Source organism: Dromaius novaehollandiae, unplaced genomic scaffold (genome assembly GCF_036370855.1).
Source record: "Dromaius novaehollandiae isolate bDroNov1 unplaced genomic scaffold, bDroNov1.hap1 HAP1_SCAFFOLD_27, whole genome shotgun sequence".
NCBI classification, from domain to species: Eukaryota; Metazoa; Chordata; class Aves; order Casuariiformes; family Dromaiidae; genus Dromaius; species Dromaius novaehollandiae.
In genome coordinates, this window is record NW_026991415.1 from 451,071 (window position 1) to 1,604,503 (window position 1,153,433).

Consider the following 1,153,433-nt stretch of genomic DNA (forward strand, 5'->3'; position numbering starts at 1 on the left):
CTGATATTGGCCTGGGAGGCACTGAGGCTGCTGTGAACTCACAAGCACAGCCAGTAGGGGGCGATGGACACTAACCTAGGAGCCACTGAGTCTGCTGTGACCTCACAAGCAGAGCCAGCAGGGGACGCTGGACACTAAACTATGCGGCCCTGAGTCTGCTGTGACCTCACAATCCCAGCCAGCAGCCATGAGCCTGCCACTGGCATAGGAGGCATTCAGGCTGCTGTGAGTTCACAAGCACAGCCAGCAGGGGGCGCTGCACACTAACTTTTGAGGCACTGAGTCTGCTGTGACCTCACAAGCAGAGCCAGCAGGGGACGCTGGACACTGAACTATGAGGCATTGAGGCTGCTGTGACCTCACAAGCACAGCCAGCAGCCATGAGCCTGCCACTGGCAGAGGAGGCACTGAGGCTGGTGTGACCTCACAAGCACAGCCAGCAGGGGGCGCTGGACCCTAACTTTTGAGGCACTGAGGCTTCTGTGAGCTCACAATCATAGCCAGCAGCCATGAGACTGCCACAGGCCTAGGAGGCATTCAGGCTGCTGTGACCTCACAAGCACAGCCAGCAGCCATGAGCCTGATATTGGCCTGAGAGGCACTGAGGCTGCTGTGACCTCACAAGCACAGCCAGCAGCCATGAGCATGGCACTGGCAGAGGAGGCACTGAGGCTGCTGTGACGTCAGAAGCACAGCCAGCAGCCATGAGCCTGATACTGGCCTGGAAGGCGCTGAGTCTGCTGTGACCTCACAAGCAGAGCCAGCAGGGGGAGCTGGACACTAAAGTATGAGGCACTGAGTCTGCTGTGACCTCACAAGCACAGCCAGTAGGGGGTGATGGACACTAACCTAGGAGGCACTGAGGCTGCTGTGACCTCACAAGCACAGCCAGTAGGGGGCGATGGACACTAACCTAGGAGGCACTGAGTGTGCTGTGACCTCACAAGCACAGCCAGCAGCCATGAGACTGCCACTGGCCTCAGAGGCACTGAGGCTGCTGTGACCTCACAAGCACAGCCAGCAGCCATGAGACTGCCACTGGCCTCAGAGGCACTGAGTCTGCTGTGACCTCACAAGCACAGCCAGCAGCCATGAGCCTGCCACGGGCCTAGGAGGCACTCAGGCTGCCGTGACGTCAGAAGCACAGCCAGCAGCCAGGAGCCTGATATTGGCCTGGGAGGCACTGAGGCTGCTGTGAACTCACAAGCACAGCCAGTAGGGGGTGATGGACACTAACCTATGAGGCACTGAGTCTGCTGTGACCTCACAAGCAGAGCCAGCAGGGGACGCTGGACACTAAACTATGCGGCCCTGAGTCTGCTGTGGCCTCACAATCCCAGCCAGCAGCCATGAGCCTGCCACTGGCATAGGAGGCATTCAGGCTTGTGTGACCTCACAAGCACAGCCAGCAGCCATGACCCTGACACTGGTCTAGGAGGCATTCAGGCTGCTGTGAGTTCACAAGCACAGCCAGCAGGGGGCGCTGCACACTAACTTTTGAGGCACTGAGTCTGCTGTGACCTCACAAGCACAGCCAGTAGGGGGTGATGGATACTAACCTAGGAGGCACTGAGGCTGCTGTGACCTCACAATCACAGCCAGCACCCATGAGCCTGCCACTGGCAGAGGAGGCACTGAGTCTGCTGTGACCTCACAACACAGCCAGCAGGGGGCACTGGAGATAACCTAGCAGGCACTGAGTCTGCTGTGACCTCACAAGCACAGCCAGTAGGGGGCGATGGACACTAATCTAGGAGGCACTGAGTCTGCTGTGACCTCACAAGCACAGCCAGCAGCCATGAGACTGCCACTGGCCTCAGAGGCACTGAGGCTTCTGTGACGTCACAAGCACAGCCAGCAGCCATGAGACTGCCACTGGCCTCAGAGGCACTGAGTCTGCTGTGACCTCACAAGCACAGCCAGCAGCCATGAGCCTGCCACGGGCCTAGGAGGCACTCAGGCTGCTGTGACGTCAGAAGCACAGCCAGCAGCCAGGAGCCTGATATTGGCCTGGGAGGCACTGAGGCTGCTGTGAACTCACAAGCACAGCCAGTAGGGGGCGATGGACACTAACATAGGAGCCACTGAGTCTGCTGTGACCTCACAAGCAGAGCCAGCAGGGGACGCTGGACACTAAACTATGCGGCCCTGAGTCTGCTGTGACCTCACAATCCCAGCCAGCAGCCATGAGCCTGCCACTGGCATAGGAGGCATTCAGGCTTGTGTGACCTCACAAGCACAGCCAGCAGCCATGACCCTGACACTGGTCTAGGAGGCATTCAGGCTGCTGTGAGTTCACAAGCACAGCCAGCAGGGGGCGCTGCACACTAACTTTTGAGGCACTGAGTCTGCTGTGACCTCACAAGCAGAGCCAGCAGGGGACGCTGGACACTGAACTATGAGGCATTGAGGCTGCTGTGACCTCACAAGCACAGCCAGCAGCCATGAGCCTGCCACTGGCAGAGGAGGCACTGAGGCTGGTGTGACCTCACAAGCACAGCCAGCAGGGGGCGCTGGACCCTAACTTTTGAGGCACTGAGGCTTCTGTGAGCTCACAATCATAGCCAGCAGCCATGAGACTGCCACAGGCCTAGGAGGCATTCAGGCTCCTGTGACCTCACAAGCACAGCCAGCAGCCATGAGCCTGATATTGGCCTGAGAGGCACTGAGGCTGCTGTGACCTCACAAGCACAGCCAGCAGCCATGAGCATGGCACTGGCAGAGGAGGCACTGAGGCTGCTGTGACGTCACAAGCACAGCCAGCAGCCATGAGCCTGATACTGGCCTGGAAGGCGCTGAGTCTGCTGTGACCTCACAAGCAGAGCCAGCAGGGGGAGCTGGACACTAAAGTATGAGGCACTGAGTCTGCTGTGACCTCACAAGCACAGCCAGTAGGGGGTGATGGACACTAACCTAGGAGGCACTGAGGCTGCTGTGACCTCACAAGCACAGCCAGCAGCCATGAGCCTGCCACTGGCAGAGGAGGCACTGAGGCTTCTGTGACCTCACAAGCACAGCCAGCAGCCATGAGACTGCCACTGGCCTCAGAGGCACTGAGGCTGCTGTGACGTCACAAGCACAACCAGCAGCCATGAGCCTGCCCCTGGCCTAGGAGGCAATCAGGCTGCTGTGACGTCACAAGCACAGCCAGCAGCCATGAGCCTGATACTGGCCTGAGAGGCACTGAGTCTGCTGTGACCTCACAAGCACAGCCAGCAGCCATGAGCATGGCACTATCCACAGAGACACTGAGTCTGCTGTGACCTCACAAGCACAGCCAGCAGCCATGAGCCTGACACTGGCAGAGGAGCCACTGAGTCTGCTGTGACCTCACAAGCACAGCCAGTAGGGGGCGATGGACACTAACCTAGGAGGCACTGAGTCTGCTGTGACCTCACAAGCACAGCCAGCAGCCATGAGCCTGCCACTGGCAGAGGAGGCACTGAGTCTGCTGTGACCTCACAACACAGCCAGCAGGGGGCACTGGAGATAACCTAGCAGGCACTGAGTCTGCTGTGACCTCACAAGCACAGCCAGTAGGGGGCGATGGGCACTAACCTAGGAGGCACTGAGGCTGCTGTGACCTCACAAGCACAGCCAGCAGCCATGAGACTGCCACTGGCAGAGGAGTCACTGAGGCTTCTGTGACCTCACAAGCACAGCCAGCAGCCATGAGACTGCCACTGGCCTCAGAGGCACTGAGTCTGCTGTGACCTCACAAGCACAGCCAGCAGCCATGAGCCTGCCACGGGCCTAGGAGGCACTCAGGCTGCCGTGACGTCAGAAGCACAGCCAGCAGCCAGGAGCCTGATATTGGCCTGGGAGGCACTGAGGCTGCTGTGAACTCACAAGCACAGCCAGTAGGGGGCGATGGACACTAACCTATGAGGCACTGAGTCTGCTGTGACCTCACAAGCAGAGCCACCAGGGGACGCTGGACACTAAACTATGCGGCCCTGAGTCTGCTGTGGCCTCACAATCCCAGCCAGCAGCCATGAGCCTGCCACTGGCATAGGAGGCATTCAGGCTTGTGTGACCTCACAAGCACAGCCAGCAGCCATGACCCTGACACTGGTCTAGGAGGCATTCAGGCTGCTGTGAGTTCACAAGCACAGCCAGCAGGGGGCGCTGCACACTAACTTTTGAGGCACTGAGTCTGCTGTGACCTCACAAGCACAGCCAGTAGGGGGTGATGGACACTAACCTAGGAGGCACTGAGGCTGCTGTGACCTCACAACACAGCCAGCAGGGGGCACTGGAGATAACCTAGCAGGCACTGAGTCTGCTGTGACCTCACAAGCACAGCCAGTAGGGGGCGATGGACACTAACCTAGGAGGCACTGAGTCTGCTGTGACCTCACAAGCACAGCCAGCAGCCATGAGACTGCCACTGGCCTCAGAGGCACTGAGGCTGCTGTGACCTCACAAGCACAGCCAGCAGCCATGAGACTGCCACTGGCCTCAGAGGCACTGAGTCTGCTGTGACCTCACAAGCACAGCCAGCAGCCATGAGCCTGCCACGGGCCTAGGAGGCACTCAGGCTGCCGTGACGTCAGAAGCACAGCCAGCAGCCAGGAGCCTGATATTGGCCTGGGAGGCACTGAGGCTGCTGTGAACTCACAAGCACAGCCAGTAGGGGGCGATGGACACTAACCTATGAGGCACTGAGTCTGCTGTGACCTCACAAGCAGAGCCACCAGGGGACGCTGGACACTAAACTATGCGGCCCTGAGTCTGCTGTGGCCTCACAATCCCAGCCAGCAGCCATGAGCCTGCCACTGGCATAGGAGGCATTCAGGCTTGTGTGACCTCACAAGCACAGCCAGCAGCCATGACCCTGACACTGGTCTAGGAGGCATTCAGGCTGCTGTGAGTTCACAAGCACAGCCAGCAGGGGGCGCTGCACACTAACTTTTGAGGCACTGAGTCTGCTGTGACCTCACAAGCACAGCCAGTAGGGGAAGATGGACACTAACCTAGGAGGCACTGAGGCTGCTGTGACCTCACAATCACAGCCAGCACCCATGAGCCTGCCACTGGCAGAGGAGGCACTGAGTCTGCTGTGACCTCACAACACAGCCAGCAGGGGGCACTGGAGATAACCTAGCAGGCACTGAGTCTGCTGTGACCTCACAAGCACAGCCAGTAGGGGGCGATGGACACTAACCTAGGAGGCACTGAGTCTGCTGTGACCTCACAAGCACAGCCAGCAGCCATGAGACTGTCAATGGCCTCAGAGGCACTGAGGCTTCTGTGACGTCACAAGCACAGCCAGCAGCCATGAGACTGCCACTGGCCTCAGAGGCACTGAGTCTGCTGTGACCTCACAAGCACAGCCAGCAGCCATGAGCCTGCCACGGGCCTAGGAGGCACTCAGGCTGCTGTGACGTCAGAAGCACAGCCAGCAGCCAGGAGCCTGATATTGGCCTGGGAGGCACTGAGGCTGCTGTGAACTCACAAGCACAGCCAGTAGGGGGCGATGGACACTAACCTAGGAGCCACTGAGTCTGCTGTGACCTCACAAGCAGAGCCAGCAGGGGACGCTGGACACTAAACTATGCGGCCCTGAGTCTGCTGTGACCTCACAATCCCAGCCAGCAGCCATGAGCCTGCCACTGGCATAGGAGGCATTCAGGCTGCTGTGAGTTCACAAGCACAGCCAGCAGGGGGCGCTGCACACTAACTTTTGAGGCACTGAGTCTGCTGTGACCTCACAAGCAGAGCCAGCAGGGGACGCTGGACACTGAACTATGAGGCATTGAGGCTGCTGTGACCTCACAAGCACAGCCAGCAGCCATGAGCCTGCCACTGGCAGAGGAGGCACTGAGGCTGGTGTGACCTCACAAGCACAGCCAGCAGGGGGCGCTGGACCCTAACTTTTGAGGCACTGAGGCTTCTGTGAGCTCACAATCATAGCCAGCAGCCATGAGACTGCCACAGGCCTAGGAGGCATTCAGGCTCCTGTGACCTCACAAGCACAGCCAGCAGCCATGAGCCTGATATTGGCCTGAGAGGCACTGAGGCTGCTGTGACCTCACAAGCACAGCCAGCAGCCATGAGCATGGCACTGGCAGAGGAGGCACTGAGGCTGCTGTGACGTCAGAAGCACAGCCAGCAGCCATGAGCCTGATACTGGCCTGGAAGGCGCTGAGTCTGCTGTGACCTCACAAGCAGAGCCAGCAGGGGGAGCTGGACACTAAAGTATGAGGCACTGAGTCTGCTGTGACCTCACAAGCACAGCCAGTAGGGGGTGATGGACACTAACCTAGGAGGCACTGAGTCTGCTGTGACCTCACAAGCACAGCCAGTAGGGGGCGATGGACACTAACCTAGGAGGCACTGAGGCTTCTGTGACCTCAGAAGCACAGCCAGCAGCCATGAGACTGCCACTGGCCTCAGAGGCACTGAGGCTGCTGTGACCTCACAAGCACAGCCAGCAGCCATGAGACTGCCACTGGCCTCAGAGGCACTGAGTCTGCTGTGACCTCACAAGCACAGCCAGCAGCCATGAGCCTGCCACGGGCCTAGGAGGCACTCAGGCTGCCGTGACGTCAGAAGCACAGCCAGCAGCCAGGAGCCTGATATTGGCCTGGGAGGCACTGAGGCTGCTGTGAACTCACAAGCACAGCCAGTAGGGGGCGATGGACACTAACCTATGAGGCACTGAGTCTGCTGTGACCTCACAAGCAGAGCCACCAGGGGACGCTGGACACTAAACTATGCGGCCCTGAGTCTGCTGTGGCCTCACAATCCCAGCCAGCAGCCATGAGCCTGCCACTGGCATAGGAGGCATTCAGGCTTGTGTGACCTCACAAGCACAGCCAGCAGCCATGACCCTGACACTGGTCTAGGAGGCATTCAGGCTGCTGTGAGTTCACAAGCACAGCCAGCAGGGGGCGCTGCACACTAACTTTTGAGGCACTGAGTCTGCTGTGACCTCACAAGCCCAGCCAGTAGGGGGTGATGGATACTAACCTAGGAGGCACTGAGGCTGCTGTGACCTCACAATCACAGCCAGCACCCATGAGCCTGCCACTGGCAGAGGAGGCACTGAGTCTGCTGTGACCTCACAACACAGCCAGCAGGGGGCACTGGAGATAACCTAGCAGGCACTGAGTCTGCTGTGACCTCACAAGCACAGCCAGTAGGGGGCGATGGACACTAATCTAGGAGGCACTGAGTCTGCTGTGACCTCACAAGCACAGCCAGCAGCCATGAGACTGTCAATGGCCTCAGAGGCACTGAGGCTTCTGTGACGTCACAAGCACAGCCAGCAGCCATGAGACTGCCACTGGCCTCAGAGGCACTGAGTCTGCTGTGACCTCACAAGCACAGCCAGCAGCCATGAGCCTGCCACGGGCCTAGGAGGCACTCAGGCTGCTGTGACGTCAGAAGCACAGCCAGCAGCCAGGAGCCTGATATTGGCCTGGGAGGCACTGAGGCTGCTGTGAACTCACAAGCACAGCCAGTAGGGGGCGATGGACACTAACATAGGAGCCACTGAGTCTGCTGTGACCTCACAAGCAGAGCCAGCAGGGGACGCTGGACACTAAACTATGCGGCCCTGAGTCTGCTGTGACCTCACAATCCCAGCCAGCAGCCATGAGCCTGCCACTGGCATAGGAGGCATTCAGGCTTGTGTGACCTCACAAGCACAGCCAGCAGCCATGACCCTGACACTGGTCTAGGAGGCATTCAGGCTGCTGTGAGTTCACAAGCACAGCCAGCAGGGGGCGCTGCACACTAACTTTTGAGGCACTGAGTCTGCTGTGACCTCACAAGCAGAGCCAGCAGGGGACGCTGGACACTGAACTATGAGGCACTGAGGCTGCTGTGACCTCACAATCACAGCCAGCAGCCATGAGCCTGCCACTGGCAGAGGAGGCACTGAGGCTGGTGTGACCTCACAAGCACAGCCAGCAGGGGGCGCTGGACCCTAACTTTTGAGGCACTGAGGCTTCTGTGAGCTCACAATCATAGCCAGCAGCCATGAGACTGCCACAGGCCTAGGAGGCATTCAGGCTCCTGTGACCTCACAAGCACAGCCAGCAGCCATGAGCCTGATATTGGCCTGAGAGGCACTGAGTCTGCTGTGACCTCACAAGCAGAGCCAGCAGGGGGAGCTGGACACTAAACTATGAGGCACTGAGTCTGCTGTGACCTCACAAGCACAGCCAGTAGGGGGTGATGGACACTAACCTAGGAGGCACTGAGGCTGCTGTGACCTCACAAGCACAGCCAGCAGCCATGAGCCTGCCACTGGCAGAGGAGGCACTGAGTCTGCTGTGACCTCACAACACAGCCAGCAGGGGGCACTGGAGATAACCTAGCAGGCACTGAGTCTGCTGTGACCTCACAAGCACAGCCAGTAGGGGGCGATGGACACTAACCTAGGAGGCACTGAGTCTGCTGTGACCTCACAAGCACAGCCAGCAGCCATGAGACTGCCACTGGCCTCAGAGGCACTGAGGCTGCTGTGACCTCACAAGCACAGCCAGCAGCCATGAGACTGCCACTGGCCTCAGAGGCACTGAGTCTGCTGTGACCTCACAAGCACAGCCAGCAGCCATGAGCCTGCCACGGGCCTAGGAGGCACTCAGGCTGCCGTGACGTCAGAAGCACAGCCAGCAGCCAGGAGCCTGATATTGGCCTGGGAGGCACTGAGGCTGCTGTGAACTCACAAGCACAGCCAGTAGGGGGCGATGGACACTAACCTATGAGGCACTGAGTCTGCTGTGACCTCACAAGCAGAGCCACCAGGGGACGCTGGACACTAAACTATGCGGCCCTGAGTCTGCTGTGGCCTCACAATCCCAGCCAGCAGCCATGAGCCTGCCACTGGCATAGGAGGCATTCAGGCTTGTGTGACCTCAGAAGCACAGCCAGCAGCCATGACCCTGACACTGGTCTAGGAGGCATTCAGGCTGCTGTGAGTTCACAAGCACAGCCAGCAGGGGGCGCTGCACACTAACTTTTGAGGCACTGAGTCTGCTGTGACCTCACAAGCACAGCCAGTAGGGGGTGATGGACACTAACCTAGGAGGCACTGAGGCTGCTGTGACCTCACAATCACAGCCAGCACCCATGAGCCTGCCACTGGCAGAGGAGGCACTGAGTCTGCTGTGACCTCACAACACAGCCAGCAGGGGGCACTGGAGATAACCTAGCAGGCACTGAGTCTGCTGTGACCTCACAAGCACAGCCAGTAGGGGGCGATGGACACTAACCTAGGAGGCACTGAGTCTGCTGTGACCTCACAAGCACAGCCAGCAGCCATGAGACTGTCAATGGCCTCAGAGGCACTGAGGCTTCTGTGACGTCACAAGCACAGCCAGCAGCCATGAGACTGCCACTGGCCTCAGAGGCACTGAGTCTGCTGTGACCTCACAAGCACAGCCAGCAGCCATGAGCCTGCCACGGGCCTAGGAGGCACTCAGGCTGCTGTGACGTCAGAAGCACAGCCAGCAGCCAGGAGCCTGATATTGGCCTGGGAGGCACTGAGGCTGCTGTGAACTCACAAGCACAGCCAGTAGGGGGCGATGGACACTAACCTAGGAGCCACTGAGTCTGCTGTGACCTCACAAGCAGAGCCAGCAGGGGACGCTGGACACTAAACTATGCGGCCCTGAGTCTGCTGTGACCTCACAATCCCAGCCAGCAGCCATGAGCCTGCCACTGGCATAGGAGGCATTCAGGCTGCTGTGAGTTCACAAGCACAGCCAGCAGGGGGCGCTGCACACTAACTTTTGAGGCACTGAGTCTGCTGTGACCTCACAAGCAGAGCCAGCAGCCATGAGCCTGCCACTGGCAGAGGAGGCACTGAGGCTGGTGTGACCTCACAAGCACAGCCAGCAGGGGGCGCTGGACCCTAACTTTTGAGGCACTGAGGCTTCTGTGAGCTCACAATCATAGCCAGCAGCCATGAGACTGCCACAGGCCTAGGAGGCATTCAGGCTCCTGTGACCTCACAAGCACAGCCAGCAGCCATGAGCCTGATATTGGCCTGAGAGGCACTGAGGCTGCTGTGACCTCACAAGCACAGCCAGCAGCCATGAGCATGGCACTGGCAGAGGAGGCACTGAGGCTGCTGTGACGTCAGAAGCACAGCCAGCAGCCATGAGCCTGATACTGGCCTGGAAGGCGCTGAGTCTGCTGTGACCTCACAAGCAGAGCCAGCAGGGGGAGCTGGACACTAAAGTATGAGGCACTGAGTCTGCTGTGACCTCACAAGCACAGCCAGTAGGGGGTGATGGACACTAACCTAGGAGGCACTGAGTCTGCTGTGACCTCACAAGCACAGCCAGTAGGGGGCGATGGACACTAACCTAGGAGGCACTGAGTGTGCTGTGACCTCACAAGCACAGCCAGCAGCCATGAGACTGCCACTGGCCTCAGAGGCACTGAGGCTGCTGTGACCTCACAAGCACAGCCAGCAGCCATGAGACTGCCACTGGCCTCAGAGGCACTGAGTCTGCTGTGACCTCACAAGCACAGCCAGCAGCCATGAGCCTGCCACGGGCCTAGGAGGCACTCAGGCTGCCGTGACGTCAGAAGCACAGCCAGCAGCCAGGAGCCTGATATTGGCCTGGGAGGCACTGAGGCTGCTGTGAACTCACAAGCACAGCCAGTAGGGGGCGATGGACACTAACCTATGAGGCACTGAGTCTGCTGTGACCTCACAAGCAGAGCCACCAGGGGACGCTGGACACTAAACTATGCGGCCCTGAGTCTGCTGTGGCCTCACAATCCCAGCCAGCAGCCATGAGCCTGCCACTGGCATAGGAGGCATTCAGGCTTGTGTGACCTCACAAGCACAGCCAGCAGCCATGACCCTGACACTGGTCTAGGAGGCATTCAGGCTGCTGTGAGTTCACAAGCACAGCCAGCAGGGGGCGCTGCACACTAACTTTTGAGGCACTGAGTCTGCTGTGACCTCACAAGCCCAGCCAGTAGGGGGTGATGGATACTAACCTAGGAGGCACTGAGGCTGCTGTGACCTCACAATCACAGCCAGCACCCATGAGCCTGCCACTGGCAGAGGAGGCACTGAGTCTGCTGTGACCTCACAACACAGCCAGCAGGGGGCACTGGAGATAACCTAGCAGGCACTGAGTCTGCTGTGACCTCACAAGCACAGCCAGTAGGGGGCGATGGACACTAATCTAGGAGGCACTGAGTCTGCTGTGACCTCACAAGCACAGCCAGCAGCCATGAGACTGTCAATGGCCTCAGAGGCACTGAGGCTTCTGTGACGTCACAAGCACAGCCAGCAGCCATGAGACTGCCACTGGCCTCAGAGGCACTGAGTCTGCTGTGACCTCACAAGCACAGCCAGCAGCCATGAGCCTGCCACGGGCCTAGGAGGCACTCAGGCTGCTGTGACGTCAGAAGCACAGCCAGCAGCCAGGAGCCTGATATTGGCCTGGGAGGCACTGAGGCTGCTGTGAACTCACAAGCACAGCCAGTAGGGGGCGATGGACACTAACATAGGAGCCACTGAGTCTGCTGTGACCTCACAAGCAGAGCCAGCAGGGGACGCTGGACACTAAACTATGCGGCCCTGAGTCTGCTGTGACCTCACAATCCCAGCCAGCAGCCATGAGCCTGCCACTGGCATAGGAGGCATTCAGGCTTGTGTGACCTCACAAGCACAGCCAGCAGCCATGACCCTGACACTGGTCTAGGAGGCATTCAGGCTGCTGTGAGTTCACAAGCACAGCCAGCAGGGGGCGCTGCACACTAACTTTTGAGGCACTGAGTCTGCTGTGACCTCACAAGCAGAGCCAGCAGGGGACGCTGGACACTGAACTATGAGGCATTGAGGCTGCTGTGACCTCACAAGCACAGCCAGCAGCCATGAGCCTGCCACTGGCAGAGGAGGCACTGAGGCTGGTGTGACCTCACAAGCACAGCCAGCAGGGGGCGCTGGACCCTAACTTTTGAGGCACTGAGGCTTCTGTGAGCTCACAATCATAGCCAGCAGCCATGAGACTGCCACAGGCCTAGGAGGCATTCAGGCTCCTGTGACCTCACAAGCACAGCCAGCAGCCATGAGCCTGATATTGGCCTGAGAGGCACTGAGTCTGCTGTGACCTCACAAGCACAGCCAGCAGCCATGAGCATGGCACTGGCAGAGGAGGCACTGAGGCTGCTGTGACGTCACAAGCACAGCCAGCAGCCATGAGCCTGATACTGGCCTGGAAGGCGCTGAGTCTGCTGTGACCTCACAAGCAGAGCCAGCAGGGGGAGCTGGACACTAAACTATGAGGCACTGAGTCTGCTGTGACCTCACAAGCACAGCCAGTAGGGGGTGATGGACACTAACCTAGGAGGCACTGAGGCTGCTGTGACCTCACAAGCACAGCCAGCAGCCATGAGCCTGCCACTGGCAGAGGAGGCACTGAGTCTGCTGTGACCTCACAACACAGCCAGCAGGGGGCACTGGAGATAACCTAGCAGGCACTGAGTCTGCTGTGACCTCACAAGCACAGCCAGTAGGGGGCGATGGACACTAACCTAGGAGGCACTGAGTCTGCTGTGACCTCACAAGCACAGCCAGCAGCCATGAGACTGCCACTGGCCTCAGAGGCACTGAGGCTGCTGTGACCTCACAAGCACAGCCAGCAGCCATGAGACTGCCACTGGCCTCAGAGGCACTGAGTCTGCTGTGACCTCACAAGCACAGCCAGCAGCCATGAGCCTGCCACGGGCCTAGGAGGCACTCAGGCTGCCGTGACGTCAGAAGCACAGCCAGCAGCCAGGAGCCTGATATTGGCCTGGGAGGCACTGAGGCTGCTGTGAACTCACAAGCACAGCCAGTAGGGGGCGATGGACACTAACCTATGAGGCACTGAGTCTGCTGTGACCTCACAAGCAGAGCCACCAGGGGACGCTGGACACTAAACTATGCGGCCCTGAGTCTGCTGTGGCCTCACAATCCCAGCCAGCAGCCATGAGCCTGCCACTGGCATAGGAGGCATTCAGGCTTGTGTGACCTCACAAGCACAGCCAGCAGCCATGACCCTGACACTGGTCTAGGAGGCATTCAGGCTGCTGTGAGTTCACAAGCACAGCCAGCAGGGGGCGCTGCACACTAACTTTTGAGGCACTGAGTCTGCTGTGACCTCACAAGCACAGCCAGTAGGGGAAGATGGACACTAACCTAGGAGGCACTGAGGCTGCTGTGACCTCACAATCACAGCCAGCACCCATGAGCCTGCCACTGGCAGAGGAGGCACTGAGTCTGCTGTGACCTCACAACACAGCCAGCAGGGGGCACTGGAGATAACCTAGCAGGCACTGAGTCTGCTGTGACCTCACAAGCACAGCCAGTAGGGGGCGATGGACACTAACCTAGGAGGCACTGAGTCTGCTGTGACCTCACAAGCACAGCCAGCAGCCATGAGACTGTCAATGGCCTCAGAGGCACTGAGGCTTCTGTGACGTCACAAGCACAGCCAGCAGCCATGAGACTGCCACTGGCCTCAGAGGCACTGAGTCTGCTGTGACCTCACAAGCACAGCCAGCAGCCATGAGCCTGCCACGGGCCTAGGAGGCACTCAGGCTGCTGTGACGTCAGAAGCACAGCCAGCAGCCAGGAGCCTGATATTGGCCTGGGAGGCACTGAGGCTGCTGTGAACTCACAAGCACAGCCAGTAGGGGGCGATGGACACTAACCTAGGAGCCACTGAGTCTGCTGTGACCTCACAAGCAGAGCCAGCAGGGGACGCTGGACACTAAACTATGCGGCCCTGAGTCTGCTGTGACCTCACAATCCCAGCCAGCAGCCATGAGCCTGCCACTGGCATAGGAGGCATTCAGGCTGCTGTGAGTTCACAAGCACAGCCAGCAGGGGGCGCTGCACACTAACTTTTGAGGCACTGAGTCTGCTGTGACCTCACAAGCAGAGCCAGCAGGGGACGCTGGACACTGAACTATGAGGCATTGAGGCTGCTGTGACCTCACAAGCACAGCCAGCAGCCATGAGCCTGCCACTGGCAGAGGAGGCACTGAGGCTGGTGTGACCTCACAAGCACAGCCAGCAGGGGGCGCTGGACCCTAACTTTTGAGGCACTGAGGCTTCTGTGAGCTCACAATCATAGCCAGCAGCCATGAGACTGCCACAGGCCTAGGAGGCATTCAGGCTGCTGTGACCTCACAAGCACAGCCAGCAGCCATGAGCCTGATATTGGCCTGAGAGGCACTGAGGCTGCTGTGACCTCACAAGCACAGCCAGCAGCCATGAGCATGGCACTGGCAGAGGAGGCACTGAGGCTGCTGTGACGTCAGAAGCACAGCCAGCAGCCATGAGCCTGATACTGGCCTGGAAGGCGCTGAGTCTGCTGTGACCTCACAAGCAGAGCCAGCAGGGGGAGCTGGACACTAAAGTATGAGGCACTGAGTCTGCTGTGACCTCACAAGCACAGCCAGTAGGGGGTGATGGACACTAACCTAGGAGGCACTGAGGCTGCTGTGACCTCACAAGCACAGCCAGTAGGGGGCGATGGACACTAACCTAGGAGGCACTGAGTGTGCTGTGACCTCACAAGCACAGCCAGCAGCCATGAGACTGCCACTGGCCTCAGAGGCACTGAGGCTGCTGTGACCTCACAAGCACAGCCAGCAGCCATGAGACTGCCACTGGCCTCAGAGGCACTGAGTCTGCTGTGACCTCACAAGCACAGCCAGCAGCCATGAGCCTGCCACGGGCCTAGGAGGCACTCAGGCTGCCGTGACGTCAGAAGCACAGCCAGCAGCCAGGAGCCTGATATTGGCCTGGGAGGCACTGAGGCTGCTGTGAACTCACAAGCACAGCCAGTAGGGGGTGATGGACACTAACCTATGAGGCACTGAGTCTGCTGTGACCTCACAAGCAGAGCCAGCAGGGGACGCTGGACACTAAACTATGCGGCCCTGAGTCTGCTGTGGCCTCACAATCCCAGCCAGCAGCCATGAGCCTGCCACTGGCATAGGAGGCATTCAGGCTTGTGTGACCTCACAAGCACAGCCAGCAGCCATGACCCTGACACTGGTCTAGGAGGCATTCAGGCTGCTGTGAGTTCACAAGCACAGCCAGCAGGGGGCGCTGCACACTAACTTTTGAGGCACTGAGTCTGCTGTGACCTCACAAGCACAGCCAGTAGGGGGTGATGGATACTAACCTAGGAGGCACTGAGGCTGCTGTGACCTCACAATCACAGCCAGCACCCATGAGCCTGCCACTGGCAGAGGAGGCACTGAGTCTGCTGTGACCTCACAACACAGCCAGCAGGGGGCACTGGAGATAACCTAGCAGGCACTGAGTCTGCTGTGACCTCACAAGCACAGCCAGTAGGGGGCGATGGACACTAATCTAGGAGGCACTGAGTCTGCTGTGACCTCACAAGCACAGCCAGCAGCCATGAGACTGCCACTGGCCTCAGAGGCACTGAGGCTTCTGTGACGTCACAAGCACAGCCAGCAGCCATGAGACTGCCACTGGCCTCAGAGGCACTGAGTCTGCTGTGACCTCACAAGCACAGCCAGCAGCCATGAGCCTGCCACGGGCCTAGGAGGCACTCAGGCTGCTGTGACGTCAGAAGCACAGCCAGCAGCCAGGAGCCTGATATTGGCCTGGGAGGCACTGAGGCTGCTGTGAACTCACAAGCACAGCCAGTAGGGGGCGATGGACACTAACATAGGAGCCACTGAGTCTGCTGTGACCTCACAAGCAGAGCCAGCAGGGGACGCTGGACACTAAACTATGCGGCCCTGAGTCTGCTGTGACCTCACAATCCCAGCCAGCAGCCATGAGCCTGCCACTGGCATAGGAGGCATTCAGGCTTGTGTGACCTCACAAGCACAGCCAGCAGCCATGACCCTGACACTGGTCTAGGAGGCATTCAGGCTGCTGTGAGTTCACAAGCACAGCCAGCAGGGGGCGCTGCACACTAACTTTTGAGGCACTGAGTCTGCTGTGACCTCACAAGCAGAGCCAGCAGGGGACGCTGGACACTGAACTATGAGGCATTGAGGCTGCTGTGACCTCACAAGCACAGCCAGCAGCCATGAGCCTGCCACTGGCAGAGGAGGCACTGAGGCTGGTGTGACCTCACAAGCACAGCCAGCAGGGGGCGCTGGACCCTAACTTTTGAGGCACTGAGGCTTCTGTGAGCTCACAATCATAGCCAGCAGCCATGAGACTGCCACAGGCCTAGGAGGCATTCAGGCTCCTGTGACCTCACAAGCACAGCCAGCAGCCATGAGCCTGATATTGGCCTGAGAGGCACTGAGGCTGCTGTGACCTCACAAGCACAGCCAGCAGCCATGAGCATGGCACTGGCAGAGGAGGCACTGAGGCTGCTGTGACGTCACAAGCACAGCCAGCAGCCATGAGCCTGATACTGGCCTGGAAGGCGCTGAGTCTGCTGTGACCTCACAAGCAGAGCCAGCAGGGGGAGCTGGACACTAAAGTATGAGGCACTGAGTCTGCTGTGACCTCACAAGCACAGCCAGTAGGGGGTGATGGACACTAACCTAGGAGGCACTGAGGCTGCTGTGACCTCACAAGCACAGCCAGCAGCCATGAGCCTGCCACTGGCAGAGGAGGCACTGAGGCTTCTGTGACCTCACAAGCACAGCCAGCAGCCATGAGACTGCCACTGGCCTCAGAGGCACTGAGGCTGCTGTGACGTCACAAGCACAACCAGCAGCCATGAGCCTGCCCCTGGCCTAGGAGGCAATCAGGCTGCTGTGACGTCACAAGCACAGCCAGCAGCCATGAGCCTGATACTGGCCTGAGAGGCACTGAGTCTGCTGTGACCTCACAAGCACAGCCAGCAGCCATGAGCATGGCACTATCCACAGAGACACTGAGTCTGCTGTGACCTCACAAGCACAGCCAGCAGCCATGAGCCTGACACTGGCAGAGGAGCCACTGAGTCTGCTGTGACCTCACAAGCACAGCCAGTAGGGGGCGATGGACACTAACCTAGGAGGCACTGAGTCTGCTGTGACCTCACAAGCACAGCCAGCAGCCATGAGCCTGCCACTGGCAGAGGAGGCACTGAGTCTGCTGTGACCTCACAACACAGCCAGCAGGGGGCACTGGAGATAACCTAGCAGGCACTGAGTCTGCTGTGACCTCACAAGCACAGCCAGTAGGGGGCGATGGGCACTAACCTAGGAGGCACTGAGGCTGCTGTGACCTCACAAGCACAGCCAGCAGCCATGAGACTGCCACTGGCAGAGGAGTCACTGAGGCTTCTGTGACCTCACAAGCACAGCCAGCAGCCATGAGACTGCCACTGGCCTCAGAGGCACTGAGTCTGCTGTGACCTCACAAGCACAGCCAGCAGCCATGAGCCTGCCACGGGCCTAGGAGGCACTCAGGCTGCCGTGACGTCAGAAGCACAGCCAGCAGCCAGGAGCCTGATATTGGCCTGGGAGGCACTGAGGCTGCTGTGAACTCACAAGCACAGCCAGTAGGGGGCGATGGACACTAACCTATGAGGCACTGAGTCTGCTGTGACCTCACAAGCAGAGCCACCAGGGGACGCTGGACACTAAACTATGCGGCCCTGAGTCTGCTGTGGCCTCACAATCCCAGCCAGCAGCCATGAGCCTGCCACTGGCATAGGAGGCATTCAGGCTTGTGTGACCTCACAAGCACAGCCAGCAGCCATGACCCTGACACTGGTCTAGGAGGCATTCAGGCTGCTGTGAGTTCACAAGCACAGCCAGCAGGGGGCGCTGCACACTAACTTTTGAGGCACTGAGTCTGCTGTGACCTCACAAGCACAGCCAGTAGGGGGTGATGGACACTAACCTAGGAGGCACTGAGGCTGCTGTGACCTCACAACACAGCCAGCAGGGGGCACTGGAGATAACCTAGCAGGCACTGAGTCTGCTGTGACCTCACAAGCACAGCCAGTAGGGGGCGATGGACACTAACCTAGGAGGCACTGAGTCTGCTGTGACCTCACAAGCACAGCCAGCAGCCATGAGACTGCCACTGGCCTCAGAGGCACTGAGGCTGCTGTGACCTCACAAGCACAGCCAGCAGCCATGAGACTGCCACTGGCCTCAGAGGCACTGAGTCTGCTGTGACCTCACAAGCACAGCCAGCAGCCATGAGCCTGCCACGGGCCTAGGAGGCACTCAGGCTGCCGTGACGTCAGAAGCACAGCCAGCAGCCAGGAGCCTGATATTGGCCTGGGAGGCACTGAGGCTGCTGTGAACTCACAAGCACAGCCAGTAGGGGGCGATGGACACTAACCTATGAGGCACTGAGTCTGCTGTGACCTCACAAGCAGAGCCACCAGGGGACGCTGGACACTAAACTATGCGGCCCTGAGTCTGCTGTGGCCTCACAATCCCAGCCAGCAGCCATGAGCCTGCCACTGGCATAGGAGGCATTCAGGCTTGTGTGACCTCACAAGCACAGCCAGCAGCCATGACCCTGACACTGGTCTAGGAGGCATTCAGGCTGCTGTGAGTTCACAAGCACAGCCAGCAGGGGGCGCTGCACACTAACTTTTGAGGCACTGAGTCTGCTGTGACCTCACAAGCACAGCCAGTAGGGGAAGATGGACACTAACCTAGGAGGCACTGAGGCTGCTGTGACCTCACAATCACAGCCAGCACCCATGAGCCTGCCACTGGCAGAGGAGGCACTGAGTCTGCTGTGACCTCACAACACAGCCAGCAGGGGGCACTGGAGATAACCTAGCAGGCACTGAGTCTGCTGTGACCTCACAAGCACAGCCAGTAGGGGGCGATGGACACTAACCTAGGAGGCACTGAGTCTGCTGTGACCTCACAAGCACAGCCAGCAGCCATGAGACTGTCAATGGCCTCAGAGGCACTGAGGCTTCTGTGACGTCACAAGCACAGCCAGCAGCCATGAGACTGCCACTGGCCTCAGAGGCACTGAGTCTGCTGTGACCTCACAAGCACAGCCAGCAGCCATGAGCCTGCCACGGGCCTAGGAGGCACTCAGGCTGCTGTGACGTCAGAAGCACAGCCAGCAGCCAGGAGCCTGATATTGGCCTGGGAGGCACTGAGGCTGCTGTGAACTCACAAGCACAGCCAGTAGGGGGCGATGGACACTAACCTAGGAGCCACTGAGTCTGCTGTGACCTCACAAGCAGAGCCAGCAGGGGACGCTGGACACTAAACTATGCGGCCCTGAGTCTGCTGTGACCTCACAATCCCAGCCAGCAGCCATGAGCCTGCCACTGGCATAGGAGGCATTCAGGCTGCTGTGAGTTCACAAGCACAGCCAGCAGGGGGCGCTGCACACTAACTTTTGAGGCACTGAGTCTGCTGTGACCTCACAAGCAGAGCCAGCAGGGGACGCTGGACACTGAACTATGAGGCATTGAGGCTGCTGTGACCTCACAAGCACAGCCAGCAGCCATGAGCCTGCCACTGGCAGAGGAGGCACTGAGGCTGGTGTGACCTCACAAGCACAGCCAGCAGGGGGCGCTGGACCCTAACTTTTGAGGCACTGAGGCTTCTGTGAGCTCACAATCATAGCCAGCAGCCATGAGACTGCCACAGGCCTAGGAGGCATTCAGGCTGCTGTGACCTCACAAGCACAGCCAGCAGCCATGAGCCTGATATTGGCCTGAGAGGCACTGAGGCTGCTGTGACCTCACAAGCACAGCCAGCAGCCATGAGCATGGCACTGGCAGAGGAGGCACTGAGGCTGCTGTGACGTCAGAAGCACAGCCAGCAGCCATGAGCCTGATACTGGCCTGGAAGGCGCTGAGTCTGCTGTGACCTCACAAGCAGAGCCAGCAGGGGGAGCTGGACACTAAAGTATGAGGCACTGAGTCTGCTGTGACCTCACAAGCACAGCCAGTAGGGGGTGATGGACACTAACCTAGGAGGCACTGAGGCTGCTGTGACCTCACAAGCACAGCCAGTAGGGGGCGATGGACACTAACCTAGGAGGCACTGAGTGTGCTGTGACCTCACAAGCACAGCCAGCAGCCATGAGACTGCCACTGGCCTCAGAGGCACTGAGGCTGCTGTGACCTCACAAGCACAGCCAGCAGCCATGAGACTGCCACTGGCCTCAGAGGCACTGAGTCTGCTGTGACCTCACAAGCACAGCCAGCAGCCATGAGCCTGCCACGGGCCTAGGAGGCACTCAGGCTGCCGTGACGTCAGAAGCACAGCCAGCAGCCAGGAGCCTGATATTGGCCTGGGAGGCACTGAGGCTGCTGTGAACTCACAAGCACAGCCAGTAGGGGGTGATGGACACTAACCTATGAGGCACTGAGTCTGCTGTGACCTCACAAGCAGAGCCAGCAGGGGACGCTGGACACTAAACTATGCGGCCCTGAGTCTGCTGTGGCCTCACAATCCCAGCCAGCAGCCATGAGCCTGCCACTGGCATAGGAGGCATTCAGGCTTGTGTGACCTCACAAGCACAGCCAGCAGCCATGACCCTGACACTGGTCTAGGAGGCATTCAGGCTGCTGTGAGTTCACAAGCACAGCCAGCAGGGGGCGCTGCACACTAACTTTTGAGGCACTGAGTCTGCTGTGACCTCACAAGCACAGCCAGTAGGGGGTGATGGATACTAACCTAGGAGGCACTGAGGCTGCTGTGACCTCACAATCACAGCCAGCACCCATGAGCCTGCCACTGGCAGAGGAGGCACTGAGTCTGCTGTGACCTCACAACACAGCCAGCAGGGGGCACTGGAGATAACCTAGCAGGCACTGAGTCTGCTGTGACCTCACAAGCACAGCCAGTAGGGGGCGATGGACACTAATCTAGGAGGCACTGAGTCTGCTGTGACCTCACAAGCACAGCCAGCAGCCATGAGACTGCCACTGGCCTCAGAGGCACTGAGGCTTCTGTGACGTCACAAGCACAGCCAGCAGCCATGAGACTGCCACTGGCCTCAGAGGCACTGAGTCTGCTGTGACCTCACAAGCACAGCCAGCAGCCATGAGCCTGCCACGGGCCTAGGAGGCACTCAGGCTGCTGTGACGTCAGAAGCACAGCCAGCAGCCAGGAGCCTGATATTGGCCTGGGAGGCACTGAGGCTGCTGTGAACTCACAAGCACAGCCAGTAGGGGGCGATGGACACTAACATAGGAGCCACTGAGTCTGCTGTGACCTCACAAGCAGAGCCAGCAGGGGACGCTGGACACTAAACTATGCGGCCCTGAGTCTGCTGTGACCTCACAATCCCAGCCAGCAGCCATGAGCCTGCCACTGGCATAGGAGGCATTCAGGCTTGTGTGACCTCACAAGCACAGCCAGCAGCCATGACCCTGACACTGGTCTAGGAGGCATTCAGGCTGCTGTGAGTTCACAAGCACAGCCAGCAGGGGGCGCTGCACACTAACTTTTGAGGCACTGAGTCTGCTGTGACCTCACAAGCAGAGCCAGCAGGGGACGCTGGACACTGAACTATGAGGCATTGAGGCTGCTGTGACCTCACAAGCACAGCCAGCAGCCATGAGCCTGCCACTGGCAGAGGAGGCACTGAGGCTGGTGTGACCTCACAAGCACAGCCAGCAGGGGGCGCTGGACCCTAACTTTTGAGGCACTGAGGCTTCTGTGAGCTCACAATCATAGCCAGCAGCCATGAGACTGCCACAGGCCTAGGAGGCATTCAGGCTCCTGTGACCTCACAAGCACAGCCAGCAGCCATGAGCCTGATATTGGCCTGAGAGGCACTGAGGCTGCTGTGACCTCACAAGCACAGCCAGCAGCCATGAGCATGGCACTGGCAGAGGAGGCACTGAGGCTGCTGTGACGTCACAAGCACAGCCAGCAGCCATGAGCCTGATACTGGCCTGGAAGGCGCTGAGTCTGCTGTGACCTCACAAGCAGAGCCAGCAGGGGGAGCTGGACACTAAAGTATGAGGCACTGAGTCTGCTGTGACCTCACAAGCACAGCCAGTAGGGGGTGATGGACACTAACCTAGGAGGCACTGAGGCTGCTGTGACCTCACAAGCACAGCCAGCAGCCATGAGCCTGCCACTGGCAGAGGAGGCACTGAGGCTTCTGTGACCTCACAAGCACAGCCAGCAGCCATGAGACTGCCACTGGCCTCAGAGGCACTGAGGCTGCTGTGACGTCACAAGCACAACCAGCAGCCATGAGCCTGCCCCTGGCCTAGGAGGCAATCAGGCTGCTGTGACGTCACAAGCACAGCCAGCAGCCATGAGCCTGATACTGGCCTGAGAGGCACTGAGTCTGCTGTGACCTCACAAGCACAGCCAGCAGCCATGAGCATGGCACTATCCACAGAGACACTGAGTCTGCTGTGACCTCACAAGCACAGCCAGCAGCCATGAGCCTGACACTGGCAGAGGAGCCACTGAGTCTGCTGTGACCTCACAAGCACAGCCAGTAGGGGGCGATGGACACTAACCTAGGAGGCACTGAGTCTGCTGTGACCTCACAAGCACAGCCAGCAGCCATGAGCCTGCCACTGGCAGAGGAGGCACTGAGTCTGCTGTGACCTCACAACACAGCCAGCAGGGGGCACTGGAGATAACCTAGCAGGCACTGAGTCTGCTGTGACCTCACAAGCACAGCCAGTAGGGGGCGATGGGCACTAACCTAGGAGGCACTGAGGCTGCTGTGACCTCACAAGCACAGCCAGCAGCCATGAGACTGCCACTGGCAGAGGAGTCACTGAGGCTTCTGTGACCTCACAAGCACAGCCAGCAGCCATGAGACTGCCACTGGCCTCAGAGGCACTGAGTCTGCTGTGACCTCACAAGCACAGCCAGCAGCCATGAGCCTGCCACGGGCCTAGGAGGCACTCAGGCTGCCGTGACGTCAGAAGCACAGCCAGCAGCCAGGAGCCTGATATTGGCCTGGGAGGCACTGAGGCTGCTGTGAACTCACAAGCACAGCCAGTAGGGGGCGATGGACACTAACCTATGAGGCACTGAGTCTGCTGTGACCTCACAAGCAGAGCCACCAGGGGACGCTGGACACTAAACTATGCGGCCCTGAGTCTGCTGTGGCCTCACAATCCCAGCCAGCAGCCATGAGCCTGCCACTGGCATAGGAGGCATTCAGGCTTGTGTGACCTCACAAGCACAGCCAGCAGCCATGACCCTGACACTGGTCTAGGAGGCATTCAGGCTGCTGTGAGTTCACAAGCACAGCCAGCAGGGGGCGCTGCACACTAACTTTTGAGGCACTGAGTCTGCTGTGACCTCACAAGCACAGCCAGTAGGGGGTGATGGACACTAACCTAGGAGGCACTGAGGCTGCTGTGACCTCACAAGCACAGCCAGCAGCCATGAGACTGCCACTGGCAGAGGAGGCACTGAGGCTTCTCTGACCTCACAAGCACAGCCAGCAGCCATAAGCCTGCCACTGGCATAGGAGGCATTCAGGCTGCTGTGATCTCAGAAGCACAGCCAGCAGCCATGAGCATGGCACTGGCAGAGGAGGCACTGAGGCTGCTGTGACGTCACAAGCACAGCCAGCAGCCATGAGCCTGATGCTGGGGTATGAGGCACTGAGGCTGCTGTGAGCTCACAAGCACAGCCAGCAGGGGGCGCTGGACACTAACTATTGAGGCACTGAGTCTGCTGTGATCTCACAAGCAGAGGCAGCAGGGGACGCTGGACACTAAATTATGAGGCACTGAGGCTGCTGTGACCTCACAAGCACAGCCAGTAGGGGGCGATGGACACTAACCTAGGAGGCACTGAGGCTGCTGTGACCTCACAAGCACAGCCAGCAGCCATGAGACTGCCACTGGCCTCAGATGCACTGAGGCTGCTGTGACGTCACAAGCATAGCCAGCAGCCAGGAGCCTGATTTTGGCCTGGGAATCACTGAGGCTGCTGTGACCTCACAAGCAGAGACACCAGGGGACGCTGGACACTAAACTATGAGGCACTGAGGCTGCTGTGACCTCACAGTCACAGCCAGCAGCCATGAGCCTGCCACTGGCATAGGAGGCATTCAGGCTGCTGTGACCTCAGAACCACAGCCAGCAGCCATGACCCTGACACTTGCCTCAGAGGCATTCAGGCTGCTGTGACCTCACAAGCACAGCCAGCAGCCATGAGCCTGATGCTGGCCTGTGAGGCACTGAGTCTGCTCTGACCTCACAAGCAGAGCCAGCAGGGGGCGCTGGACACTGAACTATGAGGCACTGAGTCTGCTGTGACCTCACAAGCACAGCCAGTAGGGGGTGATGGACATTAACCTAGTAGGCACTGAGGCTGCTGTGACCTCACAAGCACAGCCAGCAGCCATGAGACTGCCACTGACCTCAGAGGCACTGAGGCTGCTGTGACGTCACAAGCATAGCCAGCAGCCAGGAGCCTGCCACTGGCATAGGAGGCATTCAGGCTGCTGTGACCTCAGAACCACAGCCAGCAGCCATGACCCTGACACTGGTCTAGGAGGCATTCAGGCTGCTGTGACCTCACAAGCACAGCCAGCAGCCATGAGCCTGATATTGGCCTGAGAGGCACTGAGGCTGCTGTGACCTCACAAGCACAGCCAGCAGCCATGAGCATGGCACTGGCAGAGGAGGCACTGAGGCTGCTGTGACTTCACAAGCACAGCCAGCAGCCATGAGCCTGATACTGGCCTGGAAGGCGCTGAGTCTGCTGTGACCTCACAAGCAGAGCCAGCAGGGGGCGCTGGACACTAAACTATGAGGCACTGAGTCTGCTGTGACCTCACAAGCACAGCCAGTAGGGGGTGATGGACACTAACCTAGGAGGCACTGAGGCTGCTGTGACCTCACAATCACAGCCAGCAGCCATGAGCCTGACACTGGCAGAGGAGGCACTGAGGCTGGTGTGACCTCACAAGCACAGCCAGCAGCCATGAGACTGCCACTGGCCTCAGAGGCACTGAGGCTGCTGTGACCTCACAAGCACAACCAGCAGCCATGAGCCTGCCACTGGCCTAGGAGGCAATCAGGCTGCTGTGACGTCACAAGCACAGCCAGCAGCCATGAGCCTGATACTGGCCTGAGAGGCACTGAGTCTGCTGTGACCTCACAAGCACAGCCAGCAGCCATGAGCATGGCACTATCCACAGAGACACTGAGTCTGCTGTGACCTCACAAGCACAGCCAGCAGCCATGAGCCTGACACTGGCAGAGGAGCCACTGAGGCTGCTGTGACCTCACAAGCACAGCCAGCAGGGGGCACTGGAGATAACCTAGCAGGCACTGAGTCTGCTGTGACCTCACAAGCACAGCCAGCAGCCATGACCCTGATACTGGTCTTGGAGGCATTCAGGCTGCTGTGACCTCACAAGCACAGCCAGCAGCCATGAGCATGGTACTGGCTTGAGAGGCACTGAGGCTGCTGTGACCTCACAAGCACAGCCAGCAGCCATAAGCCTGCCACTGGCCTAGGAGGCATTCAGGCTGCTGTGATCTCAGAAGCACAGCCAGCAGCCATGAGCATGGCACTGGCAGAGGAGGCACTGAGGCTGCTGTGACGTCACAAGCACAGCCAGCAGCCATGAGCCTGATGCTGGGGTATGAGGCACTGAGTCTGCTGTGACCTCACAAGCACAGCCAGTAGGGGGCGATGGACAATAACCTAGGAGGTACTGAGGCTGCTGTGACCTCACAAGCACAGCCAGCAGCCATGAGACTGCCACTGGCCTCAGAGGCACTGAGGCTGCTGTGACGTCACAAGCATAGCCAGCAGCCAGGAGCCTGATTTTGGCCTGGGAATCACTGAGGCTGCTGTGACCTCACAAGCAGTGACACCAGGAGACGCTGGACACTAAACTATGAGGCACTGAGGCTGCTGTGACCTCACAATCCCAGCCAGCAGCCATGAGCCTGCCACTGGCATAGGAGGCATTCAGGCTGCTGTGACCTCAGAAGCACAGCCAGCAGCCATGACCCTGACACTGGTCTAGGAGGCATTCAGGCTGCTGTGACCTCACAAGCACAGCCAGCAGCCATGAGCCTGATGCTGGCCTGTGAGGCACGGAGTCTGTTGTGAGCTCACAAGCATAGCCAGCAGGGGGCGCTGGACACTAAACTATGAGGCACTGAGTCTGCTGTGACCTCACAAGCACAGCCAGTAGGGGGTGATGGACATTAACCTAGGAGGCACTGAGGCTGCTGTGACTTCACAAGCACAGCCAGCAGCCATGAGACTGCCACTGACCTCAGAGGCACTGAGGCTGCTGTGACGTCACAAGCATAGCCAGCAGCCAGGAGCCTGCCACTGGCATAGGAGGCATTCCGGCTGCTGTGACCTCAGAAGCACAGCCAGCAGCCATGACCCTGACACTGGCCTCAGAGGCACTGAGGCTGCTGTGACGTCACAAGCACAGCCAGCAGCCATGAGCCTGATACTGGCCTGGAAGGCGCTGAGTCTGCTGTGACCTCACAAGCAGAGCCAGCAGGGGGAGCTGGACACTAAAGTATGAGGCACTGAGTCTGCTGTGACCTCACAAGCACAGCCAGTAGGGGGTGATGGATACTAACCTAGGAGGCACTGAGGCTGCTGTGACCTCACAATCCCAGCCAGCAGCCATGAGCCTGCCACTGGCAGAGGAGGCACTGAGGCTGGTGTGACCTCACAAGCACAGCCAGCAGCCATGACCCTGACACTGGCCTCAGAGGCACTGAGGCTGCTGTGACCTCACAAGCACAACCAGCAGCCATGAGCCTGCCACTGGCCTAGGAGGCAATCAGGCTGCTGTGACGTCACAAGCACAGCCAGCAGCCATGAGCCTGATACTGGCCTGAGAGGCACTGAGTCTGCTGTGACCTCAAAAGCACAGCCAGCAGCCATGAGCATGGCACTATCCACAGAGACACTGAGTCTGCTGTGACCTCACAAGCACAGCCAGCAGCCATGAGCCTGACACTGGCAGAGGAGCCACTGAGGCTGCTGTGACCTCACAACACAGCCAGCAGGGGGCACTGGAGATAACCTAGCAGGCACTGAGTCTGCTGTGACCTCACAAGCACAGCCAGCAGCCATGACCCTGATACTGGTCTTGGAGGCATTCAGGCTGCTGTGACCTCACAAGCACAGCCAGCAGCCATGAGCCTGACACTGGCAGAGGAGCCACTGAGGCTGCTGTGACCTCACAACACAGCCAGCAGGGGGCACTGGAGATAACCTAGCAGGCACTGAGTCTGCTGTGACCTCACAAGCACAGCCAGCAGCCATGACCCTGATACTGGTCTTGGAGGCATTCAGGCTGCTGTGACCTCACAAGCACAGCCAGCAGCCATGAGCATGATACTGGCTTGAGAGGCACTGAGGCTGCTGTGACCTCACAAGCACAGCCAGCAGCCATGAGACTGCCACTGGCAGAGGAGGCACTGAGGCTTCTCTGACCTCACAAGCACAGCCAGCAGCCATAAGCCTGCCACTGGCCTAGGAGGCATTCAGGCTGCTGTGATCTCAGAAGCACAGCCAGCAGCCATGAGCATGGCACTGGCAGAGGAGGCACTGAGGCTGCTGTGACGTCACAAGCACAGCCAGCAGCCATGAGCCTGATGCTGGGGTATGAGGCTCTGAGGCTGCTGTGAGCTCACAAGCACAGCCAGCAGGGGGCGCTGGACACTAACTATTGAGGCACTGAGTCTGCTGTGATCTCACAAGCAGAGGCAGCAGGGGACGCTGGACACTAAACTATGAGGCACTGAGGCTGCTGTGACCTCACAAGCACAGCCAGTAGGGGGCGATGGACACTAACCTAGGAGGCACTGAGGCTGCTGTGACCTCACAAGCACAGCCAGCAGCCATGAGACTGCCACTGGCCTCAGATGCACTGAGGCTGCTGTGACGTCACAAGCATAGCCAGCAGCCAGGAGCCTGATTTTGGCCTGGGAATCACTGAGGCTGCTGTGACCTCACAAGCAGAGACACCAGGGGACGCTGGACACTAAACTATGAGGCACTGAGGCTGCTGTGACCTCACAATCACAGCCAGCAGCCATGAGCCTGCCACTGGCATAGGAGGCATTCAGGCTGCTGTGACCTCAGAACCACAGCCAGCAGCCATGACCCTGACACTGGTCTCAGAGGCATTCAGGCTGCTGTGACCTCACAAGCACAGCCAGCAGCCATGAGCCTGATGCTGGCCTGTGAGGCACTGAGGCTGCTGTGACCTCACAAGCAGAGCCAGCAGGGGGCGCTGGACACTGAACTATGAGGCACTGAGTCTGCTGTGACCTCACAAGCACAGCCAGTAGGGGGTGATGGACATTAACCTAGTAGGCACTGAGGCTGCTGTGACCTCACAAGCACAGCCAGCAGCCATGAGACTGCCACTGACCTCAGAGGCACTGAGGCTGCTGTGACGTCACAAGCATAGCCAGCAGCCAGGAGCCTGCCACTGGCATAGGAGGCATTCAGGCTGCTGTGACCTCAGAAGCACAGCCAGCAGCCATGACCCTGAAACTGGTCTAGGAGGCATTCAGGCTGCTGTGACCTCACAAGCACAGCCAGCAGCCATGAGCCTGATATTGGCCTGAGAGGCACTGAGGCTGCTGTGACCTCACAAGCACAGCCAGCAGCCATGAGCATGGCACTGGCAGAGGAGGCACTGAGGCTGCTGTGACCTCACAAGCACAGCCAGCAGCCATGAGCCTGATACTGGCCTGGAAGGCGCTGAGTCTGCTGTGACCTCACAAGCACAGCCAGCAGGGGGCGCTGGACACTAAACTATGAGGCACTGAGTCTGCTGTGACCTCACAAGCACAGCCAGTAGGGGGTGATGGACACTAACCTAGGAGGCACTGAGGCTGCTGTGACCTCACAAGCACAGCCAGCAGCCATGAGCCTGCCACTGGCAGAGGAGGCACTGAGGCTGGTGTGACCTCACAAGCACAGCCAGCAGCCATGACCCTGACACTGGCCTCAGAGGCACTGAGGCTGCTGTGACGTCACAAGCACAACCAGCAGCCATGAGCCTGCCACTGGCCTAGGAGGCAATCAGGCTGCTGTGACGTCACAAGCACAGCCAGCAGCCATGAGCCTGATACTGGCCTGAGAGGCACTGAGTCTGCTGTGACCTCACAAGCACAGCCAGCAGCCATGAGCATGGCACTATCCACAGAGACACTGAGTCTGCTGTGACCTCACAAGCACAGCCAGCAGCCATGAGCCTGACACTGGCAGAGGAGCCACTGAGGCTGCTGTGACCTCACAAGCACAGCCAGCAGGGGGCACTGGAGATAACCTAGCAGGCACTGAGTCTGCTGTGACCTCAGAAGCACAGCCAGCAGCCATGACCCTGACACTGGTCTAGGAGGCATTCAGGCTGCTGTGACCTCACAAGCACAGCCAGCAGCCATGAGCCTGATGCTGGCCTGTGAGGCACGGAGTCTGTTGTGAGCTCACAAGCACAGCCAGCAGGGGGCGCTGGACACTAAACTATGAGGCACTGAGTCTGCTGTGACCTCACAAGCACAGCCAGTAGGGGGTGATGGACATTAACCTAGGAGGCACTGAGGCTGCTGTGACTTCACAAGCACAGCCAGCAGCCATGAGACTGCCACTGACCTCAGAGGCACTGAGGCTGCTGTGACGTCACAAGCATAGCCAGCAGCCAGGAGCCTGCCACTGGCATAGGAGGCATTCAGGCTGCTGTGACCTCAGAAGCACAGCCAGGAGCCATGACCCTGACACTGGCCTCAGAGGCACTGAGGCTGCTGTGACGTCACAAGCACAGCCAGCAGCCATGAGCCTGATACTGGCCTGGAAGGCGCTGAGTCTGCTGTGACCTCACAAGCAGAGCCAGCAGGGGGAGCTGGACACTAAACTATGAGGCACTGAGTCTGCTGTGACCTCACAAGCACAGCCAGTAGGGGGTGATGGACATTAACCTAGTAGGCACTGAGGCTGCTGTGACCTCAGAAGCACAGCCAGCAGCCATGAGACTGCCACTGACCTCAGAGGCACTGAGGCTGCTGTGACGTCACAAGCATAGCCAGCAGCCAGGAGCCTGCCACTGGCATAGGAGGCATTCAGGCTGCTGTGACCTCAGAAGCACAGCCAGCAGCCATGACCCTGACACTGGTCTAGGAGGCATTCAGGCTGCTGTGACCTCACAAGCACAGCCAGCAGCCATGAGCCTGATATTGGCCTGAGAGGCACTGAGGCTGCTGTGACCTCACAAGCACAGCCAGCAGCCATGAGCATGGCACTGGCAGAGGAGGCACTGAGGCTGCTGTGACCTCACAAGCACAGCCAGCAGCCATGAGCCTGATACTGGCCTGGAAGGCGCTGAGTCTGCTGTGACCTCACAAGCAGAGCCAGCAGGGGGCGCTGGACACTAAACTATGAGGCACTGAGTCTGCTGTGACCTCACAAGCACAGCCAGTAGGGGGTGATGGACACTAACCTAGGAGGCACTGAGGCTGCTGTGACCTCACAATCACAGCCAGCAGCCATGAGCCTGCCACTGGCAGAGGAGGCACTGAGGCTGGTGTGACCTCACAAGCACAGCCAGCAGCCATGAGACTGCCACTGGCCTCAGAGGCACTGAGGCTGCTGTGACGTCACAAGCACAACCAGCAGCCATGAGCCTGCCACTGGCCTAGGAGGCAATCAGGCTGCTGTGACGTCACAAGCACAGCCAGCAGCCATGAGCCTGATACTGGCCTGAGAGGCACTGAGTCTGCTGTGACCTCACAAGCACAGCCAGCAGCCATGAGCATGGCACTATCCACAGAGACACTGAGTCTGCTGTGACCTCACAAGCACAGCCAGCAGCCATGAGCCTGATACTGGTCTTGGAGGCATTCAGGCTGCTGTGACCTCACAAGCACAGCCAGCAGCCATGAGCATGGTACTGGCTTGAGAGGCACTGAGGCTGCTGTGACCTCACAAGCACAGCCAGCAGCCATAAGCCTGCCACTGGCCTAGGAGGCATTCAGGCTGCTGTGATCTCAGAAGCACAGCCAGCAGCCATGAGCATGGCACTGGCAGAGGAGGCACTGAGGCTGCTGTGACGTCACAAGCACAGCCAGCAGCCATGAGCCTGATGCTGGGGTATGAGGCACTGAGTCTGCTGTGACCTCACAAGCACAGCCAGTAGGGGGCGATGGACACTAACCTAGGAGGTACTGAGTCTGCTGTGACCTCACAAGCACAGCCAGCAGCCATGAGACTGCCACTGGCCTCAGAGGCACTGAGGCTGCTGTGACGTCACAAGCATAGCCAGCAGCCAGGAGCCTGATTTTGGCCTGGGAATCACTGAGGCTGCTGTGACCTCACAAGCAGTGACACCAGGAGACGCTGGACACTAAACTATGAGGCACTGAGGCTGCTGTGACCTCACAATCCCAGCCAGCAGCCATGAGCCTGCCACTGGCATAGGAGGCATTGAGGCTGCTGTGACCTCAGAAGCACAGCCAGCAGCCATGACCCTGACACTGGTCTAGGAGGCATTCAGGCTGCTGTGACCTCACAAGCACAGCCAGCAGCCATGAGCCTGATGCTGGCCTGTGAGGCACGGAGTCTGTTGTGAGCTCACAAGCATAGCCAGCAGGGGGCGCTGGACACTAAACTATGAGGCACTGAGTCTGCTGTGACCTCACAAGCACAGCCAGTAGGGGGTGATGGACATTAACCTAGGAGGCACTGAGGCTGCTGTGACTTCACAAGCACAGCCAGCAGCCATGAGACTGCCACTGACCTCAGAGGCACTGAGGCTGCTGTGACGTCACAAGCATAGCCAGCAGCCAGGAGCCTGCCACTGGCATAGGAGGCATTCCGGCTGCTGTGACCTCAGAAGCACAGCCAGCAGCCATGACCCTGACACTGGCCTCAGAGGCACTGAGGCTGCTGTGACGTCACAAGCACAGCCAGCAGCCATGAGCCTGATACTGGCCTGGAAGGCGCTGAGTCTGCTGTGACCTCACAAGCAGAGCCAGCAGGGGGCGCTGGACACTAAACTATGAGGCACTGAGTCTGCTGTGACCTCACAAGCACAGCCAGTAGGGGGTGATGGATACTAACCTAGGAGGCACTGAGGCTGCTGTGACCTCACAATCACAGCCAGCAGCCATGAGCCTGCCACTGGCAGAGGAGGCACTGAGGCTGGTGTGACCTCACAAGCACAGCCAGCAGCCATGAGACTGCCACTGGCCTCAGAGGCACTGAGGCTGCTGTGACCTCACAAGCACAACCAGCAGCCATGAGCCTGCCACTGGCCTAGGAGGCAATCAGGCTGCTGTGACGTCACAAGCACAGCCAGCAGCCATGAGCCTGATACTGGCCTGAGAGGCACTGAGTCTGCTGTGACCTCAAAAGCACAGCCAGCAGCCATGAGCATGGCACTATCCACAGAGACACTGAGTCTGCTGTGACCTCACAAGCACAGCCAGCAGCCATGAGCCTGACACTGGCAGAGGAGCCACTGAGGCTGCTGTGACCTCACAACACAGCCAGCAGGGGGCACTGGAGATAACCTAGCAGGCACTGAGTCTGCTGTGACCTCACAAGCACAGCCAGCAGCCATGACCCTGATACTGGTCTTGGAGGCATTCAGGCTGCTGTGACCTCACAAGCACAGCCAGCAGCCATGAGCCTGACACTGGCAGAGGAGCCACTGAGGCTGCTGTGACCTCACAACACAGCCAGCAGGGGGCACTGGAGATAACCTAGCAGGCACTGAGTCTGCTGTGACCTCACAAGCACAGCCAGCAGCCATGACCCTGATACTGGTCTTGGAGGCATTCAGGCTGCTGTGACCTCACAAGCACAGCCAGCAGCCATGAGCATGATACTGGCTTGAGAGGCACTGAGGCTGCTGTGACCTCACAAGCACAGCCAGCAGCCATGAGACTGCCACTGGCAGAGGAGGCACTGAGGCTTCTCTGACCTCACAAGCACAGCCAGCAGCCATAAGCCTGCCACTGGCCTAGGAGGCATTCAGGCTGCTGTGATCTCAGAAGCACAGCCAGCAGCCATGAGCATGGCACTGGCAGAGGAGGCACTGAGGCTGCTGTGACGTCACAAGCACAGCCAGCAGCCATGAGCCTGATGCTGGGGTATGAGGCACTGAGGCTGCTGTGAGCTCACAAGCACAGCCAGCAGGGGGCGCTGGACACTAACTATTGAGGCACTGAGTCTGCTGTGATCTCACAAGCAGAGTTAGCAGGGGACGCTGGACACTAAACTATGAGGCACTGAGGCTGCTGTGACCTCACAAGCACAGCCAGTAGGGGGCGATGGACACTAACCTAGGAGGCACTGAGGCTGCTGTGACCTCACAAGCACAGCCAGCAGCCATGAGACTGCCACTGGCCTCAGATGCACTGAGGCTGCTGTGACGTCACAAGCATAGCCAGCAGCCAGGAGCCTGATTTTGGCCTGGGAATCACTGAGGCTGCTGTGACCTCACAAGCAGAGACACCAGGGGACGCTGGACACTAAACTATGAGGCACTGAGGCTGCTGTGACCTCACAATCCCAGCCAGCAGCCATGAGCCTGCCACTGGCATAGGAGGCATTCAGGCTGCTGTGACCTCAGAACCACAGCCAGCAGCCATGACCCTGACACTGGTCTCAGAGGCATTCAGGCTGCTGTGACCTCACAAGCACAGCCAGCAGCCATGAGCCTGATGCTGGCCTGTGAGGCACTGAGGCTGCTGTGACCTCACAAGCAGAGCCAGCAGGGGGCGCTGGACACTGAACTATGAGGCACTGAGTCTGCTGTGACCTCACAAGCACAGCCAGTAGGGGGTGATGGACATTAACCTAGTAGGCACTGAGGCTGCTGTGACCTCACAAGCACAGCCAGCAGCCATGAGACTGCCACTGACCTCAGAGGCACTGAGGCTGCTGTGACGTCACAAGCATAGCCAGCAGCCAGGAGCCTGCCACTGGCATAGGAGGCATTCAGGCTGCTGTGACCTCAGAAGCACAGCCAGCAGCCATGACCCTGAAACTGGTCTAGGAGGCATTCAGGCTGCTGTGACCTCACAAGCACAGCCAGCAGCCATGAGCCTGATATTGGCCTGAGAGGCACTGAGGCTGCTGTGACCTCACAAGCACAGCCAGCAGCCATGAGCATGGCACTGGCAGAGGAGGCACTGAGGCTGCTGTGACCTCACAAGCACAGCCAGCAGCCATGAGCCTGATACTGGCCTGGAAGGCGCTGAGTCTGCTGTGACCTCACAAGCACAGCCAGCAGGGGGCGCTGGACACTAAACTATGAGGCACTGAGTCTGCTGTGACCTCACAAGCACAGCCAGTAGGGGGTGATGGACACTAACCTAGGAGGCACTGAGGCTGCTGTGACCTCACAAGCACAGCCAGCAGCCATGAGCCTGCCACTGGCAGAGGAGGCACTGAGGCTGGTGTGACCTCACAAGCACAGCCAGCAGCCATGAGACTGCCACTGGCCTCAGAGGCACTGAGGCTGCTGTGACGTCACAAGCACAACCAGCAGCCATGAGCCTGCCACTGGCCTAGGAGGCAATCAGGCTGCTGTGACGTCACAAGCACAGCCAGCAGCCATGAGCCTGATACTGGCCTGAGAGGCACTGAGTCTGCTGTGACCTCACAAGCACAGCCAGCAGCCATGAGCATGGCACTATCCACAGAGACACTGAGTCTGCTGTGACCTCACAAGCACAGCCAGCAGCCATGAGCCTGACACTGGCAGAGGAGCCACTGAGGCTGCTGTGACCTCACAAGCACAGCCAGCAGGGGGCACTGGAGATAACCTAGCAGGCACTGAGTCTGCTGTGACCTCACAAGCACAGCCAGCAGCCATGACCCTGATACTGGTCTTGGAGGCATTCAGGCTGCTGTGACCTCACAAGCACAGCCAGCAGCCATGAGCATGGTACTGGCTTGAGAGGCACTGAGGCTGCTGTGACCTCACAAGCACAGCCAGCAGCCATAAGCCTGCCACTGGCCTAGGAGGCATTCAGGCTGCTGTGATCTCAGAAGCACAGCCAGCAGCCATGAGCATGGCACTGGCAGAGGAGGCACTGAGGCTGCTGTGACGTCACAAGCACAGCCAGCAGCCATGAGCCTGATGCTGGGGTATGAGGCACTGAGGCTGCTGTGACCTCACAAGCACAGCCAGTAGGGGGCGATGGACACTAACCTAGGAGGTACTGAGGCTGCTGTGACCTCACAAGCACAGCCAGCAGCCATGAGACTGCCACTGGCCTCAGAGGCACTGAGGCTGCTGTGACGTCACAAGCATAGCCAGCAGCCAGGAGCCTGATTTTGGCCTGGGAATCACTGAGGCTGCTGTGACCTCACAAGCAGTGACACCAGGAGACGCTGGACACTAAACTATGAGGCACTGAGGCTGCTGTGACCTCACAATCCCAGCCAGCAGCCATGAGCCTGCCACTGGCATAGGAGGCATTCAGGCTGCTGTGACCTCAGAAGCACAGCCAGCAGCCATGACCCTGACACTGGTCTAGGAGGCATTCAGGCTGCTGTGACCTCACAAGCACAGCCAGCAGCCATGAGCCTGATGCTGGCCTGTGAGGCACGGAGTCTGTTGTGAGCTCACAAGCATAGCCAGCAGGGGGCGCTGGACACTAAACTATGAGGCACTGAGTCTGCTGTGACCTCACAAGCACAGCCAGTAGGGGGTGATGGACATTAACCTAGGAGGCACTGAGGCTGCTGTGACTTCACAAGCACAGCCAGCAGCCATGAGACTGCCACTGACCTCAGAGGCACTGAGGCTGCTGTGACGTCACAAGCATAGCCAGCAGCCAGGAGCCTGCCACTGGCATAGGAGGCATTCCGGCTGCTGTGACCTCAGAAGCACAGCCAGCAGCCATGACCCTGACACTGGCCTCAGAGGCACTGAGGCTGCTGTGACGTCACAAGCACAGCCAGCAGCCATGAGCCTGATACTGGCCTGGAAGGCGCTGAGTCTGCTGTGACCTCACAAGCAGAGCCAGCAGGGGGAGCTGGACACTAAAGTATGAGGCACTGAGTCTGCTGTGACCTCACAAGCACAGCCAGTAGGGGGTGATGGATACTAACCTAGGAGGCACTGAGGCTGCTGTGACCTCACAATCCCAGCCAGCAGCCATGAGCCTGCCACTGGCAGAGGAGGCACTGAGGCTGGTGTGACCTCACAAGCACAGCCAGCAGCCATGACCCTGACACTGGCCTCAGAGGCACTGAGGCTGCTGTGACCTCACAAGCACAACCAGCAGCCATGAGCCTGCCACTGGCCTAGGAGGCAATCAGGCTGCTGTGACGTCACAAGCACAGCCAGCAGCCATGAGCCTGATACTGGCCTGAGAGGCACTGAGTCTGCTGTGACCTCAAAAGCACAGCCAGCAGCCATGAGCATGGCACTATCCACAGAGACACTGAGTCTGCTGTGACCTCACAAGCACAGCCAGCAGCCATGAGCCTGACACTGGCAGAGGAGCCACTGAGGCTGCTGTGACCTCACAACACAGCCAGCAGGGGGCACTGGAGATAACCTAGCAGGCACTGAGTCTGCTGTGACCTCACAAGCACAGCCAGCAGCCATGACCCTGATACTGGTCTTGGAGGCATTCAGGCTGCTGTGACCTCACAAGCACAGCCAGCAGCCATGAGCCTGACACTGGCAGAGGAGCCACTGAGGCTGCTGTGACCTCACAACACAGCCAGCAGGGGGCACTGGAGATAACCTAGCAGGCACTGAGTCTGCTGTGACCTCACAAGCACAGCCAGCAGCCATGACCCTGATACTGGTCTTGGAGGCATTCAGGCTGCTGTGACCTCACAAGCACAGCCAGCAGCCATGAGCATGATACTGGCTTGAGAGGCACTGAGGCTGCTGTGACCTCACAAGCACAGCCAGCAGCCATGAGACTGCCACTGGCAGAGGAGGCACTGAGGCTTCTCTGACCTCACAAGCACAGCCAGCAGCCATAAGCCTGCCACTGGCCTAGGAGGCATTCAGGCTGCTGTGATCTCAGAAGCACAGCCAGCAGCCATGAGCATGGCACTGGCAGAGGAGGCACTGAGGCTGCTGTGACGTCACAAGCACAGCCAGCAGCCATGAGCCTGATGCTGGGGTATGAGGCACTGAGGCTGCTGTGAGCTCACAAGCACAGCCAGCAGGGGGCGCTGGACACTAACTATTGAGGCACTGAGTCTGCTGTGATCTCACAAGCAGAGGCAGCAGGGGACGCTGGACACTAAACTATGAGGCACTGAGGCTGCTGTGACCTCACAAGCACAGCCAGTAGGGGGCGATGGACACTAACCTAGGAGGCACTGAGGCTGCTGTGACCTCACAAGCACAGCCAGCAGCCATGAGACTGCCACTGGCCTCAGATGCACTGAGGCTGCTGTGACGTCACAAGCATAGCCAGCAGCCAGGAGCCTGATTTTGGCCTGGGAATCACTGAGGCTGCTGTGACCTCACAAGCAGAGACACCAGGGGACGCTGGACACTAAACTATGAGGCACTGAGGCTGCTGTGACCTCACAATCACAGCCAGCAGCCAGGAGCCTGCCACTGGCATAGGAGGCATTCAGGCTGCTGTGACCTCAGAACCACAGCCAGCAGCCATGACCCTGACACTGGTCTCAGAGGCATTCAGGCTGCTGTGACCTCACAAGCACAGCCAGCAGCCATGAGCCTGATGCTGGCCTGTGAGGCACTGAGGCTGCTGTGACCTCACAAGCAGAGCCAGCAGGGGGCGCTGGACACTGAACTATGAGGCACTGAGTCTGCTGTGACCTCACAAGCACAGCCAGTAGGGGGTGATGGACATTAACCTAGTAGGCACTGAGGCTGCTGTGACCTCACAAGCACAGCCAGCAGCCATGAGACTGCCACTGACCTCAGAGGCACTGAGGCTGCTGTGACGTCACAAGCATAGCCAGCAGCCAGGAGCCTGCCACTGGCATAGGAGGCATTCAGGCTGCTGTGACCTCAGAAGCACAGCCAGCAGCCATGACCCTGAAACTGGTCTAGGAGGCATTCAGGCTGCTGTGACCTCACAAGCACAGCCAGCAGCCATGAGCCTGATATTGGCCTGAGAGGCACTGAGGCTGCTGTGACCTCACAAGCACAGCCAGCAGCCATGAGCATGGCACTGGCAGAGGAGGCACTGAGGCTGCTGTGACCTCACAAGCACAGCCAGCAGCCATGAGCCTGATACTGGCCTGGAAGGCGCTGAGTCTGCTGTGACCTCACAAGCACAGCCAGCAGGGGGCGCTGGACACTAAACTATGAGGCACTGAGTCTGCTGTGACCTCACAAGCACAGCCAGTAGGGGGTGATGGACACTAACCTAGGAGGCACTGAGGCTGCTGTGACCTCACAATCACAGCCAGCAGCCATGAGCCTGCCACTGGCAGAGGAGGCACTGAGGCTGGTGTGACCTCACAAGCACAGCCAGCAGCCATGACCCTGACACTGGCCTCAGAGGCACTGAGGCTGCTGTGACCTCACAAGCACAACCAGCAGCCATGAGCCTGCCACTGGCCTAGGAGGCAATCAGGCTGCTGTGACGTCACAAGCACAGCCAGCAGCCATGAGCCTGATACTGGCCTGAGAGGCACTGAGTCTGCTGTGACCTCAAAAGCACAGCCAGCAGCCATGAGCATGGCACTATCCACAGAGACACTGAGTCTGCTGTGACCTCACAAGCACAGCCAGCAGCCATGAGCCTGACACTGGCAGAGGAGCCACTGAGGCTGCTGTGACCTCACAACACAGCCAGCAGGGGGCACTGGAGATAACCTAGCAGGCACTGAGTCTGCTGTGACCTCACAAGCACAGCCAGCAGCCATGACCCTGATACTGGTCTTGGAGGCATTCAGGCTGCTGTGACCTCACAAGCACAGCCAGCAGCCATGAGCCTGACACTGGCAGAGGAGCCACTGAGGCTGCTGTGACCTCACAACACAGCCAGCAGGGGGCACTGGAGATAACCTAGCAGGCACTGAGTCTGCTGTGACCTCACAAGCACAGCCAGCAGCCATGACCCTGATACTGGTCTTGGAGGCATTCAGGCTGCTGTGACCTCACAAGCACAGCCAGCAGCCATGAGCATGATACTGGCTTGAGAGGCACTGAGGCTGCTGTGACCTCACAAGCACAGCCAGCAGCCATGAGACTGCCACTGGCAGAGGAGGCACTGAGGCTTCTCTGACCTCACAAGCACAGCCAGCAGCCATAAGCCTGCCACTGGCCTAGGAGGCATTCAGGCTGCTGTGATCTCAGAAGCACAGCCAGCAGCCATGAGCATGGCACTGGCAGAGGAGGCACTGAGGCTGCTGTGACGTCACAAGCACAGCCAGCAGCCATGAGCCTGATGCTGGGGTATGAGGCACTGAGGCTGCTGTGAGCTCACAAGCACAGCCAGCAGGGGGCGCTGGACACTAACTATTGAGGCACTGAGTCTGCTGTGATCTCACAAGCAGAGGCAGCAGGGGACGCTGGACACTAAACTATGAGGCACTGAGGCTGCTGTGACCTCACAAGCACAGCCAGTAGGGGGCGATGGACACTAACCTAGGAGGCACTGAGGCTGCTGTGACCTCACAAGCACAGCCAGCAGCCATGAGACTGCCACTGGCCTCAGATGCACTGAGGCTGCTGTGACGTCACAAGCATAGCCAGCAGCCAGGAGCCTGATTTTGGCCTGGGAATCACTGAGGCTGCTGTGACCTCACAAGCAGAGACACCAGGGGACGCTGGACACTAAACTATGAGGCACTGAGGCTGCTGTGACCTCACAATCCCAGCCAGCAGCCATGAGCCTGCCACTGGCATAGGAGGCATTCAGGCTGCTGTGACCTCAGAACCACAGCCAGCAGCCATGACCCTGACACTGGTCTCAGAGGCATTCAGGCTGCTGTGACCTCACAAGCACAGCCAGCAGCCATGAGCCTGATGCTGGCCTGTGAGGCACTGAGGCTGCTGTGACCTCACAAGCAGAGCCAGCAGGGGGCGCTGGACACTGAACTATGAGGCACTGAGTCTGCTGTGACCTCACAAGCACAGCCAGTAGGGGGTGATGGACATTAACCTAGTAGGCACTGAGGCTGCTGTGACCTCACAAGCACAGCCAGCAGCCATGAGACTGCCACTGACCTCAGAGGCACTGAGGCTGCTGTGACGTCACAAGCATAGCCAGCAGCCAGGAGCCTGCCACTGGCATAGGAGGCATTCAGGCTGCTGTGACCTCAGAAGCACAGCCAGCAGCCATGACCCTGAAACTGGTCTAGGAGGCATTCAGGCTGCTGTGACCTCACAAGCACAGCCAGCAGCCATGAGCCTGATATTGGCCTGAGAGGCACTGAGGCTGCTGTGACCTCACAAGCACAGCCAGCAGCCATGAGCATGGCACTGGCAGAGGAGGCACTGAGGCTGCTGTGACCTCACAAGCACAGCCAGCAGCCATGAGCCTGATACTGGCCTGGAAGGCGCTGAGTCTGCTGTGACCTCACAAGCACAGCCAGCAGGGGGCGCTGGACACTAAACTATGAGGCACTGAGTCTGCTGTGACCTCACAAGCACAGCCAGTAGGGGGTGATGGACACTAACCTAGGAGGCACTGAGGCTGCTGTGACCTCACAATCACAGCCAGCAGCCATGAGCCTGCCACTGGCAGAGGAGGCACTGAGGCTGGTGTGACCTCACAAGCACAGCCAGCAGCCATGAGACTGCCACTGGCCTCAGAGGCACTGAGGCTGCTGTGACGTCACAAGCACAACCAGCAGCCATGAGCCTGCCACTGGCCTAGGAGGCAATCAGGCTGCTGTGACGTCACAAGCACAGCCAGCAGCCATGAGCCTGATACTGGCCTGAGAGGCACTGAGTCTGCTGTGACCTCACAAGCACAGCCAGCAGCCATGAGCATGGCACTATCCACAGAGACACTGAGTCTGCTGTGACCTCACAAGCACAGCCAGCAGCCATGAGCCTGACACTGGCAGAGGAGCCACTGAGGCTGCTGTGACCTCACAAGCACAGCCAGCAGGGGGCACTGGAGATAACCTAGCAGGCACTGAGTCTGCTGTGACCTCAGAAGCACAGCCAGCAGCCATGACCCTGACACTGGTCTAGGAGGCATTCAGGCTGCTGTGACCTCACAAGCACAGCCAGCAGCCATGAGCCTGATGCTGGCCTGTGAGGCACGGAGTCTGTTGTGAGCTCACAAGCACAGCCAGCAGGGGGCGCTGGACACTAAACTATGAGGCACTGAGTCTGCTGTGACCTCACAAGCACAGCCAGTAGGGGGTGATGGACATTAACCTAGGAGGCACTGAGGCTGCTGTGACTTCACAAGCACAGCCAGCAGCCATGAGACTGCCACTGACCTCAGAGGCACTGAGGCTGCTGTGACGTCACAAGCATAGCCAGCAGCCAGGAGCCTGCCACTGGCATAGGAGGCATTCAGGCTGCTGTGACCTCAGAAGCACAGCCAGGAGCCATGACCCTGACACTGGCCTCAGAGGCACTGAGGCTGCTGTGACGTCACAAGCACAGCCAGCAGCCATGAGCCTGATACTGGCCTGGAAGGCGCTGAGTCTGCTGTGACCTCACAAGCAGAGCCAGCAGGGGGAGCTGGACACTAAACTATGAGGCACTGAGTCTGCTGTGACCTCACAAGCACAGCCAGTAGGGGGTGATGGACATTAACCTAGTAGGCACTGAGGCTGCTGTGACCTCAGAAGCACAGCCAGCAGCCATGAGACTGCCACTGACCTCAGAGGCACTGAGGCTGCTGTGACGTCACAAGCATAGCCAGCAGCCAGGAGCCTGCCACTGGCATAGGAGGCATTCAGGCTGCTGTGACCTCAGAAGCACAGCCAGCAGCCATGACCCTGACACTGGTCTAGGAGGCATTCAGGCTGCTGTGACCTCACAAGCACAGCCAGCAGCCATGAGCCTGATATTGGCCTGAGAGGCACTGAGGCTGCTGTGACCTCACAAGCACAGCCAGCAGCCATGAGCATGGCACTGGCAGAGGAGGCACTGAGGCTGCTGTGACCTCACAAGCACAGCCAGCAGCCATGAGCCTGATACTGGCCTGGAAGGCGCTGAGTCTGCTGTGACCTCACAAGCAGAGCCAGCAGGGGGCGCTGGACACTAAACTATGAGGCACTGAGTCTGCTGTGACCTCACAAGCACAGCCAGTAGGGGGTGATGGACACTAACCTAGGAGGCACTGAGGCTGCTGTGACCTCACAATCACAGCCAGCAGCCATGAGCCTGCCACTGGCAGAGGAGGCACTGAGGCTGGTGTGACCTCACAAGCACAGCCAGCAGCCATGAGACTGCCACTGGCCTCAGAGGCACTGAGGCTGCTGTGACGTCACAAGCACAACCAGCAGCCATGAGCCTGCCACTGGCCTAGGAGGCAATCAGGCTGCTGTGACGTCACAAGCACAGCCAGCAGCCATGAGCCTGATACTGGCCTGAGAGGCACTGAGTCTGCTGTGACCTCACAAGCACAGCCAGCAGCCATGAGCATGGCACTATCCACAGAGACACTGAGTCTGCTGTGACCTCACAAGCACAGCCAGCAGCCATGACCCTGATACTGGTCTTGGAGGCATTCAGGCTGCTGTGACCTCACAAGCACAGCCAGCAGCCATGAGCATGGTACTGGCTTGAGAGGCACTGAGGCTGCTGTGACCTCACACGCACAGCCAGCAGCCATAAGCCTGCCACTGGCCTAGGAGGCATTCAGGCTGCTGTGATCTCAGAAGCACAGCCAGCAGCCATGAGCATGGCACTGGCAGAGGAGGCATTGAGGCTGCTGTGACGTCACAAGCACAGCCAGCAGCCATGAGCCTGATGCTGGGGTATGAGGCACTGAGTCTGCTGTGACCTCACAAGCACAGCCAGTAGGGGGCGATGGACACTAACCTAGGAGGTACTGAGGCTGCTGTGACCTCACAAGCACAGCCAGCAGCCATGAGACTGCCACTGGCCTCAGAGGCACTGAGGCTGCTGTGACGTCACAAGCATAGCCAGCAGCCAGGAGCCTGATTTTGGCCTGGGAATCACTGAGGCTGCTGTGACCTCACAAGCAGTGACACCAGGAGACGCTGGACACTAAACTATGAGGCACTGAGGCTGCTGTGACCTCACAATCCCAGCCAGCAGCCATGAGCCTGCCACTGGCATAGGAGGCATTGAGGCTGCTGTGACCTCAGAAGCACAGCCAGCAGCCATGACCCTGACACTGGTCTAGGAGGCATTCAGGCTGCTGTGACCTCACAAGCACAGCCAGCAGCCATGAGCCTGATGCTGGCCTGTGAGGCACGGAGTCTGTTGTGAGCTCACAAGCATAGCCAGCAGGGGGCGCTGGACACTAAACTATGAGGCACTGAGTCTGCTGTGACCTCACAAGCACAGCCAGTAGGGGGTGATGGACATTAACCTAGGAGGCACTGAGGCTGCTGTGACTTCACAAGCACAGCCAGCAGCCATGAGACTGCCACTGACCTCAGAGGCACTGAGGCTGCTGTGACGTCACAAGCATAGCCAGCAGCCAGGAGCCTGCCACTGGCATAGGAGGCATTCCGGCTGCTGTGACCTCAGAAGCACAGCCAGCAGCCATGACCCTGACACTGGTCTAGGAGGCATTCAGGCTGCTGTGACGTCACAAGCACAGCCAGCAGCCATGAGCCTGATACTGGCCTGGAAGGCGCTGAGTCTGCTGTGACCTCACAAGCAGAGCCAGCAGGGGGAGCTGGACACTAAACTATGAGGCACTGAGTCTGCTGTGACCTCACAAGCACAGCCAGTAGGGGGTGATGGATACTAACCTAGGAGGCACTGAGGCTGCTGTGACCTCACAATCACAGCCAGCAGCCATGAGCCTGACACTGGCAGAGGAGCCACTGAGGCTGCTGTGACCTCACAAGCACAGCCAGCAGCCATGAGACTGCCACTGGCCTCAGAGGCACTGAGGCTGCTGTGACCTCACAAGCACAACCAGCAGCCATGAGCCTGCCACTGGCCTAGGAGGCAATCAGGCTGCTGTGACGTCACAAGCACAGCCAGCAGCCATGAGCCTGATACTGGCCTGAGAGGCACTGAGTCTGCTGTGACCTCAAAAGCACAGCCAGCAGCCATGAGCATGGCACTATCCACAGAGACACTGAGTCTGCTGTGACCTCACAAGCACAGCCAGCAGCCATGAGCCTGACACTGGCAGAGGAGCCACTGAGGCTGCTGTGACCTCACAACACAGCCAGCAGGGGGCACTGGAGATAACCTAGCAGGCACTGAGTCTGCTGTGACCTCACAAGCACAGCCAGCAGCCATGACCCTGATACTGGTCTTGGAGGCATTCAGGCTGCTGTGACCTCACAAGCACAGCCAGCAGCCATGAGCCTGACACTGGCAGAGGAGCCACTGAGGCTGCTGTGACCTCACAACACAGCCAGCAGGGGGCACTGGAGATAACCTAGCAGGCACTGAGTCTGCTGTGACCTCACAAGCACAGCCAGCAGCCATGACCCTGATACTGGTCTTGGAGGCATTCAGGCTGCTGTGACCTCACAAGCACAGCCAGCAGCCATGAGCATGATACTGGCTTGAGAGGCACTGAGGCTGCTGTGACCTCACAAGCACAGCCAGCAGCCATGAGACTGCCACTGGCAGAGGAGGCACTGAGGCTTCTCTGACCTCACAAGCACAGCCAGCAGCCATAAGCCTGCCACTGGCCTAGGAGGCATTCAGGCTGCTGTGATCTCAGAAGCACAGCCAGCAGCCATGAGCATGGCACTGGCAGAGGAGGCACTGAGGCTGCTGTGACGTCACAAGCACAGCCAGCAGCCATGAGCCTGATGCTGGGGTATGAGGCACTGAGGCTGCTGTGAGCTCACAAGCACAGCCAGCAGGGGGCGCTGGACACTAACTATTGAGGCACTGAGTCTGCTGTGATCTCACAAGCAGAGTTAGCAGGGGACGCTGGACACTAAACTATGAGGCACTGAGGCTGCTGTGACCTCACAAGCACAGCCAGTAGGGGGCGATGGACACTAACCTAGGAGGCACTGAGGCTGCTGTGACCTCACAAGCACAGCCAGCAGCCATGAGACTGCCACTGGCCTCAGATGCACTGAGGCTGCTGTGACGTCACAAGCATAGCCAGCAGCCAGGAGCCTGATTTTGGCCTGGGAATCACTGAGGCTGCTGTGACCTCACAAGCAGAGACACCAGGGGACGCTGGACACTAAACTATGAGGCACTGAGGCTGCTGTGACCTCACAATCACAGCCAGCAGCCAGGAGCCTGCCACTGGCATAGGAGGCATTCAGGCTGCTGTGACCTCAGAACCACAGCCAGCAGCCATGACCCTGACACTGGTCTCAGAGGCATTCAGGCTGCTGTGACCTCACAAGCACAGCCAGCAGCCATGAGCCTGATGCTGGCCTGTGAGGCACTGAGGCTGCTGTGACCTCACAAGCAGAGCCAGCAGGGGGCGCTGGACACTGAACTATGAGGCACTGAGTCTGCTGTGACCTCACAAGCACAGCCAGTAGGGGGTGATGGACATTAACCTAGTAGGCACTGAGGCTGCTGTGACCTCACAAGCACAGCCAGCAGCCATGAGACTGCCACTGACCTCAGAGGCACTAAGGCTGCTGTGACGTCACAAGCATAGCCAGCAGCCAGGAGCCTGCCACTGGCATAGGAGGCATTCAGGCTGCTGTGACCTCAGAAGCACAGCCAGCAGCCACGACCCTGAAACTGGTCTAGGAGGCATTCAGGCTGCTGTGACCTCACAAGCACAGCCAGCAGCCATGAGCCTGATATTGGCCTGAGAGGCACTGAGGCTGCTGTGACCTCACAAGCACAGCCAGCAGCCATGAGCATGGCACTGGCAGAGGAGGCACTGAGGCTGCTGTGACCTCACAAGCACAGCCAGCAGCCATGAGCCTGATACTGGCCTGGAAGGCGCTGAGTCTGCTGTGACCTCACAAGCACAGCCAGCAGGGGGCGCTGGACACTAAACTATGAGGCACTGAGTCTGCTGTGACCTCACAAGCACAGCCAGTAGGGGGTGATGGACACTAACCTAGGAGGCACTGAGGCTGCTGTGACCTCACAATCACAGCCAGCAGCCATGAGCCTGCCACTGGCAGAGGAGGCACTGAGGCTGGTGTGACCTCACAAGCACAGCCAGCAGCCATGAGACTGCCACTGGCCTCAGAGGCACTGAGGCTGCTGTGACGTCACAAGCACAACCAGCAGCCATGAGCCTGCCACTGGCCTAGGAGGCAATCAGGCTGCTGTGACGTCACAAGCACAGCCAGCAGCCATGAGCCTGATACTGGCCTGAGAGGCACTGAGTCTGCTGTGACCTCACAAGCACAGCCAGCAGCCATGAGCATGGCACTATCCACAGAGACACTGAGTCTGCTGTGACCTCACAAGCACAGCCAGCAGCCATGAGCCTGACACTGGCAGAGGAGCCACTGAGGCTGCTGTGACCTCACAAGCACAGCCAGCAGGGGGCACTGGAGATAACCTAGCAGGCACTGAGTCTGCTGTGACCTCAGAAGCACAGCCAGCAGCCATGACCCTGACACTGGTCTAGGAGGCATTCAGGCTGCTGTGACCTCACAAGCACAGCCAGCAGCCATGAGCCTGATGCTGGCCTGTGAGGCACGGAGTCTGTTGTGAGCTCACAAGCACAGCCAGCAGGGGGCGCTGGACACTAAACTATGAGGCACTGAGTCTGCTGTGACCTCACAAGCACAGCCAGTAGGGGGTGATGGACATTAACCTAGGAGGCACTGAGGCTGCTGTGACTTCACAAGCACAGCCAGCAGCCATGAGACTGCCACTGACCTCAGAGGCACTGAGGCTGCTGTGACGTCACAAGCATAGCCAGCAGCCAGGAGCCTGCCACTGGCATAGGAGGCATTCAGGCTGCTGTGACCTCAGAAGCACAGCCAGGAGCCATGACCCTGACACTGGCCTCAGAGGCACTGAGGCTGCTGTGACGTCACAAGCACAGCCAGCAGCCATGAGCCTGATACTGGCCTGGAATGCGCTGAGTCTGCTGTGACCTCACAAGCAGAGCCAGCAGGGGGAGCTGGACACTAAACTATGAGGCACTGAGTCTGCTGTGACCTCACAAGCACAGCCAGTAGGGGGTGATGGACATTAACCTAGTAGGCGCTGAGGCTGCTGTGACCTCACAAGCACAGCCAGCAGCCATGAGACTGCCACTGACCTCAGAGGCACTGAGGCTGCTGTGACGTCACAAGCATAGCCAGCAGCCAGGAGCCTGCCACTGGCATAGGAGGCATTCAGGCTGCTGTGACCTCAGAAGCACAGCCAGCAGCCATGACCCTGACACTGGTCTAGGAGGCATTCAGGCTGCTGTGACCTCACAAGCACAGCCAGCAGCCATGAGCCTGATATTGGCCTGAGAGGCACTGAGGCTGCTGTGACCTCACAAGCACAGCCAGCAGCCATGAGCATGGCACTGGCAGAGGAGGCACTGAGGCTGCTGTGACCTCACAAGCACAGCCAGCAGCCATGAGCCTGATACTGGCCTGGAAGGCGCTGAGTCTGCTGTTACCTCACAAGCAGAGCCAGCAGGGGGCGCTGGACACTAAACTATGAGGCACTGAGTCTGCTGTGACCTCACAAGCACAGCCAGTAGGGGGTGATGGACACTAACCTAGGAGGCACTGAGGCTGCTGTGACCTCACAATCACAGCCAGCAGCCATGAGCCTGCCACTGGCAGAGGAGGCACTGAGGCTGGTGTGACCTCACAAGCACAGCCAGCAGCCATGAGACTGCCACTGGCCTCAGAGGCACTGAGGCTGCTGTGACGTCACAAGCACAACCAGCAGCCATGAGCCTGCCACTGGCCTAGGAGGCAATCAGGCTGCTGTGACGTCACAAGCACAGCCAGCAGCCATGAGCCTGATACTGGCCTGAGAGGCACTGAGTCTGCTGTGACCTCACAAGCACAGCCAGCAGCCATGAGCATGGCACTATCCACAGAGACACTGAGTCTGCTGTGACCTCACAAGCACAGCCAGCAGCCATGAGCCTGACACTGGCGGAGGAGCCACTGAGGCTGCTGTGACCTCACAAGCACAGCCAGCAGGGGGCACTGGAGATAACCTAGCAGGCACTGAGTCTGCTGTGACCTCAGAAGCACAGCCAGCAGCCATGACCCTGACACTGGTCTAGGAGGCATTCAGGCTGCTGTGACCTCACAAGCACAGCCAGCAGCCATGAGCCTGATGCTGGCCTGTGAGGCACGGAGTCTGTTGTGAGCTCACAAGCACAGCCAGCAGGGGGCGCTGGACACTAAACTATGAGGCACTGAGTCTGCTGTGACCTCACAAGCACAGCCAGTAGCGGGTGATGGACATTAACCTAGGAGGCACTGAGGCTGCTGTGACTTCACAAGCACAGCCAGCAGCCATGAGACTGCCACTGACCTCAGAGGCACTGAGGCTGCTGTGACGTCACAAGCATAGCCAGCAGCCAGGAGCCTGCCACTGGCATAGGAGGCATTCAGGCTGCTGTGACCTCAGAAGCACAGCCAGGAGCCATGACCCTGACACTGGCCTCAGAGGCACTGAGGCTGCTGTGACGTCACAAGCACAGCCAGCAGCCATGAGCCTGATACTGGCCTGGAAGGCGCTGAGTCTGCTGTGACCTCACAAGCAGAGCCAGCAGGGGGAGCTGGACACTAAACTATGAGGCACTGAGTCTGCTGTGACCTCACAAGCACAGCCAGTAGGGGGTGATGGACATTAACCTAGTAGGCACTGAGGCTGCTGTGACCTCACAAGCACAGCCAGCAGCCATGAGACTGCCACTGACCTCAGAGGCACTGAGGCTGCTGTGACGTCACAAGCATAGCCAGCAGCCAGGAGCCTGCCACTGGCATAGGAGGCATTCAGGCTGCTGTGACCTCAGAAGCACAGCCAGCAGCCATGACCCTGACACTGGTCTAGGAGGCATTCAGGCTGCTGTGACCTCACAAGCACAGCCAGCAGCCATGAGCCTGATATTGGCCTGAGAGGCACTGAGGCTGCTGTGACCTCACAAGCACAGCCAGCAGCCATGAGCATGGCACTGGCAGAGGAGGCACTGAGGCTGCTGTGACCTCACAAGCACAGCCAGCAGCCATGAGCCTGATACTGGCCTGGAAGGCGCTGAGTCTGCTGTGACCTCACAAGCAGAGCCAGCAGGGGGCGCTGGACACTAAACTATGAGGCACTGAGTCTGCTGTGACCTCACAAGCACAGCCAGTAGGGGGTGATGGACACTAACCTAGGAGGCACTGAGGCTGCTGTGACCTCACAATCACAGCCAGCAGCCATGAGCCTGCCACTGGCAGAGGAGGCACTGAGGCTGGTGTGACCTCACAAGCACAGCCAGCAGCCATGAGACTGCCACTGGCCTCAGAGGCACTGAGGCTGCTGTGACGTCACAAGCACAACCAGCAGCCATGAGCCTGCCACTGGCCTAGGAGGCAATCAGGCTGCTGTGACGTCACAAGCACAGCCAGCAGCCATGAGCCTGATACTGGCCTGAGAGGCACTGAGTCTGCTGTGACCTCACAAGCACAGCCAGCAGCCATGAGCATGGCACTATCCACAGAGACACTGAGTCTGCTGTGACCTCACAAGCACAGCCAGCAGCCATGAGCCTGACACTGGCAGAGGAGCCACTGAGGCTGCTGTGACCTCACAAGCACAGCCAGCAGGGGGCACTGGAGATAACCTAGCAGGCACTGAGTCTGCTGTGACCTCACAAGCACAGCCAGCAGCCATGACCCTGATACTGGTCTTGGAGGCATTCAGGCTGCTGTGACCTCACAAGCACAGCCAGCAGCCATGAGCATGATACTGGCTTGAGAGGCACTGAGGCTGCTGTGACCTCACAAGCACAGCCAGCAGCCATAAGCCTGCCACTGGCCTAGGAGGCATTCAGGCTGCTGTGATCTCAGAAGCACAGCCAGCAGCCATGAGCATGGCACTGGCAGAGGAGGCACTGAGGCTGCTGTGACGTCACAAGCACAGCCAGCAGCCATGAGCCTGATGCTGGGGTATGAGGCACTGAGTCTGCTGTGACCTCACAAGCACAGCCAGTAGGGGGCGATGGACACTAACCTAGGAGGCACTGAGGCTGCTGTGACCTCACAAGCACAGCCAGCAGCCATGAGACTGCCACTGGCCTCAGAGGCACTGAGGCTGCTGTGACGTCACAAGCATAGCCAGCAGCCAGGAGCCTGATTTTGGCCTGGGAATCACTGAGGCTGCTGTGACCTCACAAGCAGAGACACCAGGGGACGCTGGACACTAAACTATGAGGCACTGAGGCTGCTGTGACCTCACAAGCACAGCCAGCAGCCATGAGCATGGCACTGGCAGAGGAGGCACTGAGGCTGCTGTGACCTCACAAGCACAGCCAGCAGCCATGAGCCTGATACTGGCCTGGAAGGCGCTGAGTCTGCTGTGACCTCACAAGCACAGCCAGCAGGGGGCGCTGGACACTAAACTATGAGGCACTGAGTCTGCTGTGACCTCACAAGCACAGCCAGTAGGGGGTGATGGACACTAACCTAGGAGGCACTGAGGCTGCTGTGACCTCACAATCACAGCCAGCAGCCATGAGCCTGCCACTGGCAGAGGAGGCACTGAGGCTGGTGTGACCTCACAAGCACAGCCAGCAGCCATGAGACTGCCACTGGCCTCAGAGGCACTGAGGCTGCTGTGACGTCACAAGCACAACCAGCAGCCATGAGCCTGCCACTGGCCTAGGAGGCAATCAGGCTGCTGTGACGTCACAAGCACAGCCAGCAGCCATGAGCCTGATACTGGCCTGAGAGGCACTGAGTCTGCTGTGACCTCACAAGCACAGCCAGCAGCCATGAGCATGGCACTATCCACAGAGACACTGAGTCTGCTGTGACCTCACAAGCACAGCCAGCAGCCATGAGCCTGACACTGGCAGAGGAGCCACTGAGGCTGCTGTGACCTCACAAGCACAGCCAGCAGGGGGCACTGGAGATAACCTAGCAGGCACTGAGTCTGCTGTGACCTCAGAAGCACAGCCAGCAGCCATGACCCTGACACTGGTCTAGGAGGCATTCAGGCTGCTGTGACCTCACAAGCACAGCCAGCAGCCATGAGCCTGATGCTGGCCTGTGAGGCACGGAGTCTGTTGTGAGCTCACAAGCACAGCCAGCAGGGGGCGCTGGACACTAAACTATGAGGCACTGAGTCTGCTGTGACCTCACAAGCACAGCCAGTAGGGGGTGATGGACATTAACCTAGGAGGCACTGAGGCTGCTGTGACTTCACAAGCACAGCCAGCAGCCATGAGACTGCCACTGACCTCAGAGGCACTGAGGCTGCTGTGACGTCACAAGCATAGCCAGCAGCCAGGAGCCTGCCACTGGCATAGGAGGCATTCAGGCTGCTGTGACCTCAGAAGCACAGCCAGGAGCCATGACCCTGACACTGGCCTCAGAGGCACTGAGGCTGCTGTGACGTCACAAGCACAGCCAGCAGCCATGAGCCTGATACTGGCCTGGAATGCGCTGAGTCTGCTGTGACCTCACAAGCAGAGCCAGCAGGGGGAGCTGGACACTAAACTATGAGGCACTGAGTCTGCTGTGACCTCACAAGCACAGCCAGTAGGGGGTGATGGACATTAACCTAGTAGGCGCTGAGGCTGCTGTGACCTCACAAGCACAGCCAGCAGCCATGAGACTGCCACTGACCTCAGAGGCACTGAGGCTGCTGTGACGTCACAAGCATAGCCAGCAGCCAGGAGCCTGCCACTGGCATAGGAGGCATTCAGGCTGCTGTGACCTCAGAAGCACAGCCAGCAGCCATGACCCTGACACTGGTCTAGGAGGCATTCAGGCTGCTGTGACCTCACAAGCACAGCCAGCAGCCATGAGCCTGATATTGGCCTGAGAGGCACTGAGGCTGCTGTGACCTCACAAGCACAGCCAGCAGCCATGAGCATGGCACTGGCAGAGGAGGCACTGAGGCTGCTGTGACCTCACAAGCACAGCCAGCAGCCATGAGCCTGATACTGGCCTGGAAGGCGCTGAGTCTGCTGTTACCTCACAAGCAGAGCCAGCAGGGGGCGCTGGACACTAAACTATGAGGCACTGAGTCTGCTGTGACCTCACAAGCACAGCCAGTAGGGGGTGATGGACACTAACCTAGGAGGCACTGAGGCTGCTGTGACCTCACAATCACAGCCAGCAGCCATGAGCCTGCCACTGGCAGAGGAGGCACTGAGGCTGGTGTGACCTCACAAGCACAGCCAGCAGCCATGAGACTGCCACTGGCCTCAGAGGCACTGAGGCTGCTGTGACGTCACAAGCACAACCAGCAGCCATGAGCCTGCCACTGGCCTAGGAGGCAATCAGGCTGCTGTGACGTCACAAGCACAGCCAGCAGCCATGAGCCTGATACTGGCCTGAGAGGCACTGAGTCTGCTGTGACCTCACAAGCACAGCCAGCAGCCATGAGCATGGCACTATCCACAGAGACACTGAGTCTGCTGTGACCTCACAAGCACAGCCAGCAGCCATGAGCCTGACACTGGCGGAGGAGCCACTGAGGCTGCTGTGACCTCACAAGCACAGCCAGCAGGGGGCACTGGAGATAACCTAGCAGGCACTGAGTCTGCTGTGACCTCAGAAGCACAGCCAGCAGCCATGACCCTGACACTGGTCTAGGAGGCATTCAGGCTGCTGTGACCTCACAAGCACAGCCAGCAGCCATGAGCCTGATGCTGGCCTGTGAGGCACGGAGTCTGTTGTGAGCTCACAAGCACAGCCAGCAGGGGGCGCTGGACACTAAACTATGAGGCACTGAGTCTGCTGTGACCTCACAAGCACAGCCAGTAGCGGGTGATGGACATTAACCTAGGAGGCACTGAGGCTGCTGTGACTTCACAAGCACAGCCAGCAGCCATGAGACTGCCACTGACCTCAGAGGCACTGAGGCTGCTGTGACGTCACAAGCATAGCCAGCAGCCAGGAGCCTGCCACTGGCATAGGAGGCATTCAGGCTGCTGTGACCTCAGAAGCACAGCCAGGAGCCATGACCCTGACACTGGCCTCAGAGGCACTGAGGCTGCTGTGACGTCACAAGCACAGCCAGCAGCCATGAGCCTGATACTGGCCTGGAAGGCGCTGAGTCTGCTGTGACCTCACAAGCAGAGCCAGCAGGGGGAGCTGGACACTAAACTATGAGGCACTGAGTCTGCTGTGACCTCACAAGCACAGCCAGTAGGGGGTGATGGACATTAACCTAGTAGGCACTGAGGCTGCTGTGACCTCACAAGCACAGCCAGCAGCCATGAGACTGCCACTGACCTCAGAGGCACTGAGGCTGCTGTGACGTCACAAGCATAGCCAGCAGCCAGGAGCCTGCCACTGGCATAGGAGGCATTCAGGCTGCTGTGACCTCAGAAGCACAGCCAGCAGCCATGACCCTGACACTGGTCTAGGAGGCATTCAGGCTGCTGTGACCTCACAAGCACAGCCAGCAGCCATGAGCCTGATATTGGCCTGAGAGGCACTGAGGCTGCTGTGACCTCACAAGCACAGCCAGCAGCCATGAGCATGGCACTGGCAGAGGAGGCACTGAGGCTGCTGTGACCTCACAAGCACAGCCAGCAGCCATGAGCCTGATACTGGCCTGGAAGGCGCTGAGTCTGCTGTGACCTCACAAGCAGAGCCAGCAGGGGGCGCTGGACACTAAACTATGAGGCACTGAGTCTGCTGTGACCTCACAAGCACAGCCAGTAGGGGGTGATGGACACTAACCTAGGAGGCACTGAGGCTGCTGTGACCTCACAATCACAGCCAGCAGCCATGAGCCTGCCACTGGCAGAGGAGGCACTGAGGCTGGTGTGACCTCACAAGCACAGCCAGCAGCCATGAGACTGCCACTGGCCTCAGAGGCACTGAGGCTGCTGTGACGTCACAAGCACAACCAGCAGCCATGAGCCTGCCACTGGCCTAGGAGGCAATCAGGCTGCTGTGACGTCACAAGCACAGCCAGCAGCCATGAGCCTGATACTGGCCTGAGAGGCACTGAGTCTGCTGTGACCTCACAAGCACAGCCAGCAGCCATGAGCATGGCACTATCCACAGAGACACTGAGTCTGCTGTGACCTCACAAGCACAGCCAGCAGCCATGAGCCTGACACTGGCAGAGGAGCCACTGAGGCTGCTGTGACCTCACAAGCACAGCCAGCAGGGGGCACTGGAGATAACCTAGCAGGCACTGAGTCTGCTGTGACCTCACAAGCACAGCCAGCAGCCATGACCCTGATACTGGTCTTGGAGGCATTCAGGCTGCTGTGACCTCACAAGCACAGCCAGCAGCCATGAGCATGATACTGGCTTGAGAGGCACTGAGGCTGCTGTGACCTCACAAGCACAGCCAGCAGCCATAAGCCTGCCACTGGCCTAGGAGGCATTCAGGCTGCTGTGATCTCAGAAGCACAGCCAGCAGCCATGAGCATGGCACTGGCAGAGGAGGCACTGAGGCTGCTGTGACGTCACAAGCACAGCCAGCAGCCATGAGCCTGATGCTGGGGTATGAGGCACTGAGTCTGCTGTGACCTCACAAGCACAGCCAGTAGGGGGCGATGGACACTAACCTAGGAGGCACTGAGGCTGCTGTGACCTCACAAGCACAGCCAGCAGCCATGAGACTGCCACTGGCCTCAGAGGCACTGAGGCTGCTGTGACGTCACAAGCATAGCCAGCAGCCAGGAGCCTGATTTTGGCCTGGGAATCACTGAGGCTGCTGTGACCTCACAAGCAGAGACACCAGGGGACGCTGGACACTAAACTATGAGGCACTGAGGCTGCTGTGACCTCACAATCCCAGCCAGCAGCCATGAGCCTGCCACTGGCATAGGAGGCATTCAGGCTGCTGTGACCTCAGAAGCACAGCCAGCAGCCATGACCCTGATACTGGTCTAGGAGGCATTCAGGCTGCTGTGACCTCACAAGCACAGCCAGCAGCCATGAGCCTGATGCTGGCCTGTGAGGCACGGAGTCTGCTGTGAGCTCTCAAGCAGAGCCAGCAGGGGGCGCTGGACACTAAACTATGAGGCACTGAGTCTGCTGTGACCTCACAAGCAGAGCCAGCAGGGGGCGCTGGACACTAACTATTGAGGCACTGAGTCTGCTGTGATCTCACAAGCAGAGGCAGCAGGGGACGCTGGACACTAAACTATGAGGCACTGAGGCTGCTGTGACCTCACAAGCACAGCCAGTAGGGGGCGATGGACACTAACCTAGGAGGCACTGAGGCTGCTGTGACCTCACAAGCACAGCCAGCAGCCATGAGACTGCCACTGGCCTCAGAGGCACTGAGGCTGCTGTGACGTCACAAGCATAGCCAGCAGCCAGGAGCCTGATTTTGGCCTGGGAATCACTGAGGCTGCTGTGACCTCACAAGCAGAGACACCAGGGGACGCTGGACACTAAACTATGAGGCACTGAGGCTGCTGTGACCTCACAAGCACAGCCAGCAGCCATGAGCCTGCCACTGGCATAGGAGGCATTCAGGCTGCTGTGACCTCAGAAGCACAGCCAGCAGCCATGACCCTGACACTGGTCTAGGAGGCATTCAGGCTGCTGTGAGTTCACAAGCACAGCCAGCAGCCATGAGCCTGATGCTGGCCTGTGAGGCACGGAGTCTGTTGTGAGCTCACAAGCAGAGCCAGCAGGGGGCGCTGGACACTGAACTATGAGGCACTGAGTCTGCTGTGACCTCACAAGCACAGCCAGTAGGGGGTGATGGACATTAACCTAGGAGGCACTGAGGCTGCTGTGACTTCACAAGCACAGCCAGCAGCCATGAGACTGCCACTGACCTCAGAGGCACTGAGGCTGCTGTGACGTCACAAGCACAGCCAGCAGCCATGAGCCTGACACTGGCCTCAGAGGCACTGAGGCTGCTGTGACGTCACAAGCACAGCCAGCAGCCATGAGCCTGATACTGGCCTGGAAGGCGCTGAGTCTGCTGTGACCTCACAAGCAGAGCCAGCAGGGGACGCTGGACACTAAAGTATGAGGCACTGAGTCTGCTGTGACCTCACAAGCACAGCCAGTAGGGGGTGATGGATACTAACCAAGGAGGCACTGAGGCTGCTGTGACCTCACAAGCACAGCCAGCAGCCATGAGACTGCCACTGGCAGAGGAGGCACTGAGGCTGGTGTGACCTCACAAGCACAGCCAGCAGCCATGAGACTGCCACTGGCCTCAGAGGCACTGAGGCTGCTGTGACGTCACAAGCACAACCAGCAGCCATGAGCCTGCCACTGGCCTAGGAGGCAATCAGGCTGCTGTGACGTCACAAGCACAGCCAGCAGCCATGAGCCTGATACTGGCCTGAGAGGCACTGAGTCTGCTGTGACCTCAAAAGCACAGCCAGCAGCCATGAGCCTGCCACTGGCATAGGAGGCATTCAGGCTGCTGTGACCTCAGAAGCACAGCCAGCAGCCATGAGCCTGCCACTGGCAGAGGAGGCACTGAGTCTGCTGTGACCTCACAAGCAGAGCCAGCAGGGGGCGCTGGACACTAAACTATGAGGCACTGAGTCTGCTGTGACCTCACAAGCACAGCCAGTAGGGGGTGATGGACACTAACCTAGGAGGCACTGAGGCTGCTGTGACCTCACAATCACAGCCAGCAGCCATGAGCCTGCCACTGGCAGAGGAGGCACTGAGTCTGCTGTGACCTCACAACACAGCCAGCAGGGGGCACTGGAGATAACCTAGCAGGCACTGAGTCTGCTGTGACCTCACAAGCACAGCCAGTAGGGGGCGATGGACACTAACCTAGGAGGCACTGAGTCTGCTGTGACCTCACAAGCACAGCCAGCAGCCATGAGACTGCCACTGGCCTCAGAGGCACTGAGGCTGCTGTGACCTCACAGGCACAGCCAGCAGCCATGAGACTGCCACTGGCCTCAGAGGCACTGAGTCTGCTGTGACCTCACAAGCACAGCCAGCAGCCATGAGCCTGCCACGGGCCTAGGAGGCACTCAGGCTGCTGTGACGTCAGAAGCACAGCCAGCAGCCAGGAGCCTGATATTGGCCTGGGAGGCACTGAGGCTGCTGTGAACTCACAAGCACAGCCAGTAGGGGGCGATGGACACTAACCTATGAGGCACTGAGTCTGCTGTGACCTCACAAGCAGAGCCAGCAGGGGACGCTGGACACTAAACTATGCGGCCCTGAGTCTGCTGTGGCCTCACAATCCCAGCCAGCAGCCATGAGCCTGCCACTGGCATAGGAGGCATTCAGGCTTGTGTGACCTCACAAGCACAGCCAGCAGCCATGACCCTGACCCTGGTCTAGGAGGCATTCAGGCTGCTGTGAGTTCACAAGCACAGCCAGCAGGGGGCGCTGCACACTAACTTTTGAGGCACTGAGTCTGCTGTGACCTCACAAGCACAGCCAGCAGGGGACGCTGGACACTGAACTATGAGGCATTGAGGCTGCTGTGACCTCACAAGCACAGCCAGCAGCCATGAGCCTGCCACTGGCAGAGGAGGCACTGAGGCTGGTGTGACCTCACAAGCACAGCCAGCAGGGGGCGCTGGACCCTAACTTTTGAGGCACTGAGGCTTCTGTGAGCTCACAATCATAGCCAGCAGCCATGAGCCTGCCACAGGCCTAGGAGGCATTCAGGCTCCTGTGACCTCACAAGCACAGCCAGCAGCCATGAGCCTGATATTGGCCTGAGAGGCACTGAGGCTGCTGTGACCTCACAAGCACAGCCAGCAGCCATGAGCATGGCACTGGCAGAGGAGGCACTGAGGCTGCTGTGACGTCAGAAGCACAGCCAGCAGCCATGAGCCTGATACTGGCCTGGAAGGCGCTGAGTCTGCTGTGACCTCACAAGCAGAGCCAGCAGGGGGAGCTGGACACTAAAGTATGAGGCACTGAGTCTGCTGTGACCTCACAAGCACAGCCAGTAGGGGGTGATGGACACTAACCTAGGAGGCACTGAGGCTGCTGTGACCTCACAAGCACAGCCAGTAGGGGGCGATGGACACTAACCTAGGAGGCACTGAGTCTGCTGTGACCTCACAAGCACAGCCAGCAGCCATGAGACTGCCACTGGCCTCAGAGGCACTGAGGCTGCTGTGACCTCACAAGCACAGCCAGCAGCCATGAGACTGCCACTGGCCTCAGAGGCACTGAGTCTGCTGTGACCTCACAAGCACAGCCAGCAGCCATGAGCCTGCCACGGGCCTAGGAGGCACTCAGGCTGCCGTGACGTCAGAAGCACAGCCAGCAGCCAGGAGCCTGATATTGGCCTGGGAGGCACTGAGGCTGCTGTGAACTCACAAGCACAGCCAGTAGGGGGCGATGGACACTAACCTATGAGGCACTGAGTCTGCTGTGACCTCACAAGCAGAGCCACCAGGGGACGCTGGACACTAAACTATGCGGCCCTGAGTCTGCTGTGGCCTCACAATCCCAGCCAGCAGCCATGAGCCTGCCACTGGCATAGGAGGCATTCAGGCTTGTGTGACCTCACAAGCACAGCCAGCAGCCATGACCCTGACACTGGTCTAGGAGGCATTCAGGCTGCTGTGAGTTCACAAGCACAGCCAGCAGGGGGCGCTGCACACTAACTTTTGAGGCACTGAGTCTGCTGTGACCTCACAAGCACAGCCAGTAGGGGGTGATGGATACTAACCTGGGAGGCACTGAGGCTGCTGTGACCTCACAATCACAGCCAGCACCCATGAGACTGCCACTGGCAGAGGAGGCACTGAGTCTGCTGTGACCTCACAACACAGCCAGCAGGGGGCACTGGAGATAACCTAGCAGGCACTGAGTCTGCTGTGACCTCACAAGCACAGCCAGTAGGGGGCGATGGACACTAATCTAGGAGGCGCTGAGTCTGCTGTGACCTCACAAGCACAGCCAGCAGCCATGAGACTGTCAATGGCCTCAGAGGCACTGAGGCTTCTGTGACGTCACAAGCACAGCCAGCAGCCATGAGACTGCCACTGGCCTCAGAGGCACTGAGTCTGCTGTGACCTCACAAGCACAGCCAGCAGCCATGAGCCTGCCACGGGCCTAGGAGGCACTCAGGCTGCTGTGACGTCAGAAGCACAGCCAGCAGCCAGGAGCCTGATATTGGCCTGGGAGGCACTGAGGCTGCTGTGAACTCACAAGCACAGCCAGTAGGGGGCGATGGACACTAACATAGGAGCCACTGAGTCTGCTGTGACCTCACAAGCAGAGCCAGCAGGGGACGCTGGACACTAAACTATGCGGCCCTGAGTCTGCTGTGACCTCACAATCCCAGCCAGCAGCCATGAGCCTGCCACTGGCATAGGAGGCATTCAGGCTTGTGTGACCTCACAAGCACAGCCAGCAGCCATGACCCTGACACTGGTCTAGGAGGCATTCAGGCTGCTGTGAGTTCACAAGCACAGCCAGCAGGGGGCGCTGCACACTAACTTTTGAGGCACTGAGTCTGCTGTGACCTCACAAGCAGAGCCAGCAGGGGACGCTGGACACTGAACTATGAGGCATTGAGGCTGCTGTGACCTCACAAGCACAGCCAGCAGCCATGAGCCTGCCACTGGCAGAGGAGGCACTGAGGCTGGTGTGACCTCACAAGCACAGCCAGCAGGGGGCGCTGCACACTAACTTTTGAGGCACTGAGGCTTCTGTGAGCTCACAATCATAGCCAGCAGCCATGAGACTGCCACAGGCCTAGGAGGCATTCAGGCTCCTGTGACCTCACAAGCACAGCCAGCAGCCATGAGCCTGATATTGGCCTGAGAGGCACTGAGGCTGCTGTGACCTCACAAGCACAGCCAGCAGCCATGAGCATGGCACTGGCAGAGGAGGCACTGAGGCTGCTGTGACGTCACAAGCACAGCCAGCAGCCATGAGCCTGATACTGGCCTGGAAGGCGCTGAGTCTGCTGTGACCTCACAAGCAGAGCCAGCAGGGGGAGCTGGACACTAAAGTATGAGGCACTGAGTCTGCTGTGACCTCACAAGCACAGCCAGTAGGGGGTGATGGACACTAACCTAGGAGGCACTGAGGCTGCTGTGACCTCACAAGCACAGCCAGCAGCCATGAGCCTGCCACTGGCAGAGGAGGCACTGAGGCTTCTGTGACCTCACAAGCACAGCCAGCAGCCATGAGACTGCCACTGGCCTCAGAGGCACTGAGGCTGCTGTGACGTCACAAGCACAACCAGCAGCCATGAGCCTGCCACTGGCCTAGGAGGCAATCAGGCTGCTGTGACGTCACAAGCACAGCCAGCAGCCATGAGCCTGATACTGGCCTGAGAGGCACTGAGTCTGCTGTGACCTCACAAGCACAGCCAGCAGCCATGAGCATGGCACTATCCACAGAGACACTGAGTCTGCTGTGACCTCACAAGCACAGCCAGCAGCCATGAGCCTGACACTGGCAGAGGAGCCACTGAGTCTGCTGTGACCTCACAAGCACAGCCAGTAGGGGGCGATGGACACTAACCTAGGAGGCACTGAGTCTGCTGTGACCTCACAAGCACAGCCAGCAGCCATGAGCCTGCCACTGGCAGAGGAGGCACTGAGTCTGCTGTGACCTCACAACACAGCCAGCAGGGGGCACTGGAGATAACCTAGCAGGCACTGAGTCTGCTGTGACCTCACAAGCACAGCCAGTAGGGGGCGATGGACACTAACCTAGGAGGCACTGAGGCTGCTGTGACCTCACAAGCACAGCCAGCAGCCATGAGACTGCCACTGGCCTCAGAGGCACTGAGGCTGCTGTGACCTCACAAGCACAGCCAGCAGCCATGAGACTGCCACTGGCCTCAGAGGCACTGAGTCTGCTGTGACCTCACAAGCACAGCCAGCAGCCATGAGCCTGCCACGGGCCTAGGAGGCACTCAGGCTGCCGTGACGTCAGAAGCACAGCCAGCAGCCAGGAGCCTGATATTGGCCTGGGAGGCACTGAGGCTGCTGTGAACTCACAAGCACAGCCAGTAGGGGGCGATGGACACTAACCTATGAGGCACTGAGTCTGCTGTGACCTCACAAGCAGAGCCACCAGGGGACGCTGGACACTAAACTATGCGGCCCTGAGTCTGCTGTGGCCTCACAATCCCAGCCAGCAGCCATGAGCCTGCCACTGGCATAGGAGGCATTCAGGCTTGTGTGACCTCACAAGCACAGCCAGCAGCCATGACCCTGACACTGGTCTAGGAGGCATTCAGGCTGCTGTGAGTTCACAAGCACAGCCAGCAGGGGGCGCTGGACACTAACTTTTGAGGCACTGAGTCTGCTGTGACCTCACAAGCACAGCCAGTAGGGGGTGATGGACACTAACCTAGGAGGCACTGAGGCTGCTGTGACCTCACAAGCACAGCCAGCAGCCATGAGACTGCCACTGGCAGAGGAGGCACTGAGGCTTCTCTGACCTCACAAGCACAGCCAGCAGCCATAAGCCTGCCACTGGCCTAGGAGGCATTCAGGCTGCTGTGATCTCAGAAGCACAGCCAGCAGCCATGAGCATGGCACTGGCAGAGGAGGCACTGAGGCTGCTGTGACGTCACAAGCACAGCCAGCAGCCATGAGCCTGATGCTGGGGTATGAGGCACTGAGGCTGCTGTGAGCTCACAAGCACAGCCAGCAGGGGGCGCTGGACACTAACTATTGAGGCACTGAGTCTGCTGTGATCTCACAAGCAGAGTTAGCAGGGGACGCTGGACACTAAACTATGAGGCACTGAGGCTGCTGTGACCTCACAAGCACAGCCAGTAGGGGGCGATGGACACTAACCTAGGAGGCACTGAGGCTGCTGTGACCTCACAAGCACAGCCAGCAGCCATGAGACTGCCACTGGCCTCAGATGCACTGAGGCTGCTGTGACGTCACAAGCATAGCCAGCAGCCAGGAGCCTGATTTTGGCCTGGGAATCACTGAGGCTGCTGTGACCTCACAAGCAGAGACACCAGGGGACGCTGGACACTAAACTATGAGGCACTGAGGCTGCTGTGACCTCACAATCACAGCCAGCAGCCATGAGCCTGCCACTGGCATAGGAGGCATTCAGGCTGCTGTGACCTCAGAACCACAGCCAGCAGCCATGACCCTGACACTTGCCTCAGAGGCATTCAGGCTGCTGTGACCTCACAAGCACAGCCAGCAGCCATGAGCCTGATGCTGGCCTGTGAGGCACTGAGTCTGCTGTGACCTCACAAGCAGAGCCAGCAGGGGGCGCTGGACACTGAACTATGAGGCACTGAGTCTGCTGTGACCTCACAAGCACAGCCAGTAGGGGGTGATGGACATTAACCTAGTAGGCACTGAGGCTGCTGTGACCTCACAAGCACAGCCAGCAGCCATGAGACTGCCACTGACCTCAGAGGCACTGAGGCTGCTGTGACGTCACAAGCATAGCCAGCAGCCAGGAGCCTGCCACTGGCATAGGAGGCATTCAGGCTGCTGTGACCTCAGAAGCACAGCCAGCAGCCATGACCCTGACACTGGTCTAGGAGGCATTCAGGCTGCTGTGACCTCACAAGCACAGCCAGCAGCCATGAGCCTGATATTGGCCTGAGAGGCACTGAGGCTGCTGTGACCTCACAAGCACAGCCAGCAGCCATGAGCATGGCACTGGCAGAGGAGGCACTGAGGCTGCTGTGACCTCACAAGCACAGCCAGCAGCCATGAGCCTGATACTGGCCTGGAAGGCGCTGAGTCTGCTGTGACCTCACAAGCAGAGCCAGCAGGGGGCGCTGGACACTAAACTATGAGGCACTGAGTCTGCTGTGACCTCACAAGCACAGCCAGTAGGGGGTGATGGACACTAACCTAGGAGGCACTGAGGCTGCTGTGACCTCACAATCACAGCCAGCAGCCATGAGCCTGCCACTGGCAGAGGAGGCACTGAGGCTGGTGTGACCTCACAAGCACAGCCAGCAGCCATGAGACTGCCACTGGCCTCAGAGGCACTGAGGCTGCTGTGACGTCACAAGCACAACCAGCAGCCATGAGCCTGCCACTGGCCTAGGAGGCAATCAGGCTGCTGTGACGTCACAAGCACAGCCAGCAGCCATGAGCCTGATACTGGCCTGAGAGGCACTGAGTCTGCTGTGACCTCACAAGCACAGCCAGCAGCCATGAGCATGGCACTATCCACAGAGACACTGAGTCTGCTGTGACCTCACAAGCACAGCCAGCAGCCATGAGCCTGACACTGGCAGAGGAGCCACTGAGGCTGCTGTGACCTCACAAGCACAGCCAGCAGGGGGCACTGGAGATAACCTAGCAGGCACTGAGTCTGCTGTGACCTCACAAGCACAGCCAGCAGCCATGACCCTGATACTGGTCTTGGAGGCATTCAGGCTGCTGTGACCTCACAAGCACAGCCAGCAGCCATGAGCATGGTACTGGCTTGAGAGGCACTGAGGCTGCTGTGACCTCACAAGCACAGCCAGCAGCCATAAGCCTGCCACTGGCCTAGGAGGCATTCAGGCTGCTGTGATCTCAGAAGCACAGCCAGCAGCCATGAGCATGGCACTGGCAGAGGAGGCACTGAGGCTGCTGTGACGTCACAAGCACAGCCAGCAGCCATGAGCCTGATGCTGGGGTATGAGGCACTGAGTCTGCTGTGACCTCACAAGCACAGCCAGTAGGGGCCGATGGACACTAACCTAGGAGGTACTGAGGCTGCTGTGACCTCACAAGCACAGCCAGCAGCCATGAGACTGCCACTGGCCTCAGAGGCACTGAGGCTGCTGTGACGTCACAAGCATAGCCAGCAGCCAGGAGCCTGATTTTGGCCTGGGAATCACTGAGGCTGCTGTGACCTCACAAGCAGAGACACCAGGGGACGCTGGACACTAAACTATGAGGCACTGAGGCTGCTGTGACCTCACAATCCCAGTCAGCAGCCATGAGCCTGCCACTGGCATAGGAGGCATTCAGGCTGCTGTGACCTCAGAAGCACAGCCAGCAGCCATGACCCTGACACTGGTCTAGGAGGCATTCAGGCTGCTGTGACCTCACAAGCACAGCCAGCAGCCATGAGCCTGATGCTGGCCTGTGAGGCACTGAGTCTGCTGTGACCTCACAAGCAGAGCCAGCAGGGGGCGCTGGACACTGAACTATGAGGCACTGAGTCTGCTGTGACCTCACAAGCACAGCCAGTAGGGGGTGATGGACATTAACCTAGTAGGCACTGAGGCTGCTGTGACCTCACAAGCACAGCCAGCAGCCATGAGACTGCCACTGACCTCAGAGGCACTGAGGCTGCTGTGACGTCACAAGCATAGCCAGCAGCCAGGAGCCTGCCACTGGCATAGGAGGCATTCAGGCTGCTGTGACCTCAGAAGCACAGCCAGCAGCCATGACCCTGACACTGGTCTAGGAGGCATTCAGGCTGCTGTGACCTCACAAGCACAGCCAGCAGCCATGAGCCTGATATTGGCCTGAGAGGCACTGAGGCTGCTGTGACCTCACAAGCACAGCCAGCAGCCATGAGCATGGCACTGGCAGAGGAGGCACTGAGGCTGCTGTGACCTCACAAGCACAGCCAGCAGCCATGAGCCTGATACTGGCCTGGAAGGCGCTGAGTCTGCTGTGACCTCACAAGCAGAGCCAGCAGGGGGCGCTGGACACTAAACTATGAGGCACTGAGTCTGCTGTGACCTCACAAGCACAGCCAGTAGGGGGTGATGGACACTAACCTAGGAGGCACTGAGGCTGCTGTGACCTCACAATCACAGCCAGCAGCCATGAGCCTGCCACTGGCAGAGGAGGCACTGAGGCTGGTGTGACCTCACAAGCACAGCCAGCAGCCATGAGACTGCCACTGGCCTCAGAGGCACTGAGGCTGCTGTGACGTCACAAGCACAACCAGCAGCCATGAGCCTGCCACTGGCCTAGGAGGCAATCAGGCTGCTGTGACGTCACAAGCACAGCCAGCAGCCATGAGCCTGATACTGGCCTGAGAGGCACTGAGTCTGCTGTGACCTCACAAGCACAGCCAGCAGCCATGAGCATGGCACTATCCACAGAGACACTGAGTCTGCTGTGACCTCACAAGCACAGCCAGCAGCCATGAGCCTGACACTGGCAGAGGAGCCACTGAGGCTGCTGTGACCTCACAAGCACAGCCAGCAGGGGGCACTGGAGATAACCTAGCAGGCACTGAGTCTGCTGTGACCTCACAAGCACAGCCAGCAGCCATGACCCTGATACTGGTCTTGGAGGCATTCAGGCTGCTGTGACCTCACAAGCACAGCCAGCAGCCATGAGCATGGTACTGGCTTGAGAGGCACTGAGGCTGCTGTGACCTCACAAGCACAGCCAGCAGCCATAAGCCTGCCACTGGCCTAGGAGGCATTCAGGCTGCTGTGATCTCAGAAGCACAGCCAGCAGCCATGAGCATGGCACTGGCAGAGGAGGCACTGAGGCTGCTGTGACGTCACAAGCACAGCCAGCAGCCATGAGCCTGATGCTGGGGTATGAGGCACTGAGTCTGCTGTGACCTCACAAGCACAGCCAGTAGGGGCCGATGGACACTAACCTAGGAGGTACTGAGGCTGCTGTGACCTCACAAGCACAGCCAGCAGCCATGAGACTGCCACTGGCCTCAGAGGCACTGAGGCTGCTGTGACGTCACAAGCATAGCCAGCAGCCAGGAGCCTGATTTTGGCCTGGGAATCACTGAGGCTGCTGTGACCTCACAAGCAGAGACACCAGGGGACGCTGGACACTAAACTATGAGGCACTGAGGCTGCTGTGACCTCACAATCCCAGTCAGCAGCCATGAGCCTGCCACTGGCATAGGAGGCATTCAGGCTGCTGTGACCTCAGAAGCACAGCCAGCAGCCATGACCCTGACACTGGTCTAGGAGGCATTCAGGCTGCTGTGACCTCACAAGCACAGCCAGCAGCCATGAGCCTGATGCTGGCCTGTGAGGCACGGAGTCTGTTGTGAGCTCACAAGCATAGCCAGCAGGGGGCGCTGGACACTAAACTATGAGGCACTGAGTCTGCTGTGACCTCACAAGCACAGCCAGTAGGGGGTGATGGACATTAACCTAGGAGGCACTGAGGCTGCTGTGACTTCACAAGCACAGCCAGCAGCCATGAGACTGCCACTGACCTCAGAGGCACTGAGGCTGCTGTGACGTCACAAGCATAGCCAGCAGCCAGGAGCCTGCCACTGGCATAGGAGGCATTCAGGCTGCTGTGACCTCAGAAGCACAGCCAGCAGCCATGACCCTGACACTGGCCTCAGAGGCACTGAGGCTGCTGTGACGTCACAAGCACAGCCAGCAGCCATGAGCCTGATACTGGCCTGGAAGGCGCTGAGTCTGCTGTGACCTCACAAGCAGAGCCAGCAGGGGGAGCTGGACACTAAAGTATGAGGCACTGAGTCTGCTGTGACCTCACAAGCACAGCCAGTAGGGGGTGATGGATACTAACCAAGGAGGCACTGAGGCTGCTGTGACCTCACAATCCCAGCCAGCAGCCATGAGCCTGCCACTGGCAGAGGAGGCACTGAGGCTGGTGTGACCTCACAAGCACAGCCAGCAGCCATGAGACTGCCACTGGCCTCAGAGGCACTGAGGCTGCTGTGACCTCACAAGCACAACCAGCAGCCATGAGCCTGCCACTGGCCTAGGAGGCAATCAGGCTGCTGTGACGTCACAAGCACAGCCAGCAGCCATGAGCCTGATACTGGCCTGAGAGGCACTGAGTCTGCTGTGACCTCAAAAGCACAGCCAGCAGCCATGAGCATGGCACTATCCACAGAGACACTGAGTCTGCTGTGACCTCACAAGCACAGCCAGCAGCCATGAGCCTGACACTGGCAGAGGAGCCACTGAGGCTGCTGTGACCTCACAACACAGCCAGCAGGGGGCACTGGAGATAACCTAGCAGGCACTGAGTCTGCTGTGACCTCACAAGCACAGCCAGCAGCCATGACCCTGATACTGGTCTTGGAGGCATTCAGGCTGCTGTGACCTCACAAGCACAGCCAGCAGCCATGAGCATGATACTGGCTTGAGAGGCACTGAGGCTGCTGTGACCTCACAATCACAGCCAGCAGCCATGAGACTGCCACTGGCAGAGGAGGCACTGACGCTGCTGTGACCTCACAAGCACAGCCAGCAGCCATGAGCCTGACACTGGCAGAGGAGCCACTGAGGCTGCTGTGACCTCACAACACAGCCAGCAGGGGGCACTGGAGATAACCTAGCAGGCACTGAGTCTGCTGTGACCTCACAAGCACAGCCAGCAGCCATGACCCTGATACTGGTCTTGGAGGCATTCAGGCTGCTGTGATCTCAGAAGCACAGCCAGCAGCCATGAGCATGGCACTGGCAGAGGAGGCACTGAGGCTGCTGTGACGTCACAAGCACAGCCAGCAGCCATGAGCCTGATGCTGGGGTATGAGGCACTGAGGCTGCTGTGAGCTCACAAGCACAGCCAGCAGGGGGCGCTGGACACTAACTATTGAGGCACTGAGTCTGCTGTGATCTCACAAGCAGAGTTAGCAGGGGACGCTGGACACTAAACTATGAGGCACTGAGGCTGCTGTGACCTCACAAGCACAGCCAGTAGGGGGCGATGGACACTAACCTAGGAGGCACTGAGGCTGCTGTGACCTCACAAGCACAGCCAGCAGCCATGAGACTGCCACTGGCCTCAGATGCACTGAGGCTGCTGTGACGTCACAAGCATAGCCAGCAGCCAGGAGCCTGATTTTGGCCTGGGAATCACTGAGGCTGCTGTGACCTCACAAGCAGAGACACCAGGGGACGCTGGACACTAAACTATGAGGCACTGAGGCTGCTGTGACCTCACAATCACAGCCAGCAGCCATGAGCCTGCCACTGGCATAGGAGGCATTCAGGCTGCTGTGACCTCAGAACCACAGCCAGCAGCCATGACCCTGACACTGGTCTCAGAGGCATTCAGGCTGCTGTGACCTCACAAGCACAGCCAGCAGCCATGAGCCTGATGCTGGCCTGTGAGGCACTGAGGCTGCTGTGACCTCACAAGCAGAGCCAGCAGGGGGCGCTGGACACTGAACTATGAGGCACTGAGTCTGCTGTGACCTCACAAGCACAGCCAGTAGGGGGTGATGGACATTAACCTAGTAGGCACTGAGGCTGCTGTGACCTCACAAGCACAGCCAGCAGCCATGAGACTGCCACTGACCTCAGAGGCACTGAGGCTGCTGTGACGTCACAAGCATAGCCAGCAGCCAGGAGCCTGCCACTGGCATAGGAGGCATTCAGGCTGCTGTGACCTCAGAAGCACAGCCAGCAGCCATGACCCTGACACTGGTCTAGGAGGCATTCAGGCTGCTGTGACGTCACAAGCACAGCCAGCAGCCATGAGCCTGATATTGGCCTGAGAGGCACTGAGGCTGCTGTGACCTCACAAGCACAGCCAGCAGCCATGAGCATGGCACTGGCAGAGGAGGCACTGAGGCTGCTGTGACCTCACAAGCACAGCCAGCAGCCATGAGCCTGATACTGGCCTGGAAGGCGCTGAGTCTGCTGTGACCTCACAAGCAGAGCCAGCAGGGGGCGCTGGACACTAAACTATGAGGCACTGAGTCTGCTGTGACCTCACAAGCACAGCCAGTAGGGGGTGATGGACACTAACCTAGGAGGCACTGAGGCTGCTGTGACCTCACAATCACAGCCAGCAGCCATGAGCCTGCCACTGGCAGAGGAGGCACTGAGGCTGTTGTGACCTCACAAGCACAGCCAGCAGCCATGAGACTGCCACTGGCCTCAGAGGCACTGAGGCTGCTGTGACGTCACAAGCACAACCAGCAGCCATGAGCCTGCCACTGGCCTAGGAGGCAATCAGGCTGCTGTGACGTCACAAGCACAGCCAGCAGCCATGAGCCTGATACTGGCCTGAGAGGCACTGAGTCTGCTGTGACCTCAAAAGCACAGCCAGCAGCCATGAGCATGGCACTATCCACAGAGACACTGAGTCTGCTGTGACCTCACAAGCACAGCCAGCAGCCATGAGCCTGACACTGGCAGAGGAGCCACTGAGGCTGCTGTGACCTCACAACACAGCCAGCAGGGGGCACTGGAGATAACCAAGCAGGCACTGAGTCTGCTGTGACCTCACAAGCACAGCCAGCAGCCATGACCCTGATACTGGTCTTGGAGGCATTCAGGCTGCTGTGACCTCACAAGCACAGCCAGCAGCCATGAGCCTGACACTGGCAGAGGAGCCACTGAGGCTGCTGTGACCTCACAACACAGCCAGCAGGGGGCACTGGAGATAACCTAGCAGGCACTGAGTCTGCTGTGACCTCACAAGCACAGCCAGCAGCCATGACCCTGATACTGGTCTTGGAGGCATTCAGGCTGCTGTGATCTCAGAAGCACAGCCAGCAGCCATGAGCATGGCACTGGCAGAGGAGGCACTGAGGCTGCTGTGACGTCACAAGCACAGCCAGCAGCCATGAGCCTGATGCTGGGGTATGAGGCACTGAGGCTGCTGTGAGCTCACAAGCACAGCCAGCAGGGGGCGCTGGACACTAACTATTGAGGCACTGAGTCTGCTGTGATCTCACAAGCAGAGGCAGCAGGGGACGCTGGACACTAAACTATGAGGCACTGAGGCTGCTGTGACCTCACAAGCACAGCCAGTAGGGGGCGATGGACACTAACCTAGGAGGCACTGAGGCTGCTGTGACCTCACAAGCACAGCCAGCAGCCATGAGACTGCCACTGGCCTCAGATGCACTGAGGCTGCTGTGACGTCACAAGCATAGCCAGCAGCCAGGAGCCTGATTTTGGCCTGGGAATCACTGAGGCTGCTGTGACCTCACAAGCAGAGACACCAGGGGACGCTGGACACTAAACTATGAGGCACTGAGGCTGCTGTGACCTCACAATCACAGCCAGCAGCCATGAGCCTGCCACTGGCATAGGAGGCATTCAGGCTGCTGTGACCTCAGAACCACAGCCAGCAGCCATGACCCTGACACTGGTCTCAGAGGCATTCAGGCTGCTGTGACCTCACAAGCACAGCCAGCAGCCATGAGCCTGATGCTGGCCTGTGAGGCACTGAGGCTGCTGTGACCTCACAAGCAGAGCCAGCAGGAGGCGCTGGACACTGAACTATGAGGCACTGAGTCTGCTGTGACCTCACAAGCACAGCCAGTAGGGGGTGATGGACATTAACCTAGTAGGCACTGAGGCTGCTGTGACCTCACAAGCACAGCCAGCAGCCATGAGACTGCCACTGACCTCAGAGGCACTGAGGCTGCTGTGACGTCACAAGCACAGCCAGCAGCCAGGAGCCTGCCACTGGCATAGGAGGCATTCAGGCTGCTGTGACCTCAGAAGCACAGCCAGCAGCCATGACCCTGACACTGGTCTAGGAGGCATTCAGGCTGCTGTGACCTCACAAGCACAGCCAGCAGCCATGAGCCTGATATTGGCCTGAGAGGCACTGAGGCTGCTGTGACCTCACAAGCACAGCCAGCAGCCATGAGCATGGCACTGGCAGAGGAGGCACTGAGGCTGCTGTGACCTCAGAAGCACAGCCAGCAGCCATGAGCCTGATACTGGCCTGGAAGGCGCTGAGTCTGCTGTGACCTCACAAGCACAGCCAGCAGGGGGCGCTGGACACTAAACTATGAGGCACTGAGTCTGCTGTGACCTCACAAGCACAGCCAGTAGGGGGTGATGGACACTAACCTAGGAGGCACTGAGGCTGCTGTGACCTCACAATCACAGCCAGCAGCCATGAGCCTGCCACTGGCAGAGGAGGCACTGAGGCTGGTGTGACCTCACAAGCACAGCCAGCAGCCATGAGACTGCCACTGGCCTCAGAGGCACTGAGGCTGCTGTGACCTCACAAGCACAACCAGCAGCCATGAGCCTGCCACTGGCCTAGGAGGCAATCAGGCTGCTGTGACGTCACAAGCACAGCCAGCAGCCATGAGCCTGATACTGGCCTGAGAGGCACTGAGTCTGCTGTGACCTCACAAGCACAGCCAGCAGCCATGAGCATGGCACTATCCACAGAGACACTGAGTCTGCTGTGACCTCACAAGCACAGCCAGCAGCCATGAGCCTGACACTGGCAGAGGAGCCACTGAGGCTGCTGTGACCTCACAAGCACAGCCAGCAGGGGGCACTGGAGATAACCTAGCAGGCACTGAGTCTGCTGTGACCTCAGAAGCACAGCCAGCAGCCATGACCCTGACACTGGTCTAGGAGGCATTCAGGCTGCTGTGACCTCACAAGCACAGCCAGCAGCCATGAGCCTGATGCTGGCCTGTGAGGCACGGAGTCTGTTGTGAGCTCACAAGCACAGCCAGCAGGGGGCGCTGGACACTAAACTATGAGGCACTGAGTCTGCTGTGACCTCACAAGCACAGCCAGTAGGGGGTGATGGACATTAACCTAGGAGGCACTGAGGCTGCTGTGACTTCACAAGCACAGCCAGCAGCCATGAGACTGCCACTGACCTCAGAGGCACTGAGGCTGCTGTGACGTCACAAGCATAGCCAGCAGCCAGGAGCCTGCCACTGGCATAGGAGGCATTCAGGCTGCTGTGACCTCAGAAGCACAGCCAGGAGCCATGACCCTGACACTGGCCTCAGAGGCACTGAGGCTGCTGTGACGTCACAAGCACAGCCAGCAGCCATGAGCCTGATACTGGCCTGGAATGCGCTGAGTCTGCTGTGACCTCACAAGCAGAGCCAGCAGGGGGAGCTGGACACTAAACTATGAGGCACTGAGTCTGCTGTGACCTCACAAGCACAGCCAGTAGGGGGTGATGGACATTAACCTAGTAGGCGCTGAGGCTGCTGTGACCTCACAAGCACAGCCAGCAGCCATGAGACTGCCACTGACCTCAGAGGCACTGAGGCTGCTGTGACGTCACAAGCATAGCCAGCAGCCAGGAGCCTGCCACTGGCATAGGAGGCATTCAGGCTGCTGTGACCTCAGAAGCACAGCCAGCAGCCATGACCCTGAAACTGGTCTAGGAGGCATTCAGGCTGCTGTGACCTCACAAGCACAGCCAGCAGCCATGAGCCTGATATTGGCCTGAGAGGCACTGAGGCTGCTGTGACCTCACAAGCACAGCCAGCAGCCATGAGCATGGCACTGGCAGAGGAGGCACTGAGGCTGCTGTGACCTCACAAGCACAGCCAGCAGCCATGAGCCTGATACTGGCCTGGAAGGCGCTGAGTCTGCTGTGACCTCACAAGCACAGCCAGCAGGGGGCGCTGGACACTAAACTATGAGGCACTGAGTCTGCTGTGACCTCACAAGCACAGCCAGTAGGGGGTGATGGACACTAACCTAGGAGGCACTGAGGCTGCTGTGACCTCACAATCACAGCCAGCAGCCATGAGCCTGCCACTGGCAGAGGAGGCACTGAGGCTGGTGTGACCTCACAAGCACAGCCAGCAGCCATGAGACTGCCACTGGCCTCAGAGGCACTGAGGCTGCTGTGACGTCACAAGCACAACCAGCAGCCATGAGCCTGCCACTGGCCTAGGAGGCAATCAGGCTGCTGTGACGTCACAAGCACAGCCAGCAGCCATGAGCCTGATACTGGCCTGAGAGGCACTGAGTCTGCTGTGACCTCACAAGCACAGCCAGCAGCCATGAGCATGGCACTATCCACAGAGACACTGAGTCTGCTGTGACCTCACAAGCACAGCCAGCAGCCATGAGCCTGACACTGGCGGAGGAGCCACTGAGGCTGCTGTGACCTCACAAGCACAGCCAGCAGGGGGCACTGGAGATAACCTAGCAGGCACTGAGTCTGCTGTGAGCTCAGAAGCACAGCCAGCAGCCATGACCCTGACACTGGTCTAGGAGGCATTCAGGCTGCTGTGACCTCACAAGCACAGCCAGCAGCCATGAGCCTGATGCTGGCCTGTGAGGCACGGAGTCTGTTGTGAGCTCACAAGCACAGCCAGCAGGGGGCGCTGGACACTAAACTATGAGGCACTGAGTCTGCTGTGACCTCACAAGCACAGCCAGTAGGGGGTGATGGACATTAACCTAGGAGGCACTGAGGCTGCTGTGACTTCACAAGCACAGCCAGCAGCCATGAGACTGCCACTGACCTCAGAGGCACTGAGGCTGCTGTGACGTCACAAGCATAGCCAGCAGCCAGGAGCCTGCCACTGGCATAGGAGGCATTCAGGCTGCTGTGACCTCAGAAGCACAGCCAGGAGCCATGACCCTGACACTGGCCTCAGAGGCACTGAGGCTGCTGTGACGTCACAAGCACAGCCAGCAGCCATGAGCCTGATACTGGCCTGGAAGGCGCTGAGTCTGCTGTGACCTCACAAGCAGAGCCAGCAGGGGGAGCTGGACACTAAACTATGAGGCACTGAGTCTGCTGTGACCTCACAAGCACAGCCAGTAGGGGGTGATGGACATTAACCTAGTAGGCACTGAGGCTGCTGTGACCTCACAAGCACAGCCAGCAGCCATGAGACTGCCACTGACCTCAGAGGCACTGAGGCTGCTGTGACGTCACAAGCATAGCCAGCAGCCAGGAGCCTGCCACTGGCATAGGAGGCATTCAGGCTGCTGTGACCTCAGAAGCACAGCCAGCAGCCATGACCCTGACACTGGTCTAGGAGGCATTCAGGCTGCTGTGACCTCACAAGCACAGCCAGCAGCCATGAGCCTGATATTGGCCTGAGAGGCACTGAGGCTGCTGTGACCTCACAAGCACAGCCAGCAGCCATGAGCATGGCACTGGCAGAGGAGGCACTGAGGCTGCTGTGACCTCACAAGCACAGCCAGCAGCCATGAGCCTGATACTGGCCTGGAAGGCGCTGAGTCTGCTGTGACCTCACAAGCAGAGCCAGCAGGGGGCGCTGGACACTAAACTATGAGGCACTGAGTCTGCTGTGACCTCACAAGCACAGCCAGTAGGGGGTGATGGACACTAACCTAGGAGGCACTGAGGCTGCTGTGACCTCACAATCACAGCCAGCAGCCATGAGCCTGCCACTGGCAGAGGAGGCACTGAGGCTGGTGTGACCTCACAAGCACAGCCAGCAGCCATGAGACTGCCACTGGCCTCAGAGGCACTGAGGCTGCTGTGACATCACAAGCACAACCAGCAGCCATGAGCCTGCCACTGGCCTAGGAGGCAATCAGGCTGCTGTGACGTCACAAGCACAGCCAGCAGCCATGAGCCTGATACTGGCCTGAGAGGCACTGAGTCTGCTGTGACCTCACAAGCACAGCCAGCAGCCATGAGCATGGCACTATCCACAGAGACACTGAGTCTGCTGTGACCTCACAAGCACAGCCAGCAGCCATGAGCCTGACACTGGCAGAGGAGCCACTGAGGCTGCTGTGCCCTCACAAGCACAGCCAGCAGGGGGCACTGGAGATAACCTAGCAGGCACTGAGTCTGCTGTGACCTCACAAGCACAGCCAGCAGCCATGACCCTGATACTGGTCTTGGAGGCATTCAGGCTGCTGTGACCTCACAAGCACAGCCAGCAGCCATAAGCCTGCCACTGGCCTAGGAGGCATTCAGGCTGCTGTGATCTCAGAAGCACAGCCAGCAGCCATGAGCATGGCACTGGCAGAGGAGGCACTGAGGCTGCTGTGACGTCACAAGCACAGCCAGCAGCCATGAGCCTGATGCTGGGGTATGAGGCACTGAGTCTGCTGTGACCTCACAAGCACAGCCAGTAGGGGGCGATGGACACTAACCTAGGAGGCACTGAGGCTGCTGTGACCTCACAAGCACAGCCAGCAGCCATGAGACTGCCACTGGCCTCAGAGGCACTGAGGCTGCTGTGACGTCACAAGCATAGCCAGCAGCCAGGAGCCTGATTTTGGCCTGGGAATCACTGAGGCTGCTGTGACCTCACAAGCAGAGACACCAGGGGACGCTGGACACTAAACTATGAGGCACTGAGGCTGCTGTGACCTCACAATCCCAGCCAGCAGCCATGAGCCTGCCACTGGCATAGGAGGCATTCAGGCTGCTGTGACCTCAGAAGCACAGCCAGCAGCCATGACCCTGATACTGGTCTAGGAGGCATTCAGGCTGCTGTGACCTCACAAGCACAGCCAGCAGCCATGAGCCTGATGCTGGCCTGTGAGGCACGGAGTCTGCTGTGAGCTCTCAAGCAGAGCCAGCAGGGGGCGCTGGACACTAAACTATGAGGCACTGAGTCTGCTGTGACCTCACAAGCAGAGCCAGCAGGGGGCGCTGGACACTAACTATTGAGGCACTGAGTCTGCTGTGATCTCACAAGCAGAGGCAGCAGGGGACGCTGGACACTAAACTATGAGGCACTGAGGCTGCTGTGACCTCACAAGCACAGCCAGTAGGGGGCGATGGACACTAACCTAGGAGGCACTGAGGCTGCTGTGACCTCACAAGCACAGCCAGCAGCCATGAGACTGCCACTGGCCTCAGAGGCACTGAGGCTGCTGTGACGTCACAAGCATAGCCAGCAGCCAGGAGCCTGATTTTGGCCTGGGAATCACTGAGGCTGCTGTGACCTCACAAGCAGAGACACCAGGGGACGCTGGACACTAAACTATGAGGCACTGAGGCTGCTGTGACCTCACAAGCACAGCCAGCAGCCATGAGCCTGCCACTGGCATAGGAGGCATTCAGGCTGCTGTGACCTCAGAAGCACAGCCAGCAGCCATGACCCTGACACTGGTCTAGGAGGCATTCAGGCTGCTGTGACCTCACAAGCACAGCCAGCAGCCATGAGCCTGATGCTGGCCTGTGAGGCACGGAGTCTGTTGTGAGCTCACAAGCAGAGCCAGCAGGGGGCGCTGGACACTGAACTATGAGGCACTGAGTCTGCTGTGACCTCACAAGCACAGCCAGTAGGGGGTGATGGACATTAACCTAGGAGGCACTGAGGCTGCTGTGACTTCACAAGCACAGCCAGCAGCCATGACACTGCCACTGACCTCAGAGGCACTGAGGCTGCTGTGACGTCACAAGCACAGCCAGCAGCCATGAGCCTGACACTGGCCTCAGAGGCACTGAGGCTGCTGTGACGTCACAAGCACAGCCAGCAGCCATGAGCCTGATACTGGCCTGGAAGGCGCTGAGTCTGCTGTGACCTCACAAGCAGAGCCAGCAGGGGACGCTGGACACTAAAGTATGAGGCACTGAGTCTGCTGTGACCTCACAAGCACAGCCAGTAGGGGGTGATGGATACTAACCAAGGAGGCACTGAGGCTGCTGTGACCTCACAAGCACAGCCAGCAGCCATGAGACTGCCACTGGCAGAGGAGGCACTGAGGCTGGTGTGACCTCACAAGCACAGCCAGCAGCCATGAGACTGCCACTGGCCTCAGAGGCACTGAGGCTGCTGTGACGTCACAAGCACAACCAGCAGCCATGAGCCTGCCACTGGCCTAGGAGGCAATCAGGCTGCTGTGACGTCACAAGCACAGCCAGCAGCCATGAGCCTGATACTGGCCTGAGAGGCACTGAGTCTGCTGTGACCTCAAAAGCACAGCCAGCAGCCATGAGCCTGCCACTGGCATAGGAGGCATTCAGGCTGCTGTGACCTCAGAAGCACAGCCAGCAGCCATGAGCCTGCCACTGGCAGAGGAGGCACTGAGTCTGCTGTGACCTCACAAGCAGAGCCAGCAGGGGGCGCTGGACACTAAACTATGAGGCACTGAGTCTGCTGTGACCTCACAAGCACAGCCAGTAGGGGGTGATGGACACTAACCTAGGAGGCACTGAGGCTGCTGTGACCTCACAATCACAGCCAGCAGCCATGAGCCTGCCACTGGCAGAGGAGGCACTGAGTCTGCTGTGACCTCACAACACAGCCAGCAGGGGGCACTGGAGATAACCTAGCAGGCACTGAGTCTGCTGTGACCTCACAAGCACAGCCAGTAGGGGGCGATGGACACTAACCTAGGAGGCACTGAGTCTGCTGTGACCTCACAAGCACAGCCAGCAGCCATGAGACTGCCACTGGCCTCAGAGGCACTGAGGCTGCTGTGACCTCACAGGCACAGCCAGCAGCCATGAGACTGCCACTGGCCTCAGAGGCACTGAGTCTGCTGTGACCTCACAAGCACAGCCAGCAGCCATGAGCCTGCCACGGGCCTAGGAGGCACTCAGGCTGCTGTGACGTCAGAAGCACAGCCAGCAGCCAGGAGCCTGATATTGGCCTGGGAGGCACTGAGGCTGCTGTGAACTCACAAGCACAGCCAGTAGGGGGCGATGGACACTAACCTAGGAGCCACTGAGTCTGCTGTGACCTCACAAGCAGAGCCAGCAGGGGACGCTGGACACTAAACTATGCGGCCCTGAGTCTGCTGTGGCCTCACAATCCCAGCCAGCAGCCATGAGCCTGCCACTGGCATAGGAGGCATTCAGGCTTGTGTGACCTCACAAGCACAGCCAGCAGCCATGACCCTGACCCTGGTCTAGGAGGCATTCAGGCTGCTGTGAGTTCACAAGCACAGCCAGCAGGGGGCGCTGCACACTAACTTTTGAGGCACTGAGTCTGCTGTGACCTCACAAGCACAGCCAGCAGGGGACGCTGGACACTGAACTATGAGGCATTGAGGCTGCTGTGACCTCACAAGCACAGCCAGCAGCCATGAGCCTGCCACTGGCAGAGGAGGCACTGAGGCTGGTGTGACCTCACAAGCACAGCCAGCAGGGGGCGCTGGACCCTAACTTTTGAGGCACTGAGGCTTCTGTGAGCTCACAATCATAGCCAGCAGCCATGAGCCTGCCACAGGCCTAGGAGGCATTCAGGCTCCTGTGACCTCACAAGCACAGCCAGCAGCCATGAGCCTGATATTGGCCTGAGAGGCACTGAGGCTGCTGTGACCTCACAAGCACAGCCAGCAGCCATGAGCATGGCACTGGCGGAGGAGGCACTGAGGCTGCTGTGACGTCACAAGCACAGCCAGCAGCCATGAGCCTGATACTGGCCTGGAAGGCGCTGAGTCTGCTGTGACCTCACAAGCAGAGCCAGCAGGGGGAGCTGGACACTAAAGTATGAGGCACTGAGTCTGCTGTGACCTCACAAGCACAGCCAGTAGGGGGTGATGGACACTAACCTAGGAGGCACTGAGGCTGCTGTGACCTCACAAGCACAGCCAGTAGGGGGCGATGGACACTAACCTAGGAGGCACTGAGTCTGCTGTGACCTCACAAGCACAGCCAGCAGCCATGAGACTGCCACTGGCCTCAGAGGCACTGAGGCTGCTGTGACCTCACAAGCACAGCCAGCAGCCATGAGACTGCCACTGGCCTCAGAGGCACTGAGTCTGCTGTGACCTCACAAGCACAGCCAGCAGCCATGAGCCTGCCACGGGCCTAGGAGGCACTCAGGCTGCCGTGACGTCAGAAGCACAGCCAGCAGCCAGGAGCCTGATATTGGCCTGGGAGGCACTGAGGCTGCTGTGAACTCACAAGCACAGCCAGTAGGGGGCGATGGACACTAACCTATGAGGCACTGAGTCTGCTGTGACCTCACAAGCAGAGCCACCAGGGGACGCTGGACACTAAACTATGCGGCCCTGAGTCTGCTGTGGCCTCACAATCCCAGCCAGCAGCCATGAGCCTGCCACTGGCATAGGAGGCATTCAGGCTTGTGTGACCTCACAAGCACAGCCAGCAGCCATGACCCTGACACTGGTCTAGGAGGCATTCAGGCTGCTGTGAGTTCACAAGCACAGCCAGCAGGGGGCGCTGGACACTAAACTATGAGGCACTGAGTCTGCTGTGACCTCACAAGCACAGCCAGTAGGGGGTGATGGATACTAACCTGGGAGGCACTGAGGCTGCTGTGACCTCACAATCACAGCCAGCACCCATGAGCCTGCCACTGGCAGAGGAGGCACTGAGTCTGCTGTGACCTCACAACACAGCCAGCAGGGGGCACTGGAGATAACCTAGCAGGCACTGAGTCTGCTGTGACCTCACAAGCACAGCCAGTAGGGGGCGATGGACACTAATCTAGGAGGCGCTGAGTCTGCTGTGACCTCACAAGCACAGCCAGCAGCCATGAGACTGTCAATGGCCTCAGAGGCACTGAGGCTTCTGTGACGTCACAAGCACAGCCAGCAGCCATGAGACTGCCACTGGCCTCAGAGGCACTGAGTCTGCTGTGACCTCACAAGCACAGCCAGCAGCCATGAGCCTGCCACGGGCCTAGGAGGCACTCAGGCTGCTGTGACGTCAGAAGCACAGCCAGCAGCCAGGAGCCTGATATTGGCCTGGGAGGCACTGAGGCTGCTGTGAACTCACAAGCACAGCCAGTAGGGGGCGATGGACACTAACATAGGAGCCACTGAGTCTGCTGTGACCTCACAAGCAGAGCCAGCAGGGGACGCTGGACACTAAACTATGCGGCCCTGAGTCTGCTGTGACCTCACAATCCCAGCCAGCAGCCATGAGCCTGCCACTGGCATAGGAGGCATTCAGGCTTGTGTGACCTCACAAGCACAGCCAGCAGCCATGACCCTGACACTGGTCTAGGAGGCATTCAGGCTGCTGTGAGTTCACAAGCACAGCCAGCAGGGGGCGCTGCACACTAGCTTTTGAGGCACTGAGTCTGCTGTGACCTCACAAGCAGAGCCAGCAGGGGACGCTGGACACTGAACTATGAGGCATTGAGGCTGCTGTGACCTCACAAGCACAGCCAGCAGCCATGAGCCTGCCACTGGCAGAGGAGGCACTGAGGCTGGTGTGACCTCACAAGCACAGCCAGCAGGGGGCGCTGGACCCTAACTTTTGAGGCACTGAGGCTTCTGTGAGCTCACAATCATAGCCAGCAGCCATGAGACTGCCACAGGCCTAGGAGGCATTCAGGCTCCTGTGACCTCACAAGCACAGCCAGCAGCCATGAGCCTGATATTGGCCTGAGAGGCACTGAGGCTGCTGTGACCTCACAAGCACAGCCAGCAGCCATGAGCATGGCACTGGCAGAGGAGGCACTGAGGCTGCTGTGACGTCACAAGCACAGCCAGCAGCCATGAGCCTGATACTGGCCTGGAAGGCGCTGAGTCTGCTGTGACCTCACAAGCAGAGCCAGCAGGGGGAGCTGGACACTAAAGTATGAGGCACTGAGTCTGCTGTGACCTCACAAGCACAGCCAGTAGGGGGTGATGGACACTAACCTAGGAGGCACTGAGGCTGCTGTGACCTCACAAGCACAGCCAGCAGCCATGAGCCTGCCACTGGCAGAGGAGGCACTGAGGCTTCTGTGACCTCACAAGCACAGCCAGCAGCCATGAGACTGCCACTGGCCTCAGAGGCACTGAGGCTGCTGTGACGTCACAAGCACAACCAGCAGCCATGAGCCTGCCACTGGCCTAGGAGGCAATCAGGCTGCTGTGACGTCACAAGCACAGCCAGCAGCCATGAGCCTGATACTGGCCTGAGAGGCACTGAGTCTGCTGTGACCTCACAAGCACAGCCAGCAGCCATGAGCATGGCACTATCCACAGAGACACTGAGTCTGCTGTGACCTCACAAGCACAGCCAGCAGCCATGAGCCTGACACTGGCAGAGGAGCCACTGAGTCTGCTGTGACCTCACAAGCACAGCCAGTAGGGGGCGATGGACACTAACCTAGGAGGCACTGAGTCTGCTGTGACCTCACAAGCACAGCCAGCAGCCATGAGCCTGCCACTGGCAGAGGAGGCACTGAGTCTGCTGTGACCTCACAACACAGCCAGCAGGGGGCACTGGAGATAACCTAGCAGGCACTGAGTCTGCTGTGACCTCACAAGCACAGCCAGTAGGGGGCGATGGACACTAACCTAGGAGGCACTGAGGCTGCTGTGACCTCACAAGCACAGCCAGCAGCCATGAGACTGCCACTGGCCTCAGAGGCACTGAGGCTGCTGTGACCTCACAAGCACAGCCAGCAGCCATGAGACTGCCACTGGCCTCAGAGGCACTGAGTCTGCTGTGACCTCACAAGCACAGCCAGCAGCCATGAGCCTGCCACGGGCCTAGGAGGCACTCAGGCTGCCGTGACGTCAGAAGCACAGCCAGCAGCCAGGAGCCTGATATTGGCCTGGGAGGCACTGAGGCTGCTGTGACCTCACAAGCAGAGCCACCAGGGGACGCTGGACACTAAACTATGCGGCCCTGAGTCTGCTGTGGCCTCACAATCCCAGCCAGCAGCCATGAGCCTGCCACTGGCATAGGAGGCATTCAGGCTTGTGTGACCTCACAAGCACAGCCAGCAGCCATGACCCTGACACTGGTCTAGGAGGCATTCAGGCTGCTGTGAGTTCACAAGCACAGCCAGCAGGGGGCGCTGCACACTAACTTTTGAGGCACTGAGTCTGCTGTGACCTCACAAGCACAGCCAGTAGGGGGTGATGGACATTAACCTAGGAGGCACTGAGGCTGCTGTGACCTCACAAGCACAGCCAGCAGCCATGAGACTGCCACTGGCAGAGGAGGCACTGAGGCTTCTCTGACCTCACAAGCACAGCCAGCAGCCATAAGCCTGCCACTGGCCTAGGAGGCATTCAGGCTGCTGTGATCTCAGAAGCACAGCCAGCAGCCATGAGCATGGCACTGGCAGAGGAGGCACTGAGGCTGCTGTGACGTCACAAGCACAGCCAGCAGCCATGAGCCTGATGCTGGGGTATGAGGCACTGAGGCTGCTGTGAGCTCACAAGCACAGCCAGCAGGGGGCGCTGGACACTAACTATTGAGGCACTGAGTCTGCTGTGATCTCACAAGCAGAGTTAGCAGGGGACGCTGGACACTAAACTATGAGGCACTGAGGCTGCTGTGACCTCACAAGCACAGCCAGTAGGGGGCGATGGACACTAACCTAGGAGGCACTGAGGCTGCTGTGACCTCACAAGCACAGCCAGCAGCCATGAGACTGCCACTGGCCTCAGATGCACTGAGGCTGCTGTGACGTCACAAGCATAGCCAGCAGCCAGGAGCCTGATTTTGGCCTGGGAATCACTGAGGCTGCTGTGACCTCACAAGCAGAGACACCAGGGGACGCTAGACACTAAACTATGAGGCACTGAGGCTGCTGTGACCTCACAATCACAGCCAGCAGCCATGAGCCTGCCACTGGCATAGGAGGCATTCAGGCTGCTGTGACCTCAGAACCACAGCCAGCAGCCATGACCCTGACACTTGCCTCAGAGGCATTCAGGCTGCTGTGACCTCACAAGCACAGCCAGCAGCCATGAGCCTGATGCTGGCCTGTGAGGCACTGAGTCTGCTGTGACCTCACAAGCAGAGCCAGCAGGGGGCGCTGGACACTGAACTATGAGGCACTGAGTCTGCTGTGACCTCACAAGCACAGCCAGTAGGGGGTGATGGACATTAACCTAGTAGGCACTGAGGCTGCTGTGACCTCACAAGCACAGCCAGCAGCCATGAGACTGCCACTGACCTCAGAGGCACTGAGGCTGCTGTGACGTCACAAGCATAGCCAGCAGCCAGGAGCCTGCCACTGGCATAGGAGGCATTCAGGCTGCTGTGACCTCAGAACCACAGCCAGCAGCCATGACCCTGACACTGGTCTAGGAGGCATTCAGGCTGCTGTGACCTCACAAGCACAGCCAGCAGCCATGAGCCTGATATTGGCCTGAGAGGCACTGAGGCTGCTGTGACCTCACAAGCACAGCCAGCAGCCATGAGCATGGCACTGGCAGAGGAGGCACTGAGGCTGCTGTGACCTCACAAGCACAGCCAGCAGCCATGAGCCTGATACTGGCCTGGAAGGCGCTGAGTCTGCTGTGACCTCACAAGCAGAGCCAGCAGGGGGCGCTGGACACTAAACTATGAGGCACTGAGTCTGCTGTGACCTCACAAGCACAGCCAGTAGGGGGTGATGGACACTAACCTAGGAGGCACTGAGGCTGCTGTGACCTCACAATCACAGCCAGCAGCCATGAGCCTGCCACTGGCAGAGGAGGCACTGAGGCTGGTGTGACCTCACAAGCACAGCCAGCAGCCATGAGACTGCCACTGGCCTCAGAGGCACTGAGGCTGCTGTGACGTCACAAGCACAACCAGCAGCCATGAGCCTGCCACTGGCCTAGGAGGCAATCAGGCTGCTGTGACGTCACAAGCACAGCCAGCAGCCATGAGCCTGATACTGGCCTGAGAGGCACTGAGTCTGCTGTGACCTCACAAGCACAGCCAGCAGCCATGAGCATGGCACTATCCACAGAGACACTGAGTCTGCTGTGACCTCACAAGCACAGCCAGCAGCCATGAGCCTGACACTGGCAGAGGAGCCACTGAGGCTGCTGTGACCTCACAAGCACAGCCAGCAGGGGGCACTGGAGATAACCTAGCAGGCACTGAGTCTGCTGTGACCTCACAAGCACAGCCAGCAGCCATGACCCTGATACTGGTCTTGGAGGCATTCAGGCTGCTGTGACCTCACAAGCACAGCCAGCAGCCATGAGCATGGTACTGGCTTGAGAGGCACTGAGGCTGCTGTGACCTCACAAGCACAGCCAGCAGCCATAAGCCTGCCACTGGCCTAGGAGGCATTCAGGCTGCTGTGATCTCAGAAGCACAGCCAGCAGCCATGAGCATGGCACTGGCAGAGGAGGCACTGAGGCTGCTGTGACGTCACAAGCACAGCCAGCAGCCATGAGCCTGATGCTGGGGTATGAGGCACTGAGTCTGCTGTGACCTCACAAGCACAGCCAGTAGGGGCCGATGGACACTAACCTAGGAGGTACTGAGGCTGCTGTGACCTCACAAGCACAGCCAGCAGCCATGAGACTGCCACTGGCCTCAGAGGCACTGAGGCTGCTGTGACGTCACAAGCATAGCCAGCAGCCAGGAGCCTGATTTTGGCCTGGGAATCACTGAGGCTGCTGTGACCTCACAAGCAGAGACACCAGGGGACGCTGGACACTAAACTATGAGGCACTGAGGCTGCTGTGACCTCACAATCCCAGTCAGCAGCCATGAGCCTGCCACTGGCATAGGAGGCATTCAGGCTGCTGTGACCTCAGAAGCACAGCCAGCAGCCATGACCCTGACACTGGTCTAGGAGGCATTCAGGCTGCTGTGACCTCACAAGCACAGCCAGCAGCCATGAGCCTGATGCTGGCCTGTGAGGCACGGAGTCTGTTGTGAGCTCACAAGCATAGCCAGCAGGGGGCGCTGGACACTAAACTATGAGGCACTGAGTCTGCTGTGACCTCACAAGCACAGCCAGTAGGGGGTGATGGACATTAACCTAGGAGGCACTGAGGCTGCTGTGACTTCACAAGCACAGCCAGCAGCCATGAGACTGCCACTGACCTCAGAGGCACTGAGGCTGCTGTGACGTCACAAGCATAGCCAGCAGCCAGGAGCCTGCCACTGGCATAGGAGGCATTCAGGCTGCTGTGACCTCAGAAGCACAGCCAGCAGCCATGACCCTGACACTGGCCTCAGAGGCACTGAGGCTGCTGTGACGTCACAAGCACAGCCAGCAGCCATGAGCCTGATACTGGCCTGGAAGGCGCTGAGTCTGCTGTGACCTCACAAGCAGAGCCAGCAGGGGGAGCTGGACACTAAAGTATGAGGCACTGAGTCTGCTGTGACCTCACAAGCACAGCCAGTAGGGGGTGATGGATACTAACCAAGGAGGCACTGAGGCTGCTGTGACCTCACAATCCCAGCCAGCAGCCATGAGCCTGCCACTGGCAGAGGAGGCACTGAGGCTGGTGTGACCTCACAAGCACAGCCAGCAGCCATGAGACTGCCACTGGCCTCAGAGGCACTGAGGCTGCTGTGACCTCACAAGCACAACCAGCAGCCATGAGCCTGCCACTGGCCTAGGAGGCAATCAGGCTGCTGTGACGTCACAAGCACAGCCAGCAGCCATGAGCCTGATACTGGCCTGAGAGGCACTGAGTCTGCTGTGACCTCAAAAGCACAGCCAGCAGCCATGAGCATGGCACTATCCACAGAGACACTGAGTCTGCTGTGACCTCACAAGCACAGCCAGCAGCCATGAGCCTGACACTGGCAGAGGAGCCACTGAGGCTGCTGTGACCTCACAACACAGCCAGCAGGGGGCACTGGAGATAACCTAGCAGGCACTGAGTCTGCTGTGACCTCACAAGCACAGCCAGCAGCCATGACCCTGATACTGGTCTTGGAGGCATTCAGGCTGCTGTGACCTCACAAGCACAGCCAGCAGCCATGAGCATGATACTGGCTTGAGAGGCACTGAGGCTGCTGTGACCTCACAATCACAGCCAGCAGCCATGAGACTGCCACTGGCAGAGGAGGCACTGACGCTGCTGTGACCTCACAAGCACAGCCAGCAGCCATGAGCCTGACACTGGCAGAGGAGCCACTGAGGCTGCTGTGACCTCACAACACAGCCAGCAGGGGGCACTGGAGATAACCTAGCAGGCACTGAGTCTGCTGTGACCTCACAAGCACAGCCAGCAGCCATGACCCTGATACTGGTCTTGGAGGCATTCAGGCTGCTGTGATCTCAGAAGCACAGCCAGCAGCCATGAGCATGGCACTGGCAGAGGAGGCACTGAGGCTGCTGTGACGTCACAAGCACAGCCAGCAGCCATGAGCCTGATGCTGGGGTATGAGGCACTGAGGCTGCTGTGAGCTCACAAGCACAGCCAGCAGGGGGCGCTGGACACTAACTATTGAGGCACTGAGTCTGCTGTGATCTCACAAGCAGAGGCAGCAGGGGACGCTGGACACTAAACTATGAGGCACTGAGGCTGCTGTGACCTCACAAGCACAGCCAGTAGGGGGCGATGGACACTAACCTAGGAGGCACTGAGGCTGCTGTGACCTCACAAGCACAGCCAGCAGCCATGAGACTGCCACTGGCCTCAGATGCACTGAGGCTGCTGTGACGTCACAAGCATAGCCAGCAGCCAGGAGCCTGATTTTGGCCTGGGAATCACTGAGGCTGCTGTGACCTCACAAGCAGAGACACCAGGGGACGCTGGACACTAAACTATGAGGCACTGAGGCTGCTGTGACCTCACAATCACAGCCAGCAGCCATGAGCCTGCCACTGGCATAGGAGGCATTCAGGCTGCTGTGACCTCAGAACCACAGCCAGCAGCCATGACCCTGACACTGGTCTCAGAGGCATTCAGGCTGCTGTGACCTCACAAGCACAGCCAGCAGCCATGAGCCTGATGCTGGCCTGTGAGGCACTGAGGCTGCTGTGACCTCACAAGCAGAGCCAGCAGCCATGAGACTGCCACTGGCCTCAGAGGCACTGAGGCTGCTGTGACCTCACAAGCACAACCAGCAGCCATGAGCCTGCCACTGGCCTAGGAGGCAATCAGGCTGCTGTGACGTCACAAGCACAGCCAGCAGCCATGAGCCTGATACTGGCCTGAGAGGCACTGAGTCTGCTGTGACCTCAAAAGCACAGCCAGCAGGCATGAGCATGGCACTATCCACAGAGACACTGAGTCTGCTGTGACCTCACAAGCACAGCCAGCAGCCATGAGCCTGACACTGGCAGAGGAGCCACTGAGGCTGCTGTGACCTCACAACACAGCCAGCAGGGGGCACTGGAGATAACCTAGCAGGCACTGAGTCTGCTGTGACCTCACAAGCACAGCCAGCAGCCATGACCCTGATACTGGTCTTGGAGGCATTCAGGCTGCTGTGACCTCACAAGCACAGCCAGCAGCCATGAGCATGATACTGGCTTGAGAGGCACTGAGGCTGCTGTGACCTCACAATCACAGCCAGCAGCCATGAGACTGCCACTGGCAGAGGAGGCACTGACGCTGCTGTGACCTCACAAGCACAGCCAGCAGCCATGAGCCTGACACTGGCAGAGGAGCCACTGAGGCTGCTGTGACCTCACAACACAGCCAGCAGGGGGCACTGGAGATAACCTAGCAGGCACTGAGTCTGCTGTGACCTCACAAGCACAGCCAGCAGCCATGACCCTGATACTGGTCTTGGAGGCATTCAGGCTGCTGTGATCTCAGAAGCACAGCCAGCAGCCATGAGCATGGCACTGGCAGAGGAGGCACTGAGGCTGCTGTGACGTCACAAGCACAGCCAGCAGCCATGAGCCTGATGCTGGGGTATGAGGCACTGAGGCTGCTGTGAGCTCACAAGCACAGCCAGCAGGGGGCGCTGGACACTAACTATTGAGGCACTGAGTCTGCTGTGATCTCACAAGCAGAGGCAGCAGGGGACGCTGGACACTAAACTATGAGGCACTGAGGCTGCTGTGACCTCACAAGCACAGCCAGTAGGGGGCGATGGACACTAACCTAGGAGGCACTGAGGCTGCTGTGACCTCACAAGCACAGCCAGCAGCCATGAGACTGCCACTGGCCTCAGATGCACTGAGGCTGCTGTGACGTCACAAGCATAGCCAGCAGCCAGGAGCCTGATTTTGGCCTGGGAATCACTGAGGCTGCTGTGACCTCACAAGCAGAGACACCAGGGGACGCTGGACACTAAACTATGAGGCACTGAGGCTGCTGTGACCTCACAATCACAGCCAGCAGCCATGAGCCTGCCACTGGCATAGGAGGCATTCAGGCTGCTGTGACCTCAGAACCACAGCCAGCAGCCATGACCCTGACACTGGTCTCAGAGGCATTCAGGCTGCTGTGACCTCACAAGCACAGCCAGCAGCCATGAGCCTGATGCTGGCCTGTGAGGCACTGAGGCTGCTGTGACCTCACAAGCAGAGCCAGCAGGGGGCGCTGGACACTGAACTATGAGGCACTGAGTCTGCTGTGACCTCACAAGCACAGCCAGTAGGGGGTGATGGACATTAACCTAGTAGGCACTGAGGCTGCTGTGACCTCACAAGCACAGCCAGCAGCCATGAGACTGCCACTGACCTCAGAGGCACTGAGGCTGCTGTGACGTCACAAGCATAGCCAGCAGCCAGGAGCCTGCCACTGGCATAGGAGGCATTCAGGCTGCTGTGACCTCAGAAGCACAGCCAGCAGCCATGACCCTGACACTGGTCTAGGAGGCATTCAGGCTGCTGTGACGTCACAAGCACAGCCAGCAGCCATGAGCCTGATATTGGCCTGAGAGGCACTGAGGCTGCTGTGACCTCACAAGCACAGCCAGCAGCCATGAGCATGGCACTGGCAGAGGAGGCACTGAGGCTGCTGTGACCTCACAAGCACAGCCAGCAGCCATGAGCCTGATACTGGCCTGGAAGGCGCTGAGTCTGCTGTGACCTCACAAGCACAGCCAGCAGGGGGCGCTGGACACTAAACTATGAGGCACTGAGTCTGCTGTGACCTCACAAGCACAGCCAGTAGGGGGTGATGGACACTAACCTAGGAGGCACTGAGGCTGCTGTGACCTCACAATCACAGCCAGCAGCCATGAGCCTGCCACTGGCAGAGGAGGCACTGAGGCTGTTGTGACCTCACAAGCACAGCCAGCAGCCATGAGACTGCCACTGGCCTCAGAGGCACTGAGGCTGCTGTGACATCACAAGCACAACCAGCAGCCATGAGCCTGCCACTGGCCTAGGAGGCAATCAGGCTGCTGTGACGTCACAAGCACAGCCAGCAGCCATGAGCCTGATACTGGCCTGAGAGGCACTGAGTCTGCTGTGACCTCACAAGCACAGCCAGCAGCCATGAGCATGGCACTATCCACAGAGACACTGAGTCTGCTGTGACCTCACAAGCACAGCCAGCAGCCATGAGCCTGACACTGGCAGAGGAGCCACTGAGGCTGCTGTGACCTCACAAGCACAGCCAGCAGGGGGCACTGGAGATAACCTAGCAGGCACTGAGTCTGCTGTGACCTCACAAGCACAGCCAGCAGCCATGACCCTGATACTGGTCTTGGAGGCATTCAGGCTGCTGTGACCTCACAAGCACAGCCAGCAGCCATGAGCATGGTACTGGCTTGAGAGGCACTGAGGCTGCTGTGACCTCACAAGCACAGCCAGCAGCCATAAGCCTGCCACTGGCCTAGGAGGCATTCAGGCTGCTGTGATCTCAGAAGCACAGCCAGCAGCCGTGAGCATGGCACTGGCAGAGGAGGCACTGAGGCTGCTGTGACGTCACAAGCACAGCCAGCAGCCATGAGCCTGATGCTGGGGTATGAGGCACTGAGTCTGCTGTGACCTCACAAGCACAGCCAGTAGGGGGCGATGGACACTAACCTAGGAGGCACTGAGGCTGCTGTGACCTCACAAGCACAGCCAGCAGCCATGAGACTGCCACTGGCCTCAGAGGCACTGAGGCTGCTGTGACGTCACAAGCATAGCCAGCAGCCAGGAGCCTGATTTTGGCCTGGGAATCACTGAGGCTGCTGTGACCTCACAAGCAGAGACACCAGGGGACGCTGGACACTAAACTATGAGGCACTGAGGCTGCTGTGACCTCACAATCCCAGCCAGCAGCCATGAGCCTGCCACTGGCATAGGAGGCATTCAGGCTGCTGTGACCTCAGAAGCACAGCCAGCAGCCATGACCCTGACACTGGTCTAGGAGGCATTCAGGCTGCTGTGACCTCACAAGCACAGCCAGCAGCCATGAGCCTGATGCTGGCCTGTGAGGCACGGAGTCTGTTGTGAGCTCACAAGCACAGCCAGCAGGGGGCGCTGGACACTAAACTATGAGGCACTGAGTCTGCTGTGACCTCACAAGCACAGCCAGTAGGGGGTGATGGACATTAACCTAGGAGGCACTGAGGCTGCTGTGACTTCACAAGCACAGCCAGCAGCCATGAGACTGCCACTGACCTCAGAGGCACTGAGGCTGCTGTGACGTCACAAGCATAGCCAGCAGCCAGGAGCCTGCCACTGGCATAGGAGGCATTCAGGCTGCTGTGACCTCAGAATTACAGCCAGGAGCCATGACCCTGACACTGGCCTCAGAGGCACTGAGGCTGCTGTGACGTCACAAGCACAGCCAGCAGCCATGAGCCTGATACTGGCCTGGAAGGCGCTGAGTCTGCTGTGACCTCACAAGCAGAGCCAGCAGGGGGAGCTGGACACTAAACTATGAGGCACTGAGTCTGCTGTGACCTCACAAGCACAGCCAGTAGGGGGCGATGGACACTAACCTAGGAGGCACTGAGGCTGCTGTGACCTCACAATCACAGCCAGCAGCCATGAGCCTGCCACTGGCAGAGGAGGCACTGAGGCTGGTGTGACCTCACAAGCACAGCCAGCAGCCATGAGACTGCCACTGGCCTCAGAGGCACTGAGGCTGCTGTGACCTCACAAGCACAACCAGCAGCCATGAGCCTGCCACTGGCCTAGGAGGCAATCAGGCTGCTGTGACGTCACAAGCACAGCCAGCAGCCATGAGCCTGATACTGGCCTGAGAGGCACTGAGTCTGCTGTGACCTCAAAAGCACAGCCAGCAGCCATGAGCATGGCACTATCCACAGAGACACTGAGTCTGCTGTGACCTCACAAGCACAGCCAGCAGCCATGAGCCTGACACTGGCAGAGGAGCCACTGAGGCTGCTGTGACCTCACAACACAGCCAGCAGGGGGCACTGGAGATAACCAAGCAGGCACTGAGTCTGCTGTGACCTCACAAGCACAGCCAGCAGCCATGACCCTGATACTGGTCTTGGAGGCATTCAGGCTGCTGTGACCTCACAAGCACAGCCAGCAGCCATGAGCCTGACACTGGCAGAGGAGCCACTGAGGCTGCTGTGACCTCACAACACAGCCAGCAGGGGGCACTGGAGATAACCTAGCAGGCACTGAGTCTGCTGTGACCTCACAAGCACAGCCAGCAGCCATGACCCTGATACTGGTCTTGGAGGCATTCAGGCTGCTGTGATCTCAGAAGCACAGCCAGCAGCCATGAGCATGGCACTGGCAGAGGAGGCACTGAGGCTGCTGTGACGTCACAAGCACAGCCAGCAGCCATGAGCCTGATGCTGGGGTATGAGGCACTGAGGCTGCTGTGAGCTCACAAGCACAGCCAGCAGGGGGCGCTGGACACTAACTATTGAGGCACTGAGTCTGCTGTGATCTCACAAGCAGAGGCAGCAGGGGACGCTGGACACTAAACTATGAGGCACTGAGGCTGCTGTGACCTCACAAGCACAGCCAGTAGGGGGCGATGGACACTAACCTAGGAGGCACTGAGGCTGCTGTGACCTCACAAGCACAGCCAGCAGCCATGAGACTGCCACTGGCCTCAGATGCACTGAGGCTGCTGTGACGTCACAAGCATAGCCAGCAGCCAGGAGCCTGATTTTGGCCTGGGAATCACTGAGGCTGCTGTGACCTCACAAGCAGAGACACCAGGGGACGCTGGACACTAAACTATGAGGCACTGAGGCTGCTGTGACCTCACAATCACAGCCAGCAGCCATGAGCCTGCCACTGGCATAGGAGGCATTCAGGCTGCTGTGACCTCAGAACCACAGCCAGCAGCCATGACCCTGACACTGGTCTCAGAGGCATTCAGGCTGCTGTGACCTCACAAGCACAGCCAGCAGCCATGAGCCTGATGCTGGCCTGTGAGGCACTGAGGCTGCTGTGACCTCACAAGCAGAGCCAGCAGGAGGCGCTGGACACTGAACTATGAGGCACTGAGTCTGCTGTGACCTCACAAGCACAGCCAGTAGGGGGTGATGGACATTAACCTAGTAGGCACTGAGGCTGCTGTGACCTCACAAGCACAGCCAGCAGCCATGAGACTGCCACTGACCTCAGAGGCACTGAGGCTGCTGTGACGTCACAAGCACAGCCAGCAGCCAGGAGCCTGCCACTGGCATAGGAGGCATTCAGGCTGCTGTGACCTCAGAAGCACAGCCAGCAGCCATGACCCTGACACTGGTCTAGGAGGCATTCAGGCTGCTGTGACCTCACAAGCACAGCCAGCAGCCATGAGCCTGATATTGGCCTGAGAGGCACTGAGGCTGCTGTGACCTCACAAGCACAGCCAGCAGCCATGAGCATGGCACTGGCAGAGGAGGCACTGAGGCTGCTGTGACCTCACAAGCACAGCCAGCAGCCATGAGCCTGATACTGGCCTGGAAGGCGCTGAGTCTGCTGTGACCTCACAAGCAGAGCCAGCAGGGGGAGCTGGACACTAAAGTATGAGGCACTGAGTCTGCTGTGACTTCACAAGCACAGCCAGTAGGGGGTGATGGACATTAACCTAGGAGGCACTGAGGCTGCTGTGACGTCAGAAGCACAGCCAGCAGCCATGAGACTGCCACTGGCCTCAGAGGCACTGAGGCTGCTGTGACCTCACAAGCACAGCCAGCAGCCATGAGCCTGCCACTGGCCTAGGAGGCAATCAGGCTGCTGTGACGTCACAAGCACAGCCAGCAGCCATGAGCCTGATACTGGCCTGAGAGGCACTGAGTCTGCTGTGACCTCACAAGCACAGCCAGCAGCCATGAGCATGGCACTATCCACAGAGACACTGAGTCTGCTGTGACCTCACAAGCACAGCCAGCAGCCATGAGCCTGACACTGGCAGAGGAGCCACTGAGGCTGCTGTGACCTCACAAGCACAGCCAGCAGGGGGCACTGGAGATAACCTAGCAGGCACTGAGTCTGCTGTGACCTCACAAGCACAGCCAGCAGCCATGACCCTGATACTGGTCTTGGAGGCATTCAGGCTGCTGTGACCTCACAAGCACAGCCAGCAGCCATGAGCATGATACTGGCTTGAGAGGCACTGAGGCTGCTGTGACCTCACAAGCACAGCCAGCAGCCATAAGCCTGCCACTGGCCTAGGAGGCATTCAGGCTGCTGTGATCTCAGAAGCACAGCCAGCAGCCATGAGCATGGCACTGGCAGAGGAGGCACTGAGGCTGCTGTGACGTCACAAGCACAGCCAGCAGCCATGAGCCTGATGCTGGGGTATGAGGCACTGAGGCTGCTGTGACCTCAGAAGCACAGCCAGTAGGGGGCGATGGACACTAAGCTAGGAGGCACTGAGGCTGCTGTGACCTCACAAGCACAGCCAGCAGCCATGAGACTGCCACTGGCCTCAGAGGCACTGAGGCTGCTGTGACGTCACAAGCATAGCCAGCAGCCAGGAGCCTGATTTTGGCCTGGGAATCACTGAGGCTGCTGTGACCTCACAAGCAGAGACACCAGGGGACGCTGGACACTAAACTATGAGGCACTGAGGCTGCTGTGACCTCACAATCCCAGCCAGCAGCCATGAGCCTGCCACTGGCATAGGAGGCATTCAGGCTGCTGTGACCTCAGAAGCACAGCCAGCAGCCATGACCCTGACACTGGTCTAGGAGGCATTCAGGCTGCTGTGACCTCACAAGCACAGCCAGCAGCCATGAGCCTGATGCTGGCCTGTGAGGCACGGAGTCTGTTGTGAGCTCACAAGCATAGCCAGCAGGGGGCGCTGGACACTAAACTATGAGGCACTGAGTCTGCTGTGACCTCACAAGCACAGCCAGTAGGGGGTGATGGACATTAACCTAGGAGGCACTGAGGCTGCTGTGACTTCACAAGCACAGCCAGCAGCCATGAGACTGCCACTGACCTCAGAGGCACTGAGGCTGCTGTGACGTCACAAGCATAGCCAGCAGCCAGGAGCCTGCCACTGGCATAGGAGGCATTCAGGCTGCTGTGACCTCAGAAGCACAGCCAGCAGCCATGACCCTGACACTGGCCTCAGAGGCACTGAGGCTGCTGTGACGTCACAAGCACAGCCAGCAGCCATGAGCCTGATACTGGCCTGGAAGGCACTGAGTCTGCTGTGACCTCACAAGCACAGCCAGTAGGGGGTGATGGATACTAACCAAGGAGGCACTGAGGCTGCTGTGACCTCACAAGCACAGCCAGCAGCCATGAGCCTGCCACTGGCAGAGGAGGCACTGAGGCTGGTGTGACCTCACAAGCACAGCCAGCAGCCATGAGACTGCCACTGGCCTCAGAGGCACTGAGGCTGCTGTGACCTCACAAGCACAACCAGCAGCCATGAGCCTGCCACTGGCCTAGGAGGCAATCAGGCTGCTGTGACGTCACAAGCACAGCCAGCAGCCATGAGCCTGATACTGGCCTGAGAGGCACTGAGTCTGCTGTGACCTCAAAAGCACAGCCAGCAGCCATGAGCATGGCACTATCCACAGAGACACTGAGTCTGCTGTGACCTCACAAGCACAGCCAGCAGCCATGAGCCTGACACTGGCAGAGGAGCCATTGAGGCTGCTGTGACCTCACAACACAGCCAGCAGGGGGCACTGGAGATAACCTAGCAGGCACTGAGTCTGCTGTGACCTCACAAGCACAGCCAGCAGCCATGACCCTGATACTGGTCTTGGAGGCATTCAGGCTGCTGTGACCTCACAAGCACAGCCAGCAGCCATGAGCATGATACTGGCTTGAGAGGCACTGAGGCTGCTGTGACCTCACAAGCACAGCCAGCAGCCATGAGACTGCCACTGGCAGAGGAGGCACTGAGGCTTCTGTGACCTCACAAGCACAGCCAGCAGCCATAAGCCTGCCACTGGCCTAGGAGGCATTCAGGCTGCTGTGATCTCAGAAGCACAGCCAGCAGCCATGAGCATGGCACTGGCAGAGGAGGCACGGAGGCTGCTGTGACGTCACAAGCACAGCCAGCAGCCATGAGCCTGATGCTGGGGTATGAGGCACTGAGGCTGCTGTGACCTCAGAAGCACAGCCAGTAGGGGGCGATGGACACTAAGCTAGGAGGCACTGAGGCTGCTGTGACCTCACAAGCACAGCCAGCAGCCATGAGACTGCCACTGGCCTCAGAGGCACTGAGGCTGCTGTGACGTCACAAGCATAGCCAGCAGCCAGGAGCCTGATTTTGGCCTGGGAATCACTGAGTCTGCTGTGACCTCACAAGCAGAGCCAGCAGGGGACGCTGGACACTAAACTATGCGGCCCTGAGTCTGCTGTGACCCCACAATCCCAGCCAGCAGCCATGAGCCTGCCACTGGCATAGGAGGCATTCAGGCTTGTGTGACCTCACAAGCACAGCCAGCAGCCATGACCCTGACACTGGTCTAGGAGGCATTCAGGCTGCTGTGACCTCACAAGCACAGCCAGCAGCCATGAGCCTGATGCCGGCCTGTGAGGCACGGAGTCTGCTGTGAGCTCACAAGCAGAGCCAGCAGGGGGCGCTGGACACTAAACTATGAGGCACTGAGTCTGCTGTGACCTCACAAGCACAGCCAGTAGGGGGTGATGGACATTAACCTAGGAGGCACTGAGGCTGCTGTGACTTCACAAGCACAGCCAGCAGCCATGAGACTGCCACTGACCTCAGAGGCACTGAGGCTGCTGTGACGTCACAAGCATAGCCAGCAGCCAGGAGCCTGCCACTGGCATAGGAGGCACTCAGGCTGCTGTGACCTCAGAAGCACAGCCAGCAGCCATGACCCTGACACTGGCCTCAGAGGCACTGAGGCTGCTGTGATCTCACAAGCACAGCCAGCAGGGGACGCTGGACACTAAACTATGAGGCACTGAGTCTGCTGTGACCTCACAAGCAGAGCCACCAGGGGACGCTGGACACTAAACTATGCGGCCCTGAGTCTGCTGTGACCTCACAATCCCAGCCAGCAGCCATGAGCCTGCCACTGGCATAGGAGGCATTCAGGCTTGTGTGACCTCACAAGCACAGCCAGCAGCCATGACCCTGACACTGGTCTAGGAGGCATTCAGGCTGCTGTGAGTTCACAAGCAGAGCCAGCAGGGGACGCTGGACACTAAACTATGCGGCCCTGAGTCTGCTGTGACCTCACAATCCCAGCCAGCAGCCATGAGCCTGCCACTGGCAGAGGAGGCACTGAGGCTGCTGTGACCTCACAAGCACAGCCAGCAGGGGGCGCTGCACACTAACTTTTGAGGCACTGAGTCTGCTGTGACCTCACAAGCAGAGCCAGCAGGGGACGCTGGACCCTAACTTTTGAGGCACTGAGGCTTCTGTGAGCTCACAATCATAGCCAGCAGCCATGAGCCTGCCACAGGCCTAGGAGACATTCAGGCTGCTGTGACCTCACAAGCACAGCCAGCAGCCATGACCCTGATACTGGTCTTGGAGGCATTCAGGCTGCTGTGACCTCACAAGCACAGCCAGCAGCCATGCGCATGATGCTGGCCTGAGAGTCACTGAGGCTGCTGTGACCTCACAAGCACAGCCAGCAGCCATGAGACTGCCACTGGCAGAGGAGGCACTGAGGCTTCTGTGACCTCACAAGGACAGCCAGCAGCCATAAGCCTGCCACTGGCCTAGGAGGCATTCAGGCTGCTGTGACCTCAGAAGCACAGCCAGCAGCCATGAGCATGGCACTGGCAGAGGAGGCACTGAGGCTGCTGTGACGTCACAAGCACAGCCAGCAGCCATGAGCCTGATGCTGGGGTATGAGGCACTGAGGCTGTTGTGACCTCACAAGCACAGCCAGCAGGGGGCGCTGGACACTAACTATTGAGGCACTGAGTCTGCTGTGATCTCACAAGCAGAGGCAGCAGGGGACACTGGACACTAAACTATGAGGCACTGAGTCTGCTGTGACCTCACAAGCACAGCCAGTAGGGGGTGATGGACACTAACCTAGGAGGCACTGAGGCTGCTGTGACCTCACAAGCACAGCCAGCAGCCATGAGCCTGCCACTGGCCTCAGAGGCACTGAGGCTGCTGTGACATCACAAGCATAGCCAGCAGCCAGGAGCCTGATTTTGGCCTGGGAATTACTGAGGCTGCTGTGACCTCACAAGCAGAGACACCAGGGGACGCTGGACACTAAACTATGAGGCACTGAGGCTGCTGTGACCTCATAATCCCAGCCAGCAGCCATGAGCCTGCCACTGGCATAGGAGGCATTCAGGCTGCTGTGACCTCAGAAGCACAGCCAGCAGCCATGACCCTGACACTGGTCTAGGAGGCATTCAGACTGCTGTGACCTCACAAGCACAGCCAGCAGCCATGAGCCTGATACTGGCCTGAGAGGCACTGAGTCTGCTGTGACCTCACAAGCAGAGCCAGCAGGGGGCGCTGGACACTAACTATTGAGTTACTGAGTCTGCTGTGATCTCACAAGCAGAGGCAGCAGGGGATGCTGGACACTAAACTATGAGGCACTGAGGCTGCTGTGACCTCACAAGCACAGCCAGCAGCCATGAGCCTGCCACTGGCCTCAGAGGCACTGAGGCTTCTGTGACCTCACAAGCACAGCCAGCAGCCATGAGACTGCCACTGGCCTCAGAGGCACTGAGGCTGCTGTGACGTCATAAGCACAGCCAGCAGCCATGAGCCTGCCACTGGCCTAGGAGGCATTCAGGCTGCTGTGACCTCACATGCACAGCCAGCAGCCATGAGCCTGACACTGGCAGAGGAGGCACTGAGTCTGCTGTGACGTCACAAGCACAGCCAGCAGCCATGAGCCTGATGTTGGCCTGGGAGGCACTGAGGCTGCTGTGAGCTCACAAGCAGAGCCAGCAGGGGGCGCTGGACACTAAACTATGAGGCACTGAGTCTGCTGTGACCTCACAAGCACAGCCAGTAGGGGGTGATGGACATTAACCTAGGAGGCACTGAGGCTGCTGTGACCTCACAAGCATAGCCAGCAGCCAGGAGCCTGCCACTGGCATAGGAGGCATTCAGGCTGCTGTGACCTCAGAAGCACAGCCAGCAGCCATGACCCTGACACTGGTCTAGGAGGCATTCAGGCTGCTGTGACCTCACAAGCACAGCCAGCAGCCATGAGCCTGATATTGGCCTGAGAGGCACTGAGGCTGCTGTGACCTCACAAGCACAGCCAGCAGCCATGAGCATGGCACTGGCAGAGGAGGCACTGAGGCTGCTGTGACCTCACAAGCACAGCCAGCAGCCATGAGCCTGATACTGGCCTGGAAGGCGCTGAGTCTGCTGTGACCTCACAAGCAGAGCCAGCAGGGGGAGCTGGACACCAACCTATGAGGCACTGAGTCTGCTGTGACCTCACAAGCACAGCCAGTAGGGGGCGATGGACACTAACCTAGGAGGCACTGAGGCTGCTGTGACCTCACAAGCACAGCCAGCAGCCATGAGCCTGACACTGGCAGAGGAGGCACTGAGGCTTCTGTGACCTCAGAAGCACAGCCAGCAGCCATGAGACTGCCACTGGCCTAGGAGGCAATCAGGCTGCTGTGACGTCACAAGCACAGCCAGCAGCCATGAGCCTGATACTGGCCTGAGAGGCACTGAGTCTGCTGTGACCTCAAAAGCACAGCCAGCAGCCATGAGCATGGCACTATCCACAGAGACACTGAGTCTGCTGTGACCTCACAAGCACAGCCAGCAACCATGAGCCTGACACTGGCAGAGGAGCCACTGAGGCTGCTGTGACCTCACAACACAGCCAGCAGCGGGCACTGGAGATAACCTAGCAGGCACTGAGTCTGCTGTGACCTCACAAGCACAGCCAGTAGGGGGCGATGGACACTAACCTAGGAGGCACTGAGGCTGCTGTGACCTCACAAGCACAGCCAGCAGCCATGAGCCTGCCACTGGCAGAGGAGGCACTGAGGCTTCTGTGACCTCACAAGCACAGCCAGCAGCCATGAGACTGCCACTGGCCTCAGAGGCACTGAGGCTGCTGTGACCTCAAAAGCACAGCCAGCAGCCATGAGCCTGATATTGGCCTGGGAGGCACTGAGGCTGCTGTGAACTCACAAGCACAGCCAGTAGGGGGCGATGGACACTAACCTAGGAGCCACTGAGTCTGCTGTGACCTCACAAGCAGAGCCAGCAGGGGACGCTGGACACTAAACTATGTGACCCTGAGTCTGCTGTGACCTCACAATCCCAGCCAGCAGCCATGAGCCTGCCACTGGCATAGGAGGCATTCCGGCTTGTGTGACCTCACAAGCACAGCCAGCAGCCATGACCCTGACACTGGTCTAGGAGGCATTCAGGCTGCTGTGAGTTCACAAGCACAGCCAGCAGGGGGCGCTGCACACTAACTTTTGAGGCACTGAGTCTGCTGTGACCTCACAAGCAGAGCCAGCAGGGGACGCTGGACACTGAACTATGAGGCACTGAGGCTGCTGTGACCTCACAAGCACAGCCAGCAGCCATGAGCCTGCCACTGGCAGAGGAGGCACTGAGGCTGGTGTGACCTCAAAAGCACAGCCAGCAGGGGGCGCTGCACACTAACTTTTGAGGCACTGAGTCTGCTGTGACCTCACAAGCAGAGCCAGCAGGGGACGCTGGACCCTAACTTTTGAGGCACTGAGGCTTCTGTGAGCTCACAATCATAGCCAGCAACCATGAGCCTGCCACAGGCCTAGGAGGTATTCAGGCTGCTGTGACCTCACAAGCACAGCCGGCAGCCATGACCCTGATACTGGTCTTGGAGGCATTCAGGCTGCTGTGACCTCACAAGCACAGCCAGCAGCCATGCGCATGATACTGGCCTGAGAGGCACTGAGGCTGCTGTGACCTCACAAGCACAGCCAGCAGCCATGAGCCTGCCACTGGCAGAGGAGGCACTGAGGCTTCTGTGACCTCACAAGGACAGCCAGCAGCCATATGCCTGCCACTGGCCTAGGAGGCACTGAGGCTGCTGTGACCTCAGAAGCACAGCCAGCAGCCATGAGCCTGACACTGGCAGAGGAGGCACTCAGGCTGCTGTGACGTCACAAGCACAGCCAGCAGGGGGCGCTGGACACTAACTATTGAGGCACTGAGTCTGCTGTGACCTCACAAGCAGAGGCAGCAGGGGACACTGGACACTAACCTAGGAGGCACTGAGGCTGCTGTGACCTCACAAGCACAGCCAGCAGCCATGAGACTGCCACTGGCCTCAGAGGCACTGAGGCTGCTGTGACGTCACAAGCATAGCCAGCAGCCAGGAGCCTGATTTTGGCCTGGGAATCACTGAGGCTGCTGTGACCTCACAAGCAGAGACACCAGGGGACGCTGGACACTAAACTATGAGGCACTGAGGCTGCTGTGACCTAATAATCCCAGCCAGCAGCCATGAGCCTGCCACTGGCATAGGAGGCATTCAGGCTGCTGTGACCTCAGAAGCACAGCCAGCAGCCATGACCCTGACACTGGTCTAGGAGGCATTCAGACTGCTGTGACCTCACAAGCACAGCCAGCAGCCATGAGCCTGATACTGGCCTGAGAGGCACTGAGTCTGCTGTGACCTCACAAGCAGAGCCAGCAGGGGGCGCTGGACACTAACTATTGAGGCACTGAGTCTGCTGTGACCTCACAAGCACAGCCAGCAGCCATGAGACTGCCACTGGCCTAGGAGGCATTCAGGCTGCTGTGATCTCAGAAGCACAGCCAGCAGCCATGAGCATGGCACTGGCAGAGGAGGCACTGATGCTGCTGTGACGTCACAAGCACAGCCAGCAGCCATGAGCCTGATGCTGGGGTATGAGGCACTGAGGCTGCTGTGACCTCAGAAGCACAGCCAGTAGGGGGCGATGGACACTAACCTAGGAGGCACTGAGGCTGCTGTGACCTCACAAGCACAGCCAGCAGCCATGAGACTGCCACTGGGCTCAGAGGCACTGAGGCTGCTGTGACGTCACAAGCATAGCCAGCAGCCAGGAGCCTGATTTTGGCCTGGGAATCACTGAGGCTGCTGTGACCTCACAAGCAGAGACACCAGGGGACGCTGGACACTAAACTATGAGGCACTGAGGCTGCTGTGACCTCACAATCCCAGCCAGCAGCCATGAGCCTGCCACTGGCATAGGAGGCATTCAGGCTGCTGTGACCTCAGAAGCACAGCCAGCAGCCATGACCCTGACACTGGTCTAGGAGGCATTCAGGCTGCTGTGACCTCACAAGCACAGCCAGCAGCCATGAGCCTGATGCTGGCCTGTGAGGCACGGAGTCTGCTGTGAGCTCACAAGCAGAGCCAGCAGGGGGCGCTGGACACTAAACTATGAGGCACTGAGTCTGCTGTGACCTCACAAGCACAGCCAGTAGGGGGTGATGGACATTAACCTAGGAGGCACTGAGGCTGCTGTGACTTCACAAGCACAGCCAGCAGCCATGAGACTGCCACTGACCTCAGAGGCACTGAGGCTGCTGTGACGTCACAAGCATAGCCAGCAGCCAGGAGCCTGCCACTGGCATAGGAGGCACTCAGGCTGCTGTGACCTCAGAAGCACAGCCAGCAGCCATGACCCTGACACTGGCCTCAGAGGCACTGAGGCTGCTGTGACGTCACAAGCACAGCCAGCAGCCATGAGCCTGATACTGGCCTGGAAGGCGCTGAGTCTGCTGTGACCTCACAAGCAGAGCCAGCAGGGGGCGCTGGACACTAAACTATGAGGCACTGAGTCTGCTGTGACCTCACAAGCACAGCCAGTAGGGGGTGATGGACACTAACCTAGGAGGCACTGAGGCTGCTGTGACCTCACAAGCACAGCCAGCAGCCATGAGCCTGCCACTGGCAGAGGAGGCACTGAGGCTTCTGTGACCTCACAAGCACAGCCAGCAGCCATGAGACTGCCACTGGCCTCAGAGGCACTGAGGCTGCTGTGACGTCACAAGCACAACCAGCAGCCATGAGCCTGCCACTGGCCTAGCAGGCAATCAGGCTGCTGTGACGTCACAAGCATAGCCAGCAGCCATGAGCCTGATACTGGCCTGAGAGGCACTGAGTCTGCTGTGACCTCAAAAGCACAGCCAGCAGCCATGAGCATGGCACTATCCACAGAGACACTGAGTCTGCTGTGACCTCACAAGCACAGCCAGCAGCCATGAGCCTGACACTGGCAGAGGAGCCACTGAGTCTGCTGTGACTTCACAAGCACAGCCAGTAGGGGGCGATGGACACTAACCTAGGAGGCACTGAGGCTGCTGTGACCTCACAAGCACAGCCAGCAGCCATGAGCCTGCCACTGGCAGAGGAGGCAGTGAGGCTTCTGTGACCTCACAAGCACAGCCAGCAGCCATGGGACTGCCACTGGCCTCAGAGGCACTGAGGCTGCTGTGACCTCACAAGCACAGCCAGCAGCCATGAGCCTGCCACGGGCCTAGGAGGCACTCAGGCTGCTGTGACGTCAGAAGCACAGCCAGCAGCCAGGAGCCTGATATTGGCCTGGGAGGCACTGAGGCTGCTGTGAACTCACAAGCACAGCCAGTAGGGGGCGATGGACACTAACCTAGGAGCCACTGAGTCTGCTGTGACCTCACAAGCAGAGCCAGCAGGGGACGCTGGACACTAAACCATGCGGCCCTGAGTCTGCTGTGACCTCACAATCCCAGCCAGCAGCCATGAGCCTGCCACTGGCATAGGAGGCATTCAGGCTTGTGTGACCTCACAAGCACAGCCAGCAGCCATGACCCTGACACTGGTCTAGGAGGCATTCAGGCTGCTGTGAGTTCACAAGCAGAGCCAGCAGGGGGCGCTGCACACTAACTTTTGAGGCACTGAGTCTGCTGTGACCTCACAAGCAGAGCCAGCAGGGGACGCTGGACACTGAACTATGAGGCACTGAGGCTGCTGTGACCTCACAATCCCAGCCAGCAGCCATGAGCCTGCCACTGGCAGAGGAGGCACTGAGGCTGCTGTGACCTCAGAAGCACAGCCAGCAGGGGGCGCTGCACACTAACTTTTGAGGCACTGAGTCTGCTGTGACCTCACAAGCAGAGCCAGCAGGGGACGCTGGACCCTAACTTTTGAGGCACTGAGGCTTCTGTGAGCTCACAATCATAGCCAGCAGCCATGAGCCTGCCACAGGCTAGGAGGCACTCAGGCTGCTGTGACCTCACAAGCACAGCCAGCAGCCATGACCCTGATACTGTTCTAGGAGGCATTCAGGCTGCTGTGACCTCACAAGCACAGCCAGCAGCCATGAGCCTGATACTGGCGTGAGAGGCACTGAGTCTGCTGTGATCTCACAAGCACAGCCAGCAGGGGACGCTGGACACTAAACTATGAGGCACTGAGTCTTCTGTGACCTCACAACCAGAGCCAGCAGGGGACGCTGGACACTAAACTATGCGGCCCTGAGTCTGCTGTGACCTCACAATCCCAGCCAGCAGCCATGACCCTGACACTGGTCTAGGAGGCATTCAGACTGCTGTGACCTCACAAGCACAGCCAGCAGCCATGAGCCTGATACTGGCCTGAGAGGCACTGAGTCTGCTGTGACCTCACAAGCAGAGCCAGCAGGGGGCGCTGGACACTAACTATTGAGGCACTGAGTCTGCTGTGACCTCACAAGCACAGCCAGCAGCCATGAGACTGCCACTGGCCTAGGAGGCATTCAGGCTGCTGTGATCTCAGAAGCACAGCCAGCAGCCATGAGCATGGCACTGGCAGAGGAGGCACTGATGCTGCTGTGACGTCACAAGCACAGCCAGCAGCCATGAGCCTGATGCTGGGGTATGAGGCACTGAGGCTGCTGTGACCTCACAAGCACAGCCAGTAGGGGGCGATGGACACTAACCTAGGAGGCACTGAGGCTGCTGTGACCTCACAAGCACAGCCAGCAGCCATGAGACTGCCACTGGGCTCAGAGGCACTGAGGCTGCTGTGACGTCACAAGCATAGCCAGCAGCCAGGAGCCTGATTTTGGCCTGGGAATCACTGAGGCTGCTGTGACCTCACAAGCAGAGACACCAGGGGACGCTGGACACTAAACTATGAGGCACTGAGGCTGCTGTGACCTCACAATCCCAGCCAGCAGCCATGAGCCTGCCACTGGCATAGGAGGCATTCAGGCTGCTGTGACCTCAGAAGCACAGCCAGCAGCCATGACCCTGACACTGGTCTAGGAGGCATTCAGGCTGCTGTGACCTCACAAGCACAGCCAGCAGCCATGAGCCTGATGCTGGCCTGTGAGGCACGGAGTCTGCTGTGAGCTCACAAGCAGAGCCAGCAGGGGGCGCTGGACACTAAACTATGAGGCACTGAGTCTGCTGTGACCTCACAAGCACAGCCAGTAGGGGGTGATGGACATTAACCTAGGAGGCACTGAGGCTGCTGTGACTTCACAAGCACAGCCAGCAGCCATGAGACTGCCACTGACCTCAGAGGCACTGAGGCTGCTGTGACGTCACAAGCATAGCCAGCAGCCAGGAGCCTGCCACTGGCATAGGAGGCACTCAGGCTGCTGTGACCTCAGAAGCACAGCCAGCAGCCATGACCCTGACACTGGCCTCAGAGGCACTGAGGCTGCTGTGACGTCACAAGCACAGCCAGCAGCCATGAGCCTGATACTGGCCTGGAAGGCGCTGAGTCTGCTGTGACCTCACAAGCAGAGCCAGCAGGGGGCGCTGGACACTAAACTATGAGGCACTGAGTCTGCTGTGACCTCACAAGCACAGCCAGTAGGGGGTGATGGACACTAACCTAGGAGGCACTGAGGCTGCTGTGACCTCACAAGCACAGCCAGCAGCCATGAGCCTGCCACTGGCAGAGGAGGCACTGAGGCTTCTGTGACCTCACAAGCACAGCCAGCAGCCATGAGACTGCCACTGGCCTCAGAGGCACTGAGGCTGCTGTGACGTCACAAGCACAACCAGCAGCCATGAGCCTGCCACTGGCCTAGCAGGCAATCAGGCTGCTGTGACGTCACAAGCATAGCCAGCAGCCATGAGCCTGATACTGGCCTGAGAGGCACTGAGTCTGCTGTGACCTCAAAAGCACAGCCAGCAGCCATGAGCATGGCACTATCCACAGAGACACTGAGTCTGCTGTGACCTCACAAGCACAGCCAGCAGCCATGAGCCTGACACTGGCAGAGGAGCCACTGAGTCTGCTGTGACTTCACAAGCACAGCCAGTAGGGGGCGATGGACACTAACCTAGGAGGCACTGAGGCTGCTGTGACCTCACAAGCACAGCCAGCAGCCATGAGCCTGCCACTGGCAGAGGAGGCAGTGAGGCTTCTGTGACCTCACAAGCACAGCCAGCAGCCATGGGACTGCCACTGGCCTCAGAGGCACTGAGGCTGCTGTGACCTCACAAGCACAGCCAGCAGCCATGAGCCTGCCACGGGCCTAGGAGGCACTCAGGCTGCTGTGACGTCAGAAGCACAGCCAGCAGCCAGGAGCCTGATATTGGCCTGGGAGGCACTGAGGCTGCTGTGAACTCACAAGCACAGCCAGTAGGGGGCGATGGACACTAACCTAGGAGCCACTGAGTCTGCTGTGACCTCACAAGCAGAGCCAGCAGGGGACGCTGGACACTAAACCATGCGGCCCTGAGTCTGCTGTGACCTCACAATCCCAGCCAGCAGCCATGAGCCTGCCACTGGCATAGGAGGCATTCAGGCTTGTGTGACCTCACAAGCACAGCCAGCAGCCATGACCCTGACACTGGTCTAGGAGGCATTCAGGCTGCTGTGAGTTCACAAGCACAGCCAGCAGGGGGCGCTGCACACTAACTTTTGAGGCACTGAGTCTGCTGTGACCTCACAAGCAGAGCCAGCAGGGGACGCTGGACACTGAACTATGAGGCACTGAGGCTGCTGTGACCTCACAAGCACAGCCAGCAGCCATGAGCCTGCCACTGGCAGAGGAGGCACTGAGGCTGCTGTGACCTCAGAAGCACAGCCAGCAGGGGGCGCTGCACACTAACTTTTGAGGCACTGAGTCTGCTGTGACCTCACAAGCAGAGCCAGCAGGGGACGCTGGACCCTAACTTTTGAGGCACTGAGGCTTCTGTGAGCTCACAATCATAGCCAGCAGCCATGAGCCTGCCACAGGCTAGGAGGCACTCAGGCTGCTGTGACCTCACAAGCACAGCCAGCAGCCATGACCCTGATACTGTTCTAGGAGGCATTCAGGCTGCTGTGACCTCACAAGCACAGCCAGCAGCCATGAGCCTGATACTGGCGTGAGAGGCACTGAGTCTGCTGTGATCTCACAAGCACAGCCAGCAGGGGACGCTGGACACTAAACTATGAGGCACTGAGTCTTCTGTGACCTCACAACCAGAGCCAGCAGGGGACGCTGGACACTAAACTATGCGGCCCTGAGTCTGCTGTGACCTCACAATCCCAGCCAGCAGCCATGAGCCTGCCACTGGCATAGGAGGCATTCAGGCTTGTGTGACCTCACAAGCACAGCCAGTAGGGGGCGCTGCACACTAACTTTTGAGGCACTGAGTCTGCTGTGACCTCACAAGCAGAGCCAGCAGGGGACGCTGGACCCTAACTTTTGAGGCACTGAGGCTTCTGTGAGCTCACAATCATAGCCAGCAGCCATGAGCCTGCCACAGGCCTAGGAGGCATTCAGGCTGCTGTGACCTCACAAGCACAGCCAGCAGCCATGACCCTGATACTGGTCTTGGAGGCATTCAGGCTGCTGTGACCTCACAAGCACAGCCAGCAGCCATGAGCCTGCCACTGGCAGAGGAGGCACTGAGGCTTCTGTGACCTCACAAGCACAGCCAGCAGCCATGAGACTGCCACTGGCCTCAGAGGCACTGAGGCTGCTGTGACCTCACAAGCACAACCAGCAGCCATGAGCCTGCCACTGGCCTAGGAGGCAATCAGGCTGCTGTGACGTCACAAGCACAGCCAGCAGCCATGAGCCTGATACTGGCCTGAGAGGCACTGAGTCTGCTGTGACCTCAAAAGCACAGCCAGCAGCCATGAGCATGGTACTATCCACAGAGACACTGAGTCTGCTGTGACCTCACAAGCACAGCCAGCAGCCATGAGCCTGACACTGGCAGAGGAGCCACTGAGGCTGCTGTGACCTCACAACACAGCCAGCAGGGGGCACTGGAGATAACCTAGCAGGCACTGAGTCTGCTGTGACCTCACAAGCACAGCCAGCAGCCATGACCCTGATACTGGTCTTGGAGGCATTCAGGCTGCTGTGACCTCACAAGCACAGCCAGCAGCCATGAGCATGATACTGGCTTGAGAGGCACTGAGGCTGCTGTGACCTCACAAGCACAGCCAGCAGCCATGAGACTGCCACTGGCAGAGGAGGCACTGAGGCTTCTGTGACCTCACAAGCACAGCCAGCAGCCATAAGCCTGCCACTGGCCTAGGAGGCATTCAGGCTGCTGTGATCTCAGAAGCACAGCCAGCAGCCATGAGCATGGCACTGGCAGAGGAGGCACTGAGGCTGCTGTGACGTCACAAGCACAGCCAGCAGCCATGAGCCTGATGCTGGGGTATGAGGCACTGAGGCTGCTGTGACCTCACAAGCACAGCCAGTAGGGGGCGATGGACACTAAGCTAGGAGGCACTGAGGCTGCTGTGACCTCACAAGCACAGCCAGCAGCCATGAGACTGCCACTGGCCTCAGAGGCACTGAGGCTGCTGTGACGTCACAAGCATAGCCAGCAGCCAGGAGCCTGATTTTGGCCTGGGAATCACTGAGGCTGCTGTGACCTCACAAGCAGAGACACCAGGGGACGCTGGACACTAAACTATGAGGCACTGAGGCTGCTGTGACCTCACAATCACAGCCAGCAGCCATGAGCCTGCCACTGGCATAGGAGGCATTCAGGCTGCTGTGACCTCAGAAGCACAGCCAGCAGCCATGACCCTGACACTGGTCTAGGAGGCATTCAGGCTGCTGTGACCTCACAAGCACAGCCAGCAGCCATGAGCCTGATGCTGGCCTGTGAGGCACGGAGTCTGCTGTGAGCTCACAAGCAGAGCCAGCAGGGGGCGCTGGACACTAAACTATGAGGCACTGAGTCTGCTGTGACCTCACAAGCACAGCCAGTAGGGGGTGATGGACATTAACCTAGGAGGCACTGAGGCTGCTGTGACTTCACAAGCACAGCCAGCAGCCATGAGACTGCCACTGACCTCAGAGGCACTGAGGCTGCTGTGACGTCACAAGCATAGCCAGCAGCCAGGAGCCTGCCACTGGCATAGGAGGCACTCAGGCTGCTGTGACCTCAGAAGCACAGCCAGCAGCCATGACCCTGACACTGGCCTCAGAGGCACTGAGGCTGCTGTGACGTCACAAGCACAGCCAGCAGGGGACGCTGGACACTAAACTATGAGGCACTGAGTCTGCTGTGACCTCACAAGCAGAGCCAGCAGGGGACGCTGGACACTAAACTATGCGGCCCTGAGTCTGCTGTGACCTCACAATCCCAGCCAGCAGCCATGAGCCTGCCACTGGCATAGGAGGCATTCAGGCTTGTGTGACCTCACAAGCACAGCCAGCAGCCATGACCCTGACACTGGTCTAGGAGGCATTCAGGCTGCTGTGAGTTCACAAGCACAGCCAGCAGGGGGCGCTGGACACTAAACTATGCGGCCCTGAGTCTGCTGTGACCTCACAATCCCAGCCAGCAGCCATGAGCCTGCCACTGGCAGAGGAGGCACTGAGGCTGGTGTGACCTCACAAGCACAGCCAGCAGGGGGCGCTGCACAGTAACTTTTGAGGCACTGAGTCTGCTGTGACCTCACAAGCAGAGCCAGCAGGGGACGCTGGACCCTAACTTTTGAGGCACTGAGGCTTCTGTGAGCTTACAATCATAGCCAGCAGCCATGAGCCTGCCACAGGCCTAGGAGGCATTCAGGCTGCTGTGACCTCACAAGCACAGCCAGCAGCCATGACCCTGATACTGGTCTTGGAGGCATTCAGGCTGCTGTGACCTCACAAGCACAGCCAGCAGCCATGAGACTGCCACTGGCAGAGGAGGCACTGAGGCTGCTGTGACCTCACAAGGACAGCCAGCAGCCATAAGCCTGCCACTGGCCTAGGAGGCATTCAGGCTGCTGTGACCTCAGAAGCACAGCCAGCAGCCATGAGCATGGCACTGGCAGAGGAGGCACTGAGGCTGCTGTGACGTCACAAGCACAGCCAGCAGCCATGAGCCTGATGCTGGGGTATGAGGCACTGAGGCTGTTGTGACCTCACAAGCACAGCCAGCAGGGGGCGCTGGACACTAACTATTGAGGCACTGAGTCTGCTGTGATCTCACAAGCAGAGGCAGCAGGGGACACTGGACACTAAACTATGAGGCACTGAGTCTGCTGTGACCTCACAAGCACAGCCAGTAGGGGGTGATGGACACTAACCTAGGAGGCACTGAGGCTGCTGTGACCTCACAAGCACAGCCAGCAGCCATGAGCCTGCCACTGGCCTCAGAGGCACTGAGGCTGCTGTGACGTCACAAGCATAGCCAGCAGCCAGGAGCCTGATTTTGGCCTGGGAATCACTGAGGCTGCTGTGACCTCACAAGCAGAGACACCAGGGGACGCTGGACACTAAACTATGAGGCACTGAGGCTGCTGTGACCTCATAATCCCAGCCAGCAGCCATGAGCCTGCCACTGGCATAGGAGGCATTCAGGCTGCTGTGACCTCAGAAGCACAGCCAGCAGCCATGACCCTGACACTGGTCTAGGAGGCATTCAGACTGCTGTGACCTCACAAGCACAGCCAGCAGCCATGAGCCTGATACTGGCCTGAGAGGCACTGAGTCTGCTGTGACCTCACAAGCAGAGCCAGCAGGGGGCGCTGGACACTAACTATTGAGGCTCTGAGTCTGCTGTGATCTCACAAGCAGAGGCAGCAGGGGATGCTGGACACTAAACTATGGGGCACTGAGGCTGCTGTGACCTCACAATCACAGCCAGCAGCCATGAGCCTGCCACTGGCCTCAGAGGCACTGAGGCTTCTGTGACCTCACAAGCACAGCCAGCAGCCATGAGACTGCCACTGGCCTCAGAGGCACTGAGGCTGCTGTGACGTCATAAGCACAGCCAGCAGCCATGAGCCTGCCACTGGCCTAGGAGGCATTCAGGCTGCTGTGACCTCAGAAGCACAGCCAGCAGCCATGAGCATGGCACTGGCAGAGGAGGCACTGAGGCTGCTGTGACGTCACAAGCACAGCCAGCAGCCATGAGCGTGATGCTGGCCTGGGAGGCACTGAGGCTGCTGTGAGCTCACAAGCAGAGCCAGCAGGGGGCGCTGGACACTAAACTATGAGGCACTGAGTCTGCTGTGACCTCACAAGCACAGCCAGTAGGGGGTGATGGACATTAACCTAGGAGGCACTGAGGCTGCTGTGACGTCACAAGCGTAGCCAGCAGCCAGGAGCCTGCCACTGGCATAGGAGGCATTCAGGCTGCTGTGACCTCAGAAGCACAGCCAGCAGCCATGACCCTGACACTGGTCTAGGAGGCATTCAGGCTGCTGTGACCTCACAAGCACAGCCAGCAACCATGAGCCTGATATTGGCCTGAGAGGCACTGAGGCTGCTGTGACCTCACAAGCACAGCCAGCAGCCATGAACATGGCACTGGCAGAGGAGGCACTGAGGCTGCTGTGACCTCACAAGCACAGCCAGCAGCCATGAGCCTGATACTGGCCTGGAAGGCGCTGAGTCTGCTGTGACCTCACAAGCAGAGCCAGCAGGGGGAGCTGGACACTAAACTATGAGGCACTGAGTCTGCTGTGACCTCACAAGCACAGCCAGTAGGGGGCGATGGACACTAACCTAGGAGGCACTGAGGCTGCTGTGACCTCACAATCACAGCCAGCAGCCATGAGCCTGCCACTGGCCTCAGAGGCACTGAGGCTTCTGTGACCTCAGAAGCACAGCCAGCAGCCATGAGACTGCCACTGGCCTCAGAGGCACTGAGGCTGCTGTGACGTCACAAGCACAACCAGGAGCCATGAGCCTGCCACTGGCCTAGGAGGCAATCAGGCTGCTGTGACGTCACAAGCACAGCCAGCAGCCATGAGCCTGATACTGGCCTGAGAGGCACTGAGTCTGCTGTGACCTCAAAAGCACAGCCAGCAGCCATGAGCATGGCACTAACCACAGAGACACTGAGGCTGCTGTGACCTCACAAGCACAGCCAGCAGCCATGAGCCTGACACTGGCAGAGGAGCCACTGAGGCTGCTGTGACCTCACAACACAGCCAGCAGCGGGCACTGGAGATAACCTAGGAGGCACTGAGTCTGGTGTGACCTCACAAGCACAGCCAGTAGGGGGCGATGGACACTAACCTAGGAGGCACTGAGGCTGCTGTGACCTCACAAGCACAGCCAGCAGCCATGAGACTGCCACTGGCAGAGGAGGCACTGGGGCTGCTGTGACCTCACAAGCACAGCCAGCAGCCATGAGACTGCCACTGGCCTCAGAGGCACTGAGGCTGCTGTGACCTCACAAGCAGAGCCAGCAGCCATGAGCCTGATATTGGCCTGGGAGGCACTGAGGCTGCTGTGAACTCACAAGCACAGCCAGTAGGGGGCGATGGACACTAACCTATGAGGCACTGAGTCTGCTGTGACCTCACAAGCAGAGCCAGCAGGGGACGCTGGACACTAAACTATGCGGCCCTGAGTCTGCTGTGACCTCACAATCCCAGCCAGCAGCCATGAGCCTGCCACTGGCCTAGGAGGCATTCAGGCTGCTGTGACCTCAGAAGCACATCCAGCAGCCATGAGCATGGCACTGGGAGAGGAGGCACTGAGGCTGCTGTGACGTCACAAGCACAGCCAGCAGCCATGAGCGTGATGCTGGCCTGGGAGGCACTGAGTCTGCTGTGATCTCACAAGCAGAGCCAGCAGGGGGCGCTGGACACTAAACTATGAGGCACTGAGTCTGCTGTGACCTCACAAGCACAGCCAGTAGGGGGTGATGGACATTAACCTAGGAGGCACTGAGGCTGCTGTGACGTCACAAGCATAGCCAGCAGCCAGGAGCCTGCCACTGGCATAGGAGGCATTCAGGCTGCTGTGACCTCAGAAGCACAGCCAGCAGCCATGAGCCTCATGCTGGGGTATGAGGCACTGAGGCTGCTCTGATGTCACAAGCACAGCCAGTAGGGGGCGATGGACACTAACCTAGGAGGCACTGAGGCTGCTGTGACGTCACAAGCATAGCCAGCAGCCAGGAGCCTGACACTGGCAGAGGAGGCATTCAGGCTGCTGTGACCTCAGAAGCACAGCCAGCAGCCATGACCCTGACACTGGTCTAGGAGGCATTCAGGCTGCTGTGAGTTCACAAGCACAGCCAGTAGGGGGTGATGGACATTAACCTAGGAGGCACTGAGGCTGCTGTGACTTCACAAGCACAGCCAGCAGCCATGAGACTGCCACTGACCTCAGAGGCACTGAGGCTGCTGTGACGTCACAAGCATAGCCAGCAGCCAGGAGCCTGCCACTGGCATAGGAGGCACTCAGGCTGCTGTGACCTCAGAAGCACAGCCAGCAGCCATGACCCTGACACTGGCCTCAGAGGCACTGAGGCTGCTGTGACCTCACAAGCACAGCCAGCAGCCATGAGCCTGATACTGGCCTGGAAGGCGCTGAGTCTGCTGTGACCTCACAAGCAGAGCCAGCAGGGGACGCTGGACACTAAAGTATGAGGCACTGAGTCTGCTGTGACCTCACAAGCACAGCCAGTAGGGGGTGATGGACACTAACCTAGGAGGCACTGAGGCTGCTGTGACCTCACAAGCACAGCCAGCAGCCATGAGCCTGCCACTGGCAGAGGAGGCACTGAGGCTTCTGTGACCTCACAAGCACAGCCAGCAGCCATGAGACTGCCACTGGCCTCAGAGGCACTGAGGCTGCTGTGACGTCACAAGCACAACCAGCAGCCATGAGCCTGCCACTGGCCTAGGAGGCAATCAGGCTGCTGTGACGTCACAAGCATAGCCAGCAGCCATGAGCCTGATACTGGCCTGAGAGGCACTGAGTCTGCTGTGACCTCAAAAGCACAGCCAGCAGCCATGAGCATGGCACTATCCACAGAGACACTGAGTCTGCTGTGACCTCACAAGCACAGCCAGCAGCCATGAGCCTGACACTGGCAGAGGAGCCACTGAGTCTGCTGTGACTTCACAAGCACAGCCAGTAGGGGGCGATGGACACTAACCTAGGAGGCACTGAGGCTGCTGTGACCTCACAAGCACAGCCAGCAGCCATGAGCCTGCCACTGGCAGAGGAGGCAGTGAGGCTTCTGTGACCTCACAAGCACAGCCAGCAGCCATGGGACTGCCACTGGCCTCAGAGGCACTGAGGCTGCTGTGACCTCACAAGCACAGCCAGCAGCCATGAGCCTGCCACGGGCCTAGGAGGCACTCAGGCTGCTGTGACGTCAGAAGCACAGCCAGCAGCCAGGAGCCTGATATTGGCCTGGGAGGCACTGAGGCTGCTGTGAACTCACAAGCACAGCCAGTAGGGGGCGATGGACACTAACCTAGGAGCCACTGAGTCTGCTGTGACCTCACAAGCAGAGCCAGCAGGGGACGCTGGACACTAAACCATGCGGCCCTGAGTCTGCTGTGACCTCACAATCCCAGCCAGCAGCCATGAGCCTGCCACTGGCATAGGAGGCATTCAGGCTTGTGTGACCTCACAAGCACAGCCAGCAGCCATGACCCTGACACTGGTCTAGGAGGCATTCAGGCTGCTGTGAGTTCACAAGGAGAGCCAGCAGGGGGCGCTGCACACTAACTTTTGAGGCACTGAGTCTGCTGTGACCTCACAAGCAGAGCCAGCAGGGGACGCTGGACACTGAACTATGAGGCACTGAGGCTGCTGTGACCTCACAATCCCAGCCAGCAGCCATGAGCCTGCCACTGGCAGAGGAGGCACTGAGGCTGCTGTGACCTCAGAAGCACAGCCAGCAGGGGGCGCTGCACACTAACTTTTGAGGCACTGAGTCTGCTGTGACCTCACAAGCAGAGCCAGCAGGGGACGCTGGACCCTAACTTTTGAGGCACTGAGGCTTCTGTGAGCTCACAATCATAGCCAGCAGCCATGAGCCTGCCACAGGCTAGGAGGCACTCAGGCTGCTGTGACCTCACAAGCACAGCCAGCAGCCATGACCCTGATACTGTTCTAGGAGGCATTCAGGCTGCTGTGACCTCACAAGCACAGCCAGCAGCCATGAGCCTGATACTGGCGTGAGAGGCACTGAGTCTGCTGTGATCTCACAAGCACAGCCAGCAGGGAACGCTGGACACTAAACTATGAGGCACTGAGTCTTCTGTGACCTCACAACCAGAGCCAGCAGGGGACGCTGGACACTAAACTATGCGGCCCTGAGTCTGCTGTGACCTCACAATCCCAGCCAGCAGCCATGAGCCTGCCACTGGCATAGGAGGCATTCAGGCTTGTGTGACCTCACAAGCACAGCCAGTAGGGGGCGCTGCACACTAACTTTTGAGGCACTGAGTCTGCTGTGACCTCACAAGCAGAGCCAGCAGGGGACGCTGGACCCTAACTTTTGAGGCACTGAGGCTTCTGTGAGCTCACAATCATAGCCAGCAGCCATGAGCCTGCCACAGGCCTAGGAGGCATTCAGGCTGCTGTGACCTCACAAGCACAGCCAGCAGCCATGACCCTGATACTGGTCTTGGAGGCATTCAGGCTGCTGTGACCTCACAAGCACAGCCAGCAGCCATGAGCCTGCCACTGGCAGAGGAGGCACTGAGGCTTCTGTGACCTCACAAGCACAGCCAGCAGCCATGAGACTGCCACTGGCCTCAGAGGCACTGAGGCTGCTGTGACCTCACAAGCACAACCAGCAGCCATGAGCCTGCCACTGGCCTAGGAGGCAATCAGGCTGCTGTGACGTCACAAGCACAGCCAGCAGCCATGAGCCTGATACTGGCCTGAGAGGCACTGAGTCTGCTGTGACCTCAAAAGCACAGCCAGCAGCCATGAGCATGGTACTATCCACAGAGACACTGAGTCTGCTGTGACCTCACAAGCACAGCCAGCAGCCATGAGCCTGACACTGGCAGAGGAGCCACTGAGGCTGCTGTGACCTCACAACACAGCCAGCAGGGGGCACTGGAGATAACCTAGCAGGCACTGAGTCTGCTGTGACCTCACAAGCACAGCCAGCAGCCATGACCCTGATACTGGTCTTGGAGGCATTCAGGCTGCTGTGACCTCACAAGCACAGCCAGCAGCCATGAGCATGATACTGGCTTGAGAGGCACTGAGGCTGCTGTGACCTCACAAGCACAGCCAGCAGCCATGAGACTGCCACTGGCAGAGGAGGCACTGAGGCTTCTGTGACCTCACAAGCACAGCCAGCAGCCATAAGCCTGCCACTGGCCTAGGAGGCATTCAGGCTGCTGTGATCTCAGAAGCACAGCCAGCAGCCATGAGCATGGCACTGGCAGAGGAGGCACTGAGGCTGCTGTGACGTCACAAGCACAGCCAGCAGCCATGAGCCTGATGCTGGGGTATGAGGCACTGAGGCTGCTGTGACCTCACAAGCACAGCCAGTAGGGGGCGATGGACACTAAGCTAGGAGGCACTGAGGCTGCTGTGACCTCACAAGCACAGCCAGCAGCCATGAGACTGCCACTGGCCTCAGAGGCACTGAGGCTGCTGTGACGTCACAAGCATAGCCAGCAGCCAGGAGCCTGATTTTGGCCTGGGAATCACTGAGGCTGCTGTGACCTCACAAGCAGAGACACCAGGGGACGCTGGACACTAAACTATGAGGCACTGAGGCTGCTGTGACCTCACAATCACAGCCAGCAGCCATGAGCCTGCCACTGGCATAGGAGGCATTCAGGCTGCTGTGACCTCAGAAGCACAGCCAGCAGCCATGACCCTGACACTGGTCTAGGAGGCATTCAGGCTGCTGTGACCTCACAAGCACAGCCAGCAGCCATGAGCCTGATGCTGGCCTGTGAGGCACGGAGTCTGCTGTGAGCTCACAAGCAGAGCCAGCAGGGGGCGCTGGACACTAAACTATGAGGCACTGAGTCTGCTGTGACCTCACAAGCACAGCCAGTAGGGGGTGATGGACATTAACCTAGGAGGCACTGAGGCTGCTGTGACTTCACAAGCACAGCCAGCAGCCATGAGACTGCCACTGACCTCAGAGGCACTGAGTCTGCTGTGACGTCACAAGCATAGCCAGCAGCCAGGAGCCTGCCACTGGCATAGGAGGCACTCAGGCTGCTGTGACCTCAGAAGCACAGCCAGCAGCCATGACCCTGACACTGGCCTCAGAGGCACTGAGGCTGCTGTGATCTCACAAGCACAGCCAGCAGGGGACGCTGGACACTAAACTATGAGGCACTGAGTCTGCTGTGACCTCACAAGCAGAGCCAGCAGGGGACGCTGGACACTAAACTATGCGGCCCTGAGTCTGCTGTGACCTCACAATCCCAGCCAGCAGCCATGAGCCTGCCACTGGCATAGGAGGCATTCAGGCTTGTGTGACCTCACAAGCACAGCCAGCAGCCATGACCCTGACACTGGTCTAGGAGGCATTCAGGCTGCTGTGAGTTCACAAGCAGAGCCAGCAGGGGACGCTGGACACTAAACTATGCGGCCCTGAGTCTGCTGTGACCTCACAATCCCAGCCAGCAGCCATGAGCCTGCCACTGGCAGAGGAGGCACTGAGGCTGGTGTGACCTCACAAGCACAGCCAGCAGCCATGAGACTGCCACTGGCAGAGGAGGCACTGAGGCTTCTGTGACCTCACAAGCACAGCCAGCAGCCATAAGCCTGCCACTGGCCTAGGAGGCATTCAGGCTGCTGTGATCTCAGAAGCACAGCCAGCAGCCATGAGCATGGCACTGGCAGAGGAGGCACTGAGGCTGCTGTGACGTCACAAGCACAGCCAGCAGCCATGAGCCTGATGCTGGGGTATGAGGCACTGAGGCTGCTGTGACCTCACAAGCACAGCCAGCAGGGGAAGCTGGACACTAACTATTGAGGCACTGAGTCTGCTGTGATCTCACAAGCAGAGGCAGCAGGGGACGCTGGACACTAAACTGAGGCACTGAGTCTGCTGTGACCTCACAAGCACAGCCAGTAGGGGGCGATGGACACTAACCTAGGAGGCACTGAGGCTGCTGTGACCTCACAAGCACAGCCAGCAGCCATGAGACTGCCACTGGCCTCAGAGGCACTGAGGCTGCTGTGACGTCACAAGCATAGCCAGCAGCCATGAGCCTGCCACTGGCATAGGAGGCATTCAGGCTTGTGTGACCTCAGAAGCACAGCCAGCAGCCATGACCCTGACACTGGTCTAGGAGGCATTCAGGCTGCTGTGACCTCACAAGCACAGCCAGCAGCCATGAGCCTGATGCTGGCCTGTGAGGCACGGAGTCTGCTGTGAGCTCACAAGCAGAGCCAGCAGGGGGCGCTGGACACTAAACTATGAGGCACTGAGTCTGCTGTGATCTCACAAGCAGAGCCAGCAGGGGGCGCTGGACACTAACTATTGAGGCACTGAGTCTGCTGTGATCTCACAAGCACAGCCAGCAGCCATGAGACTGCCACTGGCCTCAGAGGCACTGAGGCTGCTGTGACCTCACAAGCACAGCCAGCAGCCATGAGCCTGCCACTGGCATAGGAGGCATTCAGGCTGCTGTGACCTCACAAGCACAGCCAGCAGCCATGAGCCTGATACTGGCCTGAGAGGCACTGAGTCTGCTGTGAGCTCACAAGCAGAGCCAGCAGGGGGCGCTGGACACTAAAGTATGAGGCACTGAGTCTGCTGTGACCTCACAAGCACAGCCAGTAGGGGGCGATGGACACTAACCTAGGAGGCACTGAGTCTGCTGAGACCTCACAATCACAGCCAGCAGCCATGAGCCTGCCACTGGCCTCAGAGGCACTGAGGCTTCTGTGACCTCACAAGCACAGCCAGCAGCCATGAGACTGCCACTGCCCTCAGAGGCACTGAGGCTGCTGTGACCTCACAAGCACAGCCAGCAGCCATGAGACTGCCACTGGCCTCAGAGGCACTGAGGCTGCTGTGACCTCACAAGCACAGCCAGCAGCCATGAGCCTGATACTGGCCTGGAAGGCGCTGAGTCTGCTGTGACCTCACAAGCAGAACCAGCAGGGGGAGCTGGACACTAAACTATGAGGCACTGAGTCTGCTGTGACCTCACAACACAGCCAGCAGGGGGCACTGGAGATAACCTAGCAGGCACTGAGTCTGCTGTGACCTCACAAGCACAGCCAGTAGGGGGCGATGGACACTAACCTAGGAGGCACTGAGTCTGCTGTGACCTCACAATCACAGCCAGCAGCCATGAGCCTGCTACTGGCAGAGGAGGCACTGAGGCTTCTGTGACCTCACAAGCACAGCCAGCAGCCATGGGACTGCCACTGGCCTCAGAGGCACTGAGGCTGCAGTGACCTCACAAGCACAGCCAGCAGCCATGAGCCTGCCACGGACCTAGGAGGCACTCAGGCTGCTGTGACGTCAGAAGCACAGCCAGCAGCCAGGAGCCTGATATTGGCCAGGGAGGCACTGAGGATGCTGTGAACTCACAAGCACAGCCAGTAGGGCGCGATGGACACTAACCTATGAGGCACTGAGTCTGCTGTGACCTCACAAGCAGAGCCAGCAGGGGATGCTGGACACTAAACTATGCGGCCCTGAGTCTGCTGTGACCTCACAATCCCAGCCAGCAGCCATGAGCCTGCCACTGGCATAGGAGGCATTCAGGCTTGTGTGACCTCACAAGCACAGCCAGCAGCCATGACCCTGACACTGGTCTAGGAGGCATTCAGGCTGCTGTGACCTCAGAAGCACAGCCAGCAGGGGGCGCTGCACACTAACTTTTGAGGCACTGAGTCTGCTGTGACCTCACAAGCAGAGCCAGCAGGGGATGCTGGACACTGAACTATGAGGCACTGAGGCTGCTGTGACCTCACAAATACAGCCAGCAGCCATGAGCCTGCCACTGGCAGAGGAGGCACTGAGGCTCGTGTGACCTCACAATCACAGCCAGCAGGGGGGGCTGCACACTAACTTTTGAGGCACTGAGTCTGCTGTGACCTCACAAGCAGAGCCAGCAGGGGACGCTGGACCCTAACTTTTGAGGCACTGAGGCTTCTGTGACGTCACAAGCATAGCCAGCAGCCATGAGCCTGCCACAGGCCTAGGAGGCATTCAGGCTGCTGTGACCTCACAAGCACAGCCAGCAGCCATGAGCCTGATACTGGCAGAGGATCCACTGAGGCTGCTGTGACCTCACAACACAGCCAGCAGGGGGCACTGGAGATAACCTAGCAGGCACTGAGTCTGCTGTGACCTCACAAGCACAGCCAGCAGCCATGACCCTGATACTGGTCTTGGAGGCATTCAGGCTGCTGTGACCTCACAAGCACAGCCAGCAGCCATGAGCATGATACTGGCTTGAGAGGCGCTGAGTCTGCTGTGACCTCACAAGCAGAGCCAGCAGGGGGAGCTGGACACTAAAGTATGAGGCACTGAGTCTGCTGTGACCTCACAAGCACAGCCAGTAGGGGGTGATGGACACTAACCTAGGAGGCACTGAGGCTGCTGTGACCTCACAATCACAGCCAGCAGCCATGAGCCTGCCACTGGCAGAGGAGGCACTGAGGCTTCTGTGACCTCAGAAGCACAGCCAGCAGCCATGAGACTGCCACTGGCCTCAGAGGCACTGAGGCTGCTGTGACGTCACAAGCACAACCAGCAGCCATGAGCCTGCCACTGGCCTAGGAGGCAATCAGGCTGCTGTGACATCACAAGCACAGCCAGCAGCCATGAGCCTGATACTGGCCTGAGAGGCACTGAGTCTGCTGTGACCTCAAAAGCACAGCCAGCAGCCATGAGCATGGCACTATCCACAGAGACACTGAGGCTGCTGTGACGTCACAAGCACAGCCAGCAGCCATGAGCCTGACACTGGCAGAGGAGGCACTCAGGCTGCTGTGACCTCACAACACAGCCAGCAGGGGGCACTGGAGATAACCTAGCAGGCACTGAGTCTGCTGTGACCTCACAAGCACAGCCAGCAGCCATGACCCTGATACTGGCTTGAGAGGCACTGAGGCTGCTGTGACCTCACAAGCACAGCCAGCAGCCATGAGACTGCCACTGGCAGAGGAGGCACTGAGGCTTCTGTGACCTCACAATCACAGCCAACAGCCATAAGCCTGCAACTGGCCTAGGAGGCATTCAGGCTGCTGTGATCTCAGAAGCACAGCCAGCAGCCATGAGCATGGCACTGGCAGAGGAGGCACTCAGGCTTCTGTGACCTCACAAGCACAGCCAGCAGGGGGCGCTGGACACTAACTATTGAGGCACTGAGTCTGCTGTGACCTCACAAGCACAGCCAGTAGGGGGCGATGGACACTAAACTATGAGGCACTGAGTCTGCTGTGACGTCACAAGCACAGCCAGTAGGGGGCGATGGACACTAACCTAGGAGCCACTGAGTCTGCTGTGACCTCACAAGCACAGCCAGCAGCCATGACCCTGATACTGGTCTTGGAGGCATTCAGGCTGCTGTGACCTCACAAGCACAGCGAGCAGCCATGAGCATGATACTGGCTTGAGAGGCACTGAGGCTGCTGTGACCTCACAAGCACAGCCAGCAGCCATGAGACTGCTACTGGCAGAGGAGGCACTGAGGCTTCTGTGACCTCACAATCACAGCCGGCAGCCATGAGCCGAATGCTGGGGTATGAGGCACTGAGGCTGCTGTGACCTCACAAGCACAGCCAGCAGGGGGCGCTGGACACTAACTATTGAGGCACTGAGTCTGCTGTGATCTCACAAGCAGAGGCAGCAGGGGACGCTGGACACTAAACTATGAGGCACTGAGTCTGCTGTGACCTCACAAGCACAGCCAGTAGGGGGCGATGGACACTAACCTGGGAGGCATTCAGGCTGCTGTGACGTCACAAGCACAACCAGCAGCCATGACCCTGATACTGGTCTTGGAGGCATTCAGGCTGCTGTGACCTCACAAGCACAGCCAGCAGCCAAGAGCATGATACTGGCTTGAGAGGCACTGAGGCTGCTGTGACCTCACAAGCACAGCCAGCAGCCATGAGACTGCCACTGGCAGAGGAGGCACTGAGGCTTCTGTGACCTCACAAGCACAGGCAGCAGCCATAAGCCTGCCACTGGCCTAGGAGGCATTCAGGCTGCTGTGACCTCACAAGCACAGCCAGCAGCCATGAGCATGGCACTGGCAGAGGAGGCACTGAGGCTGCTGTGACGTCACAAACACAGCCAGCAGCCATGAGCATGGCACTGGCAGAGGAGGCACTGAGGCTGCTGTGACGTCACAAGCACAGCCAGCAGCCATGAGCCTGATGCTGGGGTATGAGGCACTGAGGCTGCTGTGACCTCACAAGCACAGCCAGCAGGGGGCGCTGGACACTAACTATTGAGGCACTGAGTCTGCTGTGATCTCACAAGCAGAGCCAGCAGGGGGCGCTGGACACTAAACTATGAGGCACTGAGTCTGCTGTGACCTCACAAGCACAGCCAGTAGGGGGCGATGGACACTCACCTAGGAGGCACTGAGGCTGCTGTGACCTCACAAGCACAGCCAGCAGCCATGAGACTGCCACTGGCCTCAGAGGCACTGAGGCTGCTGTGACGTCACAAGCATAGCCAGCAGCCAGGAGCCTGATTTTGGCCTGGGAATTACTGAGGCTGCTGTGACCTCACAAGCAGAGACACCAGGGGACGCTGGACACTAAGCTATGAGGCACTGAGGCTGCTGTGACCTCACAATCACAGCCAGCAGCCAGGAGCCTGCCACTGGCATAGGAGGCATTCAGGCTTGTGTGACCTCACAAGCACAGCCAGCAGCCATGACCCTGACACTGGTCTAGGAGGCATTTAGGCTGCTGTGACCTCACAAGCACAGCCAGCAGCCATGAGCCTGATGCTGGCCTGTGAGGCACTGAGTCTGCTGTGACCTCACAAGCAGAGCCAGCAGGGGGCGCTGGACACTAAACTATGAGGCACTGAGTCTGCTGTGACCTCACAAGCACAGCCAGCAGGGGGCGCTGGACCCTAACTTTTGAGGCACTGAGGCTTCTGTGAGCTCACAATCATAGCCAGCAGCCATGAGCCTGCCACAGGCCTAGGAGGCATTCAGGCTCCTGTGACCTCACAAGCACAGCCAGCAGCCATGAGCCTGATATTGGCCTGAGAGGCACTGAGTCTGCTGTGACCTCACAAACACAGCCAGCAGCCATGAGCATGGCACTGGCAGAGGAGGCACTGAGGCTGCTGTGACGTCACAAGCACAGCCAGCAGCCATGAGCCTGATACTGGCCTGGAAGGCGCTGAGTCTGCTGTGACCTCACAAGCACAGCCAGTAGGGGGTGATGGACACTAAACTATGAGGCACTGAGGCTGCTGTGACCTCACAAGCACAGCCAGCAGCCATGAGACTGCCACTGGCCTCAGAGGCACTGAGGCTGCTGTGACGTCACAAGCACAACCAGCAGCCATGAGCCTGCCACTGGCCTAGGAGGCAATCAGGCTGCTGTGACGTCACAAGCACAGCCAGCAGCCATGAGCCTGATACTGGCCTGAGAGGCACTGAGTCTGCTGTGACCTCACAAGCACAGCCAGCAGCCATGAGCCTGACACTGGCAGAGGAGCCACTGAGGCTGCTGTGACCTCAGAAGCACAGCCAGCAGGGGGCACTGGAGATAACCTAGCAGGCACTGAGTCTGCTGTGACCTCACAAGCACAGCCAGTAGGGGGCGATGGATACTAACCTAGGAGGCACTGAGGCTTCTGTGACGTCACAAGCACAGCCAGCAGCCATGAGACTGCCACTGGCCTCAGAGGCACTGAGGCTTCTGTGACCTCACAAGCACAGCCAGCAGCCATGAGACTGCCACTGGCCTCAGAGGCACTGAGGCTGCTGTGACCTCACAAGCACAGCCAGCAGCCATGAGCCTGCCACGGGCCTAGGAGGCACTCAGGCTGCTGTGACGTCAGAAGCACAGCCAGCAGCCAGGAGCCTGATATTGGCCTGGGAGGCACTGAGGCTGCTGTGAACTCACAAGCACAGCCAGTAGGGAGCGATGGACACTAACCTATGAGGCACTGAGTCTGCTGTGACCTCACAAGCAGAGCCAGCAGGGGACGCTGGACACTAAACTATGCGGCCCTGAGTCTGCTGTGACCTCACAATCCCAGCCAGCAGCCATGAGCCTGCCACTGGCATAGGAGGCATTCAGGCTTGTGTGACCTCACAAGCACAGCCAGCAGCCATGACCCTGACACTGGTCTAGGAGGCATTCAGGCTGCTGTGAGTTCACAAGCAGAGCCAGCAGGGGGCGCTGCACACTAAGTTTTGAGGCACTGAGTCTGCTGTGACCTCACAAGCAGAGCCAGCAGCCATGAGCCTGCCACTGGCAGAGGAGGCACTGAGGCTGGTGTGACCTCACAAGCACAGCCAGCAGGGGGCGCTGCACACTAACTTTTGAGGCACTGAGGCTTCTGTGAGCTCACAATCATAGCCAGCAGCCATGAGCCTGCCACAGGCCTAGGAGGCATTCAGGCTCCTGTGACCTCACAAGCACAGCCAGCAGCCATGAGCCTGATATTGGCCTGAGAGGCACTGAGTCTGCTGTGACCTCACAAGCACAGCCAGCAGCCATGAGCCTGATGCTGGGGTATGAGGCACTGAGGCTGCTGTGACCTCACAAGCACAGCCAGCAGCCATGATCCTGATACTGGCCTGGAAGGCGCTGAGTCTGCTGTGACCTCACAAGCAGAGCCAGCAGGGGGCGCTGGACACTAACCTAGGAGGCACTGAGTCTGCTGTGACCTCACAAGCACAGCCAGTAGGGGGTGATGGACACTAACCTAGGAGGCACTGAGGCTGCTGTGACCTCACAATCACAGCCAGCAGCCATGAGTCTGCCACTGGCAGAGGAGGCACTGAGGCTTCTGTGACCTCACAAGCACAGCCAGCAGCCATGAGAGTGCCACTGGCCTCAGAGGCACTGAGGCTGCTGTGACGTCACAAGCACAGCCAGCAGCCATGAGCCTGATACTGGCCTGAGAGGCACTGAGTCTGCTGTGACCTCAAAAGCACAGCCAGCAGCCATGAGCATGGCACTATCCACAGAGATACTGAGTCTGCTGTGACCTCACAAGCACAGCCAGCAGCCATGAGCCTGACACTGGCAGAGGAGCCACTGAGGCTGCTGTGACCTCACAACACAGCCAGCAGGGGGCACTGGAGATAACCTAGCAGGCACTGAGTCTGCTGTGACCTCACAAGCACAGCCAGCAGCCATGACCCTGATACTGGTCTTGGAGGCACTGAGGCTGCTGTGACCTCACAAGCACAGCCAGCAGCCATGAGACTGCCACTGGCAGAAGAGGCACTGAGGCTTCTGTGACCTCACAAGCACAGCCAGCAGCCATAAGCCTGCCACTGGCCTAGGAGGCATTCAGGCTGCTGTGATCTCAGAAGCACAGCCAGCAGCCATGAGCATGGCACTGGCAGAGGAGGCACTGAGGCTGCTGTGACGTCACAAGCACAGCCAGCAGCCATGAGCCTGATGCTGGGGTATGAGGCACTGAGTCTGCTGTGACCTCACAAGCACAGCCAGCAGGGGGCGATGGACACTAACTATTGAGGCACTGAGTCTGCTGTGATCTCACAAGCAGAGGCAGCAGGGGACGCTGGATACTAAAGTATGAGGCACTGAGTCTGCTGTGACCTCACAAGCACAGCCAGTAGGGGGCGATGGACACTAACCTAGGAGGCACTGAGGCTGCTGTGACCTCACAAGCACAGCCAGCAGGGGGCGCTGGACACTAACTATTGAGGCACTGAGTCTGCTGTGATCTCACAAGCAGAGGCAGCAGGGGACGCTGGACACTAAACTATGAGGCACTGAGGCTGCTGTGACCTCACAAGCAGAGACACCAGGGGACGCTGGACACTAAACTATGAGGCACTGAGGCTGCTGTGACCTCACAAGCACAGCCAGTAGGGGGCGATGGACACTAACCTAGGAGGCACTGAGGCTGCTGTGACCTCACAAGCACAGCCAGCAGCCATGAGACTGCCACTGGCCTCAGAGGCACTGAGGCTGCTGTGACGTCACAAGCATAGCCAGCAGCCAGGAGCCTGATTTTGGCCTGGGAATCACTGAGGCTGCTGTGACTTCACAAGCAGAGACACCAGGGGACGCTGGACACTAAACTATGAGGCACTGAGGCTGCTGTGACCTCACAATCACAGCCAGCAGCCATGAGCCTGCCACTGGCATAGGAGGCATTCAGGCTGCTGTGACCTCAGAAGCACAGCCAGCAGCCATGACCCTGACACTGGTCTCGGAGGCATTCAGGCTGCTGTGACCTCACAAGCACAGCCAGCAGCCATGAGCCTGATGCTGGCCTGTGAGGCACTGAGTCTGCTGTGACCTCACAAGCAGAGCCAGCAGGGGGCGCTGGACACTAAACTATGAGGCACTGAGTCTGCTGTGACCTCACAAGCACAGCCAGTATGGGGTGATGGACATTAACCTAGGAGGCACTGAGGCTGCTGTGACCTCACAAGCACAGCCAGCAGCCATGAGACTGCCACTGACCTCAGAGGCACTGAGGCTGCTGTGACGTCACAAGCATAGCCAGCAGCCAGGAGACTGCCACTGGCATAGGAGGCATTCAGGCTGCTGTGACCTGAGAAGCACAGCCAGCAGCCATGACCCTGACACTGGTCTAGGAGGCATTCAGGCTGCTGTGACCTCACAAGCACAGCCAGCAGCCATGAGCCTGATATTGGCCTGAGAGGCACTGAGGCTGCTGTGACCTCACAAGCACAGCCAGCAGCCATGAGCATGGCACTGGCAGAGGAGGCACTGAGGCTGCTGTGACGTCACAAGCACAGCCAGCAGCCATGAGCCTGATACTGGCCTGGAAGGCGCTGAGTCTGCTGTGACCTCACAAGCAGAGCCAGCAGGGGGCGCTGGACACTAAACTATGAGGCACTGAGTCTGCTGTGACCTCACAAGCACAGCCAGTAGGGGGTGATGGACACTAACCTAGGAGGCACTGAGGCTGCTGTGACCTCACAAGCACAGCCAGCAGCCATGAGCCTGACACTGGCAGAGGAGGCACTGAGGCTGCTGTGACCTCACAAGCACAGCCAGCAGCCATGAGCCTGATACTGGCCTGAGAGGCACTGAGTCTGCTGTGACCTCACAAGCACAGCCAGCAGCCATGAGCATGGCACTATCCACAGAGACACTGAGTCTGCTGTGACCTCACAAGCACAGCCAGCAGCCATGAGCCTGACACTGGCAGAGGAGCCACTGAGGCTGCTGTGACCTCACAACACAGCCAGCGGGGGGCACTGGAGATAACCTAGCAGGCACTGAGTCTTCTGTGACCTCACAAGCACAGCCAGTAGGGGGCGATGGACACTAACCTAGGAGGCACTGAGTCTGCTGTGACCTCACAAGCACAGCCAGCAGCCATGAGACTGCCACTGGCCTCAGAGGCACTGAGGCTTCTGTGACCTCACAAGCACAGCCAGCAGCCATGAGACTGCCACTGGCCTCAGAGGCACTGAGGCTGCTGTGACCTCACAAGCACAGCCAGCAGCCATGAGCCTGCCACGGGCCTAGGAGGCACTCAGGCTGCTGTGACGTCAGAAGCACAGCCAGCAGCCAGGAGCCTGATATTGGCCTGGGAGGCACTGAGGCTGCTGTGAACTCACAAGCACAGCCAGTAGGGAGCGATGGACACTAACCTATGATGCACTGAGTCTGCTGTGACCTCACAAGCAGAGCCAGCAGGGGACGCTGGACACTAAACTATGCGGCCCTGAGTCTGCTGTGACCTCACAATCCCAGCCAGCAGCCAGGAGCCTGCCACTGGCATAGGAGGCATTCAGGCTTGTGTGACCTCACAAGCACAGCCAGCAGCCATGACCCTGACACTGGTCTAGGAGGCATTCAGGCTGCTGTGAGTTCACAAGCAGAGCCAGCAGGGGACGCTGGACACTGAACTATGAGGCATTGAGGCTGCTGTGACCTCACAATCCCAGCCAGCAGCCATGAGCCTGCCACTGGCCTCAGAGGCACTGAGGCTGGTGTGACCTCACAAGCACAGCCAGCAGGGGGCGCTGCACACTAACTTTTGAGGCACTGAGGCTTCTGTGAGCTCACAATCATAGCCAGCAGCCATGAGCCTGCCACAGGCCTAGGAGGCATTCAGGCTCCTGTGACCTCACAAGCACAGCCAGCAGCCATGAGCCTGATATTGGCCTGAGAGGCACTGAGGCTGCTGTGACCTCACAAGCACAGCCAGCAGCCATGAGCCTGATGCTGGGGTATGAGGCACTGAGGCTGCTGTGACCTCACAAGCACAGCCAGCAGCCATGATCCTGATACTGGCCTGGAAGGCGCTGAGTCTGCTGTGACCTCACAAGCAGAGCCAGCAGGGGGAGCTGGACACTAACCTAGGAGGCACTGAGTCTGCTGTGACCTCACAAGCACAGCCAGTAGGGGGTGATGGACACTAACCTAGGAGGCACTGAGGCTGCTGTGACCTCACAAGCACAGCCAGCAGCCATGAGTCTGCCACTGGCAGAGGAGGCACTGAGGCTTCTGTGACCTCACAAGCACAGCCAGCAGCCATGAGACTGCCACTGGCCTCAGAGGCACTGAGGCTGCTGTGACGTCACAAGCACAGCCAGCAGCCATGAGCCTGATACTGGCCTGAGAGGCACTGAGTCTGCTGTGACCTCAAAAGCACAGCCAGCAGCCATGAGCATGGCACTATCCACAGAGATACTGAGTCTGCTGTGACCTCACAAGCACAGCCAGCAGCCATGAGCCTGACACTGGCAGAGGAGCCACTGAGGCTGCTGTGACCTCACAACACAGCCAGCAGGGGGCACTGGAGATAACCTAGCAGGCACTGAGTCTGCTGTGACCTCACAAGCACAGCCAGCAGCCATGACCCTGATACTGGTCTTGGAGGCACTGAGGCTGCTGTGACCTCACAAGCACAGCCAGCAGCCATGAGACTGCCACTGGCAGAAGAGGCACTGAGGCTTCTGTGACCTCACAAGCACAGCCAGCAGCCATAAGCCTGCCACTGGCCTAGGAGGCATTCAGGCTGCTGTGATCTCAGAAGCACAGCCAGCAGCCATGAGCATGGCACTGGCAGAGGAGGCACTGAGGCTGCTGTGACGTCACAAGCACAGCCAGCAGCCATGAGCCTGATGCTGGGGTATGAGGCACTGAGGCTGCTGTGACCTCACAAGCACAGCCAGCAGGGGGCGCTGGACACTAACTATTGAGGCACTGAGTCTGCTGTGATCTCACAAGCAGAGGCAGCAGGGGACGCTGGACACTAAAGTATGAGGCACTGAGTCTGCTGTGACCTCACAAGCACAGCCAGTAGGGGGCGATGGACACTAACCTAGGAGGCACTGAGGCTGCTGTGACCTCACAAGCACAGCCAGTAGGGGGCGATGGACACTAAACTATGAGGCACTGAGGCTGCTGTGACCTCACAATCAGAGGCAGCAGGGGACGCTGGACACTAAACTATGAGGCACTGAGGCTGCTGTGACCTCACAAGCAGAGACACCAGGGGACGCTGGACACTAAACTATGAGGCACTGAGGCTGCTGTGACCTCACAAGCACAGCCAGTAGGGGGCGATGGACACTAACCTAGGAGGCACTGAGGCTGCTGTGACCTCACAAGCACAGCCAGCAGCCATGAGACTGCCACTGGCCTCAGGGGCACTGAGGCTGCTGTGACGTCACAAGCATAGCCAGCAGCCAGGAGACTGCCACTGGCATAGGAGGCATTCAGGCTGCTGTGACCTGAGAAGCACAGCCAGCAGCCATGACCCTGACACTGGTCTAGGAGGCATTCAGGCTGCTGTGACCTCACAAGCACAGCCAGCAGCCATGAGCCTGATATTGGCCTGAGAGGCACTGAGGCTGCTGTGACCTCACAAGCACAGCCAGCAGCCATGAGCATGGCACTGGCAGAGGAGGCACTGAGGCTGCTGTGACGTCACAAGCACAGCCAGCAGCCATGAGCCTGATACTGGCCTGGAAGGCGCTGAGTCTGCTGTGACCTCACAAGCAGAGCCAGCAGGGGGCGCTGGACACTAAACTATGAGGCACTGAGTCTGCTGTGACCTCACAAGCACAGCCAGTAGGGGGTGATGGACACTAACCTAGGAGGCACTGAGGCTGCTGTGACCTCACAAGCACAGCCAGCAGCCATGAACCTGACACTGGCAGAGGAGGCACTGAGGCTGGTGTGACCTCACAAGCACAGCCAGCAGCCATGAGACTGCCACTGGCAGAAGAGGCACTGAGGCTGCTGTGACCTCACAAGCACAACCAGCAGCCATGAGCCTGCCACTGGCCTAGGAGGCAATCAGGCTGCTGTGACGTCACAAGCACAGCCAGCAGCCATGAGCCTGATACTGGCCTGAGAGGCACTGAGTCTGCTGTGACCTCACAAGCACAGCCAGCAGCCATGAGCATGGCACTATCCACAGAGACACTGAGTCTGCTGTGACCTCACAAGCACAGCCAGCAGCCATGAGCCTGACACTGGCAGAGGAGCCACTGAGGCTGCTGTGACCTCACAACACAGCCAGCGGGGGGCACTGGAGATAACCTAGCAGGCACTGAGTCTGCTGTGACCTCACAAGCACAGCCAGCAGCCATGACCCTGATACTGGTCTTGGAGGCATTCAGGCTGCTGTGACCTCACAAGCACAGCCAGCAGCCATGAGACTGCCACTGGCCTCAGAGGCACTGAGGCTGCTGTGACGTCACAAGCATAGCCAGCAGCCATGAGCCTGATTTTGGCCTGGGAATCACTGAGGCTGCTGTGAGCTCACAAGCAGAGACACCAGGGGACGCTGGACACTAAACTATGAGGCACTGAGGCTGCTGTGACCTCACAAGCACAGCCAGCAGCCATGAGCCTGATACTGGCCTGGAAGGCGCTGAGTCTGCTGTGACCTCACAAGCAGAGCCAGCAGGGGGAGCTGGACACTAAAGTATGAGGCACTGAGTCTGCTGTGACCTCACAAGCACAGCCAGTAGGGGGTGATGGACACTAACCTAGGAGGCACTGAGGCTGCTGTGACCTCACAATCACAGCCAGCAGCCATGAGCCTGCCACTGGCCTAGGAGGCAATCAGGCTGCTGTGACGTCACAAGCACAGCCAGCAGCCATGAGCCTGATACTGGCCTGAGAGGCACTGAGTCTGCTGTGACCTCAAAAGCACAGCCAGCAGCCATGAGCATGGCACTATCCACAGAGACACTGAGTCTGCTGTGACCTCACAAGCACAGCCAGCAGCCATGAGCCTGATACTGGCAGAGGAGCCACTGAGGCTGCTGTGACCTCACAACACAGCCAGCAGGGGGCACTGGAGATAACCTAGCAGGCACTGAGTCTGCTGTGACCTCACAAGCACAGCCAGTAGGGGGCGATGGACACTAACCTAGGAGGCACTGAGTCTGCTGTGACCTCACAAGCACAGCCAGCAGCCATGAGACTGCCACTGGCCTCAGAGGCACTGAGGCTTCTGTGACGTCACAAGCACAGCCAGCAGCCATGAGCATGATACTGGCCTCAGAGGCACTGAGTCTGCTGTGACCTCACAAGCACAGCCAGCAGCCATGAGCCTGCCACGGGCCTAGGAGACACTCAGGCTGCTGTGATGTCACAAGCACAGCCAGCAGCCAGGAGCCTGATATTGGCCTGGGAGGCACTGAGGCTGCTGTGAACTCACAAGCACAGCCAGTAGGGGGCGATGGACACTAACCTAGGAGCCACTGAGTCTGCTGTGACCTCACAAGCAGAGCCAGCAGGGGACGCTGGACACTAAACTATGCGGCCCTGAGTCTGCTGTGACCTCACAATCCCAGCCAGCAGCCATGAGCCTGCCACTGGCATAGGAGGCATTCAGGCTTGTGTGACCTCACAAGCACAGCCAGCAGCCATGACCCTGACACTGGTCTAGGAGGCATTCAGGCTGCTGTGAGTTCACAAGCACAGCCAGCAGGGGGCGCTGCACACTAACTTTTGAGGCACTGAGTCTGCTGTGACCTCACAAGCAGAGCCAGCAGGGGACGCTGGACACTGAACTATGAGGCATTGAGGCTGCTGTGACCTCACAAGCACAGCCAGCAGCCATGAGCCTGCCACTGGCAGAGGAGGCACTGAGGCTGGTGTGACCTCACAAGCACAGCCAGCAGGGGGCGCTGGACCCTAACTTTTGAGGCACTGAGGCTTCTGTGAGCTCACAATCATAGCCAGCAGCCATGAGCCTGCCACAGGCCGAGGAGGCATTCAGGCTCCTGTGACCTCACAAGCACAGCCAGCAGCCATGAGCCTGATATTGGCCTGAGAGGCTAAGGCTGCTGTGACCTCACAAGCACAGCCAGCAGCCATGAGCATGGCACTGGCAGAGGAGGCACTGAGGCTGCTGTGACGTCACAAGCACAGCCAGCAGCCATGAGCCTGATACTGGCCTGGAAGGCGCTGAGTCTGCTGTGACCTCACAAGCAGAGCCAGCAGGGGGAGCTGGACACTAAAGTATGAGGCACTGAGTCTGCTGTGACCTCACAAGCACAGCCAGTAGGGGGTGATGGACACTAACCTAGGAGGCACTGAGGCTGCTGTGACCTCACAAGCACAGCCAGCAGCCATGAGCCTGCCACTGGCAGAGGAGGCACTGAGGCTGGTGTGACCTCACAAGCACAGCCAGCAGCCATGAGACTGCCACTGGCCTCAGAGGCACTGAGGCTGCTGTGACGTCACAACCACAACCAGCAGCCATGAGCCTGCTACTGGCCTAGGAGGCAATCAGGCTGCTGTGACGTCACAAGCACAGCCAGCAGCCATGAGCCTGATACTGGCCTGAGAGGCACTGAGTCTGCTGTGACCTCAAAAGCACAGCCAGCAGCCATGAGCATGGCACTATCCACAGAGACACTGAGTCTGCTGTGACCTCACAAGCACAGCCAGCAGCCATGAGCCTGACACTGGCAGAGGAGCCACTGAGGCTGCTGTGACCTCACAAGCACAGCCAGCAGCCATGACCCTGATACTGGTCTTGGAGGCATTCAGGCTGCTGTGACCTCACAAGCACAGCCAGCAGCCATGAGCATGATACTGGCTTGAGAGGCACTGAGGCTGCTGTGACCTCACAAGCACAGCCAGCAGCCATGAGACTGCCACTGGCAGAGGAGGCACTGACGCTGCTGTGACCTCACAAGCACAGCCAGCAGCCATGAGCCTGATGCTGGGGTATGAGGCACTGAGGCTGCTGTGACCTCACAAGCAGAGCCAGCAGGGGGCGCTGGACACTAACTATTGAGGCACTGAGTCTGCTGTGATCTCACAAGCAGAGACACCAGGGGACGCTGGACACTAAACTATGAGGCACTGAGGCTGCTGTGACCTCACAAGCACAGCCAGTAGGGGGCGATGGACACTAACCTAGGAGGCACTGAGGCTGCTGTGACCTCACAAGCACAGCCAGCAGCCATGAGACTGCAACTGGCCTCAGAGGCACTGAGGGTGCTGTGACGTCACAAGCATAGCCAGCAGCCAGGAGCCTGATTTTGGCCTGGGAATCACTGAGGCTGCTGTGACCTCACAAGCAGAAACACCAGGGGACGCTGGACACTAAACTATGAGGCACTGAGGCTGCTGTGACCTCACAATCACAGCCAGCAGCCATGAGCCTGCCACTGGCATAGGAGGCATTCAGGCTGCTGTGACCTCAGAACCACAGCCAGCAGCCATGACCCTGACACTGGTCTCAGAGGCATTCAGGCTGCTGTGACCTCACAAGCACAGCCAGCAGCCATGAGCCTGATGCTGGCCTGTGAGGCACTGAGTCTGCTGTGACCTCACAAGCAGAGCCAGTAGGGGGTGATGGACATTAACCTAGGAGGCACTGAGGCTGCTGTGACCTCACAAGCACAGCCAGCAGCCATGAGACTGCCACTGACCTCAGAGGCACTGAGGCTGCTGTGACGTCACAAGCATAGCCAGCAGCCAGGAGCCTGCCACTGGCATAGGAGGCATTCAGGCTGCTGTGACCTCAGAAGCACAGCCAGCAGCCATGACCCTGACACTGGTCTAGGAGGCATTCAGGCTGCTGTGACCTCACAAGCACAGCCAGCAGCCATGAGCCTGATATTGGCCTGAGAGGCACTGAGGCTGCTGTGACCTCACAAGCACAGCCAGCAGCCATGAGCATGGCACTGGCAGAGGAGGCACTGAGGCTGCTGTGACGTCACAAGCACAGCCAGCAGCCATGAGCCTGATACTGGCCTGGAAGGCGCTGAGTCTGCTGTGACCTCACAAGCAGAGCCAGCAGGGGGCGCTGGACACTAAACTATGAGGCACTGAGTCTGCTGTGACCTCACAAGCACAGCCAGTAGGGGGTGATGGACACTAACCTAGGAGGCACTGAGGCTGCTGTGACCTCACAAGCACAGCCAGCAGCCATGAGCCTGCCACTGGCAGAGGAGGCACTGAGGCTGGTGTGACCTCACAAGCACAGCCAGCAGCCATGAGACTGCCACTGGCCTCAGAGGCACTGAGGCTGCTGTGACCTCACAAGCACAACCAGCAGCCATGAGCCTGCCACTGGCCTAGGAGGCAATCAGGCTGCTGTGACGTCACAAGCACAGCCAGCAGCCATGAGCCTGATACTGGCCTGAGAGGCACTGAGTCTGCTGTGACCTCAAAAGCACAGCCAGCAGCCATGAGCATGGCACTATCCACAGAGACACTGAGTCTGCTGTGACCTCACAAGCACAGCCAGCAGCCATGAGCCTGACACTGGCAGAGGAGCCACTGAGGCTGCTGTGACCTCACAACACAGCCAGCAGGGGGCACTGGAGATAACCTAGCAGGCACTGAGTCTGCTGTGACCTCACAAGCACAGCCAGCAGCCATGACCCTGATACTGGTCTTGGAGGCATTCAGGCTGCTGTGACCTCACAAGCACAGCCAGCAGCCATGAGCATGATACTGGCTTGAGAGGCACTGAGGCTGCTGTGACCTCACAAGCACAGCCAGCAGCCATAAGCCTGCCACTGGCCTAGGAGGCATTCAGGCTGCTGTGACCTCACAAGCACAGCCAGCAGCCATGAGCATGGCACTGGCAGAGGAGGCACTGAGGCTGCTGTGACGTCACAAGCACAGCCAGCAGCCATGAGCCTGATGCTGGGGTATGAGGCACTGAGGCTGCTTTGACCTCACAAGCACAGCCAGTAGGGGGCGATGGACACTAACCTAGGAGGCACTGAGGCTGCTGTGACCTCACAAGCACAGCCAGCAGCCATGAGACTGCCACTGGCCTCAGAGGCACTGAGGCTGCTGTGACGTCACAAGCATAGCCAGCAGCCAGGAGCCTGATTTTGGCCTGGGAATCACTGAGGCTGCTGTGAGCTCACAAGCAGAGACACCAGGGGACGCTGGACACTAAACTATGAGGCACTGAGGCTGCTGTGACCTCAGAAGCACAGCCAGCAGCCATGAGCCTGCCACTGGCATAGGAGGCATTCAGGCTGCTGTGACCTCAGAAGCACAGCCAGCAGCCATGACCCTGACACTGGTCTAGGAGGCATTCAGGCTGCTGTGACCTCACAAGCACAGCCAGCAGCCATGAGCCTGATGCTGCCCTGTGAGGCACGGAGTCTGTTGTGAGCTCACAAGCAGAGCCAGCAGGGGGCGCTGGACACTAAACTATGAGGCACTGAGTCTGCTGTGACCTCACAAGCACAGCCAGTAGGGGGTGATGGACATTAACCTAGGAGGCACTGAGGCTGCTGTGACTTCACAAGCACAGCCAGCAGCCATGAGACTGCCACTGACCTCAGAGGCACTGAGGCTGCTGTGACGTCACAAGCACAGCCAGCAGCCAGGAGCCTGCCACTGGCATAGGAGGCATTCAGGCTGCTGTGACCTCAGAAGCACAGCCAGCAGCCATGACCCTGACACTGGCCTCAGAGGCACTGAGGCTGCTGTGACGTCACAAGCACAGCCAGCAGCCATGAGCCTGATACTGGCCTGGAAGGCGCTGAGTCTGCTGTGACCTCACAAGCAGAGCCAGCAGGGGGAGCTGGACACTAAAGTATGAGGCACTGAGTCTGCTGTGACCTCACAAGCACAGCCAGTAGGGGGTGATGGACACTAACCTAGGAGGCACTGAGGCTGCTGTGACCTCACAATCACAGCCAGCAGCCATGAGCCTGCCACTGGCAGAGGAGGCACTGAGGCTTCTGTGACCTCACAAGCACAGCCAGCAGCCATGAGACTGCCACTGGCCTCAGAGGCACTGAGGCTGCTGTGACGTCAGAAGCACAACCAGCAGCCATGAGCCTGCCACTGGCCTAGGAGGCAATCAGTCTGCTGTGACGTCACAAGCACAGCCAGCAGCCATGAGCCTGATACTGGCCTGAGAGGCACTGAGTCTGCTGTGACCTCGAAAGCACAGCCAGCAGCCATGAGCATGGCACTATCCACAGAGACACTGAGTCTGCTGTGACCTCACAAGCACAGCCAGCAGCCATGAGCCTGACACTGGCAGAGGAGCCACTGAGGCTGCTGTGACCTCACAAGCACAGCCAGCAGCCATGAGCATGATACTGGCTTGAGAGGCACTGAGGCTGCTGTGACCTCACAAGCACAGCCAGCAGCCATGAGACTGCCACTGGCAGAGGAGGCACTGAGGCTTCTCTGACCTCACAAGCACAGCCAGCAGCCATAAGCCTGCCACTGGCCTAGGAGGCATTCAGGCTGCTGTGATCTCAGAAGCACAGCCAGCAGCCATGAGCATGGCACTGGCAGAGGAGGCACTGAGGCTGCTGTGACGTCACAAGCACAGCCAGCAGCCATGAGCCTGATGCTGGGGTATGAGGCACTGAGGCTGCTGTGAGCTCACAAGCACAGCCAGCAGGGGGCGCTGGACACTAACTATTGAGGCACTGAGTCTGCTGTGATCTCACAAGCACAGCCAGTAGGGGGCGATGGACACTAACCTAGGAGGCACTGAGGCTGCTGTGACCTCACAAGCACAGCCAGCAGCCATGAGACTGCCACTGGCCTCAGAGGCACTGAGGCTGCTGTGACGTCACAAGCATAGCCAGCAGCCAGGAGCCTGATTTTGGCCTGGGAATCACTGAGGCTGCTGTGACTTCACAAGCAGAGACACCAGGGGACGCTGGACACTAAACTATGAGGCACTGAGGCTGCTGTGACCTCACAATCACAGCCAGCAGCCATGAGCCTGCCACTGGCATAGGAGGCATTCAGGCTGCTGTGACCTCAGAAGCACAGCCAGCAGCCATGACCCTGACACTGGTCTCGGAGGCATTCAGGCTGCTGTGACCTCACAAGCACAGCCAGCAGCCATGAGCCTGATGCTGGCCTGTGAGGCACTGAGTCTGCTGTGACCTCACAAGCAGAGCCAGCAGGGGGCGCTGGACACTAAACTATGAGGCACTGAGTCTGCTGTGACCTCACAAGCACAGCCAGTAGGGGGTGATGGACATTAACCTAGGAGGCACTGAGGCTGCTGTGACCTCACAAGCACAGCCAGCAGCCATGAGACTGCCACTGACCTCAGAGGCACTGAGGCTGCTGTGACGTCACAAGCATAGCCAGCAGCCAGGAGACTGCCACTGGCATAGGAGGCATTCAGGCTGCTGTGACCTGAGAAGCACAGCCAGCAGCCATGACCCTGACACTGGCCTAGGAGGCATTCAGGCTGCTGTGACCTCACAAGCACAGCCAGTAGGGGGCGATGGACACTAACCTAGGAGGCACTGAGGCTGCTGTGACCTCACAAGCACAGCCAGCAGCCATGAGACTGCCACTGGCATAGGAGGCATTCAGGCTGCTGTGACCTCAGAACCACAGCCAGCAGCCATGACCCTGACACTGGTCTCAGAGGCATTCAGGCTGCTGTGACCTCACAAGCACAGCCAGCAGCCATGAGCCTGATGCTGGCCTGTGAGGCACTGAGTCTGCTGTGACCTCACAAGCAGAGCCATCAGGGGGCGCTGGACACTAAACTATGAGGCACTGAGTCTGCTGTGACCTCACAAGCACAGCCAGTAGGGGGTGATGGACATTAACCTAGGAGGCACTGAGGCTGCTGTGACCTCACAAGCACAGCCAGCAGCCATGAGACTGCCACTGACCTCAGAGGCACTGAGGCTGCTGTGACGTCACAAGCATAGCCAGCAGCCAGGAGCCTGCCACTGGCATAGGAGGCATTCAGGCTGCTGTGACCTCAGAATTACAGCCAGCAGCCATGACCCTGACACTGGCCTAGGAGGCATTCAGGCTGCTGTGACCTCAGAAGCACAGCCAGCAGCCATGAGCCTGATATTGGCCTGAGAGGCACTGAGGCTGCTGTGACCTCACAAGCACAGCCAGCAGCCATGAGCATGGCACTGGCAGAGGAGGCACTGAGGCTGCTGTGACCTCACAAGCACAGCCAGCAGCCATGAGCCTGATACTGGCCTGGAAGGCGCTGAGTCTGCTGTGACCTCACAAGCAGAGCCAGCAGGGGGCGCTGGACACTAAACTATGAGGCACTGAGTCTGCTGTGACCTCACAAGCACAGCCAGTAGGGGGTGATGGACACTAACCTAGGAGGCACTGAGGCTGCTGTGACCTCACAATCACAGCCAGCAGCCATGAGCCTGCCACTGGCAGAGGAGGCACTGAGGCTGCTGTGACGTCACAAGCACAGCCAGCAGCCATGAGACTGCCACTGGCCTCAGAGGCACTGAGGCTGCTGTGACGTCACAAGCACAACCAGCAGCCATGAGCCTGCCACTGGCCTAGGAGGCAATCAGTCTGCTGTGACGTCACAAGCACAGCCAGCAGCCATGAGCCTGATACTGGCCTGAGAGGCACTGAGTCTGCTGTGACCTCACAAGCACAGCCAGCAGCCATGAGCATGGCACTATCCACAGAGACACTGAGTCTGCTGTGACCTCACAAGCACAGCCAGCAGCCATGAGCCTGACACTGGCAGAGGAGCCACTGAGGCTGCTGTGACCTCACAAGCACAGCCAGCAGGGGGCACTGGAGATAACCTAGGAGGCATTCAGGCTGCTGTGACCTCACAAGCACAGCCAGCAGCCATGACCCTGATACTGGTCTTGGAGGCATTCAGGCTGCTGTGACCTCACAAGCACAGCCAGCAGCCATGAGACTGCCACTGGCTTGAGAGGCACTGAGGCTGCTGTGACCTCACAAGCACAGCCAGCAGTCATAAGCCTTCCACTGGCCTAGGAGGCATTCAGGCTGCTGTGACCTCACAAGCACAGCCAGCAGCCATGAGCATGGCACTGGCAGAGGAGGCACTGAGGCTGCTGTGACGTCACAAGCACAGCCAGCAGCCATGAGCCTGATGCTGGGGTATGAGGCACTGAGGCTGCTTTGACCTCACAAGCACAGCCAGTAGGGGGCGATGGACACTAACCTAGGAGGCACTGAGGCTGCTGTGACCTCACAAGCACAGCCAGCAGCCATGAGACTGCCACTGGCCTCAGAGGCACTGAGGCTGCTGTGACGTCACAAGCATAGCCAGCAGCCAGGAGCCTGATTTTGGCCTGGGAATCACTGAGGCTGCTGTGACCTCACAAGCAGAGACACCAGGGGACGCTGGACACTAAACTATGAGGCACTGAGGCTGCTGTGACCTCACAATCCCAGCCAGCAGCCATGAGCCTGCCACTGGCATAGGAGGCATTCAGGCTGCTGTGACCTCAGAAGCACAGCCAGCAGCCATGACCCTGACACTGGTCTAGGAGGCATTCAGGCTGCTGTGACCTCACAAGCACAGCCAGCAGCCATGAGCCTGATGCTGGCCTGTGAGGCACGGAGTCTGTTGTGAGCTCACAAGCATAGCCAGCAGGGGGCGCTGGACACTAAACTATGAGGCACTGAGTCTGCTGTGACCTCACAAGCACAGCCAGTAGGGGGTGATGGACATTAACCTAGGAGGCACTGAGGCTGCTGTGACTTCACAAGCACAGCCAGCAGCCATGAGACTGCCACTGACCTCAGAGGCACTGAGGCTGCTGTGACGTCACAAGCATAGCCAGCAGCCAGGAGCCTGCCACTGGCATAGGAGGCATTCAGGCTGCTGTGACCTCAGAAGCACAGCCAGCAGCCATGACCCTGACACTGGCCTCAGAGGCACTGAGGCTGCTGTGACGTCACAAGCACAGCCAGCAGCCATGAGCCTGATACTGGCCTGGAAGGCGCTGAGTCTGCTGTGACCTCACAAGCAGAGCCAGCAGGGGGAGCTGGACACTAAAGTATGAGGCACTGAGTCTGCTGTGACCTCACAAGCACAGCCAGTAGGGGGTGATGGACACTAACCTAGGAGGCACTGAGGCTGCTGTGACCTCACAAGCACAGCCAGCAGCCATGAGCCTGCCACTGGCAGAGGAGGCACTGAGGCTTCTGTGACCTCACAAGCACAGCCAGCAGCCATGAGACTGCCACTGGCCTCAGAGGCACTGAGGCTGCTGTGACCTCACAAGCACAACCAGCAGCCATGAGCCTGCCACTGGCCTAGGAGGCAATCAGTCTGCTGTGACGTCACAAGCACAGCCAGCAGCCATGAGCCTGATACTGGCCTGAGAGGCACTGAGTCTGCTGTGACCTCAAAAGCACAGCCAGCAGCCATGAGCATGGCACTATCCACAGAGACACTGAGTCTGCTGTGACCTCACAAGCACAGCCAGCAGCCATGAGCCTGACACTGGCAGAGGAGCCACTGAGGCTGCTGTGACCTCACAACACAGCCAGCAGGGGGCACTGGAGATAACCTAGCAGGCACTGAGTCTGCTGTGACCTCACAAGCACAGCCAGCAGCCATGACCCTGATAAAGGTCTTGGAGGCATTCAGGCTGCTGTGACCTCACAAGCACAGCCAGCAGCCATGAGCATGATACTGGCTTGAGAGGCACTGAGGCTGCTGTGACCTCACAAGCACAGCCAGCAGCCATGAGACTGCCACTGGCAGAGGAGGCACTGAGGCTTCTGTGACCTCACAAGCACAGCCAGCAGCCATAAGCCTGCCACTGGCCTAGGAGGCATTCAGGCTGCTGTGATCTCAGAAGCACAGCCAGCAGCCATGAGCATGGCACTGGCAGAGGAGGCACTGAGGCTGCTGTGACGTCACAAGCACAGCCAGCAGCCATGAGCCTGATATTGGCCTGAGAGGCACTGAGGCTGCTGTGACCTCACAAGCACAGCCAGCAGCCATGAGCCTGATGCTGGGGTATGAGGCACTGAGGCTGCTGTGACCTCACAAGCACAGCCAGCAGCCATGAGCCTGATACTGGCCTGGAAGGCGCTGAGTCTGCTGTGACCTCACAAGCAGAGCCAGCAGGGGGAGCTGGACACTAACCTAGGAGGCACTGAGTCTGCTGTGACCTCACAAGCACAGCCAGTAGGGGGTGATGGACACTAACCTAGGAGGCACTGAGGCTGCTGTGACCTCACAATCACAGCCAGCAGCCATGAGTCTGCCACTGGCAGAGGAGGCACTGAGGCTTCTGTGACCTCACAAGCACAGCCAGCAGCCATGAGACTGCCACTGGCCTCAGAGGCACTGAGGCTGCTGTGACGTCACAAGCACAGCCAGCAGCCATGAGCCTGATACTGGCCTGAGAGGCACTGAGTCTGCTGTGACCTCAAAAGCACAGCCAGCAGCCATGAGCATGGCACTATCCACAGAGATACTGAGTCTGCTGTGACCTCACAAGCACAGCCAGCAGCCATGAGCCTGACACTGGCAGAGGAGCCACTGAGGCTGCTGTGACCTCACAACACAGCCAGCAGGGGGCACTGGAGATAACCTAGCAGGCACTGAGTCTGCTGTGACCTCACAAGCACAGCCAGCAGCCATGACCCTGATACTGGTCTTGGAGGCACTGAGGCTGCTGTGACCTCACAAGCACAGCCAGCAGCCATGAGACTGCCACTGGCCTCAGAGGCACTGAGGCTGCTGTGACGTCACAAGCATAGCCAGCAGCCAGGAGCCTGATTTTGGCCTGGGAATCACTGAGGCTGCTGTGACTTCACAAGCAGAGACACCAGGGGACGCTGGACACTAAACTATGAGGCACTGAGGCAGCTGTGACCTCACAATCCCAGCCAGCAGCCATGAGCCTGCCACTGGCATAGGAGGCATTCAGGCTGCTGTGACCTCAGAACCACAGCCAGCAGCCATGACCCTGACACTGGTCTCGGAGGCATTCAGGCTGCTGTGACCTCACAAGCACAGCCAGCAGCCATGAGCCTGATGCTGGCCTGTGAGGCACGGAGTCTGCTGTGAGCTCACAAGCAGAGCCAGCAGGGGGCGCTGGACACTAAACTATGAGGCACTGAGTCTGCTGTGACCTCACAAGCACAGCCAGTAGGGGGTGATGGACATTAACCTAGGAGGCACTGAGGCTGCTGTGACCTCACAAGCACAGCCAGCAGCCATGAGACTGCCACTGACCTCAGAGGCACTGAGGCTGCTGTGACGTCACAAGCATAGCCAGCAGCCAGGAGACTGCCACTGGCATAGGAGGCATTCAGGCTGCTGTGACCTGAGAAGCACAGCCAGCAGCCATGACCCTGACACTGGTCTAGGAGGCATTCAGGCTGCTGTGACCTCACAAGCACAGCCAGCAGCCATGAGCCTGATATTGGCCTGAGAGGCACTGAGGCTGCTGTGACCTCACAAGCACAGCCAGCAGCCATGAGCATGGCACTGGCAGAGGAGGCACTGAGGCTGCTGTGACGTCACAAGCACAGCCAGCAGCCATGAGCCTGATACTGGCCTGGAAGGCGCTGAGTCTGCTGTGACCTCACAAGCAGAGCCAGCAGGGGGCGCTGGACACTAAACTATGAGGCACTGAGTCTGCTGTGACCTCACAAGCACAGCCAGTAGGGGGTGATGGACACTAACCTAGGAGGCACTGAGGCTGCTGTGACCTCACAAGCACAGCCAGCAGCCATGAGCCTGACACTGGCAGAGGAGGCACTGAGGCTGCTGTGACCTCACAAGCACAGCCAGCAGCCATGAGACTGCCACTGGCCTCAGAGGCACTGAGGCTGCTGTGACGTCACAAGCACAACCAGCAGCCATGAGCCTGCCACTGGCCTAGGAGGCAATCAGGCTGCTGTGACGTCACAAGCACAGCCAGCAGCCATGAGCCTGATACTGGCCTGAGAGGCACTGAGTCTGCTGTGACCTCACAAGCACAGCCAGCAGCCATGAGCATGGCACTATCCACAGAGACACTGAGTCTGCTGTGACCTCACAAGCACAGCCAGCAGCCATGAGCCTGACACTGGCAGAGGAGCCACTGAGGCTGCTGTGACCTCACAACACAGCCAGCGGGGGGCACTGGAGATAACCTAGCAGGCACTGAGTCTGCTGTGACCTCACAAGCACAGCCAGCAGCCATGACCCTGATACTGGTCTTGGAGACATTCAGGCTGCTGTGACCTCACAAGCACAGCCAGCAGCCATGAGACTGCCACTGGCCTCAGAGGCACTGAGGCTGCTGTGACGTCACAAGCATAGCCAGCAGCCATGAGCCTGATTTTGGCCTGGGAATCACTGAGGCTGCTGTGAGCTCACAAGCAGAGACACCAGGGGACGCTGGACACTAAACTATGAGGCACTGAGGCTGCTGTGACCTCACAAGCACAGCCAGCAGCCATGAGACTGCCACTGGCATAGGAGGCATTCAGGCTGCTGTGACCTCAGAAGCACAGCCAGCAGCCATGACTCTGACACTGGTCTAGGAGGCATTCAGGCTGCTGTGACCTCACAAGCACAGCCAGCAGCCATGAGCCTGATGCTGGCCTGTGAGGCACGGAGTCTGCTGTGAGCTCACAAGCAGAGCCAGCAGGGGGCGCTGGACACTAAACTATGAGGCACTGAGTCTGCTGTGACCTCACAAGCACAGCCAGTAGGGGGTGATGGACATTAACCTAGGAGGCACTGAGGCTGCTGTGACCTCACAAGCACAGCCAGCAGCCATGAGACTGCCACTGACCTCAGAGGCACTGAGGCTGCTGTGACGTCACAAGCATAGCCAGCAGCCAGGAGACTGCCACTGGCATAGGAGGCATTCAGGCTGCTGTGACCTGAGAAGCACAGCCAGCAGCCATGACCCTGACACTGGTCTAGGAGGCATTCAGGCTGCTGTGACCTCACAAGCACAGCCAGCAGCCATGAGCCTGATATTGGCCTGAGAGGCACTGAGGCTGCTGTGACCTCACAAGCACAGCCAGCAGCCATGAGCATGGCACTGGCAGAGGAGGCACTGAGGCTGCTGTGACGTCACAAGCACAGCCAGCAGCCATGAGCCTGATACTGGCCTGGAAGGCGCTGAGTCTGCTGTGACCTCACAAGCAGAGCCAGCAGGGGGCGCTGGACACTAAACTATGAGGCACTGAGTCTGCTGTGACCTCACAAGCACAGCCAGTAGGGGGTGATGGACACTAACCTAGGAGGCACTGAGGCTGCTGTGACCTCACAAGCACAGCCAGCAGCCATGAGCCTGACACTGGCAGAGGAGGCACTGAGGCTGCTGTGACCTCACAAGCACAGCCAGCAGCCATGAGACTGCCACTGGCCTCAGAGGCACTGAGGCTGCTGTGACGTCACAAGCACAACCAGCAGCCATGAGCCTGCCACTGGCCTAGGAGGCAATCAGGCTGCTGTGACGTCACAAGCACAGCCAGCAGCCATGAGCCTGATACTGGCCTGAGAGGCACTGAGTCTGCTGTGACCTCACAAGCACAGCCAGCAGCCATGAGCATGGCACTATCCACAGAGACACTGAGTCTGCTGTGACCTCACAAGCACAGCCAGCAGCCATGAGCCTGACACTGGCAGAGGAGCCACTGAGGCTGCTGTGACCTCACAACACAGCCAGCGGGGGGCACTGGAGATAACCTAGCAGGCACTGAGTCTGCTGTGACCTCACAAGCACAGCCAGCAGCCATGACCCTGATACTGGTCTTGGAGACATTCAGGCTGCTGTGACCTCACAAGCACAGCCAGCAGCCATGAGACTGCCACTGGCCTCAGAGGCACTGAGGCTGCTGTGACGTCACAAGCATAGCCAGCAGCCATGAGCCTGATTTTGGCCTGGGAATCACTGAGGCTGCTGTGAGCTCACAAGCAGAGACACCAGGGGACGCTGGACACTAAACTATGAGGCACTGAGGCTGCTGTGACCTCACAATCACAGCCAGCAGCCATGAGACTGCCACTGGCATAGGAGGCATTCAGGCTGCTGTGACCTCAGAAGCACAGCCAGCAGCCATGACTCTGACACTGGTCTAGGAGGCATTCAGGCTGCTGTGACCTCACAAGCACAGCCAGCAGCCATGAGCCTGATGCTGGCCTGTGAGGCACGGAGTCTGCTGTGAGCTCACAAGCAGAGCCAGCAGGGGGCGCTGGACACTAAACTATGAGGCACTGAGTCTGCTGTGACCTCACAAGCACAGCCAGTAGGGGGTGATGGACATTAACCTAGGAGGCACTGAGGCTGCTGTGACTTCAGAAGCACAGCCAGCAGCCATGAGACTGCCACTGGCCTCAGAGGCACTGAGGCTGCTGTGACGTCACAAGCACAGCCAGCAGCCAGGAGCCTGCCACTGGCATAGGAGGCATTCAGGCTGCTGTGACCTCAGAAGCACAGCCAGCAGCCATGACCCTGACACTGGCCTCAGAGGCACTGAGGCTGCTGTGACGTCACAAGCACAGCCAGCAGCCATGAGCCTGATACTGGCCTGGAAGGCGCTGAGTCTGCTGTGACCTCACAAGCAGAGCCAGCAGGGGGAGCTGGACACTAAAGTATGAGGCACTGAGTCTGCTGTGACCTCACAAGCACAGCCAGTAGGGGGTGATGGACACTAACCTAGGAGGCACTGAGGCTGCTGTGACCTCACAATCACAGCCAGCAGCCATGAGCCTGCCACTGGCCTAGGACGCACTCAGGCTGCTGTGACCTCACAACACAGCCAGCAGGGGGCACTGGAGATAACCTAGCAGGCACTGAGTCTACTGTGACCTCACAAGCACAGCCAGTAGGGGGCGATGGACACTAACCTAGGAGGCACTGAGGCTGCTGTGACCTCACAATCACAGCCAGCAGCCATGAGCCTGCCACTGGCAGAGGAGGCACTCAGGCTGCTGTGACCTCACAACACAGCCAGCAGGGGGCACTGGAGATAACCTAGCAGGCACTGAGTCTGCTGTGACGTCACAAGCACAGCCAGCAGCCATGAGACTGCCACTGGCCTCAGAGGCACTGAGTCTGCTGTGACCTCACAAGCACAGCCAGCAGCCATGAGCCTGCCACGGGCCTAGGAGGCACTCAGGCTGCTGTGACGTCAGAAGCACAGCCAGCAGCCAGGAGCCTGATATTGTCCTGGGAGGCACTCAGGCTGCTGTGAACTCACAAGCACAGCCAGTAGGGGGCGATGGACACTAACCTATGAGGCACTGAGTCTGCTGTGACCTCACAAGCAGAGCCAGCAGGGGACGCTGGACACTAAACTATGCGGCCCTGAGTCTGCTGTGACCTCACAATCCCAGCCAGCAGCCATGAGCCTGCCACTGGCCTCAGAGGCACTGAGGCTGGTGTGACCTCACAAGCACAGCCAGCAGGGGGCGCTGGACCCTAACTTTTGAGGCACTGAGGCTTCTGTGAGCTCACAATCATAGCCAGCAGCCATGAGCCTGCCACAGGCCTAGGAGGCATTCAGGCTCCTGTGACCTCACAAGCACAGCCAGCAGCCATGAGCCTGATATTGGCCTGAGAGGCACTGAGGCTGCTGTGACCTCACAAGCACAGCCAGCAGCCATGAGCATGGCACTGGCGGAGGAGGCACTGAGGCTGCTGTGACGTCACAAGCACAGCCAGCAGCCATGAGCCTGATACTGGCCTGGAAGGCGCTGAGTCTGCTGTGACCTCACAAGCAGAGCCAGCAGGGGGAGCTGGACACTAAAGTATGAGGCACTGAGTCTGCTGTGACCTCACAAGCACAGCCAGTAGGGGGTGATGGACACTAACCTAGGAGGCACTGAGGCTGCTGTGACCTCACAAGCACAGCCAGCAGCCATGAGCCTGCCACTGGCAGAGGAGGCACTGAGGCTGGTGTGACCTCACAAGCACAGCCAGCAGCCATGAGACTGCCACTGGCCTCAGAGGCACTGAGGCTGCTGTGACGTCACAACCACAACCAGCAGCCATGAGCCTGCCACTGGCCTAGGAGGCAATCAGGCTGCTGTGACGTCACAAGCACAGCCAGCAGCCATGAGCCTGATACTGGCCTGAGAGGCACTGAGTCTGCTGTGACCTCACAAGCACAGCCAGCAGCCATGAGCCTGACACTGGCAGAGGAGCCACTGAGGCTGCTGTGACCTCACAACACAGCCAGCAGGGGGCACTGGAGATAACCTAGCAGGCACTGAGTCTGCTGTGACCTCACAAGCACAGCCAGTAGGGGGCGATGGACACTAACCTAGGAGGCACTGAGTCTGCTGTGACCTCACAAGCACAGCCAGCAGCCATGAGACTGCCACTGGCCTCAGAGGCACAGAGTCTGCTGTGACGTCACAAGCACAGCCAGCAGCCATGAGCATGATACTGGCCTCAGAGGCACTGAGTCTGCTGTGACCTCACAAGCACAGCCAGCAGCCATGAGCCTGCCACGGGCCTAGGAGACACTCAGGCTGCTGTGATGTCACAAGCACAGCCAGCAGCCAGGAGCCTGATATTGGCCTGGGAGGCACTGAGGCTGCTGTGACCTCACAAGCACAGCCAGTAGGGGGCGATGGACACTAACCTAGGAGCCACTGAGTCTGCTGTGACCTCACAAGCAGAGCCAGCAGGGGACGCTGGACACTAAACTATGCGGCCCTGAGTCTGCTGTGACCTCACAATCCCAGCCAGCAGCCATGAGCCTGCCACTGGCATAGGAGGCATTCAGGCTTGTGTGACCTCACAAGCACAGCCAGCAGCCATGACCCTGACACTGGTCTAGGAGGCATTCAGGCTGCTGTGAGTTCACAAGCACAGCCAGCAGGGGGCGCTGCACACTAACTTTTGAGGCACTGAGTCTGCTGTGACCTCACAAGCAGAGCCAGCAGGGGACGCTGGACACTGAACTATGAGGCATTGAGGCTGCTGTGACCTCACAAGCACAGCCAGCAGCCATGAGCCTGCCACTGGCAGAGGAGGCACTGAGGCTGGTGTGACCTCACAAGCACAGCCAGCAGGGGGCGCTGGAGATAACCTAGCAGGCACTGAGTCTGCTGTGACCTCACAAGCACAGCCAGCAGCCATGAGCCTGATACTGGCCTGAGAGGCACTGAGTCTGCTGTGACCTCAAAAGCACAGCCAGCAGCCATGAGCATGGCACTATCCACAGAGACACTGAGTCTGCTGTGACCTCACAAGCACAGCCAGCAGCCATGAGCCTGACACTGGCAGAGGAGCCACTGAGGCTGCTGTGACCTCACAACACAGCCAGCAGGGGGCACTGGAGATAACCTAGCAGGCACTGAGTCTGCTGTGACCTCACAAGCACAGCCAGCAGCCATGACCCTGATACTGGTCTTGGAGGCATTCAGGCTGCTGTGACCTCACAAGCACAGCCAGCAGCCATGAGCATGATACTGGCTTGAGAGGCACTGAGGCTGCTGTGACCTCACAAGCACAGCCAGCAGCCATGAGACTGCCACTGGCAGAGGAGGCACTGAGGCTTCTCTGACCTCACAAGCACAGCCAGCAGCCATGAGCCTGATTTTGGGGTATGAGGCACTGAGGCTGCTGTGACCTCACAAGCAGAGCCAGCAGGGGGCGCTGGACACTAACTATTGAGGCACTGAGTCTGCTGTGATCTCACAAGCAGAGACACCAGGGGACGCTGGACACTAAACTATGAGGCACTGAGGCTGCTGTGACCTCACAATCACAGCCAGCAGCCATGAGACTGCCACTGGCAGAGGAGGCACTGACGCTGCTGTGACCTCACAAGCACAGCCAGCAGCCATGAGCCTGATGCTGGGGTATGAGGCACTGAGGCTGCTGTGACCTCACAAGCAGAGCCAGCAGGGGGCGCTGGACACTAACTATTGAGGCACTGAGTCTGCTGTGATCTCACAAGCAGAGACACCAGGGGACGCTGGACACTAAACTATGAGGCACTGAGGCTGCTGTGACCTCACAAGCACAGCCAGTAGGGGGCGATGGACACTAACCTAGGAGGCACTGAGGCTGCTGTGACCTCACAAGCACAGCCAGCAGCCATGAGACTGCCACTGGCCTCAGAGGCACTGAGGCTGCTGTGACGTCACAAGCATAGCCAGCAGCCAGGAGCCTGATTTTGGCCTGGGAATCACTGAGGCTGCTGTGACCTCACAAGCAGAGACACCAGGGGACGCTGGACACTAAACTATGAGGCACTGAGGCTGCTGTGACCTCACAATCACAGCCAGCAGCCATGAGCCTGCCACTGGCATAGGAGGCATTCAGGCTGCTGTGACCTCAGAACCACAGCCAGCAGCCATGACCCTGACACTGGTCTCAGAGGCATTCAGGCTGCTGTGACCTCACAAGCACAGCCAGCAGCCATGAGCCTGATGCTGGCCTGTGAGGCACTGAGTCTGCTGTGACCTCACAAGCACAGCCAGTAGGGGGTGATGGACATTAACCTAGGAGGCACTGAGGCTGCTGTGACCTCACAAGCACAGCCAGCAGCCATGAGACTGCCACTGACCTCAGAGGCACTGAGGCTGCTGTGACGTCACAAGCATAGCCAGCAGCCAGGAGCCTGCCACTGGCATAGGAGGCATTCAGGCTGCTGTGACCTCAGAAGCACAGCCAGCAGCCATGACCCTGACACTGGTCTCGGAGGCATTCAGGCTGCTGTGACCTCACAAGCACAGCCAGCAGCCATGAGCCTGATATTGGCCTGAGAGGCACTGAGGCTGCTGTGACCTCACAAGCACAGCCAGCAGCCATGAGCATGGCACTGGCAGAGGAGGTACTGAGGCTGCTGTGACGTCACAAGCACAGCCAGCAGCCATGAGCCTGATACTGGCCTGGAAGGCGCTGAGTCTGCTGTGACCTCACAAGCAGAGCCAGCAGGGGGCGCTGGACACTAAACTATGAGGCACTGAGTCTGCTGTGACCTCACAAGCACAGCCAGTAGGGGGTGATGGACACTAACCTAGGAGGCACTGAGGCTGCTGTGACCTCACAAGCACAGCCAGCAGCCATGAGCCTGCCACTGGCAGAGGAGGCACTGAGGCTGGTGTGACCTCACAAGCACAGCCAGCAGCCATGAGACTGCCACTGGCCTCAGAGGCACTGAGGCTGCTGTGACCTCACAAGCACAACCAGCAGCCATGAGCCTGCCACTGGCCTAGGAGGCAATCAGGCTGCTGTGACGTCACAAGCACAGCCAGCAGCCATGAGCCTGATACTGGCCTGAGAGGCACTGAGTCTGCTGTGACCTCAAAAGCACAGCCAGCAGCCATGAGCATGGCACTATCCACAGAGACACTGAGTCTGCTGTGACCTCACAAGCACAGCCAGCAGCCATGAGCCTGACACTGGCAGAGGAGCCACTGAGGCTGCTGTGACCTCACAACACAGCCAGCAGCCATGACCCTGATACTGGTCTTGGAGGCATTCAGGCTGCTGTGACCTCACAAGCACAGCCAGCAGCCATGAGCATGATACTGGCTTGAGAGGCACTGAGGCTGCTGTGACCTCACAAGCACAGCCAGCAGCCATGAGACTGCCACTGGCCTAGGAGGCATTCAGGCTGCTGTGATCTCAGAAGCACAGCCAGCAGCCATGAGCATGGCACTGGCAGAGGAGGCACTGAGGCTGCTGTGACGTCACAAGCACAGCCAGCAGCCATGAGCCTGATGCTGGGGTATGAGGCACTGAGGCTGCTGTGACCTCACAAGCACAGCCAGTAGGGGGCGATGGACACTAAGCTAGGAGGCACTGAGGCTGCTGTGACCTCACAAGCACAGCCAGCAGCCATGAGACTGCCACTGGCCTCAGAGGCACTGAGGCTGCTGTGACGTCACAAGCATAGCCAGCAGCCAGGAGCCTGATTTTGGCCTGGGAATCACTGAGGCTGCTGTGACCTCACAAGCAGAGACACCAGGGGACGCTGGACACTAAACTATGAGGCACTGAGGCTGCTGTGACCTCAGAAGCACAGCCAGCAGCCATGAGCCTGCCACTGGCATAGGAGGCATTCAGGCTGCTGTGACCTCAGAAGCACAGCCAGCAGCCATGACCCTGACACTGGTCTCAGAGGCATTCAGGCTGCTGTGACCTCACAAGCACAGCCAGCAGCCATGAGCCTGATGCTGGCCTGTGAGGCACGGAGTCTGTTGTGAGCTCACAAGCAGAGGCAGCAGGGGGCGCTGGACACTAAACTATGAGGCACTGAGTCTGCTGTGACCTCACAAGCACAGCCAGTAGGGGGTGATGGACATTAACCTAGGAGGCACTGAGGCTGCTGTGACTTCACAAGCACAGCCAGCAGCCATGAGACTGCCACTGACCTCAGAGGCACTGAGGCTGCTGTGACGTCACAAGCACAGCCAGCAGCCAGGAGCCTGCCACTGGCATAGGAGGCATTCAGGCTGCTGTGACCTCAGAAGCACAGCCAGCAGCCATGACCCTGACACTGGCCTCAGAGGCACTGAGGCTGCTGTGACGTCACAAGCACAGCCAGCAGCCATGAGCCTGATACTGGCCTGGAAGGCGCTGAGTCTGCTGTGACCTCACAAGCAGAGCCAGCAGGGGGAGCTGGACACTAAACTATGAGGCACTGAGTCTGCTGTGACCTCACAAGCACAGCCAGTAGGGGGTGATGGACACTAACCTAGGAGGCACTGAGGCTGCTGTGACCTCACAAGCACAGCCAGCAGCCATGAGCCTGCCACTGGCAGAGGAGGCACTGAGGCTTCTGTGACCTCACAAGCACAGCCAGCAGCCATGAGACTGCCACTGGCCTCAGAGGCACTGAGGCTGCTGTGACGTCACAAGCACAACCAGCAGCCATGAGCCTGCCACTGGCCTAGGAGGCAATCAGTCTGCTGTGACGTCACAAGCACAGCCAGCAGCCATGAGCCTGATACTGGCCTGAGAGGCACTGAGTCTGCTGTGACCTCGAAAGCATAGCCAGCAGCCATGAGCATGGCACTATCCACAGAGACACTGAGTCTGCTGTGACCTCACAAGCACAGCCAGCAGCCATGAGCCTGACACTGGCAGAGGAGCCACTGAGGCTGCTGTGACCTCACAACACAGCCAGCAGGGGGCACTGGAGATAACCTAGCAGGCACTGAGTCTGCTGTGACCTCACAAGCACAGCCAGCAGCCATGACCCTGATACTGGTCTTGGAGGCATTCAGGCTGCTGTGACCTCACAAGCACAGCCAGCAGCCATGAGCATGATACTGGCTTGAGAGGCACTGAGGCTGCTGTGACCTCACAAGCACAGCCAGCAGCCATGAGACTGCCACTGGCAGAGGAGGCACTGAGGCTTCTCTGACCTCACAAGCACAGCCAGCAGCCATAAGCCTGCCACTGGCCTAGGAGGCATTCAGGCTGCTGTGATCTCAGAAGCACAGCCAGCAGCCATGAGCATGGCACTGGCAGAGGAGGCACTGAGGCTGCTGTGACGTCACAAGCACAGCCAGCAGCCATGAGCCTGATGCTGGGGTATGAGGCACTGAAGCTGCTGTGACCTCACAAGCACAGCCAGCAGGGGGCGCTGGACACTAACTATTGAGGCACTGAGTCTGCTGTGATTTCACAAGCAGAGGCAGCAGGGGACGCTGGACACTAAACTATGAGGCACTGAGTCTGCTGTGACCTCACAAGCAGAGCCAGTAGGGGGCGATGGACACTCACCTAGGAGGCACTGAGGCTGCTGTGACCTCACAAGCACAGCCAGCAGCCATGAGCCTGCCACTGGCCTCAGAGGCACTGAGGCTGCTGTGACGTCACAAGCACAACCAGCAGCCATGAGCCTGCCACTGGCCTAGGAGGCAATCAGTCTGCTGTGACGTCACAAGCACAGCCAGCAGCCATGAGCCTGATACTGGCCTGAGAGGCACTGAGTCTGCTGTGACCTCGAAAGCACAGCCAGCAGCCATGAGCATGGCACTATCCACAGAGACACTGAGTCTGCTGTGACCTCACAAGCACAGCCAGCAGCCATGAGCCTGACACTGGCAGAGGAGCCACTGAGGCTGCTGTGACCTCACAACACAGCCAGCAGGGGGCACTGGAGATAACCTAGCAGGCACTGAGTCTGCTGTGACCTCACAAGCACAGCCAGCAGCCATGACCCTGATACTGGTCTTGGAGGCATTCAGGCTGCTGTGACCTCACAAGCACAGCCAGCAGCCATGAGCATGATACTGGCTTGAGAGGCACTGAGGCTGCTGTGACCTCACAAGCACAGCCAGCAGCCATGAGACTGCCACTGGCAGAGGAGGCACTGAGGCTTCTCTGACCTCACAAGCACAGCCAGCAGCCATAAGCCTGCCACTGGCCTAGGAGGCATTCAGGCTGCTGTGATCTCAGAAGCACAGCCAGCAGCCATGAGCATGGCACTGGCAGAGGAGGCACTGAGGCTGCTGTGACGTCACAAGCACAGCCAGCAGCCATGAGCCTGATGCTGGGGTATGAGGCACTGAAGCTGCTGTGACCTCACAAGCACAGCCAGCAGGGGGCGCTGGACACTAACTATTGAGGCACTGAGTCTGCTGTGATTTCACAAGCAGAGGCAGCAGGGGACGCTGGACACTAAACTATGAGGCACTGAGTCTGCTGTGACCTCACAAGCAGAGCCAGTAGGGGGCGATGGACACTCACCTAGGAGGCACTGAGGCTGCTGTGACCTCACAAGCACAGCCAGCAGCCATGAGCATGATACTGGCCTCAGAGGCACTGAGTCTGCTGTGACCTCACAAGCACAGCCAGCAGCCATGAGCCTGCCACGGGCCTAGGAGACACTCAGGCTGCTGTGATGTCACAAGCACAGCCAGCAGCCAGGAGCCTGATATTGGCCTGGGAGGCACTGAGGCTGCTGTGAACTCACAAGCACAGCCAGTAGGGGGCGATGGACACTAACCTAGGAGCCACTGAGTCTGCTGTGACCTCACAAGCAGAGCCAGCAGGGGACGCTGGACACTAAACTATGCGGCCCTGAGTCTGCTGTGACCTCACAATCCCAGCCAGCAGCCATGAGCCTGCCACTGGCATAGGAGGCATTCAGGCTGCTGTGAGTTCACAAGCACAGCCAGCAGGGGGCGCTGCACACTAACTTTTGAGGCACTAAGTCTGCTGTGACCTCACAAGCAGAGCCAGCAGGGGACGCTGGACACTGAACTATGAGGCATTGAGGCTGCTGTGACCTCACAAGCACAGCCAGCAGCCATGAGCCTGCCACTGGCCTCAGAGGCACTGAGGCTGGTGTGACCTCACAAGCACAGCCAGCAGGGGGCGCTGGACCCTAACTTTTGAGGCACTGAGGCTTCTGTGAGCTCACAATCATAGCCAGCAGCCATGAGCCTGCCACAGGCCGAGGAGGCATTCAGGCTCCTGTGACCTCACAAGCACAGCCAGCAGCCATGAGCCTGATATTGGCCTGAGAGGCTGAGGCTGCTGTGACCTCACAAGCACAGCCAGCAGCCATGAGCATGGCACTGGCAGAGGAGGCACTGAGGCTGCTGTGACGTCACAAGCACAGCCAGCAGCCATGAGCCTGATACTGGCCTGGAAGGCGCTGAGTCTGCTGTGACCTCACAAGCAGAGCCAGCAGGGGGAGCTGGACACTAAAGTATGAGGCACTGAGTCTGCTGTGACCTCACAAGCACAGCCAGTAGGGGGTGATGGACACTAACCTAGGAGGCACTGAGGCTGCTGTGACCTCACAAGCACAGCCAGCAGCCATGAGCCTGCCACTGGCAGAGGAGGCACTGAGGCTGGTGTGACCTCACAAGCACAGCCAGCAGCCATGAGACTGCCACTGGCCTCAGAGGCACTGAGGCTGCTGTGACGTCACAACCACAACCAGCAGCCATGAGCCTGCTACTGGCCTAGGAGGCAATCAGGCTGCTGTGACGTCACAAGCACAGCCAGCAGCCATGAGCCTGATACTGGCCTGAGAGGCACTGAGTCTGCTGTGACCTCAAAAGCACAGCCAGCAGCCATGAGCATGGCACTATCCACAGAGACACTGAGTCTGCTGTGACCTCACAAGCACAGCCAGCAGCCATGAGCCTGACACTGGCAGAGGAGCCACTGAGGCTGCTGTGACCTCACAACACAGCCAGCAGGGGGCACTGGAGATAACCTAGCAGGCACTGAGTCTGCTGTGACCTCACAAGCACAGCCAGCAGCCATGACCCTGATACTGGTCTTGGAGGCATTCAGGCTGCTGTGACCTCACAAGCACAGCCAGCAGCCATGAGCATGATACTGGCTTGAGAGGCACTGAGGCTGCTGTGACCTCACAATCACAGCCAGCAGCCATGAGACTGCCACTGGCAGAGGAGGCACTGACGCTGCTGTGACCTCACAAGCACAGCCAGCAGCCATGAGCCTGATGCTGGGGTATGAGGCACTGAGGCTGCTGTGACCTCACAAGCAGAGCCAGCAGGGGGCGATGGACACTAACTATTGAGGCACTGAGTCTGCTGTGATCTCACAAGCAGAGACACCAGGGGACGCTGGACACTAAACTATGAGGCACTGAGGCTGCTGTGACCTCACAAGCACAGCCAGTAGGGGGCGATGGACACTAACCTAGGAGGCACTGAGGCTGCTGTGACCTCACAAGCACAGCCAGCAGCCATGAGACTGCCACTGGCCTCAGAGGCACTGAGGGTGCTGTGACGTCACAAGCATAGCCAGCAGCCAGGAGCCTGATTTTGGCCTGGGAATCACTGAGGCTGCTGTGACCTCACAAGCAGAGACACCAGGGGACGCTGGACACTAAACTATGAGGCACTGAGGCTGCTGTGACCTCACAAGCACAGCCAGCAGCCATGAGCCTGCCACTGGCATAGGAGGCATTCAGGCTGCTGTGACCTCAGAACCACAGCCAGCAGCCATGACCCTGACACTGGTCTCAGAGGCATTCAGGCTGCTGTGACCTCACAAGCACAGCCAGCAGCCATGAGCCTGATGCTGGCCTGTGAGGCACTGAGTCTGCTGTGACCTCACAAGCACAGCCAGTAGGGGGTGATGGACATTAACCTAGGAGGCACTGAGGCTGCTGTGACCTCACAAGCACAGCCAGCAGCCATGAGACTGCCACTGACCTCAGAGGCACTGAGGCTGCTGTGACGTCACAAGCATAGCCAGCAGCCAGGAGCCTGCCACTGGCATAGGAGGCATTCAGGCTGCTGTGACCTCAGAAGCACAGCCAGCAGCCATGACCCTGACACTGGTCTCGGAGGCATTCAGGCTGCTGTGACCTCACAAGCACAGCCAGCAGCCATGAGCCTGATATTGGCCTGAGAGGCACTGAGGCTGCTGTGACCTCACAAGCACAGCCAGCAGCCATGAGCATGGCACTGGCAGAGGAGGCACTGAGGCTGCTGTGACGTCACAAGCACAGCCAGCAGCCATGAGCCTGATACTGGCCTGGAAGGCGCTGAGTCTGCTGTGACCTCACAAGCAGAGCCAGCAGGGGGCGCTGGACACTGAACTATGAGGCACTGAGTCTGCTGTGACCTCACAAGCACAGCCAGTAGGGGGTGATGGACACTAACCTAGGAGGCACTGAGGCTGCTGTGACCTCACAAGCACAGCCAGCAGCCATGAGCCTGCCACTGGCAGAGGAGGCACTGAGGCTGGTGTGACCTCACAAGCACAGCCAGCAGCCATGAGACTGCCACTGGCCTCAGAGGCACTGAGGCTGCTGTGACCTCACAAGCACAACCAGCAGCCATGAGCCTGCCACTGGCCTAGGAGGCAATCAGGCTGCTGTGACGTCACAAGCACAGCCAGCAGCCATGAGCCTGATACTGGCCTGAGAGGCACTGAGTCTGCTGTGACCTCAAAAGCACAGCCAGCAGCCATGAGCATGGCACTATCCACAGAGACACTGAGTCTGCTGTGACCTCACAAGCACAGCCAGCAGCCATGAGCCTGACACTGGCAGAGGAGCCACTGAGGCTGCTGTGACCTCACAACACAGCCAGCAGCGGGCACTGGAGATAACCTAGCAGGCACTGAGGCTTCTGTGACCTCACAAGCACAGCCAGCAGCCATGACCCTGATACTGGTCTTGGAGGCATTCAGGCTGCTGTGACCTCACAAGCACAGCCAGCAGCCATGAGCATGATACTGGCTTGAGAGGCACTGAGGCTGCTGTGACCTCACAAGCACAGCCAGCAGCCATGAGACTGCCACTGGCCTAGGAGGCATTCAGGCTGCTGTGATCTCAGAAGCACAGCCAGCAGCCATGAGCATGGCACTGGCAGAGGAGGCACTGAGGCTGCTGTGACCTCACAAGCACAGCCAGCAGCCATGAGCCTGATGCTGGGGTATGAGGCACTGAGGCTGCTGTGACCTCACAAGCACAGCCAGTAGGGGGCGATGGACACTAACCTAGGAGGCACTGAGGCTGCTGTGACCTCACAAGCACAGCCAGCAGCCATGAGACTGCCACTGGCCTCAGAGGCACTGAGGCTGCTGTGACGTCACAAGCATAGCCAGCAGCCAGGAGCCTGATTTTGGCCTGGGAATCACTGAGGCTGCTGTGACCTCACAAGCAGAGACACCAGGGGACGCTGGACACTAAACTATGAGGCACTGAGGCTGCTGTGACCTCACAAGCACAGCCAGCAGCCATGAGCCTGCCACTGGCATAGAAGGCATTCAGGCTGCTGTGACCTCAGAAGCACAGCCAGCAGCCATGACCCTGACACTGGTCTAGGAGGCATTCAGGCTGCTGTGACCTCACAAGCACAGCCAGCAGCCATGAGCCTGCCACGGGCCTAGGAGGCACTCAGGCTGCTGTGACGTCAGAAGCACAGCCAGCAGCCAGGAGCCTGATATTGTCCTGGGAGGCACTGAGGCTGCTGTGAACTCACAAGCACAGCCAGTAGGGGGCGATGGACACTAACCTATGAGGCACTGAGTCTGCTGTGACCTCACAAGCAGAGCCAGCAGGGGACGCTGGACACTAAACTATGCGGCCCTGAGTCTGCTGTGACCTCACAATCCCAGCCAGCAGCCATGAGCCTGCCACTGGCATAGGAGGCATTCAGGCTTGTGTGACCTCACAAGCACAGCCAGCAGCCATGACCCTGACACTGGTCTAGGAGGCATTCAGGCTGCTGTGAGTTCACAAGGAGAGCCAGCAGGGGGCGCTGCACACTAACTTTTGAGGCACTGAGTCTGCTGTGACCTCACAAGCAGAGCCAGCAGGGGACGCTGGACACTGAACTATGAGGCATTGAGGCTGCTGTGACCTCACAAGCACAGCCAGCAGCCATGAGCCTGCCACTGGCCTCAGAGGCACTGAGGCTGGTGTGACCTCACAAGCACAGCCAGCAGGGGGCGCTGGACCCTAACTTTTGAGGCACTGAGGCTTCTGTGAGCTCACAATCATAGCCAGCAGCCATGAGCCTGCCACAGGCCTAGGAGGCATTCAGGCTCCTGTGACCTCACAAGCACAGCCAGCAGCCATGAGCCTGATATTGGCCTGAGAGGCACTGAGGCTGCTGTGACCTCACAAGCACAGCCAGCAGCCATGAGCATGGCACTGGCGGAGGAGGCACTGAGGCTGCTGTGACGTCACAAGCACAGCCAGCAGCCATGAGCCTGATACTGGCCTGTGAGGCACTGAGTCTGCTGTGACCTCACAAGCACAGCCAGTAGGGGGTGATGGACATTAACCTAGGAGGCACTGAGGCTGCTGTGACCTCACAAGCACAGCTAGCAGCCATGAGACTGCCACTGACCTCAGAGGCACTGAGGCTGCTGTGACGTCACAAGCATAGCCAGCAGCCAGGAGCCTGCCACTGGCATAGGAGGCATTCAGGCTGCTGTGACCTCAGAAGCACAGCCAGCAGCCATGACCCTGACACTGGTCTCGGAGGCATTCAGGCTGCTGTGACCTCACAAGCACAGCCAGCAGCCATGAGCCTGATATTGGCCTGAGAGGCACTGAGGCTGCTGTGACCTCACAAGCACAGCCAGCAGCCATGAGCATGGCACTGGCAGAGGAGGCACTGAGGCTGCTGTGACGTCACAAGCACAGCCAGCAGCCATGAGCCTGATACTGGCCTGGAAGGCGCTGAGTCTGCTGTGACCTCACAAGCAGAGCCAGCAGGGGGCGCTGGACACTAAACTATGAGGCACTGAGTCTGCTGTGACCTCACAAGCACAGCCAGTAGGGGGTGATGGACACTAACCTAGGAGGCACTGAGGCTGCTGTGACCTCACAAGCACAGCCAGCAGCCATGAGCCTGCCACTGGCAGAGGAGGCACTGAGGCTGGTGTGACCTCACAAGCACAGCCAGCAGCCATGAGACTGCCACTGGCCTCAGAGGCACTGAGGCTGCTGTGACCTCACAAGCACAACCAGCAGCCATGAGCCTGCCACTGGCCTAGGAGGCAATCAGGCTGCTGTGACGTCACAAGCACAGCCAGCAGCCATGAGCCTGATACTGGCCTGAGAGGCACTGAGTCTGCTGTGACCTCAAAAGCACAGCCAGCAGCCATGAGCATGGCACTATCCACAGAGACACTGAGTCTGCTGTGACCTCACAAGCACAGCCAGCAGCCATGAGCCTGACACTGGCAGAGGAGCCACTGAGGCTGCTGTGACCTCACAACACAGCCAGCAGCGGGCACTGGAGATAACCTAGCAGGCACTGAGGCTTCTGTGACCTCACAAGCACAGCCAGCAGCCATGAGCCTGATACTGGTCTTGGAGGCATTCAGGCTGCTGTGACCTCACAAGCACAGCCAGCAGCCATGAGCATGATACTGGCTTGAGAGGCACTGAGGCTGCTGTGACCTCACAAGCACAGCCAGCAGCCATGAGACTGCCACTGGCCTAGGAGGCATTCAGGCTGCTGTGATCTCAGAAGCACAGCCAGCAGCCATGAGCATGGCACTGGCAGAGGAGGCACTGAGGCTGCTGTGACGTCACAAGCACAGCCAGCAGCCATGAGCCTGATGCTGGGGTATGAGGCACTGAGGCTGCTGTGACCTCACAAGCACAGCCAGTAGGGGGCGATGGACACTAACCTAGGAGGCACTGAGGCTGCTGTGACCTCACAAGCACAGCCAGCAGCCATGAGACTGCCACTGGCCTCAGAGGCACTGAGGCTGCTGTGACGTCACAAGCATAGCCAGCAGCCAGGAGCCTGATTTTGGCCTGGGAATCACTGAGGCTGCTGTGACCTCACAAGCAGAGACACCAGGGGACGCTGGACACTAAACTATGAGGCACTGAGGCTGCTGTGACCTCACAAGCACAGCCAGCAGCCATGAGCCTGCCACTGGCATAGGAGGCATTCAGGCTGCTGTGACCTCAGAAGCACAGCCAGCAGCCATGACCCTGACACTGGTCTAGGAGGCATTCAGGCTGCTGTGACCTCACAAGCACAGCCAGCAGCCATGAGCCTGCCACGGGCCTAGGAGGCACTCAGGCTGCTGTGACGTCAGAAGCACAGCCAGCAGCCAGGAGCCTGATATTGTCCTGGGAGGCACTGAGGCTGCTGTGAACTCACAAGCACAGCCAGTAGGGGGCGATGGACACTAACCTATGAGGCACTGAGTCTGCTGTGACCTCACAAGCAGAGCCAGCAGGGGACGCTGGACACTAAACTATGCGGCCCTGAGTCTGCTGTGACCTCACAATCCCAGCCAGCAGCCATGAGCCTGCCACTGGCATAGGAGGCATTCAGGCTTGTGTGACCTCACAAGCACAGCCAGCAGCCATGACCCTGACACTGGTCTAGGAGGCATTCAGGCTGCTGTGAGTTCACAAGGAGAGCCAGCAGGGGGCGCTGCACACTAAGTTTTGAGGCACTGAGTCTGCTGTGACCTCACAAGCAGAGCCAGCAGGGGACGCTGGACACTGAACTATGAGGCATTGAGGCTGCTGTGACCTCACAAGCACAGCCAGCAGCCATGAGCCTGCCACTGGCCTCAGAGGCACTGAGGCTGGTGTGACCTCACAAGCACAGCCAGCAGGGGGCGCTGGACCCTAACTTTTGAGGCACTGAGGCTTCTGTGAGCTCACAATCATAGCCAGCAGCCATGAGCCTGCCACAGGCCTAGGAGGCATTCAGGCTCCTGTGACCTCACAAGCACAGCCAGCAGCCATGAGCCTGATATTGGCCTGAGAGGCACTGAGGCTGCTGTGACCTCACAAGCACAGCCAGCAGCCATGAGCATGGCGCTGGCGGAGGAGGCACTGAGGCTGCTGTGACGTCACAAGCACAGCCAGCAGCCATGAGCCTGATACTGGCCTGGAAGGCGCTGAGTCTGCTGTGACCTCACAAGCAGAGCCAGCAGGGGGAGCTGGACACTAAAGTATGAGGCACTGAGTCTGCTGTAACCTCACAAGCACAGCCAGTAGGGGGTGATGGACACTAACCTAGGAGGCACTGAGGCTGCTGTGACCTCACAATCACAGCCAGCAGCCATGAGCCTGCCACTGGCAGAGGAGGCACTGAGGCTGGTGTGACCTCACAAGCACAGCCAGCAGCCATGAGACTGCCACTGGCCTCAGAGGCACTGAGGCTGCTGTGACGTCACAACCACAACCAGCAGCCATGAGCCTGCCACTGGCCTAGGAGGCAATCAGGCTGCTGTGACGTCACAAGCACAGCCAGCAGCCATGAGCCTGATACTGGCCTGAGAGGCACTGAGTCTGCTGTGACCTCAAAAGCACAGCCAGCAGCCATGAGCATGGCACTATCCACAGAGACACTGAGTCTGCTGTGACCTCACAAGCACAGCCAGCAGCCATGAGCCTGACACTGGCAGAGGAGCCACTGAGGCTGCTGTGACCTCACAACACAGCCAGCAGGGGGCACTGGAGATAACCTAGCAGGCACTGAGTCTGCTGTGACCTCACAAGCACAGCCAGTAGGGGGCGATGGACACTAACCTAGGAGGCACTGAGTCTGCTGTGACCTCACAAGCACAGCCAGCAGCCATGAGACTGCCACTGGCCTCAGAGGCACTGAGGCTTCTGTGACGTCACAAGCACAGCCAGCAGCCATGAGCATGATACTGGCCTCAGAGGCACTGAGTCTGCTGTGACCTCACAAGCACAGCCAGCAGCCATGAGCCTGCCACGGGCCTAGGAGACACTCAGGCTGCTGTGATGTCACAAGCACAGCCAGCAGCCAGGAGCCTGATATTGGCCTGGGAGGCACTGAGGCTGCTGTGAACTCACAAGCACAGCCAGTAGGGGGCGATGGACACTAACCTAGGAGCCACTGAGTCTGCTGTGACCTCACAAGCAGAGCCAGCAGGGGACGCTGGACACTAAACTATGCGGCCCTGAGTCTGCTGTGACCTCACAATCCCAGCCAGCAGCCATGAGCCTGCCACTGGCATAGGAGGCATTCAGGCTTGTGTGACCTCACAAGCACAGCCAGCAGCCATGACCCTGACACTGGTCTAGGAGGCATTCAGGCTGCTGTGAGTTCACAAGGAGAGCCAGCAGGGGGCGCTGCACACTAAGTTTTGAGGCACTGAGTCTGCTGTGACCTCACAAGCAGAGCCAGCAGGGGACGCTGGACACTGAACTATGAGGCATTGAGGCTGCTGTGACCTCACAAGCACAGCCAGCAGCCATGAGCCTGCCACTGGCAGAGGAGGCACTGAGGCTGGTGTGACCTCACAAGCACAGCCAGCAGGGGGCGCTGGACCCTAACTTTTGAGGCACTGAGGCTTCTGTGAGCTCACAATCATAGCCAGCAGCCATGAGCCTGCCACAGGCCGAGGAGGCATTCAGGCTCCTGTGACCTCACAAGCACAGCCAGCAGCCATGAGCCTGATATTGGCCTGAGAGGCTGAGGCTGCTGTGACCTCACAAGCACAGCCAGCAGCCATGAGCATGGCACTGGCAGAGGAGGCACTGAGGCTGCTGTGACGTCACAAGCACAGCCAGCAGCCATGAGCCTGATACTGGCCTGGAAGGCGCTGAGTCTGCTGTGACCTCACAAGCAGAGCCAGCAGGGGGAGCTGGACACTAAAGTATGAGGCACTGAGTCTGCTGTGACCTCACAAGCACAGCCAGTAGGGGGTGATGGACACTAACCTAGGAGGCACTGAGGCTGCTGTGACCTCACAAGCACAGCCAGCAGCCATGAGCCTGCCACTGGCAGAGGAGGCACTGAGGCTTCTGTGACCTCACAAGCACAGCCAGCAGCCATGAGACTGCCACTGGCCTCAGAGGCACTGAGGCTGCTGTGACATCACAACCACAACCAGCAGCCATGAGCCTGCTACTGGCCTAGGAGGCAATCAGGCTGCTGTGACGTCACAAGCACAGCCAGCAGCCATGAGCCTGATACTGGCCTGAGAGGCACTGAGTCTGCTGTGACCTCAAAAGCACAGCCAGCAGCCATGAGCATGGCACTATCCACAGAGACACTGAGTCTGCTGTGACCTCACAAGCACAGCCAGCAGCCATGAGCCTGACACTGGCAGAGGAGCCACTGAGGCTGCTGTGACCTCACAACACAGCCAGCAGGGGGCACTGGAGAAAACCTAGCAGGCACTGAGTCTGCTGTGACCTCACAAGCACAGCCAGCAGCCATGAGCCTGATACTGGTCTTGGAGGCATTCAGGCTGCTGTGACCTCACAAGCACAGCCAGCAGCCATGAGCATGATACTGGCTTGAGAGGCACTGAGGCTGCTGTGACCTCACAATCACAGCCAGCAGCCATGAGACTGCCACTGGCAGAGGAGGCACTGAGGCTTCTGTGACCTCACAATCACAGCCAGCAGCCATGAGCCTGATGCTGGGGTATGAGGCACTGAGGCTGCTGTGACCTCACAAGCAGAGCCAGCAGGGGGCGCTGGACACTAACTATTGAGGCACTGAGTCTGCTGTGATCTCACAAGCAGAGACACCAGGGGACGCTGGACACTAAACTATGAGGCACTGAGGCTGCTGTGACCTCACAATCACAGCCAGCAGCCATGAGACTGCCACTGGCAGAGGAGGCACTGACGCTGCTGTGACCTCACAAGCACAGCCAGCCGCCATGAGCCTGATGCTGGGGTATGAGGCACTGAGGCTGCTGTGACCTCACAAGCAGAGCCAGCAGGGGGCGCTGCACACTAACTATTGAGGCACTGAGTCTGCTGTGATCTCACAAGCAGAGACACCAGGGGACGCTGGACACTAAACTATGAGGCACTGAGGCTGCTGTGACCTCACAAGCACAGCCAGTAGGGGGCGATGGACACTAACCTAGGAGGCACTGAGGCTGCTGTGACCTCACAAGCACAGCCAGCAGCCATGAGACTGCCACTGGCCTCAGAGGCACTGAGGCTGCTGTGACGTCACAAGCATAGCCAGCAGCCAGGAGCCTGATTTTGGCCTGGGAATCACTGAGGCTGCTGTGACCTCACAAGCAGAGACACCAGGGGACGCTGGACACTAAACTATGAGGCACTGAGGCTGCTGTGACCTCACAATCACAGCCAGCAGCCATGAGCCTGCCACTGGCATAGGAGGCATTCAGGCTGCTGTGACCTCAGAAGCACAGCCAGCAGCCATGACCCTGACACTGGTCTAGGAGGCATTCAGGCTGCTGTGACCTCACAAGCACAGCCAGCAGCCATGAGCCTGATGCTGGCCTGTGAGGCACGGAGTCTGCTGTGACCTCACAAGCACAGCCAGTAGGGGGTGATGGACATTAACCTAGGAGGCACTGAGGCTGCTGTGACCTCACAAGCACAGCCAGCAGCCATGAGACTGCCACTGACCTCAGAGGCACTGAGGCTGCTGTGACGTCACAAGCATAGCCAGCAGCCAGGAGCCTGCCACTGGCATAGGAGGCATTCAGGCTGCTGTGACCTCAGAAGCACAGCCAGCAGCCATGACCCTGACACTGGTCTCGGAGGCATTCAGGCTGCTGTGACCTCACAAGCACAGCCAGCAGCCATGAGCCTGATATTGGCCTGAGAGGCACTGAGGCTGCTGTGACCTCACAAGCACAGCCAGCAGCCATGAGCATGGCACTGGCAGAGGAGGCACTGAGGCTGCTGTGACGTCACAAGCACAGCCAGCAGCCATGAGCCTGATACTGGCCTGGAAGGCGCTGAGTCTGCTGTGACCTCACAAGCAGAGCCAGCAGGGGGCGCTGGACACTAAACTATGAGGCACTGAGTCTGCTGTGACCTCACAAGCACAGCCAGTAGGGGGTGATGGACACTAACCTAGGAGGCACTGAGGCTGCTGTGACCTCACAAGCACAGCCAGCAGCCATGAGCCTGCCACTGGCAGAGGAGGCACTGAGGCTGGTGTGACCTCACAAGCACAGCCAGCAGCCATGAGACTGCCACTGGCCTCAGAGGCACTGAGGCTGCTGTGACCTCACAAGCACAACCAGCAGCCATGAGCCTGCCACTGGCCTAGGAGGCAATCAGGCTGCTGTGACGTCACAAGCACAGCCAGCAGCCATGAGCCTGATACTGGCCTGAGAGGCACTGAGTCTGCTGTGACCTCAAAAGCACAGCCAGCAGCCATGAGCATGGCACTATCCACAGAGACACTGAGTCTGCTGTGACCTCACAAGCACAGCCAGCAGCCATGAGCCTGACACTGGCAGAGGAGCCACTGAGGCTGCTGTGACCTCACAACACAGCCAGCAGGGGGCACTGGAGATAACCTAGCAGGCACTGAGTCTGCTGTGACCTCACAAGCACAGCCAGCAGCCATGACCCTGATACTGGTCTTGGAGGCATTCAGGCTGCTGTGACCTCACAAGCACAGCCAGCAGCCATGAGCATGATACTGGCTTGAGAGGCACTGAGGCTGCTGTGACCTCACAATCACAGCCAGCAGCCATGAGACTGCCACTGGCCTAGGAGGCATTCAGGCTGCTGTGATCTCAGAAGCACAGCCAGCAGCCATGAGCATGGCACTGGCAGAGGAGGCACTGAGGCTGCTGTGACGTCACAAGCACAGCCAGCAGCCATGAGCCTGATGCTGGGGTATGAGGCACTGAGGCTGCTGTGACCTCACAAGCACAGCCAGTAGGGGGCGATGGACACTAACCTAGGAGGCACTGAGGCTGCTGTGACCTCACAAGCACAGCCAGCAGCCATGAGACTGCCACTGGCCTCAGAGGCACTGAGGCTGCTGTGACGTCACAAGCATAGCCAGCAGCCAGGAGCCTGATTTTGGCCTGGGAATCACTGAGGCTGCTGTGACCTCACAAGCAGAGACACCAGGGGACGCTGGACACTAAACTATGAGGCACTGAGGCTGCTGTGACCTCAGAAGCCCAGCCAGCAGCCATGAGCCTGCCACTGGCATAGGAGGCATTCAGGCTGCTGTGACCTCAGAAGCACAGCCAGCAGCCATGACCCTGACACTGGTCTAGGAGGCATTCAGGCTGCTGTGACCTCACAAGCACAGCCAGCAGCCATGAGCCTGATGCTGGCCTGTGAGGCACGGAGTCTGTTGTGAGCTCACAAGCAGAGGCAGCAGGGGGCGCTGGACACTAAACTATGAGGCACTGAGTCTGCTGTGACCTCACAAGCACAGCCAGTAGGGGGTGATGGACATTAACCTAGGAGGCACTGAGGCTGCTGTGACTTCACAAGCACAGCGAGCAGCCATGAGACTGCCACTGACCTCAGAGGCACTGAGGCTGCTGTGACGTCACAAGCACAGCCAGCAGCCAGGAGCCTGCCACTGGCATAGGAGGCATTCAGGCTGCTGTGACCTCAGAAGCACAGCCAGCAGCCATGACCCTGACACTGGCCTCAGAGGCACTGAGGCTGCTGTGACGTCACAAGCACAGCCAGCAGCCATGAGCCTGATACTGGCCTGGAAGGCGCTGAGTCTGCTGTGACCTCACAAGCAGAGCCAGCAGGGGGAGCTGGACACTAAACTATGAGGCACTGAGTCTGCTGTGACCTCACAAGCACAGCCAGTAGGGGGTGATGGACACTAACCTAGGAGGCACTGAGGCTGCTGTGACCTCACAAGCACAGCCAGCAGCCATGAGCCTGCCACTGGCAGAGGAGGCACTGAGGCTTCTGTGACCTCACAAGCACAGCCAGCAGCCATGAGACTGCCACTGGCCTCAGAGGCACTGAGGCTGCTGTGACGTCACAAGCACAGCCAGCAGCCATGAGCCTGCCACTGGCCTAGGAGGCAATCAGTCTGCTGTGACGTCACAAGCACAGCCAGCAGCCATGAGCCTGATACTGGCCTGAGAGGCACTGAGTCTGCTGTGACCTCACAAGCACAGCCAGCAGCCATGAGCATGGCACTATCCACAGAGACACTGAGTCTGCTGTGACCTCACAAGCACAGCCAGCAGCCATGAGCCTGACACTGGCAGAGGAGCCACTGAGGCTGCTGTGACCTCACAACACAGCCAGCAGGGGGCACTGGAGATAACCTAGCAGGCACTGAGTCTGCTGTGACCTCACAAGCACAGCCAGCAGCCATGACCCTGATACTGGTCTTGGAGGCATTCAGGCTGCTGTGACCTCACAAGCACAGCCAGCAGCCATGAGACTGCCACTGGCCTCAGAGGCACTGAGGCTTCTCTGACCTCACAAGCACAGCCAGCAGCCATAAGCCTGCCACTGGCCTAGGAGGCATTCAGGCTGCTGTGATCTCAGAAGCACAGCCAGCAGCCATGAGCATGGCACTGGCAGAGGAGGCACTGAGGCTGCTGTGACGTCACAAGCACAGCCAGCAGCCATGAGCCTGATGCTGGGGTATGAGGCACTGAAGCTGCTGTGACCTCACAAGCACAGCCAGCAGGGGGCGCTGGACACTAACTATTGAGGCACTGAGTCTGCTGTGATTTCACAAGCAGAGGCAGCAGGGGACGCTGGACACTAAACTATGAGGCACTGAGTCTGCTGTGACCTCACAAGCACAGCCAGTAGGGGGCGATGGACACTCACCTAGGAGGCACTGAGGCTGCTGTGACCTCACAAGCACAGCCAGCAGCCATGAGCATGATACTGGCCTCAGAGGCACTGAGTCTGCTGTGACCTCACAAGCACAGCCAGCAGCCATGAGCCTGCCACGGGCCTAGGAGACACTCAGGCTGCTGTGATGTCACAAGCATAGCCAGCAGCCAGGAGCCTGATATTGGCCTGGGAGGCACTGAGGCTGCTGTGAACTCACAAGCACAGCCAGTAGGGGGCGATGGACACTAACCTAGGAGCCACTGAGTCTGCTGTGACCTCACAAGCAGAGCCAGCAGGGGACGCTGGACACTAAACTATGCGGCCCTGAGTCTGCTGTGACCTCACAATCCCAGCCAGCAGCCATGAGCCTGCCACTGGCATAGGAGGCATTCAGGCTTGTGTGACCTCACAAGCACAGCCAGCAGCCATGACCCTGACACTGGTCTAGGAGGCATTCAGGCTGCTGTGAGTTCACAAGCACAGCCAGCAGGGGGCGCTGCACACTAACTTTTGAGGCACTGAGTCTGCTGTGACCTCACAAGCACAGCCAGCAGCCATGAGCCTGATGCTGGCCTGTGAGGCACTGAGTCTGCTGTGACCTCACAAGCAGAGCCAGCAGGGGGAGCTGGACACTAAAGTATGAGGCACTGAGTCTGCTGTGACCTCACAAGCACAGCCAGTAGGGGGTGATGGACACTAACCTAGGAGGCACTGAGGCTGCTGTGACCTCACAAGCACAGCCAGCAACCATGAGCCTGCCACTGGCAGAGGAGGCACTGAGGCTTCTGTGACCTCACAAGCACAGCCAGCAGCCATGAGACTGCCACTGGCCTCAGAGGCACTGGGGCTGCTGTGACGTCACAACCACAACCAGCAGCCATGAGCCTGCTACTGGCCTAGGAGGCAATCAGGCTGCTGTGACGTCAGAAGCACAGCCAGCAGCCATGAGCCTGATACTGGCCTGAGAGGCACTGAGTCTGCTGTGACCTCAAAAGCACAGCCAGCAGCCATGAGCATGGCACTATCCACAGAGACACTGAGTCTGCTGTGACCTCACAAGCACAGCCAGCAGCCATGAGCCTGACACTGGCAGAGGAGCCACTGAGGCTGCTGTGACCTCACAACACAGCCAGCAGGGGGCACTGGAGATAACCTAGCAGGCACTGAGTCTGCTGTGACCTCACAAGCACAGCCAGCAGCCATGACCCTGATACTGGTCTTGGAGGCATTCAGGCTGCTGTGACCTCACAAGCACAGCCAGCAGCCATGAGCATGATACTGGCTTGAGAGGCACTGAGGCTGCTGTCACCTCACAATCACAGCCAGCAGCCATGAGACTGCCACTGGCAGAGGAGGCACTGACGCTGCTGTGACCTCACAAGCACAGCCAGCAGCCATGAGCCTGATGCTGGGGTATGAGGCACTGAGGCTGCTGTGACCTCACAAGCAGAGCCAGCAGGGGGCGCTGGACACTAACTATTGAGGCACTGAGTCTGCTGTGATCTCACAAGCAGAGACACCAGGGGACGCTGGACACTAAACTATGAGGCACTGAGGCTGCTGTGACCTCACAAGCACAGCCAGTAGGGGGCGATGGACACTAACCTAGGAGGCACTGAGGCTGCTGTGACCTCACAAGCACAGCCAGCAGCCATGAGACTGCCACTGGCCTCAGAGGCACTGAGGGTGCTGTGACGTCACAAGCATAGCCAGCAGCCAGGAGCCTGATTTTGGCCTGGGAATCACTGAGGCTGCTGTGACCTCACAAGCAGAGACACCAGGGGACGCTGGACACTAAACTATGAGGCACTGAGGCTGCTGTGACCTCACAAGCACAGCCAGCAGCCATGAGCCTGCCACTGGCATAGGAGGCATTCAGGCTGCTGTGACCTCAGAAGCACAGCCAGCAGCCATGACCCTGACACTGGTCTCAGAGGCATTCAGGCTGCTGTGACCTCACAAGCACAGCCAGCAGCCATGAGCCTGATGCTGGCCTGTGAGGCACTGAGTCTGCTGTGACCTCACAAGCACAGCCAGTAGGGGGTGATGGACATTAACCTAGGAGGCACTGAGGCTGCTGTGACCTCACAAGCACAGCCAGCAGCCATGAGACTGCCACTGACCTCAGAGGCACTGAGGCTGCTGTGACGTCACAAGCATAGCCAGCAGCCAGGAGCCTGCCACTGGCATAGGAGGCATTCAGGCTGCTGTGACCTCAGAAGCACAGCCAGCAGCCATGACCCTGACACTGGTCTCGGAGGCATTCAGGCTGCTGTGACCTCACAAGCACAGCCAGCAGCCATGAGCCTGATATTGGCCTGAGAGGCACTGAGGCTGCTGTGACCTCACAAGCACAGCCAGCAGCCATGAGCATGGCACTGGCAGAGGAGGCACTGAGGCTGCTGTGACGTCACAAGCACAACCAGCAGCCATGAGCCTGATACTGGCCTGGAAGGCGCTGAGTCTGCTGTGACCTCACAAGCAGAGCCAGCAGGGGGCGCTGGACACTAAACTATGAGGCACTGAGTCTGCTGTGACCTCACAAGCACAGCCAGTAGGGGGTGATGGACACTAACCTAGGAGGCACTGAGGCTGCTGTGACCTCACAAGCACAGCCAGCAGCCATGAGCCTGCCACTGGCAGAGGAGGCACTGAGGCTGGTGTGACCTCACAAGCACAGCCAGCAGCCATGAGACTGCCACTGGCCTCAGAGGCACTGAGGCTGCTGTGACCTCACAAGCACAACCAGCAGCCATGAGCCTGCCACTGGCCTAGGAGGCATTCAGGCTGCTGTGATCTCAGAAGCACAGCCAGCAGCCATGAGCATGGCACTGGCAGAGGAGGCACTGAGGCTGCTGTGACGTCACAAGCACAGCCAGCAGCCATGAGCCTGATGCTGGGGTATGAGGCACTGAGGCTGCTGTGACCTCACAAGCACAGCCAGTAGGGGGCGATGGACACTAACCTAGGAGGCACTGAGGCTGCTGTGACCTCACAAGCACAGCCAGCAGCCATGAGACTGCCACTGGCCTCAGAGGCACTGAGGCTGCTGTGACGTCACAAGCATAGCCAGCAGCCAGGAGCCTGATTTTGGCCTGGGAATCACTGAGGCTGCTGTGACCTCACAAGCAGAGACACCAGGGGACGCTGGACACTAAACTATGAGGCACTGAGGCTGCTGTGACCTCACAAGCACAGCCAGCAGCCATGAGCCTGCCACTGGCATAGGAGGCATTCAGGCTGCTGTGACCTCAGAAGCACAGCCAGCAGCCATGACCCTGACACTGGTCTAGGAGGCATTCAGGCTGCTGTGACCTCACAAGCACAGCCAGCAGCCATGAGCCTGATGCTGGCCTGTGAGGCACGGAGTCTGTTGTGAGCTCACAAGCAGAGCCAGCAGGGGGCGCTGGACACTAAACTATGAGGCACTGAGTCTGCTGTGACCTCACAAGCACAGCCAGTAGGGGGTGATGGACATTAACCTAGGAGGCACTGAGGCTGCTGTGACTTCACAAGCACAGCCAGCAGCCATGAGACTGCCACTGACCTCAGAGGCACTGAGGCTGCTGTGACGTCACAAGCACAGCCAGCAGCCAGGAGCCTGCCACTGGCATAGGAGGCATTCAGGCTGCTGTGACCTCAGAAGCACAGCCAGCAGCCATGACCCTGACACTGGCCTCAGAGGCACTGAGGCTGCTGTGACGTCACAAGCACAGCCAGCAGCCATGAGCCTGATACTGGCCTGGAAGGCGCTGAGTCTGCTGTGACCTCACAAGCAGAGCCAGCAGGGGGAGCTGGACACTAAACTATGAGGCACTGAGTCTGCTGTGACCTCACAAGCACAGCCAGTAGGGGGTGATGGACACTAACCTAGGAGGCACTGAGGCTGCTGTGACCTCACAAGCACAGCCAGCAGCCATGAGCCTGCCACTGGCAGAGGAGGCACTGAGGCTTCTGTGACCTCACAAGCACAGCCAGCAGCCATGAGACTGCCACTGGCCTCAGAGGCACTGAGGCTGCTGTGACGTCACAAGCACAACCAGCAGCCATGAGCCTGCCACTGGCCTAGGAGGCAATCAGTCTGCTGTGACGTCACAAGCACAGCCAGCAGCCATGAGCATGATACTGGCCTGAGAGGCACTGAGTCTGCTGTGACCTCGAAAGCACAGCCAGCAGCCATGAGCATGGCACTATCCACAGAGACACTGAGTCTGCTGTGACCTCACAAGCACAGCCAGCAGCCATGAGCCTGACACTGGCAGAGGAGCCACTGAGGCTGCTGTGACCTCACAACACAGCCAGCAGGGGGCACTGGAGATAACCTAGCAGGCACTGAGTCTGCTGTGACCTCACAAGCACAGCCAGCAGCCATGACCCTGATACTGGTCTTGGAGGCATTCAGGCTGCTGTGACCTCACAAGCACAGCCAGCAGCCATGAGCATGATACTGGCTTGAGAGGCACTGAGGCTGCTGTGACCTCACAAGCACAGCCAGCAGCCATGAGACTGCCACTGGCAGAGGAGGCACTGAGGCTTCTCTGACCTCACAAGCACAGCCAGCAGCCATAAGCCTGCCACTGGCCTAGGAGGCATTCAGGCTGCTGTGATCTCAGAAGCACAGCCAGCAGCCATGAGCATGGCACTGGCAGAGGAGGCACTGAGGCTGCTGTGACGTCACAAGCACAGCCAGCAGCCATGAGCCTGATGCTGGGGTATGAGGCACTGAGTCTGCTGTGAGCTCACAAGCACAGCCAGCAGGGGGCGCTGGACACTAACTATTGAGGCACTGAGTCTGCTGTGATCTCACAAGCAGAGGCAGCAGGGGACGCTGGACACTAAACTATGAGGCACTGAGGCTGCTGTGACCTCACAAGCACAGCCAGTAGGGGGCGATGGACACTAACCTAGGAGGCACTGAGGCTGCTGTGACCTCACAAGCACAGCCAGCAGCCATGAGACTGCCACTGGCCTCAGAGGCACTGAGGCTGCTGTGACGTCACAAGCATAGCCAGCAGCCAGGAGCCTGATTTTGGCCTGGGAATCACTGAGGCTGCTGTGACCTCACAAGCAGAGACACCAGGGGACGCTGGACACTAAACTATGAGGCACTGAGGCTGCTGTGACCTCACAATCACAGCCAGCAGCCATGAGCCTGCCACTGGCATAGGAGGCATTCAGGCTGCTGTGACCTCAGAACCACAGCCAGCAGCCATGACCCTGACACTGGTCTCAGAGGCATTCAGGCTGCTGTGACCTCACAAGCACAGCCAGCAGCCATGAGCATGATACTGGCTTGAGAGGCACTGAGGCTGCTGTGACCTCACAAGCACAGCCAGCAGCCATGAGACTGCCACTGGCAGAGGAGGCACTGAGGCTTCTCTGACCTCACAAGCACAGCCAGCAGCCATAAGCCTGCCACTGGCCTAGGAGGCATTCAGGCTGCTGTGATCTCAGAAGCACAGCCAGCAGCCATGAGCATGGCACTGGCAGAGGAGGCACTGAGGCTGCTGTGACGTCACAAGCACAGCCAGCAGCCATGAGCCTGATGCTGGGGTATGAGGCACTGAGGCTGCTGTGAGCTCACAAGCACAGCCAGCAGGGGGCGCTGGACACTAACTATTGAGGCACTGAGTCTGCTGTGATCTCACAAGCACAGCCAGTCGGGGGCGATGGACACTAACCTAGGAGGCACTGAGGCTGCTGTGACCTCACAAGCACAGCCAGCAGCCATGAGACTGCCACTGGCCTCAGAGGCACTGAGGCTGCTGTGACGTCACAAGCATAGCCAGCAGCCAGGAGCCTGATTTTGGCCTGGGAATCACTGAGGCTGCTGTGACTTCACAAGCAGAGACACCAGGGGACGCTGGACACTAAACTATGAGGCACTGAGGCTGCTGTGACCTCACAATCACAGCCAGCAGCCATGAGCCTGCCACTGGCATAGGAGGCATTCAGGCTGCTGTGACCTCAGAAGCACAGCCAGCAGCCATGACCCTGACACTGGTCTCGGAGGCATTCAGGCTGCTGTGACCTCACAAGCACAGCCAGCAGCCATGAGCCTGATGCTGGCCTGTGAGGCACTGAGTCTGCTGTGACCTCACAAGCAGAGCCAGCAGGGGGCGATGGACACTAACCTAGGAGGCACTGAGGCTGCTGTGACCTCACAAGCACAGCCAGCAGCCATGAGACTGCCACTGGCCTCAGATGCACTGAGGCTGCTGTGATGTCACAAGCATAGCCAGCAGCCAGGAGCCTGATTTTGGCCTGGGAATCACTGAGGCTGCTGTGACCTCACAAGCAGAGACACCAGGGGACGCTGGACACTAAACTATGAGGCACTGAGGCTGCTGTGACCTCACAATCACAGCCAGCAGCCATGAGCCTGCCACTGGCATAGGAGGCATTCAGGCTGCTGTGACCTCAGAACCACAGCCAGCAGCCATGACCCTGACACTGGTCTCAGAGGCATTCAGGCTGCTGTGACCTCACAAGCACAGCCAGCAGCCATGAGCCTGATGCTGGCCTGTGAGGCACTGAGTCTGCTGTGACCTCACAAGCAGAGCCATCAGGGGGCGCTGGACACTAAACTATGAGGCACTGAGTCTGCTGTGACCTCACAAGCACAGCCAGTAGGGGGTGATGGACATTAACCTAGTAGGCACTGAGGCTGCTGTGACCTCACAAGCACAGCCAGCAGCCATGAGACTGCCACTGACCTCAGAGGCACTGAGGCTGCTGTGACGTCACAAGCATAGCCAGCAGCCAGGAGCCTGCCACTGGCATAGGAGGCATTCAGGCTGCTGTGACCTCAGAATTACAGCCAGCAGCCATGACCCTGACACTGGCCTAGGAGGCATTCAGGCTGCTGTGACCTCACAAGCACAGCCAGCAGCCATGAGCCTGATATTGGCCTGAGAGGCACTGAGGCTGCTGTGACCTCACAAGCACAGCCAGCAGCCATGAGCATGGCACTGGCAGAGGAGGCACTGAGGCTGCTGTGACCTCACAAGCACAGCCAGCAGCCATGAGCCTGATACTGGCCTGGAAGGCGCTGAGTCTGCTGTGACCTCACAAGCAGAGCCAGCAGGGGGCGCTGGACACTAAACTATGAGGCACTGAGTCTGCTGTGACCTCACAAGCACAGCCAGTAGGGGGTGATGGACACTAACCTAGGAGGCACTGAGGCTGCTGTGACCTCACAAGCACAGCCAGCAGCCATGAGCCTGCCACTGGCAGAGGAGGCACTGAGGCTGCTGTGACGTCACAAGCACAGCCAGCAGCCATGAGACTGCCACTGGCCTCAGAGGCACTGAGGCTGCTGTGACGTCACAAGCACAACCAGCAGCCATGAGCCTGCCACTGGCCTAGGAGGCAATCAGTCTGCTGTGACGTCACAAGCACAGCCAGCAGCCATGAGCCTGATACTGGCCTGAGAGGCACTGAGTCTGCTGTGACCTCGAAAGCACAGCCAGCAGCCATGAGCATGGCACTATCCACAGAGACACTGAGTCTGCTGTGACCTCACAAGCACAGCCAGCAGCCATGAGCCTGACACTGGCCTCAGAGGCACTCAGGCTGCTGTGACCTCACAAGCACAGCCAGCAGGGGGCACTGGAGATAACCTAGGAGGCACTGAGGCTGCTGTGACCTCACAAGCACAGCCAGCAGCCATGATCCTGATACTGGTCTTGGAGGCATTCAGGCTGCTGTGACCTCACAAGCACAGCCAGCAGCCATGAGCATGATACTGGCTTGAGAGGCACTGAGGCTGCTGTGACCTCACAAGCACAGCCAGCAGCCATAAGCCTGCCACTGGCCTAGGAGGCATTCAGGCTGCTGTGATCTCAGAAGCACAGCCAGCAGCCATGAGCATGGCACTGGCAGAGGAGGCACTGAGGCTGCTGTGACGTCACAAGCACAGCCAGCAGCCATGAGCCTGATGCTGGGGTATGAGGCACTGAGTCTGCTGTGACCTCACAAGCACAGCCAGTAGGGGGCGATGGACACTAAGCTAGGAGGCACTGAGGCTGCTGTGACCTCACAAGCACAGCCAGCAGCCATGAGACTGCCACTGGCCTCAGAGGCACTGAGGCTGCTGTGACGTCACAAGCATAGCCAGCAGCCAGGAGCCTGATTTTGGCCTGGGAATCACTGAGGCTGCTGTGACCTCACAAGCAGAGACACCAGGGGACGCTGGACACTAAACTATGAGGCACTGAGGCTGCTGTGACCTCACAATCACAGCCAGCAGCCATGAGCCTGCCACTGGCATAGGAGGCATTCAGGCTGCTGTGACCTCAGAAGCACAGCCAGCAGCCATGACCCTGACACTGGTCTAGGAAGCATTCAGGCTGCTGTGACCTCACAAGCACAGCCAGCAGCCATGAGCCTGATGCTGGCCTGTGAGGCACGGAGTCTGTTGTGAGCTCACAAGCAGAGGCAGCAGGGGGCGCTGGACACTAAACTATGAGGCACTGAGTCTGCTGTGACCTCACAAGCACAGCCAGTAGGGGGTGATGGACATTAACCTAGGAGGCACTGAGGCTGCTGTGACTTCACAAGCACAGCCAGCAGCCATGAGACTGCCACTGACCTCAGAGGCACTGAGGCTGCTGTGACGTCACAAGCATAGCCAGCAGCCAGGAGCCTGCCACTGGCATAGGAGGCATTCAGGCTGCTGTGACCTCAGAAGCACAGCCAGCAGCCATGACCCTGACACTGGCCTCAGAGGCACTGAGGCTGCTGTGACGTCACAAGCACAGCCAGCAGCCATGAGCCTGATACTGGCCTGGAAGGCGCTGAGTCTGCTGTGACCTCACAAGCAGAGCCAGCAGGGGGAGCTGGACACTAAAGTATGAGGCACTGAGTCTGCTGTGACCTCACAAGCACAGCCAGTAGGGGGTGATGGACACTAACCTAGGAGGCACTGAGGCTGCTGTGACCTCACAATCACAGCCAGCAGCCATGAGCCTGCCACTGGCATAGGAGGTATTCAGGCTGCTGTGACCTCAGAACCACAGCCAGCAGCCATGACCCTGACACTGGTCTCAGAGGCATTCAGGCTGCTGTGACCTCACAAGCACAGCCAGCAGCCATGAGCCTGATGCTGGCCTGTGAGGCACTGAGGCTGCTGTGACCTCACAAGCAGAGCCAGCAGGGGGCGCTGGACACTGAACTATGAGGCACTGAGTCTGCTGTGACCTCACAAGCACAGCCAGTAGGGGGTGATGGACATTAACCTAGTAGGCACTGAGGCTGCTGTGACCTCACAAGCACAGCCAGCAGCCATGAGACTGCCACTGACCTCAGAGGCACTGAGGCTGCTGTGACGTCACAAGCATAGCCAGCAGCCAGGAGCCTGCCACTGGCATAGGAGGCATTCAGGCTGCTGTGACCTCAGAAGCACAGCCAGCAGCCATGACCCTGACACTGGTCTAGGAGGCATTCAGGCTGCTGTGACCTCACAAGCACAGCCAGCAGCCATGAGCCTGATATTGGCCTGAGAGGCACTGAGGCTGCTGTGACCTCACAAGCACAGCCAGCAGCCATGAGCATGGCACTGGCAGAGGAGGCACTGAGGCTGCTGTGACGTCACAAGCACAGCCAGCAGCCATGAGCCTGATACTGGCCTGGAAGGCGCTGAGTCTGCTGTGACCTCACAAGCAGAGCCAGCAGGGGGCGCTGGACACTAAACTATGAGGCACTGAGTCTGCTGTGACCTCACAAGCACAGCCAGTAGGGGGTGATGGACACTAACCTAGGAGGCACTGAGGCTGCTGTGACCTCACAATCACAGCCACCAGCCATGAGCCTGCCACTGGCAGAGGAGGCACTGAGGCTGGTGTGACCTCACAAGCACAGCCAGCAGCCATGAGACTGCCACTGGCCTCAGAGGCACTGAGGCTGCTGTTACGTCACAAGCACAACCAGCAGCCATGAGCCTGCCACTGGCCTAGGAGGCAATCAGGCTGCTGTGACGTCACAAGCACAGCCAGCAGCCATGAGCCTGATACTGGCCTGAGAGGCACTGAGTCTGCTGTGACCTCACAAGCACAGCCAGCAGCCATGAGCATGGCACTATCCACAGAGACACTGAGTCTGCTGTGACCTCACAAGCACAGCCAGCAGCCATGAGCCTGACACTGGCAGAGGAGCCACTGAGGCTGCTGTGACCTCACAAGCACAGCCAGCAGGGGGCACTGGAGATAACCTAGCAGGCACTGAGTCTGCTGTGACCTCACAAGCACAGCCAGCAGCCATGACCCTGATACTGGTCTTGGAGGCATTCAGGCTGCTGTGACCTCACAAGCACAGCCAGCAGCCATGAGCATGATACTGGCTTGAGAGGCACTGAGGCTGCTGTGACCTCACAAGCACAGCCAGCAGCCATAAGCCTGCCACTGGCCTAGGAGGCATTCAGGCTGCTGTGATCTCAGAAGCACAGCCAGCAGCCATGAGCATGGCACTGGCAGAGGAGGCACTGAGGCTGCTGTGACGTCACAAGCACAGCCAGCAGCCATGAGCCTGATGCTGGGGTATGAGGCACGGAGTCTGCTGTGAGCTCACAAGCAGAGCCAGCAGGGGGCGCTGGACACTAACTATTGAGGCACTGAGTCTGCTGTGATCTCACAAGCAGAGGCAGCAGGGGACGCTGGACACTAAACTATGAGGCACTGAGGCTGCTGTGACCTCACAAGCACAGCCAGTAGGGGGCGATGGACACTAACCTAGGAGGCACTGAGGCTGCTGTGACCTCACAAGCACAGCCAGCAGCCATGAGACTGCCACTGGCCTCAGAGGCACTGAGGCTGCTGTGACGTCACAAGCATAGCCAGCAGCCAGGAGCCTGATTTTGGCCTGGGAATCACTGAGGCTGCTGTGACCTCACAAGCAGAGACACCAGGGGACGCTGGACACTAAACTATGAGGCACTGAGTCTGCTGTGACCTCACAATCACAGCCAGCAGCCATGAGCCTGCCACTGGCATAGGAGGCATTCAGGCTGCTGTGACCTCAGAACCACAGCCAGCAGCCATGACCCTGACACTGGTCTAGGAGGCATTCAGGCTGCTGTGACCTCACAAGCACAGCCAGCAGCCATGAGCCTGATGCTGGCCTGTGAGGCACGGAGTCTGTTGTGAGCTCACAAGCAGAGCCAGCAGGGGGCGCTGGACACTGAACTATGAGGCACTGAGTCTGCTGTGACCTCACAAGCACAGCCAGTAGGGGGTGATGGACATTAACCTAGGAGGCACTGAGGCTGCTGTGACTTCACAAGCACAGCCAGCAGCCATGACACTGCCACTGACCTCAGAGGCACCGAGGGTGCTGTGACGTCACAAGCACAGCCAGCAGCCATGAGCCTGACACTGGCCTCAGAGGCACTGAGGCTGCTGTGACGTCACAAGCACAGCCAGCAGCCATGAGCCTGATACTGGCCTGGAAGGCGCTGAGTCTGCTGTGACCTCACAAGCAGAGCCAGCAGGGGGAGCTGGACACTAAAGTATGAGGCACTGAGTCTGCTGTGACCTCACAAGCACAGCCAGTAGGGGGTGATGGATACTAACCTAGGAGGCACTGAGGCTGCTGTGACCTCACAAGCACAGCCAGCAGCCATGAGACTGCCACTGGCAGAGGAGGCACTGAGGCTGGTGTGACCTCACAAGCACAGCCAGCAGCCATGAGACTGCCACTGGCCTCAGAGGCACTGAGGCTGCTGTGACGTCACAAGCACAACCAGCAGCCATGAGCCTGCCACTGGCCTAGGAGGCAATCAGGCTGCTGTGACCTCAGAAGCACAGCCAGCAGCCATGAGCCTGATATTGGCCTGAGAGGCACTGAGTCTGCTGTGACCTCAAAAGCACAGCCAGCAGCCATGAGCCTGCCACTGGCATAGGAGGCATTCAGGCTGCTGTGACCTCAGAAGCACAGCCAGCAGCCATGAGCCTGCCACTGGCAGAGGAGGCACTGAGTCTGCTGTGACCTCACAAGCACAGCCAGTAGGGGGCGATGGGCACTAACCTAGGAGGCACTGAGTCTGCTGTGACCTCACAAGCACAGCCAGCAGCCATGAGCCTGCCACTGGCAGAGGAGGCACTGAGGCTTCTGTGACCTCACAAGCACAGCCAGCAGCCATGGGACTGCCACTGGCCTCAGAGGCACTGAGGCTGCTGTGACGTCACAAGCACAGCCAGCACCCATGAGCCTGATACTGGCCTGGAAGGCGCTGAGTCTGCTGTGACCTCACAAGCAGAGCCAGCAGGGGGCGCTGGACACTAAACTATGAGGCACTGAGTCTGTTGTGACCTCACAAGCACAGCCAGTAGGGGGTGATGGACACTAACCTAGGAGGCACTGAGGCTGCTGTGACCTCACAATCACAGCCAGCAGCCATGAGCCTGCCACTGGCAGAAGAGGCACTGAGTCTGCTGTGACCTCACAACACAGCCAGCAGGGTCACTGGAGATAACCTAGCAGGCACTGAGTCTGCTGTGACCTCACAAGCACAGCCAGTAGGGGGCGATGGACACTAACCTAGGAGGCACTGAGTCTGCTGTGACCTCACAAGCACAGCCAGCAGCCATGAGACTGCCACTGGCCTCAGAGGCACTGAGGCTGCTGTGACCTCACAAGCACAGCCAGCAGCCATGAGACTGCCACTGGCCTCAGAGGCACTGAGTCTGCTGTGACCTCACAAGCACAGCCAGCAGCCATGAGCCTGCCACGGGCCTAGGAGGCACTCAGGCTGCCGTGACGTCAGAAGCACAGCCAGCAGCCAGGAGCCTGATATTGGCCTGGGAGGCACTGAGGCTGCTGTGAACTCACAAGCACAGCCAGTAGGGGGCGATGGACACTAACCTATGAGGCACTGAGTCTGCTGTGACCTCACAAGCAGAGCCACCAGGGGACGCTGGACACTAAACTATGCGGCCCTGAGTCTGCTGTGGCCTCACAATCCCAGCCAGCAGCCATGAGCCTGCCACTGGCATAGGAGGCATTCAGGCTTGTGTGACCTCACAAGCACAGCCAGCAGCCATGACCCTGACACTGGTCTAGGAGGCATTCAGGCTGCTGTGAGTTCACAAGCACAGCAAGCAGGGGGCGCTGCACACTAACTTTTGAGGCACTGAGTCTGCTGTGACCTCACAAGCACAGCCAGTAGGGGGTGATGGACACTAACCTAGGAGGCACTGAGGCTGCTGTGACCTCACAATCACAGCCAGCACCCATGAGCCTGCCACTGGCAGAGGAGGCACTGAGTCTGCTGTGACCTCACAACACAGCCAGCAGGGGGCACTGGAGATAACCTAGCAGGCACTGAGTCTGCTGTGACCTCACAAGCACAGCCAGTAGGGGGCGATGGACACTAACCTAGGAGGCACTGAGTCTGCTGTGACCTCACAAGCACAGCCAGCAGCCATGAGACTGTCAATGGCCTCAGAGGCACTGAGGCTTCTGTGACGTCACAAGCACAGCCAGCAGCCATGAGACTGCCACTGGCCTCAGAGGCACTGAGTCTGCTGTGACCTCACAAGCACAGCCAGCAGCCATGAGCCTGCCACGGGCCTAGGAGGCACTCAGGCTGCTGTGACGTCAGAAGCACAGCCAGCAGCCAGGAGCCTGATATTGGCCTGGGAGGCACTGAGGCTGCTGTGAACTCACAAGCACAGCCAGTAGGGGGCGATGGACACTAACCTAGGAGCCACTGAGTCTGCTGTGACCTCACAAGCAGAGCCAGCAGGGGACGCTGGACACTAAACTATGCGGCCCTGAGTCTGCTGTGACCTCACAATCCCAGCCAGCAGCCATGAGCCTGCCACTGGCATAGGAGGCATTCAGGCTTGTGTGACCTCACAAGCACAGCCAGCAGCCATGACCCTGACCCTGGTCTAGGAGGCATTCAGGCTGCTGTGAGTTCACAAGCACAGCCAGCAGGGGGCGCTGCACACTAACTTTTGAGGCACTGAGTCTGCTGTGACCTCACAAGCAGAGCCAGCAGGGGACGCTGGACACTGAACTATGAGGCATTGAGGCTGCTGTGACCTCACAAGCACAGCCAGCAGCCATGAGCCTGCCACTGGCAGAGGAGGCACTGAGGCTGGTGTGACCTCACAAGCACAGCCAGCAGGGGGCGCTGGACCCTAACTTTTGAGGCACTGAGGCTTCTGTGAGCTCACAATCATAGCCAGCAGCCATGAGACTGCCACAGGCCTAGGAGGCATTCAGGCTCCTGTGACCTCACAAGCACAGCCAGCAGCCATGAGCCTGATATTGGCCTGAGAGGCACTGAGGCTGCTGTGACCTCACAAGCACAGCCAGCAGCCATGAGCATGGCACTGGCAGAGGAGGCACTGAGGCTGCTGTGACGTCAGAAGCACAGCCAGCAGCCATGAGCCTGATACTGGCCTGGAAGGCGCTGAGTCTGCTGTGACCTCACAAGCAGAGCCAGCAGGGGGAGCTGGACACTAAAGTATGAGGCACTGAGTCTGCTGTGACCTCACAAGCACAGCCAGTAGGGGGTGATGGACACTAACCTAGGAGGCACTGAGTCTGCTGTGACCTCACAAGCACAGCCAGTAGGGGGCGATGGACACTAACCTAGGAGGCACTGAGGCTTCTGTGACCTCAGAAGCACAGCCAGCAGCCATGAGACTGCCACTGGCCTCAGAGGCACTGAGGCTGCTGTGACCTCACAAGCACAGCCAGCAGCCATGAGACTGCCACTGGCCTCAGAGGCACTGAGTCTGCTGTGACCTCACAAGCACAGCCAGCAGCCATGAGCCTGCCACGGGCCTAGGAGGCACTCAGGCTGCCGTGACGTCAGAAGCACAGCCAGCAGCCAGGAGCCTGATATTGGCCTGGGAGGCACTGAGGCTGCTGTGAACTCACAAGCACAGCCAGTAGGGGGCGATGGACACTAACCTATGAGGCACTGAGTCTGCTGTGACCTCACAAGCAGAGCCACCAGGGGACGCTGGACACTAAACTATGCGGCCCTGAGTCTGCTGTGGCCTCACAATCCCAGCCAGCAGCCATGAGCCTGCCACTGGCATAGGAGGCATTCAGGCTTGTGTGACCTCACAAGCACAGCCAGCAGCCATGACCCTGACACTGGTCTAGGAGGCATTCAGGCTGCTGTGAGTTCACAAGCACAGCCAGCAGGGGGCGCTGCACACTAACTTTTGAGGCACTGAGTCTGCTGTGACCTCACAAGCCCAGCCAGTAGGGGGTGATGGATACTAACCTAGGAGGCACTGAGGCTGCTGTGACCTCACAATCACAGCCAGCACCCATGAGCCTGCCACTGGCAGAGGAGGCACTGAGTCTGCTGTGACCTCACAACACAGCCAGCAGGGGGCACTGGAGATTACCTAGCAGGCACTGAGTCTGCTGTGACCTCACAAGCACAGCCAGTAGGGGGCGATGGACACTAATCTAGGAGGCACTGAGTCTGCTGTGACCTCACAAGCACAGCCAGCAGCCATGAGACTGTCAATGGCCTCAGAGGCACTGAGGCTTCTGTGACGTCACAAGCACAGCCAGCAGCCATGAGACTGCCACTGGCCTCAGAGGCACTGAGTCTGCTGTGACCTCACAAGCACAGCCAGCAGCCATGAGCCTGCCACGGGCCTAGGAGGCACTCAGGCTGCTGTGACGTCAGAAGCACAGCCAGCAGCCAGGAGCCTGATATTGGCCTGGGAGGCACTGAGGCTGCTGTGAACTCACAAGCACAGCCAGTAGGGAGCGATGGACACTAACCTATGATGCACTGAGTCTGCTGTGACCTCACAAGCAGAGCCAGCAGGGGACGCTGGACACTAAACTATGCGGCCCTGAGTCTGCTGTGACCTCACAATCCCAGCCAGCAGCCATGAGCCTGCCACTGGCATAGGAGGCATTCAGGCTTGTGTGACCTCACAAGCACAGCCAGCAGCCATGACCCTGACACTGGTCTAGGAGGCATTCAGGCTGCTGTGAGTTCACAAGCACAGCCAGCAGGGGGCGCTGCACACTAACTTTTGAGGCACTGAGTCTGCTGTGACCTCACAAGCAGAGCCAGCAGGGGACGCTGGACACTGAACTATGAGGCATTGAGGCTGCTGTGACCTCACAAGCACAGCCAGCAGCCATGAGCCTGCCACTGGCAGAGGAGGCACTGAGGCTGGTGTGACCTCACAAGCACAGCCAGCAGGGGGCGCTGGACCCTAACTTTTGAGGCACTGAGGCTTCTGTGAGCTCACAATCATAGCCAGCAGCCATGAGACTGCCACAGGCCTAGGAGGCATTCAGGCTCCTGTGACCTCACAAGCACAGCCAGCAGCCATGAGCCTGATATTGGCCTGAGAGGCACTGAGGCTGCTGTGACCTCACAAGCACAGCCAGCAGCCATGAGCATGGCACTGGCAGAGGAGGCACTGAGGCTGCTGTGACGTCACAAGCACAGCCAGCAGCCATGAGCCTGATACTGGCCTGGAAGGCGCTGAGTCTGCTGTGACCTCACAAGCAGAGCCAGCAGGGGGAGCTGGACACTAAACTATGAGGCACTGAGTCTGCTGTGACCTCACAAGCACAGCCAGTAGGGGGTGATGGACACTAACCTAGGAGGCACTGAGGCTGCTGTGACCTCACAAGCACAGCCAGCAGCCATGAGCCTGCCACTGGCAGAGGAGGCACTGAGGCTGGTGTGACCTCACAACACAGCCAGCAGGGGGCACTGGAGATAACCTAGCAGGCACTGAGTCTGCTGTGACCTCACAAGCACAGCCAGTAGGGGGCGATGGACACTAACCTAGGAGGCACTGAGTCTGCTGTGACCTCACAAGCACAGCCAGCAGCCATGAGACTGCCACTGGCCTCAGAGGCACTGAGTCTGCTGTGACCTCACAAGCACAGCCAGCAGCCATGAGACTGCCACTGGCCTCAGAGGCACTGAGTCTGCTGTGACCTCACAAGCACAGCCAGCAGCCATGAGCCTGCCACGGGCCTAGGAGGCACTCAGGCTGCCGTGACGTCAGAAGCACAGCCAGCAGCCAGGAGCCTGATATTGGCCTGGGAGGCACTGAGGCTGCTGTGAACTCACAAGCACAGCCAGTAGGGGGCGATGGACACTAACCTATGAGGCACTGAGTCTGCTGTGACCTCACAAGCAGAGCCACCAGGGGACGCTGGACACTAAACTATGCGGCCCTGAGTCTGCTGTGGCCTCACAATCCCAGCCAGCAGCCATGAGCCTGCCACTGGCATAGGAGGCATTCAGGCTTGTGTGACCTCACAAGCACAGCCAGCAGCCATGACCCTGACACTGGTCTAGGAGGCATTCAGGCTGCTGTGAGTTCACAAGCACAGCCAGCAGGGGGCGCTGCACACTAACTTTTGAGGCACTGAGTCTGCTGTGACCTCACAAGCAGAGCCAGCAGGGGACGCTGGACACTGAACTATGAGGCATTGAGGCTGCTGTGACCTCACAAGCACAGCCAGCAGCCATGAGCCTGCCACTGGCAGAGGAGGCACTGAGGCTGGTGTGACCTCACAAGCACAGCCAGCAGGGGGCGCTGGACCCTAACTTTTGAGGCACTGAGGCTTCTGTGAGCTCACAATCATAGCCAGCAGCCATGAGACTGCCACAGGCCTAGGAGGCATTCAGGCTCCTGTGACCTCACAAGCACAGCCAGCAGCCATGAGCCTGATATTGGCCTGAGAGGCACTGAGGCTGCTGTGACCTCACAAGCACAGCCAGCAGCCATGAGCATGGCACTGGCAGAGGAGGCACTGAGGCTGCTGTGACGTCAGAAGCACAGCCAGCAGCCATGAGCCTGATACTGGCCTGGAAGGCGCTGAGTCTGCTGTGACCTCACAAGCAGAGCCAGCAGGGGGAGCTGGACACTAAAGTATGAGGCACTGAGTCTGCTGTGACCTCACAAGCACAGCCAGTAGGGGGTGATGGACACTAACCTAGGAGGCACTGAGGCTGCTGTGACCTCACAAGCACAGCCAGCAGCCATGAGCCTGCCACTGGCAGAGGAGGCACTGAGTCTGCTGTGACCTCACAACACAGCCAGCAGGGGGCACTGGAGATAACCTAGCAGGCACTGAGTCTGCTGTGACCTCACAAGCACAGCCAGTAGGGGGCGATGGACACTAACCTAGGAGGCACTGAGTCTGCTGTGACCTCACAAGCACAGCCAGCAGCCATGAGACTGCCACTGGCCTCAGAGGCACTGAGGCTGCTGTGACCTCACAAGCACAGCCAGCAGCCATGAGACTGCCACTGGCCTCAGAGGCACTGAGTCTGCTGTGACCTCACAAGCACAGCCAGCAGCCATGAGCCTGCCACGGGCCTAGGAGGCACTCAGGCTGCCGTGACGTCAGAAGCACAGCCAGCAGCCAGGAGCCTGATATTGGCCTGGGAGGCACTGAGGCTGCTGTGAACTCACAAGCACAGCCAGTAGGGGGCGATGGACACTAACCTATGAGGCACTGAGTCTGCTGTGACCTCACAAGCAGAGCCACCAGGGGACGCTGGACACTAAACTATGCGGCCCTGAGTCTGCTGTGGCCTCACAATCCCAGCCAGCAGCCATGAGCCTGCCACTGGCATAGGAGGCATTCAGGCTGCTGTGACCTCACAAGCACAGCCAGCAGCCATGACCCTGACACTGGTCTAGGAGGCATTCAGGCTGCTGTGAGTTCACAAGCACAGCCAGCAGGGGGCGCTGCACACTAACTTTTGAGGCACTGAGTCTGCTGTGACCTCACAAGCAGAGCCAGCAGGGGACGCTGGACACTGAACTATGAGGCATTGAGGCTGCTGTGACCTCACAAGCACAGCCAGCAGCCATGAGCCTGCCACTGGCAGAGGAGGCACTGAGGCTGGTGTGACCTCACAAGCACAGCCAGCAGGGGGCGCTGGACCCTAACTTTTGAGGCACTGAGGCTTCTGTGAGCTCACAATCATAGCCAGCAGCCATGAGACTGCCACAGGCCTAGGAGGCATTCAGGCTCCTGTGACCTCACAAGCACAGCCAGCAGCCATGAGCCTGATATTGGCCTGAGAGGCACTGAGGCTGCTGTGACCTCACAAGCACAGCCAGCAGCCATGAGCATGGCACTGGCAGAGGAGGCACTGAGGCTGCTGTGACGTCAGAAGCACAGCCAGCAGCCATGAGCCTGATACTGGCCTGGAAGGCGCTGAGTCTGCTGTGACCTCACAAGCAGAGCCAGCAGGGGGAGCTGGACACTAAAGTATGAGGCACTGAGTCTGCTGTGACCTCACAAGCACAGCCAGTAGGGGGTGATGGACACTAACCTAGGAGGCACTGAGTCTGCTGTGACCTCACAAGCACAGCCAGTAGGGGGCGATGGACACTAACCTAGGAGGCACTGAGTGTGCTGTGACCTCACAAGCACAGCCAGCAGCCATGAGACTGCCACTGGCCTCAGAGGCACTGAGGCTGCTGTGACCTCACAAGCACAGCCAGCAGCCATGAGACTGCCACTGGCCTCAGAGGCACTGAGTCTGCTGTGACCTCACAAGCACAGCCAGCAGCCATGAGCCTGCCACGGGCCTAGGAGGCACTCAGGCTGCCGTGACGTCAGAAGCACAGCCAGCAGCCAGGAGCCTGATATTGGCCTGGGAGGCACTGAGGCTGCTGTGAACTCACAAGCACAGCCAGTAGGGGGCGATGGACACTAACCTATGAGGCACTGAGTCTGCTGTGACCTCACAAGCAGAGCCACCAGGGGACGCTGGACACTAAACTATGCGGCCCTGAGTCTGCTGTGGCCTCACAATCCCAGCCAGCAGCCATGAGCCTGCCACTGGCATAGGAGGCATTCAGGCTTGTGTGACCTCACAAGCACAGCCAGCAGCCATGACCCTGACACTGGTCTAGGAGGCATTCAGGCTGCTGTGAGTTCACAAGCACAGCCAGCAGGGGGCGCTGCACACTAACTTTTGAGGCACTGAGTCTGCTGTGACCTCACAAGCACAGCCAGTAGGGGGTGATGGATACTAACCTAGGAGGCACTGAGGCTGCTGTGACCTCACAATCACAGCCAGCACCCATGAGCCTGCCACTGGCAGAGGAGGCACTGAGTCTGCTGTGACCTCACAACACAGCCAGCAGGGGGCACTGGAGATAACCTAGCAGGCACTGAGTCTGCTGTGACCTCACAAGCACAGCCAGTAGGGGGCGATGGACACTAATCTAGGAGGCATTGAGTCTGCTGTGACCTCACAAGCACAGCCAGCAGCCATGAGACTGCCACTGGCCTCAGAGGCACTGAGTCTGCTGTGACCTCACAAGCACAGCCAGCAGCCATGAGCCTGCCACGGGCCTAGGAGGCACTCAGGCTGCTGTGACGTCAGAAGCACAGCCAGCAGCCAGGAGCCTGATATTGGCCTGGGAGGCACTGAGGCTGCTGTGAACTCACAAGCACAGCCAGTAGGGGGCGATGGACACTAACATAGGAGCCACTGAGTCTGCTGTGACCTCACAAGCAGAGCCAGCAGGGGACGCTGGACACTAAACTATGCGGCCCTGAGTCTGCTGTGACCTCACAATCCCAGCCAGCAGCCATGAGCCTGCCACTGGCATAGGAGGCACTCAGGCTTGTGTGACCTCACAAGCACAGCCAGCAGCCATGACCCTGACACTGGTCTAGGAGGCATTCAGGCTGCTGTGAGTTCACAAGCACAGCCAGCAGGGGGCGCTGCACACTAACTTTTGAGGCACTGAGTCTGCTGTGACCTCACAAGCAGAGCCAGCAGGGGACGCTGGACACTGAACTATGAGGCATTGAGGCTGCTGTGACCTCACAAGCACAGCCAGCAGCCATGAGCCTGCCACTGGCAGAGGAGGCACTGAGGCTGGTGTGACCTCACAAGCACAGCCAGCAGGGGGCGCTGGACCCTAACTTTTGAGGCACTGAGGCTTCTGTGAGCTCACAATCATAGCCAGCAGCCATGAGCCTGCCACAGGCCTAGGAGGCATTCAGGCTCCTGTGACCTCACAAGCACAGCCAGCAGCCATGAGCCTGATATTGGCCTGAGAGGCACTGAGGCTGCTGTGACCTCACAAGCACAGCCAGCAGCCATGAGCATGGCACTGGCAGAGGAGGCACTGAGGCTGCTGTGACGTCAGAAGCACAGCCAGCAGCCATGAGCCTGATACTGGCCTGGAAGGCGCTGAGTCTGCTGTGACCTCACAAGCAGAGCCAGCAGGGGGAGCTGGACACTAAAGTATGAGGCACTGAGTCTGCTGTGACCTCACAAGCACAGCCAGTAGGGGGTGATGGACACTAACCTAGGAGGCACTGAGGCTGCTGTGACCTCACAAGCACAGCCAGCAGCCATGAGCCTGCCACTGGCAGAGGAGGCACTGAGGCTTCTGTGACCTCACAAGCACAGCCAGCAGCCATGAGACTGCCACTGGCCTCAGAGGCACTGAGGCTGCTGTGACGTCACAAGCACAACCAGCAGCCATGAGCCTGCCCCTGGCCTAGGAGGCAATCAGGCTGCTGTGACGTCACAAGCACAGCCAGCAGCCATGAGCCTGATACTGGCCTGAGAGGCACTGAGTCTGCTGTGACCTCACAAGCACAGCCAGCAGCCATGAGCATGGCACTATCCACAGAGACACTGAGTCTGCTGTGACCTCACAAGCACAGCCAGCAGCCATGAGCCTGACACTGGCAGAGGAGCCACTGAGTCTGCTGTGACCTCACAAGCACAGCCAGTAGGGGGCGATGGACACTAACCTAGGAGGCACTGAGTCTGCTGTGACCTCACAAGCACAGCCAGCAGCCATGAGCCTGCCACTGGCAGAGGAGGCACTGAGTCTGCTGTGACCTCACAACACAGCCAGCAGGGGGCACTGGAGATAACCTAGCAGGCACTGAGTCTGCTGTGACCTCACAAGCACAGCCAGTAGGGGGCGATGGACACTAACCTAGGAGGCACTGAGGCTGCTGTGACCTCACAAGCACAGCCAGCAGCCATGAGACTGCCACTGGCAGAGGAGTCACTGAGGCTTCTGTGACCTCACAAGCACAGCCAGCAGCCATGAGACTGCCACTGGCAGAGGAGTCACTGAGTCTGCTGTGACCTCACAAGCACAGCCAGCAGCCATGAGCCTGCCACGGGCCTAGGAGGCACTCAGGCTGCCGTGACGTCAGAAGCACAGCCAGCAGCCAGGAGCCTGATATTGGCCTGGGAGGCACTGAGGCTGCTGTGAACTCACAAGCACAGCCAGTAGGGGGCGATGGACACTAACCTATGAGGCACTGAGTCTGCTGTGACCTCACAAGCAGAGCCACCAGGGGACGCTGGACACTAAACTATGCGGCCCTGAGTCTGCTGTGGCCTCACAATCCCAGCCAGCAGCCATGAGCCTGCCACTGGCATAGGAGGCATTCAGGCTTGTGTGACCTCACAAGCACAGCCAGCAGCCATGACCCTGACACTGGTCTAGGAGGCATTCAGGCTGCTGTGAGTTCACAAGCACAGCCAGCAGGGGGCGCTGCACACTAACTTTTGAGGCACTGAGTCTGCTGTGACCTCACAAGCACAGCCAGTAGGGGGTGATGGACACTAACCTAGGAGGCACTGAGGCTGCTGTGACCTCACAAGCACAGCCAGCAGCCATGAGACTGCCACTGGCAGAGGAGGCACTGAGGCTTCTCTGACCTCACAAGCACAGCCAGCAGCCATAAGCCTGCCACTGGCATAGGAGGCATTCAGGCTGCTGTGATCTCAGAAGCACAGCCAGCAGCCATGAGCATGGCACTGGCAGAGGAGGCACTGAGGCTGCTGTGACGTCACAAGCACAGCCAGCAGCCATGAGCCTGATGCTGGGGTATGAGGCACTGAGGCTGCTGTGAGCTCACAAGCACAGCCAGCAGGGGGCGCTGGACACTAACTATTGAGGCACTGAGTCTGCTGTGATCTCACAAGCAGAGGCAGCAGGGGACGCTGGACACTAAACTATGAGGCACTGAGGCTGCTGTGACCTCACAAGCAGAGCCAGTAGGGGGCGATGGACACTCACCTAGGAGGCACTGAGGCTGCTGTGACCTCACAAGCACAGCCAGCAGCCATGAGACTGCCACTGGCCTCAGATGCACTGAGGCTGCTGTGACGTCACAAGCATAGCCAGCAGCCAGGAGCCTGATTTTGGCCTGGGAATCACTGAGGCTGCTGTGACCTCACAAGCAGAGACACCAGGGGACGCTGGACACTAAACTATGAGGCACTGAGGCTGCTGTGACCTCACAGTCACAGCCAGCAGCCATGAGCCTGCCACTGGCATAGGAGGCATTCAGGCTGCTGTGACCTCAGAACCACAGCCAGCAGCCATGACCCTGACACTTGCCTCAGAGGCATTCAGGCTGCTGTGACCTCACAAGCACAGCCAGCAGCCATGAGCCTGATGCTGGCCTGTGAGGCACTGAGTCTGCTGTGACCTCACAAGCAGAGCCAGCAGGGGGCGCTGGACACTGAACTATGAGGCACTGAGTCTGCTGTGACCTCACAAGCACAGCCAGTAGGGGGTGATGGACATTAACCTAGTAGGCACTGAGGCTGCTGTGACCTCACAAGCACAGCCAGCAGCCATGAGACTGCCACTGACCTCAGAGGCACTGAGGCTGCTGTGACGTCACAAGCATAGCCAGCAGCCAGGAGCCTGCCACTGGCATAGGAGGCATTCAGGCTGCTGTGACCTCAGAACCACAGCCAGCAGCCATGACCCTGACACTGGTCTAGGAGGCATTCAGGCTGCTGTGACCTCACAAGCACAGCCAGCAGCCATGAGCCTGATATTGGCCTGAGAGGCACTGAGGCTGCTGTGACCTCACAAGCACAGCCAGCAGCCATGAGCATGGCACTGGCAGAGGAGGCACTGAGGCTGCTGTGACTTCACAAGCACAGCCAGCAGCCATGAGCCTGATACTGGCCTGGAAGGCGCTGAGTCTGCTGTGACCTCACAAGCAGAGCCAGCAGGGGGCGCTGGACACTAAACTATGAGGCACTGAGTCTGCTGTGACCTCACAAGCACAGCCAGTAGGGGGTGATGGACACTAACCTAGGAGGCACTGAGGCTGCTGTGACCTCACAATCACAGCCAGCAGCCATGAGCCTGCCACTGGCAGAGGAGGCACTGAGGCTGGTGTGACCTCACAAGCACAGCCAGCAGCCATGAGACTGCCACTGGCCTCAGAGGCACTGAGGCTGCTGTGACCTCACAAGCACAACCAGCAGCCATGAGCCTGCCACTGGCCTAGGAGGCAATCAGGCTGCTGTGACGTCACAAGCACAGCCAGCAGCCATGAGCCTGATACTGGCCTGAGAGGCACTGAGTCTGCTGTGACCTCACAAGCACAGCCAGCAGCCATGAGCATGGCACTATCCACAGAGACACTGAGTCTGCTGTGACCTCACAAGCACAGCCAGCAGCCATGAGCCTGACACTGGCAGAGGAGCCACTGAGGCTGCTGTGACCTCACAAGCACAGCCAGCAGGGGGCACTGGAGATAACCTAGCAGGCACTGAGTCTGCTGTGACCTCACAAGCACAGCCAGCAGCCATGACCCTGATACTGGTCTTGGAGGCATTCAGGCTGCTGTGACCTCACAAGCACAGCCAGCAGCCATGAGCATGGTACTGGCTTGAGAGGCACTGAGTCTGCTGTGACCTCACAAGCACAGCCAGCAGCCATAAGCCTGCCACTGGCCTAGGAGGCATTCAGGCTGCTGTGATCTCAGAAGCACAGCCAGCAGCCATGAGCATGGCACTGGCAGAGGAGGCACTGAGGCTGCTGTGACGTCACAAGCACAGCCAGCAGCCATGAGCCTGATGCTGGGGTATGAGGCACTGAGTCTGCTGTGACCTCACAAGCACAGCCAGTAGGGGGCGATGGACACTAACCTAGGAGGTACTGAGGCTGCTGTGACCTCACAAGCACAGCCAGCAGCCATGAGACTGCCACTGGCCTCAGAGGCACTGAGGCTGCTGTGACGTCACAAGCATAGCCAGCAGCCAGGAGCCTGATTTTGGCCTGGGAATCACTGAGGCTGCTGTGACCTCACAAGCAGTGACACCAGGAGACGCTGGACACTAAACTATGAGGCACTGAGGCTGCTGTGACCTCACAATCCCAGCCAGCAGCCATGAGCCTGCCACTGGCATAGGAGGCATTCAGGCTGCTGTGACCTCAGAAGCACAGCCAGCAGCCATGACCCTGACACTGGTCTAGGAGGCATTCAGGCTGCTGTGACCTCACAAGCACAGCCAGCAGCCATGAGCCTGATGCTGGCCTGTGAGGCACGGAGTCTGTTGTGAGCTCACAAGCATAGCCAGCAGGGGGCGCTGGACACTAAACTATGAGGCACTGAGTCTGCTGTGACCTCACAAGCACAGCCAGTAGGGGGTGATGGACATTAACCTAGGAGGCACTGAGGCTGCTGTGACTTCACAAGCACAGCCAGCAGCCATGAGACTGCCACTGACCTCAGAGGCACTGAGGCTGCTGTGACGTCACAAGCATAGCCAGCAGCCAGGAGCCTGCCACTGGCATAGGAGGCATTCCGGCTGCTGTGACCTCAGAAGCACAGCCAGCAGCCATGACCCTGACACTGGCCTCAGAGGCACTGAGGCTGCTGTGACGTCACAAGCACAGCCAGCAGCCATGAGCCTGATACTGGCCTGGAAGGCGCTGAGTCTGCTGTGACCTCACAAGCAGAGCCAGCAGGGGGAGCTGGACACTAAAGTATGAGGCACTGAGTCTGCTGTGACCTCACAAGCACAGCCAGTAGGGGGTGATGGATACTAACCTAGGAGGCACTGAGGCTGCTGTGACCTCACAATCCCAGCCAGCAGCCATGAGCCTGCCACTGGCAGAGGAGGCACTGAGGCTGGTGTGACCTCACAAGCACAGCCAGCAGCCATGACCCTGACACTGGCCTCAGAGGCACTGAGGCTGCTGTGACCTCACAAGCACAACCAGCAGCCATGAGCCTGCCACTGGCCTAGGAGGCAATCAGGCTGCTGTGACGTCACAAGCACAGCCAGCAGCCATGAGCCTGATACTGGCCTGAGAGGCACTGAGTCTGCTGTGACCTCAAAAGCACAGCCAGCAGCCATGAGCATGGCACTATCCACAGAGACACTGAGTCTGCTGTGACCTCACAAGCACAGCCAGCAGCCATGAGCCTGACACTGGCAGAGGAGCCACTGAGGCTGCTGTGACCTCACAACACAGCCAGCAGGGGGCACTGGAGATAACCTAGCAGGCACTGAGTCTGCTGTGACCTCACAAGCACAGCCAGCAGCCATGACCCTGATACTGGTCTTGGAGGCATTCAGGCTGCTGTGACCTCACAAGCACAGCCAGCAGCCATGAGCCTGACACTGGCAGAGGAGCCACTGAGGCTGCTGTGACCTCACAACACAGCCAGCAGGGGGCACTGGAGATAACCTAGCAGGCACTGAGTCTGCTGTGACCTCACAAGCACAGCCAGCAGCCATGACCCTGATACTGGTCTTGGAGGCATTCAGGCTGCTGTGACCTCACAAGCACAGCCAGCAGCCATGAGCATGATACTGGCTTGAGAGGCACTGAGGCTGCTGTGACCTCACAAGCACAGCCAGCAGCCATGAGACTGCCACTGGCAGAGGAGGCACTGAGGCTTCTCTGACCTCACAAGCACAGCCAGCAGCCATAAGCCTGCCACTGGCCTAGGAGGCATTCAGGCTGCTGTGATCTCAGAAGCACAGCCAGCAGCCATGAGCATGGCACTGGCAGAGGAGGCACTGAGGCTGCTGTGACGTCACAAGCACAGCCAGCAGCCATGAGCCTGATGCTGGGGTATGAGGCACTGAGGCTGCTGTGAGCTCACAAGCACAGCCAGCAGGGGGCGCTGGACACTAACTATTGAGGCACTGAGTCTGCTGTGATCTCACAAGCAGAGGCAGCAGGGGACGCTGGACACTAAACTATGAGGCACTGAGGCTGCTGTGACCTCACAAGCACAGCCAGTAGGGGGCGATGGACACTAACCTAGGAGGCACTGAGGCTGCTGTGACCTCACAAGCACAGCCAGCAGCCATGAGACTGCCACTGGCCTCAGATGCACTGAGGCTGCTGTGACGTCACAAGCATAGCCAGCAGCCAGGAGCCTGATTTTGGCCTGGGAATCACTGAGGCTGCTGTGACCTCACAAGCAGAGACACCAGGGGACGCTGGACACTAAACTATGAGGCACTGAGGCTGCTGTGACCTCACAATCACAGCCAGCAGCCATGAGCCTGCCACTGGCATAGGAGGCATTCAGGCTGCTGTGACCTCAGAACCACAGCCAGCAGCCATGACCCTGACACTGGTCTCAGAGGCATTCAGGCTGCTGTGACCTCACAAGCACAGCCAGCAGCCATGAGCCTGATGCTGGCCTGTGAGGCACTGAGGCTGCTGTGACCTCACAAGCAGAGCCAGCAGGGGGCGCTGGACACTGAACTATGAGGCACTGAGTCTGCTGTGACCTCACAAGCACAGCCAGTAGGGGGTGATGGACATTAACCTAGTAGGCACTGAGGCTGCTGTGACCTCACAAGCACAGCCAGCAGCCATGAGACTGCCACTGACCTCAGAGGCACTGAGGCTGCTGTGACGTCACAAGCATAGCCAGCAGCCAGGAGCCTGCCACTGGCATAGGAGGCATTCAGGCTGCTGTGACCTCAGAAGCACAGCCAGCAGCCATGACCCTGAAACTGGTCTAGGAGGCATTCAGGCTGCTGTGACCTCACAAGCACAGCCAGCAGCCATGAGCCTGATATTGGCCTGAGAGGCACTGAGGCTGCTGTGACCTCACAAGCACAGCCAGCAGCCATGAGCATGGCACTGGCAGAGGAGGCACTGAGGCTGCTGTGACCTCACAAGCACAGCCAGCAGCCATGAGCCTGATACTGGCCTGGAAGGCGCTGAGTCTGCTGTGACCTCACAAGCACAGCCAGCAGGGGGCGCTGGACACTAAACTATGAGGCACTGAGTCTGCTGTGACCTCACAAGCACAGCCAGTAGGGGGTGACGGACACTAACCTAGGAGGCACTGAGGCTGCTGTGACCTCACAATCACAGCCAGCAGCCATGAGCCTGCCACTGGCAGAGGAGGCACTGAGGCTGGTGTGACCTCACAAGCACAGCCAGCAGCCATGAGACTGCCACTGGCCTCAGAGGCACTGAGGCTGCTGTGACGTCACAAGCACAACCAGCAGCCATGAGCCTGCCACTGGCCTAGGAGGCAATCAGGCTGCTGTGACGTCACAAGCACAGCCAGCAGCCATGAGCCTGATACTGGCCTGAGAGGCACTGAGTCTGCTGTGACCTCACAAGCACAGCCAGCAGCCATGAGCATGGCACTATCCACAGAGACACTGAGTCTGCTGTGACCTCACAAGCACAGCCAGCAGCCATGAGCCTGACACTGGCAGAGGAGCCACTGAGGCTGCTGTGACCTCACAAGCACAGCCAGCAGGGGGCACTGGAGATAACCTAGCAGGCACTGAGTCTGCTGTGACCTCAGAAGCACAGCCAGCAGCCATGACCCTGACACTGGTCTAGGAGGCATTCAGGCTGCTGTGACCTCACAAGCACAGCCAGCAGCCATGAGCCTGATGCTGGCCTGTGAGGCACGGAGTCTGTTGTGAGCTCACAAGCACAGCCAGCAGGGGGCGCTGGACACTAAACTATGAGGCACTGAGTCTGCTGTGACCTCACAAGCACAGCCAGTAGGGGGTGATGGACATTAACCTAGGAGGCACTGAGGCTGCTGTGACTTCACAAGCACAGCCAGCAGCCATGAGACTGCCACTGACCTCAGAGGCACTGAGGCTGCTGTGACGTCACAAGCATAGCCAGCAGCCAGGAGCCTGCCACTGGCATAGGAGGCATTCAGGCTGCTGTGACCTCAGAAGCACAGCCAGGAGCCATGACCCTGACACTGGCCTCAGAGGCACTGAGGCTGCTGTGACGTCACAAGCACAGCCAGCAGCCATGAGCCTGATACTGGCCTGGAAGGCGCTGAGTCTGCTGTGACCTCACAAGCAGAGCCAGCAGGGGGAGCTGGACACTAAACTATGAGGCACTGAGTCTGCTGTGACCTCACAAGCACAGCCAGTAGGGGGTGATGGACATTAACCTAGTAGGCACTGAGGCTGCTGTGACCTCAGAAGCACAGCCAGCAGCCATGAGACTGCCACTGACCTCAGAGGCACTGAGGCTGCTGTGACGTCACAAGCATAGCCAGCAGCCAGGAGCCTGCCACTGGCATAGGAGGCATTCAGGCTGCTGTGACCTCAGAAGCACAGCCAGCAGCCATGACCCTGACACTGGTCTAGGAGGCATTCAGGCTGCTGTGACCTCACAAGCACAGCCAGCAGCCATGAGCCTGATATTGGCCTGAGAGGCACTGAGGCTGCTGTGACCTCACAAGCACAGCCAGCAGCCATGAGCATGGCACTGGCAGAGGAGGCACTGAGGCTGCTGTGACCTCACAAGCACAGCCAGCAGCCATGAGCCTGATACTGGCCTGGAAGGCGCTGAGTCTGCTGTGACCTCACAAGCAGAGCCAGCAGGGGGCGCTGGACACTAAACTATGAGGCACTGAGTCTGCTGTGACCTCACAAGCACAGCCAGTAGGGGGTGATGGACACTAACCTAGGAGGCACTGAGGCTGCTGTGACCTCACAATCACAGCCAGCAGCCATGAGCCTGCCACTGGCAGAGGAGGCACTGAGGCTGGTGTGACCTCACAAGCACAGCCAGCAGCCATGAGACTGCCACTGGCCTCAGAGGCACTGAGGCTGCTGTGACGTCACAAGCACAACCAGCAGCCATGAGCCTGCCACTGGCCTAGGAGGCAATCAGGCTGCTGTGACGTCACAAGCACAGCCAGCAGCCATGAGCCTGATACTGGCCTGAGAGGCACTGAGTCTGCTGTGACCTCACAAGCACAGCCAGCAGCCATGAGCATGGCACTATCCACAGAGACACTGAGTCTGCTGTGACCTCACAAGCACAGCCAGCAGCCATGACCCTGATACTGGTCTTGGAGGCATTCAGGCTGCTGTGACCTCACAAGCACAGCCAGCAGCCATGAGCATGGTACTGGCTTGAGAGGCACTGAGGCTGCTGTGACCTCACAAGCACAGCCAGCAGCCATAAGCCTGCCACTGGCCTAGGAGGCATTCAGGCTGCTGTGATCTCAGAAGCACAGCCAGCAGCCATGAGCATGGCACTGGCAGAGGAGGCACTGAGGCTGCTGTGACGTCACAAGCACAGCCAGCAGCCATGAGCCTGATGCTGGGGTATGAGGCACTGAGTCTGCTGTGACCTCACAAGCACAGCCAGTAGGGGGCGATGGACACTAACCTAGGAGGTACTGAGGCTGCTGTGACCTCACAAGCACAGCCAGCAGCCATGAGACTGCCACTGGCCTCAGAGGCACTGAGGCTGCTGTGACGTCACAAGCATAGCCAGCAGCCAGGAGCCTGATTTTGGCCTGGGAATCACTGAGGCTGCTGTGACCTCACAAGCAGTGACACCAGGAGACGCTGGACACTAAACTATGAGGCACTGAGGCTGCTGTGACGTCACAAGCATAGCCAGCAGCCATGAGCCTGCCACTGGCATAGGAGGCATTCAGGCTGCTGTGACCTCAGAAGCACAGCCAGCAGCCATGACCCTGACACTGGTCTAGGAGGCATTCAGGCTGCTGTGACCTCACAAGCACAGCCAGCAGCCATGAGCCTGATGCTGGCCTGTGAGGCACGGAGTCTGTTGTGAGCTCACAAGCATAGCCAGCAGGGGGCGCTGGACACTAAACTATGAGGCACTGAGTCTGCTGTGACCTCACAAGCACAGCCAGTAGGGGGTGATGGACATTAACCTAGGAGGCACTGAGGCTGCTGTGACTTCACAAGCACAGCCAGCAGCCATGAGACTGCCACTGACCTCAGAGGCACTGAGGCTGCTGTGACGTCACAAGCATAGCCAGCAGCCAGGAGCCTGCCACTGGCATAGGAGGCATTCCGGCTGCTGTGACCTCAGAAGCACAGCCAGCAGCCATGACCCTGACACTGGCCTCAGAGGCACTGAGGCTGCTGTGACGTCACAAGCACAGCCAGCAGCCATGAGCCTGATACTGGCCTGGAAGGCGCTGAGTCTGCTGTGACCTCACAAGCAGAGCCAGCAGGGGGAGCTGGACACTAAACTATGAGGCACTGAGTCTGCTGTGACCTCACAAGCACAGCCAGTAGGGGGTGATGGACATTAACCTAGTAGGCACTGAGGCTGCTGTGACCTCAGAAGCACAGCCAGCAGCCATGAGACTGCCACTGACCTCAGAGGCACTGAGGCTGCTGTGACGTCACAAGCATAGCCAGCAGCCAGGAGCCTGCCACTGGCATAGGAGGCATTCAGGCTGCTGTGACCTCAGAAGCACAGCCAGCAGCCATGACCCTGACACTGGTCTAGGAGGCATTCAGGCTGCTGTGACCTCACAAGCACAGCCAGCAGCCATGAGCCTGATATTGGCCTGAGAGGCACTGAGGCTGCTGTGACCTCACAAGCACAGCCAGCAGCCATGAGCATGGCACTGGCAGAGGAGGCACTGAGGCTGCTGTGACCTCACAAGCACAGCCAGCAGCCATGAGCCTGATACTGGCCTGGAAGGCGCTGAGTCTGCTGTGACCTCACAAGCAGAGCCAGCAGGGGGCGCTGGACACTAAACTATGAGGCACTGAGTCTGCTGTGACCTCACAAGCACAGCCAGTAGGGGGTGATGGATACTAACCTAGGAGGCACTGAGGCTGCTGTGACCTCACAATCACAGCCAGCAGCCATGAGCCTGCCACTGGCAGAGGAGGCACTGAGGCTGGTGTGACCTCACAAGCACAGCCAGCAGCCATGAGACTGCCACTGGCCTCAGAGGCACTGAGGCTGCTGTGACCTCACAAGCACAACCAGCAGCCATGAGCCTGCCACTGGCCTAGGAGGCAATCAGGCTGCTGTGACGTCACAAGCACAGCCAGCAGCCATGAGCCTGATACTGGCCTGAGAGGCACTGAGTCTGCTGTGACCTCAAAAGCACAGCCAGCAGCCATGAGCATGGCACTATCCACAGAGACACTGAGTCTGCTGTGACCTCACAAGCACAGCCAGCAGCCATGAGCCTGACACTGGCAGAGGAGCCACTGAGGCTGCTGTGACCTCACAACACAGCCAGCAGGGGGCACTGGAGATAACCTAGCAGGCACTGAGTCTGCTGTGACCTCACAAGCACAGCCAGCAGCCATGACCCTGATACTGGTCTTGGAGGCATTCAGGCTGCTGTGACCTCACAAGCACAGCCAGCAGCCATGAGCCTGACACTGGCAGAGGAGCCACTGAGGCTGCTGTGACCTCACAACACAGCCAGCAGGGGGCACTGGAGATAACCTAGCAGGCACTGAGTCTGCTGTGACCTCACAAGCACAGCCAGCAGCCATGACCCTGATACTGGTCTTGGAGGCATTCAGGCTGCTGTGACCTCACAAGCACAGCCAGCAGCCATGAGCATGATACTGGCTTGAGAGGCACTGAGGCTGCTGTGACCTCACAAGCACAGCCAGCAGCCATGAGACTGCCACTGGCAGAGGAGGCACTGAGGCTTCTCTGACCTCACAAGCACAGCCAGCAGCCATAAGCCTGCCACTGGCCTAGGAGGCATTCAGGCTGCTGTGATCTCAGAAGCACAGCCAGCAGCCATGAGCATGGCACTGGCAGAGGAGGCACTGAGGCTGCTGTGACGTCACAAGCACAGCCAGCAGCCATGAGCCTGATGCTGGGGTATGAGGCACTGAGGCTGCTGTGAGCTCACAAGCACAGCCAGCAGGGGGCGCTGGACACTAACTATTGAGGCACTGAGTCTGCTGTGATCTCACAAGCAGAGTTAGCAGGGGACGCTGGACACTAAACTATGAGGCACTGAGGCTGCTGTGACCTCACAAGCACAGCCAGTAGGGGGCGATGGACACTAACCTAGGAGGCACTGAGGCTGCTGTGACCTCACAAGCACAGCCAGCAGCCATGAGACTGCCACTGGCCTCAGATGCACTGAGGCTGCTGTGACGTCACAAGCATAGCCAGCAGCCAGGAGCCTGATTTTGGCCTGGGAATCACTGAGGCTGCTGTGACCTCACAAGCAGAGACACCAGGGGACGCTGGACACTAAACTATGAGGCACTGAGGCTGCTGTGACCTCACAATCACAGCCAGCAGCCAGGAGCCTGCCACTGGCATAGGAGGCATTCAGGCTGCTGTGACCTCAGAACCACAGCCAGCAGCCATGACCCTGACACTGGTCTCAGAGGCATTCAGGCTGCTGTGACCTCACAAGCACAGCCAGCAGCCATGAGCCTGATGCTGGCCTGTGAGGCACTGAGGCTGCTGTGACCTCACAAGCACAGCCAGTAGGGGGTGATGGACATTAACCTAGTAGGCACTGAGGCTGCTGTGACCTCACAAGCACAGCCAGCAGCCATGAGACTGCCACTGACCTCAGAGGCACTGAGGCTGCTGTGACGTCACAAGCATAGCCAGCAGCCAGGAGCCTGCCACTGGCATAGGAGGCATTCAGGCTGCTGTGACCTCAGAAGCACAGCCAGCAGCCATGACCCTGAAACTGGTCTAGGAGGCATTCAGGCTGCTGTGACCTCACAAGCACAGCCAGCAGCCATGAGCCTGATATTGGCCTGAGAGGCACTGAGGCTGCTGTGACCTCACAAGCACAGCCAGCAGCCATGAGCATGGCACTGGCAGAGGAGGCACTGAGGCTGCTGTGACCTCACAAGCACAGCCAGCAGCCATGAGCCTGATACTGGCCTGGAAGGCGCTGAGTCTGCTGTGACCTCACAAGCACAGCCAGCAGGGGGCGCTGGACACTAAACTATGAGGCACTGAGTCTGCTGTGACCTCACAAGCACAGCCAGTAGGGGGTGATGGACACTAACCTAGGAGGCACTGAGGCTGCTGTGACCTCACAAGCACAGCCAGCAGCCATGAGCCTGCCACTGGCAGAGGAGGCACTGAGGCTGGTGTGACCTCACAAGCACAGCCAGCAGCCATGAGACTGCCACTGGCCTCAGAGGCACTGAGGCTGCTGTGACCTCACAAGCACAACCAGCAGCCATGAGCCTGCCACTGGCCTAGGAGGCAATCAGGCTGCTGTGACGTCACAAGCACAGCCAGCAGCCATGAGCCTGATACTGGCCTGAGAGGCACTGAGTCTGCTGTGACCTCACAAGCACAGCCAGCAGCCATGAGCATGGCACTATCCACAGAGACACTGAGTCTGCTGTGACCTCACAAGCACAGCCAGCAGCCATGAGCCTGACACTGGCAGAGGAGCCACTGAGGCTGCTGTGACCTCACAAGCACAGCCAGCAGGGGGCACTGGAGATAACCTAGCAGGCACTGAGTCTGCTGTGACCTCACAAGCACAGCCAGCAGCCATGACCCTGATACTGGTCTTGGAGGCATTCAGGCTGCTGTGACCTCACAAGCACAGCCAGCAGCCATGAGCATGGTACTGGCTTGAGAGGCACTGAGGCTGCTGTGACCTCACAAGCACAGCCAGCAGCCATAAGCCTGCCACTGGCCTAGGAGGCATTCAGGCTGCTGTGATCTCAGAAGCACAGCCAGCAGCCATGAGCATGGCACTGGCAGAGGAGGCACTGAGGCTGCTGTGACGTCACAAGCACAGCCAGCAGCCATGAGCCTGATGCTGGGGTATGAGGCACTGAGTCTGCTGTGACCTCACAAGCACAGCCAGTAGGGGGCGATGGACACTAACCTAGGAGGTACTGAGGCTGCTGTGACCTCACAAGCACAGCCAGCAGCCATGAGACTGCCACTGGCCTCAGAGGCACTGAGGCTGCTGTGACGTCACAAGCATAGCCAGCAGCCAGGAGCCTGATTTTGGCCTGGGAATCACTGAGGCTGCTGTGACCTCACAAGCAGTGACACCAGGAGACGCTGGACACTAAACTATGAGGCACTGAGGCTGCTGTGACCTCACAATCCCAGCCAGCAGCCATGAGCCTGCCACTGGCATAGGAGGCATTCAGGCTGCTGTGACCTCAGAAGCACAGCCAGCAGCCATGACCCTGACACTGGTCTAGGAGGCATTCAGGCTGCTGTGACCTCACAAGCACAGCCAGCAGCCATGAGCCTGATGCTGGCCTGTGAGGCACGGAGTCTGTTGTGAGCTCACAAGCATAGCCAGCAGGGGGCGCTGGACACTAAACTATGAGGCACTGAGTCTGCTGTGACCTCACAAGCACAGCCAGTAGGGGGTGATGGACATTAACCTAGGAGGCACTGAGGCTGCTGTGACTTCACAAGCACAGCCAGCAGCCATGAGACTGCCACTGACCTCAGAGGCACTGAGGCTGCTGTGACGTCACAAGCATAGCCAGCAGCCAGGAGCCTGCCACTGGCATAGGAGGCATTCCGGCTGCTGTGACCTCAGAAGCACAGCCAGCAGCCATGACCCTGACACTGGCCTCAGAGGCACTGAGGCTGCTGTGACGTCACAAGCACAGCCAGCAGCCATGAGCCTGATACTGGCCTGGAAGGCGCTGAGTCTGCTGTGACCTCACAAGCAGAGCCAGCAGGGGGAGCTGGACACTAAAGTATGAGGCACTGAGTCTGCTGTGACCTCACAAGCACAGCCAGTAGGGGGTGATGGACACTAACCTAGGAGGCACTGAGGCTGCTGTGACCTCACAATCCCAGCCAGCAGCCATGAGCCTGCCACTGGCAGAGGAGGCACTGAGGCTGGTGTGACCTCACAAGCACAGCCAGCAGCCATGACCCTGACACTGGCCTCAGAGGCACTGAGGCTGCTGTGACCTCACAAGCACAACCAGCAGCCATGAGCCTGCCACTGGCCTAGGAGGCAATCAGGCTGCTGTGACGTCACAAGCACAGCCAGCAGCCATGAGCCTGATACTGGCCTGAGAGGCACTGAGTCTGCTGTGACCTCAAAAGCACAGCCAGCAGGCATGAGCATGGCACTATCCACAGAGACACTGAGTCTGCTGTGACCTCACAAGCACAGCCAGCAGCCATGAGCCTGACACTGGCAGAGGAGCCACTGAGGCTGCTGTGACCTCACAACACAGCCAGCAGGGGGCACTGGAGATAACCTAGCAGGCACTGAGTCTGCTGTGACCTCACAAGCACAGCCAGCAGCCATGACCCTGATACTGGTCTTGGAGGCATTCAGGCTGCTGTGACCTCACAAGCACAGCCAGCAGCCATGAGCCTGACACTGGCAGAGGAGCCACTGAGGCTGCTGTGACCTCACAACACAGCCAGCAGGGGGCACTGGAGATAACCTAGCAGGCACTGAGTCTGCTGTGACCTCACAAGCACAGCCAGCAGCCATGACCCTGATACTGGTCTTGGAGGCATTCAGGCTGCTGTGACCTCACAAGCACAGCCAGCAGCCATGAGCATGATACTGGCTTGAGAGGCACTGAGGCTGCTGTGACCTCACAAGCACAGCCAGCAGCCATGAGACTGCCACTGGCAGAGGAGGCACTGAGGCTTCTCTGACCTCACAAGCACAGCCAGCAGCCATAAGCCTGCCACTGGCCTAGGAGGCATTCAGGCTGCTGTGATCTCAGAAGCACAGCCAGCAGCCATGAGCATGGCACTGGCAGAGGAGGCACTGAGGCTGCTGTGACGTCACAAGCACAGCCAGCAACCATGAGCCTGATGCTGGGGTATGAGGCACTGAGGCTGCTGTGAGCTCACAAGCACAGCCAGCAGGGGGCGCTGGACACTAACTATTGAGGCACTGAGTCTGCTGTGATCTCACAAGCAGAGGCAGCAGGGGACGCTGGACACTAAACTATGAGGCACTGAGGCTGCTGTGACCTCACAAGCACAGCCAGTAGGGGGCGATGGACACTAACCTAGGAGGCACTGAGGCTGCTGTGACCTCACAAGCACAGCCAGCAGCCATGAGACTGCCACTGGCCTCAGATGCACTGAGGCTGCTGTGACGTCACAAGCATAGCCAGCAGCCAGGAGCCTGATTTTGGCCTGGGAATCACTGAGGCTGCTGTGACCTCACAAGCAGAGACACCAGGGGACGCTGGACACTAAACTATGAGGCACTGAGGCTGCTGTGACCTCACAATCACAGCCAGCAGCCAGGAGCCTGCCACTGGCATAGGAGGCATTCAGGCTGCTGTGACCTCAGAACCACAGCCAGCAGCCATGACCCTGACACTGGTCTCAGAGGCATTCAGGCTGCTGTGACCTCACAAGCACAGCCAGCAGCCATGAGCCTGATGCTGGCCTGTGAGGCACTGAGGCTGCTGTGACCTCACAAGCAGAGCCAGCAGGGGGCGCTGGACACTGAACTATGAGGCACTGAGTCTGCTGTGACCTCACAAGCACAGCCAGTAGGGGGTGATGGACATTAACCTAGTAGGCACTGAGGCTGCTGTGACCTCACAAGCACAGCCAGCAGCCATGAGACTGCCACTGACCTCAGAGGCACTGAGGCTGCTGTGACGTCACAAGCATAGCCAGCAGCCAGGAGCCTGCCACTGGCATAGGAGGCATTCAGGCTGCTGTGACCTCAGAAGCACAGCCAGCAGCCATGACCCTGAAACTGGTCTAGGAGGCATTCAGGCTGCTGTGACCTCACAAGCACAGCCAGCAGCCATGAGCCTGATATTGGCCTGAGAGGCACTGAGGCTGCTGTGACCTCACAAGCACAGCCAGCAGCCATGAGCATGGCACTGGCAGAGGAGGCACTGAGGCTGCTGTGACCTCACAAGCACAGCCAGCAGCCATGAGCCTGATACTGGCCTGGAAGGCGCTGAGTCTGCTGTGACCTCACAAGCACAGCCAGCAGGGGGCGCTGGACACTAAACTATGAGGCACTGAGTCTGCTGTGACCTCACAAGCACAGCCAGTAGGGGGTGATGGACACTAACCTAGGAGGCACTGAGGCTGCTGTGACCTCACAATCACAGCCAGCAGCCATGAGCCTGCCACTGGCAGAGGAGGCACTGAGGCTGGTGTGACCTCACAAGCACAGCCAGCAGCCATGAGACTGCCACTGGCCTCAGAGGCACTGAGGCTGCTGTGACGTCACAAGCACAACCAGCAGCCATGAGCATGGCACTGGCAGAGGAGGCAATCAGGCTGCTGTGACGTCACAAGCACAGCCAGCAGCCATGAGCCTGATACTGGCCTGAGAGGCACTGAGTCTGCTGTGACCTCACAAGCACAGCCAGCAGCCATGAGCATGGCACTATCCACAGAGACACTGAGTCTGCTGTGACCTCACAAGCACAGCCAGCAGCCATGACCCTGATACTGGTCTTGGAGGCATTCAGGCTGCTGTGACCTCACAAGCACAGCCAGCAGCCATGAGCATGGTACTGGCTTGAGAGGCACTGAGGCTGCTGTGACCTCACAAGCACAGCCAGCAGCCATAAGCCTGCCACTGGCCTAGGAGGCATTCAGGCTGCTGTGATCTCAGAAGCACAGCCAGCAGCCATGAGCATGGCACTGGCAGAGGAGGCACTGAGGCTGCTGTGACGTCACAAGCACAGCCAGCAGCCATGAGCCTGATGCTGGGGTATGAGGCACTGAGTCTGCTGTGACCTCACAAGCACAGCCAGTAGGGGGCGATGGACACTAACCTAGGAGGTACTGAGGCTGCTGTGACCTCACAAGCACAGCCAGCAGCCATGAGACTGCCACTGGCCTCAGAGGCACTGAGGCTGCTGTGACGTCACAAGCATAGCCAGCAGCCAGGAGCCTGATTTTGGCCTGGGAATCACTGAGGCTGCTGTGACCTCACAAGCAGTGACACAAGGAGACGCTGGACACTAAACTATGAGGCACTGAGGCTGCTGTGACCTCACAATCCCAGCCAGCAGCCATGAGCCTGCCACTGGCATAGGAGGCATTGAGGCTGCTGTGACCTCAGAAGCACAGCCAGCAGCCATGACCCTGACACTGGTCTAGGAGGCATTCAGGCTGCTGTGACCTCACAAGCACAGCCAGCAGCCATGAGCCTGATGCTGGCCTGTGAGGCACGGAGTCTGTTGTGAGCTCACAAGCATAGCCAGCAGGGGGCGCTGGACACTAAACTATGAGGCACTGAGTCTGCTGTGACCTCACAAGCACAGCCAGTAGGGGGTGATGGACATTAACCTAGGAGGCACTGAGGCTGCTGTGACTTCACAAGCACAGCCAGCAGCCATGAGACTGCCACTGACCTCAGAGGCACTGAGGCTGCTGTGACGTCACAAGCATAGCCAGCAGCCAGGAGCCTGCCACTGGCATAGGAGGCATTCCGGCTGCTGTGACCTCAGAAGCACAGCCAGCAGCCATGACCCTGACACTGGCCTCAGAGGCACTGAGGCTGCTGTGACGTCACAAGCACAGCCAGCAGCCATGAGCCTGATACTGGCCTGGAAGGCGCTGAGTCTGCTGTGACCTCACAAGCAGAGCCAGCAGGGGGAGCTGGACACTAAACTATGAGGCACTGAGTCTGCTGTGACCTCACAAGCACAGCCAGTAGGGGGTGATGGATACTAACCTAGGAGGCACTGAGGCTGCTGTGACCTCACAATCACAGCCAGCAGCCATGAGCCTGCCACTGGCAGAGGAGGCACTGAGGCTGGTGTGACCTCACAAGCACAGCCAGCAGCCATGAGACTGCCACTGGCCTCAGAGGCACTGAGGCTGCTGTGACCTCACAAGCACAACCAGCAGCCATGAGCCTGCCACTGGCCTAGGAGGCAATCAGGCTGCTGTGACGTCACAAGCACAGCCAGCAGCCATGAGCCTGATACTGGCCTGAGAGGCACTGAGTCTGCTGTGACCTCAAAAGCACAGCCAGCAGCCATGAGCATGGCACTATCCACAGAGACACTGAGTCTGCTGTGACCTCACAAGCACAGCCAGCAGCCATGAGCCTGACACTGGCAGAGGAGCCACTGAGGCTGCTGTGACCTCACAACACAGCCAGCAGGGGGCACTGGAGATAACCTAGCAGGCACTGAGTCTGCTGTGACCTCACAAGCACAGCCAGCAGCCATGACCCTGATACTGGTCTTGGAGGCATTCAGGCTGCTGTGACCTCACAAGCACAGCCAGCAGCCATGAGCCTGACACTGGCAGAGGAGCCACTGAGGCTGCTGTGACCTCACAACACAGCCAGCAGGGGGCACTGGAGATAACCTAGCAGGCACTGAGTCTGCTGTGACCTCACAAGCACAGCCAGCAGCCATGACCCTGATACTGGTCTTGGAGGCATTCAGGCTGCTGTGACCTCACAAGCACAGCCAGCAGCCATGAGCATGATACTGGCTTGAGAGGCACTGAGGCTGCTGTGACCTCACAAGCACAGCCAGCAGCCATGAGACTGCCACTGGCAGAGGAGGCACTGAGGCTTCTCTGACCTCACAAGCACAGCCAGCAGCCATAAGCCTGCCACTGGCCTAGGAGGCATTCAGGCTGCTGTGATCTCAGAAGCACAGCCAGCAGCCATGAGCATGGCACTGGCAGAGGAGGCACTGAGGCTGCTGTGACGTCACAAGCACAGCCAGCAGCCATGAGCCTGATGCTGGGGTATGAGGCACTGAGGCTGCTGTGAGCTCACAAGCACAGCCAGCAGGGGGCGCTGGACACTAACTATTGAGGCACTGAGTCTGCTGTGATCTCACAAGCAGAGTTAGCAGGGGACGCTGGACACTAAACTATGAGGCACTGAGGCTGCTGTGACCTCACAAGCACAGCCAGTAGGGGGCGATGGACACTAACCTAGGAGGCACTGAGGCTGCTGTGACCTCACAAGCACAGCCAGCAGCCATGAGACTGCCACTGGCCTCAGATGCACTGAGGCTGCTGTGACGTCACAAGCATAGCCAGCAGCCAGGAGCCTGATTTTGGCCTGGGAATCACTGAGGCTGCTGTGACCTCACAAGCAGAGACACCAGGGGACGCTGGACACTAAACTATGAGGCACTGAGGCTGCTGTGACCTCACAATCACAGCCAGCAGCCAGGAGCCTGCCACTGGCATAGGAGGCATTCAGGCTGCTGTGACCTCAGAACCACAGCCAGCAGCCATGACCCTGACACTGGTCTCAGAGGCATTCAGGCTGCTGTGACCTCACAAGCACAGCCAGCAGCCATGAGCCTGATGCTGGCCTGTGAGGCACTGAGGCTGCTGTGACCTCACAAGCAGAGCCAGCAGGGGGCGCTGGACACTGAACTATGAGGCACTGAGTCTGCTGTGACCTCACAAGCACAGCCAGTAGGGGGTGATGGACATTAACCTAGTAGGCACTGAGGCTGCTGTGACCTCACAAGCACAGCCAGCAGCCATGAGACTGCCACTGACCTCAGAGGCACTGAGGCTGCTGTGACGTCACAAGCATAGCCAGCAGCCAGGAGCCTGCCACTGGCATAGGAGGCATTCAGGCTGCTGTGACCTCAGAAGCACAGCCAGCAGCCATGACCCTGAAACTGGTCTAGGAGGCATTCAGGCTGCTGTGACCTCACAAGCACAGCCAGCAGCCATGAGCCTGATATTGGCCTGAGAGGCACTGAGGCTGCTGTGACCTCACAAGCACAGCCAGCAGCCATGAGCATGGCACTGGCAGAGGAGGCACTGAGGCTGCTGTGACCTCACAAGCACAGCCAGCAGCCATGAGCCTGATACTGGCCTGGAAGGCGCTGAGTCTGCTGTGACCTCACAAGCACAGCCAGCAGGGGGCGCTGGACACTAAACTATGAGGCACTGAGTCTGCTGTGACCTCACAAGCACAGCCAGTAGGGGGTGATGGACACTAACCTAGGAGGCACTGAGGCTGCTGTGACCTCACAATCACAGCCAGCAGCCATGAGCCTGCCACTGGCAGAGGAGGCACTGAGGCTGGTGTGACCTCACAAGCACAGCCAGCAGCCATGAGACTGCCACTGGCCTCAGAGGCACTGAGGCTGCTGTGACGTCACAAGCACAACCAGCAGCCATGAGCCTGCCACTGGCCTAGGAGGCAATCAGGCTGCTGTGACGTCACAAGCACAGCCAGCAGCCATGAGCCTGATACTGGCCTGAGAGGCACTGAGTCTGCTGTGACCTCACAAGCACAGCCAGCAGCCATGAGCATGGCACTATCCACAGAGACACTGAGTCTGCTGTGACCTCACAAGCACAGCCAGCAGCCATGAGCCTGACACTGGCAGAGGAGCCACTGAGGCTGCTGTGACCTCACAAGCACAGCCAGCAGGGGGCACTGGAGATAACCTAGCAGGCACTGAGTCTGCTGTGACCTCAGAAGCACAGCCAGCAGCCATGACCCTGACACTGGTCTAGGAGGCATTCAGGCTGCTGTGACCTCACAAGCACAGCCAGCAGCCATGAGCCTGATGCTGGCCTGTGAGGCACGGAGTCTGTTGTGAGCTCACAAGCACAGCCAGCAGGGGGCGCTGGACACTAAACTATGAGGCACTGAGTCTGCTGTGACCTCACAAGCACAGCCAGTAGGGGGTGATGGACATTAACCTAGGAGGCACTGAGGCTGCTGTGACTTCACAAGCACAGCCAGCAGCCATGAGACTGCCACTGACCTCAGAGGCACTGAGGCTGCTGTGACGTCACAAGCATAGCCAGCAGCCAGGAGCCTGCCACTGGCATAGGAGGCATTCAGGCTGCTGTGACCTCAGAAGCACAGCCAGGAGCCATGACCCTGACACTGGCCTCAGAGGCACTGAGGCTGCTGTGACGTCACAAGCACAGCCAGCAGCCATGAGCCTGATACTGGCCTGGAATGCGCTGAGTCTGCTGTGACCTCACAAGCAGAGCCAGCAGGGGGAGCTGGACACTAAACTATGAGGCACTGAGTCTGCTGTGACCTCACAAGCACAGCCAGTAGGGGGTGATGGACATTAACCTAGTAGGCGCTGAGGCTGCTGTGACCTCACAAGCACAGCCAGCAGCCATGAGACTGCCACTGACCTCAGAGGCACTGAGGCTGCTGTGACGTCACAAGCATAGCCAGCAGCCAGGAGCCTGCCACTGGCATAGGAGGCATTCAGGCTGCTGTGACCTCAGAAGCACAGCCAGCAGCCATGACCCTGAAACTGGTCTAGGAGGCATTCAGGCTGCTGTGACCTCACAAGCACAGCCAGCAGCCATGAGCCTGATATTGGCCTGAGAGGCACTGAGGCTGCTGTGACCTCACAAGCACAGCCAGCAGCCATGAGCATGGCACTGGCAGAGGAGGCACTGAGGCTGCTGTGACCTCACAAGCACAGCCAGCAGCCATGAGCCTGATACTGGCCTGGAAGGCGCTGAGTCTGCTGTGACCTCACAAGCAGAGCCAGCAGGGGGAGCTGGACACTAAACTATGAGGCACTGAGTCTGCTGTGACCTCACAAGCACAGCCAGTAGGGGGTGATGGACACTAACCTAGGAGGCACTGAGGCTGCTGTGACCTCACAAGCACAGCCAGCAGCCATGAGCCTGCCACTGGCAGAGGAGGCACTGAGGCTTCTGTGACCTCACAAGCACAGCCAGCAGCCATGAGACTGCCACTGGCCTCAGAGGCACTGAGGCTGCTGTGACGTCACAAGCACAACCAGCAGCCATGAGCCTGCCACTGGCCTAGGAGGCAATCAGGCTGCTGTGACGTCACAAGCACAGCCAGCAGCCATGAGCCTGATACTGGCCTGAGAGGCACTGAGTCTGCTGTGACCTCACAAGCACAGCCAGCAGCCATGAGCATGGCACTATCCACAGAGACACTGAGTCTGCTGTGACCTCACAAGCACAGCCAGCAGCCATGAGCCTGACACTGGCGGAGGAGCCACTGAGGCTGCTGTGACCTCACAAGCACAGCCAGCAGGGGGCACTGGAGATAACCTAGCAGGCACTGAGTCTGCTGTGACCTCAGAAGCACAGCCAGCAGCCATGACCCTGACACTGGTCTAGGAGGCATTCAGGCTGCTGTGACCTCACAAGCACAGCCAGCAGCCATGAGCCTGATGCTGGCCTGTGAGGCACGGAGTCTGTTGTGAGCTCACAAGCACAGCCAGCAGGGGGCGCTGGACACTAAACTATGAGGCACTGAGTCTGCTGTGACCTCACAAGCACAGCCAGTAGGGGGTGATGGACATTAACCTAGGAGGCACTGAGGCTGCTGTGACTTCACAAGCACAGCCAGCAGCCATGAGACTGCCACTGACCTCAGAGGCACTGAGGCTGCTGTGACGTCACAAGCATAGCCAGCAGCCAGGAGCCTGCCACTGGCATAGGAGGCATTCAGGCTGCTGTGACCTCAGAAGCACAGCCAGGAGCCATGACCCTGACACTGGCCTCAGAGGCACTGAGGCTGCTGTGACGTCACAAGCACAGCCAGCAGCCATGAGCCTGATACTGGCCTGGAAGGCGCTGAGTCTGCTGTGACCTCACAAGCAGAGCCAGCAGGGGGAGCTGGACACTGAACTATGAGGCACTGAGTCTGCTGTGACCTCACAAGCACAGCCAGTAGGGGGTGATGGACATTAACCTAGGAGGCACTGAGGCTGCTGTGACCTCACAAGCACAGCCAGCAGCCATGAGACTGCCACTGACCTCAGAGGCACTGAGGCTGCTGTGACGTCACAAGCATAGCCAGCAGCCAGGAGCCTGCCACTGGCATAGGAGGCATTCAGGCTGCTGTGACCTCAGAAGCACAGCCAGCAGCCATGACCCTGACACTGGTCTAGGAGGCATTCAGGCTGCTGTGACCTCACAAGCACAGCCAGCAGCCATGAGCCTGATATTGGCCTGAGAGGCACTGAGGCTGCTGTGACCTCACAAGCACAGCCAGCAGCCATGAGCATGGCACTGGCAGAGGAGGCACTGAGGCTGCTGTGACCTCACAAGCACAGCCAGCAGCCATGAGCCTGATACTGGCCTGGAAGGCGCTGAGTCTGCTGTGACCTCACAAGCAGAGCCAGCAGGGGGCGCTGGACACTAAACTATGAGGCACTGAGTCTGCTGTGACCTCACAAGCACAGCCAGTAGGGGGTGATGGACACTAACCTAGGAGGCACTGAGGCTGCTGTGACCTCACAATCACAGCCAGCAGCCATGAGCCTGCCACTGGCAGAGGAGGCACTGAGGCTGGTGTGACCTCACAAGCACAGCCAGCAGCCATGAGACTGCCACTGGCCTCAGAGGCACTGAGGCTGCTGTGACGTCACAAGCACAACCAGCAGCCATGAGCCTGCCACTGGCCTAGGAGGCAATCAGGCTGCTGTGACGTCACAAGCACAGCCAGCAGCCATGAGCCTGATACTGGCCTGAGAGGCACTGAGTCTGCTGTGACCTCACAAGCACAGCCAGCAGCCATGAGCATGGCACTATCCACAGAGACACTGAGTCTGCTGTGACCTCACAAGCACAGCCAGCAGCCATGAGCCTGACACTGGCAGAGGAGCCACTGAGGCTGCTGTGACCTCACAAGCACAGCCAGCAGGGGGCACTGGAGATAACCTAGCAGGCACTGAGTCTGCTGTGACCTCACAAGCACAGCCAGCAGCCATGACCCTGATACTGGTCTTGGAGGCATTCAGGCTGCTGTGACCTCACAAGCACAGCCAGCAGCCATGAGCATGATACTGGCTTGAGAGGCACTGAGGCTGCTGTGACCTCACAAGCACAGCCAGCAGCCATAAGCCTGCCACTGGCCTAGGAGGCATTCAGGCTGCTGTGATCTCAGAAGCACAGCCAGCAGCCATGAGCATGGCACTGGCAGAGGAGGCACTGAGGCTGCTGTGACGTCACAAGCACAGCCAGCAGCCATGAGCCTGATGCTGGGGTATGAGGCACTGAGTCTGCTGTGACCTCACAAGCACAGCCAGTAGGGGGCGATGGACACTAACCTAGGAGGCACTGAGGCTGCTGTGACCTCACAAGCACAGCCAGCAGCCATGAGACTGCCACTGGCCTCAGAGGCACTGAGGCTGCTGTGACGTCACAAGCATAGCCAGCAGCCAGGAGCCTGATTTTGGCCTGGGAATCACTGAGGCTGCTGTGACCTCACAAGCAGAGACACCAGGGGACGCTGGACACTAAACTATGAGGCACTGAGGCTGCTGTGACCTCACAATCCCAGCCAGCAGCCATGAGCCTGCCACTGGCATAGGAGGCATTCAGGCTGCTGTGACCTCAGAAGCACAGCCAGCAGCCATGACCCTGATACTGGTCTAGGAGGCATTCAGGCTGCTGTGACCTCACAAGCACAGCCAGCAGCCATGAGCCTGATGCTGGCCTGTGAGGCACGGAGTCTGCTGTGAGCTCTCAAGCAGAGCCAGCAGGGGGCGCTGGACACTAAACTATGAGGCACTGAGTCTGCTGTGACCTCACAAGCAGAGCCAGCAGGGGGCGCTGGACACTAACTATTGAGGCACTGAGTCTGCTGTGATCTCACAAGCAGAGGCAGCAGGGGACGCTGGACACTAAACTATGAGGCACTGAGGCTGCTGTGACCTCACAAGCACAGCCAGTAGGGGGCGATGGACACTAACCTAGGAGGCACTGAGGCTGCTGTGACCTCACAAGCACAGCCAGCAGCCATGAGACTGCCACTGGCCTCAGAGGCACTGAGGCTGCTGTGACGTCACAAGCATAGCCAGCAGCCAGGAGCCTGATTTTGGCCTGGGAATCACTGAGGCTGCTGTGACCTCACAAGCAGAGACACCAGGGGACGCTGGACACTAAACTATGAGGCACTGAGGCTGCTGTGACCTCACAAGCACAGCCAGCAGCCATGAGCCTGCCACTGGCATAGGAGGCATTCAGGCTGCTGTGACCTCAGAAGCACAGCCAGCAGCCATGACCCTGACACTGGTCTAGGAGGCATTCAGGCTGCTGTGACCTCACAAGCACAGCCAGCAGCCATGAGCCTGATGCTGGCCTGTGAGGCACGGAGTCTGTTGTGAGCTCACAAGCAGAGCCAGCAGGGGGCGCTGGACACTGAACTATGAGGCACTGAGTCTGCTGTGACCTCACAAGCACAGCCAGTAGGGGGTGATGGACATTAACCTAGGAGGCACTGAGGCTGCTGTGACTTCACAAGCACAGCCAGCAGCCATGACACTGCCACTGACCTCAGAGGCACTGAGGCTGCTGTGACGTCACAAGCACAGCCAGCAGCCATGAGCCTGACACTGGCCTCAGAGGCACTGAGGCTGCTGTGACGTCACAAGCACAGCCAGCAGCCATGAGCCTGATACTGGCCTGGAAGGCGCTGAGTCTGCTGTGACCTCACAAGCAGAGCCAGCAGGGGACGCTGGACACTAAAGTATGAGGCACTGAGTCTGCTGTGACCTCACAAGCACAGCCAGTAGGGGGTGATGGATACTAACCAAGGAGGCACTGAGGCTGCTGTGACCTCACAAGCACAGCCAGCAGCCATGAGACTGCCACTGGCAGAGGAGGCACTGAGGCTGGTGTGACCTCACAAGCACAGCCAGCAGCCATGAGACTGCCACTGGCCTCAGAGGCACTGAGGCTGCTGTGACGTCACAAGCACAACCAGCAGCCATGAGCCTGCCACTGGCCTAGGAGGCAATCAGGCTGCTGTGACGTCACAAGCACAGCCAGCAGCCATGAGCCTGATACTGGCCTGAGAGGCACTGAGTCTGCTGTGACCTCAAAAGCACAGCCAGCAGCCATGAGCCTGCCACTGGCATAGGAGGCATTCAGGCTGCTGTGACCTCAGAAGCACAGCCAGCAGCCATGAGCCTGCCACTGGCAGAGGAGGCACTGAGTCTGCTGTGACCTCACAAGCAGAGCCAGCAGGGGGCGCTGGACACTAAACTATGAGGCACTGAGTCTGCTGTGACCTCACAAGCACAGCCAGTAGGGGGTGATGGACACTAACCTAGGAGGCACTGAGGCTGCTGTGACCTCACAAGCACAGCCAGCAGCCATGAGCCTGCCACTGGCAGAGGAGGCACTGAGTCTGCTGTGACCTCACAACACAGCCAGCAGGGGGCACTGGAGATAACCTAGCAGGCACTGAGTCTGCTGTGACCTCACAAGCACAGCCAGTAGGGGGCGATGGACACTAACCTAGGAGGCACTGAGTCTGCTGTGACCTCACAAGCACAGCCAGCAGCCATGAGACTGCCACTGGCCTCAGAGGCACTGAGGCTGCTGTGACCTCACAGGCACAGCCAGCAGCCATGAGACTGCCACTGGCCTCAGAGGCACTGAGTCTGCTGTGACCTCACAAGCACAGCCAGCAGCCATGAGCCTGCCACGGGCCTAGGAGGCACTCAGGCTGCTGTGACGTCAGAAGCACAGCCAGCAGCCAGGAGCCTGATATTGGCCTGGGAGGCACTGAGGCTGCTGTGAACTCACAAGCACAGCCAGTAGGGGGCGATGGACACTAACCTAGGAGCCACTGAGTCTGCTGTGACCTCACAAGCAGAGCCAGCAGGGGACGCTGGACACTAAACTATGCGGCCCTGAGTCTGCTGTGGCCTCACAATCCCAGCCAGCAGCCATGAGCCTGCCACTGGCATAGGAGGCATTCAGGCTTGTGTGACCTCACAAGCACAGCCAGCAGCCATGACCCTGACCCTGGTCTAGGAGGCATTCAGGCTGCTGTGAGTTCACAAGCACAGCCAGCAGGGGGCGCTGCACACTAACTTTTGAGGCACTGAGTCTGCTGTGACCTCACAAGCACAGCCAGCAGGGGACGCTGGACACTGAACTATGAGGCATTGAGGCTGCTGTGACCTCACAAGCACAGCCAGCAGCCATGAGCCTGCCACTGGCAGAGGAGGCACTGAGGCTGGTGTGACCTCACAAGCACAGCCAGCAGGGGGCGCTGCACACTAACTTTTGAGGCACTGAGGCTTCTGTGAGCTCACAATCATAGCCAGCAGCCATGAGCCTGCCACAGGCCTAGGAGGCATTCAGGCTCCTGTGACCTCACAAGCACAGCCAGCAGCCATGAGCCTGATATTGGCCTGAGAGGCACTGAGGCTGCTGTGACCTCACAAGCACAGCCAGCAGCCATGAGCATGGCACTGGCAGAGGAGGCACTGAGGCTGCTGTGACGTCAGAAGCACAGCCAGCAGCCATGAGCCTGATACTGGCCTGGAAGGCGCTGAGTCTGCTGTGACCTCACAAGCAGAGCCAGCAGGGGGAGCTGGACACTAAAGTATGAGGCACTGAGTCTGCTGTGACCTCACAAGCACAGCCAGTAGGGGGTGATGGACACTAACCTAGGAGGCACTGAGGCTGCTGTGACCTCACAAGCACAGCCAGTAGGGGGCGATGGACACTAACCTAGGAGGCACTGAGTCTGCTGTGACCTCACAAGCACAGCCAGCAGCCATGAGACTGCCACTGGCCTCAGAGGCACTGAGGCTGCTGTGACCTCACAAGCACAGCCAGCAGCCATGAGACTGCCACTGGCCTCAGAGGCACTGAGTCTGCTGTGACCTCACAAGCACAGCCAGCAGCCATGAGCCTGCCACGGGCCTAGGAGGCACTCAGGCTGCCGTGACGTCAGAAGCACAGCCAGCAGCCAGGAGCCTGATATTGGCCTGGGAGGCACTGAGGCTGCTGTGAACTCACAAGCACAGCCAGTAGGGGGCGATGGACACTAACCTATGAGGCACTGAGTCTGCTGTGACCTCACAAGCAGAGCCACCAGGGGACGCTGGACACTAAACTATGCGGCCCTGAGTCTGCTGTGGCCTCACAATCCCAGCCAGCAGCCATGAGCCTGCCACTGGCATAGGAGGCATTCAGGCTTGTGTGACCTCACAAGCACAGCCAGCAGCCATGACCCTGACACTGGTCTAGGAGGCATTCAGGCTGCTGTGAGTTCACAAGCACAGCCAGCAGGGGGCGCTGCACACTAACTTTTGAGGCACTGAGTCTGCTGTGACCTCACAAGCACAGCCAGTAGGGGGTGATGGATACTAACCTGGGAGGCACTGAGGCTGCTGTGACCTCACAATCACAGCCAGCACCCATGAGCCTGCCACTGGCAGAGGAGGCACTGAGTCTGCTGTGACCTCACAACACAGCCAGCAGGGGGCACTGGAGATAACCTAGCAGGCACTGAGTCTGCTGTGACCTCACAAGCACAGCCAGTAGGGGGCGATGGACACTAATCTAGGAGGCGCTGAGTCTGCTGTGACCTCACAAGCACAGCCAGCAGCCATGAGACTGTCAATGGCCTCAGAGGCACTGAGGCTTCTGTGACGTCACAAGCACAGCCAGCAGCCATGAGACTGCCACTGGCCTCAGAGGCACTGAGTCTGCTGTGACCTCACAAGCACAGCCAGCAGCCATGAGCCTGCCACGGGCCTAGGAGGCACTCAGGCTGCTGTGACGTCAGAAGCACAGCCAGCAGCCAGGAGCCTGATATTGGCCTGGGAGGCACTGAGGCTGCTGTGAACTCACAAGCACAGCCAGTAGGGGGCGATGGACACTAACATAGGAGCCACTGAGTCTGCTGTGACCTCACAAGCAGAGCCAGCAGGGGACGCTGGACACTAAACTATGCGGCCCTGAGTCTGCTGTGACCTCACAATCCCAGCCAGCAGCCATGAGCCTGCCACTGGCATAGGAGGCATTCAGGCTTGTGTGACCTCACAAGCACAGCCAGCAGCCATGACCCTGACACTGGTCTAGGAGGCATTCAGGCTGCTGTGAGTTCACAAGCACAGCCAGCAGGGGGCGCTGCACACTAACTTTTGAGGCACTGAGTCTGCTGTGACCTCACAAGCAGAGCCAGCAGGGGACGCTGGACACTGAACTATGAGGCATTGAGGCTGCTGTGACCTCACAAGCACAGCCAGCAGCCATGAGCCTGCCACTGGCAGAGGAGGCACTGAGGCTGGTGTGACCTCACAAGCACAGCCAGCAGGGGGCGCTGGACCCTAACTTTTGAGGCACTGAGGCTTCTGTGAGCTCACAATCATAGCCAGCAGCCATGAGACTGCCACAGGCCTAGGAGGCATTCAGGCTCCTGTGACCTCACAAGCACAGCCAGCAGCCATGAGCCTGATATTGGCCTGAGAGGCACTGAGGCTGCTGTGACCTCACAAGCACAGCCAGCAGCCATGAGCATGGCACTGGCAGAGGAGGCACTGAGGCTGCTGTGACGTCACAAGCACAGCCAGCAGCCATGAGCCTGATACTGGCCTGGAAGGCGCTGAGTCTGCTGTGACCTCACAAGCACAGCCAGCAGGGGGAGCTGGACACTAAAGTATGAGGCACTGAGTCTGCTGTGACCTCACAAGCACAGCCAGTAGGGGGTGATGGACACTAACCTAGGAGGCACTGAGGCTGCTGTGACCTCACAAGCACAGCCAGCAGCCATGAGCCTGCCACTGGCAGAGGAGGCACTGAGGCTTCTGTGACCTCACAAGCACAGCCAGCAGCCATGAGACTGCCACTGGCCTCAGAGGCACTGAGGCTGCTGTGACGTCACAAGCACAACCAGCAGCCATGAGCCTGCCACTGGCCTAGGAGGCAATCAGGCTGCTGTGACGTCACAAGCACAGCCAGCAGCCATGAGCCTGATACTGGCCTGAGAGGCACTGAGTCTGCTGTGACCTCACAAGCACAGCCAGCAGCCATGAGCATGGCACTATCCACAGAGACACTGAGTCTGCTGTGACCTCACAAGCACAGCCAGCAGCCATGAGCCTGACACTGGCAGAGGAGCCACTGAGTCTGCTGTGACCTCACAAGCACAGCCAGTAGGGGGCGATGGACACTAACCTAGGAGGCACTGAGTCTGCTGTGACCTCACAAGCACAGCCAGCAGCCATGAGCCTGACACTGGCAGAGGAGGCACTGAGTCTGCTGTGACCTCACAACACAGCCAGCAGGGGGCACTGGAGATAACCTAGCAGGCACTGAGTCTGCTGTGACCTCACAAGCACAGCCAGTAGGGGGCGATGGACACTAACCTAGGAGGCACTGAGGCTGCTGTGACCTCACAAGCACAGCCAGCAGCCATGAGACTGCCACTGGCCTCAGAGGCACTGAGGCTGCTGTGACCTCACAAGCACAGCCAGCAGCCATGAGACTGCCACTGGCCTCAGAGGCACTGAGTCTGCTGTGACCTCACAAGCACAGCCAGCAGCCATGAGCCTGCCACGGGCCTAGGAGGCACTCAGGCTGCCGTGACGTCAGAAGCACAGCCAGCAGCCAGGAGCCTGATATTGGCCTGGGAGGCACTGAGGCTGCTGTGAACTCACAAGCACAGCCAGTAGGGGGCGATGGACACTAACCTAGGAGGCACTGAGTCTGCTGTGACCTCACAAGCAGAGCCACCAGGGGACGCTGGACACTAAACTATGCGGCCCTGAGTCTGCTGTGGCCTCACAATCCCAGCCAGCAGCCATGAGCCTGCCACTGGCATAGGAGGCATTCAGGCTTGTGTGACCTCACAAGCACAGCCAGCAGCCATGACCCTGACACTGGTCTAGGAGGCATTCAGGCTGCTGTGAGTTCACAAGCACAGCCAGCAGGGGGCGCTGCACACTAACTTTTGAGGCACTGAGTCTGCTGTGACCTCACAAGCACAGCCAGTAGGGGGTGATGGACACTAACCTAGGAGGCACTGAGGCTGCTGTGACCTCACAAGCACAGCCAGCAGCCATGAGACTGCCACTGGCAGAGGAGGCACTGAGGCTTCTCTGACCTCACAAGCACAGCCAGCAGCCATAAGCCTGCCACTGGCCTCAGAGGCATTCAGGCTGCTGTGATCTCAGAAGCACAGCCAGCAGCCATGAGCATGGCACTGGCAGAGGAGGCACTGAGGCTGCTGTGACGTCACAAGCACAGCCAGCAGCCATGAGCCTGATGCTGGGGTATGAGGCACTGAGGCTGCTGTGAGCTCACAAGCACAGCCAGCAGGGGGCGCTGGACACTAACTATTGAGGCACTGAGTCTGCTGTGATCTCACAAGCAGAGTTAGCAGGGGACGCTGGACACTAAACTATGAGGCACTGAGGCTGCTGTGACCTCACAAGCACAGCCAGTAGGGGGCGATGGACACTAACCTAGGAGGCACTGAGGCTGCTGTGACCTCACAAGCACAGCCAGCAGCCATGAGACTGCCACTGGCCTCAGATGCACTGAGGCTGCTGTGACGTCACAAGCATAGCCAGCAGCCAGGAGCCTGATTTTGGCCTGGGAATCACTGAGGCTGCTGTGACCTCACAAGCAGAGACACCAGGGGACGCTGGACACTAAACTATGAGGCACTGAGGCTGCTGTGACCTCACAATCACAGCCAGCAGCCATGAGCCTGCCACTGGCATAGGAGGCATTCAGGCTGCTGTGACCTCACAAGCACAGCCAGCAGCCATGACCCTGACACTTGCCTCAGAGGCATTCAGGCTGCTGTGACCTCACAAGCACAGCCAGCAGCCATGAGCCTGATGCTGGCCTGTGAGGCACTGAGTCTGCTGTGACCTCACAAGCAGAGCCAGCAGGGGGCGCTGGACACTGAACTATGAGGCACTGAGTCTGCTGTGACCTCACAAGCACAGCCAGTAGGGGGTGATGGACATTAACCTAGTAGGCACTGAGGCTGCTGTGACCTCACAAGCACAGCCAGCAGCCATGAGACTGCCACTGACCTCAGAGGCACTGAGGCTGCTGTGACGTCACAAGCATAGCCAGCAGCCAGGAGCCTGCCACTGGCATAGGAGGCATTCAGGCTGCTGTGACCTCAGAACCACAGCCAGCAGCCATGACCCTGACACTGGTCTAGGAGGCATTCAGGCTGCTGTGACCTCACAAGCACAGCCAGCAGCCATGAGCCTGATATTGGCCTGAGAGGCACTGAGGCTGCTGTGACCTCACAAGCACAGCCAGCAGCCATGAGCATGGCACTGGCAGAGGAGGCACTGAGGCTGCTGTGACCTCACAAGCACAGCCAGCAGCCATGAGCCTGATACTGGCCTGGAAGGCGCTGAGTCTGCTGTGACCTCACAAGCAGAGCCAGCAGGGGGCGCTGGACACTAAACTATGAGGCACTGAGTCTGCTGTGACCTCACAAGCACAGCCAGTAGGGGGTGATGGACACTAACCTAGGAGGCACTGAGGCTGCTGTGACCTCACAATCACAGCCAGCAGCCATGAGCCTGCCACTGGCAGAGGAGGCACTGAGGCTGGTGTGACCTCACAAGCACAGCCAGCAGCCATGAGACTGCCACTGGCCTCAGAGGCACTGAGGCTGCTGTGACGTCACAAGCACAACCAGCAGCCATGAGCCTGCCACTGGCCTAGGAGGCAATCAGGCTGCTGTGACGTCACAAGCACAGCCAGCAGCCATGAGCCTGATACTGGCCTGAGAGGCACTGAGTCTGCTGTGACCTCACAAGCACAGCCAGCAGCCATGAGCATGGCACTATCCACAGAGACACTGAGTCTGCTGTGACCTCACAAGCACAGCCAGCAGCCATGAGCCTGACACTGGCAGAGGAGCCACTGAGGCTGCTGTGACCTCACAAGCACAGCCAGCAGGGGGCACTGGAGATAACCTAGCAGGCACTGAGTCTGCTGTGACCTCACAAGCACAGCCAGCAGCCATGACCCTGATACTGGTCTTGGAGGCATTCAGGCTGCTGTGACCTCACAAGCACAGCCAGCAGCCATGAGCATGGTACTGGCTTGAGAGGCACTGAGGCTGCTGTGACCTCACAAGCACAGCCAGCAGCCATAAGCCTGCCACTGGCCTAGGAGGCATTCAGGCTGCTGTGATCTCAGAAGCACAGCCAGCAGCCATGAGCATGGCACTGGCAGAGGAGGCACTGAGGCTGCTGTGACGTCACAAGCACAGCCAGCAGCCATGAGCCTGATGCTGGGGTATGAGGCACTGAGTCTGCTGTGACCTCACAAGCACAGCCAGTAGGGGCCGATGGACACTAACCTAGGAGGTACTGAGGCTGCTGTGACCTCACAAGCACAGCCAGCAGCCATGAGACTGCCACTGGCCTCAGAGGCACTGAGGCTGCTGTGACGTCACAAGCATAGCCAGCAGCCAGGAGCCTGATTTTGGCCTGGGAATCACTGAGGCTGCTGTGACCTCACAAGCAGAGACACCAGGGGACGCTGGACACTAAACTATGAGGCACTGAGGCTGCTGTGACCTCACAATCCCAGTCAGCAGCCATGAGCCTGCCACTGGCATAGGAGGCATTCAGGCTGCTGTGACCTCAGAAGCACAGCCAGCAGCCATGACCCTGACACTGGTCTAGGAGGCATTCAGGCTGCTGTGACCTCACAAGCACAGCCAGCAGCCATGAGCCTGATGCTGGCCTGTGAGGCACGGAGTCTGTTGTGAGCTCACAAGCATAGCCAGCAGGGGGTGCTGGACACTAAACTATGAGGCACTGAGTCTGCTGTGACCTCACAAGCACAGCCAGTAGGGGGTGATGGACATTAACCTAGGAGGCACTGAGGCTGCTGTGACTTCACAAGCACAGCCAGCAGCCATGAGACTGCCACTGACCTCAGAGGCACTGAGGCTGCTGTGACGTCACAAGCATAGCCAGCAGCCAGGAGCCTGCCACTGGCATAGGAGGCATTCAGGCTGCTGTGACCTCAGAAGCACAGCCAGCAGCCATGACCCTGACACTGGCCTCAGAGGCACTGAGGCTGCTGTGACGTCACAAGCACAGCCAGCAGCCATGAGCCTGATACTGGCCTGGAAGGCGCTGAGTCTGCTGTGACCTCACAAGCAGAGCCAGCAGGGGGAGCTGGACACTAAAGTATGAGGCACTGAGTCTGCTGTGACCTCACAAGCACAGCCAGTAGGGGGTGATGGATACTAACCAAGGAGGCACTGAGGCTGCTGTGACCTCACAATCCCAGCCAGCAGCCATGAGCCTGCCACTGGCAGAGGAGGCACTGAGGCTGGTGTGACCTCACAAGCACAGCCAGCAGCCATGAGACTGCCACTGGCCTCAGAGGCACTGAGGCTGCTGTGACCTCACAAGCACAACCAGCAGCCATGAGCCTGCCACTGGCCTAGGAGGCAATCAGGCTGCTGTGACGTCACAAGCACAGCCAGCAGCCATGAGCCTGATACTGGCCTGAGAGGCACTGAGTCTGCTGTGACCTCAAAAGCACAGCCAGCAGCCATGAGCATGGCACTATCCACAGAGACACTGAGTCTGCTGTGACCTCACAAGCACAGCCAGCAGCCATGAGCCTGACACTGGCAGAGGAGCCACTGAGGCTGCTGTGACCTCACAACACAGCCAGCAGGGGGCACTGGAGATAACCTAGCAGGCACTGAGTCTGCTGTGACCTCACAAGCACAGCCAGCAGCCATGACCCTGATACTGGTCTTGGAGGCATTCAGGCTGCTGTGACCTCACAAGCACAGCCAGCAGCCATGAGCATGATACTGGCTTGAGAGGCACTGAGGCTGCTGTGACCTCACAAGCACAGCCAGCAGCCATGAGACTGCCACTGGCAGAGGAGGCACTGACGCTGCTGTGACCTCACAAGCACAGCCAGCAGCCATGAGCCTGACACTGGCAGAGGAGCCACTGAGGCTGCTGTGACCTCACAACACAGCCAGCAGGGGGCACTGGAGATAACCTAGCAGGCACTGAGTCTGCTGTGACCTCACAAGCACAGCCAGCAGCCATGACCCTGATACTGGTCTTGGAGGCATTCAGGCTGCTGTGATCTCAGAAGCACAGCCAGCAGCCATGAGCATGGCACTGGCAGAGGAGGCACTGAGGCTGCTGTGACGTCACAAGCACAGCCAGCAGCCATGAGCCTGATGCTGGGGTATGAGGCACTGAGGCTGCTGTGAGCTCACAAGCACAGCCAGCAGGGGGCGCTGGACACTAACTATTGAGGCACTGAGTCTGCTGTGATCTCACAAGCAGAGGCAGCAGGGGACGCTGGACACTAAACTATGAGGCACTGAGGCTGCTGTGACCTCACAAGCACAGCCAGTAGGGGGCGATGGACACTAACCTAGGAGGCACTGAGGCTGCTGTGACCTCACAAGCACAGCCAGCAGCCATGAGACTGCCACTGGCCTCAGATGCACTGAGGCTGCTGTGACGTCACAAGCATAGCCAGCAGCCAGGAGCCTGATTTTGGCCTGGGAATCACTGAGGCTGCTGTGACCTCACAAGCAGAGACACCAGGGGACGCTGGACACTAAACTATGAGGCACTGAGGCTGCTGTGACCTCACAATCACAGCCAGCAGCCATGAGCCTGCCACTGGCATAGGAGGCATTCAGGCTGCTGTGACCTCAGAACCACAGCCAGCAGCCATGACCCTGACACTGGTCTCAGAGGCATTCAGGCTGCTGTGACCTCACAAGCACAGCCAGCAGCCATGAGCCTGATGCTGGCCTGTGAGGCACTGAGGCTGCTGTGAGCTCACAAGCAGAGGCAGCAGGGGGCGCTGGACACTGAACTATGAGGCACTGAGTCTGCTGTGACCTCACAAGCACAGCCAGTAGGGGGTGATGGACATTAACCTAGTAGGCACTGAGGCTGCTGTGACCTCACAAGCACAGCCAGCAGCCATGAGACTGCCACTGACCTCAGAGGCACTGAGGCTGCTGTGACGTCACAAGCATAGCCAGCAGCCAGGAGCCTGCCACTGGCATAGGAGGCATTCAGGCTGCTGTGACCTCAGAACCACAGCCAGCAGCCATGACCCTGACACTGGTCTAGGAGGCATTCAGGCTGCTGTGACCTCACAAGCACAGCCAGCAGCCATGAGCCTGATATTGGCCTGAGAGGCACTGAGGCTGCTGTGACCTCACAAGCACAGCCAGCAGCCATGAGCATGGCACTGGCAGAGGAGGCACTGAGGCTGCTGTGACCTCACAAGCACAGCCAGCAGCCATGAGCCTGATACTGGCCTGGAAGGCGCTGAGTCTGCTGTGACCTCACAAGCACAGCCAGCAGGGGGCGCTGGACACTAAAGTATGAGGCACTGAGTCTGCTGTGACCTCACAAGCACAGCCAGTAGGGGGTGATGGACACTAACCTAGGAGGCACTGAGGCTGCTGTGACCTCACAAGCACAGCCAGCAGCCATGAGCCTGCCACTGGCAGAGGAGGCACTGAGGCTGGTGTGACCTCACAAGCACAGCCAGCAGCCATGAGACTGCCACTGGCCTCAGAGGCACTGAGGCTGCTGTGACGTCACAAGCACAACCAGCAGCCATGAGCCTGCCACTGGCCTAGGAGGCAATCAGGCTGCTGTGACGTCACAAGCACAGCCAGCAGCCATGAGCCTGATACTGGCCTGAGAGGCACTGAGTCTGCTGTGACCTCACAAGCACAGCCAGCAGCCATGAGCATGGCACTATCCACAGAGACACTGAGTCTGCTGTGACCTCACAAGCACAGCCAGCAGCCATGAGCCTGACACTGGCAGAGGAGCCACTGAGGCTGCTGTGACCTCACAAGCACAGCCAGCAGGGGGCACTGGAGATAACCTAGCAGGCACTGAGTCTGCTGTGACCTCACAAGCACAGCCAGCAGCCATGACCCTGATACTGGTCTTGGAGGCATTCAGGCTGCTGTGACCTCACAAGCACAGCCAGCAGCCATGAGCATGGTACTGGCTTGAGAGGCACTGAGGCTGCTGTGACCTCACAAGCACAGCCAGCAGCCATAAGCCTGCCACTGGCCTAGGAGGCATTCAGGCTGCTGTGATCTCAGAAGCACAGCCAGCAGCCGTGAGCATGGCACTGGCAGAGGAGGCACTGAGGCTGCTGTGACGTCACAAGCACAGCCAGCAGCCATGAGCCTGATGCTGGGGTATGAGGCACTGAGTCTGCTGTGACCTCACAAGCACAGCCAGTAGGGGGCGATGGACACTAACCTAGGAGGCACTGAGGCTGCTGTGACCTCACAAGCACAGCCAGCAGCCATGAGACTGCCACTGGCCTCAGAGGCACTGAGGCTGCTGTGACGTCACAAGCATAGCCAGCAGCCAGGAGCCTGATTTTGGCCTGGGAATCACTGAGGCTGCTGTGACCTCACAAGCAGAGACACCAGGGGACGCTGGACACTAAACTATGAGGCACTGAGGCTGCTGTGACCTCACAATCCCAGCCAGCAGCCATGAGCCTGCCACTGGCATAGGAGGCATTCAGGCTGCTGTGACCTCAGAAGCACAGCCAGCAGCCATGACCCTGACACTGGTCTAGGAGGCATTCAGGCTGCTGTGACCTCACAAGCACAGCCAGCAGCCATGAGCCTGATGCTGGCCTGTGAGGCACGGAGTCTGTTGTGAGCTCACAAGCACAGCCAGCAGGGGGCGCTGGACACTAAACTATGAGGCACTGAGTCTGCTGTGACCTCACAAGCACAGCCAGTAGGGGGTGATGGACATTAACCTAGGAGGCACTGAGGCTGCTGTGACTTCACAAGCACAGCCAGCAGCCATGAGACTGCCACTGACCTCAGAGGCACTGAGGCTGCTGTGACGTCACAAGCATAGCCAGCAGCCAGGAGCCTGCCACTGGCATAGGAGGCATTCAGGCTGCTGTGACCTCAGAAGCACAGCCAGGAGCCATGACCCTGACACTGGCCTCAGAGGCACTGAGGCTGCTGTGACGTCACAAGCACAGCCAGCAGCCATGAGCCTGATACTGGCCTGGAAGGCGCTGAGTCTGCTGTGACCTCACAAGCAGAGCCAGCAGGGGGAGCTGGACACTAAACTATGAGGCACTGAGTCTGCTGTGACCTCACAAGCACAGCCAGTAGGGGGCGATGGACACTAACCTAGGAGGCACTGAGGCTGCTGTGACCTCACAATCACAGCCAGCAGCCATGAGACTGCCACTGGCAGAGGAGGCACTGAGGCTGGTGTGACCTCACAAGCACAGCCAGCAGCCATGAGACTGCCACTGGCCTCAGAGGCACTGAGGCTGCTGTGACCTCACAAGCACAACCAGCAGCCATGAGCCTGCCACTGGCCTAGGAGGCAATCAGGCTGCTGTGACGTCACAAGCACAGCCAGCAGCCATGAGCCTGATACTGGCCTGAGAGGCACTGAGTCTGCTGTGACCTCAAAAGCACAGCCAGCAGCCATGAGCATGGCACTATCCACAGAGACACTGAGTCTGCTGTGACCTCACAAGCACAGCCAGCAGCCATGAGCCTGACACTGGCAGAGGAGCCACTGAGGCTGCTGTGACCTCACAACACAGCCAGCAGGGGGCACTGGAGATAACCAAGCAGGCACTGAGTCTGCTGTGACCTCACAAGCACAGCCAGCAGCCATGACCCTGATACTGGTCTTGGAGGCATTCAGGCTGCTGTGACCTCACAAGCACAGCCAGCAGCCATGAGCCTGACACTGGCAGAGGAGCCACTGAGGCTGCTGTGACCTCACAACACAGCCAGCAGGGGGCACTGGAGATAACCTAGCAGGCACTGAGTCTGCTGTGACCTCACAAGCACAGCCAGCAGCCATGACCCTGATACTGGTCTTGGAGGCATTCAGGCTGCTGTGATCTCAGAAGCACAGCCAGCAGCCATGAGCATGGCACTGGCAGAGGAGGCACTGAGGCTGCTGTGACGTCACAAGCACAGCCAGCAGCCATGAGCCTGATGCTGGGGTATGAGGCACTGAGGCTGCTGTGAGCTCACAAGCACAGCCAGCAGGGGGCGCTGGACACTAACTATTGAGGCACTGAGTCTGCTGTGATCTCACAAGCAGAGTTAGCAGGGGACGCTGGACACTAAACTATGAGGCACTGAGGCTGCTGTGACCTCACAAGCACAGCCAGTAGGGGGCGATGGACACTAACCTAGGAGGCACTGAGGCTGCTGTGACCTCACAAGCACAGCCAGCAGCCATGAGACTGCCACTGGCCTCAGATGCACTGAGGCTGCTGTGACGTCACAAGCATAGCCAGCAGCCAGGAGCCTGATTTTGGCCTGGGAATCACTGAGGCTGCTGTGACCTCACAAGCAGAGACACCAGGGGACGCTGGACACTAAACTATGAGGCACTGAGGCTGCTGTGACCTCACAATCACAGCCAGCAGCCATGAGCCTGCCACTGGCATAGGAGGCATTCAGGCTGCTGTGACCTCAGAACCACAGCCAGCAGCCATGACCCTGACACTGGTCTCAGAGGCATTCAGGCTGCTGTGACCTCACAAGCACAGCCAGCAGCCATGAGCCTGATGCTGGCCTGTGAGGCACTGAGGCTGCTGTGACCTCACAAGCAGAGCCAGCAGGAGGCGCTGGACACTGAACTATGAGGCACTGAGTCTGCTGTGACCTCACAAGCACAGCCAGTAGGGGGTGATGGACATTAACCTAGTAGGCACTGAGGCTGCTGTGACCTCACAAGCACAGCCAGCAGCCATGAGACTGCCACTGACCTCAGAGGCACTGAGGCTGCTGTGACGTCACAAGCACAGCCAGCAGCCAGGAGCCTGCCACTGGCATAGGAGGCATTCAGGCTGCTGTGACCTCAGAAGCACAGCCAGCAGCCATGACCCTGACACTGGTCTAGGAGGCATTCAGGCTGCTGTGACCTCACAAGCACAGCCAGCAGCCATGAGCCTGATATTGGCCTGAGAGGCACTGAGGCTGCTGTGACCTCACAAGCACAGCCAGCAGCCATGAGCATGGCACTGGCAGAGGAGGCACTGAGGCTGCTGTGACCTCACAAGCACAGCCAGCAGCCATGAGCCTGATACTGGCCTGGAAGGCGCTGAGTCTGCTGTGACCTCACAAGCAGAGCCAGCAGGGGGAGCTGGACACTAAAGTATGAGGCACTGAGTCTGCTGTGACTTCACAAGCACAGCCAGTAGGGGGTGATGGACATTAACCTAGGAGGCACTGAGGCTGCTGTGACGTCAGAAGCACAGCCAGCAGCCATGAGACTGCCACTGGCCTCAGAGGCACTGAGGCTGCTGTGACCTCACAAGCACAACCAGCAGCCATGAGCCTGCCACTGGCCTAGGAGGCAATCAGGCTGCTGTGACGTCACAAGCACAGCCAGCAGCCATGAGCCTGATACTGGCCTGAGAGGCACTGAGTCTGCTGTGACCTCACAAGCACAGCCAGCAGCCATGAGCATGGCACTATCCACAGAGACACTGAGTCTGCTGTGACCTCACAAGCACAGCCAGCAGCCATGAGCCTGACACTGGCAGAGGAGCCACTGAGGCTGCTGTGACCTCACAAGCACAGCCAGCAGGGGGCACTGGAGATAACCTAGCAGGCACTGAGTCTGCTGTGACCTCACAAGCACAGCCAGCAGCCATGACCCTGATACTGGTCTTGGAGGCATTCAGGCTGCTGTGACCTCACAAGCACAGCCAGCAGCCATGAGCATGGTACTGGCTTGAGAGGCACTGAGGCTGCTGTGACCTCACAAGCACAGCCAGCAGCCATAAGCCTGCCACTGGCCTAGGAGGCATTCAGGCTGCTGTGATCTCAGAAGCACAGCCAGCAGCCGTGAGCATGGCACTGGCAGAGGAGGCACTGAGGCTGCTGTGACGTCACAAGCACAGCCAGCAGCCATGAGCCTGATGCTGGGGTATGAGGCACTGAGTCTGCTGTGACCTCACAAGCACAGCCAGTAGGGGGCGATGGACACTAACCTAGGAGGCACTGAGGCTGCTGTGACCTCACAAGCACAGCCAGCAGCCATGAGACTGCCACTGGCCTCAGAGGCACTGAGGCTGCTGTGACGTCACAAGCATAGCCAGCAGCCAGGAGCCTGATTTTGGCCTGGGAATCACTGAGGCTGCTGTGACCTCACAAGCAGAGACACCAGGGGACGCTGGACACTAAACTATGAGGCACTGAGGCTGCTGTGACCTCACAATCCCAGCCAGCAGCCATGAGCCTGCCACTGGCATAGGAGGCATTCAGGCTGCTGTGACCTCAGAAGCACAGCCAGCAGCCATGACCCTGACACTGGTCTAGGAGGCATTCAGGCTGCTGTGACCTCACAAGCACAGCCAGCAGCCATGAGCCTGATGCTGGCCTGTGAGGCACGGAGTCTGTTGTGAGCTCACAAGCACAGCCAGCAGGGGGCGCTGGACACTAAACTATGAGGCACTGAGTCTGCTGTGACCTCACAAGCACAGCCAGTAGGGGGTGATGGACATTAACCTAGTAGGCACTGAGGCTGCTGTGACTTCACAAGCACAGCCAGCAGCCATGAGACTGCCACTGACCTCAGAGGCACTGAGGCTGCTGTGACGTCACAAGCATAGCCAGCAGCCAGGAGCCTGCCACTGGCATAGGAGGCATTCAGGCTGCTGTGACCTCAGAAGCACAGCCAGGAGCCATGACCCTGACACTGGCCTCAGAGGCACTGAGGCTGCTGTGACGTCACAAGCACAGCCAGCAGCCATGAGCCTGATACTGGCCTGGAAGGCGCTGAGTCTGCTGTGACCTCACAAGCAGAGCCAGCAGGGGGAGCTGGACACTAAACTATGAGGCACTGAGTCTGCTGTGACCTCACAAGCACAGCCAGTAGGGGGCGATGGACACTAACCTAGGAGGCACTGAGGCTGCTGTGACCTCACAATCACAGCCAGCAGCCATGAGCCTGCCACTGGCAGAGGAGGCACTGAGGCTGGTGTGACCTCACAAGCACAGCCAGCAGCCATGAGACTGCCACTGGCCTCAGAGGCACTGAGGCTGCTGTGACCTCACAAGCACAACCAGCAGCCATGAGCCTGCCACTGGCCTAGGAGGCAATCAGGCTGCTGTGACGTCACAAGCACAGCCAGCAGCCATGAGCCTGATACTGGCCTGAGAGGCACTGAGTCTGCTGTGACCTCAAAAGCACAGCCAGCAGCCATGAGCATGGCACTATCCACAGAGACACTGAGTCTGCTGTGACCTCACAAGCACAGCCAGCAGCCATGAGCCTGACACTGGCAGAGGAGCCACTGAGGCTGCTGTGACCTCACAACACAGCCAGCAGGGGGCACTGGAGATAACCAAGCAGGCACTGAGTCTGCTGTGACCTCACAAGCACAGCCAGCAGCCATGACCCTGATACTGGTCTTGGAGGCATTCAGGCTGCTGTGACCTCACAAGCACAGCCAGCAGCCATGAGCCTGACACTGGCAGAGGAGCCACTGAGGCTGCTGTGACCTCACAACACAGCCAGCAGGGGGCACTGGAGATAACCTAGCAGGCACTGAGTCTGCTGTGACCTCACAAGCACAGCCAGCAGCCATGACCCTGATACTGGTCTTGGAGGCATTCAGGCTGCTGTGATCTCAGAAGCACAGCCAGCAGCCATGAGCATGGCACTGGCAGAGGAGGCACTGAGGCTGCTGTGACGTCACAAGCACAGCCAGCAGCCATGAGCCTGATGCTGGGGTATGAGGCACTGAGGCTGCTGTGAGCTCACAAGCACAGCCAGCAGGGGGCGCTGGACACTAACTATTGAGGCACTGAGTCTGCTGTGATCTCACAAGCAGAGGCAGCAGGGGACGCTGGACACTAAACTATGAGGCACTGAGGCTGCTGTGACCTCACAAGCACAGCCAGTAGGGGGCGATGGACACTAACCTAGGAGGCACTGAGGCTGCTGTGACCTCACAAGCACAGCCAGCAGCCATGAGACTGCCACTGGCCTCAGATGCACTGAGGCTGCTGTGACGTCACAAGCATAGCCAGCAGCCAGGAGCCTGATTTTGGCCTGGGAATCACTGAGGCTGCTGTGACCTCACAAGCAGAGACACCAGGGGACGCTGGACACTAAACTATGAGGCACTGAGGCTGCTGTGACCTCACAATCACAGCCAGCAGCCATGAGCCTGCCACTGGCATAGGAGGCATTCAGGCTGCTGTGACCTCAGAACCACAGCCAGCAGCCATGACCCTGACACTGGTCTCAGAGGCATTCAGGCTGCTGTGACCTCACAAGCACAGCCAGCAGCCATGAGCCTGATGCTGGCCTGTGAGGCACTGAGGCTGCTGTGACCTCACAAGCAGAGCCAGCAGGAGGCGCTGGACACTGATCTATGAGGCACTGAGTCTGCTGTGACCTCACAAGCACAGCCAGTAGGGGGTGATGGACATTAACCTAGTAGGCACTGAGGCTGCTGTGACCTCACAAGCACAGCCAGCAGCCATGAGACTGCCACTGACCTCAGAGGCACTGAGGCTGCTGTGACGTCACAAGCACAGCCAGCAGCCAGGAGCCTGCCACTGGCATAGGAGGCATTCAGGCTGCTGTGACCTCAGAAGCACAGCCAGCAGCCATGACCCTGACACTGGTCTAGGAGGCATTCAGGCTGCTGTGACCTCACAAGCACAGCCAGCAGCCATGAGCCTGATATTGGCCTGAGAGGCACTGAGGCTGCTGTGACCTCACAAGCACAGCCAGCAGCCATGAGCATGGCACTGGCAGAGGAGGCACTGAGGCTGCTGTGACCTCACAAGCACAGCCAGCAGCCATGAGCCTGATACTGGCCTGGAAGGCGCTGAGTCTGCTGTGACCTCACAAGCAGAGCCAGCAGGGGGAGCTGGACACTAAAGTATGAGGCACTGAGTCTGCTGTGACTTCACAAGCACAGCCAGTAGGGGGTGATGGACATTAACCTAGGAGGCACTGAGGCTGCTGTGACGTCAGAAGCACAGCCAGCAGCCATGAGACTGCCACTGGCCTCAGAGGCACTGAGGCTGCTGTGACCTCACAAGCACAACCAGCAGCCATGAGCCTGCCACTGGCCTAGGAGGCAATCAGGCTGCTGTGACGTCACAAGCACAGCCAGCAGCCATGAGCCTGATACTGGCCTGAGAGGCACTGAGTCTGCTGTGACCTCACAAGCACAGCCAGCAGCCATGAGCATGGCACTATCCACAGAGACACTGAGTCTGCTGTGACCTCACAAGCACAGCCAGCAGCCATGAGCCTGACACTGGCAGAGGAGCCACTGAGGCTGCTGTGACCTCACAAGCACAGCCAGCAGGGGGCACTGGAGATAACCTAGCAGGCACTGAGTCTGCTGTGACCTCACAAGCACAGCCAGCAGCCATGACCCTGATACTGGTCTTGGAGGCATTCAGGCTGCTGTGACCTCACAAGCACAGCCAGCAGCCATGAGCATGATACTGGCTTGAGAGGCACTGAGGCTGCTGTGACCTCACAAGCACAGCCAGCAGCCATAAGCCTGCCACTGGCCTAGGAGGCATTCAGGCTGCTGTGATCTCAGAAGCACAGCCAGCAGCCATGAGCATGGCACTGGCAGAGGAGGCACTGAGGCTGCTGTGACGTCACAAGCACAGCCAGCAGCCATGAGCCTGATGCTGGGGTATGAGGCACTGAGGCTGCTGTGACCTCAGAAGCACAGCCAGTAGGGGGCGATGGACACTAAGCTAGGAGGCACTGAGGCTGCTGTGACCTCACAAGCACAGCCAGCAGCCATGAGACTGCCACTGGCCTCAGAGGCACTGAGGCTGCTGTGACAACACAAGCATAGCCAGCAGCCAGGAGCCTGATTTTGGCCTGGGAATCACTGAGGCTGCTGTGACCTCACAAGCAGAGACACCAGGGGACGCTGGACACTAAACTATGAGGCACTGAGGCTGCTGTGACCTCACAATCCCAGCCAGCAGCCATGAGCCTGCCACTGGCATAGGAGGCATTCAGGCTGCTGTGACCTCAGAAGCACAGCCAGCAGCCATGACCCTGACACTGGTCTAGGAGGCATTCAGGCTGCTGTGACCTCACAAGCACAGCCAGCAGCCATGAGCCTGATGCTGGCCTGTGAGGCACGGAGTCTGTTGTGAGCTCACAAGCATAGCCAGCAGGGGGCGCTGGACACTAAACTATGAGGCACTGAGTCTGCTGTGACCTCACAAGCACAGCCAGTAGGGGGTGATGGACATTAACCTAGGAGGCACTGAGGCTGCTGTGACTTCACAAGCACAGCCAGCAGCCATGAGACTGCCACTGACCTCAGAGGCACTGAGGCTGCTGTGACGTCACAAGCATAGCCAGCAGCCAGGAGCCTGCCACTGGCATAGGAGGCATTCAGGCTGCTGTGACCTCAGAAGCACAGCCAGCAGCCATGACCCTGACACTGGCCTCAGAGGCACTGAGGCTGCTGTGACGTCACAAGCACAGCCAGCAGCCATGAGCCTGATACTGGCCTGGAAGGCACTGAGTCTGCTGTGACCTCACAAGCACAGCCAGTAGGGGGTGATGGATACTAACCAAGGAGGCACTGAGTCTGCTGTGACCTCACAAGCACAGCCAGCAGCCATGAGCCTGCCACTGGCAGAGGAGGCACTGAGGCTGGTGTGACCTCACAAGCACAGCCAGCAGCCATGAGACTGCCACTGGCCTCAGAGGCACTGAGGCTGCTGTGACCTCACAAGCACAACCAGCAGCCATGAGCCTGCCACTGGCCTAGGAGGCAATCAGGCTGCTGTGACGTCACAAGCACAGCCAGCAGCCATGAGCCTGATACTGGCCTGAGAGGCACTGAGTCTGCTGTGACCTCAAAAGCACAGCCAGCAGCCATGAGCATGGCACTATCCACAGAGACACTGAGTCTGCTGTGACCTCACAAGCACAGCCAGCAGCCATGAGCCTGCCACTGGCATAGGAGGCATTCAGGCTGCTGTGACCTCAGAAGCACAGCCAGCAGCCATGACCCTGACACTGGTCTAGGAGGCATTCAGGCTGCTGTGACCTCACAAGCACAGCCAGCAGCCATGAGCCTGATATTGGCCTGAGAGGCACTGAGGCTGCTGTGACCTCACAAGCACAGCCAGCAGCCATGAGCATGGCACTGGCAGAGGAGGCACTGAGGCTGCTGTGACCTCACAAGCACAGCCAGCAGCCATGAGCCTGATACTGGCCTGGAAGGCGCTGAGTCTGCTGTGACCTCACAAGCAGAGCCAGCAGGGGGAGCTGGACACCAACCTATGAGGCACTGAGTCTGCTGTGACCTCACAAGCACAGCCAGTAGGGGGCGATGGACACTAACCTAGGAGGCACTGAGGCTGCTGTGACCTCACAAGCACAGCCAGCAGCCATGAGCCTGCCACTGGCAGAGGAGGCACTGAGGCTTCTGTGACCTCAGAAGCACAGCCAGCAGCCATGAGACTGCCACTGGCCTAGGAGGCAATCAGGCTGCTGTGACGTCACAAGCACAGCCAGCAGCCATGAGCCTGATACTGGCCTGAGAGGCACTGAGTCTGCTGTGACCTCAAAAGCACAGCCAGCAGCCATGAGCATGGCACTATCCACAGAGACACTGAGTCTGCTGTGACCTCACAAGCACAGCCAGCAACCATGAGCCTGACACTGGCAGAGGAGCCACTGAGGCTGCTGTGACCTCACAACACAGCCAGCAGCGGGCACTGGAGATAACCTAGCAGGCACTGAGTCTGCTGTGACCTCACAAGCACAGCCAATAGGGGGCGATGGACACTAACCTAGGAGGCACTGAGGCTGCTGTGACCTCACAAGCACAGCCAGCAGCCATGAGCCTGCCACTGGCAGAGGAGGCACTGAGGCTTCTGTGACCTCACAAGCACAGCCAGCAGCCATGAGACTGCCACTGGCCTCAGAGGCACTGAGGCTGCTGTGACCTCAAAAGCACAGCCAGCAGCCATGAGCCTGATATTGGCCTGGGAGGCACTGAGGCTGCTGTGAACTCACAAGCACAGCCAGTAGGGGGCGATGGACACTAACCTAGGAGCCACTGAGTCTGCTGTGACCTCACAAGCAGAGCCAGCAGGGGACGCTGGACACTAAACTATGTGACCCTGAGTCTGCTGTGACCTCACAATCCCAGCCAGCAGCCATGAGCCTGCCACTGGCATAGGAGGCATTCAGGCTTGTGTGACCTCACAAGCACAGCCAGCAGCCATGACCCTGACACTGGTCTAGGAGGCATTCAGGCTGCTGTGAGTTCACAAGCACAGCCAGCAGGGGGCGCTGCACACTAACTTTTGAGGCACTGAGTCTGCTGTGACCTCACAAGCAGAGCCAGCAGGGGACGCTGGACACTGAACTATGAGGCACTGAGGCTGCTGTGACCTCACAAGCACAGCCAGCAGCCATGTGCCTGCCACTGGCAGAGGAGGCACTGAGGCTGGTGTGACCTCAAAAGCACAGCCAGCAGGGGGCGCTGCACACTAACTTTTGAGGCACTGAGTCTGCTGTGACCTCACAAGCAGAGCCAGCAGGGGACGCTGGACCCTAACTTTTGAGGCACTGAGGCTTCTGTGAGCTCACAATCATAGCCAGCAACCATGAGCCTGCCACTGGCCTAGGAGGCATTCAGGCTGCTGTGATCTCAGAAGCACAGCCAGCAGCCATGAGCATGGCACTGGCAGAGGAGGCACTGATGCTGCTGTGACGTCACAAGCACAGCCAGCAGCCATGAGCCTGATGCTGGGGTATGAGGCACTGAGGCTGCTGTGACCTCACAAGCACAGCCAGTAGGGGGCGATGGACACTAACCTAGGAGGCACTGAGGCTGCTGTGACCTCACAAGCACAGCCAGCAGCCATGAGACTGCCACTGGGCTCAGAGGCACTGAGGCTGCTGTGACGTCACAAGCATAGCCAGCAGCCAGGAGCCTGATTTTGGCCTGGGAATCACTGAGGCTGCTGTGACCTCACAAGCAGAGACACCAGGGGACGCTGGACACTAAACTATGAGGCACTGAGGCTGCTGTGACCTCACAATCCCAGCCAGCAGCCATGAGCCTGCCACTGGCATAGGAGGCATTCAGGCTGCTGTGACCTCAGAAGCACAGCCAGCAGCCATGACCCTGACACTGGTCTAGGAGGCATTCAGGCTGCTGTGACCTCACAAGCACAGCCAGCAGCCATGAGCCTGATGCTGGCCTGTGAGGCACGGAGTCTGCTGTGAGCTCACAAGCAGAGCCAGCAGGGGGCGCTGGACACTAAACTATGAGGCACTGAGTCTGCTGTGACCTCACAAGCACAGCCAGTAGGGGGTGATGGACATTAACCTAGGAGGCACTGAGGCTGCTGTGACTTCACAAGCACAGCCAGCAGCCATGAGACTGCCACTGACCTCAGAGGCACTGAGGCTGCTGTGACGTCACAAGCATAGCCAGCAGCCAGGAGCCTGCCACTGGCATAGGAGGCACTCAGGCTGCTGTGACCTCAGAAGCACAGCCAGCAGCCATGACCCTGACACTGGCCTCAGAGGCACTGAGGCTGCTGTGACGTCACAAGCACAGCCAGCAGCCATGAGCCTGATACTGGCCTGGAAGGCGCTGAGTCTGCTGTGACCTCACAAGCAGAGCCAGCAGGGGGAGCTGGACACTAAAGTATGAGGCACTGAGTCTGCTGTGACCTCACAAGCACAGCCAGTAGGGGGTGATGGACACTAACCTAGGAGGCACTGAGGCTGCTGTGACCTCACAAGCACAGCCAGCAGCCATGAGCCTGCCACTGGCAGAGGAGGCACTGAGGCTTCTGTGACCTCACAAGCACAGCCAGCAGCCATGAGACTGCCACTGGCCTCAGAGGCACTGAGGCTGCTGTGACGTCACAAGCACAACCAGCAGCCATGAGCCTGCCACTGGCCTAGCAGGCAATCAGGCTGCTGTGACGTCACAAGCATAGCCAGCAGCCATGAGCCTGATACTGGCCTGAGAGGCACTGAGTCTGCTGTGACCTCAAAAGCACAGCCAGCAGCCATGAGCATGGCACTATCCACAGAGACACTGAGTCTGCTGTGACCTCACAAGCACAGCCAGCAGCCATGAGCCTGACACTGGCAGAGGAGCCACTGAGTCTGCTGTGACTTCACAAGCACAGCCAGTAGGGGGCGATGGACACTAACCTAGGAGGCACTGAGGCTGCTGTGACCTCACAAGCACAGCCAGCAGCCATGAGCCTGCCACTGGCAGAGGAGGCAGTGAGGCTTCTGTGACCTCACAAGCACAGCCAGCAGCCATGGGACTGCCACTGGCCTCAGAGGCACTGAGGCTGCTGTGACCTCACAAGCACAGCCAGCAGCCATGAGCCTGCCACGGGCCTAGGAGGCACTCAGGCTGCTGTGACGTCAGAAGCACAGCCAGCAGCCAGGAGCCTGATATTGGCCTGGGAGGCACTGAGGCTGCTGTGAACTCACAAGCACAGCCAGTAGGGGGCGATGGACACTAACCTAGGAGCCACTGAGTCTGCTGTGACCTCACAAGCAGAGCCAGCAGGGGACGCTGGACACTAAACCATGCGGCCCTGAGTCTGCTGTGACCTCACAATCCCAGCCAGCAGCCATGAGCCTGCCACTGGCATAGGAGGCATTCAGGCTTGTGTGACCTCACAAGCACAGCCAGCAGCCATGACCCTGACACTGGTCTAGGAGGCATTCAGGCTGCTGTGAGTTCACAAGCACAGCCAGCAGGGGGCGCTGCACACTAACTTTTGAGGCACTGAGTCTGCTGTGACCTCACAAGCAGAGCCAGCAGGGGACGCTGGACACTGAACTATGAGGCACTGAGGCTGCTGTGACCTCACAATCCCAGCCAGCAGCCATGAGCCTGCCACTGGCAGAGGAGGCACTGAGGCTGCTGTGACCTCAGAAGCACAGCCAGCAGGGGGCGCTGCACACTAACTTTTGAGGCACTGAGTCTGCTGTGACCTCACAAGCAGAGCCAGCAGGGGACGCTGGACCCTAACTTTTGAGGCACTGAGGCTTCTGTGAGCTCACAATCATAGCCAGCAGCCATGAGCCTGCCACAGGCTAGGAGGCACTCAGGCTGCTGTGACCTCACAAGCACAGCCAGCAGCCATGACCCTGATACTGTTCTAGGAGGCATTCAGGCTGCTGTGACCTCACAAGCACAGCCAGCAGCCATGAGCCTGATACTGGCGTGAGAGGCACTGAGTCTGCTGTGATCTCACAAGCACAGCCAGCAGGGGACGCTGGACACTAAACTATGAGGCACTGAGTCTTCTGTGACCTCACAACCAGAGCCAGCAGGGGACGCTGGACACTAAACTATGCGGCCCTGAGTCTGCTGTGACCTCACAATCCCAGCCAGCAGCCATGAGCCTGCCACTGGCATAGGAGGCATTCAGGCTTGTGTGACCTCACAAGCACAGCCAGTAGGGGGCGCTGCACACTAACTTTTGAGGCACTGAGTCTGCTGTGACCTCACAAGCAGAGCCAGCAGGGGACGCTGGACCCTAACTTTTGAGGCACTGAGGCTTCTGTGAGCTCACAATCATAGCCAGCAGCCATGAGCCTGCCACAGGCCTAGGAGGCATTCAGGCTGCTGTGACCTCACAAGCACAGCCAGCAGCCATGACCCTGATACTGGTCTTGGAGGCATTCAGGCTGCTGTGACCTCACAAGCACAGCCAGCAGCCATGAGCCTGCCACTGGCAGAGGAGGCACTGAGGCTTCTGTGACCTCACAAGCACAGCCAGCAGCCATGAGACTGCCACTGGCCTCAGAGGCACTGAGGCTGCTGTGACCTCACAAGCACAACCAGCAGCCATGAGCCTGCCACTGGCCTAGGAGGCAATCAGGCTGCTGTGACGTCACAAGCACAGCCAGCAGCCATGAGCCTGATACTGGCCTGAGAGGCACTGAGTCTGCTGTGACCTCAAAAGCACAGCCAGCAGCCATGAGCATGGTACTATCCACAGAGACACTGAGTCTGCTGTGACCTCACAAGCACAGCCAGCAGCCATGAGCCTGACACTGGCAGAGGAGCCACTGAGGCTGCTGTGACCTCACAACACAGCCAGCAGGGGGCACTGGAGATAACCTAGCAGGCACTGAGTCTGCTGTGACCTCACAAGCACAGCCAGCAGCCATGACCCTGATACTGGTCTTGGAGGCATTCAGGCTGCTGTGACCTCACAAGCACAGCCAGCAGCCATGAGCATGATACTGGCTTGAGAGGCACTGAGGCTGCTGTGACCTCACAAGCACAGCCAGCAGCCATGAGACTGCCACTGGCAGAGGAGGCACTGAGGCTTCTGTGACCTCACAAGCACAGCCAGCAGCCATAAGCCTGCCACTGGCCTAGGAGGCATTCAGGCTGCTGTGATCTCAGAAGCACAGCCAGCAGCCATGAGCATGGCACTGGCAGAGGAGGCACTGAGGCTGCTGTGACGTCACAAGCACAGCCAGCAGCCATGAGCCTGATGCTGGGGTATGAGGCACTGAGGCTGCTGTGACCTCACAAGCACAGCCAGTAGGGGGCGATGGACACTAAACTATGAGGCACTGAGTCTGCTGTGACCTCACAAGCACAGCCAGTAGGGGGTGATGGACATTAACCTAGGAGGCACTGAGGCTGCTGTGACTTCACAAGCACAGCCAGCAGCCATGAGACTGCCACTGACCTCAGAGGCACTGAGGCTGCTGTGACGTCACAAGCATAGCCAGCAGCCAGGAGCCTGCCACTGGCATAGGAGGCACTCAGGCTGCTGTGACCTCAGAAGCACAGCCAGCAGCCATGACCCTGACACTGGCCTCAGAGGCACTGAGGCTGCTGTGATCTCACAAGCACAGCCAGCAGGGGACGCTGGACACTAAACTATGAGGCACTGAGTCTGCTGTGACCTCACAAGCAGAGCCAGCAGGGGACGCTGGACACTAAACTATGCGGCCCTGAGTCTGCTGTGACCTCACAATCCCAGCCAGCAGCCATGAGCCTGCCACTGGCATAGGAGGCATTCAGGCTTGTGTGACCTCACAAGCACAGCCAGCAGCCATGACCCTGACACTGGTCTAGGAGGCATTCAGGCTGCTGTGAGTTCACAAGCAGAGCCAGCAGGGGACGCTGGACACTAAACTATGCGGCCCTGAGTCTGCTGTGACCTCACAATCCCAGCCAGCAGCCATGAGCCTGCCACTGGCAGAGGAGGCACTGAGGCTGGTGTGACCTCACAAGCACAGCCAGCAGGGGGCGCTGCACAGTAACTTTTGAGGCACTGAGTCTGCTGTGACCTCACAAGCAGAGCCAGCAGGGGACGCTGGACCCTAACTTTTGAGGCACTGAGGCTTCTGTGAGCTCACAATCATAGCCAGCAGCCATGAGCCTGCCACAGGCCTAGGAGGCATTCAGGCTGCTGTGACCTCACAAGCACAGCCAGCAGCCATGACCCTGATACTGGTCTTGGAGGCATTCAGGCTGCTGTGACCTCACAAGCACAGCCAGCAGCCATGAGACTGCCACTGGCAGAGGAGGCACTGAGGCTGCTGTGACCTCACAAGGACAGCCAGCAGCCATAAGCCTGCCACTGGCCTAGGAGGCATTCAGGCTGCTGTGACCTCAGAAGCACAGCCAGCAGCCATGAGCATGGCACTGGCAGAGGAGGAACTGAGGCTGCTGTGACGTCACAAGCACAGCCAGCAGCCATGAGCCTGATGCTGGGGTATGAGGCACTGAGGCTGTTGTGACCTCACAAGCACAGCCAGCAGGGGGCGCTGGACACTAACTATTGAGGCACTGAGTCTGCTGTGATCTCACAAGCAGAGGCAGCAGGGGACACTGGACACTAAACTATGAGGCACTGAGTCTGCTGTGACCTCACAAGCACAGCCAGTAGGGGGTGATGGACACTAACCTAGGAGGCACTGAGGCTGCTGTGACCTCACAAGCACAGCCAGCAGCCATGAGCCTGCCACTGGCCTCAGAGGCACTGAGGCTGCTGTGACGTCACAAGCATAGCCAGCAGCCAGGAGCCTGATTTTGGCCTGGGAATCACTGAGGCTGCTGTGACCTCACAAGCAGAGACACCAGGGGACGCTGGACACTAAACTATGAGGCACTGAGGCTGCTGTGACCTCATAATCCCAGCCAGCAGCCATGAGCCTGCCACTGGCATAGGAGGCATTCAGGCTGCTGTGACCTCAGAAGCACAGCCAGCAGCCATGACCCTGACACTGGTCTAGGAGGCATTCAGACTGCTGTGACCTCACAAGCACAGCCAGCAGCCATGAGCCTGATACTGGCCTGAGAGGCACTGAGTCTGCTGTGAGCTCACAAGCAGAGCCAGCAGGGGGCGCTGGACACTAACTATTGAGGCTCTGAGTCTGCTGTGATCTCACAAGCAGAGGCAGCAGGGGATGCTGGACACTAAACTATGGGGCACTGAGGCTGCTGTGACCTCACAATCACAGCCAGCAGCCATGAGCCTGCCACTGGCCTCAGAGGCACTGAGGCTTCTGTGACCTCACAAGCACAGCCAGCAGCCATGAGACTGCCACTGGCCTCAGAGGCACTGAGGCTGCTGTGACGTCATAAGCACAGCCAGCAGCCATGAGCCTGCCACTGGCCTAGGAGGCATTCAGGCTGCTGTGACCTCAGAAGCACAGCCAGCAGCCATGAGCATGGCACTGGCAGAGGAGGCACTGAGGCTGCTGTGACGTCACAAGCACAGCCAGCAGCCATGAGCCTGATGCTGGCCTGGGAGGCACTGAGTCTGCTGTGAGCTCACAAGCAGAGCCAGCAGGGGGCGCTGGACACTAAACTATGAGGCACTGAGTCTGCTGTGACCTCACAAGCACAGCCAGTAGGGGGTGATGGACATTAACCTAGGAGGCACTGAGGCTGCTGTGACGTCACAAGCGTAGCCAGCAGCCAGGAGCCTGCCACTGGCATAGGAGGCATTCAGGCTGCTGTGACCTCAGAAGCACAGCCAGCAGCCATGACCCTGACACTGGTCTAGGAGGCATTCAGGCTGCTGTGACCTCACAAGCACAGCCAGCAACCATGAGCCTGATATTGGCCTGAGAGGCACTGAGGCTGCTGTGACCTCACAAGCACAGCCAGCAGCCATGAACATGGCACTGGCAGAGGAGGCACTGAGGCTGCTGTGACCTCACAAGCACAGCCAGCAGCCATGAGCCTGATACTGGCCTGGAAGGCGCTGAGTCTGCTGTGACCTCACAAGCAGAGCCAGCAGGGGGAGCTGGACACTAAAGTATGAGGCACTGAGTCTGCTGTGACCTCACAAGCACAGCCAGTAGGGGGCGATGGACACTAACCTAGGAGGCACTGAGGCTGCTGTGACCTCACAATCACAGCCAGCAGCCATGAGCCTGCCACTGGCCTCAGAGGCACTGAGGCTTCTGTGACCTCAGAAGCACAGCCAGCAGCCATGAGACTGCCACTGGCCTCAGAGGCACTGAGGCTGCTGTGACCTCACAAGCACAACCAGCAACCATGAGCCTGCCACTGGCCTAGGAGGCAATCAGGCTGCTGTGACGTCACAAGCACAGCCAGCAGCCATGAGCCTGATACTGGCCTGAGAGGCACTGAGTCTGCTGTGACCTCAAAAGCACAGCCAGCAGCCATGAGCATGGCACTAACCACAGAGACACTGAGGCTGCTGTGACCTCACAAGCACAGCCAGCAGCCATGAGCCTGACACTGGCAGAGGAGCCACTGAGGCTGCTGTGACCTCACAACACAGCCAGCAGCGGGCACTGGAGATAACCTAGGAGGCACTGAGTCTGCTGTGACCTCACAAGCACAGCCAGTAGGGGGCGATGGACACTAACCTAGGAGGCACTGAGGCTGCTGTGACCTCACAAGCACAGCCAGCAGCCATGAGACTGCCACTGGCAGAGGAGGCACTGGGGCTGCTGTGACCTCACAAGCACAGCCAGCAGCCATGAGACTGCCACTGGCCTCAGAGGCACTGAGGCTGCTGTGACCTCACAAGCAGAGCCAGCAGCCATGAGCCTGATATTGGCCTGGGAGGCACTGAGGCTGCTGTGAACTCACAAGCACAGCCAGTAGGGGGCGATGGACACTAACCTATGAGGCACTGAGTCTGCTGTGACCTCACAAGCAGAGCCAGCAGGGGACGCTGGACACTAAACTATGCGGCCCTGAGTCTGCTGTGACCTCACAATCCCAGCCAGCAGCCATGAGCCTGCCACTGGCCTAGGAGGCATTCAGGCTGCTGTGACCTCAGAAGCACAGCCAGCAGCCATGAGCATGGCACTGGGAGAGGAGGCACTGAGGCTGCTGTGACGTCACAAGCACAGCCAGCAGCCATGAGCCTGATGCTGGCCTGGGAGGCACTGAGGCTGCTGTGAGCTCACAAGCAGAGCCAGCAGGGGGCGCTGGACACTAAACTATGAGGCACTGAGTCTGCTGTGACCTCACAAGCACAGCCAGTAGGGGGTGATGGACATTAACCTAGGAGGCACTGAGGCTGCTGTGACGTCACAAGCATAGCCAGCAGCCAGGAGCCTGCCACTGGCATAGGAGGCATTCAGGCTGCTGTGACCTCAGAAGCACAGCCAGCAGCCATGAGCCTCATGCTGGGGTATGAGGCACTGAGGCTGCTCTGATGTCACAAGCACAGCCAGTAGGGGGCGATGGACACTAACCTAGGAGGCACTGAGGCTGCTGTGACGTCACAAGCATAGCCAGCAGCCAGGAGCCTGACACTGGCAGAGGAGGCATTCAGGCTGCTGTGACCTCAGAAGCACAGCCAGCAGCCATGACCCTGACACTGGTCTAGGAGGCATTCAGGCTGCTGTGACCTCACAAGCACAGCCAGTAGGGGGTGATGGACATTAACCTAGGAGGCACTGAGGCTGCTGTGACTTCACAAGCACAGCCAGCAGCCATGAGACTGCCACTGACCTCAGAGGCACTGAGGCTGCTGTGACGTCACAAGCATAGCCAGCAGCCAGGAGCCTGCCACTGGCATAGGAGGCACTCAGGCTGCTGTGACCTCAGAAGCACAGCCAGCAGCCATGACCCTGACACTGGCCTCAGAGGCACTGAGGCTGCTGTGACCTCACAAGCACAGCCAGCAGCCATGAGCCTGATACTGGCCTGGAAGGCGCTGAGTCTGCTGTGACCTCACAAGCAGAGCCAGCAGGGGACGCTGGACACTAAAGTATGAGGCACTGAGTCTGCTGTGACCTCACAAGCACAGCCAGTAGGGGGTGATGGACACTAACCTAGGAGGCACTGAGGCTGCTGTGACCTCACAAGCACAGCCAGCAGCCATGAGCCTGCCACTGGCAGAGGAGGCACTGAGGCTTCTGTGACCTCACAAGCACAGCCAGCAGCCATGAGACTGCCACTGGCCTCAGAGGCACTGAGGCTGCTGTGACGTCACAAGCACAACCAGCAGCCATGAGCCTGCCACTGGCCTAGGAGGCAATCAGGCTGCTGTGACGTCACAAGCATAGCCAGCAGCCATGAGCCTGATACTGGCCTGAGAGGCACTGAGTCTGCTGTGACCTCAAAAGCACAGCCAGCAGCCATGAGCATGGCACTATCCACAGAGACACTGAGTCTGCTGTGACCTCACAAGCACAGCCAGCAGCCATGAGCCTGACACTGGCAGAGGAGCCACTGAGTCTGCTGTGACTTCACAAGCACAGCCAGTAGGGGGCGATGGACACTAACCTAGGAGGCACTGAGGCTGCTGTGACCTCACAAGCACAGCCAGCAGCCATGAGCCTGCCACTGGCAGAGGAGGCAGTGAGGCTTCTGTGACCTCACAAGCACAGCCAGCAGCCATGGGACTGCCACTGGCCTCAGAGGCACTGAGGCTGCTGTGACCTCACAAGCACAGCCAGCAGCCATGAGCCTGCCACGGGCCTAGGAGGCACTCAGGCTGCTGTGACGTCAGAAGCACAGCCAGCAGCCAGGAGCCTGATATTGGCCTGGGAGGCACTGAGGCTGCTGTGAACTCACAAGCACAGCCAGTAGGGGGCGATGGACACTAACCTAGGAGCCACTGAGTCTGCTGTGACCTCACAAGCAGAGCCAGCAGGGGACGCTGGACACTAAACCATGCGGCCCTGAGTCTGCTGTGACCTCACAATCCCAGCCAGCAGCCATGAGCCTGCCACTGGCATAGGAGGCATTCAGGCTTGTGTGACCTCACAAGCACAGCCAGCAGCCATGACCCTGACACTGGTCTAGGAGGCATTCAGGCTGCTGTGAGTTCACAAGCACAGCCAGCAGGGGGCGCTGCACACTAACTTTTGAGGCACTGAGTCTGCTGTGACCTCACAAGCAGAGCCAGCAGGGGACGCTGGACACTGAGCTATGAGGCACTGAGGCTGCTGTGACCTCACAATCCCAGCCAGCAGCCATGAGCCTGCCACTGGCAGAGGAGGCACTGAGGCTGCTGTGACCTCAGAAGCACAGCCAGCAGGGGGCGCTGCACACTAACTTTTGAGGCACTGAGTCTGCTGTGACCTCACAAGCAGAGCCAGCAGGGGACGCTGGACCCTAACTTTTGAGGCACTGAGGCTTCTGTGAGCTCACAATCATAGCCAGCAGCCATGAGCCTGCCACAGGCTAGGAGGCACTCAGGCTGCTGTGACCTCACAAGCACAGCCAGCAGCCATGACCCTGATACTGTTCTAGGAGGCATTCAGGCTGCTGTGACCTCACAAGCACAGCCAGCAGCCATGAGCCTGATACTGGCGTGAGAGGCACTGAGTCTGCTGTGATCTCACAAGCACAGCCAGCAGGGGACGCTGGACACTAAACTATGAGGCACTGAGTCTTCTGTGACCTCACAACCAGAGCCAGCAGGGGACGCTGGACACTAAACTATGCGGCCCTGAGTCTGCTGTGACCTCACAATCCCAGCCAGCAGCCATGAGCCTGCCACTGGCATAGGAGGCATTCAGGCTTGTGTGACCTCACAAGCACAGCCAGTAGGGGGCGCTGCACACTAACTTTTGAGGCACTGAGTCTGCTGTGACCTCACAAGCAGAGCCAGCAGGGGACGCTGGACCCTAACTTTTGAGGCACTGAGGCTTCTGTGAGCTCACAATCATAGCCAGCAGCCATGAGCCTGCCACAGGCCTAGGAGGCATTCAGGCTGCTGTGACCTCACAAGCACAGCCAGCAGCCATGACCCTGATACTGGTCTTGGAGGCATTCAGGCTGCTGTGACCTCACAAGCACAGCCAGCAGCCATGAGCCTGCCACTGGCAGAGGAGGCACTGAGGCTTCTGTGACCTCACAAGCACAGCCAGCAGCCATGAGACTGCCACTGGCCTCAGAGGCACTGAGGCTGCTGTGACCTCACAAGCACAACCAGCAGCCATGAGCCTGCCACTGGCCTAGGAGGCAATCAGGCTGCTGTGACGTCACAAGCACAGCCAGCAGCCATGAGCCTGATACTGGCCTGAGAGGCACTGAGTCTGCTGTGACCTCAAAAGCACAGCCAGCAGCCATGAGCATGGTACTATCCACAGAGACACTGAGTCTGCTGTGACCTCACAAGCACAGCCAGCAGCCATGAGCCTGACACTGGCAGAGGAGCCACTGAGGCTGCTGTGACCTCACAACACAGCCAGCAGGGGGCACTGGAGATAACCTAGCAGGCACTGAGTCTGCTGTGACCTCACAAGCACAGCCAGCAGCCATGACCCTGATACTGGTCTTGGAGGCATTCAGGCTGCTGTGACCTCACAAGCACAGCCAGCAGCCATGAGCATGATACTGGCTTGAGAGGCACTGAGGCTGCTGTGACCTCACAAGCACAGCCAGCAGCCATGAGACTGCCACTGGCAGAGGAGGCACTGAGGCTTCTGTGACCTCACAAGCACAGCCAGCAGCCATAAGCCTGCCACTGGCCTAGGAGGCATTCAGGCTGCTGTGATCTCAGAAGCACAGCCAGCAGCCATGAGCATGGCACTGGCAGAGGAGGCACTGAGGCTGCTGTGACGTCACAAGCACAGCCAGCAGCCATGAGCCTGATGCTGGGGTATGAGGCACTGAGGCTGCTGTGACCTCACAAGCACAGCCAGTAGGGGGCGATGGACACTAAGCTAGGAGGCACTGAGGCTGCTGTGACCTCACAAGCACAGCCAGCAGCCATGAGACTGCCACTGGCCTCAGAGGCACTGAGGCTGCTGTGACGTCACAAGCATAGCCAGCAGCCAGGAGCCTGATTTTGGCCTGGGAATCACTGAGGCTGCTGTGACCTCACAAGCAGAGACACCAGGGGACGCTGGACACTAAACTATGAGGCACTGAGGCTGCTGTGACCTCACAATCACAGCCAGCAGCCATGAGCCTGCCACTGGCATAGGAGGCATTCAGGCTGCTGTGACCTCAGAAGCACAGCCAGCAGCCATGACCCTGACACTGGTCTAGGAGGCATTCAGGCTGCTGTGACCTCACAAGCACAGCCAGCAGCCATGAGCCTGATGCTGGCCTGTGAGGCACGGAGTCTGCTGTGAGCTCACAAGCAGAGCCAGCAGGGGGCGCTGGACACTAAACTATGAGGCACTGAGTCTGCTGTGACCTCACAAGCACAGCCAGTAGGGGGTGATGGACATTAACCTAGGAGGCACTGAGGCTGCTGTGACTTCACAAGCACAGCCAGCAGCCATGAGACTGCCACTGACCTCAGAGGCACTGAGGCTGCTGTGACGTCACAAGCATAGCCAGCAGCCAGGAGCCTGCCACTGGCATAGGAGGCACTCAGGCTGCTGTGACCTCAGAAGCACAGCCAGCAGCCATGACCCTGACACTGGCCTCAGAGGCACTGAGGCTGCTGTGATCTCACAAGCACAGCCAGCAGGGGACGCTGGACACTAAACTATGAGGCACTGAGTCTGCTGTGACCTCACAAGCAGAGCCAGCAGGGGACGCTGGACACTAAACTATGCGGCCCTGAGTCTGCTGTGACCTCACAATCCCAGCCAGCAGCCATGAGCCTGCCACTGGCATAGGAGGCATTCAGGCTTGTGTGACCTCACAAGCACAGCCAGCAGCCATGACCCTGACACTGGTCTAGGAGGCATTCAGGCTGCTGTGAGTTCACAAGCAGAGCCAGCAGGGGACGCTGGACACTAAACTATGCGGCCCTGAGTCTGCTGTGACCTCACAATCCCAGCCAGCAGCCATGAGCCTGCCACTGGCAGAGGAGGCACTGAGGCTGGTGTGACCTCACAAGCACAGCCAGCAGGGGGCGCTGCACAGTAACTTTTGAGGCACTGAGTCTGCTGTGACCTCACAAGCAGAGCCAGCAGGGGACGCTGGACCCTAACTTTTGAGGCACTGAGGCTTCTGTGAGCTCACAATCATAGCCAGCAGCCATGAGCCTGCCACAGGCCTAGGAGGCATTCAGGCTGCTGTGACCTCACAAGCACAGCCAGCAGCCATGACCCTGATACTGGTCTTGGAGGCATTCAGGCTGCTGTGACCTCACAAGCACAGCCAGCAGCCATGAGACTGCCACTGGCAGAGGAGGCACTGAGGCTGCTGTGACCTCACAAGGACAGCCAGCAGCCATAAGCCTGCCACTGGCCTAGGAGGCATTCAGGCTGCTGTGACCTCAGAAGCACAGCCAGCAGCCATGAGCATGGCACTGGCAGAGGAGGCACTGAGGCTGCTGTGACGTCACAAGCACAGCCAGCAGCCATGAGCCTGATGCTGGGGTATGAGGCACTGAGGCTGTTGTGACCTCACAAGCACAGCCAGCAGGGGGCGCTGGACACTAACTATTGAGGCACTGAGTCTGCTGTGATCTCACAAGCAGAGGCAGCAGGGGACACTGGACACTAAACTATGAGGCACTGAGTCTGCTGTGACCTCACAAGCACAGCCAGTAGGGGGTGATGGACACTAACCTAGGAGGCACTGAGGCTGCTGTGACCTCACAAGCACAGCCAGCAGCCATGAGCCTGCCACTGGCCTCAGAGGCACTGAGGCTGCTGTGACGTCACAAGCATAGCCAGCAGCCAGGAGCCTGATTTTGGCCTGGGAATCACTGAGGCTGCTGTGACCTCACAAGCAGAGACACCAGGGGACGCTGGACACTAAACTATGAGGCACTGAGGCTGCTGTGACCTCATAATCCCAGCCAGCAGCCATGAGCCTGCCACTGGCATAGGAGGCATTCAGGCTGCTGTGACCTCAGAAGCACAGCCAGCAGCCATGACCCTGACACTGGTCTAGGAGGCATTCAGACTGCTGTGACCTCACAAGCACAGCCAGCAGCCATGAGCCTGATACTGGCCTGAGAGGCACTGAGTCTGCTGTGACCTCACAAGCAGAGCCAGCAGGGGGCGCTGGACACTAACTATTGAGGCTCTGAGTCTGCTGTGATCTCACAAGCAGAGGCAGCAGGGGATGCTGGACACTAAACTATGGGGCACTGAGTCTGCTGTGACCTCACAATCACAGCCAGCAGCCATGAGCCTGCCACTGGCCTCAGAGGCACTGAGGCTTCTGTGACCTCACAAGCACAGCCAGCAGCCATGAGACTGCCACTGGCCTCAGAGGCACTGAGGCTGCTGTGACGTCATAAGCACAGCCAGCAGCCATGAGCCTGCCACTGGCCTAGGAGGCATTCAGGCTGCTGTGACCTCAGAACCACAGCCAGCAGCCATGACCCTGACACTGGTCTCGGAGGCATTCAGGCTGCTGTGACCTCACAAGCACAGCCAGCAGCCATGAGCCTGATGCTGGCCTGTGAGGCACTGAGTCTGCTGTGACCTCACAAGCAGAGCCAGCAGGGGGCGCTGGACACTAAACTATGAGGCACTGAGTCTGCTGTGACCTCACAAGCACAGCCAGTAGGGGGTGATGGACATTAACCTAGGAGGCACTGAGGCTGCTGTGACGTCACAAGCGTAGCCAGCAGCCAGGAGCCTGCCACTGGCATAGGAGGCATTCAGGCTGCTGTGACCTCAGAAGCACAGCCAGCAGCCATGACCCTGACACTGGTCTAGGAGGCATTCAGGCTGCTGTGACCTCACAAGCACAGCCAGCAACCATGAGCCTGATATTGGCCTGAGAGGCACTGAGGCTGCTGTGACCTCACAAGCACAGCCAGCAGCCATGAACATGGCACTGGCAGAGGAGGCACTGAGGCTGCTGTGACCTCACAAGCACAGCCAGCAGCCATGAGCCTGATACTGGCCTGGAAGGCGCTGAGTCTGCTGTGACCTCACAAGCAGAGCCAGCAGGGGGAGCTGGACACTAAAGTATGAGGCACTGAGTCTGCTGTGACCTCACAAGCACAGCCAGTAGGGGGCGATGGACACTAACCTAGGAGGCACTGAGGCTGCTGTGACCTCACAATCACAGCCAGCAGCCATGAGCCTGCCACTGGCCTCAGAGGCACTGAGGCTTCTGTGACCTCAGAAGCACAGCCAGCAGCCATGAGACTGCCACTGGCCTCAGAGGCACTGAGGCTGCTGTGACCTCACAAGCACAACCAGCAACCATGAGCCTGCCACTGGCCTAGGAGGCAATCAGGCTGCTGTGACGTCACAAGCACAGCCAGCAGCCATGAGCCTGATACTGGCCTGAGAGGCACTGAGTCTGCTGTGACCTCAAAAGCACAGCCAGCAGCCATGAGCATGGCACTAACCACAGAGACACTGAGGCTGCTGTGACCTCACAAGCACAGCCAGCAGCCATGAGCCTGACACTGGCAGAGGAGCCACTGAGGCTGCTGTGACCTCACAACACAGCCAGCAGCGGGCACTGGAGATAACCTAGGAGGCACTGAGTCTGCTGTGACCTCACAAGCACAGCCAGTAGGGGGCGATGGACACTAACCTAGGAGGCACTGAGGCTGCTGTGACCTCACAAGCACAGCCAGCAGCCATGAGACTGCCACTGGCAGAGGAGGCACTGGGGCTGCTGTGACCTCACAAGCACAGCCAGCAGCCATGAGACTGCCACTGGCCTCAGAGGCACTGAGGCTGCTGTGACCTCACAAGCAGAGCCAGCAGCCATGAGCCTGATATTGGCCTGGGAGGCACTGAGGCTGCTGTGAACTCACAAGCACAGCCAGTAGGGGGCGATGGACACTAACCTATGAGGCACTGAGTCTGCTGTGACCTCACAAGCAGAGCCAGCAGGGGACGCTGGACACTAAACTATGCGGCCCTGAGTCTGCTGTGACCTCACAATCCCAGCCAGCAGCCATGAGCCTGCCACTGGCCTAGGAGGCATTCAGGCTGCTGTGACCTCAGAAGCACAGCCAGCAGCCATGAGCATGGCACTGGGAGAGGAGGCACTGAGGCTGCTGTGACGTCACAAGCACAGTCAGCAGCCATGAGCCTGATGCTGGCCTGGGAGGCACTGAGGCTGCTGTGAGCTCACAAGCAGAGCCAGCAGGGGGCGCTGGACACTAAACTATGAGGCACTGAGTCTGCTGTGACCTCACAAGCACAGCCAGTAGGGGGTGATGGACATTAACCTAGGAGGCACTGAGGCTGCTGTGACGTCACAAGCATAGCCAGCAGCCAGGAGCCTGCCACTGGCATAGGAGGCATTCAGGCTGCTGTGACCTCAGAAGCACAGCCAGCAGCCATGAGCCTCATGCTGGGGTATGAGGCACTGAGGCTGCTCTGATGTCACAAGCACAGCCAGTAGGGGGCGATGGACACTAACCTAGGAGGCACTGAGGCTGCTGTGACGTCACAAGCATAGCCAGCAGCCAGGAGCCTGACACTGGCAGAGGAGGCATTCAGGCTGCTGTGACCTCAGAAGCACAGCCAGCAGCCATGACCCTGACACTGGTCTAGGAGGCATTCAGGCTGCTGTGACCTCACAAGCACAGCCAGCAGCCATGAGCCTGATATTGGCCTGAGAGGCACTGAGGCTGCTGTGACCTCACAAGCACAGCCAGCAGCCATGAGCATGGCACTGGCAGAGGAGGCACTGAGGCTGCTGTGACCTCACAAGCACAGCCAGCAGCCATGAGCCTGATACTGGCCTGGAAGGCGCTGAGTCTGCTGTGACCTCACAAGCAGAGCCAGCAGGGGGAGCTGGACACTAAACTATGAGGCACTGAGTCTGCTGTGACCTCAGAAGCACAGCCAGTAGGGGGCGATGGACACTAACCTAGGAGGCACTGAGGCTGCTGTGACCTCACAATCACAGCCAGCAGCCATGAGCCTGCCACTGGCAGAGGAGGCACTGAGGCTTCTGTGACCTCAGAAGCACAGCCAGCAGCCATGAGACTGCCACTGGCCTCAGAGGCACTGAGGCTGCTGTGACCTCACAAGCACAACCAGCAACCATGAGCCTGCCACTGGCCTAGGAGGCAATCAGGCTGCTGTGACGTCACAAGCACAGCCAGCAGCCATGAGCCTGATACTGGCCTGAGAGGCACTGAGTCTGCTGTGACCTCAAAAGCACAGCCAGCAGCCATGAGCATGGCACTATCCACAGAGACACTGAGGCTGCTGTGACCTCACAAGCACAGCCAGCAGCGGGCACTGGAGATAACCTAGGAGGCACTGAGTCTGCTGTGACCTCACAAGCACAGCCAGTAGGGGGCGATGGACACTAACCTAGGAGGCACTGAGGCTGCTGTGACCTCACAAGCACAGCCAGCAGCCATGAGACTGCCACTGGCAGAGGAGGCACTGGGGCTGCTGTGACCTCACAAGCACAGCCAGCAGCCATGAGCCTGCCACTGGCATAGGAGGCACTGAGGCTGCTGTGACCTCAGAAGCACAGCCAGCAGCCATGACCCTGACACTGGTCTAGGAGGCACTGAGGCTGCTGTGACGTCACAAGCACAGCCAGCAGCCCGGAGCCTGATATTGGCCTGGGAGGCACTGAGGCTGCTGTGAACTCACAAGCACAGCCAGTAGGGGGCGATGGGCACTAACCTAGGAGCCACTGAGTCTGCTGTGACCTCACAAGCAGAGCCAGCAGGGGACGCTGGACACTAAACTATGCGGCCCTGAGTCTGCTGTGACCTCACAATCCCAGCCAGCAGCCATGAGCCTGCCACTGGCAGAGGAGGCATTCAGGCTTGTGTGACCTCACAAGCACAGCCAGCAGCCATGAGACTGCCACTGGCCTCAGAGGCACTGAGGCTGCTGTGACGTCACAAGCATAGCCAGCAGCCAGGAGCCTGATTTTGGCCTGGGAATCACTGAGGCTGCTGTGACCTCACAAGCAGAGACACCAGGGGACGCTGGACACTAAACTATGAGGCACTGAGGCTGCTGTGACCTAATAATCACAGCCAGCAGCCATGAGCCTGCCACTGGCATAGGAGGCATTCAGGCTGCTGTGACCTCAGAAGCACAGCCAGCAGCCATGACCCTGACACTGGTCTAGGAGGCATTCAGACTGCTGTGACCTCACAAGCACAGCCAGCAGCCATGAGCCTGATACTGGCCTGAGAGGCACTGAGTCTGCTGTGACCTCACAAGCAGAGCCAGCAGGGGGCGCTGGACACTAACTATTGAGGCACTGAGTCTGCTGTGACCTCACAAGCACAGCCAGCAGCCATGAGACTGCCACTGGCCTAGGAGGCATTCAGGCTGCTGTGATCTCAGAAGCACAGCCAGCAGCCATGAGCATGGCACTGGCAGAGGAGGCACTGATGCTGCTGTGACGTCACAAGCACAGCCAGCAGCCATGAGCCTGATGCTGGGGTATGAGGCACTGAGGCTGCTGTGACCTCACAAGCACAGCCAGTAGGGGGCGATGGACACTAACCTAGGAGGCACTGAGGCTGCTGTGACCTCACAAGCACAGCCAGCAGCCATGAGACTGCCACTGGGCTCAGAGGCACTGAGGCTGCTGTGACGTCACAAGCATAGCCAGCAGCCAGGAGCCTGATTTTGGCCTGGGAATCACTGAGGCTGCTGTGACCTCACAAGCAGAGACACCAGGGGACGCTGGACACTAAACTATGAGGCACTGAGGCTGCTGTGACCTCACAATCCCAGCCAGCAGCCATGAGCCTGCCACTGGCCTAGGAGGCATTCAGGCTGCTGTGACCTCAGAAGCACAGCCAGCAGCCATGACCCTGACACTGGTCTAGGAGGCATTCAGGCTGCTGTGACCTCACAAGCACAGCCAGCAGCCATGAGCCTGATGCTGGCCTGTGAGGCACGGAGTCTGCTGTGAGCTCACAAGCAGAGCCAGCAGGGGGCGCTGGACACTAAACTATGAGGCACTGAGTCTGCTGTGACCTCACAAGCACAGCCAGTAGGGGGTGATGGACATTAACCTAGGAGGCACTGAGGCTGCTGTGACGTCAGAAGCACAGCCAGCAGCCATGAGACTGCCACTGACCTCAGAGGCACTGAGGCTGCTGTGACGTCACAAGCATAGCCAGCAGCCAGGAGCCTGCCACTGGCATAGGAGGCACTCAGGCTGCTGTGACCTCAGAAGCACAGCCAGCAGCCATGACCCTGACACTGGCCTCAGAGGCACTGAGGCTGCTGTGACCTCACAAGCACAGCCAGCAGCCATGAGCCTGATACTGGCCTGGAAGGCGCTGAGTCTGCTGTGACCTCACAAGCAGAGCCAGCAGGGGACGCTGGACACTAAAGTATGAGGCACCGAGTCTGCTGTGACCTCACAAGCACAGCCAGTAGGGGGTGATGGACACTAACCTAGGAGGCACTGAGGCTGCTGTGACCTCACAAGCACAGCCAGCAGCCATGAGCCTGCCACTGGCAGAGGAGGCACTGAGGCTTCTGTGACCTCACAAGCACAGCCAGCAGCCATGAGACTGCCACTGGCCTCAGAGGCACTGAGGCTGCTGTGACCTCACAAGCACAACCAGCAGCCATGAGCCTGCCACTGGCCTAGCAGGCAATCAGGCTGCTGTGACGTCACAAGCATAGCCAGCAGCCATGAGCCTGATACTGGCCTGAGAGGCACTGAGTCTGCTGTGACCTCAAAAGCACAGCCAGCAGCCATGAGCATGGCACTATCCACAGAGACACTGAGTCTGCTGTGACCTCACAAGCACAGCCAGCAGCCATGAGCCTGACACTGGCAGAGGAGCCACTGAGTCTGCTGTGACCTCACAAGCACAGCCAGTAGGGGGCGATGGACACTAACCTAGGAGGCACTGAGGCTGCTGTGACCTCACAAGCACAGCCAGCAGCCATGAGCCTGCCACTGGCAGAGGAGGCACTGAGGCTTCTGTGACCTCACAAGCACAGCCAGCAGCCATGGGACTGCCACTGGCCTCAGAGGCACTGAGGCTGGTGTGACCTCACAAGCACAGCCAGCAGCCATGAGCCTGCCACGGGCCTAGGAGGCACTCAGGCTGCTGTGACGTCAGAAGCACAGCCAGCAGCCAGGAGCCTGATATTGGCCTGGGAGGCACTGAGGCTGCTGTGAACTCACAAGCACAGCCAGTAGGGGGCGATGGACACTAACCTAGGAGCCACTGAGTCTGCTGTGACCTCACAAGCAGAGCCAGCAGGGGACGCTGGACACTAAACCATGCGGCCCTGAGTCTGCTGTGACCTCACAATCCCAGCCAGCAGCCATGAGCCTGCCACTGGCATAGGAGGCATTCAGGCTTGTGTGACCTCACAAGCACAGCCAGCAGCCATGACCCTGACACTGGTCTAGGAGGCATTCAGGCTGCTGTGAGTTCACAAGCACAGCCAGCAGGGGGCGCTGCACACTAACTTTTGAGGCACTGAGTCTGCTGTGACCTCACAAGCAGAGCCAGCAGGGGACGCTGGACACTGAACTATGAGGCACTGAGGCTGCTGTGACCTCACAATCCCAGCCAGCAGCCATGAGCCTGCCACTGGCAGAGGAGGCACTGAGGCTGCTGTGACCTCACAAGCACAGCCAGCAGGGGGCGCTGCACACTAACTTTTGAGGCACTGAGTCTGCTGTGACCTCACAAGCAGAGCCAGCAGGGGACGCTGGACCCTAACTTTTGAGGCACTGAGGCTTCTGTGAGCTCACAATCATAGCCAGCAGCCATGAGCCTGCCACAGGCTAGGAGGCATTCAGGCTGCTGTGACCTCACAAGCACAGCCAGCAGCCATGAGCCTGATACTGGCGTGAGAGGCACTGAGGCTGCTGTGATCTCACAAGCCCAGCCAGCAGGGGACGCTGGACACTAAACTATGAGGCACTGAGTCTTCTGTGACCTCACAACCAGAGCCAGCAGGGGACGCTGGACACTAAACTATGCGGCCCTGAGTCTGCTGTGACCTCACATTCCCAGCCAGCAGCCATGAGCCTGCCACTGGCATAGGAGGCATTCAGGCTTGTGTGACCTCACAAGCACAGCCAGTAGGGGGCGCTGCACACTAACTTTTGAGGCACTGAGTCTGCTGTGACCTCACAAGCAGAGCCAGCAGGGGACGCTGGACCCTAACTTTTGAGGCACTGAGGCTTCTGTGAGCTTACAATCATAGCCAGCAGCCATGAGCCTGCCACAGGCCTAGGAGGCATTCAGGCTGCTGTGACCTCACAAGCACAGCCAGCAGCCATGACCCTGATACTGGTCTTGGAGGCATTCAGGCTGCTGTGACCTCACAAGCACAGCCAGCAGCCATGAGCCTGCCACTGGCAGAGGAGGCACTGAGGCTGGTGTGACCTCACAAGCACAGCCAGCAGCCATGAGACTGCCACTGGCCTCAGAGGCACTGAGGCTGCTGTGACCTCACAAGCACAACCAGCAGCCATGAGCCTGCCACTGGCCTAGGAGGCAATCAGGCTGCTGTGACGTCACAAGCACAGCCAGCAGCCATGAGCCTGATACTGGCCTGAGAGGCACTGAGTCTGCTGTGACCTCAAAAGCACAGCCAGCAGCCATGAGCATGGTACTATCCACAGAGACACTGAGTCTGCTGTGACCTCACAAGCACAGCCAGCAGCCATGAGCCTGACACTGGCAGAGGAGCCACTGAGGCTGCTGTGACCTCACAACACAGCCAGCAGGGGGCACTGGAGATAACCTAGCAGGCACTGAGTCTGCTGTGACCTCACAAGCACAGCCAGCAGCCATGACCCTGATACTGGTCTTGGAGGCATTCAGGCTGCTGTGACCTCACAAGCACAGCCAGCAGCCATGAGCATGATACTGGCTTGAGAGGCACTGAGGCTGCTGTGACCTCACAAGCACAGCCAGCAGCCATGAGACTGCCACTGGCAGAGGAGGCACTGAGGCTTCTGTGACCTCACAAGCACAGCCAGCAGCCATAAGCCTGCCACTGGCCTAGGAGGCATTCAGGCTGCTGTGATCTCAGAAGCACAGCCAGCAGCCATGAGCATGGCAGTGGCAGAGGAGGCACTGAGGCTGCTGTGACGTCACAAGCACAGCCAGCAGCCATGAGCCTGATGCTGGGGTATGAGGCACTGAGGCTGCTGTGACCTCACAAGCACAGCCAGTAGGGGGCGATGGACACTAAGCTAGGAGGCACTGAGGCTGCTGTGACCTCACAAGCACAGCCAGCAGCCATGAGACTGCCACTGGCCTCAGAGGCACTGAGGCTGCTGTGACGTCACAAGCATAGCCAGCAGCCAGGAGCCTGATTTTGGCCTGGGAATCACTGAGGCTGCTGTGACCTCACAAGCAGAGACACCAGGGGACGCTGGACACTAAACTATGAGGCACTGAGGCTGCTGTGACCTCACAAGCACAGCCAGCAGCCATGAGCCTGCCACTGGCATAGGAGGCATTCAGGCTGCTGTGACCTCAGAAGCACAGCCAGCAGCCATGACCCTGACACTGGTCTAGGAGGCATTCAGGCTGCTGTGACCTCACAAGCACAGCCAGCAGCCATGAGCCTGATGCTGGCCTGTGAGGCACGGAGTCTGCTGTGAGCTCACAAGCAGAGCCAGCAGGGGGCGCTGGACACTAAACTATGAGGCACTGAGTCTGCTGTGACCTCACAAGCACAGCCAGTAGGGGGTGATGGACATTAACCTAGGAGGCACTGAGGCTGCTGTGACTTCACAAGCACAGCCAGCAGCCATGAGACTGCCACTGACCTCAGAGGCACTGAGGCTGCTGTGACGTCACAAGCATAGCCAGCAGCCAGGAGCCTGCCACTGGCATAGGAGGCACTCAGGCTGCTGTGACCTCAGAAGCACAGCCAGCAGCCATGACCCTGACACTGGCCTCAGAGGCACTGAGGCTGCTGTGATCTCACAAGCACAGCCAGCAGGGGACGCTGGACACTAAACTATGAGGCACTGAGTCTGCTGTGACCTCACAAGCAGAGCCAGCAGGGGACGCTGGACACTAAACTATGCGGCCCTGAGTCTGCTGTGACCTCACAATCCCAGCCAGCAGCCATGAGCCTGCCACTGGCATAGGAGGCATTCAGGCTTGTGTGACCTCACAAGCACAGCCAGCAGCCATGACCCTGACACTGGTCTAGGAGCCATTCAGGCTGCTGTGAGTTCACAAGCAGAGCCAGCAGGGGACGCTGGACACTAAACTATGCGGCCCTGAGTCTTCTGTGACCTCACAATCCCAGCCAGCAGCCATGAGCCTGCCACTGGCAGAGGAGGCACTGAGGCTGGTGTGACCTCACAAGCACAGCCAGCAGGGGGCGCTGCACAGTAACTTTTGAGGCACTGAGTCTGCTGTGACCTCACAAGCACAGCCAGCAGGGGACGCTGGACCCTAACTTTTGAGGCACTGAGGCTTCTGTGAGCTCACAATCATAGCCAGCAGCCATGAGCCTGCCACAGGCCTAGGAGGCATTCAGGCTGCTGTGACCTCACAAGCACAGCCAGCAGCCATGACCCTGATACTGGTCTTGGAGGCATTCAGGCTGCTGTGACCTCACAAGCACAGCCAGCAGCCATGAGACTGCCACTGGCAGAGGAGGCACTGAGGCTGCTGTGACCTCACAAGGACAGCCAGCAGCCATGAGACTGCCACTGGCAGAGGAGGCACTGAGGCTGCTGTGACCTCACAAGGACAGCCAGCAGCCATAAGCCTGCCACTGGCCTAGGAGGCATTCAGGCTGCTGTGACCTCAGAAGCACAGCCAGCAGCCATGAGCATGGCACTGGCAGAGGAGGCACTGAGGCTGCTGTGACGTCACAAGCACAGCCAGCAGCCATGAGCCTGATGCTGGGGTATGAGGCACTGAGGCTGTTGTGACCTCACAAGCACAGCCAGCAGGGGGCGCTGGACACTAACTATTGAGGCACTGAGTCTGCTGTGATCTCACAAGCAGAGGCAGCAGGGGACACTGGACACTAAACTATGAGGCACTGAGTCTGCTGTGACCTCACAAGCACAGCCAGTAGGGGGTGATGGACACTAACCTAGGAGGCACTGAGGCTGCTGTGACCTCACAAGCACAGCCAGCAGCCATGAGACTGCCACTGGCCTCAGAGGCACTGAGGCTGCTGTGACGTCACAAGCATAGCCAGCAGCCAGGAGCCTGATTTTGGCCTGGGAATCACTGAGGCTGCTGTGACCTCACAAGCAGAGACACCAGGGGACGCTGGACACTAAACTATGAGGCACTGAGGCTGCTGTGACCTCATAATCCCAGCCAGCAGCCATGAGCCTGCCACTGGCATAGGAGGCATTCAGGCTGCTGTGACCTCAGAAGCACAGCCAGCAGCCATGACCCTGACACTGGTCTAGGAGGCATTCAGACTGCTGTGACCTCACAAGCACAGCCAGCAGCCATGAGCCTGATACTGGCCTGAGAGGCACTGAGTCTGCTGTGAGCTCACAAGCAGAGCCAGCAGGGGGCGCTGGACACTAACTATTGAGGCTCTGAGTCTGCTGTGATCTCACAAGCAGAGGCAGCAGGGGATGCTGGACACTAAACTATGGGGTACTGAGTCTGCTGTGACCTCACAATCACAGCCAGCAGCCATGAGCCTGCCACTGGCCTCAGAGGCACTGAGGCTTCTGTGACCTCACAAGCACAGCCAGCAGCCATGAGACTGCCACTGGCCTCAGAGGCACTGAGGCTGCTGTGACGTCATAAGCACAGCCAGCAGCCATGAGCCTGCCACTGGCCTAGGAGGCATTCAGGCTGCTGTGACCTCAGAAGCACAGCCAGCAGCCATGAGCATGGCACTGGGAGAGGAGGCACTGAGGCTGCTGTGACGTCACAAGCACAGCCAGCAGCCATGAGCCTGATGCTGGCCTGGGAGGCACTGAGTCTGCTGTGACCTCACAAGCAGAGCCAGTAGGGGGTGATGGACATTAACCTAGGAGGCACTGAGGCTGCTGTGACGTCACAAGCGTAGCCAGCAGCCAGGAGCCTGCCACTGGCATAGGAGGCATTCAGGCTGCTGTGACCTCAGAAGCACAGCCAGCAGCCATGACCCTGACACTGGTCTAGGAGGCATTCAGGCTGCTGTGACCTCACAAGCACAGCCAGCAGCCATGAGCCTGATATTGGCCTGAGAGGCACTGAGGCTGCTGTGACCTCACAAGCACAGCCAGCAGCCATGAGCATGGCACTGGCAGAGGAGGCACTGAGGCTGCTGTGACCTCACAAGCACAGCCAGCAGCCATGAGCCTGATACTGGCCTGGAAGGCGCTGAGTCTGCTGTGACCTCACAAGCAGAGCCAGCAGGGGGAGCTGGACACTAAACTATGAGGCACTGAGTCTGCTGTGACCTCACAAGCACAGCCAGTAGGGGGCGATGGACACTAACCTAGGAGGCACTGAGGCTGCTGTGACCTCACAATCACAGCCAGCAGCCATGAGCCTGCCACTGGCCTCAGAGGCACTGAGGCTTCTGTGACCTCAGAAGCACAGCCAGCAGCCATGAGACTGCCACTGGCCTCAGAGGCACTGAGGCTGCTGTGACCTCACAAGCACAACCAGCAACCATGAGCCTGCCACTGGCCTAGGAGGCAATCAGGCTGCTGTGACGTCACAAGCACAGCCAGCAGCCATGAGCCTGATACTGGCCTGAGAGGCACTGAGTCTGCTGTGACCTCAAAAGCACAGCCAGCAGCCATGAGCATGGCACTAACCACAGAGACACTGAGGCTGCTGTGACCTCACAAGCACAGCCAGCAGCCATGAGCCTGACACTGGCAGAGGAGCCACTGAGGCTGCTGTGACCTCACAACACAGCCAGCAGGGGGCACTGGAGATAACCTAGGAGGCACTGAGTCTGCTGTGACCTCACAAGCACAGCCAGTAGGGGGCGATGGACACTAACCTAGGAGGCACTGAGGCTGCTGTGACCTCACAAGCACAGCCAGCAGCCATGAGACTGCCACTGGCAGAGGAGGCACTGGGGCTGCTGTGACCTCACAAGCACAGCCAGCAGCCATGAGACTGCCACTGGCCTCAGAGGCACTGAGGCTGCTGTGACCTCACAAGCAGAGCCAGCAGCCATGAGCCTGATATTGGCCTGGGAGGCACTGAGGCTGCTGTGAACTCACAAGCACAGCCAGTAGGGGGCGATGGACACTAACCTATGAGGCACTGAGTCTGCTGTGACCTCACAAGCAGAGCCAGCAGGGGACGCTGGACACTAAACTATGCGGCCCTGAGTCTGCTGTGACCTCACAATCCCAGCCAGCAGCCATGAGCCTGCCACTGGCCTAGGAGGCATTCAGGCTGCTGTGACCTCAGAAGCACAGCCAGCAGCCATGAGCATGGCACTGGGAGAGGAGGCACTGAGGCTGCTGTGACGTCACAAGCACAGCCAGCAGCCATGAGCCTGATGCTGGCCTGGGAGGCACTGAGGCTGCTGTGAGCTCACAAGCAGAGCCAGCAGGGGGCGCTGGACACTAAACTATGAGGCACTGAGTCTGCTGTGACCTCACAAGCACAGCCAGTAGGGGGTGATGGACATTAACCTAGGAGGCACTGAGGCTGCTGTGACGTCACAAGCATAGCCAGCAGCCAGGAGCCTGCCACTGGCATAGGAGGCATTCAGGCTGCTGTGACCTCAGAAGCACAGCCAGCAGCCATGAGCCTCATGCTGGGGTATGAGGCACTGAGGCTGCTCTGATGTCACAAGCACAGCCAGTAGGGGGCGATGGACACTAACCTAGGAGGCACTGAGGCTGCTGTGACGTCACAAGCATAGCCAGCAGCCAGGAGCCTGCCACTGGCATAGGAGGCATTCAGGCTGCTGTGACCTCAGAAGCACAGCCAGCAGCCATGACCCTGACACTGGTCTAGGAGGCATTCAGGCTGCTGTGACCTCACAAGCACAGCCAGCAGCCATGAGCCTGATATTGGCCTGAGAGGCACTGAGGCTGCTGTGACCTCACAAGCACAGCCAGCAGCCATGAGCATGGCACTGGCAGAGGAGGCACTGAGGCTGCTGTGACCTCACAAGCACAGCCAGCAGCCATGAGCCTGATACTGGCCTGGAAGGCGCTGAGTCTGCTGTGACCTCACAAGCAGAGCCAGCAGGGGGAGCTGGACACTAAACTATGAGGCACTGAGTCTGCTGTGACCTCACAAGCACAGCCAGTAGGGGGCGATGGACACTAACCTAGGAGGCACTGAGGCTGCTGTGACCTCACAATCACAGCCAGCAGCCATGAGCCTGCCACTGGCCTCAGAGGCACTGAGGCTTCTGTGACCTCAGAAGCACAGCCAGCAGCCATGAGACTGCCACTGGCCTCAGAGGCACTGAGGCTGCTGTGACCTCACAAGCACAACCAGCAACCATGAGCCTGCCACTGGCCTAGGAGGCAATCAGGCTGCTGTGACGTCACAAGCACAGCCAGCAGCCATGAGCCTGATACTGGCCTGAGAGGCACTGAGTCTGCTGTGACCTCAAAAGCACAGCCAGCAGCCATGAGCATGGCACTATCCACAGAGACACTGAGGCTCCTGTGACCTCACAAGCACAGCCAGCAGCCATGAGCCTGACACTGGCAGAGGAGCCACTGAGGCTGCTGTGACCTCACAACACAGCCAGCAGCGGGCACTGGAGATAACCTAGGAGGCACTGAGTCTGCTGTGACCTCACAAGCACAGCCAGTAGGGGGCGATGGACACTAACCTAGGAGGCACTGAGGCTGCTGTGACCTCACAAGCACAGCCAGCAGCCATGAGCCTGCCACTGGCATAGGAGGCACTGAGGCTGCTGTGACCTCAGAAGCACAGCCAGTAGCCATGACCCTGACACTGGTCTAGGAGGCACTGAGGCTGCTGTGACGTCACAAGCACAGCCAGCAGCCATGAGCCTGATGCTGGCCTGTGAGGCACGGAGTCTGCTGTGAGCTCACAAGCAGAGCCAGCAGGGGGCGCTGGACACTAAACTATGAGGCACTGAGTCTGCTGTGACCTCACAAGCACAGCCAGTAGGGGGTGATGGACATTAACCTAGGAGGCACTGAGGCTGCTGTGACTTCACAAGCACTGCCAGCAGCCATGAGACTGCCACTGACCTCAGAGGCACTGAGGCTGCTGTGACGTCACAAGCATAGCCAGCAGCCAGGAGCCTGCCACTGGCATAGGAGGCACTCAGGCTGCTGTGACCTCAGAAGCACAGCCAGCAGCCATGACCCTGACACTGGCCTCAGAGGCACTGAGGCTGCTGTGACCTCACAAGCACAGCCAGCAGCCATGAGCCTGATACTGGCCTGGAAGGCGCTGAGTCTGCTGTGACCTCACAAGCAGAGCCAGCAGGGGGAGCTGGACACTAAAGTATGAGGCACTGAGTCTGCTGTGACCTCACAAGCACAGCCAGTAGGGGGTGATGGACACTAACCTAGGAGGCACTGAGGCTGCTGTGACCTCACAAGCACAGCCAGCAGCCATGAGCCTGCCACTGGCAGAGGAGGCACTGAGGCTTCTGTGACCTCACAAGCACAGCCAGCAGCCATGAGACTGCCACTGGCCTCAGAGGCACTGAGGCTGCTGTGACCTCACAAGCACAACCAGCAGCCATGAGCCTGCCACTGGCCTAGGAGGCAATCAGGCTGCTGTGACGTCACAAGCATAGCCAGCAGCCATGAGCCTGATACTGGCCTGAGAGGCACTGAGTCTGCTGTGACCTCAAAAGCACAGCCAGCAGCCATGAGCATGGCACTATCCACAGAGACACTGAGTCTGCTGTGACCTCACAAGCACAGCCAGCAGCCATGAGCCTGACACTGGCAGAGGAGCCACTGAGTCTGCTGTGACCTCACAAGCACAGCCAGTAGGGGGCGATGGACACTAACCTAGGAGGCACTGAGGCTGCTGTGACCTCACAAGCACAGCCAGCAGCCATGAGCCTGCCACTGGCAGAGGAGGCACTGAGGCTTCTGTGACCTCACAAGCACAGCCAGCAGCCATGGGACTGCCACTGGCCTCAGAGGCACTGAGGCTGCTGTGACCTCACAAGCACAGCCAGCAGCCATGAGCCTGCCACGGGCCTAGGAGGCACTCAGGCTGCTGTGACGTCAGAAGCACAGCCAGCAGCCCGGAGCCTGATATTGGCCTGGGAGGCACTGAGGCTGCTGTGAACTCACAAGCACAGCCAGTAGGGGGCGATGGGCACTAACCTAGGAGCCACTGAGTCTGCTGTGACCTCACAAGCAGAGCCAGCAGGGGACGCTGGACACTAAACTATGCGGCCCTGAGTCTGCTGTGACCTCACAATCCCAGCCAGCAGTCATGAGCCTGCCACTGGCATAGGAGGCATTCAGGCTTGTGTGACCTCACAAGCACAGCCAGCAGCCATGACCCTGACACTGGTCTAGGAGGCATTCAGGCTGCTGTGAGTTCACAAGCACAGCCAGCAGGGGGCGCTGCACACTAACTTTTGAGGCACTGAGTCTGCTGTGACCTCACAAGCAGAGCCAGCAGGGGACGCTGGACCCTAACTTTTGAGGCACTGAGGCTTCTGTGAGCTCACAATCATAGCCAGCAGCCATGAGCCTGCCACAGGCCTAGGAGGCATTCAGGCTGCTGTGACCTCACAACCACAGCCAGCAGCCATGACCCTGATACTGGTCTAGGAGGCATTCAGGCTGCTGTGACCTCACAAGCACAGCCAGCAGCCATGAGCCTGATACTGGCCTGAGAGGCACTGAGTCTGCTGTGATCTCACAAGCAGAGCCAGCAGGGGGCGCTGGACACTAACCTAGGAGGCACTGAGTCTGCTGTGACCTCACAAGCAGAGCCAGCAGGGGACGCTGGACACTAAACTATGCAGCCCTGAGTCTGCTGTGACCTCACAATCCCAGCCAGCAGCCATGAGCCTGCCACTGGCATAGGAGGCATTCAGGCTTGTGTGACCTCACAAGCACAGCCAGCAGCCATGACCCTGACACTGGTCTAGGAGCCATTCAGGCTGCTGTGAGTTCACAAGCAGAGCCAGCAGGGGACGCTGGACACTAAACTATGCGGCCCTGAATCTGCTGTGACCTCACAATCCCAGCCAGCAGCCATGAGCCTGCCACTGGCAGAGGAGGCACTGAGGCTGGTGTGACCTCACAAGCACAGCCAGCAGGGGGCGCTGCACACTAACTTTTGAGGCACTGAGTCTGCTGTGACCTCACAAGCAGAGCCAGCAGGGGACGCTGGACCCTAACTTTTGAGGCACTGAGGCTTCTGTGAGCTCACAGTCATAGCCAGCAGCCATGAGCCTGCCACAGGCCTAGGAGGCATTCAGGCTGCTGTGACCTCACAAGCACAGCCAGCAGCCATGACCCTGATACTGGTCTTGGAGGCATTCAGGCTGCTGTGACCTCACAAGCACAGCCAGCAGCCATGAGCCTGCCACTGGCAGAGGAGGAACTGAGGCTGCTGTGACCTCACAAGCACAGCCAGCAGCCATGAGACTGCCACTGGCCTCAGAGGCACTGAGGCTGCTGTGACGTCACAAGCACAAGCAGCAGCCATGAGCCTGCCACTGGCCTAGGAGGCAATCAGGCTGCTGTGACGTCACAAGCACAGCCAGCAGCCATGAGCCTGATACTGGCCTGACAGGCACTGAGTCTGCTGTGACCTCAAAAGCACAGCCAGCAGCCATGAGCATGGCACTATCCACAGAGACACTGAGTCTGCTGTGACCTCACAAGCACAGCCAGCAGCCATGAGCCTGACACTGGCAGAGGAGCCACTGAGGCTGCTGTGACCTCACAACACAGCCAGCAGGGGGCACTGGAGATAACCTAGCAGGCACTGAGTCTGCTGTGACCTCACAAGCACAGCCAGCAGCCATGACCCTGATACTGGCTTGAGAGGCACTGAGGCTGCTGTGACCTCACAAGCACAGCCAGCAGCCATGAGACTGCCACTGGCAGAGGAGGCACTGAGGCTTCTCTGACCTCACAAGCACAGCCAGCAGCCATAAGCCTGCCACTGGCCTAGGAGGCATTCAGGCTGCTGTGATCTCAGAAGCACAGCCAGCAGCCATGAGCATGGCACTGGCAGAGGAGGCACTGAGGCTGCTGTGACGTCACAAGCACAGCCAGCAGCCATGAGCCTGATGCTGGGGTATGAGGCACTGAGGCTGCTGTGACCTCACAAGCACAGCCAGTAGGGGGCGATGGACACTAACCTAGGAGGCACTGAGGCTGCTGTGACCTCACAAGCACAGCCAGCAGCCATGAGACTGCCACTGGCCTCAGAGGCACTGAGGCTGCTGTGACGTCACAAGCATAGCCAGCAGCCAGGAGCCTGATTTTGACCTGGGAATCACTGAGGCTGCTGTGACCTCACAAGCAGAGACACCAGGGGACGCTGGACACTAAACTATGAGGCACTGAGGCTGCTGTGACCTCACAAGCACAGCCAGCAGCCATGAGACTGCCACTGGCATAGGAGGCATTCAGGCTGCTGTGACCTCAGAAGCACAGCCAGCAGCCATGACCCTGACACTGGTCTAGGAGGCATTCAGGCTGCTGTGACGTCACAAGCACAGCCAGCAGCCATGAGCCTGATGCTGGCCTGTGAGGCACGGAGTCTGCTGTGAGCTCACAAGCAGAGCCAGCAGGGGGCGCTGGACACTAAACTATGAGGCACTGAGTCTGCTGTGACCTCACAAGCACAGCCAGTAGGGGGTGATGGACATTAACCTAGGAGGCACTGAGGCTGCTGTGACCTCACAAGCAGAGGCAGCAGGGGACGCTGGACACTAAACTATGCGGCCCTGAGTCTGCTGTGACCTCACAATCCCAGCCAGCAGCCATGACCCTGCCACTGGCATAGGAGGCATTCAGGCTTGTGTGACCTCACAAGCACAGCCAGCAGCCATGACCCTGACACTGGTCTAGGAGCCATTCAGGCTGCTGTGAGTTCACAAGCACAGCCAGCAGGGGACGCTGGACACTAAACTATGCGGCCCTGAGTCTGCTGTGACCTCACAATCCCAGCCAGCAGCCATGAGCCTGCCACTGGCAGAGGAGGCACTGAGGCTGGTGTGACCTCACAAGCACACCCAGCAGGGGGCGCTGCACACTAACTTTTGAGGCACTGAGTCTGCTGTGACCTCACAAGCAGAGCCAGCAGGGGACGCTGGACCCTAACTTTTGAGGCACTGAGGCTTCTGTGAGCTCACAATCATAGCCAGCAGCCATGAGCCTGCCACAGGCCTAGGAGGCATTCAGGCTGCTGTGACCTCACAAGCACAGCCAGCAGCCATGACCCTGATACTGGTCTTGGAGGCATTCAGGCTGCTGTGAACTCACAACACAGCCAGCAGGGGGCACTGGAGATAACCTAGCAGGCACTGAGTCTGCTGTGACCTCACAAGCACAGCCAGTAGGGGGCGATGGACACTAACCTAGGAGGCACTGAGGCTGCTGTGACCTCACAAGCACAGCCAGCAGCCATGAGACTGCCACTGGCCTCAGAGGCACTGAGGCTGCTGTGACCTCACAAGCACAGCCAGCAGCCATGAGACTGCCACTGGCCTAGGAGGCACTGAGTCTGCTGTGACCTCACAAGCACAGCCAGCAGCCATGAGCCTGCCACGGGCCTAGGAGGCACTCAGGCTGCTGTGACGTCAGAAGCACAGCCAGCAGCCAGGAGCCTGATATTGGCCTGGGAGGCACTGAGTCTGCTGTGACCTCACAAGCAGAGACACCAGGGGATGCTGGACACTAAACTATGCGGCCCTGAGTCTGCTGTGACCTCACAATCCCAGCCAGCAGCCATGAGCCTGCCACTGGCATAGGAGGCATTCAGGCTTGTGTGACCTCACAAGCACAGCCAGCAGCCATGACCCTGACACTGGTCTAGGAGGCATTCAGGCTGCTGTGAGTTCACAAGCACAGCCAGCAGGGGGCGCTGGACACTAAACTATGAGGCACTGAGTCTGCTGTGACCTCACAAGCACAGCCAGCAGCCATGAGCCTGCCACTGGCAGAGGAGGCACTGAGGCTGGTGTGACCTCACAAGCACAGCCAGCAGGGGGCGCTGGACCCTAACTTTTGAGGCACTGAGGCTTCTGTGAGCTCACAATCATAGCCAGCAGCCATGAGCCTGCCACTGGCCTAGGAGGCATTCAGGCTGCTGTGACCTCACAAGCACAGCCAGCAGCCATGAGCCTGATATTGGCCTGAGAGGCACTGAGGCTGCTGTGACCTCACAAGCACAGCCAGCAGCCATGAGCATGGCACTGGCAGAGGAGGCACTGAGGCTGCTGTGACGTCACAAGCACAGCCAGCAGCCATGAGCCTGATACTGGCCTGGAAGGCGCTGAGTCTGCTGTGACCTCACAAGCAGAGCCAGCAGGGGGAGCTGGACACTAAAGTATGAGGCACTGAGTCTGCTGTGACCTCACAAGCACAGCCAGTAGGGGGTGATGGACACTAACCTAGGAGGCACTGAGGCTTCTGTGACCTCACAAGCACAGCCAGCAGCCATGAGACTGCCACTGGCCTCAGAGGCACTGAGGCTGCTGTGACGTCACAAGCACAACCAGCAGCCATGAGCCTGCCACTGGCCTAGGAGGCAATCAGGCTGCTGTGACGTCACAAGCACAGCCAGCAGCCATGAGCCTGATACTGGCCTGAGAGGCACTGAGTCTGCTGTGACCTCGAAAGCACAGCCAGCAGCCATGAGCATGGCACTATCCACAGAGACACTGAGTCTGCTGTGACCTCACAAGCACAGCCAGCAGCCATGAGCCTGACACTGGCAGAGGAGCCACTGAGGCTGCTGTGACCTCACAACACAGCCAGCAGCCATGAGCTTGATGCTGGGGTATGAGGCACTGAGGCTGCTGTGACCTCACAAGCACAGCCAGTAGGGGGCGATGGACACTAACCTAGGAGGCACTGAGGCTGCTGTGACCTCACAAGCACAGCCAGCAGCCATGAGACTGCCACTGGCCTCAGAGGCACTGAGGCTGCTGTGACGTCACAAGCATAGCCAGCAGCCAGGAGCCTGATTTTGGCCTGGGAATCACTGAGGCTGCTGTGACCTCACAAGCAGAGACACCAGGGGACGCTGGACACTAAACTATGAGGCACTGAGGCTGCTGTGACCTCACAAGCACAGCCAGCAGCCATGAGACTGCCACTGGCATAGAAGGCATTCAGGCTGCTGTGACCTCAGAAGCACAGCCAGCAGCCATGACCCTGACACTGGTCTAGGAGGCATTCAGGCTGCTGTGACGTCACAAGCACAGCCAGCAGCCATGAGCCTGATGCTGGCCTGTGAGGCACGGAGTCTGCTGTGAGCTCACAAGCAGAGCCAGCAGGGGGCGCTGGACACTAAACTATGAGGCACTGAGTCTGCTGTGACCTCACAAGCACAGCCAGTAGGGGGTGATGGACATTAACCTAGGAGGCACTGAGGCTGCTGTGACCTCACAAGCAGAGGCAGCAGGGGACGCTGGACACTAAACTATGCGGCCCTGAGTCTGCTGTGACCTGACAATCCCAGCCAGCAGCCATGAGCCTGCCACTGGCATAGGAGGCCTTCAGGCTTGTGTGACCTCACAAGCACAGCCAGCAGCCATGACCCTGACACTGGTCTAGGAGCCATTCAGGCTGCTGTGAGTTCACAAGCACAGCCAGCAGGGGACGCTGGACACTAAACTATGCGGCCCTGAGTCTGCTGTGACCTCACAATCCCAGCCAGCAGCCATGAGCCTGCCACTGGCAGAGGAGGCACTGAGGCTGGTGTGACCTCACAAGCACACCCAGCAGGGGGCGCTGCACACTAACTTTTGAGGCACTGAGGCTTCTGTGAGCTCACAATCATAGCCAGCAGCCATGAGCCTGCCACAGGCCTAGGAGGCATTCAGGCTGCTGTGACCTCACAAGCACAGCCAGCAGCCATGACCCTGATACTGGTCTTGGAGGCATTCAGGCTGCTGTGAACTCACAACACAGCCAGCAGGGGGCACTGGAGATAACCTAGCAGGCACTGAGTCTGCTGTGACCTCACAAGCACAGGCAGTAGGGGGTGATGGACACTAACCTAGGAGGCACTGAGGCTGCTGTGACCTCACAAGCACAGCCAGCAGCCATGAGACTGCCACTGGCCTCAGAGGCACTGAGGCTGCTGTGACCTCACAAGCACAGCCAGCAGCCATGAGACTGCCACTGGCCTAGGAGGCACTGAGTCTGCTGTGACCTCACAAGCACAGCCAGCAGCCATGAGCCTGCCACTGGCATAGGAGGCACTCAGGCTGCTGTGACGTCAGAAGCACAGCCAGCAGCCAGGAGCCTGATATTGGCCTGGGAGGCACTGAGTCTGCTGTGACCTCACAAGCAGAGACACCAGGGGATGCTGGACACTAAACTATGCGGCCCTGAGTCTGCTGTGACCTCACAATCCCAGCCAGCAGCCATGAGCCTGCCACTGGCATAGGAGGCATTCAGGCTTGTGTGACCTCACAAGCACAGCCAGCAGCCATGACCCTGACACTGGTCTAGGAGGCATTCAGGCTGCTGTGACCTCAGAAGCACAGCCAGCAGGGGGCGCTGCACACTAACTTTTGAGGCACTGAGTCTGCTGTGACCTCACAAGCAGAGCCAGCAGGGGACGCTGGACACTGAACTATGAGGCATTGAGGCTGGTGTGACCTCACAAGCACAGCCAGCAGGGGGCGCTGGACCCTAACTTTTGAGGCACTGAGGCTTCTGTGAGCTCACAATCATAGCCAGCAGCCATGAGCCTGACACTGGCCTAGGAGGCATTCAGGCTGCTGTGACCTCACAAGCACAGCCAGCAGCCATGAGCCTGATATTGGCCTGAGAGGCACTGAGGCTGCTGTGACCTCACAAGCACAGCCAGCAGCCATGAGCATGGCACTGGCAGAGGAGGCACTGAGGCTGCTGTGACGTCACAAGCACAGCCAGCAGCCATGAGCCTGATACTGGCCTGGAAGGCGCTGAGTCTGCTGTGACCTCACAAGCAGAGCCAGCAGGGGGAGCTGGACACTAAAGTATGAGGCACTGAGTCTGCTGTGACCTCACAAGCACAGCCAGTAGGGGGTGATGGACACTAACCTAGGAGGCACTGAGGCTTCTGTGACCTCACAAGCACAGCCAGCAGCCATGAGACTGCCACTGGCCTCAGAGGCACTGAGGCTGCTGTGACGTCACAAGCACAACCAGCAGCCATGAGCCTGCCACTGGCCTAGGAGGCAATCAGGCTGCTGTGACGTCACAAGCACAGCCAGCAGCCATGAGCCTGATACTGGCCTGAGAGGCACTGAGTCTGCTGTGACCTCGAAAGCACAGCCAGCAGCCATGAGCATGGCACTATCCACAGAGACACTGAGTCTGCTGTGACCTCACAAGCACAGCCAGCAGCCATGAGCCTGACACTGGCAGAGGAGCCACTGAGGCTGCTGTGACCTCACAACACAGCCAGCAGCCATGAGCTTGATGCTGGGGTATGAGGCACTGAGGCTGCTGTGACCTCACAAGCACAGCCAGTAGGGGGCGATGGACACTAACCTAGGAGGCACTGAGGCTGCTGTGACCTCACAAGCACAGCCAGCAGCCATGAGACTGCCACTGGCCTCAGAGGCACTGAGGCTGCTGTGACGTCACAAGCATAGCCAGCAGCCAGGAGCCTGATTTTGGCCTGGGAATCACTGAGGCTGCTGTGACCTCACAAGCAGAGACACCAGGGGACGCTGGACACTAAACTATGAGGCACTGAGGCTGCTGTGACCTCACAAGCACAGCCAGCAGCCATGAGACTGCCACTGGCATAGAAGGCATTCAGGCTGCTGTGACCTCAGAAGCACAGCCAGCAGCCATGACCCTGACACTGGTCTAGGAGGCATTCAGGCTGCTGTGACGTCACAAGCACAGCCAGCAGCCATGAGCCTGATGCTGGCCTGTGAGGCACGGAGTCTGCTGTGAGCTCACAAGCAGAGCCAGCAGGGGGCGCTGGACACTAAACTATGAGGCCCTGAGTCTGCTGTGACCTCACAATCCCAGCCAGCAGCCATGAGCCTGCCACTGGCAGAGGAGGCACTGAGGCTGGTGTGACCTCACAAGCACACCCAGCAGGGGGCGCTGCACACTAACTTTTGAGGCACTGAGGCTTCTGTGAGCTCACAATCATAGCCAGCAGCCATGAGCCTGCCACAGGCCTAGGAGGCATTCAGGCTGCTGTGACCTCACAAGCACAGCCAGCAGCCATGACCCTGATACTGGTCTTGGAGGCATTCAGGCTGCTGTGAACTCACAACACAGCCAGCAGGGGGCACTGGAGATAACCTAGCAGGCACTGAGTCTGCTGTGACCTCACAAGCACAGGCAGTAGGGGGTGATGGACACTAACCTAGGAGGCACTGAGGCTGCTGTGACCTCACAAGCACAGCCAGCAGCCATGAGACTGCCACTGGCCTCAGAGGCACTGAGGCTGCTGTGACCTCACAAGCACAGCCAGCAGCCATGAGACTGCCACTGGCCTAGGAGGCACTGAGTCTGCTGTGACCTCACAAGCACAGCCAGCAGCCATGAGCCTGCCACTGGCATAGGAGGCACTCAGGCTGCTGTGACGTCAGAAGCACAGCCAGCAGCCAGGAGCCTGATATTGGCCTGGGAGGCACTGAGTCTGCTGTGACCTCACAAGCAGAGACACCAGGGGATGCTGGACACTAAACTATGCGGCCCTGAGTCTGCTGTGACCTCACAATCCCAGCCAGCAGCCATGAGCCTGCCACTGGCATAGGAGGCATTCAGGCTTGTGTGACCTCACAAGCACAGCCAGCAGCCATGACCCTGACACTGGTCTAGGAGGCATTCAGGCTGCTGTGACCTCAGAAGCACAGCCAGCAGGGGACGCTGGACACTGAACTATGAGGCATTGAGGCTGGTGTGACCTCACAAGCACAGCCAGCAGGGGGCGCTGGACCCTAACTTTTGAGGCACTGAGGCTTCTGTGAGCTCACAATCATAGCCAGCAGCCATGAGCCTGCCACTGGCCTAGGAGGCATTCAGGCTGCTGTGACCTCACAAGCACAGCCAGCAGCCATGAGCCTGATATTGGCCTGAGAGGCACTGAGGCTGCTGTGACCTCACAAGCACAGCCAGCAGCCATGAGCATGGCACTGGCAGAGGAGGCACTGAGGCTGCTGTGACGTCACAAGCACAGCCAGCAGCCATGAGCCTGATACTGGCCTGGAAGGCGCTGAGTCTGCTGTGACCTCACAAGCAGAGCCAGCAGGGGGAGCTGGACACTAAAGTATGAGGCACTGAGTCTGCTGTGACCTCACAAGCACAGCCAGTAGGGGGTGATGGACACTAACCTAGGAGGCACTGAGGCTGCTGTGACCTCACAAGCACAGCCAGCAGCCATGAGCCTGCCACTGGCAGAGGAGGCACTGAGGCTTCTGTGACCTCACAAGCACAGCCAGCAGCCATGAGACTGCCACTGGCCTCAGAGGCACTGAGGCTGCTGTGACGTCACAAGCACAACCAGCAGCCATGAGCCTGCCACTGGCCTAGGAGGCAATCAGGCTGCTGTGACGTCACAAGCACAACCAGCAGCCATGAGCCTGATACTGGCCTGAGAGGCACTGAGTCTGCTGTGACCTCGAAAGCACAGCCAGCAGCCATGAGCATGGCACTATCCACAGAGACACTGAGTCTGCTGTGACCTCACAAGCACAGCCAGCAGCCATGAGCCTGACACTGGCAGAGGAGCCACTGAGGCTGCTGTGACCTCACAACACAGCCAGCAGGGGGCACTGGAGATAACCTAGCAGGCACTGAGTCTGCTGTGACCTCACAAGCACAGCCAGCAGCCATGACCCTGATACTGGTCTTGGAGGCATACAGGCTGCTGTGACCTCACAAGCACAGCCAGCAGCCATGAGCATGATACTGGCTTGAGAGGCACTGAGGCTGCTGTGACCTCACAAGCACAGCCAGCAGCCATGAGACTGCCACTGGCAGAGGAGGCACTGAGGCTTCTCTGACCTCACAAGCACAGACAGCAGCCATAAGCCTGCCACTGGCCTAGGAGGCATTCAGGCTGCTGTGACCTCAGAAGCACAGCCAGCAGCCATGACCCTGACACTGGCAGAGGAGGCACTGAGGCTGCTGTGACGTCACAAGCACAGCCAGCAGCCATGAGCCTGATGCTGGGGTATGAGGCACTGAGTCTGCTGTGACCTCACAAGCACAGCCAGCAGGGGGCGCTGGACACTAACTATTGAGGCACTGAGGCTGCTGTGACCTCACAAGCAGAGACACCAGGGGACGCTGGACACTAAACTATGAGGCACTGAGGCTGCTGTGACCTCAGAAGCACAGCCAGTAGGGGGCGATGGACACTAAGCTAGGAGGCACTGAGGCTGCTGTGACCTCACAAGCACAGCCAGCAGCCATGAGACTGCCACTGGCCTCAGAGGCACTGAGGCTGCTGTGACGTCACAAGCATAGCCAGCAGCCAGGAGCCTGATTTTGGCCTGGGAATCACTGAGGCTGCTGTGACCTCACAAGCAGAGACACCAGGGGACGCTGGACACTAAGCAATGAGGCACTGAGGCTGCTGTGACCTCACAATCCCAGCCAGCAGCCATGAGCCTGCCACTGGCATAGGAGGCATTCAGGCTGCTGTGACCTCAGAAGCACAGCCAGCAGCCATGACCCTGACACTGGTCTAGGAGGCATTCAGGCTGCTGTGACCTCACAAGCACAGCCAGCAGCCATGAGCCTGATGCTGGCCTGTGAGGCACGGAGTCTGCTGTGACCTCACAAGCAGAGCCAGCAGGGGACGCTGGACACTAAACTATGAGGCACTGAGTCTGCTGTGACCTCACAAGCACAGCCAGTAGGGGGTGATGGACATTAACCTAGGAGGCACTGAGGCTGCTGTGACCTCACAAGCACAGCCAGCAGCCATGAGACTGCCACTGACCTCAGAGGCACTGAGGCTGCTGTGACGTCACAAGCATAGCCAGCAGCCAGGAGCCTGCCACTGGCATAGGAGGCATTCAGGCTGCTGTGACCTCAGAAGCACAGCCAGCAGCCATGACCCTGACACTGGTCTAGGAGGCATTCAGGCTGCTGTGACCTCAGAAGCACAGCCAGCAGCCATGAGCCTGATATTGGCCTGAGAGGCACTGAGGCTGCTGTGACCTCACAAGCACAGCCAGCAGCCATGAGCATGGCACTGGCAGAGGAGGCACTGAGGCTGCTGTGACGTCACAAGCACAGCCAGCAGCCATGAGCCTGATACTGGCCTGGAAGGCGCTGAGTCTGCTGTGACCTCACAAGCAGAGGCAGCAGGGGGCGCTGGACACTAAACTATGAGGCACTGAGTCTGCTGTGACCTCACAAGCACAGCCAGTAGGGGGTGATGGACACTAACCTAGGAGGCACTGAGGCTGCTGTGACCTCACAAGCACAGCCAGCAGCCATGAGCCTGCCACTGGCAGAGGAGGCACTGAGGCTTCTGTGACCTCACAAGCACAGCCAGCAGCCATGAGACTGCCACTGGCCTCAGAGGCACTGAGGCTGCTGTGACGTCACAAGCACAACCAGCAGCCATGAGCCTGCCACTGGCCTAGGAGGCAATCAGTCTGCTGTGACGTCACAAGCACAGCCAGCAGCCATGAGCCTGATACTGGCCTGAGAGGCACTGAGTCTGCTGTGACCTCAAAAGCACAGCCAGCAGCCATGAGCATGGCACTATCCACAGAGACACTGAGTCTGCTGTGACCTCACAAGCACAGCCAGCAGGGGGCACTGGAGATAACCTAGCAGGCACTGAGTCTGCTGTGACCTCACAAGCACAGCCAGCAGCCATGAGCATGATACTGGCTTGAGAGGCACTGAGGCTGCTGTGACCTCACAAGCACAGCCAGCAGCCATGAGCATGGCACTGGCAGAGGAGGCACTGAGGCTGCTGTGACGTCACAAGCACAGCCAGCAGCCATGAGCCTGATGCTGGGGTATGAGGCACTGAGGCTGCTGTGACCTCACAAGCACAGCCAGTAGGGGGCGATGGACACTAACCTAGGAGGCACTGAGGCTGCTGTGACCTCACAAGCACAGCCAGCAGCCATGAGACTGCCACTGGCCTCAGAGGCACTGAGGCTGCTGTGACGTCACAAGCAGAGACACCAGGGGACGCTGGACACTAAACTATGAGGCACTGAGTCTGCTGTGACCTCACAAGCACAGCCAGTAGGGGGTGATGGACACTAACCTAGGAGGCACTGAGGCTGCTGTGACCTCACAATCACAGCCAGCAGCCATGAGCCTGCCACTGGCAGAGGAGGCACTGAGGCTGGTGTGACCTCACAAGCACAGCCAGCAGCCATGAGACTGCCACTGGCCTCAGAGGCACTGAGGCTGCTGTGACGTCACAAGCACAACCAGCAGCCATGAGCCTGCCACTGGCCTCAGAGGCAATCAGGCTGCTGTGACGTCACAAGCACAGCCAGCAGCCATGAGCCTGATACTGGCTTGAGAGGCACTGAGGCTGCTGTGACCTCACAAGCACAGCCAGCAGCCATAAGCCTGCCACTGGCCTAGGAGGCATTCAGGCTGCTGTGATCTCACAAGCACAGCCAGCAGCCATGAGCATGGCACTGGCAGAGGAGGCACTGAGGCTGCTGTGACGTCACAAGCACAGCCAGCAGCCATGAGCCTGATGCTGGGGTATGAGGCACTGAGGCTGCTGTGACCTCACAAGCACAGCCAGTAGGGGGCGATGGACACTAACCTAGGAGGCACTGAGGCTGCTGTGACCTCACAAGCACAGCCAGCAGCCATGAGCATGATACTGGCTTGAGAGGCACTGAGGCTGCTGTGACGTCACAAGCATAGCCAGCAGCCAGGAGCCTGATTTTGGCCTGGGAATCACTGAGGCTGCTGTGACCTCACAAGCAGAGACACCAGGGGACGCTGGACACTAAACTATGAGGCACTGAGGCTGCTGTGACCTCACAAGCACAGCCAGCAGCCATGAGACTGCCACTGGCATAGGAGGCATTCAGGCTGCTGTGACCTCAGAAGCACAGCCAGCAGCCATGACCCTGACACTGGTCTAGGAGGCATTCAGGCTGCTGTGATGTCACAAGCACAGCCAGCAGCCATGAGCCTGATGCTGGCCTGTGAGGCATGGAGTCTGCTGTGAGCTCACAAGCAGAGCCAGCAGGGGGCGCTGGACACTAAACTATGAGGCACTGAGTCTGCTGTGACCTCACAAGCACAGCCAGTAGGGGGTGATGGACATTAACCTAGGAGGCACTGAGGCTGCTGTGACCTCACAAGCAGAGGCAGCAGGGGACGCTGGACACTAAACTATGCGGCCCTGAGTCTGCTGTGACCTCACAATCCCAGCCAGCAGCCATGAGCCTGCCACTGGCATAGGAGGCATTCAGGCTTGTGTGACCTCACAAGCACAGCCAGCAGCCATGACCCTGACACTGGTCTAGGAGCCATTCAGGCTGCTGTGAGTTCACAAGCACAGCCAGCAGGGGACGCTGGACACTAAACTATGCGGCCCTGAGTCTGCTGTGACCTCACAATCCCAGCCAGCAGCCATGAGCCTGCCACTGGCAGAGGAGGCACTGAGGCTGGTGTGACCTCACAAGCACACCCAGCAGGGGGCGCTGCACACTAACTTTTGAGGCACTGAGTCTGCTGTGACCTCACAAGCAGAGCCAGCAGGGGACGCTGGACCCTAACTTTTGAGGCACTGAGGCTTCTGTGAGCTCACAATCATAGCCAGCAGCCATGAGCCTGCCACAGGCCTAGGAGGCATTCAGGCTGCTGTGACCTCACAAGCACAGCCAGCAGCCATGACCCTGATACTGGTCTTGGAGGCATTCAGGCTGCTGTGAACTCACAACACAGCCAGCAGGGGGCACTGGAGATAACCTAGCAGGCACTGAGTCTGCTGTGACCTCACAAGTACAGGCAGTAGGGGGTGATGGACACTAACCTAGGAGGCACTGAGGCTGCTGTGACCTCACAAGCACAGCCAGCAGCCATGAGACTGCCACTGGCCTCAGAGGCACTGAGGCTGCTGTGACCTCACAAGCACAGCCAGCAGCCATGAGACTGCCACTGGCCTAGGAGGCACTGAGTCTGCTGTGACCTCACAAGCACAGCCAGCAGCCATGAGCCTGCCACGGGCCTAGGAGGCACTCAGGCTGCTGTGACGTCAGAAGCACAGCCAGCAGCCAGGAGCCTGATATTGGCCTGGGAGGCACTGAGTCTGCTGTGACCTCACAAGCAGAGACACCAGGGGATGCTGGACACTAAACTATGCGGCCCTGAGTCTGCTGTGACCTCAGAAGCACAGCCAGCAGCCATGAGCCTGCCACTGGCATAGGAGGCATTCAGGCTTGTGTGACCTCACAAGCACAGCCAGCAGCCATGACCCTGACACTGGTCTAGGAGGCATTCAGGCTGCTGTGACCTCAGAAGCACAGCCAGCAGGGGGCGCTGCACACTAACTTTTGAGGCACTGAGTCTGCTGTGACCTCACAAGCAGAGCCAGCAGGGGACGCTGGACACTGAACTATGAGGCATTGAGGCTGGTGTGACCTCACAAGCACAGCCAGCAGGGGGCGCTGGACCCTAACTTTTGAGGAACTGAGGCTTCTGTGAGCTCACAATCATAGCCAGCAGCCATGAGCCTGCCACTGGCCTAGGAGGCATTCAGGCTGCTGTGACCTCACAAGCACAGCCAGCAGCCATGAGCCTGATATTGGCCTGAGAGGCACTGAGGCTGCTGTGACCTCACAAGCACAGCCAGCAGCCATGAGCATGGCACTGGCAGAGGAGGCACTGAGGCTGCTGTGACGTCACAAGCACAGCCAGCAGCCATGAGCCTGATACTGGCCTGGAAGGCGCTGAGTCTGCTGTGACCTCACAAGCAGAGCCAGCAGGGGGAGCTGGACACTAAAGTATGAGGCACTGAGTCTGCTGTGACCTCACAAGCACAGCCAGTAGGGGGTGATGGACACTAACCTAGGAGGCACTGAGGCTGCTGTGACCTCACAATCACAGCCAGCAGCCATGAGCCTGCCACTGGCAGAGGAGGCACTGAGGCTTCTGTGACCTCACAAGCACAGCCAGCAGCCATGAGACTGCCACTGGCCTCAGAGGCACTGAGGCTGCTGTGACGTCACAAGCACAACCAGCAGCCATGAGCCTGCCACTGGCCTAGGAGGCAATCAGGCTGCTGTGACGTCACAAGCACAGCCAGCAGCCATGAGCCTGATACTGGCCTGAGAGGCACTGAGTCTGCTGTGACCTCGAAAGCACAGCCAGCAGCCATGAGCATGGCACTATCCACAGAGACACTGAGTCTGCTGTGACCTCACAAGCACAGCCAGCAGCCATGAGCCTGACACTGGCAGAGGAGCCACTGAGGCTGCTGTGACCTCACAACACAGCCAGCAGCGGGCACTGGAGATAACCTAGCAGGCACTGAGTCTGCTGTGACCTCACAAGCACAGCCAGCAGCCATGACCCTGATACTGGTCTTGGAGGCATTCAGGCTGCTGTGACCTCACAAGCACAGCCAGCAGCCATGAGCATGATACTGGCTTGAGAGGCACTGAGGCTGCTGTGACCTCACAAGCACAGCCAGCAGCCATGAGACTGCCACTGGCAGAGGAGGCACTGAGGCTTCTCTGACCTCACAAGCACAGACAGCAGCCATAAGCCTGCCACTGGCCTAGGAGGCATTCAGGCTGCTGTGACCTCAGAAGCACAGCCAGCAGCCATGAGCATGGCACTGGCAGAGGAGGCACTGAGGCTGCTGTGACGTCACAAGCACAGCCAGCAGCCATGAGCCTGATGCTGGGGTATGAGGCACTGAGTCTGCTGTGACCTCACAAGCACAGCCAGCAGGGGGCGCTGGACACTAACTATTGAGGCACTGAGGCTGCTGTGACCTCACAAGCAGAGACACCAGGGGACGCTGGACACTAAACTATGAGGCACTGAGGCTGCTGTGACCTCAGAAGCACAGCCAGTAGGGGGCGATGGACACTAAGCTAGGAGGCACTGAGGCTGCTGTGACCTCACAAGCACAGCCAGCAGCCATGAGACTGCCACTGGCCTCAGAGGCACTGAGGCTGCTGTGATGTCACAAGCATAGCCAGCAGCCAGGAGCCTGATTTTGGCCTGGGAATCACTGAGGCTGCTGTGACCTCACAAGCAGAGACACCAGGGGACGCTGGACACTAAGCAATGAGGCACTGAGGCTGCTGTGACCTCACAATCCCAGCCAGCAGCCATGAGCCTGCCACTGGCATAGGAGGCATTCAGGCTGCTGTGACCTCAGAAGCACAGCCAGCAGCCATGACCCTGACACTGGTCTAGGAGGCATTCAGGCTGCTGTGACCTCACAAGCACAGCCAGCAGCCATGAGCCTGATGCTGGCCTGTGAGGCACGGAGTCTGCTGTGAGCTCACAAGCAGAGCCAGCAGGGGGAGCTGGACACTAAACTATGAGGCACTGAGTCTGCTGTGACCTCACAAGCACAGCCAGTAGGGGGTGATGGACATTAACCTAGGAGGCACTGAGGCTGCTGTGACCTCACAAGCACAGCCAGCAGCCATGAGACTGCCACTGACCTCAGAGGCACTGAGGCTGCTGTGACGTCACAAGCATAGCCAGCAGCCAGGAGCCTGCCACTGGCATAGGAGGCATTCAGGCTGCTGTGACCTCAGAAGCACAGCCAGCAGCCATGACCCTGACACTGGTCTAGGAGGCATTCAGGCTGCTGTGACCTCAGAAGCACAGCCAGCAGCCATGAGCCTGATATTGGCCTGAGAGGCACTGAGGCTGCTGTGACCTCACAAGCACAGCCAGCAGCCATGAGCATGGCACTGGCAGAGGAGGCACTGAGGCTGCTGTGACGTCACAAGCACAGCCAGCAGCCATGAGCCTGATACTGGCCTGGAAGGCGCTGAGTCTGCTGTGACCTCACAAGCAGAGGCAGCAGGGGGCGCTGGACACTAAACTATGAGGCACTGAGTCTGCTGTGACCTCACAAGCACAGCCAGTAGGGGGTGATGGACACTAACCTAGGAGGCACTGAGGCTGCTGTGACCTCACAAGCACAGCCAGCAGCCATGAGCCTGCCACTGGCAGAGGAGGCACTGAGGCTTCTGTGACCTCACAAGCACAGCCAGCAGCCATGAGACTGCCACTGGCCTCAGAGGCACTGAGGCTGCTGTGACGTCACAAGCACAACCAGCAGCCATGAGCCTGCCACTGGCCTAGGAGGCAATCAGGCTGCTGTGACGTCACAAGCACAGCCAGCAGCCATGAGCCTGATACTGGCCTGAGAGGCACTGAGTCTGCTGTGACCTCAAAAGCACAGCCAGCAGCCATGAGCATGGCACTATCCACAGAGACACTGAGTCTGCTGTGACCTCACAAGCACAGCCAGCAGCCATGAGCCTGACACTGGCAGAGGAGCCACTGAGGCTGCTGTGACCTCACAAGCACAGCCAGCAGGGGGCACTGGAGATAACCTAGCAGGCACTGAGTCTGCTGTGACCTCACAAGCACAGCCAGCAGCCATAAGCCTGCCACTGGCCTAGGAGGCATTCAGGCTGCTGTGATCTCAGAAGCACAGCCAGCAGCCATGAGCATGGCACTGGCAGAGGAGGCACTGAGGCTGCTGTGACGTCACAAGCACAGCCAGCAGCCATGAGCCTGATGCTGGGGTATGAGGCACTGAGTCTGCTGTGACCTCACAAGCACAGCCAGTAGGGGGCGATGGACACTAACCTAGGAGGCACTGAGGCTGCTGTGACCTCACAAGCACAGCCAGCAGCCATGAGCCTGCCACTGGCCTCAGAGGCACTGAGGCTTCTGTGACCTCAGAAGCACAGCCAGCAGCCATAAGCCTGCCACTGGCCTAGGAGGCATTCAGGCTGCTGTGACGTCACAAGCACAGCCAGCAGCCATGAGCCTGATGCTGGGGTATGAGGCACTGAGGCTGCTGTGACCTCACAAGCACAGCCAGTAGGGGGCGATGGACACTAACCTAGGAGGCACTGAGGCTGCTGTGACCTCACAAGCACAGCCAGCAGCCATGAGACTGCCACTGGCCTCAGAGGCACTGAGGCTGCTGTGACGTCACAAGCAGAGACACCAGGGGACGCTGGACACTAAACTATGAGGCACTGAGTCTGCTGTGACCTCACAAGCACAGCCAGTAGGGGGTGATGGACACTAACCTAGGAGGCACTGAGGCTGCTGTGACCTCACAATCACAGCCAGCAGCCATGAGCCTGCCACTGGCAGAGGAGGCACTGAGGCTTCTGTGACCTCACAAGCACAGCCAGCAGCCATGAGACTGCCACTGGCCTCAGAGGCACTGAGGCTGCTGTGACGTCACAAGCACAGCCAGCAGCCATGAGCCTGCCACTGGCCTAGGAGGCAATCAGGCTGCTGTGACGTCACAAGCACAGCCAGCAGCCATGAGCCTGATACTGGCCTGAGAGGCACTGAGTCTGCTGTGACCTCACAAGCACAGCCAGCAGCCATGAGCATGGCACTATCCACAGAGACACTGAGTCTGCTGTGACCTCACAAGCACAGCCAGCAGCCATGAGCCTGACACTGGCAGAGGAGCCACTGAGGCTGCTGTGACCTCACAACACAGCCAGCAGGGGGCACTGGAGATAACCTAGCAGGCACTGAGTCTGCTGTGACCTCACAAGCACAGCCAGCAGCCATGAGCATGATACTGGCTTGAGAGGCACTGAGGCTGCTGTGACCTCACAAGCACAGCCAGCAGCCATAAGCCTGCCACTGGCCTAGGAGGCATTCAGGCTGCTGTGATCTCAGAAGCACAGCCAGCAGCCATGAGCATGGCACTGGCAGAGGAGGCACTGAGGCTGCTGTGACGTCACAAGCACAGCCAGCAGCCATGAGCCTGATGCTGGGGTATGAGGCACTGAGGCTGCTGTGACCTCACAAGCACAGCCAGTAGGGGGCGATGGACACTAACCTAGGAGGCACTGAGGCTGCTGTGACCTCACAAGCACAGCCAGCAGCCATGAGACTGCCACTGGCCTCAGAGGCACTGAGGCTGCTGTGACGTCACAAGCAGAGACACCAGGGGACGCTGGACACTAAACTATGAGGCACTGAGGCTGCTGTGACCTCACAAGCACAGCCAGCAGCCATGAGCCTGCCACTGGCATAGGAGGCATTCAGGCTGCTGTGACCTCAGAAGCACAGCCAGCAGCCATGACCCTGATACTGGTCTAGGAGGCATTCAGGCTGCTGTGACCTCACAAGCACAGCCAGCAGCCATGAGCCTGATGCTGGCCTGAGAGGCACGGAGTCTGCTGTGAGCTCACAAGCAGAGCCAGCAGGGGGCGCTGGACACTAAACTATGAGGCACTGAGTCTGCTGTGACCTCACAAGCAGAGCCAGCAGGGGGCGATGGACACTAACTATTGAGGCACTGAGTCTGCTGTGATCTCACAAGCAGAGGCAGCAGGGGACGCTGGACACTAAACTATGAGGCACTGAGGCTGCTGTGACCTCACAAGCACAGCCAGTAGGGGGCGATGGACACTAACCTAGGAGGCACTGAGGCTGCTGTGACCTCACAAGCACAGCCAGCAGCCATGAGACTGCCACTGGCCTCAGAGGCACTGAGGCTGCTGTGACGTCACAAGCATAGCCAGCAGCCAGGAGCCTGATTTTGGCCTGGGAATCACTGAGGCTGCTGTGACCTCACAAGCAGAGACACCAGGGGACGCTGGACACTAAACTATGAGGCACTGAGGCTGCTGTGACCTCACAAGCACAGCCAGCAGCCATGAGCCTGACACTGGTCTAGGAGGCATTCAGGCTGCTGTGACCTCACAAGCACAGCCAGCAGCCATGAGCCTGATGCTGGCCTGTGAGGCACGGAGTCTGTTGTGAGCTCACAAGCAGAGCCAGCAGGGGGCGCTGGACACTAAACTATGAGGCACTGAGTCTGCTGTGACCTCACAAGCACAGCCAGTAGGGGGTGATGGACATTAACCTAGGAGGCACTGAGGCTGCTGTGACTTCACAAGCACAGCCAGCAGCCATGAGCCTGCCACTGGCAGAGGAGGCACTGAGGTTTCTGTGACCTCACAAGCACAGCCAGCAGCCATGAGACTGCCACTGGCCTCAGAGGCACTGAGGCTGCTGTGACGTCACAAGCACAACCAGCAGCCATGAGCCTGCCACTGGCCTAGGAGGCAATCAGGCTGCTGTGACGTCACAAGCACAGCCAGCAGCCATGAGCATGGCACTATCCACAGAGACACTGAGTCTGCTGTGACCTCACAAGCACAGCCAGCAGCCATGAGCCTGACACTGGCAGAGGAGCCACTGAGGCTGCTGTGACCTCACAAGCACAGCCAGTAGGGGGCGATGGACACTAACCTAGGAGGCACTGAGTCTGCTGTGACCTCACAAGCCCAGCCAGCAGCCATGAGCCTGCCACTGGCAGAGGAGGCACTGAGGCTTCTGTGACCTCACAAGCACAGCCAGCAGCCATGGGACTGCCACTGGCCTCAGAGGCACTGAGGCTGCTGTGACGTCACAAGCACAGCCAGCAGCCATGACCCTGATACTGGCCTGGAAGGCGCTGAGTCTGCTGTGACCTCACAAGCAGAGCCAGCAGGGGACGCTGGACACTGAACTATGAGGCACTGAGGCTGCTGTGACCTCACAATCCCAGACAGCAGCCATGAGCCTGCCACTGGCAGAGGAGGCACTGAGGCTGCTGTGACCTCACAAGCACAGCCAGCAGGGGGCGCTGCACACTAACTTTTGAGGCACTGAGTCTGCTGTGACCTCACAAGCAGAGCCAGCAGGGGACGCTGGACCCTAACTTTTGAGGCACTGAGGCTTCTGTGAGCTCACAATCATAGCCAGCAGCCATGAGCCTGCCACAGGCCTAGGAGGCATTCAGGCTGCTGTGACCTCACAAGTACAGCCAGCAGCCATGACCCTGATACTGGTCTAGGAGGCATTCAGGCTGCTGTGACCTCACAAGCACAGCCAGCAGCCATGAGCCTGATACTGGCCTGAGAGGCACTGAGGCTGCTGTGATCTCACAAGCACAGCCAGCAGGGGATGCTGGACACTAACCTAAGAGCCACTGAGTCTGCTGTGACCTCACAAGCAGAGGCAGCAGGGGACGTTGGACACTAAACTATGCGGCCCTGAGTCTGCTGTGACCTCACAATCCCAGCCAGCAGCCATGAGCCTGCCACTGGCATAGGAGGCATTCAGGCTTGTGTGACCTCACAAGCACAGCCAGCAGCCATGACCCTGACACTGGTCTAGGAGCCATTCAGGCTGCTGTGAGTTCACAAGCAGAGCCAGCAGGGGACGCTGGACACTAAACTATGCGGCCCTGAGTCTGCTGTGACCTCACAATCCCAGCCAGCAGCCATGAGCCTGCCACTGGCAGAGGAGGCACTGAGGCTGCTGTGACCTCACAAGCACAGCCAGCAGGGGGCGCTGCACACTAACTTTTGAGGCACTGAGTCTGCTGTGACCTCACAAGCAGAGCCAGCAGGGGACGCTGGACCCTAACTTTTGAGGCACTGAGGCTTCTGTGAGCTCACAATCATAGCCAGCAGCCATGAGCCTGCCACAGGCCTAGGAGGCATTCAGGCTGCTGTGACCTCACAAGCACAGCCAGCAGCCATGACCCTGATACTGGTCTTGGAGGCATTCAGGCTGCTGTGACCTCAGAACACAGCCAGCAGGGGGCACTGGAGATAACCTAGCAGGCACTGAGTCTGCTGTGACCTCACAAGCACAGCCAGTAGGGGGCGATGGACACTAACCTAGGAGGCACTGAGTCTGCTGTGACCTCACAAGCACAGCCAGCAGCCATGAGACTGCCACTGGCCTCAGAGGCATTCAGGCTGCTGTGACCTCACAAGCACAGCCAGCAGCCATGAGCCTGATATTGGCCTGAGAGGCACTGAGGCTGCTGTGACCTCACAAGCACAGCCAGCAGCCATGAGCCTGCCACGGGCCTAGGAGGCACTCAGGCTGCTGTGACGTCAGAAGCACAGCCAGCAGCCAGGAGCCTGATATTGGCCTGGGAGGCACTGAGGCTGCTGTGACCTCACAAGCACAGCCAGTAGGGGGCGATGGACACTAACCTAGGAGCCACTGAGTCTGCTGTGACCTCACAAGCAGAGCCAGCAGGGGACGCTGGACACTAAACTATGCGGCCCTGAGTCTGCTGTGACCTCACAATCCCAGCCAGCAGCCATGAGCCTGCCACTGGCATAGGAGGCATTCAGGCTTGTGTGACCTCACAAGCACAGCCAGCAGCCATGACCCTGACACTGGTCTAGGAGGCATTCAGGCTGCTGTGAGTTCACAAGCACAGCCAGCAGGGGGCGCTGCACACTAACTTTTGAGGCACTGAGTCTGCTGTGACCTCACAAGCACAGCCAGCAGCCATGAGCCTGCCACTGGCAGAGGAGGCACTGAGGCTGGTGTGACCTCACAAGCACAGCCAGCAGGTGGCGATGGACCCTAACTTTTGAGGCACTGAGGCTTCTGTGAGCTCACAATCATAGCCAGCAGCCATGAGCCTGCCACAGGCCTAGGAGGCATTCAGGCTCCTGTGACCTCACAAGCACAGCCAGCAGCCATGAGCCTGATATTGGCCTGAGAGGCACTGAGGCTGCTGTGACCTCACAAGCACAGCCAGCAGCCATGAGCATGGCACTGGCAGAGGAGGCACTGAGGCTGCTGTGACGTCACAAGCACAGCCAGCAGCCATGAGCCTGATACTGGCCTGGAAGGCGCTGAGTCTGCTGTGACCTCACAAGCAGAGCCAGCAGGGGGAGCTGGACACTAAAGTATGAGGCACTGAGTCTGCTGTGACCTCACAAGCACAGCCAGTAGGGGGTGATGGACACTAACCTAGGAGGCACTGAGGCTGCTGTGACCTCACAAGCACAGCCAGCAGCCATGAGCCTGCCACTGGCAGAGGAGGCACTGAGGCTTCTGTGACCTCACAAGCACAGCCAGCAGCCATGAGACTGCCACTGGCATCAGAGGCACTGAGGCTGCTGTGACGTCACAAGCACAACCAGCAGCCATGAGCCTGACACTGGCCTAGGAGGCAATCAGGCTGCTGTGACGTCACAAGCACAGCCAGCAGCCATGAGCCTGATACTGGCCTGAGAGGCACTGAGTCTGCTGTGACCTCAAAAGCACAGCCAGCAGCCATGAGCATGGCACTATCCACAGAGCCACTGAGTCTGCTGTGACCTCACAAGCACAGCCAGCAGCCATGAGCCTGACACTGGCAGAGGAGCCACTGAGGCTGCTGTGACCTCACAACACAGCCAGCAGGGGGCACTGGAGATAACCTAGCAGGCACTGAGTCTGCTGTGACCTCACAAGCACAGCCAGCAGCCATGACCCTCATACTGGTCTTGGAGGCATTCAGGCTGCTGTGACCCCACAAGCACAGCCAGCAGCCATGAGCATGATACTGGCTTGAGAGGCACTGAGGCTGCTGTGACCTCACAAGCACAGCCAGCAGCCATGAGACTGCCACTGGCAGAGGAGGCACTGAGGCTTCTGTGACCTCACAAGCACAGCCAGCAGCCATAAGCCTGCCACTGGCCTAGGAGGCATTCAGGCTGCTGTGATCTCAGAAGCACAGCCAGCAGCCATGAGCATGGCACTGGCAGAGGAGGCACTGAGGCTGCTGTGACGTCACAAGCACAGCCAGCAGCCATGAGCCTGATGCTGGGGTATGAGGCACTGAGGCTGCTGTGACCTCACAAGCACAGCCAGCAGGGGGCGCTGGACACTAACTATTGAGGCACTGAGTCTGCTGTGATCTCACAAGCAGAGGCAGCAGGGGACACTGGACACTAAACTATGAGGCACTGAGTCTGCTGTGACCTCACAAGCACAGTCAGTAGGGGGCGATGGACACTAACCTAGGAGGCACTGAGGCTGCTGTGACCTCACAAGCACAGCCAGCAGCCATGAGACTGCCACTGACCTCAGAGGCACTGAGGCTGCTGTGACGTCACAAGCATAGCCAGCAGCCAGGAGCCTGATTTTGGCCTGGGAATTACTGAGGCTGCTGTGACCTCACAAGCAGAGACACCAGGGGACGCTGGACACTAAACTATGAGGCACTGAGGCTGCTGTGACCTCACAAGCACAGCCAGTAGGGGGCGACGGACACTAACCTAGGAGGCACTGAGGCTGCTGTGACCTCACAAGCACAGCCAGCAGCCATGAGACTGCCACTGGCCTCAGAGGCACTGAGGCTGCTGTGACGTCACAAGCATAGCCAGCAGCCAGGAGCCTGATTTTGGCCTGGGAATCACTGAGGCTGCTGTGACCTCACAAGCAGAGACACCAGGGGACGCTGGACACTAAACTATGAGGCACTGAGGCTGCTGTGACCTCACAATCACAGCCAGCAGCCATGAGCCTGCCACTGGCATAGGAGGCATTCAGGCTGCTGTGACCTCAGAACCACAGCCAGCAGCCATGAGCCTGACACTGGTCTCAGAGGCATTCAGGCTGCTGTGACCTCACAAGCACAGCCAGCAGCCATGAGCCTGATGCTGGCCTGTGAGGCACTGAGTCTGCTGTGACCTCACAAGCAGAGCCAGCAGGGGGCGCTGGACACTAAACAATGAGGCACTGAGTCTGCTGTGACCTCACAAGCACAGCCAGTAGGGGGTGATGGACATTAACCTAGGAGGCACTGAGGCTGCTGTGACCTCACAAGCACAGCCAGCAGCCATGAGACTGCCACTGACCTCAGAGGCACTGAGGCTGCTGTGACGTCACAAGCATAGCCAGCAGCCAGGAGCCTGCCACTGGCATAGGAGGCATTCAGGCTGCTGTGACCTCAGAAGCACAGCCAGCAGCCATGACTCTGACACTGGTCTAGGAGGCATTCAGGCTGCTGTGACCTCACAAGCACAGCCAGCAGCCATGAGCCTGATATTGGCCTGAGAGGCACTGAGGCTGCTGTGACCTCACAAGCACAGCCAGCAGCCATGAGACTGCCACTGGCATCAGAGGCACTGAGGCTGCTGTGACCTCACAAGCACAACCAGCAGCCATGAGCCTGCCACTGGCCTAGGAGGCAATCAGGCTGCTGTGACGTCACAAGCACAACCAGCAGCCATGAGCCTGATACTGGCCTGAGAGGCACTGAGTCTGCTGTGACCTCAAAAGCACAGCCAGCAGCCATGAGCATGGCACTATCCACAGAGCCACTGAGTCTGCTGTGACCTCACAAGCACAGCCAGCAGCCATGAGCCTGACACTGGCAGAGGAGCCACTGAGGCTGCTGTGACCTCACAACACAGCCAGCAGGGGGCACTGGAGATAACCTAGCAGGCACTGAGTCTGCTGTGACCTCACAAGCACAGCCAGCAGCCATAACCCTCATACTGGTCTTGGAGGCATTCAGGCTGCTGTGACCTCACAAGCACAGCCAGCAGCCATGAGCATGATACTGGCTTGAGAGGCACTGAGGCTGCTGTGACCTCACAAGCACAGCCAGCAGCCATGAGACTGCCACTGGCAGAGGAGGCACTGAGGCTTCTGTGACCTCACAAGCACAGCCAGCAGCCATAAGCATGCCACTGGCCTAGGAGGCATTCAGGCTGCTGTGATCTCAGAAGCACAGCCAGCAGCCATGAGCATGGCACTGGCAGAGGAGGCACTGAGGCTGCTGTGACGTCACAAGCACAGCCAGCAGCCATGAGCCTGATGCTGGGGTATGAGGCACTGAGGCTGCTGTGACCTCACAAGCACAGCCAGCAGGGGGCGCTGGACACTAACTATTGAGGCACTGAGTCTGCTGTGATCTCACAAGCAGAGGCAGCAGGGGACACTGGACACTAAACTATGAGGCACTGAGTCTGCTGTGACCTCACAAGCACAGCCAGTAGGGGGCGATGGACACTAACCTAGGAGGCACTGAGGCTGCTGTGACCTCACAAGCACAGCCAGCAGCCATGAGACTGCCACTGACCTCAGAGGCACTGAGGCTGCTGTGACGTCACAAGCATAGCCAGCAGCCAGGAGCCTGATTTTGGCCTGGGAATCACTGAGGCTGCTGTGACCTCACAAGCAGAGACACCAGGGGACGCTGGACACTAAACTATGAGGCACTGAGGCTGCTGTGACCTCACAATCACAGCCAGCAGCCATGAGCCTGCCACTGGCATAGGAGGCATTCAGGCTGCTGTGACCTCAGAACCACAGCCAGCAGCCATGAGCCTGACACTGGTCTCAGAGGCATTCAGGCTGCTGTGACCTCACAAGCACAGCCAGCAGCCATGAGCCTGATGCTGGCCTGTGAGGCACTGAGTCTGCTGTGACCTCACAAGCAGAGCCAGCAGGGGGCGCTGGACACTAAACAATGAGGCACTGAGTCTGCTGTGACCTCACAAGCACAGCCAGTAGGGGGTGATGGACATTAACCTAGGAGGCACTGAGGCTGCTGTGACCTCACAAGCACAGCCAGCAGCCATGAGACTGCCACTGACCTCAGAGGCACTGAGGCTGCTGTGACGTCACAAGCATAGCCAGCAGCCAGGAGCCTGCCACTGGCATAGGAGGCATTCAGGCTGCTGTGACCTCAGAAGCACAGCCAGCAGCCATGACTCTGACACTGGTCTAGGAGGCATTCAGGCTGCTGTGACCTCACAAGCACAGCCAGCAGCCATGAGCCTGATATTGGCCTGAGAGGCACTGAGGCTGCTGTGACCTCACAAGCACAGCCAGCAGCCATGAGACTGCCACTGGCATCAGAGGCACTGAGGCTGCTGTGACCTCACAAGCACAGCCAGCAGCCATGACCCTGACACTGGCCTAGGAGGCAATCAGGCTGCTGTGACGTCACAAGCACAACCAGCAGCCATGAGCCTGATACTGGCCTGAGAGGCACTGAGTCTGCTGTGACCTCAAAAGCACAGCCAGCAGCCATGAGCATGCCATTATCCACAGAGCCACTGAGTCTGCTGTGACCTCACAAGCACAGCCAGCAGCCATGAGCCTGACACTGGCAGAGGAGCCACTGAGGCTGCTGTGACCTCACAACACAGCCAGCAGGGGGCACTGGAGATAACCTAGCAGGCACTGAGTCTGCTGTGACCTCACAAGCACAGCCAGCAGCCATGACCCTGATACTGGTCTTGGAGGCATTCAGGCTGCTGTGACCTCACAACACAGCCAGCAGCCATGAGCATGATACTGGCTTGAGAGGCACTGAGGCTGCTGTGACCTCACAAGCACAGCCAGCAGCCACAAGCCTGCCACTGGCCTAGGAGGCATTCAGGCTGCTGTGATCTCAGAAGCACAGCCAGCAGCCATGAGCATGGCACTGGCAGAGGAGGCACTGAGGCTGCTGTGACGTCACAAGCACAGCCAGCAGCCATGAGCCTCATGCTGGGGTATGAGGCACTGAGGCTGCTGTGATGTCACAAGCACAGCCAGTAGGGGGCGATGGACACTAACCTAGGAGGCACTGAGGCTGCTGTGACGTCACAAGCACAGCCAGCAGCCATGAGACTGCCACTGGCCTCAGAGGCACTGAGGCTGCTGTAACGTCACAAGCATAGCCAGCAGCCAGGAGCCTGATTTTGGCCTGGGAATCACTGAGGCTGCTGTGACCTCAGAAGCACAGCCAGCAGCCATGACCCTGACACTAGCCTCAGAGGCACTGAGGCTGCTGTGACCTCACAAGCACAGCCAGCAGCCATGAGCCTGATACTGGCCTGGAAGGCGCTGAGTCTGCTGTGACCTCACAAGCAGAGCCAGCAGGGGGCGCTGGACACTAAACTATGAGGCACTGAGTCTGCTGTGACTTCACAAGCACAGCCAGTAGGGGGTGATGGACACTAACCTAGGAGGCACTGAGGCTGCTGTGACCTCACAAGCACAGCCAGCAGCCATGAGCCTGCTACTGGCAGAGGAGGCACTGAGGCTTCTGTGACCTCACAAGCACAGCCAGCAGCCATGAGCCTGACACTGGCAGAGGAGCCACTGAGGCTGCTGTGACGTCACAAGCACAACCAGCAGCCATGAGCCTGCCACTGGCCTAGGAGGCAATCAGGCTGCTGTGACGTCACAAGCATAGCCAGCAGCCATGAGCCTGATACTGGCCTGAGAGGCACTGAGTCTGCTGTGACCTCACAAGCACAGCCAGCAGCCACAAGCCTGCCACTGGCATAGGAGGCATTCAGGCTTGTGTGACCTCACAAGCACAGCCAGCAGCCATGACCCTGACACTGGTCTAGGAGGCATTCAGGCTGCTGTGAGTTCACAAGCACAGCCAGCAGGGGGCGCTGCACACTAACTTTTGAGGCACTGAGTCTGCTGTGACCTCACAAGCAGAGCCAGCAGGGGACGCTGGACACTGAACTATGAGGCACTGAGGCTGCTGTGACCTCACAATCCCAGCCAGCAGCCATGAGCCTGCCACTGGCAGAGGAGGCACTGAGGCTGGTGTGACCTCACAAGCACAGCCAGCAGGGGGCGCTGGACACTAACTTTTGAGGCACTGAGTCTGCTGTGACCTCACAAGCACAGCCAGCAGGGGACGCTGGACCCTAACTTTTGAGGCACTGAGGCTTCTGTGAGCTCACAATCATAGCCAGCAGCCATGAGCCTGCCACAGGCCGAGGAGGCATTCAGGCTGCTGTGACCTCACAAGCACAGCCAGCAGCCATGACCCTGATACTGGTCTTGGAGGCATTCAGGCTGCTGTGACCTCACAAGCACAGCCAGCAGCCATGAGCCTGATACTGGCCTGAGAGGCACTGAGGCTGCTGTGACCTCACAAGCACAGCCAGCAGCCATGTGCCTGCCACTGGCAGAGGAGGCACTGAGGCTTCTGTGACCTCACAAGGACAGCCAGCAGCCATTAGCCTGCCACTGGCCTAGGAGGCACTGAGGATGCTGTGACCTCAGAAGCACAGCCAGCAGCCATGAGCATGACACTGGCAGAGGAGGCACTGAGGCTGCTGTGGCGTCACAAGCACAGCCAGTAGGGGGCGCTGGACACTAACTATTGAGGCACTGAGTCTGCTGTGACCTCACAAGCAGAGGCAGCAGGGGACACTGGACACTAACCTAGGAGGCACTGAGGCTGCTGTGACGTCACAAGCATAGCCAGCAGCCAGGAGCCTGATTTTGGCCTGGGAATCACTGAGGCTGCTGTGACCTCACAAGCAGAGACACCAGGGGACACCGGACACTAAACTATGAGGTACTGAGGCTGCTGTGACCTCAGAATCACAGCCAGCAGCCATGAGCCTGCCACTGGCATAGGAGGCATTCAGGCTGCTGTGACCTCACAAGCACAGCCAGCAGCCATGAGCCTGATACTGGCCTGAGAGGCACTGAGTCTGCTGTGACCTCACAAGCAGAGCCAGCAGGGGGCGCTGGACACTAACTATTGAGGCAGTGAGTCTGCTGTGACCTCACAAGCAGAGCCAGCAGGGGACGCTGGACACTAAACTATGAGGCACTGAGTCTGCTGTGACCTCACAAGCACAGCCAGCAGCCATGAGCCTGCCACTGGCAGAGGAGGCACTGAGGCTTCTGTGACCTCACAAGCACAGCCAGCAGCCATGAGACTGCCACTGGCCTCAGAGGCACTGAGGCTGCTGTGACGTCACAAGCACAGCCAGCAGCCATGAGCCTGATACTGGCCTGAGAGGCACTGAGTCTGCTGTGACCTCAGAAGCACAGCCAGCAGGGGGCGCTGGACACTAACTATTGAGGCAGTGAGTCTGCTGTGATCTCACAAGCAGAGCCAGCAGGGGACGCTGGACACTAAACTATGAGGCACTGAGTCTGCTGTGACCTCACAAGCACAGCCAGCAGCCATGAGCCTGCCACTGGCAGAGGAGGCACTGAGGCTTCTGTGACCTCACAAGCACAGCCAGCAGCCATGAGACTGCCACTGGCCTCAGAGGCACTGAGGCTGCTGTGACGTCACAAGCACAGCCAGCAGCCATGAGCCTGCCACTGGCCTAGGAGGCATTCAGGCTGCTGTGACCTCAGAAGCACAGCCAGCAGCCATGAGCATGGCACTGGCAGAGGAGGCACTGAGGCTGCTGTGACGTCACAAGCACAGCCAGCAGCCATGAGCCTGATGCTGGCCTGTGAGGCACTGAGGCTGCTGTGACCTCACAAGCAGAGCCAGCAGGGGGCGCTGGACACTAAAGTATGAGGCACTGAGTCTGCTGTGACCTCACAAGCACAGCCAGTAGGGGGTGATGGACATTAACCTAGGAGGCACTGAGGCTGCTGTGACCTCACAAGCACAGCCAGCAGCCATGAGACTGCCACTGACCTCAGAGGCACTGAGGCTGCTGTGACGTCACAAGCATAGCCAGCAGCCAGGAGCCTGCCACTGGCATAGGAGGCATTCAGGCTGCTGTGACCTCAGAAGCACAGCCAGCAGCCATGACCCTGACACTGGTCTAGGAGGCATTCAGGCTGCTGTGACCTCACAAGCACAGCCAGCAGCCATGAGCCTGATATTGGCCTGAGAGGCACTGAGGCTGCAGTGACCTCACAAGCACAGCCAGCAGCCATGAGCATGGCACTGGCAGAGGAGGCACTGAGGCTGCTGTGATGTCACAAGCACAGCCAGCAGCCATGAGCCTGATACTGGCAGAGGAGCCACTGAGGCTGCTGTGACCTCACAAGCACAGCCAGCAGCCATGAGCCTGACACTGGCAGAGGAGCCACTGAGGCTGCTGTGACCTCACAACACAGCCAGCAGGGGGCACTGGAGATAACCTAGCAGGCACTGAGTCTGCTGTGACCTCACAAGCACAGCCAGCAGCCATGACCCTGATACTGGTCTTGGAGGCATTCAGGCTGCTGTGACCTCACAACACAGCCAGCAGCCATGAGCATGATACTGGCTTGAGAGGCACTGAGGCTGCTGTGACCTCACAAGCACAGCCAGCAGCCACAAGCCTGCCACTGGCCTAGGAGGCATTCAGGCTGCTGTGATCTCAGAAGCACAGCCAGCAGCCATGAGCATGGCACTGGCAGAGGAGGCACTGAGGCTGCTGTGACGTCACAAGCACAGTCAGCAGCCATGAGCCTCATGCTGGGGTATGAGGCACTGAGGCTGCTGTGATGTCACAAGCACAGCCAGTAGGGGGCGATGGACACTAACCTAGGAGGCACTGAGGCTGCTGTGACCTCACAAGCACAGCCAGCAGCCATGAGACTGCCACTGGCCTCAGAGGCACTGAGGCTGCTGTGACGTCACAAGCATAGCCAGCAGCCAGGAGCCTGATTTTGGCCTGGGAATCACTGAGGCTGCTGTGACCTCAGAAGCACAGCCAGCAGCCATGACCCTGACACTGGCCTCAGAGGCACTGAGGCTGCTGTGACCTCACAAGCACAGCCAGCAGCCATGAGCCTGATACTGGCCTGGAAGGCGCTGAGTCTGCTGTGACCTCACAAGCAGAGCCAGCAGGGGGAGCTGGACACTAAAGTATGAGGCACTGAGTCTGCTGTGACTTCACAAGCACAGCCAGTAGGGGGTGATGGACACTAACCTAGGAGGCACTGAGGCTGCTGTGACCTCACAAGCACAGCCAGCAGCCATGAGCCTGCTACTGGCAGAGGAGGCACTGAGGCTTCTGTGACCTCACAAGCACAGCCAGCAGCCATGAGACTGCCACTGGCCTCAGAGGCACTGAGGCTGCTGTGACCTCAGAAGCACAACCAGCAGCCATGAGCCTGCCACTGGCCTAGGAGGCAATCAGGCTGCTGTGACGTCACAAGCATAGCCAGCAGCCATGAGCCTGATACTGGCCTGAGAGGCACTGAGTCTGCTGTGACCTCACAAGCACAGCCAGCAGCCACAAGCCTGCCACTGGCATAGGAGGCATTCAGGCTTGTGTGACCTCACAAGCACAGCCAGCAGCCATGACCCTGACACTGGTCTAGGAGGCATTCAGGCTGCTGTGAGTTCACAAGCACAGCCAGCAGGGGGCGCTGCACACTAACTTTTGAGGCACTGAGTCTGCTGTGACCTCACAAGCAGAGCCAGCAGGGGACGCTGGACACTGAACTATGAGGCACTGAGGCTGCTGTGACCTCACAATCCCAGCCAGCAGCCATGAGCCTGCCACTGGCAGAGGAGGCACTGAGGCTGGTGTGACCTCACAAGCACAGCCAGCAGGGGGCGCTGCACACTAACTTTTGAGGCACTGAGTCTGCTGTGACCTCACAAGCAGAGCCAGCAGGGGACGCTGGACCCTAACTTTTGAGGCACTGAGGCTTCTGTGAGCTCACAATCATAGCCAGCAGCCATGAGCCTGCCACAGGCCGAGGAGGCATTCAGGCTGCTGTGACCTCACAAGCACAGCCAGCAGCCATGACCCTGATACTGGTCTTGGAGGCATTCAGGCTGCTGTGACCTCACAAGCACAGCCAGCAGCCATGAGCCTGATACTGGCCTGAGAGGCACTGAGTCTGCTGTGACCTCACAAGCACAGCCAGCAGCCATGTGCCTGCCACTGGCAGAGGAGGCACTGAGGCTTCTGTGACCTCACAAGGACAGCCAGCAGCCATAAGCCTGCCACTGGCCTAGGAGGCACTGAGGATGCTGTGACCTCAGAAGCACAGCCAGCAGCCATGAGCCTGACACTGGCAGAGGAGGCACTGAGGCTGCTGTGGCGTCACAAGCACAGCCAGTAGGGGGCGCTGGACACTAACTATTGAGGCACTGAGTCTGCTGTGACCTCACAAGCAGAGGCAGCAGGGGACACTGGACACTAACCTAGGAGGCACTGAGGCTGCTGTGACCTCACAAGCACAGCCAGCAGCCATGAGACTGCCACTGGCCTCAGAGGCACTGAGGCTGCTGTGACGTCACAAGCATAGCCAGCAGCCAGGAGCCTGATTTTGGCCTGGGAATTACTGAGGCTGCTGTGACCTCACAAGCAGAGACACCAGGGGACACCGGACACTAAACTATGAGGCACTGAGGCTGCTGTGACCTCATAATCACAGCCAGCAGCCATGAGCCTGCCACTGGCATAGGAGGCATTCAGGCTGCTGTGACGTCACAAGCACAGCCAGCAGCCATGAGCCTGATACTGGCCTGAGAGGCACTGAGTCTGCTGTGACCTCACAAGCAGAGCCAGCAGGGGGCGCTGGACACTAACTATTGAGGCAGTGAGTCTGCTGTGACCTCACAAGCAGAGCCAGCAGGGGACGCTGGACACTAAACTATGAGGCACTGAGTCTGCTGTGACCTCACAAGCACAGCCAGCAGCCATGAGCCTGCCACTGGCAGAGGAGGCACTGAGGCTTCTGTGACCTCACAAGCACAGCCAGCAGCCATGAGACTGCCACTGGCCTCAGAGGCACTGAGGCTGCTGTGACGTCACAAGCACAGCCAGCAGCCATGAGCCTGATACTGGCCTGAGAGGCACTGAGTCTGCTGTGACCTCAGAAGCACAGCCAGCAGGGGGCGCTGGACACTAACTATTGAGGCAGTGAGTCTGCTGTGATCTCACAAGCAGAGCCAGCAGGGGACGCTGGACACTAAACTATGAGGCACTGAGTCTGCTGTGACCTCACAAGCACAGCCAGCAGCCATGAGCCTGCCACTGGCAGAGGAGGCACTGAGGCTTCTGTGACCTCACAAGCACAGCCAGCAGCCATGAGACTGCCACTGGCCTCAGAGGCACTGAGGCTGCTGTGACGTCACAAGCACAGCCAGCAGCCATGAGCCTGCCACTGGCCTAGGAGGCATTCAGGCTGCTGTGACCTCAGAAGCACAGCCAGCAGCCATGAGCATGGCAGTGGCAGAGGAGGCACTGAGGCTGCTGTGACGTCACAAGCACAGCCAGCAGCCATGAGCCTGATGCTGGCCTGTGAGGCACTGAGGCTGCTGTGACCTCACAAGCAGAGCCAGCAGGGGGCGCTGGACACTAAAGTATGAGGCACTGAGTCTGCTGTGACCTCACAAGCACAGCCAGTAGGGGGTGATGGACATTAACCTAGGAGGCACTGAGGCTGCTGTGACCTCACAAGCACAGCCAGCAGCCATGAGACTGCCACTGACCTCAGAGGCACTGAGGCTGCTGTGACGTCACAAGCATAGCCAGCAGCCAGGAGCCTGCCACTGGCATAGGAGGCATTCAGGCTGCTGTGACCTCAGAAGCACAGCCAGCAGCCATGACCCTGACACTGGTCTAGGAGGCATTCAGGCTGCTGTGACCTCACAAGCACAGCCAGCAGCCATGAGCCTGATATTGGCCTGAGAGGCACTGAGGCTGCAGTGACCTCACAAGCACAGCCAGCAGCCATGAGCATGGCACTGGCAGAGGAGGCACTGAGGCTGCTGTGATGTCACAAGCACAGCCAGCAGCCATGAGCCTGATACTGGCCTGGAAGGCACTGAGTCTGCTGTGACCTCACAAGCAGAGCCAGCAGGGGGCGCTGGACACTAAACTATGAGGCACTGAGTCTGCTGTGACCTCACAAGCACAGCCAGTAGGGGGTGATGGACACTACCCTAGGAGGCAATGAGGCTGCTGTGACCTCACAATCACAGCCAGCAGCCATGAGCCTGCCACTGGCCTCAGAGGCACTGAGGCTGCTGTGACCTCACAAGCACAGCCAGCAGCCATGAGACTGCCACTGGCCTCAGAGGCACTGAGGCTGCTGTGACGTCACAAGCACAACCAGCAGCCATGAGCCTGCCACTGGCCTAGGAGGCAATCAGGCTGCTGTGACGTCACAAGCACAGCCAGCAGCCATGAGCCTGATACTGGCCTGAGAGGCACTGAGTCTGCTGTGACCTCACAAGCACAGCCAGCAGCCATGAGACTGCCACTGGCAGAGGAGGCACTCAGGCTGCTGTGACCTCAGAAGCACAGCCAGCAGCCATGACCCTGACACTGGTCTAGGAGGCATTCAGGCTGCTGTGACCTCACAAGCACAGCCAGCAGCCATGAGCCTGATATTGGCCTGAGAGGCACTGAGGCTGCAGTGACCTCACAAGCACAGCCAGCAGCCATGAGCATGGCACTGGCAGAGGAGGCACTGAGGCTGCTGTGATGTCACAAGCACAGCCAGCAGCCATGAGCCTGATACTGGCAGAGGAGCCACTGAGGCTGCTGTGACCTCACAAGCACAGCCAGCAGCCATGAGCCTGACACTGGCAGAGGAGCCACTGAGGCTGCTGTGACCTCACAACACAGCCAGCAGGGGGCACTGGAGATAACCTAGCAGGCACTGAGTCTGCTGTGACCTCACAAGCACAGCCAGCAGCCATGACCCTGATACTGGTCTTGGAGGCATTCAGGCTGCTGTGACCTCACAACACAGCCAGCAGCCATGAGCATGATACTGGCTTGAGAGGCACTGAGGCTGCTGTGACCTCACAAGCACAGCCAGCAGCCACAAGCCTGCCACTGGCCTAGGAGGCATTCAGGCTGCTGTGATCTCAGAAGCACAGCCAGCAGCCATGAGCATGGCACTGGCAGAGGAGGCACTGAGGCTGCTGTGACGTCACAAGCACAGCCAGCAGCCATGAGCCTCATGCTGGGGTATGAGGCACTGAGGCTGCTGTGATGTCACAAGCACAGCCAGTAGGGGGCGATGGACACTAACCTAGGAGGCACTGAGGCTGCTGTGACCTCACAAGCACAGCCAGCAGCCATGAGACTGCCACTGGCCTCAGAGGCACTGAGGCTGCTGTGACGTCACAAGCATAGCCAGCAGCCAGGAGCCTGATTTTGGCCTGGGAATCACTGAGGCTGCTGTGACCTCAGAAGCACAGCCAGCAGCCATGACCCTGACACTGGCCTCAGAGGCACTGAGGCTGCTGTGACCTCACAAGCACAGCCAGCAGCCATGAGCCTGATACTGGCCTGGAAGGCGCTGAGTCTGCTGTGACCTCACAAGCAGAGCCAGCAGGGGGAGCTGGACACTAAAGTATGAGGCACTGAGTCTGCTGTGACTTCACAAGCACAGCCAGTAGGGGGTGATGGACACTAACCTAGGAGGCACTGAGGCTGCTGTGACCTCACAAGCACAGCCAGCAGCCATGAGCCTGCTACTGGCAGAGGAGGCACTGAGGCTTCTGTGACCTCACAAGCACAGCCAGCAGCCATGAGACTGCCACTGGCCTCAGAGGCACTGAGGCTGCTGTGACGTCACAAGCACAACCAGCAGCCATGAGCCTGCCACTGGCCTAGGAGGCAATCAGGCTGCTGTGACGTCACAAGCATAGCCAGCAGCCATGAGCCTGATACTGGCCTGAGAGGCACTGAGTCTGCTGTGACCTCACAAGCACAGCCAGCAGCCACAAGCCTGCCACTGGCATAGGAGGCATTCAGGCTTGTGTGACCTCACAAGCACAGCCAGCAGCCATGACCCTGACACTGGTCTAGGAGGCATTCAGGCTGCTGTGAGTTCACAAGCACAGCCAGCAGGGGGCGCTGCACACTAACTTTTGAGGCACTGAGTCTGCTGTGACCTCACAAGCAGAGCCAGCAGGGGACGCTGGACACTGAACTATGAGGCACTGAGGCTGCTGTGACCTCACAATCCCAGCCAGCAGCCATGAGCCTGCCACTGGCAGAGGAGGCACTGAGGCTGGTGTGACCTCACAAGCACAGCCAGCAGGGGGCGCTGCACACTAACTTTTGAGGCACTGAGTCTGCTGTGACCTCACAAGCAGAGCCAGCAGGGGACGCTGGACCCTAACTTTTGAGGCACTGAGGCTTCTGTGAGCTCACAATCATAGCCAGCAGCCATGAGCCTGCCACAGGCCGAGGAGGCATTCAGGCTGCTGTGACCTCACAAGCACAGCCAGCAGCCATGACCCTGATACTGGTCTTGGAGGCATTCAGGCTGCTGTGACCTCACAAGCACAGCCAGCAGCCATGAGCCTGATACTGGCCTGAGAGGCACTGAGGCTGCTGTGACCTCACAAGCACAGCCAGCAGCCATGTGCCTGCCACTGGCAGAGGAGGCACTGAGGCTTCTGTGACCTCACAAGGACAGCCAGCAGCCATAAGCCTGCCACTGGCCTAGGAGGCACTGAGGATGCTGTGACCTCAGAAGCACAGCCAGCAGCCATGAGCCTGACACTGGCAGAGGAGGCACTGAGGCTGCTGTGGCGTCACAAGCACAGCCAGTAGGGGGCGCTGGACACTAACTATTGACGCACTGAGTCTGCTGTGACCTCACAAGCAGAGGCAGCAGGGGACACTGGACACTAACCTAGGAGGCACTGAGGCTGCTGTGACCTCACATGCACAGCCAGCAGCCATGAGACTGCCACTGGCCTCAGAGGCACTGAGGCTGCTGTGACGTCACAAGCATAGCCAGCAGCCAGGAGCCTGATTTTGGCCTGGGAATTACTGAGGCTGCTGTGACCTCACAAGCAGAGACACCAGGGGACACCGGACACTAAACTATGAGGCACTGAGGCTGCTGTGACCTCATAATCACAGCCAGCAGCCATGAGCCTGCCACTGGCATAGGAGGCATTCAGGCTGCTGTGACCTCACAAGCACAGCCAGCAGCCATGAGCCTGATACTGGCCTGAGAGGCACTGAGTCTGCTGTGACCTCACAAGCAGAGCCAGCAGGGGGCGCTGGACACTAACTATTGAGGCAGTGAGTCTGCTGTGACCTCACAAGCAGAGCCAGCAGGGGACGCTGGACACTAAACTATGAGGCACTGAGTCTGCTGTGACCTCACAAGCACAGCCAGCAGCCATGAGCCTGCCACTGGCAGAGGAGGCACTGAGGCTTCTGTGACCTCACAAGCACAGCCAGCAGCCATGAGACTGCCACTGGCCTCAGAGGCACTGAGGCTGCTGTGACGTCACAAGCACAGCCAGCAGCCATGAGCCTGATACTGGCCTGAGAGGCACTGAGTCTGCTGTGACCTCAGAAGCACAGCCAGCAGGGGGCGCTGGACACTAACTATTGAGGCAGTGAGTCTGCTGTGATCTCACAAGCAGAGCCAGCAGGGGACGCTGGACACTAAACTATGAGGCACTGAGTCTGCTGTGACCTCACAAGCACAGCCAGCAGCCATGAGCCTGCCACTGGCAGAGGAGGCACTGAGGCTTCTGTGACCTCACAAGCACAGCCAGCAGCCATGAGACTGCCACTGGCCTCAGAGGCACTGAGGCTGCTGTGACGTCACAAGCACAGCCAGCAGCCATGAGACTGCCACTGGCCTAGGAGGCATTCAGGCTGCTGTGACCTCAGAAGCACAGCCAGCAGCCATGAGCATGGCAGTGGCAGAGGAGGCACTGAGGCTGCTGTGACGTCACAAGCACAGCCAGCAGCCATGAGCCTGATGCTGGCCTGTGAGGCACTGAGGCTGCTGTGACCTCACAAGCAGAGCCAGCAGGGGGCGCTGGACACTAAAGTATGAGGCACTGAGTCTGCTGTGACCTCACAAGCACAGCCAGTAGGGGGTGATGGACATTAACCTAGGAGGCACTGAGGCTGCTGTGACCTCACAAGCACAGCCAGCAGCCATGAGACTGCCACTGACCTCAGAGGCACTGAGGCTGCTGTGACGTCACAAGCATAGCCAGCAGCCAGGAGCCTGCCACTGGCATAGGAGGCATTCAGGCTGCTGTGACCTCAGAAGCACAGCCAGCAGCCATGACCCTGACACTGGTCTAGGAGGCATTCAGGCTGCTGTGACCTCACAAGCACAGCCAGCAGCCATGAGCCTGATATTGGCCTGAGAGGCACTGAGGCTGCAGTGACCTCACAAGCACAGCCAGCAGCCATGAGCATGGCACTGGCAGAGGAGGCACTGAGGCTGCTGTGATGTCACAAGCACAGCCAGCAGCCATGAGCCTGATACTGGCCTGGAAGGCACTGAGTCTGCTGTGACCTCACAAGCAGAGCCAGCAGGGGGCGCTGGACACTAAACTATGAGGCACTGAGTCTGCTGTGACCTCACAAGCACAGCCAGTAGGGGGTGATGGACACTACCCTAGGAGGCAATGAGGCTGCTGTGACCTCACAATCACAGCCAGCAGCCATGAGCCTGCCACTGGCCTCAGAGGCACTGAGGCTGCTGTGACCTCACAAGCACAGCCAGCAGCCATGAGACTGCCACTGGCCTCAGAGGCACTGAGGCTGCTGTGACGTCACAAGCACAACCAGCAGCCATGAGCCTGCCACTGGCCTAGGAGGCAATCAGGCTGCTGTGACGTCACAAGCACAGCCAGCAGCCATGAGCCTGATACTGGCCTGAGAGGCACTGAGTCTGCTGTGACCTCACAAGCACAGCCAGCAGCCATGAGACTGCCACTGGCAGAGGAGGCACTGAGGCTTCTGTGACCTCACAAGCACAGCCAGCAGCCATGAGACTGCCACTGGCCTCAGAGGCACTGAGGCTTCTGTGACCTCACAAGCACAACCAGCAGCCATGAGCCTGCCACTGGCCTAGGAGGCAATCAGGCTGCTGTGAGGTCACAAGCACAGCCAGCAGCCATGAGCCTGATACTGGCCTGAGAGGCACTGAGTCTGCTGTGACCTCACAAGCACAGCCAGCAGCCATGAGCATGGCACTGTCCACAGAGACACTGAGTCTGCTGTGACCTCACAACACAGCCAGCAGCGGGCACTGGAGATAACCTAGCAGGCACTGAGTCTGCTGTGACCTCACAAGCACAGCCAGTAGGGGGCGATGGACACTAACCTAGGAGGCACTGAGGCTGCTGTGACCTCACAAGCACAGCCAGCAGCCATGAGACTGCCACTGGCCTGAGAGGCACTGAGGCTTCTGTGACCTCACAAGCACAGCCAGCAGCCATGAGACTGCCACTGTCCTCAGAGGCACTGAGGCTGCTGTGACCTCACAAGCACAGCCAGCAGCCATGAGCCTGATATTGGCCTGGGAGGCACTGAGGCTGCTGTGAACTCACAAGCACAGCCAGTAGGGGGCGATGGACACTAACCTAGGAGCCACTGAGTCTGCTGTGACCTCACAAGCAGAGCCAGCAGGGGACGCTGGACACTAACCTATGCGGCCCTGAGTCTGCTGTGACCTCACAAGCACAGCCGGCAGCCATGAGCCTGCCACTGGCATAGGAGGCATTCAGGCTTGTGTGACCTCACAAGCACAGCCAGCAGCCATGAGCATGATACTGGCTTGAGAGGCACTGAGGCTGCTGTGACCTCACAAGCACAGCCAGCAGCCATGAGACTGCCACTGGCAGAGGAGGCACTGAGGCTTCTCTGACCTCACAAGCACAGCCAGCAGCCATAAGCCTGCCACTGGCCTAGGAGGCATTCAGGCTGCTGTGATCTCAGAAGCACAGCCAGCAGCCATGAGCATGGCACTGGCAGAGGAGGCACTGAGGCTGCTGTGACGTCACAAGCACAGCCAGCAGCCATGAGCCTGATGCTGGGGTATGAGGCACTGAGGCTGCTGTGACCTCACAAGCACAGCCAGTAGGGGGCGATGGACACTAACCTAGGAGGCAGTGAGGCTGCTGTGACCTCACAAGCACAGCCAGCAGCCATGAGCCTGCCACTGGCCTCAGAGGCACTGAGGCTTCTGTGACCTCAGAAGCACAGCCAGCAGCCATAAGCCTGCCACTGGCCTAGGAGGCATTCAGGCTGCTGTGACGTCACAAGCACAGCCAGCAGCCATGAGCCTGATGCTGGGGTATGAGGCACTGAGGCTGCTGTGACCTCACAAGCACAGCCAGTAGGGGGCGATGGACACTAACCTAGGAGGCACTGAGGCTGCTGTGACCTCACAAGCACAGCCAGCAGCCATGAGACTGCCACTGGCCTCAGAGGCACTGAGGCTGCTGTGACGTCACAAGCAGAGACACCAGGGGACGCTGGACACTAAACTATGAGGCACTGAGTCTGCTGTGACCTCACAAGCACAGCCAGTAGGGGGTGATGGACACTAACCTAGGAGGCACTGAGGCTGCTGTGACCTCACAAGCACAGCCAGCAGCCATGAGCCTGCCACTGGCAGAGGAGGCACTGAGGCTTCTGTGACCTCACAAGCACAGCCAGCAGCCATGAGACTGCCACTGGCCTCAGAGGCACTGAGGCTGCTGTGACGTCACAAGCACAACCAGCAGCCATGAGCCTGCCACTGGCCTAGGAGGCAATCAGGCTGCTGTGACGTCACAAGCACAGCCAGCAGCCATGAGCCTGATACTGGCCTGAGAGGCACTGAGTCTGCTGTGACCTCAAAAGCACAGCCAGCAGCCATGAGCATGGCACTATCCACAGAGACACTGAGTCTGCTGTGACCTCACAAGCACAGCCAGCAGCCATGAGCCTGACACTGGCAGAGGAGCCACTGAGGCTGCTGTGACCTCACAACACAGCCAGCAGGGGTCACTGGAGATAACCTAGCAGGCACTGAGTCTGCTGTGACCTCACAAGCACAGCCAGCAGCCATGAGCATGATACTGGCTTGAGAGGCACTGAGGCTGCTGTGACCTCACAAGCACAGCCAGCAGCCATAAGCCTGCCACTGGCCTAGGAGGCATTCAGGCTGCTGTGATCTCAGAAGCACAGCCAGCAGCCATGAGCATGGCACTGGCAGAGGAGGCACTGAGGCTGCTGTGACGTCACAAGCACAGCCAGCAGCCATGAGCCTGATGCTGGGGTATGAGGCACTGAGGCTGCTGTGACCTCACAAGCACAGCCAGTAGGGGGCGATGGACACTAACCTAGGAGGCACTGAGGCTGCTGTGACCTCACAAGCACAGCCAGCAGCCATGAGACTGCCACTGGCCTCAGAGGCACTGAGGCTGCTGTGACGTCACAAGCAGAGACACCAGGGGACGCTGGACACTAAACTATGAGGCACTGAGGCTGCTGTGACCTCACAAGCACAGCCAGCAGCCATGAGCCTGCCACTGGCATAGGAGGCATTCAGGCTGCTGTGACCTCAGAAGCACAGCCAGCAGCCATGACCCTGATACTGGTCTAGGAGGCATTCAGGCTGCTGTGACCTCACAAGCACAGCCAGCAGCCATGAGCCTGATGCTGGCCTGTGAGGCACGGAGTCTGCTGTGAGCTCACAAGCACAGCCAGCAGGGGGCGCTGGACACTAAACTATGAGGCACTGAGTCTGCTGTGACCTCACAAGCAGAGCCAGCAGGGGGCGATGGACACTAACTATTGAGGCACTGAGTCTGCTGTGATCTCACAAGCAGAGGCAGCAGGGGACGCTGGACACTAAACTATGAGGCACTGAGGCTGCTGTGACCTCACAAGCACAGCCAGTAGGGGGCGATGGACACTAACCTAGGAGGCACTGAGGCTGCTGTGACCTCACAAGCACAGCCAGCAGCCATGAGACTGCCACTGGCCTCAGAGGCACTGAGGCTGCTGTGACGTCACAAGCATAGCCAGCAGCCAGGAGCCTGATTTTGGCCTGGGAATCACTGAGGCTGCTGTGACCTCACAAGCAGAGACACCAGGGGACGCTGGACACTAAACTATGAGGCACTGAGGCTGCTGTGACCTCACAAGCACAGCCAGCAGCCATGAGCCTGACACTGGTCTAGGAGGCATTCAGGCTGCTGTGACCTCACAAGCACAGCCAGCAGCCATGAGCCTGATGCTGGCCTGTGAGGCACGGAGTCTGTTGTGAGCTCACAAGCAGAGCCAGCAGGGGGCGCTGGACACTAAACTATGAGGCACTGAGTCTGCTGTGACCTCACAAGCACAGCCAGTAGGGGGTGATGGACATTAACCTAGGAGGCACTGAGGCTGCTGTGACTTCACAAGCACAGCCAGCAGCCATGAGCCTGCCACTGGCAGAGGAGGCACTGAGGTTTCTGTGACCTCACAAGCACAGCCAGCAGCCATGAGACTGCCACTGGCCTCAGAGGCACTGAGGCTGCTGTGACGTCACAAGCACAACCAGCAGCCATGAGCCTGCCACTGGCCTAGGAGGCAATCAGGCTGCTGTGACGTCACAAGCACAGCCAGCAGCCATGAGCCTGATACTGGCCTGAGAGGCACTGAGTCTGCTGTGACCTCACAAGCACAGCCAGCAGCCATGAGCATGGCACTATCCACAGAGACACTGAGTCTGCTGTGACCTCACAAGCACAGCCAGCAGCCATGAGCCTGACACTGGCAGAGGAGCCACTGAGGCTGCTGTGACCTCACAAGCAGAGCCAGTAGGGGGCGATGGACACTAACCTAGGAGGCACTGAGTCTGCTGTGACCTCACAAGCCCAGCCAGCAGCCATGAGCCTGCCACTGGCAGAGGAGGCACTGAGGCTTCTGTGACCTCACAAGCACAGCCAGCAGCCATGGGACTGCCACTGGCCTCAGAGGCACTGAGGCTGCTGTGACGTCACAAGCACAGCCAGCAGCCATGACCCTGATACTGGCCTGGAAGGCGCTGAGTCTGCTGTGACCTCACAAGCAGAGCCAGCAGGGGACGCTGGACACTGAACTATGAGGCACTGAGGCTGCTGTGACCTCACAATCCCAGACAGCAGCCATGAGCCTGCCACTGGCAGAGGAGGCACTGAGGCTGCTGTGACCTCACAAGCACAGCCAGCAGGGGGCGCTGCACACTAACTTTTGAGGCACTGAGTCTGCTGTGACCTCACAAGCAGAGCCAGCAGGGGACGCTGGACCCTAACTTTTGAGGCACTGAGGCTTCTGTGAGCTCACAATCATAGCCAGCAGCCATGAGCCTGCCACAGGCCTAGGAGGCATTCAGGCTGCTGTGACCTCACAAGTACAGCCAGCAGCCATGACCCTGATACTGGTCTAGGAGGCATTCAGGCTGCTGTGACCTCACAAGCACAGCCAGCAGCCAGCAGCCATGAGCCTGATACTGGCCTGAGAGGCACTGAGGCTGCTGTGATCTCACAAGCACAGCCAGCAGGGGATGCTGGACACTAACCTAGGAGCCACTGAGTCTGCTGTGACCTCACAAGCAGAGGCAGCAGGGGACGCTGGACACTAAACTATGCGGCCCTGAGTCTGCTGTGACCTCACAATCCCAGCCAGCAGCCATGAGCCTGCCACTGGCATAGGAGGCATTCAGGCTTGTGTGACCTCACAAGCACAGCCAGCAGCCATGACCCTGACACTGGTCTAGGAGCCATTCAGGCTGCTGTGAGTTCACAAGCAGAGCCAGCAGGGGACGCTGGACACTAAACTATGCGGCCCTGAGTCTGCTGTGACCTCACAATCCCAGCCAGCAGCCATGAGCCTGCCACTGGCAGAGGAGGCACTGAGGCTGCTGTGACCTCACAAGCACAGCCAGCAGGGGGCGCTGCACACTAACTTTTGAGGCACTGAGTCTGCTGTGACCTCACAAGCAGAGCCAGCAGGGGACGCTGGACCCTAACTTTTGAGGCACTGAGGCTTCTGTGAGCTCACAATCATAGCCAGCAGCCATGAGCCTGCCACAGGCCTAGGAGGCATTCAGGCTGCTGTGACCTCACAAGCACAGCCAGCAGCCATGACCCTGATACTGGTCTTGGAGGCATTCAGGCTGCTGTGACCTCAGAACACAGCCAGCAGGGGGCACTGGAGATAACCTAGCAGGCACTGAGTCTGCTGTGACCTCACAAGCACAGCCAGTAGGGGGCGATGGACACTAACCTAGGAGGCACTGAGTCTGCTGTGACCTCACAAGCACAGCCAGCAGCCATGAGACTGCCACTGGCCTCAGAGGCATTCAGGCTGCTGTGACCTCACAAGCACAGCCAGCAGCCATGAGCCTGATATTGGCCTGAGAGGCACTGAGGCTGCTGTGACCTCACAAGCACAGCCAGCAGCCATGAGCCTGCCACGGGCCTAGGAGGCACTCAGGCTGCTGTGACCTCACAAGCACAGCCAGCAGCCAGGAGCCTGATATTGGCCTGGGAGGCACTGAGGCTGCTGTGACCTCACAAGCACAGCCAGTAGGGGGCGATGGACACTAACCTAGGAGCCACTGAGTCTGCTGTGACCTCACAAGCAGAGCCAGCAGGGGACGCTGGACACTAAACTATGCGGCCCTGAGTCTGCTGTGACCTCACAATCCCAGCCAGCAGCCATGAGCCTGCCACTGGCATAGGAGGCATTCAGGCTTGTGTGACCTCACAAGCACAGCCAGCAGCCATGACCCTGACACTGGTCTAGGAGGCATTCAGGCTGCTGTGAGTTCACAAGCACAGCCAGCAGGGGGCGCTGCACACTAACTTTTGAGGCACTGAGTCTGCTGTGACCTCACAAGCACAGCCAGCAGCCATGAGCCTGCCACTGGCAGAGGAGGCACTGAGGCTGGTGTGACCTCACAAGCACAGCCAGCAGGTGGCGATGGACCCTAACTTTTGAGGCACTGAGGCTTCTGTGAGCTCACAATCATAGCCAGCAGCCATGAGCCTGCCACAGGCCTAGGAGGCATTCAGGCTCCTGTGACCTCACAAGCACAGCCAGCAGCCATGAGCCTGATATTGGCCTGAGAGGCACTGAGGCTGCTGTGACCTCACAAGCACAGCCAGCAGCCATGAGCATGGCACTGGCAGAGGAGGCACTGAGGCTGCTGTGACGTCACAAGCACAGCCAGCAGCCATGAGCCTGATACTGGCCTGGAAGGCGCTGAGTCTGCTGTGACCTCACAAGCAGAGCCAGCAGGGGGAGCTGGACACTAAAGTATGAGGCACTGAGTCTGCTGTGACCTCACAAGCACAGCCAGTAGGGGGTGATGGACACTAACCTAGGAGGCACTGAGGCTGCTGTGACCTCACAAGCACAGCCAGCAGCCATGAGCCTGCCACTGGCAGAGGAGGCACTGAGGCTTCTGTGACCTCACAAGCACAGCCAGCAGCCATGAGACTGCCACTGGCATCAGAGGCACTGAGGCTGCTGTGACGTCACAAGCACAACCAGCAGCCATGAGCCTGCCACTGGCCTAGGAGGCAATCAGGCTGCTGTGACGTCACAAGCACAGCCAGCAGCCATGAGCCTGATACTGGCCTGAGAGGCACTGAGTCTGCTGTGACCTCAAAAGCACAGCCAGCAGCCATGAGCATGGCACTATCCACAGAGCCACTGAGTCTGCTGTGACCTCACAAGCACAGCCAGCAGCCATGAGCCTGACACTGGCAGAGGAGCCACTGAGGCTGCTGTGACCTCACAACACAGCCAGCAGGGGGCACTGGAGATAACCTAGCAGGCACTGAGTCTGCTGTGACCTCACAAGCACAGCCAGCAGCCATGACCCTGATACTGGTCTTGGAGGCATTCAGGCTGCTGTGACCCCACAAGCACAGCCAGCAGCCATGAGCATGATACTGGCTTGAGAGGCACTGAGGCTGCTGTGACCTCACAAGCACAGCCAGCAGCCATGAGACTGCCACTGGCAGAGGAGGCACTGAGGCTTCTGTGACCTCACAAGCACAGCCAGCAGCCATAAGCCTGCCACTGGCCTAGGAGGCATTCAGGCTGCTGTGATCTCAGAAGCACAGCCAGCAGCCATGAGCATGGCACTGGCAGAGGAGGCACTGAGGCTGCTGTGACGTCACAAGCACAGCCAGCAGCCATGAGCCTGATGCTGGGGTATGAGGCACTGAGGCTGCTGTGACCTCACAAGCAGAGCCAGCAGGGGGCGCTGGACACTAACTATTGAGGCACTGAGTCTGCTGTGATCTCACAAGCAGAGGCAGCAGGGGACACTGGACACTAAACTATGAGGCACTGAGTCTGCTGTGACCTCACAAGCACAGCCAGTAGGGGGCGATGGACACTAACCTAGGAGGCACTGAGGCTGCTGTGACCTCACAAGCACAGCCAGCAGCCATGAGACTGCCACTGACCTCAGAGGCACTGAGGCTGCTGTGACGTCACAAGCATAGCCAGCAGCCAGGAGCCTGATTTTGGCCTGGGAATTACTGAGGCTGCTGTGACCTCACAAGCAGAGACACCAGGGGACGCTGGACACTAAACTATGAGGCACTGAGGCTGCTGTGACCTCACAAGCACAGCCAGTAGGGGGCGACGGACACTAACCTAGGAGGCACTGAGGCTGCTGTGACCTCACAAGCACAGCCAGCAGCCATGAGACTGCCACTGGCCTCAGAGGCACTGAGGCTGCTGTGACGTCACAAGCATAGCCAGCAGCCAGGAGCCTGATTTTGGCCTGGGAATCACTGAGGCTGCTGTGACCTCACAAGCAGAGACACCAGGGGACGCTGGACACTAAACTATGAGGCACTGAGGCTGCTGTGACCTCACAATCACAGCCAGCAGCCATGAGCCTGCCACTGGCATAGGAGGCATTCAGGCTGCTGTGACCTCAGAACCACAGCCAGCAGCCATGAGCCTGACACTGGTCTCAGAGGCATTCAGGCTGCTGTGACCTCACAAGCACAGCCAGCAGCCATGAGCCTGATGCTGGCCTGTGAGGCACTGAGTCTGCTGTGACCTCACAAGCAGAGCCAGCAGGGGGCGCTGGACACTAAACAATGAGGCACTGAGTCTGCTGTGACCTCACAAGCACAGCCAGTAGGGGGTGATGGACATTAACCTAGGAGGCACTGAGGCTGCTGTGACCTCACAAGCACAGCCAGCAGCCATGAGACTGCCACTGACCTCAGAGGCACTGAGGCTGCTGTGACGTCACAAGCATAGCCAGCAGCCAGGAGCCTGCCACTGGCATAGGAGGCATTCAGGCTGCTGTGACCTCAGAAGCACAGCCAGCAGCCATGACTCTGACACTGGTCTAGGAGGCATTCAGGCTGCTGTGACCTCACAAGCACAGCCAGCAGCCATGAGCCTGATATTGGCCTGAGAGGCACTGAGGCTGCTGTGACCTCACAAGCACAGCCAGCAGCCATGAGACTGCCACTGGCATCAGAGGCACTGAGGCTGCTGTGACCTCACAAGCACAACCAGCAGCCATGAGCCTGCCACTGGCCTAGGAGGCAATCAGGCTGCTGTGACGTCACAAGCACAACCAGCAGCCATGAGCCTGATACTGGCCTGAGAGGCACTGAGTCTGCTGTGACCTCAAAAGCACAGCCAGCAGCCATGAGCATGGCACTATCCACAGAGCCACTGAGTCTGCTGTGACCTCACAAGCACAGCCAGCAGCCATGAGCCTGACACTGGCAGAGGAGCCACTGAGGCTGCTGTGACCTCACAACACAGCCAGCAGGGGGCACTGGAGATAACCTAGCAGGCACTGAGTCTGCTGTGACCTCACAAGCACAGCCAGCAGCCATGACCCTCATACTGGTCTTGGAGGCATTCAGGCTGCTGTGACCTCACAACACAGCCAGCAGCCATGAGCATGATACTGGCTTGAGAGGCACTGAGGCTGCTGTGACCTCACAAGCACAGCCAGCAGCCACAAGCCTGCCACTGGCCTAGGAGGCATTCAGGCTGCTGTGATCTCAGAAGCACAGCCAGCAGCCATGAGCATGGCACTGGCAGAGGAGGCACTGAGGCTGCTGTGACGTCACAAGCACAGCCAGCAGCCATGAGCCTCATGCTGGGGTATGAGGCACTGAGGCTGCTGTGATGTCACAAGCACAGCCAGTAGGGGGCGATGGACACTAACCTAGGAGGCACTGAGGCTGCTGTGACCTCACAAGCACAGCCAGCAGCCATGAGACTGCCACTGGCCTCAGAGGCACTGAGGCTGCTGTAACGTCACAAGCATAGCCAGCAGCCAGGAGCCTGATTTTGGCCTGGGAATCACTGAGGCTGCTGTGACCTCAGAAGCACAGCCAGCAGCCATGACCCTGACACTGGCCTCAGAGGCACTGAGGCTGCTGTGACCTCACAAGCACAGCCAGCAGCCATGAGCCTGATACTGGCCTGGAAGGCGCTGAGTCTGCTGTGACCTCACAAGCAGAGCCAGCAGGGGGAGCTGGACACTAAAGTATGAGGCACTGAGTCTGCTGTGACTTCACAAGCACAGCCAGTAGGGGGTGATGGACACTAACCTAGGAGGCACTGAGGCTGCTGTGACCTCACAAGCACAGCCAGCAGCCATGAGCCTGCTACTGGCAGAGGAGGCACTGAGGCTTCTGTGACCTCACAAGCACAGCCAGCAGCCATGAGACTGCCACTGGCCTCAGAGGCACTGAGGCTGCTGTGACGTCACAAGCACAACCAGCAGCCATGAGCCTGCCACTGGCCTAGGAGGCAATCAGGCTGCTGTGACGTCACAAGCATAGCCAGCAGCCATGAGCCTGATACTGGCCTGAGAGGCACTGAGTCTGCTGTGACCTCACAAGCACAGCCAGCAGCCACAAGCCTGCCACTGGCATAGGAGGCATTCAGGCTTGTGTGACCTCACAAGCACAGCCAGCAGCCATGACCCTGACACTGGTCTAGGAGGCATTCAGGCTGCTGTGAGTTCACAAGCACAGCCAGCAGGGGGCGCTGCACACTAACTTTTGAGGCACTGAGTCTGCTGTGACCTCACAAGCAGAGCCAGCAGGGGACGCTGGACACTGAACTATGAGGCACTGAGGCTGCTGTGACCTCACAATCCCAGCCAGCAGCCATGAGCCTGCCACTGGCAGAGGAGGCACTGAGGCTGGTGTGACCTCACAAGCACAGCCAGCAGGGGGCGCTGCACACTAACTTTTGAGGTACTGAGTCTGCTGTGACCTCACAAGCAGAGCCAGCAGGGGACGCTGGACCCTAACTTTTGAGGCACTGAGGCTTCTGTGAGCTCACAATCATAGCCAGCAGCCATGAGCCTGCCACAGGCCGAGGAGGCATTCAGGCTGCTGTGACCTCACAAGCACAGCCAGCAGCCATGACCCTGATACTGGTCTTGGAGGCATTCAGGCTGCTGTGACCTCACAAGCACAGCCAGCAGCCATGAGCCTGATACTGGCCTGAGAGGCACTGAGTCTGCTGTGACCTCACAAGCACAGCCAGCAGCCATGTGCCTGCCACTGGCAGAGGAGGCACTGAGGCTTCTGTGACCTCACAAGGACAGCCAGCAGCCATAAGCCTGCCACTGGCCTAGGAGGCACTGAGGATGCTGTGACCTCAGAAGCACAGCCAGCAGCCATGAGCCTGACACTGGCAGAGGAGGCACTGAGGCTGCTGTGGCGTCACAAGCACAGCCAGTAGGGGGCGCTGGACACTAACTATTGAGGCACTGAGTCTGCTGTGACCTCACAAGCAGAGGCAGCAGGGGACACTGGACACTAACCTAGGAGGCACTGAGGCTGCTGTGACCTCACAAGCACAGCCAGCAGCCATGAGACTGCCACTGGCCTCAGAGGCACTGAGGCTGCTGTGACGTCACAAGCATAGCCAGCAGCCAGGAGCCTGATTTTGGCCTGGGAATTACTGAGGCTGCTGTGACCTCACAAGCAGAGACACCAGGGGACACCGGACACTAAACTATGAGGCACTGAGGCTGCTGTGACCTCATAATCACAGCCAGCAGCCATGAGCCTGCCACTGGCATAGGAGGCATTCAGGCTGCTGTGACCTCACAAGCACAGCCAGCAGCCATGAGCCTGATACTGGCCTGAGAGGCACTGAGTCTGCTGTGACCTCACAAGCAGAGCCAGCAGGGGGCGCTGGACACTAACTATTGAGGCAGTGAGTCTGCTGTGACCTCACAAGCAGAGCCAGCAGGGGACGCTGGACACTAAACTATGAGGCACTGAGTCTGCTGTGACCTCACAAGCACAGCCAGCAGCCATGAGCCTGCCACTGGCAGAGGAGGCACTGAGGCTTCTGTGACCTCACAAGCACAGCCAGCAGCCATGAGACTGCCACTGGCCTCAGAGGCACTGAGGCTGCTGTGACGTCACAAGCACAGCCAGCAGCCATGAGCCTGATACTGGCCTGAGAGGCACTGAGTCTGCTGTGACCTCAGAAGCACAGCCAGCAGGGGGCGCTGGACACTAACTATTGAGGCAGTGAGTCTGCTGTGATCTCACAAGCAGAGCCAGCAGGGGACGCTGGACACTAAACTATGAGGCACTGAGTCTGCTGTGACCTCACAAGCACAGCCAGCAGCCATGAGCCTGCCACTGGCAGAGGAGGCACTGAGGCTTCTGTGACCTCACAAGCACAGCCAGCAGCCATGAGACTGCCACTGGCCTCAGAGGCACTGAGGCTGCTGTGACGTCACAAGCACAGCCAGCAGCCATGAGCCTGCCACTGGCCTAGGAGGCATTCAGGCTGCTGTGACCTCAGAAGCACAGCCAGCAGCCATGAGCATGGCAGTGGCAGAGGAGGCACTGAGGCTGCTGTGACGTCACAAGCACAGCCAGCAGCCATGAGCCTGATGCTGGCCTGTGAGGCACTGAGGCTGCTGTGACCTCACAAGCAGAGCCAGCAGGGGGCGCTGGACACTAAAGTATGAGGCACTGAGTCTGCTGTGACCTCACAAGCACAGCCAGTAGGGGGTGATGGACATTAACCTAGGAGGCACTGAGGCTGCTGTGACCTCACAAGCACAGCCAGCAGCCATGAGACTGCCACTGACCTCAGAGGCACTGAGGCTGCTGTGACGTCACAAGCATAGCCAGCAGCCAGGAGCCTGCCACTGGCATAGGAGGCATTCAGGCTGCTGTGACCTCAGAAGCACAGCCAGCAGCCATGACCCTGACACTGGTCTAGGAGGCATTCAGGCTGCTGTGACCTCAGAAGCACAGCCAGCAGCCATGACCCTGATATTGGCCTGAGAGGCACTGAGGCTGCAGTGACCTCACAAGCACAGCCAGCAGCCATGAGCATGGCACTGGCAGAGGAGGCACTGAGGCTGCTGTGATGTCACAAGCACAGCCAGCAGCCATGAGCCTGATACTGGCCTGGAAGGCACTGAGTCTGCTGTGACCTCACAAGCAGAGCCAGCAGGGGGCGCTGGACACTAAACTATGAGGCACTGAGTCTGCTGTGACCTCACAAGCACAGCCAGTAGGGGGTGATGGACACTACCCTAGGAGGCAATGAGGCTGCTGTGACCTCACAATCACAGCCAGCAGCCATGAGCCTGCCACTGGCCTCAGAGGCACTGAGGCTGCTGTGACCTCACAAGCACAGCCAGCAGCCATGAGACTGCCACTGGCCTCAGAGGCACTGAGGCTGCTGTGACGTCACAAGCACAACCAGCAGCCATGAGCCTGCCACTGGCCTAGGAGGCAATCAGGCTGCTGTGACGTCACAAGCACAGCCAGCAGCCATGAGCCTGATACTGGCCTGAGAGGCACTGAGTCTGCTGTGACCTCACAAGCACAGCCAGCAGCCATGAGACTGCCACTGGCAGAGGAGGCACTGAGGCTTCTGTGACCTCACAAGCACAGCCAGCAGCCATGAGACTGCCACTGGCCTCAGAGGCACTGAGGCTTCTGTGACCTCACAAGCACAACCAGCAGCCATGAGCCTGCCACTGGCCTAGGAGGCAATCAGGCTGCTGTGAGGTCACAAGCACAGCCAGCAGCCATGAGCCTGATACTGGCCTGAGAGGCACTGAGTCTGCTGTGACCTCACAAGCACAGCCAGCAGCCATGAGCATGGCACTGTCCACAGAGACACTGAGTCTGCTGTGACCTCACAACACAGCCAGCAGCGGGCACTGGAGATAACCTAGCAGGCACTGAGTCTGCTGTGACCTCACAAGCACAGCCAGTAGGGGGCGATGGACACTAACCTAGGAGGCACTGAGGCTGCTGTGACCTCACAAGCACAGCCAGCAGCCATGAGACTGCCACTGGCCTGAGAGGCACTGAGGCTTCTGTGACCTCACAAGCACAGCCAGCAGCCATGAGACTGCCACTGTCCTCAGAGGCACTGAGGCTGCTGTGACCTCACAAGCACAGCCAGCAGCCATGAGCCTGATATTGGCCTGGGAGGCACTGAGGCTGCTGTGAACTCACAAGCACAGCCAGTAGGGGGCGATGGACACTAACCTAGGAGCCACAGAGTCTGCTGTGACCTCACAAGCAGAGCCAGCAGGGGACACCGGACACTAACCTATGCGGCCCTGAGTCTGCTGTGACCTCACAAGCACAGCCGGCAGCCATGAGCCTGCCACTGGCATAGGAGGCATTCAGGCTTGTGTGACCTCACAAGCACAGCCAGCAGCCATGAGCATGATACTGGCCTGAGAGGCACTGAGGCTGCTGTGACGTCACAAGCACAGCCAGCAGCCATGAGCCTGCCACTGGCAGAGGAGGCACTGAGGCTTCTGTGACCTCACAAGCACAGGCAGCAGCCATAAGCCTGCCACTGGCCTAGGAGGCATTCAGGCTGCTGTGATCTCAGAAGCACAGCCAGCAGCCATGAGCATGGCACTGGCAGAGGAGGCACTGAGGCTGCTGTGACGTCACAAGCACAGCCAGCAGCCATGAGCCTGATGCTGGGGTATGAGGCACTGAGGCTGCTGTGACCTCACAAGCACAGCCAGCAGGGGGCGCTGGACACTAACTATTGAGGCACTGAGTCTGCTGTGATCTCACAAGCAGAGGCAGCAGGGGACGCTGGACACTAAACTATGAGGCACTGAGGCTGCTGTGACCTCACAAGCACAGCCAGTAGGGGGCGATGGACACTAACCTAGGAGGCACTGAGGCTGCTGTGACCTCACAAGCACAGCCCGCAGCCATGAGACTGCCACTGGCCTCAGAGGCACTGAGGCTGCTGTGACGTCACAAGCATAGCCAGCAGCCAGGAGCCTGATTTTGGCCTGGGAATTACTGAGGCTGCTGTGACCTCACAAGCAGAGACACCAGGGGACGCTGGACACTAAACTATGAGGCACTGAGGCTGCTGTGACCTCACAAGCACAGCCAGTAGGGGGCGATGGACACTAACCTAGGAGGCACTGAGGCTGCTGTGACCTCACAATCCCAGCCAGCAGCCATGAGACTGCCACTGGCCTCAGAGGCACTGAGGCTGCTGTGACGTCACAAGCATAGCCAGCAGCCAGGAGCCTGATTTTGGCCTGGGAATCACTGAGGCTGCTGTGACCTCACAATCACAGCCAGCAGCCATGAGCATGGCACTGGCAGAGGAGGCACTGAGGCTGCCGTGACGTCACAAGCACAGCCAGCAGCCATGAGCCTGATACTGGCCTGGAAGGCGCTGAGTCTGCTGTGACCTCACAAGCACAGCCAGCAGCCATGAGCATGGCACTATCCACAGAGACACTGAGTCTGCTGTGACCTCACAAGCACAGCCAGCAGCCATGAGCCTGACACTGGCAGAGGAGCCACTGAGGCTGCTGTGACCTCACAAGCACAGCCAGTAGGGGGCGATGGACACTAACCTAGGAGGCACTGAGTCTGCTGTGACCTCACAAGCACAGCCAGCAGCCATGAGCCTGCCACTGGCAGAGGAGGCACTGAGGCTTCTGTGACCTCACAAGCACAGCCAGCAGCCATGGGACTGCCACTGGCCTCAGAGGCACTGAGGCTGCTGTGACGTCACAAGCACAGCCAGCAGCCATGACCCTGATACTGGCCTGGAAGGCGCTGAGTCTGCTGTGACCTCACAAGCAGAGCCAGCAGGGGACGCTGGACACTGAACTATGAGGCACTGAGGCTGCTGTGACCTCACAATCCCAGACAGCAGCCATGAGCCTGCCACTGGCAGAGGAGGCACTGAGGCTGCTGTGACCTCACAAGCACAGCCAGCAGGGGGCGCTGCACACTAACTTTTGAGGCACTGAGTCTGCTGTGACCTCACAAGCAGAGCCAGCAGGGGACGCTGGACCCTAACTTTTGAGGCACTGAGGCTTCTGTGAGCTCACAATCATAGCCAGCAGCCATGAGCCTGCCACAGGCCTAGGAGGCATTCAGGCTGCTGTGACCTCACAAGTACAGCCAGCAGCCATGACCCTGATACTGGTCTAGGAGGCATTCAGGCTGCTGTGACCTCACAAGCACAGCCAGCAGCCATGAGCCTGATACTGGCCTGAGAGGCACTGAGGCTGCTGTGATCTCACAAGCACAGCCAGCAGGGGATGCTGGACACTAACCTAGGAGCCACTGAGTCTGCTGTGACCTCACAAGCAGAGCCAGCAGGGGACGCTGGACACTAAAGTATGAGGCCCTGAGTCTGCTGTGACCTCACAATCCCAGCCAGCAGCCATGAGCCTGCCACTGGCATAGGAGGCATTCAGGCTTGTGTGACCTCACAAGCACAGCCAGCAGCCATGACCCTGACACTGGTCTAGGAGCCATTCAGGCTGCTGTGAGTTCACAAGCAGAGCCAGCAGGGGACGCTGGACACTAAACTATGCGGCCCTGAGTCTGCTGTGACCTCACAATCCCAGCCAGCAGCCATGAGCCTGCCACTGGCAGAGGAGGCACTGAGGCTGCTGTGACCTCACAAGCACAGCCAGCAGGGGGCGCTGCACACTAACTTTTGAGGCACTGAGTCTGCTGTGACCTCACAAGCAGAGCCAGCAGGGGACGCTGGACACTAACTTTTGAGGCACTGAGGCTTCTGTGAGCTCACAATCATAGCCAGCAGCCATGAGCCTGCCACAGGCCTAGGAGGCATTCAGGCTGCTGTGACCTCACAAGCACAGCCAGCAGCCATGACCCTGATACTGGTCTTGGAGGCATTCAGGCTGCTGTGACCTCACAACACAGCCAGCAGGGGGCACTGGAGATAACCTAGCAGGCACTGAGTCTGCTGTGACCTCACAAGCACAGCCAGTAGGGGGCGATGGACACTAACCTAGGAGGCACTGAGTCTGCTGTGACCTCACAAGCACAGCCAGCAGCCATGAGACTGCCACTGGCCTAGGAGGCAATCAGGCTTCTGTGACCTCACAAGCACAGCCAGCAGCCATGAGACTGCCACTGGCCTCAGAGGCACTGAGTCTGCTGTGACCTCACAAGCACAGCCAGCAGCCATGAGCCTGCCACGGGCCTAGGAGGCACTCAGGCTGCTGTGACCTCACAAGCACAGCCAGCAGCCATGAGCCTGATATTGGCCTGGGAGGCACTGAGGCTGCTGTGACCTCACAAGCACAGCCAGTAGGGGGCGATGGACACTAACCTAGGAGCCACTGAGTCTGCTGTGACCTCACAAGCAGAGCCAGCAGGGGACGCTGGACACTAAACTATGCGGCCCTGAGTCTGCTGTGACCTCACAATCCCAGCCAGCAGCCATGAGCCTGCCACTGGCATAGGAGGCATTCAGGCTTGTGTGACCTCACAAGCACAGCCAGCAGCCATGACCCTGACACTGGTCTAGGAGGCATTCAGGCTGCTGTGAGTTCACAAGCACAGCCAGCAGGGGGCGCTGGACACTAAACTATGAGGCACTGAGTCTGCTGTGACCTCACAAGCACAGCCAGCAGCCATGAGCCTGCCACTGGCAGAGGAGGCACTGAGGCTGGTGTGACCTCACAAGCACAGCCAGCAGGGGGCGCTGGACCCTAACTTTTGAGGCACTGAGGCTTCTGTGAGCTCACAATCATAGCCAGCAGCCATGAGCCTGCCACAGGCCTAGGAGGCATTCAGGCTCCTGTGACCTCACAAGCACAGCCAGCAGCCATGAGCCTGATATTGGCCTGAGAGGCACTGAGGCTGCTGTGACCTCACAAGCACAGCCAGCAGCCATGAGCATGGCACTGGCAGAGGAGGCACTGAGGCTGCTGTGACGTCACAAGCACAGCCAGCAGCCATGAGCCTGATACTGGCCTGGAAGGCGCTGAGTCTGCTGTGACCTCACAAGCAGAGCCAGCAGGGGGAGCTGGACACTAAAGTATGAGGCACTGAGTCTGCTGTGACCTCACAAGCACAGCCAGTAGGGGGTGATGGACATTAACCTAGGAGGCACTGAGTCTGCTGTGACCTCACAAGCACAGCCAGTAGGGGGTGATGGACATTAACCTAGGAGGCACTGAGGCTGGTGTGACCTCACAAGCACAGCCAGCAGCCATGAGACTGCCACTGGCCTCAGAGGCACTGAGGCTGCTGTGACGTCACAAGCACAACCAGCAGCCATGAGCCTGCCACTGGCCTAGGAGGCAATCAGGCTGCTGTGACGTCACAAGCACAGCCAGCAGCCATGAGCCTGATACTGGCCTGAGAGGCACTGAGTCTGCTGTGACCTCAAAAGCACAGCCAGCAGCCATGAGCATGGCACTATCCACAGAGCCACTGAGTCTCCTGTGACCTCACAAGCACAGCCAGCAGCCATGAGCCTGACACTGGCAGAGGAGCCACTGAGGCTGCTGTGACCTCACAACACAGCCAGCAGGGGGCACTGGAGATAACCTAGCAGGCACTGAGTCTGCTGTGACCTCACAAGCACAGCCAGCAGCCATGACCCTCATACTGGTCTTGGAGGCATTCAGGCTGCTGTGACCTCACAAGCACAGCCAGCAGCCATGAGCATGATACTGGCTTGAGAGGCACTGAGGCTGCTGTGACCTCACAAGCACAGCCAGCAGCCACAAGCCTGCCACTGGCAGAGGAGGCACTGAGGCTTCTGTGACCTCACAAGCACAGCCAGCAGCCATAAGCCTGCCACTGGCCTAGGAGGCATTCAGGCTGCTGTGATCTCAGAAGCACAGCCAGCAGCCATGAGCATGGCACTGGCAGAGGAGGCACTGAGGCTGCTGTGACGTCACAAGCACAGCCAGCAGCCATGAGCCTGATGCTGGGGTATGAGGCACTGAGGCTGCTGTGACCTCACAAGCACAGCCAGCAGGGGGCGCTGGACACTAACTATTGAGGCACTGAGTCTGCTGTGATCTCACAAGCAGAGGCAGCAGGGGACACTGGACACTAAACTATGAGGCACTGAGTCTGCTGTGACCTCACAAGCACAGCCAGTAGGGGGCGATGGACACTAACCTAGGAGGCACTGAGGCTGCTGTGACCTCACAAGCACAGCCAGCAGCCATGAGCCTGATATTGGCCTGAGAGGCACTGAGGCTGCTGTGACCTCACAAGCACAGCCAGCAGCCATGAGCATGGCACTGGCAGAGGAGGCACTGAGGCTGCTGTGACGTCACAAGCACAGCCAGCAGCCATGAGCCTGATACTGGCCTGGAAGGCGCTGAGTCTGCTGTGACCTCACAAGCAGAGCCAGCAGGGGGAGCTGGACACTAAAGTATGAGGCACTGAGTCTGCTGTGACCTCACAAGCACAGCCAGTAGGGGGTGATGGACATTAACCTAGGAGGCACTGAGTCTGCTGTGACCTCACAAGCACAGCCAGTAGGGGGTGATGGACATTAACCTAGGAGGCACTGAGGCTTCTGTGACCTCACAAGCACAGCCAGCAGCCATGAGACTGCCACTGGCCTCAGAGGCACTGAGGCTGCTGTGACGTCACAAGCACAACCAGCAGCCATGAGCCTGCCACTGGCCTAGGAGGCAATCAGGCTGCTGTGACGTCACAAGCACAGCCAGCAGCCATGAGCCTGATACTGGCCTGAGAGGCACTGAGTCTGCTGTGACCTCAAAAGCACAGCCAGCAGCCATGAGCATGGCACTATCCACAGAGCCACTGAGTCTCCTGTGACCTCACAAGCACAGCCAGCAGCCATGAGCCTGACACTGGCAGAGGAGCCACTGAGGCTGCTGTGACCTCACAACACAGCCAGCAGGGGGCACTGGAGATAACCTAGCAGGCACTGAGTCTGCTGTGACCTCACAAGCACAGCCAGCAGCCATGACCCTCATACTGGTCTTGGAGGCATTCAGGCTGCTGTGACCTCACAAGCACAGCCAGCAGCCATGAGCATGATACTGGCTTGAGAGGCACTGAGGCTGCTGTGACCTCACAAGCACAGCCAGCAGCCATGAGACTGCCACTGGCAGAGGAGGCACTGAGGCTTCTGTGACCTCACAAGCACAGCCAGCAGCCATGAGACTGCCACTGGCCTAGGAGGCATTCAGGCTGCTGTGATCTCAGAAGCACAGCCAGCAGCCATGAGCATGGCACTGGCAGAGGAGGCACTGAGGCTGCTGTGACGTCACAAGCACAGCCAGCAGCCATGAGCCTGATGCTGGGGTATGAGGCACTGAGGCTGCTGTGACCTCACAAGCACAGCCAGCAGGGGGCGCTGGACACTAACTATTGAGGCACTGAGTCTGCTGTGATCTCACAAGCAGAGGCAGCAGGGGACACTGGACACTAAACTATGAGGCACTGAGTCTGCTGTGACCTCACAAGCACAGCCAGTAGGGGGCGATGGACACTAACCTAGGAGGCACTGAGGCTGCTGTGACCTCACAAGCACAGCCAGCAGCCATGAGACTGCCACTGGCCTCAGAGGCACTGAGGCTGCTGTGACGTCACAAGCATAGCCAGCAGCCAGGAGCCTGATTTTGGCCTGGGAATTACTGAGGCTGCTGTGACCTCACAAGCAGAGACACCAGGGGACGCTGGACACTAAACTATGAGGCACTGAGGCTGCTGTGACCTCACAAGCACAGCCAGTAGGGGGCGATGGACACTAACCTAGGAGGCACTGAGGCTGCTGTGACCTCACAATCCCAGCCAGCAGCCATGAGACTGCCACTGGCCTCAGAGGCACTGAGGCTGCTGTGACGTCACAAGCATAGCCAGCAGCCAGGAGCCTGATTTTGGCCTGGGAATCACTGAGGCTGCTGTGACCTCACAAGCAGAGACACCAGGGGACGCTGGACACTAAACTATGAGGCACTGAGGCTGCTGTGACCTCACAATCACAGCCAGCAGCCATGAGCCTGCCACTGGCATAGGAGGCATTCAGGCTGCTGTGACCTCAGAAGCACAGCCAGCAGCCATGACCCTGACACTGGTCTAGGAGGCATTCAGGCTGCTGTGACCTCACAAGCACAGCCAGCAGCCATGAGCCTGATGCTGGCCTGTGAGGCACTGAGTCTGCTGTGACCTCACAAGCAGAGCCAGCAGGGGGCGCTGGACACTAAACTATGAGGCACTGAGTCTGCTGTGACCTCACAAGCACAGCCAGTAGGGGGTGATGGACATTAACCTAGGAGGCACTGAGGCTGCTGTGACCTCACAAGCACAGCCAGCAGCCATGAGACTGCCACTGACCTCAGAGGCACTGAGGCTGCTGTGACGTCACAAGCATAGCCAGCAGCCAGGAGCCTGCCACTGGCATAGGAGGCATTCAGGCTGCTGTGACCTCAGAAGCACAGCCAGCAGCCATGACCCTGACACTGGTCTAGGAGGCATTCAGGCTGCTGTGACCTCACAAGCACAGCCAGCAGCCATGAGCCTGATATTGGCCTGAGAGGCACTGAGGCTGCTGTGACCTCACAAGCACAGCCAGCAGCCATGAGACTGCCACTGGCCTCAGAGGCACTGAGGCTGCTGTGACCTCACAAGCACAACCAGCAGCCATGAGCCTGCCACTGGCCTAGGAGGCAATCAGCCTGCTGTGACGTCACAAGCACAGCCAGCAGCCATGAGCCTGATACTGGCCTGAGAGGCACTGAGTCTGCTGTGACCTCAAAAGCACAGCCAGCAGCCATGAGCATGGCACTATCCACAGAGCCACTGAGTCTGCTGTGACCTCACAAGCACAGCCAGCAGCCATGAGCCTGACACTGGCAGAGGAGCCACTGAGGCTGCTGTGACCTCACAACACAGCCAGCAGGGGGCACTGGAGATAACCTAGCAGGCACTGAGTCTGCTGTGACCTCACAAGCACAGCCAGCAGCCATGACCCTGATACTGGTCTTGGAGGCATTCAGGCTGCTGTGACCTCACAAGCACAGCCAGCAGCCACAAGCCTGCCACTGGCCTAGGAGGCATTCAGGCTGCTGTGATCTCAGAAGCACAGCCAGCAGCCATGAGCATGGCACTGGCAGAGGAGGCACTGAGGCTGCTGTGACGTCACAAGCACAGCCAGCAGCCATGAGCCTCATGCTGGGGTATGAGGCACTGAGGCTGCTGTGATGTCACAAGCACAGCCAGTAGGGGGCGATGGACACTAACCTAGGAGGCACTGAGGCTGCTGTGACCTCACAAGCACAGCCAGCAGCCATGAGACTGCCACTGGCCTCAGAGGCACTGAGGCTGCTGTGACGTCACAAGCATAGCCAGCAGCCAGGAGCCTGATTTTGGCCTGGGAATCACTGAGGCTGCTGTGACCTCACAAGCAGAGACACCAGGGGACGCTGGACACTAAACTATGAGGCACTGAGGCTGCTGTGACCTCACAAGCACAGCCAGCAGCCATGAGACTGCCACTGGCATAGGAGGCATTCAGGCTGCTGTGACCTCAGAAGCACAGCCAGCAGCCATGACCCTGACACTGGTCTAGGAGGCATTCAGGCTGCTGTGACCTCACAAGCACAGCCAGCAGCCATGAGCCTGATGCTGGCCTGTGAGGCACGGAGTCTGCTGTGACCTCACAAGCAGAGCCAGCAGGGGGCGCTGGACACTAAACTATGAGGCACTGAGTCTGCTGTGACCTCACAAGCACAGCCAGTAGGGGGTGATGGACATTAACCTAGGAGGCACTGAGGCTGCTGTGACCTCACAAGCACAGCCAGCAGCCATGAGACTGCCACTGGCCTCAGAGGCACTGAGGCTGCTGTGACGTCACAAGCATAGCCAGCAGCCAGGAGCCTGATTTTGGCCTGGGAATCACTGAGGCTGCTGTGACCTCACAAGCAGAGACACCAGGGGACGCTGGACACTAAACTATGAGGCACTGAGGCTGCTGTGACCTCACAATCATAGCCAGCAGCCAGGAGCCTGCCACTGGCATAGGAGGCACTCAGGCTGCTGTGACCTCAGAAGCACAGCCAGCAGCCATGACCCTGACACTGGCCTCAGAGGCACTGAGGCTGCTGTGACCTCACAAGCACAGCCAGCAGCCATGAGCCTGATACTGGCCTGGAAGGCGCTGAGTCTGCTGTGACCTCACAAGCAGAGCCAGCAGGGGGAGCTGGACACTAAAGTATGAGGCACTGAGTCTGCTGTGACTTCACAAGCACAGCCAGTAGGGGGTGATGGACACTAACCTAGGAGGCACTGAGGCTGCTGTGACCTCACAAGCACAGCCAGCAGCCATGAGCCTGCTACTGGCAGAGGAGGCACTGAGGCTTCTGTGACCTCACAAGCACAGCCAGCAGCCATGAGACTGCCACTGGCCTCAGAGGCACTGAGGCTGCTGTGACGTCACAAGCACAACCAGCAGCCATGAGACTGCCACTGGCCTAGGAGGCAATCAGGCTGCTGTGACGTCACAAGCACAGCCAGCAGCCATGAGCCTGATACTGGCCTGAGAGGCACTGAGTCTGCTGTGACCTCACAAGCACAGCCAGCAGCCACAAGCCTGCCACTGGCATAGGAGGCATTCAGGCTTGTGTGACCTCACAAGCACAGCCAGCAGCCATGACCCTGACACTGGTCTAGGAGGCATTCAGGCTGCTGTGAGTTCACAAGCAGAGCCAGCAAGGGGCGCTGCACACTAACTTTTGAGGCACTGAGTCTGCTGTGACCTCACAAGCAGAGCCAGCAGGGGACGCTGGACACTGAACTATGAGGCACTGAGGCTGCTGTGACCTCACAATCCCAGACAGCAGCCATGAGCCTGCCACTGGCAGAGGAGGCACTGAGGCTGGTGTGACCTCACAAGCAGAGCCAGCAGGGGACGCTGGACCCTAACTTTTGAGGCACTGAGGCTTCTGTGAGCTCACAATCATAGCCAGCAGCCATGAGCCTGCCACAGGCCTAGGAGGCATTCAGGCTGCTGTGACCTCACAAGCACAGCCAGCAGCCATGACCCTGATACTGGTCTAGGAGGCATTCAGGCTGCTGTAACCTCACAAGCACAGCCAGCAGCCATGAGCCTGATAATGGCCTGAGAGGCACTGAGTCTGCTGTGATCTCACAAGCACAGCCAGCAGGGGGCGCTGGACACTGAACTATGAGGCACTGAGTCTGCTGTGACCTCACAAGCAGAGCCAGCAGGGGACGCTGGACACTAAACTATGCGGCCCTGAGTCTGCTGTGACCTCACAATCCCAGCCAGCAGCCATGAGCCTGCCACTGGCATAGGAGGCATTCAGGCTTGTGTGACCTCACAAGCACAGCCAGCAGCCATGACCCTGACACTGGTCTAGGAGCCATGCAGGCTGCTGTGAATTCACAAGCAGAGCCAGCAGGGGACGCTGGACACTAAACTATGCGGCCCTGAGTCTGCTGTGATTTCAAAATCCCAGCCAGCAGCCATGAGCCTGCCACTGGCAGAGGAGGCACTGAGGCTGGTGTAACCTCACAAGCACAGCCAGCAGGGGGCGCTGCACACTAACTTTTGAGGCACTGAGTCTGCTGTGACCTCACAAGCAGAGCCAGCAGGGGACGCTGGACACTAACTTTTGAGGCACTGAGGCTTCTGTGAGCTCACAATCATAGCCAGCAGCCATGAGCCTGCCACAGGCCTAGGAGGCATTCAGGCTGCTGTGACCTCACAAGCACAGCCAGCAGCCATGACCCTGATACTGGTCTTGGAGGCATTCAGGCTGCTGTGACCTCACAACACAGCCAGCAGGGGGCACTGGAGATAACCTAGCAGGCACTGAGTCTGCTGTGACCTCACAAGCACAGCCAGTAGGGGGCGATGGACACTAACCTTGGAGGCACTGAGTCTGCTGTGACCTCACAAGCACAGCCAGCAGCCATGAGACTGCCACTGGCCTCAGAGGCACTGAGGCTTCTGTGACCTCACAAGCACAGCCAGCAGCCATGAGACTGCCACTGGCCTCAGAGGCACTGAGTCTGCTGTGACCTCACAAGCACAGCCAGCAGCCATGAGCCTGCCACGGGCCTAGGAGGCACTCAGGCTGCTGTGACGTCAGAAGCACAGCCAGCAGCCAGGAGCCTGATATTGGCCTGGGAGGCACTGAGTCTGCTGTGACCTCACAAGCAGAGACACCAGGGGACGCTGGACACTAAACTATGCGGCCCTGAGTCTGCTGTGACCTCACAATCCCAGCCAGCAGCCATGAGCCTGCCACTGGCATAGGAGGCATTCAGGCTTGTGTGACCTCACAAGCACAGCCAGCAGCCATGACCCTGACACTGGTCTAGGAGGCATTCAGGCTGCTGTGACCTCAGAAGCACAGCCAGCAGGGGGCGCTGCACACTAACTTTTGAGGCACTGAGTCTGCTGTGACCTCACAAGCAGAGCCAGCAGGGGACGCTGGACACTGAACCATGAGGCATTGAGGCTGGTGTGACCTCACAAGCACAGCCAGCAGGGGGCGCTGGACCCTAACTTTTGAGGCACTGAGGCTTCTGTGAGCTCACAATCATAGCCAGCAGCCATGAGCCTGCCACAGGCCTAGGAGGCATTCAGGCTCCTGTGACCTCACAAGCACAGCCAGCAGCCATGAGCCTGATATTGGCCTGAGAGGCACTGAGGCTGCTGTGACCTCACAAGCACAGCCAGCAGCCATGAGCATGGCACTGGCAGAGGAGGCACTGAGGCTGCTGTGACGTCACAAGCACAGCCAGCAGCCATGAGCCTGATACTGGCCTGGAAGGCGCTGAGTCTGCTGTGACCTCACAAGCAGAGCCAGCAGGGGGAGCTGGACACTAAAGTATGAGGCACTGAGTCTGCTGTGACCTCACAAGCACAGCCAGTAGGGGGTGATGGACACTAACCTAGGAGGCACTGAGGCTGCTGTGACCTCACAAGCACAGGCAGTAGGGGGTGATGGACATTAACCTAGGAGGCACTGAGGCTTCTGTGACCTCACAAGCACAGCCAGCAGCCATGAGACTGCCACTGGCCTCAGAGGCACTGAGGCTGCTGTGACGTCACAAGCATAGCCAGCAGCCAGGAGCCTGATTTTGGCCTGGGAATTACTGAGGCTGCTGTGACCTCACAAGCAGAGACACCAGGGGACACCGGACACTAAACTATGAGGCACTGAGGCTGCTGTGACCTCATAATCACAGCCAGCAGCCATGAGCCTGCCACTGGCATAGGAGGCATTCAGGCTGCTGTGACCTCACAAGCACAGCCAGCAGCCATGAGCCTGATACTGGCCTGAGAGGCACTGAGTCTGCTGTGACCTCACAAGCAGAGCCAGCAGGGGGCGCTGGACACTAACTATTGAGGCAGTGAGTCTGCTGTGACCTCACAAGCAGAGCCAGCAGGGGACGCTGGACACTAAACTATGAGGCACTGAGTCTGCTGTGACCTCACAAGCACAGCCAGCAGCCATGAGCCTGCCACTGGCAGAGGAGGCACTGAGGCTTCTGTGACCTCACAAGCACAGCCAGCAGCCATGAGACTGCCACTGGCCTCAGAGGCACTGAGGCTGCTGTGACGTCACAAGCACAGCCAGCAGCCATGAGCCTGATACTGGCCTGAGAGGCACTGAGTCTGCTGTGACCTCAGAAGCACAGCCAGCAGGGGGCGCTGGACACTAACTATTGAGGCAGTGAGTCTGCTGTGATCTCACAAGCAGAGCCAGCAGGGGACGCTGGACACTAAAGTATGAGGCACTGAGTCTGCTGTGACCTCACAAGCACAGCCAGCAGCCATGAGCCTGCCACTGGCAGAGGAGGCACTGAGGCTTCTGTGACCTCACAAGCACAGCCAGCAGCCATGAGACTGCCACTGGCCTCAGAGGCACTGAGGCTGCTGTGACGTCACAAGCACAGCCAGCAGCCATGAGACTGCCACTGGCCTAGGAGGCATTCAGGCTGCTGTGACCTCAGAAGCACAGCCAGCAGCCATGAGCATGGCACTGGCAGAGGAGGCACTGAGGCTGCTGTGACGTCACAAGCACAGCCAGCAGCCATGAGCCTGATGCTGGCCTGTGAGGCACTGAGGCTGCTGTGACCTCACAAGCAGAGCCAGCAGGGGGCGCTGGACACTAAAGTATGAGGCACTGAGTCTGCTGTGACCTCACAAGCACAGCCAGTAGGGGGTGATGGACATTAACCTAGGAGGCACTGAGGCTGCTGTGACCTCACAAGCACAGCCAGCAGCCATGAGACTGCCACTGACCTCAGAGGCACTGAGGCTGCTGTGACGTCACAAGCATAGCCAGCAGCCAGGAGCCTGCCACTGGCATAGGAGGCATTCAGGCTGCTGTGACCTCAGAAGCACAGCCAGCAGCCATGACCCTGACACTGGTCTAGGAGGCATTCAGGCTGCTGTGACCTCACAAGCACAGCCAGCAGCCATGAGCCTGATATTGGCCTGAGAGGCACTGAGGCTGCAGTGACCTCACAAGCACAGCCAGCAGCCATGAGCATGGCACTGGCAGAGGAGGCACTGAGGCTGCTGTGATGTCACAAGCACAGCCAGCAGCCATGAGCCTGATACTGGCCTGGAAGGCACTGAGTCTGCTGTGTCCTCACAAGCAGAGCCAGCAGGGGGAGCTGGACACTAAACTATGAGGCACTGAGTCTGCTGTGACCTCACAAGCACAGCCAGTAGGGGGTGATGGACACTACCCTAGGAGGCAATGAGGCTGCTGTGACCTCACAATCACAGCCAGCAGCCATGAGCCTGCCACTGGCCTCAGAGGCACTGAGGCTGCTGTGACCTCAGAAGCACAGCCAGCAGCCATGAGACTGCCACTGGCCTCAGAGGCACTGAGGCTGCTGTGACGTCACAAGCACAACCAGCAGCCAGGAGCCTGCCACTGGCCTAGGAGGCAATCAGGCTGCTGTGACGTCACAAGCACAGCCAGCAGCCATGAGCCTGATACTGGCCTGAGAGGCACTGAGTCTGCTGTGACCTCACAAGCACAGCCAGCAGCCATGAGCCTGCCACTGGCAGAGGAGGCACTGAGGCTTCTGTGACCTCACAAGCACAGCCAGCAGCCATGAGACTGCCACTGGCCTCAGAGGCACTGAGGCTTCTGTGACCTCACAAGCACAACCAGCAGCCATGAGCCTGCCACTGGCCTAGGAGGCAATCAGGCTGCTGTGACGTCACAAGCACAGCCAGCAGCCATGAGCCTGATACTGGCCTGAGAGGCACTGAGTCTGCTGTGACCTCACAAGCACAGCCAGCAGCCATGAGCATGGCACTATCCACAGAGACACTGAGTCTGCTGTGACCTCACAACACAGCCAGCAGCGGGCACTGGAGATAACCTAGCAGGCACTGAGTCTGCTGTGACCTCACAAGCACAGCCAGTAGGGGGCGATGGACACTAACCTAGGAGGCACTGAGGCTGCTGTGACCTCACAAGCACAGCCAGCAGCCATGAGACTGCCACTGGCCTGAGAGGCACTGAGGCTTCTGTGACCTCACAAGCACAGCCAGCAGCCATGAGACTGCCACTGTCCTCAGAGGCACTGAGGCTGCTGTGACCTCACAAGCACAGCCAGCAGCCATGAGCCTGATATTGGCCTGGGAGGCACTGAGGCTGCTGTGAACTCACAAGCACAGCCAGTAGGGGGCGATGGACACTAACCTAGGAGCCACTGAGTCTGCTGTGACCTCACAAGCAGAGCCAGCAGGGGACGCTGGACACTAACCTATGCGGCCCTGAGTCTGCTGTGACCTCACAAGCACAGCCAGCAGCCATGAGGCTGCCACTGGCATAGGAGGCATTCAAGCTTGTGTGACCTCACAAGCACAGCCAGCAGCCATGAGCATGATACTGGCTTGAGAGGCACTGAGGCTGCTGTGACCTCACAAGCACAGCCAGCAGCCATGAGCCTGCCACTGGCAGAGGAGGCACTGAGGCTTCTGTGACCTCACAAGCACAGGCAGCAGCCATAAGCCTGCCACTGGCCTAGGAGGCATTCAGGCTGCTGTGATCTCAGAAGCACAGCCAGCAGCCATGAGCATGGCACTGGCAGAGGAGGCACTGAGGCTGCTGTGACGTCACAAGCACAGCCAGCAGCCATGAGCCTGATGCTGGGGTATGAGGCACTGAGGCTGCTGTGACCTCACAAGCACAGCCAGCAGGGGGCGCTGGACACTAACTATTGAGGCACTGAGTCTGCTGTGATCTCACAAGCAGAGGCAGCAGGGGACGCTGGACACTAAACTATGAGGCACTGAGGCTGCTGTGACCTCACAAGCACAGCCAGTAGGGGGCGATGGACACTAACCTAGGAGGCACTGAGTCTGCTGTGACCTCACAAGCACAGCCCGCAGCCATGAGACTGCCACTGGCCTCAGAGGCACTGAGGCTGCTGTGACGTCACAAGCATAGCCAGCAGCCAGGAGCCTGATTTTGGCCTGGGAATTACTGAGGCTGCTGTGACCTCACAAGCAGAGACACCAGGGGACGCTGGACACTAAACTATGAGGCACTGAGGCTGCTGTGACCTCACAAGCACAGCCAGTAGGGGGCGATGGACACTAACCTAGGAGGCACTGAGGCTGCTGTGACCTCACAATCCCAGCCAGCAGCCATGAGACTGCCACTGGCCTCAGAGGCACTGAGGCTGCTGTGACGTCACAAGCATAGCCAGCAGCCAGGAGCCTGATTTTGGCCTGGGAATCACTGAGGCTGCTGTGACCTCACAATCACAGCCAGCAGCCATGAGCATGGCACTGGCAGAGGAGGCACTGAGGCTGCCGTGACGTCACAAGCACAGCCAGCAGCCATGAGCCTGATACTGGCCTGGAAGGCGCTGAGTCTGCTGTGACCTCACAAGCACAGCCAGCAGCCATGAGCATGGCACTATCCACAGAGACACTGAGTCTGCTGTGACCTCACAAGCACAGCCAGCAGCCATGAGCCTGACACTGGCAGAGGAGCCACTGAGGCTGCTGTGACCTCACAAGCACAGCCAGTAGGGGGCGATGGACACTAACCTAGGAGGCACTGAGTCTGCTGTGACCTCACAAGCACAGCCAGCAGCCATGAGCCTGCCACTGGCAGAGGAGGCACTGAGGCTTCTGTGACCTCACAAGCACAGCCAGCAGCCATGGGACTGCCACTGGCCTCAGAGGCACTGAGGCTGCTGTGACGTCACAAGCACAGCCAGCAGCCATGACCCTGATACTGGCCTGGAAGGCGCTGAGTCTGCTGTGACCTCACAAGCAGAGCCAGCAGGGGACGCTGGACACTGAACTATGAGGCACTGAGGCTGCTGTGACCTCACAATCCCAGACAGCAGCCATGAGCCTGCCACTGGCAGAGGAGGCACTGAGGCTGCTGTGACCTCACAACCACAGCCAGCAGGGGGCGCTGCACACTAACTTTTGAGGCACTGAGTCTGCTGTGACCTCACAAGCAGAGCCAGCAGGGGACGCTGGACCCTAACTTTTGAGGCACTGAGGCTTCTGTGAGCTCACAATCATAGCCAGCAGCCATGAGCCTGCCACAGGCCTAGGAGGCATTCAGGCTGCTGTGACCTCACAAGTACAGCCAGCAGCCATGACCCTGATACTGGTCTAGGAGGCATTCAGGCTGCTGTGACCTCACAAGCACAGCCAGCAGCCATGAGCCTGATACTGGCCTGAGAGGCACTGAGGCTGCTGTGATCTCACAAGCACAGCCAGCAGGGGATGCTGGACACTAACCTAGGAGCCACTGAGTCTGCTGTGACCTCACAAGCAGAGCCAGCAGGGGGAGCTGGACACTAAAGTATGAGGCCCTGAGTCTGCTGTGACCTCACAATCCCAGCGAGCAGCCATGAGCCTGCCACTGGCATAGGAGGCATTCAGGCTTGTGTGACCTCACAAGCACAGCCAGCAGCCATGACCCTGACACTGGTCTAGGAGCCATTCAGGCTGCTGTGAGTTCACAAGCAGAGCCAGCAGGGGACGCTGGACACTAAACTATGCGGCCCTGAGTCTGCTGTGACCTCACAATCCCAGCCAGCAGCCATGAGCCTGCCACTGGCAGAGGAGGCACTGAGGCTGCTGTGACCTCACAAGCACAGCCAGCAGGGGGCGCTGGACACTAACTATTGAGGCACTGAGTCTGCTGTGACCTCACAAGCAGAGCCAGCAGGGGACGCTGGACCCTAATTTTTGAGGCACTGAGGCTTCTGTGAGCTCACAATCATAGCCAGCAGCCATGAGCCTGCCACAGGCCTAGGAGGCATTCAGGCTGCTGTGACCTCACAAGCACAGCCAGCAGCCATGACCCTGATACTGGTCTTGGAGGCATTCAGGCTGCTGTGACCTCACAACACAGCCAGCAGGGGGCACTGGAGATAACCTAGCAGGCACTGAGTCTGCTGTGACCTCACAAGCACAGCCAGTAGGGGGCGATGGACACTAACCTAGGAGGCACTGAGTCTGCTGTGACCTCACAAGCACAGCCAGCAGCCATGAGACTGCCACTGGCCTCAGAGGCACTGAGGCTTCTGTGACCTCACAAGCACAGCCAGCAGCCATGAGACTGCCACTGGCCTCAGAGGCACTGAGTCTGCTGTGACGTCACAAGCACAGCCAGCAGCCATGAGCCTGCCACGGGCCTAGGAGGCACTCAGGCTGCTGTGACCTCACAAGCACAGCCAGCAGCCAGGAGCCTGATATTGGCCTGGGAGGCACTGAGGCTGCTGTGACCTCACAAGCACAGCCAGTAGGGGGCGATGGACACTAACCTAGGAGCCACTGAGTCTGCTGTGACCTCACAAGCAGAGCCAGCAGGGGACGCTGGACACTAAACTATGCGGCCCTGAGTCTGCTGTGACCTCACAATCCCAGCCAGCAGCCATGAGCCTGCCACTGGCATAGGAGGCATTCAGGCTTGTGTGACCTCACAAGCACAGCCAGCAGCCATGACCCTGACACTGGTCTAGGAGGCATTCAGGCTGCTGTGAGTTCACAAGCAGAGCCAGCAGGGGGCGCTGCACACTAACTTTTGAGGCACTGAGTCTGCTGTGACCTCACAAGCACAGCCAGCAGCCATGAGCCTGCCACTGGCAGAGGAGGCACTGATGCTGGTGTGACCTCACAAGCACAGCCAGCAGGTGGCGCTGGACCCTAACTTTTGAGGCACTGAGGCTTCTGTGAGCTCACAATCATAGCCAGCAGCCATGAGCCTGCCACAGGCCTAGGAGGCATTCAGGCTCCTGTGACCTCACAAGCACAGCCAGCAGCCATGAGCCTGATATTGGCCTGAGAGGCACTGAGGCTGCTGTGACCTCACAAGCACAGCCAGCAGCCATGAGCATGGCACTGGCAGAGGAGGCACTGAGGCTGCTGTGACGTCACAAGCACAGCCAGCAGCCATGAGCCTGATACTGGCCTGGAAGGCGCTGAGTCTGCTGTGACCTCACAAGCAGAGCCAGCAGGGGGAGCTGGACACTAAAGTATGAGGCACTGAGTCTGCTGTGACCTCACAAGCACAGCCAGTAGGGGGTGATGGACATTAACCTAGGAGGCACTGAGTCTGCTGTGACCTCACAAGCACAGCCAGCAGCCATGAGCCTGCCACTGGCAGAGGAGGCACTGAGGCTTCTGTGACCTCACAAGCACAGCCAGCAGCCATGAGACTGCCACTGGCCTCAGAGGCACTGAGGCTGCTGTGACGTCACAAGCACAACCAGCAGCCATGAGCCTGCCACTGGCCTAGGAGGCAATCAGGCTGCTGTGACGTCACAAGCACAGCCAGCAGCCATGAGCCTGATACTGGCCTGAGAGGCACTGAGGCTGCTGTGACCTCAAAAGCACAGCCAGCAGCCATGAGCATGGCACTATCCACAGAGCCACTGAGTCTGCTGTGACCTCACAAGCACAGCCAGCAGCCATGAGCCTGACACTGGCAGAGGAGCCACTGAGGCTGCTGTGACCTCACAACACAGCCAGCAGGGGGCACTGGAGATAACCTAGCAGGCACTGAGTCTGCTGTGACCTCACAAGCACAGCCAGCAGCCATGACCCTCATACTGGTCTTGGAGGCATTCAGGCTGCTGTGACCTCACAAGCACAGCCAGCAGCCATGAGCATGATACTGGCTTGAGAGGCACTGAGGCTGCTGTGACCTCACAAGCACAGCCAGCAGCCATGAGACTGCCACTGGCAGAGGAGGCACTGAGGCTTCTGTGACCTCACAAGCACAGCCAGCAGCCATAAGCCTGCCACTGGCCTAGGAGGCATTCAGGCTGCTGTGATCTCAGAAGCACAGCCAGCAGCCATGAGCATGGCACTGGCAGAGGAGGCACTGAGGCTGCTGTGACGTCACAAGCACAGCCAGCAGCCATGAGCCTGATGCTGGGGTATGAGGCACTGAGGCTGCTGTGACCTCACAAGCACAGCCAGCAGGGGGCGCTGGACACTAACTATTGAGGCACTGAGTCTGCTGTGATCTCACAAGCAGAGGCAGCAGGGGACACTGGACACTAAACTATGAGGCACTGAGTCTGCTGTGACCTCACAAGCACAGCCAGTAGGGGGCGATGGACACTAACCTAGGAGGCACTGAGGCTGCTGTGACCTCACAAGCACAGCCAGCAGCCATGAGACTGCCACTGGCCTCAGAGGCACTGAGGCTGCTGTGACGTCACAAGCATAGCCAGCAGCCAGGAGCCTGATTTTGGCCTGGGAATTACTGAGGCTGCTGTGACCTCACAAGCAGAGACACCAGGGGACGCTGGACACTAAACTATGAGGCACTGAGGCTGCTGTGACCTCACAAGCACAGCCAGTAGGGGGCGATGGACACTAACCTAGGAGGCACTGAGGCTGCTGTGACCTCACAAGCACAGCCAGCAGCCATGAGACTGCCACTGGCCTCAGAGGCACTGAGGCTGCTGTGACGTCACAAGCATAGCCAGCAGCCAGGAGCCTGATTTTGGCCTGGGAATCACTGAGGCTGCTGTGACCTCACAAGCAGAGACACCAGGGGACGCTGGACACTAAACTATGAGGCACTGAGGCTGCTGTGACCTCACAATCACAGCCAGCAGCCATGAGCCTGCCACTGGCATAGGAGGCATTCAGGCTGCTGTGACCTCAGAAGCACAGCCAGCAGCCATGACCCTGACACTGGTCTAGGAGGCATTCAGGCTGCTGTGACCTCACAAGCACAGCCAGCAGCCATGAGCCTGATGCTGGCCTGTGAGGCACTGAGTCTGCTGTGACCTCACAAGCAGAGCCAGCAGGGGGCGCTGGACACTAAAGTATGAGGCACTGAGTCTGCTGTGACCTCACAAGCACAGCCAGTAGGGGGTGATGGACATTAACCTAGGAGGCACTGAGGCTGCTGTGACCTCACAAGCACAGCCAGCAGCCATGAGACTGCCACTGACCTCAGAGGCACTGAGGCTGCTGTGACGTCACAAGCATAGCCAGCAGCCAGGAGCCTGCCACTGGCATAGGAGGCATTCAGGCTGCTGTGACCTCAGAAGCACAGCCAGCAGCCATGACCCTGACACTGGTCTAGGAGGCATTCAGGCTGCTGTGACCTCACAAGCACAGCCAGCAGCCATGAGCCTGATATTGGCCTGAGAGGCACTGAGGCTGCTGTGACCTCACAAGCACAGCCAGTAGCCATGAGCCTGCCACTGGCCTCAGAGGCACTGAGGCTGCTGTGACCTCACAAGCACAACCAGTAGCCATGAGCCTGCCACTGGCCTAGGAGGCAATCAGGCTGCTGTGACGTCACAAGCACAGCCAGCAGCCATGAGCCTGATACTGGCCTGAGAGGCACTGAGTCTGCTGTGACCTCAAAAGCACAGCCAGCAGCCATGAGCATGGCACTATCCACAGAGCCACTGAGTCTGCTGTGACCTCACAAGCACAGCCAGCAGCCATGAGCCTGACACTGGCAGAGGAGCCACTGAGGCTGCTGTGACCTCACAACACAGCCAGCAGCGGGCACTGGAGATAACCTAGCAGGCACTGAGTCTGCTGTGACCTCACAAGCACAGCCAGCAGCCATGACCCTGATACTGGTCTTGGAGGCATTCAGGCTGCTGTGACCTCACAAGCACAGCCAGCAGCCATGAGCATGATACTGGCTTGAGAGGCACTGAGGCTGCTGTGACCTCACAAGCACAGCCAGCAGCCACAAGCCTGCCACTGGCCTAGGAGGCATTCAGGCTGCTGTGATCTCAGAAGCACAGCCAGCAGCCATGAGCATGGCACTGGCAGAGGAGGCACTGAGGCTGCTGTGACGTCACAAGCACAGCCAGCAGCCATGAGCCTCATGCTGGGGTATGAGGCACTGAGGCTGCTGTGATGTCACAAGCACAGCCAGTAGGGGGCGATGGACACTAACCTAGGAGGCACTGAGGCTGCTGTGACCTCACAAGCACAGCCAGCAGCCATGAGACTGCCACTGGCCTCAGAGGCACTGAGGCTGCTGTGACGTCACAAGCATAGCCAGCAGCCAGGAGCCTGATTTTGGCCTGGGAATCACTGAGGCTGCTGTGACCTCACAAGCAGAGACACCAGGGGACGCTGGACACTAAACTATGAGGCACTGAGGCTGCTGTGACCTCACAATCACAGCCAGCAGCCATGAGCCTGCCACTGGCATAGGAGGCATTCAGGCTGCTGTGACCTCAGAAGCACAGCCAGCAGCCATGACCCTGACACTGGTCTAGGAGGCATTCAGGCTGCTGTGACCTCACAAGCACAGCCAGCAGCCATGAGCCTGATGCTGGCCTGTGAGGCACGGAGTCTGCTGTGACCTCACAAGCAGAGCCAGCAGGGGGCGCTGGACACTAAACTATGAGGCACTGAGTCTGCTGTGACCTCACAAGCACAGCCAGTAGGGGGTGATGGACATTAACCTAGGAGGCACTGAGGCTGCTGTGACCTCACAAGCACAGCCAGCAGCCATGAGACTGCCACTGGCCTCAGAGGCACTGAGGCTGCTGTGACGTCACAAGCATAGCCAGCAGCCAGGAGCCTGATTTTGGCCTGGGAATCACTGAGGCTGCTGTGACCTCACAAGCAGAGACACCAGGGGACGCTGGACACTAAACTATGAGGCACTGAGGCTGCTGTGACCTCACAATCATAGCCAGCAGCCAGGAGCCTGCCACTGGCATAGGAGGCACTCAGGCTGCTGTGACCTCAGAAGCACAGCCAGCAGCCATGACCCTGACACTGGCCTCAGAGGCACTGAGGCTGCTGTGACCTCACAAGCACAGCCAGCAGCCATGAGCCTGATACTGGCCTGGAAGGCGCTGAGTCTGCTGTGACCTCACAAGCAGAGCCAGCAGGGGGAGCTGGACACTAAAGTATGAGGCACTGAGTCTGCTGTGACTTCACAAGCACAGCCAGTAGGGGGTGATGGACACTAACCTAGGAGGCACTGAGGCTGCTGTGACCTCACAAGCACAGCCAGCAGCCATGAGCCTGCTACTGGCAGAGGAGGCACTGAGGCTTCTGTGACCTCACAAGCACAGCCAGCAGCCATGAGACTGCCACTGGCCTCAGAGGCACTGAGGCTGCTGTGACCTCACAAGCACAACCAGCAGCCATGAGCCTGCCACTGGCCTAGGAGGCAATCAGGCTGCTGTGACGTCACAAGCACAGCCAGCAGCCATGAGCCTGATACTGGCCTGAGAGGCACTGAGTCTGCTGTGACCTCACAAGCACAGTCAGCAGCCACAAGCCTGCCACTGGCATAGGAGGCATTCAGGCTTGTGTGACCTGACAAGCACAGCCAGCAGCCATGACCCTGACACTGGCCTAGGAGGCATTCCGGCTGCTGTGATCTCAGAAGCACAGCCAGCAGCCATGAGCATGGCACTGGCAGAGGAGGCACTGAGGCTGCTGTGACGTCACAAGCACAGCCAGCAGCCATGAGCCTGATGCTGGGGTATGAGGCACTGAGGCTGCTGTGACCTCACAAGCACAGCCAGCAGGGGGCGCTGGACACTAACTATTGAGGCACTGAGTCTGCTGTGATCTCACAAGCAGAGACAGCAGGGGACACTGGACACTAAACTATGAGGCACTGAGTCTGCTGTGACCTCACAAGCACAGCCAGTAGGGGGCGATGGACACTAACCTAGGAGGCACTGAGGCTGCTGTGACCTCACAAGCACAGCCAGCAGCCATGAGACTGCCACTGGCCTCAGAGGCACTGAGGCTGCTGTGACGTCACAAGCATAGCCAGCAGCCAGGAGCCTGATTTTGGCCTGGGAATTACTGAGGCTGCTGTGACCTCACAAGCAGAGACACCAGGGGACGCTGGACACTAAACTATGAGGCACTGAGGCTGCTGTGACCTCACAAGCACAGCCAGTAGGGGGCGATGGACACTAACCTAGGAGGCACTGAGGCTGCTGTGACCTCACAAGCACAGCCAGCAGCCATGAGACTGCCACTGGCCTCAGAGGCACTGAGGCTGCTGTGACGTCACAAGCATAGCCAGCAGCCAGGAGCCTGATTTTGGCCTGGGAATCACTGAGGCTGCTGTGACCTCACAAGCAGAGACACCAGGGGACGCTGGACACTAAACTATGAGGCACTGAGGCTGCTGTGACCTCACAATCACAGCCAGCAGCCATGAGCCTGCCACTGGCATAGGAGGCATTCAGGCTGCTGTGACCTCAGAAGCACAGCCAGCAGCCATGACCCTGACACTGGTCTAGGAGGCATTCAGGCTGCTGTGACCTCACAAGCACAGCCAGCAGCCATGAGCCTGATGCTGGCCTGTGAGGCACTGAGTCTGCTGTGACCTCACAAGCAGAGCCAGCAGGGGGCGCTGGACACTAAAGTATGAGGCACTGAGTCTGCTGTGACCTCACAAGCACAGCCAGTAGGGGGTGATGGACATTAACCTAGGAGGCACTGAGGCTGCTGTGACCTCACAAGCACAGCCAGCAGCCATGAGACTGCCACTGACCTCAGAGGCACTGAGGCTGCTGTGACGTCACAAGCATAGCCAGCAGCCAGGAGCCTGCCACTGGCATAGGAGGCATTCAGGCTGCTGTGACCTCAGAAGCACAGCCAGCAGCCATGACCCTGACACTGGTCTAGGAGGCATTCAGGCTGCTGTGACCTCACAAGCACAGCCAGCAGCCATGAGCCTGATATTGGCCTGAGAGGCACTGAGGCTGCTGTGACCTCACAAGCACAGCCAGCAGCCATGAGACTGCCACTGGCCTCAGAGGCACTGAGGCTGCTGTGACCTCACAAGCACAACCAGCAGCCATGAGCCTGCCACTGGCCTAGGAGGCAATCAGGCTGCTGTGACGTCACAAGCACAGCCAGCAGCCATGAGCCTGATACTGGCCTGAGAGGCACTGAGTCTGCTGTGACCTCAAAAGCACAGCCAGCAGCCATGAGCATGGCACTATCCACAGAGCCACTGAGTCTGCTGTGACCTCACAAGCACAGCCAGCAGCCATGAGCCTGACACTGGCAGAGGAGCCACTGAGGCTGCTGTGACCTCACAACACAGCCAGCAGGGGGCACTGGAGATAACCTAGCAGGCACTGAGTCTGCTGTGACCTCACAAGCACAGCCAGCAGCCATGACCCTCATACTGGTCTTGGAGGCATTCAGGCTGCTGTGACCTCACAAGCACAGCCAGCAGCCATGAGCATGATACTGGCTTGAGAGGCACTGAGGCTGCTGTGACCTCACAAGCACAGCCAGCAGCCACAAGCCTGCCACTGGCCTAGGAGGCATTCAGGCTGCTGTGATCTCAGAAGCACAGCCAGCAGCCATGAGCATGGCACTGGCAGAGGAGGCACTGAGGCTGCTGTGACGTCACAAGCACAGCCAGCAGCCATGAGCCTCATGCTGGGGTATGAGGCACTGAGGCTGCTGTGATGTCACAAGCACAGCCAGTAGGGGGCGATGGACACTAACCTAGGAGGCACTGAGGCTGCTGTGACCTCACAAGCACAGCCAGCAGCCATGAGACTGCCACTGGCCTCAGAGGCACTGAGGCTGCTGTGACGTCACAAGCATAGCCAGCAGCCAGGAGCCTGATTTTGGCCTGGGAATCACTGAGGCTGCTGTGACCTCACAAGCAGAGACACCAGGGGACGCTGGACACTAAACTATGAGGCACTGAGGCTGCTGTGACCTCACAATCACAGCCAGCAGCCATGAGCCTGCCACTGGCATAGGAGGCATTCAGGCTGCTGTGACCTCAGAAGCACAGCCAGCAGCCATGACCCTGACACTGGTCTAGGAGGCATTCAGGCTGCTGTGACCTCACAAGCACAGCCAGCAGCCATGAGCCTGATGCTGGCCTGTGAGGCACGGAGTCTGCTGTGACCTCACAAGCAGAGCCAGCAGGGGGCGCTGGACACTAAACTATGAGGCACTGAGTCTGCTGTGACCTCACAAGCACAGTCAGTAGGGGGTGATGGACATTAACCTAGGAGGCACTGAGGCTGCTGTGACCTCACAAGCACAGCCAGCAGCCATGAGACTGCCACTGGCCTCAGAGGCACTGAGGCTGCTGTGACGTCACAAGCATAGCCAGCAGCCAGGAGCCTGATTTTGGCCTGGGAATCACTGAGGCTGCTGTGACCTCACAAGCAGAGACACCAGGGGACGCTGGACACTAAACTATGAGGCACTGAGGCTGCTGTGACCTCACAATCATACCCAGCAGCCAGGAGCCTGCCACTGGCATAGGAGGCACTCAGGCTGCTGTGACCTCAGAAGCACAGCCAGCAGCCATGACCCTGACACTGGCCTCAGAGGCACTGAGGCTGCTGTGACCTCACAAGCACAGCCAGCAGCCATGAGCCTGATACTGGCCTGGAAGGCGCTGAGTCTGCTGTGACCTCACAAGCAGAGCCAGCAGGGGGAGCTGGACACTAAAGTATGAGGCACTGAGTCTGCTGTGACTTCACAAGCACAGCCAGTAGGGGGTGATGGACACTAACCTAGGAGGCACTGAGGCTGCTGTGACCTCACAAGCACAGCCAGCAGCCATGAGCCTGCTACTGGCAGAGGAGGCACTGAGGCTTCTGTGACCTCACAAGCACAGCCAGCAGCCATGAGACTGCCACTGGCCTCAGAGGCACTGAGGCTGCTGTGACGTCACAAGCACAACCAGCAGCCATGAGCCTGCCACTGGCCTAGGAGGCAATCAGGCTGCTGTGACGTCACAAGCATAGCCAGCAGCCATGAGCCTGATACTGACCTGAGAGGCACTGAGTCTGCTGTGACCTCACAAGCACAGCCAGCAGCCACAAGCCTGCCACTGGCATAGGAGGCATTCAGGCTTGTGTGACCTGACAAGCACAGCCAGCAGCCATGACCCTGACACTGGTCTAGGAGGCATTCAGGCTGCTGTGAGTTCACAAGCAGAGCCAGCAAGGGGCGCTGCACACTAACTTTTGAGGCACTGAGTCTGCTGTGACCTCACAAGCAGAGCCAGCAGGGGACGCTGGACACTGAACTATGAGGCACTGAGGCTGCTGTAACCTCACAATCCCAGACAGCAGCCATGAGCCTGCCACTGGCAGAGGAGGCACTGAGGCTGGTGTGACCTCACAAGCACAGCCAGCAGGGGGCGCTGCACACTAACTTTTGAGGCACTGAGTCTGCTGTGACCTCACAAGCAGAGCCAGCAGGGGACGCTGGACCCTAACTTTTGAGGCACTGAGGCTTCTGTGAGCTCACAATCATAGCCAGCAGCCATGAGCCTGCCACAGGCCTAGGAGGCATTCAGGCTGCTGTGACCTCACAAGCACAGCCAGCAGCCATGACCCTGATACTGGTCTAGGAGGCAATCAGGCTGCTGTAACCTCACAAGCACAGCCAGCAGCCATGAGCCTGATAATGGCCTGAGAGGCACTGAGTCTGCTGTGATCTCACAAGCACAGCCAGCAGGGGGCGCTGGACACTAACCTAGGAGGCACTGAGTCTGCTGTGACCTCACAAGCAGAGCCAGCAGGGGACGCTGGACACTAAACTATGCGGCCCTGAGTCTGCTGTGACCTCACAATCCCAGCCAGCAGCCATGAGCCTGCCACTGGCATAGGAGGCATTCAGGCTTGTGTGACCTCACAAGCACAGCCAGCAGCCATGACCCTGACACTGGTCTAGGAGCCATGCAGGCTGCTGTGAATTCACAAGCAGAGCCAGCAGGGGACGCTGGACACTAAACTATGCGGCCCTGAGTCTGCTGTGATTTCAAAATCCCAGCCAGCAGCCATGAGCCTGCCACTGGCAGAGGAGGCACTGAGGCTGGTGTGACCTCACAAGCACAGCCAGCAGGGGGCGCTGCACACTAACTTTTGAGGCACTGCGTCTGCTGTGACCTCACAAGCAGAGCCAGCAGGGGACGCTGGACACTAACTTTTGAGGCACTGAGGCTTCTGTGAGCTCACAATCATAGCCAGCAGCCATGAGCCTGCCACAGGCCTAGGAGGCATTCAGGCTGCTGTGACCTCACAAGCACAGCCAGCAGCCATGACCCTGATACTGGTCTTGGAGGCATTCAGGCTGCTGTGAACTCACAACACAGCCAGCAGGGGGCACTGGAGATAACCTAGCAGGCACTGAGTCTGCTGTGACCTCACAAGCACAGGCAGTAGGGGGCGATGGACACTAACCTAGGAGCCACTGAGTCTGCTGTGACCTCACAAGCACAGCCAGCAGCCATGAGAATGCCACTGGCCTCAGAGGCACTGAGGCTTCTGTGACGTCACAAGCACAGCCAGCAGCCATGAGACTGCCACTGGCCTCAGAGGCACTGAGTCTGCTGTGACCTCACAAGCACAGCCAGCAGCCATGAGCCTGCCACGGGCCTAGGAGGCACTCAGGCTGCTGTGACGTCAGAAGCACAGCCAGCAGCCAGGAGCCTGATATTGGCCTGGGAGGCACTGAGTCTGCTGTGACCTCACAAGCAGAGCCAGCAGGGGACGCTGGACACTAAACTATGCGGCCCTGAGTCTGCTGTGACCTCACAATCCCAGCCAGCAGCCATGAGCCTGCCACTGGCATAGGAGGCATTCAGGCTTGTGTGACCTCACAAGCACAGCCAGCAGCCATGACCCTGACACTGGTCTAGGAGGCATTCAGGCTGCTGTGACCTCAGAAGCACAGCCAGCAGGGGGCGCTGCACACTAACTTTTGAGGCACTGAGTCTGCTGTGACCTCACAAGCAGAGCCAGCAGGGGACGCTGGACACTGAACTATGAGGCATTGAGGCTGGTGTGACCTCACAAGCACAGCCAGCAGGGGGCGCTGGACCCTAACTTTTGAGGCACTGAGGCTTCTGTGAGCTCACAATCATAGCCAGCAGCCATGAGCCTGCCACAGGCCTAGGAGGCATTCAGGCTCCTGTGACCTCACAATCACAGCCAGCAGCCATGAGCCTGATATTGGCCTGAGAGGCACTGAGGCTGCTGTGACCTCACAAGCACAGCCAGCAGCCATGAGCATGGCACTCGCAGAGGAGGCACTGAGGCTGCTGTGACGTCACAAGCACAGCCAGCAGCCATGAGCCTGATACTGGCCTGGAAGGCGCTGAGTCTGCTGTGACCTCACAAGCAGAGCCAGCAGGGGGAGCTGGACACTAAAGTATGAGGCACTGAGTCTGCTGTGACCTCACAAGCACAGCCAGTAGGGGGTGATGGACACTAACCTAGGAGGCACTGAGGCTGCTGTGACCTCACAAGCACAGCCAGCAGCCATGAGCCTGCCACTGGCAGAGGAGGCACTGAGGCTTCTGTGACCTCACAAGCACAGCCAGCAGCCATGAGACTGCCACTGGCCTCAGAGGCACTGAGGCTGCTGTGACGTCACAAGCACAACCAGCAGCCATGAGCCTGCCGCTGGCCTAGGAGGCAATCAGGCTGCTGTGACGTCACAAGCACAACCAGCAGCCATGAGCCTGATACTGGCCTGAGAGGCACTGAGTCTGCTGTGACCTCGAAAGCACAGCCAGCAGCCATGAGCATGGCACTATCCACAGAGCCACTGAGTCTGCTGTGACCTCACAAGCACAGCCAGCAGCCATGAGCCTGACACTGGCAGAGGAGCCACTGAGGCTGCTGTGACCTCACAACACAGCCAGCAGGGGGCACTGGAGATAACCTAGCAGGCACTGAGGCTGCTGTGACCTCACAAGCACAGCCAGCAGCCATGACCCTGATACTGGTCTTGGAGGCATTCAGGCTGCTGTGACCTCACAAGCACAGCCAGCAGCCATGAGACTGCCACTGGCAGAGGAGGCACTGAGGCTTCTCTGACCTCACAAGCACAGCCAGCAGCCATAAGCCTGCCGCTGGCCTAGGAGGCATTCAGGCTGCTGTGATCTCAGAAGCACAGCCAGCAGCCATGAGCATGGCACTGGCAGAGGAGGCACTGAGGCTGCTGTGACGTCACAAGCACAGCCAGCAGCCATGAGCCTGATGCTGGGGTATGAGGCACTGAGTCTGCTGTGACCTCACAAGCACACCCAGCAGGGGGCGCTGGACACTAACTATTGAGGCACTGAGGCTGCTGTGACCTCACAAGCAGAGACACCAGGGGACGCTGGACACTAAACTATGAGGCACTGAGGCTGCTGTGACCTCACAAGCACAGCCAGTAGGGGGCGATGGACACTAACCTAGGAGGCACTGAGTCTGCTGTGACCTCACAAGCACAGCCAGCAGCCATGAGACTGCCACTGGCCTCAGAGGCACTGAGGCTGCTGTGACGTCACAAGCATAGCCAGCAGCCAGGAGCCTGATTTTGGCCTGGGAATCACTGAGGCTGCTGTGACCTCACAAGCAGAGACACCAGGGGACGCTGGACACTAAACTATGAGGCACTGAGGCTGCTGTGACCTCACAATCCCAGCCAGCAGCCATGAGCCTGCCACTGCCATAGGAGGCATTCAGGCTGCTGTGACCTCAGAAGCACAGCCAGCAGCCATGACCCTGACACTGGTCTAGGAGGCATTCAGGCTGCTGTGACCTCACAAGCACAGCCAGCAGCCATGAGCCTGATGCTGGCCTGTGAGGCACGGAGTCTGCTGTGAGCTCACAAGCAGAGCCAGTAGGGGGCGCTGGACACTAAACTATGAGGCACTGAGGCTGCTGTGACCTCACAAGCACAGCCAGCAGCCATGAGCATGGCACTGGCAGAGGAGGCACTGAGGCTGCTGTGACCTCACAAGCACAGCCAGCAGCCATGAGCCTGATACTGGCCTGGAAGGCGCTGAGTCTGCTGTGACCTCACAAGCAGAGCCAGCAGGGGGCGCTGGACACTAAACTATTAGGCACTGAGTCTGCTGTGACCTCACAAGCACAGCCAGTAGGGGGTGATGGACATTAACCTAGGAGGCACTGAGGCTGCTGTGACCTCACAAGCACAGCCAGCAGCCATGAGACTGCCACTGACCTCAGAGGCACTGAGGCTGCTGTGACGTCACAAGCATAGCCAGCAGCCAGGAGCCTGCCACTGGCATAGGAGGCATTCAGGCTGCTGTGACCTCAGAAGCACAGCCAGCAGCCATGACCCTGACACTGGTCTAGGAGGCATTCAGGCTGCTGTGACCTCACAAGCACAGCCAGCAGCCATGAGCCTGATATTGGCCTGAGAGGCACTGAGGCTGCTGTGACCTCACAAGCACAGCCAGCAGCCATGAGCATGGCACTGGCAGAGGAGGCACTGAGGCTGCTGTGACCTCACAAGCACAGCCAGCAGCCATGAGCCTGATACTGGCCTGGAAGGCGCTGAGTCTGCTGTGACCTCACAAGCAGAGCCAGCAGGGGGCGCTGGACACTAAACTATGAGGCACTGAGTCTGCTGTGACCTCACAAGCACAGCCAGTAGGGGGTGATGGACACTAACCTAGGAGGCACTGAGGCTGCTGTGACCTCACAATCACAGCCAGCAGCCATGAGCCTGCCACTGGCCTCAGAGGCACTGAGGCTTCTGTGACCTCACAAGCACAGCCAGCAGCCATGAGACTGCCACTGGCCTCAGAGGCACTGAGGCTGCTGTGACCTCACAAGCACAACCAGCAGCCATGAGCCTGCCACTGGTTTAGGAGGCAATCAGGCTGCTGTGACGTCACAAGCACAGCCAGCAGCCATGAGCCTGATACTGGCCTGAGAGGCACTGAGTCTGCTGTGACCTCAAAAGCACAGCCAGCAGCCATGAGCATGGCACTATCCACAGAGACACTGAGTCTGCTGTGACCTCACAAGCACAGCCAGCAGCCATGAGCCTGACACTGGCAGAGGAGCCACTGAGGCTGCTGTGACCTCACAACACAGCCAGCAGGGGGCACTGGAGATAACCTAGCAGGCACTGAGTCTGCTGTGACCTCACAAGCACAGCCAGCAGCCATGAGACTGCCACTGGCAGAGGAGGCACTGAGGCTGCTGTGACCTCACAAGCACAGCCAGCAGCCATAAGCCTGCCACTGGCCTAGGAGGCATTCAGGCTGCTGTGATCTCAGAAGCACAGCCAGCAGCCATGAGCATGGCACTGGCAGAGGAGGCACTGAGGCTGCTGTGACCTCACAAGCACAGCCAGCAGCCATGAGCCTGATGCTGGGGTATGAGGCACTGAGGCTGCTGTGACCTCACAAGCACAGCCAGTAGGGGGCGATGGACAGTAACCTAGGAGGCACTGAGGCTGCTGTGACCTCACAAGCACAGCCAGCAGCCATGAGACTGCCACTGGCCTCAGAGGCACTGAGGCTGCTGTGACGTCACAAGCAGAGACACCAGGGGACGCTGGACACTAAACTATGAGGCACTGAGGCTGCTGTGACCTCACAATCCCAGCCAGCAGCCATGAGCCTGCCACTGGCATAGGAGGCATTCAGGCTGCTGTGACCTCAGAAGCACAGCCAGCAGCCATGACCCTGATACTGGTCTAGGAGGCGTTCAGGCTGCTGTGACCTCACAAGCACAGCCAGCAGCCATGAGCCTGATGCTGGCCTGTGAGGCACGGAATCTGCTGTGAGCTCACAAGCAGAGCCAGCAGGGGGCGCTGGACACTAAACTATGAGGCACTGAGTCTGCTGTGACCTCACAAGCAGAGCCAGCAGGGGGCGCTGGACACTAACTATTGAGGCACTGAGTCTGCTGTGATCTCACAAGCAGAGGCAGCAGGGGACGCTGGACACTAAACTATGAGGCACTGAGTCTGCTGTGACCTCACAAGCACAGCCAGTAGGGGGCGATGGACACTAACCTAGGAGGCACTGAGGCTGGTGTGACCTCACAAGCACAGCCAGCAGGGGGCGCTGGACCCTAACTTTTGAGGCACTGAGGCTTCTGTGAGCTCACAATCATAGCCAGCAGCCATGAGCCTGCCACAGGCCTAGGAGGCATTCAGGCTCCTGTGACCTCACAATCACAGCCAGCAGCCATGAGCCTGATATTGGCCTGAGAGGCACTGAGGCTGCTGTGACCTCACAAGCACAGCCAGCAGCCATGAGCATGGCACTGGCAGAGGAGGCACTGAGGCTGCTGTGACGTCACAAGCACAGCCAGCAGCCATGAGCCTGATACTGGCCTGGAAGGCGCTGAGTCTGCTGTGACCTCACAAGCAGAGCCAGCAGGGGGCGCTGGACACTAAAGTATGAGGCACTGAGTCTGCTGTGACCTCACAAGCACAGCCAGTAGGGGGTGATGGATACTAACCTAGGAGGCACTGAGGCTGCTGTGACCTCACAAGCACAGCCAGCAGCCATGAGCCTGCCACTGGCAGAGGAGGCACTGAGGCTTCTGTGACCTCACAAGCACAGCCAGCAGCCATGAGACTGCCACTGGCCTCAGAGGCACTGAGGCTGCTGTGACGTCACAAGCACAACCAGCAGCCATGAGCCTGCCACTGGCCTAGGAGGCAATCAGGCTGCTGTGACGTCACAAGCACAGCCAGCAGCCATGAGCCTGATACTGGCCTGAGAGGCACTGAGTCTGCTGTGACCTCACAAGCACAGCCAGCAGCCATGAGCATGGCACTATCCACAGAGACACTGAGTCTGCTGTGACCTCACAAGCACAGCCAGCAGCCATGAGCCTGACACTGGCAGAGGAGCCACTGAGGCTGCTGTGACCTCACAAGCACAGCCAGCAGGGGGCACTGGAGATAACCTAGCAGGCACTGAGTCTGCTGTGACCTCACAAGCACAGCCAGCAGCCATGACCCTGATACTGGTCTTGGAGGCATTCAGGCTGCTGTGACCTCACAAGCACAGCCAGCAGCCATGAGCATGATACTGGCTTGAGAGGCACTGAGGCTGCTGTGACCTCACAAGCACAGCCAGCAGCCATGAGACTGCCACTGGCAGAGGAGGCACTGAGGCTTCTCTGACCTCACAAGCACAGCCAGCAGCCATAAGCCTGCCACTGGCCTAGGAGGCATTCAGGCTGCTGTGATCTCAGAAGCACAGCCAGCAGCCATGAGCATGGCACTGGCAGAGGAGGCACTGAGGCTGCTGTGATGTCACAAGCACAGCCAGCAGCCATGAGCCTGATGCTGGGGTATGAGGCACTGAGTCTGCTGTGACCTCACAAGCACAGCCAGCAGGGGGCGCTGGACACTAACTATTGAGGCACTGAGGCTGCTGTGATCTCACAAGCAGAGGCAGCAGGGGACACTGGACACTAAACTATGAGGCACTGAGTCTGCTGTGACCTCACAAGCACAGCCAGTAGGGGGCGATGGACACTAACCTAGGAGGCACTGAGGCTGCTGTGACCTCACAAGCACAGCCAGCAGCCATGAGACTGCCACTGGCCTCAGAGGCACTGAGGCTGCTGTGACGTCACAAGCATAGCCAGCAGCCAGGAGCCTGATTTTGGCCTGGGAATTACTGAGGCTGCTGTGACCTCACAAGCACAGCCAGTAGGGGGCGATGGACACTAACCTAGGAGGCACTGAGGCTGCTGTGACCTCACAAGCAGAGACACCAGGGGACGCTGGACACTAAACTATGAGGCACTGAGGCTGCTGTGACCTCACAATCACAGCCAGCAGCCATGAGCCTGCCACTGGCCTAGGAGGCATTCAGGCTGCTGTGACCTCAGAACCACAGCCAGCAGCCATGAGCCTGACACTGGTCTCAGAGGCATTCAGGCTGCTGTGACCTCACAAGCACAGCCAGCAGCCATGAGCCTGATGCTGGCCTGTGAGGCACTGAGTCTGCTGTGACCTCACAAGCAGAGGCAGCAGGGGGCGCTGGACACTAAACTATGAGGCACTGAGTCTGCTGTGACCTCACAAGCACAGCCAGTAGGGGGTGATGGACATTAACCTAGGAGGCACTGAGGCTGCTGTGACCTCACAAGCACAGCCAGCAGCCATGAGACTGCCACTGACCTCAGAGGCACTGAGGCTGCTGTGACGTCACAAACATAGCCAGCAGCCAGGAGCCTGCCACTGGCATAGGAGGCATTCAGGCTGCTGTGACCTCAGAAGCACAGCCAGCAGCCATGACCCTGACACTGGTCTAGGAGGCATTCAGGCTGCTGTGACCTCACAAGCACAGCCAGCAGCCATGAGCCTGATATTGGCCTGAGAGGCACTGAGGCTGCTGTGACCTCACAAGCAGAGTCAGCAGCCATGAGCATGGCACTGGCAGAGGAGGCACTCAGGCTGCTGTGACGTCACAAGCACAGCCAGCAGCCATGAGCCTGATACTGGCCTGGAAGGCATTCAGGCTGCTGTGACCTCACAAGCACAGCCAGCAGCCATGAGCCTGATATTGGCCTGAGAGGCACTCAGGCTGCTGTGACCTCACAAGCACAGCCAGCAGCCATGAGCATGGCACTGGCAGAGGAGGCACTGAGGCTGCTGTGACCTCACAAGCAGAGCCAGCAGGGGGCGCTGGACACTAAAATATGAGGCACTGAGTCTGCTGTGACCTCACAAGCACAGCCAGTAGGGGGCGATGGACACTAACCTAGGAGGCACTGAGGCTGGTGTGACCTCACAAGCACAGCCAGCAGGGGGCGCTGGACCCTAACTTTTGAGGCACTGAGGCTTCTGTGAGCTCACAATCATAGCCAGCAGCCATGAGCCTGCCACAGGCCTAGGAGGCATTCAGGCTCCTGTGACCTCACAATCACAGCCAGCAGCCATGAGCCTGATATTGGCCTGAGAGGCACTGAGGCTGCTGTGACCTCACAAGCACAGCCAGCAGCCATGAGCATGGCACTGGCAGAGGAGGCACTGAGGCTGCTGTGACGTCACAAGCACAGCCAGCAGCCATGAGCCTGATACTGGCCTGGAAGGCGCTGAGTCTGCTGTGACCTCACAAGCAGAGCCAGCAGGGGGCGCTGGACACTAAAGTATGAGGCACTGAGTCTGCTGTGACCTCACAAGCACAGCCAGTAGGGGGTGATGGATACTAACCTAGGAGGCACTGAGGCTGCTGTGACCTCACAAGCACAGCCAGCAGCCATGAGCCTGCCACTGGCAGAGGAGGCACTGAGGCTTCTGTGACCTCACAAGCACAGCCAGCAGCCATGAGACTGCCACTGGCCTCAGAGGCACTGAGGCTGCTGTGACGTCACAAGCACAACCAGCAGCCATGAGCCTGCCACTGGCCTAGGAGGCAATCAGGCTGCTGTGACGTCACAAGCACAGCCAGCAGCCATGAGCCTGATACTGGCCTGAGAGGCACTGAGTCTGCTGTGACCTCACAAGCACAGCCAGCAGCCATGAGCATGGCACTATCCACAGAGACACTGAGTCTGCTGTGACCTCACAAGCACAGCCAGCAGCCATGAGCCTGACACTGGCAGAGGAGCCACTGAGGCTGCTGTGACCTCACAAGCACAGCCAGCAGGGGGCACTGGAGATAACCTAGCAGGCACTGAGTCTGCTGTGACCTCACAAGCACAGCCAGCAGCCATGACCCTGATACTGGTCTTGGAGGCATTCAGGCTGCTGTGACCTCACAAGCACAGCCAGCAGCCATGAGCATGATACTGGCTTGAGAGGCACTGAGGCTGCTGTGACCTCACAAGCACAGCCAGCAGCCATGAGACTGCCACTGGCAGAGGAGGCACTGAGGCTTCTCTGACCTCACAAGCACAGCCAGCAGCCATAAGCCTGCCACTGGCCTAGGAGGCATTCAGGCTGCTGTGATCTCAGAAGCACAGCCAGCAGCCATGAGCATGGCACTGGCAGAGGAGGCACTGAGGCTGCTGTGATGTCACAAGCACAGCCAGCAGCCATGAGCCTGATGCTGGGGTATGAGGCACTGAGTCTGCTGTGACCTCACAAGCACAGCCAGCAGGGGGCGCTGGACACTAACTATTGAGGCACTGAGGCTGCTGTGATCTCACAAGCAGAGGCAGCAGGGGACACTGGACACTAAACTATGAGGCACTGAGTCTGCTGTGACCTCACAAGCACAGCCAGTAGGGGGCGATGGACACTAACCTAGGAGGCACTGAGGCTGCTGTGACCTCACAAGCACAGCCAGCAGCCATGAGACTGCCACTGGCCTCAGAGGCACTGAGGCTGCTGTGACGTCACAAGCATAGCCAGCAGCCAGGAGCCTGATTTTGGCCTGGGAATTACTGAGGCTGCTGTGACCTCACAAGCACAGCCAGTAGGGGGCGATGGACACTAACCTAGGAGGCACTGAGGCTGCTGTGACCTCACAAGCAGAGACACCAGGGGACGCTGGACACTAAACTATGAGGCACTGAGGCTGCTGTGACCTCACAATCACAGCCAGCAGCCATGAGCCTGCCACTGGCCTAGGAGGCATTCAGGCTGCTGTGACCTCAGAACCACAGCCAGCAGCCATGAGCCTGACACTGGTCTCAGAGGCATTCAGGCTGCTGTGACCTCACAAGCACAGCCAGCAGCCATGAGCCTGATGCTGGCCTGTGAGGCACTGAGTCTGCTGTGACCTCACAAGCAGAGGCAGCAGGGGGCGCTGGACACTAAACTATGAGGCACTGAGTCTGCTGTGACCTCACAAGCACAGCCAGTAGGGGGTGATGGACATTAACCTAGGAGGCACTGAGGCTGCTGTGACCTCACAAGCACAGCCAGCAGCCATGAGACTGCCACTGACCTCAGAGGCACTGAGGCTGCTGTGACGTCACAAACATAGCCAGCAGCCAGGAGCCTGCCACTGGCATAGGAGGCATTCAGGCTGCTGTGACCTCAGAAGCACAGCCAGCAGCCATGACCCTGACACTGGTCTAGGAGGCATTCAGGCTGCTGTGACCTCACAAGCACAGCCAGCAGCCATGAGCCTGATATTGGCCTGAGAGGCACTGAGGCTGCTGTGACCTCACAAGCAGAGTCAGCAGCCATGAGCATGGCACTGGCAGAGGAGGCACTCAGGCTGCTGTGACGTCACAAGCACAGCCAGCAGCCATGAGCCTGATACTGGCCTGGAAGGCATTCAGGCTGCTGTGACCTCACAAGCACAGCCAGCAGCCATGAGCCTGATATTGGCCTGAGAGGCACTCAGGCTGCTGTGACCTCACAAGCACAGCCAGCAGCCATGAGCATGGCACTGGCAGAGGAGGCACTGAGGCTGCTGTGACCTCACAAGCAGAGCCAGCAGGGGGCGCTGGACACTAAAATATGAGGCACTGAGTCTGCTGTGACCTCACAAGCACAGCCAGTAGGGGGCGATGGACACTAACCTAGGAGGCACTGAGGCTTCTGTGACCTCACAAGCACAGCCAGCAGCCATGAGACTGCCACTGGCCTCAGAGGCACTGAGGCTGCTGTGACGTCACAAGCACAACCAGCAGCCATGAGCCTGCCACTGGCCTAGGAGGCAATCAGGCTGCTGTGACGTCACAAGCACAGCCAGCAGCCATGAGCCTGATACTGGCCTGAGAGGCACTGAGTCTGCTGTGACCTCAAAAGCACAGCCAGCAGCCATGAGCATGGCACTATCCACAGAGACACTGAGTCTGCTGTGACCTCACAAGCACAGCCAGCAGCCATGAGCCTGACACTGGCAGAGGAGCCACTGAGGCTGCTGTGACCTCACAACACAGCCAGCAGGGGGCACTGGAGATAACCTAGCAGGCACTGAGTCTGCTGTGACCTCACAAGCACAGCCAGCAGCCATGACCCTGATACTGGTCTTGGAGGCATTCAGGCTGCTGTGACCTCACAAGCACAGCCAGCAGCCATGAGCATGATACTGGCTTGAGAGGCACTGAGGCTGCTGTGACCTCACAAGCACAGCCAGCAGCCACAAGCCTGCCACTGGCCTAGGAGGCATTCAGGCTGCTGTGATCTCAGAAGCACAGCCAGCAGCCATGAGCATGGCACTGGCAGAGGAGGCACTGAGGCTGCTGTGACGTCACAAGCACAGCCAGCAGCCATGAGCCTGATGCTGGGGTATGAGGCACTGAGGCTGCTGTGAGCTCACAAGCACAGCCAGTAGGGGGCGATGGACACTAACTATTGAGGCACTGAGGCTGCTGTGACCTCACAAGCACAGCCAGCAGCCATGAGACTGCCACTGGCCTCAGAGGCACTGAGGCTGCTGTGACGTCACAAGCATAGCCAGCAGCCAGGAGCCTGATTTTGGCCTGGGAATCACTGAGGCTGCTGTGACCTCACAAGCAGAGACACCAGGGGACGCTGGACACTAAACTATGAGGCACTGAGGCTGCTGTGACCTCACAATCACAGCCAGCAGCCATGAGCATGATACTGGCTTGAGAGGCACTGAGGCTGCTGTGACCTCACAAGCACAGCCAGCAGCCATGAGACTGCCACTGGCAGAGGAGGCACTGAGGCTTCTGTGACCTCACAAGCACAGCCAGCAGCCATGACCCTGCCACTGGCCTAGGAGGCATTCAGGCTGCTGTGATCTCAGAAGCACAGCCAGCAGCCATGAGCATGGCACTGGCAGAGGAGGCACTGAGGCTGCTGTGACGTCACAAGCACAGCCAGCAGCCATGAGCCTGATGCTGGGGTATGAGGCACTGAGGCTGCTGTGACCTCACAAGCACAGCCAGCAGGGGGCGCTGGACACTAACTATTGAGGCACTGAGTCTGCTGTGATCTCACAAGCAGAGGCAGCAGGGGACACTGGACACTAAACTATGAGGCACTGATTCTGCTGTGACCTCAGAAGCACAGCCAGTAGGGGGCGATGGACATTAACCTAGGAGGCACTGAGGCTGCTGTGACCTCACAAGCACAGCCAGCAGCCATGAGACTGCCACTGGCCTCAGAGGCACTGAGGCTGCTGTGACGTCACAAGCATAGCCAGCAGCCAGGAGCCTGATTTTGGCCTGGGAATTACTGAGGCTGCTGTGACCTCACAAGCAGAGACACCAGGGGACGCTGGACACTAAACTATGATTCACTGAGGCTGCTGTGACCTCACAAGCACAGCCAGTAGGGGGCGATGGACACTAACCTAGGAGGCACTGAGGCTGCTGTGACCTCACAAGCACAGCCAGCAGCCATGAGACTGCCACTGGCCTCAGAGGCACTGAGGCTGCTGTGACGTCACAAGCATAGCCAGCAGCCAGGAGCCTGATTTTGGCCTGGGAATCACTGAGGCTGCTGTGACCTCACAAGCAGAGACACCAGGGGACGCTGGACACTAAACTATGAGGCACTGAGGCTGCTGTGACCTCACAATCACAGCCAGCAGCCATGAGCCTGCCACTGGCATAGGAGGCATTCAGGCTGCTGTGACCTCAGAACCACAGCCAGCAGCCATGAGCCTGACACTGGTCTCAGAGGCATTCAGGCTGCTGTGACCTCACAAGCACAGCCAGCAGCCATGAGCCTGATGCTGGCCTGTGAGGCACTGAGTCTGCTGTGACCTCACAAGCAGAGCCAGCAGGGGGCGCTGGACACTAAACTATGAGGCACTGAGTCTGCTGTGACCTCACAAGCACAGCCAGTAGGGGGTGATGGACATTAACCTAGGAGGCACTGAGGCTGCTGTGACCTCACAAGCACAGCCAGCAGCCATGAGCCTGATATTGGCCTGAGAGGCACTGAGGCTGCTGTGACCTCACAAGCACAGCCAGCAGCCATGAGCATGGCACTGGCAGAGGAGGCACTGAGGCTGCTGTGACGTCACAAGCACAGCCAGCAGCCATGAGCCTGATACTGGCCTGGAAGGCATTCAGGCTGCTGTGACCTCACAAGCACAGCCAGCAGCCATGAGCCTGATATTGGCCTGAGAGGCACTGAGGCTGCTGTGACCTCACAAGCACAGCCAGCAGCCATGAGCATGGCACTGGCAGAGGAGGCACTGAGGCTGCTGTGACGTCACAAGCACAGCCAGCAGCCATGAGCCTGATACTGGCCTGGAAGGCATTCAGGCTGCTGTGACCTCACAAGCACAGCCAGCAGCCATGAGCCTGATACTGGCCTGAGAGGCACTGAGTCTGCTGTGACCTCAAAAGCACAGCCAGCAGCCATGAGCATGGCACTATCCACAGAGACACTGAGTCTGCTGTGACCTCACAAGCACAGCCAGCAGCCATGAGCCTGACACTGGCAGAGGAGCCACTGGGGCTGCTGTGACCTCACAAGCACAGCCAGCAGCCATGAGCCTGACACTGGCAGAGGAGCCACTGAGGCTGCTGTGACCTCACAACACAGCCAGCAGGGGGCACTGGAGATAACCTAGCAGGCACTGAGTCTGCTGTGACCTCACAAGCACAGCCAGCAGCCATGAGACTGCCACTGGCAGAGGAGGCACTGAGGCTGCTGTGACCTCACAAGCACAGCCAGCAGCCATAAGCCTGCCACTGGCCTAGGAGGCATTCAGGCTGCTGTGATCTCAGAAGCACAGCCAGCAGCCATGAGCATGGCACTGGCAGAGGAGGCACTGAGGCTGCTGTGACGTCACAAGCACAGCCAGCAGCCATGAGCCTGATGCTGGGGTATGAGGCACTGAGGCTGCTGTGACCTCACAAGCACAGCCAGTAGGGGGCGATGGACAGTAACCTAGGAGGCACTGAGGCTGCTGTGACCTCACAAGCACAGCCAGCAGCCATGAGACTGCCACTGGCCTCAGAGGCACTGAGGCTGCTGTGACGTCACAAGCAGAGACACCAGGGGACGCTGGACACTAAACTATGAGGCACTGAGGCTGCTGTGACCTCACAATCCCAGCCAGCAGCCATGAGCCTGCCACTGGCATAGGAGGCATTCAGGCTGCTGTGACCTCAGAAGCACAGCCAGCAGCCATGACCCTGATACTGGTCTAGGAGGCGTTCAGGCTGCTGTGACCTCACAAGCACAGCCAGCAGCCATGAGCCTGATGCTGGCCTGTGAGGCACGGAATCTGCTGTGAGCTCACAAGCAGAGCCAGCAGGGGGCGCTGGACACTAAACTATGAGGCACTGAGTCTGCTGTGACCTCACAAGCAGAGCCAGCAGGGGGCGCTGGACACTAACTATTGAGGCACTGAGTCTGCTGTGATCTCACAAGCAGAGGCAGCAGGGGACGCTGGACACTAAACTATGAGGCACTGAGTCTGCTGTGACCTCACAAGCACAGCCAGTAGGGGGCGATGGACACTAACCTAGGAGGCACTGAGGCTGGTGTGACCTCACAAGCACAGCCAGCAGGGGGCGCTGGACCCTAACTTTTGAGGCACTGAGGCTTCTGTGAGCTCACAATCATAGCCAGCAGCCATGAGCCTGCCACAGGCCTAGGAGGCATTCAGGCTCCTGTGACCTCACAATCACAGCCAGCAGCCATGAGCCTGATATTGGCCTGAGAGGCACTGAGGCTGCTGTGACCTCACAAGCACAGCCAGCAGCCATGAGCATGGCACTGGCAGAGGAGGCACTGAGGCTGCTGTGACGTCACAAGCACAGCCAGCAGCCATGAGCCTGATACTGGCCTGGAAGGCGCTGAGTCTGCTGTGACCTCACAAGCAGAGCCAGCAGGGGGCGCTGGACACTAAAGTATGAGGCACTGAGTCTGCTGTGACCTCACAAGCACAGCCAGTAGGGGGTGATGGATACTAACCTAGGAGGCACTGAGGCTGCTGTGACCTCACAAGCACAGCCAGCAGCCATGAGCCTGCCACTGGCAGAGGAGGCACTGAGGCTTCTGTGACCTCACAAGCACAGCCAGCAGCCATGAGACTGCCACTGGCCTCAGAGGCACTGAGGCTGCTGTGACGTCACAAGCACAACCAGCAGCCATGAGCCTGCCACTGGCCTAGGAGGCAATCAGGCTGCTGTGACGTCACAAGCACAGCCAGCAGCCATGAGCCTGATACTGGCCTGAGAGGCACTGAGTCTGCTGTGACCTCACAAGCACAGCCAGCAGCCATGAGCATGGCACTATCCACAGAGACACTGAGTCTGCTGTGACCTCACAAGCACAGCCAGCAGCCATGAGCCTGACACTGGCAGAGGAGCCACTGAGGCTGCTGTGACCTCACAAGCACAGCCAGCAGGGGGCACTGGAGATAACCTAGCAGGCACTGAGTCTGCTGTGACCTCACAAGCACAGCCAGCAGCCATGACCCTGATACTGGTCTTGGAGGCATTCAGGCTGCTGTGACCTCACAAGCACAGCCAGCAGCCATGAGCATGATACTGGCTTGAGAGGCACTGAGGCTGCTGTGACCTCACAAGCACAGCCAGCAGCCATGAGACTGCCACTGGCAGAGGAGGCACTGAGGCTTCTCTGACCTCACAAGCACAGCCAGCAGCCATAAGCCTGCCACTGGCCTAGGAGGCATTCAGGCTGCTGTGATCTCAGAAGCACAGCCAGCAGCCATGAGCATGGCACTGGCAGAGGAGGCACTGAGGCTGCTGTGACGTCACAAGCACAGCCAGCAGCCATGAGCCTGATGCTGGGGTATGAGGCACTGAGTCTGCTGTGACCTCACAAGCACAGCCAGCAGGGGGCGCTGGACACTAACTATTGAGGCACTGAGGCTGCTGTGATCTCACAAGCAGAGGCAGCAGGGGACACTGGACACTAAACTATGAGGCACTGAGTCTGCTGTGACCTCACAAGCACAGCCAGTAGGGGGCGATGGACACTAACCTAGGAGGCACTGAGGCTGCTGTGACCTCACAAGCACAGCCAGCAGCCATGAGACTGCCACTGGCCTCAGAGGCACTGAGGCTGCTGTGACGTCACAAGCATAGCCAGCAGCCAGGAGCCTGATTTTGGCCTGGGAATTACTGAGGCTGCTGTGACCTCACAAGCACAGCCAGTAGGGGGCGATGGACACTAACCTAGGAGGCACTGAGGCTGCTGTGACCTCACAAGCAGAGACACCAGGGGACGCTGGACACTAAACTATGAGGCACTGAGGCTGCTGTGACCTCACAATCACAGCCAGCAGCCATGAGCCTGCCACTGGCATAGGAGGCATTCAGGCTGCTGTGACCTCACAAGCACAGCCAGCAGCCATGAGCCTGACACTGGTCTCAGAGGCATTCAGGCTGCTGTGACCTCACAAGCACAGCCAGCAGCCATGAGCCTGATGCTGGCCTGTGAGGCACTGAGTCTGCTGTGACCTCACAAGCAGAGGCAGCAGGGGGCGCTGGACACTAAACTATGAGGCACTGAGTCTGCTGTGACCTCACAAGCACAGCCAGTAGGGGGTGATGGACATTAACCTAGGAGGCACTGAGGCTGCTGTGACCTCACAAGCACAGCCAGCAGCCATGAGACTGCCACTGACCTCAGAGGCACTGAGGCTGCTGTGACGTCACAAACATAGCCAGCAGCCAGGAGCCTGCCACTGGCATAGGAGGCATTCAGGCTGCTGTGACCTCAGAAGCACAGCCAGCAGCCATGACCCTGACACTGGTCTAGGAGGCATTCAGGCTGCTGTGACCTCACAAGCACAGCCAGCAGCCATGAGCCTGATATTGGCCTGAGAGGCACTGAGGCTGCTGTGACCTCACAAGCAGAGTCAGCAGCCATGAGCATGGCACTGGCAGAGGAGGCACTCAGGCTGCTGTGACGTCACAAGCACAGCCAGCAGCCATGAGCCTGATACTGGCCTGGAAGGCATTCAGGCTGCTGTGACCTCACAAGCACAGCCAGCAGCCATGAGCCTGATATTGGCCTGAGAGGCACTCAGGCTGCTGTGACCTCACAAGCACAGCCAGCAGCCATGAGCATGGCACTGGCAGAGGAGGCACTGAGGCTGCTGTGACCTCACAAGCAGAGCCAGCAGGGGGCGCTGGACACTAAAATATGAGGCACTGAGTCTGCTGTGACCTCACAAGCACAGCCAGTAGGGGGCGATGGACACTAACCTAGGAGGCACTGAGGCTTCTGTGACCTCACAAGCACAGCCAGCAGCCATGAGACTGCCACTGGCCTCAGAGGCACTGAGGCTGCTGTGACGTCACAAGCACAACCAGCAGCCATGAGCCTGCCACTGGCCTAGGAGGCAATCAGGCTGCTGTGACGTCACAAGCACAGCCAGCAGCCATGAGCCTGATACTGGCCTGAGAGGCACTGAGTCTGCTGTGACCTCAAAAGCACAGCCAGCAGCCATGAGCATGGCACTATCCACAGAGACACTGAGTCTGCTGTGACCTCACAAGCACAGCCAGCAGCCATGAGCCTGACACTGGCAGAGGAGCCACTGAGGCTGCTGTGACCTCACAACACAGCCAGCAGGGGGCACTGGAGATAACCTAGCAGGCACTGAGTCTGCTGTGACCTCACAAGCACAGCCAGCAGCCATGACCCTGATACTGGTCTTGGAGGCATTCAGGCTGCTGTGACCTCACAAGCACAGCCAGCAGCCATGAGCATGATACTGGCTTGAGAGGCACTGAGGCTGCTGTGACCTCACAAGCACAGCCAGCAGCCACAAGCCTGCCACTGGCCTAGGAGGCATTCAGGCTGCTGTGATCTCAGAAGCACAGCCAGCAGCCATGAGCATGGCACTGGCAGAGGAGGCACTGAGGCTGCTGTGACGTCACAAGCACAGCCAGCAGCCATGAGCCTGATGCTGGGGTATGAGGCACTGAGGCTGCTGTGAGCTCACAAGCACAGCCAGTAGGGGGCGATGGACACTAACCTAGGAGGCACTGAGGCTGCTGTGACCTCACAAGCACAGCCAGCAGCCATGAGACTGCCACTGGCCTCAGAGGCACTGAGGCTGCTGTGACGTCACAAGCATAGCCAGCAGCCAGGAGCCTGATTTTGGCCTGGGAATCACTGAGGCTGCTGTGACCTCACAAGCAGAGACACCAGGGGACGCTGGACACTAAACTATGAGGCACTGAGGCTGCTGTGACCTCACAATCACAGCCAGCAGCCATGAGCATGATACTGGCTTGAGAGGCACTGAGGCTGCTGTGACCTCACAAGCACAGCCAGCAGCCATGAGACTGCCACTGGCAGAGGAGGCACTGAGGGTTCTGTGACCTCACAAGCACAGCCAGCAGCCATGACCCTGCCACTGGCCTAGGAGGCATTCAGGCTGCTGTGATCTCAGAAGCACAGCCAGCAGCCATGAGCATGGCACTGGCAGAGGAGGCACTGAGGCTGCTGTGACGTCACAAGCACAGCCAGCAGCCATGAGCCTGATGCTGGGGTATGAGGCACTGAGGCTGCTGTGACCTCACAAGCACAGCCAGCAGGGGGCGCTGGACACTAACTATTGAGGCACTGAGTCTGCTGTGATCTCACAAGCAGAGGCAGCAGGGGACACTGGACACTAAACTATGAGGCACTGATTCTGCTGTGACCTCAGAAGCACAGCCAGTAGGGGGCGATGGACACTAACCTAGGAGGCACTGAGGCTGCTGTGACCTCACAAGCACAGCCAGCAGCCATGAGACTGCCACTGGCCTCAGAGGCACTGAGGCTGCTGTGACGTCACAAGCATAGCCAGCAGCCAGGAGCCTGATTTTGGCCTGGGAATTACTGAGGCTGCTGTGACCTCACAAGCAGAGACACCAGGGGACGCTGGACACTAAACTATGATTCACTGAGGCTGCTGTGACCTCACAAGCACAGCCAGTAGGGGGCGATGGACACTAACCTAGGAGGCACTGAGGCTGCTGTGACCTCACAAGCACAGCCAGCAGCCATGAGACTGCCACTGGCCTCAGAGGCACTGAGGCTGCTGTGACGTCACAAGCATAGCCAGCAGCCAGGAGCCTGATTTTGGCCTGGGAATCACTGAGGCTGCTGTGACCTCACAAGCAGAGACACCAGGGGACGATGGACACTAAACTATGAGGCACTGAGGCTGCTGTGACCTCACAATCACAGCCAGCAGCCATGAGCCTGCCACTGGCATAGGAGGCATTCAGGCTGCTGTGACCTCAGAAGCACAGCCAGCAGCCATGACCCTGACACTGGTCTAGGAGGCATTCAGGCTGCTGTGACCTCACAAGCACAGCCAGCAGCCATGAGCCTGATGCTGGCCTGTGAGGCACTGAGTCTGCTGTGACCTCACAAGCAGAGCCAGCAGGGGGCGCTGGACACTAAACTATGAGGCACTGAGTCTGCTGTGACCTCACAAGCACAGCCAGTAGGGGGTGATGGACATTAACCTAGGAGGCACTGAGGCTGCTGTGACCTCACAAGCACAGCCAGCAGCCATGAGCCTGATATTGGCCTGAGAGGCACTGAGGCTGCTGTGACCTCACAAGCAGAGCCAGCAGCCATGAGCATGGCACTGGCAGAGGAGGCACTGAGGCTGCTGTGACGTCACAAGCACAGCCAGCAGCCATGAGCCTGATACTGGCCTGGAAGGCATTCAGGCTGCTGTGACCTCACAAGCACAGCCAGCAGCCATGAGCCTGATATTGGCCTGAGAGGCACTGAGGCTGCTGTGACCTCACAAGCACAGCCAGCAGCCATGAGCATGGCACTGGCAGAGGAGGCACTGAGTCTGCTGTGACCTCACAAGCACAGCCAGCAGCCATGAGCCTGCCACTGGCAGAGGAGGCACTGAGGCTGCTGTGACGTCACAAGCACAACCAGCAGCCATGAGCCTGCCACTGGTTTAGGAGGCAATCAGGCTGCTGTGACGTCACAAGCACAGCCAGCAGCCATGAGCCTGATACTGGCCTGAGAGGCACTGAGTCTGCTGTGACCTCAAAAGCACAGCCAGCAGCCATGAGCATGGCACTATCCACAGAGACACTGAGTCTGCTGTGACCTCACAAGCACAGCCAGCAGCCATGAGCCTGACACTGGCAGAGGAGGCACTGAGGCTGCTGTGACCTCACAACACAGCCAGCAGGGGGCACTGGAGATAACCTAGCAGGCACTGAGTCTGCTGTGACCTCACAAGCACAGCCAGCAGCCATGACCCTGATACTGGTCTTGGAGGCATTCAGGCTGCTGTGACCTCACAAGCACAGCCAGCAGCCATGAGCATGATACTGGCTTGAGAGGCACTGAGGCTGCTGTGACCTCACAAGCACAGCCAGCAGCCACAAGCCTGCCACTGGCCTAGGAGGCATTCAGGCTGCTGTGATCTCAGAAGCACAGCCAGCAGCCATGAGCATGGCACTGGCAGAGGAGGCACTGAGGCTGCTGTGACCTCACAAGCACAGCCAGTAGGGGGCGATGGACACTAACCTAGGAGGCACTGAGGCTGCTGTGACCTCACAAGCACAGCCAGCAGCCATGAGACTGCCACTGGCCTCAGAGGCACTGAGGCTGCTGTGACGTCACAAGCAGAGACACCAGGGGACGCTGTACACTAAACTATGAGGCACTGAGGCTGCTGTGACCTCACAATCCCAGCCAGCAGCCACGAGCCTGCCACTGGCATAGGAGGCATTCAGGCTGCTGTGACCTCAGAAGCACAGCCAGCAGCCATGAGCCTGACACTGGTCTAGGAGGCATTCAGGCTGCTGTGACCTCACAAGCACAGCCAGCAGCCATGAGCCTGATGCTGGCCTGTGAGTCACGGAGTCTGCTGTGACCTCACAAGCAGAGCCAGCAGGGGGCGCTGGACACTAAACTATGAGGCACTGAGTCTGCTGTGACCTCACAAGCACAGCCAGCAGGGGGCGCTGGACACTAACTATTGAGGCACTGAGTCTGCTGTGATCTCACAAGCAGACGCAGCAGGGGACGCTGGACACTAACCTAGGAGGCACTGAGGCTGCTGTGACCTCACAAGCACAGCCAGTAGGGGGCGATGGACACTAACCTAGGAGGCACTGAGTCTGCTGTGACCTCACAAGCACAGCCAGCAGCCATGAGACTGCCACTGGCCTCAGAGGCACTGAGGCTGCTGTGACGTCAGAAGCATAGCCAGCAGCCAGGAGCCTGATTTTGGCCTGGGAATTACTGAGGCTGCTATGACCTCACAAGCAGAGACACCAGGGGACGCTGGACACTAAACTATGAGGCACTGAGGCTGCTGTGACCTCACAATCACAGCCAGCAGCCATGAGCCTGCCACTGGCATAGGAGTCATTCAGGCTGCTGTGACCTCAGAAGCACAGCCAGCAGCCATGACCCTGACACTGGTCTAGGAGGCATTCAGGCTGCTGTGACCTCACAAGCACAGCCAGCAGCCATGAGCCTGATGCTGGCCTGTGAGGCACGGAGTCTGTTGTGAGCTCACAAGCAGAGCCAGCAGGGGGCGCTGGACACTAAACTATGAGGCACTGAGTCTGCTGTGACCTCACAAACACAGCCAGTAGAGGGTGATGGACATTAACCTAGGAGGCACTGAGGCTGCTGTGACTTCACAAGCACAGCCAGCAGCCATGAGACTGCCACTGACCTCAGAGGCACTGAGGCTGCTGTGACGTCACAAGCATAGCCAGCAGCCAGGAGCCTGCCACTGGCATAGGAGGGATTCAGGCTGCTGTGACCTCAGAAGCACAGCCAGCAGCCATGACCCTGACACTGGCCTGAGAGGCACTGAGGCTGCTGTGACCTCACAAGCACAGCCAGCAGCCATGAGCCTGTTACTGGCCTGGAAGGCGCTGAGTCTGCTGTGACCTCACAAGCAGAGCCAGCAGGGGGAGCTGGACACTAAAGTATGAGGCACTGAGTCTGCTGTGACCTCACAAGCACAGCCAGCAGCCATGAGCCTGCCACTGGCAGAGGAGGCACTGAGGCTTCTGTGACCTCAGAAGCACAGCCAGCAGCCATGTGACTGCCACTGGCCTCAGAGGCACTGAGGCTGCTGTGACGTCACAAGCACAACCAGCAGCCATGAGCCTGCCACTGGCCTAGGAGGCAATCAGGCTGCTGTGACGTCACAAGCATAGCCAGCAGCCATGAGCCTGATACTGGCCTGAGAGGCACTGAGTCTGCTGTGACCTCAAAAGCACAGCCAGCAGCCATGAGCATGGCACTATCCACAGAGACACTGAGTCTGCTGTGACCTCACAAGCACAGCCAGCAGCCATGAGCCTGACACTGGCAGAGGAGCCACTGAGGCTGCTGTGACCTCACAAGCACAGCCAGTAGGGGGCGATGGACACTAACCTAGGAGGCACTGAGTCTGCTGTGACCTCACAAGCACAGCCAGCAGCCATGAGCCTGCCACTGGCAGAGGAGGCAGTGAGGCTTCTGTGACCTCACAAGCACAGCCAGCAGCCATGGGACTGCCACTGGCCTCAGAGGCACTGAGGCTGCTGTGACGTCACAAGCACAGCCAGCAGCCATGACCCTGATACTGGCCTGGAAGGCGCTGAGTCTGCTGTGATCTCACAAACAGAGCCAGCAGGGGGCGCTGTACACTAAACTATGAGGCACTGAGTCTGCTGTGACCTCACAAGCACAGCCAGTAGGGGGTGATGGACACTAACCTAGGAGGCACTGAGGCTGCTGTGACCTCACAATCACAGCCAGCACCCATGAGCCTGCCACTGGCAGAGGAGGCACTGAGTCTGCTGTGACCTCACAACACAGCCAGCAGGGGGCACTGGAGATAACCTAGCAGGCACTGAGTCTGCTGTGACCTCACAAGCACAGCCAGTAGGGGGCGATGGACACTAACTTTTGAGGCACTGAGTCTGCTGTGACCACACAAGCACAGCCAGCAGCCATGAGACTGCCACTGGCCTCAGAGGCACTGAGGCTTCTGTGACCTCACAAGCACAGCCAGCAGCCATGAGACTGCCACTGGCCTCAGAGGCACTGAGTCTGCTGTGACCTCACAAGCACAGCCAGCAGCCATGAGCCTGCCACGGGCCTAGGAGGCACTCAGGCTGCTGTGACGTCAGAAGCACAGCCAGCAGCCAGGAGCCTGATATTGGCCTGGGAGGCACTGAGGCTGCTGTGAACTCACAAGCACAGCCAGTAGGGGGCGATGGACACTAACCTAGGAGCCACTGAGTCTGCTGTGACCTCACAAGCAGAGCCAGTAGGGGACGCTGGACACTAAACTATGCGGCCCTGAGTCTGCTGTGACCTCACAATCCCAGCCAGCAGCCATGAGCCTGCCACTGGCATAGGAGGCATTCAGGTTTGTGTGACCTCACAAGCAGAGCCAGCAGCCAGACCCTGACACTGGTCTAGGAGCCATTCAGGCTGCTGTGAGTTCACAAGCACAGCCAGCAGCGGGCGCTGCACACTAACTTTTGAGGCACTGAGTCTGCTGTGACCTCACAAGCAGAGCCAGCAGGGGACGCTGGACACTGAACTATGAGGCATTGAGGCTGCTGTGACCTCACAAGCACAGCCAGCAGCCATGAGCCTGCCACTGGCAGAGGAGGCACTAGGCTGGTGTGACCTCACAAGCACAGCCAGCAGGGGGCGCTGGACCCTAACTTTTGAGGCACTGAGGCTTCTGTGAGCTCACAATCATAGCCAGCAGCCATGAGCCTGCCACAGGCCTAGGAGGCATTCAGGCTGCTGTGACCTCACAAGCACAGCCAGCAGCCATGAGCCTGATATTGGCCTGAGAGGCACTGAGGCTGCTGTGACCTCACAAGCACAGCCAGCAGCCATGAGCATGGCACTGGCAGAGGAGGCACTGAGTCTGCTGTGACCTCACAAGCACAGCCAGTAGGGGGTGATGGACACTAACCTAGGAGGCACTGAGGCTGCTGTGACCTCAGAAGCACAGCCAGCAGCCATGAGACTGCCACTGGCCTCAGAGGCACTGAGGCTGCTGTGACGTCACAAGCACAACCAGCAGCCATGAGCCTGCCACTGGCCTAGGAGGCAATCAGGCTGCTGTGACGTCACAAGCACAGCCAGCAGCCATGAGCCTGATACTGGCCTGAGAGGCACTGAGTCTGCTGTGACCTCAAAAGCACAGCCAGCAGCCATGAGCATGGCACTATCCACAGAGACACTGAGCCTGCTGTGACCTCACAAGCACAGCCAGCAGCCATGAGCCTGACACTGGCAGAGGAGCCACTGAGGCTGCTGTGACCTCACAAGCACAGCCAGCAGCCATGACCCTGATACTGGTCTTGGAGGCATTCAGGCTGCTGTGACCTCACAAGCACAGCCAGCAGCCATGAGCATGATACTGGCTTGAGAGGCACTGAGGCTGCTGTGACCTCACAAGCACAGCCAGCAGCCATGAGACTGCCACTGGCAGAGGAGGCACTGAGGCTTCTGTGACCTCACAAGCACAGGCAGCAGCCATAAGCCTGCCACTGGCCTAGGAGGCATTCAGGCTGCTGTGATCTCAGAAGCACAGCCAGCAGCCATGAGCATGGCACTGGCAGAGGAGGCACTGAGGCTGCTGTGACGTCACAAGCACAGCCAGCAGCCATGAGCCTGATGCTGGGGTATGAGGCACTGAGTCTGCTGTGACCTCACAAGCACAGCCAGCAGCCATGAGACTGCCACTGGCCTCAGAGGCACTGAGGCTGCTGTGACGTCACAAGCATAGCCAGCAGCCAGCAGCCTGATTTTGGCCTGGGAATTACTGAGGCTGCTGTGACCTCACAAGCAGAGACACCAGGGGACGCTGGACACTAAACTATGAGGCACTGAGGCTGCTGTGACCTCACAAGCACAGCCAGTAGGGGGCGATGGACACTAACCTAGGAGGCACTGAGGCTGCTGTGACCTCACAAGCACAGCCAGCAGCCATGAGACTGCCACTGGCCTCAGAGGCACTGAGGCTGCTGTGAGGTCACAAGCATAGCCAGCAGCCAGGAGCCTGATTTTGGCCTGGGAATCACTGAGGCTGCTGTGACCTCACAAGCAGAGACACCAGGGGACGCTGGACACTAAACTATGAGGCACTGAGTCTGCTGTGACCTCACAATCACAGCCAGCAGCCATGAGCCTGCCACTGGCATAGGAGTCATTCAGGCTGCTGTGACCTCAGAACCACAGCCAGCAGCCATGAGCCTGACACTGGTCTCGGAGGCATTCAGGCTGCTGTGACCTCACAAGCACAGCCAGCAGCCATGAGCCTGATGCTGGCCTGTGAGGCACTGAGTCTGCTGTGACCTCACAAGCAGAGCCAGCAGGGGGCGCTGGACACTAAACTATGAGGCACTGAGTCTGCTGTGACCTCACAAGCACAGCCAGTAGGGGGTGATGGACATTAACCTAGTAGGCACTGAGGCTGCTGTGACCTCACAAGCACAGCCAGCAGCCATGAGACTGCCACTGACCTCAGAGGCACTGAGGCTGCTGTGACGTCACAAGCATAGCCAGCAGCCAGGAGCCTGCCACTGGCAGAGGAGGCATTCAGGCTGCTGTGACCTCAGAAGCACAGCCAGCAGCCATGACCCTGACACTGGTCTAGGAGGCATTCAGGCTGCTGTGACCTCACAAGCACAGCCAGCAGCCATGAGCCTGATATTGGCCTGAGAGGCACTGAGGCTGCTGTGACCTCACAAGCACAGCCAGCAGCCATGAGCATGGCACTGGCAGAGGAGGCACTGAGGCTGCTGTGACGTCACAAGCACAGCCAGCAGCCATGACCCTGATACTGGCCTGGAAGGCGCTGAGTCTGCTGTGACCTCACAAGCAGAGCCAGCAGGGGGCGCTGGACACTAAACTATGAGGCACTGAGTCTGCTGTGACCTCACAAGCACAGCCAGTAGGGGGTGATGGACACTAACCTAGGAGGCACAGAGTCTGCTGTGACCTCACAAGCACAGCCAGCAGCCATGAGCCTGCCACTGGCCTCAGAGGCACTGAGGCTTCTGTGACCTCACAAGCACAGCCAGCAGCCATGAGACTGCCACTGGCCTCAGAGGCACTGAGGCTGCTGTGACGTCACAAGCACAACCAGCAGCCATGAGCCTGCCACTGGCCTAGGAGGCAATCAGGCTGCTGTGACGTCACAAGCACAGCCAGCAGTCATGAGCCTGATACTGGCCTGAGAGGCACTGAGTCTGCTGTGACCTCAAAAGCACAGCCAGCAGCCATGAGCATGGCACTATCCACAGAGACACTGAGTCTGCTGTGACCTCACAAGCACAGCCAGCAGCCATGAGCCTGACACTGGCAGAGGAGGCACTGAGGCTGCTGTGACCTCACAACACAGCCAGCAGGGGGCACTGGAGATAACCTAGCAGGCACTGAGTCTGCTGTGACCTCACAAGCACAGCCAGCAGCCATGACCCTGATACTGGTCTTGGAGGCATTCAGGCTGCTGTGACCTCACAAGCACAGCCAGCAGCCATGAGCATGATACTGGCTTGAGAGGCACTGAGGCTGCTGTGACCTCACAAGCACAGCCAGCAGCCATGAGACTGCCACTGGCAGAGGAGGCACTGAGGCTTCTGTGACCTCACAAGCACAGGCAGCAGCCATAAGCCTGCCACTGGCCTAGGAGGCATTCAGGCTGCTGTGATCTCAGAAGCACAGCCAGCAGCCATGAGCATGGCACTGGCAGAGGAGGCACTGAGGCTGCTGTGACGTCACAAGCATAGCCAGCAGCCAGGAGCCTGATTTTGGCCTGGGAATCACTGAGGCTGCTGTGACCTCACAAGCAGAGACACCAGGGGACGCTGGACACTAAACTATGAGGCACTGAGGCTGCTGTGACCTCACAATCCCAGCCAGCAGCCATGAGCCTGCCACTGGCATAGGAGGCATTCAGGCTGCTGTGACCTCAGAAGCACAGCCAGCAGCCATGACCCTGACACTGGTCTAGGAGGCATTCAGGCTGCTGTGACCTCACAAGCACAGCCAGCAGCCATGAGCCTGATGCTGGCCTGAGAGGCACGGAGTCTGCTGTGAGCTCACAAGCAGAGCCAGCAGGGGGCGCTGGACACTAAACTATGAGGCACTGAGTCTGCTGTGACCACACAAGCACAGCCAGTAGGGGGTGATGGACATTAACCTAGGAGGCACTGAGGCTGCTGTGACTTCACAAGCACAGCCAGCAGCCATGAGACTGCCACTGACCTCAGAGGCACTGAGGCTGCTGTGACGTCACAAGCATAGCCAGCAGCCAGGAGCCTGCCACTGGCATAGGAGGCACTCAGGCTGCTGTGACCTCAGAAGCACAGCCAGCAGCCATGAGCCTGCCACTGGCAGAGGAGGCACTGAGGCTTCTGTGACCTCACAAGCACAGCCAGCAGCCATGGGACTGCCCCTGGCCTCAGAGGCACTGAGGCTGCTGTGACCTCAGAAGCACAGCCAGCAGCCATGAGCCTGCCACGGGCCTAGGAGGCACTCAGGCTGCTGTGACGTCACAAGCACAGCCAGCAGCCAGGAGCCTGATATTGGCCTGGGAGGCACTGAGTCTGCTGTGACCTCAAAAGCACAGCCAGCAGCCATGAGCATGGCACTATCCACAGAGACACTGAGTCTGCTGTGACCTCACAAGCACAGCCAGCAGCCATGAGCCTGACACTGGCAGAGGAGCCACTGAGGCTGCTGTGACCTCACAACACAGCCAGCAGGGGGCACTGGAGATAACCTAGCAGGCACTGAGTCTGCTGTGACCTCACAAGCACAGCCAGCAGCCATGACCCTGATACTGGTCTTGGAGGCATTCAGGCTGCTGTGACCTCACAAGCACAGCCAGCAGCCATGAGCATGATACTGGCTTGAGAGGCACTGAGGCTGCTGTGACCTCACAAGCACAGCCAGCAGCCATGAGACTGCCACTGGCAGAGGAGGCACTGAGGCTTCTCTGACCTCACAAGCACAGGCAGCAGCCATAAGCCTGCCACTGGCCTAGGAGGCATTCAGGCTGCTGTGATCTCAGAAGCACAGCCAGCAGCCATGAGCATGGCACTGGCAGAGGAGGCACTGAGGCTGCTGTGACGTCACAAGCACAGCCAGCAGCCATGAGCCTGATGCTGGGGTATGAGGCACTGAGGCTGCTGTGACCTCACAAGCACAGCCAGCAGGGGGCGCTGGACACTAACTATTGAGGCACTGAGTCTGCTGTGATCTCACAAGCAGAGGCAGCAGGGGACGCTGGACACTAAACTATGAGGCACTGAGTCTGCTGTGACCTCAGAAGCACAGCCAGTAGGGGGCGATGGACACTAACCTAGGAGGCACTGAGGCTGCTGTGACCTCACAAGCACAGCCAGCAGCCATGAGACTGCCACTGGCCTCAGAGGCACTGAGGCTGCTGTGACGTCACAAGCATAGCCAGCAGCCAGGAGCCTGATTTTGGCCTGGGAATCACTGAGGCTGCTGTGACCTCACAAGCAGAGACACCAGGGGACGCTGGACACTAAACTATGAGGCACTGAGGCTGCTGTGACCTCACAATCACAGCCAGCAGCCATGAGCCTGCCACTGGCATAGGAGGCATTCAGGCTGCTGTGACCTCAGAACCACAGCCAGCAGCCATGAGCCTGACACTGGTCTCGGAGGCATTCAGGCTGCTGTGACCTCACAAGCACAGCCAGCAGCCATGAGCCTGATGCTGGCCTGTGAGGCACTGAGTCTGCTGTGACCTCACAAGCAGAGCCAGCAGGGGGCGCTGGACACTAAACTATGAGGCACTGAGTCTGCTGTGACCTCACAAGCACAGCCAGTAGGGGGTGATGGACATTAACCTAGTAGGCACTGAGGCTGCTGTGACCTCACAAGCACAGCCAGCAGCCATGAGACTGCCACTGACCTCAGAGGCACTGAGGCTGCTGTGACGTCACAAGCATAGCCAGCAGCCAGGAGCCTGCCACTGGCAGAGGAGGCATTCAGGCTGCTGTGACCTCAGAAGCACAGCCAGCAGCCATGACCCTGACACTGGTCTAGGAGGCATTCAGGCTGCTGTGACCTCACAAGCACAGCCAGCAGCCATGAGCCTGATATTGGCCTGAGAGGCGCTGAGGCTGCTGTGACCTCACAAGCACAGCCAGCAGCCATGAGCATGGCACTGGCAGAGGAGGCACTGAGGCTGCTGTGACGTCACAAGCACAGCCAGCAGCCATGAGCCTGATACTGGCCTGGAAGGCGCTGAGTCTGCTGTGACCTCACAAGCAGAGCCAGCAGGGGGCGCTGGACACTAAAGTATGAGGCACTGAGTCTGCTGTGACCTCACAAGCACAGCCAGTAGGGGGTGATGGACACTAACCTAGGAGGCACTGAGTCTGCTGTGACCTCACAAGCACAGCCAGCAGCCATGAGCCTGTCACTGGCAGAGGAGGCACTGAGTCTGCTGTGACCTCACAAGCACAGCCAGCAGCCATGAGACTGCCACTGGCCTCAGAGGCACTGAGGCTGCTGTGACGTCACAAGCACAACCAGCAGCCATGAGCCTGCCACTGGCCTAGGAGGCAATCAGGCTGCTGTGACGTCACAAGCACAGCCAGCAGCCATGAGCCTGATACTGGCCTGAGAGGCACTGAGTCTGCTGTGACCTCAAAAGCACAGCCAGCAGCCATGAGCATGGCACTATCCACAGAGACACTGAGTCTGCTGTGACCTCACAAGCACAGCCAGCAGCCATGAGCCTGACACTGGCAGAGGAGCCACTGAGGCTGCTGTGACCTCACAACACAGCCAGCAGGGGGCACTGGAGATAACCTAGCAGGCACTGAGTCTGCTGTGACCTCACAAGCACAGCCAGCAGCCATGACCCTGATACTGGTCTTGGAGGCATTCAGGCTGCTGTGACCTCACAAGCACAGCCAGCAGCCATGAGCATGATACTGGCTTGAGAGGCACTGAGGCTGCTGTGACCTCACAAGCACAGCCAGCAGCCGTGAGACTGCCACTGGCAGAGGAGGCACTGAGGCTTCTGTGACCTCACAAGCACAGGCAGCAGCCATAAGCCTGCCACTGGCCTAGGAGGCATTCAGGCTGCTGTGATCTCAGAAGCACAGCCAGCAGCCATGAGCATGGCACTGGCAGAGGAGGCACTGAGGCTGCTGTGACGTCACAAGCACAGCCAGCAGCCATGAGCCTGATGCTGGGGTATGAGGCACTGAGGCTGCTGTGACCTCACAAGCACAGCCAGTAGGGGGCGATGGACACTAACCTAGGAGGCACTGAGGCTGCTGTGACCTCACAAGCACAGCCAGCAGCCATGAGACTGCCACTGGCCTCAGAGGCACTGAGGCTGCTGTGACGTCACAAGCATAGCCAGCAGCCAGGAGCCTGATTTTGGCCTGGGAATCACTGAGGCTGCTGTGACCTCACAAGCAGAGACACCAGGGGACGCTGGACACTAAACTATGAGGCACTGAGGCTGCTGTGACCTCACAAGCACAGCCAGCAGCCATGAGCCTGCCACTGGCATAGGAGGCATTCAGGCTGCTGTGACCTCACAAGCACAGCCAGCAGCCATGACCCTGACACTGGTCTAGGAGGCATTCAGGCTGCTGTGACCTCACAAGCACAGCCAGCAGCCATGAGCCTGATGCTGGCCTGTGAGGCACTGAGTCTGCTGTGACCTCACAAGCAGAGCCAGCAGGGGGCCCTGGACACTAAACTATGAGGCACTGAGTCTGCTGTGACCTCACAAGCACAGCCAGTAGGGGGTGATGGACATTAACCTAGGAGGCACTGAGTCTGCTGTGACTTCACAAGCACAGCCAGCAGCCATGAGACTGCCACTGACCTCAGAGGCACTGAGGCTGCTGTGACGTCACAAGCATAGCCAGCAGCCAGGAGCCTGCCACTGGCATAGGAGGCACTCAGGCTGCTGTGACCTCAGAAGCACAGCCAGCAGCCATGACCCTGACACTGGCCTCAGAGGCACTGAGGCTGCTGTGACCTCACAAGCACAGCCAGCAGCCATGAGCCTGATACTGGCCTGGAAGGCGCTGAGTCTGCTGTGACCTCACAAGCAGAGCCAGCAGGGGGAGCTGGACACTAAAGTATGAGGCACTGAGTCTGCTGTGACCTCACAAGCACAGCCAGCAGCCATGAGCCTGCCACTGGCAGAGGAGGCACTGAGGCTTCTGTGACCTCACAAGCACAGCCAGCAGCCATGAGACTGCCACTGGCCACAGAGGCACTGAGGCTGCTGTGACGTCACAAGCACAACCAGCAGCCATGAGCCTGCCACTGGCCTAGGAGGCAATCAGGCTGCTGTGACGTCACAAGCACAGCCAGCAGCCATGAGCCTGATACTGGCCTGAGAGGCACTGAGTCTGCTGTGACCTCAAAAGCACAGCCAGCAGCCATGAGCATGGCACTATCCACAGAGACACTGAGTCTGCTGTGACCTCACAAGCACAGCCAGCAGCCATGAGCCTGACACTGGCAGAGGAGCCACTGAGGCTGCTGTGACCTCACAACACAGCCAGCAGGGGGCACTGGAGATAACCTAGCAGGCACTGAGTCTGCTGTGACCTCACAAGCACAGCCAGCAGCCATGACCCTGATACTGGTCTTGGAGGCATTCAGGCTGCTGTGACCTCACAAGCACAGCCAGCAGCCATGAGCATGATACTGGCTTGAGAGGCACTGAGGCTGCTGTGACCTCACAAGCACAGCCAGCAGCCATGAGACTGCCACTGGCAGAGGAGGCACTGAGGCTTCTGTGACCTCACAAGCACAGGCAGCAGCCATAAGCCTGCCACTGGCCTAGGAGGCATTCAGGCTGCTGTGATCTCAGAAGCACAGCCAGCAGCCATGAGCATGGCACTGGCAGAGGAGGCACTGAGGCTGCTGTGACGTCACAAGCACAGCCAGCAGCCATGAGCCTGATGCTGGGGTATGAGGCACTGAGGCTGCTGTGACCTCACAAGCACAGCCAGCAGGGGGCGCTGGACACTAACTATTGAGGCACTGAGTCTGCTGTGATCTCACAAGCAAAGGCAGCAGGGGACGCTGGACACTAAACTATGAGGCACTGAGTCTGCTGTGACCTCAGAAGCACAGCCAGTAGGGGGCGATGGACACTAACCTAGGAGCCACTGAGGCTGCTGTGACCTCACAAGCACAGCCAGCAGCCATGAGACTGCCACTGGCCTCAGAGGCACTGAGGCTGCTGTGACGTCACAAGCATAGCCAGCAGCCAGGAGCCTGATTTTGGCCTGGGAATTACTGAGGCTGCTGTGACCTCACAAGCAGAGACACCAGGGGACGCTGGACACTAAACTATGAGGCACTGAGGCTGCTGTGACCTCACAAGCACAGCCAGTAGGGGGCGATGGACACTAACCTAGGAGGCACTGAGGCTGCTGTGACCTCACAAGCACAGCCAGCAGCCATGAGACTGCCACTGGCCTCAGAGGCACTGAGGCTGCTGTGACGTCACAAGCATAGCCAGCAGCCAGGAGCCTGATTTTGGCCTGGGAATCACTGAGGCTGCTGTGACCTCACAAGCAGAGACACCAGGGGACGCTGGACACTAAACTATGAGGCACTGAGTCTGCTGTGACCTCATAATCACAGCCAGCAGCCATGAGCCTGCCACTGGCATAGGAGGCATTCAGGCTGCTGTGACCTCAGAACCACAGCCAGCAGCCATGACCCTGACACTGGTCTCGGAGGCATTCAGGCTGCTGTGACCTCACAAGCACAGCCAGCAGCCATGAGCCTGATGCTGGCCTGTGAGGCACTGAGTCTGCTGTGACCTCACAAGCAGAGCCAGCAGGGGGCGCTGGACACTAAACTATGAGGCACTGAGTCTGCTGTGACCTCACAAGCACAGCCAGTAGGGGGTGATGGACATTAACCTAGGAGGCACTGAGGCTGCTGTGACCTCACAAGCACAGCCAGCAGCCATGAGACTGCCACTGACCTCAGAGGCACTGAGGCTGCTGTGACGTCACAAGCATAGCCAGCAGCCAGGAGCCTGCCACTGGCAGAGGAGGCATTCAGGCTGCTGTGACCTCAGAAGCACAGCCAGCAGCCATGACCCTGACACTGGTCTAGGAGGCATTCAGGCTGCTGTGACCTCACAAGCACAGCCAGCAGCCATGAGCCTGATATTGGCCTGAGAGGCGCTGAGGCTGCTGTGACCTCACAAGCACAGCCAGCAGCCATGAGCATGGCACTGGCAGAGGAGGCACTGAGGCTGCTGTGACGTCACAAGCACAGCCAGCAGCCATGAGCCTGATACTGGCCTGGAAGGCGCTGAGTCTGCTGTGACCTCACAAGCAGAGCCAGCAGGGGGCGCTGGACACTAAAGTATGAGGCACTGAGTCTGCTGTGACCTCACAAGCACAGCCAGTAGGGGGTGATGGACACTAACCTAGGAGGCACTGAGTCTGCTGTGACCTCACAAGCACAGCCAGCAGCCATGAGCCTGCCACTGGCAGAGGAGGCACTGAGGCTGCTGTGACGTCACAAGCACAACCAGCAGCCATGAGCCTGCCACTGGCCTAGGAGGCAATCAGGCTGCTGTGACGTCACAAGCACAGCCAGCAGCCATGAGCCTGATACTGGCCTGAGAGGCACTGAGTCTGCTGTGACCTCAAAAGCACAGCCAGCAGCCATGAGCATGGCACTATCCACAGAGACACTGAGTCTGCTGTGACCTCACAAGCACAGCCAGCAGCCATGAGCCTGACACTGGCAGAGGAGCCACTGAGGCTGCTGTGACCTCACAACACAGCCAGCAGGGGGCACTGGAGATAACCTAGCAGGCACTGAGTCTGCTGTGACCTCACAAGCACAGCCAGCAGCCATGACCCTGATACTGGTCTTGGAGGCATTCAGGCTGCTGTGACCTCACAAGCAGAGCCAGCAGCCATGAGCATGATACTGGCTTGAGAGGCACTGAGGCTGCTGTGACCTCACAAGCACAGCCAGCAGCCGTGAGACTGCCACTGGCAGAGGAGGCACTGAGGCTTCTGTGACCTCACAAGCACAGGCAGCAGCCATAAGCCTGCCACTGGCCTAGGAGGCATTCAGGCTGCTGTGATCTCAGAAGCACAGCCAGCAGCCATGAGCATGGCACTGGCAGAGGAGGCACTGAGGCTGCTGTGACGTCACAAGCACAGCCAGCAGCCATGAGCCTGATGCTGGGGTATGAGGCACTGAGGCGGCTGTGACCTCACAAGCACAGCCAGTAGGGGGCGATGGACACTAACCTAGGAGGCAATGAGGCTGCTGTGACCTCACAAGCACAGCCAGCAGCCATGAGACTGCCACTGGCCTCAGAGGCACTGAGGCTGCTGTGACGTCACAAGCATAGCCAGCAGCCAGGAGCCTGATTTTGGCCTGGGAATCACTGAGGCTGCTGTGACCTCACAAGCAGAGACACCAGGGGACGCTGGACACTAAACTATGAGGCACTGAGGCTGCTGTGACCTCACAATCACAGCCAGCAGCCATGAGCCTGCCACTGGCATAGGAGGCATTCAGGCTGCTGTGACCTCAGAAGCACAGCCAGCAGCCATGACCCTGACACTGGTCTAGGAGGCATTCAGGCTGCTGTGACCTCACAAGCACAGCCAGCAGCCATGAGCCTGATGCTGGCCTGTGAGGCATGGAGTCTGCTGTGAGCTCACAAGCAGAGCCAGCAGGGGGCGCTGGACACTAAACTATGAGGCACTGAGTCTGCTGTGACCTCACAAGCACAGCCAGTAGGGGGTGATGGACATTAACCTAGGAGGCACTGAGCCTGCTGTGACTTCACAAGCACAGCCAGCAGCCATGAGACTGCCACTGACCTCAGAGGCACTGAGGCTGCTGTGATGTCACAAGCATAGCCAGCAGCCAGGAGCCTGCCACTGGCATAGGAGGCACTCAGGCTGCTGTGACCTCAGAAGCACAGCCAGCAGCCATGACCCTGACACTGGCCTCAGAGGCACTGAGGCTGCTGTGACCTCACAAGCACAGCCAGCAGCCATGAGCCTGATACTTGCCTGGAAGGCGCTGAGTCTGCTGTGACCTCACAAGCAGAGCCAGCAGGGGGAGCTGGACACTAAAGTATGAGGCACTGAGTCTGCTGTGACCTCACAAGCACAGCCAGCAGCCATGAGCCTGCCACTGGCAGAGGAGGCACTGAGGCTTCTGTGACCTCAGAAGCACAGCCAGCAGCCATGAGACTGCCACTGGCCTCAGAGGCACTGAGGCTGCTGTGACGTCACAAGCACAACCAGCAGCCATGAGCCTGCCACTGGCCTAGGAGGCAATCAGGCTGCTGTGACGTCACAAGGACAGCCAGCAGCCATGAGCCTGATACTGGCCTGAGAGGCACTGAGTCTGCTGTGACCTCACAAGCAGAGCCAGCAGGGGGCGCTGGACACTAACTATTGAGGCACTGAGTCTGCTGTGATCTCACAAGCACAGCCAGCAGCCATGAGCCTGCCACTGGCCTCAGAGGCACTGAGGCTTCTGTGACCTCACAAGCACAGCCAGCAGCCATGGGACTGCCACTGGCCTCAGAGGCACTGAGGCTGCTGTGAACTCACAAGCACAGCCAGTAGGGGACGCTGGACACTAACCTAGGAGCCACTGAGTCTGCTGTGACCTCACAAGCAGAGGCAGCAGGGGACGCTGGACACTAAACTATGCGGTCCTGAGTCTGCTGTGACCTCACAATCCCAGCCAGCAGCCATGAGCCTGCCACTGGCATAGGAGGCATTCAGGCTTGTGTGACCTCACAAGCACAGCCAGCAGCCATGACCCTGACACTGGTCTAGGAGGCATTCAGGCTGCTGTGAGTTCACAAGCACAGCCAGCAAGGGGCGCTGCACACAAACTTTTGAGGCACTGAGTCTGCTGTGACCTCACAAGCAGAGCCAGCAGGGGACGCTGGACACTAAACTATGAGGCACTGAGTCTGCTGTGACCTCACAAGCAGAGCCAGCAGGGGACGCTGGACACTAAACTATGCGGCCCTGAGTCTGCTGTGACCTCACAATCCCAGCCAGCAGCCATGAGCCTGCCACTGGCAGAGGAGGCACTGAGGCTGGTGTGACCTCACAAGCAGAGCCAGCAGGGGACGCTGGACCCTAACTTTTGAGGCACTGAGGCTTCTGTGAGCTCACAATCATAGCCAGCAGCCATGAGCCTGCCACGGGCCTAGGAGGCACTCAGGCTGCTGTGACGTCAGAAGCACAGCCAGCAGCCAGGAGCCTGATATTGGCCTGGGAGGCACTGAGTCTGCTGTGACCTCACAAGCAGAGCCAGCAGGGGACGCTGGACACTAAACTATGCGGCCCTGAGTCTGCTGTGACCTCACAATCCCAGCCAGCAGCCATGAGCCTGCCACTGGCATAGGAGGCATTCAGGCTTGTGTGACCTCACAAGCACAGCCAGCAGCCATGACCCTGACACTGGTCTAGGAGGCATTCAGGCTGCTGTGAGTTCACAAGCAGAGCCAGCAGGGGGCGCTGCACACTAACTTTTGAGGCACTGAGGCTGCTGTGACCTCACAAGCAGAGCCAGCAGGGGACGCTGGACACTGAACTATGAGGCACTGAGGCTGCTGTGACCTCACAAGCACAGCCAGTAGGGGGCGATGGACACTAACCTAGGAGGCACTGAGGCTGCTGTGACCTCACAAGCACAGCCAGCAGCCATGAGACTGCCACTGGCCTCAGAGGCACTGAGGCTGCTGTGACGTCACAAGCATAGCCAGCAGCCAGGAGCCTGATTTTGGCCTGGGAATCACTGAGGCTGCTGTGACCTCACAAGCAGAGACACCAGGGGACGCTGGACACTAAACTATGAGGCACTGAGGCTGCTGTGACCTCACAATCACAGCCAGCAGCCATGAGCCTGCCACTGGCATAGGAGGCATTCAGGCTGCTGTGACCTCAGAAGCACAGCCAGCAGCCATGACCCTGATACTGGTCTATGAGGCATTCAGGCTGCTGTGACGTCACAAGCACAGCCAGCAGCCATGAGCCTGATGCTGGCCTGTGAGGCACGGAGTCTGTTGTGAGCTCACAAGCAGAGCCAGCAGGGGGCGCTGGACACTAAACTATGAGGCACTGAGTCTGCTGTGACCTCACAAGCACAGCCAGTAGGGGGTGATGGACATTAACCTAGGAGGCACTGAGGCTGCTGTGACTTCACAAGCACAGCCAGCAGCCATGAGACTGCCACTGGCATAGGAGGCATTCAGGCTGCTGTGACCTCAGAAGCACAGCCAGCAGCCATGAGACTGCCACTGGCCTCAGAGGCACTGAGGCTGCTGTGACCTCACAAGCACAGCCAGCAGCCATGAGCCTGATACTGGCCTGGAAGGCGCTGAGTCTGCTGTGACCTCACAAGCAGAGCCAGCAGGGGGAGCTGGACACTAAAGTATGAGGCACTGAGTCTGCTGTGACCTCACAAGCACAGCCAGTAGGGGGTGATGGACACTAACCTAGGAGGCACTGAGGCTGCTGTGACCTCACAAGCACAGCCAGCAGCCATGAGCCTGCCACTGGCAGAGGAGGCACTGAGGCTTCTGTGACCTCACAAGCACAGCCAGCAGCCATGAGCCTGCCACTGGCCTCAGAGGCACTGAGGCTGCTGTGACGTCACAAGCACAACCAGCAGCCATGAGCCTGCCACTGGCCTAGGAGGCAATCAGGCTGCTGTGACGTCACAAGCACAGCCAGCAGCCATGAGCCTGATACTGGCCTGAGAGGCACTGAGTCTGCTGTGACCTCAAAAGCACAGCCAGCAGCCATGAGCATGGCACTATCCACAGAGACACTGAGTCTGCTGTGACCTCACAAGCACAGCCAGCAGCCATGAGCCTGACACTGGCAGAGGAGCCACTGAGGCTGCTGTGACCTCACAAGCACAGCCAGTAGGGGGCGATGGACACTAACCTAGGAGGCACTGAGTCTGCTGTGACCTCACAAGCCCAGCCAGCAGCGATGAGCCTGCCACTGGCAGAGGAGGCACTGAGGCTTCTGTGACCTCACAAGCACAGCCAGCAGCCATGGGACTGCCACTGGCCTCAGAGGCACTGAGGCTGCTGTGACGTCACAAGCACAGCCAGCAGCCATGACCCTGATACTGGCCTGGAAGGCGCTGAGTCTGCTGTGACCTCACAAGCAGAGCCAGCAGGGGACGCTGGACACTGAACTATGAGGCACTGAGGCTGCTGTGACCTCACAATCCCAGACAGCAGCCATGAGGCTGCCACTGGCAGAGGAGGCACTGAGGCTGCTGTGACCTCACAAGCACAGCCAGCAGGGGGCGCTGCACACTAACTTTTGAGGCACTGAGTCTGCTGTGACCTCACAAGCAGAGCCAGCAGGGGACGCTGGACCCTAACTTTTGAGGCACTGAGGCTTCTGTGAGCTCACAATCATAGCCAGCAGCCATGAGCCTGCCACAGGCCTAGGAGGCATTCAGGCTGCTGTGACCTCACAAGCACAGCCAGCAGCCATGACCCTGATACTGGTCTAGGAGGCATTCAGGCTGCTGTGACCTCACAAGCACAGCCAGCAGCCATGAGCCTGATACTGGCCTGAGAGGCACTGAGGCTGCTGTGATCTCACAAGCACAGCCAGCAGGGGACGCTGGACACTAACCTAGGAGCCACTGAGTCTGCTGTGACCTCACAAGCAGAGCCAGCAGGGGACGCTGGACACTAAACTATGCGGCCCTGAGTCTGCTGTGACCTCACAATCCCAGCCAGCAGCCAAGAGCCTGCCACTGGCATAGGAGGCATTCAGGCTTGTGTGACCTCACAAGCACAGCCAGCAGCCATGACCCTGACACTGGTCTAGGAGCCATTCAGGCTGCTGTGAGTTCACAAGCAGAGCCAGCAGGGGACGCTGGACACTAAACTATGCGGCCCTGAGTCTGCTGTGACCTCACAATCCCAGCCAGCAGCCATGAGCCTGCCACTGCCAGAGGAGGCACTGAGGCTGCTGTGACCTCACAAGCACAGCCAGCAGGGGGCGCTGCACACTAACTTTTGAGGCACTGAGTCTGCTGTGACCTCACAAGCAGAGCCAGCAGGGGGCGCTGGACACTAAACTATGAGGCACTGAGTCTGCTGTGACCTCACAAGCACAGCCAGTAGGGGGTGATGGACATTAACCTAGGAGGCACTGAGTCTGCTGTGACCTCACAAGCACAGCCAGCAGCCATGAGACTGCCACTGACCTCAGAGGCACTGAGGCTGCTGTGACGTCACAAGCATAGCCAGCAGCCAGGAGCCTGCCACTGGCATAGGAGGCATTCAGGTTGCTGTGACCTCAGAAGCACAGCCAGCAGCCATGACCCTGACACTGGTCTAGGAGGCATTCAGGCTGCTGTGACCTCACAAGCACAGCCAGCAGCCATGAGCCTGATATTGGCCTGAGAGGCACTGAGGCTGCTGTGACCTCACAAGCACAGCCAGCAGCCATGAGCATGGCACTGGCAGAGGAGGCACTGAGGCTGCTGTGACGTCACAAGCACAGCCAGCAGCCATGAGCCTGATACTGGCCTGGAAGGCGCTGAGTCTGCTGTGACCTCACAAGCAGAGCCAGCAGGGGGCGCTGGACACTAAACTATGAGGCACTGAGTCTGCTGTGACCTCACAAGCACAGCCAGTAGGGGGTGATGGACACTAACCTAGGAGGCACTGAGTCTGCTGTGACCTCACAAGCACAGCCAGCAGCCATGAGACTGACACTGGCCTCAGAGGCACTGAGGCTGCTGTGACGTCACAAGCACAACCAGCAGCCATGAGCCTGCCACTGGCCTAGGAGGCAATCAGGCTGCTGTGACGTCACAAGCACAGCCAGCAGCCATGAGCCTGATACTGGCCTGAGAGGCACTGAGTCTGCTGTGACCTCACAAGCACAGCCAGCAGCCATGAGCATGGCACTATCCACAGAGACACTGAGTCTGCTGTGACCTCACAAGCACAGCCAGCAGCCATGAGCCTGACACTGGCAGAGGAGCCACTGAGGCTGCCGTGACCTCACAACACAGCCAGCAGGGGGCACTGGAGATAACCTAGCAGGCACTGAGTCTGCTGTGACCTCACAAGCACAGCCAGCAGCCATGACCCTGATACTGGTCTTGGAGGCATTCTGGCTGCTGTGACCTCACAAGCACAGCCAGCAGCCATGAGCATGATACTGGCTTGAGAGGCACTGAGGCTGCTGTGACCTCACAAGCACAGCCAGCAGCCATAAGCCTGCCACTGGCCTAGGAGGCATTCAGGCTGCTGTGATCTCAGAAGCACAGCCAGCAGCCATGAGCATGGCACTGGCAGAGGAGGCACTGAGGCTGCTGTGACGTCACAAGCACAGCCAGCAGCCATGAGCCTGATGCTGGGGTATGAGGCACTGAGGCTGCTGTGACCTCACAAGCACAGCCAGTAGGGGGCGATGGACACTAACCTAGGAGGCACTGAGGCTGCTGTGACCTCACAAGCACAGCCAGCAGCCATGAGACTGCCACTGGCCTCAGAGGCACTGAGGCTGCTGTGACGTCACAAGCATAGCCAGCAGCCAGGAGCCTGATTTTGGCCTGGGAATCACTGAGGCTGCTGTGACCTCACAAGCAGAGACACCAGGGGACGCTGGACACTAAACTATGAGGCACTGAGGCTGCTGTGACCTCACAATCCCAGCCAGCAGCCATGAGCCTGCCACTGGCATAGGAGGCATTCAGGCTGCTGTGACCTCAGAAGCACAGCCAGCAGCCATGACCCTGACACTGGTCTAGGAGGCATTCAGGCTGCTGTGACCTCACAAGCACAGCCAGCAGCCATGAGCCTGATGCTGGCCTGTGAGGCACGGAGTCTGCTGTGAGCTCACAAGCAGAGCCAGCAGGGGGCGCTGGACACTAAACTATGAGGCACTGAGTCTGCTGTGACCTCACAAGCAGAGCCAGCAGGGGGCGCTGGACACTAACTATTGAGGCACTGAGTCTGCTGTGATCTCACAAGCAGAGGCAGCAGGGGACGCTGGACACTAAACTATGAGGCACTGAGGCTGCTGTGACCTCACAAGCACAGCCAGTAGGGGGCGATGGACACTAACCTAGGAGGCACTGAGGCTGCTGTGACCTCACAAGCACAGCCAGCAGCCATGAGACTGCCACTGGCCTCAGAGGCACTGAGGCTGCTGTGACGTCACAAGCATAGCCAGCAGCCAGGAGCCTGATTTTGGCCTGGGAATCACTGAGGCTGCTGTGACCTCACAAGCAGAGACACCAGGGGACGCTGGACACTAAACTATGAGGCACTGAGGCTGCTGTGACCTCACAAGCACAGCCAGCAGCCATGAGCCTGCCACTGGCATAGGAGGCATTCAGGCTGCTGTGACCTCAGAAGCACAGCCAGCAGCCATGACCCTGACACTGGTCTCTGAGGCACGGAGTCTGTTGTGAGCTCACAAGCAGAGCCAGCAGGGGGCGCTGGACACTAAACTATGAGGCACTGAGTCTGCTGTGACCTCACAAGCACAGCCAGTAGTGGGTGATGGACATTAACCTAGGAGGCACTGAGGCTGCTGTGACCTCACAAGCACAGCCAGCAGCCATGAGACTGCCACTGGCCTCAGAGGCACTGAGGCTGCTGTGACATCACAAGCATAGCCAGCAGCCAGGAGCCTGCCACTGGCATAGGAGGGATTCAGGCTGCTGTGACCTCAGAAGCACAGCCAGCAGCCATGACCCTGACACTGGCCTCAGAGGCACTGAGGCTGCTGTGACGTCACAAGCACAGCCAGCAGCCATGAGCCTGATACTGGCCTGGAAGGCGCTGAGTCTGCTGTGACCTCACAAGCAGAGCCAGCAGGGGGAGCTGGACACTAACCTAGGAGGCACTGAGGCTGCTGTGACCTCACAAGCACAGCCAGCAGCCATGAGCCTGCCACTGGCAGAGGAGGCACTGAGGCTTCTGTGACCTCAGAAGCACAGCCAGCAGCCATGAGACTGCCACTGGCCTAGGAGGCACTGAGGCTGCTGTGACGTCACAAGCACAACCAGCAGCCATGAGCCTGCCACTGGCCTAGGAGGCAATCAGGCTGCTGTGACGTCACAAGCACAGCCAGCAGCCATGAGCCTGATACTGGCCTGAGAGGCACTGAGTCTGCTGTGACCTGAAAAGCACAGCCAGCAGCCATGAGCATGGCACTATCCACAGAGACACTGAGTCTGCTGTGACCTCACAAGCACAGCCAGCAGCCATGAGCCTGACACTGGCAGAGGAGCCACTGAGGCTGCTGTGACCTCACAAGCACAGCCAGTAGGGGGCGATGGACACTAACCTAGGAGGCACTGAGTCTGCTGTGACCTCACAAGCACAGCCAGCAGCCATGAGCCTGCCACTGGCAGAGGAGGCACTGAGGCTTCTGTGACCTCACAAGCACAGCCAGCAGCCATGGGACTGCCACTGGCCTCAGAGGCACTGAGGCTGCTGTGACGTCACAAGCACAGCCAGCAGCCATGACCCTGATACTGGCCTGGAAGGCGCTGAGTCTGCTGTGACCTCACAAGCAGAGCCAGCAGGGGGAGCTGGAAACTAAACTATGAGGCACTGAGTCTGCTGTGACCTCACAAGCACAGCCAGTAGGGGGTGATGGACACTAACGTAGGAGGCACTGAGGCTGCTGTGACCTCACAATCACAGCCAGCAGCCATGAGCCTGCCACTGGCAGAGGAGGCACTGAGTCTGCTGTGACCTCGCAACACAGCCAGCAGGGGGCACTGGAGATAACCTAGCAGGCACTGAGTCTGCTGTGACCTCACAAGCACAGCCAGTAGGGGGCGATGGACACTAACCTAGGAGGCACTGAGTGTGCTGTGACCTCACAAGCACAGCCAGCAGCCATGAGACTGCCACTGGCCTCAGAGGCACTGAGGCTGCTGTGACCTCACAAGCACAGCCAGCAGCCATGAGACTGCCACTGGCCTCAGAGGCACTGAGTCTGCTGTGACCTCACAAGCACAGCCAGCAGCCATGAGCCTGCCACTGGCCTAGGAGGCACTCAGGCTGCTGTGACGTCAGAAGCACAGCCAGCAGCCAGGAGCCTGATATTGGCCTGGGAGGCACTGAGGCTGCTGTGAACTCACAAGCACAGCCAGTAGGGGGCGATGGACACTAACCTAGGAGCCACTGAGTCTGCTGTGACCTCACAAGCAGAGCCAGCAGGGGACGCTGGACACTAAACTATGCGGCCCTGAGTCTGCTGTGACCTCACAATCCCAGCCAGCAGCCATGAGCCTGCCACTGGCATAGGAGGCATTCAGGCTTGTGTGACCTCACAAGCACAGCCAGCAGCCATGACCCTGACACTGGTCTAGGAGGCATTCAGGCTGCTGTGAGTTCACAAGCAGAGCCAGCAGGGGGCGCTGCACACTAACTTTTGAGGCACTGAGTCTGCTGTGACCTCACAAGCAGAGCCAGCAGGGGATGCTGGACACTGAACTATGAGGCATTGAGGCTGCTGTGACCTCACAAGCACAGCCAGCAGCCATGAGCCTGCCAGTGGCAGAGGAGGCACTGAGGCTGGTGTGACCTCACAAGCACAGCCAGCAGGTGGCGCTGGACCCTAACTTTTTAGGCACTGAGGCTTCTGTGAGCTCACAATCATAGCCAGCAGCCATGAGCCTGCCACAGGCCTAGGAGGCATTCAGGCTCCTGTGACCTCACAAGCACAGCCAGCAGCCATGAGCCTGATATTGGCCTGAGAGGCACTGAGGCTGCTGTGACCTCACAAGCACAGCCAGCAGCCATGAGCATGGCACTGGCAGAGGAGGCACTGAGGCTGCTGTGACGTCACAAGCACAGCCAGCAGCCATGAGCCTGATACTGGCCTGGAAGGCGCTGAGTCTGCTGTGACCTCACAAGCAGAGCCAGCAGGGGGAGCTGGACACTAACCTAGGAGGCACTGAGTCTGCTGTGACCTCACAAGCACAGCCAGTAGGGGGTGATGGACACTAACCTAGGAGGCACTGAGGCTGCTGTGACCTCACAAGCACAGCCAGCAGCCATGAGCCTGCCACTGGCAGAGGAGGCACTGAGGCTTCTGTGACCTCACAAGCACAGCCAGCAGCCATGAGACTGCCACTGGCCTCAGTGGCACTGAGGCTGCTGTGACGTCACAAGCACAACCAGCAGCCATGAGCCTGCCACTGGCCTAGGAGGCAATCAGGCTGCTGTGACGTCACAAGCACAGCCAGCAGCCATGAGCCTGATACTGGCCTGAGAGGCACTGAGTCTGCTGTGACCTCAAAAGCACAGCCAGCAGCCATGAGCATGGCACTATCCACAGAGACACTGAGCCTGCTGTGACCTCAGAAGCACAGCCAGCAGCCATGAGCCTGACACTGGCAGAGGAGCCACTGAGGCTGGTGTGACCTCACAACACAGCCAGCAGGGGGCACTGGAGATAACCTAGCAGGCACTGAGTCTGCTGTGACCTCACAAGCACAGCCAGTAGGGGGCGATGGACACTAACTATTGAGGCACTGAGTCTGCTGTGACCTCACAAGCAGAGCCAGCAGCCATGAGACTGCCACTGGCCTCAGAGGCACTGAGGCTTCTGTGACGTCACAAGCACAGCCAGCAGCCATGAGACTGCCACTGGCCTCAGAGGCACTGAGTCTGCTGTGACCTCACAAGCACAGCCAGCAGCCATGAGCCTGCCACGGGCCTAGGAGGCACTCAGGCTGCTGTGACGTCAGAAGCACAGCCAGCAGCCAGGAGCCTGATATTGGCCTGGGAGGCACTGAGGCTGCTGTGAACTCACAAGCACAGCCAGTAGGGGGCGATGGACACTAAACTATGAGGCACTGAGTCTGCTGTGACCTCACAAGCAGAGCCAGCAGGGGACGCTGGACACTAAACTATGCGGCCCTGAGTCTGCTGTGACCTCACAATCCCAGCCAGCAGCCATGAGCCTGCCACTGGCATAGGAGGCATTCAGGCTTGTGTGACCTCACAAGCACAGCCAGCAGCCATGAGCCTGACACTGGCAGAGGAGCCACTCAGGCTGCTGTGACCTCACAAGCACAGCCAGTAGGGGGCGATGGACACTAACCTAGGAGGCACTGAGTCTGCTGTGACCTCACAAGCACAGCCAGCAGCCATGAGCCTGCCACTGGCAGAGGAGGCACTGAGGCTTCTGTGACCTCACAAGCACAGCCAGCAGCCATGGGACTGCCACTGGCCTCAGAGGCACTGAGGCTGCTGTGACGTCACAAGCACAGCCAGCAGCCATGAGCCTGATACTGGCCTGGAAGGCGCTGAGTCTGCTGTGACCTCACAAGCAGAGCCAGCAGGGGACGCTGGACACTGAACTATGAGGCACTGAGGCTGCTGTGACCTCACAATCCCAGACAGCAGCCATGAGGCTGCCACTGGCAGAGGAGGCACTGAGGCTGCTGTGACCTCACAAGCACAGCCAGCAGGGGGCGCTGCACACTAACTTTTGAGGCACAGAGTCTGCTGTGACCTCACAAGCAGAGCCAGCAGGGGACGCTGGACCCTAACTTTTGAGGCACTGAGGCTTCTGTGAGCTCACAATCATAGCCAGCAGCCATGAGCCTGCCACAGGCCTAGGAGGCATTCAGGCTGCTGTGACCTCACAAGCACAGCCAGCAGCCATGAGCCTGATACTGGCCTGAGAGGCACTGAGGCTGCTGTGATCTCACAAGCACAGCCAGCAGGGGACGCTGGACACTAACCTAGGAGCCACTGAGTCTGCTGTGACCTCACAAGCAGAGCCAGCAGGGGACGCTGGACACTAAACTATGCGGCCCTGAGTCTGCTGTGACCTCACAATCCCAGCCAGCAGCCATGAGCCTGCCACTGGCATAGGAGGCATTCAGGCTTGTGTGACCTCACAAGCACAGCCAGCAGCCATGACCCTGACACTGGTCTAGGAGCCATTCAGGCTGCTGTGAGTTCACAAGCAGAGCCAGCAGGGGACGCTGGACACTAAACTATGCGGCCCTGAGTCTGCTGTGACCTCACAATCCCAGCCAGCAGCCATGAGCCTGCCACTGGCAGAGGAGGCACTGAGGCTGCTGTGACCTCACAAGCACAGCCAGCAGGGGGCGATGGACACTAACCTAGGAGGCACTGAGTCTGCTGTGACCTCACAAGCAGAGACACCAGGGGACGCTGGACACTAAACTATGAGGCACTGAGGCTGCTGTGACCTCACAAGCAGAGCCAGCAGCCATGAGCCTGCCACTGGCATAGGAGGCATTCAGGCTGCTGTGACCTCAGAAGCACAGCCAGCAGCCATGACCCTGACACTGGTCTAGGAGGCATTCAGGCTGCTGTGACCTCACAAGCACAGCCAGCAGCCATGAGCCTGATGCTGGCCTGTGAGGCAGGGAGTCTGTTGTGAGCTCACAAGCAGAGCCAGCAGGGGGCGCTGGACACTAAACTATGAGGCACTGAGTCTGCTGTGACCTCACAAGCACAGCCAGTAGGGGGTGATGGACATTAACCTAGGAGGCACTGAGTCTGCTGTGACCTCACAAGCACAGCCAGCAGCCATGAGCCTGCCACTGGCCTCAGAGGCACTGAGGCTGCTGTGACGTCACAAGCATAGCCAGCAGCCAGGAGCCTGCCACTGGCATAGGAGGGATTCAAGCTGCTGTGACCTCAGAAGCACAGCCAGCAGCCATGACCCTGACACTGGCCTCAGAGGCACTGAGGCTGCTGTGACGTCACAAGCACAGCCAGCAGCCATGAGCCTGATACTGGCCTGGAAGGCGCTGAGTCTGCTGTGACCTCACAAGCAGAGCCAGCAGGGGGAGCTGGACACTAAAGTATGAGGCATTCAGGCTGCTGTGACCTCACAAGCACAGCCAGTAGCGGGTGATGGACACTAACCTAGGAGGCACTGAGTCTGCTGTGACCTCACAAGCACAGCCAGCAGCCATGAGCCTGCCACTGGCAGAGGAGGCACTGAGGCTTCTGTGACCTCACAAGCACAGCCAGCAGCCATGAGACTGCCACTGGCCTCAGAGGCACTGAGGCTGCTGTGACGTCACAAGCACAACCAGCAGCCATGAGCCTGCCGCTGGCCTAGGAGGCACTCAGTCTGCTGTGACGTCACAAGCACAGCCAGCAGCCATGAGCCTGATACTGGCCTGAGAGGCACTGAGTCTGCTGTGACCTCAAAAGCACAGCCAGCAGCCATGAGCATGGCACTATCCACAGAGACACTGAGTCTGCTGTGACCTCACAAGCACAGCCAGCAGCCATGAGCCTGACACTGGCAGAGGAGCCACTGAGGCTGCTGTGACCTCACAAGCACAGCCAGTAGGGGGCGATGGACACTAACCTAGGAGGCACTGAGGCTGCTGTGACCTCACAAGCACAGCCAGCAGCCATGAGCCTGCCACTGGCAGAGGAGGCACTGAGGCTTCTGTGACCTCACAAGCACAGCCAGCAGCCATGGGACTGCCACTGGCCTCAGAGGCACTGAGGCTGCTGTGACGTCACAAGCACAGCCAGCAGCCATGACCCTGATACTGGCCTGGAAGGCGCTGAGTCTGCTGTGACCTCACAAGCAGAGCCAGCAGGGGGCGCTGGACACTAACCTATGAGGCACTGAGTCTGCTGTGACCTCACAATCACAGCCAGCAGCCATGAGCCTGCCACTGGCAGAGGAGGCACTGAGTCTGCTGTGACCTCACAACACAGCCAGCAGGGGGCACTGGAGATAACCTAGCAGGCACTGAGTCGGCTGTGACCTCACAAGCACAGCCAGTAGGGGGCGATGGACACTAACCTAGGAGGCACTGAGTGTGCTGTGACCTCACAAGCACAGCCAGCAGCCATGAGACTGCCACTGGCCTCAGAGGCACTGAGGCTGCTGTGACCTCACAAGCACAGCCAGCAGCCATGAGACTGCCACTGGCCTCAGAGGCACTGAGTCTGCTGTGACCTCACAAGCACAGCCAGCAGCCATGAGCCTGCCACGGGCCTAGGAGGCACTCAGGCTGCTGTGACCTCAGAAGCACAGCCAGCAGCCAGGAGCCTGATATTGGCCTGGGAGGCACTGAGGCTGCTGTGAACTCACAAGCACAGCCAGTAGGGGGCGATGGACACTAACCTAGGAGGCACTGAGTCTGCTGTGACCTCACAAGCAGAGCCAGCAGGGGACGCTGGACACTAAACTATGCGGCCCTGAGTCTGCTGTGACCTCACAATCCCAGCCAGCAGCCATGAGCCTGCCACTGGCATAGGAGGCATTCAGGCTTGTGTGACCTCACAAGCACAGCCAGCAGCCATGACCCTGACACTGGTCTAGGAGGCATTCAGGCTGCTGTGAGTTCACAAGCAGAGCCAGCAGGGGGCGCTGCACACTAACTTTTGAGGCACTGAGTCTGCTGTGACCTCACAAGCAGAGCCAGCAGGGGATGCTGGACACTGAACTATGAGGCATTGAGGCTGCTGTGACCTCACAAGCACAGCCAGCAGCCATGAGCCTGCCACTGGCAGAGGAGCCACTGAGGCTGGTGTGACCTCACAAGCACAGCCAGCAGGTGGCGCTGGACCCTAACTTTTGAGGCACTGAGGCTTCTGTGAGCTCACAATCATAGCCAGCAGCCATGAGCCTGCCACAGGCCTAGGAGGCATTCAGGCTCCTGTGACCTCACAAGCACAGCCAGCAGCCATGAGCATGGCACTGGCAGAGGAGGCACTGAGGCTGCTGTGACCTCACAAGCACAGCCAGCAGCCATGAGCATGGCACTGGCAGAGGAGGCACTGAGGCTGCTGTGACGTCACAAGCACAGCCAGCAGCCATGAGCCTGATACTGGCCTGGAAGGCGCTGAGTCTGCTGTGACCTCACAAGCAGAGCCAGCAGGGGGAGCTGGACACTAAAGTATGAGGCACTGAGTCTGCTGTGACCTCACAAGCACAGCCAGTAGGGGGTGATGGACACTAACCTAGGAGGCACTGAGGCTGCTGTGACCTCACAATCACAGCCAGCAGCCATGAGCCTGCCACTGGCAGAGGAGGCACTGAGGCTTCTGTGACCTCAGAAGCACAGCCAGCAGCCATGAGACTGCCACTGGCCTCAGAGGCACTGAGGCTGCTGTGACGTCACAAGCACAACCAGCAGCCATGAGCCTGCCACTGGCCTAGGAGGCAATCAGGCTGCTGTGACGTCACAAGCACAGCCAGCAGCCATGAGCCTGATACTGGCCTGAGAGGCACTGCGTCTGCTGTGACCTCAAAAGCACAGCCAGCAGCCATGAGCATGGCACTATCCACAGAGACACTGAGTCTGCTGTGACCTCACAAGCACAGCCAGCAGCCATGAGCCTGACACTGGCAGAGGAGCCACTGAGGCTGGTGTGACCTCACAACACAGCCAGCAGGGGGCACTGGAGATAACCTAGCAGGCACTGAGTCTGCTGTGACCTCACAAGCACAGCCAGTAGGGGGCGATGGACACTAACCTAGGAGGCACTTAGGCTGCTGTGACCTCACAAGCAGAGCCAGCAGCCATGAGACTGCCCCTGGCCTCAGAGGCACTGAGGCTTCTGTGACGTCACAAGCACAGCCAGCAGCCATGAGACTGCCACTGGCCTGAGAGGCACTGAGTCTGCTGTGACCTCACAAGCACAGCCAGCAGCCATGAGCCTGCCACGGGCCTAGGAGGCACTCAGGCTGCTGTGACGTCAGAAGCACAGCCAGCAGCCAGGAGCCTGATATTGGCCTGGGAGGCACTGAGGCTGCTGTGAACTCACAAGCACAGCCAGTAGGGGGCGATGGACACTAACATAGGAGCCACTGAGTCTGCTGTGACCTCACAAGCAGAGCCAGCAGGGGACGCTGGACACTAAACTATGAGGCACTGAGTCTGCTGTGACCTCACAATCCCAGCCAGCAGCCATGAGCCTGCCACTGGCATAGGAGGCATTCAGGCTTGTGTGACCTCAGAAGCACAGCCAGCAGCCATGACCCTGACACTGGTCTAGGAGGCATTCAGGCTTCTGTGAGTTCACAAGCACAGCCAGCAGTGGGCGCTGCACACTAACTTTTGAGGCACTGAGTCTGCTGTGACCTCACAAGCAGAGCCAGCAGGGGACGCTGGACACTGAACTATGAGGCATTGAGACTGCTGTGACCTCACAAGCACAGCCAGCAGCCATGAGCCTGCCACTGGCAGAGGAGGCACTGAGGCTGGTGTGACCTCACAAGCACAGCCAGTAGGGGGTGATGGATACTAACCAAGGAGGCCCTGAGGCTGCTGTGACCTCACAATCCCAGCCAGCAGCCATGAGCCTGCCACAGGCCTAGGAGGCATTCAGGCTGCTGTGACCTCACAAGCACAGCCAGCAGCCATGAGCCTGATATTGGCCTGAGAGGCACTGAGGCTGCTGTGACCTCACAAGCACAGCCAGCAGCCATGAGCATGGCACTGGCATAGGAGGCACTGAGGCTGCTGTGACCTCACAAGCACAGCCAGCAGCCATGAGCCTGATACTGGCCTGGAAGGCGCTGAGTCTGCTGTGACCTCACAAGCAGAGCCAGTAGGGGGTGATGGACACTAACCTAGGAGGCACTGAGGCTGCTGTGACCTCACAATCACAGCCAGCAGCCATGAGCCTGCCACTGGCAGAGGAGGCACTGAGGCTTCTGTGACCTCAGAAGCACAGCCAGCAGCCATGAGACTGCCACTGGCCTCAGAGGCACTGAGGCTGCTGTGACGTCACAAGCACAACCAGCAGCCATGAGCCTGCCACTGGCCTAGGAGGCAATCAGGCTGCTGTGACGTCACAAGCACAGCCAGCAGCCATGAGCCTGATACTGGCCTGAGAGGCACTGAGTCTGCTGTGACCTCAAAAGCACAGCCAGCAGCCATGAGCATGGCACTATCCACAGAGACACTGAGCCTGCTGTGACCTCACAAGCACAGCCAGCAGCCATGAGCCTGACACTGGCAGAGGAGCCACTGATTCTGCTGTGACCTCACAAGCACAGCCAGCAGCCATGACCCTGATACTGGTCTTGGAGGCATTCAGGCTGCTGTGACCTCACAAGCACAGCCAGCAGCCATGAGCATGATACTGGCTTGAGAGGCACTGAGGCTGCTGTGACCTCACAATCCCAGCCAGCAGCCATGAGCCTGCCACTGGCAGAGGAGGCACTGAGGCTTCTGTGACCTCACAAGCACAGCCAGCAGCCATAAGCCTGCCACTGGCCTAGGAGGCATTCAGGCTGCTGTGATCTCAGAAGCACAGCCAGCAGCCATGAGCATGGCACTGGCAGAGGAGGCACTGAGGCTGCTGTGACGTCACAAGCACAGCCAGCAGCCATGAGCCTGATGCTGGGGTATGAGGCACTGAGGCTGCTGTGACCTCACAAGCACAGCCAGCAGGGGGCGCTGGACACTAACTATTGAGGCACTGAGTCTGCTGTGATCTCACAAGCACAGCCAGCAGGGGACGCTGGACACTAAACTATGAGGCACTGAGTCTGCTGTGACCTCACAAGCACAGCCAGTAGGGGGCGATGGACACTAACCTAGGAGGCACTGAGTCTGCTGTGACCTCACAAGCACAGCCAGCAGCCATGAGACTGCCACTGGCCTCAGAGGCACTGAGGCTGCTGTGACGTCACAAGCATAGCCAGCAGCCAGGAGCCTGATTTTGGCCTGGGAATTACTGAGGCTGCTGTGACCTCACAAGCAGAGACACCAGGGGACGCTGGACACTAAACTATGAGGCACTGAGGCTGCTGTGACCTCACAAGCACAGCCATTAGGGGGTGATGGACACTAACCTAGGAGGCACTGAGGCTGCTGTGACCTCACAAGCACAGCCAGCAGCCATGAGACTGCCACTGGCCTCAGAAGCACTGAGGCTGCTGTGACGTCACAAGCATAGCCAGCAGCCAGCAGCCTGATTTTGGCCTGGGAATCACTGAGGCTGCTGTGACCTCACAAGCAGAGACACCAGGGGACGCTGGACACTAAACTATGAGGCACTGAGGCTGCTGTGACCTCACAATCACAGCCAGCAGCCATGAGCCTGCCACTGGCATAGGAGGCATTCAGGCTGCTGTGACCTCAGAAGCACAGCCAGCAGCCATGACCCTGACACTGGTCTAGGAGGCATTCAGGCTGCTGTGACCTCACAAGCACAGCCAGCAGCCATGAGCCTGATGCTGGCCTGTGAGGCACTGAGTCTGCTGTGACCTCACAAGCACAGCCAGCAGGGGGCGCTGGACACTGAACTATGAGGCACTGAGTCTGCTGTGACCTCACAAGCACAGCCAGTAGGGGGTGATGGACATTAACCTAGGAGGCACTGAGGCTGCTGTGACCTCACAAGCACAGCCAGCAGCCATGAGACTGCCACTGACCTCAGAGGCACTGAGGCTGCTGTGACGTCACAAGCATAGCCAGCAGCCAGGAGCCTGCCACTGGCAGAGGAGGCATTCAGGCTGCTGTGACCTCACAAGCACAGCCAGCAGCCATGAGCCTGATATTGGCCTGAGAGGCACTGAGGCTGCTGTGACCTCACAAGCACAGCCAGCAGCCATGAGCATGGCACTGGCAGAGGAGGCACTGAGGCTGCTGTGACGTCACAAGCACAGCCAGCAGCCATGAGCCTGATACTGGCCTGGAAGGCGCTGAGTCTGCTGTGACCTCACAAGCAGAGCCAGCAGGGGGCGCTGGACACTAAACTATGAGGCACTGAGTCTGCTGTGACCTCACAAGCACAGCCAGTAGGGGGTGATGGACACTAACCTAGGAGGCACTGAGGCTGCTGTGACCTCACAAGCACAGCCAGCAGCCATGAGCCTGCCACTGGCAGAGGAGGCACTGAGGCTTCTGTGACCTCACAAGCACAGCCAGCAGCCATGAGACTGCCACTGGCCTCAGAGGCACTGAGGCTGCTGTGACGTCACAAGCACAACCAGCAGCCATGAGCCTGCCACTGGCCTAGGAGGCAATCAGGCTGCTGTGACGTCACAAGCACAGCCAGCAGCCATGAGCCTGATACTGGCCTGAGAGGCACTGAGTCTGCTGTGACCTCAAAAGCACAGCCAGCAGCCATGTGCATGGCACTGTCCACAGAGACACTGAGTCTGCTGTGACCTCACAAGCACAGCCAGCAGCCATGAGCCTGACACTGGCAGAGGAGCCACTGAGGCTGCTGTGACCTCACAACACAGCCAGCAGGGGGCACTGGAGGTAACCTAGCAGGCTCTGAGTCTGCTGTGACCTCACAAGCACAGCCAGCAGCCATGACCCTGATACTGGTCTTGGAGGCATTCAGGCTGCTGTGACCTCACAAGCACAGCCAGCAGCCATGAGAATGATACTGGCTTGAGAGGCACTGAGGCTGCTGTGACCTCACAAGCACAGCCAGCAGCCATGAGACTGCCACTGGCAGAGGAGGCACTGAGGCTTCTGTGACCTCACAAGCACAGGCAGCAGCCATAAGCCTGCCACTGGCCTAGGAGGCATTCAGGCTGCTGTGATCTCAGAAGCACAGCCAGCAGCCATGAGCATGGCACTGGCAGAGGAGGCACTAAGGCTGCTGTGACGTCACAAGCACAGCCAGCAGCCATGAGCCTGATGCTGGGGTATGAGGCACTGAGTCTGCTGTGACCTCACAAGCACAGCCAGTAGGGGGCGATGGACACTAACCTAGGAGGCACTGAGGCTGCTGTGACCTCACAAGCACAGCCAGCAGCCATGAGACTGCCACTGGCCTCAGAGGCACTGAGGCTGCTGTGACGTCACAAGCATAGCCAGCAGCCAGGAGCCTGATTTTGGCCTGGGAATCACTGAGGCTGCTGTGACCTCACAAGCAGAGACACCAGGGGACGCTGGACACTAAACTATGAGGCACTGAGGCTGCTGTGACCTCACAATCACAGCCAGCAGCCATGAGCCTGCCACTGGCATAGGAGGCATTCAGGCTGCTGTGACCTCAGAAGCACAGCCAGCAGCCATGACCCTGACACTGGTCTAGGAGGCATTCAGGCTGCTGTGACCTCACAAGCACAGCCAGCAGCCATGAGCCTGATGCTGGCCTGTGAGGCACGGAGTCTGCTGTGACCTCACAAGCAGAGCCAGCAGGGGGCGCTGGACACTAAACTATGAGGCACTGAGTCTGCTGTGACCACACAAGCACAGCCAGTAGGGGGTGATGGACATTAACCTAGGAGGCACTGAGGCTGCTGTGACTTCACAAGCACAGCCAGCAGCCATGAGACTGCCACTGACCTCAGAGGCACTGAGGCTGCTGTGACGTCACAAGCATAGCCAGCAGCCAGGAGCCTGCCACTGGCATAGGAGGCACTCAGGCTGCTGTGACCTCACAAGCAGAGCCAGCAGCCATGACCCTGACACTGGCCTCAGAGGCACGGAGGCTGCTGTGACCTCACAATCCCAGCCAGCAGCCATGAGCCTGATACTGGCCTGGAAGGCGCTGAGTCTGCTGTGACCTCACAAGCAGAGCCAGCAGGGGGCGCTGGACACTAAAGTATGAGGCCCTGAGTCTGCTGTGACCTCACAAGCACAGCCAGTAGGGTGTGATGGACACTAACCTTGGAGGCACTGAGGCTGCTGTGACGTCACAAGCAGAACCAGTAGCCATGAGCCTGCCACTGGCCTAGGAGGCAATCAGGCTGCTGTGACGTCACAAGCATAGCCAGCAGCCATGAGCCTGATACTGGCCTGAGAGGCACTGAGTCTGCTGTGACCTCAAAAGCACAGCCAGCAGCCATGAGCATGGCACTATCCACAGAGACACTGAGGCTGCTGTGACCTCACAAGCACAGCCAGCAGCCATGAGCCTGACACTGGCAGAGGAGCCACTGAGTCTGCTGTGACCTCACAAGCACAGCCAGTAGGGGCCGATGGACACTAACCTAGGAGGCACTGAGGCTGCTGTGACCTCACAAGCACAGCCAGCAGCCATGAGCCTGCCACTGGCAGAGGAGGCACTGAGGCTTCTGTGACCTCACAAGCACAGCCAGCAGCCATGGGACTGCCACTGGCCTCAGAGGCACTGAGGCTGCTGTGACCTCACAAGCACAGCCAGCAGCCATGAGCCTGCCACGGGCCTAGGAGGCACTCAGGCTGCTGTGACGTCAGAAGCACAGCCAGCAGCCAGGAGCCTGATATTGGCCTGGGAGGCACTGAGGCTGCTGTGAACTCACAAGCACAGCCAGTAGGGGGCGATGGACACTAACCTAGGAGCCACTGAGTCTGCTGTGACCTCACAAGCAGAGCCAGCAGGGGACGCTGGACACTAAACTATGCGGCCCTGAGTCTGCTGTGACCTCACAATCCCAGCCAGCAGCCATGAGCCTGCCACTGGCATAGGAGGCATTCAGGCTTGTGTGACCTCACAAGCACAGCCAGCAGCCATGACCCTGACACTGGTCTAGGAGGCATTCAGGCTGCTGTGAGTTCACAAGCACAGCCAGCAGGGGGCGCTGCACACTAACTTTTGAGGCACTGAGTCTGCTGTGACCTCACAAGCAGAGCCAGCAGGGGACGCTGGACACTGAACTATGAGGCATTGAGGCTGCTGTGACCTCACAAGCACAGCCAGCAGCCATGAGCCTGCCACTGGCAGAGGAGGCACTGAGTCTGCTGTGACCTCACAAGCAGAGCCAGCAGGGGACGCTGGACCCGAACTTTTGAGGCACTGAGGCTTCTGTGAGCTCACAATCATAGCCAGCAGCCATGAGCCTGCCACAGGCCTAGGAGGCATTCAGGCTCCTGTGACCTCACAAGCACAGCCAGCAGCCATGAGCCTGATATTGGCCTGAGAGGCACTGAGGCTGCTGTGACCTCACAAGCACAGCCAGCAGCCATGAGCATGGCACTGGCAGAGGAGGCACTGAGGCTGCTGTGACGTCACAAGCACAGCCAGCAGCCATGAGCCTGATACTGGCCTGGAAGGCGCTGAGTCTGCTGTGACCTCACAAGCAGAGCCAGCAGGGGGAGCTGGACACTAACTATTGAGGCACTGAGTCTGCTGTGACCTCACAAGCACAGCCAGTAGGGGGTGATGGACACTAACCTAGGAGGCACTGAGGCTGCTGTGACCTCACAAGCACAGCCAGCAGCCATGAGCCTGCCACTGGCCTCAGAGGCACTGAGGCTTCTGTGACCTCACAAGCACAGCCAGCAGCCATGAGACTGCCACTGGCCTCAGAGGCACTGAGGCTGCTGTGACGTCACAAGCACAACCAGCAGCCATGAGCCTGCCACTGGCCTAGGAGGCAATCAGGCTGCTGTGACGTCACAAGCACAGCCAGCAGCCATGAGCCTGATACTGGCCTGAGAGGCACTGAGTCTGCTGTGACCTCACAAGCACAGCCAGCAGCCATGAGCATGGCACTATCCACAGAGACACTGAGTCTGCTGTGACCTCACAAGCACAGCCAGCAGCCATGAGCCTGCCACTGGCAGAGGAGCCACTGAGGCTGCTGTGACCTCACAACACAGCCAGCAGGGGGCACTGGAGATAACCTAGCAGGCACTGAGTCTGCTGTGACCTCACAAGCACAGCCAGCAGCCATGACCCTGATACTGGTCTTGGAGGCATTCAGGCTGCTGTGACCTCACAAGCACAGCCAGCAGCCATGAGCATGATACTGGCTTGACAGGCACTGAGGCTGCTGTGACCTCACAAGCACAGCCAGCAGCCATGAGACTGCCACTGGCAGAGGAGGCACTGAGGCTTCTGTGACCTCACAAGCACAGCCAGCAGCCATAAGCCTGCCACTGGCCTAGGAGGCATTCAGGCTGCTGTGATCTCAGAAGCACAGCCAGCAGCCATGAGCATGGCACTGGCAGAGGAGGCACTGAGGCTGCTGTGACGTCACAAGCACAGCCAGCAGCCATGAGCCTGATGCTGGGGTATGAGGCACTGAGGCTGCTGTGACCTCACAAGCACAGCCAGCAGGGGGCGCTGGACACTAACTATTGAGGCACTGAGTCTGCTGTGATCTCACAAGCAAAGGCAGCAGGGGACGCTGGACACTAAAGTATGAGGCACTGAGTCTGCTGTGACCTCACAAGCACAGCCAGTAGGGGGTGATGGACACTAACCTAGGAGGCACTGAGGCTGCTGTGACCTCACAAGCACAGCCAGCAGCCATGAGACTGCCACTGGCCTCAGAGGCACTGAGGCTGCTGTGACGTCACAAGCATAGCCAGCAGCCAGGAGCCTGATTTTGGCCTGGGAATCACTGAGGCTGCTGTGACCTCACAAGCAGAGACACCAGGGGACGCTGGACACTAAACTATGAGGCACTGAGGCTGCTGTGACCTCACAATCCCAGCCAGCAGCCATGAGCCTGCAACTGGCATAGGAGGCATTCAGGCTGCTGTGACCTCAGAAGCACAGCCAGCAGCCATGACCCTGACACTGGTCTAGGAGGCATTCAGGCTGCTGTGACCTCACAAGCACAGCCAGCAGCCATGAGCCTGATGCTGGCCTGTGAGGCACGGAGTCTGCTGTGAGCTCACAAGCAGAGCCAGCTGGGGGCGCTGGACACTAACTATTGAGGCACTGAGTCTGCTGTGATCTCACAAGCAGACGCAGCAGGGGACGCTGGACACTAAACTATGAGGCACTGAGGCTGCTGTGACCTCACAAGCACAGCCAGCAGCCATGAGCCTGCCACTGGCATAGGAGGCATTCAGGCTGCTGTGACCTCACAAGCACAGCCAGCAGCCATGAGCCTGATACTGGCCTGGAAGGCGCTGAGTCTGCTGTGACCTCACAAGCAGAGCCAGCAGGGGGAGCTGGACACTAAAGTATGAGGCACTGCGTCTGCTGTGACCTCACAAGCACAGCCAGTAGCGGGTGATGGACACTAACCTAGGAGGCACTGAGTCTGCTGTGACCTCACAAGCACAGCCAGCAGCCATGAGCCTGCCACTGGCCTCAGAGGCACTGAGGCTTCTGTGACCTCACAAGCACAGCCAGCAGCCATGAGACTGCCACTGGCCTCAGAGGCACTGAGGCTGCTGTGACGTCACAAGCACAACCAGCAGCCATGAGCCTGCCACTGGCCTAGGAGGCAATCAGGCTGCTGTGACGTCACAAGCACAGCCAGCAGCCATGAGCCTGATACTGGCCTGAGAGGCACTGAGTCTGCTGTGACCTCAAAAGCACAGCCAGCAGCCATGAGCATGGCACTATCCACAGAGACACTGAGTCTGCTGTGACCTCACAAGCACAGCCAGCAGCCATGAGCCTGACACTGGCAGAGGAGCCACTGAGGCTGCTGTGACCTCACAAGCACAGCCAGTAGGGGGCAATGGACACTAACCTAGGAGGCACTGAGTCTGCTGTGACCTCACAAGCACAGCCAGCAGCCATGAGCCTGCCACTGGCAGAGGAGGCACTGAGGCTTCTGTGACCTCACAAGCACAGCCAGCAGCCATGGGACTGCCACTGGCCTCAGAGGCACTGAGGCTGCTGTGACCTCACAAGCACAGCCAGCAGCCATGAGCCTGATGCTGGGGTATGAGGCACTGAGGCTGCTGTGACCTCACAAGCAGAGCCAGCAGGGGGCGCTGGACACTAACTATTGAGGCACTGAGTCTGCTGTGATCTCACAAGCAAAGGCAGCAGGGGACGCTGGACACTAAAGTATGAGGCACTGAGGCTGCTGTGACCTCACAAGCACAGCCAGTAGGGGGCGATGGACACTAACCTAGGAGGCACTGAGGCTGCTGTGACCTCACAAGCACAGCCAGCAGCCATGAGACTGCCACTGGCCTCAGAGGCACTGAGGCTGCTGTGACGTCACAAGCATAGCCAGCAGCCAGGAGCCTGATTTTGGCCTGGGAATCACTGAGGCTGCTGTGACCTCACAAGCAGAGACACCAGGGGACGCTGGACACTAAACTATGAGGCACTGAGGCTGCTGTGACCTCACAATCCCAGCCAGCAGCCAGGAGCCTGCCACTGGCATAGGAGGCATTCAGGCTGCTGTGACCTCAGAAGCACAGCCAGCAGCCATGACCCTGACACTGGTCTAGGAGGCATTCAGGCTGCTGTGACCTCACAAGCACAGCCAGCAGCCATGAGCCTGATGCTGGCCTGTGAGGCACGGAGTCTGCTGTGAGCTCACAAGCAGAGCCAGCAGGGGGCGCTGGACACTAACTATTGAGGCACTGAGTCTGCTGTGATCTCACAAGCAGACGCAGCAGGGGACGCTGGACACTAAACTATGAGGCACTGAGGCTGCTGTGACCTCACAAGCACAGCCAGTAGGGGGTGATGGACACTAACCTAGGAGGCACTGAGTCTGCTGTGACCTCACAAGCACAGCCAGCAGCCATGAGACTGCCACTGGTCTCAGAGGCACTGAGGCTGCTGTGACGTCACAAGCATAGCCAGCAGCCAGGAGCCTGATTTTGGCCTGGGAATCACTGAGGCTGCTGTGACCTCACAAGCAGAGACACCAGGGGACGCTGGACACTAAACTATGAGGCACTGAGGCTGCTGTGACCTCACAATCACAGCCAGCAGCCATGAGCCTGCCACTGGCATAGGAGGCATTCAGGCTGCTGTGACCTCACAAGCACAGCCAGCAGCCATGACCCTGACACTGGTCTAGGAGGCATTCAGGCTGCTGTGACCTCACAAGCACAGCCAGCAGCCATGAGCCTGATACTGGCCTGGAAGGCGCTGAGTCTGCTGTGACCTCACAAGCAGAGCCAGCAGGGGGAGCTGGACACTAAAGTATGAGGCACTGAGTCTGCTGTGACCTCACAAGCACAGCCAGTAGCGGGTGATGGACACTAACCTAGGAGGCACTGAGTCTGCTGTGACCTCACAAGCACAGCCAGCAGCCATGAGCCTGCCACTGGCCTCAGAGGCACTGAGGCTTCTGTGACCTCACAAGCACAGCCAGCAGCCATGAGACTGCCACTGGCCTCAGAGGCACTGAGGCTGCTGTGACGTCACAAGCACAACCAGCAGCCATGAGCCTGCCACTGGCCTAGGAGGCAATCAGGCTGCTGTGACGTCACAAGCACAGCCAGCAGCCATGAGCCTGATACTGGCCTGAGAGGCACTGAGTCTGCTGTGACCTCAAAAGCACAGCCAGCAGCCATGAGCATGGCACTATCCACAGAGACACTGAGTCTGCTGTGACCTCACAAGCACAGCCAGCAGCCATGAGCCTGACACTGGCAGAGGAGCCACTGAGGCTGCTGTGACCTCATAAGCACAGGCAGTAGGGGGCAATGGACACTAACCTAGGAGGCACTGAGTCTGCTGTGACCTCACAAGCACAGCCAGCAGCCATGAGCCTGCCACTGGCAGAGGAGGCACTGAGGCTTCTGTGACCTCACAAGCACAGCCAGCAGCCATGGGACTGCCACTGGCCTCAGAGGCACTGAGGCTGCTGTGACGTCACAAGCACAGCCAGCAGCCATGACCCTGATACTGGCCTGGAAGGCGCTGAGTCTGCTGTGACCTCACAAGCAGAGCCAGCAGGGGGCGCTGGACACTAAACTATGAGGCACTGAGTCTGCTGTGACCTCACAAGCACAGCCAGTAGGGGGTGATGGACACTAACCTAGGAGGCACTGAGGCTGCTGTGACCTCACAATCACAGCCAGCAGCCATGAGCCTGCCACTGGCAGAGGAGGCACTGAGTCTGCTGTGACCTCACAACACAGCCAGCAGGGGGCACTGGAGATAACCTAGCAGGCACTGAGTCTGCTGTGACCTCACAAGCACAGCCAGTAGGGGGCGATGGACACTAACCTAGGAGGCACTGAGGCTGCTGTGACCTCACAAGCACAGCCAGCAGCCATGAGACTGCCACTGGCCTGAGAGGCACTGAGGCTGCTGTGACATCACAAGCACAGCCAGCAGCCATGAGACTGCCACTGGCCTCAGAGGCACTGAGTCTGCTGTGACCTCACAAGCACAGCCAGCAGCCATGAGCCTGCCACGGGCCTAGGAGGCACTCAGGCTGCTGTGACGTCAGAAGCACAGCCAGCAGCCAGGAGCCTGATATTGGCCTGGGAGGCACTGAGGCTGCTGTGAACTCACAAGCACAGCCAGTAGGGGGCGATGGACACTAACCTAGGAGCCACTGAGTCTGCTGTGACCTCACAAGCAGAGCCAGCAGGGGACGCTGGACACTAAACTATGCGGCCCTGAGGCTGCTGTGACCTCACAATCACAGCCAGCAGCCATGAGCCTGCCACTGGCATAGGAGGCATTCAGGCTTGTGTGACCTCACAAGCACAGCCAGCAGCCATGACCCTGACACTGGTCTAGGAGGCATTCAGGCTGCTGTGAGTTCACAAGCACAGCCAGCAGGGGGCGCTGCACACTAACTTTTGAGGCACTGAGTCTGCTGTGACCTCACAAGCAGAGCCAGCAGGGGACGCTGGACACTGAACTATGAGGCATTGAGGCTGCTGTGACCTCACAAGCACAGCCAGCAGCCATGAGCCTGCCACTGGCAGAGGAGCCACTGAGGCTGGTGTGACCTCACAAGCACAGCCAGCAGGTGGCGCTGGACCCTAACTTTTGAGGCACTGAGGCTTCTGTGAGCTCACAATCATAGCCAGCAGCCATGAGCCTGCCACAGGCCTAGGAGGCATTCAGGCTCCTGTGACCTCACAAGCACAGCCAGCAGCCATGAGCCTGATATTGGCCTGAGAGGCACTGAGGCTGCTGTGACCTCACAAGCACAGCCAGCAGCCATGAGCATGGCACTGGCAGAGGAGGCACTGAGGCTGCTGTGACGTCACAAGCACAGCCAGCAGCCATGAGCCTGATACTGGCCTGGAAGGCGCTGAGTCTGCTGTGACCTCACAAGCAGAGCCAGCAGGGGGAGCTGGACACTAAAGTATGAGGCACTGAGTCTGCTGTGACCTCACAAGCACAGCCAGTAGGGGGTGATGGACACTAACCTAGGAGGCACTGAGGCTGCTGTGACCTCACAATCACAGCCAGCAGCCATGAGCCTGCCACTGGCAGAGGAGGCACTGAGGCTTCTGTGACCTCAGAAGCACAGCCAGCAGCCAGGAGACTGCCACTGGCCTCAGAGGCACTGAGGCTGCTGTGACGTCACAAGCACAACCAGCAGCCATGAGCCTGCCACTGGCCTAGGAGGCAATCAGGCTGCTGTGACGTCACAAGCACAGCCAGCAGCCATGAACCTGATACTGGCCTGAGAGGCACTGAGTCTGCTGTGACCTCAAAAGCACAGCCAGGAGCCATGAGCATGGCACTATCCACAGAGACACTGAGTCTGCTGTGACCTCACAAGCACAGCCAGCAGCCATGAGCCTGACACTGGCAGAGGAGCCACTGAGGCTGGTGTGACCTCACAACACAGCCAGCAGGGGGCACTGGAGATAACCTAGCAGGCACTGAGGCTGCTGTGACCTCACAAGCACAGCCAGTAGGGGGCGATGGACACTAACCTAGGAGGCACTGAGTCTGCTGTGACCTCACAAGCACAGCCAGCAGCCATGAGACTGCCACTGGCCTCAGAGGCACTGAGGCTGCTGTGACCTCACAAGCACAGCCAGCAGCCATGAGACTGCCACTGGCCTCAGAGGCACTGAGTCTGCTGTGACCTCACAAGCACAGCCAGCAGCCATGAGCCTGCCACGGGCCTAGGAGGCACTCAGGCTGCTGTGACCTCACAAGCACAGCCAGCAGCCAGGAGCCTGATATTGGCCTGGGAGGCACTGAGGCTGCTGTGAACTCACAAGCACAGCCAGTAGGGGGCGATGGACACTAACCTAGGAGCCACTGAGTCTGCTGTGACCTCACAAGCAGAGCCAGCAGGGGACGCTGGATACTAAACTATGCGGCCCTGAGTCTGCTGTGACCTCACAATCCCAGCCAGCAGCCATGAGCCTGCCACTGGCATAGGAGGCATTCAGGCTTGTGTGACCTCACAAGCACAGCCAGCAGCCATGACCCTGACACTGGTCTAGGAGGCATTCAGGCTGCTGTGAGTTCACAAGCACAGCCAGCAGCGGGCGCTGTACACTAACTTTTGAGGCACTGAGTCTGCTGTGACCTCACAAGCAGAGCCAGCAGGGGACGCTGGACACTGAACTATGAGGCATTGAGACTGCTGTGACCTCACAAGCACAGCCAGCAGCCATGAGCCTGCCACTGGCAGAGGAGGCACTGAGGCTGGTGTGACCTCACAAGCACAGCCAGCAGGGGGCGCTGGACCCTAACTTTTGAGGCACTGAGGCTTCTGTGAGCTCACAATCATAGCCAGCAGCCATGAGCCTGCCACAGGCCTAGGAGGCATTCAGGCTCCTGTGACCTCACAAGCACAGCCAGCAGCCATGAGCCTGATATTGGCCTGAGAGGCACTGAGGCTGCTGTGACCTCACAAGCACAGCCAGCAGCCATGAGCATGGCACTGGCAGAGGAGGCACTGAGGCTGCTGTGACCTCAAAAGCACAGCCAGCAGCCATGAGCCTGATACTGGCCTGGAAGGCACTGAGTCTGCTGTGACCTCACAAGCAGAGCCAGCAGGGGGAGCTGGACACTAAAGTATGAGGCACTGAGTCTGCTGTGACCTCACAAGCACAGCCAGTAGGGGGTGATGGACACTAACCTAGGAGGCACTGAGGCTGCTGTGACCTCACAATCACAGCCAGCAGCCATGAGCCTGCCACTGGCAGAGGAGGCACTGAGGCTTCTGTGACCTCAGAAGCACAGCCAGCAGCCATGAGACTGCCACTGGCCTCAGAGGCACTGAGGCTGCTGTGACGTCACAAGCACAACCAGCAGCCATGAGCCTGCCACTGGCCTAGGAGGCAATCAGGCTGCTGTGACGTCACAAGCACAGCCAGCAGCCATGAGCCTGATACTGGCCTGAGAGGCACTGAGTCTGCTGTGACCTCAAAAGCACAGCCAGCAGCCATGAGCATGGCACTATCCACAGAGACACTGAGCCTGCTGTGACCTCAGAAGCACAGCCAGCAGCCATGAGCCTGACACTGGCAGAGGAGCCACTGAGGCTGCTGTGACCTCACAAGCACAGCCAGCAGCCATGACCCTGATACTGGTCTTGGAGGCATTCAGGCTGCTGTGACCTCACAAGCACAGCCAGCAGCCATGAGCATGATACTGGCTTGAGAGGCACTGAGGCTGCTGTGACCTCACAATCCCAGCCAGCAGCCATGAGCCTGCCACTGGCAGAGGAGGCACTGAGGCTTCTGTGACCTCACAAGCACAGCCAGCAGCCATAAGCCTGCCACTGGCCTAGGAGGCATTCAGGCTGCTGTGATCTCAGAAGCACAGCCAGCAGCCATGAGCATGGCACTGGCAGAGGAGGCACTGAGGCTGCTGTGACGTCACAAGCACAGCCAGCAGCCATGAGCCTGATGCTGGCCTGTGAGGCACTGAGGCTGCTGTGACCTCACAAGCACAGCCAGCAGGGGGCGCTGCACACTAACTATTGAGGCACTGAGTCTGCTGTGATCTCACAAGCACAGCCAGCAGGGGACGCTGGACACTAAACAATGAGGCACTGAGTCTGCTGTGACCTCACAAGCACAGCCAGTAGGGGGTGATGGACACTAACCTAGGAGGCACTGAGGCTGCTGTGACCTCACAAGCACAGCCAGCAGCCATGAGACTGCCACTGGCCTCAGAGGCACTGAGGCTGCTGTGACGTCACAAGCATAGCCAGCAGCCAGGAGCCTGATTTTGGCCTGGGAATTACTGAGGCTGCTGTAACCTCACAAGCAGAGACACCAGGGGACGCTGGACACTAAACTATGAGGCACTGAGGCTGCTGTGACCTCACAAGCACAGCCAGTAGGGGGCGATGGACACTAACCTAGGAGGCACTGAGGCTGCTGTGACCTCACAAGCACAGCCAGCAGCCATGACCCTGATACTGGTCTTGGAGGCATTCAGGCTGCTGTGACCTCACAAGCACAGCCAGCAGCCATGAGCATGATACTGGCTTGACAGGCACTGAGGCTGCTGTGACCTCACAAGCACAGCCAGCAGCCATGAGACTGCCACTGGCAGAGGAGGCACTGAGGCTTCTGTGACCTCACAAGCACAGCCAGCAGCCATAAGCCTGCCACTGGCCTAGGAGGCATTCAGGCTGCTGTGATCTCAGAAGCACAGCCAGCAGCCATGAGCATGGCACTGGCAGAGGAGGCACTGAGGCTGCTGTGACGTCACAAGCACAGCCAGCAGCCATGAGCCTGATGCTGGGGTATGAGGCACTGAGGCTGCTGTGACCTCACAAGCACAGCCAGCAGGGGGCGCTGGACACTAACTATTGAGGCACTGAGTCTGCTGTGATCTCACAAGCAAAGGCAGCAGGGGACGCTGGACACTAAAGTATGAGGCACTGAGTCTGCTGTGACCTCACAAGCACAGCCAGTAGGGGGCGATGGACACTAACCTAGGAGGCACTGAGGCTGCTGTGACCTCACAAGCACAGCCAGCAGCCATGAGACTGCCACTGGCCTCAGAGGCACTGAGGCTGCTGTGACGTCACAAGCATAGCCAGCAGCCAGGAGCCTGATTTTGGCCTGGGAATCACTGAGGCTGCTGTGACCTCACAAGCAGAGACACCAGGGGACGCTGGACACTAAACTATGAGGCACTGAGGCTGCTGTGACCTCACAATCCCAGCCAGCAGCCATGAGCCTGCAACTGGCATAGGAGGCATTCAGGCTGCTGTGACCTCAGAAGCACAGCCAGCAGCCATGACCCTGACACTGGTCTAGGAGGCATTCAGGCTGCTGTGACCTCACAAGCACAGCCAGCAGCCATGAGCCTGATGCTGGCCTGTGAGGCACGGAGTCTGCTGTGAGCTCACAAGCAGAGCCAGCTGGGGGCGCTGGACACTAACTATTGAGGCACTGAGTCTGCTGTGATCTCACAAGCAGACGCAGCAGGGGACGCTGGACACTAAACTATGAGGCACTGAGGCTGCTGTGACCTCACAAGCACAGCCAGCAGCCATGAGCCTGCCACTGGCATAGGAGGCATTCAGGCTGCTGTGACCTCACAAGCACAGCCAGCAGCCATGAGCCTGATACTGGCCTGGAAGGCGCTGAGTCTGCTGTGACCTCACAAGCAGAGCCAGCAGGGGGAGCTGGACACTAAAGTATGAGGCACTGCGTCTGCTGTGACCTCACAAGCACAGCCAGTAGCGGGTGATGGACACTAACCTAGGAGGCACTGAGTCTGCTGTGACCTCACAAGCACAGCCAGCAGCCATGAGCCTGCCACTGGCCTCAGAGGCACTGAGGCTTCTGTGACCTCACAAGCACAGCCAGCAGCCATGAGACTGCCACTGGCCTCAGAGGCACTGAGGCTGCTGTGACGTCACAAGCACAACCAGCAGCCATGAGCCTGCCACTGGCCTAGGAGGCAATCAGGCTGCTGTGACGTCACAAGCACAGCCAGCAGCCATGAGCCTGATACTGGCCTGAGAGGCACTGAGTCTGCTGTGACCTCAAAAGCACAGCCAGCAGCCATGAGCATGGCACTATCCACAGAGACACTGAGTCTGCTGTGACCTCACAAGCACAGCCAGCAGCCATGAGCCTGACACTGGCAGAGGAGCCACTGAGGCTGCTGTGACCTCACAAGCACAGCCAGTAGGGGGCAATGGACACTAACCTAGGAGGCACTGAGTCTGCTGTGACCTCACAAGCACAGCCAGCAGCCATGAGCCTGCCACTGGCAGAGGAGGCACTGAGGCTTCTGTGACCTCACAAGCACAGCCAGCAGCCATGGGACTGCCACTGGCCTCAGAGGCACTGAGGCTGCTGTGACCTCACAAGCACAGCCAGCAGCCATGAGCCTGATGCTGGGGTATGAGGCACTGAGGCTGCTGTGACCTCACAAGCAGAGCCAGCAGGGGGCGCTGGACACTAACTATTGAGGCACTGAGTCTGCTGTGATCTCACAAGCAAAGGCAGCAGGGGACGCTGGACACTAAAGTATGAGGCACTGAGGCTGCTGTGACCTCACAAGCACAGCCAGTAGGGGGCGATGGACACTAACCTAGGAGGCACTGAGGCTGCTGTGACCTCACAAGCACAGCCAGCAGCCATGAGACTGCCACTGGCCTCAGAGGCACTGAGGCTGCTGTGACGTCACAAGCATAGCCAGCAGCCAGGAGCCTGATTTTGGCCTGGGAATCACTGAGGCTGCTGTGACCTCACAAGCAGAGACACCAGGGGACGCTGGACACTAAACTATGAGGCACTGAGGCTGCTGTGACCTCACAATCCCAGCCAGCAGCCAGGAGCCTGCCACTGGCATAGGAGGCATTCAGGCTGCTGTGACCTCAGAAGCACAGCCAGCAGCCATGACCCTGACACTGGTCTAGGAGGCATTCAGGCTGCTGTGACCTCACAAGCACAGCCAGCAGCCATGAGCCTGATGCTGGCCTGTGAGGCACGGAGTCTGCTGTGAGCTCACAAGCAGAGCCAGCAGGGGGCGCTGGACACTAACTATTGAGGCACTGAGTCTGCTGTGATCTCACAAGCAGACGCAGCAGGGGACGCTGGACACTAAACTATGAGGCACTGAGGCTGCTGTGACCTCACAAGCACAGCCAGTAGGGGGTGATGGACACTAACCTAGGAGGCACTGAGTCTGCTGTGACCTCACAAGCACAGCCAGCAGCCATGAGACTGCCACTGGTCTCAGAGGCACTGAGGCTGCTGTGACGTCACAAGCATAGCCAGCAGCCAGGAGCCTGATTTTGGCCTGGGAATCACTGAGGCTGCTGTGACCTCACAAGCAGAGACACCAGGGGACGCTGGACACTAAACTATGAGGCACTGAGGCTGCTGTGACCTCACAATCACAGCCAGCAGCCATGAGCCTGCCACTGGCATAGGAGGCATTCAGGCTGCTGTGACCTCACAAGCACAGCCAGCAGCCATGACCCTGACACTGGTCTAGGAGGCATTCAGGCTGCTGTGACCTCACAAGCACAGCCAGCAGCCATGAGCCTGATACTGGCCTGGAAGGCGCTGAGTCTGCTGTGACCTCACAAGCAGAGCCAGCAGGGGGAGCTGGACACTAAAGTATGAGGCACTGAGTCTGCTGTGACCTCACAAGCACAGCCAGTAGCGGGTGATGGACACTAACCTAGGAGGCACTGAGTCTGCTGTGACCTCACAAGCACAGCCAGCAGCCATGAGCCTGCCACTGGCCTCAGAGGCACTGAGGCTTCTGTGACCTCACAAGCACAGCCAGCAGCCATGAGACTGCCACTGGCCTCAGAGGCACTGAGGCTGCTGTGACGTCACAAGCACAACCAGCAGCCATGAGCCTGCCACTGGCCTAGGAGGCAATCAGGCTGCTGTGACGTCACAAGCACAGCCAGCAGCCATGAGCCTGATACTGGCCTGAGAGGCACTGAGTCTGCTGTGACCTCAAAAGCACAGCCAGCAGCCATGAGCATGGCACTATCCACAGAGACACTGAGTCTGCTGTGACCTCACAAGCACAGCCAGCAGCCATGAGCCTGACACTGGCAGAGGAGCCACTGAGGCTGCTGTGACCTCATAAGCACAGGCAGTAGGGGGCAATGGACACTAACCTAGGAGGCACTGAGTCTGCTGTGACCTCACAAGCACAGCCAGCAGCCATGAGCCTGCCACTGGCAGAGGAGGCACTGAGGCTTCTGTGACCTCACAAGCACAGCCAGCAGCCATGGGACTGCCACTGGCCTCAGAGGCACTGAGGCTGCTGTGACGTCACAAGCACAGCCAGCAGCCATGACCCTGATACTGGCCTGGAAGGCGCTGAGTCTGCTGTGACCTCACAAGCAGAGCCAGTAGGGGGTGATGGACACTAACCTAGGAGGCACTGAGTCTGCTGTGACCTCACAAGCACAGCCAGTAGGGGGTGATGGACACTAACCTAGGAGGCACTGAGGCTGCTGTGACCTCACAATCACAGCCAGCAGCCATGAGCCTGCCACTGGCAGAGGAGGCACTGAGTCTGCTGTGACCTCACAACACAGCCAGCAGGGGGCACTGGAGATAACCTAGCAGGCACTGAGTCTGCTGTGACCTCACAAGCACAGCCAGTAGGGGGCGATGGACACTAACCTAGGAGGCACTGAGGCTGCTGTGACCTCACAAGCACAGCCAGCAGCCATGAGACTGCCACTGGCCTGAGAGGCACTGAGGCTGCTGTGACATCACAAGCACAGCCAGCAGCCATGAGACTGCCACTGGCCTCAGAGGCACTGAGTCTGCTGTGACCTCACAAGCACAGCCAGCAGCCATGAGCCTGCCACGGGCCTAGGAGGCACTCAGGCTGCTGTGACGTCAGAAGCACAGCCAGCAGCCAGGAGCCTGATATTGGCCTGGGAGGCACTGAGGCTGCTGTGAACTCACAAGCACAGCCAGTAGGGGGCGATGGACACTAACCTAGGAGCCACTGAGTCTGCTGTGACCTCACAAGCAGAGCCAGCAGGGGACGCTGGACACTAAACTATGCGGCCCTGAGGCTGCTGTGACCTCACAATCACAGCCAGCAGCCATGAGCCTGCCACTGGCATAGGAGGCATTCAGGCTTGTGTGACCTCACAAGCACAGCCAGCAGCCATGACCCTGACACTGGTCTAGGAGGCATTCAGGCTGCTGTGAGTTCACAAGCACAGCCAGCAGGGGGCGCTGCACACTAACTTTTGAGGCACTGAGTCTGCTGTGACCTCACAAGCAGAGCCAGCAGGGGACGCTGGACACTGAACTATGAGGCATTGAGGCTGCTGTGACCTCACAAGCACAGCCAGCAGCCATGAGCCTGCCACTGGCAGAGGAGCCACTGAGGCTGGTGTGACCTCACAAGCACAGCCAGCAGGTGGCGCTGGACCCTAACTTTTGAGGCACTGAGGCTTCTGTGAGCTCACAATCATAGCCAGCAGCCATGAGCCTGCCACAGGCCTAGGAGGCATTCAGGCTCCTGTGACCTCACAAGCACAGCCAGCAGCCATGAGCCTGATATTGGCCTGAGAGGCACTGAGGCTGCTGTGACCTCACAAGCACAGCCAGCAGCCATGAGCATGGCACTGGCAGAGGAGGCACTGAGGCTGCTGTGACGTCACAAGCACAGCCAGCAGCCATGAGCCTGATACTGGCCTGGAAGGCGCTGAGTCTGCTGTGACCTCACAAGCAGAGCCAGCAGGGGGAGCTGGACACTAAAGTATGAGGCACTGAGTCTGCTGTGACCTCACAAGCACAGCCAGTAGGGGGTGATGGACACTAACCTAGGAGGCACTGAGGCTGCTGTGACCTCACAATCACAGCCAGCAGCCATGAGCCTGCCACTGGCAGAGGAGGCACTGAGGCTTCTGTGACCTCAGAAGCACAGCCAGCAGCCAGGAGACTGCCACTGGCCTCAGAGGCACTGAGGCTGCTGTGACGTCACAAGCACAACCAGCAGCCATGAGCCTGCCACTGGCCTAGGAGGCAATCAGGCTGCTGTGACGTCACAAGCACAGCCAGCAGCCATGAACCTGATACTGGCCTGAGAGGCACTGAGTCTGCTGTGACCTCAAAAGCACAGCCAGCAGCCATGAGCATGGCACTATCCACAGAGACACTGAGTCTGCTGTGACCTCACAAGCACAGCCAGCAGCCATGAGCCTGACACTGGCAGAGGAGCCACTGAGGCTGGTGTGACCTCACAACACAGCCAGCAGGGGGCACTGGAGATAACCTAGCAGGCACTGAGGCTGCTGTGACCTCACAAGCACAGCCAGTAGGGGGCGATGGACACTAACCTAGGAGGCACTGAGTCTGCTGTGACCTCACAAGCACAGCCAGCAGCCATGAGACTGCCACTGGCCTCAGAGGCACTGAGGCTGCTGTGACCTCACAAGCACAGCCAGCAGCCATGAGACTGCCACTGGCCTCAGAGGCACTGAGTCTGCTGTGACCTCACAAGCACAGCCAGCAGCCATGAGCCTGCCACGGGCCTAGGAGGCACTCAGGCTGCTGTGACCTCACAAGCACAGCCAGCAGCCAGGAGCCTGATATTGGCCTGGGAGGCACTGAGGCTGCTGTGAACTCACAAGCACAGCCAGTAGGGGGCGATGGACACTAACCTAGGAGCCACTGAGTCTGCTGTGACCTCACAAGCAGAGCCAGCAGGGGACGCTGGATACTAAACTATGCGGCCCTGAGTCTGCTGTGACCTCACAATCCCAGCCAGCAGCCATGAGCCTGCCACTGGCATAGGAGGCATTCAGGCTTGTGTGACCTCACAAGCACAGCCAGCAGCCATGACCCTGACACTGGTCTAGGAGGCATTCAGGCTGCTGTGAGTTCACAAGCACAGCCAGCAGCGGGCGCTGTACACTAACTTTTGAGGCACTGAGTCTGCTGTGACCTCACAAGCAGAGCCAGCAGGGGACGCTGGACACTGAACTATGAGGCATTGAGACTGCTGTGACCTCACAAGCACAGCCAGCAGCCATGAGCCTGCCACTGGCAGAGGAGGCACTGAGGCTGGTGTGACCTCACAAGCACAGCCAGCAGGGGGCGCTGGACCCTAACTTTTGAGGCACTGAGGCTTCTGTGAGCTCACAATCATAGCCAGCAGCCATGAGCCTGCCACAGGCCTAGGAGGCATTCAGGCTCCTGTGACCTCACAAGCACAGCCAGCAGCCATGAGCCTGATATTGGCCTGAGAGGCACTGAGGCTGCTGTGACCTCACAAGCACAGCCAGCAGCCATGAGCATGGCACTGGCAGAGGAGGCACTGAGGCTGCTGTGACCTCACAAGCACAGCCAGCAGCCATGAGCCTGATACTGGCCTGGAAGGCACTGAGTCTGCTGTGACCTCACAAGCAGAGCCAGCAGGGGGAGCTGGACACTAAAGTATGAGGCACTGAGTCTGCTGTGACCTCACAAGCACAGCCAGTAGGGGGTGATGGACACTAACCTAGGAGGCACTGAGGCTGCTGTGACCTCACAATCCCAGCCAGCAGCCATGAGCCTGCCACTGGCAGAGGAGGCACTGAGGCTTCTGTGACCTCACAAGCACAGCCAGCAGCCATAAGCCTGCCACTGGCCTAGGAGGCATTCAGGCTGCTGTGATCTCAGAAGCACAGCCAGCAGCCATGAGCATGGCACTGGCAGAGGAGGCACTGAGGCTGCTGTGACGTCACAAGCACAGCCAGCAGCCATGAGCCTGATGCTGGCCTGTGAGGCACTGAGGCTGCTGTGACCTCACAAGCACAGCCAGCAGGGGGCGCTGCACACTAACTATTGAGGCACTGAGTCTGCTGTGATCTCACAAGCACAGCCAGCAGGGGACGCTGGACACTAAACAATGAGGCACTGAGTCTGCTGTGACCTCACAAGCACAGCCAGTAGGGGGTGATGGACACTAACCTAGGAGGCACTGAGGCTGCTGTGACCTCACAAGCACAGCCAGCAGCCATGAGACTGCCACTGGCCTCAGAGGCACTGAGGCTGCTGTGACGTCACAAGCATAGCCAGCAGCCAGGAGCCTGATTTTGGCCTGGGAATTACTGAGGCTGCTGTAACCTCACAAGCAGAGACACCAGGGGACGCTGGACACTAAACTATGAGGCACTGAGGCTGCTGTGACCTCACAAGCACAGCCAGTAGGGGGCGATGGACACTAACCTAGGAGGCACTGAGGCTGCTGTGACCTCACAAGCACAGCCAGCAGCCATGAGACTGCCACTGGCCTCAGAGGCACTGAGGCTGCTGTGACGTCACAAGCATAGCCAGCAGCCAGGAGCCTGATTTTGGCCTGGGAATTACTGAGGCTGCTGTGACCTCACAAGCAGAGACACCAGGGGACGCTGGACACTAAACTATGAGGCACTGAGGCTGCTGTGACCTCACAAGCACAGCCAGTAGGGGGCGATGGACACTAACCTAGGAGGCACTGAGGCTGCTGTGACCTCACAAGCACAGCCAGCAGCCATGAGACTGCCACTGGCCTCAGAGGCACTGAGGCTGCTGTGACGTCACAAGCATAGCCAGCAGCCAGGAGCCTGATTTTGGCCTGGGAATCACTGAGGCTGCTGTGACCTCACAAGCAGAGACACCAGGGGACGCTGGACACTAAACTATGAGGCACTGAGGCTGCTGTGACCTCACAATCACAGCCAGCAGCCATGAGCCTGCCACTGGCATAGGAGGCATTCAGGCTGCTGTGACCTCAGAAGCACAGCCAGCAGCCATGACCCTGACACTGGTCTCGGAGGCATTCAGGCTGCTGTGACCTCACAAGCACAGCCAGCAGCCATGAGCCTGATGCTGGCCTGTGAGGCACTGAGTCTGCTGTGACCTCACAAGCAGAGCCAGCAGGGGGCGCTGGACACTAAACTATGAGGCACTGAGTCTGCTGTGACCTCACAAGCACAGCCAGTAGGGGGTGATGGACATTAACCTAGGAGGCACTGAGGCTGCTGTGACCTCACAAGCACAGCCAGCAGCCATGAGACTGCCCCTGACCTCAGAGGCACTAAGGCTGCTGTGACGTCACAAGCATAGCCAGCAGCCAGGAGCCTGCCACTGGCAGAGGAGGCATTCAGGCTGCTGTGACCTCACAAGCACAGCCAGCAGCCATGAGCCTGATATTGGCCTGAGAGGCACTGAGGCTGCTGTGACCTCACAAGCACAGCCAGCAGCCATGAGCATGGCACTGGCAGAGGAGGCACTGAGGCTGCTGTGACGTCACAAGCACAGCCAGCAGCCATGACCCTGATACTGGCCTGGAAGGCGCTGAGTCTGCTGTGACCTCACAAGCAGAGCCAGCAGGGGGCGCTGGACACTAAAGTATGAGGCACTGAGTCTGCTGTGACCTCACAAGCACAGCCAGTAGGGGGTGATGGACACTAACCTAGGAGGCACTGAGGCTGCTGTGACCTCACAAGCACAGCCAGCAGCCATGAGCCTGCCACTGGCCTCAGAGGCACTGAGGCTTCTGTGACCTCACAAGCACAGCCAGCAGCCATGAGACTGCCACTGGCCTCAGAGGCACTGAGGCTGCTGTGACGTCACAAGCACAACCAGCAGCCATGAGCCTGCCACTGGCCTAGGAGGCAATCAGGCTGCTGTGATGTCACAAGCACAGCCAGCAGCCATGAGCCTGATACTGGCCTGAGAGGCACTGAGTCTGCTGTGACCTCAAAAGCACAGCCAGCAGCCATGTGCATGGCACTATCCACAGAGACACTGAGTCTGCTGTGACCTCACAAGCACAGCCAGCAGCCATGAGCCTGACACTGGCAGAGGAGCCACTGAGGCTGCTGTGACCTCACAACACAGCCAGCAGGGGGCACTGGAGATAACCTAGCAGGCACTGAGTCTGCTGTGACCTCACAAGCACAGCCAGCAGCCATGACCCTGATACTGGTCTTGGAGGCATTCAGGCTGCTGTGACCTCACAAGCACAGCCAGCAGCCATGAGCATGATACTGGCTTGAGAGGCACTGAGGCTGCTGTGACCTCACAAGCACAGGCAGCAGCCATAAGCCTGCCACTGGCCTAGGAGGCATTCAGGCTGCTGTGATCTCAGAAGCACAGCCAGCAGCCATGAGCATGGCACTGGCAGAGGAGGCACTGAGGCTGCTGTGACGTCACAAGCACAGCCAGCAGCCATGAGCCTGATGCTGGGGTATGAGGCACTGAGTCTGCTGTGACCTCACAAGCACAGCCAGTAGGGGGCGATGGACACTAACCTAGGAGGCACTGAGGCTGCTGTGACCTCACAAGCACAGCCAGCAGCCATGAGACTGCCACTGGCCTCAGAGGTACTGAGGCTGCTGTGACGTCACAAGCATAGCCAGCAGCCAGGAGCCTGATTTTGGCCTGGGAATCACTGAGGCTGCTGTGACCTCACAAGCAGAGACACCAGGGGACGCTGGACACTAAACTATGAGGCACTGAGGCTGCTGTGACCTCACAATCACAGCCAGCAGCCATGAGCCTGCCACTGGCATAGGAGGCATTCAGGCTGCTGTGACCTCAGAAGCACAGCCAGCAGCCATGACCCTGACACTGGTCTAGGAGGCATTCAGGCTGCTGTGACCTCACAAGCACAGCCAGCAGCCATGAGCCTGATGCTGGCCTGTGAGGCACGGAGTCTGCTGTGACCTTACAAGCAGAGCCAGCAGGGGGCGCTGGACACTAAACTATGAGGCACTGAGTCTGCTGTGACCACACAAGCACAGCCAGTAGGGGGTGATGGACATTAACCTAGGAGGCACTGAGGCTGCTGTGACTTCACAAGCACAGCCAGCAGCCATGAGACTGCCACTGACCTCAGAGGCACTGAGGCTGCTGTGACGTCACAAGCATAGCCAGCAGCCAGGAGCCTGCCACTGGCATAGGAGGCACTCAGGCTGCTGTGACCTCAGAAGCACAGCCAGCAGCCATGACCCTGACACTGGCCTCAGAGGCACTGAGGCTGCTGTGACCTCACAATCCCAGCCAGCAGCCATGAGCCTGATACTGGCCTGGAAGGCGCTGAGTCTGCTGTGACCTCACAAGCAGAGCCAGCAGGGGGAGCTGGACACTAAAGTATGAGGCCCTGAGTCTGCTGTGACCTCACAAGCACAGCCAGTAGGGTGTGATGGACACTAACCTAGGAGGCACTGAGGCTGCTGTGACGTCACAAGCAGAACCAGTAGCCATGAGCTTGCCACTGGCCTAGGAGGCAATCAGGCTGCTGTGACGTCACAAGCATAGCCAGCAGCCATGAGCCTGATACTGGCCTGAGAGGCACTGAGTCTGCTGTGACCTCAAAAGCACAGCCAGCAGCCATGAGCATGGCACTATCCACAGAGACACTGAGTCTGCTGTGACCTCACAAGCACAGCCAGCAGCCATGAGCCTGACACTGGCAGAGGAGCCACTGAGTCTGCTGTGACCTCACAAGCACAGCCAGTAGGGGCCGATGGACACTAACCTAGGAGGCACTGAGGCTGCTGTGACCTCACAAGCACAGCCAGCAGCCATGAGCCTGCCACTGGCAGAGGAGGCACTGAGGCTTCTGTGACCTCACAAGCACAGCCAGCAGCCATGGGACTGCCACTGGCCTCAGAGGCACTGAGGCTGCTGTGACCTCACAAGCACAGCCAGCAGCCATGAGCCTGCCACGGGCCTAGGAGGCACTCAGGCTGCTGTGACGTCAGAAGCACAGCCAGCAGCCAGGAGCCTGATATTGGCCTGGGAGGCACTGAGGCTGCTGTGAACTCACAAGCACAGCCAGTAGGGGGTGATGGACACTAACCTAGGAGCCACTGAGTCTGCTGTGACCTCACAAGCAGAGACACCAGGGGACGCTGGACACTAAACTATGAGGCACTGAGGCTGCTGTGACCTCACAAGCACAGCCAGTAGGGGGCGATGGACACTAACCTAGGAGGCACTGAGGCTGCTGTGACCTCACAAGCACAGCCAGCAGCCATGAGACTGCCACTGGCCTCAGAGGCACTGAGGCTGCTGTGACGTCACAAGCATAGCCAGCAGCCAGGAGCCTGATTTTGGCCTGGGAATCACTGAGGCTGCTGTGACCTCACAAGCAGAGACACCAGGGGACGCTGGACACTAAACTATGAGGCACTGAGGCTGCTGTGACCTCACAATCACAGCCAGCAGCCATGAGCCTGCCACTGGCATAGGAGGCATTCAGGCTGCTGTGACCTCAGAAGCACAGCCAGCAGCCATGACCCTGACACTGGTCTCGGAGGCATTCAGGCTGCTGTGACCTCACAAGCACAGCCAGCAGCCATGAGCCTGATGCTGGCCTGTGAGGCACTGAGTCTGCTCTGACCTCACAAGCAGAGCCAGCAGGGGGCGCTGGACACTAAACTATGAGGCACTGAGTCTGCTGTGACCTCACAAGCACAGCCAGTAGGGGGTGATGGACATTAACCTAGGAGGCACTGAGGCTGCTGTGACCTCACAAGCACAGCCAGCAGCCATGAGACTGCCCCTGACCTCAGAGGCACTAAGGCTGCTGTGACGTCACAAGCATAGCCAGCAGCCAGGAGCCTGCCACTGGCAGAGGAGGCATTCAGGCTGCTGTGACCTCACAAGCACAGCCAGCAGCCATGAGCCTGATATTGGCCTGAGAGGCACTGAGGCTGCTGTGACCTCACAAGCACAGCCAGCAGCCATGAGCATGGCACTGGCAGAGGAGGCACTGAGGCTGCTGTGACGTCACAAGCACAGCCAGCAGCCATGAGCCTGATACTGGCCTGGAAGGCGCTGAGTCTGCTGTGACCTCACAAGCAGAGCCAGCAGGGGGCGCTGGACACTAAAGTATGAGGCACTGAGTCTGCTGTGACCTCACAAGCACAGCCAGTAGGGGGTGATGGACACTAACCTAGGAGGCACTGAGTCTGCTGTGACCTCACAAGCACAGCCAGCAGCCATGAGCCTGCCACTGGCCTCAGAGGCACTGAGGCTTCTGTGACCTCACAAGCACAGCCAGCAGCCATGAGACTGCCACTGGCCTCAGAGGCACTGAGGCTGCTGTGACGTCACAAGCACAACCAGCAGCCATGAGCCTGCCACTGGCCTAGGAGGCAATCAGGCTGCTGTGATGTCACAAGCACAGCCAGCAGCCATGAGCCTGATACTGGCCTGAGAGGCACTGAGTCTGCTGTGACCTCAAAAGCACAGCCAGCAGCCATGTGCATGGCACTATCCACAGAGACACTGAGTCTGCTGTGACCTCACAAGCACAGCCAGCAGCCATGAGCCTGACACTGGCAGAGGAGCCACTGAGGCTGCTGTGACCTCACAACACAGCCAGCAGGGGGCACTGGAGATAACCTAGCAGGCACTGAGTCTGCTGTGACCTCACAAGCACAGCCAGCAGCCATGACCCTGATACTGGTCTTGGAGGCATTCAGGCTGCTGTGACCTCACAAGCACAGCCAGCAGCCATGAGCATGATACTGGCTTGAGAGGCCCTGAGGCTGCTGTGACCTCACAAGCACAGCCAGCAGCCATGAGACTGCCACTGGCAGAGGAGGCACTGAGGCTTCTGTGACCTCACAAGCACAGGCAGCAGCCATAAGCCTGCCACTGGCCTAGGAGGCATTCAGGCTGCTGTGATCTCAGAAGCACAGCCAGCAGCCATGAGCATGGCACTGGCAGAGGAGGCACTAAGGCTGCTGTGACGTCACAAGCACAGCCAGCAGCCATGAGCCTGATGCTGGGGTATGAGGCACTGAGTCTGCTGTGACCTCACAAGCACAGCCAGTAGGGGGCGATGGACACTAACCTAGGAGGCACTGAGGCTGCTGTGACCTCACAAGCACAGCCAGCAGCCATGAGACTGCCACTGGCCTCAGAGGCACTGAGGCTGCTGTGACGTCACAAGCATAGCCAGCAGCCAGGAGCCTGATTTTGGCCTGGGAATCACTGAGGCTGCTGTGACCTCACAAGCAGAGACACCAGGGGACGCTGGACACTAAACTATGAGGCACTGAGGCTGCTGTGACCTCACAATCACAGCCAGCAGCCATGAGCCTGCCACTGGCATAGGAGGCATTCAGGCTGCTGTGACCTCAGAAGCACAGCCAGCAGCCATGACCCTGACACTGGTCTAGGAGGCATTCAGGCTGCTGTGACCTCACAAGCACAGCCAGCAGCCATGAGCCTGCCACTGGCCTACGAGGCACGGAGTCTGCTGTGACCTTACAAGCAGAGCCAGCAGGGGGCGATGGACACTAAACTATGAGGCACTGAGTCTGCTGTGACCACACAAGCACAGCCAGTAGGGGGTGATGGACATTAACCTAGGAGGCACTGAGGCTGCTGTGACTTCACAAGCACAGCCAGCAGCCATGAGACTGCCACTGACCTCAGAGGCACTGAGGCTGCTGTGACGTCACAAGCATAGCCAGCAGCCAGGAGCCTGCCACTGGCATAGGAGGCACTCAGGCTGCTGTGACCTCAGAAGCACAGCCAGCAGCCATGACCCTGACACTGGCCTCAGAGGCACTGAGGCTGCTGTGACCTCACAATCCCAGCCAGCAGCCATGAGCCTGATACTGGCCTGGAAGGCGCTGAGTCTGCTGTGACCTCACAAGCAGAGCCAGCAGGGGGAGCTGGACACTAAAGTATGAGGCCCTGAGTCTGCTGTGACCTCACAAGCACAGCCAGTAGGGTGTGATGGACACTAACCTAGGAGGCACTGAGGCTGCTGTGACGTCACAGGCAGAACCAGTAGCCATGAGCTTGCCACTGGCCTAGGAGGCAATCAGGCTGCTGTGACGTCACAAGCATAGCCAGCAGCCATGAGACTGACACTGGCAGAGGAGCCACTGAGTCTGCTGTGACCTCACAAGCACAGCCAGTAGGGGCCGATGGACACTAACCTAGGAGGCACTGAGGCTGCTGTGACCTCACAAGCACAGCCAGCAGCCATGAGCCTGCCACTGGCAGAGGAGGCACTGAGGCTTCTGTGACCTCACAAGCACAGCCAGCAGCCATGGGACTGCCACTGGCCTCAGAGGCACTGAGGCTGCTGTGACCTCACAAGCACAGCCAGCAGCCATGACCCTGCCACGGGCCTAGGAGGCACTCAGGCTGCTGTGACGTCAGAAGCACAGCCAGCAGCCAGGAGCCTGATATTGGCCTGGGAGGCACTGAGGCTGCTGTGAACTCACAAGCACAGCCAGTAGGGGGCGATGGACACTAACCTAGGAGCCACTGAGTCTGCTGTGACCTCACAAGCAGAGCCAGCAGGGGACGCTGGACACTAAACTATGCGGCCCTGAGTCTGCTGTGACCTCACAAGCACAGCCAGCAGCCATGAGCCTGCCACTGGCATAGGAGGCATTCAGGCTTGTGTGACCTCACAAGCACAGCCAGCAGCCATGACCCTGACACTGGTCTAGGAGCCATTCAGGCTGCTGTGATGTCACAAGCACAGCCAGCAGCCATGACCCTGATACTGGTCTTGGAGGCATTCAGGCTGCTGTGACCTCACAAGCACAGCCAGCAGCCACAAGCCTGCCACTGGCCTAGGAGGCATTCAGGCTGCTGTGATCTCAGAAGCACAGCCAGCAGCCATGAGCATGGCACTGGCAGAGGAGGCACTGAGGCTGCTGTGACGTCACAAGCACAGCCAGCAGCCATGAGCCTGATGCTGGGGTATGAGGCACTGAGGCTGCTGTGACCTCACAAGCACAGCCAGTAGGGGGCGATGGACACTAACCTAGGAGGCACTGAGGCTGCTGTGACCTCACAAGCACAGCCAGCAGCCATGAGCCTGCCACTGGCCTCAGAGGCACTGAGGCTTCTGTGACCTCACAAGCACAGCCAGCAGCCATGAGACTGCCACTGGCCTCAGAGGCACTGAGGCTGCTGTGACGTCACAAGCACAACCAGCAACCATGAGCCTGCCACTGGCCTAGGAGGCAATCAGGCTGCTGTGACGTCACAAGCACAGCCAGCAGCCATGAGCCTGATACTGGCCTGAGAGGCACTGAGTCTGCTGTGACCTGAAAAGCACAGCCAGCAGCCATGAGCATGGCACTATCCACAGAGACACTGAGTCTGCTGTGACCTCACAAGCACAGCCAGCAGCCATGAGCCTGACACTGGCAGAGGAGCCACTGAGGCTGCTGTGACCTCACAACACAGCCAGCAGGGGGCACTGGAGATAACCTAGCAGGCACTGAGGCTGCTGTGACCTCACAAGCACAGCCAGCAGCCATGAGACTGCCACTGGCCTCAGAGGCACTGAGGCTGCTGTGACCTCACAAGCACAGCCAGCAGCCATGAGCATGATACTGGCTTGAGAGGCACTGAGGCTGCTGTGACCTCACAAGCACAGCCAGCAGCCATGAGACTGCCACTGGCAGAGGAGGCACTGAGGCTTCTGTGACCTCACAAGCACAGCCAGCAGCCATAAGCCTGCCACTGGCCTAGGAGGCATTCAGGCTGTTGTGATCTCAGAAGCACAGCCAGCAGCCATGAGCATGGCACTGGCAGAGGAGGCACTGAGGCTGCTGTGACGTCACAAGCACAGCCAGCAGCCATGAGCCTGATGCTGGGGTATGAGGCACTGAGGCTGCTGTGACCTCACAAGCACAGCCAGCAGGGGGCGCTGCACACTAACTATTGAGGCACTGAGTCTGCTGTGATCTCACAAGCAAAGGCGGCAGGGGACGCTGGACACTAAAGTATGAGGCACTGAGTCTGCTGTGACCTCACAAGCACAGCCAGTAGGGGGCGATGGACACTAACCTAGGAGGCACTGAGGCTGCTGTGACCTCACAAGCACAGCCAGCAGCCATGAGACTGCCACTGGCCTCAGAGGCACTGAGGCTGCTGTGACGTCACAAGCATAGCCAGCAGCCAGGAGCCTGATTTTGGCCTGGGAATTACTGAGGCTGCTGTGACCTCACAAGCAGAGACACCAGGGGACGCTGGACACTAAACTATGAGGCACTGAGGCTGCTGTGACCTCACAAGCACAGCCAGTAGGGGGCGATGGACACTAACCTAGGAGGCACTGAGGCTGCTGTGACCTCACAATCCCAGCCAGCAGCCATGAGACTGCCACTGGCCTCAGAGGCACTGAGGCTGCTGTGACGTCACAAGCATAGCCAGCAGCCAGGAGCCTGATTTTGGCCTGGGAATCACTGAGGCTGCTGTGACCTCACAAGCAGAGACACCAGGGGACGCTGGACACTAAACTATGAGGCACTGAGGCTGCTGTGACCTCACAATCACAGCCAGCAGCCATGAGCCTGCCACTGGCATAGGAGGCATTGAGGCTGCTGTGACCTCAGAACCACAGCCAGCAGCCATGACCCTGATACTGGTCTCGGAGGCATTCAGGCTGCTGTGACCTCACAAGCACAGCCAGCAGCCATGAGCCTGATGCTGGCCTGTGAGGCACTGAGTCTGCTGTGACCTCACAAGCAGAGCCAGCAGGGGGCGCTGGACACTAAACTATGAGGCACTGAGTCTGCTGTGACCTCACAAGCACAGCCAGTAGGGGGTGATGGACATTAACCTAGGAGGCACTGAGGCTGCTGTGACCTCACAAGCACAGCCAGCAGCCATGAGACTGCCACTGACCTCAGAGGCACTGAGGCTGCTGTGACGTCACAAGCATAGCCAGCAGCCAGGAGCCTGCCACTGGCAGAGGAGGCATTCAGGCTGCTGTGACCTCAGAAGCACAGCCAGCAGCCATGAGCCTGACACTGGTCTAGGAGGCATTCAGGCTGCTGTGACCTCACAAGCACAGCCAGCAGCCATTAGCCTGATATTGGCCTGAGAGGCCCTGAGGCTGCTGTGACCTCACAAGCACAGCCAGCAGCCATGAGCATGGCACTGGCAGAGGAGGCACTGCGGCTGCTGTGACGTCACAAGCACAGCCAGCAGCCATGACCCTGATACTGGCCTGGAAGGCGCTGAGTCTGCTGTGACCTCACAAGCAGAGCCAGCAGGGGGCGCTGGACACTAAAGTATGAGGCACTGAGTCTGCTGTGACCTCACAAGCACAGCCAGTAGGGGGTGATGGACACTAACCTAGGAGGCACTGAGGCTGCTGTGACCTCACAAGCACAGCCAGCAGCCATGAGCCTGCCACTGGCAGAGGAGGCACTGAGGCTTCTGTGACCTCACAAGCACAGCCAGCAGCCATGAGACTGCCACTGGCCTCAGAGGCCCTGAGGCTGCTGTGACGTCACAAGCACAACCAGCAGCCATGAGCCTGCCACTGGCCTAGGAGGCAATCAGGCTGCTGTGACGTCACAAGCACAGCCAGCAGCCATGAGCCTGATACTGGCCTGAGAGGCACTGAGTCTGCTGTGACCTCAAAAGCACAGCCAGCAGCCATGAGCATGGCACTATCCACAGAGACACTGAGTCTGCTGTGACCTCACAAGCACAGCCAGCAGCCATGAGCCTGACCTTGGCAGAGGAGCCACTGAGGCTGCTGTGACCTCACAAGCAGAGCCAGCAGGGGCAGCTGGACACTAAAGTATGAGGCACTGAGTCTGCTGTGACCTCAAAAGCACAGCCAGTAGGGGGTGATGGACACTAACCTAGGAGGCACTGAGTCTGCTGTGACCTCACAATCACAGCCAGCAGCCATGAGACTGCCACTGGCCTAGGAGGCATTCAGGCTGCTGTGACCTCAGAAGCACAGCCAGCAGCCATGAGCATGGCACTGGCAGAGGAGCCACTGAGGCTGCTGTGACGTCACAAGCACAGCCAGCAGCCAGGAGCCTGATGCTGGGGTATGAGGCACTGAGGCTGCTGTGACCTCACAAGCAGAGCCAGCAGGGGGCGCTGGACACTAACTATTGAGGCACTGAGTCTGCTGTGACCTCACAAGCAGAGCCAGCAGGGGACGCTGGACACTAAACTATGAGGCACTGAGTCTGCTGTGACCTCACAAGCACAGCCAGTAGGGGGCGATGGACACTAACCTAGGAGGCACTGAGGCTGCTGTGACCTCACAAGCACAGCCAGCAGCCATGAGACTGCCACTGGCCTCAGAGGCATTCAGGCTGCTGTGAGCTCACAAGCATAGCCAGCAGCCAGGAGTCTGATTTTGGCCTGGGAATTACTGAGGCTGCTGTGACCTCACAAGCAGAGACACCAGGGGACGCTGGACACTAAACTATGAGGCACTGAGGCTGCTGTGACCTCACAATCCCAGCCAGCAGCCATGAGCCTGCCACTGGCAGAGGAGGCATTCAGGCTTGTGTGACCTCACAAGCACAGCCAGCAGCCATGACCCTGACACTGGTCTAGGAGGCATTCAGGCTGCTGTGACCTCACAAGCACAGCCAGCAGCCATGAGCCTGATATTGGCCTGAGAGGCACTGAGGCTGCTGTGACCTCACAAGCACAGCCAGCAGCCATGAGCATGGCACTGGCAGAGGAGGCACTGAGGCTGCTGTGACGTCACAAGCACAGCCAGCAGCCATGAGCCTGATACTGGCCTGGAAGGCGCTGAGTCTGCTGTGACCTCACAAGCAGAGCCAGCAGGGGGAGCTGGACACTAAACTATGAGGCACTGAGTCTGCTGTGACCTCACAAGCACAGCCAGTAGGGGGCGATGGACACTAACCTAGGAGGCACTGAGGCTGCTGTGACCTCACAATCACAGCCAGCAGCCATGAGCCTGCCACTGGCAGAGGAGGCACTGAGGCTTCTGTGACCTCAGAAGCACAGCCAGCAGCCATGAGACTGCCACTGGCCTCAGAGGCACTGAGGCTGCTGTGACGTCACAAGCACAACCAGCAGCCATGAGCCTGCCACTGGCCTAGGAGGCAATCAGGCTGCTGTGACGTCACAAGCACAGCCAGCAGCCATGAGCCTGATACTGGCCTGAGAGGCACTGAGTCTGCTGTGACCTCAAAAGCACAGCCAGCAGCCATGAGCATGGCACTATCCACAGAGACACTGAGGCTGCTGTGACCTCACAAGCACAGCCAGCAGCCATGAGCCTGACACTGGCAGAGGAGCCACTGAGGCTGCTGTGACCTCACAACACAGCCAGCAGCGGGCACTGGAGATAACCTATCAGGCACTGAGTCTGCTGTGACCTCACAAGCACAGTCAGTAGGGGGCGATGGACACTAACCTAGGAGGCACTGAGGCTGCTGTGACCTCACAAGCACAGCCAGCAGCCATGAGACTGCCACTGGCAGAGGAGGCACTGGGGCTGCTGTGACCTCACAAGCACAGCCAGCAGCCATGAGACTGCCACTGGCCTCAGAGGCACTGAGGCTTCTGTGACCTCACAAGCACAGCCAGCAGCCATGAGACTGTCACTGGCCTCAGAGGCACTGAGGCTGCTGTGACCTCACAAGCAGAGCCAGCAGCCATGAGCCTGATATTGGCCTGGGAGGCACTGAGGCTGCTGTGACCTCACAAGCACAGCCAGCAGCCATGAGCCTGCCACTGGCATAGGAGGCATTCAGGCTGCTGTGACCTCACAAGCACAGCCAGCAGCCATGACCCTGACACTGGTCTAGGAGCCATTCAGGCTGCTGTGAGTTCACAAGCACAGCCAGCAGGGGGCGCTGCACACTAACTTTTGAGGCACTGAGTCTGCTGTGACCTCACAAGCAGAGCCAGCAGGGGACGCTGGACACTAACCTAGGAGGCACTGAGGCTGCTGTGACCTCACAAGCACAGCCAGCAGCCATGAGACTGCCACTGGCCTCAGAGGCACTGAGGCTGCTGTGACTTCACAAGCACAGCCAGCAGCCATGAGCCTGCCACTGGCCTAGGAGGCATTCAGGCTGCTGTGACCTCAGAAGCACAGCCAGCAGCCATGAGCATGGCACTGGCAGAGGAGGCACTGAGGCTGCTGTGACGTCAGAAGCACAGCCAGCAGCCATGAGCCTGATGCTGGGGTGTGAGGCACTGAGTCTGCTGTGACCTCACAAGCAGAGCCAGCAGGGGGCGCTGGACACTAAACTATGAGGCACTGAGTCTGCTGTGACCTCACAAGCACAGCCAGTAGGGGGTGATGGACATTAACCTAGGAGGCACTGAGGCTGCTGTGACCTCACAAGCACAGCCAGCAGCCATGAGCCTGCCACTGACCTCAGAGGCACTGAGGCTGCTGTGACCTCACAAGTAGAGCCAGCAGCCATGAGCATGATACTGGCCTGAGAGGCACTGAGTCTGCTGTGACGTCACAATCCCAGCCAGCAGCCAGGAGACTGCCACTGGCAGAGGAGGCACTGAGGCTGCTGTGACCTCACAAGCACAGCCAGCAGCCATGAGCATGGCACTGGCAGAGGAGGCACTGAGGCTGCTGTGACGTCACAAGCACAGCCAGCAGCCATGAGCCTGATACTGGCCTGGAAATCGCTGAGTCTGCTGTGACCTCACAAGCAGAGCCAGCAGGGGGAGCTGGACACTAAACTATGAGGCACTGAGTCTGCTGTGACCTCAAAAGCACAGCCAGTAGGGGGTGATGGACACTAACCTAGGAGGCACTGAGGCTGCTATGACCTCACAATCACAGCCAGCAGCCATGAACCTGCCACTGGCAGAGGAGGCACTGAGGCTTCTGTGACCTCACAAGCACAGCCAGCAGCCATGAGCATGATACTGGCCTGAGAGGCACTGAGGCTGCTGTGACCTCACAAGCACAGCCAGCAGCCATGAGACTGCCACTGGTAGAGGAGGCACTGAGGCTTCTGTGACCTCACAAGGACAGCCAGCAGCCTTAAACCTGCCACTGGCCTAGGAGGCATTCAGGCTGCTGTGACCTCAGAAGCACAGCCAGCAGCCATGAGCATGGCACTGGCAGAGGAGCCACTGAGGCTGCTGTGACGTCACAAGCACAGCCAGCAGCCAGGAGCCTGATGCTGGGGTATGAGGCACTGAGGCTGCTGTGACCTCACAAGCACAGCCAGCAGGGGGCGCTGGACACTAACTTTTGAGGCACTGAGTCTGCTGTGACCTCACAAGCAGAGCCAGCAGGGGACGCTGGACACTAAACTATGAGGCACTGAGGCTGCTGTGACCTCACAAGCACAGCCAGCAGCCATGAGACTGCCACTGGCCTCAGAGGCATTCAGGCTGCTGTGACCTCACAAGCATAGCCAGCAGCCAGGAGTCTGATTTTGGCCTGGGAATTACTGAGGCTGCTGTGACCTCACAAGCAGAGACACCAGGGGACGCTGGACACTAAACTATGAGGCACTGAGGCTGCTGTGACCTCACAATCCCAGCCAGCAGCCATGAGCCTGCCACTGGCATAGGAGGCATTCAGGCTTGTGTGACATCACAATCCTAGCCAGCAGCCATGACCCTGACACTGGTCTAGGAGGCATTCAGGCTGCTGTGACCTCACAAGCACAGCCAGCAGCCATGAGCCTGATACTGGCCTGAGAGGCACTGAGTCTGCTGTGACCTCACAAGCAAAGCCAGCAGGGGGCGCTGGACACTAACTATTGAGGCACTGAGTCTGCTGTGATCTCACAAGCACAGCCAGCAGGGGACGCTGGACACTAAACTATGAGGCACTGAGTCTGCTGTGACCTCACAAGCACAGCCAGTAGGGGGCGATGGACACTAACCTAGGAGCCACTGAGTCTGCTGTGACCTCACAATCACAGCCAGCAGCCAGGAGACTGCCACTGACCTCAGAGGCACTGAGGCTGCTGTGACGTCACAAGCACAGCCAGCAGCCATGAGCCTGCCACTGGCCTCAGAGGCACTGAGGCTGCTGTGACGTCAGAAGCACAGCCAGCAGCCATGACCCTGACACTGGCCTAGGAGGCATTCAGGCTGCTGTGACCTCACAAGCACAGCCAGCAGCCATGAGCATGGCACTGGCAGAGGAGGCACTGAGGCTGCTGTGACGTCACAAGCACAGCCAGCAGCCATGAGCCTGATGCTGGCCTGTGAGGCACTGAGGCTGCTGTGACCTCACAAGCACAGCCAGCAGGGGGCGCTGGACACTAAACTATGAGGCACTGAGGCTGCTGTGACCTCACAAGCACAGCCAGTAGGGGGTGATGGACATTAACCTAGGAGGCACTGAGGCTGCTGTGACGTCACAAGCACAGCCAGCAGCCATGAGACTGCCACTGACCTCAGAGGCACTGAGTCTGCTGTGACCTCACAAGCAGAGCCAGCAGCCAGGAGCCTGCCACTGGCATAGGAGGCATTCAGGCTGCTGTGACGTCACAAGCACAGCCAGCAGCCATGACCCTGACACTGGTCTAGGAGGCATTCAGGCTGCTGTGACCTCACAAGCACAGCCAGCAGCCATGAGCCTGATATTGGCCTGAGAGGCACTGAGGCTGCTGTGACCTCACAAGCACAGCCAGCAGCCATGAGCATGGCACTGGCAGAGGAGGCACTGAGGCTGCTGTGACGTCACAAGCACAGCCAGCAGGCAGGAGCCTGATACTGGCGTGGAAGGCGCTGAGTCTGCTGTGACCTCACAAGCAGAGCCAGCAGGGGGAGCTGGACACTAAAGTATGAGGCACTGAGTCTGCTGTGACCTCACAAGCACAGGCAGTAGGGGGTGATGGACACTAACCTAGGAGGCACTGAGGCTGCTGTGACCTCACAAGCACAGCCAGCAGCCATGAGCCTGCCACTGGCAGAGGAGGCACTGAGGCTTCTGTGACCTCACAAGCACAGCCAGCAGCCATGAGACTGCCACTGGTCTCAGAGGCACTGAGGCTGCTGTGACGTCACAAGCACAACCAGCAGCCATGAGCCTGCCACTGGCCTAGGAGGCACTCAGGCTGCTGTGACGTCACAAGCACAGCCAGCAGCCATGAACCTGATACTGGCTTGTGAGGCACTGAGTCTGCTGTGACCTCACAAGCAGAGCCAGCAGGGGTCGCTGGACACTAACTATTGAGGCACTGAGTCTGCTGTGACCTCACAATCCCAGCCAGCAGCCATGAGCCTGCCACTGGTCTAGGAGGCATTCAGGCTTGTGTGACCTCACAAGCACAGCCAGCAGCCATGACCCTGACACTGGTCTAGGAGGCATTCAGGCTGCTGTGACCTCACAAGCACAGCCAGCAGCCATGAGACTGCCACTGGTAGAGGAGGCACTGAGGCTTCTGTGACCTCACAAGGACAGCCAGCAGCCATAAGCCTGCCACTGGCCTAAGAGGCATTCAGGCTGCTGTGACCTCAGAAGCACAGCCAGCAGCCATGAGCATGGCACTGGCAGAGGAGCCACTGAGGCTGCTGTGACCTCACAAGCACAGCCAGCAGCCATGAGCCTGATGCTGGGGTATGAGGCACTGAGGCTGCTGTGACCTCACAAGCACAGCCAGCAGGGGGCGCTGCACACTAACTTTTGAGGCACTGAGTCTGCTGTGACCTCACAAGCAGAGCCAGCAGGGAACGCTGGACTCTAAACTATGAGGCACTGAGGCTGCTGTGACCTCACAAGCACAGCCAGTAGGGGGCGATGGACACTAACCTAGGAGGCACTGAGGCTGCTGTGACCTCACAAGCACAGCCAGCAGCCATGAGCCTGCCACTGGCCTCAGAGGCACTGAGGCTGCTGTGACCTCACAAGCATAGCCAGCAGCCAGGAGTCTGATTTTGGCCTGGGAATTACTGAGGCTGCTGTGACCTCACAAGCAGAGACACCAGGGGACGCTGGACACTAAACTATGAGGCACTGAGGCTGCTGTGACCTCACAATCCCAGCCAGCAGCCATGAGCCTGCCACTGGCCTAGGAGGCATTCAGGCTTGTGTGACCTCACAATCCTAGCCAGCACCCATGACCCTGACACTGGTCTAGGAGGCATTCAGGCTGCTGTGACCTCACAAGCACAGCCAGCAGCCATGAGCCTGATACTGGCCTGAGAGGCACTGAGTCTGCTGTGACCTCACAAGCAAAGCCAGCAGGGGGCGCTGGACACTAACTATTGAGGCACTGAGTCTGCTGTGATCTCACAAGCACAGCCAGTAGGGGACGCTGGACACTAAACTATGAGGCACTGAGTCTGCTGTGACCTCACAAGCACAGCCAGTAGGGGGCGATGGACACTAACCTAGGAGCCACTGAGTCTGCTGTGACCTCACAATCACAGCCAGCAGCCATGAGACTGCCACTGACCTCAGAGGCACTGAGTCTGCTGTGACGTCACAAGCACAGCCAGCAGCCATGAGCCTGCCACTGGCCTAGGAGGCATTCAGGCTGCCGTGACCTCAGAAGCACAGCCAGCAGCCATGACCCTGACACTGGTCTAGGAGGCATTCAGGCTGCTGTGACCTCAGAAGCACAGCCAGCAGCCATGAGCCTGATACTGGCCTGAGAGGCACTGAGGCTGCTGTGACCTCACAAGCAGAGCCAGCAGGGGGCGCTGGACACTAAACTATGAGGCACTGAGTCTGCTGTGACCTCACAAGCAGAGCCAGCAGGGGGCGCTGGACACTAACTATTGAGGCACTGAGTCTGCTGTGACCTCACAAGCACAGCCAGCAGGGGACGCTGGACACTAAAGTATGAGGCACTGAGTCTGCTGTGACCTCACAAGCACAGCCAGTAGGGGGCGATGGACACTAACCTAGGAGCCACTGAGTCTGCTGTGACCTCACAATCCCAGCCAGCAGCCATGAGCCTGCCACTGGCAGAGGAGGCACTGAGGCTTATGTGACCTCACAAGCACAGCCAGCAGCCATGAGACTGCCACTGGCCTCAGAGGCACTGAGGCTGCTGTGACGTCAGAAGCACAGCCAGCAGCCATGACCCTGCCACTGGCCTAGGAGGCATTCAGGCTGCTGTGACCTCACAAGCACAGCCAGCAGCCATGATCATGGCACTGGCAGAGGAGGCACTGAGGCTGCTGTGACGTCACAAGCACAGCCAGCAGCCATGAGCCTGATGCTGGCCTGTGAGGCACTGAGGCTGCTGTGACCTCACAAGCACAGCCAGCAGGGGACGCTGGACGTTAAACTATGAGGCACTGAGGCTGCTGTGACCTCACAAGCACAGCCAGCAGCCATGAGACTGCCACTGACCTCAGAGGCACTGAGGCTGCTGTGACGTCACAAGCATAGCCAGCAGCCAGGAGCCTGCCACTGGCATAGGAGGGATTCAGGCTGCTGTGACGTCACAAGCACAGCCAGTAGCCATGACCCTGACACTGGTCTAGGAGGCATTCAGGCTGCTGTGACCTCACAAGCACAGCCAGCAGCCATGAGCCTGATATTGGCCTGAGAGGCACTGAGGCTGCTGTGACCTCACAAGCACAGCCAGCAGCCATGAGCATGGCACTGGCAGAGGAGGCACTGAGGCTGCTGTGACGTCACAAGCACAGCCAGCAGCCAGGAGCCTGATACTGGCCTGGAAGGCGCTGAGTCTGCTGTGACCTCACAACACAGCCAGCAGGGGGAGCTGGACACTAAACTATGAGGCACTGAGTCTGCTGTGACCTCACAAGCACAGCCAGTAGGGGGTGATGGACACTAACCTAGGAGGCACTGAGGCTGCTGTGACCTCACAATCCCAGCCAGCAGCCATGAGCCTGCCACTGGCAGAGGAGGCACTGAGGCTTCTGTGACCTCACAAGCACAGCCAGCAGCCATGAGACTGCCACTGGCCTCAGAGGCACTGAGGCTGCTGTGACCTCACAAGCACAACCAGCAGCCATGAGCCTGCCACTGGCCTAGGAGGCACTCAGGCTGCTGTGACGTCACAAGCACAGCCAGCAGCCATGAACCTGATACTGGCCTGTGAGGCACTGAGTCTGCTGTGACCTCACAAGCAGAGCCAGCAGGGGGCGCTGGACACTAACTATTGAGGCACTGAGTCTGCTGTGACCTCACAATCCCAGCCAGCAGCCATGAGCCTGCCACTGGTCTAGGAGGCATTCAGGCTTGTGTGACCTCACAAGCACAGCCAGCAGCCATGACCCTGACACTGGTCTAGGAGGCATTCAGGCTGCTGTGAGTTCACAAGCAGAGCCAGCAGGGGGCGCTGCACACTAACTTTTGAGGCACTGAGTCTGCTGTGACCTCACAAGCAGAGCCAGCAGGGGACGCTGGACACTGAACTATGAGGCACTGAGGCTGCTGTGACCTCACAAGCACAGCCAGCAGGGGGCGCTGCACACTAAATTTTGAGGCACTGAGTCTGCTGTGACCTCACAAGCAGAGCCAGCAGGGGACGCTGCACCATAACTTTTGAGGCACTGAGTCTTCTGTGACCTCACAATCATAGGTAGCAGCCATGAACCTGCCACAGGCCTAGGAGGCATTCAGGCTGTTGTGACCTCACAAGCACAGCCAGCAGCCATGAGCATGATACTGGCCTGAGAGGCACTGAGGCTTCTGTGAGCTCACAAGCACAGCCAGCAGCCATAAGCCTGCCACTGGCCTAGGAGGCATTCAGGCTGCTGTGACCTCACAAGCACAGCCAGCAGCCATGAGCATGGCACTGGCAGAGGAGCCACTGAGGCTGCTGTGACGTCACAAGCACAGCCAGCAGCCATGAACCTGATGCTGGGGTATGAGGCACTGAGGCTGCTGTGACCTCACAAGCACAGCCAGCAGGGGGCGCTGCACACTAACTATTGAGGCACTGAGTCTGCTGTGACCTCACAAGCAGAGCCAGCAGGGGACGCTGGACACTAAACTATGAGGCACTGAGTCTGCTGTGACCTCAAAAGCACAGCCAGTAGGGGGTGATGGACACTAACCTAGGAGGCACTGAGGCTGCTGTGACCTCACAAGCACAGCCAGCAGCCATGAGACTGCCACTGACCTCAGAGGCACTGAGGCTGCTGTGACGTCACAAGCATAGCCAGCAGCCAGGAGCCTGCCACTGGCATAGGAGGGATTCAGGCTGCTGTGACGTCACAAGCACAGCCAGCAGCCATGACCCTGACACTGGTCTAGGAGGCATTCAGGCTGCTGTGACCTCACAAGCACAGCCAGCAGCCATGAGCCTGATATTGGCCTGAGAGGCACTGAGGCTGCTGTGACCTCACAAGCACAGCCAGCAGCCATGAGCATGGCACTGGCAGAGGAGGCACTGAGGCTGCTGTGACGTCACAAGCACAGCCAGCAGCCAGGAGCCTGATACTGGCCTGGAAGGCGCTGAGTCTGCTGTGACCTCACAACACAGCCAGCAGGGGGAGCTGGACACTAATCTATGAGGCACTGAGTCTGCTGTGACCTCACAAACACAGCCAGTAGGGGGTGATGGACATTAACCTAGGAGGCACTGAGGCTGCTGTGACCTCACAAGCACAACCAGCAGCCATGAGCCTGCCACTGGCAGAGGAGGCACTGAGGCTGCTGTGACGTCACAAGCATAGCCAGCAGCCAGGAGCCTGCCACTGGCATAGGAGGGATTCAGGCTGCTGTGACGTCACAAGCACAGCCAGCAGCCATGACCCTGACACTGGTCTAGGAGGCATTCAGGCTGCTGTGACCTCACAAGCACAGCCAGCAGCCATGAGCCTGATATTGGCCTGAGAGGCACTGAGGCTGCTGTGACCTCACAAGCACAGCCAGCAGCCATGAGCATGGCACTGGCAGAGGAGGCACTGAGGCTGCTGTGACGTCACAAGCACAGCCAGCAGCCAGGAGCCTGATACTGGCCTGGAAGGCGCTGAGTCTGCTGTGACCTCACAAGCAGAGCCAGCAGGGGGAGCTGGACACTAAACTATGAGGCACTGAGTCTGCTGTGACCTCACAAGCACAGCCAGTAGGGGGTGATGGACACTAACCTAGGAGGCACTGAGGCTGCTGTGACCTCACAATCACAGCCAGCAGCCATGAGCCTGCCACTGGCAGAGGAGGCACTGAGGCTTCTGTGACCTCACAAGCACAGCCAGCAGCCATGAGACTGCCACTGGCCTCAGAGGCACTGAGGCTGCTGTGACCTCACAAGCACAACCAGCAGCCATGAGCCTGCCACTGGCCTAGGAGGCACTCAGGCTGCTGTGACGTCACAAGCACAGCCAGCAGCCATGAACCTGATACTGGCCTGTGAGGCACTGAGTCTGCTGTGACCTCACAAGCAGAGCCAGCAGGGGGCGCTGGACACTAACCATTGAGGCACTGAGTCTGCTGTGACCTCACAATCCCAGCCAGCAGCCATGAGCCTGCCACTGGTCTAGGAGGCATTCAGGCTTGTGTGATCTCACAAGCACAGCCAGCAGCCATGACCCTGACACTGGTCTAGGAGGCATTCAGGCTGCTGTAAGTTCACAAGCAGAGCCAGCAGGGGGCGCTGCACACTAACTTTTGAGGCACTGAGTCTGCTGTGACCTCACAAGCAGAGCCAGCAGGGCACGCTGGACACTGAACTATGAGGCACTGAGGCTGCTGTGACCTCACAAGCACAGCCAGTAGGGGGCGATGGACACTAACCTAGGAGGCACTGAGGCTGCTGTGACCTCACAAGCACAGCCAGCAGCCATGAGACTGCCACTGGCCTCAGAGGCATTCAGGCTGCTGTGACCTCACAAGCATAGCCAGCAGCCAGGAGTCTGATTTTGGCCTGGGAATTACTGAGGCTGCTGTGACCTCACAAGCAGAGACACCAGGGGACGCTGGACACTAAACTATGAGGCACTGAGGCTGCTGTGACCTCACAATCCCAGCCAGCAGCCATGAGCCTGCCACTGGCATAGGAGGCATTCAGGCTTGTGTGACATCACAATCCTAGCCAGCAGCCATGACCCTGACACTGGTCTAGGAGGCATTCAGGCTGCTGTGACCTCACAAGCACAGCCAGCAGCCATGAGCCTGATACTGGCCTGAGAGGCACTGAGTCTGCTGTGACCTCACAAGCAAAGCCAGCAGGGGGCGCTGGACACTAACTATTGAGGCACTGAGTCTGCTGTGATCTCACAAGCACAGCCAGCAGGGGACGCTGGACACTAAACTATGAGGCACTGAGTCTGCTGTGACCTCACAAGCACAGCCAGTAGGGGGCGATGGACACTAACCTAGGAGCCACTGAGTCTGCTGTGACCTCACAATCACAGCCAGCAGCCAGGAGACTGCCACTGACCTCAGAGGCACTGAGGCTGCTGTGACGTCACAAGCACAGCCAGCAGCCATGAGCCTGCCACTGGCCTCAGAGGCACTGAGGCTGCTGTGACGTCAGAAGCACAGCCAGCAGCCATGACCCTGACACTGGCCTAGGAGGCATTCAGGCTGCTGTGACCTCACAAGCACAGCCAGCAGCCATGAGCATGGCACTGGCAGAGGAGGCACTGAGGCTGCTGTGACGTCACAAGCACAGCCAGCAGCCATGAGCCTGATGCTGGCCTGTGAGGCACTGAGGCTGCTGTGACCTCACAAGCACAGCCAGCAGGGGGCGCTGGACACTAAACTATGAGGCACTGAGGCTGCTGTGACCTCACAAGCACAGCCAGTAGGGGGTGATGGACATTAACCTAGGAGGCACTGAGGCTGCTGTGACGTCACAAGCACAGCCAGCAGCCATGAGACTGCCACTGACCTCAGAGGCACTGAGTCTGCTGTGACCTCACAAGCAGAGCCAGCAGCCAGGAGCCTGCCACTGGCATAGGAGGCACTGAGGCTGCTGTGACGTCACAAGCACAGCCAGCAGCCATGACCCTGACACTGGTCTAGGAGGCATTCAGGCTGCTGTGACCTCACAAGCACAGCCAGCAGCCATGAGCCTGATATTGGCCTGAGAGGCACTGAGGCTGCTGTGACCTCACAAGCACAGCCAGCAGCCATGAGCATGGCACTGGCAGAGGAGGCACTGAGGCTGCTGTGACGTCACAAGCACAGCCAGCAGGCAGGAGCCTGATACTGGCGTGGAAGGCGCTGAGTCTGCTGTGACCTCACAAGCAGAGCCAGCAGGGGGAGCTGGACACTAAAGTATGAGGCACTGAGTCTGCTGTGACCTCACAAGCACAGGCAGTAGGGGGTGATGGACACTAACCTAGGAGGCACTGAGGCTGCTGTGACCTCACAAGCACAGCCAGCAGCCATGAGCCTGCCACTGGCAGAGGAGGCACTGAGGCTTCTGTGACCTCACAAGCACAGCCAGCAGCCATGAGACTGCCACTGGTCTCAGAGGCACTGAGGCTGCTGTGACGTCACAAGCACAACCAGCAGCCATGAGCCTGCCACTGGCCTAGGAGGCACTCAGGCTGCTGTGACGTCACAAGCACAGCCAGCAGCCATGAACCTGATACTGGCTTGTGAGGCACTGAGTCTGCTGTGACCTCACAAGCAGAGCCAGCAGGGGTCGCTGGACACTAACTATTGAGGCACTGAGTCTGCTGTGACCTCACAATCCCAGCCAGCAGCCATGAGCCTGCCACTGGTCTAGGAGGCATTCAGGCTTGTGTGACCTCACAAGCACAGCCAGCAGCCATGACCCTGACACTGGTCTAGGAGGCATTCAGGCTGCTGTGACCTCACAAGCACAGCCAGCAGCCATGAGACTGCCACTGGTAGAGGAGGCACTGAGGCTTCTGTGACCTCACAAGGACAGCCAGCAGCCATAAGCCTGCCACTGGCCTAAGAGGCATTCAGGCTGCTGTGACCTCAGAAGCACAGCCAGCAGCCATGAGCATGGCACTGGCAGAGGAGCCACTGAGGCTGCTGTGACCTCACAAGCACAGCCAGCAGCCATGAGCCTGATGCTGGGGTATGAGGCACTGAGGCTGCTGTGACCTCACAAGCAGAGCCAGCAGGGGGCGCTGCACACTAACTTTTGAGGCACTGAGTCTGCTGTGACCTCACAAGCAGAGCCAGCAGGGAACGCTGGACACTAAACTATGAGGCACTGAGGCTGCTGTGACCTCACAAGCACAGCCAGTAGGGGGCGATGGACACTAACCTAGGAGGCACTGAGGCTGCTGTGACCTCACAAGCACAGCCAGCAGCCATGAGACTGCCACTGGCCTCAGAGGCACTGAGGCTGCTGTGACCTCACAAGCATAGCCAGCAGCCAGGAGTCTGATTTTGGCCTGGGAATTACTGAGGCTGCTGTGACCTCACAAGCAGAGACACCAGGGGACGCTGGACACTAAACTATGAGGAACTGAGGCTGCTGTGACCTCACAATCCCAGCCAGCAGCCATGAGCCTGCCACTGGCCTAGGAGGCATTCAGGCTTGTGTGACCTCACAATCCTAGCCAGCACCCATGACCCTGACACTGGTCTAGGAGGCATTCAGGCTGCTGTGACCTCACAAGCACAGCCAGCAGCCATGAGCCTGATACTGGCCTGAGAGGCACTGAGTCTGCTGTGACCTCACAAGCAAAGCCAGCAGGGGGCGCTGGACACTAACTATTGAGGCACTGAGTCTGCTGTGATCTCACAAGCACAGCCAGTAGGGGACGCTGGACACTAAACTATGAGGCACTGAGTCTGCTGTGACCTCACAAGCACAGCCAGTAGGGGGCGATGGACACTAACCTAGGAGCCACTGAGTCTGCTGTGACCTCACAATCACAGCCAGCAGCCATGAGACTGCCACTGACCTAGGAGGCACTGAGTCTGCTGTGACGTCACAAGCACAGCCAGCAGCCATGAGACTGCCACTGGCCTCAGAGGCACTGAGGCTGCTGTGACGTCAGAAGCACAGCCAGCAGCCATGACCCTGCCACTGGCCTAGGAGGCATTCAGGCTGCTGTGACCTCACAAGCACAGCCAGCAGCCATGATCATGGCACTGGCAGAGGAGGCACTGAGGCTGCTGTGACGTCACAAGCACAGCCAGCAGCCATGAGCCTGATGCTGGCCTGTGAGGCACTGAGGCTGCTGTGACCTCACAAGCACAGCCAGCAGGGGACGCTGGACACTAAACTATGAGGCACTGAGGCTGCTGTGACCTCACAAGCACAGCCAGTAGGGGGTGATGGACATTAACCTAGGAGGCACTGAGGCTGCTGTGACCTCACAAGCACAGCCAGCAGCCATGAGACTGCCACTGACCTCAGAGGCACTGAGGCTGCTGTGACGTCACAAGCATAGCCAGCAGCCAGGAGCCTGCCACTGGCATAGGAGGGATTCAGGCTGCTGTGACGTCACAAGCACAGCCAGCAGCCATGACCCTGACACTGGTCTAGGAGGCATTCAGGCTGCTGTGACCTCACAAGCACAGCCAGCAGCCATGAGCCTGATATTGGCCTGAGAGGCACTGAGGCTGCTGTGACCTCACAAGCACAGCCAGCAGGGGACGCTGCACCATAACTTTTGAGGCACTGAGTCTTCTGTGACCTCACAATCATAGGTAGCAGCCATGAACCTGCCACAGGCCTAGGAGGCATTCAGGCTGTTGTGACCTCACAAGCACAGCCAGCAGCCATGAGCATGATACTGGCCTGAGAGGCACTGAGGCTTCTGTGAGCTCACAAGCACAGCCAGCAGCCATAAGCCTGCCACTGGCCTAGGAGGCATTCAGGCTGCTGTGACCTCACAAGCACAGCCAGCAGCCATGAGCATGGCACTGGCAGAGGAGCCACTGAGGCTGCTGTGACGTCACAAGCACAGCCAGCAGCCATGAACCTGATGCTGGGGTATGAGGCACTGAGGCTGCTGTGACCTCACAAGCACAGCCAGCAGGGGGCGCTGCACACTAACTATTGAGGCACTGAGTCTGCTGTGACCTCACAAGCAGAGCCAGCAGGGGACGCTGGACACTAAACTATGAGGCACTGAGTCTGCTGTGACCTCAAAAGCACAGCCAGTAGGGGGTGATGGACACTAACCTAGGAGGCACTGAGGCTGCTGTGACCTCACAAGCACAGCCAGCAGCCATGAGACTGCCACTGACCTCAGAGGCACTGAGGCTGCTGTGACGTCACAAGCATAGCCAGCAGCCAGGAGCCTGCCACTGGCATAGGAGGGATTCAGGCTGCTGTGACGTCACAAGCACAGCCAGCAGCCATGACCCTGACACTGGTCTAGGAGGCATTCAGGCTGCTGTGACCTCACAAGCACAGCCAGCAGCCATGAGCCTGATATTGGCCTGAGAGGCACTGAGGCTGCTGTGACCTCACAAGCACAGCCAGCAGCCATGAGCATGGCACTGGCAGAGGAGGCACTGAGGCTGCTGTGACGTCACAAGCACAGCCAGCAGCCAGGAGCCTGATACTGGCCTGGAAGGCGCTGAGTCTGCTGTGACCTCACAACACAGCCAGCAGGGGGAGCTGGACACTAAACTATGAGGCACTGAGTCTGCTGTGACCTCACAAACACAGCCAGTAGGGGGTGATGGACATTAACCTAGGAGGCACTGAGGCTGCTGTGACCTCACAAGCACAACCAGCAGCCATGAGCCTGCCACTGGCAGAGGAGGCACTGAGGCTGCTGTGACGTCACAAGCATAGCCAGCAGCCAGGAGCCTGCCACTGGCATAGGAGGGATTCAGGCTGCTGTGACGTCACAAGCACAGCCAGCAGCCATGACCCTGACACTGGTCTAGGAGGCATTCAGGCTGCTGTGACCTCACAAGCACAGCCAGCAGCCATGAGCCTGATATTGGCCTGAGAGGCACTGAGGCTGCTGTGACCTCACAAGCACAGCCAGCAGCCATGAGCATGGCACTGGCAGAGGAGGCACTGAGGCTGCTGTGACGTCACAAGCACAGCCAGCAGCCAGGAGCCTGATACTGGCCTGGAAGGCGCTGAGTCTGCTGTGACCTCACAAGCAGAGCCAGCAGGGGGAGCTGGACACTAAACTATGAGGCACTGAGTCTGCTGTGACCTCACAAGCACAGCCAGTAGGGGGTGATGGACACTAACCTAGGAGGCACTGAGGCTGCTGTGACCTCACAATCACAGCCAGCAGCCATGAGCCTGCCACTGGCAGAGGAGGCACTGAGGCTTCTGTGACCTCACAAGCACAGCCAGCAGCCATGAGACTGCCACTGGCCTCAGAGGCACTGAGGCTGCTGTGACCTCACAAGCACAACCAGCAGCCATGAGCCTGCCACTGGCCTAGGAGGCACTCAGGCTGCTGTGACGTCACAAGCACAGCCAGCAGCCATGAACCTGATACTGGCCTGTGAGGCACTGAGTCTGCTGTGACCTCACAAGCAGAGCCAGCAGGGGGCGCTGGACACTAACCATTGAGGCACTGAGTCTGCTGTGACCTCACAATCCCAGCCAGCAGCCATGAGCCTGCCACTGGTCTAGGAGGCATTCAGGCTTGTGTGACCTCACAAGCACAGCCAGCAGCCATGACCCTGACACTGGTCTAGGAGGCATTCAGGCTGCTGTAAGTTCACAAGCAGAGCCAGCAGGGGGCGCTGCACACTAACTTTTGAGGCACTGAGTCTGCTGTGACCTCACAAGCAGAGCCAGCAGGGCACGCTGGACACTGAACTATGAGGCACTGAGGCTGCTGTGACCTCACAAGCACAGCCAGTAGGGGGCGATGGACACTAACCTAGGAGGCACTGAGGCTGCTGTGACCTCACAAGCACAGCCAGCAGCCATGAGACTGCCACTGGCCTCAGAGGCATTCAGGCTGCTGTGACCTCACAAGCATAGCCAGCAGCCAGGAGTCTGATTTTGGCCTGGGAATTACTGAGGCTGCTGTGACCTCACAAGCAGAGACACCAGGGGACGCTGGACACTAAACTATGAGGCACTGAGGCTGCTGTGACCTCACAATCCCAGCCAGCAGCCATGAGCCTGCCACTGGCATAGGAGGCATTCAGGCTTGTGTGACATCACAATCCTAGCCAGCAGCCATGACCCTGACACTGGTCTAGGAGGCATTCAGGCTGCTGTGACCTCACAAGCACAGCCAGCAGCCATGAGCCTGATACTGGCCTGAGAGGCACTGAGTCTGCTGTGACCTCACAAGCAAAGCCAGCAGGGGGCGCTGGACACTAACTATTGAGGCACTGAGTCTGCTGTGATCTCACAAGCACAGCCAGCAGGGGACGCTGGACACTAAACTATGAGGCACTGAGTCTGCTGTGACCTCACAAGCACAGCCAGTAGGGGGCGATGGACACTAACCTAGGAGCCACTGAGTCTGCTGTGACCTCACAATCACAGCCAGCAGCCAGGAGACTGCCACTGACCTCAGAGGCACTGAGGCTGCTGTGACGTCACAAGCACAGCCAGCAGCCATGAGCCTGCCACTGGCCTCAGAGGCACTGAGGCTGCTGTGACGTCAGAAGCACAGCCAGCAGCCATGACCCTGACACTGGCCTAGGAGGCATTCAGGCTGCTGTGACCTCACAAGCACAGCCAGCAGCCATGAGCATGGCACTGGCAGAGGAGGCACTGAGGCTGCTGTGACGTCACAAGCACAGCCAGCAGCCATGAGCCTGATGCTGGCCTGTGAGGCACTGAGGCTGCTGTGACCTCACAAGCACAGCCAGCAGGGGGCGCTGGACACTAAACTATGAGGCACTGAGGCTGCTGTGACCTCACAAGCACAGCCAGTAGGGGGTGATGGACATTAACCTGGGAGGCACTGAGGCTGCTGTGACGTCACAAGCACAGCCAGCAGCCATGAGACTGCCACTGACCTCAGAGGCACTGAGTCTGCTGTGACCTCACAAGCAGAGCCAGCAGCCAGGAGCCTGCCACTGGCATAGGAGGCACTGAGGCTGCTGTGACGTCACAAGCACAGCCAGCAGCCATGACCCTGACACTGGTCTAGGAGGCATTCAGGCTGCTGTGACCTCACAAGCACAGCCAGCAGCCATGAGCCTGATATTGGCCTGAGAGGCACTGAGGCTGCTGTGACCTCACAAGCACAGCCAGCAGCCATGAGCATGGCACTGGCAGAGGAGGCACTGAGGCTGCTGTGACGTCACAAGCACAGCCAGCAGGCAGGAGCCTGATACTGGCGTGGAAGGCGCTGAGTCTGCTGTGACCTCACAAGCAGAGCCAGCAGGGGGAGCTGGACACTAAAGTATGAGGCACTGAGTCTGCTGTGACCTCACAAGCACAGGCAGTAGGGGGTGATGGACACTAACCTAGGAGGCACTGAGGCTGCTGTGACCTCACAAGCACAGCCAGCAGCCATGAGCCTGCCACTGGCAGAGGAGGCACTGAGGCTTCTGTGACCTCACAAGCACAGCCAGCAGCCATGAGACTGCCACTGGCCTCAGAGGCACTGAGGCTGCTGTGACGTCACAAGCACAACCAGCAGCCATGAGCCTGCCACTGGCCTAGGAGGCACTCAGGCTGCTGTGACGTCACAAGCACAGCCAGCAGCCATGAACCTGATACTGGCTTGTGAGGCACTGAGTCTGCTGTGACCTCACAAGCAGAGCCAGCAGGGGTCGCTGGACACTAACTATTGAGGCACTGAGTCTGCTGTGACCTCACAATCCCAGCCAGCAGCCATGAGCCTGCCACTGGTCTAGGAGGCATTCAGGCTTGTGTGACCTCACAAGCACAGCCAGCAGCCATGACCCTGACACTGGTCTAGGAGGCATTCAGGCTGCTGTGACCTCACAAGCACAGCCAGCAGCCATGAGACTGCCACTGGTAGAGGAGGCACTGAGGCTTCTGTGACCTCACAAGGACAGCCAGCAGCCATAAGCCTGCCACTGGCCTAAGAGGCATTCAGGCTGCTGTGACCTCAGAAGCACAGCCAGCAGCCATGAGCATGGCACTGGCAGAGGAGCCACTGAGGCTGCTGTGACCTCACAAGCACAGCCAGCAGCCATGAGCCTGATGCTGGGGTATGAGGCACTGAGGCTGCTGTGACCTCACAAGCAGAGCCAGCAGGGGGCGCTGCACACTAACTTTTGAGGCACTGAGTCTGCTGTGACCTCACAAGCAGAGCCAGCAGGGAACGCTGGACACTAAACTATGAGGCACTGAGGCTGCTGTGACCTCACAAGCACAGCCAGTAGGGGGCGATGGACACTAACCTAGGAGGCACTGAGGCTGCTGTGACCTCACAAGCACAGCCAGCAGCCATGAGACTGCCACTGGCCTCAGAGGCACTGAGGCTGCTGTGACCTCACAAGCATAGCCAGCAGCCAGGAGTCTGATTTTGGCCTGGGAATTACTGAGGCTGCTGTGACCTCACAAGCAGAGACACCAGGGGACGCTGGACACTAAACTATGAGGAACTGAGGCTGCTGTGACCTCACAATCCCAGCCAGCAGCCATGAGCCTGCCACTGGCCTAGGAGGCATTCAGGCTTGTGTGACCTCACAATCCTAGCCAGCACCCATGACCCTGACACTGGTCTAGGAGGCATTCAGGCTGCTGTGACCTCACAAGCACAGCCAGCAGCCATGAGCCTGATACTGGCCTGAGAGGCACTGAGTCTGCTGTGACCTCACAAGCAAAGCCAGCAGGGGGCGCTGGACACTAACTATTGAGGCACTGAGTCTGCTGTGATCTCACAAGCACAGCCAGTAGGGGACGCTGGACACTAAACTATGAGGCACTGAGTCTGCTGTGACCTCACAAGCACAGCCAGTAGGGGGCGATGGACACTAACCTAGGAGCCACTGAGTCTGCTGTGACCTCACAATCACAGCCAGCAGCCATGAGACTGCCACTGACCTAGGAGGCACTGAGTCTGCTGTGACGTCACAAGCACAGCCAGCAGCCATGAGACTGCCACTGGCCTCAGAGGCACTGAGGCTGCTGTGACGTCAGAAGCACAGCCAGCAGCCATGACCCTGCCACTGGCCTAGGAGGCATTCAGGCTGCTGTGACCTCACAAGCACAGCCAGCAGCCATGATCATGGCACTGGCAGAGGAGGCACTGAGGCTGCTGTGACGTCACAAGCACAGCCAGCAGCCATGAGCCTGATGCTGGCCTGTGAGGCACTGAGGCTGCTGTGACCTCACAAGCACAGCCAGCAGGGGACGCTGGACACTAAACTATGAGGCACTGAGGCTGCTGTGACCTCACAAGCACAGCCAGTAGGGGGTGATGGACATTAACCTAGGAGGCACTGAGGCTGCTGTGACCTCACAAGCACAGCCAGCAGCCATGAGACTGCCACTGACCTCAGAGGCACTGAGGCTGCTGTGACGTCACAAGCATAGCCAGCAGCCAGGAGCCTGCCACTGGCATAGGAGGGATTCAGGCTGCTGTGACGTCACAAGCACAGCCAGCAGCCATGACCCTGACACTGGTCTAGGAGGCATTCAGGCTGCTGTGACCTCACAAGCACAGCCAGCAGCCATGAGCCTGATATTGGCCTGAGAGGCACTGAGGCTGCTGTGACCTCACAAGCACAGCCAGCAGCCATGAGCATGGCACTGGCAGAGGAGGCACTGAGGCTGCTGTGACGTCACAAGCACAGCCAGCAGCCAGGAGCCTGATACTGGCCTGGAAGGCGCTGAGTCTGCTGTGACCTCACAACACAGCCAGCAGGGGGAGCTGGACACTAAACTATGAGGCACTGAGTCTGCTGTGACCTCACAAGCACAGCCAGTAGGGGGTGATGGACACTAACCTAGGAGGCACTGAGGCTGCTGTGACCTCACAATCACAGCCAGCAGCCATGAGCCTGCCACTGGCAGAGGAGGCACTGAGGCTTCTGTGACCTCACAAGCACAGCCAGCAGCCATGAGACTGCCACTGGTCTCAGAGGAACTGAGGCTGCTGTGACGTCACAAGCACAACCAGCAGCCATGAGCCTGCCACTGGCCTAGGAGGCACTCAGGCTGCTGTGACGTCACAAGCACAGCCAGCAGCCATGAACCTGATACTGGCCTGTGAGGCACTGAGTCTGCTGTGACCTCACAAGCAGAGCCAGCAGGGGGCGCTGGACACTAACCATTGAGGCACTGAGTCTGCTGTGACCTCACAATCCCAGCCAGCAGCCATGAGCCTGCCACTGGTCTAGGAGGCATTCAGGCTTGTGTGACCTCACAAGCACAGCCAGCAGCCATGACCCTGACACTGGTCTAGGAGGCATTCAGGCTGCTGTGAGTTCACAAGCAGAGCCAGCAGGGGGCGCTGCACACTAACTTTTGAGGCACTGAGTCTGCTGTGACCTCACAAGCAGAGCCAGCAGGGGACGCTGGACACTGAACTATGAGGCACTGAGGCTGCTGTGACCTCACAAGCACAGCCAGCAGGGGGCGCTGCACACTAAATTTTGAGGCACTGAGTCTGCTGTGACCTCACAAGCAGAGCCAGCAGGGGACGCTGCACCCTAACTTTTGAGGCACTGAGTCTTCTGTGACCTCACAATCATAGGTAGCAGCCATGAACCTGCCACAGGCCTAGGAGGCATTCAGGCTGCTGTGACCTCACAAGCACAGCCAGCAGCCATGAGCATGATACTGGCCTGAGAGGCACTGAGGCTTCTGTGAGCTCACAAGCACAGCCAGCAGCCATAAGCCTGCCACTGGCCTAGGAGGCATTCAGGCTGCTGTGACCTCACAAGCACAGCCAGCAGCCATGAGCATGGCACTGGCAGAGGAGCCACTGAGGCTGCTGTGACCTCACAAGCACAGCCAGCAGCCATGAACCTGATGCTGGGGTATGAGGCACTGAGGCTGCTGTGACCTCACAAGCACAGCCAGCAGGGGGCGCTGCACACTAACTATTGAGGCACTGAGTCTGCTGTGACCTCACAAGCAGAGCCAGCAGGGGACGCTGGACACTAAACTATGAGGCACTGAGTCTGCTGTGACCTCACAAGCACAGCCAGTAGGGGGCGATGGACACTAACCTAGGAGGCACTGAGGCTGCTGTGACCTCACAAGCACAGCCAGCAGCCATGAGACTGCCACTGCCCTCAGAGGCACTGAGGCTGCTGTGACGTCACAAGCATAGCCAGCAGCCAGGAGCCTGATTTTGGCCTGGGAATTACTGAGGCTGCTGTGACCTCACAAGCAGAGACACCAGGGGACGCTGGACACTAAACTATGAGGCACTGAGGCTGCTGTGACTTCAGAAGCACAGCCAGCAGCCATGAGACTGCCACTGGCATAGGAGGCATTCAGGCTGCTGTGACCTCAGAAGCACAGCCAGCAGCCATGACCCTGACACTGGTCTAGGAGGCATTCAGGCTGCTGTGACCTCACAAGCACAGCCAGCAGCCATGAGCCTGATACTGGCCTGAGAGGCACTGAGTCTGCTGTGAGCTCACAAGCACAGCCAGCAGGGGGCGCTGGACACTAACAATTGAGGCACTGAGTGTGCTGTGATCTCACAAGCAGAGGCAGCAGGGGACGCTGGACACTAAACTATGAGGCACTGAGGCTGCTGTGACCTCACAAGCACAGCCAGTAGGGGGCGATGGACACTAACCTAGGAGGCACTGAGTCTGCTGTGACCTCACAATCCCAGCCAGCAGCCATGAGCCTGCCACTGGCAGAGGAGGCACTGAGGCTTCTGTGACCTCACAAGCACAGCCAGCAGCCATGAGACTGCCACTGGCCTCAGAGGCACTGAGGCTGCTGTGACGTCACAAGCAGAGCCAGCAGCCATGAGCCTGCCACTGGCCTAGGAGGCATTCAGGCTGCTGTGACCTCAGAAGCACAGCCAGCAGCCATGACCCTGACACTGGTCTAGGAGGCATTCAGGCTGCTGTGACCTCAGAAGCACAGCCAGCAGCCATGAGCCTGATACTGGTCTAGGAGGCACTGAGGCTGCTGTGACGTCACAAGCAGAGCCAGCAGGGGGCGCTTGACACTAAACTATGAGGCACTGAGTCTGCTGTGACCTCACAAGCAGAGCCAGCAGGGGGCGCTGGACACTAACTATTGAGGCACTGAGTCTGCTGTGATCTCACAAGCACAGCCAGCAGGGGACGCTGGACACTAAACTATGAGGCACTGGGTCTGCTGTGACCTCACAAGCACAGCCAGTAGGGGGCGATGGACACTAACCTAGATGCCACTGAGTCTGCTGTGACCTCACAATCACATCCAGCAGCCATGAGCCTGCCACTGGCAGAGGAGGCACTGAGGCTGCTGTGACGTCACAAGCACAGCCAGCAGCCATGAGCCTGATGCTGGCCTGTGAGGCACTGAGGCTGCTGTGACCTAACAAGCACAGCCAGCAGGGGGCGCTGGACACTAAACTATGAGGCACTGAGTCTGCTGTGACCTCACAAGCACAGCCAGTAGGGGGTGATGGACATTAAGCTAGGAGGCACTGAGGCTGCTGTGACCTCACAAGCACAGCCAGCAGCCATGAGACTGCCACTGACCTCAGAGGCACTGAGGCTGCTGTGACGTCACAAGCATAGCCAGCAGCCAGGAGCCTGCCACTGGCATAGGAGGCATTCAGGCTGCTGTGACGTCACAAGCACAGCCAGCAGCCATGACCCTGACACTGGTCTAGGAGGCATTCAGGCTGCTGTGACCTCAAAAGCACAGCCAGCAGCCATGAGCCTGATATTGGCCTGAGAGGCACTGAGGCTGCTGTGACCTCACAAGCACAGCCAGCAGCCATGAGACTGCCACTGACCTCAGAGGCACTGAGGCTGCTGTGACGTCACAAGCACAGCCAGCAGCCAGGAGCCTGATACTGGCCTGGAAGGCGCTGAGTCTGCTGTGACCTCACAAGCAGAGCCAGCAGGGGGAGCTGGACACTAAACTATGAGGCACTGAGTCTGCTGTGACCTCACAAGCACAGCCAGTAGGGGGTGATGGACACTAACCTAGGAGGCACTGAGGCTGCTGTGACGTCACAATCACAGCCAGCAGCCATGAGCCTGCCACTGGCAGAGGAGGCACTGAGGCTTCTGTGACCTCACAAGCACAGCCAGCAGCCATGAGACTGCCACTGGTCTCAGAGGCACTGAGGCTGCTGTGACGTCACAAGCACAACCAGCAGCCATGAGCCTGCCACTGGAGTAGGAGGCACTGAGGCTGCTGTGACGTCACAAGCACAGCCAGCAGCCATGAGCCTGATACTGGCCTGAGAGGCACTGAGTCTGCTGTGACCTCAAAAGCACAGCCAGCAGCCATGAGCATGGCACTATCCACAGAGACATTGAGTCTGCTGTGACCTCACAAGCACAGCCAGCAGCCATAAGCCTGCCACTGGCCTAGGAGGCATTCAGGCTGCTGTGACCTCAGAAGCACAGCCAGCAGCCATGATGAGCATTGCACTGGCAGAGGAGCCACTGAGGCTGCTGTGACGTCACAAGCACAGCCAGCAGGGGGCGCTGGACACTAACTATTGAGGCACTGAGTCTGCTGTGACCTCACAAGCAGAGGCAGCAGGGGACGCTGGACACTAAACTATGAGGCACTGAGTATGCTGTGACCTCACAAGCACAGCCAGCAGCCATGAGACTGCCACTGGCCTCAGAGGCACTGAGGCTGCTGTGACGTCACAAGCATAGCCAGCAGCCAGGAGCCTGATTTTGGCCTGGGAATTACTGAGGCTGCTGTGACCTCACAAGCAGAGACACCAGGGGACGGTGAACACTAAACTATGAGGCACTGAGGCTGCTGTGACCTCACAATCCCAGCCAGCAGCCATGAGCCTGCCACTGGCATAGGAGGCATTCAGGCTGCTGTGACCTCAGAAGCACAGCCAGCAGCCATGACCCTGACACTGGTCTAGGAGGCATTCAGGCTGCTGTGACCTCACAAGCACAGCCAGCAGCCATGAGACTGCCACTGACCTCAGAGGCACTGAGGCTGCTGTGACGTCACAAGCATAGCCAGCAGCCAGGAGCCTGCCACTGGCATAGGAGGCATTCAGGCTGCTGTGACGTCACAAGCACAGCCAGCAGCCATGACCCTGACACTGGTCTAGGAGGCATTCAGGCTGCTGTGACCTCAAAAGCACAGCCAGCAGCCATGAGCCTGATATTGGCCTGAGAGGCACTGAGGCTGCTGTGACCTCACAAGCACAGCCAGCAGCCATGAGACTGCCACTGACCTCAGAGGCACTGAGGCTGCTGTGACGTCACAAGCACAGCCAGCAGCCAGGAGCCTGATACTGGCCTGGAAGGCGCTGAGTCTGCTGTGACCTCACAAGCAGAGCCAGCAGGGGGAGCTGGACACTAAACTATGAGGCACTGAGTCTGCTGTGACCTCACAAGCACAGCCAGTAGGGGGTGATGGACACTAACCTAGGAGGCACTGAGGCTGCTGTGACGTCACAATCACAGCCAGCAGCCATGAGCCTGCCACTGGCAGAGGAGGCACTGAGGCTTCTGTGACCTCACAAGCACAGCCAGCAGCCATGAGACTGCCACTGGTCTCAGAGGCACTGAGGCTGCTGTGACGTCACAAGCACAACCAGCAGCCATGAGCCTGCCACTGGAGTAGGAGGCACTCAGGCTGCTGTGACGTCACAAGCACAGCCAGCAGCCATGAGCCTGATACTGGCCTGAGAGGCACTGAGTCTGCTGTGACCTCAAAAGCACAGCCAGCAGCCATGAGCATGGCACTATCCACAGAGACATTGAGTCTGCTGTGACCTCACAAGCACAGCCAGCAGCCATAAGCCTGCCACTGGCCTAGGAGGCATTCAGGCTGCTGTGACCTCAGAAGCACAGCCAGCAGCCATGATGAGCATTGCACTGGCAGAGGAGCCACTGAGGCTGCTGTGACGTCACAAGCACAGCCAGCAGGGGGCGCTGGACACTAACTATTGAGGCACTGAGTCTGCTGTGATCTCACAAGCAGAGGCAGCAGGGGACGCTGGACACTAAACTATGAGGCACTGAGTATGCTGTGACCTCACAAGCACAGCCAGCAGCCATGAGACTGCCACTGCCCTCAGAGGCACTGAGGCTGCTGTGACGTCACAAGCATAGCCAGCAGCCAGGAGCCTGATTTTGGCCTGGGAATTACTGAGGCTGCTGTGACCTCACAAGCAGAGACACCAGGGGACGGTGAACACTAAACTATGAGGCACTGAGGCTGCTGTGACCTCACAATCCCAGCCAGCAGCCATGAGCCTGCCACTGGCATAGGAGGCATTCAGGCTGCTGTGACCTCAGAAGCACAGCCAGCAGCCATGACCCTGACACTGGTCTAGGAGGCATTCAGGCTGCTGTGACCTCACAAGCACAGCCAGCAGCCATGAGCCTGATACTGGCCTGAGAGGCACTGAGTCTGCTGTGACCTCACAAGCACAGCCAGCAGGGGGCGCTGGACACTAACTATTGAGGCACTGAGTCTGCTTTGATCTCACAAGCACAGCCAGCAGGGGACGCTGGACACTAAAGTATGAGGCACTGAGTCTGCTGTGACCTCACAAGCACAGCCAGCAGCCATGAGACTGCCACTGACCTCAGAGGCACTGAGGCTGCTGTGACGTCACAAGCATAGCCAGCAGCCAGGAGCCTGCCACTGGCATAGGAGGCATTCAGGCTGCTGTGACGTCACAAGCACAGCCAGCAGCCATGACCCTGACACTGGTCTAGGAGGCATTCAGGCTGCTGTGACCTCACAAGCACAGCCAGCAGCCATGAGCCTGATATTGGCCTGAGAGGCACTGAGGCTGCTGTGACCTCACAAGCACAGCCAGCAGCCAGGAGCATGGCACTGGCAGAGGAGGCACTGAGGCTGCTGTGACGTCACAAGCACAGCCAGCAGCCATGAGCCTGATACTGGCCTGGAAGGCGCTGAGTCTGCTGTGACTTCACAAGCACAGCCAGTAGGGGGTGATGGACACTAACCTAGGAGGCACTGAGGCTGCTGTGACCTCACAATCACAGCCAGCAGCCATGAGCCTGCCACTGGCAGAGGAGGCACTGAGGCTTCTGTGACCTCAAAAGCACAGCCAGCAGCCATGAGACTGCCACTGGCCTCAGAGGCACTGAGGCTTCTGTGACCTCACAATCATAGCCAGCAGCCATGAGCCTGCCACTGGCCTAGGAGGCACTCAGTCTGCTGTGACCTCACAAGCACAGCCAGCAGCCATGAGCCTGATACTGGCCTGAGAGGCACTGAGTCTGCTGTGACCTCAAAAGCACAGCCAGCAGCCATGAGCATGGCACTATCCACAGAGACACTGAGTCTGCTGTGACCTCACAAGCACAGCCTGTAGGGGGCGATGGACACTAACTTAGGAGGCACTGAGTCTGCTGTGACCTCACAGGCACAGCCAGCAGCCATGAGACTGCCACTGGCCTCAGAGGCACTGAGGCTGCTGTGACGTCACAAGCACAGCCAGCAGCCATGAGACTGCCACTGGCCTCAGAGGCACTGAGGCTTCTGTGACCTCACAAGCACAGCCAGCAGCCATGAGCCTGCCACTGGCCTAGGAGGCACTCAGGCTTGTGTGACCTCACAAGCACAGCCAGCAGCCATGACCCTGACACTGGTCTAGGAGGCATTCAGGCTGTTGTGAGTTCACAAGCAGAGACACCAGGGGGCGCTGCACACTAACTTTTGAGGCACTGAGTCTGCTGTGACCTCACAAGCTGAGCCAGCAGGGGACGCTGGACACTGAACGATGAGGCACTGAGGCTGCTGTGACCTCACAATCCCAGCCAGCAGCCATGAGCCTGCCACTGGCAGAGGAGGCACTGAGGCTGGTGTGACCTCACAAGCACAGCCAGCAGGGGGCACTGTACACTAACTTTTGAGGCACTGAGTCTGCTGTGACCTCACAAGCGGAGCCAGCAGGGGACGCTGGACCCTAACTTTTGAGGCACTGAGGCTTCTGTGAGCTCACAATCATAGCCAGCAGCCATGAGCCTGCCACGGCCCAGGGGGCACTGAGTCTGCTGTGACCTCACAAGCACAGCCAGCAGCCATGAGACTGCCACTGACCTCAGAGGCACTGAGGCTGCTGTGACGTCACAAGCACAGCCAGCAGCCAGGAGCCTGATACTGGCCTGGAAGGCGCTGAGTCTGCTGTGACCTCACAAGCAGAGCCAGCAGGGGGAGCTGGACACTAAACTATGAGGCACTGAGTCTGCTGTGACCTCACAAGCACAGCCAGTAGGGGGTGATGGACACTAACCTAGGAGGCACTGAGGCTGCTGTGACGTCACAATCACAGCCAGCAGCCATGAGCCTGCCACTGGCAGAGGAGGCACTGAGGCTTCTGTGACCTCACAAGCACAGCCAGCAGCCATGAGACTGCCACTGGTCTCAGAGGCACTGAGGCTGCTGTGACCTCACAAGCACAACCAGCAGCCATGAGCCTGCCACTGGAGTAGGAGGCACTCAGGCTGCTGTGACGTCACAAGCACAGCCAGCAGCCATGAGCCTGATACTGGCCTGAGAGGCACTGAGTCTGCTGTGACCTCAAAAGCACAGCCAGCAGCCATGAGCATGGCACTATCCACAGAGACATTGAGTCTGCTGTGACCTCACAAGCACAGCCAGCAGCCATAAGCCTGCCACTGGCCTAGGAGGCATTCAGGCTGCTGTGACCTCAGAAGCACAGCCAGCAGCCATGATGAGCATTGCACTGGCAGAGGAGCCACTGAGGCTGCTGTGACGTCACAAGCACAGCCAGCAGGGGGCGCTGGACACTAACTATTGAGGCACTGAGTCTGCTGTGATCTCACAAGCAGAGGCAGCAGGGGACGCTGGACACTAAACTATGAGGCACTGAGTATGCTGTGACCTCACAAGCACAGCCAGCAGCCATGAGACTGCCACTGCCCTCAGAGGCACTGAGGCTGCTGTGACGTCACAAGCATAGCCAGCAGCCAGGAGCCTGATTTTGGCCTGGGAATCACTGAGGCTGCTGTGACCTCACAAGCAGAGACACCAGGGGACGCTGGACACTAAACTATGAGGCACTGAGGCTGCTGTGACCTCAGAATCACAGCCAGCAGCCATGAGCCTGCCACTGGCATAGGAGGCATTCAGGCTGCTGTGACCTCAGAAGCACAGCCAGCAGCCATGACCCTGACACTGGTCTAGGAGGCATTCAGGCTGCTGTGACCTCACAAGCACAGCCAGCAGCCATGAGCCTGATACTGGCCTGAGAGGCACTGAGTCTGCTGTGACCTCACAAGCACAGCCAGCAGGGGGCGCTGGACACTAACTATTGAGGCACTGAGTCTGCTTTGATCTCACAAGCACAGCCAGCAGGGGACGCTGGACACTAAAGTATGAGGCACTGAGTCTGCTGTGACCTCACAAGCACAGCCAGCAGCCATGAGACTGCCACTGACCTCAGAGGCACTGAGGCTGCTGTGACGTCACAAGCATAGCCAGCAGCCAGGAGCCTGCCACTGGCATAGGAGGCATTCAGGCTGCTGTGACGTCACAAGCACAGCCAGCAGCCATGACCCTGACACTGGTCTAGGAGGCATTCAGGCTGCTGTGACCTCACAAGCACAGCCAGCAGCCATGAGCCTGATATTGGCCTGAGAGGCACTGAGGCTGCTGTGACCTCACAAGCACAGCCAGCAGCCAGGAGCATGGCACTGGCAGAGGAGGCACTGAGGCTGCTGTGACCTCACAAGCACAGCCAGCAGCCATGAGCCTGATACTGGCCTGGAAGGCGCTGAGTCTGCTGTGACTTCACAAGCACAGCCAGTAGGGGGTGATGGACACTAACCCAGGAGGCACTGAGGCTGCTGTGACCTCACAATCACAGCCAGCAGCCATGAGCCTGCCACTGGCAGAGGAGGCACTGAGGCTTCTGTGACCTCACAAGCACAGCCAGCAGCCATGAGACTGCCACTGGCCTCAGAGGCACTGAGGCTTCTGTGACCTCACAATCATAGCCAGCAGCCATGAGCCTGCCACTGGCCTAGGAGGCACTCAGTCTGCTGTGACCTCACAAGCACAGCCAGCAGCCATGAGCCTGATACTGGCCTGAGAGGCACTGAGTCTGCTGTGACCTCAAAAGCACAGCCAGCAGCCATGAGCATGGCACTATCCACAGAGACACTGAGTCTGCTGTGACCTCACAAGCACAGCCTGTAGGGGGCGATGGACACTAACTTAGGAGGCACTGAGTCTGCTGTGACCTCACAGGCACAGCCAGCAGCCATGAGACTGCCACTGGCCTCAGAGGCACTGAGGCTTCTGTGACGTCACAAGCACAGCCAGCAGCCATGAGACTGCCACTGGCCTCAGAGGCACTGAGGCTTCTGTGACCTCACAAGCACAGCCAGCAGCCATGAGCCTGCCACTGGCCTAGGAGGCACTCAGGCTTGTGTGACCTCACAAGCACAGCCAGCAGCCATGACCCTGACACTGGTCTAGGAGGCATTCAGGCTGTTGTGAGTTCACAAGCAGAGACACCAGGGGGCGCTGCACAATAACTTTTGAGGCACTGAGTCTGCTGTGACCTCACAAGCTGAGCCAGCAGGGGACGCTGGACACTGAACGATGAGGCACTGAGGCTGCTGTGACCTCACAATCCCAGCCAGCAGCCATGAGCCTGCCACTGGCAGAGGAGGCACTGAGGCTGGTGTGACCTCACAAGCACAGCCAGCAGGGGGCACTGTACACTAACTTTTGAGGCACTGAGTCTGCTGTGACCTCACAAGCGGAGCCAGCAGGGGACGCTGGACCCTAACTTTTGAGGCACTGAGGCTTCTGTGAGCTCACAATCATAGCCAGCAGCCATGAGCCTGCCACGGCCCAGGGGGCACTGAGTCTGCTGTGACCTCACAAGCACAGCCAGCAGCCATGAGCCTGATACTGGCCTGAGAGGCACTGAGGTTGCTGTGACCTCACAAGCACAGCCAGCAGCCATTAGCATGGCACTATCCACGGAGACACTGAGGCTGCTGGGATCTCAGAAGCACAGCCAGGAGCCAGGAGCCTGACACTGGCAGAGGAGGCACTGTGGCTGCTGTGACCTCACAAGCACAGCCAGCAGGGGACGCTGGACACTAACCTATCAGGCACTGAGTCTGCTGTGACCTCACAAGCAGAGCCAGCAGGGGACGCTGGGCACTAAACTATGAGGCACTGAGGCTGCTGTGACGTCACAAGCACAGCCAGCAGCCATGAGCCTGTCACTGGCCTACGAGGCACTGAGGCTGCTGTGACCTCACAAGCACAGCCAGCAGCCATGAGACTGCCACTGGCCTAGGAGGCATTCGGGCTTCTGTGAGCTCACAAGCACAGCCAGCAGCCATGAGCCTGATACTGGCCTAGGAGGCACTGAGGCTGCTGTGACCTCACAAGCACAGCCAGCAGCCATGAGCATGGCACTGGCAGAGGAGGCACTGAGGCTGCTGTGACCTCACAAGCACAGCCAGCAGCCATGAGCCTGATATTGGCCTATGAGGCACTGAGTCTGCTGTGACCTCACAAGCACAGCCAGCAGGGGACGCTGGACACTAAACTAGGAGGCACTGAGTCTGCTGTGACCTCACAAGCAGAGCCAGCAGGGGACGCTGGACACTAAACTATGAGGCACTGAGTCTGCTGTGACCTCACAAGCACAGCCAGCAGCCATGACCCTGATATTGGCCTGGGACGCACTGAGTCTGCTGTGACGTCACAAGCACAGCCAGCAGCCATGAGCCTGATGTTGGCCTGGGAGGCACTGAGGCTGGTTTGACCTCACAAGCACAGCCAGTAGGGGGCGATGGACACTAACCTATGAGGCACTGAGTCTGCTGTGACCTCACAAGCAGAGCCAGCAGGGGACGCTGGACACTAAACTATGCGGCACTGAGTCTGCTGTGACCTCACAATCCCAGCCAGCAGCCATGAGCCTGCCACTGTCCTAGGAGGCATTCAGGCTTGTGTGACCTCACAAGCACAGCCAGCAGCCATGACCCTGACACTGGTCTAGGAGGCATTCAGGCTGCTCTGACCTCACAAGCAGAGCCAGCAGGGGGCGCTGCATACTAACTTTTGAGGCACTGAGTCTGCTGTGACCTCACAAGCAGAGCCAGCAGGGGATGCTGGACACTAAACTATGAGGCACTGAGGCTGCTGTGAGCTCACAAGCACAGCCAGCAGCCATGAGCCTGCCACAGGCCTAGGAGGCATTCAGGCTGCTGTGACCTCACAAGCACAGCCAGCAGCCATGACCCTGGTACTGGTCTTGGAGGCATTCAGGCTGCTGTGACCTCACAAGCACAGCCAGCAGCCATGAGCATGATACTGGCCTGAGAGGCACTGAGGCTGCTGTGACGTCACAAGCACAGCCAGGAGCCTTGAGCCAGATGCTGGGGTGTGGGGCACTGAGTCTGCTGTGACCTCACAAGCAGAGCCAGCAGGGGGCGCTGGACACTAATTATTGAGGCACTGAGTCTGCTGTGATCTCACAAGCAGAGGCAGCAGGGGACGCTGGACACTAAACTATGAGGCACTGAGTCTGCTGTGACCTCACAAGCACAGCCAGTAGGGGGCGATGGACACTAACCTAGGAGGCACTGAGGCTGCTGTGACATCACAAGCACAGCCACAGCCATGAGACTGCCACTGGCCTCAGAGGCACTGAGGCTGCTGTGACGTCACAAGCATAGCCAGCAGCCAGGAGCCTGATTTTGGCCTGGGAATCACTGAGGCTGCTGTGACCTGACAAGCAGAGACACCAGCGGACGCTGGACACTAAACTATGAGGCACTGAGGCTGCTGTGACCTCACAATCACAGCCAGCAGCCATGAGCCTGCCACTGGCATAGGAGGCATTCAGGCTGCTGTGACCTCAAAAGCACAGCCAGCAGGGGGCGCTGGACACTAACTATTGAGGCACTGAGTCTGCTGTGATCTCACAAGCAGAGGCAGCAGGGGACGCTGGACACTAAACTATGAGGCACTGAGGCTGCTGTGACCTCACAAGCACAGCCAGTAGCCATGAGACTGCCACTGGCCTCAGAGGCACTGAGGCTGCTGTGACGTCACAAGCACAGCCAGCAGCCATCAGCCTGCCACGGCCCAGGGGGCACTGAGTCTGCTGTGACCTCACAAGCACAGCCAGCAGCCATGAGCCTGATACTGGCCTGAGAGGCACTGAGGTTGCTGTGACCTCACAAGCACAGCCAGCAGCCATTAGCATGGCACTATCCACGGAGACACTGAGGCTGCTGGGATCTCAGAAGCACAGCCAGGAGCCAGGAGCCTGACACTGGCAGAGGAGGCACTGTGGCTGCTGTGACCTCACAAGCACAGCCAGCAGGGGACGCTGGACACTAACCTATCAGGCACTGAGTCTGCTGTGACCTCACAAGCAGAGCCAGCAGGGGACGCTGGGCACTAAACTATGAGGCACTGAGGCTGCTGTGACGTCACAAGCACAGCCAGCAGCCATGAGCCTGTCACTGGCCTACGAGGCACTGAGGCTGCTGTGACCTCACAATCACAGCCAGCAGCCATGAGACTGCCACTGGCCTAGGAGGCATTTGGGCTTCTGTGAGCTCACAAGCACAGCCAGCAGCCATGAGCCTGATACTGGCCTAGGAGGCACTGAGGCTGCTGTGACCTCACAAGCACAGCCAGCAGCCATGAGCATGGCACTGGCAGAGGAGGCACTAAGGCTGCTGTGACGTCACAAGCACAGCCAGCAGCCATGAGCCTGATATTGGCCTATGAGGCACTGAGTCTGCTGTGACCTCACAAGCACAGCCAGCAGGGGACGCTGGACACTAAACTAGGAGGCACTGAGTCTGCTGTGACCTCACAAGCAGAGCCAGCAGGGGACGCTGGACACTAAACTATGAGGCACTGAGTCTGCTGTGACCTCACAAGCACAGCCAGCAGCCATGACCCTGATATTGGCCTGGGACGCACTGAGTCTGCTGTGACGTCACAAGCACAGCCAGCAGCCATGAGCCTGATGTTGGCCTGGGAGGCACTGAGGCTGGTTTGACCTCACAAGCACAGCCAGTAGGGGGCGATGGACACTAACCTATGAGGCACTGAGTCTGCTGTGACCTCACAAGCAGAGCCAGCAGGGGACGCTGGACACTAAACTATGCGGCACTGAGTCTGCTGTGACCTCACAATCCCAGCCAGCAGCCATGAGCCTGCCACTGTCCTAGGAGGCATTCAGGCTTGTGTGACCTCACAAGCACAGCCAGCAGCCATGACCCTGACACTGGTCTAGGAGGCATTCAGGCTGCTCTGACCTCACAAGCAGAGCCAGCAGGGGGCGCTGCATACTAACTTTTGAGGCACTGAGTCTGCTGTGACCTCACAAGCAGAGCCAGCAGGGGATGCTGGACACTAAACTATGAGGCACTGAGGCTGCTGTGAGCTCACAAGCACAGCCAGCAGCCATGAGCCTGCCACAGGCCTAGGAGGCATTCAGGCTGCTGTGACCTCACAAGCACAGCCAGCAGCCATGACCCTGGTACTGGTCTTGGAGGCATTCAGGCTGCTGTGACCTCACAAGCACAGCCAGCAGCCATGAGCATGATACTGGCCTGAGAGGCACTGAGGCTGCTGTGACGTCACAAGCACAGCCAGGAGCCATGAGCCAGATGCTGGGGTGTGGGGCACTGAGTCTGCTGTGACCTCACAAGCAGAGCCAGCAGGGGGCGCTGGACACTAATTATTGAGGCACTGAGTCTGCTGTGATCTCACAAGCAGAGGCAGCAGGGGACGCTGGACACTAAACTATGAGGCACTGAGTCTGCTGTGACCTCACAAGCACAGCCAGTAGGGGGCGATGGACACTAACCTAGGAGGCACTGAGGCTGCTGTGACATCACAAGCACAGCCACAGCCATGAGACTGCCACTGGCCTCAGAGGCACTGAGGCTGCTGTGACGTCACAAGCATAGCCAGCAGCCAGGAGCCTGATTTTGGCCTGGGAATCACTGAGGCTGCTGTGACCTGACAAGCAGAGACACCAGGGGACGCTGGACACTAAACTATGAGGCGCTGAGGCTGCTGTGACCTCACAATCACAGCCAGCAGCCATGAGCCTGCCACTGGCATAGGAGGCATTCAGGCTGCTGTGACCTCAGAAGCACAGCCAGCAGCCATGAGACTGACACTGGTCTAGGAGGCATTCAGGCTGCTGTGACCTCACAAGCACAGCCAGCAGCCATGAGCCTGATATTGGCCTGAGAGGCACTGAGTCTGCTGTGACCTCACAAGCACAGCCAGTAGGGGGCGATGGACACTAACCTAGGAGGCACTGAGGCTGCTGTGACCTCACAATCACAGCCAGCAGCCATGAGCCTGCCACTGGCAGAGGAGGCACTGAGGCTTCTGTGACCTCACAAGCACAGCCAGCAGCCATGAGACTGCCACTGGCCTCAGAGGCACTGAGGCTGCTATGACGTCACAAGCACAGCCAGCAGCCATGAGCCTGCCACTGGCCTAGGAGGCATTCAGGCTGCTGTGACTTCAGAAGCACAGCCAGCAGCCATGAGCATGGCACTGGCAGAGGAGGCACTGAGGCTGCTGTGACGTCACAAGCACAGCCAGCAGCCATGAGCCTGATTTTGGCCTGGGAATCACTGAGGCTGCTGTGACCTCACAAGCATAGCCAGCAGGGGGCGCTGGACACTAACCTATGAGGCACTGAGTCTGCTGTGACCTCACAAGCAGAGCCAGCAGGGGACGCTGGACACTAAACTATGAGGCACTGAGGCTGCTGTGACGTCACAAGCACAGCCAGCAGCCATGAGCCTGCCACTGGCCTACGAGGCACTGAGGCTGCTGTGACCTCACAAGCACAGCCAGCAGCCATGAGCCTGATACTGGCCTAGGAGGCACTGAGGCTGCTGTGACCTCACAAGCACAGCCAGCAGCCATGAGCATGGCACTGGCAGAGGAGGCACTGAGGCTGCTGTGACATCACAAGCACAGCCAGCAGGGGACGCTGGACACTAAACTAGGAGGCACTGAGTCTGCTGTGACCTCACAAGCACAGCCAGCAGGGGACGCTGGACACTAAACTATGAGGCACTGAGTCTGCTGTGACCTCACAAGCACAGCCAGCAGCCATGACCCTGATATTGGCCTGGGACGCACTGAGTCTGCTGTGACGTCACAAGCACAGCCAGCAGCCATGAGCCTGATGTTGGCCTGGGAGGCACTGAGGCTGCTGTGAACTCACAAGCACAGCCAGTAGGGGGCGATGGACACTAACCTATGAGGCACTGAGTCTGCTGTGACCTCACAAGCAGAGCCAGCAGGGTACGCTGGACACTAAACTATGCGGCACTGAGTCTGCTGTAACCTCACAATCCCAGCCAGCAGCCATGAGCCTGCCACTGTCCTAGGAGGCATTCAGGCTTGTGTGACCTCACAAGCACAGCCAGCAGCCATGACCCTGACACTGGTCTAGGAGGCATTCAGGCTGCTGTGACCTCACAAGCAGAGCCAGCAGGGGGCGCTGCATACTAACTTTTGAGGCACTGAGTCTGCTGTGACCTCACAAGCAGAGCCAGCAGGGGATGCTGGACACTAAACTATGAGGCACTGAGGCTGCTGTGAGCTCACAAGCACAGCCAGCAGCCATGAGCCTGCCACAGGCCTAGGAGGCATTCAGGCTGCTGTGACCTCACAAGCACAGCCAGCAGCCATGACCCTGGTACTGGTCTTGGAGGCATTCAGGCTGCTGTGACCTCACAAGCACAGCCAGCAGCCATGACCCTGGTACTGGTCTTGGAGGCATTCAGGCTGCTGTGACCTCACAAGCACAGGCAGCAGCCATGAGCATGATACTGGCCTGAGAGGCACTGAGGCTGCTGTGACGTCACAAGCACAGCCAGGAGCCATGAGCCAGATGCTGGGGTGTGGGGCACTGAGTCTGCTGTGACCTCACAAGCAGAGCCAGCAGGGGGCGCTGGACACTAACTATTGAGGCACTGAGTCTGCTGTGATCTCACAAGCAGAGGCAGCAAGGGACGCTGGACACTAAACTATGAGGCACTGAGTCTGCTGTGACCTCACAAGCACAGCCAGTAGGGGGCGATGGACACTAACCTAGGAGGCACTGAGGCTGCTGTGACATCACAAGCACAGCCACAGCCATGAGACTGCCACTGGCCTCAGAGGCACTGAGGCTGCTGTGACCTCACAAGCATAGCCAGCAGCCAGGAGCCTGATTTTGGCCTGGGAATCACTGAGGCTGCTGTGACCTGACAAGCAGAGACACCAGGGGACGCTGGACACTAAACTATGAGGCACTGAGGCTGCTGTGACCTCACAAGCACAGCCAGCAGCCATGACCCTGGTACTGGTCTTGGAGGCATTCAGGCTGCTGTGACCTCACAAGCACAGCCAGCAGCCATGAGACTGACACTGGTCTAGGAGGCATTCAGGCTGCTGTGACCTCACAAGCACAGCCAGCAGCCATGAGCCTGATATTGGCCTGAGAGGCACTGAGTCTGCTGTGACCTCACAAGCACAGCCAGTAGGGGGCGATGGACACTAACCTAGGAGGCACTGAGGCTGCTGTGACCTCACAATCACAGCCAGCAGCCATGAGCCTGCCACTGGCAGAGGAGGCACTGAGGCTTCTGTGACCTCACAAGCACAGCCAGCAGCCATGAGACTGCCACTGGCCTCAGAGGCACTGAGGCTGCTATGACGTCACAAGCACAGCCAGCAGCCATGAGCCTGCCACTGGCCTAGGAGGCATTCAGGCTGCTGTGACCTCACAAGCACAGCCAGCAGCCATGAGCATGGCACTGGCAGAGGAGGCACTGAGGCTGCTGTGACGTCACAAGCACAGCCAGCAGCCATGAGCCTGATTTTGGCCTGGGAATCACTGAGGCTGCTGTGACCTCACAAGCAGAGCCAGCAGGGGACGCTGGACACTAAACTATGAGGCACTGAGGCTGCTGTGACGTCACAAGCACAGCCAGCAGCCATGAGCCTGCCACTGGCCTACGAGGCACTGAGGCTGCTGTGACCTCACAAGCACAGCCAGCAGCCATGAGCATGATACTGGCCTGAGAGGCACTGAGGCTGCTGTGACGTCACAAGCACAGCCAGGAGCCTTGAGCCAGATGCTGGGGTGTGGGGCACTGAGTCTGCTGTGACCTCACAAGCAGAGCCAGCAGGGGGCGCTGGACACTAATTATTGAGGCACTGAGTCTGCTGTGATCTCACAAGCAGAGGCAGCAGGGGACGCTGGACACTAAACTATGAGGCACTGAGTCTGCTGTGACCTCACAAGCACAGCCAGTAGGGGGCGATGGACACTAACCTAGGAGGCACTGAGGCTGCTGTGACATCACAAGCACAGCCACAGCCATGAGACTGCCACTGGCCTCAGAGGCACTGAGGCTGCTGTGACGTCACAAGCATAGCCAGCAGCCAGGAGCCTGATTTTGGCCTGGGAATCACTGAGGCTGCTGTGACCTGACAAGCAGAGACACCAGCGGACGCTGGACACTAAACTATGAGGCACTGAGGCTGCTGTGACCTCACAATCACAGCCAGCAGCCATGAGCCGGCCACTGGCATAGGAGGCATTCAGGCTGCTGTGACCTCAAAAGCACAGCCAGCAGGGGGCGCTGGACACTAACTATTGAGGCACTGAGTCTGCTGTGATCTCACAAGCAGAGGCAGCAGGGGACGCTGGACACTAAACTATGAGGCACTGAGGCTGCTGTGACCTCACAAGCACAGCCAGTAGCCATGAGACTGCCACTGGCCTCAGAGGCACTGAGGCTGCTGTGACGTCACAAGCACAGCCAGCAGCCATCAGCCTGCCACGGCCCAGGGGGCACTGAGTCTGCTGTGACCTCACAAGCACAGCCAGCAGCCATGAGCCTGATACTGGCCTGAGAGGCACTGAGGTTGCTGTGACCTCACAAGCACAGCCAGCAGCCATTAGCATGGCACTATCCACGGAGACACTGAGGCTGCTGGGATCTCAGAAGCACAGCCAGGAGCCAGGAGCCTGACACTGGCAGAGGAGGCACTGTGGCTGCTGTGACCTCACAAGCACAGCCAGCAGGGGACGCTGGACACTAACCTATCAGGCACTGAGTCTGCTGTGACCTCACAAGCAGAGCCAGCAGGGGACGCTGGGCACTAAACTATGAGGCACTGAGGCTGCTGTGACGTCACAAGCACAGCCAGCAGCCATGAGCCTGTCACTGGCCTACGAGGCACTGAGGCTGCTGTGACCTCACAATCACAGCCAGCAGCCATGAGACTGCCACTGGCCTAGGAGGCATTTGGGCTTCTGTGAGCTCACAAGCACAGCCAGCAGCCATGAGCCTGATACTGGCCTAGGAGGCACTGAGGCTGCTGTGACCTCACAAGCACAGCCAGCAGCCATGAGCATGGCACTGGCAGAGGAGGCACTGAGGCTGCTGTGACGTCACAAGCACAGCCAGCAGCCATGAGCCTGATATTGGCCTATGAGGCACTGAGTCTGCTGTGACCTCACAAGCACAGCCAGCAGGGGACGCTGGACACTAAACTAGGAGGCACTGAGTCTGCTGTGACCTCACAAGCAGAGCCAGCAGGGGACGCTGGACACTAAACTATGAGGCACTGAGTCTGCTGTGACCTCACAAGCACAGCCAGCAGCCATGACCCTGATATTGGCCTGGGACGCACTGAGTCTGCTGTGACGTCACAAGCACAGCCAGCAGCCATGAGCCTGATGTTGGCCTGGGAGGCACTGAGGCTGGTTTGACCTCACAAGCACAGCCAGTAGGGGGCGATGGACACTAACCTATGAGGCACTGAGTCTGCTGTGACCTCACAAGCAGAGCCAGCAGGGGACGCTGGACACTAAACTATGCGGCACTGAGTCTGCTGTGACCTCACAATCCCAGCCAGCAGCCATGAGCCTGCCACTGTCCTAGGAGGCATTCAGGCTTGTGTGACCTCACAAGCACAGCCAGCAGCCATGACCCTGACACTGGTCTAGGAGGCATTCAGGCTGCTCTGACCTCACAAGCAGAGCCAGCAGGGGGCGCTGCATACTAACTTTTGAGGCACTGAGTCTGCTGTGACCTCACAAGCAGAGCCAGCAGGGGATGCTGGACACTAAACTATGAGGCACTGAGGCTGCTGTGAGCTCACAAGCACAGCCAGCAGCCATGAGCCTGCCACAGGCCTAGGAGGCATTCAGGCTGCTGTGACCTCACAAGCACAGCCAGCAGCCATGACCCTGGTACTGGTCTTGGAGGCATTCAGGCTGCTGTGACCTCACAAGCACAGCCAGCAGCCATGAGCATGATACTGGCCTGAGAGGCACTGAGGCTGCTGTGACGTCACAAGCACAGCCAGGAGCCATGAGCCAGATGCTGGGGTGTGGGGCACTGAGTCTGCTGTGACCTCACAAGCAGAGCCAGCAGGGGGCGCTGGACACTAATTATTGAGGCACTGAGTCTGCTGTGATCTCACAAGCAGAGGCAGCAGGGGACGCTGGACACTAAACTATGAGGCACTGAGTCTGCTGTGACCTCACAAGCACAGCCAGTAGGGGGCGATGGACACTAACCTAGGAGGCACTGAGGCTGCTGTGACATCACAAGCACAGCCACAGCCATGAGACTGCCACTGGCCTCAGAGGCACTGAGGCTGCTGTGACGTCACAAGCATAGCCAGCAGCCAGGAGCCTGATTTTGGCCTGGGAATCACTGAGGCTGCTGTGACCTGACAAGCAGAGACACCAGGGGACGCTGGACACTAAACTATGAGGCGCTGAGGCTGCTGTGACCTCACAATCACAGCCAGCAGCCATGAGCCTGCCACTGGCATAGGAGGCATTCAGGCTGCTGTGACCTCAGAAGCACAGCCAGCAGCCATGAGACTGACACTGGTCTAGGAGGCATTCAGGCTGCTGTGACCTCACAAGCACAGCCAGCAGCCATGAGCCTGATATTGGCCTGAGAGGCACTGAGTCTGCTGTGACCTCACAAGCACAGCCAGTAGGGGGCGATGGACACTAACCTAGGAGGCACTGAGGCTGCTGTGACCTCACAATCACAGCCAGCAGCCATGAGCCTGCCACTGGCAGAGGAGGCACTGAGGCTTCTGTGACCTCACAAGCACAGCCAGCAGCCATGAGACTGCCACTGGCCTCAGAGGCACTGAGGCTGCTATGACGTCACAAGCACAGCCAGCAGCCATGAGCCTGCCACTGGCCTAGGAGGCATTCAGGCTGCTGTGACCTCACAAGCACAGCCAGCAGCCATGAGCATGGCACTGGCAGAGGAGGCACTGAGGCTGCTGTGACGTCACAAGCACAGCCAGCAGCCATGAGCCTGATTTTGGCCTGGGAATCACTGAGGCTGCTGTGACCTCACAAGCAGAGCCAGCAGGGGACGCTGGACACTAAACTATGAGGCACTGAGGCTGCTGTGACGTCACAAGCACAGCCAGCAGCCATGAGCCTGCCACTGGCCTACGAGGCACTGAGGCTGCTGTGACCTCACAAGCACAGCCAGCAGCCATGAGCCTGATACTGGCCTAGGAGGCACTGAGGCTGCTGTGACCTCACAAGCACAGCCAGCAGCCATGAGCATGGCACTGGCAGAGGAGGCACTGAGGCTGCTGTGACATCACAAGCAGAGCCAGCAGCCATGAGCCTGATATTGGCCTATGAGGCACTGAGTCTGCTGTGACCTCACAAGCACAGCCAGCAGGGGACGCTGGACACTAAACTAGGAGGCACTGAGTCTGCTGTGACCTCACAAGCAGAGCCAGCAGGGGACGCTGGACACTAAACTATGAGGCACTGAGTCTGCTGTGACCTCACAAGCACAGCCAGCAGCCATGACCCTGATATTGGCCTGGGACGCACTGAGTCTGCTGTGACGTCACAAGCACAGCCAGCAGCCATGAGCCTGATGTTGGCCTGGGAGGCACTGAGGCTGGTTTGACCTCACAAGCACAGCCAGTAGGGGGCGATGGACACTAACCTATGAGGCACTGAGGCTGCTGTGAGCTCACAAGCACAGCCAGCAGCCATGAGCCTGCCACAGGCCTAGGAGGCATTCAGGCTGCTGTGACCTCACAAGCACAGCCAGCAGCCATGACCCTGGTACTGGTCTTGGAGGCATTCAGGCTGCTGTGACCTCACAAGCACAGCCAGCAGCCATGAGCATGATACTGGCCTGAGAGGCACTGAGGCTGCTGTGACGTCACAAGCACAGCCAGGAGCCATGAGCCAGATGCTGGGGTGTGGGGCACTGAGTCTGCTGTGACCTCACAAGCAGAGCCAGCAGGGGGCGCTGGACACTAACTATTGAGGCACTGAGTCTGCTGTGATCTCACAAGCAGACGCAGCAGGGGACGCTGGACACTAAACTATGAGGCACTGAGTCTGCTGTGACCTCACAAGCACAGCCAGTAGGGGGCGATGGACACTAACCTAGGTGGCACTGAGGCTGCTGTGACATCACAAGCACAGCCACAGCCATGAGACTGCCACTGGCCTCAGAGGCACTGAGGCTGCTGTGACCTCACAAGCATAGCCAGCAGCCAGGAGCCTGATTTTGGCCTGGGAATCACTGAGGCTGCTGTGACCTGACAAGCAGAGACACCAGGGGACGCTGGACACTAAACTATGAGGCACTGAGGCTGCTGTGACCTCACAAGCACAGCCAGCAGCCATGAGCCTGTCACTGGCATAGGAGGCATTCAGGCTGCTGTGACCTCAGAAGCACAGCCAGCAGCCATGAGCCAGACACTGGTCTAGGAGGCATTCAGGCTGCTGTGACCTCACAAGCACAGCCAGCAGCCATGAGCCTGATATTGGCCTGAGAGGCACTGAGTCTGCTGTGACCTCACAAGCACAGCCAGCAGGGGACGCTGGACACTAAACTATGAGGCACTGAGTCTGCTGTGACCTCACAAGCACAGCCAGCAGCCATGACCCTGATATTGGCCTGGGACGCACTGAGTCTGCTGTGACGTCACAAGCACAGCCAGCAGCCATGAGCCTGATGTTGGCCTGGGAGGCACTGAGGCTGGTTTGACCTCACAAGCACAGCCAGTAGGGGGCGATGGACACTAACCTATGAGGCACTGAGTCTGCTGTGACCTCACAAGCAGAGCCAGCAGGGGACGCTGGACACTAAACTATGCGGCACTGAGTCTGCTGTGACCTCACAATCCCAGCCAGCAGCCATGAGCCTGCCACTGTCCTAGGAGGCATTCAGGCTTGTGTGACCTCACAAGCACAGCCAGCAGCCATGACCCTGACACTGGTCTAGGAGGCATTCAGGCTGCTCTGACCTCACAAGCAGAGCCAGCAGGGGGCGCTGCATACTAACTTTTGAGGCACTGAGTCTGCTGTGACCTCACAAGCAGAGCCAGCAGGGGATGCTGGACACTAAACTATGAGGCACTGAGGCTGCTGTGAGCTCACAAGCACAGCCAGCAGCCATGAGCCTGCCACAGGCCTAGGAGGCATTCAGGCTGCTGTGACCTCACAAGCACAGCCAGCAGCCATGACCCTGGTACTGGTCTTGGAGGCATTCAGGCTGCTGTGACCTCACAAGCACAGCCAGCAGCCATGAGCATGATACTGGCCTGAGAGGCACTGAGGCTGCTGTGACGTCACAAGCACAGCCAGGAGCCATGAGCCAGATGCTGGGGTGTGGGGCACTGAGTCTGCTGTGACCTCACAAGCAGAGCCAGCAGGGGGCGCTGGACACTAACTATTGAGGCACTGAGTCTGCTGTGATCTCACAAGCAGACGCAGCAGGGGACGCTGGACACTAAACTATGAGGCACTGAGTCTGCTGTGACCTCACAAGCACAGCCAGTAGGGGGCGATGGACACTAACCTAGGAGGCACTGAGGCTGCTGTGACATCACAAGCACAGCCACAGCCATGAGACTGCCACTGGCCTCAGAGGCACTGAGGCTGCTGTGACCTCAAAAGCATAGCCAGCAGCCAGGAGCCTGATTTTGGCCTGGGAATCACTGAGGCTGCTGTGACCTGACAAGCAGAGACACCAGGGGACGCTGGACACTAAACTATGAGGCACTGAGGCTGCTGTGACCTCACAAGCACAGCCAGCAGCCATGAGCCTGTCACTGGCATAGGAGGCATTCAGGCTGCTGTGACCTCAGAAGCACAGCCAGCAGCCATGAGACTGACACTGGTCTAGGAGGCATTCAGGCTGCTGTGACCTCACAAGCACAGCCAGCAGCCATGAGCCTGATATTGGCCTGAGAGGCACTGAGTCTGCTGTGACCTCACAAGCACAGCCAGTAGGGGGCGATGGACACTAACCTAGGAGGCACTGAGGCTGCTGTGACCTCACAATCACAGCCAGCAGCCATGAGCCTGCCACTGGCAGAGGAGGCACTGAGGCTTCTGTGACCTCACAAGCACAGCCAGCAGCCATGAGACTGCCACTGGCCTCAGAGGCACTGAGGCTGCTATGACGTCACAAGCACAGCCAGCAGCCATGAGCCTGCCACTGGCCTAGGAGGCATTCAGGCTGCTGTGACCTCAGAAGCACAGCCAGCAGCCATGAGCATGGCACTGGCAGAGGAGGCACTGAGGCTGCTGTGACCTCACAAGCACAGCCAGCAGCCATGAGCCTGATTTTGGCCTGGGAATCACTGAGGCTGCTGTGACCTCACAAGCAGAGCCAGCAGGGGATGCTGGACACTAACCTATGAGGCACTGAGTCTGCTGTGACCTCACAAGCACAGCCAGCAGGGGACGCTGGACACTAAACTATGAGGCACTGAGGCTGCTGTGACGTCACAAGCACAGCCAGCAGCCATGAGCCTGCCACTGGCCTACGAGGCACTGAGGCTGCTGTGACGTCACAAGCACAGCCAGCAGCCATGAGCCTGATACTGGCCTGTGAGGCACTGAGGCTGCTGTGACCTCACAAGCACAACCAGCAGCCATGACCCTGACACTGGCAGAGGAGGCACTGAGGCTGCTGTGACATCACAAGCAGAGCCAGCAGCCATGAGCCTGATATTGGCCTATGAGGCACTGAGTCTGCTGTGACCTCACAAGCACAGCCAGCAGGGGACGCTGGACACTAAACTAGGAGGCACTGAGTCTGCTGTGACCTCACAAGCACAGCCAGCAGGGGACGCTGGACACTAAACTATGAGGCACTGAGTCTGCTGTGACCTCACAAGCACAGCCAGCAGCCATGACCCTGATATTGGCCTGGGACGCACTGAGTCTGCTGTGACGTCACAAGCACAGCCAGCAGCCATGAGCCTGATGTTGGCCTGGGAGGCACTGAGGCTGCTGTGAACTCACAAGCACAGCCAGTAGGGGGCGATGGACACTAACCTATGAGGCACTGAGTCTGCTGTGACCTCACAAGCAGAGCCAGCAGGGGACGCTGGACACTAAACTATGCGGCACTGAGTCTGCTGTAACCTCACAATCCCAGCCAGCAGCCATGAGCCTGCCACTGTCCTAGGAGGCATTCAGGCTTGTGTGACCTCACAAGCACAGCCAGCAGCCATGACCCTGACACTGGTCTAGGAGGCATTCAGGCTGCTCTGACCTCACAAGCAGAGCCAGCAGGGGGCGCTGCATACTAACTTTTGAGGCACTGAGTCTGCTGTGACCTCACAAGCAGAGCCAGCAGGGGATGCTGGACACTAAACTATGAGGCACTGAGGCTGCTGTGAGCTCACAAGCACAGCCAGCAGCCATGAGCCTGCCACAGGCCTAGGAGGCATTCAGGCTGCTGTGACCTCACAAGCACAGCCAGCAGCCATGACCCTGGTACTGGTCTTGGAGGCATTCAGGCTGCTGTGACCTCACAAGCACAGCCAGCAGCCATGAGCATGATACTGGCCTGAGAGGCACTGAGGCTGCTGTGACGTCACAAGCACAGCCAGGAGCCATGAGCCAGATGCTGGGGTGTGGGGCACTGAGTCTGCTGTGACCTCACAAGCAGAGCCAGCAGGGGCGCTGGACACTAACTATTGAGGCACTGAGTCTGCTGTGATCTCACAAGCAGAGGCAGCAGGGGACGCTGGACACTAAACTATGAGGCACTGAGTCTGCTGTGACCTCACAAGCACAGCCAGTAGGGGGCGATGGACACTAACCTAGGAGGCACTGAGGCTGCTGTGACATCACAAGCACAGCCACAGCCATGAGACTGCCACTGGCCTCAGAGGCACTGAGGCTGCTGTGACGTCACAAGCATAGCCAGCAGCCAGGAGCCTGATTTTGGCCTGGGAATCACTGAGGCTGCTGTGACCTGACAAGCAGAGACACCAGGGGACGCTGGACACTAAACTATGAGGCACTGAGGCTGCTGTGACCTCACAATCACAGCCAGCAGCCATGAGCCTGCCACTGGCATAGGAGGCATTCAGGCTGCTGTGACCTCACAAGCACAGCCAGCAGCCATGAGACTGACACTGGTCTAGGAGGCATTCAGGCTGCTGTGACCTCACAAGCACAGCCAGCAGCCATGAGCCTGATATTGGCCTGAGAGGCACTGAGTCTGCTGTGACCTCACAAGCACAGCCAGTAGGGGGCGATGGACACTAACCTAGGAGGCACTGAGGCTGCTGTGACCTCACAATCACAGCCAGCAGCCATGAGCCTGCCACTGGCAGAGGAGGCACTGAGGCTTCTGTGACCTCACAAGCACAGCCAGCAGCCATGAGACTGCCACTGGCCTCAGAGGCACTGAGGCTGCTATGACGTCACAAGCACAGCCAGCAGCCATGAGCCTGCCACTGGCCTAGGAGGCATTCAGGCTGCTGTGACCTCACAAGCACAGCCAGCAGCCATGAGCATGGCACTGGCAGAGGAGGCACTGAGGCTGCTGTGACGTCACAAGCACAGCCAGCAGCCATGAGCCTGATTTTGGCCTGGGAATCACTGAGGCTGCTGTGACCTCACAAGCATAGCCAGCAGGGGGCGCTGGACACTAACCTATGAGGCACTGAGTCTGCTGTGACCTCACAAGCAGAGCCAGCAGGGGACGCTGGACACTAAACTATGAGGCACTGAGGCTGCTGTGACGTCACAAGCACAGCCAGCAGCCATGAGCCTGCCACTGGCCTACGAGGCACTGAGGCTGCTGTGACCTCACAAGCACAGCCAGCAGCCATGAGCCTGATACTGGCCTAGGAGGCACTGAGGCTGCTGTGACCTCACAAGCACAGCCAGCAGCCATGAGCATGGCACTGGCAGAGGAGGCACTGAGGCTGCTGTGACATCACAAGCAGAGCCAGCAGCCATGAGCCTGATATTGGCCTATGAGGCACTGAGTCTGCTGTGACCTCACAAGCACAGCCAGCAGGGGACGCTGGACACTAAACTAGGAGGCACTGAGTCTGCTGTGACCTCAGAAGCACAGCCAGCAGGGGACGCTGGACACTAAACTATGAGGCACTGAGTCTGCTGTGACCTCACAAGCACAGCCAGCAGCCATGACCCTGATATTGGCCTGGGACGCACTGAGTCTGCTGTGACGTCACAAGCACAGCCAGCAGCCATGAGCCTGATGTTGGCCTGGGAGGCACTGAGGCTGGTTTGACCTCACAAGCACAGCCAGTAGGGGGCGATGGACACTAACCTATGAGGCACTGAGTCTGCTGTGACCTCACAAGCAGAGCCAGCAGGGGACGCTGGACACTAAACTATGCGGCACTGAGTCTGCTGTGACCTCACAATCCCAGCCAGCAGCCATGAGCCTGCCACTGTCCTAGGAGGCATTCAGGCTTGTGTGACCTCACAAGCACAGCCAGCAGCCATGACCCTGACACTGGTCTAGGAGGCATTCAGGCTGCTCTGACCTCACAAGCAGAGCCAGCAGGGGGCGCTGCATACTAACTTTTGAGGCACTGAGTCTGCTGTGACCTCACAAGCAGAGCCAGCAGGGGATGCTGGACACTAAACTATGAGGCACTGAGGCTGCTCTGAGCTCACAAGCACAGCCAGCAGCCATGAGCCTGCCACAGGCCTAGGAGGCATTCAGGCTGCTTTGACCTCACAAGCACAGCCAGCAGCCATGACCCTGGTACTGGTCTTGGAGGCATTCAGGCTGCTGTGACCTCACAAACACAGCCAGCAGGCATGACCCTGGTACTGGTCTTGGAGGCATTCAGGCTGCTGTGACCTCACAAGCACAGCCAGCAGCCATGAGCATGATACTGGCCTGAGAGGCACTGAGGCTGCTGTGACGTCACAAGCACAGCCAGGAGCCATGAGCCAGATGCTGGGGTGTGGGGCACTGAGTCTGCTGTGACCTCACAAGCAGAGCCAGCAGGGGGCGCTGGACACTAACTATTGAGGCACTGAGTCTGCTGTGATCTCACAAGCAGACGCAGCAGGGGACGCTGGACACTAAACTATGAGGCACTGAGTCTGCTGTGACCTCACAAGCACAGCCAGTAGGGGGCGATGGACACTAACCTAGGAGGCACTGAGGCTGCTGTGACCTCACAAGCACAGCCACAGCCATGAGACTGCCACTGGCCTCAGAGGCACTGAGGCTGCTGTGACCTCACAAGCATAGCCAGCAGCCAGGAGCCTGATTTTGGCCTGGGAATCACTGAGGCTGCTGTGACCTGACAAGCAGAGACACCAGGGGACGCTGGACACTAAACTATGAGGCACTGAGGCTGCTGTGACCTCACAACACAGCCAGCAGCCATGAGCCTGTCACTGGCATAGGAGGCATTCAGGCTGCTGTGACCTCAGAAGCACAGCCAGCAGCCATGAGACTGACACTGGTCTAGGAGGCATTCAGGCTGCTGTGACCTCACAAGCACAGCCAGCAGCCATGAGCCTGATATTGGCCTGAGAGGCACTGAGTCTGCTGTGACCTCACAAGCACAGCCAGTAGGGGGCGATGGACACTAACCTAGGAGGCACTGAGGCTGCTGTGACCTCACAATCACAGCCAGCAGCCATGAGCCTGCCACTGGCAGAGGAGGCACTGAGGCTTCTGTGACCTCACAAGCACAGCCAGCAGCCATGAGACTGCCACTGGCCTCAGAGGCACTGAGGCTGCTGTGACCTCACAAGCACAGCCAGCAGCCATGAGACTGCCACTGGCCTAGGAGGCATTCAGGCTGCTGTGACCTCAGAAGCACAGCCAGCAGCCATGAGCATGGCACTGGCAGAGGAGGCACTGAGGCTGCTGTGACGTCACAAGCACAGCCAGCAGCCATGAGCCTGATACTGGCCTGGGAATCACTGAGGCTGCTGTGACCTCACAAGCATAGCCAGCAGGGGGCGCTGGACACTAACCTATGAGGCACTGAGTCTGCTGTGACCTCACAAGCAGAGCCAGCAGGGGACGCTGGACACTAAACTATGAGGCACTGAGGCTGCTGTGACGTCACAAGCACAGCCAGCAGCCATGAGCCTGCCACTGGCCTACGAGGCACTGAGGCTGCTGTGACCTCACAAGCACAGCCAGCAGCCATGAGCCTGATACTGGCCTAGGAGGCACTGAGGCTGCTGTGACCTCACAAACACAGCCAGCAGCCATGAGCATGGCACTGGCAGAGGAGGCACTGAGGCTGCTGTGACATCACAAGCAGAGCCAGCAGCCATGAGCCTGATATTGGCCTATGAGGCACTGAGTCTGCTGTGACCTCACAGGCACAGCCAGCAGGGGACGCTGGACACTAAACTAGGAGGCACTGAGTCTGCTGTGACCTCACAAGCAGAGCCAGCAGGGGACGCTGGACACTAAACTATGAGGCACTGAGTCTGCTGTGACCTCACAAGCACAGCCAGCAGCCATGACCCTGATATTGGCCTGGGACGCACTGAGTCTGCTGTGACGTCACAAGCACAGCCAGCAGCCATGAGCCTGATGTTGGCCTGGGAGGCACTGAGGCTGGTTTGACCTCACAAGCACAGCCAGTAGGGGGCGATGGACACTAACCTATGAGGCACTGAGTCTGCTGTGACCTCACAAGCAGAGCCAGCAGGGGACGCTGGACACTAAACTATGCGGCACTGAGTCTGCTGTGACCTCACAATCCCAGCCAGCAGCCATGAGCCTGCCACTGTCCTAGGAGGCATTCAGGCTTGTGTGACCTCACAAGCACAGCCAGCAGCCATGACCCTGACACTGGTCTAGGAGGCATTCAGGCTGCTCTGACCTCACAAGCAGAGCGAGCAGGGGGCGCTGCATACTAACTTTTGAGGCACTGAGTCTGCTGTGACCTCACAAGCAGAGCCAGCAGGGGATGCTGGACACTAAACTATGAGGCACTGAGGCTGCTGTGAGCTCACAAGCACAGCCAGCAGCCATGAGCCTGCCACAGGCCTAGGAGGCATTCAGGCTGCTGTGACCTCACAAGCACAGCCAGCAGCCATGACCCTGGTACTGGTCTTGGAGGCATTCAGGCTGCTGTGACCTCACAAGCACAGGCAGCAGCCATGAGCATGATACTGGCCTGAGAGGCACTGAGGCTGCTGTGACGTCACAGGCACAGCCAGGAGCCATGAGCCAGATGCTGGGGTGTGGGGCACTGAGTCTGCTGTGACCTCACAAGCAGAGCCAGCAGGGGGCGCTGGACACTAACTATTGAGGCACTGAGTCTGCTGTGATCTCACAAGCAGACGCAGCAGGGGACGCTGGACACTAAACTATGAGGCACTGAGTCTGCTGTGACCTCACAAGCACAGCCAGTAGGGGGCGATGGACACTAACCTAGGAGGCACTGAGGCTGCTGTGACATCACAAGCACAGCCACAGCCATGAGACTGCCACTGGCCTCAGAGGCACTGAGGCTGCTGTGACCTCACAAGCATAGCCAGCAGCCAGGAGCCTGATTTTGGCCTGGGAATCACTGAGGCTGCTGTGACCTGACAAGCAGAGACACCAGGGGACGCTGGACACTAAACTATGAGGCACTGAGGCTGCTGTGACCTCACAACACAGCCAGCAGCCATGAGCCTGTCACTGGCATAGGAGGCATTCAGGCTGCTGTGACCTCAGAAGCACAGCCAGCAGCCATGAGACTGACACTGGTCTAGGAGGCATTCAGGCTGCTGTGACCTCACAAGCACAGCCAGCAGCCATGAGCCTGATATTGGCCTGAGAGGCACTGAGTCTGCTGTGACCTCACAAGCACAGCCAGCAGGGGACGCTGGACACTAAACTAGGAGGCACTGAGTCTGCTGTGACCTCACAAGCACAGCCAGCAGGGGACGCTGGACACTAAACTATGAGGCACTGAGTCTGCTGTGACCTCACAAGCACAGCCAGCAGCCATGACCCTGATATTGGCCTGGGACGCACTGAGTCTGCTGTGACGTCACAAGCACAGCCAGCAGCCATGAGCCTGATGTTGGCCTGGGAGGCACTGAGGCTGGTTTGACCTCACAAGCACAGCCAGTAGGGGGCGATGGACACTAACCTATGAGGCACTGAGTCTGCTGTGACCTCACAAGCAGAGCCAGCAGGGGACGCTGGACACTAAACTATGCGGCACTGAGTCTGCTGTGACCTCACAATCCCAGCCAGCAGCCATGAGCCTGCCACTGTCCTAGGAGGCATTCAGGCTTGTGTGACCTCACAAGCACAGCCAGCAGCCATGACCCTGACACTGGTCTAGGAGGCATTCAGGCTGCTCTGACCTCACAAGCAGAGCGAGCAGGGGGCGCTGCATACTAACTTTTGAGGCACTGAGTCTGCTGTGACCTCACAAGCAGAGCCAGCAGGGGATGCTGGACACTAAACTATGAGGCACTGAGGCTGCTGTGAGCTCACAAGCACAGCCAGCAGCCATGAGCCTGCCACAGGCCTAGGAGGCATTCAGGCTGCTGTGACCTCACAAGCACAGCCAGCAGCCATGACCCTGGTACTGGTCTTGGAGGCATTCAGGCTGCTGTGACCTCACAAGCACAGCCAGCAGCCATGAGCATGATACTGGCCTGAGAGGCACTGAGGCTGCTGTGACGTCACAAGCACAGCCAGGAGCCATGAGCCAGATGCTGGGGTGTGGGGCACTGAGTCTGCTGTGACCTCACAAGCAGAGCCAGCAGGGGCGCTGGACACTAACTATTGAGGTACTGAGTCTGCTGTGATCTCACAAGCAGACGCAGCAGGGGACGCTGGACACTAAACTATGAGGCACTGAGTCTGCTGTGACCTCACAAGCACAGCCAGTAGGGGGCGATGGACACTAACCTAGGAGGCACTGAGGCTGCTGTGACATCACAAGCACAGCCACAGCCATGAGACTGCCACTGGCAGAGGAGGCACTGAGGCTGCTGTGACCTCACAAGCATAGCCAGCAGCCAGGAGCCTGATTTTGGCCTGGGAATCACTGAGGCTGCTGTGACCTGACAAGCAGAGACACCAGGGGACGCTGGACACTAAACTATGAGGCACTGAGGCTGCTGTGACCTCACAAGCACAGCCAGCAGCCATGAGCCTGTCACTGGCATAGGAGGCATTCAGGCTGCTGTGACCTCAGAAGCACAGCCAGCAGCCATGAGACTGACACTGGTCTAGGAGGCATTCAGGCTGCTGTGACCTCACAAGCACAGCCAGCAGCCATGAGCCTGATATTGGCCTGAGAGGCACTGAGTCTGCTGTGACGTCACAAGCACAGCCAGCAGCCATGAGCCTGATGCTGGGGTGTGGGGCACTGAGTCTGCTGTGACCTCACAAGCACAGCCAGCAGGGGGCGCTGGACACTAACTATTGGGGCACTGAGTCTGCTGTGATCTCACAAGCAGAGGAAGCAGGGGACGCTGGACACTAAACTATGAGGCACTGAGTCTGCTGTGACCTCACAAGCAGAGCCAGCAGGGGGAGCTGGACACTAACTATTGAGGCACAGAGTCTGCTGTGATCTCACAAGCACAGCCAGCAGGGGACGCTGGACACTAAACTATGAGGCACTGAGTCTGCTGTGACCTCACAAGCACAGCCAGTAGGGGGTGATGGACACTAACGTAGGAGCCACTGAGGCTGCTGTGACCTCACAATCACAGCCAGCAGCCATGAGCCTGCCACTGGCAGAGGAGGCACTGAGGCTTCTGTGACCTCACAAGCACAGCCAGGAGCCATGAACCTGATACTGGCCTAGTAGGCACTGAGGCTGCTGTGACGTCACAAGCACAGCCAGCAGCCATGAGACTGCCACTGGCCTAGGAGGCACTGAGGCTGCTGTGACGTCACAAGCACAGCCAGCAGCCATGAGCCTGATACTTGCCTGTGAGGCACTGAGTCTGCTGTGACCTCACAAGCAGAGCCAGCAGGGGATGCTGGACACTAAACGATGAGGCACTGAGTCTGCTGTGACCTCACAATCCCAGCCAGCAGCCATGACACTGCCACTGGCCTAGGAGTCATTCAGGCTGCTGTGACGTCACAATCACAGCCAGCAGCCATGAGCCTGATACTGGCCTGAGAGGCACTGAGTCTGCTGTGACCTCAAAAGCACAGCCAGCAGCCATGAGCATGGCACTATCCACAGAGACACTGAGGCTGCTGTGACCTCAGAAGCACAGCCAGCAGCCATGAGACTGACAGTGGCAGAGGAGGCACTGAGGCTGCTGTGACCTCACAACACAGCCAGCAGGGGGCACTGGAGATAACCTAGCAGGCACTGAGTCTGCTGTGACCTCACAAGCACAGCCAGTAGGGGGCGATGGACACTAACCTAGGAGGCACTGAGGCTGCTGTGACCTCACAATCACAGCCAGCAGCCATGAGCCTGCCACTGGCAGAGGAGGCACTGAGGCTTCTGTGACCTCACAAGCACAGCCAGCAGCCATGAGACTGCCACTGGCCTCAGAGGCACTGAGGCTGCTATGACGTCACAAGCACAGCCAGCAGCCATGAGCCTGCCACTGGCCTAGGAGGCATTCAGGCTGCTGTGACATCAGAAGCACAGCCAGCAGCCATGAGCATGGCACTGGCAGAGGAGCCACTGAGGCTGCTGTGACGTCACAAGCACAGCCAGCAGGGGGCGCTGGACACTAACTTTTGAGGCACTGAGTCTGCTGTGATCTCACAAGCAGAGGCAGCAGGGTACGCTGGACACTAAACTATGAGGCACTGAGGCTGCTGTGACCTCACAAGCACAGCCAGTAGCCATGAGACTGCCACTGGCCTCAGAGGCACTGAGTCTGCTGTGACCTCACAAGCACAGCCAGCAGCCATGAGCCTGATACTGGCCTGAGAGGCACTGAGGTTGCTGTGACCTCACAAGCACAGCCAGCAGCCATTAGCATGGCACTATCCACGGAGACACTGAGGCTGCTGGGACCTCAGAAGCACAGCCAGCAGCCATGAGCCTGACACTGGCAGAGGAGGCACTGTGGCTGGTGTGAGCTCACAAGCACAGCCAGCAGGGGGCACTGGAGATAACCTATCAGGCACTGAGTTTGCTGTGACCTTACAAGCGCAGCTAGCAGCCATGAGACTGCCACTGGCAGAGGAGGCACTGAGGCTGCTGTGACCTCACAAGCACAGCCAGCAGCCAGGAGCCTGATATTGGCCTATGAGGCACTGAGTCTGCTGTGACCTCACAAGCACAGCCAGCAGCCATGAGCCTGCCACTGGCCTAGGAGGCATTAAGGCTTCTGTGACCTCACAAGCACAGCCAGCAGCCATGAGCCTGATATTGGCCTAGGAGGCACTGAGGCTGCTGTGACCTCACAATCCCAGCCAGCAGCCATGAGACTGCCACTGGCCTAGGAGCCACTGAGGCTGCTGTGACCTCACAAGCACAGCCAGCAGCCATGAGCCTGCCACGGGCCTAGGAGGCACTCAGGCTGCTATGACGTCACAAGCAGAGCCAGCAGCCAGGAGCCTGATATTGGCCTGGGAGGCACTGAGTCTGCTGTGACCTCACAAGCAGAGCCAGCAGGGGACGCTGGACACTAACCTATGAGGCACTGAGTCTGCTGTGACCTCACAAGCAGAGCCAGCAGGGGACGCTGGACACTAAACTATGAGGCACTGAGGCTGCTGTGACGTCACAAGCACAGCCAGCAGCCATGAGCCTACCACTGGCCTACGAGGCACTGAGGCTGCTGTGACCTAACAAGCACAGCCAGCAGCCATGAGCCTGATACTGGCCTAGGAGGCACTGAGGCTGCTGTGACCTCACAAGCACAGCCAGCAGCCATGAGCAGGGCAGTGGCAGAGGAGGCACTCAGGCTGCTGTGACGTCACAAGCACAGCCAGCAGCCATGAGCCTGATATTGGCCTATGAGGCACTGAGTCTGCTGTGACCTCACAAGCACAGCCAGCAGGGGACGCTGGACACTAAACTAGGAGGCACTGAGTCTGCTGTGACCTCACAAGCACAGCCAGCAGGGGACGCTGGACACTAAACTATGAGGCACTGAGTCTGCTGTGACCTCACAAGCACAGCCAGCAGCCATGACCCTGATATTGGCCTGGGACGCACTGAGTCTGCTGTGACGTCACAAGCACAGCCAGCAGCCATGAGCCTGATGTTGGCCTGGGAGGCACTGAGGCTGGTTTGACCTCTCAAGCACAGCCAGTAGGGGGCGATGGACACTAACCTATCAGGCACTGAGTCTGCTCTGACCTCACAAGCAGAGCCAGCAGGGGACGCTGGACACTAAACTATGCGGCACTGAGTCTGCTGTGACCTCACAATCCCAGCCAGCAGCCATGAGCCTGCCACTGGCATAGGAGGCATTCAGGCTTGTGTGACCTCACAAGCACAGCCAGCAGCCATGACCCTGACACTGGTCTAGGAGGCATTCAGGCTGCTGTGACCTCACAAGCAGAGCCAGCAGGGGGCGCTGCATACTAACTTTTGAGGCACTGAGTCTGCTGTGACCTCACAACACAGCCAGCAGGGGATGATGGACACTTAGCTATGAGGCACTGAGTCTGCTGTGACCTCACAAGCACAGCCAGCAGCCATGAGCCTGCCACAGGCCTAGGAGGCATTCAGGCTGCTGTGACCTCACAAGCACAGCCAGCAGCCATGACCCTGGTACTGGTCTTGGGGGCATTCAGGCTGCTGTGACCTCACAAGCACAGCCAGCAGCCATGAGCATGATACTGGCGTGAGAGGCACTGAGGCTGATGTGACGTCACAAGCACAGCCAGCAGCCATGAGCCTGATGCTGGGGTGTGAGGCACTGAGGCTGCTGTGACCTCACAAGCAGAGGCAGCAGGGGACGCTTGACACTAACCTAGGAGGCACTGAGGCTTCTGTGACCTCACAAGCACAGCCAGCAGCCATGAGACTGCCACTGGCCTCAGAGGCACTGAGGCTGCTGTGACGTCACAAGCATAGCCAGCAGCCAGGAGCCTGATTTTGGCCTGGGAATCACTGAGGCTGCTGTTACCTCACAAGCAGAGACACCAGGGGACGCTGGACACTAAACTATGAGGCACTGAGGCTGCTGTGACCTCACAATCACAGCCAGCAGCCATGAGCCTGCCACTGGCATAGGAGGCATTCAGGCTGCTGTGACCTCAGAAGCACAGCCAGCAGCCATGAGACTGACACTGGTCTAGGAGGCATTCAGGCTGCTGTGACCTCACAAGCACAGCCAGCAGCCATGAGCCTGATATTGGCCTGAGAGGCACTGAGGCTGCTGTGACCTCACAAGCACAGCCAGCAGCCATGACCCTGACACTGGCCTGGAAGGCACTGAGTCTGCTGTGACCTCACAAGCACAGCCAGCAGGGGACGCTGGACACTAAACTATGAGGCACTGAGTCTGCTGTGACCTCACAAGCACAGCCAGTAGGGGGTGATGGACACTAACGTAGGAGCCACTGAGGCTGCTGTGACCTCACAATCACAGCCAGCAGCCATGAGCCTGCCACTGGCCTCAGAGGCACTGAGGCGTCTGTGACCTCACAAGCACAGCCAGCAGCCATGAACCTGATACTGGCCTAGTAGGCACTGAGGCTGCTGTGACGTCACAAGCACAGCCAGCAGCCATGAGCCTGCCACTGGCCTAGGAGCCAATCAGGCTGCTGTGACCTCACAAGCACAGCCAGCAGGGGATGCTGGACACTAATCGATGAGGCACTGAGGCTGCTGTGACGTCACAAGCACAGCCAGCAGCCATGACACTGCCACTGGCCTAGGAGGCATTCAGGCTGCTGTGACGTCACAATCACAGCCAGCAGCCATGAGCCTGATACTGGCCTGAGAGGCACTGAGTCTGCTGTGACCTCAAAAGCACAGCCAGCAGCCATGAGCATGGCACTGGCAGAGGAGGCACTGAGGCTGCTGTGACCTCCCAAGCACAGCCAGCAGCCATGAGCCTGATATTGGCCTGAGAGGCACTGAGTCTGCTGTGAGCTCAGAAGCACAGCCAGCAGGGGATGCTGGACACTAACCTAGGAGGCACTGAGGCTGCTGTGACCTCACAAGCACAGCCAGCAGGCATGAGCCTGGCACTGGCAGGCGAGGCACTGAGGCTGCTGTGACGTCACAAGCACAGCCAGCAGCCAGCAGCCTGCCACGGCCCAGGGGGCCCTGAGTCTGCTGTGACCTCACAAGCACAGCCAGCAGCCATGAGACTGCCACTGGCCTCAGGGGCACTGAGGCTGCTGTGACGTCACAAGCACAGTCAGCAGCCATGAGCCTGCCAGGGCTCAGGGGGCACTGAGTCTGCTGTGACCTCAGAAGCACAGCCAGCAGCCAAGAACCTGATACTGGCCTAGGAGGCACTGAGGTTGCTGTGACCTCACAAGCACAGCCAGCAGCCATTAGCATGGCACTATCCACGGAGACACTGAGGCTGCTGGGACCTCAGAAGCACAGCCAGCAGCCATGAGCCTGCCACTGGCAGAGGAGGCACTGAGGCTGCTGTGACGTCACAAGCACAGCCAACAGCCAGGAGCCTGATACTGGCCTGTGAGGCACTGAGGCTGCTGTGACCTCACAAGCAGAGCCAGTAGGGTGCGCTGGACTCTATCTTCTGAGGCACTGAGGCTGCTGTGACGTCACAAGCAGAGCCAGCAGGCGACGCTGGACACTAAACTATGAGGCACTGAGGCTGCTGTGACCTCACAATCCCAGCCAGCAGCCATGAGCCTGCCAGTGGCCTAGGAGGCATTCAGGCTTCTGTGACCTCAGAAGCACAGCCAGCAGCCATGAGCCTGATACTAGCCTAGGAGGCACTGAGGCTGCTGTGACCTTACAAGCAGAGCCAGCAGGGGATGCTGGACACTAAACTATGAGGCACTGAGGCTGCTGTGACCTCACAAGCACAGCCAGCAGCCATGAGACTGCCACTGGCCTCAGAGGCACTGAGGCTGCTGTGACCTCACAAGCACAGCCAGCAGCCATCAGCCTGCCACGGCCCAGGGGGCACTGAGGCTGCTGTGACCTCACAAGCACAGCCAGCAGCCATGAGCCTGATACTGGCCTCAGAGGCTCTGAGGTTGCTGTGACCTCACAAGCACAGCCAGCAGCCATTAGCATGGCACTATCCACGGAGACACTGAGGCTGCTGGGACCTCAGAAGCACAGCCAGCAGCCATGAGCCTGACACTGGCAGAGGAGGCACTGTGGCTGCTGTGACCTCACAAGCACAGCCAGCAGCCAGGAGCCTGATATTGGCCTATGAGGCACTGAGTCTGCTGTGACCTCAGAAGCAGAGCCAGCAGCCATAAGCCTGCCACTGGCCTAGGAGACATTAAGGCTTCTGTGACCTCAGAAGCACAGCCAGGAGCCATGAGCCTGCCACTGGCAGAGGAGGCACTGAGGCTGCTGTGACCTCACAAGCACAGCCAGCAGCCATGAGCATGGCACTGGCATAGGAGCCACTGAGGCTGCTGTGACCTCACAAGCACAGCCAGCAGCCATGAGCATGGCACTGGCGTAGGAGCCACTGAGGCTGCTGTGACCTCACAAGCACAGCCAGCAGCCATGAGCCTGCCACGGGCCTAGAGGCACTCAGGCTGCTATGACGTCACAAGCACAGCCAGCAGCCAGGAGCCTGATATTGGCCTGGGAGGCACTGAGGCTGCTGTGATCTCACAAGCAGAGCCAGCAGGGGACGCTGGACACTACACTATGAGGCACTGAGGCTGCTGTGACGTCACAAGCACAGCCAGCAGCCATGAGCCTGCCACTGGCCTATGAGGCACTGAGGCTGCTGTGACCTCACAAGCACAGCCAGCAGCCATGAGACTGCCACTGGCCTAGGAGGCATTCGGGCTTCTGTGAGCTCACAAGCACAGCCAGCAGCCATGAGCCTGATACTGGCCTAGGAGGCACTGCGGCTGCTGTGACCTCACAAGCATAGCCAGCAGCCATGAGCATGGCACTGGCAGAGGAGGCATTCAGGCTGCTGTGACCTCACAAGCACAGCCAGCAGCCATGACCCTGACACTGGTCTAGGAGGCATTCACGCTGCTGTGACCTCACAATCCCAACCAGCAGCCATGAGCCTGATATTGGTCTGAGAGGCACTGAGGCTGCTGTGACCTCACAAGCACAGCCAGCAGCCATGAGCATGGCACTGGCAGACAGGCACTGAGGCTGCTGTGACGTCACAAGCACAGCCAGCAGCCATGAGCCTGATACTGGCCTGTGAAGCGCTGAGTCTTCTGTGACCTCACAAGCAGAGGCAGCAGGGGGCGCTGGACACTAAACTATGAGGCACTGAGGCTGCTGTGACCTCACAAGCACAGCCAGTAGGGGGTGATGGACACTAACCTAGGAGGCACTGAGGCTGCTGTTACATCACAATCACAGCCAGCAGCCATGAGCCTGCCACTGGCAGAGGAGGCACTGAGGCTGCTGTGACGTCACAAGCACAACCAGCAGCCATGAGCCTGCCACTGGCCTAGGAGGCAAACAGGCTGCTGTGACGTCACAAGCACAGCCAGCAGCCATGAGCCTGATACTGGCCTGAGAGGCACTGAGTCTGCTGTGACCTCAAAATCACAGCCAGCAGCCATGAGCATGGCACTGGCCTCAGAGGCACTGAGGCTGCTGTGACCTCACAAGCACAGCCAGCAGCCATGAGCCTGACACTGGCAGAGGAGGCACTGAGGCTGCTGTGACCTCACAAGCACAGCCAGCAGCCATAAGCCTGCCACTGGCCTAGGAGGCATTCAGGCTGCTGTGATCTCAGAAGCACAGCCAGCAGACATGAGCCTGATATTGGCCTGGGAGGCACTGAGGCTGCTGTGAACTCACAAGCACAGCCAGTAGGGGGCGATGGACACTAACCTATGAGGCACTGAGTCTGCTGTGACCTCACAAGCAGAGCCAGCAGGGGACGCTGGACACTATACTGTGCGGCCCTGAGTCTGCTGTGACCTCACAATCCCAGCCAGCAGCCATGAGCCTGCCACTGGCATAGGAGGCATTCAGGCTTTTGTGACCTCACAAGCACAGCCAGCAGCCATGACCCTGACACTGGTCTAGGAGGCATTCAGGCTGCTGTGAGTTCACAAGCAGAGCCAGCAGGGGGCGCTGCACACTAAGTTTTGAGGCACTGAGTCTGCTGTGACCTCACAAGCAGAGCCAGCAGGGGACGCTGGACACTGAACTATGAGGCACTGAGGCTGCTGTGACCTCACAATCACAGCCAGCAGCCATGAGCCTGATGCTGGCAGAGGAGGCACTGAGGCTGGTGTGACCTCACAAGCACAGCCAGCAGGGGGCGCTGCACACTAACTTTTGAGGCACTGAGTCTGCTGTGACCTCACAAGCAGAGGCAGCAGGGGACGCTGGACACTAAAGTATGAGGCACTGAGTCTGCTGTGACCTCACAATCCCAGCCTGCAGCCATGAGCCTGCCACTGGCAGAGGAGGCACTGAGTCTGCTGTGACCTCACAAGCAGAGCCAGCAGGGGGGCCAGGACCCTAACTTTTGAGGCACTGAGGCTTCTGTGACCTCACAAGCACAGCCAGCAGCCATGAGCCTGCCACAGGGGTAGGAGGCATTCAGGCTGCTGTGACCTCACAAGCACAGCCAGTAGGGGGCGATGGACACTAACCTAGGAGGCACTGAGGCTGCTGTGACCTCACAAGCACAGCCAGTAGGGGGCGATGGACATTAACCTAGGAGGCACTGAGGCTGCTGTGACCTCACAAGCACAGCCAGTAGGGGGCGATGGACACTAACCTAGGAGGCACTGAGGCTGCTGTGACCTCACAAGCACAGCCAGTAGGGGACGATGGACACTAACCTAGGAGGCACTGAGGCTGCTGTGACCTCACAAGCACAGCCAGTAGGGGGCGATGGACACTAACCTAGGAGGCACTGAGGCTGCTGTGACCTCACAAGCACAGCCAGCAGCCATGAGACTGCCACTGGCCTCAGAGGCACTGAGGCTGCTGTGACCTCACAAGCATAGCCAGCAGCCAGGAGCCTGATTTTGGCCTGGGAATCACTGAGGCTGCTGTGACCTCACAAGCACAGCCAGCAGCCAGGAGCCTGATTTTGGCCTGGGAATCACTGAGGCTGCTGTGACCTCACAAGCAGAGACACCAGGGGACGCTGGACACTAAACTATGAGGCACTGAGGCTGCTGTGACCTCACAATCACAGCCAGCAGCCAGGAGCCTGCCACTGGCATAGGAGGCATTCAGGCTGCTGTGACCTCAGAAGCACAGCCAGCAGCCATGACCCTGACACTGGTCTAGGAGGCATTCAGGCTGCTGTGACCTCACAAGCACAGCCAGCAGCCAGGAGCTTGATGCTGGCCTGAGAGGCACTGAGGCTGCTGTGACCTCACAAGCACAGCCAGTAGGGGGCGATGGACACTAACCTAGGAGCCACTGAGTCTGCTGTGACCTCACAAGCACAGCCAGCAGCCATGAGCCTGCTACTGGTCTTGGAGGCATTCAGGCTGCTGTGACGTCACAAGCACAGCCAGCAGCCATGAGCATGATACTGGCTTGAGAGGCACTGAGGCTGCTGTGACCTCACAAGCACAGCCAGCAGCCATGAGACTGCCACTGGCAGAGGAGGCACTGAGGCTTCTGTGACCTCACAAGCACAGCCAGCAGCCATAAGCCTGCCACTGGCCTAGGAGGCATTCAGGCTGCTGTGACCTCACAAGCACAGCCAGCAGCCATGAGCATGGCACTGGCAGAGGAGGCACTGAGGCTGCTGTGACGTCAAAAGCACAGCCAGCAACCATGAGCCTGATGCTGGGGTATGAGGCACTGAGGCTGCTGTGACCTCACAAGCACAGCCAGCAGGGGGCGCTGGACACTAACTATTGAGGCACTGAGTCTGCTGTGATCTCACAAGCAGAGGCAGCAGGGGACGCTGGACACTAAACTATGAGGCACTGAGTCTGCTGTGACCTCACAATCCCAGCCTGCAGCCATGAGCCTGCCACTGGCAGAGGAGGCACTGAGTCTGCTGTGACCTCACAAGCAGAGCCAGCAGGGGGGCCAGGACCCTAACTTGTGAGGCACTGAGGCTTCTGTGACCTCACAAGCACAGCCAGCAGCCATGAGCCTGCCACAGGGGTAGGAGGCATTCAGGCTGCTGTGACCTCAGAAGCACAGCCAGCAGCCATGACCCTGATACTGGTCTTGGAGGCATTCAGGCTGCTGTGACCTCACAAGCACAGCCAGCAGCCATGAGCATGATACTGGCTTGAGAGGCACTGAGGCTGCTGTGACCTCACAAGCAGAGCCAGCAGCCATGAGACTGCCACTGGCAGAGGAGGCACTGAGGCTGCTGTGACGTCACAAGCACAGCCAGCAGCCATGAGCCTGATGCTGGGGTATGAGGCACTGAGGCTGCTGTGACCTCACAAGCACAGCCAGCAGGGGGCGCTGCACACTAACTATTGAGTCACTGAGTCTGCTTTGATCTCACAAGCAGAGGCAGCGGGGGACGCTGGACACTAAACTATGAGGCACTGAGTCTGCTGTGACCTCACAAGCACAGCCAGTAGGGGGCGAGGGACACTAAACTATGAGGCACGGAGTCTGCTGTGACCTCACAAGCACAGCCAGTAGGGGGCGATGGACACTAGCCTAGGAGGCACTGAGGCTGCTGTGACCTCACAAGCACAGCCAGTAGGGGGCGATGGACATTAACCTAGGAGGCACTGAGGCTACTGTGACCTCACAAGCACAGCCAGTAGGGGGCGATGGACACTAACCTAGGAGGCACTGAGGCTGCTGTGACCTCACAAGCACAGCCAGTAGGGGGCGATGGACACTAACCTAGGAGGCACTGAGGCTGCTGTGACCTCACAAGCACAGCCAGTAGGGGGCGATGGACACTAACCTAGGAGGCACTGAGGCTGCTGTGACCTCACAAGCACAGCCAGCAGCCATGAGACTGCCACTGGCCTCAGAGGCACTGAGGCTGCTGTGACCTCACAAGCATAGCCAGCAGCCAGGAGCCTGATTTTGGCCTGGGAATCACTGAGGCTGCTGTGACCTCACAAGCACAGCCAGCAGCCAGGAGCCTGATTTTGGCCTGGGAATCACTGAGGCTGCTGTGACCTCACAAGCAGAGACACCAGGGGACGCTGGACACTAAACTATGAGGCACTGAGGCTGCTGTGACCTCACAATCACAGCCAGCAGCCAGGAGCCTGCCACTGGCATAGGAGGCATTCAGGCTGCTGTGACCTCACAAGCACAGCCAGCAGGGGGCGCTGGACACTAACTATTGAGGCACTGAGTCTGCTGTGATCTCACAAGCAGAGGCAGCAGGGGACGCTGGACACTAAACTATGAGGCACTGAGTCTGCTGTGACCTCACAAGCACAGCCAGTAGGGGGCGATGGACACTAACCTAGGAGCCACTGAGTCTGCTGTGACCTCACAAGCACAGCCAGCAGCCATGACCCTGATACTGGTCTTGGAGGCATTCAGGCTGTTGTGACCTCACAAGCACAGCCCGCAGCCATGAGCATGATACTGGCTTGAGAGGCACTGAGGCTGCTGTGACCTCACAAGCACAGCCAGCAGCCATGAGACTGCCACTGGCAGAGGAGGCACTGAGGCTTCTGTGACCTCACAAGCACAGCCAGCAGCCATAAGCCTGCCACTGGCCTAGGAGGCATTCAGGCTGCTGTGATCTCAGAAGCACAGCCAGCAGCCATGAGCATGGCACTGGCAGAGGAGGCACTGAGGCTGCTGTGACGTCACAAGCACAGCCAGCAGCCATGAGCCTGATGCTGGGGTATGAGGCACTGAGGCTGCTGTGACCTCACAAGCACAGCCAGCAGGGGGCGCTGGACACTAACTATTGAGGCACTGAGTCTGCTGTGATCTCACAAGCAGAGGCAGCAGGGGACGCTGGACACTAAACTGAGGCACTGAGTCTGCTGTGACCTCACAAGCACAGCCAGTAGGGGGCGATGGACACTAACCTAGGACGCACTGAGGCTGCTGTGACCTCACAAGCACAGCCAGCAGCCATGAGACTGCCACTGGCCTAGGAGGCACTGAGGCTGCTGTGACGTCACAAGCATAGCCAGCAGCCAGGAGCCTGATTTTGGCCTGGGAATCACTGAGGCTGCTGTGAGCTCACAAGCAGAGACACCAGGGGACGCTGGACACTAAACTATGAGGCACTGAGGCTGCTGTGACCTCACAAGCACAGCCAGCAGCCATGAGCCTGCCACTGGCATAGGAGGCATTCAGGCTTCTGTGACCTCAGAAGCACAGCCAGCAGCCATGACCCTGACACTGGTCTAGGAGGCATTCAGGCTGCTGTGACCTCACAAGCAGAGCCAGCAGGGGGCGCTGCACACTAACTTTTGAGGCACTGAATCTGCTGTGACCTCCCAAGCACAACCAGCAGGGGGCGCTGGACACTAACTATTGAGGCACTGAGGCTGCTGTGACCTCACAAGCACAGCCAGCAGCCATGAGACTGCCACTGGCCTCAGAGGTACTGAGGCTGCTGTGACGTCACAAGCACAGCCAGCAGCCATGAGCCTGATACTGGCCTGGAAGGCGCTGAGTCTGCTGTGACCTCACAAGCAGAGCCAGCAGGGGGAGCTGGACACTAAAGTATGAGGCACTGAGTCTGCTGTGACCTCACAAGCACAGCCAGTAGGGGGTGATGGACACTACCCTAGGAGGCAATGAGGCTGCTGTGACCTCACAATCACAGCCAGCAGCCATGAGCCTGCCACTGGCCTCAGAGGCACTGAGGCTGCTGTGACCTCACAAGCACAGCCAGCAGCCATGAGCCTGCCACTGGCCTCAGAGGCACTGAGGCTGCTGTGACGTCACAAGCACAACCAGCAGCCATGAGCCTGCCACTGGCCTAGGAGGCAATCAGGCTGCTGTGACGTCACAAGCACAGCCAGCAGCCATGAGCCTGATACTGGCCTGAGATGCACTGAGTCTGCTGTGACCTCAAAAGCACAGCCAGCAGCCATGAGCATGGCACTGTCCACAGAGACACTGAGTCTGCTGTGACCTCACAAGCACAGCCAGCAGCCATGAGCCTGACACTGGCAGAGGAGCCACTGAGGCTGCTGTGACCTCACCACACAGCCAGCAGGGGGCACTGGTGATAACCTAGCAGGCACTGAGTCTGCTGTGACCTCACAAGCACAGCCAGTAGGGGGCGATGGACACTAACCTAGGAGGCACTGAGTCTGCTGTGACCTCACAAGCACAGCCAGCAGCCATGGGACTGCCACTGGCCTCAGAGGCACTGAGGCTGCTGTGACCTCTCAAGCACAGCCAGCAGCCATGAGCCTGCCACGGGCCTAGGAGGCACTGAGGCTGCTGTGACCTCACAAGCACAGCCAGCAGCCAGGAGCCTGATATTGGCCTGCGAGGCACTGAGGCTGCTGTGACCTCACAAGCAGAGCCAGCAGGGGACGCTGGACACTAAACTATGCGGCCCTGAGTCTGCTGTGACCTCACAAGCACAGCCAGCAGCCATGAGCCTGCCACTGGCATAGGAGGCATTCAGGCTTGTGTGACCTCACAAGCACAGCCAGCAGCCATGAGCCTGACACTGGTCTAGGAGGCATTCAGGCTGCTGTGAGTTCACATGCACAGCCAGCAGGGGGCGCTGCACACTAACTTATGAGGCACTGAGTCTGCTGTGACCTCACAAGCTGAGCCAGCAGGGGACGCTGGACACTGTACTATGAGGCACTGAGGCTGCTGTGACCTCACAAGCACAGCCAGCAGCCAGGAGCCTGCCACTGGCAGAGGAGGCACAGAGGCTGCTGTGACCTCACAAGCACAGCCGGCAGGGGACGCTGGACCCTAACTTTTGAGGCACTGAGGCTTCTGTGAGCTCACAATCATAGCCAGCAGCCATGAGCCTGCCACGGGCCTAGGAGGCATTCAGGCTGCTGTGACCTCACAAGCACAGCCAGCAGCCATGACCCTGATACTGGTCTAGGAGGCATTCAGGCTGCTGTGACCTCACAAGCACAGCCAGCAGCCAGGAGCCTGCCACTGGCAGAGGAGGCACTGAGGCTGCTGTGACCTCACAAGCACAGCCAGCAGGGGGCGCTGCACACTAACTTTTGATGCACTGAGTCTGCTGTGACCTCACAAGCAGAGCCAGCAGGGGACGCTGGACCCGAACTTTTGAGGCACTGAGGCTTCTGTGAGCTCACAATCATAGCCAGCAGCCAAGAGCCTGCCACAGGCCTAGGAGGCATTCAGGCTGCTGTGACCTCACAAGCACAGCCAGCAGCCATGAGCCTGATATTGGCCTGAGAGGCACTGAGTCTGCTGTGACCTCACAAGCACAGCCAGCAGCCATGAGCATGGCACTGGCAGAGGAGGCACTGAGGCTGCTGTGACGTCACAAGCACAGCCAGCAGCCATGAGCCTGATACTGGCCTGGAAGGCGCTGAGTCTGCTGTGACCTCACAAGCAGAGCCAGCAGGGGGAGCTGGACACTAAAGTATGAGGCACTGAGTCTGCTGTGACCTTACAAGCACAGCCAGCAGCCATGAGCCTGCCACTGGCAGAGGAGGCACTGAGGCTTCTGTGACCTCAGAAGCACAGCCAGCAGCCATGACACTGCCACTGGCCTCAGAGGCACTGAGGCTGCTGTGACGTCACAAGCACAACCAGCAGCCATGAGCCTGCCACTGGCCTAGGAGGCAATCAGGCTGCTGTGACGTCACAAGCACAGCCAGCAGCCATGAGCCTGATACTGGCCTGAGAGGCACTGAGTCTGCTGTGACCTCAAAAGCACAGCCAGCAGCCATGAGCATGGCACTATCCACAGAGACACTGAGTCTGCTGTGACCTCACAAGCACAGCCAGCAGCCATGAGCCTGATGCTGGGGTATGAGGCACTGAGGCTGCTGTGACCTCACAACACAGCCAGCAGGGGGCACTGGAGATAACCTAGCAGGCACTGAGTCTGCTGTGACCTCACAAGCACAGCCAGCAGCCATGACCCTGATACTGGTCTTGGAGGCATTCAGGCTGCTGTGACCTCACAAGCCCAGCCAGCAGCCATGAGCATGATACTGGCTTGAGAGGCACTGAGGCTGCTGTGACCTCACAATCACAGCCAGCAGCCATAAGCCTGCCACTGGCCTAGGAGGCATTCAGGCTTGTGTGACCTCACAAGCACAGCCAGCAGCCATGGGCATGATACTGGCTTGAGAGGCAGTGAGGCTGCTGTGACCTCACAAGCACAGCCAGCAGCCATGAGCATGGCACTGGCAGAGGAGGCACTGAGTCTGCTGTGACGTCACAAGCACAGCCAGCAGCCATGAGCCTGATGCTGGGGTATGAGGCACTGAGTCTGCTGTGACCTCACAAGCAGAGCCAGCAGGGGGCGCTGGACACTAACTATTGAGGCACTGAGTCTGCTGTGGTCTCACAAGCAGAGGCAGCAGGGGACGCTGGACACTAAACTATGAGGCACTGAGTCTGCTGTGACCTCACAAGCACAGCCAGTAGGGGGCGATGGACACTAAGCTAGGAGGCACTGAGGCTGCTGTGACCTCACAAGCACAGCCAGCAGCCATGAGACTGCCACTGGCCTCAGAGGCACTAAGGCTGCTGTGACGTCACAAGCATAGCCAGCAGCCAGGAGCCTGATTTTGGCCTGGGAATCACTGAGGCTGCTGTGACCTCACAAGCAGAGCCAGCAGGGGGCGCTGGACACTAAACTATGAGGCACTGAGTCTGCTGTGACATCACAAGCACAGCCAGTAGGGGGTGATGGAGATTAACCTAGGAGGCACTGAGGCTGCTGTGACCTCACAAGCACAGCCAGCAGCCATGAGACTGTCACTGACCTCAGAGGCACTGAGGCTGCTGTGACGTCACAAGCATAGCCAGCAGCCAGGAGCCTGCCACTGGCATAGGAGGCATTCAGGCTGCTGTGACCTCAGAAGCACAGCCAGCAGTGATGAGCCTGACACTGGTCTAGGAGGCATTCAGGCTGCTGTGACCTCACAAGCACAGCCAGCAGCCAGGAGCCTGCCACTGGCAGAGGAGGCACTGAGGCTGCTGTGACCTCACAAGCACAGCCAGCAGCCATGAGACTGCCACTGGCCTCAGAGGCACTGAGGCTGCTGTGACGTCACAAGCACAGCCAGCAGCCATGAGCCTGATACTGGCCTGGAAGGCGCTGAGTCTGCTGTGACCTCACAAGCAGAGCCAGCAGGGGGAGCTGGACCCTAAATTATGAGGCACTGAGTCTGCTGTGACCTCACAAGCACAGGCAGTAGGGGGTGATGGACACTAACCTAGGAGGCACTGAGGCTGCTGTGAGCTCACAATCACAGCCAGCAGCCATGAGCCTGCCACTGGCCTCAGAGGCACTGAGGCTGCTGTGACGTCACAAGCACAACCAGCAGCCATGAGCCTGCCACTGGCCTAGGAGGCACTGAGGCTGCTGTGACGTCACAAGCACAGCCAGCAGCCATGAGCCTGATACTGGCCTGAGAGGCACTGAGTCTGCTGTGACCTCAAAAGCACAGCCAGCAGCCATGAGCCTGATACTGGCAGAGGAGCCACTGAGGCTGCTGTGACCTCACAACACAGCCAGCAGGGGGCACTGGAGATAACTTAGCAGGCACTGAGTCTGCTGTGACCTCACAAGCACAGCCAGTGGGGGGCGATGGACACTAACCTAGGAGGCACTGAGTCTGCTGTGACCTCACAACACAGCCAGCAGCCATGAGACTGCCACTGGCCTCAGAGGCACTGAGGCTCCTGTGACGTCACAAGCACAGCCAGCAGCCATGAGACTGCCACTGGCCTCAGAGGCACTGAGGCTGCTGTGACCTCACAAGCACAGCCAGCAGCCATGAGCCTGCCACGGGCCTAGGAGGCACTGAGTCTGCTGTGACCTCACAAGCAGAGCCAGCAGGGGACGCTGGACACTAAACTATGCGGCCCTGAGTCTGCTGTGACCTCACAAGCACAGCCAGCAGCCAGGAGCCTGCCACTGGCAGAGGAGGCACAGAGGCTCGTGTGACCTCACAAGCACAGCCAGCAGGGGACGCTGGACACTAACTTTTGAGGCACTGAGTCTGCTGTGACCTCACAAGCACAGCCGGCAGGGGACGCTGGACCCTAACTTTTGAGGCACTGAGGCTTCTGTGAGCTCACAATCATAGCCAGCAGCCATGAGCCTGCCACAGGCCTAGGAGGCATTCAGGCTGCTGTGACCTCACAAGCACAGCCAGCAGCCAGGAGCCTGCCACTGGCAGAGGAGGCACTGAGGCTGCTGTGACCTCACAAGCACAGCCAGCAGGGGGCGCTGCACACTAACTTTTGAGGCACTGAGTCTGCTGTGACCTCACAAGCAGAGCCAGCAGGGGACGCTGGACCCGAACTTTTGAGGCACTGAGGCTTCTGTGAGCTCACAATCATAGCCAGCAGCCAAGAGCCTGCCACAGGCCTAGGAGGCATTCAGGCTGCTGTGACCTCACAAGCACAGCCAGCAGCCATGAGCCTGATATTGGCCTGAGAGGCACTGAGTCTGCTGTGACCTCACAAGCACAGCCAGCAGCCATGAGCATGGCACTGGCAGAGGAGGCACTGAGGCTGCTGTGACGTCACAAGCACAGCCAGCAGCCATGAGCCTGATACTGGCCTGGAAGGCGCTGAGTCTGCTGTGACCTCACAAGCAGAGCCAGCAGGGGGAGCTGGACACTAAAGTATGAGGCACTGAGTCTGCTGTGACCTCACAATCACAGCCAGCAGCCATGAGCCTGCCACTGGCAGAGGAGGCACTGAGGCTTCTGTGACCTCAGAAGCACAGCCAGCAGCCATGAGACTGCCACTGGCCTCAGAGGCACTGAGGCTGCTGTGACGTCACAAGCACAACCAGCAGCCATGAGCCTGCCACTGGCCTAGGAGGCAATCAGGCTGCTGTGACGTCACAAGCACAGCCAGCAGCCATGAGCCTGATACTGGCCTGAGAGGCACTGAGTCTGCTGTGACCTCAAAAGCACAGCCAGCAGCCATGAGCATGGCACTATCCACAGAGACACTGAGTCTGCTGTGACCTCACAAGCACAGCCAGCAGCCATGAGCCTGATGCTGGGGTATGAGGCACTGAGGCTGCTGTGACCTCACAACACAGCCAGCAGGGGGCACTGGAGATAACCTAGCAGGCACTGAGTCTGCTGTGACCTCACAAGCACAGCCAGCAGCCATGACCCTGATACTGGTCTTGGAGGCATTCAGGCTGCTGTGACCTCACAAGCCCAGCCAGCAGCCATGAGCATGATACTGGCTTGAGAGGCACTGAGGCTGCTGTGACCTCACAATCACAGCCAGCAGCCATAAGCCTGCCACTGGCCTAGGAGGCATTCAGGCTTGTGTGACCTCACAAGCACAGCCAGCAGCCATGGGCATGATACTGGCTTGAGAGGCAGTGAGGCTGCTGTGACCTCACAAGCACAGCCAGCAGCCATGAGCATGGCACTGGCAGAGGAGGCACTGAGGCTGCTGTGACGTCACAAGCACAGCCAGCAGCCATGAGCCTGATGCTGGGGTGTGAGGCACTGAGTCTGCTGTGACCTCACAAGCAGAGCCAGCAGGGGGCGCTGGACACTAACTATTGAGGCACTGAGTCTGCTGTGGTCTCACAAGCAGAGGCAGCAGGGGACGCTGGACACTAAACTATGAGGCACTGAGTCTGCTGTGACCTCACAAGCACAGCCAGTAGGGGGCGATGGACACTAAGCTAGGAGGCACTGAGGCTGCTGTGACCTCACAAGCACAGCCAGCAGCCATGAGACTGCCACTGGCCTCAGAGGCACTGAGGCTGCTGTGACGTCACAAGCATAGCCAGCAGCCAGGAGCCTGATTTTGGCCTGGGAATTACTGAGGCTGCTGTGACCTCACAAGCAGAGACACCAGGGGACGCTGGACACTAAACTATGAGGCACTGAGGCTGCTGTGACCTCACAAGCACAGCCAGTAGGGGGCGATGGACACTAACCTAGGAGGCACTGAGGCTGCTGTGACCTCACAAGCACAGCCAGCAGCCATGAGACTGCCACTGGCCTCAGAGGCACTAAGGCTGCTGTGACGTCACAAGCATAGCCAGCAGCCAGGAGCCTGATTTTGGCCTGGGAATCACTGAGGCTGCTGTGACCTCACAAGCAGAGCCAGCAGGGGGCGCTGGACACTAAACTATGAGGCACTGAGTCTGCTGTGACATCACAAGCACAGCCAGTAGGGGGTGATGGAGATTAACCTAGGAGGCACTGAGGCTGCTGTGACCTCACAAGCACAGCCAGCAGCCATGAGACTGTCACTGACCTCAGAGGCACTGAGGCTGCTGTGACGTCACAAGCATAGCCAGCAGCCAGGAGCCTGCCACTGGCATAGGAGGCATTCAGGCTGCTGTGACCTCAGAAGCACAGCCAGTAGCCATGACCCTGACACTGGTCTAGGAGGCATTCAGGCTGCTGTGACCTCACAAGCACAGCCAGCAGCCAGGAGCCTGCCACTGGCAGAGGAGGCACTGAGGCTGCTGTGACCTCACAAGCACAGCCAGCAGCCATGAGACTGCCACTGGCCTCAGAGGCACTGAGGCTGCTGTGACGTCACAAGCACAGCCAGCAGCCATGAGCCTGATACTGGCCTGGAAGGCGCTGAGTCTGCTGTGACCTCACAAGCAGAGCCAGCAGGGGGAGCTGGACCCTAAATTATGAGGCACTGAGTCTGCTGTGACCTCACAAGCACAGGCAGTAGGGGGTGATGGACACTAACCTAGGAGGCACTGAGGCTGCTGTGAGCTCACAATCACAGCCAGCAGCCATGAGCCTGCCACTGGCCTCAGAGGCACTGAGGCTGCTGTGACGTCACAAGCACAACCAGCAGCCATGAGCCTGCCACTGGCCTAGGAGGCAATCAGGCTGCTGTGACATCACAAGCACAGCCAGCAGCCATGAGCCTGATACTGGCCTGAGAGGCACTGAGTCTGCTGTGACCTCAAAAGCACAGCCAGCAGCCATGAGCATGGCACTATCCACAGAGACACTGAGTCTGCTGTGACCTCACAAGCACAGCCAGCAGCCATGAGCCTGACACTGGCAGAGGAGCCACTGAGGCTGCTGTGACCTCACAACACAGCCAGCAGGGGGCACTGGAGATAACTTAGCAGGCACTGAGTCTGCTGTGACCTCACAAGCACAGCCAGTGGGGGGCGATGGACACTAACCTAGGAGGCACTGAGTCTGCTGTGACCTCACAACACAGCCAGCAGCCATGAGACTGCCACTGGCCTCAGAGGCACTGAGGCTCCTGTGACGTCACAAGCACAGCCAGCAGCCATGAGACTGCCACTGGCCTCAGAGGCACTGAGGCTGCTGTGACCTCACAAGCACAGCCAGCAGCCATGAGCCTGCCACGGGCCTAGGAGGCACTGAGTCTGCTGTGACCTCACAAGCAGAGCCAGCAGGGGACGCTGGACACTAAACTATGCGGCCCTGAGTCTGCTGTGACCTCACAAGCACAGCCAGCAGCCAGGAGCCTGCACTGGCAGAGGAGGCACAGAGGCTCGTGTGACCTCACAAGCACAGCCAGCAGGGGACGCTGGACACTAACTTTTGAGGCACTGAGTCTGCTGTGACCTCAGAAGCACAGCCGGCAGGGGACGCTGGACCCTAACTTTTGAGGCACTGAGGCTTCTGTGAGCTCACAATCATAGCCAGCAGCCATGAGCCTGCCACAGGCCTAGGAGGCATTCAGGCTGCTGTGACCTCACAAGCACAGCCAGCAGCCATGACCCTGATACTGGTCTAGGAGGCATTCAGGCTGCTGTGACCTCACAAGCACAGCCAGCAGCCAGGAGCCTGCCACTGGCAGAGGAGGCACTGAGGCTGCTGTGACCTCACAAGCACAGCCAGCAGGGGGCGCTGCACACTAACTTTTGAGGCACTGAGTCTGCTGTGACCTCACAAGCAGAGCCAGCAGGGGACGCTGGACCCGAACTTTTGAGGCACTGAAGCTTCTGTGAGCTCACAATCATAGCCAGCAGCCAAGAGCCTGCCACAGGCCTAGGAGGCATTCAGGCTGCTGTGACCTCACAAGCACAGCCAGCAGCCATGAGCCTGATATTGGCCTGAGAGGCACTGAGTCTGCTGTGACCTCACAAGCACAGCCAGCAGCCATGAGCATGGCACTGGCAGAGGAGGCACTGAGGCTGCTGTGACCTCACAAGCACAGCCAGCAGCCATGAGCCTGATACTGGCCTGGAAGGCGCTGAGTCTGCTGTGACCTCACAAGCAGAGCCAGTAGGGGGTGATGGACACTAACCTAGGAGGCACTGAGTCTGCTGTGACCTCACAATCACAGCCAGCAGCCATGAGCCTGCCACTGGCAGAGGAGGCACTGAGGCTTCTGTGACCTCAGAAGCACAGCCAGCAGCCATGAGACTGCCACTGGCCTCAGAGGCACTGAGGCTGCTGTGACGTCACAAGCACAACCAGCAGCCATGAGCCTGCCACTGGCCTAGGAGGCAATCAGGCTGCTGTGACGTCACAAGCACAGCCAGCAGCCATGAGCCTGATACTGGCCTGAGAGGCACTGAGTCTGCTGTGACCTCAAAAGCACAGCCAGCAGCCATGAGCATGGCACTATCCACAGAGACACTGAGTCTGCTGTGACCTCACAAGCACAGCCAGCAGCCATGAGCCTGATGCTGGGGTATGAGGCACTGAGGCTGCTGTGACCTCACAACACAGCCAGCAGGGGGCACTGGAGATAACCTAGCAGGCACTGAGTCTGCTGTGACCTCACAAGCACAGCCAGCAGCCATGACCCTGATACTGGTCTTGGAGGCATTCAGGCTGCTGTGACCTCACAAGCCCAGCCAGCAGCCATGAGCATGATACTGGCTTGAGAGGCACTGAGGCTGCTGTGACCTCACAATCACAGCCAGCAGCCATAAGCCTGCCACTGGCCTAGGAGGCATTCAGGCTTGTGTGACCTCACAAGCACAGCCAGCAGCCATGGGCATGATACTGGCTTGAGAGGCAGTGAGGCTGCTGTGACCTCACAAGCACAGCCAGCAGCCATGAGCATGGCACTGGCAGAGGAGGCACTGAGGCTGCTGTGACGTCACAAGCACAGCCAGCAGCCATGAGCCTGATGCTGGGGTATGAGGCACTGAGTCTGCTGTGACCTCACAAGCAGAGCCAGCAGGGGGCGCTGGACACTAACTATTGAGGCACTGAGTCTGCTGTGATCTCACAAGCAGAGGCAGCAGGGGACGCTGGACACTAAACTATGAGGCACTGAGTCTGCTGTGACCTCACAAGCACAGCCAGTAGGGGGCGATGGACACTAAGCTAGGAGGCACTGAGGCTGCTGTGACCTCACAAGCACAGCCAGCAGCCATGAGACTGCCACTGGCCTCAGAGGCACTGAGGCTGCTGTGACGTCACAAGCATAGCCAGCAGCCAGGAGCCTGATTTTGGCCTGGGAATTACTGAGGCTGCTGTGACCTCACAAGCAGAGACACCAGGGGACGCTGGACACTAAACTATGAGGCACTGAGGCTGCTGTGACCTCACAAGCACAGCCAGTAGGGGGCGATGGACACTAACCTAGGAGGCACTGAGGCTGCTGTGACCTCACAAGCACAGCCAGCAGCCATGAGACTGCCACTGGCCTCAGAGGCACTAAGGCTGCTGTGACGTCACAAGCATAGCCAGCAGCCAGGAGCCTGATTTTGGCCTGGGAATCACTGAGGCTGCTGTGACCTCACAAGCAGAGCCAGCAGGGGGCGCTGGACACTAAACTATGAGGCACTGAGTCTGCTGTGACATCACAAGCACAGCCAGTAGGGGGTGATGGAGATTAACCTAGGAGGCACTGAGGCTGCTGTGACCTCACAAGCACAGCCAGCAGCCATGAGACTGTCACTGACCTCAGAGGCACTGAGGCTGCTGTGACGTCACAAGCATAGCCAGCAGCCAGGAGCCTGCCACTGGCATAGGAGGCATTCAGGCTGCTGTGACCTCAGAAGCACAGCCAGCAGTCATGAGCCTGACACTGGTCTAGGAGGCATTCAGGCTGCTGTGACCTCACAAGCACAGCCAGCAGCCAGGAGCCTGCCACTGGCAGAGGAGGCACTGAGTCTGCTGTGACCTCACAAGCACAGCCAGCAGGGGGCGCTGCACACTAACTTTTGAGGCACTGAGTCTGCTGTGACCTCACAAGCAGAGCCAGCAGGGGACGCTGGACCCGAACTTTTGAGGCACTGAGGCTTCTGTGAGCTCACAATCATAGCCAGCAGCCAAGAGCCTGCCACAGGCCTAGGAGGCATTCAGGCTGCTGTGACCTCACAAGCACAGCCAGCAGCCATGAGCCTGATATTGGCCTGAGAGGCACTGAGTCTGCTGTGACCTCACAAGCACAGCCAGCAGCCATGAGCATGGCACTGGCAGAGGAGGCACTGAGGCTGCTGTGACGTCACAAGCACAGCCAGCAGCCATGAGCCTGATACTGGCCTGGAAGGCGCTGAGTCTGCTGTGACCTCACAAGCAGAGCCAGCAGGGGGAGCTGGACACTAAAGTATGAGGCACTGAGTCTGCTGTGACCTCACAATCACAGCCAGCAGCCATGAGCCTGCCACTGGCAGAGGAGGCACTGAGGCTTCTGTGACCTCAGAAGCACAGCCAGCAGCCATGAGACTGCCACTGGCCTCAGAGGCACTGAGGCTGCTGTGACGTCACAAGCACAACCAGCAGCCATGAGCCTGCCACTGGCCTAGGAGGCAATCAGGCTGCTGTGACGTCACAAGCACAGCCAGCAGCCATGAGCCTGATACTGGCCTGAGAGGCACTGAGTCTGCTGTGACCTCAAAAGCACAGCCAGCAGCCATGAGCATGGCACTATCCACAGAGACACTGAGTCTGCTGTGACCTCACAAGCACAGCCAGCAGCCATGAGCCTGATGCTGGGGTATGAGGCACTGAGGCTGCTGTGACCTCACAACACAGCCAGCAGGGGGCACTGGAGATAACCTAGCAGGCACTGAGTCTGCTGTGACCTCACAAGCACAGCCAGCAGCCATGACCCTGATACTGGTCTTGGAGGCATTCAGGCTGCTGTGACCTCACAAGCCCAGCCAGCAGCCATGAGCATGATACTGGCTTGAGAGGCACTGAGGCTGCTGTGACCTCACAATCACAGCCAGCAGCCATAAGCCTGCCACTGGCCTAGGAGGCATTCAGGCTTGTGTGACCTCACAAGCACAGCCAGCAGCCATGGGCATGATACTGGCTTGAGAGGCAGTGAGGCTGCTGTGACCTCACAAGCACAGCCAGCAGCCATGAGCATGGCACTGGCAGAGGAGGCACTGAGGCTGCTGTGACGTCACAAGCACAGCCAGCAGCCATGAGCCTGATGCTGGGGTATGAGGCACTGAGTCTGCTGTGACCTCACAAGCAGAGCCAGCAGGGGGCGCTGGACACTAACTATTGAGGCACTGAGTCTGCTGTGGTCTCACAAGCAGAGGCAGCAGGGGACGCTGGACACTAAACTATGAGGCACTGAGTCTGCTGTGACCTCACAAGCACAGCCAGTAGGGGGCGATGGACACTAAGCTAGGAGGCACTGAGGCTGCTGTGACCTCACAAGCACAGCCAGCAGCCATGAGACTGCCACTGGCCTCAGAGGCACTGAGGCTGCTGTGACGTCACAAGCATAGCCAGCAGCCAGGAGCCTGATTTTGGCCTGGGAATCAGTGAGGCTGCTGTGACCTCACAAGCAGAGACACCAGGGGACGCTGGACACTAAACTATGAGGCACTGAGGCTGCTGTGACCTCACAAGCACAGCCAGTAGGGGGCGATGGACACTAACCTAGGAGGCACTGAGGCTGCTGTGACCTCACAAGCACAGCCAGCAGCCATGAGACTGTCACTGACCTCAGAGGCACTGAGGCTGCTGTGACGTCACAAGCATAGCCAGCAGCCAGGAGCCTGCCACTGGCATAGGAGGCATTCAGGCTGCTGTGACCTCAGAAGCACAGCCAGCAGTCATGAGCCTGACACTGGTCTAGGAGGCATTGAGGCTGCTGTGACCTCACAAGCACAGCCAGCAGCCATGAGTCTGATACTGGCCTGAGAGGCACTGAGTCTGCTGTGACCTCACAAGCACAGCCAGCAGGGGGCGATGGACACTAACCTAGGAGCCACTGAGTCTGCTGTGACCTCACAAGCACAGCCAGCAGCCATGAGCCTGCCACTGGCAGAGGAGGCACTGAGGCTGCTGTGACCTCACAAGCACAGCCAGCAGCCATGAGACTGCCACTGGCCTCAGAGGCACTGAGGCTGCTGTGACGTCACAAGCACAGCCAGCAGCCATGAGCCTGATACTGGCCTGGAAGGCGCTGAGTCTGCTGTGACCTCACAAGCAGAGCCAGCAGGGGGAGCTGGACCCTAAATTATGAGGCACTGAGTCTGCTGTGACCTCACAAGCACAGGCAGTAGGGGGTGATGGACACTAACCTAGGAGGCACTGAGGCTGCTGTGAGCTCACAATCACAGCCAGCAGCCATGAGCCTGCCACTGGCCTCAGAGGCACTGAGGCTGCTGTGACGTCACAAGCACAACCAGCAGCCATGAGCCTGCCACTGGCCTAGGAGGCAATCAGGCTGCTGTGACGTCACAAGCACAGCCAGCAGCCATGAGCCTGATACTGGCCTGAGAGGCACTGAGTCTGCTGTGACCTCAAAAGCACAGCCAGCAGCCATGAGCATGGCACTATCCACAGAGACACTGAGTCTGCTGTGACCTCACAAGCACAGCCAGCAGCCATGAGCCTGACACTGGCAGAGGAGCCACTGAGGCTGCTGTGACCTCACAAGCACAGCCAGTGGGGGGCGATGGACACTAACCTAGGAGGCACTGAGTCTGCTGTGACCTCACAACACAGCCAGCAGCCATGAGACTGCCACTGGCCTCAGAGGCACTGAGGCTCCTGTGACGTCACAAGCACAGCCAGCAGCCATGAGACTGCCACTGGCCTCAGAGGCACTGAGGCTGCTGTGACCTCACAAGCACAGCCAGCAGCCATGAGCCTGCCACGGGCCTAGGAGGCACTGAGTCTGCTGTGACCTCACAAGCAGAGCCAGCAGGGGACGCTGGACACTAAACTATGCGGCCCTGAGTCTGCTGTGACCTCACAATCCCAGCCAGCAGCCATGAGCCTGCCACTGGTCTAGGAGGCATTCAGGCTGCTGTGAGTTCACAAGCACAGCCAGCAGGGGGCGCTGCACACTAACTTTTGAGGCACTGAATCTGCTGTGACCTCACAAGCAGAGCCAGCAGGGGATGCTGGACACTGAACTATGAGGCACTGAGACTGCTGTGACCTCACAAGCACAGCCAGCAGGGGGCGCTGGACGCTAACTTTTGAAGCACTGAGGCTTCTGTGAGCTCACAATCATGGGCAGCAGCCATGAGCCTGCCACAGGCCTAGGAGGCATTGAGTCTGCTGTGACCTCACAAGCACAGCCAGCAGCCAGGAGCCTGATATTGGCCTGAGAGGCATTCAGGCTGCTGTGACCTCACAAGCACAGCCAGCAGCCATGAGCATGGCACTGGCAGAGGAGGCACTGAGGCTTCTGTGGCCTCACAAGCACAGCCAGCAGCCAGGAGCCTGATATTGGCCTGAGAGGCATTCAGACTGCTGTGACCTCACAAGCACAGCCAGCAGCCATGAGCATGGCACTGGCAGAGGAGGCACTGAGGCTTCTGTGACCTCAGAAGCACAGCCAGCAGCCATGAGACTGCCACTGGCAGAGGAGGCACTGAGGCTGCTGTGACGTCACAAGCACAACCAGCAGCCATGAGCCTGCCACTGGCCTCAGAGGCACTGAGGCTGCTGTGACCTCACAAGCACAGCCAGCAGCCATGAGCCTGATACTGGCCTGAGAGGCACTGAGTCTGCTGTGACCTCAAAAGCACAGCCAGCAGCCATGAGCATGGCACTATCCACAGAGACACTGAGTCTGCTGTGACCTCACAAGCACAGCCAGCAGCCATGAGCCTGACACTGGCAGAGTAGCCACTGAGGCTGCTGTGACCTCACAACACAGCCAGCAGGGGGCACTGGAGATAACCTAGCAGGCACTGAGTCTGCTGTGACCTCACAAGCACAGCCAGCAGCCATGACCCTGATACTGGTCTTGGAGGCATTCAGGCTGCTGTGACCTCACAAGCCCAGCCAGCAGCCATGAGCATGATACTGGCTTGAGAGGCACTGAGGCTGCTGTGACCTCACAAGCACAGCCAGCAGCCATGAGACTGCCACTGGCAGAGGAGGCACTGAGGATTCTGTGACCTCACAAGCACAGCCAGCAGCCATAAGCCTGCCACTGGCCTAGGAGGCATTCAGGCTGCTGTGATCTCAGAAGCACAGCCAGCAGCCATGAGCATGGCACTGGCAGAGGAGGCACTGAGTCTGCTGTGACCTCAAAAGCACAGCCAGCAGCCATGAGCATGGCACTATCCACAGAGACACTGAGTCTGCTGTGACCTCACAAGCACAGCCAGCAGCCATGAGCCTGACACTGGCAGAGGAGCCACTGAGGCTGCTGTGACCTCACAACACAGCCAGCAGGGGGCACTGGAGATAACCTAGCAGGCACTGAGTCTGCTGTGACCTCACAAGCACAGCCAGCAGCCATGACCCTGATACTGGTCTTGGAGGCATTCAGGCTGCTGTGACCTCACAAGCACAGCCAGCAGCCATGAGCATGATACTGGCTTGAGAGGCACTGAGTCTGCTGTGACCTCACAAGCACAGCCAGCAGCCATGAGCCTGACACTGGCAGAGGAGCCACTGAGGCTGCTGTGACCTCACAACACAGCCAGCAGGGGGCACTGGAGATAACTTAGCAGGCACTGAGTCTGCTGTGACCTCACAAACACAGCCAGTGGGGGGCGATGGACACTAACCTAGGAGGCACTGAGTCTGCTGTGACCTCACAACACAGCCAGCAGCCATGAGACTGCCACTGGCCTCAGAGGCACTGAGGCTCCTGTGACGTCACAAGCACAGCCAGCAGCCATGAGACTGCCACTGGCCTCAGAGGCACTGAGGCTGCTGTGACCTCACAAGCACAGCCAGCAGCCATGAGCCTGCCACGGGCCTAGGAGGCACTGAGTCTGCTGTGACCTCACAAGCAGAGCCAGCAGGGGACGCTGGACACTAAACTATGCGGCCCTGAGTCTGCTGTGACCTCACAATCCCAGCCAGCAGCCATGAGCCTGCCACTGGTCTAGGAGGCATTCAGGCTGCTGTGAGTTCACAAGCACAGCCAGCAGGGGGCGCTGCACACTAACTTTTGAGGCACTGAGTCTGCTGTGACCTCACAAGCAGAGCCAGCAGGGGATGCTGGACACTGAACTATGAGGCACTGAGGCTGCTGTGACCTCACAAGCACAGCCAGCAGGGGGCGCTGGACGCTAACTTTTGAAGCACTGAGGCTTCTGTGAGCTCACAATCATGGGCAGCAGCCATGAGCCTGCCACAGGCCTAGGAGGCACTGAGGCTTCTGTGGCCTCACAAGCACAGCCAGCAGCCAGGAGCCGGATATTGGCCTGAGAGGCATTCAGACTGCTGTGACCTCACAAGCACAGCCAGCAGCCATGAGCATGGCACTGGCAGAGGAGGCACTGAGGCTTCTGTGACCTCACAAGCACAGCCAGCAGCCATGAGACTGCCACTGGCCTCAGAGGCACTGAGGCTGCTGTGACCTCACAAGCACAACCAGCAGCCATGAGCCTGCCACTGGCCTAGGAGGCAATCAGGCTGCTGTGACGTCACAAGCACAGCCAGCAGCCATGAGCCTGATACTGGCCTGAGAGGCACTGAGTCTGCTGTGACCTCAAAAGCACAGCCAGCAGCCATGAGCATGGCACTATCCACAGAGACACTGAGTCTGCTGTGACCTCACAAGCACAGCCAGCAGCCATGAGCCTGATGCTGGGGTATGAGGCACTGAGGCTGCTGTGACCTCACAACACAGCCAGCAGGGGGCACTGGAGATAACCTAGCAGGCACTGAGTCTGCTGTGACCTCACAAGCACAGCCAGCAGCCATGACCCTGATACTGGTCTTGGAGGCATTCAGGCTGCTGTGACCTCACAAGCCCAGCCAGCAGCCATGAGCATGATACTGGCTTGAGAGGCACTGAGGCTGCTGTGACCTCACAAGCACAGCCAGCAGCCATGAGACTGCCACTGGCAGAGGAGGCACTGAGGATTCTGTGACCTCACAAGCACAGCCAGCAGTCATAAGCCTGCCACTGGCCTAGGAGGCATTCAGGCTGCTGTGATCTCAGAAGCACAGCCAGCAGCCATGAGCATGGCACTGGCAGAGGAGGCACTGAGTCTGCTGTGACCTCAAAAGCACAGCCAGCAGCCATGAGCATGGCACTATCCACAGAGACACTGAGTCTGCTGTGACCTCACAAGCACAGCCAGCAGCCATGAGCCTGACACTGGCAGAGGAGCCACTGAGGCTGCTGTGACCTCACAACACAGCCAGCAGGGGGCACTGGAGATAACCTAGCAGGCACTGAGTCTGCTGTGACCTCACAAGCACAGCCAGCAGCCATGACCCTGATACTGGTCTTGGAGGCATTCAGGCTGCTGTGACCTCACAAGCACAGCCAGCAGCCATGAGCATGATACTGGCTTGAGAGGCACTGAGTCTGCTGTGACCTCACAAGAACAGCCAGCAGCCATGAGACTGCCACTGGCAGAGGAGGCACTGAGGCTTCTGTGACCTCACAAGCACAGCCAGCAGCCATAAGCCTGCCACTGGTCTAGGAGGCATTCAGGCTGCTGTGATCTCAGAAGCACAGCCAGCAGCCATGAGCATGGCACTGGCAGAGGAGGCACTGAGGCTGCTGTGACGTCACAAGCACAGCCAGCAGCCATGAGCCTGATGCTGGGGTATGAGGCACTGAGGCTGCTGTGACCTCACAAGCACAGCCAGCAGCGGGCGCTGCACACTAAATATTGAGGCACTGAGTCTGCTGTGATCTCACAAGCACAGCCAGTAGGGGGCGATGGACACTAACCTAGGAGGCGCTGAGGCTGCTGTGACCTCACAAGCACAGCGAGCAGCCATGAGACTGCCACTGGCCTCAGAGTCACTGAGGCTGCTGTGACGTCACAAGCATAGCCAGCAGCCATGAGCCTGATTTTGGCCTGGGAATCACTGAGGCTGCTTTGACCTCACAAGCAGAGACACCAGGGGACGCTGGACACTAAACTATGAGGCACTGAGGCTGCTGTGACCTCACAAGCACAGCCAGTAGGGGGCGATGGACACTAACCTAGGAGGCACTGAGGCGGCTGTGACCTCACAAGCACAGCCAGCAGCCATGAGACTGCCACTGGCCTCAGAGGCACTGAGGCTGCTGTGACGTCACAAGCATAGCCGGCAGCCAGGAGCCTGATTTTGGCCTGGGAATCACTGAGGCTGCTGTGACCTCACAAGCAGAGACACTAGGGGACGCTGGACACTAAACTATGAGGCACTGAGGCTGCTGTGACCTCACAATCACAGCCAGCAGCCATGAGCCTGCCACTGGCATAGGAGGCATTCAGGCTGCTGTGACCTCACAAGCACAGCCAGCAGCCATGACCCTGACACTGGTCTAGGAGGCATTCAGGCTGCTGTGACCTCACAAGCACAGCCAGCAGCCATGACACTGCCACTGGCAGAGGAAGCACTGAGGCTGCTGTGACCTCACAAGCACAGCCAGCAGCCATGAGACTGCCACTGGCCTCAGAGGCACTGAGGCTGCTGTGACGTCACAAGTACAGCCAGCAGCCATGAGCCTGATACTGGCCTGGAAGGCGCTGAGTCTGCTGTGACCTCACAAGCAGAGCCAGCAGGGGGAGCTGGACACTAAAGTATGAGGCACTGAGTCTGCTGTGACCTCACAAGCACAGCCAGTAGGGGGTGATGGACACTAACCTAGGAGGCACTGAGGCTGCTGTGACCTCACAATCACAGCCAGCAGCCATGAGCCTGCCACTGGCCTCAGAGGCACTGAGGCTTCTGTGACCTCACAGGCACAGCCAGCAGCCATGAGACTGCCACTGGCCTCAGAGGCACTGAGGCTGCTGTGACGTCACAAGCACAACCAGCAGCCATGAGCCTGCCACTGGCCTAGGAGTCACTGAGGCTGCTGTGACGTCACAAGCACAGCCAGCAGCCATGAGCCTGATACTGACCTGAGAGGCACTGAGTCTGCTGTGACCTCAAAAGCACAGCCAGCAGCCATGAGCATGGCACTATCCACAGAGACACTGAGTCTGCTGTGACCTCACAAGCACAGCCAGCAGCCATGAGCCTGACACTGGCAGAGGAGCCACTGAGGCTGCTGTAACCTCACAACACAGCCAGCAGGGGGCACTGGAAATAACCTAGCAGGCACTGAGTCTGCTGTGACCTCACAAGCACAGCCAGCAGCCATGACCCTGATACTGGTCTTGGAGGCATTCAGGCTGCTGTGACCTCACAAGCACAGCCAGCAGCCATGAGACTGCCACTGGCAGAGGAGGCACTGAGGCTTCTGTGACCTCACAAGGACAGCCAGCAGCCATAAGCCTGCCACTGGCCTAGGAGGCACTGAGGCTGCTGTGATCTCAGAAGCACAGCCAGCAGCCATGAGCATGGCACTGGCAGAGGAGGCACTGAGGCTGCTGTGACGTCACAAGCACAGCCAGCAGCCATGAGCCTGATGCTGGGGTATGATGCACTGAGTCTGCTGTGACCTCACAAGCACAGCCAGTAGGGGGCGATGGACACTAACCTAGGAGGCACTGAGGCTGCTGTGACCTCAGAAGCACAGCCAGCAGCCATGAGACTGCCACTGGCCTCAGAGGCACTGAGGCTGCTGTGACGTCACAAGCATAGCCAGCAGCCAGGAGCCTGATTTTGGCCTGGGAATCAGTGAGGCTGCTGTGACCTCACAAGCAGAGACACCAGGGGACGCTGGACACTAAACTGTGAGGCACTGAGTCTGCTGTGACCTCACAAGCACAGCCAGCAGCCATGAGCCTGCCACTGGCATAGGAGGCATTCAGGCTGCTGTGACCTCACAAGCACAGCCAGGAGCCAGGAGCCTGATTTTGGCCTGTGAGGCACTGAGTCTGCTGTGAGCTCACAAGCACAGCCAGCAGGGGGCGCTGGACACTAAACTATGAGGCACTGAGTCTGCTGTGACCTCACAAGCACAGCCAGTAGGGGGTGATGGACATTAACCTAGGAGGCACTGAGGCTGCTGTGACGTCACAAGCACAGCCAGCAGCCAGGAGCCTGCCACTGGCATAGGAGGCATTCAGGCTGCTGTGACCTCAGAAGCACAGCCAGCAGCCATGACCCTGACACTGGTCTAGGAGGCATTCAGGCTGCTGTGACCTCACAAGCACAGCCAGCAGCCATGAGCCTGATATTGGCCTGAGAGGCACTGAGGCTGCTGTGACCTCACAAGCACAGCCAGCAGCCATGAGCATGGCAATGGCAGAGGAGGCACTGAGGCTGCTGTGACCTCACAAGCACAGCCAGCAGCCAGGAGCCTGATACTGGCCTGGAAGGCGCTGAGTCTGCTGTGACCTCACAAGCAGAGCCAGCAGGGGGCGCTGGACACTAAACTATGAGGCACTGAGGCTGCTGTGACCTCACAAGCACAGCCAGCAGCCATGAGCCTGCCACTGGCCTCAGAGGCACTGAGTCTGCTGTGACCTCACAAGCACAGCCAGTAGGGGGTGATCGACATTACCCTAGGAGGCACTGAGGCTGCTGTGACCTCACAAGCACAGCCAGCAGCCATGAGACTGCCACTGGCCTCAGAGGCACTGAGGCTGCTGTGACGTCACAAGCATAGCCAGCAGCCAGGAGCCTGATTTTGGCCTGGGAATCACTGAGGCTGCTGTGACCTCACAAGCAGAGCCAGCAGGGGGCGCTGGACACTAAACTATGAGGCACTGAGTCTGCTGTGACCTCACAAGCACAGCCAGTAGGGGGTGATGGAGATTAACCTAAGAGGCACTGAGGCTGCTGTGACCTCACAAGCACAGCCAGCAGCCATGAGACTGTCACTGGCAGAGGAGGCACTGAGGCTGCTGTGACGTCACAAGCATAGCCAGCAGCCAGGAGCCTGCCACTGGCATAGGAGGCATTCAGGCTGCTGTGACCTCAGAAGCACAGCCAGCAGCCATGAGCCTGACACTGGTCTAGGAGGCATTCAGGCTGCTGTGACCTCACAAGCACAGCCAGCAGCCATGAGCCTGATACTGGCCTGAGAGGCACTGAGTCTGCTGTGACCTCACAAGCAGAGCCAGCAGGGGGCGCTGGACACTAACAATTGAGGCACTGAGTCTGCTGTGATCTCACAAGCACAGCCAGCAGGGGGCGATGGACACTAACCTAGGAGCCACTGAGTCTGCTGTGACCTCACAAGCACAGCCAGCAGCCATGAGCAAGGCACTGGCAGAGGAGGCACTGAGGCTGCTGTGACCTCACAAGCACAGCCAGCAGCCATGAGACTGCCACTGGCCTCAGAGGCACTGAGGCTGCTGTGACGTCACAAGCACAGCCAGCAGCCATGAGCCTGATACTGGCCTGGAAGGCGCTGAGTCTGCTGTGACCTCACAAGCAGAGCCAGCAGGGGGAGCTGGACACTAAAGTATGAGGCACTGAGTCTGCTGTGACCTCACAAGCACAGGCAGTAGGGGGTGATGGACACTAACTTAGGAGGCACTGAGGCTGCTGTGACCTCACAATCACAGCCAGCAGCCATGAGCCTGCCACTGGCCTCAGAGGCACTGAGCCTGCTGTGACGTCACAAGCACAACCAGCAGCCATGAGCCTGCCACTGGCCTAGGAGGAACTGAGGCTGCTGTGACGTCACAAGCACAGCCAGCAGCCATGAGCCTGATACTGACCTGAGAGGCACTGAGTCTGCTGTGACCTCACAAGCACAGCCAGCAGCCATGACCCTGATACTGGTCTTGGAGGCATTCAGGCTGCTGTGACCTCACAAGCCCAGCCAGCAGCCATGAGCATGATACTGGCTTGAGAGGCACTGAGGCTGCTGTGACCTCACAAGCACAGCCAGCAGCCATGAGACTGCCACTGGCAGAGGAGGCACTGAGGATTCTGTGACCTCACAAGCACAGCCAGCAGTCATAAGCCTGCCACTGGCCTAGGAGGCATTCAGGCTGCTGTGATCTCAGAAGCACAGCCAGCAGCCATGAGCATGGCACTGGCAGAGGAGGCACTGAGTCTGCTGTGACCTCAAAAGCACAGCCAGCAGCCATGAGCATGGCACTATCCACAGAGACACTGAGTCTGCTGTGACCTCACAAGCACAGCCAGCAGCCATGAGCCTGACACTGGCAGAGGAGCCACTGAGGCTGCTGTGACCTCACAACACAGCCAGCAGGGGACACTGGAGATAACCTAGCAGGCACTGAGTCTGCTGTGACCTCACAAGCACAGCCAGCAGCCATGACCCTGATACTGGTCTTGGAGGCATTCAGGCTGCTGTGACCTCACAAGCACAGCCAGCAGCCATGAGCATGATACTGGCTTGAGAGGCACTGAGTCTGCTGTGACCTCACAAGAACAGCCAGCAGCCATGAGACTGCCACTGGCAGAGGAGGCACTGAGGCTTCTGTGACCTCACAAGCATAGCCAGCAGCCATAAGCCTGCCACTGGTCTAGGAGGCATTCAGGCTGCTGTGATCTCAGAAGCACAGCCAGCAGCCATGAGCATGGCACTGGCAGAGGAGGCACTGAGGCTGCTGTGACGTCACAAGCACAGCCAGCAGCCATGAGCCTGATGCTGGGGTATGAGGCACTGAGTCTGCTGTGACCTCACAAGCACAGCCAGCAGCGGGCGCTGCACACTAAATATTGAGGCACTGAGTCTGCTGTGATCTCACAAGCAGAGGCAGCAGGGGACGCTGGACACTAAACTGAGGCACTGAGTCTGCTGTGACCTCACAAGCACAGCCAGCAGCCATGAGCCTGCCACTGGCCTCAGAGGCACTGAGTCTGCTGTGACCTCACAAGCACAGCCAGTAGGGGGCGATGGACACTAACCTAGGAGGCGCTGAGGCTGCTGTGACCTCACAAGCACAGCGAGCAGCCATGAGACTGCCACTGGCCTCAGAGTCACTGAGGCTGCTGTGACGTCACAAGCATAGCCAGCAGCCATGAGCCTGATTTTGGCCTGGGAATCACTGAGGCTGCTGTGACCTCACAAGCAGAGACACCAGGGGACGCTGGACACTAAACTATGAGGCACTGAGGCTGCTGTGACCTCACAAGCACAGCCAGTAGGGGGCGATGGACACTAACCTAGGAGGCACTGAGGCGGCTGTGACCTCACAAGCACAGCCAGCAGCCATGAGACTGCCACTGGCCTCAGAGGCACTGAGGCTGCTGTGACGTCACAAGCATAGCCGGCAGCCAGGAGCCTGATTTTGGCCTGGGAATCACTGAGGCTGCTGTGACCTCACAAGCAGAGACACTAGGGGACGCTGGACACTAAACTATGAGGCACTGAGGCTGCTGTGACCTCACAATCACAGCCAGCAGCCATGAGCCTGCCACTGGCATAGGAGGCATTCAGGCTGCTGTGACCTCACAAGCACAGCCAGCAGCCATGACCCTGACACTGGTCTAGGAGGCATTCAGGCTGCTGTGACCTCACAAGCACAGCCAGCAGCCATGACACTGCCACTGGCAGAGGAAGCACTGAGGCTGCTGTGACCTCACAAGCACAGCCAGCAGCCATGAGACTGCCACTGGCCTCAGAGGCACTGAGGCTGCTGTGACGTCACAAGTACAGCCAGCAGCCATGAGCCTGATACTGGCCTGGAAGGCGCTGAGTCTGCTGTGACCTCACAAGCAGAGCCAGCAGGGGGAGCTGGACACTAAAGTATGAGGCACTGAGTCTGCTGTGACCTCACAAGCACAGCCAGTAGGGGGTGATGGACACTAACCTAGGAGGCACTGAGGCTGCTGTGACCTCACAATCACAGCCAGCAGCCATGAGCCTGCCACTGGCCTCAGAGGCACTGAGGCTTCTGTGACCTCACAGGCACAGCCAGCAGCCATGAGACTGCCACTGGCCTCAGAGGCACTGAGGCTGCTGTGACGTCACAAGCACAACCAGCAGCCATGAGCCTGCCACTGGCCTAGGAGTCACTGAGGCTGCTGTGACGTCACAAGCACAGCCAGCAGCCATGAGCCTGATACTGACCTGAGAGGCACTGAGTCTGCTGTGACCTCAAAAGCACAGCCAGCAGCCATGAGCATGGCACTATCCACAGAGACACTGAGTCTGCTGTGACCTCACAAGCACAGCCAGCAGCCATGAGCCTGACACTGGCAGAGGAGCCACTGAGGCTGCTGTAACCTCACAACACAGCCAGCAGGGGGCACTGGAAATAACCTAGCAGGCACTGAGTCTGCTGTGACCTCACAAGCACAGCCAGCAGCCATGACCCTGATACTGGTCTTGGAGGCATTCAGGCTGCTGTGACCTCACAAGCACAGCCAGCAGCCATGAGCATGATACTGGCTTGAGAGGCACTGAGGCTGCTGTGACCTCACAAGCACAGCCAGCAGCCATGAGACTGCCACTGGCCTAGGAGGCACTGAGGCTGCTGTGATCTCAGAAGCACAGCCAGCAGCCATGAGCATGGCACTGGCAGAGGAGGCACTGAGGCTGCTGTGACGTCACAAGCACAGCCAGCAGCCATGAGCCTGATGCTGGGGTATGATGCACTGAGTCTGCTGTGACCTCACAAGCACAGCCAGTAGGGGGCGATGGACACTAACCTAGGAGGCACTGAGGCTGCTGTGACCTCAGAAGCACAGCCAGCAGCCATGAGACTGCCACTGGCCTCAGAGGCACTGAGGCTGCTGTGACGTCACAAGCATAGCCAGCAGCCAGGAGCCTGATTTTGGCCTGGGAATCAGTGAGGCTGCTGTGACCTCACAAGCAGAGACACCAGGGGACGCTGGACACTAAACTGTGAGGCACTGAGTCTGCTGTGACCTCACAAGCACAGCCAGCAGCCATGAGCCTGCCACTGGCATAGGAGGCATTCAGGCTGCTGTGACCTCACAAGCACAGCCAGGAGCCAGGAGCCTGATTTTGGCCTGTGAGGCACTGAGTCTGCTGTGAGCTCACAAGCACAGCCAGCAGGGGGCGCTGGACACTAAACTATGAGGCACTGAGTCTGCTGTGACCTCACAAGCACAGCCAGTAGGGGGTGATGGACATTAACCTAGGAGGCACTGAGGCTGCTGTGACGTCACAAGCACAGCCAGCAGCCAGGAGCCTGCCACTGGCATAGGAGGCATTCAGGCTGCTGTGACCTCAGAAGCACAGCCAGCAGCCATGACCCTGACACTGGTCTAGGAGGCATTCAGGCTGCTGTGACCTCACAAGCACAGCCAGCAGCCATGAGCCTGATACTGGCCTGAGAGGCACTGAGGCTGCTGTGACCTCACAAGCACAGCCAGCAGCCATGAGCATGGCAATGGCAGAGGAGGCACTGAGGCTGCTGTGACCTCACAAGCACAGCCAGCAGCCAGGAGCCTGATACTGGCCTGGAAGGCGCTGAGTCTGCTGTGACCTCACAAGCAGAGCCAGCAGGGGGCGCTGGACACTAAACTATGAGGCACTGAGGCTGCTGTGACCTCACAAGCACAGCCAGCAGCCATGAGCCTGCCACTGGCCTCAGAGGCACTGAGTCTGCTGTGACCTCACAAGCACAGGCAGTAGGGGGTGATCGACATTACCCTAGGAGGCACTGAGGCTGCTGTGACCTCACAAGCACAGCCAGCAGCCATGAGACTGCCACTGGCCTCAGAGGCACTGAGGCTGCTGTGACGTCACAAGCATAGCCAGCAGCCAGGAGCCTGATTTTGGCCTGGGAATCACTGAGGCTGCTGTGACCTCACAAGCAGAGCCAGCAGGGGGCGCTGGACACTAAACTATGAGGCACTGAGTCTGCTGTGACCTCACAAGCACAGCCAGTAGGGGGTGATGGAGATTAACCTAAGAGGCACTGAGGCTGCTGTGACCTCACAAGCACAGCCAGCAGCCATGAGACTGTCACTGGCAGAGGAGGCACTGAGGCTGCTGTGACGTCACAAGCATAGCCAGCAGCCAGGAGCCTGCCACTGGCATAGGAGGCATTCAGGCTGCTGTGACCTCAGAAGCACAGCCAGCAGCCATGAGCCTGACACTGGTCTAGGAGGCATTCAGGCTGCTGTGACCTCACAAGCACAGCCAGCAGCCATGAGCCTGATACTGGCCTGAGAGGCACTGAGTCTGCTGTGACCTCACAAGCAGAGCCAGCAGGGGGCGCTGGACACTAACTATTGAGGCACTGAGTCTGCTGTGATCTCACAAGCACAGCCAGCAGGGGGCGATGGACACTAACCTAGGAGCCACTGAGTCTGCTGTGACCTCACAAGCACAGCCAGCAGCCATGAGCAAGGCACTGGCAGAGGAGGCACTGAGGCTGCTGTGACCTCACAAGCACAGCCAGCAGCCATGAGACTGCCACTGGCCTCAGAGGCACTGAGGCTGCTGTGACGTCACAAGCACAGCCAGCAGCCATGAGCCTGATACTGGCCTGGAAGGCGCTGAGTCTGCTGTGACCTCACAAGCAGAGCCAGCAGGGGGAGCTGGACACTAAAGTATGAGGCACTGAGTCTGCTGTGACCTCACAAGCACAGGCAGTAGGGGGTGATGGACACTAACTTAGGAGGCACTGAGGCTGCTGTGACCTCACAATCACAGCCAGCAGCCATGAGCCTGCCACTGGCCTCAGAGGCACTGAGCCTGCTGTGACGTCACAAGCACAACCAGCAGCCATGAGCCTGCCACTGGCCTAGGAGGAACTGAGGCTGCTGTGACGTCACAAGCACAGCCAGCAGCCATGAGCCTGATACTGACCTGAGAGGCACTGAGTCTGCTGTGACCTCACAAGCAGAGCCAGCAGGGGACGCTGGACCCTAACTTTTGAGGCACTGAGGCTTCTGTGAGCTCACAATCATAGCCAGCAGCCATGAGCCTGCCACAGGCCTAGGAGGCATTCAGGCTGCTGTGACCTCACAAGCACAGCCAGCAGCCATGACCCTGATACTGGTCTAGGAGGCATTCAGGCTGCTGTGACCTCACAAGCACAGCCAGCAGCCAGGAGCCTGCCACTGGCAGAGGAGGCCCTGAGGCTGCTGTGACCTCACAAGCACAGCCAGCAGGGGGCGCTGCACACTAACTTTTGAGGCACTGAGTCTGCTGTGACCTCACAAGCAGAGCCAGCAGGGGACGCTGGACCCGAACTTTTGAGGCACTGAGGCTTCTGTGAGCTCACAATCATAGCCAGCAGCCAAGAGCCTGCCACAGGCCTAGGAGGCATTCAGGCTGCTGTGACCTCACAAGCACAGCCAGCAGCCATGAGCCTGATATTGGCCTGAGAGGCACTGAGTCTGCTGTGACCTCACAAGCACAGCCAGCAGCCATGAGCATGGCACTGGCAGAGGAGGCACTGAGTCTGCTGTGACCTCACAAGCACAGCCAGCAGCCATGAGCCTGATACTGGCCTGGAAGGCGCTGAGTCTGCTGTGACCTCACAAGCAGAGCCAGCAGGGGGAGCTGGACACTAAAGTATGAGGCACTGAGTCTGCTGTGACCTCACAATCACAGCCAGCAGCCATGAGCCTGCCACTGGCAGAGGAGGCACTGAGGCTTCTGTGACCTCAGAAGCACAGCCAGCAGCCATGAGACTGCCACTGGCCTCAGAGGCACTGAGGCTGCTGTGACGTCACAAGCACAGCCAGCAGCCATGAGCCTGCCACTGGCCTAGGAGGCAATCAGGCTGCTGTGACGTCACAAGCACAGCCAGCAGCCATGAGCCTGATACTGGCCTGAGAGGCACTGAGTCTGCTGTGACCTCAAAAGCACAGCCAGCAGCCATGAGCATGGCACTATCCACAGAGACACTGAGTCTGCTGTGACCTCACAAGCACAGCCAGCAGCCATGAGCCTGATGCTGGGGTATGAGGCACTGAGGCTGCTGTGACCTCACAACACAGCCAGCAGGGGGCACTGGAGATAACCTAGCAGGCACTGAGTCTGCTGTGACCTCACAAGCACAGCCAGCAGCCATGACCCTGATACTGGTCTTGGAGGCATTCAGGCTGCTGTGACCTCACAAGCCCAGCCAGCAGCCATGAGCATGATTCTGGCTTGAGAGGCTCTGAGGCTGCTGTGACCTCACAATCACAGCCAGCAGCCATAAGCCTGCCACTGGCCTAGGAGGCATTCAGGCTTGTGTGACCTCACAAGCACAGCCAGCAGCCATGGGCATGATACTGGCTTGAGAGGCACTGAGGCTGCTGTGACCTCACAAGCACAGCCAGCAGCCATGAGACTGCCACTGGCAGAGGAGGCACTGAGGCTGCTGTGACCTCACAATCACAGCCAGCAGCCATAAGCCTGCCACTGGCCTAGGAGGCATTCAGGCTGCTGTGATCTCAGAAGCACAGCCAGCAGCCATGAGCATGGCACTGGCAGAGGAGGCACTGAGGCTGCTGTGACGTCACAAGCACAGCCAGCAGCCATGAGCCTGATGCTGGGGTATGAGGCACTGAGTCTGCTGTGACCTCACAAGCACAGCCAGCAGGGGGCGCTGGACACTAACTATTGAGGCACTGAGTCTGCTGTGATCTCACAAGCAGAGGCAGCAGGGGACGCTGGACACTAAACTATGAGGCACTGAGTCTGCTGTGACCTCACAAGCACAGCCAGTAGGGGGCGATGGACACTAAGCTAGGAGGCACTGAGGCTGCTGTGACCTCACAAGCACAGCCAGCAGCCATGAGACTGCCACTGGCCTCAGAGGCATTCAGGCTGCTGTGACCTCACAAGCACAGCCAGCAGCCATGACCCTGATACTGGTCTAGGAGGCATTCAGGCTGCTGTGACCTCACAAGCACAGCCAGCAGCCAGGAGCCTGCCACTGGCAGAGGAGGCCCTGAGGCTGCTGTGACCTCACAAGCACAGCCAGCAGGGGGCGCTGCACACTAACTTTTGAGGCACTGAGTCTGCTGTGACCTCACAAGCAGAGCCAGCAGGGGACGCTGGACCCGAACTTTTGAGGCACTGAGGCTTCTGTGAGCTCACAATCATAGCCAGCAGCCAAGAGCCTGCCACAGGCCTAGGAGGCATTCAGGCTGCTGTGACCTCACAAGCACAGCCAGCAGCCATGAGCCTGATATTGGCCTGAGAGGCACTGAGTCTGCTGTGACCTCACAAGCACAGCCAGCAGCCATGAGCATGGCACTGGCAGAGGAGGCACTGAGTCTGCTGTGACCTCACAAGCACAGCCAGCAGCCATGAGCCTGATACTGGCCTGGAAGGCGCTGAGTCTGCTGTGACCTCACAAGCAGAGCCAGCAGGGGGAGCTGGACACTAAAGTATGAGGCACTGAGTCTGCTGTGACCTCACAATCACAGCCAGCAGCCATGAGCCTGCCACTGGCAGAGGAGGCACTGAGGCTTCTGTGACCTCAGAAGCACAGCCAGCAGCCATGAGACTGCCACTGGCCTCAGAGGCACTGAGGCTGCTGTGACGTCACAAGCACAGCCAGCAGCCATGAGCCTGCCACTGGCCTAGGAGGCAATCAGGCTGCTGTGACGTCACAAGCACAGCCAGCAGCCATGAGCCTGATACTGGCCTGAGAGGCACTGAGTCTGCTGTGACCTCAAAAGCACAGCCAGCAGCCATGAGCATGGCACTATCCACAGAGACACTGAGTCTGCTGTGACCTCACAAGCACAGCCAGCAGCCATGAGCCTGATGCTGGGGTATGAGGCACTGAGGCTGCTGTGACCTCACAACACAGCCAGCAGGGGGCACTGGAGATAACCTAGCAGGCACTGAGTCTGCTGTGACCTCACAAGCACAGCCAGCAGCCATGACCCTGATACTGGTCTTGGAGGCATTCAGGCTGCTGTGACCTCACAAGCCCAGCCAGCAGCCATGAGCATGATTCTGGCTTGAGAGGCTCTGAGGCTGCTGTGACCTCACAATCACAGCCAGCAGCCATAAGCCTGCCACTGGCCTAGGAGGCATTCAGGCTTGTGTGACCTCACAAGCACAGCCAGCAGCCATGGGCATGATACTGGCTTGAGAGGCACTGAGGCTGCTGTGACCTCACAAGCACAGCCAGCAGCCATGAGACTGCCACTGGCAGAGGAGGCACTGAGGCTGCTGTGACCTCACAATCACAGCCAGCAGCCATAAGCCTGCCACTGGCCTAGGAGGCATTCAGGCTGCTGTGATCTCAGAAGCACAGCCAGCAGCCATGAGCATGGCACTGGCAGAGGAGGCACTGAGGCTGCTGTGACGTCACAAGCACAGCCAGCAGCCATGAGCCTGATGCTGGGGTATGAGGCACTGAGTCTGCTGTGACCTCACAAGCACAGCCAGCAGGGGGCGCTGGACACTAACTATTGAGGCACTGAGTCTGCTGTGATCTCACAAGCAGAGGCAGCAGGGGACGCTGGACACTAAACTATGAGGCACTGAGTCTGCTGTGACCTCACAAGCACAGCCAGTAGGGGGCGATGGACACTAAGCTAGGAGGCACTGAGGCTGCTGTGACCTCACAAGCACAGCCAGCAGCCATGAGACTGCCACTGGCCTCAGAGGCACTGAGGCTGCTGTGACGTCACAAGCACAGCCAGCAGCCAGGAGCCTGATTTTGGCCTGGGAATTACTGAGGCTGCTGTGACCTCACAAGCAGAGACACCAGGGGACGCTGGACACTAAACTATGAGGCACTGAGGCTGCTGTGACCTCACAAGCACAGCCAGTAGGGGGCGATGGACACTAACCTAGGAGGCACTGAGGCTGCTGTGACCTCACAAGCACAGCCAGCAGCCATGAGACTGCCACTGGCCTCAGAGGCACTGAGGCTGCTGTGACCTCACAAGCATAGCCAGCAGCCAGGAGCCTGATTTTGGCCTGGGAATCACTGAGGCTGCTGTGACCTCACAAGCAGAGCCAGCAGGGGGCGCTGGACACTAAACTATGAGGCACTGAGTCTGCTGTGACATCACAAGCACAGCCAGTAGGGGGTGATGGAGATTAACCTAGGAGGCACTGAGGCTGCTGTGACCTCACAAGCACAGCCAGCAGCCATGAGACTGTCACTGACCTCAGAGGCACTGAGGCTGCTGTGACGTCACAAGCATAGCCAGCAGCCAGGAGCCTGCCACTGGCATAGGAGGCATTCAGGCTGCTGTGACCTCAGAAGCACAGCCAGCAGTCATGAGCCTGACACTGGTCTAGGAGGCATTGAGGCTGCTGTGACCTCACAAGCACAGCCAGCAGCCATGAGCCTGATACTGGCCTGAGAGGCACTGAGTCTGCTGTGACCTCACAAGCAGAGCCAGCAGGGGGCGATGGACACTAACCTAGGAGCCACTGAGCCTGCTGTGACCTCAAAAGCACAGCCAGCAGCCATGAGCAAGGCACTGGCAGAGGAGGCACTGAGTCTGCTGTGACCTCACAAGCACAGCCAGCAGCCATGAGACTGCCACTGGCCTCAGAGGCACTGAGGCTGCTGTGACGTCACAAGCACAGCCAGCAGCCATGAGCCTGATACTGGCCTGGAAGGCGCTGAGTCTGCTGTGACCTCACAAGCAGAGCCAGCAGGGGGAGCTGGACACTAAATTATGAGGCACTGAGTCTGCTGTGACCTCACAAGCACAGGCAGTAGGGGGTGATGGACACTAACCTAGGAGGCACTGAGGCTGCTGTGAGCTCACAATCACAGCCAGCAGCCATGAGCCTGCCACTGGCCTCAGAGGCACTGAGGCTGCTGTGACGTCACAAGCACAACCAGCAGCCATGAGCCTGCCACTGGCCTAGGAGGCAATCAGGCTGCTGTGACGTCACAAGCACAGCCAGCAGCCATGAGCCTGATACTGGCCTGAGAGGCACTGAGTCTGCTGTGACCTCACAAGCACAGCCAGCAGCCATGAGCCTGACACTGGCAGAGGAGCCACTGAGGCTGCTGTGACCTCACAACACAGCCAGCAGGGGGCACTGGAGATAACTTAGCAGGCACTGAGTCTGCTGTGACTCACAAGCACAGCCAGTGGGGGGCGATGGACACTAACCTATGAGGCACTGAGTCTGCTGTGACCTCACAACACAGCCAGCAGCCATGAGACTGCCACTGGCGTCAGAGGCACTGAGGCTCCTGTGACGTCACAAGCACAGCCAGCAGCCATGAGACTGCCACTGGCCTCAGAGGCACTGAGGCTGCTGTGACCTCACAAGCACAGCCAGCAGCCATGAGCCTGCCACGGGCCTAGGAGGCACTGAGTCTGCTGTGACCTCACAAGCAGAGCCAGCAGGGGACGCTGGACACTAAACTATGCGGCCCTGAGTCTGCTGTGACCTCACAATCCCAGCCAGCAGCCATGAGCCTGCCACTGGTCTAGGAGGCATTCAGGCTGCTGTGACCTCACAAGCACAGCCAGCAGGGGGCGCTGCACACTAACTTTTGAGGCACTGAGTCTGCTGTGACCTCACAAGCAGAGCCAGCAGGGGATGCTGGACACTGAACTATGAGGCACTGAGGCTGCTGTGACCTCACAAGCACAGCCAGCAGGGGGCGCTGGACGCTAACTTTTGAAGCACTGAGGCTTCTGTGAGCTCACAATCATGGGCAGCAGCCATGAGCCTGCCACAGGCCTAGGAGGCATTGAGTCTGCTGTGACCTCACAAGCACAGCCAGCAGCCAGGAGCCTGATATTGGCCTGAGAGGCATTCAGGCTGCTGTGACCTCACAAGCACAGCCAGCAGCCATGAGCATGGCACTGGCAGAGGAGGCACTGAGGCTTGTGTGGCCTCACAAGCGCAGCCAGCAGCCAGGAGCCTGATATTGGCCTGAGAGGCATTCAGACTGCTGTGACCTCACAAGCACAGCCAGCAGCCATGAGCATGGCACTGGCAGAGGAGGCACTGAGGCTTCTGTGACCTCACAAGCACAGCCAGCAGCTATGAGACTGCCACTGGCCTCAGAGGCACTGAGGCTGCTGTGACGTCACAAGCACAACCAGCAGCCATGAGCCTGCCACTGGCCTAGGAGGCAATCAGGCTGCTGTGATGTCACAAGCACAGCCAGCAGCCATGAGCCTGATACTGGCCTGAGAGGCACTGAGTCTGCTGTGACCTCAAAAGCACAGCCAGCAGCCATGAGCATGGCACTATCCACAGAGACACTGAGTCTGCTGTGACCTCACAAGCACAGCCAGCAGCCATGACCCTGAAACTGGCAGAGGAGCCACTGAGGCTGCTGTGACCTCACAACACAGCCAGCAGGGGGCACTGGAGATAACCTAGCAGGCACTGAGGCTGCTGTGACCTCACAAGCACAGCCAGCAGCCATGACCCTGATACTGGTCTTGGAGGCATTCAGGCTGCTGTGACCTCACAAGCCCAGCCAGCAGCCATGAGCATGATACTGGCTTGAGAGGCACTGAGGCTGCTGTGACCTCACAAGCACAGCCAGCAGCCATGAGACTGCCACTGGCCTCAGAGGTACTGAGGCTTCTGTGACGTCACAAGCACAGCCAGCAGCCATAAGCCTGCCACTGGCCTAGGAGGCATTCAGGCTGCTGTGATCTCAGAAGCACAGCCAGCAGCCATGAGCATGGCACTGGCAGAGGAGGCACTGAGTCTGCTGTGACCTCAAAAGCACAGCCAGCAGCCATGAGCATGGCACTATCCACAGAGACACTGAGTCTGCTGTGACCTCACAAGCACAGCCAGCAGCCATGAGCCTGACACTGGCAGAGGAGCCACTGAGGCTGCTGTGACCTCACAACACAGCCAGCAGGGGGCACTGGAGATAACCTAGCAGGCACTGAGTCTGCTGTGACCTCACAAGCACAGCCAGCAGCCATGACCCTGATACTGGTCTTGGAGGCATTCAGGCTGCTGTGACCTCACAAGCCCAGCCAGCAGCCATGAGCATGATACTGGCTTGAGAGGCACTGAGGCTGCTGTGACCTCACAAGCACAGCCAGCAGCCATGAGACTGCCACTGGCAGAGGAGGCACTGAGGCTTCTGTGACCTCACAAGCACAGCCAGCAGCCATAAGCCTGCCACTGGCCTAGGAGGCATTCAGGCTGCTGTGACCTCACAAGCACAGCCAGCAGCCATGAGCCTGCCACTGGCAGAGGAGGCACTGAGTCTGCTGTGACCTCACAAGCACAGCCAGTAGGGGGTGATCGACATTAACCTAGGAGGCACTGGGGCTGCTGTGACCTCACAAGCACAGCCAGCAGCCATGAGACTGCCACTGGCCTCAGAGGCACTGAGGCTGCTGTGACGTCACAAGCATAGCCAGCAGCCAGGAGCCTGATTTTGGCCTGGGAATCACTGAGGCTGCTGTGACCTCACAAGCAGAGCCAGCAGGGGGCGCTGGACACTAAACTATGAGGCACTGAGTCTGCTGTGACCTCACAAGCACAGCCAGTAGGGGGTGATGGAGATTAACCTAAGAGGCACTGAGGCTGCTGTGACCTCACAAGCACAGCCAGCAGCCATGAGACTGTCACTGGCAGAGGAGGCACTGAGGCTGCTGTGACGTCACAAGCATAGCCAGCAGCCAGGAGCCTGCCACTGGCATAGGAGGCATTCAGGCTGCTGTGACCTCAGAAGCACAGCCAGCAGCCATGAGCCTGACACTGGTCTAGGAGGCATTCAGGCTGCTGTGACGTCACAAGCACAGCCAGCAGCCATGAGCCTGATACTGGCCTGAGAGGCACTGAGTCTGCTGTGACCTCACAAGCAGAGCCAGCAGGGGGCGCTGGACACTAACTATTGAGGCACTGAGTCTGCTGTGATCTTACAAGCACAGCCAGCAGGGGGCGATGGAAACTAACCTAGGAGCCACTGAGTCTGCTGTGACCTCACAAGCACAGCCAGCAGCCATGAGCAAGGCACTGGCAGAGGAGGCACTGAGGCTGCTGTGACCTCACAAGCACAGCCAGCAGCCATGAGACTGCCACTGGCCTCAGAGGCACTGAGGCTGCTGTGACGTCACAAGCACAGCCAGCAGCCATGAGCCTGATACTGGCCTGGAAGGCGCTGAGTCTGCTGTGACCTCACAAGCACAGGCAGTAGGGGGTGATGGACACTAACTTAGGAGGCACTGAGGCTGCTGTGACCTCACAATCACAGCCAGCAGCCATGAGCCTGCCACTGGCCTCAGAGGCACTGAGGCTGCTGTGACGTCACAAGCACAACCAGCAGCCATGAGCCTGCCACTGGCCTAGGAGGAACTGAGGCTGCTGTGACGTCACAAGCACAGCCAGCAGCCATGAGCCTGATACTGACCTGAGAGGCACTGAGTCTGCTGTGACCTCAAAAGCATAGCCAGCAGCCATGTGCATGGCACTATCCACAGAGACACTGAGTCTGCTGTGACCTCACAAGCACAGCCAGCAGCCATGAGCCTGACACTGGCAGAGGAGCCACTGAGGCTGCTGTGACCTCACAACACACCCAGCAGGGGGCACTGGAGATAACTTAGCAGGCACTGAGTCTGCTGTGACCTCACAAGCACAGCCAGTGGGGGGCGATGGACACTAACCTAGGAGGCACTGAGTCTGCTGTGACCTCACAACACAGCCAGCAGCCATGGGACTGCCACTGGCCTCAGAGGCACTGAGGCTCCTGTGACGTCACAAGCACAGCCAGCAGCCATGAAACTGCCACTGGCCTCAGAGGCACTGAGGCTGCTGTGACCTCACAAGCACAGCCAGCAGCCATGAGCCTGCCACGGGCCTAGGAGGCACTGAGTCTGCTGTGACCTCACAAGCACAGCCAGCAGCCAGGAGCCTGATATTGGCCTGGGAGGCACTGAGGCTGTGGTGAACTCGCAAGCACAACCGGTAGGGGGCGATGGACACTAACCTATGAGGCACTGAGTCTGCTGTGACCTCAATAGCAGAGCCAGCAGGGGACGCTGGACACTAAACTATGCGGCCCTGAGTCTGCTGTGACCTCACAATCCCAGCCAGCAGCCATGAGCCTGCCACTGGTCTAGGAGGCATTCAGGCTGCTGTGACCTCACAAGCACAGCCAGCAGGGGGCGCTGCACACTAACTTTTGAGGCACTGAGTCTGCTGTGACCTCACAAGCAGAGCCAGCAGGGGATGCTGGACGCTAACTTTTGAAGCACTGAGGCTTCTGTGAGCTCACAATCATAGGCAGCAGCCATGAGCCTGCCACAGGCCTAGGAGGCATTGAGTCTGCTGTGACCTCACAAGCACAGCCAGCAGCCAGGAGCCTGATATTGGCCTGAGAGGCATTCAGGCTGCTGTGACCTCACAAGCACAGCCAGCAGCCATGAGCATGGCACTGGCAGAGGAGGCACTGAGGCTTCTGTGACCTCACAAGCACAGCCAGCAGCCATGAGACTGCCACTGGCCTCAGAGGCACTGAGGCTGCTGTGACGTCACAAGCACAACCAGCAGCCATGAGCCTGCCACTGGCCTAGGAGGCAATCAGGCTGCTGTGACGTCACAAGCACAGCCAGCAGCCATGAGCCTGATAATGGTCTTGGAGGCATTCAGGCTGCTGTGACCTCACAAGCACAGCCAGCAGCCATGAGCATGATACTGGCTTGAGAGGCACTGAGGCTGCTGTGACCTCACAAGCACAGCCAGCAGCCATGAGACTGCCACTGGCAGAGGAGGCACTGAGGCTTCTGTGACCTCACAATCACAGCCAGCAGCCATAAGCCTGCCACTGGCCTAGGAGGCATTCAGGCTGCTGTGATCTCAGAAGCACAGCCAGCAGCCATGAGCATGGCACTGGCAGAGGAGGCACTGAGTCTGCTGTGACCTCAAAAGCACAGCCAGCAGCCATGAGCATGGCACTATCCACAGAGACACTGAGTCTGCTGTGACCTCACAAGCACAGCCAGCAGCCATGAGCCTGACACTGGCAGAGGAGCCACTGAGGCTGCTGTGACCTCACAACACAGCCAGCAGGGGGCACTGGAGATAACCTAGCAGGCACTGAGTCTGCTGTGACCTCACAAGCACAGCCAGCAGCCATGACCCTGATACTGGTCTTGGAGGCATTCAGGCTGCTGTGACCTCACAAGCACAGCCAGCAGCCATGAGCATGATACTGGCTTGAGAGGCACTGAGGCTGCTGTGACCTCACAAGCACAGCCAGCAGCCATGAGACTGCCACTGGCAGAGGAGGCACTGAGGCTTCTGTGACCTCACAAGCACAGGCAGCAGCCATAAGCCTGCCACTGGCCTAGGAGGCATTCAGGCTGCTGTGATCTCAGAAGCACAGCCAGCAGCCATGAGCATGGCACTGGCAGAGGAGGCACTGAGGCTGCTGTGACGTCACAAGCACAGCCAGCAGCCATGAGCCTGATGCTGGGGTATGAGGCACTGAGGCTGCTGTGACCTCACAAGCACAGCCAGCAGGGGGCGCTGGACACTAAATATTGAGGCACTGAGTCTGCTGTGATCTCACAAGCAGAGGCAGCAGGGGACGCTGGACACTAAACTGAGGCACTGAGTCTGCTGTGACCTCACAAGCACAGCCAGTAGGGGGCGATGGACACTAACCTAGGAGGCACTGAGGCTGCTGTGACCTCACAAGCACAGCCAGCAGCCATGAGACTGCCACTGGCCTCAGAGGCACTGAGGCTGCTGTGACGTCACAAGCATAGCCAGCAGCCAGGAGCCTGATTTTGGCCTGGGAATCACTGAGGCTGCTGTGACCTCACAAGCAGAGCCAGCAGGGGGCGCTGGACACTAAACTATGAGGCACTGAGGCTGCTGTGACCTCACAAGCACAGCCAGTAGGGGCTGATGGACACTAACCTAGGAGGCACTGAGGCTGCTGTGACCTCACAAGCACAGCCAGCAGCCATGAGACTGCCACTGGCCTCAGAGGCACTGAGGCTGCTGTGACGTCACAAGCATAGCCAGCAGCCAGGAGCCTGATTTTGGCCTGGGAATCACTGAGGCTGCTGTGACCTCACAAGCAGAGACACCAGGGGACGCTGGACACTAAACTATGAGGCACTGAGGCTGCTGTGACCTCACAAGCACAGCCAGCAGCCATGAGCCTGCCACTGGCATAGGAGGCATTCAGGCTGCTGTGACCTCACAAGCACAGCCAGCAGCCAGGAGCCTGATGCTGGCCTGTGAGGCACTGAGTCTGCTGTGACCTCACAAGCAGAGCCAGTAGGGGGCGCTGGACAATAAACTATGAGGCACTGAGTCTGCTGTGACCTCACAAGCACAGCCAGTAGGGGGTGATGGACATTAACCTAGGAGGCACTGAGGCTGCTGTGACGTCACAAGCACAGCCAGCAGCCATGAGACTGCCACTGACCTCAGAGGCACTGAGGCTGCTGTGACGTCACAAGCATAGCCAGCAGCCAGGAGCCTGCCACTGGCATAGGAGGCATTCAGGCTGCTGTGACCTCAGAAGCACAGCCAGCAGCCATGACCCTGACACTGGTCTAGGAGGCATTCAGGCTGCTGTGACCTCACAAGCACAGCCAGCAGCCATGACACTGCCACTGGCAGAGGAGGCACTGAGGCTGCTGTGACCTCACAAGCACAGCCAGCAGCCATGAGACTGCCACTGGCCTCAGAGGCACTGAGGCTGCTGTGACCTCACAAGCACAGCCAGCAGCCATGAGCCTGATACTGGCCTGGCAGGCGCTGAGTCTGCTGTGACCTCACAAGCAGAGCCAGCAGGGGGAGCTGGACACTAAAGTATGAGGCACTGAGTCTGCTGTGACCTCACAAGCACAGGCAGTAGGGGGTGATGGACACTAACCTAGGAGGCACTGAGGCTGCTGTGACCTCACAATCACAGCCAGCAGCCATGAGACTGCCACTGGCCTCAGAGGCACTGAGTCTTCTGTGACCTCACAGGCACAGCCAGCAGCCATGAGCCTGCCACTGGCCTCAGAGGCACTGAGGCTGCTGTGACGTCACAAGCACAACCAGCAGCCATGAGCCTGCCACTGGCCTAGGAGGCAATCAGGCTGCTGTGACGTCACAAGCACAGCCAGCAGCCATGAGCCTGATACTGGCCTGAGAGGCACTGAGTCTGCTGTGACCTCAAAAGCACAGCCAGCAGCCATGAGCATGGCACTATCCACAGAGACACTGAGTCTGCTGTGACCTCACAAGCACAGCCAGCAGCCATGAGCCTGACACTGGCAGAGGAGCCACTGAGGCTGCTGTAACCTCACAACAGAGCCAGCAGGGGGCACTGGAGATAACCTAGCAGGCACTGAGTCTGCTGTGACCTCACAAGCACAGCCAGCAGCCATGACCCTGATACTGGTCTTGGAGGCATTCAGGCTGCTGTGACCTCACAAGCACAGCCAGCAGCCATGAGCATCATACTGGCTTGAGAGGCACTGAGGCTGCTGTGACCTCACAAGCACAGCCAGCAGCCATGAGACTGCCACTGGCAGAGGAGGCACTGAGGATTCTGTGACCTCACAATCACAGCCAGCAGCCATAAGCCTGCCACTGGCCTAGGAGGCATTCAGGCTGCTGTGATCTCAGAAGCACAGCCAGCAGCCATGAGCATGGCACTGGCAGAGGAGGCACTGAGGCTGCTGTGACCTCACAAGCACAGCCAGCAGCCATGAGCCTGATGCTGGGGTATGAGGCACTGAGTCTGCTGTGACCTCACAAGCACAGCCAGCAGGGGGCGCTGCACACTAACTATTGAGGCACTGAGTCTGCTGTGACCTCACAAGCACAGCCAGTAGGGGGCGATGGACACTAACCTAGGAGGCACTGAGGCTGCTGTGACCTCACAAGCACAGGCAGCAGCCATGAGACTGCCACTGGCCTCAGAGGCACTGAGGCTGCTGTGATGTCACAAGCATAGCCAGCAGCCAGGAGCCTGATTTTGGCCTGGGAATCACTGAGGCTGCTGTGACCTCACAAGCAGAGACACCAGGGGACGCTGGACACTAAACTATGAGGCACTGAGTCTGCTGTGACCTCACAAGCACAGCCAGCAGCCATGAGCCTGCCACTGGCATAGGAGGCATTCAGGCTGCTGTGACCTCAGAAGCACAGCCAGCAGCCATGACCCTGACACTGGTCTCGGAGTCATTCATGCTGCTGTGACCTCACAAGCACAGCCAGCAGCCATGAGCCTGATTTTGGCCTGTGAGGCACTGAGTCTGCTGTGACCTCACAAGCAGAGCCAGCAGGGGGCGCTGGACACTAAACTATGAGGCACTGAGTCTGCTGTGACCTCACAAGCACAGCCAGTAGGGGGTGATGGACATTAACCTAGGAGGCACTGAGGCTGCTGTGACCTCACAAGCACAGCCAGCAGCCATGAGCCTGACACTGGCATAGGAGGCATTCAGGCTGCTGTGACCTCAGAAGCACAGCCAGCAGCCATGACCCTGACACTGGTCTAGGAGGCATTCAGGCTGCTGTGACCTCACAAGCACAGCCAGCAGCCATGAGCCTGATATTGGCCTGAGAGGCACTGAGGCTGCTGTGACCTCACAAGCACAGCCAGCAGCCATGAGCATGGCACTGGCAGAGGAGGCACTGAGGCTGCTGTGACCTCACAAGCACAGCCAGCAGCCAGGAGCCTGATACTGGCCTGGAAGGCGCTGAGTCTGCTGTGACCTCACAAGCAGAGCCAGCAGGGGGCGCTGGACACTAAACTATGAGGCACTGAGTCTGCTGTGACCTCACAAGCACAGGCAGTAGGGGGCGATGGACACTAACCTAGGAGGCACAGAGGCTGCTGTGACCTCACAAGCACAGCCAGCAGCCCTGAGAATGCCACTGGCCTCAGAGGCACTGAGGCTGCTGTGACGTCACAAGCACAGCCAGCAGCCATGAGCCTGCCACTGGCAGAGGAGGCACTGAGTCTGCTGTGACCTCACAAGCACAGCCAGTAGGGGGTGATGGACATTAACCTAGGAGGCACTGAGGCTGCTGTGACGTCACAAGCACAGCCAGCAGCCATGAGCCTGATACTGGCTTGAGAGGCACTGAGTCTGCTGTGACCTCAAAAGCACAGCCAGCAGCCATGAGCATGGCACTATCCACAGAGACACTGAGTCTGCTGTGACCTCACAAGCACAGCCAGCAGCCATGAGCCTGACACTGGCAGAGGAGCCACTGAGGCTGCTGTGACCTCACAACACAGCCAGCAGGGGGCACTGGAGATAACCTGGCAGGCACTGAGTCTGCTGTGACCTCACAAGCACAGCCAGCAGCCATGACCCTGATACTGGTCTTGGAGGCATTCAGGCTGCTGTGACCTCACAAGCAAAGCCAGCAGCCATGAGCATGATACTGGCTTGAGAGGCACTGAGGCTACTGTGACCTCACAAGCACAGCCAGCAGCCATGAGACTGCCACTGGCCTCAGAGGCACTGAGGCTGCTGTGACGTCACAAGCATAGCCAGCAGCCAGGAGCCTGCCACTGGCATAGGAGGCATTCAGGCTGCTGTGACCTCAGAAGCACAGCCAGCAGCCATGAGCCTGATACTGGCCTGGAAGGCGCTGAGTCTGCTGTGACCTCACAAGCACAGCCAGCAGCCATGAGCCTGCCACTGGCCTAGGAGGCAATCAGGCTGCTGTGACGTCACAAGCACAGCCAGCAGCCATGAGCCTGATACTGGCCTGAGAGGCACTGAGGCTGCTGTGACCTCACAAGCACAGCCAGCAGCCATGATCATGGCACTATCCACAGAGACACTGAGTCTGCTGTGACCTCACAAGCACAGCCAGCAGCCATGAGCCTGCCACTGGCAGAGGAGGCACTGAGGCTGCTGTGACCTCACAAGCACAGCCAGCAGGGGACACTGGAGCTAACCTAGCAGGCACTGAGTCTGCTGTGACCTCACAAGCACAGCCAGTAGGGGGCGATGGACACTAACCTAGGAGGCACTGAGTCTGCTGTGACCTCACAAGCACAGCCAGCAGCCATGAGACTGCCACTGGCCTCAGAGGCACTGAGGCTGCTGTGACCTCACAAGCACAGCCAGCAGCCATGAGCCTGCCACGGGCCTAGGAGGCACTGAGGCTGCTGTGACCTCACAAGCACAGCCAGCAGCCATGAGCCTGCCACGGGCCTAGGAGGCACTCAGGCTGCTGTGACGTCACAAGCACAGCCAGCAGCCAGGAGCCTGATATTGGCCTGGGAGGCACTGAGGCTGCTGTGAACTCACAAGCACAGCCAGTAGGGGGCGATGGACACTAAACTATGAGGCACTGAGTCTGCTGTGACCTCACAAGCACAGCCAGCAGGGGACGCTGGACACTAAACTATGCGGCCCTGAGTCTGCTGTGACCTCACAATCCCAGCCAGCAGCCATGAGCCTGCCACTGGAATAGGAGGCATTCAGGCTTGTGTGACCTCACAAGCACAGCCAGCAGCCATGAGCCTGCCACTGGTCTAGGAGGCATTCAGGCTGCTGTGACCTCACAAGCAGAGCCAGCAGGGGGCGCTGCACACTAAGTTTTGAGGCACTGAGTCTGCTGTGACCTCACAAGCAGAGCCAGCAGGGGATGCTGGACACTGAACTATGAGGCACTGAGGCTGCTGTGACCTCACAAGCACAGCCAGCAGCCATGAGCCTGCCACTGGCAGAGGAGGCACTGAGGCTGGTGTGACCTCACAAGCACAGCCAGTAGGGGGTGATGGACACTAACCTAGGAGGCACTGAGGCTGCTGTGACCTCACAATCACAGCCAGCAGCCATGAGCCTGCCACTGACCTCAGAGGCACTGAGGCGGCTGTGACCTCACAAGCACAGCCAGCAGCCATGAGACTGCCACTGGCCTGAGAGGCACTGAGGCTGCTGTGACGTCACAAGCACAACCAGCAGCCATGAGCCTGCCACTGGCCTAGGAGGCAATCAGGCTGCTGTGACGTCACAAGCACAGCCAGCAGCCATGAGCCTGATACTGGCCTGAGAGGCACTGAGTCTGCTGTGACCTCAAAAGCACAGCCAGCAGCCATGAGCATGGCACTATCCACAGAGACACTGAGTCTGCTGTGACCTCACAAGCACAGCCAGCAGCCATGAGCCTGACACTGGCAGAGGAGCCACTGAGGCTGCTGTGACTTCACAACACAGCCAGTAGGGGGCACTGGAGATAATCTAGCAGGCACTGAGTCTGCTGTGACCTCACAAGCACAGCCAGCAGCCATGACCCTGATACTGGTCTTGGAGGCATTCAGGCTGCTGTGACCTCACAAGCACAGCCAGCAGCCATGAGCATGATACTGGCTTGAGAGGCACTGAGGCTTCTGTGACCTCACAAGCACAGACAGCAGCCATGAGACTGCCACTGGCAGAGGAGGCACTGAGGATTCTGTGACCTCACAAGCACAGCCAGCAGCCATAAGCCTGCCACTGGCCTAGGAGGCATTCAGGCTGCTGTGATCTCAGAAGCACAGCCAGCAGCCATGAGCATGGCACTGGCAGAGGAGGCACTGAGGCTGCTGTGACGTCACAAGCACAGCCAGCAGCCATGAGCCTGATGCTGGGGTATGAGGCACTGAGGCTGCTGTGACCTCACAAGCACAGCCAGTAGGGGGCGATGGACACTAACCTAGGAGGCACTGAGGCTGCTGTGACCTCACAAGCACAGGCAGCAGCCATGAGACTGCCACTGGCCTCAGAGGCACTGAGGCTGCTGTGATGTCACAAGCATAGCCAGCAGCCAGGAGCCTGATTTTGGCCTGGGAATCACTGAGGCTGCTGTGACCTCACAAGCAGAGACACCAGGGGACGCTGGACACTAAACTATGAGGCACTGAGTCTGCTGTGACCTCACAAGCACAGCCAGCAGCCATGAGCCTGCCACTGGCATAGGAGGCATTCAGGCTGCTGTGACCTCAGAAGCACAGCCAGCAGCCATGACCCTGACACTGGTCTCGGAGTCATTCAGGCTGCTGTGACCTCACAAGCACAGCCAGCAGCCATGAGCCTGATTTTGGCCTGTGAGGCACTGAGTCTGCTGTGACCTCAAAAGCAGAGCCAGCAGGGGGCGCTGGACACTAAACTATGAGGCACTGAGTCTGCTGTGACCTCACAAGCACAGCCAGTAGGGGGTGATGGACATTAACCTATGAGGCACTGAGTCTGCTGTGACCTCACAAGCACAGCCAGCAGCCATGAGCCTGCCACTGGCATAGGAGGCATTCAGGCTGCTGTGACCTCAGAAGCACAGCCAGCAGCCATGACCCTGACACTGGTCTCGGAGTCATTCAGGCTGCTGTGACCTCACAAGCACAGCCAGCAGCCATGAGCCTGATATTGGCCTGAGAGGCGCTGAGGCTGCTGTGACCTCACAAGCACAGCCAGCAGCCATGAGCATGGCACTGGCAGAGGAGGCACTGAGGCTGCTGTGACGTCACAAGCACAGCCAGCAGCCAGGAGCCTGATACTGGCCTGGAAGGCGCTGAGTCTGCTGTGACCTCACAAGCAGAGCCAGCAGGGGGCGCTGGACACTAAACTATGAGGCACTGAGGCTGCTGTGACCTCACAATCACAGCCAGCAGCCATGAGCCTGCCACTGGCAGAGGAGGCACTGAGTCTGCTGTGACCTCACAAGCACAGCCAGTAGGGGGTGATGGACATTAACCTAGGAGGCACTGAGGCTGCTGTGACCTCACAAGCACAGCCAGCAGCCATGAGACTGCCACTGGCCTAGGAGGCACTGAGGCTGCTGTGACCTCACAAGCACAACCAGCAGCCATGAGGCTGCCACTGGCCTAGGAGGCAATCAGGCTGCTGTGACGTCACAAGCACAGCCAGCAGCCATGAGCCTGATACTGGCTTGAGAGGCACTGAGTCTGCTGTGACCTCAAAAGCACAGCCAGCAGCCATGAGCATGGCACTATCCACAGAGACACTGAGTCTGCTGTGACCTCACAAGCACAGCCAGCAGCCATGAGCCTGACACTGGCAGAGGAGCCACTGAGGCTGCTGTGACCTCACAACACAGCCAGCAGGGGGCACTGGAGATAACCTGGCAGGCACTGAGTCTGCTGTGACCTCACAAGCACAGCCAGCAGCCATGACCCTGATACTGGTCTTGGAGGCATTCAGGCTGCTGTGACCTCACAAGCACAGCCAGCAGCCATGAGCATGATACTGGCTTGAGAGGCACTGAGGCTGCTGTGACCTCACAAGCACAGCCAGCAGCCATGAGACTGCCACTGGCCTCAGAGGCACTGAGGCTGCTGTGACGTCACAAGCATAGCCAGCAGCCATGAGCCTGCCACTGGCATAGGAGGCATTCAGGCTGCTGTGACCTCAGAAGCACAGCCAGCAGCCATGACCCTGACACTGGTCTCGGAGGCATTCAGGCTGCTGTGACCTCACAAGCAGAGCCAGCAGGGGACGCTGGACACTAACTATTGAGGCACTGAGTCTGCTGTGATCTCACAAGCACAGCCAGCAGGGGGGGATGGACACTAACCTAGGAGCCACTGAGTCTGCTGTGACCTCACAAGCACAGCCAGCAGCTATGAGACTGCCACTGGCAGAGGAGGGACTGAGGCTGCTGTGACCTCACAAGCACAGCCAGCAGCCATGAGACTGCCACTGGCCTCAGAGGCACTGAGGCTGCTGTGACGTCACAAGCACAGCCAGCAGCCATGAGCCTGATACTGGCCTGGAAGGCGCTGAGTCTGCTGTGACCTCACAAGCAGAGCCAGCAGGGGGAGCTGGACACTAAAGTATGAGGCACTGAGTCTGCTGTGACCTCACAAGCACAGCCAGTAGGGGGCGATGGACACTAACCTAGGAGGCACTGAGGCTGCTGTGACCTCACAATCACAGCCAGCAGCCATGAGCCTGCCACTGGCCTAGGAGGCAATCAGGCTGCTGTGACGTCACAAGCACAGCCAGCAGCCATGAGCCTTATACTGGCCTGAGAGGCACTGAGGCTGCTGTGACCTCACAAGCACAGCCAGCAGCCATGATCATGGCACTATCCACAGAGACACTGAGTCTGCTGTGACCTCACAAGCACAGCCAGCAGCCATGAGCCTGCCACTGGCAGAGGAGGCACTGAGGCTGCTGTGACCTCACAAGCACAGCCAGCAGGGGACACTGGAGATAACCTAGCAGGCACTGAGGCTGCTGTGACCTCACAAGCACAGCCAGTAGGGGGCGATGGACACTAACCTAGGAGGCACTGAGTCTACTGTGACCTCACAAGCACAGCCAGCAGCCATGAGACTGCCACTGGCCTCAGAGGCACTGAGGCTGCTGTGACCTCACAAGCACAGCCAGCAGCCATGAGCCTGCCACGGGCCTAGGAGGCACTCAGGCTGCTGTGACGTCACAAGCACAGCCAGCAGCGAGGAGCCTGATATTGGCCTGGGAGGCACTGAGGCTGCTGTGAACTCACAAGCACAGCCAGTAGGGGGCGATGGACACTAAACTATGAGGCACTGAGTCTGCTGTGACCTCACAAGCACAGCCAGCAGGGGACGCTGGACACTAAACTATGCGGCCCTGAGTCTGCTGTGACCTCACAATCCCAGCCAGCAGCCATGAGCCTGCCACTGGAATAGGAGGCATTCAGGCTTGTGTGACCTCACAAGCACAGCCAGCAGCCATGACCCTGCCACTGGTCTAGGAGGCATTCAGGCTGCTGTGACCTCACAAGCAGAGCCAGCAGGGGGCGCTGCACACTAAGTTTTGAGGCACTGAGTCTGCTGTGACCTCACAAGCAGAGCCAGCAGGGGACGCTGGACACTGAACTATGAGGCACTGAGGCTGCTGTGACCTCACAAGCACAGCCAGCAGCCATGAGCCTGCCACTGGCAGAGGAGGCACTGAGGCTGGTGTGACCTCACAAGCACAGCCAGCAGGGAGCGCTGCACACTAACTTTTGAGGCACTGAGTCTGCTGTGACCTCACAAGCAGAGCCAGCAGGGGACGCTGGACCCTAACTTTTGAGGCACTGAGGCTTCTGTGAGCTCACAATCATAGCCAGCAGCCATGAGCCTGCCACTGGCCTAGGAGGCATTCAGGCTGCTGTGACCTCACAAGCACAGCCAGCAGCCATGAGCCTGATATTGGCCTGAGAGGCACTGAGGCTGCTGTGACCTCACAAGCACAGCCAGCAGCCATGAGCATGGCACTGGCAGAGGAGGCACTGAGGCTGCTGTGACGTCACAAGCACAGCCAGCAGCCATGAGCCTGATACTGGCCTGGAAGGCGCTGAGTCTGCTGTGACCTCACAAGCAGAGCCAGCAGGGGGCGCTGGACACTAAAGTATGAGGCACTGAGTCTGCTGTGACCTCACAAGCACAGCCAGTAGGGGGTGATGGACACTAACCTAGGAGGCACTGAGGCTGCTGTGACCTCACAATCACAGCCAGCAGCCATGAGCCTGACACTGACCTCAGAGGCACTGAGGCGGCTGTGACCTCACAAGCACAGCCAGCAGCCATGAGACTGCCACTGGCCTCAGAGGCACTGAGGCTGCTGTGACGTCACAAGCACAACCAGCAGCCATGAGCCTGCCACTGGCCTAGGAGGCAATCAGGCTGCTGTGACGTCACAAGCACAGCCAGCAGCCATGAGCCTGATACTGGCCTGAGAGGCACTGAGTCTGCTGTGACCTCAAAAGCACAGCCAGCAGCCATGAGCATGGCACTATCCACAGAGACACTGAGTCTGCTGTGACCTCACAAGCACAGCCAGCAGCCATGAGCCTGACACTGGCAGAGGAGCCACTGAGGCTGCTGTGACCTCACAACACAGCCAGCAGGGGGCACTGGAGATAATCTAGCAGGCACTGAGTCTGCTGTGACCTCACAAGCACAGCCAGCAGCCATGACCCTGATACTGGTCTTGGAGGCATTCAGGCTGCTGTGACCTCACAAGCACAGCCAGCAGCCATGAGCATGATACTGGCTTGAGAGGCACTGAGGCTTCTGTGACCTCACAAGCACAGCCAGCAGCCATAAGCCTGCCACGGGCCTAGGAGGCATTCAGGCTGCTGTGATCTCAGAAGCACAGCCAGCAGCCATGAGCATGGCACTGGCAGAGGAGGCACTGAGGCTGCTGTGACCTCACAAGCACAGCCAGCAGCCATGAGCCTGATGCTGGGGTATGAGGCACTGAGGCTGCTGTGACCTCACAAGCACAGCCAGCAGGGGGCGCTGGACACTAACTATTGAGGCACTGAGTCTGCTGTGATCTCACAAGCAGAGGCAGCAGGGGACGCTGGACACTAAACTATGAGGCACTGAGGCTGCTGTGACCTCACAAGCACAGCCAGTAGGGGGCGATGGACACTAACCTAGGAGGCACTGAGGCTGCTGTGACCTCACAAGCACAGCCAGCAGCCATGAGACTGCCACTGGCCTCAGAGGCACTGACTCTGCTGTGACGTCACAAGCATAGCCAGCAGCCAGGAGCCTGATTTTGGCCTGGGAATCACTGAGGCTGCTGTGACCTGACAAGCAGAGACACCAGGGGACGCTGGACACTAAACTATGAGGCACTGCGGCTGCTGTGACCTCACAATCACAGCCAGCAGCCATGAGCCTGTCACTGGCATAGGAGGCATTCAGGCTGCTGTGACCTCAGAACCACAGCCAGCAGCCATGACCCTGACACTGGTCTAGGAGGCATTCAGGCTGCTGTGAGTTCACAAGCACAGCCAGCAGCCATGAGACTGCCACTGACCTCAGAGGCACTGAGGCTGCTGTGACGTCACAAGCATAGCCAGCAGCCAGGAGCCTGCCACTGGCATAGGAGGGATTCAGGCTGCTGTGACCTCAGAAGCACAGCCAGCAGCCATGACCCTGACACTGGTCTAGGAGGCATTCAGGTTGCTGTGACCTCACAAGCACAGCCAGCAGCCATGAGCCTGATACTGGCCTGAGAGGCACTGAGTCTGCTGTGACCTCACAAGCAGAGCCAGCAGGGGGCGCTGGACACTAACTATTGAGGCACTGAGTCTGCTGTGACCTCACAAGCACAGCCAGCAGCCATGAGACTGCCACTGGCAGAGGAGGCACTGAGGCTGCTGTGACGTCACAAGCACAGCCAGCAGCCATGAGCCTGATACTGGCCTGGAAGGCGCTGAGTCTGCTGTGACCTCACAAGCAGAGCCAGCAGGGGGAGCTGGACACTAAAGTATGAGGCACTGAGTCTGCTGTGACCTCACAAGCACAGCCAGTAGGGGGTGATGGACACTAACCTAGGAGGCACTGAGGCTGCTGTGACCTCACAATCACAGCCAGCAGCCATGACCCTGCCACTGGCATAGGAGGCACTGAGGCTTCTGTGACCTCAGAAGCACAGCCAGCAGCCATGAGCCTGCCACTGGCCTAGGAGGCAATCAGGCTGCTGTGACGTCACAAGCACAGCCAGCAGCCATGAGCCTGATACTGGCCCGAGGGGCACTGAGTCTGCTGTGACCTGAAAAGCACAACCAGCAGCCATGAACATGGCACTATCCACAGAGACACTGAGTCTGCTGTGACCTCACAAGCACAGCCAGCAGCCATGAGCCTGACACTGGCAGAGGAGCCACTGAGGCTGCTGTGACCTCACAACACAGCCAGCAGGGGGCACTGGAGATAACCTAGCAGGCACTGAGTCTGCTGTGACCTCACAAGCACAGCCAGTAGGGGGCGATGGACACTAACCTAGGAGGCACTGAGTCTGCTGTGACCTCACAAGCACAGCCAGCAGCCATGAGACTGCCACTGGCCTCAGAGGCACTGAGGCTGCTGTGACCTCACAAGCACAGCCAGCAGCCATGATCATGGCACTATCCACAGAGACACTGAGTCTGCTGTGACCTCACAAGCACAGCCAGCAGCCATGAGCCTGACACTGGCAGAAGAGCCACTGAGGCTGCTGTGACCTCACAACACAGCCAGCAGGGGGCACTGGAGATAACCTAGCAGGCACTGAGTCTGCTGTGACCTCACAAGCACAGCCAGTAGGGGGCGATGGACACTAACCTAGGAGGCACTGAGTCTGCTGTGACCTCACAAGCACAGCCAGCAGCCATGAGACTGCCACTGGCCTCAGAGGCACTGAGGCTTCTGTGACGTCACAAGCACAGCCAGCAGCCATGAGACTGCCACTGGCCTCAGAGGCACTGAGGCTGCTGTGACCTCACAAGCACAGCCAGCAGCCATGAGCCTGCCACGGGCCTAGGAGGCACTCAGGCTGCTGTGACGTCACAAGCACAGCCAGCAGCCAGGAGCCTGATATTGGCCTGGGAGGCACTGAGGCTGCTGTGAACTCACAAGCACAGCCAGTAGGGGGCGATGGACACTAACCAATGAGGCACTGAGTCTGCTGTGACCTCACAAGCACAGGCAGCAGGGGACGCTGGACACTAAACTATGCGGCCCTGAGTCTGCTGTGACCTCACAATCCCAGCCAGCAGCCATGAGCCTGCCACTGGCATAGGAGGCATTCAGGCTTGTGTGACCTCACAAGCACAGCCAGCAGCCATGAGCCTGCCACTGGTCTAGGAGGCATTCAGGCTGCTGTGAGTTCACAAGCAGAGCCAGCAGGGGGCGCTGCACACTAAGTTTTGAGGCACTGAGTCTGCTGTGACCTCACAAGCAGAGCCAGCAGGGGACGCTGGACACTGAACTATGAGGCACTGAGGCTGCTGTGACCTCACAAGCACAGCCAGCAGCCATGAGCCTGCCACTGGCAGAGGAGGCACTGAGGCTGGTGTGACCTCACAAGCACAGCCAGCAGGGGGCGCTGCACACTAACTTTTGAGGCACTGAGTCTGCTGTGACCTCACAAGCAGAGCCAGCAGGGGACACTGGACCCTAACTTTTGAGGCACTGAGGCTTCTGTGAGCTCACAATCATAGCCAGCAGCCATGAGCCTGCCACTGGCATAGGAGGCATTCAGGCTGCTGTGACCTCACAAGCACAGCCAGCAGCCATGAGCCTGATATTGGCCTGAGAGGCACTGAGGCTGCTGTGACCTCACAAGCACAGCCAGCAGCCATGAGCATGGCACTGGCAGAGGAGGCACTGAGGCTGCTGTGACGTCACAAGCACAGCCAGCAGCCATGAGCCTGATACTGGCCTGGAAGGCGCTGAGTCTGCTGTGACCTCACAAGCAGAGCCAGCAGCGGGAGCTGGACACTAAAGTATGAGGCACTGAGTCTGCTGTGACCTCACAAGCACAGCCAGTAGGGGGTGATGGACACTAACCTAGGAGGCACTGAGGCTGCTGTGACCTCACAATCACAGCCAGCAGCCATGAGCCTGCCACTGGCCTCAGAGGCACTGAGGCTTCTGTGACCTCACAAGCACAGCCAGCAGCCATGAGACTGCCACTGGCCTCAGAGGCACTGAGGCTGCTGTGACGTCACAAGCACAACCAGCAGCCATGAGCCTGCCACTGGCCTAGGAGGCAATCAGGCTGCTGTGACGTCACAAGCACAGCCAGCAGCCATGAGCCTGATACTGGCCTGAGAGGCACTGAGTCTGCTGTGACCTCAAAAGCACAGCCAGCAGCCATGAGCATGGCACTATCCACAGAGACACTGAGTCTGCTGTGACCTCACAAGCACAGCCAGCAGCCATGACCCTGACACTGGTCTCGGAGGCATTCAGGCTGCTGTGACCTCACAAGCACAGCCAGCAGCCATGAGCCTGATGCTGGCCTGTGAGGCACTGAGTCTGCTGTGACCTCACAAGCAGAGCCAGCAGGGGGCGCTGGACACTAAACTATGAGGCACTGAGTCTGCTGTGACCTCACAAGCACAGCCAGTAGGGGGTGATGGACATTAACCTAGGAGGCACTGAGGCTGCTGTGACCTCACAATCACAGCCAGCAGCCATGAGCCTGCCACTGGCAGAGGAGGCACTGAGTCTGCTGTGACCTCACAAGCACAGCCAGCAGCCAGGAGCCTGCCACTGGCATAGGAGGCATTCAGGCTGCTGTGACCTCAGAAGCACAGCCAGCAGCCATGAGCATGGCACTGGTCTAGGAGGCATTCAGGCTGCTGTGACCTCACAAGCACAGCCAGCAGCCATGAGACTGCCACTGGCCTCAGAGGCACTGAGGCTGCTGTGACCTCACAAGCACAGCCAGCAGCCATTAGACTGCCACTGGCAGAGGAGGCACTGAGGCTGCTGTGACGTCACAAGCACAGCCAGCAGCCATGAGCCTGATACTGGCCTGGAAGGCGCTGAGTCTGCTGTGACCTCACAAGCAGAGCCAGCAGGGGGAGCTGGACACTAAAGTATGAGGCACTGAGTCTGCTGTGACCTCACAAGCACAGCCAGTAGGGGGTGATGGACACTAACCTAGGAGGCACTGAGGCTGCTGTGACCTCACAATCACAGCCAGCAGCCATGAGCGTGCCACTGGCAGAGGAGGCACTGAGGCTGCTGTGACCTCACAAGCACAGCCAGCAGCCATGAGACTGCCACTGGCCTCAGAGGCACTGAGTCTGCTGTGACCTCACAAGCACAGCCAGCAGCCATAAGCCTGCCACTGGCCTAGGAGGCATTCAGGCTGCTGTGATCTCAGAAGCACAGCCAGCAGCCATGAGCATGGCACTGGCAGAGGAGGCACTGAGGCTGCTGTGACGTCACAAGCACAGCCAGCAGCCATGAGCCTGATGCTGGGGTATGAGGCACTGAGGCTGCTGTGACCTCACAAGCACAGCCAGCAGGGGGCGCTGGACACTAACTATTGAGGCACTGAGTCTGCTGTGATCTCACAAGCAGAGGCAGCAGGGGACGCTGGACACTAAACTGAGGCACTGAGTCTGCTGTGACCTCACAAGCACAGCCAGTAGGGGGCGATGGACACTAACCTAGGAGGCACTGAGGCTGCTGTGACCTCACAAGCACAGCCAGCAGCCATGAGACTGCCACTGACCTCAGAGGCACTGAGGCTGCTGTGACGTCACAAGCAGAGCCAGCAGCCAGGAGCCTGATTTTGGCCTGGGAATCACTGAGGCTGCTGTGACCTCACAAGCAGAGACACCAGGGGACGCTGGACACTAAACTATGAGGCACTGCGGCTGCTGTGACCTCACAATCACAGCCAGCAGCCATGAGCCTGCCACTGGCATAGGAGGCATTCAGGCTGCTGTGACCTCAGAAGCACAGCCAGCAGCCATGACCCTGACACTGGTCTAGGAGGCATTCAGGCTGCTGTGACCTCACAAGCACAGCCAGCAGCCATGAGCCTGATGCTGGCCTGAGAGGCACTGAGTCTGCTGTGACCTCACAAGCAGAGCCAGCAGGGGGCGCTGGACACTAAAGTATGAGGCACTGAGTCTGCTGTGACCTCACAAGCAGAGCCAGTAGGGGGTGATGGACATTAACCCAGGAGGCACTGAGGCTGCTGTGACTTCACAAGCACAGCCAGCAGCCATGAGACTGCCACTGCCCTCAGAGGCACTGAGGCTGCTGTGACGTCACAAGCATAGCCAGCAGCCAGGAGCCTGCCACTGGCATAGGAGGCATTCAGGCTGCTGTGACCTCAGAAGCACAGCCAGCAGCCATGACCCTGACACTGGTCTCGGAGGCATTCAGGCTGCTGTGACCTCACAAGCAGAGCCAGCAGGGGACGCTGGACACTAACTATTGAGGCACTGAGTCTGCTGTGACCTCACAAGCAGAGCCAGCAGGGGGCGATGGACACTAACCTAGGAGCCACTGAGGCTGCTGTGAGCTCACAAGCACAGCCAGCAGCCATGAGACTGCCACTGGCCTCAGAGGCACTGAGGCTGCTGTGACGTCACAAGCACAGCCAGCAGCCATGAGCCTGATACTGGCCTGGAAGGCGCTGAGTCTGCTGTGACCTCACAAGCAGAGCCAGCAGGGGGAGCTGGACACTAAAGTATGAGGCACTGAGTCTGCTGTGACCTCACAAGCACAGCCAGCAGCCATGAGCCTGCCACTGGCATAGGAGGCACTGAGGCTTCTGTGACATCAGAAGCACAGCCAGCAGCCATGAGACTGCCACTGGCCTCAGAGGCACTGAGGCTGCTGTGACGTCACAAGCACAGCCAGCAGCCATGAGCCTGATACTGGCCTGAGAGGCACTGAGGCTGCTGTGACCTCACAAGCACAGCCAGCAGCCATGATCATGGCACTATCCACAGAGACACTGAGTCTGCTGTGACCTCACAAGCACAGCCAGCAGCCATGAGCCTGACACTGGCAGAGGAGCCACTGAGGCTGCTGTGACCTCACAACACAGCCAGCAGGGGGCACTGGAGATAACCTAGCAGGCACTGAGTCTGCTGTGACCTCACAAGCACAGCCAGCAGCCATGACCCTGATACTGGTCTTGGAGGCATTCAGGCTGCTGTGACCTCACAAGCACAGCCAGCAGCCATGAGCATGATACTGGCTTGAGAGGCACTGAGGCTACTCTGACCTCACAAGCACAGCCAGCAGCCATGAGACTGCCACTGGCCTCAGAGGCACTGAGGCTTCTGTGACGTCACAAGCACAGCCAGCAGCCATAAGCCTGCCACTGGCCTAGGAGGCATTCAGGCTGCTGTGATCTCAGAAGCACAGCCAGCAGCCATGAGCATGGCACTGGCAGAGGAGGCACTGAGGCTGCTGTGACGTCACAAGCACAGCCAGCAGCCATGAGCCTGATGCTGGGGTATGAGGCACTGAGGCTGCTGTGACCTCACAAGCACAGCCAGCAGGGGGCGCTGGACACTAACTATTGAGGCACTGAGTCTGCTGTGATCTCACAAGCAGAGGCAGCAGGGGACGCTGGACACTAAACTGAGGCACTGAGTCTGCTGTGACCTCACAAGCACAGCCAGCAGGGGGCGCTGGACACTAACTATTGAGGCACTGAGTCTGCTGTGATCTCACAAGCAGAGGCAGCAGGGGACGCTGGACACTAAACTGAGGCACTGAGTCTGCTGTGACCTCACAAGCACAGCCAGTAGGGGGCGATGGACACTAACCTAGGAGGCACTGAGGCTGCTGTGACCTCACAAGTACAGCCAGCAGCCATGAGACTGCCACTGGCCTCAGAGGCACTGAGTCTGCTGTGACGTCACAAGCATAGCCAGCAGCCAGGAGCCTGATTTTGGCCTGGGAATCACTGAGGCTGCTGTGACCTCACAAGCAGAGACACCAGGGGACGCTGGACACTAAACTATGAGGCACTGAGGCTGCTGTGACCTCACAATCCCAGCCAGCAGCCATGAGCCTGCCACTGGCATAGGAGGCATTCAGGCTGCTGTGACCTCAGAAGCACAGCCAGCAGCCATGACCCTGACACTGGTCTAGGAGGCATTCAGGCTGCTGTGACGTCACAAGCACAGCCAGCAGCCATGAGCCTGATGCTGGCCTGAGAGGCACTGAGTCTGCTGTGACCTCACAAGCAGAGCCAGCAGGGGGCGCTGGACACTAAAGTATGAGGCACTGAGTCTGCTGTGACCTCACAAGCAGAGCCAGTAGGGGGTGATGGACATTAACCCAGGAGGCACTGAGGCTGCTGTGACTTCACAAGCACAGCCAGCAGCCATGAGACTGCCACTGCCCTCAGAGGCACTGAGGCTGCTGTGACGTCACAAGCATAGCCAGCAGCCAGGAGCCTGCCACTGGCATAGGAGGCATTCAGGCTGCTGTGACCTCAGAAGCACAGCCAGCAGCCATGACCCTGACACTGGTCTCGGAGGCATTCAGGCTGCTGTGACCTCACAAGCAGAGCCAGCAGGGGACGCTGGACACTAACTATTGAGGCACTGAGTCTGCTGTGACCTCACAAGCAGAGCCAGCAGGGGGCGATGGACACTAACCTAGGAGCCACTGAGGCTGCTGTGAGCTCACAAGCACAGCCAGCAGCCATGAGACTGCCACTGGCCTCAGAGGCACTGAGGCTGCTGTGACGTCACAAGCACAGCCAGCAGCCATGAGCCTGATACTGGCCTGGAAGGCGCTGAGTCTGCTGTGACCTCACAAGCAGAGCCAGCAGGGGGAGCTGGACACTAAAGTATGAGGCACTGAGTCTGCTGTGACCTCACAAGCACAGCCAGTAGGGGGTGATGGACACTAACCTAGGAGGCACTGAGGCTGCTGTGACCTCACAATCACAGCCAGCAGCCATGAGCCTGCCACTGGCATAGGAGGCACTGAGGCTTCTGTGACCTCACAAGCACAGCCAGCAGCCATGAGACTGCCACTGGCCTCAGAGGCACTGAGGCTGCTGTGACGTCACAAGCACAGCCAGCAGCCATGAGCCTGATACTGGCCTGAGAGGCACTGAGGCTGCTGTGACCTCACAAGAACAGCCAGCAGCCATGATCATGGCACTATCCACAGAGACACTGAGTCTGCTGTGACCTCACAAGCACAGCCAGCAGCCATGAGCCTGACACTGGCAGAGGAGCCACTGAGGCTGCTGTGACCTCACAACACAGCCAGCAGGGGGCACTGGAGATAACCTAGCAGGCACTGAGTCTGCTGTGACCTCACAAGCACAGCCAGCAGCCATGAGCCTGATACTGGTCTTGGAGGCATTCAGGCTGCTGTGACCTCACAAGCACAGCCAGCAGCCATGAGCATGATACTGGCTTGAGAGGCACTGAGGCTGCTGTGACTTCACAAGCACAGCCAGCAGCCATGAGACTGCCACTGGCAGAGGAGGCACTGAGGCTTCTGTGACCTCACAAGCACAGCCAGCAGCCATAAGCCTGCCACTGGCCTAGGAGGCATTCAGGCTGCTGTGATCTCAGAAGCACAGCCAGCAGCCATGAGCATGGCACTGGCAGAGGAGGCACTGAGGCTGCTGTGACGTCACAAGCACAGCCAGCAGCCATGAGCCTGATGCTGGGGTATGAGGCACTGAGGCTGCTGTGACCTCACAAGCACAGCCAGCAGCGGGCGCTGCACACTAACTATTGAGGCACTGAGTCTGCTGTGATCTCACAAGCAGAGGCAGCAGGGGACACTGGACACTAAACTGAGGCACTGAGTCTGCTGTGACCTCACAAGCACAGCCAGTAGTGGGCGATGGACACTAACCTAGGAGGCAATGAGGCTGCTGTGACCTCACAAGCACAGGCAGCAGCCATGAGACTGCCACTGGCCTCAGAGGCACCGAGGCTGCTGTGACGTCACAAGCATAGCCAGCAGCCAGGAGCCTGATTTTGGCCTGGGAATCACTGAGGCTGCTGTGACCTCACAAGCAGAGACACCAGGGGACGCTGGACATTAAACTATGAGGCACTGAGGCTGCTGTGACCTCACAATCACAGCCAGCAGCCATGAGCCTGTCACTGGCATAGGAGGCATTCAGGCTGCTGTGACCTCAGAAGCACAGCCAGCAGCCATGACCCTGACACTGGTCTAGGAGGCATTCAGGCTGCTGTGAGTTCACAAGCACAGCCAGCAGCCATGAGCCTGATGCTGGCCTGTGAGGCACTGAGTCTGCTGTGACCTCACAAGCACAGCCAGCAGGGGGCGCTGGACACTAAACTATGAGGCACTGAGTCTGCTGTGACCTTACAAGCACAGCCAGTAGCGGGTGATGGACATTAACCTAGGAGGCACTGAGGCTGCTGTGACTTCACAAGCACAGCCAGCAGCCATGAGACTGCCACTGACCTCAGAGGCAATGAGGCTGCTGTGACGTCACAAGCATAGCCAGCAGCCAGGAGCCTGCCACTGGCATAGGAGGCATTCAGGCTGCTGTGACCTCAGAAGAACAGCCAGCAGCCATGAGCCTGACACTGGTCTAGGAGGCATTCAGGCTGCTGTGACCTCACAAGCACAGCCAGCAGCCATGAGCCTGATACTGGCCTGGAAGGCGCTGAGTCTGCTGTGACCTCACAAGCAGAGCCAGCAGGGGGCGCTGGACACTAACTATTGAGGCACTGAGTCTGCTGTGATGTCACAAGCACAGCCAGCAGGGGGCGATGGACACTAACTATTGAGGCACTGAGTCTGCTGTGACCTCACAAGCACAGCCAGCAGCCATGAGCCTGCCACTGGCAGAGGAGGCACTGAGTCTGCTGTGACCTCACAAGCACAGCCAGTAGGGGGTGATGGACATTAACCTAGGAGGCACTGAGGCTGCTGTGACCTCACAAGCACAGCCAGCAGCCATGAGACTGCCACTGGCCTCAGAGGCACTGAGGCTGCTGTGACGTCACAAGCACAATCAGCAGCCATGAGCCTGCCACTGGCCTAGGAGGCAATCAGGCTGCTGTGACGTCACAAGCACAGCCAGCAGCCGTGAGCCTGATACTGGCTTGAGAGGCACTGAGTCTGCTGTGACCTCAAAAGCACAGCCAGCAGCCATGAGCATGGCACTATCCACAGGGACACTGAGGCTGCTGTGACCTCACAAGCACAGCCAGCAGCCATGAGCCTGACACTGGCAGAGGAGCCACTGAGGCTGCTGTGACCTCACAACACAGCCAGCAGGGGGCACTGGAGATAACCTAGCAGGCACTGAGTCTGCTGTGACCTCACAAGCACAGCCAGCAGCCATGACCCTGATACTGGTCTTGGAGGCATTCAGGCTGCTGTGACCTCACAAGCACAGCCAGCAGCCATGAGCATGATACTGGCTTGAGAGGCACTGAGTCTGCTGTGACCTCACAAGCAGAGCCAGCAGGGGGCGCTGGACACTAAAGTATGAGGCACTGAGTCTGCTGTGACCTCACAAGCAGAGCCAGTAGGGGGTGATGGACATTAACCCAGGAGGCACTGAGGCTGCTGTGACTTCACAAGCACAGCCAGCAGCCATGAGACTGCCACTGCCCTCAGAGGCACTGAGGCTGCTGTGACGTCACAAGCATAGCCAGCAGCCAGGAGCCTGCCACTGGCATAGGAGGCATTCAGGCTGCTGTGACCTCAGAAGCACAGCCAGCAGCCATGACCCTGACACTGGTCTCGGAGGCATTCAGGCTGCTGTGACCTCACAAGCAGAGCCAGCAGGGGACGCTGGACACTAACTATTGAGGCACTGAGTCTGCTGTGACCTCACAAGCAGAGCCAGCAGGGGGCGATGGACACTAACCTAGGAGCCACTGAGGCTGCTGTGACCTCACAAGCACAGCCAGCAGCCATGAGACTGCCACTGGCCTCAGAGGCACTGAGGCTGCTGTGACGTCACAAGCACAGCCAGCAGCCATGAGCCTGATACTGGCCTGGAAGGCGCTGAGTCTGCTGTGACCTCACAAGCAGAGCCAGCAGGGGGAGCTGGACACTAAAGTATGAGGCACTGAGTCTGCTGTGACCTCACAAGCACAGCCAGTAGGGGGTGATGGACACTAACCTAGGAGGCACTGAGGCTGCTGTGACCTCACAATCACAGCCAGCAGCCATGAGCCTGCCACTGGCATAGGAGGCACTGAGGCTTCTGTGACCTCACAAGCACAGCCAGCAGCCATGAGACTGCCACTGGCCTCAGAGGCACTGAGGCTGCTGTGACGTCACAAGCACAGCCAGCAGCCATGAGCCTGATACTGGCCTGAGAGGCACTGAGGCTGCTGTGACCTCACAAGAACAGCCAGCAGCCATGATCATGGCACTATCCACAGAGACACTGAGTCTGCTGTGACCTCACAAGCACAGCCAGCAGCCATGAGCCTGACACTGGCAGAGGAGCCACTGAGGCTGCTGTGACCTCACAACACAGCCAGCAGGGGGCACTGGAGATAACCTAGCAGGCACTGAGTCTGCTGTGACCTCACAAGCACAGCCAGCAGCCATGAGCCTGATACTGGTCTTGGAGGCATTCAGGCTGCTGTGACCTCACAAGCACAGCCAGCAGCCATGAGCATGATACTGGCTTGAGAGGCACTGAGGCTGCTGTGACTTCACAAGCACAGCCAGCAGCCATGAGACTGCCACTGGCAGAGGAGGCACTGAGGCTTCTGTGACCTCACAAGCACAGCCAGCAGCCATAAGCCTGCCACTGGCCTAGGAGGCATTCAGGCTGCTGTGATCTCAGAAGCACAGCCAGCAGCCATGAGCATGGCACTGGCAGAGGAGGCACTGAGGCTGCTGTGACGTCACAAGCACAGCCAGCAGCCATGAGCCTGATGCTGGGGTATGAGGCACTGAGGCTGCTGTGACCTCACAAGCACAGCCAGCAGCGGGCGCTGCACACTAACTATTGAGGCACTGAGTCTGCTGTGATCTCACAAGCAGAGGCAGCAGGGGACACTGGACACTAAACTGAGGCACTGAGTCTGCTGTGACCTCACAAGCACAGCCAGTAGTGGGCGATGGACACTAACCTAGGAGGCAATGAGGCTGCTGTGACCTCACAAGCACAGGCAGCAGCCATGAGACTGCCACTGGCCTCAGAGGCACCGAGGCTGCTGTGACGTCACAAGCATAGCCAGCAGCCAGGAGCCTGATTTTGGCCTGGGAATCACTGAGGCTGCTGTGACCTCACAAGCAGAGACACCAGGGGACGCTGGACATTAAACTATGAGGCACTGAGGCTGCTGTGACCTCACAATCACAGCCAGCAGCCATGAGCCTGTCACTGGCATAGGAGGCATTCAGGCTGCTGTGACCTCAGAAGCACAGCCAGCAGCCATGACGCTGACACTGGTCTAGGAGGCATTCAGGCTGCTGTGAGTTCACAAGCACAGCCAGCAGCCATGAGCCTGATGCTGGCCTGTGAGGCACTGAGTCTGCTGTGACCTCACAAGCACAGCCAGCAGGGGGCGCTGGACACTAAACTATGAGGCACTGAGTCTGCTGTGACCTTACAAGCACAGCCAGTAGCGGGTGATGGACATTAACCTAGGAGGCACTGAGGCTGCTGTGACTTCACAAGCACAGCCAGCAGCCATGAGACTGCCACTGACCTCAGAGGCAATGAGGCTGCTGTGACGTCACAAGCATAGCCAGCAGCCAGGAGCCTGCCACTGGCATAGGAGGCATTCAGGCTGCTGTGACCTCAGAAGAACAGCCAGCAGCCATGAGCCTGACACTGGTCTAGGAGGCATTCAGGCTGCTGTGACCTCACAAGCACAGCCAGCAGCCATGAGCCTGATACTGGCCTGGAAGGCGCTGAGTCTGCTGTGACCTCACAAGCAGAGCCAGCAGGGGGCGCTGGACACTAACTATTGAGGCACTGAGTCTGCTGTGATGTCACAAGCACAGCCAGCAGGGGGCGATGGACACTAACTATTGAGGCACTGAGTCTGCTGTGACCTCACAAGCACAGCCAGCAGCCATGAGCCTGCCACTGGCAGAGGAGGCACTGAGTCTGCTGTGACCTCACAAGCACAGCCAGTAGGGGGTGATGGACATTAACCTAGGAGGCACTGAGGCTGCTGTGACCTCACAAGCACAGCCAGCAGCCATGAGACTGCCACTGGCCTCAGAGGCACTGAGGCTGCTGTGACGTCACAAGCACAATCAGCAGCCATGAGCCTGCCACTGGCCTAGGAGGCAATCAGGCTGCTGTGACGTCACAAGCACAGCCAGCAGCCGTGAGCCTGATACTGGCTTGAGAGGCACTGAGTCTGCTGTGACCTCAAAAGCACAGCCAGCAGCCATGAGCATGGCACTATCCACAGAGACACTGAGGCTGCTGTGACCTCACAAGCACAGCCAGCAGCCATGAGCCTGACACTGGCAGAGGAGCCACTGAGGCTGCTGTGACCTCACAACACAGCCAGCAGGGGGCACTGGAGATAACCTAGCAGGCACTGAGTCTGCTGTGACCTCACAAGCACAGCCAGCAGCCATGAGCCTGATACTGGTCTTGGAGGCATTCAGGCTGCTGTGACCTCACAAGCACAGCCAGCAGCCATGAGCATGATACTGGCTTGAGAGGCACTGAGTCTGCTGTGACCTCACAAGCACAGCCAGCAGCCATGAGACTGCCACTGGCCTCAGAGGCACTGAGGCTTCTGTGACGTCACAAGCACAGCCAGCAGCCATAAGCCTGCCACTGGCCTAGGAGGCATTCAGGCTGCTGTGATCTCAGAAGCCCAGCCAGCAGCCATGAGCATGGCACTGGCAGAGGAGTCACTGAGGCTGCTGTGACGTCACAAGCACAGCCAGCAGCCATGAGCCTGATGCTGGGGTATGAGGCACTGAGGCTGCTGTGACCTCACAAGCACAGCCAGCAGGGGGCGCTGGACACTAACTATTGAGGCACTGAGTCTGCTGTGATCTCACAAGCAGAGGCAGCAGGGGATGCTGGACACTAAACTGAGGCACTGAGTCTGCTGTGACCTCACAAGCACAGCCAGTAGGGGGCGATGGACACTAACCTAGGAGGCACTGAGGCTGCTGTGACCTCACAAGCACAGCCAGCAGCCATGAGACTGCCACTGGCCTCAGAGGCACTGAGGCTGCTGTGACGTCACAAGCATAGCCAGCAGCCAGGAGCCTGATTTTGGCCTGGGAATCACTGAGGCTGCTGTGACCTCACAAGCAGAGACACCAGGGGACGCTGGACACTAAACTATGAGGCACTGCGGCTGCTGTGACCTCACAATCCCAGCCAGCAGCCATGAGCCTGCCACTGGCATAGGAGGCATTCAGGCTGCTGTGACCTCAGAAGCACAGCCAGCAGCCATGAGCCAGACACTGGTCTAGGAGGCATTCAGGCTGCTGTGACCTCACAAGCACAGCCAGCAGCCATGAGCCTGATGCTGGCCTGAGAGGCACTGAGTCTGCTGTGACCTCACAAGCAGAGCCAGTAGGGGGCGATGGACACTAACCTAGGAGCCACTGAGGCTGCTGTGAGCTCACAAGCACAGCCAGCAGCCATGAGACTGCCACTGGCCTCAGAGGCACTGAGGCTGCTGTGACGTCACAAGCACAGCCAGCAGCCATGAGCCTGATACTGGCCTGGAAGGCGCTGAGTCTGCTGTGACCTCACAAGCAGAGCCAGCAGGGGGAGCTGGACACTAAAGTATGAGGCACTGAGTCTGCTGTGACCTCACAATCACAGAAGCAGCCATGAGCCTGCCACTGGCATAGGATGCATTCAGGCTGCTGTGACCTCAGAAGCACAGCCAGCAGCCATGACCCTGACACTGGTCTAGGAGGCATTCAGGCTGCTGTGACCTCACAAGCACAGCCAGCAGCCATGAGCCTGATGCTGGCCTGAGAGGCACTGAGTCTGCTGTGACCTCACAAGCAGAGCCAGCAGGGGGCGCTGGACACTAAACTATGAGGCACTGAGGCTGCTGTGACCTCACAAGCAGAGCCAGTAGGGGGTGATGGACATTAACCTAGGAGGCACTGAGGCTTCTGTGACTTCACAAGCACAGCCAGCAGCCATGAGACTGCCACTGCCCTCAGAGGCACTCAGGCTGCTGTGACGTCACAAGCATAGCCAGCAGCCAGGAGCCTGCCACTGGCATAGGAGGCATTCAGGCTGCTGTGACCTCAGAAGCACAGCCAGCAGCCATGACCCTGACACTGGTCTCGGAGGCATTCAGGCTGCTGTGACCTCACAAGCAGAGCCAGCAGGGGACGCTGGACACTAACTATTGAGGCACTGAGTCTGCTGTGACCTCACAAGCAGAGCCAGCAGGGGGCGATGGACACTAACCTAGGAGCCACTGAGGCTGCTGTGAGCTCACAAGCACAGCCAGCAGCCATGAGACTGCCACTGGCCTCAGAGGCACTGAGGCTGCTGTGACGTCACAAGCACAGCCAGCAGCCATGAGCCTGATACTGGCCTGGAAGGCGCTGAGTCTGCTGTGACCTCACAAGCAGAGCCAGCAGGGGGAGCTGGACACTAAAGTATGAGGCACTGAGTCTGCTGTGACCTCACAAGCACAGCCAGTAGGGGGTGATGGACACTCACCTTTGAGGCACTGAGGCTGCTGTGACCTCACAAGCACAGCCAGCAGCCATGAGCCTGCCACTGGCATAGGAGGCACTGAGGCTTCTGTGACCTCACAAGCACAGCCAGCAGCCATGAGACTGCCACTGGCCTCAGAGGCACTGAGGCTGCTGTGACGTCACAAGCACAGCCAGCAGCCATGAGCCTGATACTGGCCTGAAAGGCACTGAGGCTGCTGTGACCTCACAAGCACAGCCAGCAGCCATGAGCATGGCACTATCCACAGAGACACTGAGTCTGCTGTGACCTCACAAGCACAGCCAGCAGCCATGAGCCTGACACTGGCAGAGGAGCCACTGAGGCTGCTGTGACCTCACAACACAGCCAGCAGGGGGCACTGGAGATAACCTAGCAGGCACTGAGACTGCTGTGACCTCACAAGCACAGCCAGCAGCCATGACCCTGATACTGGTCTTGGAGGCATTCAGGCTGCTGTGACCTCACAAGCACAGCCAGCAGCCATGAGCATGATACTGGCTTGAGAGGCACTGAGGCTGCTGTGACTTCACAAGCACAGCCAGCAGCCATGAGACTGCCACTGGCAGAGGAGGCACTGAGGCTTCTGTGACGTCACAAGCACAGCCAGCAGCCATAAGCCTGCCACTGGCCTAGGAGGCATTCAGGCTGCTCTGATCTCAGAAGCACAGCCAGCAGCCATGAGCATGGCACTGGCAGAGGAGGCACTGAGGCTGCTGTGACGTCACAAGCACAGCCAGCAGCCATGAGCCTGATGCTGGGGTATGAGGCACTGAGGCTGCTGTGACCTCACAAGCACAGCCAGCAGAGGGCGCTGGACACTAACTATTGAGGCACTGAGTCTGCTGTGATCTCACAAGCAGAGGCAGCAGGGGACACTGGACACTAAACTGAGGCACTGAGTCTGCTGTGACCTCACAAGCACAGCCAGTAGTGGGCGATGGACACTAACCTAGGAGGCACTGAGGCTGCTGTGACCTCACAAGCACAGCCAGCAGCCATGAGACTGCCACTGGCCTCAGAGGCACTGAGGCTGCTGTGACGTCACAAGCACAACCAGCAGCCATGAGCCTGCCACTGGCCTAGGAGGCACTCAGGCTGCTGTGACGTCACAAGCACAGCCAGCAGCCATGAGCCTGATACTGGCCTGAGAGGCACTGAGTCTGCTGTGACCTCAAAAGCACAGCCAGCAGCCATGAGCATGGCACTATCCACAGAGACACTGAGTCTGCTGTGACCTCACAAGCACAGCCAGCAGCCATGAGCCTGACACTGGCAGAGGAGCCACTGAGGCTGCTGTGACCTCACAACACAGCCAGCAGGGGGCACTGGAGATAACCTAGCAGGCACTGAGTCTGCTGTGACCTCACAAGCACAGCCAGCAGCCATGAGCCTGCCACTGGCAGAGGAGGCACTGAGGCTTCTGTGACCTCACAAGCACAGCCAGCAGCCATGACCCTGACACTGGCCTCAGAGGCACTGAGTCTGCTGTGACCTCACAAGCACAGCCAGCAGCCATGAGCCTGCCACGGGCCTAGGAGGCACTCAGGCTGCTGTGACGTCACAAGCACAGCCAGCAGCCAGGAGCCTGATTTTGGCCTGGGAGGCACTGAGGCTGCTGTGAACTCACAAGCACAGCCAGTAGGGGGTGATGGACATTAACCTAGGAGGCACTGAGGCTGCTGTGACCTCACAAGCACAGCCAGCAGGGGACGCTGGACACTAAACTATGCGGCCCTGAGTCTACTGTGACCTCACAATCCCAGCTAGCAGCCATGAGCCTGCCACTGGAATAGGAGGCATTCAGGCTTGTGTGACCTCACAATCCCAGCCAGCAGCCATGTCCCTGACACTGGTCTAGGAGGCATTCAGGCTGCTGTGAGTTCACAAGCAGAGCCAGCAGGGGGCGCTGCACACTAACTTTTGAGGCACTTAGTCTGCTGTGACCTCACAAGCAGAGCCAGCAGGGGACGCTGGACACTGAACTATGAGGCACTGAGGCTGCTGTGACCTCACAAGCACAGCCAGCAGCCATGAGCCTGCCACTGGCAGAGGAGGCACTGAGGCTGCTGTGACGTCACAAGCACAGGCAGCAGCCATGAGCCTGATGCTGGGGTATGAGGCACTGAGGCTGCTGTGACCTCACAAGCACAGCCAGTAGGGGGCGCTGGACACTAACTATTGAGGCACTGAGTCTGCTGTGATCTCACAAGCAGAGGCAGCAGGGGACGCTGGACACTAAACTATGAGGCACTGAGTCTGCTGTGATCTCACAAGCACAGCCAGTAGGGGGCGATGGACACTACCCTAGGAGGCACTGAGGCTGCTGTGACCTCACAAGCACAGCCAGCAGCCATGAGACTGCCACTGGCCTCAGAGGCACTGAGGCTGCTGTGACGTCACAAGCATAGCCAGCAGCCAGGAGCCTGATTTTGGCCTGGGAATCACTGAGGCTGCTGTGACCTCACAAGCAGAGACACCAGGGGACGCTGGACACTAAACTATGAGGCACTGAGGCTGCTGTGACCTCACAATCCCAGCCAGCAGCCATGAGCCTGCCACTGGCATAGGAGGCATTCAGGCTGCTGTGACCTCAGAAGCACAGCCAGCAGCCATGACCCTGACACTGGTCTCGGAGGCATTCAGGCTGCTGTGACCTCACAAGCACAGCCAGCAGCCATGAGCCTGATGCTGGCCTGTGAGGCACGGAGTCTGCTGTGAGCTCACAAGCAGAGCCAGCAGGGGGCGCTGGACACTAAACTATGAGGCACTGAGTCTGCTGTGACCTCACAAGCACAGCCAGTAGGGGGTGATGGACACTAACCTAGGAGGCAATGAGGCTGCTGTGATGTCACAAGCATAGCCAGCAGCCAGGAGCCTGCCACTGGCATAGGAGGCATTCAGGCTGCTGTGACGTCACAAGCACAGCCAGCAGCCATGAGACTGCCACTGGTCTAGGAGGCTTTCAGGCTGCTGTGACCTCACAAGCACAGCCAGCAGCCATGAGCCTGATACTGGCCTGAGAGGCACTGAGGCTGCTGTGACCTCACAAGCACAGCCAGCAGGGGGCGCTGGACACTAAATATTGAGGCACTGAGTCTGCTGTGATCTCACAAGCACAGCCGGCAGGGGGCGATGGACACTAACCTAGGAGCCACTGAGTCTGCTGTGACCTCACAAGCACAGCCAGCAGCCATGAGACTGCCACTGGCAGAGGAGGCACTGAGGTTTCTGTGACGTCACAAGCACAGCCAGCAGCCATGAGCATGGCACTGGCCTCAGAGGCACTGAGTCTGCTGTGACCTCACAAGCACAGCCAGCAGCCATGAGCCTGATACTGGCCTGGAAGGCGCTGAGTCTGCTGTGACCTCACAAGCAGAGCCAGCAGGGGGAGCTGGACACTAAAGTATGAGGCACTGAGTCTGCTGTGACCTCACAAGCACAGCCAGTAGAGGGTGATGGAAACTAACCTAGGAGGCACTGAGGCTGCTGTGACCTCACAAGCACAGCCAGCAGCCATGAGCCTGCCACTGGCATAGGAGGCACTGAGGCTTCTGTGACCTCACAAGCACAGCCAGCAGCCATGAGACTGCCACTGGCCTCAGAGGCACTGAGGCTGCTGTGACGTCACAAGCACAACCAGCAGCCATGAGCCTGCCACTGGCCTAGGAGGTAATCAGGCTGCTGTGACGTCACAAGCACAGCCAGCAGCCATGAGCCTGATACTGGCCTGAGAGGCACTGAGTCTGCTGTGACCTCAAAAGCACAGCCAGCAGCCATGAGCATGGCACTATCCACAGAGACACTGAGTCTGCTGTGACCTCACAAGCACAGCCAGCAGCCATGAGCCTGACACTGGCAGAGGAGCCACTGAGGCTGCTGTGACCTCACAACACAGCCAGCAGGGGGCACTGGAGATAACCTAGCAGGCACTGAGTCTGCTGTGACCTCACAAGCACAGCCAGTAGGGGGCGATGGACACTAACCTAGGAGACACTGAGTCTGCTGTGACCTCACAAGCACAGCCAGCAGCCATGAGCCTGCCACTGGCAGAGGAGGCACTGAGGCTTCTGTGACGTCACAAGCACAGCCAGCAGCCATGACCCAGACACTGGCCTCAGAGGCACTGAGGCTGCTGTGACCTCACAAGCACAGCCAGCAGCCATGAGCCTGCCACGGGCCTAGGAGGCACTCAGGCTGCTGTGACGTCACAAGCACAGCCAGCAGCCAGGAGCCTGACATTGGCCTGGGAGGCACTGAGGCTGCTGTGACGTCACAAGCACAGCCAGCAGCCAGGAGCCTGATATTGGCCTGGGAGGCACTGAGGCTGCTGTGAACTCACAAGCACAGCCAGTAGGGGGTGATGGACATTAACCTAGGAGGCACTGAGGCTGCTGTGATCTCACAAGCACAGCCAGCAGGGGACGCTGGACACTAAACTATGCGGCCCTGAGTCTACTGTGACCTCACAATCCCAGCCAGCAGCCATGAGCCTGCCACTGGCATAGGAGGCATTCAGGCTTGTGTGACCTCACAAGCACAGCCAGCAGCCATGACCCTGACACTGGTCTAGGAGGCATTCAGGCGGCTGTGAGTTCACAAGCAGAGCCAGCAGGGGGCGCTGCACACTAACTTTTGAGGCACTGAGTCTGCTGTGACCTCACAAGCAGAGCCAGCAGGGGGCGCTGGACACTGAACTATGAGGCACTGAGGCTGCTGTGACCTCACAAGCACAGCCAGCAGCCATGAGCCTGCCACTGGCAGAGGAGGCACTGAGGCTGCTGTGACCTCACAAGCACAGCCAGCAGGGGGCGCTGCACACTAACTTAGGAGGCACTGAGTCTGCTGTGACCTCACAAGCAGAGCTAGCAGGGGACGCTGGACCCTAACTTTTGAGGCACTGAGGCTTCTGTGACCTCACAATCATAGCCAGCAGCCATGAGCCTGCCACAGGCCTAGGAGGCATTCAGGCTGCTGTGACGTCACAAGCACAGCCAGCAGCCATGACCCTGATACTGGTCTTGGAGGCATTCAGGCTGCTGTGACCTCACAAGCAGAGCCAGCAGCCATGAGCATGATACTGGCCTGAGAGGCACTGAGGCTGCTGTGACCTCACAAGCACAGCCAGCAGCCATGAGACTGCCACTGGCCTCAGACGCACTGAGGCTTCTGTGACCTCACAAGGACAGCCAGCAGCCATAAGCCTGCCACTGGCCTAGGAGGCATTCAGGCTGCTGTGACCTCACAAGCACAGCCAGCAGCCATGAGCATGGCACTGGCAGAGGAGGCACTGAGGCTGCTGTGACGTCACAAGCACAGCCAGCAGCCAGGAGCCTGATGCTGGGGTATGAGGCACTGAGGCTGCTGTGACCTCACAAGCACAGCCAGCAGGGATTGATGGACACTAACTATTGAGGCAGTGAGGCTGCTGTGACCTCACAAGCACAGCCAGCAGCCATGAGACTGCCACTGGCCTCAGAGGCACTGAGGCTGCTGTGACGTTCACAAGCACAGCCAGCAGCCAGGAGCCTGATATTGGCCTGGGAGGCACTGAGGCTGGTGTGACGTCACAAGTACAGCCAACAGGGGGCGCTGCACACTAACTTTTGAGGCACTGAGTCTGCTGTGACCTCACAAGCAGAGCCAGCAGGGGACGCTGGACACTAAACTATGAGGCACTGAGGCTGCTGTGACCTCACAATCCCAGCCAGCAGCCATGAGCCTGCCACTGGCAGAGGAGGCACTGAGGCTGGTGTGACCTCACAAGCACAGCCAGCAGGGGGCGCTGCACACTAACTTTTGAGGCACTGAGTCTGCTGTGACCTCACAAGCAGAGCCAGCAGGGGAAGCTGGACACTAAACTATGCGGCACTGAGGCTGCTGTGACCTCACAATCCCAGCCAGCAGCCATGAGCCTGCCACTGGCAGAGGAGGCAGTGAGGCTGGTGTGACCTCACAAACACAGCCAGCAGGGGGCGCTGTACACTAACTTTTGAGGCAATGATTCTGCTGTGACCTCACAAGCAGAGCCAGCAGGGGAAGCTGGACACTAAACTATGAGGCACTGAGGCTGCTGTGACCTCACAAGCACAGCCAGCAGCCGTGAGGCTGCCACTGACCTCAGAGGCACTGAGGCTGCTGTGAGCTCACAAACACAGCCAGCAGCCATGAGCCTGATACTGGCCTAGGAGGAACTGGGGTTGCTGTGACCTCACAAACAGAGCCAGCAGGGAACGCTGGACACTAAACTATGCGGCACTGAGTCTGCTGTGACCTCACAATCCCAGCCCGCAGCCATGAGCCTGCCACTGTCCTAGGAGGCATTCAGGCTTGTGGGACCTCACAAGCACAGCCAGCAGCCATGACCCTGACACTGGTCTAGGAGGCATTCAGGCTGCTGTGACCTCACAAGCAGAGCCAGCAGGGGGCGCTGCACACTAAACTATGAGGCACTGAGGCTGCTGTGACCTCACAATCACAGCCAGCAGCCATGAGCCTGCCACTGGCATAGGAGGCATTCAGGCTGCTGTGACTTCAGAAGCACAGCCAGCAGCCATGACCCTGACACTGGTCTCGGAGGCATTCAGGCTGCTGTGACCTCACAAGCACAGCCAGCAGCCATGAGCCTGATGCTGGCCTGTGAGGCACAGAGTCTGCTGTGACCTCACAAGCAGAGCCAGCAGGGGGCGCTGGACACTAAACGATGAGGCACTGAGTCTGCTGTGACCTCACAAGCACAGCCAGTAGGGGGTGATGGACATTAACCTAGGAGGCACTGAGGCTGCTGTGACCTCACAAGCACAGCCAGCAGCCATGAGACTGCCACTGACCTCAGAGGCACTGAGGCTGCTGTGACGTCACAAGCATAGCCAGCAGCCAGGAGCCTGCCACTGGCAGAGGAGGCATTCAGGCTGCTGTGACCTCACAAGCACAGCCAGCAGCCATGACCCTGACACTGGTCTAGGAGGCATTCAGGCTGCTGTGACCTCACAATCATAGCCAGCAGCCATGAGCCTGCCACAGGCCTAGCAGGCATTCAGGCTGCTGTGACCTCACAAGCACAGGCAGCAGCCATGACCCTGGTACTGGTCTTGGAGGCATTCAGGCTGCTGTGACCTCACAAGCACAGCCAGCAGCCATGAGCATGATACTGGCCTGAGAGGCACTGAGGCTGCTGTGACGTCACAAGCACAGCCAGCAGCCATGAGCCTGATGCTGGGGTGTGAGGCACTGAGGCTGCTGTGACCTCACAAGCACAGCCAGTAGGGAGCGATGGACACTAACTATTGAGGCACTGAGTCTGCTGTGACCTCACAAGCACAGCCAGTAGGGGGCGATGGACACTAACCTAGGAGACACTGAGGCTGCTGTGACCTCACAATCCCAGCCAGCAGCCATGAGACTGCGACTGGCCTCAGAGGCACTGAGGCTGCTGTGACGTCACAAGCATAGCCAGCAGCCAGGAGCCTGATTTTGGCCTGGGAATCACTGAGGCTGCTGTGACCTCACAAGCAGAGACACCAGGGGACGCTGGATACTAAACTATGAGGCACTCAGGCTGCTGTGACCTCACAATCACAGCCAGCAGCCATGACCCTGCCACTGGCATAGGATGCATTCAGGCTGCTGTGACCTCAGAAGCACAGCCAGCAGCCATGAGACTGACACTGGTCTAGGAGGCATTCAGGCTGCTGTGACCTCACAAGCACAGCCAGCAGCCATGAGCCTGATATTGGCCTGAGAGGCACTGAGGCTGCTGTGACCTCACAAGCACAGCCAGCAGCCATGAGCCTGACACTGACAGAGGAGGCACTGAGGCTGCTGTGACCTCACAAGCACAGCCAGCAGCCAGGAGCCTGATACTGGCCTGGAAGGCACTGAGTCTGCTGTGACCTCACAAGCACAGCCAGCAGCCATGAGACTGCCACTGGCATAGGAGGCACTGAGGCTGCTGTGACGTCACAAGCACAGCCAGCAGCCATGAGTCTGCCACGGGCCTGGGAGGCACTGAGGCTGCTGTGAACTCATAAGCACAGCCAGTAGGGGGCGATGGACACTAAACTATGAGGCACTGAGTCTGCTGTGACCTCACAAGCACAGCCAGCAGGGGGAGCTGGACACTAAGCTATGAGGCACTGAGGCTGCTGTGACCTCAGAAGCAGAGCCAGCAGCCATGAGCCTGCCACTGGCAGAGGAGGCACTGAGGCTGGTGTGACCTCACAAGCACAGCCAGCAGGGGGCGCTGCACACTAACTTTTGAGGCACTGAGTCTGCTGTGACCTCACAAGCAGAGCCAGCAGGGGACGCTGGACACTAAACTATGAGGCACTGAGGCTGCTGTGACCTCACAAGCACAGCCAGCAGCCATGAGCCTGCCACTGGCAGAGGAGGCACTTAGGCTGGTGTGACCTCACAAACACATCCAGCAGGGGGCGCTGTACACTAACTTTTGAGGCACTGAGTCTCCTGTGACCTCACAAGCAGAGCCAGCAGGGGACGCTGGACACTAAACTATGAGGCACTGAGGCTGCTGTGACCTCACAAGCACAGCCAGCAGCCGTGAGGCTGCCACTGGCCTCAGAGGCACTGAGGCTGCTGTGAGCTCACAAGCACAGCCAGCAGCCATGAGCCTGATATTGGCCTAGGAGGAACTGGGGTTGCTGTGACCTCACAAGCAGAGCCAGCAGGGGACGCTGGTCACTAAACTATGCGGCACTGAATCTGCTCTGACCTCACAATCCCAGCCAGCAGCCATGAGCCTGCCACTGTCCTAGGAGGCATTCAGGCTTGTGTGACCTCAGAAGCACAGCCAGCAGCCATGACCCTGACACTGGTCTAGGAGGCAATCAGGCTGCTGTGACTTCACAAGCACAGCCAGCAGCCAGGAGCCTGATATTGGCCTGGGAGGCACTGAGGCTGCTGTGAACTCACAAGCACAGCCAGTAGGGGGCGATGGACACTAACTATTGAGGCAATCAGGCTGCTGTGACCTCACAAGCACAGCCAGTAGGGGGCGATGGACACTAACCTAGGAGACACTGAGGCTGCTGTGACCTCACAATCCCAGCCAGCAGCCATGAGACTGCCACTGGCCTCAGAGGCACTGAGGCTGCTGTGACGTCACAAGCATAGCCAGCAGCCAGGAGCCTGATTTTGGCCTGGGAATCACTGAGGCTGCTGTGACCTCACAAGCAGAGACACCAGGGGACGCTGGGTACTAAACTATGAGGCACTCAGGCTGCTGTGACCTCACAATCACAGCCAGCAGCCATGAGCCTGCCACTGGCATAGGATGCATTCAGGCTGCTGTGACTTCAGAAGCACAGCCAGCAGCCATGAGACTGACACTGGTCTAGGAGGCATTCAGGCTGCTGTGACCTCACAAGCACAGCCAGCAGCCATGAGCCTGATATTGGCCTGAGAGGCACTGAGGCTGCTGTGACCTCACAAGCACAGCCAGCAGCCATGAGCCTGGCACTGACAGAGGAGGCACTGAGGCTGCTGTGACCTCACAAGCACAGCCAGCAGCCAGGAGCCTGATACTGGCCTGGAAGGCACTGAGTCTGCTGTGACCTCACAAGCACAGCCAGCAGGGGGAGCTGGACACTAACTATTGAGGCACGGAGTCTGCTGTGATCTCACAAGCACAGCCAGCAGGGGGAGCTGGACACTAAACTATGAGGCACTGAGGCTGCTGTGACCTCACAATCCCAGCCAGCAGCCATGAGCCTGCCACTGGCAGAGGAGGCACTGAGGCTTCTGTGACCTCACAAGCACAGCCAGCAGCCATGAACCTGATACTGGCCTAGTAGGCACTGAGGCTGCTGTGACGTCACAAGCACAGCCAGCAGCCATGAGCCTGCCACTGGACTAGGAGGCATTCAGGCTGCTGTGACGTCACAAGCACAGCCAGCAGCCATGAGTCGGATACTTGCCTGTGAGGCACTGAGTCTGCTGTGACCTCACAAGCACAGCCAGCAGGGGATGCTGGACACTAAACGATGAGGCACTGAGGCTGCTGTGACGTCACAAGCACAGCCAGCAGCCATGAGACTGCCACTGGCCTAGGAGGCATTCAGGCTGCTGTGACGTCACAATCACAGCCAGCAGCCATTAGCCTGTTTCTGGCCTGAGAGGCCCTGAGTCTGCTGTGACCTCAAAAGCACAGCCAGCAGCCATGAGCATGGCACTATCCACAGAGACACTGAGGCTGCTGTGACCTCAGAAGTACAGCCAGCAGCCCTGAACCTGACAGTGGCAGAGGAGGCACTGAGGCTGCTGTGACCTCACAACACAGCCAGCAGGGGGCACTGGAGATAACCTAGCAGGCACTTAGTCTGCTGTGACCTCAGAAGCACAGCCAGTAGGGGGCGATGGACACTAACCAAGGAGGCACTGAGGCTGCTGTGACCTCACAATCACAGCCAGCAGCCATGAGACTGCCACTGGCCTCAGAGGCACTGAGGCTGCTGTGACCTCACAAGCACAGCCAGCAGCCATGAGACTGCCACTGGCCTCAGAGGCACTGAGGCTGCTGTGACGTCACAAGCACAGCCAGCAGCCATGAGTCTGCCACGGGCCTGGGAGGCACTGAGGCTGCTGTGAACTCATAAGCACAGCCAGTAGGGGGCGATGGACACTAAACTATGAGGCACTGAGTCTGCTGTGACCTCACAAGCACAGCCAGCAGGGGGAGCTGGACACTAAGCTATGAGGCACTGAGGCTGCTGTGACCTCAGAAGCAGAGCCAGCAGCCATGAGCCTGCCACTGGCAGAGGAGGCACTGAGGCTGGTGTGACCTCACAAGCACAGCCAGCAGGGGGCGCTGCACACTAACTTTTGAGGCACTGAGTCTGCTGTGACCTCACAAGCAGAGCCAGCAGGGGACGCTGGACACTAAACTATGAGGCACTGAGGCTGCTGTGACCTCACAAGCACAGCCAGCAGCCATGAGCCTGCCACTGGCAGAGGAGGCACTTAGGCTGGTGTGACCTCACAAACACATCCAGCAGGGGGCGCTGTACACTAACTTTTGAGGCACTGAGTCTCCTGTGACCTCACAAGCAGAGCCAGCAGGGGACGCTGGACACTAAACTATGAGGCACTGAGGCTGCTGTGACCTCACAAGCACAGCCAGCAGCCGTGAGGCTGCCACTGGCCTCAGAGGCACTGAGGCTGCTGTGAGCTCACAAGCACAGCCAGCAGCCATGAGCCTGATATTGGCCTAGGAGGAACTGGGGTTGCTGTGACCTCACAAGCAGAGCCAGCAGGGGACGCTGGTCACTAAACTATGCGGCACTGAATCTGCTCTGACCTCACAATCCCAGCCAGCAGCCATGAGCCTGCCACTGTCCTAGGAGGCATTCAGGCTTGTGTGACCTCAGAAGCACAGCCAGCAGCCATGACCCTGACACTGGTCTAGGAGGCAATCAGGCTGCTGTGACTTCACAAGCACAGCCAGCAGCCAGGAGCCTGATATTGGCCTGGGAGGCACTGAGGCTGCTGTGAACTCACAAGCACAGCCAGTAGGGGGCGATGGACACTAACCTATGAGGCACTGAGTCTGCTGTGACCTCACAAGCAGAGCCAGCAGGGGACGCTGGACACTAAACTATGAGGCACTGAGGCTGCTGTGACCCCACAATCCCAGCCAGCAGCCATGAGACTGCCACTGGCAGAGGAGGCACTGAGGCTGGTGTGACCTCACAAACACAGCCAGCAGGGGGCGCTGTACACTAACTTTTGAGGCAATGATTCTGCTGTGACCTCACAAGCAGAGCCAGCAGGGGACGCTGGACACTAAACTATGAGGCACTGAGGCTGCTGTGACCTCACAAGCACAGCCAGCAGCCATGAGCCTGCCACTGGCATAGGAGGCATTCAGGCTTGTGTGACCTCACAAGCACAGCCAGGAGCATGACCCTGACACTGGTCTAGGAGGAACTGGGGTTGCTGTGACCTCACAAGCAGAGCCAGCAGGGGACGCTGGACACTAAACTATGCGGCACTGAGTCTGCTGTGACCTCACAATCCCAGCCAGCAGCCATGAGCCTGCCACTGTCCTAGGAGGCACTGAGGCTGCTGTGACGTCACAAGCACAGCCAGCAGCCAGGAGCCTGATACTGGCCTGAGAGGCACTGAGTCTGCTGTGACCTCACAAGCAGAGGCAGCAGGGGACGCTGGACACTAAACTATGAGGCACTGAGTCTGCTGTGATCTCACAAGCAGAGGCAGCAGGGGACGCTGGAAACTAACCTAGGAGGCACTGAGTCTGGTCTGACCTGACAATCACTGCCAGCAGCCATGAGCCTGACACTGGCAGAGGAGGCACTGAGTCTGCTGTGACCTCACAAGCACAGCCAGCAGCCATGAGACTGCCACTGGCGTCAGAGGCACTGAGGCTGCTGTGACGTCACAAGCACAGCCAGCAGCCATGAGCCTGCCACTGGCCTAGGAGGCAATCAGGCTGCTGTGACGTCACAAGCACAGCCAGCAGCCATGAGCCTGATACTGGCCTGAGAGGCCCTGAGGCTGCTGTGACCTCAAAAGCACAGCCAGCAGCCATGAGCATGGCACTATCCACAGAGACACTGAGGCTGCTGTGACCTCAGAAGCACAGCCAGCAGCCCTGAACCTGACAGTGGCAGAGGAGGCACTGAGGCTGCTGTGACGTCACAACACAGCCAGCAGGGGGCACTGGAGATAACCTAGCAGGCACTGAGTCTGCTGTGACCTCAGAAGCACAGCCAGTAGGGGGCGATGGACACTAACCTAGGAGGCACTGAGTCTGCTGTGACCTCACAAGCACAGCCAGCAGCCATGAGACTGCCACTGGCCTCAGAGGCACTGAGGCTTCTGTGACCTCACAAGCACAGCCAGCAGCCATGAGACTGCCACTGGCAGAGGAGGCACTGAGGCTGCTGTGACGTCACAAGCACAGCCAGCAGCCATGAGCCTGCCACGGGCCTAGGAGGCACTCATGCTGCTGTGACCTCACAAGCACAGCCAGCAGCCAGGAGCCTGATATTGGCCTGGGAGGCACTGAGGCTGGTTTGAACTCACAAGCAGAGCCAGCAGGGGGCGATGGACACTAACCTATGAGGCACTGAGTCTGCTGTGACCTCACAAGCAGAGCCAGCAGGGGACGCTGGACACTAAACTATGAGGCACTGAGGCTGCTGTGACCTCACAATCCCAGCCAGCAGCCATGAGCCTGCCACTGGCAGAGGAGGCACTGAGGCTGGTGTGACCTCAGAAACACAGCCAGCATGGACGCTGGACACTAACTTTTGAGGCAATGATTCTGCTGTGACCTCACAAGCAGAGCCAGCAGGGGACGCTGGACACTAAACTATGAGGTACTGAGGCTGCTGTGACCTCACAAGCACAGCCAGCAGCCATGAGCCTGCCACTGGCATAGGAGGCATTCAGGCTTGTGTGACCTCACAAGCACAGCCAGCAGCCATGACCCTGGTACTGGTCTTGGAGGCATTCAGGCTGCTGTGACCTCACAAGCAGAGCCAGCAGGGGACGCTGGACACTAAACTATGCGGCACTGAGTCTGCTGTGACCTCACAATCCCAGCCAGCAGCCATGAGCCTGCTACTGGCATAGGAGGCATTCAGGCTTGTGTGACCTCACAAGCACAGCCAGCAGCCATGACCCTGACACTGGTCTAGGAGGCATTCAGGCTGCTGTGACCTCACAAGCAGAGCCAGCAGGGGGCGCTGCACACTAACTTTTGAGGCACTGAGTCTGCTGTGACCTCACAAGCAGAGCCAGCAGGGGACGCTGGACACTAAACTATGAGGCACTGAGGCTGCTGTGACCTCACAATCATAGCCAGCAGCCAGGAGCCTGCCACAGGCCTAGGAGGCATTCAGGCTGCTGTGACCTCACAAGCACAGCCAGCAGGCATGACCCTGGTACTGGTCTAGGAGGCATTCAGGCTGCTGTGACCTCACAAGCACAGCCAGCAGCCATGAGCATGATACTGGCCTGAGAGGCACTGAGGCTGGTGTGATGTCACAAGCACAGCCAGCAGCCATGAGCCTGATGCTGGCAGAGGAGCCACTGAGGCTGCTGTGACCTCACAAGCAGAGACACCAGGGGACGCTGGACACTAAACTATGAGGCACTGAGGCTGCTGTGACCTCACAATCACAGCCAGCAGCCATGAGCCTGCCACTGGCATCAGATGCATTCAGGCTGCTGTGACCTCAGAAGTACAGCCAGCAGCCATGTCCCTGACACTGGTCTCGGAGGCATTCAGGCTGCTGTGACCTCACAAGCACAGCCAGCAGCCATGAGCCTGATGTTGGCCTGAGAGGCACTGAGGCTGCTGTGACCTCACAAGCAGAGCCAGCAGCCATGAGCCTGGCACTGACAGAGGAGGCACTGAGGCTGCTGTGACCTCACAAGCACAGCCAGCAGGGGACGCTGGACACTAAACTATGAGGCACTGAGTCTGCTGTGACCTCACAAGCACAGCCAGTAGGGGGTGATGGACACTAACCTAGGAGGCACTGAGTCTGCTGTGACCTCACAATCACAGCCAGCAGCCATGAGCCTGCCACTGGCAGAGGAGGCACTGAGGCTTCTGTGACCTCACAAGCAGAGCCAGCAGCCATGAACCTGATACTGGCCTAGTACGCACTGAGGCTGCTGTGACCTCACAAGCACAGCCAGCAGCCATGAGCCTGCCACTGGCCTAGGAGGCATTCAGGCTGCTGTGACGTCACAAGCACAGCCAGCAGCCATGAGCCTGATATTGGCCTGGGAGGCACTGAGGCTGCTGTGAACTCACAAGCACAGCCAGTAGGGGGCGATGGACACTAACCTATGAGGCACTGAGTCTGCTGTGACCTCACAAGCACAGCCAGCAGCCATGAGCCTGCCACTGGCAGAGGAGGCACTCAGGCTGGTGTGACCTCACAAGCACAGCCAGCAGGGGGCGCTGCACACTAACTTTTGAGGCACTGAGTCTGCTGTGACCTCACAAGCAGAGCCAGCAGGGGACGCTGGACACTAAACTATGAGGCACTGAGGCTGCTGTGACCTCACAATCCCAGCTAGCAGCCATGAGACTGCCACTGGCAGAGGAGGCACTGAGGCTGGTGTGACCTCACAAACACAGCCAGCAGGGGGCGCTGTACACTAACTTTTGAGGCAATGATTCTGCTGTGACCTCACAAGCAGAGCCAGCAGGGGACGCTGGACACTAAACTATGAGGCACTGAGTCTGCTGTGACCTCACAAGCACAGCCAGCAGCCATGAGCCTGCCACTGGCATAGGAGGCACTCAGGCTTGTGTGACCTCACAAGCACAGCCAGGAGCATTACCCTGACACTGGTCTAGGAGGAACTGGGGTTGCTGTGACCTCACAAGCAGAGCCAGCAGGGGACGCTGGACACTAAACTATGCGGCACTGAGTCTGCTGTGACCTCACAATCCCAGCCAGCAGCCATGAGCCTGCCACTGTCCTAGGAGGCACTGAGGCTGCTGTGACGTCACAAGCACAGCCAGCAGCCAGGAGCCTGATACTGGCCTGGAAGGCACTGAGTCTGCTGTGACCTCACAAGCAGAGCCAGCAGGGGGAGCTGGACACTAACTATTGAGGCACTGAGTCTGCTGTGATCTCACAAGCACAGCCAGCAGGGGACGCTGGACACTAAACTATGAGGCACTGAGGCTGCTGTGACCTCACAATCCCAGCCACCAGCCATGAGCCTGCCACTGGCAGAGGAGGCACTGAGGCTGCTGTGACCTCACAAGCACAGCCAGCAGCCATGAGACTGCCACTGGCCTCAGAGGCACTGAGGCTTCTGTGACCTCACAAGCACAGCCAGCAGCCATGAGACTGCCACTGGCCTCAGAGGCACTGAGGCTGCTGTGACCTCACAAGCACAGCCAGCAGCCATGAGCCTGCCACGGGCCTAGGAGGCACTCATGCTGCTGTGACCTCACAAGCACAGCCAGCAGCCAGGAGCCTGATATTGGCCTGGGAGGCACTGAGGCTGGTTTGAACTCACAAGCAGAGCCAGCAGGGGGCGATGGACACTAACCTATGAGGCACTGAGTCTGCTGTGACCTCACAAGCAGAGCCAGCAGGGGACGCTGGACACTAAACTATGAGGCACTGAGGCTGCTGTGACCTCACAATCCCAGCCAGCAGCCATGAGCCTGCCACTGGCAGAGGAGGCACTGAGGCTTCTGTGACCTCACAAGCACAGCCAGCAGGGGGCGCTGCAAACTAACTTTTGAGGCACTGAGGCTGCTGTGACCTCACAAGCACAGCCAGCAGGGGACGCTGGACACTAAACTATGAGGCACTGAGGCTGCTGTGACCTCACAATCCCAGCCAGCAGCCATGAGCCTGCCACTGGCAGAGGAGGCACTGAGGCTGGTGTGACCTCAGAAACACAGCCAGCAGGGGACGCTGTACACTAACTTTTGAGGCAATGATTCTGCTGTGACCTCACAAGCAGAGCCAACAGGGGACGCTGGACACTAAACTATGAGGTACTGAGGCTGCTGTGACCTCACAAGCACAGCCAGCAGCCATGAGCCTGCCACTGGCATAGGAGGCATTCAGGCTTGTGTGACCTCACAAGCACAGCCAGCAGCCATGACCCTGGTACTGGTCTTGGAGGCATTCAGGCTGCTGTGACCTCACAAGCAGAGCCAGCAGGGGACGCTGGACACTAAACTATGCGGCACTGAGTCTGCTGTGACCTCACAATCCCAGCCAGCAGCCATGAGCCTGCTACTGGCATAGGAGGCATTCAGGCTTGTGTGACCTCACAAGCACAGCCAGCAGCCATGACCCTGACACTGGTCCAGGAGGCATTCAGGCTGCTGTGACCTCACAAGCAGAGCCAGCAGGGGACGCTGGACACTAAACTATGAGGCACTGAGGCTGCTGTGACCTCACAATCATAGCCAGCAGCCATGAGCCTGCCACAGGTCTAGGAGGCATTCAGGCTGCTGTGACCTCACAAGCACAGCCAGCAGGCATGACCCTGGTACTGGTCTTGGAGGCATTCAGGCTGCTGTGACCTCACAAGCACAGCCAGCAGCCATGAGCATGATACTGGCCTGAGAGGCACTGAGGCTGCTGTGACGTCACAAGCACAGCCAGCAGCCATGAGCCTGATGCTGGCAGAGGAGCCACTGAGGCTGCTGTGACCTCACAAGCACAGCCAGCAGGGGGCGCTGCACACTAACTTTTGAGGCACTGAGTCTGCTGTGACCTCACAAGCACAGCCAGTAGGGGGCGATGGACACTAACCTAGGAGACACTGAGGCTGCTGTGACCTCACAAGCACAGCCAGCAGCCATGAGACTGCCACTGGCCTCAGAGGCACTGAGGCTGCTGTGACCTCACAAGCATAGCCAGCAGCCAGGAGCCTGATTTTGGCCTGGGAATCACTGAGGCTGCTGTGACCTCACAAGCAGAGACACCAGGGGACGCTGGACACTAAACTATGAGGCACTGAGGCTGCTGTGACCTCACAATCACAGCCAGCAGCCATGAGCCTGCCACTGGCATCAGATGCATTCAGGCTGCTGTGACCTCAGAAGTACAGCCAGCAGCCATGTCCCTGACACTGGTCTCGGAGGCATTCAGGCTGCTGTGACCTCACAAGCACAGCCAGCAGCCATGAGCCTGATGTTGGCCTGAGAGGCACTGAGGCTGCTGTGACCTCACAAGCAGAGCCAGCAGCCATGAGCCTGGCACTGACAGAGGAGGCACTGAGGCTGCTGTGACCTCACAAGCACAGCCAGCAGGGGACGCTGGACACTAAACTATGAGGCACTGAGTCTGCTGTGACCTCACAAGCACAGCCAGTAGGGGGTGATGGACACTAACCTAGGAGGCACTGAGTCTGCTGTGACCTCACAATCACAGCCAGCAGCCATGAGCCTGCCACTGGCAGAGGAGGCACTGAGGCTTCTGTGACCTCACAAGCAGAGCCAGCAGCCATGAGCCTGATACTGGCCTAGGAGGCACAGAGGCTGCTGTGACCTCACAAGCACAGCCAGCAGCCATGAGCCTGATACTTGCCTGTCAGGCACTGAGGCTGCTGTGACCTCACAAGCACAGCCAGCAGGGGATGCTGGACACTAAACGATGAGGCACTGAGGCTGCTGTGACGTCACAAGCACAGCCAGCAGCCATGAGCCTGCCACTGGCCTAGGAGGCATTCAGGCTGCTGTGACGTCACAAGCACAGCCAGCAGCCATGAGCCTGATACTGGCCTGAGAGGCACTGAGTCTGCTGTGACCTCAAAAGCACAGCCAGCAGCCATGAGCATGGCACTATCCACAGAGACACTGAGGCTGCTGTGACCTCAGAAGCACAGCCAGCAGCCCTGAACCTGACAGTGGCAGAGGAGGCACTGAGGCTGCTGTGACCTCACAACACAGCCAGTAGGGGGCGATGGACACTAACCTAGGAGGCACTGAGTCTGCTGTGACCTCACAAGCACAGCCAGCAGCCATGAGCCTGCCACTGGCCTCAGAGGCACTGAGGCTTCTGTGACCTCACAAGCACAGCCAGCAGCCATGAGACTGCCACTGGCCTCAGAGGCACTGAGGCTGCTGTGACGTCACAAGCACAGCCAGCAGCCATGAGCCTGCCACGGGCCTAGGAGGCACTCAGGCTGCTGTGACCTCACAAGCACAGCCAGCAGCCAGGAGCCTGATATTGGCCTGGGAGGCACTGAGGCTGCTGTGACGTCACAAGCACAGCCAGCAGGGGGCGATGGACACTAACCTATGAGGCACTGAGTCTGCTGTGACCTCACAAGCAGAGCCAGCAGGGGACGCTGGACACTAAGCTATGAGGCACTGAGGCTGCTGTGACCTCACAAGCAGAGCCAGCAGCCATGAGCCTGCCACTGGCAGAGGAGGCACTGAGGCTGGTGTGACCTCACAAGCACAGCCAGCAGGGGGCGCTGCACACTAACTTTTGAGGCACTGAGTCTGCTGTGACCTCACAAGCAGAACCAGCAGTGGACGCTGGACACTAAACTATGAGGCACTGAGGCTGCTGTGACCTCACAAGCACAGCCAGCAGCCATGAGCCTGATGCTGGCAGAGGAGCCACTGAGGCTGCTGTGACCTCACAAGCACAGCCAGCAGGGGGCGCTGCACACTAACTTTTGAGGCACTGAGTCTGCTGTGACCTCACAACCACAGCCAGCAGGGGACGCTGGACACTAAACTATGAGGCACTGAGGCTGCTGTGACCTCACAATCCCAGCCAGTAGCCATGAGCCTGCCACTGGCAGAGGAGGCAGTGAGGCTGGTGTGACCTCACAAACACAGCCAGCAGGGGGCGCTGTACACTAACTTTTGAGGCAATGATTCTGCTGTGACCTCACAAGCAGAGCCAGCAGGGGACGCTGGACACTAAACTATGAGGCACTGAGGCTGCTGTGACCTCACAAGCACAGCCAGCAGCTGTGAGGCTGCCACTGGCCTAGGAGGCACTGAGGCTGCTGTGAGCTCACAAGCACAGCCAGCAGCCAGGAGCATGGCACTATCCCCGGAGATACTGAGGCTGCTGTGACCTCAGAAGCACAGCCAGCAGCCATGAGCCTGGCACTGGCAGAGGAGGCACTGAGGCTGCTGTGACCTCACAAGCACAGCCAGCAGCCAGGAGCTTGATACTGGCCTGGAAGGCACTGAGTCTGCTGTGACATCACAAGCAGAGCCAGCAGCCATGAGTCTGCCACTGGCCTAGGAGGCATTCAGGCTTCTGTGAGCTCACAAGCACAGCCAGCAGCCATGAGCCTGCCACTGGCCTAGGAGGCACTGAGGCTGATGTGACGTCACAAGCACAGCCAGCAGCCATGAGCATGGCACTGGCAGAGGAGCCACTGAGGCTGCTGTGACCTCACAAGCACAGCCAGCAGCCAGGAGCTTGATACTGGCCTGGAAGGCACTGAGTCTGCTGTGACCTCACAAGCAGAACCAGCAGGGGACGCTGGACACTAAACTATGAGGCACTGAGGCTGCTGTGACCTCACAAGCACAGCCAGCAGCCATGAGCCTGATGCTGGCAGAGGAGCCACTGAGGCTGCTGTGACCTCACAAGCACAGCCAGCAGGGGGCGCTGCACACTAACTTTTGAGGCACTGAGTCTGCTGTGACCTCACAAGCACAGCCAGCAGGGGACGCTGGACACTAAACTATGAGGCACTGAGGCTGCTGTGACCTCACAATCCCAGCCAGTAGCCATGAGCCTGCCACTGGCAGAGGAGGCAGTGAGGCTGGTGTGACCTCAGAAACACAGCCAGCAGGGGGCGCTGTACACTAACTTTTGAGGCAATGATTCTGCTGTGACCTCACAAGCAGAGCCAGCAGGGGACGCTGGACACTAAACTATGAGGCACTGAGGCTGCTGTGACCTCACAAGCACAGCCAGCAGCTGTGAGGCTGCCACTGGCCTAGGAGGCACTGAGGCTGCTGTGAGCTCACAAGCACAGCCAGCAGCCAGGAGCATGGCACTATCCCCGGAGATACTGAGGCTGCTGTGACCTCAGAAGCACAGCCAGCAGCCATGAGCCTGGCACTGGCAGAGGAGGCACTGAGGCTGCTGTGACCTCACAAGCACAGCCAGCAGCCAGGAGCTTGATACTGGCCTGGAAGGCACTGAGTCTGCTGTGACATCACAAGCAGAGCCAGCAGCCATGAGTCTGCCACTGGCCTAGGAGGCATTCAGGCTTCTGTGAGCTCACAAGCACAGCCAGCAGCCATGAGCCTGCCACTGGCCTAGGAGGCACTGAGGCTGATGTGACGTCACAAGCACAGCCAGCAGCCATGAGACTGCCACTGGCAGAGGAGCCACTGAGGCTGCTGTGACGTCACAAGCACAGCCAGCAGCCATGAGCCTGATGCTGGCCTGTGAGGCACTGAGGCTGGTGTGAGCTCACAAGCAGAGCTAGCAGGGCACGCTGGACAGTAAATTATGAGGCACTGAGTCTGCTGTGACCTCACAAGCACAGCCAGCAGGGGACGCTGGACACTAAACTAGGAGGCACTGAGTCTGCTGTGACCTCACAAGCACAGCCAGCAGCCATGAGACTGCCAGTGCCCTCAGAGGCACTGAGTCTGCTGTGACCTCACAATCACAGCCAGCAGCCATGAGCCTGCCACGGGCCTAGGAGGCACTCAGGCTGCTGTGACGTCACAAGCACAGCCAGCAGCCAGGAGCCTGATATTGGCCTGAGAGGCACTGAGGCTGCTGTGACCTCACAAGCACAGCCAGCAGGGGACGCTGGACACTTACCTATGAGGCACTGAGTCTGCTGTGACCTCACAAGCAGAGTCAGCAGGGGACGATGGCCACTAAACTATGAGGCACTGAGGCTGTTGTGACCTCACAAGCAGAGCCAGCAGCCATGAGCCTGCCACTGGCCTCAGAGGCACTGAGGCTGCTGTGACCTCACAAGCACAGCCAGCAGCCATGAGCATGGCACTGGCAGAGGAGGCACTGAGGCCGCTGTGACGTCACAAGCACAGCCAGCAGCCAGGAGCCTGATACTGGCCTGGGAGGCAGTGAGGTTGCTGTGACCTCACAAGCACAGCCAGCAGGGGACGCTGGACACTAACCTATGAGGCACTGAGTCTGCTGTGACCTCACAAGCACAGCCGGCAGGGAGCGCTGGACACTAACCTTTGAGGCACTGAGGCTGCTGTGACCTCACAAGCACAGCCAGCAGCCATGAGACTGCCATGGGCCTAGGAGTCACTGAGGCTGCTGTGACGTCACAAGCACAGCCAACAGCCAGGAGCCTGATATTGGCCTGTGAGGCACTGAGGCTGCTGTGACCTCACATCCAGAGCCAGTAGGGTGCGCTGGACGCTATCTTATGAGGCACTGAGGCTGCTGTGACGTCACAAGCAGAGCCAGCAGGGCACGCTGGACACTAAACTTTGAGGCACTGAGGCTGCTGTGACCTCACAATCCCAGCCAGCAGCCATGAGCCTGCCAGTGGCCTAGGAGGCATTCAGGCTTCTGTGACCTCAGAAGCACAGCCAGCAGCCATGAGCCTGATACTAGCCTAGGAGGCACTGAGGCTGCTGTGACCTTACAAGCAGAGCCAGCAGGGGACGCTGGACACTAAACTATGAGGCACTGAGGCTGCTGTGACCTCACAAGCACAGCCAGTAGCCATGAGACTGCCACTGGCCTCAGAGGCACTGAGGCTGCTGTGACGTCACAAGCACAGCCAGCAGCCAGCAGCCTGCCACGGCCCAGGGGGCACTGAGTCTGCTGTGACCTCACAAGCACAGCCAGCAGCCATGAGCCTGATGTTGGCCTGAGAGGCACTGAGGCTGCTGTGACCTCACAAGCAGAGCCAGCAGCCATGAGCCTGGCACTGACAGAGGAGGCACTGAGGCTGCTGTGACCTCACAAGCACAGCCAGCAGGGGACGCTGGACACTAAACTATGAGGCACTGAGTCTGCTGTGACCTCACAAGCACAGCCAGTAGGGGGTGATGGACACTAACCTAGGAGGCACTGAGTCTGCTGTGACCTCACAATCACAGCCAGCAGCCATGAGCCTGCCACTGGCAGAGGAGGCACTGAGGCTTCTGTGACCTCACAAGCAGAGCCAGCAGCCATGAACCTGATACTGGCCTAGTACGCACTGAGGCTGCTGTGACCTCACAAGCACAGCCAGCAGCCATGAGCCTGATACTTGCCTGTGAGGCACTGAGGCTGCTGTGACCTCACAAGCACAGCCAGCAGGGGATGCTGGACACTAAACGATGAGGCACTGAGGCTGCTGTGACGTCACAAGCACAGCCAGCAGCCATGAGCCTGCCACTGGCCTAGGAGGCATTCAGGCTGCTGTGACGTCACAAGCACAGCCAGCAGCCATGAGCCTGATACTGGCCTGAGAGGCACTGAGTCTGCTGTGACCTCAAAAGCACAGCCAGCAGCCATGAGCATGGCACTATCCACAGAGACACTGAGGCTGCTGTGACCTCAGAAGCACAGCCAGCAGCCCTGAACCTGACAGTGGCAGAGGAGGCACTGAGGCTGCTGTGACCTCACAACACAGCCAGTAGGGGGCGATGGACACTAACCTAGGAGGCACTGAGTCTGCTGTGACCTCACAAGCACAGCCAGCAGCCATGAGCCTGCCACTGGCCTCAGAGGCACTGAGGCTTCTGTGACCTCACAAGCACAGCCAGCAGCCATGAGACTGCCACTGGCCTCAGAGGCACTGAGGCTGCTGTGACGTCACAAGCACAGCCAGCAGCCATGAGCCTGCAACGGGCCTAGGAGGCACTCAGGCTGCTGTGACCTCACAAGCACAGCCAGCAGCCAGGAGCCTGATATTGGCCTGGGAGGCACTGAGGCTGCTGTGACGTCACAAGCACAGCCAGCAGGGGGCGATGGACACTAACCTATGAGGCACTGAGTCTGCTGTGACCTCACAAGCAGAGCCAGCAGGGGACGCTGGACACTAAGCTATGAGCCACTGAGGCTGCTGTGACCTCACAAGCAGAGCCAGCAGCCATGAGCCTGCCACTGGCAGAGGAGGCACTGAGGCTGGTGTGACCTCACAAGCACAGCCAGCAGGGGGCGCTGCACACTAACTTTTGAGGCACTGAGTCTGCTGTGACCTCACAAGCAGAACCAGCAGGGGACGCTGGACACTAAACTATGAGGCACTGAGGCTGCTGTGACCTCACAAGCACAGCCAGCAGCCATGAGCCTGATGCTGGCAGAGGAGCCACTGAGGCTGCTGTGACCTCACAAGCACAGCCAGCAGGGGGCGCTGCACACTAACTTTTGAGGCACTGAGTCTGCTGTGACCTCACAAGCACAGCCAGCAGGGGACGCTGGACACTAAACTATGAGGCACTGAGGCTGCTGTGACCTCACAATCACAGCCAGCAGCCATGAGCCTGCCACTGGCAGAGGAGGCACTGAGGCTTCTGTGACCTCACAAGCACAGCCAGCAGCCATGAACCTGATACTGGCCTAGTAGGCACTGAGGCTGCTGTGACGTCACAAGCACAGCCAGCAGCCATGAGCCTGCCACTGGCCTAGGAGGCAATCAGGCTGCTGTGACGTCACAAGCACAGCCAGCAGCCATGAGCCTGATACTGGCCTGAGAGGCCCTGAGGCTGCTGTGACCTCAAAAGCACAGCCAGCAGCCATGAGCATGGCACTATCCACAGAGACACTGAGGCTGCTGTGACCTCAGAAGCACAGCCAGCAGCCCTGAACCTGACAGTGGCAGAGGAGGCACTGAGGCTGCTGTGACCTCACAAGCACAGCCAGCAGGGGGCACTGGAGATAACCTAGCAGGCACTGAGTCTGCTGTGACCTCACAAGCACAGCCAGTAGGGGGCGATGGACACTAACCTAGGAGGCAATGAGTCTGCTGTGACCTCACAAGCACAGCCAGCAGCCATGAGACTGCCACTGGCCTCAGAGGCACTGAGGCTTCTGTGACCTCACAAGCACAGCCAGCAGCCATGAGACTGCCACTGGCCTCAGAGGCACTGAGGCTGCTGTGACCTCACAAGCACAGCCAGCAGCCATGAGCCTGCCACGGGCCTAGGAGGCACTCATGCTGCTGTGACCTCACAAGCACAGCCAGCAGCCAGGAGCCTGATATTGGCCTGGGAGGCACTGAGGCTGGTTTGAACTCACAAGCAGAGCCAGCAGGGGGCGATGGACACTAACCTATGAGGCACTGAGTCTGCTGTGACCTCACAAGCAGAGCCAGCAGGGGACGCTGGACACTAAACTATGAGGCACTGAGGCTGCTGTGACCTCACAATCCCAGCCAGCAGCCATGAGCCTGCCACTGGCAGAGGAGGCACTGAGGCTTCTGTGACCTCACAAGCACAGCCAGCAGGGGGCGCTGCAAACTAACTTTTGAGGCACTGAGGCTGCTGTGACCTCACAAGCACAGCCAGCAGGGGACGCTGGACACTAAACTATGAGGCACTGAGGCTGCTGTGACCTCACAATCCCAGCCAGCAGCCATGAGCCTGCCACTGGCAGAGGAGGCACTGAGGCTGGTGTGACCTCAGAAACACAGCCAGCAGGGGACGCTGGACACTAACTTTTGAGGCAATGATTCTGCTGTGACCTCACAAGCAGAGCCAGCAGGGGACGCTGGACACTAAACTATGAGGTACTGAGGCTGCTGTGACCTCACAAGCACAGCCAGCAGCCATGAGCCTGCCACTGGCATAGGAGGCATTCAGGCTTGTGTGACCTCACAAGCACAGCCAGCAGCCATGACCCTGGTACTGGTCTTGGAGGCATTCAGGCTGCTGTGACCTCACAAGCAGAGCCAGCAGGGGACGCTGGACACTAAACTATGCGGCACTGAGTCTGCTGTGACCTCACAATCCCAGCCAGCAGCCATGAGCCTGCTACTGGCATAGGAGGCATTCAGGCTTGTGTGACCTCACAAGCACAGCCAGCAGCCATGACCCTGACACTGGTCTAGGAGGCATTCAGGCTGCTGTGACCTCACAAGCAGAGCCAGCAGGGGGCGCTGCACACTAACTTTTGAGGCACTGAGTCTGCTGTGACCTCACAAGCAGAGCCAGCAGGGGACGCTGGACACTAAACTATGAGGCACTGAGGCTGCTGTGACCTCACAATCATAGCCAGCAGCCATGAGCCTGCCACAGGTCTAGGAGGCATTCAGGCTGCTGTGACCTCACAAGCACAGCCAGCAGGCATGACCCTGGTACTGGTCTTGGAGGCATTCAGGCTGCTGTGACCTCACAAGCACAGCCAGCAGCCATGAGCATGATACTGGCCTGAGAGGCACTGAGGCTGCTGTGACGTCACAAGCACAGCCAGCAGCCATGAGCCTGATGCTGGCAGAGGAGCCACTGAGGCTGCTGTGACCTCACAAGCACAGCCAGCAGGGGGCGCTGCACACTAACTTTTGAGGCACTGAGTCTGCTGTGACCTCACAAGCACAGCCAGTAGGGGGCGATGGACACTAACCTAGGAGACACTGAGGCTGCTGTGACCTCACAAGCACAGCCAGCAGCCATGAGACTGCCACTGGCCTCAGAGGCACTGAGGCTGCTGTGACCTCACAAGCATAGCCAGCAGCCAGGAGCCTGATTTTGGCCTGGGAATCACTGAGGCTGCTGTGACCTCACAAGCAGAGACACCAGGGGACGCTGGACACTAAACTATGAGGCACTGAGGCTGCTGTGACCTCACAATCACAGCCAGCAGCCATGAGCCTGCCACTGGCATCAGATGCATTCAGGCTGCTGTGACCTCAGAAGTACAGCCAGCAGCCATGTCCCTGACACTGGTCTCGGAGGCATTCAGGCTGCTGTGACCTCACAAGCACAGCCAGCAGCCATGAGCCTGATGTTGGCCTGAGAGGCACTGAGGCTGCTGTGACCTCACAAGCAGAGCCAGCAGCCATGAGCCTGGCACTGACAGAGGAGGCACTGAGGCTGCTGTGACCTCACAAGCACAGCCAGCAGGGGACGCTGGACACTAAACTATGAGGCACTGAGTCTGCTGTGACCTCACAAGCACAGCCAGTAGGGGGTGATGGACACTAACCTAGGAGGCACTGAGTCTGCTGTGACCTCACAATCACAGCCAGCAGCCATGAGCCTGCCACTGGCAGAGGAGGCACTGAGGCTTCTGTGACCTCACAAGCAGAGCCAGCAGCCATGAACCTGATACTGGCCTAGTACGCACTGAGGCTGCTGTGACCTCACAAGCACAGCCAGCAGCCATGAGCCTGATACTTGCCTGTGAGGCACTGAGGCTGCTGTGACCTCACAAGCACAGCCAGCAGGGGATGCTGGACACTAAACGATGAGGCACTGAGGCTGCTGTGACGTCACAAGCACAGCCAGCAGCCATGAGCCTGCCACTGGCCTAGGAGGCATTCAGGCTGCTGTGACGTCACAAGCACAGCCAGCAGCCATGAGCCTGATACTGGCCTGAGAGGCACTGAGTCTGCTGTGACCTCAAAAGCACAGCCAGCAGCCATGAGCATGGCACTATCCACAGAGACACTGAGGCTGCTGTGACGTCACAAGCACAGCCAGCAGCCCTGAACCTGACAGTGGCAGAGGAGGCACTGAGGCTGCTGTGACCTCACAACACAGCCAGTAGGGGGCGATGGACACTAACCTAGGAGGCACTGAGTCTGCTGTGACCTCACAAGCACAGCCAGCAGCCATGAGCCTGCCACTGGCCTCAGAGGCACTGAGGCTTCTGTGACCTCACAAGCACAGCCAGCAGCCATGAGACTGCCACTGGCCTCAGAGGCACTGAGGCTGCTGTGACGTCACAAGCACAGCCAGCAGCCATGAGCCTGCCACGGGCCTAGGAGGCACTCAGGCTGCTGTGACCTCACAAGCACAGCCAGCAGCCAGGAGCCTGATATTGGCCTGGGAGGCACTGAGGCTGCTGTGACGTCACAAGCACAGCCAGCAGGGGGCGATGGACACTAACCTATGAGGCACTGAGTCTGCTGTGACCTCACAAGCAGAGCCAGCAGGGGACGCTGGACACTAAGCTATGAGGCACTGAGGCTGCTGTGACCTCACAAGCAGAGCCAGCAGCCATGAGCCTGCCACTGGCCTCAGAGGCACTGAGGCTGGTGTGACCTCACAAGCACAGCCAGCAGGGGGCGCTGCACACTAACTTTTGAGGCACTGAGTCTGCTGTGACCTCACAAGCAGAACCAGCAGGGGACGCTGGACACTAAACTATGAGGCACTGAGGCTGCTGTGACCTCACAAGCACAGCCAGCAGCCATGAGCCTGATGCTGGCAGAGGAGCCACTGAGGCTGCTGTGACCTCACAAGCACAGCCAGCAGGGGGCGCTGCACACTAACTTTTGAGGCACTGAGTCTGCTGTGACCTCACAACCACAGCCAGCAGGGGACGCTGGACACTAAACTATGAGGCACTGAGGCTGCTGTGACCTCACAATCCCAGCCAGTAGCCATGAGCCTGCCACTGGCAGAGGAGGCAGTGAGGCTGGTGTGACCTCACAAACACAGCCAGCAGGGGGCGCTGTACACTAACTTTTGAGGCAATGATTCTGCTGTGACCTCACAAGCAGAGCCAGCAGGGGACGCTGGACACTAAACTATGAGGCACTGAGGCTGCTGTGACCTCACAAGCACAGCCAGCAGCTGTGAGGCTGCCACTGGCCTAGGAGGCACTGAGGCTGCTGTGAGCTCACAAGCACAGCCAGCAGCCAGGAGCATGGCACTATCCCCGGAGATACTGAGGCTGCTGTGACCTCAGAAGCACAGCCAGCAGCCATGAGCCTGGCACTGGCAGAGGAGGCACTGAGGCTGCTGTGACCTCACAAGCACAGCCAGCAGCCAGGAGCTTGATACTGGCCTGGAAGGCACTGAGTCTGCTGTGACATCACAAGCAGAGCCAGCAGCCATGAGTCTGCCACTGGCCTAGGAGGCATTCAGGCTTCTGTGAGCTCACAAGCACAGCCAGCAGCCATGAGCCTGCCACTGGCCTAGGAGGCACTGAGGCTGATGTGACGTCACAAGCACAGCCAGCAGCCATGAGCATGGCACTGGCAGAGGAGCCACTGAGGCTGCTGTGACCTCACAAGCACAGCCAGCAGCCAGGAGCTTGATACTGGCCTGGAAGGCACTGAGTCTGCTGTGACCTCACAAGCAGAACCAGCAGGGGACGCTGGACACTAAACTATGAGGCACTGAGGCTGCTGTGACCTCACAAGCACAGCCAGCAGCCATGAGCCTGATGCTGGCAGAGGAGCCACTGAGGCTGCTGTGACCTCACAAGCACAGCCAGCAGGGGGCGCTGCACACTAACTTTTGAGGCACTGAGTCTGCTGTGACCTCACAAGCACAGCCAGCAGGGGACGCTGGACACTAAACTATGAGGCACTGAGGCTGCTGTGACCTCACAATCCCAGCCAGTAGCCATGAGCCTGCCACTGGCCTCAGAGGCACTGAGGCTGGTGTGACCTCACAAACACAGCCAGCAGGGGGCGCTGTACACTAACTTTTGAGGCAATGATTCTGCTGTGACCTCACAAGCAGAGCCAGCAGGGGACGCTGGACACTAAACTATGAGGCACTGAGGCTGCTGTGACCTCACAAGCACAGCCAGCAGCTGTGAGGCTGCCACTGGCCTAGGAGGCACTGAGGCTGCTGTGAGCTCACAAGCACAGCCAGCAGCCAGGAGCATGGCACTATCCCCGGAGATACTGAGGCTGCTGTGACCTCAGAAGCACAGCCAGCAGCCATGAGCCTGGCACTGGCAGAGGAGGCACTGAGGCTGCTGTGACCTCACAAGCACAGCCAGCAGCCAGGAGCTTGATACTGGCCTGGAAGGCACTGAGTCTGCTGTGACATCACAAGCAGAGCCAGCAGCCATGAGTCTGCCACTGGCCTAGGAGGCATTCAGGCTTCTGTGAGCTCACAAGCACAGCCAGCAGCCATGAGCCTGCCACTGGCCTAGGAGGCACTGAGGCTGATGTGACGTCACAAGCACAGCCAGCAGCCATGAGCATGGCACTGGCAGAGGAGCCACTGAGGCTGCTGTGACGTCACAAGCACAGCCAGCAGCCATGAGCCTGATGCTGGCCTGTGAGGCACTGAGGCTGGTGTGAGCTCACAAGCAGAGCTAGCAGGGCACGCTGGACAGTAAATTATGAGGCACTGAGTCTGCTGTGACCTCACAAGCACAGCCAGCAGGGGACGCTGGACACTAATCTATTAGGCACTGAGTCTGCTGTGACCTCACAAGCACAGCCAGCAGCCATGAGACTGCCAGTGCCCTCAGAGGCACTGAGTCTGCTGTGACCTCACAATCACAGCCAGCAGCCATGAGCCTGCCACGGGCCTAGGAGGCACTCAGGCTGCTGTGACGTCACAAGCACAGCCAGCAGCCAGGAGCCTGATATTGGCCTGAGAGGCACTGAGGCTGCTGTGACCTCACAAGCACAGCCAGCAGGGGACGCTGGACACTTACCTATGAGGCACTGAGTCTGCTGTGACCTCACAAGCAGAGTCAGCAGGGGACGATGGCCACTAAACTATGAGGCACTGAGGCTGTTGTGACCTCACAAGCAGAGCCAGCAGCCATGAGCCTGCCACTGGCCTCAGAGGCACTGAGGCTGCTGTGACCTCACAAGCACAGCCAGCAGCCATGAGCATGGCACTGGCAGAGGAGGCACTGAGGCCGCTGTGACGTCACAAGCACAGCCAGCAGCCAGGAGCCTGATACTGGCCTGGGAGGCAGTGAGGTTGCTGTGACCTCACAAGCACAGCCAGCAGGGGACGCTGGACACTAAACTATGAGGCACTGAGTCTGCTGTGACCTCACAAGCACAGCCGGCAGGGAGCGCTGGACACTAACCTTTGAGGCACTGAGGCTGCTGTGACCTCACAAGCACAGCCAGCAGCCATGAGACTGCCACGGGCCTAGGAGTCACTGAGGCTGCTGTGACGTCACAAGCACAGCCAACAGCCAGGAGCCTGATATTGGCCTGTGAGGCACTGAGGCTGCTGTGACCTCACATCCAGAGCCAGTAGGGTGCGCTGGACGCTATCTTATGAGGCACTGAGGCTGCTGTGACGTCACAAGCAGAGCCAGCAGGGCACGCTGGACACTAAACTTTGAGGCACTGAGGCTGCTGTGACCTCACAATCCCAGCCAGCAGCCATGAGCCTGCCAGTGGCCTAGGAGGCATTCAGGCTTCTGTGACCTCAGAAGCACAGCCAGCAGCCATGAGCCTGATACTAGCCTAGGAGGCACTGAGGCTGCTGTGACCTTACAAGCAGAGCCAGCAGGGGACGCTGGACACTAAACTATGAGGCACTGAGGCTGCTGTGACCTCACAAGCACAGCCAGTAGCCATGAGACTGCCACTGGCCTCAGAGGCACTGAGGCTGCTGTGACGTCACAAGCACAGCCAGCAGCCAGCAGCCTGCCACGGCCCAGGGGGCACTGAGTCTGCTGTGACCTCACAAGCACAGCCAGCAGCCATCAGCCTGATGTTGGCCTGAGAGGCACTGAGGCTGCTGTGACCTCACAAGCAGAGCCAGCAGCCATGAGCCTGGCACTGACAGAGGAGGCACTGAGGCTGCTGTGACCTCACAAGCACAGCCAGCAGGGGACGCTGGACACTAAACTATGAGGCACTGAGTCTGCTGTGACCTCACAAGCACAGCCAGTAGGGGGTGATGGACACTAACCCAGGAGGAACTGAGTCTGCTGTGACCTCACAATCACAGCCAGCAGCCATGAGCCTGCCACTGGCAGAGGAGGCACTGAGGCTTCTGTGACCTCACAAGCAGAGCCAGCAGCCATGAACCTGATACTGGCCTAGTACGCACTGAGGCTGCTGTGACCTCACAAGCACAGCCAGCAGCCATGAGCCTGATACTTGCCTGTGAGGCACTGAGGCTGCTGTGACCTCACAAGCACAGCCAGCAGGGGATGCTGGACACTAAACGATGAGGCACTGAGGCTGCTGTGACGTCACAAGCACAGCCAGCAGCCATGAGCCTGCCACTGGCCTAGGAGGCATTCAGGCTGCTGTGACGTCACAAGCACAGCCAGCAGCCATGAGCCTGATACTGGCCTGAGAGGCACTGAGTCTGCTGTGACCTCAAAAGCACAGCCAGCAGCCATGAGCATGGCACTATCCACAGAGACACTGAGGCTGCTGTGACCTCAGAAGCACAGCCAGCAGCCCTGAACCTGACAGTGGCAGAGGAGGCACTGAGGCTGCTGTGACCTCACAACACAGCCAGTAGGGGGCGATGGACACTAACCTAGGAGGCACTGAGTCTGCTGTGACCTCACAAGCACAGCCAGCAGCCATGAGCCTGCCACTGGCCTCAGAGGCACTGAGGCTTCTGTGACCTCACAAGCACAGCCAGCAGCCATGAGACTGCCACTGGCCTCAGAGGCACTGAGGCTGCTGTGACGTCACAAGCACAGCCAGCAGCCATGAGCCTGCCACGGGCCTAGGAGGCACTCAGGCTGCTGTGACCTCACAAGCACAGCCAGCAGCCAGGAGCCTGATATTGGCCTGGGAGGCACTGAGGCTGCTGTGACGTCACAAGCACAGCCAGCAGGGGGCGATGGACACTAACCTATGAGGCACTGAGTCTGCTGTGACCTCACAAGCAGAGCCAGCAGGGGACGCTGGACACTAAGCTATGAGCCACTGAGGCTGCTGTGACCTCACAAGCAGAGCCAGCAGCCATGAGCCTGCCACTGGCAGAGGAGGCACTGAGGCTGGTGTGACCTCACAAGCACAGCCAGCAGGGGGCGCTGCACACTAACTTTTGAGGCACTGAGTCTGCTGTGACCTCACAAGCAGAACCAGCAGGGGACGCTGGACACTAAACTATGAGGCACTGAGGCTGCTGTGACCTCACAAGCACAGCCAGCAGCCATGAGCCTGATGCTGGCAGAGGAGCCACTGAGGCTGCTGTGACCTCACAAGCACAGCCAGCAGGGGGCGCTGCACACTAACTTTTGAGGCACTGAGTCTGCTGTGACCTCACAAGCACAGCCAGCAGGGAACGCTGGACACTAAACTATGAGGCACTGAGGCTGCTGTGACCTCACAATCCCAGCCAGTAGCCATGAGCCTGCCACTGGCAGAGGAGGCAGTGAGGCTGGTGTGACCTCACAAACACAGCCAGCAGGGGGCGCTGTACACTAACTTTTGAGGCAATGATTCTGCTGTGACCTCACAAGCAGAGCCAGCAGGGGACGCTGGACACTAAACTATGAGGCACTGAGGCTGCTGTGACCTCACAAGCACAGCCAGCAGCTGTGAGGCTGCCACTGGCCTAGGAGGCACTGAGGCTGCTGTGAGCTCACAAGCACAGCCAGCAGCCAGGAGCATGGCACTATCCCCGGAGATACTGAGGCTGCTGTGACCTCAGAAGCACAGCCAGCAGCCATGAGCCTGGCACTGGCAGAGGAGGCACTGAGGCTGCTGTGACCTCACAAGCACAGCCAGCAGCCAGGAGCTTGATACTGGCCTGGAAGGCACTGAGTCTGCTGTGACATCACAAGCAGAGCCAGCAGCCATGAGTCTGCCACTGGCCTAGGAGGCATTCAGGCTTCTGTGAGCTCACAAGCACAGCCAGCAGCCATGAGCCTGCCACTGGCCTCAGAGGCACTGAGGCTGATGTGACGTCACAAGCACAGCCAGCAGCCATGAGCCTGATGCTGGCCTGTGAGGCACTGAGGCTGGTGTGAGCTCACAAGCAGAGCTAGCAGGGCACGCTGGACAGTAAATTATGAGGCACTGAGTCTGCTGTGACCTCACAAGCACAGCCAGCAGGGGACGCTGGACACTAATCTATTAGGCACTGAGTCTGCTGTGACCTCACAAGCACAGCCAGCAGCCATGAGACTGCCAGTGCCCTCAGAGGCACTGAGTCTGCTGTGACCTCACAATCACAGCCAGCAGCCATGAGCCTGCCACGGGCCTAGGAGGCACTCAGGCTGCTGTGACGTCACAAGCACAGCCAGCAGCCAGGAGCCTGATATTGGCCTGAGAGGCACTGAGGCTGCTGTGACCTCACAAGCACAGCCAGCAGGGGACGCTGGACACTTACCTATGAGGCACTGAGTCTGCTGTGACCTCACAAGCAGAGTCAGCAGGGGACGATGGCCACTAAACTATGAGGCACTGAGGCTGTTGTGACCTCACAAGCAGAGCCAGCAGCCATGAGCCTGCCACTGGCCTCAGAGGCACTGAGGCTGCTGTGACCTCACAAGCACAGCCAGCAGCCATGAGCATGGCACTGGCAGAGGAGGCACTGAGGCCGCTGTGACGTCACAAGCACAGCCAGCAGCCAGGAGCCTGATACTGGCCTGGGAGGCAGTGAGGCTGCTGTGACCTCACAAGCACAGCCAGCAGGGGACGCTGGACACTAAACTATGAGGCACTGAGTCTGCTGTGACCTCACAAGCACAGCCGGCAGGGAGCGCTGGACACTAACCTTTGAGGCACTGAGGCTGCTGTGACCTCACAAGCACAGCCAGCAGCCATGAGACTGCCACGGGCCTAGGAGTCACTGAGGCTGCTGTGACGTCACAAGCACAGCCAACAGCCAGGAGCCTGATATTGGCCTGTGAGGCACTGAGGCTGCTGTGACCTCACATCCAGAGCCAGTAGGGTGCGCTGGACGCTATCTTATGAGGCACTGAGGCTGCTGTGACGTCACAAGCAGAGCCAGCAGGGCACGCTGGACACTAAACTTTGAGGCACTGAGGCTGCTGTGACCTCACAATCCCAGCCAGCAGCCATGAGCCTGCCAGTGGCCTAGGAGGCATTCAGGCTTCTGTGACCTCAGAAGCACAGCCAGCAGCCATGAGCCTGATACTAGCCTAGGAGGCACTGAGGCTGCTGTGACCTTACAAGCAGAGCCAGCAGGGGACGCTGGACACTAAACTATGAGGCACTGAGGCTGCTGTGACCTCACAAGCACAGCCAGTAGCCATGAGACTGCCACTGGCCTCAGAGGCACTGAGGCTGCTGTGACGTCACAAGCACAGCCAGCAGCCAGCAGCCTGCCACGGCCCAGGGGGCACTGAGTCTGCTGTGACCTCACAAGCACAGCCAGCAGCCATCAGCCTGATGTTGGCCTGAGAGGCACTGAGGCTGCTGTGACCTCACAAGCAGAGCCAGCAGCCATGAGCCTGGCACTGACAGAGGAGGCACTGAGGCTGCTGTGACCTCACAAGCACAGCCAGCAGGGGACGCTGGACACTAAACTATGAGGCACTGAGTCTGCTGTGACCTCACAAGCACAGCCAGTAGGGGGTGATGGACACTAACCTAGGAGGAACTGAGTCTGCTGTGACCTCACAATCACAGCCAGCAGCCATGAGCCTGCCACTGGCAGAGGAGGCACTGAGGCTTCTGTGACCTCACAAGCAGAGCCAGCAGCCATGAACCTGATACTGGCCTAGTACGCACTGAGGCTGCTGTGACCTCACAAGCACAGCCAGCAGCCATGAGCCTGATACTTGCCTGTGAGGCACTGAGGCTGCTGTGACCTCACAAGCACAGCCAGCAGGGGATGCTGGACACTAAACGATGAGGCACTGAGGCTGCTGTGACGTCACAAGCACAGCCAGCAGCCATGAGCCTGCCACTGGCCTAGGAGGCATTCAGGCTGCTGTGACGTCACAAGCACAGCCAGCAGCCATGAGCCTGATACTGGCCTGAGAGGCACTGAGTCTGCTGTGACCTCAAAAGCACAGCCAGCAGCCATGAGCATGGCACTATCCACAGAGACACTGAGGCTGCTGTGACCTCAGAAGCACAGCCAGCAGCCCTGAACCTGACAGTGGCAGAGGAGGCACTGAGGCTGCTGTGACCTCACAACACAGCCAGTAGGGGGCGATGGACACTAACCTAGGAGGCACTGAGTCTGCTGTGACCTCACAAGCACAGCCAGCAGCCATGAGCCTGCCACTGGCCTCAGAGGCACTGAGGCTTCTGTGACCTCACAAGCACAGCCAGCAGCCATGAGACTGCCACTGGCCTCAGAGGCACTGAGGCTGCTGTGACGTCACAAGCACAGCCAGCAGCCATGAGCCTGCCACGGGCCTAGGAGGCACTCAGGCTGCTGTGACCTCACAAGCACAGCCAGCAGCCAGGAGCCTGATATTGGCCTGGGAGGCACTGAGGCTGCTGTGACGTCACAAGCACAGCCAGCAGGGGGCGATGGACACTAACCTATGAGGCACTGAGTCTGCTGTGACCTCACAAGCAGAGCCAGCAGGGGACGCTGGACACTAAGCTATGAGCCACTGAGGCTGCTGTGACCTCACAAGCAGAGCCAGCAGCCATGAGCCTGCCACTGGCAGAGGAGGCACTGAGGCTGGTGTGACCTCACAAGCACAGCCAGCAGGGGGCGCTGCACACTAACTTTTGAGGCACTGAGTCTGCTGTGACCTCACAAGCAGAACCAGCAGGGGACGCTGGACACTAAACTATGAGGCACTGAGGCTGCTGTGACCTCACAAGCACAGCCAGCAGCCATGAGCCTGATGCTGGCAGAGGAGCCACTGAGGCTGCTGTGACCTCACAAGCACAGCCAGCAGGGGGCGCTGCACACTAACTTTTGAGGCACTGAGTCTGCTGTGACCTCACAAGCACAGCCAGCAGGGAACGCTGGACACTAAACTATGAGGCACTGAGGCTGCTGTGACCTCACAATCCCAGCCAGTAGCCATGAGCCTGCCACTGGCAGAGGAGGCAGTGAGGCTGGTGTGACCTCACAAACACAGCCAGCAGGGGGCGCTGTACACTAACTTTTGAGGCAATGATTCTGCTGTGACCTCACAAGCAGAGCCAGCAGGGGACGCTGGACACTAAACTATGAGGCACTGAGGCTGCTGTGACCTCACAAGCACAGCCAGCAGCTGTGAGGCTGCCACTGGCCTAGGAGGCACTGAGGCTGCTGTGAGCTCACAAGCACAGCCAGCAGCCAGGAGCATGGCACTATCCCCGGAGATACTGAGGCTGCTGTGACCTCAGAAGCACAGCCAGCAGCCATGAGCCTGGCACTGGCAGAGGAGGCACTGAGGCTGCTGTGACCTCACAAGCACAGCCAGCAGCCAGGAGCTTGATACTGGCCTGGAAGGCACTGAGTCTGCTGTGACATCACAAGCAGAGCCAGCAGCCATGAGTCTGCCACTGGCCTAGGAGGCATTCAGGCTTCTGTGAGCTCACAAGCACAGCCAGCAGCCATGAGCCTGCCACTGGCCTAGGAGGCACTGAGGCTGATGTGACGTCACAAGCACAGCCAGCAGCCATGAGCATGGCACTGGCAGAGGAGCCACTGAGGCTGCTGTGACGTCACAAGCACAGCCAGCAGCCATGAGCCTGATGCTGGCCTGTGAGGCACTGAGGCTGGTGTGAGCTCACAAGCAGAGCTAGCAGGGCACGCTGGACAGTAAATTATGAGGCACTGAGTCTGCTGTGACCTCACAAGCACAGCCAGCAGGGGACGCTGGACACTAATCTATTAGGCACTGAGTCTGCTGTGACCTCACAAGCACAGCCAGCAGCCATGAGACTGCCAGTGCCCTCAGAGGCACTGAGTCTGCTGTGACCTCACAATCACAGCCAGCAGCCATGAGCCTGCCACGGGCCTAGGAGGCACTCAGGCTGCTGTGACGTCACAAGCACAGCCAGCAGCCAGGAGCCTGATATTGGCCTGAGAGGCACTGAGGCTGCTGTGACCTCACAAGCACAGCCAGCAGGGGACGCTGGACACTTACCTATGAGGCACTGAGTCTGCTGTGACCTCACAAGCAGAGTCAGCAGGGGACGATGGCCACTAAACTATGAGGCACTGAGGCTGTTGTGACCTCACAAGCAGAGCCAGCAGCCATAAGCCTGCCACTGGCAGAGGAGGCACTGAGGCTGCTGTGACCTCACAAGCACAGCCAGCAGCCATGAGCATGGCACTGGCAGAGGAGGCACTGAGGCCACTGTGACGTCACAAGCACAGCCAGCAGCCAGGAGCCTGATACTGGCCTGGGGGGCACTGAGGTTGCTGTGACCTCACAAGCACAGCCAGCAGGGGACGCTGGACACTAACCTATGAGGCACTGAGTCTGCTGTGACCTCACAAGCACAGCCAGCAGGGAGCGCTGGACACTAACCTTTGAGGCACTGAGGCTGCTGTGACCTCACAAGCACAGCCAGCAGCCATGAGACTGCCACGGGCCTAGGAGTCACTGAGGCTGCTGTGACGTCACAAGCACAGCCAACAGCCAGGAGCCTGATATTGGCCTGTGAGGCACTGAGGCTGCTGTGACCTCACATCCAGAGCCAGTAGGGTGCGCTGGACGCTATCTTATGAGGCACTGAGGCTGCTGTGACGTCACAAGCAGAGCCAGCAGGGCACGCTGGACACTAAACTTTGAGGCACTGAGGCTGCTGTGACCTCACAATCCCAGCCAGCAGCCATGAGCCTGCCAGTGGCCTAGGAGGCATTCAGGCTTCTGTGACCTCAGAAGCACAGCCAGCAGCCATGAGCCTGATACTAGCCTAGGAGGCACTGAGGCTGCTTTGACCTTACAAGCAGAGCCAGCAGGGGACGCTGGACACTAAACTATGAGGCACTGAGGCTGCTGTGACCTCACAAGCACAGCCAGTAGCCATGAGACTGCCACTGGCCTCAGAGGCACTGAGGCTGCTGTGACGTCACAAGCACAGCCAGCAGCCAGCAGCCTGCCACGGCCCAGGGGGCACTGAGTCTGCTGTGACCTCACAAGCACAGCCAGCAGCCATGAGCCTGATACTGGCCTGAGAGGCTCTGAGGTTGCTGTGACCTCACAAGCACAGCCAGCAGCCATTAGCATGGCACTATCCACGGAGACACTGAGGCTGCTGGGACCTCAGAAGCACAGCCAGCAGCCATGAGCCTCACACTGGCAGAGGAGGCACTGTGGCTGCTGTGACCTCACAAGCACAGCCAGCAGGGGGCACTGGAGATAACCTATCAGGCACTGAGTTTGCTGTGACCTTACAAGCGCAGCTAGCAGCCATGAGACTGCCACTGGCAGAGGAGGCACTGAGGCTGCTGTGACCTCACAAGCACAGCCAGCAGCCAGGAGCCTGATATTGGCCTATGAGGCACTGAGTCTGCTGTGACCTCACAAGCAGAGCCAGGAGCCATGAGTCTGGCACTGACAGAGGAGGCACTGAGGCTGCTGTGATGTCACAAGCACAGCCAGCAGCCAGGAGCCTGATACTGGCCTGGAAGGCACTGAGTCTGCTGTGACCTCACAAGCAGAGCCAGCAGGGGGAGCTGGACACTAACTATTGAGGCACTGGGTCTGCTGTGATCTCACAAGCACAGCCAGCAGGGGACGCTGGACACTAAACTATGAGGCACTGAGTCTGCTGTGACCTCACAAGCACAGCCAGTAGGGGGTGATGGACACTAACCTAGGAGGCACTGAGTCTGCTGTGACCTCACAATCACAGCCAGCAGCCATGAGCCTGCCACTGGCAGAGGAGGCACTGAGGCTTCTGTGACCTCACAAGCACAGCCAGCAGCCATGAACCTGATACTGGCCTAGTAGGCACTGAGGCTGCTGTGACGTCACAAGCACAGCCAGCAGCCATGAGCCTGCCACTGGCCTAGGAGGCAATCAGGCTGCTGTGACGTCACAAGCACAGCCAGCAGCCATGAACCTGATACAGCCCTGAGAGGCCCTGAGGCTGCTGTGACCTCAAAAGCACAGCCAGCAGCCATGAGCATGGCACTATCCACAGAGACACTGAGGCTGCTGTGACCTCAGAAGCACAGCCAGCAGCCCTGAACCTGACACTGGCAGAGGAGGCACTGAGGCTGCTGTGACCTCACAACACAGCCAGCAGGGGGCACTGGAGATATCCTAGCAGGCACTGAGTCTGCTGTGACCTCACAAGCACAGCCAGTAGGGGGCGATGGACACTAACCTAGGAGGCACTGAGGCTGCTGTGACCTCACAAGCACAGCCAGCAGCCATGAGACTGCCACTGGCCTCAGAGGCACTGAGGCTTCTGTGACCTCACAAGCACAGCCAGCAGCCATGAGACTGCCACTGGCCTCAGAGGCACTGAGGCTGCTGTGACCTCACAAGCACAGCCAGCAGCTAGGAGCCTGATATTGGCCTGGGAGGCACTGAGGCTGCTGTGAACTCACAAGCAGAGCCAGCAGGGGACGCTGGACACTAACCTATGAGGCACTGAGTCTGCTGTGACCTCACAAGCAGAGCCAGCAGGGGACGCTGGACACTAAACTATGAGGCACTTAGGCTGCTGTGACCTCACAAGCAGAGCCAGCAGCCATGAGCCTGACACTGGCAGAGGAGGCACTGAGGCTGGTGTGACCTCACAAGCACAGCCAGCAGGGGGCGCTGCACACTAACTTTTGAGGCACTGAGTCTGCTGTGACCTCACAAGCAGAGCCAGCAGGGGACGCTGGACACTAAACTATGAGGCACTGAGGCTGCTGTGACCTCACAAACACAGCCAGCAGGGGACGCTGGACACTAAAGTATGAGGCACTGAGGCTGCTGTGACCTCACAATCCCAGCCAGTAGCCATGAGCCTGACACTGGCAGAGGAGGCACTGAGGCTGCTGTGAGCTCACAAGCACAGCCAGCAGGGGGCGCTGCAAACTAACTTTTGAGGCACTGAGTCTGCTGTGACGTCACAAGCACAGGCACCAGGGGACGCTGGACACTAAACTATGAGGCACTCAGGCTGCTGTGACCTCACAATCCCAGCCAGCAGCCATGAGCCTGCCACTGGCAGAGGAGGCACTGAGGCTGGTGTGACCTCACAAACACAGCCAGCAGGGGGCGCTGTACACTAACTTTTGAGGCAATGATTCTGCTGTGACCTCACAAGCAGAGCCAGCAGGGGACGCTGGACACTAAACTATGAGGCACTGAGGCTGCTGTGACCTCACAAGCACAGCCAGCAGCCATGAGCCTGCCACTGGCATAGGAGGCATTCAGGCTTGTGTGACCTCACAAGCACAGCCAGCAGCCATGACCCTGACACTGGTCTAGGAGGCATTCAGGCTGCTGTGACCTCCCAAGCAGAGCCAGCAGGGGGCGCTGCACACTAACTTTTGAGGCACTGAGGCTGCTGTGACCTCACAAGCACAGCCAGCAGGGGACGCTGGACACTATACTATGAGGCACTGAGGCTGCTGTGACCTCACAATCATAGCCAGCAGCCATGAGCCTGCCACAGGCCTAGGAGGCATTCAGGCTGCTGTGACCTCACAAGCACAGCCAGCAGGCATGACCCTGGTACTGGTCTTGGAGGCATTCAGGCTGCTGTGACCTCACAAGCACAGCCAGCAGCCATGAGCATGATACTGGCCTGAGAGGCACTGAGGCTGGTGTGATGTCACAAGCACAGCCAGCAGCCATGAGCCTGATACTGACCTGAGAGGCACTGAGGTTGCTGTGACCTCACAAGCACAGCCAGCAGCCATTAGCATGGCACTAGCCACGGAGACACTGAGGCTGCTGGGACCTCAGAAGCACAGCCAGCAGCCATGAGCCTGACACTGGCAGAGGAGGCACTGTGGCTGCTGTGACCTCACAAGCACAGCCAGCAGGGGGCACTGGAGATAACCTATCAGGCGCTGAGTTTGCTGTGACCTTACAAGCGCAGCTAGCAGCCATGAGACTGCACCTGGCAGAGGAGGCACTGAGGCTGCTGTGATGTCACAAGCAGAGCCAGCAGCCATGAGCCTGATATTGGCCTATGAGGCACTGAGTCTGCTGTGACCTCACAAGCACAGCCAGCAGGGGACGCTGGACACTAAACTATGAGGCACTGAGTCTGCTGTGACCTCACAACCACAGCCAGCAGCCATGAGACTGCCACTGGCCTAGGAGGCATTCGGGCTTCTGTGAGCTCACAAGCACAGCCAGCAGCCATGAGCCTGATACTGGCCTAGGAGGCACTCAGGCTGCTGTGACGTCACAAGCACAGCCAGCAACCATGAGCCTGATATTGGCCTGGGACGCACTGAGTCTGCTGTGACGTCACAAGCACAGCCAGCAGCCATGAGCCTGATATTGGCCTGGGAGGCACTGAGGCTGCTGTGACCTCACAAGCACAGCCAGTAGGGGGCGCTGGACACTAACCTATGAGGCACTGAGGCTGCTGTGACCTCACAAGCAGAGCCAGCAGGGGACGCTGGACACTAAACTATGCGGCCCTGAGTCTGCTGTGACCTCACAATCCCAGCCAGCAGCCATGAGCCTGCCACTGTCCTAGGAGGCATTCAGGCTTCTGTGAGCTCACAAGCACAGCCAGCAGCCATGAGCCTGCCACTGGCAGAGGAGGCAATCAGGCTGCTGTGACGTCACAAGCACAGCCAGCAGCCATGAACCTGATACTGGCCTGAGAGGCACTGAGTCTGCTGTGACCTCAAAAGCACATCCAGCAGCCATGAGCATGGCACTGGCAGAGGAGGCACTGAGTCTGCTGTGACCTCACAAGCACAGCCAGCAGCCATGAGACTGCCACTGGCAGAGGAGGCAGTGAGGCTGCTGTGACCTCACAACACAGCCAGCAGCCTTGAGACTGCCACTGGCCTCAGAGGCACTGAGGCTTCTGTGACCTCACAAGCACAGCCAGCAGCCATGAGCCTGATATTGGCCTGGGAGGCACTGAGGCTGCTGTGAACTCACAAGCACAGCCAGTAGTGGGCGATGGACACTAACCTATGAGGCACTGAGTCTGCTGTGACCTCACAAGCAGAGCCAGCAGGGGACGCTGGACACTAAACTATGCGGCCCTGAGTCTGCTGTGACCTCACAATCCCAGCCAGCAGCCATGAGCCTGCCACTGGCATAGGAGGCATTCAGGCTTGTGTGACCTCACAAGCACAGCCAGCAGCCATGACCCTGACACTGGTCTAGGAGGCATTCAGGCTGCTGTGAGTTCACAAGCACAGCCAGCAGGGGGCGCTGCACACTAACTTTTGAGGCACTGAGGCTGCTGTGACCTCACAAGCAGAGCCAGCAAGGGACGCTGGACACTAAACTATGAGGCACTGAGTCTGCTGTGACCTCACAATCCCAGCCAGCAGCCATGAGCCTGCCACTGGCAGAGGAGGCACTGAGGCTGGTGTGACGTCACAAGCACAGCCAGCAGGGGGCGCTGTACACTAACTTTTGAGGCACTGAGGCTGCTGTGACCTCACAAGCAGAGCCAGCAGGGGACCCAGGACCCTAACTTTTGAGGCACTGAGTCTTCTGTGACCTCACAATCATAGCCAGCAGCCATGAGCCTGCCACAGGCCTAGGAGGCATTCAGGCTGCTGTGACCTCACAAGCACAGCCAGCAGCCATGACCCTGATACTGGTCTTGGAGGCATTCAGGCTGCTGTGACCTCACAAGCACAGCCAGCAGACATGAGCATGATACTGGCTTGAGAGGCACTGAGGCTGCTGTGACGTCACAAGCACAGCCAGCAGCCGTGAGACTGCCACTGGCAGAGGGGCCACTGAGGCTGCTGTGACCTCACAATCACAGCCAGCAGCCATGAGCCTGCCACTGGCCTCAGAGGCACTGAGGCTTCTGTGACCTCACAAGCACAGCCAGCAGCCAGGAGCATGGCACTGGCAGAGGAGGCACTGAGGCTGCTGTGACGTCACAAGCACAGCCAGCAGCCATGAGCCTGACACTGGCCTAGGAGGCATTCAGGCTGCTGTGACCTCAGAAGCACAGCCAGCAGCCATGAGCATGGCACTGGCAGAGGAGGCACTGAGGCTGCTGTGATGTCACAAGCACAGCCAGCAGCCATGAGCCTGATGCTGGCCTGTGAGGCACTGAGTCTGCTGTAACCTCACAAGCAGAGCCAGCAGGGGGCGCTGGACACTAAACTATGAGGCACTGAGTCTGCTGTGACCTCACAAGCACAGCCAGTAGGGGGTGATGGACATTAACCTAGGAGGCACTGAGGCTGCTGTGACCTCACAAGCACAGCCAGCAGCCATGAGACTGCCACTGACCTCAGAAGCACTGAGGCTGCTGTGACGTCACAAGCATAGCCAGCAGCCAGGAGCCTGCCACTGGCATAGGAGGCATTCAGGCTGCTGTGACCTCAGAAGCACAGCCAGCAGCCATGACCCTGACACTGGTCTAGGAGGCATTCAGGCTGCTGTGACCTCACAAGCACAGCCAGCAGCCATGAGCCTGATATTGGCCTGAGAGGCACTGAGGCTGCTGTGACCTCTCAAGCACAGCCAGCAGCCATGAGCATGGCACTGGCAGAGGAGGCACTGAGGCTGCTGTGACGTCACAAGCACAGCCAGCAGCCATGAGCCTGATACTGGCCTGGAAGGCGCTGAGTCTGCTGTGACCTCACAAGCAGAGCCAGCAGGGGGCGCTGGACACTAAACTATGAGGCACTGAGTCTGCTGTGACCTCACAAGCACAGCCAGTAGGGGGTGATGGACACTAACCTAGGAGGCACTGAGGCTGCTGTGACCTCACAATCACAGCCAGCAGCCATGAGCCTGCCACTGGCCTCAGAGGCACTGAGGCTGCTGTGACGTCACAAGCACAACCAGCAGCCATGAGCCTGCCACTGGCCTAGGAGGCAATCAGGCTGCTGTGACGTCACAAGCACAGCCAGCAGCCATGAGCCTGAATACTGGCCTGAGAGGCACTGAGTCTGCTGTGACCTCAAAAGCACAGCCAGCAACCATGAGCATGGCACTATCCACAGAGACAATGAGGCTGCTGTGACCTCACAAGCACAGCCAGCAGCCATGACCCTGATACTGGTCTTGGAGGCATTCAGGCTGCTGTGACCTCACAAGCACAGCCAGCAGCCATGAGCATGGTACTGGCTTGAGAGGCCCTGAGGCTGCTGTGACCTCACAAGCACAGCCAGCAGCCATGAGACTGCCACTGGCAGAGGAGGCACTGAGGCTGCTGTGACCTCACAAGCACAGCCAGCAGCCATGGGACTGCCACTGGCCTCAGAGGCACTGAGGCTGCTGTGACGTCACAAGCACAGCCAGCAGCCATGAGCCTGATACTGGCCTGGAAGGCGCTGAGTCTGCTGTGACCTCACTAGCAGAGCCAGCAGGGGAAGCTGGACACTAAAGTATGAGGCACTGAGTCTGCTGTGACCTCACAAGCACAGCCAGTAGGGGGTGATGGACACTAACCTAGGAGCCACTGAGGCTGCTGTGACCTCACAATCACAGCCAGCAGCCATGAGCCTGCCACTGGCAGAGGAGGCACTGAGGCTGGTGTGACCTCACAAGCACAGCCAGCAGGGGGCGCTGCACACTAACTTTTGAGGCACTGAGTCTGCTGTGACCTCAGAAGCAGAGCCAGCAGGGGACGCTGGACCCTAACTTTTGAGGCACTGAGTCTTCTGTGAGCTCACAATCATAGCCAGCAGCCATGAGCCTGCCAGTGGCCTAGGAGGCATTCAGGCTGCTGTGACCTCACAAGCACAGCCAGCAGCCATGAGCCTGATACTGGCCTAGGAGGCACAGAGGCTGCTGTGACCTCACAAGCACAGCCAGCAGCCCTGAGCATGGCACTGGCAGAGGAGGTACTGAGGCTGCTGTGACGTCACAAGCACAGCCAGCAGCCATGAGCCTGATACTGGCCTGGAAGGCGCTGAGTCTGCTGTGACCTCACAAGCAGAGCCAGCAGGGGGCGCTGGACACTAAAGTATGAGGCACTGAGTCTGCTGTGACCTCACAAGCACAGCCAGTAGGGGGCGATGGACACTAACCTAGGAGGCACTGAGGCTGCTGTGACCTCGCAAGCACAGCCAGCAGCCATGAGCCTGCCACTGGCATAGGAGGCATTCAGGCTGCTGTGACCTCACAAGCACAGCCAGCAGCCATGACCCTGACACTGGTCTAGGAGGCATTCAGGCTGCTGTGACCTCACAAGCACAGCCAGCAGCCATGAGCCTGATGCTGGCCTGTGAGGCACTGAGTCTGCTGTGACCTCACAAGCAGAGCCAGCAGGGGGCGCTGGACACTAAACTATGAGGCACTGAGTCTGCTGTGACCTCACAAGCAGAGCCAGCAGGGTGCGCTGGACACTAACTATTGAGGCACTGAGTCTGCTGTGACCTCACAAGCAGAGCCAGCAGGGGGCGCTGGACACTAAGCTATGAGGCACTGAGTCTGCTGTGACCTCACAAGCAGAGCCAGCAGGGGGCGCTGGACACTAACTATTGAGGCACTGAGTCTGCTGTGACCTCACAAGCACAGCCAGCAGCCATGGGACTGCCACTGGCCTCAGAGGCACTGAGGCTGCTGTGACGTCACAAGCACAGCCAGCAGCCATGAGCCTGATACTGGCCTGGAAGGCGCTGAGTCTGCTGTGACCTCACTAGCAGAGCCAGCAGGGGAAGCTGGACACTAAAGTATGAGGCACTGAGTCTGCTGTGACCTCACAAGCACAGCCAGTAGGGGGTGATGGACACTAACCTAGGAGCCACTGAGGCTGCTGTGACCTCACAACCACAGCCAGCAGCCATGAGCCTGCCACTGGCAGAGGAGGCACTGAGGCTGGTGTGACCTCACAAGCAGAGCCAGCAGGGGACGCTGGACCCTAACTTTTGAGGCACTGAGTCTTCTGTGAGCTCACAATCATAGCCAGCAGCCATGAGCCTGCCAGTGGCCTAGGAGGCATTCCGGCTGCTGTGACCTCACAAGCACAGCCAGCAGCCATGAGCCTGATATTGGCCTGAGAGGCACAGAGGCTGCTGTGACCTCACAAGCACAGCCAGCAGCCCTGAGCATGGCACTGGCAGAGGAGGTACTGAGGCTGCTGTGACGTCACAAGCACAGCCAGCAGCCATGAGCCTGATACTGGCCTGGAAGGCGCTGAGTCTGCTGTGACCTCACAAGCAGAGCCAGCAGCCATGAGACTGCCACGGCCCTAGGAGGCATTCAGGCTGCTGTGATGTCACAAGCACAGCCAGCAGACAGGAGCCTGATATTGGACTGAGAGGCACTGAGCCTGCTGTGACCTCACAAGCACAGCCAGCAGCCATGAGCATGGCACTATCCACGGAGACACTGAGTCTGCTGTGACCTCACAAGCACAGCCAGCAGCCATGAGCCTGATACTGGCCTGTGAGGCACTGAGGCTGCTGTGACCTCAAAAGCACAGCCAGCAGGGGGCGCTTGACACTGAACTATGAGGCACTGAGTCTGCTGTGACCTCACAAGCACAGCCAGTATGGGGTGATGGACATTAACCTAGGAGGCACTGAGGCTGCTGTGACTTCACAAGCACAGCCAGCAGCCATGAGACTACCACTGGCCTCAGAGGCACTGAGGCTGCTGTGACGTCACAAGCATAGCCAGCAGCCAGGAGCCTGCCACTGGCATAGGAGGCATTCAGGCTGCTGTGACCTCAGAAGCACAGCCAGCAGCCATGACCCTGACACTGGTCTAGGAGGCATTCAGGTTGCTGTGACCTCAGAAGCACAGCCAGCAGCCATGAGCCTGATACTGGCCTGAGAGGCACTGAGTCTGCTGTGATCTCAAAAGCACAGCCAGCAGAGGGCGATGGACACTAACCTAGGAGCCACTGAGTCTGCTGTGACCTCACAAGCACAGCCAGCAGCCATGAGACTGCCACTGGCAGAGGAGGCACTGAGGCTGCTGTGACCTCACAAGCACAGCCAGCAGCCATGGGACTGCCACTGGCCTCAGAGGCACTGAGGCTGCTGTGACGTCACAAGCACAGCCAGCAGCCATGAGCCTGATACTGGCCTGGAAGGCGCTGAGTCTGCTGTGACCTCACTAGCAGAGCCAGCAGGGGAAGCTGGACACTAAAGTATGAGGCACTGAGTCTGCTGTGACCTCACAAGCACAGCCAGTAGGGGGTGATGGACACTAACCTAGGAGCCACTGAGGCTGCTGTGACCTCACAATCACAGCCAGCAGCCATGAGCCTGCCACTGGCAGAGGAGGCACTGAGGCTGGTGTGACCTCACAAGCAGAGCCAGCAGGGGACGCTGGACCCTAACTTTTGAGGCACTGAGTCTTCTGTGAGCTCACAATCATAGCCAGCAGCCATGAGCCTGCCAGTGGCCTAGGAGGCATTCAGGCTGCTGTGACCTCACAAGCACAGCCAGCAGCCATGAGCCTGATATTGGCCTGAGAGGCACTGGGGCTGCTGTGACCTCACAAGCACAGCCAGCAGCCCTGAGCATGGCACTGGCAGAGGAGGTACTGAGGCTGCTGTGACGTCACAAGCACAGCCAGCAGCCATGAGCCTGATACTGGCCTGGAAGGCACTGAGGCTGCTGTGACGTCACAAGCACAGCCAGCAGCCATGAGCCTGACACTGGCCTAGGAGGCATTCAGGCTGCTGTGACCTCAGAAGCACAGCCAGCAGCCATGAGCATGGCACTGGCAGAGGAGGCACTGAGGCTGCTGTGATGTCACAAGCACAGCCAGCAGCCATGAGCCTGATGCTGGCCTGTGAGGCACTGAGTCTGCTGTAACCTCACAAGCAGAGCCAGCAGGGGGCGCTGGACACTAAACTATGAGGCACTGAGTCTGCTGTGACCTCACAAGCACAGCCAGTAGGGGGTGATGGACATTAACCTAGGAGGCATTCAGGCTGCTGTGACCTCACAAGCACAGCCAGCAGCCATGAGACTGCCACTGACCTCAGAAGCACTGAGGCTGCTGTGACGTCACAAGCATAGCCAGCAGCCAGGAGCCTGCCACTGGCATAGGAGGCATTCAGGCTGCTGTGACCTCAGAAGCACAGCCAGCAGCCATGACCCTGACACTGGTCTAGGAGGCATTCAGGCTGCTGTGACCTCACAAGCACAGCCAGCAGCCATGAGCCTGATATTGGCCTGAGAGGCACTGAGGCTGCTGTGACCTCTCAAGCACAGCCAGCAGCCATGAGCATGGCACTGGCAGAGGAGGCACTGAGGCTGCTGTGACGTCACAAGCACAGCCAGCAGCCATGAGCCTGATACTGGCCTGGAAGGCGCTGAGTCTGCTGTGACCTCACAAGCAGAGCCAGCAGGGGGCGCTGGACACTAAACTATGAGGCACTGAGTCTGCTGTGACCTCACAAGCACAGCCAGTAGGGGGTGATGGACACTAACCTAGGAGGCACTGAGGCTGCTGTGACCTCACAATCACAGCCAGCAGCCATGAGCCTGCCACTGGCCTCAGAGGCACTGAGGCTGCTGTGACGTCACAAGCACAACCAGCAGCCATGAGCCTGCCACTGGCCTAGGAGGCAATCAGGCTGCTGTGACGTCACAAGCACAGCCAGCAGCCATGAGCCTGAATACTGGCCTGAGAGGCACTGAGTCTGCTGTGACCTCAAAAGCACAGCCAGCAACCATGAGCATGGCACTATCCACAGAGACAATGAGGCTGCTGTGACCTCACAAGCACAGCCAGCAGCCATGACCCTGATACTGGTCTTGGAGGCATTCAGGCTGCTGTGACCTCACAAGCACAGCCAGCAGCCATGAGCATGGTACTGGCTTGAGAGGCCCTGAGGCTGCTGTGACCTCACAAGCACAGCCAGCAGCCATGAGACTGCCACTGGCAGAGGAGGCACTGAGGCTGCTGTGACCTCACAAGCACAGCCAGCAGCCATGGGACTGCCACTGGCCTCAGAGGCACTGAGGCTGCTGTGACGTCACAAGCACAGCCAGCAGCCATGAGCCTGATACTGGCCTGGAAGGCGCTGAGTCTGCTGTGACCTCACTAGCAGAGCCAGCAGGGGAAGCTGGACACTAAAGTATGAGGCACTGAGTCTGCTGTGACCTCACAAGCACAGCCAGTAGGGGGTGATGGACACTAACCTAGGAGCCACTGAGGCTGCTGTGACCTCACAATCACAGCCAGCAGCCATGAGCCTGCCACTGGCAGAGGAGGCACTGAGGCTGGTGTGACCTCACAAGCACAGCCAGCAGGGGGCGCTGCACACTAACTTTTGAGGCACTGAGTCTGCTGTGACCTCAGAAGCAGAGCCAGCAGGGGACGCTGGACCCTAACTTTTGAGGCACTGAGTCTTCTGTGAGCTCACAATCATAGCCAGCAGCCATGAGCCTGCCAGTGGCCTAGGAGGCATTCAGGCTGCTGTGACCTCACAAGCACAGCCAGCAGCCATGAGCCTGATACTGGCCTAGGAGGCACAGAGGCTGCTGTGACCTCACAAGCACAGCCAGCAGCCCTGAGCATGGCACTGGCAGAGGAGGTACTGAGGCTGCTGTGACGTCACAAGCACAGCCAGCAGCCATGAGCCTGATACTGGCCTGGAAGGCGCTGAGTCTGCTGTGACCTCACAAGCAGAGCCAGCAGGGGGCGCTGGACACTAAAGTATGAGGCACTGAGTCTGCTGTGACCTCACAAGCACAGCCAGTAGGGGGCGATGGACACTAACCTAGGAGGCACTGAGGCTGCTGTGACCTCGCAAGCACAGCCAGCAGCCATGAGCCTGCCACTGGCATAGGAGGCATTCAGGCTGCTGTGACCTCACAAGCACAGCCAGCAGCCATGACCCTGACACTGGTCTAGGAGGCATTCAGGCTGCTGTGACCTCACAAGCACAGCCAGCAGCCATGAGCCTGATGCTGGCCTGTGAGGCACTGAGTCTGCTGTGACCTCACAAGCAGAGCCAGCAGGGGGCGCTGGACACTAAACTATGAGGCACTGAGTCTGCTGTGACCTCACAAGCAGAGCCAGCAGGGGGCGCTGGACACTAACTATTGAGGCACTGAGTCTGCTGTGACCTCACAAGCAGAGCCAGCAGGGGGCGCTGGACACTAAGCTATGAGGCACTGAGTCTGCTGTGACCTCACAAGCAGAGCCAGCAGGGGGCGCTGGACACTAACTATTGAGGCACTGAGTCTGCTGTGACCTCACAAGCACAGCCAGCAGCCATGGGACTGCCACTGGCCTCAGAGGCACTGAGGCTGCTGTGACGTCACAAGCACAGCCAGCAGCCATGAGCCTGATACTGGCCTGGAAGGCGCTGAGTCTGCTGTGACCTCACAAGCAGAGCCAGCAGGGGGCGCTGGACACTAAAGTATGAGGCACTGAGTCTGCTGTGACCTCACAAGCACAGCCAGTAGGGGGCGATGGACACTAACCTAGGAGGCACTGAGGCTGCTGTGACCTCGCAAGCACAGCCAGCAGCCATGAGCCTGCCACTGGCATAGGAGGCATTCAGGCTGCTGTGACCTCACAAGCACAGCCAGCAGCCATGACCCTGACACTGGTCTAGGAGGCATTCAGGCTGCTGTGACCTCACAATCACAGCCAGCAGCCATGAGCCTGACACTGGCCTAGGAGGCATTCAGGCTGCTGTGACCTCAGAAGCACAGCCAGCAGCCCTGAGCATGGCACTGGCAGAGGAGGTACTGAGGCTGCTGTGACGTCACAAGCACAGCCAGCAGCCATGAGCCTGATACTGGCCTGGAAGGCACTGAGGCTGCTGTGACGTCACAAGCACAGCCAGCAGCCATGAGCCTGACACTGGCCTAGGAGGCATTCAGGCTGCTGTGACCTCAGAAGCACAGCCAGCAGCCATGAGCATGGCACTGGCAGAGGAGGCACTGAGGCTGCTGTGATGTCACAAGCACAGCCAGCAGCCATGAGCCTGATGCTGGCCTGTGAGGCACTGAGTCTGCTGTAACCTCACAAGCAGAGCCAGCAGGGGGCGCTGGACACTAAACTATGAGGCACTGAGTCTGCTGTGACCTCACAAGCACAGCCAGTAGGGGGTGATGGACATTAACCTAGGAGGCATTCAGGCTGCTGTGACCTCACAAGCACAGCCAGCAGCCATGAGACTGCCACTGACCTCAGAAGCACTGAGGCTGCTGTGACGTCACAAGCATAGCCAGCAGCCAGGAGCCTGCCACTGGCATAGGAGGCATTCAGGCTGCTGTGACCTCAGAAGCACAGCCAGCAGCCATGACCCTGACACTGGTCTAGGAGGCATTCAGGCTGCTGTGACCTCACAAGCACAGCCAGCAGCCATGAGCCTGATATTGGCCTGAGAGGCACTGAGGCTGCTGTGACCTCTCAAGCACAGCCAGCAGCCATGAGCATGGCACTGGCAGAGGAGGCACTGAGGCTGCTGTGACGTCACAAGCACAGCCAGCAGCCATGAGCCTGATACTGGCCTGGAAGGCGCTGAGTCTGCTGTGACCTCACAAGCAGAGCCAGCAGGGGGCGCTGGACACTAAACTATGAGGCACTGAGTCTGCTGTGACCTCACAAGCACAGCCAGTAGGGGGTGATGGACACTAACCTAGGAGGCACTGAGGCTGCTGTGACCTCACAATCACAGCCAGCAGCCATGAGCCTGCCACTGGCCTCAGAGGCACTGAGGCTGCTGTGACGTCACAAGCACAACCAGCAGCCATGAGCCTGCCACTGGCCTAGGAGGCAATCAGGCTGCTGTGACGTCACAAGCACAGCCAGCAGCCATGAGCCTGAATACTGGCCTGAGAGGCACTGAGTCTGCTGTGACCTCAAAAGCACAGCCAGCAACCATGAGCATGGCACTATCCACAGAGACAATGAGGCTGCTGTGACCTCACAAGCACAGCCAGCAGCCATGACCCTGATACTGGTCTTGGAGGCATTCAGGCTGCTGTGACCTCACAAGCACAGCCAGCAGCCATGAGCATGGTACTGGCTTGAGAGGCCCTGAGGCTGCTGTGACCTCACAAGCACAGCCAGCAGCCATGAGACTGCCACTGGCAGAGGAGGCACTGAGGCTGCTGTGACCTCACAAGCACAGCCAGCAGCCATGGGACTGCCACTGGCCTCAGAGGCACTGAGGCTGCTGTGACGTCACAAGCACAGCCAGCAGCCATGAGCCTGATACTGGCCTGGAAGGCGCTGAGTCTGCTGTGACCTCACTAGCAGAGCCAGCAGGGGAAGCTGGACACTAAAGTATGAGGCACTGAGTCTGCTGTGACCTCACAAGCACAGCCAGTAGGGGGTGATGGACACTAACCTAGGAGCCACTGAGGCTGCTGTGACCTCACAATCACAGCCAGCAGCCATGAGCCTGCCACTGGCAGAGGAGGCACTGAGGCTGGTGTGACCTCACAAGCACAGCCAGCAGGGGGCGCTGCACACTAACTTTTGAGGCACTGAGTCTGCTGTGACCTCAGAAGCAGAGCCAGCAGGGGACGCTGGACCCTAACTTTTGAGGCACTGAGTCTTCTGTGAGCTCACAATCATAGCCAGCAGCCATGAGCCTGCCAGTGGCCTAGGAGGCATTCAGGCTGCTGTGACCTCACAAGCACAGCCAGCAGCCATGAGCCTGATACTGGCCTAGGAGGCACAGAGGCTGCTGTGACCTCACAAGCACAGCCAGCAGCCCTGAGCATGGCACTGGCAGAGGAGGTACTGAGGCTGCTGTGACGTCACAAGCACAGCCAGCAGCCATGAGCCTGATACTGGCCTGGAAGGCGCTGAGTCTGCTGTGACCTCACATGCAGAGCCAGCAGGGGGCGCTGGACACTAAAGTATGAGGCACTGAGTCTGCTGTGACCTCACAAGCACAGCCAGTAGGGGGCGATGGACACTAACCTAGGAGGCACTGAGGCTGCTGTGACCTCGCAAGCACAGCCAGCAGCCATGAGCCTGCCACTGGCATAGGAGGCATTCAGGCTGCTGTGACCTCACAAGCACAGCCAGCAGCCATGACCCTGACACTGGTCTAGGAGGCATTCAGGCTGCTGTGACCTCACAAGCACAGCCAGCAGCCATGAGCCTGATGCTGGCCTGTGAGGCACTGAGTCTGCTGTGACCTCACAAGCAGAGCCAGCAGGGGGCGCTGGACACTAAACTATGAGGCACTGAGTCTGCTGTGACCTCACAAGCAGAGCCAGCAGGGGGCGCTGGACACTAACTATTGAGGCACTGAGTCTGCTGTGACCTCACAAGCAGAGCCAGCAGGGGGCGCTGGACACTAAGCTATGAGGCACTGAGTCTGCTGTGACCTCACAAGCAGAGCCAGCAGGGGGCGCTGGACACTAACTATTGAGGCACTGAGTCTGCTGTGACCTCACAAGCACAGCCAGCAGCCATGGGACTGCCACTGGCCTCAGAGGCACTGAGGCTGCTGTGACGTCACAAGCACAGCCAGCAGCCATGAGCCTGATACTGGCCTGGAAGGCGCTGAGTCTGCTGTGACCTCACAAGCAGAGCCAGCAGGGGGCGCTGGACACTAAAGTATGAGGCACTGAGTCTGCTGTGACCTCACAAGCACAGCCAGTAGGGGGCGATGGACACTAACCTAGGAGGCACTGAGGCTGCTGTGACCTCGCAAGCACAGCCAGCAGCCATGAGCCTGCCACTGGCATAGGAGGCATTCAGGCTGCTGTGACCTCACAAGCACAGCCAGCAGCCATGACCCTGACACTGGTCTAGGAGGCATTCAGGCTGCTGTGACCTCACAATCACAGCCAGCAGCCATGAGCCTGACACTGGCCTAGGAGGCATTCAGGCTGCTGTGACCTCAGAAGCACAGCCAGCAGCCCTGAGCATGGCACTGGCAGAGGAGGTACTGAGGCTGCTGTGACGTCACAAGCACAGCCAGCAGCCATGAGCCTGATACTGGCCTGGAAGGCGCTGAGTCTGCTGTGACCTCACAAGCAGAGCCAGCAGGGGGCGCTGGACACTAAAGTATGAGGCACTGAGTCTGCTGTGACCTCACAAGCACAGCCAGTAGGGGGCGATGGACACTAACCTAGGAGGCACTGAGGCTGCTGTGACCTCGCAAGCACAGCCAGCAGCCATGAGCCTGCCACTGGCATAGGAGGCATTCAGGCTGCTGTGACCTCACAAGCACAGCCAGCAGCCATGACCCTGACACTGGTCTAGGAGGCATTCAGGCTGCTGTGACCTCACAAGCACAGCCAGCAGCCATGAGCCTGATGCTGGCCTGTGAGGCACTGAGTCTGCTGTGACCTCACAAGCAGAGCCAGCAGGGGGCGCTGGACACTAAACTATGAGGCACTGAGTCTGCTGTGACCTCACAAGCAGAGCCAGCAGGGGGCGCTGGACACTAACTATTGAGGCACTGAGTCTGCTGTGACCTCACAAGCAGAGCCAGCAGGGGGCGCTGGACACTAAGCTATGAGGCACTGAGTCTGCTGTGACCTCACAAGCAGAGCCAGCAGGGGGCGCTGGACACTAACTATTGAGGCACTGAGTCTGCTGTGACCTCACAAGCACAGCCAGCAGCCATGGGACTGCCACTGGCCTCAGAGGCACTGAGGCTGCTGTGACGTCACAAGCACAGCCAGCAGCCATGAGCATGGTACTGGCTTGAGAGGCCCTGAGGCTGCTGTGACCTCACAAGCACAGCCAGCAGCCATGAGACTGCCACTGGCAGAGGAGGCACTGAGGCTGCTGTGACCTCACAAGCACAGCCAGCAGCCATGGGACTGCCACTGGCCTCAGAGGCACTGAGGCTGCTGTGACGTCACAAGCACAGCCAGCAGCCATGAGCCTGATACTGGCCTGGAAGGCGCTGAGTCTGCTGTGACCTCACTAGCAGAGCCAGCAGGGGAAGCTGGACACTAAAGTATGAGGCACTGAGTCTGCTGTGACCTCACAAGCACAGCCAGTAGGGGGTGATGGACACTAACCTAGGAGCCACTGAGGCTGCTGTGACCTCACAATCACAGCCAGCAGCCATGAGCCTGCCACTGGCAGAGGAGGCACTGAGGCTGGTGTGACCTCACAAGCACAGCCAGCAGGGGGCGCTGCACACTAACTTTTGAGGCACTGAGTCTGCTGTGACCTCAGAAGCAGAGCCAGCAGGGGACGCTGGACCCTAACTTTTGAGGCACTGAGTCTTCTGTGAGCTCACAATCATAGCCAGCAGCCATGAGCCTGCCAGTGGCCTAGGAGGCATTCAGGCTGCTGTGACCTCACAAGCACAGCCAGCAGCCATGAGCCTGATACTGGCCTAGGAGGCACAGAGGCTGCTGTGACCTCACAAGCACAGCCAGCAGCCCTGAGCATGGCACTGGCAGAGGAGGTACTGAGGCTGCTGTGACGTCACAAGCACAGCCAGCAGCCATGAGCCTGATACTGGCCTGGAAGGCGCTGAGTCTGCTGTGACCTCACAAGCAGAGCCAGCAGGGGGCGCTGGACACTAAAGTATGAGGCACTGAGTCTGCTGTGACCTCACAAGCACAGCCAGTAGGGGGCGATGGACACTAACCTAGGAGGCACTGAGGCTGCTGTGACCTCGCAAGCACAGCCAGCAGCCATGAGCCTGCCACTGGCATAGGAGGCATTCAGGCTGCTGTGACCTCACAAGCACAGCCAGCAGCCATGACCCTGACACTGGTCTAGGAGGCATTCAGGCTGCTGTGACCTCACAAGCACAGCCAGCAGCCATGAGCCTGATGCTGGCCTGTGAGGCACTGAGTCTGCTGTGACCTCACAAGCAGAGCCAGCAGGGGGCGCTGGACACTAAACTATGAGGCACTGAGTCTGCTGTGACCTCACAAGCAGAGCCAGCAGGGGGCGCTGGACACTAACTATTGAGGCACTGAGTCTGCTGTGACCTCACAAGCAGAGCCAGCAGGGGGCGCTGGACACTAAGCTATGAGGCACTGAGTCTGCTGTGACCTCACAAGCAGAGCCAGCAGGGGGCGCTGGACACTAACTATTGAGGCACTGAGTCTGCTGTGACCTCACAAGCACAGCCAGCAGCCATGGGACTGCCACTGGCCTCAGAGGCACTGAGGCTGCTGTGACGTCACAAGCACAGCCAGCAGCCATGAGCCTGATACTGGCCTGGAAGGCGCTGAGTCTGCTGTGACCTCACTAGCAGAGCCAGCAGGGGAAGCTGGACACTAAAGTATGAGGCACTGAGTCTGCTGTGACCTCACAAGCACAGCCAGTAGGGGGTGATGGACACTAACCTAGGAGCCACTGAGGCTGCTGTGACCTCACAATCACAGCCAGCAGCCATGAGCCTGCCACTGGCAGAGGAGGCACTGAGGCTGGTGTGACCTCACAAGCAGAGCCAGCAGGGGACGCTGGACCCTAACTTTTGAGGCACTGAGTCTTCTGTGAGCTCACAATCATAGCCAGCAGCCATGAGCCTGCCAGTGGCCTAGGAGGCATTCAGGCTGCTGTGACCTCACAAGCACAGCCAGCAGCCATGAGCCTGATATTGGCCTGAGAGGCACTGGGGCTGCTGTGACCTCACAAGCACAGCCAGCAGCCCTGAGCATGGCACTGGCAGAGGAGGTACTGAGGCTGCTGTGACGTCACAAGCACAGCCAGCAGCCATGAGCCTGATACTGGCCTGGAAGGCGCTGAGTCTGCTGTGACCTCACAAGCAGAGCCAGCAGGGGGCGCTGGACACTAAAGTATGAGGCACTGAGTCTGCTGTGACCTCACAAGCACAGCCAGTAGGGGGCGATGGACACTAACCTAGGAGGCACTGAGGCTGCTGTGACCTCACAATCACAGCCAGCAGCCATGAGCCTGCCACTGGCATAGGAGGCATTCAGGCTGCTGTGACCTCACAAGCACAGCCAGCAGCCATGACCCTGACACTGGTCTAGGAGGCATTCAGACTGCTGTGACCTCACAAGCACAGCCAGCAGCCAGGAGCCTGATGCTGGCCTGTGAGGCACTGAGTCTGCTGTGACCTCACAAGCAGAGCCAGCAGGGGGCGCTGGACACTAAACTATGAGGCACTGAGTCTGCTGTGACCTCACAAGCAGAGCCAGCAGGGGGCGCTGGACACTAACTATTGAGGCACTGAGTCTGCTGTGATCTCACAAGCAAAGCCAGCAGGGGGCGATGGACACTAAACTATGAGGCACTGAGGCTGTTGTGACCTCACAAGCACAGCCAGCAGCCATGAGACTGCCACTGGCAGAGGAGGCACTGAGGCTTCTGTGACCTCACAAGCACAGCCAGCAGCCATGAGACTGCCACTGGCAGAGGAGGCACTGAGGCTGCTGTGACCTCACAAGCACAGCCAGCAGCCAGGAGCCTGCCACTAACATAGGAGTCATTCAGGCTGCTGTGACCTCAGAAGCACAGCCAGCAGCCATGAGCCTGACACTGGTCTAGCAGGCACTGAGTCTGCTGTGACCTCACAAGCACAGCCAGCAGCCATGAGCATGATACTGGTCTTGGAGGCATTGAGGCTGCTGTGACCTCACAAGCACAGCCAGCAGCCATGAGCATGATACTGGCTTGAGAGGCACTGAGGCTGCTGTGACCTCACAAGCACAGCCAGCAGCCATGAGACTGCTACTGGCCTCAGAGGCAATGAGGCTTCTGTGACGTCACAAGCACAGCCAGCAGCCATAAGCCTGCCACTGGCCTAGGAGGCATTCAGGCTGCTGTGACCTCACAAGCACAGCCAGCAGCCATGAGCATGGCACTGGCAGAGGAGGCACTGAGGCTGCTGTGACGTCACAAGCACAGCCAGCAGCCATGAGCCTGATGCTGGGGTATGAGGCACTGAGGCTGCTGTGACCTCACAAGCACAGCCAGAAGGGGGCGCTGGACACTTACTATTGAGGCACTGAGTCTGCTGTGATCTCACAAGCAGAGGCAGCAGGGGACGCTGGACACTAAACTATGAGGCACTGAGTCTGCTGTGACCTCACAAGCACAGGCAGTAGGGGGCGATGGACACTAACCTAGGAGGCACAGAGGCTGCTGTGACCTCACAAGCACAGCCAGCAGCCCTGAGAATGCCACTGGCCTCAGAGGCACTGAGGCTGCTGTGACGTCACAAGCATAGCCAGCAGCCAGGAGCCTGATTATGGCCTGGGAATTACTGAGGCTGCTGTGACCTCACAAGCAGAGACACCAGGGGACGCTGGACACTAACTTTTGAGGCACTGGGGCTGCTGTGACCTCACAAGCACAGCCAGCAGCCATGAGCCTGCCACAGGCCTAGGAGGCATTCAGGCTGCTGTGACCTCACAAGCACAGCCAGCAGCCATGACCCTGATACTGGTCTTGGAGGCATTCAGGCTGCTGTGACCTCACAAGCACAGCCAGCAGCCAGGAGCCTGCCACTGGCAAAAGAGGCACTGAGGTTGCAGTGACCTCACAAGCACAGCCAGCAGCCATGAGTCTGCCACTGGCCTAGGAGGCACTGAGGCTGCTGTGACCTCAGAAGCACAGCCAGCAGCCATGACTCTGCAACTGGTCTAGGAGGCATTCAGGCTGCTGTGACCTCACAAGCACAGCCAGCAGGGGGCACTGGACACTAAACTATGAGGCACTGAGTCTGCTGTGACCTCACAAGCACAGCCAGTGGGGGTGATGGACACTAACCTAGGAGGCACTGAGGCTGCTGTGACCTCACAAGCACAGCCAGCAGCCATGAGCCTGATTTGGCATGGGAATTACTGAGGCTGCTGTGACCTCACAAGCAGAGACACCAGGGGACGCTGGACACTAAACTATGAGGCACTGAGGCTGCTGTGACCTCACAACCACAGCCAGCAGCCATGAGCCTGCCACTGGTCTAGGAGGCATTCAGGCTGCTGTGAGTTCACAAGCACAGCCAGCAAGGGGGCGCTGCACACTAACTTTTGAGGCACTGAGTCTGCTGTGACCTCACAAGCAGAGCCAGCAGGGGACGCTGGACACTGAACTATGAGGCACTGAGGCTGCTGTGACCTAACAAGCACAGCCAGCAGCCATGAGCCTGCCACTGGCAGAGGAGGCACTGAGGCTGGTGTGACCTCACAAGCAGAGCCAGCAGCCATGAGACTGCCACTGACCTCAGAGGCACTGAGGCTGCTGTGACGTCACAAGCATAGCCAGCAGCCAGGAGCCTGATTTTGGCCTGGGAATTACTGAGGCTGCTGTGACCTCACAAGCAGAGACACCAGGGGGCGCTGGACACTAAATTATGAGGCACTGAGGCTTCTGTGAGCTCACAATCACAGCCAGCAGCCATGAGCCTGCCACAGGCCTAGGAGGCATTCAGGCTGCTGTGACCTCACAAACACAGCCAGCAGCCATGAGCCTGATACTGGTCTTGGAGGCATTCAGGCTGCTGTGACCTCACAAGCACAGCCAGCAGCCATGAGCATGACACTGGCCTGAGAGGCACTGAGGCTGCTGTGACCTCACAAGCACAGCCAGCAGCCATGAGACTGCCACTGGCAGAGGAGGCACTGAGGCTTCTGTGACCTCACAAGGACAGCCAGCAGCCATAAGCCTGCCACTGGCCTAGGAGGCATTCAGGCTGCTGTGACCTCAGAAGCACAGCCAGCAGCCATGAGCCTGATACTGGCCTGAGAGGCACTGAGTCTGCTGTGACGTCACAAGCACAGCCAGCAGCCATGAGCCTGATGCTGGGGTATGAGGCACTGAGTCTGCTGTGATCTCACAAGCAGAGGCAGCAGGGGACACTGGACACTAAACTATGAGGCACTGAGTCTGCTGTGACCTCACAAGCACAGCCAGTAGGGGGTGATGGACACTAACCTAGGAGGCACTGAGGCTGCTGTGACCTCACAAGCACAGCCAGCAGCCATGAGACTGCCACTGGCCTCAGAGGCACTGAGGCTGCTGTGACGTCACAAGCATAGCCAGCAGCCAGGAGCCTGAATTTGGCCTTGGAATTACTGAGGCTGCTGTGACCTCACAAGCACAGCCAGCAGCCATGAGCCTGATACTGGCCTGAGAGGCACTGAGGCTGCTGTGACCTCACAAGCACAGCCAGCAGCCATGAGACTGCCACTGGCCTAGGAGGCATTCAGGCTGCTGTGACGTCACAAGCACAGCCAGCAGCCATGACCCTGACACTGGTCTAGGAGGCATTCAGGCTGCTGTGACCTCACAAGCACAGCCAGCAGCCATGAGCCTGATACTGGCCTCAGAGGCATTGAGGCTTCTGTGACCTCACAAGCACAGCCAGCAGCCATGAGACTGCCACTGGCAGAGGAGGCACTGAGGCTGCTGTGACGTCACAAGCACAGCCAGCAGCCATGAGACTGCCACTGGCCTCGATGGCACTGAGGCTGCTGTGACCTCACAAGCACAGCCAGCAGCATTGAGCATGATAATGGCCTGTGAGGCTCTGAGGCTGGTGCGACCTCACAAGCACAGCCAGCAGCCATGAGCCTGCCACTGGCATAGGAGGCATTCAGGCTGCTGTGACCTCAGAAGCACAGCCAGCAGCCATGACCCTGACACTGGTCTAGGAGGCATTCAGGCTGCTGTGACCTCACAATCACAGCCAGCAGCCATGAGCCTGATGCTGGCCTGTGAGGCACTGAGTCTGCTGTGACCTCACAAGCACAGCCAGTAGGGGGTGATGGACACTAACCTAGGAGGCACTGAGTCTGCTGTGACCTCACAAGCACAGCCAGTAGGGGTTGATGGACATTAACCTAGGAGGCACTGAGGCTGCTGTGACTTCACAAGCACAGCCAGCAGCCATGAGACTGCCACTGACCTCAGAGGCAATGAGGCTGCTGTGACGTCACAAGCATAGCCAGCAGCCAGGAGCCTGCCACTGGCATAGGAGGCATTCAGGCTGCTGTGACCTCAGAAGCACAGCCAGCAGCCATGACCCTGACACTGGTCTAGGAGGCACTGAGTCTGCTGTGACCTCACAAGCAGAGCCAGCAGGGGGCGCTGGACACTAAAGTATGAGGCACTGAGTCTGCTGTGACCTCACAAGCAGAGCCAGTAGGGGGTGATGGACATTAACCCAGGAGGCACTGAGGCTGCTGTGACGTCACAAGCACAGCCAGCAGCCATGAGACTGCCACTGCCCTCAGAGGCACTGAGGCTGCTGTGACGTCACAAGCATAGCCAGCAGCCAGGAGCCTGATTTTGGCCTGGGAATTACTGAGGCTGCTGTGACCTCACAAGCAGAGACACCAGGGGACGCTGGACACTAAACTATGAGGCACTGAGGCTTCCGTGAGCTCACAATCATAGCCAGCAGCCATGAGCCTGCCACAGGCCTAGGAGGCATTCAGGCTGCTGTGACCTCACAAGCACAGCCAGCAGCCATGACCCTGATACTGGCCTGGGAGGCACTGAGGCTGCTGTGACCTCACAAGCACAGCCAGCAGCCATGAGACTGCCACTGGCCTAGGAGTCATTCAGGCTGCTGTGACCTCACAAGCACAGCCAGCAGCCATGACCCTGATACTGGTCTTGGAGGCATTCAGGCTGCTGTGACCTCACAAGCACAGCCAGCAGCCATGCGCATGATACTGGCCTGAGAGGCACTGAGGCTGCTGTGACCTCACAAGCAGAGGCAGCAGGGGACGCTGGACACTAAACTATGAGGCACTGCGTCTGCTGTGATCTCACAAGCAGAGGCAGTAGGGGACGCTGGACACTAAACTATGAGGCACTGAGTCTGCTGTGACCTCACAAGCACAGCCAGCAGCCATGAGCCTGCCACTGGCAGAGGAGGCACTGAGTCTGCTGTGACCTCACAAGCACAGCCAGCAGCCATGAGCCTGATGCTGGGGTATGAGGCACTGAGGCTGCTGTGACCTCACAAGCACAGCCAGCAGGGGGCGATGGACACTATCTATTGAGGCACTGAGTCTGCTGTGATCTCACAAGCAGAGGCAGCAGGGGACGCTGGACACTAACCTAGGAGGCACTGAGTCTGCTGTGACCTCACAAGCACAGCCAGCAGCCATGAGACTGCCACTGGCCTAGGAGGCACTGAGGCTGCTGTGACCTCAGAAGCACAGCCAGCAGCCATGAGACTGCCACTGGCAGAGGAGGCACTGAGGCTGCTGTGACGTCACAAGCACAGCCAGCAGCCATGAGCCTGATACTGGCCTGAGAGGCACTGAGGCTGCTGTGACCTCACAAGCACAGCCAGCAGCCATGAGCATGGCACTGGCAGAGGAGGCACTGAGGCTGCTGTGACATCACAAGCACAGCCAGCAGCCATGAGTCTGATACTGGCCTGGAAGGTGCTGAGTCTGCTGTGACCTCACAAGCAGAGCCAGCAGGGGGAGCTGGACACTAAACTATGAGGCACTGAGTCTGCTGTGACCTCACAAGCACAGCCAGCAGCCATGACCCTGATACTGGTCTTGGAGGCATTCAGGCTGCTGTGACCTCACAAGCACAGCCAGCAGCCATGACCCTGATACTGGCCTGAGAGGCACTGAGGCTGCTGTGACCTCACAAGCACAGCCAGCAGCCATGAGCATGATACTGGCCTGAGAGGCACTGAGGCTGCTGTGACCTCACAAGCACAGCCAGCAGCCATTAGACTGCCACTGGCAGAGGAGGCACTGAGGCTTCTGTGACCTCACAAGGATAGCCAGCAGCCATAAGCCTGCCACTGGCCTAGGAGGCATTCAGGCTGCTGTGACCTCACAAGTACAGCCAGCAGCCATGAGCATGGCACTGGCAGAGGAGGCACTGAGGCTGCTGTGACGTCACAAGCACAGCCAGCAGCCATGAGCCTGATGCTGGGGTATGAGGCACTGAGGCTGCTGTGACCTCACAAGCACAGCCAGCAGGGGGCGCTGGACACTAACTATTGAGGCACTGAGTCTGCTGTGACCTCACAAGCTGAGCCAGCAGGGGACGCTGGACACTAACCTAGGAGCCACTGAGTCTGCTGTGACCTCACAAGCACAGGCAGTAGGGGGCGATGGACACTAACCTAGGAGGCACTGAGGCTGCTGTGACCTCACAAGCACAGCCAGCAGCCATGAGACTGCCACTGGCAGAGGAGGCACTGAGGCTGCTGTGACGTCACAAGCATAGCCAGCAGCCAGGAGCCTGATTTTGGCCTGGAATTACTGAGGCTGCTGTGACCTCACAAGCAGAGGCAGCAGGGGACGCTGGACACTAAACTATGAGGCACTGAGTCTGCTGTGACCTCACAAGCACAGCCAGTAGGGGGCGATGGACACTAACCTAGGAGCCACTGAGGCTGCTGTGACCTCACAATCACAGCCAGCAGCCATGAGCCTGATATTGGCCTGGGAGGCACTGAGGCTGCTGTGACCTCACAAGCACAGCCAGCAGCCATGAGCTGATGCTGGGGTACGAGGCACTGAGGCTGCTGTGACGTCACAAGCACAGCCAGCAGCCATGAGCCTGCCACTGGCCTAGGAGGCATTCAGGCTGCTGTGACATCACAAGCACAGCCAGCAGCCATGAGCCTGATGCTGGCCTGTGAGGCACTGAGGCTGCTGTGACCTCACAAGCAGAGCCAGTAGGGGGTGATGGACATTAACCTAGGAGGCACTGAGGCTGCTGTGACCTCACAAGCACAGCCAGCAGCCATGAGACTGCCACTGACCTCAGAGGCACTGAGGCTGCTGTGACCTCACAATCACAGCCAGCAGCCATGACCCTGATACTGGTCTTGGAGGCATTCAGGCTGCTGTGACCTCACAAGCACAGCCAGCAGCCTGGAGCCTGATACTGGCCTGAGAGGCACTGAGGCTGCTGTGACCTCACAATCCCAGCCAGCAGCCATGAGACTGCCACTGGCAGAGGAGGCACTGAGGCTGCTGTGACCTCACAATCACAGCCAGCAACCAATGAGACTGCCCCTGGCAGAGGAGGCACTGAGGCTGCTGTGACCTCACAAGCACAGCCAGCAGCCATGAGCCTGACACTGGCAGAGGGGCCACTGAGGCTGCTGTGACCTCACAAGCACAGGCAGTAGGGGGCGATGGACACTAACCTATGAGGCACTGAGGCTGCTGTGACCTCACAAGCACAGCCAGCAGCCATGAGACTGCCACTGGCCTCAAAGGCACTGAGGCTGCTGTGAACTCGCAAGCACAGCCAGTAGGGGGCGGTGGACACTAACCTATGAGGCACTGAGTCTGCTGTGACCTCACAAGCAGAGCCAGCAGGGGGCGCTGCACACTAAACTATGCGGCCCTGAGTCTGCTGTGACCTCACAATCCCAGCCAGCAGCCATGAGCCTGCCACTGGCATAGGAGGCATTCAGGCTTGTGTGACCTCACAAGCACAGCCAGCAGCCATGACCCTGACACTGGTCTAGGAGGCATTCAGACTGCTGTGACCTCACAAGCACAGCCAGCAGCGGGCGCTGCACACTAAGTTTTGAGGCACTGAGTCTGCTGTGACCTCACAAGCAGAGGCAGCAGGGGACGCTGGACACTAACCTAGGAGCCACTGAGGCTGCTGTGACCTCACAATCACAGCCAGCAGCCATGAGCCTGCCACTGGCATAGGAGGCATTCAGGCTGCTGTGACCTCAGAAGCACAGCCAGCAGCCATGACCCTGACACTGGTCTAGGAGGCACTGAGTCTGCTGTGACCTCACAAGCAGAGCCAGCAGGGGGCGCTGGACACTAAAGTATGAGGCACTGAGTCTGCTGTGACCTCACAAGCCGAGCCAGTAGGGGGTGATGGACATTAACCCAGGAGGCACTGAGGCTGCTGTGACTTCACAAGCACAGCCAGCAGCCATGAGACTGCCACTGCCCTCAGAGGCACTGAGGCTGCTGTGACGTCACAAGCATAGCCAGCAGCCAGGAGCCTGATTTTGGCCTGGGAATTACTGAGGCTGCTGTGATCTCACAAGCAGAGGCAGCAGGGGACGCTGGACACTAAACTATGAGGCACTGAGTCTGCTGTGACCTCACAAGCACAGGCAGTAGGGGGTGATGGACACTAACCTAGGAGGCACTGAGGCTGCTGTGACCTCACAAGCGCAGCCAGCAGCCATGAGACTGCCACTGGCAGAGGAGGCACTGAGGCTTCTGTGACCTCACAAGCACAGCCAGCAGCCATGAGACTGCCACTGGCCTCAGAGGCACTGAGGCTGCTGTGACGTCACAAGCACAGCCAGCAGCCATGAGCCTGCCACTGGCCTAGGAGGCATTCAGGCTGCTGTGACCACAGAAGCACAGCCAGCAGGTATGAGCATGGTACTGGCAGAGGAGCCACTGAGGCTGCTGTGACGTCACAAGCATAGCCAGCAGCCAGGAGCCTGCCACTGGCATAGGAGGCATTCAGGCTGCTGTGACCTCACAAGCACAGCCAGCAGCCATGACCCTGACACTGGTCTAGGAGGCATTCAGGCTGCTGTGACCTCACAAGCACAGCCAGCAGCCATGAGCCTGATATTGGCCTGAGAGGCACTGAGGCTGCTGTGACCTCACAAGCACAGCCAGCAGCCATGAGCATGGCACTGGCAGAGGAGGCCCTGAGGCTGCTGTGACCTCACAAGCAGAGCCAGCAGGGGTCGCTGGACACTAACTATTGAGCCACTGAGTCTGCTGTGATCTCACAAGCAGAGGCAGCAGGGGACGCTGGACACTAAACTATGAGGCACTGAGTCTGCTGTGACCTCACAAGCACAGCCAGTAGGGGGTGATGGACACTAACCTAGGAGGCACTGAGGCTGCTGTGACCTCACAAGCACAGCCAGCAGCCATGAGACTGCCACTGACCTCAGAGGCACTGAGGCTGCTGTGACGTCACAAGCAGAGCCAGCAGCCAGGAGCCTGATTTTGGCCTGGGAATTACTGAGGCTGCTGTGACCTCACAAGCAGAGACACCAGGGGACGCTGGACACTAAACTATGAGGCACTGAGGCTGCTGTGACCTCACAATCCCAGCCAGCAGCCATGAGCCTGCCACTGGCCTAGGAGGCATTCAGGCTGCTGTGACCTCAGAAGCACAGCCAGCAGCCATGACCCTGACACTGGTCTAGGAGGCATTCAGACTGCTGTGACCTCACAAGCACAGCCAGCAGTCATGAGCCTGATACTGGCCTGAGAGGCACTGAGTCTGCTGTGACCTCACAAGCAGAGGCAGCAGGGGACGCTGGACACTAAACTATGAGGCACTGAGTCTGCTGTGATCTCACAAGCAGAGGCAGCAGGGGACGCTGGAAACTAACCTAGGAGGCACTGAGTCTGCTCTGACCTCACAATCACAGCCAGCAGCCATGAGACTGCCACTGGCAGAGAAGGCACTGAGTCTGCTGTGACCTCACAAGCACAGCCAGCAGCCATGAGACTGCCACTGGCCTCAGAGGCACTGAGGCTGCTGTGACGTCACAAGCACAGCCAGCAGCCATGAGCCTGATATTGGCCTGAGAGGCACTGAGGCTGCTGTGACCTCACAAGCACAGCCAGCAGCCATGAGCATGGCACTGGCAGAGGAGGCACTGAGGCTGCTGTGACATCACAAGCACAGCCAGCAGCCGTGAGCCTGATACTGGCCTGGAAGGTGCTGAGTCTGCTGTGACCTCACAAGCAGAGCCAGCAGGGGGAGCTGGACACTAAAGTATGAGGCACTGAGTCTGCTGTGACCTCACAAGCACAGCCAGTAGGGGGTGATGGACACTAACCTAGGAGGCACTGAGTCTGCTGTGACCTCACAAGCAGAGCCAGCAGGGGACGCTGGACACTAAACTATGCGGCCCTGAGTCTGCTGTGACCTCACAATCCCAGCCAGCAGCCATGAGCCTGCCACTGGCATAGGAGGCATTCAGGCTTGTGTGACCTCACAAGCACAGCCAGCAGCCATGACCCTGACACTGGAGTAGGAGGCATTCAGGCTGCTGTGAGTTCACAAGCACAGCCAGCAGGGGGCGCTGCACACTAAGTTTGAGGCACTGAGTCTGCTGTGACCTCACAAGCAGAGCCAGCAGGGCACGCTGGACACTGAACTATGAGGCACTGAGGCTGCTGTGACCTCACAAGCACAGGCAGCAGCCATGAGCCTGCCACTGGCAGAGGAGGCACTGAGGCTTCTGTGACCTCACAAGCACAGCCAGCAGGGGGCGCTGCACACTAACTTTTGAGGCACTGAGTCTGCTGTGACCTCACAAGCAGAGCCAGAAGGGGACGCTGGACACTAAACTATGAGGCACGGAGGCTGCTGTGAGCTCACAGTCATAGCCAGCAGCCATGAGCCTACCACAGGCCTAGGAGGCAATCAGGCTGCTGTGACCTCACAAGCACATCCAGCAGCCATGAGCCTGATACTGGTCTTGGAGGCATTCAGGCTGCTGTGACCTCACAAGCACAGCCAGCAGCCATGAGACTGCCAATGGCAGAGGAGGCACTGAGGCTTCTGTGACCTCACAAGCACAGCCAGCAGCCATAAGCCTGCCACTGGCCTAGGAGGCATTCAGGCTGCTGTGACCTCACAAGCACAGCCAGCAGCCATGAGCATGGCACTGGCAGAGGAGGCACTGAGGCTGCTGTGACGTCACAAGCACAGCCAGCAGCCATGAGCCTGATGCTGGGGTATGAGGCACTGAGGCTGCTGTGACCTCACAAGCACAGCCAGCAGGGGGCGATGGACACTAACTATTGAGGCACTGAGTCTGCTGTGATCTCACAAGCAGAGGCAGCAGGGGACACTGGACACTAAACTATGAGGCACTGAGTCTGCTGTGACCTCACAAGCACAGCCAGCAGCCAGGAGCCTGATTTTGGCCTGGGAATCACTGAGGCTGCTGTGACCTCACAACCAGAGACACCAGGGGACGCTGGACACTAAACTATGAGGCACTGAGGCTGCTGTGACCTCACAATCACAGCCAGCAGCCATGAGCCTGCCACTGGCATAGGAGGCATTCAGGCTGCTGTGACCTCAGAAGCACAGCCAGCAGCCATGACCCTGACACTGGTCTAGGAGGCATTCAGGCTGCTGTGACCTCACAAGCACAGCCAGCAGCCATGAGCCTGATGCTGGCCTGTGAGGCACTGAGTCTGCTGTGACCTCACAAGCACAGCCAGCAGGGGGCGCTGGACACTAAACTATGAGGCACTGAGTCTGCTGTGACCTCACAAGCAGAGCCAGCAGGGGGCGCTGGACACTAACTATTGAGGCACTGAGTCTGCTGTGATCTCACAAGCACAGCCAGTAGGGGTTGATGGACACTAACCTAGGAGGCACTGAGGCTGCTGTGACTTCACAAGCACAGCCAGCAGCCATGAGACTGCCACTGACCTCAGTGGCAATGAGGCTGCTGTGACCTCACAAGCATAGCCAGCAGCCAGGAGCCTGCCACTGGCATAGGAGGCATTCAGGCTGCTGTGACCTCAGAAGCACAGCCAGCAGCCATGACCCTGACACTGGTCTAGGAGGCATTCAGACTGCTGTGACCTCACAAGCACAGCCAGCAGCCATGAGCCTGATACTGGCCTGAGAGGCACTGAGTCTGCTGTGACCTCACAAGCACGGCCAGCAGGGGGCGCTGGACACTAACTTTTGAGGCACTGAGTCTGCTGTGATCTCACAAGCACAGCCAGCAGGGGGCGATGGACACTAACCTAGGAGCCAGTGAGTCTGCTGTGACCTCACAATCACAGCCAGCAGCCATGAGCCTGCCACTGGCAGAGGAGGCACTGAGGCTTCTGTGACCTCACAAGCACAGCCAGCAACCATGAGCATGGCACTGGCCTCAGAGGCACTGAGGCTGCTGTGAACTCGCAAGCACAGCCAGTAGGGGGCGGTGGACACTAACCTATGAGGCACTGAGTCTGCTGTGACCTCACAAGCAGAGCCAGCAGGGGGCGCTGCACACTAAACTATGCGGCCCTGAGTCTGCTGTGACCTCACAAGCACAGCCAGCAGCCATGAGCCTGCCACTGGCATAGGAGGCCTTCAGGCTTGTGTGACCTCACAAGCACAGCCAGCAGCCATGACCCTGACACTGGTCTAGGAGGCATTCAGGCTGCTGTGAGTTCACAAGCACAGCCAGCAGCGGGCGCTGCACACTAAGTTTTGAGGCACTGAGTCTGCTGTGATCTCACAAGCAGAGGCAGCAGGGGACGCTGGACACTAACCTAGGAGCCACTGAGGCTGCTGTGACCTCACAATCACAGCCAGCAGCCATGAGCCTGCCACTGGCAGAGGAGGCACTGAGGCTTCTGTGACCTCACAAGCACAGCCAGCAGCCATGAGACTGCCACTGGCCTCAGAGGCACTGAGGCTGCTGTGACGTCACAAGCACAGCCAGCAGCCATGAGCCTGCCACTGGCCTAGGAGGCATTCAGGCTGCTGTGACCACAGAAGCACAGCCAGCAGGTATGAGCATGGCACTGGCAGAGGAGCCACTGAGGCTGCTGTGACGTCACAAGCATAGCCAGCAGTCAGGAGCCTGCCACTGGCATAGGAGGCATTCAGGCTGCTGTGACCTCAAAAGCACAGCCAGCAGTCATGTCCCTGACACTGGTCTAGGAGGCATTCAGGCTGCTGTGACCTCACAAGCACAGCCAGCAGCCATGAGCCTGATATTGGCCTGAGAGGCACTGAGTCTGCTGTGACCTCACAAGCACAGCCAGCAGCCATGAGCATGGCACTGGCAGAGGAGGCACGGAGGCTGCTGTGACCTCACAAGCAGAGCCAGCAGGGGTCGCTGGACACTAACTATTGAGCCACTGAGTCTGCTGTGATCTCACAAGCAGAGGCAGCAGGGGACGCTGGACACTAAACTATGAGGCACTGAGTCTGCTGTGACCTCACAAGCACAGGCAGTAGGGGGTGATGGACACTAACCTAGGAGGCACTGAGGCTGCTGTGACCTCACAAGCACAGCCAGCAGCCATGAGACTGCCACTGACCTCAGAGGCACTGAGGCTGCTGTGACGTCACAAGCATAGCCAGCAGCCAGGAGCCTGATTTTGGCCTGGGAATTACTGAGGCTGCTGTGACCTCACAAGCAGAGACACCAGGGGACGCTGGACACTAAACTATGAGGCACTGAGGCTGCTGTGACCTCACAATCCCAGCCAGCAGCCATGAGCCTGCCACTGGCCTAGGAGGCATTCAGGCTGCTGTGACCTCAGAAGCACAGCCAGCAGCCATGACCCTGACACTGGTCTAGGAGGCATTCAGACTGCTGTGACCTCACAAGCACAGCCAGCAGTCATGAGCCTGATACTGGCCTGAGAGGCACTGAGTCTGCTGTGACCTCACAAGCAGAGGCAGCAGGGGACGCTGGACACTAAACTATGAGGCACTGAGTCTGCTGTGATCTCACAAGCAGAGGCAGCAGGGGACGCTGGAAACTAACCTAGGAGGCACTGAGTCTGCTCTGACCTCACAATCACAGCCAGCAGCCATGAGCCTGCCACTGGCAGAGGAGGCACTGAGTCTGCTGTGACCTCACAAGCACAGCCAGCAGCCATGAGACTGCCACTGGCAGAGGAGGCACTGAGGCTGCTGTGACGTCACAAGCACAGCCAGCAGCCATGAGCCTGATATTGGCCTGAGAGGCACTGAGGCTGCTGTGACCTCACAAGCAGAGCCAGCAGCCATGAGCATGGCACTGGCAGAGGAGGCACTGAGGCTGCTGTGACATCACAAGCACAGCCAGCAGCCGTGAGCCTGATACTGGCCTGGAAGGTGCTGAGTCTGCTGTGACCTCACAAGCAGAGCCAGCAGGGGGAGCTGGACACTAAAGTATGAGGCACTGAGTCTGCTGTGACCTCACAAGCACAGCCAGTAGGGGGTGATGGACACTAACCTAGGAGGCACTGAGTCTGCTGTGACCTCACAAGCAGAGCCAGCAGGGGACGCTGGACACTAAACTATGCGGCCCTGAGTCTGCTGTGACCTCACAATCCCAGCCAGCAGCCATGAGCCTGCCACTGGCATAGGAGGCATTCAGGCTTGTGTGACCTCACAAGCACAGCCAGCAGCCATGACCCTGACACTGGAGTAGGAGGCATTCAGGCTGCTGTGAGTTCACAAGCACAGCCAGCAGGGGGCGCTGCACACTAAGTTTGAGGCACTGAATCTGCTGTGACCTCACAAGCAGAGCCAGCAGGGGACGCTGGACACTGAACTATGAGGCACGGAGGCTGCTGTGAGCTCACAGTCATAGCCAGCAGCCATGAGCCTACCACAGGCCTAGGAGGCATTCAGGCTGCTGTGACCTCACAAGCACATCCAGCAGCCATGAGCCTGATACTGGTCTTGGAGGCATTCAGGCTGCTGTGACCTCACAAGCACAGCCAGCAGCCATGAGCCTGCCACTGGCAGAGGAGGCACTGAGGCTTCTGTGACCTCACAAGCACAGCCAGCAGGGGGCGCTGCACACTAACTTTTGAGGCACTGAGTCTGCTGTGACCTCACAAGCAGAGGCAGCAGGGGACGCTGGACACTAAACCATGAGGCACGGAGGCTGCTGTGAGCTCACAGTCATAGCCAGCAGCCATGAGCCTACCACAGGCCTAGGAGGCATTCAGGCTGCTGTGACCTCACAAGCACATCCAGCAGCCATGAGCCTGATACTGGTCTTGGAGGCATTCAGGCTGCTGTGACCTCACAAGCACAGCCAGCAGCCATGAGACTGCCAATGGCAGAGGAGGCACTGAGGCTTCTGTGACCTCACAAGCACAGCCAGCAGCCATAAGCCTGCCACTGGCCTAGGAGGCATTCAGGCTGCTGTGACCTCAGAAGCACAGCCAGCAGCCATGAGCATGGCACTGGCAGAGGAGGCACTGAGGCTGCTGTGACGTCACAAGCACAGCCAGCAGCCATGAGCCTGATGCTGGGGTATGAGGCACTGAGGCTGCTGTGACCTCACAAGCACAGCCAGCAGGGGGCGATGGACACTAACTATTGAGGCACTGAGTCTGCTGTGATCTCACAAGCAGAGGCAGCAGGGGACACTGGACACTAAACTATGAGGCACTGAGTCTGCTGTGACCTCACAAGCACAGCCAGCAGCCAGGAGCCTGATTTTGGCCTGGGAATCACTGAGGCTGCTGTGACCTCACAAGCAGAGACACCAGGGGACGCTGGACACTAAACTATGAGGCACTGCGGCTGCTGTGACCTCACAATCACAGCCAGCAGCCATGAGCCTGCCCCTGGCATAGGAGGCATTCAGGCTGCTGTGACCTCAGAAGCACAGCCAGCAGCCATGACCCTGACACTGGTCTAGGAGGCATTCAGGCTGCTGTGACCTCACAAGCACAGCCAGCAGCCATGAGCCTGATGCTGGTCTGTGAGGCACTGAGTCTGCTGTGACCTCACAAGCAGAGCCAGCAGGGGGCGCTGGACACTAAACTATGAGGCACTGAGTCTGCTGTGATCTCACAAGCACAGCCAGTAGGGGGTGATGGACACTAACCTAGGAGGCACTGAGGCTGCTGTGACTTCACAAGCACAGCCAGCAGCCATGAGACTGCCACTGACCTCAGAGGCAATGAGGCTGCTGTGACCTCACAACCATAGCCAGCAGCCAGGAGCCTGCCACTGGCATAGGAGGCATTCAGGCTGCTGTGACCTCAGAAGCACAGCCAGCAGCCATGACCCTGACACTGGTCTAGGAGGCATTCAGACTGCTGTGACCTCACAAGCACAGCCAGCAGCCATGAGCCTGATACTGGCCTGAGAGGCACTGAGTCTGCTGTGACCTCACAAGCACAGCCAGCAGGGGGCGCTGGACACTAACTTTTGAGGCACTGAGTCTGCTGTGATCTCACAAGCACAGCCAGAAGGGGGCGATGGACACTAACCTAGGAGCCAGTGAGTCTGCTGTGACCTCACAATCACAGCCAGCAGCCATGAGCCTGCCACTGGCAGAGGAGGCACTGAGGCTTCTGTGACCTCACAAGCACAGCCAGCAACCATGAGCATGGCACTGGCAGAGGAGGCACTGAGGCTGCTGTGACGTCACAAGCACAGCCAGCAGCCATGAGCCTGATACTGGCCTGGAAGGCGCTGAGTCTGCTGTGACCTCACAAGCAGAGCCAGCAGGGGGCGCTGGACACTAAACTATGAGGCACTGAGTCTGCTGTGACCTCACAAGCACAGCCAGTAGGGGGTGATGGACACTAACCTAGGAGGCACTGAGGCTGCTGTGACGTCACAATCACAGCCAGCAGCCATGAGCCTGCCACTGGCAGAGGAGGCACTGAGGCTTCTGTGACCTCACAAGCACAGCCAGCAGCCATGAGCCTGCCACTGGCCTAGGAGGCAATCAGGCTGCTGTGACGTCACAAGCACAGCCAGCAGCCATGAGCCTGATACTGGCCTGAGAGGCACTGAGTCTGCTGTGACCTCACAAGCACAGCCAGCAGCCATGAGCCTGACACTGGCAGAGGAGCCACTGAGGCTGCTGTGACCTCACAACACAGCCAGCAGGGGGCACTGGAGATAACCTAGCAGGCACTGAGTCTGCTGTGACCTCACAATCCCAGCCAGTAGGGGGCGATGGACACTAACCTAGGAGGCACTGAGGCTGCTGTGACCTCACAAGCACAGCCAGCAGCCATGAGACTGCCACTGGCAGAGGAGGCACTGAGGCTTCTGTGACCTCACAAGCACAGCCAGCAGCCATGAGACTGCCACTGGCCTCAGAGGCCCTGAGTCTGCTGTGACCTCACAAGCACAGCCAGCAGCCATGAGCCTGCCACTGGCATAGGAGGCATTCAGGCTTGTGTGACCTCACAAGCACAGCCAGCAGCCATGACCCTGACACTGGTCTAGGAGGCATTCAGGCTGCTGTGACCTCACAAGCACAGCCAGCAGCCATGAGACTGCCAGTGTCAGAGTAGGCACTGAGGCTGCTGTGACCTCAGAAGCACAGCCAGCAGCCATGAGCCTGATACTGGCCTGTGAGGCACTGAGGCTGCTGTGACCTCAGAAGCACAGCCAGCAGCCATGAGCATGCCACTGGCAGAGGAGGCTCTGAGGCTGCTGTGACGTCACAAGCACAGCCAGCAGCCATGAGACTGCCACTGGCCTAGGAGGCACTGAGGCTGCTGTGACCTCACAAGCACAGCCAGCAGACATGAGCCTGATACTGGCCTCAGAGGCACTGAGGCTGCGGTGACCTCACAATCACAGCCAGCAGCCATGAGACTGATACTGGACTTGGAGGCACTGAGGCTGCTGTGACCTCAGAAGCACAGCCAGCAGGGGACGCTGGACACTAAACTATGAGGCACTGAGTCTGCTGTGACCTCACAAACACAGCCAGCAGCCATGAGACTGCCCCTGGCCTAGGAGGCATTCAGGCTGCTGGGACCTCACAAGCACAGCCAGCAGCCATGAGCATGGCACTGGCAGAGGAGGCACTGAGTCTGCTGTGACCTCACAAGAACAGCCAGCAGGGGGAGCTGGACACTAACTTTTGAGGCACTGAGTCTGCTCTGACCTCAGAAGCACAGCCAGCAGCCATGAGCCTGCCACTGGCCAAGGAGGCACTCAGGCCTCTCTGACCTCAGAAGCACAGCCAGCAGCCATGAGCATGATACTGGCCTCGGAGGCCCTGAGGCTGCTGTGACTTCACAAGCACAGCCAGCAGCCATGAGCCTGACACTGGCAGAGGAGGCACTGAGTCTGCTGTGACCTCACAAGCAGAGCCAGCAGGGGACGCTGGACACTAAACTATGAGGCACTGAGGCTGCTGTGACCTCAGAAGCACAGCCAGCAGCCATGAGCCTGATACTGGCCTTGGAGGCACTGAGGCTGCTGTGACCTCACAAGCACAGCCAGCAGCCATGAGCCTGACACTGGCAGAGGAGGCCCTGAGGCTGCTGTGACGTCACAAGCACAGCCAGCAGCCATGAGACTGCCACTGGCAGAGGAGTTACTGAGGCTGCTGTGACGTCACAACCACAGCCAGCAGGGGACGCTGGACACTAAACTATGAGGCACTGAGTCTGCTGTGACCTCACAAACACAGCCAGCAGCCATGAGACTGCCACTGGGCTAGGAGGCATTCAGGCTGCTGTGACCTCACAAGCACAGCCAGCAGCCATGAGCATGGCACTATCCACGGAGACACTGAGGCTGCTGTGACCTCACAAGCACAGCCAGCAGCCATGAGCCTGACACTGGCAGAGGAGGCACTGGGGCTGCTGTGACCTCACAAGCACAGCCAGCAGGGGGCGCTGGACACTAACTTTTGAGGCCCTGAGTGTACTGTGACCTCACAAACAGAGCCAGCAAGGGAAGCTGGACACTAAACTGTGAGGCACTGAGGCTGCTGTGACCTCAGAAGGACAGCCAGTAGCCATGAGCCTGATACTGGCCTGTGAGGCACTGAGGCTGCTGTGACCTCACAAGCACAGCCAGCAGCCATGAGCCTGCCACTGGCCTCAGAGGCATTCAGGCTTCTGTGACCTCACAAGCACAGTCAGCAGCCATGAGCCTGATACTGGCCTGTGAGGCACTGAGGCTGCGGTGACCTCAGAAGCACAGCCAGCAGCCATGAGCATGGCACTGGCAGAGGAGGCCCTGAGGCTGCTGTGACCTCAGAAGCACAGCCAGCAGCCATGAGACTGCCACTGGCAGAGGAGGCCCTGAGGCTGCTGTGACCTCACAAGCACAGCCAGCAGCCATGAGACTGCTACTGGCAGAGGAGGCACTGAGGCTGCTGTGACCTCACAAGCAGAGCCAGCAGGGGACGCTGGACACTAAACTATGAGGCAATGAGGCTGCTGTGACCTCACAAGCACAGCCAGCAGCCATGAGCCTGATACTGGCCTAAGAGGCATTGAGATTGCTTTGACCTCAAAAGCACAGCCAGCAGCCATGAGCCTGCCACTGGCCTCGGTGGCATTCAGGCTGCCAGGAGGTCAAAAGCACAGCCAGCAGCCATGACCCTGACACTGGTCTAGGAGACATTCAGGCTGCTGTGACCTCACAAGCACAGCCAGCAGCCATGAGCCTGATACTGGCATGAGAGGCACTGAGGCTGCTGTGACCTCACAAGCACAGCCAGCAGCCATGAGCATGGCACTGGCAGAGGAGGCACTCAGGCTGCTGTGACGTCACAAGCACAGCCAGCAGCCATGATCCTGATACTGGCCTGTAAGGCACTGAGGCTGGTGTGACCTCACAAGCACAGCCAGCAGGGGGCGCTGGACTCTAACCTATGAGGCACTGAGTCTGCTGTGACCTCACAAGCAGAGCCAGTAGGGGGCGATGGACACTAAACTGTGAGGCACTGAGGCTGCTGTGACCTCACAAGCACAGCCAGCAGGGGGAGTTGGACACTAACTTTTGAGGCACTGAGTCTGCTGTGACCTCACAAGCACAGCCAGCAGCCATGAGCCTGCCACTAGCCAAGGAGGCATTCAGGCCTCTCTGACCTCAGAAGCACAGCCAGCAGCCATGAGCCTGACCCTGGCAGAGGAGGCACTGAGGCTGCTGTGACCTCACAAGCACAGCCAGCAGGGGGCGCTGGACACTAACCTATGAGGCACTGAGTCTGCTGTGACCTCACAAGCAGAGCAAGCAGGGGACGCTGGACACTAAACTGTGAGGCACTGAGGCTGCTGTCACCTCAGAAGGACAGCCAGCAGCCATGAGCCTGATACTGGCCTGTGAGGCACTGAGGCTGCTGTGACCTCACAAGCACAGCCAGCAGCCATGAGACTGCCACTGGCAGAGGAGGCCCTGAGGCTGCTGTGACCTCACAAGCACAGCCAGCAGCCATGAGACTGCCACTGGCAGAGGAGGCACTGAGGCTGCTGTGACGTCACAAGCACAGCCAGCAGGAGGCGCTGCACACTAAACTGTGAGGCACTGAGTCTGCTGTGACCTCACAAGCAGAGCCAGCAGGGGACGCTGGACACTAAACTATGAGGCACTGAGGCTGCTGTGACCTCACAATCACAGCCAGCAGCCATGAGCCTGATACTGGCCTAAGAGGCACTGAGGTTGCTTTGACCTCAAAAGCACAGCCAGCAGCCATGAGCCTGCCACTGCCATAGGAGGCAATGAGGCTGCTGTGACCTCACAAGCACAGCCAGCAGCCATGAGACTGCCACTGGCAGAGGAGGCCCTGAGGCTGCTGTGACGTCACAAGCACAGCCAGCAGCCATGAGACTGCCACTGGCCTAGGAGGCACTGAGGCTGCTGTGACCTCACAAGCACAGCCAGCAGCCATGAGCCTGATACTGGCCTCAGAGGCACTGAGGCTGCTGTGACCTCACAATCACAGCCAGCAGCCATGAGCCTGATACTGGCCTGTGAGGCACTGAGGCTGCTGTGACCTCACAAGCAGAGCCAGCAGGGGACGCTGGACACTAAACTATGAGGCACTGAGTCTGCTGTGACCTCACAAACACAGCCAGCAGCCATGAGACTGCCACTGGGCTAGGAGGCATTCAGGCTGCTGTGACCTCAGAAGCACAGCCAGCAGCCATGAGCATGGCACTGGCAGAGGAGGCACTGAGGCTGCTGTGACCTCACAAGCACAGCCAGCAGGGGGCGCTGCACACTAAGTTTTGAGGCACTGAGTCTGCTCTGACCTCACAAGCACAGCCAGCAGCCATGAGCCTGCCACTGGCCAAGGAGGCATTCAGGCCTCTCTGACCTCAGAAGCACAGCCAGCAGCCATGAGCATGATACTGGCAGAGGAGGCCCTGAGGCTGCTGTGACGTCACAAGCACAGCCAGCAGCCATGAGCCTGACACTGGCAGAGGAGGCACTGAGGCTGCTGTGACCTCACAAGCACAGCCAGTAGGGGGCCCTGCACACTAACCTATGAGGCACTGAGTCTGCTGTGACCTCACAAGCACAGCCAGCAGCCATGAGCCTGCCACTGGCCAAGGAGGCATTCAGGCCTCTGTGACCTCAGAAGCACAGCCAGCAGACATGAGCCTGATACTGGCCTCAGAGGCATTGAGGCTGCTGTGACCTCAGAAGCACAGCCAGCAGCCATGAGCCTGATAATGGCCTGTGAGGCCCTGAGGCTGCTGTGACCTCAAAAGCACAGCCAGCAGCCAGGAGCATGGCACTTGCAGAGGAGGCACTGAGGCTGCTGTGACCTCACAAGCACAGCCAGCAGCCATGAGACTGCCACTGGCAGAGGAGGCACTGAGGCTGCTATGACCTCAGAAGCACAGCCAGCAGCCATGAGACTGCCACTGGCAGAGGAGGCCCTGAGGCTGCTGTGACGTCACAAGCACAGCCAGCAGCCATGAGCCTGACACTGGCAGAGGAGGCACTGGGGCTGCTGTGACCTCACAAGCACAGCCAGCAGGGGGCGCTGGACACTAACTTTTGAGGCCCTGAGTGTACTGTGACCTCACAAGCAGAGCCAGCAAGGGAAGCTGGACACTAAACTGTGAGGCACTGAGGCTGCTGTGACCTCACAAGCACAGCCAGCAGCCATGAGCCTGCCACTGGCCTCAGAGGCATTCAGGCTTCTGTGACCTCACAAGCACAGTCAGCAGCCATGAGCCTGATACTGGCCTGTGAGGCACTGAGGCTGCGGTGACCTCAGAAGCACAGCCAGCAGCCATGAGCATGGCACTGGCAGAGGAGGCCCTGAGGCTGCTGTGACCTCAGAAGCACAGCCAGCAGCCATGAGACTGCCACTGGCAGAGGAGGCCCTGAGGCTGCTGTGACCTCACAAGCACAGCCAGCAGCCATGAGACTGCCACTGGCAGAGGAGGCACTGAGGCTGCTGTGACCTCACAAGCACAGCCAGCAGGGGGCGCTGGACAATAAACTATGCGGCACCGAGTCTGCTGTGACCTCACAAGCAGAGCCAGCAGGGGACGCTGGACACTAAACTATGAGGCAATGAGGCTGCTGTGACCTCACAAGCACAGCCAGCAGCCATGAGCCTGATACTGGCCTAAGAGGCATTGAGGTTGCTTTGACCTCAAAAGCACAGCCAGCAGCCATGAGCCTGCCACTGGCCTCGGTGGCATTCAGGCTGCCATGAGATCAAAAGCACAGCCAGCAGCCATGACCCTGACACTGGTCTAGGAGACATTCAGGCTGCTGTGACCTCACAAGCACAGCCAGCAGCCATGAACCTGATACTGGCATGAGAGGCACTGAGGCTGCTGTGACCTCACAAGCACAGCCAGCAGCCATGAGCATGGCACTGGCAGAGGAGGCACTCAGGCTGCTGTGACGTCACAAGCACAGCCAGCAGCCATGATCCTGATACTGGCCTGTAAGGCACTGAGGCTGGTGTGACCTCACAAGCACAGCCAGCAGGGGGCGCTGGACACTAACCTATGAGGCACTGAGTCTGCTGTGACCTCACAAGCAGAGCCAGTAGGGGGCGATGGACACTAAACTGTGAGGCACTGAGGCTGCTGTGACCTCACAAGCACAGCCAGCAGCCATGAGCCTGATACTGGCCCAGGAGGCACTGAGGCTGCTGTGACCTCACAAGCACAGCCAGCAGGGGGAGCTGGACACTAACTTTTGAGGCACTGAGTCTGCTGTGACCTCACAAGCACAGCCAGCAGCCATGAGCCTGCCACTGGCCAAGGAGGCATTCAGGCCTCTCTGACCTCAGAAGCACAGCCAGCAGCCATGAGCCTGACCCTGGCAGAGGAGGCACTGAGGCTGCTGTGACCTCGAAGCACAGCCAGCAGGGGGCGCTGGACACTAACCTATGAGGCACTGAGTCTGCTGTGACCTCACAAGCAGAGCAAGCAGGGGACGCTGGACACTAAACTGTGAGGCACTGAGGCTGCTGTCACCTCAGAAGGACAGCCAGCAGCCATGAGCCTGATACTGGCCTGTGAGGCACTGAGGCTGCTGTGACCTCACAAGCACAGCCAGCAGCCATGAGCCTGCCACTGGGCTAGGAAGCATTCAGGCTGCTGTGACCTCACAAGCACAGCCAGCAGCCATGAGCCGGACACTGGTCTAGGAGGCAAAGAGGCTGCTGTGACCTCACAAGCACAGCCAGCAGCCATGAGCCTGATACTGGCCTTGGAGGCATTGAGTCTGCTGTGACCTAACAAGCACAGCCAGCAGCCATGAGACTGCCACTGGCAGAGGAGGCCCTGAGGCTGCTGTGACGTCACAGGCACAGCCTGCAGCCATGAGACTGCCACGGGCAGAGGAGGCACTGAGGCTGCTGTGACGTCACAAGCAGAGCCAGCAGGGGGCGCTGGACACTAACCTATGAGGCACTGAGTCTGCTGTGACCTCACAAGCAGAGCCAGTAGGGGGCGATGGACACTAAACTGTGAGGCACTGAGGCTGCTGCGACGTCACAAGCACAGCCAGCAGCCATGAGCCTGATACTGGCCCAGGAGGCACTGAGGCTGCTGTGACCTCACAAGCACAGCCAGCAGGGGGAGCTGGACACTAACTTTTGAGGCACTGAGTCTGCTGTGACCTCACAAGCACAGCCAGCAGCCATGAGCCTGCCACTGGCCAAGGAGGCATTCAGGCCTCTCTGACCTCAGAAGCACAGCCAGCAGCCATGAGCCTGACCCTGGCAGAGGAGGCACTGAGGCTGCTGTGACCTCACAAGCACAGCCAGCAGGGGGCGCTGGACACTAACCTATGAGGCACTGAGTCTGCTGTGACCTCACAAGCAGAGCAAGCAGGGGACGCTGGACACTAAACTGTGAGGCACTGAGGCTACTGTCACCTCAGAAGGACAGCCAGCAGCCATGAGCCTGATACTGGCCTGTGAGGCACTGAGGCTGCTGTGACCTCACAAGCACAGCCAGCAGCCATGAGCCTGCCACTGGGCTAGGAGGCATTCAGGCTGCTGTGACCTCACAAGCACAGCCAGCAGCCATGAGCCGGACACTGGTCTAGGAGGCAAAGAGGCTGCTGTGACCTCACAAGCACAGCCAGCAGCCATGAGCCTGATACTGGCCTTGGAGGCATTGAGTCTGCTCTGACCTCACAAGCACAGCCAGCAGCCATGAGACTGCCACTGGCAGAGGAGGCCCTGAGGCTGCTGTGACGTCACAGGCAAAGCCTGCAGCCATGAGACTGCCACGGGCAGAGGAGGCACTGAGGCTGCTGTGACGTCACAAGCAGAGCCAGCAGGGGGCGCTGGACACTAACCTATGAGGCACTGAGTCTGCTGTGACCTCACAAACACAGCCAGCAACCATGAGACTGCCACTGGGCTAGGAGGCATTCAGGCTGCTGTGACCTCAGAAGCACAGCCAGCAGCCATGAGCCTGACACTGGCAGAGGAGGCACTGGGGCTGCTGTGACCTCACAAGCACAGCCAGCAGGGGGCGCTGGACACTAACTTTTGAGGCACTGAGGCTGCTGTGACCTCACAAGCAGAGCCAGCAAGGGAAGCTGGACACTAAACTGTGAGGCACTGAGGCTGCTGTGACGTCAGAAGGACAGCCAGCAGCCATGAGCCTGATACTGGCCTGTGAGGCACTGAGGCTGCTGTGACCTCACAATCACAGCCAGCAGCCATGAGCCTGCCACTGGCCAAGGAGGCATTCAGGCTTCTGTGACCTCACAAGCACAGCCAGCAGCCATGAGCCTGACACTGGCCTAGGAGGCACTGAGGCTGCGGTGACCTCACAAGCACAGCCAGCAGCCATGAGACTGCCACTGGCAGAGGAGGCCCTGAGGCTGCTGTGACCTCACAAGCACAGCCAGCAGCCATGAGACTGCCACTGGCAGAGGAGGCACTGAGGCTGCTGTGACCTCACAAGCACAGCCAGCAGCCATGAGCCTGATACTGGCCTGTGAGGCACTGAGGCTGCTGTGACCTCACAAGCAGACCCAGCAGGGGAAGCTGGACACTAAACTATGAGGCACTGACTCTGCTGTGACCTCACAAACACAGCCAGCAGCCATGAGACTGCCACTGGCCTAGGAGGCATTCAGGCTGCTGTGACCTCACAAGCACAGCCAGCAGCCATGAGCATGGCACTGGCAGAGGAGGCAGTAGGGGCTGCTGTGACCTCACAAGCGCAGCCAGCAGGGCGAGCTGGACACTAACTTTTGAGGCACTGAGTCTGCTCTGACCTCAGAAGCACAGCCAGCAGCCATGAGACTGCCACTGGCCAAGGAGGCATTCAGGCCTCTCTGACCTCAGAAGCACAGCCAGCAGCCATGAGCATGATACTGGCCTCGGAGGCCCTGAGGCTGCTGTGACGTCACAACCACAGCCAGCAGCCAGGAGCCTGACACTGGCAGAGGAGGCACTGAGGCTGCTGTGACCTCACAAGCACAGCCAGCAACCATGAGTCTGATACTGGCAGAGGAGGCACTGAGGCTGCTGTGACCTCACAAGCACAGCCAGCAGCCATGAGCCTGATACTGGCCTGCGAGGCACTGAGGCTGCTGTGACCTCACAAGCAGAGCCAGCAGGGGACGCTGGACGCTAAACTATGAGGCACTGAGGCTGCTGTGACCTCACAAGCAGAGCCAGCAGCCATGAGACTGGCACTGGGCTAGGAGGCATTCAGGCTGCTGTGACCTCACAAGCACAGCCAGCAGCCATGAGCCGGACACTGGTCTAGGAGGCAAAGAGGCTGCTGTGACCTCACAAGCACAGCCAGCAGCCATGAGCCTGATACTGGCCTTGGAGGCATTGAGTCTGCTGTGACCTCACAAGCACAGCCAGCAGCCATGAGACTGCCACTGGCAGAGGAGGCCCTGAGGCTGCTGTGACGTCACAAGCAGAGCCAGCAGGGGACGCTGGACACTAACCTATGAGGCACTGAGTCTGCTGTGACCTCACAAACACAGCCAGCAACCATGAGACTGCCACTGGGCTAGGAGGCATTCAGGCTGCTGTGACCTCACAAGCACAGCCAGCAGCCATGAGCATGGCACTATCCACGGAGACACTGAGGCTGCTGTGACCTCAGAAGCACAGCCAGCAGCCATGAGCCTGACACTGGCAGAGGAGGCACTGGGGCTGCTGTGACCTCACAAGCACAGCCAGCAGGGGGCACTGGACACTAACTTTTGAGGCACTGAGTCTGCTGTGACCTCACAAGCACAGCCAGCAAGGGAAGCTGGACACTAAACTGTGAGGCACTGAGGCTGCTGTGACCTCAGAAGGACAGCCAGCAGCCATGAGCCTGATACTGGCCTGTGAGGCACTGAGGCTGCTGTGACCTCGCAAGCACAGCCAGCAGCCATGAGACTGCCACTGGCAGAGGAGGCACTGAGGCTGCTGTGACGTCACAAGCACAGCCAGCAGCCATGGGCCTGATACTGGCCTGTGAGGCACTGAGGCTGCGGTGACCTCAGAAGCACAGCCAGCAGCCATGAGCATGGCACTGGCAGAGGAGGCCCTGAGGCTGCTGTGACCTCACAAGCACAGTCAGCAGCCATGAGACTGATACTGGCCTGTGAGGCACTGAGGCTGCTGTGACCTCACAAGCACAGCCAGCAGGGGACGCTGGACACTAAACTATGAGGCACTGAGTCTGCTGTGACCTCACAAACACAGCCAGCAGCCATGAGACTGTCACTGGCCTAGGAGGCATTCAGGCTGCTGTGAGCTCACAAGCACAGCCAGTAGCCATGAGCATGGCACTGGCAGAGGAGGCACTAGGGGCTGCTGTGACCTCACAAGCACAGGCAGCAGGGGGAGCTGGACACTAACTATTGAGGCACTGAGTCTGCTCTGACCTCAGAAGCACAGCCAGCAGCCATGAGACTGCCACTGGCCAAGGAGGCATTCAGGCCTCTCTGACCTCAGAAGCACAGCCAGCAGCCATGAGCATGATACTGGCCTCGGAGGCCCTGAGGCTGCTGTGACGTCACAACCACAGCCAGCAGCCAGGAGCCTGACACTGGCAGAGGAGGCACTGAGGCTGCTGTGACCTCACAAGCACAGCCAACAGGGGGCGCTGCACACTGACCTATGAGGCACTGAGTCTGCTGTGACCTCACAAGCAGAGCCAGCAAGGGACGCTGGACACTCAACTATGAGGCACTGAGGCTGCTCTGACCTCACAAGCACAGCCAGCAGCCATGAGCCTGCCACTGGCCTAGGAGGCATTCAGGCCTCTGTGACCTCAGAAGCACAGCCAGCAGCCATGAGCCTGATACAGGCCTCAGAGGCACTGAGGCTGCTGTGACCTCACAAGCACAGCCAGCAACCATGAGCCTGATACTGGCAGAGGAGGCACTGAGGCTGCTGTGACCTCACAAGCACAGCCAGCAGCCAGGAGCATGGCACTTGCAGAGGAGGCACTGAGGCTGCTGTGACCTCACAAGCAGAGCCAGCAGCCATAAGCCTGATACTGGCCTGTGAGGCACTGAGGCTGCTGTGACCTCACAAGCACAGCCAGCAGGGGAGGCTGGACACTAAACTATGAGGCACTGAGTCTGCTGTGACCTCACAATCACAGCCAGCAGCCATGAGCCTGCCACTGGGCTAGGAGGCATTCAGGCTTCTGTGACCTCACAAGCACAGCCAGCAGCCATGAGCCTGACACTGGCCTAGGAGGCACTGAGGCTGCGGTGACCTCACAAGCACAGCCAGCAGCCATGAGACTGCCACTGGCAGAGGAGGCCCTGAGGCTGCTGTGACCTCACAAGCACAGCCAGCAGCCATGAGACTGCCACTGGCAGAGGAGGCACTGAGGCTGCTGTGACCTCACAAGCACAGCCAGCAGCCATGAGCCTGATACTGGCCTGTGAGGCACTGAGGCTGCTGTGACCTCACAAGCAGACCCAGCAGGGGAAGCTGGACACTAAACTATGAGGCACTGACTCTGCTGTGACCTCACAAACACAGCCAGCAGCCATGGGCCTGATACTGGCCTGTGAGGCACTGAGGCTGCGGTGACCTCAGAAGCACAGCCAGCAGCCATGAGCATGGCACTGGCAGAGGAGGCCCTGAGGCTGCTGTGACCTCACAAGCACAGCCAGCAGCCATGAGACTGATACTGGCCTGTGAGGCACTGAGGCTGCTGTGACCTCACAAGCACAGCCAGCAGGGGACGCTGGACACTAAACTATGAGGCACTGAGTCTGCTGTGACCTCACAAACACAGCCAGCAGCCATGAGACTGCCACTGGCCTAGGAGGCATTCAGGCTGCTGTGAGCTCACAAGCACAGCCAGTAGCCATGAGCATGGCACTGGCAGAGGAGGCACTAGGGGCTGCTGTGACCTCACAAGCACAGGCAGCAGGGGGAGCTGGACACTAACTATTGAGGCACTGAGTCTGCTCTGACCTCAGAAGCACAGCCAGCAGCCATGAGACTGCCACTGGCCAAGGAGGCATTCAGGCCTCTCTGACCTCAGAAGCACAGCCAGCAGCCATGAGCATGATACTGGCCTCGGAGGCCCTGAGGCTGCTGTGACGTCACAACCACAGCCAGCAGCCAGGAGCCTGACACTGGCAGAGGAGGCACTGAGGCTGCTGTGACCTCACAAGCACAGCCAACAGGGGGCGCTGCACACTGACCTATGAGGCACTGAGTCTGCTGTGACCTCACAAGCAGAGCCAGCAAGGGACGCTGGACACTCAACTATGAGGCACTGAGGCTGCTCTGACCTCACAAGCACAGCCAGCAGCCATGAGCCTGCCACTGGCCAAGGAGGCATTCAGGCCTCTGTGACCTCAGAAGCACAGCCAGCAGCCATGAGCCTGATACAGGCCTCAGAGGCACTGAGGCTGCTGTGACCTCACAAGCACAGCCAGCAACCATGAGCCTGATACTGGCAGAGGAGGCACTGAGGCTGCTGTGACCTCACAAGCACAGCCAGCAGCCAGGAGCATGGCACTTGCAGAGGAGGCACTGAGGCTGCTGTGACCTCACAAGCAGAGCCAGCAGCCATAAGCCTGATACTGGCCTGTGAGGCACTGAGGCTGCTGTGACCTCACAAGCACAGCCAGCAGGGGAGGCTGGACACTAAACTATGAGGCACTGAGTCTGCTGTGACCTCACAATCACAGCCAGCAGCCATGAGCCTGCCACTGGGCTAGGAGGCATTCAGGCTTCTGTGACCTCACAAGCACAGCCAGCAGCCATGAGCCTGACACTGGCACAGGAGGCACTGAGGCTGCGGTGACCTCACAAGCACAGCCAGCAGCCATGAGACTGCCACTGGCAGAGGAGGCCCTGAGGCTGCTGTGACCTCACAAGCACAGCCAGCAGCCATGAGACTGCCACTGGCAGAGGAGGCACTGAGGCTGCTGTGACCTCACAAGCACAGCCAGCAGCCATGAGCCTGATACTGGCCTGTGAGGCACTGAGGCTGCTGTGACCTCACAAGCAGACCCAGCAGGGGAAGCTGGACACTAAACTATGAGGCACTGACTCTGCTGTGACCTCACAAACACAGCCAGCAGCCATAAGACTGCCACTGGCCTAGGAGGCATTCAGGCTGCTGTGACCTCACAAGCACAGCCAGCAGCCATGAGCATGGCACTGGCAGAGGAGGCAGTAGGGGCTGCTGTGACCTCACAAGCACAGCCAGCAGGGCGAGCTGGACACTAACTTTTGAGGCACTGAGTCTGCTCTGACCTCAGAAGCACAGCCAGCAGCCATGAGACTGCCACTGGCCAAGGAGGCATTCAGGCCTCTCTGACCTCAGAAGCACAGCCAGCAGCCATGAGCATGATACTGGCCTCGGAGGCCCTGAGGCTGCTGTGACGTCACAACCACAGCCAGCAGCCAGGAGCCTGACACTTGCAGAGGAGGCACTGAGGCTGCTGTGACCTCAGAAGCACAGCCAGCAGCCATGAGCCTGATACTGGCCTGCGAGGCACTGAGGCTGCTGTGACGTCACAAGCACAGCCAGCAGGGGGCGCTGGACACTAACTTTTGAGGCCCTGAGTCTGCTGTGACCTCACAAGCAGAGCCAGCAGGGGACGCTGGACGCTAAACTATGAGGCACTGAGGCTGCTGTGACCTCACAAGCACAGCCAGCAGCCATGAGACTGGCACTGGGCTAGGAGGCATTCAGGCTGCTGTGACCTCACAAGCACAGCCAGCAGCCATGAGCCGGACACTGGTCTAGGAGGCAAAGAGGCTGCTGTGACCTCACAAGCACAGCCAGCAGCCATGAGCCTGATACTGGCCTTGGAGGCATTGAGTCTGCTGTGACCTCACAAGCACAGCCAGCAGCCATGAGACTGCCACTGGCAGAGGAGGCCCTGAGGCTGCTGTGACGTCACAAGCAGAGCCAGCAGGGGACGCTGGACACTAACCTATGAGGCACTGAGTCTGCTGTGACCTCACAAACACAGCCAGCAACCATGAGACTGCCACTGGGCTAGGAGGCATTCAGGCTGCTGTGACCTCACAAGCACAGCCAGCAGCCATGAGCATGGCACTATCCACGGAGACACTGAGGCTGCTGTGACCTCAGAAGCACAGCCAGCAGCCATGAGCCTGACACTGGCAGAGGAGGCACTGGGGCTGCTGTGACCTCACAAGCACAGCCAGCAGGGGGCGCTGGACACTAACTTTTGAGGCACTGAGTCTGCTGTGACCTCACAAGCACAGCCAGCAAGGGAAGCTGGACACTAAACTGTGAGGCACTGAGGCTGCTGTGACCTCAGAAGGACAGCCAGCAGCCATGAGCCTGATACTGGCCTGTGAGGCACTGAGGCTGCTGTGACCTCGCAAGCACAGCCAGCAGCCATGAGCCTGATACTGGCCTGTGAGGCACTGAGGCTGCGGTGACCTCAGAAGCACAGCCAGCAGCCATGAGCATGGCACTGGCAGAGGAGGCCCTGAGGCTGCTGTGACCTCACAAGCACAGCCAGCAGCCATGAGACTGATACTGGCCTGTGAGGCACTGAGGCTGCTGTGACCTCACAAGCACAGCCAGCAGGGGACGCTGGACACTAAACTATGAGGCACTGAGTCTGCTGTGACCTCACAAACACAGCCAGCAGCCATGAGACTGCCACTGGCCTAGGAGGCATTCAGGCTGCTGTGAGCTCACAAGCACAGCCAGTAGCCATGAGCATGGCACTGGCAGAGGAGGCACAAGGGGCTGCTGTGACCTCACAAGCACAGCCAGCAGGGCGAGCTGGACACTAACTTTTGAGGCACTGAGTCTGCTCTGACCTCAGAAGCACAGCCAGCAGCCATGAGACTGCCACTGGCCAAGGAGGCATTCAGGCCTCTCTGACCTCAGAAGCACAGCCAGCAGCCATGAGCATGATACTGGCCTCCGAGGCCCTGAGGCTGCTGTGACGTCACAACCACAGCCAGCAGCCAGGAGCCTGACACTGGCAGAGGAGGCACTGAGGCTGCTGTGACCTCACAAGCACAGCCAACAGGGGGCGCTGCACACTGACCTATGAGGCACTGAGTCTGCTGTGACCTCACAAGCAGAGCCAGCAAGGGACGCTGGACACTCAACTATGAGGCACTGAGGCTGCTCTGACCTCACAAGCACAGCCAGCAGCCATGAGCCTGCCACTGGCCAAGGAGGCATTCAGGCCTCTCTGACCTCAGAAGCACAGCCAGCAGCCATGAGCCTGATACAGGCCTCAGAGGCACTGAGGCTGTTGTGACCTCACAAGCACAGCCAGCAACCATGAGCCTGATACTGGCAGAGGAGGCACTGAGGCTGCTGTGACCTCACAAGCACAGCCAGCAGCCAGGAGCATGGCACTTGCAGAGGAGGCACTGAGGCTGCTGTGACCTCACAAGCAGAGCCAGCAGCCATAAGCCTGATACTGGCCTGTGAGGCACTGAGGCTGCTGTGACCTCACAAGCACAGCCAGCAGGGGGCGCTGGACACTAACTTTTGAGGCCCTGAGTCTGCTGTGACCTCACAAGCAGAGCCAGCAGGGGACGCTGGACACTAAACTATGAGGCACTGAGTCTGCTGTGACCTCACAAGCACAGCCAGCAGCCATGAGCCTGCCACTGGCCTAGGAGGCACTGAGGCTGCTGTGACCTCAGAAGCACAGCCAGCAGCCATGAGCCTGATACTGGCCTGCGAGGCACTGAGGCTGCTGTGACCTCACAAGCACAGCCAGCAGGGGGCGCTGGACACTAACTTTTGAGGCCCTGAGTCTGCTGTGACCTCACAAGCAGAGCCAGCAGGGGACGCTGGACGCTAAACTATGAGGCACTGAGGCTGCTGTGACCTCACAAGCACAGCCAGCAGCCATGAGACTGGCACTGGGCTAGGAGGCATTCAGGCTGCTGTGACCTCACAAGCACAGCCAGCAGCCATGAGCCGGACACTGGTCTAGGAGGCAAAGAGGCTGCTGTGACCTCACAAGCACAGCCAGCAGCCATGAGCCTGATACTGGCCTTGGAGGCATTGAGTCTGCTGTGACCTCACAAGCACAGCCAGCAGCCATGAGACTGCCACTGGCAGAGGAGGCCCTGAGGCTGCTGTGACGTCACAAGCAGAGCCAGCAGGGGACGCTGGACACTAACCTATGAGGCACTGAGTCTGCTGTGACCTCACAAACACAGCCAGCAACCATGAGACTGCCACTGGGCTAGGAGGCATTCAGGCTGCTGTGACCTCACAAGCACAGCCAGCAGCCATGAGCATGGCACTATCCACGGAGACACTGAGGCTGCTGTGACCTCAGAAGCACAGCCAGCAGCCATGAGCCTGACACTGGCAGAGGAGGCACTGGGGCTGCTGTGACCTCACAAGCACAGCCAGCAGGGGGCGCTGGACACTAACTTTTGAGGCACTGAGTCTGCTGTGACCTCACAAGCACAGCCAGCAAGGGAAGCTGGACACTAAACTGTGAGGCACTGAGGCTGCTGTGACCTCAGAAGGACAGCCAGCAGCCATGAGCCTGATACTGGCCTGTGAGGCACTGAGGCTGCTGTGACCTCGCAAGCACAGCCAGCAGCCATGAGCCTGATACTGGCCTGTGAGGCACTGAGGCTGCGGTGACCTCAGAAGCACAGCCAGCAGCCATGAGCATGGCACTGGCAGAGGAGGCCCTGAGGCTGCTGTGACCTCACAAGCACAGCCAGCAGCCATGAGACTGATACTGGCCTGTGAGGCACTGAGGCTGCTGTGACCTCACAAGCACAGCCAGCAGGGGACGCTGGACACTAAACTATGAGGCACTGAGTCTGCTGTGACCTCACAAACACAGCCAGCAGCCATGAGACTGCCACTGGCCTAGGAGGCATTCAGGCTGCTGTGAGCTCACAAGCACAGCCAGTAGCCATGAGCATGGCACTGGCAGAGGAGGCACAAGGGGCTGCTGTGACCTCACAAGCACAGCCAGCAGGGCGAGCTGGACACTAACTTTTGAGGCACTGAGTCTGCTCTGACCTCAGAAGCACAGCCAGCAGCCATGAGACTGCCACTGGCCAAGGAGGCATTCAGGCCTCTCTGACCTCAGAAGCACAGCCAGCAGCCATGAGCATGATACTGGCCTCCGAGGCCCTGAGGCTGCTGTGACGTCACAACCACAGCCAGCAGCCAGGAGCCTGACACTGGCAGAGGAGGCACTGAGGCTGCTGTGACCTCACAAGCACAGCCAACAGGGGGCGCTGCACACTGACCTATGAGGCACTGAGTCTGCTGTGACCTCACAAGCAGAGCCAGCAAGGGACGCTGGACACTCAACTATGAGGCACTGAGGCTGCTCTGACCTCACAAGCACAGCCAGCAGCCATGAGCCTGCCACTGGCCAAGGAGGCATTCAGGCCTCTCTGACCTCAGAAGCACAGCCAGCAGCCATGAGCCTGATACAGGCCTCAGAGGCACTGAGGCTGTTGTGACCTCACAAGCACAGCCAGCAACCATGAGCCTGATACTGGCAGAGGAGGCACTGAGGCTGCTGTGACCTCACAAGCACAGCCAGCAGCCAGGAGCATGGCACTTGCAGAGGAGGCACTGAGGCTGCTGTGACCTCACAAGCAGAGCCAGCAGCCATAAGCCTGATACTGGCCTGTGAGGCACTGAGGCTGCTGTGACCTCACAAGCACAGCCAGCAGGGGGCGCTGGACACTAACTTTTGAGGCCCTGAGTCTGCTGTGACCTCACAAGCAGAGCCAGCAGGGGACGCTGGACACTAAACTATGAGGCACTGAGTCTGCTGTGACCTCACAAGCACAGCCAGCAGCCATGAGCCTGCCACTGGCCTAGGAGGCATTCAGGCTGCTGTGACCTCACAAGCACAGCCAGCAGCCATGAGCCTGATACTGGCCTTGGAGGCATTGAGTCTGCTGTGACCTCACAAGCACAGCCAGCAGCCATGAGACTGCCACTGGCAGAGGAGGCCCTGAGGCTGCTGTGACGTCACAAGCACAGCCAGCAGCCATGAGACTGCCACTGGCAGAGGAGGCACTGAGGCTGCTGTGACGTCACAAGCAGAGCCAGCAGGTGGCGCTGGACACTAACCTATGAGGCACTGAGTCTGCTGTGACCTCACAAACACAGCCAGCAACCATGAGACTGCCACTGGGCTAGGAGGCATTCAGGCTGCTGTGACCTCACAAGCACAGCCAGCAGCCATGAGCATGGCACTATCCACGGAGACACTGAGGCTGCTGTGACCTCAGAAGCACAGCCAGCAGCCATGAGACTGACACTGGCAGAGGAGGCACTGGGGCTGCTGTGACCTCACAAGCACAGCCAGCAGGGGGCGCTGGACACTAACTTTTGAGGCACTGAGTCTGCTGTGACCTCACAAGCAGAGCCAGCAAGGGAAGCTGGACACTAAACTGTGAGGCACTGAGGCTGCTGTGACCTCAGAAGGACAGCCAGCAGCCATGAGCCTGATACTGGCCTTGGAGGCACTGAGGCTGCTGTGACATCACAAGCACAGCCAGCAGCCATGAGACTGCCACTGGCAGAGGAGGCCCTCAGGCTGCTGTGACCTCACAAGCACAGCCAGCAGCCATGAGCATGGCACTGGCAGAGGAGGCCCTGAGGCTGCTGTGACCTCACAAGCACAGCCAGCAGCCATGAGACTGATACTGGCCTGTGAGGCACTGAGGCTGCTGTGACCTCACAAGCACAGCCAGCAGGGGACGCTGGACACTAAACTATGAGGCACTGAGTCTGCTGTGACCTCACAAACACAGCCAGCAGCCATGAGACTGCCACTGGCCTAGGAGGCATTCAGGCTGCTGTGAGCTCACAAGCACAGCCAGTAGCCATGAGCATGGCACTGGCAGAGGAGGCACAAGGGGCTGCTGTGACCTCACAAGCACAGCCAGCAGGGCGAGCTGGACACTAACTTTTGAGGCACTGAGTCTGCTCTGACCTCAGAAGCACAGCCAGCAGCCATGAGACTGCCACTGGCCAAGGAGGCATTCAGGCCTCTCTGACCTCAGAAGCACAGCCAGCAGCCATGAGCATGATACTGGCCTCGGAGGCCCTGAGGCTGCTGTGACGTCACAAGCACAGCCAGCAGCCATGAGCCTGACACTGGCAGAGGAGGCACTGAGGCTGCTGTGACCTCACAAGCACAGCCAGCAGCCAGGAGCATGGCACTTGCAGAGGAGGCACTGAGGCTGCTGTGACCTCACAAGCAGAGCCAGCAGCCATGAGCCTGATACTGGCCTGTGAGGCACTGAGGCTGCTGTGACCTCACAAGCACAGCCAGCAGGGGGCGCTGGACACTATCTTTTGAGGCACTGAGTCTGCTGTGACCTCACAAGCAGAGCCAGCAGGGGACGCTGGACACTAAACTATGAGGCACTGAGTCTGCTGTGACCTCACAATCACAGCCAGCAGCCATGAGCCTGCCACTGGGCTAGGAGGCATTCAGGCTGCTGTGACGTCACAAGCACAGCCAGCAGCCATGAGACTGGCACTGGGCTAGGAGGCATTCAGGCTGCTGTGACCTCACACGCACAGCCAGCAGCCATGAGCATGGCACTGGCAGAGGAGGCAGTAGGTGCTGCTGTGACCTCACAAGCACAGCCAGCAGGGCGAGCTGGACACTAACTTTTGAGGCACTGAGTCTGCTCTGACCTCAGAAGCAAAGCCAGCAGCCATGAGACTGCCACTGGCCAAGGAGGCATTCAGGCCTCTCTGACCTCAGAAGCACAGCCAGCAACCATGAGCATGATACTGGCCTCGGAGGCCCTGAGGCTGCTGTGACGTCACAACCACAGAGAGCAGCCAGGAGCCTGACACTGGCAGAGGAGGCACTGAGGCTGCTGTGAACTCACAAGCACAGCCAGCAACCATGAGCCTGATACTGGCAGAGGAGGCACTGAGACTGCTGTGACCTCACAAGCACAGCCAGCAGCCAGGAGCATGGCACTTGCAGAGGAGGCACTGAGGCTGCTGTGACCTCACAAGCAGAGCCAGCAACCATGAGCCTGATACTGGCCTGCGAGGCACTGAGGCTGCTGTGACCTCACAAGCACAGCCAGCAGGGGGCGCTGGACACTAACTTTTGAGGCCCTGAGTCTGCTGTGACCTCACAAGCAGAGCCAGCAGGGGACGCTGGACACTAAACTATGAGGCACTGAGGCTGCTGTGACCTCAGAAGGACAGCCAGCATCCATGAGCCTGCCACTGGGCTAGGAGGCATTCAGGCTGCTGTGACCTCACAAGCACAGCCAGCAGCCATGAGCCGGACACTGGTCTAGGAGGCAAAGAGGCTGCTGTGACCTCACAAGCACAGCCAGCAGCCATGAGCCTGATACTGGCCTTGGAGGCTCTGAGGCTGCGGTGACCTCACAAGCACAGCCAGCAGCCATGAGCATGGCACTGGCAGAGGAGGCCCTGAGGCTGCTGTGACCTCACAAGCACAGCCAGCAGCCATGAGACTGATACTGACCTGTGAGGCACTGAGTCTGCTGTGACCTCACAAGCAGAGCCAGCAAGGGACGCTGGACACTTAACTATGAGGCACTGAGGCTGCTCTGACCTCACAAGCACAGCCAGCAGCCATGAGCCTGCCACTGGCCAAGGAGGCATTCAGGCCTCTGTGACCTCAGAAGCACAGCCAGCAGCCATGAGCCTGATACAGGCCTCAGAGGCACTGAGGCTGCTGTGACCTCACAAGCAGAGCCAGCAACCATGAGCCTGATACTGGCAGAGGAGGCACTGAGGCTGCTGTGATCTCACAAGCACAGCCAGCAGGGGGAGCTGGACACTAACTTTTGAGGCACTGAGTCTGCTCTGACCTCAGAAGCACAGCCAGCAGCCATGAGACTGCCACTGGCCAAGGAGGCATTCAGGCCTCTCTGGCCTCAGAAGCACAGCCAGCAGCCATGAGGATGATACTGGCCTCGGAGGCCCTGAGGCTGCTGTGACGTCACAAGCACAGCCAGCAACCATGAGCATGATACTGGCAGAGGAGGCACTGAGGCTGCTGTGATCTCACAAGCACAGCCAGCAGCCAGGAGCATGGCACTTGCAGAGGAGGCACTGAGTCTGCTGTGACCTCACAAGCAGAGCCAGCAGCCATGAGCCTGATACTGGCCTGTGAGGCACTGAGGCTGCTGTGACCTCACAAGCACAGCCAGCAGGGGGCGCTGGACACTAACTTTTGAGGCCCTGAGTCTGCTGTGACCTCACAAGCAGAGCCAGCAGGGGACGCTGGACACTAAACTATGAGGCACTGAGTCTGCTGTGACCTCACAAGCACAGCCAGCAGCCATGAGCCTGCCACTGGCCTAGGAGGCATTCAGGCTGCTGTGACCTCACAAGCACAGCCAGCAGCCATGAGCCTGATACTGGCCTTGGAGGCATTGAGTCTGCTGTGACCTCACAAGCACAGCCAGCAGCCATGAGACTGCCACTGGCAGAGGAGGCCCTGAGGCTGCTGTGACGTCACAAGCACAGCCAGCAGCCATGAGACTGCCACTGGCAGAGGAGGCACTGAGGCTGCTGTGACGTCACAAGCAGAGCCAGCAGGTGGCGCTGGACACTAACCTATGAGGCACTGAGTCTGCTGTGACCTCACAAACACAGCCAGCAACCATGAGACTGCCACTGGGCTAGGAGGCACTGAGGCTGCTGTGACATCACAAGCACAGCCAGCAGCCATGAGACTGCCACTGGCCTAGGAGGCATTCAGGCTTCTGTGACCTCACAAGCACAGCCAGCAGCCATGAGCCTGATACTGGCCTGTGAGGCGCTGAGGCTGCGGTGACCTCAGAAGCACAGCCAGCAGCCATGAGCATGGCACTGGCAGAGGAGGCCCTGAGGCTGCTGTGACCTCACAAGCACAGCCAGCAGCCATGAGACTGCCACTGGCAGAGGAGGCACTGAGGCTGCTGTGACCTCACAAGCACAGCCAGCAGCCAGGAGCCTGATACTGGCCTGTGAGGCACTGAGGCTGCTGTGACCTCACAAGCAGACCCAGCAGGGGACGCTGGACACTAAACTATGAGGCCCTGAGTCTGCTGTGACCTCACAAGCACAGCCAGCAGCCAGGAGACTGCCACTGGCCTAGGAGGCATTCAGGCTGCTGTGAGCTCACAAGCACAGCCAGCAGCCATGAGCATGGCACTGGCAGAGGAGGCACTAGGGGCTGCTCTGACCTCACAAGCACAGCCAGCAGGGGGAGCTGGACACTAACCTATGAGGCACTGAGTCTGCTCTGACCTCAGAAGCACAGCCAGCAGCCATGAGACTGCCACTGGCCAAGGAGGCATTCAGGCCTCTCTGACCTCAGAAGCACAGCCAGCAGCCATGAGCATGATACTGGCCTCGGAGGCCCTGAGGCTGCTGTGACGTCACAAGCACAGCCAGCAGCCATGAGCCTGACACTGGAGGAGGAGGCACTGAGGCTGCTGTGACCTCACAAGCACAGCCAGCAGGGGGCGCTGCACACTAACCTATGAGGCACTGAGTCTGCTGTGACCTCACAAGCAGAGCCAGCAAGGGACGCTGGACACTTAACTATGAGGCACTGAGGCTGCTCTGACCTCACAAGCACAGCCAGCAACCATGAGCCTGATACTGGCAGAGGAGGCACTGAGGCTGCTGTGACCTCACAATCACAGCCAGCAGCCATGAGACTGCCACTGGCCTTAGAGGCACTGAGGCTGCTGTGACCTCACAAGCACAGCCAGCAGCCAGGAGCCTGACACTGGCAGAGGAGGCACTGAGGCTGCTGTGACCTCACAAGCACAGCCAGCAGCCATGAGACTGCCACTGGCAGAGGAGGCCCTGAGGCTGCTGTGACGTCACAAGCACAGCCAGCAGCCATGAGACTGCCACTGGCAGAGGAGGCACTGAGGCTGCTGTGACGTCACAAGCAGAGCCAGCAGGTGGCGCTGGACACTAACCTATGAGGCACTGAGTCTGCTGTGACCTCACAAACACAGCCAGCAACCATGAGACTGCCACTGGGCTAGGAGGCACTGAGGCTGCTGTGACATCACAAGCACAGCCAGCAGCCATGAGCCTGCCACTGGCCTCAGAGGCATTCAGGCTTCTGTGACCTCACAAGCACAGCCAGCAGCCATGAGCCTGATACTGGCCTGTGAGGCGCTGAGGCTGCGGTGACCTCAGAAGCACAGCCAGCAGCCATGAGACTGCCACTGGCAGAGGAGGCCCTCAGGCTGCTGTGACCTCACAAGCACAGCCAGCAGCCATGAGACTGCCACTGGCAGAGGAGGCACTGAGGCTGCTGTGACCTCACAAGCACAGCCAGCAGCCAGGAGCCTGATACTGGCCTGTGAGGCACTGAGGCTGCTGTGACCTCACAAGCAGACCCAGCAGGGGACGCTGGACACTAAACTATGAGGCCCTGAGTCTGCTGTGACCTCACAAGCACAGCCAGCAGCCAGGAGACTGCCACTGGCCTAGGAGGCATTCAGGCTGCTGTGAGCTCACAAGCACAGCCAGCAGCCATGAGCATGGCACTGGCAGAGGAGGCACTAGGGGCTGCTCTGACCTCACAAGCACAGCCAGCAGGGGGAGCTGGACACTAACCTATGAGGCACTGAGTCTGCTCTGACCTCAGAAGCACAGCCAGCAGCCATGAGACTGCCACTGGCCAAGGAGGCATTCAGGCCTCTCTGACCTCAGAAGCACAGCCAGCAGCCATGAGCATGATACTGGCCTCGGAGGCCCTGAGGCTGCTGTGACGTCACAAGCACAGCCAGCAGCCATGAGCCTGACACTGGAGGAGGAGGCACTGAGGCTGCTGTGACCTCACAAGCACAGCCAGCAGGGGGCGCTGCACACTAACCTATGAGGCACTGAGTCTGCTGTGACCTCACAAGCAGAGCCAGCAAGGGACGCTGGACACTTAACTATGAGGCACTGAGGCTGCTCTGACCTCACAAGCACAGCCAGCAACCATGAGCCTGATACTGGCAGAGGAGGCACTGAGGCTGCTGTGACCTCACAATCACAGCCAGCAGCCATGAGACTGCCACTGGCCTTAGAGGCACTGAGGCTGCTGTGACCTCACAAGCACAGCCAGCAGCCAGGAGCCTGACACTGGCAGAGGAGGCACTGAGGCTGCTGTGACCTCACAAGCACAGCCAGCAGCCATGAGCCTGATACTGGCCTGTGAGGCACTGAGGCTGCTGTGAGGTCACAAGCACAGCCAGCAGGGGACGCTGGACACTAACCTATGAGGCACTGAGGCTGCTGTGACCTCACAATCACAGCCAGCAGCCATGAGCCTGCCACTGGGCTAGGAGGCATTCAGGCTGCTGTGACCTCACAAGCACAGCCAGCAGCCGTGAGCCTGACACTGGTCTAGGAGGCATTCAGGCTGCTGTGACCTCACAAGCACAGCCAGCAGCCATGAGCCTGATACTGGCCTTGGAGGCACTGAGTCTGCTGTGACCTCACAAGCACAGCCAGCAGACATGAGACTGCCACTGGCAGAGGAGGCCCTGAGGCTGCTGTGACGTCACAAGCACAGCCAGCAGCCATGAGACTGCCACTGGGCTAGGAGGCATTCAGGCTGCTGTGACCTCACAAGCACAGCCAGCAGCCATGAGCCTGACACTGGTCTAGGAGGCATTCAGGCTGCTGTGACCTCACAAGCACAGCCAGCAGCCATGAGCATGGCACTATCCACGGAGGCACTGGGTCTGCTGTGACCTCACAAGCACAGCCAGCAGCCATGAGCCTGATACTGGCCTTGGAGGCACTGAGTCTCCTGTGACGTCACAAGCACAGCCAGCAGCCATGAGACTGCCACGGGCAGAGGAGGCACTGAGGCTGCTGTGACGTCACAAGCAGAGCCAGCAGGGGGCGCTGGACACTAACCTATGAGGCACTGAGTCTGCTGTGACCTCACAAACACAGCCAGCAGCCATGAGACTGCCACTGGGCTAGGAGGCACTGAGGCTGCTGTGACCTCACAAGCACAGCCAGCAGCCATGAGCATGGCACTATCCACGGAGACACTGAGGCTGCTGTGACCTCAGAAGCACAGCCAGCAGCCATGAGCCTGACACTGGCAGAGGAGGCACTGAGGCTGCTGTGACCTCACAAGCACAGCCAGCAGGGGGCGCTGGACACTAACTTTTGAGGCCCTGAGTCTGCTGTGACCTCACAAGCAGAGCCAGCAAGGGAAGCTGGACACTAAACTGTGAGGCACTGAGGCTGCTGTGACCTCAGAAGGACAGCCAGCAGCCAGGAGCCTGATACTGGCAGAGGAGGCACTGAGGCTGCTGTGACCTCACAAGCACAGCCAGCAACCATGAGCCTGCCACTGGCCAAGGAGGCATTCAGGCTTCTGTGACCTCAGAAGGACAGCCAGCAGCCATGAGCCTGATACTGGCAGAGGAGGCACTGAGGCTGCGGTGACCTCAGAAGCACAGCCAGCAGCCAGGAGCATGGCACTGGCAGAGGAGGCACTCAGGCTGCTGTGACCTCACAAGCACAGCCAGCAGCCATGAGACTGCCACTGGCCTCAGAGGCACTGAGGCTGGTGTGACGTCACAAGCAGAGCCAGCAGGGGGCGCTGGACACTAAACTATGAGGCACTGAGTCTGCTGTGACCTCACAAGCAGAGCCAGCAGGGGACGCTGGACAGTAAACTATGAGGCACTGAGGCTGCTGTGACCTCACAAGCACAGCCAGCAGCCATGAGCCTGCCACTGGCCTCGGTGGCATTCAGGCTGCTGTGAGGTCAAAAGCATAGCCAGCAGCCTTGACCCTGACACTGGTCTAGGAGGCACTCAGGCTGCTGTGACGTCACAAGCACAGCCAGCAGCCATGAGCCTGATACTGGCCTGTAGGGCACTGAGGCTGCTGTGACCTCACAAGCAGAGCCAACAGGGGAGGCTGGACACTAACCTATGAGGCACTGAGGCTGCTGTGACCTCACAATCACAGCCAGCAGCCATGAGCCTGCCACTGGCCTCGGAGACACTGAGTCTGCTGTGACCTCACAAGCACAGCCAGCAGCCATGAGACTGCCACCGGCCTGTAAGGCACTGAGGCTGCTGTGACCTCACAAGCAGAGCCAGCAGGGGACGCTGGACACTAAACTATGAGGCACTGAGGCTGCTGTGACCTCACAAGCACAGCCAGCAGCCATGAGCATGGCATTATCCTCGGAGACACTGAGGCTGCTGTGACCTCACAAGCACAGCCAGCAGCCATGAGCCTGACACTAGCAGAGGAGGCACTGAGTCTGCTGTGACCTCACAAGCAGAGCCAACAGGGGAGGCTGGACACTAAACTATGAGGTACTGAGGCTGCTATGACCTCACAATCACAGCCAGCAGCCATGAGCCTGCCACTGGCCTGGGAGGCACTGAGACTGCTGTGACCTCACAAGCAGAGCCAGCAGCCAGGAGCCTGCACCTGGTCTAGGAGGCATTCAGGCTGCTGTGACCTCACAATCACAGCCAGCAGCCATGAGCCTGTCACTGGCCTCAGAGGCATTCAGGCTGCTGTGACCTCACAAGCACAGCCAGCAGCCATGAGCCTGCCACTGGCCTAGGAGGCATTCAGGCCTCTCTGACCTCAGAAGCACAGCCAGCAGCCATGAGCATGATACTGGCCTCGGAGGCCCTGAGGCTGGTGTGACCTCACAAACACAGCCAGCAGGGGGCGCTGCACACTAACCTATGAGGCACTGAGTCTGCTGTGACCTCACAAGCAGAGCCAGCAAGGGACGCTGGACACTTAACTATGAGGCACTGAGGCTGCTGTGACCTCAGAAGCACAGCCAGCAGCCATGAGCCTGCCACTGGCCAAGGAGGCATTCAGGCCTCTGTGACCTCAGAAGCACAGCCAGCAGACATGAGCCTGATACAGGCCTCAGAGGCACTGAGGCTGCTGTGACCTCACAAGCACAGCCAGCAACCATGAGCCTGATACTGGCAGAGGAGGCACTGAGGCTGCTGTGACCTCACAAGCACAGCCAGCAGCCAGGAGCATGGCACTTGCAGAGGAGGCACTGAGGCTGCTGTGACCTCACAAGCAGAGTCAGCCGCCATGAGCCTGATACTGGCCTGTGAGGCATTGAGGCTGCTGTGACCTCACAAGCACAGCCAGCAGGGGGCGCTGGACACTAACTTTTGAGGCCCTGAGTCTGCTGTGACCTCACAAGCACAGCCAGCAGCCATGAGCCTGCCACTGGGCTAGGAGGCATTCAGGCTGCTGTGACCTCACAAGTACAGCCAGCAGCCATGAGCCTGATACTGGCCTTGGAGGCATTGAGTCTGCTGTGACCTCACAAGCACAGCCAGCAGCCATGTGACTGCCACTGGCAGAGGAGGCCCTGAGGCTGCTGTGACGTCACAAGCACAGCCAGCAATCATGAGACTGCCACTGGCAGAGGAGGCACTGAGGCTGCTGTGACGTCACAAGCAGAGCCAGCTGGGGGCGCTGGACACTAACCTATGAGGCACTGAGTCTGCTGTGACCTCACAAACACAGCCAGCAACCATGAGCCTGACACTGGCAGAGGAGGCACTGGGGCTGCTGTGACCTCACAAGCACAGCCAGCAGGGGGCGCTGGACACTAACTTTTGAGGCACTGAGTCTGCTGTGACCTCACAAGCAGAGCCAGCAAGGGAAGCTGGACACTAAACTGTGAGGCACTGAGGCTGCTGTGACCTCAGAAGCACAGCCAGCAGCCATGAGACTGCCACTGGCCTGTGAGGCACTGAGGCTGCTGTGACCTCACAAGCACAGCCAGCAGCCATGAGCCTGCTACTGGCCAAGGAGGCATTCAGGCTTCTGTGACCTCACAAGCACAGCCAGCAGCCATGAGCCTGATACTGGCCTCGGAGGCCCTGAGGCTGCTGTGACGTCACAAGCACAGCCAGCAGCCATGAGCCTGACACTGGCAGAGGAGGCACTGAGGCTGCTGTGACCTCACAAACACAGCCAGCAGGGGGCGCTGCACACTAACCTATGAGGCTCTGAGTCTGCTGTGACCTCACAAGCAGAGCCAGCAAGGGACGCTGGACACTTAACTATGAGGCACTGAGGCTGCTCTGACCACACAAGCACAGCCAGCAGCCATGCGCCTGCCACTGGCCAAGGAGGCATTCAGGCCTCTGTGACCTCAGAAGCACAGCCAGCAGACATGAGCCTGATACAGGCCTCAGAGGCACTGAGGCTGCTGTGACCTCACAAGCACAGCCAGCAGCCATGAGCCTGATACTGGCCTCAGAGGCACTGAGGCTGCTGTGACCTCACAAGCACAGCCAGCAGCCAGGAGCATGGCACTTGCAGAGGAGGCACTGAGGCTGCTGTGACCTCACAAGCAGAGTCAGCCGCCATGAGCCTGATACTGGCCTGTGAGGCACTGAGGTTGCTGTGACCTCACAAGCACAGCCAGCATGGGGATCTGGACACTAACTTTTGAGGCACTGAGTATGCTCTGACCTCAGAAGCACAGCCAGCAGCCATGAGACTGCCACTGGCCAAGGAGGCATTCACGCCTCTCTGACCTCAGAAGCACAGCCAGCAATCATGAGCATGATACTGGCCTCGGAGGCCCTGAGGCTGCTGTGACGTCACAAGCACAGCCAGCAGACATGAGCCTGACACTGGCAGAGGAGGCACTGAGGCTGCTGTGACCTCACAAAAACAGCCAGCAGGGGGCGCTGCACACTAACCTATGAGGCACTGAGTCTGCTGTGACCTCACAAGCAGAGCCAGCAAGGGACGCTGGACACTTAACTATGAGGCACTGAGGCTGCTGTGACCTCACAATCACAGCCAGCAGCCATGAGCCTGCCACTGGGCTAGGAGGCATTCAGGCTGCTGTGACCTCACAAGCACAGCCAGCAGCCATGAGCCGGACACTGGTCTAGGAGGCAAAGAGGCTGCTGTGACCTCACAAGCACAGCCAGCAGCCATGAGCCTGATACTGGCCTTGGAGGCATTGAGTCTGCTGTGACCACGCAAGCACAGCCAGCAGCCATGTGACTGCCACTGGCAGAGGAGGCCCTGAGGCTGCTGTGACGTCACAAGCACAGCCAGCAGCCATGAGACTGCCACGGGCAGAGGAGGCACTGAGGCTGCTGTGACGTCACAAGCAGAGCCAGCAGGGGGCGCTGGACACTAACCTATGAGGCACTGAGTCTGCTGTGACCTCACAAACACAGCCAGCAACCATGAGACTGCCACTGGGCTAGGAGGCATTCAGGCTGCTGTGACCTCACAAGCACAGCCAGCAGCCATGAGCATGGCACTATCCACGGAGACACTGAGGCTGCTGTGACCTCAGAAGCACAGCCAGCAGCCATGAGCCTGACACTGGCAGAGGAGGCACTAGGGGCTGCTGTGACCTCACAAGCACAGCCAGCAGGGGGCGCTGGACACTAACTTTTGAGGCACTGAGTCTGCTGTGACCTCAGAAGCACAGCCAGCAGCCATGAGACTGCCACTGGCCAAGGAGGCATTCACGCCTCTCTGACCTCAGAAGCACAGCCAGCAGCCATGAGCATGATACTGGCCTCGGAGGCCCTGAGGCTGCTGTGACGTCACAAGCACAGCCAGCAGCCATGAGCCTGACACTGGCAGAGGAGGCACTGAGGCTGCTGTGACCTCACAAACACAGCCAGCAGGGGGCGCTGCACACTAACCTATGAGGCACTGAGTCTGCTGTGACCTCACAAGCAGAGCCAGCAAGGGACGCTGGACACTTAACTATGAGGCACTGAGGCTGCTGTGACCTCACAATCACAGCCAGCAGCCATGAGCCTGCCACTGGCCAAGGAGGCATTCAGGCCTCTGTGACCTCAGAAGCACAGCCAGCAGCCATGAGCCTGATACTGGCCTCAGAGGCACTGAGGCTGCTGTGACCTCACAAGCACAGCCAGCAACCATGAGCCTGATACTGGCAGAGGAGGCACTGAGGCTGCTGTGACCTCACAAGCACAGCCAGCAGCCAGGAGCATGGCACTTGCAGAGGAGGCACTGAGGCTGCTGTGACCTCACAAGCAGAGTCAGCCGCCATGAGCCTGATACTGGCCTGTGAGGCACTGAGGCTGCTGTGACCTCACAAGCACAGCCAGCAGGGGAGGCTGGACACTAAACTATGAGGCACTGAGTCTGCTGTGACCTCACAATCACAGCCAGCAGCCATGAGCCTGCCACTGGGCTAGGAGGCATTCAGGCTGCTGTGACCTCACAAGCACAGCCAGCAGCCATGAGCCGGACACTGGTCTAGGAGGCAAAGAGGCTGCTGTGACCTCACAAGCACAGCCAGCAGCCATGAGCCTGATACTGGCCTTGGAGGCATTGAGTCTGCTGTGACCTCACAAGCACAGCCAGCAGCCATGTGACTGCCACTGGCAGAGGAGGCCCTGAGGCTGCTGTGACGTCACAAGCACAGCCAGCAGCCATGAGACTGCCACTGGCAGAGGAGGCACTGAGGCTGCTGTGACGTCACAAGCAGAGCCAGCAGTGGGCGCTGGACACTAACCTATGAGGCACTGAGTCTGCTGTGACCTCACAAACACAGCCAGCAACCATGAGACTGCCACTGGGCTAGGAGGCATTCAGGCTGCTGTGACCTCACAAGCACAGCCAGCAGCCATGAGCATGGCACTATCCACGGAGACACTGAGGCTGCTGTGACCTCAGAAGCACAGCCAGCAGCCATGAGCCTGACACTGGCAGAGGAGGCACTGGGGCTGCTGTGACCTCACAAGCACAGCCAGCAGGGGGCGCTGGACACTAACTTTTGAGGCACTGAGTCTGCTGTGACCTCACAAGCAGAGCCAGCAGGGAAGCTGGACACTAAACTGTGAGGCACTGAGGCTGCTGTGACCTCAGAAGCACAGCCAGCAGCCATGAGACTGCCACTGGCCTGTGAGGCACTGAGGCTGCTGTGACCTCACAAGCACAGCCAGCAGCCATGAGCCTGCTACTGGCCAAGGAGGCATTCAGGCTTCTGTGACCTCACAAGCACAGCCAGCAGCCATGAGCCTGATACTGGCATGTGAGGCACTGAGGCTTCGGTGACCTCAGAAGCACAGCCAGCAGCCATGAGCATGGCACTGGCAGAGGAGGCCCTGAGGCTGCTGTAACCTCACAAGCACAGCCAGCAGCCATGTGACTGCCACTGGCAGAGGAGGCACTGAGGCTGCTGTGACCTCACAAGCACAGCCAGCAGCCATGAGCCTGATACTGGCCTGTGAGGCACTGAGGCTGCTGTGACCTCACAAGCAGACCCAGCAGGGGACGTTAGACACTAAACTATGAGGCACTGAGTCTGCTGTGACCTCACAAGCACAGCCAGCAGCCATGAGCCTGCCACTGGGCTTGGAGGCATTCAGGCTGCTGTGACCTCACAAGCACAGCCAGCAGCCATGAGCCTGACACTGGTCTAGGAGGCATTCAGGCTGCTGTGACCTCACAAGCACAGCCAGCAGCCATGAGCATGATACTGGCCTGAAAGGCACTGAGTCTGCTGTGACCTCACAAGCACAGCCAGCAGCCATGAGCCTGATACTGGCCTTGGAGGCACTGAGTCTGCTGTGACCTCACAAGCACAGCCAGCAGCCATGAGACTGCCACTGCCAGAGGAGGCCCTGATGCTGCTTTGACCTCACAAGCACAGCCAGCAGCCATGAGACTGCCACGGGCAGAGGAGGCACTGAGGCTGCTGTGACGTCACAAGCAGAGCCAGCAGGGGGCGCTGGACACTAACCTATGAGGCACTGAGTCTGCTGTGACCTCACAAACACAGCCAGCAGCCATGAGACTGCCACTGGGCTGGGAGGCATTCAGGCTGCTGTGACCTCACAAGCACAGCCAGCAGCCATGAGCATGGCACTATCCACGGAGACACTGAGGCTGCTGTGACCTCAGAAGCACAGCCAGCAGCCATGAGCCTGACACTGGCAGAGGAGGCACTGGGGCTGCTGTGACCTCACAAGCACAGCCAGCAGGGGGCGCTGGACACTAACTTTTGAGGCACTGAGTCTGCTGTGACCTCACAAGCAGAGCCAGCAAGGGAAGCTGGACACTAAACTGTGAGGCACTGAGGCTGCTGTGACCTCAGAAGGACAGCCAGCAGCCATGAGCCTGATACTGGCCTGTGAGGCACTGAGGCTGCTGTGACCTCAGAAGCACAGCCAGCAACCATGAGCCTGCCACTGGCCAATGAGGCATTCAGGCTTCTGTCACCTCAGAAGGACAGCCAGCAGCCATGAGCCTGATACTGGCCAGTGAGGCACTGAGGCTGCGGTGACCTCAGAAGCACAGCCAGCAGCCATGAGACTGCCACTGGCAGAGGAGGCCCTGAGGCTGCTGTGACGTCACAAGCACAGCCAGCAGGGGACGCTGGACACTAAACTATGAGGCACTGAGGCTGCTGTGACCTCACAAACACAGCCAGCAGCCATGAGACTGCCACTGGCCTCGGTGGCATTCAGGCTGCTGTGAGGTCAAAAGCACAGCCAGCAGCCTTGACCCTGACACTGGTCTAGGAGGTATTCAGGCTGCGGTGACCTCACAAGCACAGCCAGCAGCCATGAATCTGATACTGGCATGGGAGACACTGAGGCTGCTGTGACCTCACAAGCAGACCCAGCAGCCATGAGCATGGCACTGGCAGAGGAGGCACTCAGGCTGCTGTGACGTCACAAGCACAGCCAGCAGCCATGAGCCTGATACTGGCCTGTAAGGCACTGCGGCTGGTGTGACCTCACAAGCAGAGCCAGCAGGGGGCGCTGCACACTAAACTATGAGGCCCTGAGGCTGCTGTGACGTCACAAGCACAGCCAGCAGCCATGAGCCTGCCACTGGCCTAGGAGGCATTCAGGCTTCTGTGACCTCACCGCCACAGCCAGCAGCCATGAGCCTGATACGGGCCTCAGAGGCACTGAGGGTGCTGTGACCTCACAAGCACAGGCAGCAGCCATGAGACTGCCACTGGCAGAGGAGGCACTGAGGCTGCTGTGACGTCACAAGCACAGCCAGCAGGGGCCCCTGCACAGTAAATTTTGAGGCCCTGAGTCTGCTGTGACCTCACAAGCAGAGCCAGCAGGGGACGCTGGACACTAAACTATGAGGCACTGAGGTTGCTGTGACCTCACAAGCACAGCCAGCAGCCATGAGACTGCCACTGTGCTAGGAGGCACTGACGCTGCTGTGACCTCACAAGCACAGCCAGCAGCCATGAGCATGGCACTATCCATGGAGACACTGAGTATGCTGTGACCTCACAAGCACAGCCAGTAGGGGGCGATGGACACTATCCTAGGAGGCACTGAGGCTGCTGTGCCGACACAGGCACAGCCAGTAGCCATGAGACTGCCACTGTCCTAGGAGGCACTGAGGGTTCTGTGACCTCACAAGCACAGCCAGCAGCCATGAGACTGCCACTGGCCTCAGAGGCACTGAGGCTGCTGTGACCTCACAAGCACAGCCAGCAGCCATGAGACTGCCACTGGCCTGAGAGGCACTCAGGCTGCTGTGACGTCACAAGCATAGCCAGCAGCCAGGAGCCTACCACGGGCCTAGGAGGCATTCAGGGTACTGTGATGTCACAAGCATAGCCAGCAGGGGGCGCTGGACACTAAACGATGAGGCACTGAGTCTGCTGTGACCTCACAAGCAGAGTCAGCAGGGGAAGCTGGACACTAATCTATGAGGCACTGAGGCTGCTATGACCTCAGAAGGACAGCCAGCAGCCATGAGCCTGATACTGGCCTCAGAGGCACGGAGGGTGCTGTGACCTCACAAGCACAGGCAGCAGCCATGAGACTGCCACTGGCCTCAGAGGCACTGAGGCTGCTGTGACGTCACAAGCAGAGCCAGCAGGGGGCGCTGGACACTAACCTACGAGGCACTGAGTCTGCTGTGACCTCACAAACACAGCCAGCAGCCATGACCCTGCCACTGGGCTAGGAGGCATTCAGGCTGCTGTGACCTCACAAACACAGCCAGCAGCCATGAGCATGGCACTATCCACGGAGACACTGAGGCTGCTGTGACGTCACAAGCACAGCCAGCAGCCATGAGCCTGACACTGGCAGAGGAGGCACTGAGGCTGCTGTGACGTCACAAGCAGAGCCAGCAGGGGGCGCTGGACACTAACCTATGAGGCACTGAGTCTGCTGTGACCTCACAAACACAGCCAGCAACCATGAGACTGCCACTGGGCTAGGAGGCATTCAGGCTGCTGTGACCTCACAAGCACAGCCAGCAGCCATGAGCATGGCACTATCCACGGAGACACTGAGGCTGCTGTGACCTCAGAAGCACAGCCAGCAGCCATGAGCCTGACACTGGCAGAGGAGGCACTGGGGCTGCTGTGACCTCACAAGCACAGCCAGCAGGGGGCGCTGGACACTAACTTTTGAGGCACTGAGTCTGCTGTGACCTCAGAAGCACAGCCAGCAGCCATGAGACTGCCACTGGCCAAGGAGGCATTCACGCCTCTCTGACCTCAGAAGCACAGCCAGCAGCCATGAGCATGATACTGGCCTCGGAGGCCCTGAGGCTGCTGTGACGTCACAAGCACAGCCAGCAGCCATGAGCCTGACACTGGCAGAGGAGGCACTGAGGCTGCTGTGACCTCACAAACACAGCCAGCAGGGGGCGCTGCACACTAACCTATGAGGCACTGAGTCTGCTGTGACCTCACAAGCAGAGCCAGCAAGGGACGCTGGACACTTAACTATGAGGCACTGAGGCTGCTGTGACCTCACAATCACAGCCAGCAGCCATGAGCCTGCCACTGGCCAAGGAGGCATTCAGGCCTCTGTGACCTCAGAAGCACAGCCAGCAGCCATGAGCCTGATACTGGCCTCAGAGGCACTGAGGCTGCTGTGACCTCACAAGCACAGCCAGCAACCATGAGCCTGATACTGGCAGAGGAGGCACTGAGGCTGCTGTGACCTCACAAGCACAGCCAGCAGCCAGGAGCATGGCACTTGCAGAGGAGGCACTGAGGCTGCTGTGACCTCACAAGCAGAGTCAGCCGCCATGAGCCTGATACTGGCCTGTGAGGCACTGAGGCTGCTGTGACCTCACAAGCACAGCCAGCAGGGGAGGCTGGACACTAAACTATGAGGCACTGAGTCTGCTGTGACCTCACAATCACAGCCAGCAGCCATGAGCCTGCCACTGGGCTAGGAGGCATTCAGGCTGCTGTGACCTCACAAGCACAGCCAGCAGCCATGAGCCGGACACTGGTCTAGGAGGCAAAGAGGCTGCTGTGACCTCACAAGCACAGCCAGCAGCCATGAGCCTGATACTGGCCTTGGAGGCATTGAGTCTGCTGTGACCTCACAAGCACAGCCAGCAGCCATGTGACTGCCACTGGCAGAGGAGGCCCTGAGGCTGCTGTGACGTCACAAGCACAGCCAGCAGCCATGAGACTGCCACTGGCAGAGGAGGCACTGAGGCTGCTGTGACGTCACAAGCAGAGCCAGCAGTGGGCGCTGGACACTAACCTATGAGGCACTGAGTCTGCTGTGACCTCACAAACACAGCCAGCAACCATGAGACTGCCACTGGGCTAGGAGGCATTCAGGCTGCTGTGACCTCACAAGCACAGCCAGCAGCCATGAGCATGGCACTATCCACGGAGACACTGAGGCTGCTGTGACCTCAGAAGCACAGCCAGCAGCCATGAGCCTGACACTGGCAGAGGAGGCACTGGGGCTGCTGTGACCTCACAAGCACAGCCAGCAGGGGGCGCTGGACACTAACTTTTGAGGCACTGAGTCTGCTGTGACCTCACAAGCAGAGCCAGCAAGGGAAGCTGGACACTAAACTGTGAGGCACTGAGGCTGCTGTGACCTCAGAAGCACAGCCAGCAGCCATGAGACTGCCACTGGCCTGTGAGGCACTGAGGCTGCTGTGACCTCACAAGCACAGCCAGCAGCCATGAGCCTGCTACTGGCCAAGGAGGCATTCAGGCTTCTGTGACCTCACAAGCACAGCCAGCAGCCATGAGCCTGATACTGGCATGTGAGGCACTGAGGCTTCGGTGACCTCAGAAGCACAGCCAGCAGCCATGAGCATGGCACTGGCAGAGGAGGCCCTGAGGCTGCTGTAACCTCACAAGCACAGCCAGCAGCCATGTGACTGCCACTGGCAGAGGAGGCACTGAGGCTGCTGTGACCTCACAAGCACAGCCAGCAGCCATGAGCCTGATACTGGCCTGTGAGGCACTGAGGCTGCTGTGACCTCACAAGCAGACCCAGCAGGGGACGTTAGACACTAAACTATGAGGCACTGAGTCTGCTGTGACCTCACAAGCACAGCCAGCAGCCATGAGCCTGCCACTGGGCTTGGAGGCATTCAGGCTGCTGTGACCTCACAAGCACAGCCAGCAGCCATGAGCCTGCCACTGGGCTAGGAGGCATTCAGGCTGCTGTGACCTCACAAGCACAGCCAGCAGCCATGAGCATGATACTGGCCTGAAAGGCACTGAGTCTGCTGTGACCTCACAAGCACAGCCAGCAGCCATGAGCCTGATACTGGCCTTGGAGGCACTGAGTCTGCTGTGACCTCACAAGCACAGCCAGCAGCCATGAGACTGCCACTGCCAGAGGAGGCCCTGATGCTGCTTTGACCTCACAAGCACAGCCAGCAGCCATGAGCATGGCACTATCCACGGAGACACTGAGGCTGCTGTGACCTCAGAAGCACAGCCAGCAGCCATGAGCCTGACACTGGCAGAGGAGGCACTGGGGCTGCTGTGACCTCACAAGCACAGCCAGCAGGGGGCGCTGGACACTAACTTTTGAGGCACTGAGTCTGCTGTGACCTCACAAGCAGAGCCAGCAAGGGAAGCTGGACACTAAACTGTGAGGCACTGAGGCTGCTGTGACCTCAGAAGGACAGCCAGCAGCCATGAGCCTGATACTGGCCTGTGAGGCACTGAGGCTGCTGTGACCTCAGAAGCACAGCCAGCAACCATGAGCCTGCCACTGGCCAATGAGGCATTCAGGCTTCTGTGACCTCAGAAGGACAGCCAGCAGCCATGAGCCTGATACTGGCCTGTGAGGCACTGAGGCTGCGGTGACCTCAGAAGCACAGCCAGCAGCCATGAGACTGCCACTGGCAGAGGAGGCCCTGAGGCTGCTGTGACGTCACAAGCACAGCCAGCAGGGGACGCTGGACACTAAACTATGAGGCACTGAGGCTGCTGTGACCTCACAAACACAGCCAGCAGCCATGAGACTGCCACTGGCCTCGGTGGCATTCAGGCTGCTGTGAGGTCAAAAGCACAGCCAGCAGCCTTGACCCTGACACTGGTCTAGGAGGTATTCAGGCTGCGGTGACCTCACAAGCACAGCCAGCAGCCATGAATCTGATACTGGCATGGGAGACACTGAGGCTGCTGTGACCTCACAAGCAGACCCAGCAGCCATGAGCATGGCACTGGCAGAGGAGGCACTCAGGCTGCTGTGACGTCACAAGCACAGCCAGCAGCCATGAGACTGCCACTGGCCTGAGAGGCACTCAGGCTGCTGTGACGTCACAAGCATAGCCAGCAGCCAGGAGCCTACCACGGGCCTAGGAGGCATTCAGGGTACTGTGATGTCACAAGCATAGCCAGCAGGGGGCGCTGGACACTAAACGATGAGGCACTGAGTCTGCTGTGACCTCACAAGCAGAGTCAGCAGGGGAAGCTGGACACTAATCTATGAGGCACTGAGGCTGCTGTGACCTCAAAAGCACAGCCAGCAGCCATGAGCCTGATACTGGCCTAAGAGGCACTGAGGTTGCTTTGACCTCAAAAGCACAGCCAGCAGCCATGAGCCTGCCACTGGCCTCGGTGGCATTCAGGCTGCTGTGAGGTCAAAAGCACAGCCAGCAGCCATGACCCTGACACTGGTCTAGGAGGCATTCAGGCTGCTGTGACCTCAGAAGCACAGCCAGCAGCCATGAACCTGATACTGGCAGGAGAGGCACTGAGGCTGCTGTGACCTCACAAGCAGACCCAGCTGCCATGAGCATGGCACTGGCAGAGGAGGCACTCAGGCTGCTGTGACCTCACAAGCACAGCCAGCAGTCATGATCCTGATACTGGCCTGTAAGGCACTGAGGCTGCTGTGACGTCACAAGCACAGCCAGCAGGGGACGCTGGACACTAAACTATGAGGCACTGAGTCTGCTGTGACCTCACAAGCAGAGCCAGCAGGGGAGGCTGGACACTAAACTATGAGGCACTGAGGCTGCTGTGACCTCACAAGCACAGCCAGCAGCCAGGAGCCTGCCACTGGCCTCGGAGACACTGAGTCTGCTGTGACCTCAGAAGCACAACCAGCAGCCATGACCCTGACACTGGCCTGGGAGGCACTGAGACTGCTGTGACCTCACAAGCAGAGCCAGCAGCCATGAGCATGGCACTGGCAGAGGAGGCACTGAGGCTGCTGTGACGTCACAAGCACAGCCAGCAGGGGGCGCTGCACACTAACTTTTGAGGCACTGAGTCTGCTGTGACCACACAAGCAGAGCCAGCAGGCGACGCTGGACACTAAACAATGAGACACTGAGGCTGCTGTGACTTCAGAAGCACAGCCAGCAGCCATGAGCCTGCCACTGGCCTGGGAGGCACTGAGGCTGCTGTGACCTCACAAGCACAGCCAGCAGCCATGAGCATGGCACTGGCAGAGGAGGCACTGAGGCTGCTGTGACCTCACAAGCACAGCCAGCAGGGTGCACTGGAGATAACCTATCAGGCACTGAGTCTGCTGTGACCTCACAAGCACAGCCAGTAGGGGGCGATATACACTAACCTATGAGGCACTGAGGCTGCTGTGACCTCACAAGCACAGCCAGCAGCCATGAGACTGCCACTGGCAGAGGAGGCACTGAGGCTGCTGTGACGTCACAAGCACAGCCAGCAGCCATGAGACTGCCACTGGCCTCAGAGGCACTGAGGCTGCTGTGACGTCACAAACACAGCCAGCAGCCAGGAGCCTGCCACGGGCCTAGGAGGCACTGAGGCTGCTGTGATGTCACAAGCATAGCCAGCAGGGGGCGCTGGACACTAAACTATGCGGCAGTGAGGCTGCTGTGACCTCACAAGCACAGCCAGCAGCCATGAGCCTGCCACTGGTTTAGGAGGCATTCAGGCTGCTGTGAAGTCACAAGCACAGCCAGCAGCCATGAGCCTAATACTGGCCTGAGAGGCACTGTGGTTGCTGTGACCTCAGAAGCACAGCCAGCAGCCATGAGCCTGATACTGGGCAAGGAGGCATTCAGGCTGCTGTGACGTCACAAGCACAGCCAGCAGGGGGCGCAGGACACTAACCTATGAGGCACTGAGTCTGCTGTTACCTCACAAGCACAGCTAGCAGGGGGCGCTCCACACTAAACTATGAGGCCCTCAGGCTGCTGTGACGTCACAAGGAGAGCCAGCAGCCATGAGCCTGCCACTGGCCTAGGAGGCATTCAGGCTTCTGTGACCTCACCGCCACAGCCAGCAGCCATGAGCCTGATACTGGCCTCAGAGGCACTGAGGGTGCTGTGACCTCACAAGCACAGGCAGCAGCCATGAGACTGCCACTGGCAGAGGAGGCACTGAGGCTGCTGTGACATCACAAGCACAGCCAGTAGGGGGCCCTGCACAGTAAATTTTGAGGCCCTGAGTCTGCTGTGACCTCACAAGCAGAGCCAGCAGGGGACGCTGGACACTAAACTATGAGGCACTGAGGTTGCTGTGACCTCACAAGCACAGCCAGCAGCCATGAGACTGCCACTGGGCTAGGAGGCATTCAGGCTGCTGTGACCTCACAAGCACAGCCAGCAGCCCTGAGCCTGCTACGGGCCTAGGAGGCACTGAGGCTGCTGTGACCTCACACGCACAGCCAGCAGCCATGAGCATGGCACTATCCATGGAGACAATGAGTCTGCTGTGACCTCACAAGCACAGCCAGTAGGGGGCAATGGACAATAATCTATGAGGCACTGAGGCTGCTGTGACCTCACAAGCACAGCCAGCAGCCATGAGACTGCCACTGGCCTCAGAGGCACTGAGGCTGCGGTGACCTCACAAGCACAGCCAGCAGCCATGAGACTGCCACTGGCCTCAGAGGCACTGAGGTTGCTGTGACGTCACAAGCACAGCCAGCAGCCATGAGACTGCCACGGGTCTAGAACGCACTGAGGCTGCTGCGATGTCACAAGCATAGCCAGCAGGGGGCGCTGGACACTAAACGATGAGGCACTGAGGCTGCTGTGACCTCAGAAGCACAGCCAGCAGCCATGAGCCTGCCACTGGCCTCAGAGGCACTGAGGCTGGTGTGACCTCACAAGCACAGACAGCAGGGGGCGCTGGACACTAAACTACGAGGCACTGAGGCTGCTGTGACCTCACATGCACAGCCAGCAGCCATGAGCATGGCACTATCCATGGAGACATTGAGTCTGCTGTGACCTCACAAGCACAGCCAGTAGGGGGCAATGGACAATAATCTATGAGGCACTGAGGCTGCTGTGACCTCACAAGCACAGCCAGCAGCCATGAGACTGCCACTGGCCTCAGAGGCACTGAGGCTGCTGTGACCTCACAAGCACAGCCAGCAGCCATGAGCCTGCCACTAGCCTCGGTGGCATTCAGGCTGCTGTGAGGTCAAAAGCACAGCCAGCAGCCATGACCCTGACACTGGTCTAGGAGGCATTCAGGCTGCTGTGACCTCAGAAGCACAGCCAGCAGCCATGAACCTGATACTGGCAGGAGAGGCACTGAGGCTGCTGTGACCTCACAAGCAGACCCAGCTGCCATGAGCATGGCACTGGCAGAGGAGGCACTCAGGCTGCTGTGACGTCACAAGCACAGCCAGCAGCCATGATCCTGATACTGGCCTGTAAGGCACTGAGGCTGCTGTGACCTCACAAGCACAGCCAGCAGGGGACGCTGGACACTAAACTATGAGGCACTGAGTCTGCTGTGACCTCACAAGCAGAGCCAGCAGGGGAGGCTGGACACTAAACTATGAGGCACTGAGGCTGCTGTGACCTCACAAGCACAGCCAGCAGCCAGGAGCCTGCCACTGGCCTCGGAGACACTGAGTCTGCTGTGACCTCAGAAGCACAACCAGCAGCCATGACCCTGACACTGGCCTGGGAGGCACTGAGACTGCTGTGACCTCACAAGCAGAGCCAGCAGCCATGAGCATGGCACTGGCAGAGGAGGCACTGAGGCTGCTGTGACGTCACAAGCACAGCCAGCAGGGGGCGCTGCACACTAACTTTTGAGGCACTGAGTCTGCTGTGACCACACAAGCAGAGCCAGCAGGCGACGCTGGACACTAAACAATGAGACACTGAGGCTGCTGTGACTTCAGAAGCACAGCCAGCAGCCATGAGCCTGCCACTGGCCTGGGAGGCACTGAGGCTGCTGTGACCTCACAAGCACAGCCAGCAGCCATGAGCATGGCACTGGCAGAGGAGGCACTGAGGCTGCTGTGACCTCACAAGCACAGCCAGCAGGGTGCACTGGAGATAACCTATCAGGCACTGAGTCTGCTGTGACCTCACAAGCACAGCCAGTAGGGGGCGATATACACTAACCTATGAGGCACTGAGGCTGCTGTGACCTCACAAGCACAGCCAGCAGCCATGAGACTGCCACTGGCAGAGGAGGCACTGAGGCTGCTGTGACGTCACAAGCACAGCCAGCAGCCATGAGACTGCCACTGGCCTCAGAGGCACTGAGGCTGCTGTGACGTCACAAACACAGCCAGCAGCCAGGAGCCTGCCACGGGCCTAGGAGGCACTGAGGCTGCTGTGATGTCACAAGCATAGCCAGCAGGGGGCGCTGGACACTAAACTATGCGGCAGTGAGGCTGCTGTGACCTCACAAGCACAGCCAGCAGCCATGAGCCTGCCACTGGTTTAGGAGGCATTCAGGCTGCTGTGAAGTCACAAGCACAGCCAGCAGCCATGAGCCTAATACTGGCCTGAGAGGCACTGTGGTTGCTGTGACCTCAGAAGCACAGCCAGCAGCCATGAGCCTGATACTGGGCAAGGAGGCATTCAGGCTGCTGTGACGTCACAAGCACAGCCAGCAGGGGGCGCAGGACACTAACCTATGAGGCACTGAGTCTGCTGTTACCTCACAAGCACAGCTAGCAGGGGGCGCTCCACACTAAACTATGAGGCCCTCAGGCTGCTGTGACGTCACAAGGAGAGCCAGCAGCCATGAGCCTGCCACTGGCCTAGGAGGCATTCAGGCTTCTGTGACCTCACCGCCACAGCCAGCAGCCATGAGCATGATACTGGCCTCAGAGGCACTGAGGGTGCTGTGACCTCACAAGCACAGGCAGCAGCCATGAGACTGCCACTGGCAGAGGAGGCACTGAGGCTGCTGTGACATCACAAGCACAGCCAGTAGGGGGCCCTGCACAGTAAATTTTGAGGCCCTGAGTCTGCTGTGACCTCACAAGCAGAGCCAGCAGGGGACGCTGGACACTAAACTATGAGGCACTGAGGTTGCTGTGACCTCACAAGCACAGCCAGCAGCCATGAGACTGCCACTGGGCTAGGAGGCATTCAGGCTGCTGTGACCTCACAAGCACAGCCAGCAGCCCTGAGCCTGCTACGGGCCTAGGAGGCACTGAGGCTGCTGTGACCTCACACGCACAGCCAGCAGCCATGAGCATGGCACTATCCATGGAGACAATGAGTCTTCTGTGACCTCACAAGCACAGCCAGTAGGGGGCAATGGACAATAATCTATGAGGCACTGAGGCTGCTGTGACCTCACAAGCACAGCCAGCAGCCATGAGACTGCCACTGGCCTCAGAGGCACTGAGGCTGCGGTGACCTCACAAGCACAGCCAGCAGCCATGAGACTGCCACTGGCCTCAGAGGCACTGAGGTTGCTGTGACGTCACAAGCACAGCCAGCAGCCATGAGACTGCCACGGGTCTAGAACGCACTGAGGCTGCTGCGATGTCACAAGCATAGCCAGCAGGGGGCGCTGGACACTAAACGATGAGGCACTGAGGCTGCTGTGACCTCAGAAGCACAGCCAGCAGCCATGAGCCTGCCACTGGCCTCAGAGGCACTGAGGCTGGTGTGACCTCACAAGCACAGACAGCAGGGGGCGCTGGACACTAAACTACGAGGCACTGAGGCTGCTGTGACCTCACATGCACAGCCAGCAGCCATGAGCATGGCACTATCCATGGAGACATTGAGTCTGCTGTGACCTCACAAGCACAGCCAGTAGGGGGCAATGGACAATAATCTATGAGGCACTGAGGCTGCTGTGACCTCACAAGCACAGCCAGCAGCCATGAGCCTGCCACTAGCCTCGGTGGCATTCAGGCTGCTGTGAGGTCAAAAGCACAGCCAGCAGCCATGACCCTGACACTGGTCTAGGAGGCATTCAGGCTGCTGTGACCTCAGAAGCACAGCCAGCAGCCATGAACCTGATACTGGCAGGAGAGGCACTGAGGCTGCTGTGACCTCACAAGCAGACCCAGCTGCCATGAGCATGGCACTGGCAGAGGAGGCACTCAGGCTGCTGTGACGTCACAAGCACAGCCAGCAGCCATGATCCTGATACTGGCCTGTAAGGCACTGAGGCTGCTGTGACCTCACAAGCACAGCCAGCAGGGGACGCTGGACACTAAACTATGAGGCACTGAGTCTGCTGTGACCTCACAAGCAGAGCCAGCAGGGGAGGCTGGACACTAAACTATGAGGCACTGAGGCTGCTGTGACCTCACAAGCACAGCCAGCAGCCAGGAGCCTGCCACTGGCCTCGGAGACACTGAGTCTGCTGTGACCTCAGAAGCACAACCAGCAGCCATGACCCTGACACTGGCCTGGGAGGCACTGAGACTGCTGTGACCTCACAAGCAGAGCCAGCAGCCATGAGCATGGCACTGGCAGAGGAGGCACTGAGGCTGCTGTGACGTCACAAGCACAGCCAGCAGGGGGCGCTGCACACTAACTTTTGAGGCACTGAGTCTGCTGTGACCTCACAAGCAGAGCCAGCAGGCGACGCTGGACACTAAACAATGAGACACTGAGGCTGCTGTGACCTCAGAAGCACAGCCAGCAGCCATGAGCCTGCCACTGGCCTGGGAGGCACTGAGGCTGCTGTGACCTCACAAGCACAGCCAGCAGCCATGAGCATGGCACTGGCAGAGGAGGCACTGAGTCTGCTGTGACCTCACAAGCACAGCCAGCAGGGTGCACTGGAGATAACCTATCAGGCACTGAGTCTGCTGTGACCTCACAAGCACAGCCAGTAGGGGGCGATGGACACTAACCTATGAGGCACTGAGGCTGCTGTGACCTCACAAGCACAGCCAGCAGCCATGAGACTGCCACTGGCAGAGGAGGCACTGAGGCTGCTGTGACCTCACAAGCACAGCCAGCAGCCATGAGACTGCCACTGGCCTGTGAGGCACTGAGGCTGCTGTGACGTCACAAACACAGCCAGCAGCCAGGAGCCTGCCACGGGCCTAGGAGGCACTGAGGCTGCTGTGATGTCACAAGCATAGCCAGCAGGGGGCGCTGGACACTAAACTATGCGGCAGTGAGGCTGCTGTGACCTCACAAGCACAGCCAGCAGCCATGAGCCTGCCACTGGTTTAGGAGGCATTCAGGCTGCTGTGAAGTCACAAGCACAGCCAGCAGCCATGAGCCTAATACTGGCCTGAGAGGCACTGTGGTTGCTGTGACCTCAGAAGCACAGCCAGCAGCCATGAGCCTGATACTGGGCAAGGAGGCATTCAGGCTGCTGTGACGTCACAAGCACAGCCAGCAGGGGGCGCAGGACACTAACCTATGAGGCACTGAGTCTGCTGTTACCTCACAAGCACAGCTAGCAGGGGGCGCTCCACACTAAACTATGAGGCCCTCAGGCTGCTGTGACGTCACAAGGAGAGCCAGCAGCCATGAGCCTGCCACTGGCCTAGGAGGCATTCAGGCTTCTGTGACCTCACCGCCACAGCCAGCAGCCATGAGCATGATACTGGCCTCAGAGGCACTGAGGGTGCTGTGACCTCACAAGCACAGGCAGCAGCCTTGAGACTGCCACTGGCAGAGGAGGCACTGAGGCTGCTGTGACATCACAAGCACAGCCAGTAGGGGGCCCTGCACAGTAAATTTTGAGGCCCTGAGTCTGCTGTGACCTCACAAGCAGAGCCAGCAGGGGACGCTGGACACTAAACTATGAGGCACTGAGGTTGCTGTGACCTCACAAGCACAGCCAGCAGCCATGAGACTGCCACTGGGCTAGGAGGCATTCAGGCTGCTGTGACCTCACAAGCACAGCCAGCAGCCCTGAGCCTGCTACGGGCCTAGGAGGCACTGAGGCTGCTGTGACCTCACACGCACAGCCAGCAGCCATGAGCATGGCACTATCCATGGAGACAATGAGTCTTCTGTGACCTCACAAGCACAGCCAGTAGGGGGCAATGGACAATAATCTATGAGGCACTGAGGCTGCTGTGACCTCACAAGCACAGCCAGCAGCCATGAGACTGCCACTGGCCTCAGAGGCACTGAGGCTGCGGTGACCTCACAAGCACAGCCAGCAGCCATGAGACTGCCACTGGCCTCAGAGGCACTGAGGTTGCTGTGACGTCACAAGCACAGCCAGCAGCCATGAGACTGCCACGGGTCTAGAACGCACTGAGGCTGCTGCGATGTCACAAGCATAGCCAGCAGGGGGCGCTGGACACTAAACGATGAGGCACTGAGGCTGCTGTGACCTCAGAAGCACAGCCAGCAGCCATGAGCCTGCCACTGGCCTCAGAGGCACTGAGGCTGGTGTGACCTCACAAGCACAGACAGCAGGGGGCGCTGGACACTAAACTACGAGGCACTGAGGCTGCTGTGACCTCACATGCACAGCCAGCAGCCATGAGCATGGCACTATCCATGGAGACATTGAGTCTGCTGTGACCTCACAAGCACAGCCAGTAGGGGGCAATGGACAATAATCTATGAGGCACTGAGGCTGCTGTGACCTCACAAGCACAGCCAGCAGCCATGAGCCTGCCACTAGCCTCGGTGGCATTCAGGCTGCTGTGAGGTCAAAAGCACAGCCAGCAGCCATGACCCTGACACTGGTCTAGGAGGCATTCAGGCTGCTGTGACCTCAGAAGCACAGCCAGCAGCCATGAACCTGATACTGGCAGGAGAGGCACTGAGGCTGCTGTGACCTCACAAGCAGACCCAGCTGCCATGAGCATGGCACTGGCAGAGGAGGCACTCAGGCTGCTGTGACGTCACAAGCACAGCCAGCAGCCATGATCCTGATACTGGCCTGTAAGGCACTGAGGCTGCTGTGACCTCACAAGCACAGCCAGCAGGGGACGCTGGACACTAAACTATGAGGCACTGAGTCTGCTGTGACCTCACAAGCAGAGCCAGCAGGGGAGGCTGGACACTAAACTATGAGGCACTGAGGCTGCTGTGACCTCACAAGCACAGCCAGCAGCCAGGAGCCTGCCACTGGCCTCGGAGACACTGAGTCTGCTGTGACCTCAGAAGCACAACCAGCAGCCATGACCCTGACACTGGCCTGGGAGGCACTGAGACTGCTGTGACCTCACAAGCAGAGCCAGCAGCCATGAGCATGGCACTGGCAGAGGAGGCACTGAGGCTGCTGTGACGTCACAAGCACAGCCAGCAGGGGGCGCTGCACACTAACTTTTGAGGCACTGAGTCTGCTGTGACCTCACAAGCAGAGCCAGCAGGCGACGCTGGACACTAAACAATGAGACACTGAGGCTGCTGTGACCTCAGAAGCACAGCCAGCAGCCATGAGCCTGCCACTGGCCTGGGAGGCACTGAGGCTGCTGTGACCTCACAAGCACAGCCAGCAGCCATGAGCATGGCACTGGCAGAGGAGGCACTGAGTCTGCTGTGACCTCACAAGCACAGCCAGCAGGGTGCACTGGAGATAACCTATCAGGCACTGAGTCTGCTGTGACCTCACAAGCACAGCCAGTAGGGGGCGATGGACACTAACCTATGAGGCACTGAGGCTGCTGTGACCTCACAAGCACAGCCAGCAGCCATGAGACTGCCACTGGCAGAGGAGGCACTGAGGCTGCTGTGACCTCACAAGCACAGCCAGCAGCCATGAGACTGCCACTGGCCTGTGAGGCACTGAGGCTGCTGTGACGTCACAAACACAGCCAGCAGCCAGGAGCCTGCCACGGGCCTAGGAGGCACTGAGGCTGCTGTGATGTCACAAGCATAGCCAGCAGGGGGCGCTGGACACTAAACTATGCGGCAGTGAGGCTGCTGTGACCTCACAAGCACAGCCAGCAGCCATGAGCCTGCCACTGGTTTAGGAGGCATTCAGGCTGCTGTGAAGTCACAAGCACAGCCAGCAGCCATGAGCCTAATACTGGCCTGAGAGGCACTGTGGTTGCTGTGACCTCACAAGCACAGCCAGCAGCCATGAGCCTGATACTGGCCAAGGAGGCATTCAGGCTGCTGTGACGTCACAAGCACAGCCAGCAGGGGGTGCAGGACACTAACCTATGAGGCACTGAGTCTGCTGTTACCTCACAAGCACAGCTAGCAGGGGGCGCTCCACACTAAACTATGAGGCCCTCAGGCTGCTGTGACGTCACAAGGAGAGCCAGCAGCCATGAGCCTGCCACTGGCCTAGGAGGCATTCAGGCTTCTGTGACCTCACCGCCACAGCCAGCAGCCATGAGCCTGATACTGGCCTCAGAGGCACTGAGGGTGCTTTGACCTCACAAGCACAGGCAGCAGCCTTGAGACTGCCACTGGCAGAGGAGGCACTGAGGCTGCTGTGACGTCACAAGCACAGCCAGTAGGGGGCCCTGCACAGTAAATTTTGAGGCCCTGAGTCTGCTGTGACCTCACAAGCAGAGCCAGCAGGGGACGCTGGACACTAAACTATGAGGCACTGAGGTTGCTGTGACCTCACAAGCACAGCCAGCAGCCATGAGACTGCCACTGGGCTAGGAGGCATTCAGGCTGCTGTGACCTCACAAGCACAGCCAGCAGCCCTGAGCCTGCTACGGGCCTAGGAGGCACTGAGGCTGCTGTGACCTCACACGCACAGCCAGCAGCCATGAGCATGGCACTATCCATGGAGACACTGAGTCTGCTGAGACCTCACAAGCACAGCCAGTAGGGGGCAATGGACAATAATCTATGAGGCACTGAGGCTGCTGTGACCTCACAAGCACAGCCAGCAGCCATCAGACTGCCACTGGCCTCAGAGGCACTGAGGCTGCTGTGACCTCACAAGCACAGCCAGCAGCCATGAGACTGCCACTGGCCTCAGAGGCACTGAGGTTGCTGTGACGTCACAAGCACAGCCAGCAGCCATGAGACTGCCACGGGTCTAGAACGCACTGAGGCTGCTGTGATGTCACAAGCATAGCCAGCAGGGGGCGCTGGACACTAAACGATGAGGCACTGAGGCTGCTGTGACCTCAGAAGCACAGCCAGCAGCCATGAGCCTGCCACTGGTTTAGGAGGCATTCAGGCTGCTGTGACCTCACAAGCACAGCCAGCAGCCATGAGCCTGATACTGGCCTCAGAGGCACTGAGTCTGCTGTGGCCTCAAAAGCACAGCCAGCAGCCATGAGCATGGCATTATCCTCGGAGACACTGAGGCTGCTGTGACCTCACAAGCACAGCCAGCAGCCATGAGCCTGAGACTGGCAGAGGAGGCACTGAGTCTGCTGTGACCTCACAAGCAGAGCCAGCGGGGGGCACTGGAGATAACCTATCAGGCACTGAGTCTGCTGTGACCTCACAAGCACAGCCAGTAGGGGGCGATGAACACTATCCTAGGAGCCACTGAGGCTGCTGTGACGACACAGGCACAGCCAGTAGCCATGAGACTGCCACTGTCCTAGGAGGCACTGAGGGTTCTGTGACCTCACAAGCAAACCAGCAGCCATGAGACTGCCACTGGCCTGAGAGGCACTGAGGCTGGTGTGACGTCACAAGCATAGCCAGCAGCCAGGAGCCTGCCACGGGCCTAGGAGGCACTCAGGGTACTGTGATGTCACAAGCATAGCCAGCAGGGGGCGCTGGACACTAAACGATGAGTCACTGAGTCTGCTGTGACCTCACAAGCAGAGCCAGCAGGGGAAGCTGGACACTAATCTATGAGGCACTGAGGCTGCTGTGACCTCACAAGCACAGCCAGCAGCCATGAGCCTGCCACTGGCCTAGGAGGCATTCAGGCTACTGTGACCTCACAAGCACAGCCAGCAGCCATGAGCCTGACCCTGGTCTAGGAGGCATTCAGGCTGCTGTGACCTCACAATCACAGCCAGCAGCCATGAGCCTGCCACTGGCCTCAGAGGCATTCAGGCTGCTGTGACCTCACAAGCACAGCCAGCAGCCATGAGCCTGATACTGGCCTCAGAGGCACTGAGGCTGCTGTGACCTCACAAGCACAGCCAGCAGCCATGAGCATGATACTGGCCTTGGAGGCACTGAGGCTGGTGTGACCTCACAAGCACAGCCAGCAGGGGGCGCTGCACACTAACTTTTGAGGCACTGAGTCTACTGTGACCTCACAAGCAGAGCCAGCAAGGGACGCTGGACACTAAACTATGAGGCACTGAGGCTGCTGTGACCTCAGAAGCACAGCCAGCAGCCATGAGCCTGATACTCGCAGAGGAGGCACTGAGGCTGCTGTGACCTCACAAGCACAGGCAGCAGCCATGAGACTGCCACTGGCAGAGGAGGCCCTGAGGCTGCTGTGACGTCACAAGCACAGCCAGCAGCCATGAGACTGCCACGGGCCTCAAAGGCACTGAGGCTGCTGTGACGTCACAAGCAGAGCCAGCAGGGGGTGCTGGACACTAACCTATGAGGCACTGAGTCTGCTGTGACATCACAAACACAGCCAGCAGCCATGAGACTGCCACTGGCAGAGGAGGCACTGAGTCTGCTGTGACCTCAGAAGCACAACCAGCAGCCATGAGCCTGCCACTGGCCTCGGTGGCATTCAGGCTGCTGTGAGGTCAAAAGCACAGCCAGCAGCCATGAGCCTGACACTGGTCTAGGAGGCATTCAGGCTGCTGTGACCTCACAAGCACATCCAGCAGCCATGAACCTGATAGTGGCAGGAGAGGCACTGAGGCTGCTGTGACCTCACAAGCAGACCCAGCAGCCAAGAGCATGGTACTGACAGAGGAGGCACTCAGGCTGCTGTGACGTCACAAGCACAGCCAGCAGCCATGAGCCTGATACTGGCCTGTAAGGCACTGAGGCTGGTGTGACCTCACAAGCACAGCCAGCAGGGGGCGCTGGACACTAACCTATGAGGCACTGAGTCTGCTGTGACCTCACAAGCAGAGTCAGTACGGGGCGATGGACACTAAACTATGAGGCACTGAGGCTGCTGTGACGACACAGGCACAGCCAGTAGCCATGAGACTGCCACTGGCAGAGGAGGCACTGAGGGTTCTGTGACCTCACAAGCACAGCCAGCAGCCATGAGACTGCCACTGGCCTCAGAGGCACTGAGGCTGCTGTGACCTCACAAGCACAGCCAGCAGCCATGAGACTGCCACTGGCCTGAGAGGCACTCAGGCTGCTGTGACGTCACAAGCATAGCCAGCAGCCAGGAGCTTGCCACGGGCCTAGGAGGCACTCAGGGTACTGTGCTGTCACAAGCACAGCCAGCAGGGGGCGCTGGACACTAAGCGATGAGGCACTGAGTCTGCTGTGACCTCACAAGCAGAGCCAGCAGGGGAAGCTGGACACTAATCTATGAGGCACTGAGGCTGCTGTGACCTCACAATCATAGCCAGCAGCCATGAGCCTGCCACTGGCCTAGGAGGCACTGAGTCTGCTGTGACCTCACAAGGACAGCCAGCAGCCATGAGCCTGACCCTGGTCTAGGAGGCATTCAGGCTGCTGTGACCTCACAATCACAGCCAGCAGCCATGAGCCTGCCACTGGCCTCAGAGGCATTCAGGCTGCTGTGACCTCACAAGCACAGCCAGCAGCCATGAGCCTGATACTGGCCTCAGAGGCACTGAGGCTGCTGTGACCTCACAAGCACAGCCAGCAGCCATGAGCATGATACTGGCCTTGGAGGCACTGAGGCTGGTGTGACCTCACAAGCACAGCCAGCAGGGGGCGCTGCACACTAACTTTTGAGGCACTGAGTCTACTGTGACCTCACAAGCAGAGCCAGCAAGGGACGCTGGACACTAAACTATGAGGCACTGAGGCTGCTGTGACCTCAGAAGCACAGCCAGCAGCCATGAGCCTGATACTCGCAGAGGAGGCACTGAGGCTGCTGTGACCTCACAAGCACAGGCAGCAGCCATGAGACTGCCACTGGCAGAGGAGGCCCTGAGGCTGCTGTGACGTCACAAGCACAGCCAGCAGCCATGAGACTGCCACGGGCCTCAAAGGCACTGAGGCTGCTGTGACGTCACAAGCAGAGCCAGCAGGGGGTGCTGGACACTAACCTATGAGGCACTGAGTCTGCTGTGACCTCACAAACACAGCCAGCAGCCATGAGACTGCCACTGGCAGAGGAGGCACTGAGTCTGCTGTGACCTCAGAAGCACAACCAGCAGCCATGAGCCTGCCACTGGCCTCGGTGGCATTCAGGCTGCTGTGAGGTCAAAAGCACAGCCAGCAGCCATGAGCCTGACACTGGTCTAGGAGGCATTCAGGCTGCTGTGACCTCACAAGCACATCCAGCAGCCATGAACCTGATAGTGGCAGGAGAGGCACTGAGGCTGCTGTGACCTCACAAGCAGACCCAGCAGCCAAGAGCATGGTACTGACAGAGGAGGCACTCAGGCTGCTGTGACGTCACAAGCACAGCCAGCAGCCATGAGCCTGATACTGGCCTGTAAGGCACTGAGGCTGGTGTGACCTCACAAGCACAGCCAGCAGGGGGCGCTGGACACTAACCTATGAGGCACTGAGTCTGCTGTGACCTCACAAGCAGAGTCAGTACGGGGCGATGGACACTAAACTATGAGGCACTGAGGCTGCTGTGACGACACAGGCACAGCCAGTAGCCATGAGACTGCCACTGGCAGAGGAGGCACTGAGGGTTCTGTGACCTCACAAGCACAGCCAGCAGCCATGAGACTGCCACTGGCCTCAGAGGCACTGAGGCTGCTGTGACCTCACAAGCACAGCCAGCAGCCATGAGACTGCCACTGGCCTGAGAGGCACTCAGGCTGCTGTGACGTCACAAGCATAGCCAGCAGCCAGGAGCTTGCCAAGGGCCTAGGAGGCACTCAGGGTACTGTGCTGTCACAAGCACAGCCAGCAGGGGGCGCTGGACACTAAGCGATGAGGCACTGAGTCTGCTGTGACCTCACAAGCAGAGCCAGCAGGGGAAGCTGGACACTAATCTATGAGGCACTGAGGCTGCTGTGACCTCACAATCATAGCCAGCAGCCATGAGCCTGCCACTGGCCTAGGAGGCACTGAGTCTGCTGTGACCTCACAAGGACAGCCAGCAGCCATGAGCCTGACCCTGGTCTAGGAGGCATTCAGGCTGCTGTGACCTCACAATCACAGCCAGCAGCCATGAGCCTGCCACTGGCCTCAGAGGCATTCAGGCTGCTGTGACCTCACAATCACAGCCAGCAGCCATGAGCCTGCCACTGGCCTCAGAGGGATTCAGGCTGCTGTGACCTCACAAGCACAGCCAGCAGCCAGGAGCATGATACTGGCCTGTGAGGCACTGAGGCTGCTGTGACCTCACAAACACAGCCAGCAGGGGGCGCTGCAAACTAACTTTTGAGGCACTGAGTCTACTGTGACCTCACAAGCAGAGCCAGCAAGGGACGCTGGACACTAAACTATGAGGCAGTGAGGCTGCTGGGACCTCACAAGCACAGCCAGCAGCCATGAGCATGGCACTGGCAGAGGAGGCACTGAGGCTGCTGTGACCTCACAAGCACAGCCAGCAGCCATGGGCATGGCACTGGCAGAGGAGACCCTGAGGCTACTGTGACGTCACAAGCAGACCCAGCAGCCATGAGCCTGACACTGGCAGAGGAGGCACTGAGGCTGCTGTGACGTCACAAGCACAGCCAGCAGGGGGCGCTGGACACTAACCTATGAGGCACTGAGTCTGCTGTGACCTCACAAACACAGCCAGCAGCCATGAGACTGCCACTGGGCTAGGAGGCATTCAGGCTGCTGTGACCTCACAAGCACAGCCATCAGCCATGAGCATGGCACTATCCACGGAGACACTGAGGCTGCTGTGACCTCAGAAGCACAGCCAGCAGCCATGAGCCTGACACTGGCCTTGGAGGCACTGGGGCTGCTGTGACCTCACAAGCACAGCCAGCAGGGGGCGCTGGACACTAACTTTTGAGGTACTGAGTCTGCTGTGACCTCACAAGCAGAGCCAGCAAGGGAAGCTGGACACTAAACGGTGAGGCACTGAGGCTGCTGTGACCTCACAAGCACAGCCAGCAGCCATGAGACTGCCACTGGCCTCAGAGGCATTCAGGCTTCTGTGACCTCACAAGCACAGCCAGCAGCCAGGCGCCTGACACTGGTATAGGAGGCATTCAGGCTGCTGTGACCTCAGAAGCACAGCCAGCAGCCATGAGCCTGATACTGGCCTGTGGGGCACTGAGGGTTCTGTGACCTCACAAACACAGACAGCAGCCATGAGACTGCCACTGGCAGAGGAGGCCCTGAGGCTGCTGTGACCTCACAAGCACAGCCAGCAGCCATGAGCCTGATACTGGCAGAGGAGGCACTGAGGCTGGTGTGACCTCACAAGCACAGCCAGCAGGGGACGCTGGAGACTAAACGATGAGGCACTGAGTTTGCTGTGACGTCACAAGCAGAGCCAGCAGGGGACGCTGGACACTAAACTATGAGGCACTGAGGCTGCTGTGACCTCACAAGCACAGCCAGCAGCCATGAGCCTGCCACTGGCCTCGGTGGCATTCAGGCTGCTGTGAGGTCAAAAGCACAGCCAGCAGTCATGACCCTGACACTGGTCTAGGAGGCATTCAGGCTGCTGTGACCTCACAAGCACATCCAGCAGCCATGAACCTGATACTGGCAGGAGGGGCACTGAGGCTGCTGTGACCTCACAAGCACAGCCAGCAGCCAGGAGCATGGCACTGGCAGAGGAGGCACTCAGGCTGCTGTGACGTCACAAGCACAGCCAGCAGCCATGAGCCTGATACTGGCCTGTAAGGCACTGAGGCTGCTGTGACCTCACAAGCACAGCCAGCAGGGGACGCTGGACACTAAACTATGAGGCACTGAGGCTGCTGTGACCTCACAATCACAGCCAGCAGCCATGAGCCTGCCACTGGCCTCGGAGACACTGAGTCTGCTGTGACCTCAGAAGCACAACCAGCAGCCATGACCCTGACACTGGCCTGGGAGGCACTGAGACTGCTGTGACCTCACAGGCAGAGCCAGCAGCCATGAGCATGGCACTGGCAGAGGAGGCACTCAGGCTGCTGTGACGTCACAAGCACAGCCAGCAGGGGGCGCTGCACACTAACTTTTGAGGCACTGAGTCTGCTGTGACCTCACAAGCAGAGCCAGCAGGGGACGCTGGACACTAAACTATGAGGCACTGAGGCTGCTGTGACCTCACAAGCACAGCCAGCAGCCAAGAGCATGGCACTGGCAGAGGAGGCCCTGAGTCTGTTGTGACCTCACATGCACAGCCAGCAGGGGGCGATGGACACTAACCTATGAGGCACTGAGGCTGCTGTGACCTCACAAGCACAGCCAGCAGCCATGAGACTGCCACTGGCAGATGAGGCCCTGAGGCTTCTGTGACCTCACAAGCACAGCCAGCAGCCATGAGACTGCCACTGGCCTCAGAGGCACTGAGGCTGCTGTGATGTCACAAGCATAGCCAGCAGGGGGCGCTGGACACTAAACGATGAGGCAGTGAGGCGGCTGTGACCTCACAAGCACAGCCAGCAGGCATGAGCCTGCCACTGGTTTAGGAGGCATTCAGGCTGCTGTGAAGTCACAAGCACAGCCAGCAGCCATGAGCCTAATACTGGCCTGAGAGGCACTGTGGTTGCTGTGACCTCAGAAGCACAGCCAGCAGCCATGAGCCTGACACTGGCCAAGGAGGCATTCAGGCTGCTGTGACGTCACAAGCACAGCAAGCAGGGGGTGCAGGACACTAACCTATGAGGCACTGAGGCTGCTGTGACCTCACAAGCACAGCCAGCAGGGGGCGCTGCACACTAATTTTTGAGGCACTGAGTCTGCTGTGACCTCACAAGCACAGCCAGCAGGGGGCGCTGCACACTAACTTTTGAGGCACTGAGTCTGCTGTGACCTCACAAGCAGAGCCAGCAGGGGACGCTGGACACTAAACTATGAGGCACTGAGGCTGCTGTGACCTCACAAGCAGAGCCAGCAGCCATGAGCCTGCCACTGGCCTAGGAGGCATTCAGGCTTCTGTGACCTCACAGCCACAGCCAGCAGCCATGACCCTGATACTGGCCTCAGAGGCACTTAGGGTGCTGTGACCTCACAAGCACAGGCAGCAGCCATGAGACTGCCACTGGCAGAGGAGGCACTGGGGCTGCTGTGACGTCACAAGCACAGCCAGTAGGGGGCCCTGCACAGTTAATTTTGCGGCACTGAGTCTGCTGTGACGTCACAAGCAGAGCCAGCAGGGGGCCCTAGACACTAAACTATGAGGCACTGAGGTTGCTGTGACCTCACAAGCACAGCCAGCAGCCAAGAGCCTGCCACTGGGCTAGGAGGCATTCAGGCTGCTGTGACCTCACAAGCACAGCCAGCAGCCATGAGCCTGCTACGGGCCTAGGAGGCACTGAGGCTGCTGTGACCTCACAAGCACAGCCAGCGGGGTGCACTGGAGATAACGTATCAGGCACTGAGGCTGCTGTGACCTCACAAGGACAGCCAGCAGCCATGAGACTGCCACTGGCCTCAGAGGCACTGAGGCTGCTGTGACCTCACAAGCAGAGCCAGCAGGGGGCGCTGGACACTAACCTATGAGGCACTGAGTCTGCTGTGACCTCACAAACACAGCCAGCAGCCATGAGCCTGCCACGGGCCTAGGAGGAACTGAGGCTGCTGTGATCTCACAAGCACAGCCAGCAGCCATGAGCATGGCACTATCCACGGAGACACTGAGGCTGCTGTGACCTCAGAAGCACAGCCAGCAGCCATGAGCCTGACACTGGCAGAGGAGGCACTGAGGCTGCTGTGACCTCACAAGCACAGCCAGCAGGGGCGCTGGACACTAACTTTTGAGGCACTGAGGCTGCTGTGACCTCACAAGCAGAACCAGCAAGGGAAGCTGGACACTAACCTATGAGGCACTGAGGCTGCTGTGACCTCAGAAGCACAGCCAGCAGCCATGAGCCTGCCACTGGGCTCGGAGGCATTCAGGCTTCTGTGACCTCACAAGCACAGCCAGCAGCCAGGAGCCTGACACTGGTCTAGGAGGCATTCAGGCTGCTGTGACCTCACAAGCACAGCCAGCAGCCATGAACCTGATACTGGCATGAGAGGCACTGAGGCTGCTGTGACCTCACAAGCAGACCCAGCTGCCATGAGCATGGCACTGGCAGAGGAGGCACTCAGGCTGCTGTGACGTCACAAGCACAGCCAGCAGCCATGATCCTGATACTGGCCTGTAAGGCCCTGAGGCTGGTGTGACCTCACAAGCACAGCCAGCAGGGGGCGCTGGACACTAATCAATGAGGCACTGAGGCTGCTGTGACCTCACAAGCACAGCCAGCAGCCATGACCCTGCCAGTGGCCTCGGAGACACTCAGTCTGCTGTGACCTCAGAAGCACAGCCAGCAGCCATGACCCTGACACTGGCCTCGGAGACACTGAGTCTGCTGTGACCTCAGAAGCACAACCAGAAGCCATGACCCTGACACTGGCCTGGGAGGCACTGAGACTGCTGTGACCTCACAAGCAGAGGCAGCAGCCATGAGCATGGCACTGGCCTTAGAGGCACTGAGGCTGCTGTGACATCACAAGCACAGCCAGCAGGGGGCGCTGCACACTAATTTTTGAGGCGCTGAGTCTGCTGTGACCTCACAAGCAGAGCCAGCAGGGGACGCTGGACACTAAACTATGAGGCACTGAGGCTGCTGTGACCTCACAAGCACAGCCAGCATCCATGAGCATGATACTGGCCTCAGAGGCACGGAGGATGCTGTGACCTCACAAGCACAGGCAGCAGCCCTGAGACTGCCAGTGGCAGAGGAGGCACTGAGGCTGCTGTGACGTCACAAGCAGAGCCAGCAGCCATGAGCCTGATACTGGGCTGTGAGGCACTGAGGCTGCTGTGACTTCACAAGCACAGCCAGTAGGGGGCCCTGCACACTAAATTTTGAGGCACTGAGTCTGCTGTGACCTCACAAGCAGAGCCAGCAGGGGACGCTGGACACTAAAATATTAGGCACTGAGGCTGCTGTGACCTCAGAAGCACAGCCAGCAGCCATGAGCCTGCCACTGGCCAGGGAGGCACTGAGGCTGCTGTGACCTCAGAAGCACAGCCAGCAGCCATGAGCATGGCACTGGCAGAGGAGGCCCTGAGGCTGCTGTGACCTCACAAGCACAGCCAGCAGGGTGCACTGGAGATAAGCTATCAGGCACTGAGTCTGCTGTGACCTCAGAAGCACAGCCAGTAGGGGGCGATGGACACTAACCTATGATGCACTGAGGCTGCTGTGACCTCACAAGCACAGCCAGCAGCCATGAGACTGCCACTGGCAGAGGAGGCACTGAGGCTTCTGTGACCTCACAAGCACAGCCAGCAGCCATGAGACTGCCACGGGCCTAGGAGGCACTGAGGCTGCTGTGATGTCACAAGCACAGCCAGCAGGGGGCGCTGGACACTAATCTGTGAGGCACTGAGTCTGCTGTGACCTCAGAAGCACAGCCAGCAGCCATGAGCCTGCCACTGGCCTAGGAGGCATTCAGGCTGCTGTGACCTCACAAGCACAGCCAGCAGCCATGAGCCTGATACTGGCCTAGGAGGCATTCAGGCTGCTGTGACGTCACAAGCACAGCCAGCAGCCATGAGCATGATACTGGCCTGAGAGGCACTGAGTCTGCTGTGACCTCACAAGCAGAGCCAGCAGGGGGCGTTGGACACTAATCTGTGAGGCACTGAGTCTGCTGTGACCACACAAGCAGAGCCAGCAAGGGACACTGGACACTAAACTATGAGGCACTGAGGCTGCTGTGACCTCAGAAGCACAGCCAGCAGCCAGGAGACTGATATTGGCCTGAGAGGCACTGAGGCTGCTGTGACCTCACAAACACAGCCAGCAGGGGGCGCTGGACACTAACCTATGAGTCACTGAGTCTGCTTTGACCTCACAAGCATAGCCAGCAGCCATGAGCCTGCCACTGGCCTCGGAGGCATTCAGGCTGCTGTGACATCACAAGCACAGCCAGCAGCCATGACCCTGACACTGGTCTAGGAGGCATTCAGGCTTCTGTGACCTCACAAGCACAGCCAGCAGCCATGAGCATGATAATGGCATGAGAGGTTCTGAGGCTGCTGTGACCTCACAAGCACAGCCAGCGGGGTGCACTGGAGATAACGTATCAGGCACTGAGGCTGCTGTGACCTCAGAAGCACAGCCAGCAGCCATGAGACTGCCACTGGCAGAGGAGGCACTGAGGCTGCTGTGACCTCACAAGCAGAGCCAGCAGGGGGCGCTGGACACTAACCTATGAGGCACTGAGTCTGCTGTGACCTCACAAACACAGCCAGCAGCCATGAGCCTGCCACGGGCCTAGGAGGAACTGAGGCTGCTGTGATCTCACAAGCACAGCCAGCAGCCATGAGCATGGCACTATCCACGGAGACACTGAGGCTGCTGTGACCTCAGAAGCACAGCCAGCAGCCATGAGCCTGACACTGGCAGAGGAGGCACTGAGGCTGCTGTGACCTCACAAGCACAGCCAGCAGGGGCGCTGGACACTAACTTTTGAGGCACTGAGTCTGCTGTGACCTCACAAGCAGAGCCAGCAAGGGAAGCTGGACACTAACCTATGAGGCACTGAGGCTGCTGTGACCTCAGAAGCACAGCCAGCAGCCATGAGCCTGCCACTGGGCTAGGAGGCATTCAGGCTGCTGTGACCTCACAAGCACAGCCAGCAGCCATGAACCTGATACTGGCATGAGAGGCACTGAGGCTGCTGTGACCTCACAAGCAGACCCAGCTGCCATGAGCATGGCACTGGCAGAGGAGGCACTCAGGCTGCTGTGACGTCACAAGCACAGACAGCAGCCATGATCCTGATACTGGCCTGTAAGGCCCTGAGGCTGGTGTGACCTCACAAGCACAGCCAGCAGGGGGCGCTGGACACTAATCAATGAGGCACTGAGGCTGCTGTGACCTCACAAGCACAGCCAGCAGCCATGACCCTGCCAGTGGCCTCGGAGACACTGACTCTGCTGTGACCTCAGAAGCACAACCAGCAGCCATGACCCTGACACTGGCCTCGGAGACACTGAGTCTGCTGTGACCTCAGAAGCACAGCCAGCAGCCATGACCCTGACACTGGCCTGGGAGGCACTGAGACTGCTGTGACCTCACAAGCAGAGCCAGCAGCCATGAGCATGGCACTGGCAGAGGAGGCACTGAGGCTGCTGTGACATCACAAGCACAGCCAGCAGGGGGCGCTGCACACTAACTTTTGAGGCGCTGAGTCTGCTGTGACCTCACAAGCAGAGCCAGCAGGGGACGCTGGACACTAAACTATGAGGCACTGAGGCTGCTGTGACCTCACAAGCACAGCCAGCATCCATGAGCATGATACTGGCCTCAGAGGCACGGAGGATGCTGTGACCTCACAAGCACAGGCAGCAGCCCTGAGACTGCCAGTGGCAGAGGAGGCACTGAGGCTGCTGTGACGTCACAAGCAGAGCCAGCAGCCATGAGCCTGATACTGGGCTGTGAGGCACTGAGGCTGCTGTGACCTCACAAGCACAGCCAGTAGGGGGCCCTGCACACTAAATTTTGAGGCACTGAGTCTGCTGTGACCTCACAAGCAGAGCCAGCAGGGGACGCTGGACACTAAAATATTAGGCACTGAGGCTGCTGTGACCTCAGAAGCACAGCCAGCAGCCATGAGCCTGCCACTGGCCAGGGAGGCACTGAGGCTGCTGTGACCTCAGAAGCACAGCCAGCAGCCATGAGCATGGCACTGGCAGAGGAGGCCCTGAGGCTGCTGTGACCTCACAAGCACAGCCAGCAGGGTGCACTGGAGATAAGCTATCAGGCACTGAGTCTGCTGTGACCTCAGAAGCACAGCCAGTAGGGGGCGATGGACACTAACCTATGATGCACTGAGGCTGCTGTGACCTCACAAGCACAGCCAGCAGCCATGAGACTGCCACTGGCAGAGGAGGCACTGAGGCTTCTGTGACCTCACAAGCACAGCCAGCAGCCATGAGACTGCCACGGGCCTAGGAGGCACTGAGGCTGCTGTGATGTCACAAGCACAGCCAGCAGGGGGCGCTGGACACTAAACTATGAGGCACTGAGTCTGCTGTGACCTCAGAAGCACAGCCAGCAGCCATGAGCCTGCCACGGGCCTAGGAGGCATTCAGGCTGCTGTGACCTCACAAGCACAGCCAGCAGCCATGAGCCTGACACTGGCCTAGGAGGCATTCAGGCTGCTGTGACGTCACAAGCACAGCCAGCAGCCATGAGCATGATACTGGCCTGAGAGGCACTGAGTCTGCTGTGACCTCACAAGCAGAGCCAGCAGGGGGCGTTGGACACTAATCTGTGAGGCACTGAGTCTGCTGTGACCACACAAGCAGAGCCAGCAAGGGACACTGGACACTAAACTATGAGGCACTGAGGCTGCTGTGACCTCAGAAGCACAGCCAGCAGCCAGGAGACTGATATTGGCCTGAGAGGCACTGAGGCTGCTGTGACCTCACAAACACAGCCAGCAGGGGGCGCTGGACACTAACCTATGAGTCACTGAGTCTGCTTTGACCTCACAAGCATAGCCAGCAGCCATGAGCCTGCCACTGGCCTCGGAGGCATTCAGGCTGCTGTGACCTCACAAGCACAGCCAGCAGCCATGACCCTGACACTGGTCTAGGAGGCATTCAGGCTTCTGTGACCTCACAAGCACAGCCAGCAGCCATGAGCATGATAATGGCATGAGAGGTTCTGAGGCTGCTGTGACCTCACAAGCACAGCCAGCGGGGTGCACTGGAGATAACGTATCAGGTACTGAGGCTGCTGTGACCTCACAAGCACAGCCAGCAGCCATGAGACTGCCACTGGCAGAGGAGGCACTGAGGCTGCTGTGACCTCACAAGCAGAGCCAGCAGCCATGAGCCTGTCACGGGCCTAGGAGGAACTGAGGCTGCTGTGATCTCACAAGCACAGCCAGCAGCCATGAGCATGGCACTATCCACGGAGACACTGAGGCTGCTGTGACCTCAGAAGCACAGCCAGCAGCCATGAGCCTGACACTGGCAGAGGAGGCACTGAGGCTGCTGTGACCTCACAAGCACAGCCAGCAGGGGCGCTGGACAGTAACTTTTGAGGCACTGAGTCTGCTGTGACCTCACAAGCAGAGCCAGCAAGGGAAGCTGGACACTAACCTATGAGGCACTGAGGCCGCTGTGACCTCAGAAGCACAGCCAGCAGCCATGAGCCTGCCACTGGGCTAGGAGGCATTCAGGCTTCTGTGACCTCACAAGAACAGCCAGCAGCCAGGAGCCTGCCACTGGTCTAGGAGGCATTCAGGCTGCTGTGACCTCACAAGCACAGCCAGCAGCCATGATCCTGATACTGGCATGAGAGGCACTGAGGCTGCTGTGACCTCACAAGCAGACCCAGCTGCCATGAGCATGGCACTGGCAGAGGAGGCACTCAGGCTGCTGTGACGTCACAAGCACAGACAGCAGCCATGATCCTGATACTGGCCTGTAAGGCCCTGAGGCTGGTGTGACCTCACAAGCACAGCCAGCAGGGGGCGCTGGACACTAATCAATGAGGCACTGAGGCTGCTGTGACCTCACAAGCACAGCCAGCAGCCATGACCCTGCCAGTGGCCTCGGAGACACTGAGTCTGCTGTGACCTCAGAAGCACAACCAGCAGCCATGACCCTGACACTGGCCTCGGAGACACTGAGTCTGCTGTGACCTCAGAAGCACAACCAGCAGCCATGACCCTGACACTGGCCTGGGAGGCACTGAGACTGCTGTGACCTCACAAGCAGAGCCAGCAGCCATGAGCATGGCACTGGCCTTAGAGGCACTGAGGCTGCTGTGACATCACAAGCACAGCCAGCAGGGGGCGCTGCACACTAACTTTTGAGGCGCTGAGTCTGCTGTGACCTCACAAGCAGAGCCAGCAGGGGACGCTGGACACTAAACTATGAGGCACTGAGGCTGCTGTGACCTCACAAGCACAGCCAGCATCCATGAGCATGATACTGGCCTCAGAGGCACGGAGGATGCTGTGACCTCACAAGCACAGGCAGCAGCCCTGAGACTGCCAGTGGCAGAGGAGGCACTGAGGCTGCTGTGACGTCACAAGCAGAGCCAGCAGCCATGAGCCTGATACTGGGCTGTGAGGCACTGAGGCTGCTGTGACCTCACAAGCACAGCCAGTAGGGGGCCCTGCACACTAAATTTTGAGGCACTGAGTCTGCTGTGACCTCACAAGCAGAGCCAGCAGGGGACGCTGGACACTAAAATATTAGGCACTGAGGCAGCTGTGACCTCAGAAGCACAGCCAGCAGCCATGAGCCTGCCACTGGCCAGGGAGGCACTGAGGCTGCTGTGACCTCAGAAGCACAGCCAGCAGCCATGAGCATGGCACTGGCAGAGGAGGCCCTGAGGCTGCTGTGACCTCACAAGCACAGCCAGCAGGGTGCACTGGAGATAAGCTGTCAGGCACTGAGTCTGCTGTGACCTCAGAAGCACAGCCAGTAGGGGGCGATGGACACTAACCTATGATGCACTGAGGCTGCTGTGACCTCACAAGCACAGCCAGCAGCCATGAGACTGCCACTGGCAGAGGAGGCACTGAGGCTTCTGTGACCTCACAAGCACAGCCAGCAGCCATGAGACTGCCACGGGCCTAGGAGGCACTGAGGCTGCTGTGATGTCACAAGCACAGCCAGCAGGGGGCGCTGGACACTAATCTGTGCGGCACTGAGTCTGCTGTGACCTCAGAAGCACAGCCAGCAGCCATGAGCCTGCCACTGGCCTAGGAGGCATTCAGGCTGCTGTGACCTCAGAAGCACAGCCAGCAGCCATGAGCCTGATACTGGCCTAGGAGGCATTCAGGCTGCTGTGACGTCACAAACACAGCCAGCAGCCATGAGCATGATACTGGCCTGAGAGGCACTGAGTCTGCTGTGACCTCACAAGCAGAGCCAGCAGGGGGCGTTGGACACTAATCTGTGAGGCACTGAGTCTGCTGTGACCACACAAGCAGAGCCAGCAAGGGACACTGGACACTAAACTATGAGGCACTGAGGCTGCTGTGACCTCAGAAGCACAGCCAGCAGCCAGGAGACTGATATTGGCCTGAGAGGCACTGAGGCTGCTGTGACCTCACAAACACAGCCAGCAGGGGGCGCTGGACACTAACCTATGAGTCACTGAGTCTGCTTTGACCTCACAAGCATAGCCAGCAGCCATGAGCCTGCCACTGGCCTCGGAGGCATTCAGGCTGCTGTGACATCACAAGCACAGCCAGCAGCCATGACCCTGACACTGGTCTAGGAGGCATTCAGGCTGCTGTGACCTCACAAGCACAGCCAGCAGCCATGAGCATGATAATGGCATGAGAGGTTCTGAGGCTGCTGTGACCTCACAAGCACAGCCAGCAGCCATGAGCATGGCACTGGCAGAGGAGGCACTGAGGCTGCTGTGACCTCGCAAGCACAGCCAGCAGCCATGAGCCTGATACTGGCCTGTAAGGCACTGAGGCTGGTGTGACCTCACAAGCACAGCCAGCAGGGGGCGATGGACACTAACTTTTGAGGCACTGAGTCTGCTGTGACCTCACAGGCAGAGCCAGCAGGGGAAGCTGGACACTAAACGATGAGGCACTGAGGCTGCTGTGACCTCACAAGCACAGCCAGTAGGGGACGCTGGACACTAAACTATGAGGCCCTGAGCCTGCTGTGACCTCACAATCACAGCCAGCAGCCATGAGCCTGCCACTGGCCTCGGAGGCACTGAGGCTGCTGTGACCTCAGAAGCACAGCCAGCAGCCATGACCCTGACACTGGCCTGGGAGGCGCTGAGACTGCTGTGACCTCACAAGCACAGCCAGCAGCCATGAGCATGGCACTGGCAGAGGAGGCACTGAGGCTGCTGTGACCTCACAAGCACAGCCAGCAGGGGGCGCTGCACACTAACTTTTGAGGCACTCAGGCTGCTGTGACATCACAAGCAGAGCCAGCAGCCATGAGCCTGCCACTGGTCTAGGAGGCATTCAGACTTCTGTGACCTCACAAGCTCAGCCAGCAGCCATGAGCCTGCCACTGGCCTGAGAGGCACTGAGGCTGCTATGACCTCACAAGCACAGTCAGCAGCCATGAGCCTGATGCTGGTCTGTAAGGCACTGAGGCTGCTGTGACGTCACAAGCACAGCCAGCAGGGGGCGCTGGACACTAACCTATGAGGCACTGAGTCTGCTGTGACCTCACAAGCACAGCCAGCAGGCATGAGCATGGCACTATCCACAGAGACACTGAGGCTGCTTAGACGTCACAAGCACAGCCAGCAGCCATGAGCCTGATACTGGCCTCAGAGGCACTGAGGCTGCTGTGACCTCAGAAGCACAGCCAGTAGCCAGGAGCATGGCACTTGCAGAGGAGGCACTGAGGCTGCTGTGACCTCACAAGCACAGCCAGCAGCCAGGAGCATGGCACTTGCAGAGCAGGCACTGAGGCTGCTGTGACCTCACAAGCACAGCCAGCAGCCATGGGACTGCCACGGGCCTAGGAGGCACTGAGACTGCTGTGATGTCACAAGCACAGCCAGCAGGGGGCGCTGGACACTAAACTATGAGGCAGTGAGACTGCTGTGACCTCACAAGCACAGCCAGCAGCCATGAGCCTGCCACTGGGCTAGGAGGCATTCAGGCTTCTGTGACCTCAGAAGCACAGACAGCAACCATGAGCCTGCCACTGGTTTAGGCGGCATTCAGGCTGCTGTGACGTCACAAGCACAGCCAGCAGGCAGGAGCCTGATACTGGCCTGTGAGGCACTGAGGCTGCTGTGACCTCACAAGCACAGCCAGCAGGGGGCGCTGGACACTAACCTATGAGGCACTGAGTCTGCTGTGACCTCACAAGCAGAGCCAGCAGGGGATGCTGGACACTAAATTATGAGGCACTAAGGCTGCTGTGACCTCACAATCACAGCCAGCAGCCATGAGCCTGCCACTGGCCTCGGAGGCACTGAGGCTGCTGTGACCTCAGAAGCACAGCCAGCAGCCATGAGCATGGCACTGGCAGAGGAGGCCCTGAGGCTGCTGTGACCTCACAAGCACAGCCAGCAGGGTGCACTGGAGATAACCTATCAGGCACTGAGTCTGCTGTGACCTCACAAGCACAGCCAGTAGGGGGCGATGGACACTAACCTATGATGCACTGAGGCTGCTGTGACCTCACAAGCACAGCCAGCAGCCATGAGCCTGCCACTGGCAGAGGAGGCACTGAGGCTGCTGTGACCTCACAAGCACAGCCAGCAGCCATGAGACTGCCACGGGCCTAGGAGGCACTGAGGCTGCTGTGATGTCACAAGCACAGCCAGCAAGGGGCGCTGGACACTAAACTATGAGGCACTGAGGCTGCTGTGACCTCACAAGCACAGCCAGCAGCCATGAGCCTGCCACTGGCATAGGAGGCATTCATGCTTCTGTGACCTCACAAGCACAGCCAGCAACCATGAGCCTGCCACTGGTTTAGGAGGCATTCAGGCTGCTGTGACGTCACAAGCACAGCCAGCAGCCAGGAGCCTGATACTGGCCTGTGAGGCACTGAGGCTGCTGTGACCTCACAAGCAGAGCCAGCAGGGGATGCCGGACACTAAATTATGAGGCACTGAGGCTGCTGTGACCTCACAATCACTGCCAGCAGCCATGACCCTGACACTGGCCTTAGAGGCACTGAGGCTACTGTGACCTCAGAAGCACAGACAGCAGCCATGACCCTGACACTGGCCTGGGAGGCACTGAGACTGCTGTGACCTCACAAGCAGAGCCAGCAGCCATGAGCATGGCACTGGCAGAGGAGGCACTGAGGCTGTTGTGACCTCACAAGCACAGCCAGCAGGGGGCGCTGGACTCAAACTTTTGAGGCCCTGAGTCTGCTGTGACCTCACAAGCAGAGCCAGCAGGGGGCGCTGAACACTAAACTATGAGGCCCGGAGGCTGCTGTGACCTCACAAGCACAGCCAGCAGCCATGAGCCTGCCACTGGGCTAGGAGGCATTCAGGCTACTGTGAGCTCACAAGAACAGCCAGCAGCCATGAGCCTGACACTGGTCTAGGAGGCATTCAGGCTGCTGTGACCTCACAAGCACATCCAGCAGCCATGAGCCTGATATTGACTCTGGGAGGCACTGAGGCTGGTGTGACCTCACAAGTGCAGCCAGCAGGGGACGCTGGACACTAAACTATGAGGCACTGAGGCTGCTGTGACCTCACAAACATAACCAGCAGGGGACGCTGGACACTAAACCATAAGGCACTGAGGCTGCTGTGACCTCACAAGCACAGCCAGCAGCCATGAGACTGCCACTGGTCTAGGAGGCATTCAGGCTGCTGTGACGTCACAAGCACAGCCAGCAGCCATGAGCATGATACTGGCCTGAGAGGCACTGAGGCTGCTGTGACCTCACAAGCACAGCCAGCAGGGGGCGCTGGACACTAATCTGTGAGTCACTGGGGCTGCTGTCACCTCAGAAGCACAGCCAGCAGCCAGGGGACTGATATTGGCCTGAGAGGCACTGAGGCTGCTGTGACCTCACAAACACAGCCAGCAGGGGGCGCTGGACACTAACCTATGAGGCACTGAGTCTGCTGTGACCTCACAAGCATAGCCAGCAGCCATGAGCCTGCCACTGGCCTCGGAGGCATTCAGGCTGCTGTGACGTCAAAAGCATAGCCAGCAGCCATGACCCTGACACTGGCCAAGGAGGCATTCAGGCTGCTGTGACCTCACAAGCACAGCCAGCAGCCATGAGCATGATACTGGCATGAGAGGCTCTGAGGCTGCTGTGACCTCACAAGCACAGCCAGCAGCCATGAGCATGGCACTGGCAGAGGAGGCACTGAGGCTGCTGTGACGTCACAAGCACAGCCAGCAGCCATGAGCCTGATACTGGCCTGTAAGGCACTGAGGCTGGTGTGACCTCACAAGTACAACCAGCAGGGGGCGATGGACACTAACTTTTGAGGCACTGAGTCTGCTGACCTCACAAGCAGAGCCAGCAGGGGAAGCTGGACACTAAACGATGAGGCACTGAGGCTGCTGTGACCTCACAAGCACAGCCAGCAGCCATGAGCCTGCCACTGGCCTCGGAGGCACTGAGGCTGCTGTGACCTCAGAAGCACAGGCAGCAGCCATGAGACTGCCAGTGGCAGAGGAGGCACTGAGGCTGCTGTGACGTCACAAGCAGAGCCAGCAGCCATGAGCCTGATACTGGCCTGTGAGGCACTGAGGCTGCTGTGACCTCACAAGCACAGCCAGTAGGGGGCCCTGCACACTAAATTTTGAGGCACTGCGTCTGCTGTGACCTCACAAGCATAACCAGCAGGGGACGCTGGATACTAAGCCATGAGGCACTGAGGCTGCTGTGACCTCACAAGCACAGCCAGCAGCCATGAGCCTGCCACTGGCTTAGGAGGCATTCAGGCTGCTGTGACCTCACAAGCACAGCCAGCAGCCAGGAGCCTGATACTGGCCTGTGAGGCACTGAGGCTGCTGTGACCTCACAAGCACAGCCAGCAGGGGGCGCTGGACACTAACCTATGAGGCACTGAGGCTGCTGTGACCTCACAAGCAGAGCCAGCAGGGGATGCTGGACACTAAATTATGAGGCACTGAGGCTGCTGTGACCTCACAATCACAGCCAGCAGCCATGACCCTGACACTGGCCTCGGAGGCACTGAGGCTGCTGTGACCTCAGAAGCACAGACAGCAGCCATGACCCTGACACTGGCCTGGGAGGCACTGAGACTGCTGTGACCTCACAAGCAGAGCGAGCAGCCATGAGCATGGCACTGGCAGAGGAGGCACTGAGGCTGCTGTGACCTCACAAGCACAGCCAGCAGGGGGCGCTGGACACAAACTTTTGAGGCACTGAGGCTGCTGTGACCTCACAAGCAGAGCCAGCAGGGGACGCTGAAAACTAAACTATGAGGCCCTGAGGCTTCTGTGACCTCACAAGCACAGCCAGCAGCCATGAGCCTGCCACGGGCCTAGGAGGCATTCAGGCTACTGTGAGCTCACAAGCACAGCCAGCAGCCATGAGCCTGACACTGGCAGAGGAGGCACTGGGGCTGCTGTGACCTGACAAGCACAGCCAGCAGCCATGAGACTGCCACTGGCAGAGGAGTCATTCAGGCTGCTGTGACCTGACAAGCACAGCCAGCAGCCATGAGCCTGATATTGACCTGGGAGGCACTGAGGCTGCTGTGACCTCACAACCAGAGCCAGCAGGGGGCGCTGGACACTAACCTATGAGGCACTGAGTCTGCTGTGACCTCACAAACATAACCAGCAGGGGACGCTGGACACTAAACCATAAGGCACTGAGGCTGCTGTGACCTCACAAGCACAGCCAGCAGCCATGAGCCTGCCACTGGTCTAGGAGGCATTCAGGCTGCTGTGACGTCACAAGCACAGCCAGCAGCCATGACCCTGATACTGGCCTGAGAGGCACTGAGGCTGCTGTGACCTCACAAGCAGAGCCAGCAGGGGGCGCTGGACACTAATCTGTGAGGCACTGAGGTTGCTGTGACCTCACAAGCAGAGCCAGCAGGGGGCACTGGACACTAATCTGTGAGGCACTGAGGTTGCTGTGACCTCAGAAGCACAGCCAGCAGCCATGAGCCTGCCACTGGCCTAGGAGGCATTCAGGCTGCTGTGACCTCACAAGCACAGCCAGCAGCCATGAGCCTGATACTGGTCTAGGAGGCATTCAGGCTGCTGCGACGTCACAAGCCCAGCCAGCAGCCATGAGCATGATACTGGCCTGAGAGGCACTGAGTCTGTTGTGACCTCACAAGCAGAGCCAGCAGGGGGCGCTGGACACTAATCTGTGAGGCACTGAGGCTGCTGTGACCTCACAAGCACAGCCAGCAGGGGGCGCTGCACACTAACTTTTGAGGCACTGAGTCTGCTGTGACCACACAAGCAGAGCCAGCAAGGGACGCTGGACACTAACCTAGGAGGCACTGAGGCTGCTGTGACCTCAGAAGCACAGCCAGCAGCCAGGAGACTGATATTGGCCTGAGAGGCACTGAGGCTGCTGTGACCTCACAAACACAGCCAGCAGGGGGCGCTGGACACTAACCTATGAGGCACTGAGTCTGCTTTGACCTCAAAAGCATAGCCAGCAGCCATGAGCCTGCCACTGGCCTCGGAGGCATTCAGGCTGCTGTGACGTCAAAAGCATAGCCAGCAGCCATGACCCTGACACTGGTCTAGGAGGCATTCAGGCTGCTGTGACGTCACAAGCACAGCCAGCAGCCATGAGCATGATACTGGCATGAGATGCTCTGAGGCTGCTGTGACCTCACAAGCACAGCCAGCAGCCATGAGCATGGCACTGGCAGAGGAGGCACTGAGTCTGCTGTGACCTCACAAGCACAGCCAGCATCCATGAGCCTGATACTGGCCTGTAAGGCACTGAGGCTGGTGTGACCTCACAAGTACAGCCAGCAGGGGGCGATGGACACTAACTTTTGAGGCACTGAGTCTGCTGTGACCTCACAAGCAGAGCCAGCAGGGGAAGCTGGACACTAAACGATGAGGCACTGAGGCTGCTGTGACCTCACAAGCACAGCCAGCAGCCATGAGCATGCCACTGGCCTAGGAGGCACTGAGGGTTCTGTGACCTCACAAGCACAGCCAGCAGCCAGGAGCCTGATTTTGGCCTGTGAGGCACTGAGGCTGCTGTGACCTCACAAGCACAGCCAGTAGGGGACGCTGGACACTAAACTATGAGGCACTGAGGCTGCTGTGACCTCACAATCACAGCCAGCAGCCATGAGCCTGCCACTGGCCTCGGAGGCACTGAGGCTGCTGTGACCTCACAAGCACAGCCAGCAGCCATGACCCTGACACTGGCCTGGGAGGCGCTGAGACTGCTGTGACCTCACAAGCAAAGCCAGCAGCCATGAGCATGGCACTGGCAGAGGAGGCACTGAGGCTGCTGTGACCTCACAAGCAGAGCCAGCAGCCATGAGCCTGCCACTTGTCTAGGAGGCATTCAGGTTTCTGTGACCTCACAAGCACAACCAGCATCCATGAGCCTGATACTGGCCTCAGAGGCACGGAGGCTGCTGTGACCTCACAATCACAGCCAGCAGCCATGAGCCTGCCACGGGCCTAGGAGGCATTCAGGCTACTGTGAGCTCACAAGCACAGCCAGCAGCCATGAGCCTGACACTGGCAAAGGAGGCACTGGGGCTGCTGTGACCTGACAAGCACAGCCAGTAGCCATGAGACTGCCACTGGCAGAGGAGTCATTCAGGCTGCTGTGACCTGACAAGCACAGCCAGCAGCCATGAGCTTGATATTGACCTGGGAGGCACTGAGGCTGGTGTGACCTCACAAGTGCAGCCAGCAGGGGACGCTGGACACTAAACTATGAGGCACTGAGGCTGCTGTGACCTCACAAACATAACCAGCAGGGGACGCTGGACACTAAACCATAAGGCACTGAGGCTGCTGTGACCTCACAAGCACAGCCAGCAGCCATGAGACTGCCACTGGTCTAGGAGGCATTCAGGCTGCTGTGACGTCACAAGCACAGCCAGCAGCCATGAGCATGATACTGGCCTGAGAGGCACTGAGGCTGCTGTGACCTCACAAGCACAGCCAGCAGGGGGCGCTGGACACTAATCTGTGAGTCACTGGGGCTGCTGTCACCTCAGAAGCACAGCCAGCAGCCAGGGGACTGATATTGGCCTGAGAGGCACTGAGGCTGCTGTGACCTCACAAACACAGCCAGCAGGGGGCGCTGGACACTAACCTATGAGGCACTGAGTCTGCTTTGACCTCACAAGCATAGCCAGCAGCCATGAGCCTGCCACTGGCCTCGGAGGCATTCAGGCTGCTGTGACGTCAAAAGCATAGCCAGCAGCCATGACCCTGACACTGGCCAAGGAGGCATTCAGGCTGCTGTGACCTCACAAGCACAGCCAGCAGCCATGAGCATGATACTGGCATGAGAGGCTCTGAGGCTGCTGTGACCTCACAAGCACAGCCAGCAGCCATGAGCATGGCACTGGCAGAGGAGGCACTGAGGCTGCTGTGACGTCACAAGCACAGCCAGCAGCCATGAGCCTGATACTGGCCTGTAAGGCACTGAGGCTGGTGTGACCTCACAAGTACAACCAGCAGGGGGCGATGGACACTAACTTTTGAGGCACTGAGTCTGCTGACCTCACAAGCAGAGCCAGCAGGGGAAGCTGGACACTAAACGATGAGGCACTGAGGCTGCTGTGACCTCACAAGCACAGCCAGCAGCCATGAGCCTGCCACTGGCCTCGGAGGCACTGAGGCTGCTGTGACCTCAGAAGCACAGGCAGCAGCCATGAGACTGCCAGTGGCAGAGGAGGCACTGAGGCTGCTGTGACGTCACAAGCAGAGCCAGCTGCCATGAGCCTGATACTGGCCTGTGAGGCACTGAGGCTGCTGTGACCTCACAAGCACAGCCAGTAGGGGGCCCTGCACACTAAATTTTGAGGCACTGCGTCTGCTGTGACCTCACAAGCATAACCAGCAGGGGACGCTGGATACTAAGCCATGAGGCACTGAGGCTGCTGTGACCTCACAAGCACAGCCAGCAGCCATGAGCCTGCCACTGGCTTAGGAGGCATTCAGGCTGCTGTGACCTCACAAGCACAGCCAGCAGCCAGGAGCCTGATACTGGCCTGTGAGGCACTGAGGCTGCTGTGACCTCACAAGCACAGCCAGCAGGGGGCGCTGGACACTAACCTATGAGGCACTGAGGCTGCTGTGACCTCACAAGCAGAGCCAGCAGGGGATGCTGGACACTAAATTATGAGGCACTGAGGCTGCTGTGACCTCACAATCACAGCCAGCAGCCATGACCCTGACACTGGCCTCGGAGGCACTGAGGCTGCTGTGACCTCAGAAGCACAGACAGCAGCCATGACCCTGACACTGGCCTGGGAGGCACTGAGACTGCTGTGACCTCACAAGCAGAGCGAGCAGCCATGAGCATGGCACTGGCAGAGGAGGCACTGAGGCTGCTGTGACCTCACAAGCACAGCCAGCAGGGGGCGCTGGACACAAACTTTTGAGGCACTGAGGCTGCTGTGACCTCACAAGCAGAGCCAGCAGGGGACGCTGAAAACTAAACTATGAGGCCCTGAGGCTGCTGTGACCTCACAAGCACAGCCAGCAGCCATGAGCCTGCCACGGGCCTAGGAGGCATTCAGGCTACTGTGAGCTCACAAGCACAGCCAGCAGCCATGAGCCTGACACTGGCAGAGGAGGCACTGGGGCTGCTGTGACCTGACAAGCACAGCCAGCAGCCATGAGACTGCCACTGGCAGAGGAGTCATTCAGGCTGCTGTGACCTGACAAGCACAGCCAGCAGCCATGAGCCTGATATTGACCTGGGAGGCACTGAGGCTGCTGTGACCTCACAACCAGAGCCAGCAGGGGGCGCTGGACACTAACCTATGAGGCACTGAGTCTGCTGTGACCTCACAAACATAACCAGCAGGGGACGCTGGACACTAAACCATAAGGCACTGAGGCTGCTGTGACCTCACAAGCACAGCCAGCAGCCATGAGCCTGCCACTGGTCTAGGAGGCATTCAGGCTGCTGTGACGTCACAAGCACAGCCAGCAGCCATGACCCTGATACTGGCCTGAGAGGCACTGAGGCTGCTGTGACCTCACAAGCAGAGCCAGCAGGGGGCGCTGGACACTAATCTGTGAGGCACTGAGGCTGCTGTGACCTCACAAGCAGAGCCAGCAGGGGGCACTGGACACTAATCTGTGAGGCACTGAGGTTGCTGTGACCTCAGAAGCACAGCCAGCAGCCATGAGCCTGCCACTGGCCTAGGAGGCATTCAGGCTGCTGTGACCTCACAAGCACAGCCAGCAGCCATGAGCCTGATACTGGTCTAGGAGGCATTCAGGCTGCTGCGACGTCACAAGCCCAGCCAGCAGCCATGAGCATGATACTGGCCTGAGAGGCACTGAGTCTGTTGTGACCTCACAAGCAGAGCCAGCAGGGGGCGCTGGACACTAATCTGTGAGGCACTGAGGCTGCTGTGACCTCACAAGCACAGCCAGCAGGGGGCGCTGCACACTAACTTTTGAGGCACTGAGTCTGCTGTGACCACACAAGCAGAGCCAGCAAGGGACGCTGGACACTAACCTAGGAGGCACTGAGGCTGCTGTGACCTCAGAAGCACAGCCAGCAGCCAGGAGACTGATATTGGCCTGAGAGGCACTGAGGCTGCTGTGACCTCACAAACACAGCCAGCAGGGGGCGCTGGACACTAACCTATGAGGCACTGAGTCTGCTTTGACCTCAAAAGCATAGCCAGCAGCCATGAGCCTGCCACTGGCCTCGGAGGCATTCAGGCTGCTGTGACGTCAAAAGCATAGCCAGCAGCCATGACCCTGACACTGGTCTAGGAGGCATTCAGGCTGCTGTGACGTCACAAGCACAGCCAGCAGCCATGAGCATGATACTGGCATGAGATGCTCTGAGGCTGCTGTGACCTCACAAGCACAGCCAGCAGCCATGAGCATGGCACTGGCAGAGGAGGCACTGAGTCTGCTGTGACCTCACAAGCACAGCCAGCAGCCATGAGCCTGATACTGGCCTGTAAGGCACTGAGGCTGGTGTGACCTCACAAGTACAGCCAGCAGGGGGCGATGGACACTAACTTTTGAGGCACTGAGTCTGCTGTGACCTCACAAGCAGAGCCAGCAGGGGAAGCTGGACACTAAACGATGAGGCACTGAGGCTGCTGTGACCTCACAAGCACAGCCAGCAGCCATGAGCATGCCACTGGCCTAGGAGGCACTGAGGGTTCTGTGACCTCACAAGCAGAGCCAGCAGCCAGGAGCCTGATTTTGGCCTGTGAGGCACTGAGGCTGCTGTGACCTCACAAGCACAGCCAGTAGGGGACGCTGGACACTAAACTATGAGGCACTGAGGCTGCTGTGACCTCACAATCACAGCCAGCAGCCATGAGCCTGCCACTGGCCTCGGAGGCACTGAGGCTGCTGTGACCTCACAAGCACAGCCAGCAGCCATGACCCTGACACTGGCCTGGGAGGCGCTGAGACTGCTGTGACCTCACAAGCAAAGCCAGCAGCCATGAGCATGGCACTGGCAGAGGAGGCACTGAGGCTGCTGTGACCTCACAAGCAAGAGCCAGCAGGGGGCGCTGCACACTAACTTTTGAGGCACTGAGGCTGCTGTGACCTCACAAGCAGAGCCAGCAGCCATGAGGCTGCCACTGGTCTAGGAGGCATTCAGGCTGCTGTGACCTCAGAAGCACAGGCAGCATCCATGAGCCTGATACTGGTCTCAGAGGCACGGAGGATGCTGTGACCTCACAAGCACAGCCAGCAGCCATGAGCCTGATACTGGCCTCGGAGGCACTGAGGCTGCTGTGACCTCAGAAGCACAGCCAGTAGCCATGAGACTGCCACTGGCGTAGGAGGCACTGAGGCTGCTGTGACCTCACAATCACAGCCAGCAGCCATGAGACTGCCACTGGCGTAGGAGGCACTGAGGCTGCTGTGACCTCACAAGCTCAGCCAGCAGCCATGAGCCTGCCACTGGCCTGAGAGGCACTGAGCCTGCTGTGACCTCACAAGCACAGCCAGCAGCCATGAGCCTGATACTGGTCTGTGAGGCACTGAGGCTGCTGTGACCTCACAAGCACAGCCAGCAGCCATGAGCCTGATACTGGCCTCGGAGGCACTGAGGCTGCTGTGACCTCAGAAGCACAGCCAGTAGCCAGAAGCATGGCACTTGCAGAGGAGGCACTGAGGCTGCTGTGACCTCACAAGCACAGCCAGCAGCCAGGAGCATGGCACTTGCAGAGGAGGCACTGAGGCTGCTGTGACGTCACAAGCACAGCCAGCAGGGGGCGCTGGACACTAAGCTATGAGGCACTGAGGCTGCTGTGACCTCACAAGCACAGCCAGCAGCCATGAGCATGATACTGGCCTCAGAGGCACGGAGGATGCTGTGACCTCACAAGCACAGCCAGCAGCCATGAGCCAGATACTGGGCTGTGAGGCACTGAGGCTGCTGTGACCTCACAAGCACAGCCAGTAGGGGGCCCTGCACACTAAATTTTGAGGCACTGAGTCTGCTGTGACCTCACAAGCAGAGCCAGCAGGGGACGCTGGACACTAAACTATGAGGCACTGAGGCTGCTGTGACCTCAGAAGCACAGCCAGCAGCCATGAGCCTGCCACTGGCCTGGGAGGCACTGAGGCTGCTGTGACCTCACAAGCACAGCCAGCAGCCATGAGACTGCCACTGGCAGAGGAGGCACTGAGGCTGTTGTGACCTCACAAGCACAGCCAGCAGCCAGGAGCCTGCCACGGGCCTAGGAGGCACTGAGTCTGCTGTGATGTCACAAGCATAGCCAGCAGGGCGCGCTGGACACTAAACTATGAGGCAGTGAGACTGCTGTGACCTCACAAGCACAGCCAGCAGCCATGAGCCTGCCACTGGGCTAGGAGGCATTCAGACTTCTGTGACCTCAGAAGCACAGTCAGCAACCATGAGCCTGCCACTGGTTTAGGAGGCATTCAGGCTGCTGTGACCTCACAAGCACAGCCAGCAGCCATGAGCCTAATACTGGCCTGAGAGGCACTGTGGTTGCTGTGACCTCAGAAGCACAGCCATCAGCCATGAGCCTGATACTGGCCAAGGAGGCATTCAGGCTGCTGTGACGTCACAAGCACAGCCAGCAGGGGGCGCAGGACACTAACCTATGAGGCACTGAGTCTGCTGTGACCTCACAAGCACAGCCAGCAGCCATGAGACTGCCACTGGCAGAGGAGTCATTCAGGCTGCTCTGACGTCACAAGCACAGCCAGCAGCCATGAGACTGCCACTGCCCTCAGAGGCACTGAGGCTGCTGTGACGTCACAAGCACAGCCAGCAGCCATGAGCCTGATATTGGCCTGGGAGGCACTGAGGTTGCTGTGACCTCACAACCAGAGCCAGCAGGGGGCGCTGGACACTAACCTATGAGGCACTGAGTCTGCTGTGACCTCACAAGCATAACCAGCAGGGGACGCTGGACACTAAACCATGAGGCACTGAGGCTGCTGTGACCTCACAAGCACAGCCAGCAGCCATGAGCCTGATACTGGTCTGTGAGGCACTGAGGCTGCTGTGACCTCACAAGCACAGCCAGCAGCCATGAGCTTGATACTGGTCTGTGAGACACTGAGGCTGCTGTGACCTCACAAGCACAGCCAGCAGGGGGCGCTGCACACTAACCTATGAGGCACTGAGGCTGCTATGACCTCACAAGCACAGCCAGCAGCCATGAGCCTGATACTGGCCTCAGAGGCACTGAGGCTGCTGTGACCTCACAAGCACAGCCAGCAGCCATGAGCCTGACACTGGCAGGGGAGACACTGAGTCTGCTGTGACCTCACAAGCACAGCCAGCAGCCAGGAGCATGGCACTTGCAGAGGAGGCACTGGGGCTGCTGTGACCTCACAAGCACAGCCAGCAGCCATGAGCCTGATACTGGTCTGTGAGGCACTGAGGCTGCTGTGACCTCACAAGCACAACCAGCAGGGGGCGCTGGACAGTAACTTTTCAGGCACTGAGTCTGCTGTGACCTCACAAGCAGAGCCAGCAGGGGACGCTGGACACTAAACTATGAGGCACTGAGGCTGCTGTGACCTCACAAGCACAGCCAGCAGCCATGAGCCTGACACTGGCCTTAGAGGCACTCAGGCTGCTGTGACCTCACAAGCACAGCCAGCAGCCATGAGCCTGATACTGGTCTGTGAGACACTGAGGCTGCTGTGACCTCACAAGCACAACCAGCAGGGGGCACTGGACAGTAACTTTTCAGGCACTGAGTCTGCTGTGACCTCACAAGCACAGCCAGCAGGGGGCGCTGCACACTAACCTATGAGGCACTGAGCCTGCTGTGACCTCACAAGCACAGCCAGCAGCCATGAGCCTGCCACTGGCCTCAGAGGCACTGAGGCTGCTGTGACGTCACAAGCACAGCCAGCAGCCATGAGCCTGATACTGGTCTGTGAGACACTGAGGCTGTATTGATGTCACAAGCACAGCCAGCAGGGGGCGCTGCACACTAACCTATGAGGCACTGAGGCTGCTATGACCTCAAAAGCACAGCCAGCAGGGGACGCTGGACACTAAACTATGAGGCACTGATGCTGCTGTGACCTCAAAAGCACAGCCAGCAGCCATGAGCCTGCCACTGGCAGAGGAGGCATTCAGGCTGCTGTGACCTCACAAGCACAGCCAGCAGCCATGAGCCTGATACTGGCCTGAGAGGCACTGTGGTTGCTGTGACCTTAGAAGCACAGCCATCAGCCATGAGCCTGAAACTGGCCAAGGAGGCATTCAGGCTGCTGTGACGTCACAAGCACAGCCAGCAGGGGGCGCAGGACACTAACCTATGAGGCACTGAGTCTGCTGTGACCTCACAAGCACAGCCAGCAGCCATGAGACTGCCACTGGCACAGGGGTCATTCAGGCTGCTGTGACGTCACAAGCACAGCCAGCAGCCATGAGACTGCCACTGCCCTCAGAGGCACTGAGGCTGCTGTGACGTCACAAGCACAGCCAGCAGCCATGAGCCTGATATTGGCCTGGGAGGCACTGAGGCTGCTGTGACCTCACAACCAGAGCCAGCAGGGGGCGCTGGACACTAACCTATGAGGCACTGAGGCTGCTATGACCTCACAAGCACAGCCAGCAGCCATGAGCCTGATACTGGCCTCAGAGGCACTGAGGCTGCTGTGACCTCACAAGCACAGCCAGCAGCCATGAGCCTGCCACTGGCCTCAGAGGCACTGAGGCTGCTGTGACGTCACAAGCACAGCCAGCAGCCATGAGCCTGATACTGGTCTGTGAGACACTGAGGCTGTATTGATGTCACAAGCACAGCCAGCAGGGGGCGCTGCACACTAACCTATGAGGCACTGAGGCTGCTATGACCTCACAAGCACAGCCAGCAGCCATGAGCCTGATATTGGCCTGGGAGGCACTGAGGCTGCTGTGACCTCACAACCAGAGCCAGCAGGGGGCGCTGGACACTAACCTATGAGGCACTGAGTCTGCTGTGACCTCACAAGCATAACCAGCAGGGGACGCTGGACACTAAACCATGAGGCACTGAGGCTGCTGTGACCTCACAAGCACAGCCAGCAGCCATGAGCATGGCACTGGCTTAGGAGGCATTCAGGCTGCTGTGACCTCACAAGCACAGCCAGCAGCCATGAGCCTGATACTGGTCTAGGAGGCATTCAGGCTGCTGTGACGTCACAATCACAGCCAGCAGCCATGAGCATGATACTGGCCTGAGAGGCACTGAGGCTGCTGTGACCTCACAAGCAGAGCCAGCAGGGGGCGCTGGACACTAATCTGTGAGGCCCTGAGTCTTCTGTGACCTCACAAGCTTAACCAGCAGGGGACGGTGGACACTAATCTGTGAGGCACTGGGGCTGCTGTGACGTCACAAGCACAGCCAGCAGCCAGGAGACTGATACGGGCCTGTGAGGCACTGAGGCTGCTGTGACCTCACAAGCACAGCCAGGAGCCAGGAGACTGATATTGGCCTGGGAGGTACTGAGGCTGCTGTGACCTCACAAACACAGCCAGCAGGGGGTGCTGGACACTAACCTATGAGGCACTGAGTCTGCTTTGACCTCACAACCATAGCCAGCAGCCATGAGCCTGCCACTGGCCTCGGAGGCATTCAGGCTGCTGTGACCTCACAAGCACAGCCAGCAGCCATGACCCTGACACTGGTCTAGGAGGTATTCAGGCTTCTGTGACCTCACAAGCACAGCCAGCAGCCATGAGCATGATACTGGCATGAGAGGCACTGAGTCTGCTGTGACCTCACAAGCAGACCCAGCAGCCATGAGCATGGCACTGGCAGAGGAGGCACTGAGGCTGCTGTGACCTCAGAAGCACAGCCAGCAGCCATGAGCCTGATACTGGCCTGTGAGGCACTGAGGCTGCTGTGACCTCACAAGTACAGGCAGCAGGGGGCGATGGACACTAACTTTTGAGGCACTGAGTCTGCTGTGACCTCACAAGCAGAGGCAGCAGGGGACGCTGGACACTAAACTATGAGGCACTGAGGCTGCTGTGACCTCACAAGGACAGCCAGCAGCCATGAGCATGCCACTGGCCTAGGAGGCACTCAGGCTGCTGTGACGTCACAAACACAGCCAGCAGCCAGGAGCCTGATACTGGCCTAGGAGGCACTGAGGCTGCTGTGACCTCACAAGCACAGCCAGTAGGGGACGCTAGACACTAAACTATGAGGCACTGAGGCTGCTGTGACCTCACAAACACAGCCAGCAGCCATGAGCCTGCCACTGGCCTCAGAGGCACTGAGGCTGCTGTGACCTCAGAAGCACAGCCAGCAGCCATGACCCTGACACTGGCCTGGGAGGCGCTGAGACTGCTGTGACCTCACAAGCACAGCCAGCAGCCATGAGCATGGCACTGGCAGAGGAGGCACTGAGGCTGCTGTGACCTCACAAGCAGAGCCAGCAGCCATGAGCCTGCCACTGGTCTAGGAGGCATTCAGGCTTCTGTGACCTCACAAGCACAGCCAGCATCCATGAGCCTGATACTGGTCTCAGAGGCACGGAGGATGCTGTGACCTCACAAGCACAGGCAGCAGCCATGAGACTGCCAGTGGCAGAGGAGGCACTGAGGCTGCTGTGACCTCACAAGCACAGCCAACAGCCATGAGCCTGATACTGGCCTTGGAGGCACTGAGGCTGCTGTGACCTCACAAGCACAGCCAGCAGGGGGCGCTGGACAATGACTTTTGAGGCACTGCGTCTGCTGTGACCTCACAAGCACAGCCAGCCGGGGACGCTGGACACTAAACAATGAGTCACTGAGGCTGCTGTGACCTCACAATCACAGCCAGCAGCCATGAGCCTGCCACTGGTCTGTGAGGCACTGAGGCTGCTGTGACCTCACAAGCACAGCCAGCAGGGGGCGCTGGACACTAAACTATGAGGCCCTGAAGCTGCTGTGACCTCACAAGCACAGCCAGCAGCCATGAGCATGGCAGTATTCACGGAGACACTGAGGCTGCTGTGACGTCACAATCACAGCCAGCAGCCATGAGCCTGATACTGGCCTCAGAGGCACTGAGGCTGCTGTGACCTCACAAGCACAGCCACTAGCCAGGAGCATGGCACTTGCAGAGGAGGCACTGAGGCTGCTGTGACCTCACAAGCACAGCCAGCAGCCAGGAGCATGGCACTTGCAGAGGAGGCTCTGAGGCTGCTGTGACCTCACAAGCACAGCCAGCAGCCATGAGCCTGATACTGGTCTGTGAGGCAGTGAGGCTGCTGTGACCTCACAAGCACAGCCAGCAGCCATGAGCCTGATACTGGTCTGTGAGACACTGAGGCTGCTGTGACCTCACAAGCACAGCCAGCAGGGGGCGCTGCACACTAACCTATGAGGCACTGAGGCTGCTATGACCTCACAAGCACAGCCAGCAGCCATGAGCCTGATACTGGCCTCAGAGGCACTGAGGCTGCTGTGACCTCACAAGCACAGCCAGCAGCCATGAGCCTGACACTGGCAGAGGAGGCACTGAGGCTGGTGTGACCTCACAAGCACAGCCAGCAGGGGATGCTGGACACTAAACTATGAGGCACTGAGTCTGCTGTGACCTCACAAGCAGAGCCAGCAGGGGATGCTGCACACTAACTTTTGAGGCATTGAGTCCGCTGTGACCTCACAAGCACAGCCATCAGCCAGGAGCCCGATACTGGCCTGAGAGGCACTCAGGCTGCTGTGACGTCACAGGCAGAGCCAGCAGCCATGAGCATGCCACTGGCCTGAGTGGCACTGAGGCTGCTGTGACCTCAAAAGCACAGCCAGCAACCATGAGCATGGCACTGGCAGAGGAGGCACTGAGGCTGCTGTGACCTCACAAGCACAGCCAGCAGGGGGCACTGGAGATAGCCTATCAGGCCCTGAGTCTGCTGTGACCTCACAAGCACAGCCAGTAGGGGGCGATGGACACTAACCTAGGAGGCACTGAGGCTGCTGTGACCTCACAAGCACAGCCAGCAGCCATGAGACTGCCACTGGCCTAGGAGGCACTGAGGCTGCTGTGACATCACAAGCACAGCCAGCAGCCATGAGACTGCCACTGGCCTTAGAGGCACTGAGGCTGCTGTGACGTCACAAGCACAGCCAGCAGCCATGAGCCTGATACTGGCCTGAGAGGCACTGAGGCTGCTGTGGCCTTACAAGCAGAGCCAGCAGGGGGCGCTGGACACTAAACTATGAGGCACTGAGTCTGCTGTGACCTCACAAGCACAGCCAGCAGCCATGAGACTGCCACTGGCCTTAGAGGCACTGAGGCTGCTGTGACCTCACAAGCACAGCCAGCAGCCATGAGCCTGATACTGGCTTGCGAGGCACTGAGGCTGCTGTGACCTCACAAGCACAGCCAGCAGCCATGAGACTGCCACTGGCCTCAGAGGCATTCAGGCTGCTGTGACCTCACAAGCACAGGCAGCAGCCAGGAGCCTGATACTGGCCTCGGAGGCACTGAGGCTGCTGTGACCTCACAAGCACAGCCAGCAGCCATGAGACTGCCAGTGGCCTGAGAGGAACTGAGGCTGCCGTGACCTCACAAGCACAGCCAGCAGCCATGAGCATGGCACTATCCACAGAGGCACTGAGGCTGCTGTGACCTCACAAGCACAGCCAGCAGCCATGACCCTGACACTGGCAGAGGAGGCACTGTGGCTGCTGTGACCTCACAAGCACAGCCAGCAGGGGACGCTGGACACTAAACTATGAGGCACTGAGGCTGCTGTGACCTCACAATCACAGCCAGCAGCCATGAGCCTGATACTGGCCTGTGAGGCACTGAGGCTGCTGTGACCTCACAAGCACAGCCAGCAGCCATGAGCATGGCACCGGCAGAGGGGGCACTGAGGCTGCTGTGACCTCACAAGCACAGCCAGCAGCCATGAGCCTGATACTGGCCTGTGAGGCACTGAGGCTGCTGTGACCTCACAAGCACAGCCAGCAGCCATGAGCATGGCACTGGCAGAGGGGGCACTGAGGCTGCTGTGACCTCACAAGCACAGCCAGCAGCCATGAGCCTGATACTGGCCTGTGAGGCACTGAGGCTGCTGTGACCTCACAAGCAGAGCCAGCAGCCATGAGCCTGACACTGGCAGAGGAGGCACGGAGGCTGGTGTGACCTCACAAGCACAGCCAGCAGGGGGCGCTGCACACTAAACTATGAGGCACTGAGTCTGCTGTGACCTCAGAAGCACAGCCAGCAGGGGATGCTGCACACTAAATTTTGAGGCATTGAGTCCGCTGTGACCTCACAAGCAGAGCCAGCAGCCATGTGCCTGACACTGGCCAAGGAGGCATTCAGGCTGCTGTGACCTCACAAGCACAGCCAGCAGCCATGAGCCTCCCACTGGCCTCAGAGGCATTCAGGCTGCTGTGACCTCAAAAGCACAGCCAGCAGCCATGAGCCTGATACTGGTCTAGGAGGGACTGAGGCTGCTGTGACCTCACAAGCACAGCCAGCAGCCATGAGCTTGGCATTATCCACGGGGGCACTGAGGCTGCTGTGACCTAAGAAGCACAGCCAGCAGGGGGCAATGGACACTAACCTAGGAGGCACTGAGGCTGCTGTGACCTCACAAGCACAGCCAGCAGGGGGCGCTGCACACTTACTATTGAGGCACTGAGTCTGCTGTGACCTCACAAGCTGAGCCAGCAGGGGACGCTGGACACTAAACTATCAGGCACTGAGGCTGCTGTGACCTCACAATCACAGCCAGCAGCCATGACCCTGCCACTGGCCTCGGAGGCATTCAGGCTTCTGTGACCTCAGAAGCACAGCGAGCAGCCATGACCCTGACACTGGTCTAGGAGGCACTGAGGCTGCTGTGACCTCACAAGCACAGCCAGCAGCCATGAGCTTGGCATTATCCACGGAGACACTGAGGCTGCTGTGACCTCACAAGCACAGCCAGCAGCCATGAGCATGATACTGGTCTGTGAGGCACTGAGGCTGCTGTGACCTCACAAGCACAGCCAGCAGGGGGCACTGCACACTAACTTTTGAGGCACTGAGTCTGCTGTGACCTCACAAGCAGAGCCAGCAGGGGACCCTGAACACTAAACTATGAGGCACTGAGTCTGCTGTGACCTCACAAGCACAGCCAGCAGCCATGAGCCTGATACTGGCCTCAGAGGCACTGAGGCTGCTGTGACCTCACAAGCACAGCCAGCAGCCATGAGCATGGCACTATCCACAGAGGCACTGAGGCTGCTGTGACCTCAAAAGCACAGCCAGCAACCATGAGCCTGCCACTGGCAGAGGAGGCACTGGGGCTGCTGTGACCTCACAAGCAGAGACACCAGGGGACGCTGGACACTAAACTATGAGGCACTGAGTGTGCTGTGACCTCAGAAGCACAGCCAGCAGCCATGAGCCTGATACTGGCCTTGGAGGCACTGAGGCTGCTGTGACCTCACAAGTACAGCCAACAGCCATGAGACTGCCACTGGCCTTAGAGGCACTGAGGCTGCTGTGACGTCACAAGCACAGCCAGCAGCCATGAGCCTGATACTGGCCTTGGAGGCACTGAGGCTGCTGTGACCTCACAAGCACAGCCAGCAGGGGGCTTGCACACTAACTTTTGAGGCCATGTGTCTGCTGTGACCTCACAAGCAGAGCCAGCAGGGGACGCTGGACACTAAACTATGAGGCACTGAGGCTGCTGTGACCTCACAATCAGAGCCAGCAGCGATGAGGCTGCCACTGGGGTAGGAGTCATTCAGGCTGCTGTGACCTCACAAGCACAGCCAGCAGCCATGAGACTGCCACTGGCCTGAGAGGAACTGAGGCTGCTGTGACCTCACAAGCACAGCCAGCAGCCATGAGCCTGACACTGGCAGAGGAGGCACTGTGGCTGCTGTGACCTCACAAGCACAACCAGCAGGGGACGCTGGACACTAAACTATGCGGCACTGAGGCTGCTGTGACCTCACAAGCACAGCCAGCAGCTATGAGCCTGATACTGGCCTGTGAGGCACTGAGGCTACTGTGACGTCACAAGCACAGCCAGCAGCCATGAGCATGGCACTGGCAGAGGGGGCACTGAGGCTGCTGTGACCTCACAAGCACAGCCAGCAGCCATGAGCCTGATACTGGCCTCAGAGGCACTGAGGCTGCTGTGACCTCACAAGCACAGCCAGCAGCCATGAGCCTGACACTGGCAGAGGAGGCACTGAGGCTGGTGTGACCTCACAAGCACAGCCAGCAGGGGACGCTGGACACTAAACTATGAGGCACTGAGTCTGCTGTGACCTCACAAGCAGAGCCAGCAGGGGATGCTGCACACTAACTTTTGAGGCATTGAGTCCGCTGTGACCTCACAAGCACAGCCAGCAGCCATGAGCCCGATACTGGCCTGAGAGGCACTGAGGCTGCTGTGACGTCACAGGCACAGCCAGCAGCCATGAGCATGCCACTGGCCTGAGTGGCACTGAGGCTGCTGTGACCTCAAAAGCACAGCCAGCAGCCATGAGCATGGCACTATCCACGCAGACACTGAGGCTGCTTTCACCTCAGAAGCACAGCCAGCAGCCATGAGCCTGACACTGGGCTAGGAGGCACTGAGGCTGCTGTGACCTCACAAGCACAGCCAGCAGGGGGCACTGGAGATAGCCTATCAGGCCCTGAGTCTGCTGTGACCTCACAAGCACAGCCAGTAGGGGGCGATGGACACTAACCTAGGAGGCACTGAGGCTGCTGTGACCTCACAAGCACAGCCAGCAGCCAGGAGCCTGATACTGGCCTGAGAGGCACTGAGGCTGCTGTGACCTCACAAGCAGAGCCAGCAGGGGACGCTGGACACTAACCTATGAGGCACTGAGTCTGCTGTGACCTCACAAGCAGAGCTAGCTGCGATGAGCCTGCCACTGGGCTACGAGTCATTCAGGCTGCTGTGACCTCACAAGCACAGCCAGCAGCCATGAGACTGCCACTGGCCTGAGAGGCACTGAGGCTGCTGTGACCTCACAAGCAGAGCCAGCAGGGGATGCTGGATACTAAACTATGAGGCACTGAGTCTGCTGTGACCTCACAATCACAGCCAGCAGCCATGAGACTGCCACTGGCCTTAGAGGCACTGAGGCTGCTGTGACCTCACAAGCACAGCCAGCAGCCATGAGCCTGATACTGGCCTGAGAGGCACTGAGGCTGGTGTGACCTCACAAGCACAGCCAGCAGGGGGCGCTGGACACTAACTTTAGAGGCACTGAGTCTGCTATGACCTCACAAGCACAGCTAGCAGCGATGAGCCTGCCACTGGGCTACGAGTCATTCAGGCTGCTGTGACCTCAGAAGCACAGCCAGCAGCCATGAGACTGCCACTGGCCTAGGAGGCACTGAGGCTGCTGTGACCTCACAAGCACAGCCAGCAGCCATGAGCCTGATACTGGCTTGCGAGGCACTGAGGCTGCTGTGACCTCACAAACACAGCCAGCAGCCATGAGACTGCCACTGGCCTCAGAGGCATTCAGGCTGCTGTGACCTCACAAGCACAGCCAGCAGCCAGGAGCCTGATACTGGCCTGTGAGGCACTGAGGCTGCTGTGACCTCACAAGCACAGCCAGCAGCCATGAGCCTGATACTGGTCTGTGAGACACTGAGGCTGCTGTGACCTCACAAGCACAGCCAGCAGCCATGAGCCTGATACTGGCCTGTGAGGCACTGAGCCTGCTGTGACCTCACAAGCACAGCCAGCAGCCAGGAGCCTGACACTGGCAGAGGAGGCACTGAGGCTGGTGTGACCTCACAAGCACAGCCAGCAGGGGACGCTGGACACTAAACTATGAGGCACTGAGTCTGCTGTGACCTCACAAGCAGAGCCAGCAGCCATGAGCCCGATACTGGCCTGAGAGGCACTCAGGCTGCTGCGACGTCACAGGCACAGCCAGCAGCCATGAGCATGCCACTGGCCTGAGTGGCACTGAGGCTGCTGTGACGTCACAAGCACAGCCAGCAGCCATGAGCATGGCACTATCCACGCAGACACTGAGGCTGCTTTCACCTCAGAAGCACAGCCAGCAGCCATGAGCCTGACACTGGCAGAGGAGGCACTGAGGCTGCTGTGACCTCACAAGCACAGCCAGCAGGGGGCCTGGAGATAACCTATCAGGCCCTGAGTCTGCTGTGACCTTACAAGCACAGCCAGTAGGGGGCGATGGACACTAACCTAGGAGGCACTGAGGCTGCTGTGACCTCAGAAGCACAGCCAGCAACCATGAGACTGCCACTGGCCTCAGAGGCACTGAGGCTGCTGTGACCTCACAAGCACAGCCAGCAGCCATGAGACTGCCACTGGCCTTAGAGGCACTGAGGCTGCTGTGACCTCACAAGCACAGCCAGCAGCCATGAGCCTGCCACTGGCCTCAGAGGCACTGAGGCTGCTGTGACCTCACAAGCACAGCCAGCAGGGGGCGCTGGACACTAACTTTAGAGGCACTGAGTCTGCTATGACCTCACAAGCAGAGCTAGCAGCGATGAGCCTGCCACTGGGCTACGAGTCATTCAGGCTGCTGTGACCTCAGAAGCACAGCCAGCAGCCATGAGCCTGATACTGGCTTGCGAGGCACTGAGGCTGCTGTGACCTCACAAGCACAGCCAGCAGCCATGAGCCTGATACTGGCTTGCGAGGCACTGAGGCTGCTGTGACCTCACAAGCACAGCCAGCAGCCATGAGACTGCCACTGGCCTCAGAGGCATTCAGGCTTCTGTGACCTCACAAGCACAGCCAGCAGCCATGAGCCTGATACTGGCCTCGGAGGCACTGAGGCTACTGTGACCTCACAAGCACAGCCAGCAGCCATGAGCCTGATACTGGCCTCGGAGGCACTGAGGCTGCTGTGACCTCACAAGCACAGCCAGCAGCCAGGAGCCTGATGCTGCCCTGTGAGGCACTGAGGCTGCTGTGACCTCACAAGCACAGCCAGCAGCCATGAGCCTGCCACTGGCCTTAGAGGCACTGAGGCTGCTGTGACCTCACATGCCCAGCCAGCAGCCAAGAGCCTGATGCTGGCCTGAGAGGCACTGAGGCTGCTGTGACCTCACAAGCACAGCCAGCAGCCATGAGCCTGATACTGGCCTTAGAGGCACTGAGGCTGGTGTGACCTCACAAGCAGAGCCAGCAGGGGGCGCTGCACACTAACTTTTGAGGCACTGAGTCTGCTGTGACCTCACAAGCAGAGCCAGCAGGGGACCCTGAACACTAAACTATGAGGCACTGAGTCTGCTGTGACCTCACAAGCACAGCCAGCAGCCATGAGCCTGATACTGGCCTCAGAGGCACTGAGGCTGCTGTGACCTCACAAGCACAGCCAGCAGCCATGAGCATGGCACTATCCACAGAGGCACTGAGGCTGCTGTGACCTCAAAAGCACAGCCAGCAACCATGAGCCTGCCACTGGCAGAGGAGGCACTGGGGCTGCTGTGACCTCACAAGCACAGCCAGCAGGGGACGCTGGACACTAAACTATGAGGCACTGAGTGTGCTGTGACCTCAGAAGCACAGCCAGCAGCCATGAGCCTGATACTGGCCTTGGAGGCACTGAGGCTGCTGTGACCTCACAAGTACAGCCAACAGCCATGAGACTGCCACTGGCCATAGAGGCACTGAGGCTGCTGTGACGTCACAAGCACAGCCAGCAGCCATGAGCCTGATACTGGCCTTGGAGGCACTGAGGCTGCTGTGACCTCACAAGCACAGCCAGCAGGGGGCTTGCACACTAACTTTTGAGGCCATGTGTCTGCTGTGACCTCACAAGCAGAGCCAGCAGGGGACGCTGGACACTAAACTATGAGGCACTGAGGCTGCTGTGACCTCACAATCAGAGCCAGCAGCGATGAGGCTGCCACTGGGGTAGGAGTCATTCAGGCTGCTGTGACCTCACAAGCACAGCCAGCAGCCATGAGACTGCCACTGGCCTGAGAGGAACTGAGGCTGCTGTGACCTCACAAGCACAGCCAGCAGCCATGAGCCTGACACTGGCAGAGGAGGCACTGTGGCTGCTGTGACCTCACAAGCACAACCAGCAGGGGACGCTGGACACTAAACTATGCGGCACTGAGGCTGCTGTGACCTCACAATCACAGCCAGCAGCCATGAGCCTGATACTGGCCTGTGAGGCACTGAGGCTGCTGTGACCTCACAAGCACAGCCAGCAGCCATGAGCCTGACACTGGCAGAGGGGGCACTGAGGCTGCTGTGACCTCACAAGCACAGCCAGCAGCCATGAGCCTGACACTGGCAGAGGAGGCACTGAGGCTGGTGTGACCTCACAAGCACAGCCAGCAGGGGACGCTGGACACTAAACTACGAGGCACTGAGTCTGCTGTGACCTCACAAGCAGAGCCAGCAGGGGATGCTGCACACTAACTTTTGAGGCATTGAGTCCGCTGTGACCTCACAAGCACAGCCAGCAGCCATGAGCCCGATACTGGCCTGAGAGGCACTGAGGCTGCTGTGACCTCACAGGCACAGCCAGCAGCCATGAGCATGCCACTGGCCTGAGTGGCACTGAGGCTGCTGTGACCTCAAAAGCACAGCCAGCAGCCATGAGCATGGCACTATCCACGCAGACACTGAGGCTGCTTTCACCTCAGAAGCACAGCCAGCAGCCATGAGCCTGACACTGGGCTAGGAGGCACTGAGGCTGCTGTGACCTCACAAGCACAGCCAGCAGGGGGCACTGGAGATAGCCTATCAGGCCATGAGTCTGCTGTGACCTCACAAGCACAGCCAGTAGGGGGCGATGGACACTAACCTAGGAGGCACTGAGGCTGCTGTGACCTCACAAGCACAGCCAGCAGCCATGAGACTGCCACTGGCCTCAGAGGCACTGAGGCTGCTGTGACCTCACAAGCACAGCCAGCAGCCAGGAGCCTGATACTGGCCTGAGAGGCACTGAGGCTGCTGTGACCTCACAAGCAGAGCCAGCAGGGGACGCTGGACACTAACCTATGAGGCACTGAGTCTGCTGTGACCTCACAAGCAGAGCTAGCTGCGATGAGCCTGCCACTGGGCTACGAGTCATTCAGGCTGCTGTGACCTCACAAGCACAGCCAGCAGCCATGAGACTGCCACTGGCCTGAGAGGCACTGAGGCTGCTGTGACCTCACAAGCAGAGCCAGCAGGGGATGCTGGATACTAAACTATGAGGCACTGAGTCTGCTGTGACCTCACAATCACAGCCAGCAGCCATGAGACTGCCACTGGCCTTAGAGGCACTGAGGCTGCTGTGACCTCACAAGCACAGCCAGCAGCCATGAGCCTGATACTGGCCTGAGAGGCACTGAGGCTGCTGTGACCTCACAAGCACAGCCAGCAGGGGGCGCTGGACACTAACTTTAGAGGCACTGAGTCTGCTATGACCTCACAAGCACAGCTAGCAGCGATGAGCCTGCCACTGGGCTACGAGTCATTCAGGCTGCTGTGACCTCAGAAGCACAGCCAGCAGCCATGAGACTGCCACTGGCCTAGGAGGCACTGAGGCTGCTGTGACCTCACAAGCACAGCCAGCAGCCATGAGCCTGATACTGGCTTGCGAGGCACTGAGGCTGCTGTGACCTCACAAACACAGCCAGCAGCCATGAGACTGCCACTGGCCTCAGAGGCATTCAGGCTGCTGTGACCTCACAAGCACAGCCAGCAGCCAGGAGCCTGATACTGGCCTGTGAGGCACTGAGGCTGCTGTGACCTCACAAGCACAGCCAGCAGCCATGAGCATGGCACTGGCAGAGGGGGCACTGAGGCTGCTGTGACCTCACAATCACAGCCAGCAGCCATGAGCCTGATACTGGCCTGTGAGGCACTGAGCCTGCTGTGACCTCACAAGCACAGCCAGCAGCCAGGAGCCTGACACTGGCAGAGGAGGCACTGAGGCTGGTGTGACCTCACAAGCACAGCCAGCAGGGGACGCTGGACACTAAACTATGAGGCACTGAGTCTGCTGTGACCTCACAAGCAGAGCCAGCAGGGGATGCTGCACACTAACTTTTGAGGCATTGAGTCCGCTGTGACCTCACAAGCACAGCCAGCAGCCATGAGCCCGATACTGGCCTGAGAGGCACTCAGGCTGCTGTGACGTCACAGGCACAGCCAGCAGCCATGAGCATGCCACTGGCCTGAGTGGCACTGAGGCTGCTGTGACCTCAAAAGCACAGCCAGCAGCCATGAGCATGGCACTATCCACGCAGACACTGAGGCTGCATTCACCTCAGAAGCACAGCCAGCAGCCATGAGCCTGACACTGGCAGAGGAGGCACTGAGGCTGCTGTGACCTCACAAGCACAGCCAGCAGGGGGCACTGGAGATAACCTATCAGGCCCTGAGTCTGCTGTGACCTTACAAGCACAGCCAGTAGGGGGCGATGGACACTAACCTAGGAGGCACTGAGGCTGCTGTGACCTCAGAAGCACAGCCAGTAACCATGAGACTGCCACTGGCCTCAGAGGCACTGAGGCTGCTGTGACCTCACAAGCACAGCCAGCAGCCATGAGACTGCCACTGGCCTTAGAGGCACTGAGGCTGCTGTGACCTCACAAGCACAGCCAGCAGCCATGAGCCTGACACTGGCCGCAGAGGCACTGAGGCTGCTGTGACCTCACAAGCACAGCCAGCATGCGGCGCTGGACACTAACTTTAGAGGCACTGAGTCTGCTATGACCTCACAAGCAGAGCTAGCAGCGATGAGCCTGCCACTGGGCTACGAGTCATTCAGGCTGCTGTGACCTCAGAAGCACAGCCAGCAGCCATGAGCCTGATACTGGCTTGCGAGGCACTGAGGCTGCTGTGACCTCACAAGCACAGCCAGCAGCCATGAGACTGCCACTGGCCTCAGAGGCATTCAGGCTTCTGTGACCTCACAAGCACAGCCAGCAGCCATGAGCCTGATACTGGCCTCGGAGGCACTGAGGCTACTGTGACCTCACAAGCCCAGCCAGCAGCCATGAGACTGCCACTGGCAGAGGAGGCACTGAGGCTGCTGTGACCTCACAAGCACAGCCAGCAGCCAGGAGCCTGATGCTGCCCTGTGAGGCGCTGAGGCTGCTGTGACCTCACAAGCACAGCCAGCAGCCATGAGCCTGCCACTGGCCTTAGAGGCACTGAGGCTGCTGTGACCTCACATGCCCAGCCAGCAGCCAAGAGCCTGATGCTGGCCTGAGAGGCACTGAGGCTGCTGTGACCTCACAAGCAGAGCCAGCAGGGGACGCTGGACACTAAACTATGAGGCACTGATTCTGCTGTGACCTCACAAGCAGAGCCAGCAGCCATGAGCCTGATACTGGCCTCGGAGGCACTGAGGCTGCTGTGACCTCACAAGCACAGCCAGCAGCCATGAGCCTGATACTGGCCTTAGAGGCACTGAGGCTGGTGTGACCTCACAAGCAGAGCCAGCAGGGGCGCTGCACACTAACTTTTGAGGCACTGAGTCTGCTGTGACCTCACAAGCAGAGCCAGCAGGGGACCCTGAACACTAAACTATGAGGCACTGAGTCTGCTGTGACCTCACAAGCACAGCCAGCAGCCATGAGCCTGATACTGGCCTGTGAGGCACTGAGGCTGCTGTGACCTCACAAGCACAGCCAGCAGCCATGAGCCTGACACTGGCAGAGGGGGCACTGAGGCTGCTGTGACCTCACAAGCACAGCCAGCAGCCATGAGCCTGATACTGGCCTGTGAGGCACTGAGGCTGCTGTGACCTCACAAGCACAGCCAGCAGCCATGAGCCTGACACTGGCAGAGGAGGCACTGAGGCTGGTGTGACCTCACAAGCACAGCCAGCAGGGGACGCTGGACACTAAACTATGAGGCACTGAGTCTGCTGTGACCTCACAAGCAGAGCCAGCAGGGGATGCTGCACACTAACTTTTGAGGCATTGAGTCCGCTGTGACCTCACAAGCGCAGCCAGCAGCCATGAGCCCGATACTGGCCTGAGAGGCACTGAGGCTGCTGTGACCTCACAAGCAGAGCCAGCAGGGGGCGCTGCACACTAACTTTTGAGGCACTGAGTCTGCTGTGACCTCACAAGCAGAGCCAGCAGGGGACCCTGAACACTAAACTATGAGGCACTGAGGCTGCTGTGACCTCACAAGCACAGCCAGCAGCCATGAGCATGGCACTATCCACAGAGGCACTGAGGCTGCTGTGACCTCAAAAGCACAGCCAGCAACCATGAGCCTGCCACTGGCAGAGGAGGCACTGGGGCTGCTGTGACCTCACAAGCACAGCCAGCAGGGGACGCTGGACACTAAACTATGAGGCACTGAGTGTGCTGTGACCTCAGAAGCACAGCCAGCAGCCATGAGCCTGATACTGGCCTTGGAGGCACTGAGGCTGCTGTGACCTCACAAGTACAGCCAACAGCCATGAGACTGCCACTGGCCTTAGAGGCACTGAGGCTGCTGTGACCTCACAAGCACAGCCAGCAGCCATGAGCCTGATACAGGCCTTGGAGGCACTGAGGCTGCTGTGACCTCACAAGCACAGCCAGCAGGGGGCTTGCACACTAACTTTTGAGGCCATGTGTCTGCTGTGACCTCACAAGTAGAGCCAGCAGGGGACGCTGGACACTAAACTATGAGGCACTGAGGCTGCTGTGACCTCACAATCAGAGCCAGCAGCGATGAGGCTGCCACTGGGGTAGGAGTCATTCAGGCTGCTGTGACCTCACAAGCACAGCCAGCAGCCATGAGACTGCCACTGGCCTGAGAGGAACTGAGGCTGCTGTGACCTCACAAGCACAGCCAGCAGCCATGAGCCTGACACTGGCAGAGGAGGCACTGTGGCTGCTGTGACCTCACAAGCACAACCAGCAGGGGACGCTGGACACTAAACTATGCGGCACTGAGGCTGCTGTGACCTCACAATCACAGCCAGCAGCCATGAGCCTGATACTGGCCTGTGAGGCACTGAGGCTGCTGTGACCTCACAAGCACAGCCAGCAGCCATGAGCCTGACACTGGCAGAGGGGGCACTGAGGCTGCTGTGACCTCACAAGCACAGCCAGCAGCCATGAGCCTGATACTGGCCTGTGAGGCACTGAGGCTGCTGTGACCTCACAAGCACAGCCAGCAGCCATGAGCCTGACACTGGCAGAGGAGGCAGTGAGGCTGGTGTGACCTCACAAGCACAGCCAGCAGGGGACGCTGGACACTAAACTATGAGGCACTGAGTCTGCTGTGACCTCACAAGCAGAGCCAGCAGGGGATGCTGCACACTAACTTTTGAGGCATTGAGTCCGCTGTGACCTCACAAGCGCAGCCAGCAGCCATGAGCCCGATACTGGCCTGAGAGGCACTGAGGCTGCTGTGACCTCACAGGCACAGCCAGCAGCCATGAGCATGCCACTGGCCTGAGTGGCACTGAGGCTGCTGTGACCTCAAAAGCACAGCCAGCAGCCATGAGCATGGCACTATCCACGCAGACACTGAGGCTGCTTTCACCTCAGAAGCACAGCCAGCAGCCATGAGCCTGACACTGGGCTAGGAGGCACTGAGGTTGCTGTGACCTCAAAAGCACAGCCAGCAGGGGGCACTGGAGATAGCCTATCAGGCCCTGAGTCTGCTGTGACCACACAAGCACAGCCAGTAGGGGGCGATGGACACTAACCTAGGAGGCACTGAGGCTGCTGTGACCTCACAAGCACAGCCAGCAGCCATGAGACTGCCACTGGCCTCAGAGGCACTGAGGCTGCTGTGACCTCACAAGCACAGCCAGCAGCCAGGAGCCTGATACTGGCCTGAGAGGCACTGAGGCTGCTGTGACCTCACAAGCAGAGCCAGCAGGGGACGCTGGACACTAAACTATGAGGCACTGAGTCTGCTGTGACCTCACAAGCAGAGCTAGCTGCGATGAGCCTGCCACTGGGCTACGAGTCATTCAGGCTGCTGTGACCTCACAATCACAGCCAGCAGCCATGAGACTGCCACTGGCCTGAGAGGCACTGAGGCTGCTGTGACCTCACAAGCAGAGCCAGCAGGGGATGCTGGATACTAATCTATGAGGCACTGAGTCTGCTGTGACCTCACAATCACAGCCAGCAGCCATGAGACTGCCACTGGCCTTAGAGGCACTGAGGCTGCTGTGACCTCACAAGCACAGCCAGCAGCCATGAGCCTGATACTGGCCTGAGAGGCACTGAGGCTGCTGTGACCTCACAAGCACAGCCAGCAGGGGGCGCTGGACACTAACTTTAGAGGCACTGAGTCTGCTATGACCTCACAAGCACAGCTAGCAGCGATGAGCCTGCCACTGGGCTACGAGTCATTCAGGCTGCTGTGACCTCACAAGCACAGCCAGCAGCCATGAGACTGCCACTGGCCTAGGAGGCACTGAGGCTGCTGTGACCTCACAAGCACAGCCAGCAGCCATGAGCCTGATACTGGCTTGCGAGGCACTGAGGCTGCTGTGACCTCACAAACACAGCCAGCAGCCATGAGACTGCCACTGGCCTCAGAGGCATTCAGGCTGCTGTGACCTCACAAGCACAGCCAGCAGCCAGGAGCCTCATACTGGCCTGTGAGGCACTGAGGCTGCTGTGACCTCACAAGCACAGCCAGCAGCCATGAGCATGGCACTGGCAGAGGGGGCACTGAGGCTGCTGTGACCTCACAAGCACAGCCAGCAGCCATGAGCCTGATACTGGCCTGTGAGGCACTGAGCCTGCTGTGACCTCACAAGCACAGCCAGCAGCCATGAGCCTGACACTGGCAGAGGAGGCACTGAGGCTGGTGTGACCTCACAAGCACAGCCAGCAGGGGGCACTGGAGATAACCTATCAGGCCCTGAGTCTGCTGTGACCTTACAAGCACAGCCAGTAGGGGGCGATGGACACTAACCTAGGAGGCACTGAGGCTGCTGTGACCTCAGAAGCACAGCCAGCAACCATGAGACTGCCACTGGCCTCAGAGGCACTGAGGCTGCTGTGACCTCACAAGCACAGCCAGCAGCCATGAGACTGCCACTGGCCTTAGAGGCACTGAGGCTGCTGTGACCTCACAAGCACAGCCAGCATCCATGAGCCTGCCACTGGCCGCAGAGGCACTGAGGCTGCTGTGACCTCACAAGCACAGCCAGCATGGGGCGCTGGACACTAACTTTAGAGGCACTGAGTCTGCTATGACCTCACAAGCACAGCCAGCAGCCATGAGCCTGCCACTGGCCTTAGAGGCACTGAGGCTGCTGTGACCTCACATGCCCAGCCAGCAGCCAAGAGCCTGATGCTGGCCTGAGAGGCACTGAGGCTGCTGTGACCTCACAAGCAGAGCCAGCAGGGGACCATGGACACTAAACTATGAGGCACTGATTCTGCTGTGACCTCACAAGCAGAGCCAGCAGCCATGAGCCTGATACTGGCCTCGGAGGCACTGAGGCTGCTGTGACCTCACAAGCACAGCCAGCAGCCATGAGCCTGATACTGGCCTTAGAGGCACTGAGGCTGGTGTGACCTCACAAGCAGAGCCAGCAGGGGGCGCTGCACACTAACTTTTGAGGCACTGAGTCTGCTGTGACCTCACAAGCAGAGCCAGGAGCCATGAGCCTGACACTGCCAACGAGTCATTCAGGCTGCTGTGACCTCAAAAGCACAGCCAGCAGCCATGAGACTGCCACTGGAAGAGGAGGCAGTGTGGCTGCTGTGACCTCACAAGCACAGCCAGCAGCCATGATCCTGGTACTGGCCTGAGAGGCACTGAGGCTGCTGTGACCTGACAAGTAGAGCCAGCAGGGAGCGCTGGACACGAAACTATGAGGTACTGAGGCTGCTGTGACCTCACAAACACAGCCAGCAGCCATGAGCCTCCCACTGGCCTCAGAGGCATTCAGGCTGCTGTGACCTCACAAGCACAGCCAGCAGCCATGAGCCTGATACTGGCCTGAGAGGCGCTGAGGCTGCTGTGACCTCACAAGCACAGCCAGCAGGGGGCACTGGAGATAACCTATCATGCACAGTCTGCTGTGACCTCACCAGGACAGCCAGTAGGGGGCAATGGACACTAACCTAGGAGGCACTGAGGCTGCTGTGACCTCACAATCACAGCCAGCAGCCATGACCCTGACACTGGTCTAGGAGGCACTGAGGCTGCTGTGACCTCACAAGCACGGCCAGCAGCCATGAGCTTGGCATTATCCACGGCGACACTGAGGCTGCTGTGACCTCACAAGCACAGCCAGCAGCCATGAGCATGATACTGGCCTGTGAGGCACTGAGGCTGGTGTGACCTCACAAGCACAGCCAGCAGGGGGCGCTGCACACTAACTTTTGAGGCACTGAGTCTCCTGTGACCTCACAAGCAGAGCCAGCAGGGGACCCTGAACACTAAACTATGAGGCACTGAGGCTGCTGTGACCTCACAAGCACAGCCAGCAGCCATGAGCCTGATACTGGCCTGAGAGGCACTGAGGCTGCTGTGACCTCACAAGCACAGCCAGCAGCCATGAGCATGCCACTATCCACAGAGGCACTGAGGCTGCTGTGACCTCACAAGCACAGCCAGCAGCCATGAGCCTGACACTGGCAGAGGAGGCACTGGGGCTGCTGTGACCTCACAAGCACAGCCAGCAGGGGACGCTGGATACTAAACTATGAGGCACTGAGTGTGCTGTGACCTCAGAAGCACAGCCAGCAGCCATGAGCCTGATACTGGCCTGTGAGGCACTGAGGCTGCTGTGACGTCACAAGCACAGCCAGCAGCCATGAGCCTGATACTGGCCTCAGAGGCACTGAGTCTGCTGTGACCTCACAAACAGAGCCAGCAGGGGACGCTGGACACTAACCTATGAGGCACTGAGGCTGCTGTGACCTCACAATCAGAGCCATCAGCGATGAGACTGCCTCTGGGGTAGGAGTCATTCAGGCTGGTGTGTCCTCACAAGCACAGCCAGCAGCCATGAGCATGGCACTATCCACAGAGGCACTGAGGCTGCTGTGACCTCACAAGCACAGCCAGCAGCCATGAGCCTGACACTGGCAGAGGAGGCACTGGGGCTGCTGTGACCTCACAAGCACAGCCAGGAGGGGACGCTGGACACTAAACTATGAGGCACTGAGGCTGCTGTGACCTCACAATCACAGCCAGCAGCCATGAGCCTGATACTGGCCTGTGAGGCACTGAGGCTGCTGTGACCTCACAACCACAGTCAGCAGCCATGAGCATGGCACTGGCAGAGGGGGCACTGAGTCTGCTGTGACCTCACAAGCACAGCCAGCAGCCATGAGCCTGATACTGGCCTGTGAGGCACTGAGGCTGCTGTGACCTCAAAAGCACAGCCAGCAGCCATGAGCATGGCACTGGCAGAGGGGGCACTGAGGCTGGTGTGACCTCACAAGCACAGCCAGCAGGGGACGCTGGACACTAAACTATGAGGCACTGAGTCTGCTGTGACCTCACAAGCAGAGCCAGCAGGGGATGCTGCACACTAACTTTTGAGGCATTGAGTCCGCTGTGACCTCACAAGCACAGCCAGCAGCCATGAGCCCGATATTGGCCTGAGAGGCACTGAGGCTGCTGTGACGTCACAGGCACAGCCAGCAGCCATGAGCATGCCACTGGCCTGAGTGGCACTGAGGCTGCTGTGACCTCAAAAGCACAGCCAGCAGCCATGAGCATGGCACTATCCACGCAGACACTGAGGCTGCTTTCACCTCAGAAGCACAGCCAGCAGCCATGAGCCTGACACTGGCAGAGGAGGCACTGAGGCTGCTGTGACCTCACAAGCACAGCCAGCAGGGGACGCTGGACACTAATCTATGAGGCACTGAGTGTGCTGTGACCTCAGAAGCACAGCCAGCAGCCATGAGCCTGATACTGGCCTTGGAGGCACTGAGGCTGCTGTGACCTCACAAGTACAGCCAACAGCCATGAGACTGCCACTGGCCTTAGAGGCACTGAGGCTGCTGTGACGTCACAAGCACAGCCAGCAGCCATGAGCCTGATACAGGCCTTGGAGGCACTGAGGCTGCTGTGACCTCACAAGCACAGCCAGCAGGGGGCGCTGCACACTAACTTTTGAGGCCATGTGTCTGCTGTGACCTCACAAGCAGAGCCAGCAGGGGACGCTGGACACTAAACTATGAGGCACTGAGGCTGCTGTGACCTCACAATCAGAGCCAGCAGCGATGAGGCTGCCACTGGGGTAGGAGTCATTCAGGCTGCTGTGACCTCACAAGCACAGCCAGCAGCCATGAGACTGCCACTGGCCTGAGAGGAACTGAGGCTGCTGTGACCTCACAAGCACAGCCAGCAGCCATGAGCCTGACACTGGCAGAGGAGGCACTGTGGCTGCTGTGACCTCACAAGCACAACCAGCAGGGGACGCTGGACACTAAACTATGCGGCACTGAGGCTGCTGTGACCTCACAATCACAGCCAGCAGCCATGAGCCTGATACTGGCCTGTGTGGCACTGAGGCTGCTGTGACCTCACAAGCACAGCCAGCAGCCATGAGCCTGACACTGGCAGAGGGGGCACTGAGGCTGCTGTGACCTCACAAGCACAGCCAGCAGCCATGAGCCTGATACTGGCCTGTGAGGCACTGAGGCTGCTGTGACCTCACAAGCACAGCCAGCAGCCATGAGCCTGACACTGGCAGAGGAGGCACTGAGGCTGGTGTGACCTCACAAGCACAGCCAGCAGGGGACGCTGGACACTAAACTATGAGGCACTGAGTCTGCTGTGACCTCACAAGCAGAGCCAGCAGGGGATGCTGCACACTAACTTTTGAGGCATTGAGTCCGCTGTGACCTCACAAGCGCAGCCAGCAGCCATGAGCCCGATACTGGCCTGAGAGGCACTGAGGCTGCTGTGACCTCACAGGCACAGCCAGCAGCCATGAGCATGCCACTGGCCTGAGTGGCACTGAGGCTGCTGTGACCTCAAAAGCACAGCCAGCAGCCATGAGCATGGCACTATCCACGCAGACACTGAGGCTGCTTTCACCTCAGAAGCACAGCCAGCAGCCATGAGCCTGACACTGGGCTAGGAGGCACTGAGGCTGCTGTGACCTCACAAGCACAGCCAGCAGGGGGCACTGGAGATAGCCTATCAGGCCCTGAGTCTGCTGTGACCTCACAAGCACAGCCAGTAGGGGGCGATGGACACTAACCTAGGAGGCACTGAGGCTGCTGTGACCTCACAAGCACAGCCAGCAGCCATGAGACTGCCACTGGCCTCAGAGGCACTGAGGCTGCTGTGACCTCACAAGCACAGCCAGCAGCCAGGAGCCTGATACTGGCCTGAGAGGCACTGAGGCTGCTGTGACCTCACAAGCAGAGCCAGCAGGGGACGCTGGACACTAAACTATGAGGCACTGAGTCTGCTGTGACCTCACAAGCAGAGCTAGCTGCGATGAGCCTGCCACTGGGCTACGAGTCATTCAGGCTGCTGTGACCTCACAAGCACAGCCAGCAGCCATGAGACTGCCACTGGCCTGAGAGGCACTGAGGCTGCTGTGACCTCACAAGCAGAGCCAGCAGGGGATGCTGGATACTAAACTATGAGGCACTGAGTCTGCTGTGACCTCACAATCACAGCCAGCAGCCATGAGACTGCCACTGGCCTTAGAGGCACTGAGGCTGCTGTGACCTCACAAGCACAGCCAGCAGCCATGAGCCTGATACTGGCCTGAGAGGCACTGAGGCTGCTGTGACCTCACAAGCACAGCCAGCAGGGGGCGCTGGACACTAACTTTAGAGGCACTGAGTCTGCTATGACCTCACAAGCACAGCTAGCAGCGATGAGCCTGCCACTGGGCTACGAGTCATTCAGGCTGCTGTGACCTCAGAAGCACAGCCAGCAGCCATGAGACTGCCACTGGCCTAGGAGGCACTGAGGCTGCTGTGACCTCACAAGCACAGCCAGCAGCCATGAGCCTGATACTGGCTTGCGAGGCACTGAGGCTGCTGTGACCTCACAAACACAGCCAGCAGCCATGAGACTGCCACTGGCCTCAGAGGCATTCAGGCTGCTGTGACCTCACAAGCACAGCCAGCAGCCAGGAGCCTGATACTGGCCTGTGAGGCACTGAGGCTGCTGTGACCTCACAAGCACAGCCAGCAGCCATGAGCATGGCACTGGTAGAGGGGGCACTGAGGCTGCTGTGACCTCACAATCACAGCCAGCAGCCATGAGCCTGATACTGGCCTGTGAGGCACTGAGCCTGCTGTGACCTCACAAGCACAGCCAGCAGCCAGGAGCCTGACACTGGCAGAGGAGGCACTGAGGCTGGTGTGACCTCACAAGCACAGCCAGCAGGGGACGCTGGACACTAAACTATGAGGCACTGAGTCTGCAGTGACCTCACAAGCAGAGCCAGCAGGGGATGCTGCACACTAACTTTTGAGGCATTGAGTCCGCTGTGACCTCACAAGCACAGCCAGCAGCCATGAGCCCGATACTGGCCTGAGAGGCACTCAGGCTGCTGTGACGTCACAGGCACAGCCAGCAGCCATGAGCATGCCACTGGCCTGAGTGGCACTGAGGCTGCTGTGACCTCAAAAGCACAGCCAGCAGCCATGAGCATGGCACTATCCACGCAGACACTGAGGCTGCTTTCACCTCAGAAGCACAGCCAGCAGCCATGAGCCTGACATTGGCAGAGGAGACACTGAGGCTGCTGTGACCTCACAAGCACAGCCAGCAGGGGGCACTGGAGATAACCTATCAGGCCCTGAGTCTGCTGTGACCTTACAAGCACAGCCAGTAGGGGGCGATGGACACTAACCTAGGAGGCACTGAGGCTGCTGTGACCTCAGAAGCACAGCCAGCAACCATGAGACTGCCACTGGCCTCAGAGGCACTGAGGCTGCTGTGACCTCACAAGCACAGCCAGCAGCCATGAGACTGCCACTGGCCTTAGAGGCACTGAGGCTGCTGTGACCTCACAAGCACAGCCAGCAGCCATGAGCCTGCCACTGGCCGCAGAGGCACTGAGGCTGCTGTGACCTCACAAGCACAGCCAGCATGGGGCGCTGGACACTAACTTTAGAGGCACTGAGTCTGCTATGACCTCACAAGCACAGCCAGCAGCCATGAGCCTGCCACTGGCCTTAGAGGCACTGAGGCTGCTGTGACCTCACATGCCCAGCCAGCAGCCAAGAGCCTGATGCTGGCCTGAGAGGCACTGAGGCTGCTGTGACCTCACAAGCAGAGCCAGCAGGGGACCATGGACACTAAACTATGAGGCACTGATTCTGCTGTGACCTCACAAGCAGAGCCAGCAGCCATGAGCCTGATACTGGCCTCGGAGGCACTGAGGCTGCTGTGACCTCACAAGCACAGCCAGCAGCCATGAGCCTGATACTGGCCTTAGAGGCACTGAGGCTGGTGTGACCTCACAAGCAGAGCCAGCAGGGGGCGCTGCACACTAACCTATGAGGCACTGAGTCTGCTCTGACCTCACAAGCAGAGCCAGGAGCCATGAGCCTGACACTGCCAACGAGTCATTCAGGCTGCTGTGACCTCAAAAGCACAGCCAGCAGCCATGAGACTGCCACTGGAAGAGGAGGCAGTGTGGCTGCTGTGACCTCACAAGCACAGCCAGCAGCCATGATCCTGGTACTGGCCTGAGAGGCACTGAGGCTGCTGTGACCTGACAAGCAGAGCCAGCAGGGAGCGCTGGACACGAAACTATGAGGTACTGAGGCTGCTGTGACCTCACAAACACAGCCAGCAGCCATGAGCCTCCCACTGGCCTCAGAGGCATTCAGGCTGCTGTGACCTCACAAGCACAGCCAGCAGCCATGAGCCTGATACTGGCCTGAGAGGCACTGAGGCTGCTGTGACCTCACAAGCACAGCCAGCAGGGGGCACTGGAGATAACCTATCATGCACAGTCTGCTGTGACCTCACCAGGACAGCCAGTAGGGGGCAATGGACACTAACCTAGGAGGCACTGAGGCTGCTGTGACCTCACAAGCACAGCCAGCAGGGGCCGCTGTACACTAAGTTTTCACGCACTGAGTCTGCTGTGACCTCACAATCACAGCCAGCAGCCATGACCCTGACACTGGTCTAGGAGGCACTGAGGCTGCTGTGACCTCACAAGCACGGCCAGCAGCCATGAGCTTGGCATTATCCACGGCGACACTGAGGCTGCTGTGACCTCACAAGCACAGCCAGCAGCCATAAGCCTGCCACTGGCCTAGGAGGCATTCAGGCTGCTGTGACCTCACAAGCACAGCCAGCAGGGGGCGCTGCACACTAACTTTTGAGGCACTGAGTCTGCTGTGACCTCACAAGCAGAGCCAGCAGGGGACCCTGAACACTAAACTATGAGGCACTGAGGCTGCTGTGACCTCACAAGCACAGCCAGCAGCCATGAGCATGCCACTATCCACAGAGGCACTGAGGCTGCTGTGACCTCACAAGCACAGCCAGCAGCCATGAGCCTGACACTGGCAGAGGAGGCACTGGGGCTGCTGTGACCTCACAAGCACAGCCAGCAGGGGACGCTGGATACTAAACTATGAGGCACTGAGTGTGCTGTGACCTCAGAAGCACAGCCAGCAGCCATGAGCCTGATACTGGCCTGTGAGGCACTGAGGCTGCTGTGACGTCACAAGCACAGCCAGCAGCCATGAGCCTGATACTGGCCTCGGAGGCACTGAGGCTGGTGTGACCTCACAAGCAGAGCCAGCAGGGGACCCTGAACACTAAACTATGAGGCACTGAGTCTGCAGTGACCTCACAAGCACAGCCAGCAGCCATGAGCCTGATACTGGCCTCAGAGGCACTGAGGCTGCTGTGACCTCACAAGCAGAGCCAGCAGCCATGAGCATGGCACTATCCACAGAGGCACTGAGGCTGCTGTGACCTCACAAGCACAGCCAGCAGCCATGAGCCTGACACTGGCAGAAGAGGCACTGGGGCTGCTCTGACCTCACAAGCAGAGCCAGCAGGGGACGCTGGACACTAAACTATGAGGCCCTGAGGCTGCTGTGACCTCAGAAGCACAGCCAGCAGCCATGAGCCTGATACTGGCCTCAGAGGCACTGAGGCTGGTGTGACCTCACAAGCACAGCCAGCAGGGGGCGTTGCACACTAACTTTTGAGGCCATGTGTCTCCTGTGACCTCACAAGCAGAGCCAGCAGCGATGAGCCTGCCACTGGGGTAGGAGTCATTCAGGCTGCTGTGACCTCACAAGCACAGCCAGCAGCCATGAGCATGGCACTATCCACAGAGGCACTGAGGCTGCTGTGACCTCACAAGTACAGCCAGCAGCCATGAGCCTGACACTGGCAGAGGAGGCACTGTGGCTGCTGTGACCTCACAAGCACAGCCAGCAGGGGACGCTGGACACTAAACTATGAGGCACTGAGGCTGCTGTGACCTCACAAGCACAGCGAGCAGGGGACGCTGAACACTAAACTATGAGGCACTGAGGCTGCTGTGACCTCACAATCACAGCCAGCAGCCATGAGCCTGATACTGGCCTGTGAGGCACTGAGGCTGCTGTGACCTCACAACCACAGCCAGCAGCCATGAGCATGGCACTGGCAGAGGGGGCATTGAGGCTGCTGTGACCTCAGAAGCACAGCCAGCAGCCATGAGCCTGATACTGGCCTTGGAGGCACTGAGGCTGCTGTGACCTCACAAGCACAGCCAGCAGCCATGAGCCTGACACTGGCAGAGGAGGCACTGAGGCTGCTGTGACCTCACAAGCACAGCCAGCAGGGGACGCTGGACACTAAACTATGAGGCACTGAGTCTGCTGTGACCTCACAAGCAGAGCCAGCAGGGGATGCTGCACACTAACTTTTGAGGCATTGAGTCCGCTGTGACCTCACAAGCACAGCCAGCAGCCATGAGCCCGATACTGGCCTGAGAGGCACTCAGGCTGCTGTGACGTCACAGGCACAGCCAGCAGCCATGAGCATGCCACTGGCCGGAGTGGCACTGAGGCTGCTGTGACCTCAAAAGCACAGCCAGCAGCCATGAGCATGGCACTATCCACGCAGACACTGAGGCTGCTTTCACCTCAGAAGCACAGCCAGCAGCCATGAGCCTGACACTGGCAGAGGAGGCCCTGAGGCTGCTGTGACCTCACAAGCACAGCCAGCAGGGGGCACTGGAGATAGCCTATCAGGCCCTGAGTCTGCTGTGACCTCACAAGCACAGCCAGCAGGGGGCACTGGAGATAGCCTATCAGGCCCTGAGTCTGCTGTGACCTCACAAGCACAGCCAGTAGGGGGCGATGGACACTAACCTAGGAGGCACTGAGGCTGCTGTGACCTCACAAGCACAGCCAGCAGGGGCCGCTGTACACTAAGTTTTCAGGCACTGAGTCTGCTGTGACCTCACAAGCTGAGCCAGCAGGGGACGCTGGACACTAAACTATCAGGCACTGAGTCTGCTGTGACCTCACAATCACAGCCAGCAGCCATGACCCTGACACTGGCCTAGGAGGCACTGAGGCTGCTGTGACCTCACAAGCACAGCCAGCAGCCATGAGCTTGGCATTATCCACGGAGACACTGAGGCTGCTGTGACCTCACAAGCACAGCCAGCAGCCATGAGCATGATACTGGCCTGTGAGGCACTGAGGCTGGTGTGACCTCACAAGCACAGCCAGCAGGGGGCGCTGCACACTAACCTATGAGGCACTGAGTCTGCTGTGACCTCACAAGCAGAGCCAGCAGGGGACCCTGAACACTAAACTATGAGGCACTGATTCTGCAGTGACCTCACAAGCACAGCCAGCAGCCATGAGCCTGATACTGGCCTCAGAGGCACTGAGGCTGCTGTGACCTCACAAGCATAGCCAGCAGCCATGAGCATGGCACTATCCACAGAGGCACTGAGGCTGCTGTGACCTCACAAGCACAGCCAGCAGCCATGAGCCTGACACTGGCAGAAGAGGCACTGGGGCTGCTCTGACCTCACAAGCAGAGCCAGCAGGGGACGCTGGACACTAAACTATGAGGCCCTGAGGCTGCTGTGACCTCAGAAGCACAGCCAGCAGCCATGAGCCTGATACTGGCCTGTGAGGCACTGAGGCTGCTGTGACCTCACAAGCACAGCCAACAGCCATGAGCATGGCACTGGCAGAGGAGGCACTGAGGCTGCTGTGACCTCAGAAGCACAGCCAGCAGCCATGAGCCTGATACTGGCCTCAGAGGCACTGAGGCTGGTGTGACCTCACAAGCACAGCCAGCAGGGGGCGTTGCACACTAACTTTTGAGGCCATGTGTCTCCTGTGACCTCACAAGCACAGCCAGCAGCGATGAGCCTGCCACTGGGGTAGGAGTCATTCAGGCTGCTGTGACCTCACAAGCACAGCCAGCAGCCATGAGCATGGCACTATCCACAGAGGCACTGAGGCTGCTGTGACCTCACAAGCACAGCCAGCAGCCATGAGCCTGACACTGGCAGAGGAGGCACTGTGGCTGCTGTGACCTCACAAGCACAGCGAGCAGGGGACGCTGAACACTAAACTAGGAGGCACTGAGGCTGCTGTGACCTCACAATCACAGCCAGCAGCCATGAGCCTGATACTGGCCTGTGAGGCACTGAGGCTGCTGTGACCTCACAACCACAGCCAGCAGCCATGAGCATGGCACTGGCAGAGGGGGCACTGAGGCTGCTGTGACCTCAGAAGCACAGCCAGCAGGGGGCACTGGAGATAACCTATCAGGCCCTGAGTCTGCTGTGACCTCACAAGCACAACCAGTAGGGGGCGATGGACACTAACCTAGGAGGCACTGAGGCTGCTGTGACCTCACAAGCACAGCCAGCAACCATGAGACTGCCACTGGCCTCAGAGGCACTGAGGCTGCTGTGACCTCACAAGCACAGCCAGCAGCCATGAGACGGCCACTGGCCTTAGAGGCACTGAGGCTGCTGTGACCTCACAAGCACAGCCAGCAGCCAGGAGCCTGATACTGGCCTCAGAGGCACTGAGGCTGCTGTGACCTCACAAGCACAGCCAGCAGGGGGCGCTGGACACTAACTTTAGAGGCACTGAGTCTGCTGTGACCTCACAAGCAGAGCTAGCAGCGATGAGCCTGCCACTGGGCTACGAGTCATTCAGGCTGCTGTGACCTCACAAGCACAGCCAGCAGCCATGAGACTGCCACTGGCCTGAGAGGCACTAAGGCTGCTGTGACCTCACAAGCAGAGCCAGCAGGGGACGCTGGACACTAAACTATGAGGCACTGAGTCTGCTGTGACCTCACAATCACAGCCAGCAGCCATGAGACTGCCACTGGCCTTAGAGGCACTGAGGCTGCTGTGACGTCACAAGCACAGCCAGCAGCCATGAGCCTGATACTGGCCTCAGAGGCACTGAGTCTGCTGTGACCTCACAAGCAGAGCCAGCAGGGGGCGCTGGACACTAACTTTAGAGGCACTGAGGCTGCTGTGACCTCACAAGCACAGCCAGCAGCCATGAGCCTGATACTGGCCTCGGAGGCACTGAGGCTGCTGTGACCTCACAAGCACAGCCAGCAGCCATGAGCATGGCACTGGCAGAGGGGGCACAGAGGCTGCTGTGACCTCACAAGCACAGCCAGCAGCCAGGAGCCTGATGCTGGCCTGTGAGGCACTGAGGCTGCTGTGACCTCACAAGCACAGCCAGCAGCCATGAGACTGCCACTGGCCTTAGAGGCACTGAGGCTGCTGTGACGTCACAAGCACAGCCAGCAGCCATGAGCCTGATACTGGCCTGAGAGGCACTGAGGCTGCTGTGACCTCACAAGCACAGCCAGCAGGGGACGCTGGACACTAAACTATGAGGCACTGAGGCTGCTGTGACCTCAGAAGCACAGCCAGCAGCCATGAGCCTGATACTGGCCTTGGAGGCACTGAGGCTGCTGTGACCTCACAAGCACAGCCAACAGCCATGAGACTGCGACTGGCAGAGGAGGCACTGAGGCTGCTGTGACGTCACAAGCCCAGCCAGCAGCCATGAGCCTGATACTGGCCTCAGAGGCACTGAGGCTGCTGTGACCTCACAAGCACAGCCAGCAGGGGGCGTTGCACATTAACTTTGGAGGCCATGTGTCTGCAGTGACCTCACAAGCAGAGCCAGCAGGGGACGCTGGACACTAAACTATGAGGCACTGAGGCTGCTGTGACCTCACAAGCACAGCCAGCAGCGATGAGCCTGCCACTGGGGTAGGAGTCATTCAGGCTGCTGTGACCTCACAAGCACAGCCAGCAGCCATGAGACTGCCACTGGCCTGAGAGGAACTTAGGCTGCTGTGACCTCACAAGCACAGCCAGCAGCCATGAGCATGACACTATCCACAGAGGCACTGAGGCTGCTGTGACCTCACAAGCACAGCCAGCAGCCATGAGCCTGACACTGGCAGAGGAGGCACTGTGGCTGCTGTGACCTCACAAGCACAGCCAGCAGGGGACGCTGGACACTAAACTATGAAGCACTGAGGCTGCTGTGACCTCACAATCACAGCCAGCAGCCATGAGCCTGATACTGGCCTGTGAGGCACTGAGGCTGCTGTGACCTCACAACCACAGCCAGCAGCCATGAGCATGGCACTGGCAGAGGGGGCACTGAGTCTGCTGTGACCTCACAAGCACAGCCAGCAGCCATGAGCCTGATACTGGCCTGTGAGGCACTGAGGCTGCTGTGACCTCACAAGCACAGCCAGCAGCCATGATCCTGATACTGGCAGAGGAGGCACTGTGGCTGCTGTGACCTCACAAGCACAGCCAGCAGGGGACGCTGGACACTAAACTATGAAGCACTGAGGCTGCTGTGACCTCACAAGCACAGCCAGCAGCCATGAGCCTGATACTGGCCTGTGAGGCACTGAGGCTGCTGTGACCTCACAAGCACAGCCAGCAGCCATGAGCATGGCACTGGCAGAGGGGGCACTGAGTCTGCTGTGACGTCACAAGCACAGCCAGCAGCCATGAGCCTGATACTGGCCTGTGAGGCACTGAGGCTGCTGTGACCTCAGAAGGACAGCCAGCAGCCATGAGCCTGATACTGGCAGAGGAGGCACTGAGTCTGCTGTGACCTCACAAGCAGAGCCAGCAGGGGATGCTGCACACTAACTTTTGAGGCATTGAGTCCGCTGTGACCTCACAAGCACAGCTAGCAGCCATGAGACTGCCACTGGCCTTAGAGGCACTGAGGCTGCTGTGACCTCACAAGCAGAGCCAGCAGCCAGGAGCCTGATGCTGGCCTGTGAGGCACTGAGGCTGCTGTGACGTCACAAGCACAGCCAGCAGCCATTAGCCTGATACTGGCCTAGGAGGCACTGAGGCTGCTGTGACCTCAAAAGCCCAGCCAGCAGCCATGAGCCTGATACTGGCTTGGGAGGCACTGAGGCTGCTGTGACCTCACAAGCACAGCCAGCAGCCATGAGACTGCCACTGGCCAAGGAGTCATTCAGGCTTCTGTGACCTCAGAAGCACAGCCAGCAGCCATGAGCCTGATACTGGCCTAGGAGGCACTGAGTCTGCTGTGACCTCACAAGCACAGCCAGCAGCCATGAGCCTGATACTGGCTTGCGAGCCACTGAGGCTGCTGTGACCTCACAAGCACAGCCAGCAGCCATGAGACTGCCGCTGGCCTAGGAGGCATTCAGGCTTCTGTGACCTCACAAGCACAGCCAGCAGCCATGAGCCTGATACTGGCCTCGGAGGCACTGAGGCTGCTGTGACGTCACAAGCACAGCCAGCAGCCATGAGACTGCCACTGGCAGAGGAGGCAGTGAGGCTGCTGTGACCTCACAAGCACAGCCAGCAGCCAGGAACCTGATACTGGCCTGTTAGGCACTGAGGCTGCTGTGACCTCACAAGCACAGCCAGCAGCCATGAGACTGCCACTGGCCTTAGAGGCACTGAGGCTGCTGTGACATCACAAGCACAGCCAGCAGCCATGAGCCTGATACTGGCCTGAGAGGCACTGAGGCTGCTGTGACCTCACAAGCATAGCCAGCAGCCATGACCCTGCCACTGGCCTATGAGGCATTCAGGCTTCTGTGACCTCAGAAGCACAGCCAGCAGCCATGAGCCTGACACTGGCAGAGGAGGCACTGGGGCTGCTGTGACCTCACAAGCACAGCCAGCAGGGGGCGCTGGACACTAACTTTAGAGGCACTGAGGCTGCTGTGACCTCACAATCACAGCCAGCAGCGATGAGCCTGCCACTGGGCTACGAGTCATTCAGGCTGCTGTGACCTCACAAGCACAGCCAGCAGCCATGAGACTGCCACTGGCCTGAGAGGCACTGAGGCTGCTGTGACCTCACAAGCAGAGCCAGCAGGGGACGCTGGACACTAACCTATGAGGCACTGAGTCTGCTGTGACTTCACAGGCAGAGCCAGCAGGGGACCCTGAACACTAAAGTGTGAGGCACTGAGTCTGCTGTGAGCTCACAAGCACAGCCAGCAGCCATGAGACTGCCACTGGCAGAGGAGGCACTGAGGCTGCTGTGACCTCAAAAGCGCAGCCAGCAGCCATGAGCCTGCCACGGGCCTAGAAGGCACTCAGGCTGCTGTGACGTCACAAGCACAGCCAGCAGCCATGAGACTGCCACTGGCAGAGGAGGCACTGAGGCTTCTGTGACCTCACAAGCACAGCCAGCAGCCATGAGCCTGCCACGGGTTTAGGAGGCACTGAGGTTGCTGTGACCTCAGAAGCACAGCCAGCACGTGGCGATATACACTAAACTATGAAGCAGTGAGGCTGCTGTGACCTCAGAACCCAGCCAGCAGGGGACGCTGGACACTAAACTATGAGGCCCTGAGGCTGCTGTGACGTCACAAGCACAGCCAGCAGCCATGAGCCTGCCACTGGGCTAGGAGGCATTCAGGCTGCTGTGACCTCACAAGCACAGCCAGCAGCCATGAGCCTGATACTGGCCTGACAGGCACTGAGGTTGCTGTGACCTCAAAAGCACAGCCAGCAGCCATGAGCATGGCACTATCCACGGAGACACTGAGGCTGCAGTGACCTCAGAAGCACAGCCAGCAGCCATGAGCCTGACACTGGCAGAGGAGGCACTGAGGCTGCTGTGACCTCACAACACAGCCAGCAGGGGGCACTGGAGATAAGCTATCAGGCCCTGAGTCCGCTGTGACCTAACAAGCAGAGCCAGTAGGGGGCGATGGTCACTATCCTAGGAGGCATTCAGGCTGCTGTGAGCTCACAATCACAGCCAGCAGCCATGAGACTGCCACTGGCAGAGGAGGCACTGAGGCTGCTGTGACATCACAAGCACAGCCAGCAGCCATGACCCTGCCACTGGCCTAGGAGGCACGGAGGCTGCTGTGACGTCACAATCACAGCCAGCAGCCAGGAGCCTGATACTGGCCTAGCAGGCACTGCGGCTGCTGTGTCCTCACAAGCACAGCCAGCAGCCATGAGCATGGCACTGGCAGAGGAGGCACTGAGTCTGCTGTGACGTCACAAGCACAGCCAGCAGCCATGAGACTGCCACTGGAAGAGGAGGCACTGAGGCTTCTGTGACCTCACAAGCACAGCCAGCAGCCATGAGAATGATACTGGCCTGGGAGGCACTGAGGCTGCTGTGACCTCACAAGCACAGCCAGCAGGGGGCGCTGGACACTAACCTATGAGGCACTGAGTCTGCTGTGACCTCACAAGCAGAGCCAGGAGGGGACCCTGAACACTAAACTATGAGGCACTGAGGCTGCTGTGACCTCAAAAGCACAGCCAGCAGCCATGAGCCTGCCACGGGCCTAGAAGGCACTCAGGCTGCTGTGACGTCACAAGCACAGCCATCAGACAGTAGCCTGATATTTTCCTCAGAGGCACAGAGTCTGCTGTGAGCTCACAAGCACAGCCAGCAGCCATGAGAATGTCACTGGTCTCAGAGGCACTGAGGCTGCTGTGACGTCACAACCACAGCCAGCAGCCATGAGCATGCCACGGGCCTAGAAGGCACTGAGGCTGCTGTGACCTCACAAGCACAGCCAGCAGCCATGAGCCTGACACTGGCAGAGGAGGCACTGAGGCTGCTGTGACGTCACAAGCACAGCCAGTAGGGGTCGATGGACACTAACTTATGAGGCACTGAGGCTGCTGTGACCTCACAAGCACAGCCAGCAGCCATGAGACTGCCACTGGCAGAGGAGGCACTGAGGCTGCTGTGACCTCACAAGGACAGCCAGAAACCATGAGCCTGACACTCCCTTGTTATGCACTGAGGCTGGTGTGACCTCACAAGCACAGCCAGCAGCCATGAGCCTGCCACTGGCCACGGAGGCATTCAGGCTTCTTTGACCTCAGAAGCACAGCCAGCAGCCATGGCCCTGACACTGGTCTAGGAGGCATTCAGGCTGCTGTGACCTCACAAGCACAGCCAGCAGCCATGAGCCTGATACTGGCCTGAGAGGCACTGAGGCTGCTGTGACCTCACAAGCACAGCCAGCAGGGGGTGCTGCACACTAACTTTTGAGGCACTGAGTCTGCTGTGACCTCACAAGCACAGCCAGCAGGGGACGCTGGACACTAAACTATGAGGCACTGAGGCTGCTGTGACCTCACAAGCACAGCCAGCAGCCATGAGCCTGCCACTGGCCAAGGAGTCATTCAGGCTTCTGTGACCTCAGAAGCACAGCCAGCAGCCATGAGCCTGATACTGGCCTCGGAGGCACTGGGGCTGCTGTGACCTCACAAGCAGAGCCAGGAGCCATGAGACTGCCCCTGGCAGAGGAGGCACTGAGGCTGCTGTGACCTCACAAGCACAGCCAGCAGCCAGGAGCCTGATGCTGGCCTGTGAGGCACTGAGGCTGCTGTGACCTCACAAGCACAGCCAGCAGCGATGAGACTGCCACTGGCCTTAGAGGCACTGAGGCTGCTGTGACGTCACAAGCACAGCCAGCAGCCAGGAGCCTGATACTGGCCTGAGAGGCACTGAGGCTGCTGTGACCTCACAAGCAGAGCCAGCAGGGGGCGCTGGACACTAACTTTAGAGGCACTGAGTCTGCTGTGACCTCACAAGCAGAGCTAGCAGCGATGAGCCTGCCACTGGGCTACGAGTCATTCAGGCTGCTGTGACCTCAGAAGCACAGCCAGCAGCCATGACCCTGACACTGGCCTGAGAGGCACTGAGGCTGCTGTGACCTCACAAGCACAGCCAGCGGCCATGAGCATGGCACTATCCGCAGAGGCACTGAGGCTGCTGTGACCTCACAAGCACAGCCAGCAGGGGGCGCTGGACACTAAGCTATGAGGCACTGAGTGTGCTGTGACCTCACAAGCACAGCCAGCAGGGGACGCTGGACACTAAACTATGAGTCACTGAGTCTGCTGTGACCTCACAATCACAGCCAGCAGCCATGAGCCTGATACTGGCCTTGGAGGCACTGAGGCTGCTGTGACCTCACAAGCACAGCCAGCAGCCATGAGATTGCCACTGGCAGAGGAGGCACTGAGGCTGCTGTGACCTCACAAGCACAGCCAGCAGCCATGAGCCTGATACTGGCCTGTGAGGCACTGAGGCTGCTGTGACCTCACAAGCACAGCCAGCATTCATGAGACTGCCACTGGCAGAGGAGGCACTGAGGCTGCTGTGACGTCACAAGCACAGCCAGAAGCCATGAGCCTGATACTGGCTTGTGAGGCACTGAGGCTGCTGTGACGTCACAAGCACAGCCAGCAGGGGGCCTGCACACAAACTTTTCAGGCACTGAGTCTGCTGTGTCCTCACAAGCAGAGCCAGCAGGGGACGCTGGACACTAAACTATGAGGCACTGAGGCTGCTGTGACCTCAAAATCACAGCCAGCAGCCATGAGCCTTCCACTGGCCAAGGAGTCATTCAGGCTTCTGTGACCTCAGAAGCACAGCCAGCAGCCATGAGCCTGATACTGGCCTGCGAGGCACTGAGGCTGGTGTGACCTCACAAGCACAGCCAGCAGGGGGCGCTGCACACTAAGTTTTCAGGCACTGAGGCTGCTGTGACCTCACAAGCTGAGTCAGCAGGGGACGCTGGACACTGAACTATCAGGCACTGAGTCTGCTGTGACCTCACAATCACAGCCAGCAGCCATGACCCTGCCACTGGCCAAGGAGTCATTCAGGTTTCTGTGACCTCAGAAGCACAGCCAGCAGCCGTGAGACTGATACTGACCTAGGAGGCACTGAGGCTGCTGTGACCCCACAAGCACAGCCAGCAGCCATGAGCATGGCACTGGCAGAGGAGGCACTGAGGCTGTTGTGACCTCACAAGCACAGCCAGCAGCCATGAGCCTGACACTGGCAGAGGAGGCACTGAGGCTGCTGTGACCTCACAAGCACAGCCAGCAGGGGACGCTGGACACTAAAGTGTGAGGCACTGAGTCTGCTGTGACCTCACAAGCAGAGCCAGCAGGGGACCCTGAACACTAAACTATGAGGCACTGAGGCTGCTGTGACCTCACAAGCACAGCCAGCAGCCATGAGACTGCCACTGGCAGAGGAGGCACTGAGGCTTCTGTGACCTCACAAGCACAGCCAGCAGCCAGGAGCCTGATGCTGGCCTGTGAGGCACTGAGCCTGCTGTGACCTCACAAGCACAGCCAGCAGCCATGAGACTGCCACTGGCCTTAGAGGCACTGAGGCTGCTGTGACGTCACAAGCACAGCCAGCAGCCATGAGCCTGACACTGGCCTGAGAGGCACTGAGGCTGCTGTGACCTCACAAGCACAGCCAGCGGCCATGAGCATGGCACTATCCACAGAGGCACTGAGGCTGCTGTGACCTCACAAGCACAGCCAGCAGCCATGAGCCTGACACTGGCAGAGGAGGCACTGTGGCTGCTGTGACCTCACAAGCACAGCCAGCAGGGGACGCTGGACACTAAGCTATGAGGCACTGAGTGTGCTGTGACCTCACAAGCACAGCCAGCAGGGGACGCTGGACACTAAACTATGAGTCACTGAGGCTGCTGTGACCTCAGAAGCACAGCCAGCAGCCATGACCCTGCCACTGGCCTCGGAGGCATTCAGGCTTCTTTGACCTCCAAAGCACAGCCAGCAGCCATGACCCTGACACTGGTCTAGGAGGCATTCCGGCTGCTGTGACTTCACAAGCACAGCCACCAGACAGTAGCCTGATATTTTTCTCAGAGGCACTGAGTCTGCTGTGACCTCACAAGCACAGCCAGCAGCCATGAGAATGTCACTGGCCCGAGAGGCACTGAGGCTGCTGTGAGGTCACAACCACAGCCAGCAGCCATGAGCATGCCACGGGCCTAGAAGGCACTGGGGCTGCTGTGACCTCACAAGCACAGCCAGCAGCCATGAGCCTGATACTGGCTTGCGAGGCACTGAGGCTGCTGTGACGTCCCAAGCACAGCCAGTAGGGGTCGATGGACACTAACTTATGAGGCACTGAGGCTGCTGTGACCTCACAAGCACAGCCAGCAGCCATGAGCCTGATACTGGCAGAGGAGGCACTGAGGCTGCTGTGACCTCACAAGCACAGCCAGCAGCCATGAGCATGGCACTGGCCTTGGAGGCACTGAGGCTGCTGTGACGTCTCAAGCACAGCCAGCAGCCATGAGCGTGCCACGGGTCTAGGAGGCACTGAGGTTGCTGTGACCTCACAAGGACAGCCAGAAGCCATGAGCCTGATACTGGCCTCAGAGGCACTGAGGCTGGTGTGACCTCACAAGCACAGCCAGCAGGGGGCGCTGGACACTAACTTTAGAGGCACTGCGTCTGCTGTGTCCTCACAAGCACAGCCAGCAGCCATGAGCCTGATACTGGCCTGAGAGGCACTGAGGCTGCTGTGACCTCACAAGCACAGCCAGCAGGGGGCGCTGCACACTAACTTTTGAGGCACTGAGTCTGCTGTGGCCTCACAAGCAGAGCCAGCAGGAGACGCTGGACACTAAATTATGAGGCACTGAGTCTGCTGTGACCTCACAATCACAGCCAGCAGCCATGAGCCTGCCACTGGCCAAGGAGTCATTCAGGCTTCTGTGACCTCAGAAGCACAGCCAGCAGCCATGAGCTTGATACTGGCCTGGGAGGCACTGAGGCTGCTGTGACCTCACAAGCACAGCCAGCAGCCATGAGACTGCCACTGGCAGAGGAGGCACTGAGGCTGCTGTGACCTCACAAGCACAGCCAGCAACCATGAGCCTGATACTGGCCTGAGAGGCACTGAGGCTGCTGTGACCTCACAAGCAGAGCTAGCAGCGATGAGCCTGCCACTGGGCTACGAGTCATTCAGGCTGCTGTGACCTCAGAAGCACAGCGAGCAGCCATGACCATGTCACTGGCCTGAGAGGCACTGAGGCTGCTGTGACCTCACAAGCACAGCCAGCGGCCATGAGCATGGCACTATCCACAGAGGCACTGAGGCTGCTGTGACCTCACAAGCACAGCCAGCAGCCATGAGCCTGACACTGGCAGAGGAGGCACTAGGGGCTGCTGTGACCTCACAAGCACAGCCAGCAGGGGAGGCTGGACACTAAACTATGAGTCACTGAGGCTGCTGTGACCTCACAATCACAGCCAGCAGCCATGAGCCTGATACTGGCCTTGGAGGCACTGAGGCTGCTGTGACCTCACAAGCATAGCCAGCAGCCATGAGACTGACACTGGCAGAGGAGGCACTGAGGCTGCTGTGACCTCACAAGCACAGCCAGCAGCCATGAGCCTGATACTGGCAGACGAGGCACTGAGGCTGCTGTGACGTCTCAAGCACAGCCAGCAGCCATGAGACTGCCACTGGCAGAGGAGGCACTGAGGCTGCTGTGACCTCGCAAGCACAGCCAGCAGCCATGACCGTGCCACTGGCCTCGGAGGCATTCAGGCTTCTGTGACCTCAGAAGCACAGCCAGCAGCCATGACCCTGACACTGGTCTAGGAGGCATTCAGGCTGCTGTGACCTCACAAGCACAGCCAGCAGCCATGAGAATGATACTGGCCTGAGAGGCACTGAGGCTGCTGTGACGTCACAAGCACAGCCAGCAGGGGGCGCTGCACACTAACTTTTGAGGCACTGAGTCTGCTGTGACCTCACAAGCACAGCCAGCAGGGGACGCTGGACACTAAACTATGAGGCACTGAGGCTGCTGTGACCTCAAAATCACAGCCAGCAGCCATGAGCCTGCCACTGGGCTACGAGTCATTCAGGCTTCTGTGACCTCACAAGCACAGCCAGCAGCCATGACCCTGCCACTGGCCTGAGAGGCACTGAGGCTGCTGTGACCTCACAAGCACAGCCAGCGGCCATGAGCATGGCACTATCCACAGAGGCACTGAGGCTGCTGTGACCTCACAAGCACAGCCAGCAGCCATGAGCCTGACACTGGCAGAGGAGGCACTGTGGCTGCTGTGTCCTCACAAGCACAGCCAGCAGGGGACGCTGGACACTAAGCTATGAGGCACTGAGTGTGCTGAGACCTCACAAGCACAGCCAGCAGGGGACGCTGGACACTAAACTATGAGGCACTGAGGCTGCTGTGACCTCACAAGCACAGCCAGCAGCCATGACCCTGCCACTGGCCTAGGAGGCATTCAGGCTTCTTTGACCTCCGAAGCACAGCCAGCAGCCATGGCCCTGACACTGGTCTAGGAGGCATTCAGGCTGCTGTGACCTCACAAGCACAGCCAGCAGCCATGAGCCTGATATTGGTCTGGGAGGCACTGAGGCTGCTGTGACCTCACAAGCACAGCCAGCAGCCATGAGCATGGCATTATCCACGGAGACACTGAGCCTGCTGTGACCTCACAAGCACAGCCAGCAGCCATGAGCCTGACACAGGCAGAGGAGGCACTGAGGCTGGTGTAACCTCAAAACCACAGCCAGCAGGGGGCACTGGAGATAACCTATCAGGCACTGAGCCTGCTCTGACCTCAGAAGCACAGCCAGCAGCCATGAGCCTGACACTGGCAGAGGAGGCACTGAGGCTGCTGTGACCTCAGAAGCACAGCCAGCAGGGGGCGATGGACACTAACCGAGGAGGCACTGAGGCTGCCGTGACCTCACAAGCACAGCCAGCAGCCATGAGACTGCCACTGGCAGAGGAGGCACTGAGGCTGCTGTGACCTCACAAGCACAGCCAGCAGCCATGAGCCTGAGAATGGCAGAGGAGGCACTGAGGCTGCTGTGACGTCTCAAGCACAGCCAGCAGCCATGAGCCTGCCACCGGCAGAGGAGGCACTGAGGCTGCTGTGACCTCAGAAGCACAGCCAGCATGGGGCACTGGACACTAAACTATGAGACACTGAGTCTGCTGTGACCTCACAAGCACAGCCAGTAGGGTGCGATGGACACTAACCTAGGAGGCACTGAGGCTGCTGTGACCTCACAATCACAGCCAGCATCCATGAGCCTGATACTGGCCTAGGAGGCACTGAGGCAGCTGTGACCTCACAAGCACAGCCAGCAGCCATGAGCCTGCCACTGGGCTAGGAGGCATGCAGGCTGCTGTGACCTCACAAGCACAGCCAGCAGCCATGAGCATGGCACTATCCACGGAGACACTGAGGATGCTATGACCTCAGAAGCAGAGCCAGCAGGGGGCACTGGAGATAACCTATCAGGCACTGAGGCTGCTGTGACCTCACAAGCACAGCCAGCAGCCATGAGACTGCCACTGGCAGATGAGGCACTGAGGCTGCTGTGACCTCACAAGCACAGCCAGAAGCCATGAGCCTGACACTTGCCTCGGAGTTCCTGAGGCTGCTGTGACCTCACAAGCACAGCCAGCAGCCATGAGACTGCCACTGGCAGAGGAGGCACTGAGGCTGCTGTGACCTCACAAGCACAGCCAGCAGCCATGAGCCTGAGAATGGCAGAGGAGGCACTGAGGCTGCTGTGAGGTCACAAGCAGAGCCAGCAGCCATGAGCCTGACACTGGCCTAGGAGGCACTGAGGCTGCTGTGACCTCACAAGCACAGCCAGCAGCCATGAGCCTGACACTTGCCTCGGAGGTCCTGAGGCTGCTGTGACCTCACAAGCACAGCCAGCAGCCATGACCCTGCCACGTGCCTCGGAGGCACTGAGGCTGCTGTGACCTCACAAGCAGAGCCAGCAGCCATGAGACTGCCACTGGCACAGGAGGCATTCAGGCTTCTGTGATGTCACAAGCACAGCCAGCAGCCAAGAGCATGGCACTGGCAGAGGAGGCACTGAGGCTGCTGTGACCTCACAAGCACAGCCAGCAGGGGGCGCTGCACACTAAACTATGAGGCACTGAGTCTGCTGTGACCTCACAATCACAGCCAGCGGCCATGAGCTTGCCACTGGGCTAGGAGGCATTCAGGCTGCTGTGACCTCACAAGCACAGCCAGCAGCCATGAGCCTGATACTGGCCTCAGAGGCACTGAGGTTGCTGTGACCTCACAAGCACAGCCAGCAGCCATGAGCATGGCATTATCCACGGAGACACTGAGCCTGCTGTGACCTCAGAAGCACAGCCAGCAGCCATGAGCCTGACACTGGCAGAGGAGGCACTGAGGCTGCTGTGACCTCAAAACCATAGCCAGTAGGGGGCACTGGAGATAACCTATCAGGCACTGAGCCTGCTCTGACCTCAGAAGCACAGCCAGCAGCCATGAGCCTGACACTGGCAGAGGAGGCACTGAGGCTGCTGTGACCTCACAAGCAGAGCCAGTAGGGGGCGATGGACACTTACCTATGAGGCACTGAGTCTGCTGTGACCTCACAAGCAGAGCCAGCAGGGGATGCTGGACAGTAAACTATGAGGCACTGAGGCTGCTGTGACCTCACAATCACAGCCAGCAGCCATGAGCCTGCCACTGGCCTAGGAGGCATTCAGGCTGCTGTGACCTCACAAGCACAGACAGCAGCCATGACCCTGATACTGGTCTAGGAGGCACTGAGGCTGCTGTGACCTCACAAGCACAGCCAGCAGCCATGACCCTGACACTGGCCTCGGAAGCACTGAGGCTGCTGTGATGTCACAAGCACAGCCAGCAGCCATGAGCCTGCTACGGGTCTAGGAGGCACTCAGGCTGCTGTGACGTCACAAGCACAGCCAGCAGCTATGAGCATGGCACTGTCAGAAGAGGCACTGAGGCTGCTGTGATGTCACAAGCACAGCCAGCAGCCATGAGCCTGATACTGGCCTTTGAGGCACTGAGCCTGCTGTGACCTCAGAAGAACAGCCAGCAGCCATGAGCCTGACACTGGCAGAGGAGGCACTGAGGCTGCTGTGGCCTCAAAACCACAGCCAGCAGGGGGCACTGGAGATAACCTATCAGGCACTGAGACTGCTCTGACCTCAGAAGCACAGCCAGCAGCCATGAGTCTGACACTGTCAGAAGAGGCACTGAGGCTGCTGTGACCTCACAAGCACAGCCAGCAGCCATGAGACTGCCACTGGCCTCAGAGGCACTGAGGCTGCTGTGACCTCAAAAGCACAGCCAGCAGCCATGAGACTGTCACTGGCCTCAGATGCACTGAGGCTGCTGTGACCTCACAAGCACAGCCAGCAGCCATGAGACTGTCACTGGCCTCAGATGCACTGAGGCTGCTGTGACCTCAAAAGCACAGCCAGCAGCCATGAGTCTGCCACGGGCCTAGAAGGCACTCAGGCTGCTGTGACGTCACAAGCACAGCCACCAGACAGTAGCCTGATATTGGCCTGTGAGGCACTGCGGCTGCTGTGACCTCACAAGCACAGCCAGCAGCCATGAGACTGCCACTGGCCTCAGAGGCACTGAGGCTGCTGTGACGTCACAAGCACAGCCAGCAGCCATGAGTCTGCCACGGGCCTAGAAGGCACTCAGGCTGCTGTGACGTCACAAGCACAGCCACCAGACAGTAGCCTGATATTGGCCTGTGAGGCACTGAGTCTGCTGTGACCTCACAAGCACAGCCAGCAGCCATGAGACTGCCACTGGCAGAGAAGGCACTGAGGCTGCTGTGACGTCACAAGCACAGCCAGCAGCCATGAGCCTGCCACGGGCCTAGGAGGCACTCAGGTTGCTGTCACCTCACAAGGACAGCCAGCACGTGGCGATGGACACTAAACTATGAAGCAGTGAGGCTGCTGTGACCTCAGAAGCACAGCCAGCAGGGGACGCTGGACACTAAACTATGAGGCACTGAGGCTGCTGTGACCTCAGAAGCATTGCCAGCAGCCATTACCCTGACGCTGGTCTAGGAGGCACTGAGGCTGCTGTGACCTCACAACACAGCCAGCAGCCATGAGACTGCCACTGGCAGAGGAGGCACTGAGGCTGCTGTGACCTCAGAAGCACAGCCAGCAGCCATGAGACTGGACACTAACCTAGGAGGCACTGAGGCTGCTGTGACGTCACAAGCACAGCCAGCAAGCAGGAGCCTGATACTGGCCTAGCAGGCACTGCGGCTCCTGTGACCTCACAAGCACAGCCAGCAGCCATGAGCATGGCACTGGCAGAGGACGCACTGATTCTGCTGTGACGTCACAAGCACAGCCAGCAGCCATGAGACTGCCACTGGCAGAGGAGGCACTGAGGCTGCTGTGACCTCAGAAACACAGCCAGCAGCCATGAGCCTGACACTGGTCTAGGAGGCATTCAGGCTGCTGTGACCTCACAAACACAGGCAGCAGCCATGACAATGATACTAGCCTGAGAGGCACTGAGGCTGCTGTGAGCTCACAAGCAGAGCCAGCAGGGGACGCTGGACACTAAACTATGAGGCACTGAGGCTACTGTGATGTCACAAGCACAGCCAACAGCCATGAGACTGCCACTGGCCTCAGAGGCACTGAGGCTGCTGTGACCTCACAAGCACAGCCAGCAGCCATGAGCCTGACACTGGCCTCAGAGGCACTGAGTCTGCTGTGACCTCACAAGCACAGCCAGCAGCCATGAGCCTGCCACGGGCCTAGAAGGCACTCAGGCTGCTGTGACGTCACAATCACAGGCACCAGACAGTAGCCTGATATTGGCCTGTGAGGCACTGAGTCTGCTGTGACCTCACAAGCACAGCCAGCAGCCATGAGACTGTCACTGGCCTCAGATGCACTGAGGCTGCTGTGAGGTCACAACCACAGCCAGAAGCCATGAGCATGCCACGCGCCTAGAAGGCACTCAGGCTGCTGTGACGTCACAAGCACAGCCAGCAGCTATGAGCAAGGCACTGGCAGAGGAGGCACTGAGGCTGCTGTGACCTCACAAGCACAGCCAGCAGCCATGAGCCTGATACTGGCCTCGGAGGCACTGAGGCTGCTGTGACCTCACAAGCACAGCCAGCAGCCATGAGCCTGATACTGGCCTCGGAGGCACTGAGGCTGCTGTGACCTCACAAGCACAGCCAGCAGCCATGAGCCTGCCACTGGCCTATAGGGCACTGAGGCTGCTGTGACCTCACAATCACAGGCAGCAGCCATGAGCCTGATACTGGCCTGAGAGGCAATAAGGTTGCTATGACCTCACAAGCACAGCCAGCAGGGGGAGCTGGACACTTACCTATGAGGCACTGAGTCTGCTGTGACCTCAAAATCAGAGCCAGCAGGGGACGCTGGACTCTAAACTCTGTGGCACTGAGGCTGCTGTGACCTCACAATCACAGCCAGCAGCCACGAGCCTGACACTGGCCTAGGAGGCGTTCAGGCTGCTGTGACCTCACAAGCACAGGCAGCAGCCAGGAGCCTGAAACTGGCCTCAGAGGCATTCAGGCTGCAGTGACCTCACAAGCACAGCCAGCAGGGGGCGCTGCACACTAAACTATGAGCCATGAGGCTGCTGTGACCTCACAAGCACAGCCAGCAGCCATGAGCCTGACACTGGCAGAGGAGGCACTGAGGCTGCTGTGACCTCACAAGCACAGCCAGCAGCCATGAGCCTGATACTGGCCTGAGAGGCACTGAGGCTGCTGTGACCTCACAAGCACAGCCAGCAGCCATGAGCCTGACACTGGCAGGGGAGGCACTGAGGTTGCTGTGACCTCACAACACAGCCAGCACGGGGCACTGGAGATAACCTATCAGGCACTGAGCCTGCTGTGACCTCAGAAGCACAGCCAGCAGCCATGAGCCTGACACTGGCACAGGAGGCATTGAGGCTGCTCTGACCTCACAAGCACAGCCAGCAGGGGGCACTGGAGATAACCTATCAGGCACTGAGGCTGCTGTGACCTCACAAGCACAGCCAGTAGGGGGCGATGGACACTAACCTAGGAGGCACTGAGGCTGCTGTGACCTCACAAGCACAGCCAGCAGCCATGAGACTGCCACTGGCAGAGGACGCACTGAGACTTCTGTGACCTCACAAGCACAGCCAGCAGCCATGAGACTGCCACTGGCAGAGGAGGCACTGAGGCTGCTGTGACTTCACAAGCACAGCCAGCAGCCATGAGCCTGATACTGGCCTGCGAGGCACTGAGCCTGGTGTGACCTCACAAGCACAGCCAGCAGGGGGCGCTGGACATTAACCTATGAGGCACTGAGGCTGGTGTGACCTCACAAGCACAGCCAGCAGCCATGAGCCTGAGAATGGCAGAGGAAGCACTGAGGCTGCTGTGACCTCACAAGCACAGCCAGCAGGGGGCGCTGGACACTAACTTTTGAGGCACTGAGTCTGCTGTCACCTCACAAACAGAGCCAGAAGTGGATGCTGGACACTAAACTATGACGCACGGAGTCTGCTGTGAGCTCACAATCGTAGCCAGCAGCCATGAGCCTGCCACTGCACTAGAAGTCATTCAGGCTGCTGTGACCTCACAGGCACAGCCAGCAGCCATGAGCATGGCACTATCCACGGAGACACTGAGGCTGCTGTGACCTCAGAAGCACAGCCAGCAGCCATGACCCTGCCACTGGCAGAGGAGGCACTGAGGCTGCTGTGACCTCACATGCACAGCCAGCAGCCATGAGCCTGACACTGGTCTAGGAGGCATTCAGGCTGCCGTGACCTCACAAGCACAGCCAGCAGCCATGAGCATGATACTGGCCTGAGAGGCACTGAGTCTGCTGTGACCTCACAAGCAGAGCCAGAATTGGACGCTGGACACTAAACTATGACGCACGGAGTCTGCTGTGAGCTCACATTCGTAGCCAGCAGCCATGAGCCTGCCACTGGACTAGAAGTCATTCAGGCTGCTGTGACCTCACAAGCACAGCCAGCAGCCATGAGCATGGCACTATCCACGGAGACACTGAGGCTGCTGTGACCTCAGAAGCACAGCCAGCAGCCATGAGCCTGCCACTGGCAGAGGAGGCACTGAGGCTGCTGTGACCTCACATGCACAGCCAGCAGCCATGAGCCTGACACTGGTCTAGGAGGCATTCAGGCTGCCGTGACGTCACAAGCACAGCCAGCAGCCATGAGCATGATACTGGCCTGAGAGGCACTGAGGCTGCTGTGACCTCACAAGTACAGCCAGCAGCCATGAGCCTGCCACGGGCCTAGGAGGCACTGAGGCTGCTGTGACCTCAGAAGCACAGCCAGCAGCCATGAGCCTGATACTGGCAGACGAGGCACTGAGGCTGCTGTGACCTCACAAGCACAGCCAGAAGGGGGCTCTGGACACTAAACTATGAGGCACTGAGGCTGCTGTGACCTCACAAGCACAACCAGCAGCCATGAGCCTGCCACTGGCCTAGGAGACATTCAGGCTGCTGTGACCTCAGAAGCAAAGCCAGCAGCCATGAGCCTGACACTGGTCTAGGAGGCATTCAGGCTGCCGTGACCTCACAAGCACAGCCAGCAGCCATGAGACTGCCACTATCCACAGAGGCACTGAGGCTGCTGTAACCTCACAAGCACAGCCAGCAGCTATGAGCATGACACTGGCAGAGGAGGCACTGAGGCTGCTGTAACGTCACAAGTACAGCCAGCAGCCATGAGCCTGATACTGGCCTGTGAGGCACTGAGGCCTCTGTGACCTCACAATCACAGCCAGCAGCCATGAGCCTGCCACTGGCCTAGGAGGCATTAAGGCTGCTGTGACGTCACAAGCACAGCCAGCAGCCATGAGCCTGATACTGGCCTGAGAGGCACTGAGGCTGCTGTGACCTCACAAGCACAGCCAGTAGGGGGCGATGGACACTAACCTAGGAGGCACTGAGGCTGCTGTGACCTCACAAGCACAGCCAGCAGCCATGAGACTGCCACTGGCAGAGGAGGCACTGAGGCTTCTGTGAAGTCACAAGCACAGCCAGCAGCCATGAGACTGCCACTGGCAGAGGAGGCACTGAGGCTGCTGTGACATCACAAGCACAGCCAGCAGCCATGAGCCTGATACTGGCCTGTGACGCACTGAGCCTGTTATGACCTCACAAGCAGAGCCAGCAGGCGGCGCTGGACTCTAACCTATGAGGCACTGAGGCTGCTGTGACCTCACAAGCACAGCCAGCAGCCATGAGCCTGAGAATGGCAGAGGAGGCTCTGAGGCTGCTGTGACGTCACAAGCACAGCCAGCAGGGGGCGCTGCACACTAACTTTTGAGGCACTGAGTCTGCTGTCAGCTCACAAGCACAGCCAGCAGGGGACGCTGGACACTAAACTATGAGGCACTGACGCTGCTGTGAGCTCACAATCGTAGCCAGCAGCCATGAGCCTGCCACTGGACTAGAAGTCATTCAGGCTGCTGTGACCTCACAAGAACAGCCAGCAGCCATGAGCATGGCACTATCCACGGAGACACTGAGGCTGCTGTGACCTCAGAAGCACAGCCAGCAGCCATGAGCCTGCCACTGGCAGAGGAGGCACTGAGGCTGCTGTGACCTCACAAGCACAGCCAGAAGGGGGCTCTGGACACTAAACTATGAGGCACTGAGGCTGCTTTTACCTCACAAGCACAGCCAGCAGCCATGAGACTGCCACTGGCGTAGGAGGCATTCAGGCTTCTGTGACCTCAGAAGCACAGCCAGCAGCCATGAGCCTGATACTGGCCTGAGAGGCACTGAGTCTGCTGTGCCCTCACAAGCACAGCCAGCAGGGGGCGCTGCACACTTACCTATGAGGCACTGAGTCTGCTGTGACCTCAAAATCAGAGCCAGCAGGGGACGCTGGACACTAAACTATGAGGCACTGAGCCTGCTGTGACCTCACAATCACAGCCATCAGCCATGAGCCTGACACTGGCCTAGGAGGCGTTCAGGCTGTTGTGACCTCACAAGCACAGCCAGCAGCCATGAGCCTGCCACTGGCCAAGGAGTCATTCAGGCTTCTCTGACCTCACAAGCACAGCCAGCAGCCATGAGCCTGACACTGGCCTAGGAGGCGTTCAGGCTGCTGTGACCTCACAAGCACAGCCAGCAGCCAGGAGCCTCACAGTGGCCTCAGAGGCACTGAGGCTGCAGTGACCTCACAAGCACAGCCAGCAGGGGGCGCTGCACACAAACTTTTGAGGCACTGCGTCTGCTGTGACCTCACAAGCACAGCCAGCAGGGGACGCTGGACACTAAACTATGAGGCATGAGGCTGCTGTGACCTCACAAGCACAGCCAGCAGCCATGAGACTGCCACTGGTCATGGAGGCATTCAGGCTTCTGTGAACTCAGAAGCACAGCCAGTAGCCATGAGCCTGATACTGGCCTAGGAGGCACTGAGGCTGCTGTGACCTCACAAGCACAGCCAGCAGCTATGAGCATGGCACTGGCAGAGGAGGCACTGAGGCTGCTGTGACGTCACAAGCACAGCCAGCAGCCATGAGCCTGATACTGGCCTGTGAGGCACTGAGGCCTCTGTGACCTCACAAGCACAGCCAGCAGCCATGAGCCTGCCACTGGCCTAGGAGGCATTCAGGCTGCTGTGACGTCACAAGCACAGCCAGCAGCCATGAGCCTGATACTGGCCTGAGAGGCACTGAGGCTGCTGTGACCTCACAAGCACAGCCAGCAGCCATCAGCCTGAGAATGGCAGAGGAGGCACTGAGGCTGCTGTGACCTCACAAGCACAGCCAGCAGTCATGAGACTGCCACTGACAGAGGAGGCATTCAGGCTGCTGTGCCCTCACAAGCACAGCCAGCAGGGGGCGCTGGACACTAAACTATGAGTCACTGAGGCTGCTGTGACCTCACAAGCACAGCCAGCAGCCATGAGCCTGCCACTGGCCTAGGAGGCATTGAGGCTTCTGTGGCCTCAGAAGCACAGACAGCAGCCATGACCATGATACTGGTCTAGGAGGCTTTCAGGCTGCTGTGACCTCACAAGCACAGCCAGCAGCCATGACCCTGACACTGGCCTCGGAAGCACTGAGGCTGCTGTGATGTCACAAGCACAGCCAGCAGCCATGAGCCTGACACTGGTCTAGGAGGCATTCAGGCTGCTGTGACCTCACAATCACAGCCAGCAGCCAGGAGCATGGCACTATCCACGGAGACACTGAGGCTGCTGTGACCTCAGAAGCACAGCCAGCAGCCATGAGCCTGCCACTGGCAGAGGAGGCACTGAGGCTGCTGTGACCTCACAAGCACAGCCAGCAGCCATGAGCCTGACACTGGTCTAGGAGGCATTCAGGCTGCCGTGACCTCACAAGCACAGCCAGCAGCCATGAGCCTGATACTGGCCTGAGAGGCACTGAGGCTGCTGTGACTTCACAAGTACAGCCAGCAGCCATGAGCCTGCCACGGGCCTAGGAGGCACTGAGGCTGCTGTGACCTCACAAGCACAGCCAGCAGCCATGAGCATGACACTATCCACGGAGACACTGAGGCTGCAGTGACCTCAGAAGCACAGCCAGCAGCCATGAGCCTGACACTGGCCTAGGAGACATTCGGGCTTCTGTGACCTCAGAAGCAAAGCCAGCAGCCATGAGCCTGACACTGGCCTGTGAGGCACTGAGGCCTCTGTGACCTCACAAGCACAGCCAGCAGCCATGAGCCTGCCACTGGCCTAGGAGGCATTCAGGCTGCTGTGACGTCACAAGCACAGCCAGCAGCCATGAGCCTGATACTGGCCTGGGAGGCACTGAGGCTGCTGTGACCTCACAAGCACAGCCAGCAGCCATGAGCCTGACACTGGCAGGGGAGGCACTGAGGTTGCTGTGACCTCACAACACAGCCAGCAGGGGGCACTGGAGATAACCTATCAAGCACTGAGGCTGCTGTGACCTCAGAAGCACAGCCAGCAGCCATGACCCTGACACTGGCACAGGAGGCACTGAGGCTGCTGTGACCTCAGAACACAGCCAGCAGGGGGCACTGGAGATAACCTGTCAGGCACTGAGGCTGCTGTGACCTCACAAGCACAGCCAGTAGGGGGCGATGGACACTAACCTAGGAGGCACTGAGGCTGCTGTGACCTCACAAGCACAGCCAGCAGCCATGAGACTGCCACTGGCAGAGGAGGCACTGAGGCTTCTGTGAAGTCACAAGCACAGCCAGCAGCCATGAGACTGCCACTGGCAGAGGAGGCACTGAGGCTGCTGTGACGTCACAAGCACAGCCAGCAGCCATGAGCCTGATACTGGCCTGTGAGGCACTGAGCCTGCTATGACCTCACAAGCAGAGCCAGCAGGCGGCGCTGGACACTAACCTATGAGGCACTGAGGCTGCTGTGACCTCACAAGCACAGCCAGCAGGGGGCGCTGCATACTAACTTTTGAGGCACTGAGTCTGCTGTGACCTCACAAACAGAGCCAGAAGGGGACGCTGGACACTAAACTATGAGGCACTGATGCTGCTGTGAGCTCACAATCGTAGCCAGCAGCCATGAGCCTGCCACTGGACTAGAAGTCATTCAGGCTGCTGTGACCTCACAAGCACAGCCAGCAGCCATGAGAATGCCACTGGCCTCAGAGGCACTGAGGCTGCTGTGACGTCACAAGCACAGCCAGCAGCCATGAGCATGGCACTATCCACGGAGACACTGAGGCTGCTGTGACCTCAGAAGCACAGCCAGCAGCCAGGAGCCTGCCACTGGCAGAGGAGGCACTGAGGCTGCTGTGACCTCACAAGCACAGCCAGAAGGGGGCTCTGGACACTAAACTATGAGGCACTGAGTCTGCTGTGACCTCACAAGCACAGCCAGCAGCCATGAGACTGCCACTGGCGTAGGAGGCATTCAGGCTGCCGTGACCTCAGAAGCACAGCCAGCAGCCATGAGCCTGACACTGGCCTGAGAGGCACTGAGGTTGCTGTGACCTCACAAGCACAGCCAGCAGGGGGCGCTGCACACTTACCTATGAGGCACTGAGTCTGCTGTGACCTCAAAATCAGAGCCAGCAGGGGACGCTGGACACTAAACTATGAGGCACTGAGGCTGCTGTGACCTCACAATCACAGCCATCAGCCATGAGCCTGACACTGGCCTAAGAGGCGTTCAGGCTGTTGTGACCTCACAAGCACAGCCAGCAGCCATGAGCCTGCCACTGGCCAAGGAGTCATTCAGGCTTCTGTGACCTCACAAGCACAGCCAGCAGCCATGAGCCTGACACTGGCCTAGAAGGCGTTCAGGCTGCTGTGACCTCACAAGCACAGCCAGCAGCCAGGAGCCTCACACTGGCCTCAGAGGCACTGAGGCTGCTGTGACCTCACAAGCACAGACAGCAGGGGGCGCTGCACACAAACTTTTGAGGCACTGCGTCTGCTGTGACCTCACAAGCACAGCCAGCAGGGGACGCTGGACACTAAACCATGAGGCATGAGGCTGCTGTGACCTCACAAGCACAGCCAGCAGCCATGAGACTGCCACTGGTCATGGAGGCATTCAGGCTTCTGTGACCTCAGAAGCTTAGCCAGTAGCCATGAGCCTGATACTGGCCTAGGAGGCACTGAGGCTGCTGTGACCTCACAAGCACAGCCAGCAGCTATGAGCATGGCACTGGCAGAGGAGGCACTGAGGCTGCTGTGACGTCACAAGCACAGCCAGCAGCCATGAGCCTGATACTGGCCTGTGAGGCACTGAGACCTCTGTGACCTCACAAGCACAGCCAGCAGCCATGAGCCTGCCACTGGCCTCAGAGGCATTCAGGCTGCTGTGACGTCACAAGCACAGCCAGCAGCCATGAGCCTGATACTGGCCTGAGAGGCACTGAGGCTGCTGTGACGTCACAAGCACAGACAGCAGCCATGAGCCTGACACTGGCAGGGGAGGCACTGAGGTTGCTGTGATCTCACAAGACAGCCAGCAGGGGGCACTGGAGATAACCTATCAGGCACTGAGGCTGTTGTGACCTCAGAAGCACAGCCAGCAGCCATGAGCCTGACACTGGCACAGGAGGCATTGAGGCTGCTCTGACCTCACAAGCACAGCCAGCAGGGGGCACTGGAGATAACCTGTCAGGCACTGAGGCTGCTGTGACCTCACAAGCACAGCCAGTAGGGGGCGATGGACACTAACCTAGGAGGCACTGAGGCTGCTGTGACCTCACAAACACAGCCAGCAGCCATGAGACTGCCACTGGCAGAGGAGGCACTGAGGCTTCTGTGAAGTCACAAGCACAGCCAGCAGCCATGAGATTGCCACTGGCAGAGGAGGCACTGAGGCTGCTGTGACGTCACAAGCACAGCCAGCAGCCAGGAGACTGATACTGGCCTGTGAGGCACTGAGCCTGGTATGACCTCACAAGCAGAGCCAGCAGGCGGCGCTGGACACTAACCTATGAGGCACTGAGGCTGCTGTGACCTCACAAGCACAGCCAGCAGGGGGCGCTGCACACTTACCTATGAGGCACTGATTCTGCTGTCACCTCACAAACAGAGCCAGCAGGGGACGCTGGACACTAAACTATGAGGCACTGACGCTGCTGAGAGCTCACAATCGTAGCCAGCAGCCATGAGCCTGCCACTGGACTAGAAGTCATTCAGGCTGCTGTGACCTCACAAGCACAGCCAGCAGCCATGAGAATGCCACTGGCAGAGGAGGCACTGAGGCTGCTGTGACCTCACAAGCACAGCCAGCAGCCATGAGCATGGCACTATCCACGGAGACACTGAGGCTGCTGTGACCTCAGAAGCACAGCCAGCAGCCATGAGCCTGCCACTGGCAGAGGAGGCACTGAGGCTGCTCTGACCTCACAAGCACAGCCAGAAGGGGGCTCTGGACACTAAACTATGAGGCACTGAGTCTGCTGTGACCTCACAAGCACAGCCCGCAGCCATGAGCCTGACACTGGCCTGCGAGGCACTGAGCCTGGTGTGACCTCACAAGCACAGCCAGCAGGGGGCGCTGGACACTAACCTATGAGGCACTGAGGCTGGTGTGACCTCACAAGCTCAGCCAGCAGCCATGAGCCTGAGAATGGCAGAGGAGGCACTGAGGCTGCTGTGACCTCACAAGCACAGCCAGCAGGGGGCGCTGGACACTAACCTATGAGGCACTGAGTCTGCTGTGACCTCACAAACAGAGCCAGAAGGGGACGCTGGACACTAAACTATGAGGCACTGATGCTGCTGTGAGCTCACAGTCGTAGCCAGCAGCCATGAGCCTGCCACTGGACTAGAAGTCATTCAGGCTGCTGTGACCTCACAAGCACAGCCAGCAGCCATGAGCCTGAAACTGGCCTCAGAGGCACTGAGGCTGCTGTGACGTCACAAGCACAGCCAGCAGCCATGAGCATGGCACTATCCACGGAGACACTGAGGCTGCAGTGACCTCACAAGCACAGCCAGAAGGGGGCTCTGGACATTAAACTATGAGGCACTGAGGCTGCTGTGACCTCACAAGCACAACCAGCAGCCATGAGCCTGCCACTGGCCTAGGAGACATTCAGGCTTCTGTGACCTCAGAAGCAAAGCCAGCAGCCATGAGCCTGACACTGGTCTAGGAGGCATTCAGGCTGCTGTGACCTCACAAGCACAGCCAGCAGCCATGAGACTGCCACTGGCCGCAGAGGCACTGAGGCTGCTGTGACGTCACAAGCACAGCCAGCAGCCATGAGCCTGATACTGGCCTGAGAGGCACTGAGGCTGCTGTGACCTCACAAGCACAGCCAGCAGCCATGAGCCTGACACTGGCCTAGGAGGCATTCAGGCTGCTGTGACGTCACAAGCACAGCCAGCAGCCATGAGCCTGATACTGGCCTGAGAGGCACTGAGACTGCTGTGACCTCACAAGCACAGCCAGCAGCCATGAGCCTGACACTGGCAGGGGAGGCACTGAGGCTGCTGTGACCTCACAACACAGCCAGCAGGGGCCACTGGAGATAACCTATCAGGCACTGAGGCTGCTGTGACCTCAGAAGCACAGCCAGCAGCCATGAGCCTGACACTGGCACAGGAGGCATTGAGGCTGCTCTCACCTCACAACCCAGCCAGCAGGGAGCACTGGAGTTAAACTGTCAGGCACTGAGGCTGCTCTGACCTCAGAAGCACAGCCAGTAGGGGGCGATGGACACTAACCTAGGAGGCACTGAGGCTGCTGTGACCTCACAAGCACAGCCAGCAGCCATGAGACTGACACTGCCAGAGGAGGCACTGAGGCTTCTGTGAAGTCACAAGCACAGCCAGCAGCCATGAGACTGCCACTGGCCTCACAGGCACTAAGGCTGCTGTGACCTCACAAGCACAGCCAGCAGCCAGGAGCCTGATACTGGCCTGTGAGGCACTGAGGCTGGTGTGACCTCACAAGCACAGCCAGCAGGGGGCGCTGGACACTTACCTATGAGGCACTGAGGCTGCTGTGACCTCACAAGCTCAGCCAGCAGCCATGAGCCTGAGAATGGCAGAGGAGGCACTGAGGCTGCTGTGACCTCAAAAGCACAGCCAGCAGGGGGCGCTGGACACTAAGTTTTGAGGCACTGAGTCTGCTGTCACCTCACAAACAGAGCCAGGAGGGGACGCTGGACAATAATCTATGAGGCACTGAGGCTCCTGTGAGCTCACAATCGTAGCCAGCAGCCATGAGCCTGACACTGGACTAGAAATCATTCAGGCTGCTGTGACCTCACAAGCACAGCCAGCAGCCATGAGCGTGGCACTATCCACGGATACACTGAGGCTGCTGTGACCTCACAAGCACAGCCAGCAGCCATGAGCCTGCCACTGGCAGAGGAGGCTCTGAGTCTGCTGTGACCTCACAAGCACAGCCAGCAGCCATGAGACTGACTCTGGTCTAGGAGGCATTCAGGCTTCTGTGACCTCAGAAGCAAAGCCAGCAGCCATGAGCTTGACACTGGTCTAGGAGGCATTCAGGCTGCCGTGACCTCAGAAGCACAGCCAGCAGCCATGAGCCTGACACTGGCCTGAGAGGCACTGAGGTTGCTGTGACCTCACAAGCACAGCCAGCAGGGGGCGCTGCACACTTACCTATGAGGCACTGAGTCTGCTGTGACCTCAAAATCAGAGCCAGCAGGGGACGCTGGACACTAAACTATGAGGCACTGAGGCTGCTGTGACCTCATAATCACAGCCAGCAGCCATGAGCCTGACACTGGCCTAGGAGGCGTTCAGGCTGCTGTGACCTCACAAGCACAGCCAGCAGCCATGAGCCTGATACTGGCCTAGGATTCACTGAGGCTGCTGTGAGCTCACAAGCACAGCCAGCAGCTATGAGCATGGCACTGGCAGAGGAGGCACTGAGGCTGCTGTGACGTCACAAGCACAGCCAGCAGCCATGAGCCTGATACTGGCCTGTGAGGCACTGAGGCCTCTGTGACCTCACAAGCACAGCCAGCAGCCATGAGCCTGCCACTGGCCTAGGAGGCATTCAGGCTGCTGTGACCTCACAAGCACAGCCAGCAGCCATGAGCCTGACACTGGCAGGGGAGGCACTGAGGCTGCTGTGACCTCACAACACAGCCAGCAGGGGGCACTGGAGATAACCTATCAGGCACTGAGGCTGCTGTGACCTCAGAAGCACAGCCAGCAGCCATGAGCCTGACCCTGGCTCAGGAGGCACTGAGGCTGCTCTGACCTCACAACACAGCCAGCAGGGGGCACTGGAGATAACCTATCAGGCACTGAGGCTGCTGTGACCTCACAAGCACAGCCAGTAGGGGGCGATGGACACTAACCTAGGAGGCACTGAGGCTGCTGTGACCTCACAAGCACAGCCAGCAGCCATGAGACTGCCACTGGCCTGAGAGGCACTGAGGCTGCTGTGACCTCAGAAGCACAGCCAGCTGCCAGGAGCCTGATACTGGCCTGTGAGGCACTGAGGCTGGTGTGACCTCACAAGCACAGCCAGCAGGGGGCGCTGGACACTTACCTATGAGGCACTGAGGCTGCTGTGACCTCACAATCACAGCCAGCAGCCGTGAGCCTGAGAATGGCAGAGGAGGCACTGAGGCTGCTGTGACCTCACAAGCACAGCCAGCAGGGGGCGCTGGAGACTAACTTTTGAGGCACTGAGTCTGCTCTCACCTCACAAACAGAGCCAGCAGAGGACGCTGGACAATAATCTATGAGGCTCTGAGACTCCTGTGAGCTCACAATCGTAGCCAGCAGCCATGAGCCTGACACTGGCCTAGGAGTCATTCAGGCTGCTGTGACCTCACAAGCACAGCCAGCAGCCATGAGAATGCCACTGGCCTCAGAGGCACTGAGGCTGCTGTGACATCACAAGCACAGCCAGCAGCCATGAGCCTGCCACTGGCAGAGGAGGCATTCAGGCTTCTGTGACCTCAGAAGCACAGCCAGCAGCCATGAGCCTGACACTGGTCTAGGAGGCATTCAGGCTGCAGTGACGTCACAAGCACAGCCAGCAGCCATGAGCTTGCCACTGGCCTGAGAGGCACTGAGGCTGCTGTGACCTCACAAGCACAGCCAGCAGCCAGGAGCCTGATGCTGGCATGTGAGGCACTGAGGCTGCTGTGACCTCACAAGCACAGCCAGCAGGAGACGGTGGACACTAAAGTCTGCGGCACTGAGGCTGCTGTGACCTCACAAGCACAGCCAGCAGCCATGAGCCTGCCACTGGCCTAGGAGGCGTTCAGGCTGCTGTGACCTCACAAGCACAGGCACCAGCCATGAGCCTGACACTGGACTCAGAGGCACTGAGGCTGCTGTGAGCTCACAAGCACAGCCAGCAGGGGACGCTGCACACAAACTTTTGAGGAACTGAGTCTGCATTGACCTCACAAGCACAGCCAGCAGGGGACGCTGGACACTTTACTATGAGGCATGAGGCTGCTGTGACCTCACAAGCACAGCCAGCAGCCATGAGCCTTACACTGGTCATGGAGGCATTCAGGCTTCTGTGACCTCAGAAGCCCAGCCAGCAGCCATGAGCCTGATACTGGCCTAGGAGGCACTGAGGCTGCTGTGACGTCACAAGCACAGCCAGCAGCCATGAGCCTGATACTGGCCTGTGAGGCACTGAGGCCTCTGTGACCTCACAAGCACAGCCAGCAGCCATGAGCCTGATACTGGCCTCGGAGGCATTCAGGCTGCTGTGACGTCACAGGCACAGCCAGCAGCCATGACCCTGATACTGGCCTGAGAGGCACTGAGGCTGCTTGGCCTCACAAGCACAGCCAGTAGGGGGCGCTGCACACAAACATTTGAGGCACTGAGTCTGCTGTGACCTCACAAGCAGAGCCAGCAGGGGACGCTGGACACTAAACTATGAGGCACTGAGGCTGCTGTGACCTCACAATCACAGCCAGCAGCCATGAGCCTTCCACTGGGCTAGGAGGCACTGAGGCTGCTGTGACCTCACAAGCACAGCCAGTAGGGGACGATGGACACTAACCTATGAGGCACTGAGTCTGCTGTGACCTCACAAGCACAGCCAGCAGCCATGAGACTGCCACTGACAGAGGAGGCACTGAGGCTTCTGTGAAGTCACAAGAACAGCCAGTAGCCATTAGACTGCCACTGGCCTCAGAGGCACTGAGGCTGCTGTGACGTCACAAGCACAGCCAGCAGCCAGGAGCCTGCCACGGGCCTAGGATGCACTCAGGCTTCTGTGACCTCAGAAGCACAGCCAGCAGCCATGAGCCTGATATTGGGCTGGGAGGCACTGAGGCTGCTGTGACCTCACAAGCACAGCCAGTAGTGGGGGATGGACACTATACTATGAGACACTGAATCTGCTGTGACCTCACAAGCAGAGCCAGCAGGGGACGCTGGACACTAAACTATGAGGCACTGAGGCTGCTGTGACCTCACAAGCAGAGCCAGTAGGGGGCGATGGACACTAACCTAGGAGGCACTGAGGCTGCTCTGACCTCACAAGCACAGCCAGTCGGGGGCGCTGGACACTAACCTATGAGGCACTGAGTCTGCTGTGACCTCACAAGCACAGCCAGCAGGGCACGCTGGACAATAACTTTTGAGGCACAGAATCTGCTGTGAACTCACAAACAAAGCCAGCAGGGGACGCTGGACACTAACCTATGAGGCACTGAGGCTGGTGTGACCTCACAAGCAGAGCCAGTAGGGGGCGATGGACACTAACCTAGGAGGCACTGAGGCTGCTGTGACCTCACAAGCACAGCCAGCAGCCATGAGACTGCCACTGGCAGAGGAGGCACTGAGGCTTCTGTGACCTCACAAGCACAGCCAGCAGCCATGAGACTGCCACTGGCCTCAGAGGCACTGAGGCTGCTGTGTCCTCACAAGCACAGCCAGCAGCCATGAGCATGACACTATCCTCGGAGGCACTGAGGCTGCTGTGACCTCACAAGCACAGCCAGCAGCCATGAGCCTGACACTGGCAGAGGAGGTACTGAGGCTGCTGTGACCTCACAACACAGCCAGCATGGGGCAATGGAGATTACATATCAGGCCCTCAGTCTGCTGTGACCTCAGAAGCACAGCCAGTAGGGGGCGATGGACACTAACCTATGAGGCACTGAGTCTGCTGTGACTTCACAAGCAGAGTCAGCAGGGGACGCTGTACACTAATCTATGAGGCACTGAGGCTTCTGTGACCTCAGAATCACAGCCAGCAGGCATGAGCATGGCACTGGCAGAGGAGGCACTGAGGCTGCTGTGACGTCACAAGCACAGCCAGCAGCCATGTGCCTGCCATGGCCTGAGAGGCACTGAGGCTGGTGTGACCTCACAAGCACAGCCAGCAGGGGGCGCTGGACACTAAACTATTAGGCACTGAGGCTGCTGTGACCTCAGAAGCACAGCCAGCAGCCATGAGCCTGATACTGGCCTGGGAGGCACTGAGTCTGCTGTGACCTCACAAGCAGAGCCAGCAGGGGGCGCTGGACACTAACCTATGAGGCACTGAGGCTGCTGTGACCTCACAAGCAGAAGCAGCAGGGGACGCTGGACACTAAACTATGAGGCACTGAGGCTGCTGTGCCCTCACAAGCACAACCAGCAGGCATGAGCCTGATAGTAGCCTAGGAAGCACTGAGGCTGCTGTGACCTCAGAAGCACAGCCAGCAGCCATGAGCATGGCACTGGCCTAGGAGGCGCTGAGGCTGCTGTAACGTCACAATCACAGCCAGCAGCCAGGAGCATGATACTGGCCTGAGAGGCACTGAGGCTGCTGTGACCTCACAAGCAGAGCCAGCAGGGGGCGCTGGACACTAAACTATTAGGCACTGAGGCTGCTGTGACCTCACAATCACAGCCAGCAGCCATGAGCCTACCACTGGGCTAGGAGGCATTCAGGCTTCTGTGACCTCAGAAGCACAGCCAGCAGCCATGAGCCTGATACTGGCCTGGGAGGCACTGAGTCTGCTGTGACCTCACAAGCAGAGCCAGCAGGGGGCGCTGGACACTAACCTATGAGGCACTGAGGCTGCTGTGACCTCACAAGCAGAAGCAGCAGGGGACGCTGGACACTAAACTATGAGGCACCGAGGCTGCTGTGCCCTCACAAGCACAACCAGCAGGCATGAGCCTGATACTAGCCTAGGAAGCACTGAGGCTGCTGTGACCTCAGAAGCACAGCCAGCAGCCATGAGCATGGCACTGGCCTAGGAGGCGCTGAGGCTGCTGTGACGTCACAAGCACAGCCAGCAGCCATGAGCCTGATACTGGCCTGAGAGGCACTGAGGCTGGTGTGACCTCACAAGCACAGCCAGCAGGGGGCTCTGGACACTAACCTATGAGGCACTGGGGCTGCTGTGACGTCACAAGCACAGCCAGCAGGGGACACTGGACACTAAACTATGACGCACGGAGTCTGCTGTGACCTCACAAGCACAGCCAGCAGCCAGGAGCATGATACTGGCCTGAGAGGCACTGAGGCTGCTGTGACCTCACAAGCACAGCCAGCAGGGGGCGCTGCACACTTACTATTGAGGCACTGAGTCTGCTGTGACCTCACAAGCAGGGCCAGCAGGGGACGCTGGACACTAAACTATTAGGCACTGAGGCTGGTGTGACCTCACAATCACAGCCAGCAGCCATGAGCCTGCCACTGGGCTGGGAGGCATTCAGGCTTCTGTGACCTCAGAAACACAGCCAGCAGCCATGAGACTGAGACTGGCCTCAGAGGCACTGAGGCTGCTGTGACCTCACAAGCACAGCCAGCAGCCATGAGCCTGACACTGGCAGGGGAGGAATTGAGGGTGCTGTGACCTTACAACACAGCCAGCAGGGGGGAACTGGAGATAACCTGTCAGGCACTGAGGCTGCTGTGACCTCACAAGCACAGCCAGTAGGGGGCGATGGACACTAACCTATGAGGCACTGAGGCTGCTGTGACCTCACAAGCACAGCCAGTAGGGGGCGCTGGACACTTACCTATGAGGCACTGAGTCTGCTGTGATCTCACTACCAGATTCAGCAGGGGACGCTGGACACTAAACTGTGAGGCACTGAGGCTGGTGTGACCTCACAAGCAGAGCCAGTAGGGGGCGATGGACACTAACCTAGGAGGCACTGAGGCTGCTGTGACCTCACAAGCACAGCCAGCAGCCATGAGACTGCCACTGGCAGAGGAGGCACTGAGGCTTCTGTGACCTCACAAGCACAGCCAGCAGCCATGAGACTGCCACTGGCCTCAGAGGCACTGAGGCTGCTGTGTCCTCACAAGCACAGCCAGCAGCCATGAGCATGGCACTATCCTCGGAGGCACTGAGGCTGCTGTGACCTCAGAAGCACAGCCAGCAGGGGGCAATGGAGATAACATATCAGGCCCTGAGTCTGCTGTGACCTCAGAAGCACAGCCAGTAGGGGGCGATGGACACTAACCTATGAGGCACTGAGTCTGCTGTGACTTCACAAGCAGAGTCAGCAGGGGACGCTGTACACTAAACGATGAGGCACTAAGGCTTCTGTGACCTCAGAATCACAGCCAGCAGGCATGAGCATGGCACTGGCAGAGGAGGCACTGAGGCTGCTGTGACCTCACAAGCAGAAGCAGCAGGGGACGCTGGACACTAAACTATGAGGCACTGAGGCTGCTGTGCCCTCACAAGCACAACCAGCAGGCATGAGCCTGATACTAGCCTAGGAAGCACTGAGGCTGCTGTGACCTCAGAAGCACAGCCAGCAGCCATGAGCATGGCACTGGCCTAGGAGGCGCTGAGGCTGCTGTGACCTCACAAGCACAGCCAGCAGCCATGAGCCTGATACTGGCCTGAGAGGCACTGAGGCTGGTGTGACCTCACAAGCACAGCCAGCAGGGGGCTCTGGACACTAACCTATGAGGCACTGGGGCTGCTGTGACGTCACAAGCACAGCCAGCAGGGGACACTGGACACTAAACTATGACGCACGGAGTCTGCTGTGACCTCACAAGCACAGCCAGCAGCCAGGAGCATGATACTGGCCTGAGAGGCACTGAGGCTGCTGTGACCTCACAAGCACAGCCAGCAGGGGGCGCTGCACACTTACTATTGAGGCACTGAGTCTGCTGTGACCTCACAAGCAGGGCCAGCAGGGGACACTGGACACTAAACTATTAGGCACTGAGGCTGCTGTGACCTCACAATCACAGCCAGCAGCCATGAGCCTGCCACTGGGCTAGGAGGCATTCAGGCTTCTGTGACCTCACAAGCACAGCCAGCAGCCATGAGACTGACACTGGCAGGGGAGGCACTGAGGCTGCTGTGACCTCACAACAGAGCCAGCAGGGGGCACTGGAGATAACCTATCAGGCACTGAGGGTGCTGTGACCTCAGAAGCACAGCCAGCAGCCATGAGCCTGACACTGGCAGGGGAGGCACTGAGGGTGCTGTGACCTTACAACACAGCCAGCAGGGGGGAACTGGAGATAACCTGTCAGGCACTGAGGCTGCTGTGACCTCACAAGCACAGCCAGTAGGGGGCGCTGGACACTAAACTATGAGGCACTGAGGCTGCTCTGACCTCACAAGCAGAGCCAGGAGGGGGCGATGGACACTAACCTATGAGGCACTGAGGCTGCTGTGACCTCACAAGCACAGCCAGCAGTCATGAGACTGCCACTGGCCTCAGAGGCACTGAGGCTGCTGTGTCCTCACAAGCACAGCCAGCAGCCATGAGCATGGCACTGTCCTCGGAGGCACTGAGGCTGCTGTGACCTCACAAGCACAGCCAGCATGGGGCAATGGAGATAACATATCAGGCCCTGAGTCTGCTGTGACCTCAGAAGCACAGCCAGTAGGGGGCGATGGACACTAACCTATGAGGCACTGAGTCTGCTGTGACTTCACAAGCAGAGTCAGCAGGGGACGCTGTACACTAAACGATGAGGCACTAAGGCTTCTGTGACCTCAGAATCACAGCCAGCAGGCATGAGCATGGCACTGGCAGAGGAGGCACTGAGGCTGCTGTGACCTCACAAGCAGAAGCAGCAGGGGACGCTGGACACTAAACTATGAGGCACTGAGGCTGCTGTGCCCTCACAAGCACAACCAGCAGGCATGAGCCTGATACTAGCCTAGGAAGCACTGAGGCTGCTGTGACCTCAGAAGCACAGCCAGCAGCCATGAGCATGGCACTGGCCTAGGAGGCGCTGAGGCTGCTGTGACGTCACAAGCACAGCCAGCAGCCATGAGCCTGATACTGGCCTGAGAGGCACTGAGGCTGGTGTGACCTCACAAGCACAGCCAGCAGGGGGCTCTGGACACTAACCTATGAGGCACTGGGGCTGCTGTGACGTCACAAGCACAGCCAGCAGGGGACACTGGACACTAAACTATGACGCACGGAGTCTGCTGTGACCTCACAAGCACAGCCAGCAGCCAGGAGCATGATACTGGCCTGAGAGGCACTGAGGCTGCTGTGACCTCACAAGCACAGCCAGCAGGGGGCGCTGCACATTTACTATTGAGGCACTGAGGCTGCTGTGACCTCACAAGCAGGGCCAGCAGGGGACGCTGGACACTAAACTATTAGGCACTGAGGCTGCTGTGATCTCACAATCACAGCCAGCAGCCATGAGCCTGCCACTGGGCTAGGAGGCATTCAGGCTTCTGTGACCTCACAAGCACAGCCAGCAGCCATGAGCCTGATACTGGCCTGGGAGGCACTGAGTCTGCTGTGACCTCACAAGCAGAGCCAGCAGGGGGCGCTGGAAACTAACCTATGAGGCACTGAGGCTGCTGTGACCTCACAAGCAGAAGCAGCAGGGGACGCTGGACACTAAACTATGAGGCACTGAGGCTGCTGTGCCCTCACAAGCACAACCAGCAGGCATGAGCCTGATACTAGCCTAGGAAGCACTGAGGCTGCTGTGACCTCAGAAGCACAGCCAGCAGCCATGAGCATGGCACTGGCCTAGGAGGCGCTGAGGCTGCTGTGACGTCACAAGCACAGCCAGTAGCCATGAGCCTGATACTGGCCTGAGAGGCACTGAGGCTGGTGGGACCTCACAAGCACAGCCAGCAGGGGGCTCTGGACACTAACCTATGAGGCACTGGGGCTGCTGTGACGTCACAAGCACAGCCAGCAGGGGACACTGGACACTAAACTATGACGCACGGAGTCTGCTGTGACGTCACAAGCACAGCCAGCAGCCAGGAGCATGATACTGGCCTGAGAGGCACTGAGGCTGCTGTGACCTCACAAGCACAGCCAGCAGGGGGCGCTGCACACTTACTATTGAGGCACTGAGTCTGCTGTGACCTCACAAGCCGGGCCAGCAGGGGACGCTGGACACTAAACTATTAGGCACTGAGGCTGCTGTGACCTCAGAAGCACAGCCAGCAGCCATGAGCCTGCCACTGGGCTAGGAGGCATTCAGGCTTCTGTGACCTCAGAAGCACAGCCAGCAGCCATGAGCCTGATACTGGCCTGGGAGGCACTGAGTCTGCTGTGACCTCACAAGCAGAGCCAGCAGGGGGCGCTGGACACTAACCTATGAGGCACTGAGGCTGCTGTGACCTCACAAGCAGAAGCAGCAGGGGACGCTGGACACTAAACTATGAGGCACTGAGGCTGCTGTGCCCTCACAAGCACAACCAGCAGGCATGAGACTGATACTAGCCTAGGAAGCACTGAGGCTGCTGTGACCTCAGAAGCACAGCCAGCAGCCATGAGCATGGCACTGGCCTAGGAGGCGCTGAGGCTGCTGTGACGTCACAAGCACAGCCAGCAGCCATGAGCCTGATACTGGCCCGAGAGGCACAGAGGCTGGTGTGACCTCACAAGCACAGCCAGCAGGGGACGCTGGACACCAGCCTATGAGGCACTGAGGCTGCTGTGACCTCACAAGCAGAAGCAGCAGGGGACGCTGGACACTAAACTATGAGGCACCGAGGCTGCTGTGCCCTCACAAGCACAACCAGCAGGCATGAGCCTGATAGTAGCCTAGGAGGCGCTGAGGCTGCTGTGACGTCACAAGCACAGCCAGCAGCCATGAGCCTGATACTGGCCTGAGAGGCACTGAGGCTGGTGTGACCTCACAAGCACAGCCAGCAGGGGGCTCTGGACACTAACCTATGAGGCACTGGGGCTGCTGTGACGTCACAAGCACAGCCAGCAGGGGACACTGGACACTAAACTATGACGCACGGAGTCTGCTGTGACCTCACAAGCACAGCCAGCAGCCAGGAGCATGATACTGGCCTGAGAGGCACTGAGGCTGCTGTGACCTCACAAGCACAGCCAGCAGGGGGCGCTGCACACTTACTATTGAGGCACTGAGTCTGCTGTGACCTCACAAGCAGAGCCAGCAGGGCACGCTGGACACTAAACTATTAGGCACTGAGGCTGCTGTGACCTCACAATCACAGCCAGCAGGCATGAGCCTGCCACTGGGCTAGGAGGCATTCAGGCTTCTGTGACCTCAGAAACACAGCCAGCAGCCATGAGCCTGACACTGGCCTCAGAGGCACTGAGGCTGCTGTGACGTCACAAGCACAGCCAGCAGCCATGAGCCTGACACTGGCAGGGGAGGCACTGAGGGTCCTGTGACCTTAAACACAGCCAGCAGGGGGGAACTGGAGATAACCTGTCAGGCACTGAGGCTGCTGTGACCTCACAAGCACAGCCAGTAGGGGGCGATGGACACTAACCTATGAGGCTCTGAGGCTGCTGTGACCTCACAAGCACAGCCAGTAGGGGGCGCTGGACACTTACCTATGAGGCACTGAGTCTGCTGTGATCTCACTACCAGATTCAGCAGGGGACGCTGGACACTAAACTATGAGGCACCGAGGCTGTTGTGCCCACACAAGCACAACCAGCAGGCATGAGCCTGATAGTAGCCTAGGAAGCACTGAGGCTGCTGTGACCTCAGAAGCACAGCCAGCAGCCATGAGCATGGCACTGGCCTAGGAGGCGCTGAGGCTGCTGTGACGTCACAAGCACAGCCAGCAGCCATGAGCCTGATACTGGCCTGAGAGGCACTGAGGCTGGTGTGACCTCACAAGCACAGCCAGCAGGGGGCTCTGGACACTAACCTATGAGGCACTGGGGCTGCTGTGACGTCACAAGCACAGCCAGCAGGGGACACTGAACACTAAACTATGACGCACGGAGTCTGCTGTGACCTCACAAGCACAGCCAGCAGCCAGGAGCATGATACTGGCCTGAGAGGCACTGAGGCTGCTGTGACCTCACAAGCACAGCCAGCAGGGGGCGCTGCACACTTACTATTGAGGCACTGAGTCTGCTGTGACCTCACAAGCAGGGCCAGCAGGGGACGCTGGACACTAAACTATTAGGCACTGAGGCTGCTGTGACCTCACAATCACAGCCAGCAGCCATGAGCCTGCCACTGGGCTAGGAAGCATTCAGGCTTCTGTGACCTCAGAAACACAGCCAGCAGCCATGAGACTGACACTGGCCTCAGAGGCACTGAGGCTGCTGTGACCTCACAAGCACAGCCAGCAGCCATGAGCCTGACACTGGCAGGGGAGGCACTGAGGCTGCTGTGACCTCACAACAGAGCCAGCAGGGGGCACTGGAGATAACCTATCAGGCACTGAGGGTGCTGAGACCTCAGAAGCACAGCCAGCAGCCATGAGCCTGACACTGGCAGGGGAGGCACTGAGGGTGCTGTGACCTTACAACACAGCCAGCAGGGGGGAACTGGAGATAACCTGTCAGGCACTGAGGCTGCTGTGACCTCACAAGCACAGCCAGTAGGGGGCGATGGACACTAACCTATGAGGCACTGAGGCTGCTGTGACCTCACAAGCACAGCCAGTAGGGGGCGCTGGACACTTACCTATGAGGCACTGAGGCTGGTGTGACCTCACAAGCACAGCCAGTAGGGGGCGATGGACACTAACCTAGGAGGCACTGAGGCTGCTCTGACCTCACAAGCACAGCCAGCAGCCATGAGACTGCCACTGGCAGAGGAGGCACTGAGGCTTCTGTGACGTCACAAGCACAGCCAGCAGCCATGAGACTGCCACTGGCCTCAGAGGCACTGAGGCTGCTGTGTCCTCACAAGCACAGCCAGCAGCCATGAGCATGGCACTGGCAGAGGAGGCACTGAGGCTGCTGTGACCTCAGAAGCACAGCCAGCAGCCATGAGCCTGCCACTGGCAGAGGAGGCACTGAGGCTGCTGTGACCTCACAAGCAGAAGCAGCAGGGGATGCTGGACACTAAACTATGAGGCACTGAGGCTGCTGTGCCCTCACAAGCACAACCAGCAGGCATGAGCCTGATACTAGCCTAGGAAGCACTGAGGCTGCTGTGACCTCAGAAGCACAGCCAGCCGCCATGAGCATGGCACTGGCCTAGGAGGCGCTGAGGCTGCTGTGACATCACAAGCACAGCCAGCAGCCATGAGCCTGATACTGGCCTGAGAGGCACTGAGGCTGGTGTGACCTCACAAGCACAGCCAGCAGGGGGCTCTGGACACTAACCTATGAGGCACTGGGGCTGCTGTGACGTCACAAGCACAGCCAGCAGGGGACACTGGACACTAAACTATGACGCACGGAGTCTGCTGTGACCTCACAAGCACAGCCAGCAGCCAGGAGCCTGCCACTGGGCTAGGAGGCATTCAGGCGTCTGTGACCTCAGAAGCACAGCCAGCAGCCATGAGACTGACACTGGCCTCAGAGGCACTGAGGGTGCTGTGACCTTACAACACAGCCAGCAGCGGGGAACTGGAGATAACCTGTCAGGCACTGAGGCTGGTGTGACCTCACTAGAACAGCCAGCAGGGGGCGCTGGACACTAACCTATGAGGCACTGAGTCTGCTGTGACCTCACAAGCAGAAGCAGCAGGGGACACTGGACACTAAACTATGAGGCACCGAGGCTGCTGTGACCTCACAATCACAGCCAGCAGCCATGAGCCTGCCACTGGGCTAGGAGGCATTCAGGCTTCTGTGACCTCAGAAGCACAGCCAGCAGCCATGAGCCTGATACTGGCCTGGGAGGCACTGAGTCTGCTGTGACCTCACAAGCAGAGCCAGCAGGGGGCGCTGGACACTAACCTATGAGGCACTGAGGCTGCTGTGACCTCACAAGCAGAAGCAGCAGGGGACGCTGGACACTAAACTATGAGGCACTGAGGCTGCTGTGCCCTCACAAGCACAACTAGCAGGTATGAGCCTGATACTAGCCTAGGAAGCACTGAGGCTGCTGTGACCTCAGAAGCACAGCCAGCAGCCATGAGCATGGCACTGGCCTAGGAGGCGCTGAGGCTGCTGTGACGTCACAAGCACAGCCAGCAGCCATGAGCCTGATACTGGCCTGAGAGGCACTGAGGCTGGTGTGACCTCACAAGCACAGCCAGCAGGGGGCTCTGGACACTAACCTATGAGGCACTGAGGCTGCTGTGACCTCACAAGCAGGGCCAGCAGGGGACGCTGGACACTAAACTATTAGGCACTGAGGCTGCTGTGACCTCACAATCACAGCCAGCAGCCATGAGCCTGCCACTGGGCTAGGAGGCATTCAGGCTTCTGTGACCTCACAAGCACAGCCAGCAGCCATGAGCCTGATACTGGCCTGGGAGGCACTGAGTCTGCTGTGACCTCACAAGCACAGCCAGCAGGGGGCGCTGGACACTAACCTATGAGGCACTGAGGCTGCTGTGACCTCACAAGCAGAAGCAGCAGGGGACGCTGGACACTAAACGATGAGGCACTAAGGCTTCTGTGACCTCAGAATCACAGGCAGCAGGCATGAGCATGGCACTGGCAGAGAAGGCACTGAGGCTGCTGTGACCTCACAAGGAGAAGCAGCAGGGGACGCTGGACACTAAACTATGAGGCACTGAGGCTGCTGTGCCCTCACAAGCACAACCAGCAGGCATGAGCCTGATACTAGCCTAGGAAGCACTGAGGCTGCTGTGACCTCAGAAGCACAGCCAGCAGCCATGAGCATGGCACTGGCCTAGGAGGCGCTGAGGCTGCTGTGACGTCACAAGCACAGCCAGCAGCCATGAGCCTGATACTGGCCTGAGAGGCACTGAGGCTGGTGGGACCTCACAAGCACAGCCAGCAGGGGGCTCTGGACACTAACCTATGAGGCACTGGGGCTGCTGTGACGTCACAAGCACAGCCAGCAGGGGACACTGGACACTAAACTATGACGCACGGAGTCTGCTGTGACCTCACAAGCACAGCCAGCAGCCAGGAGCATGATACTGGCCTGAGAGGCACTGAGGCTGCTGTGACCTCACAAGCACAGCCAGCAGCCATGAGCCTGCCACTGGGCTAGGAGGCATTCAGGTTTCTGTGACCTCACAAGCACAGCCAGCAGCCATGAGCCTGATACTGGCCTGGGAGGCACTGAGTCTGCTGTGACCTCACAAGCAGAGCCAGCAGGGGGCGCTGGACACTAACCTATGAGGCACTGAGGCTGCTGTGACCTCACAAGCAGAAGACGCAGGGGACGCTGGACACTAAACTATTAGGCACTGAGGCTGCTGTGACCTCACAAGCACAGCCAGCAGCCATGAGCCTGCCACTGGGCTAGGAGGCATTCAGGCTTCTGTGACCTCACAAGCACAGCCAGCAGCCATGAGCCTGATACTGGCCTGGGAGGCACTGAGTCTGCTGTGACCTCACAAGCAGAGCCAGCAGGGGGCGCTGGATACTAACCTATGAGGCACTGAGGCTGCTGTGACCTCACAAGCAGAAGCAGCAGGGGACGCTGGACACTAACCTATGAGGCACTGAGGCTGCTGTGCCCTCACAAGCACAACCAGCAGGCATGAGCCTGATAGTAGCCTAGGAAGCACTGAGGCTGCTGTGACCTCAGAAGCACAGCCAGCAGCCATGAGCATGGCACTGGCCTAGGAGGCGCTGAGGCTGCTGTGACGTCACAAGCACAGCCAGCAGCCATGAGCCTGATACTGGCCTGAGAGGCACTGAGGCTGGTGTGACCTCACAAGCACAGCCAGCAGGGGGCTCTGGACACTAACCTATGAGGCACTGGGGCTGCTGTGACCTCACAAGCACAGCCAGCAGGGGACACTGGACACTAAACTATTAGGCACCGAGGCTGTTGTGCCCTCACAAGCACAACCAGCAGGCATGAGCCTGATAGTAGCCTAGGAAGCCCTGAGGCTGCTGTGACCTCAGAAGCACAGCCAGCAGCCATGAGCATGGCACTGGCCTGAGAGGCGCTGAGGCTGCTGTGACGTCACAAGCACAGCCAGCAGCCATGAGCCTGATACTGGCCTGAGAGGCACTGAGGCTGGTGTGACCTCACAAGCACAGCCAGCAGGGGGCGCTGGACACTAACCTATGAGGCACTGAGGCTGCTGTGACCTCACAAGCAGAAGCAGCAGGGGACACTGGACACTAAACTATGAGGCACTGAGGCTGCTGTGACCTCACAATCACAGCCAGCAGCCATGAGCCTGATACTGGCCTGTGAGGCACTGAGGCTGCTGTGACCTCACAAGCACAGCCAGCAGCCATGAGCATGGCACTGGCCTAGGAGGCGCTGAGGCTGCTGTGACGTCACAAGCACAGCCAGCAGCCAGGAGCCTGATACTGGCCTGAGAGGCACTGAGGCTGGTGTGACCTCACAAGCACAGCCAGCATGGGGCGCTGGACACTAACCTATGAGGCACTGGGGCTGCTGTGACCTCACAAGCAGAAGCAGCAGGGGACGCTGGACACTAAACTTTTAGGCACTGAGGCTGCTGTGACCTCACAAGCACAGCCAGCAGCCATGAGCCTGCCACTGGGCTAGGAGGCATTCAGGCTTCTGTGACCTCACAAGCACAGCCAGCAGCCATGAGCCTGATACTGGCCTGGGAGGCACTGAGTCTGCTGTGACCTCACAAGCAGAGCCAGCAGGGGGCGCTGGACACTAAGCTATGAGGCACTGAGGCTGCTGTGACCTCACAAGCAGAAGCAGCAGGGGACGCTGGACACTAAACTATGAGGCACTGAGGCTGCTGTGCCCTCACAAGCACAACCAGCAGGCATGAGCCTGATAGTAGCCTAGGAAGCACTGAGGCTGCTGTGACCTCAGAAGCACAGCCAGCAGCCATGAGCATGGCACTGGCCTAGGAGGCGCTGAGGCTTCTGTGACGTCACAAGCACAGCCAGCAGCCATGAGCCTGATACTGGCCTGAGAGGCACTGAGGCTGGTGTGACCTCACAAGCACAGCCAGCAGGGGGCTCTGGACACTAACCTATGAGGCACTGGGGCTGCTGTGACGTCACAAGCACAGCCAGCAGGGGACACTGGACACTAAACTATTAGGCACCGAGGCTGTTGTGCCCTCACAAGCACAACCAGCAGGCATGAGCCTGATAGTAGCCTAGGAAGCCCTGAGGCTGCTGTGACCTCAGAAGCACAGCCAGCAGCCATGAGCATGGCACTGGCCTAGGAGGCGCTGAGGCTGCTGTGATGTCACAAGCACAGCCAGCAGCCATGAGCCTGATACTGGCCTGAGAGGCACTGAGGCTGGTGTGACCTCACAAGCACAGCCAGCAGGGGGCGCTGGACACTAACCTATGAGGCACTGAGGCTGCTGTGACCTCACAAGCAGAAGCAGCAGGGGACGCTGGACACTAAACTATGAGGCACTGAGGCTGCTGTGCCCTCACAAGCACAACCAGCAGGCATGAGCCTGATACTAGCCTAGGAAGCACTGAGGCTGCTGTGACCTCAGAAGCACAGCCAGCAGCCATGAGCATGGCACTGGCCTAGGAGGCGCTGAGGCTGCTGTGACGTCACAAGCACAGCCAGCAGCCATGAGCCTGATACTGGCCTGAGAGGCACTGAGGCTGGTGTGACCTCACAAGCACAGCCAGCAGGGGGCGCTGGACACTAACCTATGAGGCACTGGGGCTGCTGTGACGTCACAAGCACAGCCAGCAGGGGACACTGGACACTAAACTATGACGCACAGAGTCTGCTGTGACCTCACAAGCACAGCCAGCAGCCAGGAGCATGATACTGGCCTGAGAGGCACTGAGGCTGCTGTGACCTCACAAGCACAGCCAGCAGGGGGCGCTGCAGACTTGCTATTGAGGCACTGAGTCTGCTGTGACCTCACAAGCAGGGCCAGCAGGGGACGCTGGACACTAAAGTATTAGGCACTGAGGCTGCTGTGACCTCAGAAGCACAGCCAGCAGCCATGAGCTTGCCACTGGGCTAGGAGGCATTCAGGCTTCTGTGACCTCAGAAGCACAGCCAGCAGCCATGAGCCTGATACTGGCCTGGGAGGCACTGAGTCTGCTGTGAGCTCACAAGCACAGCCAGCAGCCATGAGCATGGCATTGGCAGAGGAGGCACTGAGGCTGCTGTGACCTGACAACACAGCCAGCAGGGGACGCTGGACACTACCATTTGAGGCACTGAGGCTGCTGTGACCTCACAAGCACAGCCAGCAGCCATGAGACTGCGACTGGCAGTGGAGGCACTGAGGCTTCTGTGACGTCACAAGCACAGCCAGCAGCCATGAGACTGCCACTGGCCTCAGAGGCACTGAGGCTGCTGTGACCTCACAAGCACAGCCAGCAGGGGGCGCTGGACAATAACTTTTGAGGCACTGAGTCTGCTGTGACCTCACAAACAGAGCCAGCAGGGGACGGTGGACAATAAACTATGAGGCACTGAGGCTGCTGTGAGCTCACAATCATAGCCAGCAGCCATGAGCCTGCCACTGGCCTGAGAGGTACTGAGGTTGTTGTGACCTCAAAAGCACAGCCAGCATCCATGAGCATGGCACTATCCACGGAGACACTGAGGCTGCAGTGACCTCAGAAGCACAGCCAGCTGCCATGAACCTGACACTGGCAGAGGAGGCACTGGGGCTGCTGTGACCTCACAAGCACAGCCAGCAGGGGACGCTGGACACTAAACTATGAGGCACTGAGTGTGCTGTGACGTCACAAGCAGAGCCAGCAGGGGACGCTGGAGACTAAACGATGAGGCACTAAGTCTGCTCTGACTTCACAAGCACAGCCAGCAGCCATGAGCCTGCCACTGGCCTAGGAGACACTGAGGCTGCTGTGACCTCACAATCACAGGCAGCAGCCATGAGCATGGCACTATCCACGGAGACACTGAGGCTGCAGTGACCTCAGAAGGACAGGCAGCAGCCATGAGCCTGACACTGGCAGAGGAGGTACTGGGGCTGCTGTGACCTCACAAGCACAGCCAGCAGGGGGCGCTGGACACTAACCTATGAGGCACTGAGGCTGCTGTGACCTCACAAGCAGAAGCAGCAGGGGACGCTGGACACTAAACTATGAGGCACTGAGGCTGCTGTGCCCTCACAATCACAGCCAGCAGCCATGAGCCTGCCACTGGGCTAGGAGGCATTCAGGCTTCTGTGACCTCACAAGCACAGCCAGCAGCCATGAGCCTGATACTGGCCTGGGAGGCACTGAGTCTGCTGTGACCTCACAAGCAGAGCCAGCAGGGGGCGCTGGACACTAAACTATCAGGCACTGAGGCTGCTGTGACCTCACAAGCAGAAGCAGCAGGGGACGCTGGAGACTAAACTATCAGGCGCTGAGGCTGCTGTGACGTCACAAGCACAGCCAGCAGCCAGGAGCCTGATACTGGCCTGAGAGGCACTGAGGCTGGTGTGACCTCACAAGTATAGCCAACAGGGGGCGCTGGACACTAACCTCTGAGGCACTGGGGCTGCTGTGACCTCACAAGCACAGCCAGCAGGGGACACTGGACACTAACCTATGACACACGGAGTCTGCTGTGACCTCACAAGCACAGCCAGCAGCCAGGAGCATGATACTGGCCTGAGAGGCACTGAGGCTGCTGTGACCTCACAAGCACAGCCAGCAGGGGGCGCTGCAGACTTGCTATTGAGGCACTGAGTCTGCTGTGACCTCACAAGCAGAGCCAGCAGGGGGCGCTGGACACTAACCTATGAGGCACTGAGGCTGCTGTGACCTCACAAGCAGAAGCAGCAGGGGACGCTGGACACTAAACTATGAGGCACTGAGGCTGCTGTGCCCTCACAAGCACAACCAGCAGGCATGAGCCTGATACTAGCCTAGGAAGCACTGAGGCTGCTGTGACCTCAGAAGCACAGCCAGCAGCCATGAGCATGGCACTGGCCTAGGAGGCACTGAGGCTGCTGTGACGTCACAAGCACAGCCAGCAGCCATGAGCCTGATACTGGCCTGAGAGGCACTGAGGCTGCTGTGACCTCACAAGCACAGCCAGCAGGGGGCGCTGCAGACTTGCTATTGAGGCACTGAGTCTGCTGTGACCTCACAAGCAGGGCCAGCAGGGGACGCTGGACACTAAAGTATTAGGCACCTAGGCTGCTGTGACCTCAGAAGCACAGCCAGCAGCCATGAGCCTGCCACTGGGCTAGGAGGCATTCAGGCTTCTGTGACCTCACAAGCACAGCCAGCAGCCATGAGCCTGCCATGGCCAAGGAGGCACTCAGGCTGCTGTGATGTCACAAGCACAGCCAGCAGCCAGGAGCCTGATATTGGCCTGGGAGGCACTGAGGCTGCTGTGACCTCACAAGCACAGCCAGGAGCTATGTGCATGGCACTGGCAGAGGAGGCACTGAGGCTGCTGTGACGTCACAACACAGCCAGCAGCAATGAGCCTGATACTGGCCTGTGAGGCACTGAGGCCTCTGTGACCTCACAAGCACAGCCAACAGCCATGAGCATGATACTGGCCTGAGAGGCACTGAGGCTTCTGTGACCTCAGAAGCACAGCCAGCAGCCATGAGACTGCCACTGGCAGAGGAGGCACTGAGGCTGCTGTGACGTCACAAGCACAGCCAGCAGCCAGGAGCCTGCCACGGGCCTAGGATGCACTCAGGCTTCTGTGACCTCAGAAGCACAGCCAGCAGCCATGAGCCTGATATTGGGCTGGGAGGCACTGAGGCTGCTGTGACCTCACAAGCACAGCCAGTAGTGGGGGATGGACACTAAGCTATGAGACACTGAGTCTGCTGTGACCTCACAAGCACAGCCAGCAGCGGACGCTGGACACTAAACTATGAGGCACTGAGGCTGCTGTGACGTCACAAGCACAGCCAGCAGCCATGAGCATGGCACTGGCAGAGGAGGCACTGAGGCTGCTGTTACCTCACAAGCACAGCCAGCAGCCATGAGCCTGCCACTGGCCTAGGAGGCATTCAGGTTGCTGTGACCTCACAAGCACAGCCAGCAGCCATGAGCCTGATACTGGCCTGAGAGGCACTGAGGCTGCTGTGACCTCACAAGCACAGCCAGCAGCCATGAGCCTGACACTGGCAGGGGAGGCACTGAGGTTGCTGTAACCTCACAACACAGCCAGCAGGGGGCACTGGAGATAACCTATCAGGCACTGAGGCTGCTGTGACCTCACAAGCACAGCCAGTAGGGGGCGATGGACACTAACCTAGGAGGCACTGAGGCTGCTGTGACCTCACAAGCACAGCCAGCAGCCATGAGACTGCCACTGGCAGAGGAGGCACTGAGGCTGCTGTGACGTCACAAGCACAGCCAGCAGCCAGGAGCCTGCCACGGGCCTAGGAGGCACTCAGGCTTCTGTGACCTCAGAAGCACAGCCAGCAGCCATGAGCCTGATATTGGGTTGGGAGGCACTGAGGCTGCTGTGACCTCACAAGCACAGCCAGTAGTGGGGGATGGACACTAAGCTAGGAGGCACTGAGGCTGTTGTGACCTCACAAGCACAGCCAGCAGGGGACGCTGGACACTAACCTATGGGGCACTGAGGCTGCTGTGACCTCACAAGCACAGCCAGCAGCCATGAGCATGGCACTTGCAGAGGAGGCACTGAGGCTGCTGTGACCTCACAAGCACAGCCAGCAGCCATGAGCCTGCCACTGGCCTAGGAGGCATTCAGGCTGCTGTGACCTCACAAGCACAGCCAGCAGCCATGAGCCTGATACTGGCCTGAGAGGCACTGAGGCTGCTGTGACCTCACAAGCACAGCCAGCAGCCATGAGCATGGCACTGGCAGAGGAGGCACTGAGGCTGCTGTGACCTCACAAGCACAGCCAGCAGCCAGGAGCGTGACACTGGCAGGGGAGACACTGAGGGTACTGTGACCTCACAACACAGCCAGCACGGGGCACTGGAGATAACCTGTCAGGCACTGAGGTTGTTGTGACCTCAGAAGCACAGGCAGTAGGGGGCGATGGACACTAACCTATGAGGCACTGAGGCTGCTGTGACCTCACAAGCACAGCCAGCAGCCATGAGACTGCCACTGGCAGAGGAGGCACTGAGGCTTCTGTGAAGTCACAAGCACAGCCAGCAGCCATGAGCCTGCCACTGGCCTAGAAGGCATTCAGGCTGCTGTGACGTCACAAGCACAGCCAGCAGCCATGAGCCTGATACTGGCCTGAGAGGCACTGAGGCTGGTGTGACCTCACAAGCACAGCCAGCAGCCATGAGCCTGACACTGGCAGGGGAGGCACTGAGGCTGCTGTGACCTCACAACACAGCCAGCAGGGGGCAATGGAGATAACATATCAGGCCCTGAGTCTGCTGTGACCTCAGAAGCACAGCCAGTAGGGGGCGATGGACACTAACCTATGAGGCACTGAGTCTGCTGTGACTTCACAAGCAGAGTCAGCAGGGGACGCTGTACACTAAACGATGAGGCACTAAGGCTTCTGTGACCTCAGAATCACAGCCAGCAGCCATGAGCATGGCACTGGCAGAGGAGGCACTGAGGCTGCTGTGATGTCACAAGCACAGCCAGCAGCCTTGAGACTGCCATGGCCTAGGAGGCACTGAGTCTGATGTGACCTCAAAAGCACAGCCAGCAGGAGGCGCTGGACACTAACTTTTGAGGCACTGAGGATGCTGTGACCTCACAAGCACAGCCAGTATGGGGCGATGGACACTAACCTATGAGGCACTGAGGCTGCTGTGACCTCACAAGCACAGCCAGCAGCCATGAGACTGCCACTGGTAGAGGAGGCACTGAGACTTCTGTGACCTCACAAGCACAGCCAGCAGCCATGATCATGGCAATATCAACGGAGACACTGAGGCTGCTGTGACCTCACAAGCACAGCCAGCAGCCATGAGCCTGCCACGGGCCTACGGGGCACTGAGGCTGCTGTGATGTCACAAGCACAGCCAGCAGCCAGGAGCCTGATATTGGCCTGGGAGGCACTGAGTCTGCTGTGACCTCACAAGCACAGCCAGCAGGGGTCGCTGGACACTAATCTATGAGGCACTGAGGCTGCTGTGACCTCACAAGCAGAAGCAGCAGGGGACGCTGGACACTAAACTATGAGGCACTGAGGCTGCTGTGCCCTCACAAGCACAACCAGCAGGCATGAGCCTGATACTAGCCTAGGAAGCACTGAGGCTGCTGTGACCTCACAAGCACAGCCAGGAGCCAGGAGCCTGATACTGGCCTGAGAGGCACTGAGGCTGGTGTGACCTCACAAGCACAGCCAGCAGTGGGCTCTGGACACTAACCTATGAGGCACTGGGGCAGCTGTGACGTCACAACCACAGCCAGCAGGGGACACTGGACACTAAACTATGACGCACGGAGTCTGCTGTGACCTCACAAGCACAGCCAGCAGCCATGAGCCTGCCACTGGCCATGGAGGCACTGAGGCTGCTGTGAGCTCAGAAGCACAGCCAGCAGCCATGAGACTGACACTGGCCTCAGAGGCACTGAGGCTGCTGTGACCTCAGAAGCACAGCCAGCCGGGGGCTCTGGACACTAAGCTATGACGCACGGAGTCTGCTGTGACCTCACAAGCACAGCCAGCAGCCAGGAGCATGATAGTGGCCTGAGAGGCACTGAGGCTGCTATGACCTCACAAGCAGAGCCAGCAGGGGGCGCTGGATACTAACCTATGAGGCACTGAGGCTGCTGTGACCTCACAAGCAGAAGCAGCAGGAGACGCTGGACACGAAATTATGAGGCACTGAGGCTGCTGTGCCCTCACAAGCACAACCAGCTGGCATGAGCCTGATAGTAGCCTAGGAAGCACTGAGGCTGCTGTGACCTCAGAAGCACAGCCAGCAGCCATGAGCATGGCACTGGCCTAGGAGGCGCTGAGGCTGCTGTGACGTCACAAGCACAGCCAGCAGCCATGAGTCTGATAATGGCCTGAGAGGCACTGAGGCTGGTGTGACCTCACAAGCACAGCCAGCAGGGGGCTCTGGACACTAACCTATGAGGCACTGGGGCTGCTGTGACGTCACAAGCAGAAGCAGCAGGGGACGCTGGACACTAATCTATGAGGCACTGGGGCTGCCGTGACGTCACAACACAGCCAGCAGGGGACACTGGAAACTAAACTATGACGCACGGAGTCTGCTGTGACCTTACAACACAGCCAGCAGGGGGCACTGGAGATAACCTATCAGGCACTGAGGGTGCTGTGACCTCAGAAGCACAGCCAGCAGCCATGAGCCTGACACTGGCAGGGGAGGCACTGAGGCTGCTGTGTCCTCACAAGCACAGCCAGCAGCCATGAGCATGGCACTGTCCTCGGAGGCACTGAGGCTGCTGTGACCTCAGAAGCACAGCCAGCAGCCATGAGCCTGACACTGGCAGAAGTGGTACTGAGGCTGCTGTGACCTCACAACACAGCCAGCATGGGGCAATGGAGATAACATATCAGGCCCTGAGTCTGCTGTGACCTCAGAAGCACAGCCAGTAGGGGGCGATGGACACTAACCTATGAGGCACTGAGTCTGCTGTGACTTCACAAGCAGAGTCAGCAGGGGACGCTGTACACTAAACGATGAGGCACTAACGCTTCTGTGACCTCAGAATCACAGCCAGCAGGCATGAGCATGGCACTGGCCTGAGAGGCACTGAGGCTGCTGTGCCCTCACAAGCACAACCAGCAGGCATGAGCCTGATACTAGCCTAGGAAGCACTGAGGCTGCTGTGACCTCAGAAGCACAGCCAGCAGCCATGAGCATGGCACTGGCCTAGGAGGCGCTGAGGCTGCTGTGACGTCACAAGCACAGCCAGCAGCCATGAGCCTGATACTGGCCTGAGAGGCACTGAGGCTGGTGTGACCTCACAAGCACAGCCAGCAGGGGGCTCTGGACACTAACCTATGAGGCACTGGGGCTGCTGTGACGTCACAAGCACAGCCAGCAGGGGACACTGAACACTAAACTATGACGCACGGAGTCTGCTGTGACCTCACAAGCACAGCCAGCAGCCAGGAGCATGATACTGGCCTGAGAGGCACTGAGGCTGCTGTGACCTCACAAGCACAGCCAGCAGGGGGCGCTGCACACTTACTATTGAGGCACTGAGGCTGCTGTGACCTCACAACACAGCCAGCAGGGGACGCTGGACACTAAACTATTAGCCACTGAGGCTGCTGTGACCTCACAATCACAGCCAGCAGCCATGAGCCTGCCACTGGGCTAGGAGGCATTCAGGCTTCTGTGACCTCAGAAGCACAGCCAGCAGCCATGAGCCTGATACTGGCCTGGGAGGCACTGAGTCTGCTGTGACCTCACAAGCACAGCCAGCAGGGGGCGCTGGACAGTAACCTATGAGGCACTGAAGCTGCTGTGACCTTACAAGCAGAAGCAGCAGAGGACGCTGGACACTAAACTATGAGGCACCGAGGCTGCTGTGCCCTCACAAGCACAACCAGCAGGCATGAGCCTGATACTGGCCTGAGAGGCACTGAGGCTGGTGTGACCTCACAAGCACAGCCAGCAGCCATGAGACTGCCACTGGCCTCAGAGGCACTGAGGCTGCTGTGTCCTCACAAGCACAGCCAGCAGCCATGAGCATGGCACTGTCCTGAGAGGCACTGAGGCTGATGTGACCTCACAAGCACAGCCAGCAGGGGGCTCTGGACACTAACCTATGAGGCACTGGGGCTGCTGTGACGTCACAAGCACAGCCAGCAGGGGACACTGGACACTAAACTATGACGCACGGAGTCTGCTGTGACCTCACAAGCACAGCCAGCAGCCAGGAGCATGATACTGGCCTGAGAGGCACTGAGGCTGCTGTGCCCTCACAAGCACAGCCAGCAGGGGACGATGCACACTTACTATTGAGGCACTGAGGCTGCTGTGACCTCACAAGCACAGCCAGCAGGGGACGCTGGACACTAAACTATTAGGCACTGAGGCTGCTGTGACCTCACAATCACAGCCAGCAGCCATGAGCCTGCCACTGGGCTAGGAGGCATTCAGGCTTCTGTGACCTCAGAAACACAGCCAGCAGCCATGAGACTGACACTGGCCTCAGAGGCACTGAGGCTGCTGTGACCTCACAAGCACAGCCAGCAGCCATGAGCCTGACACTGGCAGGGGAGGCACTGAGGCTGCTGTGACCTCACAACACAGCCAGCAGGGGGCACTGGAGATAACCTATCAGGCACTGAGGGTGCTGGGACCTCAGAAGCACAGCCAGCAGCCAAGAGCCTGACACTGGCAGGGGAGGCACTGAGGGTGCTGTGACCTTACAACACAGCCAGCAGGGGGGAACTGGAGATAACCTGTCAGGCACTGAGGCTGCTGTGACCTCACAAGCACAGCCAGTAGGGGGCGATGGACACTAACCTATGAGGCACTGAGGCTGGTGTGACCTCACAAGCACAGCCAGTAGGGGGCGCTGGACACTTACCTATGAGGCACTGAGTTTGCTGTGATCTCACTACCAGATTCAGCAGGGGACGCTGGACACTAAAGTATGAGGCACTGAGGCTGGTGTGACCTCACAAGCAGAGCCAGTAGGGGGCGATGGACACTAACCTAGGAGGCACTGAGGCTGCTCTGACCTCACAAGCACAGCCAGCAGCCATGAGACTGCCACTGGCCTCAGAGGCACTGAGGCTGCTGTGTCCTCACAAGCACAGTCAGCAGCCATGAGCATGGCACTATCCTCGGAGGCACTGAGGCTGCTGTGACCTCAGAAGCACAGCCAGCAGCCATGAGCCTGACACTGGCAGAGGAGGTACTGAGGCTGCTGTGACCTCACAACACAGCCAGCATGGGGCAATGGAGATAACATATCAGGCCCTGAGTCTGCTGTGACCTCACAAGCAGAGCCAGCAGGGGGCGATGGACACTAACCTATGAGGCACTGAGTCTGCTGTGACTTCACAAGCAGAGTCAGCAGGGGACGCTGTACACTAAACGATGAGGCACTAAGGCTTCTGTGGCCTCAGAATCACAGCCAGCAGGCATGAGCATGGCACTGGCAGAGGAGGCGCTGAGGCTGCTGTGACGTCACAAGCACAGCCAGCAGCCATGAGCCTGATACTGGCCTGAGAGGCACTGAGGCTGGTGTGACCTCACAAGCACAGCCAGCAGCCATGAGCCTGCCACTGGGCTAGGAGGCATTCAGGCTTCTGTGACCTCAGAAGCACAGCCAGCAGCCATGAGCCTGATACTGGCCTGGGAGGCACTGAGTCTGCTGTGACCTCACAAGCAGAGCCAGCAGCCATGAGCCTGACACTGGCAGGGGAGGCACTGAGGCTGCTGTGACCTCACAACACAGCCAGCAGGGGGCACTGGAGATAACCTATCAGGCACTGAGGGTGCTGTGACCTCAGAAGCACAGCCAGCAGCCATGAGCCTGACACTGGCAGGGGAGGCACTGAGGGTGCTGTGACCTTACAACACAGCCAGCAGGGGGGAACTGGAGATAACCTGTCAGGCACTGAGGCTGCTGTGACCTCAAAAGCACAGCCAGTAGGGGGCGATGGACACTAACCTATGAGGCACTGAGGCTTCTGTGACCTCACAAGCAGAGCCAGCAGCCATGAGACTGCCACTGGCAGAGGAGGCACTGAGGCTGCTGTGTCCTCACAAGCACAGCCAGCAGCCATGAGCATGGCACTGTCCTCAGGGGCACTGAGGCTGCTGTGACCTCAGAAGCACAGCCAGCAGCCATGAGCCTGACACTGGCAGAGGAGGTACTGAGGCTGCTGTGACCTCACAACACAGCCAGCATAGGGCAATGGAGATAACATATCAGGCCCTGAGTCTGCTGTGACCTCAGAAGCACAGCCAGTAGGGGGCGATGGACACTAACCTATGAGGCACTGAGACTGCTGTGACTTCACAAGCAGAGTCAGCAGGGGACGCTGGACACTAAACGATGAGGCACTAAGGCTTCTGTGACCTCAGAATCACAGCCAGCAGGCATGAGCATGGCACTGGCAGAGGAGGCACTGAGGCTGCTGTGACCTCACAAGCAGAAGCAGCAGGGGACGCTGGACACTAAACTATGAGGCACTGAGGCTGCTGTGCCCTCACAAGCACAACCAGCAGGCATGAGCCTGATACTAGCCTAGGAAGCACTGAGGCTGCTGTGACCTCAGAAGCACAGCCAGCAGCCATGAGCATGGCACTGGCCTAGGAGGCGCTGAGGCTGCTGTGACGTCACAAGCACAGCCAGCAGCCATGAGCCTGATACTGGCCTGAGAGGCACTGAGGCTGGTGTGACCTCACAAGCACAGCCAGCAGGGGGCTCTGGACACTAACCTATGAGGCACTGGGGCTGCTGTGACGTCACAAGCACAGCCAGCAGGGGACACTGGACACTAAACTATGACGCACGGAGTCTGCTGTGACCTCACAAGCACAGCCAGCAGCCAGGAGCATGATACTGGCCTGAGAGGCACTGAGGCTGCTGTGACCTCACAAGCACAGCCAGCAGGGGGCGCTGCACACTTACTATTGAGGCATTGAGTCTGCTGTGACCTCACAAGCCGGGCCAGCAGGGGACGCTGGACACTAAACTATTAGGCACTGAGGCTGCTGTGACCTCACAATCACAGCCAGCAGCCATGAGCCTGCCACTGGGCTAGGAGGCATTCAGGCTTCTGTGACCTCAGAAACACAGCCAGCAGCCATGAGACTGACACTGGCCTCAGAGGCACTGAGGCTGCTGTGACCTCACAAGCACAGCCAGCAGCCATGAGCCTGACACTGGCAGGGGAGGCACTGAGGCTGCTGTGACCTCACAACACAGCCAGCAGGGGGCACTGGAGATAACCTATCAGGCACTGAGGGTGCTGTGACCTCAGAAGCACAGCCAGCAGCCATGAGCCTGACACTGGCAGGGGAGGCACTGAGGGTGCTGTGACCTTACAACACAGCCAGCAGGGGGGAACTGGAGATAACCTGTCAGGCACTGAGGCTGCTGTGACCTCACAAGCACAGCCAGTAGGGGGCGATGGACACTAACCTATGAGGCACTGAGTCTGCTGTGATCTCACTACCAGATTCAGCAGGGGACGCTGGACACTAAACTAGGAGTCACTGAGGCTGCTGTGACCTCACAAGCACAGCCAGCAGCCATGAGACTGCCACTGGCAGAGGAGGCACTGAGGCTGCTATGTCCTCACAAGCACAGCCAGCAGCCATGAGCATGGCACTGTCCTCGGAGGCACTGAGGCTGCTGTGACCTCAGAAGCACAGCCAGCAGCCATGAGCCTGACACTGGCAGAGGAGGTACTGAGGCTGCTGTGACCTCACAACACAGCCAGCATGGGGCAATGGAGATAACATATCAGGCCCTGAGTCTGCTGTGACCTCACAAGCAGAGCCAGCAGGGGGCGATGGACACTAACCTATGAGGCACTGAGTCTGCTGTGACTTCACAAGCAGAGTCAGCAGGGGACGCTGTTCACTAAACAATTAGGCACTAAGGCTTCTGTGACCTCAGAATCACAGCCAGCAGGCATGAGCATGGCACTGGCAGAGGAGGCGCTGAGGCTGCTGTGACGTCACAAGCACAGCCAGCAGCCATGAGCCTGATACTGGCCTGAGAGGCACTGAGGCTGGTGTGACCTCACAAGCACAGCCAGCAGGGGGCTCTGGACACTAACCTATGAGGCACTGGGGCTGCTGTGACGTCACAAGCACAGCCAGCAGGGGACACTGGACACTAAACTATGACGCACGGAGTCTGCTGTGACCTCACAAGCACAGCCAGCAGCCATGAGCCTGCCACTGGGCTAGGAGGCATTCAGGCTTCTGTGACCTCAGAAGCACAGCCAGCAGCCATGTGTCTGATACTGGCATAGGAGGCACTGAGGCTGGTGTGACCTCACAAGCACAGCCAGCAGCCAGGAGCATGGCACTGGCAGAGGAGGCACTGAGGCTGCTGTGACCTCACAACACAGCCAGTAGGGGGCGATGGACACTAACCTATGAGGCACTGAGGCTGGTGTGACCTCACAAGCAGAGCCAGTAGGGGGCGATGGACACTAACCTAGGAGGCACTGAGGCTGCTCTGACCTCACAAGCACAGCCAGCAGCCATGAGACTGCCACTGGCAGAGGAGGCACTGAGGCTTCTGTGACCTCACAAGCACAGCCAGCAGCCATGAGACTGCCACTGGCCTCAGAGGCACTGAGGCTGCTGTGTCCTCACAAGCACAGCCAGCAGCCATGAGCATGGCACTGTCCTCGGAGGCACTGAGGCTGCTGTGACCTCAGAAGCACAGCCAGCAGCCATGAGCCTGACACTGGCAGAGGAGGTACTGAGGCTGCTGTGACCTCACAACACAGCCAGCATGGGGCAATGGAGATAACATATCAGGCCCTGAGTCTGCTGTGACCTCACAAGCAGAGCCAGCAGGGGGCGATGGACACTCACCTATGAGGCACTGAGTCTGCTGTGACTACACAAGCAGATTCAGCAGGGGACACTGTACACTAAACGATGAGGCACTAAGGCTTCTGTGGCCTCAGAATCACAGCCAGCAGGCATGAGCATGGCACTGGCAGAGGAGGCGCTGAGGCTGCTGTGACGTCACAAGCACAGCCAGCAGCCATGAGCCTGATACTGGCCTGAGAGGCACTGAGGCTGGTGTGACCTCACAAGCACAGCCAGCAGGGGGCTCTGGACACTTACCTATGAGGCAGTGGGGCTGCTGTGACGTCACAAGCACAGCCAGCAGGGGACACTGGACACTAAACTATGACGCACGGAGTCTGCTGTGACCTCACAAGTACAGCCAGCAGCCAGGAGCATGATACTGGCCTGTGAGGCACTGAGGCTGCTGTGACCTCACAAGCACAGCCAGCAGCCATGAGCCTGACACTGGCAGAGGAGGTACTGAGTCTGCTGTGACCTCACAACACAGCCAGCATGGGGCAATGGAGATAACATATCAGGCCCTGGGTCTGCTGTGACCTCACAAGCAGAGCCAGCAGGGGGCGATGGACACTAAACGATGAGGCACTAAGGCTTCTGTGACCTCAGAATCACAGCCAGCAGGCATGAGCATGGCACTGGCAGAGGAGGCGCTGAGGCTGCTGTGACGTCACAAGCACAGCCAGCAGCCATGAGCCTGATACTGGCCTGAGAGGCACTGAGGCTGGTGTGACCTCACAAGCACAGCCAGCAGGGGGCTCTGGACACTAACCTATGAGGCACTGGGGCTGCTGTGACGTCACAAGCACAGCCAGCAGGGGACACTGGACACTAAACTATTAGGCACTGAGGCTGCTGTGACCTCACAATCACAGCCAGCAGCCATGAGCCTGCCACTGGGCTAGGAGGCATTCAGGCTTCTGTGACCTCAGAAACACAGCCAGCAGCCATGAGACTGACACTGGCCTCAGAGGCACTGAGGCTGCTGTGACGTCACAAGCACAGCAAGCAGCCATGAGCCTGACACTGGCAGGGGAGGCACTGAGGCTGCTGTGACCTCACAACACAGCCAGCAGGGGGCACTGGAGATAACCTATCAGGCACTGAGGGTGCTGTGACCTCAGAAGCACAGCCAGCAGCCATGAGCCTGACACTGGCAGGGGAGGCACTGAGGGTGCTGTGACCTTACAACACAGCCAGCAGGGGGGAACTGGAGATAACCTGTCAGGCACTGAGGCTGCTGTGACCTCACAAGCACAGCCAGTAGGGGGCGATGGACACTAACCTATGAGGCACTGAGGCTGGTGTGACCTCACAAGCACAGCCAGTAGGGGGCGCTGGACACTTACCTATGAGGCACTGAGTCTGCTGTGATCTCACTACCAGATTCAGCAGGGGACGCTGGACACTAAACTATGAGGCACTGAGGCTGGTGTGACCTCACAAGCAGAGCCAGTAGGGGGCGATGGACACTAACCTAGGAGGCACTGAGGCTCCTGTGACCTCACAAGCACAGCCAGCAGCCATGAGACTGCCACTGGCCTCAGAGGCACTGAGGCTGCTGTGACCTCAGAAGCACAGCCAGCAGCCATGAGCCTGACACTGGCAGAGGAGGTACTGAGGCTGCTGTGACCTCACAACACAGCCAGCATGGGGCAATGGAGATAACATATCAGGCCCTGAGTCTGCTGTGACCTCACAAGCAGAGCCAGCAGGGGGCGATGGACACTAACCTATGAGGCACTGAGTCTGCTGTGACTTCACAAGCAGAGTCAGCAGGGGACGCTGTACACTAAACGATGAGGCACTAAGGCTTCTGTGGCCTCAGAATCACAGCCAGCAGGCATGAGCATGGCACTGGCAGAGGAGGCGCTGAGGCTGCTGTGACGTCACAAGCACAGCCAGCAGCCATGAGCCTGATACTGGCCTGAGAGGCACTGAGGCTGGTGTGACCTCACAAGCACAGCCAGCAGGGGGCTCTGGACACTAACCTATGAGGCACTGGGGCTGCTGTGACGTCACAAGCACAGCCAGCAGGGGACACTGGACACTAAACTATGACGCACGGAGTCTGTTGTGACCTCACAAGCACAGCCAGCAGCCAGGAGCATGATACTGGCCTGTGAGGCACTGAGGCTGCTGTGACCTCACAAGCACAGCCAGCAGGGGGCGCTGCACACTTACTATTGAGGCACTGAGTCTGCTGTGACCTCACAAGCAGGGCCAGCAGGGGACGCTGGACACTAAACTATTAGGCACTGAGGCTGCTGTGACCTCACAATCACAGCCAGCAGCCATGAGCCTGCCACTGGGCTAGGAGGCATTCAGGCTTCTGTGACCTCAGAAACACAGCCAGCAGCCATGAGACTGACACTGGCCTCAGAGGCACTGAGGCTGCTGTGACGTCACAAACACAGCCAGCAGGGGACACTGGACACTAAACTATGACGCACGGAGTCTGCTGTGCCCTCACAAGCACAGCCACCAGCCATGAGCCTGATACTGGCCTGGGAGGCACTGAGTCTGCTGTGACCTCACAAGCACAGCCAGCAGGGGGCGCTGGACACTAACCTATGAGGCACTGAGGCTGCTGTGACCTCACAAGCAGAAGCAGCAGGGGACGCTGGACACTAAACTATGAGGCACTGAGGCTGCTGTGCCCTCACAAGCACAACCAGCAGGCATGAGCCTGATACTAGCCTAGGAAGCACTGAGGCTGCTGTGACCTCAGAAGCACAGCCAGCAGCCATGAGCATGGCACTGGCCTAGGAGGCGCTGAGGCTGCTGTGACGTCACAAGCACAGCCAGCAGCCATGAGCCTGATACTGGCCTGAGAGGCACTGAGGCTGGTGTGACCTCACAAGCACAGCCAGCAGGGGGCTCTGGACACCAACCTATGAGGCACTGGGGATGCTGTGACGTCACAAGCACAGCCAGCAGGGGACACTGGACACTAAACTATGACGCACGGAGTCTGCTGTGACCTCACAAGCACAGCCAGCAGCCAGGAGCATGATACTGGCCTGAGAGGCACTGAGGCTGCTGTGACCTCACAAGCACAGCCAGCAGGGGGCGCTGGACACTTACTATTGAGGCACTGAGTCTGCTGTGACCTCACAAGCAGGGCCAGCAGGGGACGCTGGACACTAAACTATGAGGCACTGAGGCTGCTGTGACCTCACAATCACAGCCAGCAGCCATGAGCCTGCCACTGGGCTAGGAGGCATTCAGGCTTCTGTGACCTCAGAAGCACAGCCAGCAGCCATGAGCCTGATACTGGCCTGTGAGGCACTGAGTCTGCTGTGACCTCACAAGCACAGCCAGCAGGGGGCGCTGAACACTAACCTATGAGGCACTGAGGCTGCTGTGACCTCACAAGCAGAAGCAGCAGGGGACGCTGGACACTAAACTATGAGGCACTGAGGCTGCTGTGCCCTCACAAGCACAACCAGCAGGCATGAGCCTGATACTAGCCTAGGAAGCACTGAGGCTGCTGTGACCTCAGAAGCACAGCCAGCAGCCATGAGCATGGCACTGGCAGAGGAGGCCCTGAGGCTGCTGTGACGTCACAAGCACAGCCAGCAGCCATGAGCCTGATACTGGCCTGAGAGGCACTGAGGCTGGTGTGACCTCACAAGCACAGCCAGCAGGGGGCGCTGGACACTAACCTATGAGGCACTGAGGCTGCTGTGACCTCACAAGCAGAAGCAGCAGGGGACGCTGGACACTAAACTATGAGGCACTGAGGCTGCTGTGACGTCACAAGCACAGCCAGCAGGGGGCTCTGGACACTAACCTATGAGGCACTGAGTCTGCTGTGACCTCACAAGCACAGCCAGCAGGGGACACTGGACACTAAACTATGAGGCACGGAGTCTGCTGTGACCTCACAAGCACAGCCAGCAGCCAGGAGCATGATACTGGCCTGAGAGGCACTGAGGCTGCTGTGACCTCACAAGCACAGCCAGCAGGGGGCGCTGCACACTTACTATTGAGGCACTGAGGCTGCTGTGACCTCACAAGCAGGGCCAGCAGGGGACGCTGGACACTAAACTATTAGGCACTGAGGCTGCTGTGACCTCACAATCACAGCCAGCAGCCATGAGCCTGCCACTGGGCTAGGAGGCATTCAGGCTTCTGTGACCTCAGAAGCACAGCCAGCAGCCATGAGCCTGATACTGGCCTGGGAGGCACTGAGGCTGCTGTGACCTCACAAGCAGAGCCAGCAGGGGACGCTGGACACTAAACTATGAGGCACTGAGGCTGCTGTGCCCTCACAAGCACAACCAGCAGGCATGAGCCTGATACTAGCCTAGGAAGCACTGAGGCTGCTGTGACCTCAGAAGCACAGCCAGCAGCCATGAGCATGGCACTGGCCTAGGAGGCGCTGAGGCTGCTGTGACGTCACAAGCACAGCCAGCAGCCATGAGCCTGATACTGGCCTGAGAGGCACTGAGGCTGGTGTGACCTCACAAGCACAGCCAGCAGGGGGCTCTGGACACTAACCTATGAGGCACTGAGGCTGCTGTGACGTCACAAGCACAGCCAGCAGGGGACGCTGGACACTAAACTATGACGAACGGAGTCTGCTGTGACGTCACAAGCACAGCCAGCAGCCATGAGCCTGATACTGGCCTGAGAGGCACTGAGGCTGCTGTGACCTCAGAAGCACAGCCAGCAGGGGGCGCTGGACACTAAACTATTAGGCACTGAGGCTGCTGTGACCTCACAATCACAGCCAGCAGCCATGAGCCTGCCACTGGGCTAGGAGGCATTCAGGCTTCTGTGACCTCAGAAACACAGCCAGCAGCCATGAGACTGACACTGGCCTCAGAGGCACTGAGGCTGCTGTGACCTCACAAGCACAGCCAGCAGCCATGAGCCTGCCACTGGCAGGGGAGGCACTGAGGCTGCTGTGACCTCACAACACAGCCAGCAGGGGGCACTGGAGATAACCTATCAGGCACTGAGGGTGCTGTGACCTCAGAAGCACAGCCAGCAGCCATGAGCCTGACACTGGCAGGGAGGCACTGAGGGTGCTGTGACCTTACAACACAGCCAGCAGGGGGGAACTGGAGATAACCTGTCAGGCACTGAGGCTACTGTGACCTCACAAGCACAGCCAGTAGGGGGCGATGGACACTAACCTATGAGGCACTGAGGCTGGTGTGACCTCACAAGCACAGCCAGTAGGGGGCGCTGGACAGTTACCTATGAGGCACTGAGTCTGCTGTGATCTCACTACCAGATTCAGCAGGGGACGCTGGACACTAAACTATGAGGCACTGAGGCTGCTGTGCCCTCACAAGCACAACCAGCAGGCATGAGCCTGATAGTAGCCTAGGAAGCACTGAGGCTGCTGTGACCTCAGAAGCACAGCCAGCAGCCATGAGCATGGCACTGGCCTAGGAGGCGCTGAGGCTGCTGTGACGTCACAAGCACAGCCAGCAGCCATGAGCCTGATACTGACCTGGGAGGCACTGAGGCTGCTGTGACCTCACAAGCAGAGCCAGCAGGGGGCGCTGGACACTAACCTATGAGGCACTGAGGCTGCTGTGCCCTCACAAGCACAACCAGCAGGCATGAGCCTGATACTAGCCTAGGAAGCACTGAGGCTGCTGTGACCTCAGAAGCACAGCCAGCAGCCATGAGCATGGCACTGGCCTAGGAGGCGCTGAGGCTGCTGTGACGTCACAAGCACAGCCAGCAGCCATGAGCCTGATACTGGCCTGAGAGGCACTGAGGCTGGTGTGACCTCACAAGCACAGCCAGCAGGGGGCTCTGGACACTAACCTATGAGGCACTGGGGCTGCTGTGACGTCACAAGCACAGCCAGCAGGGGACACTGGACACTAAACTATGACGCACAGAGTCTGCTGTGACCTCACAAGCACAGCCAGCAGCCAGGAGCATGATACTGGCCTGAGAGGCACTGAGGCTGCTGTGACCTCAGAAGCACAGCCAGCAGGGGGCGCTGCACACTTACTATTGAGGCACTGAGGCTGCTGTGACCTCACAAGCAGGGCCAGCAGGGGACGCTGGACACTAAACTATTAGGCACTGAGGCTGCTGTGACCTCACAATCACAGCCAGCAGCCATGAGCCTGCCACTGGGCTAGGAGGCATTCAGGCTTCTGTGACCTCAGAAGCACAGCCAGCAGCCATGAGCCTGATACTGGCCTGGGAGGCACTGAGTCTGCTGTGACCTCACAAGCAGAGCCAGCAGCCATGAGCCTGACACTGGCAGGGGAGGCACTGAGGCTGCTGTGACCTCACAACACAGCCAGCAGGGGGCACTGGAGATAACCTATCAGGCACTGAGGGTGCTGTGACCTCAGAAGCACAGCCAGCAGCCATGAGCCTGACACTGGCAGGGGAGGCACTGAGGGTGCTGTGACCTTACAACACAGCCAGCAGGGGGGAACTGGAGATAACCTGTCAGGCACTGAGGCTGCTGTGACCTCAAAAGCACAGCCAGTAGGGGGCGATGGACACTAACCTATGAGGCACTGAGGCTTCTGTGACCTCACAAGCAGAGCCAGCAGCCATGAGACTGCCACTGGCAGAGGAGGCACTGAGGCTGCTGTGTCCTCACAAGCACAGCCAGCAGCCATGAGCATGGCACTGTCCTCAGAGGCACTGAGGCTGCTGTGACCTCAGAAGCACAGCCAGCAGCCATGAGCCTGACACTGGCAGAGGAGGTACTGAGGCTGCTGTGACCTCACAACACAGCCAGCATAGGGCAATGGAGATAACATATCAGGCCCTGAGTCTGCTGTGACCTCAGAAGCACAGCCAGTAGGGGGCGATGGACACTAACCTATGAGGCACTGAGTCTGCTGTGACTTCACAAGCAGAGTCAGCAGGGGACGCTGGACACTAAACGCTGAGGCACTAAGGCTTCTGTGACCTCAGAATCACAGCCAGCAGGCATGAGCATGGCACTGGCAGAGGAGGCACTGAGGCTGCTGTGACCTCACAAGCAGAAGCAGCAGGGGACGCTGGACACTAAACTATGAGGCACTGAGGCTGCTGTGCCCTTACAAGCACAACCAGCAGGCATGAGCCTGATACTAGCCTAGGAAGCACTGAGGCTGCTGTGACCTCAGAAGCACAGCCAGCAGCCATGAGCATGGCACTGGCCTAGGAGGCGCTGAGGCTGCTGTGACGTCACAAGCACAGCCAGCAGCCATGAGCCTGATACTGGCCTGAGAGGCACTGAGGCTGGTGTGACCTCACAAGCACAGCCAGCAGGGGGCTCTGGACACTAACCTATGAGGCACTGGGGCTGCTGTGACGTCACAAGCACAGCCAGCAGGGGACACTGGACACTAAACTATGACGCACGGAGTCTGCTGTGACCTCACAAGCACAGCCAGCAGCCAGGAGCATGATACTGGCCTGAGAGGCACTGAGGCTGCTGTGACCTCACAAGCACAGCCAGCAGGGGGCGCTGCACACTTACTATTGAGGCACTGAGGCTGCTGTGACCTCACAAGCAGGGCCAGCAGGGGACGCTGGACACTAAACTATTAGGCACTGAGGCTGCTGTGACCTCACAATCACAGCCAGCAGCCATGAGCCTGCCACTGGGCTAGGAGGCATTCAGGCTTCTGTGACCTCAGAAACACAGCCAGCAGCCATGAGACTGACACTGGCCTCAGAGGCACTGAGGCTGCTGTGACCTCACAAGCACAGCCAGCAGCCATGAGCCTGACACTGGCAGGGGAGGCACTGAGGCTGCTGTGACCTCACAACACAGCCAGCAGGGGGCACTGGAGATAACCTATCAGGCACTGAGGGTGCTGTGACCTCAGAAGCACAGCCAGCAGCCATGAGCCTGACACTGGCAGGGGAGGCACTGAGGGTGCTGTGACCTTACAACACAGCCAGCAGGGGGGAACTGGAGATAACCTGTCAGGCACTGAGGCTGCTGTGACCTCACAAGCACAGCCAGTAGGGGGCGATGGACACTAACCTATGAGGCACTGAGTCTGCTGTGATTTCACTACCAGATTCAGCAGGGGACGCTGGACACTAAACTAGGAGTCACTGAGGCTGCTGTGACCTCACAAGCACAGCCAGTAGGGGGCGATGGACACTAACCTAGGAGGCACTGAGGCTGCTGTGACCTCACAAGCACAGCCAGCAGCCATGAGACTGCCACTGGCAGAGGAGGCACTGAGGCTGCTGTGTCCTCACAAGCACAGCCAGCAGCCATGAGCATGGCACTGTCCTCGGAGGCACTGAGGCTGCTGTGACCTCAGAAGCACAGCCAGCAGCCATGAGCCTGACACTGGCAGAGGAGGTACTGAGGCTGCTGTGACCTCACAACACAGCCAGCATGGGGCAATGGAGATAACATATCAGGCCCTGAGTCTGCTGTGACCTCACAAGCAGAGCCAGCAGGGGGCGATGGACACTAACCTATGAGGCACTGAGTCTGCTGTGACTTCACAAGCAGAGTCAGCAGGGGACGCTGTACACTAAACAATGAGGCACTAAGGCTTCTGTGACCTCAGAATCACAGCCAGCAGGCATGAGCATGGCACTGGCAGAGGAGGCGCTGAGGCTGCTGTGACGTCACAAGCACAGCCAGCAGCCATGAGCCTGATACTGGCCTGAGAGGCACTGAGGCTGGTGTGACCTCACAAGCACAGCCAGCAGGGGGCTCTGGACACTAACCTATGAGGCACTGGGGCTGCTGTGACGTCACAAGCACAGCCAGCAGGGGACACTGGACACTAAACTATGACGCACGGAGTCTGCTGTGACCTCACAAGCACAGCCAGCAGCCAGGAGCATGATACTGGCCTGTGAGGCACTGAGGCTGCTGTGACCTCACAAGCACAGCCAGCAGGGGGCGCTGCACACTTACTATTGAGGCACTGAGTCTGCTGTGACCTCACAAGCCGGGCCAGCAGGGGACGCTGGACACTAAACTATTAGGCACTGAGGCTGCTGTGACCTCACAATCACAGCCAGCAGCCATGAGCCTGCCACTGGGCTAGGAGGCATTCAGGCTTCTGTGACCTCAGAAACACAGCCAGCAGCCATGAGACTGACACTGGCAGGGAGGCACTGAGGCTGGTGTGACCTCACAAGCACAGCCAGCAGCCAGGAGCATGGCACTGGCAGAGGAGGCACTGAGGCTGCTGTGACCTCACAACACAGCCAGTAGGGGGCGATGGACACTAACCTATGAGGCACTGAGGCTGGTGTGACCTCACAAGCACAGCCAGTAGGGGGCGCTGGACACTTACCTATGAGGCACTGAGTCTGCTGTGATCTCACTACCAGATTCAGCAGGGGACGCTGGACACTAAAGTATGAGGCACTGAGGCTGGTGTGACCTCACAAGCAGAGCCAGTAGGGGGCGATGGACACTAACCTAGGAGGCACTGAGGCTGCTCTGACCTCACAAGCACAGCCAGCAGCCATGAGACTGCCACTGGCAGAGGAGGCACTGAGGCTTCTGTGACCTCACAAGCACAGCCAGCAGCCATGAGACTGCCACTGGCCTCAGAGGCACTGAGGCTGCTGTGTCCTCACAAGCACAGCCAGCAGCCATGAGCATGGCACTGTCCTCGGAGGCACTGAGGCTGCTGTGACCTCAGAAGCACAGCCAGCAGCCATGAGCCTGACACTGGCAGAGGAGGTACTGAGGCTGCTGTGACCTCACAACACAGCCAGCATGGGGCAATGGAGATAACATATCAGGCCCTGAGTCTGCTGTGACCTCACAAGCAGAGCCAGCAGGGGGCGATGGACACTCACCTATGAGGCACTGAGTCTGCTGTGACTACACAAGCAGATTCAGCAGGGGACACTGTACACTAAACGATGAGGCACTAAGGCTGCTGTGACCTCAGAATCACAGCCAGCAGGCATGAGCATGGCACTGGCAGAGGAGGCGCTGAGGCTGCTGTGACGTCACAAGCACAGCCAGCAGCCATGAGCCTGATACTGGCCTGAGAGGCACTGAGGCTGGTGTGACCTCACAAGCACAGCCAGCAGGGGGCTCTGGACCCTTACCTATGAGGCACTGGGGCTGCTGTGACGTCACAAGCACAGCCAGCAGGGGACACTGGACACTAAACTATGACGCACGGAGTCTGCTGTGACCTCACAAGTACAGCCAGCAGCCAGGAGCATGATACTGGCCTGTGAGGCACTGAGGCTGCTGTGACCTCACAAGCACAGCCAGCAGCCATGAGCCTGACACTGGCAGAGGAGGTACTGAGGCTGCTGTGACCTCACAACACAGCCAGCATGGGGCAATGGAGATAACATATCAGGCCCTGAGTCTGCTGTGACCTCACAAGCAGAGCCAGCAGGGGGCGATGGACACTAACCTATGAGGCACTGAGTCTGCTGTGACTTCACAAGCAGAGTCAGCAGGGGACGCTGTACACTAAACGATGGGGCACTAAGGCTTCTGTGACCTCAGAATCACAGCCAGCAGCCATGAGCATGGCACTGGCAGAGGAGGCGCTGAGGCTGCTGTGACGTCACAAGCACAGCCAGCAGCCATGAGCCTGATACTGGCCTGAGAGGCACTGAGGCTGGTGTGACCTCACAAGCACAGCCAGCAGGGGGCTCTGGACACTAACCTATGAGGCACTGGGGCTGCTGTGACGTCACAAGCACAGCCAGCAGGGGACACTGGACACTAAACTATTAGGCACTGAGGCTGCTGTGACCTCACAATCACAGCCAGCAGCCATGAGCCTGCCACTGGGCTAGGAGGCATTCAGGCTTCTGTGACCTCAGAAACACAGCCAGCAGCCATGTGTCTGATACTGGCATAGGAGGCACTGAGGCTGGTGTGACCTCACAAGCACAGCCAGCAGCCAGGAGCATGGCACTGGCAGAGGAGGCACTGAGGCTGCTGTGACCTCACAACACAGCCAGTAGGGGGCGATGGACACTAACCTATGAGGCACTGAGGCTGGTGTGACCTCACAAGCACAGCCAGTAGGGGGCGCTGGACACTTACCTATGAGGCACTGAGTCTGCTGTGATCTCACTACCAGATTCAGCAGGGGACGCTGGACACTAAACTATGAGGCACTGAGGCTGGTGTGACCTCACAAGCAGAGCCAGTAGGGGGCGATGGACACTAACCTAGGAGGCACTGAGGCTGCTCTGACCTCACAAGCACAGCCAGCAGCCATGAGACTGCCACTGGCAGAGGAGGCACTGAGGCTTCTGTGACCTCACAAGCACAGCCAGCAGCCATGAGACTGCCACTGGCCTCAGAGGCACTGAGGCTGCTGTGTCCTCACAAGCACAGCCAGCAGCCATGAGCATGGCACTGTCCTCGGAGGCACTGAGGCTGCTGTGACCTCAGAAGCACAGCCAGCAGCCATGAGCCTGACACTGGCAGAGGAGGTACTGAGGCTGCTGTGACCTCACAACACAGCCAGCATGGGGCAATGGAGATAACATATCAGGCCCTGAGTCTGCTGTGACCTCACAAGCAGAGCCAGCAGGGGGCGATGGACACTCACCTATGAGGCACTGAGTCTGCTGTGACTACACAAGCAGATTCAGCAGGGGACACTGTACACTAAACGATGAGGTACTAAGGCTGCTGTGACCTCAGAATCACAGCCAGCAGGCATGAGCATGGCACTGGCAGAGGAGGCGCTGAGGCTGCTGTGACGTCACAAGCACAGCCAGCAGCCATGAGCCTGATACTGGCCTGAGAGGCACTGAGGCTGGTGTGACCTCACAAGCACAGCCAGCAGGGGGCTCTGGACACTTACCTATGAGGCAGTGGGGCTGCTGTGACGTCACAAGCACAGCCAGCAGGGGACACTGGACACTAAACTATGACGCACGGAGTCTGCTGTGACCTCACAAGTACAGCCAGCAGCCAGGAGCATGATACTGGCCTGTGAGGCACTGAGGCTGCTGTGACCTCACAAGCACAGCCAGCAGCCATGAGCCTGACACTGGCAGAGGAGGTACTGAGGCTGCTGTGACCTCACAACACAGCCAGCATGGGGCAATGGAGATAACATATCAGGCCCTGAGTCTGCTGTGACCTCACAAGCAGAGCCAGCAGGGGGCGATGGACACTAACCTATGAGGCACTGAGTCTGCTGTGACTTCACAAGCAGAGTCAGCAGGGGACGCTGGACACTAAACGATGAGGCACTAAGGCTTCTGTGACCTCAGAATCACAGCCAGCAGGCATGAGCATGGCACTGGCAGAGGAGGCGCTGAGGCTGCTGTGACGTCACAAGCACAGCCAGCAGCCATGAGCCTGATACTGGCCTGAGAGGCACTGAGGCTGGTGTGACCTCACAAGCACAGCCAGCAGGGGGCTCTGCACACTAACCTATGAGGCACTGGGGCTGCTGTGACGTCACAAGCACAGCCAGCAGGGGACGCTGGACACTAAACTATTAGGCACTGAGGCTGCTGTGACCTCACAATCACAGCCAGCAGCCATGAGCCTGCCACTGGGCTAGGAGGCATTCAGGCTTCTGTGACCTCAGAAACACAGCCAGCAGCCATGAGACTGACACTGGCCTCAGAGGCACTGAGGCTGCTGTGACCTCACAAGCACAGCCAGCAGCCATGAGCCTGACACTGGCAGGGGAGGCACTGAGGCTGCTGTGACCTCACAACACAGCCAGCAGGGGGCACTGGAGATAACCTATCAGGCACTGAGGGTGCTGTGACCTCAGAAGCACAGCCAGCAGCCATGAGCCTGACACTGGCAGGGGAGGCACTGAGGGTGCTGTGACCTTACAACACAGCCAGCAGGGGGGAACTGGAGATAACCTGTCAGGCACTGAGGCTGCTGTGACCTCACAAGCACAGCCAGTAGGGGGCGATGGACACTAACCTATGAGGCACTGAGGCTGGTGTGACCTCACAAGCACAGCCAGTAGGGGGCGCTGGACACTTACCTATGAGGCACTGAGTCTGCTGTGATCTCACTACCAGATTCAGCAGGGGACGCTGGACACTAAACTATGAGGCACTGAGGCTGGTGTGACCTCACAAGCACAGCCAGTAGGGGGCGATGGACACTAACCTAGGAGGCACTGAGGCTGCTGTGACCTCACAAGCACAGCCAGCAGCCATGAGACTGCCACTGGCCTCAGAGGCACTGAGGCTGCTGTGTCCTCACAAGCACAGCCAGCAGCCATGAGCATGGCACTGTCCTCGGAGGCACTGAGGCTGCTGTGACCTCAGAAGCACAGCCAGCAACCATGAGCCTGACACTGGCAGAGGAGGTACTGAGGCTGCTGTGACCTCACAACACAGCCAGCATGGGGCAATGGAGATAACATATCAGGCCCTGAGTCTGCTGTGACCTCACAAGCAGAGCCAGCAGGGGGCGATGGACACTAACCTAGGAGGCACTGAGTCTGCTGTGACTTCACAAGCAGAGTCAGCAGGGGACGCTGTACACTAAACGATGAGGCACTAAGGCTTCTGTGACCTCAGAATCACAGCCAGCAGGCATGAGCATGGCACTGGCAGAGGAGGCGCTGAGGCTGCTGTGACGTCACAAGCACAGCCAGCAGCCATGAGCCTGATACTGGCCTGAGAGGCACTGAGGCTGGTGTGACCTCACAAGCACAGCCAGCAGGGGGCTCTGGACACTAACCTATGAGGCACTGGGGCTGCTGTGACGTCACAAGCACAGCCAGCAGGGGACACTGGACACTAAACTATGACGCACGGAGTCTGCTGTGACCTCACAAGCACAGCCAGCAGCCAGGAGCATGATACTGGCCTGAGAGGCACTGAGGCTGCTGTGACCTCACAAGCACAGCCAGCAGGGGGCGCTGCACACTTACTATTGAGGCACTGAGTCTGCTGTGACCTCACAAGCCGGGCCAGCAGGGGACGCTGGACACTAAACTATTAGGCACTGAGGCTGCTGTGACCTCACAATCACAGCCAGCAGCCATGAGCCTGCCACTGGGCTAGGAGGCATTCAGGCTTCTGTGACCTCAGAAACACAGCCAGCAGCCATGAGACTGACACTGGCCTCAGAGGCACTGAGGCTGCTGTGACCTCACAAGCACAGCCAGCAGCCATGAGCCTGACACTGGCAGGGAGGCACTGAGGCTGCTGTGACCTCACAACACAGCCAGCAGGGGCACTGGAGATAACCTATCAGGCACTGAGGGTGCTGTGACCTCAGAAGCACAGCCAGCAGCCATGAGACTGCCACTGGCCTCAGAGGCAGTGAGGCTGCTGTGTCCTCACAAGCACAGCCAGCAGCCATGAGCATGGCACTGTCCTCGGAGGCACTGAGGCTGCTGTGACCTCACAATCACAGCCAGCAGCCATGAGCCTGCCACTGGCCTAGGAGGCATTCAGGCTTCTGTGACCTCAGAAACACAGCCAGCAGCCATGAGACTGACACTGGCCTGAGAGGCACTGAGGCTGCTGTGACCTCACAAGCACAGCCAGCAGCCATGAGCCTGACACTGGCAGGGGAGGCACTGAGGGTGCTGTGACCTTACAACACAGCCAGCAGGGGGGAACTGGAGATAACCTGTCAGGCACTGAGGCTGCTGTGACCTCACAAGCACAGCCAGTAGGGGGCGATGGACACTAACCTATGAGGCACTGAGTCTGCTGTGATCTCACTACCAGATTCAGCAGGGGACGCTGGACACTAAACTAGGAGTCACTGAGGCTGCTGTGACCTCACAAGCAGAGCCAGTAGGGGGCGATGGACACTAACCTAGGAGGCACTGAGGCTGCTGTGACCTCACAAGCACAGCCAGCAGCCATGAGACTGCCACTGGCCTCAGAGGCACTGAGGCTGCTGTGACCTCACAAGCACAGCCAGCAGCCATGAGCCTGACACTGGCAGAGGAGGTACTGAGGCTGCTGTGACCTCACAACACAGCCAGCATGGGGCAATGGAGATAACATATCAGGCCCTGAGTCTGCTGTGACCTCACAAGCAGAGCCAGCAGGGGGCGATGGACACTAAACTATGAGGCACTGAGTCTGCTGTGACTTCACAAGCAGAGTCAGCAGGGGACGCTGTACACTAAACGATGAGGCACTAAGGCTTCTGTGGCCTCAGAATCACAGCCAGCAGGCATGAGCATGGCACTGGCAGAGGAGGCGCTGAGGCTGCTGTGACGTCACAAGCACAGCCAGCAGCCATGAGCCTGATACTGGCCTGAGAGGCACTGAGGCTGGTGTGACCTCACAAGCACAGCCAGCAGGGGGCTCTGGACACTAACCTATGAGGCACTGGGGCTGCTGTGACGTCACAAGCACAGCCAGCAGGGGACACTGGACACTAAACTATGACGCACGGAGTCTGTTGTGACCTCACAAGCACAGCCAGCAGCCAGGAGCATGATACTGGCCTGTGAGGCACTGAGGCTGCTGTGACCTCACAAGCACAGCCAGCAGGGGGCGCTGCACACTTACTATTGAGGCACTGAGTCTGCTGTGACCTCACAAGCAGGGCCAGCAGGGGACGCTGGACACTAAACTATTAGGCACTGAGGCTGCTGTGACCTCACAATCACAGCCAGCAGCCATGAGCCTGCCACTGGGCTAGGAGGCATTCAGGCTTCTGTGACCTCAGAAACACAGCCAGCAGCCATGAGACTGACACTGGCCTCAGAGGCACTGAGGCTGCTGTGACGTCACAAACACAGCCAGCAGGGGACACTGGACACTAAACTATGACGCACGGAGTCTGCTGTGCCCTCACAAGCACAGCCACCAGCCATGAGCCTGATACTGGCCTGGGAGGCACTGAGTCTGCTGTGACCTCACAAGCACAGCCAGCAGGGGGCGCTGGACACTAACCTATGAGGCACTGAGGCTGCTGTGACCTCACAAGCAGAAGCAGCAGGGGACGCTGGACACTAAACTATGAGGCACTGAGGCTGCTGTGCCCTCACAAGCACAACCAGCAGGCATGAGCCTGATACTAGCCTAGGAAGCACTGAGGCTGCTGTGACCTCAGAAGCACAGCCAGCAGCCATGAGCATGGCACTGGCCTAGGAGGCGCTGAGGCTGCTGTGACGTCACAAGCACAGCCAGCAGCCATGAGCCTGATACTGGCCTGAGAGGCACTGAGGCTGGTGTGACCTCACAAGCACAGCCAGCAGGGGGCGCTGGACACTAACCTATGAGGCACTGAGGCTGCTGTGACCTCACAAGCAGAAGCAGCAGGGGACGCTGGACACTAAACTATGAGGCACTGAGGCTGCTGTGCCCTCACAAGCACAACCAGCAGGCATGAGCCTGATACTAGCCTAGGAAGCACTGAGGCTGCTGTGACCTCAGAAGCACAGCCAGCAGCCATGAGCATGGCACTGGCCTAGGAGGCGCTGAGGCTGCTGTGACGTCACAAGCACAGCCAGCAGCCATGAGCCTGATACTGGCCTGAGAGGCACTGAGGCTGGTGTGACCTCACAAGCACAGCCAGCAGGGGGCTCTGGACACCAACCTATGAGGCACTGGGGATGCTGTGACGTCACAACCACAGCCAGCAGGGGACACTGGACACTAAACTATGACGCACGGAGTCTGCTGTGACCTCACAAGCACAGCCAGCAGCCAGGAGCATGATACTGGCCTGAGAGGCACTGAGGCTGCTGTGACCTCACAAGCACAGCCAGCAGGGGGCGCTGCACACTTACTATTGAGGCACTGAGTCTGCTGTGACCTCACAAGCAGGGCCAGCAGGGGACGCTGGACACTAAACTATTAGGCACTGAGGCTGCTGTGACCTCACAATCACAGCCAGCAGCCATGAGCCTGCCACTGGGCTAGGAGGCATTCAGGCTTCTGTGACCTCAGAAGCACAGCCAGCAGCCATGAGCCTGATACTGGCCTGTGAGGCACTGAGTCTGCTGTGACCTCACAAGCACAGCCAGCAGGGGGCGCTGAACACTAACCTATGAGGCACTGAGACTGCTGTGACCTCACAAGCAGAAGCAGCAGGGGACGCTGGACACTAAACTATGAGGCACTGAGGCTGCTGTGCCCTCACAAGCACAACCAGCAGGCATGAGCCTGATACTAGCCTAGGAAGCACTGAGGCTGCTGTGACCTCAGAAGCACAGCCAGCAGCCATGAGCATGGCACTGGCCTAGGAGGCGCTGAGGCTGCTGTGACGTCACAAGCACAGCCAGCAGCCATGAGCCTGATACTGGCCTGAGAGGCACTGAGGCTGGTGTGACCTCACAAGCACAGCCAGCAGGGGGCGCTGGACACTAACCTATGAGGCACTGAGGCTGCTGTGACCTCACAAGCAGAAGCAGCAGGGGACGCTGGACACTAAACTATGAGGCACTGAGGCTGCTGTGACGTCACAAGCACAGCCAGCAGGGGGCTCTGGACACTAACCTATGAGGCACTGAGGCTGCTGTGACGTCACAAACACAGCCAGCAGGGGACACTGGACACTAAACTATGAGGCACGGAGTCTGCTGTGACCTCACAAGCACAGCCAGCAGCCAGGAGCCTGATACTGGCCTGAGAGGCACTGAGGCTGCTGTGACCTCACAAGCAGAGCCAGTAGGGGGCGCTGCACACTTACTATTGAGGCACTGAGGCTGCTGTGACCTCACAAGCAGGGCCAGCAGGGGACGCTGGACACTAAACTATTAGGCACTGAGGCTGCTGTGACCTCACAATCACAGCCAGCAGCCATGAGCCTGCCACTGGGCTAGGAGGCATTCAGGCTTCTGTGACCTCAGAAGCACAGCCAGCAGCCATGAGCCTGATACTGGCCTGGGAGGCACTGAGGCTGCTGTGACCTCACAAGCAGAGCCAGCAGGGGACGCTGGACACTAAACTATGAGGCACTGAGGCTGCTGTGCCCTCACAAGCACAACCAGCAGGCATGAGCGTGATACTAGCCTAGGAAGCACTGAGGCTGCTGTGACCTCAGAAGCACAGCCAGCAGCCATGAGCATGGCACTGGCCTAGGAGGCGCTGAGGCTGCTGTGACGTCACAAGCACAGCCAGCAGCCATGAGCCTGATACTGGCCTGAGAGGCACTGAGGCTGGTGTGACCTCACAAGCACAGCCAGCAGGGGGCTCTGGACACTAACCTATGAGGCACTGAGGCTGCTGTGACCTCACAAGCACAGCCAGCAGGGGACACTGGACACTAAACTATTAGGCACCGAGGCTGTTGTGCCCTCACAAGCACAACCAGCAGGCATGAGCCTGATAGTAGCCTAGGAAGCCCTGAGGCTGCTGTGACCTCAGAAGCACAGCCAGCAGGGGGCGCTGGACACTAAAGTATTAGGCACTGAGGCTGCTGTGACCTCACAATCACAGCCAGCAGCCATGAGCCTGCCACTGGGCTAGTAGGCATTCAGGCTTCTGTGACCTCAGAAACACAGCCAGCAGCCATGAGACTGACACTGGCCTCAGAGGCACTGAGGCTGCTGTGACCTCACAAGCACAGCCAGCAGCCATGAGCCTGCCACTGGCAGGGGAGGCACTGAGGCTGCTGTGACCTCACAACACAGCCAGCAGGGGGCACTGGAGATAACCTATCAGGCCCTGAGGGTGCTGTGACCTCAGAAGCACAGCCAGCAGCCATGAGCCTGACACTGGCAGGGAGGCACTGAGGGTGCTGTGACCTTACAACACAGCCAGCAGGGGGGAACTGGAGATAACCTGTCAGGCACTGAGGCTACTGTGACCTCACAAGCACAGCCAGTAGGGGGCGATGGACACTAACCTATGAGGCACTGAGGCTGGTGTGACCTCACAAGCACAGCCAGTAGGGGTGCTGGACAGTTACCTATGAGGCACTGAGTCTGCTGTGATCTCACTACCAGATTCAGCAGGGGACGCTGGACACTAAACTATGAGGCACTGAGGCTGCTGTGCCCTCACAAGCACAACCAGCAGGCATGAGCCTGATACTAGCCTAGGAAGCACTGAGGCTGCTGTGACCTCAGAAGCACAGCCAGCAGCCATGAGCATGGCACTGGCCTAGGAGGCGCTGAGGCTGCTGTGACGTCACAAGCACAGCCAGCAGCCATGAGCCTGATACTGGCCTGGGAGGCACTGAGGCTGCTGTGACCTCACAAGCAGAGCCAGCAGGGGGCGCTGGACACTAACCTATGAGGCACTGAGGCTGCTGTGCCCTCACAAGCACAACCAGCAGGCATGAGCCTGATACTAGCCTAGGAAGCACTGAGGCTCCTGTGACCTCAGAAGCACAGCCAGCAGCCATGACCATGGCACTGGCCTAGGAGGCGCTGAGGCTGCTGTGACGTCACAAGCACAGCCAGCAGCCATGAGCCTGATACTGGCCTGAGAGGCACTGAGGCTGGTGTGACCTCACAAGCACAGCCAGTAGGGGGCGCTGGACACTTACCTATGAGGCACTGAGGCTGCTGTGATCTCACAAGCAGAAGCAGCAGGGGACGCTGGACACTAAACTATGAGGCACTGAGGCTGCTGTGCCCTCACAAGCACAACCAGCAGGCATGAGCCTGATATTAGCCTAGGAAGCACTGAGGCTGCTGTGACCTCAGAAGCACAGCCAGCAGCCATGAGCATGGCACTGGCCTAGGAGGCGCTGAGGCTGCTGTGACGTCACAAGCACAGCCAGCAGCCAGGAGCCTGATACTGGCCTGAGAGGCACTGAGGCTGGTGTGACCTCAGAAGCACAGCCAGTAGGGGGCGATGGACACTAACCTATGAGGCACTGAGGCTACTGTGACCTCAGAAGCACAGCCAGTAGGGGGCGCTGGACACTTACCTATGAGGCACTGAGTCTGCTGTGATCTCACTACCAGATTCAGCAGGGGACGCTGGACACTAAACTATGAGGCACTGAGGCTGGTGTGACCTCACAAGCACAGCCAGTAGGGGGCGATGGACACTAACCTAGGAGGCACTGAGCCTGCTCTGACCTCACAAGCACAGCCAGTAGGGGGCGATGGACACTAACCTATGAGGCCCTGAGGCTGCTGTGACCTCGCAAGCACAGCCAGTAGGGGGCGCTGGACACTTACCTATGAGGCACTGAGTCTGCTGTGATCTCACTACCAGATTCAGCAGGGGATGCTGGACACTAAACTATGAGGCACTGAGGCTGGTGTGATCTCACTACCAGATTCAGCAGGGGATGCTGGACACTAAACTATGAGGCACTGAGGCTGGTGTGACCTCACAAGCACAGCCAGTAGGGGGCGCTGGACACTAACCTAGGAGGCACTGAGGCTGCTGTGACCTCACAAGCACAGCCAGCAGCCATGAGACTGCCACTGGCAGAGGAGGCACTGAGGCTGCTGTGTCCTCACAAGCACAGCCAGCAGCCATGAGCATGGCACTGTCCTCGGAGGCACTGAGGCTGCTGTGACCTCAGAAGCACAGCCAGCAGCCATGAGCCTGACACTGGCAGAGGAGGTACTGAGGCTGCTGTGACCTCACAACACAGCCAGCATGGGGCAATGGAGATAACATATCAGGCCCTGAGTCTGCTGTGACCTCACAAGCAGAGCCAGCAGGGGGCGATGGACACTAACCTATGAGGCACTGAGTCTGCTGTGACTTCACAAGCAGAGTCAGCGGGGGACGCTGTACACTAAACGATGAGGCACTAAGGCTTCTGTGACCTCAGAATCACAGCCAGCAGGCATGAGCATGGCACTGGCAGAGGAGGCGCTGAGGCTGCTGTGACGTCACAAGCACAGCCAGCAGCCATGAGCCTGAAACTGGCCTGAGAGGCACTGAGGCTGGTGTGACCTCACAAGCACAGCCAGCAGGGGGCTCTGGACACTAACCTATGAGGCACTGGGGCTGCTGTGACGTCACAAGCACAGCCAGCAGGGGACACTGGACACTAAACTATGACGCACGGAGTCTGCTGTGACCTCACAAGCACAGCCAGCAGCCAGGAGCATGATACTGGCCTGTGAGGCACTGAGGCTGCTGTGACCTCACAAGCACAGCCAGCAGGGGGCGCTGCACACTTACTATTGAGGCACTGAGTCTGCTGTGACCTCACAAGCCGGGCCAGCAGGGGACGCTGGACACTAAACTATTAGGCACTGAGGCTGCTGTGACCTCACAATCACAGCCAGCAGCCATGAGCCTGCCACTGGGCTAGGAGGCATTCAGGCTTCTGTGACCTCAGAAACACAGCCAGCAGCCATGAGACTGACACTGGCAGGGAGGCACTGAGGCTGCTGTGACCTCACAAGCACAGCCAGCAGCCATGAGCCTGACACTGGTAGGGAGGCACTGAGGCTGCTGTGACCTCACAACACAGCCAGCAGGGGGCACTGGAGATAACCTATCAGGCACTGAGGGTGCTGTGACCTCAGAAGCACAGCCAGCAGCCATGAGACTGCCACTGGCAGAGGAGGCAGTGAGGCTGCTGTGTCCTCACAAGCACAGCCAGCAGCCATGAGCATGGCACTGTCCTCGGAGGCACTGAGGCTGCTGTGACCTCACAATCACAGCCAGCAGCCATGAGCCTGCCACTGGCCTAGGAGGCATTCAGGCTTCTGTGACCTCAGAAACACAGCCAGCAGCCATGAGACTGACACTGGCCTCAGAGGCACTGAGGCTGCTGTGACCTCACAAGCACAGCCAGCAGCCATGAGCCTGACACTGGCAGGGGAGGCACTGAGGCTGCTGTGACCTCACAACACAGCCAGCAGGGGGCACTGGAGATAACCTATCAGGCACTGAGGGTGCTGTGACCTCAGAAGCACAGCCAGCAGCCATGAGCCTGACACTGGCAGGGGAGACACTGAGGGTGCTGTGACCTTACAACACAGCCAGCAGGGGGGAACTGGAGATAACCTGTCAGGCACTGAGGCTGCTGTGACCTCACAAGCACAGCCAGTAGGGGGCGATGGACACTAACCTATGAGGCACTGAGGCTGCTGTGACCTCACAAGCACAGCCAGTAGGGGGCGCTGGACACTTACCTATGAGGCACTGAGTCTGCTGTGATCTCACTACCAGATTCAGCAGGGGACGCTGGACACTAAACTATGAGGCACTGAGGCTGGTGTGACCTCACAAGCAGAGCCAGTAGGGGGCGATGGACACTAACCTAGGAGGCACTGAGGCTGCTCTGACCTCACAAGCACAGCCAGCAGCCATGAGACTGCCACTGGCAGAGGAGGAACTGAGGGTGCTGTGACCTCAGAAGCACAGCCAGCAGCCATGAGACTGCCACTGGCAGAGGAGGCACTGAGGCTTCTGTGACCTCAGAAGCACAGCCAGCAGCCATGAGCATGGCACTGTCCTCGGAGGCACTGAGGCTGCTGTGACCTCAGAAGCACAGCCAGCAGCCATGAGCCTGACACTGGCAGAGGAGGTACTGAGGCTGCTGTGACCTCACAACACAGCCAGCATGGGGCAATGGAGATAACATATCAGGCCCTGAGTCTGCTGTGACCTCACAAGCAGAGCCAGCAGGGGGCGATGGACACTAACCTATGAGGCACTGAGTCTGCTGTGACTTCACAAGCAGAGTCAGCAGGGGACGCTGTACACTAAACAATGAGGCACTAAGGCTTCTGTGACCTCAGAATCACAGCCAGCAGGCATGAGCATGGCACTGGCAGAGGAGGCGCTGAGGCTGCTGTGACGTCACAAGCACAGCCAGCAGCCATGAGCCTGATACTGGCCTGAGAGGCACTGAGGCTGGTGTGACCTCACAAGCACAGCCAGCAGGGGGCTCTGGACACTAACCTATGAGGCACTGGGGCTGCTGTGACGTCACAAGCACAGCCAGCAGGGGACACTGGACACTAAACTATGACGCACGGAGTCTGCTGTGACCTCACAAGCACAGCCAGCAGCCAGGAGCATGATACTGGCCTGTGAGGCACTGAGGCTGCTGTGACCTCACAAGCACAGCCAGCAGGGGGCGCTGCACACTTACTATTGAGGCACTGAGTCTGCTGTAACCTCACAAGCAGGGCCAGCAGGGGACGCTGGACACTAAACTATTAGCCACTGAGGCTGCTGTGACCTCACAATCACAGCCAGCAGCCATGAGCCTGCCACTGGGCTAGGAGGCATTCAGGCTTCTGTGACCTGAGAAACACAGCCAGCAGCCATGAGACTGACACTGGCCTCAGAGGCACTGAGGCTGCTGTGACCTCACAAGCACAGCCAGCAGGGGACACTGGACACTAAACTATGACGCACGGAGTCTGCTGTGCCCTCACAAGCACAGCCACCAGCCATGAGCCTGATACTGGCCTGGGAGGCACTGAGTCTGCTGTGACCTCACAAGCAGAGCCAGTAGGGGGCGCTGGACACTAACCTATGAGGCACTGAGTCTGCTGTGACCTCACAAGCAGAAGCAGCAGGGGACGCTGGACACTAAACTATGAGGCACTGAGGCTGCTGTGCCCTCACAAGCACAACCAGCAGGCATGAGCCTGATAGTAGCCTAGGAAGCACTGAGGCTGCTGTGACCTCAGAAGCACAGCCAGCAGCCATGAGCATGGCACTGGCCTAGGAGGCGCTGAGGCTGCTGTGACGTCACAAGCACAGCCAGCAGCCAGGAGCCTCATACTGGCCTGAGAGGCACTGAGGCTGGTGTGACCTCACAAGCACAGCCAGCAGGGGCGCTGGACACTAACCTATGAGGCACTGGGGCTGCTGTGACGTCACAAGCACAGCCAGCAGGGGACACTGGACACTAAACTATGACGCACGGAGTCTGCTGTGACCTCACAAGCACAGCCAGCAGCCAGGAGCATGATACTGGCCTGAGAGGCACTGAGGCTGCTGTGACCTCACAAGCACAGCCAGCAGGGGGCGCTGCACACTTACTATTGAGGCACTGAGTCTGCTGTGACCTCACAAGCAGGGCCAGCAGGGGACGCTGGACACTAAACTATTAGGCACTGAGGCTGCTGTGACCTCACAATCACAGCCAGCAGCCATGAGCCTGCCACTGGGCTAGGAGGCATTCAGGCTGCTGTGACGTCACAAGCACAGCCAGCAGCCATGAGCCTGATACTGGCCTGGGAGGCACTGAGTCTGCTGTGACCTCACAAGCACAGCCAGCAGGGGGCGCTGGACACTAACCTATGAGGCACTGAGGCTGCTGTGACCTCACAAGCAGAAGCAGCAGGGGACGCTGGACACTAAACTATGAGGCACTGAGGCTGCTGTGCCCTCACAAGCACAACCAGCAGGCATGAGCCTGATATTAGCCTAGGAAGCACTGAGGCTGCTGTGACCTCAGAAGCACAGCCAGCAGCCATGAGCATGGCACTGGCCTAGGAGGCGCTGAGGCTGCTGTGACGTCACAAGCACAGCCAGCAGCCATGAGCCTGATACTGGCCTGAGAGGCACTGAGGCTGGTGTGACCTCACAAGCACAGCCAGCAGGGGGCGCTGGACACTAACCTATGAGGCACTGAGGCTGCTGTGACCTCACAAGCAGAAGCAGCAGGGGATGCTGGACACTAACCTATGAGGCACTGAGGCTGCTGTGACGTCACAAACACAGGCAGCAGGGGGCTCTGGACACTAACCTATGAGGCACTGAGGCTGCTGTGACGTCACAAACACAGCCAGCAGGGGACACTGGACACTAAACTATGACGCACGGAGTCTGCTGTGACGTCACAAGCACAGCCAGCAGGCATGAGCCTGATACTGGCCTGAGAGGCACTGAGGCTGCTGTGACCTCACAAGCACAGCCAGCAGGGGGCGCTGGACACTAACCTATGAGGCACTCAGGCTGCTGTGACCTCACAAGCAGAAGCAGCAGGGGACGCTGGACACTAAACTATGAGGCACTGAGGCTGCTGTGACCTCACAAGCAGGGCCAGCAGGGGACGCTGGACACTAAACTATTAGGCACTGAGGCTGCTGTGACCTCACAAGCACAGCCAGCAGCCATGAGCCTGCCACTGGGCTAGGAGGCATTCAGGCTTCTGTGACCTCAGAAACACAGCCAGCAGCCATGAGACTGACACTGGCCTCAGAGGCACTGAGGCTGCTGTGATCTCACAAGCACAGCCAGCAGCCATGAGACTGCCACTGGCAGAGGAGGCAGTGAGGCTGCTGTGACCTCAGAAGCACAGCCAGCAGCCATGAGCCTGACACTGGCACAGGAGGCCCTGAGGCTGCTGTGACCTCACAACACAGCCAGAAGGGGGCAATGGAGATAACATATCAGGCCCTGCGGCTGCTGTGACCTCACAAGCACAGCCAGTAGGGGGCGATGGACACTAACCTAGGAGGCACTGAGGCTGCTGTGACGTCACAACCACAGCCAGCAGACATGAGCCTGATACTGGCCTCGGAGGCACTGAGGCTGCTGTGACCACATAAGCACAGCCAGCAGGGGGCGCTGCGCACTAACTTTTGAGGCACTGAGTCTGCTGTGACCTCACAAGCAGAACCAGCAGGGGACACTGGACAGTAAACAATGAGGCACTGAGGCTGCTGTGACCTCACAATGACAGCCAGCAGCCATGAGCCTGACAATGGCCTAGGGGGCATTGAGGCTTCTGTGAGCTCACAAGCACAGCCAGCAGCCATGACCCTGACACTGGTCTAAGAGTCATTCAGGCTGCTGTGACCTCACAAGCACAGCCAGCAGCCATGAGCCTGATACTGGCCTGAGAGGCACTGAGTCTGCTGTGACCTCACAAGCACAGCCAGCAGCCATGAGACTGCCACTGGCCTATAGGCCCTGAGGCTGCTGTGACCTCAGAAGCACAACCAGCAGCCATGAGCATGGCACTGGCCTAGGAGGCGCTGAGGCTGCTGTGACGTCACAAGCACAGCCAGCAGCCATGAGCCTGATACTGGCCTGAGAGGCACTGAGGCTGGTGTGACCTCACAAGCACAGCCAGCAGGGGACACTGGACACTAAACTATGACGCACGGAGTCTGCTGTGACGTCACAAGCACAGCCAGCAGCCATGAGCCTGATACTGGCCTGAGAGGCACTGAGGCTGCTGTGACCTCAAAAGCACAGCCAGCAGGGGGCGCTGCACACTTACTATTGAGGCACTGAGTCTGCTGTGACCTCACAAGCAGAAGCAGCAGGGGACGCTGGACACTAAACTATGAGGCACTGAGGCTGCTGTGCCCTCACAAGCACAGCCAGCAGGCATGAGCCTGGTACTAGCCTAGGAAGCACTGAGGCTTCTGTGACCTCACAATCACAGCCAACAGCCATGAGCATGGCACTGGCAGGGGAGGCACTGAGGCTCCTGTGACGTCACAAGCACAGCCAGCAGCCATGAGTCTGATACTGGCCTGGTAGGCACTGAGGCTGCTGGGACCTTACAAGCACAGCCAGCAGGGGGCGCTGGACACTCACCTATGAGGCACTGGGGCTACTGTGACGTCACAAGCAGAGCCAGCAGGGGACGCTGGACACTAAACTATGAGGCATGGAGTCTGCTGTGACCTCACAAGCACAGCCAGCAGCCATGAGACTGCCACTGGCAGAGGAGGCACTGAGGCTGCTGTGACCTCACAACCCAGCCAGCAGGGGGCAATGGAGATAACATATCAGGCCTTGCGGCTGCTGTGACCTCACAAGCACAGCCAGTAGGGGGCGATGGACACTAACCTAGGAGGCACTGAGGCTGCTGTGACGTCACAACCACAACCAGCAGACATGAGCCTGATACTGGCCTCGGAGGCACTGAGGCTGCTGTGACCACCTAAGCACAGCCAGCAGGGGGCGCTGCGCACTAACTTTTGAGGCACTGAGTCTGCTGTGACGCCACAAGCAGAACCAGCAGGGGACACTGGACAGTAAACAATGTGGCACTGAGGCTGCTGTGACCTCACAATGACAGCCAGCAGCCATGAGCCTGACAATGGCCTAGGGGGCATTCAGGCTTCTGTGAGCTCACAAGCACAGCCACCAGCCATGACCCTGACACTGGTCTAAGAGTCATTCAGGCTGCTGTGACCTCACAAGCACAGCCAGCAGCCATGAGCCTGCCACTGGCAGGGGAGGCACTGAGGCTGCTGTGACCTCACAACACAGCCAGCAGGGGGCACTGGAGATAACCTATCAGGCACTGAGGGTGCTGTGACCTCAGAAGCACAGCCAGCAGCCATGAGACTGCCACTGGCAGAGGAGGCAGTGAGGCTGCTGTGTCCTCACAAGCACAGCCAGCAGCCATGAGCATGGCACTGTCCTCGGAGGCACTGAGGCTGCTGTGACCTCACAATCACAGCCAGCAGCCATGAGCCTGCCACTGGGCTAGGAGGCATTCAGGCTTCTGTGACCTCAGAAGCACAGCCAGCAGCCATGAGCCTGCCACTGGGCTAGGAGGCACTCAGGCTGCTGTGACGTCACAAGCACAGCCAGTAGGGAGCCAGCAGCCTGATATTGGCCTGGGAGGCACTGAGGCTGCTGTGACCTCACAAGCACAGCCAGCAGGGGGTGCTGGACACTAACCTAGGAGGCACTGAGGCTGCTGTGACCTCACAAGCACAGCCAGCAGGGGACGCTGGACACTAAACTATGAGGCACTGAGGCTGCTGTGACCTCACAATCACAGCCAGCAGCCATGAGCCTGCCACTGGGCTAGGAGGCATGCAGGCTGCTGTGAGCTCACAAGCCCAGCCAGCAGCCATGCGTCTGCCACGGGCCTAGGAGGCACTGAGGCTGCTGTGACCTCAGAAGCACAGCCAGCAGCCATGAGCCTGACACTGGCACAGGAGGCACTGAGGCTGCTGTGACCTCACAACACAGCCAGAAGGGGGCAATGGAGATAACATATCAGGCCCTGCGGCTGCTGTGACCTCACAAGCACAGCCAGTAGGGGGCGATGGACACTAACCTAGGAGGCACTGAGGCTGCTGTGACGTCACAACCACAGCCAGCAGACATGAGCCTGATACTGGCCTCGGAGGCACTGAGGCTGCTGTGACCACATAAGCACAGCCAGCAGGGGGCGCTGCGCACTAACTTTTGAGGCACTGAGTCTGCTGTGACCTCACAAGCAGAACCAGCAGGGGACACTGGACAGTAAACAATGAGGCACTGAGGCTGCTGTGACCTCACAATGACAGCCAGCAGCCATGAGCCTGACAATGGCCTAGGGGGCATTGAGGCTTCTGTGAGCTCACAAGCACAGCCAGCAGCCATGACCCTGACACTGGTCTAAGAGTCATTCAGGCTGCTGTGACCTCACAAGCACAGCCAGCAGCCATGAGCCTGATACTGGCCTGAGAGGCACTGAGTCTGCTGTGACCTCACAAGCACAGCCAGCAGCCATGAGACTGCCACTGGCCTATAGGCCCTGAGGCTGCTGTGACCTCAGAAGCACAACCAGCAGCCATGAGCATGGCACTGGCCTAGGAGGCGCTGAGGCTGCTGTGACGTCACAAGCACAGCCAGCAGCCATGAGCCTGATACTGGCCTGAGAGGCACTGAGGCTGGTGTGACCTCACAAGCACAGCCAGCAGGGGACACTGGACACTAAACTATGACGCACGGAGTCTGCTGTGACGTCACAAGCACAGCCAGCAGCCATGAGCCTGATACTGGCCTGAGAGGCACTGAGGCTGCTGTGACCTCAAAAGCACAGCCAGCAGGGGGCGCTGCACACTTACTATTGAGGCACTGAGTCTGCTGTGACCTCACAAGCAGAAGCAGCAGGGGACGCTGGATACTAAACTATGAGGCACTGAGGCTGCTGTGCCCTCACAAGCACAGCCAGCAGGCATGAGCCTGGTACTAGCCTAGGAAGCACTGAGGCTTCTGTGACCTCACAATCACAGCCAACAGCCATGAGCATGGCACTGGCAGGGGAGGCACTGAGGCTCCTGTGACGTCACAAGCACAGCCAGCAGCCATGAGTCTGATACTGGCCTGGTAGGCACTGAGGCTGCTGGGACCTTACAAGCACAGCCAGCAGGGGGCGCTGGACACTCACCTATGAGGCACTGGGGCTACTGTGACGTCACAAGCAGAGCCAGCAGGGGACGCTGGACACTAAACTATGAGGCATGGAGTCTGCTGTGACCTCACAAGCACAGCCAGCAGCCATGAGACTGCCACTGGCAGAGGAGGCACTGAGGCTGCTGTGACCTCACAACCCAGCCAGCAGGGGGCAATGGAGATAACATATCAGGCCTTGCGGCTGCTGTGACCTCACAAGCACAGCCAGTAGGGGGCGATGGACACTAACCTAGGAGGCACTGAGGCTGCTGTGACGTCACAACCACAACCAGCAGACATGAGCCTGATACTGGCCTCGGAGGCACTGAGGCTGCTGTGACCACCTAAGCACAGCCAGCAGGGGGCGCTGCGCACTAACTTTTGAGGCACTGAGTCTGCTGTGACGCCACAAGCAGAACCAGCAGGGGACACTGGACAGTAAACAATGTGGCACTGAGGCTGCTGTGACCTCACAATGACAGCCAGCAGCCATGAGCCTGACAATGGCCTAGGGGGCATTCAGGCTTCTGTGAGCTCACAAGCACAGCCACCAGCCATGACCCTGACACTGGTCTAAGAGTCATTCAGGCTGCTGTGACCTCACAAGCACAGCCAGCAGCCATGAGACTGCCACTGGCCTATAGGCCCTGAGGCTGCTGTGACCTCAGAAGCACAACCAGCAGCCGGGAGCCTGCCACTGGCCTAGGAGGCACTGAGGCTGCTGTGACCTCACAAGCTCAGCCAGCAGCCATGACCCTGATGCTGACCTGAGATGCACTGAGGCTTCTGTGACCTCAAAAGCACAGCCAGCAGCCATGAGCATGGAACTATCCACGGAGACACTGAGGCTGCTGTGACCTCACAAGCACAGCCAGCAGCCATGAGCCTGACACTGGCAGAGGAGGCACTGAGGCTGCTGTGACCTCACAAGCACAGCCAGCAGGGGGCGATGGACACTAACCTGGGAGGCACTGAGGCTGCTGTCACCTCACAAGCACAGCCAGCAGCCATGAGACTGCCACTGGCCTCAGAGGCATTGAAGCTGCTCTGATGTCACAAGCAGAACCAGCAGGGGACACTGGACAGTAAACAATGAGGCACTGAGGCTGCTGTGACCTCAGAAGCACAGCCAGCAGCCATGAGCCTGATACTGGCCTAGGAGGCACTGAGGCTGCTGGGACCTCACAAGCACAGCCAGCAGGGGGCGCTGAACACTAACTTATCAGCCACTGAGTCTGCTGTGACCTCACAATCACAGCCAGTAGGGGGCGATGGACATTAACCTAGGAGGTACTGAGGCTGCTGTGACGTCACAATCACAGCCAGCAGACATCAGCCTGACACTGGCCTAGGAGGCACTGAGGCTGCTGTGACGTCACAAGCACAGGCAGCAGCCATGAGCCTGCCACTGGCCATGGAGGCATTCAGGCTTCTGTGACCTCAGAAGCACAGCCAGCAGCCGTGAGCCTGATACTGGCCTCGGAGGCAGTGAGGCTGGTGTGACCTCACAAGCACAGCCAGCAGGGGGCGCTGGACACTACCTTACCAGGCACTGAGGCCTCTGTGACTTCACAAGCAGAGCCAGCAGGGGACGCTGGACACTAAACTATGAGGCACTGAGGCTGCTGTGACCTCACAATCACAGCCAGCAGCCATGAGCCTGCCACGGGCCTAGGAGGCACTGAGGCTGCTGTGACGTCACAAGCACAGCCAGCAGACATGAGCCTGATACTGGCCTCGGAGGCACTGAGGCTGCTGTGACCACATAAGCACAGCCAGCAGGGGGCGCTGCGCACTAACTTTTGAGGCACTGAGGCTGCTGTGACCTCACAAGCAGAGCCAGCAGGGGACACTGGACAGTAAACAATGAGGCACTGAGGCTGCTGTGACCTCACAAGCAGGGCCAGCAGGGGACGCTGGACACTAAACTATTAGGCACTGAGTCTGCTGTGACCTCACAATCACAGCCAGCAGCCATGAGCCTGCCACTGGGCTAGGAGGCATTCAGGCTTCTGTGACCTCAGAAACACAGCCAGCAGCCATGAGCCTGACACTGGCAGAGGAGGCACTGAGTCTGCTGTGACCTCACAAACACAGCCAGCAGCCATGAGCATGATACTGGCCTGAGAGGCACTGAGGCTGCTTGACCTCACAAGCACAGCCAGCAGGGGACGCTGGACACTGAACTATGAGGCACTGAGGCTGCTGTGACCTCACAAGCAGAGCCAGCAGCCATGAGCCTGACACTGGCAGAGGAGGCACTGAGGCTGCTGTGACCTCACAAGCACAGCCAGCAGCCATGAGCATGATACTGGCCTGAGAGGCACTGAGGCTGCTTGACCTCACAAGCACAGCCAACAGGGGGCGCTGGACACTAAACAATGAGGCACTGAGGCGGCTGTGACCTCACAATGACAGCCAGCAGCCATGAGCCTGACAATGGCCTAGGGGGCATTCAGGCTTCTGTGAGCTCACAAGCACAGCCAGCAGCCATGACCCTGACACTGGTCTAAGAGTCATTCAGGCTGCTGTGACCTCACAAGCACAGCCAGCAGCCATGAGCCTGATACTGGCCTGAGAGGCACTGAGTCTGCTGTGACCTCACAAGCACAGCCAGCAGCCATGAGACTGCCACTGGCCTATAGGCCCTGAGGCTGCTGTGACCTCAGAAGCACAACCAGAAGCCAGGAGCCTGCCACTGGCCTAGGAGGCACTGAGGCTGCTGTGACCTCACAAGCTCAGCCAGCAACCATGACCCTGATACTGACCTGAGATGCACTGAGGTTTCTGTGACCTCAAAAGCACAGCCAGCAGCCATGAGCATGGCACTATCCACGGAGACACTGAGGCTGCTGTGACCTCAGAAGCACAGCCAGCAGCCATGTGCCTGACACTGGGCTAGGACGCACTGAGGCTGCTGTGACCTCACAAGCACAGCCAGCAGGGGGCACTGGAGGTAACCTATCAGGCACTGAGTCTGCTGTGACCTCACAAGCAGAGCCAGCAGGGGCCGATGGACACTAACCTGGGAGGCACTGAGGCTGCTGTGACCTCACAAGCACAGCCAGCAGCCATGAGACTGCCACTGGCCTCAGAGGCACTGAGGCTGCTCTAACGTCACAAGCACAGCCAGCAGCCATGAGCCTGCCACGGGCCTAGAAGGCACTCAGGCTGCTGTGACCTCACAAGCACAGCCAGTAGGGAGCCAGGAGCCTGATATTGGCCTGGGAGGCACTGAGGCTGCTGTGACCTCACAAGCAGAGCCAGCAGGGGACGCTGGACACTAACCTATGAGGCACTGAGGCTGCTGTGACCTCACAAGCACAGCCAGCAGCCATGAGCCTGCCACTGGCCTAGGAGGCATTCAGGCTTCTGTGACCTCAGAAGCACAGCCAGCAGCCATGAGCCTGACACTGGTCTAGGAGGCATTCAGGCTGCTGTGACGTCACAAGCACAGCCAGCAGCCATGAGCCTGATACTGGCCTGAGAGGCACTGAGGCTGCTGTGACCTCACAAGCAGAGCCAGCAGCCGCGAGACTGCCACTGGCCCAGGAGGCACTGAGTCTGCTGTGACCTCACAAGCACAGCTAGCAGCCATGAGCCTGCCACTGGCAGAGGAGGCACTGAGGCTGCTGTGCCCTCACAAGCACAACTAGTAGCCATGAGCCTGCCACTGGCCTATAGGGCACTGAGGCTGCTGTGATCTCACAAGCACAGCCAGCAGCCAGCAGCCTGACACTGGCCTCGGAGGCAATCAGGCTTCTGTGACCTCAGAAGCACAGCCAGCAGCCAGGAGCCTGACACTGGCCATGGAGGCATTCAGGCTTCTGTGACCTCAGAAGCACAGCCAGCAGCCATGACGCTGACACTGGCCTAGGAGGCAGTGAGGCTGGTGTGACCTCACAAGCACAGCCAGCAAGTGGCGCTGGACACTAACTTATCAGGCACTGAGTCTGCTGTGACCTCACAAGCAGAGCCAGCAGGGGACGCTGGACACTAAACTATGAGGCACTGAGGCTGCTGTGACCCCACAATCACAGCCAGCAGCCATGAGCCTGACAATGGCGTAGGGGGCATTCAGGCTTCTGTGAGCTCACAAGCACAGCCAGCAGCCATGACCCTGACACTGGTCTAAGAGTCATTCAGGCTGCTGTGACCTCACAAGCACAGCCAGTAGGGAGCCAGGAGCCTGATATTGGCCTGGGAGGCACTGAGGCTGCTGTGACATCACAAGCACAGCCAGCAGCCATGAGCCTGATATTGGCCTGCAAGGCACTGAGGCTGCTGGGACCTCACAACCAGAGCCAGCAGCCATGAGCATGGCACTATCCACGCAGACACTGAGGCTGCTTTCACCTCAGAAGCACAGCCAGCAGCCATGAGCCTGACACTGGCAGAGGAGGCACTGAGGCTGCTGTGACCTCACAAGCACAGCCAGCAGGGGGCACTGGAGATAACCTATCAGGCACTGAGTCTGCTGTGACCTCACAAGCACAGCCAGCAGGGGGCGATGGACACTAACCTGGGAGGCACTGAGGCTGCTGTCACCTCACAAGCACAGCCAGCAGCCATGAGACTGCCACTGGCCTCAGAGGCATTGAAGCTGCTCTGAGGTCACAAGCAGAACCAGCAGGGGACACTGGACAGTAAACAATGAGGCACTGAGGCTGCTGTGACCTCAGAAGCACAGCCAGCAGCCATGAGCCTGATACTGGCCTAGGAGGCACTGAGGCTGCTGGGACCTCACAAGCAGAGGCAGCAGGGGGCGCTGGACACTAACTTATCAGCCACTGAGTCTGCTGTGACCTCACAATCACAGCCAGTAGGGGGCGATGGACACTAAACTATGAGGCACTGAGGCTGCTGTGACCTCACAATCACAGCCAGCAGACATGAGCCTGACACTGGCCTAGGAGGCACTGAGGCTGCTGTGACCTCACAAGCACAGCCAGCAGCCATGAGCCTGCCACTGGCCATGGAGGCATTCAGGCTTCTGTGACCTCAGAAGCACAGCCAGCAGCCGTGAGCCTGATACTGGCCTCGGAGGCAGTGAGGCTGGTGTGACCTCACAAGCACAGCCAGCAGGGGGCGCTGGACACTAACTTATCAGGCACTGAGGCCTCTGTGACCTCACAAGCAGAGCCAGGAGGGGACGCTGGACACTAAACTATGAGGCACTGAGGCTGCTGTGACCTCACAATCACAGCCAGCAGCCATGAGCCTGCCACTGGCCTAGGAGACACTGAGGCTGCTGTGACCTCCAAAGCACAGCCGGCAGCCATGAGCCTGCCACGGGCCTAGGAGGCACTCAGGCTGCTGTGACGTCACAAGCACAGGCAGTAGGGAGCCAGGAGCCTGATATTGGCCTGGGAGGCACTGAGGCTGCTGTGACCTCACAAGCACAGCCAGTAGGGGGTGCTGGACACTAACCTAGGAGGCACTGAGGCTGCTGTGACCTCACAAGCACAGCAAGTAGGGGGCGATGGACACTAACCTAGGAGGCACTGAGGCTGCTCTGACCTCAGAAACACAGCCAGCAGCCATGATCCTGACTCTGGCCTAGGAGGCACTCAGGCTGCTGTGACGTCACAACCACAGCCAGCAGCCATGAGCCTGATACTGGCCTCGGAGGCACTGAGGCTGCTGTGACCACATAAGCACAGCCAGCAGGGGGCGCTGCGCACTAACTTTTGAGGCACTGAGGCTGCTGTGACCTCACAAGCAGAGCCAGCAGGGGACACTGGACAGTAAACAATGAGGCACTGAGGCTGCTGTGACCTCACAAGCACAGCCAGCAGCCATGAGCCTGACACTGGCAGAGGAGGCGTTCAGGCTGCTGTGACCTCACAAGCACAGCCAGAAGGGGGCAATGGAGATAACATATCAGGCCCTGCGGCTGCTGTGACCTCACAAGCACAGCCAGTAGGGGGCGATGGACACTAACCTAGGAGGCACTGAGGCTGCTGTGACGTCACAACCACAGCCAGCAGACATGAGCCTGATACTGGCCTCGGAGGCCCTGAGGCTGCTGTGACCTCAGAAGCACAACCAGCAGCCAGGAGCCTGCCACTGGCCTAGGAGGCACTGAGGCTGCTGTGACGTCACAAGCTCAGCCAGCAGCCATGACCCTGATGCTGACCTGAGATGCACTGAGGTTTCTGTGACCTCAAAAGCACAGCCAGCAGCCATGAGCATGGCACTATCCACGGAGACACTGAGGCTGCTGTGACCTCAGAAGAACAGCCAGCAGCCATGAGCCTGACACTGGCAGAGGAGGCACTGAGGCTGCTGTGACCTCACAAGCACAGCCAGCAGGGGGCACTGGAGGTAACCTATCAGGCACTGAGTCTGCTGTGACCTCACAAGCACAGCCAGTAGGGGGCGATGGACACTAACCTGGGAGGCACAGAGGCTGCTGTGACCTCACAAGCACAGCAAGCAGCCATGAGCATGATACTGGCCTAGGAGGCATTCAGGCTTCTGTGATCTCAGAAGCACAGCCAGCAGCCATGACCCTGACACTGGTCTAGGAGGCATTCAGGCTGCTGTGACCTTACAAGCACAGCCAGCAGCCATGAGCATGATACTGGCCGGAGAGGCACTGAGGCTTCTGTGACCTCAGAAGCACAGCCAGCAGGCATGAGCCTGCCACTTGCCTCAGAGGCACTGAGGCTGCTGTGACCTCACAAGCACAGCCAGCAGCCATGAGCCTGCCACTGGCCTAGGAGACATTCAGGCTTCTGTGACCTGACAAGCACAGCCAGCAGCCGTGACCCTGACACTGGCCTCGGAGGCACTGAGGCTGCTGTGACCTCACATGCACAGCCAGCCACCATGAGACTGCCACTGGCCTCAGAGGCACAGAGGCTGCTGTGACGTCACAAGCACAGCCAGCAGCCATGAGCCTGCCATTGGCCTAGGAGGCATTCAGGCTGCTGTGACCTCACAAGCACAGCCAGCAGCCAGGAGCATGATACTGGCCTGGGAGGCACTGAGGCTTCTGTGACCTCAGAAGCACAGCCAGCAGGCATGAGCCTGCCACTTGCCTCAGAGGCACTGAGGCTGCTGTGACCTCACAAGCACAGCCAGCAGCCATGAGCCTGCCACTGGCCTAGGAGACATTCAGGCTTCTGTGACCTGACAAGCACAGCCAGCAGCCGTGACCCTGACACTGGCCTCGGAGGCATTCAGGCTGCTGTGACCTCACATGCACAGCCAGCCACCATGAGACTGCCACTGGCCTCAGAGGCACAGAGGCTGCTGTGACGTCACAAGCACAGCCAGCAGCCATGAGCCTGCCATTGGCCTAGGAGTCACTCAGGCTGCTGTGACGTCACAAGCACAGCCAGCAGCCAGGAGCATGATACTGGCCTGGGAGGCACTGAGGCTGCTGGGACCTCACAAGCACAGCCAGCAGGGGGCGCTGCACACTAACCTATGAGGAACTTAGTCTGCTGTGACCTCACAAGCAGAGCCAGCAGGGGACGCTGGACACTAAACGATGAGGCACTAAGTCTGCTCTGACTTCACAAGCACAGCCAGCAGCCATGAGCCTGCCACTGGCCTAGGAGACACTGAGGCTGCTGTGACCTCACAATCACAGGCAGCAGCCATGAGCATGGCACTATCCTCGGAGGCACTGAGGCTGCTGTGACCTCAGAAGCACAGCCAGCAGCCATGAGCCTGACACTGGCACAGGAGGCACTGAGGCTGCTGTGACCTCACAACACAGCCAGCAGGGGGCAATGGAGATAACATATCAGGCCCTGCGGCTGCTGTGACCTCACAAGCACAGCCAGTAGGGGGCGATGGACACTAACCTAGGAGGCACTGAGGCTGCTGTGACGTCACAACCACAGCCAGCAGACATGAGCCTGATACTGGCCTCAGAGGCACTGATGCTGCTGTGACCACATAAGCACAGCCAGCAGGGGGCGCTGCGCACTAACTTATGAGGCACTGAGTCTGCTGTGACCTCACAAGCAGAACCAGCAGGGGACACTGGACAGTAAACAATGAGGCACTGAGGCTGCTGTGACCTCACAAGCACAGCCAGCAGCCATGAGCCTGACAATGGCCTAGGGGGCATTCAGGCTTCTGTGAGCTCACAAGCACAGCCAGCAGCCATGACCCTGACACTGGTCTAAGAGTCATTCAGGCTGCTGTGACCTCACAAGCACAGCCAGCAGCCATGAGCCTGATACTGGCCTGAGAGGCACTGAGTCTGCTGTGACCTCACAAGCACAGCCAGCAGCCATGAGACTGCCACTGGCCTATAGGCCCTGAGGATGCTGTGACCTCAGAAGCACAACCAGCAGCCAGGAGCCTGCCACTGGCCTAGGAGGCACTGAGGCTGCTGTGACGTCACAAGCTCAGCCAGCAGCCATGACCCTGATGCTGACCAATGAGGCACTGAGGCTTCTGTGACCTCAAAAGCACAGATAGCAGCCATGAGCCTGACACTGGCAGAGGAGGCACTGAGTCTGCTGTGACCTCACAAGCACAGCCAGTAGGGGGCGATGGACACTAACCTGGGAGGCACTGAGGCTGCTGTCACCTCACAAGCACAGCCAGCAGCCATGAGACTGCCACTGGCAGAGGAGGCACTGAGGCTGCTCTGACGTCACAAGCACAGCCAGCAGCCATGAGCCTGCCATGGCCTAGGAGGCACTCAGGCTGCTGTGACGTCACAAGCACAGCCAGTAGGGAGCCAGGAGCCTGATATTGGCCTGGGAGGCACTGAGGCTGCTGTGACCTCACAAGCAGAGCCAGCAGCCACGAGACTGCTACTGGCCCAGGAGGCACTGAGTCTGCTGTTACCTCACAAGCACAGCTAGCAGCCATGAGCCTGCCACTGGCAGAGTAGGCACTGAGGCTGCTGTGCCCTCACAAGCACAACTAGTAGCCATGAGCCTGCCACTGGCCTATAGGGCACTGAGGCTGCTGTGATCTCACAAGCACAGCCAGCAGCCAGCAGCCTGACACTGGCCTCGGAGGCATTCAGGCTTCTGTGACCTCAGAAGCACAGCCAGCAGCCAGGAGCCTGACACTGGCCTAGGAGGCAGTGAGGCTGGTGTGACCTCACAAGCACAGCCAGCAGGGGGCGCTGGACACTAACTTATCAGGCACTGAGTCTGCTGTGACCTCACAAGCAGAGCCAGCAGGGGACGCTGGACACTAAACTATGAGGCACTGAGGCTGCTGTGACCTCACAATCACAGCCAGCAGGCATGAGCCTGACAATGGCCTAGGGGGCATTCAGGCTTCTGTGAGCTCACAAGCACAGCCAGCAGCCATGACCCTGACACTGGTCTAGGAGGCATTCAGGCTGCTGTGACCTCACAAGCACAGCCAGCAGCCATGAGCCTGACACTGGCAGAGGAGGCACTGAGGCTGCTGTGACCTCAAAAGCACAGCCAGCAGCTATGAGACTGCCACTGGCCTATAGGCCCTGAGGCTGCTGTGACCTCAGAAGCACAACCAGCAGCCAGGAGCCTGCCACTGGCCTAGGAGGCACTGAGGCTGCTGTGACGTCACAAGCTCAGCCAGCAGCCAGGAGGCTGATGCTGACCTGAGATACACTGAGGCTTCTGTGACCTCAAAAGCACAGATAGCAGCCATGAGCCTGACACTGGCAGAGGAGGCACTGAGTCTGCTGTGACCTCACAAGCACAGCCAGTAGGGGGCGATGGACACTAACCTGGGAGGCACTGAGGCTGCTGTCACCTCACAAGCACAGCCAGCAGCCATGAGACTGCCACTGGCCTCAGAGGCACTGAGGCTGCTCTGACGTCACAAGCACAGCCAGCAGCCATGAGCCTGCCATGGCCTAGGAGGCACTCAGGCTGCTGTGACGTCACAAGCACAGCCAGTAGGGAGCCAGGAGCCTGATATTGGCCTGGGAGGCACTGAGGCTGCTGTGACCTCACAAGCACAGCCAGCAGCCATGAGCATGATACTGGCCTGGGAGGCACTGAGGCTGCTGTGACCTCACAAGTACAGCTAGCAGCCATGAGCCTGCCACTGGCAGAGTAGGCACTGAGGCTGCTGTGACCTCACAAGCACAACTAGTAGCCATGAGCCTGCCACTGGCCTATAGGGCACTGAGGCTGCTGTGATCTCACAAGCACAGCCAGCAGCCAGGAGCCTGACACTGGCCTAGGAGGCATTCAGGCTTCTGTGACTTCACAAACTCAGCCAGCAGCCAAGACCCTGACTCTGGTCCAGGAGGCACTGAGGCTGCTGTGACGTCACAAGCACAGCCAGCAGCCAGGAGCCTGATACAGGCCTGAGAGGCACTGAGGTTGCTGTGACCTCACAAGCACAGCCAGCAGCCATGAGCATGGTACTATCCACGGAGACATTGAGGCTGCTGTGACCTCCGAAGCACAGCCAGCAGCCATGAGCCTGACACTGGCAGAGGAGGCACTGAGTCTGCTGTGACCTCACAAGCACAGCCAGTAGGGGGCGATGGACACTAACCTGGGAGGCACTGAGGCTGCTGTCACCTCACAAGCACAGCCAGCAGCCATGAGACTGCCACTGGCCTCAGAGGCACTCAGGCTGCTGTGACCTCACAAGCACAGCCAGCAGCCATGAGCCTGACACTGGCAGAGGAGGCACTGAGGCTGCTGTGACCTCACAAGCAGAGCCAGCAGGGGGCGATGGACACTAACCTATGAGGCACTGAGGCTGCTGTGACCTCACAAGCACAGCCAGCAGCCATGAGCCTGCCACTGTCCTCAGAGGCATTCAGGCTGCTGTGAGCTCACAAGCGCGCCAGCAGCCATGAGCCTGATACTGGCCTAAGAGGCACTGAGGTTGCTGTGACCTCAAAAGCACAGCCAGCAGCCATGAGCATGGCGTTATCCACGGAGACACTGAGGCTGCTGTGACCTCAGAAGCACAGCCAGTAGCCATGAGCCTGACACTGGCAGAGGAGGCACTGAGGCTGCTGTGACTCACAAGCACAGCCAGCAGCCATGAGACTGCCACTGGCAGAGGAGGCACTGAGGCTGCTGTGACCTCACAAGAACAGCCAGCAGCGGGCGCTGGACACTAAGCTATGAGGCACTGAGTCTGCTGTGACCTCACAAGCAGAGCCAGCAGGGGCCACTAGAGATAACCTATCAGGCACTGAGTCTGCTGTGACCTCACAAGCAAAACCAGTAGGGGGCGATGGACACTAACCTAGGAGGCACCGAGGCTGCTGTGACCTCACAAGCACAGCCAGTAGCCATGAGACTGCCACTGTCCTAGGAGGCACTGAGGCTTCTGTGACCTCACAAGCACAGCCAGCAGCCATGAGACTGCCACTAGCAGAGGAGGCACTGAGGCTGCTGTGACCTCACAAGCACAGCCAGCAGCCATGAGCCTGGCACGGGCCTAGGAGGCACTGAGGCTGCTGTGACGTCACAAGCATAGCCAGCAGCCAGGAGCCTGATATTGGCCTGGGAGGCACTGAGGCTGCTGTGAACTCACAAGCAGAGCCAGCAGCCATGAGCCTGACACTGGCAGAGGAGGCAGTGAGACTGCTGTGACCTCACAAGCACAGCCAGCAGCCAGGAGCATGGCACTTGCAGAGGAGGCACTGAGTCTGCTGTGACCTCACAAGCACAGCCAGCAGGGGGCGCTGCACACTAACTTTTGAGGCACTGAGTCTGCTGTGACCTCACAAGCAGAGCCAGCAGCCATGAGCATGGCTCTATCCACGGAGACACTGAGGCTGCTGTGACCTCCGAAGCACAGCCAGCAGCCATGAGCCTGACACTGGCAGAGGAGTCACTGAGTCTGCTGTGACCTCACAAGCACAGCCAGCAGCCATGAGCATGGCACTGGCCAAGGAGGCATTCAGGCCTCTGTGACCTCAGAAGCACAGCCAGTAGCCATGAGACTTCCACTGTCCTAGGAGGCACTGAGGCTGCTGTGACCTCACAAGCACAGCCAGCAGCCATGAGCATGGCACTTGCAGAGGAGGCACTGAGGCTGCTGTGACCTCACTAGAACAGCCAGCAGGGGGCGCTGGACACTAACTTCTGAGGCCCTGAGTCTGCTGTGACCTCACAAGCACAGCCAGCAGGGGGAGCTGCACAGTAACTGTTGAGGCACTGAGTCTACTGTGACCTCACAAGCAGAGTCAACAAGGGACGCTGGACACTAACCTAGGAGGCCCTGAGGCTGCTGTGACGTCACAAGCAGAGCCAGCAGCCATGAGACTGCCAGTGTCAGAGGAGGCACTGAGGCTGCTGTGACCTCACAAGCACAGCCAGCAGCCATGAGCCTGATACTGGCCTGGGAGGCACTGAGGCTGCTGGGACCTCACAAGCAGAGCCAGCAGGGGGCGATGGACACTAACCTATGAGGCACTGAGGCTGCTCTGACCTGACAAGCACAGCCAGCAGGGGACGCTGGACACTAAACTATGAGGCACTGAGGCTGCTGTGACCTCACAAGCACAGCCAGCAGCCATGAGCCTGCCACGGTCCTCAGAGGCATTCAGGCTGCTGTGAGCTCACAAGCACAGCCAGCAGCCATGAGCCTGATACTGGCCTAAGAGGCACTGAGGTTGCTGTGACCTCAAAAGCACAGCCAGCAGCCTTGAGCATGGCGTTTTCCACGGAGACACTGAGGCTGCTGTGACCTCACAAGCACAGCCAGTAGCCATGAGCCTGACACTGGCAGAGGAGGCACTGATGCTGCTGTGACCTCACAAGCAGAGCCAGCAGCCATGAGACTGCCACTGGCAGAGGAGGCACTGAGGCTGCTGTGACCTCAGAAGCACAGCCAGCAGCGGGCGCTGGACACTAAGCTATGAGGCACTGAGTCTGCTGTGACCTCACAAGCAGAGCCAGCAGGGGCCACTAGAGATAACCTATCAGGCACTGAGTTTGCTGTGACCTCACAAGCACAGCCAGTAGGGGGCGATGGACACTAACCTAGGAGGCACTGAGGCTGCTGTGACCTCACAAGCACAGCCAGTAGCCATGAGACTGCCACTATCCTAGGAGGCACTGAGGCTTCTGTGACCTCACAAGCACAGCCAGCAGCTATGAGACTGCCACTGGCAGAGGAGGCACTGAGGCTGCTGTGACCTCACAAGCACAACCAGCAGCCATGAGCCTGCCACGGGCCTAGGAGGCACTCAGGCTGCTGTGATGTCACAAGCATAGCCAGCAGCCAGGAGCCTGATATTGGCCTGGGAGGCACTGAGGCTGCTGTGACCTCACAAGCAGAGCCTTCAGGGGGCGCTGGACACTAAACTATGAGGCACTGAGTCTGCTGTGACCTCACAAGCAGAGCCAGCAGCCATGAGCCTGACACTGGCAGAGGAGGCACTGAGGCTGCTGTGACCTCACAAGCACAGCCAGCAGCCAGGAGTATGGCACTTGCAGAGGAGGCACTGAGGCTGCTGTGACCTCACAAGCACAGCCAGCAGCCATGAGCCTGCCACTGGTCTGTGAGGCACTGAGGCTGCTGTGACATCACAAGCACAGCCAGCAGGGGGCGCTGCACACTAACTTTTGAGGCCCTGAGTCTGCTGTGACCTCACAAGCACAGCCAGCAGGGGGCGATGGACACTAACCTATGAGGCACTGAGTCTGCTGTGACCTCACAAGCAGAGCCAGCAAGGGACGCTGGACACTAAACTATGAGGCACTGAGGCTGCTGTGACCTCACAAGCAGAGCCAGCAGCCATGAGACTGCCACTGGCCTAGGAGGCCCTGAGGCTGCTGTGACGTCACAAGCACAGCCAGCAGCCATGAGACTGCCAGTGTCAGAGGAGGCACTGAGGCTGCTGTGACGTCACAAGCACAGCCAGCAGCCATGAGCCTGACACTGGCCTGTGGGTCACTGAGGCTAGTGTGACCTCACAAGCAGAGCCAGCAGGGGGCGATGGACACTAACCTATGAGGCACTGAGTCTGCTGTGATCTCAAAAGGAGAGCCAGCAGGGGACGCTGGACACTAAACTATGAGGCACTGAGGTTGCTGTGACCTCAAAAGCACAGCCAGTAGCCATGATCCTGACACTGGCCTAGGAGGCATTCAGGCTGCTGTGGCCTCACAAGCACAGCCAGCAGGGGGCACTGGAGATAGCCTATCAGGCACTGAGTCTGCTGTGACCTCACAAGCACAGCCAGTAGGGGGCGATGGACACTATCCTATCAGGCACTGAGTCTGCTGTGACCTCACAAGCACAGCCAGCAGCCATGAGACTGCCACTGTCCTAGGAGGCACTGAGGCTGCTGTGACCTCACAAGCACAGCCAGCAGCCATGAGACTGCCACTGGCCTCAGAGGCACTGAGGCTGCTGTGACCTCACAAGCACAGCCAGCAGCCATGAGACTGCCACTGGCCTGAGAGGCACTCAGGCTGCTGTGACGTCACAAGCATAGACAGCAGCCAGGAGCCTGCCACGGGTCTAGGAGGCACTCAGGCTATTGTGATGTCACAAGCATAGCGAGCAGGGGGCGCTGGACACTAAATGATGAGGCACTGAGGCTGCTGTGACCTCACAAGCACAGCCAGCAGCCATGAGACTGCCACTGGCCTAGGAGGCATTCAGGCTGCTGTGACCTCACAAGCACAGCCAGCAGCCATGAGCCTGACCCTGGTCTAGGAGGCATTCAGGCTGCTGTGACGTCACAATCACAGCCAGCAGCCATGAGCCTGCCACTGGCCTCAGAGGCACTGAGGCTGCTGTGACCTCACAAGCACAGCCAGCAGCCAGGAGCCTGATACTGGCCTCAGAGGCACTGAGGCTGCTGTGACCTCAAAAGCACAGCCAGCAGCCATGAGCATGGCACTATCCACGGAGACACTGAGGCTGCTGTGACCTCACAAGCACAGCCAGCAGCCATGAGCCTGACAATGGCCTAGGGGGCATTCAGGCCTCTGTGACCTCACAAGCACAGCCAGCAGCCATGAGCATGATACTGGCCTCGGAGGCACTGAGGCTGCTGTGACCTCACAAGCACAGCCAGCAGCCATGAGACTGCCACTGGCAGAGGAGGCACTGAGGCTGCTGTGACCTCACAAGCACAGCCAGCAGGGGGCGCTGGACACTAACCTATGAGGCACTGAGTCTGCTGTGACCTCACAAGCAGAGCCAGCAGGGGCCACTGGAGATAATCTATCAGGCACTGAGTCTGCTGTGACCTCACAAGCAAAGCCAGTAGGGGGCGATGGACACTAACTTGGGAGGCACTGAGGCTGCTGTGACGTCACAAGCACAGCCAGTAGCCATGAGACTGCAACTGTCCTAGGAGGCACTGAGGCTGCTGTGACCTCACAAGAACAGCCAGCAGCCATGAGCCTGACACTGGCAGAGGAGGCCCTGAGGCTGCTGTGACGTCACAAGCACAGCCAGCAGCCATGAGACTGCCAGTGTCAGAGGAGGCACTGAGGCTGCTGTGACGTCACAAGCACAGCCAGCAGCCATGAGCCTGATACTGGCCTGGGAGGCACTGAGGCTGCTGTGACCTCACAAGCAGAGCCAGCAGGGGGCGATGGACACTAACCTATGAGGCACTGAGGCTGCTGTGACCTCAGAAGCACAGCCAGCAGCCATGAACCTGATACTGGCCTCAGAGGCACTGAGGCTGCTGTGAGCTCACAAGCAGAGCCAGCAGCCATGAGACTGCCACTGGCAAAGGAGGCCCTGAGGCTGCTGTGACGTCACAAGCACAGCCAGCAGCCATGAGACTGCCAATGTCAGAGGAGGCACTGAGGCTGCTGTGACGTCACAAGCACAGCCAGCAGCCATGAGGCTGACACTGGCCTGTGGGTCGCTGAGGCTGGTGTGACCTCACAAGCAGAGCCAGCAGGGGGCGATGGACACTAACCTAGGAGGCACTGAGTCTGCTGTGATCTCAAAAGGAGAGCCAGCAGGGAACGCTGGACACTAAACTTTGAGGCACTGAGGTTGCTGTGACCTCAAAAGCACAGCCAGTAGCCATGAGCCTGACACTGGCAGAGGAGGCCCTGAGGCTGCTGTGGCCTCACAAGCACAGCCAGCAGGGGGCGATGAACACTATCCTATCAGGCACTGAGTCTGCTGTGACCTCACAAGCACAGCCATTAGGGGCGATGGACACTATCCTAGGAGGCCCTGAGGCTGCTGTGACGTCACAAGCACAGCCAGTAGGGGGCGATGAACACTATCCTATCAGGCACTGAGTCTGCTGTGACCTCACAAGCACAGCCATTAGGGGGAGATGGACACTATCCTATCAGGCACTGAGTCTGCTGTGACCTCACAAGCACAGCCAGTAGGTGGCGATGGACACTATCCTAGGAGGCCCTGAGGCTGCTGTGACGTCACAAGCACAGCCAGTAGCCATGAGACTGCCACTGGCCTAGGAGGCACGGATCATGCTGTGACCTCACAAGCACAGCCAGCAGCCATGAGACTGCCACTGGCCTCAGAGGCACTGAGGCTGCTGTGACCTCACAAGCACAGCCAGCAGCCATGAGACTGCCACTGGCCTGAGAGGCACTCAGGCTGCTGTGACGTCACAAGCATAGCCAGCAGCCAGGAGCCTGCCACGGGTCTAGGAGGCACTCAGGCTATTGTGATGTCACAAGCATAGCCAGCAGGGGGCGCTGGACACTAAACGATGAGGCACTGAGGCTGCTGTGATGTCACAAGCACAGCCAGCAGCCATGAGCCTGCCACTGGCCTAGGAGGCATTCAGGCTGCTGTGACCTCACAAGCACAGCCAGCAGCCATGAGCATGACCCTGGTCTAGGAGGCATTCAGGCTGCTGTGACCTCACAATCACAGCCAGCAGCCATGAGCCTGCCACTGGCCTCAGAGGCATTCAGGCTGCTGTGACCTCACAAGCACAGCCAGCAGCCATGAGACTGCCACTGGCAGAGGAGGCACTGAGGCTGCTGTGACCTCACAAGCACAGCCCGCAGGGGGCGCTGGACACTAACCTATGAGGCACTGAGTCTGCTGTGACCTCACAATCACAGCCAGTAGGGGGCGATGGACACTAACCTAGGAGGCACTGAGGCTGCTGTGACCTCACAAGCACAGCCAGCAGCCATGAGACTGCCACTGTCCTAGGAGGCACTGAGGCTTCTGTGACCTCACAAGCACAGCCAGCAGGGGGCGCTGGACACTAACTTTTGAGGCCCTGAGTCTGCTGTGACCTCACAAGCACAGCCAGCAGGGAGCGCTGCACACTAACTTTTGAGGCACTGAGTCTACTGTGACGTCACAAGCAGAGCCAGGAAGGGACGCTGGACACTAAACTATGAGGCACTGAGGCTGATGTGACCTCAGAAGCACAGCCAGCAGCCATGAGCCTGATACTGGCCTCAGAGGCACTGAGGCTGCTGTGAGCTCACAAGCAGAGCCAGCAGCCATGAGACTGCCACTGGCAAAGGAGGCCCTGAGGCTGCTGTGACGTCACAAGCACAGCCAGCAGCCATGAGACTGCCAGTGTCAGAGGAGGCACTGAGGCTGCTGTGACGTCAGAAGCACAGCCAGCAGCCATGAGCCTCATACTGGCCTGTGGGTCACTGAGGCTGGTGTGACCTCACAAGCAGTGCCAGCAGGGGGCGATGCACACTAACCTGGGAGGCACTGAGTCTGCTGTGATCTCAAAAGGAGAGCCAGCAGGGGACGCTGGACACTAAACTATGAGGCACTGAGGCTGCTGTGAGCTCAGAATCATAGCCAGCAGCCATGAGCCTGATACTGGCCTAAGAGGCACTGAGGTTGCTGTGACCTCAAAAGCACAGCCAGCAGCCATGAGCATGGCATTATCCACGGAGACACTGAAGCTGCTGTGACCTCACAAGCACAGCCAGCAGCCATGAGCCTGATACTGGCAGAGGAGACCCTGAGGCTGCTGTGACCTCAGAAGCACAGCCAGCAGCCATGAGACTGCCACTGGCAGAGGAGGCCCTGAGTCTGCTGTGACCTCACAAGCACAGCCAGCAGGGGGCGCTGCTCGCTAACTTATGAGGCACTGACGCTACTTTGACCTCACAAGCAGAGCCAGCAAGGGACACTGGACACTAAACTATGAGGCACTGAGGCTGCAGTGACCTCACAAGCACAGCCAGCAGCCATGAGCCTGATACTGGCCTAAGAGGCACTGAGTTTGCTGTGACCTCAAAAGCACAGCCAGCAGGCATGAGCATGGCATTATCCACGGAGACACTGAAGCTGCTGTGACCTCAGAAGCACAGCCAGCAGCCATGAGCCTGACACTGGCAGAGGCGGCCCTGAGCCTGCTGTGACCTCACAAGCAGAGCCAGCAAGGGACGCTGGACACTAAACTATGAGGCACTAAGGCTGCTGTGACGTCACAAGTACAGCCAGCAGCCATGAGCCTGACACTGGCAGAGGAGGCACTGAGGCTGCTGTGACCTCACAAGCACAGCCAGAAGCCATGAGCATGATACTGGCCTCGGAGGCACTGAGGCTGCTGTGACCTCACAAGCACAGCCAGCAGCCATGAGACTGCCACTGGCAAAGGAGGCCCTGAGGCTGCTGTGACGTCACAAGCACAGCCAGCAGCCATGAGACTGCCAGTGTCAGAGGAGGCACTGAGGCTGCTGTGACGTCACAAGCACAGCCAGCAGCCATGAGCCTGACACTGGCCTGTGGGTCACTGAGGCTGGTGTGACCTCACAAGCAGAGCCAGTAGGGGGCGATGGACACTAACCTATGAGGCACTGAGTCTGCTGTGATCTCAAAAGGAGAGCCAGCAGGGGACGCTGGACACTAAACTATGAGGCACTGAGGTTGCTGTGACCTCAAAAGTACAGCCAGTAGCCATGATCCTGACACTGGCCTAGGAGGCATTCAGGCTGCTGCGGCCTCACAAGCACAGCCAGCAGGGGGCACTGGAGATAGCCCATCAGGCACTGAGTCTGCTGTGACCTCACAAACACAGCCAGTAGGGGGCGATGGACACTATGCTATCAGGCACTGAGTCTGCTGTGACCTCACAATCACAGCCAGTAGCCATGAGACTGCCACTGTCCTAGGAGGCACTGAGGCTGCTGTGACCTCACAAGCACAGCCAGCAGCCATGAGACTGCCACTGGCCTCAGAGGCACTGAGGCTGCTGTGACCTCACAAGCACAGCCAGCAGCCATGAGACTGCCACTGGCCTCAGAGGCACTGAGGCTGCTGTGACGTCACAAGCATAGACAGCAGCCAGGAGCCTGCCACGGGTCTAGGAGGCACTGAGGCTGCTGTGACCTCACAAGCACAGCCAGCAGCCATGAGCCTGACACTGGCAGAGGAGGCCCTGAGGCTGCTGTGACGTCACAAGCACAGCCAGCAGCCATGAGACTGCCAGTGTCAGAGGAGGCACTGAGGCTGCTGTGACGTCACAAGCACAGCCAGCAGCCATGAGCCTGATACTGGCCTGGGAGGCACTGAGGCTGCTGTGACCTCACAAGCAGAGCCAGCAGGGGGCGATGGACACTAACCTATGAGGCACTGAGGCTGCTCTGACCTGACAAGCACAGCCAGCAGGGGACGCTGGACACTAAACTATGAGGCACTGAGGCTGCTGTGACCTCACAAGCACAGCCAGCAGCCATGAGCCTGCCACTGTCCTCAGAGGCATTCAGGCTGCTGTGAGCTCACAAGCACAGCCAGCAGCCATGAGCCTGATACTGGCCTAAGAGGCACTGAGGTTGCTGTGACCTCAAAAGCACAGCCAGCAGCCATGAGCATGGCGTTTTCCACGGAGACACTGAGGCTGCTGTGACCTCACAAGCACAGCCAGTAGCCATGAGCCTGACACTGGCAGAGGAGGCACTGAGGCTGCTGTGACCTCACAAGCACAGCCAGCAGCGGGCGCTGGACACTAAGCTATGAGGCACTGAGTCTGCTGTGACCTCACAATCACAGCCAGTAGGGGGCGATGGACACTAACCTAGGAGGCACTGAGGCTGCTGTGACCTCACAAGCACAGCCAGTAGCCATGAGACTGCCACTGTCCTAGGAGGCACTGAGGCTTCTGTGACCTCACAAGCACAGCCAGCAGCCATGAGACTGCCACTGGCAGAGGAGGCACTGAGGCTGCTGTGACCTCACAAGCACAGCCAGCAGCCATGAGCCTGCCACGGGCCTAGGAGGCACTCAGGCTGCTGTGACGTCACAAGGAAAGCCAGCAGCCAGGAGCCTGATATTGGCCTGGGAGGCACTGAGGCTGCTGCGACCTCACAAGCAGAGCCTTCAGGGGGCGCTGGACACTAAACTATGAGGCACTGAGGCTGCTGTGAGCTCACAAGCAGAGCCAGCAGCCATGAGACTGCCAGTGGCAAAGGAGGCCCTGAGGCTGCTGTGATGTCACAAGCACAGCCAGCAGCCATGAGACTGCCACTGGCAGAGGAGGCACTGAGGCTGCTGTGACCTCACAAGCACAGCCAGCAGCCATGAGGCTGACACTGGCCTGTGGGTCGCTGAGGCTGGTGTGACCTCACAAGCAGAGCCAGCAAGGGGCGATGGACACTAACCTAGGAGGCACTGAGTCTGCTGTGATCTCAAAAGGAGAGCCAGCAGGGAACGCTGGACACTAAACTATGAGGCACTGAGGTTGCTGTGACCTCAAAAGCACAGCCAGCAGCCATGAGCCTGATACTGGCCTCAGAGGCACTGAGGCTGCTGTGAGCTCACAAGCAGAGCCAGCAGCCATGAGACTGCCACTGGCAAAGGAGGCCCTGAGGCTGCTGTGACGTCACAAGCACAGCCAGCAGCCATGAGACTGCCAGTGTCAGAGGAGGCACTGAGGCTGCTGTGACGTCAGAAGCACAGCCAGCAGCCATGAGCCTCATACTGGCCTGTGGGTCACTGAGGCTGGTGTGACCTCACAAGCAGAGCCAGCAGGGGGCGATGGACACTAACCTAGGAGGCACTGAGTCTGCTGTGATCTCAAAAGGAGAGCCAGCAGGGGACGCTGGACACTAAACTATGAGGCACTGAGGCTGCTGTGACCTCACAAGCACAGCCAGCAGCCATGAGCCTGATACTGGCCTAAGAGGCACTGAGGTTGCTGTGACCTCAAAAGCACAGCCAGCAGCCATGAGCATGGCATTATCCACGGAGACACTGAAGCTGCTGTGACCTCAGAAGCACAGCCAGCAGCCATGAGCCTGATACTGGCAGAGGAGGCCCTGAGGCTGCTGTGACCTCACAAGCACAGCCAGCAGGGGGCGCTGCACACTAACTTTTGAGGCACTGACGCTACTTTGACCTCACAAGCAGAGCCAGCAAGGGACGCTGGACACTAAACTATGAGGCACTGAGGCTGCTGTGACCTCACAAGCACAGCCAGCAGCCATGAGCCTGATACTGGCCTAAGAGGCACTGAAGCTGCTGTGACCTCAGAAGCACAGCCAGCAGCCATGAGCCTGACACTGGCAGAGGCGGCCCTGAGGCTGCTGTGACCTCACAAGCAGAGCCAGCAAGGGACGCTGGACACTAAACTATGAGGCACTGAGGCTGCTGTGACCTCACAAGCACAGCCAGCAGCCATGAGACTGCCACTGGCAGAGGAGGCCCTGAGGCTGCTGTGACGTCACAAGTACAGCCAGCAGCCATGAGCCTGACACTGGCAGAGGAGGCCCTGAGGCTGCTGTGACCTCACAAGCACAGCCAGCAGGGGGCGCTGCTCGCTAACTTTTGAATCACTGACGCTACTTTGACCTCAGAAGCAGAGCCAGCAAGGGACGCTGGACACTAAACTATGAGGCACTGAGGCTACTGTGACCTCACAAACACAGCCAGCAGCCCTGACACTGCCACTGGGCTAGGACGCATTCAGGCTGCTGTGACGTCAGAAGCACAGCCAGCAGCCATGAGCCTGACACTGGCAGAGGAGGCACTAGGGGCTGCTCTGACCTCACAAGCAGAGCCTTCAGGGGGAGCTGGACACTAAATTTTGAGGCACTGAGTCTGCTGTGACCTCACAAGCACAGCCAGCAGGGGGCGCTGCACACTAACTTTTGAGGCACTGAGTCTACTGTGACCTCACAAGCAGAGCCAGCAGGGGACGCTGGACACTAAACTATGAGGCACTGAGGCTGCTGTGACCTCACAAGCACAGCCAGCAGCCATGAGCCTGATACTGGCCTAAGAGGCACTGAGGTTGCTGTGACCTCAAAAGCACAGCCAGCAGCCATGAGCATGGCATTATCCACGGAGACACTGAAGCTGCTGTGACCTCAGAAGCACAGCCAGCAGCCATGAGCCTGATACTGGCAGAGGAGGCCCTGAGGCTGCTGTGACCTCACAAGCACAGCCAGCAGGGGGCGCTGCACACTAACTTTTGAGGCACTGACGCTACTTTGACCTCACAAGCAGAGCCAGCAAGGGACGCTGGACACTAAACTATGAGGCACTGAGGCTGCTGTGACCTCACAAGCACAGCCAGCAGCCATGAGCCTGATACTGGCCTAAGAGGCACTGAAGCTGCTGTGACCTCAGAAGCACAGCCAGCAGCCATGAGCCTGACACTGGCAGAGGCGGCCCTGAGGCTGCTGTGACCTCACAAGCAGAGCCAGCAAGGGACGCTGGACACTAAACTATGAGGCACTGAGGCTGCTGTGACCTCACAAGCACAGCCAGCAGCCATGAGACTGCCACTGGCAGAGGAGGCCCTGAGGCTGCTGTGACGTCACAAGTACAGCCAGCAGCCATGAGCCTGACACTGGCAGAGGAGGCCCTGAGGCTGCTGTGACCTCACAAGCACAGCCAGCAGGGGGCGCTGCTCGCTAACTTTTGAATCACTGACGCTACTTTGACCTCAGAAGCAGAGCCAGCAAGGGACGCTGGACACTAAACTATGAGGCACTGAGGCTACTGTGACCTCACAAACACAGCCAGCAGCCCTGACACTGCCACTGGGCTAGGACGCATTCAGGCTGCTGTGACGTCAGAAGCACAGCCAGCAGCCATGAGCCTGACACTGGCAGAGGAGGCACTAGGGGCTGCTCTGACCTCACAAGCAGAGCCTTCAGGGGGAGCTGGACACTAAATTTTGAGGCACTGAGTCTGCTGTGACCTCACAAGCACAGCCAGCAGGGGGCGCTGCACACTAACTTTTGAGGCACTGAGTCTACTGTGACCTCACAAGCAGAGCCAGCAAGGGACGCTGGACACTAAACTATGAGGCACTGAGGCTGCTGTGACCTCAGAAGCACAGCCAGCAGCCATGAGTCTGATACTGGCCTCAGAGGCACTGAGGCTGCTGTGAGCTCACAAGCAGAGCCAGCAGCCATGAGACTGCCACTGGCCTAGGAGGCCCTGAGGCTGCTGTGACGTCACAAGCACAGCCAGCAGCCATGCGACTGACAGTGTCAGAGGAGGCACTGAGGCTGCTGTGACGTCACAAGCACAGCCAGCAGCCATGAGCCTGATACTGGCCTGTGGGTCACTGAGGCTGGTGTGACCTCACAAGCAGAGCCAGCAGGGGGCGATGGACACTAAACTATGAGGCACTGAGGCTGCTGTGAGCTCAGAATCATAGCCAGCAGCCATGAGCCTGCCACTGTCCTCAGAGGCATTCAGGCTGCTGTGACCTCACAAGCACAGCCAGTAGCCATGAGACTGCCACTGTCCTAGGAGGCACTGAGGCTGCTGTGACCTCAGAAGCACAGCCAGCAGCCATGAGACTGCCACTGGCCTCAGAGGCACTGAGGCTGCTGTGACCTCACAAGCACAGCCAGCAGCCATGAGACTGCCACTGGCCTGAGAGGCACTCAGGCTGCGGTGACATCACAAGCATAGCCAGCAGCCAGGAGCCTGCCACGGGTCTAGGAGGCACTCAGGCTACTGTGATGTCACAAGCATAGCCAGCAGGGGGCGCTGGACACTAAACGATGAGGCACTGAGTCTGCTGTGACCTCACAAGGACAGCCAGCAGCCATGAGACTGCCACTGGCCTCAGAGGAACTGAGGCTGCTGTGACCTCACAAGCACAGCCAGCAGCCATGAGCCTGCCCCTCGCCTAGGAGGCATTCAGGCTGCTGTGACCTCACAAGCACAGCCAGCAGCCATGAGCCTGACCCTGGTCTAGGAGGCATTCAGGCTGCTGTGACCTCACAATCACAGCCAGCAGCCATGAGCCTGCCACTGGCCTCAGAGGCATTCAGGCTGCTGTGACCTCACAAGCACAGCCAGCAGCCATGAGCCTGATACTGGCCTCAGAGGCACTGAGGCTGCTGTGACCTCAAAAGCACAGCCAGCAGCCATGAGCATGGCACTATCCACGGAGACACTGAGGCTGCTGTGACCTCAGAAGCACAGCCAGCAGCCATGAGACTGCCACTGGCAGAGGAGGCACTGAGGCTGCTATGACCTCACAAGCACAGCCAGCAGCCATGAGACTGCCAGTGTCAGAGTAGGCACTGAGACTGCTGTGACCTCACAAGCACAGCCAGCAGCCATGAGCCTAATACTGGCCTGTGAGGCACTGAGGCTGCTGTGACCTCACAAGCAGAGCCAGCAGGGGGCACTGGACACTAACCTATGAGGCACTGAGTCTGCTGTGACCTCAAGAGGAGAGCCAGCAGGGGACGCTGGACACTAAACTATGAGGCACTGAGGCTACTGTGACCTCACAAGCACAGCCAGCAGCCATGAGCCTGATACTGGCCTGTGAGGCACTGAGGCTGCTGTGACCTCACAAGCACAGCCAGCAGCCATGAGACTGCCACTGGCCTAGGAGGCATTCAGGCTGCTGTGACCTCAGAAGCACAGCCAGCAGCCATGAGCATGGCACTGGCAGAGGAGGCACTAGGGGCTGCTGTGACCTCACAAGCACAGCCAGCAGGGGGAGCTGGACACTAACCTATCAGGCACTGAGTCTGCTGTGACCTCACAAGCAAAGCCAGTAGGGGGCGATGGACACTAACCTAGGAGGCACTGAGGCTGCTGTGACCTCACAAGCACAGCCAGTAGCCATGAGACTGCCACTGTCCTAGGAGGCACTGAGGCTGCTGTGACCTCACAAGCACAGCCAGCAGCCATGAGCCTGCCACTGTCCTAGGAGGCACTGAGGCTGCTGTGACGTCACAAGCACAGCCAGCAGCCATGAGCCTGATACTGGTCTGTGAGGCACTGAGTCTGCTGTGAGCTCACAAGCACAGCCAGCAGGGGGCACTGGACACTAACTTATGAGGCCCTGAGTCTGCTGTGACCTCACAAGGACAGCCAGCAGGGGGCGCTGCACACTAACTTTTGAGTCACTGAGTCTACTGTGACCTCACAAGCAGAGCCAGCAAGGGACGCTGGATACTAAACTATGAGGCACTGAGGCTGCTGTGACCTCACAAGCACAGCCAGCAGCCAAGAGCCTGCCACTGGCCAAGGAGGCATTCAGGCCTCTGTGACCTCACAAGCACAGCCAGCAGCCATGAGCATGATACTGGCCTCGGAGGCACTGAGGCTGCTGTGACCTCACAAGCACAGCCAGCAGCCATGAGACTGCCACTGGCCTCGGAGGCCCTGAGGCTGCTGTGACCTCACAAGCACAGCCAGCAGCCATGAGACTGCCACTGGCAGAGGAGGCACTGAGGCTGCTGTGACCTCACAAGCACAGCCAGCAGGGGGCGGTGGACAATAACCTATGAGGCACTGAGTCTGCTGTGACCTCACAAGCAGAGCCAGCAGGGGCCACTAGAGATAACCTATCAGGCACTGAGTCTGCTGTGACCTCACAAGCAAAGCCAGTAGTGGGCGATGGACAGTAACCTAGGAGGCACTGAGGCTGCTGTGACCTCACAAGCACAGCCAGCAGCCAGGAGCATGGCACTTGCAGAGGAGGCACTGAGGCTGCTGTGACCTCACAAGCACAGCCAGCAGCCATGTGCCTGATACTGGTCTGTGAGGCACTGAGGCTGCTGTGACCTCACAAGCACAGCCAGCAGGGGGCGCTGGACACTAACTTTTGAGGCCCTTGAGTCTGCTGTGACCTCACAAGCACAGCCAGCAGGGGGCGCTGCACACTAACTTTTGAGGCACTGAGTCTACTGTGACCTCAAAAGCAGAGCCAGCAAGGGACGCTGGACACTAAACTATGAGGCACTGAGGCTGCTGTTACCTCAGAAGCACAGCCAGCAGCCATGAGTCTGATACTGGCCTCAGAGGCACTGAGGCTGCTGTGAGCTCACAAGCAGAGCCAGCAGCCATGAGACTGCCACTGGCCTAGGAGGCCCTGAGGCTGCTGTGACGTCACAAGCACAGCCAGCAGCCATGCGACTGACAGTGTCAGAGGAGGCACTGAGGCTGCTGTGACGTCAGAAGCACTGCCAGCAGCCATGAGCCTGATACTGGCCTCAGAGGCACTGAGGCTGCTGTGACCTCACAAGCAGAGCCAGCAGGGGGCGATGGACACTAACCTAGGAGGCACTGAGGCTGCTGTGACCTCACAAGCACAGCCAGCTGCCATGAGCCTGCCACTGTCCTCAGAGGCATTCAGGCTGCTGTGACCTCACAAGCACAGCCAGTAGCCATGAGACTGCCACTGTCCTAGGAGGCACTGAGGCTGCTGTGACCTCAGAAGCACAGCCAGCAGCCATGAGACTGCCACTGGCCTCAGAGACACTGCGTCTGCTGTGACCTCACAAGCACAGCCAGCAGCCATGAGACTGCCACTGGCCTGAGAGGCACTCAGGCTGCGGTGACATCACAAGCATAGCCAGCAGCCAGGAGCCTGCCACGGGTCTAGGAGGCACTCAGGCTACTGTGATGTCACAAGCATAGCCAGCAGGGGGCGCTGGACACTAAACGATGAGGCACTGAGTCTGCTGTGACCTCCCAAGGACAGCCAGCAGCCATGAGACTGCCACTGGCCTCAGAGGTACTGAGGCTGCTGTGACCTCACAAGCACAGCCAGCAGCCATGAGCCTGCCCCTCGCCTAGGAGGCATTCAGGCTGCTGTGACCTCACAAGCACAGCCAGCAGCCATGAGCCTGATCCTGGTCTAGGAGGCATTCAGGCTGCTGTGACCTCACAATCACAGCCAGCAGCCATGAGCCTGCCACTGGCCTCAGAGGCATTCAGGCTGCTGTGACCTCACAAGCACAGCCAGCAGCCATGAGCCTGATACTGGCCTCAGAGGCACTGAGGCTGCTGTGACGTCACAAGCACAGCCAGCAGCCATGAGCCTGACACTGGCCTGTGGGTCACTGAGGCTGGTGTGACCTCACAAGCAGAGCCAGTAGGGGGCGATGGACACTAACCTATGAGGCACTGAGTCTGCTGTGATCTCAAAAGGAGAGCCAGCAGGGGACGCTGGACACTAAACTATGAGGCACTGAGGTTGCTGTGACCTCAAAAGTACAGCCAGTAGCCATGATCCTGACACTGGCCTAGGAGGCATTCAGGCTGCTGCGGCCTCACAAGCACAGCCAGCAGGGGGCACTGGAGATAGCCCATCAGGCACTGAGTCTGCTGTGACCTCACAAACACAGCCAGTAGGGGGCGATGGACACTATGCTATCAGGCACTGAGTCTGCTGTGACCTCACAATCACAGCCAGTAGCCATGAGACTGCCACTGTCCTAGGAGGCACTGAGGCTGCTGTGACCTCACAAGCACAGCCAGCAGCCATGAGACTGCCACTGGCCTCAGAGGCACTGAGGCTGCTGTGACCTCACAAGCACAGCCAGCAGCCATGAGACTGCCACTGGCCTCAGAGGCACTGAGGCTGCTGTGACGTCACAAGCATAGACAGCAGCCAGGAGCCTGCCACGGGTCTAGGAGGCACTGAGGCTGCTGTGACCTCACAAGCACAGCCAGCAGCCATGAGCCTGACACTGGCAGAGGAGGCCCTGAGGCTGCTGTGACGTCACAAGCACAGCCAGCAGCCATGAGACTGCCAGTGTCAGAGGAGGCACTGAGGCTGCTGTGACGTCACAAGCACAGCCAGCAGCCATGAGCCTGATACTGGCCTGGGAGGCACTGAGGCTGCTGTGACCTCACAAGCAGAGCCAGCAGGGGGCGATGGACACTAACCTATGAGGCACTGAGGCTGCTCTGACCTGACAAGCACAGCCAGCAGGGGACGCTGGACACTAAACTATGAGGCACTGAGGCTGCTGTGACCTCACAAGCACAGCCAGCAGCCATGAGCCTGCCACTGTCCTCAGAGGCATTCAGGCTGCTGTGAGCTCACAAGCACAGCCAGCAGCCATGAGCCTGATACTGGCCTAAGAGGCACTGAGGTTGCTGTGACCTCAAAAGCACAGCCAGCAGCCATGAGCATGGCGTTTTCCACGGAGACACTGAGGCTGCTGTGACCTCACAAGCACAGCCAGTAGCCATGAGCCTGACACTGGCAGAGGAGGCACTGAGGCTGCTGTGACCTCACAAGCACAGCCAGCAGCGGGCGCTGGACACTAAGCTATGAGGCACTGAGTCTGCTGTGACCTCACAATCACAGCCAGTAGGGGGCGATGGACACTAACCTAGGAGGCACTGAGGCTGCTGTGACCTCACAAGCACAGCCAGTAGCCATGAGACTGCCACTGTCCTAGGAGGCACTGAGGCTTCTGTGACCTCACAAGCACAGCCAGCAGCCATGAGACTGCCACTGGCAGAGGAGGCACTGAGGCTGCTGTGACCTCACAAGCACAGCCAGCAGCCATGAGCCTGCCACGGGCCTAGGAGGCACTCAGGCTGCTGTGACGTCACAAGCAAAGCCAGCAGCCAGGAGCCTGATATTGGCCTGGGAGGCACTGAGGCTGCTGCGACCTCACAAGCAGAGCCTTCAGGGGGCGCTGGACACTAAACTATGAGGCACTGAGGCTGCTGTGAGCTCACAAGCAGAGCCAGCAGCCATGAGACTGCCAGTGGCAAAGGAGGCCCTGAGGCTGCTGTGACGTCACAAGCACAGCCAGCAGCCATGAGACTGCCACTGGCAGAGGAGGCACTGAGGCTGCTGTGACCTCAGAAGCACAGCCAGCAGCCATGAGGCTGACACTGGCCTGTGGGTCGCTGAGGCTGGTGTGACCTCACAAGCAGAGCCAGCAAGGGGCGATGGACACTAACCTAGGAGGCACTGAGTCTGCTGTGATCTCAAAAGGAGAGCCAGCAGGGAACGCTGGACACTAAACTATGAGGCACTGAGGTTGCTGTGACCTCAAAAGCACAGCCAGCAGCCATGAGCCTGATACTGGCCTCAGAGGCACTGAGGCTGCTGTGAGCTCACAAGCAGAGCCAGCAGCCATGAGACTGCCACTGGCAAAGGAGGCCCTGAGGCTGCTGTGACGTCACAAGCACAGCCAGCAGCCATGAGACTGCCAGTGTCAGAGGAGGCACTGAGGCTGCTGTGACGTCAGAAGCACAGCCAGCAGCCATGAGCCTGATACTGGCCTGTGGGTCACTGAGGCTGGTGTGACCTCACAAGCAGAGCCAGCAGGGGGCGATGGACACTAACCTAGGAGGCACTGAGTCTGCTGTGATCTCAAAAGGAGAGCCAGCAGGGGACGCTGGACACTAAACTATGAGGCACTGAGGCTGCTGTGAGCTCAGAATCATAGCCAGCAGCCATGAGCCTGCCACTGTCCTCAGAGGCATTCAGGCTGCTGTGACCTCACAAGCACAGCCAGCAGCCATGAGCCTGATACTGGCCTAAGAGGCACTGAGGTTGCTGTGACCTCAAAAGCACAGCCAGCAGCCATGAGCATGGCATTATCCACGGAGACACTGAAGCTGCTGTGACCTCAGAAGCACAGCCAGCAGCCATGAGCCTGATACTGGCAGAGGAGGCCCTGAGGCTGCTGTGACCTCACAAGCACAGCCAGCAGGGGGCGCTGCACACTAACTTTTGAGGCACTGACGCTACTTTGACCTCACAAGCAGAGCCAGCAAGGGACGCTGGACACTAAACTATGAGGCACTGAGGCTGCTGTGACCTCACAAGCACAGCCAGCAGCCATGAGCCTGATACTGGCCTAAGAGGCACTGAAGCTGCTGTGACCTCAGAAGCACAGCCAGCAGCCATGAGCCTGACACTGGCAGAGGCGGCCCTGAGGCTGCTGTGACCTCACAAGCAGAGCCAGCAAGGGACGCTGGACACTAAACTATGAGGCACTGAGGCTGCTGTGACCTCACAAGCACAGCCAGCAGCCATGAGACTGCCACTGGCAGAGGAGGCCCTGAGGCTGCTGTGACGTCACAAGTACAGCCAGCAGCCATGAGCCTGACACTGGCAGAGGAGGCCCTGAGGCTGCTGTGACCTCACAAGCACAGCCAGCAGGGGGCGCTGCTCGCTAACTTTTGAGTCACTGACGCTACTTTGACCTCAGAAGCAGAGCCAGCAAGGGACGCTGGACACTAAACTATGAGGCACTGAGGCTACTGTGACCTCACAAACACAGCCAGCAGCCCTGACACTGCCACTGGGCTAGGACGCATTCAGGCTTCTGTGACTTCAGAAGCACAGCCAGCAGCCATGAGCCTGACACTGGCAGAGGAGGCACTAGGGGCTGCTGTGACCTCACAAGCAGAGCCTTCAGGGGGAGCTGGACACTAAATTTTGAGGCACTGAGTCTGCTGTGACCTCACAAGCACAGCCAGCAGGGGGCGCTGCACACTAACTTTTGAGGCACTGAGTCTACTGTGACCTCACAAGCAGAGCCAGCAAGGGACGCTGGACACTAAACTATGAGGCACTGAGGCTGCTGTGACCTCAGAAGCACAGCCAGCAGCCATGAGTCTGATACTGGCCTCAGAGGCACTGAGGCTGCTGTGAGCTCACAAGCAGAGCCAGCAGCCATGAGACTGCCACTGGCCTAGGAGGCCCTGAGGCTGCTGTGACGTCACAAGCACAGCCAGCAGCCATGCGACTGACAGTGTCAGAGGAGGCACTGAGGCTGCTGTGACGTCACAAGCACAGCCAGCAGCCATGAGCCTGATACTGGCCTGTGGGTCACTGAGGCTGGTGTGACCTCACAAGCAGAGCCAGCAGGGGGCGATGGACACTAAACTATGAGGCACTGAGGCTGCTGTGAGCTCAGAATCATAGCCAGCAGCCATGAGCCTGCCACTGTCCTCAGAGGCATTCAGGCTGCTGTGACCTCACAAGCACAGCCAGTAGCCATGAGACTGCCACTGTCCTAGGAGGCACTGAGGCTGCTGTGACCTCAGAAGCACAGCCAGCAGCCATGAGACTGCCACTGGCCTCAGAGGCACTGAGGCTGCTGTGACCTCACAAGCACAGCCAGCAGCCATGAGACTGCCACTGGCCTGAGAGGCACTCAGGCTGCGGTGACATCACAAGCATAGCCAGCAGCCAGGAGCCTGCCACGGGTCTAGGAGGCACTCAGGCTACTGTGATGTCACAAGCATAGCCAGCAGGGGGCGCTGGACACTAAACGATGAGGCACTGAGTCTGCTGTGACCTCACAAGGACAGCCAGCAGCCATGAGACTGCCACTGGCCTCAGAGGAACTGAGGCTGCTGTGACCTCACAAGCACAGCCAGCAGCCATGAGCCTGCCCCTCGCCTAGGAGGCATTCAGGCTGCTGTGACCTCACAAGCACAGCCAGCAGCCATGAGCCTGACCCTGGTCTAGGAGGCATTCAGGCTGCTGTGACCTCACAATCACAGCCAGCAGCCATGAGCCTGCCACTGGCCTCAGAGGCATTCAGGCTGCTGTGACCTCACAAGCACAGCCAGCAGCCATGAGCCTGATACTGGCCTCAGAGGCACTGAGGCTGCTGTGACCTCAAAAGCACAGCCAGCAGCCATGAGCATGGCACTATCCACGGAGACACTGAGGCTGCTGTGACCTCAGAAGCACAGCCAGCAGCCATGAGACTGCCACTGGCAGAGGAGGCACTGAGGCTGCTATGACCTCACAAGCACAGCCAGCAGCCATGAGACTGCCATTGTCAGAGTAGGCACTGAGACTGCTGTGACCTCACAAGCACAGCCAGCAGCCATGAGCCTAATACTGGCCTGTGAGGCACTGAGGCTGCTGTGACCTCACAAGCAGAGCCAGCAGGGGGCACTGGACACTAACCTATGAGGCACTGAGTCTGCTGTGACCTCAAGAGGAGAGCCAGCAGGGGACGCTGGACACTAAACTATGAGGCACTGAGGCTACTGTGACCTCACAAGCACAGCCAGCAGCCATGAGCCTGATACTGGCCTGTGAGGCACTGAGGCTGCTGTGACCTCACAAGCACAGCCAGCAGGGGACCCTGGACACTAACCTATGAGGCACTGAGTCTGCTGTGACCTCACAAACACAGCCAGCAGCCATGAGACTGCCACTGGCCTAGGAGGCATTCAGGCTGCTGTGACCTCAGAAGCACAGCCAGCAGCCATGAGCATGGCACTGGCAGAGGAGGCACTAGGGGCTGCTGTGACCTCACAAGCACAGCCAGCAGGGGGAGCTGGACACTAACCTATCAGGCACTGAGTCTGCTGTGACCTCACAAGCAAAGCCAGTAGGGGGCGATGGACACTAACCTAGGAGGCACTGAGGCTGCTGTGACCTCACAAGCACAGCCAGTAGCCATGAGCCTGATACTGGTCTCAGAGGCACTGAGACTGCTGTGACCTCACAAGCAGAGTCAGCAGGGGACACTGGACACTAACCTATGAGGCACTGAGTCTGCTGTGACCTCACAAACACAGCCAGCAGCCATGACACTGCCACTGGGCTAGGACGCATTCAGGCTGCTGTGACTTCAGAAGCACAGCCAGCAGCCATGAGCCTGACACTGGCAGAGGAGGCACTAGGGGCTGCTGTGACCTCACAAGCAGAGCCTTCAGGGGGAGCTGGACACTAAATTTTGAGGCACTGAGTCTGCTGTGACCTCACAAGCACAGCCAGCAGGGGGCGCTGCACACTAACTTTTGAGGCACTGAGTCTACTGTGACCTCACAAGCAGAGCCAGCAAGGGACGCTGGACACTAAACTATGAGGCACTGAGGCTGCTGTGACCTCAGAAGCACAGCCAGCAGCCATGAGTCTGATACTGGCCTCAGAGGCACTGAGGCTGCTGTGAGCTCACAAGCAGAGCCAGCAGCCATGAGACTGCCACTGGCAAAGGAGGCCCTGAGGCTGCTGTGACGTCACAAGCACAGCCAGCAGCCATGCGACTGACAGTGTCAGAGGAGGCACTGAGGCTGCTGTGACGTCAGAAGCACTGCCAGCAGCCATGAGCCTGATACTGGCCTCAGAGGCACTGAGGCTGCTGTGACCTCACAAGCAGAGCCAGCAGGGGGCGATGGACACTAAACTATGAGGCACTGAGGCTGCTGTGACCTCACAAGCACAGCCAGCTGCCATGAGCCTGCCACTGTCCTCAGAGGCATTCAGGCTGCTGTGACCTCACAAGCACAGCCAGTAGCCATGAGACTGCCACTGTCCTAGGAGGCACTGAGGCTGCTGTGACCTCAGAAGCACAGCCAGCAGCCATGAAACTGCCACTGGCCTCAGAGGCACTGAGGCTGCTGTGACCTCACAAGCACAGCCAGCAGCCATGAGACTGCCACTGGCCTGAGAGGCACTCAGGCTGCGGTGACATCACAAGCATAGCCAGCAGCCAGGAGCCTGCCACGGGTCTAGGAGGCACTCAGGCTACTGTGCTGTCACAAGCATAGCCAGCAGGGGGCGCTGGACACTAAACGATGAGGCACTGAGTCTGCTGTGACCTCACAAGGACAGCCAGCAGCCATGAGACTGCCACTGGCCTCAGAGGTACTGAGGCTGCTGTGACCTCACAAGCACAGCCAGCAGCCATGAGCCTGCCCCTCGCCTAGGAGGCATTCAGGCTGCTGTGACCTCACAAGCACAGCCAGCAGCCATGAGCCTGATCCTGGTCTAGGAGGCATTCAGGCTGCTGTGACCTCACAAGCACAGCCAGCAGCCATGAGCCTGATACTGGCCTCAGAGGCACTGAGGCTGCTGTGACCTCAAAAGCACAGCCAGCAGCCATGAGCATGGCACTATCCACGGAGACACTGAGGCTGCTGTGACCTGAGAAGCACAGCCAGCAGCCATGAGACTGCCACTGGCAGAGGAGGCACTGAGGCTGCTATGACCTCACAAGCACAGCCAGCAGCCATGAGACTGCCAGTGTCAGAGTAGGCACTGAGGCTGCTGTGACCTCACAAGCACAGCCAGCAGCCATGAGCCTAATACTGGCCTGTGAGGCACTGAGGCTGCTGTGACCTCACAAGCACAGCCAGCAGGGGACCCTGGACACTAACCTATGAGGCACTGAGTCTGCTGTGACCTCACAAACACAGCCAGCAGCCATGAGACTGCCACTGGCCTAGGAGGCATTCAGGCTGCTGTGACCTCAGAAGCACAGCCAGCAGCCATGAGCATGGCACTGGCAGAGGAGGCACTAGCGGCTGCTGTGACCTCACAAGCACAGCCAGCAGGGGGAGCTGGACACTAACCTATCAGGCACTGAGTCTGCTGTGACCTCACAAGCAAAGCCAGTAGGGGGCGATGGACACTAACCTAGGAGGCACTGAGGCTGCTGTGACCTCACAAGCACAGCCAGTAGCCATGAGACTGCCACTGTCCTAGGAGGCACTGAGGCTGCTGTGACCTCACAAGCACAGCCAGCAGCCATGAGCCTGACACTGGCAGAGGAGGCACTGAGGCTGCTGTGACGTCACAAGCACAGCCAGCAGCCATGAGCCTGATACTGGTCTGTGAGGCACTGAGTCTGCTGTGAGCTCACAAGCACAGCCAGCAGGGGGCACTGGACACTAACTTATGAGGCCCTGAGTCTGCTGTGACCTCACAAGGACAGCCAGCAGGGGGCGCTGCACACTAACTTTTGAGTCACTGAGTCTACTGTGACCTCACAAGCAGAGCCAGCAAGGGACGCTGGATACTAATCTATGAGGCACTGAGGCTGCTGTGACCTCAGAAGCACAGCCAGCAGCCATGAGCCTGCCACTGGCCAAGGAGGCATTCAGGCCTCTGTGACCTCACAAGCACAGCCAGCAGCCATGAGCATGATACTGGCCTCGGAGGCACTGAGGCTGCTGTGACCTCACAAGCACAGCCAGCAGCCATGAGACTGCCACTGGCCTCGGAGGCCCTGAGGCTGCTGTGACCTCACAAGCACAGCCAGCAGCCATGAGACTGCCACTGGCAGAGGAGGCACTGAGGCTGCTGTGACCTCACAAGCACAGCCAGCAGCCAGGAGCATGGCACTTGCAGAGGAGGCACTGAGGCTGCTGTGACCTCACAAGCACAGCCAGCAGCCATGTGCCTGATACTGGTCTGTGAGGCACTGAGGCTGCTGTGACCTCACAAGCACAGCCAGCAGGGGGCGCTGGACACTAACTTTTGAGGCCCTTGAGTCTGCTGTGACCTCACAAGCACAGCCAGCAGGGGGCGCTGCACACTAACTTTTGAGGCACTGAGTCTACTGTGACCTCACAAGCAGAGCCAGCAAGGGACGCTGGACACTAAACTATGAGGCACTGAGGCTGCTGTGACCTCAGAAGCACAGCCAGCAGCCATGAGTCTGATACTGGCCTCAGAGGCACTGAGGCTGCTGTGAGCTCACAAGCAGAGCCAGCAGCCATGAGACTGCCACTGGCAAAGGAGGCCCTGAGGCTGCTGTGACGTCACAAGCACAGCCAGCAGCCATGCGACTGACAGTGTCAGAGGAGGCACTGAGGCTGCTGTGACGTCAGAAGCACAGCCAGCAGCCATGAGCCTGATACTGGCCTCAGAGGCACGGAGGCTGCTGTGACCTCACAAGCACAGCCAGCTGCCATGAGCCTGCCACTGTCCTCAGAGGCATTCAGGCTGCTGTGACCTCACAAGCACAGCCAGCAGCCATGAGCCTGATACTGGCCTAAGAGGCACTGAGGTTGCTGTGACCTCAAAAGCACAGTCAGTAGCCATGAGCCTGACACTGGCAGAGGAGGCCCTGAGGCTGCTGTGGCCTCACAAGCACAGCCAGCAGGGGGCACTGGAGATAGCCTATGAGGCACTGAGTCTGCTGTGACCTCACAAACACAGCCAGTAGGGGGCGATGAACACTATCCTAGGAGGCACTGAGGCTGCTGTGACCTCACAAGCACAGCCAGCAGCCATGAGCATGGCACTGGCCTCAGAGGCACTGAGGCTGCTGTGACCTCACAAGCACAGCTAGCAGCCATGAGACTGCCACTGGCCTGAGAGGCACTCAGGCTGCGGTGACATCACAAGCATAGCCAGCAGCCAGGAGCCTGCCACGGGTCTAGGAGGCACTCAGGCTACTGTGATGTCACAAGCATAGCCAGCAGGGGGCGCTGGACACTAAACGATGAGGCACTGAGTCTGCTGTGACCTCACAAGGACAGCCAGCAGCCATGAGACTGCCACTGGCCTCAGAGGTACTGAGGCTGCTGTGACCTCACAAGCACAGCCAGCAGCCATGAGCCTGCCCCTCGCCTAGGAGGCATTCAGGCTGCTGTGACCTCACAAGCACAGCCAGCAGCCATGAGCCTGACCCTGGTCTAGGAGGCATTCAGGCTGCTGTGACCTCACAATCACAGCCAGCAGCCATGAGCCTGCCACTGGCAGAGGAGGCATTCAGGCTGCTGTGACCTCACAAGCACAGCCAGCAGCCATGAGCCTGATACTGGCCTCAGAGGCACTGAGGCTGCTGTGACCTCAAAAGCACAGCCAGCAGCCATGAGCATGGCACTATCCACGGAGACACTGAGGCTGCTGTGACCTCAGAGGCACAGCCAGCACCCATGAGCCTGACACTGGCAGAGGAGGCATTGAGGCTGCTGTGACCTCACAAGCACAGCCAGCAGCCATGAGCCTGCCACTGGCCAAGGAGGCATTCAGGCCTCTGTGAGCTCAGAAGCAGAGCCAGCAGCCATGAGCATGATATTGGCCTCGGAGGCACTGAGGCTGCTGTGACCTCACAAGCACAGCCAGCAGCCATGAGACTGCCACTGGCAGAGGAGGCACTGAGGCTGCTGTGACCTCACAAGCACAGCCAGCAGCCATGAGCCTGATACTGGCCTGTGAGGCACTGAGGCTGCTGTGACCTCACAAGCTCAGCCAGCAGGGGGCGCTGCACACTAACTTTTGAGGCACTGAGTCTACTGTGACCTCACAAGCAGAGCCAGCAAGGGACGCTGGACACTAAACTATGAGGCACTGAGGCTGCTGTGACCTCAGAAGCACAGCCAGCAGCCATGAGCCTGATACTGGCCTCAGAGGCACTGCGGCTGCTGTGAGCTCACAAGCAGAGCCAACAGCCATGAGACTGCAAGTGTCAGAGGAGGCACTGAGGCTGCTGTGACCTCACAAACACAGCCAGCAGCCATGAGCCTGATACTGGCCTCAGAGGCACTGAGGCTGCTGTGACCTCACAAGCAGAGCCAGCAGGGGGCGATGGACACGAAACTATGAGGTACTGAGTCTGCTGTGACCTCACAAACACAGCCAGCAGCCATGAGCCTGCCACTGTCCTCAGAGGCATTCAGGCTGCTGTGACCTCACAAGCACAGCCAGCAGCCATGAGCCTGATACTGGCCTAAGAGGCACTGAGGTTGCTGTGTCCTCAAAAGCACAGCCAGTAGCCATGAGCCTGACACTCACAGAGGAAGCCCTGAGGCTGCTGTGGCCTCACAAGCACAGCCAGCAGGGGGCACTGGAGATAGCCTATCAGGCACTGAGTCTGCTGTGACCTCACAAGCACAGCCAGCAGCCATGAGCCTGATACTGGCCTGAGAGGCACTGAGTCTGCTGTGACCTCACAAGCACAGCCAGTAGGGGGCGATGGACACTATCCTAGGAGGCACTGAGGCTGCTGTGACCTCACAAGCACAGCCAGTAGCCATGAGACTGACACTGTCCTAGGAGGCACTGAGGCTGCTGTGACCTCACAAGCACAGCCAGCAGCCATGAGACTGCCACTGGCCTCAGAGGCACTGAGGCTGCTGTGACCTCACAAGCACAGCCAGCAGGGGGCGCTGCACGCTAACTTTTGAGTCACTTACGCTACTTTGACCTCACAAGCAGAGCCAGCAGGGGACGCTGGACACTAAACTATGAGGCACTGAGGTTGCTGTGACCTCAGAAGTACAGCCAGCAGCCATGAGCCTGATATTGGCCTGTGAGGCACTGAGGCTGCTGTGACCTCAGAAGCACAGCTAGCAGCCATGAGACTGCCACTGGCAGAGGAGGCACTGAGGCTGCTGTGAAGTCACAAGCACAGCCAGCAGCCATGAGACTGCCACTGGCCTATGAGGCACTGAGGCTGCTGTGACCTCACAAGCACAGCCAGCAGCCATGAGCCTGACACTGGCAGAGGAGGCACTGGGGCTGCTGTGACCTCACAAGCACAGCCAGCAGGGGGCGCTGGACACTAACTTTTGAGGCACTGAGTCTGCTGTGACCTCACAAGCAGAGCCAGCAAGGGAAGCTGGACACTAAACTGTCAGGCACTGAGGCTGCTGTGACCTCAGAAGGACAGCCAGCAGCCATGAGCATGGCACAGGCAGAGGAGGCCCTGAGGCTCCTGTGACCTCACAAGCACAGCCAGCAGCCATGAGCCTGCCACTGGCAGAGGAGGCACTGAGGCTGCTGTGACCTCACAAGCACAGCCAGCAGCCAGGAGCCTGATACTGGCCTGTGAGGCGCTGAGGCTGCGGTGACCTCACAAGCAGACCCAGCAGGGGACGCTGGACACTAAACTATGAGGCCCTGAGTCTGCTGTGACCTCACAAGCACAGCCAGCAGCCAGGAGACTGCCACTGGCATAGGAGGCATTCAGGCTGCTGTGAGCTCACAAGCACAGCCAGCAGCCATGAGCATGGCACTGGCAGAGGAGGCACTAGGGGCTGCTGTGACCTCACAAGCACAGCCAGCAGGGGGATCTGGACACTAACTTTTGAGGTACTGAGTCTGCTCTGACCTCAGAAGCACAGCCAGCAGCCATGAGACTGCCACTGGCCAAGGAGGCATTCAGGCCTCTCTGACCTCAGAAGCACAGCCAGCAGCCATGAGCATGATACTGGCCTCGGAGGCCCTGAGGCTGCTGTGACGTCACAAGCACAGCCAGCAGCCATGAGCCTGACACTGGCAGAGGAGGCACTGAGGCTGCTGTGACCTCACAAGCACAGCCAGCAGCCATGAGCATGGCACTATCCACGGAGACACTGAGTCTGCTGTGACCTCACAAGCACAGCCAGCAGCCATGAGCCTGATACTGGCCTTGGAGGCACTGAGTCTCCTGTGATGTCACAAGCACAGCCAGCAGCCATGAGACTGCCACTGGCAGAGGAGGCCCTGAGGCTGCTGTGACGTCACAAGCACAGCCAGCAGCCATGAGCATGGCACTGGCAGAGGAGGCACTGAGGCTGCTGTGACCTCACAAGCACAGCCAGTAGCCATGAGACTGCCACTGGCCTCAGAGGCATTCAGGCTGCTGTGACCTCACAAGCACAGCCAGCAGCCATGAGCATGGCACTATCCACGGAGACACTGAGGCTGCTGTGACCTCAGAAGCACAGCCAGCAGCCATGAGCCTGACACTGGCAGAGGAGGCACTGGGGCTGCTGTGACCTCACAAGCACAGCCAGCAGGGGGCGCTGGACACTAACTTTTGAGGCACTGAGTCTGCTGTGACCTCACAAGCAGAGCCAGCAGGGGAAGCTGGACACTAAACTGTGAGGCACTGAGGCTGCTGTGACCTCAGAAGGACAGCCAGCAGCCAGGAGCCTGATACTGGCAGAGGAGGCACTGAGGCTGCTGTGACCTCACAAGCACAGCCAGCAACCATGAGCCTGCCACTGGCCAAGGAGGCATTCAGGCTGCTGTGACCTCACAAGCACAGCCAGCAGCCATGAGCCTGATACTGGCAGAGGAGGCACTGAGGCTGCTGTGACCTCACAAGCACAGCCAGCAGCCATGAGGCTGCCACTGGCCTCAGAGGCACTGAGGCTGGTGTGACGTCACAAGCAGAGCCAGCAGGGGGCGCTGGACACTAAACTATGAGGCACTGAGTCTGCTGTGACCTCACAAGCAGAGCCAGCAGGGGACGCTGGACAGTAAACTATGAGGCACTGAGGCTGCTGTGACCTCACAAGCACAGCCAGCAGCCATGAGCCTGCCACTGGCCTCAGTGACATTCAGGCTGCTGTGAGGTCAAAAGCACAGCCAGCAGCCTTGACCCTGACACTGGTCTAGGAGGCACTCAGGCTGCTGTGACGTCACAAGCACAGCCAGCAGCCATGATCCTGATACTGGCCTGTAAGGCACTGAGGCTGCTGTGACCTCACAAGCAGAGCCAACAGGGGAGGCTGGACACTAACCTATGAGGCACTGAGGCTGCTGTGACCTCAGAAGCACAGCCAGCAGCCATGAGCCTGCCACTGGCCTCGGAGACACTGAGTCTGCTGTGACCTCAGAAGCAGAACCAGCAGCCATGATCCTGATACTGGCCTGTAAGGCACTGAGGCTGCTGTGACCTCACAAGCAGAGCCAGCAGGGGACGCTGGACACTAAACTATGAGGCACTGAGGCTGCTGTGACCTCACAAGCACAGCCAGCAGCCAGGAGCATGGCATTATCCTCGGAGACACTGAGGCTGCTGTGACCTCACAAGCACAGCCAGCAGCCATGAGCCTGACACTAGCAGAGGAGGCACTGAGTCTGCTGTGACCTCACAAGCAGAGCCAACAGGGGAGGCTGGACACTAAACTATGAGGTACTGAGGCTGCTATGACCTCACAATCACAGCCAGCAGCCATGAGCCTGCCACTGGCCTCGGAGACACTGAGTCTGCTGTGACCTCAGAAGCACAACCAGCAGCCATGACCCTGACACTGGCCTGGGAGGCACTGAGACTGCTGTGACCTCACAAGCAGAGCCAGCAGCCAGGAGCCTGACCCTGGTGTAGGAGGCATTCAGGCTGCTGTGACCTCACAATCACAGCCAGCAGCCATGAGCCTGTCACTGGCCTCAGAGGCATTCAGGCTGCTGTGACCTCACAAGCACAGCCAGCAGCCATGAGCCTGCCACTGGCCTAGGAGGCACTGAGTCTGCTGTGACCTCAGAAGCACAACCAGCAGCCATGACCCTGACACTGGCCTGGGAGGCACTGAGACTGCTGTGACCTCACAAGCAGAGCCAGCAGCCATGAGCATGGCACTGGTAGAGGAGGCACTGAGGCTGCTGTGACGTCACAAGCACAGCCAGCAGGGGGCGCTGCACACTAACTTTTGAGGCTCTGAGTCTGCTGTGACATCACAAGCAGAGCCAGCAGGGGACGCTGGACACTAAACTATGAGGCACTGAGGCTGCTGTGACCTCAGAAGCACAGCCAGCAGCCATGAGCCTGCCACTGGCCTGGGAGGCACTGAGGCTGCTGTGACCTCACAAGCACAGCCAGCAGGGTGCACTGGAGATAACCTATCAGGCACTGAGGCTGCTGTGACCTCACAAGCACAGCCAGCAGCCATGAGCCTGCCACTGGCAGAGGAGGAACTGAGGCTGCTGTGACCTCACAAGCACAGCCAGCAGCCAGGAGCATGGCACTTGCAGAGGAGGCACTGAGGCTGCTGTGACCTCAGAAGCACAGCCAGCAGCCATGAGCCTGATACTGGCCTGTGAGGCACTGAGGCTGCTGTGACGTCACAAGCAGAGCCAGCAGGGGACGCTGGACACTAAACTATGAGGCACTGAGGCTGCTGTGACCTCACAATCACAGCCAGCAGCCATGAGCCGGACACTGGTCTAGGAGGCAAAGAGGCTGCTGTGACCTCACAAGCACAGCCAGCAGCCATGAGCCTGCCACTGGCCTCGGAGACAGTGAGTCTGCTGTGACCTCAGAAGCACAACCAGCAGCCATGACCCTGACACTGGCCTGGGAGGCACTGAGTCTGCTGTGACCTCACAAGCACAGCCAGTAGGGGGCGATGGACACTAACCTATGAGGCACTGAGGCTGCTGTGACCTCACAAGCACAGCCAGCAGCCATGAGACTGCCACTGGCCTCAGAGGCACTGAGGCTGCTGTGACCTCACAAGCACAGCCAGCAGCCATGAGACTGCCACTGGCCTCAGAGGCACTGAGGCTGCTGTGACGTCACAAACACAGCCAGCAGCCAGGAGCCTGCCACGGGCCTAGGAGGCACTGAGGCTGCTGTGTTGTCACAAGCATAGCCAGCAGGGGGCGCTGGACACTAAACTATGCGGCAGTGAGGCTGCTGTGACCTCACAAGCACAGCCAGCAGCCATGAGCCTGCCACTGGTTTAGGAGGCATTCAGGCTGCTGTGAAGTCACAAGCACAGCCAGCAGCCATGAGCCTAATACTGGACTGAGAGGCACTGTGGTTGCTGTGACCTCAGAAGCACAGCCAGCAGCCATGAGCCTGATACTGGCCAAGGAGGCATTCAGGCTGCTGTGACGTCACAAGCACAGCCAGCAGCCATGAGACTGCCACGGGCCTTCAGAGGCACTGAGGCTGCTGTGACGTCACAAGCAGAGCCAGCAGGGGGTGCTGGACACTAACCTATGAGGCACTGAGTCTGCTGTGACCTCACAAACACAGCCAGCAGCCATGAGACTGCCACTGGGCTAGGAGGCATTCAGGCTGCTGTGACCTCACAAGCACAGCCAGCAGCCATGAGCATGGCACTATCCACGAAGACACTGAGGCTGCTGTGACCTCAGAAGCACAGCCAGCAGCCATGAGCCTGACACTGGCAGAGGAGGCACTGAGGCTGCTGTGACCTCACAAGCACAGCCAGCAGGGGGCGCTGGACAGTAACTTTTGAGGCACTGAGTCTGCTGTGACGTCACAAGCACAGCCAGCAAGGGAAGCTGGACACTAACCTATGAGGCACTGAGGCTGCTGTGACCTCAGAAGGACAGCCAGCAGCCATGAGCCTGATACTGGCCTGTGAGGCACTGAGGCTGCTGTCACCTCACAAGCACAGCCAGCAGCCATGAGCCTGCCACTGGGCTAGGAGGCATTCAGGCTTCTGTGACCTCACAAGCACAGCCAGCACCCAGGAGCCTGACACTGGTCTAGGAGGCATTCAGGCTGCTGTGACCTCAGAAGCACAGCCAGCAGCCATGAGCCTGATACTGGCCTGTGGGGCACTGAGGGTTCTGTGACCTCACAAGCACAGCCAGTAGCCATGAGACTGCCACTGGCAGGGGAGGCCCTGAGGCTGCTGTGACCTCACAAGCACAGCCAGCAGGGGGCGCTGGAGACTAAACGATGAGGCACTGAGTCTGTTGTGACCTCACAAGCAGAGCCAGCAGGGGACGCTGGACACTAAACTATGAGGCACTGAGGCTCCTGTGACCTCACAAGCACAGCCAGCAGCCATGAGCGTGATAGTGGCCTCGGAGGCACTGAGGTTGCTTTGACCTCAAAAGCACAGCCAGCAGCCATGAGCCTGCCACTGGCCTCGGTGGCATTCAGGCTGCTGTGAGGTCAAAAGCACAGCCAGCAGCCATGAGCCTGACACTGGTCTAGGAGGCATTCAGGCTGCTGTGACCTCACAAGCACAGCCAGCAGCCATGAACCTGATACTGGCAGGAGAGGCACTGAGGCTGCTGTGACCTCACAAGCAGACCCAGCAGCCAAGAGCATGGTACTGACAGAGGAGGCACTCAGGCTGCTGTGACGTCACAAGCACAGCCAGCAGCCATGAGCCTGATACTGGCCTGTAAGGCACTGAGGCTGGTGTGACCTCACAAGCACAGCCAGCAGGGGGCGCTGGACACTAACCTATGAGGCACTGAGTCTGCTGTGACCTCACAAGCAGAGCCAGCAAGGGACCCTGGACACTAAACTATGAGGCACTGAGGCTGCTGTGACGACACAGGCACAGCCAGTAGCCATGAGACTGCCACTGGCAGAGGAGGCACTGAGGGTTCTGTGACCTCACAAGCACAGCCAGCAGCCATGAGACTGCCACTGGCCTCAGAGGCACTGAGTCTGCTGTGACCTCACAAGCACAGCCAGCAGCCATGAGACTGCCACTGGCCTGAGAGGCACTCAGGCTGCTGTGACGTCACAAGCATAGCCAGCAGCCAGGAGCTTGCCACGGGCCTAGGAGGCACTCAGGGTACTGTGCTGTCACAAGCACAGCCAGCAGGGGGCGCTGGACACTAAACGATGAGGCACTGAGTCTGCTGTGACCTCACAAGCAGAGCCAGCAGGGGAAGCTGGACACTAATCTATGAGGCACTGAGGCTGCTGTGACCTCACAATCATAGCCAGCAGCCATGAGCCTGCCCCTCGCCTAGGAGGCACTGAGTCTGCTGTGACCTCACAAGGACAGCCAGCAGCCATGAGCCTGACCCTGGTCTAGGAGGCATTCAGGCTGCTGTGACCTCACAATCACAGCCAGCAGCCATGAGCCTGCCACTGGCCTCAGAGGCATTCAGGCTGCTGTGACCTCACAATCACAGCCAGCAGCCATGAGCCTGCCACTGGCCTCAGAGGCATTCAGGCTGCTGTGACCTCACAAGCACAGCCAGCAGCCAGGAGCATGATACTGGCCTCAGAGGCACTGAGGCTGCTGTGACCTCAAAAGCACAGCCAGCAGCCATGAGCATGATACTGGCCTGTGAGGCACTGAGGCTGGTGTGACCTCACAAGCAGAGCCAGCAGGGGGCGCTGCACACTAACTTTTGAGGCACTGAGTCTACTGTGACCTCACAAGCAGAGCCAGCAAGGGACGCTGGACACTAAACTATGAGGCAGTGAGGCTGCTGTGACCTCAGAAGCACAGCCAGCAGCCATGAGCCTGATACTGGCAGAGGAGGCACTGAGGCTGCTGTGACCTCACAAGCACAGCCAGCAGCCATGGGCATGGCACTGGCAGAGGAGACCCTGAGGCTACTGTGACGTCACAAGCACAGCCAGCAGCCATGAGCCTGACACTGGCAGAGGAGGCACTGAGGCTGCTGTGACGTCACAAGCACAGCCAGCAGGGGGCGCTGGACACTAACTTTTGAGGCACTGAGTCTGCTGTGACCTCACAAGCAGAGCCAGCAAGGGAAGCTGGACACTAAACTGTGAGGCACTGAGGCTGCTGTGACCTCACAAGCACAGCCAGCAGCCATGAGCCTGCCACTGGCCTCAGAGGCATTCAGGCTTCTGTGACCTCACAAGCACAGCCAGCAGCCAGGCGCCTGACACTGGTATAGGAGGCATTCAGGCTGCTGTGACCTCAGAAGCACAGCCAGCAGCCATGAGCCTGATACTGGCCTGTGGGGCACTGAGGGTTCTGTGACCTCACAAGCACAGACAGCAGCCATGAGACTGCCACTGGCAGAGGAGGCCCTGAGGCTGCTGTGACCTCACAAGCACAGCCAGCAGGGGGCGCTGGAGACTAAACGATGAGGCACTGAGTTTGCTGTGACCTCACAAGCAGAGCCAGCAGGGGATGCTGGACACTAAACTATGAGGCACTGAGGCTGCTGTGACCTCACAAGCACAGCCAGCAGCCATGAGCCTGCCACTGGCCTCAGAGGCATTCAGGCTTCTGTGACCTCACAAGCACAGCCAGCAGCCAGGCGCCTGACACTGGTATAGGAGGCATTCAGGCTGCTGTGACCTCAGAAGCACAGCCAGCAGCCATGAGCCTGATACTGGCCTGTGGGGCACTGAGGGTTCTGTGACCTCACAAGCACAGACAGCAGCCATGAGACTGCCACTGGCAGAGGAGGCCCTGAGGCTGCTGTGACCTCACAAGCAGAGGCAGCAGGGGGCGCTGGAGACTAAACGATGAGGCACTGAGTTTGCTGTGACCTCACAAGCAGAGCCAGCAGGGGACGCTGGACACTAAACTATGAGGCACTGAGGCTGCTGTGACCTCACAAGCACAGCCAGCAGCCATGAGCCTGCCACTGGCCTCGGTGGCATTCAGGCTGCTGTGAGGTCAAAAGCACAGCCAGCAGTCATGACCCTGACACTGGTCTAGGAGGCATTCAGGCTGCTGTGACCTCACAAGCACATCCAGCAGCCATGAACCTGATACTGGCAGGAGAGGCACTGAGGCTGATGTGACCTCACAAGCACAGCCAGCAGCCAGGAGCATGGCACTGGCAGAGGAGGCACTCAGGCTGCTGTGACGTCACAAGCACAGCCAGCAGGGGACGCTGGACACTAAACTATGAGGCACTGAGTCTGCTGTGACCTCACAAGCAGAGCCAGCAGGGGACGCTGGACACTAAACTATGAGGCACTGAGGCTGCTGTGACCTCACAATCACAGCCAGCAGCCATGACCCTGCCACTGGCCTCGGAGACACTGAGTCTGCTGTGACCTCAGAAGCACAACCAGCAGCCATGACCCTGACACTGGCCTGGGAGGCACTGAGACTGCTGTGACCTCACAGGCAGAGCCAGCAGCCATGAGCATGGCACTGGCAGAGGAGGCACTCAGGCTGCTGTGACGTCACAAGCACAGCCAGCAGGGGGCGCTGCACACTAACTTTTGAGGCGCTGAGTCTGCTGTGACCTCACAAGCAGAGCCAGCAGGGGACGCTGGACACTAAACTATGAGGCACTGAGGCTGCTGTGACCTCAGAAGGACAGCCAGCAGCCATGAGCCTGACACTGGCAGGGGAGGCACTGAGGCTGCTGTGACGTCACAAGCACAGCCAGCAGCCATGAGCATGGCACTGGCAGAGGAGGCCCTGAGGCTGCTGTGACCTCACATGCACAGCCAGCAGGGGGCGATGGACACTAACCTATGAGGCACTGAGGCTGCTGTGACCTCACAAGCACAGCCAGCAGCCATGAGACTGCCACTGGCAGAGGAGGCCCTGAGGCTTCTGTGACCTCACAAGCACAGCCAGCAGCCAGGAGCCTGCCACGGTCCTAGGAGGCACTGAGGCTGCTGTGATGTCACCAGCATAGCCAGCAGGGGGCGCTGGACACTAAACGATGAGGCAGTGAGGCTGCTGTGACCTCACAAGCACAGCCAGCAGCCATGAGACTGCCACTGGTTTAGGAGGCATTCAGGCTACTGTGAAGTCACAAGCACAGCCAGCAGCCATGAGCCTAATACTGGCCTGAGAGGCACTGTGGTTGCTGTGACCTCAGAAGCACAGCCAGCAGCCATGAGCCTGACACTGGCCAAGGAGGCATTCAGGCTGCTGTGACGTCACAAGCACAGCAAGCAGGGGGTGCAGGACACTAACCTATGAGGCACTGAGGCTGCTGTGACCTCACAAGCACAGCCAGCAGGGGGCGCTGCACACTAATTTTTGAGGCACTGAGTCTGCTGTGACCTCACAAGCACAGCCAGCAGGGGACGCTGGACACTAAACTATGAGGCACTGAGGCTGCTGTGACCTCACAAGCAGAGCCAGCAGCCATGAGCCTGCCACTGGCCTAGGAGGCATTCAGGCTTCTGTGACCTCACAGCCACAGCCAGCAGCCATGAGCCTGATACTGGCCTCAGAGGCACTGAGGGTGCTGTGACCTCACAAGCACAGGCAGCAGCCATGAGACTGCCACTGGCAGAGGAGGCACTGGGGCTGCTGTGACGTCACAAGCACAGCCAGTAGGGGGCCCTGCACAGTTAATTTTGAGGCACTGAGTCTGCTGTGACCTCACAAGCAGAGCCAGCAGGGGGCCCTAGACACCATACTATGAGGCACTGAGGTTGCTGTGACCTCACAAGCACAGCCAGCAGCCAAGAGCCTGCCACTGGCCTAGGAGGCATTCAGGCTGCTGTGACCTCACAAGCACAGCCAGCAGCCATGAGCCTGCTACGGGCCTAGGAGGCACTGAGGCTGCTGTGACCTCACAAGCACAGCCAGCGGGGTGCACTGGAGATAACGTATCAGGCACTGAGGCTGCTGTGACCTCACAAGCACAGCCAGCAGCCATGAGACTGCCACTGGCAGAGGAGGCACTGAGGCTGCTGTGACGTCTCAAGCAGAGCCAGCAGGGGGCGCTGGACACTAACCTATGAGGCACTGAGTCTGCTGTGACCTCACAAGCAGAGCCAGCAAGGGAAGCTGGACACTAACCTATGAGGCACTGAGGCTGCTGTGACCTCACAAGCACAGCCAGCAGCCATGAGCCTGCCACTGGGCTAGGAGGCATTCAGGCTTCTGTGACCTCACAAACACAGCCAGCAGCCAGGAGCCTGACACTGGTCTAGGAGGCATTCAGGCTGCTGTGACCTCACAAGCACAGCCAGCACCCATGAACCTGATACTGGCATGAGAGGCACTGAGGCTGCTGTGACCTCACAAGCAGACCCAGCTGCCATGAGCATGGCACTGGCAGAGGAGGCACTCAGGCTGCTGTGACGTCACAAGCACAGACAGCAGCCATGATCCTGATACTGGCCTGTAAGGCCCTGAGGCTGCTGTGACCTCACAAGCACAGCCAGCAGGGGGCGCTGGACACTAACCTATGAGGCACTGAGTCTTCGGTGGCCTCACAAGCAGAGCCAGCAGGGGATGCTGGACACTAAATTATGAGGCACTGAGGCTGCTGTGACCTCACAATCACAGCCAGCAGCCATGACCCTGACACTGGCCTCGGAGGCACTGAGGCTGCTGTGAACTCAGAAGCACAGACAGCAGCCATGACCCTGACAATGGCCTGGGAGGCACTGAGACTGCTGTGACCTCACAAGCACAGCCAGCAGCCATGAGCATGGCACTGGCAGAGGAGGCACTGAGGCTGCTGTGACCTCACAAGCACAGCCAGCAGGGGCCGCTGGACACAAACTTTTGAGGCACTGAGTCTGCTGTGACCTCACAAGCAGAGCCAGCAGGGGACGCTGAACACTAAACTATGAGGCCCTGAGGCTGCTGTGACCTCACAAGCACAGCCAGCAGGCATGAGCCTGCCACGGACCTAGGAGGCATTCAGGCTACTGTGAGCTCACAAGCACAGCCAGCAGCCATGAGCCTGACACTGGCAAAGGAGGCACTGGGGCTGCTGTGACCTGATAAGCACAGCCAGTAGCCATGAGACTGCCACTGGCAGAGGAGTCATTCAGGCTGCTGTGACCTGACAAGCACAGCCAGCAGCCATGAGCCTGATATTGACCTGGGAGGCACTGAGTCTGCTGTGACCTCACAAACATAACCAGCAGGGGACGCTGGACACTAAACCATAAGGCACTGAGGCTGCTGTGGCCTCACAAGCACAGCCAGCAGGGGGCGCTGCACACTAACTTTTGAGGCACTGAGTCTGCTGTGACCACACAAGCAGAGCCAGCAAGGGACGCTGGACACTAAACTATGAGGCACTGAGGCTGCTGTGACCTCAGAATCACAGCCAGCAGCCAGGAGACTGATATTGGCCTGAGAGGCACTGAGGCTGCTGTGACCTCACAAACACAGCCAGCAGGGGGCGCTGGACACTAACCTATGAGGCACTGAGTCTGCCTTGACCTCAAAAGCATAGCCAGCAGCCATGAGCCTGCCACTGGCCTCGGAGGCATTCAGGCTGCTGTGACGTCAAAAGCATAGCCAGCAGCCATGACCCTGACACTGGTCTAGGAGGCATTCAGGCTGCTGTGACCTCACAAGCACAGCCAGCAGCCATGAGCATGATACTGGCATGAGAGGCTCTGAGGCTGCTGTGATCTCACAAGCACAGCCAGCAGCCATGAGCATGGCACTGGCAGAGGAGGCACTGAGGCTGCTGTGACCTCACAAGCACAGCCAGCAGCCATGAGCCTGATACTGGCCTGTAAGGCACTGAGGCTGGTGTGACCTCACAAGTACAGCCAGCAGGGGGCGATGGACACTAACTTTTGCGGCACTGAGTCTGCTGTGACCTCACAAGCAGAGCCAGCAGGGGACGCTGGACACTAAACGATGAGGCACTGAGTCTGCTGTGACCTCACAAGCACAGCCAGGAGCCATGAGCATGCCACTGGCCTAGGAGGCACTGAGGCTGCTGTGACCTCACAAGCACAGCCAGCAGCCAGGAGCCTGATTTTGGCCTGTGAGGCACTGAGGCTGCTGTGACCTCACAAGCACAGCCAGTAGGGGACGCTGGACACTAAACTATGAGGCCCTGAGGCTGCTGTGACCTCACAATCACAGCCAGCAGCCATGAGCCTGCCACTGGCCTCGGAGGCACTGAGGCTGCTGTGACCTCAGAAGCACAGCCAGCAGCCATGACCCTGACACTGGCCTGGGAGGCGCTGAGACTGCTGTGACCTCACAAGCAAAGCCAGCAGCCATGAGCATGGCACTGGCCTGGGAGGCGCTGAGACTGCTGTGACCTCACAAGCACAGCCAGCAGCCATGAGCCTAATACTGGCCTGAGAGGCACTGTGGTTGCTGTGACCTCAGAAGCACAGCCAGCAGCCATGAGCCTGATACTGGCCAAGGAGGCATTCAGGCTGCTGTGACGTCACAAGCACAGCCAGCAGGGGGCGCAGGACACTAACCTATGAGGCACTGAGTCTGCTGTGACCTCACAAGCACAGCCAGCAGCCATGAGACTGCCACTGGCAGAGGAGTCATTCAGGCTGCTGTGACGTCACAAGCACAGCCAGCAGCCATGAGCCTGCCACTGCCCTCAGAGGCACTGAGGCTGCTGTGACCTCACAAGCACAGCCAGGAGCCAGGAGCCTGATATTGGCCTGGGAGGCACTGAGGCTGCTGTGACCTCACAACCAGAGCCAACAGGGGGCGCTGGACACTAACCTATGAGGCACTGAGTCTGCTGTGACCTCACAAGCATAACCAGCAGGGGACGCTGGACACTAAACCATGAGGCACTGAGGCTGCTGTGACCTCACAAGCACAGCCAGCAGCCATGAGCATGGCACTGGCTTAGGAGGCATTGAGGCTGCTGTGACATCACAAGCACAGCCAGCAGCCATGAGCCTGATACTGGTCTAGGAGGCATTCAGGCTGCTGTGACGTCACAAGCACAGCCAGCAGCCATGAGCATGATACTGGCCTGAGAGGCACTGGGGCTGCTGTGACCTCACAAGCAGAGCCAGCAGGGGGCACTGGACACTAATCTGTGAGGCCCTGAGTCTTCTGTGACCTCACAAGCTTAACCAGCAGGGGACGCTGGACACTAATCTGTGAGGCACTGGGGCTGCTGTGACGTCACAAGCACAGCCAGCAGCCAGGAGACTGATACTGGCCTGTGAGGCACTGAGGCTGCTGTGACCTCACAAGCACAGCCAGGAGCCAGGAGACTGATATTGGCCTGGGGGGCACTGAGGCTGCTGTGACCTCACAAACACAGCCAGCAGGGGGCGCTGGACACTAACCTATGAGGCACTGAGTCTGCTTTGACCTCACAAGCATAGCCAGCAGCCATGAGCCTGCCACTGGCCTCGGAGGCATTCAGGCTGCTGTGACCTCACAAGCACAGCCAGCAGCCATGACCCTGACACTGGTCTAGGAGGCATTCAGGCTGCTGTGACCTCACAAGCACAGCCAGCAGCCATGAGCATGATATTGGCATGAGAGGCACTGAGTCTGCTGTGACCTGACAAGCAGACCCAGCAGCCATGAGCATGGCACTGGCAGAGGAGGCACTGAGGCTGCTGTGACCTCAGAAGCACAGCCAGCAGCCATGAGCCTGATACTGGCCTGTGAGGCACTGAGGCTGCTGTGACCTCACAAGTACAGGCAGCAGGGGGCGATGGACACTAACTTTTGAGGCACTGAGTCTGCTGTGACCTCACAAGCAGAGGCAGCAGGGGACGCTGGACACTAAACTATGAGGCACTGAGGCTGCTGTGACCTCACAAGCACAGCCAGCAGCCATGAGCATGCCACTGGCCTAGGAGGCACTCAGGCTGCTGTGACGTCACAAGCACAGCCAGCAGCCAGGAGCCTGATACTGGCCTAGGAGGCACTGAGGCTGCTGTGACCTCACAAGCACAGCCAGTAGGGGACGCTGGACACTAAACTATGAGGCACTGAGGCTGCTGTGACCTCACAAACACAGCCAGCAGCCATGAGCCTGCCACTGGCCTCGGAGGCACTGAGGCTGCTGTGACCTCAGAAGCACAGCCAGCAGCCATGACCCTGACACTGGCCTGAGAGGCGCTGAGACTGCTGTGACCTCACAAGCACAGCCAGCAGCCATGAGCATGGCACTGGCAGAGGAGGCACTGAGGCTGCTGTGACCTCACAAGCAGAGCCAGCAGCCATGAGCCTGCCACTGGTCTAGGAGGCATTCAGGCTTCTGTGACCTCACAAGCACAGCCAGCATCCATGAGCCTGATACTGGTCTCAGAGGCACCAGGGGATGCTGTGACCTCACAAGCACAGGCAGCAGCCATGAGACTGCCAGTGGCAGAGGAGGCACTGAGGCTGCTGTGACCTCACAAGCACAGCCAACAGCCATGAGCCTGATACTGGCCTTGGAGGCACTGAGGCTGCTGTGACCTCACAAGCACAGCCAGCAGGGGGCGCTGCACACTAACCTATGAGGCACTGAGGCTGCTATGACCTCACAAGCACAGCCAGCAGCCATGAGCCTGACACTGGCAGTGGAGACACTGAGTCTGCTGTGACCTCACAAGCACAGCCAGCAGCCAGGAGCATGGCACTTGCAGAGGAGGCAGTGGGGCTGCTGTGACCTCACAAGCACAGCCAGCAGCCATGAGCCTGATACTGGTCTGTGAGGCACTGAGGCTGGTGTGACCTCACAAGCACAACCAGCAGGGGGCGCTGGACAGTAACTTTTCAGGCACTGAGTCTGCTGTGACCTCACAAGCAGAGCCAGCAGGGGACGCTGGACACTAAACTATGAGGCACTGAGGCTGCTGTGACCTCACAAGCACAGCCAGCAGCCATGAGCCTGATACTGGCCTGAGAGGCACTGAGGCTGCTGTGACCTCACAAGCACAGCCAGCAGCCATGAGCCTGATACTGGTCTGTGAGACACTGAGGCTGCTGTGACCTCACAAGCACAACCAGCAGGGGGCGCTGCACACTAACCTATGAGGCACTGAGTCTGCTGTGACCTCACAAGCACAGCCAGCAGCCATGAGCCTGCCACTGGCCTCAGAGGCACTGAGGCTGCTGTGACGTCACAAGCACAGCCAGCAGCCATGAGCCTGATACTGGTCTGTGAGACACTGAGGCTGTTTTGATGTCACAAGCACAGCCAGCAGGGGGCGCTGCACACTAACCTATGAGGCACTGAGGCTGCTATGACCTCAAAAGTACAGCCAGCAGGGGACGCTGGACACTAAACTATGAGGCACTGAGGCTGCTGTGACCTCACAATCACAGCCAGCAGCCATGAGCCTGCCACTGGCCTATGAGGCATTCAGGCTTCTGTGACCTCTCAAGCACAGCCAGCAGCCATGAGCCTGATACTGGCCTCAGAGGCACTGAGGCTGCTGTGACCTCAGAAGCACAGCCAGCAGCCATGAGCATGGCACTGGCCTAGGAGGCGCTGAGGCTGCTGTGACCTCACAAGCACAGCCAGCAGCCATGAGACTGACACTGGCAGAGGAGGCACTGAGGCTGCTGTGACCTCACAAGCACAGCCAGCAGCCATGAGCATGGCACTTGGAGAGGAGGCACTGAGTGTGCTGTGACCTCACAAGCACAGCCAGCAGCTATGAGCCTGACCCTGGTCTAGGAGGCACTGAGGCTGCTGTGACCTCACAAGCACAGCCAGCAGGGGACGCTGTACACTAAACTATGAGGCACTGAGCCTGCTGTGACCTCACAATCACAGCCAGCAGCCATGAGACTGCCACTGGTGTAGGAGGCATTCAGGCTTCTGTGACCTCACAAGCACAGCCAGCAGCCATGAGCATGATACTGGCCTCAGAGGCACTGAGGCTGCTGTGACCTCACAAGCACAGCCAGCAGCCATGAGACTGCCACTGGCAGAGGAGGCACTGAGGCTGCTGTGACCTCACAAGCACAGCCAGCAGCCATGAGACTGCCACTGGCCTCGGAGGCATTGAGGCTGCTGTGACCTCACAAGCACAGGCAGCAGCCAGGAGCATGGCACTATCTACGGAGACACTGAGGCTGCTGTGACCTCACAAGCACAGCCAGCAGCTATGAGCCTGACACTGGCCTAGGAGGCACTGAGGCTGCTGTGACGTCACAAGCACAGCCAGCAGCCATGAGCATGGCACTGGCAGAGGAGGCACTGAGGCTGCTGTGACCTCACAAGCACAGCCAGCAGGGGCCACTGGAGATAACGTATCAGGCACTGAGTCTGCTGTGACCTCACAAGCACAGCCAGTAGGGGGCGATGGACACTAACCTAGGAGGCACTGAGGCTGCTGTGACCTCACAAGCAGAGCCAGCAGCCATGTGCCTGACACTGGCCAAGGAGGCATTCAGGCTGCTGTGACCTCACAAGCACAGCCAGCAGCCATGAGCCTCCCACTGGCCTCAGAGGCATTCAGGCTGCTGTGACCTCAGAAGCACAGCCAGCAGCCATGACCCTGACACTGGTCTAGGAGGCACTGAGGCTGCTGTGACCTCACAAGCACAGCCAGCAGCCATGAGCTTGGCATTATCCACGGAGACACTGAGGCTGCTGTGACCTCACAAGCACAGCCAGCAGCCATGAGCATGATACTGGTCTGTGAGGCACTGAGGCTGCTGTGACCTCACAAGCACAGCCAGCAGGGGGCACTGCACACTAACTTTTGAGGCACTGAGGCTGCTGTGACCTCACAAGCAGAGCCAGCAGGGGACCCTGAACACTAAACTATGAGGCACTGAGTCTGCTGTGACCTCACAAGCACAGCCAGCAGCCATGAGCCTGATACTGGCCTCAGAGGCACTGAGGCTGCTGTGACCTCACAAGCACAGCCAGCAGCCATGAGCATGGCACTATCCACAGAGGCGCTGAGGCTGCTGTGACCTCAAAAGCACAGCCAGCAACCATGAGCCTGCCACTGGCAGAGGAGGCACTGGGGCTGCTGTGACCTCACAAGCACAGCCAGCAGGGGACGCTGGACACTAAACTATGAGGCACTGAGTGTGCTGTGACCTCAGAAGCACAGCCAGCAGCCATGAGCCTGATACTTGCCTTGGAGGCACTGAGGCTGCTGTGACCTCACAAGTACAGCCAACAGCCATGAGACTGCCACTGGCCTTAGAGGCACTGAGGCTGCTGTGACGTCACAAGCACAGCCAGCAGCCATGAGCCTGATACTGGCCTTGGAGGCACTGAGGCTGCTGTGACCTCACAAGCACAGCCAGCAGGGGGCACTGGAGATAGCCTATCAGGCCCAGAGTCTGCTGTGACCTCACAAGCACAGCCAGTAGGGGGCGATGGACACTAACCTAGGAGGCACTGAGGCTGCTGTGACCTCACAAGCACAGCCAGCAGCCATGAGACTGCCACTGGCCTCAGAGACACTGAGGCTGCTGTGACCTCACAAGCACAGCCAGCAGCCAGGAGCCTGATACTGGCCTGAGAGGCACTGAGGCTGCTGTGACCTCACAAGCAGAGCTAGCAGTGATGAGCCTGCCACTGGGCTACGAGTCATTCAGGCTGCTGTGACCTCACAAGCACAGCCAGCAGCCATGAGACTGCCACTGGCCTGAGAGGCACTGAGGCTGCTGTGACCTCACAAGCAGAGCCAGCACGGGACGCTGGATACTAAACTATGAGGCACTGAGTCTGCTGTGACCTCACAATCACAGCCAGCAGCCATGAGACTGCCACTGGCCTTAGAGGCACTAAGGCTGCTGTGACCTCACAAGCACAGCCAGCAGCCATGAGCCTGATACTGGCCTGAGAGGCACTGAGGCTGCTGTGACCTCACAAGCACAGCCAGCAGGGGGCGCTGGACACTAACTTTAGAGGCACTGAGTCTGCTATGACCTCACAAGCACAGCTAGCAGCGATGAGCCTGCCACTGGGCTACGAGTCATTCAGGCTGCTGTGACCTCAGAAGCACAGCCAGCAGCCATGAGACTGCCACTGGCCTAGGAGGCACTGAGGCTGCTGTGACCTCACAAGCACAGCCAGCAGCCATGAGCCTGATACTGGCTTGCGAGGCACTGAGGCTGCTGTGACCTCACAAGCACAGCCAGCAGCCATGAGACTGCCACTGGCCTCAGAGGCATTCAGGCTGCTCTGACCTCACAAGCACAGCCAGCAGCCATGAGCCTGATACTGGCCTGTGAAGCACTGAGGCTGCTGTGACCTCACAAGCACAGCCAGCAGCCAGGAGCCTGACACTGGCAGAGGAGGCACTGAGTCTGCTGTGACCTCACAAGCACAGCCAGCAGGGGACGCTGGACACTAAACTATGAGGCACTGAGTCTGCTGTGACCTCACAAGCAGAGCCAGCAGGGGATGCTGCACACTAACTTTTGAGGCATTGAGTCCGCTGTGACCTCACAAGCACAGCCAGCAGCCATGAGCCCGATACTGGCCTGAGAGGCACTCAGGCTGCTGTGACGTCACAGGCACAGCCAGCAGCCATGAGCATGCCACTGGCCTGAGTGGCACTGAGGCTGCTGTGACCTCAAAAGCACAGCCAGCAGCCATGAGCATGGCACTATCCACGCAGACACTGAGGCTGCTTTCACCTCAGAAGCACAGCCAGCAGCCATGAGCCTGACACTGGCAGAGGAGGCACTGAGGCTGCTGTGACCTCACAAGCACAGCCAGCAGGGGGCACTGGAGATAACCTATCAGGCCCTGAGTCTGCTGTGACCTTACAAGCACAGCCAGTAGGGGGCGATGGACACTAACCTAGGAGGCACTGAGGCTGCTGTGACCTCAGAAGCACAGCCAGCAACCATGAGACTGCCACTGGCCTGAGAGGCACTGAGGCTGCTGTGACCTCACAAGCACAGCCAGCAGCCATGACCCTGACACTGGCCTGAGAGGCACTGAGGCTGCTGTGACCTCACAAGCACAGCCAGCAGGGGGCGCTGGACACTAACTTTAGAGGCACTGAGTCTGCTGTGACCTCACAAGCAGAGCTAGCAGCGATGAGCCTGCCACTGGGCTACGAGTCATTCAGGCTGCTGTGACCTCAGAAGCACAGCCAGCAGCCATGAGACGGCCACTGGCCTGAGAGGCACTGAGGCTGCTGTGACCTCACAAGCAGAGCCAGCAGGGGACGCTGGACACTAAACTATGAGGCACTGAGTCTGCTGTGACCTCACAATCACAGCCAGCAGCCATGAGACTGCCACTGGCCTTAGAGGCACTGAGGCTGCTGTGAGCTCACAAGCACAGCCAGCAGCCATGAGCCTGCCACTGGCCTCAGAGGCACTGAGGCTGCTGTGACCTCACAAGCACAGCCAGCATGGGGCGCTGGACACTAACTTTAGAGGCACTGAGTCTGCTATGACCTCACAAGCAGAGCTAGCAGCGATGAGCCTGCCACTGGGCTACGAGTCATTCAGGCTGCTGTGACCTCAGAAGCACAGCCAGCAGCCATGAGCCTGATACTGGCTTGCGAGGCACTGAGGCTGCTGTGACCTCACAAGCACAGCCAGCAGCCATGAGCCTGATACTGGCTTGCGAGGCACTGAGGCTACTGTGACCTCACAAGCACAGCCAGCAGCCATGAGACTGCCACTGGCCTCAGAGGCATTCAGGCTTCTGTGACCTCACAAGCACAGCCAGCAGCCATGAGCCTGATACTGGCCTCGGAGGCACTGAGGCTACTGTGACCTCACAAGCACAGCCAGCAGCCATGAGACTGCCACTGGCAGAGGAGGCACTGAGGCTGCTGTGACCTCACAAGCACAGCCAGCAGCCAGGAGCCTGCCACTGGCCTCAGAGGCACTGAGGCGGCTGTGACCTCACAAGCACAGCCAGCAGCCATGAGCCTGCCACTGGCCTTAGAGGCACTGAGGCTGCTGTGACCTCACATGCCCAGCCAGCAGCCAAGAGCCTGATGCTGGCCTGAGAGGCACTGAGGCTGCTGTGACCTCACAAGCACAGCCAGCAGGGGACGCTGGACACTAAACTATGAGGCACTGATTCTGCTGTGACCTCACAAGCAGAGCCAGCAGCCATGAGCCTGATACTGGCCTCGGAGGCACTGAGGCTGCTGTGACCTCACAAGCACAGCCAGCAGCCATGAGCCTGATACTGGCCTTAGAGGCACTGAGGCTGGTGTGACCTCACAAGCAGAGCCAGCAGGGGGCGCTGCACACTAACTTTTGAGGCACTGAGTCTGCTGTGACCTCACAAGCAGAGCCAGGAGCCATGAGCCTGACACTGCCAACAAGTCATTCAGGCTGCTGTGACCTCAAAAGCACAGCCAGCAGCCATGAGCCTGATACTGGCCTGAGAGGCACTGAGGCTGCTGTGACCTCACAAGCAGAGCCAGCAGGGAGCGCTGGACACGAAACTATGAGGTACTGAGGCTGCTGTGACATCACAAACACAGCCAGCAGCCATGAGCCTCCCACTGGCCTCAGAGGCATTCAGGCTGCTGTGACCTCAAAAGCACAGCCAGCAGCCATGAGCCTGATACTGGCCTGAGAGGCGCTGAGGCTGCTGTGACCTCACAAGCACAGCCAGCAGGGGGCGCTGGACACTAACTTTAGAGGCACTGAGTCTGCTATGACCTCACAAGCACAGCTAGCAGCGATGAGCCTGCCACTGGGCTACGAGTCATTCAGGCTGCTGTGACCTCAGAAGCACAGCCAGCAGCCATGAGACTGCCACTGGCCTAGGAGGCACTGAGGCTGCTGTGACCTCACAAGCACAGCCAGCAGCCATGAGCCTGATACTGGCTTGCGAGGCACTGAGGCTGCTGTGACCTCACAAGCACAGCCAGCAGCCATGAGACTGCCACTGGCCTCAGAGGCATTCAGGCTGCTGTGACCTCACAAGCAGAGCCAGCAGCCAGGAGCATGGCACTGGCCTGTGAAGCACTGAGGCTGCTGTGACCTCACAAGCACAGCCAGCAGCCAGGAGCCTGACACTGGCAGAGGGGGCACTGAGGCTGCTGTGACCTCACAATCACAGCCAGCAGCCATGAGCCTGATACTGGCCTGTGAAGCACTGAGGCTGCTGTGACCTCACAAGCACAGCCAGCAGCCAGGAGCCTGACACTGGCAGAGGAGGCACTGAGGCTGGTGTGACCTCACAAGCACAGCCAGCAGGGGACGCTGGACACTAAACTATGAGGCACTGAGTCTGCTGTGACCTCACCAGCAGAGCCAGCAGGGGATGCTGCACACTAACTTTTGAGGCATTGAGTCCGCTGTGACCTCACAAGCACAGCCAGCAGCCATGAGCCCGATACTGGCCTGAGAGGCACTCAGGCTGCTGTGACGTCACAGGCACAGCCAGCAGCCATGAGCATGCCACTGGCCTGAGTGGCACTGAGGCTGCTGTGACCTCAAAAGCACAGCCAGCAGCCATGAGCATGGCACTATCCACGCAGACACTGAGGCTGCTTTCACCTCAGAAGCACAGCCAGCAGCCATGAGCCTGACACTGGCAGAGGAGGCACTGAGGCTGCTGTGACCTCACAAGCACAGCCAGCAGGGGGCACTGGAGATAACCTATCAGGCCCTGAGTCTGCTGTGACCTTACAAGCACAGCCAGTAGGGGGCGATGGACACTAACCTAGGAGGCACTGAGGCTGCTGTGACCTCAGAAGCACAGCCAGCAACCATGAGACTGCCACTGGCCTGAGAGGCACTGAGGCTGCTGTGACCTCACAAGCACAGCCAGCAGCCATGAGACTGCCACTGGCCTGAGAGGCACTGAGGCTGCTGTGACCTCACAAGCACAGCCAGCAGCCATGACCCTGACACTGGCCTGAGAGGCACTGAGGCTGCTGTGACCTCACAAGCACAGCCAGCAGGGGGCGCTGGACACTAACTTTAGAGGCACTGAGTCTGCTATGACCTCACAAGCACAGCTAGCAGCGATGAGCCTGCCACTGGGCTACGAGTCATTCAGGCTGCTGTGACCTCAGAAGCACAGCCAGCAGCCATGAGACGGCCACTGGCCTGAGAGGCACTGAGGCTGCTGTGACCTCACAAGCAGAGCCAGCAGGGGACGCTGGACACTAAACTATGAGGCACTGAGTCTGCTGTGACCTCACAATCACAGCCAGCAGCCATGAGACTGCCACGGGCCTTAGAGGCACTGAGGCTGCTGTGAGCTCACAAGCACAGCCAGCAGCCATGAGCCTGATACTGGCCTCAGAGGCACTGAGGCTGCTGTGACCTCACAAGCACAGCCAGCATGGGGCGCTGGACACTAACTTTAGAGGCACTGAGTCTGCTATGACCTCACAAACAGAGCTAGCAGCGATGAGCCTGCCACTGGGCTACGAGTCATTCAGGCTGCTGTGACCTCAGAAGCACAGCCAGCAGCCATGAGCCTGATACTGGCTTGCGAGGCACTGAGGCTGCTGTGACCTCACAAGCACAGCCAGCAGCCATGAGACTGCCACTGGCCTCAGAGGCATTCAGGCTTCTGTGACCTCACAAGCACAGCCAGCAGCCATGAGACTGCCACTGGCAGAGGAGGCACTGAGGCTGCTGTGACCTCACAAGCACAGCCAGCAGCCAGGAGCCTGCCACTGGCCTCAGAGGCACTGAGGCGGCTGTGACCTCACAAGCACAGCCAGCAGCCATGAGCCTGCCACTGGCCTTAGAGGCACTGAGGCTGCTGTGACCTCACATGCCCAGCCAGCAGCCAAGAGCCTGATGCTGGCCTGAGAGGCACTGAGGCTGCTGTGACCTCACAAGCACAGCCAGCAGGGGACGCTGGACACTAAACTATGAGGCACTGATTCTGCTGTGACCTCACAAGCAGAGCCAGCAGCCATGAGCCTGATACTGGCCTCGGAGGCACTGAGGCTGCTGTGACCTCAGAAGCACAGCCAGCAGCCATGAGCCTGATACTGGCCTTAGAGGCACTGAGGCTGGTGTGACCTCACAAGCAGAGCCAGCAGGGGGCGCTGCACACTAACTTTTGAGGCACTGAGTCTGCTGTGACCTCACAAGCAGAGCCAGGAGCCATGAGCCTGACACTGCCAACAAGTCATTCAGGCTGCTGTGACCTCAAAAGCACAGCCAGCAGCCATGAGACTGCCACTGGCAGAGGAGGCAGTGTGGCTGCTGTGACCTCACAAGCACAGCCAGCAGCCATGAGCCTGATACTGGCCTGAGAGGCACTGAGGCTGCTGTGACCTCACAAGCAGAGCCAGCAGGGAGCGCTGGACACGAAACTATGAGGTACTGAGGCTGCTGTGACATCACAAACACAGCCAGCAGCCATGAGCCTCCCACTGGCCTCAGAGGCATTCAGGCTGCTGTGACCTCAAAAGCACAGCCAGCAGCCATGAGCCTGATACTGGCCTGATAGGCACTGAGGCTGCTGTGACGTCACAAGCACAGCCAGCAGCCATGAGCCTGATACTGGCCTGAGAGGCGCTGAGGCTGCTGTGACCTCACAAGCACAGCCAGCAGGGGGCACTGGAGATAACCTATCATGCACAGTCTGCTGTGACCTAAGCAGGACAGCCAGTAGGGGGCAATGGACACTAACCTAGGAGGCACTGAGGGGGCTGTGACCTCACAAGCACAGCCAGCAGGGGCCGCTGTACACTAATTTTTCAGGCACTGAGTCTACTGTGACCTCACAAGCTGAGCCAGCAGGGGACGCTGGATACTAAACTATCAGGCACTGAGTCTGCTGTGACCTCACAATCACAGCCAGCAGCCATGACCCTGACACTGGTCTAGGAGGCACTGAGGCTGCTGTGACCTCACAAGCACAGCCAGCAGCCATGAGCTTGGCATTATCCACGGAGACACTGAGGCTGCTGTGACCTCACAAGCACAGCCAGCAGGCATGAGCATGATACTGGCCTGTGAGGCACTGAGGCTGGTGTGACCTCACAAGCACAGCCAGCAGGGGGCGCTGCACACTAACTTTTGAGGCACTGAGGCTGCTTGACCTCACAAGCAGAGCCAGCAGGGGACCCTGAACACTAAACTATGAGGCACTGAGACTGCTGTGACCTCACAAGCACAGCCAGCAGCCATGAGCCTGATACTGGCCTGAGAGGCACTGAGGCTGCTGTGACCACACAAGCACAGCCAGCAGCCATGAGACTGCCACTATCCACAGAGGCACTGAGGCTGCTGTGACCTCACAATCACAGGCAGCAGCCATGAGACTGCCACTGGCAGAGGAGGCACTCAGGCTGCTGTGACCTCACAAGCACAGCCAGCAGGGGACGCTGGATACTAAACTATGAGGCACTGAGTGTGCTGTGACCTCAGAAGCACAGCCAGCAGCCATGAGCCTGATACTGGCCTATGAGGCACTGAGGCTGCTGTGACGTCACAAGCACAGCCAGCAGCCATGAGCCTGATACTGGCCTCAGAGGCACTGAGGCTGCTGTGACCTCACAAGCAGAGCCAGCAGGGGACGCTGGACACTAAACTATGAGGCACTGAGGCTGCTGTGACCTCACAATCAGAGCCAGCAGCGATGAGACTGCCTCTGGGGTAGGAGTCATTCAGGCTGCTGTGAGCTCACAAGCACAGCCAGCAGCCATGAGACTGCCACTGGCCTCAGAGGCACTGAGGCTGCTGTGTCCTCACAAGCACAGCCAGCAGCCATGAGCATGGCACTATCCACAGAGGCACTGAGGCTGCTGTGACCTCACAAGCACAGCCAGTAGCCATGAGCCTGACACTGGCAGAGGAGGCACTGAGGCTGCTGTGTCCTCACAAGCACAGCCAGCAGCCATGAGCATGGCACTATCCACAGAGGCACTGGGGCTGCTGTGACCTCACAAGCACAGCCAGCAGGGGACGCTGGACACTAAACTATGAGGCACTGAGGCTGCTGTGACCTCACAATCACAGCCAGCAGCCATGAGCCTGATACTGGCCTGTGAGGCACTGAGGCTGCTGTGACCTCACAAGCACAGCCAGCAGCCATGAGCATGGCACTGGCAGAGGGGGCACTGAGGCTGCTGTGACCTCACAAGCACAGCCAGCAGCCATGAGCCTGATACTGGCCTGTGAGGCACTGAGGCTGCTGTGACCTCAAAAGCACAGCCAGTAGCCATGAGCATGGCACTGGCAGAGGGGTCACTGAGGCTGGTGTGACCTCACAAGCACAACCAGCAGGGGACGCTGGACACTAAACTATGAGGCACTGAGTCTGCTGTGACCTCACAAGCAGAGCCAGCAGGGGATGCTGCACACTAACTTTTGAGGCATTGAGTCCGCTGTGACGTCACAGGCACAGCCAGCAGCCATGAGCATGCCACTGGCCTGAGTGGCACTGAGGCTGCTGTGACCTCAAAAGCACAGCCAGCAGCCATGAGCATGGTACTATCTACGCAGACACTGAGGCTGCTTTCACCTCAGCAGCACAGCCAGCAGCCATGAGCCTGACACTGGCAGAGGAGGCACTGAGGCTGCTGTGACCTCACAAGCACAGCCAGCAGGGGGCACTGGAGATAGCCTATCAGGCCCTGAGTCTGCTGTGACCTCACAAGCACAGCCAGTAGGGGGCGATGGACACTAACCTAGGAGGCACTGAGGCTGCTGTGACCTCACAAGCACAGCCAGCAGGGGCCGCTGTACACTAAGTTTTCAGGCACTGAGTCTACTGTGACCTCACAAGCTGAGCCAGCAGGGGACGCTGGACACTAAACTATCAGGCACTGAGTCTGCTGTGACCTCACAATCACAGCCAGCAGCCATGACCCTGACACTGGCCTAGGAGGCACTGAGGCTGCTGTGACCTCACAAGCACAGCCAGCAGCCATGAGCTTGGCATTATCCACGGAGACACTGAGGCTGCTGTGACCTCACAAGCACAGCCAGCAGCCAGGAGCATGATACTGGCCTGTGAGGCACTGAGGCTGGTGTGACCTCACAAGCACAGCCAGCAGGGGGCGCTGCACACTAACTTTTGAGGCACTGAGTCTGCTGTGACCTCACAAGCAGAGCCAGCAGGGGACCCTGAATACTAAACTATGAGGCACTGAGTCTGCAGTGACCTCACAAGCACAGCCAGCAGCCATGAGCCTGACACTGGCCTCAGAGGCACTGAGGCTGCTGTGACCTCACAAGCATAGCCAGCAGCCATGAGCATGGCACTATCCACAGAGGCGCTGAAGCTGCTGTGACCTCACAATCACAGGCAGCAGCCATGAGCCTGACACTGGCAGAAGAGGCACTGGGGCTGCTCTGACCTCACAAGCACAACCAGCAGGGGACGCTGGACACTAAACTATGAGGCCCTGAGGCTGCTGTGACCTCAGAAGCACAGCCAGCAGCCATGAGCCTGATACTGGCCTGTGAGGCACTGAGGCTGCTGTGACCTCACAAGCACAGCCAACAGCCATGAGCATGGCACTGGCAGAGGAGGCACTGAGGCTGCTGTGACCTCACAAGCACAGCCAGCACGGGGCACTGGAGATAACCTACCAGGCCCTGAGTCTGCTGTGACCTCACAAGCACAGCCAGTAGGGGGCGATGGACACTAACCTAGGAGGCACTGAGGCTGCTGTGACCTCACAAGCACAGCCAGCAACCATGAGACTGCCACTGGCCTTAGAGGCACTGAGGCTGCTGTGACCTCACAAGCACAGCCAGCAGCCATGAGACTGCCACTGGCCTTAGAGGCACTGAGGCTGCTGTGACCTCACAAGCACAGCCAGCAGCCAGGAGCCTGATACTGGCCTCAGAGGCACTGAGGCTGCTGTGATCTCACAAGCACAGCCAGCAGGGGGCGCTGGACAGTAACTTTAGAGGCACTGAGTCTGCTGTGACCTCACAAGCAGAGCTAGCAGCGATGAGCCTGCCACTGGGCTACGAGTCATTCAGGCTGCTGTGACCTCACAAGCACAGCCAGCAGCCATGAGACTGCCACTGGCCTGTGAGGCACTGAGGCTGCTGTGACCTCACAAGCAGAGCCAGCAGGGGACGCTGGACACTAAACTATGAGGCACTGAGGCTGCTGTGACCTCACAAGCACAGCCAGCAGCCATGAGCCTGATACTGGCCTGAGAGGCACTGAGGCTGCTGTGACCTCACAAGCACAGCCAGCAGCCATGAGCCTGATACTGGTCTGTGAGACACTGAGGCTGCTGTGACCTCACAAGCACAACCAGCAGGGGGCGCTGCACACTAACATTTGAGGCACTGAGTCTGCTGTGACCTCACACGCAGAGCCAGCAGGGGACTCTGGACACTAAACTATGAGGCACTGAGGCTGCTGTGACCTCACAAGCACAGCCAGCAGCCATGAGCCTGCCACTGGCAGAGGAGGCACTGAGGCTGCTGTGACCTCACAAGCACAGCCAGCAGCCAGGAGTATGGCACTTGCAGAGGAGGCACTGAGGCTGCTGTGACCTCACAATCACAGCCAGCAGCCATGAGCCTGATACTGGCCTGAGAGGCAATAAGGTTGCTGTGACCTCACAAGCACAGCCAGCAGCCATGAGCCTGACACTGGCAGAGGAGGTACTGAGGCTGCTGTGACCTCACAATCACAGCCAGCAGCCATGAGCCTGATACTGGCCTGAGAGGCACTGAGGTTGCTGTGACCTCACAAGCACAGCCAGCAGCCATGAGCATGGCACTGGCAGAGGAGGCACTGAGGCTGCTGTGACCTCACAAGCACAGCCAGCAGCCATGAGCCTGACACTGGCAGAGGAGGTACTGAGTCTGCTGTGACCTCACAACACAACCAGCATGGAGCAATGGAGATAACATATCAGGCCCTGAGTCTGCTGTGAGCTCACAAGCACAGCCAGTAGGGGGCGATGGACACTAACCTATGAGGCACTGCGTGTGCTGTGACCTCACAAGCACAGCCAGCAGGGGACGCTGTACACTAAACGATGAGGCACTGAGGCTTCTGTGACCTCAGAATCACAGCCAGCAGCCATGAGCATGGCACTGGCCTAGGAGGTACTGAGGCTGCTGTGACCTCACAAGCACAGCCAGCAGCCATGAGACTGCCACTGGCAGAGGAGGCACTGAGTCTTCTGTGACGTCACAAGCACAGCCAGCAGCCAGGAGCCTGGCACGTACCTAGGAGGCACTGAGGCTGCTGTGACGTCACAAGCACAGCCAGCAGCCATGAGCCTGATATTGGCCTGGGAGACACTGAGGCTGCTGTGACCTCACAAGCACAGCCAGTAGGGGGCGCTGGACACTTACCTATGAGGCACTGAGGCTGCTGTGATCTCACAAGCACAGCCAGCAGGGGATGCTGGACAGTAAACTATGAGGCACTGAGGCTGCTGTGACCTCACAATCACAGCCAGCAGCCATGAGCCTGCCACTGGCCTAGGAGGCATTCAGGCTGCTGTGACCTCAGAAGCACAGACACCAGCCATGACCCTGATACTGGTCTAGAAGGCATTCAGGCTGCTGTGACCTCACAAGCACAGCCAGCAGCCATGACCCTGACACTGGCCTCGGAAACACTGAGGCTGCTGTGATGTCACAAGCACAGCCAGCAGGCATGAACCTGCTACGGGCCTAGGAGGCACTGAGGCTGCTGTGACCTCACAAGCACAGCCAGCAGGGGGCGCTGGACACTAACTTTTGAGGCCCTGAGGCTGCTGTGACCTCACAAGCAGAGCCAGCAGCCATGAGAATGGCACTATCCACGGAGACGCTGAGGCTGCTGTGACCTCAGAAACACAGCCAGCAGCCATTAGCCTGACACTGGCAGGGGAGGCACTGAGGCTGCTGTGACCTGAGAAGCACAGCCAGCAGCCAGGAGCCTGATATTGGCCTGGGAGGCACTGAGGCTGCTATGACCTCACAAGCATAGCCAGTAGTGGGGGATGGACACTTACCTATGAGGCACTGAGGCTGCTGTGACCACACAAGCAGAGCCAGCAGGGGACGCTGGACACTAAACTATGAGGCACTGAGGCTGCTGTGACCTCACAAGCACAGGCAGCAGCCATGAGCCTGCCATGGCCTAGGAGGCACTCAGGCTGCTATGACCTCAGAAGCACAGCCAGCAGCCAGGAGCCTGATATTGGCCTGGGAGACACTGAGGCTGCTGTGACCTCACAAGCACAGCCAGCAAGGGAAGCTGGACACTAAACTATGAGGCACTGAGGCTGCTGTGACCTCACAAGCACAGCCAGCAGCCATGAGCCTGCCACTGGCCTAGGAGGCATTCAGGCTTCTGTGACCTCAGAAGCACAGACAGCAGCCATGACCCTGATACTGGTCTAGCAGGCATTCAGGCTGCTGTGACCTCACAAGCACAGCCAGCAGCCATGACCCTGACACTGGCAGAGGAAGCACTGAGGCTGCTGTGATGTCACAAGCACAGCCAGCAGCCATGAGCCTGCTACGGGCCTAGGAGGCACTCAGGCTGCTGTGACCTCAGAAGCACAGCCAGCAGCCATGAGCCTGATATTGGCCTGGGAAGCACTGAGGCTGCTGTGACCGCACATGCACAGCCAGCAGGGGACACTGGACACTAAACTATGAGGCACTGAGTCTGCTGTGACCTCACAATCACAGCCAGCAGCCATGAACCTGATACTGGCCTCGGAGGCACTGAGGCTGCTGTGAGCTCACAAGCATAGCCAGCAGCCAGGAGCCTGCCACTGGCCTATAGGACACTGAGGCTGCTGTGACCTCACAATCACAGGCAGCAGCCATGAGCCTGATACTGGCCTGAGAGGCAATAAGGTTGCTGTGACCTCACAAGCACAGCCAGCAGCCATGAGCCTGACACTGGCAGAGGAGGTACTGAGGCTGCTGTGACCTCACAATCACAGCCAGCAGCCATGAGCCTGATACTGGCCTGAGAGGCACTGAGGTTGCTGTGACCTCACAAGCACAGCCAGCAGCCATGAGCATGGCACTATCCTCGGAGGCACTGAGGCTACTGTGACCTCAGAAGCACAGCCAGCAGCCATGAGCCTGACACTGGCAGAGGAGGCACTGAGTCTGCTGTGACCTCACAATCACAGCCAGCGGCCATGAGCTTGCCACTGGGCTAGGAGGCATTCAGGCTGCTGTGACCTCAAGAGCACAGCCAGCAGCCATGAGCATGGCATTATCCACGGAGACACTGAGCCTGCTGTGACCTCAGAAGCATAGCCAGCAGCCATGAGCCTGACACAGGCAGAGGAGGCACTGAGGCTGCTGTGACCTCAGAAGCACAGCCAGCATCCATGAGACTGTCACTGGCCTCAGTGGCACTCAGGTTGCTGTGACCTCAAAAGCACAGCCAGCAGCCATGAGCATGGCTTTATTCACGGCGACACTGAGGCTGCTGTGACCTCAGAAGCATAGCCAGCAGCCATGAGCCTGACACAGGCAGAGAAGGCACTGAGGCTGCTGTGACCTCAGAAGCACAGCCAGCATCCATGAGACTGTCACTGGCCTCAGTGGCACTGAGGTTGCTGTGACCTCAAAAGCACAGCCAGCAGCCATGAGCATGGCTTTATTCACGGCGACACTGAGGCTGCTATGACCTCAGAAGCACAGCCAGCAGCCAGGAGCCTGATATTGGCCTGGGAGACACTGAGGCTGCTGTGACCTCACAAGCACAGCCAGTAGGGGGCGCTGGACACTAAACTATGAGGCACTGAGGCTGCTGTGACCTCAGAATCACAGCCAGCAGCCATGAGCCTGCCACTGGCCTAGGAGGCATTCAGGCTTCTGTGACCTCAGAAGCACAGACAGCAGCCATGAGCCTGCTACGGGCCTAGGAGGCACTGAGGCTGCTGTGACCTCACAATCACAGCCAGGAGCCATGAGCCTGATATTGGCCTGGGAAGCACTGAGGCTGCTGTGACCTCACACGCAGAGCCAGCAGGGGACACTGGACACTAAACTATGAGGCACTGAGGCTGCTGTGACCTCACAATCACAGCCAGCAGCCTTGAGCCTGATACTGGCCTCGGAGGCACTGAGGCTGCTGTGACGTCACAAGCACAGCCAGCAGCCATGAGCCTGCCACTGGCCTATAGGGCACTGAGGCTGCTGTGACCTCACAATCACAGGCAGCAGCCATGTGCCTGATACTGGCCTGAGAGGCAATAAGGTTGCTGTGACCTCACAAGCACAGCCAGCAGCCATGAGCCTGACACTGGCAGAGGAGGTACTGAGGCTGCTGTGACCTCATAATCACAGCCAGCAGCCATGAGCCTGATACTGGCCTGAGAGGCACTGAGGCTGCTGTGACCTCACAAGCACAGCCAGCAGGGGGCGCTGGACACTAACTTTTGAGGCACTGAGGCTGCTGTGACCTCAGAAACACAGCCAGCAGCCATTAGCCTGACACTGGCAGGGGAGGCACTGAGGCTGCTGTGACGTCACAAGCACAGCCAGCAGCCATGAGCCTGCCACTGGCCTAGGATGCACTCAGGCTTCTGTGACCTCAGAAGCACAGCCAGCAGCCAGGAGCCTGATATTGGCCTGGGAGGCACTGAGGCTACTGTGACCTCACAAGCATAGCCAGTAGTGGGGGATGGACACTAAACTATGAGGCATTGAGTCTGCTGTGACCACACAAGCAGAGCCAGCAGGGGACGCTGGACACTAAACTATGAGGCACTGAGGCTGCTGTGACCTCACAATCACAGCCAGCAGCCATGAGCCTGCCATGGCCTAGGAGGCACTCAGGCTGCTATGACCTCAGAAGCACAGCCAGCAGCCAGGAGCCTGATATTGGCCTGGGAGACACTGAGGCTGCTGTGACCTCACAAGCACAGCCAGTAGGGGGCGCTGGACACTAAACTATGAGGCACTGAGTCTGCTGTGACCTCACAATCACAGCCAGCAGCCATGAGCCTGCCACTGGCCTAGGAGGCATTCAGGCTTCTGTGACCTCAGAAGCACAGACAGCAGCCATGAGCCTGCTACGGGCCTAGGAGGCACTGAGGCTGCTGTGACCTCACAAGCACAGCCAGCAGCCATGAGCCTGATATTGGCCTGGGAAGCACTGAGGCTGCTGTGACCTCACATGCACAGCCAGCAGGGGGCGCTGCACACTAACATTTGAGGCACTGAGGCTGCTGTGACCTCACACGCAGAGCCAGCAGGTGACACTGGACACTAAACTATGAGGCACTGAGGCTGCTGTGACCTCACAATCACAGCCAGCAGCCTTGAGCCTGATACTGGCCTCGGAGGCACTGAGGCTGCTGTGACATCACAAGCACAGCCAGCAGCCATGAGCCTGCCACTGGCCTATAGGGCACTGAGGCTGCTGTGACCTCACAATCACAGGCAGCAGCCATGAGCCTGCCACTGGCCTGAGAGGCAATAAGGTTGCTGTGACCTCACATGCACAGCCAGCAGCCATGAGCCTGACACTGGCAGAGGAGGTACTGAGGCTGCTGTGACCTCACAATCACAGCCAGCAGCCATGAGCCTGATACTGGCCTGGGAGGCACTGAGTCTGCTGTGGCCTCACAAGCACAGCCAGCAGCCATGAGCCTGATATTGGCCTGGGAAGCACTGAGGCTGCTGTGACCTCACATGCACAGCCAGCAGGGGGCGCTGCACACTAACATTTGAGGCACTGAGGCTGCTGTGACCTCACACGCAGAGCCAGCAGGGGACGCTGGACACTAAACTATGAGGCACTGAGGCTGCTGTGACCTCACAATCACAGCCAGCAGCCTTGAGCCTGATACTGGCCTCGGAGGCACGGAGGCTGCTGTGACATCACAAGCACAGCCAGCAGCCATGAGCCTGCCACTGGCCTATAGGGCACTGAGGCTGCTGTGACCTCACAATCACAGGCAGCAGCCATGAGCCTGATACTGGCCTGAGAGGCAATAAGGTTGCTGTGACCTCACAAGCACAGCCAGCAGCCATGAGCCTGACACTGGCAGAGGACATAGTGAGGCTGCTGTGACCTCACAAGCACAGCCAGCAGCCATGAGCCTGATACTGGCCTGAGAGGCACTGAGGTTGCTGTGACCTCACAAGTACAGCCAGCAGCCATGAGCATGGCACTATCCTCGGAGGCACTGAGGCTGCTGTGACCTCAGAAGCACAACCAGCAGCCATGAGCCTGACACTGGCAGAGGAGGCACTGGGGCTGCTGTGAGCTCACAAGCAGAACCAGTAGCGGGCGCTGGACACTAAACTATGAGGCACTGAGTATGCTGTGACCTCACAATCACAACCAGCGGCCATGAGCTTGCCACTGGGCTAGGAGGCATTCAGGGTGCTGTGACCTCACAAGCACAGCCAGCAGCCATGAGCCTGATACTGGCCTGAGAGGCACTGAGGTTGCTGTGACCTCACAAGCACAGCCAGCAGCCATGAGCATGGCATTATTCACGGAGCCACTGAGCCTGCTGTGACCTCAGAAGCATAGCCAGCAGCCATGAGCCTGACACAGGCAGAGGAGGCACTGAGGCTGCTGTGACCTCAGAAGCACAGCCAGCATCCATGAGACTGTCACTGGCCTCAGTGGCACTGAGGTTGCTGTGACCTCAAAAGCACAGCCAGCAGCCATGAGCATGGCTTTATCCAGGGCGACACTGAGGCTGTTGTGACCTCAGAAGCACAGCCAGCAGCCATGAGCCTGACACTGGCCTATGAGGCACTGAGGCTGCTGTGACCTCACAACACAGCCAGCAGGGGGCACTGAAGATAACCTATCAGGCACTGAGTCTGCTGTGACCTCAGAAGCACAGCCAGTAGGGGGCGATGGACACTAACCTATGAGGCACTGAGGCTGCTGTGACCTCACAAGCACAGCCAGCAGCCATGACCCTGCCACTGGCCTCAGAGGCACTGAGGCTGCTGTGACCTCACAAGCACAGCCAGCTGCCATGAGACTGCCACTGGCCTCAGAGGCACTGAGGCTGCTGTGACCTCACAAGCACAGCCAGTAGCCATGAGCCTGACAGTGGTAGAGGAGGCACTGAGGCTGCTCTGACGTCACAAGCACAGCCAGCAGCCATGAGCCTGATACTGGCCTGTGAGGCACTGAGGCTGCTGTGACCTCACAAGCAGAGCCAGCAGGGGGCGCTGGACACTAACCTATGAGGCACTGAGGCTGCTGTGACCTCACAAGCACAGCCAGTAGGGGGCGATGGACACTAACCTAGGAGGCACTGAGGCTGCTGTGACCTCACAAGCACAGCTAGCAGCCATGAGACTGCCACTGGCCTCAGAGGCACTCAGGCTGCTGTGACGTCACAAGCACAGGCACCAGACAGTAGCCTGATATTGGCCTGTGAGGCACTGAGTCTGCTGTGACCTCACAAGCACAGCCAGCAGCCATGAGACTGTCACTGGTCTCAGTGGCACTGAGGCTGCTGTGACGTCACAACCACAGCCAGCAGCCCTGAGCATGCCACGGGCCTAGAAGGCACTGAGGCTGCTGTGACGTCACAAGCACAGCCAGCAGCCATGAGCATGGCACTGGCAGAGGAGGCACTGATTGTGCTGTGACGTCACAAGCACAGCCAGCAGCCATGAGCCTGACACTGGTCTAGGAGGCATTCAGGCTGCTGTGACCTCACAAGCACAGCCAGCAGCCATGACAATGATACTAGCCTGAGAGGCACTGAGGCTGCTGTGAGCTCACAAGCAGAGCCAGCAGGGGACGCTGGACACTAAACTATGAGGCACTGAGGCTACTGTGATGTCACAAGCACAGCCAGCAGCCATGAGCCTGCCACTGGCCTAGGAGGCACTGAGGCTGCTGTGACCTCACAAGCACAGCCAGCAGCCATGACCCTGCCACTTGCCTCGGAGACCCTGAGGCTACTGTGACCTCACAAGCAGAGCCAGCAGCCATGAGACTGCCACTGACAGAGGAGGCATTCAGGCTTCTGTGACATCACAAGCACAGCCAGCAGCCAAGAGCATGATACTGGCAAAGGAGGCACTGAGGCTGCTGTGACCTCACAAGCACAGCCAGCAGTGGGCGCTGGACACTAACTTATCAGGCACTGAGTCTGCTGTGACCTCACAAGCACAGCCAGCAGGGGACGCTGGACACTAAACTATGAGGCACTGAGGCTGCTGTGACCTCACAATCATAGCCAGCAGCCATGAGCCTGCCAGTGATCTCGGAGGCATTCAGGCTGCTGTGACCTCCCAAGCACAGCCAGCAGCCATGAGACTGCCACTGGCCTGAGAGGCACTGAGGCTGCTGTGACCTCACAAGCACAGCCAGCAGCCATGAGCCTGCCACTGGCAGAGGAGGCACTGAGGCTGCTGTGCCCTCACAATCACAGCCAGCGGCCATGAGCTTGCCACTGGGCTAGGAGGCATTCAGGCTGCTGTGAGCTCACAAGCACAGCGAGCAGCCATGAGCCTGATACTGGCCTGAGAGGCACTGAGGTTGCTGTGACCTCACAAGCACAGCCAGCAGCCATGAGCATGGCATTATCCACGGAGACACTGAGCCTGCTGTGACCTCAGAAGCACAGCCAGCAGCCATGAGCCTGACACTGGCAGAGGAGGCACTGAGGCTGCTGTGACCTCAAAACCACAGCCAGTATGGGGCACTGGAGATAACCTATCAGGCCCTGAGTCTGCTGTGACCTCACAAGCACAGCCAGCAGCCATGAGACTGTCACTGGCCTCAGATGCACTGAGGCTGCTGTGACGTCACAACCACAGCCAGCAGCCATGAGCATGCCACGGGCCTAGAAGGCACTCAGGCTGCTGTGACGTCACAAGCACAGCCAGCAGCTATGAGCATGGCACTGGCAGAGGAGGCACTGAGTCTGCTGTGACCTCACAAGCACAGCCAGCAGCCATGAGCCTGATACTGGCCTGTGAGGCACTGAGGCTGCTGTGACCTCACAAGCACAGCCAGCAGGCATGAGCCTGACACTGGCCTAGGAGGCATTCAGGCTGCTGTGACCTCACAAGCACAGCCAGCAGCCATGAGCATGGCACTATCCACGGAGGCGCTGAGGCTGCTGTGACCTCAAAAACACAGCCAGCAGCCATTAGCCTGACACTGGCAGGGGAGGCACTGAGGCTGCTGTGACCTCAGAAGCACAGCCAGCAGCCATGAGCCTGCCACGGGCCTAGGATGCACTCAGGCTTCTGTGACCTCAGAAGCACAGCCATCAGCCAGGAGCCTGATATTGGCCTAGGAGGCACTGAGGCTGCTATGACCTCACAAGCATAGCTAGTAGTGGGGGATGGACACTAAACTATGAGGCACTGAGGCTGCTGTGACCTCACAAGCACAGGCAGCAGCCATGAGCCTGCCATGGCCTAGGAGGCACTCAGGCTGCTATGACCTCAGAAGCACAACCAGCAACCAGGAGCCTGATATTGGCCTGGGAGACACTGAGGCTGCTGTGACCTCACAAGCACAGCCAGCAGGGGATGCTGGACAGTAAACTATGAGGCACTGAGGCTGCTGTGACCTCACAATCACAGCCAGCAGCCATGAGCCTGCCACTGGCCTAGGAGGCATTCAGGCTTCTGTGACCTCAGAAGCACAGCCAGCACACATCACCCTGACACTGGTCTAGGAGGCATTCAGGCTGCTGTGATGTCACAAGCACAGCCAGCAGCCATGAGCCTGCTACGGGCCTAGGAGGCACTGAGGCTGCTGTGACCTCACAAGCACAGCCAGCAGCCATGAGGCTGACATTGGCCTGGGAAGCACTGAGGCTGCTGTGACCTCACATGCACAGCCAGCAGGTGGCGCTGCACACTAACATTTGAGGCACTGAGTCTGCTGTGACCTCACACGCAGAGCCAGCAGGGGACGCTGGACACTAAACTATGAGGCAGTGAGGCTGCTGTGACCTCACAAGCACAGCCAGCAGCCATGAGCCTGATACTGGCCTCGGAGGCACTGAGGCTGCTGTGACATCACAAGCACAGCCAGCAGCCATGAGCCTGCCACTGGCCTATAGGGCACTGAGGCTGCTGTGACCTCACAATCACAGGCAGCAGCCATGAGCCTGATACTGGCCTGAGAGGCAATAAGGTTGCTGTGACCTCACAAGCACAGCCAGCAGCCATGAGCCTGACACTGGCAGAGGAGGTACTGAGGCTGCTGTGACCTCACAAGCACAGCCAGCAGCCATGAGCTTGCCACTGGGCTAGGAGGCATTCAGGCTGCTGTGAGCTCACAAGCACAGCGAGCAGCCATGAGCCTGATACGGGCCTGAGAGGCACTGAGGTTGCTGTGACCTCACAACACAGCCAGCAGCCATGAGCATGGCATTATTCACGGAGACACTGAGCCTGCTGTGACCTCAGAAGTACAGCCAGCAGCCATGAGCCTGACACTGTCCTAGGAGGCACTGAGGCTGCTGTGACCTCACAAGCAGAGCCAGCGGGGGGCACTGGAGATAACTTATCAGGCCCTGAGTCTGCTGTGACCTCACAAGCACAGCCAGCAGCCATGACCCTGCCACGTGCCTCGGAGGCCCTGAGGCTGCTGTGACCTCACAAGCACAGCCAGTAGGGGGCGATGGACACTAACCTATGAGGCACTGAGGCTGCTGTGACTTCTCAAGGACAGCCAGCAACCAGGAGACTGCCACTGACAGAGGAGGCACTGAGGCTTCTGTGACTTCAGAAGCACAGCCAGCAGCCATGAGACTGTCACTGGCCTCAGTGGCACTGAGGTTGCTGTGACCTCAAAAGCACAGCCAGCAGCCATGAGCATGGCTTTACCCACGCCGACACTTAGGCTTCTGTGACCTCAGAAGCACAGCCAGCAGCCATGAGCCTGACACTGGCAGAGGAGGAACTGAGTCTGCTGTGACCTCAGAAGCACAGCCAGTAGCCATGAGACTGCCACTGGCCTCAGAGGCACTGAGTCTGCTGTGACCTCACAAGCACAGCCAGCAGCCATGAGCCTGCCACGGGCCTAGAAGGCACTCAGGCTGCTGTGACGTCACAAGCACAGCCACCAGACAGTAGCCTGATATTGGCCTGTGAGGCACTGAGTCTGCTGTGACCTCACAAGCACAGCCAGCAGCCATGAGCATGCCACGCGCCTAGAAGGCACTCAGGCTGCTCTGACGTCACAAGCACAGCCAGCAGCCAGGAGCCTGATATTGGCCTGTGAGGCACTGAGGCTGCTATGACCTCACAAGCATAGCCAGTAGTGGGGGATGGACACTAAACTATGAGGCATTGAGTCTGCTGTGACCACACAAGCAGAGCCAGCAGGGGACGCTGGACACTAAACTATGAGGCACTGAGGCTGCTGTGACCTCACAAGCACAGGCAGCAGCCATGAGACTGCCATGGCCTAGGAGGCACTCAGGCTGCTATGACCTCACAAGCACAGCCAGCAGCCAGGAGCCTGATATTGGCCTGGGAGACACTGAGGCTGCTGTGACCTCACAAGCACAGCCAGCAGGGGATGCTGGACAGTAAACTATGAGGCACTGAGGCTGCTGTGACCTCACAATCACAGCCAGCAGCCATGAGCCTGCCACTGGCCTAGGAGGCATTCAGGCTTCTGTGACCTCAGAAGCACAGACAGCAGCCATGACCCTGATACTGGTCTAGAAGGCATTCAGGCTGCTGTGACCTCACAAGCAGAGCCAGCAGCCATGAGCCTGCTACGGGCCTAGGAGGCACTGAGGCTGCTGTGACGTCACAAGCACAGCCAGCAGCCATGAGCCTGATATTGGCCTGGGAAGCACTGAGGCTGCTGTGACCTCACATGCACAGCCAGCAGGGGGCGCTGCACACTAACATTTGAGGCACTGAGGCTGCTGTGACCTCACACGCAGAGCCAGCAGGGGACGCTGGACACTAAACTATGAGGCACTGAGGCTGCTGTGACCTCACAATCACAGCCAGCGGCCATGAGCTTGCCACTGGGCTAGGAGGCATTCAGGCTGCTGTGAGCTCACAAGCACAGCGAGCAGCCATGAGCCTGATACGGGCCTGAGAGGCACTGAGGTTGCTGTGACCTCACAACACAGCCAGAAGCCATGAGCATGGCATTATTCACGGAGACACTGAGGCTGCTGTGACCTCAGAAGCACAGCCAGCAGCCATGAGCCTGACACTGGCAGAGGAGGCACTGAGGCTGCTGTGACCTCACAAGCAGAGCCAGCGGGGGGCACTGGAGATAACTTATCAGGCCCTGAGTCTGCTCTGACCTCACAAGCACAGCCAGCAGCCATGACCCTGCCACGTGCCTCGGAGGCCCTGAGGCTGCTGTGACCTCACAAGCACAGCCAGTAGGGGGCGATGGACACTAACCTATGAGGCACTGAGTCTGCTGTGACTTCTCAAGGACAGCCAGCAACCATGAGAGTGCCACTGACAGAGGAGGCACTGAGGCTTCTCTGACTTCAGAAGCACAGCCAGCAGCCATGAGACTGTCACTGGCCTCAGTGGCACTGAGGTTGCTGTGACCTCAAAAGCACAGCCAGCAGCCATGAGCATGGCTTTATCCACGCCGACACTTAGGCTGCTGTGACCTCAGAAGCACAGCCAGCAGCCATGAGCCTGACACTGACAGAGGAGGAACTGAGTCTGCTGTGACCTCAGAAGCACAGCCAGCAGCCATGAGACTGCCACTGGCCTCAGAGGCACTGAGTCTGCTGTGACCTCACAAGCACAGCCAGCAGCCATGAGCCTGCCACGGGCCTAGAAGGCACTCAGGCTGCTGTGACGTCACAAGCACAGCCACCAGACAGTAGCCTGATATTGGCCTGTGAGGCACTGAGTCTGCTGTGACCTCACAAGCACAGCCAGCAGCCATGAGCATGCCACGCGCCTAGAAGGCACTCAGGCTGCTGTGACGTCACAAGCACAGCCAGCAGCCAGGAGCCTGATATTGGCCTGGGAGGCACTGAGGCTGCTATGACCTCACAAGCATAGCCAGTAGTGGGGGATGGACACTAAACTATGAGGCATTGAGTCTGCTGTGACCACACAAGCAGAGCCAGCAGGGGACGCTGGACTCTAAACTATGAGGCACTGAGGCTGCTGTGACCTCACAAGCACAGGCAGCAGCCATGAGCCTGCCATGGCCTAGGAGGCACTCAGGCTGCTATGACCTCAGAAGCACAGCCAGCAGCCAGGAGCCTGATATTGGCCTGGGAGACACTGAGGCTGCTGTGACCTCACAAGCACAGCCAGCAGGGGATGCTGGACAGTAAACTATGAGGCACTGAGGCTGCTGTGACCTCACAATCACAGCCAGCAGCCATGAGCCTGCCACTGGCCTAGGAGGCATTCAGGCTTCTGTGACCTCACAAGCAGAGCCAGCAGCCATGAGCCTGCTACGGGCCTAGGAGGCACTGAGGCTGCTGTGACGTCACAAGCACAGCCAGCAGCCATGAGCCTGATATTGGCCTGGGAAGCACTGAGGCTGCTGTGACCTCACATGCACAGCCAGCAGGGGGCGCTGCACACTAACATTTGAGGCACTGAGTCCGCTGTGACCTCACAAGCACAGCCAGCAGCCATGACCCTGCCACGTGCCTCGGAAGCCCTGAGGCTGCTGTGACCTCACAAGCACAGCCAGTAGGGCGCGATGGACACTAACCTATGAGGCCCTGAGGCTGCTGTGACTTCTCAAGGACAGCCAGCAACCAGGAGACTGCCACTGACAGAGGAGGCACTGAGGCTTCTGGGACTTCAGAAGCACAGCCAGCAGCCATGAGACTGTCACTGGCCTGAGTGGCACTGAGGTTTCTGTGACCTCAAAGCACAGCCAGCAGCCATGAGCATGGCTTTATCCACGCTGACACTTAGGCTGCTGTGACCTCAGAAGCACAGCCAGCAGCCATAAGCCTGACACTGGCAGAGGAGGCACTGAGGCTGCTGTGACCTCAGAAGCACAGCCAGTAGGGGGCGATGGACACTAACGTATGAGGCACTGAGGCTGCTGTGACCTCAGAAGCACAGCCAGCAGCCATGAGACTGCCACTGGCAGAGGAGGCACTGAGGCTGCTGTGACCTCACAAGCACAGCCAGCAGCCATGAGCCTGCCACGGGCCTAGAAGGCACTCAGGCTGCTGTGACGTCACAATCACAGGCACCAGACAGTAGCCTGATATTGGCCTGTGAGGCACTGAGTCTGCTGTGACCTCACAAGCACAGCCAGCAGCCATGAGACTGTCACTGGCCTCAGATGCACTGAGGCTGCTGTGACGTCACAACCACAGCCAGCAGCCATGAGCATGCCACGCGCCTAGAAGGCACTGGGGCTGCTGTGAGCTCACAAGCACAGCCAGCAGCTATGAGCATGGCACTGGCAGAGGAGGCACTGAGGCTGCTGTGACCTCACAAGCACAGCCAGCAGCCATGAGCCTGACACTGACAGAGGAGGAACTGAGTCTGCTGTGACCTCAGAAGCACAGCCAGCAGCCATGAGACTGCCACTGGCCTCAGAGGCACTGAGTCTGCTGTGACCTCACAAGCACAGCCAGCAGCCATGAGCCTGCCACGGGCCTAGAAGGCACTCAGGCTGCTGTGACGTCACAAGCACAGCCAACAGACAGTAGCCTGATATTGGCCTGTGAGGCACTGAGTCTGCTGTGACCTCACAAGCACAGCCAGCAGCCATGAGCATGCCACGCGCCTAGAAGGCACTCAGGCTGCTGTGACGTCACAAGCACAGCCAGCAGCCAGGAGCCTGATATTGGCCTGGGAGGCACTGAGGCTGCTATGACCTCACAAGCATAGCCAGTAGTGGGGGATGGACACTAAACTATGAGGCATTGAGTCTGCTGTGACCACACAAGCAGAGCCAGCAGGGGACGCTGGACTCTAAACTATGAGGCACTGAGGCTGCTGTGACCTCACAAGCACAGGCAGCAGCCATGAGCCTGCCATGGCCTAGGAGGCACTCAGGCTGCTATGACCTCAGAAGCACAGCCAGCAGCCAGGAGCCTGATATTGGCCTGTGAGGCACTGAGTCTGCTGTGACCTCACAAGCACAGCCAGCAGGGGATGCTGGACAGTAAACTATGAGGCACTGAGGCTGCTGTGACCTCACAATCACAGCCAGCAGCCATGAGCCTGCCACTGGCCTAGGAGGCATTCAGGCTTCTGTGACCTCACAAGCAGAGCCAGCAGCCATGAGCCTGCTACGGGCCTAGGAGGCACTGAGGCTGCTGTGACGTCACAAGCACAGCCAGCAGCCATGAGCCTGATATTGGCCTGGGAAGCACTGAGGCTGCTGTGACCTCACATGCACAGCCAGCAGGGGGCGCTGCACACTAACATTTGAGGCACTGAGTCCGCTGTGACCTCACAAGCACAGCCAGCAGCCATGACCCTGCCACGTGCCTCGGAAGCCCTGAGGCTGCTGTGACCTCACAAGCACAGCCAGTAGGGCGCGATGGACACTAACCTATGAGGCCCTGAGGCTGCTGTGACTTCTCAAGGACAGCCAGCAACCAGGAGACTGCCACTGACAGAGGAGGCACTGAGGCTTCTGGGACTTCAGAAGCACAGCCAGCAGCCATGAGACTGTCACTGGCCTGAGTGGCACTGAGGTTTCTGTGACCTCAAAGCACAGCCAGCAGCCATGAGCATGGCTTTATCCACGCTGACACTTAGGCTGCTGTGACCTCAGAAGCACAGCCAGCAGCCATAAGCCTGACACTGGCAGAGGAGGCACTGAGGCTGCTGTGACCTCAGAAGCACAGCCAGTAGGGGGCGATGGACACTAACGTATGAGGCACTGAGGCTGCTGTGACCTCAGAAGCACAGCCAGCAGCCATGAGACTGCCACTGGCAGAGGAGGCACTGAGGCTGCTGTGACCTCACAAGCACAGCCAGCAGCCATGAGCCTGCCACGGGCCTAGAAGGCACTCAGGCTGCTGTGACGTCACAATCACAGGCACCAGACAGTAGCCTGATATTGGCCTGTGAGGCACTGAGTCTGCTGTGACCTCACAAGCACAGCCAGCAGCCATGAGACTGTCACTGGCCTCAGATGCACTGAGGCTGCTGTGACGTCACAACCACAGCCAGCAGCCATGAGCATGCCACGCGCCTAGAAGGCACTGGGGCTGCTGTGAGCTCACAAGCACAGCCAGCAGCTATGAGCATGGCACTGGCAGAGGAGGCACTGAGGCTGCTGTGACCTCACAAGCACAGCCAGCACCCATGAGCCTGATACTGGCCTGTGAGGCACTGAGGCCTCTGTGACCTCACAAGCACAGCCAGCAGCTATGAGCCTGACACGGGCCTAGGAGGCATTCAGGCTGCTGTGACCTCAGAAGCACAGCCAGCAGCCAGGAGCCTGATATTGGCCTGGGAGGCACTGAGGCTGCTATGACCTCACAAGCATAGCCAGTAGTGGGGGATGGACACTAAACTATGAGGCATTGAGTCTGCTGTGACCACACAAGCAGAGCCAGCAGGGGACGCTGGACACTAAACTATGAGGCATTGAGGCTGCTGTGACCTCACAAGCACAGGCAGCAGCCGTGAGCCTGCCATGGCCTAGGAGGCACTCAGGCTGCTATGACCTCACAAGCACAGCCAGCAGCCAGGAGCCTGATATTGGCCTGGGAGACACTGAGGCTGCTGTGACCTCACAAGCACAGCCAGCAGCCAGGAGCCTGCCACTGGCCTAGGAGGCATTCAGGCTTCTGTGACCTCAGAAGCACAGACAGCAGCCATGACCCTGATACTGGTCTGGAAGGCATTCAGGCTGCTGTGACCTCACAAGCACAGCCAGCAGCCATGACCCTGACACTGGCCTCGGAAGCACTGAGGCTGCTGTAATGTCACAAGCACAGCCAGCAGCCATGAGCCTGCTACGGGCCTAGGAGGCACTGAGGCTGCTGTGACCTGACAACACAGCCAGCATGGAGCAATGGACACTAACCTATGAGGCACTGAGTCTGCTGTGACCTCACAAGCAGAGCCAGCAGGGGATGCTGTACACAAACGATGAGGCACTAAGACTTCTGTGACCTCAGAATCACAGCCAGCAGCCATGAGCATGGCACTGGCCTAGGAGGCACTGAGGCTGCTGTGACCTCACAAGCACAGCCAGCAGCCATGAGACTGCCACTGGCAGAGGAGGCACTGAGTCTTCTGTGACGTCACAAGCACAGCCAGCAGCCATGATCAAGGCAATATCCACGGAGACACTGAGTCTGCTGTGACCTCACAAGCACAGCCAGCAGCCAGGAGCCTGGCACGTACCTAGGAGGCACTGAGGCTGCTGTGAAGTCACAAGCACAGCCAGCAGCCATGAGCCTGATATTGGCCTGGGAGACACTGAGGCTGCTGTGACCTCACAAGCACAGCCAGTAGGGGGCGCTGGACACTTACCTATGAGGCACTGAGGCTGCTGTGATCTCACAAGCACAGCCAGCAGGGGAAGCTGGACAGTAAACTATGAGGCACTGAGGCTGCTGTGACCTCACAGTCACAGCCAGCAGCCATGAGCCTGCCACTGGCCTAGGAGGCATTCAGGCTTCTGTGACCTCAGAAGCACAGACAGCAGCCATGACCCTGATACTGGTCTAGGAGGCATTCAGGCTGCTGTGACGTCACAAGCACAGCCAGCAGCCATGAGCCTGACACTGGCAGAGGAGGTACTGAGGCTGCTGTGACCTCACAATCACAGCCAGCAGCCATGAGCCTGATACTGGCCTGAGAGGCACTGAGGCTTCTGTGACCTCACAAGCACAGCCAGCAGCCATGAGCATGGCACTATCCTCGGAGGCACTGAGGCTGCTGTGACGTCACAAGCACAGCCAGCAGCCATGACCCTGACACTGGCAGAGGAGGTACTGAGTCTGTTGTGACCTCACAACACAAGCAGCATGGAGCAATGGAGATAACATGTCAGGCCCTGAGTCTGCTGTGACCTCACAAGCACAGCCAGTAGGGGGCGATGGACACTAACCTATGAGGCACTGAGTCTGCTGTGACCTCACAAGCAGGGCCAGCAGGGGACGCTGGACACTAAATGATGAGGCACTAAGGCTTCTGTGACCTCAGAATCACAGCCAGCAGCCATGAGACTGCCACTGGCCTCAGAGGCACTGAGGCTGCTGTGACCTCACAAGCACAGCCAGCAGCCATGAGACTGCCACTGGCAGAGGAGGCACTGAGGCTTCTGTGACGTCACAAGCACAGCCAGCAGCCATGATCAAGGCAATATCCACGGAGACACTGAGTCTGCTATGACCTCACAAGCACAGCCAGCAGCCAGGGGCCTGGCACGTGCCTAGGAGGCACTGAGTCTTCTGTGACCTCACAAGCAGAGCCAGCAGGGGAGGCTGGACACTAAAGTATGAGGCATGAGGCTGCTGTGACCTCACAAGCACAGCCAGCAGCCATGAGCCTGACACTGGTCATGGAGGCATTCAGGCTTCTGTGACCTCAGAAGCACAGCCAGTAGCCATGAGACTGATACTGGCCTAGGAGGCACTGAGGCTGCTGTGACCTCACAAGCACAGCCAGCAGCTATGAGCATGGCACTGGCAGAGGAGGCACTGAGGCTGCTGTGACGTCACAAGCACAGCCAGCACCCATGAGCCTGATACTGGCCTGTGAGGCACTGAGGTCTCTGTGGCCTCACAAGCACAGCCAGCAGCCATGAGCCTGCCACTGGCCTAGGAGGCACTGAGGCTGCTGTGACGTCACAAGCACAGCCAGCAGCCATGAGCCTGATACTGGCCTGTGAGGCACTGAGGCTGCTGTGACGTCACAAGCACAGCCAGCAGCCATGAGCCTGACACTGGCAGGGGAGGCACTGAGGTTGCTGTGACCTCACAACACAGCCAGCACGGGGCACTGGAGATAACCTATCAGGCACTGAGGCTGCTGTGACCTCACAAGCACAGCCAGCAGCCATGAGCCTGACACTGGCACAGGAGGCACTCAGTCTGCTCTGACCTCACAAGCACAGCCAGCAGGGGGCACTGGAGATAACCTATCAGGCACTGAGGCTGCTGTGAGCTCACAAGCAGAGCCAGCAGGGGATGCTGTACACAAACGATGAGGCACTAAGACTTCTGTGACCTCAGAATCACAGCCAGCAGCCATGAGCATGGCACTGGCCTAGGAGGCACTGAGGCTGCTGTGACCTCACAAGCACAGCCAGCAGCCATGAGACTGCCACTGGCAGAGGAGGCACTGAGTCTTCTGTGACGTCACAAGCACAGCCAGCAGCCATGATCAAGGCAATATCCACGGAGACACTGAGTCTGCTGTGACCTCACAAGCACAGCCAGCAGCCAGGAGCCTGGCACGTACCTAGGAGGCACTGAGGCTGCTGTGAAGTCACAAGCACAGCCAGCAGCCATGAGCCTGATATTGGCCTGGGAGACACTGAGGCTGCTGTGACCTCACAAGCACAGCCAGTAGGGGGCGCTGGACACTTACCTATGAGGCACTGAGGCTGCTGTGATCTCACAAGCACAGCCAGCAGGGGAAGCTGGACAGTAAACTATGAGGCACTGAGGCTGCTGTGACCTCACAGTCACAGCCAGCAGCCATGAGCCTGCCACTGGCCTAGGAGGCATTCAGGCTTCTGTGACCTCAGAAGCACAGACAGCAGCCATGACCCTGATACTGGTCTAGGAGGCATTCAGGCTGCTGTGACGTCACAAGCACAGCCAGCAGCCATGACCCTGACACTGGCAGAGGAGGTACTGAGTCTGTTGTGACCTCACAACACAAGCAGCATGGAGCAATGGAGATAACATGTCAGGCCCTGAGTCTGCTGTGACCTCACAAGCAGAGCTAGCAGCGATGAGCCTGCCACTGGGCTACGAGTCATTCAGGCTGCTGTGACCTCAGAAGCACAGCCAGCAGCCATGAGCCTGATACTGGCTTGCGAGGCACTGAGGCTGCTGTGACCTCACAAGCACAGCCAGCAGGGGGCGCTGCACACTAACCTATGAGGCACTGAGTCTGCTGTGACCTCACAAGCAGGGCCAGCAGGGGACGCTGGACACTAAATGATGAGGCACTAAGGCTTCTGTGACCTCAGAATCACAGCCAGCAGCCATGAGACTGCCACTGGCCTCAGAGGCACTGAGGCTGCTGTGACCTCACAAGCACAGCCAGCAGCCATGAGACTGCCACTGGCAGAGGAGGCACTGAGGCTTCTGTGACGTCACAAGCACAGCCAGCAGCCATGATCAAGGCAATATCCACGGAGACACTGAGTCTGCTATGACCTCACAAGCACAGCCAGCAGCCAGGGGCCTGGCACGTGCCTAGAAGGCACTGAGTCATCTGTGACCTCACAAGCAGAGCCAGCAGGGGAGGCTGGACACTAAAGTATGAGGCATGAGGCTGCTGTGACCTCACAAGCACAGCCAGCAGCCATGAGCCTGACACTGGTCATGGAGGCATTCAGGCTTCTGTGACCTCAGAAGCACAGCCAGTAGCCATGAGACTGATACTGGCCTAGGAGGCACTGAGGCTGCTGTGACCTCACAAGCACAGCCAGCACCCATGAGCCTGATACTGGCCTGTGAGGCACTGAGGCCTCTGTGACCTCACAAGCACAGCCAGCAGCCATGAGCCTGCCACTGGCCTAGGAGGCACTGAGGCTGCTGTGACGTCACAAGCACAGCCAGCAGCCATGAGCCTGATACTGGCCTGTGAGGCACTGAGGCTGCTGTGCCCTCACAAGCACAGCCAGCAGCCATGAGCCTGACACTGGCAGGGGAGGCACTGAGGTTGCTGTGACCTCACAACACAGCCAGCACGGGGCACTGGAGATAACCTATCAGGCACTGAGGCTGCTGTGACCTCAGAAGCACAGCCAGCAGCCATGAGCCTGACACTGGCACAGGAGGCACTCAGTCTGCTCTGACCTCACAAGCACAGCCAGCAGGGGGCACTGGAGATAACCTATCAGGCACTGAGGCTGCTGTGAGCTCACAAGCACAGCCAGTAGGGGGCGATGTACACTAATCTAGGAGGCACTGAGGCTGCTGTGACCTCACAAGCACAGCCAGCAGCCATGAGACTGCCACTGGCAGAGGAGACACTGAGACTTCTGTGACCTCACAAGCACAGCCAGCAGGCATGACACTGCCACTGGCCTCGGAGGCACTGAGGCTGCTGTGACGTCTCAAGCACAGCCAGCAGCCATGAGCCTGATACTGGCCTGCGATGCACTGAGCCTGGTGTGACCTCACAAGCACAGCCAGCAGGGGAAGCTGGACACTAACCTATGAGGCAATGAGGCTGGTGTGACCTCGCAAATACAGCCAGCAGCCATGAGCCTGAGAATGGCAGAGGAGGCACTGAGGCTGCTGTGACCTCACAAGCACAGTCAGCAGGGGGCGCTGGACACCAACTTTTGAGGCACTGAGTCTGCTGTGACCTCACAAACAGAGCCAGCAGGGGACGCTGGACAATAAACTATGAGGCACTGACGCTGCTGTGAGCTCACAATCGTAGCCAGCAGCCATGAGCCTGCCACTGGACTAGAAGTCATTCAGGCTGCTGTGACCTCACAAGCACAGCCAGCAGCCATGAGAATGCCACTGGCCTCAGAGGTACTGAGGCTGCTGTGACCTCACAAGCACAGCCAGTAGGGGGCGCTGGACACTTACCTATGAGGCACTGAGGCTGCTGTGATCTCACAAGCACAGCCAGCAGGGGAAGCTGGACAGTAAACTATGAGGCACTGAGGCTGCTGTGACCTCACAGTCACAGCCAGCAGCCATGAGCCTGCCACTGGCCTAGGAGGCATTCAGGCTTCTGTGACCTCAGAAGCACAGACAGCAGCCATGACCCTGATACTGGTCTAGGAGGCATTCAGGCTGCTGTGACGTCACAAGCACAGCCAGCAGCCATGACCCTGACACTGGCAGAGGAGGTACTGAGTCTGTTGTGACCTCACAACACAAGCAGCATGGAGCAATGGAGATAACATGTCAGGCCCTGAGTCTGCTGTGACCTCACAAGCAGAGCTAGCAGCGATGAGCCTGCCACTGGGCTACGAGTCATTCAGGCTGCTGTGACCTCAGAAGCACAGCCAGCAGCCATGAGCCTGATACTGGCTTGCGAGGCACTGAGGCTGCTGTGACCTCACAAGCACAGCCAGCAGGGGGCGCTGCACACTAACCTATGAGGCACTGAGTCTGCTGTGACCTCACAAGCAGGGCCAGCAGGGGACGCTGGACACTAAATGATGAGGCACTAAGGCTTCTGTGACCTCAGAATCACAGCCAGCAGCCATGAGACTGCCACTGGCCTCAGAGGCACTGAGGCTGCTGTGACCTCACAAGCACAGCCAGCAGCCATGAGACTGCCACTGGCAGAGGAGGCACTGAGGCTTCTGTGACGTCACAAGCACAGCCAGCAGCCATGATCAAGGCAATATCCACGGAGACACTGAGTCTGCTATGACCTCACAAGCACAGCCAGCAGCCAGGGGCCTGGCACGTGCCTAGAAGGCACTGAGTCATCTGTGACCTCACAAGCAGAGCCAGCAGGGGAGGCTGGACACTAAAGTATGAGGCATGAGGCTGCTGTGACCTCACAAGCACAGCCAGCAGCCATGAGCCTGACACTGGTCATGGAGGCATTCAGGCTTCTGTGACCTCAGAAGCACAGCCAGTAGCCATGAGACTGATACTGGCCTAGGAGGCACTGAGGCTGCTGTGACCTCACAAGCACAGCCAGCACCCATGAGCCTGATACTGGCCTGTGAGGCACTGAGGCCTCTGTGACCTCACAAGCACAGCCAGCAGCCATGAGCCTGCCACTGGCCTAGGAGGCACTGAGGCTGCTGTGACGTCACAAGCACAGCCAGCAGCCATGAGCCTGATACTGGCCTGTGAGGCACTGAGGCTGCTGTGACGTCACAAGCACAGCCAGCAGCCATGAGCCTGACACTGGCAGGGGAGGCACTGAGGTTGCTGTGACCTCACAACACAGCCAGCACGGGGCACTGGAGATAACCTATCAGGCACTGAGGCTGCTGTGACCTCAGAAGCACAGCCAGCAGCCATGAGCCTGACACTGGCACAGGAGGCACTCAGTCTGCTCTGACCTCACAAGCACAGCCAGCAGGGGGCACTGGAGATAACCTATCAGGCACTGAGGCTGCTGTGAGCTCACAAGCACAGCCAGTAGGGGGCGATGTACACTAATCTAGGAGGCACTGAGGCTGCTGTGACCTCACAAGCACAGCCAGCAGCCATGAGACTGCCACTGGCAGAGGAGACACTGAGACTTCTGTGACCTCACAAGCACAGCCAGCAGGCATGACACTGCCACTGGCCTCGGAGGCACTGAGGCTGCTGTGACGTCTCAAGCACAGCCAGCAGCCATGAGCCTGATACTGGCCTGCGATGCACTGAGCCTGGTGTGACCTCACAAGCACAGCCAGCAGGGGAAGCTGGACACTAACCTATGAGGCAATGAGGCTGGTGTGACCTCGCAAATACAGCCAGCAGCCATGAGCCTGAGAATGGCAGAGGAGGCACTGAGGCTGCTGTGACCTCACAAGCACAGTCAGCAGGGGGCGCTGGACACCAACTTTTGAGGCACTGAGTCTGCTGTGACCTCACAAACAGAGCCAGCAGGGGACGCTGGACAATAAACTATGAGGCACTGACGCTGCTGTGAGCTCACAATCGTAGCCAGCAGCCATGAGCCTGCCACTGGACTAGAAGTCATTCAGGCTGCTGTGACCTCACAAGCACAGCCAGCAGCCATGAGAATGCCACTGGCCTCAGAGGTACTGAGGCTGCTGTGACCTCACAATCACAGCCAGCAGCCATGAGCATGGCACTATCCACGGAGACACTGAGGCTGCAGTGACCTCAGAAGCACAGCCAGCAGCCATGAGCCTGATACTGGCAGACGAGGCACTGAGGATGCTGTGACCTCACAAGCACAGCCAGCAGTCATGAGCCTGCCACTGGCAGAGGAGGCACTGAGGCTGCTGTGACGTCACAAGCACAGCCAGCAGCCATGAGAATGATACTGGCCTGAGAGGCACTGAGGCTGCTGTGACCTCACAAGTGCAGCCAGCAGCCATGAGCCTGCCACAGGCCTAGGAGGCATTCAGGCTTCTGTGACCTCAGAAGCAAAGCCAGCAGCCATGAGCCTGACACTGGTCTAGGAGGCATTCAGGCTGCCGTGACGTCACAAGCACAGCCAGCAGCCATGAACCTGATACTGGCCTGAGAGGCACTGAGGCTGCTGTGACCTCACAAGCACAGCCAGCAGGGGGAGCTGGACACTTACCTATGAGGCACTGAGTCTGCTGTGACCTCAAAATCAGAGCCAGCAGGGGACGCTGGACTCTAAATTCTGCGGCACTCAGGCTGCTGTGACCTCACAAGCACAGCCAGCAGCCATGAGCCTGACACTGGCCTAGGAGGCGTTCAGGCTGCTGTTACCTCAGAAGCACAGCCAGCAGCCATGAGCATGGCACTATCCACGGAGACAATGAGGCTGCTGTGACCTCAGAAGCACAGCCAGAAGGGGGCTCTGGACACTAAACTATGAGGCACTGAGGCTGCTGTGACCTCACAATCACAGCCAGCAGCCATGAGACTGCCACTGGCCTAGGAGACATTCAGGCTTCTGTGACCTCAGAAGCAAAGCCAGCAGCCATGAGCCTGACACTGGTCTAGGAGGCATTCAGGCTGCCGTGACGTCACAAGCACAGCCAGCAGCCATGAGCCTGATACTGGCCTAGGAGGCACTGAGGCTGCTGTGACCTCACAAGCACAGCCAGCAGCTATGAGCATGGCACTGGCAGAGGAGGCACTGAGGCTGCTGTGACCTCACAAGCACAGCCAGTAGGGGGCGATGGACACTAACCTAGGAGGCACTGAGGCTGCTGTGACCTCAGAAGCAGAGTCAGCAGCCATGAGACTGCCACTGGCAGAGGAGGCACTGAGGCTTCTGTGAAGTCACAAGCACAGCCAGCAGCCATGAGACTGCCACTGGCCTCACAGGCACTGAGGCTGCTGTGACCTCAGAAGCACAGCCAGCAGCCATGAGCCTGATACTGGCCTGTGAGGCACTGAGGCTGGTGTGACCTCACAATCACAGCCAGCAGCCATGAGCCTGACACTGGCAGGGGAGGCACTGAGGTTGCTGTGACCTCACAACACAGCCAGCAGGGGGCACTGGAGATAACCTATCAGGCACTGAGGCTGCTGTGACGTCACAAGCACAGCCAGCAGCCATGAGCATGGCACTATCCACGGAGACACTGAGGCTGCTGTGACCTCAGAAGCACAGCCAGCAGCCATGAGCCTGACACTGGCACAGGAGGCACTGAGGCTGCTGTGACCTCACAACACAGCCAGCAGGGGGCATTGGAGATAACCTGTCAGGCACTGAGGCTGCTGTGACCTCACAAGCACAGCCAGTAGGGGGCGATGGACACTAACCTAGGAGGCACTGAGGCTGCTGTGACCTCAGAAGCAGAGTCAGCAGCCATGAGACTGCCACTGGCAGAGGAGGCACTGAGGCTTCTGTGAAGTCACAAGCACAGCCAGCAGCCATGAGACTGCCACTGGCCTCACAGGCACTGAGGCTGCTGTGACCTCAGAAGCACAGCCAGCAGCCATGAGCCTGATACTGGCCTGTGAGGCACTGAGGCTGGTGTGACCTCACAATCACAGCCAGCAGCCATGAGCCTGACACTGGCAGGGGAGGCACTGAGGTTGCTGTGACCTCACAACACAGCCAGCAGGGGGCACTGGAGATAACCTATCAGGCACTGAGGCTGCTGTGACGTCACAAGCACAGCCAGCAGCCATGAGCATGGCACTATCCACGGAGACACTGAGGCTGCTGTGACCTCAGAAGCACAGCCAGCAGCCATGAGCCTGACACTGGCACAGGAGGCACTGAGGCTGCTGTGACCTCACAACACAGCCAGCAGGGGGCATTGGAGATAACCTGTCAGGCACTGAGGCTGCTGTGACCTCACAAGCACAGCCAGTAGGGGGCGATGGACACTAACCTAGGAGGCACTGAGGCTGCTGTGACCTCACAAGCACAGCCAGCAGCCATGAGACTGCCACTGGCAGAGGAGGCACTGAGGCTTCTGTGAAGTCACAAGCACAGCCAGCAGCCATGAGACTGCCACTGGCCTCACAGGCACTGAGGCTGCTGTGACCTCACAATCACAGCCAGCAGCCATGAGCCTGACACTGGCAGGGGAGGCACTGAGGTTGCTGTGACCTCACAACACAGCCAGCAGGGGGCACTGGAGATAACCTATCAGGCACTGAGGCTGCTGTGAAGTCACAAGCACAGCCAGCAGCCATGAGCATGGCACTATCCACGGAGACACTGAGGCTGCTGTGACCTCAGAAGCACAGCCAGCAGCCATGAGCCTGACACTGAGGTATGAGGCACTGAGGCTGCTGTGACCTCACAAGCACAGCCAGCAGGGGGCACTGGAGATAAACTGTCAGGCACTGAGGCTGCTGTGACCTCACAAGCACAGCCAGTAGGGGGCGATGGACACTAACCTAGGAGGCACAGAGGCTGCTGTGACCTCACAATCACAGCCAGCAGCCATGAGACTGCCACTGGCAGAGGAAGCACTGAGGCTTCTGTGAAGTCACAAGCACAGCCAGCAGCCATGAGACTGCCACTGGCAGAGGAGGCACTGTGGCTGCTGTGACCTCACAAGCACAGCCAGCAGCCATGAGCCTGAAACTGGCCTCGGAGGCACTGAGCCTGGTATGACCTCACAAGCAGAGCCAGCAGGCGGCGCTGGACACTAACCTATGAGGCACTGAGGCTGCTGTGACCTCACAAGCACAGCCAGCAGCCATGAGCCTGAGAATGGCAGAGGAGGCTCTGAGGCTGCTGTGACCTCACAAGCACAGCCAGCAGCTATGAGCATGGCACTGGCAGAGGAGGCACTGAGGCTGCTGTGACGTCACAAGCACAGCCAGCAGCCATGAGCCTGATACTGGCCTGTGAGGCAGTGAGGCCTCTGTGACCTCACAAGCACAGCCAGCAGCCATGAGCCTGCCACTGGGCTAGGAGGCATTCAGGGTGGTGTGACCTCAGAAGCACAGCCAGCAGCCATGAGCCTGACACTGGCAGGGGAGGCACTGAGGCTGCTGTGACCTCACAACACAGCCAGCAGGGGCCACTGGAGATAACCTATCAGGCACTGAGGCTGCTGTGACCTCAGAAGCACAGCCAGCAGCCATGAGCCTGACACTGGCTCAGGAGGCACTGAGGCTGCTCTGACCTCACAACGCAGCCAGCAGGGGGCACTGGAGATAACCTATCAGGCACTGAGGCTGCTGTGACCTCACAAGCACAGCCAGTAGGGGGCGATGGACACTAACCTAGGAGGCACTGAGGCTGCTGTGACCTCACAAGCACAGCCAGCAGCCATGAGACTGCCACTGGCAGAGGAGGTACTGAGGCTTCTGTAAAGTCACAAGCACAGCCAGCAGCTATGAGCATGGCACTGGCAGAGGAGGCACTGAGGCTGCTGTGACGTCACAAGCACAGCCAGCAGCCATGAGCCTGATACTGGCCTGTGAGGCAGTGAGGCCTCTGTGACCTCACAAGCACAGCCAGCAGCCATGAGCCTGACACTGGCCTAGGAGGCATTCAGGGTGGTGTGACCTCACAAGCACAGCCAGCAGCCATGAGCCTGACACTGGCAGAGGAGGCACTGAGGCTGCTGTGACCTCACAACACAGCCAGCAGAGGCCACTGGAGATAACCTATCAGGCACTGAGGCTGCTGTGACCTCAGAAGCACAGCCAGCAGCCATGAGCCTGACACTGGCTCAGGAGGCACTGAGGCTGCTCTGACCTCACAACGCAGCCAGCAGGGGGCACTAGAGATAACCTATCAGGCACTGAGGCTGCTGTGACGTCACAAGCACAGCCAGCAGCCATGAGCATGGCACTCTCCACGGAGACACTGAGGCTGCTGTGACCTCAGAAGCACAGCCAGCAGCCATGAGCCTGACACTGAGGTATGAGGCACTGAGGCTGCTGTGACCTCACAAGCACAGCCAGCAGGGGGCACTGGAGATAAACTGTCAGGCACTGAGGCTGCTGTGACCTCACAAGCACAGCCAGTAGGGGGCGATGGACACTAAACTATGAGGCACTGAGGCTGCTGTGACCTCACAAGCACAGCCAGCAGCCATGAGACTGCCACTGGCAGAGGAAGCACTGAGGCTTCTGTGAAGTCACAAGCACAGCCAGCAGCCATGAGACTGCCACTGGCAGAGGAGGCATTGTGGCTGCTGTGACCTCACAAGCACAGCCAGCAGCCATGAGCCTGAAACTGGCCTCGGAGGCACTGAGCCTGGTATGACCTCACAAGCAGAGCCAGCAGGCGGCGCTGGACACTAACCTATGAGGCACTGAGGCTGCTGTGACCTCACAAGCACAGCCAGCAGCCATGAGCCTGAGAATGGCAGAGGAGGCTCTGAGGCTGCTGTGACCTCACAAGCACAGCCAGCAGCTATGAGCATGGCACTGGCAGAGGAGGCACTGAGGCTGCTGTGACGTCACAAGCACAGCCAGCAGCCATGAGCCTGATACTGGCCTGTGAGGCAGTGAGGCCTCTGTGACCTCACAAGCACAGCCAGCAGCCATGAGCCTGCCACTGGCCTAGGAGGCATTCAGGGTGGTGTGACCTCACAAGCACAGCCAGCAGCCATGAGCCTGACACTGGCAAGGGAGGCACTGAGGCTGCTGTGACCTCACAAGCACAGCCAGCAGCCATGAGCCTGACACTGGCAGGGGAGGCACTGAGGCTGCTGTGACCTCACAACACAGCCAGCAGGGGCCACTGGAGATAACCTATCAGGCACTGAGGCTGCTGTGACCTCAGAAGCACAGCCAGCAGCCATGAGCCTGACACTGGCTCAGGAGGCACTGAGGCTGCTGTGACCTCACAAGCACAGCCAGTAGGGGGCGATGGACACTAACCTAGGAGGCACTGAGGCTGCTGTGACCTCACAAGCACAGCCAGCAGCCATGAGACTGCCACTGGCAGAGGAGGTACTGAGGCTTCTGTAAAGTCACAAGCACAGCCAGCAGCTATGAGCATGGCACTGGCAGAGGAGGCACTGAGGCTGCTGTGACGTCACAAGCACAGCCAGCAGCTATGAGCATGGCACTGGCAGAGGAGGCACTGAGGCTGCTGTGACGTCACAAGCACAGCCAGCAGCCATGAGCCTGATACTGGCCTGTGAGGCAGTGAGGCCTCTGTGACCTCACAAGCACAGCCAGCAGCCATGAGCCTGACACTGGCCTAGGAGGCATTCAGGGTGGTGTGACCTCACAAGCACAGCCAGCAGCCATGAGCCTGACACTGGCAGAGGAGGCACTGAGGCTGCTGTGACCTCACAACACAGCCAGCAGGGGCCACTGGAGATAACCTATCAGGCACTGAGGCTGCTGTGACCTCAGAAGCACAGCCAGCAGCCATGAGCCTGACACTGCCTCAGGAGGCACTGAGGCTGCTCTGACCTCACAACGCAGCCAGCAGGGGGCACTAGAGATAACCTATCAGGCACTGAGGCTGCTGTGACGTCACAAGCACAGCCAGCAGCCATGAGCATGGCACTCTCCACGGAGACACTGAGGCTGCTGTGACCTCAGAAGCACAGCCAGCAGCCATGAGCCTGACACTGAGGTATGAGGCACTGAGGCTGCTGTGACCTCACAAGCACAGCCAGCAGGGGGCACTGGAGATAAACTGTCAGGCACTGAGGCTGCTGTGACCTCACAAGCACAGCCAGTAGGGGGCGATGGACACTAACCTAGGAGGCACAGAGGCTGCTGTGACCTCACAAGCACAGCCAGCAGCCATGAGACTGCCACTGGCAGAGGAAGCACTGAGGCTTCTGTGAAGTCACAAGCACAGCCAGCAGCCATGAGACTGCCACTGGCAGAGGAGGCATTGTGGCTGCTGTGACCTCACAAGCACAGCCAGCAGCCATGAGCCTGAGAATGGCAGAGGAGGCTCTGAGGCTGCTGTGACCTCACAAGCACAGCCAGCAGCTATGAGCATGGCACTGGCAGAGGAGGCACTGAGGCTGCTGTGACGTCACAAGCACAGCCAGCAGCCATGAGCCTGATACTGGCCTGTGAGGCAGTGAGGCCTCTGTGACCTCACAAGCACAGCCAGCAGCCATGAGCCTGCCACTGGGCTAGGAGGCATTCAGGGTGGTGTGACCTCACAAGCACAGCCAGCAGCCATGAGCCTGACACTGGCAGGGGAGGCACTGAGGCTGCTGTGACCTCACAACACAGCCAGCAGGGGCCACTGGAGATAACCTATCAGGCACTGAGGCTGCTGTGACCTCAGAAGCACAGCCAGCAGCCATGAGCCTGACACTGGCTCAGGAGGCACTGAGGCTGCTCTGACCTCACAACGCAGCCAGCAGGGGGCACTGGAGATAACCTATCAGGCACTGAGGCTGCTGTGACCTCACAAGCACAGCCAGTAGGGGGCGATGGACACTAACCTAGGAGGCACTGAGGCTGCTGTGACCTCACAAGCACAGCCAGCAGCCATGAGACTGCCACTGGCAGAGGAGGTACTGAGGCTTCTGTAAAGTCACAAGCACAGCCAGCAGCTAAGAGCATGGCACTAGCAGAGGAGGCACTGAGGCTGCTGTGACGTCACAAGCACAGCCAGCAGCCATGAGCCTGATACTGGCCTGTGAGGCAGTGAGGCCTCTGTGACCTCACAAGCACAGCCAGCAGCCATGAGCCTGACACTGGCCTAGGAGGCATTAAGGGTGGTGTGACCTCACAAGCACAGCCAGCAGCCATGAGCCTGACACTGGCAGAGGAGGCACTGAGGCTGCTGTGACCTCACAACACAGCCAGCAGGGGCCACTGGAGATAACCTATCAGGCACTGAGGCTGCTGTGACCTCAGAAGCACAGCCAGCAGCCATGAGCCTGACACTGGCTCAGGAGGCACTGAGGCTGCTCTGACCTCACAACGCAGCCAGCAGGGGGCACTAGAGATAACCTATCAGGCACTGAGGCTGCTGTGACGTCACAAGCACAGCCAGCAGCCATGAGCATGGCACTCTCCACGGAGACACTGAGGCTGCTGTGACCTCAGAAGCACAGCCAGCAGCCATGAGCCTGACACTGAGGTATGAGGCACTGAGGCTGCTGTGACCTCACAAGCACAGCCAGCAGGGGGCACTGGAGATAAACTGTCAGGCACTGAGGCTGCTGTGACCTCACAAGCACAGCCAGTAGGGGGCGATGGACACTAACCTAGGAGGCACAGAGGCTGCTGTGACCTCACAAGCACAGCCAGCAGCCATGAGACTGCCACTGGCAGAGGAAGCACTGAGGCTTCTGTGAAGTCACAAGCACAGCCAGCAGCCATGAGACTGCCACTGGCAGAGGAGGCATTGTGGCTGCTGTGACCTCACAAGCACAGCCAGCAGCCATGAGCCTGAAACTGGCCTCGGAGGCACTGAGCCTGGTATGACCTCACAAGCAGAGCCAGCAGGCGGCGCTGGACACTAACCTATGAGGCACTGAGGCTGCTGTGACCTCACAAGCACAGCCAGCAGCCATGAGCCTGAGAATGGCAGAGGAGGCTCTGAGGCTGCTGTGACCTCACAAGCACAGCCAGCAGCTATGAGCATGGCACTGGCAGAGGAGGCACTGAGGCTGCTGTGACGTCACAAGCACAGCCAGCAGCCATGAGCCTGATACTGGCCTGTGAGGCAGTGAGGCCTCTGTGACCTCACAAGCACAGCCAGCAGCCATGAGCCTGCCACTGGCCTAGGAGGCATTCAGGGTGGTGTGACCTCACAAGCACAGCCAGCAGCCATGAGCCTGACACTGGCAGGGGAGGCACTGAGGCTGCTGTGACCTCACAACACAGCCAGCAGGGGCCACTGGAGATAACCTATCAGGCACTGAGGCTGCTGTGACCTCACAAGCACAGCCAGCAGCCATGAGCCTGACACTGGCTCAGGAGGCACTGAGGCTGCTCTGACCTCACAACGCAGCCAGCAGGGGGCACTGGAGATAACCTATCAGGCACTGAGGCTGCTGTGACCTCAGAAGCACAGCCAGCAGCCATGAGCCTGACACTGGCTCAGGAGGCACTGAGGCTGCTGTGACCTCACAAGCACAGCCAGTAGGGGGCGATGGACACTAACCTAGGAGGCACTGAGGCTGCTGTGACCTCACAAGCACAGCCAGCAGCCATGAGACTGCCACTGGCAGAGGAGGCACTGAGGCTTCTGTAAAGTCACAAGCACAGCCAGCAGCTATGAGCATGGCACTGGCAGAGGAGGCACTGAGGCTGCTGTGACGTCACAAGCACAGCCAGCAGCCATGAGCCTGATACTGGCCTGTGAGGCAGTGAGGCCTCTGTGACCTCACAAGCACAGCCAGCAGCCATGAGCCTGACACTGGCCTAGGAGGCATTCAGGGTGGTGTGACCTCACAAGCACAGCCAGCAGCCATGAGCCTGACACTGGCAGAGGAGGCACTGAGGCTGCTGTGACCTCACAACACAGCCAGCAGGGGCCACTGGAGATAACCTATCAGGCACTGAGGCTGCTGTGACCTCAGAAGCACAGCCAGCAGCCATGAGCCTGACACTGGCTCAGGAGGCACTGAGGCTGCTCTGACCTCACAACGCAGCCAGCAGGGGGCACTGGAGATAACCTATCAGGCACTGAGGCTGCTGTGACCTCACAAGCACAGCCAGTAGGGGGCGATGGACACTAACCTAGGAGGCACTGAGGCTGCTGTGACCTCACAAGCACAGCCAGCAGCCATGAGACTGCCACTGGCAGAGGAGGTACTGAGGCTTCTGTAAAGTCACAAGCACAGCCAGCAGCTAAGAGCATGGCACTAGCAGAGGAGGCACTGAGGCTGCTGTGACGTCACAAGCACAGCCAGCAGCCATGAGCCTGATACTGGCCTGTGAGGCAGTGAGGCCTCTGTGACCTCACAAGCACAGCCAGCAGCCATGAGCCTGACACTGGCCTAGGAGGCATTCAGGGTGGTGTGACCTCACAAGCACAGCCAGCAGCCATGAGCCTGACACTGGCAGAGGAGGCACTGAGGCTGCTGTGACCTCACAACACAGCCAGCAGGGGCCACTGGAGATAACCTATCAGGCACTGAGGCTGCTGTGACCTCAGAAGCACAGCCAGCAGCCATGAGCCTGACACTGGCTCAGGAGGCACTGAGGCTGCTCTGACCTCACAACGCAGCCAGCAGGGGGCACTAGAGATAACCTATCAGGCACTGAGGCTGCTGTGACGTCACAAGCACAGCCAGCAGCCATGAGCATGGCACTCTCCACGGAGACACTGAGGCTGCTGTGACCTCAGAAGCACAGCCAGCAGCCATGAGCCTGACACTGAGGTATGAGGCACTGAGGCTGCTGTGACCTCACAAGCACAGCCAGCAGGGGGCACTGGAGATAAACTGTCAGGCACTGAGGCTGCTGTGACCTCACAAGCACAGCCAGTAGGGGGCGATGGACACTAACCTAGGAGGCACAGAGGCTGCTGTGACCTCACAAGCACAGCCAGCAGCCATGAGACTGCCACTGGCAGAGGAAGCACTGAGGCTTCTGTGAAGTCACAAGCACAGCCAGCAGCCATGAGACTGCCACTGGCAGAGGAGGCATTGTGGCTGCTGTGACCTCACAAGCACAGCCAGCAGCCATGAGCCTGAAACTGGCCTCGGAGGCACTGAGCCTGGTATGACCTCACAAGCAGAGCCAGCAGGCGGCGCTGGACACTTACCTATGAGGCACTGAGGCTGCTGTGACCTCACAAGCACAGCCAGCAGCCATGAGCCTGAGAATGGCAGAGGAGGCTCTGAGGCTGCTGTGACCTCACAAGCACAGCCAGCAGCTATGAGCATGGCACTGGCAGAGGAGGCACTGAGGCTGCTGTGACGTCACAAGCACAGCCAGCAGCCATGAGCCTGATACTGGCCTGTGAGGCAGTGAGGCCTCTGTGACCTCACAAGCACAGCCAGCAGCCATGAGCCTGCCACTGGCCTAGGAGGCATTCAGGGTGGTGTGACCTCACAAGCACAGCCAGCAGCCATGAGCCTGACACTGGCAGGGGAGGCACTGAGGCTGCTGTGACCTCACAACACAGCCAGCAGGGGCCACTGGAGATAACCTATCAGGCACTGAGGCTGCTGTGACCTCACAAGCACAGCCAGCAGCCATGAGCCTGACACTGGCTCAGGAGGCACTGAGGCTGCTCTGACCTCACAACGCAGCCAGCAGGGGGCACTGGAGATAACCTATCAGGCACTGAGGCTGCTGTGACCTCAGAAGCACAGCCAGCAGCCATGAGCCTGACACTGGCTCAGGAGGCACTGAGGCTGCTGTGACCTCACAAGCACAGCCAGTAGGGGGCGATGGACACTAACCTAGGAGGCACTGAGGCTGCTGTGACCTCACAAGCACAGCCAGCAGCCATGAGACTGCCACTGGCAGAGGAGGCACTGAGGCTTCTGTAAAGTCACAAGCACAGCCAGCAGCTATGAGCATGGCACTGGCAGAGGAGGCACTGAGGCTGCTGTGACGTCACAAGCACAGCCAGCAGCCATGAGCCTGATACTGGCCTGTGAGGCAGTGAGGCCTCTGTGACCTCACAAGCACAGCCAGCAGCCATGAGCCTGACACTGGCCTAGGAGGCATTCAGGGTGGTGTGACCTCACAAGCACAGCCAGCAGCCATGAGCCTGACACTGGCAGAGGAGGCACTGAGGCTGCTGTGACCTCACAACACAGCCAGCAGGGCCACTGGAGATAACCTATCAGGCACTGAGGCTGCTGTGACCTCAGAAGCACAGCCAGCAGCCATGAGCCTGACACTGGCTCAGGAGGCACTGAGGCTGCTCTGACCTCACAACGCAGCCAGCAGGGGGCACTGGAGATAACCTATCAGGCACTGAGGCTGCTGTGACCTCACAAGCACAGCCAGTAGGGGGCGATGGACACTAACCTAGGAGGCACTGAGGCTGCTGTGACCTCACAAGCACAGCCAGCAGCCATGAGACTGCCACTGGCAGAGGAGGTACTGAGGCTTCTGTAAAGTCACAAGCATAGCCAGCAGCCATGAGAATGCCACTGGCAGAGGAGGCACTGAGGCTGCTGTGACCTCACAAGCACAGCCAGCAGCCAGGAGCCTGATACTGGCCTGTGAGGCACTGAGGCTGGTGTGACCTCACAAGCACAGCCAGCAGGGGGCGCTGGACACTTACCTATGAGGCACTGAGGCTGCTGTGACCTCACAATCACAGCCAGCAGCCATGAGCCTGAGAATGGCAGAGGAGGCTCTGAGGCTCCTGTGACCTCACAAGCACAGCCAGCAGGGGGCGCTGCACACTAACCTCTGAGGCAATGAGTCTGCTGTGACCTCAAAATCAGAGCCAGCAGGGGACACTGGAGAATAATTTATGAGGCACTGAGGCTCCTGTGAGTTCACAATCGTAGCCAGCAGCCATGAGACTGCCACTGGCCTCAGAGGCACTGAGGCTGCTGTGACCTCACAAGCACAGCCAGCAGCCATGAGCATGGCACTATCCACGGAGACACTGAGGCTGCTGTGACCTCACAAGCACAGCCAGCAGGGGACGCTGGACACCAAACTATGAGGCACTGAGGCTGCTGTGCCCTCACAAGCACAACCAGCAGGCATGAGCCTGATAGTAGCCTAGGATGCACTGAGGCTGCTGTGACCTCAGAAGCACAGCCAGCAGCCATGAGCATGGCACTGGCCTAGGAGGCATTCAGGCTTCTGTGACGTCACAAGCACAGCCAGCAGCCATGAGCCTGACACTGGTCTAGGAGGCACTGAGGCTGCTGTGACCTCACAAGCACAGCCAGCAGCCATGAGCCTGACACTGGCCTGAGAGGCACTGAGGCTGCTGTGACCCAACAAGCACAGCCAGCAGCCATGAGCCTGCCACGGGCCTAGGAGGCACCGAGTCTGCTGTGATCTCACAAGCACAGCCAGCAGCCAGGAGCCTGATGCTGGCCTGTGGGGCACTGAGGCTGCTCTGACCTCACAAGCACAGCCAGCAGCCATGAGCCTGACACTGGCCTAGGAGGCGTTCAGGCTGCTGTGACCTCACAAGCACAGCCAGCAGCCATGAGCCTGACACTGGCCTCAGAGGCACTGAGGCTGCTCTGACCTCACAAGCACAGCCAGCAGCCATGAGCCTGAGAATGGCAGAGGAGGCTCTGAGGCTGCTGTGACCTCACAAGCACAGCCAGCAGCTATGAGCATGGCACTGGCAGAGGAGGCACTGAGGCTGCTGTGATGTCACAAGCACAGCCAGCAGCCATGAGCCTGATACTGGCCTGTGAGGCAGTGAGGCCTCTGTGACCTCACAAGCACAGCCAGCAGCCATGAGCCTGCCACTGGCCTAGGAGGCATTCAGGGTGGTGTGACCTCACAAGCACAGCCAGCAGCCATGAGCCTGACACTGGCAGGGGAGGCACTGAGGCTGCTGTGACCTCACAAGCACAGCCAGCAGCCATGAGCCTGACACTGGCAGGGGAGGCACTGAGGCTGCTGTGACCTCACAACACAGCCAGCAGGGGCCACTGGAGATAACCTATCAGGCACTGAGGCTGCTGTGACCTCAGAAGCACAGCCAGCAGCCATGAGCCTGACACTGGCTCAGGAGGCACTGAGGCTGCTCTGACCTCACAACGCAGCCAGCAGGGGGCACTGGAGATAACCTATCAGGCACTGAGGCTGCTGTGACCTCACAAGCACAGCCAGTAGGGGGCGATGGACACTAACCTAGGAGGCACTGAGGCTGCTGTGACCTCACAAGCACAGCCAGCAGCCATGAGACTGCCACTGGCAGAGGAGGTACTGAGGCTTCTGTAAAGTCACAAGCACAGCCAGCAGCTATGAGCATGGCACTGGCAGAGGAGGCACTGAGGCTGCTGTGACGTCACAAGCACAGCCAGCAGCTATGAGCATGGCACTGGCAGAGGAGGCACTGAGGCTGCTGTGACGTCACAAGCACAGCCAGCAGCCATGAGCCTGATACTGGCCTGTGAGGCAGTGAGGCCTCTGTGACCTCACAAGCACAGCCAGCAGCCATGAGCCTGACACTGGCCTAGGAGGCATTCAGGGTGGTGTGACCTCACAAGCACAGCCAGCAGCCATGAGCCTGACACTGGCAGAGGAGGCACTGAGGCTGCTGTGACCTCACAACACAGCCAGCAGGGGCCACTGGAGATAACCTATCAGGCACTGAGGCTGCTGTGACCTCAGAAGCACAGCCAGCAGCCATGAGCCTGACACTGCCTCAGGAGGCACTGAGGCTGCTCTGACCTCACAACGCAGCCAGCAGGGGGCACTAGAGATAACCTATCAGGCACTGAGGCTGCTGTGACGTCACAAGCACAGCCAGCAGCCATGAGCATGGCACTCTCCACGGAGACACTGAGGCTGCTGTGACCTCAGAAGCACAGCCAGCAGCCATGAGCCTGACACTGAGGTATGAGGCACTGAGGCTGCTGTGACCTCACAAGCACAGCCAGCAGGGGGCACTGGAGATAAACTGTCAGGCACTGAGGCTGCTGTGACCTCACAAGCACAGCCAGTAGGGGGCGATGGACACTAACCTAGGAGGCACAGAGGCTGCTGTGACCTCACAAGCACAGCCAGCAGCCATGAGACTGCCACTGGCAGAGGAAGCACTGAGGCTTCTGTGAAGTCACAAGCACAGCCAGCAGCCATGAGACTGCCACTGGCAGAGGAGGCATTGTGGCTGCTGTGACCTCACAAGCACAGCCAGCAGCCATGAGCCTGAGAATGGCAGAGGAGGCTCTGAGGCTGCTGTGACCTCACAAGCACAGCCAGCAGCTATGAGCATGGCACTGGCAGAGGAGGCACTGAGGCTGCTGTGACGTCACAAGCACAGCCAGCAGCCATGAGCCTGATACTGGCCTGTGAGGCAGTGAGGCCTCTGTGACCTCACAAGCACAGCCAGCAGCCATGAGCCTGCCACTGGGCTAGGAGGCATTCAGGGTGGTGTGACCTCACAAGCACAGCCAGCAGCCATGAGCCTGACACTGGCAGGGGAGGCACTGAGGCTGCTGTGACCTCACAACACAGCCAGCAGGGGCCACTGGAGATAACCTATCAGGCACTGAGGCTGCTGTGACCTCAGAAGCACAGCCAGCAGCCATGAGCCTGACACTGGCTCAGGAGGCACTGAGGCTGCTCTGACCTCACAACGCAGCCAGCAGGGGGCACTGGAGATAACCTATCAGGCACTGAGGCTGCTGTGACCTCACAAGCACAGCCAGTAGGGGGCGATGGACACTAACCTAGGAGGCACTGAGGCTGCTGTGACCTCACAAGCACAGCCAGCAGCCATGAGACTGCCACTGGCAGAGGAGGTACTGAGGCTTCTGTAAAGTCACAAGCACAGCCAGCAGCTAAGAGCATGGCACTAGCAGAGGAGGCACTGAGGCTGCTGTGACGTCACAAGCACAGCCAGCAGCCATGAGCCTGATACTGGCCTGTGAGGCAGTGAGGCCTCTGTGACCTCACAAGCACAGCCAGCAGCCATGAGCCTGACACTGGCCTAGGAGGCATTCAGGGTGGTGTGACCTCACAAGCACAGCCAGCAGCCATGAGCCTGACACTGGCAGAGGAGGCACTGAGGCTGCTGTGACCTCACAACACAGCCAGCAGGGGCCACTGGAGATAACCTATCAGGCACTGAGGCTGCTGTGACCTCAGAAGCACAGCCAGCAGCCATGAGCCTGACACTGGCTCAGGAGGCACTGAGGCTGCTCTGACCTCACAACGCAGCCAGCAGGGGGCACTAGAGATAACCTATCAGGCACTGAGGCTGCTGTGACGTCACAAGCACAGCCAGCAGCCATGAGCATGGCACTCTCCACGGAGACACTGAGGCTGCTGTGACCTCAGAAGCACAGCCAGCAGCCATGAGCCTGACACTGAGGTATGAGGCACTGAGGCTGCTGTGACCTCACAAGCACAGCCAGCAGGGGGCACTGGAGATAAACTGTCAGGCACTGAGGCTGCTGTGACCTCACAAGCACAGCCAGTAGGGGGCGATGGACACTAACCTAGGAGGCACAGAGGCTGCTGTGACCTCACAAGCACAGCCAGCAGCCATGAGACTGCCACTGGCAGAGGAAGCACTGAGGCTTCTGTGAAGTCACAAGCACAGCCAGCAGCCATGAGACTGCCACTGGCAGAGGAGGCATTGTGGCTGCTGTGACCTCACAAGCACAGCCAGCAGCCATGAGCCTGAAACTGGCCTCGGAGGCACTGAGCCTGGTATGACCTCACAAGCAGAGCCAGCAGGCGGCGCTGGACACTAACCTATGAGGCACTGAGGCTGCTGTGACCTCACAAGCACAGCCAGCAGCCATGAGCCTGAGAATGGCAGAGGAGGCTCTGAGGCTGCTGTGACCTCACAAGCACAGCCAGCAGCTATGAGCATGGCACTGGCAGAGGAGGCACTGAGGCTGCTGTGACGTCACAAGCACAGCCAGCAGCCATGAGCCTGATACTGGCCTGTGAGGCAGTGAGGCCTCTGTGACCTCACAAGCACAGCCAGCAGCCATGAGCCTGCCACTGGCCTAGGAGGCATTCAGGGTGGTGTGACCTCACAAGCACAGCCAGCAGCCATGAGCCTGACACTGGCAGGGGAGGCACTGAGGCTGCTGTGACCTCACAACACAGCCAGCAGGGGCCACTGGAGATAACCTATCAGGCACTGAGGCTGCTGTGACCTCAGAAGCACAGCCAGCAGCCATGAGCCTGACACTGGCTCAGGAGGCACTGAGGCTGCTCTGACCTCACAACGCAGCCAGCAGGGGGCACTGGAGATAACCTATCAGGCACTGAGGCTGCTGTGACCTCAGAAGCACAGCCAGCAGCCATGAGCCTGACACTGGCTCAGGAGGCACTGAGGCTGCTGTGACCTCACAAGCACAGCCAGTAGGGGGCGATGGACACTAACCTAGGAGGCACTGAGGCTGCTGTGACCTCACAAGCACAGCCAGCAGCCATGAGACTGCCACTGGCAGAGGAGGCACTGAGGCTTCTGTAAAGTCACAAGCACAGCCAGCAGCTATGAGCATGGCACTGGCAGAGGAGGCACTGAGGCTGCTGTGACGTCACAAGCACAGCCAGCAGCCATGAGCCTGATACTGGCCTGTGAGGCAGTGAGGCCTCTGTGACCTCACAAGCACAGCCAGCAGCCATGAGCCTGACACTGGCCTAGGAGGCATTCAGGGTGGTGTGACCTCACAAGCACAGCCAGCAGCCATGAGCCTGACACTGGCAGAGGAGGCACTGAGGCTGCTGTGACCTCACAACACAGCCAGCAGGGGCCACTGGAGATAACCTATCAGGCACTGAGGCTGCTGTGACCTCAGAAGCACAGCCAGCAGCCATGAGCCTGACACTGGCTCAGGAGGCACTGAGGCTGCTCTGACCTCACAACGCAGCCAGCAGGGGGCACTGGAGATAACCTATCAGGCACTGAGGCTGCTGTGACCTCACAAGCACAGCCAGTAGGGGGCGATGGACACTAACCTAGGAGGCACTGAGGCTGCTGTGACCTCACAAGCACAGCCAGCAGCCATGAGACTGCCACTGGCAGAGGAGGTACTGAGGCTTCTGTAAAGTCACAAGCATAGCCAGCAGCCATGAGAATGCCACTGGCAGAGGAGGCACTGAGGCTGCTGTGACCTCACAAGCACAGCCAGCAGCCAGGAGCCTGATACTGGCCTGTGAGGCACTGAGGCTGGTGTGACCTCACAAGCACAGCCAGCAGGGGGCGCTGGACACTTACCTATGAGGCACTGAGGCTGCTGTGACCTCACAAGCACAGCCAGCAGGGGGCGCTGCACACTAACCTCTGAGGCAATGAGTCTGCTGTGACCTCAAAATCAGAGCCAGCAGGGGACACTGGAGAATAATTTATGAGGCACTGAGGCTCCTGTGAGTTCACAATCGTAGCCAGCAGCCATGAGACTGCCACTGGCCTCAGAGGCACTGAGGCTGCTGTGACCTCACAAGCACAGCCAGCAGCCATGAGCATGGCACTATCCACGGAGACACTGAGGCTGCTGTGACCTCACAAGCACAGCCAGCAGGGGACGCTGGACACCAAACTATGAGGCACTGAGGCTGCTGTGCCCTCACAAGCACAACCAGCAGGCATGAGCCTGATAGTAGCCTAGGATGCACTGAGGCTGCTGTGACCTCAGAAGCACAGCCAGCAGCCATGAGCCTGACACTGGCCTAGGAGGCATTCAGGCTTCTGTGACGTCACAAGCACAGCCAGCAGCCATGAGCCTGACACTGGTCTAGGAGGCACTGAGGCTGCTGTGACCTCACAAGCACAGCCAGCAGCCATGAGCCTGACACTGGCCTGAGAGGCACTGAGGCTGCTGTGACCCAACAAGCACAGCCAGCAGCCATGAGCCTGCCACGGGCCTAGGAGGCACCGAGTCTGCTGTGATCTCACAAGCACAGCCAGCAGCCAGGAGCCTGATGCTGGCCTGTGGGGCACTGAGGCTGCTCTGACCTCACAAGCACAGCCAGCAGCCATGAGCCTGACACTGGCCTAGGAGGCGTTCAGGCTGCTGTGACCTCACAAGCACAGCCAGCAGCCATGAGCCTGACACTGGCCTCAGAGGCACTGAGGCTGCTCTGACCTCACAAGCACAGCCAGCAGGGGACGCTGGACACTATACTATGAGGCACTGAGGCTGCTGTGACCTCAGAAGCACAGCCAGCAGCCATGAGCCTGACACTGGCAGAGGAGGCACTGAGGCTTCTGTGAAGTTACAAGCACAGCCAGCAGCCATGAGACTGCCACTGACCTCACAGGCACTGAGGCTGCTGTGACCTCAGAAGCACAGCCAGCAGCCATGAGCCTGATACTGGCCTGAGAGGCACTGAGGCTGGTGTGACCTCACAATCACAGCCAGCAGCCATGAGCCTGACACTGGCAGGGGAGGCACTGAGGCTGCTGTGACCTCACAACACAGCCAGCAGGGGCCACTGGAGATAACCTATCAGGCACTGAGGCTGCTGTGACCTCAGAAGCACAGCCAGCAGCCATGAGCCTGACACTGGCAGGGGAGGCACTGAGGTTGCTGTGACCTCACAACACAGCCAGCAGGGGGCACTGGAGGTAACCTATCAGGCACTGAGGCTGCTGTGACCTCAGAAGCACAGCCAGCAGCCATGAGCAGGGCACTATCCACGGAGACACTGAGGCTGCTGTGACCTCAGAAGCACAGCCAGCAGCCATGAGCCTGACACTGAGGTATGAGGCACTGAGGCTGCTGTGACCTCACAAGCACAGCCAGCAGGGGGCACTGGAGATAAACTGTCAGGCACTGAGGCTGCTGTGACCTCACAAACACAGCCAGTAGGGGGCGATGGACACTAACCTAGGAGGCACAGAGGCTGCTGTGACCTCACAAGCACAGCCAGCAGCCATGAGACTGCCACTGGCAGAGGAGGCACTGAGGCTTCTGTGAAGTCACAAGCACAGCCAGCAGCCATGAGACTGCCACTGACCTCACAGGCACTGAGGCTGCTGTGACCTCAGAAGCACAGCAAGCAGCCATGAGCCTGATACTGGCCTGTGAGGCACTGAGGCTGGTGTGACCTCACAATCACAGCCAGCAGCCATGAGCCTGACACTGGCAGGGGAGGCACTGAGGTTGCTGTGACCTCACAACACAGCCAGCAGGGGGCACTGGAGATAACCTATCAGGCACTGAGGCTGCTGTGACCTCAGAAGCACAGCCAGCAGCCATGAGCATGGCACTATCCACGGAGACACTGAGGCTGCTGTGACCTCAGAAGCACAGCCAGCAGCCATGAGCCTGACACTGAGGTATGAGGCACTGAGGCTGCTGTGACCTCACAAGCACAGCCAGCAGGGGGCACTGGAGATAAACTGTCAGGCACTGAGGCTGCTGTGACCTCACAAACACAGCCAGTAGGGGCGATGGACACTAACCTATGAGGCACAGAGGCTGCTGTGACCTCACAAGCACAGCCAGCAGCCATGAGACTGCCACTGGCAGAGGAGGCACTGAGGCTTCTGTGAAGTCACAAGCACAGCCAGCAGCCATGAGACTGCCACTGGCAGAGGAGGCACTGAGGCTGCTGTGACCTCACAAGCACAGCCAGCAGCCATGAGCCTGATACTGGCCTCGGAGGCACTGAGCCTGGTATGACCTCACAAGCAGAGCCAGCAGGCGGCGCTGGACACTAACCTATGAGGCACTGAGGCTGCTGTGACCTCACAAGCACAGCCAGCAGCCATGAGCCTGAGAATGGCAGAGGAGGCTCTGAGGCTGCTGTGACCTCACAAGCACAGCCAGCAGCTATGAGCATGGCACTGGCAGAGGAGGCACTGAGGCTGCTGTGACGTCACAAGCACAGCCAGCAGCCATGAGCCTGATACTGGCCTGTGAGGCAGTGAGGCCTCTGTGACCTCACAAGCACAGCCAGCAGCCATGAGCCTGCCACTGGGCTAGGAGGCATTCAGGGTGGTGTGACCTCACAAGCACAGCCAGCAGCCATGAGCCTGACACTGGCAGGGGAGGCACTGAGGCTGCTGTGACCTCACAACACAGCCAGCAGGGGCCACTGGAGATAACCTATCAGGCACTGAGGCTGCTGTGACCTCACAAGCACAGCCAGTAGGGGGCGATGGACACTAACCTAGGAGGCACTGAGGCTGCTGTGACCTCACAAGCACAGCCAGCAGCCATGAGACTGCCACTGGCAGAGGAGGTACTGAGGCTTCTGTAAAGTCACAAGCACAGCCAGCAGCCATGAGAATGCCACTGGCAGAGGAGGCACTGAGGCTGCTGTGACCTCACAAGCACAGCCAGCAGCCAGGAGCCTGATACTGGCCTGTGAGGCACTGAGGCTGGTGTGACCTCTCAAGCACAGCCAGCAGGGGGCGCTGGACACTTACCTATGAGGCACTGAGGCTGCTGTGACCTCACAATCACAGCCAGCAGCCATGAGCCTGCCACTGGCCTCAGAGGCATTCAGGCTGCTGTGACGTCACAAGCACAGCCAGCAGCCATGAGCCTGATATTGGCCTGAGAGGCACTGAGGCTGCTGTGACCTCACAATCTCAGCCAGCAGCCATGAGCCTGACACTGGCAGGGGAGGCACTGAGGTTGCTGTGACCTCACAACACAGCCAGCACGGGGCACTGGAGATAACCTATCAGGCACTGAGGCTGCTGTGACCTCAGAAGCACAGCCAGCAGCCATGAGCCTGACACTGGCAGAGGAGGCACTGAGGCTGCTCTGACCTCACAAACACAGCCAGCAGGGGGCACTGGAGATAACCTATCAGGCACTGAGGCTGCTGTGACCTCACAAACACAGTCAGCAGCCATGAGACTGCCACTGGCAGAGGAGGCACTGAGACTTCTGTGACCTCACAAGCACAGCCAGCAGCCATGAGACTGCCACTGGCCTTAGAGGCACTGAGGCTGCTGTGACGTCACAAGCACAGCCAGCAGCCATGAGCCTGATACTGGCCTGAGAGGCACTGAGGCTGCTGTGACCTCAGAAGCACAGCCAGCAGGGGGCGCTGGACACTAACTTTTGAGGCACTGAGGCTGCTGTGACCTCACAAACAGAGCCAGCAGGGAACGCTGGACACTAAACTATGAGGCACTGAGGCTGCTGTGAGCTCACAATCGTAGCCAGCAGCCATGAGCCTGCCACTGGCCTAGGAGACATTCAGGCTTCTGTGACCTCAGAAGCAAAGCCAGCAGCCATGAGCCTGCCACTGGCCTAGGAGGCATTCAGGCTGCCGTGACCTCACAAGCACAGCCAGCAGCCATGAGCCTGATACTGGCCTAGGAGGCACTGAGGCTGCTGTGACCTCACAAGCACAGCCAGCAGCTATGAGCATGGCACTGGCAGAGGAGGCACTGAGGCTGCTGTGACGTCACAAGCACAGCCAGCAGCCATGAGCCTGATACTGGCCTGTGAGGCACTGAAGCCTCTGTGACCTCACAAGCACAGCCAGCAGCCATGAGCCTGCCACTGGCCTAGGAGGCATTCAGGCTGCTGTGACGTCACAAGCACAGCCAGCAGCCATTAGCCTGACACTGGCCTGAGAGGCACTGAGGCTGCTGTGACCTCACAAGCACAGCCAGCAGCCATGAGCCTGACACTGGCAGGGGAGGCACTGAGGTTGCTGTGACCTCACAACACAGCCAGCAGGGGGCACTGGAGATAACCTATCAGGCACTAAGGCTGCTGTGACCTCAGAAGCACAGCCAGCAGCCATGAGCCTGACACTGGCACAGGAGGCACTGAGGCTGCTCTGACCTCACAACACAGCCAGCAGGGGGAACTGGAGATAAACTGTCAGGCACTGAGGCTGCTGTGACCTCACAAGCACAGCCAGTAGGGGGCGATGGACACTAACCTAGGAGGCACTGAGGATGCTGTGACCTCACAAGCACAGCCAGCAGCCATGAGACTGCCACTGGCAGAGGAGGCACTGAGGCTTCTGTGAAGTCACAAGCACAGCCAGCAGCCATGAGACTGCCACTGGCAGAGGAGGCACTGAGGCTGCTGTGACCTCACAATCACAGCCAGCAGCCATGAGCCTGAGAATGGCAGAGGAGGCTCTGAGGCTGCTGTGACCTCAGAAGCACAGCCAGCAGGGGGCGCTGCACACTAACTTTTGAGGCACTGAGTCTGCTGCCACCTCACAAACAGAGCCAGCAGGGGACGCTGGACACTAAACTATGAGGCACTTACGCTGCTGTGAGCTCACAATAATAGCCAGCAGCCAGGAGCCTGCCACTGGCCTCAGAGGCACTGAGGCTGCTGTGACCTCACAAGCACAGCCAGCAACCATGAGCATGGCACTATCCACGGAGACACTGAGGCTGCTGTGACCTCAGAAGCACAGCCAGCAGCCATGAGCCTGAAACTGGCAGAGGAGGCACTGAGGCTGCTGTGACCCAACAAGCACATCCAGAAGGGGGCTCTGGACACTAAACTATGAGGCACTGAGTCTGCTGTGACCTCACAAGCACAGCCAGCAGCCATGAGACTGCCACTGGCGTAGAAGACATTCAGGCTTCAGTGACCTCAGAAGCACAGCCAGCAGCCATGAGCCTGACACTGGCCTAGGAGGCGTTCAGGCTGCTGTGACCTCACAAGCACAGCCAGCAGCCATGAGCCTGACACTGGCCTCAGAGGCACTGAGGCTGCTCTGACCTCACAAGCACAGCCAGCAGGGGACGCTGGACACTATACTATGAGGCACTGAGGCTGCTGTGACCTCACAAGCACAGCCAGCAGCCATGAGCCTGACACTGGCAGAGGAGGCACTGAGGCTTCTGTGAAGTTACAAGCACAGCCAGCAGCCATGAGACTGCCACTGACCTCACAGGCACTGAGGCTGCTGTGACCTCAGAAGCACAGCCAGCAGCCATGAGCCTGATACTGGCCTGAGAGGCACTGAGGCTGGTGTGACCTCACAATCACAGCCAGCAGCCATGAGCCTGACACTGGCAGGGGAGGCACTGAGGCTGCTGTGACCTCACAACACAGCCAGCAGGGGGCACTGGAGATAACCTATGAGGCACTGAGGCTGCTGTTACCTCAGAAGCACAGCCAGCAGCCATGAGCCTGACACTGGCAGGGGAGGCACTGAGGTTGCTGTGACCTCACAACACAGCCAGCAGGGGGCACTGGAGATAACCTATCAGGCACTGAGGCTGCTGTGACCTCAGAAGCACAGCCAGCAGCCATGAGCAGGGCACTATCCACGGAGACACTGAGGCTGCTGTGACCTCAGAAGCACAGCCAGCAGCCATGAGCCTGACACTGACGTATGAGGCACTGAGGCTGCTGTGACCTCACAAGCACAGCCAGCAGGGGGCACTGGAGATAAACTGTCAGGCACTGAGGCTGCTGTGACCTCACAAACACAGCCAGTAGGGGGCGATGGACACTAACCTAGGAGGCACAGAGGCTGCTGTGACCTCACAAGCACAGCCAGCAGCCATGAGACTGCCACTGGCAGAGGAGGCACTGAGGCTTCTGTGAAGTCACAAGCACAGCCAGCAGCCATGAGACTGCCACTGACCTCACAGGCACTGAGGCTGCTGTGACCTCAGAAGCACAGCAAGCAGCCATGAGCCTGATACTGGCCTGTGAGGCACTGAGGCTGGTGTGACCTCACAATCACAGCCAGCAGCCATGAGCCTGACACTGGCAGGGGAGGCACTGAGGTTGCTGTGACCTCACAACACAGCCAGCAGGGGGCACTGGAGATAACCTATCAGGCACTGAGGCTGCTGTGACCTCAGAAGCACAGCCAGCAGCCATGAGCATGGCACTATCCACGGAGACACTGAGGCTGCTGTGACCTCAGAAGCACAGCCAGCAGCCATGAGCCTGACACTGAGGTATGAGGCACTGAGGCTGCTGTGACCTCACAAGCACAGCCAGCAGGGGGCACTGGAGATAAACTGTCAGGCACTGAGGCTGCTGTGACCTCACAAACACAGCCAGTAGGGGCGATGGACACTAACCTAGGAGGCACAGAGGCTGCTGTGACCTCACAAGCACAGCCAGCAGCCATGAGACTGCCACTGGCAGAGGAGGCACTGAGGCTTCTGTGAAGTCACAAGCACAGCCAGCAGCCATGAGACTGCCACTGGCAGAGGAGGCACTGAGGCTGCTGTGACCTCACAAGCACAGCCAGCAGCCATGAGCCTGATACTGGCCTCGGAGGCACTGAGCCTGGTATGACCTCACAAGCAGAGCCAGCAGGCGGCGCTGGACACTAACCTATGAGGCACTGAGGCTGCTGTGACCTCACAAGCACAGCCAGCAGCCATGAGCCTGAGAATGGCAGAGGAGGCTCTGAGGCTGCTGTGACCTCACAAGCACAGCCAGCAGCTATGAGCATGGCACTGGCAGAGGAGGCACTGAGGCTGCTGTGACCTCACAAGCACAGCCAGCAGCCATGAGCCTGATACTGGCCTGTGAGGCAGTGAGGCCTCTGTGACCTCACAAGCACAGCCAGCAGCCATGAGCCTGCCACTGGGCTAGGAGGCATTCAGGGTGGTGTGACCTCACAGGCACAGCCAGCAGCCATGAGCCTGACACTGGCACAGGAGGCACTGAGGCTGCTGTGACCTCACAACACAGCCAGCAGGGGCCACTGGAGATAACCTATCAGGCACTGAGGCTGCTGTGACCTCACAAGCACAGCCAGTAGGGGGCGATGGACACTAACCTAGGAGGCACTGAGGCTGCTGTGACCTCACAAGCACAGCCAGCAGCCATGAGACTGCCACTGGCAGAGGAGGTACTGAGGCTTCTGTAAAGTCACAAGCACAGCCAGCAGCCATGAGAATGCCACTGGCAGAGGAGGCACTGAGGCTGCTGTGACCTCAGAAGCACAGCCAGCTGCCAGGAGCCTGATACTGGCCTGTGAGGCACTGAGGCTGGTGTGACCTCTCAAGCACAGCCAGCAGGGGGCGCTGGACACTTACCTATGAGGCACTGAGGCTGCTGTGACCTCACAATCACAGCCAGCAGCCATGAGCCTGCCACTGGCCTCAGAGGCATTCAGGCTGCTGTGACGTCACAAGCACAGCCAGCAGCCATGAGCCTGATATTGGCCTGAGAGGCACTGAGGCTGCTGTGACCTCACAATCTCAGCCAGCAGCCATGAGCCTGACACTGGCAGGGGAGGCACTGAGGTTGCTGTGACCTCACAACACAGCCAGCACGGGGCACTGGAGATAACCTATCAGGCACTGAGGCTGCTGTGACCTCAGAAGCACAGCAAGCAGCCATGAGCCTGACACTGGCAGAGGAGGCACTGAGGCTGCTCTGACCTCACAAACACAGCCAGCAGGGGGCACTGGAGATAACCTATCAGGCACTGAGGCTGCTGTGACCTCACAAACACAGTCAGCAGCCATGAGACTGCCACTGGCAGAGGAGGCACTGAGACTTCTGTGACCTCACAAGCACAGCCAGCAGCCATGAGACTGCCACTGGCAGAGGAGGCACTGAGGCTGCTGTGACGTCACAAGCACAGCCAGCAGCCATGAGCCTGATACTGGCCTGCGAGGCACTGAGGCTGCTGTGACCTCAGAAGCACAGCCAGCAGGGGGCGCTGGACACTAACTTTTGAGGCACTGAGGCTGCTGTGACCTCACAAACAGAGCCAGCAGGGAACGCTGGACACTAAACTATGAGGCACTGAGGCTGCTGTGAGCTCACAATCGTAGCCAGCAGCCATGAGCCTGACACTGGCCTAGGAGACATTCAGGCTTCTGTGACCTCAGAAGCAAAGCCAGCAGCCATGAGCCTGCCACTGGCCTAGGAGGCATTCAGGCTGCCGTGACCTCACAAGCACAGCCAGCAGCCATGAGCCTGATACTGGCCTAGGAGGCACTGAGGCTGCTGTGACCTCACAAGCACAGCCAGCAGCTATGAGCATGGCACTGGCAGAGGAGGCACTGAGGCTGCTGTGACGTCACAAGCACAGCCAGCAGCCATGAGCCTGATACTGGCCTGTGAGGCACTGAAGCCTCTGTGACCTCACAAGCACAGCCAGCAGCCATGAGCCTGCCACTGGCCTAGGAGGCATTCAGGCTGCTGTGACGTCACAAGCACAGCCAGCAGCCATTAGCCTGACACTGGCCTGAGAGGCACTGAGGCTGCTGTGACCTCACAAGCACAGCCAGCAGCCATGAGCCTGACACTGGCAGGGGAGGCACTGAGGTTGCTGTGACCTCACAACACAGCCAGCAGGGGGCACTGGAGATAACCTATCAGGCAGTAAGGCTGCTGTGACCTCAGAAGCACAGCCAGCAGCCATGAGCCTGACACTGGCACAGGAGGCACTGAGGCTGCTCTGACCTCACAACACAGCCAGCAGGGGGAACTGGAGATAAACTGTCAGGCACTGAGGCTGCTGTGAAGTCACAAGCACAGCCAGCAGCCATGAGACTGCCACTGGCAGAGGAGGCACTGAGGCTGCTGTGACCTCACAATCACAGCCAGCAGCCATGAGCCTGAGAATGGCAGAGGAGGCTCTGAGGCTGCTGTGACCTCAGAAGCACAGCCAGCAGGGGGCGCTGCACACTAACTTTTGAGGCACTGAGTCTGCTGCCACCTCACAAACAGAGCCAGCAGGGGACGCTGGACACTAAACTATGAGGCACTTACGCTGCTGTGAGCTCACAATAATAGCCAGCAGCCAGGAGCCTGCCACTGGCCTCAGAGGCACTGAGGCTGCTGTGACCTCACAAGCACAGCCAGCAACCATGAGAATCCCACTGGCCTCAGAGGCACTGAGGCTGCTGTGACCTCACAAGCACAGCCAGCAACCATGAGCATGGCACTATCCACGGAGACACTGAGGCTGCTGTGACCTCAGAAGCACAGCCAGCAGCCATGAGCCTGAAACTGGCAGAGGAGGCACTGAGGCTGCTGTGACCTCACAAGCACATCCAGAAGGGGGCTCTGGACACTAAACTATGAGGCACTGAGTCTGCTGTGACCTCACAAGCACAGCCAGCAGCCATGAGACTGCCACTGGCGTAGAAGACATTCAGGCTTCAGTGACCTCAGAAGCAAAGCCAGCAACCATGAGCCTGACACTGGTCTAGGAGGCATTCAGGCTGCCGTGACCTCACAAGCACAGCCAGCAGCCATGAGCCTGATACTGGCCTGAGAGGCACTGAGGCTTCTGTGACCTCACAAGCACAGCCAGCAGCCATGAGACTGCCACTGGCCTGAGAGGCACTGAGGCTGCTGTGACCTCACAAGCACAGCCAGCAGCCATGAGCCTGCCACTGGCCTGAGAGGCACTGAGGCTGCTGTGACCTCACAAGCACAGCCAGCAGGGGGTGCTGGACACTTACCTATGAGGCACTGAGTCTGCTGTGACCTCACAATCACAGCCAGCAGCCATGAGCCTGACACTGGCCTAGGAGGCGTTCAGGGTGCTGTGACCTCACAAGCACAGCCAGCAGCCATGAGCCTGATACTGGCCTAGGAGGCACTGAGTCTGCTGTGACCTCACAAGCACAGCCAGCAGCTATGAGCATGGCACTGGCAGAGGAGGCATTCAGGCTGGTGTGACCTCACAAGCACAGCCAGCAGCCATGAGCCTGACACTGGCAGGGGAGGCACTGAGGCTGCTGTGACCTCACAACACAGCCAGCAGGGGGCACTGGAGATAACCTATCAGGCACTGAGGCTGCTGTGACCTCAGAAGCACAGCCAGCAGCCATGAGCCTGACCCTGGCTCAGGAGGCACTGAGGCTGCTCTGACCTCACAACAGAGCCAGCAGGGGGCACTGGAGACAACCTATCAGGCACTGAAGGTGCTGTGACCTCACAAGCACAGCCAGTAGGGGGCGATGGACACTAACCTAGGAGGCACTGAGACTGCTGTGACCTCACAAGCACAGCCAGCAGCCATGAGACTGCCACTGGCAGAGGAGGCACTGAGGCTTCTGTGAAGTCACAAGCACAGCCAGCAGCTGTGAGACTGCCACTGGCCTCACAGGCACTGAGGCTGCTGTGACCTCAGAAGCACAGCCAGCTGCCAGGAGCCTGATACTGGCCTGAGAGGCACTGAGGCTGCTATGACCTCACAAGCACAGCCAGCAGGGGGCTCTGGACACTAACCTATGAGGCACTGGGGCTGCTGTGACGTCACAAGCACAGCCAGCAGGGGACACTGGACACTAAACTATGACGCACGGAGTCTGCTGTGACCTCACAAGCACAGCCAGCAGCCAGGAGCATGATACTGGCCTGAGAGGCACTGAGGCTGCTGTGACCTCACAAGCACAGCCAGCAGGGGGCACTGCACACTTACTATTGAGGCACTGAGTCTGCTGTAACCTCACAAGCAGGGCCAGCAGGGGACGCTGGACACTAAACTATTAGGCACTGAGGCTGCTGTGACCTCACAATCACAGCCAGCAGCCATGAGCCTGCCACTGGGCTAGGAGGCATTCAGGCTTCTGTGACCTCAGAATCACAGCCAGCAGCCATGAGCATGGCACTATCCACGGAGACAATGAGGCTTCTGTGACCTCAGAAGCAGAGCCAGCAGGGGACGCTGGACACTAAACTATGAGGCACTGAGGCTGCTGTGACCTCACAATCACAGCCAGCAGCCATGAGCCTGCCACTGGCCTAGGAGACATTCAGGCTTCTGTGACCTCAGAAGCAAAGCCAGCAGCCATGAGCCTGACACTGGTCTAGGAGGCATTCAGGCTGCCGTGACGTCACAAGCACAGCCAGCAGCCATGAGCCTGATGCTGGCCTAGGAGGCACTGAGGCTGCTGTGACCTCACAAGCACAGCCAGCAGCTATGAGCATGGCACTGGCAGAGGAGGCACTGAGGCTGCTGTGACCTCAGAAGCACAGCCAGCAGCCATGAGCCTGATACTTTCCTGTGAGGCACTGAGGCCTCTGTGACCTCACAAGCACAGCCAGCAGCCATGAGCCTGACACTGGCCTAGGAGGCATTCAGGCTGCTGTGACGTCACAAGCACAGCCAGCAGCCATGAGCCTGATACTGGCCTGAGAGGCACTGAGGCTGCTGTGACCTCACAAGCACAGCCAGCAGCCATGAGCCTGACACTGGCAGGGGAGGCACTGAGGCTGCTGTGACCTCACAACACAGCCAGCAGGGGGCACTGGAGATAGCCTATCAGGCACTGAGGCTGCTGTGACCTCAGAAGCACAGCCAGCAGCCATGAGCCTGACACTGGCACAGGAGGCACTGAGGCTGCTGTGACCTCACAACACAGCCAGCAGGGGGCATTGGAGATAACCTGTCAGGCACTGAGGCTGCTGTGACCTCACAAGCACAGCCAGTAGGGGCGATGGACACTAACCTAGGAGGCACTGAGGCTGCTGTGACCTCACAAGCACAGCCAGCAGCCATGAGACTGCCACTGGCAGAGGAGGCACTGAGGCTTCTGTGAAGTCACAAGCACAGCCAGCAGCCATGAGACTGCCACTGACCTCACAGGCACTGAGGCTGCTGTGACCTGAGAAGCACAGCCAACAGCCATGAGCCTGATACTGGCCTGTGAGGCACTGAGGCTGGTGTGACCTCACAATCACAGCCAGCAGCCATGAGCCTGACACTGGCAGGGGAGGCACTGAGGTTGCTGTGACCTCACAACACAGCCAGCAGGGGGCACTGGAGATAACCTATCAGGCACTGAGGCTGCTGTGACCTCAGAAGCACAGCCAGCAGCCATGAGCATGGCACTATCCACGGAGACACTGAGGCTGCTGTGACCTCAGAAGCACAGCCAGCAGCCATGAGCCTGACACTGAGGTATGAGGCACTGAGGCTGCTGTGACCTCACAAGCACAGCCAGCAGGGGGCACTGGAGATAAACTGTCAGGCACTGAGGCTGCTGTGACCTCACAAACACAGCCAGTAGGGGGCGATGGACACTAACCTAGGAGGCACAGAGGCTGCTGTGACCTCACAAGCACAGCCAGCAGCCATGAGACTGCCACTGGCAGAGGAGGCACTGAGGCTGCTGTGTCCTCACAAGCACAGCCAGCAGCCATGAGACTGCCACTGGCAGAGGAGGCACTGAGGCTGCTGTGACCTCACAAGCACAGCCAGCAGCCATGAGCCTGATACTGGCCTCGGAGGCACTGAGCCTGGTATGACCTCACAAGCAGAGCCAGCAGGCGGCGCTGGACACTAACCTATGAGGCACTGAGGCTGCTGTGACCTCACAAGCACAGCCAGCAGCCATGAGCCTGAGAATGGCAGAGGAGGCACTGAGGCTGCTGTGACCTCACAAGCACAGCCAGCAGCTATGAGCATGGCACTGGCAGAGGAGGCACTGAGGCTGCTGTGACCTCACAAGCACAGCCAGCAGCCATGAGCCTGATACTGGCCTGTGAGGCAGTGAGGCCTCTGTGACCTCACAAGCACAGCCAGCAGCCATGAGCCTGCCACTGGGCTAGGAGGCATTCAGGGTGGTGTGACCTCACAAGCACAGCCAGCAGCCATGAGCCTGACACTGGCAGGGGAGGCACTGAGGCTGCTGTGACCTCACAACACAGCCAGCAGGGGCCACTGGAGATAACCTATCAGGCAGTGAGGCTGCTGTGACCTCACAAGCACAGCCAGTAGGGGGCGATGGACACTAACCTATGAGGCACTGAGGCTGCTGTGACCTCACAAGCACAGCCAGCAGCCATGAGACTGCCACTGGCAGAGGAGGTACTGAGGCTTCTGTAAAGTCACAAGCACAGCCAGCAGCCATGAGAATGCCACTGGCAGAGGAGGCACTGAGGCTGCTGTGACCTCACAAGCACAGCCAGCAGCCAGGAGCCTGATACTGGCCTGTGAGGCACTGAGGCTGGTGTGACCTCTCAAGCACAGCCAGCAGGGGGCGCTGGACACTTACCTATGAGGCACTGAGGCTGCTGTGACCTCACAATCACAGCCAGCAGCCATGATCCTGAGAATGGCAGAGGAGGCTCTGAGGCTCCTGTGACCTCACAAGCACAGCCAGCAGCCATGAGCATGGCACTGGCCTAGGAGGCATTCAGGCTTCTGTGACCTCAGAAGCACAGCCAGCAGCCATGAGACTGACACTGGCCTCAGAGGCACTGAGGCTGCTGTGACCTCACAACACAGCCAGCAGGGGGCACTGGAGATAACCTATGAGGCACTGAGGCTGCTGTGACCTCAGAAGCACAGCCAGCAGCCATGAGGCTGACACTGGCAGGGAGGCACTGAGGGTGCTGTGACCTTACAACACAGCCAGCAGGGGGAAACTGGAGATAACCTGTCAGGCACTGAGGCTGCTGTGACCTCACAAGCACAGCCAGTAGGGGGCGATGGACACTAACCTATGAGGCACTGAGGCTGCTGTGACCTCACAAGCACAGCCAGTAGGGGGCGCTGGACACTTACCTATGAGGCACTGAGTCTGCTGTGATCTCACTACCAGATTCAGCAGGGGACACTGGACACTAAACTATGAGGCACTGAGGCTGGTGTGACCTCACAAGCAGAGCCAGTAGGGGGCGATGGACACTAACCTAGGAGGCACTGAGGCTGCTGTGACCTCACAAGCACAGCCAGTAGGGGGCGCTGGACACTTACTATTGAGGCACTGAGTCTGCTGTGATCTCACTACCAGATTCAGCAGGGGACACTGGACACTAAACTATGAGGCACTGAGGCTGGTGTGACCTCACAAGCAGAGCCAGTAGGGGGCGATGGACACTAACCTAGGAGGCACTGAGGCTGCTGTGACCTCACAAGCACAGCCAGCAGCCATGAGACTGCCACTGGCAGAGGAGGCACTGAGGCTTCTGTGACCTCACAAGCGCAGCCAGCAGCCATGAGACTGCCACTGGCCTCAGAGGCACTGAGGCTGCTGTGTCCTCACAAGCACAGCCAGCAGCCATGAGCATGGCACTGTCCTCGGAGGCACTGAGGCTGCTGTGACCTCAGAAGCACAGCCAGCAGCCATGAGCCTGACACTGGCAGAGGAGGTACGGAGGCTGCTGTGACCTCACAACACAGCCAGCATGGGGCAATGGAGATAACATATCAGGCCCTGAGTCTGCTGTGACCTCAGAAGCACAGCCAGTAGGGGGCGATGGACACTAACCTATGAGGCACTGTCTGCTGTGACTTCACAAGCAGAGTCAGCAGGGGACGCTGTACACTAAACGCTGAGGCACTAAGGCTTCTGTGACCTCAGAATCACAGCCAGCAGGCATGAGCATGGCACTGGCAGAGGAGGCACTGAGGCTGCTGTGACCTCACAAGCAGAAGCAGCAGGGGACGCTGGACACTAAACTATGAGGCACTGAGGCTGCTGTGCCCTCACAAGCACAACCAGCAGGCATGAGCCTGATACTAGCCTAGGAAGCACTGAGGCTGCTGTGACCTCAGAAGCACAGCCAGCAGCCATGAGCATGGCACTGGCCTAGGAGGCGCTGAGGCTGCTGTGACGTCACAAGCACAGCCAGCAGCCATGAGCCTGATACTGGCCTGAGAGGCACTGAGGCTGGTGTGACCTCACAAGCACAGCCAGCAGGGGGCTCTGGACACTAACCTATGAGGCACTGGGGCTGCTGTGACGTCACAAGCACAGCCAGCAGGGGACACTGGACACTAAACTATGACGCACGGAGTCTGCTGTGACCTCACAAGCACAGCCAGCAGCCATGAGCATGATACTGGCCTGAGAGGCACTGAGGCTGCTGTGACCTCACAAGCACAGCCAGCAGGGGGCGCTGCACACTTACTATTGAGGCACTGAGTCTGCTGTGACCTCACAAGCAGGGCCAGCAGGGGACGCTGGACACTAAACTATTAGGCACTGAGGCTGCTGTGACCTCACAATCACAGCCAGCAGCCATGAGCCTGATACTGGCCTCAGAGGCACTGAGGCTGCTGTGACCTCACAAGCACAGCCAGCAGCCATGAGCCTGACACTGGCCTCAGAGGCACTGAGGCTGCTGTGACCTCACAACACAGCCAGCAGGGGGCACTGGAGATAACCTATCAGGCACTGAGGGTGCTGTGACCTCACAAGCACAGCCAGCAGCCATGAGCCTGACACTGGCAGGGGAGGCACTGAGGGTGCTGTGAGCTTACAACACAGCCAGCAGGGGGGAACTGGAGATAACCTGTCAGGCACTGAGGCTGCTGTGACCTCACAAGCACAGCCAGTAGGGGGCGATGGACACTTACCTATGAGGCACTGAGTCTGATGTGACCTCACAAGCACAGCCAGCAGGAGGTGCTGGACACTAACTTTTGAGGCACTGAGGCTGCTGTGACCTCACAAGCACAGCCAGTACGGGGCGATGGACACTAACCTATGAGGCACTGAGGCTGCTGTGACCTCAGAAGCACAGCCAGCAGCCATGAGACTGCCACTGGCAGAGAAGGCACTGCGGCTTCTGTGACGTCACAAGCACAGCCAGCAGGGGACACTGGACACTAAACTATGACGCACGGAGTCTGCTGTGACCTCACAAGCACAGCCAGCAGCCAGGAGCATGATACTGGCCTGAGAGGCACTGAGGCTGCTGTGACCTTACAAGCACAGCCAGCAGGGGGCGCTGCACACTTACTATTGAGGCACTGAGTCTGCTGTGACCTCACAAGCAGGGCCAGCAGGGGACGCTGGACACTAAACTATTAGGCACTGAGGTTGCTGTGACCTCAAAATCACAGCCAGCAGCCATGAGCCTGCCACTGGGCTAGGAGGCGCTGAGGCTGCTGTGACCCCACAAGCACAGCCAGCAGCCAGCAGCCTGCCACTGGCCTAGGAGGCACTGAGGCTGCTGTGACGTCACAAGCACAGCCAGCAGCCATGAGCCTGATACTGGCCTGAGAGGCACTGAGGCTGGTGTGACCTCACAAGCACAGCCAGCAGGGGGCGCTGGACACTAACCTATGAGGCACTGAGGCTGCTGTGACCTCACAAGCAGAAGCAGCAGGGGACGCTGGACACTAAACTATGAGGCACTGAGGCTGCTGTGCCCTCACAAGCACAACCAGCAGGCATGAGCCTGATACTAGCCTAGGAAGCACTGAGGCTGCTGTGACCTCAGAAGCACAGCCAGCAGCCATGAGCATGGCACTGGCCTAGGAGGCGCTGAGGCTGCTGTGACGTCACAAGCACAGCCAGCAGCCAGGAGCCTGATACTGGCCTGAGAGGCACTGAGGCTGCTGTGACCTCACAAGCACAGCCAGCAGGGGGCTCTGGACACTAACCTATGAGGCACTGGGGCTGCTGTGACGTCACAAGCACAGCCAGGAGAGGACACTGGACACTAAACTATGACGCACGGAGTCTGCTGTGACCTCCCAAGCACAGCCAGCAGCCAGGAGCATGATACTGGCCTGAGAGGCACTGAGGCTGCTGTGACCTCACAAGCACAGCCAGCAGGGGGCGCAGCACACTTACTATTGAGGCACTGAGTCTGCTGTGACTTCACAAGCAGGGCCAGCAGGGGACGCTGGACACTAAACTATTAGGCACTGAGGCTGCTGTGACCTCACAATCACAGCCAGCAGCCATGAGCCTGCCACTGGGCTAGGAGGCATTCAGGCTTCTGTGACCTCACAAGCACAGCCAGCAGCCATGAGACTGCCACTGGCCTAGGAGGCGTTCAGGGTGCTGTGACCTCACAAGCACAGCCAGCAGCCATGAGCCTGATACTGGCCTAGGAGGCACTGAGTCTGCTGTGACCTCACAAGCACAGCCAGCAGCTATGAGCATGGCACTGGCAGAGGAGGCATTCAGGCTGGTGTGACCTCACAAGCACAGCCAGCAGCCATGAGCCTGACACTGGCAGGGGAGGCACTGAGGCTGCTGTGACCTCACAACACAGCCAGCAGGGGGCACTGGAGATAACCTATCAGGCACTGAGGCTGCTGTGACCTCAGAAGCACAGCCAGCAGCCATGAGCCTGACACTGGCTCAGGAGGCACTGAGGCTGCTCTGACCTCACAACAGAGCCAGCAGGGGGCACTGGAGACAACCTATCAGGCACTGAAGGTGCTGTGACCTCACAAGCACAGCCAGTAGGGGGCGATGGACACTAACCTAGGAGGCACTGAGACTGCTGTGACCTCACAAGCACAGCCAGCAGCCATGAGACTGCCACTGGCAGAGGAGGCACTGAGGCTTCTGTGAAGTCACAAGCACAGCCAGCAGCCGTGAGACTGCCACTGGCCTCACAGGCACTGAGGCTGCTGTGACCTCAGAAGCACAGCCAGCTGCCAGGAGCCTGATACTGGCCTGAGAGGCACTGAGGCTGCTATGACCTCACAAGCACAGCCAGCAGGGGGCTCTGGACACTAACCTATGAGGCACTGGGGCTGCTGTGACGTCACAAGCACAGCCAGCAGGGGACACTGGACACTAAACTATGACGCACGGAGTCTGCTGTGACCTCACAAGCACAGCCAGCAGCCAGGAGCATGATACTGGCCTGAGAGGCACTGAGGCTGCTGTGACCTCACAAGCACAGCCAGCAGGGGGCACTGCACACTTACTATTGAGGCACTGAGTCTGCTGTAACCTCACAAGCAGGGCCAGCAGGGGACGCTGGACACTAAACTATTAGGCACTGAGGCTGCTGTGACCTCACAATCACAGCCAGCAGCCATGAGCCTGCCACTGGGCTAGGAGGCATTCAGGCTTCTGTGACCTCAGAATCACAGCCAGCAGCCATGAGCATGGCACTATCCACGGAGACAATGAGGCTGCTGTGACCTCAGAAGCAGAGCCAGCAGGGGACGCTGGACACTAAACTATGAGGCACTGAGGCTGCTGTGACCTCACAATCACAGCCAGCAGCCATGAGCCTGCCACTGGCCTAGGAGACATTCAGGCTTCTGTGACCTCAGAAGCAAAGCCAGCAGCCATGAGCCTGACACTGGTCTAGGAGGCATTCAGGCTGCCGTGACGTCACAAGCACAGCCAGCAGCCATGAGCCTGATGCTGGCCTAGGAGGCACTGAGGCTGCTGTGACCTCACAAGCACAGCCAGCAGCTATGAGCATGGCACTGGCAGAGGAGGCACTGAGGCTGCTGTGACCTCAGAAGCACAGCCAGCAGCCATGAGCCTGATACTTTCCTGTGAGGCACTGAGGCCTCTGTGACCTCACAAGCACAGCCAGCAGCCATGAGCCTGACACTGGCCTAGGAGGCATTCAGGCTGCTGTGACGTCACAAGCACAGCCAGCAGCCATGAGCCTGATACTGGCCTGAGAGGCACTGAGGCTGCTGTGACCTCACAAGCACAGCCAGCAGCCATGAGCCTGACACTGGCAGGGGAGGCACTGAGGCTGCTGTGACCTCACAACACAGCCAGCAGGGGGCACTGGAGATAACCTATCAGGCACTGAGGGTGCTGGGACCTCAGAAGCACAGCCAGCAGCCATGAGCCTGACACTGGCACAGGAGGCACTGAGGCTGCTGTGACCTCACAAGCACAGCCAGTAGGGGGCGATGGACACTAACCTAGGAGGCACTGAGGCTGCTGTGACCTCACAAGCACAGCCAGCAGCCATGAGACTGCCACTGGCAGAGGAGGCACTGAGGCTTCTGTGAAGTCACAAGCACAGCCAGCAGCCATGAGACTGCCACTGACCTCACAGGCACTGAGGCTGCTGTGACCTCAGAAGCACAGCCAGCAGCCATGAGCCTGATACTGGCCTGTGAGGCACTGAGGCTGGTGTGACCTCACAATCACAGCCAGCAGCCATGAGCCTGACACTGGCAGGGGAGGCACTGAGGTTGCTGTGACCTCACAACACAGCCAGCAGGGGGCACTGGAGATAACCTATCAGGCACTGAGGCTGCTGTGACCTCAGAAGCACAGCCAGCAGCCATGAGCATGGCACTATCCACGGAGACACTGAGGCTGCTGTGACCTCAGAAGCACAGCCAGCAGCCATGAGCCTGACACTGAGGTATGAGGCACTGAGGCTGCTGTGACCTCACAAGCACAGCCAGCAGGGGGCACTGGAGATAAACTGTCAGGCACTGAGGCTGCTGTGACCTCACAAACACAGCCAGTAGGGGGCGATGGACACTAACCTAGGAGGCACAGAGGCTGCTGTGACCTCACAAGCACAGCCAGCAGCCATGAGACTGCCACTGGCAGAGGAGGCACTGAGGCTGCTGTGTCCTCACAAGCACAGCCAGCAGCCATGAGACTGCCACTGGCAGAGGAGGCACTGAGGCTGCTGTGACCTCACAAGAACAGCCAGCAGCCATGAGCCGGATACTGGCCTCGGAGGCACTGAGCCTGGTATGACCTCACAAGCAGAGCCAGCAGGCGGCGCTGGACACTAACCTATGAGGCACTGAGGCTGCTGTGACCTCACAAGCACAGCCAGCAGCCATGAGCCTGAGAATGGCAGAGGAGGCTCTGAGGCTGCTGTGACCTCACAAGCACAGCCAGCAGCTATGAGCATGGCACTGGCAGAGGAGGCACTGAGGCTGCTGTGACCTCACAAGCACAGCCAGCAGCCATGAGCCTGATACTGGCCTGTGAGGCAGTGAGGCCTCTGTGACCTCACAAGCACAGCCAGCAGCCATGAGCCTGACACTGGCCTAGGAGGCATTCAGGGTGGTGTGACCTCACAAGCACAGCCAGCAGCCATGAGCCTGACACTGGCAGGGGAGGCACTGAGGCTGCTGTGACCTCACAACACAGCCAGCAGGGGCCACTGGAGATAACCTATCAGGCACTGAGGCTGCTGTGACCTCACAAGCACAGCCAGTAGGGGGCGATGGACACTAACCTAGGAGGCACTGAGGCTGCTGTGACCTCACAAGCACAGCCAGCAGCCATGAGACTGCCACTGGCAGAGGAGGTACTGAGGCTTCTGTAAAGTCACAAGCACAGCCAGCAGCCATGAGAATGCCACTGGCAGAGGAGGCACTGAGGCTGCTGTGACCTCACAAGCACAGCCAGCAGCCAGGAGCCTGATACTGGCCTGTGAGGCACTGAGGCTGGTGTGACCTCTCAAGCACAGCCAGCAGGGGGCGCTGGACACTTACCTATGAGGCACTGAGGCTGCTGTGACCTCACAATCACAGCCAGCAGCCATGATCCTGAGAATGGCAGAGGAGGCTCTGAGGCTCCTGTCACCTCACAAGCACAGCCAGCAGCCATGAGCATGGCACTGGCCTAGGAGGCATTCAGGCTTCTGTGACCTCAGAAGCACAGCCAGCAGCCATGAGACTGACACTGGCCTCAGAGGCACTGAGGCTGCTGTGACCTCACAAGCACAGCCAGCAGCCATGAGCCTGATACTGGCAGGGGAGGCACTGAGGCTGCTGTGACCTCACAACACAGCCAGCAGGGGGCACTGGAGATAACCTATGAGGCACTGAGGCTGCTGTGACCTCAGAAGCACAGCCAGCAGCCATGAGGCTGACACTGGCAGGGAGGCACTGAGGGTGCTGTGACCTTACAACACAGCCAGCAGGGGGAAACTGGAGATAACCTGTCAGGCACTGAGGCTGCTGTGACCTCACAAGCACAGCCAGTAGGGGGCGATGGACACTAACCTATGAGGCACTGAGGCTGCTGTGACCTCACAAGCACAGCCAGTAGGGGGCGCTGGACACTTACCTATGAGGCACTGAGTCTGCTGTGATCTCACTACCAGATTCAGCAGGGGACACTGGACACTAAACTATGAGGCACTGAGGCTGGTGTGACCTCACAAGCAGAGCCAGTAGGGGGCGATGGACACTAACCTAGGAGGCACTGAGGCTGCTGTGACCTCACAAGCACAGCCAGTAGGGGGCGCTGGACACTTACTATTGAGGCACTGAGTCTGCTGTGATCTCACTACCAGATTCAGCAGGGGACACTGGACACTAAACTATGAGGCACTGAGGCTGGTGTGACCTCACAAGCAGAGCCAGTAGGGGGCGATGGACACTAACCTAGGAGGCACTGAGGCTGCTGTGACCTCACAAGCACAGCCAGCAGCCATGAGACTGCCACTGGCAGAGGAGGCACTGAGGCTTCTGTGACCTCACAAGCACAGCCAGCAGCCATGAGACTGCCACTGGCCTGAGAGGCACTGAGGCTGCTGTGTCCTCACAAGCACAGCCAGCAGCCATGAGCATGGCACTGTCCTCGGAGGCACTGAGGCTGCTGTGACCTCAGAAGCACAGCCAGCAGCCATGAGCCTGACACTGGCAGAGGAGGTACGGAGGCTGCTGTGACCTCACAACACAGCCAGCATGGGGCAATGGAGATAACATATCAGGCCCTGAGTCTGCTGTGACCTCAGAAGCACAGCCAGTAGGGGGCGATGGACACTAACCTATGAGGCACTGAGGCTGCTGTGACTTCACAAGCAGAGTCAGCAGGGGACGCTGTACACTAAACGCTGAGGCACTAAGGCTTCTGTGACCTCAGAATCACAGCCAGCAGGCATGAGCATGGCACTGGCAGAGGAGGCACTGAGGCTGCTGTGACCTCACAAGCAGAAGCAGCAGGGGACGCTGGACACTAAACTATGAGGCACTGAGGCTGCTGTGCCCTCACAAGCACAACCAGCAGGCATGAGCCTGATACTAGCCTAGGAAGCACTGAGGCTGCTGTGACCTCAGAAGCACAGCCAGCAGCCATGAGCATGGCACTGGCCTAGGAGGCGCTGAGGCTGCTGTGACGTCACAAGCACAGCCAGCAGCCATGAGCCTGATACTGGCCTGAGAGGCACTGAGGCTGGTGTGACCTCACAAGCACAGCCAGCAGGGGGCTCTGGACACTAACCTATGAGGCACTGGGGCTGCTGTGACGTCACAAGCACAGCCAGCAGGGGACACTGGACACTAAACTATGACGCACGGAGTCTGCTGTGACCTCACAAGCACAGCCAGCAGCCATGAGCATGATACTGGCCTGAGAGGCACTGAGGCTGCTGTGACCTCACAAGCACAGCCAGCAGGGGGCGCTGCACACTTACTATTGAGGCACTGAGTCTGCTGTGACCTCACAAGCAGGGCCAGCAGGGGACGCTGGACACTAAACTATTAGGCACTGAGGCTGCTGTGACCTCACAATCACAGCCAGCAGCCATGAGCCTGATACTGGCCTCAGAGGCACTGAGGCTGCTGTGACCTCACAAGCACAGCCAGCAGCCATGAGCCTGACACTGGCCTCAGAGGCACTGAGGCTGCTGTGACCTCACAACACAGCCAGCAGGGGGCACTGGAGATAACCTATCAGGCACTGAGGGTGCTGTGACCTCACAAGCACAGCCAGCAGCCATGAGCCTGACACTGGCAGGGGAGGCACTGAGGGTGCTGTGAGCTTACAACACAGCCAGCAGGGGGGAACTGGAGATAACCTGTCAGGCACTGAGGCTGCTGTGACCTCACAAGCACAGCCAGTAGGGGGCGATGGACACTTACCTATGAGGCACTGAGTCTGATGTGACCTCACAAGCACAGCCAGCAGGAGGTGCTGGACACTAACTTTTGAGGCACTGAGGCTGCTGTGACCTCACAAGCACAGCCAGTACGGGGCGATGGACACTAACCTATGAGGCACTGAGGCTGCTGTGACCTCAGAAGCACAGCCAGCAGCCATGAGACTGCCACTGGCAGAGAAGGCACTGCGGCTTCTGTGACGTCACAAGCACAGCCAGCAGGGGACACTGGACACTAAACTATGACGCACGGAGTCTGCTGTGACGTCACAAGCACAGCCAGCAGCCAGGAGCATGATACTGGCCTGAGAGGCACTGAGGCTGCTGTGACCTTACAAGCACAGCCAGCAGGGGGCGCTGCACACTTACTATTGAGGCACTGAGTCTGCTGTGACCTCACAAGCAGGGCCAGCAGGGGACGCTGGACACTAAACTATTAGGCACTGAGGTTGCTGTGACCTCAAAATCACAGCCAGCAGCCATGAGCCTGCCACTGGGCTAGGAGGCGCTGAGGCTGCTGTGACCTCACAAGCACAGCCAGCAGCCATGAGCCTGATACTGGCCTGGGAGGCACTGAGTCTGCTGTGACCTCACAAGCAGAGCCAGCAGCGGGCGCTGGACACTAACCTATGAGGCACTGAGGCTGCTGTGACCTCACAAGCAGAAGCAGCAGGGGACGCTGGACACTAAACTATGAGGCACTGAGGCTGCTGTGCCCTCACAAGCACAACCAGCAGGCATGAGCCTGATACTAGCCTAGGAAGCACTGAGGCTGCTGTGACCTCAGAAGCACAGCCAGCAGCCATGAGCATGGCACTGGCCTAGGAGGCACTGAGGCTGCTGTGACGTCACAAGCACAGCCAGCAGCCATGAGCCTGATACTGGCCTGAGAGGCACTGAGGCTGGTGTGACCTCACAAGCACAGCCAGCAGGGGGCGCTGGACACTAACCTATGAGGCACTGAGTCTGCTGTGACCTCACAAGCACAGCCAGTAGGGGACGCTGGACACTAAACTATGAGGCACTGAGGCTGCTGTGCCCTCACAAGCACAACCAGCAGGCATGAGCCTGATACTAGCCTAGGAAGCACTGAGGCTGCTGTGACCTCAGAAGCACAGCCAGCAGCCATGAGCATGGCACTGGCCTAGGAGGCGCTGAGGCTGCTGTGACGTCACAAGCACAGCCAGCAGCCAGGAGCCTGATACTGGCCTGAGAGGCACTGAGGCTGCTGTGACCTCACAAGCACAGCCAGCAGGGGGCTCTGGACACTAACCTATGAGGCACTGGGGCTGCTGTGACGTCACAAGCACAGCCAGGAGAGGACACTGGACACTAAACTATGACGCACGGAGTCTGCTGTGACCTCCCAAGCACAGCCAGCAGCCAGGAGCATGATACTGGCCTGAGAGGCACTGAGGCTGCTGTGACCTCACAAGCACAGCCAGCAGGGGGCGCAGCACACTTACTATTGAGGCACTGAGTCTGCTGTGACTTCACAAGCAGGGCCAGCAGGGGACGCTGGACACTAAACTATTAGGCACTGAGGCTGCTGTGACCTCACAATCACAGCCAGCAGCCATGAGCCTGCCACTGGGCTAGGAGGCATTCAGGCTTCTGTGACCTCAGAAGCACAGCCAGCAGCCATGAGACTGCCACTGGCCTCAGAGGCACTGAGGCTGCTGTGACCTCACAAGCACAGCCAGCAGCCATGAGCCTGACACTGGCAGGGGAGGCACTGAGGCTGCTGTGACCTCACAACACAGCCAGCAGGGGGCACTGGAGATAACCTGTCAGGCACTGAGGGTGCTGTGACCTCAGAAGCACAGCCAGCAGCCATGAGCCTGACACTGGCAGGGGAGGCACTGAGGGTGCTGTGACCTTACAACACAGCCAGCAGGGGGGAACTGGAGATAACCTGTCAGGCACTGAGGCTGCTGTGACCTCACAAGCACAGCCAGTAGGGGGCGATGGACACTAACCTATGAGGCACTGAGTCTGATGTGACCTCACAAGCACAGCCAGCAGGAGGTGCTGGACACTAACTTTTGAGGCACTGAGGCTGCTGTGACCTCACAAGCACAGCCAGTACGGGGCGATGGACACTAACCTATGAGGAACTGAGTCTGCTGTGACCTCACAAGCACAGCCAGAAGCCATGACCCTGCCACTGGCAGAGAAGGCACTGCGGCTTCTGTGACGTCACAAGCACAGCCAGCAGCCATGATCATGGCAATATCAACGGAGACACTGAGGCTGCTGTGACCTCAGAAGCACAGCCAGCAGCCATGAGCCTGCCACGGGCCTAGGCGGCACTGAGGCTGCTGTGATGTCACAAGCACAGCCAGCAGCCATGAGCCTGATACTGGCCTGGGAGGCACTGGGGCTGCTGTGACGTCACAAGCACAGCCAGCAGGGGACACTGGACACTAAACTATGACCCACGGAGTCTGCTGTGACCTCACAAGCACAGCCAGCAGCCAGGAGCATGATACTGGCCTGAGAGGCACTGAGGCTGCTGTGACCTTACAAGCACAGCCAGCAGGGGGCGCTGCACACTTACTATTGAGGCACTGAGTCTGCTGTGACCTCACAAGCAGGGCCAGCAGGGGACGCTGGACACTAAACTATTAGGCACTGAGTCTGCTGTGACCTCACAATCACAGCCAGCAGGCATGAGCCTGCCACTGGGCTAGGAGGCATTCAGGCTTCTGTGACCTCAAAAGCACAGCCAGCAGCCATGAGCCTGATACTGGCCTGGGAGGCACTGAGTGTGCTGTGACCTCACAAGCAGAGCCAGCAGGGGGTGCTGGACACTAACCTATGAGGCACTGAGGCTGCTGTGACCTCACAAGCAGAAGCAGCAGGGGACGCTGGACACTAAACTATGAGGCACTGAGGCTGCTGTGCCCTCACAAGCACAACCAGCAGGCATGAGCATGGCACTGGCCTAGGAGGCGCTGAGGCTGCTGTGACCTCACAAGCACATCCAGCAGCCATGAGCCTGATACTGGCCTGAGAGGCACTGAGGCTGGTGTGACCTCACAAGCACAGCCAGCAGGGAGCTCTGGACACTAACCTATGAGGCACTGGGGCTGCTGTGACGTCACAAGCACAGCCAGCAGGGGACACTGGACACTAAATTATGACGCACGGAGTCTGCTGTGACCTCACAAGCACAGCCAGCAGCCAGGAGCATGATACTGGCAGGGGAGGCACTGAGGCTGCTGTGACCTCACAACACAGCCAGCAGGGGGCACTGGAGATAACCTATCAGGCACTGAGGGTGCTGTGACCTCACAAGCACAGCCAGCAGCCATGAGGCTGACACTGGCAGGGAGGCACTGAGGGTGCTGTGACCTTACAACACAGCCAGCAGGGGGAAACTGGAGATAACCTGTCAGGCACTGAGGCTGCTGTGACCTCACAAGCACAGCCAGTAGGGGGCGCTGGACACTAACCTATGAGGCGCTGAGGCTGCTGTGACCTCACAAGCACAGCCAGTAGGGGGCGCTGGACACTTACCTATGAGGCACTGAGTCTGCTGTGATCTCACTACCAGATTCAGCAGGGGACGCTGGACACTAAACTATGAGGCACTGAGGCTGGTGTGACCTCACAAGCAGAGCCAGTAGGGGGCGATGGACACTAACCTAGGAGGCACTGAGGCTGCTCTGACCTCACAAACACAGCCAGTAGGGGGCGATGGACACTAACCTGTGAGGCACTGAGGCTGCTGTGACCTCACAAGCACAGCCAGTAGGGGGCGCTGGACACTTACTATTGAGGCACTGAGTCTGCTGTGATCTCACTACCAGATTCAGCAGGGGACACTGGACACTAAACTATGAGGCACTGAGGCTGGTGTGACCTCACAAGCAGAGCCAGTAGGGGGCGATGGACACTAACCTAGGAGGCACTGAGGCTGCTGTGACCTCACAAGCACAGCCAGTAGCCATGAGACTGCTACTGGCAGAGGAGGCACTGAGGCTTCTGTGACCTCACAACACAGCCAGCATGGGGCAATGGAGATAACATATCAGGCCCTGAGTCTGCTGTGACCTCAGAAGCACAGCCAGCAGGGGGGAACTGGAGATACCCTGTCAGGCACTGAGGCTGCTGTGACCTCACAAGCACAGCCAGCAGGGGGCGATGGACACTAACCTATGAGGCACTGAGGCTGCTGTGACCTCACAAGCACAGCCAGTAGGGGGCGCTGGACACTTACCTATGAGGCACTGAGTCTGCTCTGATCTCACTACCAGATTCAGCAGGGGACACTGGACACTAAACTATGAGGCACTGAGGCTGGTGTGACCTCACAAGCAGAGCCAGTAGGGGGCGATGGACACTGGTCTAGGAGGCACTGAGGCTGCTCTGACCTCACAAGCACAGCCAGCAGCCATGAGACTGCCACTGGCAGAGGAGGCACTGAGGCTTCTGTGACCTCACAAGCACAGCCAGCAGCCATGAGACTGCCACTGGCCTCAGAGGCATTCAGGCTGCTGTGTCCTCACAAGCACAGCCAGCAGCCATGAGCATGGCACTGTCCTCGGAGGCACTGAGGCTGCTGTGACCTCAGAAGCACAGCCAGCAGCCATGAGCCTGACACTGGCAGAGGAGGTACGGAGGCTGCTGTGACCTCACAACACAGCCAGCATGGGGCAATGGAGATAACATATCAGGCCCTGAGTCTGCTGTGACCTCAGAAGCACAGCCAGTAGGGGGCGATGGACACTAACCTATGAGGCACTGAGTCTGCTGTGACTTCACAAGCAGAGTCAGCAGGGGACGCTGTACACTAAACGCTGAGGCACTAAGGCTTCTGTGACCTCAGAATCACAGCCAGCAGGCATGAGCATGGCACTGGCAGAGGAGGCACTGAGGCTGCTGTGACCTCACAAGCAGAAGCAGCAGGGGACGCTGGACACTAAACAATGAGGCACTGAGGCTGCTGTGCCCTCACAAGCACAACCAGCAGGCATGAGCCTGATACTAGCCTAGGAAGCACTGAGGCTGCTGTGACCTCAGAAGCACAGCCAGCAGCCATGAGCCTGATACTAGCCTAGGAAGCACTGAGGCTGCTGTGACGTCACAAGCACATCCAGCAGCCAGGAGCCTGATACTGGCCTGAGAGGCACTGAGGCTGGTGTGACCTCACAAGCACAGCCAGCAGGGGGCTCTGGACACTAACCTATGAGGCACTGGGGCTGCTGTGACGTCACAAGCACAGCCAGCAGGGGACACTGGACACTAAACTATGACGCACGGAGTCTGCTGTGACCTCACAAGCACAGCCAGCAGCCAGGAGCATGGCACTGGCAGAGGAGGCACTGAGGCTGCTGTGACCTTACAAGCACAGCCAGCAGGGGGCGCTGCACACTTACTATTGAGGCACTGAGGCTGCTGTGACCTCACAAGCAGGGCCAGCAGGGGACGCTGGACACTAAACTATTAGGCACTGAGGCTGCTGTGACCTCACAACCACAGCCAGCAGGCATGAGCCTGCCACTGGGGTAGGAGGCATTCAGGCTTCTGTGACCTCACAAGCACAGCCAGCAGCCATGAGACTGACACTGGCCTGGGAGGCACTGAGTCTGCTCTGACCTCACAAGCAGAGCCAGCAGGGGGCGCTGGACACTAACCTATGAGGCACTGAGGCTGCTGTGACCTCACAAGCAGAAGCAGCAGGGGACGCTGGATACTAAACTATGAGGCACTGAGGCTGCTGTGCCCTCACAAGCACAACCAGCAGGCATGAGCCTGATACTAGCCTAGGAAGCACTGAGGCTGCTGTGACCTCAGAAGCACAGCCAGCAGCCATGAGCATGGCACTGGCCTAGGAGGCACTGAGGCTGCTGTGACGTCACAAGCACAGCCAGCAACCATGAGCCTGATACTGGCCTGAGAGGCACTGAGGCTGGTGTGACCTCACAAGCACAGCCAGCAGGGGGCTCTGGACACTAACCTATGAGGCACTGAGGCTGCTGTGACCTCACAAGCAGAAGCAGCAGGGGACGCTGGACACTAAACTATGAGGCACTGAGGCTGCTGTGCCCTCACAAGCACAACCAGCAGGCATGAGCCTGATACTAGCCTAGGAAGCACTGAGGCTGCTGTGACCTCACAAGCACAGCCAGCAGCCATGAGCATGGCACTGGCCTAGGAGGCGCTGAGGCTGCTGTGACGTCACAAGCACATCCAGCAGCCAGGAGCCTGATACTGGCCTGAGAGGCACTGAGGCTGGTGTGACCTCACAAGCACAGCCAGCAGGGGGCTCTGGACACTAAACTATGAGGCACTGGGGCTGCTGTGACGTCACAAGCACAGCCATCAGGGGACACTGGACACTAAACTATGACGCACGGAGTCTGCTGTGACCTCACAAGCACAGCCAGCAGCCAGGAGCATGATACTGGCCTGAGAGGCACTGAGGCTGCTGTGACCTCACAAGCACAGCCAGCAGGGGGCGCTGCACACTTACTACTGAGGCACTGAGTCTGCTGTGACCTCACAAGCAGGGCCAGCAGGGGGCGCTGCACACTAAACTATGAGGCACTGAGGCTGCTGTGACCTCACAATCACAGCCAGCAGCCATGAGCCTGCCACTGGGCTAGGAGGCATTCAGGCTTCTGTGACCTCACAAGCACAGCCAGCAGCCATGAGACTGACACTGGCCTCAGAGGCACTGAGGCTGCTGTGACCTCACAAGCACAGCCAGCAGCCATGAGCCTAACACTGGCAGGGGAGGCACTGAGGCTGCTGTGACCTCACAATCACAGCCAGCAGCCATGAACCTGCCACTGGGCTAGGAGGCATTCAGGCTTCTGTGACCTCAGAAGCACAGCCAGCAGCCATGAGCCTGATACTGGCCTGGGAGGCACTGAGTCTGCTGTGACCTCACAAGCAGAGCCAGCAGGGGGTGATGGACACTAACCTATGAGGCACTGAGGCTGCTGTGACCTCACAAGCAGAAGCAGCAGGGGACGCTGGACACTAAACTATGAGGCACTGAGGCTGCTGTGCCCTCACAAGCACTACCAGCAGGCATGAGCATGGCACTGGCCTAGGAGGCGCTGAGGCTGCTGTGACGTCACAAGCACAGCCAGCAGCCATTAGCCTGATACTGGCCTGAGAGGCACTGAGGCTGGTGTGACCTCACAAGCACAGCCAGCAGGGAGCTCTGGACACTAACCTATGAGGCACTGAGTCTGCTGTGACGTCACAAGCACAGCCAGCAGGGGACACTGGACACTAAATTATGACGCACGGAGTCTGCTGTGACCTCACAAGCACAGCCAGCAGCCAGGAGCATGATACTGGCCTGAGAGGCACTGAGGCTGGTGTGACCTCACAAGCACAGCCAGCAGGGGGCTCTGGACACTAAACTATGAGGCACTGGGGCTGCTGTGACGTCACAAGCACAGCCAGCAGGGGACACTGGACACTAAACTATGACGCACGGAGTCTGCTGTGACCTCACAAGCACAGCCAGCAGCCAGGAGCATGATACTGGCCTGAGAGGCACTGAGGCTGCTGTGAGCTCACAAGCAGGGCCAGCAGGGGGCGCTGCACACTAAACTATTAGGCACTGAGGCTGCTGTGACCTCACAATCACAGCCAGCAGCCATGAGCCTGCCACTGGGCTAGGAGGCATTCAGGCTTCTGTGACCTCAGAAGCACAGCCAGCAGCCATGAGACTGCCACTGGCCTCAGAGGCACTGAGGCTGCTGTGACCTCACAAGCACAGCCAGCAGCCATGAGCCTGACACTGGCAGGGGAGGCACTGAGGCTGCTGTGACCTCACAACACAGCCAGCAGGGGGCACTGGAGATAACCTATCAGGCACTGAGGGTGCTGGGACCTCAGAAGCACAGCCAGCAGCCATGAGCCTGACACTGGCAGGGGAGTCACTGAGGGTGCTGTGACCTTACAACACAGCCAGCAGGGGGGAACTGGAGATAACCTGTCAGGCACTGAGGCTGCTGTGACCTCACAAGCACAGCCAGTAGGGGGCGATGGACAATAACTTTTGAGGCACTGAGTCTGATGTGACCTAACAAGCACAGCCAGCAGGAGGTGCTGGACACTAAGTTTTGAGGCACTGAGGCTGCTGTGACCTCACAAGCACAGCCAGTACGGGGCGATGGACACTAACCTATGACGCACGGAGTCTGCTGTGACCTCACAAGCACAGCCAGCAGGGGGCGCTGCACACTTACTATTGAGGCACTGAGTCTGCTGTGACCTCACAAGCAGGGCCAGCAGGGGACGCTGGACACTAAACTATTAGGCACTCAGGCTGCTGTGACCTCAGAAGCACAGCCAGCAGCCATGAGACTGCCACTGGCAGAGGAGGCACTGAGGCTGCTGTGACCTCACAAGTACAGCCAGCAGCCATGAGCCTGATACTGGCCTGGGAGGCACTGAGTCTGCTGTGACCTCACAAGCAGAGCCAGCAGGGGGCGCTGGACACTAACCTATGAGGCACTGAGGCTGCTGTGACCTCACAAGCAGAAGCAGCAGGGGACGCTGGACACTAAACTATGAGGCACTGAGGCTGCTGTGCCCTCACAAGCACAACCAGCAGCCATGAGCCTGATACTAGCCTAGGAACCACTGAGGCTGCTGTGACCTCAGAAGCACAGCCAGCAGCCATGAGCATGGCACTGGCCTAGGAGGCGCTGAGGCTGCTGTGACGTCACAAGCACAGCCAGCAGCCAGGAGCCTGATACTGGCCTGAGAGGCACTGAGGCTGGTGTGACCTCACAAGCACAGCCAGCAGGGGGCTCTGGACACTAACCTATGAGGCACTGAGGCTGCTGTGACGTCACAAGCACAGCCAGCAGGGGACGCTGGACACTAAACTATGACGCACGGAGTCTGCTGTGACCTCACAAGCACAGCCAGCAGCCAGGAGCATGATACTGGCCTGAGAGGCACTGAGGCTGCTGTGACCTCCCAACCACAGCCAGCAGGGGGGGCTGCACACTTACTATTGAGGCACTGAGGCTGCTGTGACCTCACAAGCAGGGCCAGCAGGGGACGCTGGACACTAAACTACTAGGCACTGAGGCTGCTGTGACCTCACAATCACAGCCAGCAGCCATGAGCCTGCCACTGGGCTAGGAGGCATTCAGGCTTCTGTGACCTCAGAAGCACAGCCAGCAGCCATGAGCCTGATACTGGCCTGGGAGGCACTGAGTCTGCTGTGACCTCACAAGCAGAGCCAGCAGCCAGGAGCATGATACTGGCCTGAGAGGCACTGAGGCTGCTGTGACCTCAGAAGCACAGCCAGCAGGGGACACTGGACACTAAATTATGACGCACGGAGTCTGCTGTGACCTCACAAGCAGGGCCAGCAGGGGACGCTGGACACTAAACTATTAGGCACTGAGGCTGCTGTGACCTCACAATCACAGCCAGCAGCCATGAGCCTGCCACTGGGCTAGGAGGCATTCAGGCTACTGTGACCTCAGAATCACAGCCAGCAGGCATGAGCATGGCACTGGCAGAGGAGGCACTGAGGCTGCTGTGGCGTCACAAGCACAGCCAGAAGCCATGTGCATGCCATGGCCTAGGAGGCACTGAGTCTGATGTGACCTCACAAGTACAGCCAGCAGGAAGCGCTGGACACTAGCTTTTGAGGCACTGAGGCTGCTGTGACCTCACAAGCACAGCCAGTATGGGGCGATGGACACTAAACTATGAGGCACTGAGGCTGCTGTGACCTCCCAACCACAGCCAGCAGGGGGGGCTGCACACTTACTATTGAGGCACTGAGGCTGCTGTGACCTCACAAGCAGGGCCAGCAGGGGACGCTGGACACTAAACTACTAGGCACTGAGGCTGCTGTGACCTCACAAGCACAGCCAGCAGCCATGAGCCTGATACTGGCCTGAGAGGCACTGAGGCTTCTGTGACCTCACAAGCACAGCCAGCAGCCATGAGACTGCCACTGGCCTGAGAGGCACTGAGTCTGCTGTGACCTCACAAGCAGAGCCAGCAGGGGGCGCTGGACACTAACCTATGAGGCACTGGGGCTGCTGTGCCCTCACAAGCACAACCAGCAGGCATGAGCCTGATACTAGCCTAGGAAGCACTGAGGCTGCTGTGACCTCAGAAGCACAGCCAGCAGCCTGAGCATGGCACTGGCCTAGGAGGCGCTGAGGCTGCTGTGACGTCACAAGCACAGCCAGCAGCCATGAGCCTGATACTGGCCTGGGAGGCACTGAGGCTGCTGTGACCTCACAAGCACAGCCAGCAGGGGGCTCTGGACACTAACCTATGAGGCACTGGGGCTGCTGTGACGTCACAAGCACAGCCAGCAGGGGACGCTGGACACTAAACTATGACGCACGGAGTCTGCTGTGACCTCACAAGCACAGCCAGCAGGGGGCGCTGCACACTTACTATTGAGGCACTGAGTCTGCTGTGACCTCACAAGCAGGGCCAGCAGGGGGCGCTGGACACTAAACTATTAGGCACTCAGGCTGCTGTGACCTCACAAGCACAGCCAGCAGCCATGAGCCTGCCACTGGGCTAGGAGGCATTCAGGCTTCTGTGACCTCAGAAGCACAGCCAGCAGCCATGAGCCTGATACTGGCCTGAGAGGCACTGAGGCTGCTGTGACCTCACAAGCAGAGCCAGCACGGGGCGCTGGATACTAACCTATGAGGCACTGAGGCTGCTGTGACCTCACAAGCAGAACCAGCAGGGGACGCTGGACACTAACCTAGGAGGCACTGAGGCTGCTGTGCCCTCACAAGCACAACCAGCAGGCATGAGCCTGATACTAGCCTAGGAAGCACTGAGGCTGCTGTGACCTCAGAAGCACAGCCAGCAGCCATGAGCATGGCACTGGCCTAGGAGGCGCTGAGGCTGCTGTGACGTCACAAGCACAGCCAGCAGCCATGAGCCTGACACTGGCCTGAGAGGCACTGAGGCTGGTGTGACCTCACAAGCACAGCCAGCAGGGGGCTCTGGACACTAACCTATGAGGCACTGGGGCTGCTGTGACATCACAAGCACAGCCAGCAGGGGACGCTGTACACTAAACTATGACGCACGGAGTCTGCTGTGACCTCACAAGCACAGCCAGCAGCCAGGAGCATGATACTGGCCTGAGAGGCACTGAGTCTGCTGTGACCTCACAAGCAGGGCCAGCAGGGGACGCTGGACACTAAACTATTAGGCACTGAGGCTGCTGTGACCTCACAATCACAGCCAGCAGCCATGAGCCTGCCACTGGGCTAGGAGGCATTCAGGCTTCTGTGACCTCAGAAGCACAGCCAGCAGCCATGAGACTGCCACTGGCCTCAGAGGCACTGAGGCTGCTGTGCCCTCACAAGCACAGCCAGCAGCCATGCGCCTGACACTGGCAGAGGAGGCACTGAGGCTGCTGTGACCTCACAACACAGCCAGCAGGGGGCACTGGAGATAACCTATCAGGCACTGAGGGTGCTGTGACCTCACAAGCACAGCCAGCAGCCATGAGCCTGACACTGGCAGGGAGGCACTGAGGGTGCTGTGACCTTACTACACAGCCAGCAGGGGGAAACTGGAGATAACCTGTCAGGCACTGAGGCTGCTGTGACCTCACAAGCACAGCCAGTAGGGGGCGATGGACACTAACCTATGAGGCACTGAGGCTGCTGTGACCTCACAAGCACAGCCAGTAGGGGGCGCTGGACACTTACCTATGAGGCACTGAGTCTGCTGTGATCTCACTACCAGATTCAGCAGGGGACGCTGGACACTAAGCTATGAGGCACTGAGGCTGGTGTGACCTCACAAGCAGAGCCAGTAGGGGGCGATGGACACTAACCTAGGAGGCACTGAGGCTGCTGTGACCTCACAAGCACAGCCAGCAGCCAGGAGACTGCCACTGGCAGAGGAGGCACTGAGGCTTCTGTGACCTCACAAGCACAGCCAGCAGCCATGAGACTGCCACTGGCCTCAGAGGCACTGAGGCTGCTGTGTCCTCACAAGCACAGCCAGCAGCCATGCGCATGACACTGTCCTCGGAGGCACTGAGGCTGCTGTGACCTCAGAAGCACAGCCAGCAGCCATGAGCCTGACACTGGCAGAGGAGGTACGGAGGCTGCTGTGACCTCACAACACAGCCAGCATGGGGCAATGGAGATAACATATCAGGCCCTGAGTCTGCTGTGACCTCAGAAGCACAGCCAGTAGGGGGCGATGGACACTAACCTATGAGGCACTGAGTCTGCTGTGACTTCACAAGCAGAGTCAGCAGGGGACGCTGTACACTAAACGCTGAGGCACTAAGGCTTCTGTGACCTCAGAATCACGGCCAGCAGGCATGAGCATGGCACTGGCAGAGGAGGCACTGAGGCTGCTGTGACCTCACAAGCAGAAGCAGCAGGGGACGCTGGACACTAAACTATGAGGCACTGAGGCTGCTGTGCCCTCACAAGCACAACCAGCAGCCATGAGCCTGATACTAGCCTAGGAAGCACTGAGGCTGCTGTGACCTCACAAGCACAGCCAGCAGCCATGAACATGGCACTGGCCTAGGAGGCGCTGAGGCTGCTGTGACGTCACAAGCACAGCCAGCAGCCATGAGCCTGATACTGGCCTGAGAGGCACTGAGGCTGGTGTGCCCTCACAAGCACAACCAGCAGGCATGAGCCTTATACTAGCCTAGGAAGCACTGAGGCTGCTGTGACCTCAGAAGCACAGCCAGCAGCCATGAGCATGGCACTGGCCTAGGAGGCGCTGAGGCTGCTGTGACGTCACAAGCACAGCCAGCAGCCATGAGCCTGATACTGGCCTGAGAGGCACTGAGGCTGGTGTGACCTCACAAGCACAGCCAGCAGGGGGCTCTGGACACTAACCTATGAGGCACTGGGGCTGCTGTGACGTCACAAGCACAGCCAGCAGGGGACACTGGACACTAAACTATGAGGCACTGAGGCTGCTGTGACCTCACAAGCACAGCCAGCAGACAGGAGCATGATACTGGCCTGAGAGGCACTGAGGCTGCTGTGACCTCACAAGCACAGCCAGCAGGGGGCGCTGCACACTTACTATTGAGGCACTGAGTCTGCTGTGACCTCACAAGCAGGGCCAGCAGCCATGAGCCTGCCACTGGGCTAGGAGGCATTCAGGCTTCTGTGACCTCAGAATCTCAGCCAGCAGGCATGAGCATGGCACTGGCAGAGGAGGCACTGAGGCTGCTGTGACGTCACAAGCAGAGCCAGCAGGGGGCGCTGGACACTAACCTATGAGGCACTGAGGCTGCTGTGACCTCACAAGCACAGCCAGCAGCCATGAGCATGGCACTGGCCTAGGAGGCGCTGAGGCTGCTGTGACATCACAAGCACAGCCAGCAGCCATGAGCCTGATACTGGCCTGAGAGGCACTGAAGCTGGTGTGACCTCACAAGCAGAGCCAGCAGGGGGCGCTGGACACTAACCTATGAGGCACTGAGGCTGCTGTGACCTCACAAGCAGAAGCAGCAGGGGACGCTGGACACTAAACTATGAGGCACTGAGGCTGCTGTGCCCTCACAAGCACAACCAGCAGGCATGAGCCTGATACTAGCCTAGGAAGCACTGAGGCTGCTGTGACCTCAGAAGCACAGCCAGCAGCCATGAGCATGGCACTGGCCTAGGAGGCGCTGAGGCTGCTGTGACGTCACAAGCACAGCCAGCAGCCATGAGCCTGATACTGGCCTGAGAGGCACTGAGGCTGGTGTGACCTCACAAGCACAGCCAGCAGGGGGCGCTGGACACTAACCTATGAGGCACTGGGGCTGCTGTGACGTCACAAGCACAGCCAGCAGCCAGGAGCATGATACTGGCCTGAGAGGCACTGAGGCTGCTGTGACCTCACAATCACAGCCAGCAGCCATGAGCCTGCCACTGGCCTAGGAGGCATTCAGGCTTCTGTGACCTCACAAGCACAGCCAGCAGCCATGAGCCTGATACTGGCCTGGGAGGCACTGAGGCTGCTGTGACCTCACAAGCAGAGCCAGCAGGGGGCGCTGGACACTAACCTATGAGGCACTGAGGCTGCTGTGACCTCACAAGCAGAAGCAGCAGGGGACGCTGGACACTAAACTATTAGGCACTGAGGCTGCTGTGACCTCACAAGCACAGCCAGCAGCCATGAGCCTGCCACTGGGCTAGGAGGCATTCAGGCTTCTGTGACCTCAGAAGCACAGCCAGCAGCCAGGAGCCTGATACTGGCCTGAGAGGCACTGAGTCTGCTGTGACCTCACAAGCAGAGCCAGCAGGGGGCGCTGGACACTAACCTATGAGGCACTGAGGCTGCTGTGACCTCACAAGCAGAAGCAGCAGGGGACGCTGGACACTAAACTATGAGGCACTGAGGCTGCTGTGCCCTCACAAGCACAACCAGCAGGCATGAGCCTGATACTAGCCTAGGAAGCACTGAGGCTGCTGTGACCTCAGAAGCACAGCCAGCAGCCATGAGCATGGCACTGGCCTAGGAGGCGCTGAGGCTGCTGTGACGTCACAAGCACAGCCAGCAGCCATGCGCCTGATACTGGCCTGAGAGGCACTGAGGCTGGTGTGACCTCACAAGCACAGCCAGCAGGGGGCTCTGGACACTAACCTATGAGGCACTGGGGCTGCTGTGACGTCACAAGCACAGCCAGCAGGGGACACTGGACACTAAACTATGACGCACGGAGTCTGCTGTGACCTCACAAGCACAGCCAGCAGCCAGGAGCATGATACTGGCCTGAGAGGCACTGAGGCTGCTGTGACCTCACAAGCACAGCCAGCAGGGGGCGCTGCACACTTACTATTGAGGCACTGAGGCTGCTGTGACCTCACAAGCAGGGCCAGCAGGGGACGCTGGACACTAAACTATTAGGCACTGAGGCTGCTGTGACCTCACAATCACAGCCAGCAGCCATGAGACTGCCACTGCCCTAGGAGGCATTCAGGCTTCTGTGACCTCAGAAGCACAGCCAGCAGCCATGAACCTGATACTGGCCTGGGAGGCACTGAGTCTGCTGTGACCTCACAAGCACAGCCAGCAGACATGAGCATGGCATTGGCAGAGGAGGCACTGAGGCTGCTGTGACCTGACAACACAGCCAGCAGGGGACGCTGGACACTAACATTTGAGGCACTGAGTCTGCTGTGACCTCACAAACAGAGCCAGCAGGGGACGCTGGACAATAAACTATGAGGCACTGAGGCTGCTGTGAGCTCACAATCATAGCCAGCAGCCATGATCCTGCCACTATCCACGGAGATGCTGAGGCTGCTGTGACCTCAGAAACACAGCCAGCAGCCATGAGCGTGACACTGGCAGGGGAGACAATGAGGGTGCTGTGACCTCACAACACAGCCAGCACGGGGCACTGGAGATATCCTAACAGGCACTGAGGTTGCTGTGACCTCAGAAGCACAGCCAGTAGGGGGCGATGGACACTAACCTAGGAGGCACTGAGGCTGCTGTGACCTCACAAGCACAGCCAGCAGCCATGAGACTGCCACTGGCAGAGGAGGCACTGAGGCTTCTGTGAAGTCACAAGCACAGCCAGCAGCCATGAGACTGCCACTGGCCTCAGAGGCACTGAGGCTGCTGTGACCTCACAAGCACAGCCAGCAGCCATGAGGCTGCCACGGGCCTAGGAGGCACTGAGGCTGCTGTGACCTCACAAGCACAGCCAGCAGCCATGAGCCTGCCATGGCCTAGGAGGCACTCAGGCTGCTGTGACGTCACAAACACAGCCAGCAGCCAGGAGCCTGATATTGGCCTGGGAGGCACTGAGGCTGCTGTGACCTCACAAGCACAGCCAGTCGTGGGGGATTGACACTAAACTATGAGGCACTGAGTCTGCTGTGACCACACAAGCAGAGCCAACAGGGGACGCTGGACACTTAACTATGAGGCACTGAGGCTGCTGTGCCCTCACAAGCACAACCAGCAGCCATGAGACTGCCATGGCCTAGGAGGCACTCAGGCTGCTGTGACCTCACAAGCACAGCCAGCAGCCAGCAGCCTGATATTGGCCTGGGAGGCACTGAGGCTGCTGTGACCTCACAAGCACAGCCAGCAGCTATGAGCATGGCACTGGCAGAGGAGGCACTCAGGCTGCTGTGACGTCACAAGCACAGTCAGCAGCCATGAGCCTGATACTGGCCTGAGAGGCACTGAGGCTGGTGACCTCAGAAGCACAGCCAGCAGGGGGCTCTGGACACTAACCTATGAGGCACTGGGGCTGCTGTGACGTCACAAGCACAGCCAGCAGGGAACGCTGGACACTAAACTATGACGCACGGAGTCTGCTGTGACCTCACAAGCACAGCCAGCAGCCATGAGCCTGCCATGTCCTAGGAGGCACTCAGGCTGCTGTTACGTCACAAGCACAGCCAGCAGCCAGGAGCCTGATATTGGCCTGGGAGGCACTGAGGCTGCTGTGACCTCACAAGCGCAGCCAGGAGCTATGAGCATGGCACTGGCAGAGGAGGCACTGAGGCTGCTGTGACGTCACAAGCACAGCCAGCAGCCATGAGCCTGATACTAGCCTGTGAGGCACTGGGGCCTCTGTGACCTCACAAGCACAGCCAGCAGCCATGAGACTGCCACTGGCCTAGGAGGCATGCAGGCTGCTGTGAGCTCACAAGCACAGCCAGCAGCCATGAGCCTGCCACGGGCCTAGGATGCACTGAGGCTGCTGTGACCTCAGAAGCACAGCCAGCAGCCATGAGCCTGATATTGGGCTGGGAGGCACTGAGGCTGCTTTGACCTCACAAGCACAGCCGCTAGTGGGGGATGGACACTAAGCTATGAGACACTGAGTCTGCTGTGACCTCACAAGCACAGCCAGCAGGGGATGCTGGACACTAAACTATGAGGCACTGAGGCTGCTGTGACCTCACAAGCACAGCCAGCAGGCATGAGTATGGCACTGGCAGAGGAGGCATTGAGGCTGCTGTTACCTCACAAGCACAGCCAGCAGCCATGAGCCTGCCACTGGCCTAGGAGGCATTCAGGCTGCTGTGACCTCACAAGCACAGCCAGCAGCCATGAGCCTGATACTGGCCTGAGAGGCACTGAGGGTGCTGTGACCTCACAAGCACAGCCAGCAGCCATGAGCCTGACACTGGCAGGGGAGGCACTGAGGTTACTGTAACCTCACAACACAGCCAGCAGGGGGCACTGGAGATAACCTATCAGGCACTGAGGGTGCTGTGACCTCAGAAGCACAGCCAGCAGCCATGAGCCTGACACTGGCAGGGGAGGCACTGAGGGTGCTGTGACCTTACAACAGCCAGCAGGAGGCACTGGAGATAACCTGTCACGCACTGAGGCTGCTGTGACCTCACAAGCACAGCCAGTAGGGGGCGATGGACACTAACCTAGGAGGCACTGAGGCTGCTGTGACCTCACAAGCACAGGCAGCAGCCCTGAGACTGCCACTGGCAGAGGAGGCAGTGAGGCTGCTGTGACGTCACAAGCACAGCCAGCAGCCAGGAGCCTGCCACGGGCCTAGGATGCACTCAGGCTTCTGTGACCTCAGAAGCACAGCCAGCAGCAATGAGCCTGGCACTATCCACGGAGATGCTGAGGCTGCTGTGACCTCAGAAACACAGCCAGCAGCCATGAGCGTGACACGGGCAGGGGAGACAATGAGGGTGCTGTGACCTCACAACACAGCCAGCAGGGGCACTGGAGATTACCTAACAGGCACTGAGGTTGCTGTGACCTCAGAAGCACAGCCAGTAGGGGGCGATGGACACTAACCTAGGAGGCACTGAGGGTGCTGTGACCTCACAAGCACAGCCAGCAGCCATGAGACTGCCACTGGCAGAGGAGGCACTGAGGCTGCTGTGACCTCACAAGCACAGCCAGCAGCCATGAGCCTGCCACTGGCCTGAGAGGCACTGAGGCTGCTGTGACCTCACAAGCACAGCCAGCAGCCATGAGGCTGCCACGGGCCTAGGATGCACTCAGGCTTCTGTTACCTCAGAAACACAGCCAGCAGCCAGGAACCTGGTATTGTCCTGGGAGGCACTGAGGCCTCTGTGACCTCACAAGCACAGCCAGTCGTGGGGGATGGACACTAAACTATGAGGCACTGAGTCTGCTGTGCCCTCACAAGCACAACCAGCAGCCATGAGACTGCCACTGGCAGAGGAGGCACTGAGGCTGCTGTGACCTCACAAGCACAGCCAGGAGCCAGGAGCCTGCCATGGCCTAGGAGGCACTCAGGCTGCTGTGACCTCACAAGCACAGCCAGCAGCCAGGAGCCTGATATTGGCCTGGGAGGCACTGAGGCTGCTGTGACCTCACAAGCACAGCCAGCAGCTATGAGCATGGCACTGGCAGAGGAGGCACTGAGGCTGCTGTGACGTCACAAGCACAACCAGCAGCCATGAGCCTGATACTGGCCTGGTAGGCACTGAGGCGTCTGTGACCTCAGAAGCACAGCCAGCAGCCATGAGCCTGCCACTGGCCTAGGAGGCATTCAGGCTGCTGTGACGTCACAAGCACAGCCAGCAGCCATGAGCCTGATACTGGCCTGAGAGGCACTGAGACTGCTTTACCTCACAAGCACAGCCAGTAGGGGGCGCTGCACACAAACATTTGAGGCACTGAGTCTGCTGTGACCTCACAAGCAAAGCCAGCAGGGGACGCTGGACACTAAACTATGAGGCACTGAGGCTGCTGTGACCTCACAATCACAGCCAGCAGCCATGAGACTGCCACTGGCAGAGGAGGCACTGAGGCTGCTGTGACGTCACAAGCACAGCCAGCAGCCAGGAGCCTGCCACGGGCCTAGGATGCACTCAGGCTTCTGTGACCTCAGAAGCACAGCCAGCAGCCATGAGCCTGATACTGGCCTGAGAGGCACTGGGGCTGCTGTGACCTCACAAGCACAGCCAGCATCCATGAGCCTGCCACGGGCCTAGGAGGCGCTGAGGCTGCTGTGACGTCACAAGCACTGCCAGCAGCCATGAGCCTGATACTGGCCTGAGAGGCACTGAGGCTGGTGTGACCTCACAAGCACAGCCAGCAGTCGGCTCTGGACACTAACCTATGAGGCACTGGGGCTGCTGTAACGTCACAAGCACAGCCAGCAGGGGACACTGAACACTAAACTATGACGCACGGAGTCTGCTGTGACCTCACAAGCACAGCCAGCAGCCAGGAGCATGATACTGGCCTGAGAGGCACTGAGGCTGCTGTGACCTCACAAGCACAGCCAGCAGGGGGCACTGCACACTTACTGTTGAGGCACTGAGTCTGCTGTAACCTCACAAGCAGGGCCAGCAGGGGACGCTGGACACTAAACTATTAGGCACTGAGGCTGCTGTGACCTCACAATCACAGCCAGCAGCCATGAGCATGGCACTGGCCTAGGAGGCGCTGAGGCTGCTGTGACGTCACAAGCACAGCCAGCAGCCATGAGCCTGATACTGGCCTGAGAGGCACTGAGGCTGGTGTGACCTCACAAGCAGAGCCAGCAGGGGGCGCTGGACACTAACCTATGAGGCACTGAGGCTGCTGTGACGTCACAAGCACAGCCAGCAGGGGACGCTGGACACTAACCTATGAGGCACTGAGGCTGCTGTAACCTCAGAAGCACAGCCAGCAGCCATGAGCCTGATATTGGCCTAGGAGGCACTGAGGCTGCTGTGACCTCACAACACAGCCAGCAGGGGGCACTGGAGATAACCTATCAGGCACTGAGGGTGCTGTGACCTCAGAAGCACAGCCAGCAGCCATGAGCCTGACACTGGCAGGGGAGGCACTGAGGGTGCTGTGACCTTACAACACAGCCAGCAGGGGGGAACTGGAGATAACCTGTCAGGCACTGAGGCTGCTGTGACCTCACAAGCACAGCCAGTAGGGGGCGATGGACACTAACCTATGAGGCACTGAGGCTGCTGTGACCTCACAAGCACAGCCAGTAGGGGGCGCTGGACACTTACCTATGAGGCACTGAGTCTGCTGTGATCTCACTACCAGATTCAGCAGGGGACGCTGGACACTAAACTATGAGGCACTGAGGCTGATGTGACCTCACAAGCAGAGCCAGTAGGGGGCGATGGACACTAACCTAGGAGGCACTGAGGCTGCTCTGACCTCACAAGCACAGCCAGCAGCCATGAGACTGCCACTGGCAGAGGAGGCACTGAGGCTTCTGTGACCTCACAAGCACAGCCAGCAGCCATGAGACTGCCACTGGCCTCAGAGGCACTGAGGCTGCTGTGTCCTCACAAGCACAGCCAGCAGCCATGAGCATGGCACTGTCCTCGGAGGCACTGAGGCTGCTGTGACCTCAGAAGCACAGCCAGCAGCCATGAGCCTGACACTGGCAGAGGAGGTACTGAGGCTGCTGTGACCTCACAACACAGCCAGCATGGGGCAATGGAGATAACATATCAGGCCCTGAGTCTGCTGTGACCTCAGAAGCACAGCCAGTAGGGGCGATGGACACTAACCTATGAGGCACTGAGTCTGCTGTGACTTCACAAGCAGAGTCAGCAGGGGACGCTGTACACTAAACGATGAGGCACTAAGGCTTCTGTGACCTCAGAATCACAGCCAGCAGGCATGAGCATGGCACTGGCAGAGGAGGCACTGAGGCTGCTGTGACCTCACAAGCAGAAGCAGCAGGGGACGCTGGACACTAAAGTATGAGGCACTGAGGCTGCTGTGCCCTCACAAGCACAACCAGCAGGCATGAGCCTGATAGTAGCCTAGGAAGCACTGAGGCTGCTGTGACCTCAGAAGCACAGCCAGCAGCCATGAGCATGGCACTGGCCTAGGAGGCGCTGAGGCTGCTGTGAGGTCACAAGCACAGCCAGCAGCCATGAGCCTGATACTGGCCTGAGAGGCACTGAGGCTGGTGTGACCTCACAAGCACAGCCAGCAGCCATGAGCCTGACAGTGGCAGGGGAGGCACTGAGGCTGCTGTGACGTCACAAGCACAGCCAGCAGGGGGCACTGGACACTAACCTATGAGGCACTGAGGCTGCTGTGACCTCACAAGCAGAAGCAGCAGGGGACGCTGGACACTAAACTATGAGGCACTGAGGCTGCTGTGACCTCACAAGCACAACCAGCAGGCATGAGCCTGATACTAGCCTAGGAAGCACTGGGGCTGCTGTGACCTCAGAAGCACAGCCAGCAGCCATGAGCCTGATACTGGCCTGAGAGGCACTGAGGCTGCTGTGACCTCACAAGCACAGCCAGCAGGGGGCTCTGGACACTAACCTATGAGGCACTGGGGCTGCTGTGACGTCACAAGCACAGCCAGCAGCCATGGGACTGACACTGGCCTGAGAGGCACTGAGGCTGCTGTGACCTCACAAGCACAGCCAGCAGGGGGCGCTGCACACTTACTATTGAGGCACTGAGTCTGCTGTGACCTCACAAGCAGGGCCAGCAGGGGACGCTGGACACTAAACTATTAGGCACTGAGGCTGCTGTGCCCTCACAATCACAGCCAGCAGCCATGAGCCTGACACTGGCAGGGGAGGCACTGAGGCTGCTGTGACCTCACAACACAGCCAGCAGGGAGCACTGGAGATAACCTGTCAGGCACTGAGGCTGCTGTGACCTCAGAAGCACAGCCAGTAGGGGGCGCTGGACACTAACCTATGAGGCACTGAGGCTGCTGCGACCTCACAAGCACAGCCAGCAGGGGACACTGGAGATAACCTATCAGGCACTGAGGGTGCTGTGACCTCAGAAGCACAGCCAGCAGCCATGAGCCTGACACTGGCCTAGGAGGCACTGTGGGTGCTGTGACCTTACAACACAGCCAGCAGGGGGGAACTGGAGATAACCTGTCAGGCACTGAGGCTGCTGTGACCTCACAAGCACAGCCAGTAGGGGGCGATGGACACTAACCTATGAGGCACTCAGGCTGCTGTGACCTCACAAGCACAGCCAGAAGGGGGCGCTGGACACTTACCTATGAGGCACTGAGTCTGCTGTGATCTCACTACCAGATTCAGCAGGGGACGCTGGACACTAAACTATGAGGCACTGAGGCTGGTGTGACCTCACAAGCAGAGCCAGTAGGGGGCGATGGACACTAACCTAGGAGGCACTGAGGCTGCTCTGACCTCACAAGCACAGCCAGCAGCCATGAGACTGCCACTGGCCTCAGAGGCACTGAGCCTGCTATGTCCTCACAAGCACAGCCAGTTGCCATGAGCATGGCACTGTCCTCGGAGGCACTGAGGCTGCTGTGACCTCAGAAGCACAGCCAGCAGCCATGAGCCTGACACTGGCAGAGGAGGTACTGAGGCTGCTGTGACCTCACAAGCACAGCCAGCAGCCATGAGCATGGAACTGTCCTTGGAGGCACTGAGGATGCTGTGACCTCACAAGCACAGCCAGCAGGAGGCGCTGGACACTAACTTTTGAGGCACTGAGGCTGCTGTGACCTCACAAGCACAGCCAGTACGGGGCGATGGACACTAACCTATGAGGCACTGAGGCTGCTGTGACCTCACAAGCACAGCCAGCAGCCATGAGACTGCCACTGGCAGAGAAGGCACTGCGGCTTCTGTGACGTCACAAGCACAGCCAGCAGCCATGATCATGGCAATATCAACGGAGACACTGAGGCTGCTGTGACCTCACAAGCACAGCCAGCAGCCATGAGCCTGCCACGGGCCTAGGGGGCACTGAGGCTGCTGTGATGTCACAAGCACAGCCAGCAGGCAGGAGCCTGATATTGGCCTGGGAGGCACTGAGTCTGCTGTGACCTCACAAGCAGAGCCAGCAGGGGACACTGGACACTAACCTATGAGGCACTGAGGCTGATGTGCCCTCACAATCACAGCCAGCAGCCATGAGCCTGATGGTAGCCTAGGAAGCACTGAGGCTGCTGTGACCTCAGAAGCACAGCCAGCAGCCATGAGCATGGCACTGGCCTAGGAGGCGCTGAGGCTGCTGTGACCTCACAAGCACAGCCAGCAGCCATGAGCCTGATACTGGCCTGAGAGGCACTGAGGCTGGTGTGACCTCACAAGCACAGCCAGCAGGGGGCTCTGGACACTAACCTAGGAGGCACTGGGGCTGCTGTGACGTCACAAGCACAGCCAGCAGGGGACACTGGACACTAAACTATGACGCACGGAGTCTGCTGTGACCTCACAAGCACAGCCAGCAGCCAGGAGCCTGATACTGGCCTGAGAGGCACTGAGGCTGCTGTGACCTCACAAGCACAGCCAGCAGGGGGCGCTGCACACTTACTATTGAGGCACTGAGTCTGCTGTGACCTCACAAGCAGGGCCAGCAGGGGACGCTGGACACTAAACTATTAGGCACTGAGGCTGCTGTGACCTCAGAAGCACAGCCAGCAGCCATGAGCCTGCCACTGGGCTAGGAGGCATTCAGGCTTCTGTGACCTCAGAAGCACAGCCAGCAGCCATGAGCCTGATACTGACCTGGGAGGCACTGAGTCTGCTGTGACCTCACAAGCAGAGCCAGCAGGGGGCGCTGGACACTAACCTATGAGGCACTGAGGCTGCTGTGACCTCACAAGCAGAAGCAGCAGGGGACACTGGACACTAAACTATGAGGCACTGAGGCTGCTGTGCCCTCACAAGCACAACCAGCAGGCATGAGCCTGATAGTAGCCTAGGAAGCACTGAGGCTGCTGTGACCTCAGAAGCACAGCCAGCAGCCATGAGCATGGCACTGGCCTAGGAGGCGCTGAGGCTGCTGTGACGTCACAAGCACAGCCAGCAGCCATGAGCCTGATACTGGCCTGAGAGGCACTGAGGCCTCTGTGACCTCACAAGCACAGCCAGCAGGGGGCGCTGGACACTAACCTATGAGGCACTGAGGCTGCTGTGACCTCACAAGCAGAAGCAGCAGGGGACGCTGGACACTAAACTATGACGCACTGAGGCTGCTGTGCCCTCACAAGCACAACCAGCAGGCATGAGCCTGATACTAGCCTAGGAAGCACTGAGGCTGCTGTGACCTCAGAAGCACAGCCAGCAGCCATGAGCATGGCACTGGCCTGGGAGGCACTGAGTCTGCTGTGAACTCACAAGCACAGCCAGCAGCCATGAGCATGGCATTGGCAGAGGGGGCACTGAGGCTGCTGTGACCTGACAACACAGCCAGCAGGGGACGCTAGACACTAACATTTGAGGCACTGAGTCTGCTGTGACCTCACAAGCACAGCCAGCAGCCATGAGACTGCCACTGGCAGTGGAGGCACTGAGGCTTCTGTGACGTCACAAGCACAGCCAGCAGCCATGAGACTGCCACTGGCCTCAGAGGCACTGAGGCTGCTGTGACCTCACAAGCACAGCCAGCAGGGGGCGCTGGACAATAACTTTTGAGGCACTGAGTCTGCTGTTACCACACAAACAGAGCCAGCAGGGGACGCTGGACAATAAACTATGAGGCACTGAGGCTGCTGTGAGCTCACAATCATTGCCAGCAGCCATGAGCCTGCCACTGGCCTGAGAGGTACTGAGGTTGTTGTGACCTCAAAAGCACAGCCAGCAGCCATGAGCATGGCACTATCCACGGAGACACTGAGGCTGCTGTGACCTCAGAAGCACAGCCAGCAGCCATGAGCCTGACACTGGCAGAGGAGGCACTGGGGCTGCTGTGACCTCACAAGCAGAAGCAGCAGGGGACGCTGGACACTAAACTATGAGGCACTGAGTCTGCTGTGACCTCACAATCACAGCCAGCAGCCATGAGCCTGCCCCTGGCCTAGGAGGCATTCAGGCTGCTGTGACGTCACAAGCACAGCCAGCAGCCATGAGCCTGACACTGGCCTAGGAGCCGTTGAGGCTGCTGTGACCTCACAAGCACAGCCAGCAGCCAGGAGCCTGATATTGGCCTGGGAGGCACTGAGTCTGCTGTGACCTCACAAGCAGAGCCAGCAGGGGGCGCTGGACACTAACCTATGAGGCACTGAGGCTGCTGTGACCTCACAAGCAGAAGCAGCAGGGGACGCTGGACACTAAACTATGAGGCACTGAGGCTGCTGTGCCCTCACAAGCACAACCAGCAGGCATGAGCCTGATACTAGCCTAGGAAGCACTGAGGCTGCTGTGACCTCAGAAGCACAGCCAGCAGCCATGAGCATGGCACTGGCCTAGGAGGCGCTGAGGCTGCTGTGACGTCACAAGCACAGCCAGCAGCCATGAGCCTGATACTGGCCTGAGAGGCACTGAGGCTGGTGTGACCTCACAAGCACAGCCAGCAGGGGGCTCTGGACACTAACCTATGAGGCACTGGGGCTGCTGTGAGGTCACAAGCACAGCCAGCAGGGGACACTGGACACTAAACTATGACGCACGGAGTCTGCTGTGACCTCACAAGCACAGCCAGCAGCCAGGAACATGATACTGGCCTGAGAGGCACTGAGGCTGCTGTGACCTCACAAGCACAGCCAGCAGGGGGCGCTGCACACTTACTATTGAGGCACTGAGTCTGCTGTGACCTCACAAGCAGGGCCAGCAGGGGACGCTGGACACTAACCTAGGAGGCACTGAGGCTGCTGTGACCTCACAAGCACAGCCAGCAGCCATGAGCCTGCCACTGGGCTAGGAGGCATTCAGGCTTCTGTGACCTCAGAAGCACAGCCAGCAGCCATGAGCCTGATACTGGCCTGGGAGGCACTGAGTCTGCTGTGACCTCACAAGCAGAGCCAGCAGGGGGCGCTGGACACTAACCTATGAGGCACTGAGGCTGCTGTGACCTCACAAGCAGAAGCAGCAGGGGACGCTGGACACTAAACTATGAGGCACTGAGGCTGCTGTGCCCTCACAAGCACAACCAGCAGGCATGAGCCTGATACTAGCCTAGGAAGCACTGAGGCTGCTGTGACCTCAGAAGCACAGCCAGCAGCCATGAGCATGGCACTGGCCTAGGAGGCGCTGAGGCTGCTGTGACGTCACAAGCACAGCCAGCAGCCAGGAGCCTGATACTGGCCTGAGAGGCACTGAGGCCTCTGTGACCTCACAAGCACAGCCAGCAGGGGGCTCTGGACACTAACCTATGAGGCACTGGGGCTGCTGTGACGTCACAAGCACAGCCAGCAGGGGACACTGGACACTAAACTATGACGCACGGAGTCTGCTGTGACCTCACAATCACAGCCAGCAGCCATGAGACTGACACTGGCCTGAGAGGCACTGAGGCTGCTGTGACCTCACAAGCACAGCCAGCAGGGGGCGCTGCACACTTACTATTGAGGCACTGAGTCTGCTGTGACCTCACAAGCAGGGCCAGCAGGGGACGCTGGACACTAAACTATTAGGCACTGAGGCTGCTGTGCCCTCACAAGCACAGCCAGCAGCCATGAGCCTGACACTGGCAGGGGAGGCACTGAGGCTGCTGTGACCTCACAACACAGCCAGCAGGGGGCACTGGAGATAACCTATCAGGCACTGAGGCTGCTGTGACCTCAGAAGCACAGCCAGTAGGGGGCGCTGGACACTAACCTATGAGGCACTGAGGCTGCTGTGACCTCACAAGCACAGCCAGCAGGGGACACTGGACACTTGCCTATGAGGCACTGAGTCTGCTGTGATCTCACTACCAGATTCAGCAGGGGACGCTGGACACTAAACTATGAGGCACTGAGGCTGGTGTGACCTCACAAGCAGAGCCAGTAGGGGGCGATGGACACTAACCTAGGATGCTCTGAGGCTGCTCTGACCTCACAAGCACAGCCAGTAGGGGGCGATGGACACTAACCTATGAGGCACTGAGGCTGCTGTGACCTCACAAGCACAGCCAGTAGGGGGCGCTGGACACTTACCTATGAGGCACTGAGTCTGCTGTGATCTCACTACCAGATTCAGCAGGGGACGCTGGACACTAAACTATGAGGCACTGAGGCTGGTGTGACCTCACAAGCAGAGCCAGTAGGGGGCGCAGGACACTAACCTAGGAGGCACTGAGGCTGCTGTGACCTCACAAGCACAGCCAGCAGCCATGAGACTGCCACTGGCAGAGGAGGCACTGAGGTTTCTGTGACCTCGCAAGCACAGCCAGCAGCCATGAGACTGCCACTGGCCTCAGAGGCACTGAAGCTGCTGTGTCCTCACAAGCACAGCCAGCAGCCATGAGCATGGCACTGGCCTAGGAGGCGCTGAGGCTGCTGTGACGTCACAAGCACAGCCAGCAGCCATGAGCCTGATACTGGCCTGAGAGGCACTGAGGCTGGTGTGACCTCACAAGCACAGCCAGCAGGGGGCTCTGGACACTAACCTATGAGGCACTGGGGCTGCTGTGACGTCACAAGCACAGCCAGCAGGGGACACTGGACACTAAGCTATGACGCACGGAGTCTGCTGTGACGTCACAAGCACAGCCAGCAGCCAGGAGCCTGATACTGGCCTGAGAGGCACTGAGGCTGCTGTGACCTCACAAGCACAGCCAGCAGGGGGCGCTGCACACTTACTATTGAGGCACTGAGTCTGCTGTGATCTCACAAGCAGGGCCAGCAGGGGACGCTGGACACTAAACTATTAGGCACTGAGGCTGCTGTGACCTCACAATCACAGCCAGCAGCCATGAGCCTGCCACTGGGCTAGGAGGCATTCAGGCTTCTGTGACCTCAGAAGCACAGCCAGCAGCCATGAGCCTGATACTGGCCTGGGAGGCACTGAGTCTGCTGTGACCTCACAAGCACAGCCAGCAGCCATGAGCATGGCATTGGCAGAGGGGGCACTGAGGCTGCTGTGACCTGACAACACAGCCAGCAGGGGACGCTGGACACTAACATTTGAGGCACTGAGGCTGCTGTGACCTCACAAGCACAGCCAGCAGCCATGAGACTGCCACTGGCAGTGGAGGCACTGAGGCTTCTGTGACGTCACAAGCACAGCCAGCAGCCATGAGACTGCCACTGGCCTCAGAGGCACTGAGGCTGCTGTGACCTCACAAGCACAGCCAGCAGGGGGCGCTGGACAATAACTTTTGAGGCACTGAGTCTGCTGTGACCACACAAACAGAGCCAGCAGGGGACGCTGGACAATAAACTATGAGGCACTGAGGCTGCTGTGAGCTCACAATCATTGCCAGCAGCCATGAGCCTGCCACTGGCCTGAGAGGTACTGAGGTTGTTGTGACCTCAAAAGCACAGCCAGCAGCCATGAGCATGGCACTATCCACGGAGACACTGAGGCTGCTGTGACCTCAGAAGCACAGCCAGCAGCCATGAGCCTGACACTGGCAGAGGAGGCACTGGGGCTGCTGTGACCTCACAAGCAGAAGCAGCAGGGGACGCTGGACACTAAACTATGAGGCACTGAGGCTGCTGTGACCTCACAATCACAGCCAGCAGCCATGAGCCTGCCCCTGGCCTAGGAGGCATTCAGGCTGCTGTGACGTCACAAGCACAGCCAGCAGCCATGAGCCTGACACTGGCCTAGGAGCCGTTGAGGCTGCTGTGACCTCACAAGCACAGCCAGCAGCCAGGAGCCTGCCACGGGCCTAGGAGGCATTCAGGCTTCTGTGACCTCAGAAGCACAGCCAGCAGCCATGAGCTTGCCATTGGCCTAGGAGGCATTCAGGCTGCTCTGACCTCAGAAGCACAGCCAGCAGCCATGACCCTGACACTGGCCTCGGAGGAACTGAGGCTGCTGTGACCTCACATGCACAGCCAGCCGCCATGAGACTGCCACTGGCCTCAGAGGCACAGAGGCTGCTGTGACGTCACAAGCACAGCCAGTAGCCATGAGCCTGCCATTGGCCTAGGAGTCACTCAGGCTGCTGTGACGTCACAAGCACAGCCAGCAGCCATGACCCTGATACTGGCCTGGTAGGCACTGAGGCTGCTGGGACCTCACAAGCACAGCCAGCAGGGGGTGCAGCACACTAACCTAGGAGGCACTGAGTCTGCTGTGACCTCACAAGCAGAAGCAGCAGGGGACGCTGGACACTAAACTATGAGGCACTGAGGCTGCTGTGCCCTCACAAGCACAACCAGCAGGCATGAGCCTGATACTAGCCTAGGAAGCACTGAGGCTGCTGTGACCTCAGAAGCACAGCCAGCAGCCATGAGCATGGCACTGGCCTAGGAGGCGCTGAGGCTGCTGTGACGTCACAAGCACAGCCAGCAGCCATGAGTCTGATACTGGCCTGAGAGGCACTGAGGCTGGTGTGACCTCACAAGCACAGCCAGCAGGGGGCGCTGGACACTAACCTATGAGGCACTGGGGCTACTGTGACGTCACAAGCACAGCCAGCAGGGGACGCTTGACACTAAACTATGAGGCACGGAGTCTGCTGTGACCTCACAAGCACAGCCAGCAGCCATGAGACTGCCACTGGGCTAGGAGGCATGCAGGCTGCTGTGAGCTCACAAGCCCAGCAGGCAGCCATGAGCCTGCCACGGGCCTAGGAGGCACTGAGGCTGCTGTGACGTCACAAGCTCAGGCAGCAGCCATGATTCTGATATTGGCCTGCGAGGCACTGAGGCTGCTGGGACCTCACAAGCAGAGCCAGCAGGGGGCGCTGGACACTAACCTATGAGGCACTGAGGCTGCTGTGACCTCACAAGCACAGCCAGCAGGCATGAGCCTGGTACTAGCCTAGGAAGCACTGAGGCTGCTGTGACATCACAATCACAGCCAGCAGCCATGAGCATGGCACTGGCAGGGGAGGCACTGAGGCTGCTGTGACGTTACAAGCACAGCCAGCAGCCATGAGCCTGATACTGGCCTGGTAGGCACTGAGGCTGCTGGGACCTCACAAGCACAGCGAGCAGGGGGCTCTGGACACTAACCTATGAGGCACTGGGGCTACTGTGACGTCACAAGCACAGCCAGCAGGGGACGCTGGACACTGTACTATGAGGCACTGAGGCTGCTGTGACCTCACAAGCACAGCCAGCAGCCATGAGACTGCCACTGGCAGAGGAGGCACTGAGGCTGCTGTGACCTCACAAGCAGAACCAGCAGCGGACACTGGACAGTAAACAATGAGGCACTGAGGCTGCTGTGACCTCAGAAGCACAGCCAGCAGCCATGAGCCTGATACTGGCCTAGGAGGCAGTGAGGCTGGTGTGACCTCACAAGCACAGCCAGCAGGGGGCGCTGGACACTAACTTATCAGGCACTGAGTCTGCTGTGACCTCACAAGCAGAGCCAGCAGGGGACGCTGGACACTAAACTATGAGGCACTGAGGCTGCTGTGACCTCACAATCACAGCCAGCAGCCATGAGCCTGCCACTGGGCTAGGAGGCATGCAGGCTGCTGTGAGCTCACAAGCCCAGCAAGCAGCCATGAGCCTGCCACGGGCCTAGGAGGCACTGAGGCTGCTGTGACGTCACAAGCACAGCCAGCAGCCATGAGCCTGATATTGGCCTAGGAGGCACTGAGGCTGCTGGGACCTCACAAGCAGACCTAGCAGGGCGCGCTGGACACTAACCTATGAGGCACTGAGGCTGCTGTGACCTCACAAACAGAAGCAGAAGGGGACGCTGGACACTAAACTATGAGGCACTGAGGCTGCTGTGACCTCACAAGCACAGCCAGCAGGCATGAGCCTGGTACTAGCCTAGGAAGCACTGAGGCTGCTGTGACCTCACAATCACAGCCAGCAGCCATGAGCATGGCACTGGCAGAGGAGGCACTGAGCCTGCTGTGACGTCACAAGCACAGCCAGCAGCCATGAGTCTGATACTGGCCTGGTAGGCACTGAGGCTGCTGGGACCTCACAAGCACAACCAGCAGGGGGCGCTGGACCCTAACCTATGAGGCACTGGGGCTACTGTGACGTCACAAGCACAGCCAGCAGGGGACGCTTGACACTAAACTATGAGGCACGGAGTCTGCTGTGACCTCACAAGCACAGCCAGCAGCCATGAGACTGCCACTGGCCTCAGAGGCACTGAGGCTGCTGTGACCTCACAAGCAGAACCAGCAGGGGACACTGGACAGTAAACAATGAGGCACTGAGGCTGCTGTGACCTCACAATCACAGCCAGCAGCCAGGAGCCTGCCCCTGGCCTAGGAGGCAGTGAGGCTGGTGTTACCTCACAAGCACAGCCAGCAGGGGAGCTGGACACTAACTTTTGAGGCACTGAGTCTGCTGTGACCTCAGAAGCAGAGCCAGCAGGGGACGCTGGACACTAAACTATGAGGCACTGAGGCTGCTGTGACCTCACAATCACAGCCAGCAGCCATGAGCCTGCCACTGGGCTAGGAGGCATGCAGGCTGCTGTGAGCTCACAAGCCCAGCCAGCAGCCATGCGCCTGCCACTGGCCATGGAGGCATTCAGGCTTCTGTGACCTCAGAAGCACAGCCAGCAGCCGTGAGCCTGATACTGGCCTAGGAGGCAGTGAGGCTGGTGTGACCTCACAAGCACAGCCAGCAGGGGGCGCTGGACACTACCTTATCAGGCACTGAGCCCTCTGTGACCTCACAAGCAGAGCCAGCAGGGGACGCTGGACACTAAACTATGAGGCACTGAGGCTGCTGTGACCTCACAATCACAGCCAGCAGCCATGAGCCTGCCACGGGCCTAGGAGGCCCTGAGGCTGCTGTGACGTCACAAGCACAGCCAGTAGGGAGTCAGGAGGCTGATATTGGCCTGGGAGGCACTGAGGCTGCTGTGACCTCACAAGCACAGCCAGTAGGGGGCGATGGACACTAACCTAGGAGGCACTGAATCTGCTGTGACCTCACAAGCAGAGCCAGCAGGGGACGCTGGACACTAACCTATCAGGCACTGAGCCTGCTGGGACCTCACAAGCAGAGCCAGCAGGGGGCGCTGGACACTAACCTATGAGGCACTGAGTCTGCTGTGACCTCACAAGCACAGCCAGCAGGCATGAGCCTGGTACTAGCCTAGGAAGCACTGGGGCTACTGTGACGTCACAAGCACAGCCAGCAGGGGACGCTGGACACTGTACTATGAGGCACTGAGGCTGCTGGGACCTCACAAGCAGAGCCAGCAGGGGGCGCTGGACACTAACCTAGGAGGCACTGAGGCTGCTGTGACCTCACAAACACAGCCAGCAGACATGAGCCTGACACTGGCCTAGGAGGCACTGAGGCTGCTGTGACCTCACAAGCACAGCCAGCAGCCATGAGCCTGCCACAGGCCGAGGAGGCATTCAGGCTTCTGTGACCTCAGAAGCACAGCCAGCAGCCAGCAGCCTGATACTGGCCTAGGAGGCAGTGAGGCTGGTGTGACTTCACAAGCACAGCCAGCAGGGGGCGCTGGACACTACCTTATCAGGCACTGAGCCCTCTGTGACCTCACAAGCAGAGCCAGCAGGGGACGCTGGACACTAAACTATGAGGCACTGAGGCTGCTGTGACCTCACAATCACAGCCAGCAGCCATGAGCCTGCCACTGGCCTAGGAGACACTGAGGCTGCTGTGACCTCAAAAGCACAGCCGGCAGCCATGAGCCTGCCACGGGCCTAGGAGGCACTCAGGCTGCTGTGACGTCACAAGCACAGCCAGTAGGGAGCCAGGAGCCTGATATTGGCCTGGGAGGCACTGAGGCTGCTGTGACCTCACAAGCACAGCCAGTAGGGGGTGCTGGACACTAACCTAGGAGGCACTGAGGCTGCTGTGACCTCACAAGCACAGCAAGTAGGGGGCGATGGACACTAACCTAGGAGGCACTGAGGCTGCTGTGACCTCAGAAACACAGCCAGCAGCCATGAGCCTGACACTGGCCTAGGAGGCACTCAGGCTGCTGTGACGTCACAACCACAGCCAGCAGACATGAGCCTGATACTGGCCTCGGAGGCACTGAGGCTGCTGTGACGTCACAACCACAGCCAGCAGACATGAGCCTGATACTGGCCTCGGAGGCACTGAGGCTGCTGTGACCACATAAGCACAGCCAGCAGGGGGCGCTGCGCACTAACTTTTGAGGCACTGAGGCTGCTGTGACCTCACAAGCAGAGCCAGCAGGGGACACTGGACAGTAAACAATGAGGCACTGAGGCTGCTGTGACCTCACAAGCACAGCCAGCAGCCATGAGCCTGACACTGGCAGAGGAGGCGTTCAGGCTGCTGTGACCTCACAAGCACAGCCAGCAGCCATGAGCATGATACTGGCCTGAGAGGCACTGAGGCTGCTTGACCTCACAAGCACAGCCAGCAGGGGGCGCTGGACACTGAACTATGAGGCACTGAGGCTGCTGTGACCTCACAAGCAGAGCCAGCAGGGGACGCTGGACACTAAACTATGAGGCACGAGGCTGCTGTGACCTCACAAGCACAGCCAGCAGCCATGAGCCTGATACTGGCCTGGGAGGCACTGAGGCTGCTGGGACCTCACAAGCACAGCTAGCACGGGACGCTGCACACTAATCTATGAGGCACTGAGTCTGCTCTGACTTCACAAGCACAGCCAGCAGCCATGAGCCTGCCACTGGCCTAGGAGACACTGAGGCTGCTGTGACCTCACAAGCACAGGCAGCAGCCATTAGCATGGCACTATCCTCGGAGGCACTGAGGCTGCTGTGACCTCAGAAGCACAGCCAGCAGCCATGAGCCTGACACTGGCATAGGAGGCACTGAGGCTGCTGTGACCTCACAACACAGCCAGAAGGGGGCAATGGAGATAACATATCAGGCCCGGCGGCTGCTGTGACCTCACAAGCACAGCCAGTAGGGGGCGATGGACACTAACCTAGGAGGCACTGAGGCTGCTGTGACGTCACAACCACAGCCAGCAGACATGAGCCTGATACTGGCCTCGGAGGCACTGAGGCTGCTGTGACCACATAAGCACAGCCAGCAGGGGGCGCTGCGCACTAACTTTTGAGGCACTGAGTCTGCTGTGACCTCACAAGCAGAACCAGCAGGGGACACTGGACAGTAAACAATGAGGCACTGAGGCTGCTGTGACCTCACAATGACAGCCAGCAGCCATGAGCCTGACAATGGCCTAGGGGGCATTCAGGCTTCTGTGAGCTCACAAGCACAGCCAGCAGCCATGACCCTGACACTGGTCTAAGAGTCATTCAGGCTGCTGTGACCACACAAGCACAGCCAGCAGCCATGAGCCTGATACTGGCCTGAGAGGCACTGAGTCTGCTGTGACCTCACAAGCACAGCCAGCAGCCATGAGACTGCCACTGGCCTATAGGCCCTGAGGCTGCTGTGACCTCAGAAGCACAACCAGCAGCCAGGAGCCTGCCACTGTCCTAGGAGGCACTGAGGCTGCTGTGACGTCACAAGCTCAGCCAGCAGCCATGACCCTGATGCTGACCTGACATGCACTGAGGTTTCTGTGACCTCAAAAGCACAGCCAGCAGCCATGAGCATGGCACTATCCACGGAGACACTGAGGCTGCTGTGACCTCCGAAGCACAGCCAGCAGCCATGAGCCTGACACTGGCAGAGGAGGCACTAAGGCTGCTGTGACCTCACAAGCACAGCCAGCAGGGGGCACTGGAGGTATCCTATCAGGCACTGAGTCTGCTGTGACCTCACAAGCACAGCCAGTAGGGGCCGATGGACACTAACCTGGGAGGCATTGAGGCTGCTGTGACCTCACAAGCACAGCAAGCAGCCATGAGACTGCCACTGGCCTCAGAGGCACTGAGGCTGCTCTAACGTCACAAGCACAGCCAGCAGCCATGAGCCTGCCACGGGCCTAGAAGGCACTCAGGCTGCTGTGACCTCACAAGCACAGCCAGTAGGGAGCCAGGAGCCTGATATTGGCCTGGGAGGCACTGAGGCTGCTGTGACCTCACAAGCAGAGCCAGCAGGGGACGCTGGACACTAATCTATGAGGCACTGAGGCTGCTGTGACCTCACAAGCACAGCCAGCAGCCATGAGCCTGCCACTGGCCTAGGAGGCATTCAGGCTTCTGTGACCTCAGAAGCACAGCCAGCAGCCATGACCCTGACACTGGTCTAGGAGGCATTCAGGCTGCTGTGACGTCACAAGCACAGCCAGCAACCAGGAGCCTGATACTGGCCTGAGAGGCACTGAGGCTGCTGTGACCTCACAAGCAGAGCCAGCAGCCGCGAGACTGCCACTGGCCCAGGAGGCACTGAGTCTGCTGTGACCTCACAAGCACAGCTAGCAGCCATGAGCCTGCCACTGGCAGAGGAGGCACTGAGGCTGCTGTGCCCTCACAAGCACAACTAGTAGCCATGAGCCTGCCACTGGCCTATAGGGCACTGAGGCTGCTGTGATCTCACAAGCACAGCCAGTAGCCATGAGCCTGACACTGGCAGAGGAGGCAATCAGGCTTCTGTGACCTCAGGAGCACAGCCAGCAGCCAGGAGCCTGACACTGGCCATGGAGGCATTCAGGCTTCTGTGACCTCAGAAGCACAGCCAGCAGCCAGGAGCCTGATACTGGCCTAGGAGGCAGTGAGGCTGGTGTGACCTCACAAGCACAGCCAGCAGGGGGCGCTGGACACTAACTTATCAGGCACTGAGTCTGCTGTGACCTCACAAGCAGAGCCAGCAGGGGACGCTGGACACTAAACTATGAGGCACTGAAGCTGCTGTGACCCCACAATCACAGCCAGCAGCCATGAGCCTGACAATGGCGTAGGGGGCATTCAGGCTGCTGTGACCTCACAAGCACAGCCAGTAGGGAGCCAGGAGCCTGATATTGGCCTGGGAGGCACTGAGGCTGCTGTGACCTCACAAGCACAGCCAGTAGGGGGTGCTGGACACTAACCTATGAGGCACTGAGTCTGCTGTGACCTCACAAGCAGAGCCAGCAGGGGACGCTGCACACTAACCTAGGAGGCACTGAGGCTGCTGTGACCTCACAATGACAGCCAGCAGCCATGAGCCTGCCACTGGCCTAGGAGGCATTCAGGCTTCTGTGATCTCAGAAGTACAGCCAGCAGCCATGACCCTGACACTGGTCTAGGAGGCATTCAGGCTGCTGTGACCTTACAAGCACAGCCAGCAGCCATGAGCATGATACTGGCCGGAGAGGCACTGAGGCTTCTGTGACCTCAGAAGCACAGCCAGCAGGCATGAGCCTGCCACTTGCCTCAGAGGCACTGAGGCTGCTGTGACCTCACAAGCACAGCCAGCAGCCATGAGCCTGCCATGGCCTAGGAGGCACTGAGTCTGCGGTGACCTCACAAGCACAGCCAACAGGGGACGCTGGACACTAAACTATGAGGCACTGAGGCTGCTGTGAGCTCAGAATCATAGCTAGCAGCCAAGAGCCTGCCACTGGGATAGGAGTCATTCAGGCTGCTGGGACCTCAGAAGCACAGCCAGCAGCCATGAGACTGCCACTGGAAGAGGAGGCACTGAGGCTGCTGTGACCTCACAAGCAGAGGCAGCAGGGGACGCTGGACACTAAACTATGAGGCACTGAGTATGCTGTGACCTCACAATCACAGCCAGCAGCCATGACCCTGCCACTGGCCTAGGAGGCATTCAGGCTTCTGTGACCTCAGAAGCACAGCCAGCAGCCATGAGACTGCCACTGGTCTAGGAGGCATTCAGGCTGCTCTGACCTCAGAAGCACAGCCAGCAGCCATGACCCTGACACTGGCCTCGGAGGCACTGAGGCTGCTGTGACCTCACATGCATAGCCAGCCGCCATGAGACTGCCACTGGCCTCAGAGGCATTCAGGCTGCTGTGACGTCACAAGCACAGCCAGCAGCCATGAACCTGCCATTGGCCTAGGAGTCACTCAGGCTGCTGTGACGTCACAAGCACAGCCAGCAGCCATGAGCCTGATACTGGCCTGGTAGGCACTGAGGCTGCTGGGACCTCACAAGCACAGCCAGCACGGGGCGCTGCACACTAACCTATGAGGCACTGAGTCTGCTGTGACGTCACAAGCAGAGCCAGCAGGGGACGCTGGACACTAAACGATGAGGCACTAAGTCTGCTCTGACTTTACAAGCACAGCCAGCAGCCATGAGCCTGCCACTGGCCTCAAAGGCACTGAGGCTGCTGTGACCTCACAAGCACAGCCAGTATCCATGAGCCTGACACTGGCAGAGGAGGCGTTCAGGCTGCTGTGACCTCACAAGCACAGCCAGCAGCCATGAGCATGATACTGGCCTGAGAGGCACTGAGGCTGCTTGAACTCACAAGCACAGCCAGCAGGGGGCGCTGGACACTGAACTATGAGGCACTGAGGCTGCTGTGACCTCACAAGCACAGCCAGCAGGGGAAGCTGGACACTAAACTATGAGGCACGAGGCTGCTGTGACCTCACAAGCACAGCCAGCAGCCATGAGCCTGCCACTGGCCATGGAGGCATTCAGGCTGCTGTGACCTCACAAGCACAGGCAGCAGCCATGAGCATGGCACTATCCTCGGAGGCACTGAGGCTGCTGTGACCTCAGAAGCACAGCCAGCAGCCATGAGCCTGACACTGGCACAGGAGGCACTGAGGCTGCTGTGACCTCACAACACAGCCAGAAGGGGGCAATGGAGATAACATATCAGGCCCTGCGGCTGCTGTGACCTCACAAGCACAGCCAGTAGGGGGCGGTGCACACTTACCTAGGAGGCACTGAGGCTGCTTTGACCTCACAACCACAGCCAGCAGACATGAGCCTGATACTGGCCTCGGAGGCACTGAGGCTGCTGTGACCACATAAGCACAGCCAGCAGGGGGCGCTGCGCACTAACTTTTGAGGCACTGAGTCTGCTGTGACTTCACAAGCAGAACCAGCAGGGGACACTGGACAGTAAACAATGAGGCACTGAGGCTGCTGTGACCTCACAATGACAGCCAGCAGCCATGAGCTTAACAATGGCCTAGGGGGCATTCAGGCTTCTGTGAGCTCACAAGCACAGCCAGCAGCCATGACCCTGACACTGGTCTAAGAGTCATTCAGGCTGCTGTGACCTCACAATCACAGCCAGCAGCCATGAGCCTGCCACTGGCCTGAGAGGCAGTGAGTCTGCTGTGACCTCACAAGCACAGCCAGCAGCCATGAGACTGCCACTGGCCTATAGGCCCTGAGGCTGCAGTGACCTCAGAAGCACAGCCAGCAGCCAGGAGCCTGCCACTGGCCTAGGAGGCACTGAGGCTGCTGTGACGTCACAAGCTCAGCCAGCAGCCATGACCCTGATGCTGAGCTGAGATGCACTGAGGTTTCTGTGACCTCAAAAGCACAGCCAGCAGCCATGAGCATGGCACTATCCACGGAGACACTGAGGCTGCTGTGACCTTGGAAGAACAGCCAGCAGCCATGAGCCTGACACTGGCAGAGGAGGCACTGAGGCTGCTGTGACCTCACAAGCACAGCCAGCAGGGGGCACTGGAGGTAACCTATCAGGCACTGAGTCTGCTGTGACCTCACAAGCACAGCCAGTAGGGGGCGATGGACACTAACCTGGGAGGCACTGAGGCTGCTGTGACCTCACAAGCACAGCAAGCAGCCATGACCCTGATGCTGACCTGAGATACACTGAGGCTTCTGTGACCTCAAAAGCACAGCCAGCAGCCATGAGCATGGCACTATCCACGGAGACACTGAGGCTGCTGTGACCTCAGAAGCACAGCCAGCAGCCATGAGCATGGCACTATCCACGGAGACACTGAGGCTGCTGTGACCTCACAAGCAGAGCCAGCAGGGGACAATGGACACTAACCTGGGAGGCACTGAGGCTGCTGTCACCTCACAAGCACAGCCAGCAGCCATGAGCCTGCCACTGGCCTAGGAGGCACTGAGGCTGCTGTCACCTCACAAGCACAGCCAGCAGCCATGAGACTGCCACTGGCCTCAGAGGCACTGAGGCTGCTCTGACGTCACAAGCACAGCCAGCAGCCATGAGCCTGCCACGGGCCTAGGAGGCACTCAGGCTGCTGTGACATCACAAGCACAGCCAGTAGGGAGCCAGGAGCCTGATATTGGCCTGGGAGGCACTGAGGCTGCTGTGACCTCACAAGCACAGCCAGTAGGGGGTGCTGGACACTAACCTATGAGGCACTGAGTCTGCTGTGACCTCACAAGCAGAGCCAGCAGGGGACCCTGAACACTAACCTATGAGGCACTGAGGCTGCTGTGACCTCACAAGCACAGCCAGCAGCCATGAGCCTGCCACTGGCCTAGGAGGCATTCAGGCTGCTGTGACCTCACAAGCACAGCCAGCAGCCATGAGCATGGCACTATCCACGGAGACACTGAGGCTGCTGTGACCTCAGAAGCACAGCCAGCAGCCATGAGCCTGACACTGGCAGAGGAGGCACTGGGGCTGCTGTGACCTCACAAGCACAGCCAGCAGGGGGCGCTGGACACTAACTTTTGAGGCACTGAGTCTGCTGTGACCTCACAAGCACAGCCAGCAAGGGAAGCTGGACACTAAACTGTGAGGCACTGAGGCTGCTGTGACCTCAGAAGGACAGCCAGCAGCCATGAGCCTGATACTGGCCTGTGAGGCACTGAGGCTGCTGTGACCTCGCAAGCACAGCCAGCAGCCATGAGACTGCCACTGGCAGAGGAGGCACTGAGGCTGCTGTGACGTCACAAGCACAGCCAGCAGCCATGGGCCTGATACTGGCCTGTGAGGCACTGAGGCTGCGGTGACCTCAGAAGCACAGCCAGCAGCCATGAGCATGGCACTGGCAGAGGAGGCCCTGAGGCTGCTGTGACCTCACAAGCACAGCCAGCAGCCATGAGACTGATACTGGCCTGTGAGGCACTGAGGCTGCTGTGACCTCACAAGCACAGCCAGCAGGGGACGCTGGACACTAAACTATGAGGCACTGAGTCTGCTGTGACCTCACAAACACAGCCAGCAGCCATGAGACTGCCACTGGCCTAGGAGGCATTCAGGCTGCTGTGAGCTCACAAGCACAGCCAGTAGCCATGAGCATGGCACTGGCAGAGGAGGCACTAGGGGCTGCTGTGACCTCACAAGCACAGGCAGCAGGGGGAGCTGGACACTACCTATTGAGGCACTGAGTCTGCTCTGACCTCAGAAGCACAGCCAGCAGCCATGAGACTGCCACTGGCCAAGGAGGCATTCAGGCCTCTCTGACCTCAGAAGCACAGCCAGCAGCCATGAGCATGATACTGGCCTCGGAGGCCCTGAGGCTGCTGTGACGTCACAACCACAGCCAGCAGCCAGGAGCCTGACACTGGCAGAGGAGGCACTGAGGCTGCTGTGACCTCACAAGCACAGCCAACAGGGGGCGCTGCACACTGACCTATGAGGCACTGAGTCTGCTGTGACCTCACAAGCAGAGCCAGCAAGGGACGCTGGACACTCAACTATGAGGCACTGAGGATGCTCTGACCTCACAAGCACAGCCAGCAGCCATGAGCCTGATACAGGCCTCAGAGGCACTGAGGCTGCTGTGACCTCACAAGCACAGCCAGCAACCATGAGCCTGATACTGGCAGAGGAGGCACTGAGGCTGCTGTGACCTCACAAGCACAGCTAGCAGCCAGGAGCATGGCACTTGCAGAGGAGGCACTGAGGCTGCTGTGACCTCACAAGCAGAGCCAGCAGCCATAAGCCTGATACTGGCCTGTGAGGCACTGAGGCTGCTGTGACCTCACAAGCACAGCCAGCAGGGGAGGCTGGACACTAAACTATGAGGCACTGAGTCTGCTGTGACCTCACAATCACAGCCAGCAGCCATGAGCCTGCCACTGGGCTAGGAGGCATTCAGGCTTCTGTGACCTCACAAGCACAGCCAGCAGCCATGAGCCTGACACTGGCCTAGGAGGCACTGAGGCTGCGGTGACCTCACAAGCACAGCCAGCAGCCATGAGACTGCCACTGGCAGAGGAGGCCCTGAGGCTGCTGTGACCTCACAAGCACAGCCAGCAGCCATGAGACTGCCACTGGCAGAGGAGGCACTGAGGCTGCTGTGACCTCACAAGCACAGCCAGCAGCCATGAGCCTGATACTGGCCTGTGAGGCACTGAGGCTGCTGTGACCTCACAAGCAGACCCAGCAGGGGAAGCTGGACACTAAACTATGAGGCACTGACTCTGCTGTGACCTCACAAACACAGCCAGCAGCCATAAGACTGCCACTGGCCTAGGAGGCATTCAGGCTGCTGTGACCTCACAAGCACAGCCAGCAGCCATGAGCATGGCACTGGCAGAGGAGGCACTGAGGCTGCTGTGACCTCAGAAGCACAGCCAGCAGCCATGAGCCTGATACTGGCCTGCGAGGCACTGAGGCTGCTGTGACCTCACAAGCACAGCCAGCAGGGGCGCTGGACACTAACTTTTGAGGCCCTGAGTCTGCTGTGACCTCACAAGCAGAGCCAGCAGGGGACGCTGGACGCTAAACTATGAGGCACTGAGGCTGCTGTGACCTCACAAGCACAGCCAGCAGCCATGAGACTGGCACTGGGCTAGGAGGCATTCAGGCTGCTGTGACCTCACAAGCACAGCCAGCAGCCATGAGCCGGACACTGGTCTAGGAGGCAAAGAGGCTGCTGTGACCTCACAAGCACAGCCAGCAGCCATGAGCCTGATACTGGCCTTGGAGGCATTGAGTCTGCTGTGACCTCACAAGCACAGCCAGCAGCCATGAGACTGCCACTGGCAGAGGAGGCCCTGAGGCTGCTGTGACCTCACAAGCAGAGCCAGCAGGGGACGCTGGACACTAACCTATGAGGCACTGAGTCTGCTGTGACCTCACAAACACAGCCAGCAACCATGAGACTGCCACTGGGCTAGGAGGCATTCAGGCTGCTGTGACCTCACAAGCACAGCCAGCAGCCATGAGCATGGCACTATCCACGGAGACACTGAGGCTGCTGTGACCTCAGAAGCACAGCCAGCAGCCATGAGCCTGACACTGGCAGAGGAGGCACTGGGGCTGCTGTGACCTCACAAGCACAGCCAGCAGGGGGCGCTGGACACTAACTTTTGAGGCACTGAGTCTGCTGTGACCTCACAAGCACAGCCAGCAAGGGAAGCTGGACACTAAACTGTGAGGCACTGAGGCTGCTGTGACCTCAGAAGGACAGCCAGCAGCCATGAGCCTGATACTGGCCTGTGAGGCACTGAGGCTGCTGTGACCTCGCAAGCACAGCCAGCAGCCATGAGACTGCCACTGGCAGAGGAGGCACTGAGGCTGCTGTGACATCACAAGCACAGCCAGCAGCCATGGGCCTGATACTGGCCTGTGAGGCACTGAGGCTGCGGTGACCTCAGAAGCACAGCCAGCAGCCATGAGCATGGCACTGGCAGAGGAGGCCCTGAGGCTGCTGTGACCTCACAAGCACAGCCAGCAGCCATGAGACTGATACTGGCCTGTGAGGCACTGAGGCTGCTGTGACCTCACAAGCACAGCCAGCAGGGGACGCTGGACACTAACCTATGAGGCACTGAGTCTGCTGTGACCTCACAAACACAGCCAGCAGCCATGAGACTGCCACTGGCCTAGGAGGCATTCAGGCTGCTGTGAGCTCACAAGCACAGCCAGTAGCCATGAGCATGGCACTGGCAGAGGAGGCACTAGGGGCTGCTGCGACCTCACAAGCACAGGCAGCAGGGGGAGCTGGACACTAACTATTGAGGCACTGAGTCTGCTCTGACCTCAGAAGCACAGCCAGCAGCCATGAGACTGCCACTGGCCAAGGAGGCATTCAGGCCTCTGTGACCTCAGAAGCACAGCCAGCAGCCATGAGCCTGATACAGGCCTCAGAGGCACTGAGGCTGCTGTGACCTCACAAGCACAGCCAGCAACCATGAGCCTGATACTGGCAGAGGAGGCACTGAGGCTGCTGTGACCTCACAAGCACAGCCAGCAGCCATGAGCATGGCACTATCCAGAGGAGGCACTGAGGCTGCTGTGACCTCACAAGCAGAGCCAGCAGCCATAAGCCTGATACTGGCCTTGGAGGCACTGAGGCTGCTGTGACCTCACAAGCACAGCCAGCAGGGGGCACTGGACACTAACTTTTGAGGCCCTGAGTCTGCTGTGACCTCACAAGCAGAGCCAGCAGGGGACGCTGGACACTAAACTATGAGGCACTGAGTCTGCTGTGACCTCACAAGCACAGCCAGCAGCCATGAGCCTGCCACTGGGCTAGGAGGCATTCAGGCTGCTGTGACCTCACAAGCACAGCCAGCAGCCATGAGCCTGATACTGGCCTTGGAGGCATTGAGTCTGCTGTGACCTCACAAGCACAGCCAGCAGCCATGAGACTGCCACTGGCAGAGGAGGCCCTGAGGCTGCTGTGACGTCACAAGCACAGCCAGCAGCCATGAGACTGCCACTGGCAGAGGAGGCACTGAGGCTGCTGTGACGTCACAAGCAGAGCCAGCAGGTGGCGCTGGATACTAAACTATGAGGCACTGAGTCTGCTGTGACCTCACAAACACAGCCAGCAACCATGAGACTGCCACTGGGCTAGGAGGCATTCAGGCTGCTGTGACCTCACAAGCACAGCCAGCAGCCATGAGCATGGCACTATCCACGGAGACACTGAGGCTGCTGTGACCTCAGAAGCACAGCCAGCAGCCATGAGCCTGACACTGGCAGAGGAGGCACTGGGGCTGCTGTGACCTCACAAGCACAGCCAGCAGGGGGCGCTGGACACTAACTTTTGAGGCACTGAGTCTGCTGTGACCTCACAAGCAGAGCCAGCAAGGGAAGCTGGACACTAAACTGTGAGGCACTGAGGCTGCTGTGACCTCAGAAGGACAGCCAGCAGCCATGAGCCTGATACTGGCCTTGGAGGCACTGAGGCTGCTGTGACATCACAAGCACAGCCAGCAGCCATGAGACTGCCACTGGCAGAGGAGGCCCTCAGGCTGCTGTGACCTCACAAGCACAGCCAGCAGCCATGAGCATGGCACTGGCAGAGGAGGCCCTGAGGCTGCTGTGACCTCACAAGCACAGCCAGCAGCCATGAGACTGATACTGGCCTGTGAGGCACTGAGGCTGCTGTGACCTCACAAGCACAGCCAGCAGGGGACGCTGGACACTAAACTATGAGGCACTGAGTCTGCTGTGACCTCACAAACACAGCCAGCAGCCATGAGACTGCCACTGGCCTAGGAGGCATTCAGGCTGCTGTGAGCTCACAAGCACAGCCAGCAGCCATGAGCATGGCACTGGCAGAGGAGGCACAAGGGGCTGCTGTGACCTCACAAGCACAGGCAGCAGGGGGAGCTGGACACTAACTATTGAGGCACTGAGTCTGCTCTGACCTCAGAAGCACAGCCAGCAGCCATGAGACTGCCACTGGCCAAGGAGGCATTCAGGCCTCTCTGACCTCAGAAGCACAGCCAGTAGCCATGAGCATGATACTGGCCTCGGAGGCCCTGAGGCTGCTGTGACGTCACAAGCACAGCCAGCAGCCATGAGCCTGACACTGGCAGAGGAGGCACTGAGGCTGCTGTGACCTCACAAGCACAGCCAGCAGGGGGCACTGCACACTAACCTATGAGGCACTGAGGCTGCGGTGACCTCACAAGCACAGCCAGCAGCCAGGAGCATGGCACTTGCAGAGGAGGCACTGAGGCTGCTGTGACCTCACAAGCAGAGCCAGCAGCCATGAGCCTGATACTGGCCTGTGAGGCACTGAGGCTGCTGTGAGGTCACAAGCACAGCCAGCAGGGGGCGCTGGACACTATCTTTTGAGGCACTGAGTCTGCTGTGACCTCACAAGCAGAGCCAGCAGGGGACGCTGAACACTAAACTATGAGGCACTGAGTCTGCTGTGACCTCACAATCACAGCCAGCAGCCATGAGCCTGCCACTGGGCTAGGAGGCATTCAGGCTGCTGTGACGTCACAAGCACAGCCAGCAGCCATGAGACTGGCACTGGGCTAGGAGGCATTCAGGCTGCTGTGACCTCACACGCACAGCCAGCAGCCATGAGCATGGCACTGGCAGAGGAGGCAGTAGGTGCTGCTGTGACCTCACAAGCACAGCCAGCAGGGCGAGCTGGACACTAACTTTTGAGGCACTGAGTCTGCTCTGACCTCAGAAGCAAAGCCAGCAGCCATGAGACTGCCACTGGCCAAGGAGGCATTCAGGCCTCTCTGACCTCAGAAGCACAGCCAGCAACCATGAGCATGATACTGGCCTCGGAGGCCCTGAGGCTGCTGTGACGTCACAACCACAGAGAGCAGCCAGGAGCCTGACACTGGCAGAGGAGGCACTGAGGCTGCTGTGAACTCACAAGCACAGCCAGCAACCATGAGCCTGATACTGGCAGAGGAGGCACTGAGACTGCTGTGACCTCACAAGCACAGCCAGCAGCCAGGAGCATGGCACTTGCAGAGGAGGCACTGAGGCTGCTGTGACCTCACAAGCAGAGCCAGCAGCCATGAGCCTGCCACTGGCCTAGGAGGCATTCAGGCTGCTGTGACCTCACAAGCACAGCCAGCAGCCATGAGCCTGACACTGGCAGAGGAGCCACTGAGGCTGCTGTGACCTCACAAGCACAGCCAGCAGCCATGAGCCTGCCACTGGCCTAGGAGGCATTCAGGCTGCTGTGACCTCACAAGCACAGCCAGCAGCCATGAGCCTGATACTGGCCTTGGAGGCATTGAGTCTGCTGTGACCTCACAAGCACAGCCAGCAGCCATGAGACTGCCACTGGCAGAGGAGGCCCTGAGGCTGCTGTGACGTCACAAGCACAGCCAGCAGCCATGAGACTGCCACTGGCAGAGGAGGCATTCAGGCTGCTGTGACCTCACAAGCACAGCCAGCAGCCATGAGCCTGCCACTGGCCTAGGAGGCATTCAGGCTGCTGTGACCTCACAAGCACAGCCAGCAACCATGAGCCTGATACTGGCCTGCGAGGCACTGAGGCTGCTGTGACCTCACAAGCACAGCCAGCAGGGGGCGCTGGACACTAACTTTTGAGGCCCTGAGTCTGCTGTGACCTCACAAGCAGAGCCAGCAGGGGACGCTGGACACTAAACAATGAGGCACTGAGGCTGCTGTGACCTCAGAAGGACAGCCAGCATCCATGAGCCTGCCACTGGGCTAGGAGGCATTCAGGCTGCTGTGACCTCACAAGCACAGCCAGCAGCCATGAGCCGGACACTGGTCTAGGAGGCAAATAGGCTGCTGTGACCTCACAAGCACAGCCAGCAGCCATGAGCCTGATACTGGCCTTGGAGGCACTGAGGCTGCGGTGACCTCACAAGCACAGCCAGCAGCCATGAGCATGGCACTGGCAGAGGAGGCCCTGAGGCTGCTGTGACCTCACAAGCACAGCCAGCAGCCATGAGACTGATACTGGCCTGTGAGGCACTGAGGCTGCTGTGACCTCACAAGCACAGCCAGCAGGGGACGCTGGACACTAAACTATGAGGCACTGACTCTGCTGTGACCTCACAAACACAGCCAGCAGCCATGAGACTGCCACTGGCCTAGGAGGCATTCAGGCTGCTGTGAGCTCACAAGCACAGCCAGCAGCCATGAGCATGGCACTGGCAGAGGAGGCACAAGGGGCTGCTGTGACCTCACAAGCACAGGCAGCAGGGGGAGCTGGACACTAACTATTGAGGCACTGAGTCTGCTCTGACCTCAGAAGCACAGCCAGCAGCCATGAGACTGCCACTGGCCAAGGAGGCATTCAGGCCTCTGTGACCTCAGAAGCACAGCCAGCAGCCATGAGCATGATACTGGCCTCGGAGGCCCTGAGGCTGCTGTGACGTCACAAGCACAGCCAGCAGCCATGAGCCTGACACTGGCAGAGGAGGCACTGAGGCTGCTGTGACCTCACAAGCACAGCCAACAGGGGGTGCTGCACACTGACCTATGAGGCACTGAGTCTGCTGTGACCTCACAAGCAGAGCCAGCAAGGGACGCTGGACACTTAACTATGAGGCACTGAGGCTGCTCTGACCTCACAAGCACAGCCAGCAGCCATGAGCCTGCCACTGGCCAAGGAGGCATTCAGGCCTCTGTGACCTCAGAAGCACAGCCAGCAGCCATGAGCCTGATACAGGCCTCAGAGGCACTGAGGCTGCTGTGACCTCACAAGCAGAGCCAGCAACCATGAGCCTGATACTGGCAGAGGAGGCACTGAGGCTGCTGTGATCTCACAAGCACAGCCAGCAGGGGGAGCTGGACACTAACTTTTGAGGCACTGAGTCTGCTCTGACCTCAGAAGCACAGCCAGCAGCCATGAGACTGCCACTGGCCAAGGAGGCATTCAGGCCTCTCTGACCTCAGAAGCACAGCCAGCAGCCATGAGCATGATACTGGCCTCGGAGGCCCTGAGGCTGCTGTGACGTCACAAGCACAGCCAGCAACCATGAGCATGATACTGGCAGAGGAGGCACTGAGGCTGCTGTGATCTCACAAGCACAGCCAGCAGCCAGGAGCATGGCACTTGCAGAGGAGGCACTGAGTCTGCTGTGACCTCACAAGCAGAGCCAGCAGCCATGAGCCTGATACTGGCCTGTGAGGCACTGAGGCTGCTGTGACCTCACAAGCACAGCCAGCAGGGGGCGCTGGACACTAACTTTTGAGGCACTGAGTCTGCTGTGACCTCACAAGCAGAGCCAGCAGGGGACGCTGGACACTAAACTATGAGGCACTGAGTCTGCTGTGACCTCACAAGCACAGCCAGCAGCCATGAGCCTGCCACTGGCCTAGGAGGCATTCAGGCTGCTGTGACCTCACAAGCACAGCCAGCAGCCATGAGCCTGATACTGGCCTTGGAGGCATTGAGTCTGCTGTGACCTCACAAGCACAGCCAGCAGCCATGAGACTGCCACTGGCAGAGGAGGCCCTGAGGCTGCTGTGACGTCACAAGCACAGCCAGCAGCCATGAGACTGCCACTGGCAGAGGAGGCACTGAGGCTGCTGTGACGTCACAAGCAGAGCCAGCAGGTGGCGCTGGACACTAACCTATGAGGCACTGAGTCTGCTGTGACCTCACAAACACAGCCAGCAACCATGAGACTGCCACTGGGCTAGGAGGCACTGAGGCTGCTGTGACATCACAAGCACAGCCAGCAGCCATGAGCCTGCCACTGGCCTCAGAGGCATTCAGGCTTCTGTGACCTCACAAGCACAGCCAGCAGCCATGAGCCTGATACTGGCCTGTGAGGCGCTGAGGCTGCGGTGACCTCAGAAGCACAGCCAGCAGCCATGAGCATGGCACTGGCAGAGGAGGCCCTGAGGCTGCTGTGACCTCACAAGCACAGCCAGCAGCCATGAGACTGCCACTGGCAGAGGAGGCACTGAGGCTGCTGTGACCTCACAAGCACAGCCAGCAGCCAGGAGCCTGATACTGGCCTGTGAGGCACTGAGGCTGCTGTGACCTCACAAGCAGACCCAGCAGGGGACGCTGGACACTAAACTATGAGGCCCTGAGTCTGCTGTGACCTCACAAGCACAGCCAGCAGCCAGGAGACTGCCACTGGCCTAGGAGGCATTCAGGCTGCTGTGAGCTCACAAGCACAGCCAGCAGCCATGAGCATGGCACTGGCAGAGGAGGCACTAGGGGCTGCTCTGACCTCACAAGCACAGCCAGCAGGGGGAGCTGGACACTAACCTATGAGGCACTGAGTCTGCTCTGACCTCAGAAGCACAGCCAGCAGCCATGAGACTGCCACTGGCCAAGGAGGCATTCAGGCCTCTCTGACCTCAGAAGCACAGCCAGCAGCCATGAGCATGATACTGGCCTCGGAGGCCCTGAGGCTGCTGTGACGTCACAAGCACAGCCAGCAGCCATGAGCCTGACACTGGAGGAGGAGGCACTGAGGCTGCTGTGACCTCACAAGCACAGCCAGCAGGGGGCGCTGCACACTAACCTATGAGGCACTGAGTCTGCTGTGACCTCACAAGCAGAGCCAGCAAGGGACGCTGGACACTTAACTATGAGGCACTGAGGCTGCTCTGACCTCACAAGCACAGCCAGCAACCATGAGCCTGATACTGGCAGAGGAGGCACTGAGGCTGCTGTGACCTCACAATCACAGCCAGCAGCCATGAGACTGCCACTGGCCTTAGAGGCACTGAGGCTGCTGTGACCTCACAAGCACAGCCAGCAGCCAGGAGCCTGACACTGGCAGAGGAGGCACTGAGGCTGCTGTGACCTCACAAGCACAGCCAGCAGCCATGAGCCTGATACTGGCCTGTGAGGCACTGAGGCTGCTGTGAGGTCACAAGCACAGCCAGCAGGGGACGCTGGACACTAAACTATGAGGCACTGAGGCTGCTGTGACCTCACAATCACAGCCAGCAGCCATGAGCCTGCCACTGGGCTAGGAGGCATTCAGGCTGCTGTGACCTGACAAGCACAGCCAGCAGCCGTGAGCCTGACACTGGTCTAGGAGGCATTCAGGCTGCTGTGACCTCACAAGCACAGCCAGCAGCCATGAGCCTGATACTGGCCTTGGAGGCACTGAGTCTGCTGTGACCTCACAAGCACAGCCAGCAGACATGAGACTGCCACTGGCAGAGGAGGCCCTGAGGCTGCTGTGACGTCACAAGCACAGCCAGCAGCCATGAGACTGCCACTGGGCTAGGAGGCATTCAGGCTGCTGTGACCTCACAAGCACAGCCAGCAGCCATGAGCCTGACACTGGTCTAGGAGGCATTCAGGCTGCTGTGACCTCACAAGCACAGCCAGCAGCCATGAGCATGGCACTATCCACGGAGGCACTGAGTCTGCTGTGACCTCACAAGCACAGCCAGCAGCCATGAGCCTGATACTGGCCTTGGAGGCACTGAGTCTCCTGTGACGTCACAAGCACAGCCAGCAGCCATGAGACTGCCACGGGCAGAGGAGGCACTGAGGCTGCTGTGACGTCACAAGCAGAGCCAGCAGTGGGCGCTGGACACTAACCTATGAGGCACTGAGTCTGCTGTGACCTCACAAACACAGCCAGCAGCCATGAGACTGCCACTGGGCTAGGAGGCACTGAGGCTGCTGTGACCTCACAAGCACAGCCAGCAGCCATGAGCATGGCACTATCCACGGAGACACTGAGGCTGCTGTGACCTCAGAAGCACAGCCAGCAGCCATGAGCCTGACACTGGCAGAGGAGGCACTGAGGCTGCTGTGACCTCACAAGCACAGCCAGCAGGGGGCGCTGGACACTAACTTTTGAGGCCCTGAGTCTGCTGTGACCTCACAAGCAGAGCCAGCAAGGGAAGCTGGACACTAAACTGTGAGGCACTGAGGCTGCTGTGACCTCAGAAGGACAGCCAGCAGCCATGAGCCTGATACTGGCCTGTGAGGCACTGAGGCTGCTGTGACCTCACAAGCACAGCCAGCAACCATGAGCCTGCCACTGGCCAAGGAGGCATTCAGGCTTCTGTGACCTCAGAAGGACAGCCAGCAGCCATGAGCCTGATACTGGCAGAGGAGGCACTGAGGCTGCGGTGACCTCAGAAGCACAGCCAGCAGCCAGGAGCATGGCACTGGCAGAGGAGGCACTCAGGCTGCTGTGACCTCACAAGCACAGCCAGCAGCCATGAGACTGCCACTGGCCTCAGAGGCACTGAGGCTGGTGTGACGTCACAAGCAGAGCCAGCAGGGGGCGCTGGACACTAAACTATGAGGCACTGAGTCTGCTGTGACCTCACAAGCAGAGCCAGCAGGGGACGCTGGACAGTAAACTATGAGGCACTGAGGCTGCTGTGACCTCACAAGCACAGCCAGCAGCCATGAGCCTGCCACTGGCCTCGGTGGCATTCAGGCTGCTGTGAGGTCAAAAGCACAGCCAGCAGCCTTGACCCTGACACTGGTCTAGGAGGCACTCAGGCTGCTGTGACGTCACAAGCACAGCCAGCAGCCATGAGCCTGATACTGGCCTGTAGGGCACTGAGGCTGCTGTGACCTCACAGGCAGAGCCAACAGGGGAGGCTGGACACTAACCTATGAGGCACTGAGGCTGCTGTGACCTCACAATCACAGCCAGCAGCCATGAGCCTGCCACTGGCCTCGGAGACACTGAGTCTGCTGTGACCTCAGAAGCACAGCCAGCAGCCATGAGACTGCCACCGGCCTGTAAGGCACTGAGGGTGCTGTGACCTCACAAGCAGAGCCAGCAGGGGACGCTGGACACTAAACTATGAGGCACTGAGGCTGCTGTGACCTCACAAGCACAGCCAGCAGCCATGAGCATGGCATTATCCTCGGAGACACTGAGGCTGCTGTGACCTCACAAGCACAGCCAGCAGCCATGAGCCTGACACTAGCAGAGGAGGCACTGAGTCTGCTGTGACCTCACAAGCAGAGCCAACAGGGGAGGCTGGACACTAAACTATGAGGTACTGAGGCTGCTATGACCTCACAATCACAGCCAGCAGCCATGAGCCTGCCACTGGCCTGGGAGGCACTGAGACTGCTGTGACCTCACAAGCAGAGCCAGCAGCCAGGAGCCTGCACCTGGTCTAGGAGGCATTCAGGCTGCTGTGACGTCACAATCACAGCCAGCAGCCATGAGCCTGTCACTGGCCTCAGAGGCATTCAGGCTGCTGTGACCTCACAAGCACAGCCAGCAGCCATGAGCCTGCCACTGGCCTAGGAGGCATTCAGGCCTCTCTGACCTCAGAAGCACAGCCAGCAGCCATGAGCATGATACTGGCCTCGGAGGCCCTGAGGCTGGTGTGACCTCACAAGCACAGCCAGCAACCATGAGCCTGATACTGGCAGAGGAGGCACTGAGGCTGCTGTGACCTCACAAGCACAGCCAGCAGCCAGGAGCATGGCACTTGCAGAGGAGGCACTGAGGCTGCTGTGACCTCACAAGCAGAGTCAGCCGCCATGAGCCTGATACTGGCCTGTGAGGCATTGAGGCTGCTGTGACCTCACAAGCACAGCCAGCAGGGGGCGCTGGACACTAACTTTTGAGGCCCTGAGTCTGCTGTGACCTCACAAGCACAGCCAGCAGCCATGAGCCTGCCACTGGGCTAGGAGGCATTCAGGCTGCTGTGACCTCACAAGTACAGCCAGCAGCCATGAGCCTGATACTGGCCTTGGAGGCATTGAGTCTGCTGTGACCTCACAAGCACAGCCAGCAGCCATGTGACTGCCACTGGCAGAGGAGGCCCTGAGGCTGCTGTGACGTCACAAGCACAGCCAGCAATCATGAGACTGCCACTGGCAGAGGAGGCACTGAGGCTGCTGTGACCTCACAAGCAGAGCCAGCAGGGGGCGCTGGACACTAACCTATGAGGCACTGAGGCTGCTGTGACCTCACAAACACAGCCAGCAACCATGAGCCTGACACTGGCAGAGGAGGCACTGGGGCTGCTGTGACCTCACAAGCACAGCCAGCAGGGGGCGCTGGACACTAACTTTTGAGGCACTGAGTCTGCTGTGACCTCACAAGCAGAGCCAGCAAGGGAAGCTGGACACTAAACTGTGAGGCACTGAGGCTGCTGTGACCTCAGAAGCACAGCCAGCAGCCATGAGACTGCCACTGGCCTGTGAGGCACTGAGGCTGCTGTGACCTCACAAGCACAGCCAGCAGCCATGAGCCTGCTACTGGCCAAGGAGGCATTCAGGCTGCTGTGACCTCACAAGCACAGCCAGCAGCCATGAACCTGATACTGGCATGAGAGGCACTGAGGCTGCTGTGACGTCACAAGCACAGCCAGCAGCCATGAGCCTGACACTGGCAGAGGAGGCACTGAGGCTGCTGTGACCTCACAAACACAGCCAGCAGGGGGCGCTGCACACTAACCTATGAGGCTCTGAGTCTGCTGTGACCTCACAAGCAGAGCCAGCAAGGGACGCTGGACACTTAACTATGAGGCACTGAGGCTGCTCTGACCACACAAGCACAGCCAGCAGCCATGCGCCTGCCACTGGCCAAGGAGGCATTCAGGCCTCTGTGACCTCAGAAGCACAGCCAGCAGACATGAGCCTGATACAGGCCTCAGAGGCACTGAGGCTGCTGTGACCTCACAAGCACAGCCAGCAGCCATGAGCCTGATACTGGCCTCAGAGGCACTGAGGCTGCTGTGACCTCACAAGCACAGCCAGCAGCCAGGAGCATGGCACTATCCACGGAGACACTGAGGCTGCTGTGACCTCACAAGCAGAGTCAGCCGCCATGAGCCTGATACTGGCCTGTGAGGCACTGAGGTTGCTGTGACCTCACAAGCACAGCCAGCAGGGGGAGCTGGACACTAACTTTTGAGGCACTGAGTATGCTCTGACCTCAGAAGCACAGCCAGCAGCCATGAGACTGCCACTGGCCAAGGAGGCATTCACGCCTCTCTGACCTCAGAAGCACAGCCAGCAGTCATGAGCATGATACTGGCCTCGGAGGCCCTGAGGCTGCTGTGACGTCACAAGCACAGCCAGCAGACATGAGCCTGACACTGGCAGAGGAGGCACTGAGGCTGCTGTGACCTCACAAAAACAGCCAGCAGGGGGCGCTGCACACTAACCTATGAGGCACTGAGTCTGCTGTGACCTCACAAGCAGAGCCAGCAAGGGACGCTGGACACTTAACTATGAGGCACTGAGGCTGCTGTGACCTCACAATCACAGCCAGCAGCCATGAGCCTGCCACTGGGCTAGGAGGCATTCAGGCTGCTGTGACCTCACAAGCACAGCCAGCAGCCATGAGCCGGACACTGGTCTAGGAGGCAAAGAGGCTGCTGTGACCTCACAAGCACAGCCAGCAGCCATGTGACTGCCACTGGCAGAGGAGGCCCTGAGGCTGCTGTGACGTCACAAGCAGAGCCAGCAGGGGGCGCTGGACACTAACCTATGAGGCACTGAGTCTGCTGTGACCTCACAAACACAGCCAGCAACCATGAGACTGCCACTGGGCTAGGAGGCATTCAGGCTGCTGTGACCTCACAAGCACAGCCAGCAGCCATGAGCATGGCACTATCCACGGAGACACTGAGGCTGCTGTGACCTCAGAAGCACAGCCAGCAGCCATGAGCCTGACACTGGCAGAGGAGGCACTGGGGCTGCTGTGACCTCACAAGCACAGCCAGCAGGGGGCGCTGGACACTAACTTTTGAGGCACTGAGTCTGCTGTGACCTCAGAAGCACAGCCAGCAGCCATGAGACTGCCACTGGCCAAGGAGGCATTCACGCCTCTCTGACCTCAGAAGCACAGCCAGCAGCCATGAGCATGATACTGGCCTCGGAGGCCCTGAGGCTGCTGTGACGTCACAAGCACAGCCAGCAGCCATGAGCCTGACACTGGCAGAGGAGGCACTGAGGCTGCTGTGACCTCACAAACACAGCCAGCAGGGGGCGCTGCACACTAACCTATGAGGCACTGAGTCTGCTGTGACCTCACAAGCAGAGCCAGCAAGGCACGCTGGACACTTAACTATGAGGCACTGAGGCTGCTGTGACCTCACAATCACAGCCAGCAGCCATGAGCCTGCCACTGGCCAAGGAGGCATTCAGGCCTCTGTGACCTCAGAAGCACAGCCAGCAGCCATGAGCCTGATACTGGCCTCAGAGGCACTGAGGCTGCTGTGACCTCACAAGCACAGCCAGCAACCATGAGCCTGATACTGGCAGAGGAGGCACTGAGGCTGCTGTGACCTCACAAGCACAGCCAGCAGCCAGGAGCATGGCACTTGCAGAGGAGGCACTGAGGCTGCTGTGACCTCACAAGCAGAGTCAGCCGCCATGAGCCTGATACTGGCCTGTGAGGCACTGAGGCTGCTGTGACCTCACAAGCACAGCCAGCAGGGGAGGCTGGACACTAAACTATGAGGCACTGAGTCTGCTGTGACCTCACAATCACAGCCAGCAGCCATGAGCCTGCCACTGGGCTAGGAGGCATTCAGGCTGCTGTGACCTCACAAGCACAGCCAGCAGCCATGAGCCGGACACTGGTCTAGGAGGCAAAGAGGCTGCTGTGACCTCACAAGCACAGCCAGCAGCCATGAGCCTGATACTGGCCTTGGAGGCATTGAGTCTGCTGTGACCTCACAAGCACAGCCAGCAGCCATGAGACTGCCACTGGCAGAGGAGGCACTGAGGCTGCTGTGACGTCACAAGCAGAGCCAGCAGTGGGCGCTGGACACTAACCTATGAGGCACTGAGTCTGCTGTGACCTCACAAACACAGCCAGCAACCATGAGACTGCCACTGGGCTAGGAGGCATTCAGGCTGCTGTGACCTCACAAGCACAGCCAGCAGCCATGAGCATGGCACTATCCACGGAGACACTGAGGCTGCTGTGACCTCAGAAGCACAGCCAGCAGCCATGAGCCTGACACTGGCAGAGGAGGCACTGGGGCTGCTGTGACCTCACAAGCACAGCCAGCAGGGGGCGCTGGACACTAACTTTTGAGGCACTGAGTCTGCTGTGACCTCACAAGCAGAGCCAGCAAGGGAAGCTGGACACTAAACTGTGAGGCACTGAGGCTGCTGTGACCTCAGAAGCACAGCCAGCAGCCATGAGACTGCCACTGGCCTGTGAGGCACTGAGGCTGCTGTGACCTCACAAGCACAGCCAGCAGCCATGAGCCTGCTACTGGCCAAGGAGGCATTCAGGCTTCTGTGACCTCACAAGCACAGCCAGCAGCCATGAGCCTGATACTGGCATGTGAGGCACTGAGGCTTCGGTGACCTCAGAAGCACAGCCAGCAGCCATGAGCATGGCACTGGCAGAGGAGGCCCTGAGGCTGCTGTGACCTCACAAGCACAGCCAGCAGCCATGTGACTGCCACTGGCAGAGGAGGCACTGAGGCTGCTGTGACCTCACAAGCACAGCCAGCAGCCATGAGCCTGATACTGGCCTGTGAGGCACTGAGGCTGCTGTGACCTCACAAGCAGACCCAGCAGGGGACGTTAGACACTAAACTATGAGGCACTGAGTCTGCTGTGACCTCACAAGCACAGCCAGCAGCCATGAGCCTGCCACTGGGCTTGGAGGCATTCAGGCTGCTGTGACCTCACAAGCACAGCCAGCAGCCATGAGCCTGACACTGGTCTAGGAGGCATTCAGGCTGCTGTGACCTCACAAGCACAGCCAGCAGCCATGAGCATGATACTGGCCTGAAAGGCACTGAGTCTGCTGTGACCTCACAAGCACAGCCAGCAGCCATGAGCCTGATACTGGCCTTGGAGGCACTGAGTCTGCTGTGACCTCACAAGCACAGCCAGCAGCCATGAGACTGCCACGGGCAGAGGAGGCACTGAGGCTGCTGTGACGTCACAAGCAGAGCCAGCAGGGGGCGCTGGACACTAACCTATGAGGCACTGAGTCTGCTGTGACCTCACAAACACAGCCAGCAGCCATGAGACTGCCACTGGGCTGGGAGGCATTCAGGCTGCTGTGACCTCACAAGCACAGCCAGCAGCCATGAGCATGGCACTATCCACGGAGACACTGAGGCTGCTGTGACCTCAGAAGCACAGCCAGCAGCCATGAGCCTGACACTGGCAGAGGAGGCACTGGGGCTGCTGTGACCTCACAAGCACAGCCAGCAGGGGGCGCTGGACACTAAGTTTTGAGGCACTGAGTCTGCTGTGACCTCACAAGCAGAGCCAGCAAGGGAAGCTGGACACTAAACTGTGAGGCACTGAGGCTGCTGTGACCTCAGAAGGACAGCCAGCAGCCATGAGCCTGATACTGGCCTGTGAGGCACTGAGGCTGCTGTGACCTCAGAAGCACAGCCAGCAACCATGAGCCTGCCACTGGCCAATGAGGCATTCAGGCTTCTGTGACCTCAGAAGGACAGCCAGCAGCCATGAGCCTGATACTGGCCTGTGAGGCACTGAGGCTGCGGTGACCTCAGAAGCACAGCCAGCAGCCATGAGACTGCCACTGGCAGAGGAGGCCCTGAGGCTGCTGTGACGTCACAAGCACAGCCAGCAGGGGACGCTGGACACTAAACTATGAGGCACTGAGGCTGCTGTGACCTCACAAACACAGCCAGCAGCCATGAGACTGCCACTGGCCTCGGTGGCATTCAGGCTGCTGTGAGGTCAAAAGCACAGCCAGCAGCCTTGACCCTGACACTGGTCTAGGAGGTATTCAGGCTGCTGTGACGTCACAAGCACAGCCAGCAGCCATGAATCTGATACTGGCATGGGAGACACTGAGGCTGCTGTGACCTCACAAGCAGACCCAGCAGCCATGAGCATGGCACTGGCAGAGGAGGCACTCAGGCTGCTGTGACGTCACAAGCACAGCCAGCAGCCATGAGCCTGATACTGGCCTGTAAGGCACTGAGGCTGGTGTGACCTCACAAGCAGAGCCAGCAGGGGGCGCTGCACACTAAACTATGAGGCCCTGAGGCTGCTGTGACGTCACAAGCACAGCCAGCAGCCATGAGCCTGCCACTGGCCTAGGAGGCATTCAGGCTTCTGTGACCTCACCGCCACAGCCAGCAGCCATGAGCCCGATACTGGCCTCAGAGGCACTGAGGGTGCTGTGACCTCACAAGCACAGGCAGCAGCCATGAGACTGCCACTGGCAGAGGAGGCACTGAGGCTGCTGTGACGTCACAAGCACAGCCAATAGGGGCCCCTGCACAGTAAATTTTGAGGTCCTGAGTCTGCTGTGACCTCACAAGCAGAGCCAGCAGGGGACGCTGGACACTAAACTATGAGGCACTGAGGTTGCTGTGACCTCACAAGCACAGCCAGCAGCCATGAGACTGCCACTGGGCTAGGAGGCACTGACGCTGCTGTGACCTCACAAGCACAGCCAGCAGCCATGAGCATGGCACTATCCATGGAGACACTGAGTATGCTGTGACCTCACAAGCACAGCCAGTAGGGGGCGATGGACACTATCCTAGGAGGCACTGAGGCTGCTGTGCCGACACAGGCACAGCCAGTAACCATGAGACTGCCACTGTCCTAGGAGGCACTGAGGGTTCTGTGACCTCACAAGCACAGCCAGCAGCCATGAGACTGCCACTGGCCTCAGAGGCACTGAGGCTGCTGTGACCTCACAAGCACAGCCAGCAGCCATGAGACTGCCACTGGCCTGAGAGGCACTCAGGCTGCTGTGACGTCACAAGCATAGCCAGCAGCCAGGAGCCTACCACGGGCCTAGGAGGCATTCAGGGTACTGTGATGTCACAAGCATAGCCAGCAGGGGGCGCTGGACACTAAACGATGAGGCACTGAGTCTGCTGTGACCTCACAAGCAGAGTCAGCAGGGGAAGCTGGACACTAATCTATGAGGCACTGAGGCTGCTATGACCTCAGAAGCACAGCCAGCAGCCATGAGCCTGATAGTGGCCTCAGAGGCACGGAGGGTGCTGTGACCTCACAAGCACAGGCAGCAGCCATGAGACTGCCACTGGCAGAGGAGGCCCTGAGGCTGCTGTGACGTCACAAGCACAGCCAGCAGCCATGAGACTGCCACTGGCCTCAGAGGCACTGAGGCTGCTGTGACGTCACAAGCAGAGCCAGCAGGGGGCGCTGGACACTAACCTACGAGGCACTGAGTCTGCTGTGACCTCACAAGCACAGCCAGCAGCCATGAGCCTGATACTGGCCTTGGAGGCACTGAGGCTGCGGTGACCTCACAAGCACAGCCAGCAGCCATGAGCATGGCACTGGCAGAGGAGGCCCTGAGGCTGCTGTGACCTCACAAGCACAGCCAGCAGCCATGAGACTGATACTGGCCTGTGAGGCACTGAGGCTGCTGTGACCTCACAAGCACAGCCAGCAGGGGACGCTGGACACTAAACTATGAGGCACTGACTCTGCTGTGACCTCACAAACACAGCCAGCAGCCATGAGACTGCCACTGGCCTAGGAGGCATTCAGGCTGCTGTGAGCTCACAAGCACAGCCAGCAGCCATGAGCATGGCACTGGCAGAGGAGGCACAAGGGGCTGCTGTGACCTCACAAGCACAGGCAGCAGGGGGAGCTGGACACTAACTATTGAGGCACTGAGTCTGCTCTGACCTCAGAAGCACAGCCAGCAGCCATGAGACTGCCACTGGCCAAGGAGGCATTCAGGCCTCTGTGACCTCAGAAGCACAGCCAGCAGCCATGAACATGATACTGGCCTCGGAGGCCCTGAGGCTGCTGTGACGTCACAAGCACAGCCAGCAGCCATGAGCCTGACACTGGCAGAGGAGGCACTGAGGCTGCTGTGACCTCACAAGCACAGCCAACAGGGGGTGCTGCACACTGACCTATGAGGCACTGAGTCTGCTGTGACCTCACAAGCAGAGCCAGCAAGGGACGCTGGACACTTAACTATGAGGCACTGAGGCTGCTCTGACCTCACAAGCACAGCCAGCAGCCATGAGCCTGCCACTGGCCAAGGAGGCATTCAGGCCTCTGTGACCTCAGAAGCACAGCCAGCAGCCATGAGCCTGATACAGGCCTCAGAGGCACTGAGGCTGCTGTGACCTCACAAGCAGAGCCAGCAACCATGAGCCTGATACTGGCAGAGGAGGCACTGAGGCTGCTGTGATCTCACAAGCACAGCCAGCAGGGGGAGCTGGACACTAACTTTTGAGGCACTGAGTCTGCTCTGACCTCAGAAGCACAGCCAGCAGCCATGAGACTGCCACTGGCCAAGGAGGCATTCAGGCCTCTCTGACCTCAGAAGCACAGCCAGCAGCCATGAGCATGATACTGGCCTCGGAGGCCCTGAGGCTGCTGTGACGTCACAAGCACAGCCAGCAACCATGAGCATGATACTGGCAGAGGAGGCACTGAGGCTGCTGTGATCTCACAAGCACAGCCAGCAGCCAGGAGCATGGCACTTGCAGAGGAGGCACTGAGTCTGCTGTGACCTCACAAGCAGAGCCAGCAGCCATGAGCCTGATACTGGCCTGTGAGGCACTGAGGCTGCTGTGACCTCACAAGCACAGCCAGCAGGGGGCGCTGGACACTAACTTTTGAGGCACTGAGTCTGCTGTGACCTCACAAGCAGAGCCAGCAGGGGACGCTGGACACTAAACTATGAGGCACTGAGTCTGCTGTGACCTCACAAGCACAGCCAGCAGCCATGAGCCTGCCACTGGCCTAGGAGGCATTCAGGCTGCTGTGACCTCACAAGCACAGCCAGCAGCCATGAGCCTGATACTGGCCTTGGAGGCATTGAGTCTGCTGTGACCTCACAAGCACAGCCAGCAGGCATGAGACTGCCACTGGCAGAGGAGGCCCTGAGGCTGCTGTGACGTCACAAGCACAGCCAGCAGCCATGAGACTGCCACTGGCAGAGGAGGCACTGAGGCTGCTGTGACGTCACAAGCAGAGCCAGCAGGTGGCGCTGGACACTAACCTATGAGGCACTGAGTCTGCTGTGACCTCACAAACACAGCCAGCAACCATGAGACTGCCACTGGGCTAGGAGGCACTGAGGCTGCTGTGACATCACAAGCACAGCCAGCAGCCATGAGCCTGCCACTGGCCTCAGAGGCATTCAGGCTTCTGTGACCTCACAAGCACAGCCAGCAGCCATGAGCCTGATACTGGCCTGTGAGGCGCTGAGGCTGCGGTGACCTCAGAAGCACAGCCAGCAGCCATGAGCATGGCACTGGCAGAGGAGGCCCTGAGGCTGCTGTGACCTCACAAGCACAGCCAGCAGCCATGAGACTGCCACTGGCAGAGGAGGCACTGAGGCTGCTGTGACCTCACAAGCACAGCCAGCAGCCAGGAGCCTGATACTGGCCTGTGAGGCACTGAGGCTGCTGTGACCTCACAAGCAGACCCAGCAGGGGACGCTGGACACTAAACTATGAGGCCCTGAGTCTGCTGTGACCTCACAAGCACAGCCAGCAGCCAGGAGACTGCCACTGGCCTAGGAGGCATTCAGGCTGCTGTGAGCTCACAAGCACAGCCAGCAGCCATGAGCATGGCACTGGCAGAGGAGGCACTAGGGGCTGCTCTGACCTCACAAGCACAGCCAGCAGGGGGAGCTGGACACTAACCTATGAGGCACTGAGTCTGCTCTGACCTCAGAAGCACAGCCAGCAGCCATGAGACTGCCACTGGCCAAGGAGGCATTCAGGCCTCTCTGACCTCAGAAGCACAGCCAGCAGCCATGAGCATGATACTGGCCTCGGAGGCCCTGAGGCTGCTGTGACGTCACAAGCACAGCCAGCAGCCATGAGCCTGACACTGGAGGAGGAGGCACTGAGGCTGCTGTGACCTCACAAGCACAGCCAGCAGGGGGCGCTGCACACTAACCTATGAGGCACTGAGTCTGCTGTGACCTCACAAGCAGAGCCAGCAAGGGACGCTGGACACTTAACTATGAGGCACTGAGGCTGCTCTGACCTCACAAGCACAGCCAGCAACCATGAGCCTGATACTGGCAGAGGAGGCACTGAGGCTGCTGTGACCTCACAATCACAGCCAGCAGCCATGAGACTGCCACTGGCCTTAGAGGCACTGAGGCTGCTGTGACCTCACAAGCACAGCCAGCAGCCAGGAGCCTGACACTGGCAGAGGAGGCACTGAGGCTGCTGTGACCTCACAAGCACAGCCAGCAGCCATGAGCCTGATACTGGCCTGTGAGGCACTGAGGCTGCTGTGAGGTCACAAGCACAGCCAGCAGGGGACGCTGGACACTAAACTATGAGGCACTGAGGCTGCTGTGACCTCACAATCACAGCCAGCAGCCATGAGCCTGCCACTGGGCTAGGAGGCATTCAGGCTGCTGTGACCTGACAAGCACAGCCAGCAGCCGTGAGCCTGACACTGGTCTAGGAGGCATTCAGGCTGCTGTGACCTCACAAGCACAGCCAGCAGCCATGAGCCTGATACTGGCCTTGGAGGCACTGAGTCTGCTGTGACCTCACAAGCAGAGCCAGCAGACATGAGACTGCCACTGGCAGAGGAGGCCCTGAGGCTGCTGTGACGTCACAAGCACAGCCAGCAGCCATGAGACTGCCACTGGGCTAGGAGGCATTCAGGCTGCTGTGACCTCACAAGCACAGCCAGCAGCCATGAGCCTGACACTGGTCTAGGAGGCATTCAGGCTGCTGTGACCTCACAAGCACAGCCAGCAGCCATGAGCATGGCACTATCCACGGAGGCACTGAGTCTGCTGTGACCTCACAAGCACAGCCAGCAGCCATGAGCCTGATACTGGCCTTGGAGGCACTGAGTCTCCTGTGACGTCACAAGCACAGCCAGCAGCCATGAGACTGCCACGGGCAGAGGAGGCACTGAGGCTGCTGTGACGTCACAAGCAGAGCCAGCAGTGGGCGCTGGACACTAACCTATGAGGCACTGAGTCTGCTGTGACCTCACAAACACAGCCAGCAGCCATGAGACTGCCACTGGGCTAGGAGGCACTGAGGCTGCTGTGACCTCACAAGCACAGCCAGCAGCCATGAGCATGGCACTATCCACGGAGACACTGAGGCTGCTGTGACCTCAGAAGCACAGCCAGCAGCCATGAGCCTGACACTGGCAGAGGAGGCACTGAGGCTGCTGTGACCTCACAAGCACAGCCAGCAGGGGGCGCTGGACACTAACTTTTGAGGCCCTGAGTCTGCTGTGACCTCACAAGCAGAGCCAGCAAGGGAAGCTGGACACTAAACTGTGAGGCACTGAGGCTGCTGTGACCTCAGAAGGACAGCCAGCAGCCATGAGCCTGATACTGGCCTGTGAGGCACTGAGGCTGCTGTGACCTCACAAGCACAGCCAGCAACCATGAGCCTGCCACTGGCCAAGGAGGCATTCAGGCTTCTGTGACCTCAGAAGGACAGCCAGCAGCCATGAGCCTGATACTGGCAGAGGAGGCACTGAGGCTGCGGTGACCTCAGAAGCACAGCCAGCAGCCAGGAGCATGGCACTGGCAGAGGAGGCACTCAGGCTGCTGTGACCTCACAAGCACAGCCAGCAGCCATGAGACTGCCACTGGCCTCAGAGGCACTGAGGCTGGTGTGACGTCACAAGCAGAGCCAGCAGGGGGCGCTGGACACTAAACTATGAGGCACTGAGTCTGCTGTGACCTCACAAGCAGAGCCAGCAGGGGACGCTGGACAGTAAACTATGAGGCACTGAGGCTGCTGTGACCTCACAAGCACAGCCAGCAGCCATGAGCCTGCCACTGGCCTCGGTGGCATTCAGGCTGCTGTGAGGTCAAAAGCACAGCCAGCAGCCTTGACCCTGACACTGGTCTAGGAGGTATTCAGGCTGCTGTGACGTCACAAGCACAGCCAGCAGCCATGAATCTGATACTGGCATGGGAGACACTGAGGCTGCTGTGACCTCACAAGCAGACCCAGCAGCCATGAGCATGGCACTGGCAGAGGAGGCACTCAGGCTGCTGTGACGTCACAAGCACAGCCAGCAGCCATGAGCCTGATACTGGCCTGTAAGGCACTGAGGCTGGTGTGACCTCACAAGCAGAGCCAGCAGGGGGCGCTGCACACTAAACTATGAGGCCCTGAGGCTGCTGTGACGTCACAAGCACAGACAGCAGCCATGAGCCTGCCACTGGCCTAGGAGGCATTCAGGCTTCTGTGACCTCACCGCCACAGCCAGCAGCCATGAGCCCGATACTGGCCTCAGAGGCACTGAGGGTGCTGTGACCTCACAAGCACAGGCAGCAGCCATGAGACTGCCACTGGCAGAGGAGGCACTGAGGCTGCTGTGACGTCACAAGCACAGCCAGTAGGGGCCCCTGCACAGTAAATTTTGAGGTCCTGAGTCTGCTGTGACCTCACAAGCAGAGCCAGCAGGGGACGCTGGACACTAAACTATGAGGCACTGAGGTTGCTGTGACCTCACAAGCACAGCCAGCAGCCATGAGACTGCCACTGGGCTAGGAGGCACTGACGCTGCTGTGACCTCACAAGCACAGCCAGCAGCCATGAGACTGCCACTGGCAGAGGAGGCACTGAGGCTGCTGTGACCTCACAAGCACAGCCAGCAGCCATGAGACTGCCACTGGCCTCAGAGGCACTGAGGCTGCTGTGACGTCACAAACACAGCCAGCAGCCAGGAGCCTGCCACGGGCCTAGGAGGCACTGAGGCTGCTGTGATGTCACAAGCACAGCCAGCAGGGGGCGCTGGACACTAAACTATGCGGCAGTGAGGCTGCTGTGACCTCACAAGCACAGCCAGCAGCCATGAGCCTGCCACTGGTTTAGGAGGCATTCAGGCTGCTGTGAAGTCACAAGCACAGCCAGCAGCCATGAGCATAATACTGGCCTGAGAGGCACTGTGGTTGCTGTGACCTCAGAAGCACAGCCAGCAGCCATGAGCCTGATACTGGCCAAGGAGGCACTGGGGCTGCTGTGACGTCACAAGCACAGCCAGCAGGGGGTGCAGGACACTAACCTATGAGGCACTGAGTCTGCTGTTACCTCACAAGCACAGCCAGCAGGGGGCGCTCCACACTAAACTATGAGGCCCTCAGGCTGCTGTGACGTCACAAGGAGAGCCAGCAGCCATGAGCCTGCCACTGGCCTAGGAGGCATTCAGGCTTCTGTGACCTCACCGCCACAGCCAGCAGCCATGAGCCTGATACTGGCCTCAGAGGCACTGAGGGTGCTTTGACCTCACAAGCACAGGCAGCAGCCATGAGACTGCCACTGGCAGAGGAGGCACTGAGGCTGCTGTGACGTCACAAGCACAGCCAGTAGGGGGCCCTGCACAGTAAATTTTGAGGCCCTGAGTCTGCTGTGACCTCACAAGCAGAGCCAGCAGGGGACGCTGGACACTAAACTATGAGGCACTGAGGCTGCTGTGACCTCACAAGCACAGCCAGCAGCCATGAGCCTGCCACTGGCCTAGGAGGCATTCAGGCTGCTGTGACCTCACAAGCACAGCCAGCAGCCCTGAGCCTGCTACGGGCCTAGGAGGCACTGAGGCTGCTGTGACCTCACACGCACAGCCAGCAGCCATGAGCATGGCACTATCCATGGAGACATTGAGTCTGCTGTGACCTCACAAGCACAGCCAGTAGGGGGCAATGGACAATAATCTATGAGGCACTGAGGCTGCTGTGACCTCACAAGCACAGCCAGCAGCCATCAGACTGCCACTGCCCTCAGAGGCACTGAGGCTGCTGTGACGTCACAAGCACAGCCAGCAGCCATGAGACTGCCACGGGTCTAGAACGCACTGAGGCTGCTGTGATGTCACAAGCATAGCCAGCAGGGGGCGCTGGACACTAAACGATGAGGCACTGAGGCTGCTGTGACCTCACAAGCACAGCCAGCAGCCATGAGACTGCCACTGGCCTTAGAGGCACTGAGGCTGCTGTGACCTCACAAGCACAGCCAGCAGCCATCAGACTGCCACTGGCCTCAGAGGCACTGAGGCTGCTGTGACCTCACAAGCACAGCCAGCAGCCATGAGACTGCCACTGGCCTCAGAGGCACTGAGGTTGCTGTGACGTCACAAGCACAGCCAGCAGCCATGAGACTGCCACGGGTCTAGAACGCACTGAGGCTGCTGTGATGTCACAAGCATAGCCAGCAGGGGGCGCTGGACACTAAACGATGAGGCACTGAGGCTGCTGTGACCTCAGAAGCACAGCCAGCAGGCATGAGCCTGCCACTGGTTTAGGAGGCATTCAGGCTGCTGTGACCTCACAAGCACAGCCAGCAGCCATGAGCCTGATACTGGCCTCAGAGGCACTGAGTCTGCTGTGGCCTCAAAAGCACAGCCAGCAGCCATGAGCATGGCATTATCCTCGGAGACACTGAGGCTGCTGTGACCTCACAAGCACAGCCAGCAGCCATGAGCATGGCATTATCCTCGGAGACACTGAGTATGCTGTGACCTCACAAGCACAGCCAGTAGGGGGCGATGGACACTATCCTAGGAGGCACTGAGGCTGCTGTGACGACACAGGCACAGCCAGTAGCCATGAGACTGCCACTGTCCTAGGAGGCACTGAGGGTTCTGTGACCTCACAAGCAAACCAGCAGCCATGAGACTGCCACTGGCCTGAGAGGCACTGAGGCTGGTGTGACGTCACAAGCATAGCCAGCAGCCAGGAGCCTGCCACGGGCGTAGGAGGCACTCAGGGTACTGTGATGTCACAAGCAGAGCCAGCAGGGGGCGCTGGACACTAAACGATGAGTCACTGAGTCTGCTGTGACCTCACAAGCAGAGCCAGCAGGGGAAGCTGGACACTAATCTATGAGGCACTGAGGCTGCTGTGACCTCACAAGCACAGCCAGCAGCGATGAGCCTGCCACTGGCCTAGGAGGCATTCAGGCTACTGTGACCTCACAAGCACAGCCAGCAGCCATGAGCCTGACCCTGGTCTAGGAGGCATTCAGGCTGCTGTGACCTCACAATCACAGCCAGCAGCCATGAGCCTGCCACTGGCCTCAGAGGCATTCAGGCTGCTGTGACCTCACAAGCACAGCCAGCAGCCATGAGCCTGATACTGGCCTCAGAGGCACTGAGGCTGCTGTGACCTCACAAGCACAGCCAGCAGCCATGAGCATGATACTGGCCTTGGAGGCACTGAGGCTGGTGTGACCTCACAAGCACAGCCAGCAGGGGGCGCTGCACACTAACTTTTGAGGCACTGAGTCTACTGTGACCTCACAAGCAGAGCCAGCAAGGGACGCTGGACACTAAACTATGAGGCACTGAGGCTGCTGTGACCTCAGAAGCACAGCCAGCAGCCATGAGCCTGATACTCGCAGAGGAGGCACTGAGGCTGCTGTGACCTCACAAGCACAGGCAGCAGCCATGAGACTGCCACTGGCAGAGGAGGCCCTGAGGCTGCTGTGACGTCACAAGCACAGCCAGCAGCCATGAGACTGCCACGGGCCTCAAAGGCACTGAGGCTGCTGTGACGTCACAAGCAGAGCCAGCAGGGGGTGCTGGACACTAACCTATGAGGCACTGAGTCTGCTGTGACCTCACAAACACAGCCAGCAGCCATGAGACTGCCACTGGCAGAGGAGGCACTGAGTCTGCTGTGACCTCAGAAGCACAACCAGCAGCCATGAGCCTGCCACTGGCCTCGGTGGCATTCAGGCTGCTGTGAGGTCAAAAGCACAGCCAGCAGCCATGAGCCTGACACTGGTCTAGGAGGCATTCAGGCTGCTGTGACCTCACAAGCACATCCAGCAGCCATGAACCTGATACTGGCAGGAGAGGCACTGAGGCTGCTGTGACCTCACAAGCAGACCCAGCAGCCAAGAGCATGGTACTGACAGAGGAGGCACTCAGGCTGCTGTGACGTCACAAGCACAGCCAGCAGCCATGAGCCTGATACTGGCCTGTAAGGCACTGAGGCTGGTGTGACCTCACAAGCACAGCCAGCAGGGGGCGCTGGACACTAACCTATGAGGCACTGAGTCTGCTGTGACCTCACAAGCAGAGTCAGTACGGGGCGATGGACACTAAACTATGAGGCACTGAGGCTGCTGTGACGACACAGGCACAGCCAGTAGCCATGAGACTGCCACTGGCAGAGGAGGCACTGAGGGTTCTGTGACCTCAGAAGCACAGCCAGCAGCCATGAGACTGCCACTGGCCTCAGAGGCACTGAGGCTGCTGTGACCTCACAAGCACAGCCAGCAGCCATGAGACTGCCACTGGCCTGAGAGGCACTCAGGCTGCTGTGACGTCACAAGCATAGCCAGCAGCCAGGAGCTTGCCACGGGCCTAGGAGGCACTCAGGGTACTGTGCTGTCAGAAGCACAGCCAGCAGGGGGCGCTGGACACTAAGCGATGAGGCACTGAGTCTGCTGTGACCTCACAAGCAGAGCCAGCAGGGGAAGCTGGACACTAATCTATGAGGCACTGAGGCTGCTGTGACCTCACAATCATAGCCAGCAGCCATGAGCCTGCCACTGGCCTAGGAGGCACTGAGTCTGCTGTGACCTCACAAGGACAGCCAGCAGCCATGAGCCTGACCCTGGTCTAGGAGGCATTCAGGCTGCTGTGACCTCACAATCACAGCCAGCAGCCATGAGCCTGCCACTGGCCTCAGAGGCATTCAGGCTGCTGTGACCTCACAATCACAGCCAGCAGCCATGAGCCTGCCACTGGCCTCAGAGGGATTCAGGCTGCCGTGACCTCACAAGCACAGCCAGCAGCCAGGAGCATGATACTGGCCTGTGAGGCACTGAGGCTGCTGTGACCTCACAAACACAGCCAGCAGGGGGCGCTGCACACTAACTTTTGAGGCACTGAGTCTACTGTGACCTCACAAGCAGAGCCAGCAAGGGACGCTGGACACTAAACTATGAGGCAGTGAGGCTGCTGTGACCTCACAAGCACAGCCAGCAGCCATGAGCATGGCACTGGCAGAGGAGGCACTGAGGCTGCTGTGACCTCACAAGCACAGCCAGCAGCCATGGGCATGGCACTGGCAGAGGAGACCCTGAGGCTACTGTGACGTCACAAGCAGACCCAGCAGCCATGAGCCTGACACTGGCAGAGGAGGCACTGAGGCTGCTGTGACGTCACAAGCACAGCCAGCAGGGGGCGCTGGACACTAACCTATGAGGCACTGAGTCTGCTGTGACCTCACAAACACAGCCAGCAGCCATGAGACTGCCACTGGGCTAGGAGGCATTCAGGCTGCTGTGACCTCACAAGCACAGCCATCAGCCATGAGCATGGCACTATCCACGGAGACACTGAGGCTGCTGTGACCTCAGAAGCACAGCCAGCAGCCATGAGCCTGACACTGGCAGAGGAGGCACTGGGGCTGCTGTGACCTCACAAACACAGCCAGCAGGGGGCGCTGGACACTAACTTTTGAGGCACTGAGTCTGCTGTGACCTCACAAGCAGAGCCAGCAAGGGAAGCTGGACACTAAACGGTGAGGCACTGAGGCTGCTGTGACCTCACAAGCACAGCCAGCAGCCATGAGACTGCCACTGGCCTCAGAGGCATTCAGGCTTCTGTGACCTCACAAGCACAGCCAGCAGCCAGGCACCTGACACTGGTATAGGAGGCATTCAGGCTGCTGTGACCTCAGAAGCACAGCCAGCAGCCATGAGCCTGATACTGGCCTGTGGGGCACTGAGGGTTCTGTGACCTCACAAACACAGACAGCAGCCATGAGACTGCCACTGGCAGAGGAGGCCCTGAGGCTGCTGTGACCTCACAAGCACAGCCAGCAGCCATGAGCCTGATACTGGCAGAGGAGGCACTGAGGCTGGTGTGACCTCACAAGCACAGCCAGCAGGGGACGCTGGAGACTAAACGATGAGGCACTGAGTTTGCTGTGACGTCACAAGCAGAGCCAGCAGGGGACGCTGGACACTAAACTATGAGGCACTGAGGCTGCTGTGACCTCACAAGCACAGCCAGCAGCCATGAGCCTGCCACTGGCCTCGGTGGCATTCAGGCTGCTGTGAGGTCAAAAGCACAGCCAGCAGTCATGACCCTGACACTGGTCTAGGAGGCATTCAGGCTGCTGTGACCTCACAAGCACATCCAGCAGCCATGAACCTGATACTGGCAGGAGAGGCACTGAGGCTGCTGTGACCTCACAAGCACAGCCAGCAGCCAGGAGCATGGCACTGGCAGAGGAGGCACTCAGGCTGCTGTGACGTCACAAGCACAGCCAGCAGCCATGAGCCTGATACTGGCCTGTAAGGCACTGAGGCTGCTGTGACCTCACAAGCACAGCCAGCAGGGGACGCTGGACACTAAACTATGAGGCACTGAGGCTGCTGTGACCTCACAATCACAGCCAGCAGCCATGAGCCTGCCACTGGCCTCGGAGACACTGAGTCTGCTGTGACCTCAGAAGCACAACCAGCAGCCATGACCCTGACACTGGCCTGGGAGGCACTGAGACTGCTGTGACCTCACAGGCAGAGCCAGCAGCCATGAGCATGGCACTGGCAGAGGAGGCACTCAGGCTGCTGTGACGTCACAAGCACAGCCAGCAGGGGGCGCTGCACACTAACTTTTGAGGCACTGAGTCTGCTGTGACCTCACAAGCAGAGCCAGCAGGGGACGCTGGACACTAAACTATGAGGCACTGAGGCTGCTGTGACCTCACAAGCACAGCCAGCAGCCATGAGCATGGCACTGGCAGAGGAGGCCCTGAGTCTGCTGTGACCTCACATGCACAGCCAGCAGGGGGCGATGGACACTAACCTATGAGGCACTGAGGCTGCTGTGACCTCACAAGCACAGCCAGCAGCCATGAGACTGCCACTGGCAGAGGAGGCCCTGAGGCTTCTGTGACCTCACAAGCACAGCCAGCAGCCATGAGACTGCCACTGGCCTCAGAGGCACTGAGGCTGCTGTGATGTCACAAGCATAGCCAGCAGGGGGCGCTGGACACTAAACGATGAGGCAGTGAGGCGGCTGTGACCTCACAAGCACAGCCAGCAGGCATGAGCCTGCCACTGGCCAAGGAGGCATTCAGGTTGCTGTGAAGTCACAAGCACAGCCAGCAGCCATGAGCCTAATACTGGCCTGAGAGGCACTGTGGTTGCTGTGACCTCAGAAGCACAGCCAGCAGCCATGAGCCTGACACTGGCCAAGGAGGCATTCAGGCTGCTGTGACGTCACAAGCAGAGCAAGCAGGGGGTGCAGGACACTAACCTATGAGGCACTGAGGCTGCTGTGACCTCACAAGCACAGCCAGCAGGGGGCGCTGCACACTAATTTTTGAGGCACTGAGTCTGCTGTGACCTCACAAGCACAGCCAGCAGGGGGCGCTGCACACTAACTTTTGAGGCACTGAGTCTGCTGTGACCTCACAAGCAGAGCCAGCAGGGGACGCTGGACACTAAACTATGAGGCACTGAGGCTGCTGTGACCTCACAAGCAGAGCCAGCAGCCATGAGCCTGCCACTGGCCTAGGAGGCATTCAGGCTTCTGTGACCTCACAGCCACAGCCAGCAGCCATGAGCCTGATACTGGCCTCAGAGGCACTTAGGGTGCTGTGACCTCACAAGCACAGGCAGCAGCCATGAGACTGCCACTGGCAGAGGAGGCACTGGGGCTGCTGTGACGTCACAAGCACAGCCAGTAGGGGGCCCTGCACAGTTAATTTTGCGGCACTGAGTCTGCTGTGACGTCACAAGCAGAGCCAGCAGGGGGCCCTAGACACTAAACTATGAGGCACTGAGGTTGCTGTGACCTCACAAGCACAGCCAGCAGCCAAGAGCCTGCCACTGGGCTAGGAGGCATTCAGGCTGCTGTGACCTCACAAGCACAGCCAGCAGCCATGAGCCTGCTACGGGCCTAGGAGGCACTGAGGCTGCTGTGACCTCACAAGCACAGCCAGCGGGGTGCACTGGAGATAACGTATCAGGCACTGAGGCTGCTGTGACCTCACAAGCACAGCCAGCAGCCATGAGACTGCCACTGGCAGAGGAGGCACTGAGGCTGCTGTGACCTCACAAGCAGAGCCAGCAGGGGGCGCTGGACACTAACCTATGAGGCACTGAGTCTGCTGTGACCTCACAAACACAGCCAGCAGCCATGAGCCTGCCACGGGCCTAGGAGGAACTGAGGCTGCTGTGATCTCACAAGCACAGCCAGCAGCCATGAGCATGGCACTATCCACGGAGACACTGAGGCTGTTGTGACCTCAGAAGCACAGCCAGCAGCCATGAGCCTGACACTGGCAGAGGAGGCACTGAGGCTGCTGTGACCTCACAAGCACAGCCAGCAGGGGCGCTGGACACTAACTTTTGAGGCACTGAGTCTGCTGTGACCTCACAAGCAGAGCCAGCAAGGGAAGCTGGACACTAACCTATGAGGCACCGAGGCTGCTGTGACCTCAGAAGCACAGCCAGCAGCCATGAGCCTGCCACTGGGCTAGGAGGCATTCAGGCTTCTGTGACCTCACAAGCACAGCCAGCAGCCAGGAGCCTGACACTGGTCTAGGAGGCATTCAGGCTGCTGTGACCTCACAAGCACAGCCAGCAGCCATGAACCTGATACTGGCATGAGAGGCACTGAGGCTGCTGTGACCTCACAAGCAGACCCAGCTGCCATGAGCATGGCACTGGCAGAGGAGGCACTCAGGCTGCTGTGACGTCACAAGCACAGCCAGCAGCCATGAGCCTGATACTGGCCTGTAAGGCACTGAGGCTGCTGTGAGGTCACAAGCACAGCCAGCAGGGGACGCTGGACACTAAACTATGAGGCACTGAGGCTGCTGTGACCTCACAATCACAGCCAGCAGCCATGAGCCTGCCACTGGCCTCGGAGACACTGAGTCTGCTGTGACCTCAGAAGCACAACCAGCAGCCATGACCCTGACACTGGCCTGGGAGGCACTGAGACTGCTGTGACCTCACAGGCAGAGCCAGCAGCCATGAGCATGGCACTGGCAGAGGAGGCACTCAGGCTGCTGTGACGTCACAAGCACAGCCAGCAGTGGGCGCTGCACACTAACTTTTGAGGCACTGAGTCTGCTGTGACCTCACAAACAGAGCCAGCAGGGGACGCTGGACACTAAACTATGAGGCACTGAGGCTGCTGTGACCTCACAAGCACAGCCAGCAGCCATGAGCATGGCACTGGCAGAGGAGGCCCTGAGTCTGCTGTGACCTCACATGCACAGCCAGCAGGGGGCGATGGACACTAACCTATGAGGCACTGAGGCTGCTGTGACCTCACAAGCACAGCCAGCAGCCATGAGACTGCCACTGGCAGAGGAGGCCCTGAGGCTTCTGTGACCTCACAAGCACAGCCAGCAGCCATGAGACTGCCACTGGCCTCAGAGGCACTGAGGCTGCTGTGATGTCACAAGCATAGCCAGCAGGGGGCGCTGGACACTAAACGATGAGGCAGTGAGGCGGCTGTGACCTCACAAGCACAGCCAGCAGGCATGAGCCTGCCACTGGCCAAGGAGGCATTCAGGTTGCTGTGAAGTCACAAGCACAGCCAGCAGCCATGAGCCTAATACTGGCCTGAGAGGCACTGTGGTTGCTGTGACCTCAGAAGCACAGCCAGCAGCCATGAGCCTGACACTGGCCAAGGAGGCATTCAGGCTGCTGTGACGTCACAAGCAGAGCAAGCAGGGGGTGCAGGACACTAACCTATGAGGCACTGAGGCTGCTGTGACATCACAAGCACAGCCAGCAGGGGGCGCTGCACACTAATTTTTGAGGCACTGAGTCTGCTGTGACCTCACAAGCACAGCCAGCAGGGGGCGCTGCACACTAACTTTTGAGGCACTGAGTCTGCTGTGACCTCACAAGCAGAGCCAGCAGGGGACGCTGGACACTAAACTATGAGGCACTGAGGCTGCTGTGACCTCACAAGCAGAGCCAGCAGCCATGAGCCTGCCACTGGCCTAGGAGGCATTCAGGCTTCTGTGACCTCACAGCCACAGCCAGCAGCCATGAGCCTGATACTGGCATGAGAGGCACTGAGGCTGCTGTGACCTCACAAGCAGACCCAGCTGCCATGAGCATGGCACTGGCAGAGGAGGCACTCAGGCTGCTGTGACGTCACAAGCACAGACAGCAGCCATGATCCTGATACTGGCCTGTAAGGCCCTGAGGCTGGTGTGACCTCACAAGCACAGCCAGCAGGGGGCGCTGGACACTAATCAATGAGGCACTGAGGCTGCTGTGACCTCACAAGCACAGCCAGCAGCCATGACCCTGCCAGTGGCCTCGGAGACACTGAGTCTGCTGTGACCTCAGAAGCACAACCAGCAGCCATGACCCTGACACTGGCCTCGGAGACACTGAGTCTGCTGTGACCTCAGAAGCACAACCAGCAGCCATGACCCTGACACTGGCCTGGGAGGCACTGAGACTGCTGTGACCTCACAAGCAGAGCCAGCAGCCATGAGCATGGCACTGGCCTTAGAGGCACTGAGGCTGCTGTGACATCACAAGCACAGCCAGCAGGGGGCGCTGCACACTAACTTTTGAGGCGCTGAGTCTGCTGTGACCTCACAAGCAGAGCCAGCAGGGGACGCTGGACACTAAACTATGAGGCACTGAGGCTGCTGTGACCTCACAAGCACAGCCAGCATCCATGAGCATGATACTGGCCTCAGAGGCACGGAGGATGCTGTGACCTCACAAGCACAGGCAGCAGCCCTGAGACTGCCAGTGGCAGAGGAGGCACTGAGGCTGCTGTGACGTCACAAGCAGAGCCAGCAGCCATGAGCCTGATACTGGGCTGTGAGGCACTGAGGCTGCTGTGACTTCACAAGCACAGCCAGTAGGGGGCCCTGCACACTAAATTTTGAGGCACTGAGTCTGCTGTGACCTCACAAGCAGAGCCAGCAGGGGACGCTGGACACTAAAATATTAGGCACTGAGGCTGCTGTGACCTCAGAAGCACAGCCAGCAGCCATGAGCCTGCCACTGGCCAGGGAGGCACTGAGGCTGCTGTGACCTCAGAAGCACAGCCAGCAGCCATGAGCATGGCACTGGCAGAGGAGGCCCTGAGGCTGCTGTGACCTCACAAGCACAGCCAGCAGGGTGCACTGGAGATAAGCTATCAGGCACTGAGTCTGCTGTGACCTCAGAAGCACAGCCAGTAGGGGGCGATGGACACTAACCTATGATGCACTGAGGCTGCTGTGACCTCACAAGCACAGCCAGCAGCCATGAGACTGCCACTGGCAGAGGAGGCACTGAGGCTTCTGTGACCTCACAAGCACAGCCAGCAGCCATGAGACTGCCACGGGCCTAGGAGGCACTGAGGCTGCTGTGATGTCACAAGCACAGCCAGCAGGGGGCGCTGGACACTAATCTGTGAGGCACTGAGTCTGCTGTGACCTCAGAAGCACAGCCAGCAGCCATGAGCCTGCCACTGGCCTAGGAGGCATTCAGGCTGCTGTGACCTCACAAGCACAGCCAGCAGCCATGAGCCTGATACTGGCCTAGGAGGCATTCAGGCTGCTGTGACGTCACAAACACAGCCAGCAGCCATGAGCATGATACTGGCCTGAGAGGCACTGAGTCTGCTGTGACCTCACAAGCAGAGCCAGCAGGGGGCGTTGGACACTAATCTGTGAGGCACTGAGTCTGCTGTGACCACACAAGCAGAGCCAGCAAGGGACACTGGACACTAAACTATGAGGCACTGAGGCTGCTGTGACCTCAGAAGCACAGCCAGCAGCCAGGAGACTGATATTGGCCTGAGAGGCACTGAGGCTGCTGTGACCTCACAAACACAGCCAGCAGGGGGCGCTGGACACTAACCTATGAGTCACTGAGTCTGCTTTGACCTCACAAGCATAGCCAGCAGCCATGAGCCTGCCACTGGCCTCGGAGGCATTCAGGCTGCTGTGACATCACAAGCACAGCCAGCAGCCATGACCCTGACACTGGTCTAGGAGGCATTCAGGCTTCTGTGACCTCACAAGCACAGCCAGCAGCCATGAGCATGATAATGGCATGAGAGGTTCTGAGGCTGCTGTGACCTCACAAGCACAGCCAGCGGGGTGCACTGGAGATAACGTATCAGGCACTGAGGCTGCTGTGACCTCAGAAGCACAGCCAGCAGCCATGAGACTGCCACTGGCAGAGGAGGCACTGAGGCTGCTGTGACCTCACAAGCAGAGCCAGCAGGGGGCGCTGGACACTAACCTATGAGGCACTGAGTCTGCTGTGACCTCACAAACACAGCCAGCAGCCATGAGCCTGCCACGGGCCTAGGAGGAACTGAGGCTGCTGTGATCTCACAAGCACAGCCAGCAGCCATGAGCATGGCACTATCCGCGGAGACACTGAGGCTGCTGTGACCTCAGAAGCACAGCCAGCAGCCATGAGCCTGACACTGGCAGAGGAGGCACTGAGGCTGCTGTGACCTCACAAGCACAGCCAGCAGGGGCGCTGGACACTAACTTTTGAGGCACTGAGTCTGCTGTGACCTCACAAGCAGAGCCAGCAAGGGAAGCTGGACACTAACCTATGAGGCACTGAGGCTGCTGTGACCTCAGAAGCACAGCCAGCAGCCATGAGCCTGCCACTGGGCTAGGAGGCATTCAGGCTGCTGTGACCTCACAAGCACAGCCAGCAGCCATGAACCAGATACTGGCATGAGAGGCACTGAGGCTGCTGTGACCTCACAAGCAGACCCAGCTGCCATGAGCATGGCACTGGCAGAGGAGGCACTCAGGCTGCTGTGACGTCACAAGCACAGACAGCAGCCATGATCCTGATACTGGCCTGTAAGGCCCTGAGGCTGGTGTGACCTCACAAGCACAGCCAGCAGGGGGCGCTGGACACTAATCAATGAGGCACTGAGGCTGCTGTGACCTCACAAGCACAGCCAGCAGCCATGACCCTGCCAGTGGCCTCGGAGACACTGAGTCTGCTGTGACCTCAGAAGCACAACCAGCAGCCATGACCCTGACACTGGCCTCGGAGACACTGAGTCTGCTGTGACCTCAGAAGCACAACCAGCAGCCATGACCCTGACACTGGCCTGGGAGGCACTGAGACTGCTGTGACCTCACAAGCAGAGCCAGCAGCCATGAGCATGGCACTGGCAGAGGAGGCACTGAGGCTGCTGTGACATCACAAGCACAGCCAGCAGGGGGCGCTGCACACTAACTTTTGAGGCGCTGAGTCTGCTGTGACCTCACAAGCAGAGCCAGCAGTGGACGCTGGACACTAAACTATGAGGCACTGAGGCTGCTGTGACCTCACAAGCACAGCCAGCATCCATGAGCATGATACTGGCCTCAGAGGCACGGAGGATGCTGTGACCTCACAAGCACAGGCAGCAGCCATGAGACTGCCAGTGGCAGAGGAGGCACTGAGGCTGCTGTGACGTCACAAGCAGAGCCAGCAGCCATGAGCCTGATACTGGCCTGTGAGGCACTGAGGCTGCTGTGACCTCACAAGCACAGCCAGCAGGGGGCCCTGCACACTAAATTTTGAGGCACTGAGTCTGCTGTGACCTCACAAGCAGAGCCAGCAGGGGACGCTGGACACTAAAATATTAGGCACTGAGGCTGCTGTGACCTCAGAAGCACAGCCAGCAGCCATGAGCCTGCCACTGGCCAGGGAGGCACTGAGGCTGCTGTGACCTCACAAGCACAGCCAGCAGCCATGAGCATGGCACTGGCAGAGGAGGCCCTGAGGCTGCTGTGACCTCACAAGCACAGCCAGCAGGGTGCACTGGAGATAAGCTATCAGGCACTGAGTCTGCTGTGACCTCAGAAGCACAGCCAGTAGGGGGCGATGGACACTAACCTATGATGCACTGAGGCTGCTGTGACCTCACAAGCACAGCCAGCAGCCATGAGACTGCCACTGGCAGAGGAGGCACTGAGGCTTCTGTGACCTCACAAGCACAGCCAGCAGCCATGAGACTGCCACGGGCCTAGGAGGCACTGAGGCTGCTGTGATGTCACAAGCACAGCCAGCAGGGGGCGCTGGACACTAATCTGTGAGGCACTGAGTCTGCTGTGACCTCAGAAGCACAGCCAGCAGCCATGAGCCTGCCACGGGCCTAGGAGGCATTCAGGCTGCTGTGACCTCACAAGCACAGCCAGCAGCCATGAGCCTGATACTGGCCTAGGAGGCATTCAGGCTGCTGTGACGTCACAAGCACAGCCAGCAGCCATGAGCATGATACTGGCCTGAGAGGCACTGAGTCTGCTGTGACCTCACAAGCAGAGCCAGCAGGGGGCGTTGGACACTAATCTGTGAGGCACTGAGTCTGCTGTGACCACACAAGCAGAGCCAGCAAGGGACACTGGACACTAAACTATGAGGCACTGAGGCTGCTGTGACCTCAGAAGCACAGCCAGCAGCCAGGAGACTGATATTGGCCTGAGAGGCACTGAGGCTGCTGTGACCTCACAAACACAGCCAGCAGGGGGCGCTGGACACTAACCTATGAGTCACTGAGTCTGCTTTGACCTCACAAGCATAGCCAGCAGCCATGAGCCTGCCACTGGCCTCGGAGGCATTCAGGCTGCTGTGACATCACAAGCACAGCCAGCAGCCATGACCCTGACACTGGTCTAGGAGGCATTCAGGCTTCTGTGACCTCACAAGCACAGCCAGCAGCCATGAGCATGATAATGGCATGAGAGGTTCTGAGGCTGCTGTGACCTCACAAGCACAGCCAGCGGGGTGCACTGGAGATAACGTATCAGGCACTGAGGCTGCTGTGACCTCACAAGCACAGCCAGCAGCCATGAGACTGCCACTGGCAGAGGAGGCACTGAGGCTGCTGTGACCTCACAAGCAGAGCCAGCAGGGGGCGCTGGACACTAACCTATGAGGCACTGAGTCTGCTGTGACCTCACAAACACAGCCAGCAGCCATGAGCCTGCCACGGGCCTAGGAGGAACTGAGGCTGCTGTGATCTCACAAGCACAGCCAGCAGCCATGAGCATGGCACTATCCACGGAGACACTGAGGCTGCTGTGATGTCACAAGCACAGCCAGCAGCCATGAGCCTGACACTGGCAGAGGAGGCACTGAGGCTGCTGTGACCTCACAAGCACAGCCAGCAGGGGCGCTGGACACTAACTTTTGAGGCACTGAGTCTGCTGTGACCTCACAAGCAGAGCCAGCAAGGGAAGCTGGACACTAACCTATGAGGCACTGAGGCTGCTGTGACCTCAGAAGCACAGCCAGCAGCCATGAGCCTGCCACTGGGCTAGGAGGCATTCAGGCTTCTGTGACCTCACAAGAACAGCCAGCAGCCAGGAGCCTGACACTGGTCTAGGAGGCATTCAGGCTGCTGTGACCTCACAAGCACAGCCAGCAGCCATGAACCTGATAGTGGCATGAGAGGCACTGAGGCTGCTGTGACCTCACAAGCAGACCCAGCTGCCATGAGCATGGCACTGGCAGAGGAGGCACTCAGGCTGCTGTGACGTCACAAGCACAGACAGCAGCCATGATCCTGATACTGGCCTGTAAGGCCCTGAGGCTGGTGTGACCTCACAAGCACAGCCAGCAGGGGGCGCTGGACACTAATCAATGAGGCACTGAGGCTGCTGTGACCTCACAAGCACAGCCAGCAGCCATGACCCTGCCAGTGGCCTCGGAGACACTGAGTCTGCTGTGACCTCAGAAGCACAACCAGCAGCCATGACCCTGACACTGGCCTCGGAGACACTGAGTCTGCTGTGACCTCAGAAGCACAACCAGCAGCCATGACCCTGACACTGGCCTGGGAGGCACTGAGACTGCTGTGACCTCACAAGCAGAGCCAGCAGCCATGAGCATGGCACTGGTCTTAGAGGCACTGAGGCTGCTGTGACATCACAAGCACAGCCAGCAGGGGGCGCTGCACACTAACTTTTGAGGCGCTGAGTCTGCTGTGACCTCACAAGCAGAGCCAGCAGGGGACGCTGGACACTAAACTATGAGGCACTGAGGCTGCTGTGACCTCACAAGCACAGCCAGCATCCATGAGCATGATACTGGCCTCAGAGGCACGGAGGATGCTGTGACCTCACAAGCACAGGCAGCGGCCCTGAGACTGCCAGTGGCAGAGGAGGCACTGAGGCTGCTGTGACCTCACAAGCACAGCCAGTAGGGGGCCCTGCACACTAAATTTTGAGGCACTGAGTCTGCTGTGACCTCACAAGCAGAGCCAGCAGGGGACGCTGGACACTAAAATATTAGGCACTGAGGCTGCTGTGACCTCAGAAGCACAGCCAGCAGCCATGAGCCTGCCACTGGCCAGGGAGGCACTGAGGCTGCTGTGACCTCAGAAGCACAGCCAGCAGCCATGAGCATGGCACTGGCAGAGGAGGCCCTGAGGCTGCTGTGACCTCACAAGCAGAGCCAGCAGGGGGCGCTGGGCACTAAACTATCAGGCACTGAGGCTGCTGTGACCTCACAAGCAGAAGCAGCAGGGGACGCTGGACACTAAACTATCAGGCGCTGAGGCTGCTGTGACGTCACAAGCACAGCCAGCAGCCAGGAGCCTGATACTGGCCTGAGAGGCACTGAGGCTGGTGTGACCTCACAAGTATAGCCAACAGGGGGCGCTGGACACTAACCTATGAGGCACTGGGGCTGCTGTGACCTCACAAGCACAGCCAGCAGGGGACACTGGACACTAACCTATGACACACGGAGTCTGCTGTGACCTCACAAGCACAGCCAGCAGCCAGGAGCATGATACTGGCCTGAGAGGCACTGAGGCTGCTGTGACCTCACAAGCACAGCCAGCAGGGGGCGCTGCAGACTTGCTATTGAGGCACTGAGTCTGCTGTGACCTCAGAAGCACAGCCAGCAGCCATGAGCCTGCCACTGGGCTAGGAGGCATTCAGGCTTCTGTGACCTCAGAAGCACAGCCAGCAGCCATGAGCCTGATACTGGCCTTGGAGGCACTGAGTCTGCTGTGAGCTCACAAGCACAGCCAGCAGCCATGAGCATGGCATTGGCAGAGGAGGCACTGAGGCTGCTGTGACCTGACAACACAGCCAGCAGGGGACGCTGGACACTAACATTTGAGGCACTGAGGCTGCTGTGACCTCAGAAGCACAGCCAGCAGCCATGAGACTGCCACTGGCAGTGGAGGCACTGAGGCTTCTGTGACGTCACAAGCACAGCCAGCAGCCATGAGACTGCCACTGGCCTCAGAGGCACTGAGGCTGCTGTGACCTCACAAGCACAGCCAGCAGGGGGCGCTGCACACTTACTATTGAGGCACTGAGGCTGCTGTGACCTCACAAGCAGAGCCAGCAGGGGGCGCTGGACAATAACTTTTGAGGCACTGAGTCTGCTGTGACCTCACAAACAGAGCCAGCAGGGGACGCTGGACAATAAACTATGAGGCACTGAGGCTGCTGTGAGCTCACAATCATAGCCAGCAGCCATGAGCCTGCCACTGGCCTGAGAGGTACTGAGGTTGTTGTGACCTAAAAAGCACAGCCAGCAGCCATGAGCATGGCACTATCCACGGAGACACTGAGGCTGCAGTGACCTCAGAAGCACAGGCAGCAGCCATGAGCCTGACACTGGCAGAGGAGGCACTGGGGCTGCTGTGACCTCACAAGCAGGGCCAGCAGGGGACGCTGGACACTAAACTATGAGGCACTGAGTGTGCTGTGACCTCACAATCACAGCCAGCAGCCATGAGACTGCCACTGGCCTAGGAGGCATTCAGGCTTCTGTGACCTCACAAGCACAGCCAGCAGCCATGAGCATGGCACTGGCCTAGGAGGCGCTGAGGCTGCTGTGACGTCACAAGCACAGCCAGCAGCCATGAGCCTGATACTGGCCTGAGAGGCACTGAGGCTGCTGTGACCTCACAAGCACAGCCAGCAGGGGGCGCTGGACACTAACCTATGAGGCACTGAGGCTGCTGTGACCTCACAAGCAGAAGCAGCAGGGGACGCTGGACACTAAACTATGAGGCACTGAGGCTGCTGTGCCCTCACAAGCACAACCAGCAGGCATGAGCCTGATAGTAGCCTAGGAAGCACTGAGGCTGCTGTGACCTCAGAAGCACAGCCAGCAGCCATGAGCATGGCACTGGCCTAGGAGGCGCTGAGGCTGCTGTGACGTCACAAGCACAGCCAGCAGCCAGGAGCCTGATACTGGCCTGAGAGGCACTGAGGCTGGTGTGACCTCACAAGCATAGCCAGCAGGGGGCGCTGGACACTAACCTATGAGGCACTGGGGCTGCTGTGACCTCACAAGCACAGCCAGCAGGGGACACTGGACACTAATCTATGACACACGGAGTCTGCTGTGACCTCACAAGCACAGCCAGCAGCAAGGAGCATGATACTGGCCTGAGAGGCACTGAGGCTGCTGTGACCTCACAAGCACAGCCAGCAGGGGGCGCTGCAGACTTGCTATTGAGGCACTGAGTCTGCTGTGACCTCACAAGCAGGGCCAGCAGGGGACGCTGGACACTAAAGTATTAGGCACTGAGGCTGCTGTGACCTCAGAAGCACAGCCAGCAGCCATGAGCCTGACACTGGCAGAGGAGGCACTGAGGCTGCTGTGACCTCACAAGCACAGCCAGCAGCCATGAGCATGGCATTGGCAGAGGAGGCACTGAGGCTGCTGTGACCTGACAACACAGCCAGCAGGGGACGCTGGACACTAACATTTGAGGCACTGAGGCTGCTGTGACCTCAGAAGCACAGCCAGCAGCCATGAGCCTGCCACTGGGCTAGGAGGCATTCAGGCTTCTGTGACCTCAGAAGCACAGCCAGCAGCCATGAGACTGCCACTGGCCTCAGAGGCACTGAGGCTGCTGTGACCTCACAAGCACAGCCAGCAGGGGACGCTGGACAATAAACTATGAGCACTGAGGCTGCTGTGAGCTCACAATCATAGCCAGCAGCCATGAGCCTGCCACTGGCCTGAGAGGTACTGAGGTTGTTGTGACCTAAAAAGCACAGCCAGCAGCCATGAGCATGGCACTATCCACGGAGACACTGAGGCTGCAGTGACCTCAGAAGCACAGGCAGCAGCCATGAGCCTGACACTGGCAGAGGAGGCACTGGGGCTGCTGTGACCTCACAAGCACAGCCAGCAGGGGACGCTGGACACTAAACTATGAGGCACTGAGTGTGCTGTGACCTCACAATCACAGCCAGCAGCCATGAGCCTGCCCCTGGCCTAGGAGGCATTCAGGCTGCTGTGACGTCACAAGCACAGCCAGCAGCCATGAGCGTGACACTGGCCTAGGAGCCGTTGATGCTGCTGTGACCTCACAAGCACAGCCAGCAGCCATGAGCATGATCCTGGCCTAGGAGGCACTGAGGCTGCTGTGACCTCACAAGCACAGCCAGCAGCCATGAGACTGCCACTGGCAGAGGAGGCACTGAGGCTGCTGTGACCTCACAAGCACAGCCAGCAGCCAGGAGCCTGCCACGAGCCTAGGAGGCATTCAGGCTTCTGTGACCTGAGAAGCACAGCCAGCAGCCATGAGTTTGCCATTGGCCTAGGAGGCATTCAGGCTGCTCTGACCTCAGAAGCACAGCCAGCAGCCATGACCCTGACACTGGCCTCGGATGCACTGAGGCTGCTGTGACCTCACATGCACAGCCAGCCGCCATGAGACTGCCACTGGCCTCAGAGGCACAGAGGCTGCAGTGACGTCACAAGCACAGCCAGCAGCCATGAGCCTGCCATTGGCCTAGGAGTCACTCAGGCTGCTGTGACGTCACAAGCACAGCCAGCAGCCATGAGCCTGATACTGGCCTGGTAGGCACTGAGGCTGCTGGGACCTCACAAGCACAGCCAGCAGGGGGCGCTGCACACTGACCTATGAGGCACTGATTCTGCTGTGACCTCACAAGCAGAGCCAGCAGGGGACGCTGGAGACTAAACGATGAGGCACTAAGTCTGCTCTGACTTCACAAGCACAGCCAGCAGCCATGAGCCTGCCACTGGCCTAGGAGACACTGAGGCTGCTGTGACCTCACAATCACAGGCAGCAGCCATGAGCATGGCACTATCCTCGGAGGCACTGAGGCTGCTGTGACCTCAGAAGCACAACCAGTAGCCATGAGCCTGACACTGGCACAGGAGGCACTGAGGCTGCTGTGACCTCACAACACAGCCAGCAGGGGGCAATGGAGATAACATATCAGGCACTGAGGCTGCTGTGACCTCACAAGCAGAAGCAGCAGGGGACGCTGGACACTAAACTATGAGGCACTGAGGCTGCTGTGCCCTCACAAGCACAACCAGCAGGCATGAGCCTGATACTAGCCTAGGAAGCACTGAGGCTGCTGTGACCTCAGAAGCACAGCCAGCAGCCATGAGCATGGCACTGGCCTAGGATGCACTGAGGCTGCTGTGACGTCACAAGCACAGCCAGCAGCCATGAGCCTGATACTGGCCTGAGAGGCACTGAGGCTGCTGTGACCTCACAAGCACAGCCAGCAGGGGGCGCTGGACACTAACCTATGAGGCACTGGGGCTGCTGTGACCTCACAAGCACAGCCAGCAGGGGACACTGGACACTAATCTATGACACACGGAGTCTGCTGTGACCTCACAAGCACAGCCAGCAGCCAGGAGCATGATACTGGCCTGAGAGGCACTGAGGCTGCTGTGACCTCACAAGCACAGCCAGCAGGGGGCGCTGCAGACTTGCTATTGAGGCACTGAGTCTGCTGTGACCTCACAAGCAGGGCCAGCAGGGGACGCTGGACACTAAAGTATTAGGCACTGAGGCTGCTGTGACCTCAGAAGCACAGCCAGCAGCCATGAGCCTGCCACTGGGCTAGGAGGCATTCAGGCTTCTGTGAACTCAGAAGCACAGCCAGCAGCCATGAGCCTGATACTGGCCTAGGAGGCACTGAGGCTGCTGTGACCTCACAAGCACAGCCAGCAGCCATGAGCATGGCATTGGCAGAGGAGGCACTGAGGCTGCTGTGACCTGACAACACAGCCAGCAGGGGACGCTGGACACTAACATTTGAGGCACTGAGGCTGCTGTGACCTCACAAGCACAGCCAGCAGCCATGAGACTGCCACTGGCAGTGAAGGCACTGAGGCTTCTGTGACGTCACAAGCACAGCCAGCAGCCATGACACTGCCACTGGCCTCAGAGGCACTGAGGCTGCTGTGACCTCACAAGCACAGCCAGCAGGGGGCGCTGGACAATAACTTTTGAGGCACTGAGTCTGCTGTGACCTCACAAACAGAGCCAGCAGGGGACGCTGGACAATAAACAATGAGGCACTGAGGCTGCTGTGAGCTCACAATCATAGCCAGCAGCCATGAGCCTGCCACTGGCCTGAGAGGTACTGAGGTTGTTGTGACCTAAAAAGCACAGCCAGCAGCCATGAGCATGGCACTATCCACGGAGACACTGAGGCTGCAGTGACCTCAGAAGCACAGGCAGCAGCCATGAGCCTGACACTGGCAGAGGAGGCACTGGGGCTGCTGTGACCTCACAAGCACAGCCAGCAGGGGACGCTGGACACTAACCTATGAGGCACTGGGGCAGCTGTGACGTCACAACCACAGCCAGCAGGGGACACTGGACACTAAACTATGACGCACGGAGTCTGCTGTGACCTCACAAGCACAGCCAGCAGCCATGAGCCTGCCACTGGCCATGGAGGCACTGAGGCTGCTGTGAGCTCAGAAGCACAGCCAGCAGCCATGAGACTGACACTGGCCTCAGAGGCACTGAGGCTGCTGTGACCTCAGAAGCACAGCCAGCCGGGGGCTCTGGACACTAAGCTATGACGCACGGAGTCTGCTGTGACCTCACAAGCACAGCCAGCAGCCAGGAGCATGATAGTGGCCTGAGAGGCACTGAGGCTGCTATGACCTCACAAGCAGAGCCAGCAGGGGGCGCTGGATACTAACCTATGAGGCACTGAGGCTGCTGTGACCTCACAAGCAGAAGCAGCAGGAGACGCTGGACACGAAATTATGAGGCACTGAGGCTGCTGTGCCCTCACAAGCACAACCAGCTGGCATGAGCCTGATAGTAGCCTAGGAAGCACTGAGGCTGCTGTGACCTCAGAAGCACAGCCAGCAGCCATGAGCATGGCACTGGCCTAGGAGGCGCTGAGGCTGCTGTGACGTCACAAGCACAGCCAGCAGCCATGAGTCTGATAATGGCCTGAGAGGCACTGAGGCTGGTGTGACCTCACAAGCACAGCCAGCAGGGGGCTCTGGACACTAACCTATGAGGCACTGGGGCTGCTGTGACGTCACAAGCAGAAGCAGCAGGGGACGCTGGACACTAACCTATGAGGCACTGGGGCTGCCGTGACGTCACAACACAGCCAGCAGGGGACACTGGAAACTAAACTATGACGCACGGAGTCTGCTGTGACCTTACAACACAGCCAGCAGGGGGCACTGGAGATAACCTATCAGGCACTGAGGGTGCTGTGACCTCAGAAGCACAGCCAGCAGCCATGAGCCTGACACTGGCAGGGGAGGCACTGAGGCTGCTGTGTCCTCACAAGCACAGCCAGCAGCCATGAGCATGGCACTGTCCTCGGAGGCACTGAGGCTGCTGTGACCTCAGAAGCACAGCCAGCAGCCATGAGCCTGACACTGGCAGAAGTGGTACTGAGGCTGCTGTGACCTCACAACACAGCCAGCATGGGGCAATGGAGATAACATATCAGGCCCTGAGTCTGCTGTGACCTCAGAAGCACAGCCAGTAGGGGGCGATGGACACTAACCTATGAGGCACTGAGTCTGCTGTGACTTCACAAGCAGAGTCAGCAGGGGACGCTGTACACTAAACGATGAGGCACTAAGGCTTCTGTGACCTCAGAATCACAGCCAGCAGGCATGAGCATGGCACTGGCCTGAGAGGCACTGAGGCTGCTGTGCCCTCACAAGCACAACCAGCAGGCATGAGCCTGATACTGGCCTGAGAGGCACTGAGGCTGGTGTGACCTCACAAGCACAGCCAGCAGCCATGAGACTGCCACTGGCCTCAGAGGCACTGAGGCTGCTGTGTCCTCACAAGCACAGCCAGCAGCCATGAGCATGGCACTGTCCTGAGAGGCACTGAGGCTGATGTGACCTCACAAGCACAGCCAGCAGGGGGCTCTGGACACTAACCTATGAGGCACTGGGGCTGCTGTGACGTCACAAGCACAGCCAGCAGGGGACACTGGACACTAAACTATGACGCACGGAGTCTGCTGTGACCTCACAAGCACAGCCAGCAGCCAGGAGCATGATACTGGCCTGAGAGGCACTGAGGCTGCTGTGCCCTCACAAGCACAGCCAGCAGGGGACGATGCACACTTACTATTGAGGCACTGAGGCTGCTGTGACCTCACAAGCACAGCCAGCAGGGGACGCTGGACACTAAACTATTAGGCACTGAGGCTGCTGTGACCTCACAATCACAGCCAGCAGCCATGAGCCTGCCACTGGGCTAGGAGGCATTCAGGCTTCTGTGACCTCAGAAACACAGCCAGCAGCCATGAGACTGACACTGGCCTCAGAGGCACTGAGGCTGCTGTGACCTCACAAGCACAGCCAGCAGCCATGAGCCTGACACTGGCAGGGGAGGCACTGAGGCTGCTGTGACCTCACAACACAGCCAGCAGGGGGCACTGGAGATAACCTATCAGGCACTGAGGGTGCTGTGACCTCAGAAGCACAGCCAGCAGCCATGAGCCTGACACTGGCAGGGGAGGCACTGAGGGTGCTGTGACCTTACAACACAGCCAGCAGGGGGGAACTGGAGATAACCTGTCAGGCACTGAGGCTGCTGTGACCTCACAAGCACAGCCAGTAGGGGGCGATGGACACTAAAGTATGAGGCACTGAGGCTGGTGTGACCTCACAAGCAGAGCCAGTAGGGGGCGATGGACACTAACCTAGGAGGCACTGAGGCTGCTCTGACCTCACAAGCACAGCCAGCAGCCATGAGACTGCCACTGGCCTCAGAGGCACTGAGGCTGCTGTGTCCTCACAAGCACAGTCAGCAGCCATGAGCATGGCACTGTCCTCGGAGGCACTGAGGCTGCTGTGACCTCAGAAGCACAGCCAGCAGCCATGAGCCTGACACTGGCAGAGGAGGTACTGAGGCTGCTGTGACCTCACAACACAGCCAGCATGGGGCAATGGAGATAACATATCAGGCCCTGAGTCTGCTGTGACCTCACAAGCAGAGCCAGCAGGGGGCGATGGACACTAACCTATGAGGCACTGAGTCTGCTGTGACTTCACAAGCAGAGTCAGCAGGGGACGCTGTACACTAAACGATGAGGCACTAAGGCTTCTGTGGCCTCAGAATCACAGCCAGCAGGCATGAGCATGGCACTGGCAGAGGAGGCGCTGAGGCTTCTGTGACCTCACAAGCACAGCCAGCAGCCATGAGCCTGCCACTGGGCTAGGAGGCATTCAGGCTTCTGTGACCTCAGAAGCACAGCCAGCAGCCATGAGCCTGATACTGGCCTGGGAGGCACTGAGTCTGCTGTGACCTCACAAGCAGAGCCAGCAGGGGGCGCTGGACACTAACCTATGAGGCACTGAGGCTGCTGTGACCTCACAAGCAGAAGTAGCAGGGGACGCTGGACACTAAACTATGAGGCACTGAGGCTGCTGTGACCTCACAAGCACAACCAGCAGGCATGAGCCTGATACTAGCCTAGGAAGCACTGAGGCTGCTGTGACCTCAGAAGCACAGCCAGCAGCCATGAGCATGGCACTGGCCTAGGAGGCGCTGAGGCTGCTGTGACGTCACAAGCACAGCCAGCAGCCATGAGCCTGATACTGGCCTGAGAGGCACTGAGGCTGGTGTGACCTCACAAGCACAGCCAGCAGGGGGCTCTGGACACTAACCTATGAGGCACTGGGGCTGCTGTGACGTCACAAGCACAGCCAGCAGGGGACACTGGACACTAAACTATGACGCACAGAGTCTGCTGTGACCTCACAAGCACAGCCAGCAGCCAGGAGCATGATACTGGCCTGAGAGGCACTGAGGCTGCTGTGACCTCACAAGCACAGCCAGCAGGGGGCGCTGCACACTTACTATTGAGGCACTGAGGCTGCTGTGACCTCACAAGCAGGGCCAGCAGGGGACGCTGGACACTAAACTATTAGGCACTGAGGCTGCTGTGACCTCACAATCACAGCCAGCAGCCATGAGCCTGCCACTGGGCTAGGAGGCATTCAGGCTTCTGTGACCTCAGAAGCACAGCCAGCAGCCATGAGCCTGATACTGGCCTGGGAGGCACTGAGTCTGCTGTGACCTCACAAGCAGAGCCAGCAGCCATGAGCCTGACACTGGCAGGGGAGGCACTGAGGCTGCTGTGACCTCACAACACAGCCAGCAGGGGGCACTGGAGATAACCTATCAGGCACTGAGGGTGCTGTGACCTCAGAAGCACAGCCAGCAGCCATGAGCCTGACACTGGCAGGGGAGGCACTGAGGGTGCTGTGACCTTACAACACAGCCAGCAGGGGGGAACTGGAGATAACCTGTCAGGCACTGAGGCTGCTGTGACCTCAAAAGCACAGCCAGTAGGGGGCGATGGACACTAACCTATGAGGCACTGAGGCTTCTGTGACCTCACAAGCAGAGCCAGCAGCCATGAGACTGCCACTGGCAGAGGAGGCACTGAGGCTGCTGTGTCCTCACAAGCACAGCCAGCAGCCATGAGCATGGCACTGTCCTCAGAGGCACTGAGGCTGCTGTGACCTCAGAAGCACAGCCAGCAGCCATGAGCCTGACACTGGCAGAGGAGGTACTGAGGCTGCTGTGACCTCACAACACAGCCAGCATAGGGCAATGGAGATAACATATCAGGCCCTGAGTCTGCTGTGACCTCAGAAGCACAGCCAGTAGGGGGCGATGGACACTAACCTATGAGGCACTGAGTCTGCTGTGACTTCACAAGCAGAGTCAGCAGGGGACGTTGGACACTAAACGATGAGGCACTAAGGCTTCTGTGACCTCAGAATCACAGCCAGCAGGCATGAGCATGGCACTGGCAGAGGAGGCACTGAGGCTGCTGTGACCTCACAAGCAGAAGCAGCAGGGGACGCTGGACACTAAACTATGAGGCACTGAGGCTGCTGTGCCCTCACAAGCACAACCAGCAGGCATGAGCCTGATACTAGCCTAGGAAGCACTGAGGCTGCTGTGACCTCAGAAGCACAGCCAGCAGCCATGAGCATGGCACTGGCCTAGGAGGCGCTGAGGCTGCTGTGACGTCACAAGCACAGCCAGCAGCCATGAGCCTGATACTGGCCTGAGAGGCACTGAGGCTGGTGTGACCTCACAAGCACAGCCAGCAGGGGGCTCTGGACACTAACCTATGAGGCCCTGAGGCTGCTGTGACGTCACAAGCACAGCCAGCAGGGGACACTGGACACTAAACTATGACGCACGGAGTCTGCTGTGACCTCACAAGCACAGCCAGCAGCCAGGAGCATGATACTGGCCTGAGAGGCACTGAGGCTGCTGTGACCTCACAAGCACAGCCAGCAGGGGGCGCTGCACACTTACTATTGAGGCACTGAGGCTGCTGTGACCTCACAAGCAGGGCCAGCAGGGGACGCTGGACACTAAACTATTAGGCACTGAGGCTGCTGTGACCTCACAATCACAGCCAGCAGCCATGAGCCTGCCACTGGGCTAGGAGGCATTCAGGCTTCTGTGACCTCAGAAACACAGCCAGCAGCCATGAGACTGACACTGGCCTCAGAGGCACTGAGGCTGCTGTGACCTCACAAGCACAGCCAGCAGCCATGAGCCTGACACTGGCAGGGGAGGCACTGAGGCTGCTGTGACCTCACAACACAGCCAGCAGGGGGGAACTGGAGATAACCTGTAAGGCACTGAGGCTGCTGTGACCTCACAAGCACAGCCAGTAGGGGGCGATGGACACTAACCTATGAGGCACTGAGTCTGCTGTGATCTCACTACCAGATTCAGCAGGGGACGCTGGACACTAAACTAGGAGTCACTGAGGCTGCTGTGACCTCACAAGCAGAGCCAGTAGGGGGCGATGGACACTAACCTAGGAGGCACTGAGGCTGCTGTGACCTCACAAGCACAGCCAGCAGCCATGAGACTGCCACTGGCAGAGGAGGCACTGAGGCTGCTGTGTCCTCACAAGCACAGCCAGCAGCCATGAGCATGGCACTGTCCTCGGAGGCACTGAGGCTGCTGTGACCTCAGAAGCACAGCCAGCAGCCATGAGCCTGACACTGGCAGAGGAGGTACTGAGGCTGCTGTGACCTCACAACACAGCCAGCATGGGGCAATGGAGATAACATATCAGGCCCTGAGTCTGCTGTGACCTCACAAGCAGAGCCAGCAGGGGGCGATGGACACTAACCTATGAGGCACTGAGTCTGCTGTGACTTCACAAGCAGAGTCAGCAGGGGACGCTGTACACTAAACAATGAGGCACTAAGGCTTCTGTGACCTCAGAATCACAGCCAGCAGGCATGAGCATGGCACTGGCAGAGGAGGCGCTGAGGCTGCTGTGACGTCACAAGCACAGCCAGCAGCCATGAGCCTGATACTGGCCTGAGAGGCACTGAGGCTGGTGTGACCTCACAAGCACAGCCAGCAGGGGGCTCTGGACACTAACCTATGAGGCACTGGGGCTGCTGTGACGTCACAAGCACAGCCAGCAGGGGACACTGGACACTAAACTATGACGCACGGAGTCTGCTGTGACCTCACAAGCACAGCCAGCAGCCAGGAGCATGATACTGGCCTGTGAGGCACTGAGGCTGCTGTGACCTCACAAGCACAGCCAGCAGGGGGCGCTGCACACTTACTATTGAGGCACTGAGTCTGCTGTGACCTCACAAGCACAGCCAGCAGGGGACGCTGGACACTAAACTATTAGGCACTGAGGCTGCTGTGACCTCACAATCACAGCCAGCAGCCATGAGCCTGCCACTGGGCTAGGAGGCATTCAGGCTTCTGTGACCTCAGAAACACAGCCAGCAGCCATGTGTCTGATACTGGCATAGGAGGCACTGAGGCTGGTGTGACCTCACAAGCACAGCCAGCAGCCAGGAGCATGGCACTGGCAGAGGAGGCACTGAGGCTGCTGTGACCTCACAACACAGCCAGTAGGGGGCGATGGACACTAACCTATGAGGCACTGAGGCTGGTGTGACCTCACAAGCACAGCCAGTAGGGGGCGCTGGACACTTACCTATGAGGCACTGAGTCTGCTGTGATCTCACTACCAGATTCAGCAGGGGACGCTGGACACTAAAGTATGAGGCACTGAGGCTGGTGTGACCTCACAAGCAGAGCCAGTAGGGGGCGATGGACACTAACCTAGGAGGCACTGAGGCTGCTCTGACCTCACAAGCACAGCCAGCAGCCATGAGACTGCCACTGGCAGAGGAGGCACTGAGGCTTCTGTGACCTCACAAGCACAGCCAGCAGCCATGAGACTGCCACTGGCAGAGGAGGCACTGAGGCTGCTGTGTCCTCACAAGCACAGCCAGCAGCCATGAGCATGGCACTGTCCTCGGAGGCACTGAGGCTGCTGTGACCTCAGAAGCACAGCCAGCAGCCATGAGCCTGACACTGGCAGAGGAGGTACTGAGGCTGCTGTGACCTCACAACACAGCCAGCATGGGGCAATGGAGATAACATATCAGGCCCTGAGTCTGCTGTGACCTCACAAGCAGAGCCAGCAGGGGGCGATGGACACTCACCTATGAGGCACTGAGTCTGCTGTGACTACACAAGCAGATTCAGCAGGGGACACTGTACACTAAACGATGAGGCACTAAGGCTTCTGTGACCTCAGAATCACAGCCAGCAGGCATGAGCATGGCACTGGCAGAGGAGGCGCTGAGGCTGCTGTGACGTCACAAGCACAGCCAGCAGCCATGAGCCTGATACTGGCCTGAGAGGCACTGAGGCTGGTGTGACCTCACAAGCACAGCCAGCAGGGGGCTCTGGACACTTACCTATGAGGCAGTGGGGCTGCTGTGACGTCACAAGCACAGCCAGCAGGGGACACTGGACACTAAACTATGACGCACGGAGTCTGCTGTGACCTCACAAGTACAGCCAGCAGCCAGGAGCATGATACTGGCCTGTGAGGCACTGAGTCTGCTGTGACCTCACAAGCACAGCCAGCAGCCATGAGCCTGACACTGGCAGAGGAGGTACTGAGGCTGCTGTGACCTCACAACACAGCCAGCATGGGGCAATGGAGATAACATATCAGGCCCTGAGTCTGCTGTGACCTCACAAGCAGAGCCAGCAGGGGGCGATGGACACTAAACGATGAGGCACTAAGGCTTCTGTGACCTCAGAATCACAGCCAGCAGGCATGAGCATGGCACTGGCAGAGGAGGCGCTGAGGCTGCTGTGACGTCACAAGCACAGCCAGCAGCCAGGAGCCTGATACTGGCCTGAGAGGCACTGAGGCTGGTGTGACCTCACAAGCACAGCCAGCAGGGGGCTCTGGACACTAACCTATGAGGCACTGGGGCTGCTGTGACGTCACAAGCACAGCCAGCAGGGGACACTGGACACTAAACTATTAGGCACTGAGGCTGCTGTGACCTCACAATCACAGACAGCAGCCATGAGCCTGCCACTGGGCTAGGAGGCATTCAGGCTTCTGTGACCTCAGAAACACAGCCAGCAGCCATGAGACTGACACTGGCCTCAGAGGCACTGAGGCTGCTGTGACGTCACAAGCACAGCCAGCAGCCATGAGCCTGACACTGGCAGGGGAGGCACTGAGGCTGCTGTGACCTCACAACACAGCCAGCAGGGGGCACTGGAGATAACCTATCAGGCACTGAGGGTGCTGTGACCTCAGAAGCACAGCCAGCAGCCATGAGCCTGACACTGACAGGGGAGGCACTGAGGCTGGTGTGACCTCACAAGCACAGCCAGTAGGGGGCGCTGGACACTTACCTATGAGGCACTGAGTCTGCTGTAATCTCACTACCAGATTCAGCAGGGGACGCTGGACACTAAACTATGAGGCACTGAGGCTGGTGTGACCTCACAAGCAGAGCCAGTAGGGGGCGATGGACACTAACCTAGGAGGCACTGAGGCTACTCTGACCTCACAAGCACAGCCAGCAGCCATGAGACTGCCACTGGCAGAGGAGGCACTGAGGCTTCTGTGACCTCACAAGCACAGCCAGCAGCCATGAGACTGCCACTGGCCTCAGAGGCACTGAGGCTGCTGTGTCCTCACAAGCACAGCCAGCAGCCATGAGCATGGCACTGTCCTCGGAGGCACTGAGGCTGCTGTGACCTCAGAAGCACAGCCAGCAACCATGAGCCTGACACTGGCAGAGGAGGTACTGAGGCTGCTGTGACCTCACAACACAGCCAGCATGGGGCAATGGAGATAACATATCAGGCCCTGAGTCTGCTGTGACCTCACAAGCAGAGCCAGCAGGGGGCGATGGACACTAACCTAGGAGGCACTGAGTCTGCTGTGACTTCACAAGCAGAGTCAGCAGGGGACGCTGTACACTAAACGATGAGGCACTAAGGCTTCTGTGACCTCAGAATCACAGCCAGCAGCCATGAGCATGGCACTGGCAGAGGAGGCGCTGAGGCTGCTGTGACGTCACAAGCACAGCCAGCAGCCATGAGCCTGATACTGGCCTGAGAGGCACTGAGGCTGGTGTGACCTCACAAGCACAGCCAGCAGGGGGCGCTGCACACTTACTATTGAGGCATTGAGTCTGCTGTGACCTCACAAGCCGGGCCAGCAGGGGACGCTGGACACTAAACTATTAGGCACTGAGGCTGCTGTGACCTCACAATCACAGCCAGCAGCCTTGAGCCTGACACTGGCAGGGAGGCACTGAGGCTGCTGTGACCTCACAACACAGCCAGCAGTGGCACTGGAGATAACCTATCAGGCACTGAGGGTGCTGTGACCTCAGAAGCACAGCCAGCAGCCATGAGACTGCCACTGGCCTCAGAGGCAGTGAGGCTGCTGTGTCCTCACAAGCACAGCCAGCAGCCATGAGCATGGCACTGTCCTCGGAGGCACTGAGGCTGCTGTGACCTCACAATCACAGCCAGCAGCCATGAGCCTGCCACTGGCCTAGGAGGCATTCAGGCGTCTGTGACCTCAGAAACACAGCCAGCAGCCATGAGACTGACACTGGCCTCAGAGGCACTGAGGCTGCTGTGACCTCACAAGCACAGCCAGCAGCCATGAGCCTGACACTGGCAGGGGAGGCACTGAGGCTGCTGTGACCTCACAACACAGCCAGCAGGGGGCACTGGAGATAACCTATCAGGCACTGAGGGTGCTGAGACCTCAGAAGCACAGCCAGCAGCCATGAGCCTGACACTGGCAGGGGAGGCACTGAGGGTGCTGTGACCTTACAACACAGCCAGCAGGGGGGAACTGGAGATAACCTGTCAGGCACTGAGGCTGCTGTGACCTCACAAGCACAGCCAGTAGGGGGCGATGGACACTAACCTATGAGGCACTGAGGCTGGTGTGACCTCACAAGCACAGCCAGTAGGGGGCGCTGGACACTTACCTATGAGGCACTGAGTCTGCTGTGATCTCACTACCAGATTCAGCAGGGGACGCTGGACACTAAACTATGAGGCACTGAGGCTGGTGTGACCTCACAAGCAGAGCCAGTAGGGGGCGATGGACACTAACCTAGGAGGCACTGAGGCTGCTCTGACCTCACAAGCACAGCCAGCAGCCATGAGACTGCCACTGGCAGAGGAGGCACTGAGGCTTCTGTGACCTCACAAGCACAGCCAGCAGCCATGAGACTGCCACTGGCCTCAGAGGCACTGAGGCTGCTGTGACCTCAGAAGCACAGCCAGCAGCCATGAGCCTGACACTGGCAGAGGAGGTACTGAGGCTGCTGTGACCTCACAACACAGCCAGCATGGGGCAATGGAGATAACATATCAGGCCCTGAGTCTGCTGTGACCTCACAAGCAGAGCCAGCAGGGGGCGATGGACACTAACCTATGAGGCACTGAGTCTGCTGTGATTTCACAAGCAGAGTCAGCAGGGGACGCTGTACACTAAACGATGAGGCACTAAGGCTTCTGTGGCCTCAGAATCACAGCCAGCAGGCATGAGCATGGCACTGGCAGAGGAGGCGCTGAGGCTCCTGTGACGTCACAAGCACAGCCAGCAGCCATGAGCCTGATACTGGCCTGAGAGGCACTGAGGCTGGTGTGACCTCACAAGCACAGCCAGCAGGGGGCTCTGGACACTAACCTATGAGGCACTGGGGCTGCTGTGACGTCACAAGCACAGCCAGCAGGGGACACTGGACACTAAACTATGACGCACGGAGTCTGTTGTGACCTCACAAGCACAGCCAGCAGCCAGGAGCATGATACTGGCCTGTGAGGCACTGAGGCTGCTGTGACCTCACAAGCACAGCCAGCAGGGGGCGCTGCACACTTACTATTGAGGCACTGAGTCTGCTGTGACCTCACAAGCAGGGCCAGCAGGGGACGCTGGACACTAAACTATTAGGCACTGAGGCTGCTGTGACCTCACAATCACAGCCAGCAGCCATGAGCCTGCCACTGGCCTAGGAGGCATTCAGGCTTCTGTGACCTCAGAAACACAGCCAGCAGCCATGAGACTGACACTGGCCTCAGAGGCACTGAGGCTGCTGTGACGTCACAAACACAGCCAGCAGGGGACACTGGACACTAAACTATGACGCACGGAGTCTGCTGTGCCCTCACAAGCACAGCCACCAGCCATGAGCCTGATAGTGGCCTGGGAGGCACTGAGTCTGCTGTGACCTCACAAGCAGAGCCAGCAGGGGGCGCTGGACACTAACCTATGAGGCACTGAGGCTGCTGTGACCTCACAAGCAGAAGTAGCAGGGGACGCTGGACACTAAACTATGAGGCACTGAGGCTGCTGTGCCCTCACAAGCACAACCAGCAGGCATGAGCCTGATACTAGCCTAGGAAGCACTGAGGCTGCTGTGACCTCAGAAGCACAGCCAGCAGCCATGAGCATGGCACTGGCCTAGGAGGCGCTGAGGCTGCTGTGACGTCACAAGCACAGCCAGCAGCCATGAGCCTGATACTGGCCTGAGAGGCACTGAGGCTGGTGTGACCTCACAAGCACAGCCAGCAGGGGGCGCTGGACACTAACCTATGAGGCACTGAGGCTGCTGTGACCTCACAAGCAGAAGCAGCAGGGGACGCTGGACACTAAATTATGAGGCACTGAGGCTGCTGTGCCCTCACAAGCACAACCAGCAGGCATGAGCCTGATACTAGCCTAGGAAGCACTGAGGCTGCTGTGACCTCAGAAGCACAGCCAGCAGCCATGAGCATGGCACTGGCCTAGGAGGCGCTGAGGCTGCTGTGACGTCACAAGCACAGCCAGCAGCCATGAGCCTGATACTGGCCTGAGAGGCACTGAGGCTGGTGTGACCTCACAAGCACAGCCAGCAGGGGGCTCTGGACACCAACCTATGAGGCACTGGGGATGCTGTGACGTCACAAGCACAGCCAGCAGGGGACACTGGACACTAAACTATGACGCACGGAGTCTGCTGTGACCTCACAAGCACAGCCAGCAGCCAGGAGCATGATACTGGCCTGTGAGGCACTGAGGCTGCTGTGACCTCACAAGCAGAGCCAGCAGGGGGCGCTGCACACTTACTATTGAGGCACTGAGTCTGCTGTGACCTCACAAGCCGGGCCAGCAGGGGACACTGGACACTAAACTATTAGGCACTGAGGCTGCTGTGACCTCACAATCACAGCCAGCAGCCATGAGCCTGCCACTGGCCTAGGAGGCATTCAGGCTTCTGTGACCTCAGAAACACAGCCAGCAGCCATGTGTCTGATACTGGCATAGGAGGCACTGAGGCTGGTGTGACCTCACAAGCACAGCCAGCAGCCAGGAGCATGGCACTGGCAGAGGAGGCACTGAGGCTGCTGTGACCTCACAACACAGCCAGTAGGGGGCGATGGACACTAACCTATGAGGCACTGAGTCTGCTGTGATCTCACTACCAGATTCAGCAGGGGACGCTGGACACTAAAGTATGAGGCACTGAGGCTGGTGTGACCTCACAAGCAGAGCCAGTAGGGGGCGATGGACACTAACCTAGGAGGCACTGAGGCTGCTCTGACCTCACAAGCACAGCCAGCAGCCATGAGACTGCCACTGGCAGAGGAGGCACTGAGGCTTCTGTGACCTCACAAGCACAGCCAGCAGCCATGAGACTGCCACTGGCAGAGGAGGCACTGAGGCTGCTGTGTCCTCACAAGCACAGCCAGCAGCCATGAGCATGGCACTGTCCTCGGAGGCACTGAGGCTGCTGTGACCTCAGAAGCACAGCCAGCAGCCATGAGCCTGACACTGGCAGAGGAGGTACTGAGGCTGCTGTGACCTCACAACACAGCCAGCATGGGGCAATGGAGATAACATATCAGGCCCTGAGTCTGCTGTGACCTCACAAGCAGAGCCAGCAGGGGGCGATGGACACTCACCTATGAGGCACTGAGTCTGCTGTGACTACACAAGCAGATTCAGCAGGGGACACTGTACACTAAACGATGAGGCACTAAGGCTTCTGTGACCTCAGAATCACAGCCAGCAGGCATGAGCATGGCACTGGCAGAGGAGGCGCTGAGGCTGCTGTGACGTCACAAGCACAGCCAGCAGCCATGAGCCTGATACTGGCCTGAGAGGCACTGAGGCTGGTGTGACCTCACAAGCACAGCCAGCAGGGGGCTCTGGACACTTACCTATGAGGCACTGGGGCTGCTGTGACGTCACAAGCACAGCCAGCAGGGGACACTGGACACTAAACTATGACGCACGGAGTCTGCTGTGACCTCACAAGTACAGCCAGCAGCCAGGAGCATGATACTGGCCTGTGAGGCACTGAGTCTGCTGTGACCTCACAAGCACAGCCAGCAGCCATGAGCCTGACACTGGCAGAGGAGGTACTGAGGCTGCTGTGACCTCACAACACAGCCAGCATGGGGCAATGGAGATAACATATCAGGCCCTGAGTCTGCTGTGACCTCACAAGCAGAGCCAGCAGGGGGCGATGGACACTAAACGATGAGGCACTAAGGCTTCTGTGACCTCAGAATCACAGCCAGCAGGCATGAGCATGGCACTGGCAGAGGAGGCGCTGAGGCTGCTGTGACGTCACAAGCACAGCCAGCAGCCAGGAGCCTGATACTGGCCTGAGAGGCACTGAGGCTGGTGTGACCTCACAAGCACAGCCAGCAGGGGGCTCTGGACACTAACCTATGAGGCACTGGGGCTGCTGTGACGTCACAAGCACAGCCAGCAGGGGACACTGGACACTAAACTATTAGGCACTGAGGCTGCTGTGACCTCACAATCACAGCCAGCAGCCATGAGCCTGCCACTGGGCTAGGAGGCATTCAGGCTTCTGTGACCTCAGAAACACAGCCAGCAGCCATGAGACTGACACTGGCCTCAGAGGCACTGAGGCTGCTGTGACGTCACAAGCACAGCCAGCAGCCATGAGCCTGACACTGGCAGGGGAGGCACTGAGGCTGCTGTGACCTCACAACACAGCCAGCAGGGGGCACTGGAGATAACCTATCAGGCACTGAGGGTGCTGTGACCTCAGAAGCACAGCCAGCAGCCATGAGCCTGACACTGACAGGGGAGGCACTGAGGGTGCTGTGACCTTACAACACAGCCAGCAGGGGGGAACTGGAGATAACCTGTCAGGCACTGAGGCTGCTGTGACCTCACAAGCACAGCCAGTAGGGGGCGATGGACACTAACCTATGAGGCACTGAGGCTGGTGTGACCTCACAAGCACAGCCAGTAGGGGGCGCTGGACACTTACCTATGAGGCACTGAGTCTGCTGTGATCTCACTACCAGATTCAGCAGGGGACGCTGGACACTAAACTATGAGGCACTGAGGCTGGTGTGACCTCACAAGCAGAGCCAGTAGGGGGCGATGGACACTAACCTAGGAGGCACTGAGGCTGCTCTGACCTCACAAGCACAGCCAGCAGCCATGAGACTGCCACTGGCAGAGGAGGCACTGAGGCTTCTGTGACCTCACAAGCACAGCCAGCAGCCATGAGACTGCCACTGGCCTCAGAGGCACTGAGGCTGCTGTGTCCTCACAAGCACAGCCAGCAGCCATGAGCATGGCACTGTCCTCGGAGGCACTGAGGCTGCTGTGACCTCAGAAGCACAGCCAGCAACCATGAGCCTGACACTGGCAGAGGAGGTACTGAGGCTGCTGTGACCTCACAACACAGCCAGCATGGGGCAATGGAGATAACATATCAGGCCCTGAGTCTGCTGTGACCTCACAAGCAGAGCCAGCAGGGGGCGATGGACACTAACCTAGGAGGCACTGAGTCTGCTGTGACTTCACAAGCAGAGTCAGCAGGGGACGCTGTACACTAAACGATGAGGCACTAAGGCTTCTGTGACCTCAGAATCACAGCCAGCAGCCATGAGCATGGCACTGGCAGAGGAGGCGCTGAGGCTGCTGTGACGTCACAAGCACAGCCAGCAGCCATGAGCCTGATACTGGCCTGAGAGGCACTGAGGCTGGTGTGACCTCACAAGCACAGCCAGCAGGGGGCGCTGCACACTTACTATTGAGGCATTGAGTCTGCTGTGACCTCACAAGCCGGGCCAGCAGGGGACGCTGGACACTAAACTATTAGGCACTGAGGCTGCTGTGACCTCACAATCACAGCCAGCAGCCATGAGCCTGCCACTGGGCTAGGAGGCATTCAGGCTTCTGTGACCTCAGAAACACAGCCAGCAGCCATGAGACTGACACTGGCCTCAGAGGCACTGAGGCTGCTGTGACCTCACAAGCACAGCCAGCAGCCATGAGCCTGACACTGGCAGGGAGGCACTGAGGCTGCTGTGACCTCACAACACAGCCAGCAGGGGCACTGGAGATAACCTATCAGGCACTGAGGGTGCTGTGACCTCAGAAGCACAGCCAGCAGCCATGAGACTGCCACTGGCCTCAGAGGCAGTGAGGCTGCTGTGTCCTCACAAGCACAGCCAGCAGCCATGAGCATGGCACTGTCCTCGGAGGCACTGAGGCTGCTGTGACCTCACAATCACAGCCAGCAGCCATGAGCCTGCCACTGGCCTAGGAGGCATTCAGGCTTCTGTGACCTCAGAAACACAGCCAGCAGCCATGAGACTGACACTGGCCTGAGAGGCACTGAGGCTGCTGTGACCTCACAAGCACAGCCAGCAGCCATGAGCCTGACACTGGCAGGGGAGGCACTGAGGCTGCTGTGACCTCACAACACAGCCAGCAGGGGGCACTGGAGATAACCTATCAGGCACTGAGGGTGCTGAGACCTCAGAAGCACAGCCAGCAGCCATGAGCCTGACACTGGCAGGGGAGGCACTGAGGGTGCTGTGACCTTACAACACAGCCAGCAGGGGGGAACTGGAGATAACCTGTCAGGCACTGAGGCTGCTGTGACCTCACAAGCACAGCCAGTAGGGGGCGATGGACACTAACCTATGAGGCACTGAGGCTGGTGTGACCTCACAAGCACAGCCAGTAGGGGGCGATGGACACTAACCTATGAGGCACTGAGTCTGCTGTGATCTCACTACCAGATTCAGCAGGGGACGCTGGACACTAAACTATGAGGCACTGAGGCTGGTGTGACCTCACAAGCAGAGCCAGTAGGGGGCGATGGACACTAACCTAGGAGGCACTGAGGCTGCTGTGACCTCACAAGCACAGCCAGCAGCCATGAGACTGCCACTGGCAGAGGAGGCACTGAGGCTTCTGTGACCTCACAAGCACAGCCAGCAGCCATGAGACTGCCACTGGCCTCAGAGGCACTGAGGCTGCTGTGACCTCAGAAGCACAGCCAGCAGCCATGAGCCTGACACTGGCAGAGGAGGTACTGAGGCTGCTGTGACCTCACAACACAGCCAGCATGGGGCAATGGAGATAACATATCAGGCCCTGAGTCTGCTGTGACCTCACAAGCAGAGCCAGCAGGGGGCGATGGACACTAACCTATGAGGCACTGAGTCTGCTGTGACTTCACAAGCAGAGTCAGCAGGGGACGCTGTACACTAAACGATGAGGCACTAAGGCTTCTGTGGCCTCAGAATCACAGCCAGCAGGCATGAGCATGGCACTGGCAGAGGAGGCGCTGAGGCTCCTGTGACGTCACAAGCACAGCCAGCAGCCATGAGCCTGATACTGGCCTGAGAGGCACTGAGGCTGGTGTGACCTCACAAGCACAGCCAGCAGGGGGCTCTGGACACTAACCTATGAGGCACTGGGGCTGCTGTGACGTCACAAGCACAGCCAGCAGGGGACACTGGACACTAAACTATGACGCACGGAGTCTGTTGTGACCTCACAAGCACAGCCAGCAGCCAGGAGCATGATACTGGCCTGTGAGGCACTGAGGCTGCTGTGACCTCACAAGCACAGCCAGCAGGGGGCGCTGCACACTTACTATTGAGGCACTGAGTCTGCTGTGACCTCACAAGCAGGGCCAGCAGGGGACGCTGGACACTAAACTATTAGGCACTGAGGCTGCTGTGACCTCACAATCACAGCCAGCAGCCATGAGCCTGCCACTGGCCTAGGAGGCATTCAGGCTTCTGTGACCTCAGAAACACAGCCAGCAGCCATGAGACTGACACTGGCCTCAGAGGCACTGAGGCTGCTGTGACGTCACAAACACAGCCAGCAGGGGACACTGGACACTAAACTATGACGCACGGAGTCTGCTGTGCCCTCACAAGCACAGCCACCAGCCATGAGCCTGATAGTGGCCTGGGAGGCACTGAGTCTGCTGTGACCTCACAAGCAGAGCCAGCAGGGGGCGCTGGACACTAACCTATGAGGCACTGAGGCTGCTGTGACCTCACAAGCAGAAGTAGCAGGGGACGCTGGACACTAAACTATGAGGCACTGAGGCTGCTGTGCCCTCACAAGCACAACCAGCAGGCATGAGCCTGATACTAGCCTAGGAAGCACTGAGGCTGCTGTGACCTCAGAAGCACAGCCAGCAGCCATGAGCATGGCACTGGCCTAGGAGGCGCTGAGGCTGCTGTGACGTCACAAGCACAGCCAGCAGCCATGAGCCTGATACTGGCCTGAGAGGCACTGAGGCTGGTGTGACCTCACAAGCACAGCCAGCAGGGGGCGCTGGACACTAACCTATGAGGCACTGAGGCTGCTGTGACCTCACAAGCAGAAGCAGCAGGGGACGCTGGACACTAAATTATGAGGCACTGAGGCTGCTGTGCCCTCACAAGCACAACCAGCAGGCATGAGCCTGATACTAGCCTAGGAAGCACTGAGGCTGCTGTGACCTCAGAAGCACAGCCAGCAGCCATGAGCATGGCACTGGCCTAGGAGGCGCTGAGGCTGCTGTGACGTCACAAGCACAGCCAGCAGCCATGAGCCTGATACTGGCCTGAGAGGCACTGAGGCTGGTGTGACCTCACAAGCACAGCCAGCAGGGGGCTCTGGACACCAACCTATGAGGCACTGGGGATGCTGTGACGTCACAAGCACAGCCAGCAGGGGACACTGGACACTAAACTATGACGCACGGAGTCTGCTGTGACCTCACAAGCACAGCCAGCAGCCAGGAGCATGATACTGGCCTGAGAGGCACTGAGGCTGCTGTGACCTCACAAGCACAGCCAGCAGGGGGCGCTGCACACTTACTATTGAGGCACTGAGTCTGCTGTGACCTCACAAGCAGGGCCAGCAGGGGACGCTGGACACTAAACTATTAGGCACTGAGGCTGCTGTGACCTCACAATCACAGCCAGCAGCCATGAGCCTGCCACTGGGCTAGGAGGCATTCAGGCTTCTGTGACCTCAGAAGCACAGCCAGCAGCCATGAGCCTGATACTGGCCTGGGAGGCACTGAGGCTGCTGTGACCTCACAAGCAGAGCCAGCAGGGGACGCTGGACACTAAACTATGAGGCACTGAGGCTGCTGTGCCCTCACAAGCACAACCAGCAGGCATGAGCCTGATACTAGCCTAGGAAGCACTGAGGCTGCTGTGACCTCAGAAGCACAGCCAGCAGCCATGAGCATGGCACTGGCAGAGGAGGCGCTGAGGCTCCTGTGACGTCACAAGCACAGCCAGCAGCCATGAGCCTGATACTGGCCTGAGAGGCACTGAGGCTGGTGTGACCTCACAAGCACAGCCAGCAGGGGGCTCTGGACACTAACCTATGAGGCACTGAGGCTGCTGTGACGTCACAAGCACAGCCAGCAGGGGACGCTGGACACTAAACTATGACGAACGGAGTCTGCTGTGACGTCACAAGCACAGCCAGCAGCCATGAGCCTGATACTGGCCTGAGAGGCACTGAGGATGCTGTGACCTCAGAAGCACAGCCAGCAGGGGGCGCTGGACACTAAACTATTAGGCACTGAGGCTGCTGTGACCTCACAATCACAGCCAGCAGCCATGAGCCTGCCACTGGGCCCAGAGGCATTCAGGCTTCTGTGACCTCAGAAACACAGCCAGCAGCCATGAGACTGACACTGGCCTCAGAGGCACTGAGGCTGCTGTGACCTCACAAGCACAGCCAGCAGCCATGAGCCTGCCACTGGCAGGGGAGGCACTGAGGCTGCTGTGACCTCACAACACAGCCAGCAGGGGGCACTGGAGATAACCTATCAGGCACTGAGGGTGCTGTGACCTCAGAAGCACAGCCAGCAGCCATGAGCCTGACACTGGCAGGGAGGCACTGAGGGTGCTGTGACCTTACAACACAGCCAGCAGGGGGGAACTGGAGATAACCTGTCAGGCACTGAGGCTACTGTGACCTCACAAGCACAGCCAGTAGGGGGCGATGGACACTAACCTATGAGGCACTGAGGCTGGTGTGACCTCACAAGCACAGCCAGTAGGGGGCGCTGGACAGTTACCTATGAGGCACTGAGTCTGCTGTGATCTCACTACCAGATTCAGCAGGGGACGCTGGACACTAAACTATGAGGCACTGAGGCTGCTGTGCCCTCACAAGCACAACCAGCAGGCATGAGCCTGATAGTAGCCTAGGAAGCACTGAGGCTGCTGTGACCTCAGAAGCACAGCCAGCAGCCATGAGCATGGCACTGGCCTAGGAGGCGCTGAGGCTGCTGTGATGTCACAAGCACAGCCAGCAGCCATGAGCCTGATACTGGCCTGGGAGGCACTGAGGCTGCTGTGACCTCACAAGCAGAGCCAGCAGGGGGCGCTGGACACTAACCTATGAGGCACTGAGGCTGCTGTGCCCTCACAAGCACAACCAGCAGGCATGAGCCTGATAGTAGCCTAGGAAGCACTGAGGCTGCTGTGACCTCAGAAGCACAGCCAGCAGCCATGAGCATGGCACTGGCCTAGGAGGCGCTGAGGCTGCTGTGACGTCACAAGCACAGCCAGCAGCCATGAGCCTGATACTGGCCTGAGAGGCACTGAGGCTGCTGTGACCTCACAAGCACAGCCAGCAGGGGGCTCTGGACACTAACCTATGAGGCACTGGGGCTGCTGTGACGTCACAAGCACAGCCAGCAGGGGACACTGGACACTAAACTATGACGCACAGAGTCTGCTGTGACCTCACAAGCACAGCCAGCAGCCAGGAGCATGATACTGGCCTGAGAGGCACTGAGGCTGCTGTGACCTCACAAGCACAGCCAGCAGGGGGCGCTGCACACTTACTATTGAGGCACTGAGGCTGCTGTGACCTCACAAGCAGGGCCAGCAGGGGACGCTGGACACTAAACTATTAGGCACTGAGGCTGCTGTGACCTCACAATCACAGCCAGCAGCCATGAGCCTGCCACTGGGCTAGGAGGCATTCAGGCTTCTGTGACCTCAGAAGCACAGCCAGCAGCCATGAGCCTGATACTGGCCTGGGAGGCACTGAGTCTGCTGTGACCTCACAAGCAGAGCCAGCAGCCATGAGCCTGACACTGGCAGGGGAGGCACTGAGGCTGCTGTGACCTCACAACACAGCCAGCAGGGGGCACTGGAGATAACCTATCAGGCACTGAGGGTGCTGTGACCTCAGAAGCACAGCCAGCAGCCATGAGCCTGACACTGGCAGGGGAGGCACTGAGGGTGCTGTGACCTTACAACACAGCCAGCAGGGGGGAACTGGAGATAACCTGTCAGGCACTGAGGCTGCTGTGACCTCACAAGCAGAGCCAGTAGGGGGCGATGGACACTAACCTATGAGGCACTGAGGCTTCTGTGACCTCACAAGCAGAGCCAGCAGCCATGAGACTGCCACTGGCAGAGGAGGCACTGAGGCTGCTGTGTCCTCACAAGCACAGCCAGCAGCCATGAGCATGGCACTGTCCTCAGAGGCACTGAGGCTGCTGTGACCTCAGAAGCACAGCCAGCAGCCATGAGCCTGACACTGGCAGAGGAGGTACTGAGGCTGCTGTGACCTCACAACACAGCCAGCATAGGGCAATGGAGATAACATATCAGGCCCTGAGTCTGCTGTGACCTCAGAAGCACAGCCAGTAGGGGGCGATGGACATTAACCTATGAGGCACTGAGTCTGCTGTGACTTCACAAGCAGAGTCAGCAGGGGACGCTGTACACTAAACGATGAGGCACTAAGGCTTCTGTGACCTCAGAATCACAGCCAGCAGGCATGAGCATGGCACTGCCAGAGGAGGCACTGAGGCTGCTGTGACCTCACAAGCAGAAGCAGCAGGGGACGCTGGACACTAAACTATGAGGCACTGAGGCTGCTGTGCCCTTACAAGCACAACCAGCAGGCATGAGCCTGATACTAGCCTAGGAAGCACTGAGGCTGCTGTGACCTCAGAAGCAGGGCCAGCAGGGGACGCTGGACACTAAACTATTAGGCACTGAGGCTGCTGTGACCTCACAATCACAGCCAGCAGCCATGAGCCTGCCACTGGGCTAGGAGGCATTCAGGCTTCTGTGACCTCAGAAACACAGCCAGCAGCCATGAGACTGACACTGGCCTCAGAGGCACTGAGGCTGCTGTGACCTCACAAGCACAGCCAGCAGCCATGAGCCTGACACTGGCAGGGGAGGCACTGAGGCTGCTGTGACCTCACAACACAGCCAGCAGGGGGCACTGGAGATAACCTATCAGGCACTGAGGGTGCTGTGACCTCAGAAGCACAGCCAGCAGCCATGAGCCTGACACTGGCAGGGGAGGCACTGAGGGTGCTGTGACCTTACAACACAGCCAGCAGGGGGGAACTGGAGATAACCTGTCAGGCACTGAGGCTGCTGTGACCTCACAAGCACAGCCAGTAGGGGGCGATGGACACTAACCTATGAGGCACTGAGTCTGCTGTGATCTCACTACCAGATTCAGCAGGGGACGCTGGACACTAAACTAGGAGTCACTGAGGCTGCTGTGACCTCACAAGCAGAGCCAGTAGGGGGCGCTGGACACTAACCTAGGAGGCACTGAGGCTGCTGTGACCTCACAAGCACAGCCAGCAGCCATGAGACTGCCACTGGCAGAGGAGGCACTGAGGCTGCTGTGTCCTCACAAGCACAGCCAGCAGCCATGAGCATGGCACTGTCCTCGGAGGCACTGAGGCTGCTGTGACCTCAGAAGCACAGCCAGCAGCCATGAGCCTGACACTGGCAGAGGAGGTACTGAGGCTGCTGTGACCTCACAACACAGCCAGCATGGGGCAATGGAGATAACATATCAGGCCCTGAGTCTGCTGTGACCTCACAAGCAGAGCCAGCAGGGGGCGATGGACACTAACCTATGAGGCACTGAGTCTGCTGTGACTTCACAAGCAGAGTCAGCAGGGGACGCTGTACACTAAACGATGAGGCACTAAGGCTTCTGTGACCTCAGAATCACAGCCAGCAGGCATGAGCATGGCACTGGCAGAGGAGGCGCTGAGGCTGCTGTGACGTCACAAGCACAGCCAGCAGCCATGAGCCTGATACTGGCCTGAGAGGCACTGAGGCTGGTGTGACCTCACAAGCACAGCCAGCAGGGGGCTCTGGACACTAACCTATGAGGCACTGGGGCTGCTGTGACGTCACAAGCACAGCCAGCAGGGGACACTGGACACTAAACTATTAGGCACTGAGGCTGCTGTGACCTCACAATCACAGCCAGCAGCCATGAGCCTGCCACTGGGCTAGGAGGCATTCAGGCTTCTGTGACCTCAGAAACACAGCCAGCAGCCATGAGACTGACACTGGCCTCAGAGGCACTGAGGCTGCTGTGACGTCACAAGCACAGCCAGCAGCCATGAGCCTGCCACTGGCAGGGGAGGCACTGAGGCTGCTGTGACCTCACAACACAGCCAGCAGGGGGCACTGGAGATAACCTATCAGGCACTGAGGGTGCTGTGACCTCAGAAGCACAGCCAGCAGCCATGAGCCTGACACTGGCAGGGGAGGCACTGAGGGTGCTGTGACCTTACAACACAGCCAGCAGGGGGGAACTGGAGATAACCTGTCAGGCACTGAGGCTGCTGTGACCTCACAAGCACAGCCAGTAGGGGGCGATGGACACTAACCTATGAGGCACTGAGGCTGGTGTGACCTCACAAGCACAGCCAGTAGGGGGCGCTGGACACTTACCTATGAGGCACTGAGTCTGCTGTGATCTCACTACCAGATTCAGCAGGGGACGCTGGACACTAAACTATGAGGCACTGAGGCTGGTGTGACCTCACAAGCAGAGCCAGTAGGGGGCGATGGACACTAACCTAGGAGGCACTGAGGCTGCTCTGACCTCACAAGCACAGCCAGCAGCCATGAGACTGCCACTGGCAGAGGAGGCACTGAGGCTTCTGTGACCTCACAAGCACAGCCAGCAGCCATGAGACTGCCACTGGCAGAGGAGGCACTGAGGCTGCTGTGTCCTCACAAGCACAGCCAGCAGCCATGAGCATGGCACTGTCCTCGGAGGCACTGAGGCTGCTGTGACCTCAGAAGCACAGCCAGCAACCATGAGCCTGACACTGGCAGAGGAGGTACTGAGGCTGCTGTGACCTCACAACACAGCCAGCATGGGGCAATGGAGATAACATATCAGGCCCTGAGTCTGCTGTGACCTCACAAGCAGAGCCAGCAGGGGGCGCTGGACACTAACCTATGAGGCACTGAGTCTGCTGTGACTTCACAAGCAGAGTCAGCAGGGGACGCTGTACACTAAACGATGAGGCACTAAGGCTTCTGTGACCTCAGAATCACAGCCAGCAGGCATGAGCATGGCACTGGCAGAGGAGGCGCTGAGGCTGCTGTGACGTCACAAGCACAGCCAGCAGCCATGAGCCTGATACTGGCCTGAGAGGCACTGAGGCTGGTGTGACCTCACAAGCACAGCCAGCAGGGGGCTCTGGACACTAACCTATGAGGCACTGGGGCTGCTGTGACGTCACAAGCACAGCCAGCAGGGGACACTGGACACTAAACTATGACGCACGGAGTCTGCTGTGACCTCACAAGCACAGCCAGCAGCCAGGAGCATGATACTGGCCTGAGAGGCACTGAGGCTGCTGTGACCTCACAAGCACAGCCAGCAGGGGGCGCTGCACACTTACTATTGAGGCACTGAGTCTGCTGTGACCTCACAAGCCGGGCCAGCAGGGGACGCTGGACACTAAACTATTAGGCACTGAGGCTGCTGTGACCTCACAATCACAGCCAGCAGCCATGAGCCTGCCACTGGGCTAGGAGGCATTCAGGCTTCTGTGACCTCAGAAACACAGCCAGCAGCCATGAGACTGACACTGGCCTCAGAGGCACTGAGGCTGCTGTGACCTCACAAGCACAGCCAGCAGCCATGAGCCTGACACTGGCAGGGAGGCACTGAGGCTGCTGTGACCTCACAACACAGCCAGCAGGGGCACTGGAGATAACCTATCAGCCACTGAGGGTGCTGTGACCTCAGAAGCACAGCCAGCAGCCATGAGACTGCCACTGGCCTCAGAGGCAGTGAGGCTGCTGTGTCCTCACAAGCACAGCCAGCAGCCATGAGCATGGCACTGTCCTCGGAGGCACTGAGGCTGCTGTGACCTCACAATCACAGCCAGCAGCCATGAGCCTGCCACTGGGCTAGGAGGCATTCAGGCTTCTGTGACCTCAGAAACACAGCCAGCAGCCATGAGACTGACACTGGCCTGAGAGGCACTGAGGCTGCTGTGACCTCACAAGCACAGCCAGCAGCCATGAGCCTGACACTGGCAGGGGAGGCACTGAGGCTGCTGTGACCTCACAACACAGCCAGCAGGGGGCACTGGAGATAACCTATCAGGCACTGAGGGTGCTGTGACCTCAGAAGCACAGCCAGCAGCCATGAGCCTGACACTGGCAGGGGAGGCACTGAGGGTGCTGTGACCTTACAACACAGCCAGCAGGGGGGAACTGGAGATAACCTGTCAGGCACTGAGGCTGCTGTGACCTCACAAGCACAGCCAGTAGGGGGCGATGGACACTAACCTATGAGGCACTGAGTCTGCTGTGATCTCACTACCAGATTCAGCAGGGGACGCTGGACACTAAACTATGAGGCACTGAGGCTGGTGTGACCTCACAAGCAGAGCCAGTAGGGGGCGATGGACACTAACCTAGGAGGCACTGAGGCTGCTCTGACCTCACAAGCACAGCCAGCAGCCATGAGACTGCCACTGGCAGAGGAGGCACTGAGGCTTCTGTGACCTCACAAGCACAGCCAGCAGCCATGAGACTGCCACTGGCCTCAGAGGCACTGAGGCTGCTGTGACCTCAGAAGCACAGCCAGCAGCCATGAGCCTGACACTGGCAGAGGAGGTACTGAGGCTGCTGTGACCTCACAACACAGCCAGCATGGGGCAATGGAGATAACATATCAGGCCCTGAGTCTGCTGTGACCTCACAAGCAGAGCCAGCAGGGGGCGCTGGACACTAACCTATGAGGCACTGAGTCTGCTGTGACTTCACAAGCAGAGTCAGCAGGGGACGCTGTACACTAAACGATGAGGCACTAAGGCTTCTGTGGCCTCAGAATCACAGCCAGCAGGCATGAGCATGGCACTGGCAGAGGAGGCGCTGAGGCTGCTGTGACGTCACAAGCACAGCCAGCAGCCATGAGCCTGATACTGGCCTGAGAGGCACTGAGGCTGGTGTGACCTCACAAGCACAGCCAGCAGGGGGCTCTGGACACTAACCTATGAGGCACTGGGGCTGCTGTGACGTCACAAGCACAGCCAGCAGGGGACACTGGACACTAAACTATGACGCACGGAGTCTGTTGTGACCTCACAAGCACAGCCAGCAGCCAGGAGCATGATACTGGCCTGTGAGGCACTGAGGCTGCTGTGACCTCACAAGCACAGCCAGCAGGGGGCGCTGCACACTTACTATTGAGGCACTGAGTTTGCTGTGACCTCACAAGCAGGGCCAGCAGGGGACGCTGGACACTAAACTATTAGGCACTGAGGCTGCTGTGACCTCACAATCACAGCCAGCAGCCATGAGCCTGCCACTGGGCTAGGAGGCATTCAGGCTTCTGTGACCTCAGAAACACAGCCAGCAGCCATGAGACTGACACTGGCCTCAGAGGCACTGAGGCTGCTGTGACGTCACAAACACAGCCAGCAGGGGACACTGGACACTAAACTATGACGCACGGAGTCTGCTGTGCCCTCACAAGCACAGCCACCAGCCATGAGCCTGATACTGGCCTGGGAGGCACTGAGTCTGCTGTGACCTCACAAGCACAGCCAGCAGGGGGCGCTGGACACTAACCTATGAGGCACTGAGGCTGCTGTGACCTCACAAGCAGAAGCAGCAGGGGACGCTGGACACTAAACTATGAGGCACTGAGGCTGCTGTGCCCTCACAAGCACAACCAGCAGGCATGAGCCTGATACTAGCCTAGGAAGCACTGAGGCTGCTGTGACCTCAGAAGCACAGCCAGCAGCCATGAGCATGGCACTGGCCTAGGAGGCGCTGAGGCTGCTGTGACGTCACAAGCACAGCCAGCAGCCATGAGCCTGATACTGGCCTGAGAGGCACTGAGGCTGGTGTGACCTCACAAGCACAGCCAGCAGGGGGCGCTGGACACTAACCTATGAGGCACTGAGGCTGCTGTGACCTCACAAGCAGAAGCAGCAGGGGACGCTGGACACTAAACTATGAGGCACTGAGGCTGCTGTGCCCTCACAAGCACAACCAGCAGGCATGAGCCTGATACTAGCCTAGGAAGCACTGAGGCTGCTGTGACCTCAGAAGCACAGCCAGCAGCCATGAGCATGGCACTGGCCTAGGAGGCGCTGAGGCTGCTGTGACGTCACAAGCACAGCCAGCAGCCATGAGCCTGATACTGGCCTGAGAGGCACTGAGGCTGGTGTGACCTCACAAGCACAGCCAGCAGGGGGCTCTGGACACCAACCTATGAGGCACTGGGGATGCTGTGACGTCACAAGCACAGCCAGCAGGGGACACTGGACACTAAACTATGACGCACGGAGTCTGCTGTGACCTCACAAGCACAGCCAGCAGCCAGGAGCATGATACTGGCCTGAGAGGCACTGAGGCTGCTGTGACCTCACAAGCACAGCCAGCAGGGGGCGCTGCACACTTACTATTGAGGCACTGAGTCTGCTGTGACCTCACAAGCAGGGCCAGCAGGGGACGCTGGACACTAAACTATTAGGCACTGAGGCTGCTGTGACCTCACAATCACAGCCAGCAGCCATGAGCCTGCCACTGGGCTAGGAGGCATTCAGGCTTCTGTGACCTCAGAAGCACAGCCAGCAGCCATGAGCCTGATACTGGCCTGTGAGGCACTGAGTCTGCTGTGACCTCACAAGCACAGCCAGCAGGGGGCGCTGAACACTAACCTATGAGGCACTGAGGCTGCTGTGACCTCACAAGCAGAAGCAGCAGGGGACGCTGGACACTAAACTATGAGGCACTGAGGCTGCTGTGCCCTCACAAGCACAACCAGCAGGCATGAGCCTGATACTAGCCTAGGAAGCACTGAGGCTGCTGTGACCTCAGAAGCACAGCCAGCAGCCATGAGCATGGCACTGGCCTAGGAGGCGCTGAGGCTGCTGTGACGTCACAAGCACAGCCAGCAGCCATGAGCCTGATACTGGCCTGAGAGGCACTGAGGCTGGTGTGACCTCACAAGCACAGCCAGCAGGGGGCGCTGGACACTAACCTATGAGGCACTGAGGCTGCTGTGACCTCACAAGCAGAAGCAGCAGGGGACGCTGGACACTAAACTATGAGGCACTGAGGCTGCTGTGACGTCACAAGCACAGCCAGCAGGGGGCTCTGGACACTAACCTATGAGGCACTGAGGCTGCTGTGACGTCACAAACACAGCCAGCAGGGGACACTGGACACTAAACTATGAGGCACGGAGTCTGCTGTGACCTCACAAGCACAGCCAGCAGCCAGGAGCCTGATACTGGCCTGAGAGGCACTGAGGCTGCTGTGACCTCACAAGCAGAGCCAGCAGGGGGCGCTGCACACTTACTATTGAGGCACTGAGGCTGCTGTGACCTCACAAGCAGGGCCAGCAGGGGACGCTGGACACTAAACTATTAGGCACTGAGGCTGCTGTGACCTCAGAAACACAGCCAGCAGCCATGAGCCTGCCACTGGGCTAGGAGGCATTCAGGCTTCTGTGACCTCAGAAGCACAGCCAGCAGCCATGAGCCTGATACTGGCCTGGGAGGCACTGAGGCTGCTGTGACCTCACAAGCAGAGCCAGCAGGGGACGCTGGACACTAAACTATGAGGCACTGAGGCTGCTGTGCCCTCACAAGCACAACCAGCAGGCATGAGCCTGATACTAGCCTAGGAAGCACTGAGGCTGCTGTGACCTCAGAAGCACAGCCAGCAGCCATGAGCATGGCACTGGCCTAGGAGGCGCTGAGGCTGCTGTGACGTCACAAGCACAGCCAGCAGCCATGAGCCTGATACTGGCCTGAGAGGCACTGAGGCTGGTGTGACCTCACAAGCACAGCCAGCAGGGGGCTCTGGACACTAACCTATGAGGCACTGAGGCTGCTGTGACGTCACAAGCACAGCCAGCAGGGGACGCTGGACACTAAACTATGACGAACGGAGTCTGCTGTGACCTCACAAGCACAGCCAGCAGCCATGAGCCTGATACTGGCCTGAGAGGCACTGAGGCTGCTGTGACCTCAGAAGCACAGCCAGCAGGGGGCGCTGGACACTAAACTATTAGGCACTGAGGCTGCTGTGACCTCACAATCACAGCCAGCAGCCATGAGCCTGCCACTGGGCTAGGAGGCATTCAGGCTTCTGTGACCTCAGAAACACAGCCAGCAGCCATGAGACTGACACTGGCCTCAGAGGCACTGAGGCTGCTGTGACCTCACAAGCACAGCCAGCAGCCATGAGCCTGCCACTGGCAGGGGAGGCACTGAGGCTGCTGTGACCTCACAACACAGCCAGCAGGGGGCACTGGAGATAACCTATCAGGCACTGAGGGTGCTGTGACCTCAGAAGCACAGCCAGCAGCCATGAGCCTGACACTGGCAGGGAGGCACTGAGGGTGCTGTGACCTTACAACACAGCCAGCAGGGGGGAACTGGAGACAACCTGTCAGGCACTGAGGCTACTGTGACCTCACAAGCACAGCCAGTAGGGGGCGATGGACACTAACCTATGAGGCACTGAGGCTGGTGTGACCTCACAAGCACAGCCAGTAGGGGGCGCTGGACAGTTACCTATGAGGCACTGAGTCTGCTGTGATCTCACTACCAGATTCAGCAGGGGACGCTGGACACTAAACTATGAGGCACTGAGGCTGCTGTGCCCTCACAAGCACAACCAGCAGGCATGAGCCTGATAGTAGCCTAGGAAGCACTGAGGCTGCTGTGACCTCAGAAGCACAGCCAGCAGCCATGAGCATGGCACTGGCCTAGGAGGCGCTGAGGCTGCTGTGACGTCACAAGCACAGCCAGCAGCCATGAGCCTGATACTGGCCTGGGAGGCACTGAGGCTGCTGTGACCTCACAAGCAGAGCCAGCAGGGGGCGCTGGACACTAACCTATGAGGCACTGAGGCTGCTGTGCCCTCACAAGCACAACCAGCAGGCATGAGCCTGATACTAGCCTAGGAAGCACTGAGGCTCCTGTGACCTCAGAAGCACAGCCAGCAGCCATGAGCATGGCACTGGCCTAGGAGGCGCTGAGGCTGCTGTGACGTCACAAGCACAGCCAGCAGCCATGAGCCTGATACTGGCCTGAGAGGCACTGAGGCTGGTGTGACCTCACAAGCACAGCCAGTAGGGGGCGCTGGACACTTACCTATGAGGCACTGAGGCTGCTGTGATCTCAAAAGCAGAAGCAGCAGGGGACGCTGGACACTAAACTATGAGGCACTGAGGCTGCTGTGCCCTCACAAGCACAACCAGCAGGCATGAGCCTGATATTAGCCTAGGAAGCACTGAGGCTGGTGTGACCTCACAAGCACAGCCAGTAGGGGGCGATGGACACTAACCTATGAGGCACTGAGGCTACTGTGACCTCAGAAGCACAGCCAGTAGGGGGCGCTGGACACTTACCTATGAGGCACTGAGTCTGCTGTGATCTCACTACCAGATTCAGCAGGGGACGCTGGACACTAAACTATGAGGCACTGAGGCTGGTGTGACCTCACAAGCAGAGCCAGTAGGGGGCGATGGACACTAACCTAGGAGGCACTGAGCCTGCTCTGACCTCACAAGCACAGCCAGTAGGGGGTGATGGACACTAACCTATGAGGCACTGAGGCTGCTGTGACCTCGCAAGCACAGCCAGTAGGGGGCGCTGGACACTTACCTATGAGGCACTGAGTCTGCTGTGATCTCACTACCAGATTCAGCAGGGGACGCTGGACACTAAACTATGAGGCACTGAGGCTGGTGTGACCTCACAAGCACAGCCAGTAGGGGGCGCTGGACACTAACCTAGGAGGCACTGAGGCTGCTGTGACCTCACAAGCACAGCCAGCAGCCATGAGACTGCCACTGGCAGAGGAGGCACTGAGGCTGCTGTGTCCTCACAAGCACAGCCAGCAGCCATGAGCATGACACTGTCCTCGGAGGCACTGAGGCTGCTGTGACCTCAGAAGCACAGCCAGCAGCCATGAGCCTGACACTGGCAGAGGAGGTACTGAGGCTGCTGTGACCTCACAACACAGCCAGCATGGGGCAATGGAGATAACATATCAGGCCCTGAGTCTGCTGTGACCTCACAAGCAGAGCCAGCAGGGGGCGATGGACACTAACCTATGAGGCACTGAGTCTGCTGTGACTTCACAAGCAGAGTCAGCGGGGGACGCTGTACACTAAACGATGAGGCACTAAGGCTTCTGTGACCTCAGAATCACAGCCAGCAGCCATGAGCATGGCACTGGCAGAGGAGGCGCTGAGGCTGCTGTGACGTCACAAGCACAGCCAGCAGCCATGAGCCTGATACTGGCCTGAGAGGCACTGAGGCTGGTGTGACCTCACAAGCACAGCCAGCAGGGGGCTCTGGACACTAACCTATGAGGCACTGGGGCTGCTGTGACGTCACAAGCACAGCCAGCAGGGGACACTGGACACTAAACTATGACGCACGGAGTCTGCTGTGACCTCACAAGCACAGCCAGCAGCCAGGAGCATGATACTGGCCTGAGAGGCACTGAGGCTGCTGTGACCTCACAAGCACAGCCAGCAGGGGGCGCTGCACACTTACTATTGAGGCACTGAGTCTGCTGTGACCTCACAAGCCGGGCCAGCAGGGGACGCTGGACACTAAACTATTAGGCACTGAGGCTGCTGTGACCTCACAATCACAGCCAGCAGCCATGAGCCTGCCACTGGGCTAGGAGGCATTCAGGCTTCTGTGACCTCAGAAACACAGCCAGCAGCCATGAGACTGACACTGGCCTCAGAGGCACTGAGGCTGCTGTGACCTCACAAGCACAGCCAGCAGCCATGAGCCTGACACTGGCAGGGAGGCACTGAGGCTGCTGTGACCTCACAACACAGCCAGCAGGGGGCACTGGAGATAACCTATCAGGCACTGAGGGTGCTGTGACCTCAGAAGCACAGCCAGCAGCCATGAGACTGCCACTGGCCTCAGAGGCAGTGAGGCTGCTGTGTCCTCACAAGCACAGCCAGCAGCCATGAGCATGGCACTGTCCTCGGAGGCACTGAGGCTGCTGTGACCTCACAATCACAGCCAGCAGCCATGAGCCTGCCACTGGCCTAGGAGGCATTCAGGCTTCTGTGACCTCAGAAACACAGCCAGCAGCCATGAGACTGACACTGGCCTCAGAGGCACTGAGGCTGCTGTGACCTCACAAGCACAGCCAGCAGCCATGAGCCTGACACTGGCAGGGGAGGCACTGAGGCTGCTGTGACCTCACAACACAGCCAGCAGGGGGCACTGGAGATAACCTATCAGGCACTGAGGGTGCTGTGACCTCAGAAGCACAGCCAGCAGCCATGAGCCTGACACTGGCAGGGGAGGCACTGAGGGTGCTGTGACCTTACAACACAGCCAGCAGGGGGCGATGGACACTAACCTATGAGGCACTGAGGCTGCTGTGACCTCACAAGCACAGCCAGTAGGGGGCGCTGGACACTTACCTATGAGGCACTGAGTCTGCTGTGATCTCACTACCAGATTCAGCAGGGGACGCTGGACACTAAACTATGAGGCACTGAGGCTGGTGTGACCTCACAAGCAGAGCCAGTAGAGGGCGATGGACACTAACCTAGGAGGCACTGAGGCTGCTCTGACCTCACAAGCACAGCCAGCAGCCATGAGACTGCCACTGGCAGAGGAGGAACTGAGGGTGCTGTGACCTCAGAAGCACAGCCAGCAGCCATGAGACTGCCACTGGCAGAGGAGGCACTGAGGCTTCTGTGACCTCAGAAGCACAGCCAGCAGCCATGAGCATGGCACTGTCCTCGGAGGCACTGAGGCTGCTGTGACCTCAGAAGCACAGCCAGCAGCCATGAGCCTGACACTGGCCTAGGAGGCACTGAGGCTGCTGTGACCTCACAACACAGCCAGCATGGGGCAATGGAGATAACATATCAGGCCCTGAGTCTGCTGTGACCTCACAAGCAGAGCCAGCAGGGGGCGATGGACACTAACCTATGAGGCACTGAGTCTGCTGTGATCTCACTACAAGATTCAGCAGGGGACGCTGGACACTAAACTATGAGGCACTGAGGCTGGTGTGACCTCACAAGCACAGCCAGTAGGGGGCGCTGGACACTAACCTAGGAGGCACTGAGGCTGCTGTGTCCTCACAAGCACAGCCAGCAGCCATGAGCATGACACTGTCCTCGGAGGCACTGAGGCTGCTGTGACCTCAGAAGCACAGCCAGCAGCCATGAGCCTGACACTGGCAGAGGAGGTACTGAGGCTGCTGTGACCTCACAACACAGCCAGCATGGGGCAATGGAGATAACATATCAGGCCCTGAGTCTGCTGTGACCTCACAAGCAGAGCCAGCAGGGGGCGATGGACACTAACCTATGAGGCACTGAGTCTGCTGTGACTTCACAAGCAGAGTCAGCGGGGGACGCTGTACACTAAACGATGAGGCACTAAGGCTTCTGTGACCTCAGAAGCACAGCCAGCAGGCATGAGCATGGCACTGGCAGAGGAGGCGCTGAGGCTGCTGTGACGTCACAAGCACAGCCAGCAGCCATGAGCCTGATACTGGCCTGAGAGGCACTGAGGCTGGTGTGACCTCACAAGCACAGCCAGCAGGGGGCTCTGGACACTAACCTATGAGGCACTGGGGCTGCTGTGACGTCACAAGCACAGCCAGCAGGGGACACTGGACACTAAACTATGACGCACGGAGTCTGCTGTGACCTCACAAGCACAGCCAGCAGCCAGGAGCATGATACTGGCCTGAGAGGCACTGAGGCTGCTGTGACCTCACAAGCACAGCCAGCAGGGGGCGCTGCACACTTACTATTGAGGCACTGAGTCTGCTGTGACCTCACAAGCCGGGCCAGCAGGGGACGCTGGACACTAAACTATTAGGCACTGAGGCTGCTGTGACCTCACAATCACAGCCAGCAGCCATGAGCCTGCCACTGGGCTAGGAGGCATTCAGGCTGCTGTGACCTCACAAGCACAGCCAGCAGCCATGAGACTGACACTGGCCTCAGAGGCACTGAGGCTGCTGTGACCTCACAAGCACAGCCAGCAGCCATGAGCCTGACACTGGCAGGGAGGCACTGAGGCTGCTGTGACCTCACAACACAGCCAGCAGGGGGCACTGGAGATAACCTATCAGGCACTGAGGGTGCTGTGACCTCAGAAGCACAGCCAGCAGCCATGAGACTGCCACTGGCCTCAGAGGCAGTGAGGCTGCTGTGTCCTCACAAGCACAGCCAGCAGCCATGAGCATGGCACTGTCCTCGGAGGCACTGAGGCTGCTGTGACCTCACAATCACAGCCAGCAGCCATGAGCCTGCCACTGGCCTAGGAGGCATTCAGGCTTCTGTGACCTCAGAAACACAGCCAGCAGCCATGAGACTGACACTGGCCTCAGAGGCACTGAGGCTGCTGTGACCTCACAAGCACAGCCAGCAGCCATGAGCCTGACACTGGCAGGGGAGGCACTGAGGCTGCTGTGACCTCACAACACAGCCAGCAGGGGGCACTGGAGATAACCTATCAGGCACTGAGGGTGCTGTGACCTCAGAAGCACAGCCAGCAGCCATGAGCCTGACACTGGCAGGGGAGGCACTGAGGGTGCTGTGACCTTACAACACAGCCAGCAGGGGGGAACTGGAGATAACCTGTCAGGCACTGAGGCTGCTGTGACCTCACAAGCACAGCCAGTAGGGGGCGATGGACACTAACCTATGAGGCACTGAGGCTGCTGTGACCTCACAAGCACAGCCAGTAGGGGGCGCTGGACACTTACCTATGAGGCACTGAGTCTGCTGTGATCTCACTACCAGATTCAGCAGGGGACGCTGGACACTAAACTATGAGGCACTGAGGCTGGTGTGACCTCACAAGCAGAGCCAGTAGGGGGCGATGGACACTAACCTAGGAGGCACTGAGGCTGCTCTGACCTCACAAGCACAGCCAGCAGCCATGAGACTGCCACTGGCAGAGGAGGCACTGAGGCTTCTGTGACCTCAGAAGCACAGCCAGCAGCCATGAGACTGCCACTGGCAGAGGAGGCACTGAGGCTTCTGTGACCTCAGAAGCACAGCCAGCAGCCATGAGCATGGCACTGTCCTCGGAGGCACTGAGGCTGCTGTGACCTCAGAAGCACAGCCAGCAGCCATGAGCCTGACACTGGCAGAGGAGGTACTGAGGCTGGTGTGACCTCACAACACAGCCAGCATGGGGCAATGGAGATAACATATCAGGCCCTGAGTCTGCTGTGACCTCACAAGCAGAGCCAGCAGGGGGCGATGGACACTAACCTATGAGGCACTGAGTCTGCTGTGACTTCACAAGCAGAGTCAGCAGGGGACGCTGTACACTAAACAATGAGGCACTAAGGCTTCTGTGACCTCAGAATCACAGCCAGCAGGCATGAGCATGGCACTGGCAGAGGAGGCGCTGAGGCTGCTGTGACGTCACAAGCACAGCCAGCAGCCATGAGCCTGATACTGGCCTGAGAGGCACTGAGGCTGGTGTGACCTCACAAGCACAGCCAGCAGGGGGCTCTGGACACTAACCTATGAGGCACTGGGGCTGCTGTGACGTCACAAGCACAGCCAGCAGGGGACACTGGACACTAAACTATGACGCACGGAGTCTGCTGTGACCTCACAAGCACAGCCAGCAGCCAGGAGCATGATACTGGCCTGTGAGGCACTGAGGCTGCTGTGACCTCACAAGCACAGCCAGCAGGGGGCGCTGCACACTTACTATTGAGGCACTGAGTCTGCTGTGACCTCACAAGCAGGGCCAGCAGGGGACGCTGGACACTAAACTATTAGCCACTGAGGCTGCTGTGACCTCACAATCACAGCCAGCAGCCATGAGCCTGCCACTGGGCTAGGAGGCATTCAGGCTTCTGTGACCTGAGAAACACAGCCAGCAGCCATGAGACTGACACTGGCCTCAGAGGCACTGAGGCTGCTGTGACGTCACAAGCACAGCCAGCAGGGGACACTGGACACTAAACTATGACGCACGGAGTCTGCTGTGCCCTCACAAGCACAGCCACCAGCCATGAGCCTGATACTGGCCTGGGAGGCACTGAGTCTGCTGTGACCTCACAAGCAGAGCCAGTAGGGGGCGCTGGACACTAACCTATGAGGCACTGAGGCTGCTGTGACCTCACAAGCAGAAGCAGCAGGGGACGCTGGACACTAAACTATGAGGCACTGAGGCTGCTGTGCCCTCACAAGCACAACCAGCAGGCATGAGCCTGATAGTAGCCTAGGAAGCACTGAGGCTGCTGTGACCTCAGAAGCACAGCCAGCAGCCATGAGCATGGCACTGGCCTAGGAGGCGCTGAGGCTGCTGTGACGTCACAAGCACAGCCAGCAGCCAGGAGCCTGATACTGGCCTGAGAGGCACTGAGGCTGGTGTGACCTCACAAGCACAGCCAGCAGGGGCGCTGGACACTAACCTATGAGGCACTGGGGCTGCTGTGACGTCACAAGCACAGCCAGCAGGGGACACTGGACACTAAACTATGACGCACGGAGTCTGCTGTGACCTCACAAGCACAGCCAGCAGCCATGAGCCTGATACTGGCCTGAGAGGCACTGAGGCTGCTGTGACCTCACAAGCACAGCCAGCAGGGGGCGCTGCACACTTACTATTGAGGCACTGAGTCTGCTGTGACCTCACAAGCAGGGCCAGCAGGGGACGCTGGACACTAAACTATTAGGCACTGAGGCTGCTGTGACCTCACAAGCAGGGCCAGCAGGGGACGCTGGACACTAAACTATGACGCACGGAGTCTGCTGTGACCTCACAAGCACAGCCAGCAGGCATGAGCCTGATACTGGCCTGAGAGGCACTGAGGCTGCTGTGACCTCACAAGCACAGCCAGCAGGGGGCGCTGGACACTAACCTATGAGGCACTGAGGCTGCTGTGACCTCACAAGCAGAAGCAGCAGGGGACGCTGGACACTAAACTATGAGGCACTGAGGCTGCTGTGACCTCACAAGCAGGGCCAGCAGGGGACGCTGGACACTAAACTATTAGGCACTGAGGCTGCTGTGACCTCACAAGCACAGCCAGCAGCCATGAGACTGCCACTGGGCTAGGAGGCATTCAGGCTTCTGTGACCTCAGAAGCATAGCCAGCAGCCATGAGCCTGATACTGGCCTGGGAGGCACTGAGGCTGCTGTGACCTCACAAGCACAGCCAGCAGGGGACGCTGGACACTAAACTATGAGGCACTGAGGCTGCTGTGCCCTCACAAGCACAACCAGCAGGCATGAGCCTGATACTAGCCTAGGAAGCACTGAGGCTGCTGTGACCTCACAAGCACAGCCAGCAGCCATGAGCATGGCACTGGCCTAGGAGGCGCTGAGGCTGCTGTGACGTCACAAGCACAGCCAGCAGCCAGGAGCCTGATACTGGCCTGAGAGGCACTGAGGCTGGTGTGACCTCACAAGCACAGCCAGCAGGGGGCGCTGGATACTAACCTATGAGGCACTGAGGCTGCTGTGACCTCACAAGCAGAAGCAGCAGGGGACGCTGGACACTAAACTATGAGGCACTGAGGCTGCTGTGCCCTCACAAGCACAACCAGCAGGCATGAGCCTGATACTAGCCTAGGAAGCACTGAGGCTGCTGTGACCTCAGAAGCAGAGCCAGCAACCATGAGCATGGCACTGGCCTAGGAGGCGCTGAGGCTGCTGTGACGTCACAAGCACAGCCAGCAGTCATGAGCCTGATACTGGCCTGAGAGGCACTGAGGCTGGTGTGACCTCACAAGCACAGCCAGCAGGGGGCTCTGGACACTAACCTATGAGGCACTGAGGCTGCTGTGACGTCACAAGCACAGCCAGCAGGGGACACTGGACACTAAACTGTGACGCACGGAGTCTGCTGTGACGTCACAATCACAGCCAGCAGCCATGAGCCTGCCACTGGGCTAGGAGGCATTCAGGCTTCTGTGACCTCAGAAACACAGCCAGCAGCCATGAGACTGACACTGGCCTCAGAGGCACTGAGGCTGCTGTGACCTCACAAGCACAGCCAGCAGCCATGAGCCTGCCACTGGCAGGGGAGGCACTGAGGCTGCTGTGACCTCACAACACAGCCAGCAGGGGGCACTGGAGATAACCTATCAGGCACTGAGGGTGCTGTGACCTCAGAAGCACAGCCAGCAGCCATGAGACTGCCACTGGCCTCAGAGGCAGTGAGGCTGCTGTGTCCTCACAAGCACAGCCAGCAGCCATGAGCATGGCACTGTCCTCGGAGGCACTGAGGCTGCTGTGACCTCACAATCACAGCCAGCAGCCATGAGCCTGCCACTGGGCTAGGAGGCATTCAGGCTTCTGTGACCTCAGAAACACAGCCAGCAGCCATGAGACTGACACTGGCCTCAGAGGCACTGAGGCTGCTGTGACCTCACAAGCACAGCCAGCAGCCATGAGCCTGCCACTGGCAGGGGAGGCACTGAGGCTGCTGTGACCTCACAACACAGCCAGCAGGGGGCACTGGAGATAACCTATCAGGCACTGAGGGTGCTGTCACCTCAGAAGCACAGCCAGCAGCCATGAGACTGCCACTGGCCTCAGAGGCAGTGAGGCTGCTGTGTCCTCACAAGCACAGCCAGCAGCCATGAGCATGGCACTGTCCTCGGAGGCACTGAGGCTGCTGTGACCTCACAATCACAGCCAGCAGCCATGAGCCTGCCACTGGGCTAGGAGGCATTCAGGCTTCTGTGACCTCAGAAACACAGCCAGCAGCCATGAGACTGACACTGGCCTCAGAGGCACTGAGGCTGCTGTGACCTCACAAGCACAGCCAGCAGCCATGAGCCTGCCACTGGCAGGGGAGGCACTGAGGCTGCTGTGACCTCACAACACAGCCAGCAGGGGGCACTGGAGATAACCTATCAGGCACTGAGGGTGCTGTGACCTCAGAAGCACAGCCAGCAGCCATGAGCCTGACACTGGCAGGGGAGGCACTGAGGGTGCTGTGACCTTACAACACAGCCAGCAGGGGGGAACTGGAGATAACCTGTCAGGCACTGAGGCTGCTGTGACCTCACAAGCACAGCCAGTAGGGGGCGATGGACACTAACCTATGAGGCACTGAGGCTGCTGTGACCTCACAAGCACAGCCAGTAGGGGGCGCTGGACACTTACCTATGAGGCACTGAGTCTGCTGTGATCTCACTACCAGATTCAGCAGGGGACGCTGGACACTAATTTATGAGGCACTGAGGCTGCTGTGACCTCACAAGCAGAGCCAGTAGGGGGCGATGGACACTAACCTAGGAGGCACTGAGGCTGCTCTGACCTCACAAGCACAGCCAGCAGCCATGAGACTGCCACTGGCAGAGGAGGCACTGAGGCTTCTGTGACCTCACAAGCACAGCCAGCAGGGGGCTCTGGACACTAACCTAGGAGGCACTGAGGCTGCTCTGACCTCACAAGCACAGCCAGCAGCCATGAGACTGCCACTGGCCATGGAGGCACTGAGGCTGCTGTGAGCTCAGAAGCACAGCCAGCAGCCATGAGACTGACACTGGCCTCAGAGGCACTGAGGCTGCTGTGACCTCACAAGCACAGCCAGCAGGGGACGCTGGACACTAAACTATGACGCACGGAGTCTGCTGTGACCTCACAAGCACAGCCAGCAGCCAGGAGCATGATACAGGCCTGAGAGGCACTGAGGCTGCTGTGACCTCACAAGCACAGCCAGCAGGGGGCGCTGCACACTTACCTATGAGGCACTGAGTCTGCTGTGGCCTCACAAGCAGGGCCAGCAGGGGACGCTGGACACTAAACTATTAGGCACTGAGGCTGCTGTGACCTCACAATCACAGCCAGCAGCCATGAGCCTGCCACTGGGCTAGGAGGCATTCAGGCTTCTGTGACCTCAGAAGCACAGCCAGCAGCCATGAGCCTGACACTGGCCTGGGAGGCACTGAGTCTGCTGTGACCTCACAAGCACAGCCAGCAGGGGGCGCTGGACACTAACCTATGAGGCACTGAGGCTGCTGTGACCTCACAAGCAGAAGCAGCAGGGGACGCTGGACACTAAACTATGAGGCACTGAGGCTGCTGTGCCCTCACAAGCACAACCAGCAGGCATGAGCCTGATACTAGCCTAGGAAGCACTGAGGCTGCTGTGACCTCAGAAGCACAGCCAGCAGCCATGAGCATGGCACTGGCCTAGGAGGCGCTGAGGCTGCTGTGACGTCACAAGCACAGCCAGCAGCCATGAGCCTGATACTGGCCTGAGAGGCACTGAGGCTGGTGTGACCTCACAAGCACAGCCAGCAGGGGACACTGGACACTAAACTATGACGCACGGAGTCTGCTGTGACGTCACAAGCACAGCCAGCAGCCATGAGCCTGATACTGGCCTGAGAGGCACTGAGGCTGCTGTGACCTCACAACCACAGCCAGCAGGGGGCGCTGCACACTTACCTATGAGGCACTGAGTCTGCTGTGACCTCACAAGCAGGGCCAGCAGGGGACGCTGGACACTAAACTATTAGGCACTGAGGCTGCTGTGACCTCACAATCACAGCCAGCAGCCATGAGCCTGCCACTGGGCTAGGAGGCATTCAGGCTTCTGTGACCTCAGAAACACAGCCAGCAGCCATGAGCCTGACACTGGCAGAGGAGACACTGAGGCTGCTGTGACGTCACAAGCACAGCCAGCAGCCATGAGCATGATACTGGCCTGAGAGGCACTGAGGCTGCTTGACCTCACAAGCACAGCCAGCAGGGGGCGCTGGACACTGAACTATGAGGCACTGAGGCTGCTGTGACCTCACAAGCAGAGCCAGCAGCCATGAGCCTGACACTGGCAGAGGAGGCACTGAGGCTGCTGTGACCTCACAAGCACAGCCAGCAGCCATGAGCATGATACTGGCCTGAGAGGCACTGAGGCTGCTTGACCTCACAAGCACAGCCAGCAGGGGGCGCTGGACACTAAACAATGAGGCACTGAGGCGGCTGTGACCTCACAATGACAGCCAGCAGCCATGAGCCTGACAATGGCCTAGGGGGCATTCAGGCTTCTGTGAGCTCACAAGCACAGCCAGCAGCCATGACCCTGACACTGGTCTAAGAGTCATTCAGGCTGCTGTGACCTCACAAGCACAGCCAGCAGCCATGAGCCTGATACTGGCCTGAGAGGCACTGAGTCTGCTGTGACCTCACAAGCACAGCCAGCAGCCATGAGACTGCCACTGGCCTATAGGCCCTGAGACTGCTGTGACCTCAGAAGCACAACCAGCAGCCAGGAGCCTGCCACTGGCCTAGGAGGCACTGAGGCTGCTGTGACGTCACAAGCTCAGCCAGCAACCATGAGCCTGACACTGGGCTAGGAGGCACTGAGGCTGCTGTGACCTCACAAGCACAGCCAGCAGGGGGCACTGGAGGTAACCTATCAGGCACTGAGTCTGCTGTGACCTCACAAGCAGAGCCAGCAGGGGCCGATGGACACTAACCTGGGAGGCACTGAGGCTGCTGTGACCTCACAAGCACAGCCAGCAGCCATGAGCCTGCCACGGGCCTAGAAGGCACTCAGGCTGCTGTGACCTCACAAGCACAGCCAGTAGGGAGCCAGGAGCCTGATATTGGCCTGGGAGGCACTGAGGCTGCTGTGACCTCACAAGCAGAGCCAGCAGGGGACGCTGGACACTAACCTAGGAGGCACTGAGGCTGCTGTGACCTCACAAGCACAGCCAGCAGCCATGAGCCTGCCACTGGCCTAGGAGGCATTCAGGCTTCTGTGACCTCAGAAGCACAGCCAGCAGCCATGAGCCTGACACTGGTCTAGCAGGCATTCAGGCTGCTGTGACGTCACAAGCACAGCCAGCAACCAGGAGCCTGATACTGGCCTGAGAGGCACTGAGGCTGCTGTGACCTCACAAGCAGAGCCAGCAGCCGCGAGACTGCCACTGGCCCAGGAGGCACTGAGTCTGCTGTGACCTCACAAGCACAGCTAGCAGCCATGAGCCTGCCACTGGCAGAGGAGGCACTGAGGCTGCTGTGCCCTCACAAGCACAACTAGTAGCCATGAGCCTGCCACTGGCCTATAGGGCACTGAGGCTGCTGTGATCTCACAAGCACAGCCAGCAGCCAGCAGCCTGACACTGGCCTCGGAGGCAATCAGGCTTCTGTGACCTCAGAATCACAGCCAGCAGCCAGGAGCCTGACACTGGCCATGGAGGCATTCAGGCTTCTGTGACCTCAGAAGCACAGCCAGCAGCCATGACGCTGACACTGGCCTAGGAGGCAGTGAGGCTGGTGTGACCTCACAAGCACAGCCAGCAGGTGGCGCTGGACACTAAACTATGAGGCACTCAGTCTGCTGTGACCTCACAAGCAGAGCCAGCAGGGGACGCTGGACACTAAACTATGAGGCACTCAGTCTGCTGTGACCTCACAAGCACAGCCAGCAGCCATGAGCCTGCCACTGGCCTAGGAGGCATTCAGGCTTCTGTGATCTCAGAAGCACAGCCAGCAGCCATGACCCTGACATTGGTCTAGGAGGCATTCAGGCTGCTGTGACCTTACAAGCACAGCCAGCAGCCATGAGCCTGCCACTTGCCTCAGAGGCACTGAGGCTGCTGTGACCTCACAAGCACAGCCAGCAGCCATGAGCCTGCCATGGCCTAGGAGGCACTGAGTCTGCGGTGACCTCACAAGCACAGCCAACAGGGGACGCTGGACACTAAACTATGAGGCACTGAGGCTGCTGTGAGCTCAGAATCATAGCTAGCAGCCATGAGCCTGCCACTGGGATAGGAGTCATTCAGGCTGCTGGGACCTCAGAAGCATAGCCAGCAGCCATGAGACTGCCACTGGAAGAGGAGGCACTGAGGCTGGTGTGACCTCACAAGCAGAGCCAGCAGGGGACGCTGGACACTAAACTATGAGGCACTGAGGCTGCTGTGACCTCACAAGCACAGCCAGCAGCCATGAGCATGGCACTGGCAGAGGAGGCACTGAGGCTGCTGTGACGTCACAAGCACAGCCAGCAGCCATGAGCCTGATACTGGCCTGGGAGGCACTGAGGCTGCTGTGACCTCACAAGCAGAGCCAGCAGGGGGCGCTGCACACTAACTTTTGAGGCACTGAGTCTGCCATGACCTCACAAGCAGAGCCAGCAGGGGACGCTGGACACTAAACTATGAGGCACTGAGGCTGCTGTGACCTCACAAGCACAGCCAGCAGCCATGAGACTGCCACTGGCCTCAGAGGCACTGAGGCTGCTGTGACGTCACAAGCACAGCCAGCAGCCATGAGCCTGATACTGGCCTGTGAGGCACTGAGGCTGCTGTGACCTCACAAGCACAGCCAGCAGCCATGAGACTGCCACTGGCCTCAGAGGCACTGAGGCTGCTGTGACGTCACAAGCACAGCCAGCAGCCATGAGCCTGATACTGGCCTGTGAGGCACTGAGGCTGCTGTGACCTCACAAGCACAGCCAGTAGCCATGAGCATGGCACTGGAAGAGGAGGCACTGAGGCTGCTGTGACGTCACAAGCACAGCCAGCAGCCATGAGCCTGATACTGGCCTGGGAGGCACTGAGGCTGCTGTGACCTCGCAAGCAGAGCCAGCAGGGGGCGCTGCACAGTAACTTTTGAGGCACTGAAGCTGCTGTGACCTCACAAGCAGAGGCAGCAGCCATGAGCCTGCCACTGGCCTAGGAGGCATTCAGGCTTCTATGACCTCAGAAGCACAGCCAGCAGCCATGAGCCTGATACTGGCCTGGGAGGCACTGAGGCTGCTGTGACCTCACAAGCACAGCCAGCAGCCATGAGCATGATACTGGCCTGAGAGGCACTGAATCTGCTGTGACGTCACAAGCAGAGCCAGGAGGGGAAGCTGCACACTAAACTATGAGGCCCTGAGGCTGCTGTGACCTCCCAAGCACAGCCAGCAGCCATGAGCCTACCACTGGCCTAGTAGGCATTCAGGCTACTGTGACGTCACAAGCACAGCCAGCAGCCATGAGCCTGATACTGGCCTGCGAGGCACTGAGGCTGGTGTGACCTCACAAGCACAGTCAGCAGGGGGCGCTGCACACCAACTTTTGAGGCACTGAGGCTGCTGTGACCTCACAATCATAGCCACCAGCCATGAGCCTACCACTGGCCTAGTAGGCATTCAGGCTACTGTGACGTCACAAGCACAGCCAGCAGCCATGAGCCTGCCACTGGCCTAGGAGGCATTGAGGCTTGTGTGACCTCAGAAACACAGCCAGCAGCCATGACCCTGACACTGGTCTAGGAGGCATTCAGGCTGCTGTGACCTCAGTAGCACAGCCAGCAGCCATGAGCATGATACTGGCCTGAGAGGCACTGAGGCTGCTGTAACCTCACAAGCACAGCCAGCAGCCATGAGCATGGCACTGGCAGAGGAGGCACTGAGGCTGCTGTGACGTCACAAACACAGCCAGTAGGGGGCGATGATCAGAGAACCATGAGGCACTGAGGCTGCTGTGACCTCACAAGCACAGCCAGCAGCCATGAGCATGATACTGCCCTAGGAGGCACTGAGGCTGCAGTGACCTCACAAGCACAGCCAGCAGCCCTGAGCATGGCACTGGCAGAGGAGGCACTGAGGCTGCTGTGACGTCACAAACACAGCCAGCAGCCAGGAGCCTGATATTGGCCTGTGAGGCACTGAGGCTGCTGTGACCTCTGAAGCACAGCCAGCAGCCATGAGCCTGCCACTGGCCTAGGATGCATTCAGGCTTCTGTGACCTCAGAAGCACAGCCAGCAGCCATGAGCCTGATACTGGCCTAGGAGGCACTGAGGCTTCTGTGACCTCAGAAGCACAGCCAGCAGCCATGAGCCTGATACTGGCCTGAGAGGCACTGAGGCTGCTGTGACGTCACAAGCACAGCCAGCAGCCATGAGCCTGACACTGGCCGGTGAGGCACTGAGGCTGCTGTGACCTCAGAAGCACAGCCAGCAGCCATGAGCATGGCACTAGCAGAGGAGGCACTGATGCTGCTGTGACGTCACAAGCACAGCCAGCAGCCATGAGCCTGATACTGGCCTAGGAGGCACTGAGGCTGCTGTGACCTCACAAGTACAGCCAGCAGCCATGAGCCTGATACTGGCCTGTGAGGCACTGAGGCTGCTCTGACCTCACAAGCACAGCCAGCAGGGGGTGCTGGACACTAAACTATGAGGCACTCAGTCTGCTGTGACCTCACAAGCAGAGCCAGCAGGGGACGCTGGACACTAAACTATGAGGCACTCAGTCTGCTGTGACCTCACAAGCACAGCCAGCAGCCATGAGCCTGCCACTGGCCTAGGAGGCATTCAGGCTTCTGTGATCTCAGAAGCACAGCCAGCAGCCATGACCCTGACATTGGTCTAGGAGGCATTCAGGCTGCTGTGACCTTACAAGCACAGCCAGCAGCCATGAGCCTGCCACTTGCCTCAGAGGCACTGAGGCTGCTGTGACCTCACAAGCACAGCCAGCAGCCATGAGCCTGCCATGGCCTAGGAGGCACTGAGTCTGCGGTGACCTCACAAGCACAGCCAACAGGGGACGCTGGACACTAAACTATGAGGCACTGAGGCTGCTGTGAGCTCAGAATCATAGCTAGCAGCCATGAGCCTGCCACTGGGATAGGAGTCATTCAGGCTGCTGGGACCTCAGAAGCATAGCCAGCAGCCATGAGACTGCCACTGGAAGAGGAGGCACTGAGGCTGGTGTGACCTCACAAGCAGAGCCAGCAGGGGACGCTGGACACTAAACTATGAGGCACTGAGGCTGCTGTGACCTCACAAGCACAGCCAGCAGCCATGAGCATGGCACTGGCAGAGGAGGCACTGAGGCTGCTGTGACGTCACAAGCACAGCCAGCAGCCATGAGCCTGATACTGGCCTGGGAGGCACTGAGGCTGCTGTGACCTCACAAGCAGAGCCAGCAGGGGGCGCTGCACACTAACTTTTGAGGCACTGAGTCTGCCATGACCTCACAAGCAGAGCCAGCAGGGGACGCTGGACACTAAACTATGAGGCACTGAGGCTGCTGTGACCTCAGAAGCACAGCCAGCAGCCATGAGACTGCCACTGGCCTCAGAGGCACTGAGGCTGCTGTGACGTCACAAGCACAGCCAGCAGCCATGAGCCTGATACTGGCCTGTGAGGCACTGAGGCTGCTGTGACCTCACAAGCACAGCCAGCAGCCATGAGACTGCCACTGGCCTCAGAGGCACTGAGGCTGCTGTGACGTCACAAGCACAGCCAGCAGCCATGAGCCTGATACTGGCCTGTGAGGCACTGAGGCTGCTGTGACCTCACAAGCACAGCCAGTAGCCATGAGCATGGCACTGGAAGAGGAGGCACTGAGGCTGCTGTGACGTCACAAGCACAGCCAGCAGCCATGAGCCTGATACTGGCCTGGGAGGCACTGAGGCTGCTGTGACCTCGCAAGCAGAGCCAGCAGGGGGCGCTGCACAGTAACTTTTGAGGCACTGAAGCTGCTGTGACCTCACAAGCAGAGGCAGCAGCCATGAGCCTGCCACTGGCCTAGGAGGCATTCAGGCTTCTATGACCTCAGAAGCACAGCCAGCAGCCATGAGCCTGATACTGGCCTGGGAGGCACTGAGGCTGCTGTGACCTCACAAGCACAGCCAGCAGCCATGAGCATGATACTGGCCTGAGAGGCACTGAATCTGCTGTGACGTCACAAGCAGAGCCAGGAGGGGAAGCTGCACACTAAACTATGAGGCCCTGAGGCTGCTGTGACCTCCCAAGCACAGCCAGCAGCCATGAGCCTACCACTGGCCTAGTAGGCATTCAGGCTACTGTGACGTCACAAGCACAGCCAGCAGCCATGAGCCTGATACTGGCCTGCGAGGCACTGAGGCTGGTGTGACCTCACAAGCACAGTCAGCAGGGGGCGCTGCACACCAACTTTTGAGGCACTGAGGCTGCTGTGACCTCACAATCATAGCCACCAGCCATGAGCCTACCACTGGCCTAGTAGGCATTCAGGCTACTGTGACGTCACAAGCACAGCCAGCAGCCATGAGCCTGCCACTGGCCTAGGAGGCATTGAGGCTTGTGTGACCTCAGAAACACAGCCAGCAGCCATGACCCTGACACTGGTCTAGGAGGCATTCAGGCTGCTGTGACCTCAGTAGCACAGCCAGCAGCCATGAGCATGATACTGGCCTGAGAGGCACTGAGGCTGCTGTAACCTCACAAGCACAGCCAGCAGCCATGAGCATGGCACTGGCAGAGGAGGCACTGAGGCTGCTGTGACGTCACAAACACAGCCAGTAGGGGGCGATGATCAGAGAACCATGAGGCACTGAGGCTGCTGTGACCTCACAAGCACAGCCAGCAGCCATGAGCATGATACTGCCCTAGGAGGCACTGAGGCTGCAGTGACCTCACAAGCACAGCCAGCAGCCCTGAGCATGGCACTGGCAGAGGAGGCACTGAGGCTGCTGTGACGTCACAAACACAGCCAGCAGCCAGGAGCCTGATATTGGCCTGTGAGGCACTGAGGCTGCTGTGACCTCTGAAGCACAGCCAGCAGCCATGAGCCTGCCACTGGCCTAGGATGCATTTAGGCTTCTGTGACCTCAGAAGCACAGCCAGCAGCCATGAGCCTGATACTGGCCTAGGAGGCACTGAGGCTTCTGTGACCTCAGAAGCACAGCCAGCAGCCATGAGCCTGATACTGGCCTGAGAGGCACTGAGGCTGCTGTGACGTCACAAGCACAGCCAGCAGCCATGAGCCTGACACTGGCCGGTGAGGCACTGAGGCTGCTGTGACCTCAGAAGCACAGCCAGCAGCCATGAGCATGGCACTAGCAGAGGAGGCACTGATGCTGCTGTGACGTCACAAGCACAGCCAGCAGCCATGAGCCTGATACTGGCCTAGGAGGCACTGAGGCTGCTGTGACCTCACAAGTACAGCCAGCAGCCATGAGCCTGATACTGGCCTGTGAGGCACTGAGGCTGCTCTGACCTCACAAGCACAGCCAGCAGGGGGTGCTGGACACTAAACTATGAGGCACTGAGGCTGCTGTGACCTCACAAGCAGAGCCAGTAGGGGGCGATGGACACTAAACTATGAGGCACTGAGGCTGCTGTGACCTCACAAGCACAGCCAGCAGCCATGAGCATGGCACTAGCAGAGGCGGCACTGATGCTGCTGTGACGTGACAAGCACAGCCAGCAGCCATGAGCCTGATACTGGCCTGTGAGGGACTGAGGCTGCTGTGACCTCACAAGCACAGCCAGCAGCCATGAGCATGATACTGGCCTGTGAGGCACCGAGGCTGCTGTGACCTCACAAGCACAGCCAGCACACGTGAGCATGGCACTAGCAGAGGGGGCACTGATGCTGCTGTGAAGTCACAAGCACAGCCAGCAGCCATGAGCCTGATACTGGCCTAGGAGGCAGTGAGGCTGCTGTGACCTCACAAGCACAGCCAGTAGCCATGAGCTTGGCACTAGCAGAGGAGGCACTGATGCTGCTGTGACGTCACAAGCACAGCCAGCAGCCATGAGCCTGATACTGGCCTAGGAGGCACTGAGGCTGCTGTGACCTCACAAGCACAGCCAGCAGCCATGAGCATGGCACTAGCAGAGGAGGCACTGATGCTGCTGTGACGTGACAAGCACAGCCAGTAGCCATGAGCATGGCACTGGCAGAGGAGGCACTGAGGTTGCTGTGACGTCACAAGCACAGCCAGCAGCCATGAGCATGATACTGGCCTAGGAGGCATTGAGGCTGCTGTGACCTCAGAAACACAGCCAGCAGACATGAGCATGGCACTAGCAGAGGGGGCACTGATGCTGCTGTGACGTCACAAGCACAGCCAGCAGCCATGAGCCTGATACTGGCCTAGGAGGCACTGAGGCTGCTGTGACCTCACAAGCACAGCCAGCAGCCATGAGCATGGCACTGGCAGAGGGGGCACTGATGCTGCTGTGACGTGACAAGCACAGCCAGCAGCCATGAGCCTGATACTGGCCTGTGAGGCACTGAGGCTGCTGTGACCTCACAAGCACAGCCAGCAGCCATGAGCATGATACTGGCCTGTGAGGCACTGAGGCTGCTGTGACCTCACAAGCACAGCCAGTAGCCATGAGCATGGCAGTGGCAGAGGAGGCACTGAGGCTGCTGTGACGTCACAAGCACAGCCAGCAGCCATGAGCCTGATACTGGCCTAGGAGGCACTGAGGCTGCTGTGACCTCACAAGCAGAGCCAGCAGCCATGAGCATGATACTGGCCTGTGAGGCACTGAGGCTGGTGTGACCTCACAAGCACAGCCAGCAGCCATGAGCATGATGCTGGCCTGAGAGGCACTGAGGCTGCTGTGACGTCACAAGCACAGCCAGCAGCCATGAGCATGATACTGGCCTAGGAGGCATTGAGGCTGCTGTGACCTCACAAGCACTGCCAGCAGCCATGAGCATGATACTGGCCTGAGAGGCACTGAGGCTGCTGTGACGTCACAAGCACAGCCAGCAGCCATGAGCCTGATACTGGCCTAGGAGGCACTGAGGCTGCTGTGACCTCACAAGCACAGCCAGCAGCCATGAGCATGGCACTAGCAGAGGAGGCACTGATGCTGCTGTGACGTGACAAGCACAGCCAGCAGCCATGAGCCTGATACTGGTCTGTGAGGCACTGAGGCTGCTGTGACCTCACAAGCACAGCCAGCAGCCATGAGCATGATACTGGCCTAGGAGGCACTGAGGCTGGTGTGACCTCACAAGCAGAGCCAGCAGCCATGAGCATGATACTGGCCTAGGAGGCACTGAGGCTGCTGTGACCTCACAAGCACAGCCAGCAGCCATGAGCATGATACTGGCCTGAGAGGCAGTGATGCTGCTGTGACGTGACAAGCACAGCCAGCAGCCATGAGCATGATACTGGCCTAGGAGGCACAGAGGCTGCTGTGACCTCACAAGCACAGCCAGCAGGGGGCGATGGACACTAACTTTTGAGGCACTGAGGCTGCTGTGACCTCACAAGCAGAGCCAGCAGGGGACGCTGGACACTAAACTATGAGGCACTGAGGCTGGTGTGACCTCACAAGCACAGCCAGCAGCCATGAGCATGGCACTGGCAGAGGAGGCACTGAGGCTGCTGTGACCTCACAAGCACAGCCAGCAGCCATGAGACTGCCACTGGCCTCAGAGGCACTGAGGCTGCTGTGACGTCACAAGCACAGCCAGCAGCCATGAGCCTGATACTGGCCTGGGAGGCACTGAGGCTGCTGTGACCTCGCAAGCAGAGCCAGCAGGGGGCGCTGCACAGTAACTTTTGAGGCACTGAAGCTGCTGTGACCTCACAAGCAGAGGCAGCAGCCATGAGCCTGCCACTGGCCTAGGAGGCATTCAGGCTTCTATGACCTCAGAAGCACAGCCAGCAGCCATGAGCCTGATACTGGCCTGGGAGGCACTGAGGCTGCTGTGACCTCACAAGCACAGCCAGCAGCCATGAGCATGATACTGGCCTGAGAGGCACTGAATCTGCTGTGACGTCACAACCAGAGCCAGGAGGGGAAGCTGCACACTAAACTATGAGGCCCTGAGGCTGCTGTGACCTCCCAAGCACAGCCAGCAGCCATGAGCCTACCACTGGCCTAGTAGGCATTCAGGCTACTGTGACGTCACAAGCACAGCCAGCAGCCATGAGCCTGATACTGGCCTGCGAGGCACTGAGGCTGGTGTGACCTCACAAGCACAGTCAGCAGGGGGCGCTGCACACCAACTTTTGAGGCACTGAGGCTGCTGTGACCTCACAAGCAGAGCCAGCAGCGGACACTGGACACTTAACTATGAGGCACTGAGGCTGCTGTGACCTCAGAATCATAGCCACCAGCCATGAGCCTGCCACTGGCCTAGGAGGCATTGAGGCTTGTGTGACCTCAGAAACACAGCCAGCAGCCATGACCCTGACACTGGTCTAGGAGGCATTCAGGCTGCTGTGACCTCAGTAGCACAGCCAGCAGCCATGAGCATGATACTGGCCTGAGAGGCACTGAGGCTGCTGTAACCTCACAAGCACAGCCAGCAGCCATGAGTATGGCACTGGCAGAGGAGGCACTGAGGCTGCTGTGACGTCACAAACACAGCCAGTAGGGGGCGATGATCACAGAACCATGAGGCACTGAGGCTGCTGTGACCTCACAAGCACAGCCAGCAGCCATGAGCCTGATACTGGCCTGTGAGGCACTGAGGCTGCTGTGACCTCACAAGCACAGCCAGCAGCCCTGAGCATGGCACTGGCAGAGGAGGCACTGAGGCTGCTGTGACGTCACAAACACAGCCAGCAGCCAGGAGCCTGATATTGGCCTGTGAGGCACTGAGGCTGCTGTGACCTCACAAGCACAGCCAGCAGCCATGAGCCTGCCACTGGCCTAGGAGGCATTCAGGCTTCTGTGACCTCAGAAGCACAGCCAGCAGCCATGAGCCTGATACTGGCCTAGGAGGCACTGAGGCTTCTGTGACCTCAGAAGCACAGCCAGCAGCCATGAGCCTGATACTGGCCTGAGAGGCACTGAGGCTGCTGTGATGTCACAAGCACAGCCAGCAGCCATGAGCCTGACACTGGCCGGTGAGGCACTGAGGCTGCTGTGACCTCAGAAGCACAGCCAGCAGCCATGAGCATGGCACTAGCAGAGGAGGCACTGATGCTGCTGTGACGTCACAAGCACAGCCAGCAGCCATGAGCCTGATACTGGCCTAGGAGGCACTGAGGCTGCTGTGACCTCACAAGCACAGCCAGCAGCCATGAGCCTGATACTGGCCTGTGAGGCACTGAGGCTGCTGTGACCTCACAAGCACAGCCAGCAGGGGGTGCTGGACACTAACCTATGAGGCACTGAGGCTGCTGTGACCTCACAAGCAGAGCCAGTAGGGGGCGATGGACACTAAACTATGAGGCACTGAGGCTGCTGTGACCTCACAAGCACAGCCAGCAGCCATGAGCATGGCACTAGCAGAGGCGGCACTGATGCTGCTGTGACGTGACAAGCACAGCCAGCAGCCATGAGCCTGATACTGGCCTGTGAGGCACTGAGGCTGCTGTGACCTCACAAGCACAGCCAGCAGCCATGAGCATGATACTGGCCTGTGAGGCACCGAGGCTGCTGTGACCTCACAAGCACAGCCAGCACACATGAGCATGGCACTAGCAGAGGGGGCACTGATGCTGCTGTGAAGTCACAAGCACAGCCAGCAGCCATGAGCCTGATACTGGCCTAGGAGGCAGTGAGGATGCTGTGACCTCACAAGCACAGCCAGTAGCCATGAGCTTGGCACTAGCAGAGGAGGCACTGATGTTGCTGTGACGTCACAAGCACAGCCAGCAGCCATGAGCCTGATACTGGCCTAGGAGGCACTGAGGCTGCTGTGACCTCACAAGCACAGCCAGCAGCCATGAGCATGGCACTAGCAGAGGAGGCACTGATGCTGCTGTGACGTGACAAGCACAGCCAGTAGCCATGAGCATGGCACTGGCAGAGGAGGCACTGAGGCTGCTGTGACGTCACAAGCACAGCCAGCAGCCATGAGCATGATACTGGCCTAGGAGGCATTGAGGCTGCTGTGACCTCAGAAACACAGCCAGCAGACATGAGCATGGCACTAGCAGAGGGGGCACTGATGCTGCTGTGACGTCACAAGCACAGCCAGCAGCCATGAGCCTGATACTGGCCTAGGAGGCACTGAGGCTGCTGTGACCTCACAAGCACAGCCAGCAGCCATGAGCATGGCACTGGCAGAGGAGGCACTGATGCTGCTGTGACGTGACAAGCACAGCCAGCAGCCATGAGCCTGATACTGGCCTGTGAGGCACTGAGGCTGCTGTGACCTCACAAGCACAGCCAGCAGCCATGAGCATGATACTGGCCTGTGAGGCACTGAGGCTGCTGTGACCTCACAAGCACAGCCAGTAGCCATGAGCATGGCAGTGGCAGAGGAGGCACTGAGGCTGCTGTGACGTCACAAGCACAGCCAGCAGCCATGAGCCTGATACTGGCCTAGGAGGCACTGAGGCTGCTGTGACCTCACAAGCAGAGCCAGCAGCCATGAGCATGATACTGGCCTGTGAGGCACTGAGGCTGGTGTGACCTCACAAGCACAGCCAGCAGCCATGAGCATGATGCTGGCCTGAGAGGCACTGAGGCTGCTGTGACGTCACAAGCACAGCCAGCAGCCATGAGCCTGCCACTGGCCTAGGAGGCATTCAGGCTTCTGTGACCTCAGAAGCACAGCCAGCAGCCATGAGCCTGATACTGGCCTAGGAGGCACTGAGGCTGCTGTGACCTCACAAGCACTGCCAGCAGCCTTGAGCATGATACTGGCCTGAGAGGCACTGAGGCTGCTGTGACGTCACAAGCACAGCCAGCAGCCATGAGCCTGATACTGGCCTAGGAGGCACTGAGGCTGCTGTGACCTCACAAGCACAGCCAGCAGCCATGAGCATGGCACTAGCAGAGGAGGCACTGATGCTGCTGTGACGTGACAAGCACAGCCAGCAGCCATGAGCCTGATACTGGTCTGTGAGGCACTGAGGCTGCTGTGACCTCACAAGCACAGCCAGCAGCCATGAGCATGATACTGGCCTAGGAGGCACTGAGGCTGGTGTGACCTCACAAGCAGAGCCAGCAGCCATGAGCATGATACTGGCCTGTGAGGCACTGAGGCTGCTGTGACCTCACAAGCACAGCCAGCAGCCATGAGCATGATACTGGCCTGAGAGGCAGTGATGCTGCTGTGACGTGACAAGCACAGCCAGCAGCCATGAGCATGATACTGGCCTAGGAGACACAGAGGCTGCTGTGACCTCACAAGCACAGCCAGCAGGGGACACTGGACACTAAACTATGAGGCACAGAGGCTGCTGTGACCTCACAATCATAGCCAGCAGCCATGAGCCTGCCACTGGCCTAGGAGGCATTGAGGCTTCTGTGACCTCAGAAGCACAGCCAGCAGCCATGACCCTGACACTGTTCTAGGAGGCATTCAGGCTGCTGTGACATCTCAAGCACAGCCAGCAGCCATGAGCATGATACTGGCCTGAGAGGCACTGAGTCTGCTGTGACCTCACAAGCACAGCCAGCAGGGGGCGTTGGACACTGACCTGTGATGCACTGAGTCTGCTGTGACCTCACAAGCAGAGCCAGGAGGGGACGCTGCACACTAAACTATGAGGCACTGAGGCTGCTGTGACCTCACAAGCACAGCCAGCAGGGGATGCTAGACACTAACCTATGAGGCACTGAGTCTGCTGTGACCTCACAAGCACAGCCTGTAAGGGGCGATGGACACTAACCTATGAGGCACTGAGGCTGCTGTGACCTCACAAGCACAGGCAGCAGCCCTGAGAATGGCACTGGCAGAGGAGGCACTGAGGCTGCTGTGACGTCACAAGCACAGCCAGCAGCCAGGAGCCTGATACTGGCCTGTGAGGCACTGAGGCTGCTGTGACCTCACAAGCACAGCCAGTAGCCATGAACATGGCACTGGCAGAGGAGGCACTGAGGCTGCTGTGACGTCACAAGCACAGCCAGCAGCCATGAGCCTGATACTGGCCTGGGAGGCACTGAGGCTGCTGTGACCTCACAAGCAGAGCCAGCAGGGGGCGCTGCACACTAACTTTTGAGGCACTGAGGCTGCCATGACCTCACAAGCAGAGCCAGCAGCCATGAGCCTGCCACTGGGCTAGGAGGCATTCAGGCTTCTATGACCTCAGAAGCACAGCCAGCAGCCATGAGCCTGATACTGGCCTAGGAGGCACTGAGGCTGGTGTGACGTCACAAGCACAGCCAGCAGGTGGCGCTGGACACTAACTTTTGAGGCACTGAGGCTGCTGTGACCTCACAAGCACAGCCAGCAGCCATGAGCCTGCCACTGGCCTAGGAGGCATTCAGGCTTCTGTGAGGTCACAAGCACAGCCAGCAGCCATGAGCCTGATACTGGCCTAGGAGGCACTGAGGCTGCTGTGACGTCACAAGCACAGCCAGCAGCCATGAGCATGATACTGGCCTAGGAGGCACTGAGGCTGCTGTGACCTCAGAAGCACAGCCAGCAGCCATGAGCATGGCACTAGCAGAGGAGGCACTGATGCTGCTGTGACGTCACAAGCACAGTCAGCAGCCATGAGCCTGATACTGGCCTGGGAGGCACTGAGGCTGGTGTGACCTCACAAGCAGAGCCAGCAGGGGGCGCTGGACACTAACTTTTGAGGCACTGAGTCTGCTGTGACCTCACAAGCACAGCCAGCAGGGGATGCTGGACACTAACCTATGAGGCACTGAGTCTGCTGTGACCTCACAAGCACAGCCTGTAAGGGGCGATGGACACTAACCTATGAGGCACTGAGGCTGCTGTGACCTCACAAGCACAGGCAGCAGCCCTGAGAATGGCACTGGCAGAGGAGGCACTGAGGCTGCTGTGACGTCACAAGCACAGCCAGCAGCCAGGAGCCTGATACTGGCCTAGGAGGCACTGAGTCTGCTGTGACCTCACAAGCACAGCCAGTAGCCATGAACATGGCACTGGAAGAGGAGGCACTGAGGCTGCTGTGACGTCACAAGCACAGCCAGCAGCCATGAGCCTGATACTGGCCTGGGAGGCACTGAGGCTGCTGTGACCTCACAAGCAGAGCCAGCAGGGGGCGCTGCACACTAACTTTTGAGGCACTGAGTCTGCCATGACCTCACAAGCAGAGCCAGCAGCCATGAGCCTGCCACTGGGCTAGGAGGCATTCAGGCTTCTATGACCTCAGAAGCACAGCCAGCAGCCATGAGCCTGATACTGGCCTAGGAGGCACTGAGGCTGCTGTGACGTCACAAGCACAGCCAGCAGGTGGCGCTGGACACTAACTTTTGAGGCACTGAGGCTGCTGTGACCTCACAAGCACAGCCAGCAGCCATGAGCCTGCCACAGGCCTTGGAGGCATTCAGGCTTCTGTGAGGTCACAAGCACAGCCAGCAGCCATGAGCCTGATACTGGCCTAGGAGGCACTGAGGCTGCTGTGACGTCACAAGCACAGCCAGCAGCCATGAGCATGATACTGGCCTAGGAGGCACTGAGGCTGCTGTGACCTCAGAAGCACAGCCAGCAGCCATGAGCATGGCACTAGCAGAGGAGGCACTGATGCTGCTGTGACGTGACAAGCACAGTCAGCAGCCATGAGCCTGATACTGGCCTGGGAGGCACTGAGGCTGGTGTGACCTCACAAGCAGAGCCAGCAGGGGGCGCTGGACACTAACTTTTGAGGCACTGAGTCTGCTGTGACCTCACAAGCACAGCCAGCAGGGGACACTGGACACTAAACTATGAGGCACCGAGGCTGCTGTGACCTCACAATCATAGCCAGCAGCCAAGAGCATGATACTGGCCTAGGAGGCATTGAGGCTTCTGGGACCTCAGAAGCACCACCAGCAGCCATGACCCTGACACTGGTCTAGGAGGCATTCAGGCTGCTGTGACATCTCAAGCACAGCCAGCAGCCATGAGCATGATACTGGCCTGAGAGGCACTGAGTCTGCTGTGACCTCACAAGCACAGCCAGCAGGGGGCGTTGGACACTGACCTGTGATGCACTGAGTCTGCTGTGACCTCACAAGCAGAGCCAGGAGGGGACGCTGCACACTAAACTATGAGGCACTGAGGCTGCTGTGACCTCACAAGCACAGCCAGCAGGGGGCGCTGGACACTAACCTATGAGGCACTGAGGCTGCTGTGACCTCACAAGCAGAGCCAGTAGGGGGCGATGGACACTAAACTATGAGGCACTGAGGCTGCTGTGACCTCACAAGCACAGCCAGCAGCCATGAGCATGATACTGGCCTAGGAGGCACTGAGGCTGCTGTGACCTCACAAGCACAACCAGCAGCCATGAGCATGATACTGGCCTGAGAGGCACTAAGGCTGCTGTGACGTCACAAGCACAGCCAGCAGCCAGGAGCCTGATACTGGCCTAGGAGGCACTGAGGCTGCTGTGACCTCACAAGCAGAGCCAGTAGGGGGCGATGGACACTAAACTATGATGCTCTGAGGCTGCTGTGACCTCACAAGCACAGCCAGCAGCCATGAGCATGGCACTAGCAGAGGAGGCACTGATGCTGCTGTGACGTCACAAGCACAGGCAGCAGCCATGAGCATGATACTGGTCTAGGAGGCACTGAGGCTGCTGTGACCTCAGAAGCACAGCCAGCAGCCATGAGCATGGCACTGGCAGAGGAGGCACTGAGGCTGCTGTGACGTCACAAGCACAGCCAGCAGCCATGAGCATGGCACTGGCCTAGGAGGCATTCAGGCTTCTATGACCTCAGAAGCACAGCCAGCAGCCATGAGCCTGATACTGGCCTGGGAGGCACTGAGGCTGGTGTGAGCTCACAAGCACAGCCAGCAGGGGGCGCTGCACATCAACTTTTGAGGCACTGAGGCTGCTGTGACCTCACAAGCACAGCCAGCAGCCATGAGCCTGCCACTGGCCTAGGAGGCATTCAGGCTGCTGTGACCTCACAAGCACAGCCAGCAGCCATGAGCCTGATACTGGCCTGAGAGGCACTGAGGCTGCTGTGACGTCACAAGCACAGCCAGCAGCCATGAGCATGATACTGGCCTGTGAGGCACTGAGGTTGCTGTGACCTCAGAAGCACAGCCAGCAGCCATGAGCATGGCACTAGCAGAGGGGGCACTGATGCTGCTGTGACGTGACAAGCACAGCCAGCAGCCATGAGCCTGATACTGGCCTGGGAGGCACTGAGGCTGCTGTGACCTCACAAGCACAGCCAGCAGCCATGAGCATGATACTGGCCTGTGAGGCACTGAGGCTGCTGTGACCTCACAAGCACAGCCAGTAGCCATGAGCATGGCACTGGCAGAGGAGGTACTGATGCTGCTGTGACGTGACAAGCACAGCCAGCAGCCATGAGCATGGCACTAGCAGAGGAGGCACTGATGCTGCTGTGACGTGACAAGCACAGCCAGCAGCCATGAGCATGATACTGGCCTGTGAGGCACTGAGGCTGCTGTGACGTGACAAGCACAGCCAGTAGCCATGAGCATGGCAGTGGCAGAGGGGGCACTGATGCTGCTGTGACGTCACAAGCACAGCCAGCAGTCATGAGCCTGATACTGGCCTAGGAGGCACTGAGGCTGCTGTGACCTCACAAGCACAGCCAGCAGCCATGAGCCTGATACTGGCCTGTGAGGCACTGAGGCTGCTGTGACCTCACAAGCACAGCCAGTAGCCATGAGCATGGCAGTGGCAGAGGAGACACTGAGGCTGCTGTGACGTCACAAGCACAGCCAGCAGCCATGAGCCTGATACTGGCCTAGGAGGCACTGAGGCTGGTGTGACCTCACAAGCACAGCCAGCAGCCATGAGCATGATACTGGCCTAGGAGGCACTGAGGCTGCTGTGACCTCACAAGCACAACCAGCAGCCATGAGCATGATACTGGCCTGAGAGGCACTGAGGCTGGTGTGACCTCACAAGCACAGCCAGCAGCCATGAGCCTGATACTGGCCTAGGAGGCACTGAGGCTGCTGTGACCTCACAAGCAGAGCCAGTAGGGGGCGCTGCACACTAAACTATGAGGCACTGAGGCTGCTGTGACCTCACAAGCACAGCCAGCAGCCAGGAGCCTGCCACTGGCCTAGGAGGCATTGAGGCTTCTGGGACCTCAGAAGCACAGCCAGCAGCCGTTAGCCTGACACTGGCCTAGGAGGCATTCAGGCTGCTGTGACCTCACAAGCACAGCCAGCAGCCATGAGCCTGATACTGGCCTGAGAGGCACTGAGGCTGCTGTGACCTCACAAGCACAGCCAGCAGCCATGAGCATGATACTGGCCTGTGAGGCACTGAGTCTGCTGTGACCTCACAAGCACAGCCAGTAGCCATGAGCATGGCACTAGCAGAGGGGGCACTGATGCTGCTGTGACGTGACAAGCACAGCCAGCAGCCATGAGCCTGATACTGGCCTGGGAGGCACTGAGGCTGCTGTGACCTCACAAGCACAGCCAGCAGCCATGAGCATGATACTGGCCTGTGAGGCACTGAGTCTGCTGTGACCTCACAAGCACAGCCAGTAGCCATGAGCATGGCAGTGGCAGAGGAGGCACTGAGGCTGCTGTGACGTCACAAGCACAGCCAGCAGCCATGAGCCTGATACTGGCCTAGGAGGCACTGAGGCTGCTGTGACCTCACAAGCACAGCCAGTAGCCATGAGCATGGCAGTGGCAGAGGAGACACTGATGCTGCTGTGACGTCACAAGCACAGCCAGCAGCCATGAGCCTGATACTGGCCTAGGAGGCACTGAGGCTGGTGTGACCTCACAAGCAGAGCCAGCAGCCATGAGCATGATACTGGCCTAGGAGGCACTGAGGCTGCTGTGACCTCACAAGCACAACCAGCAGCCATGAGCATGATACTGGCCTGAGAGGCACGAAGGCTGCTGTGACGTCACAAGCACAGCCAGCAGCCATGAGCCTGATACTGGCCTAGGAGGCACTGAGGCTGCTGTGACCTCACAAGCAGAGCCAGTAGGGGGCGATGGACACTAAACTATGAGGCACTGAGGCTGCTGTGACCTCACAAGCACAGCCAGCAGCCATGAGCATGGTACTGGCCTAGGAGGCACTGAGTCTGCTGTGACCTCAGAAGCACAGCCAGCAGCCATGAGCATGGCACTAGCAGAGGAGGCACTGATGCTGCTGTGACGTCACAAGCACAGGCAGCAGCCATGAGCATGATACTGGTCTAGGAGGCACTGAGGCTGCTGTGACCTCAGAAGCACAGCCAGCAGCCATGAGCATGGCACTGGCAGAGGAGGCACTGAGGCTGCTGTGACGTCACAAGCACAGCCAGCAGCCATGAGCATGGCACTGGCCTAGGAGGCATTCAGGCTTCTATGAACTCAGAAGCACAGCCAGCAGCCATGAGCCTGATACTGGCCTGGGAGGCACTGAGGCTGCTGTGAGCTCACAAGCACAGCCAGCAGGGGGCGCTGCACATCAACTTTTGAGGCACTGAGGCTGCTGTGACCTCACAAGCACAGCCAGCAGCCATGAGCCTGCCACTGGCCTAGGAGGCATTGAGGCTTCTGGGACCTCAGAAGCACAGCCAGCAGCCATGACCGTGACACTGGTCTAGGAGGCATTCAGGCTGCTGTGACCTCACAAGCACAGCCAGCAGCCATGAGCCTGATACTGGCCTGAGAGGCACTGAGGCTGCTGTGACGTCACAAGCACAGCCAGCAGCCATGAGCATGATACTGGCCTGTGAGGCACTGAGGCTGCTGTGACCTCAGAAGCACAGCCAGCAGCCATGAGCATGGCACTAGCAGAGGGGGCACTGATGCTGCTGTGACGTGACAAGCACAGCCAGCAGCCATGAGCCTGATACTGGCCTGGGAGGCACTGAGGCTGCTGTGACCTCACAAGCACAGCCAGCAGCCATGAGCATGATACTGGCCTGTGAGGCACTGAGTCTGCTGTGACCTCACAAGCATAGCCAGCAGCCATGAGCATGGCAGTGGCAGAGGAGGCACTGAGGCTGCTGTGACGTGACAAGCACAGCCAGCAGCCATGAGCATGATACTGGCCTGAGAGGCACTGAGGCTGCTGTGACGTCACAAGCACAGCCAGCAGCCATGAGCCTGATACTGGCCTAAGAGGCACAGAGGCTGCTGTGACCTCACAAGCACAGCCAGCAGGGGGCGCTGCACACCAACTTTTGAGGCACTGAGGCTGCTGTGACCTCACAATCATAGCCAGCAGCCATGAGCCTGCCACTGGCCTAGGAGGCATTCAGGCTGCTGTGACGTCACAAGCACAGCCAGCAGCCATGAGCATGATACTGGCCTAGGAGGCACTGCGGCCGCTGTGACCTCAGAAGCACAGCCAGCAGCCATGAGCCTGACACTAGCAGAGGGGGCACTGATGCTGCTGTGACCTCACAAGCACAGCCAGCAGCCATGAGCCTGATACTGGCCTAGGAGGCACTGAGGCTGCTGTGACCTCACAAGCACAGCCAGCAGCCATGAGCATGGCACTAGCAGAGGAGGCACTGATGCTGCTGTGACGTGACAAGCACAGCCAGCAGCCATGAGCCTGATACTGGCCTGTGAGGCACTGAGGCTGCTGTGACCTCACAAGCACAGCCAGCAGAGATGAGCATGATACTGACCTATGAGGCACTGAGGCTGGTGTGACCTCACAAGCAGAGCCAGCAGCCATGAGCATGATACTGGCCTAGGAGGCACTGAGGCTGCTGTGACCTCACAAGCACAGCCAGCAGGGGGCGTTGGACACTGACCTGTGATGCACTGAGTCTGCTCTGACCTCACAAGCAGAGCCAGGAGGGGACCCTGCACACTAAAATATGAGGCACTGAGGCTGCTGTGACCTCACAAGCACAGCCAGCAGGGGGCGCTGGACACTAACTTTTGAGGCACTGAGTCTGCTGTGACCTTACAAGCAGAGCCAGCAGGGAATGCTGGACACTAACCTATGAGGCACTGAGTCTGCTGTGACCTCACAAGCACAGCCTGTAAGGGGCGATGGACACTAACCTATGAGGCACTGAGGCTGCTGTGACCTCACAAGCACAGGCAGCAGCCCTGAGCATGGCACTGGCAGAGGAGGCACAGAGGCTGCTGTGACGTCACAAGCACAGGCAGCAGCCAGGAGCCTGATACTGGCCTAGGAGGCACTGAGTCTGCTGTGACCTCACAAGCACAGCCAGTAGCCATGAACATGGCACTGGCAGAGGAGGCACTGAGGCTGCTGTGACGTCACAAGCACAGCCAGCAGGGGGCGCTGCACACTAACTTTTGAGGCACTGAGTCTGCTGTGACCTCACAAGCAGAGCCAGCAGGGGATGCTGGACACTAAACTATGAGGCACTGAGGCTGCTGTGACCTCACAAGCACAGCCAGTAAGGGGCGATGGACACCAAACTATGAGTCCCTGAGGCTGCTGTGACCTCATAAGCACTGCCAGCAGCCCTGAGCATGGCACTGGCAGAGGAGGCACTGAGGCTGCTGTGACCTCACAAGCACAGCCAGCAGCCATGAGCCTGATACTGGCCTGTGAGGCACTGAGGCTGCTGTGACCTCACAAGCACAGCCAGTAGCCATGAGCATGGCACTAGCAGAGGAGGCACTGAGGCTGCTGTGACGTGACAAGCACAGCCAGCAGCCATGAGCCTGATACTGGCCTGTGAGGCACTGAGGCTGGTGTGAGCTCACAAGCACAGTCAGCAGGGGGCGCTGCACACCAACTTTTGAGGCACTGAGGCTGCTGTGACCTCACAAGCAGAGCCAGCAGGGAATGCTGGACACTAAATTATGAGGCACTGAGTCTGCTGTGACCTCACAAGCACAGCCTGTAAGGGGCGATGGACACTAACCTATGAGGCAGTGAGGCTGCTGTGACCTCACAAGCACTGCCAGCAGCCATGAGCATGGCACTGGCAGAGGAGGCACTGAGGCTGCTGTGACCTCACAAGCACAGCCAGCAGCCATGAGCATGATACTGGCCTGAGAGGCACTGAGGCTGCTGTGACCTCACAAGCACAGCCAGTAGCCATGAGCATGGCACTGGCAGAGGAGGCACTGAGGCTGCTGTGACGTGACAAGCACAGCCAGCAGCCATGAGCCTGATACTGGCCTGGGAGGCACTGAGGCTGGTGTGACCTTACAAGCAGAGCCAGCAGGGGGCGCTGCACACTAACTTTTGAGGCACTGAGTCTGCTGTGACCTCACAAGCAGAGCCAGCAGCCATGAGCCTGCCACTGGCCTAGGAGGCATTCAGGCTTCTATGACCTCAGAAGCACAGCCAGCAGCCATGAGCCTGATACTGGCCTGGGAGGCACTGAGGCTGCTGTGACCTCACAAGCACAGCCAGCAGGGGGCGCTGCACACCAACTTTTGAGGCACTGAGGCTGCTGTGACCTCACAATCATAGCCAGCAGCCATGAGCCTGCCACTGGCCTAGGAGGCATTCAGGCTGCTGTGACGTCACAAGCACAGCCAGCAGCCATGAGCATGATACTGGCCTAGGAGGCACTGAGGCCGCTGTGACCTCAGAAGCACAGCCAGCAGCCATGAGCCTGACACTAGCAGAGGGGGCACTGATGCTGCTGTGACCTCACAAGCACAGCCAGCAGCCATGAGCCTGATACTGGCCTAGGAGGCACTGAGGCTGCTGTGACCTCACAAGCACAGCCAGCAGCCATGAGCATGGCACTAGCAGAGGAGGCACTGATGCTGCTGTGACGTGACAAGCACAGCCAGCAGCCATGAGCCTGATACTGGCCTGTGAGGCACTGAGGCTGCTGTGACCTCACAAGCACAGCCAGCAGAGATGAGCATGATACTGACCTATGAGGCACTGAGGCTGGTGTGACCTCACAAGCAGAGCCAGCAGCCATGAGCATGATACTGGCCTAGGAGGCACTGAGGCTGCTGTGACCTCACAAGCACAGCCAGCAGGGGGCGTTGGACACTGACCTGTGATGCACTGAGTCTGCTCTGACCTCACAAGCAGAGCCAGGAGGGGACCCTGCACACTAAAATATGAGGCACTGAGGCTGCTGTGACCTCACAAGCACAGCCAGCAGGGGGCGCTGGACACTAACTTTTGAGGCACTGAGTCTGCTGTGACCTTACAAGCAGAGCCAGCAGGGAATGCTGGACACTAACCTATGAGGCACTGAGTCTGCTGTGACCTCACAAGCACAGCCTGTAAGGGGCGATGGACACTAACCTATGAGGCACTGAGGCTGCTGTGACCTCACAAGCACAGGCAGCAGCCAGGAGCCTGATACTGGCCTAGGAGGCACTGAGTCTGCTGTGACCTCACAAGCACAGCCAGTAGCCATGAACATGGCACTGGCAGAGGAGGCACTGAGGCTGCTGTGACGTCACAAGCACAGCCAGCAGCCATGAGCCTGATACTGGCCTGGGAGGCACTGAGGCTGTTGTGACCTCACAAGCAGAGCCAGCAGGGGGCGCTGCACACTAACTTTTGAGGCACTGAGTCTGCTGTGACCTCACAAGCAGAGCCAGCAGGGGATGCTGGACACTAAACTATGAGGCACTGAGGCTGCTGTGACCTCACAAGCACAGCCAGTAAGGGGCGATGGACACCAAACTATGAGTCCCTGAGGCTGCTGTGACCTCACAAGCACTGCCAGCAGCCCTGAGCATGGCACTGGCAGAGGAGGCACTGAGGCTGCTGTGACCTCACAAGCACAGCCAGCAGCCATGAGCCTGATACTGGCCTGTGAGGCACTGAGGCTGCTGTGACCTCACAAGCACAGCCAGTAGCCATGAGCATGGCACTAGCAGAGGAGGCACTGAGGCTGCTGTGACGTGACAAGCACAGCCAGCAGCCATGAGCCTGATACTGGCCTGTGAGGCACTGAGGCTGGTGTGAGCTCACAAGCACAGTCAGCAGGGGGCGCTGCACACCAACTTTTGAGGCACTGAGGCTGCTGTGACCTCACAAGCAGAGCCAGCAGGGAATGCTGGACACTAAATTATGAGGCACTGAGTCTGCTGTGACCTCACAAGCACAGCCTGTAAGGGGCGATGGACACTAACCTATGAGGCAGTGAGGCTGCTGTGACCTCACAAGCACTGCCAGCAGCCATGAGCATGGCACTGGCAGAGGAGGCACTGAGGCTGCTGTGACCTCACAAGCACAGCCAGCAGCCATGAGCATGATACTGGCCTGAGAGGCACTGAGGCTGCTGTGACCTCACAAGCACAGCCAGTAGCCATGAGCATGGCACTGGCAGAGGAGGCACTGAGGCTGCTGTGACGTGACAAGCACAGCCAGCAGCCATGAGCCTGATACTGGCCTGGGAGGCACTGAGGCTGGTGTGACCTTACAAGCAGAGCCAGCAGGGGGCGCTGCACACTAACTTTTGAGGCACTGAGTCTGCTGTGACCTCACAAGCAGAGCCAGCAGCCATGAGCCTGCCACTGGCCTAGGAGGCATTCAGGCTTCTATGACCTCAGAAGCACAGCCAGCAGCCATGAGCCTGATACTGGCCTGGGAGGCACTGAGGCTGCTGTGACCTCACAAGCACAGCCAGCAGCCATGAGCATGATACTGGCCTGAGAGGCACTGAGGCTGCTGTGACGTCACAAGCACAGGCAGCAGCCATGAGCATGATACTGGTCTAGGAGGCACTGAGGCTGCTGTGACCTCAGAAGCACAGCCAGCAGCCATGAGCATGGCACTAGCAGAGGAGGCACTGATGCTGCTGTGACGTCACAAGCACAGCCAGCAGCCATGAGCCTGATACTGGCCTAGGAGGCACTGAGGCTGCTGTGACCTCACAAGCACAGCCAGCAGCCATGACCCTGACACTGGTCTAGGAGGCATTCAGGCTGCTGTGACATCTCAAGCACAGCCAGCAGCCATGAGCATGATACTGGCCTGGGAGACACTGAGTCTGCTGTGACCTCACAAGCACAGCCAGCAGGGGGCGTTGGACACTGACCTGTGATGCACTGAGTCTGCTCTGACCTCACAAGCAGAGCCAGGAGGGGACCCTGCACCCTAAAATATGAGGCACTGAGGCTGCTGTGACCTCACAAGCACAGCCAGCAGGGGGCGCTGGACACTAACTTTTGAGGCACTGAGTCTGCTGTGACCTCACAAGCAGAGCCAGCAGGGGATGCTGGACACTAACCTATGAGGCACTGAGTCTGCTGTGACCTCACAAGCAGAGCCAGTAGGGGGCGATGGACACTAATCTATGAGGCACTGAGGCTGCTGTGACCTCACAAGCACAGGCAGCAGCCCTGAGCATGGCACTGGCAGAGGAGGCACTGAGGCTGCTGTGACGTCACAAGCACAGCCAGCAGCCATGAGCCTGCCACTGGCCTGGGAGGCATTGAGGCTTCTGTGACCTCAGAAGCACAGCCAGCAGCCATGACCCTGACACTGGCCTAGGAGGCATTCAGGCTGCTGTGACCTCACAATCACAGCCAGCAGCCATGAGCATGATACTGGCCTGAGAGGCACTGAGGCTGCTGTGACCTCAGAAGCACAGCCAGCTGCCATGAGCATGGCACTAGCAGAGGGGGCACTGATGCTGCTGTGACGTGACAAGCACAGCCAGCAGCCATGAGCCTGATACTGGCCTAGGAGGCACTGAGTCTGCTGTGACCTCACAAGCAGAGCCAGCAGGGGACACTGGACACTAAACTATGAGGCACTGAGGCTGCTGTGACCTCACAAGCACAGCCAGCAGCCATGAGACTGCCACTGGCAGAGGAGGCACTGAGGCTGCTGTGACCTCAGAAGCACAGCCAGCAGCCATGAGACTGCCACGGGCCTAGGAGGCACTGAGGCTGCTGTGACATCACAAGCACAGCCAGCAGGGGGCGCTGCACACTAACCTTTGAGGCACTGAGTCTGCTGTGACCTCACAAGCAGAGCCAGCAGGGGACACTGGACACTAAACTATGAGGCACTGAGTCTGCTGTGACCTCACAAGCACAGCCAGTAGGGGGCGATGGACACTAAGCTATGAGGCACTGAGGCTGCTGTGACCTCACAAGCAGAGCCAGTAGGGGGCGATGGACACTAAACTATGAGGCACTGAGTCTACTGTGACCTCACAAGCACTGCCAGCAGCCATGAGCATGGCACTGGCAGAGGAGGCACTGAGGCTGCTGTGACGTCAGAAGCACAGCCAGCAGCCATGGGCCTGATACTGGTCTGTGAGGCACTGAGGCTGCTGTGACCTCACAAGCACAGCCAGCAGCCATGAGCATGGCACTGGCAGAGGAGGCACTGAGTCTGCTGTGACGTCACAAGCACAGCCAGCAGCCATGAGACTGCCACGGGCCTAGGAGGCACTCAGGCTGCTGTGACCTCACAAGCACAGCCAGCAGCCATCACCCTGATACTGGCCTAGGAGGCACTGAGGCTGCTGTGACCTCACAAGCACAGCCAGCAGCCATGAGACTGCCACTGGCAGAGGAGGCACTGAGGCTGCTGTGACGTCACAAGCACAGCCAGCAGCCATGGGCCTGATACTGGCCTGTGAGGCACTGAGGCTGGTGTGAGCTCACAAGCACAGCTAGCAGGGGGCGCTGCACACTACCTTTTGAGGCACTGAGTCTGCTGTGACCTCACAAGCAGAGCCAGCAGGGGCCACTGGACACTAATCTATGAGGCACTGAGGCTGCTGTGACCTCACAAGCACAGCCAGCAGTCATGAGACTGCCATGGGCCTAGGAGGCACTCAGGCTGCTGTGACCTCACAAGCACAGCCAGCAGCCATCACCCTGATACTGGCCTAGGAGGCACTGAGGCTGCTGTGACGTCACAAGCACAGCTAGCAGCCATGAGCCTGATATTGTCCTGGGAGGCACTGAGGCTGCTGTGACCTCACAAGCATAGCCAGCAGCCATGAGCCTGCCACTGGCCTAGGAGGCATTGAGGCTTCTGTGACCTCAGAAGCACAGCCAGCAGCCATGAGCCTGCCACTGGCCTAGGAGGCATTGAGGCTTCTGTGACCTCAGAAGCACAGCCAGCAGCCATGAGCCTGACACTGGTCTAGGAGGCATTCAGGCTGCTGTGACGTCACAAGCACAGCCAGCAGCCATGAGCATGATACTGGCCTGAGAGGCACTGAGGCTGCTGTGACCTCAGAAGTACAGCCAGCAGCCATGAGCATGATACTGGCCTGTGAGGCACTGAGGCTGCTGTGACCTCACAAGCACAGCCAGCAGCCATGAGCCTGATACTGGCCTGGGAGGCACTGAGGCTGGTGTGACCTCACAAGCACAGCCAGCAGGGGGTGCTGGACACTAACTTTTGAGGCACTGAGGCTTCTGTGACGTCACAAGCACAGCCAGCAGCCATGAGCCTGCCACTGGCCTAGGAGGCATTCAGGCTTCTGTGACCTCAGAAGCACAGCCAGCAGCCATGAGCCTGATACTGGCCTAGGAGGCATTCAGGCTGCTGTGACGTCACAAGCACAGCCAGCAGCCATGGGCCTGATACTGGCCTGTGAGGCACTGAGGCTGGTGTGAGCTCACAAGCACAGCTAGCAGGGGGCGCTGCACACTACCTTTTGAGGCACTGAGTCTGCTGTGACCTCACAAGCAGAGCCAGCAGGGGCCACTGGACACTAATCTATGAGGCACTGAGGCTGCTGTGACCTCACAAGCACAGCCAGCAGTCATGAGACTGCCATGGGCCTAGGAGGCACTCAGGCTGCTGTGACCTCACAAGCACAGCCAGCAGCCATCACCCTGATACTGGCCTAGGAGGCACTGAGGCTGCTGTGACGTCACAAGCACAGCTAGCAGCCATGAGCCTGATATTGTCCTGGGAGGCACTGAGGCTGCTGTGACCTCACAAGCATAGCCAGCAGCCATGAGCCTGCCACTGGCCTAGGAGGCATTGAGGCTTCTGTGACCTCAGAAGCACAGCCAGCAGCAATGAGCCTGCCACTGGCCTAGGAGGCATTGAGGCTTCTGTGACCTCACAAGCACAGCCAGCAGCCATGAGCCTGACACTGGTCTAGGAGGCATTCAGGCTGCTGTGACGTCACAAGCACAGCCAGCAGCCATGAGCATGATACTGGCCTGAGAGGCACTGAGGCTGCTGTGACCTCAGAAGTACAGCCAGCAGCCATGAGCATGATACTGGCCTGTGAGGCACTGAGGCTGCTGTGACCTCACAAGCACAGCCAGCAGCCATGAGCCTGATACTGGCCTGGGAGGCACTGAGGCTGGTGTGACCTCACAAGCACAGCCAGCAGGGGGTGCTGGACACTAACTTTTGAGGCACTGAGGCTGCTGTGACGTCACAAGCACAGCCAGCAGCCATGAGCCTGCCACTGGCGTAGGAGGCATTCAGGCTTCTGTGACCTCAGAAGCACAGCCAGCAGCCATGAGCCTGATACTGGCCTAGGAGGCATTCAGGCTGCTGTGACGTCACAAGCACAGCTAGCAGCCATGAGCCTGATACTGGCCTAGGAGGCACTGAGGCTGCTGTGACGTCACAAGCACAGCCAGCAGCCATGAGACTGCTACTGGCAGAGGAGGCACTGAGGCTGGTGTGACGTCACAAGCACAGCCAGCAGCCATGAGCATGATACTGGCCTGTGAGGCACTGAGGCTGGTGTGACCTCACAAGCACAGTCAGCAGGGGGCGCTGCACACCAACTTTTGAGGCACTGAGTCTGCTCTGACCTCACAAGCAGAGCCAGCAGGGGACACTGGACACTAAACTATGAGGCACTGAGGCTGCTGTGACCTCACAATCATAGCCAGCAGCCATGAGCCTGCCACTGACCTAGGAGGCATTGAGGCTTCTGTGACCTCAGAAGAACAGCCAGCAGCCATGACCCTGACACTGGTCTAGGAGGCATTCAGGCTGCTGTGACCTCACAAGCACAGCCAGCAGCCATGAGCATGATACTGGCCTGAGAGGCACTGAGGCTGCTGTGACCTCACAAGCACAGCCAGCAGCCATGAGCCTGATACTGGCCTGAGAGGCACTGAGGCTGCTGTGACTTCAGAAGCACAGCCAGCAGCCATGAGCATGGCACTAGCAGAGAAGGCACTGAGGCTGCTGTGACCTCACAAGCAGAGCCAGCAGGGGGTGCTGGACACTAACTTTTGAGGCACTGAGGCTGCTGTGACCTCACAAGCAGAGCCAGCAGGGGCCGCTGAACACTAAACTATGAGGCACTGAGTCTGCTGTGACCTCACAAGCACAGCCAGTAGGGGGCGATGGACACTAAGCTATGAGGCACTGAGGCTGCTGTGACCTCACAAGCAGAGCCAGTAGGGGGCGATGGACACTAAACTATGAGGCACTGAGGCTACTGTGACCTCACAAGCACTGCCAGCAGCCAGGAGCATGGCACTGGAAGGGGAGGCACTGAGGCTGCTGTGACGTCACAAGCACAGCCAGCAGCCATGGGCCTGATACTGGCCTGTGAGGCACTGAGGCTACTGTGACCTCACAAGCACTGCCAGCAGCCATGAGACTGCCACGGGCCTAGGAGGCACTGAGGCTGCTGTGACATCACAAGCACAGCCAGCAGCCAGGAACCTGATATTGGCCTGGGAGGCACTGAGTCTGCTGTGACCTCACAAGCAGAGCCAGCAGGGGGCGCTGCACACTAACTTTTGAGGCCCTGAGTCTGCTGTGACCTCACAAGCAGAGCCAGCAGCCATGAGCCTGCCACTGGCCTAGGAGGCACTGAGGCTGCTGTGACCTCACAAGCACAGCCAGCAGCCATCACCCTGATACTGGCCTAGGAGGCACTGAGGCTGCTGTGACCTCACAAGCACAGCCAGCAGCCATGAGACTGCCACTGGCAGAGGAGGCACTGAGGCTGCTGTGACGTCACAAGCACAGCCAGCAGCCATGAGCCTGATACTGGCCTGTGAGGCACTGAGGCTGGTGTGAGCTCACAAGCACAGCCAGCAGGGGGCGCTGCACACTACCTTTTGAGGCACTGAGTCTGCTGTGACCTCACAAGCAGAGCCAGCAGGGGACACTGGACACTAAACTATGAGGCACTGAGGCTGCTGTGACCTCACAATCATAGCCAGCAGCCATGAGCCTGCCACTGGCCTAGGAGGCATTCAGGCTGCTGTGACGTCACAAGCACAGCCAGCAGCCATGAGCATGATATTGGCCTGAGAGGCACTGAGGCTGCTGTGACCTCAGAAGTACAGCCAGCAGCCATGAGCATGATACTGGCCTGTGAGGCACTGAGGCTGCTGTGACCTCACAAGCACAGGCAGCAGCCATGAGCCTGATACTGGCCTGGGAGGCACTGAGTCTGCTCTGACCTCACAAGCAGAGCCAGCAGGGGACACTGGACACTAAACTATGAGGCACTGAGGCTGCTGTGACCTCACAATCATAGCCAGCAGCCATGAGCCTGCCACTGACCTAGGAGGCATTGAGGCTTCTGTGACCTCAGAAGAACAGCCAGCAGCCATGACCCTGACACTGGTCTAGGAGGCATTCAGGCTGCTGTGACCTCACAAGCACAGCCAGCAGCCATGAGCATGATACTGGCCTGAGAGGCACTGAGGCTGCTGTGACCTCACAAGCACAGCCAGCAGCCATGAGCCTGATACTGGCCTGAGAGGCACTGAGGCTGCTGTGACTTCAGAAGCACAGCCAGCAGCCATGAGCATGGCACTAGCAGAGAAGGCACTGAGGCTGCTGTGACCTCACAAGCAGAGCCAGCAGGGGGTGCTGGACACTAACTTTTGAGGCACTGAGGCTGCTGTGACCTCACAAGCAGAGCCAGCAGGGGCCGCTGAACACTAAACTATGAGGCACTGAGTCTGCTGTGACCTCACAAGCACAGCCAGTAGGGGGCGATGGACACTAAGCTATGAGGCACTGAGGCTGCTGTGACCTCACAAGCAGAGCCAGTAGGGGGCGATGGACACTAAACTATGAGGCACTGAGGCTACTGTGACCTCACAAGCACTGCCAGCAGCCAGGAGCATGGCACTGGAAGGGGAGGCACTGAGGCTGCTGTGACGTCACAAGCACAGCCAGCAGCCATGGGCCTGATACTGGCCTGTGAGGCACTGAGGCTACTGTGACCTCACAAGCACTGCCAGCAGCCATGAGACTGCCACGGGCCTAGGAGGCACTGAGGCTGCTGTGACATCACAAGCACAGCCAGCAGCCAGGAACCTGATATTGGCCTGGGAGGCACTGAGTCTGCTGTGACCTCACAAGCAGAGCCAGCAGGGGGCGCTGCACACTAACTTTTGAGGCCCTGAGTCTGCTGTGACCTCACAAGCAGAGCCAGCAGCCATGAGCCTGCCACTGGCCTAGGAGGCACTGAGGCTGCTGTGACCTCACAAGCACAGCCAGCAGCCATCACCCTGATACTGGCCTAGGAGGCACTGAGGCTGCTGTGACCTCACAAGCACAGCCAGCAGCCATGAGACTGCCACTGGCAGAGGAGGCACTGAGGCTGCTGTGACGTCACAAGCACAGCCAGCAGCCATGAGCCTGATACTGGCCTGTGAGGCACTGAGGCTGGTGTGAGCTCACAAGCACAGCCAGCAGGGGGCGCTGCACACTACCTTTTGAGGCACTGAGTCTGCTGTGACCTCACAAGCAGAGCCAGCAGGGGACACTGGACACTAAACTATGAGGCACTGAGGCTGCTGTGACCTCACAATCATAGCCAGCAGCCATGAGCCTGCCACTGGCCTAGGAGGCATTCAGGCTGCTGTGACGTCACAAGCACAGCCAGCAGCCATGAGCATGATATTGGCCTGAGAGGCACTGAGGCTGCTGTGACCTCAGAAGTACAGCCAGCAGCCATGAGCATGATACTGGCCTGTGAGGCACTGAGGCTGCTGTGACCTCACAAGCACAGGCAGCAGCCATGAGCCTGATACTGGCCTGGGAGGCACTGAGGCTGGTGTGAGCTCACAAGCACAGCCAGCAGGGGGCGCTGGACACTAACTTTTGAGGCACTGAGGCTGCTGTGACGTCACAAGCACAGCCAGCAGGGGACACTAGACACTAAACTATGAGGCACTGAGGCCGCTGTGACCTCACAAGCAGAGCCAGCAGCCATGAGCCTGCCACTGACCTAGGAGGCATTCACGCTTCTGTGACGTCACAAGCACAGCCAGCAGCCATGACCCTGACACTGGTCTAGGACGCATTCAGGCTGCTGTGACCTCAGAAGCACAGCCAGCAGCCATGAGCATGATACTGGCATAGGAGGCACTGAGTCTGCTGTGACCTCACAAGCAGAGCCAGCAGCCATGAGCATGATACTGGCCTAGGAGGCACTGAGGCTGCTGTGACCTCACAAGCACAGCCAGTAGCCAGGAGCCTGATATTGGCCTGGGAGGCACTGAGGCTGCTGTGACCTCACAAGCACAGCCAGCAGGGAGCGCTGCACACTAACTTTTGAGGCACTGAGGCTGCTGTGACCTCACAATCATAGCCAGCAGCCATGAGCCTGCCACTGACCTAGGAGGCATTCAGGCTGCTGTGACCTCAGAGGCACAGCCAGCAGCCATGACCCTGACACTGGTCTAGGAGGCATTCAGGCTGCTGTGACCTCACAAGCACAGGCAGCAGCCATGAGCATGATACTGGCCTGAGAGGCACTGAGTCTGCTGTGACCTCACAAGCACAGCCAGCAGCCATGAGCATGATACTGGCCTAGGAGGCACTGAGGCTGCTGTGACCTCACAAGCACAGCCAGCAGCCATGAGCATGGCGCTAGCAGAGGAGGCACTGATGCTGCTGTGACGTGACAAGCAGAGCCAGCAGCCATGAGCCTGATACTGGCCTGGGAGGCACTGAGTCTGCTGTGACCTCACAAGCAGAGCCAGCAGGGGGTGCTGGACACTAGCTTTTGAGGCACTGATGCTGCTGTGACCTCACAAGCAGAGCCAGCAGCCATGAGACTGCTACTGGCAGAGGAGGCACTGAGGCTGCTGTGACGTCACAAGCACAGCCAGCAGCCATGAGCCTGATACTGGCCTGTGAGGCACTGAGGCTGGTGTGAGCTCACAAGCACAGCCAGCAGGCGGTGCTGCACACTAACTTTTGAGGCACTGAGTCTGCTGTGACCTCACAAGCAGAGCCAGCAGGGGACACTGGACACTAAACTATGAGGCACTGAGGCTGCTGTGACCTCACAATCATAGCCAGCAGCCATGAGCCTGCCACTGGCCTAGGAGGCATTGAGGCTTCTGTGACCTCAGAAGCACAGCCAGCAGCCATGACCCTGACACTGGTCTAGGAGGCATTCAGGCTGCTGTGTCCTCAGAAGCACAGCCAGCAGCCATGAGCATGATACTGGCCTGAGAGGCACTGAGGCTGCTGTGACCTCACAAGCACAGCCAGCAGGGGGCGCTGCACACTAACTTTTGAGGCACTGAGGCTGCTGTGACCTCACAAGCAGAGCCAGCAGGGGACGCTGGACACTAAACTATGAGGCACTGAGGCTGCTGTGACCTCACAAGCAGAGCCAGTAGGGGACACTGGACACTAAACTATGAGGCACTGAGTCTACTGTGACCTCACAAGCACTGCCAGCAGCCATGAGCATGGCACTGGCAGAGGAGGCACTGAGGCTGCTGTGACGTCAGAATCACAGCCAGCAGCCATGGGCCTGATACTGGTCTGTGAGGCACTGAGGCTGCTGTGACCTCACAAGCACAGCCAGCAGCCATGAGACTGCCACGGGCCTAGGAGGCATTGAGGCTTCTGTGACCTCAGAAGCACAGAGAGCAGCCATGAGCCTGACAGTGGTCTAGGTGGCATTCAGGCTGCTGTGACGTCACAAGCACAGCCAGCAGCCATGAGCATGATACTGGCCTGAGAGGCACTGAGGCTGCTGTGACCTCAGAAGTACAGCCAGCAGCCATGAGCATGATACTGGCCTGTGAGGCACTGAGGCTGCTGTGACCTCACAAGCACAGCCAGCAGCCATGAGCCTGATACTGGCCTGGGAGGCACTGAGGCTGGTGTGAGCTCACAAGCAGAGCCAGCAGGGGGCGCTGGACACTAACTTTTGAGGCACTGAGGCTGCTGTGACGTCACAAGCACAGCCAGCAGCCATGACCCTGACACTGGCCTAGGAGGCATTCAGGCTTCTGTGACCTCAGAAGCACAGCCAGCAGCCATGAGCCTGATACTGGCCTAGGAGGCACTGAGGCTGCTGTAACCTCACAAGCACAGCCAGCAGCCATGAGCCTGATACTGGCAGAGGAGGCACTGAGGCTGGTGTGACGTCACAAGCACAGCCAGCAGCCATGAGGATGATACTGGCCTGTGAGGCACTGAGGCTGCTGTGACCTCACAAGGAGAGCCAGCAGGGGCCGCTGGACACTAAACTATGAGGCACTGAGTCTGCTGTGACCTCACAAGCAGAGCCAGCAGGGGACACTGGACACTAAACTATGAGGCACTGAGGCTGCTGTGACCTCACAATCATAGCCAGCAGCCATGAGCCTGCCACTGGCCTAGGAGGCATTGAGGCTTCTGTGACCTCAGAAGCACAGCCAGCAGCCATGACCCTGACACTGGTCTAGGAGGCATTCAGGCTGCTGTGTCCTCAGAAGCACAGCCAGCAGGCATGAGCATGATACTGGCCTGAGAGGCACTGAGGCTGCTGTGACTTCAGAAGCACAGCCAGCAGCCATGAGCATGGCACTGGCAGAGAAGGCACTGAGGCTGCTGTGACCTCACAAGCACAGCCAGCAGGGGGCGCTGGACACTAACTTTTGAGGCACTGAGGCTGCTGTGACCTCACAAGCAGAGCCAGCAGGGGACGCTGGACACTAAACTATGAGGCACTGAGGCTGGTGTGACCTCACAAGCACAGCCAGTAGGGGGCGATGGACACTAAGCTGTGAGGCACTGAGGCTGCTGTGACCTCACAAGCAGAGCCAGTAGGGGACACTGGACACTAAACTATGAGGCACTGAGTCTACTGTGACCTCACAAGCACTGCCAGCAGCCATGAGCATGGCACTGGCAGAGGAGGCACTGAGGCTGCTGTGACGTCACAAGCACAGCCAGCAGCCATGGGCCTGATACTGGTCTGTGAGGCACTGAGGCTGCTGTGACCTCACAAGCACAGCCAGCAGCCATGAGACTGCCACGGGCCTAGGAGGCATTGAGGCTTCTGTGACCTCAGAAGCACAGCCAGCAGCCATGACCCTGACACTGGTCTAGGAGGCATTCAGGCTGCTGTGACGTCACAAGCACAGCCAGCAGCCATGAGCATGATACTGGCCTGAGAGGCACTGAGGCTGCTGTGACCTCAGAAGTACAGCCAGCAGCCATGAGCATGATACTGGCCTGTGAGGCACTGAGGCTGCTGTGACCTCACAAGCACAGCCAGCAGCCATGAGCCTGATACTGGCCTGGGAGGCACTGAGGCTGGTGTGACCTCACAAGCACAGCCAGCAGGGGGCGCTGGACACTAACTTTTGAGGCACTGAGGCTGCTGTGACGTCACAAGCACAGCCAGCAGCCATGACCCTGACACTGGCCTAGGAGGCACTGAGGCTTCTGTGACCTCACAAGCACAGCCAGCAGCCATGAGCCTGATACTGGCATAGGAGGCATTCAGGCTGCTGTGACGTCACAAGCACAGCCAGCAGCCATGAGCCTGATACTGGCCTAGGAGGCACTGAGGCTGCTGTAACCTCACAAGCACAGCCAGCAGCCATGAGCCTGATACTGGCCTAGGAGGCACTGAGGCTGCTGTGAAGTCACAAGCACAGCCAGCAGCCATGAGCCTGATACTGGCCTGTGAGGCACTGAGGCTGCTGTAACCTCACAAGCACAGCCAGCAGCCATGAGCATGATACTGGCCTGTGAGGCACTGAGGCTGCTGTAACCTCACAAGCACAGCCAGCAGCCATGAGCATGATACTGGCATAGGAGGCACTGAGGCTGCTGTGACCTCACAAGCACAGCCAGCAACCATGAGCATGGCACTGGCAGAGGAGGCACTGAGGCTGCTGTGACCTCAAAAGAACAGCCAGCAGCCATGAGCCTGATACTGGCCTGTGAGGCACTGAGGCTGGTGTGACCTCACAAGCACAGCCAGCAGGGGACACTGGACACTAAACTGTGAGGCACTGAGGCTGCTGTGACCTCACAGTCATAGCCAGCAGCCATGTGCCTGCCACTGGCCTAGGAGGCATTCAGGCTTCTGTGACCTCAGAAGCACAGCCAGCAGCCATGAGCCTGACACTGGTATAGGATGCATTCAGGCTGCTGTGACCTCACAAGCACAGCCAGCAGCCATGAGCCTGATACTGGCCTGAGAGGCACTCAGGCTGCTGTGACCTCACAAGCACAGCCAGCAGCCATGAGCATGATACTGGCCTAGGAGGCACTGAGGCTGCTGTCACCTCAGAAGCACAGCCAGCAGCCATGAGCCTGATACTGGCCTAGGAGGCACTGAGGCTGCTGTGACCTCACAAGCACAGCCAGCAACCATGAGCATGGCACTAGCAGAGGAGGCACTGATACTGCTGTGACGTGACAAGCACAGCCAGCAGCCATGAGCCTGATACTGGCCTGTGAGGCACTGAGGCTGCTGTGACCTCACAAGCACAGCCAGCAGCCATCACCCTGATACTGGCCTGGGAGGCACTGAGGCTGCTGTGACGTCACAAGCACAGCCAGCAGGGGGCGCTGGATACTCATTTTTGAGTCTCCGAGGCTGCTGTGACCTCACAAGCAGAGCCAGCAGCCCTGAGCCTGCCACTGGCCTAGGAGGCATTCAGGCTTCTGTGACGTCACAAGCACAGCCAGCAGCCATGAGCCTGATACTGGCCTGTGAGGCACTGAGGCTGCTGTGACCTCACAAGCAGAGCCAGCAGCCATAAGCCTGCCACTGGCCTAGGAGGCATTCAGGCTTCTGTGACCTCAGAAACACAGCCAGCAGCCATGAGCCTGATACTGGCCTGAGAGGCACTGAGGCTGCTGTGACCTCACAAGCACAGCCTGCAGGGGACACTGGACACTAAACTATGAGGCACTGAGGCTGCTGTGACCTCACAGTCATAGCCAGCAGCCATGTGCCTGCCACTGGCCTAGGAGGCATTGAGGCTTCTGTGACCTCAGAAGCACAGCCAGCAGCCGTGACCCTGACACTGGCCTAGGAGGCATTCAGGCTGCTGTGACCTCACAAGCACAGCCAGCAGCCATGAGCATGATACTGGCCTAGGAGGCACTGAGGCTGCTGTGACCTCAGAAGCACAGCCAGCAGCCATGAGCATGGCACTAGCAGAGGAGGCACTGATACTTCTGTGACGTCACAAGGACAGCCAGCAGCCATGAGCCTGATACTGGTCTGTGAGGCACTGAGGCTGCTGTGACCTCACAAGCACAGCCAGCAGCCATGAGCCTGATACCGGCCTGTGAGGCACTGAGGCTGCTGTGACCTCACAAGCACAGCCAGCAGGGGGCGCTGGATACTAATTTTTGAGTCTCCGAGGCTGCTGTGACCTCACAAGCACAGCCAGCAGCCATGAGCCTGCTACTGGCCTAGGAGGCATTCAGGCTTCTGTGACCTAACAAGCACAGCCAGCAGCCATGAGCCTGATACTGGCATAGGAGGCACTGAGGCTGCTGTGACGTCACAAGCACAGCCAGCAGCCAGGAGCATGATACAGGCCTGTGAGGCACTCAGGTTGCTGTGACCTCACAAGCACAGTCAGCAGGGGGCGCTGCACACCAACTTTTGAGGCACTGAGTCTGCTGTGACCTCACAAGCAGAGCCAGCAGGGGACACTGGACACTAAACTATGAGGCACTGAGGCTGCTGTGACCTCACAATCACAGCCAGCAGCCACGAGCACGGCACTCGCCTAGGAGGCATTGAGGCTTCTGTGACGTCAGAAGCACAGCCAGCAGCCATGACCCTGACACTGGTCTAGGAGGCATTCAGGCTGCTGTGACCTCAGAAGCACAGCCAGCAGCCATGAGCCTGCTACTGGCCTGAGAGGCAGTGAGGCTGCTGTGACCTCAGAAGTACAGCCAGCAGCCATGAGCATGATACTGGCCTAGGAGGCACTGAGGCTGCTGTCACCTCAGAAGCACAGCCAGCAGCCATGAGCCTGATACTGGCATAGGAGGCACTGAGGCTGCTGTGACCTCACAAGCACAGCCAGCAGCCATGAGCATGATACTGGCCTTAGAGGCACTGAGGCTGCTGTGACCTCAGAAGTACAGCCAGGAGCCATGAGCATGATACTGGCCTGTGAGCCACTGAGGGTGCTGTGATCTCACAAGCACAGCCAGCAGCCATGAGCCTGATACTGGCCTGGGAGGCACTGAGGCTGCTGTGACCTCACAAGCACAGCCAGCAGCCAAGAGCATGGCACCAGCAGAGGAGGCACTGAGGCTGCTGTGACGTCACAAGCACAGCCAGCAGCCATGAGCCTGATACTGGCCTGGGAGGCACTGAGTCTGCTGTGACCTCACAAGCACAGTCAGCAGCCATGAGACTGCTACTGGCAGAGGAGGCACTGAGGCTGCTGTGACGTCACAAGCACAGCCAGCAGCCATGAGCCTGATACTGGCCTGTGAGGCACTGAGTCTGCTGTGACCTCACAAGCACAGCCAGCAGGGGGCGCTGCACACTACCTTTTGAGGCACTGAGTCTGCTGTGACCTCACAAGCAGAGCCAGCAGGGGACACTGGACACTAAACTATGAGGCACTGAGGCTGCTGTGACCTCACAATTACAGCCAGCAGCCATGAGCATGGCACTCGCCTAGGAGGCATTGAGGCTTCTGTGACCTCAGAAGCACAGCCAGCAGCCATGACCCTGACACTGGTCTAGGAGGCATTCAGGCTGCTGTGACGTCACAAGCACAGCCAACAGCCATGAGCATGCTACTGGCCTGAGAGGCACTGAGGCTGCTGTGACCTCAGAAGTACAGCCAGCAGCCATGAGCATGATACTGGCCTGAGAGGCACTGAGGCTGCTGTGACGTCACAAGCACAGCCAGCAGCCATGAGCCTGATACTGGCCTGGGAGGCACTGAGGCTGCTGTGAGCTCACAAGCACAGTCAGCAGGGGGCGCTGGACACTAACTTTTGAGGCACTGAGGCTGCTGTGACCTCACAAGCACAGCCAGCAGCCATGAGCCTGCCACTGGCCTAGGAGGCATTCAGGCTTCTCTGACCTCAGAAGCACAGCCAGCAGCCATGAGCCTGATACTGGCCTAGGAGGCACTGAGGCTTCTGTGACCTCAGAAGCACAGCCAGCAGCCATGAGCCTGATACTGGCCTGAGAGGCACTGAGGCTGCTGTGATGTCACAAGCACAGCCAGCAGCCATGAGCCTGACACTGGCCGGTGAGGCACTGAGGCTGCTGTGATGTCACAAGCACAGCCAGCAGCCATGAGCCTGATACTGGCCTAGGAGGCACTGAGGCTGCTGTGACCTCACAAGCACAGCCAGCAACCATGAGCATGGCACTAGCAGAGGAGGCACTGATACTGCTGTGACGTGACAAGCACAGCCAGCAGCCATGAGCCTGATACTGGCCTGTGAGGCACTGAGGCTGCTGTGACCTCACAAGCACAGCCAGCAGCCATCACCCTGATACTGGCCTGGGAGGCACTGAGGCTGCTGTGACGTCACAAGCACAGCCAGCAGGGGGCGCTGGATACTCATTTTTGAGTCTCCGAGGCTGCTGTGACCTCACAAGCAGAGCCAGCAGCCCTGAGCCTGCCACTGGCCTAGGAGGCATTCAGGCTTCTGTGACGTCACAAGCACAGCCAGCAGCCATGAGCCTGATACTGGCCTGTGAGGCACTGAGGCTGCTGTGACCTCACAAGCAGAGCCAGCAGCCATAAGCCTGCCACTGGCCTAGGAGGCATTCAGGCTTCTGTGACCTCAGAAACACAGCCAGCAGCCATGAGCCTGATACTGGCCTGAGAGGCACTGAGGCTGCTGTGACCTCACAAGCACAGCCTGCAGGGGACACTGGACACTAAACTATGAGGCACTGAGGCTGCTGTGACCTCACAGTCATAGCCAGCAGCCATGTGCCTGCCACTGGCCTAGGAGGCATTGAGGCTTCTGTGACCTCAGAAGCACAGCCAGCAGCCATGACCCTGACACTGGCCTAGGAGGCATTCAGGCTGCTGTGACCTCACAAGCACAGCCAGCAGCCATGAGCATGATACTGGCCTAGGAGGCACTGAGGCTGCTGTGACCTCAGAAGCACAGCCAGCAGCCATGAGCATGGCACTAGCAGAGGAGGCACTGATACTTCTGTGACGTCACAAGGACAGCCAGCAGCCATGAGCCTGATACTGGTCTGTGAGGCACTGAGGCTGCTGTGACCTCACAAGCACAGCCAGCAGCCATGAGCCTGATACCGGCCTGTGAGGCACTGAGGCTGCTGTGACCTCACAAGCACAGCCAGCAGGGGGCGCTGGATACTAATTTTTGAGTCTCCGAGGCTGCTGTGACCTCACAAGCACAGCCAGCAGCCATGAGCCTGCTACTGGCCTAGGAGGCATTCAGGCTTCTGTGACCTAACAAGCACAGCCAGCAGCCATGAGCCTGATACTGGCATAGGAGGCACTGAGGCTGCTGTGACGTCACAAGCACAGCCAGCAGCCAGGAGCATGATACAGGCCTGTGAGGCACTCAGGTTGCTGTGACCTCACAAGCACAGTCAGCAGGGGGCGCTGCACACCAACTTTTGAGGCACTGAGTCTGCTGTGACCTCACAAGCAGAGCCAGCAGGGGACACTGGACACTAAACTATGAGGCACTGACGCTGCTGTGACCTCACAATCACAGCCAGCAGCCACGAGCACGGCACTCGCCTAGGAGGCATTGAGGCTTCTGTGACGTCAGAAGCACAGCCAGCAGCCATGACCCTGACACTGGTCTAGGAGGCATTCAGGCTGCTGTGACCTCAGAAGCACAGCCAGCAGCCATGAGCCTGCTACTGGCCTGAGAGGCACTGAGGCTGCTGTGACCTCAGAAGTACAGCCAGCAGCCATGAGCATGATACTGGCCTAGGAGGCACTGAGGCTGCTGTCACCTCAGAAGCACAGCCAGCAGCCATGAGCCTGATACTGGCATAGGAGGCACTGAGGCTGCTGTGACCTCACAAGCACAGCCAGCAGCCATGAGCATGATACTGGCCTTAGAGGCACTGAGGCTGCTGTGACCTCAGAAGTACAGCCAGGAGCCATGAGCATGATACTGGCCTGTGAGCCACTGAGGGTGCTGTGATCTCACAAGCACAGCCAGCAGCCATGAGCCTGATACTGGCCTGGGAGGCACTGAGGCTGCTGTGACCTCACAAGCACAGCCAGCAGCCAAGAGCATGGCACTAGCAGAGGAGGCACTGAGGCTGCTGTGACGTCACAAGCACAGCCAGCAGCCATGAGCCTGATACTGGCCTGGGAGGCACTGAGTCTGCTGTGACCTCACAAGCACAGTCAGCAGCCATGAGACTGCTACTGGCAGAGGAGGCACTGAGGCTGCTGTGACGTCACAAGCACAGCCAGCAGCCATGAGCCTGATACTGGCCTGTGAGGCACTGAGTCTGCTGTGACCTCACAAGCACAGCCAGCAGGGGGCGCTGCACACTACCTTTTGAGGCACTGAGTCTGCTGTGACCTCACAAGCAGAGCCAGCAGGGGACACTGGACACTAAACTATGAGGCACTGAGGCTGCTGTGACCTCACAATTACAGCCAGCAGCCATGAGCATGGCACTCGCCTAGGAGGCATTGAGGCTTCTGTGACCTCAGAAGCACAGCCAGCAGCCATGACCCTGACACTGGTCTAGGAGGCATTCAGGCTGCTGTGACGTCACAAGCACAGCCAACAGCCATGAGCATGCTACTGGCCTGAGAGGCACTGAGGCTGCTGTGACCTCAGAAGTACAGCCAGCAGCCATGAGCATGATACTGGCCTGAGAGGCACTGAGGCTGCTGTGACGTCACAAGCACAGCCAGCAGCCATGAGCCTGATACTGGCCTGGGAGGCACTGAGGCTGCTGTGAGCTCACAAGCACAGTCAGCAGGGGGCGCTGGACACTAACTTTTGAGGCACTGAGGCTGCTGTGACCTCACAAGCACAGCCAGCAGCCATGAGCCTGACACTGGTCTAGGAGGCATTCAGGCTTCTCTGACCTCAGAAGCACAGCCAGCAGCCATGAGCCTGACACTGGTCTAGGAGGCAATGAGGCTGCTGTGACCACACAAGGAGAGCCAGCAGGGGCCGCTGGACACTAAACTATGAGGCACTGAGTCTGCTGTGACCTCACAAGCACAGCCAGCAGGGGGCGATGGACACTAAGCCATGAGGCACTGAGGCTGCTGTGACCTCACAAGCAGAGCCAGTAGTGGGCGATGGACACTAAACTTTGAGGCACTGAGGCTGCTGTGACCTCACAAGCACAGCTAGCAGCCATGAGACTGCCACTGGCCTCAGAGGCACTGAGGCTGCTGTGACCTCACAAGCACAGCCAGCAGCCATGAGCCTGCCACTGGCCTAGGAGGCATTCAGGCTGCTGTGACCTCATAAGCACAGCCAGCAGCCATGAGCATGGCACTAGCAGAGGAGGCACTGAGGGTGCTGTGACCTCACAAGCACAGCCAGCAGCCATGAGACTGCCACTGGCCTCAGAGGCACTGAGGCTGCTGTGATGTCACGAGCACAGCCAGCAGCCATGAGACTGCCACTGGCAGAGGAGGCACTGATGCTGCTGTGACCTCAGAAGCACAGCCAGCAGCCAGGAGCCTGCCACTGGCCTAGGAGGCATTCAGGCTTCTGTGACTTCACAAGCACAGCCAGCAGCCAGGAGCATGGCACTGGCAGAGGAGGCACTGAGGCTGCTGTGACCTCACAAGCACTGCCAGCAGCCATGAGCATGGCACTGGCAGAGGATGCACTGAGGCTGCTGTGACCTCACAAGCACAGTCAGCAGCCATGAGACTGCCACTGGCAGAGGAGGCACTGAGGCTGCTGTGACGTCACAAGCACAGCCAGCAGCCATGAGCCTGATACTGGCCTGGGAGGCACTGAGGCTGCTGTGACCTCACAAGCACAGCCAGCAGGGGGCGTTGCACACTAACTTTTGAGGCACTGAGTCTGCTGTGACCTCACAATCACAGCCAGCAGCCATGAGCATGGCACTGGCCTAGTAGGCATTCAGGCTGCTGTGACATCAGAAGCACAGCCAGCAGCCATGAGCCTGATACTGGCCTGTGAGGCACTGAGGCTGCTGTGACGTCACAAGCACAGCCAGCAGCCATGAGACTGCTACTGGCCTGTGAGGCACTGAGGCTGCTGTGACGTGACAAGCACAGGCAGCAGCCATGAGCCTGATACTGGCCTGGGAGGCATTCAGGCTGCTGTGACCTCACAAGCACAGCCAGCAGCCATGACCCTGACACTGGTCTAGGAGGCATTCAGGCTGCTGTGACCTCACAAGCACAGCCAGCAGCCATGAGCATGATACTGGCCTGAGAGGCACTGAGGCTGCTGTGACGTCAGAAGCACAGCCAGCAGCCATGAGCCTGATACTGGCCTAGGAGGCACTGAGGCTGCTGTGACCTCAGAAGCACAGCCAGCAGCCATGAGCATGGCACTAGCAGAGGAGGCACTGATACTGCTGTGACGTCACAAGGACAGCCAGCAGCCATGAGCCTTATACTGGCCTGTGAGGCACTGAGGCTGCTGAGACCTCACAAGCACAGCCAGCAGGGGGCGCTGGATACTCATTTTTGAGTCTGCGAGACTGCTGTGACCTCACAAGCACAGCCAGCAGCCATGACCCTGACACTGGCCTAGGGGGCATTCAGGCTTCTATGACCTCAGAAGCACAGCCAGCAGCCATGAGCCTGATACTGGCCTAGGTGGCACTGAGTCTGCTGTGACCTCACAAGCACAGCCAGCAGCCATGAGCCTGATACTGGCCTAGGAGGCACTGAGGCTGCTGTGACGTCACAAGCACAGCCAGCAGCCATGAGCCTGATACAGGCCTGTGAGGCACTGAGGCTGGTGTGACCTCACAAGCACAGTCAGCAGGGGGCGCTGCACACCAAGTTTTGAGGCACTGAGTCTGCTGTGACCTCACAAGCACAGCCAGCAGGGGACACTGGACACTAAACTATGAGGCACTGAGGCTGCTGTGACCTCACAAGCACAGCCAGCAGGGGGCGCTGGATACTAATTTTTCAGTCTCCGAGGCTGCTGTGACCTCAGAAGCACAGCCAGCAGCCATGAGCCTGCCACTGGCCTGGGAGGCATTCAGGCTTCTGTGACCTCAGAAGCACAGCCAGCAGCCATGAGCCTGACACTGGTCTAGGATGCATTCAGGCTGCTGTGACCTCAGAAGCACAGCCAGCAGCCATGAGCATGATACTGGCCTGTGAGGCACTGAGGCTACTGTGACGTCACAAGCACAGCCAGCAGCCATGAGCCTGATACTGGCCTAGGAGGCACTGAGGCTGCTGTGACCTCACAAGCACAGCCAGCAGCCATGAGCCTGATACTGGCCTGGGAGGCACTGAGGCTGGTGTGACCTCACAAGCACAGCCAGCAGGGGGTGCTGGATACTAATTTTTGAGTCTCCGAGGCTGCTGTGACCTCACAAGCACAGCCAGCAGCCATGAGCCTGCCACTGGCCTAGGAGGCATTCAGGCTGCTGTGACCTCAGAAGCACAGCCAGCAGCCATGAGCCTGATACTGGCCTGTGAGGCACTGAGGCTGCTGTGACCTCACAAGCACAGCCAGCAGGGGACACTGGACACTAAACTATGAGGCACTGAGGCTGCTGTGACCTCACAGTCATAGCCAGCAGCCATGTGCCTGCCACTGGCCTAGGAGGCATTGAGGCTTCTGTGACCTCACAAGCACAGCCAGCAGCCATGACCCTGACACTGGCCTAGGAGGCACTGAGGCTGCTGTGACCTCAGAAGTACAGCCAGCAGCCATGAGCATGATACTGGCCTAGGAGGCACAGAGGCTGCTGTGACCTCACAAGCACAGCCAGCAGCCATGAGCCTGATACTGGCCTCGGAGGCACTGAGGCTGCTGTGACCTCAGAAGCACAGCCAGCACTCATGAGCCTGATACTGGACTGGGAGGCACTGAGGCTGCTGTGACCTCACAAGCACAGCCAGCAGGGGACGCTGGATACTAACTTTCGAGGCACTGAGGCTGCTGTGACGTCACAAGCACAGCCAGCAGCCATGAGCCTGCCACTGGCCTGGGAGGCATTCAGGCTTCTGTGACCTCAGAAGCACAGCCAGCAGCCATGAGACTGCTACTGGCAGAGGAGGCACTGAGGCTGCTGTGACCTCAGAAGCACAGCCAGCAGCCATGAGACTGCTACTGGCAGAGGAGGCACTGAGGCTGCTGTGACGTGACAAGCACAGCCAGCAGCCATGAGCCTGATACTGGCCTGTGAGGCACTGAGTCTGGTGTGAGCTCACAAGCAGAGCCAGCAGGGGGCGCTGGACACTAAACTATGAGGCACTGAGGCTGCTGTGACCTCACAATCATAGCCAGCAGCCATGAGCCTGCCACTGGCCTGGGAGGCATTGAGGCTTCTGTGACCTCAGAAGGACAGCCAGCAGCCATGACCCTGACACTGGTCTAGGAGGCATTGAGGCTGCTGTGACCTCACAAGCACAGCCAGCAGCCATGAGCATGATACTGGCCTGAGAGGCACTGAGGCTGCTGTGACCTCACAAGCACAGCCAGCAGCCATGAGCATGATACTGGCCTAGGAGGCACTGAGTCTGCTGTGACCTCACAAGCACAGCCAGCAGCCATGAGCATGGCACTAGCAGAGGAGGCACTGATGCTGCTGTGACGTCACAAGCACAGCCAGCAGCCAGGAGCCTGATACTGGCCTGTGAGGCTCCGAGGCTGCTGTGACCTCACAATCATAGCCAGCAGCCATGAGCCAGTAGGGGGCCTAGGAGGCATTGAGGCTGCTGTGACCTCACAAGCACAGCCAGCAGCCATGAGCCTGATACTGGCCTAGGAGGCACTGAGGCTGCTGTGACCTCACAAGCACAGCCAGCAGCCATGAGCATGACACTAGCAGAGGAGGCACTGATACTGCTGTGACGTGACAAGCACAGCCAGCAGCCAGGAGCCTGATACTGGCCTGAGAGGCACTGAGGCTGCTGTGACCTCACAAGCAGAACCAGCAGCCGTGAGCCTGATACTGGCCTGTGAGGCACTGAGGCTGCTGTGACCTCACAAGCAGAGCCAGCAGGGGCCGCTGGACACTAACTTTTGATGCACTCAGTCTGCTGTGACCTCACAAGCACAGCCAGCAGCCATGAGACTGCCACTGGCAGAGGAGGCACTGAGGCTGCTGTGATGTCACAAGCACAGCCAGCAGCCATGAGGCTGCCACGGGCCTAGGAGGCACTCAGGCTGCTGTGACGTCACAAGGACAGCTAGAAGCCAGGAGCCTGATACTGGCCTGGGAGGCACTGAGGCTGCTGTGACCTCACAAGCACAGCCAGCAGCCATGTGTATGGCACTGGCCTAGGAGGCAATGAGGCTGCTGTGTCGTGACAAGTATAGCCAGCAGCCATGAGCCTGAAACTGGCCTGTGAGGCACTGAGGCTGGTGTGAGCTCACAAGCACAGCCAGCAGGGGGCGCTGCACACCAACTTTTGAGGCACTGAGTCTACTGTGACCTCACAAGCAGAGCCAGCAGGGGGCGCTGGATACTAATTTTTGAGTCTCCGAGGCTGCTGTGACCTCACAAGCACAGCCAGCAGCCATGAGCATGGCACTGGCAGAGGAGGCACTGAGGCTGCTGTGACCTCACAAGCACAGCCAGCAGGGGGCGCTGGAAACTAACTTTTGAGGCACTGAGTCTGCTGTGACCTCACAAGCAGAGCCAGCAGCGGACGCTGGACACTAAACTATGAGGCACTGACCCTGCTGTGACCTCACAAGCACAGCCAGTAGGGGGCGTTGGACACTAACCTATGAGGCACTGAGGCTGCTGTGATCTGACAAGCACACCCAGCAGCCATGAGCATGGTACTGGCCTCAGAGGCACTGAGGCTGCTGTGACCTCAGAAGTACAGCCAGCAGCCATGAGCATGGCACTGGCAGAGGAGGCACTGAGTCTGCTGTGACCTCACAAGCACAGCCAGCAGCCATGAGCCTGATACTGGCCTGGGAGGCACTGAGGCTGCTGTGACCTCACAAGCACAGCCAGCAGCCATGAGCATGATACTGGCCTAGGAGGCACTGAGGCTGCTGTGACCTCACAAGCACAGCCAGCAGCCATGAGCATGATACTGGCCTAGGAGGCACTGAGGCTGCTGTCACCTCAGAAGCACAGCCAGCAGCCATGAGCATGGCACTGGCCTGAGAGGCACTGAGGCTGCTGTGACGTGACAAGCACAGCCAGCAGCCATGAGACTGCCACTGGCAGAGGAGGCACTGAGCCTGCTCTGACGTCAGAAGCACAGCCAGCAGCCATGAACCTGATACTGGCCTAGGAGGCACTGAGGCTGCTGTGACCTCACAAGCACAGCCAGCAGCCATGAGCATGGCACTAGCAGAGGAGGCACTGATACTGCTGTGACGTCACAAGCACAGCCAGCAGCCCTGAGCCTGATACTGGCCTGTGAGGCACTGAGGCTGCTGTGACCTCACAAGCACAGCCAGCAGCCATGAGCCTGATACTGGCCTGTGAGGCACTGAGGCTGCTGTGACCTCACAAGCACAGCCAGCAGGGGGCGCTGGAAACTAACTTTTGAGGCACTGAGTCTGCTGTCACCTCACAAGCAGAGCCAGCAGCGGACGCTGGACACTAAACTATGAGGCACTGAGGCTGCTGTGACCTCACAGTCATAGCCAGCAGCCATGAGCATGGCACTAGCAGAGGAGGCACTGATGCTGCTGTGACGTGACAAGCACAGCCAGCAGCCATGAGACTGCTACTGGCCTAGGAGGCACTGAGGCTGCTGTGACCTCACAAGCACAGGCAGCAGCCATGAGCCTGATACTGGCCTGTGAGGCACTGAGGCTGCTGTGACCTCAGAAGCACAGCCAGCAGGTGCCGCTGGACACTAAACTATGAGGCACTCAGTCTGCTGTGACCTCACAAGCACAGCCAGTACGGGGTGCTGGACACTAAACTATGAGGCACTGAGGCTGCTGTGACCTCACAAGCACAACCAACAGCCATGAGCCTGCCACTGGCAGAGGAGGCACTGAGGCTGCTGTGACCTCACAAGCACAGCCAGCAGCCATGAGCATGGCTCTAGCAGAGGAGGCACTGATGCTGCTGTGACGTGAGAAGCACAGCCAGCAGCCAGGAGCATGATACTGGCCTGTGAATCACTGAGGCTGCTGTGACGTCACAAGCACAGCCAGCAGCCATGAGCCTGCCACTGACCTAGGAGGCATTGAGGCTGCTGTGAACTCCGAAGCACAGCCAGCAGCCATGAGCCTGCCACTGGCCTAGGAGGCATTCAGGCTTCTGTGACCTCAGAAGCACAGCCAGCAGCCATGAGCCTGATACTGGCAAAGGAGGCACTGAGGCTGCTGTGACGTCACAAGCACAGCCAGCAGCCATGAGCCTGATACTGGCCTGTGAGGCACTGAGGCTGCTGTGACCTCACAAGCACAGCCAGCAGGGGACACTGGACACTAAACTATGAGGCACTGAGGCTGCTGTGACCTCACAAGCACTGCCAGCAGCCATGTGCCTGCCACTGGCCTAGGAGGCATTGAGGCTTCTGTGACCTCAGAAGCACAGCCAGCAGCCATGAGACTGCCACTGGTCTAGGAGGCATTCAGGCTGCTGTGACCTCAGAAGCACAGCCAGCAGCCATGAGCCTGATACGGACCTGAGAGGCACTCAGGCTGCTGTGACCTCAGAAGTACAGCCAGCAGCCATGAGCATGATACTGGCCTAGGAGGCACTGAGGCTTCTGTGACCTCACAAGCACAGCCAGCAGCCATGAGCCTGATACTGGCATAGGAGGCACTGAGTCTGCTGTGACCGCAGAAGCACAGCCAGCAGCCATGAGCCTGATACTGACATAGGAGGCACTGAGGCTGCTGTGACCTCAGAAGCACAGCCAGCAGCCATGAGCATGGCACTAGCAGAGGAGGCACTGAGGCTGCTGTGACCTCACAAGCACAGCCAGCAGCCATGAGCCTGATACTGGTCTGTGAGGCACTGATACTGCTGTGACGTCACAAGGACAGGCAGCAGCCATGAGCCTGATACTGGCCTGAGAGGCACTAAGGCTGCTGTGACCTCTCAATCACAGCCAGCAGGGGGCGCTGGATACTAATTTTTGAGTCTCCGAGGCTGCTGTGACCTCACAAGCAGAGCCAGCAGCCATGAGCCTGCCACTGGCCTAGGAGGCATTCAGGCTGCTGTGACCTCACAAGCACAGCCAGCAGCCATGAGCTTGATACTGGCCTGAGAGGCACTGAGTCTGCTGTGACGTCACAAGCACAGCCAGCAGCCATGAGGATGATACTGGCCTGTGAGGCACTGAGGCTGCTGTGACCTCACAAGCACAGCCAGCAGCCATGAGCATGGCGCCAGCAGAGGAGGCACTGATGCTGCTGTGACGTCACAAGCACAGCCAGCAGCCAGAAGCCTGATACTGGCCTGGGAGGCACTGAGTCTGCTGTGACCTCACAAGCAGAGCCAGCAGGGGGTGCTGGACACTAACTTTTGAGGCACTGAGGCTGCTGTGACCTCACAAGCACAGCCAGCAGCCATGAGTAAGATACTGGCAGAGGAGGCACTGAGGCTGCTGTGACGTTACAAGCACAGCCAGCAGCCATGAGCCTGATACTGGCCTGTGAGGCACTGAGGCTGGTGTGAGCTCACAAGCAGAGCCAGCAGGGGACACTGGACACTAAACTATGAGGCACTGAGGCTGCTGTGACCTCACAATCATAGCCAGCAGCCATGACCCTGACACAGGTCTAGGAGGCATTCAGGCTGCTGTGACCTCACAAGCACAGCCAGCAGCCATGAGCATGATACTGGCCTGAGAGGCACTGAGGCTGCTGTGACTTCAGAAGCACAGCCAGTCGTCATGAGCATGATACTGGCCAAGGAGGCACTGAGGCTGCTGTGACCTCACAAGCACAGCCAGCAGCCATGAGCATGGCACTAGCAGAGAAGGCACTGAGGCTGCTGTGATCTCACAAGCACAGCCAGCAGGGGGCGCTGGACACTAACATTTGAGGCACTGAAGCTGCTGTGACCTCACAAGCACAGCCAGCAGCCATGAGCATGGCACTGGCAGAGGAGGCACTGAGGCTGCTGTGACGTCAGAAGCACAGCCAGCAGCCATGGGCCTGATACTGCCCTGTGAGGCACTGAGGCTGCTGTGACGTCACAAGCACAGCCAGCAGCCATTAGCATGGCACTGGCAGAGGAGGCACTGAAGCTGCTGTGACGTCACAAGCACAGCCAGCAGCCATGAGACTGCCACGGGCCTAGGAGGCACTCAGGCTGCTGTGACGTCACAAGCACAGCCAGCAGCCATGAGCATGGCACTGGCAGAGGAGGCACTGAGGCTGCTGTGACGTCACAAGCACAGCCAGCAGCCATGAGCCTGATACTGGCCTAGGAGGCACTGAGGTTGGTGTGAGCTCACAAGCACAGCCAGCAGGGGGCGCTGCACACTACCTTTTGAGGCACTGAGTCTGCTGTGACCTCACAAGCAGAGCCAGCAGCGGACACTGGACACTAAACTATGAGGCACTGAGGCTGCTGTGACCTCACAATCATAGCCAGCAGCCATGAGCCTGCCACTGGCCTAGGAGGCATTCAGGCTTCTGTGACCTCAGAAGCACAGCCAGCAGCCATGACCGTGACACTGGTCTAGGAGGCATTCAGGCTGCTGTGACCTCACAAGCACAGCCAGCAGCCATGAGCATGATACTGGCCTGAGAGGCACTGAGGCTGCTGTGACCTCACAAACACAGCCAGCAGCCATGAGCATGATACTGGCCTGAGAGGCACTGAGGCTGCTGTGACCTCACAAGCACAGCCAGCAGCCATGAGCATGGCACTAGCAGAGGAGGCACTGATGCTGCTGTGACGTGACAAGCACAGCCAGCAGCCATGAGCCTGATACTGGCCTGGGAGGCACTGAGTCTGCTGTGATCTCACAAGCACAGCCAGCAGGGGGTGCTGGACACTAACTTTCGACGCACTGAGGCTGCTGTGATGTCACAAGCACAGCCAGCAGCCATGAGCATGATACTGGCAGAGAAGGCACTGAGGCTGCTGTGACGTTACAAGCACAGCCAGCAGCCATGAGCCTGATACTGGCCAGTGAGGCACTGAGGCTGGTGTGAGCTCACAAGCACAGCCAGCAGGGGGCGCTGCACACTAACTTTTGAGGCACTGAGTCTGCTGTGACCTCACAAGCAGAGCCAGCAGGGGACACTGGACACTAAACTATGAGGCACTGAGGCTGCTGTGACCTCAGAAGCACAGCCAGCAGCCATGACCCTGACACTGGTCTAGGAGGCATTCAGGCTGCTGTGTCCTCAGAAGCACAGCCAGCAGCCATGAGCATGATACTGGCCTGAGAGGCACTGAGGCTGCTGTGACTTCAGAAGCACAGCCAGCCGTCATGAGCATGGCACTAGCAGAGAAGGCACTGAGGCTGCTGTGATCTCACAAGCACAGCCAGCAGGGGGCGCTGGACACTAACATTTCAGGCACTGAGGCTGCTGTGACCTCACAAGCACAGCCAGCAGCCATGAGCATGGCACTGGCAGAGGAGGCACTGAGGCTGCTGTGACGTCAGAAGCACAGCCAGCAGCCATGGGCCTGATACTGCCCTGTGAGGCACTGAGGCTGCTGTGACGTCACAAGCACAGCCAGCAGCCATGAGCATGGCACTGGCAGAGGAGGCAGTGAGGCTGCTGTGACGTCACAAGCACAGCCAGCAGCCATGAGACTGCCACGGGCCTAGGAGGCACTCAGGCTGCTGTGACCTCACAAGCACAGCCAGCAGCCATGAGCCTGATACTGGCCTAGGAGGCACTGAGGCTGGTGTGAGCTCACAAGCACAGCCAGCAGGGGGCGCTGCACACTACCTTTTGAGGCACTGAGTCTGCTGTGACCTCACAATCATAGCCAGCAGCCATGAGCCTGCCACTGGCCTAGCAGGCATTCAGGCTTCTGTGACCTCAGAAGCACAGCCAGCAGCCATGACCGTGACACTGGTCTAGGAGGCATTCAGGCTGCTGTGACCTCACAAGCACAGCCAGCAGCCATGAGCATGATACTGGCCTGAGAGGCACTGAGGCTGCTGTGACCTCACAAGCACAGCCAGCAGCCATGAGCATGATACTGGCCTGTGAGGCACTGAGTCTGCTGTGACCTCACAAGCATAGCCTGCAGCCATGAGCATGGCACTAGCAGAGGAGGCACTGATGCTGCTGTGACGTGACAAGCACAGCCAGCAGCCATGAGCCTGATACTGGCCTGTGAGGCACTGAGTCTGCTGTGATCTCACAAGCAGAGCCAGCAGGGGGTGCTGGGCACTAACTTTCGACGCACTGAGGCTGCTGTGATGTCACAAGCACAGCCAGCAGCCATGAGCATGATACTGGCAGAGGAGGCACTGAGGCTGCTGTGACCTCACAAGCACAGCCAGCAGCCATGAGCATGGCACTAGCAGAGAAGGCACTGAGGCTGCTGTGACCTCACAAGCACAGCCAGCAGGGGGCGCTGGACACTAACATTTGAGGCACTGAGGCTGCTGTGACCTCACAAGCACAGCCAGCAGCCATGAGCATGGCACTGGCAGAGGAGGCACTGAGGCTGCTGTGACGTGACAAGCACAGCCAGCAGCCATGGGCCTGATCCTGGTCTGTGAGGCACTGAGGCTGCTGTGACGTCGCAAGCACAGCCAGCAGCCATTAGCATGGCACTGGCAGAAAAGGCACTGAGGCTGCTGTGACGTCATAAGCACAGCCAGCAGCCATGAGACTGCCACGGGCCTAGGAGGCACTCAGGCTGCTGTGACGTCACAAGCACAGCCAGCAGCCATGAGCATGGCACTGGCACAGGAGGCACTGAGGCTGCTGTGACGTCACAAGCACAGCCAGCAGCCATGAGACTGCCACGGGCCTAGGAGGCACTGAGGCTGCTGTGACGTCACAAGCACAGCCAGCAACCATGAGCCTGATACTGGCCTAGGAGGCACTGAGGCGGGTGTGAGCTCACAAGCACAGCCAGCAGGGGGCGCTGCACACTACCTTTTGAGGCACTGAGTCTGCTGTGACCTCACAAGCAGAGCCAGCAGCGGACACTGGACACTAAACTATGAGGCACTGAGGCTGCTGTGACCTCACAATCATAGCCAGCAGCCATGAGCATGATACTGGTCTAGGAGGCCTTCAGGCTGCTGTGACGTCACAAGCACAGCCAGCAGCCATGAGCATGATACTGGCCTGTGAGGCACTGAGGCTGCTGTGACCTCACAAGCACAGCCAGCAGCCATGAGCATGGCACTAGCAGAGGAGGCACTGATGCTGCTGTGACGTGACAAGCACAGCCAGCAGCCATGAGCCTGATACTGGCCTGGGAGGCAATGAGTCTGCTGTGATCTCACAAGCAGAGCCAGCAGGGGGTGCTGGACACTAACTTTCGACGCACTGAGGCTGCTGTGATGTCACAAGCACAGCCAGCAGCCATGAGCATGATACTGGCAGAGGAGGCACTGAGGCTGATGTGACGTTACAATCATAGCCAGCAGCCATGAGCCTGCCACTGGCCTAGGAGGCATTGAGGCTTCTGTGACCTCAGAAGCACAGCCAGCAGCCAGGAGCCTGACACTGGTCTAGGAGGCATTCAGGCTGCTGTGTCCTCAGAAGCACAGCCAGCAGCCATGAGCATGATAATGGCCTGAGAGGCACTGAGGCTGCTGTGACTTCAGAAGCACAGCCAGCCGTCATGAGCATGATACTGGCCTAGGAGGCACTGAGGCTGCTGTGACCTCACAAGCACAGCCAGCAGCCATGAGCATGGCACTAGCCAAGAAGGCACTGAGGCTGCTGTGACCTCACAAGCACAGCCAGCAGGGGGCGCTGGACACTAACTTTTGAGGCACTGAGGCTGCTGTGACCTCACAAGCACAGCCAGCAGGGGGCGATGGACACTAAGCTATGAGGCACTGAGGCTGCTGTGACCTCACAAGCAGAGCCAGTAGGGGGCGATGGACACTAAACTATGAGGCACTGAGGCTACTGTGACCTCACAAGCAATGCCAGCAGCCATGAGCATGGCACTGGCCTAGGAGGCACTGAGGCTGCTTTTGACGTCAGAAGCACAGCCAGCAGCCATGGGCCTGATACTGGTCTGTGAGGCACTGAGGCTGCTGTGACGTCACAAGCACAGCCAGCAGCAATGGGCCTGCCACGGGCCTAGGAGGCACTCAGGCTGCTGTGACTTCAGAAGCACAGCCAGCAGGGGGCGCTGGACACTAAAATATGAGGCACTGATACTGCGGTGACCTCACAAGCACAGCCAGTAGGGGACGCTGGACACTAAACTATGACGCCCTGAGGCTGCTGTGACCTCACAACACAGCCAGCAGTCAGGAGCCTGCCACTGGCCTAGGAGGCATTCAGGCTTCTGTGACCTCAGAAGCACAGCCAGCAGCCATGAGCATGGCACTGGCAGAGGAGGCACTGAGGCTGCTGTGACCTCACAAGCACAGCCAGCAGCCATGAGCCTGATAGTGGCCTGGGGGGCACTGAGGGTGCTGTGACCTCACAAGCACAGCAAGCAGGGGGCGCTGCACACTAACTTTTGAGGCACTGAGGCTGCTGTGACCTCACAAGCACAGCCAGCAGCCATGAGCCTGCCACTGGCCTAGGAGGCATTCAGGCTTCTGTGACCTCAGAAGCTCAGCCAGCAGCCAGGAGCCTGATATTGGCCTGGGAGGCACTGAGGCTGGTGTGACCTCACAAGCACAGCCAGCAGGGGGCGCTGCACACTAACTTTTGAGGCAGCAAGTCTGCTGTGACCTCACAAGCACAGCCAGCAGGGAGCGCTGGACACTAACTTTTGAGGCACTGAGGCTGCTGTGACCTCACAACCATAGCCAGCAGCCATGAGCCTGCTACTGGCCTAGGAGGCATTGAGGCTGCTGTGACCTCACAAGCACAGCCAGCAGCCATGAGCATGATACTGGCCTGAGAGGCACTGAGGCTGCTGTGACTTCAGAAGCACAGCCAGGAGTCATGAGCATGATACTGGCCTAGGAGGCACTGAGGCTGCTGTGACGTGACAAGCACAGCCAGCAGCCATGAGCATGGCACTAGCAGAGGAGGCACTGATGCTGCTGTGACGTGACAAGCACAGCCAGCAGCCATGAGCCTGATACTGGCCTGGGAGGCACTGAGGCTGGTGTGAGCTCACAAGCACAGCCAGCAGGGGGCGCTGGACACTAACTTTTGAGGCACTGAGGCTGCTGTGACCTCACAAGCAGAGCCAGCAGGGGACGCTGGACACTAAACTATGAGGCACTGAGGCTACTGTGACCTCACAAGCACAGACAGCAGCCATGACCCTGACACTGGTCTAGGAGGCATTCAGGCTTCTGTGACCTCAGAAGCACAGGCAGCAGCCATGAGCCTGATACTGGCCTGTGAGGCACTGAGGCTGCTGTGACCTCAGAAGCACAGCCAGCTGCCAAGAGCATGATACTGGCCTAGGAGACACTGAGGCTGCTGTGACCTCAGAAGCACAGCCAGCAGCCATGAGCATGGCACTAGCAGAGGAGGCACTGATGCTGCTGTGATGTGACAAGCACAGCCAGGAGCCATGAGCCTGATACTGGCCTGGGAGGCAATGAGTCTGCTGTGACCTCACAAGCAGAGCCAGCAGGGGACACTGGACACTAAACTATGAGGCACTGAGGCTGCTGTGACCTCAAAAGCACAGCCAGCAGCCATGAGACTGTTACTGGCAGAGGAGGCACTGAGGCTGCTGTGACCTCACAAGCACAGCCAGCAGCCAAGAGCCTGATACTGGCCTGTGAGGCACTGAGGCTGGTGTGAGCTCACAAGCACAGCAAGCAGGGGGCGCTGCACACTAACTTTTGAGGCACTGAGTCTGCTGTGACCTCACAAGCAGAGCCAGCAGGGGACACTGGACACTAAACTATGAGGCACTGAGGCTGCTGTGACCTCACAATCATAGCCAGCAGCCATGAGCCTGCCACTGGCCTAGGAGGCATTGAGGCTTCTGTGACCTCAAAAGCACAGCCAGCAGCCATGAGCATGGCACTAGCAGAGGAGGCACTGAGGCTGCTGTGACGTGACAAGCACAGCCAGCAGCCATGAGCCTGATACTGGCCTCGGAGGCACTGAGGCTGCTGGGACCTCACTAGCACAGCCAGCAGCCAGGAGCCTGATAATGGCCTGTGAGGCACTGAGGCTGCTGTGACCTCACAAGCAGAGCCAGCAGTGGCCGCTGGACACTAAACTATGAGGCACTGAGTGTGCTGTGACCTCACAAGCACAGCCAGTAGGGCGCGATGGACACTAAGCTATGAGGCCCTGAGGCTGCTGTGACGTCACAAGCACTGCCAGCAGCCATGAGCATGGCACTGGCAGAGGAGGCACTGAGGCTGCTGTGACGTCACAAGCACAGCCAGCAGCCATGGGCCTGATACTGGCCTGTGAGGCACTGAGGCTGCTGTGACCGCACAAGCACAGCCAGCAGCCATGAGACTGCCACTGGCAGAGGAGGCACTGAGGCTGCTGTGACGTCACAAGCACAGCCAGCAGCTGTGAGCCTGATACTGGCCTGTGAGGCACTGAGGCTGCTGTGACGTCACAAGCACAGCCAGCAGCCATGGGCCTGATACTGGCCTGTGAGGCACTGAGGCTGCTGTGACCGCACAAGCACAGCCAGCAGCCATGAGCCTGCCACTGGCCTAGGAGGCACTGAGGCTGCTGTGACGTCAGAAGCACAGCCAGCAGCCATGAGCATGGCACTGGCAGAGGAGGCACTGAGGCTGCTGTGACGTCAGAAGCACAGCCAGCAGCCATGAGCCTGATACTGGCCTGTGAGGCACTGAGGCTGGTGTGAGCTCACAAGCACAGCCAGCAGGGGGCGCTGGACACTAACGTATGAGGCACTGAGTCTGCTGTGACCTCACAATCAGAGCCAGCAGGGGACGCTGGACACTAAACTATGAGGCACTTAGGCTGCTGTGACTTCACAAGCACAGCCAGTAGGGGACAATGGACACTAAACTATGAGGCACTGAGTCTGCTGTGACCTCACAAGCAGAGCCAGCAGCCATGAGCCTGCCACGGGCCTAGGAGGCACTCAGGCTGCTGTGACCTCACAAGCACAGCCAGCAGCCATGAGCCTGATACTGGCCTGGGAGGCACTGAGTCTGCTGTGACCTCACAAGCAGAGCCAGCAGGGGACACGGGACACTAAACTATGCGGCACTGAGGCTGCTGTGACCTCACAAGCACAGCCAGCAGCCATGAGACTGCTACTGGCAGAGGAGGCGCTGAGGCTGCTGTGACGTCACAAGCACAGCCAGCAGCCATGAGCCTGATACTGGCCTGTGAGGCACTGAGGCTGCTGTGACCTCACAAGCACAGCCAGCAGGGGGCGCTGCACACTAACTTATGAGGCACTGAGGCTGGTGTGACCTCACAAGCAGAGCCAGCAGTGGACACTGGACACTAAACTATGAGGCACTGAGGCTGCTGTGACCTCACAATCATAGCCAGCAGCCATGAGCCTGCCACTGGCCTAGGAGGCATTGAGGCTTCTGTGACCTCACAAGCACAGCCAGCAGCCATGAGCATGGCACTAGCAGAGGAGGCACTGATGCTGCTGTGACGTGACAAGCACAGCCAGCAGCCATGAGCCTGATACTGGCCTGAGAGGCACTGAGGCTGCTGTGACCTCACAAGCAGAGCCAGTAGGGGGCGATGGACACTAAACTATGAGGCCCTGAGTCTGCTGTGACCTCACAAGCACTGCCAGCAGCCATGAGCATGGCACTGGCAGAGGAGGCACTGAGGCTGCTGTGACGTCACAAGCACAGCCAGCAGCCATGGGCCTGATACTGGCCTGTGAGGCACTGAGGCTGCTGTGACCTCACAAGCACAGCCAGCAGGGGACAATGGACACTAAACTATGAGGCACTGAGTCTGCTGTGACCTCACAAGCAGAGCCAGCAGCCATGAGCCTGCCACTGGCCTAGGAGGCACTCAGGCTGCTGTGACGTCATAAGCACAGCCAGCAGCCATGAGCCTGATACTGGCCTAGGAGGCACTGAGGCTGCTGTGACCTCACAAGCACAGCCAGCAGCCATGAGACTGCTACTGGCAGAGGAGGCGCTGAGGGTGCTGTGACCTCACAAGCACAGCCAGCAGCCATGAGCCTGATACTGGCCTAGGAGGCACTGAGGCTGGTGTGACCTCACAAGCACAGCCAGCAGCCATGAGCATGATACTGGCCTAGGAGGCACTGAGGCTGCTGTGACCTCACAAGCACAGCCAGCAGCCATGAGCCTGATACTGTCCTGGGAGGCACTGAGGCTGCTGTGACCTCACAAGCACAGCCAGCAGCCATGAGCATGATACTGGCCTAGGAGGCACTGAGGCTGCTGTGACCTCACAAGCACAGCCAGCAGCCATGAGCCTGATACTGGCCTAGGAGGCACTGAGGCTGCTGTGACCTCACAAGCACAGCCAGCAGCCATGACCCTGCCACGGGCCTGGGAGGCATTCAGGCTGCTGTGACCTCACAAGCACAGCCAGCAGCCATGAGGATGATACTGGCCTAGGAGGCACTGAGGCTGCTGTGACCTCACAAGCAGAGCCAGTAGTGGGCAATGGACACTAAACTATGAGGCACTGAGGCTGCTGTGACCTCACAAGCACAGCCAGCAGCCATGAGACTGCCACTGGCCTCAGAGGCACTGAGGCTGCTGTGACCTCACAAGCACATCCAGCAGCCATGACCCTGCCACGGGCCTAGGAGGCATTCAGGCTGCTGTGACGTCACAAGCACAGCCAGCAGCCATGAGCATGCTACTGGCCTGAGAGGCACTGAGGCTGCTGTGACCTCAGAAGTACAGCCAGCAGCCATGAGCATGATACTGGCCTAGGAGGCACTGAGGCTGCTGTGACCTCACAAGCACAGCCAGCAGCCATGAGCATGATACTGGCCTAGGAGGCATTCAGGCTGCTGTGACCTCACAAGCACAGCCAGCAGCCATGAGCCTGATACTGGCCTAGGAGGCATTCAGGCTGCTGTGACCTCACAAGCACAGCCAGCAGCCATGAGGATGATACTGGCCTAGGAGGCACTGAGGCTGCTGTGACCTCACAAGCAGAGCCAGTAGTGGGCAATGGACACTAAACTATGAGACACTGAGGCTGCTGTGACCTCACAAGCACAGCCAGCAGCCATGAGACTGCCACTGGCCTCAGAGGCACTGAGGCTGATGTGACCTCACAAGCACAGCCAGCAGCCATGTGACTGCCACTGGCCTCAGAGGCACTGAGGCTGCTGTGACCTCACAAGCACAGCCAGCAGCCAGGAGCCTGCCACTGGCCTAGGAGGCACTCAGGCTGCTGTGACTTCAGAAGCACAGCCAGCAGCAGGCGCTGGACACTAAACTATGAGGCACTGAGGCTGCTGTGACCTCACAAGCACAGCCAGCAGCCATGAGCCTGCCACTGGCCTGGGAGGCATTGAGGCTTCTGTGAACTCAGAAACACAGCCAGCAGCCATGACCCTGACACTGGTCTAGGAGGCACTGAGGCTGCTGTGACCTCACAAGCACAGCCAGCAGCCATGAGCATGATACTGGCCTGAGAGGCACTGAGGCTGCTGTGACCTCACAAGCACAGCCAGCAGCCAAGAGCATGATACTGGCCTAGGAGACACTGAGGCTGCTGTGACCTCACAAGCACAGCCAGCAGCCAAGAGCATGATACTGGCCTAGGAGACACTGAGGCTGCTGTGACCTCACAAGCACAGCCAGCAGCCATGAGCATGGCACTAGCAGAGGAAGCACTGATGCTGCTGTGACGTGACAAGCACAGGCAGCAGCCATCACCCTGATACTGGCCTGTGAGGCACTGAGGCTGGTGTGAGCTCACAATCACAGAGAGCAGGGGGCGCTGCACACTAACTTTTGAGGCACTGAGTCTGCTGTGACCTCACAAACAGAGCCAGCAGGGGACACTGGACACTAAACTATGAGGCACTGAGGCTGCTGTGACCTCACAATCATAGCCAGCAGCCATGAGCCTGCCACCGGCCTAGGAGGCATTGAGGCTGCTGTGACCTCAGAAGCACAGCCAGCAGCCATGAGCCTGACACTGGCCTAGGAGGCATTCAGGCTGCTGTGACCTCACAAGCACAGCCAGCAGCCATGAGCCTGATACTGGCCTGGGAGGCACTGAGGCTGCTGTGACCTCACAAGCACAGCCAGCAGGGGGCGCTGGACACTAACTTTTGAGGCACTGAGTCTGCTGTGACCTCACAAGCAGAGCCAGCAGCCATGAGCATGATACTGGCCTAGGAGACATTGAGGCTGCTGTGACCTCAGAAGCACAGCCAGCAGCCATGAGCATGGCACTGGCAGAGGAGGCACAGATGCTGCTGTGACTTGACAAGCACAGCCAGCAGCCATGAGCCTGATACTGGCCTGTGAGGCACTGAGGCTGCTGTGACCTCACAAGCACAGCCAGCAGCCATGAGACTGCCACTGGCAGAGGAGGCACTGAGGCTGATGTGACGTCACAAGCACAGGCAGCAGCCATGAGCCTGATACTGGCCTGTGAGACACTGAGGCTGGTGTGAGCTCACAAGCACAGCCAGCAGGGGGCGCTGCACACTAACTTTTGAGGCACTGAGTCTGCTGTGACCTCACAAGCAGAGCCAGCAGGGGACACTGGACACTAAACTATGAGGCAGTGAGGCTGCTGTGACCTCACAATCATAGCCAGCAGCCAGGAGCCTGCCACTGGCCTAGGAGGCAATGAGGCTTCTGTGACCTAAGAAGCACAGCCAGCAGCCATGAGCCTGACACTGGTCTAGGAGGCATTCAGGCTGCTGTGACCTCATAAGCACAGCCAGCAGCCATGAGCATGGCACTAACGGAGGAGGCACTGATGCTGCTCTGACGTGACAAGCACAGCCAGCATCCATGAGCCTGATACTGGCCTGTGAGGCACTGAGGGTGCTGTGACGTCACAAGCACAGCCAGCAGCCAGGAGCCTGATACTGGCCTGTGAGGCGCTGAGGCTGCTGTGACCTCACAAGCACAGCCAGCAGCCAGGAGCCTGCCACGGGCCTAGGAGGCACTCAGGCTGCTGTGACTTCAGAAGCACAGCCAGCAGGGGGCGCTGGACACTAACCTATGAGGCACTGATGCTGCGGTGACCTCACAAGCACAGCCAGTAGGAGACGCTGGACACTAAACTATGAGGCACTGAGGCTGCTGTGACCTCACAAGCACAGCCAGCAGCCAGCAGCCTGCCACTGGGCTAGGAGGCATTCAGGCTTCTGTGACCTCAGAAGCACAGCCAGCAGCCATGAGCATGGCACTGGCAGAGGAGGCACTGAGGCTGCTGTGACCTACCAAGCACAGCCAGCAGCCATGAGCATGGCACTGGCCTCAGAGGCACTGATGCTGCTGTGACGTGACAAGCACAGCCAGCAGCCATGAGCCTGCCACAGCCCTAGGAGGCACTGAGTCTGCTGTGACCTCACAAGCAGAGCCAGCAGGGGACGCTGGACACTAACCTATGAGGCACTGAGGCTGCTGTGACCTCACAAGCACAGAGAGCAGCCATGAGCCTGCCACTGGCCTAGGAGGCATTGAGGCTTCTGTGACCTCACAAGCACAGCCAGCAGCCATGAGCCTGATACTGGCCTGTGAGGCACTGAGGTTGCTGTGACCTCACAAGCAGAGCCAGCAGTGGCCGCTGGACACTAAACTATGAGGCACTGAGGCTGCTGTGACCTCACAAGCACAGCCAGTAGGGGGCGATGGACACTAAGCTATGAGGCACTGAGGCTGCCGTGACCTCACAAGCAGAGCCAGTAGGGGGCGATTGACACTAAACTATGAGGCACTGAGGCTACTGTGACCTCACAAGCACTGCCAGCAGCCATGAGCATGGCACTGGCAGAGGAGGCACTGAGGCTGCTGTGACGTCACAAGCACAGCCAGCAGCCATGGGCCTGATGCTGGCCTGTGAGGCACTGAGGCTACTGTGACCTCACAAGCACTGCCAGCAGCCATGAGCATGGCACTGGCAGAGAAGGCACTGAGTCTGCTGTGACGTCACAAGCACAGCCAGCAGCCATGAGACTGCCACGGGCCTAGGAGGCACTGAGGCTGCTGTGACGTCACAAGCACAGCCAGCAGCCAGGAGCCTGATATTGGCCTGGGAGTCACTGAGTCTGCTGTGACCTCACAAGCAGAGCCAGCAGGGGGCGCTGCACAGTAACTTTTGAGGCCCTGAGTCTGCTGTGACCTCACAAGCAGAGCCAGCAGCCATGAGCCTGCCACTGGCCTAGGAGGCACTGAGGCTGCTGTGACCTCACAAGCACAGCCAGCAGCCATCACCCTGATACTGGCCTAGGAGGCACTGAGGCTGCTGTGACCTCACAAGCACAGCCAGCAGCCATGAGACTGCCACTGGCAGAGGAGGCACTGAGGCTGCTGTGACCTCACAAGCACAGCCAGCAGCCATGAGCCTGATACTGGCCTGTGAGGCACTGAGGCTGGTGTGAGCTCACAAGCACAGCCAGCAGCCATGAGCCTGATACTGGCCTAGGAGGCACTGAGGCTGGTGTGAGCTCACAAGCACAGCCAGCAGGGGGCGCTGCACACTACCTTTTGAGGCACTGAGTCTGCTGTGACCTCACAAGCAGAGCCAGCAGGGGACACTGGACACTACACTATGAGGCACTGAGGCTGCTGTGACCTCACAATCATAGCCAGCAGCCATGAGCATGGCACTCGCCTAGGAGGGATTGAGGCTTCTGTGACCTCAGAAGCACAGCCAGCTGCCATGAGCCTGACACTGGTCTAGGAGGCATTCAGGCTGCTGTGACGTCACAAGCACAGCCAGCAGCCATGAGCATGCTACTGGCCTGAGAGGCACTGAGGCTGCTGTGACCTCAGAAGTACAGCCAGCAGCCATGAGCATGATACTGGCCTGTGAGGCACTGAGGCTGCTGTGACCTCACAAGCACAGCCAGCAGCCATGAGCCTGATACTGGCCTGGGAGGCACTGAGGCTGGTGTGACCTCACAAGCACAGCCAGCAGGGGGTGCTGGACACTAACTTTTGAGGCACTGATGCTGCTGTGACGTCACAAGCACAGCCAGCAGGGGACACTGGATACTAAACTATGAGGCACTGAGGCTGCTGTGACCTCACAAGCATAGCCAGCAGCCATGAGCCTGCCACTGCCCTAGGAGGCATTGAGGCTTCTGTGACCTCAGAAGCACAGCCAGCAGCCATGACCCTGACACTGGTCTAGGAGGCATTCAGGCTGCTGTGACCTCACAAGCACAGCCAGCAGCCAGCAGCCTGCCACTGGGCTAGGAGGCATTCAGGCTTCTGTGACCTCAGAAGCACAGCCAGCAGCCATGAGCATGGCACTGGCAGAGGAGGCACTGAGGCTGCTGTGACCTACCAAGCACAGCCAGCAGCCATGAGCATGGCACTGGCCTCAGAGGCACTGATGCTGCTGTGACGTGACAAGCACAGCCAGCAGCCATGAGCCTGCCACAGCCCTAGGAGGCACTGAGTCTGCTGTGACCTCACAAGCAGAGCCAGCAGGGGACGCTGGACACTAAACTAAGAGGCACTGAGGCTGCTGTGACCTCACAAGCACAGAGAGCAGCCATGAGCCTGCCACTGGCCTAGGAGGCATTGAGGCTTCTGTGACCTCACAAGCACAGCCAGCAGCCAGGAGCCTGATACTGGCCTGTGAGGCACTGAGGTTGCTGTGACCTCACAAGCAGAGCCAGCAGTGGCCGCTGGACACTAAACTATGAGGCACTGAGGCTGCTGTGACCTCACAAGCACAGCCAGTAGGGGGCGATGGACACTAAGCTATGAGGCACTGAGGCTGCTGTGACCTCACAAGCAGAGCCAGTAGGGGGCGATGGACACTAAACTATGAGGCACTGAGGCTACTGTGACCTCACAAGCACTGCCAGCAGCCATGAGCATGGCACTGGCAGAGGAGGCACTGAGGCTGCTGTGACCTCACAAGCACAGCCAGCAGACATGGGCCTGATGCTGGCCTGTGAGGCACTGAGGCTACTGTGACCTCACAAGCACTGCCAGCAGCCATGAGCATGGCACTGGCAGAGAAGGCACTGAGTCTGCTGTGACGTCACAAGCACAGCCAGCAGCCATGAGACTGCCACGGGCCTAGGAGGCACTGAGGCTGCTGTGACGTCACAAGCACAGCCAGCAGCCAGGAGCCTGATATTGGCCTGGGAGTCACTGAGTCTGCTGTGACCTCACAAGCAGAGCCAGCAGGGGGCGCTGCACAGTAACTTTTGAGGCACTGAGTCTGCTGTGACCTCACAAGCAGAGCCAGCAGCCATGAGCCTGCCACTGGCCTAGGAGGCACTGAGGCTGCTGTGACCTCACAAGCACAGCCAGCAGCCATCACCCTGATACTGGCCTAGGAGGCACTGAGGCTGCTGTGACCTCACAAGCACAGCCAGCAGCCATGAGACTGCCACTGGCAGAGGAGGCACTGAGGCTGCTGTGACCTCACAAGCACAGCCAGCAGCCATGAGCCTGATACTGGCCTGTGAGGCACTGAGGCTGGTGTGAGCTCACAAGCACAGCCAGCAGCCATGAGCCTGATACTGGCCTGTGAGGCACTGAGGCTGGTGTGAGCTCACAAGCACAGCCAGCAGGGGACACTGGACACTAAACTATGAGGCACTGAGGCTGCTGTGACCTCACAAGCATAGCCAGCAGCCATGAGCATGGCACTCGCCTAGGAGGGATTGAGGCTTCTGTGACCTCAGAAGCACAGCCAGCTGCCATGAGCCTGACACTGGTCTAGGAGGCATTCAGGCTGCTGTGACGTCACAAGCACAGCCAGCAGCCATGAGCATGCTACTGGCCTGAGAGGCACTGAGGCTGCTGTGACCTCAGAAGTACAGCCAGCAGCCATGAGCATGATACTGGCCTGTGAGGCACTGAGGCTGCTGTGACCTCACAAGCACAGCCAGCAGCCAAGAGCATGATACTGGCCTGGGAGGCACTGAGGCTGGTGTGACCTCACAAGCACAGCCAGCAGGGGGTGCTGGACACTAACTTTTGAGGCACTGAGGCTGCTGTGACGTCACAAGCACAGCCAGCAGGGGACACTGGATACTAAACTATGAGGCACTGAGGCTGCTGTGACCTCACAAGCATAGCCAGCAGCCATGAGCCTGCCACTGACCTAGGAGGCATTCAGGCTTCTGTGACCTCAGAAGGACAGCCAGCAGCCATGACCCTGACACTGGTCTAGGAGGCATTCAGGCTGCTGTGACCTCACAAGCACAGCCAGCAGCCATGAGCATGATACTGGCCTAGGAGGCACTGAGGCTGCTGTGACCTCACAAGCACAGCCAGCAGCCAGGAGCCTGATATTGGCCTGGGAGGCACTGAGGCTGCTGTGACCTCACAAGCACAGCCAGCAGGGAGCGCTGCACACTAACTTTTGAGGCACTGAGTCTGCTGTGACCTCACAAGCAGAGCCAGCAGCCATGAGCCTGCCACTCGCCTAGGAGGCATTCAGGCTGCTGTGACCTCAGAAGCTCAGCCAGCAGCCAGGAGCCTGCCACTGGCCTAGGAGGCACTGAGGCTGCTGTGACCTCACAAGCACAGGCATCAGCCATCACCCTGATACTGGCCTGTGAGGCACTGAGGCTGGTGTGAGCTCACAAGCACAGCCAGCAGGGGGCGCTGCACACTAACTTTTGAGGCACTGAGTCTGCTGTGACCTCACAAGCACAGCCAGCAGGGGACACTGGACACTAAACTATGAGGCACTGAGGCTGCTGTGACCTCACAAGCACAGCCAGCAGCCATGAGCCTGCCACTGGCCTAGGAGGCATTCAGGCTTCTGTGACGTCACAAGCACAGCCAGCAGCCATGAGCCTGATACTGGCCTGTGAGGCACTGAGGCTGCTGTGACCTCACAAGCACAGGCAGCAGCCATGAGCATGATACTGGCCTGAGAGGCACTGAGGCTGCTGTGACTTCAGAAGCACAGCCAGCAGTCATGAGCATGATACTGGCCTAGGAGGCACTGAGGCTGCTGTGACCTCACAAGCAGAGCCAGCAGCCATGAGCATGGCACTAGCAGAGGAGGCACTGAGGCTGCTGTGACGTGACAAGCACAGCCAGCAGCCATGAGCCTGATACTGGCCTGTGAGGAACTGAGGCTGGTGTGAGCTCACAAGCACAGCCAGCAGGGGACGCTGGACACTAAACTATGAGGTACTGATGCTGCTGTGACCTCACAAGCACAGCCAGTAGGGGGCGATGGACACTAAGCTATGAGGTACTGAGGCTGCTGTGACCTCACAAGCACAGCCAGTAGGGGGCGCTGGACACTAAGCTATGAGGCACTGAGGCTGCTGTGACCTCACAAGCAGAGCCAGCAGCCATGAGACTGCCACTGGCAGAGGAGGCACTGAGGCTGCTGTGACCTCACAAGCACAGCCAGCAGCCATGAGCCTGCCACGGGCCTAGGAGGCACTCAGGCTGCTGTGACGTCACAAGCACAGCCAGCAGCCATGACCCTGACCCTGGTCTAGGAGGCATTCAGGCTTCTGTGACCTCACAAGCACAGCCAGCAGCCATGAGCCTGATACTGGCCTAGGAGGCACTGAGGCTGCTGTGACCTCACAAGCACAGCCAGCAGGGGGCGCTGGACACTAACTTTTGAAGCACTGAGTCTGCTGTGACCTCACAAGCACAGCCAGCAGCCATGAGCCTGCCACTGGCCTGGGAGGCATTGAGGCTTCTGTGACCTCAGAAGCACAGCCAGCAACCATGACCCTGACACTGGCCTAGGAGGCATTCAGGCTGCTGTGACCTCACAATCACAGCCAGCAGCCATGAGCATGATACTGGCCTGAGAGCCACTGAGGCTGCTGTGACCTCAGAAGCACAGCCAGCTGCCAAGAGCATGAAACTGGCCTAGGACACACTGAGGCTGCTGTGACCTCAGAAGCACAGCCAGCAGCCATGAGCATGGCACTAGCAGAGGAGGCACTGATGCTGCTGTGACGTGACAAGCACAGCCAGCAGCCATGAGCCTGATACTGGCCTGGGAGGCACTGAGTCTGCTGTGACCTCACAAGCAGAGCCAGCAGGGGACACTGGACACTAAACTATGAGGCACTGAGGCTTCTGTGACCTCACAAGCACAGCCAGCAGCCATGAGACTGCTACTGGCAGAGGAGGCACTGAGGCTGCTGTGACCTCACAAGCACAGGCAGCAGCCATGAGCCTGATACTGGCCTGTGAGGCACTGAGGCTGGTGTGAGCTCACAAGCACAGCCAGCAGGGGGCGCTGCACACTAACTTTTGAGGCACTGAGTCTGCTGTGACCTCACAAGCAGAGCCAGCAGGGGACACTGGACACTAAACTATGAGGCACTGAGGCTGCTGTGACCTCACAATCATAGCCAGCAGCCATGAGCCTGCCACTGCCCTAGGAGGCATTGAGGCTTCTGTGACCTCAGAAGCACAGCCAGCAGCCAGGAGCCTGCCACGGGCCTAGGAGGCACTCAGGCTGCTGTGACTTCAGAAGCACAGCCAGCAGGGGGCGCTGGACACTAACCTATGAGGCACTGAAGCTGCGGTGACCTCACAAGCACAGCCAGTAGGGGACGCTGGACACTAAACTATGAGGCACTGAGGCTGCTGTGACCTCACAAGCACAGCCAGCAGCCAGCAGCCTGCCACTGGGCTAGGAGGCATTCAGGCTTCTGTGACCTCAGAAGCACAGCCAGCAGCCATGAGCATGGCACTGGCAGAGGAGGCACTGAGGCTGCTGTGACCTACCAAGCACAGCCAGCAGCCATGAGCATGGCACTGGCCTCAGAGGCACTGATGCTGCTGTGACGTGACAAGCACAGCCAGCAGCCATGAGCCTGCCACAGCCCTAGGAGGCACTGAGTCTGCTGTGACCTCACAAGCAGAGCCAGCAGGGGACGCTGGACACTAAACTAAGAGGCACTGAGGCTGCTGTGACCTCACAAGCACAGAGAGCAGCCATGAGCCTGCCACTGGCCTAGGAGGCATTGAGGCTTCTGTGACCTCACAAGCACAGCCAGCAGCCATGAGCCTGATACTGGCCTGTGAGGCACTGAGGTTGCTGTGACCTCACAAGCAGAGCCAGCAGTGGCCGCTGGACACTAAACTATGAGGCACTGAGGCTGCTGTGACCTCACAAGCACAGCCAGTAGGGGGCGATGGACACTAAGCTATGAGGCACTGAGGCTGCTGTGACCTCACAAGCAGAGCCAGTAGGGGGCGATGGACACTAAACTATGAGGCACTGAGGCTACTGTCACCTCACAAGCACTGCCAGCAGCCATGAGCATGGCACTGGCAGAGGAGGCACTGAGGCTGCTGTGATGTCACAAGCACAGCCAGCAGCCATGGGCCTGATGCTGGCCTGTGAGGCACTGAGGCTACTGTGACCTCACAAGCACTGCCAGCAGCCATGAGCATGGCACTGGCAGAGAAGGCACTGAGTCTGCTGTGACGTCACAAGCACAGCCAGCAGCCATGAGACTGCCACGGGCCTAGAAGGCACTGAGGCTGCTGTGATGTCACAAGCACAGCCAGCAGCCAGGAGCCTGATATTGGCCTGGGAGTCACTGAGTCTGCTGTGACCTCACAAGCAGAGCCAGCAGGGGGCGCTGCACAGTAACTTTTGAGGCACTGAGTCTGCTGTGACCTCACAAGCAGAGCCAGCAGCCATGAGCCTGCCACTGGCCTAGGAGGCACTGAGGCTGCTGTGACCTCACAAGCACAGCCAGCAGCCATCACCCTGATACTGGCCTAGGAGGCACTGAGGCTGCTGTGACCTCACAAGCACAGCCAGCAGCCATGAGACTGCCACTGGCAGAGGAGGCACTGAGGCTGCTGTGACCTCACAAGCACAGCCAGCAGCCATGAGCCTGATACTGGCCTGTGAGGCACTGAGGCTGGTGTGAGCTCACAAGCACAGCCAGCAGCCATGAGCCTGATACTGGCCTGGGAGGCACTGAGGCTGGTGTGACCTCACAAGCACAGCCAGCAGGGGGCGCTGCACACTACCTTTTGAGGCACTGAGTCTGCTGTGACCTCACAATCACAGCCAGCAGGGGTCGCTGGACACTAAACTATGAGGCACTGAGGCTGCTGTGACCTCACAAGCATAGCCAGCAGCCATGAGCATGGCACTCGCCTAGGAGGGATTGAGGCTTCTGTGACCTCAGAAGCACAGCCAGCTGCCATGAGCCTGACACTGGTCTAGGAGGCATTCAGGCTGCTGTGACGTCACAAGCACAGCCAGCAGCCATGAACATGCTACTGGCCTGAGAGGCACTGAGGCTGCTGTGACCTCAGAAGTACAGCCAGCAGCCATGAGCATGATACTGGCCTGTGAGGCACTGAGGCTGCTGTGACCTCACAAGCACAGCCAGCAGCCACGAGACTGATACTGGCCTGGGAGGCACTGAGGCTGGTGTGACCTCACAAGCACAGCCAGCAGGGGGTGCTGGACACTAACTTTTGAGGCACTGAGGCTGCTGTGACGTCACAAGCACAGCCAGCAGGGGACACTGGATACTAAACTATGAGGCACTGAGGCTGCTGTGACCTCACAAGCATAGCCAGCAGCCATGAGCCTGCCACTGACCTAGGAGGCATTCAGGCTTCTGAGACCTCAGAAGCACAGCCAGCAGCCATGACCCTGACACTGGTCTAGGAGGCATTCAGGCTGCTGTGACCTCACAAGCACAGCCAGCAGCCAGCAGCCTGCCACTGGGCTAGGAGGCATTCAGGCTTCTGTGACCTCAGAAGAACAGCCAGCAGCCATGAGCATGGCACTGGCAGAGGAGGCACTGAGGCTGCTGTGACCTACCAAGCACAGCCAGCAGCCATGAGCATGGCACTGGCCTCAGAGGCACTGATGCTGCTGTGACGTGACAAGCACAGCCAGCAGCCATGAGCCTGCCACAGCCCTAGGAGGCACTGAGTCTGCTGTGACCTCACAAGCAGAGCCAGCAGGGGACGCTGGACACTAACTTATGAGGCACTGAGGCTGCTGTGACCTCACAAGCACAGAGAGCAGCCATGAGCCTGCCACTGGCCTAGGAGGCATTGAGGCTTCTGTGACCTCACAAGCACAGCCAGCAGCCATGAGCCTGATACTGGCCTGTGAGGCACTGAGGTTGCTGTGACCTCACAAGCAGAGCCAGCAGTGGCCGCTGGACACTAAACTATGAGGCACTGAGGCTGCTGTGACCTCACAAGCACAGCCAGTAGGGGGCGATGGACACTAAGCTATGAGGCACTGAGGCTGCTGTGACCTCACAAGCAGAGCCAGTAGGGGGCGATGGACACTAAACTATGAGGCACTGAGGCTACTGTGACCTCACAAGCACAGCCAGCAGCCATGAGCATGGCACTGGCAGAGGAGGCACTGAGGCTGCTGTGACGTCACAAGCACAGCCAGCAGCCATGGGCCTGATGCTGGCCTGTGAGGCACTGAGGCTACTGTGACCTCACAAGCACTGCCAGCAGCCATGAGCATGGCACTGGCAGAGAAGGCACTGAGTCTGCTGTGACGTCACAAGCACAGCCAGCAGCCATGAGACTGCCACGGGCCTAGGAGGCACTGAGGCTGCTGTGACGTCACAAGCACAGCCAGCAGCCAGGAGCCTGATATTGGCCTGGGAGTCACTGAGTCTGCTGTGACCTCACAAGCAGAGCCAGCAGGGGGCGCTGCACAGTAACTTTTGAGGCCCTGAGTCTGCTGTGACCTCACAAGCAGAGCCAGCAGCCATGAGCCTGCCACTGGCCTAGGAGGCACTGAGGCTGCTGTGACCTCACAAGCACAGCCAGCAGCCATCACCCTGATACTGGCCTAGGAGGCACTGAGGCTGCTGTGACCTCACAAGCACAGCCAGCAGCCATGAGACTGCCACTGGCAGAGGAGGCACTGAGGCTGCTGTGACCTCAGAAGTACAGCCAGCAGCCATGAGCATGATACTGGCCTGTGAGGCACTGAGGCTGCTGTGACCTCACAAGCACAGCCAGCAGCCATGAGCCTGATACTGGCCTGGGAGGCACTGAGGCTGGTGTGACCTCACAAGCACGGCCAGCAGGGGGTGCTGGACACTAACTTTTGAGGCACTGAGGCTGCTGTGACGTCACAAGCACAGCCAGCAGGGGACACTGGATACTAAACTATGAGGTACTGAGGCTGCTGTGACCTCACAAGCATAGCCAGCAGCCATGAGCCTGCCACTGACCTAGGAGGCATTCAGGCTTCTGTGACCTCAGAAGCACAGCCAGCAGCCATGACCCTGACACTGGTCTAGGAGGCATTCAGGCTGCTGTGACCTCACAAGCACAGCCAGCAGCCAGCAGCCTGCCACTGGGCTAGGAGGCATTCAGGCTTCTGTGACCTCAGAAGCACAGCCAGCAGCCATGAGCATGGCACTGGCAGAGGAGGCACTGAGGCTGCTGTGACCTACCAAGCACAGCCAGCAGCCATGAGCATGGCACTGGCCTCAGAGGCACTGATGCTGCTGTGACGTGACAAGCACAGCCAGCAGCCATGAGCCTGCCACAGCCCTAGGAGGCACTGAGTCTGCTGTGACCTCACAAGCAGAGCCAGCAGGGGACGCTGGACACTAACCTATGAGGCACTGAGGCTGCTGTGACCTCACAAGCACAGAGAGCAGCCATGAGCCTGCCACTGGCCTAGGAGGCATTGAGGCTTCTGTGACCTCACAAGCACAGCCAGCAGCCATGAGCCTGATACTGGCCTGTGAGGCACTGAGGTTGCTGTGACCTCACAAGCAGAGCCAGCAGTGGCCGCTGGACACTAAACTATGAGGCCCTGAGTCTGCTGTGACCTCACAAGCACAGCCAGTAGGGGGCGATGGACACTAAGCTATGAGGCACTGAGGCTGCTGTGACCTCACAAGCAGAGCCAGTAGGGGGCGATGGACACTAAACTATGAGGCACTGAGGCTACTGTGACCTCACAAGCACTGCCAGCAGCCATGAGCATGGCACTGGCAGAGGAGGCACTGAGGCTGCTGTGACGTCACAAGCACAGCCAGCAGCCATGGGCCTGATGCTGGCCTGTGAGGCACTGAGGCTACTGTGACCTCACAAGCACTGCCAGCAGCCATGAGCATGGCACTGGCAGAGAAGGCACTGAGTCTGCTGTGACGTCACAAGCACAGCCAGCAGCCATGAGACTGCCACGGGCCTAGGAGGCACTCAGGCTGCTGTGACGTCACAAGCACAGCCAGGAGCCAGGAGCCTGATATTGGCCTGGGAGTCACTGAGTCTGCTGTGACCTCACAAGCAGAGCCAGCAGGGGGCGCTGCACAGTAACTTTTGAGGCCCTGAGTCTGCTGTGACCTCACAAGCAGAGCCAGCAGCCATGAGCCTGCCACTGGCCTAGGAGGCACTGAGGCTGCTGTGACCTCACAAGCACAGCCAGCAGCCATCACCCTGATACTGGCCTAGGAGGCACTGAGGCTGCTGTGACCTCACAAGCACAGCCAGCAGCCATGAGACTGCCACTGGCAGAGGAGGCACTGAGGCTGCTGTGACCTCACAAGCACAGCCAGCAGCCATGAGCCTGATACTGGCCTGTGAGGCACTGAGGCTGGTGTGACCTCACAAGCACAGCCAGCAGGGGGCGCTGCACACTACCTTTTGAGGCACTGAGTCTGCTGTGACCTCACAAGCAGAGCCAGCAGGGGACACTGGACACTAAACTATGAGGCACTGAGGCTGCTGTGACCTCACAAGCATAGCCAGCAGCCATGAGCATGGCACTCGCCTAGGAGGGATTGAGGCTTCTGTGACCTCAGAAGCACAGCCAGCTGGCATGAGCCTGACACTGGTCTAGGAGGCATTCAGGCTGCTGTGACGTCACAAGCACAGCCAGCAGCCATGAGCATGCTACTGGCCTGAGAGGCACTGAGGCTGCTGTGACCTCAGAAGTACAGCCAGCAGCCATGAGCATGATACTGGCCTGTGAGGCACTGAGGCTGCTGTGACCTCACAAGCACAGCCAGCAGCCATGAGCCTGATACTGGCCTGGGAGGCACTGAGGCTGGTGTGACCTCACAAGCACAGCCAGCAGGGGGTGCTGGACACTAACTTTTGAGGCACTGAGGCTGCTGTGACGTCACAAGCACAGCCAGCAGGGGACACTGGATACTAAACTATGAGGCACTGAGGCTGCTGTGACCTCACAAGCACAGCCAGCAGCCATGAGCCTGCCACTGACCTAGGAGGCATTCAGGCTTCTGTGACCTCAGAAGCACAGCCAGCAGCCATGACCCTGACACTGGTCTAGGAGGCATTCAGGCTGCTGTGACCTCACAAGCACAGCCAGCAGCCATGAGCATGATACTGGCCTAGGAGGCACTGAGGCTGCTGTGACCTCACAAGCACAGCCAGCAGCCAGGAGCCTGATATTGGCCTGGGAGGCACTGAGGCTGCTGTGACCTCACAAGCACAGCCAGCAGGGAGCGCTGCACACTAACTTTTGAGGCACTGAGTCTGCTGTGACCTCACAAGCAGAGCCAGCAGCCATGAGACTGCCACTCGCCTAGGAGGCATTCAGGCTGCTGTGACCTCAGAAGCTCAGCCAGCAGCCAGGAGCCTGCCACTGGCCTAGGAGGCACTGAGGCTGCTGTGACCTCACAAGCACAAGCATCAGCCATCACCCTGATACTGGCCTGTGAGGCACTGAGGCTGGTGTGAGCTCACAAGCACAGCCAGCAGGGGGCGCTGCACACTAACTTTTGAGGCACTGAGTCTGCTGTGACCTCACAAGCACAGCCAGCAGGGGACACTGGACACTAAACTATGAGGCACTGAGGCTGCTGTGACCTCACAAGCACAGCCAGCAGCCATGAGCCTGCCACTGGCCTAGGAGGCATTCAGGCTTCTGTGACGTCACAAGCACAGCCAGCAGCCATGAGCCTGATACTGGCCTAGGAGGCACTGAGGCTGCTGTGACCTCACAAGCACAGCCAGCAGCCATGAGCATGATACTGGCCTGAGAGGCACTGAGGCTGCTGTGACTTCAGAAGCACAGCCAGCAGTCATGAGCATGATACTGGCCTAGGAGGCACTGAGGCTGCTGTGACCTCACAAGCAGAGCCAGCAGCCATGAGCATGGCACTAGCAGAGGAGGCACTGAGGCTGCTGTGACGTGACAAGCACAGCCAGCAGCCATGAGCCTGATACTGGCCTGTGAGGCACTGAGGCTGGTGTGAGCTCACAAGCACAGCCAGCAGGGGACGCTGGACACTAAACTATGAGGTACTGATGCTGCTGTGACCTCACAAGCACAGCCAGTAGGGGGCGATGGACACTAAGCTATGAGGTACTGAGGCTGCTGTGACCTCACAAGCACAGCCAGTAGGGGGCGCTGGACACTAAGCTATGAGGCACTGAGTCTGCTGTGACCTCACAAGCAGAGCCAGCAGCCATGAGACTGCCACTGGCAGAGGAGGCACTGAGGCTGCTGTGACCTCACAAGCACAGCCAGCAGCCATGAGCCTGCCACGGGCCTAGGAGGCACTCAGGCTGCTGTGACGTCACAAGCACAGCCAGCAGCCATGACCCTGACCCTGGTCTAGGAGGCATTCAGGCTTCTGTGACCTCAGAAGCACAGCCAGCAGCCATGAGCCTGATACTGGCCTAGGAGGCACTGAGGCTGCTGTGACCTCACAAGCACAGCCAGCAGCCATGAGCCTGCCACTGGCCTGGGAGGCATTGAGGCTTCTGTGACCTCAGAAGCACAGCCAGCAACCATGACCCTGACACTGGCCTAGGAGGCATTCAGGCTGCTGTGACCTCACAATCACAGCCAGCAGCCATGAGCATGATACTGGCCTGGGAGCCACTGAGGCTGCTGTGACCTCAGAAGCACAGCCAGCTGCCAAGAGCATGAAACTGGCCTAGGACACACTGAGGCTGCTGTGACCTCAGAAGCACAGCCAGCAGCCATGAGCATGGCACTAGCAGAGAAGGCACTGAGGCTGCAGTGACCTCACAAGCACAGCCAGCACGGGGCGCTGCACACTAACTTTTGAGGCACTGAGGCTGCTGTGACCTCACAAGCAGAGCCAGCAGGGGACGCTGGACACTAAACTATGAGGCACTGAGTCTGCTGTGACCTCACAAGCACTGCCAGTAGGGGGCGATGGACACTAAACTATGAGGCACTGAGTCTACTGTGACCTCACAAGCACTGCCAGCAGCCATGAGCATGGCACTGGCAGAGGAGGCACTGAGGCTGCTGTGACGTCAGAAGCACAGCCAGCACCCATGGGCCTGATACTGGTCTGTGAGGCACTGAGGCTGCTGTGACCTCACAAGCACAGCCAGCAGCCATGAGCATGGCACTGGCAGAGGAGGCACTGAGGCTGCTGTGACCTCACAAGCACAGCCAGCAGCCATGAGCATGGCACTGGCAGAGGAGGCACTGAGGCTGCTGTGACGTCACAAGCACAGCCAGCAGCCATGAGACTGCCACGGGCCTAGGAGGCACTCAGGCTGCTGTGACCTAACAAGCACAGCCAGCAGCCATCACCCTGATACTGGCCTAGGAGGCACTGAGGCTGCTGTGACCTCACAAGCACAGCCAGCAGCCATGAGACTGCCACTGGCAGAGGAGGCACTGAGGCTGCTGTGACCTCACAAGCACAGCCAGCAGCCATGGGCCTGATACTGGCCTGTGAGGCACTGAGGCTGGTGTGAGCTCACAAGCACAGCCAGCAGGGGGCGCTGCACACTAACTTTTGAGGCACTGAGGCTGCTGTGACCTCACAAGCACAGCCAGCAGCCAGGAGACTGCCATGGGCCTAGGAGGCACTCAGGCTGCTGTGACCTCACAAGCACAGCCAGCAGCCATCACCCTGATACTGGCCTAGGAGGCACTGAGGCTGCTGTGACCTCACAAGCACAGCTAGCAGCCATGAGCCTGATACTGGCAGAGGAGGCACTGAGGCTGCTGTAACCTCACAAGCATAGCCAGCAGCCATGAGCCTGCCACTGGCCTAGGAGGCATTGAGGCTTCTGTGACCCCAGAAGCACAGCCAGCAGCCATGAGCCTGCCACTGTCCTAGGAGGCATTGAGGCTTCTGTGACCTCAGAAGCACAGCCAGCAGCCATGAGCCTGACACTGGTCTAGGAGGCATTCAGGCTGCTGTGACGTCACAAGCACAGCCAGCAGCCATGAGCATGATACTGGTGTGAGAGGCACTGAGGCTGCTGTGACCTCAGAAGTACAGCCAGCAGCCATGAGCATGATACTGGCCTGTGAGGCACTGAGGCTGCTGTGACCTCACAAGCACAGCCAGCAGCCATGAGCCTGATACTGGCCTGGGAGGCACTGAGGCTGGTGTGACCTCACAAGCACAGCCAGCAGGGGGCGCTGGACACTAACGTATGAGGCACTGAGGCTGCTGTGACGTCCCAAGCACAGCCAGCAGCCATGAGCCTGCCACTGGCCTAGGAGGCATTCAAGCTTCTGTGACCTCAGAAGCACAGCCAGCAGCCATGAGCCTGATACTGGCCTAGGAGGCATTCAGGCTGCTGTGACGTCACAAGCACAGCCAGCAGCCATGAGGCTGATACTGGCCTAGGAGGCACTGAGGCTGCTGTGACGTCACAAGCACAGCCAGCAGCCATGACCCTGACACTGGTCTAGGAGGCATTCAGGCTGCTGTGACCTCACAAGCACAGCCAGCAGCCATGAGCATGATACTGGCCTGAGAGGCACTGAGGCTGCTGTGACCTCACAAGCACAGCCAGCAGCCATGAGCATGATACTGGCCTGAGAGGCACTGAGTCTGCTGTGACCTCACAAGCAGAGCGAGCAGGGGGTGCTGGACACTAACTTTTGAGGCACTGAGGCTGCTGTGACCTCACAAGCACAGCCAGCAGGCATGAGACTGCTACTGGCAGAGGAGGCACTGAGGCTGCTGTGACCTCACAAGCACAGCCTGCAGCCATGAGCCTGATACTGGCCTGTGAGGCACTGAGGCTGGTGTGAGCTCACAAGCACAGCCAGCAGGGGGCGCTGCACACTACCTTTTGAGGCACTGAGTCTGCTGTGACCTCACAAGCACAGCCAGCAGGGGACACTGGACACTAAACTATGAGGCACTGAGGCTGCTGTGACCTCATAATCATAGCCAGCAGCCATGAGCCTGCCACTGGCCTAGGAGGCATTGAGGCTTCTGTGACCTCAGAAGCACAGCCAGCAGCCATGAGCATGATACTGGCCTCAGAGGCATTCAGGCTGCTGTGTCCTCAGAAGCACAGCCAGCAGCCATGAGCATGATACTGGCCTGAGAGGCACTGAGGCTGCTGTGACTTCAGAAGCACAGCCAGCAGCCATGAGCATGGCACTAGCAGAGAAGGCACTGAGGCTGCTGTGACCTCACAAGCACAGCCAGCAGGGGGTGCTGGACACTAACTTTTGAGGCACTGAGGCTGCTGTGACCTCACAAGCAGAGCCAGCAGGGGCCGCTGGACACTAAACTATGAGGCACTGAGGGTGCTGTGACCTCACAAGCACAGCCAGTAGGGGGCGATGGACACTAAGCTATGAGGCACTGAGGCTGCTGTGACCTCACAAGCAGAGCCAGTAGGGGGCGATGGACACTAAACTATGAGGCACTGAGGCTACTGTGACCTCACAAGCACTGCCAGCAGCCATGAGCATGGCACTGGCAGAGGAGGCACTGAGGCTGCTGTGACGTCACAAGCACAGCCAGCAGCCATGGGCCTGATACTGGCCTGTGAGGCACTGAGGCTACTGTGACCTCACAAGCACTGCCAGCAGCCATGAGCATGGCACTGGCAGAGAAGGCACTGAGGCTGCTGTGACGTCACAAGCACAGCCAGCAGCCATGAGACTGCCACGGGCCTAGGAGGCACTGAGGCTGCTGTGACGTCACAAGCACAGCCAGCAGCCAGGAGCCTGATATTGGCCTGGGAGGCACTGAGTCTGCTCTGACCTCACAAGCAGAGCCAGCAGGGGGCGCTGCACAGTAACTTTTGAGGCCCTGAGTCTGCTGTGACCTCACAAGCAGATCCAGCAGCCATGAGCCTGCCACTGGCCTAGGAGGCACTGAGGCTGCTGTGACCTCACAAGCACAGCCAGCAGCCATCACCCTGATACTGGCCTAGGAGGCACTGAGGCTGCTGTGACCTCACAAGCACAGCCAGCAGCCATGAGACTGCCACTGGCAGAGGAGGCACTGAGGCTGCTGTGACGTCACAAGCACAGCCAGCAGCCATGAGCCTGATACTGGCCTGTGAGGCACTGAGGCTGGTGTGAGCTCACAAGCACAGCCAGCAGGGGGCGCTGCACACTAACTTTTGAGGCACTGAGTCTGCTGTGACCTCACAAGCAGAGCCAGCAGGGGACACTGGACACTAAACTATGAGGCACTGAGGCTGCTGTGACCTCACAAGCATAGCCAGCAGCCATGAGACTGCCACTGGCCTAGGAGGCATTGAGGCTTCTGTGACCTCAGAAGCACAGCCAGCTGCCATGAGCCTGACACTGGTCTAGGAGGCATTCAGGCTGCTGTGACGTCACAAGCACAGCCAGCAGCCATGAGCATGATACTGGCCTGTGAGGCACTGATGCTGCTGTGACCTCACAAGCACAGCCAGCAGCCATGAGCATGATACTGGCCTGGGAGGCACTGAGGCTGGTGTGACCTCACAAGCACAGCCAGCAGGGGGCGCTGGACACTAACTTTTGAGGCACTGAGGCTGCTGTGACGTCACAAGCACAGCCAGCAGCCATGAGCATGATACTGGTCTGAGAGGCACTGAGTCTGCTGTGACCTCACAAGCACAGCCAGCAGCCATGAGCATGATACTGGTCTGAGAGGCACTGAGTCTGCTGTGACCTCACAAGCACAGCCAGCAGCCATGAGCATGATACTGGCCTAGGAGGCACTGAGGCTGCTGTGACCTCACAAGCACAGCCAGTAGCCAGGAGCCTGATATTGGCCTGGGAGGCACTGAGGCTGCTGTGACCTCACAAGCACAGCCAGCAGGGAGCGCTGCACACTAACTTTTGAGGCACTGAGTCTGCTGTGACCTCACAAGAAGAGCCAGCAGCCATGAGCCTGCCACTGGCAGAGGAGTCACTGAGGCTGC